The 1,114,463-nt window shown below is 36.3% G+C and overlaps 5 protein-coding genes, 2 long non-coding RNA genes and 2 other non-coding genes across 26 annotated transcripts; 5 read left to right on the forward strand and 4 right to left on the reverse strand.

Moving 5' to 3' along the window:
- Window positions 1-38,964: 38,964 nt before the first annotated feature.
- LOC138704960 (folylpolyglutamate synthase, mitochondrial-like) lies at window positions 38,965-193,296 on the reverse strand. 5 transcript variants are annotated; one of them, XM_069833437.1, is made up of 10 exons: window positions 193,133-193,296; window positions 182,359-182,480; window positions 149,135-149,259; window positions 127,734-127,980; window positions 126,360-126,496; window positions 118,506-118,689; window positions 99,209-99,353; window positions 83,714-83,981; window positions 81,238-81,380; window positions 38,965-40,102 (listed from the first exon to the last, which is right to left on the reverse strand). In XM_069833437.1, exons 2-10 carry the CDS (start codon window positions 182,371-182,373, stop codon window positions 39,693-39,695), a joined length of 1,674 nt encoding a protein of 557 aa, XP_069689538.1. In that variant the 5' UTR covers window positions 182,374-182,480; window positions 193,133-193,296; the 3' UTR covers window positions 38,965-39,692. The 5 variants fall into 5 exon arrangements, with proteins under 5 accessions (XP_069689538.1, XP_069689536.1, XP_069689534.1 ...); XM_069833435.1 differs by lacking the exon at window positions 193,133-193,296 and adding an exon at window positions 192,871-193,074; XM_069833433.1 differs by lacking the exon at window positions 182,359-182,480.
- Window positions 193,297-275,023: 81,727 nt separating this feature from the next.
- RpS23 (ribosomal protein S23) lies at window positions 275,024-300,522 on the forward strand. Its single transcript, XM_069833439.1, has 4 exons — window positions 275,024-275,179; window positions 279,966-280,125; window positions 296,764-296,948; window positions 300,401-300,522. Exons 1-4 carry the CDS (start codon window positions 275,176-275,178, stop codon window positions 300,481-300,483), a joined length of 432 nt encoding a protein of 143 aa, XP_069689540.1. The 5' UTR covers window positions 275,024-275,175; the 3' UTR covers window positions 300,484-300,522.
- Window positions 300,523-326,972: 26,450 nt separating this feature from the next.
- Window positions 326,973-891,197, forward strand: LOC138704235 (uncharacterized). Its single transcript, XM_069832116.1, has 7 exons — window positions 326,973-327,188; window positions 359,511-359,759; window positions 363,413-363,862; window positions 810,657-810,812; window positions 840,682-840,811; window positions 868,444-868,533; window positions 889,442-891,197. Exons 1-7 carry the CDS (start codon window positions 326,973-326,975, stop codon window positions 889,666-889,668), a joined length of 1,518 nt encoding a protein of 505 aa, XP_069688217.1. The 3' UTR covers window positions 889,669-891,197.
- LOC138704962 (uncharacterized) lies at window positions 479,829-484,336 on the forward strand. 2 transcript variants are annotated; one of them, XR_011333501.1, is made up of 6 exons: window positions 479,829-480,200; window positions 481,052-481,242; window positions 481,429-481,487; window positions 482,431-482,470; window positions 482,595-482,722; window positions 483,064-484,336. It is a non-coding gene; the product is annotated as an uncharacterized lncRNA (long non-coding RNA). The 2 variants fall into 2 exon arrangements; XR_011333500.1 differs by having other exon boundaries at window positions 482,431-482,722.
- LOC138704963 (uncharacterized) lies at window positions 484,466-486,005 on the reverse strand. The gene is made up of 2 exons (XR_011333502.1): window positions 485,576-486,005; window positions 484,466-484,820 (listed from the first exon to the last, which is right to left on the reverse strand). It is a non-coding gene; the product is annotated as an uncharacterized lncRNA (long non-coding RNA).
- Window positions 891,198-972,894: 81,697 nt separating the features above from the next.
- LOC138704964 (rhomboid-related protein 4-like) lies at window positions 972,895-1,032,020 on the forward strand. Of its 3 annotated transcripts, none has more exons than XM_069833440.1 (4): window positions 972,900-973,392; window positions 987,935-988,262; window positions 1,026,505-1,026,738; window positions 1,027,489-1,032,020. In XM_069833440.1, exons 1-4 carry the CDS (start codon window positions 973,276-973,278, stop codon window positions 1,027,539-1,027,541), a joined length of 732 nt encoding a protein of 243 aa, XP_069689541.1. In that variant the 5' UTR covers window positions 972,900-973,275; the 3' UTR covers window positions 1,027,542-1,032,020. The 3 variants fall into 3 exon arrangements, with proteins under 3 accessions (XP_069689543.1, XP_069689541.1, XP_069689542.1); XM_069833441.1 differs by lacking the exon at window positions 972,900-973,392 and adding an exon at window positions 974,526-974,577; XM_069833442.1 differs by lacking the exon at window positions 987,935-988,262 and having other exon boundaries at window positions 972,895-973,392.
- Window positions 998,265-1,081,885, reverse strand: LOC138704966 (uncharacterized). 11 transcript variants are annotated; one of them, XR_011333508.1, is made up of 6 exons: window positions 1,081,380-1,081,885; window positions 1,067,112-1,067,195; window positions 1,066,457-1,066,595; window positions 1,029,021-1,029,165; window positions 1,024,596-1,024,735; window positions 1,023,567-1,024,350 (listed from the first exon to the last, which is right to left on the reverse strand). XR_011333508.1 is itself a non-coding variant. In XM_069833443.1 (3 exons), the coding sequence occupies exons 1-3, from the start codon at window positions 1,041,900-1,041,902 to the stop codon at window positions 998,712-998,714; spliced, it is 321 nt and encodes a 106-aa protein (XP_069689544.1). In that variant the 5' UTR covers window positions 1,041,903-1,041,930; the 3' UTR covers window positions 998,265-998,711. The 11 variants fall into 11 exon arrangements, 2 of the variants coding, with proteins under 2 accessions (XP_069689544.1, XP_069689545.1); XR_011333509.1 differs by lacking the exon at window positions 1,081,380-1,081,885 and adding an exon at window positions 1,074,547-1,075,052 and having other exon boundaries at window positions 1,066,462-1,066,595; XR_011333507.1 differs by lacking the exon at window positions 1,081,380-1,081,885 and adding an exon at window positions 1,074,547-1,075,052.
- A 21,022-nt stretch (window positions 1,081,886-1,102,907) lies between these two features.
- On the reverse strand, window positions 1,102,908-1,102,979 carry TRNAD-GUC (transfer RNA aspartic acid (anticodon GUC)). The gene has a single exon. It is a non-coding gene; the product is annotated as a tRNA-Asp (tRNA).
- A 483-nt stretch (window positions 1,102,980-1,103,462) lies between these two features.
- On the forward strand, window positions 1,103,463-1,103,534 carry TRNAD-GUC (transfer RNA aspartic acid (anticodon GUC)). Its single transcript has one exon. It is a non-coding gene; the product is annotated as a tRNA-Asp (tRNA).
- Window positions 1,103,535-1,114,463: the final 10,929 nt, after the last annotated feature.

Below are 1,114,463 nucleotides of genomic sequence, written 5' to 3' on the forward strand. Positions count from 1 at the left end.
TTCTTACCAGCCGATGCACTTTTCCATTCTTCTACATATTTTGCAGCAATTGAGTCAATTTTACCAGCAGTGACATAAAAACAATGTATGTTGTAAATGTTAGATCCTGTGTGATGTCATAAAATTGCTCAGCATTTTGCACGGTAGCATTTCCTTGTAGAACTTGCTTCCATACACTGCGCTTAAGTGTAGCTCCAACACCATCGTGTGGGCTCTTACCATGGTAAGACTCTTAGTTCCACTCTACATTACATCCTAGAATTTTGGATAATATGCACAAGTATGATATTGCCTTTCGGTTTTTAAAATGTTGTGCAGCACCATCAGGCCACAGATAAACTGAAGTGATAGCAGTCTGTTTTAATTTAGACAGGTAGTTTAGTAGGATTTCATTGAGAGCAGCAACTTCAGCAGTGCCATGGCTCGTGTATCACTAATGACTGCTAAACATATTGTTGTGACATCATCAATAGAAGATTTTCAGAAAAGCAAACTTCAGTATAGATTGTCGTTGATGTTTCAGCTGATGTTTGTGTCCAGTGTGCTGCCATAACTTCATTCTGAAATTTCCTACATAGTTCTCAGCAAAATCTGTTAGGAGAATCAGCTGTCCTGGTTGTAGTGATGATTTTTAATTCTGCTGTTCTTCCATTGTCTTCTTCTATTGTATATGTGATTGGATAGTTGAGTTAGCTGATTCTTGAAATAAGTGGAGAATTCATTTATAGACATATCTTTTTGAACCAGATGTCCACCTTCCCATTACTTGTGTGAACCTCATCACAGTCATCATACATTTTTGTAATCAGTGTGGATTCAATATCTCCACATTCTTGGTAACTTCTTTTCATACAGTACTTATTTTCAGTTTAACAAACTGTTTTTAGAAGCTCCTGGATGGTTTTTGGTTTTTCACTTGTTTTCCAGGGTGCTGCTGAAATCATTAACTGCATATTTTCACAATAAGGACAGCAGCACATTATCTGATCCTTATCAGAGTCCAACCTGATATGTTTCGGTCGTATTTCACAAAATTTTGATAAATCAATCTTTACATTTGAATTTTGCTCCTGAAAAAGTGTGTATTCTTCCTTTCCGTCCTCACATACTATAATAAAATCTTTTTTTCCAGGGAGTTGCTGGGAAACATCGTCACATTCATAAAAATCCTTCACCATTTGCATGGTAGGCCTATGTGCAGTAATAGACAATGTGGAAGATGCGGAATGTTTTGCTGGCTGTACTAATAGATTAAATGATTCGGCGAGCTTTCTTACTACGGCAGTTTGGAAGGTTTCTTTGTGCTCTTTCTATAGCCTTTCCAAAAGAATTTGCACTTTTATAAGAAGGACTTCTTAAAGAACTGTCTTTCGAAATACATGAACTTAAAAATCTTGCTTTTTGTCTTCTACGATATTCTTGTACTCGCTTCCTAGTGGCTTCGCTTTCTGCAGATTTTTCCGATTTTGATTTTGGCTTTTTCCTGGTTTCCTCATCATGTTAGACACTTTTCTAGTCTCACTTGAGTTTTTTCTGTGTCCATTTTTTGCTCTATACTCACGCATTCTCTCAGCAGCAGATTTTGAAGTTTTTTTCATACTGAAATGCATATATGGCTCATCAAACATGAAAACGTACTTTTTTTTTTTATTGGGTTATTTTACGACGCTGTATCAACATCTAGGTTATTTAGCGTCTGAATGATATGAAGGTGATAATGCCGGTGAAATGAGTCCGGGGTCCAGCACCGAAAGTTACCCAGCATTTGCTCGTATTGGGTTGAGGGAAAACCCCGGAAAAAACCTCAACCAGGTAACTTGTCCCGACCGGGATTCGAACCCGGGCCACCTGGTTTCGCAGCCAGACGTGCTGACCGTTACTCCACAGGTGTGGACATGAAAACGTACTAAAATACGTCTTATTTTAAATATAGGCCTGCCAAACATAGGCCATTAATCAATAATTTCACGTATTACATCTGATTATCTTATTATTTTTTGTGTAACAAACATTACCACATTGATATGTAATGTTTATTACTATTTAATGTAATGTTTGTTACTATTTAATGTAATGTTTGTTACACAGAATTTATATAAAATTATTGTTTTGAAAAATCAGAATGTTCAGTATTTATGTACTGAATTAAGATAATACAAAGTTTCATTTTAAAATAAAAAACAGTTTGGAAAACGTATTATTTGTCTTTATTGTGTTAAATGAAGATGTTGTGTAATCAAGATGTATAATGAAAAACAGTTAGGTAATTCAATTATGAAATAAAATTAATATTTTTTGTAACAAACGTTACATAACCTAATATTTCTTTTAACAGTGGATAACTACTTTAATATATTATATTTTCATCCAATGTTACTACATACAGGCACTGAAACGATTACTTTCAAAGGTAATATAGCACTAACTTCATGGAATTTAATATTCTGATAGCTACGTCCTAAAATCAAATGACCTAATCTTACCAGAATCCTTCTGTAGCAGCCATGTCGACTTCGCTTGTTGGGAACACACAAATTATGGCACCAAAATTAAAATTATACCTTGCTGTATAAAGTCAATATATTGGAGAACTTTTTAATGCAAAATAACAATTTCTTCGATTAGATATAAAATTTTGTCTTTATGTCCCTCATCTCGTGGAATGACCCATATATATATATATATATATATATATATATATATATATATATTTTACTTAATTTCAGTTTTTAAAAAATACAAATTTCAGTGTTGTTACTATTATTATTATTATTATTATTATACACATACAGAGTGTTTGCATGACATGTTACTAACTTTTAGTAATGGTAGAGAAGGCCAGAAGATACAATTTGTTGTGAAAAACTTACACGCTAGAAGCCCATACATGTGCCACACCAAACTTCAAACCAAATTACTCATTTGCAATTGTGAATACTCTATGGAAGGTTGATTGCACAATGATTTTTATTGCAAGTCTTTCTGGGCCATTTGATGTATTTAAAAAGGAATAAATTCTTTATCAAACCGTGGAAGAAGTTATTCAAGGAACTTACATTATAGGAGTTGTTTGAATGTTTGTTTTTCTTCTTATTTCACTGTTTAAAAATCCGAGATGTAGCTCAGATCCTGTTGCAAGAAAACAAGACTCTGCCAGTAGTTTCTTCTTGGTGCGAACAGGTCTTTAATTGGATATGGTTTGACAAGAAAAAATCAAGTGAGCTTAAATATGGTGATTGTTGTGACTGGATAAAAGGACCTTCTCTTCCAATCCATCTTGCCATAAATGGTAATTTAAGTACGTCTTAATGAATACCATTGCTGATAAATCTTCTCAGCTTCTTTGCTACAACCTCCAGCTGCCCCATAGACAAAGTTATTATAAATAATGAGCTGTACTAAAAACAAACATAAACTGGACTGTCAACCTCAAGGGTAAAGCTACTTTCTGAATGAAATTAGCACCTCAGGTGGTGTAAACGTACATGAAATGTCAGCTTGCTAGTCTAAATCATCTGATCAGTAAACAACACAAGCACAGATAACTTATGCCAAAAGGTTGTCATAACACGCACACATTTATTAATGGTACATTTCCGGACACAGATTCCTCATGACAAATTGTTCCTTCTGACCCCTCTACCATTACTAAAAGTTTGTGACATAGTCACGGCAACACCCTGAATATAAAATCATGATATTAGGCATTGTCAACTTTAGGAATCAACTATGCAGCACCAAAATAGAGTTTACGATGCTACACTATAGTTTATTGTGAATTTGAATTTATTTATCTACCCAAAATACAGGTTTGTGTAAACACACATTTTGTATACTTCTGAGAAGAGAATTTTCTAAGAGGAACTTGATGGTATTCTGTCGTTTAATTCGTAGCAATTTGCTCTGGGAACAGCTCCCTAGAACATAGGGTAATGTTTCTAACTCACTGCAATGTCTGCAGCGGATTGTGCCAGTAGAGCGTCCAGGGAGAGTGCGGACAGGTAACACTTGTGCTGTCATTTTGAGGCCCTCCCTCCATTTAAAAGATGGCAGACTTGATTCCTTCATTATCCAAGAATTCACAGCTGGCACTTCAGCAAACAACTCTATGCCTCTACCTTTTTGAGGATAGTCGTGCCACTTTTTAAATTCCCTCTTTTTCAGAGTCTCTCGATGTTGTTTCACAGATGTTGTAATTCAGATAAACAGTATTTTCTAACAGAAGGGTAATCTCTCACAGCAGAAACATGAGACTCCATCCAAGATTTCAAGCTTATTATTTAATTGTTGGAGATAGGCTTCCCAAATAGTGCACAGTATATATATATGGTTCTTTATATTTATGACTCGTATAGAACATATGTTGGTTGTTGTTGTTATTGTTGTTGTCAATGGCTTGGCTCTGGCAATGAAGCCAAAGGACATAATATACAATACGTGTTTGTCAAAAAATGCTAATGTCTCACTGTTCCCATTCAGGAGGGTACAGTGAGACACCACAGTGTCTATTAATGAACATTGAAATGATCTACATTTATTTCAAAAGAAAGAAAAGCTTGCTATCTCTTTGTCTTGCCATGTTCTGTAGACTTATTTAGAATCATTTTGATGTCTGACTTCGAAACCATTGAAACATCTGGAAAAGTGAATTTTTCATGACATTTCAAACTTATGCGAAGAAATGATGTTTCATAATCAGAACCTGCTTCTGGACAAGACACTTTATCAGCCAAAACTTTCTGAGAGTTTTGTAATTTACAGTCAATGTTCCAGTTTCATTCAAATTGAACACACGAGTTCATTGGCAAAGCCTGGATGACGTCTCATAACGATTTCAAGTTTCTCAAAGAATAATGACACATTATGTCTGTTGAATCCAGTTGGTCGAGATAAACTGCAATCTTCTGGAACTCGTAATGACAATGCAGGGAACCTTTTGCGAAAGCCTTTCAGCCAGCAATGGATACTAGCTTTTCTTGGTGCCACTTTTCTGGCACTTTGAGATTATTTTTGGTAGCCAGCTCATAGGCTAGCTGTCGACAGTCTCTCAGGCTTAAACCATAAAAAAATTTTGGGCATGTAATGATGTAATCATGAAGAGATTACGCCAGTTCTTTTGGAAAAATCTGATTGACTGTGTAATTTGGACACATTCGAGAATCTGGTTTAATCTTGCATTTTTGGACATATCTGCTCAAAGTCTGAAAGGCTACTCCTTTATTTAAAGCAGCTGCACGGATGTTCATCCCTTTATCAATAACAAGTTGGACGGCTTCCTTCATTGATATTTCAGAAAATCTCCCTATTTCTTTATCAGTTTTTTTAACACGTGGCATATTGATAATTCAGAAAATAATTATCGTTATTAGTCTTTTAAAAGTAATGAATTTTTGGTGACAACAAAGCTTATAATTATAAGAATTTAGTTTAATTCTTTATTATTTTTTAACATTTTCTTAAATTTTGGGAATATTGTTTTATCTAAGAAACCATTAAAATGTAATTTATTCATTATTTTAAGCTATAGTTCTTAAATTGATTACTAGTATGTTCATTTTTAAAGTTAGTGACCAGTAAATGTAATATAATTACAGTTTGGTTTTGCAAATCATTGGTACATGGGAACAGTGAGACGTCTCAATGTATCCTTCAATGGCATGTCTCACTGTTCCCTTTACACATAGTTCTTTTAAAAATGGCGCCATCACTTCAAAATCAAAACAAGGAAGACGAAACTTTGCCAAACAACCTCAAATACCATAGTATTAGCAACAAAACATTCATATTTCTATATCATCTGTATATCCAAAGTAACCTTCATTAAACACAAGCCAAAATTTTACTTCTAGAGTGAAAAATTACGAATTATTTTTTCATCACTCACCTTTATAACTAGAATCAAATCGAGTATGAAAATACTGTTACTTTACTCATGCAACATACAACTCTACTGTTACCAACATCAGAATTTACCATCTAATAAAAAATGTCTCACTGTACCCACTTCTCCCCTATTTCAATTTCTTCAGGAATTAAATTCCCTTTCTGGAGATAATGGCGTTAGATTTTTCTGCATTGACCTGCAAACCTATCTCATGAATGAGATTTGTGATGGTCACTAATACACTAGCTGCTTCTTTGTTTTTCCCGATTATAACTAAGAACTGTTAATGGCTCAGTATGTGATGTTAGCTGGAAACCATATTTTTCGGCTACTTTCGAATCCGTTAATACATTCAAAATGTGATTAATTTCCTAATTAAACAGGAATGGTGAAATGGGATCCCCTTGCATGACACCTCGCTTAATATCTATTTTCTCTGCGTCCACAGGAAGTTTGAATTTGCGCAGAATGCCTCTTCAGAAGATTAATAGTCAATCTTTTCACTGGTAGAGGTAAAGATGGTTCAATGGTACGGTAGCTTCTATATGATCATACCCTATAGAATCGAAGGCTTTGCTAAAGTCTGTGTGATGTATCTTGTCTCACTGTGAAAAGAGAGAGAAAGGAGATGTGTCTTACCTCATCTGTATTGTTATGGCGATGGGGGAGTGGAGCAATGCCGTCCATCCATCCAGTGGCGGAAGGGACTAGTTGATACATTAACAAAATATCTCTCTTTGTACTGTGTAGTTCCGTCACTGAGCTTGTCTTTCATGAAATTGAGTTCCGGTAGCCTGTACAATAACAAGATTTTGAAAGGAATCCTGAAAATTTACAACCCTCCTATAATCTCCACCCTCATTTGAAGGGACTTGGTTTTATTGCTACTGAAACAAGATAAACCTTACCAGGTATAATGTCTAGAAAGACTAACAGCAGTTTGCAAAATGTCGTCAACAATGTTAATATTGATGAAACTCCCTGGAGTCATCACGAAGTCTTTCTAGTAATATTAATGGAGATGTAGTTCCTCACAATTCTATCCAGAGCCTTAACAATTATTCGTCTTATCACAGAACAAATGCTAATAGGTCCTCATTTATCCAAATCATTTTCGTCCCCTCATTTAAATATTAATATAGTTCTGGCTCTTGTAAAGAAATCTACTATCACATTGGCTGCAAGAGGATTTCTTATGGCTTTTAAGAGTACTCTGCCCAGACCAGGGCTAGCGCCAGCAGCTATACTTTTGATAACAGAAAATATCAGCTCTTGAGTGTATTCCACAATGTCATTGTCATTTGAACTAGTATCATAACCTTCTCTAACTTTCGGATTAGGAGTTTCAGAGTTTGTTTGAAATAAGTTTGAACTATGCCTTTATCTATTTTTAGATTTACCTTTCCGGCATTTAAGATTTTTCTCAGTGCTTTACGTCTCTAATAAAAATATTCAGATTTAGCATTAACAACATAATCCGCCTCCTTATGGTGATCCCTGGGTCATGCCAAATAGATAACAACAGTAGCTTCCCAGTTAAATAATGAAATAGAATTATACTGGGAAGCAAGCCAACTGAATTTCATAACCATTGGGCAACAACAACAATAACATTCTCACTAGCAACTCCTTTAAAAATAAGGATGTCAGTGTAAAGTTCCTAAGTTAGAAACTCACAGATAAAAGAATAATGCCAATATATACAGCTCTTATATGAGGGTCATGTCTATACAATTCCATGGCCAACTATAATAATAATAATAATAATAATAATAATAATAATAATAATAATAATAATAGGTAGTAAAAATAAATAATGAACTACTACATTTAAAAATTATCTTAATTATTAATAGACACATTTTTACATAAAAAGTGTAATTGTTGGTGTTTCAACATTTTCTGGCATAAGTTTGCATCTCATGTCACTTACAATAACACAACACTTGGAAAATGGCCTCTCAGTGTCAGTACTGAAACAAGAGATCCAATTAGTTTTTAACACAGCTATAGAATACGCAAAATAATCGCATTTCATTGAACACAAAACCTCAGCCGAATTCACTATTTGAATGTTTAAATTGTTTTGCTGTTTCTTCACTAGATCTTTTAACACTAAATAATCCTCTAGAAATTCAGATTCTGTAACTTTTTGATGAATAGTTGTTGCGTCTGTTGTATCGTAATTATTGCATTTTCTCGTCTTTCGAAATGCTGTGAGGATTGCGAAGTGCTTTCTATCAAAGATTTTGAGAGATCTCCTGCAATAATTTACACAGTTCATGTATACATAATTGTGCCACTTGTCTTAAATTTGATCTTGAACTTCCCTCTGCCTTCATTCAGGGTTGACAAGCCCTTAAGTGTCATATCTTATAATGAAAAAAAAAAATATATATATATATATATATATATATATATATATATATATATATATAAATGTTATTTTTACTTGCAACTGCAGAGGTTATATCAGCGTCACTGGTTATGCCGGAATTTTGTCCTGCAGGAGTTCTTTTACATGCCAGTAAATCTACTGACATGAGCCTGTCGCTTTTAAGCACACGTAAATGCCATTGACCTGGCACGGGATCGAACCTGCAACCTTGGGCATTGAAGGCCAGCGCTATACCAACTCACCAACCAGGTCGACTATATATATATATATATATATATATATATATATATATATATCACCTTTGAACTACAGGTATTCATTCTGATCAAAACAAGTATTTGAAACAATTTACTTTCTCTGAAGTGTTTTCATATATATTCCTTAGCAATGCAGGCAGGATATACATGTCTTTCTTTCGTTGTGTTGCAGAAACTTAGTTCGATCTTCGAGTTCTTCCAAACCATTTTGTAGTAAAGTTCCATTATTTAGTTTGAGTCCAACATTGCAGATGAAAGATATTCTGTAGATTTTGGCTGATTTGGTCATGAATCTGGCACTATCTGTGACATAACTGTCTCAAAAAAAAAAAAAAAAAGCTGTTGAAAACACAATAGTTCATTTGTTCATAGTTTCATCTGCCAGATTTGCAATGTATTGAACCTTAACCAAGTTTTTAATTTCTTCTTCCTTCCTTTCTTTGATTATTGGGATATATTTCTTTCTTAACTCATCAGCAGATGAACAGTATCCACTACATTATGACATATTTGCGAATATTAGTACTGGTATTATCCAGCTTTTCAATAGAGACACCAACTGTTATAAATGTTTTCGTTGTTTTCACTATGAAATTTTGATTATGGGTGGTAGCTTTCTTCAGGACATTTTCAGTAGACGAAATAGGTAACTGTCGGTTTGGCATGACAGAGTGTGAGAGTATTTTTTCATCATTATGTGTTTCACTGCATTAGCCATATGTTTTGTAGATGTGTCTCTTCTTTCGAGATCTATGCAGCAGTTGCAAAACTTGCACATAATTCATTCAGTTAAAAATCTATCGTTTTTAAGTTTTCAGTACCTTCATAATTCGCGATTTTTTATACAGTGCATGCCTCTTATCATTATCACTTTTAATGCTGATAACCTGATAACATTAACCAATTGATAACAATGACCGAAAAGCTATTTTCAATTTTCAGAGTTACTTATTCATACAAACAAACTTATACACTAAATCAAAGTACACTGTAATAAAGGATATTTATGCATACTTATAGTACACACAACAACGTATAATGCGAGAATCTTACATTATAATTTTGTAAGGCCTCAATCGATAAAAAATCTCTCAGAGATTTATTCTGTCACACTTGCAAGGTCATTGTTGCATCACCTGCTGTCCAAGCGCAGAAACAGAATGAGGACAGATTATGTACGAGTCATTTCCTTGTCAGTCAAGATGTGCATGACACAGCATAAAGTGCAGTGCACCCAGATTAATATGAGATTTTCATCAATATCAGCATCGAAATCAGCTCTTTTGTGGCAATTGTCTAGTTTAAGATGATGGAGTTGGAGTTTGTAAGCTCGTAAGCTCGCAGACACTTGTGAAGACTGTTGTGATCTGTTGAACGAGAAATGTGCAGTTCTCTACTAGCCTCTCTAATTGACTTATGTCGGCTTCTAGCGAATGACTGACACACCGATCCACAGTCTCGTCGGTCATATGCTTTTTATCTATCCCACTCATAAATGGATTTGCATATGGGAAGATCACATTCCATTTCCTCCGTGCACACTGCTGAACACGTGTAATTGATTAAATTCTGCAAACCAGAGCATGGACTGCACTTTATGCTGTGGCATCCACATTTCGACTGATATATAATCTGTCCTCATTCCATTTCTGTGCTGGCACGGCAATCATCTTGCAAGTGTGATAGAACAAATCTAGGAGAGATTTTCTGTGGATTGTACTTTACAAGATTATAATGTACATAGTTCTTGCATTATACACTATTATTTATGTATACTTTTAGCCCAGTCACCCTGTACAATATAGAGGTTCACTTCTCCTGCATTGTTGCTTGCATGTCATTCAGGGTGTCAATGTCGAACACTTTGGCAGAGCATGCATACAGGTGTTCAGTAGGATTTAAGTTTGGGCTGCATGCAGGCCACTCCAGAGTTGATGTCCTAATATCATGAAGGAAGTCCATCATAGGCATTGTTATTCATAAGAAAGAAATTTTCGCCAAAAATGTGAGTGAAGGGGATTACATGTTCTATTGCTAATATCTCCACTATGTATTAGTGCACATACAGAGTGACTCCATCAACGAAAACAAGCTCCATCTGGGCCCCAAAGCTTACATCGCCTCATAACATGACAGAAACAACTCCAAACAGTGTTCTCTTGGAGAAGTTGCAAGGCAAATATCATTCCCCAAATTTTTTACATTTTCTCTACCATCAAGTGACGAGGCAAAATCGCGACTCTTTCGTGAACAGCACTATTGACCAGTATAACTCCAACGTGAACTGTAATCACACTGCCCTAAGCTGTGGAACAATTGCAGGCCTAGTAGAAGTCAAATTGGCTTCCTGGAGACTTTGTCTAACAGTCCTCTCACTCACAGTGACATTCCTCACTGCTTTGAGACAATTTCTGAACCGGACTGTGGCAATCTCGTAAGATATGGAGAACCAGAAATCTATTATTCCTGGTGTATGTAGAAATCTGATGGTTGACTTGATCCTAGTCATCTGTGGTAGTTACCAAGTTCAAGGAATCGCCATAGGGCACATTGGATGCTTCCAAGGCGTAGTGATGGCATTAGCCACAAAATGAATGCTTCATCTGCCCTCAACCAACATGACAACTCTTGCAGTGTCTTCTCGACTAAGAGGCACACAGCCTGACACTTAGGGGTATAGGGGTAGAAAGTGGCTCATGAGATGGCACTTTATAAGCTCTTAACATGATGTTCATCTCCAAAATGTTGAATATATCTTTCCATAGTCATCTACTTTTTTTGCCAATCAGTGTATATGTATCATGACTCTTTCACTTCACAAATATCAGCAGTGTAATGAACTGTGCCTCGTATATATATTTTTGATGATTCAAATTTAGTTTTATTTTCTGTCTATCATTTGTTTCATTGAGAAGCATCTATTTTACAGCCTAGAAGATTAATAAGTAACACTATAGTTAACTCTGTGCTTATAGATATTAAATAAATTCATTAATAATAAAAAACTGGAGATTGACACGATGTTTAAACATTATGGGTGCTATTCATAGGCATTTCGCTAGCCTGGGCTACAAGCATGCTAAACAGGATTCATATCATATCATATCGCTGACACTGGTTTACGAATACGAAAAACGTTAGTTCGCTGATCATCCACCGAAAGCCCGCGCTAAGAATGTCTATGAATACAGCCCTATTATATTTAAAAATTATCCTGAAAGCAATATATATGGGCGTGCATAAGAATATGAAGTAATTCGGTAAAAAATGTTGGTGAATATGATAAACATAAATGACCACTTCGAGAGTCAGGGTAGGCTTATTGATTTTTAATTAATTTTTTTCTTTCTCCTGAAAAATTATTTTCTATAACATCACATAGGAGGTTTCATAAAATCAAGGATTATATATTGATATACCTTTATTAATAAATCAACAAAGCTTGACACAGAAATAAGTTATCTTGGTTTTTATAAGTTTTTATTGTATTTCATGTACATTTTTCACCATTTTCAAACATATGGCTAAATTTATACAGATGTCATGCCAAAATCTATTTTTTTTATTTTTAGGGATGCTATATGCCCATTAAAATCGAGAAAAAAATTCTCACAGCCAACTTCAACTTTGAAGTAAAACTTGTACAATTTGTTTAAACTGACTTGTATTGAAAATGGACAAAATTCATTAAATTATTTCGAAAAAAGGAAATGCAGAAATAAACAAGGAAACAGCATGCAAAAAAAATCGTTTTAGTGCCAGCAGTTCTGGAAATGTCCATTTCCATGAAAATCTTGGCAACCCAGTAGCTGTCTCTAATTTTTATAACAGAAAATAAAATGTGTATCAATGTATGTAATTTTACTTCAGCTCTGAAATAATTTTATAACAAGATGCTAATGTGACCCAGGACTAAAATCGGCTATGCAGAAATTGTTGTATCTATCTTCATAGTGTATCCAGCTATTTGCTGACATCATGTGTTCCACTATGTTTCACTATAAATTTCCTCTTCTTACAAATGATGGGTAAAAAGCACGATGCTGGTTGTATATTTCAGCAGTCACATTCCAAAGGTGGGTGTATTCAATATGTATTGGAGAGAATTGTCCAAGGTTACAGGGATTGCAGATTTTAGATTAGTTCTATGGATGTTTGTGATGGCAGTTTAAGAGGATATGTTCCAAATCTTCTTCGTTATTGTTGCACCAGCAACAACCACTAAGAGTCAACAAGATTAAAGCAGTGAAGATACGTTAAATGAGAATTAACTGCAGAATATGCACTGGTTAAAGAAGTTATTTGCATAGGTTTGGGCCCCAAAGACGTTGCCTGTTTAGCAATTGTATGAAAGTGGTAAAAATAATTTTCATTTAAAATTACTGACATTCTTCACAAAATTAAAAGCCTGCAATTATGTCGAACAGAATATGACACAGAAAGATCTACTTAAAGCACGGTAAATATAATAAGTCACAGTAAATGTTCCTGATGTTTCTTTCATCAACCAGCAGCAGGTCCTCTCCGCTACTGCAGCTTTTTTCATCTGCAAACCTTGGTGCTTTACTGGATAAAACTATGTTATATTAGGTATGTTTGATACTCACCCTCCTCACAGTAAATGCTGGAAGTATTACCCATCTTATGTGATACATAATTTACATTTACAACATTCATGAAACCTGTTTCATTAAACTTATTCACTAAATTTTGTATAGTTTTTCTATATGAAACTGGGCAGCCAGAAAATGTACGACTAAAGTTTTCTGCTGGGCTCACTGCAGGCTGGCAGGCTATAGCACCGTAAGTTACCTGTGCCAGTCTGTATTTGAAAACTGGCAGTAAAGGCATATAGTGAGCTAATAAGTGCAGTTTATTTTCTTGTGTTGTGTTTTACAATGGTTACATATTCAGTGCATCTACATGTACACATTTTGGAAACGTACAGATACGAAAATAAAATTTGAAGCTCCCTTAATGTATAAGTTTTGCTTACAACACACTGTGCATGTGCAGTAAACAAGAGCCTCATGCTGCTTGTGGAAAGACGTGTGAAACTGTTGCCTCCCATCAAGACTCGTTCCAAATTTTAATTCCATATCTGTATATACAGAAAAAGAAATTCTGTGGCAGAATAAGAGAAATGTAACTTAAATGTTCAGTAACAGTGTTTCATGTAGAATAACAAAAGTAATCTGGTTTCATCTATCTTATATCTCAGAACTTTAATATCATGTTTCGTAACTTTTATTATGGTGCTGAATATTGATAGTAAGAAGCAAACATTGAACTTAGGTCACATTTGAATATTAAGGCTAGATGAACACAGTGATTACAAGTAGTGCTCTGTTTCAGATAGGTATTGAGAGTTGAATACTGAAGTGTCCTGATATTCTAGTCAATATTTTGAAATGAAACGAGAAGGTGTTGCTAAGATGGTTTGTATGCAAGTCTGATTTTATTTGTTTAATAATGTAGTAATGAGCAAAATCTGTCTGATCCTGCATTGGCTCATTTTATAGATACGAGGTGTTTTCAGTGACAAATGATTCTTTATGCATAATTCAAAGAATTTTTTTGTAATGGGAGCATGCGAAGACAGGGCCTGATTTACAATTTCAGAGGCCCGGAGCTCAATTTTCTTTATGAGGCCCCTTCTTTTCATATATGATAACTAGGCCTATCTTATTTCATTTAAATTCTGTCACCTATCTCCTTTTCAGCATGTATGTATTTCTCCTCTATTTTGAGGAGAAGGATTAAAAATAAAGTGATCACATAAGGTATCAGTGATTATGTGTGGCCGCAAGAAAGGTCAGAGCTGATTGCATGGTTGTAGTACCGGTACCAGTACTATCCCTTGTTTCCTCTAGTCCAGTAATTCAGAAATTTGAAAGCAATGTTCATTTTTCATAAATTATGGCTTAGGCTTATACAAAAAAAAAAATACTTCGGCTCTCCACAATTTAGTGCCTGTGGCGAATTGTTCCCTGTATGCCAAAACCTTCATTAGTCTGTGTTAAAACATACTTAATTTTTGAACTGGAGGTCTCTGTGGGTAAAGGAGTTACTGCTAGCAACATATGAACGAACATACTTGCTTAATGATCAGCATTGTTTTTCCTGTTGTAGAATTTCAATAGCTTTCCATTTCTTTTATTGGCTACTAACTCAAATTTGCTTGGGAATTCCATTTTTAATTATGGACATTCCTACAAAAACACTTCAACACTATCACTACACACCGATAATGTTCCTATACCAACAGAAATTAGATAAGCTGCAAGGAACACAAGTGCTAGGCACTTGGTTTAACCATTGCGTACGCTATTATACAAGGCCTCTGTATCATCGTCTGCGGGTCGTTACAGTCGTAGTAGTTCCAACTCCGCCGCTAGTTGGCAGTCAATTACACCATCATTTACACAGAATTTACATTGATTGTATAGGGGAATTGGCACATTATTTGTGATATTGGTTTAGATAAAGTGGGGAAAAGCTTGTGAAAAGTGTTTTTATGTGTACAGTGAATTTTCTGTTAATATAAGGCAATGTAATTATGATTTATAAAAGGTAACCGTATATGATAGCACAGTTTTATCCAGGGTGCAAATTAAGATTTCTGATGAGGAGGGGATAGAATCCTAGATAGACAATACCATACATAAAATTATTACTATTATTATTATTATTATTATTATTATTATTATTATTATTATTATTATTATTATTATTGCTGTTGTTGACATCATTGTGATGAAATGTAAAGCGAACATTGGAAGTAACAATAATAAATTAATGAATAACACCTCTGTATCACGACTGGATCACACTTTGAAAATGTGAATGGGTTAAGATAAGATGTATAATTTCTAAGTTATTGATTGTTGTCAGATCAATATTATTATCTTTGCTTACTTTCTATTTTATAAAGTATACTCGTATTAAAACAATTATATTTTGTAGGGGATAGAAGTTATCCCTGGCAGGGATGTTAATATGAATTTATGAGAGGGGGATAACTTTCCAACAGGGGGCAAAATTCCCCCATCCCCCCCTTCATTCGTTCCGTGGTTTTATCTGAAACTGAAAGATAACGTCGCATCATTTTACCTTAGCAACTTAGTCAGTATCGTAGCATCACATTACATTTGGATGTGCTGTTCCTGAATATGAGAAAAGGGTGGACATCAGTTCGTTGCATGTTGACATGTACAGCATGACCAAATGACTGAGCCTAATCAGTGGCATATGCTGAACCTGGAGTATGAGTGTTCTGTTCAAAATATATAATTGGTTTATAGTCGCACGAGTTCAGTAGAAATTTCGAACTAATTAACTACTCGTGCTACGTGAGTAAATAAACCATCTGCTGTTCTATCAGCACTAACATCTACAAAGCCCAAGAATTTTTCATAGACATAGCGGAGAACTGTAGATAGTTGAGATTTGTTCTCAATATCAGAAGTTTCATCAAATATTATAGCTACAAATGTAACTGAGTTAATTTCATTTTTTTATTTTTTCTTTTTCTACATCAGTAATAGCGTTTATGGTATCATTTTGAATCAATGGAGAAGTTCCTGGAAACACTGTGGGAGAATTTAGATGGTTTTCTAAAATAAACCATATTTTTTAACACATTAAAAAATTCTAAAAAATTAATTTTGTTCAAAGAACTATCTGATTCGTCATGTCCCCATAGAGGGAGCTCCTGGTTAGCTAGAAGACAAATAGCGTCAATGATTCGTATTAATACAGCTCTATTTTTCTTTACCCCTTCGTTGTATTTATTGGTATCAGTTCTTCGTTGATCATCAAGTAAAGTATCAATTCACTTGAATAATTTCCCGGGCTGGGTATCGATCTCGGGACCCTTCGCTTAGCGTACGAATGCTCTACCGACTGAGCTACCCCAGAAACCATACACGACACCATCACAATTCTTCCCTTTATATCCACACAACTCATCCCCATTTAAGTTGTGTGGATATAAAGGGAAGAATTGTGATGGTGTCGTGTATGGTTCCTGGGGTAGCTCAGTCGGTAGAGCATTAGTATGCTAAGCTAAGAGTCCCGAGATCGATACCCGGCCCAGGAAAAATTTTTTCCTTGAAATTATTCAAGCCTGCTTCACAGGGAGTTTCTACCTGAAAGTCAGATTTGCATATCAATTCACTGTTTGCCGAAAAGTTTTGATTTCCGGAAACATTGTACGTGAGTTTGAGATTTTGAATGCTGTTGCTGTGCATTACACAAGTGATTTAAGTCAGCAAATCCATACTTACTCCAAGCCTCATTTTTGTTACAAAACAATAAGCATGGCCAGCAAAATAACCTGTTTGAAATTTCACAACCCTCTAATCATTCTACATTTTCATATTGTGAAATAGAAAAATGTCTAGTGTATTGTCCGCTTTTCATTTTAGATTGTTGCACTAAAATGAGATTACCGAATTTACAGGGTGTCCGCACACTCCTTGAACACCCGCAATATACGCCCCTGATCCTAATCGTACTGTAGGCCTACTTTGTTTGCATACAGAGTGTCTTATTGTTTTCAGGTTATGGCATTGATATTCTGATCTACACTTCGATTCATAATGGTTTACTCTTGCGTATCCTTTTGTAAAAGTGGAGATAAAAATGGAACTGACATCATTCACTTTCCATCAATTTCCATGAAATGTTGACTTGCGTAAAAAATGGGTTAAATCAATATCACGGCAGGACTTGAACAAAAGTAGTTTCTGGCAACTTTCAAAAAGATCTGTACCGGTTAGTGTGGAGGTCACTTTTCGATATAACTTGTTTTAGTATTTCCACAAAAACAAGTGACTCCTTCCAAATTCCGTCTCGATCATTTTTCAAGATTATCCATTCCATCATATCTTCAAGGACATGACAAAGGCATTCGCAAACGTAAGTAATATCGTGGTTAAAAGAAACTATGGTTCTGTTTTTCCAAAAACAAGCCGAATTTTGGAGTCCAGGTCAGAACCAGAACTAACAGGGCCAGATCCAAAGCCAACGTGTGACGAAAACCAGGTTTCTGTAGCCATCTAAGTTGATAATGATAGGCATACTGCCCGTAATTTGAACAACATAAAATTGTAGAAATTTTATTGTAGCGCAGTTTTTCACATAAATTGTACTTAAAATAATATATCTTGGTTATAACTATTCATATTCTTAATTTTATTTCATGCTGTGTCGTTTGATTAATTTAACACTATACCATTGAAAGCAATGTATAAATAGGGTGTAATCGCCTGCCGTCTAGCGGTGCATTTGCAACTACGTCAATAGAGCCAATTCTGACATCGATTATCGCAGCAATTCAGAGGCCTTGAGTACTATAGCGTAGGCAACAGTTTACACTCAATACAATGAGAACTGACAATGTTGTTAACTTTAGCTGTTGAATTCATTATTAATTATTTAAATAGGCCTACTGTTACAATTTGAATAAACTGTACATGGTAGCCAACTTTTACAAGTTGAACACATTAAACTCTGCAATCAACTTATGAATCTAAACTTAAAATAATAAAGTGATCTTTATGCATTTTTTAACATAATAATTCATTCCTCAATTCTCATTTTTTCACTTGGCAGAGTTGTTGTCTATTTCATTTTGCATACTAATTCATTAAAAACAGACTTGTTCCTGGATTTTGAGGCCCTGAGCAGAGGCACCATAGGCTCCTGCCTAAATCAGGCTCTGTGCAAAGAGAGTGTCTAATTATTTTTGCTATTTAAATATCTGCAACTGATGATGTGAAATATATACACTACAAAACATTTAACCTAACCAAAATTTAAAAATAAATAAAAATGCAATGTATTGGAAGTTTAATTTCAGTTTCATGACAGATTATGTTCAGTATACATTTCGTGTGTGGCAGTTTAAACTTAATTATGTAGATAGTGTGTCTGCAAATTGCAAATCTTAATGACTGACATGATGGCAAAGATATTTTTATGAGCATATTTTTCATAATTCGTCAGTATCTCAGGGTTGATTAAGAAGGAGACTCAATGTAACAGAGGTAATATGATTTCTACTTGTGATTCAGGATTCTCCTATTTAATATCGACAGAAATGTCATTCAATTTGCCTTGTCATAAATTACTGTTTATGCACATCAATCAGTCTTGTATAGTTCAATGAAATGACAATTGTATGTGTGCACTTATTTAAGAAACTCAAAATACTACCAGATTAGGGTAACGTGCAAACCATAATTGAGAATAAAGAAATGATCTCTTAAAACTTCAATATAATTATGTGCCACCTCTGACACAGTAATTGTCTTAATAATATGTTCATTGTATTGTATATATGTAAACATAAATAATGTAATATATATGTATAAGTTGAGATTTTTAGGTGTGCATATTTTGTTATTTAAATTAATTTTTTCTTTCTGTACTATGAATATTTGCTTGCAGCTGTAAAAGATAGGGCATATTGATTTAGCACAAATTGAAAAATCAGTCAAGATTAATAGAGGCTGCACTTTAATAAAGCAAAGCATTACCTAAGACTTGATCCATGATACTTCATTGCATGTTCTCAGTATAACAGTGCAAGTTTTGTAATTTTTAAATGGATGAAATATATAACATCAAACTACATTCTGTATAATCATTGGCTAATATAACTTAATTGAAGAGTGTAAGGAAGAACCACAATAATTATTATCGACTCATGTTGAATTATGTTCGAGGTAGTCATTTCGAATGAGAGTATTTCGTTCTATAATTTTGTATATCAGGACAGGTAAAACCTTGTCACTAATGGAAAGGATACATATTTCACCCACTTTTAGCATTTTATGTGCACATTTAAAATGAACGAGGCAAAACATATTTTACTCATGAGTTTTATTCTTGAACATCTGTATAAAAATAAAAGTTCAGTGAAACAGCAAAATATATTTTCAACATGTAACAGTAATCTGTCGTAAATCCTGTCATCTCACATTAACCTCTTCTAGTTATTTTATTTCTAGTTTTGTTCATGCTCTCAGACATGTTATTTATTTAATACATAAAATGTGTTCGAAATTAAGTTTTAAGTTCAGTTGTTCATTACTGATAATGCAATATCATATTTTGTTAATGTACAGTAAAACCCCATTTTAACATTCGCACTTTCATGGAATACTTTTAAAGGTACTGTAGGCCATTTCCCTGTATAAATATGAATACGTAAAACATTTTTTTCCTCTGTTTCTATCAAACAAAGACTAATGTCCTTTGCACAATGTGGTAAAAAATGTTGGCGAGTTGTGAGCTGGCCACAGAAACAAATTTCAGAACACATACACTCTTTGACTCCACATTACACTACACAAACTTCACAAAAAAGGGAATCCTGCTCATGATGTTAATAGTTATCGACCAATAGCACTATTAAGCATGATAGCAAAAACCATGGAGTCCATAACTTGGTATTTAGAATCCCAAAATCTTTTATCACCAAGACAAGCCGGTTTTTGACAACTACACTCTACCAATGAACAAGTCATACGCCTCGGCCAAGAAATAAAAGACAGTTTTAACAAGAAAGAAGATACCTTGGCAATATTTATTGACTTTCAGTTAGCATATGACTCTGTTTGGAGAAATAAATTATTACTAAAACTCCAGAAGTTAGGTATTTCCAGCAATATGTTCAGATGGATATCAGAATTCCTTAGTCAAAGATTCATTGCCACTAAATTCAATAACTCACTTTCTAGTTACAAACATATCGAGGTCTACCTCAGGGCACTGTCCTCAGCACAACTTTATTCAATATTTATATAAATGACTTACCCTCCCTATTAGAGGATTCAAACATGAAAACAGCACTATTTGCAGATGATATAGTTTTGTGGACTTCCGGATCTTACAGACATAGAGACAAAATTCAAAATTCTGCTCTTAAAGCTCTAAATCAACTACATGAATGGAATACATCAAATCTGATGACACTCAATTTAAGCAAAAGTAACTACCAAAATATGTTCACTCGGTAAAAAAGAAAGAGAATTCAATATCCTATACAATGGCCAACACCTTCCTAGGACTTATGAATCCAAATATCTTGGAGTTATTTTCGATAGTAAGTTAACATGGAGCAACCATTTGAAATACATTTCTGAAAAAGCTCGTAAAAGATTCTCCCTTCTAAAAAGACTAGCAGGAAAGAAATGGGGATGCTCTAGGAATACTTTAAACACTACATACAAAATGTTTATACAGCCAGTGCTGACGTACTGTGGAGAAATTTTAATTACTTCACCTTTCATAAACGACATAGAATATGTTCAAAACCAAGCTCTCAGACTCATTACTGGTGGAATCAAAACAACGCCAATAGATTCTATGAGATTCCTCACTAATATTAACAGCATCAAAATGACAATAGAAGAAAAAGCACTGATTCAATATGAAAAACTTATCAGATTACCAGGAAACAATTGGCATTCATACAGTCCTCTCTGTAGATTGAAAACTCAAAAAAAGTTTCATATCCATTGTTTAAGAATTAAAACAGAAAATCAATATCCCGAATTTAAAAGAAAACTTACAAATTAAACCAAGCCCTTTAACTCTATTAAATATAGAATATAATCTAAATTTAACAGAAGAAATACTGAAATCAGAAGTAAACACTGAAATACTGAAACAATTGTCTTTAGAGACAATTTATATTAGGTACCCTCCACAAAACTGGTTTCATTTATACACCGACGGATCCTTGATCTCCAGAGAACAAGGTGCCGATGCAGGTGTTACGTGCTGTCTCTTCTCACTTTATAGATCTCTTGGGTATGGAACAACAAGTTCTGATGGTGAAATCATTGCAATAAGTGAATGTCTCAGGAATCTTTTATGCCACATCAATAAATTTAGGAATGCAGTTATATTGTCAGACTCCAAAGCAGCTATTCTATCAATCGTCTCTAAACACACACCTTCATCTCAAACAGCAGAAATAACTAAAATGCTCTCTCAATTAATATCACTCAATAAAAGATTGTATTCCAATGGATACCATCCCATTGTGGAATCCTGGGAAACGAGAATGCAGATGCTTTAGCAAAGAAGGGCAGCACTGCTACTTACAGACCTGTTACTAAATCTACGTACTCTGTGAAGAGATTTATCAAATCTACATACTTAGACTTCAACAAACAAAATTTGAGAACTCAATCCCAAGGGAAAAAATGGAACTCTCTGCATCAAAATCCACAGTTAATTCCCGATTTACCACGAAAATCGTCTGTAGCTGCATTTAGATTGGCAACAGGCCATGATTGTTTGGCCAAACACCTGCATAGAATTGGAATATATCAGTCCCCTAACTGCCCATTGTGCAACTCAAACCAAGAAATGGATTCGGAACATCTCAAAATCTGTGCTTCAGTGGCTAGTCATGATAATATCTTTGAAAAATATTTTAGATTTTTAGATTTAGATTTATTTATTTAACCTGGTAGAGATAAGGCCGTCAGGCCTTCTCTGCCCCTCTACCAGGGGATTACAACTATAACATGAACAATAAGATTACAATTAATATTAAATTTACAATTACAATTACAATAAAAATTGAAGTACGACAAGAATACCTGATTAATGAAAGCTAGACATTTTATCATAGAAGTTAAGAACAATGAATATTTTTGTATTTACAAAATTACAAATTAAACCTACAATAACAAAATTCTATAGTGATGAAATTACCGGATATTGAGATATTTTGTGGTAGATTAAAAGAACTATTTACAAGAAACCATGTCTGAACGAGTCTCAATTACTGACCAAGTGCCTAGTAAGTTTGCGTTTGAATTGAATTTTATTTCGACAGTCCCTGATGCTAGCAGGTAACGAATTCCAGAGTCTTGGCAGGGCTATTGTGAAAGAGGATGAGTATGAGTAGGTGCGATGGGATGGTATTGTTAGTATTGTTCCATGGCGAGAGCGTGTGTTCAGAGTTGGAGTGCAAGAGGTCAAATAACTTTGTCAAACGCCTGGCATTAGAAAACAATACTACACAAACACATCCCCACAGGAAACAAAACAATAGGCGCCAAGACCAGCAACAACCAGTTCTGATGATGGCCAATAGCAGGCTGAAACATGTTAACAAGGTAATATAAAATTTAACACAAGAAAAACAAATAATACGTTTTCCAAAGTGATATAGTGTTAAAAGTTGTGTAATCAAGATGTATAATTATCTTTCATTGGTAATACAGGAATGACAGAAAGAAAGAATATTAAAAAAATAATAATAACTTTTATTGTTCTAAATTCAGTTAACATTTGCTCAGAAACTACTTAATATAAAGGGGTGAAATTTTGTTTGCTAATGTAAACTATATAATTCTTCAAAATGAATGGACTTTTTTTTTTTAAATATTTAATGCAATGGTGAAAAAGTGGAAGGAGATATAACATATATTTATGGGACAAAAAAAAAGTATGAGGATTTGTCTTATTGTGCTTATGCAATTGAAAAAGTGCTATTTTTATTCCACTCATTTTCTCAAATAATATCTTTTTGACATGGGGGGAAAGATTGAGAAGTGTGAGATTAAAACTTTGTAATAGATGTTCCTAACTGTTGACAATCGCAATTTTTTTTTTTCAATACACTTTTCTTTCTACCATGCCTTTATTAAAACAATGAAAGATAATTTGTTACTGTGGCCAGCTCACAATTCACCAACATTTGTTTATCACATGGTGCAAAGTACATTATTACATGTGCATTTTGAACTGGCGGCTCAAGATCACGTACAAAAGTACAAACCATGCACGAGTCACTGAACTGAAGCACTGGTAATTCCGGCTGTCACACGTAACAAATGCAGTCCATTACTTGACCTTGAGCTGCCATTTCGAAATGCACAGGTAATAGTCTGCATCTGACAGAAACAGAGGAAAAGAAATATGTTATATGCGAAAATACTGTTAACAGCTCTACCCAGTACCTTAAAATGGATTTTGTGATAATGGAGCCCGAAATATCTACTTCACTTTCAATAATTGATAGTACCGACATATTCGATAGTGCATCTCAATCAATAGTAATGCAGCATCACATGGCAGCATCATTCTTTATGGTCTTGCTTTGTGTTGCTTTTACAGAGTGATTGCTTTGCTTATTTTGTTCTCGCGAGTTGTGTGCACCACCGTCTGGATTGCAATATACTGCCTGCTCTATGACATCCATTTTCCATATTATAGTCTGCTGAAAAATCTCCGCTAGATGGATGATCATACAACACCATATGCAACATTAGTTATAATGAAAACGTAAACACACTCTGCTTAATAAACACAATTATTTTCAAGTTTTCCTTTAATTAAACAAGATAATATGTGTAAATGTATACCAAAGATAAAAGCTTACCTGACAAAAATGATCCATCTCTTGAAGTCATAACTTCAGAATTTTCCTGGACTGAGACTTTGAATAGCATACTGGTCGAAATGCACGCTCAGTTTCTTTCCTTCCAATATTTTATAGTAGTGATCGTACAAACTTTGCTATTATATTCTGGCTAACCATCTGTTGATGATTTGGCATAATGCAATTTAATAATGAGCATTCTGAAAGAGGAGAATGTGCAAATGTGCGAATTGTTTTTGTTAGTTGAGAAGACTTTGTACAACATGGTACTGCAGCTTCAACGAACTCCTGTAAATGTTTTATCAAGGCAACAAAAGTCGATTTTGGATATCTAAGCCCTTCTCTGTCTTGGTAATGGATAATTTCTATTATGACATCGAAGATTTAGACGTATATATATTCCTAATACATCAGTCACAATTTAACTTACTTTCTTCTCAATTATGCTTATTAAATACCTCCAAATCAAAGCTTGGGAGACAGTTTCTAAAGTAATGTCTATCCTGTCATTTGGTAATTAAAGTTTGTCCAAAAGAATCAAAACATGATCAGGAAGAACAAGGTCATTTTCGGTACCAGTATCTGTGATACTATTCCCACCAGTTGGAAAGGTTTCTCTGCAATATACATTATCTCCAGTGACATTGGCTGCTTTGGAAGCTATCATAAACCCAGACTTCAATATTCTTTTGATAGCATATGCCGCTGTACATGCATCTGTTATATCTTTATTACCACCTCCCACTCTAACGTCGCTAAAAAGAGGCTGTACTGATCTCCAGAAAATCTTCTTGTGCGAACGCAGAACAATCCATTTTTCAAAAGATGTATGATACAATGAACTGTAGAGTTCACAATAAACAATAGTGCCTCTGTCGTCTTTTTGGTTAGCCCTTTCAATTTAGCCCGTTTCGATTCAGTCTGAATCCTTCTTATATATCCAACAAAGTATTCCTGTGGGCTTCTGTCACATCATGCACAGTGAAAAATGTATGTATACACTTCATGAAATGTACAGCTGGGCCAGCTTCTGAGAAGTCTACATTGGTATTGATACGGGAATTATTATTCTTCATAAAGTCAACTGTGGCAGTTACTGCAGAAGAGAAAACCTGTACAGCTGTTAATACATTCATTTTTCCGAAGTTAGTAGGTTCAGTGTGTCTTTTCATCAAGTATCGAATGGGCTTCACAGTCAACTTTGCTTGCAGACAATATATTTCCTTCAAATATTTGGAACTTATTAGTCCATCACCGTCAGCCATATCCCTGTCTAGGAATTGAGACCTGATGTTCTTAATCAAATCACAGTAATCAAAACTTAGAAACAGTAGACGTTGAGTGTCACAAGGGTGTAGAACACTAAATTTCAGATCTCCATTTCCAAACTGTCGAAACATTGAGACATTTGTTTTATGGTTGTCTGTCACAATTGAAGGGGTTAGTGGAATAAGGGGGTATCCCACATTTTGGTAAAAAATGAACTAAGTCCATATTATGAAAGCTAAGTCCATCTACTGTTAGTTTAATGTGCTATTTAAGTATGGGATAGTCCCATTTTAAAGTAAATATAAACATATGAAAGGGCTTTGTAAGTTGTATCAAAATTCTGAATGGAATAAGGAGGTATCCCACAGTTCCTTGAAACCTTGGTTCTGATTGGCCAGCTGTTTACCTAACTGACCAATGGGAGAATACTGCTTTGATACAATAAGTTTCCAAGCAACATGGCGGATGTTGACCGTATTAATGTTTTTGTAAGTGACGAAATGGTGAAAATAAGACAAATAATAGCAAAAAGAGGAAAAGAAATCCATAAAATGGAAAGACAACAGGAGACAGAAGGCACGAAACAGTGGACAAGAATATATTACACGCACAGACAAAGTAATGTCTGCTAAAGTGTTCACTAACATATAGGAAAAGAAAAGCCACCAAATACAGGATGTTAAAAAGTATCCACTATTTTAGGAGGTGATAGTATGCATCAAAATAAGAAAATAATGTCTAATAAACATGGGTCCTACAACACACACTTGTTCATAAGAGGTGCTCAATGTGACGTCCATTCATGGCAATGCATTTCTCTGCCTTACAATACAGCAGACTACCAGAAAATCATACCGTAGTTGACACCTTTGGCATGGAATAATGATACGTCACAAGGAATACTGAAAACAAAAGTCTGGTTGCGGATATGAGCAGGGTTCAGCAGAGATGGTGTTGTGAATTTTCATAATCAGCATGTGTGGGCTGATGAAAATTCCCATGCAGTTGAAGAAACGAGGCATCAGCACCCATTCTCAATCAACGTATGGGCAGGCATTCTTGGTGAAAGATTAATAGGGCCATATGTGCTACCACAGAGACTTTGAGGACTTTCTTATTAACGTATTGCCTGCCTTGCTGGAGAATGTGTCATGTCAGCAGGACTACAGATGTGGTTCATACACGATGGCGCACCAGCACATTTTCACCACAATGTACGTGAACACCTGATGTTGACATTTCAAGACCACTGCAATGGTTGGGGAAGCCTCACACATTGGCCTGCTCGTTCCCCAAACCTAAATCCCCTAGACTTTTGGTTATGGGGACACAGATGTGGTTCATACACGATGACACACACCACTGCAATGGTCGGGGAAGCCCCACACCTTGGCCTACTCGTTCCCCAAACCTAAATCTCCTAGACTTTTGTTATGAGGACACATAAAGGAATCAGGTCAATTTCAGAGTGCGTGATTCCTTACTCCAAAGGGCAGAGAAATGCATTGCGATGAGTGGACATTAGATTAGGCACCTCCTATGAAGAAGTGTTCAGAAAGTATGTATTGTAGGACCGATGTTTATTAGACATTATTTTCTTCTTTTGATGCATACTTGCACCTCCTAAAATATTGGATATTTTTAACACCCTGTATAGCAAGCACAGTTATGAAACCAAAGCACCCCGATGGAATGCTCATCAAAGCTGCTTAGCGTCCTGACATACTATCCATATTAAAGTTCATACCTCCAATTCATCACAACTTTTATTTAAATTTGAAATCAGATAATGGATGTGAAGTAGAAAACAATGATCATAACCCATTACTTCCTGGTCTAGTTGCCTCATAATTGGTGTCTTGTTGGTATCACGTATGAGGTTCAGACCTGTCTTCGGACAGTTGACTCAACAGACAAACAAATGAATCTTATTTAAGTGTCTTTTGATTAATACCTTTCAAAGTTTGTTTCTTTCTTTGTTGTAAAATATAGTATATCATAAGTGAAATTTTCCTACAATAACAATAATAATCAAGATATTATGCTCTACATTTGCAGAAAGTTAGTTCAATACCTACCTAACACATTACCCAAAAGACTTTGTGATCCTTATTATTTTCCTTAAGTTACAGAGAATCTAACAAAATGCTAAATATCTCAAAAACATACTTTTGAGGGATACCCCCTTCTTCCACTAAGCCCTTCAATTCTTAGGATATGGAATCCGCAGTCTTCTACTTCTTTGATTACTTGATTAATCAATTGATACAACTCTTGACCCTGTAAACTTCTGACAAGATAATAAGCTGCTGGTATTGCGAATCTTTTTGAGAGGCCATTCACCACAAAACAAAGTAATTTATTTGCCAATGTTGGATATTTTCTTACGCATTTATCATATATACCCTCTGCATTAACTATTCCGAAGAACGTGACACTTGTTCTGTCATAAAGAAGCAGTTCCTTTATTGCCATTTTGTCAGCGATAATTGAAACAATCTTTTCCATGGGCTTCAGGTTTTCACATTCTGTTTGGATTCTGCTCTTTACCAATGGAGAAATCCCAACATCACAATCAGCATTCCCTATGTATCTGTCCAAAGTGCTTCGGAAAGGGGCTGATATTAATTTTGACACTCGTGCATAGTCTTGGGTGACACTAGTCTACACGCTAGACAGTAATGGATACTTACTTCTGACCATTCAGGCCTTTTGTTGCCAAAATTATTTATTTGGTCAGGTAAATACTGTATACAGCTTTTTTATTTTTTCCTTCAGCTAATTCTTTTATAACCTTTAGTTGATCGAATTCCGGATGATTAATCAATTTTTTCTGCATTTTTTTCAATTCAGTTTTCATAGCTGCCATGTTTTTCTCCAGTCTATAAATTTTAGATCGGAGCCTATTAATTTCCCTTCTTGAGCATGCATAACTGTTTTGGTCAAGTAAATATACAGCTTTTTGATTTTTTCCTTCAGCTAATTCTTTTATAACCTTTAGTTGATCTAATTCCGGATGAGTAATTAATTTTTCCTGCATTTTTTCAATTCAATTTTTATAGCTGCCATGTTTTTCTCCAGTATATAAATTTTAGATCGGAGTCTATTAATTTCCCTTCTTGAGCATGCACAACTGTTATCTTTGAGGTTAACTTGAACTCCTATCTCATACTTTTATTCAATTTCATCACAAATTTCTGTGTGGAATTTATTTAGCCCATCAGAAAAAAAAAAAACTTCTTTCTAGCAACAATATTAAGATAAAAAATTCAAGCAGATATTACAAATTTGTTCTTAATTAGGTACTTACCAAAATTCCCGCAAAGTTCTACCACAGTCTAGTATATACAGTCATGAAGCTTGAGTTTATGAGGGTACTAGGAACAATAGACTGTGCGGGTGTTATTTCGCATTGTCTGTAATGAGGCGATAGTAGCAATCCTAGTGGTTAGCAACTATCTATGGATGCATATTTACTACGTATTGAGCTTCGTGACTGTATATACTAGACTGTGGTTCTACTTCACTTTCCTTACGAGATTGCAGATAACTGGGTTAAGCTGGAAAAATGCTTGGTATAACACCAGGCTTTAAAATGTTTCTCTTGCAGTCCTCTATAGTCTTCTGAACGAAAATGAAGACTACACACACGTGAGTAATCGGTTGGAACCCACCTGCTACCTTTATAGGCACCTTGTCTGGATATAGACGCCAGCCACTTTTCTCCAAGTTCTTTTGCTGAGAGAATTTCATGATATTTTATTCCTTTTGAATGTGAACTGCCTTGTCTAGATTTAGAAAGGGGAACACAATTCATCATTTTTAAACATAAACACAGCACCTAATTTATATCGAAAATCATTATCATATTTCGCAATAATTTATGACTTTGCACAAAGTTTATACACACAAATTAGAGCACAGAAAATCATTATTTTTATCACTACTGACTTAAACGAGTATTTAGCTTAGTCAGATGTAATAATTAATCATACAATCACTAACAATCGCTTCAACACTTTAACACCTGCAGATTTGAAATTATGCAGTATGTGTAGGGTTCTGAAATCACAACTGGCTTATGTTTGTGTTAATTATACAACAGAGTGGGCCATTCTTCAAGTTTGACTATTTATTATAATTATTGTATTTGCACTACAATATTGGTGATCACAATGTGATGGAAACAGCGAACATACATGACAATACAGAGCAAGGTGACAGAGTTGCTGTGTGTGCACAACGTATTGAGAAGCCACCTCCATTCTACAAGGACGATCCAGATCTATGTTTTGCAGTGGTGGAAAATGCTCTCAGTTTCGCAGGGATTACTCGAGATCAAGCAAAATTCCAGTATATTGTAAGTAATGCTGATCACACATTTATACCAATTACAGCTGATTTAATTAAATCCCCACCAGCCAAGGCCAGGTATGACTATTCAAACACGTATCATTGCCGCTTTTGCTGAACCAATCAATAAAAAACTCAAAAGATTACTGAGCAGCATACCTATAGGAGAGAAACGACCGTCCCACTATCTACAAGAGCTCAGAAGTTTAGCTTCTGCTCATTTAGATGAAGTCCTCAAGTCACTCTTCTTAGCACAACTAGCACCCACTATTAGAATGTCCTTGCTTTGCAGAGAAGAGGATAGTTTGGACAAGCTCGCATTTTTAGCTGACAAGATGCAGGAGACGAATGTAACAACTCAAATGTCCGCAGTTCGGCAAGAACCCTTAACATTATCGACTATTGTTGACGAGGTGACAGAATTGAAAAGCAAAGTAGACGAGCTATGTAAATTGTCTAAATACAAATCTTCTCATTTTAAAAAGAACGACAGATTATCATCTGATACCCAGTGGAGTAAACTTAACAAACAAAAGAAAGATAAAGTTTGCTACTATCACTTTTAAGTTTGGAGCTAACACGAGATGATGTGTACAGTCTTGTTGCTGGAGCTTAGGAAAATTAGTGACGTCATCTGGAGTCGAGGCGGTCCATGACGAGAGTTTTAAAAACCGTCTCATTGTTACAGACAGGATTAATTACTTAGACTTTCTCGTTGACACGAGCTGATTTATCTGTTCTTCCACATTCTAAGGCAAACTTCATCGGTAAGCAGCCAACTGATTTCAAACTATATGCAGTGAATGGGTCAATCATAGATACCTGTGGCACGAGACTCATTACACTGGACCTTAATCTAGGTCGCCAATATCCATGGAAGTTCACGATAGCTAACATTTCTCAGCCTATACTTGGAGCTGATTTTTTAAACACTATGGCATTCTAGTTAATCTGAAGCAGTGAAAGCTTACTGACCCTTCAATGGCCGAAGCTACAATTGGCAAGTTAACCACAGTTACTTTGTCAACCTTTTCTACAATAGCGACCGGAAAATACGAGCTGTTATTGCGGGAATTTATTGACATAACTAAGGTTACAGCATTTACTGATCCAGCAAAGCATGGTGTGGAACATCACATCGAACCTAAGGGCTCACCTATCAAAGAATGTGCTCGATGTCTTACATCTGAAAGGCTTGAAGTCACTAAAGCAGAGTTTGATTATATGGTATCTCAAAGGATGGAGACCCTGTGGGACTATCATCATTTAAATGCTATAACTATCCCTAATAAACATCCAGTTCCTCATATACATGACGTAACTCAACGACTAAACAGTTGTACCAATTTCAGTGCTCTTGACCTTACCAGAGCCTATCACCAAGTACCTGTAGCTGCAGAGAATCGCGCTAAGATAGCAGTAATAACGCCCTTCGATCTTTTCGAGTTAAATTTCATGGCTTTTGGATTACGTAATACTGCACAGACCATACGTCTAATGGATAGTGTACTTCACGGTCTTGACTTCTGCACGTGTTACATCGACGACTTATTGATAGTATCGAAAGACGAGGGACAGCATGAACAACATCTTCGTCTTGTTTTCCAGAGATTGCGCAAACATGGACTTTCTATTAACTTACCCATCATCAGTGAAGTTAACTACTTAAGCTACACAATCAATAAACGTGATGTTAGACCGCTTGAAGATTGTATTAAGGCAATTGCAGACTACCCCAAGCCTAATGCTGACTTAAAGTTTCTCGGTATTAATTTATACAGGTGTTTCCTCAGTAATGCAGCGCATATACAGGCTCTGCTACATTTTCATTTTCACGGTGCAAAAAAGTGACAAGTGTCTTATTACATGGAATAGAAAGGCTGAAGAAACATTTGAACTATGCAAGCAACAATTAGCAAAAGCAACTCTTTTCAGTTCACCCATAGGACAATGCTACTCTCACTCTTCGCACAGATGCTTCTGATATTTCTTCTGGTGCTGTGCTCGAGCAGTACACTTTCGGTCGTTGGGAACATATGATCATGAACTCTTAGCAATTTACAAAAGCCTTAAGTTTTTCGTTGTATGGTTGAAGGACGAAGACTGATTATTGTAACTGATCACAAACCATTGATTCATGCTTTTAATCAAAGAGCAGACAAAGCTTCTCCTAGGCAGCTCCATTACTTAGATTTCATTAGTCAATTTACGACGCAAATCATCCACGTAAAGAGTGCAGACAACATTGTAGCAGACTGTCACGTATAAGTGCCGTAGACATGCCGATGCTAATATCTGCAGATGAACTCATGGCTGCACAATCTGCAGATGAAGAACTTCAACAACTTCAATCTGATTCAACCAGCTTACAATTAACAAAAATTCCGCAGAATGAATCGAAGGAAGCAATTTATTGTGATGTTTCGACACAGGTCACTCGACCTTACATTCCATCTTGTCTTCACAAGAAAGTTTTCGATAACATTCACAGCCTGTCTCATCCTAGTAGTAAAGAAACTAAGAAACTTAAACAGTGCAAGTTTTTTTGGCCTAGAATTAATAAAGAAATTGTGCAGTGGGCTCATATGTGTCTTCAGTGTCAGAGAAGTAAAATAAGTCGTCACCACAAAAGCGTGCCACTATATATTCCCATGCCAAGCACAAGGTTCGCTCACATACATATAAATATCATTGGTCCACTTCCAGTTGTCAAAGGTTTTCAGTATTGCCTGACAATCATTGATAGATTCACAAGATGGCCTGAAGCAGTCCCGATATCTGAAGTTTCTCCAGAGACTATTGCAGACGCATTCTTTAGGATTTGGATCGCAAGATTTACCACACCTGTCACTATTACAACAGACAGGGGCTCGCAATTTGTATCTGCTATTTTTCAAGCATTCTGTAATCTAATTGGTACTACAAAAATATGCATAACAGCCTTTCATCCCTCCTCAAACAGCATGATAAGCATTGGCATAGATCATTGAAAGCCGGTATCATGTGTCACACGGGATCTAAATGATGGGTCGATATCTTACCAGCTATCCTATTTGGATTACGCTCCAGCATCAAAGAAGATTGTGACGCTTCGCCTGTAGAAATGGTTTACGGAGCGACACTAAGACTCCTGGGAGAGTTTTTCGTCAATGACCAAATCGAGCTGTCGCAACGAGCTTTCGCTGAAAAAAAACAGACAGTTAATGCACACTGTCAGATCCACCCTTGCTGCTCACCACTGTAAAAGAAGAGCTTTTCTGCATGACACTATATACGTGTACACATCTCTTCATTCGGGTGGCGACTAAAGGATCCCTTGTACCACCTTATGAAGGACCTTATAAAATTCTTCATAGGATATCTGACTACAGGTTCGAAGTAGATATTCACGGGAGTTCTAAAAAAATTTCCACAGACTCAAGCCAGTCTTCTTTTTTTTTCTCGTTGTTGGTAACTCTATAGCATCTATTAGATGGTTTATGGTTGTGCTAACAGATGGAGTTGTCAACAATGTGACGCTGAAACGTGTGGTCAGGTTACTGCCCAGCGACAGTCCTGATGTATTTTTTTTATATTTGTGATGATTGGTTAATTAATATTAACCTGGCACACTCACAATCACACTCACATTCATACAAATTTCCAGACTCTAGACAACCAGGGAATTTTTCTTCTTCAAGAAAAATTCACCGAGAGCCGAGCCTGGGAATCGAACCCGGGACCTCCTGCTCTGGAAGCCAGCATGCTGACCAACAGACCACGGAGGCAGTCAAGCCAGTCTTCTATGATGTTTTCTCTGAAGATGATGAGAACAAGACCTCCGATCATCAATGACCAGGTCCTTCAAATCCCCCACCATTCAGAACTTATCCTGGTACAAGAAAAGTTTCGTGACTCAACGTCACTGGGAGGGGAGTACATGTAGGGTTCTGAAATCACAATTGGCTTATACTTGTGTTAATTATACAACAGAGTGGGCCATGAAAGTCTAACTCTCTATGGCAACTAATTGTTTTTACTTTATGTGTACAATTCTTACGCGGAATAAAACCATTCTTTAAGTTTGATTATTTATTATATTGTATTTGCTCTACAATGGTATAGTCACAGTTGCACTCTAGCAGCAAATTCTAGAAACATTGCTATACGGCATTTCCCATGTTAAATTGTACAGAAGAGCAGGCAGTATTATTACAATCCAGACGGCGGTGGTTGTGTGGATCCTGTTTATGCATGATTGTAATGGACACTAAACAGAAGAAATTAACTATCGGACAGAAAGTGGAAATATGAGATGAAGCTAATCCTCAAATAACACCATCGGGTATGGCAATAAAGCAGGTTTGCAAACTACTATCTATCAGAGTGGTATGTTGCATCTCGGTTTCCCCCACTCATTTCTGCTGGCCCCTCTGTAAAGGCAAGTGACAGGTCAGTCTTAGCTATTTCCTGAAAATATTTGCTATTCAGAATTGGATGTCTACGTAATATTATACAACTGTTTAAAATAATTTAAAGAAAACAGTCCTGTCAAGTAAAACTGTCATGTGATTTCCCCCATTTCTAGGACCATGTGACATAACCACTCTGATAGGCAGTCCTAATGAATGAAGAAGAAAGAAGAAATTTTCAATGTTCAAGTTCTACCAAACAGAAACACATTCGTGCCTTGCCATTTGAAGAGTTAGAAAATATTATAATGAAATTTATTGTAAATAATAATTGTAGGCTAATTAAATTATTATAATGTTTGGTAGGTATATAACACACGTTAGTACTAGTTACTTTAACCTTTCGTACCCATTTCATGTAAACTCTCTTTTAAGGAAAACCCCTATTAGAGGAAGAAAACAGTAATTCCTCAGAAATTCGTTAAAAAGAGTATCTACTGTAGGTAAATCATTTGCAGCTAAATAATCTTGGTTACAATTAAGACAAAATAGAAACCACATACTAACTTCATATAAAAAATTATTATTATTATTATTATTATTATTATTATTATTATTATTATTATTATTCATAATTAATTGTGTCGAAGTGTGACCTTGTAGTATCTGTATGTTTTTGTTTTCGATAGCCTATTAACCAGGTGATGCTTATACTATCCTAATACATATAGGGGAGATGGAGTACAATGCAACAAAAAAGTTATTTTTGAAAATTCTGACAAATATATTAATGAAATCAAATTTGTTCTGAGGTATGAAAACCAGGGGCGTATTTTGCGGACTACCGGGGCTACCAGCGGTAGCCCAAGGAAATTACAAAAGAAAAAGTTTATAATATAACATAATGTAATAATTTTGTATTACCGTATTAGTTTTACCACAGTAATTAAAATTAAAGTAATTGTTAGATTTATATGCGCTCTCTGCTCTCGAAAGAAACAAGTTGTCAAGGCGGCATCACTGGAGAAACCGCTGCTACAAAGGGTAGCCTGTGACCGTTCCGCTTACGTCGCACAACTCCCCGTCCCCCCGCTCCCTCCTGTTTCCATCGTGCACTGTAGGTGGGTGAGTTGCCGCTCTCGTGATCGGTTTCTTGGAAGGCGCGATGCAACAATATGCTTAGTACGCTAGCTCATTAATGTGATTGTGTTCTTGCAGTGCAGTATTTTAAATTTGTGATTTGTTCGAGTGTCTAAGAGTTATATTAATTGTGAATTATTAAGTTTTTAATTTCCCAATTAAGTGATATTGTGAAAAATATGGCAGAACAAGTTTCTGGAGAGGTTTGTGTTGAAAATGACTGTGTAATAGAAGGTTTATTAAAAGTGCCTTTTAACCGTCGTACATACAACGAGAAAGTTGAAATTGTGAAAATGGAAAGACCAACTCCTGAGTTAAATTTGTCCATGGACGTAAAAGAAAAACAGCGTGAGTACACACGCCATTTCACTTCAACATCATATGGTAAGTGGAATTGGTTGTGTGGTAGTTCTAAACTGTCTAAACTATTTTGCTGGCCATGTTTGTTATTTAGCCGCGAAACTGATGTGTGGTCAAAAGAGGGGTTTTCTAATATGAACTCCCTTCGAACGGCAGTCCTAAAACACGAAAAATCAAAAGCTCATATTTATAGTAGCATGAACTTTGCAAACTTTGGGAAGACAAGAATTGATTTACAGCTAGATAAGCAAAAAGTTCTACACATCAACCAACACAATGCTCTTGTGAAAAAAAACCGGGAGATTTTACTGCGTCTTATTAACGCAGTCTGCTTTCTAGGAAAACAAGAATTGGCTTTTTGGGGTCATAATGAGAGTGTGGAATCAGACAATAGGGGAAATTATATTGAATATTTAAGTTCCTTAAGTGAATTTGACCATTTACTGGCCAATCATCTTGAGAGTTCAACAGTATTCCGTGGTACTTCTCCCGCAATTCAGAATGACTTAATATTTGCTATAAGTGGGGTTATGATAAAGAACATAAAATCTGAAATAGAAGAAGCACCTTTTGTGGCCATTGTTGTTGATGAAACAAGTGACTGCTCTAATCAGAGTCAATTGTCCACTGTTTTAAGATACGTCGACAGTACTGCCAATGTTCAAGAATGGTTTATAGGATTCACAAATGTCAGTTCGGGCAAAACTGCTGCTGCTTTGTTTCAGCATGTGGAAGGTGTTATAGCAGAATACAATGTCGGCAATAAGTTAATTGCACAGACATACGATGGTGCTTCAGTTATGGCGGGAAATATTAATGGCTTAAAAACAAAAGTTCAAGAAAAGTATCCTCAAGCACTATTTGTCCATTGTTACAGCCATGTTCTCAGTTTAGTTTTGCAACAAACTACTTTATCCATTCCAGAATGCCGCATTTTTTTTCAAAACACTGTCGGGTTTAGCTGCATTTTTCTCATCATCTCCTAAAAGATCAGAAAAACTCAAGGAATTTATGAAAAAGAAACTCCCAAAAGTAGCACCAACTAGATGGAATTTTACATCTCGGCTTGTAAATACAGTAAAGTAATACAGAGAACAACTGACTGCTTTCTTTGAAAATATCATTTGTAATGACTCTGAAGAAAACTGAGATGATGATGTAATTGTGCAGGCTCAAGGATATTTGTATTTTTTCACACAGTTTCAGAATATATTTCTTCTTGAAGTCTATGCTAGAGTGTTCGCACATACAGATGTGCTCTACAATATTCTTCAGACAAAAAGTCTAGACATAGCATACTGCTTGCAAGAGGTATCAAAGTTAAAACATACTATATCCGAGTTCAGACGTAGTGGGTTTCCGTCCATATGGAGTAATATGGAAAATGAAAATTGTTCAGATAATACAATGGAACCACCATTAAAGCGAAGAAAAGGAGATGATGAATTGAAATACAGGCAGCTGTATTACAGCATACTAGATCGTATGCACATGGAAATTACTGACAGATTTTCTGATTATGGAAAGCTTCAGTTCACACATCTTCTAGATTCTCAAAAATTTTCTGCTTATAGAGAAAATTTCCCGAAAGAGGCACTAAACAAATTATTTCAGTCCTATAACAGTCACTTTGATCAAGTACGTTTGAAAAATGAATTAAGTGTAATATATTCAGCAGAAGTCTTTGATTTTTCGAACAAACCTATCCATGAAATATTATCTGCCATATATGAAAATCAGCTGAACCAAGTTATTCCTGAAGTCCTTAAATTGGCAACATTAATTGTGACAATACCAGCTACGTCAGCATCGGTAGAAAGAACATTTTCTGCGTTGAAGAGAATAAAATCCTACTGTAGATCAACTCATACACAAGAATGTTTATCCGGCTTGGCACTGATGTCAATTGAAAAGTCATTTCTACAGAAACTTCGCAAGCGGCCCAACTGTAATTTCAATGACGAAGTCATCAAAGTATTTTCGTCCCAATCAAGACGTCTGGAATTCACATATAAATAGGTAAGGAATTTTATTATAGGGTTTTTAAAATATATTTTGTGTAATAATAGGGTCAGTGGTAGCCCAGACCCTTAAACCAGTATACGCCACTGACAAAAACCTTGCAATTATGTAATTAATATACTTACTTTGAACATATTCATTAAGTGATACATTGTTACACTGTGCCCCAGTATGGGGTACCCTGTAACAAGGTCTGGGTAGAGTGTAACATAGAATAATGAGTGAGTTTGCCGTCATGTAATCATCACAAATATAACTGATTCATATTTTGTGGCTTTCATAACATTATTTTATATCACCTTACCAGTTCTTAATACTCTAGTTATTAAATAATCACACCTAACAAAGAAAGAAACAATGTTTTAACGAACATCAAAGTTATCAAGATTAACTTCAAACTTCGGACATGCAGTCTGACACTGATTGTGGAAGAACCATTTTTATATCCAGAGCTACATCAGGTTGAAGTGGATACACAAACTTAGTTGTATCTTTGGTTCCTCTTCGAAAAAATGACACTTCATAATCTCCATCAGAATCCTTGTCTTTCTCTATTTTACCGACATAACAGATGTTAGTTTTGCCAGTGAACTCAACAAAAACATAGTCCACTTTCACGGATTCTTCGGTGAACGTCAGTTCTTGTTCAGCCTCATCTTGCCCAGTTTTCATCATCTGAGGAAGCCAAAGAAATGCAGATCTCATCTTCTTCACTGTATGCTGAATCGTACTTTTGGGGAAACAGTGTTTTTCAAACTTTTTCTGTGTTCTTGGCTTTTAGCCTGTCTGTGACGAGACTGTTCTGCAAATGACAATAGGTTACCTAGAAAGAGTTCCATAGTTGACAGTTTTCAATGCTGCAGTCTTACGAAGGCTAATCCTAGAAAGAACAAGGTTAACTGCAGCTCTCACATCACTTTCACTGAAAAGTTCAATGTCCGTTTTTCTTTCCCTTTTTAAAACCATTTTTTTTTTTCACTCTGTAATAAAGAAAATCCTAACTTTAAATAAAATGATCATATATACATGCCTAAAATATTGAAAATGTCATTCAACAGCGTTAAGTACCCATGTATAATTTTTCATAGATTGAATCTCAAAATGCTACACTGAATCCCATTCTAATTTGTTACACTGCGCCCCATGGTACAATTTTCCATTTTCTTTGAAATTATGGACTCAAATAAAGGCAGACAATTTTGATATAACACACAGTATTATTCATGTATTATGACGATTTTATCCAGAGAGAGAGAGTTAGAACAAATCAACTATATTTTACGAATTTAATAAATTTAATAGTCATGTTTTTAGGAGCCGATAAGCTGAATGATGAAATTGGTTATGTTAATTTTATTATACATTGTTTTAATGTATTAAATTGGGAATTTAATTCTCATTGTATTAAGATAAGCTAAAAAGACGGCAGTAAACTTAACATAACCAATTTTATCTTTTACGAGATATTGATGATATAGTGTAATCATAAAAATTTACTTTATTCACCACAAAACACGTTGTACTCGACCATGTGAACAATACACCAGGAAGTGCATCCAGTATACGATGCTTTGAAAATGTAACGACTGCCAACCAGAACATGTGGACAAACAGGTTTACAAACATACTCATTGGCGCTCAATTCAAAATGTTACACTGAGCCCCATGTTACAATGCAACCCATCTTCCCCTAAAGCTGTTACATCGTGTCAAGATCCATTCATTACAATAACATTTTGCTAAAAACAGGTGTTTAACGTGCAAGATGACTGTATCCCAAATAAATGTAAATTAAAATAAGTTACAATCTGTGTTAATGTCGTCACATAATTCTCAAAGTAAATACTAAAGGTCATATAAAAAATTATCACAATGAATGAAGATAAATTACAACACTAGGTGATAACTAAATGTCTGACTTATAAAATTTAATGCGTAATAGATTCACTTATACATTATATTTATTTTCATTAGTTTTTTATTCCTTATTTTTGTAGTTTCTTTTTCAGTTGGACTTAATTTTATTTTTCCATTGTTTGTCTAAATTTACTATTTTACTATCTCTGAATATATATATATATATATATATATATATATATATATATATATATATATATAAAGAGCTAAAGTACTATTTTTAAACAAATTTCGCACTCCCTTCCCATTCACCACTAAAACAGATCACTCGTGTGACATATTGCCATTAGCTGGATAATTTAACACTCGCTGTTTTTGAAACATTCATGTCACCAGACAATTGGAAAGGAGTCAAAGTTAGATCAGGGTCCAAGATACTTAATACTGCTCCTACTAAGTGAAGGGATCCTGTAACAAATATGTGATAGTCATGGTTTTCAGCTTTGGCTTTCTTTTCTAAATAAGCCAAAGTATCAGAAACACAAGGAAAAAGTTTTACTTGTGTGTCAATTGTTGAAGAATTGCACGATTCGATTAAACGTTTAGAAATGTTCGGAAAACCTACTGGGTAACACAGTTCAGTGAAGGCGTTCATTTCAGTCTCTATTATTTCTTGCTGAAGTTCGCACCATGCTTCTTGACTCCTTCTGCACCGTTTTAGTTGCTGTGTGATGCTGGTCATGTAATTGGCTTGATCTGTAATTCAATTATATAATTAGAATACTACATTGCGTTGTATTGTACAGTGCCTTTCGCTGTCGAGTCGCCCATTGGAGTTGGCTGCAGTGCCGGGAGCTCAGTTATCACCAGCGATAGCAACCATTGATAACCGAGCGCCTGGCACAGTGGCCGACTGCAACAAGCGACTCGACAGTGAAAGGCACTGTATAACTAAACGTACATATATTCCCTCGAGACTGTTGAGAATACAATACTAATGTCATTAGCACTTACAATGGATGTATCACTATAAAAACACCTGAATCAGTAAGTTAGCCTTAAAAAGAAAGAGAATGGTGGCTATAACAGGCTCTCTTATCAGCTCGTTTGGACAAATTTGTATACAGCAAGACCTGACTACTTAGGTATAAATGCCAACTTCTACTCTGTAGGATGTCTTACAGACCCTGTGGAAGTAGCCTACTAAGAAAGATGTCTTCTATAGTGGACAACCATGAGACCAAAGTAACAGATGTGAAGTGAAAACTTCGCAATCGTCTGTAACTCCTAGAACAAGGGTTCTCAAACTTTTCAACCACGGAGCCCTTGCTAGTGACAGTAATGTTCATAGAGCCCAGTCACATTGTCCCTTCAAATTTTATTTATCATGAACTGTTATGAAAGAGTACCATTGACAAAGTCAACATCCTGGCAAAAAGAACGAAATGTGTAATGATGATGATGATGATGATGATGATGATGATGATAATAATAATAATAATGTGCCCCTGTAGCATAACTTCCATTTGAGCATTGATTTCGAAACAATTCAGGAAGTGTTTTAAAACAGTGTGAATGTATTGCAGCTATGTCAAACAGAAAATACAAAGCATCTAGCTTGTAAAGAATTTGCGCACAAAGCAATTCTTCTCCGTCTTTGTATGGACAGTGATGCGAATAGCTGACACGATGCCTGCCATACATGGACCTTCTATCATCACCTACAATAAAAATAGCCCTGCACTATAAATCACAGCTGGACTAATTACATTGGTCCAGTGAAAGTAATCATGCATTTTAATTGGTTAAATTAAGACAAGTATTGCTGAAACTCTTTTCTGATGCGAAATTCCAATAAAGTGACTTATTCCTGTATTGTACAGAATAATACATTTAGGTATAACTAGACCGCAGTACTTTTTTTTTTTAATGCATAAACAGAAAATATGAATGCAACTATGCAATAGAAACTAATAAAATATGCACTAAATTGAAGTATATGCAGAAAAAAATACTCTTAAGGTTTATTTAGTTTTTAATATGATATATAAAATTAGTATAAAATAATAATTCTAATCAAGTCATCATTTTTATTAAATCATTTTCATTTAAATGTAGTAATTACTAATAACTGTACATATGTTTTTGAATTCATACCATTCTAACCAAGGAAAATAGAATAGAAGGTAGGGGCCATCAGACCCCTTAGCTCTGCTCGTGACGTCATCTGCCAGCAAGGCTGGGCCTTTAAACATGCCTTGTACTATGGAAAGCAATGCACCTAAGATATTTATGACATTCATAAAAAGACCATTGTGATCCCAAACAATTTTTTAATTATTGTGGGCTCTTTAGACATTGTTAAAACACTTATATCTTTACAAATAGGATATGAAAATAATACAGAATGACTCTCTGAGAAGAATATTATGTTATTGTGCTCACATTACATAGTTGGCGATTTTCTTAATTTTCTTCTCTGTTTTATGGGTAGTTGAAGACCATTTACTTTTCTGTCCTTGTCGGCGTTTGTTGAGAGCTTTCATGATGATTGAGTTCTGGACTAACATTCAATAACGAATGGATCTATAGGCCTACTAGAGATCTTTTCGTTCACTATATTAGCAAATGTTTGTGCTACGTCTTTGAACATGTTTAATGTAGCTCCATGCTACTCCTCATAACACTTTTCAAATTTGTAAACCACACGAAGCCAGTCAACAGAAGGACGAATATTTCTCCGTGAAACACACTGCAACCAATCAGATTTCTTACTTTCACAGTTTTTTTCTTCACTATAGAAGAGTATGTTTGCAGTATACACACGCAGATATTTCTTCTTCAATCGGTACAAAAGATAATCAGCCAACATTTCAAGCAATTCACTTTTTTCATAATTATTTACTTTAAGACTTCGATTTAACTGCCATTGTTAAATCCGTTGTTAATCGTACTTTTGTTTGATAATTCAGTGTTTCTTAGTGAGTACAAAAGGGATTAATTTATAAAAATGCCTTGCAGTTGTGCATCAGCAACATGTAAAACAGAGGAAAAAATTGTGGTGATAAAAAAGTAATTTACAGTCGATTTACTTCCTAGATACAATACTTTAAGTAATTTCTTTTCAATTTTACTTTGACAAGTTAGTAGTGCAGTTGTACAGTATTTCTTAGTGAGTGTAAAAAGGATTAATTTATAAATATTTCTTGCACTTGTACAATAGCAACATGTAAAAACAGAGGGGAAAAATTGTGGTGGTAAAACGTAATTTACAATCGATATCCAAAGGCACAAGCTGTTCGTGAAAGGTGGATATATTTGCATAATGCAGCAGATAGTTTTAGACCTGAAATATCGCATATTTGTTCGATCATTTCGATAATTCTGATTTATCATCGCGATTTTAAAGCAGAATTATTAAGGTTACCACAAAAACTGAAACTAAAGAATTCGGCCGAACACAGTGTGATATCCGAAAGGACAGATGTGATGCAAGGTTTTATTTAAGCAATAGGAAAAATTCTTGTGTGAAGGTTTGAAGCCAGGTACATCAAATACATATGAGCCGTTCAGAGCAGAAGTGGTGTAAGTCAAACATGGGTAATGAGGGTTAAAGTAAACATTCTGTAAAATACAGCGCAAAGTAGCAATTAATATTCAATTTATTTAAACTATTAGTAGTCAGTGGATAGCAAGAAGGCCATATTAATTGCTACTTTGCGCTGTATTTTACAGAATTTTTACTTTGAACCTTATTATCCAATTTTGACTTACACCACTTTTGCTCTGAACGGCTCATATAGTGAAAATGAAAATACCGAAGAAAAGATAGATTAAAAAAGTTATTAAAATTCGAGCAATGAACGATAAACTGCAAAAATAACTAGTACAAGTATTCAAATGACAAAATATTGCAGTTGGAACAAAACATTTCAGAACTTGAGAAATAACTTTCAAAATCTAAATAATTTCTTGTTAAATATGGACAACTTGTTTCAAAATGCCAACGTAAAACCACAATTCGTGGCTCATGTTAAATTTTGGGACAATAAAGATATTTCAGTAGTTGTGAAACTTCGAAAAAACGTTCAGAATATGTAAGGTATATTACCCTTTACCCAGTGCACGTACTTTACGTAAATGTCTTTCGACAACTGATTGTCCGCCAGGGTTAATTAAAATGGAGAAAAATATGTTCTTGTGTTACGACAGAATGAAAACAGGCAATGGACCCAAAGGAACTGTTTCTATGGGCCATACAATAAGGTTATGGCCAGGTCATACTTGTTCGTAGTTTGACGGGGAAATGGAGGCAGTCAATGAATTATATGTTTGATTGTACTATCACGCCTTCATTATTATAAAAAATAATAATCTCTGTACAAGCCTCTGATTCTAAAGTACCGTCATTTCTCATAACTATGGTCCTGGAACACAATTATGATCTACATACAACCATTCAAAGAAAATTGTAGAAGTAACATACGAGGGGGGGGGGGGCAAAAAGTAACCGGTTTTTTTTTTTTTTTTTTTTTTTTTTATTGAACTCTCATTCACAGTACTTTAGTCCCCTTCACAGTATTGTCCATGTGCATTAATGCACTTGTCCCAAAGCTTTTGCCACTGCTGAAAACAGTGCTGAAACTCTTGAGGCAGGATACTGTTCAAAGTTGTTAGCGTGTTTTCTTTGACGTCATCCACATCACTGAATCGCTTTCCTTTCAGACATTTCTTCATCCGTGGAAACAAAAAAAAGTCCCACGGAGTCCGATCAGGTGAGTAGGGTGGATGAGGCACAAGCACCATGTTGTTGTTTGTCAAAAACTGTCAGGCCGTCAGAGCTGTGTGGGCTGGAGCTTTGTCGTGGTGAAGCAACCAGTTCCCATTTCTCCACATTTCGGGCTGTTTTCGTCGCACACTCTCTCCTAATCTTCGTAACACATCCAAATAGAAATGTTGGTTCACTGTTTGTCCTGGCAGAACGAACTCTTTGTGGACAATGCCATTCACATAAAAAAAAAACAAATCAACATTGTTTTCACATTGGATCGCACTTGACGTGCTTTCTTGGGTTGTGGTGAATTTGGAGTTTTCCACTAGCTCGATGCTTACTTTGATTCTGGATCGTACCCATAGCACCAAGACTCATCCCCAGTTACAATTCTTTTAAGAAAATTTGGATCATTCTGCACTTCACTCTTCAAGTTGCGACAATCTCTGACGTGGTTTTCTCTTTGATCATCTGTGAGCAAGTGAGGAAAAAATTTGGCACACACCCGTCTCATGTGCAAATCTTCGGTTAAAATTCGCTGGACCGTGCTCCATGACAGGTTCGTTTGCTCAGAAACTTCGTCAATGGTCTTTCGACGATCTTCATCAATTACACATTTGATTATGGCAATGTTTTCGTCATTTTTTCCTGTCGAAGGATGCCCAGGGCGTGGCATGTCTTCAGTTGATATGTTGCCAGATTTGAAACGGGAAAACCACTCATAGACCTGTAATTTCCCCAAAGATCATCATCAAAGGCTTGCCGAATCATCCCAACAGTCTCGGCTGCAGTTTTCCCTAACAGAAAACACTCTTTGTTCCTTGTGGTCGGCCATCTCACTAATCACCAAACGGTTGAAACAGAAATGCAAACAACACAGCACCACAAACAAACTACTTAACTCAGACTGACGCCAGCTCACTAACGGTCGCGGAAGACCCCAAACTAACACTACCTAACAGCACAACTCGTAACTATAAAGCATACGTGCGCAACAGTTCGGTTCCGGTTACTTTCGGGTCCACTCTCGTAAACCGTTGGTAGACAGCTGCAGTGACTTCATTTCAAACTACAGTATACAACAAAAATCAACAACATTATGGAGTACAAAATTTGAATGGACCATAGTTGTGTTCTAGGACCACAGTTATGGGAAATGACGGTATGTGCTTTCGTCAGTGACATGGGTTCTCAAAATCAGAAAAACTACGGAAATACTTAGAAATCAATGTAAATCAGACATATATTTCAAATGATGTGACATCTGGGCGAAGAATCTGAAGTTTGTGTGATATATCGCAATGGCAGTCAAATCGAAGCCTTAATGTAAATAATTATGAAAAAAATAAATTGATTGAAATGTTAGCCGATTATCTTTTGTACCGATTGAAGAAGAAATATCTGCGTGTGTATACTGCAAACAAACTCTTCTACAATGAAGAAAAAAACCGTGAAAATGAGAAATCCGATTGGTTGCAGTGTGTTTCACGGAGAAATATTCGTCCTTCTGTTGACTGGCTTCGTGTGGTTTACAAATTTGAAAAGTGTTATGAGGAGTAGCATGGGACTACATTAAACATGTTCAAAGACGTAGCACAAACATTTGCTAATATACTGAACTAAAAGATCTCTAGTAGGCCTACAGATCTATTCATTATTGAATGTTAGTCCAGAACTCGATCATCATGAAAGCTCTCAACAAACGCCGACAAGGGCAGAAAAGTAAATGGTCTACAACTACCAGTAAAACTTACTTACTTACTTACAAATGGCTTTTAAGGAACCCGAAGGTTCATTGCCGCCCTCACATAAGCCCGCCATTGGTCCCTATCCTGTGCAAGATTAATCCAGTCTCTATCATCATATCCCACCTCCCTCAAATCCATTTTAATACTATCCTCCCATCTACGTCAGCGAAGAAAATTAAGAAAATCGCCAACTATGTAATGTGAGCACAATAACATAATATTCTTCTCAGAGAGTCATTCTGTATTATTTTCATATTCTAGTTGTAAAGAAATAAGTGTCTTAACAATGTCTAAAGAGCCCACAATAATTGAAAAATTGTTTGGGATCACAATGGTCATTTTATGAGTGTCATAAATATCTTCGGTGCATTGCTTTCCATAGTACAAGGCATGTTCAAAGGCCCAGCCTTGCCGGCAGATGACGTCACGGGTAGAGCTAAGGGGTCTGATGGCCCCTACCTTCTAGTCTATTTTCCTTGATTCTAACGGTCCAATTTCTTTTTAACTCCCTTTGACTTTCTGTGCAGAACTTTTAACTTCATTTATTTTTCCAATAATGATATGTTGCAGGTTGCACTGGTACTCCCCCATTAAGACGCAAGATACGTGTAGGCAAGAAAAAATAATGGTGACGGACGATTTTACCAAATAGGTGCCCACTTAAAGGTTTCACGTTAAATAATGTAGGTGGGACATGCTTTCTTTTAATTAGGCTACAAACTTTATGCAGTTAGCACACCGATTAAATAGTATATCATGTTAACATTTGTTTATTTTCTTTTAATGAGATAGTACTCTCTGATTGAGATTCTGGCTGATATGTACAGTACATATCAGGCAATACATCTTACTTGACGATATGTCAGATGAAGAACAGCAACTGTTTGTATACATCTGAAGTCTGATTAGTGTAATGTGTAATTGGTCAGCAATGCAATGGAGGGGGAAAAGGAACTCGCCATCCTACTCCAATATCTTCTGGCTTAGTTGCCTCATGAGGGACAAAACAATGAGATAGGTGCCAGTTAAACTCTTAAGCAGATTGTTTATGCGCTGGTTCTTCGCTCGGTTATGCAGTAAAACTCGTCTGTGGTTAAAGTGCCTCTTGGTGAAATGAAAATTTACAATCCACGTGACTTCACTGTCGCAGGTGTTTAAATGCATTCAGTTTTTGTTCTATGAAGTCAGAGTATACTATTCACAGCAATTTCATATGACCTCAACAACACGTAACTTCATTGTCACAGGAATTTAAATATACTGGGTTTTGATTCTACGAAATCAGAGAGCACTATCAGGCAGTATTCATTGTAGCTGCAGTTATTTCATAACTTCTACATTTGTTTTATATTTCTTGGAAATAATTATTATTTTTATCCCAGGCAAAATTGTGAAATTAGATAATAAATCGGGGAAAAACAAGGAAAGATGTTAATATATACATATAAATATGCAAAATAAAAATATGGCTTTAAACGGGAAAACCCTCGAAATATGCAAAATAAATTGGCTTCATTCGAAAGTAAAAACCATGACCGGCAAAGATCCATTTTTACTTTTTCAATATGCCAAATCAATAAAAACATGCAATTACATTAAGTTCCACGGTTTAGTTATAATGTTAGGGCACTATGATTGATTAAGATGACGTCTGAAATTTTATGTAAACAAAAAGGTCCTAAAGCCCACCTCATCTGCTAAATAGGTTGACAAAATGGCGTTAGCTTATTCAGCACCTATTCTACATAGTTATACATAACCTCTTTAGTCAGAAAATAAATCAAGTTTAGTTTTGTTAGAAATTAATTTAAATAGTCTTGAATGTTAAATTACCTGAAATCAAGAACCAAGTAGTTTTCATATATCCTGAGAAGAATCAGCCCATTGAGTAAAGTCAACCTTCTTTTCCATTATAAGATATTATAATGGTGGTATCAGAAAATTGTGATGAATTTGAGCATGGTCATTGCTGGGAATCGAAAGCAGTAGCCAACCGTTCCACAAGCCATCCAACATAAGTTAAGGTAAAACTTAACTTGTGTACAATAAGAAGCACACACAACAATAATAATACTGGCACATAACATCAAAAAATATATATTTATAATATGAACAAGTTTATTGAGAACACGTGTTTTTTTTCTTATACCACTAATTTCAATATCTTTCTTTTAATGGTATGAATGGTACTGTTATTTATGCTGTATTTGCTTTATATTTGGATGAATCGAAGATAGCTAAGTCTCATCTCTGGTTCAGCATGCAGTTGACTGCAGTACTATTTTGTCATAGTAGCATATGAAAAATCTCTCTTCGAACATATAAGTGCTTATAAATGAAAGAAGAACCGAAACAGCTTTCGCAGATAATTCAGGGTACCGGTACTTTTCCTCAACACTGCACCAAAACTCTCCCAATGATTTCTTCTGAAAAGGTGTCTGCATTGTAAAGTCAGGAATAATACCAGTAAGTTTTTCATATTGTTGCATCATCAGGTTACAAGGTTTTTCTGAAGCTGCTAAGGGATTCCTTACCCAGGAGACCTGTTACATGTTCGCATTTACAAGCCCAGTAATTCATCTGGTAAGTGATGTACACTATGTCAAAATGAAACTGGCTGGCGTCTGAGAGACTAAATTCGAATCGGGTATTTCCGTGAGCGCTCAGGACAGCCAGGCTTTGTTCAAAAGATGGCATATATTCTTCTAATAGTTATAATGGGGAACACAACTATTAATCACTAAAATAATTCATATACGAGATTTAAAACATACAAATCGTTCAGAGTGTTTAAACAGTGAATATTGTAACACAAACACTATATACTATATAACAGGTTCTCAGGTGGAGTATGACCATTGCTCATTACAATGCCGTTTTTACTGCAGTAGTACTCTTAGCATAGTGGTAGAGTGTTAGCTAACTGTTTGTAAGGTTGCAAGTTCAAATCTTCGTGGAGCTAAAAACTTTTCTTTTGCCTTTTAAATGCATCACTGAAAATATAACAGGTTTTCGTCTTTTTTTTTATCCGTAGAATACTTTTCGCTTTACTTTTTTCGTGTTAATAGAAACTTTTGACTCTAGATAGATGTAACACTAAAGACGACAATTAGGGTCTTTCATATTAAAATGCTGTGTTATTTTATTAATTCTTGCTGCTTTACACTCTATTGCCTAAGGAACTTTCAGTAAATATGTTGATGATTAAATAAAATTGGCAATAATTAATTTGCAAGTTGTGCTACAGGGAATATGATTATTATACTAACCTAAATCCGTGATCATCAGGGCCTAAACGTAGTAATTGTAAACAAGAAGAAAATCCATAATTCTGATGACAAAATATATCCTGATTTCCTAGAGTTATAATCACAAATTTGCACCAATTTTGTATTTATGTGTAAGTAACATGAAGCAACATAAGCAAAATTATTTGACTATATTACACCAAAACGAGTTGTAAAAAATAAAAGAAAGGACAAAATAAAAAATTCACTACATGGATTCGAACTCGAGCAGCCTGTACAGAAGTTAAGTAGCTTAACCACTGCTCCATGCCAAGCATGCTCTGGAGGTATTAAAATGCTATGTTAATTATTTTATTAATCTGCTGCTTTATACTCTATTGCCTAAGGAACATTCAGTAACTACAGTGAATGTAAAAAGTATTTGCACGACGATATTCTTACTATAAATTAAGACCTAAATGAAGTACTATTAACTCTTGGTATGAAATAAACTGTTCATGTACAATAAGAATGCATCACATAGCGAATACATACAAGAAATTTCCATAATTTTGCGTGTAGCTTTTGTCACAGTTCAATAAATTAAATACCTAACAAAATTACAGCATAAAAAGTAATCGCACACTCAACTCCATTGATGACTAGAAGCACTCATGTGAAACGCAGTAGGCACATGGTACCGGTACTAAGGAAATGTTCATAATGCATGTTCCAAGTCAGTTTGATTCTAGAATCACAAGTAGTGTACAGCTATCACGCCAAATGGGACGAAAAGGGAAAGAAACTTCTAAGGAAGTAAGGGTTACTATCATTCATCTCCATAATCAATGTAAAACACTAAATGAAATATCAACGATTGTGCATAGAGGTAAGTCAACCATCAAGAGAATCATAGACAGATACGGGAAAAGAAAATCAAACGAAAATTTAAGAAGAAGTGGCCGGCCAAGGAAAATAAAGGAATTCAGTGGCAGAGCAATCATACGAAAAATTAAAAAGAATCCACATATTAGTGCACCAAAAATTGCAGCAGAGCTTCAATGTGATCTCGGTATGTGACAGTACCTAAGGAGTAGCAAATAGCATGGTACAAAAGCCCGTAGGAAATACTACATCAGCAGAGATAGGTATTTATGGAGATTAATTTTATCATTTGTGTTTTTTAATATTGGAGTCAGTGGAGATTGTTGGAGATTGATTTGTACTCTTGGTGAATATTAATGGAAATTTTGGAAAATACAATTACTTTGGAATTGGAATATTAATTCAATATGAATATTACTTTCCAAATAACTAACATTAAAGTTTGTTGAATTCTGGTAAAGGTGCAGTATGGTCAATAGACAATATTTGTTGGATTGAGACTTATTTAACACATATTCATTAAAAAAACTTCCAGCACTCAAATTAACACTTTCAAATCATTAGTGAAATGTTAAATTCTCCATCTTTTGGGTTTACTAATGTAATCAGAACACCTAGAATACTGTGTAATCTAGCCTACTTGGATATATAACAAATTCAAGTGAAAAAAAAATCCGAAAAAAAACTCAGAATATGAAATTCGCTATAAAACGATGCAATAGTAATAATTCGTGAATGTGTTCATATTTCGCTATTAGAACTCCGTGATTTGTCGCGATTGTGTTATCCACATATTATTAATCAGAATCACTTAATTTGTAAAGATTAGCAAAAATCTATTGTATATCTATTATGTAGTGATTTTCACGATCTCCATAAATACCCAGCCCTGTACATCAGTAAAGTTAATAAGAATAAAAGGTTAAACTTCGCTGAAATAAATCTTAACCAGCCCCAAGAATTTTGAAACTGAATGCTTTTCACTGATAAAAGCAAGTTCAATATATTTCAGTCTGATGGGAGAAGTTTTGTGTGGAGAAAAAAAATGCTGAACTGGAAAAAAAATCTTTGTTCCACAGTGAAACATGGTGAAGGTGGAGTACTAAAGCGGTTTCAGAATAAGAAGGCATATAAGGCGGAGCTATTTCAGACCGGTCTAGCTCGACTAGCCAGTAACAGTGAAGCAATGTTGCCTAGTTAAATCGTCGTGAAGTCTCGCTGAAGCGTCACGTATTAGTTTCTTTCTTGCACGCACAATACTTATGGCTAGGAATGAATTTTAAGCTGTGCCATTCGACAGAGCTCCGAATTCAGAATTGAACTGTACAAGAATGACAATTATATGTCAACTGGGTCTCGTGTTGTTGCTTTAAGCCTAAACAGAGATATTCAATCTACAACATACAACATATTTTGCTCTGAAGTCCCTCTCTGTAAACGAAGATAGATTCTGTTTATTTTCAAATTCAGAGGTGAACTGTTTTCTCGTATGTAATGTGTAACTTACTGTAACAATGTCTCTTGAAGGGATTGCAAGTGGCTCTGGTATTTGGTCTGTTATACGCAAAAGGATAGTCCTACACTCACAAGCGAGGAATATTGTATTTTTTGTATTTTCTAAAGGACTAGCTTATGTTGCAGTGCGTGTCAGTTTTTCAGAAACAAAGAACCTGACTGCAGAGGCGTGTGGTTTAGAAGTGATTACATTCTCTCGTATTCTCGGACAGGGCAAAGAGATAATTCAAATAGGTGGTATACTGTAGCTGTATTTACCTCTCCTGGAAAATAACGCAAAACGTGTTAATTATTTGGGCGATTTTCAGAATCGTGTATTACTTCATCGTACGATATTTTAAATAGACTATATTAATAGTATGTGTTAGCAGTGACATTGTAGAACATGGAAAGCAAGAAGAAAGCTGAGAATAACTACGGATACGATTTTCACTTTTCATTGGAATATTATACATGGTATAAAACGAAATACTGCTTAAACGTATGAGATATTTGGTTGATACCGGTATTGTAAACATAAACACTCCTGCCTCTTTTTCGATAAATTATACGAAGAGTATTAACAACATTCTTGCTTAAGAGCATTACAAACTTTATAACATGAAGCAGTTTAATTACATTTCACTTTTAAAATAAATACAGGCGGTCCACATCTGTGGAGTAACGGTTAGCGCGTCTGGCCGCGAAACCAGGTGGTCCGGGTTCGATTTCCGGTCGGGGCAAGTTACCTGTTTCAGGTTTTTCTGGGGTTTTCCCTCAACTCTATATGAGCAAATGCTGGGTAACTTTCGGTGCTGGAGCCCGGACTCATTTCACCGGCATTATTATCTCCATCTCATTCAGACGCTAAATAACCTAAGATGTTGATAAAGTGTCGTAAAATAACCTACTAAAAAATTAAAATAAATACACGAATTCTAGAAACGAGGAGATTCTATAATTCCAAAACTCAGTTTCTATTTTAAAAACCTTGCGTTGTATATAATGTATTACACTATATAGGGGAAAGTAGCCTAAATCGTACCGGCGCCGAAATCGTACCACTATTAATATTGAGGAAAGTATTGCATGCAGGGACCATCTGGGGAATTTTTCATGAAATACAAATAGAAACTGCCACTCGTTCAGTTTCCCGCCTTTCACCCAAGACAACAGCTGTATTAAATCGCGTTTAATAGTAAGTTCTGATTTCTCATATAAGATTTTGTTACTCTTTCGTAAGCTTTTATTAAAACATTGAGTTAGTTTAATGAATGTGTTTTATTACACCTAGTATATTAGATTGTTTGCATTATTTAAACGGTAAAAATGGTCCCTGTAACAGCTTTGTTTAGGTTATAATCTCAATAGTTTGCTTTGAGTGCTAGTTTCCTAAATCGTACATTTAAAAGGTTGCTCATATCATACCAGTACGATTTTGGCAATGTGAACAAATAACGTTAGGTGCATAATATTTTCAAATTCCAGAATAGATAACGACCAAACGAGAATACGGAAAATCGAAACCAAGTGCTTTACTTAAGGCAGTGGATGAATTTCGATCCGGAGCAGTGGGATTGAATGAATGTTGTCGTAAGTACAAAATCCCAAAATCGATTTTCAAGTGATATTTGATGGGCAAAATGAAGAGAGGTCTGGCTCGTCCAGCAAATTGATCCGTCAACAGGAGGAATACAGCTATTTCACGGGAAATATAAGAGGATTTAGTCTAAGCCATGATTCCCTATCTAGTGCATATATTTGAAATATCAATTAACAATGCTACTGTCCCGCGAGATTGGAAAGATGCAATAGTGGTGCCAATTTATAAGTCAGGGTCTCACTCAGATACAAAAAATTACAGACCGGTCAGCCTTACCTCTGTGGTTTGCAAACAGATGGAACACTTGATTTCAGCTTATCTAAGGCAGCATTGGGATGACTCAAATTGGTTACATAACTCTTAGCATGGATTTCGGGGGGGCTATTCATGTGAGAGTCAATTAGTAACGGTATGTCAGGATTTAGAAGACGGAATAGATCCCAATAGCCAAGTAGATGCAGTGATTATTGACTTTTCACGTGCATTCGATGTAGTCCCACACGATATATTGTTGGTTAAACTACAATCAACGGGGATTGACTTCAGAGTGTGCTCCAGTGGATCAAGGAATTTTTAACTTGTTGCACTCAGAGAGTACGGGTAGGGGAGGAATTATCGAACCCAATTGAAATTACTTCCGGGGTCCCGCAGGGGAGTGTCTTGGGGCCTCTTCTATTCTTGGCTTTTGTAAATGATCTGCCAGTTAATATCTTGTCTAGGGTTCGCTTATTCACGGATGATTGTATGGTATACAGGGAAATAAAAAGTCATGAAGCTCTTCTCCAGAATGACCTCAATAGAATAAACGATTGGGCAATAGCCAACAAAATGAAAATAAATTCTCTAAAGAGCAAAGCCATCAGCTTTACAAGGAAAAGAAATAAAATAGTCGCATCGTATACGTTAGGGGGTGAAACCATTCCGGAAGTTAACAAATGTAAATACCTCGGAATAACATTTAGCAGCGATCTCGGCTGGGGGAACACGTTACAGACACAGCGGGAAAAGCATGGAGAGCGTTACACTTTGTGATGAGGGTACTAAGAAAAAGTTCTGATAAATCCAAAGAGATTGCATATAAATCACTAGTTAGTCCAGTAATGGAATATGGTCCTGCGTGTTGGGATCCTTACAGATTAGAACATATTAAGACACTGGAAAAGATTCAAAAACGGGCTCTTAAGTGTTGTCGGAAAAATTCATCATTAAAATGGGACACACTCACGGACAGGAGAACGCGAATTCGATTATGCGCACTGTTCAAAACATACAGAGGTGAGCCTGCCTGGAGAGAAATAAAAAATAGGTTGCAGCCGCCAAATTACTCTTCAAGGAACGACCACTCATATAAATTGAGAGAAAGAAGGCAGAGGACGGACACTGGAAAGTTTTCTTTTCTCAATCGTACTATCAGGGACTGGAATGCTTTACCTGCAGACTTACTAAAGGCTTTACCAACAACCAAAAATGTATTTAAAAATAGGCTTAAGGACCTTACTAATAGACGGTAATTATACACAGTATTTAAAGGGTGTAAATGATATGTTGTTATTGAAGTGTTGTATCAGTGAAGAATTATGTTTTGTCAGTGAAGTGTGTTGTATCAGTGAAGAAGTATGTCGTGTTAGTGAAGTGTGCCGTGTAAGTGAAACGTGTTCCTGTCAGTGAAGCTTTATAATTTATAGTGGCAGTGCATAGTATTTGAACAGTGAAATGTTTTTGAAGTGTTAGTGAAATCAGGATAGAATCAGTGAAATGTGTCGTAGTTCCAGTGCAGTGAATGAGTTGACAGCGAAATGAGTGTAATTTGAAAGGTACTTGTGCAGATATGAACATATCATACTCGTGGGTTTTAGTTCGATCTTAGTTTTAAGATACAAATTAGATTTATTTCAAATGTTATTTTAAGTGATCGTTTCATTTAATTTAGTATATTCCCTGTTGTTGTTGTTGTTGTTGTTGTTGTTATTATTATTATTATTATTAATTATTGTTAGTATTAATTATTAGTATTATTATTAATTGTATTTTAATTAATAAGTTTATTATTGTCATTATTGAGTATAATTAGTTACCACTGCCACCGGGTATATACCCACTGCAGTGTGAATAAATACATACAACATATTCTGATGTTTGAAGACTTACTACAAAAGACGTTAGGAAGTTTGCCTTCGATGTGTTAGAAGCAAACCCACACCTTCCAAATCTGTTCAATAAATAAATACGACTGGCGAGAAGGAAGTGCTATTATGGGTTCATCAAGAGGCATTCAAATTTAATATTTTAGGAGGAAAATATTACAGATAAATTCTGTAGGACAAATTAATATATCTATAATATTCAAATTTAAGTTTGCGGCAACTGGAAACTGTATCTGAATTGTTCCAAAGGGTTTAATACAGTTAATGTTAAAGGGTCTTTTTATTGTTTGGAGAAGGTAGTCGACGAGTACTTCATAGACGCTTTGTACATATTTAACATTGACGGAACGAGTTTCTCCCTAAACCAAAGATTTAAGCTCAAACGAGAAAGAGAAAAAGTGCTCAGTAAGCAGTTGTGCTAACTCCAATCCCTCTAAGAATCGACTGCAGCAGAAGAAACCGAAAGGAAGAATTTCAAGGAAACAAATAAAAAAAGCAAATCAGCTATCAAAAAGAACGAAAAAATCATCTAAAATGATTGATTCTGATGTAAAAGAAGAGACCTGGTTTTATTTTATCTGTGAAGAAGCTGTCATTGAAGATATGATTCCTTGCTGTGTGCAATCAATGGGTGCATGAGACGTGCAGAAGTTTCTACGCCACAAGAACGTTCTCATTTTGCCTGTGACATGTGTAACGACAGAATCTGACAAGTAGGTATTGTTCATTTATGTTAAATATGATTTAATCTTGAGTGACCCTTCGTGTTTTCGTTTTATTAGATCTTGATAATAGCATTACAAAAATCTTTGTATCTTAAAACATCTTTGTTTCTCAGTTGTATTAATAAAATGTCATAGTAAATGACAATAATATAATGAAATAAGTTTTTTTTTGCAGTTCTTATTTTGAAAATTGTGTATTGTACGATTTAAGTGACCTCTAGGTACGATTTAGGAAACTAGGCACACAAATCGTACCACTTGCAGAGTTTTAAATAATGTATTTTAAAACAATTGATAATTATTTAAAAATTCTGAAAAAAAAAAATATTTTGTGTCCCAAGGTCCTGTCTCAATGTTTAACAGTATATGCAATTAAAATTCCTTCCCATTTAGAAATAACTAAAGAAAAACTGAAAAATGGTACGATATAGGCAACCTTCCCCTACCTTTTTCTAATATACAAATTTACCTTCAATATATTAACGATATTATTGGGTTACAGTTTTCATATTCACTTATATATAACTACCTTCACTCATAGGCTTATACTGCCCAGGCCAGAGTGATAGAACATAGAACCCTGGACCTCTAGGTAGGTATAAGCTTGAGGATTAAATGAAATTATATATGCTTGATTTAACAAAGTAAAAGAAAGTAATCTTCAATTTCAATATGAGTATGGTACTGAATTAGGGCTACAGATATCCTTATATTCTTATAGCCGGATTCTTAGCCAGACTATAGAACCCTGGACCTCAAGATACGTAAAAGTTAGAGAATAAAATTAAATTAGATAGACTTAGTTTAATAGAAAAAAATAAAATAATCTACAGTTTCAGTATGAATACTGAATTATGTATGATCACTTATCTGCAGTGCCTGGGAAAAGTGACATAAGTCAGTTTCCACAAACCTTTTTTGATAATTTATTGACAACTTACATTGGTTTATGTTTATTTGATTTTTTCTAGATGAATTTTTGTAGTGGGAGAAATACTTATGTCTCTTTTTCCAAGCGAGCAGATGTTCCATAAGTTGTCAAGAAATTATTAAAAAAGGTTTGTGGAAACTGACTTGTGTCACTTTTCCCAGGCACTGCAGATATTATGCTTACGTTGCATTATAACCAGATTCGTGACGAGAATATAGAACCCTGGACCTCTAGGTAGGTATAAGCTTGAGTATTAAATTAAATTATATAGGCTTCATTTAGCAGAAGAAAAACAGAATACTTCTCAACTTCAATATCAATACTAAATTATGTATCTACAGATATGTTTACGCTTTATTATTGCTAGAATCGTAGGCTGCCCCTACAAACAAACTTTATCTCATCTTTCCTCTGGAGAAATAAACAACAATAAATTCAACATTGCTGTACAAGGAAGTCTGAACATCTGGATAAATTTTCTCGCCTTCAGTTTTTTCAGGAGAGTATTTCCACATGTCAGATAGTGCAATACATTATGCAGCATTAGTTTTTTTTTAAATTAAGACATTCTTTGTCTGACATTAGCATAGTAAATTTCTACGTATCTGTCACTTTATTTCGAAAGTTAGTGACTCCAAAATCTACTGATCTGTGAAGCAAAGAAGTAATAAAGATTGGATGAAAATTACTTCAGTAAGAGTAATTATATTTAAACATTGCACACAATGAAGGAACTGGTCTCGACCCACCGCTCGCTGCAGCCAGGAGCGACTGATAGTTTCTGTCCTTATCTGTTGTTTCTGTCTTCCACGTCTCATGCACCGTGCACCGTGTGACAACGTCGTACTGCTGCTAACACTCGATTGGCTTAGGCCATATGCCTTCTTATTCTGAAACCGCTATAGTATAGGGGTGCATGAGTTCAGCAGGAGTGGGGTCATTGGCTTTTATAGAGGGCAATATGGACCAGCAACGTTACATTGATATTCTGAAGGGTTATGTAGTCCCTTGTGCTGAAAAATTGGGCATCAGAGACAATTTCATATTCATGCAAGACAACGATCCCAAATATACGGCCCACAATATTCGACTGTGCCTATATAACATCTCTTCCTACCTTCAGACACCTCCCCAGTCACCAGACATCAACCCAATCGAGCACTTTTGGGCTTATTTAGAAAGAAGACTTAGAACCAGGCATATTAACAGCAAAGAGTCTCTAAAGGCTGCAATCATAGAGGAGTGGAACAACATTCCAGCAAGTATTACTTCAAATTTAGTTAATTCTATGCCCAGAAGTTTAGAGGCTATTGTAAAATGCAAAGGTTACCCTACAAATTATTGAAGCTCAAAAGGAACTCACTAAAGTGTGACCAGTGTGCGAATGCTTTTTGTTCGTATTTTTGTTTGGTATCATTGTGTTTTAATCATAGAATGGTTTATTTTGAGACTTGTGCAATTAATTTTCTGTTTATATGTAAACAAATAACAGAGAATGTATATACTTGTATGTAACTTGTTGAGTGTATAGGATTTGAAGCACATTTATTATTGCTATATATTTTTATTACTCACAGTGCAAATAGTTTTTACACTCACTGTATGTTGATGGTTAAATAATTGGCAATAATTAATTTGCAAGTTGTGCTACAGGGAATATGATTATTATACTAACCTAAATCCATGATCATCAGGGCCTAAACGTAGTAATTATAAACAAGAAGAAAATCCATAATTCTGATGATAAAATATATCCTGATTTCCTGGAATTATAACCACAAATTTTCACCAATTTTGTAATTATGTGTAGGTAATATGAAGCAACATAAGCAAAATTATTTGACTATATTACACCAAAACGAGTTGTAAAAAATAAAAGAAAGGATAAAATAAAAAAAATCACTACAGGGATTTGAACTCGAGCTGCCTGCATAGAAGTTAAGTAGCTTAACCACTGCTCCACGTCAAGCATGCTGTGGATGTAGCTCAAATCAGTGCCTTGTATTATGGAGTTAACAAAAGCGATGCGAAGAGGTTTATGGTAGTGAACTGCATGCTCACTCGAAGGGATTTAGAAAATTTTAACTGCTGAAGAGGTCAGCCAATTTCATTTTTACCAAGTGTACAACAGACTCGTGCAAAACAAGAAGTTGCATTATCTCATCATACAGCTCATCTGGTAATAACTGATTAGATCCCAACAAATCACAGAATTCTTTAAGTATTCAGAAACACTTCAAAACGCGGTTGCAAATACAGTTGGTCCAAAACTGAGATTTTATCTTGAATTCCAATATCTTGTTATTAGCTGAGAATATAGAACTGATCCTTCCTTGTAGTGTCACGATAGTTTAATTTATTTTGGTAAAAATAACTGCAAGTTGAGCAACCCTGACGAGTGAACTCTTGTCAATCATAAAATCTTGCAAATAAAATGGTTAGTCTGCAAAGAATGCACTCACTTCGGCCTTCAGTTCAAACAGTCGGAACCATTTGACCTCTGTGTGGAGGAGCAAAGTATGATGGATGTTCCCCATGTCTGCGCAGAGAATATTAAAGTTCAGTTTCTATACAGTATGCGCATGACAGTGAAGAATATAGTAGCTGGTAGTACCATTTTTTGCAAATTTCTTTACCCATGATTCAGCACCAGATGTTTCGGCCATCATTGCCCACACCCTATCTGTACAGACATCTACGCATTTGTCCCATGGCATGTCATTTTCTGTTAAACATTGATTAAAATTTGTTGAATATCTTTTCTCTGATGCATGACTTTTCCGTGATTTACACAAAAGGAGATTCTGCAATACAAAGTTGATGCTGACATTTAATTCTAAGGCAGGCAATGCTACTAGTCCTTCTACATCTGTGGCATCATCCATTTGTAAAGCAAATTCAGGGCACTTCAGTCAAGAGATCAATTCATTTTTCACATTCTCTGCCAAGTCTTTTATTTGGTGAGATATGGTATCATTGAAAAGTAGTATTGCAGCTTTATGACTTAACCATTTCCATATCACAGTTGGTTGGTAATAGTGTGTGCCACTCTCAGCTGAGCAGCTCTGTAACTAACCAAGTAAGATGCTTCCATTGACTTTTCATTTTTAATGTGCAACACTTAAAAGATAAATTATTGAGTCTTTAACAAATCATTGCACATCTGTTTGAAATATTCAATCAGCTTATCCTGTTGGTCTGGATGACAGGATTCAAAATGACGGTGTAATTTCGCAGGGAAACATTTTCTGACATACGAGATTCATCCAGGAACTTCCAATGAAATAAATGAAACAAAAACATCAATAAGGAAGAAATATTTATTGCATTATTTACAGAGATTCACTGGCTACTTCTCAACATAGTCACCACCGTTAATGAGGCATTTACCTGTGCACCAACATCTGTATGCCTGTGTCAGAAGTCTGCCACCAACATCTTTAGCCATGAAGTCACTATCGTCTGTACCTCAGCGTCATTGTAGAAACGTTTTCCTGCCAGAAAGCACTTCATGAGACGGAACAAATGAAAGTTACTTGGTGCGAGATCGGGACTGTAGGGTGGATGGTCGAAGATCTCCCATCCAAACTGAAGCAACAGATTGCATATGACGTTGGCTGTATGGGGTCGTGCATTGTCGTGCAAAAGTGTAATGCCTCTTGTCACCATTCTATGTCTCTTGTTCTGGATCACCCTCCTCAAATTTCGCAATGTTTGACAATACTGCTCAGCCTTAACGATTTCCCCTCGCGGTAAAAACTCGTACATGAGGACACCACGTCGATCCCAGAAGAGACAGTTGCACATGATTTTTTTGACAGAGATTGTCTGTTTGAATTTGGTCCTCACAGGTAAACCACTATGCTGATTGTTATTTTGTTTCTGGTGTAACATGTGATACTCATGTTTCATCCCCAGTGACAACACTGTCGAGAAACTCGTCACTTTTCTCTGTGTATCGCTGGAGGAATGTCAATGCTGAGGCCAGATGTTTCATTTTGTGTTCATCTGTCAGCTGCTTTGGCACCCATCTTGCATACACTTTCCGAAAACCAAGCCACCGGGAGACGATTTCATCCAGCAGTAAGTGGGACATCTGGGGGAATTGACCAGAGAGTTCCGAAATTGTGAAGCACCGGTTCTGCAAAACTGCTTGCCACACACTTTCTATCAGTTCTGGCATCATCAAGGACGGTCTGCCACTACGGTCTTCGTCGTGCACATTGATTTGGCCTTCAGTGAATTTCCTGCACCATTGTCTAACCATACTGTCGCTCATAATGTCGGGTCCATATACACTGCACAATTGGCGGTGGATCTCTGCTGGAGATTGCTTCTGAACATGCAGAAATCAGATAACTCCACTAATCTCGCAGTTGGCAAGAGACAATATCAGTGACGCCATTTTCTCCTAGCGCTGTGCAATAACTATTGCCGTCACAAGACTGAAACTGCACTGCATTATTCCCACATACCCCCCTCTCCACTGCTATGCATATGCATTCCCGTCAACTAGTCATGCCATCTCTGGATGTGATTGGAACTTACTTCCTGGATGGACCTCGTATAACACACTGTGACAAATTGTCACTTGTGTTACAGAATCCAATAGACAATTAACTTTCATCATACTTGGATTCTTTGTTGTTCCACTAAGTTGAATTCGAATTGATGGAAATCCCTCTCGTTTACTTGTATTGCCTTGTATAGAACGATTTTTTTCAAGTACAGAATAATCTTTTACTGGAGTGAGGAGTCATATCCAGTGAATGAGATGCAGCCTGCATGTTGGATCTTGCAGAAGCAGAATCATCTGAAGTCGACTGGGAATTCTCCTTTAGCATCCCGAATCTCAGGCATATGCATAAAAAACGCACTTACTGTATTGTGACCTTTAATTCATTCAACAATGTTACTTTTATTCACAACAATAATGACTTTCTATAACTGAATTTAAACACTGGGTATTCCACTCCACATAGCAACACAGTATTCGTTATTGCACTCCACAGACGACAATGACAATTCACGTGGATTATTGAGAACAACAATGTACTCCTAATCTCAACTAAAGTTCACAAAGCACTATTTACAAAACAAAACCGTCAGTTCTCAGTTCGTTTGCCTTGGCTAGTTCTTCTAGCTCATTCACTCAAGTTCATGGTGTATCGAACCCAAAACTCCCAGAGACAGTTCACTGAACTTCGAACCCAAGACTCTCGGACGTGTTGCTTCCACCCGAATGCTGCCGCAGTTACTCAAGTTCACTTCATGTTTAACCCAAGACTCTCGGACGTGTTGCTTCCACCTGGACGCTCACTGCTGCTTCACAAACTGACTCCAGACTTGAAGGCTGATCGCTTTTTATGTGTTAATTCATACATTCTCGTACCTTCGATCTTCGAGAACAATCTGTTTCTACAACAATTGTTCGCTTGACTTGCGAGCTTTCTGGATCTCCCCATCACTCGGACTCCAGATGTTCCCCTTATGTCCGTCCCCTCCAATCCGCGTGGGCCACAGTCCTCTTTCCTTTCGCCGCACCCAGAGCCCGCCGACTTGCGTCTTCCCTTTCCGCCGCCTTCCTTCCACGCGTGCTCTTCCTTCTGCCAGACGCGTGCTCGACTCCCGAGGCAGCGAGAACTTTCCAGCATGGTTGCCACAGTATAATGAATAAGCAATTACATTTTGTTATGCTTATTCACAGGCTACATTGAAACTTTGGAAGTTACTTACTATAAAGAGCAGAATCACCAGTTTTGCCAATGTGTACCTCAAGTCTGAGTCACAACTGGATGGTCATTTGCCAAAGCGAACTAAGTGCCAAAATTTGATGTTATGTATGTGTACTGGTCTTGCATTATCATTCTTTCTTGTGCCAAAGCGGACTGGAATTTTCTCTGACCAAAGGAACATTGGAACACAATTTTGTTACGGCATATGATTAGTATGACCGCTTTTCTCCCACCAGAATGAACCATATTTCCACAGGAAATAGTTCAAGGTAGGGATGTAAGATTTCTTCAGTAAAATATGTTGAAATTGAATATGAGGTTGGTGACTTCAGTCCCAGTTCTTCAGATAATTATGAGCCCGGAGAACAAGAAGAATCAACAACTGATGGTAAATTTATTAATACTTTTATATTAAAATATTTTTTTTTTTAGTTTATAATGCAGTTCACTCATTTGCCAGAACGAACTATGTACGAAAAATGACGAAAGCACACTTTATGAATCGATTTCGTTTGCTGAATCAGTTCTACCACATGTTACAGATTAAATGTATCGAAAATCACTCAATTTCTCTAGTCATTTCAAACCTAGACTGACTAGGGAGTGCTGTGACACTAATTATGAAGATGGTTACTTCGGCAAAAGAGGACAGGGTAAAAATCCTTTCAACAGTGTGAATTTAATTAATTAATTAATTAATTAATAATAATAATAATAATAATAATAATTATTATTATTATTATTATTATTATTATTATTTATGCTATATCTGTTATGGTATATATTTTTCATTGAATTTGGTATTCCCAAGAAACTACTTCGATTAATTAAAATGTGTCTCAGTGAAACTTCCAGTAGAGTCTGTATAGGCCAATTTCTATCTGATGCTTTTCCAATTCACTGTGGGCTAAAGCAAGGAGATGCACTATCACCTTTACTTTTTAACTTCGCCCTAGAATATGCCATTAGGAAAGTTCAGGATAACAGACAGGGTTTGGAATTGAACGGGTTACATCAGCTTCTTGTCTATGCGGATGGAGTGAAAATGTTAGGAGAAAATCCACAAACGATTAGGGAAAACACGGGAATTTTACTTGAAGCAAGTAAAGCGATAGAATGGGAAGTAAATTCCGAAGTATATGATTATGTCTTGTGACCAGAATATTGTACGAAATGGAACCATAAAAATTGGAGATTTATCCTTCGAAGAGGTTAAAAAATTCGAATATCTTGGAGCAACAGTAACAAATATAAATGTCACTCAGGAGGAAATTAAACACAGAATAAATATGGGAAATGCCTGTTATTATTCGGTTGAGAAGTTTTGTCATCTAGTCTGCTGTCAAAAAATCTGAAAGTTAGAATTTATAAAACAGTTATATTACCGGGTATTCTGTATGGTTGTGAAACTTGGACTCCCACTTTGAGAGAGGAACAGAGATTAAGGGTGTTTGAGAATTAGGTTCTTAGGAAAATATTTGGGGTTAAGAGGGATGAAGAATGGAGAAAGTTACACAACGCGGAACTGCAGGCATTGTTTTCTTCACCTGACATAATTAGGAATATTAAATTCAGATGTTTGAGATGGGCGGGGCATGTAGCACGTATGGGCGAATCCAGAAATGCATATAGAGTGTTAGTTGGGAGACCGGAGGGAAAAAGACCTTTGGGGAGGCCGAGACGTAGATGGGAGGATAATATTAAAATGGATTTGAGGAAGGTAGGATATGATGATAGAGACTGGATTAATCTTGCACAGGTTAGGGACCGATGGCGGGCTTATGTGAGGGTGGCAGTGAACCTCCAGGTTCCTTAAAAGCCATTTGTAAGTAAGTATATATTTTATTAACATTAATAATATTATCTAAGATGTAACAATATTTACTAAAACATATTCTCCTCTCGTACAGTATTTTATTTTAGATACGAATGGATGTGAAGAAAATGTTGAAAATACAAATTCAACACAGAAAAGAAAGAATGAAGAAGATAAAGTTTTGCAAGAAGTTTCAGACATTTAGGCCGCAATGTAGAGTGGCTGAAAATAAAAGAAATGTGATTGAAAAGGGAAAATCCAGACACAATGGAATATAAATACAGTGATAACACACTGGCCGAATTTTAATCTGTAAACTTCAACCGAAGACTGAAGGGCAGACCAGCTAAGACACCACATAAGAACATAACTGTGACGAAGATGATTGTGCAGAGGACAATGTATAAAAATCATGATGATTAGCATTCACTTAAGGAAATGATAATAATAATTTGGAATTTATTGTCTGTGCACCTATTTCTTATTTCTTACTTTAGTGACAATAATTTTATTTCACATTATCATGTAAACTTTATAATAATCTATGTTTAATGTTTACAGTACATAAGTTTATTCCTGAACTGATAATTATTTCACATCTATTATCCAAAATATATTGTGTAATCTATGTTTAGAGTTTGTAGTGTATCAGTTCATTCTCAAAGCAATATATTTTTTAGATTATTATTAGACCTCGGATTTTTAGGCTCGTTTAGCGTAGGTTGAAACATACGTTCTTTAATGCATCTAGTTTTAGGCAATATCATCGTTCGAGAGTTTCTCGTGTTGCATACATTTAGGAACTTTTGTATAAAATTATTGCAACCTATCCTATTCAAGCCTAAAAATCCGAGGTCTAATTATTATATATGCTTTGCAAGAATCATTAATCTTTATATATACAATATACCAAGTATTTCTGAATTATAAAATTTATAATAATTATTTCTAGTCTAACTGCATTATTAAAACACAGACGAAATTATATGTATATTGTTCCTTCTTACGCAAAAATGAACTACAGAGCTATTATTATCATACATTCCAGAAAAGAGCAGCCAGCCAATTGGCCGTGCCCTACATGGTTTCCATCGAGCGCATAACCATTTCTCTGGTGCTTCTCCAATATATAACAGTACTAACAAATGTTCAATAATTTGGACTTACTATGCTCCCAGTCGTTGCTGAAAATGGCCCCTGTTTGCCGCCACTACAACTGACATCTTCTGATAAACGAATGAACAACACTCTGAAGTTCCACATCATTGAAGCTTGGATTTCTTCTCGTATATAGTCTTTTAGTTCATCTATAGAATGAGGATTTTTCCTATAAACCCAACCTCTTAGTGTTCCCCCTAAATGAAAGTCAGAGGTTATATCTGGGCTTTGTGGAGGCCTCAAATTATTACTGATTTGTCTCATACCGAAAATATGCCCCAATTCCCTCATTGACATGGCAGCTGTATGAGCTGTGGCAGAATCTTGTTGGAAATAAACTGACAATCGTTCCGCATAAGAACATTACGTTCTCTGCTTGATTTTCGAGTCTTCACTGAGCCTGTTTCTTTAAATCTTTTCGCGAATCGTCTAATTGTTTTGGCAGAAGGTACAGGTCTGTTTGGAAACTTTATTCGAAATTTTCGTCTTGTTTTCGCACACGACCTTCTGGCTTTTATGTACGTATTGTACATATACACACATTCACATAGTGAGAATTTGTTGCTAGCCATTACCTAAATACACAATAATCACTCAACTTTATATACTAATGTTGTACACTTGAAGAATCGAGAGTTTCATTACACGACTTCTAAGCACACTGAATGCCATATGGCTACTGGAGCTCGATTGTGTGGGATAAACTGTTTACACATGGCAGAAACCACGCAGGACGCAGCTGGCCGGCCACTCTTTCCTGGGACATATGATAATAAAGCTCTGTATACCCTGTGACAAATCAACAAACAAACAGAAATAAAGTAAAATATTGATACTGACACTTTTCTGACATTGTAACATGAAAAGTAATACCATTGTGTAACACTATAAAAAAATCATCTCTGTGGTTCATGTGGAGATTTTTTATTTTAATGTCAACTTTAAAGGCTAATAAAACAGAAAATGATTTGGTGTTTAGTTCGCTTTGGCATATGACCATCCAATTATGAAAAATACTATCCTGACAATAGCAAACCATGCAGACTTTCTGTAAATTTAGTAGCTAACCTGATACAGAAAGCAACTAATTTTTCTGCGTTATCAACACATATGCAGAGGAATAAATGTCAAGAAAAGTAGACTTGCTTACAAAATGGCTGAATTGGCAACCACTGAACAGACATCATCCATTTGGCAGTGTAACACTAATCAGAGCAATAGCACACACAATTTACTGGTCTATTTCAACACTTTTACTGATTTTCAGCAATTGCAAAAGATGTCGCAGCAATTCTCTGCATTAGCTCAATGCGGATATTGCAACAGATTACACTAGTCTGCGAATTTCAACTTTGTGTTTGTTGCCTAAACTAAGTAATGTGATTTTATATAATGTCGATGTGCTGAATCCGAATGTTCAATCCCTTTGCTTCTATCACGTCAGGTTTGTTTGCAAAATCACTTTAAATGTATTTTACAATTACGTGAATTTCATCACAAACTTTTTCAATTCACTTTTTTATTTCAAATTCAAAAACAATATTTAAAAGACACAACTTGCTGAAATTATATGTATGGTTGTTCATACATGTCACTAGACTGTTTTTGCTTTGTTTTGTCTTGTTTACTTCACCACTGGATATATAAATTAGCACAATGTATCACACAAAAAATTACACCACTTGCTTCTTAGTTGAGAAAGTCCTCCTGTTCCTCTTTCTTTTGTTTCTCTTCAGGTATTTCACGCTTTAACTTCCAACAATAATCACCAAGCATACTGATGCTCCCGCGTCCCTGGTACCTTCTTTCGAATCCTGCAGATCCTTGTGAAATCGTTCATCTTACTCTTAGCTGAAAAATCCTAGATTTTCGGCGAAATAATCTAGCTGAGAAAACAGAAAATTTTGATACTCATGTTACAACCAAATTCCTTGTATCCTTCAAGCATGTTAGCCACACTGTTTCGGTAATTAGGATCCTTGTTGCCAAGAAATTTTAAAACAACTTCACAAAACAACATCCATGCTGATTTCTCCTTTTCATCCATACTGTTTTTAAGTGCTGCACCAGACATGTTTTCTTATGTCAGGACCATTAGATATATATCTTCTTTCAATTTGCTTCAGATAGTAGTGGAAATTTTTCACATACATACTTAAAACAGCCTCCTTCCTTATTTAAAGCTTTTATAAGCTGTTTCATTAAGCCAAGCTTGATGTGGAGAGATGGCAGCACAACTTTAGAAGAACTCACAAGGCTTTGACGCACAACATTCTTACAACCGACTTCCAAATTTTGTCGAGGTGGCCATTCTTTCATAGTCCAGTGATCAACTCGTGCCCTACTATCCCACAGGCAAAGAATGCATGGAAATTTGGTAAAACCAGATTGTTGACCCAGCAACATAGTAAGAACTTTGAAATCATCACAAAGTTGCCAGTTGTGTTCCTATAGTCTAGTCGCAATAACAGAAGTTGCAAATCTGTGTATGATTTTTTGAGGATCACTGAATAGGCAACGGGCACTGAACCAAAAATGTTTCCGTTATGAAGGAGGAAATCCTTTAAACTTCGCTTGGAAGCATCAATGAACAGTCTCCATTCATTTAGGTCATAGTTTGGAAGTCCAAGTTTTAGCATAAATTCTTTCACATTACTGCAATATACAAGATTATCATCTTCGGAGAAAAAGTATTTAAAACCTATTTCACGTTGTCAGTACCAATAGAATGATGTTTGTTTAAGACTTTCTGGTCGCACAGGGATTGGTACATTAGGCACAGGTAAAATGGCTGACCGAACAACTGAATACACAATTTGATTTTTATGTTTAGAATCGTACCCCTTCACATCACACAAACAGAAGTAGCAGTCATTACTATGGTTCGACTGCTCTCTCCAAACCATAGGTATACTCCAAAAGATAGCAACGGTCTTCTCCAATTGATCAAATGACGAAGTTCTTCAGTGCTTACTCTACATACTTTGTGTGGTGCCCAAGCTTTACTTTGGTCTCCAAGTTTGATTCCAAAATATGCGTGGTATGACTTTTCACAAAATCTGTAATATTACACCTCTGCTTAGGCAATGTGTATATCCTACATAAGTTATATAACAAAAGTGGTCTGGATTATTTAGACATCCTCGATGCAACATGGTAAATACTTTCTTACTGAACTAAAAACTTTCAACATTCCACTCCACTATAAACCTTCAAATTGATTTCGTTTCGTTTCCACATGAAACGCAGACTAATGAAATGTGAGAGAAACTAGACGAGTTGAGTTCAGTCTCTCACCAAGGAATGGCTGACATTTCTATCTTTCACAAATAAAAATAATGACAAGGCTGCACGTTATTTCGCCCTAACTTCCTTATGTGCTTGCACCCCCTATTTGCTAAGAAACATCCAGTGTCCTTGGTTTTCAATATAAACACCTTAAAAATATGTTGAATACATTTGGTTTTCATATGTTAACATACTAAACTTACATATGTTAAAGTATTACAGTTTAAATAATTATCATATAAATTGCCGTAATGTATTATAAGAAAATTAAAATAATAAAAAAAATGGTATGTGATAGGAACATTCTGGCTTTCAATTTGATTTCAGCGTGCTAAAAATACCCTAAAAACATTAAACCTTTGGAGGCAGGAATTTCATCGCAGACTAGTGTTATTATTTTTTTAGTTATTAAATTGATTTCTTGCTTTCTTTCTCCATTATTCCCTAGAATAGCCCTTGATCACGTCTTGCGGAGCCCTATGCAGAGCACACTTTGAGAAACTGCCCTAGAACATGGCTTATAAAGTGGGGCATGCCTGTAGTGTTTGCAGCCAGAAATAATTGTCAAACACCATGTAGGTACCTATGGGATATGATACTATGCATGCTTGGAGTTTGTATGAAAATTTACGGACTACATTACTGCCAATGCAATTGATGCCAACATGGTGTTTAATACAGACCAAAGTCAATCTGAATATGAACTCACATCAAACAGGATCTGTCAGTGACTGGGGAGACAATGACTGAAGCTGTTATACAATCTATTGCATCTACTAGCCATTCCTATAGCATTCAGATGCTTTTTTCCCATGTCAGGACACCTTGCAAAGAAACTGTACATCTGCTTTCAGGAAGCAGGCAGCAAGTTTGGCAAACATGTGTCAAAACACTACAACATAAGCAACTTCCAAGAGAATTGGACTGCAGCATCAGTGTGGATGTCCACAGCTCTTGTACTGTCCAAGATGTGTAAGGTACTGGAACTGGAACTAACAGGAGCATCCTTTCTGCTTTGGTCTGGTTAAACTGACACGAGTTTACTGGCCAAAACGCTCGGTAACAGGGATGTAAATTTTCACAAAAAACTACACTCCCCAAGGCCACAGATAGCTAGCCTCTCGATGTCTATTTCTTTCAACAATACGAACTCTCTACTCAATGCGTGAAAGAGTACGTAGGTTGTAATAAGGAGCATAACAGGCTCTTCATTTTCGAGTTGCATTCTTTCATATACAATCAGTTGAGTGCACCATAGTACCAACCTACGCTTCATTAAGCATTAACTTTGTCTGGATACGTGTCATAGGGCACATCGCTTTTATTCCGTAATGTGTTGGACATAACATCTTACTGCACATGACACATGCAATACTCCTGATTGTGATTCCACCATCATCATTTATTTGCTCATGGTGTCCCTATTTTGTAAACCATGTTCCAGGGGTTAATGCCTCATTTCACACCTGTTACTTTGGTATCAATCTCGTGCACACAAAGTTTCGTGACAATTGTTCTCAGGAGTCCAATAGCATTCCTGCTGTGAAGCCAGAGGTATTGGTCAAAGTATTCTATGTTAAAATCACCATTAGTTATTTAACAAAATGTCGACATAAAGAAGTTTGCTAAGCTAAAAACTTTTCTCAAAAGAAAGTCAGATGGATATAAACCTAAAAAGGCAAGACTTTTACGAGGCAGGAGTTAAAGTTTTACTAGAATCATCTGATAGCACATATCTTATGATGAAAGTTTTATTAATGGGATTAGCAGGAGCTTATCGCTGGGATAAACTTGTCAAATGAGAACTGATGATCTAGAAGATAAAGGTTTTTATTTGACAGTGAAAATATCAACTCAAAAACATTCAATGAACGCACATTCACAATTCCAAATAAGGAAAAAAAAAATTGTGAGAACACCGTAAAAATTTTCAGAAAGTGCATATAACTTCAACAAACAATTGTAGAATATCGATTATTATGGAAGCTGCTATGTGAGACAGTTCCTCGTATAGGATAAGGAGGTTTTCATCAGATTAGTATTTCTTGTTAATATTCTTATATGGATAGGAAGCGTAGGCGTGTAAGAAAGTTCCAGAATGTGAAAAGGAAGTAACAGCTGGGCAGAAATGCCGAATCCACGCTACGCGGACAGGAAACATGTGTCCAGGCGTGGAGTTGACCGATGAGGGGATACATGGACTTTGCCTGCGGGTGTTCAGCAAGATGACGCCAAGCCAGGTTCGAAAAGGAGACGGTCTGGAATATTTTAGAGAGTTGTCAGAAAACACCGGAAGTGGGGGAGGATCTAGTTAACGAACAATTTTTGAAGAGCGCGTCTTAAGTGACGTAAGAGTAATCATGGCCAATCAGGATTCATAATAGAGACACGTGATTTATAGATAGAAGGGCGAAATGAGGATATTTGGTGGTTGCAAGTAGAGGAGAGACTTGGCAGATAGACAGAGGGCAGATAGAACGCGTGTGGTAAGGACGCACTCCACATATTCTCGGCGAACATAACTTGGAACGGGACGGCGTGGATAACAATTTACGGACTTAGAATTTTTTAGTGGGTATAGGAAGAAGTCGTGTGTTGTATCATTCTTATAAGTCCGAATTCTTTTCTCGTCATTATTATTACATTAGGAATAAATTGTCATCACGTTATCAACTCTCTGTTATATTACCGGTATTATAGTATAAAACATAGAATTACGAGAATACGGAAATTAGTCTACCAACTTGTAGGCAGTGAGAGCAGTATATTATACACTTGGACACGCATTTCTGCTAATCCGAAACCAAGACTTCATAATAATAAACGTTCTCATCGAGATTTATTACCAACAACTTCTGGTGTGTCCGCTTACATCATTTCAATCAATGAGCACGTCTCCCAAACCCCATGTCCCAACTGTCTGCAGCTGACCTGGGAACCTCATCTCTACCAGAGTAATCTCGAGTTACTCTCCATACACAACGGGGCTGGCAGCCGAGGGCAAAGAGAGGAGTCTTTGACAACGACGACAACCGCCTCAAATGTTCAAGTAATCGGAATTAACAAGTTTTATAAAATTTCGACTCTAATAGCCAAGTAGGCCTACTTGGAAATACCTCGTCCAGAAAGGTACACAAGCCATAATTTTAGGAGTCTTAGCTACTCTGTTGGTTGATTGTGAGGCAGATATTCTATGACTGAAATGACATGAGGGGGTAGAAGTTGTCATGCAGAAGGTTAGTGTACAAGAAACAGTTGATCCTTAGAGAATGCATTTGGGATTTGTAAACTGCTAGGTTAACTGCAACATCGACTATAGGTATGACTAAGAGCAGCACATAAGACAGTGCAGTGGACTGTCCTCAAACATAACCACACATAAAGTCGTTTAAGCTACAGAACATATTTTCACTGTTCTGTTCTTACAATATTAAACCACCTAAATGTTTACATTTTACAGTACTAAGTTTATTTACAATGTGTACAATTTAGTGTCTTAGAGCATTGTACCAGTAATACATATATTTACAATGAATTTATACAGTTAACCACATTTAGAAAAAGTATATTATTTTACTTTGCACTACTTTCTCCTCCTTTGTGGTTGCATTGGTTGCAATGAACAACAATATATTTCATCAGAGATTGAGAGATGAACCTCATATGATATTCAGATAGGTGGTGTTTATACTGTGAAAAACTTCTTCCTACAACGCACAATTAGTTACTAATTCACAAATTCTGATTGTTATTTGTGAGTGATATGGGTTTCAATTTTCTTCAGCATGCACATATTCAAGGGGTAACTCATGAAACTATATTTTATGGTTGAGATCACTAAATATTTTATATGTTTGATGTATTACACTTAAATTTAAGTATTTGTGGAACAACTTGCTAAACTACGACTTTTCATTTCATGATAAAGTAGCTTCTTGGCAGCAAATTATCAAATTTTTATAATAAAGACAGATCACAGAACCTGCGACAGGATAAGAATTTAACATGTTTATCTTTTATCCAATGGATTTCAAAAATTGAAAGTTAAGTTAGCTGTTCAAATTTTTAGTCATACTGTTGCAAGTTTATTGTTAACATATGACAGTTTAAGGACTCTCAACTCATCTGCAGCAGAAACTGCAGAACTTCTGGAAAACTATAATATTTTTCACCTTTTAAATTCAAGTTTTAATGTTTCAGATAAATTCTACAGGTTAGATAAGTTCTGAAAATAGCATGAACTTTTAAATGACTTTTTGGAGTTCATAAAATTTCCTAAAATATTCTTTCATTCATATACCCAGTCATTAGATGCAGTCCAATTCGTTGATAAAATTCATTTCCATAAGGAAAAGGGAAAACAAAGCTATACCATAAAATATTTTCAGAACTTTGTAATTCATTTCTGCAGTTGTGGTCTCATTTAAAAAAACAGTCATTTTCATTTGTTCTCACACGCAAATTAAAGCACATGGTTTAAAAAAATTCTTTTGGTAGTATATGCCTAGGATAAGTTATAAGGGGGCAATTCATACAATTCTACTCAAAAAGTTGTCTCAATTATTTTCGGAATTCAAGCAGTTCAAACTGTGCTAAAGAGTCTTATGTTTTACTTTCAAAAGTTAATGATGACAGAGATTTGTTGAATTTAGGTGTAACTCAAAATACAATTTCAAACAATATTATTGTGAATCACATAGATTATGGAGAAAATTTACCTCAGAAAAATGCACTTCATTATGTTTGTAAGTAGTTAATTAAAAAGTGCTTAACCATTCATGAATGTAATACATGTTCAAAATATTCAAAGAAGAAGCAATTTTTTTTTACTTTACCAAAATGAATTCTCATTGCATATTGGATAAAAAATATGGATATCTTTGCAAACCTAAAGTGTCTAAGTTCCAAGCTTTGTAAGTTTATATTATACACTTGGTCAAAATGAAAATGGCTGACGTTTGAGAGACTAAGTTCGAATCGGGAATTTCCATGAGTGCTCGGGACAGCCAGGCTTTGTTCAAAAGATAGCGTATATTCTTCTAGTAGTTATAATGGAGAACACAACTATTAATCACTAAAATCTTCCAAGAAAATAATTCATATACGAGATTTAAAACAGACAGATCGTTCAGAGTGTTTAAACAGTGAATATTGTAACACAAACACTATATACTGCATAACAGGTTCTCACATGGAGTACGACCATTGCTTGTTACAATGCCATTCTGACTGCAGTAAAACTCTTAGCGTAGTTGGTAGAGCATTAGCAAAGAGTTTGTGAGGTTGCAAGTTCAAATCTTCGTGGAGTTACTAAACTTTTTTTTTTGTTGCCTTTTAAATGCATCAGTGAAAATATAACAGGTTTTCGTCATTTTTTTTATCCTTAGAATACTTTTCTCTTTATTATTTTTTTTTTCGTGTTAATAGAAGATTTTGATGCTAAATGGAAGTAACACTAAAGACGACAATTAGGGGCTTTCATATTAAAATGCTGTGTTAATTATTTTATTAATCCCTGCTGCTTTACACTCCATTACCTAAGGAACATTCAGTAAATATGTTGACAGTTAAATAATCGGCAATAATTAATTTGTAAGTTGTGCCACAGAGAATATGATTATTATACTAATCTAAATCCGTAATCATCAGGGCCTAAATATAGTAACTGTAAACAAGAAGAAAAACCATAATTCTGATGACAAAATATATAACCACAAATTTTCTCAAATTTTGCAATTATCTGTAAGTAACGTGAATTATCATAAGCAAAATTATTTGATTATATTACACTAAAAGGGGTTGTAAAAATAAAAGAAAGGATAAAACAAAAAATTCTACGAACGATGCCAAAAAAAAAAAAAAAACAACAAAACGGTGTCAAGAAATGTATGTTGTGAAACCTATCATATCGAATGAATTTAATTCTTGATGCCAGGTTGAACTGATTGATTTCTAGTCGCATCAAGATGGTGATTATGAGTTTATTTTAGTACACCAGGACCATCTCACAAAATTTGTTTTAAAAGCTCTCAAGACTAAGATGCTGATGAAGTAGCTTGTAAGTTGATTAATATCTTCACTTTTCGAAGCACCAAGCATTCTCTAGTCTGATAACAGAAGAGTTTGTTAACAACACTGTGTGCAGTTTAAAAGACTATTGGCCTCAATTAAAACTTATCCAGCAAACCACAGCACAGTCAAAGTCAAGGTAGCATGAAACGAGGTAATCAAGACATAAAGAACATGATCTCCACATGGACTAAGACTAGAAGACTTCTCGCTGGAGTGCAGACTACAATTCATACAATTAATGAAGAATAGGGCTTATCATGCAGGAATAGAGAGATCATCATTTATGAAGATCTTTTTGGATGTCAAATTAAGATTGGACTAGAAAGCTCACCACTTTCTAAGAAAGTATTACAGAGAATCAACACTGAAGAAGATCTATAAAGAGTTACGGTATAGATTCCATTTCAGGTAACTCTATCGATGGAAATAATAGTCTAGAAAAATATCTTTCATCCCCTGTTGCCAAAGCCTTCGACATCAACAAGTCATGATCCTGACTCAATCACAAAATTCAATCTGCTGTATATGTACAAATGACAGCAGTGGAGTACACAAATGTAAAAAATACAGACGAGACGTTCATATAACCTATGGAGAGTCTTATGGTGAAAAAGGCTATGATCAGAATGTTATGTGCAAACTTTATGTAATTAATGATAATGCAAGATATGCAAGAGAAAACTTGGAAATACAAGCTTAAAAAATGAAGAAACTTTCCGACAGTAAATATCCATAAGTTCCTGAAGGTATTACTGTATGAGTACCTGTACCGGTAGTTGACAGAGGCTGTGGAGATGCACGAAATATTTTGGCAGTTGTCATAAAAGTAACAGAAGGACGGTTAATATCAACTTGGCATCAGAGAAGAGTTACTGAAACAGCTGTATGCAAGATCTCAGTTTACAGTCTATAAGTAAGAGCTATTGAACAACGATGATGTCTCTCTGGGGAAAGAAATTTATCTCATGTCAGTTGCAACTCTGCAAGCAACTGGGCCCAGTCAAGGATTTGTTAAATGCATGTGTAAATGTCAAAACATGAAGTATTTTTGTGTAAAGAAACAGGTACTTTACAGTTCCAAGTGTCATTCAAGTTTACCTTGTTGCATTAAGTTAATTTTTCTATTAAAGTGATACCTGAAAGTTTAAGAAACACTATTCAAAATAACTAGTGGTAAAATAGTCTTTTTTTTTTCATGATCGAAACAGTATAGTCAGAATATTTCAAGATAACTAAATTTAACGATACAAAAAGTCACATAAACTGGTGATTAAATGTAAGGTCAGAGTATTTTTGAACCTATTCTTGTTCTTTTAACGTAAAATAGTATGTTTTTTGCATTGGATATTGGATTTGTAATATTGTAAGGCAGCCTTTTTTAAAACAACTCCACTACTGATTTTTATCACCTGAAATTGGATATTATTATTATTTCCATTAAGCAGTACAGTAAGGTCAGAATTTTTTCAAACTCTATTGTTGTTCTTATTTTGTAATATTCGATATTGTTTTCACTGTGTGATATTGCAAAGTCAAATTTGTTTTCCACTAACAATACTGAAGGGTCAAAATATTTTGTTATATTTATTTCATAGTAAAATGAAAATATTGACAAACTGTAAAATAATTACTCTGTTTTCTCTCTTTTGAGATTATTAAACCTGGCATTCGAGTAATTGTGACACTAAGGCCTCACTGTAAGGATAAAGTTTGGAAAGTATTATCTAAAGCAACATGGAAAATAATAATCGAAATAAAGAACTTTTAGACAAACTATATTATTGTGTGATATTATTATTACATATTTATATTAAATGTAAATGTAATTAAGGACAATTAAAGAAATAATTGTGTTTTGGCTTAACCCTTAAGGACCAGCATACTTATTTTTTTAAACTATGGGTTGAAACTTTGTATTTATGATATGGAATACGTACAAATCACTTACATATAGTTACATTGCCGACAAACAATTTTTGGAGTCATTTATGGGCCCATCCTCATTTGAGGACAGTGGGTTCTAAGACTACTTTCATGACACATACTAGTGTAATTTGGTACAGACATTATTATAGTATAACTGATGAGCAGGGAAAGGATTTATATGTAAATACATATTTACTTATAAAGCTAATATAATTTATATTTTGCATTATCTTTATGTTTCACAATGTGTAGGGTTGAAAAATCCTACTTTTATTTTCCATATTTTTCCATATTTTAGAGTTTAGTACATATTTTCGTTAATTTCCATATATTTTCCATATTTCATATAAAACAGTCCATATTATATTAGGTTTAACAATAAAACAAAACAAAATTCCATTAACTTTTAAAAATACATTTCAACAATAGAGATTTAAACACATGTTCAGTAATCCCTTTAACATCAGAGTTATTTGAAAATTAGCAGTCCTATCAACAATGGGAAAGTAAGTTACAAAACTGTATTAATTTAATTTAAAATTTTTAACAGACTTCAGTTGTGCAGCTCAACAGTTAAATGCCAGTCAGAGTACACATAGGTTCAGTTTTGTAAATCATACTATAAAGACGGTAAATATGCCAAAAGTACGTCATTCAGTCAATTTAAAATCAAAACTAACAAGTTACATTTCAGAATTTAAAGAAGATGGTTTATCAACTGACAATAAAATATTATTTTGTAATTTGTGTCAGTGTGCAGTATCATCTACACAAAAGTTCCTGGTGCAACAACACATTACAACTAGTAAACATCAGGCCAACAAACAACTAAATTCCAAGCAGAGACAATTGTTTTTAACACAACCAACAACATCGAATGTAAGATCTGAGTTTAACATCGACCTGTGCCGTTCTCTCATCTCTGCTGATATTCCTCTCTACAAACTAAAGAATAAGGTCTTCAGGGAATTCCTTGAAAAATATACTCAACATACAATCCCGGATGAGTCAACACTTAGGAAGACGTATGCTCCATCCATCTACGATGAGACAATACAGAAGATAAGAGATGAAATTAAAGATAGTTCAATTTGGGTTTCCATTGATGAGACTCCCGACAAAGAAGGTAGACTTGTTGGTAATGTAGTTATCGGTTTGTTAAGTGAACAATATTCTGAACGAATTCTTTTACATTGTGATGTTCTAGAAAAGTGCAATAACAAAACTATAGTTAAACTGTTCAACGAAGCTATGGGTATCCTGTGGCCAAAGGGTATTATGTACGATAATGTGTTATTCTTTATTAGCGATGCTGACCCTTATATGGTCAAAGCTGGACAAGCATTATCTGTTGTATATCCTAAATTGACTCATTTTACTTGTGTGGCGCATGCATTTCATCGTGTGGCAGAAGTGGTCAGAGACAATTTCCCTAAAGTAGATTTGTTGATTTCATCAGTGAAAAAAGTATTTCTCAAAGCTCCCAGTAGAGTTAACGTGTTGAAAGAAATGTATCCTGAAATTCCATTGCCACCAAAGCCAATTTTAACTAGATGGGGTACATGGCTAGAAGCAGTTGAATATTATGCCGAACATATAGACTCTATTAACAATGTTCTCCTTGCATTGGACTCTGAAGATGCAGTCTCAATTGATACTGCGAAAACAGTTACCTGTGACATAAGTGTGAAGAATGACTTAGCTCACATTCAGCATACATTTTCATGCATCATAAAAACGCTCAAAAGTCTCCAAAATAGGCACCTTTCACTATCTGAAAGTTTTGAAATTATAAATAGTACTGTGGAACAACTGAATCGTGGTAGAGGTAAAGTTGCAGATGCAGTAAGAGCTAAGGTGGACACTGTACTTTCAAAAAACCCTGGATATGAAGAACTACAAAAGGTTGTTGCTGTGATGAGTGGTGAATCAACAGTGAAGATTAACTTGGACTTATCCCCAGCAGACATTGTGAAATTGAATTATGTACCAGTTACTTCTTGTGACGTCGAACGCTCTTTTAGTCAGTATAAATCTATCCTCAGAGACAATAGAAGAAGATTCACTTTTCAGCACTTGAAAGAAATGTTTGTAACCTATTGTTATGGTAACAGACAATAAAAATTGTGTTTTGTTGAAACTACATTGGAAGATAAGGTACGTCCATTATATTTTTTGTTTAGTTTGATTAAAATGTACCAATATTTAACGTACATAGTCATTTTTTTATAATTTTAAGTCCATATTTAATTCCATATTTTGGTAAAAATCCATATTTAATTCCATATTTTGGTAAAAATAACTACATATATATTTACATATTTCATATATTTTTAGTCCATATAAATCCGTTCCCTGCTGATGAGCAAGACTCTTATACAACAATACTATGTTTTAACTGTCCTTTGTGCAATTTGGCGCTACTGACTGTTCATTTTACTTTTTTCGGAGATGAAAGACAGGAAAACATTGATCTCACGACGTAGTGTTAAATTTCACACAATATGTGCGGAGATTCGATTTACAGCCTTCCCTCTGACATCTCTGTTGATCACGCTTGCTAAGAAAGTGATGTTTGCCATTATTTCACATTCTTGATCGTAGCTGCCACCTCAACTTTTCGAATTATTTTACATGATCAGATAGATGGTGATTTCGACATGATGAACGAAACTGCAATCTCTCTTCGAAAATTCAACAAGGACAGTGAATCATTAGGAAGAACCCTCTTACAGAGACACAAGGTGTTCACTACAGCCATATCAAGGATTCTCGTGAGGACCGGCAAATACCACTTTCTACCTCAAATATTGTCATTCTACTTCAAAACTAAAAGTTTATTGGTAGTCTGAAATCACAAGTTCCCCTTCTTTTCTTCTGAAGCTCTTCATTGCTCTCTAGAGGATATTAATGCATTCTGTTTTCACTAACCGTTTCTCTGCCCTTGAAACCTATTGAGCAAAGCTCACACATGAGTTAGAAAATTTTCAAAATTACTTTACGATCATTTCATTCACTGATAAGTGCTTCTCAAAAGTCTCAAACATTTACTATTTCTCTCAGTGGACGGACTTTGAAATCCTTGTCAGAATTCTGAATCTCTAACAGTGCAATATCATTCAAAAGCAGATAAGATTTCAGCTTCTGGAAGAATATGTATGTATACCACTTGGCTCCAGTATGACTTTTGTTTCGTTTAGCAGTCAATGCTTCGGCAATGCCACTTTTATATAAAACAAGGGGACATCATTTTGAATCGTTTCTGTAACACACATTACTACACATTGTTACTGGACCTTGCATGAATGATTGGCTAGCCAACACTAAAGTAATTCTAGCACTGTTACTGATGCAAAGTCAGGACATACCTACATTGCTAATATATTTTTTTAGTACCTCTGTCTACCATATTATTCTGTAACATAAGTTCTGAACCACCCTCTATAATATATAATATATCAAATCAGTGGCAATAATCAAAACAAATATTATAAATTCACTACTCCAATGGCAATATTAGCATCAAAAGAAATCCATTGTAGTTCAGGTACTGTACTCACTGTCCTCAGATATTTTTATATCAGTAAAACTGGCGCTGAAATATTTTTTTCGCGAATATTTGTACATTAGCTTTATCTGTAACTCATACTGTTCACATTTATAGATCAACTGTGAAATTAAGCACTCTTTCTATTTTATATGATTTTTTTGATGATTATTGTGTAGTTGCGTTAAACAATACGAAAAAATTTAAATTACATGAAAACATAAACTAAAATGAAGTTCATTTTTATTTCTGTAATAGTGATTAGTTAATATCTCAAGGTTCGGGAACTCGAAATAGATTTCTAATGGTTATAACACTAAATAATAAAATAAATCTATACTGTCCTCGTTTGAGGACAGTGGAACTAAATGGGTTAATTTTGCAGTACAATATTTTGTATAAATAGATTTGCCTATCTTCAGTTTGGCAGTGTCTACAATGTCTAGGCAATGTGCACAATTGCTAGGCAAAATGGGTAAGACAATTTCTTACTTTGTCAAAAAAACTGTAGGCATTGTCTACAATATATACTTGTATTAAACTTCAAAATTTTAAATTTATTTATAAGTGCAAACGTTTTTGCCTTTTTGAGGCATCATAACAATATCAAATATAAAATATTAACTTATTGTGCTTGTAAAAATGTGTATTATACACTTGCCAATTCGAAGATAAACTTAAGAGTGGCTTATGTAACAGGGCTCAGAAAACCTCCTTTACGCCCTTTTAACTGTTTGGAAAAGACCTACTGTACTTTATGGTATAGTATTCTAAAAAACAATTTGCTAAACATTTTCAAGTAGTAATTATTAACTACTAACCTGAACTGGAGTTAGTACTAGTTGTGATAGTATTCGGGCAGAATACAACAAGATGGAATCCACAGCACAACAGTGGCATGAGAAGTGTCTTTGGATCTCTGTCACCTGTGCAATTGAATATTAAGACACGGAATGGTGTGCTTCTGGAAAAAGACAGAATAATATTAAATTAAAAAAATGAATTATGGTTTATTTAACGACGCTCACAACTGCAGAGGTTATATCATCGTCGCCGGTGTGCCAGAATTTTGTCTTGCAGTAGTTCTGTTACATGCCAGTAAGTCTACTGGCATGAGCCTATAGCATTTAAACACACTTAAATGCCATCGACCTGGGCCAAGATCTAACCCGCAACCTCGAGCATAGAAGGCCAGCGCTATATCAAGTACATTACAGAGGCCGACAATATTAAATTGACTTATTACTTCGTCATCAGTTTTTAGTTTCTCATTAACTTATGTACCCCTTATTGAAGTTCTGGCTGATATGACTCATCAGGCAATACATCTCACTTCATGATGTGTGTTAAAGGAAGAACAATTGTTTGTATACACTTGGAGTCTGATTAGTGTAAGGCCGAGAATACACGGATGCGCCGTGGCAGTAATGCAACAAGGGTCGAACAGAATTCGAGGCTTCGTTCGCTCGTTTGTACGCGATTTCAAGCATGCGCTGCGGCAAGAACGCGCAAACCTCAAATGCCGCGTAGTGATCTGTTCCCTGTTGGTTTTTCTCGCAAACACAAAGGGATTCGTTACCACAGTGTGGACGGGTTCGTTGCCGTTTGTCTCGTGAAGCGCGCACACCTCAAGCATGGAGTGGTCTGAAGTACATTGGACCTCATAAATTACGTCCAGTCTTGTGGAATCCTCGTGATTTGACTATTATAATAAAAACAATTGAACATCTCAGTTACCATGCAAGATGAGACAGGGCTCCAAAGCAAGCAAAAAAGCAGGATGATACAGTGAGTTTGTAGCTTGGCCGGACCACTAAAACATTCAAATTTGAAAATTGTACTTTCAATAATTGTTCCTTTTAAAATTATTCATGTTTATTTTTTATTTCATCATCCTTAATTAAAAGTTTTCTTGTTTATTTCAAGAGCCGGTCCGATAAATTGATTTATTACACCTAGTTTCTGGTGAGGCTGAAGCAAATGAATTGTATATGGAGTATCCAAGTTATTTCGGAGCTTGTCTAATATTTTTTGTTTGTCAAATACTAAGGCTTGATTAAATGTAACACCTAAATATTTAATTTTTTGATCTGAAGTAATACTATCAATGCTGCCAAATGTCATATGGATGACGTCGCTAGTAAGTTGTCCATTTTCAATAACGATTACCCTTAGATTTCATTGGATTTATTTTCAAATCTATTTCTTGCAAATTGTTGATAACCATAGTCATTAAAACATTAGCGGCAGCACTATCTTTATCAATAATGACAAGATCATCAGCGAATCCTAATATCGTTACAGGATCTGTATCGAGGGTTAATCGATTAATCGATAACCAAAAGTATCTGCTACATCTCTTTCAGTTAGGTCATTTAGAATATGGTCAAGAATGGTGAAACAGGATCAGCCTACATCACTCCTCTTCTTAATTGAATTGCTGCAGTCTGTTTACTCCCAGCTTGAATGCAGGTAGTATTATTTACAAGCATGTTAATTAATAATTTCTGTATCCGGAGAGGCAGCACAGAACTTTGAATTGTAGATATCAGATGGTCATGCCCTACGCTATCAAATGCCTTGCTGATAGCAAGAAAAATTAGGTATGCCGAGGTCTTATTAGAAGTAGCTGATCGCAGAATTCCATCTACTATGTTAATATTAATGAAAGTTTCAAGGAGTCATAAGAAAACCTCTCTGGTATGAATTAAGATTTACAATGTTTCTGATCAAGGAGTCTAAAGTAATAAGGGACCTTGGAATGAGTTGGAGAAATAGAACAGTTTGATGTTAATTTATGTGTACTTATTAGTATCATTTAAGGTGTTTTGACTTTTTCTTGTAACATATGCACAGTAATTATTCTTTTTAACCGATAGTGATATTTGCATCAGGATTTATTGGCTGGCTATTGGAAAATTGTGATTATTTTTGCCTTGTTTCTGATCTGCATTGTGTTGCTATAGACCAGTGGTCGTCAGCACTCGCTGAAATGGGTAAAGGCTAAACGGAGCCATCCCGTGTGCCCTGTCGTGCAGCAGGAAGAGGTATATATTTGTGGTATATTGTGTTAATGTATTACTTGAATGTCTGTAGCATCAAAACCTATGTAAATTTAAATTTCTTTAATTTTGCATTCATTTTAAGTAGTCCCTTCAAAAACGTAAAATCCAGATTATATAACTTCATTACTACATTACCCATTTAATTGCTGATGTCTAAGTAGACCTTCTCTATATTCGTTCTTGGTTAATAGTAGTTCTTACATTTTCTGCTTCAAAGAGAAAGTAAACTTACTTGTTGAGAATTGCTCCAGAATTCCGTATGAACCAGTCAGCACAGAACCATAAACTTTCAACTGTGTGAGCACCATCTAGGAAGTAGTGAAATAAACCGTGGTGTATGATTTGATTCCTACCAGGCCAACTACAAAATCTGAGACCTAAAGCTACTTTGGAAGTGATTGGAAATGATGGTGCAACAAGTAGGTTCAAGTCTTGTTCTGCAGATGCTCCAGCACTTCTTTGCGACATTAAACCATTGCAACTCATGCATCTCTGAACACCTATAAAATAAAGAAACACTTCATTACCTACTGGTACTCTGTGAATGTGACCTTGTAAGATGAGTTAATTATAAGAAAGTTCGTTTAAAACTTTACTGCAGAATAGGCAGAAGGGAGAAACACAATTATTCCAATTCAAATTATGCTTAATTATGCTAATAGTCATATAGGCCTAATATTAGTAAGTCATTTGATTAAAAATGGAACAAAATCTAGTACATGGAAAAATGCGATGATGATGGTGCTGATTCTGATTATTATTATTATTATTATTATTATTATTATTATTATTATTAACATTAAGTGCATCATACTTGCATATGTTCAAGAATGGGGAGATGATGGTGGCAACTGTTCTGACCAGGGTCCACAATTCAACAACATGTCATGTTCTACTTGAATAGCTAGATTAAATAAAGCTAACTTGTAAAGAAATCATGATCATGATATAGTGATAACAAAAATATATAAATAATAGGTTACTTTTTGGTCTAAATAAAACTATTATTATTATTATTATTATTATTATAATTATTATTATTAAAATAATAATAATCTTAATATATAAAATTGAATGTGGGTATGTATGTATGTATGTTCTCTATACAAATCTACACGCTTTGACCAATATGTGCCAAAGTTTGCACATTTAACCTTCATAACCAGGAGAAGAACATAAGCTACATTAAAATTGTGCAAATGGAAGTTAAATTAATTAAAAATATAAAAAATAAAAGTAAACAGATCAAATATTCATGTATAATATTAAAATGCAAAATCTTCTACAGTCAATTGTTCTTTATTATTGTCTGTTGTATTCAACATCGACTTTCACGAGGCCTTGGAAATTTTAACACGAAATTAAATTACATTGTTGTTACACATCATGAAGGCTAAACTAGATAATTCATGCATTAGTATCTTTACGCAGTCCAGGACCGTATTATGAATTCCTCAATGCAGTTTTGTAGATAGTGAGCAGACTGTTTGATATAACTGAATTCTAGAATTCTTTGAAACTACAAGGATTGCTACCACATAATTTAACTTACTTAATATTGAATAACCAATAGAACTATTGCGAAATATTAACCCACCAAAATTATGCACGAATAAGAATTGAAGGGGTTAGTGGAATATGGGGGTATCCCACATTTTGGCAAAAAATGAACTAAGTCCATATTATGAAAGCTGAGTCCATCTACTGTTAGTTTGATGTGCTATTTAAGTAAGGGATAGTCCCATTTTAAAGTAAATATGAACATATGAAAGGGCTTTGTAAGTTGTATCAAAATTCTGAATGGAATAAGGAGGTATCCCACAGTTCCTTGAAACCTTGGTTCTGATTGGCCAGCTGTTTACCTAACTGACCAATGGGAGAATACTGCTTTGATACAATAAGTTTCCAAGCAACATGGCGGATGTTGACCGTACTAATGTTTTTGTAAGTGACGAAATGGTGAAAATAAGACAAATAATAGCAAAAAGAGGAAAAGAAATCCATAAAATGAAAAGACAACAGCAGACAGAAGGCACGAAACAGTGGACAAGAATATATTACACGCACAGACAAAGTAATGTCTGCTAAAGTGTTCACTAACATACAGGAAAAGAAAAGCCACCAAATACAGGATGTTAAAAACTATCCACTATTTTAGGAGGTGATAGTATGCATCAAAATAAGAAAATAATGTTTAATAAACATGGGTTCTACAACACACACTTGTTCATAAGAGGTGCTGAATGTGACGTCCATTCATGGCAACGCATTTCTCTGCCCTACAATACAGCAGACTACCAGAAAATCATACCGTAGTTGACACCTTTGGCATGGAATAATGATACGTCGCAAGGAATACTGAAAACAAAAGTCTGGTTGCGGATATGAGCAGGGTTCAGCAGAGATGGTGTTGTGAATTTTCATAATCAGCATGTGTGGGCTGATGAAAATTCCCATTCAGTTGAAGAAACGAGGCATCAGCACCCATTCTCAATCAACGTATGGGCAGGCATTCTTGGTGAAAGATTAATAGGGCCATATGTGCTACCACAGAGACTTTTAGGACTTTCTTATTAACGTATTGCCTGCCTTGCTGGAAATTGTGTCATGTCAGCAGGACTACAGATGTGGTTCATATACGATGGCGCACCAGCACATTTTCACCACAATGTGCGTGAACACCTGACGTTGACATTTCAAGACCACTGCAATGGTCGGGGAAGCCCCACACCTTGGCCTGCTCGTTCCCCAAACCTAAATCTCCTAGACTTTTGTTATGGGGACACATAAAGGAATCAGGTCAATTTCAAAGAGTGCGTGATTCCTTACGCCAAAGGGCAGAGAAATGCATTGCGATGAGTGGACATTAGATTAGGCACCTCCTATGAAGAAGTGTTCAGAAAGTATATGTTGTAGGACCGATGTTTATTAGACATTATTTTCTTGTTTTGATGCATACTAGCACCTCCTAAAATATTGGACATTTTTAATACCCTGTATAGCAAGCACAGTTATGAAACCAAAGCACCCCGATGGATTACTCATCAAAGCTGCTTAGCGTCCTGACATACTGTCCATATTAAAGTTCATACCTCCAATTCATCACAACTTTTATTTAAATTTGAAATCAGATAATGGATGTGAAGTAGAAAACAATGATCATAACCCATTACCTCCTGGTCTAGTTGCCACATAAGTGGTGCCTTGTTGGTATCACTTATGATGTTCAGACCTGTCTTCGGAACAGTTGACTCAACAGACAAACAAATGAATCTTATTTAAGTGTCTTTTGATTAATACCTTTCAAAGTTTGTTTCTTTCTTTGTTGTAAAATATAGTATATCATAAGTGAAATTTTCCTACAATAACAATAATAATCAAGATATTATGCTGTACATTTGCAGAAAGTTAGTTCAATACCTACCGAACACATTATCCGAAAGACTTTGTGATTCTTATTATTTTCCTTAAGTTACAGAGAATCTAACAAAATGCTAAATATCTCAAAAACATACTTTTGAGGGATACCCCCTTCTTCCACTAAGCCCTTCAATTGGTGTGAAAAACTCATATGAAACGTAAAAGAATTGGCAATATTAACTGCAAAAATAAAAGGAGATGTTTTTATTCCACGTATTGCTAGGATACTCATTCAATTTTAAGCAACTGCAATTTCAATGCCACTAGCATTTGTAATGACCATATTAAAACGAAGCTCAAGGACAGTCGCTCAAAGTTGCAGACATTAACTTAAAAACTGAGTGTTTTTTCACATCCTCAACTATATTTTATACAAAGAAGTGAAAAAAAAAAAAAAGATTTTACACATATCAATAAGCAATTCAATGATACTTTTGTCATGTTGTTAATGTAGTATGTGAATGTACATAAGTCCACTGAAAATAACATTGTATTAATTCTCAAAATATTGTTGTTCACGTCCGAAAATGTGTTGCTGCGAAATTATATCTGTATAATCACGTTGAAAATTTAGTATGTTAAGCGTTGTGGAAATAAAAATCTCTTAATGTCTAAAATACCGGTAGGTCTACACGTTTCTCAGAATATTAGTCTTTATGTTAAAAAATGACTTATTGAGAGTTTATATTGTATCTGTATTCTGTGTATAAAATTAGAATTAAAATAATATGTTCTGAATTTATGAGATATAGTTTCAAGTTATATTAAAAAAAACTGGGTATGATATAAGTGTTTGTACAGCGGTCAAGAGGTAAAAAATCTTCCAATATAAATTAAATTATATATGTGTATATATATATATATATATATATATATATATATATATATATATATATATTGATTCGATGCTGAAACTAATCAGAAAGAGGAGAAGGAATTATATTTTCGTAGGGTTTTACTTTGTTTATAGTTTGATTTTTCTATAATTTTATTTGTATTTTTGGAGGTGTGGAAGAGAAGGCCTATTGGCCTTAACTACACCAGAATAAATGAATTAATAAATGAATAAATGAATAAATAAATAAATAAATAAATAAATAAATAAATTTAAAACATCAGTTTAACATCAGGACATGATGAAATGTTTTCTTTTCAGTGCCTGAATTACAACTGTTTTAAATTGAGTTAACCCGCAGGCATTTGGCTAATTAATTCATGTAAGTGACGTTAAGTAAAGTTTCATTTTTGTGGGCGAGGAAAGCTAAGTAAAGACTATTCATTTTGGTTGTGTATAGTTAGGTTTCCGAGATTTCCGAAAATTTAATAACCAGTTTAATTAAAAATAGAAGCAGAAAGGAAAACCCGGGCAACGCCGGGTGCTTTCAGCTAGTAATAATAATAATAATAATAATAGTAATAATAATAATAGTAATAATAATAATAATAATAATAATAATAATAATAATAATAATAGTAATAATAATAATGGTTTATTTAACCTGGCAGAGTTATGGCCATATGGCCTTCTTTAACACTCAACCAGGAGTAAAACTGCATTACAAAAACACTACAAATTTACAAAGTACACTACAATTTTACACACAAAACTGAATAAGATAATAATGTAACATAAACAACAAGTAAGTAGAAATCAGACATAATATATAACATACGCAAAGAAAGGAAAAAGCATAATAAAATGTGAACAGCAGGTCAAAATAAATGAGACAAAGTATAAAAAAAATAAGACAATTATTGATAATAATAATAATAATAATAATAGTAATAGTAGTAATAAAATAGTGAAGTACAAAGCATACAATGAATACAATATTTTTAGGTACACATAGTAAGGAAAATTATGATTATATATAGCTCAAGTTATCACATTATAGATATACCATTTATCCAGAAATATGAAATAAAAAAAAAGACAAAAGAAGTTAAATATCACTAGAACATAAAAAAATGTGAATACGTGGAAACATGCAAAACAACACTTGTCATAATAGTAAGTTAGTTTGGCAACTCGTCATAAGATAATTTTCTAACTTGGATTTGAAAGATTTCAATGTTCGGCAGCTCTTGACTTCAGGCAGCAGAGAGTTCCAGTAATGAGAGGTAGCAACGGTGAAAGATGAGGAATACAGAGATGATGTGTGAAGTGGAATTTCTAGCGTGTTATCACGTTGTGATCGAGTATTAATATTATGATAGCCGGAGAGAGTATGAAAATGGGCGAATAAATAAGAGGGGGATGAAGTGTGCATAATTCGATATAAGAGAGAAAGCGAGTGCAGATTTCTCTTCTCATGTAATGATAACTTCTCGAAAGAAGGTGAGATATAGTAGTGAACATCACAAATGAAGCGAACACACACGTTATGAACACACTGTAGTTTCTGAGTGGAATTAATCCTGAGATCACTGAACAAAACGTCGCAATAATCGAAGTGAGGTAGAATGAGTGTCTCTACCAGCATCTGTTTTAATTTAGATGGATAATACAATCTTTTTAGTGAATGGAGAATGCCTTCTTACATGTATATTTAATATGTGTATCCCAACTGAGATTAGATTCGAAATGCACTCTGAGATTTTTTATGGTAGAGCTAAACGGGTTGATTGTTTTGTTCAGTTTCACAGGTGGGATATTCAGGCCGTTGACATCAGGAATTAATGTACGGTTCGCGAACACAATAGCCTGTGATTTACATGGGTTTAGGTTAAGTCCAAATTGTTGAGACCAGGAAGAGATGGAATCAAGACCTTCATTAAGACTATTAATGCTGTCATTTAGTGCATCAGGATGGGCTGAAATATACAACTGAACGCCGTCTGCATATATTTGATATCTACAGTGCTTAAATGATTTAGAAATTTCATTTATATAAATAGAGAAGAGCAAGGGGTCTAATACTGAACCCTGAGGAACTCCTGTGTCTACAGTACGCCAAGATGAGAAACAGTTATTAGATATGACATGCTGCTGGCGGCCAGTAAGGTAGGAATGCATCCAGGCAATAGCACTATCAGAAAAATATAGTGTTTGTAGTTCAGTCAATAGTAGATGGAAGTCAACCGAATCAAAGGCTTTGCTATAGTCCAATAAAACTAGTACAATAGCCTGTCGTTTATCCATGGCTGCACATATGTCCTCAGTAACATTCAACAAAGCAATAGAAGTGCTATGTCATTTCTGAATCCTGATTGTAAAGTGTCTAAAAGATTAAATTCTATTAGATAGTCTGACAACTGCTTATGAATGATGCGTTCCAGGGCTTTAGATAAAACAGGAAGAATTGAGATTGGTCTATATTCTTTGGCAGAAGTAGGTGAATTTGCTTTAGGAAGTGGACGTACCAAAGCTGTTTTCCAGAGTTACGGATAAGCAGACATGATAATTGAAGAATTGAAAATATGGGTTATTACGGGAAGCACAACATCGACTAACTTATTCATAAAGACTATGCTTATGTTATCAGTGCCTTGTGCGTTAGATTTAATGGTTTTAAGAGCCCTCCTTATTTCAGAATCAGTAATGTGCGAGAAGAAAAATTTTTCGCGAGAAGAAGGAATATTAGCTAGGAGAGTATTACTTGTATTTAGTTTTGGCTGTTTTTCAGGTCGTATAGTGGGAGGTGAGGTAAAGTATTCATTGCGCTTATCAAGTAGTATGTTTATAACTTCAGCTTCTGATGCTTTCTTCCCTACTCCATTATCACGTAAGTTATTCCAAAGACACCGTGGGGGAATGGACAGGTCGACGAGACTCAGGGCGTGACGGCATTTAGCATTCCCAGGACGAATAGAAGAAAAAGTGTATGCACTCCTATGCTTTCCCATTGTCGGTGGCGGACCTGACAACTAGTGTCGCTTGATCGCTACGCTCCATCTGTTGTCTAAGTCAGACACCTCGAAAATATATTTCTCACGCGTTTAATGATGAAAGTTGCTAGGGATTGTTAATATGCTTTGTTGTTGAGTTATGTAGATGTCTTCAATTTGTTGTGCTTTGAATTAACCAGTGACAAAAGAATGTTGTGTGGTGGTTTACAAAATAATTACAAAAATTCTGTACTGTTTTGTTCCGGGTTATAGATCAGAATACAGTAGAAATAGTGTAACAAGACATTTCTTTTCATCTCCCAAAGAAAAAGATGAGTTTGGAAAGTGGGCCAGAGCGATTCCGCGGAAAGATAGGCAGCTTTCGGTAAATAACCGATCAGACTGTTTTAATATACACGTAAGACGTCATAAGACAGCAATACCGCGAGTGCGTTAAAAATTACAATTAAGAGTTGTACCTCATATTTTCCCCAATTTACCGAAATGATGAAATATATGAAAATAAACGTTGCGGAGTGGTAATATTCGATGAGGTCAAATTCAGAGAAGAAATTCAATTTAATAATTATTCCCTTAGAGTGGACGTATTTGTTGATTTCGGAGATTTCACGTCGGATGTCCAAAAGAAACAATTAGCAAATCATGCATTAGTATTTATGCAAGATTGGATTCAACCAATTGCTATTTACGCTAGCAGAAACGCTACTCCAGGTGATATTCTCGCTAAAATTCTTATTCAACTTATACTACAATTAGAAGCAGTTGGGGCGAGAGTAGTCGGTTTCACTTGTGATGGCAGTCAAACAAATAAAAAGGCCTGGAAATCTTTAGAAATCAATGGAAAAAAATTGCCAGTACAATGCTATATTCCTAATCCGTCCGACGAAAAAAGGAAGATATGGGCATTCTCAGATTTCGTGCACATATTGAAATGCATAAGAAATTATTTCCATGATAAAGTCGAACTCTCTTACAAGGAGAAAAACATCAATTTCAGTTTTTATAAGAGACTTTTTGAGGAAGATTTATCTGGATGTGCCGGTCTTAGGGTTTGTCCCAAGTTGACAACAGGTCATTTAGATCCTTCGTCCTTTCAGAGAATGAATGCCAGACTTGCGTTTCAACTCTTCAGTGACAGTGTCGCCAAAGGTCTCAAATTTTATCGTAAGTAGGGTCATCGGGTTTCGAGGGCAGTGAGGACACTGAAGAATTTAAAAGGCATTTAAACTGCATTGCCGACGCATTAAATTAACACACTCCTGCTCAGGCTCTTCATACAGACTCTTCTAACCACAAATTCCTTATTGATTTTCTTCATTGTCTCAGAACTACAACCAACACATTTGCTTCTGGTATAACAATGGAGTCTTTAGTAGTAACCTTGCAGAGTACCTTAGAAATGAGTCAATGGCTCTGGAGCAAAGGATACAAATATGTCCTAACAGGGAAACTCACCCAAGACCCCTTGGAACGTCACTTCGGAATTTTACGTTCACTCAGTTCAAATGACCATCCTTCTACGATAGATTTTCTCCATATGCATTTATTACAATGTATTTATGTCCCTGCAAAGCAGGTCCTTAACATTGCAGGAAACTGTGATCCGAAAAGTGAAAACTCACATCTTTTGTGAACCAAATGCGAACATTAGCGCGAAATGCGGAATTACATAACAAGGCAGTTAAGAAGTCTGTAGAAACTTGTATGAAAGAAAAATTGTTCTTTTTGAAGAAATGCATGGTCAAGACTGGGAAAGTGCTGTGCCCGAGTTGGTAAATATCACTCCTGCCGTGTTGATTGACAGATGTTTAGTGTATCATGTGGCAGGTTATGTCGTAAATCATTCCTCTAAGTTTATTGCATGTACCCTCTATGTCCATTCCCTTCGACAGAAAAGTAATGTATCTAAAACATTGTGCAGCTCTCACCCAAATCAAGGACTACGGATCCGGTAGGAACATCAGTTTTTTAACCCATCTCTCCCAAGCTGTGTACGACATACTTCTTCAAACAGAAATGAAAATTAAAGAAAAGATTAGTTCAGCAAGTGCAACGTGGGGTGATATCTTCTATGACTGTCTTGACACTATTGACGCTCTTACGATCCAATCTTCGGGAGCAGGTTGTTGCAGAGAACGCGTCATGGATATTATTCCTAAATTAGTTTACCGCTACTTAAAGTGCCGATTCTTCTTCAGGACAAAGGAAATCCGAAAAAAATTACAAGCTCGTAAATCCACCAAGTCATCCCGCAAACTCTCGAAGGTAGCAGGCAACTAATCATTCATATGGTGAGTAATTTAATTAATTTATAAGCACGTAAAATATCTTTCAACTGTTGTTTTATTTAACATTTTGTAGAGTTTTCTGTCCCTGAATTCGCAACTTGTTAAATACTGAACTTATCGCTTTCATAGCATTTCAGATCACATTGTATTTTCTGTTACGAACGTTCATAATAGTAGTAACTGAGAGAAGGCTATTAATTATGAATAACGGACTATGCAGGTATTCCTAAAATTACGAATAGACAGGTTAAATGGTAGAAATTTGCTTTTAAAAAGGACTACATTTAACGTAACAAGAACTGTGAACTTCCTCCAAGTCAGGAGCCTAGCGATAGAAGCGCCGCGTTGCGGCAGACCCGTGTAAACTCTCTGAGTGCGTACACTATTCCTTCTATTCGTCCTGGCATTCCTAATGCTGTGTGTGGTTCTGTTTTTAAGTTTTTTATAGTTGTTAAAGTTTTCGGCAGATCTGTACTTCCAGAAAGCAGCGTCACGTGACGTCATAAGATTACGAATACTGTCATTCAGATATGGGGCGGGTCGACGGGTGACACATCTCTTCTTTAAAGGTGCATGTTTGTCGAATAATTGTATTACCATGTCATTAAAGGTGGAAACTTTTTCGTCAACTGTGATTAATAAAAAATAGTATGCCATGGCATTTGTAAGGCGTCGGAAGTTAGTTGGTTGTTGTCAATGCGTTTTAGATCTCTGTAAGTAATTATCTTAGCTGCATTTTTTGGCCACTGAAGAGAGTACTCGTCAAAAATAAGATCATGACCAGATATTCCTGGAACTGGTAACTGTCCTGAAGTTAGAATTCCATCAGGATTATTCGTAATGATTAGGTCAATTAAAGTATCGAAAGTAGGTGTATGGTGGGTAGGATTGAGTGGAAGAATTGTTAGATTGAATGTTTCGAACAAATTACGGAGTTGATTAGTCCCATTTGATCTGACAGCCAGAAGATTAATATTGAAATCCTCCACAACTAAGACATGTTCGTATTGCGGTAAAAGATTGGCTAACAGGCTTTCTAAATCAGATAACTGTCCAGCATTGGGAGGCTTATAAATAACTGCTAAAAGACATTTATGAAGACTTGCTTGTATTTCTATGAACAAATATTCAGGTCGTAATGCTTCGCCTTGTGATATTAGAATAATTTTAGGGTGCAGATCATTCCTAATATATGCGCAAACTCCACCCTCTCGTGTGTATAATCTATCTTTCTACATAAAGTATAGCTGTTTAAGTGATCGAGTGAGGAAGGCAACGAGGGTTTTAGCCACGTCTTGCTAACAAGAATATATTGGACATCTAGATTAGTGAAAATAGAAGAGAATTCCTGGAAGTGTGGTATAATGCTCTGAGAATTCAAGTGTGCACCTTGTTCTCTGGAGATCAAGGATCCGTCGGTGTATAAATGAAGCCAGTTTTGTGGAGGGTACCTAATATTAATTGTCTCTAAGGACAATTGTTTCATTATTTCAGTGTTTACTTCTGATTTCAGTATTTCTTCTGTTAAATTTAGATATCAATGTGAAATAGCCATATTAAAAATCTAAAAAAAACCTACTACGTGCACTGAAGTATTCTTAATAATTCCAGAAAAAATCACAATGGATCTCAAATAGTTTAATGGAAATTTAATTACAAAACAATGTGTAGCACTCGGTGCAGCAGCAGTGGACAGGAAGCATTGAAGTGCGCTGGGAGGTTTATCGGCGCTGGATGATCAAGTGAACGTTACAACATTACACCCAGTACGGATCAAGTCACTCGAGGAAACACTGCTAATTTACTTATTATGATATCTTCAAATATTTGTACATTATGCTTCTTAAACGTTTGTTTTTATTCACACTACACTTTAAATTTTCATTCGTCTACCTTCTTTCTCGAAAGAAAATTGTTCTACTAAATCTTCAGTTTTTGACAACGGAATGAGAATGTAATTTTAATGTACCAGTTATTGGTTTTAGATTGTGGTATCTCGCCTGCAAATTTTCAGTGTGGTTTTTGTGCTTATTCAATGGACAAAATATAAATGACACATTAGAATGTTTTTTGTGACCAATCAAACAGTTTTTTTTTTTTTTTTGTGTTGTTACAGGATCTTGTATAGGCTGGCTCTCATGGCAAGTCTTTTAACAGTTCTTCCAATGCCATCACATGGACCTTTACCATGCGACGTTGCAAGGAAGTGTCATTCAGCGCTAATTCCATAATCGTCTTCATGTAAACAATTATTTTTAAAATTCTTTTTGTTTTTGTATTGTGAACTTGATCCATCGGAAAAGTAGATGATTTTTTCATATCGTTGAATTCTTGCTTTAAGAAATAGATGGCTTTGGACTGAAAAAAGTGAAAGGAATCGGTGTCATGTTTTATACTTTCTGAGATGACAACAATACTTTTGTCACGAATTTCTGTATCTTCTTTCAAATATACTACAAAAGGATGTATTGTGGCTTGGCATTTGTTCCAATGCATACTTTGTACTGAATCTTGTATTACAAATGAATAATTTTCAGAAAAGTCTGCAATAATTATGTAATTTTCAGGTTGTGCATTTTCTTTGCATTCCATCAAAAATAAAATATGGCTGACTTTTGAAGGGATGACGATGCATCTTCTACATGAAAAACGTTACTTGCTAGGGAGCCTTTTACTTTTTGAAACTTTTCACAGTGGTATCGTTTTTGTTGTAGTTTTCTTTTCTTGAGAGGGGGTTCTATTGACAACAAACTCTTGTTTAATTCCTCAATATTACTGATTTATAGTGCTGTATCCATAGAACTGCTAGATGAAGAACTGGGATAATCACTTTCTCTGTCCGCACTTTCATTTGATTCATGTTCATTAATATCACAAGAACTACTGGCTTCACATACGTGGTACAGTCATTAAGTTCTAATACTGAGCGCATAGTGGCGTTGTGATGCACTATAGCGCATAGGTGGCGCCATGGTATGATACCTTGTCAGTTAGTCTCTCGACCCAACAAGAGACAGTTGAGTGCATGCACTGTAAGCAGAACTACGGTCTTTGTTGTGACGGTGATTTGAATGCGCGCGTCGGAATTCGAGTATGTTGCAGTTTGAGCAACGGGCAAACGTCACGTTCTGTCAGAAATTAGGCGAAACTGCTATAACCGATCATAACTGGAGACGAAACATGGTGTTTCCTTTACGATCCGCAACTGAAGCGACAATCCGCCACCTGGAAAACGCCATTATTTCCACGACAGAAAAATCCGCAACAAGACAGGTCAAAAGGCAAGGTGATGCTTTAACAGTTTTTTTTATTCAAATGGAATTGTTCACATAGAATTCATCCCACAAGTGCAACTGTAGACAAGATCCTCTACAAAGAGATTCTTGGCTGTTTAAGGAATTCAATTCGTCGTAAGCGTCCTGAGCTTTGGCATAGGAAGAATTGACAGTTGCTACACGACAACGCCCCTGCACATCGCTCCATCCTTGTCCAAGAGGAACTTGCAAGGCAACAGGTCGCTGTTTTGCCACACCCTCCGTACTCACCTGATCTCGAACTATGCGATTTTTTTTCTCTTTCCCCTCATGAAATCAATCCTAGCAGGGCGTAATTTTTATGCGGCCGAAAAGGTCATGACTGCCACAAGAGAAGCCGTACGGCATCTTCCTGTCAACATCTTTCAGCGGTGCTTCCAGCAGCTACATCAAAGTTGGCAGACGTGCATAGCGGCCAACGGCGACTATATTGAGGGAGGATGTCGATCTGTTTAAGTGTACACCGTATCACGCGGCATCTGCTGAGACATCCAGATTCTTGTGGGTGCCTACCCTTCAGGCGTCAGTGTCAGAACTTAATGACTGTACCACGTATAATTTCACCTGACCTATCTGGAAGTTGATAGATTTTTTATGGCACGAATCACATATTCGCAGATTCAAAGACCCCTTTAAATTGAGCTTTATCAATAAATCGCAACTTACGCGTCTTAGTGTACTTTTCTTTTTAAAAGCGTGATTAGGAAGGTCAAATGGATTTAAACACTTCTTATATATTGCGCGATCTTTACCGTCACTCATGTTGTATAGAAGTCACTTCACTCCATGAAATTCAAACCCTGACTGATTATTTTTCTCTTCTATATTTTGTCTCCTGCCATCTGTTTATTGCCATAAAGTTTACTGCCTTACCCAGCCTTGCTATCATTAAACACTTGGTTATATTACAGTATAAACATATAGCATTGTGAAGGGCTCCCCCTCTTAACTGAGCTGACAATAATAAAATAACTTTAGATAAGATATTTTACTGTTCCTTAAGGTATTAATCATTTGATGAATGAATGCATTTGTTCTATAGTGTGGCGACATCAGTTATTATATGTAACGAGGGATTTCTTAAAACTTTCTGTGGGCAGTTCTAGCCTATGGCTGCAAGCAGTTCATTAGCTGGGAATCGCGAGCGTGTGCATGCCTCCGGAAAATAAATTGTTACAAATGTATGTGTGCAGATCCCACATTTCTAAATGCAGTAGTTTACAGATAATACATCGGGGAACAAGTCTATATTTTTTTTCAGATTTTAACTTGACAATTCAATATAGTAATTTTGCTTTGAAAAAGAAATTATTAAAAATTAGGCCAAAATTTTTAATTTATTTGCGATAGGCCTAAAGTAATAAAAAAAGTGTTGTATTTAGTCTTTCAAATGCGCCAAACCGCAAATCTCAATTATATGTAGACACAGAATTCCAAATGAGTTTATGTAACAGTGCGCGCATAATTTGCGTAATTTCAAATAGTCATAACTACACAAATAATTAATAATTGTGAAAATAAAACAATACGGGTCTCCTTATTTGATGTCTGAAATTCATGAAAAAAAAATTCGACCATTTACGGGAAGGTCGTGTTTTATTGCTGTGCGATTTGACGTGGAATTACTCTATAGAGGCCTATGATGTACAGACCAGTTACTTTATGATGACAGCTCATTGACACGAGAGAGGAGGAGGTACGAGTGTGAGAGGGAGACCGATATGAGACGGAGCGAGCGTTGTCTGGATGGAAGGAGGAAAATACAGTCATATTAAAAATAAAGTCTAACCTTACTCTCTCGCATGTTGCAGCGTCTGTATAATTCTGAGCTCCAGTCACTGTGTTCACTTCATACTCCGGAACAATAGTCACTAATAAACACTAAAGAAATAAACTAATGTGGAAATACAATGAGCAGCAGTGGAGTCACCATATTTAATAGTTAATCATTAACAATGAAATATACTCATGCAGAAATACCAGTAATGTTCATCAGTGCTTCACTGTTACCTTTCCCATCATCATCATCATCATCATCATCATCATCATCATCATCATCATCATCCATGTAAATGATGGGGCGGCCTTCTTTTCTGTACTTCTTTATTTGCCTCAAATACTGCAATCTTTTGGCCCTAATGCTGTGATGCTCCACCAGAATTTGGCGATTATTTTGTGTTTTTTTTTTTTTCAACGAAATCCTAATTTTAAAATAACTTTCCTCAGAGACGAGATATCTGTCTGAAAGTCGATAGTATATATATTTTAAGTGTGGGCCTCTGTTTCTGTGAAATGTAGAACTCATGTATGGTCTTATGACAGGTTCATTAAAGTTGTCAACAGTTGATTTTGGTATCGATCGATGCCTTTCTTTACGTGGAGTTCTGAAGGAAGTTGAAGTCCAGGAATCAATGTCTTTAGTCTCCCTTATTATTTGCCTAACACTGGTCTCGGACACACAAGTTTTCCAACATTTGTTATGTCTATTGCAGTTTTTTTCTTCTGATGCTATCTTCATAAAGCGGTACACACTGCTCACAACTTCTCGAGACTGCAAATGCAATACCCGACCTTTCAGTTTGCTTCTAACAGGCAGCATTTTCACAAACAGAAAATAACACTAAATCTAGACAATAAATACTATATAAGTTATACTAAACAATACAAAACAGAAGCACTACAACTATTTCAGTAACTAAATGAAACGTATGTAACACACTAAATTGCAACACACAAGACAGTGAACTGGCCCAAACCACTGCGTCGTCAGGCCGGAGCTGTCACCATAAAGTAACTGGCCTGTACACGTGCATGCACATACACACACTACTAAATATTACAGCTTTAAGTACAAACCATTTGTTTGCTGCCACATCCAAGCATTTGCCAGTTGTATAGCTAAAGATGCATTTAAGACCTGTACACTTGCTACATTTTCCAGTTGTGGTGCAAAGGAACTCCAGTCATATGATTCCAAAGGTGGACAAATTAGCAAGGTGCTCTGGAATAATTTCAGTAATTAAATTAAAACGTTTATAGCATAAAATGTAAACAAGTTTATTTCTAAGTAAGATCTCATTACTTGGAGAAACTTATTTCAAAAGAACGAATTCGTAAATTTAGTAAAAAAGAATCTGATGAATTCAATTGATGTATGGTCATGACATCAACAAATAATAAGATGGATTAGCGTTTTTTGCTTAATTAGCGAACAATTCGATTGTTTGAAATCTATATCACTGTAGTTATTCACAACAGTCTTGATGTAATTTTGTGTACTGACGTGCTTCTCTTTATAAACTGCATTTGTAATCGACCATTCATCTGTGTCACTCTAATTCACTCTGAAGATTGTCAATCAATGTTCTGGCACAAGCCCAGACCTGTTGATCAGAAGTTACAGTTCTGATACTGCAAATGGGATGAATTTGATGTACCAGTATAGCTAGAGGTAAAGGAATGTCTTTATAACCTGTCCTGATAATCAGGGCCAGATGACCTGTATAAGTCATGTTTAGTTTAAATTAGTTTTAAATGAAATGTTACAATTCAGAAAACAATAAATTACTGGAATCAAAATACATACATCTTACTTGTGAATTATAAAGATTTCCTTCGCACTTTCTTCACAGAGAAAGCATTAATGAAGTTATCAAAATTGATCTAATGAAGCACATCAGACTTGATGCAAAGAAACATATTCAAACTTATTCATTGTTGAAACAAAATGTATTTGTGAAAAGCAGGCTGTGGTTTATTTTTAAGCATTGGTTTTGTTGGTGGTATAATAAATTGCGAGTATTTCTTACTTCGATAGGAAGTAAAAAATAAATTCAAAAATAAATTCCAACTCTTTGCGGAATAAACTTTTCATATCGAATTATATACGAGAGTGCACATGCTGTAAAGTGATTAAATAGTATTGTTAACGATATAATTATATTGGAAATGTAACTGAGAGTTGTGGTTATTATCCATAGCAATAAACAGCTAATAAACACACATCCAATTTGATTTTCAAAAATGCATTCTTGTTTATACAAGCAGTTAAATTTAAGAAGTTTCATAGTTAATAACGTGATACCAGCATTACAATATAACTATGAAGCTGCACACTTTCCTTTTACTCTCGCCGTGATAGCGACAATGCGATAACAAAACAATATCTGATTAATTGATTAACTAGTGGACTTACTTGTGTTAATTATGTAAGATTTGTCCGGCTTACAGCTGTTTCAGTGCTTCACGCACCATCCTCAGAGCCTACTAGATCACGGCATCACCTCGAACTTCTCTGCCTGTTATGTGGGTGTGTTTGATTGTCGAAAGGTGTTGAAGAGTGGAGTTAAATAGTGTGTATGTACTGAAATTGATCTGTGTGTTGAGAATTTGATCGGGGTGTGTTTTAGTGTGTTTTTATATTTCTTACTGTTCTAGTGTGTTGAGTTTTTGGTTCTTGGGTTGTGTGTGTAGGATTTCCATGTCCGTATTTATGTTATTGTATGTATGGTTAGCATTGGTTATGTGATCGGCATATGTAGATGTATTGTGTCCTCTGGTTATTGCTTTAATGTGTTCTTTGTAGCGTGTTTGGAATGATCTGCCTGTCTGTCCTATGTAGAACTTATCGCAACTATTACATGTGAGTTTGTATACACCTGTGTGGTCGTATTTATTTGTTTGTGTTTTTTGTGTGTTGAGATGTCTTTGGAGTGTGTTTTCTGTTCTGTATGTTATGTTGTACTTCTGCTTTCTGAATGAAGATGCGCTCTTATGTGTGCTTTTGTTTTCATATGTTAGTGTGATGTATTTCTTGTGTTCTTGTGTTTGTGTTGTGTTTTCCGTGTTTTTGTGTTTGTTAAGTTTTTGTTTTGTCTTTCTTATGATGTCTATTATGTTTGGATTGTATCTGTTTTCTTGTGCTATGTATTTTATTGTGTTCACTTCTTCATTGTAATATTGTTGGCTCATGGGTATGTTGAATAATCTGTGTACCATTGTCCTGAATGCAGCATGTTTGTGTTGTGTGTGTGCGTGCGTGTGTGTGTGTGTGGGAGGGGGGGTTGGTTGGTTTTCTGTATATTTTGTAGGTGTGTTTGTTGTCGATTTTTGTTATGGTGATGTCTAAGAAATTTATGGAGTTGTTGTTTTCAAGTTCTAGTGTGTATTGAAGTTTTGGGTGTAATTTGTTTATGTATTGGTGTAGTTTGTGTATTTGTCTTTTGTTTCCTTTGTATAGTATGAGTATGTCGTCTACGTATCTGTGCCAGTATATTATGTTGTCTGCATATTTGTTGTGTTCATTGTTGAGTATGTATGTTTGTTCTATGTTGTGTAAAAATATCTCTGCTAGTATGCTGGATATGGGTGATTCTGTTTGGGTGTAGTATTTGTTGTTGTGTGTGAAATAGTTTTGTTTTGTTATGATGTCTGTGATTTCGATTATTTCTTCGATGTATTCTTGTGATGTGTTGTTATCTATGAGCATTTGTTTTAGTATCTGTAATGTGTCCTGTAGTGGTATATTAGTGTATAAGTTGGTGATATCGAAAGATGCTAGTGTTGCATTGTGTGGTATGTGTTGTTGTTTTGTTTTGTTGAAGAGGTCTATAGTGTTCTTTATTGTTGTCTGTTCTCTGAATTTTATGTTGTTTCTGATGATTTTGTCCATGTTTGTGGCTAGTTTGTGTGCTGGTGCCTGTTTGTAGTTGATTAGGGGTCTGATAGGTATGTTTTCCTACACATACAACCCAAGAACCAAAAACTCAACACACTAGAACAATACGAAATATACAAACACACTAAAACACACCTCGATCAAATTCTCAACACACAGATCAATTTCAGTACACACACAATATTTGACTCCACTCTTCAACACCTTTCAACAATCAAACACACCCACATAACAGGCAGAGAAGCTCGAGATGACGCCGTGATCTAGTAGGCTCTGAGGATGGTGCGTGAAGCACTGAAACAGCTGTAAGCCGGACAAATCTTACATAATTAACACGAGTAAGTCCACTAGTTAATCAATTAATTATATTCAAGTGTTAAAAGTAGTGTACGCAAGATTCAAAATGGAATATCTGATTTCCTCAACAAGGTGTTCAAGAACAAACTTCAGAAAAGATTTATCAACAAGTGTTTTAAAAAACAAATTTCACTGTAAAAAAGGGGGGGTGGAAGAGAAAGAGAGAGAAGAAAATGGCGCCCCACTGGAAATTGCAGCCCTCGACAACTGCCTAGATTGCCTAGGCCTAAATCTGGCACTGCTGATAATATAATTTTAATCATGAACGGTTTTTAGCACAAGTGTGTGTTATATTCACCAGCTTTTTTTTTTCTGGATTTAAGGATAAAAAAGCAGTGTGCGTATTATATTTAATGGTGTAAATATGGTATTTTCGCGTTCGTACATTTTCACGGCAAATCTAACTTTGAGCAAAATTTAATTAGAACGTATAAATGAATATTTTGTACCTCTCGGGGTTTAAAATACGATCGTACAGGTTAAGTGAGAAAACGTATAAACGAAAAACATATAAGTAACTGAAATAAATTAACATAGAAAGTATAGGAATTTTGCTGAGACTTCAGAAAAAAGTATGTGTGAAAAATGTGTAAGTAAGAATCGTATAAATGAAGTTTTACTGTATATTCCATTTTAACCTAAACTCAACTTCAAATTGTTCATGAGAAACATCAACCTCGTAGCTTGATGGATCTGATGCCAAATGATTGATTCCAACAAAGATTCATCATGAATTAGAAGATGGCTTGACGAACTTACTGTATATTTCATACATCTTGATTACACAACTTTTAACACTATGAGCGTATTCCGAATCTCAGCGCTGAGCAATCTGATGGCATCACGGTGTTCCGAATTTCACCGATGGCTTCACTGATGCTCCACTGGTTTCGCACCGGTGCCATCAGCTTGCAGAGGTGGTGGCAGTCTCCATCAGCCGCCATCAGTGAATCTGATTGGTTCATGTATAGGGCGGGAATTAGCAGACGAATGACATTGTGCACTGTTGTGTCATGGCGGTGTGTTCTGCTTTAGTTCTACTGTATTGTTTGTAATGAGCACAACGTAAAAACAATATGTTAATGGCTTATGAGCGAACATGTCAACGGTCCAGTTATTACTACCGGTTCAAGAAATAAATTGTTTATTCTCTCGTTTCTTTGAACGAGATGGCAGTACGGAAATTTCGCAAAATTTTGCTAGCGTAGCACAGACAACTTATATGGTCGCCATGACAGCCATCAATCCTTCCAGCAGTTTTATTCCTAATTCGCTGCAGCGTGACGTCATTGTTGTCCACCGGTCTGGTGAGATTCGGAATATGCTGTATATCATTGAGGAATACAAAGTATATGTGTACAGTGGCGCCAACTTTTGGAAAACATTGGCTGCGTTCAGTTGGGACAGCACTGATTCAGCTATTCATTCTAGCTGAGTTACAGCAGCTTGAGTTGCTGAATGACCAGATTGCAAAATATTCACTGTGTTTAAAAAGAAACACGCCATTGTTCTGTCTACTGACACTATTGGATGATGCCTACCCCCTTCCACTTTAGCTGGCTTGCTGCGGGCTTGCAGCAAAAGAAATTTTGCTATGAAAAATGGTCGCCGCTATTTCAGTGCTGTCGGTCAGCAAGGCATTCAATGCTGTCGCAATTTCACAGCTGAACGCAGCCATTGGGTGGGCTCAAACACGAGTTACAAGTTAAAATAAATAAATCTCATTTATAATAATAATAATAATAAAAATAATAATAATAATAATAATAATAATAATAATAATATTTACTTATGGCTTTTAAGGAATCTGGGGGTGCATTGCTGCCCTCACATAAGCCCGCCATCAGTCCCTATCCTGAGCAAGATTAATCCACTCTCTACAATCAGATTCCACCTCCCTCAAATCCATTTTAATATTATCCTCCCATCTACGTTGGCCTCCCCAAAAGTCTTTTTCCCTCTGGTCTCCCAACTAACACTCTATACATTTCTGGATTCGCCCATATGTGCTACATGCCCTGCCTATCTCAAACGACTGGATTTAAAGTTCCTAATTATGTCAGGTGAAGAATACAATGCGTGCAGTTCTGTGTTGTGTAACTTCCTCCATTCTCCTGTAACTTCATCCCCCTTAGCCCCAAATATTTTCCTAATCAACTTATTCTCAAACACTCTTAACCTCTGTTCCTCTCTCGAAGTGAGAGTCCAAGTTTCACAACCACACAGAACAATCGGTAATACGACTGTTTTATAAATTCTAACTTTCAGACTGGATGACAAACGCTTCTCAATCGAATAATAATAAGCATTTCCCTTATTTATTCTGCATTTAATTTCCTCCTGAGTGTAATTTATATTATTTTGTTACTGTTGCTCCAAGATATTTGAATTTTTCCACCTCTTCAAAGGATAAATTTCCTATTTTTATATTTCCATTTTGTGCAATATTCTAGTCAAGAGACATAATCATATACTTTGTCTTTTCGGGATTTACTTCCAAAACCTCTCTCTTTACTTGCTTCTGGTAAAATTCTCGTGTTTTCCCTAATAGTTTCTGGATTTTCTCCTAATATATTCATGTCATCCGCATAGACAACCAGTTGATGTAACCCGTTCAATTCCAAACCCTCTCTGTCATCCTGAACTTTCCTAATGGCATACTCTAGAGCAAAATTAAAAAGTAAAGGTATTAGTGCATCTCCTTGCTTTAGCCCACAGTGAATTAGAAAAACATCAGACAGAAACTGACCTATACGGATTCAGCTGTACGTTTCACTGAGACACATTTTAATAATAATAATAATAATAATAATAATAATAATAATAATAATAATAATAATAATAATGTTTAATTAGACTGCAAAACTCCTGCAATCATAAAGGAGATACTGACAAATACAAAGTCTAAAGTTAAGTTTATGGGAGAAATTTCGGAACCTTTTAAATTAAAAACAGGAGTAAGACAAGGAGATGGACTCTCTCAATTACTTTTAAACAATTTCCTTTAAAAAGTAATACAAGAGTGGCGTAAACAAAAAACAATCCTCAAAATTAATCAACCAATCACATTAGGCAGAGGAAAATTAAAGATAGATTGCCCAGCATTTGCAGACGACTTAGCAATTTTACTTCATGACATCATAACAGCTCAAAAACAAATTGAACTGTTAAAAGAAAATAAAAAAAAAAGGAAAAAAAAAAAGTAAACACCAAAAAAGAAATCGCGGAGAAAATCGGTCTTCAGATATCCTTCGAAAGAATAGAATATGTTACCTGGAGCACCAAAGTATATGGAAACCAAATATGGTAAAATTAAATGAGTCCCACAATGTAAATACCTCGGCGAAATTATTAGAAAAATGGAGCTGAAACAAAAGCGAACGAAATTAGATGCCAAAAATGGACACAGCATTTCGGCTCACTGAAAATATTTACAATAAAAAGTGCATATCCAAACATACAAAATTAAGACATTAATGAACACGTCATTAAACCAGAATGTCTCTTGAAACGTTAATTTTGAATAGAAACGCAGATGTCGACAACATTGAGAAAAAAGAATGCAAAATCTTCTGGAAAATTTTAGGCCCAAAAGTCATAGGTGAACAATACAGACTGCAAAGTAAACAAGAAAAAGAAACACAGACATTCATGGTGATATTATAAAAAAAGAAGGTTAAAATTTTACAGACATATCAAAAGAATGAACCCTGACAGACTCACAAAACAAATAGTTGAATTTTATGAAAATAGGAGTAAAGCACAAACAGATACTATAAAATGGATTGCAGAAATAAAAAAAATGACTTAAAATAGCAGGAATCATACAAGAAGACATCTTAAACAGAGAGCTCTTTGGAATTAAAGTTCATAATGAGAGAACTATGGGTAAAGAAACGCTTCTAAGTACTTTACGTAGGGCTAAATGGGCTTATTTGTAACTAAAATAATAATAATAATAATAATAATAATAATAATAATAATAATAATACGACAAATTATTGGGTAGGCTCGGGCCCCACCGGCCCATATAAGTTGGCAACACTGTATATATCTGTATTAATTTCTCGTGTTAATGAACTCTTAGTTGACTAGTTTCGGCCTGGGGGCCATCTTCAGAACTGGGTGGTCTTTGTGTCTTCTGTTGTTTTCGCCCCTGTGAAGGTGTGTTTGTGTAGTATAGTGTGGAGTCGAATAGTGTGTATGTTCTGAAATTGAGTTGTGTGTTGAGGATTTGTTGTGGTGTATTTTTGTGTATCTGTATATTTCGTATTGTTCTAGTGTGTTTAGTTTCTGGTTTTTCGGTTGGATATGTGGAATTTCCACATCTGTGTCTATGTTGCTGTAGGTATGGTTGGCGTTTGTGATATGCTCTGCTTATGTGGAAGTGTTGTAATTTGGTTATGACTGTGATGTGTTCTTTGTAACGTGTTTGAAATGATCTTCCTGTCTATCCAATGTAGAAGTTGTTGCAGCTATTGCATGTGACTCTGAAGACAAACATATCCCACACAGTGCAACATTAGCATCTTTTGACATAACTAACCTATACCTGTTTTTTTCTAAAGATGGAACATGGCAGTAGCGCTGCAATCAGAAAACAACTGAATGTCATATAGCGTGGGAAGCTTGTTGTTATGGTAACCACAGTTGAGTTGCCAAAGTTATAGTCCCCACATATTGAGTGCTTAATACCTCTCTTGGCGCCATTTGTTGTGCATACAATGTTAGCATTAATACGTTTCATGTATCATTCTCTGTCGATTTTTGTACTTTTTTTTTTGTTTGTTTTTGCGTCAATTGTCAATGAATGTTTTAATGTCAGTCATCTAATGAAAACTGCTAGCTCACATCAGCTGATCGCATGATAGTCCATATTGGCAAAATAGCGCTGTAATTTCAAGCTCGGCCGCATAACTATCATTTCCCATCTTAAAAAAAAACAGGTACCTATATTCACAAACGTACCAATAAAAGACATAATACAGATACTAGAACAGATGCTCAAAAACGACAACACACCACAAGAACACATTGAAGAAATCATCCACATTACAGACACCATCACAAAACAAAATTACTTCACATACAACAACAGATATTACACTCAAACCGAAGGCTTACCCATGTGATCACCCATTTCCAGCATATCAGCAGAAATATTCTTACACAACATAGAACAGATATATATATATACTAAACAAAGACAACAACAAACACGCAGACAACATCATATATTGGCACAGATACATAAACGACATACCGGTACTAATATTATACAAAGGAAACAAAAGACAGATTCAAAACCTACATCAACACAGAAACAAAATACATCCAAAGCTACAATACATATCAAAAATCGAAAACAATAAATCCATAAACTTCCTAACATCACAATAACAAAAGTTGATAACAAACACACATTCAAAATCTACAGAAAACCCACAACAACAATCACATGCATACACAGCACATCCAATCACCCAACACAACACAAACATGCTCCATTTCGAGCCATCGTACAAAGACTACTCAACATACCAATGAGTCAGCAAGACTACAAAGAAGAGCTAGATACAATCAAATACACAGCACAAGAAAACGGATATAACCCCAATATAATAGACAACATAATAAAAAAGACAAAACATAATTGTAAGAAACATAGGAACACAACACAAATACATGAACACTAAAAATACATCACTTTAACGTACGAAAACAAAGACACATACAAGATTGCACCTTCATTCAAAAAATTAAACTACAACATCGTATGCAGAACACAAAACACTATACAAAAGCATCTCAAAACACAAACAAGCAAATACAATCTCACGGGTGTATAGAAACTCACATGCAATAGCTGCAACAACTTCTACAATGGACAGATAGGCAAACATATTACAAAGAACACATCACAGCCATAACCATATTGCACAACACTTCCACATATGCAGAACACATCATAAACACCAACCATACCTACAGCAACATAGACACAGACATGGAAATTCTACATATCCAACCGAAAAATCAGAAACTAAACACACTAGAATAATACGAAATATACAGATACACAAAAACACACCCACAACAAATCCTCAACATACAACTCAATTTCAGAACACACACGCAATTCAACTCCACAATGCACTATACTTATTTTTTTGAAAGATGAGACATGACAGTTAAGCGGCCAAGCTTGGAACTACAGTGCTATGTTATCAATATGGACTACCATGCTCCCAGCTGATGGAAACTAGCAATTGATGTTAAGATGGCTGATGTTAAAACGTTCATTGACAATTGACGCGAAAGTAAGAAAACAATACAAAAATCGACAGAGAATCAAAGACGAAACATACCAATGCTAACATTGTGTGCACACTAAATGTCGCCAAGAGAGCTATTAAGCACTCGCCATGTGGGAATGGTAAGTTTGGCAACTCAACCATTATTACCATAGCAACAGGCCTACCACATTATGTACATTCAGTTGTTTTTCCGATCGCAACGCTCCTGTCATGTCCCATCTTAAAAAAAAACAAGTATGCACAAACACATCCCCACAGGGGAGGAAAACAACAGAAGACGCAAAGACCACCCAATTCTGAAGATGGTCCCAGGCCAAAACTAGTCAACTAAGGTAACTTTAAACCTACTGTAGTTCATTAACACGAGAAAGTAATACATATATACTTTACATTCCTCAGTTATGTATATTTCATCTTTTATGAAAACTTTGCTGAATATACAATACAATTGATGGATTCAACAATGAATTTACGAACTCGGACAAATGAACCTGTCATCAATAACAGTGAACAACAAGTAATTGATTAACTAGCGGACTTACTTGTGTTAATTATGTAAGTCTGTGCAGCTTACAGCTGTTTCGGTGCTTCATCACACCATCCTCAGAGCCTACTAGATCTCGGCGTCATCTCGAACTTCTCTGCCTGTTGTGTGGGTGTGTTTGATTGTTGAAAAGTGTTGAAATGTAGAGTCAAATAGTGTGTGTGTACTGAAATTGATCTGTGTGTTGAGAATTTGATCAGGGTGTTTTAGTGTATTTGTATATTTCATATTGTTCTAGTGTGTTGAGTTTTTGGTTCTTGGGTTGTATGTGTAGGATTTCCATGTCCGAATTTATGTTATTGTATGTATGGTTAGCATTGGTTATGTGATCGGCGTATGTAGATGTATTGTGTCCTCTGGTTATTGCTTTAATGTGTTCTTTGTAGTGTGTTTGGAATGATCTGCCTGTCTGACCCATACAACAGGCAAAGAAGTTTGAGATGATGCCGAGATCTAGTAGCCTCTGAGGATGGTGTGATGAAGCACCGAAACACTGTAAGCCGCACAGACTTACATAATTAACACGAGTAAATCCGGTAGTTAATCAATTACTTATATTCAAGTGTTAAAAGTAGTGTATGCTAGATTCAAAATGGATTATCAAGTGAACGACATTTAACAAATGCTCAGTTTAATGTACCAACTTACTGACTCATAACGCACTTCTCAATTATTGTTAGTTCAAGATGAAAATGATTATGTATTTTTAATTTCTATTTTAATATAATATTCTAGAATTTATATAAAGTTTTTTTTTTAAATAATGATAGCAATATTCCAACAAATTAATTTTAATTCGTCATCTTAGTTTACTTTTGATGGTAGTTGTCTTAGACAAGTTCTTCATAAACCCCCATCTGTGAATTGTGGTCACTGTATTTTTGGTTATGAAGAGAAAGACTAAATGGATTGTGTGGTATATCAGTAAACTTTATGTGAAATATCAGAAACTTTGTGAATGTCAAGTAAAATATCACCTGAAAACTTTTGTGTCACATTGGCACGAATGGGAGACAGGACTACAATTCGTTAAAGATGCCTGTCCCAATTTTAGAAATGGTTTCAACGTAGGTATGTAGAGTATATATATATATATATATATGTGTGTGTAGAGTATATGATTCCCATTTTCTAGATGAGGAACAAGCAAGAAGAGACATTCTTTGAAAGCAGATGATTAACATTTCTAAACTTTTTTTAGTGTACACTTCCAGAAACAATAGATTTAATAGACTGTCAAACAATACTGGGTATTCATAAGTGCGTGAAACATTTTATAGTTTCATTAATAACAAATAAAGTACGCAACAGATCATGGTCATTGATATGCCGGTAGAGAGAGAAACTCTCAAAGTTTTTTTAAATAAAAAAGCAAGATCTTAATTGCCATGATTTATCACTAGATGGCAGTAGCTATCAATAGTGGCAAAATGGCGTTTACTAAACGTCAGCAATTGTTTTGTATGTTGGAATATGCAAGGACCTCGTCAAAGATTTGAAACAGATGGTTTCGCTGACTTGCTCATTGCGACGAAGCAATTTTTCATCTCTCTGGAAAAGTGAATCCGCACAATGTGTGCATATGAGGTTCTGAAGTTCCCGCACAGTCATAGAGCATGTCCGACATTCTCCTAAATTGAATGTCTTCTTTGTGATTTCGAAAGAGAAGGTGTATGGGCCATTTTTCTTTGTAGAGCCCACCGTCACTGGGATGATTTACTTGGACATGTTACAAAACTAGCTGATCTCTCAGCTGAATGAAGAAAGCAATGATTACATCTTTCAGGAAGATGGATGTCCCTGTCACTATCACAAAAACGTACGAGAATATCTTAATCAAAATTTGCCACAGAGATGGATTGGACAGGATGAGATGACGTATTAATGAAGTAGCCACTACGATCACCGGATTTAGCTCCATGTGACTTTTTCTTGTGGAGGTTTGTGAAGGATATTGTCTATGTGCCTCCGCTCCCTGCTGATCTCCAGAAACTTCGCCATCGGATTACAGCTGCCATGGCCTGGTTAACCGTGACATACTGGTGGAGCGTGTATGGGACGAGATGGATTACTGCATGGATGCATGCCGTATTAGAAAAGGTGGACACATTGAGCATTTTGTGAGGTATGTAACAAAACTTGGTTGCTGGGTAACTTTCGGTGCTGGACCCCGGACTCATTTCATTGGCATTATCACCTTATCTCATTCAGACGCTAAATAACCTAAGCTGTTGATAATGCGTCGTAAAATAACCTAGTAAAATTAAAAAAAAAAAAAAACTTGGAGAGTTTCTCTTCATTCTAGTGTAAAGTAATTTGTTATTCGTTGTGTAGTTTAGTAGTTATGAATTTTTTTAATGTTTCACGGACTTAAGAATAGCCCTGTATAATTGTCAATAAAACTGTATGATTATATGTTGTATGAAATTAATCTCTCATTTTTCAAGCTTTCTCCAAATACAGTGCGTGGCATATACAACTTATCAGTGTGCCGTTTTAGTTTCAGCACACTACGTTCATTTCTTTCCTTTCCTTTTCTTTCTTTCTTTTCTATTCTTGTTATTTTCTTTTTATTATTAGTTACCCTCGCCTTTCATAGGTGGCTTCACTTCTTCTCCATTTTTAGTCTTTATTTCTCCTTTAGATAGCTTGTTTTATTTCCGCCATTATTGCTCTCTTTCTCCTTGCATATAAGGAGCGAATTTAAGTGATCATGTGTCTTGGGGTTTGAATGTCATTGACCATTTTGCATTAATTATTCATTAGCGTCGGTTTTTCTGTGGGAGCATTTCCATACAGTGCAGTTTCGGGGAGACTCTCATGGAGTAAGGTTGGACGACAGCGGTGGAGAACTGTGGGGAGCTGTGTGTGTTGGGGACCCAACGACTATCTGTGATGTGATGACAGAGTAGTTGGGAGTCGAACAGGATTGTGATTTATTACGGATAAAGGTGTAGCCAGTCTATGGAGTGGTGTGCTATGTGAGGATGGAAGTATGAGTGTGGCAGAGAGAGGCCATTTTTGTGTTGGACGCGAGATTGGTCAGCCAAGGATCGTAACAGGTTTTTATAAAACAATAGAGTTGGTTTTGTTGTAATTAATAGTAAGAGTTTGATTCCCTATGGAGTATAAGATTATAAGCTGGCATTCCTCAAGCAGTGCTACATTAGTTGTATTGGGTTTTTGTAATAGGGATTTCTACTAAGTCAGACAAGTGAGGACTTGTCAAATTAGCTACTTATGATTTCAATTAAGAAGCACAAATGGCATTACTAGTATATGTATTGACGAATGCCAGTTCAGTGAACTGCAATAATAAACAAAGTTAGTTGGGGCGGTGAATTTTGAGTGATTGTACTCTTACGGGAGACCTTGGTTCATTTCCATTTTTCGATAGAGTTATTAATAAATGTGAAGAGAGTGAGTTGATGATTTACATGAAGTGTTTTCTTTGTACCACCTTACCAAAGAGACAGTCGACCCTATCATAGCTTTCTACGGCAGGGTAATACTTTATTGTTGTAGTATTGTTTACTTAATACTTTTACCATCTATACAAAGTAAAGATAAGCTCACTGTTGCATCAGTATTATGAAATGTTGTAGCGTGCACTTTTAGTGGGAAGATTCTAATGTTCTCTCACACAGGAGAAAAATGATTCAACAATGAATGGCAGAGATTTAGGCCTACAGTCCCATACAAATAATACGCTGGTAAGAGGTAATAAAAAAACGTTATGTTGATCTTATCTTTTATCAAGCCATATGTTGAAAATGATGTCCACCTTCCTGGATGTAGAATCACATTGGTGTAGAAATTTCCGAAACACCTTCTGCAATTCTCTAACTGTAATTTTACTGTTTAAATGTTTGTGACTTTTATTTGTGGGGGAATTTAAAACAGAAATTTTATGTGAACAATCTACACACTCTTGAAGATCTGGAAAATTAAATCAGGCTAGTGTTGAGTGATATTACTAATAGAGATGTGCAGAAGTTGTTACAGAATTTTCTACACTGATGTGATTCCCACATCCAGGAAGGTGGACATCATTTTCAACATAGTATATGGTTTGATGAAAGGTAAGATAAACATAACTTTTCCTATTACTTTTTACTGGCACATCATTTGTACGAGACTATAGGCCTAAATCACTGACATTCACTGCTGACTCATTTTCCTCCCATGTAAAAGAGCAGTTGAAACTCCCCACTAAGCATGTGTGCATGCTACAACTGCTCATAATGTCAGTATATGCCGACCACTGTACAAACTCAGAAAGGTAATTTTATTAAACATTGTAATTTCTGATGCGCTAGTTTGGTCATTTCATCATCAACCACTACATTCTTGATGTACTAATATTTACATGTATAGGAAGTTGATAGTTTAAAAATATTATAATGCTTCTACATGTGCATAATTACGTTCTTTCGAAACATGTTTTCTTATGATTAAGAGACAACGAAATATTAAAAATATTCTACACAGATTAAATTTAAATAAATACATCTCCTTCATGAGTTAAAAAAAAAACTATTAAAAGAAGCTGTGGAAATCAAACTGTGTCATTTAGTATTCTGGTTTTAATCTATTGAGCCATCACTCAGACACGAAAGTTGTTGCTCTTGCATTTTGTTAAATATGTGGAAATACGTTTGGTAAGCCATGCACTCTAGTTGAAGATTTTTTTTTTCACATTAAATATATTCTAGCCAAAATGTTATTGTATAATGTGCAGATGATCTGCAAGGAATAGTATGAACTAATGGAAACATATCAATTATTACAGGTGCCGCACCAGCTCTACTTCAAACCCAAATATTTACCCATCAAGATCAATAATTTTATGAAGTACCGGTAAATAAAGTATTTTTCAGTACGCCATCTGTCGATATATTCTGTGATTTCTCATAAACCTGAACTATGGGACAGTGTTGTTCTATATTTAATAAGTCAAATGAGGAATGATGTACATGAAATACAATAATTTTCCTAAAACAATTAATAATTCTTTAAAAACATAAAATTACTTAGTGACACGTTAAAAAGTGTTAAAATTAAAAAAAAAGGTATATGGGCCTACCTTCGACAGACAGCCTGTTTCGACGTGATGTTACGTCTTCATCAGTGTCTCTTGAACTACTGGTGATCTTGAATTCTGCGATGTGCATTTGTCGATTGTAGAGGTGGGGGTATGTTGCTCTTATGGTGGGGGCTGGTTGTTTGTGTGTTATGACGTATCATACAAATTGGAAATTTTACACATCACACCAAAAAGTTCACAGTTAAACATCTTAGAACAATACGAAATATATAAACATACAATAACATACCCACAACATATACTTAATACACAATTAGTTCAATACCCATACAATATTCGACGTTATGATACGTCATAACACACAAACAACAAGCCCCCACCATAAGAGCAACATACCCCCACTCCTACAATCGACAAATGCACATCACAGAATTCAAGATCACCAGTAGTTCAAGAGACACTGATGAAGACGTAACATCACGTCGAAACGGGCCGTCTGTCGAAGGTATATACCTTTTTTTTTAATTTTAACACTTTTTAATGTGTGACTAATTAATTTTATGTTTTTAACAAACAAAGTGTTAACGTGAACTTTAATCAATGAATAATTCTTTATTTGAAAAAAAAAAAAAACAAAAACAAAAACAAAACAAAACAAAATGGCGATTTACCGGAAACAGACTCTAATGATTTTATTTTGTTTCTTACAAAGATCTAAGATGAAGTGATAAATAATTAAATTATGCAGTCTGGGTAGCTCCAAAATCTTAGTGCCAAATGAATCGACTATAATAAATTCACATGATTATGTCACCAAGAAAGAGCTTCTTCAAACCAAAATTTTAGGTATTAAATATGTTTATAAGAACTGCATGGCAAAATTTACATTACACTACCTGTTATGGCAGCAGTGCAAAAAATTATTTCCCTTTTATGAGTTTGTATGAAATCCAGAAAAAGAAAGTTCATCTTATTTCTATGCATAATAAATTATTGCAACTACGCATATCTTTTAAATGATAGTTCAAGAAAAAACAATGAAGTTAAACAATAGTTCAAGAAAAATCATGAAGAGTAGGCCTAATATAATTATTTATAACACAATAAAGAAACTTAATTATTGTGAAATGTTTTTCCAGGAGGTGTACAGTTGTCAAAAGAAAAAGTGGCTGCTCTCCTGAAACAAAGTTCCCTTCGGGTATCTTTGCTACAATTCGGAGACAGGCGATGTTACATGTTGTTGGACCACGTTGCCTGATATCTACAGTTATAATTGAAGTATTCTGTGTGTTATTCGATAGCGTAATGATAGCGTTCAGGCCTCTTATTCATGAGGTCCTGCGTTCGACTACAACCTCGTGCTTTTTATGTTCTTTTTTGTTCTGTTTTTGAGAGAGACAAACTATACATAATGGCTCCTTTCTCTTTTACGATTATTTTAGTAATTAACGTCAGGTTCATTAATATATTATGCCATGACTTCATCATTATGATATTGCGGCTGCAAATGGAAAGAAAAAAGATTTTATTCTCAATAAAATATCTTTCGTGGCATAAACAAAACAAATTTACTGGCGTCGGCCTTAAAACATTCAAACAATTAAGCGTTCAAAAAACAAAACAAAAAGCCACAATTCAATATTTAGTCTATCTTCCTCTTATCTCGATCATATTGTAGTCGAGTGGGCATGAAATCTACTAGTCTTTGCAAATAGCGACTGTTCTTAGACACGATACTCCAGGCATTCTGAACATACATACATAAGTGTTCTGTCCATGGGCAGGTCTTTCATTGCAAACCCAGCAATCTCCAATCTTTCCTATTTTCTGCCTTCTTCTTAGTCTCCGCATATGATCCACATATCCTAATGTCGTCTATTAATCTTTTCAACCAGAAACCCAACCAATTCCTTTTTACCTTTCTAATCAGTTTCAGCATCATTCTTTCTTCACTCACTTTTTCAAACACAATTTTATTTCTTATTCTGTCTGTCCACTTCACACGCACCGTTCTTCTCCACATCCACCTTTCAAATGCTTCAATTCGTTTCTCTTCATTTCATCGTAATGTCCATGTTCCTTCCCCATACAATGCCACATTTCTCACAAAGCACTTCACTAGTCTCTTCCTTAGTTATTTTTCCAGAGGTCCGCAGAAGATCCTTCTTCTTCTATCAAAAGCTTCCTTTGTTCATGTTTGCAGTTTTCTTGGGAAGGATAGGCCTAAATGCGGTAACATCCCGTTGCTTTCCGCACACCACTATCTCTTTAGCATCTTATTAAATTCCAGGGGGCCCAAGCGTGGAGATGAGGAGAGTGGATTTGACTAATTGGGCCCTCCGGACTTCACCGAAAGTCACGGCAAGGGTTAAATATTAATTCTATCAGGATGTTGGACCCGATCAGAGACCGGGAAATCACAATTAGCCTTTGCCCCCCGCATCCTGGACTAGCTTCTACGAATCATCAGAAAATCTTAGAGTGTGATTGAGCCAATTTTTCCGAAAATGTTTCCACACCTTTGCCCTCGTAGCTCAGCGGACGAACGTCGAAATTTAGATGTCAACGTCTCAGGTTCAATTCCTCGTTACTCCTTTTCATTTTATTGTGGTTCAAGATAGTATAATGTAATAATACAAAAAGAAAAACTAATACCAGTATTATGCAACTGAATTTTTCCAAACCTAATATGAAATTTATGTTATTTATATCACTAAAGAACGATTACAATATAAATAACTTGAATATTATTTATACAGTATCACTAAAGAACGGTAACAGAATATAAATGATAAATATCGGTTTGTTTAATTAATATAAGATATTATATAATACGTATTTAATTATCCAAATAAAATAACCTATTTTACAAAGAAAGATGTTTATTTGTGTTATAATAATTACTTACATAAAATACAGATTATTTACATTGTGAAAGAACAATAACAATATAAATAACTTGAATATTATTTTATAATGTTAATGAAGGAAAACAGAATATAAATGATAACTTGAATATTATTTATATCGCTAAAGAACGATAACAGAATATAAAAAACGTGAATATTATTCATATCGGAATTTCACAGATTTATTACAGATGTATTTAAGAAATTGTAGAAGAATAGTAATTAGTAACAGTGTCCTATTTATTCTTCTTGGAGCCAAATTTGTAACTTTTAAAAGTGTGGTTACTATGTTGAAGTGTATGTGTTGTAACGGATGCTTGATTTGTTATGTATGTGAGTCAGTTATGGGATGCTTGATGTCGTCGCAATGTAGTAATTATAGTTTGATTGTGTTTGTGTGACTATTGTGTATTAATTTATGATGTATGGTACAGAAAGCTGCATATTTGTGTTATAGAAGTGTTACGTATGTGTGTTGTTAATGCTTTTGTATGTTTCAAATTGATAACTGATATTTGTTTTGCAATCGCAATGCCTAATTTACGGATTGTTTATGTTTTGTTTACATCGCGTAAGCTAATTTAATTTTCTTTTCCATTTCTCTTTATGCTCATCTTTTTTGTGTATGAAACTATAGCCCTAACATACATATGTAAAATAGGGCTAACCCCCACTGGAGATGCAATAATAATTATTATTATTATTCATATCGTTATAAAACAATAACAGAATACAAATGATGACTTGAATTTTATTCATATCTCTAAAGAACGATAACAAAATATAAATAACGTGATATCCATAAAGAACGATAATTGAATATAAATGATAATTTGAATAGCATTTACATCGCTAAAGAACGATTAAAAAATAAAATGAAAACTTGAAGAAGGCCCGAACCCACAACCTTTGAATCATTTAACAAGCATTCTACCACTGGTCTACAAGGTGCAGATATGGAACACTTTCATAGTAACGGAACTGCTTGTACAAGCACATGCATCGTGTAACATCGCCGCGACCCGAAGTGGACTTTGAAAATATTCGCTGTTCACGAGTGCGACCACTTTTTTTTTTTTTTTTTTTGACAGCTGTACATTAGCCTACTTATATATTTTATTTCATAGACAGCTGATATAATATCCACTAAAAATATTAATTTCAATTAAAATATAATCATAAATGACTGAATTTTACAAAACATTTTCAATAATTTTCTTTTCAAATGTGTAATAATGACTTCTAGCTTCAAGAAGTTACAACATTGTGAATGAATCGAAGCATTAAAGAAATATTTCTTACTTTCTTCTCAATTGCTCTCTCTTTTAGCACTTCCAAAGCTGCTTGCTGCTGTTGATCTGCTGTGAAAGTGATGCTTCCAGGTTTCATGATTCCTGCTTTCTGCCAAGCTATTTCTTCTATTGTGTTTCCAAGTAAACTTGTATGATCAAGGCCTAGTGACGTTATTCCAATTGTAGGAACTTTTCTAGAAGTGATAACATATTTGCCAGAGTTTAAATAAAAAAGCCTAAATGTTCATAGTCCTATTTATACTACAGTGTGTCTGGCTTTAACATAGAATAAAAAAAAATTAATTGAAAACTAATGAAGATATTTCCATGCAGCTTTTCTACATAAACAGTAACTCAATATGTATATTTTTTTTCATACAAATATTTTTATAGCACCTCAATGTGAGCTACCATTAGTAAGCAACAGATATCCAAACTTATTTTCAGTCTCCACCCACATGTTTGACAGCATTACAGGTATGACATTCTCAACAACCATATAAGTACAACAGTGTAGATGCAGAAGAACCTGTACAGATACTGGTGTGGTGTCTGATAGACTTGAGTCTCGACAAAAGCTCACAGGAAAAAATCAAGTAAAGTTAGGTCTTGTAATCTAGATGGCCAAGTGATTGGATGAGCACTCCTTCCAATCCAGCATCCAGAAGTTACGGTCCAGAAAATGCCTCACTTCACTTTCACATTAGCATGGTCCACTGTCTTGCTGAAAAATGACGCCCTATGGAAGTTGAGGCAGAACATACAACTGCAGCATGTTCAGACAGTTTATTGTGTTCACAGTTTTTTCAGTAAAGACTCTGTCTTTTATAAATGCACACCACACAATCACTTTGGAAGAATCATGCCTGTACTGACACACCATGCAGGAATTAATCCCCGCATTCTGCTATTATGCATGTGCATTTTTCTAGAAATACAGAACTTTGCCTCGTCTGAGAAGCAGATTCCCTCAAGGAATATATAATTTTCTTCAGTTTAATTTAAAATTGACTAAGTCTCTCCAGCATGGCTTGTACTCAGGTTTGATTTCCTGATATAATTGCAGTTTGTAGGCTTTTAGGTGAAATATTTTATGGACATTGTGCAGCATGGAACGAGGTTTACCTAACTCTCTGCTAGTTTGTCTGATTTTATGGGACTCAGTCGAAAGGTCTTACGAATGTCCTCTACAACTGCATCTAAAAATCTCCACTTGGCTTGACCGAATTGGGTAGCATGCTTCCTCTTTCCCGTGGTTGTCCCATTTCATAATCGACATGTATGTGGGAAAATTGCAGTTTGGTTCCAGTTAATATTCACGTTGAAAATGACATTGTATGAGTTTCACGAACTTACACTCTAATAGAGAAAGCACACAGAACATCTTCTGATGTAATTCCTCAACAGTTCTGATGTTGCGACTGTACTCTGTCGTATTCCATCATGCAATTATGCATACCTGCTAAGCATTATGACGCTAAGCAAGCAATGCAAACAAAACTTTTGAGTTAGTGTTTATGTAGAAAAAGAAATATCTTCATTAGTTTTCAAGTAATAAATTTTTGTTTTATTATATGCTCAAGCCGGACACATTGTACTAACAAAAAAATTACAAACTACTTTCATCTGTATATATAATATTATTTTTACCTTCCACCGCATTTTGCAGGCATTCTCTGTACCAACACATTAACTCAATATTTTTAGATAAAGAATCTGAAAATTTGGTAGATTGCTAACATTTCCAGATGTAAACTGAGATCTTTCTGAACTCTAATCCAGCAGTACGAAGAATATATTTCATTTTTTGACGGGGCTTCTCTAAGACAAAATTAATTTAATTAATAGGAGAGGATAATGACCACCACTGTCTAGATTGCAATATACTGCCTGCTCTATGACGTCCATTTTGTGTATATAGTCTGCTGAAAAATTTCCGCTAGATGGCAGATCATACAACACCATACCATACCTTAAGCAACATTAGTTACAATGGAAACGTAAACACACTTTGCTTAATGAACACAATTATTCTCAAGTTTTCTTTTAATTAAACTATATAATATGTGTAAATGTATACCAGAGATAAAATCTTACCTGGCAAAAATGATGTCCATCCCTTGAAGTCATAACTTCAGAATTTTCCTGGACTGAGGCTTTGAAAACACACCGGTCGAAATGCACACTGTGTTTCTTTCCTTCTAATATTTGCTAGGAGTGGTCGTATAAATTTTGTTTATTATAATCTGGCTAAGCATCTGTTCATGATTTGGCATACTGAAATTTAATCATGTGCATTCTGAAAGAGGAGAATGCGGAAATGTGCGAATTGTTTTTGTTAGTTGAGAAGACTTCCCACAATATGGTACTGCGGCTTCAACGAACTCCTGCAAATGTTTTATCAAGGCAACAAAAGTCGATTTTGGATATCTAAACCCTCCTCTGTCTTGGTGATGGATAATTTCGTTTCATGGCATCGAAGTTTTAGGCACAGATATTCATAATACACCAGTCACAACTTACTTTCTCCTTGATTATGCGTATTAAATACCCCCAAATCAAAGCTTGGGAGACAGTTTCTAAATTAATGTCTATCCTGTCATTTGGTACTCAAAGTTTGTCCAAAAGAATTAAAACACGATCAGACGATCAGAAAGAACAAGATCATTTTCGGTACCAGTATCTGTGATACTATTTCCACCAGTTGGAAAGGTTTCTCTGCAATATAGACTACATTATCTCCAGTAACACTGGCTACTTTGGAAGCTATCATAAGCCCAGACTTCAATATTCTTTCGATAGTATATGCCGCTGTGCGTGCATCTGTTATATCATTACTACCACCATCCATTCTAACGGTGCTAAAAAGAGCTTGTACTGGATCTCCAGAAAACCTTCTTGTGAGGATTAGAAAAATTCATTTCTCAAAAGATGTATGATACAATGAACTGTAGAGTTCACAGTGAACAGAAGTGCCTCTGTCGTCTCTTTAGTTAGCCCTTTCAATTTAGCTCATTTCAATTCAGCCTGAATCCTTATATATCCGACGAAGTGTTCCTGTAGCAACTGCAGTCTTTCATAAGCTACAGAATAAAACTGCATTGAATTCGGGTTGCATTGTCTCATATGCCGTGAAAAATTTATGTATACACTTCATGAAATGTACAGCTGGGCCAGCTTCTGAGAAGTCTACATTGGTATTGATATGGGCATTATTATTCTTCATGAAGTCAACTGTGGCAGTTACTGCAGGAGAGAGAACTTGTACAGCCATTAATACATTCATTGTTCCGAAGTTAGTAGGTTCAATGTGTCTTTTCGTCAAGTATCAAATGGGCTTCACAGTCAACTTTGCTTGCAGACAATATATTTCCTTCAAATATATGGAACTTATTAGTCCATCACCGTCAGCCATATCCCTGTCTAGGAATTGAGACCTGATGTTCTTAATCAAATGACAGTAAACAAAACTTAGAAACAGTAGACGTTGAGGGTCACAAGGGTGTGGAACACTAAATTTCAGATCTCCATTTCCAAACTGTCGAAACATTGAGACATTTGTTTTATGACTGTCTGTCACAATTCTTAGGACATGGAATCTGCAGTCTTCTACTGCTCTGATTACTTGATTAATCAATTGATACAACTCTAGACTCTGTAAACTTCTAACAAGATAATTCTGCAGTGCTCGGGAAAAGTGATATAAGTCAGTTTCCACAAACCTTTTTTGATAATTTATTGACAACTTACGTAACATCTGCTCACTTGGAAAAAAATACATAAGTATTTCTCCCATTATAATAATTCATACAGAAAAAAATCAAATCGACATAAACCAGTGTAAGTTGTCAATAAATTATCAAAAAAGGTTTGTGGAAACTGACTTATGTCACTTTTCCCGAGCACTGCAGAATTAAGCTGCTGGTATTGCGAATCTTTTTGAGAGGCCATTCACCACAAAACAAAGTAATTTATTTGCCAATGTTGGATATTTTCCTACGCATTTATCATATATACCCTCTGCATTAACTATTCTGAAGAACTTGTCACTTGTTCTATCATAGAGAAGCCTTTCCTTTATTGCCATTTTGTCAGCGATAATTGAAACAATCTTTTCCATGGGCTCCAGGTTTTCACATTCTATTTGGAGTCTGCTCTTTACCAATGGAGAAATCCCAACATCACAATCAGCATTCCCTATGTATCTGTCCGTCTAGTGTGCTTCGGAAAAGGGCTGATATTAATTTTGACACTCGTGCATAGTCTTGGGTGACACTAGTCTACACGCTAGACAGTAACGGATACTTACTTCTGACCATTCAGGCCTTATGTTGCCAAAATTATTTATTTGGTCAAGTAAATATAGTTTGTTGATTTTTTCTTTCAGCTAATTCTTTTATATCCTTTACTTGATCTAATTCTGGATGTTTAATTACTTTTTCCTGCATTTTTTCCATTCAATTTTCATAGCTGCCATGTTTTTCTTCCGTCTATAAATTTTAGATTGGTGCCTATTAATTTCCATCCTTGAGCATGCAGAACTGACATCATCTTTGAGGTTAACTTGAACTCCTATCTCATACTTGTTTTCAATTTCATCAAAAATTTATGTATGGAATTTATTTGGCCCATCTGAAAAAAAAAACCCTTCCTTCTAGCAACAATATTAAGATAAAAAATTCATGAAAATATTACAAATTTGTTCTTAATTGGGCACTTACCAGAATTCCCGCAAAGTTCTACTTCACTTTCCTTATTCACTGAAGTGGTTCTTTCCTTATGAGGTGTAATCTTCCAAGATTGCAGATAACTGGGGTAACCTGGGAAAATGCTTGTTATAACACCAGGCTTTAAAATGTTTCTCTTGCAATTCTCCCTATAGTCTTCTGAACGAAAATGAAGACTACACACACGTGAGTAATAGGTCGGAACCCACCTGCTACCTTCATAGGCACCTTGCCTGAATATAGACGACAGCCACTTTTCTCCAAGTTCTTTTGCTGAGGAAATTTCATGATATTTTATTCCTTTTGAATGTGAACTTTCTTGTCTAGACTTAACAAAGGGGAACACAACAATTTACCATTTTTAAACATAAACACAGCACCTAATTTATATAAGAAATTAACATCACATTTCACAATAATTTATGATTTTGCACAAAGTTTATACAAATTAGAGCAAAAAAATTCAATAATTTTATCACTACTAACTTAAAAGAGTAATTAGCTTAGTCAGATGTAATAATTAATCATACAATTACCAACAATCATATCAACACTTTAGCACCTGCAGACTAGAAATGATGCAGTATGGTGCGGTCACAGTCACGCTATAGTGGCAAATCCTAGAAACATTGCTATATGCCGTTAAATTCCCATGTTTAATTGTACCATAGAGCAGGCAGTATTATTACAATCCAGACGGCGGTGATGGTGACTAGCAGAGTTTAAATTTGATGTGTATGAGAAATGACCAGTAAACTGTGCCTCGATTTCTCTCATTGAGGAAAAGAATTTTTTCCAAATGCTGTCAATATACAATGTGAAACTTCTGGCTTTCTTTCCTTTTTAAAGAAAGCATTGTTACATAATTTTTATCACTCTGGAAAATCATTGGGATGAAGCAAAACCTGCAGTATATAGTAATAATCTTAAACCAATCAATGAACTGGCAGCTGAAAATTGAGATACCAGTATTATTTGCAGCAAGATTGGAACCCTTTTTGAAGCAATAGCGTGTGTTGCGCATGGCAGCATGAGTTAATAGTGGGAAGCGTTGAGTCAGGTGTGGTCGGTTCAGTAGGTGTTAATCATGATTTCAAGAAGTTCATGCTATATATCTTTTACTGCGAAAGAAAAATTGTATATTATTGAAGAAGCGGAACGAGTTGGTAACCACACAGCAGGAAGTAAATACAGTGTAGATGAAAGCTGGATATATAATTGGGGTAAGAACAAAACGCAACTTGAACAGACCAGTGTTAATCACTGGACATTTCGAGGGCAAAAAGCCAAGTTTTCGAGAATCGAAAAAGGTTTTGGGTTATAGAGATGAAAAAAGACAGTTTGATTGTGTTGTTTCAAGTGAAATGTGTCACCTAAAGCACTGGCTATTGCAAAGAAATTTGGAGTTACAGAATTCAAGGCCAGCCACCGAGGTTCATGTGAGCATTCAATTGCAATGGTTCCACAGGAAAATCAGCATTTCCAGCGATGACGAAAGTGATGATGAATGAGGCAAGTTATTTTTCTACCAACATTTTGCTGTCCTTACTCATGCAAGACGCAAAATTAAAATTCTTTTTCTTTTATTGCAGGTGCTGAATAGTGTTGCAACATGATCAATATAACAAATACATTATGTAACAATTTTTCTTTGCTGCTTTCTTTATGAGTGGAGTGGACAGTTGTGCAATGTATAAACATTATGAAACAAAGCCATGGCTCTTCTACAGAATTTAAAAACTGGTACTAAAAATACTGCCTATGAACCACTGGTAGATCAAAGCAAAATAATATTGCCAGCATTACATATTAAATTGAGACTGATGAAAAAACACAGAGTGTTTTTGGGTGACATCAACAACAGAAGAAACAGCAGGTTTCAAAACGCCAAATCATACTGAATTGGATTAAAGAGGAATCTGCATCTGTTTTCAACAAGAGGCTTCCTGATCATCCTCAAACAGTACGAACAGACTCACATTAAAGAAATTCTCGGCATATTGCTCATTATCATTCATTCACCCTTGGCTTATCACCTAGAAATCATATTACAAAAAGATTTAAAATTGAAATAGTGCAGCAACTTCTCTGTGATTTGAATCAATGGAATGAGTTTTGCAGAAACCTCTTATAATGACTGGCACAATTATTCCTATTTAAATGGATATGTCAGTAAACAGAAAGGTAATGGGCATCAGAAAATCCATGCCTGTTGAAAAGTCATGATATGATATGGAATTAACATTGATGCATTTGGAGTTCTTGGGTCCTACTTTTTTTTAAATGTCATCAGTTAGTTATGGTAATGGTGGATCAAAAGTGGTGCTGTTGCGAAAATTTTTCCATGAAGAATTTCGTTGGCGACGTGTTGACACACAAGTGGTTTGGTTTCAACAGGATAGGGCTATTGCCCACACTGCAAGAAATTATGTGCAAGTCATTCAATAAATGTTCCCACAACATGTCATGTCTTGTTTCGGAGAAGTTGCCTGGCATCCACACTCGTATGAATTTATCAGCGTGAAATTTTTTCTTGTGGGGCTATTTAAAGAAGAAAGTCTATGCTCACAACCTCACACTATCCAGGAGCTGAAGGATAACAATCCAGCAGAAATTCAATGAATTCTAGACATTATGCTGAGGAAAATTATGTACCATGACAGATAAAGTGTTTAAGTTTGCCTGACATGTGGTGAAGCTCATCTTAGTCACATTATCTTCAAAATGTGGCTTCGTGACAATACTATTCTATGTAATTTGCTTTTATTTAGATAGTGAATATTTATTTTATCAATTAAAGTGGTCATTTTCAAGTTACTAATCAACTGTTACCATGCTTCTTATTAAATAAAAATTCTCCGATTCAAACCCAGTAAAAAATTACACAAATGTGTAGCATAATAGCCTTCAGAAGGAAAATGATGCTGAGAGGTTAGTGTTGAAGATATATAACATGTAAAGGAACTCTGTCTGTCATGTCAAAATTCAACTTTGCTTGTCATCACTCAAAGTCCAGGAAGGCATTACTGACTGTACCTGAGAGGTGTTAGCAACCAACCAATTATACTGAATAACAGAACATATTGACAGCACCTATTATAAAATCTAATAACATCTGCCAGAAAAAGAATCTTTACCTAAGTATATTAGTGCTGTCAAACTCTCCTCCAATTCCAACTTCTACAATAGCTACGTCCACCTTTTCCCATAAGAAAACATTAAAAGCCATGACTGTTAAGAATAAAAAATAAGGTGGCATATCCTTTTCTGTTTCCTAAAACAAAGGAAAATCAACCAATTAAATATTTATTAAATTAATTACAGACATATATGAAATATGCTCTATATAACATCTGTAAAATTGTCCCTGTATGGAGACATATTGTTACTGCTCTTCATTCCATCTCTTTCTTGTATACTAGTCAACAATAGACTCAATATTTTTCCTCGACAATATGGCATAATTATTATATGTTATTACGTTAATATTTAACATTTTTAAATGTATTACAAATTTAAATATTTGTTTTAAACTGTGACCTTACTAATGCAATCTCCACTTCTTCATTTATTAACGATGAATGGTATATTTTCTCTTTAATTTACATTTTAATTAAGTTAAATGTGGCAACCATGTGTCTTCAATACGTACAAAGCACAAGACATAATCAGGATTATTTAATTAAATGTGTTGAAGATAACAAAAAGTGATCATGTTCTGTGGCAAACTGTGCAAATTCAACTGCTGTTTGATTAATAGCTTGTTATTACAAGGCCTGTGGTTGATTCTCAAAAAGTTCTTGCAAGACAACAGAGAACAAATTAATATGTTGTTGAATAAATTTCCTGTGTACTTAGTTACATCTACAACCTTAATCCAGGACTACTCCTGGAACACCTCAACACAACAATATATGATTAGTACAGATAGGAACAAATGAATGTATCTTCATATGTGACAGTCCATGGGAAAAGGGACCTTAACTTCCCAGACCTCATTTTGTTGTTGTTGTTTCCTAATGCCAGGTGTTTGACAATAAAGTCATTTGACCTTTTGCACTCCAATATTTTTTCAAAGATAAGACTTCATTTTGTAGGAAAGACAAAAACATATTTCATATGAGAATTAGCTTATTACAATTCTGATGTCAGATCTGGATTCAACAGAAAATATCCTGTGGGATTGTACACTAGATTGGGATACTAAACTTTAAGAGTTGTTAAACTTTAAATTTATTTTTATTTTAATGAAAATTTTCGGAACTTAAAATAAAAAAAAAAAATGTTATAACTTCTACACTATTTTGAATTTTTAAACCAAATAAAAATAATTTTGTTCAGTATTTTCTTCTCTATAAGATGGGGTACCCATAAATCAATTTCGTCACAGTGGAAGTTAAGGTCCCATTTCCCATGGACTGTCACATATTAGTATCTTTTATACTATCAATTGCAAGGAATAAAATTATGTTAATTTCCACGTACAAAAGATGAAAATAATAAAAATCTACCTTCAGTTCTTTTATTGAATTGTGAACTTTCCAGAAATATCTGGCAAAGTCTTGTTGGCTGAGTGGTTGCCCATCTATTCGAATTCTTTCTCTGACGGCTACAAGATGTGGTGATGAGTAGAAACCTGTTCTGTAACCATGATGACGTAAGATTGATTCAGTGAAGGCACAAGTTGAGCCTTTTCCTTTTGTGCCAGTCACGTGAATCACCGATAATTCATCCAGCTTTTCTAGATTTATGCCAGATCTGAAACAATATAGCATACATAACAAATTAATTACAGCTTCACACCTGGCTATATACAACCATGTTTTCATGTTGTCTCCTTTACTAATTAAGATGATCAGCCTCTACACAAATCGAGGGCTCAGAATGACAAGGTTCTATCTACTATTTTGTCAATTTTACAGGAGAGCATTTTTAAAGTTTCTTTAGAAATAAAATGAAAATGGAAAAAATTTTTAATGACCACTATGGTCTGTTAACCTCGTAAGTGAGTTGTTTATCATTTCGCGAATCTAAAATGTTTAGGATAAAATTATTTTATGTTTCACCGAGATGAAATAAAAGGGTTGTTCTCAAATAGAATTTTGTGTTTCTAAATTGTTCTGTTTGCAGTTTCAATCTTATTTTCATTACTGCATGAAACAAAAGGAATTAGTCTTTTTTTTTAAGACATGGTAAAATTCCTCATTTAGATATTTTGATCTTAGAGTTTTATAAATATATCAAAGGGGTAAGGTAACAAAATATAAGAAATAATAATTTCTCACTTGATTTCTATAAAGATTAACATAACTCATCTTTCCAAATAATTTTATTGATCTAATTATGATATAACTTGTAAATGTATGGTATTAAGAAAAATATATAGAATTGAGATTAACATGCTCACTTTAAATATAATTTCCAAGGAATTAACTCCTCTTTCAGTGAATTATTAGCCTATATTCATTCTCAGTATAATTTGCTCAATTCATGAGAATCGTTTTTTAGAATTTTATAGGAAATTTTAAACATTTGGGAAAAGTACCTACCTCGAGATAATATATAATTAATAAGAAAGTTAAAGGTGCAAGAATGTGGCAACTTGTATCTTTTAATATTTTACATGTTATTCCATAAACACCTGAAGAAATGAAACGTTTCATGTCATTAATAACATTTAAAATTTCCATTTCAGTTACTGATACAAGAAACACTGATTTATTATCAATTGGGCATGTAGTACCAGTACACTGATTCATTAAAATCTGGACCACAGAAGTCATTCCAGAAGAACGGAATTGTAACATTATATGCCCAAACCATAAAAAAGGCGACATAATGGCCTGCTCAAACTATGAAGGATCAGCTAATTATGTGCCACTTATAAAGTTTTTTTCAAATATTTTATTTGGTACCAGTAGGTAGAATGAGTATGTTGAGGGATTTATTGGGGATTATCAACGTGGATTCTGCAAAGGAAGATCCATATTAGAACAAAATTTTAATTAATGACAAACACTCGAAAATGTAATGAATTTGGTATAGAGACACATTATTCATTTATAGATTTCAAAGCCGCATATAACAGCATAGATAGACTGAATTACTCATAGCAATGAAAGAAATTACAATCCCCAATAAGCTTATCAATCTGGTCAGAGCCGCTTTTAAAAACACTCAATGTTTTATAAAAATATAGTCTCTGAACTCTTGCTGGTAAAAAATGGACTCCGACAAGGAGATGCCCTGGCATGTTTATTGTTTAATGTAGCCCTTGATAAGGTAAGAAAAGATGCATATATATATATATATATATGTATATATATATATATATATATATATATATATATATATATATATATATATAAGAGGCACTATGTTCTATACAGGCTCCTACAAAAGATCTTTCGGTTTCGAACACATGTAATTTATGTTCTATGAAATAGTGAAGTGCATGAAAAAGTTTAGCTGTGGCAACATTGCTTTCCTGCCTCATAATAGTGCATATAAACAAATTTGTTCATTGTTGAGGCGAAATGGCTGCTATAGAGGACAGAAAAGCTTTTTGTGTACTTGATTTTCATGTGAACCAGTAGGTTATTAATGTGCAACGTCATACCAAACAAAGTTTGGTGCAGATCCACTCAGTAGACCTACAATCCGTAAATGGTACACTGATTTTAAGGCAAGATTCTTCGCAAGCAGGCGATTTCATCCATACCGACTACAATTATTACTGCAAGCCCTAAAAGCAGAGGACAAATTGCTACAAAGAAATTTCTGCATAAGTATGCAGACTTTAATTGAAAACGATGATGAATTTATTCGTTCCGTAGTGTTTTCTGGCGAAGTGACTTTTCATCTTTCTGGTAAGATGAACAGACATAACCCCAGAATCTGGGGGTCGAAATCCGAGTACCTATGTGAAACTTGACTAGACTTCATGTGTGCTGTGTTACCAAGGGGGGTCACAGTGAACATCTTTAAGATAAGGAACTGAACTTTTTGAGTTTCTCTTTCCATTGTTACTATTTTCGTGTACTACCTCAGATTTATAGAACGTAAATTACAGTGTTCGAAACTGGAAAGGTCTTTTGTAGGAGCCCTGTATATAATTTGAACTGTAGTGGAAATTAGGGAAAAAGCTGAACGAATTTTAATGAATGACCCCTCATTTTGAAGCTTAGCATACGAAGATATGCAGAGAAATAGTAGTTTTCAGTGAAATGTCAATTTTCCTACATAATTTTCCTATTTTTCAAAATCCATCTGTCATCGGTTTTGAGAACTAATGGTTTTTCAGAATATGACAAAAAAAACACACACACACACACACACACACACACACACTACAAGAAACAATATCACACGAAGGCCATGACCTGCAGGATTGCTGACATATTTAGAGCTCAGATTTTCTGATATCATAAAGCCAATACACATACATAAGTTTTCTGCCCATAGGCAGGTCTTTCACTGCAAACCCAGCATTCTCGTCTTTCCTATTCTCTGCCTTCCTCTTAGTCTCCACATGTGATCCGCATATCTTATTGTCGTCTATCATCTGATATCTTCTTCTGCCCCGAACTCTTCTTTCATTCACCATTCCTTCCAGTGCATTCTTCAGTAGGCAGTTTCTTCTCAGCCAGTGACCCAATCAATTCCTTTTTCTCTTTCTGATCAGTTTCAGCATCATTCTTTCTTCACCCATTCTTTCCAACACAACTTCATTTCATATTTTGTCTGTCCACTTCACACGCTCTATTCTTCTTCATATCCACATTTCAAATGCTTCTACTCATTTCTCTTCATTTCGTTGTAATATCCATGTTTCTGCCCCATTCAAAGCCTCACTGCACACAAAGCACTTCACTAGTCTCTTCCTTAGCTCTTTTTTCATAGTCCGCAGAAGTTGCTCCTTTCTCTAGTAAAAGCTCCCTTTGCCATGCTATCCTCCTTTTGACTTCCTGGCTGCAGCTCATGTTACTGCTTATAGTACATCCCAAGTATTTGAAGCTATTCACTTGCTGTACTGTCTCATTCAGAATTTGCAAGTTTACCTTCTTTATGTTTCTTCCGACAACCATGGTTTTCATCTTGTATGCACTTATCTTCATTTCATACTGTTCACAGCTGTCACTTAGCTCCAATAGCATATTCCTTAGTATCATCTCTTCTGCTAACAACACCATATCATTAGCAAATCTTATGCACTTTATTCTTCTTCCTCCTACTTTTACCCCTCCACCCCTCCCATGTTCTGAAAACAATTCTTCACCAAATCCTCCAAGTAGATGTTGAACAGGATAGTGATGATAATGGGCATCCTTGTCGTACTCCTCTCCCTATTTCATTTTCTTCAGTTTACTGAACAGCCTCCTGTCTTTCCAATCCACACTTATTTTCTTCAGGATGTCCATCAGTTTATTCCAATCCATTCTGTCAAATGTCTTTTCTAGGTCCACAAATACTGTATGCAATTCTTTATTCTTCTCTAGGTAACTTTCGCCAATTGTTTGTAATAGTCCAATTGCATTCCTTGTACTTTTTCCTTTTCTGAAGCCAAACTGCTCTCTTCCAACTGTCCTTCCATCTTAGAATATAAATATCGATTCAGTATTCGCAGGAGAATCTTCACTGAGTGCGATATCAGGCTGATAGTCTTCAGGCCATTCACCTTCTCATATATTTTGTTGCATAAAGATAGAATTTCCTTCTTGTCTTCACACAAGCATTTCACTAACTCAATGGGATTCCATCAACTCCTGTTGCTTTCCCATTCTTCATTTCCCTAAGCACTAGTTTAACTTCTTGTCTTAAAATAGAAAATCCTTTTTCTTCTTCTGATACGGTTGCTTTGCCTTCTATGACTAACTTATCTGGATGATTCCCAGTCTCATATAACTCTTCAACATATTTCGTCCATATGTTCAGTATTTCTTGTTTGTCTGTTACTTCATTTCCTATTTCGTCTTCTATCAACCACATGGATTTTCTGTTCTTTATTTGTGAAGTCCAAACATTTTTCTTCGCAGTACATTAAGTCATATCTTCCTTTTCTCTCTAGATCCTCTACGTCTCTACATTTCTCTTTCATCCAATTTTTCTTGGCCTAATCAGTTTCTCTTCTTAGTTCGTTGTTTAGTTTTCTGTAGTTTCTTCTACCCTCTTCCGTGTTGATTTTTTTCCATTTTCTCCTTTCCTCCATCTTCTCCAACATTTTTCCTGTGATCCAATGTTTCTTCGTTCTCACTCTTTCTCTGTATCCTATTGTTTCTTCTGCTGTTTTCTGTATACAGCTTTTTAGATGAGTCCAGTACGTCGATCTTCATTTGTGTAATTTTTTTAGAATATTTCTATATTGGTTAAGTAAAAACTGTAAGACTTACTAAAAAGAATTTATAAGTTGATTCTCTGGTGTATAATTTTCTGAGTACAACTGTGTATCAGATATTAAAAACTACAAAACTTAAGAATGTTTGATGACATTATTACCATTAAAAATGAAATATTATTATAGTTAATGCCATGATGTATCTATCACTAATTATATACATTAATGCTATTCTGATGATATGAAAGTGAAATCTTTTGGGGTTATATAAATAGATGCAGAGACTATCTTAAATGAGATCACCATTTCTATAATTTACTGAGTGACGGATATGTGTATGTGTATATATATATATATATATATATAAAACTACAAGAGTTACGTAAGAAAACAATATTCTTATTAAAAATGAAATATTTTTATAGTTATTAATCAAGTGGTGTGGGTCTTTTTTATATACGGTATTTAATGGTAGTATAGTGTAGATATTTATATGTGTGATTCTCTCCATTACTGTCTGGAGGAAGCGCAAAAATTACAGTTCTTAAGGAAAGACCAAAAGGTATTACTTACTGATAAAATAAGAGGCCTACAAAATATTGTAATCTTCCAATCACTTCAGCAAGATCTCTTAGCAGGATAAAATAATTGTACCCTCTACATTTCAAGGTATAATATCTTTGAAAAATATTGGAGTGCAAGAGGTCAAATGACTTTATTGTCAAACACCTGGCATTAGAAAACAACAACAACATTTCAAGGTACTTCACGAAACATGCAGCAGCTATATCAAGATGCTGTGTCTATTGTTCGAAAGCATAGCAAACCTGATATTTTCTTAACTCTCACCTACAATCCGCAATGACCTGAAATAAGTATTGCTTTACTCCCACAGGAAAAACCCCGCTGATCATCCTGACATTGTTACTTGCGTTTTCACATTGAAATTCAAGAATTGAAGATGGATAGGTTCAAGAAAAAGTATTTGGCATAAAAAAACCATTCAGTGGGAGTGTATTTCATTATTATGGAAGCAAATAACTTTCAGTATCTGGTATTCTTCATTTGAAACTTAACAATTTTTATTTGAACTTGTAATGAACCTAGTTTGCAGCATTTGCTGCACAAGCCACTAGAATTTTATAAATTGGTGCAGATATTTACATATGTCGATAAGATTGATATTGTGGGAAAAACGGAAAGAGCTATGAAGAAGGCCTATATTAATCAGGACAGAACAGCAAGTAAAATGCATCTACAAATAAATCAAAACAAAACGAAATATATGCCAGTTACATCAAAAGACTGTAACCAATATCCATCCTATATAGAAATTGGATCATATAAATTTGAGACTGTACCGGTATACAGTTTTAGTTACCTGGAATCTGAAATATATTGAAGAAATGATATCAGTATTGATGTTAACAAAGGATTCTCTCTGCAAATAAATATTTATATGGACTCAGGAAACAATTGAAATCACACTTAATTTCAAGAAATACTAAATTATTAATTTACAAAACACTTATAAGATCAGTGGTGGCATATGGCTCTGAAACCTGGACCTTTTACTAGGTCTGAAGAAGGAAAACTGGTATATTTGAGAGAAGACTTCTTAGATGCATTTTTGGAGCTATGGAAGAAGGTCAATGGCGAAGGCAGTACAATTCTGAATTATATCAGTTGTGCAAGGGACCAGACATAATAAAATTATGTTCATTAAACTTAATAGACTCAAATGGGCAGGGCACATAACACAAATGAATTATGACAGAATTACAAAAATTTTTTAAACAAACCCAGAGGGCAAGAGAGGAGTTGGAAGGCCTAAATTAAGATGGGAGGACAGTATCTGCCAAGACGTTGAAGTACTTGGATAAAGGAATTGGGAGGGCAAGGCTATTAATAGGGAGGAATGGAAGAAGCTTGCCCACACTGGGCTGTCGAGCTACTGATGATGATGTAGGCTACACTGATTCGATAACTGATCAAACTGTGAGATAAGTTTGTTATTAACAACAGTATAAAAATAGCTTGCTAATTTGTTTGCAATATTTATTGGATTATTAATGATTTTCCCATTCATCTTTAATTCAATATGAGAATAGGCTTGGTTTTACAACTAACAAGGAGAAGACACGCTCTGTATATCACCAAATGAAATAAGATTTTGTGAGATGAAAGTACAAGACGTACTGATTAAAGTCATACCTGGTATGGGTAGCCAATGACCCCTCGTTTTGGAAATATTCGCTATTATTTGTGACATACTTCCATTAGGTGCCTAATAGGGAAGCATTACACTGTGTAACAGCGTAGCTCATATGGTTGGATGCTGAATTGTTATCCAGGCAGCCTGAGTTCGATCAGTGTGTGATCACAGTTATCTATTTACATATTATATCATATTTTCTCAATATATTGAATGCTTCATCATGTTTTAAACAAATTACTAATTAAGTAACATTGCATTGCAAAGGACAAAAAATGAAATATTGCTCACGTAGGCAGGTCACTGGTGTCTGTTCTGTTTCTATTCCACTTCATTTTGTACATGTTTCATTATGATAAATATCATAAAAACACACAAAACATACAAATTTCCTGCACCATGCACAGCAAATGAAAGAAGGTTGTCCACAGTCACACACATTTTTCCGCACTTCTGCTGCGAAACAGACATCTTTCACATTCACAAACACTTCTTGTTCGTTTATTAATTTTGATGCATACCACGCATATTTCAACATGGCTTTGAATATAGGAGCTGACAACTGAAAGTGAATTAAGGAGTGAATTTTGAGGGCATCCTCCCTTGAAGCATTTTGTCGTCCAGTTGATAAAAGGAAAGAGCTATTTTGCAAATATTTGATAAAAATCTTCACCTGTCTAAAAAAATAAACATCACAGGACTGGCATAATTCAATACATTTGCATGGAATCACTTTAAGGCTGCACATTACTTCATTTTCTTCATTTGTAAATATTTCATCATACAAAGAAGGATTTACTTGCCCTCCCCGCGAGTCCAGAATTAGAAGAAATGGCTGCTCTTTCACATGTCTTTATTACTTTCTCCAGGTATTGGTTATAGAGTTGAGATGTCAGCTTTCCTGATGAAGAACATTGAGACCAATGTGCTCAGTAGAAGGTAATTTATCATATACAAACAAAACCAGAAATATTGCAACATGAATGAAAATATAATAATAATAATAATAATAATAATAATAATAATAATAATAATAATAATAATAATAATAATAATAATAATAATAATAATAATAATAATGATAATAATAATAATAATAGTAATAATAATAATAATAATAATAATAATAATAATAATAATAGTAGTAATAATAATAATAATAATAATAATAATAATAGTAATAATAATAATAGTAGTAATACTAATAATATTAATAATAGTAGTAATATTAATAATATAATAGTAGTAATAGTAGTAGTAGTAGTAGTAGTAGTAGTAGTAGTAGTAGTAGTAGCAATAATAATAATAATAATAATAATAATAATAATAATAATAATAATAGACTATCAAGCTTTAAAAAATGAGAAGACATTAGGATTTGAACTCACGTTACCTGGATAACAACTCAGCATCCAACCATATAAGCTATGCCATTACACAGTATAATGTTTCTCTATTAGGCACCTAACGGAAGTATGTTACAAACAATAGCCAATATTCCCAAAACGAGGGGTCATTGGCCACCCATACCAGGTATGACTTTAATCAGTAAGTCTTGTACCTTCATCTCACACAATCTTATTTAATTTGGTGATATAGAGAGCGTGTCCTCTGCTTGTAAGTTTGTCATTTACAATATTCCAAAGACTTTTATATTTAATTAGTTTATTAAATCACTTATAATAAATATGGTTTTTTCGCATAGTGATTAACTGTTTACAATCACGTAAAAGAAATAAGATAAATGCGGTTAAAAACATTCGGAATTAAAATATTTTTTAAAAGTAAATAAGCATTTCAGTTGTTCGCTTCTGTTTATAATGTCGACAGTGACCCAGTCTCTAGATAGTCTTTTAATATTTATTACTTGTTTATGAATAAGTGGACAAGATACCTCTAAATAAGAAGAAACAATGGACATAAATCTATTCCAAGAAACATTTACCCGTATGTCAATTGTTTGATAAATATCATGCCAAACAGCACTGTTCAATAAGTATTTAAGAAATTCTAAGTGAGTCATTCCACGTCAAACCGGACAAATTTAAATAAAATTTAACCTTGAAGTTTTTTATTTCTGTCAAACTTTTTTATTCGATTGAAAGAACAAAAATAAAGTATACGTATAGTTTTATTTTCATAAAACTTGATTCTTTCGAAAAGTATTTAAATTCAAAATTTATGTAATAGCGCGCACTCTTATATATAAACGGTAATATCTCCGTTACTAATTAACGCAATTTATTCAAATTCGGCTCATATTAAAGCTCATAACATATACTTTCAACACATCTGGCCTTCGATTACATAAAAATTTATGTTGTATCTTTTTCTCGAAAATATATTTTTAAAATGCCTTTTTTTTTTTAAGTTCGGACACTTTTTTCGAAATATAAAAAATATCACTGCATTCCTTAGTTTCTCAACTATATGCACACAAAATTTCAGAATGGGATATACATAAATGAATTTGCAATAAATTAACTTACCCAGTCGGGTGCACGCTGTTGAGTAGAAGCGTCACTGCAAGACCACGTCGCTATGTATGGATACGTGTGTACACACAGTGTCGACTTACGAAATATGTAAACACTTTTGAAGCACAATTATTAACATAAAATTCCACAAAACTAAGTTAAAACACACAAAAACAAGTCAACCGTGTTGGATAACTGAAACATACTTTTCAGTAACTCAGATAAATACACGTTTACTTTCGTGAGACAAAGAATAATCTTTAACTAGTGTTTCAGATTTTGAGACTGGTATGACAGCATGTAGTGTTCTCGTGCCACTTACTGATTTTGTCCTCTCATATCGAGACTGTAGTAAGTCACATTCATTTTTATGTTCATCATTGGTGAAAAATAGAAAATGAATTCCACTAATATTCTTATCAGCTCACTCAAACAATTTTCTTGGTGTCGTAATGGGGTCCTGATGAGGCTGAAAACTTGCTGTTGTTGCTAGTCTTTTAGTGGTGCCGCCAATCCCATCACAAGGGCCCTTCCCATGTAAAGTTCCAAAAAAATGCCATTCAGCACTTACGCCAAAATCTTCTTTGTGAAAACACAGATTTACAATTTTTTTCGGTTTTGTATTGGGCACTAGCCCCATGAGAAAAATAAATAACTCTTTTCACATTTCCTACTTCGTTCTTCAGAAACCGCATTAACTGTCGTTCGAAAAGGTGAACAGCATTTGTTTCGTGTTTAAAACACCCTGAAATTGGTACAAAGTTTTTAAGTTTTAATTAATTTCTGTCTTTAAAATAAATTACAAAGGGATGGAGTGTGACCTGATTTTTATTCCTATGAACACCCTGTACTGAGTCTTGAATCACGCAGGCATAATTTTCGGAAAAGTCACAAATTACAAGGCATTCACCATCCTGGAGACCTTCTTTCTTTTCCGCCAGAAACGCAATTTGCTGCTATACAATAAATGCGTGAGGAGCTAGCGCTTCTAACTTGGTCGAAAGTTTATCTAAGAATTCTTCTACTAAAGAGTGCAACATTTCTAAATAGTTCGGTCAATAGTTACCCATTGTTTGTAATTGACTACATCTATCATTTCTGTTTGAAATGCTTCCTGTAAATATTGAATTAAGTCTGCTGTTGATGGACAATTTTTACACTTTCTAAAATAACAATCAGGGGATGCAGGGTTACATACAATTTGTGAAATCAGATCTTTATAATTTCTCAGTGGCAGTTCTAGATTGGCTGTCAATTTCCCATGTTTCCACCATCAATAATTAACAACTTTACATTCTCATGATGAGCACACACACAGACAAAGTGTTCCCTAATTTTACTGTATGGCCAGTCCTCAAATATAGTTAAGATCTGAATTTTAAGTTTTCTGTGAATAATGTTCCTGAAACACACTGCTAGCTTATTAATTATGTCACTGCTACTCTTCTCATCTGGTGTTGTTTCTACTTTTTCTCAACGCGAAAAATCTTTTCCTTAAGCGTTTGTTTTATTTTCTGATATTTCTGTTGGGGATACTTCTTCTGTGATAATTTCTTCTTCTGAATTGGTGTTTCCCCCATTGACACCATACTTCCATTCAACTTATCAATGTGCGTCACTGACACCCCTGAATTACTTGAATTACTGGACACTAGAACCAGCTAAGATATCAACACTGCTGATTTGAACGGCACTTGATTCACCAACATCTGACATTAACAAAATTTTCTTACGACAATTTTCACAAATCTTAAGATTGTATGACAAATTAATGTGTTGCATGTTCAATTTTTTAAACATGTTGAAAGTCATGCACCTTAATTTCCCTTTTGTAAACCTACGACTGTGGTTGCTTATTTTGAAAGAATAAAACACTGATAATGTCTAGGTTGTGTTACATTATTCATTGTGACTAGGTTACACGGTAATTGCACCATCTAAAAACAAGACAAACTACGCCATACACACTCACTGTAATACTATAGTACTGTGTTATTAATGCCCGAATGTTTGAAAATCTCGGAACAAACTGAAGAGAATTCATTCTGCCTTGGACTTAGTTTAAGTATTACATATCACAGCTAAGCTTCTGCAGACGTAAACAAAGATGACTGGCAGTCGCCAGTGTGGTGATAACAGACAAAGGCAGCAATTGACAGTTTATAGGCTTCAGCAATTTAACGGTGTGGCGGCGTGGTGCTGCAAGGGATTAAGATTAGTGCAACAGAGCTCTGTGCCCGTATTTCTTTAGTATTTTTTTACTCTGTCATTTATTGCTTTCCCACTACGAAATTTGACATACTTACGGATAATTAAATGGAGAACACGGTGATAACTTAAAAATGGTATTCTAAGTGTCTGAACATTATGAATATGAAGATTTATATAATAATTATGGCATAAAGTACTGTGAATACATAAAAATGGAAAGTGAATATACACAGGCTAAAAGCCATATATTTAACCTTCCAAATGAGACTAACCTCGATTTCATACGATACACGTAATGGGAGAAACGAATATTTATATATGTCAATGTGTGCAATTTTTCAATAATTTTGATGCTGTATATATCTCAAAATAATCAGAATTGGGCCAACAAAAAAATATGGGTCTCTTATTTTTACCCTAAGAAAGCATAAAAAAATTTTCAAACAATTCTAAAAATATGAGGTCAAAAATGTGTCATGTCTGACGTGGAATGACTCAAGTTCTAAACTCTTTCCCTATTGGAAAACTGTCTGGATTTCGATTTTTTATTGATTCTCTCCAAAACTTGACTTGTACTTTATTGCTAGCATCAACATAGGTGATTGTTTTTCCTTGAAGTGAGAGACTTCAGTCATTCACTGTATGAAACATATCTGCTAAATACGCCAATTTCATGACACAACACTCATCACACAATCTGTATCGCAAAACAAAGTCGTTGTTAATCTGGAAAGCTCTGACTTCAGCTCTCATTTCGAAGAGCTGAGACAAAGTTCTGCTATGAGAAAGTCATCTTACTTCCATGACAAAAGGTAAGACATAGGTAGACCCTCCATGTCATCCCACAACATTTTGTATAGCACTGTATTCTTAGGTAGTGAATTGATCAAATCAATTATTTTCATGCTTTCATCCAAAATTTCTTTTAGAGATAGCGACATTTTTTTCACAGCAAGTGCATGGCAATGGAGAACACAGTGACTACTGCTGCACTCTTTGACTTTCAGCTTTGTTCTTGAGAGAACAGCAGGCATCTTCCCTAGTCATGGCCTTTATGCTATCTGTGTATGCAATAACGCAATTATCCCACAGGATGCCACTCACTGTGACGATTTCGTCTTTTAATTTGAACATTTCAGCACCCCTTGTGTCAGTCGGTAATGGCTTGCAGAGAAGCAGATCCTCTTGAAAAGAAAACTGATAGTGCACAGATATTTAAAAAATTGCCAACGCAGCCACTCTATTGATTCATCCATTTGGAGCAAAAATTCAGTCCATTTTATTCATAAAAGTGAAGTGGCTTTTATATCTTCTGCTCAGTCCCTGATTCATTGCGAGATTTTGTTATTCAATAAAGGAACTATGTCTATTAGTTTCGTGACTTTTCCAACCAGCATACATTTAATATGCCCTTTATAAAAGGCTTGATAATGTTTTCAGAGAAGGTGTGGGCTTCACCAGCTTCAGCAACTTGGTAACTGACTGAGTAGGAAGCCATCACAGTCTTTTCATTGACAGTGATAGAATATCCTAATCTTCTGGGCTTGTGTAAGTTCACAGTACGTCCTTCTGAAGAAATCAGTAGCTTTGCCCTTGCATTCTGAATGGACCCCCCCCCCTCCCAAAATGACAGCTCATTTTTGCTGGGAAAATGGCACTGTTTGACAACACTTTACCGCAATTACACTGATTAGTTGTTTTGATAGTTTTTTTAAGGATCCAGACGAATAGCCAAAAAATATCCTACAAGGTTTTTCATGAAAACATGGATATAAAGAAGAGGTGGTTACAATCTGTGCGGGAGAATCTAAAAATCTAAAAAGGATTAACGTCACGAAATGGTGGGGAGAAGCCATCTGGAGATGGAGTTGAATAATTCTGAGGGGTGCTAATGTCCATTCTGGGATGTAATTGCCTTGGAAGACAGACAAAACTAATTTGCATTATTCTGCCAATTCTCTTTCTTGTCGTAATGTCAATTGCAACAGACAAAACGCAAATGAAAAGCATTAGTGATGTTCTTAAATTAAATGTGATTTTCATAGGCCTAAACCCAAATGAGGAAGATAAAATTCTCATAATGATTTCCTTTAAGAGTGAAGTGAAGCTGGGTGCCTGTGTCGTAGATTTATGGCACCTGAAAGAACCCGGTCTCTGATACAAAGCTCGAAACAAAATTTCATCATCCATTTCTCGCCTACAAGGAATATGAATTCCTAATAGCCTCTTACACGGGGTGTATCAGAAATACAGCTATACGTTTGATTGCATTGTGTGATAACAGTATTATTGTTACAGGAAATATGACATTACTGTTGGAAAGGCAATTCTTCAAATAACAAGAATACCACACCACAGCAAAGTTGAGCTTAAGTCATTAGTCAAGATGCGTAGCTAACGAGAAAGACAGGCTACAGCACAAATCAAAGTCACATGGTTATCTCAGTCCAGTCATGGCCATCGTGACAATAGCCTAATATAAGTACAAGTTCAAAGTTCTAAAAAACAAAGACATTGCTATATTAAACTCATGTTAAATGTACATTTATATATAAACTTGTTCAATGCCGACCATGTCAAGACTAAGAATGTGACGTCACACTATAGCCTGTCTTTCTCATTAGCCACATCAAGATGGTGCTGAACATGCAACATCAAATTACAGTTGCAGTGTGGACAATAACGTATGGTAATGATCGTGAGGCCGCAAGACTGGTAAGACGTGATTGAAGAGACACATTTAAGATGCAGAAAAGTAACAGATGCAGATTGGATGGGAAGAATCGTTAGAAATGCGAATCTTGGATGAGACTGTTAATGCTGATCGATATTGAGATATCCTCAATAAAATTGTGGTATCAGTGATGCAAAGTCCTGAACACGAACACTGTTTATTCCAGGAGGATGGCGTCCCCTCACTATGCTATTGTGATGAGGGAAATTTTGAATCATGATTTGCAAAACAGATGGGTGAGAAGAAGAGGACCAACAGAATGGCCAGCCCATTCCCCTGATTTCATAGCCTGTGCATATTGGTTGTGGGGTAATTTGAATGCGATGGTTTATGCCTGGAAACCGCATGAATAGTAATTGAGGAAGAAATTCATGCTATTCCAATGGATGTTATAAATCAATGAATGACTTCCCAAAGCGTTACCAATTATGCTTGGATGGATGGTGAACAGTTTGAGGCAATAATGTTACTTGGTTAGTATTGTTGTAAGTGACATGTTTAAGGCTATGAATCTGTGAAATTTCTAACTTCTACATTTTTACACCAATTAACCTGAAACTTTTATCACATATTCTTACAATGTGGACATACAATACACAAATTTTCAATTTGATATTCTTCTTGAATTTAAATCTGCTTATGACAGCATATGGAGGAGTAAGCTTGTAGAAAAACTGCACAAAATAGGAATCTCGGGTAAGTTAATATGCTCTGTTGGTTACAAGAATTTATCACACAGCGATTCAGCACAGTTAAATATCAGTTATCAGTCATATTTTTCAAAATACAAAAAACAGCTATGGATGTGCCTCAAGGAACAATGTTGAGTACATTATTTAATATATTTATCAATGATTTCCCCGAATCTTTGGGCAAAGAAGTAAAGTGTGCATTATTTGCTGATGACCTCGTCATCCGGGTTTCAAAACCAAAGAACAAGCTCAAATCATTGGAAACCCAAATGACTAAATTGGAAAATTGGTGCTCTACTAACCTAATGCAAATAAATGAAGACACAACTAAGTATCAAATATTCACAAATGCCACTAAACCAGTTAACATAAACATCAAGCTTAATGAACTTCCCTTACAAAGAACAATCAATTCACAATATCTAGAAATCATATTTGATAACAAATTATCTTGGAAATATTATATTAACACTGTAGTAGAAAAAGTCCAAAAGAGATTAAATCTGTTAAAAAGATTAGCTGGCTGCAAATAGGAAAGCAAAGAGATGTACACTAAATTCCACATATAATATATATATATATATATATATATATATATATATATATATATATATATAATTTGAACTGGTAATGGAAATTACGGGAAAACGGCTGAACGGATTTTAATAAATTATCCCTCATTTTGAAGCTTGAAACCAAAGTCTTTCGGAAAAATAGTAGTTTTCAGTGAAATGTCAATTTTCCTACATAATTTTCCTTTTTTCCAAAATCCATCTTTCGTCAGTTTTGAGAACTAATTAATTCGATGTTCGCTTCCTTAAGCGAAGCAAGCATCAAGTCAGCTGTGTTGCATTGAAGAATAAAACAAAACACACACTACAATGAACAATAGGCTATTACACGAAGGCCATGACCTACAGGATTGCTGACATAGAGTTCAGACGGCTCAGATTCTTTCCCATCATAATGCCAATATGTCAATCTTCATTTGTGCAATTTTTTGATAACGTATAAAAAATAATTTACAGGTCTGATTCTCTGATCTGTAGTTTTCCGAGTACAGCTGTGTATTGGATATTAAGAACTACAAAACTTAAGAATGCTTGATGACATTATTACCATTAAAAATGAAATATTATTATAGTTAATGCAACACGTAATGCTATACTGATATATGAAAGTGAAACCATTTGGGGCTTTATGTAAGTAGACGCAGAGAAACAATATTTTATATTAGATCTTCATTTCTATAATTTATTAAGTAACGGCTATAGGCCTATATAAACTTATCTTACTGAAAACTATAAAACTTACGTAAGGTAACAATATTGTTATTAAAACCAGTGGTGTTGGTCCTTTTCATATATGTAATGGCAGTGTGATATTTATATGTCTGATTCTCTAACTTTCCTTGGTAGTAATTGAGTCCTGCTTCCTATTTTAGCTGCGTCTTTAAACTACATCAAAATTAATTTCATATTCCTTTTGTTTAATTGATTAGATTTGTGATCGCTGCCAAGCATATTTTGTTGTAGGGAAAATAGCATGCCATAAATCACTTCTTGCTACCGTGATGAGTAAGTTTATTTCCCGCAACCAGCAACAAATGAAACACTCAAGCTGCTAACGATTTACGATGGACAATTTTATTTAGGGCGCATATAAGATTCTACAACTCTGACATATCATTCGCCTCATTTTCCACATCTCAGCAATAAATTCCTCACAACAGCCTATATTACAGAAAATATACGAAATAACATTCATTGTTACACAAATTAATCCAGCAGTATTTGATAGATCAGTATTGTCTGGAAGAAGCGCAAAAAATTACAATTCATAAGAAAAGACCAAAAGGTATTACTTATTGATAAAATAAGAGGCCTACAAGATTTTGTAGTCTCTTGATCATCTCAGCAAGATCTCTTAGTGGGAAAAAGTGATTCTGCTCTCTACATTTCAGGGTAGTTCACGAAACATGCAGCAGCTATACCAAGATGCTACGTCTTTTGTTCAAAGCATGACAAACCTTATATTTTCTTAACTTTCACATACAATCCGCAATGACCCGAAATAGCTACTGCATTACTCTCACATGAAAAACCCACTGATCATTCTGACATTGTTACTAGCGATTTTGCATTGAAACTCAAGAACTGAAGACGGATAGGTTCAAGGAAAAGTATTTGGCAAAAAAAAAAAAAAAAATTCAGAGGGAGTATGTTTCACTATTATGGAAGCAAATAACTATCAAAATGTCTGGTACCGGTATTCTTCATTGAAAATAAATCTGAACAATTTTTATTTGAACTTTTTATGGACTTAGTTTGCAGCAATTGCTGCACAAGCCACTAGTATACATAAAACCTGTCCTCAAATATTGTAGTGAAATACTCATCACAGCCGCCTCACAATTAAATAAAATAGAAAAATTTCAAAACCAAGCACTACGTTTTATTACAGGTGCAGTGAAATCCACACCAACAGATTCAATGAGACAACTTACTCAACAAAAACCACTGATACACGAGTTTGAAGAACAAGCAGAAATGTAATATGAGAAATTTAACAGACTGCCTAATACAGACTATTGGAGAGAATACAAAATCTTGCCTACTAAATTAAAAACGCAAGAAGGATTTATGCAGAAGGTTAGAAGATTACAAACACATCTCATTCCTCAAACTAACATTGAAATGTTACAAATCTGACAAAATACCTTGGAATACATAAATATTCAAACTGAAAACAACTCATTGAAACTAACTGTTAAAAATGATACAAATCAAAATGTAGCAAAACAATTAACATTAGAAACAATTAAAAGCAAATATCCTTGTGAAACCTGGCTACACATTTACAGTGATGGAACTTTACAAAACGACTATGATGGTGCAGGAGCTGGAGGAACTTGTCAATTTTTCTCGTTCTATAAAGCAGTCGGGAAGGGCTCCACAAACTTTGATAGAGAAGTTGAAGCTGTATTCACTATTCTAACCAATCTACTGCAAATAAATAAATTTTCCAAAGCTGTAATCCTCACTGACTCAAAAGCAGCTATACAAGCTATAGCTAATAATAATTCACAGAAAACTGACAAAACTTCTCAGTGCTGCACCCTGATCAAGCAGCTCCAAAAACTAGGCAAGATATAGTTCTGCAATGGTTTCCAGCACACTGCGGCATTGCAGGTAATGAATTGGTGGATCAACTGGCTAAGAAAAGCTGCACCCTAATAGAAAAACATATTATTCAAAAATCATTTATTTCTGTTAAATTCAATCAAAAATTCCAATACAAACAAAAATTTTCGAACAGAATAAAGGAATCAGCTAAAGATAAATCATGGGAACCCCTCCTCCAAAATTTAAACATCATCCCTGAAGAACCAAGAAATTGAGCAGTGGCAGCCTTTCGTCTTCTGATTGGGCATGATTGTTTGGCAGCTCATTTATATAGAATTGGCACTCCCTCTCACCCAATTGTGTGTTATGTAGAAAGGACATAATCATGGATAAGCTCCATCTGGAAAATTGCGAAGCTTTGCCTGTTTATCTCAACATCACAGAAAAATACTGGACTGGCTTCATTGCCATGATACCAGAGCATTGGCTACCAACCAACCAACCAACCAACCAACCAACCAACCAACCAACCAGCTTTGATATTCCAATTACTTTACTTATAATTAATTTTTGTTGTTTTTCTAAATACTGAATTATAATTGTCCCAATTTTCAAAGTTTATATAATTTTTTTTAAATTTATATTTAATTCATTCCTGATAGATGTATTTAAAATATGACACATGCTTTTTTTTTTTTTTTTTCCAATTAGTTTTTGACAAAAATAATATTTACCCTTTTAGCTGTTAATTTTTCAATTTTTTTAAACTTATTACATCCTCATCACATGGTGATTTGTATACTTTTAATAGTAGAAGAAAATACAAGCGTAAGTTTACTTCACATGCTTTTATGAACTTCTGTGCAAAATTTCACTGAGATTGAAGGAAAATTACATTCATTAGAGCATTTTGAACGTTACAAAATCTTGAAAACTGCAAAATCAAGAAAACGAGTATCAAAGTACAGCATGTATATGATATATACTATCAGTATCCTTCCTTCTTATACACGTCTACCACACACATTTTTCTCCTACATAACAGCGCGAAATATGAACTCAATGAAAAGTAAAATTAGTTAGAATGGAGAACTGAGTGTCAGTTTAAAGGGCTGCAGTTCCCTGCATGAGCTGGTAACTTTAAATTCGTCCTGAAGGGCTTTAAATTGTCATAGGGCCAAAATAAGCACAGATTTAGAAAACTGAAACATTATTTTCTTTTCAAGAGTTAAAAACAAAATTTACATTTCTTAATGTTTTTTTTTCGTTATTTTCACCGATAGCCTTAATTTGAAGAATTGCCTTTCCAGCAGTAATGTCATATTTCCTGTAACAATAATACTGTCATCACATGATGCAATCAATATAGCCATATTTCTGATACACTCTGTATAAAATGCTACTGCTTCTACTATTACTGTACCATTACCACTATCACTGTACCACTACTGCTGCTACCACCACCACCACAACTGTGCCACTAGCAGCAGCCTACTACTAATATATGTGCAGATGGGGAAGAAGTTTCCAACAATGCATTCATATCAGCACTGTTTCATCTACTTGTACAGTGAATTATAACTAAATACACTGTGTTCTGCTTAGAGAGATCGAGAAATAAGTGATAATCTATTTCAAGTGAAAATAATTGTTTATTAACATACCTTTTTACATAACTTGATGTAAAAACTCTTCGAGATTCGGAGAATGCTTAATGCAACTCGATGTGTGAACCTTGAGTTGCTCTGCTGACATCTAAATGGTATTCAACCTCCCACCATGTGTTCTGTAGCATTTGTGAAGTCACTAGTGCAGATGCATTTGTGATGCATTGCCTTAGTTCTACCAAAGTGTTAGCTCTGCCTCTTTGGTACACAGCATCCTTCATAAAGCCCCAGAAAAAAACCCAAAGGGATCAGATTGGGTGACCTGGGTGGCCAGGCAAGAGGTTCTCTCTTCCAATCCACCTATCAGAGAATTTTTCATCCAAGAAGTCATGCACGCATTGATGATAATGGGGTGTGGCCCAATACTGCTGAAAAACTGCTCCTGGGGGAAGTTGGTCAACAACAAAATTCTGCAATGTCCAGAGACACATTTCCTGAGACTGTAGCTTCTGCGAAGAAGAATGGTCCAGGGCAGAGTTCCTCGTCAATCCACACCAAACATTCACTTCGGGCGTGTCTCTCTCATGTTCACATATAACATGTCCCATATCCGACAGTTGTGCTCATTGATTTTTCCATATAAGTGAAAAGTTGCTTCATCAGAAAAAACAATGTTATCTAGGTACGAGTTGTCATTATCAATTTGTAGAAGCATTTCAGCAGCAAAATTTTCCCTAAGTGGATGATGGTTGGGCTTTATCTGGTGATGAAACTGTATCTTGTAAGCATACAAATATAGGTGTTTATGCATAATCCTGTGAATTGTTGATCTAGGGATTCGAAGCTCAGCACTAGCTCTTCGTATCAACTTCTGTGGACTCCTAGTGAATGCCGTTCACACACGTTCGACTGTCTCCTCAGTTACACACCGTTTTGCATGTTTACTAGTCTGCGGTAGCAAAGATTCTGTTTCTCAGAGTGTTGTGTCTCACTTGAGAATTGTTTTATGCCCAGGTAGATCTACATTCCATGTACGACGAACATGGTGTTATATTTGCATAACAGATTTTTCTTCTGCTAACCATGGCACGCACTGAACTTTCTGTTATGGTGTCCACATGTTTATCACAGCGTGTTCTACAAAATGGAGCCAGGCTTATTTTAGTGCCCTAGCAACAAACAAACGAAAGTTAAGCAGCTGTTTTCAAACTTTGTTGCATAAACTTGGACAGTTTCTCTATCTTGTCAGATGTAAAGCACGATATTTTTATCTGTTTTTAAGAGTGAGCATATATTTCTCGAGCCCTCTAAGCGGGATACAGTGTACATGTAAGAAGGTACTTTTTAAATACTATATGGCAGTGTGTGAATGGAGGCAATGTGTTGAGGAAAGCATTGTAATCTCATAATCTCAGTTCATAACACATATTTTGACACTCCAGTGCCTCTTTACATTTTCTTTTTTTAAGTGAAGCATCAAGAATAGCAGTTTTGCTCATGCAGAAAGAACATTTTACCTTTCTAAGTACGTAACGGTTTTTTCAAATTTCTTCACCTGGAAATCTAAAGAACTTCTGTCATTCTTCGTTTCTTGTAAAACAGCTGTATTAGTCTGCAAGGAGTTCAGTGCTGTCACAGCTTTCTGAAATAAGTCAATTAAAATACTTAATATGTAGAAAACTTATGATAACACGAAAATTCATACAATATTCTTATAAATCAGAAATAGAAATTTGTAATTCTCCATATATGAGAGATACTAGTATTCAAAACATTCATAATGCCAGAATGTGTTTAAAATTTATGTATAATATATCGCAAGTGCTATATGCAGTGTAAATATTAAATAAAATGTATTAATAATTAGATTATATTACAAGTAACTACTACAGCACACAAATATTATCTGAAGAAATAAATTACATATAATATACACATAACACAACACTGCAAAAATATAATGTTAAATACAATCAAATGGTGGATCATCGAGACTGCTGCTCCAAGTCTGCACTTGGACACTATACAAATCCCACTTGGCAGATTGCCTACAATTAGGCTTTACGAGGTGTTCCTCAACTGTAAGATAAACACCAATATAATTACATATGAAATCCCTCAAACTCATTTTGTTTTCACCAATTCCATTAACATTAGGTGAGTGCATAATTGATATGATATCATTAAAATAACTGATAATAACAATCATTTTTAATTCTTTTTTTTTTTTTAATCCATTCCATAGATCTCACATTAGTATTGAACCTTTAAGATGTGAAATAAGCCAAGAGTTACCAGTATAGAATTTTTTGGCAAGACGAAGTGACACCAAGGATTCGCCATAGATTACCTGGCATTTACCTTATGGTTGGGGAAAATCTCTGAAAAAACTCAAACAAGTAATCAGCCCAAATGCGAATCTAACCCAAGCTCGAGCGCAGCTTTGGATCAGCAGGAAAGCAAGTCTGTCAACTGAGATACGTTGATGGTTCTACAAAAAAATATACAGTATATAGTAAACAGATAATTCAGTTTACAGACCTAAACAATTATTCAACAGCTAAGTTGTAAAAAAAAATATAATACATAGCAAGTAAATTAAATTCAGTTTAAAAGCATAAACAATCCAATCAGTTGAAATATACAAAAATATATAACCCATATCATGCAGATTAGTTCAATTTACAAGCATAAACAATTCATCAGTTGAGCTATACAATAATATGCAATACATTGCAAGCAGATTAATATTCAATTTATAGCATATACAATTCATCAATTGAGCTGTACAAAAATATACAATACATAGGAAGCAGATTAATTCAATTTACAAGCACATTTTAGTTTAACTATACCAAACTGTACAATAAGTAGATTAGTTCAATTTACGAGCATAAACAATAAATTCCTCAGTTATGTAGAAGGTATGAGTATGTAGAATTTCTGTTAAATCTGTTCTAAACCTTTTCTCATAGTCCTTCAAAACTGTAAAATAATTAGGCAGTGCACTGAAGACCATAATGAACTTTTTTTTTTTAACAGCTTAGACTAACAGAGGCAGAGGGAGATTTGATTTAGGCCTATGTATTGTATTAAAATTATGAATGTCTTGATTAGTACTAGATATATTTTGGTTTTTAATATAAAACATCATTAGGGAAAGAATGTAGGCCTACTCAAAAGGTAAGGTCAAGATTTCTAAATTTTGGAAAATCTTTTTACATGATGTCCTTTTATACACACCAGCCATTATTTTATAGCAAAAATGTGTTTAGCTTCAGACGAGTTAGCCCATAATATTATAATCCATATTTCATTACAGAAAGTATGCAAAGTATGACATTTTGTTTAAATCACAATAGAAGATAAGGATCTTTGCATAAAGGCAGAGCTCAATTTAGGAGTATTCGATGTGTTTTCCAGTTCAAGTGATCATCTAACTATAAACCAAGAAACTTTGTGCTTATAGATACTTCGAGATAAGTTTCATTTAATCTACTATTGTAGGAAAACTGAGCACTATTATGTGTACTAAATTTGACTACACTGGGAGGAGTCTTTGAAAAAGTAATGTATAAAATATCATACCATCATCTAAAAAGACAGAACATTTTAGTCCCAGAACAGCTTGAATTTATGAAAAATAAATCCACGGAAAATACAACATTTAGTTTAATTGATAAAATTCTGGAGTCAGTTAATAAAGAATTAGAAGTGAAGGAATTTTCTGTGATTTATCTAAAGCATTTGACTGTATAAATCATAAAATGCTGCTAGACAAATTAAATTATTATGGAATTAAAGGCGTTGCACGCCAATGGTTTTACTCATATCTCATAGACAGGAAACAGAAAGTCGAAATCAATACAACTATGAAATCTGCCTTGATATGGGGAACTAATTAATTAATTTCATTTATTAGCCTGACCCAATATTTTGCCTTGCGACACAGAATAGCTCGCAATAAAATTTAAAATGAAAAATTATGTAATCAGGTTTCAAATAAAAGAGATTAAGACATATAGAAAAAAAAAAATAGAACCTAGCAAAATTTAAATTGAGTGTACACCATAACGACGCTGGCGAAATATCACTACAGAAAATTTTATGATAGCAACTTGAAGATCTCTCTTCAGCTTGTATTTTTCCTTCCACTTTACAAAGGTTTTCGGAATGGTGTCTCTTGCTCTGAAGAAGAGACCGGTAACTGTGATTTTTTTCAATGATGTATTTTGCTGATAGGTACTGAATTGTGGGCTCGTAGATTTTATTTTTCTCTTCGTTCACTTCAGATGGTTGAGTGGCTGAGATTTCAACTCTGATCATAGGATCAATTATTTCAGCTGTCTGTTTATTTCCATTTATAGCTATAATATCGATCCTACGATTGCTCCCACCATCAGCAATACAATGAACTTCCTCGTGAACTTCTAAATTTTTGGATCAAAGTGCATCTGCGATCATAGAATGTATGGTGTTGGGTAACTCTCAAACACATGTGGTAAAGTTTCATACTCATTGCAGTGCCTACGTGTTTAACCTACAGTACATGTACATTGAAAAAAAAAAAAACGCACAGGTGCGTGTGCACACACACACAATTATCTTAATTAACAATAAGTATTTGAAATTCCACTACTAATTATACTGGTCAACAATGATTTTGTTAAGTAAATAATTTCGGGTGTTTCTTATATATTGCCATCTGCTGATTCCAAAAATGAAGTCAGAAATTTTCCATCACCCATCATTTTTTTTTAATTCTGAAAATAATTTTTTCCTGTTTATTAGCAATTGTGATATATGACATGCTGATTAGAAGGAGTATTTTACATTTATATTTCATTCCATTGTGTCAACAATTGACTTATAACGTTTAGTAATTGTTGCCTGTGAATTCACGAATAACAACGACATTTCCCTCACAGAACTGTGATTGTAAGATAAGTTCCCAGATGAATAGATGCTTTCTTTAAAGAAATAAGTTAAACTTGTGCTGTCTTCCGTTGTCAATTGAATTGTGATAGAAGTTTATAATATCGTACCTAATAGTGCACTACAAGTGTTTAGTGTATAAGAAACATCTCTCGAAAGTGTCTAAATGATAGAAACAACTTCTGTTACATTTGTGTGGTGAGCTCACTTTAAAAGCGGAGAGGCGAAATTTTACTCCTTTAGTTAGAAGAGCTTATGAGTGTCATTTTAACAACAAAATAGACCAGAACAAGACATGGGCCCCGGAAATCTGTTATATCAAGTGTGTAACACTATTAACTGGCTGGTTAAAGGGATCCCGTGTCATATGCCTTTTGCAGTCCCTATAATATGGCACGAACCTAAGGATCATTTGACAGACTGCTACTTCTGCTTGACAAATATATATGGAATAAGTCTGAAGTCCAAACACACTGTTAAATATCCATCTTTAGATTCAGCAATTCAACCAGTGCTTCATGGGCCAGAACTTCCCATACCAACTCTACCAGATGACATAACATTGACAGAAGTAATTCAAAGTGTTCCTGATGTTCAGAATGAATGACAGAATGGTCCAGATTTTGTGGAAGATGATACTACAAAAGAACTTCACTTTCTAATACAGAAGGATTTAAATGATTTGGTTCTGGATCTTGGTTTAAGTAAAAGCAAGGCAGAATTACTCGCCTCAAGATTGAAAGGCTGGAAGCTGCTGCAGGGTGACATCAAAGTAAGTTTATTCCGCCAACGCCAAAAGGAATTTGAGCATTTGTTTTCTAAAGAGGAGGACCTAGTTTTCTGCAATGATGTTGAGAATTTGTTCGAGTCACTGGGTGTTGAGCATCAACCTGAGGATTGGCGTTTGTTCATGAACTCCTCGAAAACAAGTTTTAAAGCAGTGTTACTACATAATGGAAACAAATATCCATCCATTCCTTTAGCCCATGCAGTTGGTATGAAGGAAAATAGATAAGAATATGAAGGTCTTACTATCCACTATCAAGTATGATAATTTTTCTTGGCAAATATGTGGGGATTTGAAAGTAATAGCTATCTTACTTGGGTTACAGCTTGGCTATACTAAATTTTGCTACTTCTTGTGCAAGTGGAATAGCAGAGATAAAAGTAATTATTATATAAAAAAGAACTGGCCAAACTGGGAGTCACTTAATCCAGGACAAGAAAATGTTCTTCACCAACCACTTGTAAGTTCTGAAAAAATCTTCCACTGCATGTCAAACTAGGCTTAATTAAGTATTTTGTGAAAGCACTGGATCGTGATGGCAGTGCATTTCTCTTACTGAAAAATAAATTCCCAAGAATCAGTGAAGCTAAACTAATAGAAAGAATATTTGAAATATTTGTTGGCCCTCAAATAAGGAAACTGATAAAAGATACGCAATTTGAAAACCAGTTAAATGTGCAAGAAGTAGATGCATGGTTGTCTTTGAAAAAAAGTTGTCACAAACTTTCTAGGAAACTTAAGGTCTGAGAACTACAGAGAACTTGTCAGTGAGATGATGATCTACAAGATCATGGGATGTAATATGTCTTTAAAAATACACTTTCTGCATTCCCATCTCGATTTCTTCCCTGAAAACCTAGGGGCTGTGAGTGACGAACACGGGGAGCATTTCCACAGGACATCGCGGAAATGGAAAAGTGTTACCAGGGTAAATGGTGTCCAAATATGTTGGCAGACTACTGTTGGACACTGACGAGAGATGTTCCTCAAGCGAAGTACAGCCGAAAATATACTTCACGTACATTTTAGGTCACTAAATGTAATTTCAGCTAAGATATCATAATACTATAATGCATAGACACAAAAAATGTTTTTCATGTGATTACTCTAAAACCCTGGGTGATGGAAAAGTTCTGTAAAAAGATTTGAAATCAGCATAAAAAAATCACTTAGAATCACCCATTGTTTCCCCTTCTAACACATAAAAGTTTAAATTTTGTTGACCAGTGTTATGTTTAGGCGTAAAAACTTCCAATAACAACAAAAATTGTAACTGGATTTGAGGATAAACTTTAGTGACACACGAACATAACATTTTTGTTCGTATGTCACAGTCATTGTGTTACGTGTGTCACGTGTTTTTCTTGTAGAATTTGTACATAAATCAAAATGTTGTCCATATAAGAAGTTGATTGGTATGTGATGTGTCTCACTTTTACATTTATGAAACATTATAAAATGAAATGGTTTTGAAGAAATATAAACAAATGCCCATTTGAGCGTGACGCACGAACTCTCAACCTTTGTTTATAATAATTATAATCAAGCACGAAATAATCATTGTATTATGGTTTCTATAATTATTAACAAAGGTCAGCACTTCATTATTAATTGAATTTAACATACAGAAGTAACGATTTATTTGCCTTAAATGTGCATTCAAATATGATTTTTAATTGATAATTTCGCGCTCTTAAATCACAGACTTCATTGTGCTTTTTCTCCCACATACGTGTTGTTACACAATCAGTGTTGTCAGATTCAAAAAATTCGTATCATAACGAAAAAATGACATATAACAAGCAGAGATTCGTGAGATTTTTATTTTTCGTGAAAATGTCGAATTTTCATGGAATGACCCTAATATTGTTCTAGCATTTTTTTAGCACTTCGGGTACTATACTAGTTTTCAACATCTTATTAGCTATTTCTGTTATTACATGAGCTGCAATTGAATCTCTGATTGTCTTCACTAATACTTGTATTCTACTTGGACTCAGACTAGTATCTGCTGCTATACTCTTTATTACAGACAAGATTAAATCTTGGGAAAATGTAATGTTTTGAGCCAAATCTTCATTATTTTATACTTCATAAAACATTCTTATGTGAGGGCTGCATGTTTCAAACTTCTTCTTGAAGAAATCTTCAACTACATCTTTTCGTAATTTTAATATCTGCGATTTATTATTAGAAATAATTTTTCTTACAGCTTTCCTGCGCTGATAATAGTTATTTATGGTACTTGTGAGGTAAGTGCATCTTTATTGCACGAGTGGAAAGATTTAAGCACGAGGCGTCAGCCGAGTGCTTAAATTACACGAGTGCAATAAAGATCACGCTCACAAGTACCATACGTAATTTTATCCATGACCATAACGAAAAATTATGTTTTATAAAAGAAAATATGTTGAAAATAAGTCCTCATGTAATCACATACCATGGCATGGATTTTAGAATCAATACGTGTACTAGGTAGGTCATGATGTAGGAGGCCATGATTAGTAAAGAATGGTATCTAAGGCGTTGGATAAATAACAAATTATAATTAATTATATAATTTTTATATATATATATATATATATATATATATATATATATATATATATATATATATATTTCACTTTCAACGTGTATTTTCGTCTTTTTGAAGTTTCAGGGTTTATTTAGAAGTGTTCAAGGGACTAATGTGATTAAAATAATTTTACATTTTACTTCTGTAAACTTAAGAGGAATATTAAAACTTAATTAATCATCGTGTCTGTTTAGCTCAGTTGGCTAACGCATGTTGTTTTAAAATCCTATAAACCCAACTTCGCAGATTCAAGTCTCCTCGCATCCCAAAAGGTAAATTATTACAAAATTTTAAAAAGATGCATATTAGATATGGATGTAATGTACAAATTACGACGTAGCAGATAGAGAAAAGAGAAGGAGATTGATTAAGAAATGGTAATAAAGAAGTAGAGGTAGTGACATCTAGTAACTAATATATTAACTTCTTGAGTAATAGTTCAATGGAAAAGTATACGTGTGTGTCCGGGTACTAGGAAAATACTAATGAACTGTGAGATAAAGTTCAAACTGTGAGGTAAAGTCTTTATCTCACTAGTGAAATAAAGTAATGTTGAATAAAAGCCTACTTTACAAACGCAAAAGTATTTAGTAAAGGCATGTTTTTCGTTATGGTCATGGATAAAAGTATTTGTATTGAATTAGTTCATAGTTGTTATGTAAGGATGTTTCCTTTCTCGGTATGAACATTCTTTTGTTAATTGTTGACATTGTTAGCTTTTGTTTGTAGAATGATCATGAATAAAGAAAGGTTGAATACTGAATATATTTTTCTTGTAATGAAGAATATTACATTGGTGACGAGGAAAACTACATATTAGAAGAAGATTCAGATATACGTGGAAACAAACAACATGGCAGAAGGAAGGTATGTTGGAAAAATGCATGAATTCAACCCTGGGAAGTATGATTGGTTAGTTCATAAGAGAAGAGTTACAAATTTCTTTCTTGCTAACAAAATAGAGGAAGAAAAACAAAAATAGCTTTGTTTCTAAATAGTTTGGACGAAGATGGCTACAAACTTATTAGCAATTTCTGCGTACCAGAGGAGCCAGAGAATGTATCTTTTAGTACATTGTTAATACATCTTGACAGACATTTCTTGCCAGAACTATCTATAATGTCTTTTCGACTTAAATTTCATTTTGCTAGTCGGGAAGAGGGGGAATCCTTATCAGACTGGCTGGCTCGCTTGCATTCTCTAGTCTCACCTTGCAAGTATAATAATGATTTGGAAGATAGAATTTTAGATCAGTTCATCATTGGTTTAAATAAAGGACCAGTTAGGGACAGACTGTTTGAGGAGGACCGCCTTCAACTTTCTTTAGAGAAGGCTATATCTATCACTTCCGCTAAAGAGTCTGCGGCTTTCCAGTATGACTTATCAACATCAAAGACATTAATACAAGTGAAAGAGGAACATACAGAAGTATGAAGAAAGGAAAAGAAGAGAAACTCAAGAACATGTCTCGTCTATGGTGTATATGGACATAGTGCTGCATTTTGCTGCTTCAGAAATCTAAAATGTGACAATTGTGGACTGGTTGGTCATTTAAAAAAAGTATGCAAAAAAGAACAAAAGTGTTTAGTGGAAAATATGACTAAAAATGTTAAGAGTAATTTTATTAGTTCTGTAGAGTCTGATGAAGAAACTTTGTTTCATGTGGATTCAACAATTTCAAGGTCACCTCCTTTCACTTCAGTGTTAGTTTTAGATGACGTACCGGTCAAGTTTGAAATAGATACTGGTTGTGCCTCGACCATATTATCATTTTCAATATTTCAAAATCAATTTTCTAATTGTAATTTGCTGAACACTGATAAAACTTTTCTAACCTACTTTAAGACTCAAGCTAAACCACTTGGAATGATTAATTTTAATGTGAAGTATAATGAGACATGTTATGGAGTTCTTCTATTGTATGTTGTAGATTCAAATGGCCCCCTTTGTTGGGCCACCAATGGTTTAATCATATAGGCTTTAAAATATCTAAACCGAATGATTGTTTTGGAGTTCAGAAAATTCAGCTTTGGCTAATGGATGAAAGCTAAATTGCCCTCTCCTTTTTCAGATAAATTAGGCTGTTTTAAGAAGGGAAAGTTACCATTAGAATTAAAAGAAGGCACAGACGAAATTTATTCAGGCCAGAAATGTGCCTTTTGCTTTAAGAGAAGGTGTAGAAGCAGAATTAAATAGATTAACTAATGAAGGTATTCTAGTTCCAGTGGACTATAGTCCATTCGGATCCCCTATTGTGCCAGTATTAAATAAGGGGATGGTATTCGAATTTGTGGTGATTTTAAACTAATGTTAAACTCCCTTCTAAAAGTTGATCAACATCCTTTACCCACACCTGAGTTATATATTTAAAAAAATGCAAGGGTGTAAAATGTTTGCTAGGTTAGATCTTTCTAATGCTTACCAACAAATGGAGTTAGATGAAAAGTCACGGGAATTGGTTACTATTACAACTCCTAAGGGTTTATTATAATATACTCGCTTACCTTTTGGAGTGGCTTCAGAGCCTGCTACGTTTCAAAAACAAATTGATATATTATTGGAAGGTGTTGAGCGGACAGCAGCCCTGTTGGATGATTTTATAGTTGGAGGTAAAGATTTACAGGAATTAGAATGTCGTCTAACTGAAGTGCTGCGTCGATTAGAAGAAGCAGGATTGACTGTTTCTGAAAGGAAATGTGAAATCGGTAGGGAATCTTTAAATTTCCTTGGATTTAAGATTGATGCTAATGGCATTCAAACTACAGATGAAAAAATTAAAGCAGTACGGGATGCCCCTAGACAACTTGTGTTCAAGAATTGCAATCTTTCTTAGGTTATGTTACATACATATCTAAATTTTTACCCAAGGTGTCAGAGATATTGAACCCCTAGTATAAACTTTTGAAAAATAATAATCCTTGGAAATGGAATATTGAATGTGAAAGAGCATTTATTGGAATAAAAAATTTAGCCTGTTCATCTAGATCCTTAGCTCATTATGATCCGGAATATCCTCTTAGATTAGCAGTTGATGCTTCTAGTCATGAGTTGGGGGCAGTGTTACTCCAAAAAAAAAAAAAAAGAAAATGTGGAAAAGTCTATAGGTTATGCCAGTAGAACGTTGTCGAAATCTGAAGAAGCTTATTCAATGGTGCAAAAAGAAGGCTTAGCCATCATTTTTGGCATAAAGAAATTGCATGCTTATTTGTTTGGTAGGCAGTGGACTTTAATTTCTGGTCATAAACCTCTTCAGACTATATTTGGTCCAAAAAGTGGTATTCCAGCTTGTGCTGCAAATAGACTACAGCGATGGGCCTTGTATTTGGCCAATTATCAATTTGAGATAGAATATGTTTCATCTAATAAAAATGTAGCTGACTGGCTGTCAAGAGCCCCACTTCCTGAAGTATCTAGTAATAATGATGAACAGAAGGAAATAGCTCTTAATTATATTTTCGACTCTAATTCTGATTTGCCTCTTAAGTATAAGGAAATTCTTGCTTATACAAGAAAAGACTTAACAACAATGCAATTAATAAACTTTACCAAGTTTGGATGGCCAGAAAAGGTAAATGAGAAGTTAGTTCCATTCCATAGGCATAAAGAAGAGCTATATGTAGTTAGGGATATTTTGTTATGGGGATATCGAGTTCTTATTCCTGAGGGATTAAGAACTAGAGTATTGCAAGTAATGCATGCCTCTCACATAGGGATAGTTAAAGTTAAATCGCTTGCACACTCTTATGTTTGGTGGCCACATATGGATCAAGACACTGAGTCACTCGTAAGTAGTTGTAAAGAATGTGCAGAGAATAGAGACAACCCTCCAAAATATAGTTTGATAATCTTAGAATGTAGGCCAAATCAAGAGAGGCACGGTTTTTCTCCCGTACTACAGACCAGATCAGCAAGATACTACGACGACACAGCGTGGAGACAATTTTCACTCCTACTAGGCAGACTAGTAACTGCTTATGGTCTGTCAAGGACAAACGTGACTGACTTCATCAGCTGGAGTATACAGAATCCCGTGTTCCTGTGGGTCAGTGTACATAGGTACAACACAGTGTAGCTTCAAGACCCGAATCACCGAGCATAGAAGGAACTGCCGTCTAGGTCACGTGGACAAGTCAGCCGTAGCCGAGCATGCCTTTAAAGATGGGGATCACAACATCAGGTTCCAGGACACAGACATCCTAAGCAGTACGCCACACTTTTATGCCAGGTTACATCAGGAAGCTATTGAAATTCATAAATACAAAAACAACTTTAACTGTAAGGAGGAAGGACTCAAGGTCAACAAAGCTTGGTATCCGGCCCTCAGAAGCACACACATCAAACCCTTTCTCCGACAATTAGACACTATGACAAACAATCAGAACACCGAAGTCACTGGTGCGGACCACTACGATGACAAGCAACAACAGTCCCACACCTTAAATATCGACGTGCTCCCAGTCTCAATGCCAGTTCCTGATACACACAGCAGATCTCTCCACACACGTGTACCATGCCACTGAAGATGTCCACCGGAGTAGTGGACGAAACCCTGGTCCAAGTTACACATATTCTATTTAGGCTCTATATTGAATCATTATATTTTTGTTATTCTTGATATCCATTCAAAGTGGGTGGAAGCTTTTGTTACTAAAGGTATGACCTGTGATATTTCAATCACCTATTTACGACAAGTGTTTGCTCGTTTTGGACTTCCGGAGACACTGGTATCGGATAATTATTCATCATTTAAGTCCGAGAAGTTTCAGAATTTTTTAATACATAATGGTATAGAATTTAAGTCAGGGGCTCCATATCATGCTTCAACTAATGGGGCAGCTGAAAATTCGGTCCGCACAATCAAGAAGGCTATACTTAAAGCATTAGGCAGGGCTGGTGATCAGGGATTAAGTGAATTAGCATTACAAAGATTTCTGATTGACTATAGGAATACAAAACACTGTACAACTGACATTTCCCCTGCTGAGTCACTTCTCGGGAAACAGATTAGATGTAGATTGGATTTACTCAGGCCAACTACAAATAGCAACAAAGTTCAACAGGCTCAAGAGAAACAGATTCAGAAATATGGTGGGATAAATAGGCCTTGGCAAGTAGGGGAGAAAGTATGGGTCAAAGACTACCGAAAAAAGGAAGGTTCATGGATTGCAGGAATAACAGAACAAGTTTTAGGCCCTCGTCGATTCAGAGTGGCTATACCTTCTTTGCAGAGCAGATGTATTCGACATGTGAATCAGCTGAGTAAAAGGTCCAATGTTCCTGTTGCATGGGGAAATTCAATTTTTGATCGAAGGGGAAGTGAGGATGAAAACAAGGAATCATTAGAGATTAAAGAGGCAGATAAAATAGATTGTTCAGGTGATAATAATACTGAGTTGCGAATAGAACATAATGATAACATTGAGTGTGTCTGTAATAGTAGAGTGCTTGATGGTATTAGAGCCCGTCGGGAGATAAAGCCTCCGAAAAGGCTCATTGAAGAAATGTAATATTTCTTTGTATAATTATATTACACGTTAAATATAATAGCTGATTATATTCCATTTTTTAAGTGGAAGATGTTTCCTTTCTCGGTATGAACATTCTTTTGTTAATTGTGGACATTGTTAGCTTTTGTTTGTAGAATGATCAAGAATAAAGAATGGTTGAATACTGAACATATTTTTCTTGTAATGTAGCTATTCTTCTTTTGCGGTAATTTTTTCAACTACATTGTGGGTTGCTATTGTCGAACCATCAGACCTGTGCCCCCGTAGGATATGCAAACTGAACCCTAATTCCTTTTCAGCCTCAGTAATTTATTCTTCTTCCTGCATTCCTATTTCTCTCCCTTTCTCTCCCCCACTACTCACAATTTTGGCCTTCTTGCGGGACAGTTTATTTGCACTTGCAGTCCAGTGTTGTCAACTCAACATGAATACTGTAGCACGGAGTGGTGAAAGAAACATTGTTAAGAAAGTAATAGCATTTTGTGATGAAGAGAAACAAACAAGTCAATATCTGCTTCCTATAAATCAGGCAACGAAAGGAGCAGCTGCGATCACAGGTGAGGCTTATTTTATTTCAATTGATTACATATTAAAATTACTTACTTGACTAATTTATTTATTTATTTGTCTAATGGCTAGTACATGATATTTACTATCATTGACTGAGGTAAAAACAAGAAAGTGGTGAACAAAACTATGGATTATGGGGTGCGATATAGACCTACCTCCACGTGCTGCACCCTGGACAACGCTTTGCGGCAAAATGGTCTATAATAAGGCAAAGAAAATGAGAAAGCCAACAAATTGTCCTTTTAAGGATTACTCTGAACAACTTACTTGACTAATATTAATACAGTACAACATTTTTAGGTAATTTATATAGGCAGGTCAGAGTGCCTAATAAAGAAAATCAGGAGAGAGGGAGTCTGTGCAGAAGATGAAAAGCTAGAATCACCAGGGAAGAACAGACCAAAGAAACCTTTAATTCTTGTAGATGATATGGGCCAATGTATTTTAAGAAGAAAGATACAAGAATTTTACACCATGCAGAAAGACGTTCCGACAAAGAAGAAATTATTGAAGGTTGCGAGGGAAGCAATAAATTTCCAAGGTGGGAGAGAACGCTACAGAAAGTGATTCGAGACATGAGATTTAGGTTTAAAACATATAGAAATATAAGATGTATATTCATTGAAAGAAATGATATTGTAGCATGGAGGCCAGTTATTTAAGAAAAATATATTGTGTATTTAGACGAAACATGGATACATCCACATTATATTCTCAAAAAATGCTGGCAAAGTGATGATGTCTCTGTGTTACATCTTAGACAGTACTGGCGAACGGCTGATAATTACTCATGTTGAAGGCAGCGAAGGTTTTATTGATGGTGCGCTACTCATGTTCAAGTCGAAAAGTAAAACAGGTGATTATCACGACAAAATGAACAGCACCAACTTTCGGAAGTGGCTTCTGGAGAAACTGATAAGAAATTTACCTCCCAACTGCATTGTGGTTCAAGAAAATAAGCCACTGTGTACTGCAAACAAGAAGGCAGAAATTCAACAATGGCTGCGAATGAATGATATAACCTTTAAGGAAGATATGACAAAAGCAGAATTGTTGGAAATTGTGAAAAGGAATAAACCTGAGTCGACTTATATAGCTGACCACCTCCTCCACGAACACGGTCATACAGTGTTGCGATTGCCACCATATCATTGCGACCTTAGTCCTTTTGAGTACATATGGGGTTCGGTAAAACAAAAAGTTGCAAGTAAAAACATAAAAACTAGTTTAAGCAAGATACTACTATCACAGAAGATGCTATTTCATCAATAACATGTGATGTATGGAAAAAAAAGAGTGTAAACATGTACAGAAGCTAGAGGCAGAATATAGAGAGGAGGACGGATTAATAGAAGGGGAAGTGACTAGATTTGTTATCAATTTGGGTGAAGACAGCACCAGCAATAGTAGTGACTCAGATTCAGATATGTTCAGGATATGCCCTCTGTAATTTCATGCATAATACAAGTCTTGGTCTTTTGTAAATATGTAAATTATTTTCATAAGCATAAATTACAACTCCTGCACATTATCAGCATGTTATATATATATATATATATATATATATAAATAAGATCGTAGCATGTAGTAACTTCGCCATAGCCAGTCCCTAGCCCAAATGAGAAAGGAGGGTACATGACTATGTGTTCATTCATTCCTACAATTTTATAATTTTATTAGAACTTCAATATCACGTTCAAAACGTAACAAAATAAGATAATGAGGTGAAGAAGAAGTATTTATGACGAAAACATTTCTCTTTAAAAATGAAATAGATTCCCTTCACGTAATTTCCATTTAACAAATAAATATTCACTGTAATCATATAATTATCTCCAAATGATTGTAGACGTCAATCAGCATCATTAAACCTACTTAAATTAAATTATGAATAAGTAATAATTAACCTCACATTATTATTAATAAGCAATATTCAAGAGAGATGACACTGATTGACCGAAGTTTGGCAACATCCCTATTCGGCAAGGTTCGTGACCTGCTGTTTGATGTGGTGGAAAGAAAGTGGGTGGAATGGAGTGAGTAGAGGCATTAACTTTTCCAAGAACGAAGACAGCGCTGAAGGTGCACAGATCCGATGGTCCGACAATAGAAGTAAAATATTGGCAGTTATTGTTTTTAAATCTCCCACATTTTCGAGGCTCATAATATTTAGAAATTGGATTTTTTGGTCCGAGTAGTAAATCTAAAGTGTCCGGCAAGAATTTAAGAAAGTTTTCAACATTTTCCTCCAATGCTTTGTCAGTCATATCATCTAATTTTAAAATATCGAGCCATTTATTCATTTCTTTTTTATAAATGCAATTTCCATTATTTTTATTAGTATTAGGACAAGTCTACTTTGAAAATGCACCAGTTTTATTTTGAGATGATATATTTGGGGAAAGCCTAACATGTTTGTTTGTATCATTCATAGACGATTGGCCAGGTATTAAAGATCCTCTATATTGTTCAGGATGTGCTTTACTGATATGTAATTTAATTCCTTTGTAATAATGACCACAGAATTGGTATGCTGTTTTGGAAATATTGACATCTGTACTTACATTTGAGATGAGTGTTTTAAAATAATTTATAAAATCAGTTGAAATCTAGGATCTTGGTGATAGCAACCACACAAATAGAAAGCTTTGAGTGATAAAGATAACATTACAGAATATTAAACAGTATCTCAGTAAAATGTTAATGGATTTGACAAGTTAACACATTGAACTGCAGATCACATACAACTCTCACTGGACACTTGTAAGAATATGAATAAAAGGTAAATATACCTGGAGCACCAAGCTTTCTGTTTAATCTTCAGTCACGGCCACCTGGAATTCCTCAAGGATCAATATTAAGTCCCTTACTTTTTTTAGTGTTTATAAATAATTTTGCTCCTCCCTAATAAAAGATGTAGGTCATCCCATATTATTTGCAGATGACACAAGTATCGTAATTACAGCTAATAACTACAACACATTCCAATCTTCAGCAGAGGCAATTCTCCTCAAAGTATGTGATTGGTTCTCAGCCAATAAATTAGTATTAAATTGTAACAAAATTAACATAATTCAATTTAAATCCTGCCCAAATTCAACCTCGCAAATTTCAAACGCAATAATTAACAATAGGTCCCTAACAGAAACAACAACAACCAAATTTCTTGGCTTACAAATCGATAATGTGTTAAATTCAGCATGTTTTGCTATTAGATCTATGCAAGAGATAGTAAATATCAATAGCTTAAAAATAATATACTGTACTTATATACTTTGCATACTTTCACTCAGTGATGAGTTTTGGAATAATATTCTGGGAAAATTCTGCAGATAGTAACAGTATATTCCTATTACAAAAAAGAGTAATTAGAATAATAGTGGGTGCCAAATCTAGGGAATCATGTAGGACCATTTTAAAAAAACTACAAATAATGCCCATGGCTTGTCAGTTTATTTTTTTTAATAAACTTCTTCGTATGTAATCGTGAAAGCTTTATAACTAATTCAATAGTTCATAGCATAAATATGCATCAGAAAATGACTTTCTTACACCATTGACAAGTCTATCGCGCTATCAAAAAGGAGTGCATTATATGTTATATGGCAGTAAAGATTTTTAATAGCCTCCCTATGGATATAAAAAATCAAATTCAAAACATAAGATTATTTAAGGGCAAATTAAAGAAGTACCTAATTTCTCACACCTTATATTCTGTAGGTGAATTCATGACATTCAACAATGCTTCACGAATATTTCTGTCTTGTATTAAGTACTGATACTAAAACTTTGTGTTGTACTAGTAGATTATATTTTAAAACTCTTCTGTATATTATTTCAACTAGACTGTGACTATACAGTAATTAAGACTTTATGGTAATATTAAGGAGAGGTATTTGTAACACAGGAAAAGAAAAAAGTAAAAACAACTTTTGAAGGAGTTGGGAACTCTTATTGGTGTTTGGGTAAAAGTTGAAGAAGAAACGTCTTCTGCTCATCTTTCATTGTACTGTACTTGTTAAATTAACTTGTAACATTATGTGGTACAAATATGTATGCAGATGCATCTTCAGATACTATAGCATTTCCTTTAGCTCCTTATGTAGGGCGGCCGGGTAGCTCAGTTGGTAGAGCAGCTGGCTACGGACTGGAAGGTCCGGAGTTCGATCCCAGGTGGTGACAGGATTTTTTCTCATTGCCTCCTATAAAATTGAGTACCAGGTCTTTCCCGGGGGTAAAAGGCGGTCAGAGCGTGGTGCCGACCACACCACCTCATTCTAGTGCCGAGGTCATGGAAAGCATGGGGCTCTACCTCCATGCCCCCATATGCCTTCATGGCATGTTACGGGGATACCTTTACCTTTACCTTAGTAATATTAAGACTTTTTTTTCTCTTTTGACATGTTCCATATTCTAGCTGTGAAGCAATGTACAAATACCATGGAATGTAAATAAATACAATACAATACACTGGTTTTATCATCATTATGTGCTAGTTTATTTGCACGAAACCATACATTCATTAGATTCAGCACTGGATTAGAAGTATTTATAAAGTATTGTTTACTTGAAATTATCACACTTATATCATCATCTTTCTTACTTGCTTATGTTACTATGATGTACCGAGTATGGAGTTTCGGTGCACTAATTCTGTGTTTCCATATGGTGAAGAATCTGTAGAACGGAGAAAAATTCTCTCCAGCATCAGGACTCGAACCCGGGTTTCCAGCTTTATGTGCTGGTGCATTATCCACTAAGCCACAACGGATTTAAGTTCTGATGCTGGATTGAATCCTTCTCATTTTAAGTTCTACCCTAGATCATATATAACCAGGTTGCTCGGCCTTATAGGTTTTGACGGTAACTACTTTTGTCAGGTTTACTATGCTGCCATCTAGTTCTTACATAAGGAGTCACGTCATAACTCCCATTTGAGTTGCATTAGCGAATGTACTGCCATCTCGTGTTCGTTTACAGTAGATGAGATCCTGGTGATTGTTCTCTTCAAAGTGCTACCGATTTTAACATAGGGATGAGCAATCTGTTATATATGTGATCTGGAGTTCTACCCACTGTGTTTCCCTTTGTTGGCCTACCCTCGTGTACTGTGTCATAGTATGTGTGACAGTAGACACAATGTCCAACCACAAATTCAGAGGTGCACTAATTACGAGTGACTAAGTGGCCGGGATCTGATGGAATATAGCACCATCTTTAATCACAAAGTGATTACTTATGCTTTATCATATTACTATAATATACCGAAGTACATTACTTATACTTCAGTGCAGTAATTCTGCATTTCCATATATGGTGAAGAATCGGTACTGCACTGTACTTCAGCACATCATAGTAATATAATAATCTGTGAATAATCACTTTGTGATTCAATACAGTGCCATATTCTGTTGGATCCCAGTCACTTAGTCATTCGTAATGAGTGCATCTCTGTACTTGTGGTTGGACATTGTGTCTACTGTCACACATTCTGTGACACAGTACACGAGGGTAGGCCAACAAAGGGGAACACAGTAAGTAGAACTGAAAATGAGAGGGATTCAACCTGGCATTGAAACTTGAATCCAGTGTAGCTTAGTGGATAAAGTGCCAGCACATAAAGCTGGAAACCCGGGTTCAACTTCCAGTGCCGGAGAGATGTATGTTCTCTATACAAATCTACATGTTTTGACAGCTATTTTTGCACTTCAAGCCCTTCGCAACCAGGATAAAAACATAGGCTATATTAAAATGGGACAAATGGACGTAAAATCATTTTTTTAAATAAAAAATAAAAATAAACACCATCAAACATGCATGTTTGTTCCAACAAGCAATTCATAACTCATTACGAACTAATATCCAACATGTTTCGATGCATCAATTGTGTACATTCTCAGAATTAGTTTGGGATTTTATGTTGTTGGAATGTTTCTTGAACTGTTCTTTCATGATCTGAGTTTCTTCTCATATTAAAATTATATTCACCTTTCGAACTTAATTTTTCTTAAGATATATCACTATCGTCTTCCAAATCACTCATGATCAACTATTTTTTTATTTTAAGCTGCCCGGTCTCAAAGCGTTTTAACCTTAACCTCAGATTAAACCACCTGCACATGCGTCAGTAGTTCAGAATTCCCAGTTCCTACTCTTAATTAAGAAGCAATTTCACTCGTTCTGAATGAGTTCCAAACCACGTTGGAACAGGAAACAGGGAGTTCAGAATCAATTCTGAATCAGTTCAAGTCTTGTTGGAACACACATTGAGTACTGTGCTGAGCAGGCAGTTCAGAATCAATTCTGAACCATGCTGGAACAAACCTATTAAATATTTCTTCTACAGTCAACTGTTTATTTCTGTTATATTGAACATCCACTTTCATGGGGCTGTGAAAAAAATAACATTGTTCATAGATTTTTTTTTGTTAAGTTTATTTGGAAGGCGATATGCATCAACCAGCTAAGCACCAATTTTTTTCAAAATTGGGATTTTGTTGCCACCTGTCATACTGGAAGATAAACTAAGTGTACGCACACTTTTGTCGCCCTTCCTTGAAATATGCCCCTATTATTAAAGAAAAATGTACGCATCATTTCTCAAATCTGAGATTGCAAGTTTAGCATCAAACAGCTATACGCCTAAATCTTTATATATCCTCAATGTAATTCTGCATCAAGCAGCTAAGCGGTATGTTACTGGTGCTTACATTGTTAATGCAACAGGCCATGATTGTTTGGCCAAACACCTGCATAGAATTGGAATATATCAGTCCCCTAACTGTCCATTGTGCAACTCAAACCAAGAAATGGATTCGGAACACCTCAAAATCTGTGCTTCAGTGGCTGGCCATGATAATATCTTTGAAAGATATTGGAGTGCAAGAGGTCAAATGACTTTATTGTCAAACGCCTGGCATTAGAAAACAACAACAACAACATTGTTAATGCATCTCTTACATACTTTCAATTGTGGAGTTTGTTACTTGGATAAGGTCGTGCAGAAGATCGTCAATACTTTGTTAATATTATAAGTATTGAAGTCTAGTGAATGGAGTACAAATTTCTAAATTAACAATGACAAACAGAGCACAAAATATTATAAACATAATTAAGAATCTCCCTAGAACTGAAGAAGTAATTTCCAGCTGATTACAGCAATTATTACATATAAACTGTCATAATTTTTCGAGACGTGAGGCACAGAAAATGCATTGGGCTGTACTATGTTTACTAGAAGTGCAGAGTAGAATGGGAAATATGCACTGTGATCTGTGCCACCTTATCATAATCGTTAATGCAATCAGTGGCAGATTTTAGGAGTGCACCAGGACATCATAATACTCTAGAATCGTTTATTTCACTTCGACAGATTAATTTGGCAGCTTTAATGATGCATCTCTTTATTGTTTCTCCGTCACTGAACCATTTCGGATCACAGGCGATTTCTTAAGAAATTTCATAACTAGCCAGTAATAGTCCATCATATCTGCATTTATTCTCTTGAATGTCTAGCATTTCTTAAGACTACCTACTTAAGATACTTATACGTTCTGGAACTGAAGATAATTACCAAAACATATTTAATATTTTACACTTTATGCTCATATATATTCTTCAGAAGTAGTACATACAAACAACATTTAATTACTCATACCTTTTAATTCTACATGTTCTTTCTCCCCCTCTACACAAAAGCTGATGTCCCATAGCGTGATAAGCTTTGTCAAAGTCAAGATCCTCAAATGACACACCAATGCCATACTCATGGCTGGATAAATGCAATAAGAGACAAGCCTACCACAGAAAAGAATGAGTTGCAAGTGATGCACATACTAACACCGCCTTTAGCGCAAAGTGGATTGAATAAAATTACTTATGCAGAATAGCGCAATTGATGCCTCACTGGAAATGTCATTGATGTAGGATAGTAATACATTCCATTACGATTATGTTTTGTTTAGTGGGAATGCAGAAAAATATAAGTTTACAGTTCATTAGAATATAGTGTAGAAGTTTCGGAAAATATATCGTAAAATATTTCACCTATAGGCTATCAAAAGCTTGTTACTATAAAATTGTTCACAATTTGCCCTACCAGTATTATTGTTCCAATTACTTTGTATAAAGCTTATTGCACTATTAAAGTATACTTGAGCATTAATTAATTAATTATATACCTCGATATACACACAATTTCTCAGCTCTTAAATGATTGATGGGTATCAAAATGTGCCACAGTAATATGCATCAATAATGTAAGCACCATATCTTGGTGCTTAACTGATTGATGCATAACTATAATGCGATTGTTTCTATTTCGACTAAGTGCAATATTGAAATATCGTCTATAATAGTGCATATAACTCACTTTTATGCACATAGTATGAATCAGTACAGTTGTAGATAGTGAGCAGACTGTGTTTTATCTAACTGAATTCTTGAATTCTTTGAAATCACAAGGAATGCCAGCACATAATTTAATACTTAATATTGAAACACTAATAATACCATTGCGAAATTTTGACCTACCAAAATTATGCAATGCAATAGTAGTGACAATATTAACTGGCAAAACGAAAGGAGAAGATATTTTTATCCCACGTATTCCTACGATGCCCACTAAAATGCCTTTTGATTTTAAGTAACTGCAATTTCCAGTGCGACTAGCATTCGTAATGACCATATTAAAATAAAGCTCAAGAGCAGTCGTCTCAAAGTTGCAGGCATTAACTTAGAAACTCCGTGTTTTTCACACTATCGATTAGTGGCTCGCTCTAGAATGGGCACATCTAAACATTTACATATATTTATGCAATTGAGGGGAAAACAATGAATTGTATGCATATCGAAAAGCAATTCAGTGATACTTTGGCCATGTTGTTAATGTAGTATGTAAATGTATGCATCCCACTAAAAATAACAGTGCATTAATTCTAAAATATATATCTCAAAATATTGTTGTTCATGTCCGAAAATGTGTTATTGCGCAATTATTTCTGCGTAATCGTGTTGTCAATGTAATATGTTAATCAGTGGCGCTGACTTTCATAAAATATTGGGGGGCCCACTTCCACCTAATATTTGGAAAATCCAAGCTTCAACGATATCACTCAGAGCACATACTTTAATGTTTTCAGAGCGATAACAATTCAAAATTAAATTTCTGTTTATACTTTACGTTAATATGTAGATTGAAATACAAGTTAGAGTGTGTACTAAACTGAAATAAGATTTATATAATAGATTAATAAGTTATTAATAATAACTGTGCTACTAAATTATATAAATTCGAAACATGCAATTCAATATAAAATAGTTTAAGGAATAAAATAATCAAAACAAATTACCTATTTTAATGAAAGTCTGGCAAAGGTATAGCGATGCAACTCATTTCTTCCGACGAATTGGTCAGCTATGATATTGAGATCCAACGTGCTGGTGATGTTTCGGTGGCAATTTAATATGGTGATTGAATTAAGTCTGCTCTGTCCCATTGACGACCTTAAGTAACTTTTCAGCCTTCAAAGACTCGAAAACGATCCTTTCAGCTGTACAAGTGGATACTGGGACAGTCAATACAAGTTGTACTAGTTTAGTTAATTCTGGAAGCATTTTTAATGCACAGTTGTCACATTTTAGAAACTGTACAACTGAAGAAAAATTATCTAAGGAGTTTGAATTCAAAATGTCCACCATCATGTTACGGTGCAATGTCAGGCTATCAGAATCAATATCATCTTTAAAAAATTTGCTATGTCCATAACATCATTGCTTCTATTTGTGACGAATCTCTCAATGTTAACCAACAAACGTGAAGCAGCACTTTCAAATCTAGAAACAAGACATTGAACAGAAACATAATTTATTTTAAAAATCTTTGGACAGTATAAATTCTTAGGAGTGGAAAAACTGTGAGGGGCACTTCCTGGATCTAATCTTTTCAGAGTGCGTCTTTGGTGTGGTAGCTGTGGTTCTTGTAAGTGAAGGGATTGGACAGTATTTAAGATTTCTTCCCAAAACGTGTCATAGGTAGTTCTGATATGTGATAGGGTACCTGTCAGGAGCTGAATCAGATAATAAGCTTCCTGAAAACTCAACATTTTCTTCTGTAGCGCAGTGTTAATTGCATCAATGTGACAAAATATCTTATATAACGCACACAAGTAGAAATAGAAATTAAATGACTGCATTTGAAGACAAAAGCCACTTGCTTTAGAAGCAACGTCTGATGGGTCTGTTTCTGACAACTCTTCAAGAAACTCAATCAATTGTTCATAATTGGAATGAAATGATGACAATGATAAGAAGCAAACCACACATCTGGTTGGACAGAATGGTCTTAAACTGATTGCATCATCGCCTTGTAACTGGTTGAAGAATGAAAGTCTTTTGGGCGAATTTCTCACAAATAAAATTATCTCTTTTATAAAGTTCAGTACATCCCTGCTACCAGAAATACTCTTGACAGTGTTTTGAACGACAAGATTAAGTAAGTGAGTCAAACAGTGTACAAATAATGCTCGGGGTTCTTTTTCAGACAGCCTGGCTTTAACTCCTGAATACTTGCCTGCCATATTCCAAGCACCATCGTAGCACTGGTCTCTGCACTTACTTATTTCACAATTAAATCATATAATAACATCATTAATAATACGAAATAATGTTTCGGCATCTGTCTTGGAAGTTTCGTAGAATCCTACAACATTTTCTTGTCCCTCAAGATCGTCTGTAACTGTTCTGAAGCACAATGATACTTGTTCCTTTACAGAAATATCACACAATTCATCGACATTATGTAATAATATTTGGCTGTTTGAACAGATTTTATAATATCTCTCAATACACTGTGACTCATAATTTCCAGCATTTCGTTACATATATCATGAGAATACCTTTTATATGATTCGTGATACATCCACTTTTTAAATTCTGGACAGTCTTTACTTCTGGTCACATTCGGTTAATTACTCATATCATCCATGTGACCACGTATTGCAAGACCCTGCATAGCTAGATATCGGTACTGTAAAGAAGAATGCTACCCTAGATTCTTTCATCTGTACTTCCTTTGCGGTAGATGAACTGGCCTCATACATTCACCCCAGAATTTAAGTTATTTACAGCCAAAACACATTCACTGTGGTAATCAGATTTTTCATGAACCCGAAACTTCTCCAGAGCTTTCTTCCAGTTTTTAAAAACACTGTTTATGAAAGTCAAGTCATATTTGCTAGAAAAAGTTACCAGATTTTTAGAATAAGCTTCCCTGCAATATTTGCAATAAACAGCATCTGCAGTTGTATTATGCACTAGCCATGGGAAAGTTGATTTCCACTTTTCTTGATAATTTATTTTATGTATTTTCTTACAGTACCCATAAGTGTCTGTAAGTTCACTGGTGGACATATTAGATTGTACAGTTAGCTCATGAACATAACTAGAATTAGTAACACTGTTAACTTCAAACTTTCCATCGTCATCACTGGTAACAGGCAACGTTTGTTGATGTAGATGGCACTGTATTACTTGAATGAGCAATACCAACACCAAGTCTTGGTTTCTTAATGATATATCGATCCATGTTATACACATTAGATACACTTATATTATTAAATTACTAATTAACAGTTAAACTAGCAACAACTTGCTGAACAAAATTGCCATGAGACCACGACACAGTTACTATGCAATCCTGGATATTGACTGTTAAGTGAAAATTAAATAAAGCTCAATGCCTCAATGTATCTTGAAAGTCGCCATTGTTGGTGTGTTGAAATAATAATAATAATGTGAGCACAGTCCATTTCCAGCTAAATGTAATCATTGTCACTAACATGCCTTGTCATTTCTTTGTTTCAGTCATTTCTTCAGTGCCTCAAACTTACAGACGAAAAAACTATGAGAGTTTTATTTTCATCTGGCATCAATATTACATTTCTACATCTATTCAGCAAAGATATTTTTACATTAAATAGCAGTACATACCTCTGGCTTCACTATCCATATTGAAATTACCACAATTTGACACAATACACAGCACAGGATTCTTTTGTATCAGCTACAAGGGTCGGTCCGGTTTTTTTTTTACCACTACTGTACACCCTTCACAGTAGGCCTAAGTGTTAAAAATGTATGCCACCCTGTGCTAAACAAGGTTCTGATCGAATAATTTCGAGAGAAAAATTGTTCTGGGGCCAGGTATCGAACCCGGGATCTTTGGTTTAACATACCAATGCTCTTCCAACTGAGCTACCCGGGAACTCTACCAGACACCGATCCAATTTTTCCCTCTATATCCACAGACCTCAAAGTGGGCTGACAACCGTCAAGCAACCAACGTTGAGTGCACACTAACTTTGTGTGACTTAAATTATTGTGGTTTTCTGTTAACGAACAGTGATGTGTATTATGCAAATCAAGCTTTCAGGTATAACTTCCTGTAAAGTTGATTTGAATAATTTCGACGGAAAAATTGTTCCGGGGCCAAGTATCGAACCCGGGACCTTTGGTTTAACGTACCAACGCTCTACCAACTGAGCTACCCGGGTAGCTACTGTTTGTTAACAGAAAACCACAATTTAAGTCACACAGAGTTAGTGTGCACTCAACGTTGGTTGCTTGATGGTTTAGTGCGCACTCAACGTTGGTTGCTTGACGGTTGTCAGCCCACTTTAAGGTCTGTGGATATAGAGGGAAAAATTGGATCGGTGTCTGGTAGAGTTCCCGGGTAGCTCAGTTGGTAGAGCGTTGGTACGTTAAACCAAAGGTCCCGGGTTCGATACCAGCCCCCGGAATAATTTTTCCCTCGAAATTATTCAAATCAACTTTACAGGGAGTTATACCTGAAAGTTTGATTTGCAAGGTTCTGATTACCTCCTAACATCCGTGATTGCACTTCAGCACAGCTGAAAGACACAGGCTTCTCTAATTCTTTGTTTCATGTCTTCTCTAGTTGTTGGACGCACCTGGTAGAACATGTATTTAATTCTCTCCCACAAGAAGTCATTTGGAGCGAAGTTGGAAGATTGGGCTGGTGAAGCTACTGGTCCTCCTCGTCCAATCCAACATAGGGGAAATAACTGGTTAATAACTCATCGAGCCTTATGTGAAAAGTGAGCCATACAGTTATTCTGCTGAAGCCACATCATTAACCGAACCGCAAGGGGAACATCATGAAACAATTGGTGCATAATATTTCAGAGGAAGTTCTTCTCAAAAAAAGTATGACTTGTGTCCGAGGAAGTCACACCATGTGTTGAGGCTCAACACGTGCTGGTAATCCACTTCACTTAGCCGGTGTGGATTAGCCAGAAACCAGTAATGGGCATTGTAGGGATTCACCTGACTATCACTTTTTAAAGCTGCCTCATCAGTCCATAGAATTCTGAGCTCGAAATCACGATCCATGTTTAGAAACCAGTTGCAGAAATCGACACGATTCTGGAAGTCATGTTCCTCAAGTTCCTGATGGAGATGAATATGGTATGAATGAAATTTGTTGTCTTTCAGAAATCTAAACACTGTATTATGGAGCAATCCTGAGTCACGAGCAAGCCTTCTTGTCGGGGAGAATTAAAGACATGGTGTACCAGGTGTGTCCAACAACTAGAGAAAACATGAAACAAAGAATAAGAGAAGCTTGTGGGCCTCAATTATTTCAATTATACATTTTTCGTTCATAAGTTTTTTACACTTATGCAATCGTATTTTAAACTCCCGGGAGGTACAAAACTTCATTTGTACGTTCTAATTAAATATTTCTCGAAATTAGGTTTGCTGCAAAAATACTGTATTTTTGTTCCAATAGGTATAATATGACATGGACTATAATACGCACACCAATTTTTTATCCTAAAATTCAGAAAAAAAAAAATGGCGAATATAACATGCACCTATGCTGAAAACCACTCAAGATAAAAGAAAAACAGAGTGTCAATTTTAATTTGTTCGAGTCTGAGTATTTGTGTGCGAATATAATACGCACACCAGTTTTGAAGTCGACATTTTGTAAAAAAAAAAAAAAAAAAAAATATTATAATCACGTAAATATGGAAATATGGTACAATGTTGTGTTCAGTGTTAAAATATGGCTAGGGTTGCCAACTTTTTTTTTAAAGAAAATATGGGAGACAAAATTCCACATATAAAATAAACAAATTATTCAGTTCAGTTACTGATAAACAACTTTATTCTACACTTCGGCAGCTAGGCTTAAATTAAGAGTATTTTGAGACAGATTTTATCTCGTGTAATAGTTGAAGTCGAATGCAGTTTTCAGCTCTGATTTCATTAAATGTGTCGTGCTCATGTTTCGAAAATCTATCCAATTATTATTCATGAGATGAAACACCCTCTTTGTATGAGCATTACTACTTGATATGCTTAGAACAAAACTAGCCAGTTTTTCCAAATTTATAACATTAACACAGTTTGATTTTAAACGAGTGAGCACTAAAACCTATTCTTGGCAAGCACCATGTTCTATAAAGACTGCATATTTTAATGCATCTCTTGAACAACAAAATTCATCATATAATCAATCATCATTCACGGCAAAATCAAATGTTTAGAATAAAAAATGTTACATTATGCAAAAATAAGGGAGAAAAATGCTCGAAGAGAAGAATAATACGGAAGCTGGGAGACTGTTAAAAATTAAGGGCAAATAGGGAAGGTTGGCAATCCTAGATGTGGCCGACTTCGAAATTCCTTTCCTGGAAATTCGAAGCTATTCATTCTTGTCTCCATATGTGCTATCTTCAGTAAATCGGTTAAGAGCCAGTGGGAGAATCAATTCAGAGAGAAGAGAAAATATGCGAGTATGTACAGAGGGAAGAAATGGAACATTTTAAACAATGAGAAACAAGTGCCAAAGCTGTGACCACAATGAATACAGCTATCCTAACACCCCTCCAAACTGAAACTATTTTGACAGTAGACTTAACCTGATATGATGAGAAGGCTGATTGGTTTTTGAATTCCAATTAGTGGAAGAAAGAGGAAGCGTGTTTGTAACCGACTGTTTTCTTTTTTTGTAAAATAATCACATGCTATTAATATTTACTAATGCTATTTCAGATGTAATTAAATGTCATTTCAATTATACGTTTTCCTCACTTGTATGGGGTGAATATGGACTAATTCTTACTATTTTTTATTTCTTTGTGTCAAAGACTAAATATAATAATAAGAGTGTTTCTGTTTTTATTCGTAACGAGTGAACAAATTAACACTCATTATATTTATTCTTATTCACCCCATATTACAGTACTTTTTTTTCACATCCCCATAAAAACGTATAAATGAAGTTTTACTCTACATTTTCCTAAGATTCATTCGTAGACATGAATTTAAATGATGAAAAGATTCATCATTTACGATCTTTTTTTTTTTTTTAAATTGACATTTTGGAAACACTGACATTGGAAACACTTAGAATTTGTGCATTATGATCAGAGAGGCCATTGATTAATGGTTCTGTTGTCCACTGCTGTAGAGTAATGGTTAGTGCATCTGACCATGAAACAAGTTGGCCTGGGTTCAAATCCTGGTTGGAGTTTCTTCCCGGGTTTACCCTCAACGAATTGAAGCAGATTTGCTGGGTAACTTTTGGCATTGGACCTCGGCTCATTTTGCCATCATTAATATACATATCATCATCATCATCATCATCATCAATATCATAATAGCCTGGGCTATCCAATCATTCACAGCACAGGAGTGGTAAGCACAATAAGCCTCAGGCTTCAGTGTAAGCCTTTGGGTCTCTCCTCCATACAAGGAAAAAAACCGTTCTGTTGAATAGGAATTCAGTCTATTTTATCTATAAATCGGGGGTGCACCCAGGATTTGGTTTGGGAGGGAGGGGCTTTAGCTAATACAATGTACTTGTAATGTTAGTTACCTTCAGAGAACATAATATATAGCTAAAATTAATTTAAATATTAATTTCATTTATTATAAATATTTTCTTACATTTACAAACACAAATACACTATGGAATAAAGGACACTAACTTACAAAATATGAGCCTATTGAAAAATTTTAGTAGGTCTGCTCGCCTGCTGCTTGTTCTAAAGTACAGTACTTAAATCTCATTTTCAGAGTATGTCACAATTTAAAAGATTGGGTCATACAGAAAGTCACATAGGCTATATTTAAAGTACAAAATCAAGCATTCCTGCACTATCAGAGTCACAGTATCATAACATTGTCACATTCAAAGTAGGTAACTTTGTAGATATAATGTCTAGAAAGAAATTATCTATTCATTTAAGTATTGATGATGGAAAGAGAACTTAGGCTTTGGAAAACAGGAAATCATGTGATTCTGTAATTAAAAGTAAAATAGTTTGAGATGTGAATGGTGCAAGATGTTTCTCAGTTATTTCAGATGAGACGAGTGGTATGTTTCTGTTGAACAATTTTTTCTTTTTGTGTGTACTAGATAAATGATGATGGCTTGAAACCGTAAATAATGTCATTAATTTCAAAGGGTTATTCTTTGAGTTAAGTATTTAAAACAAAAAAGTTTAATACAGTTTTGCTTCTTTGCCTTTCTTTTCGAGAAAAAAAAAAATTATATGAAACATTTCATAACGTATTTTGGGAAAGCTATTGAATTAATTCCCAATATGCTCAGTCAGTTTAAGAGAAGAGTGTATTATGATAATAAATTATTGAAAGAATTTTACGATGAAAGAGTAATGGAACAGAGAAAAATTCTCTCCGGCACCGGGATTTGAACCCGGGTTTTCAGCTCTACGTGCTGATGCTTTATCCACTAAGCCACACCAGATACCCATCCCGGTGTCAGACAGAATCGTCTCAGTTTAAGTTCCAACTCTTGGGTTCCCTCTAGTGGCCGCCCTCTGCACTACGTCATAGATGTTTATGAACGTAGGACTAAAGTCCACACATGTGCTGAGGTGCACTCGTTATGAGTGACTAGTTGGCCAGGATCCGACGGAATAAGTGCCATCTTAAATCACGAATGTAGGACTGCGTAAATCACTTCGTGATTTAAAACGGCACTTATTCCGTCGGATCCCGGCCAACTAGTCACTCATAACGAGTGCACCTCAGCACATGTGTGGACTTCAGTCCTACGTTCATAGACATCTATGACGTAGTGCAGAGGGCGGCCACTAGAGGGAACCCAAGAGTTGGAACTTATACTGAGACGATTCTGTCCGACACTGGGATGGGTATCTGGTGTGGCTTAGTGGATAAAGCATCAGCACGTAGAGCTGAAAACCCAGGTTCAAATCGCAGTGCCGGAGAGAATTTTTCTCCGTTCCATTAATCTTTCATCGTATGATGGAGCAGAATATCTGCATGGAAATATCATATGTACTTCGGTACATTAAAATAATAGAAAGAATTTTAGTTTTATCTTTAAATGTGCAGAAATGTGATCCAAACCAATGGAAGTTTTTGTTCCGCAAATAAATTTTAAATCCTGCTGCAGTGTGACAGATGCAGCTCGTGTATATAAGGAAGGGTGAGACAACGAGAAAAAGAATGTAACACAATTGCTTTCAAATATGGCTCGGGAAATTTGATTTCTTGTATGTAAGTTTACCGATTACTACTTTAAAAATTAAAGTGGGAGGTAACTATTTCTAACTGGCTGAAGAAAATGCTCATAGTATGACAAAAGGAGATTTTTTAAATCATTAATTACATTTGTATAATGTAAAATAAGCTTTTCTTATTGGCTGTGTTCACCGAATATGTAATTAAAATTAAGTCGAAAATAAAATTGTTTGTACATCAGCACTATAAACAGTTTTTATCGTTAGTGAAAATCGTGCTTAATATGCCACATTATGGTACTATTGCTGTAAAATATTACCATGACAACTAAAACATCATGAATTCTATTAAGAAGGCATATCTTATATCATGAGATTAACATTATGAAATGATTTGTCAGTGCTATAATATTTAATATATATCAAATTTGTCATACCAACCTCTTTGTTCATAGACCATGATATCAAACAATACATCATTACAAATCTGATGTTATTTTTTTATTAATAATCTTTTACAATACTGTCGTACAAAAAAAAATAGTGTATGAAACTCATTTATAATGTTATACAATATTATTACATTCGTAAAAGGTACGAAACTTACTACATCCGTTTCATAACATTTACTCATGTAATAAACTGTAACATTATACACTTGTTTCATAATATTACTATTCTAATTTTGTTCGTTACTTCAACATGAAATAAGCATATCGTATTTTTATTTTTTCCTTCAGAGTTTTAAATGTTTTAAAATTTTGTATTCATAACGTGAAATATGCATCATTATCGTTCACAATCTCTAGAATATTCAATTGAAATGGGAATGTAGAAATATTTCTCAATCTTATCCATTTAGTTTGAAAGAAGCGTGTCTTATTGCCTGTATTCTCTCAACATTTAATTAAAATTAGGTTGTAGAGCTTATTTTAAATTATCCAAGATTTTGATTAATTTGAAACAAGCAGTGTTCATTCTCCGTTATAATAACACAGTTTAAACACAAAAATTAGACAGTATATCATTTGTATTTTTTCTTACGAGTTTAAATGGAATGTACATTGCATGATGGCATTGACCTTCAACACCCAGGTAGAGGGGTTTGTTCAGAGCAACACAATTTAATGTGTTACTCCCAGCTCGTTGTAGCACGCAGCATTGCAAGTTCTCATAATTCATGTATTTTAAAATGCACATTTTTCTGGAAAACTATTCAAAATATAGCAAAATGGTATTTTACTTTTTTGTTGCTCTTTACTCAAGGAATCACCACCAGAATTATTGACATTACTTACGGTTCATTTTTTTTATTTTAGTAGGTTATTTTACGACGCTTTATCAACATCATAGGTTATTTAGCGTCTGAATGAGATGAAGGTGATAATGCTGATCAAATGAGTTCGGGGTCCAACACCGAAAGTTACCCAGCATTTGCTCATATTGGATTGAGGGAAAACCCCAGAAAAAATCTTAACCAGGTAACTTGCCCCAACCGGGAATCAAACTCAGGCCACCTGGTTTCGCGGCTAGACGCGCTAACCATTACTCCACAGGTGTGGACCTTAGGTCCACCCTGTATATACGAGTATATGAGAAATTTTTATAATAAATGCCTCTAGAGAATGTAAAAGCTGGAAGTTTAGCACAAATAATTGCATGGATGCACAGAGTGCAATATCAATATAAAATAGGCCTATCTAAAGAGGTCAAGGGTATGATGAGGCCGCTGCCATGAGTGGCCTAACTATTCGCCTCGCACTCGGTAAGGCATATTCTCACACTATCGACAGGAGTGATGCATGTGCTTTCAGTAGGGCTGCCAACACTCAAAGATTGCTAAATTATAAATATCACTAAGGCATGACTAAAATCGCTAGCAGAAGTAAAAGTAAGGGAACTTAGCTTGAGAATGAAAAATTCTTTCCATTTTACTGGAAATACACAATAAAATCTGGTTCTGTGAGAGGGAGGGGAACTTGAGCTCCTTTAGCCCCCCTCCCCTCATAGGTGCGCCATTGCTGTACAACTTCCTGCTTGTATTCTGCTTGGGAAAAATACTGTGTGACTAAGGTTATAAGTCTGAAAAAGTGAGCTTAGTTTACTATTATGTAAGCCTTCTGATAGATAATTTATGTTTATGTCACCACAGATCACGAATTCCATACCAGGATGTGGTTTGTAAAGTATTTTCAGTACTAATAAATTTAAGTTGGTTATAATTTTTTTAAATTTCCCATAGGCACCCTATAAACACATAAGATAATAAAAGTTAATATCTCACAACAACTTGTATCCCACAGATTTCAATATCTTGTTCACCACAAAAATTACATACCGGTATATCATTTTTAATAAATAAAACATAATCTCTAATAAAAATACCCCCTTTTTGGAAGACATGTCTACAGAAATGAGAACCTAATAAATATCCATGTAAAGATGGTTGTAACATTATTTCCTGTTGTTTCATATGATGTTCAATTATACATAATAGCCTATATGAGGTTTATAATTCTGAAATGCTAAAGAAGTGATCAAATCATCAGTTTTTGTTTCAATCCTCTAATATTTTGATGAAAAACAGTGAAGTTACTGCGTTCAGAATATTTGTTACTAGAAACTTCAGGATATTCATAATTTAACTGAACTTGTTCCCAACATCTTATTGGTGGGAGATTAACCTAAAAAAGGAGAAGTTCTAACATTAACACAGGAATAATACAACTCTGCTTTTTAACATGGCTACCTCTGATGCTATTAACAATAAGAACCGAGCTTCTTGCCTCTACCATTCAGATGCAGTCCATGTAATTTATATTCATACCTTCTTATATGACATATCTATCAAATCAATGTGTGATGCCCCAGATCTGATTAAAGCCTGCTCAAGCCGTATATTCACACTCCAAACCCTCCTGTGAAGATATGGATGGCTTGTTGTACCTGCTAAAAAGATTGAGGAATCCCAAATTGGTACTATGGCTGCTCATTTCAATTATGTTGACATCTTTTTCAATACAATAGTTATAATTGTTATCCATGCTATACCTGGCCCACCCACTACAACTACATGTTCTCTCTTTAACTCTCTTTAATTTTTAACTCAAATTTCTTCATATTCTCAACAACATTTGTGAGGGGAGCAAAAGCTTTATATACACTGGATACCTCAAACTCATCATCCAGTTTCAACTTCAAAAGTGTGGAAATACTTCTAGCGTGGCTACTTCCTAAAATCAATACTTCACTCTTACTATTATCAACATTTTCAGTTTTTTGATAGACCTTCACTTGTGTCGAGACTGAGTTTCAGTTATCCTGATTAACATTCATTGGGTGATGTGATAAAAGATGAATATTCTCTTTTCACTCGTGAATTGCCTGTGGATGATAAAAATCCCTGAGGAGACAGTCTACTCCAGATTGGCCTTTGGTCCTTGTGTGGTGGTGAGTGAATGCTTATCTGCTGCAATTTGGTGTGATGAAACAAAAGCAATCACTTTTTACTCAGATATTTCATGTTTTCCTGAGCTATCTCTGTAGGTGACCCCGTTTGCTTTGTAAAGTGAAATGGCACAGTATATGATGATAGTTCATTCAAGAAGAGAACAAAAAGTGCGTAAAGACTCAACCGTATTTGACTGCGAAACTTTACATAAATTTTCGAAAGAAAATGTGCGGTGGATGGCCGATAATTTTTTTGATCATGCAGACGAAAGAAGAGGTGGTGCTATTAAACATGAACAAAAAGTACATTCATCACAGTACTGTATCAAAACATTTTCACGTGTACTAATAGAAAATAATTAGGAAGGACCCAGTTTCTTGCTAATGTTGCTATACATAAACAAAATGCCAGGAGTTCTACAATTTTCCTCTTCCTTTAGAAGTAGAAGATTGCACTTACGTGCAAATAAAAAAAAAATCACACCTTCATGAGGATGAATATATAAACAGAAAATGAGCCCCTAACATTAACGTGCAGACTACATTTAACACAGGAGAAATAAATGTTCATTAGTGTAGATGTCTCTTGGCGAGGCTCTGAAGCTACATAATTCTCGAATTTGGAAAAAATCTAGACATTTATAGAATTATGTCCAGATGCCATGCTAATGCAATGCTGTTCGGTGATGCAGGTTATGAATCATGCCCTGGCTGGTTACACTGTATAGAAATCTAAAAACTCACGCCTGTGATGGCTAAGTGCTCAACCCTTCAGCCTGTCATGCAGGCGGTCTGGTTCGAGCTCCGATCAGGCCTGGGATTTTTAATTGAAAAATGCAAAGTGACACTTGTGGAAGACAAAGTCGCAGTTGAGGTTTTTCTCGGGATGATCCTGTTTTCCAATATTAGGCATTGACATCATTCTGTCAACTTTCCATAGCATTCCCCAAATGCTGGCTGGTTACACATATAGGAGGCTGGCCTAGGGACGAGTAGGTTTGCCTGGTTGAAACCTGGGTATAAGGCAAGCCTTAGTGCAGTCAGCTGGAGCTGGTTTGGGGATGTGCCTAGTTTGAGGGCTAGCACAATATATCGTGAAAGGTCGCAGTGCTGGGTTGTAGGGTCCCCTCCAGAAATTTCATTCCATTCCAATCTAAGAACTCCAGTACAAAGATCCTAAATGCATGTATAACCAGAGTGTGTATCATAACTGAAAGACGTTTGGGTAGTTAAAACATCACTTTCCCATTCTCCGGAGCAAGATATGAATTCCACCATAAAATACCGTTCGACATTTTGTCATGTTTTATACTCCACAACATAATGAAATATCTCGATGCCGAGGGCTTCGAAGTTCCAGAACTGAATAACAATGAAGAAGATGGAATAGAAGTTGGAGAAGGCGATGGTGCACACAATAGAGGCAGACTAAACTAAAGGATAGATGAAATAGCTTCATCAGACCCACTGAAGTTGTGTGCAACTTGAAAATGGGTCACAATCTTGTCATCTATCCTTAATAAGCTGAACCCGAATCACGAAAGTGAAGTGGATAGGCATTAGACACACACACACACATAACAATTTTCATTGTTAGGAAAGTTTAAATTAATTACACTGATCATTTTTTCATAATAATTTTTAAATTTAATTACTGGTATTTCATATTCTTAGCGTAAAAACATGTTCGTGTAGTTCACTTCGCCACGCATCTCGCCGTGTGGCGATTAGGAAACAAGCCAACTATACATAATGGGTAAAAATATGCTGAAGCCATTTACCTTGCCTCACATCTCGCCGTTCAGCAGGAATCAAACTGGTTTGATTTTCAGGATGCAGCTGCCTGAAACTAGCGCTCTGATTGGTTGGATGTCGCACTGAAACATCATTATTCTATCTAGGGCTCTGTAAAGACTTTAGCAAGCTGAGAGCAATCTTCACCACATTAAATGTTATCACGTCGTAGCTCTTATGACAGTCAAGCAATTGCGCTGTAATTTTCAGGATTCATATATAAATGTCTTAAGGAAAGCATAGAAAAAAATTCGAAATCAGTATCTTTTATGGGAAGTGAAAAAAAAAATAAATAAACTTCGAAGTGATCAGTTCAAAATAAGCATTGACACCCTCAAAAGTTGATAAGCGACAAATTTTTTATTTTTCTCTTTAGAGGGTGGCCAAAGCAAGAGAAATGTTTAGAAAGAATGTAAATTACTTTTAAAAATGGCTTCTGCTCAAAATTCTTACTGGTGTTCGAGTCATGGGGAGCTAAACAAAGGAGTACCTGGTGAACTTCCGTATGCAGACACACTAAAATTTTGTCTATTAAAACTCCGGATTTTCATATAAATAATCACGCTGATTTCAAATTTGTTTTCAAAATTTTTCCATTACTTAAAGTTTTCGAGTTAATCGTGAGTTTTTAAATTCAAGGATGCACTGGAAGGAAAGGTGAACAGGAAAAAAGTTCGGGATAGAAGAAGATATCAGATGATAGGAAACATTAAGATTTTTGAATTGTATGTGGAGACCAAGAGGAAGGTGAAAAATAGGAAATTGGAAAATGCTTGGTTTGTTGTGAAAAACTTACCCATGGACAGAAAACTATGAAAATGAATTTTTTGCTAATGATAAATAATACAATTTAATTCATTCATTCATTAAGTGTTCTGACCAAGGGCAGGTCTTTCACTGCAAATCCAATTTTCTCCCTCTTTCCTATATTCTGCCTTCCTCTTTGTCTCCTCATATGACCCATATATCTTAATGTCGTCTATCATCTGATATCTTCTTCTGTCAAGAACTCTTATCCTGTTCACCATCCCTTTCAGTGCATCCTTCAGTAGGCAGTTTCTTCTCAGCCAGTGACCCAACCAATTCTTTTCCTCTTCCTGATCAGATTCAGCATCATCTTTCTTCACCCACTCTTTCCAACACAGCTTCATTTTTTATTCTGTCTGTCCACTTCACATGTTCCATCCTTCTCCATATCCACATTTCAAATGCTACTAGTCGCTTCTCATCACTTCGTCATAATGTCCATGTTTGTGCCCCACACAATGCCACACTCCACATAAAGCATTTCACTAGTCTCTTCCTTAATTCTTTTTCCAGAAGTCCACAGTCTATTAAAAGCTGCCTTGGCCATTCCTATCCCTTTTGATTTCCTGGCACCAGCTCATGTTACTGCTTATAGTACACCCCAAGTATTTGAAGCTGTCCACTTGCTCTACTGCCTCATTTAAAATTCACAAGTTTAACTTCTTTATTTTTTTTCCTATGACCATAGTCTTCGTCTCATCCCATACTGCTACAATTTAATTATAGTACATTATTAGATATAATTGTTACCTGAGAGATACAGTCACCTCCCTTCAGCAGTAAATGGTTGTTTACGAGTATGTATGTGGATTCTAGATTCTGCTAGGGTCGAGATATAATTGAAAGTTGATTGAGACGTCATTAAATATTCGTACGATCTCTCTGGAAATATCTTTAGCTGCTGATACAAGTGACACAATTCACCAAGTCTGATATGTTTCTTACAACCCGTATATTAATGTTTATTACAATGTGTTCTCTGAAAGGAACTAAGTGGCTAATGGAATTTTTCCCACCATATTGAACGGCGAGAAGTGTGGCGAGGTGAACTGCTTCACTATGTTCTGCTGAGGCAAGATACGAGATGCATGGCGAGATGAACAGAGAGATGCACTAATCAGAGAGGCGAGCTGAACATCTCCAACATGTTTTTACCCTTAATTATGAAATGCACCATAATAATAATAATAATAATAATAATAATAATAATAATAATAATAATAATAATAATAATTCGAATATTCTAGCGATCTTCTCCCGAATTGATTTTGGCCCTAATTTTATATCAGGAGGTAGTTCAATCCTATTACAGTGAGTCCCAGCGAACATTCATGGGGTTTCTGTCGATTGACCAGTGGCAGGTCCCCCCTCCTGCTACCGCTGCTGCTTGCATCAGCAAACTCACAGAACTTTGCTGGATTAAAACGTACGTACTATGTTATGTTAATAAATTTAACAAGTTTTAAAAATTGGACATCCCTATTTTATGACAAACCACTAAACATGTCGATTCAATTCTTCTCATGAGTTCAAGTCAACTAATCTCACGAGTTCGTTTTCCCTTTCTGCATGGCTGGTGAATCCCCCAATTTTTAGCTTATTTTATTGCTCCTGACTGGTGTTTATGTTATCCCATAGGCATCAGCTGTTTTGTATAGGTGCGAAGTGAGAAGGAATAAGAGAAAGAGAGATAGAGATCACCACGCGAAAGTTGCATGGTTGGTGAATTCCTGACCCCAAAATTAGCTGTGTCTGTCTGTCTCAAGTAAAGGCAGCAGTGAATCAGCTAAATGTAAGTGCAGTTTATTGCATTGTGCTATATTTTCCAGTGTCAATTTCCATACATATTGAAAAACAAATGGCATAGCAGAACAAGGGAAAATTTTAAACGTAAATTTTCTGGCCGCCCAGTTCACATAGAAAAACAATACTAAATTTAGTAAATTATATTTAATGAAACAGATGAGTACCGAATATTATTAATGTAACACAGTACATAAGTTTTAATTCGTCGAAGCAACAGGAGTTCAAGGATGCAAGCAGAGGTGGTAGCAGGGGGGAACCTGCTGCTGGTTGGACGGCAGAAACACCACTCTAGACACACAAATGTGATCATTACAAAAGCCTGCGTCAAATACCTCTCTCGGTAACAGTTCCATATAGTACATGGAGACTCCATACTAAAAAATAAAGCAACATCTTGTGGGCCATCCCAAACCTCGACCTCTGCCCCTCAGAGCAAGAGTCCTTGTATACTCGGTCAGTCAAGGCCTACTGTTATAAATAAAACAATTAACAATAGGTATCCCAAGCATAACCTCCTCTTCATAAAATATACCAACGAAACTACGAAGTAATTAAATAATTAAAATACAATCATTTAGTCCCAGAAGCATCCGTTTTTGATGCAAGGATAATTAGTTTAACATATTTCTTAATTCTAATTGAATTTAAATATCATAATTAAAATACAGTGCCTTCAACTTAAGACGCAACCCTGATCATGGCAGGAGGGTGGATGGGCAATAGACCATTCTCTATAACAAGAAAACCCAGCGGTGTTGTGTGACCCAGGATGCAATTTGTGTCAGTTTGTCTTCTGTAAAGTGTGAACATGTTTGGTCAGTTTTAATTTTCATTTAACGTGGTTGGTGAACTGTGCTCTGTTTAAGTTTAAATGTATCATGGTGTTTACCACCATGTGACTTTTACCTTTGGGGTAAAGTTAAAACATAAAGTGTATGTAAACAATCCTCATACATTAGAGGAACTTCAAGAAAATATTAGGGTTGTGATCTCCAGCATTTCAAGGCAGGAATTGGATCGCGTATTTCATCATCTTCTTTGCTGGTGTGAGCATTGTATTCAAGCTGGTGGAAGTCATTTTGAACATATTATGTCTTAAAGTAAGGAAATAAACACCATTAAATTAATTTTAGGGAAAATAAACTAACATTAAATATGGGTAGAAAGAATGCATGCCGGGCCACTTAGCAGTTCAATTACCGCACAACGCTGCTGGGTGTTACTGCTTGAGAGTACTCCCCGCCTGCCAGTGCCTGGGTTGCATCTTAAGTTGAAGGTGCTGTACGATCATTTTGGTCCAATGAGCTTATATTTTGGTGCAATGTTTCTTAATTTTTATTTTATTAAAATTAAATTACGATCATTTGGTCCAGGGAGCATTTGTTGTTTGTACAAGGATAATTAGTTTAACATGTTTCCAAATTAAGTCTTGAATATATTCTTTAACAAATCACTTTAAACCAATGTGAATATACAGGGTGTAACAGGACCTCACCGACAAACTGATAGGGATGATAGGCCATACAGAGAGGATAACTTTTTGTTAAGGAACATATTATACTCCCAAACACGTCGTTTATGAGTTATGCGCACACCATGCACCATAATCAACCCATACATTATTGTTGTAAGCCCTCACTCTGTCGTAGCAGTACATATCTGCAGATTTGGTTTGTTGTTGTGTGGATTCAATCAACCTGGAGTACGAATTGTCTGAACTCAGAGATATGATTATAATTATGTTACAGTGAGGCGAAGGGAAATGGAAGAGAGGGTCATCACATGTATGAGCAGCAGTATCCTAGCAGAAGACATACAAACCATACTACCTTTGCTGCAGTCCACCAACGGATGCCTTGGAGAAATGGGAAATTTTCGTCCTCAGTTCGTTGGCGGCAGGAGGAGTAATGTGAGGACATCGGATTTTGAGAACGCTGTGGTTGATCGATTTAGTGAAGAATCTTCAACCAGCACGCATGCTGTAGCTGTGCTATGGGCGTAAGTCACCATTCCATTTGGAGGGTATGGAGGAAGTACAACCTACACGTGTACCACCTTCAGAGGGTGCAGACAGTAGGACCACAAGATTTTGTACATCGTATACAATTTGTACAGTGGTTTCTGTATGTGTGCCTTCTCCACACAGGTGTTATTCTCAGATGAGGCCTATTTTATGCGTGACAAATACGTCAATAGTAGGAATAATCACATCTGGAATTATAATAACCCACATGCAATTGCTGTTCACAATCATCAGCACAGGTTTTCTGTCAACATCTGGCCTGGAATTGTTGGTACTTATCTGCTTGAACCTGTAATTTTGCCAGCAAGGTTAACTGGGGCAGCTTATCTACAGTTCCTGCAGACCACACTGGACAGTGTACTGCTTGCTGTGCGCTGCAATCTCTGGTTCCAACATGATTGAGCCCCAGCACACTTCAGTGTCGACACAAGAGCACACCTAACCATCGACTATGGGGAACATTGGATTGGACGAGCAGGACCTATTACATAGCTAGAGTGTTTGCCTGATTTAATGCCCCTTGATTTTTTCCTATGGGTGTGTGTCAAAAGTATGGTCTGCGTAACTCCAGTTGCCACCAGAGCTCAGCTGACTGACCAAATAAATGCAGCGTTTGACGACGTCAAACAGAATCCTGCCATGCTCGACAGATTTGGGCAATCGTTTTGTATATTCAATTCTGAACCTTATGGGCGAGCATCTTTACCTGCGCATAACTCATCCGAAGTGTTTAGGAGTATTATGTTCCTTAACAAAAAATTATCTTCTCTGCTTGGCCTACAATCCCTAGCAATTTGTCGGCGAGGTCCTGTTACACCCTGCAGTGTCGATTGTGTACAAAGGTAATTTTTTGTCATAGCCTCATTGTTTACGTGAATAAAAACAAGTGAAAATATGCATTTAATTTTCAATATATTTTAGTGCCAGGAGCACTTCTATGTTTTCATTTTTTACACACCAAAGAACCACAATAATTAAGAACAAATTAACATGTGTGTTCATATATTCACTTGCCATTGAGCCATTAATATTATAAATTAAAAAAAAAAAACATGGTTTTTATTGATGGTCCAAGGGTAGATAAATAAATACGTACAAAAACGAGAGATGTCCCTTGCACCAAAAATAAATAATTCAATAATGCAATAACGACGTGTGTACTTACGCTGTATTCTGAAGTCGTTCAAGTGCAAGGATAACATAAGGTGCGAGAGGTGCAGGAAGATCAGTTTTCCTTGTAGTGCGTCCTCGAGTGTTACAACAATGCATTAGAATACATAGGTAAAGTATGAAAAGATTGTGTTTAAAGTACGGTAATTGTGGCTGCAAACTAAAATCACGTGTTTATCACAGACGAGTGTGAAGCAAAAGGAAACTGTGACTTTTCTTAGTGTAGCTTTTCTGGAGGATTATCAAATTTACTTCTACATCCCTTTAAAATGAATATTAATAAACTTCACGATAGTTATGACCGCCGATGCGAGCATTTTCGTAAAAAGACAAGTTATTTTCCCTCGACCAATATTACAATGCCAAAAGGTCATTTATTATTTACCGCTCTCGCGAAGATTACCTGAATATATATTAATTTATTTTCATTATATGCTGATAAAGACAAAGATGCTACACACGCGATATCACCACAGTCTAGTATATACAGTAACGAAGCTCAATACGTAGTAAATATGCATCCATAGGTAGTTGCTAACCACTAGGATCGCTAATATCGCCTCATTACAGATAATGCGAAGTAGTATCGGCACAGTCAATTGTTCCTAGCACTCTCACAACTCAAGCTTCGTGACTGTATATACTGGACTGTAATATCACCCTAAAAGTTGTGCAAAAGTAAACTAAAAAAGAAAAAAAAAAGATGGGTCGCATAGTGAAACGAATTTATTACATTACAATTTTTTACACGACGTAAAAATGTATTTATTTTTGGTGCAAGGGACATCTCTCTTTTGTCTTTATCACCAGATCGATGACTATTGTTGAGTTTCTGGTTCTATTGTCATGTGCTATAGATGCCTTGTTTTTATGTAACTGATTTATAGGTCTCGCAAGCAGGAATTACCGACGACAGGAATGCGAACGAAGCAATTCGATAAGGAAGAGCGGGCGACAAGAAAGGCCACGAGATAACTTGAATGATATTCAAGAGTACAGTCGAAAGAGAAACGACATTGATAGAATCAGTCTTGCATTGAGATACTGCATTACGGTTTTAGTTTCAGTTCCACTGCATGTGAATACGTGTCTTTTCCATGTGCGTTTATTTTATTATGTAGTGATGGAGTGTTCCCCTCACAGAGTGCCATTATTTTATTCGTAAACATAATGTTGCGCGTTTAATTCGCTTCGAATTTTTCTCTTGCTACGCTCTTCATTTCCACAAGTGATGTCCCCATCTGTTCATCTATTTGGGAAAGGCAGTACTTCCATCGGCCTGTACCTCTTGCTCCCTCGCCGTACCTACATACACACGTCAAAATAGACAGTAACGCCATAACCAAGTTTCGGTAATCGTTCCTTGCGAGAACTATACCGTATATTTTGTTTTAATGTTTATGATATTAATGATTAAGGTGGTTATCAATCATGGTATGTCAATTTCCAATCCGGCATTTGCCTTTGTGACTGAAGGAAATCATGAAAAACCCAAGTCAAATTGGTCGTCCACGGGGTTTGAACCCGGGATTTCCTGAATGAGAGTTCAAACGTTACCCTATGAGCCACCTCGCTCCGTGACGGTCCATTCACTGTGGTCCAGCTTGTAAGCAACATTAGTCATCTTAATGGTTCAGCAGCCCTACTTACGTTATTCTTGCACGTGGTGGCGTTATTTTACACATCTGTTTACTGTGGACAACTTATCCATTTAGGCCGAGCTCTTACAACGTGTATATGTAATATGTAAAATTATTACAGTAAGGAGAATCTTTGAAAACTTATACAAAATCTGAGGAAATATATTTCAAGGTAGATCTGGTACTATTTTATTTTGGTGTATTTCGTACTATTTGGTATGTACGAGGGAGAGTCAAAAAGTTGACCTTTATAATTGTTTTATTAAATGAATATGTACACTAAGACTGCAAACACTCCATCACTTTTCAACATAATATAACAGGAACACTTGCATTAAACGTAGTGAGGACTATGTTGAAAAGTGTTGAAGTGTTCGTAGTCTTATTGCACATAGTCAATTAATAAAACAATTTTTAAGGTTACTTTTCGACTCTCCTTCGTATTTAACGAATGTGTGCGTTGAATTGTTCTGGAACAAATAGGTCATATCATGTTGATTTACATTTAATGCTAATCCCATGCTCAGAGTTTACTACTATAAATACTATACTAATTATTAAAATAAATTATGTAAACCAATGACAAGTTGTATTAACAAAACGGTTCTGTTAATTATTAATTTATTACTAATCTGACAGAATTCCTAACCTTATAATCCATCGTGGAAATGTTAATAATGTCGACATGCGACACAATAATCATAGAAAATATTTACTTGTCTAATGTAGCTTGAAGTATACTTGTTGCGTAATCGGCGTTATTAATCTTAATATCTAGTCTGTATGTCCTTGTATTTCTACATTTAAAACTGTATGGGTTACCAACATAAAACACTCACTATAACAATACACACTATACATACAAATGATAGTTAATAACTGAAGCTCATTTAATAATATTATATCGGTACCTCATAATCTTTATTCCGAGTTATTGTCTGTATTTGCTTCACAAAATTTAGTGTCGTGGGTATAAGATATATTCTAACCATTCTCATATTACCAAACATTTTGAAGTTGCTTGATAAAAACCTAGTCTTCCTTTCCATTAGAGATGGAAGAAAAAATCACTAGCAGCGATTTTTCACCGGTGATTAGAAAATCACTTTCACTCCAGTGAGTGAACTGTTCATTAACCAGTGAAACAGTGATCAAGCAGTGATTTACTCATTGCACCAGAAACAGCTGTAACGAATCATTATTTCCTCAGTGATTTCAACATGTCTTACATTGCAGTCTTCAGACACCTGTTGAGCAATTTTTGAACTGCTTGACATTACATGGATTTTTGTTCTTTGTAAGCTTGTAATGGTTTGTGATGAAAGAAAGTATTGAAATTTCAGTTGAACAACTTAGTGATATGGCATAACTTTCAACATAAAAGTAGTTCAATGGTTATACTCTAATGCACTGTTATAGCCCTTCTGCCCCCTACTTGTTTCAAATGTAACACTCTAGAGGTCCATGACGCAATACTAGAGATATGACCATTTCTCTATTAATTCGTCCTGGACACCTCTCATGTTATGTTGGTAATTAGCGGTTTAGCGGGGCTTTAAAAATGTTGTGTTGGTCACCAGTGAGGCAAAAATTTCACTAGTCAGCTTGGTGAAATTACAGAAGCGCAATTAAAAAATCGGATTTTTTTTTCATTCAAGAAAAAATTAATTAGACCTAGTAACAAGAAAATGGTCACCGCCGTAGCTCAGGCAGTAGCGCGTTTGCTTGCTGGAGTTGCGGTAGGGTGTAGGTTCGATTCACACTTGGAATGATTCCCAGATTTTTTCAAACGTAAAGCGAATGTCAGGTAACCTATGGCGAATCCTTGACCTCATCTCGCCACATACCATCTCATCACCAATTCCATCGTCACTAAATAACAAAGTAGTTGATACAGCATCGTTAAATAACGAAAAAAAAGGTGGGCTAAAACAATGCGTTAGAATATACTGGCAAGCATAAAACGATTTATATTTTGAAAGTATTTGTACCTGCAAACTAAAGTCACTTGTTTATCATTATATCTATAGACCTACATCACAGAAGCCAGTTAAGCTAAAGAATATTTTGCCTTCTTAGATATAGCTTTCCTGGAGAATTACCACTAATATTACCATATATTGTAGTAATTTAACCAAACTATAACTGTGGAATGTGTGAATAAAAAGAAGGGAGAGGCTATATTATTAAGGTTGATGTAACAATGCAGGCCTACAAATATCACTTTGTTCAACCACATTTATCAGTTTATCACCTTTATTTTACATACAGCCAAATGAAAATTACACAATACCGGTATTTAAGTTAGTTATTCTTATTTTTAAAATCCGCAAATAATCCCAACTAATGTGTCTGATTTCACCATAATATATTTCTTCTGAGTTAGTTCTGTTTTTTCTCTGCACTCTCAATGCACTCATAATAGCCTATCTTATTCCTTTCATTCTTTTAACATTAATGCTTCTACGATCATAATCACATTCGCCAATAATTCAAAACAATTTATTGCTCGCACTTCGTAGTGAGAAATCACTCCCAATCGCCCCCACTCACTAGATCACTGCTCTACTAGTGATCAGCTGATCCGGTCTCTCGTCATCACTGGCAACTGGAAATCACCTCTAATCGCTGGATCACTGAGTAAAATCACCGTGATCGAAAATGAGCTGTCACTGCTTCACCGGTGAGTGAAAAATCACGTTTTACCCCATCTCTACTTTCCATATCAAAATCGTCTCCGGGTCATAAAAAAAAAGGGTTGCACAGTTCAAGTTTACCCTTCACTCTTCCCACATATATACGTAATTATAACGCAATTAGAGATTGTGAACGAGTCGTTCATGAATGAATGAATCATGACCCAATAAACCAACGAGTTAGAAAGAGGTTATAGAGTAACCATTGCGCCGCCATGTTTGAAAGAAAATTGAACGACCGTCCGCCCGTTGTCAACAGAATCCTTGCGTTTTTTTTTTTAAAGCAAGACGTAAAAGCGCTGCAGCAAGACCGTTCTTTTATTACATTTGCTTCACCGTCGCTGCAGCAGCGCTGTAGCAAGCGTGCAGCAAATCAGAACTTCGCTTTACGAGTTTGCTGCACGATCCATCATGGCGGAATGTGTTTTGCAATGTGTTAGAAAGAGAAGACTATTGAGTGGCCATGTTGTCCTGTACAGCGCTCTTTGCGGTGCCACCGCGAAACACGGCAGATCTGAGCTAAGCGCCCACCTTTGTAAAAATTCGTCTGCTTACAATGTTGTTTAACGGAGGTAAGGAGTACAAAAAAACGAAGAAAAAACATGCCTGTTGTGTGTGCTGCATAGAACTGCAATGTCAAAAGGAAAAAGACAACTGATATATCATATTTCATGTAAATTTTATGTAGTTAAGTCCATAGTTTTGTTAATTAGCAGCATTTTTTTTCATGCATAAATGTGTAACAACGCCCGGCATTAACAAAATAAATGGTTCACTGGTAATGTACTTAAACTAAATACGGATAAAACCAATACAATTCCGTTTCAGACCCAGTGAAAAACAAATAGCAATACAATATTAAAACTGTATTTCGACACCGGCATCCTTTATTTCTGCTCCTTCTGTCCTTACTGCTTATACACGACGACGATGAGCTATAGCTTATAAGAAGTAGGCCTATTTCGAAGACAAACGATTAATCAAATAAATGGTTTACTAGTAATAAAGTTAAACTAAATACGGATAAAACCGCTACAATTTCGTTTCAAACCTAGTAATAGCAATCAAATATTAAAATTGTATTTCGACACTCGCATCCAAAATAACGCAAAACTCTGGGGTAGGTCGTATTGTTGTTAGTATTTTGACTGGAAGGACATGAAAGAACATAATAGAGCACCCACGTGCAATAATGGGGTAAGTATGAATATATTTCGTAACTCCTTACCCCATTATTGTACGTGGGTGCTCAATTATACACTAATAATTATCTGTGGTGCCACAGCCCTTGAAAGGCTCAGACAGACCAGCCGGCTGTTGGCCTCACGTTCACATTTCGATAATAATTATACTTCACTATAACAAATCAGAAATAACAAATAGAAAAATTGATGAGCTTACGGGAGTGAATGATATTAGAGCATACCTAAGTAAACTAGAGAACACTGTTTTCACAGATCCCTTTAGAAGAAAGAAGAGTGAAGAAGGAAAACCTAGTATGGAAGAAGATGCTGGAACCAGTGAAGATGCTGTTTGGGGAGCTGAGGCACAGACTGAGAGAACGACTAGTGAGGGTAGGCTGAGGCGCGCAAGTGAAAACTCAACAAGGAGAAGCGATTGTGGATCAACCGGCAAAGTCAGTGCAAGTGAAGAGCAATTTATAAGAATGCCACATGCCGTTGGTAGTCCGGGGTGCGCGAGAGGAAGTGCTACCATATGGAGGAGCTGTGCGATACCGACCGATGGAGTAGGAGAAGGTGACGAACAGTTATTAAGAGGTAAATTGACAAATAGAAACTCTATCAGAAATAAAGTAGATTCAATCAAAACTATAGATACTGAACGAAACTACCTACTAAGAGATAGGCATCAGCAAAAACTAGATTTTCCTAAAATTAGAAACACTTATTATTAATTAAATTAGATAAGCAGACAGGTTTTGAAAAGAAGATAGAATTACGTCAAGGTTTTAAAATAATAAAAATTGAAAATAGAGAATTAAGGTAGTTATTAATGTATTCAGATAGCTATATTATTTAGTAAAGGTTCAGAAGATAATTTTGAGTTTATAAATTGCTTTACTAATATGTCTTAATTTCAATAATAATGCATTTATAATAAATTCAGTAGGCATTATAATAGTAATGAATTGATAATGAGTACATGCGACACAATAATGAAACTAAATTGAGGTTGATTATGTAAGCAACTTGTCAAGTTTGTTTTTAAGCAGGTATGCGGTAGTCTTCATTGAAGTTACGCAAACGTTTCTGCTGACAAGGAAATATTGTAAGAAATAAAGACAACCTACATATAGAATGTATCGAGTCAGCTAATTCAGGTTCATGACTTACAGTATGTCGACATCTGATCACCAAATTAGAATAATAAGTTATTATTAAAGTAAGACCTAAATAATTACAATTAAATTGTGAAAAGGAGCTGATAAAATAAGGTTTAATGTATTAATGGTTATCACGATTGGTTTAAACATGCACTAAAACCAGACGTAAGTGCAAGTTTGAACCAATAAATTATTGAGATTTGCAATAAAATAATGAGTCTAGGAAATTGTATCTTTAGTATGTAGAACTACATTTGTTTATAGATCTTTTGTTATATTATTAAGTTTTGTACTTGTGAACTATATCAATAAAATCAATATCAATATCACTATAACAAAAAAACTAAAAGCGTGTTTTGTCATGTTTCACCCACGTTACAAGCTTGGAGGTAAAGGTTGTTTACTACAGTTAGGGCCTACTTTCATTCTATATCTTATGGTATAGTAAATAGTTTTGCAACGTGTAGAGACTGGGAAAACAATTTAATAAGATCATCCGAATCATACTCGTTCATTTTATAGGCAATCTTGCAGGTCGCATTTAAAAGAACCTAGGAATATTAACATTTTCTTCAGTATATTTGCTAGGACTTCTTGTCATACTACATGATAATTTTGCTTAGGTTATTCTTTTAAGCATTCCTTCTAGGAATAGCTCAAGTGTTTTAAATTTAGCGTACATAAGTTTAGATTAAGTTCCTAGCACGTATTTGACGAAATACTAGGTTTTTCCACTTAGGTTAACTGATTTATGCAAACGAAATTAAGACAGCTGACGATTCTAATGTCAGTTATCACCACGCCCACTTTGTTTTGGGCGCATAAGTTCATTACCGATGGTCGTTCAATTTTCTTCAAACATGGCGGCGCAATGACCACTCTATATCTTTCTCCTTCTAACTCGTTGGTGTTTTGGTCTTTTGCAACGTTTATTATTGTCAAAATCGTCTAGTTATAATAATTCCATGTCATTATCATGGAAGTCGAAATTATTTAACATGTTTGGTTCTTTTAGGGTTAAATTTATTACGGCAGAAATAGAAGCCAATATTAATTGTCCACCATTTTGCAGTCAGTTGACCTACTTACGTTTTTTTTCGACCCTCATTTTGCTGCAGCAAAGGCATGAAGCGCTTCATAAAAAAAACGCACGGAATTATAGACTGCACTGAGTTAAAAGGAAGCGGCCACACGGAGCACTAAATGTAGTAAGTTTGACACATCCCAAGTTCGTGTCGCAACTCGAATAGGTCCGGGTTCATTTTTTTTTTTTTTTTTTTTTGCGACATTGACTGCGTTCAGCCGGGACAGCGCTGGGGTAGCGATTCACTTTTGCTGCATACACACTAAGCGAACGAACAACGAACGAACGAACGACAAACGATTGAAATCGGTACGTGTGTACGTCGCAACAAACTGATCGTTTGGTTTGCCTTCGGAAGTGATCCGTCGCTTGTCGGTACATCAAAGGAAGTTGGTATTCGTTGTGGACGGGATTTGCCACTAGCTTGTAGTTCATAGCAGAACGCAGCGCTTAGTTCAATTTCACTAACATGATGTCGAAACTGGAGTGGACGGAAGGCGCTGTTATAAATCTTATTAATGCATGTAGGGAGCAGGAAACTTCATGGAATCCCAAGCATCCTACTAACCACAATAAAGTAAGAAAACATGATGTTTGGGAACCTATTGGAAAGATGTTCAGCTGCAAGATAGGCGAGTCAAACACGTGCAAAATTTGAAAATTATTTCTGTTTATTTATTTTCAGTAGATATATGTTTTTTTTTATTGTAGGGAGCAGAAGTAAAAAAGAAAATTGAATCCCTACTGACATCATTCCGGAGGGAAAGACAGAAGTCCACAAAAAGATATGAAATGGGGAGTGATGAAGTGTACGAGTCAACTTGGTTCGCGTATAAACATATGTCGTTCCTTTTGGACAAATTCACGCCCAGAAATAACAAAGTTCCAACATTGTGCACACAAAATAAATTATTGGCACTGAAAAGTGTCTTTTCGTAAGCATGATGCGCATACGACAAACACAGACAAATCTCTCCTTTTAGTATTTTAAGATAATTATTGTCAGTGAGGTATCCGTGTACTGAAACTTTCCCCTAGGGCCTATTTCATAAACGAGATAATTTAATACCATTACTGAAATAGTAATAACATTAAGTAATATTATTACTGTTCTGTTTCATAGAAGTAATAGTTAATAATAATATTTATTACTGTAAACGCTCGTATTATTACTAAAATAAATAACAATATTACTAAAGTGTTTCATAAAGCAGCAGAGGTAATTAAATTTATTAATAATATTAACGTTAGTTCCATGACTGTATTTTAAGTAATAGTTTAATAATTTGTAAAAAGTAAATGCCAATGTAGGGTTAGATTTTGAAGATAAAACCGTGAAAACATTTGAAATGGACAATTCTGACTCAAATAGTGAATAAGAGGGAGTGTTTGTCCGACGTCCAAGAAATTTTAGACAACGAATATCCTATAACCTTATGCAAGAAAGTTACGAATATAATGAAATAGTTGACCTTTTAATTGGAGACCTTCTCGCAAAAAACTCTGTTTCTTCAAGTTATTTTCACGTCTTTTCCCCATTTTAAAAAGCATCAGAGACAAAATGAATTATTAACAAAGTCCCTCTCCATACTTACAAATACTTACAAACTGTCATAGGCGCCAATGTAGATGGACCAGGCTGAAATTGAAAACTATCTTATCTAATTGTAAAAGAGGAACAATTGGAAAGGGTGAAACCTAAATTAAATTCAATTACAGTATAGAACTGTTAGAAAGTAATTACTGTATATGTTACATTTTTTTATGTTATTTGAATGATTGAACTTAACGTTTTTTCCCTCCTTTCTCGCCATTTTTTAAATTATAATAATTGTTCAGAAATATATGCCTATGGGACATTTACATCACAAAATACAGTAATATTAATATTTTCTGTACCTATTGAAATGTTTTTTCAATGTATACTTGTGACAACCTGAATCTATATACTCTTCACTAATTAACATTGTGAAGATCTTGGTGAGCCAAAATCTTTTGCAGACATATATCAACAAGTAGATCTATTACAAAATATATGGATTACTTTAAACCACCCCTATTGAGGGCATAAACGAAAATTATCTTACGAGATTTATAGGTACCGCATCTACAATTCCACATCACAATCTCTAATTAGAACATATTTGCATTTTGTATAGTCAGATAACTTCTTGAACACACTACTTACAACATAATCAGCAATAAAAACCCATTAAGACAATTTCAGTATTTTTATTAATTTCGTCATAACATTAATCTTCTACAACATCCACACCTTCAAACTCAAACATGATATTTTCTAGGAACGACTTCACCGCGTAAGTACTTATGTCGTTATTGCATTCCTTATTTATTTTTTTTTGGTAAAAGAGTAATTTTTATGTGTATTTATTTACGCTTGCACCAATAAGTATTTGCGCAGTATTCCGAATTATAACGGAACTTGAAAATATCTTACATAAGACGCTTTGCAGGGTTCACCAACCCTGTCGTTAACACTGTCCTTAAGGTTGGTACAATATTGTCATCAAAAGTTTTCACTGCTTAACATGTTCATATGGTACTTCTTTAGATAACGAGGTGCAAGTTTTACACACGCGCGCGCACACACATGCTTCTGTCACTGATACACTGTTTTTGTAATTGCAAACCTTACAACAGTAGAGACGTGAACAATTAGGAATGATAAATATCTGTTCACAATATTTTAGATTTATCATATTGTTTCTTTTACTCGTAAATCAACTGACTCAAATAACAGAAACAATAACTTCGAGTTGCAGTGATTTACAATCTTATCTGAAATAAATTGTCTCCCAAACCTTCACACATATTACGACTTACTCTGTTGTTATTAAAGATAGTACTTTAAAACTTATTTCATTCAACAACTGTTAACAGAGAGAATAATATAAATAGCTCTAGAGTGCAGACCAACTTGGTTATGTTTGTCAGCCTTAACCTCAAATCATCTGGTTACTGTACGTATTTTATGACTCGTGCAAAACGTTTATGAAACAGAATTTAGTCGGTTAAAAAAATTGTTTTCATGACTGTAATACTATTACTTAATATTATTACTGTGTTTATGAAACAGGCCTGCACTTGCTATAATTATATTTTCGTCTGCCTTTATAGCGGACAATCAGCGAATGTGAATGTTTTCTGACAATTTGTACGTCGCTTCAAACAGCGAACGAACAACGAAGTTTTACTTCATCATTCGTTCGTTGTTCGTTCGCTAAGTGTGTACGCACCTTAGTGGCTGAACGACCCAACGAGCACAGAATACATAGAGTAGACACTAGCATCTTAATACCATTGGACGGAGTGAAGCCGGTTTGATGGGCCTGACGCCATCTTGTTGCTACGAAAACATTGCAAAATAGCTATTACGTTGTAGAAGATCTTATGATAATAGGAATTCCATATGTCCCTAATTTCCTGGAGGATTCACACTTCCTTGTTTGTTTCGTAATACAGAATCCCTAGGCACGTATTTTTAGCAAAAATTGCAAAACTGTAATCGTAAAATCACATATATACATATTTAAATTGTCAGCTCTTCAAATTGCAGTATGGTATTTAATAGGTACTCTGGAAAGTTAAACAAGCAATAATGATAAAAAAGGAAGATGACAGTTTGACCTTATTTTGCTACTAGTCCAATAAAAATGCTAGCCTATAATAAGTACTTTCAAAGATTGATCCACGTGCTTCGATTTAATAATGCAACTTGCTTCTTAACGCAAATTATCATTCTCTTCCTTTTGCCAGTATTTCGTATAGATGTCCCGATTTTTGTTTAGAGAAAAAGTGGAATGCTCTTAACCATATAATATTTGATAGGTTCTTCGTTTATAGTATATAATTAGATTATAACGGCGAACAAAAGTGAAGTTTTATTACCAAGTGAGTCAAGTTGGAGTTAATGCAGCTACTAAATCTGCAAAGCATAAGTCTGATTTCGTGATTATAAAAATTAATTATAATAATATTAATACACTATTTCTATTTCTTCATAAGACGAATACGTGCATTCGGTTGAAGAGAAACCTCGGTACACCCATTTTCTATAGCACGGGACACAAACTTCCGAGGGTTGTTGGGTTAGCTTCGCTCGTAGATGCTAAGTCTGCAAAGCATGTCTGATTTCGTGATTATAAAAACTAATTACAATAATATTAATGCAATATTTCTTTTTCATCAAACGAATACGTGCATTAGGTTGAAGAGAAACCTTGGTACACTCATTTTCTATAGCACGCGACACAAACTTCCAACTTGGGTTGTTAGGTTAGCTTCGCTCGTAAATGCTAAGTGTACAAAGCGTAAGTCTGATTTAGTGATTATAAAAATTAATTACAATAATATCAATACACTAATCCTTTATCTTAATCAAACTAATACGTAAACAATACGAATCTAACCGACTAACTTAGGCTAAATCATTCATTACCGTATCTAGCCTACCGGTAATAAGTACATTTCACACATGCATATTTACCTGTGAAAAGTTATTCCAGGAATTTTTTTGATAACCTATTTGTGCAGCCATATGCAGAACATGTAGGCATATTGAAATTAGTTAATTTATTAATTAAAACAACGATGCAACATCACAATCAACTGCCCATGTGCTAACCGGGAGCCCAATGTTTTGGTAGCATCATAATGGCGACTGTCCACAAAAGCGGCTTCACCTCCAAGCTGATTATATCTACTCTATGTATTCTGTGCTCGTTGGAACGACCAGACTGCAAAATGTCCGCTGTGTTTACATCAACGAGTTAGAAAGAGAAGACTATAGAGTGGTCATGTTGTCCTGTACAGCGCTCTTTGCGGTGCCACCGCGAAACACGGCAGATCTAAGCTAAGCGCCCACCTTTGTAAAAATTCGTCTGCTTACAATGTTGTATAACGGAGGTAAGAAGTACAAGAAAAACGAAGAAGAAACATGCCTGTTGTGTGTGCTGCATAGAACTGCAATGTCAAAAGGAAAAAGACAACTGATATATCATATTTCATGTAAATTTTATGAAGTTAAGTCCATGGTTTTGTTAATTAGCAGCATTTTTTTTTCATGCATAAATGTGTAACAACGCCCGGCATAAACAAAATAAAAGGTTCACTGGTAATGTACTTACACTAAATACGGATAATACCAATACAATTCCGTTTCAAACCCAGTGAAAAACAAATAGCAATACAATATTAAAACTGTATTTCGACACCGGCATCCTTTATTTCTGCTCTTTCTGTCTTTACTGCTTATAGAAGAAGACGATGAGCTGTAGCTTATAAGAAGTAGGCCTATTTCGAAGACAAACGATTAATCAAATAAATGGTTCACTAGTAATAAAGTTAAACTAAATACGGATAAAACCGCTACAATTCCGTTTCAAACCTAGTAATAGCAATCAAATATTAATATTGTATTTCGACACTCGCATCCAAAATAACGCAAAACTCTGGGGTAGGTCGTATTGTTGTTAGTATTTTGACTGGAAGGACATGAAAGAACATAATTGAGCACCCACGTGCAATAATGGGGTAAGTATGAATATATTTCGTAACTACTTACACCATTATTGTACGTGGGTGCTCAATTATACACTAATAATTATCTGTGGTGCCACAGCCCTTGAAGGGCTCACACACACCAGCCGGCTGTTGGCCTCACGCTCACATTTCGATAATAATTATACTTTACTGTAACAAAAAAACTGAAAGCGTGTTTTGTCATGTTTCACCCACGTTACAAGCTTGGAGTAAAGGTTGTTTACTACAGTTAGGGCCTACTTTCATTCTATATCTTATGGTATAGTAAATAGTTTTGCAACGTGTAGAGACTGGGAAAATAATTTAATAAAATCATCCGAATCATACTCGTTCATTTTATAGGCAATCTTGCAGGTCGCATTTAAAAGAACCTAGGAATATTAACATTTTCTTCAGTATATTTGCTAGGACTTCTTGTCATGCTACATGACAATTTTGCTTAGGTTAATCTTTTAAGCATTCCTTCTAGGAATAGCTCAAGTGTTTTAAATTTAGCGTACATAAGTTTAGATTAAGTTCCTAGCACGTATTTGACGAAATACTAGGTTTTTCCACTTCAGTTTAACTGATTTATGCAAACGAAATTAAGACAGCTGACGATTCTAATGTCAGTTATTACCACACCCACTTTGTTTTGGGCGCATAAGTTCATTACAGACGGTCGTTCAATTTTCTTCAAACATGGCGGCGCAATGACCACTCTATACTTTCTCTTTCTAACTCGTTGGTTTACATGCAAACACGCCATTGTTCTGTCTACTCCGGCACCATTGGTTGAGGTCAACGAGTTAGAAAGAGAAAGATATAGAGTGGTCATTGCGCCGCCATGTTTGAAGAAAATTGAACGACCGTCGGTAATGAACTTATGCGCCCAAAACAAAGTGGACGTGGTGATAACTGACATTAGAATCGTCAGCTGTCCTAATTTCGTTTGCATAAATCAGTTAAACTGAAGTGGAAAAACCTAGTATTTCGTCAAATACGTGCTAGGAACTTAATCTAAACTTATGTACACTAAATTTAAAACACTTGAGCTATTCCTAGAAGGAATGCTTAAAAGAATAACCTAAGCAAAATTGTCATGTAGTATGACAAGAAGTCCTAGCAAATATACTGAAGAAAATGTTAATATTCCTAGGTTCCTTTAAATGCGACCTGCAAGATTGCCTGTAAAATGAACGAGTATGATTCGGATGATTTTATTAAATTGTTTTCCCAGTCTCTACATGTTGCAAAACTATTTACTATACCATAAGATATAGAATGAAAGTAGGCCCTATATGTAGTAAACAGTCCACACCTGTGGAGTAACGGTCAGCGCGTCTGGCTGCGAAACCAGGTGGCCCGGGTTCGAATCCCGGTCGGGGCAAGTTATCTGGTTGAGGTTTTTTCGGGGTTTTCCCTCAACCCAATAGGAGCAAATGCTGGGTAACTTTCGGTGCTGGACCCCGGACTCATTTCACCGGCATTATCACCTTCATATCATTCAGACGCCAAATAACCTAGATGTTGATACAGCGTCGTAAAATAACCCAATAATAAAAAAAAATAATATGTAGTAAACAACCTTTATCTCCAAGCTTGTAACGTGGGTGAAACATGACAAAACACGCTTTCAGTTGTTTTGTTACAATAAATTATAATTATTATCGAAATGTGAATGTGAGGCCAACAGCCGGCTGGTCTGTCTGAGCCTTTCAAGGGCTGTGGCACCACAGATAATTATTAGTGTATAATTGAGCACCCACGTACAATAATGGGGTAAGTAGTTACGAAATATAATCATACTTACCCCATATTGCACGTGGGTGCTCAATTATGTTATTTCATGTCCTCGCAGTCAAAATACTAACAACAATACGACCTACCCCAGAGTTTTGCGTTATTTTGGAAGCGAGTGTCGAAATACAATTTTAATATTTGATTGCTATTACTAGGTTTGAAACGGAATTGTAGCGGTTTTATCCGTATTTAGTTTAACTTTATTACTAGTGAACCATTTATTTGATTAATCGTTTGTCTTCGAAATAGGCCTACTTCTTATAAGCTACAGCTCATCGTCTTCTTGTACAAGCAGTAAGGACAGAAGGAGCAGAAATAAAGGATGCCGGTGACGAAATACAGTTTTAATATTATATTGCCATTTGTTTTTCACTGGGTCTGAAACGGAATTGTATTGGTTTTATCCGTATTTAGTTTAAGTACACTACTAGTGAACCATTTATTTTGTTTATGCCGGGCGTTGTTACACATTTATGCATGAAAAAATGCTGCTAATTAACAAAACTATGGACTTAACTTCATAAAATTTACATGAAATATGATATATCAGTTGTCTTTTTCCTTTTGACATTGCAGTTCTATGCAGCACACACAACAGGCATGTTTTTTCTTCGTTTTTTTGTACTCCTTACCTCCGTTAAACAACATTGTAAGCAGACGAATTTTTACAAAGGTGGGCGCTTAGCTCAGATCTGCCGTGTTTCGCGGTGGCACCGCAAAGAGCGCTGTACAGGACAACATGGCCACTCTATAGTCTTCTCTTTCATTCATTCATTCATTCATTCATTCATTCATTCATTCATTCATTCATTCATTTATTTTATTCCATAGATCTTACATGAGCAATGAAGCTTTAAGATGTGGAACATGTCAACATTTTACAATATTACAATTACAATTTTTACAAATTTTTATAGTTTTACAATTTAGTAATTTTCTACAATTTTTACAATTTTGTACAATTTTTTTTTCTATCTCGTTGGTTGAGGTCTACCCCCTCCACGTTCGCTAGCTTGCAGACTTGCAGCGAAAAAGTTTTGCTACGAAAAATGGCGGCCGCTATTCCAGCGCTGTCGGCCAGCAAGGCGTTCAGTGCTGTCGCTATCTCAGCGCTACCGCAGCGCTGTCCCGGCTGAACGCAAGCAACTGCTGTTGGGTGGCCACACGTAGCGACATGGGTGGCTACACTTGCAACTACAAATGTCGCTGCAATGTACGGTGTGTCAGTATCAACGTCTTTTTTTTTTTAAATGGTGGCAATTTATATGCCTGTTTCAATAAGTTCCAGGTCTCTTATGGACCCTTGCCTATCGCAGTCGTATGGAGAAATATGGTTATGTTACATTGACGTTTTCATCTTCCTTTTATCTTCATCAGTGATGGAGATAGGTGAACTGAGTATAGCAAGTGGAGGGTGATCACTGAGTTAATTCGTGCATGAGAGGTTTGATGTGAGAATGTAGCTTTCCAGATATTTTCCGTAACGTTCGAACGTAGTCACTAAATAAACTGATGTTGAGGTCTCTGTACAATTGGGTATTCCGGATGTGGTAATCTGCTCCAGTGATAGTTCTGCATACTGCACGTTGGATACCGTCGAGTCTTCGAAGATGGCGGGGGTGGGCGTGAGACCATGTTTCACATGCATACATCATGAGTGATCTGATGATGGATATGTACAGTTGTAATCTGGTTTTTGCTGGTATTGAGCTCTTGAAAATGGGATATAGGAACATGAATCGTTGAAAAGCTCTATTTGTCACGGAATGAATATGCTGTCTGAAAGTTAGTCTCTTGTCAAGGAGGACTCCAAGATATTTTGCTGTTGAACTAAAGGGGATGGGTTGGTTTTGAATATGAAGTGGCTCATTTATACGGGGGAAACGTCTTGTGAATATGACTACCTCTGATTTGGTGTTATTTATTTTAAGCCGCCATCTCGTTGACCATTGCGTTATTTTATCTAGGGCTTCTTGCATATGTTTGCGGGCATAATGTATATTGAAGTGCTTCGTAAATGTGACTGTATCATCTGCATAGAGAGCATGTTGACATTTTGAGTGCGAGGGGATATCTTGAACGTAAGCTGAATATAGAATTGGACTTAATATGGAACTTTGAGGTACTCCTGCATGAATTGGTTTGGAAGTGGAAGTTTGTTTGTGATAATGGACTTGAAATGTTCTTTCTTCCAGACAGTTTGCTATTAGGTGAATGTATACATCAGGGATTGAGAGTTTTTGTAACTTATACAGAAGTCCATCATGCCAGATAGTATCGAATGCCTGCTCTATATCTAAAAATGTATCAACTGTATGTTGTTGAGATAAGAATCCTCTCTATATGAAGTGCGTTAGCCTGAGCAATGGTTCCCGAGTGCTATGTTCAGATTTGAATCCAAATTGTTCGTTTTGAATAACATCTGGAGCAGTTAAGAGTGCTCATAATCGTGATAGCAGAATTTTTCCAGTATCTTTCCTAGGAAGTCAAGTAAACTAATAGGTCTGTAGCTTGTAGGAAGTGTGGGGTCCTTTCCTGGCTTGTGGATTGCAATAATTATGGCTGCTTTCCATGCTTGTGGGAAGTAAATGAATTTGAAACAGGCATTGTAGATCTTCGTTAGGTGTATTATGGAGCGTCGAGGTAATTTCTTCAATGCTTGCGGAGGAATGTTGTCTGGACCAGCTGTTTTCTGAAGTGGGATTTTGCGGATTATGTTATGTACTTCTCGTGGGGTGGTGACTAGTATAGTATATCTTGGAGGCTGTTGTAGTATGCTCTTCACAATTTGCGTGACTTCCTCTGTGAATTTAGGTTGGGATGGCTCTTCATGTGGTTCAAAACGATGTAGGAACGAATCTGCAAGAATTTCAGCTTGTTTTCGAGGATCATATATCATTTGGTGGTTGGCGTTATGTGAGGTATTTGTTTTACCTAATAGTCTTTTTGTTAATTTCCAGAAATCGTTTTTAGTTGGTGGAGAATTTTCTATTTTTGTGGCGAAGGCGTTTATTTTGTACGTTTGATGTTTTCTTCGTATGGCCCTTTGGTATCTGTAAAATGCTCTCTTGGCTTGTGGATCCCGGAATTTCTGCCATCTTTTCCTTGCTTTAGCTTAGGCTGTAAGGAGTGGTTCCAGGTCTGGAAATTCGTTGAGTGATGAAGGTATTGGTGATGTAGTAGTGACAGAGTTGTAGGTTGCAATAATCGTGTCCGTAAATAATTGTAGTGCTGTATCTATGTCCGATGGTTAAAAATACGGAGATTTACTGGTATTGACTCGTGCAGTTGTTTTCTATATTCGTCCCAATTTGTCGTCTTTGCTATTACATTTTTCATTTCATATTTTGTGATCGGTTTGTTTGTTGTAATTAGGATTGGAATATGATCGGAATCCAACGCTGTGAGACATTGCTGTTTGGTTGGGATAGTATTTGTTTTATATAAACAGATGTCTAGAACATCTGGTTTATGTATTTGTGACCAAGGATATCGGGTTGGCATGAATGGGCCTACAATCGCATAATCATGTTTTATAAAATGGACCAATAGAAATTGACCTTTTGGCGTAGTGATACGGGAATTCCAGGCTGTATTCTTTGCGTTAAAATCACCACAGCAGACGAAGTTGTTATGGACAGAAAGTAATGAGGTCATATCAGGTTCATTCATTTGCAGATACGGTGGATGGTAAACAGATGTCACTAATAATTCAGTATTATAGAAATTAATGTAAACTCCAGTGGCTTTTAATAGGTTGAATTGTGGTAATATTGTTCGTCTATGAGGTATATTGGATTTTATAATTATAGCGGTTCCTCCACCATTTCTCTGAAGTCTGTCTGTACGATGGATTTTATAGTTGCAGATTTTAAATTTCGTATTTGGTTGTAAGTGTGTTTCAGTGATGCATGTTATATCTATGTCATATTTGTTTAGTAGTTGTTGTAGTTCGTAGGTTTGGTTTTTGACTCCATTTGCATTAAAATTAAATAATAACAGGTTTTTATCAACGAGTTAGAAAGGTTCTTCTCTTTCTATCTCGTTGGTCAGTATCAACACAGTCGTAGCAACTAGTTAGCAGCTAGTCACATACCGTAGAGAAATAACAGAAAGATATGCAGCTCCAAGGCCCTACACCAGTGGCTGCGCAGACCCAAGACCGTCTCCAATTGGAGACGGTCTTGGCAGACCATACGGGACAGGTCAAATAGAACATTGCTCAAGACGCCATTACTGTGGCAGCTCAAGCTAGCAGGCTATTAAATTTCTAGCTACAAATATCACAAATATAAGTATCCGGACCCTTAATAATACAACAAAATAAGATAAACTGTGAAATTATTGTTTATCCTTACTATAATAAAATAATAAGTACACAATACCAAATATAAAACCAATATAACTGGATTACATTCCGTCAATAAAGTTTCTTACGAAGGCCGGCCTACTGCACTTGAAGTATCTACAATATATGCTCTATAATTATATTATTTTTTTGAAAACTAACAATCCCCTTGATATCCATATATTAAATACTATACAAGTGTTATTGTGACGAACAAAGTGACAATAAAAGCGGACAGGAATGAAGAAAATGTAGACCTACTATTTATCCTAAAAAAAGTAAAGAGACTATATTATATTGAGTGTTATTAATCAATCCACTAAATCTTACTTCAAAATGCATTAAGTTGGAATCTCAATAATAAAAAAAGGTAAAGGTATCCCCGTAACATGCCATGAAAGCACTTGGGGGGCATGGAGGTAGAGCCCCATGCTTTCCATGACCTCGGCACTAGAATGAGGTGGTGTGGTCGGCACCACGCTCTGACCGCTTTTTACCCCCGGGAAAGATCCGGTACTCAATTTTAGAGGAGGCTGAGTGAACCTCGAGGCCGTTCTGAAAGTTTGGCAACGAGAAAAAATCCTGTTACCACCTGGGATCGAACCCCGGACCTTCCAGCCCGTAGCCAGCTGCTCTACCAACCGAGCTACCCGGATGCTCTCAATAATAATAATAATAATAATAATAATAATAATAATAATAATAATAATAATAATAATACTACTATTATTATTATTATTTAATATAATAACCCTAAATTATTATTATTATTATTATTATTATTATTATTATTATTATTATTATTATTATTATTATTATTATTATTATTATTATTATTATTATTATTATTATTATTATTATGGGATATTGTAGCTCTCTTTAGTAAATCAAGCGTCAGATCTGAAAAATTTGCTGTTTACAATGTCATGCAAATGTTCGTTAATCAGGTTGTTTTTCCTTCAGTTTTTTAGTCAAGCTTCTTAAATAGTTGCATTTCTATCACATTCTCCGATTGAGGTTCTGACTGATAAGTAGGCCTACATCTATTATCAGGCAGTACATCTCACTTGACGATATGTGTCAGAGGAAGAACAATTGTTTGTATGCATCTGAAGTCTGATTAGTGTAATATATAGCTAGTCGGCGATGTATGCAATGGAGGGGAAAATGAACTAGCCACCCTACCCAATTATCTCCTGACCTAGCTGCCTTATAAGTGGAGCCGTCTTGATATCACTTGTGATATTCAGACCTATCTTCGGACAGTTGACTAAACAAAAATCTGTCACACTTTATTTTACAAGCCAGATTTTCATTTTTCAAACTCCTAATCTGTTCATTCTTTTTCTATAACTCACCTTTTCCATTAGTCTCAATTTTTTTTTTTTTTGGAGACTGAGCATATAATCGTGTTCCGCACTAATAGTATCAGGGACGTGTGAAAAATTCGCAATAGCAGTAACATTGTCTGGTTCTTAGACTCCAGTACTTTTCAGAATCCTCATAGGATGTTTTCCTACCTAAAATAATATTATACCACGAAAAAAAGAAATTCTACTAATTAGCCTATACTTTCAAATGATGAAGTTCAAGCCAATGGAAATTAGGTCTATGTGAACTTAACTTGTTTCAACAATGAACCTATCAGCATAAGTTGTTATGAAAAATTAAAGAGGAATGAAACTGCGCGGCTTTCCTTTTTTTCCATGTGATTTCCGGAAGCAATCTTCTGTGAAATGTTCAGAATACAATTTATGTTGTGATAATTTGTTCGAATAAAATTGTCTCTTATAATGGCAGATAACCAATCGCAACAGTGGTTCTGCTTTTTTTAAGGGGGAAAGCTAGAAATAACACATTTTATAATAATGTTTCTATCATATTAAAAAAATAGCAGCAATGTTTTCCGAAATAGTTTTAGTGTAAGCTAACAGAATAATTCAATCTACATAAAAGTGCTATTTATTGCCTGCATGAATTGCACCTTAAACTATTAGATGCATTTAACCATCGTTATTATGCAAGAAAAGTGATGCTGTAGCCTTTCCTGAAGCGATTTGTGCAGTTATAAGCCTTAAAATGCATAATTATAATAGATTCATCAAATGCACACTGGATATACTTGCAGTCACTATCACAACTCCCTGTTAAATAGCACACTTGCCACAATGATGTCGATGCGCGAAGGGTTTCAATTTTGTACAGCACAGCAGCGCTCACTGTGCGTCTAGGTAGGTAACTATAACGTCATTGTGCAGCTCAATGCTAAAACGATGCCAACATAGGCTGCCAAGACGACCGTAGACCCATCTGTAGTCTTGTGTAAACAAAATCGGTAACAGCATTATACCACCCACCTCTACTGCTCTGTCGACAACTAGGTTCACTACTATACCAGCCCATTCTATTTACTAGTACAGAATGAATATTTCTTTTAAAACACTTCACCTTTGGTGAAAATGTTTGAATGCAAATTTTATTATTTTTCATTTTGTATAATATAAAATATTGCATATATACCTTGCAAAAGGCGGAGATCCATTAAAAAAAATCACAATGTACAGCACTATTTATATTGCATTTTGATTATAATTTTATCCTCCTTTCCCAGCCCACCCGCCTGTAACAATAATCAATAGTTCTCAGCTTGTTATTTCAGTTTGGGAAGGAATGGAAAGGGAACTTTTTAGGGATTTAAATTTCCTTCTTCTACATTTTTTAAGCTAACGACTTAATTTCTGTATACAGGAACCTCTTGTTATTAGTATTAATGTCCCTAAGTTCCATCAGTACCTACCAGTTGAAAAGTGTAGAGTTAATTATTAATTTATTTTCACCTATTTTAAAAAATATCTATCCCCACAAAATAGAAGTTACTGGTCTGACAAAAATTTGACATGCATATAATTTAACAGCAGATCCATAATTTGAATTTCGAATATATGGGTAACCGGAATCTTTAATTCAATTTTTGTGTCTGATTATGTATTTCACTTATTAATTTTGAAATTATTTACTTTACCCAAAAAAGTCTCAGCAGTGTTGTTAACCATACTTGTCAGAATATGCTGTAAAAATGTCAACTTTTTAGCATGAAATCTGTCGAAACCTGTATTATTTGAATCAGGAAATGGAGTAAAAGTAAAATGCGAGAATGACTGTCATCACAAAAATCTGTTTGTAATTGTGAAACTAAACTAAACCATGAATTTTGAGGAAGATGATGATTATAAACTTTGCCCCACATAAAAATGAAAAGTCACGGATAATTTTAATTCTGGAAATTGTATTTTTCTCGAAATTTAACCAAAATTTCACTCATCTCCCTCCACAGATCCATACTACCTTCATATTACACACAACCGCCTCCTCCTCTACAGCACAATATGTATCGAGCTGAGCAAGCGTAGTTACAAATGAATATACAATAGACACAATACTGTTACAGAAATATTTATTTGTAAAGTGACATAAAATAATGTGGAAGAAGCACAAAGAACACAAAATATATTGTACAGGTATTATTACTAAATTATCAAAATAATAAGGAACAACTCTCAGTGATCATTATTACTATTATTATGCATTCGCCTGGCTTTTAAAAGCCACTTTATTCATGCACTAATAGGGCCATTTTTTAATAGAACATACTTAAAATGTGGATCACAGCATCTGCACACTCTGTGAGTCTCTGTAGTGATTCTTTTACGTTTACATACTTCTATTAATGTCAGAAATACACAGTACTTTGTCGATTACACAGATCAATTAGGGATTACATTGCTAGAAAACTGATTTACCTATGTATGAATTGGTATTTTCCTACAATTATATATACGAGGTTGAGTGGAAAGTAATGCACAATAATTTTTTTCTGCATTAGTATTGCAGCTGGGACGTTGACATTTCACCGAGATATTATTTGAATATCGACCTATCTTCCAAGAGCCCTGAAATATTAAACATCAAGAGCATAAATTGTAAAGTTAGGTTATACTGTAAATATATGCCAATCAAGGGTGGATTTAAAAATAGCCAACAAGAGCCATAACCTAAGGCAGCAAATTTCTTCACTCTCTATTCAAATTAATTTACACTCACAAACCACACTTTATGCAACTGATCATAACAGAGAACGACGAAAACTATTAATATGGTAGCCATAGTTCAAAATCAAAGACAAAGCCAGTTGCAACATTTCTCCACACTGCTTAAGGGCAGTCATAAGCATGCAGCAAAATGAAAAGGAATTTACAACTAACATTTTTTATCACTAACTACCATAATATTGAAGTGAAGTCAAAATCTTACTGATTCAAATTAATGACACTTCATTACATTTACATTACTAGTTTGATGTTAGAAATTCTTTTAAACCGATCAATTTTCCAAGGCCTTTTGCTGAAACATACCACAACATAAGTACACACTACTGGTACCAATGTTTCCAAATTTTATCAGTCATGAAATAGGTTCAAATCTATATGAAACTCTAGAATCATTTTGGTGAATATTTAGTAATGTAATAATTGTGTTCTTAGGAAAATATTTGGGGCTAGACATGCTAGATGAATACAGTAATATGGTACTCACATTTTTTGTTAAAGAAGCAGCAAAATAATCCACCCCTAATACTAATATAGCCTTAAACAATTATTATTGTAGTACAGCATAGAAGTATGTAAACCACACATATATACTTTTACGTACCAGCAACCATAAGCAAATTAATGCCTGCTGCTACAGAGCTGCTCATGAGTTGAGCTGCCAAGTTCACCTTCATGGCACTCTGCCTCACAGTGTTTATATCGCTGTCTGTTACTCGGGGAAGTAAGCGGTATACACATCTTTTGTCATGTTCATACAGCTTCAATATGTCATCCCACTTAGCTGTACCAACACCCATTTCACCATTGTCATCAATCACACAGCACACATTCTTCATACGGTACTTTCTGAAAAGGTTTCGGGTGCATTTCAGGAGATAAGGAGGGTCGTACAATGCTGCAATTTCTTGTTCGTTGAAAATGAAGACTGGTTTCCCTTCAGAAACACCCAGCATTCTCATTGTCTTGGTATTGTTGGATCCCATGTCACACACAGTAGCAACAACCTTCAGGCCAGCATCCTGACAGGCACCAAGAACTTCGAGCAAGAATTTCCTAGGAAATCTCAGCTAGTGCTTCCACGATTCAAGCAGTAAGCTACTGGTTGCTTCCACTTTCTTCGTAGTCCCCGGACCATGAAAACAAGGGCATGGTTAGCAAGCTTGCCAGTTCTTACCCCGGATCCATGATCCTCAAAGCCATCAATGCAGTGCAATATCTGATTATAATGCAAGTTCTCCCTGATTGACATTTCGTCAAACAAGAGAGAACATACGCGATCTTCATCAGACATTTTCTGCACAGTGTCTTTGAGGGCTTTAAACACATTCGCATTAATACCAGCCCCAAAAAGAACAGCATTGAGGACATACTGTAAGGATCGTTTGGATGGGAGAGTAGAGGGAGCGAAGGAAGGCATAGGACTTGGGACTCCTTTCATAAAGGGACTGAGACGCCACCTTCTCATCTCGAGTCCATCTTCTGCCCATGACTTTGTATTTTGCGTTGCGAATGTTGCCGGCTAATAATCTCCTGGCATCCTGAGTTAAAGATGGAAGAGACTTCACCAATCGACTCAGATCAGATATTTGAAACTATGTCAAGTAGTAATTTGGTTATAATATGGCAAACGGAAACAATGGGAGATTTTCAATAGTAAGGTGCCCCGTAGTTTTCAATGAATACTTTATTTCATATTCTTGTATGATACAGTTTCAATAATAATATTTCACAACATATCTATTATTACTATTACTATTATTATGTATTTGTATCAATTGTAGACTTAGGTCAGTGGAAGAGCAGGCCTTAACTCTGCCAGGTAAAATAAAATAAATTATTATTATATTTTTCGGGTACATCAATATTTAATTTAAACATTTCAATATCGTTTTTGTAAAAAGCTGATTTATACATGAAAAAGTAATAATTAAGACTTTAAAATTTCCAAAAATGTGTCATTCCCTCGGATTTAAATCAAATGTACCGTAAATCGTAATATTCGTTTCTGGATAATTAAACCCTCTCAATACAGGTACCATTGCCCCAGAGAATTATAAGGTAAGACGGACTGAGCACAAGCGAAATATATTGTAAATTTTTATTAACAACAACAATGTAATTTTATTATCTCAACAATAGGATTTACTCTCCACACAGTAACACAGTATCCGTTAGTGCACTCCACAGACGACAATGACAATTTTACTTGGACTATTACGAACAACAATGAACAGTTAATCTTAACTAATATTCATAAAGCGCTATTTACAACACAGAACTGTCAGTTCTCAGTTCACAGCTCGTCTGTCTTGGCTAGTTTTTCTAGCTCAGTCACTCGCGTTCACAGAATCTCGAACCCCAGACCTTTAGAGACAGTCCCCTGTACTCGAACTCAGGTCCCTCCAACTGCGGTCCACTGCACTCGAACTCAGGCCTCCGGATGCTGACACAGTTGCGGACGCACACTCAAATCGAACTCCGGTACACAAGACTGGCTGGCTTGCTCTGTTCACTGTCTGTAACAACGCTGGCTTACTGACTGGCTGAATAAACTGCTCAAGTTCACTCGCGTTTCTTCTTTTATAACTAAACCATAGTTACGAGAAATTTCTACGGGTGTCCAGAGTTAGCTCTCTCGAATTATCTGGATATCTCCACTTTGACGGACTTCTGGACGATTCGGGAGGGTTCGTCCCCCCTTCACTCCGCACGTAGTAGTTTGCTTCCATCCTCACTCGGCAGGTAGCAGATGCGCGCGCAACCTCCCCTCGCCGCGTTGCCGTAATACACCACCTCTACCCTCTCAGCATGCAGATGCTCCCCGTACCAGCCTCTGCCTAGTTGCGAGACACGTGTGAGATTAATATTTGTTTCAAATTATATTAGACTACACGATGTGTCCATCACGCGAAAAAAAGTGTAGCTACCTGTGGCTCCTGTTTTTTCTGATAACAATGTTAATCGTAATTATCTTATCGTTTCAATAAAATGTGCTGAGTTATGATCACGAGTAACTTTTTATTAATGCCATTCTTTGGTTATTTACAAGAAGTCGTCGCTGAACGATTCACATCGTTTATAGTTCACATATATTGTTACACAACAAGATGGATGCACTGAACGATTCACATAATTTATAGTTCACTTCTGTGAGCGATTCCATTGTCTATTGTTACACAACATTTTCAAGATGGATGCCACTATTGATACGCAAACTAATTAATATAAATAGTACATTAATGACAGTAGGTAAGATAATAGTGTAGCATTAATAACAAATTAGCATAGTCGCAAGTAAACGCAAAATTATATTATACACAGATAGACCTTGCAGCTGAAATTATGCACAGAGTTCACTTTGGACAAGAGTTAATTTAATACGTAAAAACCGGATCTTCACTTCTACCGAACTTTCTTTTTACGACAACCACTGCACATTAAAACTACGGCTGATTTTTATCCTCCTTTATTGTGTAAATAGTTCACCCTGGACCACTTTCAAACTCTCCATAACTTTTTGGTCTTAGCGTTTCTAAACCATATCCAGGGTACACTTTGCCAATGTCTCCAAGGAAATTTAAAAATATTGTCCCAGCTTCACATTGTCCATTTCTTCTCTGCATTTGTCTGTACAGAAACTCAAACATATATAGATCATCATGTTCACTTTCACGAACTTTACGCTTCACTTCTGATTTTAGAGTCCCCCACATTATCTCTACAGTATGTGTATACACTGTGGAATCCTCACTGTTTATAAATTCGACACTGTGGTTGACAATTAACGTTAAACTCTGGGCTAGAGTCAGTTTAGTATGTTCAAACCAGGTCTTGACTGCTATCGCACTTTCTTTGTGACAACTACTGCACTTCAAGCAATACGGCACATTTTTATTCATACTTCTCTTCTGCCACATCACTTTTCCTTCGGCTCCACAATCGATACACTTCTTAGTTTCTTTGCTGGGCAATAATTTGTCATATAATTTGCGTAAATTAAAAGCCATGGTTTGAAAATGGCGCCTCTACCAACAATGCATGTTTATGAGGTTGCTATAGCAATGACGTCACGAGAATTGTTTATTCAATATTGACTTATAATTGATACAATTTACATAAAATTTTGGTCTAAATATGTATATTGGAACTGCCACATCGGAAATAATTTCGATACAACAATAAATTCTAAAATGCGTATTTTAATTTTCAAAAATCACTATCGTAACATATAAGATTCATCGAATTTGTTGTTCCTTAACTTGGCCGATTACCCGAGAATACTAAGGGGCGGTGCTATATACCAAGAAGTTCCAGGTTCGAATCTCGTCTAAATCAAGGTAAGTAAAAAGTTGCATTTATATGATGTTGTAATGTAGCTAGAGATACGCAGAATTAGAGAGTAGAATTGGAGTAAAAAGGGTATAGAGTGGAAGAAGAGAAGAGGAGAAGGGAGAGAGACACCTAGTAGACAAAAAAAGAAATAAACTGTTAAAGAATTATATCGTTCACGGGACTCTTCGATAGACACTGCTCGTGAAAGGACGTGTTTTTTGACGCTACTTCTTACGAGCAAGTCATTGAAGAAAACTTAGTGAATTAGAATTATTTTCGTGTTGTGTTATTTAGTTCTACTTTTGTGTGTAATATATATAGAATTAAACTATTAGTGATTATAAATCATAAAACTTGTGTTGGAGAATATCAGCACAACATCACCACAAGTGGAAACCCGATAGCGGGTCCCCACAACATGGCCAATTCGACTCAACGTGTCAACATGGAACACGAATCTACTACACAATCATCTGATTCTGTCGACGGCACAGACTCTACACCCGTACGAGTCTACAGACGACCAAAGGAAAACCTGAGCATCATTGAAAGTCAACCAGGAGTATTCACTATCGTGACTGCGAGTAAAACATCGCCAACAACAACAGTAGCAAACAGCAACAAAACTGTAAGTACAAATATCACATCATCAGTGACACCGACAATAAATAATTCTTCAGCTTCCTCTTCAAAGAGAGAACCTAAACAAACGGAAACCACAAAGAAACAAAAACTAAACCAAGAGGGAAACGAACACTGGCAGTCAAATATACACCGAAGTATACCATTAAGTAATTCATTTTCTCCTCTCGAACAAGAAATGGACCAAGAACATACTTATGAACCCATGGATGACAACAATAAGCAATCCACTACCCCAGATAATACGACTAAAAGAATTAGAATGCCACCAATAGTTGTAAAATAATTACCAGATGGAAATTTCTTTGAACAAAATAGGACAATACAAAGTAGGCTGAGTCAACCCATAAAAATTAGTTACACATCTGACGGCATAAAATACTACACTTCAAGCAGAGCTGACTATGACAAACTCTATAATATCTTACAAAATGAAAAACTTCAATTCTATTCCCATGAACCACGGGAAAACAAACTCCTACAAGTATTACTAAAACGACTCCCCGCATCTGTTGAATCAGCTGTTGTAAAGGAAGAATTAGAAAAACTAGGCTACGCAATAGAACATGTGCGACAAATGACGATGCCATATCATACACAGGCGGATCCACTCAGCGACGCCCAATTCCAATCTGGGTTATAACACTCCCAAACACTGAATTTTCTAGAACCATTTATCAATTACACTACATCAACAAACACTTAGTAACTATTGAAGCCTACCGACCAACTCCTCACGTAACACAATGTCACAAATGTCAGAGGTTTGGACACACATCAAAACGCTGCAATTTACAAACTCATTGCGTAAAATGTGGAAACGATCATTTATTTGTAGACTGCCACTCGAAAGGAATCCAATACCCAGCTAAATGCGTCAACTGCCAAGGAACACATACTGCCAGTTACGGACAGTGCCCAATTCAACAAGAACAACGAGACTTGCTTCGACAGAAACTGAGAAACAAACAAACCATAAACTCCACAGCAAACAAACATCTACCAATACCAACACAAGACGACTTTCCTACATTGCGACAACCAAGACCGAGAAATTTATCAGCTTTCGAAAACACTTTCGGTTCATCTTCAGCACATTCACAACCTGTTCCTGAATCTCTTGCCCATTCATTAAAAGATATTATTGCTCTTCTCCGAGGAATAAACATAAAGGGAATTATTCGTACAATTAATATTATAATACAAAGCCTCAAAACGACACCAGACCCTTTGTCTAAAATAATGGTTCTACTAGATGGATTTACTCTATTCACAAATATGAACTCCACTGTCGATGGACCTTAAACCAATGGTAGGATACAAAAACCTGTCATTAATCAATTTTAATGCAAATGGAGTCAAAAACCAAACCTACGAACTACAACAACTATTAAACAAATATGACATAGATACAGCATGCATCACTGAAACACACTTGCAACCAAATACGAAATTTGAAATCTGCAACTATAAAATCCATCGTACAGACAGACTTCAGAGAAATGGTGGAGGAACCGCTATAATTATAAAATCCAATATACCTCATAGACGAGCAATATTACCACAATTCAACATATTAGAAGCCACTGGAGTTTACATCAATTTCGATAATACTGAATTATTAGTGACATCTGTTTACCATCCACCGTATCTGCAAATGAACGAACCTGATATGACCTCATTAGTTTCTGTCCATAACAATTTCGTCTGCTGTGGTGATTTTAACGCAAAGAATACAGCCTGGAATTCCCATATCACTACGCCAAAAGGTCAATTTCTATTGGACCATTCTATAAAATATCATTATGCGATTGCAGGCCCATTAATGCCAACCCGATATCCTTGGTCACAAATACATAAACCAGATGTTCTAGACATCTGTTTATATAAAACCAATACTATCCCAACCAAACAGCAATGTCTCACAGCGTTGGATTCCGATCATATTCCAATCCTAATTACAATAAACAAACCGATCACAAAATGTGAAATGAAAAATATAATAGCAAAGACGACAAATTGGGACGAATATAGAAAACAACTGTACGAGTCAATACCAGTAAATCTCCGTATTTCTGAACCATCGGATATAGATACAGCACTGCAATTATTTACGGACACGATTATTGGAACCTACAACTATGTCACTACTACATCACCAATACCTTCATCCCTCAACGAATTTCCAGACCTGAAACCACTCCTTACAGCCAAAGCTAAAGCAAGGAAAAGATGGCAGGAATTCCGGGATCCACAAGCCAAGAGAGCATTTTACAGATACCAAAGGGCCATACGAAGAAAACGTCAAACATACAAAATAAACTCCTTCGCCACAAAAATAGAAAATTCTCCACCATCTAAAAAAGATTTCTGGAAATTAACAAAAAGACTATTAGGTAAACCAAATACCTCACATAACACACCTATACAAAATACCAATCGCCAAATGATATATGATCCTCGAAAACAAGCTGAAATTCTTGCAGATTCGTTCCAACATTGTTTTGAACCACATGAAGAGCCATCCCAACCTAAATTCACAGAGGAAGTCACGCAAATTGTGAAGAGCATACTACAACAGCCTACAAGACACACTATACCAGTCACCACCCCACGAGAAGTACATAACATAATACGCAAAAGTGCTACTTCAGAAAACAGCTGGTCCAGACAACATTCCTCCACAAGCATTGAAGAAATTACCTCGACGCTCCATAATACACCTAACGAAGATCTACAATGCCTGTTTCAAATTCATTTACTTCCCACAAGCATGGAAAGCAGCCATAATTATTGCAATCCACAAGCCAGGAAAGGACCCCACACTTCCTACAAGCTACAGACCTATCAGTTTACTTGACTTCCTAGGAAAGATACTGGAAAAATTCTGCTATCACGACTATGTGCACTCTTAACTGCTCCAGATGTTATTCAAAACGAACAATTTGGATTCAAATCTGAACATAGCACTCGGGAACCATTGCTCAGGCTAACGCACTTCATATAGAGAGGATTCTTATCTCAACAACATACAGTTGATACATTTTTAGATATAGAGCAGGCATTCGATACTATCTGGCATGATGGACTTCTGTATAAGTTACAAAAACTCTCAATCCCTGATGTATACATTCACCTAATAGCAAACTCTCTGGATGGAAGAACATTCCAAGTCCGTTATCTCAAACAAACTTCCACTTCCAAACCAATTCATGCAGGAGTACCTCAAGGTTGCATATTAAGTCCAATTCTATATTTAGCTTACGTTCAAGATATCCCCTCGCACTCAAAATGTCAACATGCTCTCTATGCAGATGATACAGTCATATATACGAAGCACTTCAATATACATTATGCCCGCAAACATATGCAAGAAGCTCTAGATAAAATAGCGCAATGGTCAACGAGATGGCGGCTTAAAATAAATAACACCAAATCAGAGGTAGTCATATTCACAAGACGTTTCCCCCGTATAAATGAGCCACTTCATATTCAAAACCAAGCCATCCCCTTTAGTTCAACAGCAAAATATCTTGGAGTCCTCCTTGACAAGAGACTAACGTTCAAACACCATATTCATTCCGTGAGAAATAGAGCTTTTCAACGATTCATGTTCCTATATCCCATCTTCAAGAGCTCAATACCAACAAAAACCAAATTACAACTGTACATATCCGTCATCAGATCACTCATGATGTATGCATGTGAAGCATGGTCTCACGCCCACCCCCGCCATCTTCGAAGACTCGACGGTATCCAACGTGCAGTATGCAGAACCATCACTGGAGCAGATTACCACATCCGGAATACCCAATTGTACAGAGACCTCAACATCAGTTTATTTAGTGACTACGTTCGAACGTTACGGAAAAATTATCTGTAAAAGCTACATTGTCACATCAACCCTCTCATGCAAGTATTAACTCAGTGATCACCCTCCACTTGCTACACTCAGCTCACCTATCTCCATCATTGATGAAGATAAAAGGAAGATGAAAACGTCAATGTAACATAATCATATTTCTCTACACGACTGCGAAAGGCAAGGGTCCATAAGAGACCTGGAACTTATTGAAACAGGCATATAAAGTGCCACCAATTAAAGTAAAAAAATATATATATATCGTTCACTAGAAGAGTTGTTTCAACTAACCTGGAAATAATGTGAATCGTTCAGCGACGACTTCTTGGAAATAACCCATTCTTTAATTATTATGTTGCATGCTAAGAGGTTATTTTGCACCCCCACTAGAAGAGTGTTACACCTCAAAATATCTTACTTTCGGGAAATTGAGATTGAAATTTTGTCAGTTTTGGAATCGTGCTGGTAACTACTATGGACAATGATTTGTAACTTTCTCACAACAAGGGAGTGCAATCATAACAGTAATTTAATTTTTTGAAGGAATTGTGATTTTAAACATTTTTTAAAATATAACTTCAGACGATGTAACCATATGCGAGAAAGACTTTTTTCGCATTTTAGTGAGATGTAACGTTAATACCATCAATGCTTATTTTAAAATGATTATTTTAAATTTATGTTATTGAAAATATTCATTTGTTTATAATGATTTAAGGAATTACTGAAGGAAATAATAATGCAAAACAAACTTTTTCTATGAACTTTGAGTTATTTCCTCAGAAAAAAGAAGCACTGAAGTGTGTGTAGTTATACTGTATAGGTAGATCTATTATAATTATTCATCATCTGAAATAGCATTTATCACAGGTATGCATTACAATTGTCTATAATAAAAGTAATTCATTACAATAATAATTATTTAATTAGATTATTTATCATCAACTTAATGCCATTCTTCATGTTCATAGTCCCTGAGATACCATGGTAAATTGGCGAATCCTCGGCCTCATCTCGCCAAATATCATCTCGCTATCACCAATCTCATCGACGCTAAATAACCTAGTAGTTGATACAGCGTCGTTAAATAACCAACTAAAATAAAAAAATAAAACCATTGTAAATTTATTATTTTGTCTTTTTTCTTATACAATTCGATACAAATTATATAAATACTGATGTTTATCTATGAGCAATTAGCTATATTAACATAAATTGAGTAAATAAAACAAACATTGAAAGAAATATTATTTCAATCTATGTGATGTTGCATTACAAGGAGGCGTAAAAACTGTAATAAACCTGTGGAATGCTTTCACAGCTCAAAAGAGACTTAAATCTTGCTTCTTCCGAACAGAAATGAAATCGAACGATTGATTTTGAGTAGCTTTCAGAAAGATTCTACAGGGGCGATTTTTCTTGCTGGAAAGCGATTCCGAATATCTCTTTTTATCTAGGAAATCTAAAGAAGAAAAATTACCGGAAGTCAGTTTAGTCTATTTCATCAAAACATACAAAGCCTTAGAAACAAGTCACCAGAGTTATTAACATTCTTAGAAATAGAACAAATAAACCCATATATAATATGCGTCACTGAACATCATATGAAACAACAGGAATTATCGGCACTTTCACTGGAAGGATACAAACTAGGAGATAGCTATTGTAGACAGAATCTACAGAAAGGAGGTGTGTGCATATTTGTTCGTAATGATATAAATTTTAAAAATATCAGCCTTTCAAAATTTAGCAGAGAAAAAGATTTAGAGCTGTGTGCGGTAGAATTAGAATTAAAATCTGCTAATCTTATAGTTATAGGTATATACAGGTCGCCCTCTGGAGATTTCAAACATTTTCTTCATCTACTAGAAAATACATTACAACACATACATGAAAAAAAACACGAATACATATTTTGCGGAGACTTAAATATTGACTATCTCACTGAGAACACTAAAAAAGAAGAATTTAATACATTATTAGCAACCTTCAATTTAATACATACAGTCAATTTTCCAACTAGAATACAAAAAGAATAGATTTCTGCAATTGATAATATAATTATAAGGAAAGATAGATTAGATAGTTACCGCGCAGTTCCCATTATAAATGGTCTTTCAGACCATGATGCTCAACTAATAAGAAGAAACGATAGCATTCCTGCATCAAAACACCCGAATAAATTTAGGTTAAGGGTCATAAATGAAGAATCTTTAAAGGATTTCGAAGCTAAACTAAAAAATGAAACATGGGAATCAGTATATGATAATGGTGATATGAATAGTAAATTCAATGTGTTTCATAATACATTCTTGAATATCTTTGAATCCAATTTTTCTGTAAAGTACAAAAATTCTCAAACATCTAAAAACAATTGGATTACACAAGGCACAAAAATCTCTTGTAAAACTAAGAGGTCTCTCTATATTCAAAGTAGAAATAGTAATGATCCCAAATTAATAGCTCACTTTAAAAAGTACTCTAAAATAAAACACAAAGTAACCTGAAAAGCCAAAAAACTTTACTATAACGGAATTATTCTAAACTCGAATAATAAAATCAGAACAACTTGGAACATAATAAAAAAAGAAAGTGGAAAGTGTAGAAGTAAAGAACAAGGTAACAAGGTTACACTCTTGTAACAGATAATAGAAAAACATCAGAAGCAACAGAAGTTGCGAACATATTCAACAATCATTTTCTCTCAATAACTGATAACCTAAATATCCCACAGAATAATAATAATAATAATAATAATAATAATAATAATAATAATAATAATAATAATAATAATAATAATAATAATAATGCCATCGATTGTTTGAAAATATCTATTCCTGTAACTTTCCCAAATATTCAAATTTTTCCAACAAATTCACGAGAAATAATTACAATTCTAAAGCACTTAAAGTCTAAAAATTCCTCGGGATATGATGAAATTACTAGTAAAATATTAAAAGCCAGTTCACAAATAATAGCCAAGCCCCTGTCTTATTTATGTAACTTTTTAATATTTAATGGCGTATTTCCAGAGCGACTGAAATATTCAGTTGTTATCCCTTTATTCAAGAAAGGGGACAGAACCTCGCCCGAAAACTAAAGGCCCATATCCCTTCTATCGGTTTTCTCAAAGGTCTTCGAAAAAGTTATATATAAAAGAGTATATCATCATCTTGATAGATACAACATTCTCATTCCGGAACAATTTGGATTCAGAAAGAATAAACCAACTGAGCAAGCGACGTTTAATTTAACTGATAAAATTCTGGAAGCTATTAATAAAAAATTACAAGTAGGAGGGATATTCTGTGATCTCTCCAAAGCTTTTGATTGTATTAATCATAAAATTCTACTACAAAAATTAGAATACTATGGTATTAAAGGCATAGCATATCAGTGGTTTGAGTCATATCTCCTAAACAGAAAACAAAAGGTGGAAATCAACGCATTTAATAACTCCTTTAAATCTACTTCAACATGGGGAGATGTTCATACAGGGGTCCCACAAGGATCTATATCAGGGCCTCTTCCTTTTCTAATTTTTATAAATGACCTTGGCTCCATAATAAAAGGAATAGGTTATCCTATACTATTTCCAGATGACACAAGTATCATAATTGCAGACAATAACTTTGCCACATTCAAATATAAAACAGAAACAATTCTCCTTAAAATTTATGACTGGTTTACAACCAATAAACTAGCATTAAACATTAATAAAACTAACATAATTCAATTTAAAGCCACTTCAAATTTAATCTATCTATCTATCTATCTATCTATCTATCTATCTATCTATCTATCTATCTATCTATCTATCTATCTATCTATCTATCTATCTATCTATCTATCTATCTATCTATCTATCTATCTATCTATCTATCTATCTATCTATCTATCTATCTATCTATCTATCTATCTATCTATCTATCTATCTATCTATCTATCTATCTATCTATCTATCTATCTATCTATCTATCTATCTATCTATCTATCTATCTATCTATCTATCTATCTATCTATCTATCTATCTATCTATCTATCTATCTATCTATCTATCTATCTATCTATCTATCTATCTATCTATCTATCTATCTATCTATCTATCTATCTATCTATCTATCTATCTATCTATCTATCTATCTATCTATCTATCTATCTATCTATCTATCTATCTATCTATCTATCTATCTATCTATCTATCTATCTATCTATCTATCTATCTATCTATCTATCTATCTATCTATCTATCTATCTATCTATCTATCTATCTATCTATCTATCTATCTATCTATCTATCTATCTATCTATCTATCTATCTATCTATCTATCCATCCATCCATCCATCCATCCATCCATCCATCCATCCATCCATCCATCCATCCATCCATCCATCCATCCATCCATCCATCCATCCATCCATCCATCCATCCATCCATCCATCCATCCATCCATCCATCCATCCATCCATCCATCCATCCATCCATCCATCCATCCATCCATCCATCCATCCATCCATCCATCCATCCATCCATCCATCCATCCATCCATCCATCCATCCATCCATCCATCCATCCATCCATCCATCCATCCATCCATCCATCCATCCATCCATCCATCCATCCATCCATCCATCCATCCATCCATCCATCCATCCATCCATCCATCCATCCATCCATCCATCCATCCATCCATCCATCCATCCATCCATCCATCCATCCATCCATCCATCCATCCATCCATCCATCCATCCATCCATCCATCCATCCATCCATCCATCCATCCATCCATCCATCCATCCATCCATCCATCCATCCATCCATCCATCCATCCATCCATCCATCCATCCATCCATCCATCCATCCATCCATCCATCCATCCATCCATCCATCCATCCATCCATCCATCCATCCATCCATCCATCCATCCATCCATCCATCCATCCATCCATCCATCCATCCATCCATCCATCCATCCATCCATCCATCCATCCATCCATCCATCCATCCATCCATCCATCCATCCATCCATCCATCCATCCATCCATCCATCCATCCATCCATCCATCCATCCATCCATCCATCCATCCATCCATCCATCCATCCATCCATCCATCCATCCATCCATCCATCCATCCATCCATCCATCCATCCATCCATCCATCCATCTATCTACCTATCTACCTACCTACCTACCTACCTGTCTGTCTGTGTCTGTCTATTCAATATGTCTTTCAAAATATGGATATCAACAAATGGGAGATGGGAGATAAGAGCCATATTCTGAAGGCAGTGGTTCCCAATATTCTTCTGCGATAAACTTTAGACTCCTCATTTTTGTTTTCATCATTCATTTTGCATATAGGCTTATAGCCTAAGTTTTCGCTATTCTGATTGTTGATAGTTCCATTGATGATCATTTTACTAACCGCTTATCTCTTTCCATTGTCTGAACATGTGAGTTTAGAGTAATTAATTAGTATGAAATACGATTTTAGAGTATATATTTAATTAATGCAGAAATTTAAATAAAAAGGATACGGCATTCCAAAGTTAAGAAATTGAAATTTCAGAAGCTTTCTATCACCGGTATCGTACATGGGATTAAGCCTAAAAAATATTTATCTTTAGAAAGTAAAATGAAGAGGCAACGGTTATAATATTGCTTATGTGTAATTAAATACAGTATGTTACATCATATGCTGTTACAACTAAAAAAAAATGTACATACTATATAAGTGATGACAGTTACATGTTTATTTATAACCAAATTTAAGAAGACTACAATGAAGGCAAAGTGAGATTTAATTACTCGAAGACTGTTACATTTCAACATGAAACACTGCTTTTAAACAATCAATGCAAGATGAATTGAGTTTTACAGCGGAAGACGGTTGTATCTCTTCATGTAACAGTCATCTGGGATAAGGAATATAAAAAAGCAACTTATCCAGAACCGAAGACCGTTGTAACCAACGAATTAGATAGTATCTAGCTCATTGGTTGTAACTCTACATGTAACACCTCACAACCATGAAAACTAGCAAAGCTACGAATTATTCCGAAATGTAACACTATAGTCAAACTTCCGTCAATTCCCCAGTACAAAACCGAAGAGCGTTACATGCGCATTCTAGCGCCAAGTTGACGAACTAGTGTTACAACGTTAATTCAAATGGTAGAATCAATGCCTTCTCGATCTATAGGGAAGACAAGGTAACTTGATACCCTAAGGGTGAAACCTAACCATTTTTTCCCCATTACTACATATGCTAGTGGATTATGGTGATTTTCTAGTTTGAAGGTTGAATTTTCTTTTGCCAACTTCGTTTCGAATTTCGGTACTGACAAATACTACAACTGGTAGTGTTTTTGTAACTGTTATGTTGTTGTTACTGTCGTACTCGTTTTATGCGGCGTCAGTACTGGCGTTATTGAAAATTTAATAGAGCTGGTTTCTGAGTCGGTTCTTGGAAGATAGTGAAATTCGAATTTATTAATAAATAATTAATATTAGTATTAATATTAATACATAATAGTTATTTTATGTGTTGCGTTGTGGTTATAATTCAAGAATAGTCAGATAAATACGAATAAATATAATATACTTGGGAGTGATAATGCACGTGGGTAATCGATAGAAATATCATATCACATTTTAATGAATTTCTTTCGTGTTTAGATTTTTATTACAATGTCAAAAAAAATGAAATAGTGTGGCAGTGACTCCTCCAAGGAAGAAAATGTGTGGCATTTAGAGTACGCTTCAGAAATCTGTAGTTCACATGTATAATGAGTTCAAGAAAGAAGATAATGAAGAAGGAATTATGCTAACGGAGACAGCAATTACAACCAGAATAGCAAAATTATTAGGAGTAAGTATTCTTAAGCATACATTTCAAAGTGGTATTCAGTTTGAGGAATTTGTACTAATAATTTCATGATTATGGTCAAACAAAACAAATTTTTAGGTTAGGCCTAGATGTTTAATCAAGTCAGTGATTTTCATATTGCCAAACTAAATACATTTAAGATACTATATTACTGCACCTACTGAAGTATTAAATACATTTACAAATTAGACGAACAAATAATCAAACAGCACGAAAGTAAATTTCCAGTTTTCTCTTTTGGTATTAAATTAACCGTTCAGTTCACAATTTACATGCGACATCGGCCGAAGAAAATACAAGTCATATTGTAATTATTAACTTGATATTCCAGCCAATATTACATGAATGTTGGCCTGTTATGGTGCTTAAAAATGATTCAGTTTTATATAATAACTATATAACATACTCTATAAAGCATAGGAACGTTGACCAGGCCGTAATGCAGGTTGTGTGACGTCACTCGAAGAGTCGGGCTTTTCAATTTGAGTACCTATACGGAGCTGTGTGAAATATATTACTTTATTGCGTGTCGGTGCTCAATTTTATTTAGTGTAATATGTGTATAAAACCCGTTCACTTCTTATTGCATAACATATTACAGAAATAATTACAAAACTGAGTTATTTTAATGTGAACGGAGTTTTACATGTTAACATAACCTGTTTGCATCAACATTTTGAGTTTGGAATGGAAGCTATTTTGAGATTTAATAAAGAAGAATTATTTATATTGTGATTTTAATTTAGCACATCTACCTTCCTTACTTGTAGATAGAAAATTTACCACAGTCCCTCCTATGAAATTAGTGTACGTACGGTTGTGTGTTACTTCCTCTGGTAGGTTAAATAAATACAATTCGATACCACCCAGTATAGTAGGGATTAAATTAATACAATTAAATTTTTATTCATTGTAATGTGTGCACAAGTTCCATTTATTTGTTGCTTAATGTGGCAGGAATAATTATAAAACTGTGTTATTTTTATGTGAAGAGAATTTATTCACCATGTTAACATAACAAACAAACGAACTTCATAGTTTTGGAAGCACCTCACAGACATGATTTAGTGGAGTGGTCATGTTTAAACCAAGAGGTGAAGAGATTCGACAGAAAACTGGGCAAGAGACTTAAGTTATATGAGCATGTTAGTGTCGTGAATGTGCAGTTAGAAAGAAATGACTTCACTAGACATGGATTACATATGAACAGCAAGGGGAAAAATCAGTTATGTGAGACAGTAGCAGGCACTATAAAGAAGGAATTTTCATCGACGGAAAGTGTTGCAATTGAATTGACTGGAGAGATTGGAATGACGACACGTACCAACGTAGATGATGATCGACCTGGCAGCATTGATGATGGAAAAGAAGAAACTCCGAATCCAGCGACCACTGAGGGACCATCGCGAGTATCGACGGAAAGTGCTGTAATTGCATCGAGTGGAGGGATTTTTTTATGTTTAATATTGGTCGACCAGCAAACTTGCTATACAGACCACTGCGAGTGGAGGGATTGAAGTGACGACACGTACCAACGTAGATGATGATCGACCTGGCAGCACGGACGATGGAAAAGAGGAAACTCCGACTCCAGTGACCACTGAGGGACCATTGCGAGTATCAACTAGGAACAGAAGACCTAACCAAAAGTTAAGTTTTCATTTTTTATAAGTAATGTACAGGTGTTAGTGATAGTGCCGGTATTTCTAATAAAAGTAATGAGAACACTAGTAAATTTGAAATATTTAATCAAAATGTGCAATGTCTAGGTAACAAGAAAGAAAACCTTGAAATATTACTCACTGATAAATCTTTTGATTTTGATGTCTTATGTTTTACTGAGCATTGGTTAAACCGAGATGATTTAGACCTCTATAAGTTTATAATTTTAATCTTTCATCAAAATTCTGTAGGAAAAACAAAAAACATGGAGGCTCATGTATATTTGTAAAAACAAGTATAGAAGCAATACAATTTACATTATTTGATCATCTTAATATTGAAGAACATTTTGAAGCTAGCATGGTGGAATTTCCCCAGTTGAAACTAATTATAATCTGTATATATGAGACTCCCAGCAGTAATATCCAGATCCTTATTGACAAATTGGATATAATAATTCATACTTTGCGAAATAGAAACAAAAATATTATAATTTTGGGTGATATAAATGTAGATTTTTTAAATAATAATATTACTTCGAAAGTACAACTAGTATTAAACACACATGGTTTAGAGGCAATAGTAAATTTCCCAACAAGAGTAGGAAGCAGCAGTCAGTCAGCAGTTGATTAAATCATACTAAACAAGGATTTGTTGAACTACAGTTTTAATGCAATAACAACTGGGTTCTCTGAGCATGATGCTCAAATCTTGCAGTTACATCTAGAAGATAGGAATAAAAATAACTATAACAGTTCTGATGTATACAAGAAAGTAAGATCCTTTAAGGAAGAAAATATTCAGTATCTAAATCATCTATTTGAGAAAGAATCTTGGAACTCCATATTCAAACAAACATAAGTAAATCTTGCATATGATGAATTCTTTAAAACATTCAATTATTATGAGACATCTTTGCCTGAAATTAATATCAAATTTACAGGGAATACAAAAAAAAATGGGTCACTACAGGGATAAGGGAATCCGGGAAAAGACTAAGATTTCTTAACAAAATATTAAAAGGGGGGAATGTCTCAAAAACGTTTAAAGATTATTATCATCATTACAAGAAAATTTATAATAAAGTTATAAGTTAAGCCAAAAAAAAAAAAATGCACAATGATAAATTTATAAATTCAGCTGTAAACAAGTTAAAGGCTATGTGGAAAGTTATTAAAGATGAACTGAGACAAAATAGTAATGATATAAAGTATATCAAACTAAAATGTGATGCAGAAATATGTGACCCCAATAAAATACAAACATGTTTAACGATTATTATGTAGGTATTGCAGAAACTATACTGGGTAACAGTACACAGATTAAAAACAATAATATAACAAAACACAAGGATAATTGTAATGGCATATTCCTAAATCCTACTAATGAAACAAAAATTACGGAAATTATTAAACATTTTGGGAATAAAAGATCAGCTGGCATCGATGTGATTCCAGATTTTATTATCAAAAAATGTTTTCTAAATATAGTTACTCCTGTAACTTTCATAGTAAATCTTTCACTGTCAACAGGCCAATTCCCAGATAGTTTAAAGACCGCAAAAGTGAAACCCTTATATAAAAACGGACAACAAACGGAAGTTCAAAATTATAGACCAATCTCCTTACTCTCTGTTTTTTTCTAAGATAATTGAAAAGGTTATGCACAAGAGGCTCGTTTCATTTTTAACCCAACATAATATAATTGTTGAAAACCAACATGCATTTTGTAAGGGTAAATCAACTAATACGGCAACTATAAACTTTTTAAAAAGAGCATATGAATCTATCGACAAGAAAGAAATAGGAATAGGATTATTTTTAGACCTCTCAAAAGCATTTGATCTAGTGGATCACACTATTTTGTTGGAAAAATTAAAAACTATTGGAATTAGAGGCTTGGCACACAGTTGGTTTACTTCTTACCTGGAAAACCGTGAACAAAGAACAGAGATCACTTGTAAAGAAATGATAAAATAATAAATTCTCTGTCTGAAAAAAGCGCATAGAGTATGGTGTTCCACAGAGCTCAATTCTTGGACCAATTCTCTTTTTGTTATATATAAATGATTTAGAGTCATACATCAGTCATGGAGAACCAACTTTCTTTACAGATGATACCAGTATCTTTTTATCAGGAAAAGATGTCAATACGATGCGTTTTCTTACAGAAAAGACAATAAATCAACTAGTGGAATGGTTTGAGAGAAACAGACTGGTAATCATTAAGTCGAAAACCATAGCCATTTCTTTTCATCATTCACAACATAATAATTCGGAGTGGCCGGTCATAGTGTATCAAAATGTTACAATTCAATATTCTAACAATACAAAATTTCTTGGTATATGGCTATATGAACATTTAAAATGGTCTGTACACCTTCAGGAACTAGGGAAGAAATTAAGTAAAATTTGCTTTGCCTTGCGATTACTAATAAGAACATCATATATTGAATCTGTTCGCACATTGTACTTTGCAATACTTTCACTCTATCCTAACGTATGGTATAATCTTTTGGGGTAATTCACCCAATGCAATCCAAATATTTAAACTACAAAAGAGAGCTATTAGAACCGTAGTTCAAGTGTCTCAAACTACCAGCTGCAGACCATTCTTCAAAAAATTACATATCTTACCATTACCCTGTATTTATATTTATGAAACCTTAAATTTTATCAAATATAATTTGCATAGCTTTCCTACAAATTCCGACACACATCGGTACAATACAAGAAATAAAGATGATATTTTTATTGAATGTTTTAACACAACTCTATAAAAAGAAGTTTCATTCATGCTGGTCTTCTTATGTACAATAGCCTACCAAATTATCTTAAAGAAATATCTGCACATCAGAAATTTAAGAAAGCTCTTTATAAAATTTTAATCAAAAACTGCTTTTATAGTATGAAAGAATTTATTGAAAATTGTCATAACTGAATAGAAAAAGAACGCCTTACTTAAAAAAAATTACTTCCTCTTTTCCAGATCCTGACTTCGAGAAGGATGTCTTCTCATGAAAGACGCGATGGTTGAAATTGACTCCTGACTTCAAGACATACTGCAAACGAGACTTATAGCCGAAATAGGCTGACCTGTAGTTTTCTTCAATCAAGTTCCAAGTTTTTCATATTTGTATTTGTGTTTCATTTAATTATAGTTATAACTTTTATGTATATTATGTAATTAATTATTAGTTTGTAAATATGAGATGTCCTATATCATGTATATGATCAGTGGATGTAATAAATGATTATGATTATGATTATCATAACCTATATGCGTCAACATTTTAAGTTGAGAACGAAAGCTGTTTTGAGATTTAATAAAGAAGAATATATTTCGGATAAACTTCAGAACACGGTTACCGTCCTTACTTGTAGGTAGAAAATTTACCATAGTCCCTCCTATGAAATGTACATACGATTATATTACTTACTAGCGCTGAGGTATAGTTCCGGAAATTTCTGAACTGAAAACAGTTCAATTTATTTTTTGTGGAGATGCATTTAATCCTATAAGCAAGGCATAATAAAAGCCTGCACGAACCGAACTAATTAGTATATGCAAGTTGTATGAATACGGTGGGAACTACCTCAGCGCTAGTTTAGCCCTAGTAACATATTAAACTAATCACACTTCAGACTGGAGTACCGTATGAAACGAATCAATACAATTGAAGTGTAGACAAATTTCATTTACAAGTGATACGCAGCGTTATGCTTAATTATCATGCATAATTGCGAATATAGAAATAAGGCAAGTACTGATAGAATAAACATAACCTATAATTTTAAGACCAAAAAATATGCGAGCGATGCAACTGAAAATTGTTGAAACGTGCATAAATGAATGTGCAAGAATTTCGTAATGAAGCGTGCGTGCTTTATTTCAATTAATTATAACCTAGATACTATAACAGTAATAAAAATTATAAGGCATAATTTTTCGTAATATACTATAGGTATGTATCTCGTTTTTAGTTCAAATTGTGTATATTATCAAACGTCGTATTATTTATAATGTAGGTTATTCACAAATAAAAATGGCGCAATAATTTAAATTTAATAAAACAAATACGGTAAACTAACAATAATGGATTAGACAAGAGTAGCATCAGTAACGCTGCACTTAGGCCTAATCACAACTTACTTTACATGCCAGTCAATGTTTCACTTTCACGTGTATATTATTTATTACACATTTTTACTGTTTATAACATCAAAAATTCACTTAACCACATAAAGGGCACAATATTTAATCGAAATAAAGGCAGGTATTACACATACGAACTTTACCTGCAACAACGTAATTTTCACACCAAAAATAATATTATACCTTAAGTTGCAAGAGAATTATGTCTCAAGTGTCTCACAATCACTGTTTCAAATTTTACTGATGCAGTATTACACTGCATTTCAGAGAAATATATGTTATTCTTCATGCACTCTAAACTAATTCATATGGTTGAAAGACCGCCCTTCGCGATCAGCTGTTAAGCGAGTCACGTGGTCTGCCTTACGGCCTGTTTTAGATCACGATGTCAGTGGTAGAATACGTTTTTCTGCATACGAAGATGGTGTTATCTCAAAATCGACAATTTCATAGATATAACACTCTTCTAGTGGGGGTGCGATTTGTAGTTTTAATAATTGCAATTTTCAAAAGTTCTCTGTGTTTGTTCCAATTTTAAATGAATTTTTCTAAATAATTATTGGATTTTTTTTTAATTTTCGCCACTACCTTTCCTATATTTTACTCCTAATAGTTACAAACGTCGTCTCTCTTGAAATCACCTGGTGAGCACTGTTTTACATGATTTCATATTAAGTTAGATTAGCTGTAAGGTAATTAAATTTGTGACGAAGTCAAAAAATTATTTATTTTTCTTCTGCCGAACACATTCATCATTGTTGCAAAACTAAATTGAGAACATGGCTGTAACAATGGACAAATAGTGCTTGAGGATACTTTTCTTGAACTTTTGTTTTTAAGCCATTAATATTTCCCGCCGTAACTGAAGCACCATTGTATGTCTGTGCAATTAACTTATTGCCGACATTGTATTCTGCTGTAACACCTTCCACATGCTGAAACAAAGCAGCAGCAGTTTTGTCCGAACTGACATTTGTGAATCCTATAAACCGTTCTTGAACATTGGCAGTACTGTTGACTTATCTTAAAACAGTGGACAATTCACTCTGATTAGAGCAGTGACTTGTTTCATCAACAACAATGGCCACAAAAGGTTTTATGTTCTTTATCATAACCCTACTTATAGCAAATATTAAGTCATTCTGAATTGCGGGAGAAGTACCACGAAATACTGTTGAACTCTCAAGATGATTGGCTAGTAAATGGTCAAATTCACTTAAGGAACTTAAATATTCAATATAATTTCCTATATTGTCTGATTCCACACTCTCGTTATGACCCCGAAAAGCCAATTCTTGTTTTCCTAGAAAGCAGACTGCGTTAATAAGACGCAGTAAAATCTCCCGATTTTTTTTTTCACAAGAGCATTGTGTTGGTTGATGTGTAGAGCTTTTTGCTTATCTAGCTGTAAATCAATTCTTGTCTTCCCAAAGTTTGCAAAGTTCATGTTACTACAAATATGAGCTTTTGATTTGTCGTATTCTAGGACTGCCGTTCGAAGGGAGTTCATATTAGAAAACCCCTCTTTTGACCACACATTAGTTTCGCGGCTAAATAACAAACATGGCCAGCAAAATAGTTTAGACGGTTTAGAAGTACCACACAACCAATTCCACTTACCACATGATGTTGAAGTGAAATGGCGTGTGTACTCTTTTACGTCCATGGACAAATTTAACTCAGGAGTTGGTCTTTCCATTTTCACAATTTCGACTTTCTCGTTGTTATATACGACGGTTAAAAGGCACTTTTAATAAACTTTCTATTACACAGTCATTTTCAACACAAACCCCTCCAGAAACTTGTTCTGCCATATTTTTCACAATATCACTTAATTGGGAAATTAAAAACTTCATAATTCACAATTAATGTAACACTTAGACACTCGAACAAATCACAGATTTAAAATAATGCACTGCAAGAACACAATAACATTCATGAGCTAGCGTACTAAACGTATTGTTGCTTCGCGGCTGCGAAGAAACCTATCACGAGAGCGGCAACTCGCCCGGCCTACACTGCACGATGAAAACAGAAGGGAGCGGGAGACGGGCAGTTGTGCGACAGGACAGCGTGCGCGGAACGGTCACAGCCTACCTCACGTAGCAAGCGGTTTCTCCAGCGATGCCGCCTTGACAACTTGTTTCTTTTCGAGAGCAGAGAACGCATATAAATGTAACAATTACTTTAATTTTAATTACTATGGTAAAACTAATAATACAAAATTATTACATTATGTTATATTATAAACTTTTTCTTTTGTAATTTCCTTGGGCTACCGCCGGTAGCCCCGGTAGTCCGCAAAATACGCCACTGGGGAAACTAATAAAACATAGGCCTACAGCTGTTATAAAACGTGAAGTTTTGTGTGTATTTTACTTTTTACTTATTAACATAGGCTTAATATGTAACTCAATCCACAATAATACTAACTTCATCAGAGTCATTTCCTAAACATCCGAGCCACGCCCCTCTGATTTGACTAAGCAAAACATGGCGGACTATTGTTCAATTGTCTTCAACTGGAAGGCGCTGTGGCCTGTCTATAGTATCCAACGAGTTAGATACTATAGAGAGGCTGAAGACCTCTGATAAGCGATCCCTGCGGAGGCCAACAGTAATACGGCTCGTTCCCTACAAAACATGGCGGTCTATAGTACCGCCAGCTTCCGCAAGGTACACTGCAACGAGTTAGATACTTGATCCGAATAAATATTATGAAAAGAAATAGTCCTTTAACACCACCTTAAACTAATTACAAGTTTGAAATTATGTCAAGTAGTAATTTGGTTATAATGTGGCAAACGGAAACAACGGGAGACTTTAAATAATAAGGTGTCCCGTAGTTTCCAATGAATACTTTATTTCATATTCTTGTATGATACACTTTCAATAATAATATTTCACAACATATCTATTATTATTATTATTATTATTATTATTATTATTATTATTATTATTATTATTATTATTATTATTATTATTATTATTATTATATATTTTGTATTCGTTGTAGACTTGGGTCAGTGGAAGAGCGGACCTTAACTCTCCCAGGTAAAATAAAATAAATTACTGGATATATTTTTTTTAATTTTCGCCACTACTTTTCCTATATTTTACTCCTATTAGTTACATATTGTTCGTCGTCTCTCTTGATATCATCTGGTGAGCACTGAATTACATGATTTCATATTAGGTTAGACTAGCTGTAAGGTAATTAAGTTTGTGACGATATCAAAAATTAGTTATTTTTCTTCTGCCAAATACCACAGTCTAATAGATAGTCACGCAACTCATACGTACAAAATATGCCAACATTTGACAGCTGGCGCGATAGTAGCCCTCTAGCGGCAGGCAAGTTAAAAGTGTGCACACGACATATGATAACACATCAGAAAACGGGTTTTGCGTAATTTATTTTATATTTTTATGCTATACAATAAGTGTATATGGTTCTTACTAATTCTGCTTTAGAATCCTGGAAGAATTTCACACGCAGTTAATCTACAAGTTTCAGAAGCTGGGAATAAACGTAACTCTTTCTGCTCCTTACAACCGACGTAATTCTTTCTGCTCCTTACAACTGAATCATGGCCCTGATCACGTATCATGGTTTGAAATAATATAATTGTTTGTACGTGGATGGTTAATTCAATTCATTCCTAAATATATTTATAAACCATTGGAACTCTATATTTCCTGTGCGAAGAGTCAAAATTGTAGGGCATATCTCGTAGGGTACATCGCGCAGTGAACTCCTCTCCCTATTTCCTGAGAAATTAACTAGGGTACTGGCGCCTATGATGGGCACCCCTACAGTGATGGGCACAGTGAATTATTTATTGTAATAATAAGGATTTGCGGGTTAGTATGTAGTTATTTTTTGTTCTATATGATTGGCAGTACTGTTAGCAACCATTCTAGCGCACGACCTGTGTCCTGAGAGGATGTGGGAAGCTTCATTTTCGAATTGATTGTGGTCATGTGCATACCCATGATTATTGTCGCTTAAAATTAATAATTCGTTAAGGTTCATTGTTGTCATAAATAGTGTTTGGAGGTTCTGTTGTTACTTGTGCTGTATTCGAAGCTCGATTATTAGCTCCGTTCAGTGTATCTCAGTAAAGGAGTGATTATAACGACAAAAATTATACTTGTAGTGGTTTAATGGCCCATGCCAATCACTATATACTAAAATCAATTGATACACAGTGATGGTCACAGTATGCCCATCACTGTTTTTTGTAATTTTACATAATTTAAGTTGTTCATCATGCATATTTGTAGATCTTGGTACTACGAATATAATATTATAAAACGGATGTTTTAGAACTATTCTAAACAGTAATGGGCACAGTGCCCATCACTAAATATTTCTAAGTGCCCATTACTAGAGCAATGACATAAAACTCACAGACATAGACTACTTCATGTTTAGAATCCTTTTATGTCGGAAGATTCTGGAGTAATTTCCGTAGTCAGGACGAACCGCTTTGAGAAGCTAAAAATTTAAATATCCAATGGTAAAAATTAACGCATTAATGTCATATGCATTGTGTTTCAATAGAAGCGCACATTCTTATAAATATGCTCTTTCTTCATATAATTTCATTCCACTTTTGGAATACAATGCATAGGCTAAATACACAGTAGATTGTGCTGATCTAATCAATTTCGTTTCACGTAACTATACATAAAAAATTTAAATATAGCTATTATCTTAATTTAAATCACATTTATTTTCTCTATTTTCGATCTCAGTAGTTGAAAATTCCTACGTTGACTAAGCTTCATACCGACTGCATTACGTAGCGATATGTTTACTAAGGAGACTTGTTTCAACTTCCGAGTTGCTTATGGTTACCAGGCATGGAATGATTAAGTTCACAGTGTTATCGAAGTGAAACATTCGCTGCAGGCCAAGGGTTCACGACAAAACAAAACACTCATAAATTGCGTGGTATAACTTCTAAGAAGTCGTTCTAATTATAGTTTGCTTAGCCAGGACATGTCACATGGGAAGAAAATGTAATATCATAACAATGCTTCAGAGACATTATCTTGTTCTCCACCAAAGCATAGTACAGCAATCATTCTATGACAACAAATAATCAACATATAGAGAACTTTTATTTTATGTTATTGAGTTCAGAAATACTGACATCGTCAAACGATAGATTTAAATTAAAAAATTTTTCCTCCAACTTGTTCCTGTTGCAGTAAACTTTAAAAATGCAATATCATAAATTTAATGATTTCCATATATGTATATGGTAATAAAAGTCCGACCTGTAGATCTACAGCTTTAGTCAAACTCTATTTTATGCCTATTTTTCTTTCAATCTCAGAATGCCTAATTTTGGAAAAATTAAGTACACTAAAGATCAGTTGACGTCAGCAGTTCCAGCAGTTCGAGATGGTGAGAGAATTAAAACATCTGCTAAGAAGTTTGGTGTACTAAGATCAACACTCCAACGGTACATTAAGGGGCAGGATAAATCTACATTTGGTCCCAAGTCTGTTCTTTCAGGTGACGAGGAGGAAGAAAACAGTGAAGAGTTCTGTGTTCTTTTTAGACTGTACGAAGTATCTGCTAAAAAGAAAGAAAAATATTTTGAAAGAAAGGGGACACCTGTAGAACCAGAAGAAATAACGGTTGATAGCATGAAAGTAGTGACAGATAAAGAAAGAGATCAGCCAGAAGATAACGAAGAAATAATTGAAAGACAGTTAAGCAGTCAAAGTCAAGTGGATGAAGTAGAAATAGCAATTAACGAACATTTGGAGACAGAAGAAGTGGGTGCTAATATGGGTATTCAAGAAGATAATCTACTGAAGACACCAGAATAAAATCTCAGCAATGAAGAAACGAAAACATTGAGACGATCAGAAGTCCGTACATTGGAGGATTGCTTGATATGGCCTGAAACTCCAAAAAGAGAAAACATTCGTAAAACTGAAAGAATGCCATACGTTTTAACATCGAAGAAATGGAGAGCTCTTTTTAGGAATAAAGAAGAAAAGAAAGCAGAAGAAGAAAGGAAAAAGGAAGAGAGAAAAAGGAAAAGGGAGATGAATAATGGAGGGAAAATAGTTAAGCGAAAAAGAAGTGTTGAATCAACAAAACTCGTAAAACATGGAAGAAAAGTTACCGAACTGTCAACGTTGAGCTCTCACGAGAATCCAAAAGACAGTAGTTTAATAAATGTGAGCCTTTCATATGACCAAAATGTTCAAGCAGCTACTAGTCCCGATATTGGTACAAACATATTAGACAAGAGAAAGGACACTTCAGAAGAGCCGAATAAGCTGCTTTCATCAGGACTCTGTTACAAGTGCGGCGGGTATTTAAATAATAAGTGTCTTGGTATTTCCTGCAAAAAATGTCTTAAAGTATTTCACAAGAAGTGTCTTCAAAACGAATTCAGTGATAATGATTCAGAAGATGAGAATGTATACTTTTGCAACAAATGTGTGAGAGAATTAGGCGACAGTGAAAGTGATTAAGCCTAATAGATTGATGTAAGAAAGAAAAACATTTAGACTCATAATTAATAGAGGCAAGGGCATCTTAGAAGTTGAAAACAAATAAATTAGTTTTAATTTGAAGGTAAATGTCTCACTTTTGTATCAAATATTAAAGTGCCCATCACTGTATACTTAAGTGCCCGAGTCAGAAGCTTGAGTGCCCATCACTATGTTTTTCTCCTATTTCAATATTGAAGTAATTTCAAAATAATCAGACACATTATTGTAAGTTCTTTCTTGTGTAAAAGGGTCACAAATATATTCAGTTCTTTATTGGAAAAAAATGAGAAATCTACCTCTGTAAATTAGATGTTCCCAACCAAATATGTGTTGCAATGTGCTTAAAGTGCCCATCACTATATACTTTACCCTATTTTCCATATCGCAAATTGGGATAAACTCGGCCGCTGAGGTAAACTTAAAAATAAAAAAGGAGAACATTTAAACCTTAATTTGACAGACATTGAATTATGAAGTTCATTATTTTTCAATTTTTTTTATTATTATTTTGAGTCGCTAATATGCTGATATCATGGTCTAAATTTTTATGGAAAGTTTACCGCATTTTACATTACATTTCCAGTTTTCACACATAAGCTTAATTTTAACTTACCCTACCTATATAATACGTAATTTACACAACTTTGTTGAAAAAATTGTAACTTCAATATTAACTCAGAAAATGTAGGCCTAATTTTATTTTCAGAGCAGAAGTGGTGTAAGTCAAAAATGGGTAATGAGGGTTAAAGTAAACATTCTGTAAAATACAGCGCAAAGTAGCAGTTAATATTGAATTTATTTAAACTATTAGTAGTCAGTGAATAGCACGAAGGATATATTAATTGCTACTTTGCGCTGTATTTTACAGAATTTTTACTTTAACCCTCATTACCTAATTTTGACTTATACCACTTCTGCTCTGAATGGCTCGAATAATCACTGGTAGTGTAAAATCAACACCAATAACAGTCATGCAAATTATTACAGAAAAGATTGCTTTTTATATTAAATTTAAAAAGCCTCTTTTATTTCTTGAGAACTTAATACTTCTGCCACACGAATCCACACCAACACATCAGAAATTTATCGACACAGTCTGGATTTATTCAGGAAGTGAATATTTTGCAAAAGGATTATAATACGCCATGAATTCTTGAAAAAATCAACACCATAATCCCTACTTCAATGCAATATAACATTCAACTTTTAAAAAATTTAAAGAAAAAAAACACGAATACAAAAATTATGGCATTACTTGCATTAAAAACTGTAGATACATTATCCAAAATCGGAATGGTTACACATTTACACATGATCTCTGCAAAACAATAATATACTGTAACAGGTATTTACTTTGTTTTTATTTAAACTCTCCTTCCTGACATACAAATAGGTAATTGATAACTAATAAATGTTTTATAGAACACAATACGTAGGCTACCTACAGCGTGGATTATAGGTTATGACTGAGTTATGATTTTCTCTTGGTCTTTAGGGAATCTGAAGAACGACAAATTCGGAGATTTAAACTTGTTGTTACTGCAATTTTTGTCATTGCACACATTGCCTTTATTCCGACGCATGATTAAAAAATTATTATAACATCTCGCATACCTTTAAAGCACGTGCTGGCTGTATCAACCCTATGACCAGTGCCTTGCCTGCCGCATGAGCGCTAGTGTCGTGAATGTTGGCAAAAAAAGTGTTGAAGTTGCGCGATTGTATATATTAGACTGTGCAAATACATTCATCCGTCTTTAGGTGCTTTGCTTTGGTTGCATTGATTATAGCTTGTCATTTAATATCTGGGCTATATTTAGTGAAACTAATAGAACATAGGCCTACAGCTGTAAAAAAAATGTAAAGTTTTGTGTGTATTTTACTTTTTACATATTAACATATTCTTAATATGTAACTCAATTCACAATAATAGTAACTTCATAACAGTAATTTCCTACAACATCCGAGCCACGCCCCTTTGTTTTGACTAACCAAAAAATGGCGGACCAATGTTCAATCACAGTCTAATACTTACAGTCACGCAACTCATACGTATAAAATATGCCAACATTTGACAGCTGGCGCGACAGTAGCCCTCTAGCGGCAGGCAAGTTAACAGTGTGCTCACGAAATATGATAACACATCAGAAAACGGGTTTTGCGTAATTTATTTTACATTTTTATGCTATACAGTAAGTGTGTATGTTCTTATTAATTTTACTTTAGAATCCTTGAAGAATTTCACACGCAGTTAATCTACAAGTTTCAGAAGCTGGGAATAAACGTAATTCTTTCTGCTCCTTACAACTGAATCTTGGCCCTGATCACATATCATGCTTTGAATATAATTGTTCGTACGTGGACGGTTAATTCAATTCATTCCTAAATATATTTATGAATCATTGAAACTCTATATTTACTATGAGAAGAATCAAAATTAGTAGCTTCAAAATTGTAGGCCATATCTCGTAGGGTACATCGCGTGGTGAACTCCTCTCCCTATTTCCTGAGAAATTAACTATTTTCCATACCACAAATTGGGGTAAACTCGGCCGCTGAGGTAAACTTGAAAATAAACAAGAGGAGGATTTAAACCTTAATATGACATTGATTTATGAAGTTCATTATATTTCCATTTCTTAAGAACCGGTATTTCCTTTAAGAACCTTGGGTCACAAATAGTGCTGATATTATGGTGTAAATTTTTATGGAAAGTTTACCGCATTTTACATTACATTTCCAATTTTCACACATAATGCCTAATTTTAACTTATCCTACCTATATAATACGTAATTTACATGCACTTACTGTTAATATGACGTAGGTGAGAACAAATAAATGAACACACAATTTTGTTGAAAAAATTGTAACTTCAATATCAACTCAGAAAATGTAGGCCTAATTTTATTTTCAGAGCAGAAGTGGTGTAAGTCAAAAATGGGTAATGAGGGTTAAAGTAAACATTCTGTAAAATACAGCGCAAAGTAGCAGTTAATATTGAATTTATTTAAACTATTAGTAGTCAGTGAATAGCACGAAGGATATATTAATTGCTACTTTGCGCTGTATTTTACAGAATTTTTACTTTAACCCTCATTACCTAATTTTGAGTTACACCACTTCTGCTCTGAACAGCTCAAATAATCACTGGTAGTGTAAAATCAACACCAATAACAGCCATGTAAATTATTACAGAAAAGATTGCTTCTTATATTAAATTTAAAAAGCCTCTTTTATTTCTTGGGAACTTAATACGTCTGCCACATGAATCTACACCAACACATCAGAAATTTTATCGACACAGTCCGGATTTATTCAAGAAGTGAATATTTCGCAAAAGGATTACAATACTCCATGAATTCTTGAAAAATTAACACCATGATCCCTACTTGAATGCAATATAACATTCAACTTCTGAAAAATATAAAGAAATAAACACGAATAAAAAAATTATGGAATTACTTGCATTAAAAACTCTAGATAAATTATCCAAAATCGGAATGGTTACACATTTACACATATGATCACTGAAAAAAAATAATATATTGTAACAGGTATCTACGTAGGCTACCTACAGCGTGGATTATTGGTTATGACTGAGTTATGATTTTCTCTTGGTCTTTAGGGAATCTGAAGAACGACAAATTCGGAGATTTAAACTTGTTGTTACTGCAATTTTCGTCATTGCACACATTGCCTTTATTCCGACGCATGATTAAAACGTTTATAACATCTCGCATCCCTTTAAAGGACGTGCTGGCTGAACGAGATTGTATCAACCCTATTACCAGTGCCTTGCCTGCCGCTTGGGCGCTAGTGTCTCGAATGTTGGCAAAAAAAGTGTTGAAGTTGCGCGACTGTAACGAGCCCCTACCACGCAGTAGCGGAGAAGTGAGAAATATATTCCCAAATTGAAGCAGCCAAAAGCCGCCATTTGTTCGTAGAAAACGCGCGGGATTTCGAAACCGCTATTCAAATAAGCGTTGTATTGCGTTCCGAGAGCTAAATGGTTTCATTTACAAAAACAAAACTTCCTTTGCGATTTACCTTTAATACCGTGTTTCTGCTGTCAGCAGAGTTGCTACGTTTTCTGCGAGAGAAATCGGGATATCAGAAGCTGACTTAAGACATTAGACTGATCATCACTTTATAGTTGTTTTCTACAAAGTAGTGTTCGCGTGCTTATAATTTAATACTCGCCTCCTTGAGGAACGCTAAAATACGAAGGACACACAATAGAGTGAATAGGCTACTACAGGCTAATCGTTTTCTCTTTTATTAACCATGAATATGTTTTAACCATTCGCTACTAAATAACTTTTCTTTCTCGGAACGGGTATTGCAACAGTATATCTGACGATGAATCCATGTTTAAACATAGTTCACTGAATTATACAACGCAGGAATTGTATGTGTCTGTTATCAGTGTAAAATACCATATGAATTTATAAGTGATTTTTTTGTGGTAATGCAGTTGATCGTATATGCAAGGCATAACAAAAACCTAAACTAATCAAACGTAACCTGTCACAGATTCGTATGTGCAAGGTGTATAAGCAGAGTACGAAGGAAACTACCTCAGCGCTAGTTTAGCGACAATTTTTCTATGCGGAGCTGTACATAGGCCTATCCAATTGTTTGAATATTGAATGAAAAACAGGATCTTCTATTGCAGAATCTTTTGGCTATATTACTGCCAGAATATACGATTGGGGCATGTACACAATCTATGTTGTCTGTGACAACAGAAAATTTAGCTATAAGCTTATTAGGCCTATAGAAATAATGACTATTGTAATGTTGATGTACGTCTGATATTTTATTCACATATCTAGACAATACAGCTTTTGATACCCCGTTCATATCATCAATTATTATTTCAAAACTTCCCGCAACGTTATCTTAAAGCGAGAAGAATCTGTTGAAGAGGCGTTAAGTGGGTGATTCCTATCTGTCGTATTCTAACCTACATTCAGTTTCTTCTAGAATCATTCTTACTAATTATTTCCTTAATGTGTAGCTTTCGTGGAATTCTTTATCACTTAAATCTTCAAAATGATTATTCCGAGTGTTATTACAACATATAAGTTCGTCGTTATGTTTAAGTTCTAAATAAAGAATTTCATCACCAAATAATTACGTCCGCCATGTTGTTGATTTATTAACGCATCGTTACTGTTTTAACGCGACGAATAGGTCCTAATAAATTAACGATGAATTTAAAGGTGCTTTAGCAATAATGGAAACACAAAAACTGACTAACGTGACATTAAATTATTTAACGAGACGTTATAATGATAACGAAGGTTGGTGAAACCGGCCATGAGCGACTCATTGTAGGGTAGAAATTCTCTCTTCGGATTGCACCTATCCACTTTCGGTTAAGGGAATCCTTCTTTATCTTTACATCCTTGTTCATTGCTGCAATTAAAAAACAGCACACGAACGAACCTGTACTTATTCAGCTCAACCAACAAATGGCCGGCCATCGGCTGTTCAATTTGGGAGCATAACACTAGCGCCAGTGAGCGGTCTAGCGGTTATTTAGTAAGTCTATGGACTGTAAGTATTAGACTGTGGTTCAATTGTCTTCAACTTTCAGAGGTCTTCAGCCTCACTATAGTATCTAGCTCGTTGGGTGCCACATTCAGTTGGTAGAGTAATATTGAGCGCCCTCTCTATTTACTTTAATGCTCGAAGTAGCAGAAGCTATAACATAACCTAAATAATATACACAAGTGTTAGAAAAGTTTTAATTAACGACAATGACATAAAAAATAAACTTGAATAATTTTAAAAGGAATAATTATTGCATGTACAATTTTCAAATTTGAATGTGTTTGGTGGTTCAATTAATGTTATATTGAACGTGTACGTAATAGAAGTGGAACTCGTTGATGTAGGCCTATATGGTGTATTCAACTTATTCAGGATTTCGGAATGGTGCTCTTCATTTATTTGTAAATAGGATTTCAGAAGATGCATAGGTGTGATCAGTGATTTTTATTAATTCTTGTTCTTGAATGCCAATGCGAGTCATATTTGAAACTGCTGTGCATCGACTGGAGTGGTTTGTATTTTTTTTTTGACGTCCACACCAGCGCAGTTTTAAATGTTGGCAAACAAAGACACAAATGCTATACTTGTTTTTTATGTTTAATATTGGTCGACCAGCAAACTTGCTATACAGACTACTGTTAAATTATGGAATATCACATGCAGAATATCATGCTGAGGTTGGCTCTAAAGGCTCCTCTAATTAATCTTGTTTTTTTTTTTTTGAAAGATGGGACATGACAGGAGCGTTGCGATAGGAAAAACAACTGAATGTCACATAGCGTGATAGGCCTGTTGCCATGGTAACAACGGTTGAGTTGCCAAACTTAATGTTTCCACAGGGCGAGTGCTTATAACTCTCTTAGCGACATTTATTGTGCACACAATGTTAGTATTGGTACGTTTTGTGTTTGATTCTCTGTCGATTTTTGTTTTGTTTTCTTACTTTTGCGTCAATTGTCAATGAATGTTTTAACGTCAGTTGCTATACTTGTTTTTTTTTTTTTTTTGAAAGATGGGACATGACAGTTAAGCAGCCAAGCTTGTAACTACAGTGCTATGTTGCCAATATGGACTATCATGCTGCCAGCTGATGGAAGCTAGCGATTATCGTTAAGATGGCTGACTTAAAACATTCTTGACAATTGACGCGAAGGTAAGAAAACAATACAAAAATCGACAGAGAATCAAACACGAAACGCACCAATGCTAACATTGTGTGCACAATAAATGTCGCCAATAGAGCAGTTAAGCACTCGCCAAGGGGATCGGTAATTTTGGCAACTCAATCGTTGTTACCACAGCAACAGGCCTACCACGCTACGTGACATTCAGTTGTTTTTCCGATCGCAACGCTCCTGTCATGTCCCATCTTTCAAAAAAACAAGTATAGGGACGCGATAAAATTAAACAAATGCTAGGGAAGCGATAAAATTGTGCGATAAGCAGCCATGATTGGTTGAAATACGTCCTTTCGTACCGTTTTATTGGTCAAAAGTAGTATGACGTAGTAAAAGTGTAATAGTCAATGTAAATTAATGTTACAATATAAGTGTGTGTCGATGGAATTATGTTCGCGGTCGTACCAAACATTCATTTTTGATGTATTATAAACTATGTGCGTGTTGGGGTTAAACGAGCGTTGAGCGACTTCCGCCGATTTTGGAATAGACACCGACGCACTTAGGTTAGGTTAGGTTAGTTTAGGCTTTTATTATCCCGTCAAGATGAAGGTGAAAGCGATTGAGTGTGATTTTTTGTTTTCTATGTTGGCAGTTCACGTGCGTCGGTGTCTATTCCAAAATCGGCGGAAGTCGCTCAACGCTCGTTTCATCCTTGTTGGCAATAAAATCAATACAATAAATGAAAAAAAAAATGGTTGCAGTCTTTGGAAATTTTTATGGTTAGTGATGACAAAGTATATATTAAATATTGAATTAAATACATTTTTATAGTCTTAAGCCCGGTTCAGACGTGCGTGTTTCTGTGATGGATTCCAAGGTGGCTGCTCGGATGGGTCGCCTGCGTGGTCACTCACGGAAGTAATGCGCTCTGGTGACTCCGTGGATGGCTAGCTTGCTGGATTTCGAGGGTAGGTTCCTTGCTATTTTTCGTGATGGTTTGCAGGCTGGAAACCAAAGATGATCATATAATATCACCACCGAAACCATGTCGCCATGATCGTTGTTTTCCAACTAAACCTGTTTTTTCTATATTCTTTAGTTTCTAAAAAACAACAATTAAATATCGGACTTTAGCTGTTTTGCACTTATGGGTTAATTACTTTATTATGACATTTACTACTGCTAATGTAGGACTTCAGTTGTTTTCCACTCACGGTTTAGTTTCTTTTTGACCATGAGTGTTGGCAACAGATGAAACAGCAGACGATTTTCCAATTTGAACTGTGAAAAGCAACGAGTTAGAAAGAGAAGACTATAGAGTGGCCATGTTGTCCTGTACAGCGCTCTTTGCGGTGCCACCGCGAAACACGGCAGATCTCAGCTAAGCGCCTACCTTTGTAAAAATTCGTCTGCTTAAATGTTGTATAACGGAGGTAAGAGGTACAAAAAAAACGAAGAAAAAACATGCCTGTTGTGTTTGCTGCATATAACTGCAATGTCAAAAGGAAAAAGGATAACTGACATATCATATTTCATGTAAATTTTATGAAGTTAAGTCCATAGTTTTGTTAATTAGCAGCATTTTTTTTCATGCATAAATGTGTAACAACGCCCGGCATAAACAAAATAAATGGTTCACTGGTAATGTACTTAGACTAAATACGGATAAAACCAATACAATTCCGGTTCAGACCCAGTGAAAAACAAATAGCAATACATGTATTTCGAAACCGGCATCCTTTATTTCTGCTCCTTCCGTCCTTACTGCTTATACAAGAAGACGATGAGCTGTAGCAGAGCCTTCTTTAGTTACAAGCCGGGGCCATACGTCGGCAACACTGTAATTATCTGTCACCCGGAAGCTGACCGTACAGTACACGTGTTTGTGCTAATGCCGATTTTCAATGTAAATTAATGTTACAATATAAGTGTGTGTCGATGGAATTATGTTTGCGGTCGTACCAAACGTTAATTGTTGATGTATTATAAACTAAATGCGTGTTGGTGATAAAAAAAAAAGGCAATAAATGAAAATAAAATTTTTGCAGTCTTTGGGAATTTTTACGGTTATGGATGACAAAGTAATTGACTATTCTCTTAAATATTGTATAACCACATTTTTATATTCTTATTTGTGGTTTGTGTGTATCAGAATTCTAGTCAAATTGTTGGGTCTCGCCTGCTATATCAATAAAGTTACGCCTTTGGTTTTCAAAGTCATTGTAAACAGCTGTTTTATGATCCCATAAATGTTGCAGTTTTGTTGAAGATTCGGAATGCCTGCTATACGTCAGAACTATCTATAATTTGTAGATGCATATAATCGCTTTGTTGGTTTGGTCAATGTTACTTATGCCCCGCCCACTATAGAAACATAGGCCAATTTTACACATATTTAGTATAACTTGTTGCTTCTTTGACAGGTTAGGTTTGGTTAGTTTAGGTTTTTGTTATAGCCTACCTTGCATATACGATTATAGCACAACATTGGCAGTGATAAAAGTGAAATATTCGTTCACTGGGCGTTGGATACTCTACATTCACCGCGTTTTGTTACGTATTATGTTGAAGGGATGTGTTTTCATTTTTTTCATAGATTGTTTTACTTGGCTTAACTGTATTTACATCCTCATACTTTTATTATAATAGGAATGTCAATAGTTTCTTCTATTTACATTTTATTTTAGGCCTATTTGCATAATTCACATTCTTAGCTTGTTTTCTGTAGTCATATTTATTTAAAATTATATTTTAAAAAGTTTATAACAAATAATTTAGGATAACAGTATTGTTATGGTGACTGGCCAGGTTCAAATTAAAACTGGCTTCCTGGACATCTGAAATATTTATAGAAAAGCACGACATAATCACATGAAATTAAAATGCATGTGATATCCTACACCTTTCATGTCAGAGGTGAAACAACATTAAGCGGCAAAACATTGTCAATTTACTAGCCACACAATGGTTAATTGATTGGAATAGGGTATTGCGAAAGTACGTCATTATTTTATTTATTTTTGGTACAAGTAACATTTCTTTAAGTATTTATTTATTTTCCCTTGTACCATCAATAAAAAACAAGTATGTTTTAATTTTTTTTAAATTATAAGTGTAGTTGCTACGACACATAGGCACACAGCACTTTCTAGGCATCTGAAATATTTGTAGAAAAACACGATAGATAATGGCATAAGATAATATTAAAATATATCCTAAACCTTTCACAGATGAAACACCATTAAGTCGCAAAACATTGTCAATTTGCTATCCACAAATTTAACTGTATGGAACTTGAGAATACTGCGTAGGGACGTACGTCTTTATTGCATTATTGATTTTATTATGTTCGTTGCAAGGAATATCTTTTTTATTTATTTATTTACCTTCGTACTATCAAAAAAACATGTTTTTTTTTGTAATTATTTTAAGTGGCAGCCTTTGTATGTAAGTAGCCTACTTACGCCGTATTCTGAAGTATAGCTAATTGATTGCAATAAAACACTATTTTCGAACCCGTAATAATTTACATCACTATCTGAATTTTGATCTTACCTTTGTGCATGAAGTAATATTGAAAAAATACGTGTTACGTATAACGAAAGCAATGAGCAAACACATATCACTCTGAAATCTCCCGCCTCCACTCTGCGTTGCCAAACCTACCCATGCCCCGGCTTGTAACTAAAGAAGGCTCTGGCTGTAGCTTATAAGAAGTAGGCCTATTTCCAAGACAAACGATTAATCAAATAAATGGTTCACTAGTAATAAAGTTAAACTAAATACGTATAAAACCGCTACAATTCCGTTTCAAACCTAGTAATAGCAATCAAATATTAAAATTGTATTTCGACACTCGCATCCAAAATAACACAAAACTCTGGGGTAGGTCGTATTGTTGTTAGTATTTTGACTGGAAGGACATGAAAGAACAATATTGAGCACCCACGTGCAATAATGGTGTAAGTATGAATATATTTCGTAACTACTTACCCCATTATTGTACGTGGGTGCTCAATTATTCACTAATAATTATCTGTGGTACCACAGCCCTTGAAAGGCCCAGACAGACCAGCCGGCTGTTGGCCTCACGTTCACATTTCGATAATAATTATACTTTACTGTAACAAAAAAAAACTGAAAGCGTGTTCTGTCATGTTTCACCCACGTTACAAACTTGGAGGTAAAGGTTGTTTACTACAGATAGGGCCTACTTTCATTCTATATCTTATGGTATAGTAAATAGTTTTGCAACGTGTAGAGACTGGGAAAACAATTTAATAAAATCATCCGAATCATACTCGTTCATTTTATACGCAATCTTGTAGGTCGCATTTAAAAGAACCTAGGCATATTAACATTTTCTTCAGTATATTTGCTAGGACTTCTTGTCATACTACATGACAATTTTGCTTAGGTTATTCTTTTAAGCATTCCTTCTAGGAATAGCTCAAGTGTTTTAAATTTAGCGTACATAAGTTTAGATTAAGTTCCTAGCACGTATTTGACGAAATACTAGGTTTTTCCACTTCAGTTTAACTGATTTATGCAAACGAAATTAAGACAGCTGGCGATTCTAATGTCAGTTATCACCACGCCCACTTTGTTTTGGGCGCATAAGTTCATTACCGACGGGCGTTCAATTTTCTTCAAACATGGCGGCGCAATGACCACTCTATAGCTTTCTCTTTCTAACTCGTTGGTGAAAAGAGCCAGCTCCGTGTGAACAACTACCATCACCGTAGGCAACACGGGAGGCAGCCAGTCAACACGCAGGCGACCCATCCGCGCAGCCACCTTGGAATCCATCACAGAAACACGCTCCGTCTGAACCAGGCTTTACTTGTGGTATGTGATGTATCAGAATTCTAGCCAAATTGTTGGGTCTCGCCTGCCATATCAATAAATTTAATTGCAAACAGCTTTTTTGTGATCCCATAAAATAAGTTGCAGTTTTGAAGATTCGGAATGCCTGCTTTACGTCAGAATTAAATATAATTTGTAGATACATACACTCACTTTGTTGGTTTTCAAGGTTTATTTATTAATATTATACCTTCGTATTTACAGGATTTAAAGTTCACTATGTTTACACTAATTGGCACATACTTAATAGATAATGATGTGTTTTGGTACGTATGTTGAAGGTATTTTTCTTAATTTTTTCATAGATCTTTATATTTGGCCTTGGCCCATTTAAAATTATATTTTTAAAAATTTATAACAAATAATTTAGGATAACAGTATTGCTATGATGACTGGTGAGGTTCAAACTAGAACTGGCTTCCTAGGTATCGGATATATTTATTGAAAAGCACGACAGATCACATGTAATTAAACTGTAGGCCTATAATATGATATTCTAGACCTTTCACGTCAGAGGTTAAACAATATAAAGCCACAAAACATTGTCAATTTAATAGCCACATAATGATTAATTTATTTGAATAGGGTATTGAGAAATTACGTCGTTATTTTATTTATTTTTGGTAGAAGTACCATTTCTTTAAGTATTTATTTCTTTTCCCTAGTACCATCAATTGAAAACACGTATGATTTTTAATTTTTTTTTTTGAAGTTATAAGTGGCTGTATGCAAGTACTTAGGCGGTATTCTGAAATTCAAATAAAACACCATTTCGGATTTCGTAATAAATTACGTACATCAATACGCTGAATCTTGATCATATGCACTTAGTTTTGTATCAATTAATGTCGAAAATGTACATGTGACAACGAAATCAAAGCACTAAAACGTCAAACGTCACGCCTTTATTTCGCCTCCGCCCGCCTCCACTCTGCGTTGCCAAACCTACCCATGCTCCGGCTTATAACTATACTTGTTTTCTTGAAAGATGGGACATGACAGTTAAGCGGCCGAGCTTGGAACTACAGTGCTGTGTTGCCAATATGGACTACTATGCTGCCAGCTGATGGAAGCTAGCAATTGACGTTAAAATAGCTGACGTTAAAATATTAATTGACAATTGACGCGAAGGTAAGAAAACAATACAAAAATCGACAGAGAATCAAAGACGAAACGTACCAATGCTAACATTGTGTGCACAATAAATGTCGCCAATAGAGCTATTAAGCACTCGCAACGTAGAAACGGTAAGTTTGGCAACTCAACCGTTGTTACCATAGCAACAGGCCTACCACGCTATGTGACATTCAATTGTTTTTCCGATCGCAACGCTCCTGTCATGTCCTATCTTTCAAAAAAATTAATATAAAGATGGCTCTTTTTTATGTTTAATATTGGTCGACCAGCAAACTTGCTTTACAGACCACTGTTAAATTATGGAATATCACATGCAGAATATCATGCTGAGGTTGGCTCTAAAGGCTCCTCTAATAAATTTAAATTAATTAATTGAACATTGTTGTGAATTATGTGAACAAAAATATGATGATTTTCTGTGTTAAATTATGAAGAGTCGTCAGTATCACCAGAGCGGGTAGATGAGAAAGTGACGATACTTCCACTAGTCCAGTGGTTCGTCGGAGAGCGGCGCTCGCTCTGCTTTCTGTTCTCAGTTTCAGGAGCGCTATTCGAGTCAATGCAGATGTTTTTAAAATACCAACTAGATAAAAGTATATTATAGTTTATCACAATATTTTACTTATTTAAAAAGTGTAATACTACTACATTAACTACTCTTGAGTTATATCATTCACTCCTGAATCGTATATACGAGTACAATAATCAACAGTAAACTGGAACATTCTGTCAGCTTCAGAGAGAAGAACGCAAAAAAAAAGTACAGCTTCGCAAAACTGAACATTTTTGTGTTGTTGTAAGTACATTTTGACACAAAATTATAGTTTTCGATGTACAAGAAAATATAATATAATATATCAAATGGGACATTATATTTTCACCAATACTTTTTACTACTGCCAGAGCGGGTAGAAGACATTACTTCCTCTAGTTCAGCGGATCGTAGCCGAGTGGCGCTAGCCCTATTTTCAGTGCCCAGTTTCAAGATCGCTATTCAAGTGAATGAAAAAGGTTTTTAAAAATAACCCATTAGATAAGAATGTATTGTAAAGTACAGGGACATAATTTTATTTTTACTTCAATTTTTATCGTATCTGAGTTTTTCAATGTACTTCACTCCCACCCCTTCTACTAGTAAACTTCCAACCGTTCACGTCACAGAGCCGAGGGCGCGTAAGCAGTACTGAGTTAGCGAGTATAGTACGTTCCAGAAATATGTTAGCGTTTTCCTGTGACGAAAAAGCTTTCAATATTGAACCATATTTTCGTACAGGTACTATCGTCCGTTTGCCTACGTCGCATCCCGGTTCCCCCCACCTGCTTCTATTCGCCCCTCTGTTAAGTCTAGTAGCTGGGCTATCTTAGCTCTTTTCTGAAAACATTAATTTCTGTTAGAAATTGGACGTCTACGTAATATTATACAACTGTTTAAAATAACTAAAATAAAAGGGCCTCGTTAAGTAATTAACTGTCACGTGATCCCCTCCCCCTTTCTACGACCCTGCGACAAAACCACTTGAATGGACAGTAGATAGGATTTCTGAGTAATTTTATCTTTTCGGATCGGGCAGAAGTGAAGATTGAATTTACAGTACGTAAGGTATTCTTTTATAGAGTAGATACGGAATTATTTCAACATGAGTTACTCGTACGAAGGACGAAACTGCTAATTGGAATTAGGTACAGTAGTCTATAGTGCGATAATATGCACAAAAGAACTGAAGCCTGTATCGAAATGAACGGCCACCATTTTCAAAAATGTGTTTAAATATCCATATTATGATTATTTTTCAATTTAACTTCATTCTCTATATTGTACGCTAATGTGCTGTAACAGTACAATATACACTGCATAATTAATAAGTCCGAATGAATAGCTCAATTCGTGAGTAAAAACACTAAGTGTTAATACAGTACTGTATTTTGATTAAACAAAAACCTAATGAAAATTATCAAACTCAAAATTGCGGTATTTCCTAGTTTACATAAATGGGTGAACTACTTTTCTTCCCTCCTATACCTAGTAAAGTGATTTGTATTTTACGCCGGTATCATCGAACTCCAGTCGTGGAAGGGGTAGCAAACGGTGTTTCCTGTTTCAATCGTTAATAGAAAGGTATAGCCAGGTTAATATTAAAAATGTCAGTAAAAATAAAATGATGTCCCTGTACTTAGTTACAATATTTTACTTCTTTAAAAATGTAATATAACTATATTAACAAATAGTGAGTTATATAACACAACCCTGAATAGTAAATATAATAATTAACCGAAAAATGGAACATTGTGCCGGCTTCAGCCAGAAATACGCAAAAAAAAGTACAGCATCGCAAAACTGAAAATTATTATGGCATTATAAAGTACGCATTGACATGAAATTATAGTTTTTATACACAAGAAAGATTGTAATATAATAAAGGAGACACTTTATCTTCACCAATAGTTTTTATCTACTATTTAGTCATTAGTTGCAGTTGTATCTGGTTTATACGTAATTCAGGGGAACAAAAAATATTACGTGCAACTTAGATTCATAAATTAAACTTCGATATTATATCTATGCTAATGTAAGTTTTGATCTTTTGAAATACCTAGGTTATTTTGTGTTTTGTAAAATTAAAACAATTTGGTAGCACTGTGTTAAGTAGTTGTATGCTACTTATTGGAGAATATTAAATTAACAACTTTTCCATGAGGTCTATTACTTTCTCATATGCTCGATTAGAAATCTCTTATGATGTGGGAACGTAATAAACAACTGAAATAAAATTGTAAACCAGATTAAGTTCTAGCCTAGATGCAAAGTAGAATTATACTGTACTTTTGTTACCGAAATAACTTTTACGTTAATTACGACTAAAGTGCTATTATTAAAAATAAAATAATTAATAATTAAACATGTATATTTAATGAAGTAGAAGTTAGGTGCTTGGATTCAATTAGGAGTTCACAATTAGCACTTTAATACAGCACATTTTTAACCGGCACATAGATTGAAAAATCTTCACATGTAGAAAGTCTATGGTAATCATCACAAGATAATCATTTTCTAATTCCAAGATATCGCTCTAGAGGATCCTAGTTAATTTTTTTCTGTCTGAATATATTTAAATATGCTATCCCACAAGAATTAATATATTTCGCTAGTGCTCTGAATTGTCACTCTAAATAATTCAAGGGTTCTTTCTTAGGCAAACGTGTTCTTTATATTGTCAATTACGTGTCATATATTTTCTAAAATCGTGTAATGCTAGAATCCTTTGTACAGGGCAGACGAGGGAGTCTTTGAGTTCAACGTATCTGCATGGTCGTTCATTCACCTTTGAATTCTTTTGTATTTTCATTTTCCTCGAACCCATCACAGTTTATGACTCTAAAAAATGTATCGATTTTGAAAAACTCACACTAAACAGCTGAAATGCTAGTCTGGAGTTCATTCATTGGAAGGAATTACGGTCAATGTAACTAGACATAATTTTGGGCATTCAGGTATGGAGTAATGGTACATAAATGCATACAAGCGCATGATCAACTAAGGTGTTCTTCTGATTTTCGGGTGTCACATCCAATTATTTTTTACTCGGATATTTAACGATGCTGTATCAACTGCTGGATTATTTAGCGTCAGTGGAATTGGTCATAGCCAGATGGTACTTGGTAAGGATACATTGTTATGAGAACGGATTGATGTCCTCTTCGTTGGATATTTTTTCTTCTTTTCTTTTTTTTAAAATATCGAGGCAAGTTTGGGAAAATATGTGTTATAGCATACGGTTTTGGTCGCCAGTTTTTGCGTGGAAGTCCTACCTCTTTACTGGCAATAATAAATTTAACGGCTCTTACAATCAAAAGTCGTCCTCGGTAGCGCAGTTAATATAGCGCTGGCTTTCAATGCTCGAGGTTGCGGATTCGATCCCGGCCGAGATCGATGGCATTTAAGTGTGTTTAAATGCGACAGGCTCATGTCAGTAGATTTAATGGCATTTAAAAAAACTCCTGTGGGACAAAATTCCGACACACCGGCGAAGCTGATATAACCTCTGCAGTTGCGAGCGTCGTTAAATAAATCGTAATTTAAAAAAAAATCACAATCAAAACCGCAGAAAAATGGATATCACAGATTACAAGAACGAGCATACAGTTTTCTGTGTTCGTGGAATTGCTCTACACCACTTCTGAAAAATAGTCTAGTCTATGAATGGATAAAAGAAAGTCTCTTCCTTACAGATTATAGAGTATCTATAATTGCTTTTACATCAAGAACAAAACAATTAGGCTTATTACTACTCGCTCACATAAACGGCACAATAAAAATCACCCGAACACCACAAGAAATATCTTCTGAATTCCATAGCAGAACGAGTTCTACATGCTCTGTCCACAGTATTAAGAGGAAAACTGCAATCTTAGAACGATCGCCACGCCAATGTTTCGCTCAGTTGCCGCGGCGACACTAGGGGGTTTAAAAGTCCCATTAGACCCTTGCCGAGTTACCACACTTTCTATTATAAACGCTCTGGTATCACTAAGAAGGATGTTTTGAGGGAGTTTCCTTTTAAGTCGAGATGGCTGACAAGATCTTGCTCCAATGTTATATGTCACAGCTCCAGGAACATCAGGATGTTTGTTGAAGAAAGATTTTGACATTGAATGGATGTACTGTTCTAGTGGAAGAATTCCCAATTCTTGATGCAGTTGTTGATTTCTTACAAACCAGGGGGCATTTGTTGCACTACGCAGGAACTTGTTCTGGAGAACTTGTAGGCGATGCATGTGTGTCTTATTTGCAGTCCCCTACACTGGCGCTGCATAAGTTAAAAGAGGCCGTACAAGCGAGGTGTAGAGTAGCATTGAACAGTCCAATCCAATTTGTGAACGTCTATTAACCAAAGGGTATAATTTTCGAATTCTAGAAGAGGTTAGTGTAACAATGCGAGTTATATGGGCATTCCATGTAAGTTTCGTGTCTAATAATATTCCCAAATATTTGACAGCTTCTTGACTGGAGAGCCATGTAACTTGTTCATTTAGAAGAACCAAAGAAGGTGGATTATGAATAGGCCTTAAAGAGAAGATTTTAGCTTCTGTTTTGGTAATGTTGAGTAGTAATCTCCAGTCAGAGAACCATTTAGACAGCTCCTGTAAGGATGTCTGAAGAGTGCTGTTGCAGTATTTAGGTTACTATGAGAATAAAAGAGAACTGTATCGTCAGCATACATAGCTATGTGTGACGGTTGTAGACATGGAATGTCATATGTGAAGATATTGAAGAGAAGTTGTGACAGTATAGATCCTTGTGGTAATCCGCCTAAAACTGGACGAAGCGTCGATTTAATGCCATCTATACGTACTGAGAACAGACGCTCAGATAAAAAACTTTTTACGATGCTTGTGAGATAGTCAGGAAAACCAATTCTATATAATTTTAGTATTAAGCCATCATGCCAAACAGTATCAAATGCTTGGGCAATATCCAGAAACACAGTGGCAATATACTGTTTTTCTTCAAAGCCTTTTATAATGGATTCAGTGACTCTTTGCAGTTGGTGTGTTGTAGAATGTTTTGGACGAAAGCCAAACTGAAAATCTGGTATTATCTTGTTTTGGAACGTAAATGTACAAATGCGATGATGAATAACCTTCTCAAACAATTTCGATAGCGTGGGCAGTAAGTTAATAGGTCGATAACTTGATGGCAAGTGCTTAGGTTTATTAGGCTTGTGAAAAACAATGATTTCAGCAAGTTCCAGGCTCGAGGAAAGTACCCAATTAAAAGGGCAGCATTGAAAATTATCGTCAAGTAAGTGAGAGCTTTGTTGGTGAGCTTCTTTAGTACAATGTTGGAGATTTTTTATTTGGAAGCCTTTGAATGAAGTGAAACAATTCTTGTGGAGTAGTATAGGAAATTTTCTCTGGCACAGTCGGTTTATTAATATTTTCTATAAGTTCTTTTTCTAATTCAGTGGTAGTCTGTTCATTTTTATTCTCGTTTGGGGTGAATACATGTTGATAATGAGATGCAAGCAAGTTACATTTCGACTCTGTGTCTGTAGCTATATGAGAGTCTAACCGAAGTGTCGGGATGACTGTTGGCTCGCGTAGAATACGCTTTGTAGCGTACCAAAGAGTATTATCAGCTTCAGATAGAGATGATAAGTAAGACTGATATGACTGCAGGCGATGTTGTTCAAGATTTGTCTTGACTAATCGTATGAGATAATTAAACTTCTTCCGCTGCCATGGTTGCCTCTCTCGTTGCCATTGTCTACGAATACGATGTTTTTCCTTAATTAATTGGAGAATGGAAGATGGTAAGTAGTAGCGCGTTAATGGCCGCTTGGAACACATTGTAGAATAATTTACACATGAGCATATTGTGTCCGTAAAATGTTGAACATCATTGTCAATATCTGTTGCTGTTAGTGGATGATATTCTGTGACTAACATTGAGTCTAGAGTCAACTGAAATGTATCCGAATCAACAAAACCATTAATAAGGCGTTGCACTTTAGTTGTTACATTAGGAGACAATTGGAAAGTAATCAACACTGAACAATGATCTGAATAAAGTGCTGTTAATGATGCAATATAAGTTGGTAAATGCATATTCTTTTGAATTCCGATGTCAAGGATATCGGGAAGATTGGCGGGATTATATGGATAGTGTGTTGGTTCAGTTGGTGCGAGAATATGGAGACCAAGGTTGTTAATGCAGTTGTAAAGACGATGTCCATTTGGGTTCGATACTCTGCATCCCCATGATGTGTGTTTACAGTTTAGATCTCCCATAAGAAGTGTTGAACCGACTGAGGGAAATAAAAGAGCAAAGTATGCAGTATTTAGAAGATATTTTGGGGGCTTATAAGCACAAAATAAAACAAAATCATGGTTATTTTGACACTTAATTTTCATTCCGACTGTTTCTATATCAGACGTATAAGGAAGAAGGACTTGATGATGTGTAATATTTCGCTTAATTAAAATGGCAACACCACCAGATGCAGTTGAAGCATTCCTATCATATCTATATATTTTATATCCTGGAACAGTGAAGACTTCGTTTGGAAGAAGGTAAGTTTCTGTGATGCAGGCTATCATAATATTATGTGTCGACAAAAAGGCAATCAGAGAAGATCGTTTCATTCGAATACCATCAGCATTCCAATTGATTATAGTGAGTTGATGAATAGAAATTTTATTATTTGCTGCCATTCTGGAAGTAAGATGACAGAGAAGAGATAAAGTAATCTTTAATTTCTGACAAGAATGGAGTCAATAAGATGATAATGTGCGGAATAACCTTAGAGAGTAGATCGGTTAAGAGAGATGAAGTGGAAGATTCTGGAGCTGGTTGACTTATAGGGCGACGGTGACTCTGATCAAAGGATCCTTTCACTGCATTTGCATACGTCTTAGATCGAGAATTTGCTTGAAATTTTGACGTAGATGGTTGAGACATTGAAGGATTGACTTGATGTTGACAATCTTCTGTGCGTTGAAGTAATGGTTGCGAAGATTCTGGAACATGAGTCCGTTTTTCTTGTCTTAACTGAACACCACGTGAGAGTTTTTCCTTCAATTGTAAATAGTGTTCACAGCCTCTGTAGATAGCTGGATGTTGTTGTTGACAGTTCACGCACTTAGGCAGTATTGTTTTAGGATTTGGGCATTGAGAGAAATGATGAGCCTCTAGACATCGTACGCAGCGTGGTTCGAGTTGGCAGTAGTTCTTAGTATGACCAAAATTCTGGCATCTTGTACACTCTTTGGCTTGGCGTCTGATTTCGACTTTAACTACACTGTAAAATAGGCGACTGAGATTTAGTATTAATTTACCTTGGTCATTGTTGCCTAGTTCTACTGCACAAAGTGGAGTCGGCTGTTTGTGCTTTCCTAGGAGTCTCGTTACTTTATGAACTGGATAGTTAGGTTCTTCAAGGGCGACTTTTATCTCTTGATCACTGAGAGAGTAGGGTACATTTCGAATAATAGCAGAAAATTTCTTTTCAGAGGGATTTTTATAAGCATAGTATTGCTGACGAATTGAGTCAAAGTAAGTAGTAAGTGATCGAAAATCATGGGATGTTGATGGGTATTCTTTTATGATTGAACCTTTCAACTCTGTATGAAATTCTGATTGTACATAATTCTGTATGCTTTGTAATAAGAGCTGATAGTTCTCAATGTTTTTTAAGCAGATAGTTGGAATTTTTTTCCTTTTGAAGTGTAGAAGCAGCAGAAGGTTCCTCCATGCTGTCTTCCGTAGCTAAAGGCTGAAATCTGTTTTGAGTTGGAATATTGGTGTAACACGTCATATTCTGTGCTATTTCTGTATTTGAGCTTGTGCACGGTCGCTTATTAATTTGCATATTAGAAGGGGTTGCATTCAGATTAGGCACTGAAGAGGCATTCTTGTCCGCAGTATTTAAAATAGTAACATTTTTACTTCCAAGAGGAGTCAACTTAACATGCTTAGCAGAAAGAGTTTTCAGTGATTTTTTAGGTAGCTGCATAAATATTGTTTTTTTGATCTTTTTTTTGTAACTAGGCACCAAGAAAAAGTTTACAGAACCTGTGTCATTTCCACAGTTATTAATATTTATATCGCTACTCACAGTTTCCATTTGATCAACCATAGTATGAAAATCATGTTCAAATGTGCTAGGATCTAAACCAGAAGGACCGGATTCATTTCCAGAAGAACCACTAATTTGAACTGTGTCCATGCTTGAAGAAAGTTTTTCACGCACTCGCACCAATGAATAATAATGTTAATCTGAAAACTAATTAAACCATTATTTTAAGTAATTAAACAACACTATAACAAAATAAACAACAATTAACACTAATATTGACTCCTCAGGTTGAAATAATCGCAGTTAAATCACTCGAAAAATCAATACTGTATCAAAACACAAGGCACATACACCCGATCACCTCGACGGTTCGCGTGCGAATAAAGAAGGATCTGGCAGTTCCTAAAAGGCAACAAGCTAGGCAACGAGCTAGAAATAGAATATAGAGTGGCGTTCACGTCTGTATCAGCGCTCTTTGTGGTACTAGCTTGAACTACCGGTCGCCATGTTTTAACTAGTACCTCGCTGTAGCAGAAGTAGGCGTATAAGTACGTGGAGATTTTTAAATTGTCTATTAAGATGCCTCTTGTGTGCTCGTCTTACAACTGTAGCAACCGAAGTAACAAAACAAAGAATATTTCATATTTCAGGTAAGTAGTCTGCCATAATTTGGTATTACTATTCATATAATAACAGTTATAACTGTTACTATAGATTGATGGAAAGATTCTGTAACATGTTCATTATTTTTACAGTTTCCGACTGAAAAATTATTTGTTGACTAAGCAGTGGGTTTCACAAATGAAGAGAGACAAATGGTTTCCCAAAGTACATAGTGTTTTGTGTTCTGCACATTTCGATACAAAATACATGTATTTTGTGAACGAGAGGAGACGATTGTTGTCCAATGGAATACCAAGTATATTCAAGTTACCAGCTCATTTGAAAAGAAAAGAGACTTCTAGACCTCCACCAAAGAAGCGAAGTTTCGAAGAAGCTTTTTCTTCTGTGGCAGATGAAAATTCAATAGAACACCACGAGAATCCAGATTTGTATAACTTACTGACATGAATACGACCTTATGCAGTCTATGTCTGTCCGACGAAACTGGAGCTTATGTGTCTTCCACTGAAAGCGTGTAAAATCAGCAGGAATATGCCATGGGCTCCTTTTCCACTGGGCCCCTCAATTGTAGCTTGCTGTGTATTGCATTTATTTTTTAGTTTACCTCATGGATTTTTTATGCTTGTAAACTGAATAATAATCTCCTTCATATGTATTATCTATTTTGGTATATCTTAGTTGATTGAATTGCTAATGATTTTAAATTTAATTAATCGGCTTGCTGTGTATTCTATATTTTTGTATAGCTCAACTGATTGAATTGTTTATGCTTTCAAACTGAATTAATCTGCTTGCTGTACATTGTATGTTTTTGTATAGTTCAACTGCTTGCTATGTATTCTATATTTTTGTAGAGCCATCAACATAGTTTAATCGGCAGACTCACTTATCTGGTGATCTGGAGCTGTGCTTGCGCTGATTATCTGGTTGGATTATTTCAGAGGTTTTCCATGTCAGATAATCTATGGCGAATCCTCGGCCTCATCTCATCTCGCCAAAAAATTGTGTAACTCTAGTTCTACATCTAAAAGCTTTAATGTTAATCTAGCTAAGCTAAGATGTATGGAATAAAATCTTTCTGCATGGGTTTATTGAAGACTATTAAAAAGTATCAGTAAAAATAAGATATACGAGTTATTGCAATATAAAATAAGATTCACAAGATGCAACTATCCTGGACTACCCTTTCCGTTTCATCCTATAGAAACCACGCCCACTTCTGTACATGTTCCACGTCTTAAAACTTCAGTCTCAATGTGAGATGTGTAGAAGAAAATATTGCGTGCCTTTTCCTTCGCACTGGTAAAAATGGGATATGTGAGTTATTGCAAGATAAAAAAATATTAAGAAGATGCAATATTCTAAACAATCTCTTTCATCCTCGTCCTGTAGGAACCACGCCCACTTGTATCCACATCTTTAAGCTTCGATGTTAACGTAAGGTGAATGGAATAAATTGTTGCTGCATGAGTTTTCTGACAGCTGTTAAAATAAAGAAGTGTTAGTAAAATGGAATATACAGGTTAATGCGATAAAAAATAAGATTCGTGAGTTGAAACATGTTCTATACAGTCACTTTCTGTATTATGCTATAGGAACCACGTCCACTTCTTGACTAGTTAAAACATGGCGGACATGGGTTCAAAAGTTTCAAAGATGGCGGCGCGATCGCCACTCTATATTCTACTTCTAGCTTTCTAGCTCGTTGCTAAAAGGCTAATTTGGAGGAGTGGATCAGGACAGCACGTTTGCACATCTCCTTTTTATGTTAGGTTAGGTTCTTTTCAAACTGAAATGACGAGTGAAGCGTAGGACAGTTAAAATTACTCTAACCGTACCTAACCTAACCTAACCTTTTTATGTTAAGTTAGGTTAGGATAGGTTAGGTTATAGTAATTTTAACTGTACGTTTCACTCGTCATTTCAGTTTGAAAAGAACCTAACCTAACATAAAAAGGAGATGTGCAAACGTGCTGTCCTGATCCACTCCTTAATTTGGCCGTTTCTTCAGTGTTGCCAACTAATATCTGATATGACCAAAGAGGGTAAAATCACAATGCTACGTACTGAAATAATAATAATAATAATAATAATAATAATAATAATAATAATAATAATAATAATAATAATAATATAGTGTTAACAATAACAATGTCTTGCTTATTTACCACATCTCATCTTTATGTTGCGAAGTGTTTCCTAAATAGTTCAATAATTTATTTATGAAATAGTATATTTTCTTCCTGGACTTCTCGCATATTATGCTGGTGATTAGGATTAGTATGATCTAATATTACAATTTATTTTGTCAGGCAACATGAAATTTAATGCTTAGATTAAAGAGTATACGATTCATTAGACCTAACCTAAAAATGTATTTACTTACTTGCATTTTCATCAGTTTGCTTTACTGTAAACCGTAATCATTCCTGCCAACATAACAATTAGAAAATAACTGCCAGTTGTAGTACTTGTCAGTACCCGAAATTCGAAATGAAGTTGGTAAAAGAAAATTCAACCTGAGAGCTAGAAAATCACTATAATCCACTAGCATATTTAGTAATAGTGGAAAAATGGTTAGGTTTCACCCTTAGGGTATTAAGTAAGCTGATCCGGACTATAAAGGTAAGCGTTCACTACATCGTATCGCACGCATCGGACGAATCGTACGGATCGGAAAAAGACTATCTTTGCTGTAATTGTTGTGTAATCGCGTTCACTACATCGTATCGGACGCATCGCCTTTCGGCAAATCCGTCCACGTTTCTCGGATGGGCAACTTTTGCGATGCGTGCGATCATGGCCTTCTTTAATAAATCAATTTTAACTGGTCAACTGTTACTATTATGTTGTGCCATGTTCAGTGTCGCGCCAAAATGGTAGACGGAAAACTTATTTCGCGTGTAGAAAATTGCGAAGAATATATAATTTGAGGCGTTCCCATTACAGTAATGAAGTCGTTTCTTGCAAATATATTTTTTACCAATATTTCTTTCGTTTCTTCCTCTTCAATTAAGACGCATGAATCAATTACAAATTCTTATTCGCTAACAGACATAATTAATAGACCTAACCTCAACTCCTCTGCTTTCAGTAATGTCAATATCGTACGACGTCCTGGTTTAAACAGCTGATAGGGGAATCCGATGAGGCAATGATGTGAAGCCGTTACAGTGAACACACTGCACTTAAAATTTCCGTTGCGTGCGATTCGTACGAGGAGTGCGATACGATGTAGTGAACGCTTACCTTAACTCTTCTTCTTCTTATTTCTCTTTTTTGGCCTCGGTGACCAAAAAATGTCCATGTAGCCAGCTCAATTTTTTCTACTATAGTCTCTGACTTATCATTATATCATCTGTGAAACTACAATATCTTCTTTGGTTTCATAAAAAAACAATATTCCTCATACTTTAATTTTGCTACGTCTAATAAACTTGATTAATATACTTATAATGTCCATATTTGCCGACGCTAGTAATGTTTTAAGACAAGTCGGTAAAGGTATCTTCTTTTGCTGTAATTCCTCATACATTTTTTCCCTGCGTCTATTATTTAATTCACACTCAAAGAAAAGATGTTGATTATTTGGCCTCCTATTTCCGCAATGACAATAAGGATTTGAAGTTAATTTAAAAAGAAATAATTTTTCCTGGTTTAGTGTATGATTTACCCTCAATCTATTAACTAGAACTATTTCGTTTCTTTTTAGCTTGTATTTACTGAACCATGGAATGTGTAGCCATCTGTTTTCGAGAGTATATAAATCTGTAGGTGATTGTAAGTTTTGTTTTAACCACCAGGTTTGATTTGCAGTTTGGAGATTTAGCTTCAGTTTTGGTGTGTAGGTATTGTACGGAAGAAATATATTTAGCAGTTTTCCTGAGAGTACTGCTCTTTTTTTTATGTTTAATATTGGTCGACCAGCAAACTTGCTATACAGACCACTGTTAAATTATGGAATATCACATGCAGAATATTAAGCTGAGGTTGGCTCTAAAGGCTCCTCTAATTAATTTAAATTAATTAATTGAACATTGTTGTTAATTATGTGAACAAAAACATGATGATTTTCTGTGTTAAATTATGAAGAGTCGTCAGTATCACTAAGAAGGATGTCTTGAGGGAGTTTCCAACTGCTCTTTTAGCCAGGTGATCTACATACTCTTATGTTTGAGTGTCCGGGAATCCATGCGAATGTAATGTCAAAAAATTTCTGGCGGGCTCTCCATAAAAGGAATCTAATATTATTAAGGTAACAGTTATCTTTGTTCGATTTAAATGTATATAGATCCAATGTTAAGGACAATGAGTCTGTAAAGATAATTAGTTTGTTGTTCGGTCTGCGATTATTTCCACTAATGTAATATAAAATAGCCTGTCTAATAGCCATTACTTCTCCTAAGAAAATAGAAGCCTCACTCGGGAGCTTATATATCTCATAATAATTTTGGCTGGGAATCCAAAACGCAGCACCAGCTCCTGAATGTTGTTTGATCCGTCTGTATAAATGTGATCGTAATCCATGAATGCAGACAATTTCTCCTGGAATAGAGAGTTATATAATGCTGAGTTATTCTGTGTTATTGGATGTTCTATATTTAGAAAATTTAAATGAATAGGAATCTTATAGAATGATGCCAAATACAGAATAGTATAACTGGAAAGTGTTTTGTTTTTTAAAATATTAGGCACAAATATTTCAACCTGCTGATAACTCTCAACCAATGGAGTATTAAGGAAAAGTTTGCGACTATTTCGAGCCAATCGGCCCAGTAATTTTAGTTTTGAAAGTAGAATATGAGAAATTATTGCAGTTCTCTTAATTATAAACTTATCTGTCAGGAATTGAAAATGGTGTAAAATTGGGGATATTGCAGCCGTATGCAAGACCGATTTAATCGGCGTTGTTTTCATTAAGCCTAAAGCTATTCTAAGAGCTGTATTTTGAAGTGTATCCAATTCGGATAAATTACGTTTACTAGTACTAGCGAAAGGGAAGCATGCTTATTCCATAATTGGTCTAATATATGTCTTGTATATTAATAGCAATAACCCGGGATCTACTCCCCACCATATATTGGTTAAGCATTTAATTATATTTAATCTAGGAAGGATTTGGGATTTTATATGTTGAATATGCGTAGTGAATGAAAGCTTCGAATCTACTATTAAACCCAAGATTTTAACCGACGTTTTGTAAGGAATGACCTCGTTATCTACTTGATATCTTTCTTCGGTGATGTTTCTCGTCCAATTAAATCTGATGTGGGAGCTTTTTGTAGGATTTATGGAAAGTCCAGAAGTGTAAGACCATTTTTCCATATCTCTTATTGCTGTTCCAATTGCGAAGGCTAATCTCTGCGAAGACTTATCTGATTTATAAATTAAGATATCATCGGCGTACATGACAGTTCGTACGAGTGTTGTGAGAAATTTTTCAATAGGTTGTAAGGCTAAAATGAAAAGTAAAGGACTCAAGACAGATCCCTGAAGTATTCCAGTATTCACCTCCCTCGGTTCTGTATCCTCTAAATGGGATTTAATTGTTACAAGTCTATTCGAAAGAAGTTTCCCTATTATGCAGATTATCGGAGACGGTATTCCTATCTTTTCCATTTGCTGAAATAAATACCAAGTACATATATTATCATAAGCCGCTTTTAAATCTAGGCAAATTAAGTCCGTAATCTCCCCTCTATTTCTGGCTAGTGTAATATCAGTTAATAGAACTGCAAGGCAATCATATGTAGAAGAATTTTTTGAAAACCAAACTGTAACCTAGGCATTTGATGATTTTTGTGAAGCCAATTTAAAAGTCTATTGTTTAAAATATGTTCAAATAATTTCGAAGTACATGGTAAAAGGGAAATGGGACGATAATGTTCTGGCACCTCAGGCGTTTTATTAGCCTTTAATATTGGTTTTATTAATATATACTTCCATGCATCTGGTATCTCTTGTGTGCGAAGAATATAATTGAAATGTTGAATTAAGAGGCGAAATGCTTCGTCTGGAAAGTGTTTAATCATGTCATAAGTAAGTTATCTCATCCTTTCCTGGACTTGTACTCCTAACGTTTCAAGCACGATCTCTATTTCTCCTTTTTCAATAGGGTGTAATAATATTTGGTCACTGAAACTCAGATCACTCTGAAAGGTATATGGAGAAACGCTCGCTGTAAGGGACATATGTGCTGCTTGATTTCTTCTATTGTTTTCCAGTTGAGTGGTGTTGAGTCCGTGAAGATCCTGGTATTTTTCAACCTCCTTATTATTTGCCATACTTCCTTTGACCGTGTATCTTTCCTTAATGTGTTGCAATATTGTTTCCACGAATTCCTTTTTTTATTGCGTATAAGTTTTTTCGTTATTGCAGATTGCTTATTAAGTAACATGCAATTTTCTGGCGTCATATTTTTAATATATTGAGATGTTAACTCCTTCCTGAGCCTTATGTTGTCTTTTATATCCTCATCCCACCAAAGAGGAGGGCGGAATCTACTGTTTGGAATTCGTGTTTTAGGGTGTTTACTATCTAAATAATTTGTAATTGTTGCATTTATCTCAACTATGCCTTCCGAAACCGGTATGTTCTCCTTTTTATTTAACATATCTTGAAGGGAAATAGCAAAATGTATCCAATCAATATGAGTAATTGCTTTTCTCTTCCGAATCGTATCCTGTACATTCCTACTAAAACAATACACTCCCACTTCTGTGACAATAGGAAAATGGTCACTGCCCATTGAATCTTTTCTAATGTTCCAGTTTGTATACAAAGCCAAAGGAGGTTGCGTAATAGTTAAATCGACTATAGACTGTTCTCCGTAAGGTGCAATTAAATGCGTGTTATCATTTTGATTTAAAACAACAAGATTTAAAAGTTCAAGTTCCTCATAAAGTTGTTGCTCTCTTTGATCTGTGTGGCTACTCTGCCAACAGGGATGGTGGGAATTAAAATCACCAACTACGATTAGTTGTTCGTTTTGTGATATTTGCGAAAAAACTGCTTGCCAACTAGTAGTAGATGAGATAACATTATGAGGTTGGTAAATATTAATTATGTTTACATTTTTCACTCTAATCCCAATAACTTCTACCTGTGGTGGTATATTTGTGAGATGTAATAAGGAATATGGTATACCCTTTCTAACGAGGACTGCTACTCCTCCTGTACCGTCTGTCCTATTCTTTGTATTTAAATTAAAATTTCGAAATTTTGGTAGAAAGAATTGATTTATCCATGTCTCGCATAGGGCTGCAATATCAATCTCTTGTAAAGATAACAAATTTTGTAGCTCTGTTATTTTATGTTTAAGACTGCGACAGTTCCACTGCAGAATTTTTAAATTTACATCTGCCATCGGAGAGTTTGGAAAGGCTAAAAAAAATATGTCTAAATAACCCAATAATAAGTATATATATTAATCTATGTAAGGTTGAAAGGTTATATCTGTCTAAATTTTCTATAGATAGTTTCCAAAGAGAAATACTCTCCATTGTCCTAAATTAAAGAGGATCTTTTGTTTATAGTCTTGGACTAGTTTCTCACTCAATTCTGTGTTCGAAGGATCCATTCTCTGTACGTCTTTTATTAGACGATTTAATATTGAATCAATAAAAGTCTTTGATGGAGTATTTGTTGTATTTGGGGGAACTGGAGCAGTTGCGTCTTCTTTAAGGGTGTGTTGACTATTGTTAACCGTATGTATTTTAGATGGACTATCTAATAGTAAAGTCTGTCTCTGGGATCTAGTGAGAATACCGAGCCTGCCCGGTTGGGATTTGTAGAAATGTTGAAAAGGATTTTATTTGGAGTTTCTTTGGCCTGGAACTGTGGGTAAATCTACCCGTGTTCGCTTACGCGGAGTACTCTGTGCTAGAGGGGTCGGAAATTGTTGGGTGGATTGTGTCTGGCTAGGAAGAACAGATGGCAATTGTGGGAAATCTTTTTCCGTTACTGCTGAATACGACTTTTCTTGCTTTGAATCAATCTCTCTTGCTTCATGAAAGGATATATTAAGTTCTGTCATCTTCTTTTTAATATTGAGTTGGGATTTCATCATCACACACTTTTCAGTATTCGCTAAGTGATCCAAGGACAATTACAACATTGCAATTTTGAACTTGAACAATTAGTCAAGGTATGATTTTCTCCACACTTCACACATCTGGATTGTCCTCTGCACTGTTTTTCGTGATGTCCATACCTCTGGCAATTTTTGCATTGTAGAACAGGAAAGCTATATTTCTCTACCTCGTATTTAACAAAGTATAACGTAATGTACCAAGGTAAATTTTGTGCTTCAAAAGTAATCTTCACTGTTTGAGTTGGAATAAATTTGACCTCTTCCCCTACATACATCTTTTTATAAAAGCGTTCTATTTTGTATACCTTTTCCGAACTATTTATGTCCTTTTGTATCTCTTCGATATAAATTGAAGTGTCGACTCCTCGTATTACACCGATGGAAATAACTCTATGTTTAGGAATAAAGGCCACCAATTTCTCTGTTTCTAGTACTTTGTCTTCTAGGAAATTATTAGCTGCCTGTGTTGTTGTAAAGTTGATCTGCAGTCTATTTCTGTCTAATCTTTTAATTTCTTGAATATCTTTGTGTTCTCTTTTAAATAATAATCGTCCTATTTTCAGTGGGTATAAATTGCCTATATTATTGTCTTGAGATTGGACATATACTGCATATGGTCCTCTTGAATTCTGTGCGTAATATATTACTTGTAACTTTTGCGATTGTGTGTTAGATGTAGAAGTGGAATTTAGTTCCTCGGTCTCCAATTTTTGTGTTGTTTCTTTTTCTAATATATAGTTATGTAATGAGTTTAGGTCCCCATCCCCTAGACCTTAATATTCAAAAAACTTCAGTGAGTGTATATAATATTATATATTGAGAGAAGAAAAATAAAAAAAGAAAGGAACGAATTACAAATTAACACAACTAAATTTATAGAAACATCTTCAAATAACACTGTTCACACTCAATAAGCACTATAAGATGTATCCACTCTGAAAGCACTTACGGAACGGTGCACCTTAACTCGTTGTGTCCAGCGCTGAGTTGTCGTCTGCGTGGCTACGTTCGTCTGCTTGCGTTTCCGCGCATGCGTACTTCGTGGAACGCTTTCCTGTCGTTAGTCGCTGCTCCGCAAACAACTAGTTTTAACTCAGAGCCTTCTTTAGTTACAAGCCGGGGCCATACGTCGGCAACACTGTAATTATCTGTCACCCGGAGGCTGACCGTACAGTACACGTGTTTGTGCTAATGCTGATTTCCAATGTAAATTAATGTTACAATATAAGTGTGTGTCGATGGAAATATGTTTGCGGTCGTACCAAACGTTAATTGTTGATGTATTATAAACTAAATGCCTGTTGGTGATAAAAAAACAAGACAATAAATGAAAATAAAATGGTTGCAGTCTTTGGGAATTTTTACGGTTATGGATGACAAAGTAATTGACTATTCTCTTAAATATTGTATAACCACATTTTTATATTCTTATTTGTGATTTGTGTGTATCAGAATTCTAGTCAAATTGTTGGGTCTCGCCTGCTATATCAATAAAGTTACGCCGTTGGTTTTCAAAGTCATTGTAAACAGCTGTTTTGTGATCCCATAAATGTTGCAGTTTTGTTGAAGATTCGGAATGCCTGCTATACGTCAGAACTCTCTATAATTTGTACATGCATATAATCACTTTGTTGGATGCGTTTTGTTACGTATTATGTTGAAGGGATGTGTTTTCATTTTTTCACAGATTGTTTTACTTGGCTTAACTGTATTTACATCCTCATACTTTTATTATAATAGGAATGTCAATAGTTTCTTCTATTTACATTTTATTTTAGGCCTATTTGCATAATTCACATTCTTAGCTTGTTTTCTGTACCGTAATTATATTTATTTAAAATTATATTTTAAAAAGTTTATAACAAATAATTTAGGATAACAGTATTGTTATGGTGACTGGCCAGGTTCAAACTAAAACTGGCTTCCTGGACATCTGAAATATTTATAGAAAAGCACGACATAATCACATGAAATTAAAATGCATATGATATCCTACACCTTTCATGGCAGAGGTGAAACAACATTAAGCGGCAAAACATTGTCAATTTACCAGCCACATAATGGTTAATTGATTGGAATAGGGAATTGCGAAAGTACGTCATTATTTTATTTATTTTTGGTACAAGTAACATTTCTTTAAGTATTTATTTATTTTCCCTTGTACCACCAATAAAAAAACAAGTACTGATGTCTTTATTTTTTTTTAAATTATAAGTGTAGTTGCTACGACACATAGGCACACAGCACTTTCTAGGCATCTGAAATATTTGTAGAAAAACACGATAGATAATCGCAGAAGATAATATTAAAATATATCCTAAACCTTTCACAGATGAAACACCATTAAGTCGCAAAACATTGTCAATTTGCTAGCCACAAATTTGTTAACTGAATGGAACTTAAGAATACTGCGTAGGAACTTACGTCTTTATTGTATTATTGATTTTATTATTTTCGGTGCAAGGAATATCTTTCTTGTTTATTTATTTACCTTCGTACTATCAATAAAAACATGTTTTTTTGTAATTATTTTAAGTGGCAGGCTTTGTATGTAAGTAGCCTACTTACGCCGTATTGTGAAGTATATCTAATTGATTGCAATAAAACACTATTTTCGAACCCGTAATAATTTACATCACTACTCTGAATTTTGATCTTACCTTTGTGCATGAAGTAATATTGAAAAAATACGCGTTACGTATAACGAAAGCAATGAGCAAACACAATATCACTCTAAAATCTCCCGCCTCCACTCTGCGTTGCCAAACCTACCCATGCCCCGGCTTGTAACTAAAGAAGGCCCTGTTTAACTCGTTGGAGATTTGAGTAGTAGAGGGAAATGTTACTTGTAGAAGGGACATTTAGATCCATCATGAGGAAAATTATCAGTGCACAATCTGACGACATTGACCAGTTCTCGTAGAGAACGAGAACGAGATATTTCGTTGTCTTTTCCACTTGGGAACGTGTTTGGTGTAAGATGGGTAAGTAATTTGTTTTGTGAAAACATTTTGTGTATTTAATATGATTCATTGTATTTAAGTTGTAGGTGATGTCTGGCAATGATTTATTATTTTATGCTAATGCGGCCTATATGTGGGTGGGTACATTTTAAGAGTTGATACTGCTTTGGGCTATTTGTTGTGTTGCACGTGGATGATCAGTCGAAGACAAATTTAGAAGTTACTACATGCATGGGTAAATGTGGAAAAATTCAGTTAACAGACCTATGAAAGTATAAGAGTGAGCCATTCAGAATTTGAAAAATTGCGAAAAATTATTAATTGTCGGTAATTGTTTATTTCGGTGATACCGTGGCTTACCCGTATTAGATACGATTACTTTCCTTCTCTTCTCGCAAGATTCTAACCTTCACGCAAAAACTATTGGTTCTGAAGAGTTCCTTTTTGTAAACACGATGAGCATTCGACAAACGGATAAAATCTGCTCTATTTAGTATTCTAGAACCGTTGGCGTTGAGGTAACCGTATACTGGTTTATCCTGACTCGTGACCATTTAGAGTAAAGCCCATTCTGCACATTCCACAGAATACGGGAGGGGAAAATTTGGATAAACTCCAGAACATGTATTGCACCCCTTTCCCTCTTACTTCAAAATTCCAACCTTGTGCACACAAAATAAATTAATGGCACTGAAAAGTGCCTTTTCGTAAATATAATGATGTGCATCCGACAAACGCAGACAAATCTGCTCTTTTTAGTATTTTAAGACATAATTTGGTAGGTGCAATCCGTGTTCTAAAATTTTCGGGAAAATTTTAGAACACGGATTGCACCTACCAAATTATGTCTTAAAATAGTAAAAAGAATAGAAATATTGAAATTTTATCAGAAGAAAATGAAAGAATATAACTTAGTTCTAAAAAATTCAAAGAACGAACACCAACATTTACTATAGACAAGGGTATAAAAAGCTTCAATTGCTGAAATTGCCAAATATGCACATACATGCTCCAACAATGTAGGCCTATCTTAATTCATGGAATAGTTTTCTGTATACATGAAGTTAGCAATTTATTCACCTTATGAAATAATTTGTTATGTTTTGAAAATCCTAGTCCTACTCGCTATGCTCAGAATACCGCGTAAGTACTTATGTACAAAGCCTGCGAAAATTAAAAATAATTAAAACATGTTTTTTTTTTATTGATGGCACAAGGGTAGATAAGTACATAAAAAGATGTCCCCTGGACCAGAAATACATAATTAAATAAAGCACTAATGACATCTACGTACAGATAACTCAAACTGGGAAGCTGCCTGGAGAGGGGAGGTAGTACAGCTGAAGACGGGGGGCCTACCTACACTCCGATACCCGTGTATAGTCATATTATCTGAAAAGTTGACTTCCTGGCAATATATTCAAGTTGCATCCTTCCTATAATATGTTGAGCAGTGTTGTAATACATAATAACTCGTTTAATGTTATTGGTGTTGATGATTTATTTTCTAATTGCAAAAGTATATTCATTAGTATAATGTATGACTGACTTAAATGTTCCATCATTATTTTAGTTATATGTGCCCAAATTATACTGTAGATTATAGCGTTTGACTATGGAGAACTTTGCCCGATAATGTACTACTCATCATAATAGAAGAAATATTTCTATCACAAACAACAGCCACGCGTAGACACGTTCTTACACAGAATACAACCTTCTGAACTGTTATTAGAACTGAACTGTACTGTTCTAGTCCACAGTGCACAGCAGTAGGCGGACAGTGGTAGGGGAGTTGTGCTCTATGCGCCTGCGCGAACGAGATAGCTTGCTAGTTTGGGGTATCTGTACACGGTATTTTGAAGTCGCTCCGCCCTACTAATTACCAACATGACATGTTAAAGGTCCAGGACGAATTTTCCTTAGTTTCCGTAGTATTGCATCTTGGATCTTTCGAGTGTTATATTTGTAACCAGTACGGTGGTGGGGGAGGGGGCTGCAACTGCATTAGAATATATAGGCAAGTATCAAACGATTTTTGTCTTGTTAGTATTTGTCACTGCGAAAATGTATTTCACAAAGATAAGTGAAGTAAAAAAAAAATTGTGCTTTTTTGGGTGTAGCTTTTCTGGAGATTCATAGTAAAGGGGTGTTCAGTCCACGTTATCTTTAACTATTATTTACGGAAATACACGCAGTCAAAGAGTAAAACATAGTGGAATATGATTAACACATGATCAGATGCTACCATCAATGTCTACCATGTACGCACAGTGCCGTTTGCTTTTAGTCAACTGTCCAAAGACAGAACGTTAAATTTCTAAGTAAAATAATTTCAGGTTACTTCAGTTATTTACTAGATTATTTTGCAGTGTCCATTGAGACATCATATAATGTTAAAGCTTCAAAATGCTTTAGTTTTAATAAAAAGTGCGGTTTTGGCTTAAGTGCACAATACCGGAGTGAGCGGTAATTGCGTAGAAGATGGCAGCTGTTCACATAATTATGGCACTTTTGAAGTACTATTACATCTTGTAGGCCTTATTGTTAACACAGATACTCTTATCTATGTTTATTATACATTAAGTTATGTTGGTTTTTTACGGTTTAGCATAGTATAGAAGGGTTATGGCGATTGTATCTTAAGGGGCAGTGGGAGGCATATCCCTACACTATAACCCCCAACTGTATCGTATATATGCAATGGATATAGTCTTTGCAGGTACACAAAGCATTAACACACAAATAATATGCGTATGTTGCATGTTATAATGGCATGTTGATTTTCAGAATATGTTTGCAATTTCAGTACTCCGTATGACTGGCAATAATGCTCGACAATAAACACCGCCTTTGTTGTGAGAACCATAATTGCAGAAATCAACACCACTGATTTCACAATATGTCAAACTATTGTATACAATAAATAAATACTTAGTTGCTAGGGAAACTTGGACTGCAGATGAGCGATAATTTCAGCACTCCTTGTTTTGGCGCATACTGTATAATACAGATGTGGACAAATTACTAGGAAAATTGACGATTTTTATGATATATATTTTTACAAAATTTGACTCCAATTTAGACTACAGTTGACTGCTGCAAGCCCCGATGATGATCCGATGTGTAGCACATGATAAAAAAAGCAGGGTACCGGGGCTGCAAGCCCGATGCTGGGTGTCGGGCACTGAAAAGTGCCTTTTCGAAAGCATGATGTGCATTTGACAAATGCAGACTAGCATAATGATGCGCATTTGACAAATGCAGACTCTGCTCTTTTCTGATTATTTGTAGGCACTGAAAAGTACCTTCACCCATCACCAATATCTGTACGCGAGGATAACTTCATCTCACCACCATATTTCGGACAAGTGTACGTACTTGATAGTAATCCCTTCTGCTACAGAAACCGTATTAACTTACTACAATCACTGCTGAAGTTATGCACGGCAAAAATGTCTGCAAACAATTCCATTTCAAACAACGCAGTCGTACTTCCACCCCTTACACACGTTGGCACAAAAGTATTGGTACGCTGTCCAGCGTCACCTGTTCATTTCATGCACCGCGCGAGTGTCAATTCTTTCTCTGATTGGCCTGTCATGACTTAGGTCCTGTTAACTCAACGCTTCTTTGCCTGCCCGCCAACTAAGTTACATGAATGTACATTAATTTATGCACTTAAAATACAACATAAAATCGCTTTATTACAATGTACAATGCAAATCTAGTTGGACAAAATAACTTCTCTCCTATCTTAATAGAATTTTCTGGTACTTTGTACACGAGTTACAGGTACTGTAGCATATTTTTTGTGTGCAAACTCTCATTAAGTTTGTATGAGAGGAACTATCCCCTTGTAAAAGAAACTACTACTTTATGCAGAGTGGTTTTAGACAAAATTAATAAATTTTCTCCTGTATAACAGATTCACGAAACTTTGTATAGAAGTTACAGGTAGCACATAGATTTTTTGTTTACAAACTCTGATTACGTTTGTATGAGAGGAACTACCCCTTTATAGGGGGTGCATTTAGACAAAATTAATAACTTCCCTTCTATTTAAGAGATTTTTTATGAAACTTTGTATAGGAATTACAGGTAACGTATATTTCTTTTTTTATACAAACTTTGAGATAGGGGTATTAATCTATTTGAAATTAACTGGGACAGAAACAAAAATGGTTATTTCAAGTCACATAGAGATGGTCAGCTCTCACAGTGAACATGTCAATCATTGAGCTCACAATGCCCCCAACCTTTCTTTCCTCCTGCTTTTGAGATCAGTGAAACACATGTTGCAATGGTGATTCCACTTCTTTGTCTATGATCCACATTTTTTTCAGTTCAGTTGAAATTTTTTAGCTATTGCATTCGAACAGAAATGGTCATAAGTATTACTAGGCAGAAATAATAACATGAAATTAACTACGGTATTCAAATTAACAGTGTATTCAAGTGTGTTTTTGCCTAAAACAGTTAAATTAATTATTAATGTTTCAGAGTTTTTCGTAAACAATTAAATTTGTTTTGAAATTTAAAAGTAACTGTTAACATTCTGTTTCAGCGATCGTTTTATGTGATGATCGTCATCATGGGTGTGGGCATGTTAGGTGATTAGTGATTGCGATGTAACTATTATTGATAATGGATAACTTCTTAATGAACTTTTTACTTGTTCCACATATAAAAGCTAGAATGCTGATATATCTATGGAATATTATCAATGAAATTTAATGTGGCAGTGTTTATATATTTCTAATGTAGATGAAATTCAAGAGATTTAAATCTGAAAATTTTCTTTTAGGAAAGCCACGTGGATTGCGTACTGCTCGTAAGCATGTGAATCATCGCCGTGAACAGAGATGGGCTGATAATGATTACAAGAAAGCACATCTTGGCACACGTTGGAAGGCGAATCCTTTTGGTGGTGCATCCCATGCCAAAGGAATTGTTTTAGAAAAAGTGTAAGTGTGTGTGTGTTTTTGTTTGTTTGTCTGTCTGTCTATATATACATGGTTAGTTTAACTTTTGAAGCCTGTGGTTCAGTGATATGAAAGTCTGCATGTTCTAAAGTATAGATTATTATTTATATTCACATTTGTTTACTTTTATAATTTTAACCAATTTTGATATTTTTTAGCACATTTAATAGTATAACTGTGATCTATTTAGTAGCAATTTAAACACTACTATGTAAAGCTGCACTGGAAAATGTTCGAGGAGTAAAGGACGAAAGACTTGCTCATTCATGATGTGAAACAGTTCCAAAATAAAGATTAATTTACAGCAAAATTTTGAAGAAAAGTTTGGACTTAGCCTAAATGTTTCAGTACTACAGTAAAACTTCTGTTAACTCAAATAAATGGGGTTGACCACATTTATACCCTTTTTAGGGTTAAGAGGGTAGAAACTGACTCATAGGTTGTGTGTTAAAACATTTCGTATATTAAAACGTTAATACAATGCATACAGCAGTTACAGTGTTACAAAATTCGAAACATTGGTTCTTCACTGTTTCTTTAAGAAAACTTCCGAAATTTTCTTTCGAGTTATTTTGTTCACATCTTTTTCCGTCATTAATGTTAAATCTGCTTAGTGGTAGGGGTGAATTTAGCTGGCTTGTGTAGACAATAGGCTGTGTTGTTGCCCTTGCACATATCCCTCTGAGCTGCTTAGTGAGAACTGTAGTGCATTCGTAGCTCGGCCAGACTGTTTCGTAGAATACACTGCTTGATATGTAGCCTATTATATGTCATTCTAATATAAAACTAATAACCAGATATTTTTAGAAGTAGTACAATACGAAGCTCTCATAAGACTTTCTATGGGCTGTGGACTAGTGACCTGACCTAAGGTTCTAGTCTTTTTCCAGTCCGGCCAAGCTACGAACGCACTGTACTTGTCTGGAACCGCTTCTACTTTGCCCATAAAGTGTTAAAATTAAAAATACAGTAGAATCTTATTATCCATGGTAATGAAGGAGGTTGACTGAACAGTTAATAAAAAAAATCAGATAATCTGTACCAGAAGTCCTGCATTGGAGTTAAATCCCTTGCTTGAACTCGGTCAAATATCTCTCCCTCGAATGAGAAGGTCTGTTGTGATAACGCTCGTAGGAAACACAAGCACAGTACAGGTCATATCATTGACATGTCTTATCTTGTATGGAGGGCGACAGATAGGATACACAGATGTCGGACACTAAAAAAATAAGGTTTTATTTTCTGCGTTTATGACAAACATCTAATGGAAGGTATCAAAACAACAGTAACATGAGTTATAAATAAAATAGCATGGAAAAACTTAGATATACAATTATTATTGTTAATTAATAATTATCCAATATTTGATTCACCACAAATATAATATGATAGGTCCATACATAGTGTTCGCCTATACACTGCGACAATATAGGAATGTTTTACAAAATATTATTGATATAGTAGTAGATTAATAACATTAGTATAGAGATAACATCACAGAAAATATAATAAAATGAATAATCATGCTGTACAACTGCTACAGACGTAAAGATTGAAACACTATTATTATGGGATATTATTATTATTATTATTATTATTATTATTATTATTATTATTATTGCTACTACTGCTACTGCTGCTGCTACTACTACTACTACTACTACTACTACTACTACTACTACTACTACTACTACTACTACTACTGCCACTGCTGGTACCACTGCCGGTACTACTACTACTACTACTACTACTACTACTACACTTGATGTGGTTCTTGCATTATCGTAATTATGTTCTCTATTTATAATAATTACATTTATATCCAATAACATCTATCAGATATTATAAACATCTATGATGATAGTACACAGTTCATCATTGTACACTTAAACATTAAATTTCTTCCCGACGTTATAAATAAACAAAATATCATTAATCCTGTCTGCATCGAGCATGCTTCTTTTTTCTGATATTAGATTCCCAGCTGCACTGAAATTCCTTTCACTTGCTGCATTTGTGGCAGGAATACATAATATTCTTCTGGCTACTTCTGCAAGTCAAGGATACACATTACTGTTTTTCTTCCACCAGCAGAGATGTTCATCATCATCAACATGTTCTCTTGCGATGAACAAATCTATTTCGTTTCCCGTAGGCTCGTCACCATTTTCTTGTAATTCAGCAAACACGGACTTCAGTTTCTTAGTGGGTGAGGGTTGTTGGCATATGTCGGACATATCGCCAACAGAGGTTTCAACTTCAGAACACATTCATCTCACAGTACACAGTATTTACTCTCTCTCTCTCTAGTGCACTGAGATATTTGAGCTTTCTGAACGATGGCCAAAGAAAAGTACCTATCTTGTGGATATCTTGAATTTTAACTTTATCCTCCAATAAACGAAGTGCACGTTCTTTGAGTTTTGTAATCTCTTCAATTTCCTCACCGGTTATTGCACAGTGATTCTTCAGTTTATGGACCTAAAGAAGTATTAGTTGTATAGTGAAATAGGTATCTCCTTGAGTGAGTTGGTAGCTTCTGTGAAGGATTGTAAGAAGTTTCTGACATGCAGTGCCAAGTTGTCGTAGCCTTGTGGTTTTTTCTACTGTATTCTTTATCAGCACTTCGACTACATTATCATACTCCACAAACAATGAATTGAGTATTGTATATAGACTACTCCACTTAGTATCCACTTTCTGTTTCAGTGCATTTTGAAGACACTTCACTGAAGCAGTCTTCTTCATGTAACGAATTACATGTTTTGCAGCATCAATTTTATGCTGACACGTAGGTAACTCAGTTTTCAGAAATGTGTCATTGAATAGGTGTCTTAGCACAGTATTTAAACAGTGAGCAATGCATGGGAAATAGGAATAATTCTCCAGAGCTTTTCTAATGTTTGGTTCTTGATCTGTCACGAAGGATATCTTCTCCATGTGTTCTGGAAAAATTTCCAACTCTGTCACCTATTCTTCAATCTCCTCTCTGATGTTTTCTCTCATCTTACTTTTGTCTGGAAACTGTGTCGTAGTTAAAATGCAACTCTTCAGTGACTATTCGTTGTCAATAAAATGGGCACTAATGGTGAGGAAACTTCTATTTTTGTATGGATCAGTCCATAAGTCTGCAGCACAGGCACAACTGCAATTTTCAGCTGCATAAATGATTTTTGGCATCACCTTTTCTCTAATTTCATCTGCTCATGCTTGAATGTTCCTGGAGATAGTTGTAGGATGAGGAAGAATATCAGTAACATTTATATGTCCATAATCTGCACTTATATTAATAAGTTCCTGAGAGTAGTTTTGAAATCCTGTACCCGAAACAATATTGAATGTGTGAAGATCATCATGCATATCGACACACTTCTGTGTAACACTCTGTTTTATATCAAATGGCACTTAATCAGATCTTCTTTCTGGACGAAATTTACACACGTGTCTTCAGATGAGTTATAGCAGAAGAGAATGACAACAAGGTCGAACAATGTTTACAAGAAACATAACCCACCTTTTTATCATCCTGTAAAGTCACAAGTAAGAATTTGTCCTACACATCACTCTTCATACCTTTTTTAACACTTGTATTCCTTGTTGAGTAGTTTCAACTTCACATCTTTTAGCTCGTGCTCCTTTTCTGATAGTGTACTACTTGCCTGTAATAAGAAGGATGCGTAATGCTCAGCTTATACCTTTCAAGGATTTTTTGCTTGTGAAGCTTTTACCCATCATGCATGTGTGCTGCCTATTGGATTATGCTATGAACTACTTGACGCTTGAGCTAAAATGTCTGATGCAGACTTCTGATCTGTACCATAAAATATTTTCATAAATTAATTGCATAATACATACGGCTTCGTAATTTCTTCCATGGTCATATTTGTCTGCATTGCTTAGTGAGGACTATTTTTCTTCGGAACTGCTTCTGTTTTGACCATATATTTTGCCCATAAAGTTTTGAAATTAAAAATACAGTAGAACTTGTCTTTTTCCATGGTAATGAAGGAGGTTGAATGAACAGTTAATTGAAAAAATTGGATAATCTGTACCATAAAATATTTTCATAAATTAAGTGCATAATATATACAGCTTTGTAATTTCTTCCATGGTCTTATGTTAACATGCAGTGGAGTAGAACGAAAGTTTAGTACCGGTACTTAAGTTCGGTTGTCAATGATGGGTTTTAAGAGCAAGTAAATTCCTTATGATGGCTGTGGAAAGACAGGAATATAGTTCAGGTTTCGTGTTGTAGATTTGTATACTGTATACAGGTTATTGACACCTGTGAAAGACATTTTGCATAGAAGAAATATAGTATGGTCACTCAAGTAGTAGGACAAAAACTGAATGGTGCACGGGTTTGCAATTGTGTGGAAGTTCTTGGGGTAATTTCTTTGAAAGCAGTCGGTGACTATTTTACAAGTTAGAGTAACATCCTCTCCCACAAGTAACTGTTTCACTTGATGGTAGCAGAAGTATATTTACTGCATACTGTGTAATAACCATCTCTAGAAAAAAATAGGACAAACATAATTACAGTACCATACTTAATTTTTTTTATGCTTTAAGACGTAAGAGAAAAAGTCTGATAATAATCTGCTGATTGGTCAATAGGGTGACTGGTAATCAGGGTACTATTGTATATTGAATGTACTGTATATTGTACATAAATTTTTTATTTCATTAATGCAGTAAGGACAGATCCAGAAACAAAATTTGGGTCACATGAATATAACATACTGCACAATCTCATCGCTTGTTATAATTTGGGTGACCCAAATTTTGTTTCTGGGTCTGTACATTGTATAACTTATATTTCTTTATAAAAATTCAGTTACTCGACTTAAATGTTTTGGTTAAACCGGTTTTCAGTTGACAGAGGCTCGACTAACAGATTTACTATAACTTATGTACAAGGTCCATCAAAGTACAGTGGTACAGAACTTGACCCTATGGATTGCCTGTATTGGAACCATTATGTCTAGTCTATTTGGTGTAACCGGGCATCATGGATTCAACAGAGTAGATGTTTCATCAGGTCTGGTACTATACTGATGAAACCTGGAAGTAGTATTAAACGAAATCCAGACTGGGTATTTACTATATCACAAACCATTATTATGACATAGGATTTCATAGTACCATTGAGAACCCAAATGCAACATGTAAAAATTGTGACTTCAGAATGACCCTAATGGGCACATCTTGGGAAACCATAGCATAGTTTTCAGCAAAATTCATTTGCACAAGAGCTTGTCCCGCAGGTAATTGCTCTTTACATGTTTGAAAATGCTCAGACTGAGCCTTCTTTACAAAGCATCTTAAACTTGGGAAACTTCTTACTGTAGTCATTTTATTCAAAATGTACTCGCATGTTCCTGAATGTTCACTAAGGCTTGGACGACCATTAACATCGTCACATTGTTTTCATGTGACTTGTCATTTTAAATCTACATTAGGAGTAATTAACTGGGTCAAATCGGATAGACATTTGGTACACTTGATGAAAATTCAATTTTCTTTTGATGTGTCTCAACACAAATTTATTAACAGATCTTTGTAGTTTTTAGGGACAGTAGGGATACCAGTAATTTTGCAACAGATTCAACCACATTAATAAAATTATAGTGATATTTGCAGATCCAAACATTGTGGCGTATCAAAAACCAAAAGTACATGTGTGGAAGGTACAGAATAAAATGTTTGTCAACCTAATTCGTCACAAACGGCATGTTGGTAAGGAACAGCAAACACCCCATCTCCCTCGAACCTTTCAGGGAGTGGTCATTATTGGGTCATTCCCCAACATAGCAAATAAGCTGTGACACCTCAGTTTTATGCTTTATTTAAAGTTGGGCTATATGAAGGTGAAATTCTTCTCGGGTTCTCAGTCCGCTGAGTTGGATAGTTGCTTCCACGCTTTTGATGACTAGCTCTGCCATCTTCTTCAGGGATTGAAGTGTTCTGGGACCATGTCTAGCTGGTATATAAGCTGTCATTAGGGCTTTCAGCTGCAGGTCTATGTAAGTTTTCTTATTACCTCTTACCAGTGCGTTGTTTATTTGTAAGCGATTATAGGCCTAAATCACTTCTATAAACTGATTCATTTTCCTCCCATGCGAGAGAGCAATTGGATCTCCTCACTAGACATGTGTGGTACTACCACTTATAATACCAAGTATATGCCATGCACTACCGGTACACAAGTATTTTACGAATAATTGTAGATAGTCTTTCGTATGTTAAAAAAAAAGTAAACACTTGCTAGTCATACATCATCGTAAAACCCCAAGCAGTGAAGAAAATATTCCTCTAATAAATGTGTAGGAACAGTGGGAGAATGTTTAAATTAGGGGTTGTATTGTTTGTTTCGAATTTTTCTGGCCATTGTGTTTGTTGTGTACTTGTATTTTATTTTTAAGGATGTTATTTTGGTTTTGAAACGAATTTAAGATTACTGAGCAGAAGAAACTTCATAACACGTAAATTTTAACATAATATTTTACATGGGTATGTTAGGGTTGAAAAGGTATTCTTTTTAGCAGCACATATATACACACTGGGTGTTTCAGACCACCTATATCAGTCTTCTTTCGCTGAAAGCTATATGATACTGGTTGTTCATAAAAAATTTAATAATCAAAACCGATTGGTGGTAGTGCCATTTCCCATAACAAACTGGAAGTAGGACCTGTTAACTTCGAAATTTCAAATGAGAACATGAGTCATTGAAGGTATCATTGGAAACTATTTTTAAAAAGAAACAACTTTTTCTGAAACTTTTTTTTTTCTTTTATTTTTTACTCACAAAGCAACAAAAATGGTATCTTCTGAGAAATGTTGTATGTTATGTAGAGAAATGTTGTATGTTGTTTATGCACGTATTACTTGGAACAAATAGGAATACCGCTGTTGTCCGAGGTCGCCACTATCATGTTAATATGCGTATTATGGTGGGAGCGGTAAGTGGAGGGGAAGAGAGAGAGCCTGTACACAACCTGCAAAGATGCAGTAGGCTACTACCTGAGACACATATAACTCGGAGCGAGAAACTTACATCGAAGATATATTCATAGCAGAGAAGAGAGCCTGGAGGAAGGTAGTAGGCTACATAACACTACATGTCAAAATGTTGTCCATAGCTGAAAAAATGTGCTACGTTATAGGCACAAATTGCTTGCCCGAAATGCTAGCTTTCTCGCATTCTTTTGCTATTTTCTCACCAATTTTTCACTCTTCCCTATGGCTTTCGTTCAGAGGATAGACCACTCATTTTTTTCTTCTTTTCGAAGTTAAATAAATGATATATTATCTTTCTACTTTGCGGACGTATTTTTCCCTCGGTGACTTCCTAGGCGGAGTTTCCAGGTTTCAATATTGCACACAGTGCTGTCACTACATATAGTATACTTCTGAAGGAGTGTTGCCAACAGTACGAACTGAATTGTACATGTACGATAATTTGGTATTGTCGTGCCCTCCTCCCATGAAAAGGACGGATGAGATTTGAGCGGAGATCACTGGATTCATCATCTCTGATTATACCCAATGTTATGCTAATACGGATTCTGACACCACTATTGAAATCAATAGAACTGTTAACAATTAAGGTGGGGATTTCCTACTTGGAAGTATAGTGACAGTATTTGTAACTTTGAAGTCTTCACTTTAGTAATTGAAGTCAAATCCATAACAACACTTTTTATTAAAGTTAAATGTGGTTCTACTTACAAAGTATAGTTGGCCTGGGGCCTCTGCCATTGGGTGGCAGAGCTCTTCTCCTGATGCCATTAAATTTAAAGTCCAAGTTTCTTCCTTGCGGGAGGGTAAAGCCTTCTTGTCGAATTCATGATGTCTTGCTAGTCAAGGTTCAACTCCTTAACTGTCTCACTGGCTGACTACTGACTGTCAACCTGCCTCCTTGGGACATATTGGTCTCTATATTCACTTCCGAAAAACACTCCTTCCAATGCCTACTTGGGGAAGGTGTGGGTGAGAGAAGTCAAAGGGCTTATGTGCCGGTTTTGCCCATGATTAAGATATTTCTGTCAGTGATATACAAATGAGTATATATGATGGAAAGAATGTCTTAAGGGTCTTACACGAGTTACAGTCACGTGGTCAATGACGTAAATATTAATTAGGCCAATAATTTCTTACAATTACTTACGCCTCTTGGGAGTTGCTTAAAAGAAAATGAATATTAAGCCTCCTTGTGGGGCTTGAAGTGACATGCTATTGTATGTTCGCTGACACAGGTCCACGTGGAGAGACCAGTACTTTTCTATACGCTGTTCACATGCTAAAACTGCTAACGGAGGAAGATCCATGGTTCTGAGCTGGGAACAGACAGTAAGCATTATCTATGCATCTCCAGTGACATGCATCTGGTCTGTCAGTGTTATTACGAATGGCTACAAGTAATGTTTGTAAATCTAGCCAACAAGTACGAATGTCATTAGATTTAATAAATTAATAAAATAATTTATTTCCTAACCATATTCCATAATCAAATCAATGTTAAACATATCGTTGGTCATTGTTTTTTTTAGTTATTTAACGACACTGTATCACCTACGAGGTTATTTAGCGTCGATGAGATTGGTGATAGTGAGATGGTATTTGGCGAGATGAGGCCGAGGATTCGCCATAGATTACCTGACATTCACCTTACGGTTGGGGAAAACCTCGGAAAAAATCCAACCAGGTAATCAGCCCAAGCGGGGATCGAACCCGTGCCTGAGTGCAACTTCAGACTGGCAGGCAAGCACCTTAACCAACTCAGCCATGCCGGTGGCTCTTGGTCATTGTTGTCCTGTTGGCTATGACCTCAGGGCATAATAGTATCATGTATGATCGTACGATACAACCCGCAGATAGTGCGTAAAATGGACGATCGTGTCGACAAAGAGGATATAAACATGTCCAAAAGAGAGGATTATTAACATTTTATTACAATTTATGACATTTGAAATTATATATATATATATATATATATATATATATATATATACACATACATTTCTTCTTTATTACGAGTATATTTCACTTGTAGGTTTTTGGTAGTTTCTGCATATAGCATTTCCACGTTACAAGTGCTGTATAAGCCGACTGTCGCAAAACATATTTCTATAAACATTGCTTTCCTATGTCTCCCAAGTCCAGGTGATCTGGTAAACATTATTATAGCGACAAGGTATCACGTAGTGTCCATTACGTGTGGCCATTAAAAAATGTTGCTGATAAACATTTCTTTATTACCAAATATCTCAGAGAAATGATCTCTTCAATCCTCTCAATAGCCTAAACATAATTACTGTTGCCATGTAAGCATGTAATAACTAATAAGTTGATTGTAATGCTTCGAGAACCTCGTAACAGAAAAAGGGAATAAACATATTCAATATATGGACCTATTTTGTGCATACAAAGAAACAAGGAACAGCCTGTACTTGCTTGTGCAAGTCATGTTTCGTGGTAGTGTACGGGCAGTAAGAAATCAGGTGTCATTGTAATAGGTTTTGACGTGGAATAGTGGCAATGGACGAAGGAGATAGTGATAGTGGTCCAAGTAGGTCCTACTCCCAAAAAATTTACTTCCGGTGTACCTAAACATACAGGAAGAAAACAAAATTGTAGAGAATTATGGTAAACAGTTCCTTAATTTAAAGTTTGGTTTTGCTCTGATGAAACAAACTGTAAAAGGACTAGATGTAGGTTCTGGATCTTCTATCCCTACTGTTGTTGATCCTTCTGAGGATCCTCCTGCTGATATTTAATTTTTAATAATTATTTCCTTATAAGAATTAAAAAAAAAATTGTTTAAATAAAACACTGTGGAAAGAGTTTAGATAAAATAATCAAAATATGCCTATTTTATATGTAGTATACGATCCCCCAATCAAAAGTACGATAATTTGGAACCAATTGCATGATTCGATCAAGTCTCAGGGTTGACAACGCTGTTCTGAAGTAACTTTTCCGCACAATAACAGAGCAGCAACTGATTGCATCAATTTGCTATTGAGTGTACTCCCAATATTGCAGTGCAATAGAGTTGATTTATAAACATGCTCTGGTAAAGATAGTTATCCCAAGTAGTACTGTACTATATGTTATGTACGTACTATTCCGGTAGTAGATACAGCGTAATTGGGGACTGTTTTTGCAAAACTTGCTAACAGAAAAAACTAAATTTTACAGGAGAGACAAAACACTATAGTAAGCAAGTTTTGCTGAATCTCTCACTTATAGCAGAAAGCAAGTTTTGAAAAAATGATCACACATTAACACACTACAATGAAGAGAAATGACCCAATTTTACTAAGATGCTTTGAACATCATGTAGAGGCCTGCCTTATGTTAACGAATCCACCAAAATCTCAATTTTGCAAAAACGGTCCTCAATTGTAAACACTGCAGATCTTGAAACTAAGGCACTTTCCACTGTCTTTTATTTTGCATAGCAACAGTGAATTTTGTTTTCGTCCATATCACGCCGTCTCCCTTTCAGTTTGCTATTTGGAAAATACCATTCACAAATGAAGCATTTGATATGTTGATAATATCTGGAGAATGCCATCTGAATTGCAGAGAAGCAGCACATGTTTACGCAGAGATATCCATTGTGCGCCCTTCATTCGTACAGTGTTTTCCAGCATCTTGCAAAGCATGTGCGTACAAACGACTTGGTGCAACTGAGACACAACAAGGGTGAGTGTATGAGACGACCTGTGAGAGGAATGAGAAAGAGCTGCCGATGTCCTTGCTGCGGTGATAGTTAATCCTCATGACTCCACAAGGAGGATTGCCTGTGACTCAGGATTTTACCATAGTACAATGTTTAGAATTCTCAAAGACAACAAATTTTATTCATACCATATTCATCTCCATCAGGAAATTGGGGGACATGACTTCCAGACTCATGTTGATTTCTGCAACTGGTTTCTGAACACGGACTTTGATTTCAAGCTCAGAATTCTGTGTGGACTGATGAGGCAACTTTAAAAAATAATGGTCAGGTTAATCTCCACAATGCCCATTACTGGTCTCCAGTTAATCCACACTGGCTGTGTGAAGTGTATTATCAGCACATGTGGAGCCTCAACACGTGATGTGGCCTCAGACACCGAGTCATAGGACCATACTTTTTTTGAGGAGAACTTGAATGGTAGAACATATGCACACTTCCTCCGAAACATTTTGTACCACTTGCTTCATGATGTTCCCCTTGCGCTTCGGTTGACAATGTGGCTTCACCAGGGCGGCTGTCCAGTTCACTTTCCACATAAACTCGGGGAGTTATTAACTGATTATTTCCTCTATGGTGGATTGGATGAGGAAGCTTGTCCGGCCTGATCTTCTGACTTCACTCCAAATGACTTCTTCTTATGGGGGAGAATTAAAGACATGATCTACCAGGTGCGTCCAACAACTAGGGAAGACATAAAACAAAGAATTAGAGAAGACTGTGGGTCTCTCAGCTGTGCTGAAGTTCTCTTTGCAATCATGGATGTTGGGAGGAGATCAGAACATTGTTTAACAAAGGGTGATGCACATTTGGAACACTTACTATGAAGAGTGTACGTTCGGGTGTCCCTTATTTTACCAAAAAGAAATCGAAAATTTTTGCGCCCACCCCAAAAAATATTTTCCAATTGGTCAGATTTACTCAAAAACAAAATTTCATCTCAATAGGATGCCATTAACCCATGCCGACTTGAGCGCAAAGTTTGAATGTTAGGAATTCTAGGTCTTGCAGTTCGAAGTCAGTGTAAAAGCTATTGATGAATGTATAATATCTTAATTTTTATTAAAATTAAATACATTTTTGCTCTTTAGAGTCCATTATGGTTTGTAGGATTCTTGTGGATACTTTTTTTTTCAGTGTTTTCTGTCTTGCAATCTGGGTACAGTCTACGATGTTCTTGAACACAGCACAACACAAATTGCTTTTGCTCCTCATCTACAGGCAATAAATAGTCCATGAAAATCGTGCATTAATTTAACACCCCTTTCAGCGGAGTCATTCACAGCTTTTAACACCTTAACTATCATTTCAGCTTCTAAATATGAATTGTTGCTTGTCTATGTCGAAGGAAATTCTTGAATAAAACTATTGACCATCTTCAAGCAAGAGAACAGAATTCTGGTCTTCATTGACACAAAGTCGGTTATTGTTTTCCCTGAAATGAAAATGAGATTGAATTAGAATATGTAAATTAAGGAATTAAAAGAATAAAAAATGATTAGTAATCAGAATAAAATTAAACTTACCATATAATTGCCCATCCAAATTTCCACAAAGAGGAATACATACATATCTTTTCCATGTGTAGATTCTCACTATTCAAATTTGCTACAGTTACTTCATCATCAAAGAGCAATAGGACAGATGACTCTTCTGATAAATACCACATAATGGTGACTAAATTTCTTTACAGCTTCTTTTGAAATTGTGGAATCTATTCTTTCATATAATTTCAGAACTTTTAATCAATCTTCTTAATGTGTCCAGCTGTTTGCTGAGAACATAAAGTTCACTGTAGTCTATTCAGTTGTTTTTCACGAGAAATGAGGGGTATTTTGACGGTGTTCATTATAGATGCCTGTTGCTAGTAGCCAGAGTTGGGGTGTAGTCAATATATACTGCAAGGCTGTGTCTTCTGCAACTGATACTGATGATTTTAATTTACTTTTTTTTTGTGGTTTATGGATGGACAGTATAGAAGAATGTGTCCCAGATCTTCATCATGATTATTACTCCACAGACAAGTAGGATTATCAGAAATGTGAAATCGATGTAGGTACAATTGTGTGACAATGTGACTTTGTTCTGGCTCTTGTTAAAAATGTTTGAACATGTCTGGGCAAGTTTTTGTACATTCCCAGGTCATTTGGTTTCTTTTGTACAGACTGTAAAATTTTTCCTTTGTCAGAAGAGAGCCAATTGTTGATCCATAGGTTTATAAAATGAGACTTTACTGAAGCAAAAGCATTGGATAGAGATATCATTTGAAGAGGTCTTGGTTGCAAATATGTTGCCTGTTTTGCAATATTATCGACTTTCTTGTTTCCAGGTATACCACAATGACTAGGTATCCATTGAAATGGTATTTCCTTTCGGAGTTTTTTTTTAGTTTACTTGTTTCTGAATTGGAATAATTCTATGTGCGTATAGGTTTGGTACATATTTAATTATATTAAATAGCCCCCTTGGAGTCAATAAGTATGAAAATAGATTTTTCAGAAATTTGAGCAGCATCAGTAGCTCGCAATTCAGTGTCAAGACTGGAAGAGGATGAACATGGTATGAAATAACTTTCTTGATATTTTGGAATATAATACCCTGCTCCTGATGTCCCATATTAGGATTTGGAGTTCGATCTTATAAATTTGAAGGTGATCCTTATATGTGCTGCAGAGTAGTTCCATGGCATCTAACATAAGAATCTATGGAGGATCATTTTTGGAATGATTTCATGGAATTTGTGTGCTATGTTCTGGAATCATCCATTTCCATGGATGAATTTCGTTCACAACTGGAGTTTTAGCAATGAGTGTGTCTGTGATATAGATTGGTATTTCTTCTTTGTTTATTTTATAGAAACTACACAGGATATCTGACAGTTTGAAGAACAGCTGAGTTCTGGATGAGGCTTGCAATCTTAAATGTATTTTTAAATCCTTTTTGTAATTAGTGTGTGATTGGTTGAATATTACATTATGCAATATTACAATGTATTGTCTGCTTATATACGATCAAAATTGACCTATGGATGTGAAATATAAGGAGGAGCTTTAACAACTGATCTACAAAAAATGTCTGTTCTTCAAAACTCAGCCTAAAGATTATGCCAAGGAGTACCAAAAACCACATCAACTGTTGCCCTAGAAATTGAATATAATATTCAGAACTTTTAAGAAGTTTTTGCAGCTGCACACTGAAGTCAGGGTTTGACATAAACAATTACAATGAACAGAGAGACATCCCTTAAGGCATTTTTATTTTTAATGGATAGTTTAAGTTGAGATCTTAGCAGAAACATTTTTAAGCAGTACATTGCTCTTGCCATCTTGCTTGATGCATCGCCCCGGAGGGCATATTTTTAGTCCCTCCCCAGAGTCTCTTCTCAAAAATATTACAGAGAACTCTACGAGTTCACAGTAATCACCTCTCAGTGTTGGTTTATCTAAAAGTCATAAAAGTCTAAAATTTCCTTAATTTCTGACTCATTGAAAACACTTCCACATTCTTTGTGCCGTTGCCCTTGGTGGCAGAGTTGGTATAGTGCTGGCCTTCTGTGCCAGAAGTTGCGAGTTCGATCCCGTCCCAGATTGATGGCATTTAAGTGTGCTTAATGCGACAGGCTCATGTCACTAGATTTAGTGGTGTGCAAATGAACTCTTGCAGGAAAAAATTACAGCACACTGGCGACGTTGATATAACCTCTGCAGTTCCGAGCATTGTTAAATAATCCATAATTTTTTCTTTCTGCCACTTTGAAAATTATTGGCATTGACACTTTTCCAGCTTTCCCTCAAATGTTTAAAAAGTGATACGTTTGGTATTGCTTGTTACATCACGTACTTTACATTCAAATACACATCGTAAAATAAGTTCATATATGTGATGACGGCGCGGGAAGTATAACTACTCCCTGTCCAATTTTTGTTCAAGTAAGAGACATACCCCATTAAAACGGCCAGTATTTGAGGAATTGTGTCACTGCAGAGAATTTGTACATTGTCTTCAATATCCCAATATGTTGATGCACTCCAAACAGGATTTGCTTGCTCTTTACCAGAATTATTCTGTAATTCTGGCCGATGAGCTGCTCACTGTCCCCAAATGTAACAACAATTGGAAGTCTTTCTTATTTTGGGTCTCTTGACATTTAATGTGGGCAACACTTTACCATCCCAATGAACAGTAAGCATTGCAGGGTTATCATCCTTGAAAGTGGATTTAGTTATTTCAGAACATTTTCTTCTCATCTTCTGTCTGTTTTGATGAATAGTAGATTTATAAATAGGGAACTCTTCAGTATTGGTGCCAAGTGCCTCTGCTGTCACCTGATATGTACAGAACCTCTTATACTTGGCTAACCTCTGTTCAAAGCAGCCATTAATTTTGCAGTGATACAATTTTTGGTACCTCGCCTTGTAGCATCCTACATTGATATACTCTCAGAAGTCTGTCCTATAAACTGACCAACATCAATATCATCTAAAATTGGAAATACCTTATTTGAATCTTTGGATGATGAAAAAGGAGGTACAGCAGAAGATGTAGAAGTAGATGCTGCACATTGTTGTCTCGTTTGTCTTTTCTCTTCTTCTAATTTTCTTTGCCTCAGCCTTTTTTCTTTATCCACTAGTTTTCTGTCTACTCCTGCAAGGTAGCGTTTACATCCTGGCTCTTGCTGTTTAAGTAAAGACATCCTGTCTTCTTCCAACTGATTGTTTGTAGAACATTGGTGTGTGAGATATTAAATCGTTCAAATTATTTATGAACTCCTCTTCATGGCATTTAAAAATGTCTGCACACTTCCTTGCGTTTTTTTTTTTTTTTTTTTTTTTTACAATTTTCTCCACTCGAAATGCAAGTTTTTTTGTGAACAATGCTGAATAGCTCTTGTCGGAATTCTTGCTTTCTCCCGAAATATAACTTATGAACCACAAGATTAGTACTTTCACAAAAAATTAATTTTACCTCCCATATGTTATAAAATAAAACTTCCAGCACTTGTCTATTTGATGGTAATTTGTGTCCGTTATTAGATATTTTATATCACCTGTTAAAACACGTTCCCGGGTAGTGCCTTAATGATGTGACATGTTAGAGTAGTGACCCAAAAACATGTGCGACACAATTGATAACAGATGAACTGACATTACTGCATGTACTGACAGGCCAAGACCTGACTCAGCATGATAAATCCAGACATGTTCTTCACATGAGCTCGTGCTTCAGTTGGCATGGATTACAATGCTTCAGTCACAACAAAATTTTGTGTAGACATGTTTTAGAGTCACTCAAACAAAATTGGAGGGTGGGCGTTAAAAGATGTTGAAGTCGGAAAATAAGGGACACCCTAGTGTACGTACATAAACAACATAAAGCATTTCTCAGAAGATACCACTTTTGTTGCTTTATGAGTAAAAAATAAAAGTTACAAAAAATAAGTTTCAGTAGAAGTTGTTTTTTTTTTAAAAGTAGTTTCCAATGGTACCTTCAGTGATCTATGTTCTCATTAAAAATTTCGAAGTTGACCACAGGTACCCCAACTTTCGGTTTGTTATGGGAAATGTTACCTTCTCCCAATCGATTCTTTATGTGGGTAGGTTTTGATTAACAAAATTTTTTCATAAACAACCAGTATCACATAGTTTTCGAGGAAAAAAGGATTATATATAAATAAATTAGTTTCAGAAAGTACTCTTGAATGAAAGGTGTATTTTGAATTTTATGGATGAAATGGAATTCCAGAAGTCACAGCTGTGATAACAGTGGGTTGCATGAGAACTTCACAGAATGTAGGAATCTGAAAGGAGATCAATTTGCAATTCAAAAAGTGATATTGCTGATAGATTATCTTTTATTGTTTTTCACAGAGGAGTAGAAGCTAAGCAGCCAAACAGTGCTATTCGGAAGTGTGTGAGAGTACAGCTGATCAAGAATGGAAAGAAAATAACAGCATTTGTTCCACGAGATGGTTGTTTGAATTATATTGAAGAGAATGATGAAGTCCTGGTGGCAGGCTTTGGTCGTAAAGGTCATGCTGTGGGAGATATTCCTGGTAAGCATGCACAACATTTTATGAGGTTTTTCACGAATATCTGATTTGGTAGATAAGTATGTAGAATGTGTGTATGGATCAATTTGTACTCAATTTAGAAAATAGACCGTTTGTTTTTAAAATAGATCAGTGGCACCCAAACTTTGGAGTGTCTTGGATTGGATCCCTCAAAGCTCATATATTATTTTTGTGAATTTATAATTTAAGCTGGTAATCACATGTTCTACTCATTAAACATTTGCATAATGTAATGAATTAAATATCCTTAAAAATTTGACAGCAATATTAACCTTCTAATTCAGTGATCGGCATTTTATACCTCCAGCCGTTCTACAGTAATTACAGCGAACCTGTCTAGCTCATTCTCCTCATATGTTATAATGGTGGAAAAATGAAATTGCATTTTACCCTCTCACAATATGTTGCATCCACTACAGACGTCAATCAACCCTGCCGGTACAGGTGAACTAGAGGGTGGGGTTAAGAAGTCTCGTTCTACATGTATGAAATATACTACATTTGCAGACCTCTGTTTTAACTCAACGGACAAATTTGTCCAGAGTTTGTGAAGCTCATATGGTAGAGATGAACAATTTAATTTTGACTGTTTACTTTGTTTGATCTTAGATATAAATAAGTGTGTAATTTAGAAATGCTATCTGTTTTAACCTCATTTGATAGTTGTTATGCATTTGATGGTGTGACATGAGCAAATATTTACTAAACACGCCCTATGATTAAAGAAATACTGCCTTATTACTGAACTTGGATATATAGGAATTATGTATATGCTAAAAAAATATGTAGGCTAACATTCCATCATGTAATAATTTCTGTTTTTTCTTACTTCTGACTCTTACACTGACCACCTACAACTTGCACTTTCATATGGTAGTCTTTAAAACACTTCGATGTACGAGGACCATCCAGAATGTGTCCCTGGTACCGTTTACAGAAAGAAAACACAGTTTCATGGAAAGATTTATTGGCACAGATACAGCAATTATTGAGCTATTTTTTAACATACTTCCCACTGGAATTGAGACATTTGTCGTCAACTTTATATCCCTATGCCATAGAAGTCTGCTGTTTGGGATTGGAACCAGTGTTGACAACCATCTGCATCTCATTGTTGATCCCACGATATGAATAATGTCTTAATCCTTGTGGGGAATATGTTGAAAATAGCTCAACAATTGCTGTATCTGTTCCAATGAATCTTTCCATGAAATTGTGGTTCTTTTCTGTAAACGACCCTAGGGAAACTTACTTTCTGGACGCGCCTCGTACAAGTCCAATGTCACATTTTTCAGAATATTGGTCTGTATTCATTGCTTCCTCCTTCCCTCCATGTGCATAGCAAAGAATATATAAAGTATGTGTATGACAGAATATTTGAAATGCTTACAATTTACACTTTTACACTCGCAATAACAGTGGGAAAGATACAGCATTCAAAAGCTACTACATATAATGTACCATAACTTCGACAACATTGTCCTGCTTGGTTGGCATTGTATTGTGCCAGTTTTTCACTAGCAGATGGATTTTTGCATTGTAAACTCCAGTGTAAAGTTACGTTCTGACTCAGGGTGACAATGCTATACAAGCAATCCCTCTAGCCCACACTCCTCATGTATGCAATTGCTTTATGTTAGATTTGCTTTATAACATGAAAACTAGTGTACAGGGTTGGGCGAGTAAATTACCTGTACATATTTTATTTACTCATATTTTACTGTAATGTAAATAACCTTTTCTATGTGTAAACTCCTAACCCTACTAGTGTAATAGACATACATTATTTTTAATGTTACCGGACATTTTACAGGCACACTAATAGACTGAAGTTTGTCAGAATTAAGATATTTCAAACTATGTAATTTACAACAAAGAATAATGAATTTGTACAGTAGAAAACTAAATGGGAACATTATTATCTTATAATTAAAAAAAAAATCAGCCCTGTATGATGGACTACTGCCTTCAACATGACGATACTCTCTGAAGGGACCATGTCCAGAGCAGCTGTGTAGTCTTTAGAAGGATCTCGCATAGACAGTCCAGTAAAGTCTAAAGAGAACTAGGCTTTATTTATACTATATTAGTGCATTATAATTGAAATACATATTATGTTGTATATTAAATGTCAATACAGGTAAGCCCTGAAAGCTCCAAAGGACGAAATGCTCCTGTGCACAATACAGTATGTTCAGGTTACAATGTTAGCCAAGAAATAATTTACGGAATATGCACTGAGGGGACAAAATTTCAGTTCATAGTACGGTTTATCCAGAATTTGATTTAAGCGATGGATTTTTCTCTATTAATTTGGCTGGGACTGAACAGTTTGTTGATTTAACAGTGTTTTCGATTTATCCAATTTCAGATTAACAAGGGTCGACCAATCTGACTAGGGTTTTTTTGGTCATGGTTTCCCTAGTCACTAAGCCAAATGTTGGATTGTAAATTTACTTACTATGATTTATCACTGCCTTAATCACCAATATCATACATATTAAAACAAAATCCAATTCAGTTGGATACAGGAAGAGATATGCCAATTCTGAATTCAAATTATGTTAGAAAGTGGTATCTTGAAGGTGACAGTGTAGCATTTGTTGTGAAACACCTAAGTTGTGACACTTGGTACAGAATATAATGGGCGGGAGTTTTCTGTATGGTACTGTGTGCTCACAAACTGTAGCTTACTCCCAGCAGCTGTTTCATTTAAGTGGATCTTTCCCTCTACAGCTCAGACCTGGCTCCTAGCAACATCATCTGCAGAGATTTTTTACCTTTTAAGAAGCTTAATAATGACAGTAGGAAGGAGAATGTTCAGGATTTTCTCGTCACAGGTGGCTTCTCCTCATGAACAGGATACATTGAACCTTCTGCCCCATTACATTTAGAGGCAATAATGTTAAACAACAGTTTAATTGTAAAATCGGTAAAAGTAAAATGAATATTTCTTCCTAATGAAATCTGCTTTAGTGGCCAGAACAGGTCTCCTTCGAATGTGGCTAATGTAATGAATATGTAGTGTTAATGATTTAAAGTTCCTTATGTGTAAGTAAAACTTCTGAATGACTCTCTAGAACACCATAGTGCATTTACTTGCAGTTGTTCCTTATTAAAAAGTATATCAAACGTCTAGCGTCTGTCTTTTTTTTTTTTTAAAGAGCTTACAGTTCTTGGAACCTTATGTGTATGTGAACACAATTTTTGCGAGTCATTGCTTTGGTTTAAATTTGTAAGAATGTGGTTGGTGTACATCCTTGACTTGTGAGCTCATGTAGAGCATACATCCAAGGTGTGGGGCTACATCCTGTAGCAATAGAGTTACATAGTTCTGTCCTGTTCTGATCTAAACATTGTTACTACTGCTGCTGCTGCTGCTTTTTGTAGTTAAAATGACAATATAAAAATGTGCTTTTTTTTTTTTTTTTCAGGTGTTCGTTTCAAGGTAGTGAAAGTTGCAAACGTTTCATTACTTGCATTGTATAAAGAGAAGAAAGAAAGACCAAGATCATAATCTGTGTATTGTCATGTTGAATAAACAAATGATAAATTACGTTGTTTTTTAACTCATTGTTGCAAGTGTACCCCTTTTTTCTTTTGTGTGTGTTTCTGTTATGAACAAGGAAACTTGAGTAATGACGAATATAGTTAATGGAAAAGTGTGGAGCTTCAAGTGTGCAAGGTCTTTGCTATTATTGAATAATGTCTGGATACCAGTGACTCATGCTATTCTTTCTTTGTGCATTACAGTTGCAGTAAAGAACTGTAGTACAACTTCGAACTTTATCAATTACCATATTCCTTTTAAAGTAGAAGTGGGATGTGACATCTTTTGCCATCACAGCTATGAACTGTGAGAGCTCTGCAAAAATCGCTGTGATACATAATAGCAGTTTTGTCACAGTGTGATTATTGTGTTTGGATTCTTGGTGATTGCGAATGTTGTAACACCCTGACATTCACAGAATCATTCATTAAATATGGGATAAATCGTAAAACAGCAAACGCCAGTAGGGGAAGTTATCCCCAACCTCGCCACTCGGCACCTCGTTCGCCTGCTCTCTCTACTATCTGCCCCGCTCCAGTGGATCACTGCCTACCGCCTCGCACGTATTTCATATTTTACAACACAATACAACCAAATTAATGTGCATTAGACAACAACCACATGTAATGTGCATTCGACACTACGTTTACATTTCCCTCTACGCGAGACTGGAAACTGATGCAGAATTCAGATCTCGCTAGTACACTTACGATCTCATTTTGCGTATAGTCGTAAGTTTGAGAGATGAAGTTTAGGAGTACAACCTGCTCCAACACCAAACTGCCCTTTTCAGGGCAAAAAAAAAAAGTACTAGACATATCAAACGACGCACATTGCATTTCTGCAATACGTTATAGTAGTTCCTTTGAACATAGATTCATTTTCCCTTATACCACCAACTCGTCTCAGTAGTCGAGAAGTCTAAAGCGTGACCAGAAAGCATGCGTGCATTTCCTTAAGAAGATCAACGGATCGAATACTACCCTCCGCAAAGTCATGAGAAAAAAAAAAACACATGAAGCAAGGAGGAGAGGGAAACAGGACGAAGTTCCTCTTTTGCTTCGTAGATGCCGCATTCACTCTTTTTGTTCCACTTTCCTCCACTAGATGTAACCCCACTCTAAACCGTTATTTCCACTCTTTTTCGCTAGGGTGTGTAGTGAGCTTGTAGGGGAAAAGTGGAAAGGGATCGTGGGCAGAGCTTAGCGTTTGCTGTTTTACGATTTGCCCTAAATATGATGGCAGGCAATACATGACACATTCCAAGAATAATGTCATCAGTCATAATGTACAAGTTTCTTGTTGCTGCAAGTTCCAGCTTGTCTAGGTTTTTCAAGTCTTCAATTCATGGCCATGTTACGAAATTAAGAAATCTAACTTCTTTCTAAGGGGTATGTACTGTATATCGAAACAAAAAGGAATGAATCCGAACATTACTTTCGAAAGGCATAATACAGCCCGTAATGTACTGAACACAATTCTTGATTTTGAGACCCAAACCATTACTTCTAACTGGTGACCAGTGATGTGTTCGGTCTTCCCTTTCACACATTCCATAATATTAAATTATCGAGATTTTATAGAAATCAGTAATGAGGGTTAAATTGTTAGTAATATGGACTGTAAATTAATCAAAATATTTCAATGTTTCCCATCACGAAACCACAAATATGTATCATTCTTCTGGGGATTGCATTGATATACAGTGAAACCTGCCTTTGTGGCCACTTCATTTAAACGGCCACCTGGCGAAAAGGCCAATTTTCTCTGGAACCAATTGGATTTTCCATAAGATCAATACAAATTCTCTCTTTATTTAGTGGCCACCTCATGCACTGGCCAGTGGCAGGGGTCTATTTGGATTGGAATCTAACTATGACGGTCACTGTCCAACAAAATATCTTTTCATGGATACTGTCTGATCTATATTTTCGATAAGAGGACAGGAAGCAATATCACTACAAAAACTAAGTGTGCAACAGTACACCCTCCATATCTTGGGGTTAGTTGGTTACTGTTTTATGACTCTTTTGTCACTTTCTAACCCGACCCTGCACAGCTATAAATTCTTACTCATTTTTGAAGAATTGAAACACGGACTTTTTCTATCGAAAATTTCTCAGTATGTTTTAGGTCAGTAGTTAACGATTCGAATTTTTTTATCTTTTTTTTCTCCCCTTTTTATCTTTCTCTATTTGGACCAGGTTTTACGAAATTTTCTTCTTTTCATTCAGTTGATTCAGAGGAACTGTGAAGTTAGTTTGAGAGAGAAATCATGTCTAACAATAAATCTAGTGTGTGTTAAGTTTAGAAGTGAGACGAAAAATGATTGAAGAAAGTGAGAAGGGAACATCTGCGAGAAAAATTGCAGAAATATTCAAATGTGGAACTTTATAATTAGGAATAAAGATGAAATATTAAAAGAATGGGAGAAAAATATGCATGGTGCCCAAAAAAAGGAAGAGAGAATCTGTGTTTAGTAATGTGAATGATTTCGTTTATGAATGGTTCAAGTGTGCGAGGGAGAAGAAATTGTCAGTAAGTGGGCCTATGATTCAAGAGAAAGCTCTTGAAATTGCCAAAGAACTCAATGTAAGCAATTTTGTTGCTAGTAATGGGTGGTTAGAGTGCTTTAGAAAACAGCGTAACATTGCATTTCGTTCTGTGTCTGATGAAGGAGGTGACATTGCAACCAATGTTGTTGAAGAATGGAAAAAATAGACTGTGGAATATGAACTCGAGACATTTACATCATTGACGAAAGAGGTTTTTTCAGTGCCCTTCTTAACAAAACTTTTAAGTTTTAAGAAAAGAGTGTAAAGGGGGGAAGTTGGCAAAAGACAGAATAACTCTGCTCTTTTGTTGTAATGCTGGAGGAGAAAACGAACCACCCTTAATGATAGGGAAATCATTGAAACCGAGATGTTTGAAAAATGTTGACATGGGCTTATTGGGGGTGATTTGGACTGCCAACAATAAAGCTTGGATGATGTCATCGTTTGAGAATTAGCTATGCGATTTTAATTCCAAGATTAAACGACAAAATCGCAGTGTTATCCGTGAAATTGATGTTTCTTGCCACAAATACATCACACCTCCAGCCCCTTGAGCAAGATGTTATCCAGTCATTTAAACTGAGGTACCGCAAGCGAGTTTTCAAAAGGCTAGTTGCAAGAATGGAAGAGACTGACATTAATATGCACGATTGTCGTACTGGAACAGTACTAAAAGTCAATGAAATTCAGTATTTTTATGCTGATTCATAAAAAACCAGAACCTTAATCAAGCAGCCACCTGATAAAACAGCCATTTTACAAGGTAATTTCAGATGGCTGCTTGAGACAAGTTTCACTGTATTGTTGCTATATCTTATAACAAAAATGATTAATGCTGCGAGCATACTAAAACAAAACACAGAGTACTCTGATCTCTGTTGTCTCGATGTGTGAGCACATATATTCGCGCAGGTGAGTCATTTGTGGAAGAATATAGTGAGTGTGCTGTAGCTTTGGTATTAAATGTTGCCGTTGTTGACCTCTAGTCTAGTGACGATAATTGGATCCCAGATATGTTCGTCTAACTTGCAGTTGTCTGAACACTGGAGTTGTCATGTGTAAGTCAGGGCTGTGATTTTGGAACTATAGTTACAGTTGAAACCAGTGACAAACCTATCACTGACAAAATTACATGTCTGCAATCACAACCTGCCACTGCACGTTCAAAACTAGGCATGGATTGTCATAGAATTGTGCCATTATGTAATTCTATTTGAGATTTATAAGTAATGTTTGAACTGGAATACAGCAAAAATCTCTCGTAACCGGCAATACCATAACAATGGCACTTTTGGTTAAGCCAAAAAAGAAAAAAAGTTTAAATCTGCCATATTGCCGCAATCTGGGCCATCAGTTTTGCCACATTAGGAAGTTCGCACAAACTTTAATGTTCAGTGAATATTCAAACCTAAAATTAGTGAACTATTTGTGTTACGTAATGTGTTTTAAGAAAGAAAAAAAAAAATCCGTACTTTATGTTCATTTAGTTATGTTCGGGCAGTCAATGTTGCCACATCAGGAAGTTTGTACGAACTTCAATTTTCAGTGAATATTCGAACCTAAAATTAATATATTATTTGTGTTTTGAGATATGTTTTAATAAGGAAAATCCACACAGTTTTTATGTTTATTCAGTTATGAGCAAGTGATAGAGAAATAAGCTTCACATTGCTGCAGTTTCAACATTTGGCACCATAAAATAACTTTTTTTCTGTACATACTGATATTTATTCAATTATCTGGAAAAATATCGGATCTGGAACTAGCCTGGTCTGTTTGGTGCCAGATAAGAGGGTTTCTACTGTATAATCATTCAGTATCGAAAATATCCTTTTGAAGTGAGTGAAAGGACAGATTTCCATACTTAGAACAAGAATGCAGACTGAAATGAAAGTCATCTTGACGAATATCTAGAGCTGTGGTTGTCAGCACTCGCTGAAATGTGCAATGGGTACGCGGTACCATCCCGTGTGCACAGTTGTGCAGCAGGGAGAGAGAGAGAGCATACCCGCTAGCAGCTACGCAGTGCACTGCGTTTTCCGCAGGTAAGAGATGCTAGTCCCAGTGTGCTCTGTGCTGACGACCCCTGATCTAGAGTACACTTAACATTATGAGGTGGGAAACTAATGGTCAGAAAAAACAAAAAAACTTATTCAAATCCTGCTCTACTCATAACTTGTGTTGGTCAAGTCCGTTTTCAGACAACATAGTGGATTTCTTTGGGTAATTTGGTTCCTCCATGGCATCCTGACATTTATTCTTAATCATTACTAAAGACAGGATTTTCATGCATTATCAAAATTGAAACTTTAGTTTTATTTTCGAATGGCACAATATATTACTAATAGTCTTTCCAAATTTTCAGTACCTAATCAAATTTATCTGTAAAGTGTACAAAGTATAAAATGTCCAATATAAATGTGTCCATACCAAAAAATGAAACTGAAAAATGTCCAATGGTAAAATGTTCAAAATGTAAAAGTCCAAACACTAATGTGTCCAAAGCAAAAATGTACAAAGTATAAAATGTCCAATAATACAATATATCCAAACTGAAAAATTTCCAAAGCATAAACGTCCAAAATGTAAAATGTCCTAATCAAAAATGTCCAAACGAAAATTACATTTAATATATAATCTAACATTTATGTTCTTAGATGCAGTTAGAACAGAAACAGGTGTTGATTTAGGAAAATTGGCTAATGACAAAACTGAAGGATGAGGAGGAACAGGGGTTCATTTTCCACATTGGCTATTGAGGTCCGGAGGTACCTAAATCAACACCTACCAGGTCGATGGATTGGTCGTGCAACGGTTGCAGACAGCACCTTCTGCACATGACCACCCCGTTCACCGGATTTCACAATGTGATTTCTTTCTGTGGGGTTTCGTTAAGGACAATGATTACATACCTTCATTTCCAGCAACATTGATGAATTGAGAAGGCGCATTAACACAGCAATCAGGAACGTCACACAAGATATGCTTCAGAGGTTTTGGCAAGAATGGGATCATGGCCTGGACATCTGCCATATTACACGTGAGGCTCACATCGAGTGCATCTAAGGTCAGCATATAACTTCGAACTTCCTTCTTTCAAAGTGGTAAGATCATGTATTTATGTTCAGTATTGGTGAAAATATAACCTTCTGAAATCGTCCAATAATTTCTAACCATTGTGTATTTACTGACTGCACGTTCAAAACGGTACCAAGAATGTTCATCCAATTGTTTACAGTTCATGGAAAACTGGAAGGATTTGTTTTCCCATTAGTGATCACATTGAACACACGAAAAGCTGAAGATAAGTATTTCAGAATATATTCATTCATTGTGTTCTGCCCAAGGGCAGGGTTTTCACTGCAAAACCAGCTTTCTCCAGTCTTTCCTATTTTCTGCCCTCCTCTTTGTCTCATATGATCCATGTATCTTAATGTCGTCTATCATCTGAAATCTTCTTCCCCGTTCACCATTCCTTCCAGCGAATCCTTCAGAAGGCAGTTTCTTCTCAACCAGTGACCCAGCCAATTCCTTTTTCTCTTTCTGATCAGTTTCAGCATCATTCTATCTTCACCCACTCTTTCCAACACAGCTTCGTTTCTTATTCTGTCTGTCCATTTCACACGTTTCATCCTTCTCCATATCCACATTTCAAATGCTTCTAGTCGCTTCTCTTCACTTCGTTGTAATGTCCATGTTTCTGCAACATACGAGGCCACACTCCACACAAAGCACTTCACTAGACTCTTTCTTAGTTCTTTCTCCAAAGGTCTGCAGAAGATGCTCCTTTTTCTGTTAAAAGCTTCCTTTGCCATTGCTATTCTCCTTTTGACTTCCTGGCAGCAGCTCAGGTTACTGCTTATAGTACACCCCCAAGTATCTGAAGCTGTTCACTTGCTCTACTGCCTCATTTAGAATTCGCAAGTTTACCTTCTTTACTTTTCTTCCTATGACCACAGTCTTCGTTTTGTTGGCATTTATCTTCATTCCATACTGCTCACAGCTGTCATTCAGCTCCAATAGCATATCCTTTAGTATCATCTCCTCTTCTGCTAACAACGCCATATCATAGCAAATCTTATGCACTTCATTCTTCTTTTTCCTACTATCACTCCTCCCATGTTCTGTAAACAGTTTTTCACTAAATCCTCCAAGTAGATGTTGAACAGAGTAGATAATAAAGGGCATCCTTGTACTCCTCTCCCTATTTCACTTCTGACATTTCTTCTTCTATCCTGACTGATTTGTTGTTTCATATAAAGGTTACTGAACAGCCTTCTCTTTTTCCACTCCTCGGCAATTTTCGTCAGGATCCTCATAATTTTTTTCCAATATATGAAGAATTAAAATTTTTTTGTCAGAGAAATGCATTAAAATTTAACCCAGAAATAGTTTTGAAGGATTATGAAATGGTTAACATGAATGCAGTCCGGCATTTTTTTCAATCACAGTAAAGGGGTGTCTTTTCCACTTCACACAATCTGTGTATCTGAAGATTATGAACCAAGGTTTGAGAGAAGCCTATATAGGCAGAAGTGAAATAACCTTGGAGATTGAAAGGAATGATAGATACACGTAAATTAATAGAAAACCTGTATTACGTTTTGTGATTAAATGCACAGTTAATTAGAAAATTAAGTTTGAAGTTTCAGCAGCCCTGCAGCATCGCTCTCTTCCATGACGTTGCCACTCACTCGCTTCATGCAATGCCTTGAATTTAGGGTATGATTTAATTAAATGTACACGAAAACCGCTATTGACATATGCCAGATAAATCAATTTTTATTAGATTTGCTATCGATATGGACAAAAATCACGATCTTACTCGCAACAGTTACTGAATAAGAAGTTAAACATTTGGGGGTGCGGGAACATTTCTGAAAATACTATGAACTTTCCACCAATATGATATTATAGTTTTTAGTACAATATGAGTTATTCGCTCTGGAAATCTGCGAGGCTATTTCACTTCAACTCTGTATAGATTGTGAAGATCCACAAGTGCGCCACGTAATAATGGAGGTTATGGTAGTCATGTGTCTCTAGATGACTCTGAACAAACATTTCTCCACTTTTACGATGATCTACAGGATGCAGTTTGTATTGGAATGTTGTATGTTTTGTATTGAGTGTTTAATATATTATTGCCTAAAGAATAATACATTTTTCTTCGGAGAGTTTTGTATTGGACATTTTGCACTTTGGACATTTTTGTATTGGAGCGTTGTATGTTTTGTATTGAGTGTTTAATATATTATTGCCTATTTTCGGACATTTTTTTATTGGGCATTGTTGATTTGGACATTTTGCATTTTCGATATTTTTATATTGAACAATTTACACTTCGGACATTTTTGTATTTGACTTTATTGTTTTGGACACTTTACACATTGGACATTTTGCATTTTGGACATTTTTGTATTGGACATAATTGCTTTGGACATTTTACACATTGAACATTTTGCACTTCGGACATTTTCGTATTGGACATTTTGCCCTTTGAACATTCGTGTATTGGACACTTAGCACTTTGGACATTTTTGTTTTGGACATTTTGCTTCGGACATAATGACCTGGAACGGGCAGATCTGTTAATATATACATCACATATCAAGGAAAAGATTGTTAAAGGAAAATAAAGAAGTCACGCAAAGTTTATTTTTAATAGGCCTAATTACGTATTATAATAATTAACATTTGAAGGGTTCATGGAAAAAACGATGAATGTAGGCCTGCAAATTTCGTTAACAGAGATGTCATTATATAATTCAATAGATTACTATAAACTTTAGTCTTCTTGTTATCATACTGATAAAAAGGAGAATTATCATCATGGATACAGTCACCCTGTCTTCATTTTCAACAGAAACATCAATAAATTTTGCAGTAATATACTGAATTAGATCATTATCTTTCTCTTAAAATAAATGTCGACATTCATCATTTTCATCCTGTACCTTCCATTTCTTTCAGAGTAGATTTTTTCGCTTCTCTACTTTTATTATATTTTTTATTGCATTTCATAGAGCTTATATTATTAGCATTGACTTGCGCTAACCCTTTACCTCACTGGCAATTTTAACGAAACTTTCCTCGATAAAATCTGGTTGGCCATCCACTAACGTTGCCCACTGATGAAGATTTATTTAATGGGGTAGCTCCACACATTTTCGTATCTGTAGGCCTACACTTTAGCAGAATAAAAAGTGCAGAGTTAGGGCAAACTTTCTTATCTGCTGTGAATACATTTTCAAAAGCTCTTTCAGAACATCACTCTTCAACATATCAGAGACTGAATGACACAATGACACAATCTTCTATTCAAGCCAGTCAGTAAATTTTTTAAATATAACACTTTCTTTAGGCTTCACACCCTGTGCTGATTCTTCAATTCATGTTCTCTATCAGTACCCGTTCATGCATAACTTTAAGCTTCTTTGACTTCTCAAACGATAATTGTGATCATCACAAGCAGCTGAAAGAATAAAGTACGATTATTATTTAATGGTATAAATTTAACAGATATAAATTATATGGTACATAATATATTAGTACAGTTAGAAATTAGTCAACTCATGTTACAGATAATGAATTTAATTTCATTCATTCATTGTGTTCTACCCACGGTCAGATCTTTCACTGGAAACCCAGCATTCTCTAATCTTTCCTATTTGCCGGCTTTCTCTTAGTCTCCGCATATGATTTAATCACAAGTTTCTTTTAAATCTTAAGATCAGTAGGCTAATCTTAGATCAATCATGGAAACACTCAATGCTCTACGAACTTACACAATTTATTACACTGTGTTTTTAAATTAAAAAGTTGGTGTTATTTTATACCAAAACAATGAGACTATGAACTTGTATTATGAACTTACCATGTAATGCAGATGTGTTATCTTCTGAAACATGTTTTGTGGATGCTTGTCATGGGGCTCCATCATTCCTTTATAAATGTGGTGGAAAAGAAAGTATAGTTGGGAGCGTCTGAGACAAAAGTCCTCTCTGATCATTAGTCTTTCTCCTCACAATGGGTTGAGCAGAAGTAACTTGCAGCAGTTGGAACTTTCATGCTTAACACCTATCTTTTTGTCAACATCTTGCCTCGTAAAGGAAACCTGTTAATTGTTAAAAGTAACAAAATTAATCAATGCTCAAGCCATAAGACGGAATAAACAATTAATTAAATTTTGATATATGTTATTAACAAGAGGCTTGGCTGACTATTTCTCAACATGAATTTTAAATTAAAAATTAATCTCGTTTAGTTTCTTTAAGTTCAATTTAATTTTCAAAACACCAGGCTATTTAATGCAAGGTGAAAACACGTAGATTTTAACATGTGATAGTCTACTTACCAGTACTTGTATGACATATTTTGTTGTTTTTTCACTTCTGTTCGTGCAGAACACTGCCGAACACTCAGCATGCATAATATCTAAGTCCGATTCCAAAAGACATATTTAGTGGGAATACAAAACTGCAGGGATTATTTAAATCTTTCACTTAAGCATGACTTCCTCCACCCATAGCTTACTCAAAGCTTTTTTGTAGCTGACTAATGTTTTGACTATAAAAAAATGGCGACCACATTTGCCGTTTGTTGCCACGAGACACATTGATCAGACCTCATAGTCACTCTATGAAACTCTAACTTGTTGGGATCACTTGAGGAATAAAATACCTCCATGGTTCTGCGGTCCTTTGTTCGCTAGATTTGCTTTGTAAGTGTTTCTTCCTAACTCGTGCAAAACATAACAATGAAATCTCGACCAGATGCTCGTATGGTTTGTTTCTATGTCTACTTTCTCTGCGACTTAATTTGGAGAGTACTACAGTTGGAAAATTTCATGTAGTCCTAGACGTCTGAAGGCTTGTCTTAAGGCCAAAAACCTGTGTACTTTTCGCCCATACACGAGGAGACTTGCCTATAGATTTAGGTTTGCACAGACTTACCTCTAGGTAAGCCTTAGCGTATGGGTCCTTATAGAACTAAAGCGAATTAAAAACTGTGAAACATGTGATATTCCAAAATTCTGTAATTTAGTTCAAAACATATCATAAAGATGGCAGCACACACCTAAGAAGTAGCCACATTTCACAAGATAAGCCTATTCAAAATATTGTATAGTTTGAAATTTCCGAAAGTCAGCATAAAGCAATGAATAAGTATGTGATTTATTTTTTATATTATCTGTCACTGTCGTGGAAGTTACGGAATTATCTATTTATTTTTATAAACAGATGTCAACTCTTCGTACAAAGCTTATATTTTCTGCCCCCCCCCCCCCCCCCCAGTATTGGAAGTGCATATACAGGTGGGTGTATTCCGGCTTCCCGCTCAATTGTCGGTAAGCATTGGCTGTTGTGACGTCATTGGGCAGATACTGTAGTCGCTGTGTGCTTTAAAGTCTTAAGATAATATTGAGTTTGTGCGCGGTTAGCAGTGTGTTTTGTGATGTATTTATTACTTTTTTGGTGAAAATATTTAATTACATGCTTATTGTTCGACCAATTATTGGTATTTTAATTACTTGCTAACGGAAATGATAAAAATAAATCTAATTATACTATTGTTCAGTGCAGTAATGTTGCTTACTCTTGGTTTCACAACTAAAGAATCTTCGTTGCAGGGTTGGGTTCAGGAAGCCATAAATCTGACTGACACGCTCCCCCAATTAGTGAAACTGTGGACAGGAGACTGCTGAGAATGCTGTGTTGTGAATTTTCCATTTTTGAAAGAATCCAACCAGTTGCAAAAGAAAATACATTTAAAGAGTCCAGCCAAGAGCAAACGTGGCAACAGCTGAAAGTTTTAGCAAGACAACTTCCCCTAACTGGCCTGTCAATCACTGTCATCTACTGTATGCAGAAGTGGTGTGAGGCCAGGGTTCTTTACTTGTGGAGCCGAGAGTACAAAACTCAGGACATAGTTTACCATCGATTTCCAAAAAAATGTGATACTTCAACGTAAGTGGGTATCTCGGTACAAATGGGCAGACCAGATAAAATGTTAATAATGTAAGAATACTCATATGTTCAGAACATTTCCTTCCAGAGGACTATGCGGGATTTGAACAATTAATCAAAGAAAAATTCAATGGAGAGATAATATTTTCGTATGCACACAACACTGTTGTTCTTTTTGCAGGTACAATTGGAGTTGATACCTACCTTAATGCAAATAATGGCATCAGATTGATTAAAAATTGGTTTGATTCCAACATACAGTATTACAGTATTTGTCTTAAATCATACTAAAACTACAGTTGTACCATTTACGTTAACATCTGTTGGTATGAAATCTAATTTGCTCTTATATTTAAAAATTCATTCATCCAATATAAGTTATTGTTCTTCTAATAATAATTGTAACTGCTATTCTAAATGAATCCTCTCAAGTTAAGTATCTCGAAATAATAAAATCGGCTAACACTTACGTTGGGATAAACATATTCTTTTTCTTTGCATTATGCTAAGAACAATGATTCATTATTTGTTATCCTGCGAAATTACTTGACTATCCACACTTACCTAACATCAGGAGAAGGTATATTACAATATGGTATTATACGATGGGTTGCACTTTTAGTACCTCCGTCATAACAATAACACTGCTACAAAAAAGAATAGAAATATGTCTTAATAAGCCTCTTGATTGTCCCTCAGAATAATTGTTATTTCTGAATTTAAAGTACCATATTTGATATCCATAATCTTATGGATAACAATGTTTGATTGAATTTCGTAAATAAAAACGAAATATGTTTAATTTGTATTCACATAAATATAAAACTTAAAGATCAGACAACATAATTATGCTTGACAGAATCTAAATGTATCACAACTGTAGCTTATAATCACAGTAGCAACTTCCGTACAAGGCTCTATAACAATATAATAGCTAAATTCCCAAACATTCAACTTGCTCCCTATTTTTAAAAAAATCGAAAATTTTTTTAGGGATTATAATTTTATTTTTCAAATATTGGAGTATATGTACTTGTGCTTCCTTTAATTTTCTATTTACTTTTTATTCTGTTAATAAAATTTTGTGGAATACCCCCCTGAGCACGAGTATGCATACTCTTTCTGAGGGTGCTAGAGTGATTTTCTTCTATAAAAAACAATATGTATCTTTGTTCTAGCAATAAATTATTATTATTGTTATTATTATTATTATTATTATTATTATTATTATTATTATTATTATTATTATTATTATTATTATTAATTAACTACTGGGTCTGCTGGTAAAGTAAAATATTGAAATCAGATGCTAGTCCTTCTCAAAAAATACCTAATTGGCATGCAGATTAATCTGAGGTACTGTAGAAAATACCAGCAATATGGGAGGTAAGGAAATTATTATGTCATTAGTTGGTTAATTAACGGCGCTGCATAAACTACTAGTTTACTTAGCATATGTGGAATTTGTGTGTGAGAGAGAGAGAGAGAGACGAGATGAGACAGAAGATTTGTTATGTTTTACCCGGCATTCGTCTTATATTTGAGGAAAACGTCGGAAAAATCCAAACATGCAATCATCAGGAATCGAACCCATGCCAGAAGACAGCTCCGAATTAGTAGATAAACGCGCTATTGCCTGGTGGCAGTGTTATGTTAATACAGTAAAACCTCCGTTAACTGAATATCTCAACCGAAAACTGATTTAATCTAAACTTGTAATTCCTGTAAGTGAATTATATTAATTTTTTAATTTAACACTTCAAGGGCAGAGTAGAGACAGTTCCGAAGACAAGTAGTTGTCAATAAGCAGGACAGAAGAATGCATATGAGGGCAAGCTATATCCCCTTCAAATGCAAAACGATTAACAGTTCTTTGGAAACCATAATATAAAAATGACAGTCTGATGCGAAACTGTCCACTGAACAAGATTGGATCACTATAATTTCTAAAAGGGGCCTCACTTCTCCAGTAGTGGCTCCCCGTAAAGAAAATAGGTGAAGTGCTGTTCACATACACAAATGCATGAACAGTTTTGCTAATATAATGAGAAGGACTACTATTCGTAAACTGCGTACAATTTTAGGTGGACAGTATATCTCTATGCAAAGCAATGGGACTAATGATAAAAGTCTCTCCTGTTATGTGGCATTCCAAATGAAATTTTCAATCTTTTCAAAGAGATAAGCTTCTTTCATCGGAATAATTTAAGTTATTTTATACAACTTCTCTATTTTTAGCACTTTTTAAAACAAAGAACAAATGGAACTGTAGGACGTCCAGAATTTAAAACATCTTTTCCATCCTCATATTTATGTCTGCAAAATGACATTCCCAATATATTACAAACCGTGCCATTTCCGGGATACAATTTCGCACTCATTTATTAATATTTTCTATGCACTGGTACCTAAGTATTTGCATAATAGCACTACAGTGATTAAACATACAATATATACTACGATGTAGGATTAATACACTATATACACGTATCACTAATATACTCTAAATACATTAAATAATAAGTTAATAAGTACTAAACTACACGTGTACATTTACGCGCGTGTTAAACTTTCAAGTAGGCCTACAAGAGCTGGAACAAAACTGGCAAACTCATGAGAAGAAATAATACACGCGACGGAAAACAAGTTTTAAACTTTACGAATATATGTGGCGTGCATTCCTGATAAAATAACTTATAGCCAACTTATTTACCACTGCAGGGCTGGCTGCTTAGACACAAGGAATGAGGATACTTTTCTCGAGTCAGGTAGTACATACTGTGAAATTTCACAGCCCTTCAACAATAGCCCCCGGCCTTGGAGACCAGCTTCAACCCTTCTGTAACGTTAGGTCTGCAAACTGGTTACTCCACCTACAACAAGTCTGACAGTTCCCTGTAACTGAAAGACTCAGAAACTCACTTCACTCATACAATCTTCATGGATATCCATGCAATCTTCCTTTAGTGCGTGACGTCACGTTACCATGGAAACCAAGTGCTGTATGAGAATGGGAGCCCAAATATTTTCACCTCTACAGTATTAGGGCTATAGGTTTCAATAGACACCACTCGGCTCTCGTAACAGTTGACATTATCCTATTCAGCGGACGGTTACAGGTACTATTTATATAACTAAACACTGTTAATAACGACTGAAAATGAAACTTTTTTTTAATTTCAGAAATACGGAACCGGTAATAACTAGAATTAATTATTAATACGAGATAAAATTGTGTTTCACACGTAAATAGGTGAAATGATACTTCACCTACTTCACCTGAATTACCGCCCCTGCACTTCTCCATCACTGAAATGGTTGGCTACAATAATGGAATTCGAAGTTATTTTTGTGTCTTTCCACAGACATTTTCCAAGTGCAACAGGTGTTGGAAATACTAACATCTATTATACAATCAAAGAGTCCAGAAATCCATTGGAAAATCATTGCCTTGTATGTGAGCACAAGGACTTCCATCCACATCAGGATTTTAACAAAACTTCTAAATGGGAAGTAATTAAGAATAATGTACAAAAAAACCTACACTGGATTTAACTACTTCAGCAGCCATGGATTAGATTTCCCGCTCCAAAATCATAACGCAAGTTCTAAGTTATAATTATTTTATTTGCTTAGTCTAATATTTCTTTAGGAACATATTAAAATAGTAAGGTATCTTATTCATAATATGTTTATTTAGTGCAAACCATAAACATGCATAACTAACATGTACTGTAAGGTAGACAGACTATTATGCTATTTCGCCTGCTGTAATATTGTCATTATTTTATGTTTTGCTCTTGACCATAATACATCAATTATTAAAATTATGCTCTAGGCACCAAAATAGTTCTTTAAAGTGTGTTAGAGGAAGGCACGATAAACAGTATTTACAAATGCTATATAACGCGATGACTCCAGTCAAGTGCCACTGCATTGAATATAACGCAAAAGAGAATGTGTAAAATCACGGTAGAGTCGTCTGCCTGATGACGTCACAGGCCGCTGACCAATGACCGCACGCCCCCGGAATGGCCTACTTATAGAGTATTCTAAGTACCTTAGTGCATATATACACAGCAGGAAATGAAATCCTGGAAGCTACCATATTACATTTCATACTCAGATTTGCTGTCATGTAAGTCACAATTCACATTACGTGCATTATATTTATTTTTCCTTAGGACATTTTTCAAAAGTGAAATTCAAAAGAAGACTAACAATAAAAATAAAGAAATTAAAAGCTGTTTATTGAGGTTAACATCAAAAGTGTTACCTTCTTACACTGGGTGAAACATATCAACAATTTAAAAACGAATACCCAGACGCAATCAAAACTTGGCCTGTCTAGATTTGGGGAGCTTCCACCGAAGCATATTTCTGAACCACCAGCTTATCTCTATTTCTGTATATATCATGAGGACATAACGAATCCAGAAATGCATATAGATTGTTAGTTGGGAGGCCGAAGAGAATAAGACCTTTGGGGAGGCTGAGACGTAGATGGGATTATAATATTAAAATGGATTTGAGGGAGGTGGGATGTGATATAGACTGGATTAATCTTATATATTATTTTAATGTACCGAAGTACATATGATATTTCCATGCTGAAAACCCGGATTCAAATCCCGGCGCTGGAGAGAATTTTTCTCCATTCCATTACTCTTTCATCGTATGGATTAATCTTGCACAGGATAGGGACCAATGGCAGGCTTATGAGAGGGCGGCAATGAACCTGTGGGTTCCTTAAAAGGCATTTGTAAGTAAGTAATCATGAGGACATAAAATTCTTTGGTCGGCGGGAAAAGGGACATAAGTCAAAAAGTCGATTTTTCTGTTGTACCTAATCACATAAGTCTAATATTTTTTTTAAATTTTTGAAATAATAAAATTTCTTGCATTTTAAATTGAAAAGGGCCTTACTTTAACCAACATACATGAATTTCATTATTATACTTATATTCAGTTAAGAGTAAATTAAAAAGAAAATATCTCCTGAAAAATTATTCTTTTTGACTTATGTGCCTTTTCCCGCTGACCAGAGAATTATAACTAGCATCATTTTCAGAAATTCCTAAGTTTGTGTTAACTTTTGTGAAGAGTGTTTTTTAATTGATTTATCTTATGTTGCTTTAACTCAGGAAGTCATATCACGACAATACATAAACAATTCTTATAGTTTACACAGAGTTTACTGTATTACAACAATGATTTTAGATACATTTGTGAATGTAGCTTTCAGAAATTTAATTAAGTTTGAACTGAATGATGGGTTGTTTAGAACTGTTGGTAAGTATGTTGGTATATGGAATTGATCTCGATGAAGGTGATATAATGAACATTCAGAAATTAAATGGCGTACAGAGATCCTACTATGACAATTGGTGCATGTTGAAGAAAGAGTTCTATCTAGAAGATAAGAATGTGTAATTTTGATGTGGCCAACTCGCAATCTGGTGATTATAACTTGATCTTGACGTTTAAAATTCTGTAATGGATATTTCATTCTGAAGTGCTGTACTATTTCGTGAAGTTTGCTGGATGATGACTCTGTCCATGATGTTAGCCCATTGTTGTGCAGTTTTCTGGATATGTATTTAATGGCGTCTGTATCAGGAATAGATGTTAAGATATGCAATGGAAGTCGTGTAGCTTCTTTTGCTGCAGCAGCTGCAATTTCATTACGAGAAATGCCCTGATGAGAGGGGATCCATATTAGTTATTTTTCGTCCTTGTTTCATCAGGTCAGTACGGAGCAGTGTATTTCTTGAATTAGTGAGTTGGTAGAGAATATATCTTGAAGAGCTTGTAAACTTGATTGAGAATCAGTGTGAAGAAGATAAGATTTATCAGTATGTGTTTCCAGAATATACTAAAGATTTTTTGATGGCGCATAATTCAAATGTGAAAACTGAATGTAAAGAAAACACCTTTTAGGATATAAGGCTTTAATAAACAGAAAACCAATACAGGTTACTAAAACAAACAAACACGTTGCTATGACACCAAGTAATTCATTTTTACTACTTTCTTCCCCTCTTTGATGTTACTTGCTAACATAGTCGTCCAGGTACTTAGGCGATACTCTTGGCCGATTAGAACGACGAAGCTGCTGTTCTTGTAGACCATTATCACTGTTATTTTAGTTCCCACCATTAACTGTAGAGTCCTGTCTTACAGGGATGCTGTTCTGTTCATCATTGACATACTCTGTGTGTTTTTCTATGAGATTCCGCTCTGTGTTGTCATTCTCATGTGGTAACATAGATGGTGATTCCTGGGCACATGGAGCTAACTGCCTTGTAGATACAATATCTTCTCTACCATCCGAGTAGCGGACATGAGCATACTCAGGGTTCGCTTCTAGAAGTTCTACCTCATCAACCAAAGGGCAATATTTTGTAGGACGCTCATTACGTTTTAGCAGCACTGGTCCAGGTGTTGTTAGCCATGTTGGTAGAGAAAAACCGTAAGATGATCTCCTGGGATGAACAAACATACGTTCATGGGGAGTCTGGTTAGTTGCAGTGCACAGCAGCGATCTTATTGAATGAAGGGCATCCAGGAGAACTGTCTCCCACTGTGATACTTCTAACTTTCTGCCTCTCAGAGCTAATAAAATAGTTTTCCATATTATCCCATTGTACCTTTCAGCTTGCCCATTGCCTTGAGGATTATACGGAGTAGTGCGACTAGATGCTATACCATGACTTGCTAAGAAAGCTTTCAATTCATACGATATAAGGGATGTACCTCTGTCTGAATGGATGTAAGAGGGCATACCAAATATGGAGAAAAGTTGTTGTAAACATTTAATTACTGTCGAAGACTTCATATCCGAGCAAGGAAATGTGAAGGGATATCTAGAATATTCGTCCACAACTGTCAGAATGTACCGATTTCTAGTAGTTGAAGGGATTGGTCCCTTGAAGTCTATATTTAATCGTTCAAAGGGTGAGGTTGCCTTTATTAATTTTCCATTGTGTCTGAAAAATCTAGGTTTAAGTTCTGCACATACATTGCATGATGCAGTTACTTCCTTAATATCATCGAGTGAGTATGGTAAGTTTTTACTTCTTACCCAGTGATAAAGACGAGTTATTCCAGGATGGCAGAGTGCTTGATGTAATGTTCCTAGTTTGTCTCCAGGCATTTCTATAGCAGAACATATATGGGAGAATGCATCAGCAACTGTATTTTCTCGTCCAGGCCGGTAAACTATATCATATTTATAACACGACAGTTCAAGTTGCCATCTCTTAATCTTCTCATTCTTTATTTTGTTCTTTGTAATATTATTAAACATGAACATAACTGATTTCTGATCGGTTATCAGCTTAAAATAACGACTTATGAGGTAATGTCTCCATTTACGCAAGGCCTCAACAATAGCATAGGCTTCCTTTTCGACAGCAGAGTGCCTCTGTTCGGTTTTAGAAAGAGTTCTAGAGAAGAAAGCAACCGGTCTCCATGACTGTGACAAAGTCGCTCCAATAGCAAAATCAGAGGCATCTGTTTCAACTGTAAATGGGGAGTCTTCGTCAATAGAAGTTACAATTGAATCTGCAACTTCTTGTTTTAGACTCTTAAAAGCAAGTGCAGCATCCTGAGTCACAGGAAAAGCCTTACATTGAACAAGAGGTCGTACCTTCTCGGAAAATTTGGGTATCCACCCTGAATAATGTGCAAACATTCCCACTGCACGTCGTAAAGTGCGACTGTCACCAGGTTGAGATAAATTTAACAGAGGGCGAAGTCGTTCAACATCTGGCTTGATTGTTTTATTCTCAATTGTATAGCCTAATAAATTGATACCGGTACGTCTTGTAGAGAAGACAGATTTATTCTCATTTAGTGTGAGTTGAAATTTCTCTTGCAGCTTTGAGAAAACGTTGCAAATTAATATCATGTTCTTCCTGAGTACGTCCACATATTGTTACATCATCCAAGTACGAAAATGTGACAAATAATATGTGAAATTATACCGAATCCCGGAAGAATTAAAAATAAACTTCGGGTTTGCTGGAGTAAAATTATCTGGGTCTCCTAAAATATATGGTTCTTTTAGTGATAATAATGTTAATAATATAATTAGGATTAAAAAACCTACAACATCTTTAATTGTAAAATAAGGATGAAATGGGATTTTATCAATATTTCTATTTAATCCTGTGGGATTATTTGATCCTGTCTGATGTAGAAATAGTAGATTCCTTTAGATTTTGTGATTCAATAATAGCGTCAATAGCTCTTTGGAAACATGCTACCCCATTCGTTATACCAAAAGGAATTCGACAGAACTGATATAAACGACCACACGCCTCGAAAGCTGTATATGGCTTATCTTTCGACATAATAGGTATCTGGTGATACGCACTACGCATATCTATAGTGCTGAATATTTCATATTTACTCACTTTCCTTACAACGTCTTCTAATCGAGGTAGGGGATATGCGTCCAAAAGAGTGAATCTATTAATCGTCTGAGAGTAATCAATTACCATTCGTCTTTTATGATTATCACTGGAAGTGATTAAGACCTGTGCTCGCCATGGAGATCGACTTTCTTCTATGATTCCCTCTGATAATAATTTTTCAACTTCTCGTTTTATGAACTCATTGTCCTCATTTGAGTGTCGTCGAGATTTTATGGCAATAGGAGTGCAATCAGAAGTAAGTGTGTTAAAAAGTGATGCTGGAGGGACAAGAGCAGTAACTAAACTGCATACTGAAAGAGGATCTTTAGATCCACCAAACGAAATAAATGTCATGTCCAATAATTACATCAGCACATAAGCCTTTTAAAATTAGCAGGCTAATACGATTATATGTGTGATCCTTTAATTGTAATGTTACTATACACATTCCTTTCACATGAGATTGGAGAGATGTAGAAGCCATAGACACATGACCTTGAGCTGGTAAAATCTTGAACTTATGAGTAGATGCAAATTCAAGACTAATGAAACTTTGTGAACTTCCTGTATCCACTAATGCATCAGTTTCAGAGCCATTAACTTTAATTTGTATAACGGCTTTAGAAAGACAGGATGGTGAAGCAGCTAAGAGGGACGCTGAAGTTTTATCTTGAGATTGTTTGAAAAATTTCGATTTACAAACATTAGCAAAATGCCCCATTTTGGCACATTTCTTACAGATGGCATTTCTAGCCGGACACTGAGTACGAGGGTGCTTTTTGCGATCACAAAAATAGCACATCATTTTCGTAGCTGCAGAAGTAGGTCCGTCTCCATAAATAGAGTTTTCATGGTTCAAAGGTTGTTTATTCTGGTCAAGTACAGCATTAACAGACGGATTTACAGCAATAAAAGATTTTGAATTTTGTTCCGCCATTTCTAATGATCTGGCTTGACTAATGGCAACATCTAATGGCAGTGTTAAATTTTCAAGTAGACGTTGCCTTATATGCTGTGATAAGAGACCACTGATAAATGAATCACGTATAAATTCATTTTTATTTTGGTCAGCTGACACAGCCTTGAAATTGCAATCTTTGCTTAATAATTTTAATGCTTCAACATATTGATCCACGGACTCACCCTGAAACTGACATCTAGTAGAAAGTTGGTACATGTAGGTACCTGGCAAAAACTTCACTCTTCAGTTTAACATACAAGGATTCCAATACTGCGATAGCAGCAGAGTAGATGCAAACTTCGCTGATATGCTCGTATACAGAGGGAGCAATGTAATTAGTGAGCAGCGAAAGCTTCTGTTCTTCATTAGCTTTTGTAGATTCCACGAAATTTTTAAACGTACAATACCAGTGCTTCCACTGCTGTTCTGCGCCATTAGTATTCACCTCTACATCAAATCTTATAGGACGTAATAATTTATCCATAGTTACTTTATTATTTTATGTTTTCTGTTTATTAAATTGTAAAGAAAACACCTTTTAGGACAGCGAATAGGGATTATAAAGAATGGACACTGAGCGAATTTTCCTGTGTTTTGTTTCTCTGTGCGTCAGCGGCTAGTTCCACTTTCAAGCGCTAGAGGTAGTGTAATCAAGCATACGCTAAGATAATAATTGAGAACAGAATTAAGGCACAGGATCCAAACATCGCCTACCTTGTTGCATAATCCAGTAACGCTTTGCTTCAAATAAATTCAAGTTAACAGCTTTTCCTTATTTCTCAGTGACAAACTAGTTGTAATAATATTTTATATTTCAGATATCATAAATTATATTATAAAATAATACAGAGTGTTCCGCTTATAAGTATAACAAAAGAAATAGCTATAACTTCTGAATTAATACAGGTATATAGTTGAAACCAACTGCTACAAAGAATGAAAACTGGGAATTTTTGTTACCTTATGTTCCATAAACCTCAACATGGCTTCCATTGGTGGCACGGGAAATATCCAACCGGTATTCAACCTCGACCCAAGTGTTATGAAGCATCTGTGGTGTAACATTGTTGACAGCAGCATAAATTCTTTCTTGTAAGTCTGCCAAATCACGTACTGGCGTCCTGTAGACCTGGTCCTTAACAAACCCCCACAGGAAAAAATCAGGTGGTGTTAGATCTGGTGATCTGGCAGGCCATGTGATGTACGGTGATCCTCTTCCGATCCATCTTGCAGGGAATTGTTCGTCTAAGAATGTGCGAACCATGTTGGCAAAGTGTGGTGGAGCCCCATCTTGCTGGAAAATTGCTCCATCTGGGAGTTGTGGCACAGCATACAGTTGCCTGTCGAATGGATTTCCGCGGGCTTCTCTGAAATGCCTCGCGAATGCGTTCGACATTTTCGTCAGACACTTTACGCTTGGAATGTTTACCTGCATTAGACAACAAACTTCCTGTTTCTCTGAGCTGCCTATCCCATTTCATTATTGAGACGTACGTCGGTACAGCTTCCCTCGGTCTAAGATTGTACTGACGGCGAAACAAGCGCTGTACACGAATTATGGATCTATGTTCTGCTAATGACAGCACACAAAAGGCTTTCTGCTGTGGCGTCCACATGCTGACTGACTAAAGATACGATACGAATTCTCTTATTTAATGATCTGCGCATGCGTGAGTCTTCTAAAAATAAGTAACAACAATGGATTAAAACTTCCCAATTTCCTCTTTACAATGGTACCAATCTTAACCCATTTGCATGCATTGTTATGAAATTATAACTATTTCTTTTATTATACTTATAAGCGGAACACGGTGTATAATACATTATAAAATTAAGTATCGAATTCGTTTAATATTTGTATATAATATAATATAGGTATATGGTTTTACTTCTCGTAAGTGTTTTGTTTTTCCATTTTGAGCGCTATCAAATCATTACATATTTTAATTGTTGTTGGGGTCAACGTCTGAACTCTCATTATATAAGGAACTCTAGAGTCTAGACATTACAGTTAATGAAGGATTTATTATTTTATGGATCCAATTTATTTTATTTGAGTACATAATGTACCTAGATGTATTAATTGTATGTGTTATATTTTCGCTGTGTCGACTGCTAGCTGGTGTGATGTCAGCGCCAACTATAGGGAGAAAGCAGAATCTGACGCTCTAGCTGGCTTGAAGGTCATTGAAATCGGTCCGGCTACATCAAAGGTACCGACGCGAAGTGTCCATTCTTTATAATCCCTATTCGCTGTTTAGGATATAAGGCTTTAATAAACAGAAAACCAATACAGGTTACTACAACAAACAAAGACGTTGCTATGACACCAAATAATTCATTTTCACTACACTGAATAAAGAGACGGCAATGTGTACAGCATCGTGTGATTAGGGTAAATTACAGCACATCTGCATCCTTGGTTAGTCTGCGATCCATCTGTGTATATGTGACGGTAATTACAGTACTGATCTCATTCTTCTCTGAAAAATTGTTGGTACGTAATATTATTCGTTTCAGCTTTAATAATATATGTTAGATCCATATTTATTTCAGGTAACATGATTCTCCAAAATGGATGGGCAGTGTTTTTATTTCTTTGAGGAATGGAAGGGATTGGCATATTCATTTCGTTAAAGTATTGTTTCAGTCTAGAAGAAAAGGATGCTGAATGTATTGTTTATGATGATGTTCATAGAATATAATATAGGAGTTCATGCTAGGTCTAGATGAAGCTGCGATTTTAAGAGCTTAAGAAATGCTAAGTTGTTTTCTTCGAATATCAAGAGGCAGTTCATCTGCCTCTATTTGTAAACTGGCCATTGGACGTGTTCGGAATGCACCCAAAGCGATCTGAAGTGCTGAGTTTTGTTTTACATTAAGTTTATGTAAAGAGGGCGGTTTTGTTGAGTTGTATACAATACAGCCATAATCCAGTTTAGAACGAATGAGTATTCTGTAAGTGCATGTTAAGACTTTATAGTCTGCACCCCAGTTTCTTGCAGCAATTGTTTTCAAAAATCTAATTTGTCACATGCAATTTTCTTTAAGAGCAGCTAAGTGAGGAGCCGATGTAAAGAGTGTTGTTTGTAATGATTATGAAGAAAAGTGTATGATGTCTCAGTGTGATGTATGCAAGAATGGAAAAAAAAAAAATATATATATATATATATATATATACATATGACCTGTATGCTACGTGAAAGACGTATTTTCTGAAGATCGAATAAGAGACGGAATAATGTACCAACAATTGTTAAAACATGCGGATTGCAATGCTATGAGAAATAGGCTTTGCTGTACTGTCGATGTTCTACAGTCGCGCTCAAACCTCCTGACGTTTGCAGGTGTGTCTGCCTATCGGCGATAGCCAATAACGGCAGTGCTGCGTTACAACATATGGGCTACGCAGACTCACCGCATAGTCGCCGCTTAGAAATCTCAAAATCAAATAAGAAGTGTGCTGGGAAAATTGGTATGTTGTTGGGACCCTGCATATATATTTGATGAATGTTTAATGTTTTCTGAACACATAGAAACAAAAATCACATTTCTACCCCCAGTGGTTCCAATTTTATGGGTTAATACGGTAAAACCCCGATAAGACGCTATTCAAGGGACTGCGTGTAAACCTCGTAATAATCGGGACCGCGTATTAGACGGGTATACTAATATTGACTTATATACAGTATCTATTAGCATTTTTCTTTATTGAAATACATGATTCATGAAAGGTAATACAGCATTACTCCATTATGTAATTACTATACTGTAATTACGTCAAAGACATATACATTTACAATATGTACTGTACTCAATTCTTTTGAAAAAAGTAATTTATATTTATTTGTCGCGTGCGTGTTTCCAAGTCCTCATGTTTATCACCTTCACTTTCCTGCGCTTGCATCCTTCCGACGTCGCAGCTGCAGAGATTAAGTCACGATTTTTTATTATTGTCCTTAATGTGGATGATGGGATTTCTAATGAATCAGAGAGTTGTTTCTGATTAAGCGTACTGTTTTCATCGTAATTTCGTAAGATTTCCATTTTTTTCCGTCACAGTTGCCTCTGTCTCATTGCTTTTGTGCGGACTTCCAGCAATGAAGTAGTGGACGATGTTTATACAGCTGCGATGTGATAAGGAATGTTTATCATATGTAAGAATTTTGAGGACCATAAACTTACAGCATCAAACAAAGGGTATCTTCAGCATATAAACAGAGTTATCTCTTTGTGAGGGGAGAGAAGAGAGACTACTAAATTGAAATGTCAGTTCGATTTCTGATGGTGTTGTGTGCAGTTGGCTCTGTTTAAAGTACGGTATATGAAAGTGTAATGTAATATCTTTTTCGTGTGTTGGCAATTTGGCATTCTCAAAACAATTAATATGTCTTTTAGTGAGCCCAGTACAAGTGGGATTGGTGGATCGAGTGGATATGGCAGTAAAATTCGGAAAAGGGTGTTTAGTGTTTATAATTTCTTTAGGAAATACTCTTCTGAAGAAATGCGTAAAAATCTTAACTTTTCAAAATGTCAAGCACTGACTGCCGAGGCGTGTTCTTTAAGTGTTTCTATAGTGTCCCGGGTATGCAGAGAAGTTAAAAGGGCGCAAACACAGGGTGCCGATAAATTGTTCCATTCTCCTAGAAAGCATATGAAAGTTCCTAAAAGAGTTACAAATCTAGACGATTTCCAAAAAGACGTACGACGTACAATTTTTGACTTTAACAATAACGGAAAATTTCCGACAGCTGACAAACTAACCGTACTGCTTAGAAAAAAAAATTAATTACTGAGGTTCAGTTTCTTCCACTAAAATATTATTGAATCGGTTGGGATTCCGCTACAGGAAAACCAATGATGGGCGAAAATATCTAATGGAACGGAATGATATCGTTGCCACAAGACTGAAGTTTCTGCGCAAAATGCACATGATCAGACGATCAGGTGACATTCGACCCACATTTTACCTTGATGAAACGTGGGTCAACAAAAATCATTCTCTGAAATATGTTTGGCAATACTCAAATAGATATGGAGGTCTTAAAGTGCCTTCAGGAAAGGGAGGTAGACTTATTGTTTGCCATGTAGGGTCAACTAAAACGGGTTTCGTTCCAGGTAGTAAATGGGTATTCAGATCAAAGAAAACCAGTGATTATCACGAAGAAATGACAGCACAATCATTTCGCGATTGGTTCTTAAACAGATTTCTAAATCATCTAGAGGAAGGTAGTATAATTATAATGGAAAATGCTCCATACTATTCCGTTAGCATTAATAGAACACCAAATTCTTCCTCTAAAAAAGATGAAATCAGTGAATGGCTGAAAAATAAAGGTGTTAGTTTTTCTCCCTCAGAAACTAGATCAGAACTATTGGGAAAAGTGTTGCCTTTCAAAAGCAGTGAAAAAATGTATGAACTTGATCAGCTTGCCAATGAAATGGGGCATGAAGTGATAAGAATCCCACCTTATCATTGCCAGTATAATGCAATAGAACTAATTTGAATCCGGGTGAAAAGGGAGGTCGCTAGAAACAACAAAACTTTAAAATGTCGGATGTGGAAGAACTTGTAAATAAGGAACTTGATAATGTGACAATTGAGGACTGGGTAAAATGCGTGAAACACGCGGTGGAATTACAAGAGGAAGATTTCGCTAAAGAGTTAGGTCGGGAAAACATTTTAGAACCAGTGGTCATTAATTTACAAGAAGACAGTGACACAGATGACAGTAAAACTGATGGTGAGGGGGCTGACGACGACGATGTTGGCTCACCATTAGCTCTGCCACTGGAGTAGAAATTTGCAGCACAAAAGGTACGTTTTATTAATTCATCATTTTCCTTAAACGAAACACAGGCATATAATAACCGCTATTTTTGTAAGAATGTGCTCTGACAGCATGGACATAATGCTATTTAGGGCCATGTCAATTCAATCAATTCATTTGTACAGAAAATTACTATTTAAAATCCTATCATTCAATTTATTTGATCAAACTGCGCCTTTGTGTTATTCGACAACTTTATTAACCCTAATAAAAGTAAAACTGGGGCCGAAACAGGTCTACAGAGGCCTAATTCGTGAAGGATGATGATGATGATGAAAAGTAAAACTTACGAAACTGATATAAATTCAGCGAGTTACGTCTGACTCGACTAATTTTTCCATATTTTGTGACCTTTAATTTCATTCGATGCAGTTTGAAGATAATAATAATAATAATAATAATAATAATAATAATAATAATAATAATAATAATGATACTAATTATTATTATTATTATTATTATTATTATTATTATTATTATTATCAAGTCTTCTGCATCTCTCTACCAAACCAATCTCAGGTAAAGGGTCGCGCTCCACAGTTTTAAAGGTACTGCCGCTGAGAGACAGAGACGGAGAGGGTAGTTTTGACAACATCGCGCTCGTATGTTACTGAGCGCGACTGTAGTAGTATTACTGAAGAAGTTGCCATCATTTCTTCAATAAATTACATTCATGTCAATCAATCTATTTAAAAATCTTGAATAGTTCACCTAGAAAAGTATGTATACACGTGGATTTCAGTGACAATAATGACGCTTTCCAATATGAAGATGCAATTCAATCAGCTCAGTGTCACACAATTTTGCCTTGTACACAGCCACTTTTCATCATGAAATGGAAATGTGCAACATGAGTCTTAGAGTTGTTGTATCTGATTATATGCACCATGATAAATTTGCTGTAGCCCATTTTAATGCACTTCTCAGAGGTTTCAAAACGCGTCATCCAGAAGTTATGCTCACTCACTTGCTACATCAACCTGTGCGCCGCTCAATAGTTTAAATAGAAGTATACTGTCGTTAATTGCTATGTAGCCAGTAGAACTTAATGCCTTTTTCTCATAGTCCTCATGGGAAAGGACCCATAAATGAACTTGGAGGAACTGTAAAGAAGTGTGTATGTGAAACATCACGAACTAGAAAAATAGATTCTCAAAATGTATCTGAATTTTCTGAGTGTGCACAACACTTATGACGAAAACATACGTATATACATTATAATATACTCTTCTGAGAATGGATGTTATCTAAAAGAAATTGTGATGGAATACTGATGGTAAACAAGGCCTTATTCTGTTCTTCACCCCAACAGAAAGGGATCTCCTTTTTTTCTAAGTTTGTTAAGTGATGCTGCCAATTCTGCAAATTTAGGGATAAACTTAGAAAAAAAATTAATCATACCAATATAGTGAGCCACCGCTTTAACATTCTTAATAGGGAGAAATTCACGCACAGAAAGGGTGCGCTGAGGATTAATAGTGACCCCCGCAGGAGTAACAAGGTGCCCCCAAAAAAATGCAAAACTTGAGTAGCAAAAACCACTTTCTCTAGTTTAATTATTAATCCCGCATTACGTAATCTAACTAAAACTTCGCGAACATGCTCAACATGTTCCTCCCAAGTACTAGAATAAATCACTAAATCATTCAAATAGTGATATAAAAACTTATATACTTAATATCTGAAAAAATCTGATCCAATAGGCGAGTAAGTACCTGAGCCCCTGTGGCTATACCGAATGGAACATTTCAATCGGTAGTGAAAGCCGTGTATAGACGTGATCCTTCGGCCAAGGGAATCTGATAATATGCCTATTCAAATCGAGAGTGGTGAAATATTTAGCATTGTAAAACAATGAAAACAGTTGCGTATATCGGGTAATGGGACCGATTCTATTTTCATTTTACTGTTCAATACTCTGTAATCTACCACTGGTCTAAAATCATCTTGACCCTTACGTACTAAAAAAATTGGTGAAGAATAATTAGATGTAGAAGGTCGGATAATTCCCTTGCGTATCGTCTCTTATATTTCAGCTTTAAGGTGCTGCATGCGTGGGGGTGACACATGGTATGGAGGGAGACGAACTGGTTCTTGATCTCTAATAACCAGTTCATGATGAAACAATTTTGTAAATCCTAACAGTTGATTAAGGACATCAGAAAATTCATGCGCCATATCACGAAATATAATCCTATGTTCCAGAGGAAGATACGTAAGGTCCATTTCTGCGGTATGATCAAGTTCAACATGCTCTAAGGGATACCGGTACTTGGGCACTTGTGCAGATAACAATGAAGGAGCTAATCGATCCAAAAATGAAAACTGATGTTCAGGAGCAAATTTGAAATAATATAAATCAGCTTGTAGGTCCATAACTAATCCCGTTTTCCTTATGAAGACGTTACATAATCTTACAGGAGAAATTATGTCTTTAACTACTAAACAGGGAAATTTCCAAACCAAATGTCCAATTTGGATTCGTAAATTTACTTCACCTTCAATGTAAAATGGCTGTGAAATGGCTGACATCATAATACGTTGCTTAGGAGTAATAGAAAGTCTCATCTTATTGACCATTTTGTCACTAACCAAAGAAGAAACACTACCAGTATCAAATAAACATTCACAAAGGGTACTCTGAATACGTAAAATCATAAATGGACATTGAACGTCAGTTTGACTCTGAATACTATATGACGCAATTGAGACTGGAAATAGGTAAAAATTCTTTGTCTCGTTGCGTCGCTATATGTCGATCCGTAATCTCGTCTTGATTCAAAAACTTTTCCTGAATAGCACGTTCTTGAAAACAATCCCTATCAAAATGTCCAATCTGATTACACTGAAAACATTTACAAACCGATGTTCGTTGTTTCTGATCACTTTGCCCGACTTTCACCAAAGGTAATCGCGGGTTTAGAGGACGATCGCGTAGTAATGTTTGACTACGGACACACAAAGAATCCAATTGGGCATAAGTGGTAATAAAAGTTTCTAACAAGTATTGTGCGCGAATTTCGGCATTCTGACAAAATAATATCAACTACTTGTGCCTCAGATAATGAAGACTTAAACATGGCGTGAACAGTCTTAAACTCTTCTACATAATCCCAAATCGTTTCAGAAAATATTTTTTTACGATAAAACATCTTATCAAACATAGATGTTGAAGACAACTTGGCAAAAGGTCAGTTGATACTTGGTATGGAAAGATTCAATATCTTTCTTCTGTTCAATAGCTTATAACAACCGGTAACTTAATATTCCTATAGCAAAGGGAAACAACAATTGAAGCACTTGGCAGCCAGAATAAGAAAAAAACACGAACTAAGTTCTTTGTATGTACCAATACCCGCAGAAAATATATTATCGCATCAATATTATTAACTGACATGGTCATGCCTGGTTTAAGTACCGTTTCTAGAGGACTTGTCACGTTAGATGGGCTAAAATTGAAACCTCCTTCCCAATTCACATTATCTATTGAACTCTGCAATCCTAAACCACTTTCCCGCAACATACTAGAGACTCGTGATGTGATGCCATCAATAACAGCGTCACTTGATTATACATACAGTACTGTTTCTGCGTCGCCTTGTGAAATCGAAACTGATTCGAATGTCATTAAATTTGCTTTCGCCCGCAACAAACGTTGCAATCCCATTTGCACCATAATCTTGTCAGACTCCCAAAGGTCAGTCGCCAGCATATCCTTTAGCCTAAATTTCCAATGTAGGAACCTATTAAATATCCACCTATAACGATCCTCCGTAAAGTTTCTCTTAAGGTCCTCAACTATCTATCTTTTCCTCACTCTTAATAATTTCTTCGGATATAGATACTTGCGGAAATTTCCGGATAGAATGCTGTAACAAGAAGTCCAGCTCCTTCAATTTCCCCAATAACGCTGAACATTCTAGCGTAGCGTTAAACTGGGCTCCGCGTGTTTGCAGTTCATAAATCAGTTCCTCTTTATGCAGCAAATCCCATACTACTGCTTGCGTCTCCAGCATGTAACAAAAAACACAGATATAAACATAACTATAAAATAATGAGGCAACCAAATCAAAGCTAGATGGATCTGCTACCACTGTCCGGAAAAAACCCAAGAGCGAACAACGGATCATTAGCCTACATGGTATTTGGTTGCCCCTAATAATCTCACAAACAAAAGGCACCATCATCTATACTAACAATAAATCTGTAGCCAAAATTTTTCTGGTAATTTTCGATTTTCCAAAAATAATTGGTGTTAACATGTATAATTAATAGACCCCGGGAAAAGTATTGCTATCAGCTTAGTATGCAACATTGCATACCTGCTTTGAGAGGGATGGGGTAAATAACGCTAGAGAGCGTGACGTTGGCAGTAGTGCAGTTTGGTTCATGAGAAATAAAGTAATACATGAAAGTCTCATTATTTGTGCGTCCTTTTGACTGGTTTCCAGTGATTAGCTATGAAGGTTACAAAGTGCAATTCTAATTTTATTCTCATTAAGAGACCTAAATATTTCATTGTACTTGACATACTGGTAATAATATTATTTACGTATTGATGCATTGTAATGAACTATGATATGCATGTGCAAGACATGTAACGTGTATCATATTCGGATAACGTGTTTCAAGAAACTTAGCAGATTTATTCATATAGCTAGCAGCATAGTAACACATTTTGAATTGCACACATAGCACTATCAAAAAGTTCACATATGGTGGAATAATTAACCATCTCTAACACTTCACTCATTAAGAGATAGGGTCTACAGCAACATTCCGCACTAAGGGCAGCCACAACCACATTTGCAACGTGACGTCCAACGGAGTCCATGCTTTCATCTATAGAAGCCGATATCTTCTCATTTTGTAATTTACACTTCACTTCACGCAGACATTTCTCATATGCATGTTGCACATACTTCTTCCGCAGTGTTGCTTCTGTAGGAATTTGTCTTCCAGTGTACTTTTCTGAAAAGCCACGGAGTTTCGCGTTTTATAATTTGTTTAACGGAATATTTGAAGCAATAAAGCGTCACACATATCATCGTAAAATGATCGTTCAAGTAATTGTGAAGGAGATTCGTGCTGCACCTTGCTTAAATTCTGTTGTCTTTTACATGCGCGTTTATGCTTATTGCTATTTCTATGCTTCTTAACGCTGCATGCCATGTCAGCTGCCAATTTCACGTGACACTATTCACAAAACAGTTCATTACCATGGATGGAAAACACATTTTATTGACGAACGTATTTCCTTAGTGCTTCTATCTTGCGTACTTTTGGTCTCGGCATTCTGAAGACCCGTGTTCATTTACTTTTGACTGCGTTGTATTGTTAATGCAAGTTATCTTGAACCTTCTGAGCGGGGATAGAGGGGCAGAGGGAAGGAAGCGCGTAACGCGGGTGGAGCCAACTGAGTTGTTTGCGCATGCTCCGCAGCATAATCTCTTGTCAAGAAACATAGAGCTATTTCCTTCACTGCGTACCAGTAGTGTTACCATGGAGCAGCAACCACAGGGTAGTAATTATGGTGAAATCACACCACCGCGGAGAAAAAGTAACGCTGTTATCCATAGCCGAGAAAGAGAAATTATCGCAAATACTACTAGGTTCAAAAAGTTCCCGGAATTTTACTACCATTTTTCGTATTAATATATAACAAGGGATATTATACATTTGTTTTGTTGGTAACATTCATGATGTCATTTCCTTAAAGTTTGTTGATAATGGCGATTGTTGGTTTTGAGTTGTAGGCAATTGTTTATCATAGTGTTTTGTTTGTTCGTCGCATTTTGTAATTATGTCCACAGAGCAACGTACAAACATGAAGTTCTGTGTTTTGTTACACAAAACTCCTGCAGAGACATTAAGATTGTTGGAAGAAGCATATGGCGAAGCAGCAATGAAAAAACTCAAGTGTATGCCTGGCATAAACGCTTTTCTGGTGGCCGCGATAGCATCAAAGATGACGTACGCAGCGGCCGACCAACAACTGCAACAAATGAAGCAATCGCTCAGCGTGTGCTTAATGTTGCGAGGGACGACCGACGTAAAACCATAAAAGAGATAGTAGCAGAGGTCGGAATATCAGTCGGAAGTGTATACAATGTTCTTCACAAGCATCTCAACATGCATTACGTGTCTCAGAAGTTAGTTCCGAAAATGTTGTCGGCAGAACAGAAAGAAACAAGAATGACTCTTGCTGGGGACATGATCAGTATGGCTGATGAAGATGGTGATTTCTTAAACAAAATATTGCTGGTGATGAAACTTGGTGCTACTTGTACGACCCAGTCCCTAAACTACAGTCATCTGAGTGGAAATCGAAAACATCCCCTCGGAAGCAGAAATTTCCTAGGGACACTTCCAAAGGCAAAGTTATGTTGGAAGTTTTCTTCAGGGTCTCATCCACCATGAGTTCATTCCAGAAGGTCGTACTGTAACGAAAGAATTGTACGTAGAAATCCTCCGTCGCCTCCGGGACGCAGTGAGAAGGAAACGTCCAGAGAAGGAAACTGGTTCCTTATGCATGACAATGCACCTGCTCATCGCGCAATTATTGTAAAGAATTTTCTTGCCAGGCACAACATAACTGCTTTGGATCACCCACCATACTCTCCTGATCTCTCACCACCTGATTACTTTCTGTTTCCCCGTCTGAAAAGTCATCTGAAAGGACGGAGATTCAATGCTGAAGAGGTTATCGCAAACGCGACGAGAGCACTAAGACGGGTTTCACAAAATGGCTTCCAGGCCTGCTTGCAGGAACTCTACACGCGTTGGCAAAAGTGTGTTGTTGCGGAAGGCAACTATTTTGAAGGGAATGCTGTAGAATAGTGTTTAAGGTACGTTGTTTCTATGATACTAGCAAATTCCGGGAACTTTTTGAACCTAGTATGTATAATAAAATTAAGCGTTGCGAGGAGGAAAAATTAAACAAATATTTGCTGGAACCTCTTGCTAAGGAATATGAGAGAGCGGCTAAATACTCTGGCAAAAGTATTAGTTCCGTGAAGAGAATGAAGAATAATATTGAATTACAACCGAATGAACCTCACACTACTCGGGAAAGAATAGTTATGTAATGTTTAGAAATTATTGCTATAATAGTTATGTACAATAATGTGTGTACTGTGAACGACATAATGAATTACTATTGTAAGTTATTATTTTCTTATAGTTCTACTAAACATATTATTTCATTCCAGAATTGGGACTTGTGTAAAGTTGAAGTGGACGACTTCGATCAACACGTTATTCGGGATACAATCGAAGAATTCTATCGTGTTCAGAAAGTAGTACATAGTCTACGATTAAGAAGATAATTCCGAATGGATGATGCCATTGACGAAATAATTAATTTTGGAACAAGCGATGATGGCAGCAATGATAGGCATATGGATTGTGTATAATTGTAAATTAATGTAAATTCAAATAATAAGCCTGTAAAATATTGTTATAAGAATATGTACGTATCAGCTGAAGGTGTAAGTCATGCAGGCCTGTATAATGTACAGCAGTAGCTGTAGTAATTCCTCCATTGCCGGTCCCCAGCCCGGATGAGAGAGGAGTGTACACACGATTATATCTAAATACTTACTCATTACAGGTTAATTAAAGCTTGCTACGAAACTATGTTCTCCTCTCAAAACCGGAGTATCGAGAGAAGATGATGTCTGTATTGAACCAAGTTCTTTTACATTAGAGAGCCGTAAGGTAAAAGAACCAACGTTTTCTGAAAAGAGTCACGTTACCCGAGGGAGGGGCATCCTTGCCGTGCCGTTACGTTGATGAGTACACGCCGTACCGAGCAGTTCCAAAGACAGACTTAGGGGATGTAAGGTTCAAGATAACTTGCAATGACAGTACTAAGCTACGCCGGCACTACTCCTGCCTGCACAGTGATGCGTGCAAGAGCCTTCGGTTCATAAACAATAGCTATACTACATCGCGCGTTTCCCTGTAAGCAATAGTTTCTCCGGGGTCTAATAATTAACCATCCTGAAACCGAAAATCGCTTTTTTGAAATTTTTGTTTGTATGTATGTCTGTCTGTCTGTCTGGATGTTTGTTACCTTTTCACGCAATAATGGCTGAACGGATTTCAATGAAAATTAGAATATAAATTAAGTTCGTTGTAACTTAGATTTTAGGCTATATGGCATTCAAAACACGTTATTTAAAGGAGGGGTTATAAGGGGGCCTGAATTGAATAAATCGAAATATATCGCTTATTATTGATTTTTGTGAAATATGTTACATAAGAAACGTTTCTTTAAAAATGATTTCCGATAAGTTTTATTCTTTGCAAAAGTTTGATAGGACTGATATTTAATGAGATAAATGAGTTTTAAAATTAAAAACAATGCATCTAAGGTGGTCATGAAATGAAAACAAATGACTTCGCCTATAAGGGGCCTTGGACAACAACAATCGAAAGCTATGAAACATAGCCTACAGAGAATGTTTCTGTGTTTGTATGAAGTAATATCGGAAGCTAAATTAACCGATTTGTATAATTAATTATTATTTCACCATTGGAAAGTGTAGTTTCTCTAGATGGACATAATGCTATAATGTTATTACAGTAACTTCTGAGTGAATCGAGGACAGTTAAGATTAAAATAGCTTACGCACGGAAAACTTGATAGGTTATTCTGTACATTCGTTTATTTAAAGGGGCCTGAATTAAATAAATCGAAATATCTCGCTTATTATTGCTTTTTATGAGAAATGTTACATAACAAAAGTTTCTTTAAAAATGATTTCCGATAAATTTTATTCTATGATACATTTTGATAGGACTGATATTTAAGGATATACAAGACTTTTGAAATAACAATATAATACATTTTCACTGCCGCCTCAGATTATAGCGTTGTTGTTCCTGCAGTAATTCCTATGTGCAAAATATAAAATTTTTGAGTAGGAAGAAAAAACACATTTATTCATTCCATGGCAATGGTGCATAGGAGATCGTGAATTCTTACATTTTCGAAAGAAAGAAATATAATTACATATATGCTGTATCACTATTTAAGTTATTTGAAGGGTTGAGAACCATAGTGGGCCAAGCGCCATTTACTGAAGACGTAGAAAACAAGGGTTAAAATTAAGTTATTACCATAATTCAATGGAAACATATAGCAAGTAATATAAAGTTTACACATTAAAACTAAACGATATGTCAATCTTCATTAAACTATGGTTGCATGTAATAACAATTAAGAAACATGTTAAAGGAATTGTCATTGCACCAAATGAGTGCTCTCTGGACCAAAATGATCGCATTTTAATTATTTAAATACAATTTTAATTAAGTAACATATTAAACGATTTATCCTTCTATCAAACACGAATGTTCTCTGGATCAAATGTCCTATTTTAATTATGTAATTACTTTATATTTATTTCTAACAGGTGCAGCGGAGCGCACGGGTACGGCTAGTATTATTAACAATTTAATAAACTCAGGAAAACAATAACAAAGCAGAGAGTATTACTAAATAACTAAAATTATAAAAACTTAAATGGATGGTTAAAGAAAAATAACTACACACAAAAATTACACACACACACAAAATAAAAATAAAAAAAAACAGTGAATCTAGTGCTGATGGCACACAAGACGTCCGCGAAGCTTATCTGGGCAGTTAAATGAGCGAGAGGTAGCTTCTAGTGGTAGCGATGCAGGAGAGGGGAGGACAATCTACGAGACAGTTAAAATACATTTACTTGCTTACTGCTTACTGTGATCGTAGAATTCGTTGTAGGCCTAAGTGATTAATGATTTCGAAAAACTACCTCACGACGATTGATAGTAGGAGGAAGAAGAATAATAATTGTATACGATTTGCTGATAATATGGCGTTGTTAGCAGAAGATGAGACGATACTAAAGGATATGCAACTGGAGCTAAATGACAGCTTTGAGCAGTATGGAATGAAGATAAATGAAAACAAATTAATGTTAATGTTATGTTTTATTTAACGACGTTCGCAACTGCAGAGGTTATATCAGCGTCGCCGGTGTGCCGGAATTTTGTCTCGCAGGAGTTCTTTTGCATGCCAGTAAATCTACTGACATGAGCCTGTCGCATTTAAGCACACTTAAATGTCATCGATCTGACCCGGGATCGAACCTGTAAACTCGGACATAGAAGGCCAGCGCTATACCAACTCCGCCAACCAGGCCGACTAAATGCCAAAAAGACGAAGACCATGGTCATAGGAAGAAAAATAAAAAAGGTAAACTTGCGAATTTTAAATGAAGCAGTAGAGCAAATGAACAGCTTCAAATGCTTGGAGGTGTACTGTAAGCAGTAACATGAGCTGCTGCCAAGAAATCAAAAGGAGAATAGCAATGGCAAAGGAAGCCTTTAATAGAAAAAAGAAGCATCTTCTGCGGAACTATGAAAAAAGAACTAAGAAAGAGACTAGGGAAGTGCTTTGTATGGCTTGTAGCATTGTATGAGGCAGAAACATGGTCATTACGACGAAGTGAAGGGAAGCGACTAGAAGCATTTGAAATGTGAATATGATTTTTTTTTATCATTATTATGATTTATTTAACGACGCTCGCAACTGCAGAGGTTATATCAGCGTCGCCGGTGTGCAAGACGTTTGTCCCGCAGGAGTTCTTTTACATGCCAGTAAATCTACTGACATGAGCCTGTCGCATTTAAACACACTTAAATGCCATCGACCTCAGCCGGGATCGAAACCGCAACCTCGAGCATAGAAGGCCAGCGCTATACCAACTACGCTAACGAAGACGACTGTGGATATGAATAAGGTTAGTGTGTGAAGGGGACATAGTAAAAAACGAAGCTGTGTTGGAAAGAGTGGATGAAGAAAGAATGATGCTGAAACTGATTGGAAAGAGAAAGAAGAATTGGCTGGGTAACTGGTTCAGAAGAAACTGTCTTCTGAAAGATGCACCGAAAGGAATGGTGAACGGAAGAAGAGTTCGGGACAGAAGAAGATATCAGATGATAGACAACATTAAGCTATACGGATCATATAAGAGACAAACAGGAAGGCAGAAAATAGGAAAGACTGGAGAATGCTGGGTTTGCAGTGAAAGACCTGCCCTTGGGCAGAACACTATGAATGAATGTACACAGACGAAGAAGAATGCGATTTATTTATATTTTTGTGAATTCATACATTTTCACCTACCATATCTAATGGAATGCACTGAAAATAAATACCGAACGATGTTTTTGTAACTGTACGTACAACTGCAGCAGCGACGGTCAGGGAGCTAGCAGTTGGCTACGGGGCAGCGAGAGAGCACTACGGGACCCAGCTGCCTAGATAAGTTGCGCGAACAGCCTGATGGCCAAAAAAATAGTGACAAGTCTAGGTTAAGTCAATAAATAGATCTTTCTCCCTCAGAGAAAGTACATAATTAACCGGAAGATAAGAATAATACCAGTAAAATTTCTACGCCGGGACGGCGAATGACGTGAAAATATGATGAAGTCATTCCTCACCGCCAAAACACTGGGCCAAATGGTGCTAGCTGAATGTACCACTCCACCACTCCAACCTTGAAATCATACAAACGTATCAGTCTATAAGGAAACGACGACAAACATCGTTGACCCAACAAACCACACGAGGGTTAGAAATCTGCAATCTTCTTTCACCTTCAATGATGATGATCGCCAACACAGTAGTATATCCAAAAAGTAAGAACTGCAAGCTGCTCTACTTTCCAAGCAGATATGTCGTAACTGGCCATTGGTATCGAAGAAACTCCCGTCAAGAAAAATGCCGTAGTACAGTAGGTACAATTCGTTCCTGTCCAGATCAGTTAACAGAGCAGCACTCATGCCCTATGCCAGCGTTGTCACAGAGACTAACAGAGCGGAGCGCTCCACTATGACTCTTTGCGTGCTCCGGTGTTTCCACAGACATAAGAAGTTCACGCTCCGACTGCATTCTCTAGCTCTACAACCGGTTTTGGAGCTTACAACTCTGACACTGGCCTATGCAATATTCAGGCTGTCAGAGTCACATATTGAGGTGTGCCACTGCTACTTCACCTCGCTGCATACGTTCGACTGACTCAGTCCCAGCAGGGTTGCCAGATAAAAGAATCGAAACCGTCATACTAACTTATGAAAATTCTCGTACTTCAGCATAAAATTGTCGTATATTTCTCAACTCCCTAATATACTTCTAGTCCACCGCTGTGTAGTAATGGTTAGCACGTCTGACTGTGTAACGAGTGGGCCGGAGTTGAAATCCCGGGTGAGACGAGATATCTGGTTGACGTTGTTTCCGGGTTTTTCCCGCAACCCATTAAGAGCAAATGCTGGTTAACTTTCGGCGCTGGAGTCATTTCGTTGGCAATATCACCTTCATGTTATTACGCAATTGATAAAGAATCGCTAAATAAATATAAGTTATCTACCAGTAAATTTTAGTTCCAATTAAAAATACTACTAATTATAGTTCACATCCACAATGACATTCAGCATTGAAACAAATCACCACCCATTTCTTCATCATCAACACTGTCATCGCAGTAAGGCGAGTACGATGATGCTTGGTTAGAATCAACTTTCTTATATTTAAAGTCAGCAGAATTTGATCTTTGGCTGACGTGGCAGCAGATAGGGCTATTTTAGTATCAATAAATGCGGCGGCTGAAAATTATATTACATTAATACATCTACAGTCGCCTCAAACCCGACACCTCTATAATGTCGGCGCGTTTAGACTTCTTAATACTACTGCGGTACTATATAATTGATAAAAGATTTCCTTTATCGAACAAACAAGGAAGTTAATAAAACTAAACGTGTATTACTTTGATATAACTGCGCCGTATACGTGAAATCTAGAGCTCAAGATAACAAATTATTGACTTGCATGGCAAGCATGGTTACCAGATCGATTTTCAAAGCATTCCTCTCCCCCCCCTTAAAACATGTTTCTTTCATATTAGTCCAGGACATACTAAATGAAGATAACTTGTCTAAAAGAGACGAATTAACCATCAGTTTTATTTTAATTATAAACCAACATTACAAGTTCCCAATTATTGTTTTCCTTCAGTGAAATAGTCATACAAAATTGCGTACGACATAGAGTGCGGTCGTACCTCGTACAATTAGTCAAAATAGTCGTATGCGTACGACGGATCTCCGCCAACCATCCTCGCTTCTAAAGCTCTAATGAGAGATCAGAAAAAAAGGGTGCGTTCATATAAAAAATAATACAACATTTAGCCACTAGAGTCAAAGATATACATACATCCACAGCATGTAAATATACCATAAATCTAAGAGACTTACGTATGTCACAACTTTCATATCTTCACCATTCCAAATGTGGTTATACCACAGTCTGATATATACAGTCAGGAAGCTCAATACTTACTAAATATGCAAACATAGATAGTTGCTCACCACCAGGATCGCTACTATCGCCTCATCACAGACCCTTTCCCCAGCAGACGATAAAATGTATTGCACTTTCGATATCGTATTCTTTTGAAAAAATTAACACCTTCCTTCCACTATTGAAATGTGAAATACATAAGGTTTATATATTATTTTCATAAAGTATATATTATATTTTATAAACTCACCTTCCTGGATCTTTCGGAAGACGGATAACTCTGGTCTTCTTTTTCTTAAAATATTTATAGTACCACAAACGTCTCCTTGTCCCATATTATTATTCAAATTATTGTATTTTAGCCATTTACAGTTATTACAACCGATAACGAACATTTCACAGGTTATACAACTTTTCACAACGAAGCGAAATACGGCACAGTCAATGCCTTTTCGATCTAGACCAGGCCATAATGTATGTTGGGGTTTTCTATTTCAGTGTATGGAGCTCAGTGAAATATTATAACTTTATTGCGTATCATTGCTAAGTTTTATGTAGTATAATGTGTCCATAAGTTCCGTTTACTTCTTTTGCACAATATGTTGCATATATAATTACAAAACTGTGTTATTTTAATGTGAAGAGAATTTTACATGTTAACATAATCTGCTCGCATCAACATTTTAAGTTTAGAATGGAAGCTATTTTGAGGTTCAATAAAAACGAATTTATATTGTGATTTTAATTTAGCACATCTACCTTCCTTAACTGTAGATAGAAAATTTACCATACCACTCCTATGAAATTAGTATACGTACGATTGTGTTACTTCGTCTCTTAGGTAGTAGATAAGTACAATAATTCAGTACTCAATTGTAGTATTAAAATACAGAAAAATAGAATGTGACGGGTGTCATACATGCCATTATGTTTAATTATAATGTATAATTGCGAATATAGAAATATAAGTTAAATATAGTAAACATAACCTATAATATCCATATGACATAACATACATATGTAGTGGTAGGGCATTGGAGACCACTAAAATTAGACAGAAAGGGGCAACTGGTACAGAAAACATAACCTGTAATTGAAACATATCTAAATATTCGTGCGGTGCAACTGAAAATTATTGAATCGTGCATAAATGAATGTACAAGAATTTCGCAATATTTAATCGAAATAAAGGCAGGTATTACACATACGAACAACGTAATTTTCACACCAAAAATAATATTACACCTTAACTCGCAAGGAATTATGTCTGAAGTGTCCCCTAATCATTGTTTTAAATTTTATTAATGCGATTGCACTACATTTTAGAGAAATATATGTTACTCTTTATGCATTCCACTTATTTTATATGGTTGAAACGCCGCCCTTCGTGCCTTACGGTCTGTATTAGATCACGATGGCAGTGGCAGTCTATTTTTCCTAGTACTCACAGCGCTCCAAGCGGCTAGCAACTATGGCAAGAAATGCAACTCGTTGGCAAAAAATCATCCCAAGCTTCGTGACTGTATATAGTAGACTGTGGTTATACCTTGACCAAAACTACTTCCGAAGCCTATACTTTTATGAGTGTCAGTATTCTTCAATGTAATATTTTTAGAAAGGCGTTGAAAAATTTGTAAGCTATAAAAATATTTATGATTAAAATTCTGCACGGCCTTTTCCTTTTCCAATATCGATAACAATGCTCTTATTAATTTTAACACAAGCAGCAGTTCTCATTACGACTTGCGCTAAAGGTAAAAGAGGCCCGCCATTATCTTTTTCCCTCTCAAAATACTCTTCTCCATAACACACTATATCTCGCGCTTGACTCTTAACGGGGCACCTTGTACAATATTCTTTGTTCTCCGCCTGCCTTTCCTTCCTTCCGAGATTGCACAAGTCACCTGTTTATAAACTCTCATAGAAACTAGAAAAAACACACTAGCCACACACTCCACTAATGACAACGAAGATAATAGCCTACATGTAATATAATTTAAACACAATAATTATCGATACACAAAGACAATAATATAACTAAATAATATTTTTAATTCACATAAAGCACGCGCTAACCAGCCAACTCAAAGTCATTCCGGGCACTGCATTCACCACTAGGCCGTGGTATTCACGTGCAACTTGTAAACATAGACATGGCAACACCGTCTCGTTACCATGGTTACGCGTCTCTTGTGATTGGTTGATTTGAATGGTTGCCATGGTAACATGCTAAAGGCGCCATTTGTCAGGTCTGAAGTTGTTTTGAACAGATCATAGTTAAACTATAACTGCATTAATATAAATTCCGCCATAATGAGTGTTATCGAGGTTTGAGTACCGATCTAATAGCTACTGTTCTCCGCCTGTATTGAAACTTGAAGATTGGAATGTTCCTGATCTGCGCTAACAAATATCACTAAAATAACCTATCTCACATAAATTACAAGTGTATTTTACCTTATTAAAGCCATTAATATAATGATAATATATTATGCTTTTCTCGGGTGGCTCTTTTGACTCCAATACAGTAGATGTATAGTCAATATTATAAAGAGGAAGCAACTATGAACCCATGCTACTCTTTTCACTAAGAGCGAGACTCGAAGACATACCACCACCACCCACACTTTTCGGACAAGCAATGCCGTGGATGAACCAAATTAAATATTTAGGGATCATTATGGACTCTCATCTCACCTTCCGAGGTCACATCTAATCCCTTCTTCGTAAGGCCAACGGGCTGATAGTTACACACTATCCCATTCTGGCGGCTTTAACTTCTGACAACCTGGGGATAGGACTTACCATGTGTAAGGCCCTCATTCGCTCTGTCATTACCTATGCCGCACCCGCATGGGGGTTTGCGGCAGTGTCCCATCTCCGTAAACTCCAAGTTATCCAGAACCAGGTGATTCGGATCATTACTCATCTCCCCCGAGTCGCCTCGAGAAGGAAGTCTATGATGAACTAGATTTGCCAACCATAGACGAGTTCATTGCTCGACTGGCTAGGAATCTGTATGCGGAAGCTCGTGCGAACACCAACCCGCTCATATCTAGCCTCGGCCGGTATGATCCTAGGTTACGGCGTAGACACCAGATAGGTCCATTAGCTATACTCTTGAGACATGAGGACAGGGAGGCTGGCGTTACTCCCAGGGTTTGGCAGTGACGTCTCAACTCCATGATACTCCTTTGATAGTGCAACCGCTTTGACATGACCTTGTCTTAACTTGGGCTAAACAAATCACTCCCGAACTACATCCCCACTTGTTGATCGATGGATCTATCATAGAGCCAATTGGCTAGTATATACCCATCGATTCATAGAGTCATTCTACCTAAGAGCCAAATGGCTAGTCTCTGAAATTGAGACTACTCATCCTGCCTAAGGTTTTCCCGTGGTTTTCCTAAGGCATTAAGACAAATGTCGGGATGAGCCCTAAAAGAAATGGGCCACGGACCTGCACTCATATCCCCATGACCCCGGTAATTATTCTAAATTTAATTAATAATTACATCTATCCCTGCCTATCTCTTCGTAATTGAGTCAACATAAAGCCAAATGGCTGGTCCCTAGTTTGAGACGATTCAACAAGGCTCAAGTTATAAATCAATCGACCTCCTACCTAAAAGCCAAATTGGCTAGTCTCTTATATTGAGACAACTCATCCTGCCTAAGGTATTTCCGTGGTTTTCCTAAGGCGTTAAGACAAATGTCGGGATGAGCCCTAAGAGAAATGGACCACGGACCTATATGCCCTTCCCCATAAATTCCCCCTTTTCTAACAAACGACGTAATGCCCTAGTTCAGAATCTGTAATTTGTCTGTTACATGTGCGAGATTACTCATCTAGTCGCAATGCGAAAGGACAGGGAACCTTTCAATTAGCAGATTCCGAATTCACGGCGTTTCTTCTGATAGTCTTCACCTGCCTTGTATCGAACAACAGACGACAGAGTCTTCTCGACTCCACTTGCACTGCGAAATGGCAAAGTCCCTTTCAATGTGCAAGATTACACCTGCTGTCCTAAAGGCAAACAAACGAGTCTTCTCGACTCCTCCCGCACTGCAAAATGACACAGGTCCTTTCAATGTGCAGATTTACACCAGCCATTTCTTCCTCATCCCATCCCGTGATCACTCTGATCACTTTTCCGTCCTCTCGCGTATATGGTACCTAAGAGGTTACGTCCATTTTCGGTTTTTCCCCTTCAAAATTTTCTAGAGCTCCTTCAGTGGAGCAGCGTAATCCGGAGTGAGACAAGTGGCCAACAGGCTTGGAGCTCACATATTTAGTTTCTTACTTCCCCGATCCCCTTGCAAGGACACGTTTTGCGTACCTTTTAAATTTGTCCTCCCAATTCTCCTCTTTCAGTTCAATTCAATTCAATGAACCCATGCTCAGTTGCTTGGAGTAGCCAAGTTGTCCAACAGAGTAGGTGACTCTTCAGGTCGTACTGATTTTTCCTGAAAATGAACCTGTGTATAGTTACATAACGTTGGAGACAGTACATCGTGGAATATCCAAAAGTCTGCTTTTGATAATAATATTGTGAAAAATAAAATCTCATATTAAAGCGGAAGATGTTTATGATGAGTTTTAACATTAAAATATGAAATTATCTACGATTAAATATAAATTAATGGAAAAGAAACTTTGTATTGGTGTAGTTTAGAGAGATAGTAGTAGTAATGGTGGTGGTAGTGGTAGTGTCTTATTCAACGAGACTTTCTACTACAAAAATATTTAGTGCCGAAGTTCAGATAGCTCATTAAGAAAAATTACCGATGAAATTTACCTCGAACCCTCTATCACAGAAAGGTTTCTTTAACATGTCATAAGTCTACGACACCATAAGGTGTATATACAACTTTAGTTTCCTCCCGGAGAAAAAACATACTAAGAATTTTATCGTCGTTTGAAATTCATCTCCCTTCCCCGGGTTTGAACCTGTCAACATCAAAGCCAATGGCTAGAATGGTAACCAAATACCACTGAGGACGACTTTTGAAAAAAAAATATGTATATGTATATATATATATATATATATATATATATATATATATATATATATATATATTACGTCTCGAAGAATTATGAAGGCATTTCGGTTTTACGTATTTCTGCGTATGTTTAGATCATTTATTAGTTTTAATTTTCATACTGGGTTGTTGACAGCACAACATGAATCTGATGTATTAAACATAGAAGCAAGTTAGATTAACAGTGAGCACTTCATCCCTAGTTTTAATCTCTCGTCAATTAAGTCATGCTAAGCATTTTTACCACCATTGAGAGTTCATCGTCCTCAGCCGGGCTTCAATAAAATGCAATGTTAAGCATGGTAGTCTTGAATATGCAGAATAGTTTTGCAGTTAATTTCACTGCTATTGGTCAGATTTTTCTTGACTATTGTCAACTTAACAACCGTTAATTTCATGACGTCCAGTTAAAATAAGATTCATATCAACCACACTGAGAAACAAATAACTGATGACTCGTCACTCTGAGAATTTCTCAATTGATGTATAGATGGAGTAGGTGGTAATAGTAGTGGTGGTGGTGGTGGTGGGGGTGGTGGTAGTAGTCAGTGATGCTTTTCAATCTAGTGGACTCTAGAAACGCTAGGGTACTTTTTTTTGGACCCTAGCACCGATGAGGTATTATATTATCTTCGCATAAATTCCTTCCCTCTGTTTTCAATTCATTATGTGAATTATTCATTCTCTAGTAGTTAATTATGTTCGAACGCTCGGATGCAGTGACACATAGGCGGAGAGAGAACCGTTTCCTTGCGGGGGGGGGGGAGGGCAAAGCAAAAGCATAGAATCCCTATATAACGTGGTTATGAGGGACATCATTTATCTCATTCCCCCTTTATAGCTTAACTGTGGTACAGTGTATGGAATGTGATCATTTAATAAAGGTATTTTCGGGGGCATGTTTCTTACAGAGTTACGTCCATATCCGCGATGTTTCGGACCAAGTTGTATAGGGCTTGAACTGTAGACCAACTACAAATTATAATAGAACATAACTTAAAACAATCTCCCTCTTTTTCTCTCTCGTACAGAAACACATGCATACATCAATAAAACTACGTAACAGTGCTACCAGAAGCTTTTTTTGTATGAAGCTTACTTTCCTGGATATATCATATGAAATGTAAGCTCTAATTAATTTATTTAATCTCGTCTTTAAGTTTACACATTATACCGGGATCACTTTTCTTTTTTTATGCATCCTTTTGCAGTATGTTATTCATATTTCTCCAAAGTAGCTGCCTGAACATCTGCAGACTTCTAACACACGAGTACAGGCTGTTACAAAAGAAATATTACAGTGCTTCCATTCCTCAAATGAGGTATAGAAATTCTTATACATTCATGAATTTAAAATAAATATTATAGTCCAGACACATGATCCGAAGACATTAATTCGTCAATTTAAGCACAGAAACTTAATCATATACAGTTGCAAAAAAGACCTTTTGAATTCAATATTTTCTGATGTTAATAGAAAAAAAAAGTTGAGACAAGTTGGAGGGGCAGTAGCCCTCATGCCCCCCATAACTCCGCCTATGTAGTGACATCTTTCGCTCATATAGACTTACTATATTCGTTGACTATCGATACCTCATTAAGAAATATCGCTCGGTAACTTTAGGTGCTAGACCCCGGATTCATTTCACCGGCATTATCACCTTCATCTCATTCAAACGCTAAATAACCTAAGATGTTGATAAATCGTCGTAAAATAACCTACTAAAATAAAATAAATTAAGAAATATCATTCTTCGAGTATGACACACTGGCGTTCAAAGATATTTGACGTCAAATTTTCTGATTGTGTAATTGAACTTTCTAGCCACAGAGAGTGTCAGAACCAAAGATATGAATATAACAAATTGACAAACTTTGAAATAGTTCCGCTAGTTCTCAATAGGTTACCTTATTATTGGGACGGGTAAAAAAGTATTTGGGAAAATTTTGATGTAGATTAAGTGTAAATTACTCTCATAATTGACAGTATCAGCGGTTTTCCGCTAAATCTAGTGTTTTTTGTTCACAATTATTAGAGAGAGATGAAATTTTGAATTTTGTAATGCGAGTATATTCATGTACTATTGACGAACTAACTTTATCTTCGCCGTCAATTCATTTTTATATATATATAATTGATGGCACTTTATATGCCTGTTTCAATAAGTTCCAGGTCTCTTATGGACCCTTGCCTTTCGCAGTCGTATGGAGAAATGTGATTATGTTACATTGACGATCAATTCATAGCAGTAACAACTAAAGAAGCGGCACTTACACGAACAAATTATCGAACACTATAGATTAGCGAGATCAGGTGCCTTTGAATGTCAGTATACATTGGCGATACAAGCTGCCAGAAGTGACGAGCCCGTATCCTTCAACAAGATGCCGAAGACCGAAGTACTGAAGACACTACGAGAAGAGAGCATGAGGAGTTGGAACGAGAATGGCGAGCTACAAACAACGGAGCAGTAACAAAGAAGTACTTTCCAAGCATCGCAGAGAGACTAGTTACGAAAGTCCCTATTACATCGGGACTCACGACCATACTCACAGGACACGGAAGAATAAGGGCCTACTTCTACAGATTCCACATAACACCAGATGCAACTTGCCCCTGCAAAGGAGGAAATCAAACCGTCGACCATCTTCTGCTCGAATGCTTCAAATACAACATGGAAAGGCAAACACTGCGGAGAAATATAATAACCAAGAGAGGAATTTTGGCCACCAGATAGAAGAGACCTAACAAAAAAATTCTTAAAAGACTTTTGCAAATTTGTGAATTCAATCAACTTCACAAATAATTAAAGTAGAATAGAACACAGAGTAGTAATAAGCATATATCTGTACATAGTGTAAATACATAAACGTAGATTAGGTAAGACAGAATAGGATTTATTAAGAAGAAAAAGCCAAATTGTACAAAGTACATTACTAAACTCAGGCATTCCATATAAATAGCGGCATAATACAAGCTTATTTTGTAATTAGTTAACAATCCGGTATATGGTAGCTTATCAATCATCAACTTAACACAACTGGAATTCAACTTAATATGTATCCCAGGCAGTATAGATGTAAACCAGAACATGTAGTATTACAAACTGTAATGGAACATGTTGTTTAATTACGTTTCTTAAAAAAAATTGGCGTTCAAAGATATCTGACCCCTACTAATCGATAGTGGTCGATAATTTGTTGGTGTAAGTGTGGCTTCTTTAGTTATTACTTACTTATTTTAAGGAACTCGGAGGTTCACTGCCGCCATCACATAAGCCCTCCATCGGTCCCTAATCTGAGTAAGATTAATCCAGTCTCTACAATCATTTCCCCACCTGCCTCAAATCCATTTTAATATTTTCCTTCCATCTACGTCTCGGCCTCGGCCTCTTTTTCCCTACGGCCTCACAACTAACACTTTATATGCATTTTTGGAATGGCTCATACGTGCTACATGCCCTGCTCATCTCAAACGTCTGGATTTAATGTTCCTAATTATGTCAGTTGGATGTGGCAAAGTTGACTAACCTAACTCCTTTATCATTACTAGTTACATGTAAGCTCTGTTTTCCAATAGTCGGTTTATATTTTTCCGTTCTACTTTAGCATTGAAATCCTTCAATACAATTTTATGTGATATCTAGATAACTGATCAAAAGTATGTTACAATTTGTCATAGAAGCTCTAACTACAAATAGATGGCGAAGGTACCAGCCAGTGTGGCCAACAATACATAAATATACCTGTATTATAGGACTGAAATTTTCATCTTCCTCTAATGATTGTAAAAAGCACTAGGTTTAGCGAGAAACCGCTGGTACTTTTAACCATGAGAAGAGTTTGCATTTAATCTACCATTTTCTCCAACACATTTTTACCCGTCCGAATAATAGTATAACCTATTGGGAACTAGCGGAACTATTTCAAAGCATGTCCATTTGTTATATCTTTGGTCACGGTCGACTTTAGTAGACATAATTTATGGTTTGATAGTCACTCGACAAACTAGTTATCTACTGGACAGACGTCTTCTGGATTGCTGCTAATTAGTTGAGTACAATCTTTTTAATTTTGTATATTCATTAACTACATTCAAGAAATCGGTAGTGAATTACCAAAAATACATTACATATTGCATTTAAGCATAGTTTAATCCCATCTCATAGATTGAGCTAAGAGGACAAATTTTCTCAAGGAATTTTATTCCGTAGGGATTTCATATTCACATCCAATTATTGAATCATATGGGGAGTAATGTAGGCCTAACTATACAGGACGTACTCATGGATTCGACAATAATACGTACGAATTCTACACTAACATATCTTGATGAAAGTACCTTATTAGTCAAACAAATGAAACTCACGCTGAGATTACTAAGGCGGAAGCTAAACACAAGGACTTGTACAACTATCAAGACTCTGGTCCATTCTTTGTAATACTTAAATCTAACGAAGGGAACTCAACAAATATTCACCCGGTTCCGGACAATTGGCCACAGAAAATTGGTAACTGGGTCAATTGGTCACAGGAAATTGGTAATACGGACAATTCGCCACAAATAGACAATTTGCCACAGATAGGCAATTTGCCACAAATAGACAATTTGACAAACTGAGGTACAAAGATAAATCCATGACTTCCAGAAGCTCTATATTGTGCGAATGGATACAGAGATTAATAATTGTAAATTCCACTAAGTATGTGAATTGCTATGTACATGTAAATTTGGCTTCAAAAATGTCCTGCTAGGTTGAGGCCTAAAGCTCTCAAGTTCCAGATGACGGTGCCTTCTGCCTTGTACCGCGGGTATTCTTCAACTATACGTGATATTCGTCTGTCCAAGTCGATGTACTTCCGCTTCTTTTTGGTAGGAGAATGACCACCTTCCAATCTCTCTATGCATCTGTCCACTTCTTCCACTTCCAACTGCAGTTACTCCAGCACGTGATACAAGGAAGGATGCGTTTTCCCCATAAATAGGTTCAACCTCCTGTGCCAAACTTCGCATGTATTAGTAGTTCTTGGCAGATTTTCAATGACACGATCGTAGCAGTTCCAAGTATCAGGTGCAATGAGTGGCTGTTGTCTGCCTCGTCCACGTCGTCGCCCTTTAATGTAGTTATCTTCTAAGAAATCAAATACCTGAATCAGATCACCTTCCACTGTTTCCTGAAGTTGGTCAAATGCTTCATGGACATTCTCTACTGGAACAAAAGCTAGCGAGACGAGTGAGTGGAACAGTGCCCTCAATTCTGAATTTTCTTCAACATTATATTGCTGCACCAATCCTTCGGTATGAGGCCGTCTCCAGAAAGACTGGGCTAAGTGAAAAAGACAACCAGCTACCTTAACTCCGTCAAATTCACTTTTGATTACGTTTATAACAGTTACTTCGTAATCAATAGATATGAATCTGGGGTTTAATTGATTTTCATAATGTCGCCCTACTTTTCGTTTCAATACTCGAAAGAGTGTTTCATACGCCTCCCTGGTTTTCCGTTCCATCAGCGTCATTACTACAGGCATCCCTTCCCCTTGTACATTGACATGTATAGTGTAAAGTTGCAGCATGATTGAAGGAGCGGACATAAACTTCCCGTCCATTATCCAAAAATGGGATCGTAACAATTTATTTAAATGTGAATTAGTGGCAAGTATAATAACTTTCACATTGTCCTCCGGTTCAAAATACAACAACCACCTTTCTCCTTGTACGGTCTTAGTGTATCTGTCGGCTATAACGTTCAGTTCGTCAATATTCCTTGGTTCAGGTGGTAGGTGCAGCTTCCTGGCACGGTGCACAATTTTTAATAGATGGTTTCTTCGGTAGATTCACATTGGTTTCGCTTGCAATACGCTGCAACTCATTTTGAATAATGACAGATGTTGGTTCTTGGGAAATCCTCGCTGTTGCCTTCGTATTATCTACACATTCCTCTGCCCTAATCCTTCCCCAGTCTGCAGAATGATTCTTGTGTTCAGACGGTTCTTTGACGACACTGCTTCCATCTTCTGATAACGTGACTGTTGCATTACACCCGCCACGCATGTCACAGCGCCAAACAACTCCATTCTTATTTTCTCTAAGTCTCGTGTACATGTAGCCAAGATATATCAATTTATCAGAGCCTCTTTCTAATTTTGTGAAGCGAATTTCTTCCGCCATAGTTCAGAATTAGTTTACAGCTTCTGGATTTGTCTTGTGCTACCATAAATATATTATAAATTGAGCGAATTTCAGTATTGCCTTGACTTTTAATGTGTGGCTAATTGTCTTTGATACGAATTTTAATTATGTGGCAAATTGTCTTTGATACGAATTTCAATTATGTGGCGAGTTGCCTCTGTGGCCAATTTTCTGTGGCGAGTTGTCCCCAACCCATATTCACCCATTAAATTTGGTAAATTACTATGAATCACACATTACGACAATCCATATAGTCAAACCTTTGGGTAAAAACAAATTTGAAATTCATTTGACCAATTATATGGACGCAAATAAGTTCTTAGTATCAAATTTTGATACTCAGTACAATTGTTCTACGTTCATTCCTACATACCAAATATATACTAAAGGGATACTACACAACATAGATACGGACATTTCCAAAGAAGACATTCTTCAACAAGGTTATTGTGTGGAAGATTATAAAATAACCAACGTGTATAGATTTAACCGTAAATCACTATTTTACAGGGAACTCAGGAGTGGGAACCTACGACCACAATCAATAGAAGTGTGAGAAGACTGCCTGCGCCGTGGATGACTACTGACATACGCAACGTGATGGCTGAACGGGATTTGGCATATCAAAAATATAGACGAGACAAAAACGAAAGTAATTTTAACAGGTACAAGCAACTGAGAAACAGAACCAGCCAGGCTGTTAGGAATGCTAAAATCCGATACACATACAGCCTTATTGAACCAGGAAGTAGCCCCTCCACGCTATGGAGACACGTGCAGATAATGAGATTAAGACAAAGACCCAGGTAGACGGCAACTCAATCCCACTGGAACGTCCGAATGACGACTTTACGGAAACTCTCACTACAACCTTTAGCCCCATTAACAAACAACAGACAATCGCTGAACTCTTAAACCGACGGACCATCCCCTCAAGGGAAAAATTTCACTTTTTGTATATTACGCAATCTGACGTAAAGAAAGCCTTGAAACGAATCAGAACTGAAGCAGAAGGACCAGACCACGTCAATATTTCGTTATTAAACAAAATCATAGACGTAAAACTATCGACTGTGACTCACATTTTCAATGCCTCAATTATGACTTCGACTTACCCACAGCAATGGAAACTCGCTTTTTTCCACCCACTTCCCAAGACCAAAACATCGACATCTATAATGACTTAGATCTATCAGCATCCTACCTGCCCTATTCAAAGCATTGGAACGCATTATACACAAGCAACCGACGAAATACTTAAACAAATATAAACTTCTCGACTCTTATCGATAAGGTTTCAGGGCCGGACATAACACAAGTATAGCATTACTTAAAATCACGGAAGACCTGCGCGAGGTCCGGGACGAACATAAATTGACAATATTGATTTTACTTGACTTCAGCAAAGCCCTCGATTCTGTTGACATTGATTTATTAATATGTAAACTCAGAAGACTACATCTAGAAGAACATGTTGTTCTGTGGTTTGCCTCTTACCTTAATGGCCGCCAACAAAGTGTGATAGCTGGAAATTGTTCTTCCTCTTGGCAGGCCGAGAGGTCAGGGATCTCGTAGGGATCAGTTCTAGGCCATTTACTATTTAAAATTTATATCAACGACATATCAGAATCTCTAAAGTACTGCCGACACCATCTCTATGCAGACAACCTTCAAATATACATAAAATTCCACACTGACGAAATAAATGATGCAGTAACTAAAATTAATGACGATCTCGACTCAATTTCGACATGGGCACGGAAATTCCGACTTAAACTAAATCCAGAAAAATCACAGTCAATAATTGTGGGCCATTCACGTTTGTTAAGCACCATTACCGTACCAAATTTGTCCCCGATCAAAATATACGGGACCGAAATTCCGTTCAGTGAATCAGTAACGAACCTAGGTATTTATATGGATAAAAGTTTAAATTGGAACATTCAAATTGCAGAAACCTGCAAAAAAGTGTTCTCATTAATCCACTCGTTTAGACGATTGAAGAATTTTCTACCCTTTTCCCTGAAAAATATGTTAGTGCAAACACTCGTGATGCCCCACTTCGATTACTGTGATATTCTGTTTACTGACCTAAGCGTTACTTCGGCGCAGAGACTGCGACGTATTCATAATATGTGCGTCCGTTTCGTCTGCAATATTCGCCGGGATGATCATGTAACACCATCCCTCGAAATGTTGTCCTGGCTCCGTCTAGAAGATAGTAGGAAAATCCACTGTCTTTCCCTTCTCTTTCACATATTGCATTTCTCCACTCCTGTCTATCTTGCTTCTCGTTTTCAAAATTTATCCACCCATCATAACCTAAAAACACGATCACAACACTCCTCAATATTATCCATTCCCTCCCAACGAACATCCTCATATTTATCTTCTTTCACTGTGGCTGTTCCTCGGCTTTGGAATTCCCTACCGAGTAATGTCAGGGACTGTCAGACATCAAATCAATTTAAGAATAGACTGACGAAATATTTTGCTAACAATTCTTCTTAACAATAATAGCTGTTTCAAGTTTCTCAATATTTAATGGTTATACAAGGTCTTTCCGAGGTGGTGTTACAAACTTCCAGGGATGATGGCGAAGGGCACATGTATCAATTTGAGATCAGGAACCATGGTCCGGAAATGATTGAGTCGAAAGTTATAAGCAAAAATAGTTGTGTGGAAATTGAATTGTAATTTGGCACCGCGTGCCCTCCTTCCCTTAACTTTTGGAACAGTCGTGGAAAGATGGTATGGGCCGGATGTCTCCTACATGGGTACTCGACCCGATACAATCTATGAGCTTGTCTATTGTTCCCGTTGGGTCATCCGTATTCGAAAATCAGGTCTGCTCATTCCGCTCTCGTGTACTCCTCCATTTCACTAGGACTGATCGACTGGACACTGCAACTTGTACACATACACTGCTGTCTACAGACGTGCATATCAGGACCGACCATGTCCGTTACACATTACGCCATCTGCATTGCTTTAGTGTAGTTTCCTGTCCCCATCCCTCAGACAGCGCACTGAATGGAATACTGTAAGTAGACAACGTAAACAACGTCAGATGAATACAGTATGTGTAAGATATACAGATAAATACAAATAAATAAGGTGTACAGAGGAATAAAATTATTTCATTTCCACAGAACTATTTTTGCTTGTAACTTTCGACTCGGTCATTTCCGGACCAGGGTTCCTTATCTCAAATTGATACATGTGCCCTTCGCCATCATCCCTGAAAGTTTGTAGCACCACCTCGGAAACACCCTGTATATATCACAGAATTAATATTTAAATTATATTATTATTATTATTATTATTATTATTATTATTATTATTATTATTATTATTATTATTATTATCACTATTTCTTACCAATGTTTATTATTGTCACACTAACATTACTTATCCAACTTTCATTATTTACTTTCATGTTGTTTTATAGCCTAGATATTAATGTAATACTATGTAACCAATTGTATTCAATTAGAATTGGAGTCTGGCTGGTCGGAAGAGAAGACGTACTGGCCTTAACTCTCCAAGATTAAATACATTATTATTATTGTTATAATAATAATAATAATAATAATAATAATAATAATAATAATAATAATAATAATAATAATTATTATTATTATTAACATTCCGTTCTCAAAAACTATCTAAAGAGCTCAAACTATTCTATACACTTCATAAACTTCATAAATACAATGAAAAAGTTTTGTATTGTCGTAACTGTCAACGATTTGGACATTCACTGAAATATTGTATGAATCAGAGAGTATGTTTTAAATGTTCTGACAATCACCAATCTAAAGAATGTCTTGTCACCAAATATAAATGTAACAACTATGGTCTTGCTCACATGGCTAATAGTACTGATTGTCCTCACTATAAAACAGAGGTTACTATTCTGAAAAAAAAGTGACATTAAAAATCTCCAGATATGATGCCATTGATATTACAAAATGGCGTAAAATATTTGCAGACATAACAGCCTAACTGGTGGCTCATCAAGCGAACTTCCGGGATCCATTCCCCACTCTAACAACTTCATGAAGATCTACTACTACAGAACAACCTCTCTACCTTAACAGATCACATCAACATTAACTCAACGCAGGTCCTGAAAAAAGGCAAGGTACACCTCTTTCTACACCTCCAATATCTAAATATAAAAAAGAACAACCATCTATGTCACAAAAGTTTAAACACGTCTATAAAATATATTAATTCCCAGACAACATCATCATCCAAAAATATTCTCGGATGCAAGAGCAGGTGATCCAACCCGGGTCACTCCAACGGTAAGGCAACCAAAGCAGCCAAGGAATAGCCTATACCTACAAAAGAGTAAAAAAATCCAAACAAGTTACCCTCCTTTCGAATGGTGGAAGAAACTACAATGAAACAAACTTTAGAAGCGTTAAATAGTCTAATACTTTGTTCATCACAAAATGATCAACTTAAAATGCTGCATACAATCAAATTGCTAGCTCGTCTTATAATGAAATAATTTAAGATTCTACAATGGAACACGAGAAGTCTAAATACCATAGTAGATCAGCTTAAACAACTCATCACACTTCATAAGTTTGATATAATACTGTTATGTGCAGCATGGTTGAAATCATCACATAAATTCAAGCTTTATTCGTACCAAATTATCCGACAAGTTAAGCAAGTTGTAGGGGGTAGAGTGAGGATTATGATTTCATTCTTACTAAAAATTGTAATCTATAAAGTGATAAAAAATTTAATTATACCTTCCAAGCTATTGAAATTCAACTAGAAGGTTTTCACATCATCCTTGCCTATAATACTAGCAGAAATTACATCTCACAAGAATTTTGGAACCATCACTTTACTTTCAATCCACAAAATAAGTACATAATTATCGTTGGTGACTTCAATTTGGGCTATACTCCGGAATTCATCAGACATAATTTACATCGGTTTCCATTCATACAGTTTATATATAGTCAAGATACATCTCTACTAAACAATTCTAATCCCAAGCGTCTGGGATATACTGGTCAACTGAATTCAGCACCTGATCTCTCATTTGCATCCAGTACTCTCATATCTATGCTACATTGGTCTACAATGAATGATATATATGTTAGAGATCACTTTCCAATCATAATATCCATAGAAACAAATCAATATATAACTATCCCACAAAATTCATCTGTAAAGGCGATATGGATGGGGAGAAATATAAAATTTATATTCAGAACAATACTGAGGATATTCAGAATCAAATACAACCCTATTTAAATGAGTATCACCCGAAATTTGCCATCAACAAAATAAAAACCAACTACAAACCATTGTGGTGGAATGCTGAAATAAAAAAGCCATTGCTAAACGCAATACATTGAAAAATTATTTTCGATTAAAACAACAATATGCTATAGTACAACGCCTCATTAAACAAAAGAAAAGACACTCATGGAGAGAAATCATGTCCACTATAACCTTTTCTACATCCTCCGTTCGATTATGGCAATCAATAAAATGGTTCTCCGGACATCAGCGAATACAGTCTACTCCTCTCTATAACAAAATTCAGTTACAGTATGAGTATTTGAAACAGATATCCCCTTACGATGAACTTAATAGTCCCCCTCACTTTGACGACAATGATGAAAATCACGAGCTCTTATTGCCTATCCAAATAGCAGAAATTGAAAATGTACATTACATAGATGCAAATCACAATCGGCTCCAGGACCAGATGAAATTTCTGATCCTATGATAACAAAACTACCAAGATCTTTAAAATAGCTTCAGGAAAAGGTTTTTTCACTATTGTTCAGACTGCTACGATACCATATGATTGCAAAGGCGTTTATATAATTCCGATTCAAAAAAGTAATACCACTGCGCTTCAACCTCAGCATCACCGACCAATAGCCCTTAGTAATGTGATGAGAAAAATTTTTGAAAAAATAATAACCACACAACTTACCTTCTAATTAGAAAGATATGGGATATAGCCAAAACAACAAAATGGATTTCGGAAAGGTTTTAACACTATTTCCAACATCCTTATTTTGATAACAGGAGTTCATATTGCCCATCTACAGAATTCTAAGCTTCCTACATTATTGTTGGATCTAACTCGAGCTTATGATAATGCGAACATTTCTATTCTGATCCAGAAGCTACAGTCCTTCAACATTCCACATCGGTTAATAATGGTTATCTACAACTTGATGATTGACAGGCATATGCAATTGCATCCTCGTTACAATATTTCAACCGATAGAGGGACGTCATGTGGCTTCCCGCAAGAATCATCGCTTAGCCCAATTTTGTTTAACAAAAATTCTAACTTTTGACGACGATATTGCATTGTACACTAAAGCACCAGCAAAGCATCCAATGACACATTGAAATACATTAAACGATCATCTTCAAGGCATTCAGTTAATAGATCAAGAATCAAGATCTCAAGAACATAGGTCTGGATATTAATTTCACAAAAAGCCACCATATTATTTTTAATAAGAGCAAACCAAATGTTTCATGAACTAAATTGTTTCCATATTGAGAATCACGTAATACAAACACAACTCCAAACAAAATTTATTGGTATCGTATTAGACTACAAATTAACAGAAACAGCTAATTTCAAATTACGTTAGTCAAAAAATTCGAGCTAAAGCAGCTATATTTAAATATATCGCTGGTACTTCATGGGGAAACGACCCCAAAGCTTTATATTTACTTCATAACAATATGATCCAAAATATTTTGGAATATGGTATTATTACACTACCAAAACCTTCCAAGAGTTGCCAACAAAAACTGTCATCACAATTATATCAGATTCGTAAAAACATATTGGGAGTCAGGGCTAATCCGAAGAAATTCCGGGTCTTTAAGGAAATGAAACTATTAAACTTTTATACGACAGGACAAATTTATGAAAAATGTATTCCTAAATAATACTCAATACCTTTTTTCCAAATTAAAACTGTTCCTTGACCTTATCACCCGAAATGTTTCTAGATCCCAATTCTAAATTCCAGTATACCTTCCTATCTTTTCTCAATACCTTCAAAATCCTACGATCGAACAATACCCAGATATCCTATTTATTGTACTGACTACCAAACATTGATAAATCTTCCTCAGATTGATTCTATATCCTTCACTGCAGTTACTCGACCAAACTTAATATACCAAGACTTTATACAAAAAGCAATCGATGAATATAAGAACTTGATCATTCTCTTCACACATGGTTTCAAAACTGAAAATAGTATGGAGCAGCTTACAAAAATGTAACCACTGGCGATTGCAACCAATATACTCTATCTATGGATTCTTCCATATTTTCTGCAGAATCAATTGCAATACTAGAAGCTCTGCAATCTGTAACTAAAATCAATAATTCTGCAATATATGTTTTTACGGACTCACTTAGTGTACTACAAGCACTAGCTTCAACAGCGATCCAAACACAAATCCCTGGTACAATTGTTCAATGAAAATTTTCTATACAACAGTTAAGAAGCCGATCTAATAATATCAAATTCATATGGATATCAAGTCACATAGGAATTGAAGATAATGAAAGTGTCGATTTATTAGCTAAGGACGCAACGATAAATCCCTACAATAAAATACAAACTATTGTGGCAGCGACGTGAGATTCGAACTCACGACCAGCGTCCCGCAGGAGAGCAGGTCGCGCGTGAGTCTACACGGGCTCCACGGAGCAATGGGGGACGGCGCGCGGAGTGGAGAGGAGGTTGCGACACGCTGTTCCACGGCAGAGAGGGGAAAGTAAAGCAGCTGGTGACTGAGGAGAAAGATCCAGAGAAGTCTGGATATCCGTTATCTTCTAGGCATCTGTCGACCGACCGCAAACTCTCGAGAAACTATGGCTTAGTTATAAATACAACGCGCAAGTGAACGCGAGTGATTCAGCCCGTCAGTAAGCCAGTGTTGTTAAAGTCAGTGGAGAGCAAGCCAGACAGTCTTGTGTAGCAGTGAAGCCAGCTTCGAGACCAGAGCGCGACTTGAGTTGTGTCCGTAACTGTGGAGCCTGAAGCCTGGAGTTCGAGTGCAGTGGACTGCAGTTGGGGGACCTGAGTTCGAAGTGCAGCGGATCGTCTCTGAAGGTCTGGGGTTCGAGATTCTGTGGACGCGAGTGACTGAGCTAGAAGAACTAGCCAAGACAAACGAGCTGTGAACTGAGAACTGACAGTTCTGTGTTGTAAATAGTGCTTTGTGAATATTAGTTAAGATTAACAGTTCATTGTTGTTCGTAATAGTCCAAGTAGATTGTCATTGTCAGTGGAGTGCACTAACGAATACTGTGTTACTGTGTAGAGAGCAAATCCCATTGTTGACGGGAGTGAAATTAAATTGTAGAGAGTGATAATTATTGTTGAGATAATAAAATTACATTGTTGAGTTGAAATAAACTTACACTATAAATATTGAAGATTCTATATCATCCAATGTCAGACGAATCTTACAAAAGGATCCTAACTACAAACCTCCATGGTTTTTGAAACACCCGGCAACCTGTCAGGAAATATCATTACTAAACAAACTCAAATTAAATGTAGCTCTAACACTGAAATTTCGATACAAAATTGGTTTACAAGACTCTCTTTGTGTGAATGTGGAGAAACTGGAGCCGTAAATCATATTGTCTTTGGTTATACCTTAGAAAAGAACAACTCTAAATTTTGGAAAAAAGTATTTGAATTAGAGTGCCATGGGCCATGGAATGTAGCAGCAATAGTTTATGATCAAGAACACAGTATTTGCAAGGAACTTAAGAAACATATAGTAAATTGTAAAATGAAATTATAAAACAGACTTTCTGTATACTCTCTGATCTCTCGTACTAAGATTCTCTATAGACAGAGCATAACAAAGACGTCAAAATACCGACATCGTTGGATAGGACGTCTATAAAGTAAAGAACAACAACGACAACGGCAACGACAACGACAACGACAACGACAATGACAACGACGACAACGATAACGCAACGACAACGACAACAACTCTTTGGTTCTGACTTATCCTGTGGTTACATGATCAGAAAATCGGAGGTCAAATATCTTTGAATGCCAGTGTACATTGCATTATTTTTCGTAAAAATACCTAAAATAGAATCAGCTAACAGTGAATTAAATCTACACATGTGTGATCAAAATAAACTAAACAGAAACTTATCTGACGATAGTCGAAAACATGATGAACTCTTTCCTGGAGTTGTTAACATCTGTGATGAATCCAATAATAGTAGTAGTAGTAGTAGTAGTAGTAATAATAATAATAATAATAATAATAATAATAATAATAATAATAATAATACCGATGGCGGGCTTATGTGAGGGCGGCAATAAAACTGCGGGTTCCTTAAAAGCCATTTGTAAGTAAGTATAATAATAATAATAATAATAATAATAATAATAATAATAATAATAATAATAATTCAATAAATGGTGATGGCTTTCCAGAACTAACTTAACCTGAAGTATGGACTGAAAAGTATTGACAAGAAAGAGAAGCTAAACATTTATGGTTTGCTAGTAGAAATGATAGTTTAGTTGTCCAGTATGTTCCAGTGTAACAAAAAACCTTGAATTCTCATAAATCTCGAGATTTATCCTCAAGTCCAGTATGGTGCAGTTTTACTGTAACATATAGAGTGTGCCAAATACATATAGGTCAGTAAGTTGGGTTCCCTGAAAGCGGATATACGAGTACAGTCTAAACCCCTAATGTATCCGCAACTTCTTTGCTTTAGATGTCCAGCAAGACGATATAGTATACGGGCGAAAGCTGCAGATTCGTAATGCGTCGGGGAAGGGATTTATTGATATTATGACTTCGCTCACAGTTGAGCACTAATACCCGATCCTATTGGGGCATTTGTATTGTGATTTAATGGAGCGGAAGCGATATAGTACAAGCGAGTTGGTGGAAATGCTGTTAGCGTATGAACAAGTGGACGAAATCAGAACCAAGCACCTGCTTTACATAGACAATAATTATAGCCATAAAGGCGACAACCAAACCACGGCCGATTTAAAGAGGCAGAACAGAGGCTGCGTCAACACGGAACACTGCATGATATCAACGCGCCTACGACAGTCCGGCAAAGGCCTCTTGACACTGTTGATGCAGTTAGAGAGACGGTAACAGCAGAAAACTATAATGTTGCTGATGACAGTCCCTAGCCAAGCCAAAGTCGAACACAGTAAAACAGTAAGCGGTAAAATAGTAATGCCACGAATTTCGAAAGTTCTGGATTTGGTTGAACATAAAATCTACTCCAAATAATGGTAAAAACAACTGTCAATTCACCTATATGATTATGAGTATATTCTTATAATCATAAATTCATTTTATACACTGAAAATATTAACATTTAATAATGTAGTGGATTAAAACCCACTGATACATTACTAACGGGACAAAGCCTTGCAGATAATATGCCATTGCCACAAACGATTTCCTGGATCCTAGTTAGTTAGGTATTTTATTTCCTTATAAACATTTATAAAAGTGAAATATTTTAATATTAAACATAGAGTTCTCACAATTTTTATTAGTAGGATTGTTACTCAATTACTTTTTATTTTTATTTATTACTTTTTTAATTTTAAAGTCCTACGGGGGGCAATTTCCGAACCCTGCTCCTTCTGAATGGCGGCTCTGGACGACGAAAAATGAGAAAAGAAAAAATGACGAATAAAAAATATTGAAATCTAAATATGGAAATAATTTAATTTTTCTATAATATTTTAAAAGAAGACTGGTACAAAAGTTGAAGGAAAGGGGTTTTAGACTCAGTAATCTCCTCTCGCGTACGCCAATGATTCTATGAAGTAATGATAATTTTAATCTTTACCTACAATTTTGAGAACTGAGATGAATAGATATGAGACATAAAAAATGAGTCTGCCTAGGTGAAATTCTTCTGTCCTTTATCAGGGAATTTCCTTAGAAATCGTAAGAAGAGTGTCGATATTAGAAATCGTCATTAGAAAGTTATTGAATATTTTAAACACCCTTTAAAATAAACATGAAACGTAATTGAGAGAACAGTATTCCAGGAATGAACGCAGACTACGAGCGTATCTTTTAAATTTCCAACAGATATAAGAGTGGGGAATGTGGGACAGGCAGTAAGGAGATGGACAAATGACTTCCCTTAATGTTGGAAATAGAGGTATCTAACCACAGCAAATGACGACGGCAATGATGATGATGATTATGATGATGGACATAGCATTTCATTGAATGACTCGCCATAATCTGACCCTTGCGCTGACCGTTTTTTTCTTTATCCTCCGTGCATATATGCTTCTGTGATGAAGGTGATACAAAACCAAATTTTTGTATATTACCGTCACTGTGCTCGGCTTGATTACTTTCGTGTAGACGCCAAACTTTTTCCACTGTCCGTGATTCCGCACGGCAGTGCGTAGGTCATGATTCCGACATAAAATGGCGGGTCAAGGTTCAAGGCTCTCTCCTCGACGTCGTGACCAGAGTATCGATCCTTCCCGTAGTCGCCGTCTCTGCCTCGAAGGTCGGAAGAATTCGGGTCTGATCGGTTCGGCGGACGGGATGCTGGGAGAGCTGCAACCACAAGTCCCAGTGTCGGGATGGAGCTCTCAGCTGACGCCGGCGACCTCGACGACCCGGCGGCCAGCACGACCAACCGCGGGGCGATGCGCTGCCCAGCCAGCCGCAGACTCCTGAGCGCCAGCCACGGGGGCGATCTGTTCGGACCCCCTCAGCCGCAGGTCGTAAGTTTCGCTCCTGGATGTGGAGCCAGCGGCCCTCGGCCAAGCAGACGGCGCGAGGAGGCAAGAGCCCTCCAGAACCTTCAACGACGCGTGGAGGCGTGTCGACTAACGAAGGGTATCACGCCCGGAGATCCCGGCGGGCCTAGTACGTCCACGGCGCCAACAAGCAGCCATCAGTTACTCGACAATCGACCTCAACTCCTGCAGAAGGTAAGGCCACTGTCAAAGGCAACACCGCCAACACATGAATGAAGAACGAATCCTTCTGACGTCTTGGGGTGCAGAAATTTCCCGCATGTGTGAGAAACTTTCAAACTATAAGAAATGATTAATTTTTGAATATCTATTTATTTGTAATACTACTTGGAGTCATAATTTTATATGTTGAATATCCTGAGATGTATTGGCCCATGCGTGAACAACATCGGGAGAGTAAGAGATTATTTCTAAGAAAATTTGATCCGTAGGCGCTTTACAGTATGGTTTTATAGATGACACATTTTCAGAAGGTAGGAATTTCTTGATCTGAATGAGAAGCATTAAGAAAATAAGAGATTATAGATTTCAGATTATAGATTTATTGGCAACACTGTTTTACCACGTTTTCATAGCTCCTTAAGTCAGAATTGCTTGGTCCATACGATAGTGACTTTCAAAGAGTAACAAAGATATTGTTTTTATCATTCTTCTTATTATTTTGAATACTTATTGTAGCTATGTAACTTTACTTCATTCTTAGGCATTACTAATTATAGTAACATATCCAGTGTGTTATTATATCAACTTACAAACTGTGAGTAAAATTGTACAAAATAAATTACAATAGTCTTAGTTAAAATGTGCTATGTAAGTAATTTACGTAGAGAAACTGCGTAACAGAAAATTTAGAGTGAGAAAAGTGGTATAGTTGTTTTTAACGTAATTTTGTACTTACCTACATTTTGAAAAGAGTCCAAACCTAGCAGTTCAAGAGAATCCAAGTCTTAATTACATAGCCGACAAACGAAAAGTGAACGTTCCAACTGTTATATAGAATATCTTTTTCACATTTACAGATTCGCAAATTTTCCTCAACGACATTTGTCTTAAGATATAATATAAATTGGCTATGTTCATAATGAAATTGATATGTCTGTCTACATCCTAATTTATTGTGAGAATTTAGAAAGTGAAGTTATTTCTTGCAGTGATAGTTTTCTTTTTGTACATCAAGTGATTTGGTGATCTATTAAATGTATAGACCTACACGAATTTCAATGTTAGGAACTGAGCACAAATTATACACATACTTTTTTCGATTTTGCTCCTTTCTTATCTGTTTCCTTATTTTCTAACACACTAATGTGTTCATATGTCCATGTTATAGTGTTTATTGCATTAACTTATTAATTTTCTAATAAAGATTAAGCGAATCGCATATATTCAATGAACATGATGTAAGCAGTAATATATTGTGTATTAGCCAAAGTTGATGGAGTTTTCGCGTTGTCTTAAATTCGGGTATAAGGGACTATTATTTTATGAAACATGTCTCACAATAATTAAAGTAACTATAATAATATAAACACTTTCTGAAGAATTATTAAACGTTAATACTTTCATTCTTGATTACACACTTTTAATACATGTATATCACTGATAATATGGTTAAAATGTGTTAAATTAACGACTTTTATAACTTTACTCTGTTAAATAATGTTTATTACTAATTATTATTTAACTCAGTGAAGTTATAAAAGTTGTTAATTTGGCAAGTTTAATTATAGAATTAGTGAACGTTAACATCTAATTGCATCTAGTAATAATGTCTAGATGAACTTGATACTTAGCTCGCATGAATTGTATATTTGCACTACGCCATGAAGAATTTCGGCTGTGATAATATTCTTACCAATATTTCTGATTTTTAGTCTTTCATAATTAATCTTATAAAGTCAATTTAGTGACGTATTAAAATATAAACTTAATTGATACATTTCTACAGAGTTTTCCGTATATCAGTGCTGTGTACACTGGGATTTACCTACATCGGTTTCTGAATAGAAATAACTATGAACAGTAATCTGTGCAAGTGTACAAATTAAATTTATAATCTTCTAAATTAATATTAGCAATAAAGTATGGTGAAGTTTAAAGGTTTTTATGTAACACGCAAGATAGGCAAAGTAACTACCGGTACCATAATTTTGTGGAAACATTTATTGCAATGTGACGATAATATGATTCATGGTCGTGCAATAGTTTGTCTCATTTAATCAGAATCGGTGTAATTTAACATTATCTGTCACTACAAATATTAAGTAGGCCTACTTATTTATATTTAGAGACTATTTTTCCCTAAATAACAAGAGTAGATCAATAATTTCGCATATTTTTTTACTTAATTATTTAACGACGTTGTGTCAACTGCTAGGTTATTTCGCGTGGATGGAACTAGTGACAGGCGAGATGGTGTTTGGCGAGATGAAGCCGAGGATTCGCCATGGATTACCTGACATTCATGTTACGGTTGGAGAAAGAAAAAACCCAACCAGGTAATTAACTCAAGCGGTAATTGAACTCACACCCGACAGCAACTTCGAATCAGCAGGCAAACGTTGTACCTCCTAAGCTACGCCAGTGGTTAACTTCACATAGTTTGTTGCCGAAATAATTTTAGTGATGGTTTCATGTACGCACATACTGTATATTGAAATTTCTCGCAGTTACAAGGTGGATCAAGTTAAACAGGACAGATAACAGACGATTAGTCTCATTTCAAAGATACCTTAACGGCTTAATAGAATTTTGTGGCATTATAACTGACTATAAACACAAAGATTTTCCTGTACGCGCTCATTTTGTTAGATACATTTTTCATTCAACGTTTCCTGAAATAGACATTTATCCCATTTGTTGAACCATTAAGTTAAGGAGATAATCTAGAATCCATCCAGAGATATTGAGATGATAATATGATGATAATGGAACAGTGGATACGGAAGTATTTAGAATAAACTCCCTTGCAGATGTCTTCTCATCCAGTGCCTAAAACTCTGATCGCTTGCTGTAAAAACACCGGGCTATGATAGGGATTACTGTATATTGGGCTTATTCTATGTTGGACTTACAGTATTGTTACTATTATATTTAAACAATAATGGATTTTTATTTCAAAAACAACCACACACCGTCAACGATGGGTGTTTCACTCAACACTGCAACACAGTAGTCGTTATTGCACTCCACAGAACGACAATGACTATTCACGTGGATTATTGAGAAGAACAATAATGTACTCCTAATCTCAATTATGTACAAAACAAAACTGTCAGTTCTCAGTTTACAGTTCGTTCGCCTTGGCTAGTTCTTCTAGCTCACTCACTCAAGTTCACGGTACGTCGAACCCCAAGCCTTCCAGATACAGTTTACTGCACTTCTAACCGAAGACTTTCGGATACAGTTCACTGCACTTCGAACCCAAGACTTCCTGATATGCCGCACTCACCAGGACGCTGCCACAGTTACTCACTCAATTTCACTGCACCTCGAACTCAGATCCACTGGATACGTCTCCGCTAACTAGCTTTCTCGCAGCTGACTATCTAAGTAAACTTCGAAGGCTGCTCGCGCTTCTATTTACTAAACCACACGTTCTCGAACCTTAGATCCTCATGGCTTACAGAATCTTCGGAAACAATATGTTTCCAAACGTTTCCCCTGCTTCTGCCGCTCAGTCGCAGTCGCTTTTCCTCCCCTCTCAGTCTGCACCGTGGCTAGAGTCTCGTAGTTTTCCTTCTCCTTACTTCGCACCGCGCCCCAGTGACCACCGAAGCTCGAGCCCCCGCTTCCCGCGCCTCCCTCTCCGCCGGACGCGCGCGTAGACTCCTGAGGCAACGATAATCTTCCAGCACGGTTGCCACAGTATGTTAGGCTTACTGTATGTTGGGCTTACTCTATGCTGGTTTACTGTATGTTGGGATTACTGTGTGTTTGCTTAGTGTATGGTGGGCTTATTATATGTTGACTTACTGTATGTTGAGCTTGCTGTATGATTGGCTTACTGTATGTTGGGCTTGCTGTATGATTGGCTTACTGTATGTTGGGATGCTGTATGTTGGGCTTACTGTATGTTGGGCTTACTGTACGTTGGACATACTGTATGTCGGACGTATTGTATGTTCGGCTTACTGTGTGTTGAGCTTGCTGTATGATTGGCTTACTGTATGATTGGCTTACTCTATGTTGGGCGTAATGTATGATTGGCTTACTATATGTTGGATGTACTGTATTTTGGGCTTACTGTATGTTGGGCTTACTGTATGTTGGGCTTACTGTATGTTGGGCTTACTGTATGATTGGCTTACTGTATATTGGGCTTACTGTGTGATTGGGCTTACTGTATGTTGGGCTTACTGTATGATTGGCTTACTATGTTGGGATTACTGTATGTTGGGCTTACTGTATGATTGGCTTACTATATGTTGGGCGTACTGTATGATTGGGTTACTGTATGTTGGGCTTACTGTGTGTTTGGCTTACTGTGAGTTGAGCTTGATATATGATTGGCTTACTGTATGATTGGCTTACTATATGATTTGCTTACTGTATGTTGGCCGTACTGTATGTTGGGCTTACTGTATGTTGGGCTTACTGTATGTTGGGCTTACTGTGTGATTGGCTTACTGTTGATTGGCTTGCTGTATGTTGTGTTTACTGTATGTTTGTCTTACTGTATGATTGGCTTACTGTATGATTGGCTTACTGTATGTTGAGCTTACTGTATGATTGGCTTACTGTATGTTGGGCTTACTGAATGATTGGCTTACTTTATGATTGGCTTACTGTATACTGGACTTATTGTATGTTGTGCTTAGTGTATGATTGGCTCAGTGTATGTTGGGCTTACTGTATGATTGGCTTCCTGTATGTTGGGCTTACTGTATGATTGGCTTACTGTATAATTGGCTTACTGTATGGTTGGCTTGCTGTTTGTTTGGCTTACTGTATGTTGGACTTATTGTATGTTGGGTGTACTGTATATTGGCTTACTCTATGTTAGGCTTACTGTATGTTGAGCTTGCTGTATGATCGGCTTACTGTATGCTGAGCATACTGTATGTTGGCTTACTCTAAGTTACGCTTACTGTATGATTGGCTTATTGTATGTTGGCTTACTGTATGTATGTTGGGCTTACTATATGTTGGCTTACTGTTTATTGGGCTTACTGTATGTTGGGCTTACTGTTTGTTGGGTTACTGTTTATTGAGCTTATTGTATGTTGGCTTACTGTATGTATGTTGGACTTACTATATGTTGGCTTACTGTTAATTGGGCTTACTGTATGTTGGCTTACTTTATGTATGTTGGGGTTGGCTTACTATAAGTATGTTGACTTACTGTATGTTGAGCTTATTCTATGTTGGTTCACTATATGTTGGGTTTTCAAAGATGAGATGTAATTTTAATTGTTCCTATTTTTTCTGTACAGTATTAAAATTCTTATTACGCAATGAATGGAATAAGCGAGCGAGGTGCCCAGTGATAATGCAATAGACCCTCTCATTCGGGAGATCCCGTGTTCAAACCCCGTGGCTGGCCAACCTGACTGAGAATTTTCATGGTTTAGCTCAGTCACAAGTAGGGGTGCAGGATTCATCGTTGCCTTAATCATCATTATCATAATCATTAATAAACTTGAAATCAATTAGAATGAGTACAAGCCACGTATAACGTATGGCAATGGAAAAGGAATATCAATAAGTCCATGGCCTACAGTATGGATATATATCGAAAGATTCTACAAACGCAATATGATCTACATATTAATTAAATAGTGTATAAATGAACTTAAAAGAGAGAAAGAAATGGAATTGCAACAGTAACGGGTTTCTTTATTTTTGTGCAGGCAAAAAAAAAAAAAACTGCAAAAATGATGACAACAACAGAAATGAGGACATTACGAAGTATTGCTGGCGTTACGTTATGTGACAGACTAACGAACGATGAGATTAGGAAAAAATGTGGAGTGCACGATGTGACAAAATGGATCAAGACTAGAAGATAAGGATGGCGGGACCATGTGTTAAGGATGACGGGAGACCGACTCGCGAAAATCGCAATGAAAGAAAAGTTGGACACCCCAAGACCTTTTGGACGACCCCCTAAACGGTGGAAGGAAAGTTGGACACCAATATCGGATTAAGACAGCAAAGTTGGAAAATACAGGATTTATCCTAAAACATTAGAAGGAAGAAGAAGAAGACAGTAATATTCTTGAATTTGAGTATTTCTATTTGTGAAAAGAAATAGTATTACCACAGTTTAGTATATACAGTTGCGAAGCTCAATACTTACTAAATATGCAAACATAGACATTTGAAATATGCAGCCATAGATTGTTGCTAGCCACCAGGATCGCTACTATCACCTCATCACAGACTCTTTCCCTAGCAGACGATAAAATGTGTTGTACTTACGATATCGTTTTCTTTTGAAAAATTAACACCTTCGTTCCACTATTGAAATACGAAATACATAAGGTTTATTTTCATAAAGTATATATTTTATAAACTCACCTTCCTGGATCTTTCGGAAGAAGGATAACTCTGACCTCTTTTTCTTAGAATTTATAGTGCAACAAACGTCTCCTTGTCCCATATTATTACTCAAATTATTGTATTTTAGCCATTTACAGTCATCACAACCGATAATGAACATTTCACAGTTTACACACACAACTTTTCACAACAATGCGAAATACGGCACAGTCAATGCCTTATCGATCTAGACCAGGCCGTAATGTACGTTCGGGTTTTCTATTTCAGTATATGGAGCTCAGTGAATTATTATAACTTTATTGCGTATCATAGCTAATGTGTCCATAAGTTCCCTTTACTTCTTGTTACATATGTTGCAGAAATAATTACAAAACTGTGTTATTTTAATGTGAAGAGAATTTTACATGTTAACATAATCTTTTCGCATCAACATTTTAAGTTTAGAATGGAAGCTATTTTGAGGTTTAATAAAAAAGAATTTATATTGTGATTTTAATATAGCACATCTACCTTCCTTGATGAAGACAGAAAATTTATCATACCACTCTTATGAAATTAGTGTACGTACGATTGTTACTTCGTCTCTTAGGTAGTAGTTAATACAATGATTCAATACTCAATTGTAGTGTTAAAATACAGACAAATTGAATGTGCGGAGTATCATACATGACATTATGCTTAGTTATAATGTATAATTGCCAATTTAGGAATATAAGATATAGTAAATATAAAAGATAAAAAGGTAAAATAAAGGTAAAGGTATCTCCATAACATGCCATGAAGGCACTTGGGGGGGGGCATGGAGGTAGAGCCCCATGCTTTCCGTGACCTCGGCACTAGAATGAGGTGGTGTGTTCGGCACCACGCTCTGACCGCCTTTTACCCCGGGAAAGACCCGGTACTCAATTTTATAGGAGGCTGAGTGAACCTCGGGGCCGTTCTGAAAGTTTGGCAACGAGAAAAACCTAAAATATTTCCATATGAATGGCAGGGCATTGGAGACCACTAAAATTAGACAGAAAGGGGCAACTGGGACAGTAAACATAACCTATAATTTCAACATACCGTGCGGTGCAACTGAAAATTATTGAATCGTGCACAAATGAATGTACAAGAATTTCGCAATATTTAATGAAAATAAAGGCAGGCATTACACATACGAACAAAGTAATTTTCACACCAAAAATAATATTACACCTTAACTCGCAAGGAATTATGTCTGAAGTGTCTCCTAATCATTGTTTTAAATTTTATTAATGCAATTACACTACATTTTAGAGAAATATATGTTACTTTTTATGCATTCCAATTAATTTATATGGTTGAAACGCCGCCCTTCGTGATCAGGTTAAGCGAGTCACATGGTCTGCCTTACGACCTTACGGCCTGTATTAGATCACGATGGCAGTGACACAGTCCATTGTTCCTAGTACACACAGCGCTCCAAGCGGCTAGAAACTATCGCGAGAAATGCAAAAAATCACCCCAAGCTTCGTGACTGTATATACTTCACTGTGGCATTATCTCTGCAAACTCGTAGTGAACTTACTTACATATTATTACGAATGTAGACGCAGTTTAAGGTAGAATTTTGTCGGTTTAATATCGTAATGGTTTAAAATTGAAGAGTGAGCCCACGAAAATTATTTCCAAAACATGATATCAAAATTTGAAGAAACTAGTTCTGGGACAAATGTAAAGAAATCAGTGTAGTGACCTACAGTGACAATAGTGGTAATAGTTTCTGTGGTTTTACAAGAAACAAAGAATATTGCTTAATAGAACCACTATGAAGGATGCAATGTTAAAAAAGTGGCAATTGTTACAGTTAATGAACAATGCTATTTGAATATCGTCGTTGGTTTTATAAAACTCTTATGTGTACAGAGCATAATTTTTCAGGAGGAAGGAAAAAAGTAAGTAACTATGAATAGGCCTACACTGATCCTCGATGATGTCATCATAGTAACCAACGTTTTCTACCGAATTATCTAATATTCTTCTGTAGACCTGTTGATATTTAATTACTTTTTCCTTCCCCCTGAAAAAAATATGCTCTGTACTGTCACATAGGATGTTTCATAAAATCAACGACGAAATGCTTAGTCATTTATACGATATCATCTTTACATGATTAAAAGATTGAAAATGTCATTCATGCAGGATGGCGCGCCTCCCCACATCTTTAACTCGACGAAAGAAATTTTACGTAATCATTCTGGTGATCGTGTTATCAGTAGGCAATTTATTGTAACTTGAGCTGCAAGATGATCAAATATTAATAATATTAATCCCCGGGTTATTGGTTATGGAGCTACTGAAAGAAAGAGTAACTATTTCTGAGGAGGCTTACGACAGTTCGTCAGTTGAAGGGCTTCATCATACAGCATGCAACATTTTATTCCAGAACATGAGTTCAGAGCTGTTCTTTACAGCATATAAGAAGGACTACGATGAAGCTATGGTAGAAATGCTTAATTAAGAACCAATTTCTTGTGTAATAAGGCAGTGTTGAAATATTTAAGATTGTAGGCCTATAAATATACGAGAAATTAAAATTACCTCTTATTTTTTTTTAACCTTATATAATTATGAATATTTAATATTATGCCTAAGAGTAATGTATTGTACACATGTTGTCATTCGAATGATCCTCTTTACTCGTATCTTTATAGTAGATGTGTAGCGTGTATAGTTTCTTTGAAAGATTTTCGTCAGTCTGAGACTGATATATACAAACTAGAAATATTTTTAGAAATACTTTGTCTACTAATTCTATATGTGTAGTTAAGAGTAAAGTGGCGTAGCTTTAATGTTGCGTTGAAGATACGATCGTATGTTTGAATCCCTGATGGTTGTTAATTTTTCGCCTGTATAATTCTCTCTGTTGTTTTAGACGAGAAGTCGACAACGTGTTGATTCCAAGTAACGTCAACTCTATCTATCTTGTGTTCATTTAGTTTTAGGCTGAAAATGACTGAAAGCTTAAGCTTCGACAGAGAATCCTGGAGAGATAATAAATTCTGTGTATTTAGTTATTATCTAATGACAGAGTTCTTAGTCTGTGCTGTACATTTAAGACCTGAGAATTTTCTTACAGTTTACTATAAATCATATCTCAGAAGATTCTATCTTTTATTCCAAATTCTCTTGTATGGTAGTTTTCACACTTATATGTTACAACAGTAATTTCCATATTATTAGGAAATTTTGTCTTTTCTCATTTGACTTAAGTTTCTATCGTTGTTCCATACATTACTTGAAATATGATGGATTCACAGATTATCAGCCGAGTTAAAGTTGTGGAATACTTCAAGCTTTCGGCTACTGAGTCTGTAGTCATCGTCAGGGAACTAATGATGCCAATATGGCTTGAATTAAAATGAAAAAGGAGAAGTGGGAGGAGAAATTTGAAAGGTACACAAAACGCGTCCTCGCAAAGGGTCTGAATCTGGTGTCGAATCGAATCGAAACGAATCTTGTAATAGCCCCTACAGGGGCTGCCCGCTTTAGGGTCTTAAGTGGCCTCTTCGGGCCACGATGTTATATAGTCGTGGATCTTGTCACAACGAGCCGCACACCTGGCAGCGGTTTGAGAGGCTTAGGTTGGAGGCGGTGCGTTGTTCTTCTTCGGTGAGGACTCTGCCGGGTCCGACGCCCATCGCCGCCATCACTTCCGCTGTCTATTGGTCGAGTTATTCCGTTGCTTACGAGATTACACAAGCTGGCGCATAGCATGATCGAGAGTAGGTCTCTGTGAGTTATGACAATTTCTGCCGCTAGCTTCGCCTCGCTGCCCTAAGAAATGATGAATAGTACCATTACAAAGCATTGTGTATCGTGAAAATAGTTCGATTAATTGTGCATTACTGATTGAGTACGAATATTATAAATATGCCAAGCATATTACAGTGTTATTTGAAGTTTGTTCAGCTAAGTTATATTCGAAAATTGACAGTTATCCGTCACAATTCTAATTACTTTAAATCCAATATCTTCCACTACTTTTAGGGCTTCCATAGTCAATTTTGCCAACTCATCTCCGGTTAAATTGTATGTAAAATATAATGACACTGGTATTCTGTACTTTGTAGACAGACCCTTGAACAGAATGCACAACAATTTATTGGCCAGCTTATTTTCAATCCCAATAGCATTTTTCTCAGTGTCTGTCATTCCTATCAACATATCCAAATTTCTATCATACATCAATTTCGGTTTAATACTCATTTCGTCAATAATGAGAGATCCAACTTTTTCATTTTCATGCTCCAAGGACTTTTCCTCTGCAATTAGCCGAGCCTTTATCAAAGAGGTGACACCTGTTTCCCCTTTTGAGTGACCAATATAAGTTTTTAATGTCTTTTGATGGGGTAAGTGTAAAATACCCAAGTTTCTTAGTAATCTATAGCCGGTAGATGACCTATTAGATAGCAATATGCAGATTTTCAGTGTGTTTTCATGAAATTTACACTTTTGTTTTCCGAAAGCCTGAATTTGTTTAGTCAAAAAGCTTGCTTTCAAACTACCTTCTTTAGCAGCTTCTTTTATTTTGGTAAGTTGCTTTCCAATTCCTTGTTCTTCCTTCTCGTTTTGTTTCTGTAAACTCCAGAGCTTGCTTTTTAAATTACATATTGTCTGTCTTAGTTTTCCAATAAGCTGATTTTGTTTCCGAATTGTCCTAGTAATTTTTTTACGTTTTAATGTAATGGCTTTGGGAATTTTTTTACTTTCAATTGAGCACTGTGTGGCTATAGTTTTTTTTATGTGCTTCATAGATTTCTTCAATTGAAACATTTGTTTCATTGAAAGCTGATGTACTATGTTCAACATTGGGTTTAATTTTCTTAGCAGGATGGATGTTATTCACCACTTCTGTTATCCTTCTTTTGTTGCGTCTACTTATGTTTGAAACATTTTGTTTATGTTTTGGAAAATCATCAAAGACGGATGGTACCACATTAGGAAGCAAACGTTTTAATGTTGTGCTGATGCTAAAATCAGCTTCTTTGAAATGTCTGCTGCAGACACGCGATTTCTTGTTTGGCGTCCAAAGAGTCCTTGGTTTGTCCCCTTCGCGAGAAATGGCTACACACCACTTCTTTCTTAGTCCTTCATCTTGTGGAAAACAATGAAACGAAAAATCACATTCTTTATTCTGGTTCGATTTGCACAATGGCACACAGCAGTATACCATTTCAATCACATAAATTACACGCTAACTTCCTAATTTAGTAATTGCTAATTCAAAATATATTTACATGCACTAAAATACTACAGCGTTTACTATTACTATGCTCAATAGATTAATCAGTAGGTCTATAGAAATGTTTTCACCACTGCAAGAAAAAATCGCGCAATAATTATACTTCTCAGTTATTGTGACGTTCGTATTTTTTTTTAAAGAAAGGGAAAAGTTAGGCCTTCTTGCAAATGCTTAATTATGAATTCAAGGAAATTAAAGACAATGCAGGGGAAAAGTTTAGAACATGGATTGAACCTACCAAATTATGTCTTAAAATACTAAAAAGAGCAGATTTGTCTGCGTTTGTCGAATGCGCATCATTATATTTACGAAAAGGCACTTTTCAGTGCCAATAATTTATTTTGTGTGCATAAGGTTGGAATTTTGAAGTAAGAGGGAAAGGGTGCAATCCATGTTCTAGAGTTTATCCTAATGAAGTACCTTAATTAGTTGCAATATCTTATTTAATAACAATATTAATAATATTAGGTGAAAAGGGTAGGCTGTAGTGCGTATATGTAAGATGTCAAGTTAATTTATTTCCGGAAATGTTTGGTGTATGAACTGGAGTACAGAGCAGACAGTCCCTCAGTTTATATGTAATATGTTTTAATATCAAGAATGACAGCCTTTTATTGTAATATAATTGAGGAGTAGAAGTTTGGAAATTACGTCTATTGTCCATAAAAAATTGTACGAAGCATTTAATAAGCAATGGTGAGTCCTTTAAATATCCCAAATGTCAATGTCATTTAAGTGTTCTGCTATGAATATTTAGGGCAGAACAGCGCTCCGAGCGGCGGAATTGGCATTAAGAGGGAACCACTTCAGACTCGTTTTTCAAGCGCTATGCGCCAGCTTGTGTAATCTCGTAAGCAACGAGTCATTCAGTGAGTTTGTGAGGGCTGGTTTTGTCATCGTCTTGTCGATTGATGTTGTCATGTCCACGGTTTTGATGGAAGGCCCTTTTCAGGGCCTGATGGGATTTAGTGGGCGAGGTTGGGGTCTGTATTGGATGTATTATTGGTATAGATTGGATATTGTGATTTCGGGGTTTACGTTTGGCAGTGATAGAAAGAAATGTCGGGAGTAGGGTCTGTGTTTTTTATATTGGGGAATTTAATTGAAGTGAATTTATTATGGCAGGCAGAGTAACTATCTCATGCCCCCATGTTTTATATTGCTACCTATGCACTTCATTAGAACCAGGTACCAAGCTTCGAAGCCGTTAGCCCTGTGAACTTACAGTATATTTATTTTCTCCTATTATCATATTATAGGATTATCTAAGAAATTAGCAATTTCTTTGTGATAGTAGGAGAGAAAGAGTGAGGGAAGGGAAGTGGTCCGTGGCCCATTTCTTTTAGGGCTCATCCCGACATTTGTCTTATTACTCAAGGGAAAGCACGGAAAAACCTTGAGCAGGATGAGGTGTCGTGCTGACGACAAGCCAATTGGCTTCAGTGGGGGTCTGTATATATTGAGCCGAAAGGTTGGCTTTTAATCATGATTTAAAATACAAATACATTAAAAATCCATAAAAATTATTTACAATAAAATATGTACAGTACATCTATGCAACCGTCCACACCTGTGAAGTAATGGTTAACGCGTGTAGCCGCGAAACCAGGTGGCCCGGGTTCGATTCCCGGTCGGGGCAAGTTACCTGGTTGAGGTTTTTTTCGGGTTTTCCCTCAGCCCAATATGAGCAAATGCTGGGTAACTTTCGGTGTTGGACCCCGAACTCATTTCACTGGCATTATCACCTTCATCTCATTCAGACGCTAAATAACCTAAGATGTTGATAAAGCGTCGTAAAAGAACCTACTTTATGCAGCCAATAACGTGATGACCCTGAAACAGAGAAATAACATTATTAGTGCATTAGTAGACTTGGGTCTGTCTGCCGAGTTATGTTGTTGTTTAGTGTTCAATTTGATTTGCGTCTTGTACTTTGTCGTTCCAAGCTAGAGGCTGGAGTACGCTCTTAGGTCTTTTGTGTTTATCTAAAGCAGGGTTATAGTTACCCAGGGAAGAAATTAATGGGTTGTTGCTGCTGTACGACTTGATGTACGTGCAGAAGGCTTGATTTGAAATATATTCTTGAATTGTCCAAATCTCGAGTTCTTTATGAATCAATCTAACAGGTGTTACTCTAGGAAGTCCTGTAATGAATCTTGAAAGTTTGTTTTGGAAAACCAGTAATTTAAAAAAAAACTGTAATAGGTGCATGTCCCCAAGCAGGACAAACATATAATATTACTGACATATTTAATGTGTTATAGAAAATCAAGGCTGTATGTGTGTTCAAATATCTGCTTTTATTTAAAATTGGGTACAGCTCCACCATTCTAGAACTGGCAAGTCTGAGTTTCCGTAGTACGTGTTCGGAAAAAGTAAGCCTTCTGTCTAGTGTTTCCGAGACACTTAAGTTTAACTGAAGTTTTCCACTCGATTTATGATCCATTTATAGCTAATTTTGTGTGATTTATTCCCGGTCTATTGAATTATTTCTTGTGCTAAATAAGATGACTTGTTGTTTCGATATATTTAATTTAATTCTTCATCTGAGCAGCCATGGTTCAATGTTATGTAGATGACCTTGAAGTCTGTTAATGGCAACAGTTGGATTCCATGATGCCATGAGGAATGCCGAATCGTGAGCGTATAGTGCTGAAATACTATTATTGAAATTAGGATTAAAGGGTAGGCCATTAATATAGATTTGGAAAAGTATCGGTCCCAGAATGCTGCCCTGAGGCACCCCAGAGTTGATATCTTGCGACGTGGAGTGCATGTCGTTCAATTTAACCTAGAACGTTTTGCCCCGAATGTAATTATCCAACAATTTTACTAGGCTGTCATTTAAATTATTGTTAATTAATTTATATATCAAGCCCGCATGCCAAACTCTGTCAAAGACTTGTGTATAATCTAGGAATATAGCCGCTACTGTTCGGTTTATAATAAAGGCAGTAGTAATGAATTTCGTCGTGCGAAGCAATTGCTGTGTGCACGAATGACCTGTGCGGAATCCAAACTGTTCGTTTCGGATTAGATAATTTTTTCCGAGTTCGGGTCGAATCGAATCGAATCTTGTAATAGCCCCTACAGGGTCTGCCCGCTTTAGGGTCTTAAGTGCCCTCTTCGACCTGCGATGTTATATATTCGTGGATCTTGTCACAGCGAGCCTCACACCTGGCAGCGGTTTGAGAGGCTTGGGTTGGGGGGGGGGTGGTGTGTTGTTCTTCTTCGTTGGAGGACTCTACCGGGTCCGACGCCCAGCGCAGCCATCACTTCCGCTGTCTGGTGGTCGTGCCATTGTATGAGTTTGCGAAAGTTGTTTGCGTCATCATCTTGTCGATTAATGTGTCATGTCCGCAGTTTTGATGGAAGGCCCTTAGAGTCTAAGGGGATTTAGTGGTAGAGGGTGGGGTCTGTATTGGGTATATTGTTGGTATAGGTTGGATATTGTGATTGCGGTGTTTACGGTTGGCGGTGGTAGAAAGAGATGTCGGGAGTAGGGTCTGTGGATGGCTTTGTGGACGTATTGGATATTTTTACGGCGTATGTATTCTAGTATTGGAGTGATTCGGGTTATCCTGTAGGTGGCTGCGTTGGACGTGTTGCGGGGGAGGAGATAAGCTTTACGGATTAGTGTCCTTTCCGTGGCACCTAAGCCGCTGAGGCTGGAGGCTGGTAGTCGGGTGTAGAGTTGGGAGGCGTATAGGATGGCTGGTCGGATAATGGATTTATACATGATTATGTTTGTTTTCGGGAGGCAGGTGACTTGATCACGTGGGCGCCCGGTTAGATTGTGTAATAGTTTCGTCGCAAGGATTATTTTTTGTCTAAGTTTGGGATTTGTCTGGTTAGTGTCAGTTTGCGGATCGGTGTCACTTCTAGATATGTTAGTTCGTTGCGATATTCAAGTCTTGTGTTTCTAATTAGTATGCGGTTCCTGTCGCGTTGCGTAATCGACGGGTAGCGTCGTGGCTTCAGTAACATGACTTGCGTCTTGTCGGTGTTAATTGTGAGTCTCCATTGGTCGAGCCATGCTACAAGTCGGGTTATGGAATAGTTAAGTTATATGGTGAGTGTGGGTATTCATTATCCTGTTGCCGTGAGTATTGTATCGTCTGCGAATTGTCCCAGTTTGAAAGTATGTCGTTGCGGTTGTGGAATGTCCGCTACATAGATGTTGTATAGCACCGGAGATAATACCGTGCCTTGGGCGACGCCTCCGTATATTGTGATGGGCGTAGAGAGTGAGTCGTTGATCTTGACTTGTGTCGTGCGGTCGCGGATGAAGTTCGGTAGCCATCTAACCGTCATGTGCGGCATTCCTGTGTTGTGGAGTTTGTAACGGAGCCCGTCAAGCCAAACAGAGTCAAAGGCCCATTGCATATCTAGTGCCACCATTATTGATGTCATTCCTTGTGTCCAGCCGATTTCAATTGGTGTTATAATTTTAAGTATTTGGTCGACTATGTGTATTCCTGGTCTGAACCCGGCCTGGGTGTGTGGTATTATGTCATTGTCTGCTAGGTAGCTTTGTAGTCGTGCGTTAATCATACGCTCCATAAGCTTGCAGATTGCAACTGTCGGGCTTATAGGGCGATAATTACCCGGGTCTGTCACATCCTTTCCGGGCTTTGGAAATAGCAAAATATGTGCATGTTCCCACCTGAGCGACAGTGCCCCCAGGCGTAAGCTGGCATTATATATTGCTGTTAGAAACTCGTTGGCATGGTCGGGATATTGTCTTAGTAGGACATTCGGTATGTAGTCAGGTCCAGGCGATTTGTTATTTGTCTTTAGGAAAATCTGTCGTGTTTCGTCTGTCGTGAAGTCCGTTGTGAGCGAGTTCTCAGCCCCGTTTACAGCTGGTTCGTCGAGGGGAAAAATAGGTCAGGTCTCGCTTGGACTGTGTCAGTGATGCGTTGGTAGTGGGCGTGGTCGAATTCTGGTTTGTCTTGGTGGTTATGTATCTCTTGTAGTCTGTCGTGGAATGCTTCTAGTTTGTCTGTAGTGTTGAAAACGTAGTTGTTGTTAACTTTGATCGGATATTGTGGGGTGCTGAGGGGTGTTGTGATGTCGCTAACTTTATGAGTAATGTGGGTGGATACAAGAACCTTGTCGGGTTTAGTAGTGTTATATTGGTGTCGTTGGTCTGGTAGTCTTTTTGGGCCTGTGAGTATATGGTGGTGGTTAGAATTTCGGATGAAGTTGAGTAGGTGTGAACCTACTCGATTATTACGGTCGTCACCAAGATCTCTATGAAAGGCGTTTACGTCACCGAGAATGATTGATTTGTGATAGGCGTCTATGTGATTGAAAAATCACGTGGGAAGTCTCTTTCTGGCGGAAGATAGATTGAGGTGACGTATATCAGGAAATTAGTGATATGGATTTTAATGGTGACGTGTTCAATATGATTGAATTGCGGGGGATGTTTAATTTCAGAGCCTGGCAGCGTGTCTCGGCACATTAAGGCCACGCCCCCTCCACGCCTGTTGCGATCTCGTCCAAAGATCGTGTAGCCTCATTGCGTGAATTTGTCTTGTTGTGCTAGATGGGTGTCGATGAGGTCTACTATGTATGGGGTAAATTCGTGTAGTAGTTGTGTGTTAGTTCGGCCCTGTTGAAGTACAGGTGACGAATGTTTATGTGTAGTAGCGTCATGTCATGTCTAATGTTGTGTCCCATGTTAGTTTAATATGTTTGTCATTGTGTTTGCTTGGGCTATTGTCTGTCTATCTAGCGTGTTTCGTGTTGTAAAGGGTGCTAGGTCGATTTGGATCTGATTGTTTGAGAAGTGATGTGGCACTCTCTTATTCAAAATCCTTTTCGCTGCCTGATTGGCGGATGTTAGTCGTCTACGTCGTTTCAGTGGCTGTGCGTCCGTGGTTAGTAGGGAGATGGCAAATGTTGCGAGTCTGTCTTCTATCTGGTTGAGTCGTTGTTCTAGGTACGTCTCTATTTTTTGCAAAGCTAATCGGATTGCTACTTCAACCAGGTTTTCAATTGTGGAGGAGGAGGTTATGTTGGGATGAGGTGTGTCTGTAGGTTGGTTGATACTCGTACTTGCCATTGTGTCGAGTAGTCTCGTTTGTGTTGTTCCTTGGTTCGGGTTCTGTTTCGGTTCAGTCTGTTGTAGTACTTGTGCGTAGGATACTGTCATTGGAGGGGTGAAACAACGTGGTGTCTGAGGGCTTAGGTATGGGTATTGTTTTAGGTGCCGGTGGTCGAACTGGGACATGTGTGAGTTTTTGTTTCGTGGAGGTGAGGTTGCGTGTCCTGTGTAATGCTCTGCAGAATTGCACGCTGCGCAATATTTTAGCTGCAGGGCTGGGTGGTGTTTGCAGATGTCGGGTTTTTTTCCGCACTTAAAGCAAGTCTTTGCGTTAGTGCAGGCGTCTCTGGTATGTCCGTATTGGGCACAGTTAAGACATGGTCGGTGAAACACTGATTCACGTGAAGGTTCGACCTTGTAAACACGTCCCCAGAGAAGTGCATCTGCAGTTTGCGTGTCAGTCATAGTGATCCGTGCAAGTTGCGTCGGGATATCGCTTCCTGCCGCTGTGATGTGATCCAGTTGCTTGATCACCTGATGCTTTTCGCCTAGTATCTGTCCAAGGTCATCCAGTGGAATTTGAGTACCGACATTTTTCATGACTACACTTAATTTCTTGTTTTGTCTGGTTGGTCGTTGTAGTGTTGTCATAGGCGACTGGATGTGAAGTTCTGCTGTCGGGCCGAAAATCGTGGCCGGTATCGTCTGCAAAAAGAAAACGTTCAGCGTCTCGTAGCGTCGTGAAAGTCATGTAGTCGTCAGATTTATTTTTGTTCTTTGGGTTATTCACGTGAATATTTATTATTATTTTTGCATTCATTTCCTTTAAATTTATTAATTTTGTTAGAGTACTCCCAGTATTGTCGTGGTTGTTCAACGTCGAGGTTGTTCGTCTGTATAAGTTTCATATGAATAGTGGATTGTTGTTGTCGGTCGTGTGGGGGATGATCTTCACTTGTACTACATGTCGGTCTGATTGGCTGATGGATGGAAGTGAAGGGCCAATGGTTGAGGAGGGGAGTAGGGGCTTTGGACGTTGGGGTTTTGCCCTGGGTGGCAGCCAGGATTGAACCAGGTGCTGCCGGAGTGGCCTTGCGGCGGACTTTCCGGTATTTCGTCACTTTCCACGGGGCGCTGTCACGTTCTGTGTCGAGCGTTGTGTCGCCAGTCGTGTACGTCAGTCAGTTCGCCCTCGCTGAGTGAGCTGTCCGAGTCAATGTCAAGATCAGACGGTCCTTCTGAGGGCCGAGTAGCCCATGCGAAGGCGGGGTTGGTCCGGGAACTGGTAGTGGGTGGTCGTCAGGTAGTTGCCATGGTGGTTTTTCGGTCCAGTTAATTGGCGTCTCGTATACAGCGTCAAGGCCGGAGGTCGTTGGAGGAAGTTTGAATGTGAACGTTTGCAGTTGGCCGCGGTCTGCAAAAGTGAAGGCATAGGAAACATGAACTGTTTTTGAGATAATAACTTGATTAACGGGGGATGTAAATTTTGATCTGTATTATTTATTGTTTTGTTTAGTTATGACAATGGGAGTCGTGAATCACAATGCTGAGGTAAGGGCTGTCACAATTTACTTGTAATATTTTGTTTCGCCGTGTTTTAGGAATTTACTTATTTACTGCAGCTGTTCAGCAGTCGGTGGATGTTTGCTGGTACTATATAAGGATGGTGGGGTGTTAGTTTCCTTCTCGTTGATGGTAGGGTGTGTGTTTGCTTGAGAGTTGTATTGGATTCGGACCCAAGCTTATTTTGCACGTTGCTCAGCGACAGCGTTCGTGTGGTGTAGTAATGGGAGACAGGACGCGAGTGGGTCAGCCCGAGGAGACAAAGAGAGAGAGAGAGAGAGAGAGAGAGAGAGAGAGAGAGGGAGAAAGGGATTGGAAATGTACATCCATGTTTGGTGATTAATTATTTGGTGGATTGAGATGATCATGATATACGTGTAGGAGTTTTTCTATGGTCGTGTTGTTGGTGTGTGGGGGATTGTTAAACAAATGTTGTGTGTATGAGCGACGTAGGGCGTAATGTGTGTACTTTGTGACTGTTTGATGTAAGTATGTGGAGAGTGGTTTCGTTTTTGTGTGGGTGTATACTGTGTTGTCTCTGGTATGTTTGGGTAGTCGAAATATTTGGCGCAGTGTCGTCCTTTCACGGGATTCAAATTTCTTTTGTGTTGAGGGTGAAGATTGCAATAGGAAATAGGAAGAGTAGATGCACTGGGATCGAACCAGTGCTTTATATAGGTGTAGTAGTGTACTGGCGTGTCAGCCTTGTCGTCTGATGCCGCTTAGGTAGCTTACTGCTTTAGTGGCTTTGTTGTATTTGTCCCATATCGTTTGCGCTAAAGTAGTCCAAGAGAGTTTTGATTTGAGAGGAATGCCTATGTATGTTACTTGGCGTTGGAGTGGTATTAATGATTGTCCGATGGTAATGTGTTGTCTGTTTGTGACACGTGATTTTAAAGAAGTACGATAGACACAGGTTTGGGTTTTTTCAGTGTTGATGATAATTCTCCAGTTGTTGGGCCACTCAGTGTACTGTCTCAGGGCGTTGTTTGTTAATACCCTGGCGGATCGTGAGCGGGGATGGAAGACGCAGAATACCACATCGTCGGCAAACTGTGCCAAGCCCAACTGATTATTGATCGGTTGTGGGATATCCGATACATATATGTTATACAGGAGGGGTGAAATAACGCTGCCCTGGGGAACTCCTGCTTCGATTTGGAAGGTGCGGGACAGTTCTTGTCTACCAAGACGCACCTGGCCAGATCGGTTTCTCAGGAAGCTGGAGATCCAGCGTGTAATCTCGTGCGGAAATTGCAAGTTTGTTAATTTGTATCGCAAGACGTCCAGCCATACTGTGTCAAAGGCTCGTCTGGCGTCGAGCGCTACTATGATTGGGTAGTGTCGTTTAGAGTATGCCTCCTCAATGGGGCTAAGTATCCGTATCAGCTGATCAGTCGGCTGGACTCCCGGTCTGAAGCTGCCTGAAAGGCGGGAATCAGATTTCGGTCGCGCAGGTACACCTGCAAGCGTGAAACCAGTAATTTCTCCATTAACTTGGCATTAGTCGGGGTGAGGCTGCTGGGTCGGTAGTTGGCAGGGTTTGAGGCGTCTTTACAAGGCTTTGGAAAGAGAAGTATGTGTGAATCTTTCCAGCGTATCGGAGTATATCCAAATTTCAAGGAGAGAGTGAAAAGTCCAGCAAGAAAATTAAGGGCTGTCGGCGGTAATTGTTTAAGTGTTTGGTATGTCATACCGTCAGGTCCTGGTGCTGAGTTCTTGCATGTTTGAAGGGCAAGAGAGATGTCTAGTTTGGTGATATCGTTAAGAATGGGGTCGTCAGTAGATCGTGGTGCTGGTGCTGGAAGTGGGTTATAGAGGATATGATGGTTATTGATATGATCTGTAATGAAATGGTAATGGTCTTGGTTGAAATTTTGGTGTATTGGTGTTGTGTGCGTGTTGGATAGAAACTGTCGAAAGACTTCCGATTTGCCTGGTGTGTCAATAATCGTTTGTTGTCTGTTGCGTAATGGGTGGGAAGTATAGTGGTACTTGCCCCTAATACGCTTTATGGTTTCCCAAAAGCGCTTAGAGGCGTTTAGTAGACTTTCTCAATGAGTTTGTCCCATCGTCGCGTCTCGTATCTCTGTATTGCGTCTCTGACATTTTCTTGTAATGAGCGATAAAGGCGTCTGACTTCGTCTTCATGGGTGCGCATGTAGAGTCTGTGTGCTGCTCGTTTTGTCTTTATGATTTTTAAAATGTCTGGAGGTAGTGTACGACGGCGGTCAGTGGTACATCGTTTTAGTGGTATTGAGTCTTGAATAGCTTCATTAAGCACTGTACAAACAAAGTCTATGCGGTGTCTATGTCTTCATGTTTCGTGATTGGAAAATGGGGGAGCGATTTAGATATGTAGTCTTTGAATTTCTGCCTATCAGCGTTGCGGTAATCTCGCACGCATATAGCTTCGTCCACGGGTTGAGGGCGGTAAAAGGGGCAAGCAAGTTTTATTAGGATGGGTGCGTGATCTGAATTTAGTGGGGAAGTACTAAAGTATTGAGGAGTCGGTTATGTAATCTAGGAGAAAGGAATATTTTATAAGGAGGTGTAAATTGTTGATTAGGTGTTGGCAGGCATGTTGGGGCGGGAAGTGGAACTTGTATTAGGTTGAGACTGGGTAAGAGTGTCACTAGATGGTTGCATTTGGTGTTCCGATTGTTATCACGGAGGTAGGGGTGGTGGGTGTTGATATCTGTGGTGATTATAACGTTTGGAAGGGTGTGAATGTAACGCAGGAGTGTGGATGGGAGTGGATCAGCTGGAGGAGAGTAGAAAGAAGCCACATGGATGCGTGAATTATCTATGTGGATTTGAATTATTACACATTCTTGGTCATCGAGATGGAGGGGCAGGGGAATTTGTGTTGTCAAGTTTTTGATAGTCATGATCATTACTCCTTCCCCGATCGTTGGTCTGTGGCGTCGATATATTGTGAAGTCTCTCATGGTAAAGCTGTCTTTGTCTCGAAGGTGAGTTTCATTTAAACAGATGATTTCGGGGTTTTGCTCTCGGATGAGGTGTGTGAGTTCCGTTCTGTTATACAGGTGCCTAATATTGCAATGTATTATTGTGATGTCATCTCGCAGTAGGATGGACGCCATTATATCACTTTAGGTTATTGGTGAGAGGGGGTTTGGGGTGTCAAGGTGCCGTGAATTTGTTGAGGGGCAGGGTAGGGATTGATAATCCGCCAGGGCTCGTTCTATTGTGCCACCTAGCATAGTTTAAACTTTCCGGACTATGGGTGTGATTATTACATCTATATTGTTTCCATAAGGTGTAATGCTGACTTTTCTATTTATGGTCTTTTTGGCTGTGGCATTGATGGTGGCTGTGATATTTTCAAGTCGTGAGGGTAGTGTCGTGTTTATTGTTGTGGCTGTGATAAATTGTGTCAAATTGTTAATGGCTTGATTATTTTTTTCATCGATGTATTTTTCAATGCGTGTTATGTACATAGCGATACGGTCATCGATGAAGTTGGCGATTTGTTGGTGGGTGGGAAGATCATTTCTATCGGTTTTTTGGGGTGTTGCCGTGATCTGAGCAAATGTGTGCGATTTGGGACTGTTGGTGGTTTCGTTTGGTATGTTGGATATGTCGCATTCGACGGATTTGAGGGATGGGAAGTTTATTGTGTTAAGGGACGGGGGCTGGTTTGGGGGTGTCATTTGGCTAGGTTTAAGTGGCGGATCAATATTTTGTTTTCTAATGAATGGTCTGTCTGTAGGTTCATCGGGGAGTTGGATGTCGCGTGGGTATAGTGAACAGTGCATCTGTCCTGTATAATGTCCTTTCTCTATGACAGGTGGCGCAATGTTGTGGTCGATTTTTATGTGCACAGGAAGTGCCAGTTCTCCTACAGTGAAAACATACTGTGGGGTGTGTGTAGTTTTTCTTCTCATGCAGATACTGATGACAGTTCCCGCATGGAATATGGCGTTTTTCTAGTTTGGGCGGTTCACAATGATATGTTCTGCCCCACAGTCGGAGGCCATGCTGAGAAGTGTCGATATGGTGTTCGGTTTTTTTTTGTGAAAATGCGAACAAGAGGCGTTGGTCCGTAGCTGTTTCTTATTCTTGTGATCCTAATGTGATCTAATTTGGCGTTTGTCATAGCAGTTGATATTGTTTCTATATCTATTTCTGGAGAGATTCCAGTAGCAACTAGGTTTGTTTCTTTGGCTGAAAATTGTGCATTGTCAAAATTTCTGTTCTGTCTGCTAATTTTAATTGCATATTCTGCATTGGGTCCGAACATATTAGGTGGGTAAGAGGAGATGAATTTATCTAAGTGCTCTTGGTTTTCGAAAATAAGAGTTGTTGAGCTGAATTTTTGGGACCAGGTTTGTCGAGGTGGTGTGATTTTGATTTTTAGGCAATTTTGATATATGATGGTGGAGTTGCTTTTGTATAGATCTTGGTTGTTGATACGCATAGCTACGCGTGAGTCAATTTGGGTTTCAGCAGGCGATGGATGTGTTAGTGATATTTGAATGTCTTCGGTTGGAGTGATTTTACTATTTACATTTGATGTGGAAGGTTGTGGTGTGGTTTAGTTGGGGACAGCTTTAGAATTCCTTTGAGTTGGCGACATGGGGGATTGTAGGCTTTGATGTACAGAGGTACTTTGAGAGGGAAGTGGCAGAGACGATATCAGATTTTCTAGTCTGTATCATAATTCTCTGTTGTTTGTTTTGAGTGGTGTTATTGTGGTAGGTGCAGAAATTTCTTGGTAGCTGCATTTGGTTTGTATTGTCTTTGAGTAGGTTGTGGGAGCCAGGGAGCTTGCAATTTAGCTTGGTCCGGTATCATGTATTGAGTTTCTTTACTAGGTTCAAGGATTGAGGGTGGGATGTATTGTGTGAATTTTGAGAGGTGAGCTCGAGTGTGAAAATTTATAATTAGTAGGTGTTCATGGTGTTTGTACCAGCGAACATGCACTCGAATTTGGTTTAGAACTTTTTTGAGTTGTGAAGCACTATAATTATATATTATAACAATTGTGTTCGCCTCTGATTCGGTGTAAGCGTCAGGAGGTGACTGCTGGTGTATTAGTCCTTAGAAAGGGTTGTCAGAAGATGAGATGTTTTCTGACAAATCCTCAACGGAGTGAGAGCGGTTTTGGAGGTACTGTGACTGCACTTACTTTTGTCTGCTAGTTGTGTTGCACGGTTTTCAGAGTTGTTACTAGTCATGGTGACTCCTCCTTTTGTTTTCTGTTGAAGATATGATGCACTATTTGATTGAAAATATATCTTACTTAGCACTAAACACTAATATTGTCACTAAGGAAACTGAGACATACATTGGAGAAATAGAAGAGAAAAATTAAACTGATTCCGAGCATGAAAAGGAAAAAAAAAAAAAAAAGATTTGGAGTGTAATGTTTCAATTGTCACTATGTAGGTGATTCACTGTTCATTAATTACACTGCCCAACAATGAAAATGTTTCGGGCTCAAAAATACCTAATTCTTATGTATTTCCAACTGGTGAATTAAAAAATCACCATAAAAATGACAGATTAGCTCTTGCTTTGGAGATAAAGTGACATTTCTTTTTTAGAGACAACATTTTCAGTTTGGGGGAAAGTTGGGGGAAATTTTGTTTTGGGAGTTGGCACACATGTCAAATAACAAAACACAAATGTTCTTCAACTGTTTGTAAGTTACAAACATAGGTATTGTTGCAGTGACTGTGAATTTCATATTGTTTCTGCTGTAATTAATGCAGAATTTCTGGTTTGGAAGTGTTTTTAAAGTGTAAAATTTGTAAAAAAATGCCACGAAAATTGTGTGTTTGAAGTAGGAAATGAAGACAGTATGGAAAAAGAAGAGAACCCAACAAGCCTTCCACATCCCATGACTCTGATTTTGAGGAAAAAGATGATAAACCGCACAGACTGAGTCAAACGGAATTGAGTGTTCTCATTAGAGACCTTCACCCGTCAAAGGAGAAGGCAGAAATTATAGGGTCTAGACTACAACAATAGAATCTTCTCCAACGTGATGTCAGGATCTGACAGTACAGACAACGTCACAGGGATCTGCTTCCCTTTTTTGAGAAGAAAAACAATCTTGTTTGCTGCGACATTAATGGCTTGATGAAATGTTTGAATTTGAACCATGATTCAACTGAATGGAGGCTATTCATAGACTCCTCCAAGCTAAGTTTGAAAGCTGTATTACTTCACAATGGCAACCGTCTTCCTTCTATTCCTGTTGGTCATGGAGTTCAAATGAAGGAGACTTATGCAGATATGTCAGCCCTCTTCGACTCAATCAAATATCATGAACACAAGTGGAAAATCTGTGGTGATCTAAAAGTCATTGCTGTACTCATAGGAATGCAACCGGGGTACACAAAATATTGCTCCTTTTTATGTATGTGGGACAGCAGGGATAGGAAATCTCATTATATTCAAGCAGACTGGCCTGCAAGAAATCTTAACCCTAGCGAGAAAAATGTTGCCGAGCCTCTCGTGGACCAAAAAGATGTTCTTCTTCCACCCCTGCATATTAAGCTGGGTTTGATAAAAAATTTTGTTACAGGTATGAACCAAGAAGGGCAGGCCTTTAAGTACGTAAGAGAGAAATTTCCTAAATTAAGTGATGCCAAAGTCAAGGAAGGTATTTTTGTCGGGCCACAAATTCGAGAACTTGTAAAGGATCCTGCATTTGACCAAGTTTTGGAGGGGAAAGAAAAGGAAGCTTGGGAAGCCTTCAAGGGAGTTATTCATGGATTTTTAGGCAACAAAAGAGATGATAACTACACTCAGTTGGTGACAGTGCTCCTGCAAAAATACCATGAACTCGGATGCAACATGTCCCTTAAAATCCATTTTCTCCAATCCCACCTAGACTTTTTCCCTCCTAGTTGTGGAGCTTTCAGTGATGAACACGGAGAAAGATTCCATCAAGATATTTCTGTTATGGAACAAAGATATCAGGGGCACTGGAATGAAACAATGCTTGCTGATTACTGCTGGTCTTTGCGTAGGGATGCTCCGGAACTCACTTACAAGAGGCAAGCTAAAAGACGATGATCTCATGAAGCCACACATGATTCTCTTCAGACCCAACCATCTGCCAGGTATCCTACCATAAATTTAGAACTCTTAGAATGTAACTGCCATTAAACAAATCAAATGCACTTTCAATGTTGTTGGCATATGTAATTAAAATGTGTCTTTTTCTCTTAATCCGTTAAACTGAAATACTTCCGTCTATTGTGTATCACAGAAACTAGAGCTAAGAAAAATTTTTCATTGTCATATTCGTTTTTCTCAACCCAAAATTAGTAAGAATTGACTCATGAAGTGTAGGAAACATTAAAAAAAAAAAAAAAAATTTGTTGGCCAGTGTTATTGTTTTAGACTATGATCACTCAGAGTGTAAACGCCTATTCGCACAAGCTTCAGTAGTTATTTAAGCAGTGTTTAGGCTTCACTAGCAAAGAAAGTAAATCATGTCTGTATGCATAATGTATGTCTCGCACTGATATACAGTTGACATGATATAAGCTTAAATACACATTCAAAAGAGTCAGTCACTGAGGATCATCAGTGCGGTATTACACATTCAAAAGAGTCAGTCACTGAGGATCATCAGTGCGGTATTACACATTCAAAAGAGTCAGTCACTGAGGATCATCAGTGCGGTATTAGGTGTAATAGATCGACTATTGATCAGAATTTTTTATTTGACAGATATTGGAGAAAAAATTGGAGATGGGAGGACATGTAGCACGTATGGGCGAATCCAGAAATGCATATAGAACATTAGTTGGGAGGCCGGAGAAAAAAGACTTTTTAGGAGGCCGAGATGTAGATGGGAGGATAATAATAAAATGGATTTGAGGGAGGTGGGATATGATGATAGAGACTGGATTAATCTTGCTCAGGATAGGGAGCAATGGCGGGCTTATGTGAGGGCGGCAATGAACCTGCGGCTTCCTTAAAAGCCATAAGTAAGTAAGTAAGTAAGTAAGTAAGTAGGTAAGTAAATAAGCAAGTAGGTAGGTAAGTAGGTAAGTAAGTAATTAAGCAAGCAAGCAAGTAAGCAAGCAAGCAAGAAAGCAAGCAAGCAATTAAGTAAGTAAGTAAATAAGCAAGTAAGTAACTTAGCTTAAAATAGGATTATAATATTCATTGGACACTTTGGTGCATTTATCTTCATAACTAATATATAAATCAAGTAATGGACACCGTTAACAACAAAGGAAATAAGCGCAATGCACAGATGAATTCTGACATGTAAACAAATACAAAAATAAAATAAATTGCAATTATTTACAAAACAGAAGCGCAAATACGTACACACTTACTATTGCATACTTTAAACTCAAAATACATAGGTTACCTCTGAAAGAGTAGTTGTTAATACAGGCTATGTCTTTTAATTATTCTAAGTGGATGTATTATTATTTCTCTAATAAAACGTTTTTAGGGAGATAAGTTATTAACAAAAATAAAAGAACTCTCAATTCTAATGATTGTAGTTTCATGATGCGTGCTTCAATCAATGAGGAGAGGGAAGGAAATATCATTTGAAAGGTACACGATGATAATCGCGTCCTTGCAACGATTCTTGGAACTCCTTGATGGCTCCATATTATTTATCTTTCATGATCCAGAGCCATCCAACCGAGTGAGACCCGGACATTCGTTAAATCGAACATTGGACTACACCGCGAGACGGAAGAGCTTCGCATACTATCTATAGCGCCAGGTGTTCAGTAGCAATCTGTCTTTTCTATCTTTCGTAACCGGTTATGCAGTACTCTATACAGTACATCAGTTATTCGTAGATTTCAAAAAGGTGTATGACTCAGTTAAGAGAGAAGTTTTATATAATATTCTATTGAATTTTGTATTCCTAGGAAACTAGTTCGATTAATTAAAATGTGTCACACTGAAACATACAGCAGAGTCGATATAAGCCAATTTCTCTCTAACTTTTTTCAAACTCACTGCGGGCCAAAGCAAGTAGATGCACTATCACCTTTATTATTTAACTTTGCTCTAGAATATGCCATTAGGAAAGTCCAGGGAAACGGAGAGGGTTTGGAATTGAACGGGTTACATCAGCTGCTTATCTATGCGGATCACGTGAATATAGGAGAAAATCGACAAACAATTATAAAAAAACACAGGAATTTTATTTGAAGCGATTATGAAGATAGTTAGATTTGGAAGTAAGTTCCAAAAAACAAAGTATATGATAATGTCTCTCGACCAGAACATAGTACGAAATGGAAATGTAAAAATTGAAAATTTACCCTTTGAAAAGGTGGAGAAATTCAAGTATCTTGGAGCAACGGTAACAAATATAAATGACACTCGGGAGGAAATTAAACGCAGAATAAATATGGGAAATGCCTGCTATCATTCGATTGAGAAGCTTTTGTCATCTAATCTGCTGTCAAAAATCTGAAAGTTAGAATTTATAAAACAATATATTAAAGGTTGTTCTGTATGGTTGTGAAACTTTGATTCTCAATCTGAGAGAGAAACAGAGATTAAAGGTGTTTGAGAATAAGGTGCTTAGGAAAATATTTGGGGCTAAGAGGGATGTAGTTGCAGGAGAATGGCGAAAGTTACACAATGTAGAACTGCATGTATTGTATTCTTCACCCAAGATAATTATGAACTTTAAATCCAGACGTTTGAAATGAGCAGGGCATGTAGCATAGTGTTAATTGGTAGACCTGAAGAGAAAAGACCTTTGAAAAGGCCAAAGCGTAAGTGAGAAGATACTATTAAAATAGATTTGAAGGAGGTGGGATATGATGCAAGGAACTGGATTAATCTTGCTCAGGATAAGGGACCGATAGCGGGCTTATGTGTAAGCCATTTATAAGTAAGTATATAGGCTTATTACATTTAAAAATTGAGTTTTGAATTATTCATTCAACAAACTTTTTAATTTCTTCCTTGTGTCCTCAAAATACTCTATAATAAGTAATAACTAAATAATCGTAGAATTACAATTTTGCTATCGGCTTATTTATCTTAGAATATATATATATATATGTATATTAAAATTGATGTTGCTGAACGAATTTAAGATAAAACAGTTTGTTACGTTATAATTCTTAGAAATTAAAATTCTGTATATAATTATAAAAAAAACAGAAAATAATTGAAAAAAGCATTATTTTATTATTTTTAATTTTGAAAACTACTGAAAATTAAAAAATGCGGTCGTATACTCCTGTTTAGCAAATACTACGATTATCCAATCTAGTGAAATCTGGAGACCATTGAATATTTCTCACCTATAATTTATATCGTCTACTGTTGGAACATGGCGGCCGGGTAGCTCAGTGGTGGAGCAATTGACTACGGACTGGAAGATCCGGGGTTTGATTCCTGGTGGTGTTGGGATTTTCTCTTGGCCGAGTTAAAAAAAACAGGTATGTGCATAATTATGCGGGTGTATGAATATATATTTCTATAGAGATTGCTTTGAAAATTTAGAATGTGTACACAGTTGTCAGTTAACTTATATAATTTAGTGTACAGACCTTAAGTTGTCTGCACAATTTCTTAAGGATTTTTAACATTTGGCTGCCTTACTGTATCACGGAATTAAGTGAACAGAAAATGAAAACTCGATAAATGAACTTTATATAGCCCGTACGACTAGTTGTCATCTATATTAATTAATTATATAATATTTATTTATAATAATTAGATAATTTATATTAAGTAGTCGAATATTACCGCCCATTAAAATGAAGAAAATTTTGCATATGATATATAATAATAATAATAACAATAATAATAATAACAATAATAATAATAATAATAATAATAATAATAATAATAATAATAATGACCATCTTCGCATAGGGATCAGCACTCTGTTCTCTGATCCGCACGTGGGTTTGACTCTCGGAACTCTCAGACATTTTTTATTTAGGAACTGGTCTGAAGCTTTATCTACACAGATTCTTAAAGATAACTGAGTATCTGACTCTCAGCAAATGGCTGGATCAATTGTGATCTCTTTCTTGATTGGATACGTCACTTTGTGAAGAACATCCCTCCAAGTAGACCTTTCCTTTTGTTGATGGACTCACATGGAAGTTACGTAAGTCCTGATGTGGTGGCTTTGGCGAGAGAAAACAAGATCGTCCTCTTCACCATGCCCTCTCATAACAGCCATATTCTGCAACCATTAGGTGTCAGTGTTTATCGTCCCTTGAAGCAAGCTTTAGAAATAAGTTGAACTTTCATATGACAAACTCCAATGTTGCACCAACACGATTTGACTTGCAAAAGTTGTTCAGTTTGGCATATTAGAAGGCAATGACATCAACAAATATTATCCGTTCAGAGTTTTCTAAAACGGGAGTTTATCCATTCAACCCATCTTCTTTGACAGATGAAGCCCTTACAGCTAGCAAATTAAAAGACAAGCCAATTCTTGGAAGTCAACAAACGCAGGGTGACCTTCCAGAAGAAAGAGTTCGCTCAGCTGTCTGTTTCATCACAACAAAATGATTCTGTTCAGTTGCCTGTTTGAACACAAGAGAAACGACGTCAGACTGTAACAGATTTGTTGAAAACACCCACATATGATCCATCAAAGAAAAAGAGAACAGTTAACCGCAAAATACAGTAGATGTCAGAGCCAAGTGCCTTACGCTACCAACCAAACCTCCAGCAGATGCTTCACCGCAGAAGTCTACAAAATCTTCTTAAGAAAAGCCATCCACATCACGAGCCAGTTCTAACGATGAAAATTGGGTTTGTGGAGTTTGTAACGGATCCTATAATGCTGACGTCTAAAAACGAAATAATGAAAATTGGATTGCTTGCTCATTCTGCGGGAAAACATATCATGAGAAGTGTCAAATTGCAGAATCTGATGTTGATGTTTTATGTGTGATAGTTGTGCCACTTCTGATGTTGATCGTGATGATTCAAGTTGATTATATGAATAATGAAAACTTTAATTAGGGTAATTACGTTCATGTTAATGTTCAAGGTCACAGTGTAAGATTTTTCTGTCTTTATTTTATGTACACTATTGTGTCACGGAATTAAGGTTACAGTGTCACGGAATTAAGTGAAATATCACGGAATTAAATGAAATGTGAGTGTTGCTTTTAATTTTTTTTCTTTTTACGTAAACACAGCTGTCAGTTATTACTTCACGGATTGTCATATTACGACGTTTGAACAAATGTTTGCAGTAATAAACAATATTATTTTGTGTCTTCATATGGAAATAATAGTAATAAAATCTTATTATCACGGAATTAGATGAGTTTACCCTAATATTTCCCTCAGTCCCTTTGCTTCATGTAATAGGCGTGAAAGAAAGATAATAAGAATTAATGATGTTCACGATTTTTAGTTCAATTAATTAGAGTTATCTACAGTAACCTCACTAGAGGTTTTGATTTATCTAGAGAAAATCAAAACTCGAGTGGGATTTAATTAACTATTACACGATTAGAAGAAAGTAATAATGATTAGAAGAAATAAAGTACCCTAATACAATAAAATATTAATTGACTTACTAAAATACTGAACTGTCTTAAAATATATTATTGTACCATCTCATCATTAAAAATATTCCGTTAGTTGGCAGTAGTGCGTTATGATGAGCTGTTGTCTTGTTACCAGTTGTGTCAACTTTACAACATTCATTGAACTCCATGGACGATTACTGGTCAAGAAGGTTTTGTTGATCCAATTTCATTTTGCATATTATTTTAATGTACCGAAGTACATATGATGTTTCCATGCAGATATTCAGCGTCATCGTAAGTGATGATGATAGTGAAATTTGAACGGCGCGTCAGCATCTATGGCTATTTGCACTCATGAATAAAGTTTTTTCTTGTTGTGTGGTGAAATTAAATTATTGTATAAATAAAATTCACACTGATTAAAAACGTTGACATATTAAAACACACTAATATTGGACGAACAAGGTGACTCCTGATATAAAATAACATTAGGACGAACACGTAGTAGTCCCAAGATAATGTGAGACAATCATAAAATATAAAACAAACATTGCTACAAGAAATATGTGACAGTGTTATATAACAACAATCAGCAAAAATCGGATGTATAAGGTCCAATTAATAAAGTGTAATTAAAAGATAGGTAACTAAAATAATCCCCAGATGTAAAGGGTCTGGAGAAGAAATAACAATGGGCTAGAAGCACATTAAAACTTAGATCACCTTGTCGAGTTCTGTGCTACGTAAATACCTTAACACTGCGTTGACACAATTATAATCATTGCCAAGAGCGTCGCGTAACGTTGGGCGTATTGCATACTGACGTCGAGGCAAATCATATTTGCGACAGCGGAGTAAGAAATGTTCTACCATAAGAAGGGCATGGCAAGTGTCACATTCCGGTGGAGGTTCGCGAGACAATAAGTGACCATGTGTCAAACGACAGTGTCCAATCCTCAAGCGAGTAAGTATAACTTCATCTCGCCGTGACGCTCTGGATGACGAATCCCATTCTCGAATTGTATTTTTAATTGGTCGTAGTTTGTTACCCGCTTGTGCAGACCATTTTTCTTCCCAATCTCTCCGAATACTATTCCTTATGTAAGTCACTACATCTTGCCACCTCTCTCGCCAGTATACCAATGTGCCATTAAGAGCAGCGTCTCTGGTTCCAGCATCTGCTGTCTCATTACCAGGAATTCCAACATGGCCTGGGAACCACACCACTCCAACATCGGAGCCCGACGGTAGGAGTGAGTGGAAGAGAACCTGGGTTTGGACAATGAGAGCATCATCGCAATAATATGATTGCAGAGACTGGACAGCACTCAAAGAATCGGAGCAGATAAGAAATCTACCCCGAGGTTGTCGAATTAAAAATAACAAAACTCTGTAAATAGCATAGAGTTCGGCATTAAAAACACTGGTATACAAGCTTAGTTTATATTTATAAACCTGTCCGTCTACGACAAAGGAGCAACCCACACAACCATGTACCCGGGTTCCGTCAGTATAAATTATACTATCATAAGGAAATTGAGATAAAATTTCGTAAAAGCGTTGTCTATAAATAAAATTGGGTGTAGAATTCTTACGAGACTGGCTGAAACTTAAGTCGAATTTTGGACGATTCATAACCCATGATGGTGTAGGCGGGTATTCTATTACCCTTATATTCGGCAGCCTAATGTCCAGCTCTGAGAGTCCCTCCCGGAAACGGACGCCAGCTGGACGAGGTCGCCATGGATCCTGTCTGTATCGGAAATCTAGAGTGAAGGAATGAAAATGTTTGTATGTGTTGTGCTCAGGTTGGGCTCGGAGATTTATCCCATAGGAACACAACAAAATATTACGTCTTCGATACAGAGATGGTTCCCCAGACTTGCAGTAGAGGCTCTCTATCCGACTCGTTCGGAAAGCCCCTGTTGCAAGCCTTAGACCATGGTGATGGATGGCATCTAACATTTTCAATTTCGACTTTTTGCCGAGCCATAGATAAAACAACCATAATCAAATTTTGAGCGTACAACAGCACGATAGATACGTAAAAGAGTTTTGCGGTCTGCACCCCAATGTACCCCTGACAGAATGCGTAAGATATTCAAAGATTTTTCACAGCGCCGCCTTGGATCCCGTATGTGTGCCTCCCAACTTAATTTAGAATCAAATATTAAGCCCAGAAATTTTGCAGTGTCTATATAGTGTAACTCTACTCCGTTGAGACGTAACTCCGGGTGTGGGTGAAGTCCACGGGAGTGAACAAAGTGGATGCATTGCGTCTTTGCAGTAGAGAATTTGAACTCATTGCATATGGCCCATTCAGACAAAGTGTTGATGGCTAGCTGCAGTTGTCTCCCAATGGATGGGAGATAGCGTGAGCTGTAATACAAACTAAAGTCGTCAATATAAAGAAGAGGTGTTACGTGAGGACTTATGTTAGCAGCTATACCATTAATCGCAATGGAGAACAAGAGAACACTCAGTAAAAACCCCTGCGGAACGCCATTTTCCTGTAAATGTTCACTGGAAAGTGTGGTACCTATTCGTACTCGGAAATATCTCTCTGCCAAGAAATTAGCAAGAAAAGTCGGAAGACTTCCCTTTAGACCCCAGCTGTGGATGGTGCGTAGAATCCCATAACGCCATGTTGTGTCGTAAGCTTTCTCAAGATCAAAGAAGATTGCTACCAAGTGCTCCTTCTTGAGGAAGGCGTCCCTAATGGTCCTTCCAGCCGAACGAGGTGATTTGCGGTTGATCGGCGCTTACGAAAACCACACTGGATCTTAGACAAAAGGTTTTCTGATTCCAGGAACCACATTAGGCGATTACTAACCATTCTCTCCATAACTTTACACATGCAGCTGGTGAGACAGACAGGCCTGTAACTATTAGGTAAGGGTGGGTCCTTTCCTGGTTTCTGCACAGGAACTACAATGGCTTTACGCCATTGAGATGGAAAGGATTTTTCTGTCCAGATTCTATTATATAAAGAGAGAAGATATATCTTCCCAGCTGGTGGTAAATTTCGGAGCATTTGATTATGAATATTATCTGGGCCAGAAGATGTGTCAGGGGATTTGTCTAGTGCTAACTGTAATTCCTGTAACGTGAACGGAGTGTTATAGTTTTCTGTGTTATCAGATATAAAAGAGATGGCATTTCGTTCTGCAGCCTCTTTAATTCTTAAAAATCTAGGTTCATAATGGACTGAGCTACTGATATGTGTGAATGATGTAACAAGGAGCTCAGCCATATCCAAATGATTGGTTATCATATTGCCATTATGTACTAGACCCGGAATAGCAGAATTACGTCTCCCCATTATCCTACGGACTTTTCTCCATACGGTTGTGGCTGGGACATTCTTTTTTCAGTGAAGAGACATATTTCGTCCAGGACATCTTCTTAGCTTCGCAGATGGTGCGGCGAGCTTTGGCACGGAAGCGTTTGAATTGGATAAAGTTCTCTTCCGTTGGATGCTTTTGGAAGAGTCGTAGAGCTCGTTTACGGGCTAGGATAGCGTCTCTACATGCCTCTGTCCACCAAGGTACAGGGACACGTCTTGGTGTTGATGAGGAACGAGGAACATGTAGTTCTCTGCCCGTATGATGTTTGTACAGAAGTGTTCCATGATTAAGTCGACATCGTCATTTTCATTGTTATTAAACGAGAGTGACTCGGCAAATCCAATCCAATCCGCCTTTTTTATAACCCAGTTAGGCCAGCGCGACTCCGTGGGACATGATACAGAGAGACGAAGTCGGATAGGAAAATGGTCACTTCCATGGAGATCATCGACGACTGACCACGCCATGTGCGCCGACAGAACTGGGCTACAACGGTATGTCAGGATTTAGAAGACGGAATAGATTCCAATAGCCAAGTAGATGCAGTGATTATTGACTTCTCACGCGCACTCGATGTAGTCCCACACGATATATTGTTGGTTAAACTACAATCAACGGGAATTGACTTCAGAGTGCTCCAGTGGATCAAGGAATTTTTAACTTGTCGCACTCAGAGAGAACTGGTAGGGGAGGAATTATCGAACCCAATTGAAATTACTTCCGGGGTCCCGCAGGGGAGTGTCTTGGGGCCTCTTCTATTCTTGGCTTTTGTAAATGATCTGCTAGTTAATATCTTGTCTATGGTTCACTTATTCGCGGATGATTGTATGGTATGCAGGGAAATAAAAAGTCATGAAGATACTACTCTTCTCCAGAATTACCTCAATAGAATAAACGATTGGGCAATAGCCAACAAAATGAAAATAAATTCTCTAAAGAGCAAAGCCAACAGCTTTACAAGGAAAAGAAATAAAATAGTCGCATCGTATACGTTAGGGGGTGAAACCATTCCGGAAGTTAACAAATGTAAATACCTCGGAATAACATTTAGCAGCGATCTCGGCTGGGGCAACACGTTACAGACACAGCGGGAAAAGCATGGAGAGCGTTACACTTTGTGATGAGGGTACTAAGAAAAGGTTCTGATAAATCCAAAGAGATTGCATATAAATCACTAGTACGTCCAGTAATGGAATATGGTGCTGCATGTTGGGATCCTTACAGATTAGAACATATTAAGACACTGGAAAAGATTCAAAAACGGGCTCTTAAGTGTTGTCGAAAAAATTCACCATTAAAATGGGACACACTCACGGACAGGAGAACGCGAATTCGATTATGCGCACTGTTCAAAACATACAGAGGTGAGCCTGCCTGGAGAGAAATAAAAAATAGGTTGAAACCGCCAAATTACTCTTCAAGGAACGACCACTCATATAAATTGAGGGAAAGAAGGCAGAGGACGGACACTGGAAAGTTTTCTTTTCTCAATCGTACTATCAGGGACTGGAATGCTTTACCTGCAGACTTACTAAAGGCTTTACCAACAACCAAAAATGTATTTAAAAATAGGCTTAAGGACCTTACTAATAGACGGTAATTATACACAGTATTTAAAGGGTGTAAATGATATATATGTATTTATTTACACTGCAAGTGGGCAAGCACCTGGTGGCAGTGGTATATACAATATTAACAATACACAATAAAATGATAAGCAATACACAATAAAATCTACAATACACAATACAATTTACAACACATATACAATTTTATACACAATACAATAAGAATACACAATACAATTTAACACAATAATAATAAAACATAAAATAAAATACCTAATTTTACAACACAACCTACATAATTATGTATAGGTACTACATAAGTTTCAATAGTCTTTCACTTTACTCTCATCTCATTCCCTGTAGTGGCACTATGACGCATTTCACTGACACTTTAGCACACATTTCACTGACACTCTGTAACACATTTCACTGACACTACAGAACACATTTCATTGACGCTATAAATTATCACTGATCGGAACAGTTCACTGCACTGTAAAACCATAACTTCACTGACTCACCTCGCTTCGCTGATACAACAGTTCAAATAAGTCAAATAATTACATCCTTATGCATACTTATAAACAGAACTACATTTAAACTAAACATTTCTAGTCTAAGGCCCTCTTACACGCTATTTTTAAATAATTTACAATTCAAACCAAGGAAGTAAACTCGTCAGGCTAGATAAATACATGTCACCTTAAAAAATTAAATGTTGAATGTCACCTTAATTTTAATTTTCACTTTATACACAACTTTTTGAATTATTCTTGAATCTCCTTAAGGAAGGACAGCCCTCAAAGACCGCTGCAGGTAGGTCATTCCAATCATTTATAGTTCTATTTAAAAATGAGAATTTACCTACATCCGTTTTCTGTTTCCTACATTTGATTTTAAAATCATGATCGTTCCTACCACAGTACGTCGGCTTTTCTAACCGAGCCGTTATGTCTACCCATGCTTTCTGACCTAGATGTGCTCTATACAATGATGTTATTCTAGTTTTCCTACGTCTGTTTTCCAAACTTTCCCATTTAAGTTCTTTTATCGTATCGTTTCCATCTTCTCTTTTACCTTTAACCAATTTAGCTGCCCTATACTGGATTCTTTCTAAGGAATTTATCTGATATATTCTATAGGGATCCCAACACGTAGTTCCGTATTCCATTAACGGTCGCACTAACGTTAGTTATGCTATTTCCCTCAATTTGGGGCTAGCCTTTCTCAAGATTCTCATAATAAAGTGAAGTGCCCTTCATGCTTTACCCGTAACATTATCAACATGCTCTCCCCAAGAAAGTTTGGAGTTTAAATACACTACTAGGTATTTACAACATTGTTCTTGCGGAATTACAACACCACTGAATTCATAATTAAGACTAGTTTCCTCTCGGGTTTTACAAAATGTTATAGATTTACTTTTAGAACCATTTATTTTCATCCTATGCTTTAACGCCCAGTTATAAATTTTATTCAAGTCTGTTTGAATAGCATCTACATCTGAATTATTTCTAATCTTTCTATAGATAATGCAGACGTCTGCAAATAGCCTCACATTTGATGTAATATCCTGGCATAGGTCATTTACGTATATTATAAAGAGTAATGGACCCAGAACGGTGCCCTGTGGCACCCCTGAACTTATATTTCCAATTTCCGATATTTCATGACCTACTCTAACTCTCTGGGTTCTACCTTTTAAGAATTCTTGGATCCATAGCACCACTCTTTTATCTATTCCTAGCCTACTTAACTTATCTATTAATATGTCATGTGGCACCAGATCAAATGCTTTCGAAAAATCAATCACAACTGCATCGATTCTTCCGTCTCTATCTATCTCTTCAGCTAGATCCTGAACCAGCGACGTAATTTGACTATCACATGACTATGTTGTTATTGAAGTGTTGTATCAGTGAAGAATTATGTTGTGTCAGTGAAGTGTGTTGTATCAGTGAAGAATTATGTCGTGTCAGTGAAGTGTGCTGTGTAAGTGAAACGTGTTCCTGTCAGTGAAACTTTATAGTTTATAGTGGCAGTGCATAGTATTTGAACAGTGAAATGTTTTTGAAGTGTTAGTGAAATCAGGATAGAATCAGTGAAATGTGTCGTAGTTCCAGTGCAGTGAGTGAGTTGACAGCGAAATGAGTGTAATTTGAAAGGTACTTGTGCAGATATGAACATATCATACTCGTGGATTTTAGTTCGATCTTAGTTTTAAGATACAAATTAGATTTATTTCAAATGTTATTTTAAGTGATCGTTTCATTTAATTTATTATATTCCCTATTATTATTATTATTATTATTATTATTATTATTATTATTATTATTAATTATTAGTATTATTATTAATTGTATTTTAATTAACAAGTTTATTATTGTCATTATTGAGGGTAATTAGTTACCACTGCCACCGGGTATATACCCACTGCAGTGTGAATAAATACATACATACAAATGGAGAGATCTATTACGGAGTAGGTGCCGTGGGCGAGAGATAGATGTGTGGCTGCTCCTGTATTAAGAGTAATGAGATTCAAGCTAGTAGAAATCTCCACTATTACATGTCCTCTGTCATTGTCATTCATTGAACCCCAGCGGTGATGGGAGGCATTAAAATCTCCCACCAAAAGAAATGGGGCGGGGAGCTGATCTACAAAAAACTGAAATTCACGTATCGTTAATTCAAAGTCGGGTGGTATATATATATATATATATATATATATATATATATATATATATATGCAAGCTATTGTAAATTCTATGGTAGGCAGGTGTATTCGGATTACTATATTCTGAATGATGCTTTGAATGTTAATTGCAGAGGACATGATACAATTTTTCACCAAGATAGCACATTCTCCATTGGCCCTGACACCAGCCAGGTGATCGTGCCGGTGAACCCTGTAACCACGAATGGATAGGGAATGTTCAGGCCGAAGGTGTGTCTCTTGGAGACATAGAATAGCGGGTTCTTCATCATAGATTAGCTGCTGTAATTCTGCATATCGGAAGCGAACTCCGTTCACATTCCACTGAATTATGTCTTTACGCATAAAAAAATCTTTAGGTCATGGTGGTGGTTTCACGGGAGATTTTCTCTTTTTCTTATCACCAGAGCTGCGTTGTCTTGATTGCTTATTTCGCTGCTGTGGGGATTCACTTTCTGACCTTCGTTCTCCCGACCTGGAGCGAGAGCTGGGTGTCTCGGCTGATCGGGGACTTTGACGACGTGGTTTTCTCTCCGCCGTGAAACCGGTAGATTTAGTCGTCAACACACAGGTCTTTGGACTGTATGGTCTGATAGTAAGCCCACAGCTATAATCATCAGGCTCTGCTGTTTGAATTGCAGCATCGACATAAGTTTGAGTAGATGTCTCTACTCTCTGACGGGTGTCGTCCAGAGGTGGCGTTTGCGTGGAGGCATCACATCCCTTATGACCTTTATGGACTATTGACGCATATGTTGTGGTCGTCTTTTTCTTCTGGTCGTCATTGTACCGCTTACGTGCTTCGAAAAATGTTATGTTATCTCTGACACGAAGTTCTTGGATATCCTTCTCTTCTATGTATCTCGGACATTCTTTAGAGCTAGGAGCATGGTCCCCATTGCAATTTATACAGTGCTCACTGTGAGGACACAGGGAATCCCCATGATCTCCCTCACCGCACTTCGCACACACGATGTTATTTGTACATCTCTGTTGTGTATGACCGAATCGCTGGCACCGGAAGCACCGCATAGGATTCGGTACATATGCACGAACAGGGACACGCTCGTAGCCTATGAGAATGAACTCCGGGAGAGATGGAACTTCGAAGGTCAAGGATATGGTCCGAAGTGGAACAGTCTGTCCGTCCCGCTTACATAAAAGACGGTAGGCCTTGGAAACAGACTGCTCCGCCAGCTCCAGTTGGATTTCTTCATCGAACAGCCCTTCTAAAGAGCTCGTAGTAATCACTCCTCTCGTGGTGTTGAGAGAGGAGTGACGCTCAACTTAATGGGATAAGAACCAAGTAACTTCGCTTTCAGAAGGGTCTCACTTTGCTTTGCACTTAAAGTTTCAACCAGAAGACTTCCATTTCGAAGGCGAGTAGCATTTCTAACCTTACCAATCATCGCGTCGAGAGCGCGTTTGATATAGAAGGGACTGATATCTTTCATTGTCTTTTCATTCCCGTCGATATTTAGACTCACAAATCTCGGAGACGGCATTTTTAATTTAATTTTGTCCGGGTCCAAATCCATGTTGTCATCCAATTGTACTTTTTGTTTCTTCGGTAATGAAGAGGAAGGAGGAGAGTGCGAGGACATTTTGAACTGGCCCCCCCTACGGAACCGTCGGCGTCAGCCTGCCACCGGGGGGGGCGAAAGAAAAAGACACCGAAATATTCTTCGCGGACTGTGCCGGCCGTGGGGACCTACCCACAGCCCGATCCCAAGCAACCCACTTCACGCAAGTTACCCTTCAAACTGGACATTACATACCTAACGACAAGTTCTGCACCAGAGGCGTGTCGCAGCTTTATGCCCCTACCACGGGAATAACCGCCCGTGGCTCCCCACTCTACACTGAATACAAATGCCGGACCACACGGCTAACTCCGACCCACCTCCCAAAGCCGGAGCAATCCGAGACCGCACGCAGCTTCAGGGGACTTGTGGTTGATTACACTGCGACACCCATAAGTCAGCGGTAACACGTCGGGGCGATATATTCGCCCCGGCAAGCAGAGCCGTCACCAGGACGTCTAATCGCCCCGGGCCCCCATAGGGGCTCTACGTGAGTGTACTTGACGTCTGGTCCGGGCTCGGCACCTAAACTTGCATATAGGGGCAGTATGAAGGGTCCACTATTGCTTCGTTGCTGGGCGCCCTGTCGGGCCGCACAAGTTGGAAGTCGCGCTCGAAACCGTGGGACAGGACCAAGGAGATAGGAAAGATCCCCGCTGGTAAGACGGGAGTTGTAAGCCTAAGACACTTAACCTAATAATGTATATAAAAACTAGAAGAGGAAGAAGAATGTAACCTAGCAAGGCATCCTTAACAAATCAATCCCGTCATTGTGGCGGACGTGGCAAAACGAACAGCGGGGATGGAGAGGTGAAAATGGCTGTGATGATGTGGTGGGAGTTCCGCGTGCAATGGTGGCCGGCGAGGAGAAATACAGCGATGAAAAAGATGAGAGAATGAAAAGAACTGGGTGGTGATAAGGCGATTAATGTTGGAAAAGAAAAGCACGCGAGCCACCATTGAATCCCTCGGTCACCAACTTGGCGGAACCCACCTCGACCGGCGCGTCATCGTAAGATGAAAGAGTAGCGGAACGGAGAAAAATTCTCTCCGGCACCGGGATTTGAACCCGGGTTTTCAGCTCTATGTGCTGAAGCTTTATCCACTAAGCCACACCGGATTCCCATCCCGGTGTCGGATCGAATCTTCTCAGTTTAAGTTCCACCACTTGGGTTCCTTCTGGTGGCCACTCTCTGCACTACTTCATAGATGTCTATGAAAGTAGGACTAATGTCCACACATGTGCTGAAGTGCACTCTTTATGAGTGACTGGTTGGACGGGATCCGGCGGTATAAGCGCCTTCTTAAATCACAAGTGATTTGCGCATATCATGCATATTATTTTAATGTTCCGAAGTACACCGTTCCACTACTCTTTTATCGTGCGATGACGCAGAATATCTGCATGGAAACATCATATGTACTTCGATACATTAAAATAATATGCATGATATGCGCAAATCACTTGTGATTTAAGACGGCGCTTGTTCCGTCGGATCCCGGCCAACCAGTCACTCATAACGAGTGCACCTCAGCACACGTGTGGACATTAGTCCTACTTTCATAGACATCTATGACGTAGTGCAGAGGTTGGCCACCAGAGGGAACCCAAAAGGTGAAACTTAAACTGAGAGGATTCGATCCAACACCGGGATGGAAATCCGATGTGACTTAGTCGATAAAGCATCAGCACGTAGATCTAAAAATCCGGGTTCAAATCCCGGTGCCGGAGAGAATTTTTCTCCGTTCCACTACTCTTTGATCCTACAATTTCATTTTTATTAAAGCAGTTTCATTCCACTTCAATTATCATTACATATTAAACAATCTCTGAAATGTGACTATCCATAGTCTAATCGCATACAGCAGAAGCTATAACATAATCTTAATTGTATAAGTAAGATAAATTATAGAAACATTTTAAATTAAGGATGATGAAATAAACATGAATCATTTTAAAAGGTACAATTATTGAAAGTACAATGTTGGCAAACAAAGAAACAAATGCTAGGGTGGTGATGAAAACAAATAAATGTCAGGGAGGTGATAAAAAAGAAATGCCAGGGATGTGATAAAAATTGTAGGATAAGCAGCCATGATTGTTTGAAACACGTCGTTCCGTACCGTTTTATTGGTCAAAAATAGTATGACGTAGTAAAAGTTTGTCGTACGCCGGTCTCCGTGGTGGTTTCGCTCTCCGGCGTGTTGTCGAGGTGGGGAGGGGAAACGGGAGTGACGTGACAAGATGGCTGCAGCTGGTGGGTGGGGTGATGATAAGAAACTGTGGTGAAGTTTAAAGGAAAGGCTGTTTTTTTAAAATAACATTTGTTTATTACAGCAATAGGCTAACAAAGAAAGTATAACTGTGGTTCCCTCCTAGTTCTATGGTAGGGGTAACGGGGGGAGTCGTGATAGAAATTGATAGTTTAGAAATTCGTCCTGAGGCTTCGATGCGAGGAGAGTTATGAGGGGTGATAGTAAAGTACGACTTGAATGAGAGGGAGGTAGGGGTAACGGGAGTGCCTGGGGAAAATCGGCTTGCTCTCAGGTGTGTTGTGGGGGGTAGGATAACGAGAGAGATGGAATGAGGTAGAAGGTTAGTTCTCTAGTTCGAAGGATCAACACAGCGTGCTGTGCGACTTACCGACTTCGAGAACAAGCTCCTGGCATCGGAGGATCAACACAGCGTACTGTGCGACTTACCGACTTCAGGAGCGGGGAAGGGTGACCTCTATCATCGACGGATCAACAGAGCGCACTCGCGACTTACCGACTCTAGAGGGGGGGGGCTGAGGAGATGGTTGTGCTTAATCGAACAAGCCGGGATAAGAGCTGGGAGTCGAAGTCAGGATGATGAGAGATAAGGGTGATCAGGGGAGAGAAGTGTGCGGGTTGGAGGTGGTGATGAGGCTTGTAGTGAGACTAGAATAAAATAAGTTTAGAATACTTAAGAAGTGAGGCTAGTGTAGGAAAGAATACAGGAGACAGGGGCGCAGCTTGGCTCCCTGTTCCCGGAGTGGTGGCCGTGTGCAGACACGTCCGAACAAAAGACAACCATAGCGTAGGCCTGGTTGGGAGACTGCTGCCAGTGACGGAGGTCGCGCTAGAGCTACCTCTTTGCCATCTGACGAACGAGTGACTGAAGTCACGGAGATGCGTTATATTTATACCCCTCGGAACAATGGTGGTTGAGGACGCCATTGACGTCACAGTGCCTGGGGGTATTTCTATTGCCAACGTGACTCGTCGCCGCGCGATCTTTGCTTTCTCCCTCACAAGAGGGAAAAAAAAGCGAGCCAACCTGCTTTCTGAGAGAGAGAAAGCAGCGACTCTCATTTGCGCGGGTAGGTTTGAACCGTTTAAAGTAGGACGCACGGGCATCGAGAATTGATATACACAACAATCGCCCCTCCTGTTTTTGCCCGTGCGGTACTACTAGTAAGTTATGTAATATAACCCTTACAACAAGACAATTAAATACAATGAACAGAAGTGGAGTATCACAAAACAAAAGAATACACTGAACATGAGAAAATACAATGAATGAATACAATAAATTGAAAGGCTAAGGTTGCCTAGTCCGAGAGTCCGTGTCTCTTAAGCTATGGAGGTCTCGGCCCCAATCTGTGCTTATCATATTTGGTCTGTATGTTTGGATCATGGTTTGTGAACGCCGATCGCGTGTCAACAATCTTGTTTCGTTTGCCTTGCGGCACCACTACACTCGCATCAATAGCTCGTTCGGTTTGATCACACATCGCGAGCGCGCACACGGCGATCTGATCAGGTTGGCCACTGCGTTTTCTTCTTTGTGGAGGCAACACCGGCAATGGTGCTGCAGCGTCGCTCCTAGCAGCCTCCGGCGTCGTCTGGGATGGTGTTGGTGTGTCCGCAGGTCGGTCTGGATTAGGCGGGGAAGGTTTCGCCTCCTTGCAGGTGGTCACAGCGCGCCAACATCCTGGACCGCTGAGCTCGTTGGTCGTCCCTGTGGTCTCGGGAGACCGGATGTACCGAGGGATGTCGGTGTTGCTTGTGACCTCGGAATATGGGCCATCTGATGTCGGGTTGCCGCCTCGGAGTGGATCCGGCATCCCTTCTGTAGCAGTAGGAGGAGTAACTTTGTGCCTGGTGTCAGCGACGTCTTGGGCAACTGTCTGGGACCCGCCAGGGTCTCCCTTTTCAAGTGGGTCCTCCACCTGTGGTACCTCCTCAGAGCAACAGATCCCCTCAGCTGCAGTGGGGGCGTGGCTGTCGCTCGTGACTCCTATCTCCAACATGTGGAGCTCTAGTGGCCTAGACGCTAAAGGATCCTCCTTGCGTCCGCTCTGTGAGGGAGGGCCACTGACATGGCCGGAGAGATGCTGGTACCGTTCCTCCTTAGCGGGATCTCCGGGTACAGGCTTGACAGGTGGCGGTGGCTGTTGCCTTCCGCCAGGAGCGGCGTCCCTTTGTGGTTCTGGCTTGGTACCCTCTCCGGTTCTGGGATTGTTGATCAACGGTACCACTGCACCGTTTCCCAACCTCAGCTGTCCTTGTCGATAATCTAGTTGCGCTGACATGTCTCGCAACCATGGATTCCCTAAAATCGCATCAGCACGCAGCTCTGGTGCGACGAGGAAGTTGATGGGCTTCGTTGTTCCCGCAAGTGTGACGGGTATCTCTGCTTCGCCCTGGGTTGCCATTGTCTGCTCGCGTTGGGCAAGATGAATGACATCCTGTCGGGCTCGTATGGTGCTGCCATTTGGAACTTTCGCAGCATTGATGATGTTTCTGGAGGCGGCACTGTCGACGACCGCTGTGGCTGCGAGGGTTCCCATTCGGATGTCAATCCTCGGGACCGTTTCCTCTTCATCGGGAGCTAGGGCCATCTGCGCGACGGGGCTGGAGATCGGGATGTGGCGAGCAGGATCGGTGCGTCTCTGCTGTCGGACCGGACAGTCCCGATTGTAGTGGTACCCCGGGCAGTAGTGGCACCGTGGAGCGTTTGATGATGAAGTGGAATGATGCTTGGCAGCGGTGTGCTTGATGTCGCCCTCCAGAGGAACAGCACGATGTATCAGTTCCATTGTAGTTGTCGGAACAGGATGTCTGAGAAACGGCCGAAGTTGTGGCCGCAGAAGTTCGATGATCACTGGAATGATCGTGTTGGGATCGGCATTAGGAAAAAGTCGCCGATAAAGGAAAATTTTTCCCGTGATGAACTGATCGGCTGCCTCGTTTTCTCGTTGTTGCTTCCCGTAGAGAGAAGCTTGGAGAGTAGCCCTTACAGCCGGGCTGTCGAAGCGGTGAGTCAGTCCTTGTTGCAGTTCCTCCCAGGAGAAAGGAATGCCACTGAAGAGCAGTAGCCAGTCCCTGGCTGGTCCCTTCAGCTGCTGTTGAACGAGGCGTGACCACTGGGAGGGGTCTATGTGCGCCTCGGTAAGTAGGTCGCGGCATCTGGAGATGAAGCCGGCCGGATCCTCGTGCTCCAATCCATGGAACTCGGGGAGCACAAGTGGTTGTGGAACCTCGGCGGGGCGAAGACTGTGCATGAGTCTCCGCAGCATCTCGAGTTCCATCTTATCTTCATCCTTCTTCTTGCGACACCAGTCGCAAATGAACGGGTTGCTTTCTCGGAGCTGGGGCTCGTCCTCGAGCCCGAGGCACACTGCGTGTTAGAAGGTGGGGCAGGTGCCGCAGTCGACGTAGTATTGCCCGCGTCCGGGGCAACCCCGTTGACAGCACTGGTCTCTGGTGCGTGTAAACATGGTTGGGCGCCACCGAGAAAATTACTCCTCTCGGAAGAGTGAAGAGCTATGGGGTGTATGCGGATTCGTCTCAGTACCGACTGAGAAAAAGGCCCCACGTTGGGCGCCAATTGTCGTACGCCGGTCTCCGTGGTGGTTTCGCTCTCCGGCGTGTTGTCGAGGTGGGGAGGGGAAACGGGAGTGACGTGACAAGATGGCTGCAGCTGGTGGGTGGGGTGATGATAAGAAACTGTGGTGAAGTTTAAAGGAAAGGCTGTTTTTTTAAAATAACATTTGTTTATTACAGCAATAGGCTAACAAAGAAAGTATAACTGTGGTTCCCTCCTAGTTCTATGGTAGGGGTAACGGGGGGAGTCGTGATAGAAATTGATAGTTTAGAAATTCGTCCTGAGGCTTCGATGCGAGGAGAGTTATGAGGGGTGATAGTAAAGTACGACTTGAATGAGAGGGAGGTAGGGGTAACGGGAGTGCCTGGGGAAAATCGGCTTGCTCTCAGGTGTGTTGTGGGGGGTAGGATAACGAGAGAGATGGAATGAGGTAGAAGGTTAGTTCTCTAGTTCGAAGGATCAACACAGCGTGCTGTGCGACTTACCGACTTCGAGAACAAGCTCCTGGCATCGGAGGATCAACACAGCGTACTGTGCGACTTACCGACTTCAGGAGCGGGGAAGGGTGACCTCTATCATCGACGGATCAACAGAGCGCACTCGCGACTTACCGACTCTAGAGGGGGGGGCTGAGGAGATGGTTGTGCTTAATCGAACAAGCCGGGATAAGAGCTGGGAGTCGAAGTCAGGATGATGAGAGATAAGGGTGATCAGGGGAGAGAAGTGTGCGGGTTGGAGGTGGTGATGAGGCTTGTAGTGAGACTAGAATAAAATAAGTTTAGAATACTTAAGAAGTGAGGCTAGTGTAGGAAAGAATACAGGAGACAGGGGCGCAGCTTGGCTCCCTGTTCCCGGAGTGGTGGCCGTGTGCAGACACGTCCGAACAAAAGACAACCATAGCGTAGGCCTGGTTGGGAGACTGCTGCCAGTGACGGAGGTCGCGCTAGAGCTACCTCTTTGCCATCTGACGAACGAGTGACTGAAGTCACGGAGATGCGTTATATTTATACCCCTCGGAACAATGGTGGTTGAGGACGCCATTGACGTCACAGTGCCTGGGGGTATTTCTATTGCCAACGTGACTCGTCGCCGCGCGATCTTTGCTTTCTCCCTCACAAGAGGGAAAAAAAAGCGAGCCAACCTGCTTTCTGAGAGAGAGAAAGCAGCGACTCTCATTTGCGCGGGTAGGTTTGAACCGTTTAAAGTAGGACGCACGGGCATCGAGAATTGATATACACAACAAGTTTAATAATCAAAGAACTCTCTCACCATTAGTATTATGACTTGGGATGGAGAAGAAAAAGTCTGCCAGTTTTAAAAACTGTTCAATCCTTAAAATATTTACACCATACATCATTTGAAAAACAATCTTCCCAATTTTCTTGGAAGTATGAGTATGACGAGATTTCACAAATTTCAGAAAATTACAAAATTGGTTGAAGCCTTTGACAAAACTCTAAAATCAAATTTCTAATTTTTCCAAAAATCCACCCGTACTCTGTAATTTTATTGACTTAAAAACTATATATTTCAGGAAAGAAAAGCACATATGGTCACACTATTAAGTACAATGTTGTTATTTTAATTATTGGTTAAATATATTTTAACTGAACGCAAACTTTAATAAATGCAACATATAAGTTCGTGTTGAAACAATATTATATAATCTGGAATCTTTTTAATTCATTCATTACAACATGACTTAAAATATAATGTAGCCATTACAACGACAAAAATAGTTCAATTTTTCTCTCTCAATGGTAACGAAATTGGTCCTACTTTTGAAAGTTATTATCTTAATATAATATTAGAAATACCGGGTGTTTACAAAATTTAATCCTGAATTCTCTTCATGAAAGAATATCTCTTGTACAATGATTAGTATTATTAGAATTATTATTATTTTATGAAGCTGTTGATGAATGTGAATAGAATTATTTTGTCATGGTTATGGTTATGTTTCGTTTAAGGTAACCATGGCGTTTCGACTTCTTGCATTCAAAATCGGGCGCAACCTTTTACACACTCGGTATAAGAACTTAAAACTTAACTTCGCCTAATTGATAAGCTACTAATGTTTCTCCTTAGATAATAGTAATTAAGACGAAACTGGTGATGATGATTAAGCTGACGATTATGATAACAATTTAATAATCATCGTGAGTTTGATGGCAGCAAATGTAAGGGTTTCCATGTACGAGAATTAATCCCTATGCTGTAGCTCTGACCTATTTCTGGTTGAACTAAAATTTGTATTTTGTGGTATACAAGTGACTGAAATGTGTTATGGCTATATGCCATATACCAAGTTGTAAGTCTGGACATGTCGGCGTTGACTTATAGCAGGGGTTCGAGTGCCAGGAGGTGCTGCGTCAGTAGAGAAATGGACCCTGTCGAGCAAAAACTTGTGATTAAATACCTGCAAAAGAAGAAAATGTCTCCATCTCAAATTCACCAAGATATGTCAGGTATCTTGGGAGAAGCTACTGTATTATGGTATAGTAAAATGGTGGTGTCGAATGTTTAAATGTGGGAGAACATCGTGTGAATATGAACATCGTGGTGTCTCTGCGAGAACTGTCACGTCAGAAGTCATCAATAAAGTGCATGATTTAGTGCTGCAATATCGACGAGTCATCGTCAGGAATATAGTAGAAAAAACACGCTTCTCATACGATAGTGTGCATAATAGTTTGGTAAACAAATTGGGCATGAAAACTGCAAGGTGGGCGCCTCACATGTGGCGAGAAGCATTTAACTAACTTTACAACAAACAAAAAAATATCTTGAACGATATGTGACTATGGATGAGACATAGGTTCACCACTATGACCCTGAAACCAAAATTCAAAATATGGAGTTGAAACATAAGGGTTCACCGACTCCTTAAAAAATTCAGCAGGCAATATTTTGTTCTCTGTTTTTGGGATGCCCAAGGTGTTATTTTGACAGACTATGTGCAGAAAGAAACCACAGTAACAGGCCTTTATTATGCAAATTTAATTGAAATAATTCAGGATGCTGTCAAGGAGAAACGTCGTGGCAAGTTGAGGTGATTTTTTTCCAAATAGACAATGCTCCGAAGTCACAAGTCCTTAGTTGCAATGGTTGCAATTTCAACAGCATAAATTTAATTGCTGAACCATCCACCTTATTCACCAAATCTGGTACCCAGTGACTTCAGACTAATCCCAAAATTTAAAGATCACCTGCGTTGGAAGAAATTTTCATCCAATAATGAAGCCATATAGTCCATAAACCAGTGGTTTACAGAGGTTGGGCGACCCTTCTTCCAGGAACCTATGGAAATGTTGGAACATCGCTGGGAAAAGTGCATCAATCTACTAGGGGACTCTGTGGAAAAATGAGATAAGATTTTTTTTTCAACTATAAGTGGGTTAGGGTTACAGCATAGGGATCAACCCTCGTAAAACACAGAAAGAGTAGAGAATGCAAGGAGATTGATTTTCCATATATTTTTGATCTTAGCATTAGAATGATCGCCTTTCTCCTTCATATTATAGGAGACTTTAATGAACATGGAAACCGCTTGGAAGTGAGAACGTGATTAAAAAAAATGCCACTTTCACCTGGACTGTTTGCGTGAATCCAACTTTTCTAGTCTACCGTCTCTCATTCTACAGACAGATAATATTTATTCTTATTTTGTACATATTGAACTATATATCTATTACTGTTAATAATAGTATTAAACACAATGTATCCAACGAAGAAAAACAACCATTGACAAGAATAACTTAAAATGAAGAATACATGTCAAAGCAGTAACAGTATATTATTATGGTGTACCAAAGTACATATGATATTTCCGTGCAGGAATTCTGCGTTATCATATGATGAAGGATGGATATGATATAACAATATAGGTAACAGTAGTAGGTCTAGTAGTAGTAGTAGTGTAGTAGTAGTAGTAGTAGTAGTAGTAGTAGTAATAGTACTAGTAGTAGTAGTAGCAGTAGTAGTAGTAGTAGTAGTAGTAGTAGTAGTAGTAGTAGTAGTAGTAACAATAACAAATTCCATACTGTCCACAAGAAAAGAATATAATAATCGCTTATGTCAACATAAATGTCGAAATTTCATCCTTAAAATACCAAATTATGGAGAAAAACTCATGACATATAATGTTATTGTTCCAATCAATCTACCATGAAAAGACAGCCAAGAGCCATGCAGCAGGTCCGGGTGCCAGGAGATCCTTGTACCGCAACGGGAAATGTTAATCGACATTTAGCACTACGTTCAAGTCCGACATTTAGAGAAAATGTCAGCTCATTAGCTCAGATATGACGGTCTAAAGTTTATGCTTCCTTGAATCACTTGCAATATTGGAAATATCTCTCTGCTTCTAAGAATATAAACGGTGATTTTACAGTATAATTAAACTTAAGATAATTCATTTACTTATTTCGAGAGGTTCTCTACATTCAAATTCATATGAACTGTAGGATATTGATTCAATACGTCTACACACACACACACACACACACACACACACACACACACACACACATGAATACATACATACATACAAATGAGAGAAGAAATAAAGAGACTGGAAACAGTCAACTGGACCATCCACTTCACCTGGGTGAAGGCACATGCTGGGAACTTAGGGAACGAGCTTGCTGATCATCTGGCGAAGGAAGCAGCCGGCAGCAACGAGGTCGACATCTCCTACTCCAAGATCCCCAAAAGTGCAGTGAAAAGTGATACAAGTGTGGCAAAGTGAATGGGACACCTCAACCAAGGGTGAATTAACAAAATCGTTCTTCCCTATTGTACAGGATAGATTGTTTAAGAAACTACATACTTACTTACTTACTTGCTTTTAAGAAACCCGGAGGTTCATTGCCGCCCTCACATAAGCCCGTCATTGGTCTCTATCCTGAGCAAGATTACTCCAGTCTCTATCATCATATCCATTTTAATATTATCTTCCCATCTACGTCTCGGCCTCCCCAAAGGTATTTTTCCCTACGGCCTCCCAACTAACACTCCATATGCATTTCTGGATTCGCCCATACGTGCTACATGCCCTGCCCATCTGAAGCGGTCTACCACTCGTGCCGTCCTTTGGGTGAACCTCGCCAGATGTTCATAAGCAATGGGTTCTCGAGGTGAACGCAGTGGAAAACATCGAAATAAGTAACACAAATTTATAACAAGAATATAATTAACAAACGATAAATAACAATACAACAATGAATTGATGGATTAGATACATGATACATGAATTAATGAAGTTAAATAGACAAAATAATATAATAAGATAATCTGAAACAATATGACACATTAATGTCCAGAAACTTCACTACTATATACGATCCTGAAAGCCTCATTAGTCTCTCGAAATTATGATTTAGGTTTGAGTAATAAGCTCCATAATTATTATCAACATCATAACTTACAAGAAAATATTCTGTAATGGAGCGGCCACACGCGCTCAGTCAACATGAAAGAATATGTACTTAAGTTATAACTACAATTTCCATTTACAATAAGATCTCTCTACTATTAAATAACCAATTATCGTAGAGAGAGAGAGAGAGAGAGAGAGAGAGAGAGAGAGAAATGAAGGGACGGCGACAATCAGTCAGAAATCGTGTACAAACGAATGATCAATTTGGAATTCAATATTACTCCCAGCTATGGACCGACTAATTTGACTTCTGCCGCTTTATATAATTCGTCACGATATTCAATAGCTCGTGCTCATCAGCAATATTTTCAAAATTACCATTAAATCCTAACACAACATAACCTATATTCACAAACTCCGCGTATCCAATACACACGCGACCCAATATACCGCGAATCCACTTCGCCTAATCTCAAAAGCTATCGTATCCCAACACCACGTAAATTACAACTACAAACTTCGCGTAATCTATACACACGCGGACTGGTATGTAATCCCCAGCGAATCCACTTCGCAATGAACTCCACAAACTATCCTAACAAAATGTAACACATTATGCAGAGATCAATAAATTCAAAGTTACATATTCCTGCAACATTTTAATAATCTCTCTAAGTAACGTTACCTCTAGGCAGCTAAGTTCGTGAATGAAACGTACGGACGATGAATTCCTGCGTCAACCACTTTCTACAAGACGACGAATTCGTAAGTCAATATTTCTACATAACGACGAGTTCCCAAATGAGGGTTCCGTGTTTTCATAGTCAGCAGGAAAGCTCGTCTTCCCTCTCTCTCAGATACGTTAAAACCCTAACTGGCCAATAGGAATTTATGTCGGAAAAATAAAGGAAAAACATGGCGCTGTCAGTAGTATGGCAGGAATCCGAATGGCTGTCGGAGATGTAACAGACAAGTAGATCTGTTGAGACGTCGAGCTCGGCTCACTTCTCAAACGTCTGGATTTAATGTTCCTAATTATGTCAGGTGAAGGATACAATGCGTGCAGCTCTGTGTTGTGTAACTTTCTCCATTCTCCTGTAACTTCATCCTTCTTAGCCCCAAATATTTTCCTAAGAACTTTATTCTCAAACACCCTTAATCTCTGTTCCTCTCTCAAAGTGAGAGTCCTAGTTTCACAACCATACAGAACAACCGTTAATATAACTGTTTTATAAATTCTAACTTTCAGATTTTTTGACAGCAGAGTAGATAACAAAAGCTTCTCAACCGAATAATAACAGGCATTTCCCATATTTATTCTGCGTTTAATTTTCTCCCGAGTATCATTTATATTTGTTACTGTTGCTCCAAGATATTTGAATTTTTCCACCTCTTCGAAGGATAACTCTCCAATTTTTATAGTTCCATTTCGTATAATATTCTGGTCACGAGACATAGTCATATACTTTGTCTTTTCGGGACTTACTTCCAACCTTATCGCTTTACTTGCTTCAAGTAGAATTTCTGCGTTTTCCCTAATCGTTTGTGGATTTTCTCCTAACATATTCACATCATCCGCATACACAAGAAGTTGATGTAACCCGTTCAATTCCAAACCCTCTGTGTTATCCTGAACTTTCCTGATGGCATATTCTAGAGCGTAGTTAAAAAGTAGAGGTGACAGTGTTTTAGTCCGCAGTGAATTGGAAAAGCATCAGATAGAAACTGGCCTATACGGACTCTGCTGTAAGTTTCACTAAGACACATTTTAATTAATCGAACTAGTTTCTTGGGAATACCAAATTCAATATGAATATTATATAAAACTTCTCTCTTAACCGAGTCCTACGCCTTTTTGAAATCTATGAATAACTGATGTACTGTACCCTTATACTCCCATTTTTTCTCCAATATCTGTCGAGTACAAAAAATATGATCAATAGTCGATCTATTACGCCCAAAACCACACTGATGTCCAGTAATTTCATCTACATATGGAGTTAATCTTCTCAAAAGAATATTCGACAAAATTTTATACGACTTCAGCAAAAGTGATATTCCTCGAAAGTTACTACAGTTAGTCTTGTCCCCCTTCTTAAAAATAGGTACGATTATGGACTCCTTCCCTTGTTCTGGTGCAATTTCCTTTTCCCAAATTGCAAGTAGGCCTACAAGTTTATAAATTTCGTTAGATAATGCTCTTCCACCCTCTTTTATTAATTCTGCTGGAATTTGATCAATACCTGGAGACTTGTATTTTTTAAGATTTTATATCGCAATTTCTACTTTAGGAAGTGTGGGTTCCGGTATAAATGGCTCAGCAGTTTGTATTTGAATTTCGTCCCGATCATTTCAATTTTGGCCTATGTATATTTAGTAGTTGCCAAAAATAGTTTTTCCATCTGTTCAGGATTGAATGAGAGCTTGCAAGCAAGTCACCATTCTCATCCTTGATCACGTTTACCCTTGCCTGATATCCGTTTTTAAATTCCTTTATACTCTTAAATAAATCTCGAATGTTTTCATTCTTACTATTTGTTTCTACCTCATTGAGCTTTTACTTCAAGTAATTTCTCTTTTTATTCCTAAGTGTACGACTTGCTTCCCGTCATTCATTGAAATAATTAATCTCTATTCTCCTCAATTGGATCCTGTAAGAATTTCAATTTTGCCTCTTTCCTTCTATTTACTACAATGGAACAATCTCCATCAAACCATGGTTTCTTTTTCTTAGTTTTGTGATAGCCTATGCTCTGCTCAGCTGCAATTTTGATATTATCTCGGATATTGTCCCTCACGCTATTAACATCTAACTCTTCCTCAGCTTCGTCGGAAGTTGCTAAGGCAACAAACGTATTTGAAATTTCAACCTGATAATGTTGCTTATCCCATTCCGAGACTTATTGTTAGGTTTCGTAACAAGCTGTTTTTTACGGTGATGGGTTGTTAGCCCTTCGGCCAACCCCCAAGCTGGAGGACCACCCCTTATCGGCTGTCCACGACTGCTTATTCAATATATGCGCAGCTACCCTCCATATCTGGAGGCCGTCTCCTCTATCCGCAACCTGAGGACGCGCCATGCCGTGGTGATAGGGACTCACAATACATGGAGAAGCTACATAGGTGTACAAACTTAGCTACTATCCTAACAGGTCATGGGAAACTAAGATCGTATTTTCATCGATTTAAGAACATGGACGATCCAATATGCCCTTGTCAACTGAGTACACAAACTGTTGATCACCTGCTCTGGGAATGTGAGTTACTAAATAAATAAAGACTAAGCCTCAAGAAAAGTGTGATTAACGCCGACGGTCACTGACCGATGAGGAATTGTTACTTAGTGAATAAATATACAAAACCATTAAAAAAATTCACAAAAACTATTAATTTTGACATATTGTAAATAGTGAATTTAAGGAAAGTATGTTACTTTTTTAAGTAGTATAGCTCCAAAAATTGTGTTTAAAATGATTAACAATTAATTAATTCATTCATTCATTCACTCATTTATTTATTTATTTAATTATTTAATTTGTAAACAAAAAAACAGAATAGGCTCTAAAATAGTGTTGTAAAATGTATTTAAAAGATTCAACAGTAGCATAGATGTTGACACGTTGTAAATAGCAAATTTAAGGAAAGTAGGTTAGTTTGCCAATAGTATACTTCTAAACATAGTATTTAAAAGGATTAAAAATAGCATTTATTTTTTTATCTGTAAATAGAAAAACAGAATAGGCTCTAAAATAGTGTTGTAAAATGTATTTAAAAGATTCAAAAGTAGCATAGATGTTGACACGTTATAAATATCAAATTTAAGGAAAGTAGGTTAATTTGTTAAATAGTATACTTCTAAACATAGTATTTAAAAGGATAAAAATAGTATTGATTTTTATTTTTAATTTGTAAATAGAAAAACAGAATAGGCTCTAAAATAGTGTTGTACAATGTATTTAAAAGATTCAACAGTAGCATAGCTGTTGACACATTGTAAATAGTAAATTTAAGGAAAATAGATTAATTTATTAGATAGTATACCTCTAAACATGATATTTAAAAGGATTAACAATAGTATTGATTTTTTTTAAATTTGTAAATAGGAAAACAGAATAGGCTCTAAAATAGTGTTGTACAATAGCCTATATTTAAAAGATTCGACAGTAGCGCAGATGTTAACACGTTGTAAATAGTAAATTTGGGGAAAGTAGAATAGTCTAGCAATAATATGTATACATTGTATTCGAAAGAGTTAGCAATATTGTAATGTGTTATCTATTAGCATGTAGTATTGCATTCTTGTAATGAAACATTCTTGTAAAGAAGGATTTTTAAAACATACATACATACATACATACATACATTTTTTATTGCTTCATCTAGAAGAGGTTCTCATAATAATCACACAAGATATTGCTCTTCAAAATCATCTGCAGTCTCAATCGAAATGTTGATCCAGAGAGAAAAAGCAAGTAACTCGGTGAACGTAGAGTCCTTCCATCCAGAGGCTAACTTTACATTACTAACAAATTATGTATTAACAAAATACAAATTTTAAGTAAACGATCAAAAATGTTTGTTAAATCTGCTACACAATGCTATCTTATCAATTTGTAAAGTTTGATAGGTTTTAGAAAATCAGCCAAGGTAAATTAAAAATCGAGTTGGCATTATGCAAAGCTACCGACGACAGTTCATGGAAAATCGCTAAGGGTTAGAACTAAAGTTGCAGTATTTTTATACCAATATCAATGAATATGTTCACAGTTGATCTTAAATTAGATTTTGTGAGCTCACTACAGCATATTTCAACAGTAAAAGGTAAAGGTAGCCCTTTCACATGCCATGAAGGTACATAGAGGGGCATGGAGGAAGAACACCATGCTTTCTTGACTTCGGCACTAGAATGAGGTGGTGTGGTCGGCACCACGCCCCGACCGTATTTTACCTCCGGGAAAGACCCGGTAGGCTACACAGTTGTCAGTTAACTTATATAATTTTGTCTACAAACCTTAAGTTGTCTGCACAATTTCTTAAGGATTTTTAACATTTAGCTGCCTTACTGTATCACGGAATTAAGTGAACAGAAAATGAAAACTCGTTAAATGAACGTTATATAGCCCGTACGACTAGTTGTCATCTATATTAATTAATTATATAATATTTATTTATAATAATTAGATAATTTATATTAAGTAATCGAATATTACCGCCAATTAAAATGAAGATATATATATATATATATATATATATATATATATATGTATATAATGACCATCTTCGCATAGGGATCAGCACTCTGTTCTCTGATCCGCACGTGGGTTTGATTCTCGGAACTCTCAGACATTTTTTAGTCAGGAACTGGTCTCAAGCTTTATCTACCCAGATTCTTAAAGATAACTGAGTATCTGACTCTCAGCAAATGGGTGGATCAATTGTGATCTCTTTCTTGATTGGATACGTCACTTTGTGAAGAACATCCCTCCAAGTAGATCTTTCCTTTTGTTGATGGACTCACATGGAAGTTACGTAGGTCCTGATGTGTTGGCTTTGGCCCTCTCATAACAGCCATATTCTGCAACCATTAGGTGTCAGTGTTTATCGTCCCTTGAAGCAAGCTTTAGAAATGAGTTGGAGAACTTTCATATGACAAACTCCAATGTTGCACCAACACGATTTGACTTGCAAAAGTTGTTCAGTTTGGCATATGAGAAGGCATTGACATCAACAAATATCCGTTCAGAGTTTTCTAAAACGGGAGTTTATCCATTCAACCCATCTTCTTTGACAGATGAAGCCCTTACAGCTAGCAAATTAAAAGACAAGCCAACTCTTGGAAGTTAACAAACGCAGGGTGACCTTCCAGAAGAAAGAGTTCGCTCAGCTGTCTGTTTCATCACAACAAAATGATTCTAGAATTTAAATACTGTTATAGTCACAATCATGCCATGGTATGAGAGAAAAATTTCACAACCTCGAGCGGGAGTCGAACCTGCGACTTCCTGTTCTCCGGTCAGGCGCTCTACCACTGAGCTATCGAGTTCGTCTCACGCCAAACGCTTGGAATTATCCTTTCATACTGGCGACTCTGTTATAGAGTACTGTCCATGGAGTCTGTGAAATTTTTCTTTCATACCATGGCATGATTGTGACTATAATAGTATTTAAATTCATTAATATGTCACATCAACGGACGTATATACGTCACCAAACATCGTAAGATGAAGATTACAAAATGATTCTGTTCAGTTGCCTGTTTGAACACAAGAGAAACGACGTCAGACTGTAACAGATTTGTTGAAAACACCCACATATGATCCATCAAAGAAAAAGAGAACGGTTAACCGCAAAATACAGTAGATGTCAGAGCCAAGTGCCTTACGCTACCAACCAAACCTCCAGCTGATGCTTCAAAAATCTTCTCAAGGAAAGCCATCCACATCACGAGCCAGTTCTAACGATGAAAATTGGGTTTGTGGAGTTTGTAACGGATCCTATAATGCTGACGTCTAAAAACGAAATAATGAAAATTGGATTGCTTGCTCATTCTGCGGGAAAACATATAATGAGAAGTGTCAAATTTGCAGAATCTGATGTTGATGTTTTATTTATTTATTTTTTTATTTAGTAGGTTATTTTACGACGCTTTATCAACAGCTTTGGTTATTTATCGTCTGAATGAGATGAAGGTGATAATGCCGGTGAAATGAGTCCGGAGTCCAACACCGTAAGTTACCCAGCATTTGCTCATATTGGATTGAGGGAAAACCCCGGAAAAAACCTCAACCAGGTAACTTGTCCCGACCAGGAATCGAACCCGGGCCACCTGGTTTCGCAGCTAGACGTGCTAACCGTTGATATTTTATGTGTGATAGTTGTGCCACTTCTGATGTTGATCGTGATGATTCAAGTTGATTATATGAATAATGAATAACTTTAATTAGGGTAATTACGTTCATGTTAATGTTCAAGGTTACAGTGTAAGATTTTTCTGTCTTTATTTTATGTTCACTATTGTGTCACGGAGTTAAGGTTACAGTGTCACGGAATTAAGTGAAATATCACGGAATTAAATGAAATGTGAGTAATGATTTTAATTTTTTCCTCCTACGTAAACACAGCTATCAGTTATTACTTCACGGATTGTCATGTTACGACGTTTGAACAAATGTTTACAGTAATAAACAATATTATTTTTTGTCTTCATATGGAAATAATAGTAATAAAATCTTATTATCACGGAATTAGATGAGTTTACCCTACACATTCTGAACCTTCAAAGCAATCTCTATAGAAATATATATTCGTACACACGTATAATTATGCACATATCTTTTTTTTAACTTATTTTAGGATACGACACCAGGACAACTCAAACCAAGCTTCTTAGCAATGGCGTACTAAGAAATGACTTCCTGTTAGCAGTGCACTTGTTCCCAGTAGCCCAAATTTCTTGAGATGGTAGTTGATTAGCGCTGCTATCCATTGAACAAACTACCAACAATTTGTCATGTACACATAATTCAGTAATATTCATTATATTCAGTATAACGGAATTACATGAGTCACGGAATTAGATGAGTTTACCCTATATTCCCATTGTGCAACAAAACTCCCTTTAAACTTAACTCGCCACTCATTTGGATTATGCTGGATTTCTAATTCAGACATTAGGACATTAACATCATCACAAAAACACATAATATGATTTTTAAGTTCGAAAAATTTTGCAAACGCTTCAGATCGTTTCCTATAGACTGTAATTCTAACTCTTTCAGAATGTAAATTCTACTGTTGCAACATCGAACCTAAGATTTATGTTTTTCTCATCAAATTCATGTTCTGTACTAAATCATCTAATTCTGGTAGTTCGATTAGTTGCGTCACTTTTCTAGTGGTAGAGGACTCTATGTTGAATCGCTGGAACTTGAGGGTTTATCTAATCATTACTACCACAACTATCAGTTTGTTCATTAAATGACTTCAGGGGAACTGGTAAAATTTCATTATGAGGGTTCGGTCTAATTTCTGATGGCACATTTGGATAAATAACTGTGGATTTCATTTTCTTAATCAAACCTGATATTTTTGTCCTATAGAAATAGTTCGTAAGTCATTCACGTGATTTTTGTTCCCGCCAAATCATAGGTATAGCGAATGGTAAGGATTTTTTTTTCTAATGGCAGGTACTTGATTGTTCGACATTTACCCGTATGAAGTCATATATATATATATATATATATATATATATATATATAGACCAAATTACCAACAAAGTCATGCCCAGGGTGTGCCATAGGAGACTTGACCTACGCTATACTGCAGATGCGATACGCAATGTGCCACAAGCTAGAAGCCTAGTAGATCCCTAATCAGCTGTTATCCGCTGTGAAAGCTCCTTCGCCTCCTTGGAATCTAGCTTCATAAAACAGGCGACATCTGTAGGCGAATCACAACACCAAGTCTGCTGAATCTCCCGATTGACCTGAAACAATTGGGGATGACTATTACACTTTTACTATGTCATATTACTTTTGACCAATAAAATGGTACGAAAGGACATGTTTCAATCAATTAAGGCTGTTTATCGCTACAATTTTATCACTTCCCTAGCACTGGTTTATTTTGATCACTTTCCTAGCATTTGTTTGTTTTTTATTAGTTTCCTAGCATTTTGTTTTTTTTTTTGTTTGCCAACATTTCGAACTTAAATTCTTTACGGTACTATAAAACATGCTCTGCGATCTTTTTTTCCCCCGCATTAGATAGTCGACTGAAAATTGTGGCTCCGTTGAAACGTTTTGGTGAAGGTAACATTAGTGAAATAGATTTTTAGTAAATCAATTAATATCTATTTTATTGTATTAGAGTAACTTACTTAATTTCTTCTAATCTGTATATTATATGTTCTTCTCTTTTTATCATCTCCCTACCATTTGTTTCTTTGTATGCCAACATTTCAAACTGCAAATTCTTTACGGTGCTATAAAACATGCTTTGCGATCGTCAACTGATACTGATGACTCCGTTCAAACGTTTTGGTGAAGCTAACATCAGTGAAATAGAATTTAGTAAGTTATTAATATTTTATTGTATTAGGTTACTTTATTTCTTCTAATCTTTATATACTTTCTTCTAATCGTGAAATAGTTAAAGCCCACTCGAGTTTTGATTTTCCCTAGATTAATCAAAACCTGTAGTGAGATATCTGTTGATAAATGAAGTTGAAGTAAATGAAGGCGAAACAAATCCGAGGTCCTACGCCGAAAGTTACCCAGCAATTCTGCTTCAAGTGGTTGAGAGGGAAAACCTCGGAAAAATCTCCAACCAAGTAAGTTGTCCAACCAGGATTTGAACACAGGCCACTCGTTTCACGATGAGACATGCTAACTCTCACTCCACAGCGAGCGGTAGACGAATGTAGGCTTACAATGTTAAATAAAATACCCAAGGTATTAGTATTAAGTGAAATAATTTTAATGGCAATAAAAATAAATTACGTGAAAGGAATAATAATGCAAAATGAAACTGTTGCATAAAATCTTTAAAGCCAAGAAAGGTTGCAGCTTTCATACTGCCTTTTCATAAAAATAAGATATGGATGGAATCATATGTAACCTGCTTTGACTTCTTTAAGATATTCAAGTTTTGTATATATAGTACAGCACATTAAACTCCCGCGAGAACAAAATGGTAACGAATGATAATATTTTATGAGAGAATCAGAAAGTCGAATTTTCATGATATAAAAGTGGAGATTATAGACTAAGATCTTTGTGTTCCTTGTGACAGCTTAGAAAGAATTCAGTAGCGGACCTGCGTCTTTGTAGTTCAGAGTGATGGTTGGTATCTGCAGGTACACATGCAGTGTAGTCACTTGAATTCTGAATGAGAAGTTGACAGTCACGCTATTTTCTGTAATAATACATATTCAAATTGTGTTTTGCTCTTAATTTGCATATGTCTCACCCTGCCGGTGCCTTATGAAAACACGGCTAGCGAGTGTGCTTAACGCGGTGCAGTCGCGTGGGTGTTTCGGAAAACTGTTGTACAGGGTGTCTGACTTAAGCCGTTCAGTTTTGCTTAGGCAGCCCAAATGACAGTCGAGACATATGGGAGGTATTTAATGGTTTCGTAAGAGAAATAGGGGCGGTTATAACGTTCACTGACATAATCAGGCGAATGTTACGACTTTTAGTCTTCGTATGATAATTTTATGTTAAACACGTACTGTCAGTCTGTTACGTTAATTATTTTTCCGCCTTTCCAACATTTACTGCAGTCTTGGATAATGTTTTATCGAGTCATTTGCTCTTCTTGTAGTTTCTATAACATAGTTTTCTTAATACGCAACTTATATACAATCTTTCAAATTAGAGATGGGTAAAAAAAGCTGGAACCGTTTTTTTAGAAACTGTTTCACAATTGAAACTGTTTCGTGATATAACCTGTTCCAACTGTTCCAAAGGGTGTTACACTGCTCCAGTGATCACTTCAACGTTCCACATGGTTCCAAGAGATAACAGTTCAATTTCTAAACAGTTTTCCTCTTCTTTGTTGTCTGCAAAGGCCACGTGTAGCGCTATCATTGACCTCCAATTGAAAGTAGATATTATAATATTATCCATGTTCCTCACGGCCTTCGTGCAACAGTAGCCTATGTAGGATCGTGCAATTTAATTGTACGAATCAAATTCTCTAATAAATCTGATATTAATTATTATTAGCTGTCCATTGATGGAGAATATGTTCATGGTGACCTAACATAGTGTTAATTATTAATATACCGCGAAAAATACCATCGGCTAATGTCATCGTTATTAAACTCTCCTAGGGTTATATGCATTATTTTTTACTGAAATCGATTCATTTTGAATTGTAGTTATTTACTGTACCCTTAACAGTGACCTTTGAAAAATGACTTTCGTTATCATAATATACTGAACAGCTGATTTAAAGACGATTCAAGGGCTTTGAAACATGTTCCCGAAGCAGATGAGAGGTTGAAACAGTTGGAATACTTGGAACAGTTGCTACTGATGTTATAAAAATATTCTTATGAGACTGTTCCTTTGAAACTGTTATTTTGGAACAGCTTCGTTCATGAAACAGTTACAGTCGAAACTCTTTCTTAAAAAGAACAGTTTATGGCATATCTGCTTCAAATTATCATAATTATTTTGTTTCAATCGGAATGAGCAACGGATCTTTAAATAACAGAGAGCGCAGAATACTGACACAGTTTATTAATTTATTTCAATATATTTTGAATATGTCACACCACACCTAATGATATTGAAATGAGAACGTCAAAACCTGGGTAGACCAAGGAAAAAAGTTAGATTCAGACTGTGACAGATCATACGGTCTAAGGCATACGAGATTAATAACAACCTGCATGGACTTGGACGAGGTCGATGTAGTTTACTTGCTGGAATTTCTTATATTCATTTCTTTTCTCGCTATCTTTCACTTTTGCTGTTACGAGCTTCACATATTCAAACCGTGATTGATTACCGACTGTAGAGTTCGAGCTTTTATAGCTACTTCTATGGAACAATCTAGTTCATATGATGTTAAGATGGATTGCATATTTCCATTTGAAAGTAATATTAATTAGAATATTCTAGAATCATCGGGAATCGAAGTTCGAAATTACAAAGTACGAAAAGAAGGACCCTCTTAGACAGTCGAAACATTCATACGCACTTATTAAGTCTATCTAAAAGCCATGAATTATCCTTGAGAGATCCGCATATTATAAATGTTTGTTTCTTTACTCATACACATCGTATGAATTAATGTATCAATTAGTCCACCGAACCTATGTCTCTTTATTATTTTAGCTGTTCTCAATCGTTACTTAAGCTAAAATACAAGCGCTGCGAGTTAGATAATTTCAACGACGAAAAGTATTATGTCCATCTCTAGTCGTATTGTACGTGATGCCTAAAAAACAATTTATGAAGGCTTGAGTCAGGCATCCTGTAAAACATTGTGAATACTGCCATAACTTAACATACATTTGTCATTATACGCTAATACTTGCTAGCTACTTCATTATAATATAGGATATTGCAAGAGTTCTACGTACTACTGGCACATTGTTAGCAGAATGCCTAGAGCGTCGGCTTTTCATGCTAAAGACGTACGTTCAGAACCCAGTGGGTCCAGGTAGAATTTGTAGTGAAAAAACATAGTATCTTGTGTATTACCGTGTATTACCGTTCTTCGTACTTAAATTTACAATTTATTCATTAATGATCATAATGATTGTCATACTGGTGTAATATTGATTCATCTCTATGATGCAGCACAAATTACATTCATGGCAGAATGCAATGAGTAAATATGGTAATAATTAAATATTAAATATGTATCTAATTTACAATGTGGAAATCAAAGTACTGGACATGAGGGATTTAACATGGAAAATGAATAATTATTATTGTAAATACTATCTTTAGTGTGTTGTCACAGGAAAAATTTATAAAAAATTGTTAAGGAACTAAAATTTAACAATACATCGAAATGTAGGCTACTATTTTATTTACTTAATAGATTACAAGAAATTACTTAAATATATTTGGAAATGAAACTTAATTTGCTTCTCATTTTTTTGGGTTATTACGGAGATGGCTAAATGAAACAATATTTTTTCGTCCACACTGTAGTACTTAATTTTAATTTTCTTATTATTCGAAAGCGTTAATAGCACAAAACTCACATAACATTTTTATTTATTTCATGGCTCTCATATTTGTTATAAAAGTTGTAACATTGTTATGAACTACAATCCACATGACTGAAACACAATATTACTAATATAAAATTAATAGAAGTAGTAACATTGTTATTTTTCTAACAGTGAATAAAAAAATATATTGTTCTATTCTGATTTAATTTTTAAATCTTAAAAATATTTATAAAATTCAAAATACCTTTATAAAATAATCTAATATACTGGAATTAACGAATGTTTGTACTTCTGACGGTTAACATTATGAGTGAGGTGGGGACACGTTACATAGCAACGCCCAATCACAGTCAGTTCACCTCTCACCCTGCTGCCACCAACCTTCAACAAGCATGCAAAACGCTGCAAGTTCAACAAAATATACGCATGTGGTTTATGAGTCGGTTTGTTTTTCTGTGACGGCATTTAATTGTTCGTTGTTTTTAGTTTTATCGTTTAATATTCTGCCTTTTTAACTCAGTGTTTCATAGTAATCACTGTAAGGAATTATTATAAGTGTGTGTGTGTGTGCGTGCATGCTCGTGTGTGTTGTTAGGCCTCTTAGTGTTTATTTAGCTTTTACGGTTTATTTTTAAGTTTAAATTTAAAATGGCTCAGTCAAGCCTTAAAGGTAAAAGAGGGCGGCCACGACTTCATTCTCTGAAAAGAAAAACTGCAAGGATCGGCAAAGAAACACCGATTCGTAACCAAGCCCGTGAAATGGTGTGCTATCGTAGGGCTTATTTTGAATTAGAAAGACAGAATGAGGGTCCGCTAATTGATGTTAATGAAGTGTTGGCGAGAACTGCTGCTGCTCTAAACATTTCCAGAAATATTGTAATCTATATTTGTAAGGAAATTGAGAAAAAGGAAAGGAATTTGAAGAAAAAGGAAAGGAAGATGGCAAACCAGCTGGGCATTCAGATGCGCTGCTGGAAACTCCCGGAAAATTCAAACCCAGGTCAATGCCAGTCACGGATTCATTTAAAAAGGATGCCATTCGCCGCCTGTATATTCACATTTCCTTAGAAAATACATAATTAATTAGTACATGAGGTCTTCCGCACCACTTCTCAATTTTTATGTTTTTGGTATTGAAATGTATTGTAGATTATCAATGTTCGTGTACCGGTTTTACAACAATGTTATTTAAATATTACATATGTCGCACAACTTTATTAGTTCATTATAGAGGCTCTCTGTCCTGCTTGCAAACAATACAAATTTGAAGTATGGTTTCGTTCCTGCAAATGGAAATTTAAATCCATATTACTTGTTTACGAATTCATTTATTTCGGTATATAATTATTTAGCCCTTTGTGATTAAATATACTTTAAAAATGAACAAAAATACTTATTTCAAATAATAACAGCACATAATTCGTTTATCTAACAAAATTTCCCCAGTCATCGGAAGGTTAATATTACAATTATTGTTATTATTATTATTATTATTATTATTATTATTATTAAAAGTGGTGGTATGGTAGTGACAGTAGTGATAATATTAGTAGTGTGATAGTTTCGATCGTTCAAAATTTGTTACGTGTAGTTTCGTGAAATTTAACTACTTTTTAATTTTCCGACGATGTCTTTTAGTCAGACAGCTCTCATAACAATCTTGGATTCAAGATACTTGCATTAGAAATTAGAATTCGAGCATAATTTAATGCAACGTGAGATAAGATGCAGTTTTGAATTTGAAATCCGCTGTCCCGTCCGTCTCTCACTGCAATGCGGCAACAGCGCACTCCTTCCTGCGACTCCACATACAACTGTCAGAAGTACAAACATTTGATAATTCTAGTATATATATATATATATATATATATATATATATATATATATATACGTACAGAGCGGTTAGCTCGGCTTTGGGCCGGAGCAGTGCGTACATTCGTCACAGAGGTACCTGCTGGAGTGTCTACGGCAAGGAAGCATGTTGAAGGTCACAGTCCCGTACGCGCGTTCCTTGCACTTATTCGCTTGATCGTGCAGCATAAGGTTCTTAAAATTCAGTTTCTTTCGGTGATACGCTTCATCAGGGAGTGTAAGTTTCTACAAGTGTCTTAAAATTCAGAGTGTGTGTGATTTATCACTTAATTAGCGTGGAAAATAATCAAATTGATCTATTGCAATGCCAACTGAAAAGTTCACGCTTGAACAAAGTGTTTTTATGTATGACACGTACTATGTAAAAGGCGAATCGTGTAGAAATTTGAGGTGAAATACCCTGGTGCCCCAATTCCAGGTAGAGAAACTGTTAGGCTTCTTGTTGTTTTCCAATTCTCTGTAATCATTATAACTAAATTACAATAAAATTCCCAACTTCGCGTAAACTTCTTTATGTTATAATATACACTTTTCAAAGGAAATATATTAGGCGTACTTACATGTTACACAATAATTATGTATCGACGAATTGAATTCTTCTGCAATCTTCTGTCTTGAAGAAACTACGTCGGTCTTCACACAATCTTTGAATATTTTAGAATAATTTCCTTCAATACTGTACATAACTATTTTTTTTCTTCTTTCCGTACATTATATCAATAATTTTATTTTATCCTACAGAAGCTATGTATACAAATTTATAGACAAAAGAAAATCGACTGTCTGACTTACATTGTTGTGACAGTGGGCTTACAATTTCTCATACGAATAAGTTCGACTTATTTGTATACACATAAGTCACACTTATTGAATCAAACTTAGCAAAGTACGACTTATTAGGCGACTATGAATACCATAATCATATAAGTTAAGATTTTCCAATAAGTATAATAATTTAACAAAGTCATACTTATTGAACAAATAAGTCACCGACTATGAATACCGGCCTTGTACGTGCATGTAAAATGATCCTTGCCCGTGAATTTATTACATTTAACACATTTCACTGAACTTTTATTGTCTGTTTTTACACAAGGACGACACCTTCCCCTCTTCTTGAGACTTTCCTCTTGGAAGATGGACACGTCTCTTTATTTCTTCTTCAATGAGCAACTCACCGAGTGTTGCAAGGAAGAATCGCCTGTTCTGTAGAGTATTTGGTTTCCATTCAGGAAATGTTGTCTTGAATAACACATATGAGTTATATGCAGATATGTTAAATTATATTTTAGGATACAACAATAGGCCATTTCTTTGTCTTCGGTTTTACTGTATAGTTGACTTCCATTTTGTTCAATGTGTCTACAGCTCCTTTAGTAGTGTTACAGCCCAAAATAATTTGAGATTTTCTTTTGGTGCCTTCACTCACTGCCCCATCGCTGTGCAGAGTACTTTGTAGAACAACACATTTGCTTTTTTTTTTTTTTTTAAAAGGAATGTATGATACAAGCATCGTGTACTTTGTAAAAGCTTGGGAGTCCCTTTGTTTCCAGTAATTTTGGTGGAATGGAAGGCTTGTTTTTTTTGCATTGTTCGAATCGTAGTGATATTTCTCTTCAACAACATTTGTCCCAATTCATAGGAGGTGAAAAAATTATCACAAGTGATGTTATGTCCTTTCAGGCCACAATATAAATCCAACACAACTCTTAGATCTTGATTATTTTCAGGGGCACTACGTGGTATTTTTCCAGTATATGGCTGAATATTCCATACATAATTCATATCATTGTCACAAAGTACCCAGAATTTTATACCGTATTTTGCCAATTTACCCGGCATATACTGGCGAAATGGACAATTTCCCCGAAATGCAATAAGTTGCTCGTCTATTGTGACGAACATATTGAGATTGAATAATTTTGGCAATATCTCTACCCATTTCTCTCACAAGTCTCTAATATGTGTAAATTTATCTTGTTCGCGTCTTCTTATTCGGGTCACACGGTCATCAAATCGAATAACCCTTGATATCATCTTGAACTTCTCTGGTGACATTGTAGCTCTGAAAATTGCCCGTCCTTTATATTTATCCTATAAACTCTCAGGAGACTTATTGTGTGACTTACAGACCCCTGCTAGTAGTTATAGACCTATATAAGCGTCTAAATCGATAGTATCCAGTTTTTTCCACAAACACGTTTTCCTTCAGCATTAGAATTGTTCAATATAATATTTTCAATAGGTGGAGGGAAATACAATTTGAAAGCAGAATATTCATTTGTGATGCGAGAAGTAGCATACCTTGTTGGACCTGGGGTGAGGTGACCACATTATGTGCAGCGTGCTGTCCCAACTGAGGCACAGGTTCTGTTTTTCAATGAAATGATTTACCATTCGATACTGTCACTGTTTTCTCTATGTTCCGAAATGTAGTTTGTATCTTCTCCTGAGGAAAAAGAACTCTTCTGAAACATGATCTTCATTTTCCGAAGCAACCTCATCATTATCTGAAATATCCACTAGTTCTTCCAATTCGTCATTTTGTAAGTAAGCTATGTCTTTCACAAAATACAGATGTACTAACAAACACAATTTCACACACCAGAGAACTAAAAACTACGTAGTACCATGAATATTTCAAAATTGGCAGGACGGAATATACAGTGTTGTGCTCATACCAACCATGGCTTTTGCAACTGACCACTTATTACAACAGACATTAATTGTACATTGTTGTCAATTTGAATTTGAACTGCATTTTGAATTAAATAATTCAAATGAAACATGATAATTAATACAGAGTCTAAAAGGACCCAAACAACTCGAGTGTTATTATTTTTACTGTTGCGAAACTTTATTATTGAAGAAACTTATTTTTTTGCCAGAATATAATTTGATAAAAGATAGATAAATTTCTAGCAGAAAATGTGTGCAAAGAAGATATTTAAAGATTTACAGCCTAAGAAATTTGTCACTGGATCAAAAAAGACCCGAACATCTTACGAGGGTTAAGCAGTGAACTCTCGAATAAATTACAACATGTTCATAATATGTGTATAAGATATGTGTGCAATGTCCGACGATACGATCATATTTCACCGTTTTTCGAATGTTTATCTTGGTTCCGGCTCAACGTTCGCAGAACTTTACACCGCCTTTCTATTTGAAATTTTGCGCTCCTCAATTCCAAATTATCAGATCACCGGTACATTGAGTATACCTCATCATAACACTTCCCGATACGCTTCATCATTCACCGTTTCAATTTCTCGTCATTGGAACTCCCTACCTCATACCTTAAGGGGCTGTCAGACATTTTCTAATTTCAAAATCCGATTGTCAGCAAGACTGCTTACACGTGAGCTTTCGTAAAATATAATTGTTTCTAATATTATGATTTTCATTTTTAATATATAAATTTTCTTTATTATTTTAACTATTACTTCGATTCACATTACTGTAATTCGCTAATATGTTTTCGCGGGATATCAGCCGAGTTAAGATTTTGGAATGCTCCAAGCTTTCGACTGCTATCTCTGCAGCCATCTTCAGGGAAGTGATGTCCGAACAGAAAGTCGAAAGGTTATATAGATGTGGCTGTCTCAGGTGAAACGGGATTGGTTGGCGGATCGGCCAATCCGGGGCCGGGAATTGTCATCGCTCGTAAGCTCCGCCCCTCCCGGGATTACTGCGTGAAGTTTGGCGGGCGGCGAGCCCTGTTCCGCCGGTTGGAATCGGTTGCCGTCCTCGGTCCGTGATCTTCATGACCTTGATTGTAAGAGGGCCTGAGTTGGTCTAAGGCCGGTGTCCATGCCTGACTGAGCTGGAGTCCACTGTCTCTGTTAAAGTTGTTTTTCTCCAGCTTGATCTCTATGGCCTCCTTGATTGTACGATCCCAGTAGTGGCTTGATTTGTTAATGACCTTGGTGTGGTCAAAAAGTATTTTATGCTCCTTTTCTATGCTGTGTTGCGCCACTGCAGATTTTTCCGGGTAATACAGCCTCAGGTTCCTCTTATGTTCTTTGATTCTGTCTTCTACTGTGCGGCCAGTATACATAGGGCAGACTGGCCGCACAGTAGAAGACAGAATCAAAGAACATAAGAGGAACCTGAGGCTGTATTACCCGGAAAAATCTGCAGTGGCGCAACACAGCATAGAAAAGGAGCATAAAATACTTTTTGACCACACCAAGGTCATTAACAAATCAAGCCACTACTGGGATCGTACAATCAAGGAGGCCATAGAGATCAAGCTGGAGAAAAACAACTTTAACAGAGACAGTGGACTCCAGCTCAGTCAGGCATGGACACCGGCCTTAGACCAACTCAGGCCCTCTTACAATCAAGGTCATGAAGATCACGGACCGAGGACGGCAACCGATTCCAACCGGCGGAACAGGGCTCGCCGCCCGCCAAACTTCACGCAGTAATCCCGGGAGGGGCGGAGCTTACGAGCGATGACAATTCCCGGCCCCGGATTGGCCGATCCGCCAACCAATCCCGTTTCACCTGAGACAGCCACATCTATATAACCTTTCGACTTTCTGTTCGGACATCACTTCCCTGAAGATGGCTGCAGAGATAGCAGTCGAAAGCTTGGAGCATTCCAAAATCTTAACTCGGCTGATATCCCGCGAAAACATATTAGCGAACCAACGCCGAGAAAGCCTCAAATCATACATTACTGTAATTGTTTGATTCTTAGAATTACAAGTAATTAAACTTATTTTCATTTTGTTATTATTATTATTATTATTATTATTATTATTATTATTATTATTATTATTATTATTATTAGACTTCGTTGAATTGCCACACGCAGCATGCTATCAGGTTACCGGTGTACGGTAGTATAGAGGAGGTGAGCGGCCGCCCGGTCTCGTAGTATAAGCAGTTCATGTTAAGAGTTGTGACCAGTCCAAATAGATAGAGCAGTTTCAGCTAATGTATACCTATGTAAGCACTTGTTTTTGCATTACTGTGGTTGGAATAGTCAAAGCTTAACATTTGTTCAGTGCAGACAAGAATTATGCAGAACATTACAGTAAAATAATGAAGGTAATTGATGCATTGGATAGCACAGACAGTTCCGCTGTTGCAGCTGTAAAATCATTGCCTTCTGAATATTGGAAGATATTGTGTTCACTGACTCTAATTTTAAAATCGTGTCCAAAAGCATCACCCTGTTAGAATCGTCTAAACTACAACTCTCAGAAGCCCTTAATATAGTGGATAAAGTATCACAAACCGTTATCCAAAATAACAATTCACTAATTTCAGAAAAAGTGAAATGTAAGTTGAGAAACATTATTGCAAAAAATTCTGCCTATTCACAACTTCGTATTATAAATTATGTACTATCAGGTCATGATAAGACGTCTGAAGTTGGTGTATTAAAAAGTAGTGACTTTCCGTTCTTCAAATATGCACCTATAACATCGTGTGATGTCGAATATACATTTTTCCAATATAAAAACTCTTTAAGTGACCATCGGAGGAGGTTCACATTGCAGTCGCTCAAAATGTACGTACTGTAACTCTTCACTGCAATGCACATATTCAAGAATGATGTGAGTATCTTACATTAAATTTTAAGAGTTAATATATTTCACTATAAAATAATTGTGTATTTACATGTTTAGACATTTCCTACTTCAATGATCATTCATTATATTTCTTGAATGGAGGATACAGGTTTTATTTTAACCGCAGTATACTGCTCAGTGTTTACATCAGAGGCATATTCCATCCTTTGCACGCCCCTTTCTCATACAGTCTATACCGCGTGCGCAATAAACCTTGCGATTCTCGTGGCAATTCCACGAAGTCTAATTATTATTATTATTATTATTATTATTATTTGTGTATTGTTCCTGTATATCTGCCATTTTTATATTTGCTATTATTCCTATACCAGTTGAGTGAAAAGAAGGCCTTAACTCGGCCAGTAGAAATAAATCTATTAAATAAATAAATAAAAAATTCGCTAATTTCTTATAATCTGTCTAGAAAACACACAAACATGCCAATACAAACAATAAGGTTATAAATTGGCTTTCTACGTCAGTAGTAATGTAAGACGAGGAGTCTTTCATGAACAATATTAAGATACATGACTCAATGAAAGACGTGAGAAATCGCAATATGTATTACAACAAAAATGGTCTAAATATTTCTACCTGCTATAAAACTGATTAAATCTCCTAACTTCGTAAATTATTTATCGTGTACAGGGTGATTCACGAAGTATGGAGGTGATTCCTGAGGTTATTTGGAACAAAATGTGTAAATAAATTAATGGGATCACATCCAACATTACGGAGTTACGGTAATTTGAAAACGGCAGAAAAAAGACATTTAGGCTATTTCAAGACTTCATTAACAAAAGTGCAAAGAATAATTAAAATACAAACAATTGATTGTTTATGTGTTAGTCTCTCTCATTTAGAATAGATTTAAATCAAATTTTCGAAAATGTCTCCCTGAATCTGAAGACAACGGTTTGCACGTGTAGGAGTTCGTACTTTCTCCGTTTGTTCCTTATTGTCGCCGCGGCATCAAGAATGCATTGAAGCAACTCCTCGCGTGTTTCTACCTTAACTTGATACACGATGCCTTTCATCCACCCCCCCCCCCAGATGCACGTGCCCAACGCTTCATTCACTATGAAGCGTTTCGAAAATATGTTTTAACTCTGTAATTATGAAAGCCATCTCATTAGTTTTTTACACTTTTAGTTTAAAATAACCCCAGGAATCATCTCCATAAGTCGAGGGAGAACTTCGTGAATCACTCTGTATATTAATCTCTTTGATGTTAGTATTATGACTGTATCTTTGTGCTAATGCATTGTGGAGACTCAGTGTTGGTTGGCACTGTAACAATAATAATATATTATATTCTTATTATTGTTGTTTTACACCCATTGCCACGTGATTTTTTTTATCGCAACTTGCTTCTCTGAACCACTAATGTACACATTGTACTACTCAGGTCTAAGTTGCAGGCTGTAGCACTTTCATATCATGTGTTACGTCTTGTGTTGCCGATTTATGTTTGAAAGTGAGAAAATATAGAAACTATGGACTAATCTTTATTATAAATAATGTTTCAGAAGTTTCCGAAACAGTTGTCCACAAATACATTTCGTTTTAGTTAAAAAAATAAAACAATTCCATCATAAGATGTACTTGCTAAACCTAAATCAACCTAAACCGCAACCTGAGATATTTGAGCATGTTGAAAATAATACACATCCTACAAATTAATCAGGAACTCTGTCCATTTGAGCAACTTATTTACACGAACTTCAGAAATAATTAGACTGAGTAGAAAAAATGGATAAAATACTCATATTAATGTACAAAAAAAATCGTTAACCTTTGGTTAAGGGAATTATATTTCAATCCTGTAAACACTTCAGAAGTAGCCTATTGTAAAGCATTATAGGTGCTAGTAAGAAGGATATTAATGATACATGAGCAGTGTTAGAGTGCTTAGGCACTTTTATGACTTTGTTCCCTTATTTTCAGGCTAAATGGCGCAACCTATATTGTTTCATGTGAAACGTCAAGCTCCAGTTTTTTACCTTGACATTTAACCTATTCTGGGCCGCAGTTCTGCACTTCTGGTTCTAAAAGAAATTTACATCTAATTATATTACCAAAATGTCAGCGTCTTCTAAAATTAATGGATATTGAAACTGGTATTCTGTTCAATATTTGATGTTATGTCGGGATTACTTGGCTAAAATACAATTTTAGAAAATCCCTTCTGAAAACAAACTGTAAGATATTTGAAGGGTTCAGGGCCATAGTGGACCAAGCGCCATTTATTAAAAACGGAGAAAGCAAGGGTTGAAGTTAAGTGAATACCATAGTTTAATAAAGACTGACATATACGTGGTACAGTCATTAAGTTCTGACACTGACGCCTGAAGGTTAGGCACCCACAAGAATCTGGATGTCTCAGAAGATGCCGCGTGATACGGCGTACACTTAAACAGATCGACATCCTCCCTCAATATAGTCGCCGTTGGCCGCTATGCACGTCTGCCAACGTTGGTGTAGCTGCTGGAAGCACCGCTGAAAGATGTTGGCAGGAAGATGCCGTACGGCTTCTCTTGTGGCAGTCATGACCTTTTCGGCCGCATAAAAATTACGCCTTCGTAGGATTGATTTCATGAAGGGAAAGAGAAAAAAATCGCATGGTGCGAGATCAGGTGAGTACGGAGGGTGTGGCAAAACAGCGACCTGTTGCCTTGCAAGTTCCTATTGGATAAGGATGGAGCGATGTGCAGGGGCGTTGTCGTGTAGCAACAGCCAATCCTTCCTATGCCAAAGCTCAGGACGCTTACGACGAATTGAATTGCGTAAACGGCCAAGAATCTCTTTGTAGAGGATCTTGTCTGCAGTTGCACCTTGTGGGATGAATTCTATGTAAACAATTCCATTTGAATAAAAAAACTGTTAAAGCATCACCTTGCCTTTTGACCTGTCTTGTTGCGGATTTTTCTGTCGTGGAAGTAATGGCGTTTTCCAGGTGGCGGATTGTCGCTTCAGTTGCGGATCGTAAAGGAAACACCATGTTTCGTCTCCAGTTATGATCGGTTATAGCAGTTTCGCCTAATTTCTGACAGAACGTGACGTTTGCCCGTTGCTCAAACTGCAACATACTCGAGTTCCGACGCGCGCATTCAAATCACCGTCACAACAAAGACTGTAGTTCTGCTTACAGTGCATGCACTCAACTGTCTCTTGTTGGGTCGAGAGACTAACTGACAAGGTATCATACCATGGCGCCACCTATGCGCTATAGTGCACCACAACGCCACTATGCGCTCAGTATTAGAACTTAATGACTGTACCACGTAATTTAGTTTGAATGTGTATACTTTATATTACTTGCTATATGTTTCCATTGAATTATGGTAATAACTTCATTTTAATCCATATTTTCTACGGTTTTATAAATGCCTTTGGCTCACTGTGGTTCGGAACGCTTTATTTATGTATTGAAGTTGTAAGTTTTCTTTTGAAGATTATAGCGTATAAATCATAAACATAACAAAATGATATAGAGAGAAACTGACATAAAATAACTGCAGAATATAATGCAGCTGTAGAGAACAGCTGTTATTTTAATGACAGGAATAACTTTCAATGTTTAATTGCAGATTGTGATCTCAAAACTCGTTCAGTCTATGTAGCCATTTGTATGATTTATATATACATCTATACGATTATGTTTGAGCTTTCGATCATAGTATTTTAAGCAAATTTTCTTTGAAAACAAGGACAAATCTTGCCTAAAATTTTGTATTATTGTGCATGTGACTTGAAAACTCGCTCATGCCGTAGAATGGTGGATACAAATCTAGTCCAGTTCTTTCATAAAAATGGACTGAACGTGTTTTGGGATCACACTATCCAATTGTAACTTACATACTTTTCAATTATAATTTTTAAAACAGCATTTTATTCGCAAGGAACTGATCAGACTCGGATGCAAAATGAACAGAATAGGGACTGGAAGACTCAGAGAACATATTATCTAAGACAAGGCAGGATTTTCATCTCGTCACAACTTTGAGAGCGGTTCCGGATCCACGTAGTCAGTAAATTCAGGATGACTATGTTGGTGACAATAGTGCTAGGCAAACAAAAACGTCATTTATAAACTTGAATCCACACCATATATTGAGGCTCCACACGTGCTGGTAATCCACTTCACGTAACCAGTGTGGATTAACCGGAGACCAATAATGGACATTGTAGAGATTCACCTGACCATTACTTTTGAAAGTTCCCTCATCAGTCCCCAAAATTCTGAGCTCGAAATCACTGTCCATGTTTAGAAACCAGTTGCAGAAATCAACACGAGTCTGGAAGTCATGACCCCCAAGTTCATGATGGAGATGAATATGGTGGTATGAATGAAATTTGTTGTCTTTCAGAATTCTAAACACTATATTATGGTGTAATCCTGAGTCAAATGGCAAACCTTCTTGTGGGGGAGAATTAAAGACATGATCTACCAGGTGCGTCCAACAACTAGAGAAGACATGAAACAAAGAATTAGAGAAGCCTGTGGGTCTCTCAGCTGTGCTGAAGTGCAATCACGGATGACAGGAGGTAATCAGAACATTGTTTAGCACAGGGTGGCGTACATTTTGAACACTTACTATGAAGAGTGTACGTACATAAACGACATACAGCATTTCTCAGAAGATACAATTTTTACTGCTTTGTGAGTAAATAATAAACGTTAGAAAAAAAGTTTCAGTAAAAGTTCTTTCGTTTTGAAAGTAGTTTCCAAAGGTACCTTCAATGACCCATGTTTTCATTTGAAATTTCGAAGTTGACCATAGGTATCCATACTTCCGGTTTGTTGCGGGAAGTGGTACTACCACCAATCGATTCCTTAAATAGGTTTTGGTTATAATTTTGTTTTTACGAACAACCAGTATCATATAGTTTTCGAGAAAGAAGGCTGATACGGATAGTATGAAACACCTGGCGCGCGCGCACACACACATACCCACCCACCCACCCACCCAACAGACACACACATACACACACCCACCCACTCACCCACCCACAGACACACACACCCACCCACACACACAAACACACACTCACCCACACACACACATACACACACCCACCCACCCACACACAGACACACACACCCACCAACACACACAAACACACACCCACCCACACACACACACACACACACACACACCCACCCACACAGACACACAAACACTCACACACACATACACATACACACTCACACACACACACACACACATGGTGAACCGTAAGTAATGTGTCATTAATTTCAGGGTGTTATTCTCTGTGATATTTCAAACCACAATTTTTCATATAATTTTTCTCGTTTTTGCTTCCTTTTCGAGATAAAAACTATTTTATATTGATTCATAGTGTGTTTTGGGAAAGTTATAGATTGAATTCCAAATATACTAAGTCAATTTAAGAGAGGAGTGTATTATAATACTAAATGATTGAAATAATTCTAGTTTTGTCCTTCAAATGTGTAGAAATTTGATCCGAACAAACGTAACTTTCCTTTCTGCAAATGAATTTTTAATGTTACATTTGTTCCGATCAAATGTCTGCACACTTAAAAGGACAAAACTAAAATTCTTTCAATAATTTATTACTGTAATACACTTACTTACTGGCTTTTAAGGAACCCGAAGGTTCATTGCTGCCCTCATATAAGCCCGCCATTGGTTTCTATTCTGAGCAAGACCAATCCAGTCTCCATCATCATATCCCAGCTCCCTCAAATCCACTTTAATATTATCTTCCCATCTACGTCTCGGCCTCCCCAAAGGTCTTTTTCCCTCCGGCCTCCCAACTAACACTCTATATGCATTTCTGGATTCGCCCATACGTGCTACATGCCCTGCCCATCTCAAACGTCTGGATTTAATGTTCCTAATTATGTCAGGTGAAGAGTACAATGCGTGCAGTTCTGTGTTGTGTAACTTCCTCCATTCTCCTGTAACTTCGTCCCTCGTAGCCCCAAATATTAAATAAATCAACAAATAGGCCTACAATTTTATCATGTCACTGCTGCACGTGTCCCGAAATAAAGTTACACTGTAAGCTAAATTGTGAAAGTTGCGGATGTTTGAATGATAAGTAACAGTGTCGATTTTGCTGTTGTGATGAAACATATCACTGTTGGAATAACCATACAAAATAAACGGTGAAGCTGGCAGAAATCTGTGAGACAATCCACACTGCTCTATAGCATGCATCCTTACTCTCAGCTTTTATGGCATCCAAACTGACTGGTGTTTCACCCTAAGATACCGTTTCTCTGCTCGGCGCTTTTCTGAGATTTGTAAACAGTAATACACCCCGAGACTTCAAAAGGCATTTTTTTCAAACGCTGCATACAGGGTATATAATTACATGCAGTCTAACCTGATATATTTACACTAAATACAGCAGTACCAGTATTTAACATTTTTGAGGAAAATAAAACTCGAAAAATAAATGTAAATAATTGTAATAGTAATAATAATAATAATAATAATAATAATAATAATAAACTATAATTTGAATTATAGAGTATGTTTTCTAATATAACAAGGCATGCAGTGCATGCGTAGCATGATCTGAATATTCGCCACTGCTACATATGGAGTTAATCTTCTCAAAAGAATATTGGACAAAATTTTGTACGACGTCAACAAAAGTGATATTCCTTGAAAGTTACTACAGTTAGTGTTGTCCCCCTTCTTCAAGATAGGTACGATTATGGACTCCTTCCATTGTTCTGGTACAATTTCCTTTTCCCAAATAGCAAGTACAAGCTTATACATTTCGTTAGATAATGCGCTTCCACCCTCTTGTGTCACTCAAATTCTTTGAGCTGATGTATTTAATGAATAAATAAAAATATTCGTCTCAACTGGATCCTGTAAGAATTTCAATTTTGGCTGTTTCCTTCTTTCTACTGCCATGCAACAATCTTCATCAAACCACAGTTTCTTTTTCTTAGTTTCATAACAACCTATACTCTGCTCAGTGGCAATTTTGATATTATCGCGGATATTTTTCCACACGCTATTAATATCTAACTCTTCCTCAACTTCGTCGGAACTTGCTGATACGGCAAACCTATTTGAAATTTCGACCTGATAATGTTGCTTAATTCTAATACTTCTTAAATTTACTGAGCATATTGGGAATTAAATCAATGGCTTACCCAAAACACTCTATGACATGTTTCTTATAAAACAATTTTTATCTCGGAAAGAAAGCAAAAAATTAGCAAAATTGTATTAAAATTTTTTGTTTGAAACATCTCAAAGAATGTACCCCTGAAATTAATGATATTATTTGCGATTCATATTTTTTATTTATTTTATTGGGTTATTTTACTACGCTGTATCAACATCTGAGGTTATTTAGCTCCTGAATGAAATGAAAGTGATACTGCCGGTGAAATGAGTCCAGGGTCCAGCACCGAAAGTTACTCAGCATTTGCTCGTATTGGGTTGAGGGAAAACCCCGAATAAACCTCAACCAGGTAACTTGCCCCGACCGGGATTCGAACCCGGGCCACCTGGTTTTCTGTCCAGACGCGCTGACCATTACTCCACAGGTGTGGACTTCACTATGTATATATATAGTCAACTCCGGTTATAGTGAACCTCTACGAACCAGTATATTTCTTTCACTATATCCGAGGTTCACTAAATCCGAAGTGTTTGTTTTTATATTACTGACGTTGCTATACATACAGTATTAATGCCTGTTTGGGTCAGACCACGTTCAATATCAGTACTAATGTTCGCTATATCTTCCAACTTAAATATTCTACGCTTCGACATCCTGATGTTCACAGTTCGAAACTTGAATCTAATCTAGCCATGTAAGTAGTAGGCTCTCACCGATTTCGCTCCTCTTCCCACAAGAGGTATGCTACTATGTACTCGGCCTTGAATTTCCCCGGTTCTCATTTACTAAGATGCGGGAGGAAGGATTGAGGATCATTATACTCTAATCCTTCTTGTAGTCGACCTGGTTGGCAAGTTGGTATAGCGCTGGCCTTCTATGCCCAAGGTTGCGGGTTCGATCCCGGGCCAGGTCGATGGTATTTAACATTTAAGTGTGCTTAAATGCGACAGGCTCATGTCAGTAGATTTACTGGCATGTAAAAGAACTCCTGCGGGACAAAATTCCGGCATATCCTGCGACTCTGATATAACCTCTGCAGTTGCGAGCGTCGTTAAATAAAACATAACATTTAACATCCTTCTTGTATTTACCCATTGGTCATCACTCTATTCTCTTTTACAAAACAAAACACTTTTTCTTCCTATTTTTCTAATAACCTCTTTTAAAGAAGTCAGAACTACAATCCTTCCTTTATCTCTCACTGCGTACACTATTCTCTTTAACGTGTGTCAAGCTGTCTGTCCAGGAAGCTGAACAAATCCTTTGTCTTTCAATGCACTTAAGGTATAGAAGGTTTGAGATTTTGTTCTGAACATATTCTTGGAAGTTTATAGGAGAAAGGGTTTTCTAAATTACCATTTTGGTCATTGTGAAATTACATTTTCTTGGGGACGTTCTAGTTTTAGGTTCACTATAACCGAATTGAGGGTTTACTATAAATGGAAATATTAATATACATTTTAAATATATATATACATACACACATTAATACTGTCATCTGATATCCTCTTGTGCACCGAACTTTTCTCCTGTTCACTAATCCTTTCAGTGAATCCTTCAGTAAGCAGTTTTTTCTTAGCCAATTACCCAGCCAATTTGTTTTCCTCTTTCTGTTCAATTGATTTTCTTCACCCACTCGTGCTAGCACAGATTCATTTCTTATTTTATCTGTCCATTTCACACGCTTCATTCTTCTCCATATCCGCATTTCAAATACTTCCAGTCGTTACTCTTCACTTCGCGGTAATGTTCATTTTTCTATGCCATACAATGTCACACTCCACACAGAATACTTCACCAGTCTCTTCCTTAGTTCTTTCACCACAGACTCGCATAAGAAGCTCCTTTGCCGTTGCCATTCTGCTCTTGTCTTCCTGGCAGCAGCTGATGTTACTACTTCTAGTAGGCTACACTCCAAGTGTTTGAAGCTGTCCACTTGCTCTACTGCCTTATTTCGAAATCTTACGTTTACAGTCTTTATTTTTCTTCCGATTACTATATTGTTTGAGTTGTTTGCATAATCTTCATCCCACACTGCTCACAGCTGTCATTTTTCTCCAGTAACATCGTGGTACGACTTTTCGTCCCAAGTCACTAACTTCCCAGAAATTATTTCGTCACAAGCAGTTTTCATATCAAATTAATGTCAGTACCATGCAACTGGGATGAATGCGAGACACGTTTGTCCCACAATTCTGTTCGTTCCACTCGTTAGGTACGAATATAATATGGATGATAAGAATAAAAATGAGTATATAATGCAGTATATACTAAACATTTTTAGTAAATACTCTTGTTAGTAAGAATAAAAACATATGAGTACCTACTTATTTTTGATTACGTACTCATAACCTGGAAGTACAGTAGAATATACTCAAGTGTTCAACTTGTACAGAATATACAGGGTGTCCCATTTATCTTGTGCACCTATTATAAATTTTTTGTTTGGATAGGTATTGGAATTTTTGTTTTTTAGAGTTATGTTAGAAGGAGGTCCTAACATAATTGTAGAGACTTGGTGCATGTAACTACATTATGGTACAAGATACACGTGACGTCATCAATTTTTTAAATAGCACTACATACTTTAATTATGTTGTATTGATTACACACATTAAGAAGAGTTTGAAAATATACCACAATGTCACCTTCCGAATCAATAACAGCAACAAAATGCAAAATGAATGCCATCAGAATGTGCCGTTTGTTGTGGTGCCCCATTCATCTTATGCATTAACTTACACAAAACGAAAGATGACGTTCGTACACGTCGTGTGTTGTGTGTTTACTGTCTTAACATGTAAAAAAACCACAACTGCCCAAGCCACTATCCACGTACAGTGGTCTGCACGTTCTCCGGATCTGTCGCCACTCGACTTCTTCCTGTGGGGAACTGTAAGGGACAGTGTGTACCAGAACATTCTGACAACACCAGACGACATGGAGCAACACATTCGATAGGCTTGTGTGTCCATTCAGCCAGCAACATGCCGGACAGTCATACGGTCTTTCGGGGAACGCCTTCGAATGTGCATTAATGTGAATGGTCACCATTTGGAACATCTTCTGTGACTCTTAAAACATAACATTATCACATTGGAAGTATATTTTTGTTTCGTTTTGTTGTTGTTATTGATTAGGAAGGTGACATTGTAATACATTTTTGAACTCGTCTTAATGTGTGTAATCAATGTAACAAGATTAAAGTATGAAGTGATATTTGAAAAATTGATGACGTCACGTGTATCTTGTACCATAATGTAGTTACATGTACCAAGTCTCCATACTCATGTTAACCCCTCGTTCTAACATGACGCTCAAAAACAAAAATTCCAATAGCTGTCCAAACAAAAAAAGTTATAATAGATGCATAACATAAATGGGACACTCTGTATACTCACATTTGGTTAGAATGAAAGTTAGACTATTTTCATTTTTATAAGTTCTTTCTCATGTTATTCAGAGTATAATTTGTAACAGGCTCAGTCCTCAGTACTTGTTGATTTGTGTTCAGTTTAAAGTTAAGTCTGAAAAAATTGCAGAATTTATGAACGATGTAGTGCCTCATGTAAAGATATAGAAAAATACATGAACATGTGGATCCAAAAAACTTCAAAAGCCTTTAACGCTTCACAAAAGTGAATGTAAATTAGTTAAATACGTATTTGTTCTTTATAAAAAAAAAACATGACCTATAAAATGTGAAAGACTATCAAATTATAAGGTTAGATTGTATGTTATTTATAATAACAATGACATTTTATTTTGTAAAGTATGAATTGTAAAATGCAATTACTTGTAACTTTAATACACTCAGGGACAAAAAAAACCGGACACTTTAATATTTGCTAGTATTTTGCAAAACATTATCTTCTCATATAATATTATGGTAGCCATCTTTTGTTATGGAGACGTGTATACATTGTTGATTGTTATAAACAAGCCATTACAACCAAATATTCCAATTTTGCTTTCGGAGTCTCAGCTATAACAATTTTGTCTCAACCATTTTGTGCTTCATTATCGTTATCATTCGTTATTTCTTTATTTTTACATTTTCTGAGTTACTGCGGTGAAATTTATATCTCAGAAACCTATGGATATTTTCGTTCCATTTTTTTTACCACAAACAACTCTCATAGACGTACTTATGTGTTTAAATTTTCAGAATGATTGGTTAAGAATTGTGCCGTTAAAAAAATATTTTCATATAAATTATATAAAATCTTGGGAATCATTTTGCATGTGTATCTGAAATTGTGATGACATGTTTTTGTGCTCAAAATATAGAGACAACATGGGTCTATGCACTCCTTGATTATTGTTCGTTAACATCACTTTTTTTAGCCAGAAAAAATTTTTATCTTTCATTACAGTACAAATATTCGAATTAAAAATTACATACAATACTAAAATAATCATATCTCCGATCTGGTGTTAGACAGAACAAAATGAATACTTGAGTTATTGCATAACATAATATTGATCGTGTGTGCCAAATTTCATGCATCTAGTCCAAGGCAATAAAGAATAAAATGAATCCCAATATTGAAAAATGAGAAAAATTAAATTTACAGATAATCCAAGTTGAAAGTTTAGTTAGTGATTATCTCATCAGAAATAGCTAGAAGGTTATGTTTTGAAGTCTGACCTTGCTAGAATCCTCCTGAAGCATAACTACATCCTTCCTGCTGCTTAAGAGCTCCTTCTGCTCTTATTTTGGCCATCTTCACCTGTTTTCGGTAGTGCTGGAACTTCTGAGTCGAACGTAGGATTCTGTTCCTGACGCGTCTCCTGTCCCAAGCAATACTAGTCTTCATCCCTTGATGACCAGGAGAAACACCAGCTTGCTGAAGAGTTCTTGTCATAGTTTTGCTGTATCCATGATTAAATTCACTGACTGCAATGGCTACAGCTATGTCAATTTTCCTTTTCGATACAAAATTTTCCTTTGGGCACTTGTTCCACACCATGCTGTGGAGACATTCATTGGCATTCTGTGTTTTTCCTCTCATACACCTTTCCAGGAGGTCAGTTGATGCCAGCTTCTGATAAAGAGGAATAATTTTCTCCAAGACAAATGGAGAGATTGGTGTGTGAATATGTTGTCGGTGCGTGCCGGGTTGTGTTCCCATAGCCACAGCTTTGTTGTAAAAGCACCAACTTTCAGGGCCAGCAGGGCATTTTGAGTGGAAGGGATTCGCATCAGTTGAGGAACAGTGGTGTAAAGTGGCCAGTACTGCTGTTCTCATTGCTGTAACATCATTAGTGTTTCCTCGTATGGCATTTCCATAATAGCGGGTGAGTTTCTGAATTGTAACATTTGTAAGACTCCCTGGCTTTTTACCTCCCAATTTAAATTCTTTGGCAACTTGTCTCAGCCCTGTACCTAGTCGTTTTGACACATGATTCACACACTCCTCCTTCACCAATTTAATAGGGCCATAAATCTTTAGATTTTGAAGATGGTTGAAAGTTTTGCTGTCGCCATCTGACAACAGGGTGGTGTATCTCAGTCCATAATCTGTAGATCTCTTCCACAGTAACTCTGCAGCAAATGCCTCCATACCACCAGATGATCCACTATAATTTTGTTGACACTCTGATTTATGACCTAGTTTCCATATACTGAACTCAGGGGAATCAACACCAAGATCTTTTGTAGCTAGTTGACATGCATGGCAGTATTTAGATATTACAGCATAGTCAACAACATAACCAGTGAGAATATCTATTACAAAACCGACACCATACAAGGATGTGTGTCCCCTCTTGTGCCAAGAGCCATCGAAGCTTACAGCAATATCCACTTGCTCATTTCTATTGTCATCTGTTATGTTTTTCTCCCTATATACAGTTTTTACCTCTTCCCTAATTGCATGCATTGAATTTTGGGCTACTGTAGTGTTTGTTGCAGTAATAATTTTTAAGTGATCATTGTAAGAAGACAGTGATATACTGTTCACATTTAGCACTGCTGAAAACTGTTCAATTGCTGAATGCCCTCTCCCAATATTTGTAAATGCCTGGACTACTCTCCTGTTTATGTCAAATGGTGCCCTAGTCGATGATTCACTATTTACCACTCTATTCGATGTCAATACTGAACTTTTCTCACCATCACAAGTTGTACATTTCATGGAAATTCTGCAAGCAAAACCTTGGAAATCTCTTGTATGGAAAGCTAGTGTCTTGTTCCCACACATGTCACAAGATATATTATGCAAAAGTTCATCTAAACACTTCAGATTTACTATAACGTAACTTGGAGAATTGTCTGGTTCACAACATACACTATCTACATTGTCTTCCAGGGAACGTAATCTTACATTTGTATCGTCATAGTCACCAAATGGACCTGGTTGTGATGTAGGCATAGTATCTAACACTGGATGTTCCTCTTGAACAGATTCAGCTGTACTTACCACATCACTTTTTTTCCATCTTGCCTGAATCCTTGCCTTAGCCAACTTCTTTTTTTGCAGTTTTGAAACACCTGCACTTTTAATTGTATGCAGCTTCTTCCTAGGCATTATTAATGATAGTCTACACTAAAAAAATACCCTAACTAAAGTATATCTATTCTACCTAAAATATAATGCGCAATACGAAATAACTAAACTGTATAAATGTAAAAACTAGGAAATAAAAGTTCTAGAATTGAGAACTAAACTAAATTACTTTGCAAAACATATAACCTCCAGACAGAAAATAGCACATGGCAATGTTTACAAACGGAATGAGTCGCTTTCTGTACTCATATTTCCTACTGCATTTGTTGTTGTCACCATGAAAACATGTTTTCAAGAAAGAGTTTATGAAAGGTTCTAAAAAAATTGAAAGTCGGATTCAGAGACATCTAGGGAATAGTTTGGAACTATTTGAACAACTGCAGTGTCTCAGTAGATAATGAAACACAAAGTTCAAAGAAAAACGTAGAAAATTCCATCCCTAAACTGTGTTCCTACTCCAGGAGGGAGCAGGAGATTTAAAAGGACGGGGGTGTGGCTCTTGAGCAATGCAGGCATTTAAAAATGGCTGTAATAACAGGTGTTCGAGTTGCGCAAAGGTCACCAAACTTACCACACTTGTTAAAAAGGACATGGAGAATATTTTAATGTAAGAAAAAAAATTATTTTTTAACAAAAATGGCCATATTTCACCACAGTACCCCCTTAAGTGGGGTTGTAACATTTGTCTTAAAACAAGATGCGACCTGAAGATGTGGCTCGAGCTGTAGCCCTTTACGATGATGGACACAGTGCACGTTACATTGCAAATGTTATGAATATGGCTAGAAGCACAATCCATGATGCCATAAAACGGTATAGAGAGACCCTAGAATATACCAGAAGACCAGGTTCGGGTCGTCCAAGAGCTACAAATCCAAATGAACACAGGTATATGGTGTTGAGAGTTCTTAGGGAGCGCAACCTGCCAGCTACTAGTGTAGCCCAGCAATTTGTTAACATGCATGGACGCCCAATTTCGGCCAAAACAGTTAGAAGGAGGTTGAAAGCAAGTGGACTGATATCAAGTAGACCTGCAATTGGTCCCAGACTTCTCAGGATGCATCGAGTTGAACGACTGCGTTTTGCAAATGATCACAGGGATTGGAGAAATGGACAGTGGAGCTGTGTCCTGTTCACCGATGAGTCCCGTTTCAATCTGTGCTCACCTGATGGACGTGAAAGAGTTTGGAGAAGGAAGGGAGAACGATTTTCACAGTGTTGCATTTCCGAAAATGTGCCGTATGGAGGTGGTGGAGTGATGGTTTGGGCAGGAGTGTGTACGGATGCTCGTACAGAGTTGGTTTTTGTTGAAAATGGAAGACTAACAGCTGATAGGTATATAAATGAATGTTTGGCTGATCATGTTGTGCCATTTGGCTAATTTGTAGGCGATAGTTTTGTTTTAATGCATGATAATGCACGGCCGCATATTGCCCATGCGATCGGAGATTATCTCTAAGAAGTGGGAATCCATGTTCTTCCATGGCCAGCAAGGAGTCCAGACATGAACCCAATTGAACACGTGTGGGATATGCTGGGACGGCGTGTTAAGAATAGACGACCGAGACCAGAATCGTTACAAGAGTTGAAGCGAGCACTTGGTGAAGAATGGGAACTTATTCCTCAAGAAGACATTGCTAACCAAATTGAGAGCATGCCAAGACGTATGGATGCAGTTATTCAAGCCAGAGGAGGTAATACCCGTTACTAAAAAGAGTTTTTAATGTTTAAGGCACCATAAAATGAAAAAAACAGTTAGACCCAATGATGCCACAGTTATACGCCCTTTGTAATTTTTTGTAAATTTTCTCATCAGAGATTTTTTTTTCAAATGTTGTCGTATAAGGTGCTAAATGAAACATTATTTTGTTTAAATGGGTTTTGTTTCATTTTGAAATAATTGGCAACAAAATACAAGCAAATATAGAAGTGTCCGGTTTTTTTGTTCCTGAGTGTATATATACTGCTCAAAAAATTAGAGGAACAGGTTTTTTGACTACTGTAAATTCTTGGCATAAGGCAATTGCTGTGCTGTAATGATATCACCTTTTGCGTTAATATCTTTTCTATTCAGCAAACACGAAATTTGGTTTTCTTCTTCATGGCAGTCCAAGGAAACCGGATAGTAATCCATCCATGCTGAAAACCGACATGATTTAGCTTGATCTTCTCCGTTTGACTATGGCTGTTTTAGAACATATCGGAGGCTATGGTCATTGTTGTGGTCTAATTCAGATGTTATTGCAAAAGAAGTACAAAATGATTGATAATCAGGGAAGTTGAAGTGGCACGAGCTGTCACCCTCATTCAGCAGGGATGGCCTTATCGTCAGATTGCGAATGATCTCCGTTACTCTGTGTCAGTTGAGTATAGAGCTGTCAAACGTTACAGGGAGACAGAGCAGTACGGAAGGAGACGTAGGCAAGGATGTAAACGAAAGACAACTAGAAATGAGGACAGATTTTTTATTCTTTCTGCTCTGCGTCGGCGTACATCAACTGCTCGTGGCCTGCAAAATGACCTCAGGTTAGTACATGGAAAAGCTGTAAGTGAACAGACGGTCAGGAATAGATTGCGGGAAGCTAATTTGAGAGCTCGGAGACCTGTATGTGCCCTTCGTTTGGAGGTTTATCACAAGCGAGTAAGGTTAAGATTCGCTCTGGAAAATGTAAATTGACAATTTCGGAATTGGAGGCAGGTACTGTTCACAGACGAACCAAGGTTCTCCCTGACTTCATGTGATGGACGAGTACGTGTCTGGAGAAGTCGTGGAGAGCGTCTCAATGAATATAACATTATTGAAATTTACAGATTTGGTGGGGGCTCAATTTTGGTCTGGGCCGATATCAACTTAGGAACAGGGCAGGTCGTCGTTCCTGGCCGGCTAAATGCAATCGCTTATGTAGAGAACATATTGCGACAACATGTTCTGCCAGTAATGGAAGATATGGGTGCTGGATTTGTGTTGATGCATGACAATGCGAGACCCCACGTTGTCGCAGTTTCCATGAACTTTCTGAACGTGCACGAAATTCCTGCTTGAAAAACGGATCCGCAGGCGCCATCGAAGCCCGCAGAACCTCGAAGAGCTTGCACTGGCACTTAATGAACAGTGGATGAATAAACCCAAGTCAACATTCGGCGGTTTGTGAGAAGCATATCTCGTAGATGCCAAGCAGTAATTCTAGCTCATGGAGGTCACACGAGGTACTAAATCCATGTAGAGATCGTATGGACTCATGTTTGTTAGAATAAAGAAACAGATTTTTCACTTTATTTTGTGTAGTACCGAGTAAGATGACCATTGTTGACCACAACTTAGTTGCAAATCACCATGGAAATTATTTTTTTATTGAACATAATGTTTGAAGTTCATGCTATATCAAGGACAACTTCCTATGTTCTCATTGTTAAATAAAGCATTAATTTAAAATCTTGTTCCGCTAATTCTTTGAGCAGTACATATGCTCCGTAAAAAAACACTATTGACATACCTGAAATTCTAGAAATTGATTGTAATCTCCATTCAACATCTCATTAATGACGGTTTACGAGTATTATTTTCTTGTTTCCCGTTTTATTAATGCCACTTTCATGATTCACTCTCCATTTCATGTTATTCTTTTATTTATTTATTTATTTATTTATTTATTTATTTATTTGTTTATTTATTTATCCATTATCAAAACTTGCAAATCTCAAAACACAAACCACAACAATATGCCTACAGCATATGAAAGTCTATAAAGAAATTGAGCATCACGGTGCGATGTGTAGTAGGTTATTTTTACGACGCTTTATCAACATCTAAGTTTTTTAGCGTTTGAATGAGATGAAGGTGATAATGCTGGTGAAATGAGTCCGGGGTACAACACCGAAAGTTACCCAGCATTTGCTCATATTGGGTTGAGGGAAACCCCCGGAAAAAAAACCTCAACCAGGTAACCGGGAATCGAACCCGGGCCACCTGGTTTCGCGGCCAGACGCGCTAGCCGTTACTCCACAAGTGTGTACGGTGCGACGTGGTCAAAGAGGGTATGTAATAGGAGTATATACTAATTTTTAAATGATATAGAAGGCTGTTGAGATGAGTACATATTCGCGTTAGGTAGATTGATTTTATTTTTACGAAAATGAGTATGTACTAATGGTTACGAGTATATGGTCACAAGAAGTACTCATTTACATTCATAAATACAAACCTTGAGAAAGTATTTAAGTTTTAATCTTACTACCCTATGTTATGGTTAGAGTATTCTCAGAACTCATACAACATTATCACTTAAGAATACAATGCGTCTTGTCGTTGCTATAACATTACAAATCAATAGGTTTCAAAATTGGAAGTGTAAATTATATAATTATCCAAGGAAGAGAAACATACTTGTAACCGTAGATTGTCAGGTGCAAAGAGCTGTAAATAGTTATAATAAGTATAAGGATAATGGTGAAATTACACAGTACTTACGTGCTTTGGGACATGCTGTTTTAAGATATTTGTTCTTGTATATGTACTTGAATTAAATAAAGCTAGTACACTTGTAAATAATTTATAATTTATTTGTTTTTTATCAGAATTTCATAAAATGTAGAAATTACCTTGGGACGTACAGGCTTTTGGGACTAAAAATTGGGACACAAAAGAAGGGACTAAGCATCTCTGGGACAAAAAATGGGACGAAAATTATACTGGTACAATTTGCTTGGGACAAATTGTCGTACATTTCAGTTGCCTTAGTATCATCTCATCTTCTGTTTACAACGCCATATCATCAGAAAATCATGTATTTTATTCCTCTTCCTCCTATTGTCACCTTTTCCATGTTCTGAAATCAGTTCTTCACTAAATCTTCCAATTATATGATGAACAGATTAGGTGATAAAGGGCAAATGCTGAATAATCTCTGCAGTTGGAAACGTTGCTAAACAAAATGCTATTACTGCTACTACTAGATTACCTACTACTGTTACTGCTACTGCTACTGCTACTACTAGGTTACTATTGTTACTCCTACTAGCACTACTTGTTAAAATTAGAAAAGCATTACATATTCACAATGTACCAGGACTTCTAATTATGTTGTTTTTATTTTATTTTAGTTGGTTATTTAACGACGCTGTATTAACTACTAGGTTATTTAGCGTCGATGAGATTGGTGATAGCGAGATGATATTTGGCGAAATGAGGCCGAGGATTCGCCATAGATTACCTTGCGTTTACATTACCAACCAGATAATCAGCCCAAGCGGGGATCGAACCCGCGCCTGAACGCAACTTCAGGCCGGCAGGCAAGCGCCTTAACCGAATGAGCCACGCCGGTGGCCTAATTACGTTGTTAAGTTTACCATAAGACCACAGCATAAAACAACATATAACAAAGAAGGAAAATAAGTTTCCACACACCAGCATGGAATTGAGCCTGGTTTCAATGAAAATGCTACCACTTGAAACACAGTCATACAATTCAATAAGTGTTAAAAGTTGAATTAAACACTGGACAAATACAATAGAATAATATAACATTAAAGATAAAAAAATAAAATAAAGAACATTCAATGACTGACAAACAAACAATATTACTTTGGGCACCTTAATTCCTCTCTCAACTAGTGTCTCATTAGAGTAATACATGTTAGTTTACCACGATGACAATACTATCATCACTAATTAGAATCAAGTTAGATCTGTCGGGGGAGAGACAGCTTCCAGTTTGGAAAAATATGAGTTCATTTCAGTGGCGGCTCCTGCGTATTCCATAAGAGGAGGAAAGAAGGTAACAGGACGAAATGACACCTTCTTGAATGAAACGTGCTACAAATTAGCCAACATGCATACATCTGAGACCAGGTAGTGTTGGGGTTGGTATTCCCTTCTGTATAGCAATAATCTGTTCTTGTAAACTGAGTTTCCTAAATTTTCCAAAATAGATCATGTTTTCACTTCCATTCATTGTTGAATAATTGCACAAATTAACAATTACAAGGAAATTCACCTCGCAGCATTTTTCGAGCACACTACAGCATCACACGTGTTGGAAGAGACTACAGCTACTAACACGTAATCGGAACCGCGGAAATGGGAATGGGAAATAATCTGAGGAAAGCGAGAACACTGCACCTATCCACGTGGTCTGTGTTGCTACATGTACATTTTAAAAGTTAGTTTCACATGCTTTTGAAGAATATCAGTTCTTGTAAAGTCATACTACCATTATTGTTCAAAGTTGCCGGTTGCCAATTAATTTTTTATGTTATAAATAATGTAGTTTGGAGTACTACTTTCAATTTCAAATATATTTGTACAAAACTGACAATTTGGCTGTTGCCCTGTCTAGTACACAATGAATGGAAGTGAATTTCAGGGCCAAAAAGATCTGCGATACTAACGTAGAACTACTTCCTCTTTGTTTTATATAAACCCGACTTTAACTTTCAAATATCCTTGAAAGTTTCAAACCATGAATAGTAACTTATATAAAGTGCAATGAATAATATTTTTGATTTATAATTAAAAAAAAAAAAAGCTTATATGGTGTCTTTCATAGCGTTGCGTTAAAACTGTTTTTAATGTGCCTCCTCCTAAATGTGTTATAGTCTGGTTGAATGCATGATCGTTAGATGGCAGCGGAAGCGAGCTTGCTGCACGACCAGTCGGTTTCTATTTCCCGCCCGTGCGCTGATTCAGAGGAGGATCTCCTCCCTCTCCGTTCATTTACTCGCTTTAAAACTCTGCTTCTTTCTCTGGCTGCTAGTGCGCTATTGTCTATGTATGATAACTGCAGTAAAGGAGGAATGGATTGACTTTCCTCCACACAATCAATCTCGCATCTTTCTCACAGTTTTCTAGCAGCACATGAGCGCGCATCGTTTAAAACTCGATCAACCGAGGTTGTCTTATAGCTGTGAACTTAAAAATTATCGAATCTTCCTTGAATTTCAAGGCACATATTTTATTTGGTATTTACTTTCAAAAGAAGAAAAAATTGAGGAGAACGTTCCTCCCTTCCCTCCCCCGAGGAACCGCTACTGGTTCATTTCTAAATGCAGAATGGTATTTAACAGGGGCGGCTTTCGAAGAGGGGCTGCGGAGCTGCAGCACCCCCAGACATTTGTGGCTCTTGTCTTGTTTTATGTTGTGAAAAACATTTATTATACAGTCGCTATTGAGCGGCTCGAATTTTTAAAAAAGTTTCGCTCTCAATGACATGCACGCAATCGTTAGTGAAGTCACTTCCTCCCCTGGTGCTGCCAGAGCGAAACCAGGGACAAGGACTATAGGGTGAAGCCACTTCCTCCCCTGGAGCTGCCAGTCTCGTCTCGGATGTTTTGCGCGTTAGTTTTACCCCTCCTCCCATGTTGCCCCTTGCCATGAATCCAGAGTTTTCAGGCGCTGCACAATTTGCAGCAGTTTGTCAGTAGCGCGCAGTTTTAAATAGGCCTACATTTTCTTTAATGTTGTGAGTATAACAAGTGCAACAGTGTTTAATTCTGTACAATATTTACAGTCTATTCAGTTCAGTATCTTAACAATTCAGGAGAAATGTGAAATTAAGTGCCCATCAGTTGAATCTCATAATGGAAACAAAATACAAAGGCTCGCATATTTTTTTCTCATTTATCCAGTATCCCTGCTTTCTTCTCTCGATCTCCACACAGTCTGTATTAGATTAATGTGTTTCAAAGACAATTCCATCAGCTGGGGCAAGAAGATGGATTTAAAATAAGAACAGTAAATGTTGTTCATGAGAAGAAGGAGCCATTGCTAGAATGTTTTCAAACCATAATGGAATCTGAAACATCTAACATCACAATAAATGAGGCAAGCGCCCTGGTGCGTACTCTTGAATATCCTGAATTCAATTTCTGGCTCAGTTATTTTTTTCATTTATTGATGTATCATGTATATATACTCGTATTATACAACCAACTACAACATCACCAGTTAGATATTTCTAAGGTTCAAATCTGCATATAAAAAATTAAATTATGGTTTATTTAACGGCACTCGCAACTGCAGGGGTTATATTCTTTTAAATGCCAGTAAATCTACTGACATGAGCCCGTCTCATTTAAACACAGCTTACAAGATAAGGTACATGGAACTAATCATTAAATAAAGTAAGTTGCTTGGTTTATTTTTGTATGCAGCCCCCTTAATTCAATACGCACGAGCCGCCACTGGTATTTAATATCGCCTAACTTCTGGAACATTTCCAGAATCCAATCAACATCATGTAAAGTTGAGTGCAGGCCTTGCCTGGAGTAAAAGGTGACCGGAGTATTATTTCTTCGGTCACAGGCGTAACAGCGTGACTCCTGATCCGAGGTAACTCTCGTATGTTGGTTCCAATCCCGCTGGCAACAATACTGTAAAGTTCTTCTGTATTTAGAATGATGTAATTCTTAAAATAAAAAAAATAATACTGAGTAAGTTCATATGTACTTTCTTACTTACGATACTTACGATATACTCAGAAAAAAATTTCTTCAGCACCGATATAATTTCGTCAATCGTTTTATATATGTTCTGTATATGAATGATTTTATCACAGTGGCTAAGATTTTCAACTCTATTTCCCGTCATATGACTTTACGAAATAAGAAGAAAAAATTGTTTGGATGTTTGCTTGTTTGTTGGAGTTATTTTTGCTTGGAGACAGTGAAGAATAATGTAGAAATCCCACTCCATATTTTTATATTATTGAACGAAAATTACGACCAGGAAATACTAAGGAGTGTCAGGAAGGACGTTGAACTTCATATTAAGCTATACCGTCTTGACACATTGACAAGAGTTCTACGTACTATCTGCAGTATTTAACAGGAGTTGTCACATATCACAACTCTGCTACACATCGTTACGACAGAAATGACCACCCACCTGCTGTCCAAATACCCACATCATATTGGAAAACAATTTTGTTGGAAAATCAGTTACAAGAAAAAGCTGTAACAAGGCTTCTTGTGATGTATATTATTTGACCACAGGAGTCAAAATATACGTAAGTTTCTTAACAATACAGGAGTTTCTCCATTAATTAGTTGTTTGCTAGTGTCATGTTATCAAATTAAACTCCCAACACAACTGCTCAAAATAAGACTTTCTCAAAGTAATGACAAAATTGTTGTGAATGTATATTGGTTTATAATGCCGCAATCCCGAACCACTGAGTACCAGCCATTTTTTCGGTACACGTAGAAATTCAGTTTTTTTCGTACCGTAATAAAAATCACTGTTTATGATTCGTTGACATAAAGATTATAAAATGTACAACAATGAATAAATAATATTATTTCATTTACAATCGAGGGATTTTTGCAGATGTTGCGAAAGTAAAGAAAATCATAAATGAACATGAAACTCATATCCGGATTACTAACTACCAATGATTCAAACGTTACATGTTCATAAATGATTTCTGTTCTCCGCTACAGCTCATACAGCAGTGCTGCTGGCTAAAATCCAACGGACCCGAGTTCGAATTCACAGGAAGTAAGAGGAGATTTATCTACCTCCCAATGGACTGAGTATGTATTCCTTGTCTTGTGTCTGCTCTGCCTTGCACTACTCACAACTTCCCAAAGAATGCCGCCACTTGTGGAACATGTTGATTCACAATATTCAACGAAGTGAAATACTGTCACATGTACTGTACCTATAGAACATAAACCTGCCTAAAGACAAAGAATCAAAACTACGTTATGCAGAAATGGATTTTCCACAACGAGCGGAAGGATTTCTGGAAATACCAGAATAAAAATTTTTCAAAATTCTCTCACATATTTCACGAAATACAAACAATTACATTGTACAGAATGAGGAGAATTTACAGATTTCGTAATAAGGGAAATCATATTTCTTGACGATATAAATATTTTTTATTTCACGTAATATTAAAAAAAAAAACATATTTTTGTCTTAATAAGGGTTCTTAAATTATCTTGGAGTCTTGTGTCTTGGCGTCGTGGTCTAAGGCATCCTGCCTAGGACTCACGTTACGGAATGCGCGCTGGTTCGAATCCTATGGGGGAAGAAATTTTCTCATGAAATTTCGGCCAGTGTATGGGACCGGTGCCCACCCAGCATGTGATGCACTTGGGAAGCTACGATAGTTAACGAAATCCGGTTATGCAAACCAGCTATAACGGCTAGGGGGTTCATCGTGCTAATTAAACGATACCTCCATTCTAGTTGGATGATCGTCCACCTCTGCTTCGGCATGTGCCCTTGAGGCCATCAGCCGGATGGTAGGTCTTAGCCCTTCATGGGCTGTAGCGCCACGGATTATTATTATTATTATTATTATTATTATTATTATTATTATTATTATTATTATTATTATTATTATTATTATTATTATTATTATTATCATTAAAAATTATCTTGGTGGTAAAGTGTAACTAATGAAACAGACAGTCCGTTGCAGAAGTGACAGTCTACGAGTGTATGCTTTATTCCGTAAATTTTTGTTTAATATAGACTTTAAAACTACTTTCAATATTTTAACAATATAAACGCTAATCTTAACAACAATCTTGTAGTGTCCACGATTAGGGGTCGTATTCAGGAATGCCACTTCAACTTCACTTTCACTTGCACCCGACTTCAGTATGTAGAAAACGCAGCATATGTATTCAGAGACACAATTTAACTTACACTTTAGTCGTAATTTAGATAAAAACTTGTAACATTCAAGATACGTGAAGACCAACTAAACTTGACTTAGTGCTATAATTTACCTGAACAGCAATTAATAGGATATTTGTTTACATCAATAAAGTTAAGTTTAAGGACTGAACTGAATTTAGAAGATGACAATTTCGAAGAAGCCGAAGAAGTCTTATCAAAAGACGAAAGAGAATTTTCAGTTTTAAGCGAAGAAGTTGAACTAGGGCTGAGGCCACAATGGAAGCGTCGACCGGCGCGGTGCTTTCGAAAAATTGAGTGGGGAGGAAAGAGCGTCGGTGTGGCCATATAGCGCAGAGTCTGTGAGCGGCGCGGCGCGGCGCGGCGCGGAGATAAGATCATGACAGTGTTTGCTTTTAGGCAATTCTTATCTAGAAAAAACAGCTTAAAATAGGAAAGGAAGAGAATTTTATGTTCATCCATTTAATAAGAGATGTGAAACTCTGAGAATTTCATCGTTTGTATGGAAAATTAGGGACATTTCCAGATAGATATTTGGAATATACTCGCATGCCTATTACAACTTTCGACTATTTTCTAAATAAAAATAAGGAGCGACTACAGAAGCATGCCATCAAATTCCGAAGATCTATCACTATTGCACAATGGCTAATCATTACATTAAGATAAAAGTATTTTAAGTTAAAGACACAGGATCATGCATTCTTCGAGCAATGATGCAGGTAGGCTATATTGCATATAAATTAAATTAAATAAGAATAGTTCTACGAATCCTTAAATTTTTGTGATGATGGAATTAAGTCGCATTCATTACAAATAATTGCATGGCTGCATCTTCCATGGCAAAAAAAAAACACGTTTATACTTACGAAAATTTAACATTAGAAATGAACACTTTTCAATATTTTTCATTTTATTCATATTGGTTTATTGAATTTAAGACGTATTACAATTTATTGTGTGCTGTGCAATTTTAATTTTTCCACTGCACTTATAATAATTACTTTTCATATGCGGCAGAAGAGACATTAAAAATTGTGCTCCGGACCACAGAAATGCTCTCTTGCGTTACTTTATTAACAGGATATCGAACTACTCTAGCTCCAGTATCTTCTCTTCATCAATTCGTCTGATTTGCGTTTTCGAGCCCTTGGCTTTGGTGTTGAGGCATTCGAAGACATATTCGTCTGAAGTGATACGTTATCATCGCTGACAATTGTCTTTACTTTCCCCCAAATCAGGGCTATTTGGAGTCGATGGGGTCTCCTGGAAGGAAAGATTTCCTACAGTCCTATCAGAAAGGACGACGTCCTTCAAAAACATCGTCGTCTAAATTTATATTTTAAATTCAACCACTTATTTTTGCCACATCTTCTGAAATAGAATGCAATAATGAATATTTAATGATTTAGTGTTTAAATATTAATCTATTCTAATATTGTCTTCTATTATGTTTATTTTATTTTATTGGGTTATCGCTGTATCAACATCTAGATTATTTAGCGTCTGAATGAAATGAAGGTGATAATGCCGGTGAAATGAGTCCGGGGTCCAGCACTGAAAGTTACCTAGCATTTGCTCGTATTGGGTTGAGGGAAAACCCCGGGAAAAAACTCAGCCAGGTAACTTGCCCCGACCGGGATTCGCGTCCAGACGCGCTGATCGTTACTCCACAGGTGTGGACTCTAGTATATTAAAATGAAGAAGAATTTAAGGTAAATTTATAACATTGCTATTTCTTATACGTTCATAACCACAGGGACATCATTGCGATCACTGACATTTTGCTTTAGGGTAGGAAAATCTACAGCAATTTTAATGGCAAGAGAAAAGTGTGAAGTAATCTAGAATGAACCGATTAAAGAATTTATACCATAATAAAAGAAAGAAAAATTAAACAAAGTGGTCAGTGATTACTACGAACGTTGTGGTTCCCTAATTGCTTCGTAACAAATGACAAAAAGCATGGTCAGATAAAGGGTCCTGATAAATTCGGTTCCAGCTATTTTATAATAATAATAATAATAATAATAATAATAATAATAATAATAATAATAATAATAATAATAATAATATATCTTATCTGGTTTATTTTTGTACTTAGATAAGTGCATTCAGTACAGAGTTTTAATTATTATTCTTCATTGTTACACATTAAATTTTGCATTTGTTCCCCTATTCATAAATATTTTGTTTTCCTATATTTATGGAAAGTCTCCATTTTTCATCTTGCATGGTGCGCACTTCATATTTTCATGTCCTAATTTCTTTTATTTGTGTAACCTTCCTCAAATTTCGAGATTGCCCGTAGACAAAGCATAAGGTACATGTGCCAAATACGGCCCACTTAACGTATCAAGATCTGTTGTACGTTTACTGAAGGAGATAAAATTCTAAAAATTGTACTAAAACATACTTCAGTGAGCAGTAAAGAAAACGTGGTCTCAGATTTAGAGTTATTGAAAAACTTTTCTATAATAGTGCAATATTTAAAATGTGAGTAATGGGCCTTATTTAGCACACTCTTTCCAAATAAGGCGCACTATCAGTCCCAAATAAGGCTCATGTGTAAATAAATAGTCGTTACGAAAGCAAATAAAAATCAATTAAATTACAATAATTGTATTTATACGAAATGAACTACAATAATAATATTCAACGTTAAGTAGAGAAAAACACAATCTGGACAAAGCAAATGGATATTTTGTCCTTAGTCTAGAGATCACACTCTGAGTAAAAAAAAAAACTCTTCTTAGTCTAAGGTCACATTCTGGGCAACGAAAACTGAGTATTTTAACCATATTTTCACTGTTGTCTGAAGATTACACTCTTGGCAGAGAGAACTCGTATGTTGTACTTAGTCTAAGATGACATTCTGGGAAAATCACACTGTGGACAAAGAAAACTGAATATTTTTTCTTAGTCGTAAGTCCAATGCATTCTTCATGAACATAATTTGAACACTTTACAGACAATCTCATGTCAGCAATACGATATTTTCTGCATAAATAGCAGAACCAACTTCCTTTTCTCACTCTTTTAGTTTGAATGCCACTCGGTCCAACTTCAAGAAGATCTTTCACGGAAGGCACAGGACATATTTTCCTCTACTGAGTTGTCTTCACGCTCAAACCTTTAGGAGTAGTGGCACTATTCTTATCGCTTTCGCGGTCCTCTGTAGGCCTATGTTCTTTAGCAGTTTTAACTGATTGAGTCTTCTTTGCCTTGAAAAAATTCCTAATTACCTCAACTGCTTGGTAATTAAGGGCCTTTCGTCGCTGGTTTGTATGGTTTTTCTTCATTTCACGGTACGAAAAATGTCTTGAAATGGAGTTTCTAATTGTTCTTCATTATCACTAGAGATATGGGAAAAGTTACTGGGTTCGTCATGAAGAGAGAAGATGTCACTTGTGAAGCTTGAGTCCCCTGAATCTCTTTTTCTGGGTTAATGCTTCAACTTGATTTGGCTGACGTATGAGCAATTGGGATCCAGATTATGATTGTAATCGGGTTTCTTCAGGCTTTTCTCTCCTGGTGAGTTTGGAAGAAGCGAAGGCACTCAGGGATAGCACTAGGGTCGAACGGATAAATTCCAGTAGCGCTAAACCCACTTGATACATTAGAAGGAGTAGCAGCTCTTGGCGAAACCTTACTAAATATTTCCCAAATATCCGTTTGTTTACTGTACGACTTTCAGCATCTTCCTGCGTTGACCAGTAAAGCAAGACTTCATCATCCCAGAATGCTTCGTAAGGTCCAAGCACGGACTTATCGAATGGCTGCAACGCATGTGTGGTATTGCTAGGTAATCAGAACAACGTAACGACTCATGAGTCTTCAAACCTTCTATGTCTCAAGTCATTTCGAGTCAAAATAACGCAAGTTTAAGCTCTCTAAATAACTGAAACTTTTGTGTTTAGGTATTACATATCGAAAGAATTAAAGTATTATATTTGACAAATAAACACAATTATTATGCTAAAATAAATAATTAAATTACGAATTTAGAATAATTATTGTAACTTTGATAATTGTCTTCACAATTTTCTGATAAATAAATTACTGTATGTACAGAACGTCTTTATGAGGCTCAAAATAAGAAAAACCTTGAAGATAATTCATGTTCCAAATAAGGCCCATGGGCCTTGTTTAGCTCATCTATAGAGGGCCTTATTTGGAGCTACCTGTGAATCCACACTTTCATTCATAGCTTTACTCAGGGATAAATAAATACACGTTAAGTGGAAAATATCAATACACTATCTTATTCTACTAATCATATGCTTTGAAATGATATATACCATGTTTATTTATGTTAAGTTACCAAAAAATGCATAAGGTTTATTAAAATACCTCGAAATAATAGCGACAACAGCTTCAGACGTCGTTCACTGTTCAACTGAAGCAAACATGGCGAAATCGTTCACTTAAACTGTTATAGTTTCTGGTCTAGCCATTAGAAGCCAGGAACTGTCAGAAACATTAAGAAACTAGTGGAAATTGTAATGTTATCTTAATTAAATGACAGATGGGCCTTATTTAGAACCGGGCTTTATTTGGCTCATGTACCTTATTAGTTTACATAATATCGTGTTTGGATCGAATTGCTGCCGTCAATGACATTGTACAAAAGTATTGTGTTCCTTATTGCTTTATTTTTAGTCTATTGTATACTTATTTATTTTTTAAATGGTCGTCCAATATACAAGCAGCTATTGTTGTTATAGGCCACTAGTATCTAATAAGAATTGTGGATAGAAGTTAGAACTGTAACAGAGCTAGAAGGAAGAGCATCCGTATACAATGAACTAGACAAAATTTTTGGCTTTCTCAATAATTTATACATTCTTCCTTCTGAGGACTTTAGAAGACACGCTAAACATTTTGTGGAGAGATACCCAGATGATGTAGCTTCTGAATTAATTGAAGAATGTTTGCATTTTAAAGAATTTTTGAAGGACTTACACTATTGTGACATGTATTCAGCTGGGAATTGTTTGAAACTTATTCGTGAAAAGAATTTAACAGTCATTTTCCCTCATCTCGACATCGCTCAAAGAATTTTTATAAGTATTCTACCATCTAACGCTAGTGGAGAGCGGTAATTCAGTGTTTTAAAAAGAATAAAAACCGCCCTAAGAAATACAACATCAGATAACAGATTGTCTTGTTTGGCGTGCTTCACGGGAATGCGAGGTTTTGCATTCAATTGACTTTGGGACTCTGAGCCATGAATTTGCAGGTAGGAACTCTCGACGAAAACATTTCTAGGTGAGTCGTCAAAGAATTGTTTTATTTCAATTAAATTCTTATGACTATTACATAACCAAAAATTGTCTGTAATAATAATAATAATAATAATAATAATAATAATAATAATAATAATAATAATAATAATAATAATAGTAGTAGTAGTAGTAGTAGTAGTAGTAGTAGTAGTAGTAGTAGTAGTAGTAGTAGTAGTAGTAGTAGTAGTAGTAGTAGTCCTAAATATTTTGTATTTCCTGCTATCCTATTACAGTGGATTCTCCTAAGTTCTACAAAACAGAATTGAAAACTCAGTCCAATAAGGTTAGTGGGTGTGGCAGGTGAAATGAATAAAATTCTTATTGGTTATCCATCAACGAATACAGTACTGTACTACTATACTTGCATTTCCTGCCCGCCCCGAGACTTGGGTATGCCCTTCTAGTACGATAGTGGCTTTCAACTGTTCCGTCTCACAAACGGCACAATTCTCAAAAAGAAAAAGAAGAGTTCATTAATTTAAAATCAGTAATCAATATGGATGTCCTAATCAATAAAATATTCCGTTTTCCTTTAACAAAACTATCACTACAAGACACAGAACCAATTCCCATTCAAATGGCAAACCCATTTCTCAGTGCCCGTATAGGGGCGTGTCGAATTCTCCTAAAGCAGTCGAACTATAGGATGTCGAATTTGATTTCTGTCGAACTTAAGAGCTTCCACTGTATTTTAATTTTAATATTGAGTATTTAGTAGTAGCAGAAGTAGTCCACCGTTTTGGCTGAGGGGTTAGCGAGTCTAACTCCGAACCCAGCGGGCCTGGGTTAGATTACCGGTCGGGACGACTTGCCTGGGTGAGGTTTTCTTCGGGGTTTTTCCCTCACTACTATGGATGAATATCAGGTAACTTTCATTTTCTACAGGCGACCTCCGAAGCTGCTGGCTCTCTCGACTGGCCTCCGGAACCCGGGGCAGACCTTCTCGAGGGAGGATTTCCGCCTCGGACCGTTAAGGGAGCCTTGAGGGGGCTTGCCGAAACAGGAGTGGTACATTGACTCTGTTGGCTGTAGGAACCGGTCGTTAAGGGGGTCAAGTGGTTAGGTCGGTGCGCGTAGAAGATCGGTGGGCACGCAACTCATCTCATATAGGGGAGTATACAATAGACCTCAGGTCGTAGTGAGTGAGATGTTCCCTCCCTCGCTCCCTCCTAACAGAAAAAGTAGGTGGTAGAAGTAGTAGTAGTAGTAGTAGTAGTAGTAGTAGTAGTAGTAGTAGTAGTAGTAGTAGAAGTAGTAGTAGTAGTCGTAGGCCTAGTAGTAGTAGTAGTGGTGGTAGTAAATAGTAATCACATAACACTTAGTCAATAATAAATAATAGTAATAATGGGGGGGGGCCTAAAACTACATTAGCCTAGCAGACCAAAATTTGTGAATCCTCCGACAGACATACATACAAATCCTCTTTTATTTGTTTCTTCATCTTCATAGCTTTGTTTCTTTATGTTTATCTTTTCTCCTATATTATATTCCGAAGTTAATTTTTTTCTTCCTTTATCATTTCCTTTCTTCGTTCGTCCTTTAATTATTTTATTTATTTACTATTTATTTACTTATAAGGTATCTGTATATTCAACTTTCCTTTCTTTTGTCGTTATTATTAGGTGTCGGACTATCTGTTCTTGTGATTAACATGGCTCTAGGTCACAACTTAAGACAAGATATGACAAGCACAAGATTAAATGCATACACTCAGTTCCGGGATCTAAGAATTTACATGATTATAGTGATAGGTTAAGCATAGTTGAGTTAGTGAAATAATTAAAAGTAATCATACTCATTTACTGCTACAACATAGAAATATCGTACATGAAACATAGTAGAAAGAACTCAAATCTCCATTCACATTATTGGATCACGAATAAAATGCATATGAAACATAACTCATTACTTAGAGTGTCATATTACAAGGAATATTTACAGTGATGTTGACTCGTGTAAAAATGTTGCGATAGTATAATAATATAGCCTACCAGTACGTATGAATAGCTTTAGTCACGCGCTAAATCGGACACGATTGACTGGATTTGTTGCTGTCTTACGTATTCAGCCGAGAGTGATGAAATGTAATACTATATAGGTAACTGTTATCGACTGCTTCCCTGCCGTCTTTAGACCGAACGGAGTAACATTTCTTACTGAAAGGTCAAAGATTAATCCCTCGTAACCTAGTTCATTTGGAAATCCCATACTCGGGAAATTTTATTAATGTAAACTCTGAAACCTGCACATTAGTAACCTGCAAATATAGTGATAATAATTCTTCACGGGCAAGGTGTATTTCTCATTATTTGTATGTTCACTGCTTTTTGTTATAGTGATAAAACTGTTTGATGCGTATTTCCCAGCCCGATATATTCTAGTGACAGAACGGAAGTCCTATAGGTGATCGTAAAAACTGCCGAAGAGTCCTCATTTCGCCACATTTCTTGTGAGTTTATATTTTAACTTACAGTAAGTAGCAGAAAGACATGGAATAGCTTCCAAAGTGGAGGTCGGAGTAGAAAAGTCTGCTCCGATTGATGTTTCTGACCATTAGGATGCAAATAAATTGAAATAAATTTAGGAGAAATGCAGTTCCAAGGAGATCGCTAAATCTGAAGAAAGGGGTTATTTTTCAATACAGTGCCAGAGAAAGAACTGTGATTTTAAGGGGGAAATGCAAGGGAGAAAAGTTGAAGTGGCAAAGCTCCAAGACGGTCTGTCTTAATGTCTTCTTCAATCACCAAAAATTTCACTTGCACTCACAAATTACAATGCAGAATGAATAATTGTTCATCTATTTTTAAGCTAAAATGAATCATGTAGAATTGATAAAATATTTGCAGAAAAATGGAAGTAACTAGAAAAAAAATATGTTACAAACTAGCATTTTGATTTAAGAAATCGTGTTCTTGTCTCTGAACTTGAACTCTGATCTCCATCGTGTAAAACCGACTTTCTGGAAGTGGGATTGACGGTATGCTACACAAATTCAACGTATTCTTTCCTACAACATCTTCATTTAATGCAAATAAGCTCAGTTTCTTTTCAGTTAAACACGCAAACTTTCTCTTTCCAATACTAAAACCGTCCCATTTACGCTCAGAACAAAACAGTGTAGCGTGAAATAAGATAAACATTTATGACTAACTAGGAATTTATAGTCAAAAACAGCAAGCGAACGACTACATAAGCTTCAAATTGAAGTGGATTCAAGCTTTTACAACGTCATAAACTACTTATGTTGAACGAGCCGTGTCTTACTGAGCACGAACAATTGCCAAGAGTTCTGTGTGAACATTATGAAAATTAAAGGAGAGATGAGATAAAATAACAATGTAGAAATCTTAATTACCGATACCAGTCTGTGAAAGTAAGCCTTCAACTTCTCCATTTTCATTAAAAAAGTTACTACGCTTTTCACAGACTATAAGATCGAGGCCACATTTCCATATTCGCAACTTCCATCGTTCTCTTTTCGGAGTTAAAATCACATTGGCAACTTGTAGGAAACATAGGCTAGTATATTATTGGAGCTTATTTTCGTGTTCTTTACAATATCTTCACCTTGCGCTTTGCTTCGTTCTCTTTTGTTATAATGTAAGATACATTAGTGGGACTGCGCTCGAGCTGAGTTCGAGTACCGTTTGGGCTGATTACCTAGTTGGATTTTGTCCGAGGTTTTCTTCAGATATAAGGCGAATGTCAGGTAATATCAATACCAATCCTTGCCACCATCTCGTCAAATACCATCTTTCTATCACCATTTACATCGACTCTAAATTCTAAATAACCGAGTAGGTTACAGAGTCGCTAAATAACAAACTAATAAATATATGAACATTCTTTCTCTCAACGATATTTCGAGACGCGTATACTCCAGATGAAATTCTTACAATTGATGAAGCTATATGGCCATTTCGAAGTCGAATATTTTTTCGAGTTTATATAAAAGGAAAGCCTCATAAATATGGAATAAAAATCTATGAACTGTGGGAGGCTAACAGTGAATATGTTTACAGTCTCGAATTTTATGCTGGTGCACACGAAACAGATACAGATTATAATATTACTTTCAATGTTGTCAATAGATTATGTGAATCAGTAACAAACAAATGGCATATGGTTTATATGGACAGATAATTACAAGTCCAAAACTTTTCGATCACCTGTGGACTGTTGAAACAAAAGTAGTAGGAACCGTTATGGCAAATCCCAAAGAAATGCCAAAAGATATATTTTCAGGAAAACGAAAAAAAGGAAAAAAAAAAAAACTGACTGCACAAAGAGATCATCTTCTAGCTATAAAATGACGTGATGTACGTGATATACAGTATATATTTACTAAGCACTGTTCATGATGTCACATTGTTGAAACAACAGCGAAAAGAGAGCATCAGGAAACCCATTGCAGTTATGAACTATAATAAATTCAAAATAGGAGTAGATAAATCTGACCACATGCTTTCATATTATTCCTTTCAGAGAAAATCATTGAAGTGGTGGAAAAAGTTGTGTTTTGTTTCACCGCTTTGATCTTGCACTTGTGAATGCTCACATTTTGCAGCGAAAAAAATGTGTAAAGAAATTGACACTTCAAAAGTTCATTGCAGAGAGTCTTTTTACGAGTACAGGCTGTACTGGGATGGATATGACAATACAATAGGCTTGTTGGAAAAAATCATTTTCTTCACAGGATTCCTGGTACAGGATAGAAACAAAAAGGTCATACTCAACGTACGTGCAAAGTTTGAGCAGACAGAGGCAAGCATTACACTGGCAAGGCCACGCAGAAGTACAGTACACGACCATCTACTGGGCGAGATGCGATGTGGGACTTTGCATTGGGAATTGGTTCGAAATTTCACTTACAAGAGTGAACTAAAGTAGCAGTGAAAAGAAACTAATGTTAAGATAACTGAATTAAAAGAGTGCAATATTTAGTCTTCAAAGTGTGTGTTTATATGTATATAATTAGTGTGAACTGTCTATGGAATCTTGGAATAATGTGCCAAAATCTGCAATAACAAAACGCTCTCAGGATGAAATGTAAGAACCAATATAACTATCATACACAAAAGTAGATATGTTTATTTAATACCTGTTAAAATTTCACAATTGTATCTCTAATTCTATCGTATTTATTATTTTTTTGAACCCTTAAAACCTCCGGCAGACGGTAACGGAGATACTTAAATGGCTCTGGGTTCAAAGTCTTAACGGGGGCTCTAGAGAAGAACATGGGGAGGAATCTGGAAACTGGTCAACTCATATTGAAGGGTCTCAGTTAAGGATACTTGTGCATTGACAGAAAACTCCTTATCGGGGGACTCTAGAGAAGGACATGGGGAGGAATCTGAAAACTGGTCAACTCATATTGAAGGGGCTCAGTTAAGGATACTTGCGCATTGACAGAAAACTCCTTAACGGGGGGCTCTAGAGAGGAACATGGGAGGAATCTGGAAACGGGTCAACTCAAATTGAAGGGGCTCAATTAAGGATACCTCTGAATCCACAGAAATCCTTAACGGGAGACTCTAGAGGAGAACATGGAGAGGAATCTGGAAACGTGTCAACTCAAATTGAAGGGACTCAGTTAAGGATATCTGTGAATCCACAGAACTCCTTAACGGGAGACTCTAGAGGAGAATATGAAGAGGAATCTGGAAACGGGTCAACTCACATCGAAGTGGCTCAGTTAAGGATACCTGTGAATCCACAGAACTCCTTAACGGAATACTCTAGAGAAGAACATGGGGAGGAATCTGGAAACGGGTCAACTCATATCGAAGGGGCTCAGTTAAGGATACCTGTAAATCCACAGAACTCCTTAACTGGGGACTCTAGAGAAGAACATGGGGAGGAATCTGGAAACGGGTCAACTCACATTGCAGGAACTCAGTTAAGGAAACGTAGGAATCCAGAGAAGTCTCTAAAGGGGTACTCTGAGGGAGGAATAAAATATGATTCTGCGCCAGGGATCTCGCAAGACGTACCAGAGCATAGTAGAAGTGAAGAAGCTTTGATGAATACATTAGCTGAAAAGGTGAGCATGCTGAAGCTTAAAAATAAGTCCGAAATTGAAGCAACTCTTCTGTGATGCAGGCCAGGCAACATTTACTCAAATGGGACTGACGTAACAAAGCAGAAGAAGAGGAATAGAGCGGGTTTCGCATTGGAATGTAATACCTTTGTTATTTATTGTGTACAGGCTAATCCCTAACACAGTATTGCTGCCTCCAAGGTTCTTAAACAGATATTGTTGTCTGAAGGGAAACATATCACCCTAATACAGGAACCATGGATCCAAGAGTGGTATTATGGGTCTGAATGTACCAGAATTTTCCATTTCAATGGTGGTACAACAGAGAGGCCATATTAAGGACATGGACGTCTGATCAATACCATAGTTGTTTCTCAAGATATTGTGGTTTTCCTGGCGAGAATTAAAGAAAGGAATACTGATAGACAACTTGTATGTTCGGTATAGTATATCCCTTAGATTTCGAGAATATTCTCCTAGGGAGTCTGAGGATCTTGTTATTTTGTGTTGGATTGAAGACCTTGACCTAGTAGCGGGGTGCGATACCAATTTCCATCACGTGTTACGGAGTAGCACCAATACCAAAGTCAGGGAGAGGCTCTTCTCAATTCTTAAGCACAACGGGTTTGGAAATCTTGAATAACGGTGAACTTACGAATTGAAATGATAGAAGAAAGGAAGCGATAGACATTACAATAGTATCTTGCCCTCCTATGCTGAATAAAATCGGTGGTTGGAAGATCTCTGAAGAAATTTGCCTTTCAGACCACAAACATATTGAATTTCAAGTGCCAGACTTTCTGGAGGAAAGATTCTATAGTCCACAGAAGAACCGATTGGGACACTTTTATGGCTGACTTGAGGGATAAAATCAATGGTGGGCTGCCTATGAACTTATCTACAAAGGCTCTTAAGTCTTCTTATTAGGATAACTGTCCGCTTAATCTAAGGAGGTTGGTTAATAGGAAGTTTCGCTGGAGTTCTGAGCTACATTCGGAAAAACACTAGACGGCTGTATAATGAAGCTAAAGACAAGCAAGATACCGAATACTGGAATCAGTATAAGGATTCACAGCGTAAATACGACGTGGAGTTAAAAAAGGTCTCTAGGAATGCCTGAAGAGACTTCTGTAAAAGTGTTAATGATCTACCAAAAACGTTTAGATTGCATATGGTCCTTATGCGGGACAGCAAAACAAATTAGGTTCTCTAATTACTCTTTACGGGACATTTACTAGCTTGGAAGAGGAAACTTTACAGCTCTTGCTTATGATGCATTTTCCTGTGTCTCAGGTATCTGAAGAGGAGGCAGTATCTGGCCAGGCTGCCGACCAGCTAAGCTGGATTAGCGTGCTGTAGCTGATATTTTCACCTTCAGGAAGATTGAGTGGACTATAAATTCATTTGCTCTGTTTAAGAGCCCAGGAGTGGATGGTATACATGCGGCTTTGCTACAACAGGGACAGAGTATACTTATTCCACTGCTGATAAGAATTTTTCGATTCTGTCTGGCTACAGGGTTCGTTTACTCTGATTGGCGACAGGCTAGATTGGTTTTTATTTCCAAGTTTGGCACAAATGCTTACTTTAGGCCAAAGGATTATCGACCTACTGCCTGATCTCTTTCTTCTTTAAAGTTTTGAAGAGGTTAGTAGATAGACATATTAGGAATAAAGTTCTGGCACACAAGCCTCTGGATCCTAATAAACATGTCTACTAGGCTGGCTAATACGTTGAGACGGCGCTTCATGAGCTCGTGGTGCGGACTGAGAAAGTTTTGGATCAAGGAGCCTGGCTATGACTGTCTTCTTGGACAGCTTTACGTCTCATGGCTCCATCTATAGAGGACTTATGGTCAACCAAACGGTGATCCAATGGATTTTGGCTTCTCTAGAGAGCCTCCGCAACAGAATCACTTAATCAGTACTCACTGATTTTCACTGTGCCCAAATGATGTCCTCAAGGTGGAGTTTTATATCTTCTTCTATGATGCCTGGTAGTTGATGAACTGCTTGTCAGGTTCAATGAAAGTAGAGTGTATGTCAGGCCATACGTCGGCATTCTGTATCTCGCAAACCAGCCCTTGGAAAACGAAGCAAATGAAGCGGTGTAGTAGAGGCTAAACCCCCACTACAATGCACTTGCAGTTAGTTGTACACAACGTAACTAATATCAGTGGTGGCCTGAGTTCATAGTATCATCTCATTATCAAGACTATTGAATATCCCACGGAAATGTGAATTTCTGCCAGAATGCCGATCCTTGTAAAATATATATCAATTATTATTATTATTATTATTATTATTATTATTATTATTATTATTATTATTATTATTATTATTATTATGTTAAAACTTGTAACTTAATTTCCTGTAATTTCACAACTAAAGATTGATAATGATATAACTATCATCCAGTATAATTCACCTAGAAGTACTAAGGAGCAAAACAACAAATATAAAAAATGTTAAGGGGTTGGTTGTTGACACTACAAATGAAATAAAATCAAAGTCATTAAACTCCTAAGGACGAAGAATGCCAGATTTGCCATAAATATTATAGAGCTGTAAGGTTGGTTAGCCGTGGAAAAATGCTTCGTCGGTTTCTTGACACGCTGAAAATAATTTCTACTTTTATGAAGTAAAAGATGCAGTAATATATTTCCATATTATAATATATTTTAAGTACCGGTCATTGTCGTGTATGTTTGAAATATATTTCGCTGGTCTAGGATTTCAATACGTTAATAAATAATTAAGTGTTAATAGGACATACAAATTCCATAATAGGGGGACGAAAACTGGCTGCTAGATTTGGTATTCCTTCCGAAATTTCAGAACACGTCTACAAATTAAGTCAGTAGCTTCAGGGACGTAATAAAAATATAGTTCATATGTACGACAGCATCAATTCTTTCCTTTCACTTATAGACATATGGAAGCAAAATTTACCAGGAAATAACATATTTCATTTTCCTTGTTTACACTCATTTACCAATACTGTATACAATTGTGGCCGGTGACTCACGTCTCGTCGTTGATGTTATATAAGATGCCTAGCATAGGCAGCTGTAGCGGTCGCCTCCCAGCTCTCGATGGTCTCCGCTTCTTGTTCGCTCCGGCTGCCAGTTCCGGTTACACCGGACAGATAGTTCGAGGTGGCAAATTTATCGATGATTTGTATAAATGTTGTATTGGGAGCCAGCCTCCTCGAATTAACTAACTGTGGTAGAGCAGAGGTCCCAGGGAAGCTGGAGTCTGTTGGGACATGGAGTTTAGGAGACGCAATTTGAAGTACGAAATAATGTACCGGACACACATTTTCAGTTTGTAATGATTGAACTTCAATTATGAGGTTTATTTCTCGTTTGCAGAGCAATTCTCGCCGAACGCGTATCCAAGGGTTGTAAGTTATTTTAAAGTACTGATGAAAATCGACGAATATATGTACAGGTTATAAACGATCCTCAGCGGTGTCTCCATGGCGGCGGCTGCTGTTAGATAAACTAAATTCACACGATCTGAATAACGTTCCGTCAGCTATCACTGGAAAATATTCTAAGTCCCACAATTAATATAGTTTGTATGCTGATACATTTTTCTAAGTATGAAAATGCACAAGAGTCTGGCTAACTCGTAATTCGTGATATATCACCGTCTTCACCGCACAAACTGTCAGCCGAGTATTCGCCGCGCGACTTCTATCACCAGAAGGTCTTCGCCGCGCCGACTTTTCCACCAGAATGTTTGTACCAGAGTGTCTTCGCCAGCATCTAACGACAACTTACTATCAAGAATCAACCCCTCTAAGTTTATATCACGTGACCTGGTCATGAACCCTGATTGGCTAAGATGAGCCCTACGTCATCACAGACGCGCTACTAAACTTACATATGCTAACAGAAATTCTCAGTATCTACTAATGGCTATTAATCGTTCCGAGAATTGCCAAATTGCCCATGCACTACAATGCATCGACGCAGCGAACTTACCACCGCGTCCACAAGTTCACCTGAGTTCACTGTCCAAACTATGCAATTACTACGCATCGCTACCTAGGCGACAGAAGTCCTACTATCACAATACGACTCAAGACACACTTTCCGTTATCTCATTGTTCCTATCCTCGCTTGCCGCGTCTACACTACTAAAGTCTCCCGCGTTCTCTATCTAGCACTCTACAAACCTAATCTGTGTAACAAATAAATGAAAAATCAAAACTATAAAATACTACTCGCGATCTATAAATGCGCGATACCTACAATAATACATGTAAAAACAATAATCAACCAAATAAACAAAGAATACCTCTGCCTACGCAGTAATAACCGTCTCAAATGCCATCTCTAACAAGGAATATTCCCAAGGGAATATTCGTTGATAGGAGACGCCCCAGAAATCTATCCTCTCGAAATGTTCCGATGCCCCCCCTTCTGATAAGCCTGGATACACTTTCGCTGAGCTCTTATGCAATTGTATACATATTTACATATTTAAATTTACACTGGTTTACAATTTAATATATATATATATATATATATATATATATATACTATACACACTTTCACACACTACTCGTCCTCTATGTACAACTATATACAGGTTAATATATATAAACACACACACACACACTATTCATTGACACAGACATTTTATATAATTATCATCTTTAGGGGTCCATACAGAACACATTTGAGTCCACTGGTTCCCTTTCTATGTTGGCTCACTAATTTAAATTCACACTTACATCATAATACTCAATCAGCACTCTTACATGTACACACATTAAACTTCACTATAACATGGAAATGATACATGACTTTCTGTACAATCATTCATTTGTCACAGGCTGCCTTAAACGGTCTCAGCAGTTGCTTGTGATACCGACCGGTATACTTGTTGTTCTTGGGATCTCTCACTTCATACGTGTGATCCCCAAATTTTTCGCATATTACCAATGGTCCTTCATACAGTAACTACATCCGGGAATATCTCCCTCTTAGATAGATGGCAATTTTACGTCTCTTACGAGAACAGCGTCCCCTATAGCTGGTTCCCATTTATGTTTATACCTCTTCACGCCCTTAGGACGTTTCTCTGCCTTACTCTTGATTCTGTCAATCACCTTCTGACATCATTGTTCGGGAGTGGGAGGTGCATTACTGCGAATGGCCTGCGGTAGTTTCTCGATCATGGGATCGTGATCCTGATCTAACATCAATTTAACTAGAGCAATACCTGTTGTCGGATTTATGGAGTGATTCATGAGCTTTTCTATTACCTTACATTGTTTGTACCAATCTTTGTGATTCTTGTGACACAATACCCTTAAATACAATGAAATATCCCTTAGGGCCCTCTCACATGGGTTACCACTAGGGAAATACGATGAACAATTATTATACAATTTGACCCCCTTGTCACTCAACATCTTATTGAATACCTTGGATTTGTGTACTGACACATTATAACTTAATACAGCAGTAATAGGCCCATAAGCCGGCATATAATCATCAATCAATTTTCTAGCACAAGCTTTACTTGTAATAGCTTTCATAGAGTAAATTCTCACAAACTTAGTAAATACATCATATGTTACAAAAATATACTTATTCCCAAATGAAGATGTTCGCATTGGACCATGCTCGTCCACTGCCACCAACTCATTCTTTGCCTCCCTCACTATGGCTTGAGACACAACATCATATTTTACATTGAGTGGTTTGGCCTTTTGACATAACTCGTAACATGAAATCACTTTTCTCACTTTCCGAGCTAATTGGTTGACATAGAATGTGTCAGCTATCATTAGCAACACTCTCTCACACCCTGAATGACACATTGACAGGTGAAAACTATTTATTAATTCATCCTCCATACTCTTAGGGATGTGCACCTTCCATTTCTGCTCCTCCCTACCATGCAGTTTGTACAACACGCCAGAATGCACCCCCACTTTTTCATCCGTGAATGAAGAAATTTCTGAAGCTCTGTCTTTCATACAATTTATGGTGGGGTCTAAGTCCTTCAATTCCGAAATCCTTCTGAATTTTGCAACTAATGAGTTATTACCGGTAACGTGCGTCTTCATTACCGCTATTTCATAATTAGAAGCGGTAATGGTTTCGGGAAGTCCCGATTTGAAATTCAGGCGAGAAAGACAATCGCCGAATATATTTTCAGATCCTGGGATGTGCGTGATAGTTACATCATACGCCAGAATCTCATGAACATATCGATATATTCTCGAGTTAGTCAATTTGCAGCGGTTCAGAAACGCTAAGCTGAGGTGGTCCGTGAAAATTGTGATTTGCTTATTAAAGGCGTACTGTCTAAATTTCTGCAACGCAAAATATACAGTCGATATCTCCATCTCAGTTATGGAGGCGTTGTTCTCAGTGCGCGACAACCCTCTGGAGGCTGTGGCAATCACATGTCGTTCATTATCTCTGTCTAATTGACACAAGACCTCGCCGTATCCGAGTGCGGACGCGTCTGTGTAGATCTGGTATGGTAGGTTTCCATTAGGCCTTTCCAATAATACAGATTCAGAAAAGAGAGCCTTCGAGCGACCGAATGCCTCTTGCTCTTCTACTCCCCATTTAAACGGTGTCTCTTTTTTCAAGAGTTCACGCAATGGTGCCACGTGCTTCGCAAAGTTGACTAGGAACCTATGTTGGTATTGGAGAATACCTAAATACCGGCGGACTTGCTTCTTATTATGGGGACATGGTATTATCAAGATACTATCGATCCTGTCCCTATTGGGACGTATTCCATCAGCTGAAATCACGTAACCCAAAAAGTCGGTTTCTCGCTTAAAGAAATCCGTCTTACCCAATTTGACTGTCATGCCGCAGTCTCTCAATCTGCTCAATACGTAATCAATATCTCTAATGTGCTTCTCAATGTCACTACCATTGATTAGAAAATCATCAAAGTACTGCGCCAAGAAATCCTTCGTGGTCTCACCAAATATAATATCTACAGCTCTCAATAGTGCAGCGCCTGAACTTGCGATCCCAAATGGACATCTAGTATACTGGTACACGCGACCATTATGCAAAAACGCCGTATATTTGCGCGAATCATGGTCTAGCGGTATCTGCCAGAATGAACTGGTCAGATCCAAGCTAGTAAACAAAGTACACTGACCCATCCTACTTAACAAAGTATCAATAGCTTCGGTCCGAAAATTATCCCTCAAAGAAAAATAATTTATACGCCATGCCAGAGGACACTGGATCGTCTCTGTTCCCGATGCCCTGTAACGCTACACAGGGATAAGGGGTAATGAAATTGCTCACACGTTGGCGAGGGAGGACTCGACAATTACCTTCATGGGGTTGGAATCTGTGCTTGGTATCATTCCACGGAGAACCAGATGGGGAATCACGCAAAAAGTGATTCACCAACATGGCACACTATGGAGAAACCTCACTAAAGCTAGGCAAGCTAGACCATTGATAGCTTAGAGGTATAGTGGGCCCATTAACACAACACAACATTCTAAGGAAACATCTGCATATGATGGGACTGACTACAGACCCCAGATGAACGAAGTGCGGAATAAAAGTGGAATATTCTCGCCACATATTATGCGACTGTGAGATTATTTTTTTCCAAAATAAGATATGGTCTCTTGGACTTGGATACGCTGGGACCAGAGGATATAAAAAAAAAGCCCAAGAGCTATCCTGGCTTACACGAAGGCCTCAGGACTTTGGTAAACTTTCAAGTTATATGGGGCACAATGGTCCCACTTAAGTGGCTTACGTGCAAGGGGCCAAAAGGGTTAGACCCATTTCAATTCATTCATTCGTTCATTCGACAGCTCCATTGTTGTAGCAGATTTAACCTTTCATACATATGCTAAATATTTTAAGTAACTCTACAGTCTATATTAGGGAGAGACAGCAATATGTTCTGTCATGTTGGCGTACCTTGCGCTCCTCTTCATTATACGCTGCATGAATGAGTTAAGAACATTGTAGGGGTGAAGGTTGAGGGAGAGGTTAAGGGCCTGTACTACGATCGCCTGTTAAAGCTCCAGATTCGTATACTCCAGTTTAGCAATCTGGAAGTTAAATATTTTGTTCTGTACTACCAGCGGATTTTAACTGCAGGATTGTTATCCGGAAGATATAGTAACATTTTTATTACGTTGGCAATGAAGTTACTGAAAATGTAGTGAAATTTATTGCGTTGGTATACCTTTCCCCGCGTATTTCATGTTTATGTTCCGTGTTTATATGGTACTATTTATTTTGAGGTTTTATTGTAAGCATTATTGTTATTATTTATTATAATGCTGAAGCTCCAGCCAAGAAAATAACAGAGTGAAGAACAGAAAATTACACATACTGTATGAAGAAACTTTACATGGAAGCAAAAGGTAAGATTTTAAAGGTTATGTTTCTTTTCGAATAGTAATAATTCCTACAATATGATAATATTTTGGTTTTAATTAGTAGGCCTAAAGAGGACGGGTGCGGGTTCCAGGAAAAGTGCGTTTTTCTCCATAATCATTGTTTTATTCATGTGTAACTGCACAAGAAGTGTAGGTGGCAATTATTTTTGTATTGTAATTAATATTAAGTGTGCTTTCAGTTTGTTGTATAGCCTACATTATTAGTGAATAGGGCCTATTTCGGTAATTTTTTAGAAATAGTGTACTCACGGCTTCAAATCATGGGTCGAAGGCATAGTAACTCGTTTAAAAAGAAACGTTCACTGATACTGATAATAATGAATGATGTTTTTGGCCTGGGATTTCTAACCAACATTAGTACAGCAAGGTACACTGTTCCTAGCAAATTACCAATATTTCAGTATGTTAGGCCTACGTATTTTACTGTTAGTAAATGGGCGGATATTTTGTATTAGGCCTATAATACCATTCGATCACAGATAGGGCCTAACATTATTTTTTAAAAGAACAGCATGAGGTGGAGAGACGTTTCCACTAAAATGCAATATCTGTTGCTGCTACCAGTTCGACTATAATCACTCACTGTAATGCACATTCAACACCTCGTAAAATAACACAGAAACAGAAGATATTCAGTTTTTTCCAAAGTTTCTATGTACAGTATAGTCATGTTTGATATTGTACTGACAATCGTCCATTAAAAGCTCTTGCTTATTTAGGTATAGAAACTTAGATAAGGGAAAAAGAGAATTACAGTATATCTTCTAATGTTGTAGGTTGCATATGGAATTAACCTAGTTTTACTTCCTTTTTAGTAATATAGAATGAAGCATGGGAAGAATATAGTAACATCAGCACAAATACAAGGACCTGAAAACAGCTGAGAAGCAAATTTGAATTCTTGGAAAAGAACACAAAGAAAATTGCTGCTGCAGAGAGACAATGCAGACTACAAACAATTGGAGCCCCTCCAACTGAAGCAAAACCAAATCCAAACTTAGCCAAGGTAAGTGATTTAATTCTCCTACAATTGAGTGATTTCTCAGTGATTTTTATTCATATTCAATGCATAAGTGCACTTATATGTTAATTTATACAATTATTACATAATAAGCAGAGGAAATTGTATAACACAAGTTTGAATTCTTTTTATTTATTTATTTATTTATTTATTTACTTACTTTTGTTACAGCCGAAGTAGTAACTAAACCAAGTTCCACTGATACCAGTGCAGCTAATAACACGAATGAGGTTAGTGTGTAAGGAATTAAGAGTCAGAAGAAGAGATGATGAGCTTTAGAGATAAAAGAAAATATTAGATTCTTGAAAATTGTTATACAAATTTAATTTAATGTCGGTATTACTTTATAATACTATTATTTCTATTATTACCATTCAGGTTCACAGTGCAATTCTTTAGTTTTTGAAGTGAAACTGGACATCCCAACAATATCTCCAGATAATTTGATTTATACTACAAAACATTCTTTCACATTCTACGTATGATCCTTTTCCAATCTGAAATAGCTGTAACATGTAAACACATTTTCAGCCAACATGTTGAAAATAAAACTAACACACATACTATATGAAATCTGCAGCAAGCAGTAGATAAATTAGATGCAAAAGTTAAAAAAAAAATGTTAAAATATAAATTGTACATAATGATGAAATGGTCACAAGAAATGGATGTCATAAAAACTAAACATCATTGTATTATAATATTATGTGGGATTTGAGTGGGAATTTGAAATTTATAAATGTAGGCCTAAAAATAGAAAGTACACTAAACTGAAGAATTTATTTTGAGATTTCTCTGTAATGGGTTTTTAATTAGATTAGGCCACATTATGTTAAGTTGTATTTCAATTTTACCGTGAGGATTCTCACTTTGAAACTTGTGAATGATTTTTTGTGTACAGAAAAACTGAAAGATATCTTTTCATAAGGTAAAACAGAAACTGACTACACTCTATTTACAATAGAACTATTTGCTTGGTTTTCTCTCTCTCTCTCTTTTTTATTGCAGCTTCACTTTCTTATTGTTAAAAATGAGTTTGGATTAATAGCACGTTAGAAAATACAATACTGTTACAGCTGCTGACTTTGAAGTGTCCACACATTTATGATAAAACATCATCTTTCTCCAGAATTAAATATCTTATGAATTAATTCCACTCTTAAAATATTACAGAGTCAGCTGGTGCAGCAGGTGAAGGTCTTCCACTGTACAGGTATTTACACAGTGTAATGAAAGTAAGTTTTAAGTGAAATTACTGGTTTATTCAGTGTAGGTAGTGTAGGCTAAACTCAGAAAGATCTGAATATAAGCATATATCCCTCTCTTAAATATTTCAGCTGATAATGGGATAATAGCTGATCGAGTTACACCCCAAGGATGCTTAAAAAAAAAAAGAAAGAAAGAAAAAGCAAGCCTCTGAGGAATGCATTAGCCACATTGAAAAATCTTTCTCCATCTGTGAACTGTAAGTTTAATGTTGACTTACTTTTACTTGAGATGTTAGAAATTCATGAACTTCAGTACTATTACAGTGATTTCTTTAAAAAATACATTAGTTGAAAGTTGGATGCTAACATTATAACATAGAATGATTTGAAATAAAAGTAAGTCATATCCTCATGTTTGCAAAGAGATGGGGTTTGGAATATCAAAAGTAAGATTTGGAGTTTTTACATTACTTTTTCCTCCTCTTTAATGGGTGGTCTATCTACAAAGACATCTTCAATTAGTGGCAGAAAGTAAATGCTACAATAATCACCCATTCTTTATGTTTTAACAAAAAATATGTTTAATTTTGTTGACCAGATTTGTTTGACCTGGATGACTGGGAGATTACTTCTTCTCATCCTTCTAATGGAGTGATAATCTCTTGCAGCTGTTCTTGATCCCTGTGGTCTCTGGCCTCTGCTTTATCTGCTAGTCTTCAGGATTAGGTTCGAGTCAGGTGATAATTATTAGCTAATCTAAGGTTTCTGGTTGGGTTCGGGTCTGGTTCAGATCAGGCCGAGATGGGCCGGGCCTAAGAATTATGGCCCGTGCAGATCTCTAACAAATGGGGCTTATAGCTGAAGTTGGCTCTGCCACAGTTTTCCAAGTTTTGTGTATTTGCATATGTATTTGTGTTGTGTTTAATTACAGTTACTATGTACTCTTATGTATTAGCCTGTATATTATTAATTTGTAAATATGACATGTACCATAGCATATATAATGAGACAGTGGATGTGATACATGATTATGCTTATTGTGTCTCCTGAAAAATGTCGTGTTTTGTTCACACAAAATAAATAAATAAATTTTAAATTTAATTGCAGCTATAGTGCATCTCTCTTGTTTTAAGTACACATTCACAGAGTACCTGAATACAATTGAAGCGTCAGCTGGAACAACGTTGTAAGTTACAAAATTTTCATTCCGTGTGTTTCCATGTAATAATGTTGTATGTCATGTTACCTTGCTATACTCCTTGGCTTGCAACTGTCCATCAATGCAGTACGTAAAATTTGTCCACTCAAAAGTTTGCTACCCTCATAAGAACAAAGTTGTACGCATATACACATTTTTGCAGCTACTGTAAATTTGACCAAATATAATTTATAATGTTGTTCCAGCCGACGCTTCAATTAATGTGCCTCTTGAAAAATGTTGTTTTACCATATTTTGCTTATGTAAAATAAATTTGAATTGCAGATACAGTGCATTTTTATTGTTTTATATAGCCTACAGTGTACCTGGTCATAATTTTTAAAATGTATTTATCAAACCTTTGTGTTTGAATCATCTTAGCCTGTTAAGACATCACTGTGAGGGATCCAAGCAATAAAATATATATAAAAAGTAACGATATGAATATGTTTGCATACATGAATCACTAGGCCTAGCGTGAATGAAACAGCTCCCTTGCAAAACATAAATGCCAATTTCAAAACTTTCAGGAAATGAAGAAAAACTGTCACGTCTAAAATTTAATAAACTGTTACAGTTTGTTAAATAATAATACTGTATATAGCAAGCATATCTTAAGTATGATTAATGAAATATGTTAGGCCTACTCCTACTGGTGAGCGATATATGCAAGGAAGGAGAAGGGAACTTGCCACCCTACCACATTATCTCCTGACAGTTGTCTCATGAGTGATGCCTTATTGGTATTCCAATCTATCTTCGGAGAGTTGACTTAAAGAACTAGCAGACACAAAATGAAACAGTTCTAGGAAAACTTTAATCAAGACCTATAATATATACATAAAACCTGTATTAAAATACTATTCAGAAGTATTCGTAACAGCATCAAAAAGAGACAGAATCCCTTGGGGGGGGGGGGGGGGGGAAATAAGCCTTGCACTTAATTACTGGAGCAAATAAAACTACTCCCAATGAAGCATTAAAAGTCATCACTTCAATTAAACCAAGCAGCAAGTGCAGCACTAGCTCGATTGACAACAGTTCCTGCTGTAACTTCGTGGACCCCACAAAAATCTCCTACTGTTGTCAATGTTCTCCCAGTGGCATAGAATCTCAATACCAGTAGTAGTTGGTCCATTGGAGGTAAGGCATTATTTCTGGAAAAATGTATAAACAATGAGATTTGGTTACAACTTTACCGGTAAATCTTTACAATAGCGTTACCAAAAGAAGGCAAGGCTCCCTACAGGATAGCCTGGAAGAGAGAGGTTTGGATGTAGTTTTGACATTTTTTTTTAGACAATTGTAAATATATGCAAATCATACTAATCTGTCACTAACTCGATCTTACGAAAACTTGTCTTTTCCCTTTAATTAGTAAGGAAACACAGTAATGAAATGAATGTGTTGCCCTTCCCTGCCGCCTACCCTTCTATCTCGATAGAGCGATCCCGCCTACCCGTACCTCTCCACCGCACTCCACTTTCACAGCAACTTTCCACCTTTATTTGGGAAATTGGTGTCGGCACTCAATTTTTCTTTCGTTTATGGTACATATGACTTGACTAGAACCCAAATATGTGAATACATTTGTATCTTAAAGTGGTAACGCAATTGTGAAGAAATGGTAGTTTACCATATAAAGGATTTTGATATATTATATACTGTTATTATTTTTTATATAAAAGTATTTTGAAACTGTTATTATTGTAGGTTGCCCTATATTATTATATCAATCACCTTCATACCTTGTAAGGGCAACAGAACACCTGCATGAAGCAACATTCTAACCTCACTTCTACTGTATTACAGGTTACTGTACTTCAAAGTAATTATTATAGTGCTATTATATACAAAATATTGATGTAATACCTACCGAAATAGTGTAGCTTATTATTAACTGTGTACTTACGAGCTGTGTCTTGTTTCAGTTGATAATTGATTTCATGTAGTAGGTTTCGTTATTCGAAACTGTCTAAAAAAATTTCTCGTCATCCCATTCTTCAAAATTATTTGGACGCGGCGTAATTCGTTTTGCTGTTCTGATATAACGAAGGATCTGCTCCAGAACTTATCATCAGAATCAGTATCAAAATTAAATTGATCCTTCAAATCACCAGCTGTACAACGTGCAGCCATCTTGATTTCAACACCGAGTTCCAACCTCCGGATAACGCCAATCTGCTACTCTGCCTCCCGGATTGCTAATCTGGAAGTTTAGCCTCCAGATTGCACATAACCAAAAGTCGTAGTACGCAATTACAACCCAACTTCCGGATAAATATGCCATCTGCCGGATAAGTTTAAACTAGAACTTTATCCGAGAGTCGTAGTACAGGCCCTAAGTCATGCACTGATCTGAAGAAGCGTCAATGGAATGAGAATACTACTCGCGTAAATTATGTCCAAAAGATTAAAGTTATAACACGAACTGTAAAATGTATCCATTTAAGTTAATCCAGACAGAGCACAAATAAAATTAACTGTATAGATACTGTATAACGTATAACTAATCAATAGGAAAAAATTATAATAAAAGAAAGAAACTGGTGCACTCTTTTATTACAGTAGGCTAAATCTAACCATGTAGCCCATATATACGGTACATATTATTCACAGTAATACATTGGTCATGACAGTGACTCGTTATATAGGCCTATTGCGTGACATATTCGTCATGATTGTTACTCGTCACGTATTACATATACAGTATATTAAATATTCGTGATGACTGCGACCCCATTTTTCAACCACTATAATGGCATTTCCTGTAATTACTCGTTTCCATTACTTTCGTTAGTAGGTACCGAAAATTTGGATGAAAAAGTTAGACTTATTAATTTCTTAGTTCTTGTGAAATTATGGATGACAAAAACTAGCAAAAACTGAACGCTGCCATAACACATTCATGTAACTAGATACATGTATAATAAACATCGCGCTATAGGAATGAATTATAGTATGGCGGTGTGATAACCGCATTGAATGCAATGAACGATCACGGTCACACATACTCTGTCAAGAATAATCCTACACCTACATCTCAAGTAAATCATTCTCCAGTCTGGGGAAGAATATTAAAGTACGAGAATCCAATGAAAGAAATTACCGTAACATCAAAAGAGACCAATGCATTGAACGAGACTGTCACCTGATGACACTTATTTTTTTATGAATTCTGGGCAAGCCGTCATCATTTCGGGTCCGAACTCTTCAGAAATAAAATTAACAAATGATTCTATAAACTGGAGGTAAGGAAACTTGCGAATAGAGTACAACGCAACGCGCACATACGATTTATCTTATCGTCAATTTTGCGGGCAGCTGTTGTCATTTGTCTTGTATAATTGGAAACATTTGTTTCTACCAATCGCTCTTTGTTTTGTCGCACACCTGGGTGGGCATAATTGTTTTGGAAGCGGTATACACAATTGCTGGTATTTTTCTCACGAGTTTCCATGAACATAGTCCTCCTCTAACAATCCATAATAATAATAATAATAATAATAATAATAATAATAATAATAATAATAATAATAATAATAATAATAAAAATAACGTGATCGGGCTTGCAGGCAAACATTTTTATGGGGCAGATAAATAAGTTTTTTTCTACCAACATGTTAACAAGTGCTTATATAAATTTTGGCCACTCGAGCGCAACTACGAGGGCCCCCCAAAAAGTCAATTTCCCTGCGGTCATTTAAGAAAGAAAACCCAATTTCATGGAAAGATTTATTGCGACAGATACAGCAATGGTTGAGCTATTTTTCAACATATTTCTCACCGGAATTGAGTCATTTGTCATAACGTAGAACAAACAACAGAGAGGTGCAGACACTGGTTCCGAACCCAGGCGGCAGTCTTCTACGACTCAGGATACAAAAGTTGATCCCACGGTATGACAAATGTCTCATTTCCGGTGAAGAATATGTTGAAAAATAGCTGAACAATTGCTGTATCTGTTCCAATAAATCTTTCCATGAAATTGTTTTCTTTCTGTAAACGGCCCTAGGGAAACGTTTTTTTAACTGTCCTCGTAATTGCGCTCGAGTGGCCTAAATTTGTATAAGTACTTGTTTTGACATTATTAACATGGTGGAAGAAAAGCAATTATATTTTTTATCTGTCCCCGTGAGAATATTTGCTTGTTAGCTTCGCCCGGCAAACACAAACAATAGAATAACTATGCGATACGATACATCAAACACAGATAGGCCTTAAGTTACTTAATACTCTCCTATGTGCAGAAGTACAAAATTCCAAATATTATGAGTATGAAAACTTTGAACAACAGTAAATATTATATCACTGTTTTCACTGAAGAGCGGGCATTATGTAGAAAAACATTCAGCTGAAAGGGGTTAGAATCGCAACGGAGAGGAAACTCATCTTCAGTCTTTATGACTGATTGTGTGTCCCTTGTCTGGTAAATACCATGCTGATCAATAGTTCTGAAAGTCAATAATAATAATAATAATAATAATAATAATAATAATAATAATAATAATAATAATAATAATAATAAATACATACATACTTACTTACGGGCTATTAAGGAACCCGAAGGTTCATTGCCGCCCTCACATAAGCCCGCCATTGATCCCTATCCTGAGCAAGATTAATCCAGTCTCTATCATCATATCCTACCTCCCTCAAATCCATTTTAATATTATCTTCCCATCTACGTCTCGGCCTCCCCAAAGGTCTTTTTCCCTCCGGCCTCCCAACTAACACTATATGCATTTCTGGATTCGCCCTTATGTGCTACACGCCCTGCCCATCTCAAACGTATGGATTTAATGTTCCTAATTATGTCAGGTGAAGAATACAATGCGTACAGTTCGATTGAGAAGGACTCTTGGTTGTGGACATCATGCCAGACGGAACTACCATTAATTCTGACGCGTACGTGGCAACTCTCAAGAAACTTCAAGCTTGACTGAGTCGTGTTCGACCACATCGGGAGAAGCAGGATGTTCTGCTATTGCACGGCAACGCACGGCCACATGTCAGTCACAAGACCACAGACCAGATCAAAAAATTCGGATTGACAACAATGAAACATCCGCCTTACAGTCCTGATCTGGTACCATGCGATTACCATCTGTTTGATAAACTGAAGGATCCCTTCGCGGAATGAGATTAGAAGATGACTCCCTTTGCACGCTGCGAAAAGTGGCTCAGACGTGTTGGTCCAGACTTTTACCGTGCTGGTCTACAGGTCCTCGATCCTAGATGGCGTAATGCAGTTGAAAGGAAGTGACATTTTGTTCCTAGAGGATATATCTATATTCTGTGAAAATAGCAAAGCTGTAGGATAAAAATGTAACTTTTAAACATATGTTATGCATTACTTTTGGAGTTACCCTCGTAATTATAGGCTATAGTAAAGTCCGGAATAAAAGTGTTCACCCTTTCAGAGCAAAGAAGATTGCTTTGCAATTTAAATTTTTACTTTGATTTCATTATTATTATTATGTTTTGATATGTATTTCTATGTTTTCTTGCTACGAATATTAGCCGGAATTACTATGTTTGCAGTCTTGTAACAATAAAATTTAATTTGACTTTAATGAATTTTCCCACAATTCTTCTACTTCTCATGAAATTATTAATGTAATATCACGGAATTACCAAGATTATCACAATATAACCAACCTATTAGCTTAAGTTATAAAAGTGGTTTTTGACAATTGTTCAAGAACCTATCCCATCTTTTTTGTCTCCAGATTTGTACAGCAAATTATCGCCTCTTAAAGGAAAAAATCAGAATAAGGAAATATTTACACATTTGCATTTTAAATTAATTTTCATGAAATCATCACGAAATTACCAATGTTTACCCTACAAGCTTACAAGCTTATAAATTTAGGTAATGCTCTTCCACCCTCTTGTATTAATTTTGCTGGAATTTAATTGTTACCAGGATACTTGCAATTTTTCAGATATTCTATCGCAATTTCGACTTCAGAAAGTGTGAGTACGGGTATAAATGGCTCAGCAGTTTGTATTTCAATTTTGTCCCAATCATTTCTATTTGGCCTATGTATATTTAGTAGTTGCCCAAAATAGTTCTTCCATCTGTTCAGTATTGAATGAGAGTCTGTAAGCAAGTCACCGTTCTCATCCTTGATCACGTTTATCCTTGCCTGATATCAATTCTTAAATTCCTTTATGCCCCTATATAAATCTCTAATGTTTTTATTTTTACTATTTGTTTCTATCTCATTCAGTTTTTCCTTCAAGTAATCTCTCTTTTTATTGCTAAGTGTACGATTTGCTTCCCGCCTTTTATTGAAATAATTATCTCTATTCTCCTCAACTGGATCCTGTAAGAATTTCAATTTTGCCTGTTTTCTTCTTTCTACTACCATGCAACAATCTTCATCAAACCACGGTTTCTTTTTCTTAGTTTCATAATAACCTATGCTCTGTTCAGCTGCAATTTTGATATTATCTCGGATATTTTCCCACATGCTATTAACATCTAACTCTTCCTCAGCTTCGTCGGAACTTGCTAATATGGCAAACCTATTTGAAATTTCGACCTGATAATGTTACTTAGTTTCCTTGTCATTTAATTTCGAAATATTGAATCATCTAATATTAACTCGTTACTCTATTCGCTTGGCTACTGATAGTCTTTCTCTTAGTTCTCCAATTACCAAATAATGGTCAGAATTATAGTCTGCCCCCCTGAAGGTTCATATGTCTAATATACTAGTATGTGTCCATTTATCTATCAAGATGTGTTCTATTGGGTTGTGTGTCAATCCATCTGGAGAATTCCGAGTATATTTATGTATATCCTTATGGGGGAATGTTGTACTTTTGACAATTAAATTATTTGATGTTGCGAAGTTGACTAACCTAACTCCATTATTATTACTAGTTACGTGTAGGCTCTCTTTTCCAATAGTTGGTTTAAAAATATCCTCCCGTCCCAATTTAGCATGAAATCTCCCAATAAAATTTTCATGTGATATCAAGGTAACTGATCAAATGTGTGTTCCAATTCCTCATAAAAGCTATCCTTTATATGGTAGTTTTTCTCTTCTATAGGGGCATGAGCATTTATAACTATGATATCGCACCATCTACCCATAGGTACTAAATATGATAACCTATGATTGATTAATTCAACCTTTTTTACTGCGGATTTTATTCTTTTATGAACAAAGAATCCTGTTTCTAATTGGTGATTATCGTTTCCTTCCCCATAATACAAGTAATCTCCTATTTGTGTCATGCCATTCCCATCTAACCTAACCTCCTGTACTCCCACAAAGTCTATTCTATATCTAGCTAGTTCTTTTGCTACTAATTTTACCGCTCCTGTTCTACATAGGCTAGTCTTGTAACATTCCAAGTACCAAATCTCATAAACTTATTCCTTTGCTGTGGTCGTGCCAGAGAATCAGTCCCATTCCGAGGTTTATTTTGAGATTTCGTAACAAGCTGTTTCTTGCGGTGATGGGCTGTTAGCTCTTCGCCCAACTCCCAAGCTGGAGGACCACCCCTCGTCGGCTGTCCGCTACTGCTTATTCAATATATTCACAGCTACCCTCCATATCTGAGGCCCTCTCCTCGATCCGCAACCTGAGGACGCGCTATGCCGGGGTAATAGGGACCCACAATACATGGAATAATAGTAATAATAACAATAACAATAATAATAATATTAATAATAATAATAATAATAATAATAATAATATAATATTAGGATAATGCAAATTCATTGGCATAAAATAAAAAAAATGAACTGTGTCCTTAACAAGAGATTAATTAATTAATGCTTCCTATAAGACATAGTAAACAACTGGAATTTAAAATAAAATTCGTCACAGTTTTAAATAATATTCTGTAACTGCTGAATAATGTAAATGCAAGGGCATCTTTCACACTCCAAGAATAATGTTCATTATATGAAGAAGGCTAAAAATACACTAACTTATGTCTTCTAGGTTATATATATATATATATATATATATATATATATATATATATATATATGAGTAGCTTATATCAAAGGCGGACACCTGACCTTCAGATGAAATTTAGATAATGTGGATTCTTATATATTTCTCATTCTTTTTTCAGTTATGGCGAAACTATATACAAACTCTAACACTACATTTATAAAAATAAATTGTTTTAAAATACTACAAAGAACACTGAAACAAAAAAGTGCCTCTAGATCAAAACTATAGAGACGACAGATGTCCGTCTTTGATATTAAACTACTCATATATATATATATATATATCGTCTATAGATTGTAGCGGAGAATGAAATGATTGCTTAGATCCTTTATCTCAAATGACTTCTTGTTTTATGTCTTGTTGCTGGTAGTAACTTGAGTTATACAATTTGACCATATTCCAGTGTCCTTTGCTCGTATAAGAAACCATTATATTTTCTACCGAGAAGAACTCAGTAATGTTTTTCTTGGCATTGACGATAGTGTTGTTGAGCGTATGTTACTGTATGTTTCTGCTCGTATACTCTTTAGTGCCTCAATTAACTGGAATAGGTGTGGATGTGCGTGATAAAAGATCAGTTTTAAATTAAGTGATTCACAACTATTAGTCGCCCTGAGTGGCGCAGTTGGTATAGCGCTGGCCTTAGGTGCCCGAGGTTGCTGGTTTGATCCCTGACCAGGTCGAGGGCATTTAAGTATGCTTAAATGGGTCAGGTTCATGTCACTAGGTTTAGTGGCATGTAAAAGAACTCCTGCGGGACAAAATTCCAGCACACCGACTCTACAGTTGCGAGCGTCGTTAAATAAATCATGATTTAAATTTTTCACAATTATTGTTTTGTTTTAATGTAAGAAGCAGAGAAGTAGTCCTATAAACGTGGAAAATATGTTGTCTCTGGTGGAATGTAGTTTCCAACACATAATCGCTGAAGTCTACGCGTTTATCTTTAGCTTAAAGTGGCGTGACATTTTTCTACAAAACATTCTTCAAACTCTAAATACATGATTAAGAAATGGAAATGCAAAGATACACGTTAGATATTGTCCTACTCGTATATCTGATTATTCTTGTTTTCAGAAGTAAAATCAAATGCTTGTACTTTCTTCCTCCATGATTGATACACATAAATTCTACAGCCCCTTATTGTGGTATTTTGCCAGACTGTTAAGACAGCCGAATAAATTGCTTTTTCCAAGTCCACCAGTACTGATTTCAGAAATTATTTTTTTGTTCAAGTCAGTACTGCATTTCGAAACAAGTTCTTAAAATATATTCTTGTAGATCTTTTCGAGTTTGTTGGGTAAAATAAATGAAATAAAAGGCATTAAAGATCCACTTTACTCAATATAACATTGAGGCTGTTTGATACGCTCTTGAAAGTGTCATCAGACAGAACAATAATTTATACTTGCCTGACACAATTGGTTCAAATTTAAAAAGAGGTGGAAATGCCACGTTATGTTGATCTAGATTTCTAATAAACAGAAAATCTTCATCACGATTCGTCTTTATATTAACGGCATCAATACCCAAATGTACTTCAATGAAATTGTTTGGGGAACTTGGGATACATTCTTCTTCTAACTCGGTTACTTTTTGTTATCAGAGTAATATCTTTTGAAGTAATAGTAACAGTATCTCCTGAATAAAGTTTCCTGTGAATTAGTTAATTGGTCTCTCAGATCTGATACGGTATATCATCAGTGGAGGCTCTGAGTTTATATCTGGTCAGTGATTCGTCGGTGTCTTTATCATGGTTATGAAGTAATAAACTTTCCAAAATTGCATTTCTATCATTTAATTTTATGTCAAACATACTGCACACTTTTTGGTGCAGCTCCAACGTTGTATGTTTCCAGCAAAGACTTTGTGAAATCGGACCTTGAATTCATCAATCAACCGTAGTTCTGTTCCTACTGGTTAGAAACATCTTCATTTTAGCAGGAATTAACGTAACTGCTATATTTTATTTATTTCAGTAGGTTATTTTACGACGCTTTATCAACATCCTAGGTTATTTAGCGTTTGAATGAGATGAAGGTGATAATGCTGGTGAAATGAATCCGGGGTCCAGCAGCAAAAGTTACCCAGCATTTGCTCAAATTGGGTTGAGGGAAAACTCCGGAAAAACCTTAACCAGGTAACTTGCTAAGACCGGGAATCGAACCCGGGCTACCTGGTTTCGGGCCAGACACGCTAACCGTTACTCAACAGGTGTGGACGTAACTGCTATATGTTTCAACTGTTAATAGTAAGTTTATTTTAAAATATCCATTATAATCATCTGACAGTGAACATATAATATGTAGGCATCGATATTATTAGCACCATCTATCAATCTTACCAGTCATAAAAGTATACGCATCAACATCCCATGATTTTCGATCACTTACTACTTACTTTGACTCAATTCGTCAGCAATACTATACTTATAAAAATCCCTCCGAAAAGAAATTTTCTGCTGTTATTCAAAATGTACCCTACTCTCTCAGTGATCAAGAGATAAAAGTCGCCCTTGAAGAACTTAACTATCCAGTTCATAAAGTAACGAGACTCCTAGGAAAGAACAAACAGCCCACTCCACTTTGTGCAATAGAACTAGACAACAATGACCAAGGTAAATCAATACTAAATCTCAGTCGCCTATTTTACAGTGTAGTTAAAGTCGAAATCAGACGCCAATCCAAAGAGATTCCTCAGTGTACAAGGTGCCAAAATTTTGGTCATACTAAGAACTACTGCCAACTCGAACCACGCTGCGCACGATGTCTAGAGGCTCATCATTTCTCTCAATGCCCAAATCCCAAAACAATACAGCCTAAGTGCGTCAACTGTCAACAACAACATCCAGCTAACTACAGAGGCTGTGAACACTATTTACAATTGAAGGAAAAACTCTCACGTGGTGTTCAGTTAAGACAAGAAAAACGGATTCATGTTCCGGAATCTTCGCAACCATTACTTCAACGCACAGAAGATTCTCAACATCAAGTAAATCCTTCAATGTCTCAACCATCTACGTCAAAATTTCAAGCAAATTCTCGATCTAAGACGTATGCAAATGCAGTGAAAAGATCCTTTGATCAGAGTCACCGTCGCCCTATAAGTCAACCAGCTCCAGAATCTTCCACTTCATCTCTCTTAACCGATCTACTCTCTAAGGTTATTCCGCACATTATCACTTTATTGACTCCATTCTTGTCAGAAATTAAAGATTACTTTATCTCTTCTCTGTCATCTTACTTCCAGAATGGCAGCAAATAATAAAATTTCTATTCATCAACTCACTATAATCAATTGGAATGCTGATGGTATTCGAATGAAACGATCTTCTCTGATTGCCTTTTTGTCAACACATAATATTATGATAGCCTGCATCACAGAAACTCACCTTCTTCCAAACGAAGTTTTCACTGTTCCAGGATATAATATATATAGATATGATAGGAATGCTTCAACTGCATCTGGTGGTGTTGCCATTTTAATTAAGCGAAATATTACACATCATCAAGTCCTTCTTCCTTATACGTCTGATATAGAAACAGTCGGAATCAAAATTAAGTGTCAAAATAACCATGATTTTGTTTTATTTTGTGCTTACAAGCCCCCAAAATATCTGCTAAATACTGCATACTTTGCTCTTTTATTTCCCTCAGTCGGTTCAACACTTCTTGTGGGCGATCTAAACTGTAAACACACATCATGGGGATGCAGAGTAACGAACCCAAATGGACATCGTCTTTACAACTGCATTAACAACCTTGGTCTCCATATTCTCGCACCAACTGAACCAACACACTATCCATATAATCCCGCCAATCTTCCCGATATTCTTGACATCGGAATTCAAAAGAATATGCATTTACCAACTTATATTGCATCATTAACAGCACTTGATTCTGATCATTGTCCAGTGCTGATTACTTTCCACTTGTCTCCTAATGTAACACCTAAAGTGCAACGCCTTATTAATGGTTTTGTTGATTCGGATACATTTCAGTTGACTCTAGACTCAATGTTAGTCACAGAATATCATCCACTAACAGCAACAGATATTGACAATGATGTTCAACATTTTACGGACACAATATGCTCATGTGTAAATTATTCTACAATGTGTTCCAAGCGGCCATTAACGCGCTACTACTTACCATCTTCCATACTCCAATTAATTAAGGAAAAACATCGTATTCGTAGACAATGGCAACGAGAGAGGCAACCATGGCAGCGGAAGAAGCTGAATTATCTCATACGATTAGTCAAGACAAATCTTGAACAACATCGCCTGCAGTAATATCAGTCTTACTTATCATCTCTATCTGAAGCTGATAATACTCTTTGGTACGCTACAAAGCGTATTCTACGCGAGCCAACAGTCATCCCGACACTTCAGTTAGACTCTCAAATAGCCACAGACACAGAGTCGAAATGTAACTTGCTTGCATCTCATTATCAACATGTATTCACCCCAAACGAGAATAAAAATGAACAGACTACCTCAGAATTAGAAAAAGAACTTATAGAAGATATTAATAAACCGACTATGCCAGAGAAAATTTCTTGTATTAATCCACAAGAATTGTCTCACTTCATTCAAAGGCTTCCAAATAAAAAATCTCCAGGCCATGATCTTATACCCAACATTGTATTAAAGAAGCTCACCAACAAAGCTCTCACTTACTTGGCGATAATTTTCAATGCTGCCCTTTTAATTGGGTACTTTCCTCGAGCCTGGAAGCTTGCTGAAATCATTGTTTTTCATAAGCCTAACAAACCTAAGCACTTGCCATCAAGTTATCGACCTATTAGCTTACTGCCCACGCTATCGAAACTGTTTGAGAAGGTTATTCATCATCGCATTTGTAAAACAAGATAATACCAGATTTTCAGCTTGGCTTTCGTCCAAAACATTCTACAACACACCAACTGCAAAGAGTCACTGAATCCATTATAAAAGGCTTTGAATAAAAACAGTATACTGCCACTGTGTTTCTGGAGATTGCCCTAGCATTTTATACTGTTTGGCATGATGGTCTAATGCTAAAATTATATAGAATTGGTTTTCCTGACTATCTCACACGCATCGTGAAAAGTTTTTTTATCTGAGCGTCAGTTCTCAGTACGTATAGATGGCATTAAATCAACGCTTCGTCCAGTTTTAGCCGGAGTACCACAAGGATCTATACTGTTACCACTTCTCTTCAATATCTTCACATATGACATTCCATGTTTACAACCGTCACACATAGCTATGTATGCTGACGATACAGTTCTCTTTTATTCTCATAGTGACCTAAATACTGCAATCAGCACTCTTCAGACATTCTTACAGGAGCTGTCTAAATGGTTCTCTGACTGAAGATTACTACTCAACATTACCAAGACAGAAGCTAAAATCTTCTCTTTAAGGCCTATTCATAATCCACCTCCTTTGGTTCTTCTAAATGAACAAGTTACATGGCTCTCCAGTCAAGAAGCTGTCAAATATTTGGGAATATTATTAGACACGAAACTTACATGGAATGCCCATATAACTCGCATCGTCACACTAACATCATCTAGAATTCGAAAATTATACCCTTTGGTTAATAGACGTTCACAAATTGGATTGGACTGTTCAATGCTACTCTACACCTCGCTTGTACGACCTCTTTTAACTTATGCAGCGCCAGTGTGGGGGACAGCAAATAAGACACACATGCATCGCCTACAAGTTCTCCAGAACAAGTTCCTGCGTACTGCAACAAATGCCCCCTGGTTTGTGAGAAATCAACAACTACATCAAGAATTGGGAATTCTTCCACTAGAACAGTACATCCATTCAATGTCAAAATCTTTCTTCAACAAACTTCCTGGTGTTCCTGGAGCTGTGACATATAACATTGGAGCAAGATCTTGTCAGCCATCTCGACTTAAAAGGAAACTCCCTCAAGACATCCTTCTTAGTGATACTGACGACTCTTCATAAATTTGACACAGAAATCATCATATTTTTGTTCACATAATTGACAAAAATGTTTACTTAATTAATTTAAATTAATTAGAGGAGCCTTTAGAGCCAACCTCAACATGATATTCTGCATGTGATATTCCATCATTTAACAGTGGTCTGTATAGCAAGTTTGCTGGTCGACCAATATTAAACATAAAAAAAAAATCTTACCAGTGCGCAGCATTACCATCTTACTAAACAGTGAAAAATATCATACGTAGGTATCGATCCTGTTAGCGCTACCTATCGACCTTATATCATAATATACAGTACTTTGAACAAGATGCAGTGTTGTCAGTATTCCTTCTATACTGAATTTCAGATATGAAAAATATTGAAGTAAACAAAATAGTAGAGACTGATTAATTTGAGAAAAATTCGTTCCGGCACCGGAAATCGAACCCGGGACCTCTCAGCTCTGCGCACTGAGCGCTTTTTCCAACTGAGCTATGCCGGGACACCATCGATGGTGCCGAAACTCTTTTCCCGTTCATCATTCCTTCCAGTGCATCCTTCAGTAGGCAGTTTTTTCTCAAGCAGTGACCCACCCAATTCCTTTTCCTCTTTCTGATCCGCTGTTCAGCAGTTGGTTCCCAAATAAAATATCAACAACGTGAGTTGGTTACCCATGTTCAAATATCATCAACATGAGTTGGTTCCCCATGTTCAAATAGCCAAGGCTGTGATTTTTGTAGAAGGCTGTGTGGGACATGAATGTTAATCGATCATGTAGCAGAGTAGTTATCACAGTCTAATACATACAGTCACGAAACTTCAACACTTTTTCTGCCAACATTCGCGACACTAGCGCCCAAGCGGCAGGCAAGGCACTGGTCATAGTCTCGTTCAGCCAGCACGTGCTTTAAAGGGATGAGAGATGTTATAATAACGTTTTAATCATGCATCGGAATAAAGGCAATGTGTGCAATGACGAAAATTGCAGTTAGAAGTTTAAATCTCGAATTTGTCGTTCTTCAGATTCCCTAAAGACCAAGAGAAAATCATAACTCAGTCATAACCAATAATCCACGTTGTAGGTAGCCTACGTATTGTGTTCTATAAATCATTTATTAGTTATCAGCAGGGAAAGGATTTATATGTAAATACATATTTACTTATAAAGCTAATATAATTTATATTTTGCATTATCTTTATGTTTCACAATGTGTAGGGTTGAAAAATCCTACTTTTATTTTCCATATTTTTCCATATTTTAGAGTTTAGTACATATTTTCGTTAATTTCCATATATTTTCCATTTTTCATATAAAACAGTCCATATTATATTAGGTTTAACAATAAAACAAAACAAAATTCCATTAACTTTTAAAAATACATTTCAACAATAGAGATTTAAACACATGTTCAGTAATCCCTTTAACATCAGAGTTATTTGAAAATTAGCAGTCCTATCAACAATGGGAAAGTAAGTTACAAAACTGTATTAATTTAATTTAAAATTTTTAACAGACTTCAGTTGTGCAGCTCAACAGTTAAATGCCAGTCAGAGTACACATAGGTTCAGTTTTGTAAATCATAGTATAAAGACGGTAAATATGCCAAAAGTACGTCATTCAGTCAATTTAAAATCAAAACTAACAAGTTACATTTCAGAATTTAAAGAAGATGGTTTATCAACTGACAATAAAATATTATTTTGTAATTTGTGTCAGTGTGCAGTATCATCTACACAAAAGTTCCTGGTGCAACAACACATTACAACTAGTAAACATCAGGCCAACAAACAACTAAATTCCAAGCAGAGACAATTGTTTTTAACACAACCAACAACATCGAATGTAAGATCTGAGTTTAACATCGACCTGTGCCGTTCTCTCATCTCTGCTGATATTCCTCTCTACAAACTAAAGAATAAGGTCTTCAGGGAATTCCTTGAAAAATATACTCAACATACAATCCCGGATGAGTCAACACTTAGGAAGACGTATGCTCCATCCATCTACGATGAGACAATACAGAAGATAAGAGTTGAAATTAAAGATAGTTCAATTTGGGTTTCCATTGATGAGACTCCCGACAAAGAAGGTAGACTTGTTGGTAATGTAGTTATCGGTTTGTTAAGTGAACAATATTCTGAACGAATTCTTTTACATTGTGATGTTCTAGAAAAGTGCAATAACAAAACTATAGTTAAACTGTTCAACGAAGCTATGGGTATCCTGTGGCCAAAGGGTATTATGTACGATAATGTGTTATTCTTTATTAGCGATGCTGCCCCTTATATGGTCAAAGCTGGACAAGCATTATCTGTTGTATATCCTAAATTGACTCATTTTACTTGTGTGGCGCATGCATTTCATCGTGTGGCAGAAGTGGTCAGAGACAATTTCCCTAAAGTAGATTTGTTGATTTCATCAGTGAAAAAAGTATTTCTCAAAGCTCCCAGTAGAGTTAACGTGTTGAAAGAAATGTACCCTGAAATTCCATTGCCACCAAAGCCAATTTTAACTAGATGGGGTACATGGCTAGAAGCAGTTGAATATTATGCCGAACATATAGACTCTATTAACAATGTTCTCCTTGCATTGGACTCTGAAGATGCAGTCTCAATTGATACTGCGAAAACAGTTACCTGTGACATAAGTGTGAAGAATGACTTAGCTCACATTCAGCATACATTTTCATGCATCATAAAAACGCTCAAAAGTCTCCAAAATAGGCACCTTTCACTATCTGAAAGTTTTGAAATTATAAATAGTACTGTGGAACAACTGAATCGTGGTAGAGGTAAAGTTGCAGATGCAGTAAGAGCTAAGGTGGACACTGTACTTTCAAAAAACCCTGGATATGAAGAACTACAAAAGGTTGTTGCTGTGATGAGTGGTGAATCAACAGTGAAGATTAACTTGGACTTATCCCCAGCAGACATTGTGAAATTGAATTATGTACCAGTTACTTCTTGTGACGTCGAACGCTCTTTTAGTCAGTATAAATCTATCCTCAGAGACAATAGAAGAAGATTCACTTTTCAGCACTTGAAAGAAATGTTTGTAACCTATTGTTATGGTAACAGACAATAAAAATTGTGTTTTGTTGAAACTACATTGGAAGATAAGGTACGTCCATTATATTTTTTGTTTAGTTTGATTAAAATGTACCAATATTTAACGTACATAGTCATTTTTTTATAATTTTAAGTCCATATTTAATTCCATATTTTGGTAAAAATCCATATTTAATTCCATATTTTGGTAAAAATAACTACATATATATTTACATATTTCATATATTTTTAGTCCATATAAATCCGTTCCCTGGTTATCAGTTACATATTTGTATGACAGGAAGGAGAGTTTAAATAAAAACAAAGTAAATACCTGATACAGTATGTTATTTTTTTGCAGAGATCATATGTGTAAATGTGTAACCATTCCAATTTTGGATAATGTATCTACAGTTTTTAATGCAAGTAATTCCATAATTTTTGTATTCGTGTTTTTTTCTTTATATTTTTCAAAAGTTGAACGATATATTGCATTCAAGTAGGGATCATGGTGTTATTTTTTCAAGAATTCATGGAGTATTGTAATCCTTTTGCAAAATATTCACTTCTTGAATAAATGCAGACTGTCGATAAATTTCTGATGTGTTGGTGTAGATTCATGTGGCAGACGTATTAAGTTCTCAAGAGCCTTTTTAAATTTAATATAAAAAGCAATCTTTTCTGTAATAATTTGCATGACTGTTATTGGTGTTGATTTTACATTTCCAGTGATTATTTGAGCCGTTCAGAGCAGAAATGGTGTAAGTCAAAATAGGTAATGAGGGTTAAAGTAAAAATTCTGTAAAATACAGCGCAAAGTAGCAATTAATATATCCTTCGTGCTATTCACTGACTACTAATAGTTTAAATAAATTCAATATTAACTGCTAATTTGCGCTGTATTTTACAGAATGTTTACTTTAACCCTCATTACCCATTTTTTACTTACACCACTTCCGCTCTGAAAATAAAATTAGGCCTACATTTTAGGAGTTAATATTGAAGTTGCAATTTTTTCAACAAAATTGTGTTCATTTATTTGTTCTCACCTACGTCATATTAACAGTAAGGGCATGTAAATTACGTATTATATAGGTAGGATAAGTTGAAATTAAGCTTATGTGTGAAAACTGGAAATGTAATGTAAAATGCGGTAAACTTGCCATAAAAATGTACACCATAATATCAGCACTACTTGTGACTCAAAATAATAAAGGAAATACCGGTTCTTAAGAAATGGAAATATAATGAACTTCATAAACCAATGTCATATTAAGGTTTAAATCCTCCCCTTTTTTATTTTCAAGTTTACCTCAGCGGCCGAGTTTACCCCAATTTGCGGTATGGAAAATAGTTAATTTCTCAGGAAATAGGGAGAGGAGTTCACCACGCGATGTACCCTACGAGATATGGCCTACAATTTTGAAGCTACTAATTTTGACTCTTCTCACAGTAGATATAGAGTTCCAATGATTCATAAATATATTTAGGAATGAATTGAATTAACCGTCCACGTACGAACAATTATATTATTTCAAAGCATGATACGTGATCAGGGCCAAGATTCAGTTTTAAGGAGCAGAAAGAATTACGTTTAGTTCCAGTTTCTGAAACTTGTAGATTAACTGCGTATGAAATTCTTCTAGGATTCTAAAATAAAATTAATAAGAATCATATACACTTACTGTATAGCATAAAAATATAAACCAAATTACGCAAAACCCGTTTTCTGATGTGTTATCATATGTCGTGTGCACACTGTTAACTTGCCTGCCGCTAGAGGGCTACTGTCGCGGCAGCTGTCAAATGTTGGCATATTTTATACGTATGAGTTGCGTGACTGTAAGTATTAGACTGTGCAACTACTCTGCTACATGATCGATTAACATCCATGTCCAACACTGCGTAGATGGAGCCACGGGTCATGATCGATTGTAGGTGGTGTTCTAGACAATAACTACCACAGTCTAATACTTACAGTCACGCAACTCATACGTATAAAATATGCCAACATTTGACAGCTGCCGCGACAGTAGCCCTCTAGCGGCAGGCAAGTTAACAGTGTGCACACGACATATGATAACACATCAGAAAACGGGTTTTGCGTAATTTGGTTCATATTTTTATGCTATACAGTAAGTGTATAGGATTCTTATTAATTTTATTTTATAATCCTAGAAGAATTTCACACGCAGTTAATCTACAAGTTTCAGAAGCTGGGAATAAACGTAATTCTTTCTGCTCCTTAAAACTGAATCTTGGCCCTGATCACGTATCATGCTTTGAAATAATATAATTGTTCGTACGTGGACGGTTAATTCAATTCATTCCTAAATATATTTATGAATCATTGGAACTCTATATTTACTGTGAGAAGAGTCAAAATTAGTAGCTTCAAAATTGTAGGCCATATCTCGTAGGGTACATTGCGTGGTGAACTCCTCTCCCTATTTCCTGAGAAATTAACTATTTTCCATACCGAAAATTGGGGTAAACTCGGCCGCTGAGGTAAACTTGAAAATAAAAAAGGGGAGGATTTAAACCTTAATATGACATTGGTTTATGAAGTTCATTATATTTCCATTTCTTAAGAACCGGTATTTCCTTTATTATTTTGAGTCACAAGTAGTGCTGATATTATGGTGTACATTTTTATGGCAAGTTTACCGCATTTTACATTACATTTCCTGTTTTCACACATAAGCTTAATTTTAACTTATCCTACCTATATAATACGTAATTTACATGCCCTTACTGTTAATATGACGTAGGTGAGAACAAATAAATGAGCACACAATTTTGTTGAAAAAATTGTGACTTCAATTAACTTAGAAAATGTAGGCCTAATTTTATTTTCAGAGCAGAAGTGGTGTAAGTCAAAATGAGTAATGAGGGTTAAAGTAAACATTCTTTAAAATACATCGCAAAGTAGCAGTTAATATTGAATTTATTTAAACTATTAGTAGTCAGTGAATAGCACGAAGGATATATTAATTGCTACTTTGTGCTGTATTTTACAGAATATTTACTTTAAACCTGATTACCTAATTTTGACTTACACCACTTCTGCTCTGAACAGCTCAAATAATCACTGGGAATGTAAAATCAACACCAATAACAGTCATGCAAATTATTACAGAAAAGATTGCTTTTTATATTAAATTTAAAAAGGATCTTTTATTTCTTGAGAACTTAATACGTCTGCCACATTAATCTACACCAACATATCAGAAATTTTATCGACACAGTCCGGATTTATTCAAGAAGTGAATATTTCGCAAAAGGATTACAATACTCCATGAATTCTTGAAAAATTAACACCATGATCCCTACTTGAATGCAATATAACATTCAACTTCTGAAAAATATAAAGAAATAAACACGAATACAAAAATTATGGGATTACTTGCATTAAAAACTCTAGATACATTATCCAAAATTGGAATGGTTACACATATACACATATGATCTCAAAAAAAAAAAAAATAATATACTGTAACAGGTATCTACTTTGACATACAAATAGGTAACTGATAACTAATAAATGTTTTATAGAACACAATACGTAGGCTACCTACAACGTGGATTATTGGTTATGATTTTCTCTTGGTCTTTAGGGAATCCGAAGAACGACAAATTCGGAGATTTAAACTTGTTGTTACTGCAATTTTCGTCATTGCACACATTGCCTTTGTTCCGACGCATGATTAAAACCTTCATAACATCTCGCATCCCTTTAAAGCACGTGCTGGCTGAACGAGATTGTATCAACCCTATTACCAGTGCCTTGCCTGCCGCTTGGGCGCTAGTGTCGCGAATGTTGGCAAAAAAAGTGATGAAGTTGCGCGACTGTAAGTATTAGACTGTGATCTACGCCGTGTGGGACCAAAGACGTTATAATAGTATTGTGGGACATGGATGTTAATCGATCATAAGTTACAGTGGCAGTGGAAGTACAGGACAGCTGTATTGCACTTAATTATGGATTTTACTACTATGCTCAGTGAAAAGGGGAAAAAACTCTTAGTGATCAGTGATTACAAGTTCGGTTTTCAGAAAACATTATCTGGTGGTGTGGAAAGATATACTTGTGTTAAAAGAGGATGTAAGTGTTTCGTGAAACTTTCTGATTCAGATATTAGAATGGAATTCAACGTAGAACATAACCACGACACGTGTGACACAGCAAATTTAAATCGTCAAAAGTTTAGCAACCAAGTGAAACGAAAAGCTGTGCAGCACTTGCACGAACGTCCATAGAAAATTATTCGCCTTGAGCTAATAGAAAAAGATGATTTTCAGACTCTGACTAACAGTGACATCTGTAAGGTAAGGAATAATGTATACCTCAGCCGCTTAATTGTAAGACTGAAATTACCCCAATCTTTAGTTGAACTACATTTGACAATGTCTTCGTATGACCTCAGCACTAATAAAAACGAACAGTTTTTGTTTATAAATGATTCCGAAAGAAACATTATCGCTTTTTCCTGTAAATCGAATTTAGAAGCTTTGAAGGGAATGACCACTATTTTTTGTTGATGGTACATTCAAGGCGTGTCCTAAATTATTCAAACAACTTTTTACAGTGCATGGTGTGACAGATAATCATTACGTACCTTTGGTGTTCTTCTTGCTACAAGATCAACATGAGACGTAATATACTTACGCCTTCAATTCAATTAAACAATATGTAAATCCAGTTGTTGTTTATGCCGACTTCGAAAAAGCAATCCAAAATGGAATTTCAAACGTATTCCCTAATGCCAAACTGAAAGGTTGTAGGTTCCATCTTGCACAATCTTGGCGGAGGAAAATTCAATCCTTAGGTTTGAGTGCGGAATTTAAAAGTAAGGAATCTGAAATTGGTCAGCTTCTAAAAACTATATTCGGACTGCCTTTATTGGCTCCCCAAGAAGTTGAAGATTGTTTTGTTAATGACTTAATGGCTGTCAAACCTATAGACGATCGATTGGACCAGTTCTTTGATAACCTCCTCCATACTTACATTACACCAACAAGTGAACATCCACCTCCAATATGGGCTGAATTTACTTCTTCCTTAGAGCGAACAACCAAGTGTTGTGAATCTTTTCACAGTAAACTTAATGCGCACTTTTGTGCTCCACACCCAAATATATTTGCACTTGCAGATACTCTGAAGGAGGTTAAGAGCGATACTTACATTAAGCTTAGGAGTAAAAGTAAATTTAGGCCTAAGATAATGCAACAAAAGGAAACTTTTATGAAAGATTGGATGGAAAAGCTTTCTGATGGCAGTGTAAGTAGATATGCATTCCTGCTACACGTTTGTTTCAAATTTTTACCAGTACAGAAATAAAATTGTGAAGTTATTCGACGCAGCGTGTCCGCCAAGCACAAAATATTTTTAACCTACCTACTACTGTAGACAGTAGTTGACAGTCCTAAGTCTGTATAAAATGGGGAGGGAAATGTTTTCTGTCTTGATCTAGCGCGGGAACCAATTGCAGTACACAGGAGAAATCAACCTGGAACCAACTCGAGTATAGCTCTGGGACGAACTGGGAACTAATTCACAGATTTGGGAACAAATTCCAGTACAGCCTTCTGATCAGTTTCAGCATCATTCTTTCTTCACCTACTCTTTCCAACACAGCTTCGTTTCTTACTCTGTCTATTTCACACGCTCCATCCTTCTCCATGTCCACTTTTAAATGCTTATATTCGCTTCTCTTCACGTCGTCGTATTGTCCATATTTCTGCCCCATATAATGCTACACTCCACACAAAGCACTTCACTAGTCTCTTCCTTTGTTCTCTCTCCAGAGGTCCGCAGAAGATGCTCCTTTTTCTATTAAAAGCTTCCTTTGCCATTGCTATTCTCCTTTTGATTTCTTGATAGCAGCTCATGTTACTGCCTATGTGGGTAGTACATCCCAAGTATTTGAAGCTGTCCACTTGCTCTATTGCCTCATTTAGAATTCACAAGTTTACCTTCTTTACATTTCTTCCTATGACCATGGTATTCGTCTTGTTGGCATTTATCTTCATTCCATACTGCTCACAGCTGTCATTTAGCTCCAATAGCATATTCCTTAGTATCACTTCTTCTTCTGTTAATGTGATATAATTATATAATAATAATGTCTGTGTTATTAAAATGTCCTGTTTGTTCACACCTTAGTTCACTATTATAATCGATACGCCACGCTTGTTACTCTTCCGTTCGTTGAAAGAAATCGTAGCTGTGCTGACCAGCTTTACTCTCCCTCCAGCTGTACACCCACCACTCATCCGGATCAGGGAGCAAACATACCGTGCTCCGTGATGTAAGTTGTTGGGCAAGTCTGCTTTAAGCCGTACTGTTGCATTTCATGCAGCTAGAACTTGCATCACAATCTAACATAACCTATACCTTGTAGTGTAGGCTTTCACGGCCGGAGTCTACAGATCTAGATTCATTTTCCGGGCTGAGAGGCCGTGGTCTGTTGGTTGATTTTCTACCAGATGTTTCGCCTGCAACTGCGGCAGACATCTTCAGTGGAGTGGTATTCGAGGTCGCAAAACTCTTCTCCGCATACCTGAGGCAACTGATGAGTAACACACCTTAGTTCACTATTATAATCTTCCTCAGGTACGCCGAGAAGAGTTTTGCGACCTCGAATACCACTCCACTGAAGATGTCTGCCGCAGTTGCAGACGAAACGTCTGGTAGAAAATCAACCAACAGACCAAGGCCTCTCAGCCCGGAAAATGAATCTAGACCTATAACCTATACCATTTCGCATGTTGACCCTACCGTGCCCCGTGGTGTAAGTTGTTGCATTTCATGCAACTAGAACCTGCATCATACTCTAACATAACCTATACCATTTTGCATGTTGACCCTATCGCCGAGTCTTGTCTCGCTCTTTCCTAACTCTACAAAGTTATCTCTCCTTTCATGACTAAGCATGTAAACATTATTAATATTATACTGAACATAAACAATGAACAGAAATACTTGCCACTGTAGAGATCGGAGTCTGTGCTGTAGCGTGGTGGACTATGCACAGACAGCAGCACTGAGACGACTGCGTAATGCAATTTTCATAAAATTATCAAATGTGTATTTCCAGATCGTTCTTTTATGGAGAAATAGGACTAATTAATCATCAACCAAGGTGTTATAAAAATGTATTACTTTATAGAATTCAATGCCTGTCTTTACTGAATGTAACTGAAATTAATTTCCTAATTTACATATTAACAGACTGTACCGAACCCAATAGGATGACAAATCACGTTACTTATCATGACGGTACAATGCATTTCACATCAAATATTTGTTTATCTAAGTATTTTTTTATCTGGAATTCAGTGTAGAATAAACATTTGTAACGGTATTAGTGTGTGTGTGTGTGTGTGTGTGTGTGTGTGTCATTTTATAGTAATCTTACACAATGGTACATTTAGCATTATTATCACGTTTCCATATGATCTGTTCTTGCCTACCCATTGTGCGCACATGCGTGGTACTTGATATTGTTCTTGAGGCAGGACGTCTATATGGTTGCCCTCACTCTCTCCATTGCGGGCCTGCAGGTTGGGATAAAAACCAATCCTTGAGTAGCTTATAAATTTCAGGAACAAATGTAAGATAACTTGTATCTTGTGTGGGCGTAAGAACTGGCAATATTGCCAATGAGAATTTGGCTTAAATCTTTCGGTCGTCATTCCAAAATTTATAATCCTTAATCTTTACTGTCTCTGCTGTCTTAGCCGATAATCAGTTCAGTTTATATAATTGAACATCAGAAACCATGTTCACCAAGCATGAATAAATTTGATATTTTACAAATCAAACTGTTAAAATCTTAATTATTGAATTAATTTGAGGTTAACTGTAATAGCACCTGTTAAAGAGATGAGTTAAAATGATCTTGTAACTTAATTGGTATTAAATTGGAATGTGAATTATATTTAGACTTAATTTATATTGCTATCTTGTTATTAAATAGATTCTCATTTCATTTAGTTACACTGAGTGTTTAATTCACTGCTGAGTTAAATCTGGAGAAATTGTAATTACCTTGTCTAGTGTACCTCTTGTACTTGTATCAAGAGGATAATCCATGACACGTTTCATAATATTACACACTTCAAAATTATAATAAATTCAAATGGATGGAATGAGGGACGCAGAAGGGTTATTTTGTTGATGGAATCCCACAATCTGGGACGCAAAATTGTAAGATCTGCCAGTATAATGGGTGCAAGAATGGTATTTTTTATTAAAATCTCGTTATCACTTTCTTTTTTTTATAGATAAGAGTACTTTCTGTTCATACGAAACGAATCGAAACGAATGAATGAATTTTAGGCCTCTAAGTTGTTCCTACTTTTTTTGGAATATAGGCCCTAGTTAATAACAATATTCTTTATTTTTCACCAGAACACTAAAAGCATCCAATGAATCTCAACTGACCAGGAGCCAATTCCTGCCTTAGCAGTTTGACTAACTTTTCGTGTACAGTCTGATCGCGACTGATGCCAGATTTATTCTGTGAAGCAATGGGATAATGTAAGAGGGGAATTTAGTATGTCTGAGAATTGGTTAGAAAGGGGCGGGATCTTACTAATAAGGATGAGGGTTTTAGGATGAAATCCGCTGTATTAAATAAATTCCTGATGCATTGCGTCTTCGAACCTTGGACTACTTCAGTACAAGGAAATGGGAAAATTTGCAACAGTGTGTCATAAAACAGAAGACAAAATGCAGTAAGACGGAGGCTTGAGCGCCGTTTCATGGTTGAGCCATCTCCCTACCTGTTAAATGTTGAACTCAATTCCAGCATGCCGTGAGTTGTACCTAGGCCAGACAGAGATGGAGCTCCACGTCTTCGTACATATGCAATGAGGTCGTGGAAATACGTTGCAATGTGAGAGAAGAGGGTTATGAATGTTTCAGTGGGACATCAAAAGTGTTTACTTGAGGAAAATGCTACCTGAGTTCTGAACCTGTGACTGTTTTTCGATTTTACTGAAGTTTCAACAAGATTAGGGCTACTCGATAAATCGTCGGTTTATAAGCAAAACACGTTAAGCCAAACATGTTTATTTTGAAAAAAAAAAAAAAAGAAAGAAATAAAGGCGTTTGAAAGTTCTGACAAAACTGAATCCCCAAAATCTTCTCTAGTCTTTGAGATTTTTTTACCTTTATAAGTATGAAGTTGCTTCATTGGGTTATGCATATTAGCCTGTAAAATTGAAATAATATTTTCTACACTAACTTAGCATAATAAAACGATTTTATGAAAACATAGCACTTACTTAATATTCTGTACCTGCCTTAAGTAATTCTAGCAAGTGACGTAACTGGACTCAATGTCTATCACCTGTTTATTAATCATTACATACAGCATTTGTAGCTCATAAGATGAGATATTACAGCTCATTTTAAGCACTAGGTAGTAGTGTTATCAACTAGTTTTATTTACTTACTTATAATTTCATTAAGTCTCTGCACACTAAGTTCCAGTTCAAATACAAAATAGAAAACAACGAGGACAGCTACATGAAACTGTGAATTAACACAGTTTGTGTGTATAAACTTAGAATTGAAAAATAAAAGGCACGTAGAGAAAAACAGCTTAATAAAAATAATAATAATATTTAAGTTACGGTACTTATTAAGAATTTTAAAAAGTAGGAAAATTCACTATAGATTAGATTAGATTAGATTAGATTTTATTGAAGTCATGAGTATTATACAAATACTATGGACATAGTCATAACAAAGCAAACAGAGTGAATAAAATTATACTAAAAACATAAGTATTCACTAGTACTATAAAAGGGATAATCATCCAGCATTTTAAAACATTCTTAAATATATTATAGTTAACAGTGTGTACAGAATTATGTAATCTATTAAACATAGATACTGCCATGGTCATAAATTGTTTTTGAGTTGTTTCCAGTCTAACATTAGATTCAGTCAAATGAAAATTGTATCTTGTATTGTAATTATGATGATCAGATGTATGATAATAATTTGCTAAATTTTTCTTTACCTCCAGCAAATAAGTGAAGATGTAAAAATTAATAACAGTAAGAAGAGTCTCATTTATGAATAGTGGCTTACAGTGCGCATCATAAGCAGAACCAGTTAAAATGCGTAAGGCTTTTTTTGCAGAAGGAGAACATTAGATACATTAGAACTATTTCCCCACGCAGAAATACCATAGGTTATTATACTATTGAAGAAGGAAAAATAAGCACTTCTTACATATGTTTTAGGTACCAATGATTTCAATGTGCTTAATAAATAAATAAACCTTGAGAGTTTAGTACAAACATAAGGGTCTGAAGAAAAGGCAGTAAAGCTACTTGGTATCCATCTTGATACAAAACTAACCTGGGATTGCCACATTGAATACATCTCTCGGAGACTGTCCAGAGTCCTGTACTTCTTAAGAGTAATTAGAGATAAAATACCCGGGCAGTACCTAAGAAGTGTTTATTTTGCTTTTTTTTTTCATAGCATATTGAAGTATGGAATCTTGGTGTGGGGAAACAACAATAAACTTATTGAAGTCCTACTCATTCAGAAGAAAGCAATAAGAATTATCATAGAAGTACCAAGCAAAGCACATTGTAAACCACTGTTCATACAGGAGTCCATCTTAACAGTTGTTAATGAATATATTCTGGAACTCCTTCTTTACATCAAGAAAAATCTTTATGGCTTCACCAGTAGGATGGATAAACATGAGTATAATACTCGGAATAAAGAAAAACTGGACATACCATTTTACAGACTATCCAAAGTTAAAATTAGTCCTAATATGTTGGGCTGTAGAATGTTCAACATGTTACCACAGGAAGCACAGGAAGTGTCACTTGACATACTCAAAGTCAAAGTGAAAACATGGCTTCTCAGAAAACCATTCTATTCTGTACAAGAATATTTTGAATCAGAAAATCAAGCTGTAGATATTTTTTAGGTTTCTTCCTCTGAATTGTATTATTATTTTGTAATATATTAGGAAATTCTCATAAATTGTTAAGTTAATTCTTGTTTTATTGTATATAAACGGAGCAAATCAAATAATATTTGTGATCAGTGTGTTACAATTTTCATCCAGATATTAGCCTATTTTTGATAATCTTGACTCTCAATTGTAAACTCTAAGGAGTATTTGTGATCATTTTGTTTTATGTTTAATGTTGTAATAGAATAATTTTCATTTTTGCACTATAATTTCACACGTGTAATTTGACAATGTCATTAGCTTTCGCTATAACGACAGCAAATAAATACTATACTATACTATATTATACTATACTATACTATACTATACTATACTATACTATACTATACTATACTATACTATACTATACTATACTATACTATACTATACTATACAATATGTGGGGCCCAGGGTAATTTGGGATCCAGTACAATTCCTAAAAGTTTAGCAGATGGCTCAGAGTTGTAAATTGTGGAATCATTTAATGTAAACAACACACATGTTGTGTCTTAGTCTGATTTAAACAAAGTCCATTAGCCTCAAACCAGGCAGCTGCTTCGTTAAAGGAATTGTCCATAACAAACTTTATATCAATTATGTCATCATTAGTATGATACAAAGTAGTATCATTAGCAAATACAATCGAGTTACTATAACTATTTTTAGGTAAATCATTTATCATAATTAAATATAATAGGGGTCCCAAAACAGAGCCTAGATACATAACTTTAATAATAATTTTTAGTCTCAGAAAAATAAATAAGGCTCACCGCTGTGGAGTAGAGTGGATCAGGGGAAGATGTCTGAGTTTTTCTTTGATTGAAAATTTAAGATACTGTTCATTTAGTTTTGAATTTCATATTGAAATATCAATGTATGGAAGGTATTTTGAAACTGTATTTTTGGTACAAAACAGAAAACGTTAATTACCTTGTTTATAGATATAGGTTTTCTTCTTACCTGCACTGTAGACATCTTTGCCTGATAGTCGGGTAAGATGACAAATGCAATTAACACATTTAGTGATATATGTATTTTATCTGAACTTGGTTTGATAAATGTATATAACAAAATTAACAATCTAAAGCTCATGGACACTTTCTCACTAGTTTATCACTACTTAGGAACACAGTCATTGCACATATTTTATTGCCGTGTGCAAGACTCGTGAAATCACTTCTTGCACACAATGAATTCAATCCAGTACATTTTTTTGTCATCATTCTTTTTTAGGAGGCATTTAAGGATACGGTAAGAAATTCCGTATCCTTGCGATGCTCTAAAACAGTTCATGCCCTCTATTATAACATGTTCCATCGCAAGTTGAAGACTGTCCTCAATCCACTGACTTCTATCAGAGGATCTTATGTAATATTTACACATTCCCTGCAATAAAACAAACAAAAAAAAAACTCTTGCAACAAGTTGCCATCTCACCCCGAAAGAAAGTGATCATCTTCCCCAAGTATCGGAATAAGATGCCTAATGCTATGACGCAACCTAAGATGGCGGAACAAGGTCATTGGTTGTTAACAATACAAACTTTAGAACTTTTATTACAATATCCATTACAGAGGTTTGACGTTATTACAAATTTAAGAATGTATTAAAATTTTAACATACCTTTGCAATTATTTTATAGCAGAAAAATGAGCTGTTTTCTTGCTTTTCTTCTTCTCATAACAAGGACACGTGGCAAAATGAGTTAGCTTTCACTCTACAGACCAGTGGCGGTTCCTCGGGGTAGGGAAGGGAGGAACGTCCTACTCACATTTTATTCTTTTGAAAGTAAATACCAAATAAAATATGTGCCTTGAAATTCGAAGAAGATTCGATAATTTTTAAGTTCACAGCTATAACAAAAACTCGGTTGATCGAGTTTTAAACGATGCGCGCTCATGTGGGTGGGTGCAGTGTTCTCGCTTGCCTCAGATTATTTCCCATTCCCATTTCCATTTCCGTAAAATGGTTCCGGTTACAAGTTAGTAGCTAGTCTCTTCCAACACGTGTGATGCTGTAGTCTGCTCGAAAAATGTTGCGAGGTTGTGAATTTCCTTGTAATTGTTAATTTGCGCAATTATTCAACAATGAATGGAAGTGAAAACATAATATATTTTGGACAATTTAGGAAACTCAGTTTACAAGAACATATTATTGCTATACAGAAGGGAAGGCCAACCCCAACACTACCTGGTCTTACATGTATGCAAGTAGGCTAATTTGTAGCATGTTTCATTCAAGAAGGTGTCATTTCGTGCTGTTAACTTCTTTCCTCCTCTTAAGAAATATGCAGGAGCCGCCACTGATACATTCAATTGTCTGTGTTCATGAAGACATGCGCGTGGCGTTCTCTCTTGGAAGAATGTGAAACTATAAAGAAATAAGCATCTTCCCCCAATAGTAATCTCTCCCCCCCCCCTCCATTCACTCTAATAGTCGGCATTGTGACTGTGAAACAAGTCGGCCCGAGTTCAAATCCTGGTTGGGACAAGTTATGTGGTTGAGGATTCTGAAATGAAGGTTCGTTACATAAACTAAAATATTAAGTTCGAAAATAAGGAAATGTTACAAGATAAAAGTTGACTGGTCTAATCTTTATTTTCTTCTTCTTCCCCTTCTGAGTCTGCTGCAGCTGACTCAGCCGTTGTGTCTTTTGCAGAGAAAGTTTTGATAGCAACGTGATATATTTTTCTCGTATAGTTTCAGGAGATCATGTTTTTTTTTTTGCCACAGAAATGGAAAACTGTCTTGAATAAACATGTGACATCGTTATATCTTCCAATTTCTCTTTCCCTCTTCTGTTCAGAAGGCGTCTTGATGATGCAGTATTTATCTTTTCATACTTATTTGCACGAAGATGGCTTCTTCACTTAATTGCACTAACCTGTGTTTTTGCCGCTCTATCCACTGGTAATATCCATTAAATTCTAGAAGTTCATCTTACTAGGTATATCTAATTATTTTCATTTTCACTAAATCTGAGGGTTGGACCTTTTATCAGGTAAAATACATTATGTGACTTATGCTGGGTTGCAAGAAAACAGACCTATAAATAATCTATTCCTGAATTAGTTAGTGGACCTATAAAGTTAGTGAATTGCCGGGTTGCAGAAGAGGAATTTAACAGTCCACTAGTTATTGGAACGTTAACCAAGCATCTTTGGATTTCACAAGTGACGCAATAGTACGTGAATTAATAAAAAGTGAACATCGGCTGCTAGACTGATCTGAGACATTGCTTTTATGTTATCAAAATTTGCAATAGATATAGACTAATACAAACCAGAAAGAAATCAGGAACAGAAGTTTCAGTGAGAAAGATAAATATGCCTATTTGTTATTAGAAATAGCGCACGACTGCATTAATTTTATAGAAAATAAAAAGACGCACTACAGAGCACATAACCTCCTCGTCAGACGTTGGACTAGAGTATGTAATAAAGAAATAAATAATAACTTCGCTATTCGAAGAATTAATGAAGAAATCAATAATCGAATTACCGTAATCGATGGCTAAGAAGAGATACCTCTATCTACAAAAATGGTAATTCAGTTTAACTACATTATTATTATTATTATTATTATTATTATTATTATTATTATTATTATTATTATTATTATTATTCAGATTAACTACATTGTTGTGTTCACAAAATTGGACGTGTACTACTTGTGTACTCGTAATATTTTGTTCTCGAATAGAAGATCTTGCAAAGCAGAAACATAATACAAGAAGTTTGTCTATTTTAAGAAAATAATTTCTAAATGTTTTTTTTTATTTACCTGCAAATATACAGATACAAGATACCATTTTTTAGCCACCGATATGCAATATTATTTTAATATCGTGTATATAGGCCTGTTATACAAAATATCGCAGCCTGAATCTTATACAGGTAACATTATGATGAATCAAAATATATAAACTACTCGCAAATACCCAAAATGTATGTAAGATGGCTGTCTAACGGAGTATAGCAGGGAAATCAGATCTCTAAGTTAGTGAATCCTTTAACGGACCAATAACACTAAACATGTTTCTTGCAACGTGTCTTTCGAACTTATTGGTCAATATTAGCGGCTAACGAAGGAATAAATGCGTTCTAGCAACCCGCAGTTAGTGTGTTTAATCGATTGAATTTGGCAGACATAGTGACTTAGTAATAAATGAGGCGTGCCTTGGAATAACAGCAACGAAAAACTGACTTACTGTGTTTTGCCTGTAAACCGATGAATAATACGTAATATAACAAATAAGGCATCATAAACAAAAGTAATTGTAGTTTGTTTCTTCCAATTTTTGCCCAATTCTTCCTACTTAAGTAATTATTATGTGAAGAATAAAAAAGACGAATTATTGTTTTTTATTAACTTGTAGGCAAAATAACAATCTGTTCAGCACTGTGAACAGTAAGTAACAATAAAATAATCTTAACATGGCCCATCGGCATATAAATCGCGTCTAAATTAATTGAACCTGTAGAGGTTATGCTTTGATGCGTTTGAATCGCCGAGTAACCTTTTTCTTTCTAAAGGAGGAATGGAAGAATATCCCCCAAGAGGAAAAACATAATCTCATAGGGAGCATGCCACGAAGGTGCCAAGCTGTCATCGAATGTCGTGGAGACCATACACGATACTAGACCTTTATAACGGGTGTTTTAAGTTTCATAAATAAGACAAGATTCAATTTCTTATATAGTGCAATGTTTTAAAAAGTTGTTTGTTGACATTATTCATCTGTTTTTATTGACATGAAAATACATGTGGCCATAAATAACCATAAATAATATACTTTATTAATTTCATGTCTGTACCTTTATCCAATGAAAAAATATTTAAATAAATCAAAGTGTTCCTCTAATTGTTTTGAGCAGTGTAAAATATATATATATATATATATATATATATATACATATTAAGTTAATGAATTTATTATATCGTTTATAATGAATCATAATTTACAATTTTATATTGTCTGTGTCCATTAACACTGACCGAAAATCTATTTCCTTGCTCTCGGCTGCTTAAGGAACATACGATGTCGAGTTGGTATTTGGCGAGATGAGATCGAGGATTTGCCATAGATTACCTTACATTCGCCTTTCAGTTGGGGAAAATCTCGGAATAAAACCAACCAAGTAATCAGCCCAAGCAGGAATCGAACCCGTGCTCGAACGCAACTCTGAATCTGCAGACGGGAGCCTTAACCGGCTGAGGTATGCCGGTGGGTCTATAATGTTAATACTTGGTATTCCTGTGATTATAATTATTATTATTATGTAACGTGTGCGATTGTTCGTACGATGATAGTTATTTAGTGAACTGTAAGCAGTAACATGAGCTGCTGCCAGGAATTCAAAATGAAGATAGCAATGGTCAAGGAAACTTTTAATAGAAAAAGGATTATTTTCTGCGGACCTCTGGAAAAAGAACTAAGGAAGAGACTAGTGAAGTGCTTTATATGGAGTGTGGCATTGTATGGGACAGAAACATGGACATTACGACGAAGTGAAGAGAAGCGAATAGAAGCATTTGACATGTGGATATGGAGAAGAATGGAGCGTGTAAAGTGGACAGGGAAAGAAATGAAACTGTGTTGGAAAGAGCGAAGAGGAGAAGGAATTGTTTGGGTTACTGGCTGAGAAGAAACTGCCTACTCAAGGATGAAATGGAAGGAATGGTGAACGGGAGAAGAGTTCGGGGTAGAAGAAGATATCAGATCATAGAAGACATATATCGATTATTCGAGGAAACGAAAAGGAAGGCAGAAAATAGGAAAGATTGGAAAAAGCTGGGTTTGCAGTGAAAGACCTAACCTTGGGCAGAACACTAAATGAATGAATAAATGAATCCAGCGGATGATTTAATGTGTTTCTCACTTCAAAATTAAATATAGTATTTTTCGGAACAACTGGATAATGCACACGTTACAGCAACGCCGACTACGCTGGCCACTAGTCACCAGGCCGTACCGAACCGTTCGAAACAAAAGACAATCGAAATGGTGGTAATAAAATTCTCAACTATATTTTTAAATATTAACCCCACTTGTGAAATGCAAGGTTTAGGAAGTATAACGGCGAGATGGAGAGAATCATTGTGAATTCGGAACAGGCGACTCGCCTAATCCATAAAGTGAAGAAGAAGAAGAAGAAGAAGAAGAACGGCGGTGTTTTGATTACACTAAAAGATAATGCAAATGTAATAAGCTCTTAGAATATAGTAGGTTATCACAAAGAAATAAATAAAAAAAGTGTGGTTCAGGGAATATCATTGAAATGAACGAAAGTATGTTTGCGGCTAATGTTCGCCAAAGCGTTAACTACGTAATTATGACCACGTTGCTGTTTTATTTTTGGTCTAGAAAAAATACCTCGTCATATAACATTTTTGTGTTACATACGAATATTATGTAAATGAAACAGTTTATGTTTCAAGTTATAAATGATTTATTAAGTACAATATGATGTAATTTAAATTAGTACATGGAGAATGAAATTAAAGCTTATGTTTAAATTAACAAGTTTTGTCAACCACATACAATATGATAGCATTTGTACTACTTAATATGTAAATGAAATGTAGGGTAAACATTGGCAATTTCGTAGCAGTGGTTATTTCGTGATACTTTTTCTTTGGTCTTTTGTGAACTAACCAATGGTGTTACGAGATCCAAATTTCCGCCAAGGGATTGTATATGTTGTCCAGTTTCCAGAAACATACAGCTACGCTTTGTGTGACTATTGTAGCTGCTTCAGTGAGCTTTTATGTTTGGAGAGAGCAAGTTTGCGTCGACTTCTCAGGCATACAAATTTTCTGGATGTTTGTAATTACATTACAGGCTTATTACTAAAGGTAAGCATATGATATTTGGTACAAAGATTTATTGTACCTTCATGAAATTTTAGGAAATGTTTTTGGAATTTTAGATACATCTGTAGTCGCCATACAGGCTTAGCTTTACTGATAGAAATCTTAGCTGTTTGAGGCGAAATTTTGTTGAGCATTAAGTGTTACAATTTTTAAAATAGTATAAAATGTATTACAATAGGAATTTTAGAAATCTGAAGACAAGATGTGATAACAAAAAAGAAAGTAGCTTCTGTTTGATTTGTTATCATTCTAAGTGTCAATGATAAGTGCCAGATGACTTGCAAGAATTGTGACAGAAGATGGAACATGGCTCCACCATTTCGGACCGGAGACATTTTGTCTGCCTCAGACAATGGAGTGGCATCATGCAAATTCACCAAAGAAATAGAAATTCAAAAGTACACCTTCGGCAGGAAACGTTATGGCTACTGTGTTTTTCGATTCAGAAGGACTCTTGCTTGTGGACATCATGCCACACGGAACTACCATTAATTTTGACGGGTATGTTGCAACTTTCAAGAAACTTCAAGTTCGACTGAGTCGTGTTCGACGACATTGGGAGAAGCAGAATGTTCTTCTATTGCACGACAACGCACAGCCATATGTCAGTCACAAGACCACAGACCAGAAAATTCGGATAGACAACACTGAAACATCCGCCTTACAGTCCTGAACTGGCACCGTGCGATTACCATCTCTTTGGTAAACTGAAGGATCCCTTGGCGGAACGAGGTTAGAAGATGACTCCCTTGTGCACGCTGCTAAAGAGTGGCTCAGACGTGTTGGTCCAGATTTTTACCGTGCTGGTCTACAGGCCTTCGTTCCTAGGTTACGTAAGGCAGTTGAAAGGGACAGGGATTATGTGGAAAAGTGACATTTTGTTCCTTAAGGATGCATCTACATTCTGTGAAAATAGCAAAGCTGTAGGATAAAAATATAGTTTTTAAACAAACGTTATGCATTACTTTTTGAGTTACCCTAGTAATATAGACTATAGTAAAGTCTATAATAAAAGTGTTCACCCTTTCAGGGCAAAGAAGATCCCTTTTCAATTTCAATTTTTACTTTGATTTTATTCTTATTATGTGTTGATATGTATTTCTATGTTTTCTTGCTATGAATATTAGACGGAATTACTATGTTTGAAGTCTTGTAACAATAAATGAGAATTTCATTTCACTTTAATGAATTTTTCCTCAATTCTTCTACCTCTCACGAAATTATCAATGCAATATCACGAAATTACCAAGTTATCACGAAATAACCAACCTTTCAGCTTAAGTTGTAAAAGTGGTTTTTGGCACATATTCAAGAACGTATCCAATCTTTCATGTCTCCAGATTTGTACATTAGGTTATCGTCTTTTAGATGAAAAAATCGGAATAAGGATATATTTACACATTTGCATTTTAAATTAGTTTTCATGAAATTATCACGAAATTGCCAATGTCTACCCTATATTAAAACCTCCTGTCACTTGGCTATCCCCTCAACTAACCCAACCTAACCTTGTCACATTTCTAGACCTCATGTCACTAATATCGTCATCAAACCCTCTCTAACCTTATCACATTCTACATTGTCACATTCATGTCAGTTAGCTATTCCCTTATATAAGCCACGTAATCTACTCGTAATATTTACGCAAAAACACGCCGGAGTGGAGTAAAACATAGTCGAACACAAGTTTCTTTGTTAATAAATAAATAACAGTATCTAATGCTAACGTCAATATATTTGAAAATTTGATAAGCAACAACATAATTCTAATGAAAATACTCGTATATTTCAAAATACTTCTAAAGAACAACATAATCATAACGAGAGTGTAGACCTATTTCAAAATATTAATAAGCCTTATTGTATGTGTGTCTAATTTAGACTAATATATGTATCTTCTCATACAACCCTACCTAACTTTATCGCTAACAGTGGTGCTATCTCTCAGTTATGTTCAGAACGAAGGAGATAGAGAGAAAAAAATAACACATTTCTCCTTCTAATGACGCACAGCCAATGTCATGCCCTTATGTTGGCGATATTGTGTATTTAATTCCATTTAGTCGTAACCGTAACGGCACGGTTGAAAGTTACCGTAGCTAATTCTTCAGTTTAGCGTATTTTTCTTTATGCAAAAACGACGATAAACGTGGTGTGCTAAACGTTGGAAAACTAACTGCAAACATCAGTGTTTTACTAGAAAATTTAAAACTCGTAATGAGGAACATAAATGGCCGGTGTGACAACAGTTATTTCGAAAAGCTTTATTGTTGGTCGTGTTTACTAATCTGCGGGGCAGATTTGAACAGTATATTGCAAACACGATTCATCTTTAGGTTAGGTATATGAAGAAGAAGACCTCCCCGGAATAAGGATGTTTGAAACAAAATTGGTAATTCATGTTTCAAGTGAAAGGAAAATAATTTCAGGAGCATATTTCATTAGGCCTATATTTACTATCTCAACTATTTGACTAATTAAGGAAATAAGTTCATTCAACTATTAAATGCAATAATTTATTGTTATAAATACGCTTTAATATTACTTTTTCCACCTAAATCACACATTTCAATAATTTGATGTTACATCCTTTCTTCGGGAATATCTTCAACTATGTCGGGTTCGAAGAGCTTGAAAAAAACTGTAATAGAGTAGCAGATGTACTTAGAGAAAGCTTACGACTGCACATTGACATGCAAACATTAAGGTGAATTTTATTGTAATTGATAAAGTAAAGTAGTTTGAAAAAATAATGAACTTGTTTCTTGGTGGCATACATCGTCCACCCGGTTCCTTTTCGTCCTCTGTGATTCAATATCACTTCCAATCATGGATATGATTCCCTGTTTCACTACGTATGTTTATCACTGATAATTTCATCAAACTGAAACCATGAAGAGTAATAATAAAAATAATAATAATAATAATAATAATAATAATAATAATAATAATAATAATAATAATATTTATGTTGATGTACAAAAGGAAGTTGCCAATAGTTTGCAGTACCTTTGATTGGAAGTGCTCCAGAATCTCGTTCTTAATAGGTCTAGTTGCTTGCAGTGCCCCGAAAGTTGAATTCTGTAAATTCATACTGGTTTTAGATTGGCTTTATAATAGGGTTGATTTATTTGCTGCTGATAATTGTTACTTACGTCCGATTTTCGTTCAGTCCAGGCATGTTTCTCCCAAGTTAGTCGGCGATCTGAATGCATTCCTAAATATTTCATATCTTCAGTTTAGAGTATAATTTGATTGATTTTAATAAAGAATGTACTGTAAAATTGATTATTTTTTTATTGTGCTCTAAATGTGTGTATACGGCATTATTACCCATTCAGTGCTGGAGTTAATATCCACAAGCGTGGGTTAACGAAAGATAATGTTTAATAGTACATTATGCAACGAGCCTATAATGGTAGTAATTAAGACGCGAGTATGTTTATGAAACGAGCGCAAGCGAGTTTCATAATTTTCATACGAGCGTCTTAATTACCATTATAGGCAAGTTTCATACGACTTTTTATGCTCGACCATATTTCTAACTTGAAATTATTCATAAGCATTCATATTATTCTTGTCTGACTGGGGAGCGGAAGTGACCTTGTGCAATATCTCGTAAATTGTGAGATGTGCACAGACGCGAAAGTATTGATTTTTTCCGAGGAACAAATGTCATTGACCTTGATATAATCTAGAGAGTAAAATGAACATTAATCTTGATATAAACCTGGAAATTGATTTAGACATTGAAAAACGAGATGACAAATTGAATTTATTTGAATATTATTTACAATTAACGCTAATTATTATAGTAACAGAACATAACCTTCTGCGACAGTATTGGATTTCGAGCCTCCGTAACGTTTCGCTAGTTGTCTTTCGATTGCATATCCGAGAATAATCGATATTTGCGCTTTCATATTGCTACAATGGCGTTTTCTGATTGGTGGAAAACCTGAACTTTAATGAATAGGTGTACTTTAATGAGGTCCATTAAAGGGCTGCTACCAGGTGTATAATTACTATATTTCGGCATGGTCCAGCATAAAATATTTTTTAGTCTCATTTACTTACAAACCACATTTTTATATGTTTAATAAACATGATTAATATAGTACTGTGAACATATATTTGAAAAAAAAAAACAATTATCTCTCCGTGAAAACTGCCCATACCTTAACATGGCGTCATTCCCTCAAAACACCTTATATGTACCTCCTTGCTATAGGGGAGATCCGGGCAAAACGAATAACCCGGGCAAAGAGAATAATGCCTATTTCTTAGAAACGCCAACAGGTAGCGCTTTCTCTATGTTGGGGAAGAATCCCAGCCAGATTACCCTGCTGGAACTGACTTCTCGTCATTCTATCTAGTGAGAGAAGAAGTCAGCGTGTGTTTGAAGAAAATTGACTGTTTTCCTAAAATATTTCAAGGTAAGAGAAACATGTGTACAACATAGAATACTGCAGAAAATCTTAATTATGTGATACTAATGTAAAGGCGATACAATTACTTCTAAAGTGCCGTACGAAGAAGATTATTGACGTTTATATTTGTATAACCTTAAATGAAAAGCGAAATGGCGTCTGCGGGCAAAGTGAATAGGGCAAAGTGATAACTTATCAAGAGGATGGCGGAAGAAGCCAAATGGTCTGAAGAAGCCATGAAGAAAGCACTTGAAGAAATAAAAATCTTCCAATCAGTGTTTCTGCTACCTAGCCATGCAACCATAATGTGTTTGTTAATGAAGATTTTGCTCCAGATGAACTTACAGATCGCCCACTTGAGACAGAAATCAGCGAAACGACAGCTGGCTCAAATTTAATAAATTCTGCGGTGCCAGCTTCTTCAACGGCTGAAGAAACGGTTAATGCTCACGCAGAATCAACCACCTCTATGATGTCGTTATCTTCAGAGATTGAAGGAATATTCAATACATCAATTACACTCAGATTTTCAGTTTCGGTTACACCAAAACCCTCAACATCGTCAGCAAGAGAAACCAAGTCAGTTCTTTTCATTTAAATCAGTGCCAAAAGTGAATGCTGGAAAGATACGAGGTAAACGAAGAAAATGTCAGCGCTCTGAAGCTCTTACATCTATACCGATTAAAAACCTTAAAAGAGAAGTAACTTATGGGCAGGAGCGAAAGCAGAAGAAATCCAAGTCTCCAAAGCCAATGAAACGTCGACTTGTTCAAATTTGTATTTTGTATTAATCTAACGTGCTTTAAAGGGCTGTAATAACATTTCTTATCGTCTCATATGACTCATTAACATCGTGTTTATGTGTCGATTTAATTTCATTATCAGTGAATAAAAATTAAATAGAAATGTGAAAATGTTATAGGTATGTATTCACTTTGCCCGTGTTAATTATTCGCTTTGCCCGTGTAACTATATTTTCTTTCTCAAATCATATCACTGTCCGTAGGTACGAGAAACGAATTGCTGTTTTTTCTAGATATGTGGACAACATGTGTCACAACCAATGTCATGAAGATTTTATTTCGGGAGCACCAAAATATAGCCTGTAGCATTGTTTGTTCTTAGCTTATCCGCTTTGCCCGGGTTTCCCCTAAGTATCAGAGTACCGCAATCCTTTGAGCCGGCAAATGCCGACAAATTCGCCATTGTTAGTCCAGGGCGCGCTATGCTGTATACAATTGTATAGGGAAAGAATGTAATGTAAGTGCGAAAAAATGCAGTGCTGCTGTGTTCAGAACTGTTCACAGAGAATTGAAAAAAGCGCACATATGTTTTCTCTGTGACAAGGTGAAAGAAATAAGGAAAAAGGAAACCAGTGACTATAAATATAAAAAGTAACAATCCGCTATCTAAGCGAGCATACATTTTGAAATTAATGAATGACTGTATTTTTATATTTATTTTTTCAAAATTTGGGCCCGAAAATATTTTTATAAAACTAATCTAGAATTCAAGTTGTTTCAGCAATGATATTTCTACATAAAAAATGAAAATCAGGTACCAATTAGGATCAGTGTCAAATTTTTACCATCTTCTCCCTTTCAAACCAAGCATTTCTGAATTTAATCCTAATTGCTATTTGCAAGAATTACATAATATATTTATGAAAGTTGTGAATTCATTATTGAGACAAGATTGTATCGTTTGGCTCGATTGGAAAATACAAAGACCATAGAAACTAGAAACCGAATTAAGATTAGACTGATGTGAAATTTCAATTTTCTAAACTATTCTAGGTAGATCTCTGAAATTTTGTACTTTAAATTTTAAATTTTAAATTATGTAAATTTAGGTTTTCAAAAATTGTTACTATTTTGTCCAGAATTTTTGTCTACATACGTGTCAGACCTTCAGAAACAAAACTTACTATATAATTTTCCTTTTTATTTTACTAAAAAGAAATAATTAAAAATATATGATGCACTAAAAGTGTAAAAACAGAAAAAAATTCAACTCGAGCGTAAAAAAAATAATAGTATAAAATACCTCTTATTCATATTCTGGCTGATATATATATATATATATATATATATATATATTATCAGGCAGTACATCTCACTCGACGATATTTGTCAGAGGAAGAACAGTAATTGTTTGTATGCATCTGAAGTCTGATTATTGGAATGTGTAACTAATCGGCGAAATATGTATTGGAGGGGGAAAGGAACTGGCCACCCTACCCTATTATCTCCTGGCCTAGTTGTCTCATGAGTGATGCCTTATTGGTGTTACTTATGAGGTTCAAATCTGCTTTCGGACAGTTGACTAAACAACATCAACAAAAAATATGAGTGTTAGGTACTATAATCTTGATAGTAAATTTTGTTAAGAATATATTCAAAAACCTCCACAAAAAATCATGCATGTAGTACAAAATCTGTAGAAAGAGTAGCAGTTTTAGCAATTCAAATTTACAGAAAATTAAAGTGGAGAAAATTGACTTCAAAGTTTGGGATGATAATAATGAACCAGGTCTCTGTCTTCTTTATTTTTAGGCATTTTGAAACATGTAGACCTAGCATAATTTATTATATGCAGAACGTATCTTATATTCACTACCACGCTGTGCACACCTAACCTAAACTAGTAAAAAAGATGACGAATGAATAAAAACTATATAAACTTATGAAAACACTATACTAGATAAATATTATTTACAAATCACTATAGACTGTAGACAGTATTATTACATTAACACTAAAACAGTTAAAAACTTGCAAATATTTCTTGTATCACAAACAAAAACCAAGCTTGGAAAACACGTTGTTATGACTACTAGCAACAAGTGGAATTTTTCTTTAGACAAGAGTTGTGCTCTTCTTTGTAAATGAATATCTTTCAAAGGAAAGCAGCCTTTGAAGTAGGCCTAACATCTGTTGGATTCTGTGAAGAAATATTTCGAGACGTCGAGAAGCTACACTGGCTCAATCTATACTAATAATAAATCTGTAGCCGAAATTTTTCTGGTAATTTTCGATTTTCCAAAAATAATTGGTCCTAACATAATATAAAATTAACCACCCTGAAACCGAAAATCGATTTTTTGAAATTTTTGTTTGTATGTCTGTCTGTCTGTGTGTCTGGATGTTTGTTACCTTTTCACGTGATAATGGCTGAACGGATTTCGATGAAAATTAGAACATAAATTAAGTTCCTTGTAACTTAGATTTTAGGCTATATGGCATTCAAAATACTTTATTTAAAAAGGGGGTTATATTACACAAAAATGACTTCACCACACTCCAACCAGAAAAAGCAAAAAACAGAAAACAATGGCAAAGTATGACTTATTACGGTAAGATTTCAAATAAACTTTGTAACTTCTTCAAAAAACAAAACATTAATATAGCCCCCAGAACCAACAACAAATTAAATAACATAATCCCCAACAAAACCAATACCAACGAACCTCTTTTAAACAGCGGCATATATCAATTAAAATGTAAAAAGTGCACGAAAACATATATAGGTCAGACTCGACGGAACTTCAAAGTCAGATACCGAGAACACACCACAGACTTCATTTACAATAGAAACAAACCTAAATTTGCACATCTCATTGAAGAAAACCATGAATTATCTAATATAAATGACACATTAAAAATACTAAAAATTACAAACAATCCTTAAATAGACACGGCTGAACAATTTTATATCGCTAGAGAATATAATTCAGGACACCCCCTCCTTAATGAACAAATAACTAATACCAACAATCCATTATTTAATTTATTCAAACTGCTCCCGCAAAAACAAATACATACAGCAGCCACACAGGTTCCTCCAACCCCCCCCCCTCCACTTCCGGTACCATATGATGTACATTAAGCATAATCCTGTGAGCGAGCCCCGTCATTCCAGTATAAGCCGCGCAGCGGACAAGAACACAACACGCCGAACAGCAGGATCGTAAGTTAATACACCATTATAAAGTAGAGTTATTAATTCAAACCACCTAAATCAAATCATTAATAATACTAATATTGTTGCAGATATGCACGGCTTTACTTGAATACGGAGCTCGACATCTTACCATAATGTAACTAAACATGTTAAACGACTGAACTTGCATACGAAAATATTGTACAATAGTGAACTTCAATAATGGTAATGTTAGCATGTGATCAGTTGACAAGTGAAAAGTAGATAAAGATTTATATAACAACACACAGTGCAAAAAAAGTGAAACATTTAAAATTACCTCAGTCTACATCGTAATACACATCAACGATATATAAAAACTAAGTGATTTAAACAAGTGCTTCGTAAATTGCATTTTAGACAATGATTTTAGTATTTTTGAAGATCTTAATGTTATCATCTAAAGTTCTACATAAAAACAATACACGTAAAACAAAGTTTTGCCCCATTCGACGGCGTGATGTCACAGAACTTAAATGATTGATCAATATAAAGTGTAAACAAGTGTTTTATATTGTTTTTTCACATTGTAATTTTACTGTATTTTAGACATTGATTAGATTATGAAGGCTTAGTATTATTATTAATTAACAGCAGACAAGACATTACGATAGACAACCATGTACAAATGTATCACGCACAAAAACACGAAAAGGAAGTTCATGACACACACACCAATGGGCTAGGTTTTCAATCAATTGTAAACTTTAAATGTTATTTTAAGTATAATGCATAATATGCATCTGAAGGTGATACAAAAAATGGTATCGAAAGCGTTCATGTGAAAAACTAATTCATGTAAATGACTATTAATTATTAGTAGATAAGCGTTGGTGGCTCAATAAAAGTGTTATACATTAAAAATATCTGAGTTTTAATTTAAATATTCCTATCCCACGCGTGCTGAAAAGGAATAACAATGGCGGCCGACTCGGAGATTGCGCTACTTTGGTATATCCACGGACTCTTTATAAGTATTGACAATAGGCACACTCTGGTTTCTGTTTAGTGCACTTCGGGTTTGCCAAAGTGTCGCCATATTAGTTGTGAGTTACTCGACGCAGGCACAAAGCAGCAGTGAAAGAAGGTACGATTTTCACGTTTTTCTTCTAGTTTACTAATGTAATGGATGAAGCATTTCTGTCATATTAATCCTGTATAAATTTCTACAGATAGTGTCTGAAAGTACGATGTTTTCTCGTTATTTAGTCATATTTACATTATAAATTTAGTTACTGTGGACGGAGACAGAGTCATGTTAAACAATGTAGTGCTAGTTGCCTTCAAAGAGGCACTCCAAGTTGCTATGAATGGGCTAGTGGCCCAATGATGGAAACCGTACCCGCGGGCCCTTTCGTAACTACTGTTTCGAATTAGTTAACAAAGAGCCGTTTTAGCTGGTTTAATACGTGTATAATGTAAACGAATGATTAGTTATACATGCATATATTATAAATATGTATGTTTTCTTTCCTAAATGCCGTCAGAAATGAAATATAGTCAGTGGCAGGAAGATGATATGAGTCGTACTTTAGCTGCAGTACGAAATGGTGACATGGGTGTCAATGAGGCTGCAGAACATATAGTGTGCCTAGGGTAGCATTACAAAGACATTTAGCGGGCAAGAATTGTTTTGCTGTTGAACATAAAAAAAATTATAGCTAGCATAGCTGATCTTCACACAGAAGTGGAAAATGAACTTATTGCTTATGTTCTCAAACTTGAGGAATTTATTATGGTATTACACCAAGGGAATTGCGCTTGCTAGCATTTGATATAGCCGAAAGGAACGAAATCCCTCGTAGATTCAGTAAAGAAAAGAGAATCGTCGGAAAGAAATGGTATTATACATTTATGAGGAGACATCCCGAACTTAACTTGCGTCAACCCGAGTCGACCTCTTTTGCTCGAGCTAAGAGGTTTAATAAAGAAAACGTAAGTCAGTTTTTTATTCCTTGCAGAAAATTGTTGACGAAAACCAGCTCGATTCAACGGGAGTATTCAACGTTGATGAGACTGGTTTATTAACTGTGTAAAAGAAAGCTAGAAAGGTGCTTGCCTTCAAAGGTAAAAGAGCAGTAGGTTCGACAGCCAGTGGAGAAAGAGGTTTCTCTACTACTCCAGTTTGCTGCACAAGTGTTGCGTGTCAGTATGTTCAACCACTGATCATCTACAAACATTCGCGTTCTGCGAAAGGGTTAGAAGATGGAACTCCACCGGGAACAATTTTTGCTTATTATCCTGAAAGTGGATACATTAACAAAGGTGTATTTGTGAGGCGGTTAAGGCATTTCATCGACACTGTCCATTCTTCAAAGGAAGGAGAACTCTTGCTTCTTCCCGATGGACATTCAACTCACACCAGAAATCTCGATGCTCTAGATATTGCTCGAGAGAATGGAGTCATCAGGACACAGTACTCTTAGGTTGCAGCCACTGGACGCATCGTTTTTTTTTAAGCATTTGAGTAAGCAAACCTGAAGTTGTTACTCAATTTTATATACCACGACTGTTTGGTAAAGCGTATGGACTGGCGGCAACAACAGGGACTGCAGTGAATGGATTCACAAAAACAGTAGTTTGGCCAGTCAACAGGGATGTGTTCAAAGATTGCCATTTTGTGGCAGCGATGCAGTTTGAAACAGATGATGTTCTTGTTATTAAAGCTTCTACAATTGAACCTTTCAATGAGGAAATTCCAGAACCAAATAGGTCTAATACCGTGAATCCAGAAAAAGAAGCAATAGGATCTGGAAGTCAAGATAGTTTAGAATCTCTTTCAGCTGATGAAGCAACATTGACACCAAAATTGCAAGTTTCCTTGGGTGAAATATTCTCCTATACCAAAGAAAATTTATCTCGGAAAAAGTGCAAATAAAGCTCAGAAAATGATAGTGATCACGAGTAGTCCGTACAAGCAGAGACTGGAGGAGGTAAAAAGCAAACAACTAAAGAGAGGCGTCTTGAAAATTCTGCACCGGAGAAGTCAGCTCAAACCAGACTATCGTTTTCTTCAAATAATTCAACGAGGTGTCGTTCTAACAAGGAGTCGTGGTATTGTGGCATCTGTTGCAATGACATGAAAGAAGATATGATTCACTGTCTATCGTGTAACGAGTGGGTTCATGAGAATAGTGCTGGTGTTCCAAAGGAGCCAAGTGTTCTATTGCGAAAACTGTGACTAAAGTTTGACAACGTTTTATAAAAGTTTCGTTTTGTCTCATCTTAACTGCTATAAAGAAAACTGAATTCATGGTTTCCATTGCACGTTCTTTTTTTAAGTTTTTCATTTTTTTTATTTGGTCAACCAAAGAGAGAAAAAGGATAGAGTTTAATTGACTTAACAATAAGTAATGGTATTTATAGTGTAATACTTAAATTGTCTTGATATGTTTTGTTTTCAGTGTATATAAATTTTTGTTTTGTTTGACTAGCCCTTAAACTTTAATTATTTTGAATTGTTTTGGATCTGTTTAATCACGCTATGGAACAAATAGGGTCTAAAATATTTTCTTTTTATTTCTGTAAGATCGTAAATAATTTGAGATATAAATGCTGCAGGTCTTAGCCTGAATACAAACTGACAATGATGTATTTCGTTTCCTTGTGTTAATGAAATATCTGAAGATTTTTTTAAGTGCCCTAGTGGTCTTGCTTGCGTTCGAATACACGTTCTGTGGTTCCACATGCCAACACACTACTCATATTAATGCCGAAGATATTGTGTATTGGTATTTATTTAGATGTGGGTTGTTATTTAACAATATCATTCTGCAGCCCATTCATGGAAACTACCTAGCCCAACGAAGGAAACGAGTCTCCTTCATTGGGCCGATGATGCTTATTTTTATTTTCCAAATATTTCATTAACATCGGATACATATAACTTCTATTTGTAGCATAGTGAAATAAGATAATATTTAAGTTTGCTTGAAAAGGGAAATAAATATTACTTTATCCGAGGATATTATGGGAACGTCCACAGTCAGTAGTGTAACACAATATTTATTATTGTATTAAATTTAGCAAGTTATTTCTTATTAATCTCATTTACCAAATGTATGTATATACTCTTTGAGAACTTGCAATGTCATGTACAAAATTTTGTTAACAACAGTCAAACTTAATTAATCCTACCTCAATTTTTTTACACGTCAGTAGTGTGACAATTTTTAGACTGGTGTGAAGTAGTAGAAAACAATTTGATATGTTACTGCAAAATTGAAAATGATGGACTAATAACAGTGATTGATGACACAAATATAAGTCTTTCAATGTATCTTGCATAATGTTTTGTTTAATTAACTACAACTATTTTAATCATAAAAAGTATTTTAGAATATAATGTGCGTCAGTAGTGTGACGTCAGTAATGTGACTTCCAATTGCATTTTCTATTTGATGTGCAAGACAAGTGTTCTTACATCCAGGGACACACTCTTCTTTACTTGTGATGAACTGGGCGCTTTCTCCGGCTCTTACGGACTTCAGGGCGAAGATACTCTTCCAATTCACTGGAGTTCTGCGGAAAATATTTATATTTGATCTTGTAGGCTGACACAGCAATAACATGTTGAATTTTTTGCGTCCTCGTAATAGGTAGGGTATTTTCCCAAGCTTTACCCAGCTTCTGCGTCACAGAATTTATTGCCTCATTCTTAACATGAAGCACATTTACTTTGAGTGAGCTACAGGCTCGAGCAAATGTTTCAGCATCTCATACGGTTATCTTTCTGGCTCTACCCAAGTTCCAAACCTTTCGTTTCACTACAGGACCAATACCATCAACGGCACCTTTGCCGTGTGACGTGGCAAAGAATGTCCAAGTCAGATTGGACAGATTGAACTGTTCTTTGAGAAGAGTAATGTTTGAAAAGTTATATTTGCACTTGAGTTGTCCAGCACACCCATCAGAAAATATGTTAACATTCTTCATCGCTTCATTTTTCTTTTGATGGTCACAGACAGGTATTTGTATGAAGTCTTTAATGAATGCTCCAAATCCTGGCAGGACACCTGAAATCTTCTCATGAAGATTAGAGAAATTCTCATGATAGCGGCATACACACATTATGTGGCATATCCCTGTGTGGTTTCACATGTGGAGGGCGCAAAGAGGCGAACTTGCTACGACCAACTTTCTTGTTTGGATATTTCTGCAGCAAAGATTATGGACTTCCCTAATTGGATAGAGAAGGTGTCGTCGTGCTGTTGTGATTAATCTTTGTGATGAGACACCCTTCAGACTTGGATCAACGCGACTGATCTCATCATTTACATAAAATTCTGTAATGAGATTAGTTACATCATCAGAATGTCTTTCCCTCTTAATAGCTAATACTTTATTTTCCAATGGAACACCGTATTTTGTGGCTAATTTTACAACCGTAGCCCTCTGCTTCCTTGGAGACCGAGGCACATTTCTATCAACTTTCTTGAATGCCTTTCCCAGTGCAGATGGTGAAGCCTCACTACTATCCTCGAGTAATTCTTTATTTTATTTTTTTTTATTTTTCCGTTTTTCTCTTTTTTCTGTTTTCCACTCTCTTAAACTAGTACGTACACAACACCCGTGCCAGAGGCGGGACTCGAACCCACAACCCTTCGGAACAAGCGATAGAGACATGCCGTGCCCCTACCGCTTGAGCCATCTGGGCCGGCTATTCAATTTGTCTTTGACTCTTCTGCTTCCTAATCGCAGCCTTAGATTTTCTTATATTCCGTTCCTGGATAGTTTCTGTCGATTTTCTCTTCTCTCTATAACGCTTATCAATGGCAGCTCTATGGCGTTTGTAGTCTTTATCACTCTTTTTTTTCTGCATATGCCCTTTGTCCCTCAGCTCCAGTTTTAGTCATTCTAGAACTTTAAAAATAATAAAATGATGAAGTAAAAATATTTAAATTAATCTACAATAACCTAAGTTGCTTGTAAAGTTATGTTAAGTATGGATTCAAACTGAGGTACTTTAACTTAAATATTGCACACATAACATAATACAATATTTACTATTTGTTGTTAGGCTAGTAGACTCAATAGAGCAATTTTTCAGATGTTATAGCACTGAATACACTTCAAACAGCAGCAGCGTCAGTAGTGTGACCAATGTTTGGATAATTATTAAAAAAAAAAAAAAAAAAACGACGTTGCTAGCGAAACAACTTTTTGCACCACCTATGGACCACTCAATAAACTAAAATTTCTTAAAATTTCCAGTAAATTGCACCAGTAATAATCTTATTACGGAAACTTTTAAAATATTTTGTCAGTAGTGTGACATGAAGACAACCATTTTCAAAATTAAAAATATTGATTTTTCCTTATAGTGTACTTACATAAAAGGATTATATTTTTTAAATAGAAGATAGAGTGGATATCTTGGTGTCTAAAAATTATGTGTGCCTCACTTATTAGACTTCTGAACATAACGTGAAATAATGTTATAAATTGTCATAATGCTAGGTATTGGACCATGCCATATTTCTTATAATGCAGTGTCAAATACATTCTTAAAATGAAGAAAATTGATATATAGCCTAAAAATAGTAATTTCAAGCTTTCATTTGATATATAATACGTAGACGAAAATATATTTTTATTATTTTCATTTTTGGACATTTTCTCATGGACGTTCCCTTATATAAGATTTATTTTAAGTGGCCCATTGATAGCAACCTTACCCTACTTGTCTAATCCACGTGGACTAAAACCGAGGTTGCAATGTCTTGTGCTGAGGACGAACATTAAGGTAGGTGATTAAAAATTATTATTAAAGAGTTATTATTAAGAGTTAAGAATGTCAACGTACTCGTATATGAAACAATAATAATGATAATAATAATAATAATAATAATAATAATAATAATAATAATAATAATAATAGTCATTTAACAATATAACAAACTAGTGCTTATTCTTATCGAGGAAGTAGACGTGACAACGTGACGCTTAGAGTGATCCTACAGAGCTACAACCGGTCGCAAAATTATATTTTAAAAGTACACCGCACGTTATTGTATGATGCCGGCATGTTAAGCATGAGGCCGCGGCGATAATACATACATAGTGTTCTGTCCAAGTCCAAGTCGCGAAAGCCTGTCTTCGCACTGAGTGTTCCGTACGTAACTCTTTCCGCGTTTTAAACAGGAAAAAGTACGTTTCTACTGAGGAGGTCCCCACTGGAATTGTAGCTATTAGGCAGCATAATTTATAAACTTCTGGAAATGCTTCTTCTCTTAACTCGGTGCCTTTCAAAAACTTTGCAATCTCAGTCACTGTCTTGCCTGAAAAGACTGACACCTATGAACAGCCACTCACTTCGTAAATTTTCGAAGTGAAACAAATTTTTGTAGCCTGGTTAAGAGACGGAAGAAAGAATGGACGTGGCAAAATTTTCCTTTGTTAACAGCACAATAGTAGACAGGAACAGCTTTTTTTTTGAAAACTTAAACTTCCAAACGAAGTACCGATGCTTAACAAATGATCCAAAACACAACATTGTGACTGTTGGCAGTCGTGGACTGGTATCGTTGCCGGACGGCGACGATTCTGTTGGTATGAACTGCAATGGACTTGCATTTATTAAACAGCGTAAAACACACAATATTATTTTAATCCATCTTACACTTCGTAGGCACAGTTTCAATACTTAACTGATATTACACAAAAATAATAAACGCAGGCTTAATAATATATTCCTCTCTTGTCCATTTAAATGCTTATACTCTATGCAGAAATGACATTATATAAGCGAGGGGTAGAGTATGCGCTTATATTAGGAATGATATGCAGCCAAATGTTCTTCTGAAATCCCAAGGCGATGCTGCACACCCCAAATACCTATTCATAGAAATGCAAGCAAGCTACAGAAATGTCTTGTAGCTGTTATTTATAAATCTGCTAAGGCAAGGCATTTTTCTGACCTAGAAAATCAATTAAATAATCTTTTACCTCAATATGAACACTTTATTGTTTTTGGTGATTTCAACACCAATCTTCTGGGCCCTAAATGAAACGAGACTAAACACCTGTGTAACGTTTTGGAAGCGTTTGACTTAAAAATTCTTCCTCTTAATCTCACCCATCACACAGCTACTAGTAAAACTGTAATTGATCTAATTATTACAAACCATCCTGGCAGAATTAAACTACAGGGCATTTGCCTGTTCCTGGAATACCTGCATATGGTTTAATATTCGCGGAGTATTCTCTTCAGTGCTCGAAAACTGCAGCGAAATTCATTACTTATAGAGATCTAAAACACATCGACAACGATCAATTAATTTCCGAAGCCATGAAATTGCCATGGCATATAATATTTAACTCAATCGCTGTCGATGAAAAATTGGCTGCTTTTAATAACATGGCAATACAATTATTTGTTAAACATGCACCCTTAAGGAAAAGACGTGCTACTCATCGTCCTGCTCCATGGATGACCGATAGCATACGTGAACTCATGGCTTCACGTGACGCCGCCTAGTATAGACACAATACATCTGAGTAGAACTATTACAACTATAATAAAATTAGGAACAGAACAACGCAAAGTATTAGAAATGCCAAACGCCGTCATGCTCTCAGTCTTGTCGACCCCTCCATTTCCTCACGGTTTTGGAAGCATTTACGTGACATGGGAATAGGAAGTGAAACTACAGAAACTGAAATCCCAAACATATCACTTGATAAACTTAATCAGTATTTTACTTCACCACTCACCTCACAACCTGACAAACAACAAAAACGTAATATGAATACTCTCTTAGCCATTCCTCTTCCTACTCGCGAAAAATTTTCTACTCTAATATTACAGACACTGAAGTTACGCAGTCTATTAAAACAACAGATCTACAGCGCAAGGCTCTGAAAACATAAGCACTGTTTTATTAATAAATTAATCGATATCGTGCTTCATGTGTTAACACACATTAAATTTAATCCTTTTATAATTACTTCTACCTACCCGAAACTTTGGAAAATGGCTTTAGTGCGTCCACAACCTAAAGTGGCACAACCACAGCAAAGAAATAAGGTTATGAGATTTGGTACTTGGAATGTTACAAGCCTATATAGAAGAGGAGGGGTAACATTAGTAGCAAAAGAACTAGCTAGATATAGAATAGACTTTGTGGGAGTACAAGATGTTAGGTTAGATGGGAATGGCATAATACAAATAGGAGATTACTTGTATTATGGGGACGGAAACGATAATCACCAATTATGAACAGGATTCTTTATCCATTAAAGAATAAAAACAGCAGTAAAAAAAGGTCGAATTTATCAATGATAGGTTATCGTATTTAGTGGTGCGATGTCATAGTTATAAATGCTCACGCTCCTACAGAAGAGAAAAACGACCATATAAAGGATAGCTTTTATGAAGATTGAAACACACATTTGACCAATTACCTAGATATCACATGAAAATTCTATTGGGAGGTTTCAATGCTGAAGTAGGACGGGAGGATATTTTTAATCCGACTATTGGAAAAGAGAGCCTACACGTAACTAGTAATGATAATGGAGTTAGGTTAGTCAACTTTGCGATATCAAAAAATTTAATTGTCAAAAGTACAACATTCCCCCATAAGGATATACATAAATATACTTGGACTTCTCCAGATGGATTGACACATAACGAGAGAGATCACATCTTGATAGATAAAAGAAGACATAGGCCTACTAGTATAGTAGACATTCGAATCTTCAGGGGGGCAGACTGTAATTCTGACCATTATTTGGTAATTGGAGAACTAAGAGAAAGATTATCAGTAGTCAAGCGAGTAGAGCAACAAGTTAATATTAGATGATTCAATATTCCGAAATTAAAGGACGAGGAAACTAAGCAACATTATCAGGTCGAAATTTCAAATAGGTTTGCCGTATTAGCAAGTTCCGACGAAGTTGAGGAAGTTAGATGTTAATAGCGCGTGGGAAAATATCCGAGATAATATCAAAATTGCAGCTGAACAGAGCATAGGTTATTATGAAACTAAGAAAAAGAAACCGTGGTTTGATGAAGATTGTTGCATGGTAGCAGAAAGAAGGAAACAGATAAAATTGAAATTCTTGCAGTATCCAGTTGAAGCGAATAGAGATAATTATTTCAATAAAAGACGGGAAGTAAATCGTACACTTAGGAATAAAAAAGAGAGATTACTTGAAGGAAAAACTGAATGAGGTAGAAACAAATAGTAAAAATAAAAACATTAGAGATTTATATAAGGGCATAAAGGAATTTAAGAATGGATATCAGGCAAGGATAAACGTGATCAAGGATGAGAATGGTGACTTACTTGCAGACTCTCATTCAATCCTGCACAGATGGAAAACTATTTTGGACAACTACTAAATATACATAGGCCAAATAGAAACGATCGGGACGAAATTGAAATACAAAGTGCTGAGCCATTTATACCCGAATCCACACTTTCTGAAGTCAAAATTGCGATAGAAAATCTGAAAAAGTACAAGTCTCCAGGTATCGATCAAATTCCAGCAGAATTAATACAAGAGGGTGGAAGCGCATTATCTAACGAAATTTATAAGCTTGTACTTGCTATTTGGGAAAAGGAAATTGTATCAGAACAATGGAAGGAGTCCATAATCGTACCTATCTTTAAGAAGGGAGATAAGACTAACTGTAATAACTTCTGAGGAATATTACTTTTGTTGACGTCGTACAAAATTTTGTCCAATATTCTTTTGAGAATATTAACTCCATATATAGATGAAATTATTGGGGATCATCGTGGTTTTAGGCGTAATAGTTCAACTATTGATCAGATATTTTGTATTCGACAGATAATGGAGAAAAATGGGAGTATAAGGTTACAGTGCATCAGTTATTCATAGATTTCAAAAGGGCATATGACTGGATTAAGAGAGAAGTTTTATATGATATTCTTATTGAATTTGATATTCCCAAGAAACTAGTTCGATTAATTAAAATGTGTCTCAGTGAAACGTACAGCAAGGTTCGTATAGGTCAGTTTCTGTCAGATGCGTTTACAATTCACTGTGGGCTAAAGCAAGGAGATGCACTATCATCTATAATTTTTAACTTTGCTGTAGAGTATGCCATTAGGAAAGTCCAGGATAACAGAGAGAATTTGAAATTGAACGGGTTACATCAGCTGCTTGTCTATGTGGATGACATGAATAAGTTAGGAGAAAATACGGGAATTTTACTTGAAGCAAGTAAAGAGATAGGTTTGGAAGTAAATCCCGAAAAGACAAAGTATATGATTATGTCTCGTGACGAGAATATTGTACGAAATGGAAATATAAAAATTGGAAATTTATGCTTTGAAGAAGTGGAAAACTTTAAATACCTGGGAGCAACAGTAACAAATATAAATGATACTCGGGAGGAAATCAAACATAGATTAAATATGGGGAATGCCTGTTATTATTGGGTTGAGAAGCTTTTATTATCCAGTCTGGTGTCAAAAAATCTGAAATTTAGAATTTATGAAATAGTTACATTACCGGTTGTTCTTTGTGGTTTTGAAACTTGGACTCTCACTTTGAGAGAGGAACATAGGTTGAGGGTGTTTGAGAATATAGTGCGTAGGAAAATATTTGGGGCTAAGAGGGATGAAGTTACAGGAGAATGGAGAAAGTTACACAGCACAGAACTGCACGCATTGTATTCTTTACCTGACATAATTAGGAACATTAAATCCAGACGTTTGAGATGGGCAGGGCATGTAACACGTATGGGCGAATCGAGAAATGCATATAGAGTGTTAGTTGGGAGGCTGGAGGGAAAAAGACCTTTGGGTAGGCCGAGACGTAGATGGGAAGATAATATTAAAATGGATTTGAGGGAGGTGGGATATGATGGTAGAGACTGGATTAATCTTTCTCAGGATAGGGATCAATGGCGGACTTATGTGAGGGAAGCAATGAACCTCCGGGTTCTCTAAAAGCTAGTAAGTAATTAAGTAAGTAAGTAAATAAGTACTACTTAAAGTAAACTCAACTAAATCTGTTAAAGACTATAGGCCAAACTGCATTCTTCCCGTTCTATGAAATACTCTCGAACGCATTATTCATAAGCAATTAACCAATTATCTGATTGAATTTGACATTATCGACCCCTTCCAAATTTGATTCAGAAGCGGACATAGCATTTTCACTATTTTATTGAATTTAACTGAAGGTATACGAGAATCTATGGATTAACAAGTACTAACAATATTAATTTTATTAGATTATAGTAAAACCTTTGACTGTTGACATGAATCTACTACTGATTAAACTTATTTTTCGGACAGCGTGATCACCTGGATGCACTCCTACCTTACTGACCGCCAGCAGCGTGTTGTATTTAATCATTATAATCGGTTCTACTCCTGGCGAACAGTAGAATCAGAATTTCCTCAGGGCTCGGTATTGGGTCCACTGCTTTTCTGTCTCTATATTAACGATATCGCTAGGTCATTTAAATGTTGCAGATATCATATCTATGGAGATAACGTTCAATTATACATTTCTGCTAGCCCCAATAGATTAAGTGACTGTATTAATAGACTCAATAAAAATCTCGAATCTCTTTCTTCTTGGTCTCAACAATTCGTACTTAACTTAAATGCAGATAAATCACAGGTTATCTTACTTGGGAATAAAATATTAATCCTCGATATTAATAAGTTGAATCTTCCTCCTGTGACTGAATAAAGCGATCACTCCATTCAGTTCGACTGTAAAAAAACCAGAGAGTTCATTTTGAACCTAATCTTACCTGGGACACGCATATCAGACACACATGCAAGAAAGTATTGTCCATCCTTTACTCATTAAAAGATTGTACCACTATCCATCTAAATTAAAGCAGACGCTTGTACAGACTCTCATTATGCCTCATTCCGATTCTTGTGACGCTTTATTCAGTGACCTCAGGGTGGATTTATCCCATAAACTACAACGTGTTCATAATGCGTAATATACGCTACTACGATCACATTTCATCTTTCTTCGATAATTATCGTGGCTCAGGTTATACGAGAGGAGAAAGTTAAATTATCTTCCTCTCTTATACCGAATTTTGCACACCTCTGACCCCTATTACTTATTATTTGTTCGATTCCACAATCTTTCTCACTATCATAACTTAAATACTCGGTCACAACACGATAACACGCTAGAAATTCAATTTCACACAAATCATCTCTGTATTCCTCATCTTTCACTGTTGCTACTTCTCGTCACTGGAATTCTCTGCCGCCTGATGTCAGGGGCTGCCGAACTTTGATTTTTTTTAGTATAAAATGGAAGAATGTCTTATGATGAGTTGCCAGACCTAATGCGTTGCAAATATTTAATGCAATATATTCCACTGTGCTTATTTTTTTATTTTGTTTTTTTTTTGTTTTTTATTTTTATTGTGTACACTTAATTCAATCATCTTTTTAATGTTATTATGTAAATAGTATTTTCTTCTAATTTAATGCTCATATGTTTACCGCAGCGTTCATTTTTATGTATTCTGTATTCAAATCTCTGTTCATGATTTTTTATGTAAATCGTGTTCATTTAACACCTACTCATTCCACTATAATATACCGTATATAATAATAATAATAATAATAATAATAATAATAATAATATTATTGTTATTATTATTATTATTATTATTATTATTATTATTATTATTATTATTATTGTGTACATTTTATTCAATTGTCAGTTTCTGGGTTAATTATGTGTATTCTACTTGCTTGTAATTTTATACCAATATGTATTCCAATGAGTTTATTATTGTTTTATCGAGTAGCCTAAATTTTATCGAATTTTCGGCTTCTGATTTCATGTATTTGATTCTAACAGCATTAATATGTATTCAACTGTGTTCAGTTTTATTTAATTAGGTAAATTTTTACTTAACTGGTATGTTGAACTATGTAAGCAAGTTTTAATCCTGGTTAAGTGTAAGAGAAAGCTTAACTCTGCCAGGTTAAAAAAAGCCATTATTATTATTATTATTATTATTATTATTATTATTATTATTATTATTATTATTATTATTATTATTATTATTATTATATTCTTTCTAACAAGAATGGAGACAAGAAGTTGTTTACCATGAAACGCCCAAACGTATTAAGTGCACATGTAGCCAAGAGAATAAATAGCCTAATGCTACGTTTACATGGCGATAGTTTAGAGAAGAGAGCTAGAGATTATAGCTGAGTATCACGGTGTAAACGGTTTTGAGAGCAGATATCTCGTTGACTCTAATATCTAAATAGAGAGTCTAAATAGAGCGGCCTTGAAAACTGCTCTCGCCGTGTAAACATCCTGGACAGAGAACTCGCATATACTGTCAGCTCTAATTGTAGCTACTCTAAATTATTCAGCTAAGTTGATCTTTTTCATTAACTCTTGCGTACGAGATTATAAAAGGTGGCGCTTAACTCTTGAAATACAGGTCTAAAGTAATAGTCATGCTACGTTTACACGGCGACAGTTCCAGAGCGAAGTTCTGAAGAATCAGGAGAGCTATCTAACAGAGTGTTTACACGGTGACAGAATACAGCTTCTCTAAACCCATTAGCGAGCTCTCATGAGATTTATATAGCTCTAAACTCTAATGTTACTCTCCGGACCGTTCACATGGTGCAGACAGTTTAGAGTGAGAGAAAGTGTTGAGAAAGAACATTTAGAGAAGAATAGGCTGGTCAGTGCGTTTTATGACACATGCACTCATCTAACTTCTGAGCAGTATGTCAGCAGGAGTGTAACGTGACCGCGCATAGCACTTGCGTTAGTAATATTGTTGGGTGAGGCATTATTTATTTATTCGTATAGAATAGGCTACTGTAATTGCACGAAGGGCGGAGCTGATAGTCTTGACGAAAAATATGCAAATTATAGCTCAAGTCGGCACACAGATAATTTACGTTTTATGAATCAGAGGTTCATGGAAATACACCAATGGAAAGAGAAACTCAAGACGTTTAGTTGTGGCAACATTGTATTCCTAGTTGGTAACACTGCTTCATAATAGCGCATATAAACAAATTTGTTCACTGTTGAGGGGAAATGGCTGCTATAGAGGACAGAAAAGCTTAATTTCCATGTGAACCAGTCGGTTATTAATGTGCAACGGCCTTACCGAACAAAGTTTGGTGCAGATCCACCCAGTGGGCCTAAAATCCGTAAATGGTACACAGATTTGAAGGCACGATTCTTCGCAAACGGTTGCGATTTCATCCGTACCTACTACAGTTGCTGCAAGCCTTAAAACTAGAGAACATAGTGCTACGAAGAAATTTTTGCACAAGTATGCAGACTTTAATTGAAAACGATAATGAATTTATTCGTTCCGTGGTATTTTCTGACGACGTCACTTTTCAACTTTCTGGTAAGGTGAACAGACATAACCTCAGAATCTGGGGATCGGAAAATCGGCGTATCTGCGTGGAACTTGACTATAGGCTTGATGTGTGCCGTGTTACCAAGGGGGGGGGGGAGCACATTGAAATCTTAAGTTACGAAACTAAACGTTTGGAGTTTCTCTTTCCATTGGTACTATTTTCATGCACCTCAGATTCGTAGTACGTAAATTACATGTTTTCGAAACCAGAAAGTTCTTTTGTAGGATCCCTGTATAAAGACAATGTTCAGGCTTCCTGATGAAAGAGAGGCAACGGATGCAGCTGAAGAAGCAGTTCTAGAGGAGAAGAAGAAGAAGAAGAAGAAGAAGACGACGAAGTGCGTTGTGCCCCCCAAAATTAAAGAGAAAAAATATGCTTGCTACCAGAACCAAAGTCCAATTTATCTCCGATGTTCAAAAAAAGTGTTCAAAATTTGCGGTGAAAATGGCTGATTGCATTTAAGCTCCTCACATGGTGGAAGAATACTGGTGTGGCGGAACGTTGACACAAAATGCGTCGGGTCTGCGCATGTGACGTCACACTGGGAGGTCAGAGCTGGGAATCAAGCACAGCAGTCGCTTTGAACTTAGTTATGGTGACAAAGATTCCGCGAATTTTTTTAATCTATGCGAAAGAAATATGCAATAGAATGCCGGGCTGTGTTGTATATGGCTACAACAGCCACTCGAAGAAAACGAAATGAACCAACATAAGATACTACGGATTTCCGAAGGACAAAGACGTAGCGACTAGCGAGCTCGTGGATCAGTGTCGAAGGGCGGACAAGTTCAATTTATAAAACGCTAAATTACGATTTTTAAAACAAGAATGTTTTTTCTGACATTACAATAACTTCATAAAGGTAAAATACTTGTTAAAGTCTTTCTCATGACAGTAGAAACATTTGAATGTACGCATTTACACATATATTAAATATTATTGATGTGGAAATAATAATAATAATTATTAAGTTATTATTAACATTACAATTATTATTAATATTATTATCACTACTACCACTACCATTATTATTATTATTATTATTATTATTATTATTATTATTATTATTATTATAGAAATGCATATAGAGTATTAGTTAGGAGGCCGAGACTTAGATGGGAGGATAATATCAAAATGGATTTGATAATACACACTGGATTAATATCAGGATAGGGAGCAATGGCGGGCTTACATGAGGACGGCAATGAACCTCCGAGTTCCTTAAAAGTCGTATTATTATTATTATTATTATTATTATTATTATTATTATTATTATGATTTACATTAATATCACTATTTTCATTGACACTTATTATTTTTCTATTTTTATTTATTATTTCTGGGTCCATAAGTTTTTCAAAATTTATGTTGGTTAAGCAATAACCAGAGAGAATGACTTTTCGAATGCAACCATTAAGGATGATTTCCTATGTTTTCTTATCATTTATCTTAATGTTTCTCTTTTCTTTCAAATTTCACATAGGGTAGGGTGGGGTTAGTTGAATCAAGGGGCTAGTAGGATCAATTTAAGAATTTGGCCTACTGCGCACAAACTATTGCACATAAAGGCAGCCATTACCAGTGAGAACTTGTACAGATCAGTTGGCCATGTTGTTCAAGCGTTTTTGAGTCATTACATACATTTTCCAAGCTTTTGGAGAACTTCAAAGACATTTAGGTAAGCGCCATTTGCTTTGTTTTTAATGCCATACAATCTTCAAACCTTAGTAAATAAGGCTTAGTGTTGAAATTATGTAGTTATTCCGTATAACCTATCTGTTGTCAAGTAACATACTGCTCCATTCGTTCTTTTACGGTACAACTAGAGCATTCTGTTGCGAAACGTAGGAACTACTGAGTTATACGTAAATCCAAAGGATGGGGTTAGTTGAATCATTTTTACTGGGGCTACTTGAATCATATGAAATATATAATACAATTTACTTTTGTTAGTCTTAGATGGTAAGAAAATATAAACGGAAGGAAGCCTATTTACACTGGAAGGAGGAAGATTTACGCCAAGCCATATCCAGTGTTCGTAATGAACAGTTAAGTATTCGTGGGGCTGCAGAAATTTTAAAAATTCCATTTACAACGCGTCCGAAATGCTAGAAAATTTCAAGAAACTGGAATGAGGATTCCTGCAAGAAAGCAAAGCCGCCTCAAGGACACCCAACTTTACTTTCTTTCAAGAGAGAGACCTAGTTGAAAGATTGAAATCACTAAGTAACCATGGGTTTGGCCTCACACCCATTAGTATAAGAAGAACAGTTTACCAATATGCAATAGTTAGTAAGATTCAGGTTCCTTGGAGTGATGGAACGAAGATGGCAGGCAAGGACTGGTTTGTCTTTCATTAAGCGGCATGTAGACATTTCTATGAGGAAACCAGAAGGATTGTCAAGAGTGAGGGCTATAGCAATGAACAGAGAGGCTGTTCACAGATTTTATGGATTGCTGAACCAAGTAATAGTTGATTTTGATTTGCAGGGTAATCCCCACTGCATCTACAACGTGGATGAAAGTGGATTTCCCATAAATAACAAGCCATCAAAAATTATTGCCGAAAAGGGAAAGAGAGAAGTTATCTACTTAACTAATTTCGAAAGGGGTGAAAATTTAACAGTTGTCCCCTGTTGTAGTGCCACCGGGGTGTTTACTCCTCCTTTTGTAATTTTTAAAGGGCAAAGAATGAGAAGAGAATACAAACAAGGAATGTACTTACTGTATGTCCGAAACTGGGTACATAAATGAAGATCTTTTCTTGCTCTGGCTTAAACATTTTGTGAAACATTGTGCCTAGGGTAAGAGTTTGCTGATTTTGGATGGCCACATATCCCATCATTCCCTCTAATGTCTTGATTATTGCCTGCAAAACAATATTGAGCTTGTGTGCCTTTCACCTCACACTACCCACATATTGCAACCTCTTGACCGAACAGTTTTCAAATCCCTCAAAATCCTTTATCACCAAGAGGCCACATCATTCGTTCATAACAACCCAGCAGGCTCAAAATCCAAATTTTTATTTGGCAAGACTTTCAAAGAAGCGTGGAAAAAAGGAGCCACTGTATCGAATGCAGTGAAAGGATTTGAAACCACCGGAATTTTCCCTTTTGATCGCAACAAGATACCAGAACATTAGTATCTACCATCAGAGATATTTTCTTCTTGATCTTGTACTGCTGTCAACAATGGAGACAGTCCACTTCTCGGAACTTCTAATGTTAATCAGAACACCCATCTAAACGAGCCCAGTTCTCAAACTGATGACGAAATACCACACACCTGTTAAGGAATCAAGAAACCAATCCACAAAAGGCAAGAAGATAGTTTTCAAAAAAAAAAAAAAAAAAGTAAAAACCAGCAGTTCAGATGAAGAATCATCACAAGAAACGACTGAAGATGACAGTGAACCATGTGGTTTTTGCAGGGTCAATTATTTTGATAAGAATTCGTTCACAAAAGATGACTGGATAAGATGCCAGTCATGCAAAACCTGATACCGTGAAATGTGCATAGGAGCAGCCGGACGAAAACAATTTACTTAGTTCGCCTATATTATAAGTAGTTTCATGTTCTGAGTTTATAATATTTTTATATTATTATGATTTTATTAGTTTATAGCATTGTGGGTTTGCATTTCAGTACAATGTTGCAAACAAAACATGCAATCCAAATAGCCCCACTACTGATCCAAATTACCCCACCTTTTGTGAAAAATCAATGTTTTGACATGTTCTATAATATCTTGTTTATCTTGGAATATACTCGCGTATGAAAACTAGATTTGCTATTTCTTAATAGAAAACACCTCACTGCAATGTAAAATGATGTTCCAATTTTGAAAATGGGAATTCTATAGCTGTGAATTGAGACTGAAGTAAAATTGATTCAAGTAGCCCCATCATACCCTAATTGTTTATAGTGATTGTTCTTTGTGAATTGATTAGTAGGCCGATCTATCGAACCCTTATTTAGGGCGGCTTTTGTTAATACAAATTTATTATTATGATTACTATTATCATTATTGTTATTAATTTATATTGTAATATGTCTCACTGGCTAACTATCTTTTGAAAATTAGTTTCATTTCATTTATTTAGAGACACCCTATTCAACCAATACGGTCCGAAATTTTAACATTTGTGTCCATTTATATTCTGAAACCAAAATCACTGTCAATATACAAAATATTACCGCCAATAATACGAATAATCACGTGAGTAAAACTTTATTGTCATGCAAAAATTTATATCAATAATGTAATGTTTCTAACAAGTAAAAATAATTATTTGCGTGTGCACTGTTCATGTCCGCACTACATCCAAACGTACGCCATAATGAACCATTTATTGAAAATTAAACACACGCGAACACTGAAAAGTAATTGAACTCTCTATATCAGGGTTCTTGCTAAGGATAGGGACCAATGGCGGGTTTATGTGAAGATGGCAATGAATTTCCGTGTTCCTTAAAAGCCATGGAGTGTGTCGCGAAATTTTGGAATTGTAAAATAAATTTTATGCCATCCAGAAAGTCTCTTTACAACGCATTTTTATTTATAACGAAGTCTCTGATATGGTACATTTTATTTGAGACAGACTTTACCAATGAAACGTGAACACCTGCAACATTGCTCAGTTTAATTTTTCTGCCTGGCGATAATTCGAATGGAAGTGAACGCCTTAGTAATTCGTTTACTCTTCCCACTAATAAAAACAAGAGTTTATAATCGTCAGAATATATTGGTCACTTTTAGTATAGCTATACGGTATGTGTGAGCGGTTGATAGTGCAACTATTTTATCAAAAGTGTTTTATTTCGATTCTATCATGGGCAAATTTTTAATGCGAAAAAGACAAACTGAATCAAGTTCTGGGTTAGATGACAGCAGTGCTAATTCAAATAATATGAGCGAAATTTCCCTCCAGGGTTTATAAAAACGTACTGCGTTTCGTAAATAGAGTGATTAATACTTGCAATATGGTTTTACGTACCGTGAAGATGAATATAAACAAAATCCCAAGTGCCTTATATGCGGAAATGTTTTGTCGACGGTGCTGAATAAACTAAAAATACACAAAGAACTGCTGTTTTCAACGTCATAATTGTGTGAATCAACATTTTCTACCATGAAAATAGTGAAATATAAACAAAGGAACAGACTTACGTGATGATTATTTACGTGTTGTCCTGTCAACCATAAGGCCACGAATAGAGAAACACTTTGCAACCTACCAAGCGCAGACTTCACATTAATTTAAATAAGTGAGTTTTCAAAAACGATCATAAAAATCTTTTATCGGACATCCAGCATAGATAGGTTGAAATTTTTGACACATATCTTTTTTTTTTTCTAATGCTACTCAAGTTGCAGCTTGTTTTTTTATTATTTTTTATTGCGTATTAACACTGACCTATCTACAACACTGGATATCCGACACTACATAGAAGTTGTTTTCAGTGCTTTTCTCTGGCGGAACGCGCTGAAACGGCGTTCGGGCATATTTTTGTTACATTTTTCATCATTGAACCGAAATATGTGTGAATAACTATGTTTTCAATATAATTTTTCTTTGAATTTCGCTTAGACCTTGACAGTCTTAATTGGGCGTAAAGGAAGTTAAAAACGACAAAATTCCTGTGCAGTGAACAGTAATCATTTCCCTGTCCGCTATAAAATATTCTACGCAGAGTTCCATCACCTTTTTCTCCAGAAGAAAAGCACTGGTTGTTATTATTATGTTGTTATTAATAAAAACAAAAGTGTGTCGCGATATCGTAGGCGTTCAGTAAAGTGTGTCGTTAGTCAAAAAAGGTTGGGAACCACTGCTCTATATTAACACAAAACTGAAGTCACTGTCGATTATTAATTGAACTTAATTCAGTATACCGATACGAAATCAGTTCAGATCACCGTCATTGCCATGGTCGACTCCCTAGAAATTAACTTATTAAACAATAATCAGAAGACTTTTATATTTCTTTAATCTGTGACGTTCTGTTATTATAGTTCTCCATTACGTGTATTAGAATCATGACAATCTAATATTTTATTATATATTCAGTTTCATTACGCTTAAAAAGCATAGGCTATTGATACAAGTATACAACATTCTAATATTTTGTATTCCTTAAAAAAAAAGAAGAAGAAGATTGACAAGATACAGTACTTTTAATAATAAAATCGTTCTAATAACTTGTTTCTAAGCAATAAAGGCTCTAGTAATATTAATAGCATTTCCCCATAAAAGGTAAAATAAATATGAACATAGGCCTACAATTTTAAAGTGTTGTCGACAAAAATTCCAAGAAACGTGGTACTATTCACAGCTGTAATATAATAATTATCAAAATTAAAAGAGAGTTCAATACTTGTTCGTAATTCACTGCTTTTTTTGCGGTGGTCCATTAATTCATTTTCACCTTCAGTGCACAGACTTATTGCTATATCGTCAGCATATTGTCATTGTTCACAATTATAATGTCCCGTAACAAATATTTATTTTCATAAACGATACCTTCGAGTAACATAATCATGATCAGGACCGCCTCAATGTAATGCTTTATTGAAGGCAAGGCTGGATCTTGGTCCCAGCGTGACGTCATCTGTGCAAGTGAGAGGGGACGATACCTGTGCGCCGCCTCACCAATATTCTTCCACCATGAGCTCCTCAAGAGAGACTGAGTGTTTAAAGTAAGCAAAATTATAATTTTTCACATAATATTGTTCATCGTCTTTCATTATACTGTATTGTTTTTATAATGGTTCTACTAATGCAGTGTAATAGTTGTGCCTATTTCGTTTCGTTAAAGTTAACAAATACCGATTCTGACCCCAATGTACCAGTTATGTGATTTGTTTGTAATGCACTAGGTGAGCGTTATTATCATTAAATATGATGCATTATCAACAGTATTAAAGGAATATAGAAAATATTCCACATCAAGTGAATGGTGGTAATTGCATAATAATAATAATAATAATAATAATAATAATAATAATAATAATAATAATATTGTTAGTATCATTATTAATAATAATAATAGTGATAATAATAATAGTAATGATAATAATGATAATAGTTCGCAGGCGCGGATACAAGGGGGGGTCTGGGGGGCTATAGACCCCCCTATCATTTCAAAGACTTTTTTTATTTAAAATGTACAAAGCATTATTTTTTCATTCATATAACTTCTATGATTTCTTCACTCTCTAAACTTAATATTATTTTGCTATTTTACTTTGACATACAAACTCTCTTTACAGTTCGCAGTGAATAGATCAGGTAAGTGGACGCATTCCTTAGGGGTCGTTACCATGGGGTTTAACAATAGCTCGGACTTCGGAACGGAAATCTAACGGTAACCAACCCTACCACACTGTAGCTAGGCCGCTACCGATATCTTTGTTATCGTACTTTACAATAGCCACTACATTCGACTTCTGAATTGAGACGAGAAGTGATCAGTCCGTACAGGTGAATTATTTAGTGTAACAGTTATAAGAAATTATAAAATGTCGGAACGTAAGTTTCAAACAAATATCTTACAATTTTTCAAGAAGCCGTGTGGTGAAGTGAAAGAAAAGTGCAGTACGTATGACAATGATACAACTGATGAAGAAAAGTGTATGCCTGTTAATACCGTAACAGGGAATCGGTTATGTGCGGTGAAAGTGATGACGCTAGTTCGACGACTCATAATGTATTAGATATTGGTTGCTTAGTGGAAAAAGAAATATGCAGTGACGAGATAAAATACAAAGCTCTAACAAATCCATGGGTTCCAGACGAAAAATATGCATTTCCGAGGACACTAGAATTGGGACAGTCTAGACAATTTCAGCATGCGTGGCTTAAAAGATTTCCATGGCTGTCTTACAGTAAGAAGGATGAAGGTGCGTTCTGTCACGTGTGCGTTTTATTCGGACCTGTGACGTTACAGAATTTAGTTACGAAACCTCTAAGAAAATTAAAAAAGGCCTCTGAAATATTCAGGAGACATTCAGAGAACAGTTATAACAAAACTGCTCTCTTAAAATGTGACAACTTTAAACGACTGTTTGAAGGTAAGGTAGAGAACGTTCTGGTTCAATTGAATAATGAAGTGTTACAAACAGTGCGCGAAAACAGGATGAAACTTGTCCCAATAGTAAAAACAATTATTTTGTGCGGCCGACAAAATATTCCATTAAGAGGACACAGGGATGATGGTGCGATTGACTTGGAAAGCGAAAATCAAAACGAAGGTAATTCCAAGGAGCTTCTTAAATATCGCGTTGATGCCGGTGATCAGATTCTGCATATTCATCTTAAAAATGCCCCAAAAAACTCTTCTCTAACAAGTAAAACAACGCAAAACGATCTCATAAACTGTTGTGGCACCATTATTGAAAAGAAAATTGTTGAAGAGGTTAACCAAAGTAAAACATCCCAGACAACTTCAGCTTCGTTAAACTGTAAGTAACATTTAATCGACTTTCCATTCCAGTCACCATTTCCTTTAGAATTAGAACTAACTGAAGACTTAGAACCTAAGAGTGACAATATTGTTGTGGTTTATTTATTTGTTTTTAATCCCATTGTTCTGTGTAATGATTATACTACTGTATTCATATGTTAATTGAGGGGTTGGTGCAAGAAAGGCACTTCTCTCAAATGCAAGTGTAGAGAAAATTGATGTTGGAAATTCAAACCGTAATAATGTTATCTATGCATGCCTTTACATTTTGTGTACCGGTACTCCTGACCTCTATGATTACAGTATTGAACTACAACTTTGTGATCATATGCATAACAGATCAGAGATCACAATAAAGCGTTTTACTCAAAAAGGGCACATCCTCTAAAATGCCCTTCTTGCACCCAGCCCCTCAATTATTATTAGCCCCCCCCCCCTATTATTAAATTCTAGATCCGCGCCTGATAGTTCGTACTTACTGGAGGTTATGGAGCTTTAGCTGTACCTCCTCCAGCAAATAAATAAGAAAGAATAAAACCCACAAAATAATTAACAAGTAAAACAATGGACCTCACTAAAAAATTACGACCAAATTACAATAAATTAACAAAACTGATGAGCCAAATTCAGACACCTGAACAGTCTCAGCTAGTTTTGACAATGTCCGATTTCTTAGGTCCTTACTCTTGTAAATTATTGTTAAACATATTCCACAAACAACTTTCCAATTCATATGCTTCAATCTATCTTCGTCTCTTCGACACTCCATTGTTTCTTGGCCGTCATTTACACTGCTTCTGTCGCGAGAGTTTATGAAAAAGTTCTACTCAATTGAATAATTTAGAGTAGATGTAATGAGAGTTGAGAGCATATGCGAGTTCTCTGTCCAGGGTGTTTACACGGCGAGAGCAGATTTCAAGGCCGCTCTATTTAGTCTCTCTAAAATCTAATTAGTCAACGAGGTACCTACTCTCAAAACTGTTTACACGGTGATATAGCTCGGACGGAACCTGGTGAAGCTTGACCTTGACGGGTGGTTAGGAGTGGAGAGGGTAACGCTTGTTCAGTCTCGCTTGCATCTCGTCACTGTAACATCGGCCGGACGCCGACCCCACACCACATTGCTGCTCTCTCCCTCCAGGCTTCACCAGGTTCCACATGAGCTATACTCAGCTATAATCTCTAGCTCTTTTCTCTAAACTCTCGTCGTGTAAGCGTACAGACGCCAATTCCGCCGCTCAGATCGCTGTTTTGGTCTAGGTATTGTAGCAGAACACCTACTGACATTGACATTTGGGGCATTTAAAGGACTCACCGTTGCGTATTAAATGCTTCGTACAATATTTTATGGTCAATAGACGTAATTTCAAAACTTCTACGTCTCAATCATATTAAAATAAATGTTGTTATTCTTGATATCAAAAGATATTACATATTATAAACTCAGGCACTACCTTCCAGTTGTTCAATTCATACATCATACCTTTTCGGACACAATGAAAGAAACTTAATACATTTTACATAAGCACTGTAGTCTACCCATTTCACGTGTTTATTTATTTATTATTATTATTATTATTATTATTATTATTATTATTATTATTATTATTATTATTATTATTATTATTATTATTATTCATAATTTATTATGTTAAGAACAATAAAATAATGTGTTTAGGGTGCAAATCTGTTGCTAGGAAGCGTAATGTGACCAACAGCCTTTCCTTTATACTAATGGCAATCCTCATAGTTGTGTCTTTTTTGCCAATTGCAGGTCCGATCAAAGTTATTAATTTTTCTATTTCTGATGATGACATCCTCAGAAAATTTTTTAACTGAATTGGATCTTCCATCCTTAACTCACTGACAAGGCACATGTAAGCTCCATGCGTGTTCCGGCGAGATATCCAGGTTTTTTCCACGTAGATCTATTTCTCCTCTGCCTTCTTCTTTTCATAAGAATTGCAATAACTACAATACGTTGTGTTTCTGCCATAGTTGTAAACGCACTGACCAGCCTGCTCTCAACACTTTCTCTCACTCTAAACTGTCTGCACCATGTAAACGGTCCGGAGAGTAACATCAGAGTTTAGAGTTATATAAATCTCATGAGAGCTCGCTAATGTGTTTAGAGGAGCTATGTTCTGTCACCGTGTAAACACTCCGTTAGAGAGCTCTCCTGATACTTTAGACCTTTTCTCGCTCTAAACTGTTGCCGTGTAAACCTAGCATTAGAACTACTAGTCCAATGCGAGCTGACTGGTTCCCGTGGGTTGGACGAGACAAATTCTACAGACGCTTAGCGCTCAGGAAAGGAAACATTTACGTTGTCAATTGTCCTGTCTTGAAACTTTTTAAAATTCAAACATGAAATGTATTAAGTTTTATAAGCTGATGACACTTAGAGGACTAGGCTAGTCCTACTAGTCCATTGATTTAATTCGCAGTATGCTCAGTCAGTGTATTATGTTAATAATTGACTGAAAGTGTTTTACATTTACCCTTTAATTGTGCAGAAATTTGATCCGAGACAATGTAACTTTTCGTTCTGCAAAGGAATTATAAAATGTTACACTTGTTAGAATAATTTCTACACATTAAAAGACAAAACAAAAATTCATTCATTCATTCATTCATTCATTCATTCATTCATTCATTCATTCATTCATTCATTCATTCATTCATTCTTTATGATAATACACTGCTCTCTTAAATTGACCGATGATAATAGGAATTAAATCAATGACTTTCCCGAAAGACGCTATGAAATATTTCTTATAAACAAATTTTTTCTCGAAAAGGAAGCAAAAACGAGCAAAATTGTATTATATTTTTTGTTTAAAATGTCTTAATGAATAATGCATTGAAATTGATGACATTACTTACAGTTCATTCTGTATATACAATAAAAATACACACGGTATATATAAAGTAGCGCCAAATATTCTTAAATTTCCAAGTTTCATTTAGAAATAGAAATACATCGTGTTCTCAACTGTTAAGAAGAAAGAAAGAACTTAGAAAAAAATTGGTGTAGGCCTATTCTAAAAGAATCTGAAACATAATTTCCATCTGTAAACAATATTATCTTTTCTACCGACTTAATTTCACATTTCCTTTTATCATTAAAACACTTGAAGCTATCCAGCCTTTCTTCGCAGTTTATTAAGATTCGTGCTGATGTATATCAAAATAAATGATTAAATATGCATAGTCATAAAATACTATATCATGGCCGGTATGAAAAAAGAGAAAAATTCTGCAGTATAATGTTCTGTTATAAATGCAATACAGTGCCGTCTTTTATTATTTTTTGTGCCGTACTTTGTTAGTGTTTTGAATAAATTAATCTTGCTGCTATTTTCCTTCGCCTCACTCCTTACAACTGCCAACAATAATTCAGATATAACGGTCACAGAAATTTAAACCTACAAGTTGAGCTCAAAGACTTATTCGAAACATACGAGCAAGAAACAATATAGCCTATGTGTTTTTAAAAAGTCCAGATAATTAATTTTAATACCAACAGGAACAGGCTATAACAACTTAGACACCATCCATCGGTTTTACTGGTCTGATGAAATTAATTTCTCTACATTTTAAAGATAATTGTCATGGAGGTGCATTTACCAGAATGGTTACATCAACTTTCGACGTTGGAAATAAGAATTAGAATTCTGGCATGTTAATTTCAAATTTGTGAACAAAGAAGATATTGAACACGTTTCATAGAAGTACTGTTTTAATCTGTAAAAATTCTACTATTCTTTCAAAATAATTGGCAATAATGTTTATTGTTGACGTGGAAATCAAGGGAAAGTAACAGGTATTTATTAAAGGAGAATGACTGAGTCTTAATTTCTACTTGAGATCAACCCAATACGTTCCAGTCCAATGTCAGAATAACTAGTAATTAACCTAGGTCTATATATTATTATTATTATTATTATTATTATTATTATTATTATTATTATTATTATTATTATTATTATTATTTGATGTTCATTAAAAGTCTTCAGACAAGCGGGGACATTGTAAAACAAACAGTGCAGTTCTTGAAAATTGGAAATATTCATAATAGGAATACTAGTTCAGTTTTTGTCTTGCATAATTATTTACAACATCGGTATTAAAACAAGATGATTATGATGGTTATTAGTAGTAGTAGTAGTAGTAGTAGTAGGAGCAGTAGCAGTAGCAGCAGCAGCAGCATTATTGCAAGTACTATTATCATAGCTGGTGTCGGTGACCATGTGCCATGGTGTCCACCTCCTTGTACCAAGTCTTGATTCATAATTCTCACAATAGTGCCCATGAAACAGTTCAAAGGACCTAATACTTAAAGATTATTATTATTATTATTATTATTATTATTATTATTATTATTATTATTATTATGGTCATGGTCATGGGCAGGGCATGTAGCACGTATGGGCGAATCCAGAATTACATATAGAGTGTTAGTTGGGAGGCCGGAGGGAAAAACACCTTTGGGGAGGTCGAGACGTAGATGGGAAGATAATATTAAAATGAATTTAAGAGAGGTGGGATATGATGATAGAGACTGGATTAATCTTGCACATGATAGGGACCGATGGCAGGCTTATGTGAGGGCGGCAATGAACCTGCGGGGTTCCTTAAAAGCCATTTGTAAGTAAGTATTATTATGGTCTTATTACAACATAAATCTCCATTTCAACATTCTTCATGAAGCAGTGATGCAGCACATTAGCTTCTAGTTTAGGGAGAATCAGTTCATTTGTATGCGGCTGTTTCCAGTATAAGTTCAATGTTCTTTTTTCTACTCTGTTATTAAGAGGAGTATAAAGAAGTATATTGCGTTTCTGCAAAGAATAGATTTAGATATTTTTGCGGAATACACGTCTTCAGTATCCCTCATATTGAAGAAGTGGTGTTGGGAATGCTAGCAGTTATTTTGTTAGTTGATGTGAAGCAATTTCTCGTAAAATATTGGACAGATGTAGTCCATTTTTAGCATCTAAAACGAAAAATATACATGAAATATTTTTTTTTATAAAAATGTTGACAGACTTGTATTTCGTCGTTGTTCCAGCAATAACTCCTATGTGACATATTTATCGATTTTCAGATTTTTGCTCTATTAAATAACTTAAATAGTGACACAGCAAATAATAAAATCTCCTATAAGCTTATGTGGGGTTCCATCCCAAGTGGTAACGGGATTTTTCTCGTTTCCGAACTTCCAGAATGGCCTCCAGGTTCTATAAACTTGAGTACCGGGTCTTTCCCGGGGATAAAAGGCGGTCAGAGCGTGGTGCCGACCACACCACCTCATTATAGTGCCGAGGTCATGGAAAGCATGGGGCTCTACTTCCATGCCCCCCAAGTGCCTTCATGACGTGTGACGGGGATAACTTTACCTTTTATAGTTTATGTAATTATGTTTATTTGTTTCGAAAATGTAAGAATTCACAGTCTCTTATGTACCGCTGCCATAGAATGAATATAATAATGTATTTTTTCTTCCTACTGAAAAATTTTATATTTTGCACATAGGAGTTATCAATCCTAAACAGGTGGAAAAACTATTTTGCGCAACTACTAAATGTACATAGGCCAAATAGAAATGATCGGGACGAAATTGAAATACAAACTGCTGAGCCATCTATACCCATACCCACGCTTTCAGAAGTCGAAATTGCGATTGAAAATCTGAAAAAGTACAAGTCTCCAGGTATCGATCAAATTCCAGCAGAATTAGGCTAATACAAGAGGGTGCAAGTGCATTATATAGCGAAATTTATAAACTTGTCCTTGCTATTAAGATTACAAATAATGGAGATAAGTATTTTTAATCTTAACTTATGAACACTGTTGTATTTCGACCTTCCAAGTATTTAATCATTGTACTTGCTATTTGGGAAAAGGAAATTGTACCAGAACAATGGAAGGAGTCCATAATTGTACCTATTTTTAAGAAGGGGGACAAAACCAACTGTGGTAACTTTCGAGGAATATCACTTTTGTTGACGTCGTACAAAATTTTGTCCAATATTCTTTTGAGAAGATTAACTCCGTACGTAGCTGAAATTATTGGGAATCATCAGTGTGGTTTTAGGCGTAATAGATCGACTATTGATCACATTTTTTGTATTCGACAGATAATGGAGAAAACATGGGAGTATAAGGGAACAGTAGGCCTACATCAGTTATTCATAGATTTCAAAAAGGCATATGACTCGGTTAAGAGGGAAGTATTATATGATATTCTTATTGAATTTGGTATTCCCAACAAACTAGTTCGATTAATTAAAATGTGTCTCAGTGAAACATACAGCAGAGTCCGTATAGGTCAGTTTCTATCTGATGCTTTTCCAATTCACTGAGGGCTAAAGCAGGGAGATGCACTATCACCTTTACTTTTTAACTTCGCTTTAGAATATGCCATTAGGAAAGTTCAGGATAACAGGCAGGGTTTGGAATTGAACGGGTTACATCAGCTACTTGTCTATGCGGATGACGTGAATATGTTAGGAGAAAATCCACAAACGATTAGGGAAAACAGGGAAAATTTACTTGAAGCAAGTAAAGCGATCGGTTTGGAAGTAAATCCCGAAAAGACAAAGTATATGATTATGTCTCGTGACCAGAATATTATACGAAATGGAAATATAAAAATTGGAGATTTATCCTTCGAAGGGGTGGAAAAATTCAAATATCTTGGAGCAACAGTAACAAATATAAATGACACTCGGGAGGAAATTAAACGCAGAATAAATATGGGAAATGCGTGTCAATATTCGGTTGAGAAGCTTTTATCATCTAGTCTGCTGTCAAAAAATCTGAAAGTTAGAATTTATAAAACAGTTATATTACCGGTTCTTCTGTATGGTTGTGAAACTTGGACTCTCACTCCGAGAGAGGAACATAGGTTAAGGGTGTTTGAGAATAAGGTGCTTAGGAAAATATATGGGGCTAAGCGGGATGAAGTTAGAGGAGAATGGAGAAAGTTACACAACGCAGAACTGCACGCATTGTATTCTTCACCTGACATAATTAGGAACATTAAATCCAGACATTTGAGATGGGCAGGGCATGTAGCACGTATGGGCGAATCCAGAAATGCATATAGAGTGTTAGTTGGGAGACCGGAGGGAAAAAGACCTTTAGGGAGGCCGAGACGTAGATGGGAGAATAATATTAAAATGGATTTGAGGGAGGTGGGATATGATGATAGAGACTGGATTAATCTTGCATAGGATAGAGCTTATGTGAGGGCGGCAATGAACCTTCGGGTTTCCTTAAAAGCCATTTGTAAGTAAGTAAGAAGTTATTGTAGGAACAACGACGATTTGTAATTCATATACAATGACGATTCACATCAGGAATCGTAGTAAGATTTTCTTTTTTATTTTTTGTATTAAGTAGGATAAACTAAGAAGTGCAACAGTGAAGTAAAAGTTCCTTTGTTAATAAAAACTAATTATATATTATTTCTACTTTTGATTACGAACTTCCTTAAAGTCCGTTCTTTTACCCCCGGTCAGAAATCAGTTAGTAGAGAGGAGCAAAGAAGAGCGTTTCATTTTTCTACTACTATCTGGCTATTAATTAATAATATCCATGACTGATATCTAAATTGGTATTTATTTCATCTTCCTTAGCAACCGAAACATTGGTTTTATTCAGAGCAGTGAATTATATTTTTAAAATCACTCTCTCTCTCTCTTAACCATCACATTAGCAACAATAAAATCAATACATTCATTCATTTATAAATTCTTCACAAACAACACAATACAAAGAAAGGGTCTACAATTTAAAATGAAATTTAGATACCAGTACTGGATAAAATAATGTATAACACACGAGAGTAAACAAATTTCATGCTCTAGTGGGAAATAATCACTTTTGGCTTCGCCTCGGGCGCTAAACTTTCCACCCGCGGATCTAATTTTATTTTCTTACAGGCGTACTACAAATTATTATTGTTATTAGTGAACCACTGAAACAAAGTGTAATAAACTTTAACAACAATATCGCTCCCAAATAGCATAGAAAATATTAGAGATGAAGATAACTGGAAAATTTTTTAGCTACTCTGTGTGTAAATTTCTGTGAAATTGTCGGTAATTACATATATCTATGTATACAGTAAACTTAAAAAAAATGAAGTCGAAAACTTCCTTTCGGCCATTCCATGTCAAATCAACACAAAAATGTGGACTTTTCAACCCGACACCTCAGATTTTCATTAAATTTGGTGGGATGGTAAAGAACCTTAAGTTAATTAATTATGTAAAATTTTAGCCCTCAATAATGCACGATATCCATACAGCAATTCTGTCAATATGAGAAAAAATGTAAAAATGTCGCATACTACGTCAACAAAAATAATTCATAACTTCTCTTCTAATTGAGGTAGAATCTTAAACTTGGGCTTATTTTAAAGCTAAGGGATCATACGTTTCAATAAAAATAGGTTTGCATCAAAGTAATGAATTCTTTATTGAATGGTCACGTGAAACACATTTTAACATTGAATATCTATAAATGCGGGTCATAAATTATTTCGCGAAAAATGTATGTTATAGAGGTAAGAGTATTCTCCCCTTGGTGTAAGTTTCATTTTGGAAACGTTTCAGGAATATCAGTAAAAAAAATATATCAGTGTATTGGTTTGTAGCACTTAAACCCATCTTACACCAACACTGCATGCGCGCGAGTTCGTACTTGTCTGATTATCTGCGTCGTCGATCTGTCAGGCCGTCATGAGTGGCAGTTTATACAGTCTTCAATTTATACAAAACGTGCGATCTGTTTCAAGTGCAGTGTCGTTAGTTTTTGTAGTATGTGATAGTTTTGTGCAATGTAATGGAGTCGCGTTTTAAGCTATAGGCCTATGTTTGCTGCAATCCCTTCGAGAAATCAGGGCATTGTAATTAGAGGAACAATTTAAAAAGTGTTATATCGTGGATACTTAATGTATTTACTCATTTAAAACAGGAACAAAAGGTGTGCCCTATGTGTCGCATGATGATGATATTACGCAGAATCCTCAGAATGACTCTAGTAATGAAGAATACGTCGATTCTATAGCAAATGTAAGTTAATTAAATACAAGTCTTTTTGACCAAGGTGTGTTCCTTATTTTAAAAAAAAAAGGCTACAACAAGAGAAATATAAGAGACAGAAATTTGAAAATATTGTAAAAGATAAAGTCCTCGATATTAAAGACACCGAGGAACCAGGACCTTTCTGATTCTGAAATTTTGTCTCAGTTGCAGGAAAATTTTCAAAATTCAGGTAAAAGTGAGAAAATCACCATTTTAACATTACTACCTAAAAGCTGGAGCGTAAATAATATAAAAAAGAGTTTCTTTCAGCTTTCGAATATATAATTCGGAAAGCAAAAGTCCTGGCAAAGGGAAAGGGAATTTTGTGTTCATCAAATCCGAAACCTGGAAAACCCTTGCTCGCAGCTGTTGCCGATAAAGTTAAAGAATTCTGTTGTTCTGACGAGATAAGCAGAATGATGCCTGGTAAGAAATATTTGTTGTGATTAAAGAATCAGGGAGTAAATCACATGAGCAGAAATGAATTATATGCAGTGTTTAAAAATTGTAACCCTGAAATGAAGGTAATATTCTCCAAATTTTCAGCTCTTAGACCAAGAAATTGTATTCTAGCTGGAGTTAGTGGAACTATACTGTCTGTGTTTGTGTCCTTATCAGAATGTAAAACTTATGCCGGAAGCAATTTATTAAAGTTTCAGGTCTACGTGGATTTCTAGAAAATTTTTCTTTATACCTTCCAACTTATCAACATTTCTTGGCTACTATGGTGTGCAATCCTCCTCATATAAATTTCTTGTTCAGGAAATGTACAGAATGTCCTGAACCATTCAAAATAAGAGAGGGTTTAAAGAAATGTTTCGAATAAAACTTCAGTGAATCAGTGACCTACAAGCAGTGGATGACGACTGACCGATCAACGCTTGAGACCATAATGAAACCCACAGACAAATTTTTCGACTGTCTCTTGGAGAAACTTGGTGATTTACTGACTCACTCATTTATATCATCTGAACAAAGTAAGTTTCTACGTGATATGAAATCATTTCTACAGCCATGCCAGCTTCTTGTGTTATGCGACTTAGCTGAAAACTATTTCGTAATTGAAGATGAAATTCAGTCATATCACAGGACTAATGTGCAGACAACTATTCATACTTTCGTAATATATTATAACGAATCGTCATCCGATACGGTCTCTATTAAAAATCTGGAAATAATTTCACACTGCCCGAAATATGACACTGCAGCTGTACATCTGTTTCAAAAATATCTAATGGAGTCATTAAAACAAACATCTGTAATTCACCACAAAAATTATGTATTTCTCCGATGGATTCTCTGCTCAGTATGAAAATAGTTAAAAATTTCCTGAACCTCACATTACATGAAGAAGATTTTGGATTTCCAACAGAATTGCATTATTTTTGCATATCGCATGGCAAAAGAGCATGCGACGTTGTAGGTGGGACACTTAAAAGGTTTGCGGCTTGTGTTAGTTTGCAGAGACCATCCGATAAACAAATAACTACACCTAGGGAATTGTACGACTGGACAAGGGATCATCTCCCAAACATTACTACCGTTTATGTGACTGAAAAAAGCTATACTGAAGAAGAAAAAATGCTTGCTCTTCGATTTGCAAAATCCACTTCAGTGCCTGGAACACAAGTTTCATACAGTCCTGCTGTTTAGGATGGGTATTGTACTTGCTAAGCAGTTTTAAAATGCAGCTGAATCAACGCAGCATCCTGTCTGGAAAGATGATCAGATTATTTCATCTCAGCAATGAAAGATAAGCATTTCTTACAGAACTTCAGGTTCAACAAAATCCATGTGACAATAATTTATTTGAGGTAATAATTAAAAAAAATCGAATTATGTACTACATGTTAAATTACATAGTGACATTCAAGAATATGATCAAATATAATTAAATACAACGAATGAATGGGGCATAATTATCGCGACTTATACGGTTAGCTTACGCTTGCAGTGACATAATAATTTTTATCTTTGTAACCTATGATGACTCCAAGTTGAAACTTATCAGTTCATTATATCACTAATTGAGGCGTACTATATATTTTTTTCCTTAAAATAGAACTCCCGCATTTTTAAATATGAATATATGAAAATAGTTTCACCATGTTTTTTAGTGTAATTGAATAAATGCAGAAAACAATATAAGCAATAAAAACTATCACATATTAAGAATGTATCACCCAATTTTTGTAAATTTATCTGGAGACGTTGTTGAGATATATAATTTTAATTGAAGCGGCGTGCTTACAAAAATATGATTTTTCTTCATGTTTGAAACGTCACTGACAGAAAACGAAAAGCACAGGACATATGAAACTCGGCAGTTTTAGTTAGCGTGGCAGGTAAAACAAACCCTCAAATTTTGAAAGAAATCTGAGTCGGTCGGGTTGAGCGCCTTGTTGATTTGATAGGGAATGAACCCTTTTGGATTTTGAACATCTATTGTAAGTGATATTTTGCTAAATTATTGTCACACTTCTTTTTTTATTATTTACTTCTGTGGGACAAAGACTAATAGGGATTTCCCGGTTTCTGAGATAGGTAAAGAGATAGGTTCGGAAGTAAATCTCGAAAAGACAAAATAGCCTATATGATTGTCTCGTGACCAGAATATTGTACGAAATGGAAATATAAAAAAAATTGTAAATTTATCCATTGAAGAAGTGGAAAAATTCAAATATCTTGGAGCAACAGTAACAAATATAAATCACACTCGAGAGGAAATTAAACGCAGAATAAATGTGGGAAATGCCTATTATTATTCGGTTGAAACGCTTTTGTCATCCAGTCTGCTCTCAAAAAAGCTGAAAGTTAGAATTTATAAAACAGTTATATTACCGGTTGTCGTGTATACTTGTGAAACTTTGATTCTCACTTTGAGAGAGGAACAGAGATTAAGTGTATTTGAGAATAAGGTTATTAGGAAAATATTTGGGGCTAAGAGGAATGAAGTTACAAAAGAATGGAGAAAGTTACACAACGCAGAATTGCATGCATTGTATTCATAACTTCACATAATTAGGAACATTAAATCCAGACGTTTGAGATGGGCAGGGCATGTAGGCTATATGTGGCACGTATGGGCGAATCCAGAAATGCATATAGAGTGTTGGTTGGGAGGCCGGAGGGAAAAAGACCTTTGGGGAGGCCGAGACGTAAATGGGAGGACAATATTAAAATGGATTTGAGGGAGGTGGGATTAATGGTAGGGACTGGACTAATCTTGGACAGGATAGAGACCGATGGCGGGCTTATATGAGGGCGGCAATGAACCTTCGGGTTCCGTAAAACCCATAAGTAAGTAAGTAAGTAAGTAAGTAAGTAAGTAAGTAAGTAAGTAAGTAAGTAAGTAAGTGAGTAAGTAATAATAATAATAAAAATAATAATAATAATAATAATAATAATAATAATAATAATAACAGTTGCCTCACGAGTGATATCTTATTGGTGTCACTTATGAGGTTCAAACCTGTCTTCGGACAGATATTGAACATTAATAATAATAATAATAATAATAATAATAATAATAATAATAATAATAATAATGAATGTCCAGACGTTTGAGATGGGCAGGGCATGTAGCACGTATGGGCGAATCCAGAAATGCATATAGAGTGTTAGTTGGGAGGCCGGAGGGAAAAAGACCTTTAGGGAGGCCGAGACATAGATGGGAAGATAACATTAAAATGGATTTGAGGGAGGTGGGATATGATGATAGAGAATGGATTAATCTTGCCCAGGATAGGGACCAATGGCGGGCTTATGTGAGGGCGGCAATGAACCTCCGGGTTCCTTAAAACCCAGTAAGTAAGTAATAATAAATGAATGAAAATGCAGTAAATAAATGAGACGTAGCACTTACAGCAACTGACAAATATTGAAATAGATGGCCCAACATAATAGAAAACTGAATGACCTTTGAAGAGTGATGGTTGAAGCTAAGATGTTTTATAAATGGAGATCTAGGGAATTACATTTCATAAATACACATAGACAGGGTAAGTTCAAAATTTTGTAAAAAAATTATGTTATCAATGGAATGCCTCAAATATAGTGGCCAGATTGAAATGGATAAGGGTGTTAATATGGGAATTATATTAGTTAGGAAAATTACATTTTTTATTTATAATTTGGAGAAAGAAGATATAATGAAAAAATGTGTCAGATTTCTACAAACGATCAAAACTAAGAAAAATTGGCTAAGAGAGCTAGAAGGTAACGTGAGCAGATTAGGATAAATTGAGTATGGCAAGAAATTGTTTCAATTAATATAAATGTAATAGATAAAATTATAATTGGGAGTAAGAATGAGATAGCGAAGCAAAAATTGTTAAGTATTTTAAACAGTCTAAAGTCATTAAAAGTTTATAAGGGTATCAAAATCGTATGGGGACAGGAAGAATATAATAATTAACACAAGAGAAGAACGGATGGGCCTGGCATGATGCAGACTGGTAATTTGAGGTTAAAGAATAGAAGAGAAGACATAGGAAAATATATGTGCCCTTTCTGCAATCAAAAAGAAGACGCGATACATATTCTACTGCCTTGCCCAGAAAATGAAAGAACAAGGAAAATATTTATTGAAGTACCAATGCTAATACTTAATGTAGAAATAGCACATATTATAACAATAATTATGTAGGGCATTAAATGAAAGAAAATTGAAGAAACTAGAAAAAAATGTATTAATAATTAAGAAACAATGTGCAAAGAAAATTAAGCTATAAACATTATGTAGATTAATAAGAACTAGTAAATAAGCGAAAAGGGATAATGTTTTTTTTTTAACTTGGTTATTGTATCAATTACTGAATTATTTAGCGTCAATGGAATTGGTAATAACGTGATAGTATTTAGCGAGATGAGGCCGAGGATTCGCCTACTGACTACTGACATTCGCCTTATAGGTGGAAAAATCTTCGGAGAAAACCCAACCAAGTAATCACCCACGCGGGAATCGAACCCACGCCCACGTCCAAGCCCAACTCCGGATCAGCAAACAAACGCATTACCGCCTGAGCTACGCTGATGGCTGAGTAATGGTTAAGAAATAACTAAGATAAATAGTACAGAGTTTATAGTAATAATAGATAGTATTAAACATTTAATTGTTTACCAGGAAAGTAGAAATATAACAGGACCACCATTAACGGTTGCTGTACAAAATGATCTTAATTTGGTGGCAATAAATAGTAATAATAATAATAATAATAATAATAATAATAATAATAATAATAATAATCGCGTTAATCATAAAAACTTGTAAAGAGGCGGAACCCATGTGCTTGCCGATAGTCAATATTTGCTACTCGTATTTCAACTCTTGAATACTCTTCCTAAGTTAGAACAAAAAGTGCAAGTTTGATGGATTTTCTGCAGTGACCACCCACGCGCGGTCTCGCCGGGCATTCTGCAGTGAATGAAACGATCCCAGGCAAGACGAGCTGGCTGTCAGCGCCACTCGATTCACATTTCTCGACCTGATAACGCCACTTTTTGCCGATACCGGAAACAGACTTTTCCTTCTATCAAATTTCACAGAGGGAGAAGGAAACGAGACGGAGATGAATTTCTAGGAAGGCATAATTTAATGAGTAATTTTCCTTGTTATCGCGTGGCAATTAACATCAAGAAGATGTGAAAGTCTGTAATTGTCAAAATTATCACAGTGACGACTGTGGTGCAGTGCAAGTGCAATGAAGGGGAAGAAATGAAGAAGCTTAGATTGCTTTCGTTCAGTCTGCGCAGCAACACTCTGATCACATTAATGAATAATGATATATATATTTTTTAAATAATTGGAATTTATTGAAATAAATATATTATACGGATTCGCATTTAAGTTTTCTTTTAAATCACCAACTACCACAGAAATCAAATAAAACATAAATCTAATCGACATGAATATCATACTTGAAGACAAATGTCTACTTTCCCATTGATTGAGCCTAAATGCCATACAAGTGCAGCACTTAAACCTGATGATAGTTTCGGCTAAGACTTTATAATACAAAATTACAAATAATTTTCTAAATTTCTTAATATTTTTAAATTGAACTTTTTAAAAAAGAAATTTATTAATTTATGCATGATGTATGTATAATATTAACAAATGTGTGTATAGTTTATCTTTTTATTTTTGTCGACTATATTCATGTTTACATTGAATGTCACTGGCTTCTGTCTGATTGTCAATTGTTCTTTTTATTTTTCTCTTATGTGTTAGCTGTCGGTCTGAATTAAGTTAGGGGAAACCCGGGCAAAGCGGATAAGCTAAGAATAAACAATGCCACAGGCTATATTTTGGTGCTCCTCAAATAGAAACTTCATGACATTGGTTGTGACACATGTTGCCCACATATCTACAAAACAGTAATTAGCTTCTCGTACCTGCGGACAGTGATATGATTTGAGAAAGAAAATTATTATTCACTTTGCCCGGTTACACGGGCAAAGCGAATAATTAACCGGGGCAAAGTGAATATACATATAACATTTTCACATTTTCATTTAATTTTTATTCACTGATAATAAAATTAAGTCAACACATAAAAACGATGTTAATGAGTCATATAAGACGATAAGAAAATGTTATTACAGCCATTTCCAGCAAGTCAGATTAGTACAAAATACAAATTTGAACAAGTCAACGTTTCACTGGCACTGAAGATTTGGATTTCTTCTGCATTTGCTCCTGCTAATAAGTTACTTCTCTTTTAACGTTTTTAATCGGTATAGATGTAAGAGCTTCAGAGAGCTGACATTTTCTTCGTTTAACTCGTATCTTTCGAGCATCCACTTTTGGCACTGGTTTAAATCAAAAGAACTGACTTGGGTTCTCCTGCTGACGATGTTGAGGGTTTTGGTGTAACCGGAACTGAAAATCTCAGTGTAATTGATGTACTGAATATTCCTTCAATCTCTGAAGATAACGACATCACAGAGATGGTTCATTCTGAGTGTGTATTAAATGTTTCTTCAGCCGCTGAAGAAGCTGGCACCGCAGAATTTGTTAAATCTGAGCCAGCTGTCGTTTCGCTTATTTTTATCTCAAGTGGGCGATCTGTAAGTTGATCTAGAGCAAAATCTTCATCAACAAACACATTATGGTTGTATGGCCAGGTAGCAGAACCACTGATTGGAAGATTTTGAATTCTTAAAGTACTTTCTTCATGGCTTCTTCTGACCATTTGGCTTGTTCCGTCTTCCTCTTGAAAAATTAAACCATCTAAAAACATATTACGACCTTTTTAAATAACAATTAAGATCAGTGTTACTGATTTATAATTTAATTAGTGTAACTTAATGCCTCCACTATGTAAAATGATCTAACACGCTTTATTACAATAGAAACATACATACAAAAATACAGCTAATACTTGCATAGTCAAATAAAGGTGGCAGGGCAAAGCAGATAAGTTATCCACTTTACCCTATTCACTATGCCCGCAGACGCTATTTCGCTTTTCATTTAAGGTTATACAAACACAAACGTGAATAATCTTCTTCGCAAGTACGGCACTTTAGAAGTAATCGTATCGCCTATATATTACTATCACATAACAAAAAGTTTCTGCAGTATTGTATGTTGTACATATGTTTCTCTTACCTTGAAATATTTTAAGAAAACAATCAATTTTCTTAAAACATACGCTTACTTTTTCTCTCACTAGCTAGAATGACTAAAAGTCAGTTCCAAAAGCAAAATCTGTTTGGGATTCTTCCCCAACATAGCAGAAAACGCTACCTGTTGGCGTTTCTAAGAAATAGGAATTATTCTCTTTGCCCGGGTTATTCGTTTTGCCCGGGTCTCCCCTAATTAGTGTATTTAGTAAACTGCCTTTGTAAATGTTATATTATAGTATTGGCTAAGACCACACTGTACCCGAGCCTGGCTCTTAACGGTAGTGGCTAGAAACATTTTTTGTTGCATACTTTTGAATTGTACTCACTTTGCTTACTAGTTAAATAAATAAATAAAAAAAAATAAAGTGACTTCAACATCTTTCAGGTTCTTATTTTTGTATTGTTGTTAGTAGTACTGTAATAGTATTAGTAGCAGTGGTAGTAATAGTGTCTTGTTTTCTCTTCTTCCTCACTGAGGGCACAGACACAAAGACACTAATGTCGCGAATAGGTTAGAAATCAACCTAATGGTCCTCAGTGAGTGACCCATTAATGCTCAAATTATTCTTATTAAAAAAAAACGAAAAGAAAATGTCTGTTTCATAAATTTAGCCCATAAGATGCCAAGAATGTGCTTTGTTTCTTCCGCTGTGCACCAAGTAGCTGAAAATCACCCTGTCTATAAATAGGCCGCTGGGCACTTATGATATCTGCGTATTCATTTGCAATAAAGTAAATATATATATTTTTTGCGTATTTAATGTATTATAACCAGAAACGTTTACAGTAATATAAATAAATTATTTTTGACATTTTTTAGTCTTTAATTCAACAATACAATGCTGAAGCAATAATGAAACATATTTATTTTAGTAATGTCTGCCTTTCCCGAGTGTGGTAAGGCTCAAAGCATCTTTAACAAAGAATTACATCACACTTCTTGCGGAATGTTACTGGTCTGTCTTTACGCTATTCCATCCGGTAGTGTCTCTGAGAGCGCCGTTTTGCCATGAAATGACCTCTACTCATATCAAATTGCATTCCTCGAGGTTATGAAATAGGGCGCCCCATTCTTTGACAGTTCGAAAATATCTTAATAATATGATTATGCAGGCTGACTAACAATCTTATATAAAATTTATGCATTTTTACACTCTACATAAAAGTAATACAAAATCAGTTCATCCTTAAACTTTGTTTTCAATATACAGTAATATATTGTAATAAACTAGTACATAGTCTGATCTCTTATAAACAATTGCATTAGTATTCACCAAACTGAAGGCCGCATATAATTAAAGGCCACATATAACCAGTAACATTAATATTGTAGTTAATAGTAATATACAGGGTGTTTCAAAAATGCGGGGCATAATTTCAGGTATGTATTTCCCACATGTAGACAATCAAAATAGTTCATTACAACATGTGTCCGGAAATGCTTTATTTCCGAGTTATGGCCTTCACAACATTGAAATTCACCGGAACGTTTTTCTTTCCGCAGGTCGTTGCCGTCAAAGGAGACATTAAGAGGGCACTCTGACAGTTCATTCCGAGGCGAAGGTTACATTCAGTGTTGTGTAGGCGTTAGACTGTGCGACATGTATTCAAATCAAGAGCTGGCAGAGATACACTTCATGTACACTTAGCGGCAAAAAGAATGGGCCGGCCGACAATTTTTAAGTTTCAGAGACATACATTGCGCATGCTCGTCTCGTCAACGCCGTAGTTCACTAGGTAACACACAATTAAACCATTTAAATTTGCTGTATTTTGTTTAAGAGGCTAAAATATGTAATAAAATCGAATGGCGGGTTGATTCTAGATACATTAGGGCCCTTGAAGAGTGAAATAATAATAAAATTGATAAATACAAAATCGACTGGAGCGAATATCAACAGGAAAGCCATGTATTATGCCGCACTAATATAAACAGTTGGAGTAGCGTAAGTTGTTACGGCATTGGTATATTGAGCAAGTTAGTAGTAGTAGCTCAAGGTTCGAATCTCCCTCACTCTTCTTTTTTTTTATTACAAATTTGCCATCTTATGTGTCTCGCAAAGCTATAATTATGTGACGATATATCTTAGAATATGCCCAAACTCTAATAAATAATAAACCTACCTCTTTCTTTCAAGCAATACTGCTATCTGTTAATATAACGTTCTGTCTCGTCATTACGCTTGAAGATGGCACAGAAACAATAACTCATTGCCCTGGTTCTCATAGGTTATTCTGCGTATGCTACTCTCCGACAGGACTTCGATTGGAGAAATGTCATTTTCTCCGACGAGGTAATTGTCTCCAATAGCAATGCCCTAGTTTATTTTATGAATGACCACCGATACGCTTCGCGTGAGGGTCGCGTGTTGGGGGTTGATGTCATACGATGGGGCAGGACTTCTGGAACGCATCCACGGTCTGTTTACGGCAGAAGTCTACGAACACATTTTGGCAAATGTGATGATCCCTTCCGCCCGAAAACGATATCCAGAAGGAACACTTTTCTTCCAGCAGGATAATCATCCGACACACACCGCCAACCGGATTCAAAGATGTTTTACGAGGAGGCGTGATGTCGACCCAGTCGACTGGCCTCCAAATTCACCAGATATGAATCCGATTAAAAATTTGCGGGCTGCAGTCAAAAGGATCCTACGCTCTAATTGGGCAGAACAACCACCCGTTCGGACACCTGAGGAATTGTGGGACAGAGTTCAAGATGCAAGGGAGAATATGGCCAAGAATTTAGACCTGTTCCATAATCTTGTGGACTCCATGCCGCGCAGAATGAGGGCAGATGTTGACGCAGGTGGTTTGTGGACGAGATGCTAGTCCCCACCACAGCTTTGTTTTGTTAATATATTAACAAATTGTTTGTACAGTATTGGTTAATTTAATTATTTATTTGTGTTTGATATGCGTCCGTTTTTGTAGGATGTGAAACAAGTATTTTTGGTTATACAGACCAGGTCTCACCTATTAATAGCCCACAGGTGGTGGGCAATAATATTTTTACCAGGCAGGGATAACGAAGTTTGTTAACAAATGCCATTTCACATTTAAACTAATAAATTAAGTAAAAGTTAAAAAAAAATAATAATAATTGTACCGTACCAGGAGGCGAACTCACAGCCTCTGGCACGGATGTCAGACTTCTTACTACTGGGCCACACACTGCTCGTAAGGTTTATTACATTATAGATGGATGACTTTCAATGAAGATACACCGCAGCAATGCCTTGCACTGGGTTACGTTTACACGAGTGAACCGCGCGATAGAACTTAGCATTTCTATAGGCCATAAGTCGGCCCATTCTTTTTGCCGCTAAGTGTACGGTAAGGCGGACGGCAATGCTGCGCTAGCTCGTCGTTTGTACCAGGAGAGGTACCCACAGCGACAATGTCCAGATCGGAAGACATTTGTACGTCTCCATTACCGTCTGTGCGAGTATGGAAAATTTAACTCTCCTGGTTTGGGAAGGGGACGACCAAGATCTACAACTCCAGAAGTACAGGAGGAGATTCTGGAGGCTGTGAACATGACTCCTTCTATCAGCACACGAAGGGTAGCGTTGCAAGTCAATGTTCCTCATACGACTGCCTGGAGACTGTTGAAAGAGTATCAATTGTATCCTTATCATTTGCAACGTGTACAGGCCCTGTCACCAGCACATTACCCTGCACGAGTTAGGTTCTGTCAGTGGTTCTTGCAGCAGTGTGATGTAAATCCGAACTTTCCTGCCTTAGTATTATTTACAGATGAAGCACAGTTCACACGAGATGGCATAACAAATTTCCACAATCAGCATGTATGGGCGTATGAAAACCCACGTGCAACTGTTCCATCTCATCACCAGATGCGGTTCTCCCTCAACATGTGGGCCGGTATCATTGGTGATCGATTAGTTGGACCCCATGTACTTGTAAACAGACTTACGGGGCAGGCGTACACAAACTTCCTGGAAAACACCATACCTCATGTTTTAGAAGACATTCCACTGATCAATCGTCAACACATTCACTTCTTGCATGATGGCGCTCCTGCACACTTCAGTCGTACGGCTCGTCGGTACTTGGATCGATGGATAGGTAGAGGTGGCCCAATTGCTTGGCCTCCACGCTCACCTGATCTGAACCCTCTCGATTTCTACTTGTGGGGCCATTTAAAATCATTGGTTTATTCGTCTCCGGTGCCTGATTTGGAATCCCTTCGGAATCGAATTGTGGCATGTTCTGAGGACATACGCAATACTCCTGGAGTTTGGGATCGAGTTCGCAGATCAATGAGACATCGATGTGAGGTCTGTATTCAAGCAGGAGGTGGACATTTTGAACATCTTCTGTAATGACAACGACCTGCGGAAAGAAAAACGTTCCGGTGAATTTCAATGTTGTGAAGGCCATAACTCGGAAATGAAGCATTTCCGGACACATGTTGTAATGAACTATTTTGATTGTCTACATGTGGGAAATACATACCTGAAATTATGCCCCGTATTTTTGAAACACCCTGTAGATTACCAAGGTGTAAGTCTATTGACATATAGTTAGCTTGGACCTTCGTCATAAACGAAAGCGAAAGAAATTATCATAAAATAAAAGTATCTTGTTTAATAAATAATTACTCCATATTTAGTAATAAAAAGTTTAACTGGCTCTATTTTCCGACGCTTTAGCAACACCTATGGTTATCTAGCGTCTCAGTGAGATGAAGGTGCTAATCCAAGCGAAATGAGTCCAGGGTCCAGCGCCGAAAGTTACGAAACATTTGCTCTTAATTGGTTAAAGAAAAAACCCCCGAAAAAACTCAAACAGCTAATTTGGCCCAACCAGGTTTTGAACCCCCGCTCTTTCATTTTGTTAGTCGTTGTATTATGCAATAAGTTTTATTGACAAAAACAAATGAAAGGAAGAAGTTCTTAAAAGGAAATAGTCCTTTTATGTCTCTGACTTGTTCTTTTTCCTTGAATGTCGTTTCTGTTCTAGTCACAGTTGACTGAGAAATATGTAGCCAATTTGGATAGGTTTCATTAAAAATGTGGTCACTTTTTGTATTAGTCACGTCTTCTGTCACCAAATCCTATCATCATCAGAATTTCAACTCATTTTCTGTTAAGAATTTCTTGTTTTATGTTGATTTCATCAATAAAACTGATGTCATAATACAGGGACTAACAAAACATATCAACAATAAAATTGTGTCTAGCAAGATCACTGTCCAGGGTAGGCCTATAAAACAATAATTGTGAGAAATAACTATTTTCTATACTCTTGTGGCATAAGCAAATTGGAAATGACATTTCAAACCCAGGGATAGATAAAAAGTTAAAAATTGTTAAGACAAATGAATGATAAAATATGTGAGTTTTACTATACTTCAATAATTGTTCCATTAATTAATAATACGATTTAGATCGAAGTCCACAAAAACTATTGCATTTTAATATTGACCGGACAGTATTCTACAACAAATTTAATTCAAAATTAAGTAAGCGAAGATCTTTTAACATAATTTTGGCAACTAGTAGACATATTTCCACATCTTAATTGTAATATGACGTTTCTTTTCATAATTCTGACGGATGATATTCCCCTCCATTTTTTTCACCTTTAAGTTCAAGATAAATACATGCATGAAACAATTTATTTTGCACCCAAAATAAGATGAAATTTCATTTATGTAATAATGCATAAAAAAGTTTCATAATCCAAAACCGTAAGATGCCTGACTTCATTTACCAGTTGCACGTTGATGACCTTCTGACTAGAGCGCTGACCTATTATCAAATACCTTAGTATAATAATACTGGACAACGGTGGAATAGAAGCATTGACGTGAGTGCGAAATGTCGCGGAGCTGACATCTAGCGGAGAGGTGTGGTATTACGACCACAAATACAAATATTAACGTAGCGGGAATCGGATTATTGTTTACAACGTGATGTACTAATGTGAAATAATATATAATTTTATATAAAAACTGCATATTATGAGAAATATTGCATACTTCGTATTATTTTCCGTAATTAATTGTTACCGGTACGTATTTTTTCTTTGCTTTAGTGAGATAAAATTAATTCTGATATTAAGAATGAATTTACAAGAACACTTAATATACTCATCGCTGGCAGATGCAAAGATAAAATTGATAGTAATCTGATGCTTGTAAAGGTATATGGACAACAATAAAACTTAATTCGATAGAACCTTAAAATTTCCAATACATTTTAACTTCTATTCATTTATTACGTGCATATAAAAAAGCTCATTTTTATTGTTCTTTCAACACAGAGACGAAGGCGTACTAAAGAATTTTGTTGACTCACGTTTTATGATCCTTTGGAAATCGAAAGTACGATTTGGAGCAGTTCGTAATGCTGTAATTGTAATAATTATAAACAGCACATAATATATAACCTGACATTTTAACACAGCTCTAATTAATAAAATTATTTACTAGCCCAGCAACAATCTACATTGTAATAAACTACAGCTAACTTCGCGGGTTTCAGCACACCCTACCGCCTAGGTAGCAGCAAGTGCGTCGTTAAAACTGTTAGCTGTCCGATATTATTATAATAAGGTATTTGCTATTATGTTAAATGTTATGTTTTATTTAACGACGCTCGCAACTGCAGAGGTTATATCAGCGTCGCCGGATGTGCCGGAATTTTGTGCCGCAGGAGTTCTTTTACATGCCAGTAAATCTACTGACATGAGTCTGTCGCATTTAAGCACACTTAAATGCCATCGACCTGGCCCGGGATCGAATCCGCTACCTTGGGCATATAAGGCCAGCGCTATACCAACTCGCCAACCAGGTCGACTATTTGCTATTATCGCACAACGAATGCTCAACTGTGTTTTAAAAATTTTCAACTGATTGGGTAATTATCCAGAAAATCTACACCTAAGGAAGGCATAATTTTCTTTTCCTTCTCTGGATTCTGTGATATATAGAGTATATATAGTGGTAAACACGTGGTCTTTTTGCAGCCATAAATATACTTACTTACTGGCTTTTAAGGAACCCGGAGGTTCATTGCCGCCCTCACATAAGCCCGCCATTGGTCCCTATCCTAAGCAAGATTAATCCAGTCTCTACCATCATATCCCATCTCCCTCAAATCCATTTTAATAATGTCTTCCCATCTACGTCTCGGCCTCCCCAAAGGTATTTTTCCCTCTGGCCACCCAACTAACGCTCTATATTAATTTCTGGCTTCGCCCATACGTGCTACATGTCCTGCCCATCTCAAACGTCTGGACAGCCATAAATATTTTCAACAAAAATTGTTTGATACCTGTAATGCACCATTGCAGGCCCCAAAGACGTTATATCAGAGGCGTATATTGCGGATGGTCAAGGTGTGCGCTGGACACTCTGTAAATTCGGTAATGTCATTTTTAAGTTGTTTTATATGATGCAACAACAATTTTAATTTATCACAATTTAAATAAGTGGTAATCTCATTGGAAGGTGACGTATATAGTTCAAGACTAATCTATATATATATATATATATATATATATATATATATATATATATAAAATTTGAACTGGTAATGGAAATTACGGGAAAACGGCTGAACGGATTTTAATAAATGACCCCTCATTTTGAAGCTTGGAACCCAAAGTTTTTCAGAAAAATAGTAGTTTTCAGTGAAATATCAATTTTCCTACATTATTTTCCTATTTTCCACAATCCATCTTTCTTCAGTTTTGAGAACTAATTGCATTTCAGCACGGCCGTGATTTCAGAATAAAATAAAACGCACTATAATAAACAATAGCTATTACACGAAGGCCATGACTTGCAGGATTGCTGACATATTTAGAGTTCAAATTCAATTGGTTATTAAAAATTTTAAGACTTACTGAAAGTAATTTACAGGTCTGATTTTGAGGTGTGTAATTTTCTGAGTACAGCTGTGTATTGGATATTGAAATCTACAAAACTTGAGGCGGTTTGATGACATTAATACCATTACAAACGAAATTTCATTACACTTAATGCCATGATGTGACTATTTTTCTTTAATTATACATATTAATGCTATACCACGGCCGACTTGATGCTCGCTTCGCTTCTCCTTTACCGTCCTTGACAATTAATTTTGATCCCTGTGTTAAATCTGTAATCGAGAAAATACGAAATTCCCTCCAAATGGCACTGCCTCCCAAGGTTCACTGAGGAATGTGTGTATGGTTTCTTGTACGATTATAATTAGTAATATTGCGTTTCTTTCATCTGGTATGAGAGTTTATTGTGATATGATTCAAAATGACATATTGTTGTGTACCATTGTGTACTTTGAATAGAAAAAAAAAAAGAGTTGAGGAGCAATATCATTCCACGAATTTCCGAGTGGCAGGGAAAGATGGTTATATTTCGTGACCAGAATACTGTACGAAATGGAAATATAAAAATTGGAGTTGTATCCTTCAAAGAGGTGGAAAAATTCAAATAATTTATTTTATTTTAGTAGGTTATTTTACGACGCTTTATCAACATCTTAGGCAATTTAGCGTCTGAATGAGATGAAGGTGATAATGCCGGTGAAATGAGTCAGGGGTCCAACACCAAAAGTTATCCAGCATTTGCTCATATTGGGTTGAGAGAAAACCTCGGAAAAAACCTCAACCAGGTAACTTTCCCCGACCGGGAATCGAACCCGGGCCACCTGGTTTCGCGGCTAGACGCAATAACCGTTACTCCACAGGTGTGGACAAAGTTCAAATATCTTGGAGCAACAGTAACAAATATAAATGACATTCAGGAGAAAATTGAACGCAAAATAAATATGAGAAATACCTCTTAATATTCGGTTGAGAAGCTTTTATCATCTAGTCTGCTGTCAAAAAATCGGAAAATTAGAATCTATAAAAAACAGTTATATTACCGGTTGTTCTGTATGGTTGTGAAACTTGGACTCTCATTTTGAGAGAGGAACAGAGGTTAAGAGTGTTTGAGAATAAGGTTTTTAGGAAAATATATGGGCTAAGAGCGATGGAATTAGAGGGAAATGGAGGAAGTTACATAACGCAAAACTGGACGCATTGTATTCTTCACCTGACATAATTAGGAACATTAAATCCAGATGTTTGAGATGGGCAGGGCATGTAGCACGTATGGGCGAATCCAGAAATGCATATAGAGTGTTAGTTGGTAGACCGGAGGGAAAAAAGACGTAGATGGGAAGATAATGTTAAAATGGATTTCAGGGGGGTGGGATATGATGGCGGGCTTATGTGAGGGCGGCAAGGAACCTCCGGGTTCCTTAAAAGCCGTAAGTAAGTAAGTAAGTAAGTAAGTAAGTAAGTAAGTAAGTAAGTAAGTAAGTAAGTAAGTAAGGGAAAGATGCAAAATGTCTTAAAGTGATTTCACGCCAAGACTTTGTTCCTAAAGCAACTCCCCATCATCAGTCGTTTGTAGTTTACATTTCAGGGAAGAAGATTTTTCTAATAATGGGAAATTTAAATTATTAAAACCAAATGCTGTGCCAACAATATTCACTCATTATCCTAGGTATAAAGTGACAGATATCAAAATAACATGACGAACAGCTACTAAAACTGATCTCCCTTCACCCAAGAAACGCAAATCTTTTAGTAATATTGGTTTTTCAATATTTGAACAAGATGTTCCGAGTGGCTCAGCATCGGTTAATGACATTCCCTTCTTGCCAGTTGAAAATGACCATAAGCGACGCAAACAGACGTTTTCAACTTTGTGGAGCTAAAAATAAATAATTAACAGATTGCATGTGAAAATTAAACAACTTAATCAGGTATTACAAGAGAAGCAAGATGAGATAACGATAACAGCCGAAAAACTTCAACTAATTGAAAAAGATCCGTTACATAAGGAACTGGAAAATGTACGGGAAAAGGCCGATGGAGGCAGTATGCATGCAAAATTGATTCTAGATCAGCTGCTTAATCATCGAAAGAGAATACCAAACAAGAATATGATAGAAAATTTGTGTTTAGAAATTGAGCCATTACTGTGTAGATGCCCTCTCTTGCAATGCCAATTTGTGATGAAGACGGCCAAAAACGACTTGCTAATATCATTACTGTGAAATTTGTTACGCCACTTCTAGATAACATTGCAGCAGCTTTAACTAAAAAGCTTGTTCCTTCGAAGAATGCGGCTTATAATCCACTGAGTCGCAAAATCTTGAAACTATGATTCTTGAATCTGCAATATCAAGTGGAATGTATCAGTGCAGTGAGTGAAATTATAAAACTCAGTACAAGTTATTGTAAATAATTACCCAAGTGATTACTTTGAAACATCGCAGTTTAGCGTAGGGGTGCTACTCAGCGAATGAACTACAAAATTACGCCTCTTTCATCATGTTACTTAAACTGAACAGGTTAATATGTGTTACCTTCCCTGCTTTTAAACTCTCTCTTTTACCATAATTAACAGTCCTAAATACAATAATACTTATTATTTTCTTATTTATTATTTATAATTGTTATTATTACTCTTTAATCATTTATTTTAATTCATATTGAGAATTTCTTCTGTGGACAACAGAGCTTGGCAGACAGCGCCTCATGGTGGAATTGAGAAATTATCCAATTTCAACATAAGATTACTATTGTCAAGGCCGTATACAAAAAAGCGAAGGTAACATCAAGTCGGCCGTGGCTATACTGATTATATGAAAGTGAAACGTTTTGGGGTTATATAAATAGATAAGTTATAGAGAATGTGTTAAATTAGATCTTCATTTCTATAATTTATTGAGTGGCGGCTATTATATATATAAACTACAAAACTTACGTAAGATAATAATATTGCAATTAAAATCAAATATTTTTATAGTTATTAATCAAGTGGGGTTGGGTCTTTTCATATACTTAATGGCGGTGTGGTGTAGATACTTATATGCGTCATTCTCTTCGATATTGGCTCGAGAGAGCGCAAAAATTACAGTTCCTAAGGAAAGACGGTATTACTTAGTCTACTGATAAAATAAGAGGCCTACAAAATCATGTATTCTTTCGATCATTTCAGCAAGATCTCTTAGCAGGATAAAATGATTTTACCTCTACATTTCAAGCTATACCAAAATGCTATGTCTATTGTTCAAAAGCATAGCAAACCTGACTTTTACAATCCACAATGACCTGAAATAGCTATTGCTTTACTCCCACATATGAAAAACCCACTAATCGCCCTGACATTGTTACTTGCGTTTTCGCGTTGAAACTCAAGATATATAGGATACATAGGTTCAAGAAAAAGTATTTGGCATGAAAACCATTCAGAGGGAATATATTTCAATATTATGGAAGAAAATAACTTTCATAATGTCTGGTATTTTTCATTGAAAATAAATCTGAAAAATTTGTATTTTAACTTTTAATTTATTATCATTTAAATACTTTAAATGCCTGCTGGTTGAAAGTGCACACCATCCCCAGAACGACTATGCTCTGCCTGACGAAGTGGAATGATGTCTGGTCTGGTTGTCCTGACCGTATAAAAGAAATCCTCGGTTGAGAGTTACTGCTATAATTCTCTGCCCGCGCACGGTTGAGTGGTGGGGATACTCACTTCTCTCAAGCTCGCAGGTCGTCCTTTATACAGGCAGCTCAGCTTGTCAATTGTAGCCTTATAAAATATTGTGTTTGTCTGAATGAATTTACTGTGTTTGAGTTTTATTAGAGTTCATAGTTGTGTGCCAGCGCAGATGAATAATTTAAATTACTTATTTAATGATAATAGCACTTGGAAATACTGCAAATATCTTTTGCAAGAATCATTCTCTTCTCGCCCACTAGATTAGGATTAATTACATAGTGAATAAGGGTAGACCTACCCCGCCACTTCCGAATTTAGTGCAACAATATAAAACAAAAAGGAGATAATACACTAGACATTTTTCTATTTCAGAATTTGAAAATGTAGAATGGTTAGCGGGTTGTGAAATTTTGAATGTGTTAAAAAAATATGGTTTACTTTTATAAAATCACCTAAATTCTTCCACAGTGTTTCCAGGAACTTCTCCATTGATTCAAAATGATACCATAAAAGCTATTACTGATGTAGAAAAAGAAGAAATAAAAAATGAAATTAACTCAGTTTCATTTTTAGCTATAATACTTTATGAAACTTCTGATATTGAGAACAAATCTTAACTATCTACAATTCTCCGCTATGTCTATGAAAGATTCATAGGCTTTGTAGATGTTAGTGCTGATAGAACAGCAGGTAGTTTATTTACTCACGTATTTATTTTATTTAATTTTTTTTTTAATTTTAAAAGGAACTAGGCAAATATTTATTTCCCGCATGTTTATTAAAAACATCTTTTCTTGCATTAATAATTACAATCAAGAATTGCAAGGCTTATTCTTTACAGTTGTATTAGGAATTTATTTTACCGTCCTACAAGCTTATGAATATAATATAGAAGCACCTTTTACCATTGCAGATTCTGTTTATGGCTCTACATTCTTTATTGCAACAGGCTTGAGTAGTTAATGAATTTGAAATTTCTACTAAACTCGTGCAATTATAGACCAATTATATATTTTTAATAGAACACGGAGCGCTGGTGTGTCCAAAATTGAAACCGGTCTGCGCATATTTATGCCGCCATATTACTAGTAGAAACAGAGCGGTAAACACGATAGTGTCATGCTTGTGCTTTGTTTTGTCTCGGGTGTTTTTTTGTGAACACTGTGAAAGTGATGTAAATTGATGTATTAATAGCATGAATTTTTAAGTTTTGTAGATATTATTATAGTAGATATAAAGTGATGTGCTTTGTAAATAGCGTAAAATGGTGCTTTCCTGTGCGGCGTATAACTGCAACAATATGTGTCTTAGAGGGTTAGGAATTTCTTTTCACAAATAAGTACACTCGCTTTAAAATAATAAAATTGAATTCTGGAGGCTACATTGAAACTGTAACATTATGTATCTTAGATACAGTAGTTGAAAAAGTTTATATTTAGGCAACAATCTGTCTTTACAGGTTCCCTTTGAAGAAGCCCGAGCTACTTTCTAAATGGCTTGTTGCTATAAAAAGAGATAAATTTGTGCCTTTACATTATGTAAAATTGTGTTCGGCTCATTTAAAAAATACAGACTTTTGGGAAAGTAATGGCAGCAGAATTTTGAAAGATGGTGTACCATCCATGTTTAATTTTCCAAGCCATTTGCAAAAGGTACGATGTACATAAGCAAGATGAAGGCCTATTGTAATACCTTACATTTAAATGTGTCAATTTTTAAGTCATCATCAGGTAGCATTTACCTGAAACCATCCTTTCAAGAATCAAGGGGTATGTTGTCATCTATTCAAATTGGGTTTAAATGCTTATTTTAATGAATTTACTTTATATTTGTGAGTTGTCTATCTTCTCATTTGCACAGCAATTTTTTTGTTGTTTTGTTTTTGCAGGTAGGTTTTCCTAGTGTATTATTTTTCACTGGGGTTATGAATGTATACAGTTCGTCTATAAATAACTCTTTTATATTTTGCCGGATATATCTTATTAAAAAAAGCAAGGAACGCCATCTTATTGACATTACATATGTGCATAAAAATTATGTACCATCACTCCGCAAGCAATGATAATATATGTACATTTTTATTTATTTATTTATTTAAAATAACAATACAGTATGTAAAGAAATCCAATCATAAAAAGTATTTTTTTTTTTATTTTGCATAAGGTGATTATGTTTAGTTTTTAGGTCTTCACATTACCTATTATTTGCAACGTGTTAGGTACCGTTACGTTTTATAATTGATAGCATTCCCTTTATTAATTGAAGAATGGCTTATAAATGCAATGTAATTTGGCTACTTTTACGCATTATATTTTCCCAGATTACTTATGTCCTGTGGTCTAAAAGTACGTGTAATATAATTTTCAATTCTGTAAAACTTAACAACAGGTCTATCGTGAATATCACATATATTAATTTCACTTAAGAATTTGATTATAATAAAAACTTATGTAATCAAGGTGCATATATTTATGTCTTGTGATCTAAAAGTAATATATGTTAATATAATTTTCGATTCTCTGAAACCTAACAATATGCTGATTATCGTAAAATTATATATTTTATAATGTGTATTGTGTAAGCCTATTTATGGATGTATGAGCAGGTTTTCTATAACTTGCTACGTTCGTATTTCTTCCTTTAATGCTCTGACGCATCATTGAAGCTTTGGATATGTTTATTTCGTCCCAATTCTACGTTAAACGTTGAAAATGGCCATAATCTGTCAATTTTTGATAATTACAGCGTTAAATTGCATGATTTACGTACTGCTATTAGGCCTATGCATCTGCTCTCCATCAACATGGCGGCAAGCGCAGCATTCAATTTGTCCCGGTTTCCTCGTTCTGCGCAGCCGAGACTGTAGGGGCCAAAGACGTTGGTAGGGGCTTGGCAGCCCCCCTCCACTTGTTACTAATTAGTAATTACCAAAATGACATGCGAGAAATTCACGACGAATAACTAGGGAAATGCTATTGTGTACCTGACCTCTCGAGTGTTATATTCGTCACAAGTAGGGGAAGGGGAGGGCTACAATGGTGCTCTAGAACAGTGGTAGGCCTACTCACTACAAATTAGAGAGCGAAAAGTGAGAAATAGTAATTTGCCATCAGCTGCAATGCGTTTCACAGTATTGAAGCTAACAGAATGCTGGGATTTAAAATATTAATAATAATAATAATAATAATAATAATAATAATAATAATAATAATAATAATGATAATAATAATAATGATAATAATATATTATTATTATATTATATTATATTATGTTATACTAGCTTAACTTACCCGGCGTTGCCCGGGTTTTAAATTTTGGTCTATTTCTAAATAAACTGTTTGTTAGACTTATCGGAGACCTCGGCAAGGGAACTATAACTTATAGAACCAAAACGAACCATATTTACTTATGTTTTCTCATCCCTTAGTGACGAATATTAAAGAAACTGCCACTAATATCCAAAGAAACTGACTAATCGAAATAATTCCATCTCACCTATGAATAGAGTTTTAACAACATTAAGACCTTATGCTACAGGGATATTTAAGATATTTAACATTGTGATTGTTGGTAATATTTATCGTACCACGGCATTATGCATTATTAAGCCTTTCTGTCCACAATATATTTAATTTCCTTCAAGGCCAATCTACAATCTGTAACGGTTGGATTCTATCAAATACATGGATTTCAGGGTGTTTTACAGTAACGGAGACTATACTCATCAGAATTCACTCCCCTGGAGAAGGCAATGTAGAACACTACCACAACAGAAAATCATATTTTTCTATAAACGGCCAAGTCATTAGTGACCATAACTTATTAATAAGAGATGGGTTAACAGTAACAGTAAAATAGGCTCTATATTATTATTGAAATATTATAATATTGTAATATTAACACAAATATTACTATAACTTATAATAATTGCTTAAAATCCAATAGCTATAATAACAATACGTGGGATAAAAACATCATCTTCTTTCGTTTTTCCAGTTAATATTGCCACTCACATTACGTTTCGCATGTGTTTTTGACACAAATTCTTGTTAGTGCACAATTTTGGTGAGTCAATATTTCGCAATAGTAGGTCTACTATGGCTATTCAATATTAAGTAAATTATGTGGTAGCAATCCTTGTAGTTTGAAAGAATTCTAGAATTCAATTGGATAAAGCAGTCTGCTCACTATCTACAAAACTGCATCGAGGAATTCATAATACGGTCCTGGACTGCGTAAAGATACTTATTGCGTGAATTATCTAGGTTTAGCCTTCATGATGTGTAACAACAATGCAATTTAATTTCGTATTAAAATTTCCAAGGGCTCGTGAAAGTCTATGTTGAATACAACAGACAATAATAAAGAACAATTGACTGTAGAAGATTTTGCATTTTAATATAATACATGAATATTTGATCTATTTATTTTTTTTATACTTACTTACTTACCTACAAATGGCTTTTAAGGAACCCGAAGGTTCATTGCCGCCCTCACATAAGCCCTATCCTATGCAAGAATAATCCAGTCTCTATCATTATATCCCACCTCCCTCAAATCCATTTTAATATCCTCCCATCTACGTCTCGGCCTCCCCAAAGGTCTTTTTCCCTCCGGTCTCCCAACTAACACTCTATATGCATTTCTGGATTCGCCCATACGTGCTACATGCCCTGCCCATCTCAAATGTCTGGATTTAATGTTCCTAATTATGTCAGGTGAAGAATACAATGCGTGCAGTTCTGCGTTGTGTAACTTTCTCCATTCTCCTCTAACTTCATTACGCTTAGCCCCATATATTTTCCTAAGCACCTTATTCTCAAACACCCTTAACCTATGTTTCTCTCTCAGAGTGAGAGTCCAAGTTTCACAACCATACAGAAGAACTGGTAATATAACTGTTTTATAAGTTCTAACTTTCAGATTTTTTGACAGCAGACTAGATGATAAAAGCTTCTCAACCGAATATTAACACGCATTTCCCATATTTATTCTGCGTTTAATTTCCTCCCGAGTGTCATTTATATTTGTTACTGTTGCTCCAAGATATTTGAATTTTTCCACCCCTTCGAAGGATAAATCTCCAATTTTTATATTTCCATTTCGTACAATATTCTGGTCACGAGACATAATCATATACTTTGTCTTTTCGGGATTTACTTCCAAACCGATCGCTTTACTTGCTTCAAGTAAATTTTCCCTGTTTTCCCTAATAGTTTGTGGATTTTCTCCTAACATATTCACGTCATCCGCATAGACAAGAAGCTGATGTAACCCGTTCAATTCCAAACCCTGCCTGTTATCCTGAACTTTCCTAATGGCATATTCTAAAGCGAAGTTAAAAAGTAAAGGTGATAGTGCATCTCCCTGCTTTAGCCCGCAGTGAATTGGAAAAGCATCAGATAGAAACTGACCTATACGGACTCTGCTGTATGTTTCACTGAGACACATTTTAATTAATCGAACTAGTTTGTTGGGAATACCAAATTCAATAAGAATATCATATAATACTTCCCTCTTAACCGAGTCATATGCCTTTTTGAAATCTATGAATAACTGATGTAGGCCTACTGTTCCCTTATACTCCCATGTTTTCTCCATTATCTGTCGAATACAAAAAATTTGATCAATAGTCGATCTATTACGCCTAAAACCACACTGATGATCCCCAATAATTTCAGCTACGTACGGAGTTAATCTTCGCAAAAGAATATTGGACAAAATTTTGTACGACGTCAACAAAAGTGATATTCCTCTAAAGTTACCACAGTTGGTTTTGTCCCCCTTCTTAAAAATAGGTACAATTATGGACTCCTTCCATTGTTCTGGTACAATTTCCTTTTCCCAAATAGCAAGTACAAGTTTATAAATTTAGCTATATAATGCACTTACACTCTCTTGTATTAATGCTGCTGGAATTTGATCGATACCTGGAGACTTGTACTTTTTCAGATTTCTATCGCAATTTCGACTTCTGAAAGCGTGGGTTCGGGTATAAATGGCTCAGCAGTTTGTATTTCAATTTCGTCCCTATCATTTCTATTTGGCCTATGTGCATTTAGTAGTTGCGCAATATAGTTTTTCCATCTGTTTAGAATTGATGGAGAGTCTGCAAGCAAGTCACCATTCTCATCCTTGATCACGTTTACCCTTGGCTGATATCCGTTCTTAAATTCCTTTATACCCTTATATAAATCTCTAATGTTTTTATTCTATTCGTTTCTACCTCATTCAGTTTTTCCTTCAAGTAATCTCTCTTTTTATTCCTAAGTGTACGACTTGCTTCCCGTCTTTCATTGAAATAATTATCTCTCTTCTCCTCAACTGGATCCTGTAAGAATTTCAATTTTGCCTGTTTCCTTCTTTCTACTACCATGTAACAATCTTCATCAAACCACGGTTTCTTTTTCTTAGTTTCATAATAACCTATGCTCTGCTCAGCTGCAATTTTGATACTATCTCTGATATTTTCCCACAAGCTATTAACATCTAATTCTTTCTCAACTTCGTCGGAACTTTCTAAAGTGGCAAACTTATTCGAAAATTCGACCTGATAATTTTGCTTAGTTTCCTCCTCCTTTAATTTCAAAATATTGAATTTAGTGATATTAAGTTGTTGTTCTACTCGCTTGGCTACTGATAGTCTTTCTCTTAATTCTCCAATTACCAAATAATGGTCAGAATTACAGTCTGAACCCCTGAAAGTTCGAATGTCTACTATACTAGTATGTCTCCGTTTATCTATCAAGATGTGATCTATTTGGTTGTGTGTCAATTCATCTGGAGATGTCCAAGTATATTTATATATATTCTTATGGGGGAATGTTGTACTTTTGACAATTAAATTTTTCGATGTGGCAAAGTTGACTAATCTAACTTCATTGTCACTACTAGTTACGTGTAGGCTCTCTTTTCCAATAGTTGGCCTAAAAATATCATCCCGTCCTACTTTAGCGTTGAAATCTCCCAATAAAATTTTCATGTGATATCTAGGTAAGTGATCAAAAGTGTGTTCCAATTCCTCATAGACGCTATCCTTTATATGGTCGTCTTTCTCTTCTGTAGGGGCGTGAGCATTTATAACTATGATGTCGCACCATCTACCATTAAGTACTAAATATGATAACCTGTCACTGATAAATTCGACCTTTTTTACTGCTGATTTTATTCTTTTATGAACAAAGAATCCTGTTCCTAATTGGTGATTATTGTTTCCTTCCCCATAATACAAGTAATCTCCTATTTGTGATATGCCATTCCCATCTAACCTAACCTCTTGTACTCCCACGAAGTCTATTCTATATCTAGCTAGTTCTTTTGCTACTAATGTTACCCCTCGTGTTCTATAAAGACTAGTTACGTTCCAAGTGCCAAATCTCAAAACCTTTATTCCTTTGCTGTGGTCGTGCCAGAGAATCAGTCCTATTCCGTGGCTTATTGTAGGGATTCGTAACAACCTGTTTTTTACGGTGATGGGTTGTTAACCCTTCGCCCAACCCCCAAGCTGGAGGACCACCCCTTATCTTCTGTCCACGACTGCTTATTCAATATATACGCAGCTATCCTCAATTTAATTTATATATATTTAATTAATTTAACTTCCATTTGCACAATTTTAATGTAGCCTATGTTCTTCTCCTGGTTGTGAAGGTTAAATGTGCAAACTTTGGCACATATCGGTCAAAGCGTATAGATTTGTATAGAGAACAAACATACATACATACATACATACATACATACATACATACATACATACATACATACATACATACATACATACGTACATACATACATGCATACATACGTACATACATACATATATACATACCCACATTCAATTTTATATATTAAGATTATATATTATATTATTATTATTTATTATTATTATTATTATTATTATTATTATTATTATTATTATTATTATTATTATTATGTCAATATAAAGTAACAGAACTAATACATATGAGTGGGATTTTGAAGTTGAAGGACCGACTCTGCTACTCTTCTACAAAGCCATATCAATACGAGAAGATTATGTTGTTGTTTTATTTCACTTATACCCTGTTTTTAATTTGGAAATTTAGAAAATAAATTGCCACATAAATCTAGAAGGCATTCCTTAACAAAATCTCCGAATCTGTAAATGGCTTAATTTCTGTTTCGTGGTACGATGCTTTTGTTGTCAATTCATTTTTGTGTATAGTGGAAACATTGAGCTCAATGATACCACTATAACTAAAACGAATTGACAACAAAAGCACTGAAAAAGTAGAAAGGAAATGCCCATAATATCTGAACAGGAAGTAGTGTATTCCACTCAGTGATCTGTTGCAGTTGAATATGTGCCAAGATTATATATTAATGGGTTGATGTTTTGTGAAGTCTTGCGATAGAATTTCTTTGTCACATTTCTGATAGTTGTAGAAACGATCGTCATGTAGTTGAACTGTTCGTGTATCCCAGCTACTTTCATGGAAAATACGTAGGATTTTATTCTGAAATATTTTGAGTTTCTTCATTGTAGTTTTGGGTGTAAATGCCCACGTTGCAGCTGCGTAGATTAGCGCAGATGTAATGAGGGTTTTGTATATGTTCACTTGAACTTTGTGAGAGCAGACGATTCGATGAGTGGGTGTAATAAATGAAGCCTTCTATAATCTTTCTTTATTTCAATGTTGATATGTGGTAGCCATATAAGTCGACAATCCAATGTAACTCCTAAATATTTAACTGTTGCTGTGCATGGAATTGGTATCTGTAGCAGAGTAATATTTGTGTGTGGTCTAGAATAACATCTCGTGAAGATTGTTGCTTGACTTTTCGCTACGTTGAGTTTGATTTTCCATTTCTGAAGCCATAGTTCTAGTGCTGGGAGTTATTTCTGTAATTTGTTTATAGAAAAGTATGGAGTTCGCGAAGTTGATGTGAAAGCTGTATCATCCGCATATTGATATATTTTAATATTTTCTGAGGTTGGAATATCTGCGATGTAGAAATTATATAAGAAAGGTGATAATATTGAATCTTGGGGAACACCTGCTTTGCTTTTTTTAATCGTAGATAGTAAGTTTTGATATTTTACTCGAAAGGTTCTGTTAGTTAGGATAGAGGTTATAAGGCGAACTAGATTGGTCCAATTCCTGCGTGATATAGTTTGTAGATGAGACCAGGATGCCATACTGTATCGTAAGATTTTTCCACGTCATAAAGCAGCATTGTAGTGTAATATCTGTGCTGAAAATCTTTCGTTATTTCCTCTGTAACGCGAAATAATGATGAGTAGTGTTTCTTTCAGGGACAAATCCGAATTGAATGCCAGGAATAACATTTAGAATTTTTCTGCTTGATACGACATAGTATTATTTTCTCGAATAATTTGCTCATTGTGTTTAACAAACTGATGGGTCGTCGGTTGTGAGAATATCTAGAGTCTTTCCCTGGTTTGGCAAACGATATTATAAATGCTTTGCTCCAACATTTGGGGAAATATTCGAATTTTATGATACAATTAAATAATTTAGGGCCCGTATTATAAACGCCGTTTAAACCTCACATTCAGTTTAAACTGAAGTTTTTCGTTCTGCTTCGTATTATAAACCTTAAGAACCAGTTAATCTTGAGTTAACGTGAGTTTAACTTGGTCGACAGTCCTCTGCCGTTTAAACTGCAGTTCAAGGTTCAACAATGCAAGATGGCGGTTCCTGCAATAGCCTACACATGGATATTGCAGATGTTTTCCAAGAACTTATGAGTGAGGATAAGTGAATGATCAATATTACTGAACGACCACGGCGGCCAAGAATTTTTTTGGATAGAGTGCACCATTTTGAAATATAAATGAGTATAAGTTTCAAAACAGATTGAGGTTTTCGAAACAGACAGTCCTAACCTTCAGAATTAGGCTTTATAGCCCTAACCTTGTTTCGAAGAATTGAAACTCGGATACAACATGCAACAGAAAAATGAGAAAGTGCAAAAATATATGTTTTAGGGATCGAATTTAAAGATTATTTGAAAAGATAAATGATATCTTTTTACTTTTGAAAACATTCTGTTAAATCTCTGTATCAATTACTAGTTGCGCTGCGCTATTTTTCCTCTGGAAGTCTTAGGCATACTGAAAACGATGAGAGATTTCGAAGGTATCCGTAAATCTACTATAAACCTACTGAGATTGGGACGCGCTTCCGTATAGGGGCAGCGGCAAATTGGGATTATGGTACTTTGTACTGATTTAATAGTTACTTAATATTGATAAGCATATTTTGTTTATGAGAATGAAGTGCTTTCGACACGGTATATTAAAATATTGAACTTAGTTATGTTATGGTACAGAGGTTACATGTGACGGTTGTAGTGGGACGCCATTTTCGTGTTGCGAATATTATGATTTATTTGAAATGTTTTACGTGATATGCCTATATTGTCTAGCTATCAGATTATTTTTTATCTTAGTGGGTGATATTAATTTACGCACCTTTTAAGCTTTTGTAGTTTTACTGACGGCTTGTGTAATGACGTTGGTTCTTGTTGTATGTTCTTTATGTAGAGCTGTATACACGGATTGACTGTTCTCTGCAATGGTGTACGTAGAACTGTGTACACGGATTGACTGTTCTCTGCAATGGTGTACGTAGAACTGTATACACGGATTGACTGTTCTCTGCACTGGTGTACGTAGAACTGTGTACACGGATTGACTGTTCTCTGCAATGGTGTACGTAGAACTGTGTACACGGATTGACTGTTGTCTGCAATGGTGTTCGTAGAACTGTGTACACGGATCGAATGTGATGACTCAGTTGACGTTATGGGGTGTTTGAAGTGTAGCAGCACAGGGTTAGAACGCTAAATTATTTAACTCTGCTTTCCACATATTGTTGACTAGTTAGATACTAGACTAAAGAAATTTGAGATAGATTAGTGATAAGTTACATGTTAGTTTAGTTTTTTTGGAAATATTAGACGTCAGTTTATGTGTATGTATTTGAAAGATGTTAGTTTAGGGTTTTCTGGAAAGGTTAGACGTCAGTTTAGGGTTTTTTTGGAAAGGTTAGACGTTAGTTTAGGTGTGTGTATTTGAAAGATGTTAGTTTAGGATTTTTTGGAAAGGTTAGACGTCAGTTTAGGGTTTTTTGGAAAGGTTAGACGTCAGTTTAGGGTTTTTTTGGAAAGGTTAGACGTCAGTTTAGGTGTGTGTATTTGAAAGATGTTAGTTTAGGATTTTTTGGAAAGGTTAGACGCCAGTTTAGGGTTTTTTTTGGCAAGTTTAGACGTCAGTTTAGGTGTGTATATTTGAAAGATGTTAGTTTATGTTTTTTTTTTGGAAAGGATAGACGTCAGTCTAGGGTTTTTTGGAAATGTTAGACGTCAGTTTAAGTGTGTGTATTTGAAAGATGTTAGTTTAGAATTTTTTGGAAAGGTTAGACGTCAGTTTAGGTGTGTGTATTTGGAAGATGTTAGTTTAGGGGTTTTTTTTGGAAAGGTTAGACGTCAGTTTAGGGTTTTTTTGGAAAGGTTAGACGTCAGTTTAGGTGTGTGTATTTGAAAGATGTTAGCTTAGGGTTGTTTTTGGAAAGGTTAGACGTCAGTTTAGGGTTGAGTTTTCAGTATATGAGGGTTTTGAAGTATTTCGTGTGACCGTTATTATTTAGTATTGTCTTTTGCGATTATTTTCGTGATTTATACTATAGCGGATGTTGTTCTCATGCATTATGAGGTGGAGAGAAATGTCTTTCTTTCTGAGGAGATAAGATTGCCATAAAGCAGCTCTGTGTTTTCATACTCATATTTAACACAATTCTCATATATATATATTCATAGCATCATATTTAAAGATACTTAAAATACTCACTAATCATTTGATATATAAATCATAAATTCATAACATCCATTTTCCACGCAATTTTGTAATAATATACTTCGCATTTCATACACAACATAAATCGTCATATTGTAAACAGTTAACCTCAAATCAACACTTTGGTCACTATTCCCGACCTTTTCTTCTTTTAACTTGAGTAATTCTTAACTCATAAGTTGACTAATTTTAAGGCTCTTTGTTATTTGTAAAGTTGAAATATTTAATTGATACATAAGTAGGCTTAATTGTAACACCTAATATAGAACGTGTTTACATATTTTAACAAGGACTAGGCTAAATTATTAATAGCACATTTCAATATAAATACTATTGTTGGTTAAGAAATTGCGTGTGTTAAATAACATAAATAGTGAAGTTGCATCAAGACTGAAATATAAGTGCAGTGAAGTGACGTATCGTGTAGATTAACGTCGACAAGTGTTGTACCGGATAGTGAAGTGATAAAATGTAGTGTTGGTCCATTGAAATATTGTAGTGTGGTGATACTTCAAAGTAGAAATAATTTAAAACATAAATAGTGAAGTTTCATCTAGACCGAAATATAAGTGCAGTGACGTGTCGTGTAGTTTCAACGTCGAAAAGTGTGGTATAGTGAAGTGATAAAGTGTAGTGTTGGCCTATTGAAATATTATAGTGTGGTGATACTAAAGGGTAGAAATAACCTAAAACTAATATACGTAAGTACATTAAATTGAAAAGTGAGTGAAATTGAATTTGTAAATAAGGTACAGTATATACATAATGTGCGCTATGGCTGCTCTGTCTGGAAACTGTCGTAGTTGTAGAAGGATTGTAGTGAAAGGATTGGTATGTAATAATTGTAATTTCTGTTTTCATTGGAAATGTATAGATATAGATCCTGATAATTTTGTTGACAAAGGTAGTTGGGAATGTAGTGATTGTATATATGATAGAAAGATGCGCGATCAACTGGAGAGAATCAGAGCCCTAGAATTGGAATTAGATGAGGCAAAGTGTGAAATTAATAAATTGAGAGCTTTGAAGGATAGCATTAGTGTTTCGAATAAAGAGAGATCTCACACTTGGATGAAACCGAAGAATTCCAAATCTAGGAGTAGACGTTTCTCTGCGGATGATGCTGCATCAATCAAACTGACCAACAAATTCAGTGCTCTTCAAGCAATGAATGTTGATCAGGAGAACTCAGACCCAGTATCGACACTAGTAAAGGTAAGTCAGAAAACAGATAAGGTTAATGATTGTAGGAGTAAAGTATCGATTTTAGGAAGCAGCCATGCAAGAGGTATTTCCTCACTTTTGAAGTCGAAACTGGGCGATGAGTTTGAAGTATCTAGTGTATGTAAGCCTAATGCTCCTCTCAAGAATGTTGTTGAGGATATGATGAAATTGAGTTCAGAATTTTCTAAGAGGGATCATGTAGTTATAGTGGGTGGGCCAGGTAATAGTATTGATAACGATTGTAACTATGCTATTGAGAAAGATGTCAACAACATAATTGAGATGAGCAGCCATACCAATGTGGGATTTCTCAGTCTTTTCAGCAGGTACGACAAGCCGTATCTTCACAGGGTGCGGAGCGTGAATATGCGGCTTGAGCGGGCTCTGATGAGACCTGGGGCATCACACATTGGTTTGATAGGTGTAAGCCCTATAAGAAGGTATGAATATACATCACATGGCCTGCATCTGAATGGTAGAGGCAAGGAGCACCTTTCGGTTCTTATTGCTAATAGCATCAGAGGCAGCCATGTTAAAAACCAGAGTTGTAATATTTCTGTCTTAGTTAATGCTAGGGCTTCTCCTTTTTTAGGTTAAACCTCCCACCAGTAAGGTGTTTGAAACAAGTTCAACTAAATTGTAAATGCTCTGATGTTTCTAGTAATGAACACAGTAACTTCACTATTTTTCATCAAAATATTAGGGGATTAAAACAAAAAACTGATGAATTGATCACTTCTTTAGCAACTCAAAAGCATAAACCTCAGATATTATGTATAACTGAACATCATATGAAGCAACAGGAAATACTACAACTGTCTTTACATGGATATGTATTAGGTTCTCATTTCTGTAGACATGTCTTCCAAAAAGGGGGTGCCTGTATTTTTTATCAGAGAGGATCTATTATTTAGTAAAATTGATATATCTGATTTTTGCCTTGAACAAGATATTGAAATCTGTGGAATACAAATTGGTTATGAGATATCAAATTCAATTATCTTATGTGTTTATAGGGCGCCAATGGGAGATTATAACAAATTTACAACTAACTTAGATTCATTATTGAAAAGACTTTATAAACCACATACCGAATTTGTAATCTGTGGTGACATAAACATAGATTATCTATCAGAAAGCTCACGTTAAAGAAAATTAAACTCACTTCTTGAAACTTATAATCTTAGTCACACAGTAAGTTTTCCAACCAGAACACAAGCTGGAAGTAGTACTGCCATTGATAATATATTTATAGATAAAAGTAGATTGAATTCCTATTCAACACTACCATTAGTCAATGGCCTGTCTGATCACGATGCACAAATTCTAAGTGTTTTCAATATGAGTGAAAAATTCCAAAGTGTTAATCTAAAAATAAAAAAAAGGATTATAAATGCTGAATCTCTTCATCATTTAAATACATGTCTACAAAATGAATCTTGGGAAAATGTATATAGTACCGATACCATTGATATTAATACTAAATTTAATGCATTTTTCACTACATTTACGAATTATTTCAATGAATGTTTTCCAGTCAAGGTGGTGAAAAAATGTAAAAGTAAAAACATGTGGATAACTCAGGGAATTAAAATATCATGTGCTAGAAAAAGGAATCTACATTTAATGAGTAGGAATAGTGATGATCCTCATGTTCTTAATTACTACAAGAATTACTGTAAAACTTTGACAAAAGTTATAAAAGATGCAAAGAAAATGTATCTGAATGAAAAAATACAAAATTCAGATAATAAGATTAAAACTATTTGGGATATTATTAAAAATGAAACTAATCGATATTCAAAGAGTGAAAATATTACTTGCATTAAAATCAATGATAGTAAAATAGATAACCCAAAATCAATTGCAAATCATTTTAACGACTTCTATATAAATATTATTCAGAAATTAAACATTCAAGATTGTGCAGAAGATGCTGCACTTGGTTACCTAATTGACGCATTTAATACTGAGTTTTTAGGTCTCAAATTTATTCCCACTACCGCAGCAGAAATCATGCATGTGATAAAACAACTAAAAACAAAATATTCCTCTGGATATGATGAAATTCCAAGTAAAGTTCTGAAAGCTTGTTCTGAAATATTATCCCCTCCGTTAAGCTATCTATGCAATTTGTCAATGCAATGTGGTATTTTTCCAGAAAGACTCAAATATTCAATAGTAAAACCAATATACAAAAAGGGAGATAAATGTACTATTGCTAATTACAGACCCATATCATTATTAACAACATTTTCAAAAGTGTTTGAGAAAGTTATGTATAATAGATTATATCATTACCTGGAGTCCAACAATATATTAGTTTTAGAACAGTTTGGATTTAGAAAACAAAAATCGACAGAGAATGCTGCTTTTAGTTTGGTGGATGAAATACTTAATTCATTAAATTCGAAACTACATGTAGGTGGATTTTTTGTGACTTGGCTAAAGCATTTGATTGTGTAGACCATAGTATATTAGTAAAAAAATTGAAGTTTTATGGTATTAAAGATGAGATGTTGGGTTGGTTTACATCGTACTTATCAATTAGAAAACAAAAAGTAGAAATAAATGTACCAAATAGTCATAAAGTTACTTATTCAGAATTTAGAAATATTAAACATGGTGTTCCGCAGGGGTCAATTTTAGGTCCATTGTTGTTTCTAGTTTATATTAATGATTTAGCCTTGACCATAAACAATTCATCCCATGTAATTTTATTTGCAGATGATACAAGTGTAATTATTTCAAGCAAACAATACGATCATTTTATAAACACTTCTAATACAGTGCTGAATCTAATGAATGAATGGTTCCATGCAAATAAACTAGCACTTAATGTTGATAAAACCAGTGCAGTCAAATTTAGTACACACAATAGTGCTCAGGTTTCCTACAGTATTCGATTAAATGGAACTCATCTCAAAGAATCTATAAGCACAAAGTTTCTTGGTTTAGAATTGGATAATCACTTGAACTGGAAAACGCATATAGAATGTATTACTCGTAAATTGAGCTCTGCCTGTTATGCATTAAGATCCTTATCTACTATTGGTGATATAAACTTACTTAAAATGTCATACTTTGCATATTTTCACTCTGTAATGAAATATGGATTAATATTCTGGGGTAACTCGTCTGAAGCTAAACACGTTTTTGTTTTACAAAAGAAAGCTATAAGAATAATGGCCGGTGTGCATAAAAGGACCTCATGTAAAAATATTTTCCGAAACTTACAAATCTTGACTTTACCTTGTGAATACATTCTTTCCCTAATGATGCTGTATATTAAGAACCAAGATAAATTCAGTACTAATCAAGGCATTCATCATTTTAATACAAGACATAAATCAGATCTTCATCTACCCTCTGTTAGTCTAAGCTGTTTTAAAAAAGGAGTTCGCTATTCATGTATAACAGTCTTCAATGCACTGCCTAATTATCTTAAAGATTTGAAGAACAACGAGAAAAGGTTCAGAAAAGAATTAACCAAATTTCTACATACTCATACCTTCTACACAATTGATGAATTGTTTATGCTTGTGAATTGAATTATTCTACTTAAATGATATGTACAATTTTATATAGCTGAACTAAAATATGTTTTTATATTGACTTAATCAGTTTACTATGTATTGTATTTTTTGTTTAGCATAACTGATGAATTGTATGTACTGTAAATTGAATAGTATACTGTATAGGTCAACTGATGAATTGTTTAAGCTTATAAATTGAATTAATCTACTTCATATGAATTGTATAGCTTAACGAAAATAAGTTTGTAAATTGAACTAATTTGATTGTATATGTTTGTATAGTTTGGCTGATGAATTGTATATGTTCTTAAAATGATTACTAGTCTGTGTAGCTCTACTGATGAATTGTATATAGACCTACTGTAAATTGAATGGTAATATGTATAGCTCAACTGATGAATTGTTTATGATTATAAATTGAATTAATCTACTTGATATTGATTGCACAAATTTGTATAGCTTAATGAAAGTATGCTACTTTGTATTGTATATTTGTATAGTTTTGGCCGATGAATTGTATATGCTTTAAATTGAATAGTAATCTATATAGCTCTACTGATAAATTGTTTGTGTTTGTAATTTGAAGTAGTTTGCATGATATGTATTATCAATTTCTGTATATCACAACTGGTTGAATTGTTTATGCCTTAAATTTAATTAAATTGTTGTGTATTATAATATAGCTCAACTTATGAATGATCGTTTGCGTTTGTAAATTTAATAATCTGATTGGCTATGTATTGTATACTTTTAGTAGAGCCATCGATGTAGCTCAGTCGACAGACTCGCTGGGCTGCTGATCCGGAGCTGCGTCCGGGCTTGGGTTGGATCCCCCTTTGGACTTTGGTTTCTTCGGAGGTTTTCCCCAGCCGTGGGACTGAAGCCGGATGGTCTATGGCGAGTCCTTGGCATCAACCCCTTTGATTTGATTACCCCCTGTGACTTGATTACCTGGTTGGGTTTTTCCGAGGTTTCCCCCACCGAAAAGGCAAATGCCGGGTAATATTTTGGCGAATCCTCGGACCTCATCTCATCTCACTACATCTCGCCAAAATGTAAAAAAATGTAAAAAAATTGTACAAAATTGTAAAAATTGTAGAAAATTACTAAATTGTAAAACTATAAAAAATTTGTAAAAATTGTAATTGTAATATTGTAAAATGTTGACATGTTCCACATCTTAAAGCTTCATTGCTCATGTAAGATCTATGGAATAAAATAAATGAATGAATGAATGAATGAATGAATGAATGAATGAATGAATGAATGAATGAATGAATGAATGAATGAATGAATGAATGAATGAATGTGACGTAGTGCGTGACGTAGTATATTACGTGAATTTGGAGATTTGTGATTGGGTTGAGGTTTTGTATAAGTTTCAAGCGTATGTTTCGGAAGTGTTCTTGTAGCCTAATGGTTAAGGCTGTGGAGGATAGGAATGAATGTCGGTGGTTCGAGTCTCGTCACTGGCAAGGTAAGTAAAAATGTTGTTTATGATAAGGTAGATATAAAATTAGGTAGTAGAAATAAAGTAGTTGTGTGCGGAGAGAGAGGAAAAAGGATGGAAGAATGAGAGTGTAGAAGAGTGTGCGAGGAAGGTAGAGGGAGTGGAAAGAGGTGATATGAGATAAATGATACTTTTTTTTTTTGTTTCTGCCTTGAGCGTTTTTTGAGGTGTTGTGATGGTATATTTTTTTTCTCGGAAATGGTGCGTTTCTCTTCATTATCCTTCAGGATATTTTATTGCTATGTTATGTAGTTTCTATCTTTTTTTTGGCGCCATTTTGGCGCTGCCCCTGTACGGAAGCGCGCCAATAATATTACATGATTTTAATAGACTCATAAAAATAATTGTATTGTTTGACTGAATTCTCTTTCATAAACATTCTAGACCACACATAAAATACGCACACTATTATTATTATTATTATTTTACTCAGTTGATTTTGTATGGTGTTACGTCGCGGATGGTCATGCAACGTTTAGTTTGATTGCATTGTATTTGGGAGTATACCCACAGTCTACTATATACAGTCACGAAGCTTGAGTTTTGAGGGTGCTAGAAACAATAGACTCTGATGGTACTATTTTGCATTGCCTGTAATGTGGCGATATTAGGGATCCTAGTGGTGAGCAACTATCTAATGTTTGCATATTTACTACGTATTGAGCTTCGCGACTGTATATACTAGACTGTGGTATAATGTTGGTAGCCAGCGTCAAGAAACTATTTGAGGTTAAGTCTGACAAGCATATTGAAGTACGTGGTATTGGTCCTCTATAGGTTTTTTTTTTTATGATACTCTCTGTGATATCGAAGAACAAAAATGTTTCTTAATGAAGATTCTCCACTGGCGTCGGCTATTTTAAATCAATAATGTAATTAAACGACTGCGATCGTCTTATTTTCTTCCCTAGCAGTAATACCAATTGTATTCCACTAAGGTTTAACTCACTTCCGTCTCTATCGATAAACTGCCTGCTCTATGCTAACGTTTTCGCATAGCCAGTGAGATCATATATGGCAGCACCGAACGCCGCATGTCAACTACACTGGTCAAAAAAAGTTAAGCATATTTCCAGTTTACCCAATAATACCTGATATTTATGTTTCTTTTGGTTTTATGTGGCACGTGTTATGTTTACCAATTCAAACTCTTTCATTTGTTTTAGTCTGCATCACTAGGTAACGTTCAAATCACGGCTAGTAAAGAAAAGCCTATAATTGGAGCAAAGTTCAGTCAGTGTCATTTTGCTTCATAGTGCTTCATAGTGCAGTAAACAAAGTCTGTAATTCGAGCAAAGTTCAATCAGTGTCGTTTTGCTTCATAGTGCAGTGCAATGGCTCGGAACACCCTTACAATGGCAGACCGCATCAAAATCATCACTTTGATGGAACAAAACATGAGACAAGTTGATGTTGCTAACATCCTTCATGTGAATCAGAGTATTGTCTCCAGACTGTGGAGAAAGTTCCAGGAAACCCAGTCAATAGCAGATCGACCTCGCGAAGGCCGTCCACGCAAAACAACACCAGGTCAGGACCGGTATGTAAGGTTATTTGCACGTAGGAACCCTATAGCCTCAGCTACAACTCTGCGCCATGACCTGCGCGAAGCCACTGTGTTGTTGTAAGTAGCCAAACTGTGCGCAATAGACTTCATGACATAGGGTTGTATGCTCGAAGACCACTCAAGACTCCAGCACTCCGTCCACATCACAGGGGTGCTCGTGCAAGATGGGCTAGAGCACATGAGAATTGGACACGAGGCCAATGGACCAGAACTTTATTCTCAGACGAAGTGAGAATGGGCCTACACCCTGACAACAACTCTATTCGCGTATGGAGACGAACAGGGGAACGAAATCATCCCTCAATGACCGTGGAACGTCACCAACAGTTTGGTGGTTCAATCTTGTTTTGGGCAGGTGTCATGTTTGGCCGCCGCACACCACTGGTTTCAATAGAGGGAAACATGACTGCTGCCGTGTATGAGAACAACATCCTCCAACCCATAGTAAGTGGTTTTGCAGAGACTGTAGGAGAAGGGTTCACTCTACAGGACGATAATGCTCGGCCTCATCGTGCTCATAGTGTGCAGCGGTATCTTGTAGAACATGGGATACGAAGAATGGATTGGCCAGCATGCTCACCGGATATGAACTGCATAGAGCATGCATGGAGCTTTCTCAGGAGAGCCATTTCCAATCGTCCACATCACCCATTAACGATTCAAGAACTCAGGAATGCTGCCTTGGAAGAATGGGACAATTTGCCTCAGGAGAGCTTAGATGCATTGGTACTGAGTATGCCCCGTCGCATACAAGAGTGCCTCAGGGTTCGTGGAGGAACAACACGTTATTAAACAGGGTACTGAAAGCACCATCTCCTTTTCTTTGATGATGTACGAATTTCAACTTCCCTTATCTTTTTCGTTGTTTCCAAACAATGCAACTTTTTCATTTCATATTGAGTCCATTGTTAACAAATAGTGTATTTCTACTTTTAAGTTTATTCTGTGGAACCAAGAAACCCAATTATAATTTATCTATTTTATTTTAATTAATAAAAACAGTTATATGCCTAATTATGCTTAACTTTTTTTGACCAGTATATATATATATATATATATATATATATATATATATATATATATATATACGTATATAGTAAACGTTACGTTGATGTAAAATCTTACCTGGTAAATATAATAAAGATTCCTGAAGACCAAGAACCCCAGTTTATAACTTTAGAACCTTTCTGGACGAAGGTTTTGAATGGCAAACGGAACGGGACACTTTTTGCGTTCTTCTGTTTCCTATGTTAGTTAGTAAATGTCTAACAAATTTCATTACCAGTAACTCACTGATTATCTGTTGTGCTCCCCACACGTCAGCAATGTGCACTGCGTTATTGGCAAAGTGACGTAAGTAGAAATAGTTTGCACTAAGCAGCTGGACATTTTACAATAAGGCACAGCAGCTTCAACAAATTCCTGCAGGTGTTTGATTAAACCTACAAAGCATGGTTTAGGATACATAAGTCCTCCTCTGTCCTGGTGACGAATTATATCCATTAATGGTGTCGATGCCTTAGGCAGCAGGGATGTAGTGGAGGCCTAACGGAGAGGAGCGACGCTCCGGCAGGCACTGTGTTCGAAGGTGGAGCGGAGTTCCGGCACTGATTTGGAATTTTAAAATCTGTTTTCACATCGCAATACTTTCCCAGCTAACGATATTTTAGTTAATGTCAGAATATTTAGTGATTATATTTTCTCCGCTTCCTTTAGAAACTCGGAACAAGTTCGGAAGTAGAGGGTCGCGAGACCACTTGGAGCGTAGACGGGGTGTGTGGTGAGAAATTGGGGAAGAATTAGTGACAGGACAACCACCAAACTAAACCTCAGGGCGCCTGCTCGAACTAATCACATTCCTAATTCACTTTCGTTTCGTATCGTATTTCGTTAGTTTTCGCGTGTTTGTACGATACAGGAGATTGTCTATGATGTTACTTACCGGAATGTGTTGTGTTTGTTTACCAGTTATTTTACGAAGTGAATTTTAAACAGTTAATTTACTGCCTATAATGTGACTGAAAGACTGCTTGAAACTTTTGTTTTCATCTATTATCCTTCAGCAAATATGGAACAAAATAAATATATACAAAAAAACATAAAGCCCTTTCTATTCTCGTGCCATTGTTGCTACTAGTGGAGTTACAAAAGGTTCCTCTTCTGATACTGCTGATATCTCAAGCCCATCGCTTTTATTTGATGAACCTAGTAATTCAACCAGAGATACTGTAATAAAAGATACAAACAGTTTCAGCATGACTGCGAAGGATATTCAACGACATAATGTTCAAAATAATGAAAGCCAAAAAGCCGGCTTGCAAAATGAGTGGCCGAATGTATGGAATGAAGAAAATATGTAGTCAAGAAAAATAAGCTTATCTGTGGATTGATTGTAAGGAAGGTAAGCTAAGCCGTAAAGTGTGCCATGAAGTAACTGCATTAGGCGCATTAAAAAGAGTGTATTTCTGTATCTAATGAATGGCGCTCATATTCAGTAAATTACTACGGATCGAACAGATCAGATCAACTTAAGTCACTACGAAAGAAAATAATTGAACACAAGGAATCCAGTGCACATAATGTAGCACAAAAATTATTGATACGTCTGAAAGCAATCAATTGAAAATGTTCACGAATAAACGAGTGCAGCCCACCGTGAAGCAACAAAAGCAAAATTTAGTTCAGTTTATTACATTGCGCAGAATGACCATCCTTATAGTGACCATTTCGGTTTATTTCAGCTTCAGAACCTAAATGGAGCAGGCATTGGTGTTGCCTTGCATTCTCCTTACAGCGCTGTTGAGATTATAGAACATGTCTCTAAGGAAATGAAGGCTAGAATTATTAGAAAAATAAAGGATGTATCTGGGAAAATATCCATTCTAAATGATGAGTCTACCAGCATAAGTTCAAAATCAATATTGATAGTCTATTTGAAATGTGCAATACGCAAAGAAAAACCACTTAACTATTTATTTTTAGATCTAGTCGAACATTCTGATCAAAAGTCTGAGACAATATTTCAGAGTTTGTTAACTGTCTTAACAAACACGGGTTTGATGATGAATACCTCTAGCAATATTTGATAGGGTTTACAAGCGATGCTGGGTAAACAATCTGGAGTAGCCCAGAAATCTTCATCCCAGTATCCAAATATAATAATTTGGCATTATATGAATCATCGACTAGAGTTATCTTCAGCCGATGCCTTGATGAAGTAGGTGGTGTCAATCCTTTTCAAATAATGTTGGACAAATTATGCACTTTATACAGCAGGTCACTAATGAATCAGCGTCAGTTAGCTGAATGTGCTGTACAGCTCGACCAAGCAATAAATAAAATCAGCTGTATTCTAACAACTAGGTAGGTGGCCAGTTAATTACGAAGATTTTCAACTGTTTGGTTTGGCTACAGCTCTTTATTTAGGTATTTTTTGAAAGCCAAGGAAGATTATGAATAGGTCGTCCACTGAAAGAAGCATGTATAACGGTTTATTGAGGCGATTTTCAGCCATACAGTTCTTACTGGATTTGGCCAATAATGCATGACATTTTAGCAGAAGTATCTATTCTTTCTGAAAACTTACAGAATAGAAATTCCTCTATATTGTATGTATACTAACTAATTAAGTAATGCATTCGCTTAATTGAATCTCATTGAGAAGCCTGCCAGGCGAGTTCTAGTGGTCCAAATAGCGATCAAGAATGGGCAGTTTTGTTCCATACTATTAACCGATAACATGAAAGTGATTTTCATTAACCGACAACAACTTTTGTCTCGTGTTGCAAACAATCTGAAGAAGACACTACTTACAAAAATATCTAGCCATTAATCTACCCAACAGCAATTGAGTTTAAAACTGTTGAATACGAGTATGAAGAGCTCTTGAATCAAATCAAAGTTCTTGAATGTGACCAGTAGCCCTCCAATTTACCTGTGAAGTATGGCGAAGAAGAGGTAGAAAAGCTCTGCAATATGCTTAAACTAAACACATTCATGTTCAAAAATGCTTATCGAGATTACTGTGACGATAGCCACCATATCCCCGAAGAATGAATTCCACAAAACTCATACCGTGCAATTCAGCTGAGTGCGAACGGGGATTTAGTATGATGAACGTAATCATTGGGGGTGGATGGGTCGTGACTGAGGTGGTCCTCAATCGATGACGATGTACGGCTGATGCCCCTTCACTCGCACCAGCCAGCAGGTCCACGGTTGTCAGCACTCGTCCTTCGAGAAGCGCGAATAGGGTAGGCAAATTTACTATTGTTTTAAGTAGTGGGCGCCAGCCCACCCTATTTCGACGCTCGGTGTAGCATGAGATCCATTCAGGGTAGCCGAGGTACAGTTGTGGTGTAGGATGATGTCGGGAATAATACCAAGCCGACTACTTAGAGAAAAGGCAGTGTTGATTTCGAAACTATAAGTTTATTGGCGTATTCAACTAGTAAACCCTTGAGTATGTATTTCCTGCTGAACTTGTAATTTAATAGTTGGTCGTACTTCTATATCAACTCTATGACAGCGCTGAATATGCTCTATTCAATACTATAAACTCGATCCTCTGTTCAATACTCTATACTCGAAGCTCCTATTCGGTCACTCCGCTCTCTCTCTCTATCCGAACGGCTCCCGATGGTAATGTTGATGTGTAGCCTCGTCGATGATAAAGTTCTGTCTGTCGTGTCTTCGCCGAAAGAACGACTCGTATGTAGTGCCGTCGACACGAAAAAGCTCCTCTCCGCGCCTCGCCACCCTTATTTATCAAAATCTATCCTACGCTAAAACTAATTATCCTATTGGCTAACAACTACGTCATTTAACCGACCTAAAATCTATTTTCTATTGGTCCAAAGTGACTTCATATACTGAACCGAGATCTCTTCTCATTGGTCACGAAATACGTCATCTGTAAATTTAGACTTGAACTTCCCACAACATCAAATTAGTTAGTAGACTTTTCGACAATACCCGTTCTTTTGGAAAACCCCGAGCTTTGCAATTGATTTCCCACAAGTCTTGTCCAACATCCGGATTCTACGCCTTAATGCGCTACTATACAAACCCCGCACAAGGTGGCCGTAAATCTGTCCGATGCTGCTAAATGACTCAGTAAGACGAAACACCTGCGTGGGAAGCCAATTCTGACAAAGTCGCTAGAACATCCCCGCGAATTCATGTAACTAAAATACGGTGATATCAACCTCGCTATTAAATCTGTCTTTCCGCCTCCTAATTAGTGCTTCATCATATCTCTTACCACGATCAGGCTTTTAATATCACATGTATCTTCTCTAATGTTCATTAAACCGCATGGGCCTGTTCTGAGAGACTGGAACCCGGAACCTTATATTTCAACGAGATTGAGATCGTATCGTTCAGCTGATGATATCAGAACTCGTGTAGCGAAATGGTCACATCAGTATGTTGAGAAAAATATATATGCTGGAATTTTGTTGTGTCGATGTATTGTTCACCGTGATATAGTAAGGTTATACTGTACTTTTGTAATACAATGTCTTACTTTATGGCATTTCCTTCTTTGTGTTATTTTTTGCATCCAAGACTAAACCTTCCTCCTTCCCCAAAGGTTAAAAAACATAAAGAGCTCCGGCACTGTGAAGTTTGGGACTACAACCGTGCTTAGGCATGGAAATATTGCTGATGCACATGTCGCAATTCACTCTTTCTTCTATCACGCGCACTAAATATCCACATACTAGAGCTTGTGAAACTGTTTGTAAATTGATATCTATCCTACAATCAGGAAGTCGAAGTTTGTCCAGAATACACAATACGTGATCAGGAAGAACTTGGTCGGGTTGCCTTCTGAGTTGATGGCTTTCCCACAATAATCATATATATTATTGGCCACATTTTCAGATTTCGAAGGTGTCATGAGCCTAGATTTGACAATTCTCTTGATTGTGAATGCTGCCGAACGTGCATCAGTCATGTCATTGCTTCCACCTCCCATTCTGACAGCACTAAATAAAGCTTCCACAGAATTAGAATTTTTTTATTTTTTTTTTAATAGGGAGCAAATTGAATGTTTGGGAATTTAGCTATTATATTATTATAGAGCCTTGAACCGAAGTTGCTACTGTGATTATAAGCTGCAGTTGTGGTACATTTAGATTCTGTCAAGCTTAATTATGATGTCTGATCTTTAAGTTTTATATTTATGTGAATACAAATTAGACATATTTCGTTTTTATTTACGAAATTCAATTAAACATTGTTATATATCTTATGGATATCAAATACGGTACTTTAAATTCAGAAATAACAATTCTGAGGGACAATCAAGTGGCTTATTAAGACATATTTCTATTCTTTTTTGTAGCAGTGTTATTTGCATGAGAGAGGTACTAAAAGCGCAACCCATCACATAATACCATATTGTAATATACCTTCTCCTAATGTTAGGCAAGTGTGGATAGTCAAGTACTAATTTCGCAGGATAACAAAATAATAAATCATTATTCTTTGTATAATGCAATGAAAAAGAATGTGTTTATCCCAACGTGTTAGTCGATTTTATTATTTCGAGATACTTAACTTGAGGGGATTCATTTAGAATAGCAGTTACAATTATTATTAGAAGAACAATACCTTATATTGGATGAATGAATTTTTAAATATACGAGCGAATTAGATTTCATAACAACAGATGTTAACGTAAATGGTACAACCGTTGTTTTAGTATGATTTAAGACAAGTACATTGGCATAAAATCAATTTTTAATCAATTTGATGCCATTATTTGCATTAAGGTAGGTATCATCCCCAATTCGCCTACTTCGGATCAGAGAGACGTATCAACAATTTTCCCATTTTTTAACTGACAGAACTGTAAGAAACCAAGAATTGAGGTCTATCTGAGGATCGGACAAACGTATCTGTATCTTAACTAGTTCGAATTTTAGGTGCTAGCGTATCTACATTTGATGAATAATAGCACGGATCAGACAAACGTAAGAGCTTATCCGTCTTTGGATTCTGAAAAGCAATGCCAATTAATGTCATATTTCAAACATAACAGCGCTTACGTTTCTCTGATCCTAGATACTTGTATTTTAGAAAACGTCAATACTGATTGCTAAACCACTCTGGTGTCAGAGATGATGAAGGCATGTGTTTTCGTAAAGATTTCCAAATTAAATTTTGCTGGCATGAGAATAATTTCTCTTTACTTACTTAGGCCTACTTACTCATGGCTTTTAGAGAATCCGGAAGTTCATTGCCGACCTCACATAACCCCGACATCGGTTTCTATCCTGAGCAAGATTAATTCAGTCTTTACCATCATATCCCATCTCCCTCAAATCCATTTAATATAATATTATCCTTGCATCTAGGTCTCGGCCTCCGAAAGGTCTTTTTCTCTCCGGCCTCACAACTAACACTCTATATACATTTCTGGATTTGCTCATACGTTCTACTTATACATGCCCTGCCCATCTCAAACGTCTGGATTTAGTGTTGCTAATTATGTCAAGTAAAGAATAAAATGCGTGCAGTTCTGGGTTGTGTAATCTTCTCCATTCTCCTCTTACTTCATCCCTCCTAGCCCCGAATATTTTCCCAAGTACTTTATTCTCGAACACTCTTAACCTCTGTTCCTCTCTGAAAGTGAGAGTCCAAGTTTCACAACCCTACAGAACAACCGATAATATAACTGTTTTATAAATTCTAACTTTCAACTTTATTGAGAGCAGACTGGATGACAAACGTTTCTCAAGCGAATATTAACAGGTATTCCAATATTTATTTTCCATTTAATTTCCTCCCGAATGTCATTTACTATATTTGTTACTGTTGCTCCAAGATATTTGAATTTTTCCACCTCTTCAAAGTTTAAATTTCCAATTTTTATATAAAGTAATTCCGGGAGAGTTGCCCCACTTAAAGTTTTTATCGTTTAAAAATTAAACAAACCAAAGCAGATATTTTATTCATGTATTACAGCAAGTGAAATACATTAAAGTTTTAAGTAAAATATGAAAGAATCGATGAGTCGTACACAATACGTGGTAAAATAAAAATTAATAAGATACGATGTCACTGTAATATACATACATATAGGGGAGTGATGGCCCGTTGTGGTAATTGCCAAATTAAACTATGTTTTTGATAAATAACACTTTAAATAATGTTTCTTATTTCTTTCTTGCAATAAGTTCATTTTCTGAGCTCCTTTTTCAGTGCGACCGCACATATAGCACTTAGCCCAAATGTTGTGCAACTTCTTGCAGGAAAGTCACTGAATCAAATCAACCACTGCCTTCATTTGGTAATAATTTTCAAAGCATTCAACAAAGTAGGAACTATCTACTTTGTTTCATTAGACGACACTCTCTTCATATTTTCTTCAAAAGTGTCTCCTATATCTACTAGATTTTGAAGAATTTGACTTTCAGTGTTTTGGAACTGGGAGGCTTTCAAAGATGATGTTTCCATCTTTACCTCCGCCTGTAACGCGTTCTACCGATCGCTTTCTTTTGTTCACAGCAAAAGATATTTCATGAAGTTTATTTCATGAAGGGATTTGAAAGGAGTCCCTGTCTCTGAATTTGCCATTGTGGCACTTGAGCCGAAATTACAACTTTTATCCCGTTATCATTAGAACTTGTAGCCGATATAGTTTTCTTTTTTTTTTAGATTTCCTGAAGAGGCATAGATAGGAATTCTTACAGCTGTGTCGTTGATTGATACATCATAAACACTGAAGAGGTGCTCAGGAATTGCATCTGGATTGAAAGGATAGAAACCTCTGGCTCGAAATCCAAATGACCTCTCTATTACTACCAACGCACCATATGTCCAGCTTTCTAGATGGATAGTCAGGCTTTCTTTTTATAAGCCATCCATTGCTGTGATTCTCTTCTTGAAATAATGCTTGAGAGACTCAAAATGTGAGCAATCAAGAGATTGAAGTGCCTGAGTTGCATAGGTTGGTAGGCAAACAATTGTGATTCATTATCCTCATTCTAGCATTTTATGTTATCTAAGTGTGCTGAATGTTCATCCAAAATTAAGAGAATCTTGCCAGGATTCTTTCTTGGAGTAAAATTTTCCTTCAATCTCTTCATAAATAATTCAGAACATAGGACGACTTTGGATTCATATAACCCCCATTTCTGCTAGGAATCCGTCAAAAAACTTCCATTTTCCTCTCCAACATTGCCGGTGGGAGAAATGTTCCCTCCGAATTTCAACATGTTATGACAGAATCACTTCCACCTTTCTCGCTTGAAGTTAGGATTTGAACATCTTTGGATCCCTTTTTCTCAACCACTTTTCCTTGTAAATTTGTTTAGTTTGATGCCACCTTCCTCTATTTTATGTGGCTTTCCTACAAATTGCGTTCACATAGAGTTGCTTCCAGTAGGTCTTAATACTGCTTGACTTCTTTTCTCGACATACCTTGACCTCTTCAGAGAAATGGATGATCCTTCTGACTACCTGACAGATAACTCAAGGTTTCGCTCTAGGAAGAATTGCAGCCATTGGATGTTTCTTGAAGACTCCACTAGATTTCAGTCGGTGGATTGTTCTCTAAATAATTCCACAACAATGCGATGCTTCATTAATTCCCAATTCCCCAAAAAGTTACAGTAAGATTGAAAAATTCCCTGGGATTGCATTGACTAACGTTAGGTCGTGAAATGTGTCTTTCAAACACAGCTTTGGAATCCCTTAAAATTTTGAAGGCCCTCAACTTCGGGCACCTATTGAAAATGTCGCTGCAACAAATTTAGAATACCGGTATTCCTTAAAATGTTAATAGATTTCAACTTTGGACACCTCTTGAAAACATGTGATTCTCTAGCAAGTTTTGCTCATCCTTTAAAAATTATTGGCCCCTAATATTTAATAATTCTATTCTAATATAATAATTCAATTAAAATTCTAATAAATGCTGCAAGGACACTAATAATAATTAGTAGGGCAAGGCATTTAATGACCTATAAATTTAAAAAAATGCATTTATGACCTAAAAAATACAAAAAATGACCTAAAAAACAAAGAAATGACCAATAAAAAGTAAAGCATTGCCAATGAAAATACTTTTAATTACATTAAGTACTCACTTGATTACTGAACTAAATAAAATTAAAAAAAAAATACATGTTACAGAACCTTGTATTGTAGAAAATTCATTTCAAGTGCACTTTTACAACAATTTTGAATTGCAGTTAACAATCAAACTTGGCGGAGATTTTCAAACAAGAATTATTGTCTATTGTCTGCTAGTACCGACTTATAAATGGACTCTCTACTTCAACGGGAACACTTGGAGCAAACTGAAAGCAAGCAATATCTCCTGGATTTAACTCACAGTCAGGAAGAGAAAAATTTTCACCAGACAAAGCTCTGCCAATTGAACACAATGTTGTGTACCCCCTGTTCTTGCTTAGACAGTTTTTTTATTTTCATTGACACTGCATCACCCACTTTACCACATGCACGGCTCAAATCATTCACCACTTTATCCACTATTTGTAGCTGTTCCACTAATGACACTTGAGATTTTTCCAATGCACTTTTGACATCAGGAAGGAATCCAAAATTAGTATTTATGTAAGAAAGTTTACCTGCAATTTCTTTACCAGCTAACAGTTCTTGCGCCTTTTTTTATTGACACTGACTCAGCATTATCAAAAGAATCAACCACTTTCTTCATAACATCGAAATTCTTCCGGTCGAGGGGGGTTCCGCCAAGTTGGTGACCGGGGGATGCAATGGTGGCTCTCGTGCTTTTCTTTTCGGACATTAATCGCCTTATCACCACCCACCCCTTTTCATTCTCTCATATTTTTCATCGCTGTATTTCTCCTCGCCGGCCACCATTGCAGTTGGAACGCCCACCACATCATCATAGCCATTTTCATCTCTCCATCCCCGCTGTTTGCTTTGCCACGTCCGCCATAATGACGGGATTGATTTGTTAAGGATGCCTTGCTAGGTTACATTCTTCTTCCTCTTCTAGTTTTTATATACATTATTAGGTTAAGTATCTTAAGTATCTCCCGTCTCACCAGCGGGGATCTTTCCTATCTCCGTGGTACTGTCCCACGGTTTCGAGCGCGACTTCCAACTTGTGCGGCCCGACAGGGCGCCCAGCAGCGAAGCAATAGTGGACCGTTCATACTGCCCCTATATGCAAGTTTAGGCGCCGAGCCCGGACCAGATGTCAAGTACACTCACGTAGAGCCCCAATGGGGCTCGGGGCGATTTAAACGTCCCGGTGACCGACTCTGCTCGCCGGGGCGAATATATCGCCCCGACGTGTTACCGCTGACTTATGGGTTTTGCAGTGTAATCAACCACAAGTCCCCTGAAGCTGCGTGCGGTCTCGGATTGCTCCGGCTTTGGGAGGTGGGTCGGAGTTAGCCGAGTGGTCTGGCACTTGTATTCAGTGTAGAGTGGGGAGCCACGGGCGGTTATTCCCGTGGTAGGGGCATAAAACTGCGACACGCCTCTGGTGAAAGACTTGCCATTATATGTGTAATGTCCAGTTTGAAGGGTAACTTGCGTGAAGTGGGTTGCTTGGGATCGGGCTGTGGTGGAGTCCCCACGGCCGGCACAGACCGAGAAGAATTTTAGGTGTCTTTTTCTTTCGCCCCCCCCCCGGTGGCAGGCTGACGCCGATGGTTCCGTAGGGGGTGCCAGTTCAAAATGTCCTCGCGCTCTTCTTCCCCTCCATTAGAGAAATAACCCAAAAAACAGAAGACAGGAAAAGACAATGCGACTGGTGATCATATGCCGAACAATGCATTGGATTTGGACCCTGAGAGAGTAACAGTTAAAGTGCCGCCTCCGAAGTTCATCAGTATCACCTTGGATGTAACGGAAAAAACCATGAAAAACATAAGTCCATTCCACGTGAGACGTGCGCTCGATGGACACGTTGGCAAGGTCAGAAATGCAACTCGGCTCCGTAACGGTAGTCTCCTCGTTGAAACTGCATCTGCAAAACAGAGTGAGACGCTGTTGAAAGCAAAGTTGCTGGGGTCATACCCCATCAGAGTCGAACGTCACTCCTCGCTCAACACCACGCGAGGAGTTGTGCATACAGATTCTCTAGATGGTCTATCGGATGAAGAGATCCAACTAGAGATCGACCTGGTTGGCGAGTTGGTATAGCGCTGGCCTTCTATGCCCAAGGTTGCGGGTTCGATCCCGGGCCAGGTCGATGGCATTTAAGTGTGCTTAAATGCGACAGGCTCATGTCAGTAGATTTACTGGCATGTAAAAGAACTCCCGCGGGACAAAATTCCGGCACATCCGGCGACGCTGATATAACCTCTGCAGTTGCGAGCGTCGTTAAATAAGACATAACATTTTTTAACATCCAACTAGAGCTGGCGGAACAGTCCGTGTCCAAGGCTTACCGTTTACTAGGGAAGCGGGACGGACGGACTGAACCCCTAAGCACAGTCTTTCTGTCCTTTGAGACGTCTCTTTTTCCAGAACATATCTTTGTCGGCTACGAGCGTGTCCCTGTGCGTGCGTATGTCCCGAACCCAATGCGGTGCTTTATGTGCCAACGGTTCGGACATACGCAAAAACGTTGCACAAACAATATCATCTGTCCAAAGTGCGGCGGTGCTGACCATGGGGATTTCCCATGTACCGGCGCCGAGCACTGTGTGAATTATTCTGGGGACCACGCTTCTAATTCTAAAAACTGCCCAAAGTACATGCTGGAAAAGACGATTCAAGAGCTTCGAGTCCGGGAAAATATTAGCTTCTTTGAGGCACGTAAGGGTATTTTAGATAAAGAAAAGAAGGCAACAGAAAACACCTATGCGTCTGTACTGCAGAGAGCAACAAAGGGAATCGATGCCACCACACAAACGCCACCTCTTACAAACATACCTGGGAAGCGAATTGATATCGCAACCCAGACATATGTCGACGCCGCTACTCAGACTGCTGAGTCAGACGACAATTGTGGACTTTACATCAGGCTTTACGTCCCTAAGAAAATTATTGCTATGACAGCAGAGAAGGATTGTAGGCCTAGTAGAACACCAGATCGTCGCACTCATAGTTCGGGTGGCAGGTTGAGATCACGTTCTCGATCACATCCTCGATCAAGATCGCGATCAAGACTGCGACGAACTGCAAGTGTGTCGCCAGATTCGAAGACAAAGCAGTCGCAGGCAAAAGCATCTTCCCATAGAAAGGAAAAGAAGAGAAGATCCCCTGTTAAGCCACCAACATGATATAGCTCCTCTTGATGACTGATATTGTACAGTGGAATCTGAACGGTGTACGCAGCAGATATACAGAATTACAGCAATTGATCTATCATGAAAACGCTGTTATTTTATGTCTCCACGAGACACCCCTTCGGCCCGAAAACTCCTTAAGTATCTCGGGATACTACGTTCACTGGTACGATCACCTTGTCGGTATTTGTGCCTACGGAGGTTGTGCCCTCCTATTCCGCCAAAGTATCTTTTTCTCTGTTATCAATATCAACAGCCCACATCAATGCATAGTCGCTCGAGTCACTCTACCTTCCATCCAGTTCTCAATAGTCTCTGTATATATGCCCCCAGACACACCTTTCACAGTGCATGAAATTGAAGATATTTTCTCGCAGGTACCTGCTCCATATCTGGTACTGGGGGATTTCAATGCATCCCACCACTCATGGGGCTCAAACTCCGATGATGACAGAGGAAATAAAATAGCAGAGATATGTACCCGTCTAAATCTTGTTACCCTGAATTCAGGGGAAGCAACACATCTCTCCTTAGCTTACGGTACATACTCCATGATAAATATCTCCATTTGTAGCCCAGTTTTGTCCACGCATTTCGAATGGTCTGTGATACACGACCTACATGGTAGTGACCACTATCCCATTCGAATGCGTATGTCCGCTTTACGTCCTGCGGAATCTCGATCTCCAAACGGGTCATTAAAAAGGCGGACTGGGTCGGATTTTCGGAGTCCATATCATTCGATGATAAGGGACATGAAAGTGTGGACTCCGTAGTAGACCATTTCTCAAATGTGGTTATAAAGTCAGCAGAATTATCTATCCCCCGGTCGTCCTGCAGGTCAAAACGCTTCTCTGTCCCCTGGTGGACGGATGCCTGCAGAGATGCAATGCGTGACCGCAAACGTGTTTTACGCCAATTTGAGCGCCATCCGACCCAAGAATATTTTGTCCAGTTTAAACGTCTTCGAGCCAAAGCTCGTCGCATTGTGTGCGATGCTAAGAAGACGTCCTGGACAAACTACGTCAGTTCATTGAAACACAACGTCCCAGCTAACACCGTATGGGACAATGTCCGTCGAATAATGGAGAAACGTAGTTCTGTAATTCCGGGCCTTCTAAACAATGGAGTAACGACCACCAGTCCAATAGATATTGCTGAAATATTTGCTACCACATTTTCACAAATAAGCAGCTCAAATAATTATGACCCAGAATTTCTGAAAATCAAAGATACTGCAGAAAAACGAAACCTAAATTTTCAGTCTGACAACACTGAAGACTACAATGCACCGTTCACATCCGAGGAGCTGGATGCGGCACTAGATACATCCCCTGACACCTCCCCTGGCCCTGATAACATCCATGACCGCATACTTCGTCATCTTCCACCAGCTGTAAAATCCTTTCTTCTGTCTATGTACAATAGAATCTGGACTGATGGTGTATTTCCATCTGCTTGGCGTTCTGCCATTGTAATTTCAGTCCAGAAACCGGGAAAGGGCCCTTCTTTACCTGGCAATTACAGGCCAATCTATCTCACCAGCTGTGTATGCAAGGTTATGGAAAAGATGATAAGCAAACGCCTGGTGTGGGTACTCGAATCGGGAAACCGATTATCTAATATCCAATGTGGTTTTCGTAAGCACAGATCCGCCGCAAACCATCTTGTTCGGCTGGAGACCGCCATTAGAGATACTTTCCTCAAGAAGTAACATCTAGTGGCGGTCTTCTTTGATCTATAAAAGGCTTACGATACCATGTGGCGTTATGGATTTCTGCAAACCCTGCATGATTGGGGATTTCGTGGCAATCTGCCAACGTTTATTGCGAAGTTCATGGCAGAACGGTATTTCCGAGTTCGAGTAGGCACCACACTTTCTACCGAACATCTCCAAAAAATGGCGTTCCGCAGGGGTCTGTATTAAGTGTTCTTCTTTTCTGCATTGCAATCAATGGCATTGCCCACTGTGTGAGTAACCGAGTATCTTCTCTCTTGTACGTTGATGACTTTAGTCTATATTACAGTTCCCGATACCTCTTATCTATCGGTCGACAGTTGCAACTGGTCATCATCGTGCTATCGGAGTGGTCTTTTTGCAATGGCTTTAAATTCTCCACTCAAAAGACGCAGTGTGTCCACTTCTACAACCATCGTGGACTGCATCCACATCCTGAACTGCGTCTTAATGGATTGGAGTTGCAATATACAGACACTGCGAGGTTTTTTGGCCTTAATCTTTGATTATAAATTAACGTGAGAGGCGCATATACGTGATTAGAAAAGGCGCTGTGAAAAATCTTTAAACATTTTACGCCTTTCATCAGGGGTTCGCTGGGGTGCAGACCGCATACTGCTTTTACGTCTATATCGTGCTCTTATCCGTTCAAAGCTGGATTATGACTGTTTTATCTATGGCTGAGCAAATAAATCTAAGCTACGTCTCTTAGACACTATCCATCATCATGGGATACGACTCGCTACAGGTGCCTTCCGAACGAGTCGGATAGCGAGATATATTGTGAAGCGGGGGAACCATCACTGTATCGGCGACGTAATGTCCTGTTGTGCTCATATGCGGTTAAGCTCCGCTCGCAGCCTGAGCACAATTCTTTCGACTCTTTCCATCATTCGTCTCTTTACGGCCGCTACAGTGAAAATCCACGGAGACCTCGTCCAGCAGGTGTGCGATTCCATGAACTGCTCTCTGAGCTCGACGTCCATCTACGATCCGTTCGCACACTAGAATACACCACCACTCCACCGTGGATTATGCGACGCCCCATGTTTGATGTAAGCCTGAGCCAAAGTTTTAAGAATTTTATACCAGCTTTTGTTTACAGACTTCGTTTTAGCGAACTTTTATCATGTTTGCCAAATTATTCTTTAGTTTTTACTGATGGATCCCGAGTAAATGATTGTGTTGGTTGCTCCTTCGTTGCAAATGGACATATATTTAAATATAAACTGAGCGAATATACCAGTGTTTTTACTGCAGAATTATATGCTTTTTACAGAGTTTTATTGTTTTTAATTCGACAACCTCGGGACAGATATCTAATCTGCTCCGACTCTTTAACCCTTCGTTACTTGCGTTAAATTCCGTAACACCAGTACTCACCTGGATTACAATGGTAATCCACATTTGTTTTTGTTTAGAGACAAGGTTTAAACATTGCAATTAGATTTAAATGTTAAGAAATATATTGTTTTCAGTTATTACAGTAATGAGAATGGATATGTTACGCATAACGGAACGTATTAAATATAAATATTAATAATAAAATATATTATAGTACACAAATTGCATTCAAGTGACATGTTTGCATAATATTTCCACACTGGACGTGTCTTTGAGTCATAATTTATTGTTGGACCATAGTTACGAGTTCACTATCATCATAATTATGTAGGATATCTAGCATTGTTGCTCATTCGCTGTTTGAAGGTCACATGAACTCTTGACGTAATCTCTCCCGCAGGAAACGCCAGTTCACTACTGCTGACCTTTCTCACGTCATATTTGATAACTAAATACCTCACTCAGGGGTGTAGCAATGAAAAAATTCAGGGATGCAGCAATCATTCTCATTTCACTTGTAATATTTTACAGAAGTTTTTGTGTATTGTAAGAAGGATATTGATGCAGTTTCATTTTTGTGTTTGCTGTTCACACTTTACACACGTGAGTCTAATCTACATCTGATTCAATTATCTGGGTAGACCTATGTATTTCTTCTACACACTTCAAACAAATTGCATCTGAATGAGTAGGAAAAATTCTCTTCAAGCACTGGAAACAAGATTGTCTTGTGCTCTTCTTTCTTGTTTGTTTTTTTTAGTAGGTTATTTTACGACGCTTTATCAACATCTTAGGTTATTTAGCGTCTGAATGAGATGAAGGTGATAATGCCGGTGAAATGAGTCCGGGGTTCAGCACCGAAAGTTACCCAGCATTTGCTCATATTGGGTTGAGGGAAAACCCCGGAAAAAACCTCAACCAGGTAACTTGCCCCGACCGGGAATCGAACCCGGGCCACCTGGTTTCGCGGCCAGACGCGCTGACCGTTACTCCACAGGTGTGGACTTCTTTCTTGTTCTACCACACATGTAGCACCTACCAATATCTTCTGGCCGTGTTCCTTCTTCTACACTTGTTTGTGGAATGCCTAAAATTTGCTCTCCTCTTCTCTTTATTTCTCTTGAAATTGTCTGTTGGGTGATACGCTCGAAAATTAGTGGCTTCATTAGGTCCAGAGCAAGGGTTTTTAGGACGTTTTCCCGTAGAATTTTTTTTTTTTTGTTTGCAGAATAAACAACAAGAGCATTGACACCTGCTATGTTTAGTAAGTCAAAGGAAATAGTCAGAGGCCAGCGGCGTGAATTTCTGCTTACATCATAGGCCGAGCATAACTGGTCCAGGACATCCATAGCACATTTAGTTCTATTATAGAATGATATTGTTTCAGGTTTCTGGCTTCCTCCCGTTTCCTCATGCATTGCCTTATCATAATGCATGGTTGATAATGCTAACACTGTTTTGTTTTTCTTTGGTACATACGAAATAATTGTGCAGTTTTCATTGAATCCAAACAATGTACTGTTAACTTGCCTGTCTTGACTAGTTGTGAAATGGGGAGGGATTTCTCTTTTGTTATTTTCCAAGGTTCCTACAAGTGTAATTTTGTCATTTTCTAGAAGATCTAAACACAGAGGTATGCTCGTGAAACAGTTATCGGTGGTCACATTCCTTCCTGTTCCTTTGATGGGATGAACCAGCCTCTTCACCACTGCATGTGCATTGTCACTTTGGTGAAATGGACCATCTGTTTGAATACCAGCATACATTTCCAAGTTATGAGTGTAATATGTTTTCACATCCACCATAGCAAAAATTTTGATCCCATATTTTGCTGGTTAGTAGGTATATACACTTTCATGGGACATCGTCCTCTCAATGCAACCAACTGCTCGTCTATAGTTACATATTCGCTTGAAATGTAGCACCTTTGTGAATTCTGAACAAATAACTCGAACACTTCATGTACAGCAGTCAGTTTATCAATTTCTTTCCTTTCCTGCCTGTTGTGAATGTTATGAAAGCGTAGATATCGTAACAAAATTGGAATCTATTGTAGGTCATAGTCAGGTAAATTGACTCTACACCTGTGCCATTTTTATCCCATGGTTCTCTTACGTTTAGTCTTCCTGATTTCAAAGCGCCAGCAAGATACAAAATACCCAAGAGTGCTCGAATTTCAACGTCATTTGTCAATTTGCAATCTCTGTCACGTCAGTAATTACGCTTCACTTTTTCAATATAAATATTAGTACACATTATTACATTGATTATTGTCTGATCAATAAAGCGGTCAAAACACTCTGTGTGGGTCCGCGCATTTTTTGCAGCTCTTTTAGGGCCTGGTAAATGAATCACTATATTTTGTGCTCTTCTTCTCCTTCGTTGAGCTACTGGTCCTTTCTGCCAAATGGTCGTGTTGACTCTGCCGTGTAGCAGTTTCCATCATTTATAGACATGAATCCTTCATCATCATCATCATCATCATCATCATCATCATCATCATCATCATCATCATCATCATCATCATCATCATCATCATCATCATCACCATTATCATCATCCTCCTCCTCCTCCTCCTCCTCTTTGTCTTGTTCTGAATTAGAATCGTGAACGTCATTCAAAAGATCTTCTCTGTTGCTTTCATCATCACTCTCATTTTCAATGCCATCATCCAGATCTTCATCTAGCCACTTGCAAATATTGCTTGTATTTTCCGTACCCATTAGAGCCAACTACAAAGAGGATGGAACGATATCACACATTTTTTTCTTAACGTTACTGCATTGTATCACTCAAAACCATATAAAAACAATTTCACTTATCTGATAACGTTAGTACTCGCGTGGATTACAATGGTAATCCACTCGGAAAAATTGTGTATCACTTGAAAAAACTCCGTATAACTTTGCAATGCGTTGCGACAAATACGTCTAAACACCAGTAATGCCTCACTTAGACTGTGACGAGAAATTGCATTGACGCTCAACTACGCAGTGCTGCAGGTGGTGACGTAATACAGGATTAAATATCAATGGATTACTATTGTAATCCACGCGGGTACTGAAGGGTTAAGTGCCATTCATTCTTTGCAGTCTCTCTATTCAGATGATCCCCTTGTGTTAAGAACTCAGAAGCTGTTCCACACACTCCTAAGCTCTGATTGCGAGATTGGAGTAGTGTGGATTCCTGACCATGTCGGAATTCCTTGGAATGAGGCCGCAGATGCTGCAGCCAAAGATGGTGCTACGAATGGCACTCTGGTATATTGGGGCGAGAGGTGGCAAGACTTACAAAATTATTTGAAATATAGAATATGGTGGCAATGGGAAGGAGAATGGTCTGCACAAGAGGAAAACAAATTACGAAGAATAAAGAATACTGTTCGAGTTTGGGATTCGTCCACAAGAGCGTCACGACACGAAGAAGTTTTACTCACCCGGTTGAGGATTGGCCACTGTCATCTGACACATGGCCATCTGCTACGTGGCGAGCTTCAGCTGGAGTGTGATCTATGCCATGTTCCACTTACGGTGAAACATTTTTTATTGCATTGTAGAAAATATGACCGTGTCCGTCGGCAATATGGAATTCGGCCGACTCTTCGTGACGCTCTTGGAAATGATTTTAATTGTACAAATGCAGTCCTGAGATTTTTATCGAGTACTGGACTTGACAGGGTGATTTAGTTTTTGTTTTTATTGACTCGTTTTCCTGTCCTCCGGACCCTTAACATCCGGAAGTTACATTTGTTATTTAGTATATAAGTTTTTTTAACAAACTTGACATTCGGACCTTTTACATCCGAGTATTTTAGAAATACGCCAGATAATTTATTTGTGGCAGCATTTGTATTGTTATTTTATTGTCTCTTTTTTAATACTAGTTAAGGTATGAGTTTTTTTATAATGTTTTATGCATCACCCTGTTGAAACTGCATTTGTGTACCTCGTTTTAATCGTGAAAACGTTTTTTTAGTTCTTTTAAGCATTCTGATTATTGTATTATGTCTCTGTTCTGTAAAGGATTTTAGATAAGGGCGCAAATAGTCATAGATGCTGACACACCCTTTTTAAACCCCACTAACTAACTCGAAATTCTTCCAATAATAACTCCAAGCTTGGAGCCATGTTCCCCATCTAGTCAAAACAGGTGAAAATGGCAATTGGATTTCTGGAGCTTCTGTTTTGAATGCTGAAATTCGAGAGGGGGCTTTCAAGAATACTTTCTTCACGCATCCAATTCATTTATCCACTTCAGGAAAATTTGCACGTACTTCTTCCGCGACCCGGTGTAATGCATGCGCTAAACACGTCACATGTACCATTTTTGGCTACAGTGCACTTAAAGAAGCAGCTGCTTTCATCATGTAGGGTGCTGCATCTGTTATAAAAAGCAATACATTGAAATTTCGAATCCCATTAGGCCAAAGTATTCTCAATGCATGGTCAAATACTAAGCTGATCGTTGAGTAGTTGACTTTGTCCAGCTGCTCACAATGTAGTAGAAACTGTTCTCCAGGGCTGTGTGCTTCTAAAACTCCAACAATAACATTAGCTACATAACGGCCTATAGAGTCTGTTGTCTCGTCAATGGATGCGAATACATTTCTTTCTCCAACCATTTCTCTTATTTTTTTTTTCAAAGTTATGTCATAGCACCGAGCTATGTATGTTCTTCTCAATGTTCTGGGATCTGGAATTAATTTTCCGGTCTCCTCTTCTAAGAAAGTTCGCAGCTTAGGATGATTCAGTTTGTGAAGTGAAATATCAGCTGCACATAGTTTCTCACAAAATGACGAAAACGTTGAACACGTATCCCCCCGCGAGCATTTGCTGTAAGTTTACACTGGATTTATTTTCAAGTCTCTGCAGACCACGTTTATGTTTCTCCCGTGACATGTGTTGTTCTATCGTAAACTTTTTTCAGCAGCCACTCTAACATCGCAGATCTTGCAGAATAAAATACGACCGTCCGTTGAAAAAATATTTTCTCCATATTTTGAAACAAATGCCTTTAATTTAACACTAGCACTTTCCTTTACTTTAGGCATTTTGCTCTTGACCTGTTCACACAGACGATTAGAAACTGGCCACCTCAATTAACAACATAACAATGCCAGTTTACATGGAGAAAGGAATCTCTGTGGGAGTGTGGCTAAATTCCTAGAAGTGGGCAAGTTCATTATGCCTTGAAAAATAGGGGTACAAGCTAGCATACGCTCTAAGAATTTGGATAAAATTCCTAGAAGTGGACAAGTTCATTATGCACGTACCTTGAAAAATAGGGGTAGAAGCTAGCAAAGATCTAGGCCTACTTAATTCCAAGAAATTGTATTGACAAGGAAAATACTGAATTATAATAAAAATCTCAAATCAAATACAAATAATGTCACAGCCTTCCTGAAAAGTGTAAAAAATGCTCAAAATGACCTAAAAATTGCTAAAAAATGACATATCCGTAAAACAGTTAAGAAAATGCAAAAAAAATGCCCTAACGAATTGCTTTTATTTAACCCGGTTTTTAATGTCATACATTTCCATATATGCTAGCAATGTTTAAACCTTCATAAGAAAAAGATGCAAAATCATTAATTGCCATGCCCTAATAATTAGTTATGTACGGTAATATCACTCTTAAGTACATGGGGCGTCTCTCCCTCAAACAGGTAGGGCATCTTTCCCTTTAGCATGACCATTACGCCTTATGTATTTAAGGGTAACCGTAATGGACAATTACTTAATTCTTTTTAGAATGGAGTACAATGCATGTGCTTGTCAAATATATTGGATTAAGCGACATATACATAGCCATTATCCAATATTACGAATTTTGAAAAATTATAAATATTATAACAAAGTCTACGAAAAACAGCACTTTCTTTTTCTATTCACTTTACACACACACACAAAAAACCTTCACAAAGATTACACTGCTTACCCTTCGAGGGTCGTACACGAATTAAACAAATGGTCCCAAGGTCGATTCCTTAGAGGTTTTGAGATAAGGAGAAAAGGAGGGGGGGCGACTCTCCCTGTGGGGCATCTCTCCCGGAATTATCTTATTTCATTCCGTACTACGTGCTGGTCATGAGACACAATCATATACTTCTCTTTTCGGAATTTACTTCCAAACCTATCTCTTTACTTGCCTCAAGTAAAATTTCCGTGTTTTCCATAATCGTTTGTGAATTTCCTCTTAACATATTCACGACATCCGCATAGACAAGTAGCTGATGTAACCTGTTCAATTCCAAACTCTCTCTGTTATCCTGGATTTTCTTAATGGCATATTATAGAGCAAAGTTGAAAAGTAAATCTGATAATGCATCTCCTTGCTTTAGTCCGCAATGAATTGGAAAAGCATCCGATAGAAACTGGCCTATACGGACTCTGCTGTACTGAGACGCATTTTAATTAACCGAACTAGTATCTTGGGAACATCAAATTCAATAAGAATATTGTTATTTTTTAATACATCCGCCTGCCATAACAGTTGACCATATAGGTTCGGAAAACAATTTTAGAAAAATACATATATGGAATAGACACAAATAAGGAATATAGCAATGCAATAGGTAGTAATCATAGTCCAATGTGCAATTTAGAAAGTTTAAAAATTAAACATTATATAAATGATTATATAAAGTGCCTTCTCTCTTAACCGAGTCATATGCCTTTTTTAAATCTATGAATAACTAATGTACTGTGCCCTTATACTCGCATTTTTTCTACAATATCTGTCGAATACACAAAATCTTATCTATAGTTATCTATTACGCCTAAAACCGCAATGATGGTCCCTAATGATATCATCTACTTATGGAATATATATTGGACAACATTTTGTACGACGTCAACGAAAGTAATATTCCTCGAAAGTTACTACAGTTAGTCTTTCCCCCTTCATTATGATAAGTATAATTATGGACTCCTTTCTTTGTTCAATTTCCTTTTCCCAAATAGCAAGTACAGTGATTTTCTTTCACATTGCTGGCAGCGCACGGCTGCTCGCACGTCGGCCACAGCAGCTGGGACTACCGCCGAAACAGTTATAATATCCCCGCTATCGCTTCACGTCCTCATAGTTACAGTTACAATTACAATGATAGTAAGCACATACCTCATCATAAGAGATGTCGGAAATGTTGTCCTCCGTACAGTCATTTCTGGCATCTTCTCAGGAAATTTTCATTCATACTCGAGATATCAATATTTGAAATTGAGTCAATTTCTTGCCTGGTGTTTTCTTTTAGTTCTTGTTGCATACACTTTATTTTTCAAGTTCCTCCATAGATAAAAGTCGCATACAATTAAATCAGGGGATCATGTTACTCTTCGCTTTCTATCGCGAATCGACCTCATTTCCCTGAATTTGTTCACAAATGTTCGCACGGTTTCTCTGTGTGGGATAGGTAAACCGGGAAATTGTGTTTCAAATAGCCTTCTAACTTCCCTACAAGACTTCGTTATCACACATATGTCGTACATAAAAATCATTTGTGGTAATGTGTAATCGTGTCGAGGCATTATGGAAAACTGCACAAGTACTGATAATACTCGTAACGTAATTAGCACTTAAAACTCGTATAGGCATGGAACAGGAACGAAACAAATTAGACAGTGTCTTCATATGCGCATGGAACAGGAACGAAACAAACTGATAGCACTCGTAACTTAATTAGCACTTAAAACTAGTACATTTATACGCATGGAACAGAAACGAAACAAACTAGACATTGGCTTCATATACGCATGGCAAAGGAATGAAATAAACTAGACAATGGCTTCAGTGCGACTACTGTTCACTCACACAACCTGCTGTTGCCACAAACATGCGCAAATCTTATGCGCGGGGGCGGGAGTCCCAGCTGCGGGGATATTATAACTGTTTTGGCGGGAATCCCAGCTGCTGTGGCCGGCGTGTGATCCGCCGTGCGCTGGCCGCAGTGTGAAAGAAAAACCCTGTACAAGGTTGTAAATTCCTCTGGATAATTCACTTCCACCCTCTTGTATTAATTATGCTGGAATTTGATCGATACCTGGAGACTTGTACTTTTTCAGATTTTCTATCGCAATTTCGACTTTAGAAAGTGTGGGTTCGGGTATAAATGGCTCAGCAGTTTGTGTTTGAATTTCATCCCAATCATTTCTATTTGACCTATGCACATTTAGTAGTTCCCTAAAATAGTTTTTTTTCATCTTTTCTCTTTGTATTTCATAAATATATTGAAAGACGTTGACTATTTTTTATTCACTTGTTAATATGAATTTAGATGTCAAACAAGTCTGCATGAAGTTAAAATTGATGTTATTCTCTTCTCTGATGTGTTTTCTGCCTTAGGTTTTGTAATATAATAGCAGTGTCTCACTGCAACGTAGACAATAAAGAGTGTGCTGAATCTCTTACTTTACTTTTTATATTAAAGCAGGTTAATGTGTAAATGTCAGCTTCTTTCTGAGTGTTTCTAAACAATTTTATCTATAAATAAAACACTTTAAATTTTAAAGACTTCGGTTAAAACTAATTTAGATCAAGGCGGAACAATATTTAAACTACCATTAAAATCATCATTTGGTAAAAAGGTGGCAACGCAGATTTAAAACTAGTTAGTTCTTCATGAATACATACCATACGATTTACCATTTTAGCATCAGTGATAATTATGTTTCTAGAGATATTTCAATATAAACTTAATACTAGTAATGTTTTGGATATCAGTTGTTTCTTAATCTTTAAACTGTACAACTAATATTTGTATTTAATTCACGCCATCTGATAATGGTAAGGGTAGAATGTTGCGTGATTTAGTGGCCTTGATACGTTCAAGAGCTCTTGAATCTCATTCTAATTTTAATGAAAGTCTTATTCTGCTCTTTGTTCTCCTCTCAGGACTGGATCGTGTTATTCTTTATCTTCACCACATCAAACCTTTCTGAGAAGCCTGAAGTAGAAAATTTCGTAGAATTTAATGCGCAATTCAATGTCAACATTTTCCGTGATTGTGATTCAGCGATGTAGCTCGTCAGTCTCTCGCATGACATTTTCCATTTATTTTGAAATGGCTTTTACAATCAGATTGTGTGACTGAGTGGTGGATTTTGTCGGATCACTTCAGCCTCTTCTGACAAAATATTTCTCTGTTGCTCCATTTATCTCGTCTTTCATCATCGCATTATCTCTGATTTGCTTCTGTAGTTAAAAGTAGTCAAAGAAGTGCAATATAATAGCTATAATAGCATCATCATGAAAGCTGACATGAATAAACGTAATAGTGCTCCCTTCCCATGTTATTTCAGGAAAATACACACCGGTAGGTACTGATTACAGAAGTCTGAGAATATTCAGAATCGCTCATAACCACACACATAAACACGGGCAATTGTTCAAATATATTGGAATATTTGCCGAAAAACTAGAAACGATATAATTATAACAGCTAATAGGTATGAGCGACGATTATTATTAAATACAAGCGATAATTTATTTGTAAATAACTAGTTCTCATATAATATTATAGCAAGTCAACATTTACATAGCCTTTCTATATAATTACAACCATCAATAAAATAAGTAGGCTATATACCTAATTTATAATGGAAATTTTGTACAGTAGATGTAAATATGTGAATTCTGGAACCTTCTTGCATACATTTTTACAAATACACTTGGTTCTGTATAAATGTGAATGATTTTCAAGTTCTGTATTTCGAGTAACTATTAACCCAGTGTATAGTATGTTGAAGAATTTAATCGAATTGACTTTTGGTGGCGACATAAGAGCAGGGATTCTCAAAGTGATGTCCCAGAAACTATTCTGGGGGTCAGCGAATAATCTGGATGGAGACATTTTTTTCTTTCTTCAGTAGGATGTTTATGTTTTTTTATGTGGCAGTGTCAGAAGCACATTGGCTTTCTTCGATACAACTTACAAATTCCTTCAATTATTATCGATATTGTTCGCGTGGCATTGAAAAGTGTAAGGCTGTAAGAAGGACTTTTTTATGTGGCAATAATGTCTCAAGTGCATTGACCGTTGTTGGTACAACTTTAATTCATTCGATTGTTGTTGACAGCCTTCGTGTGTTATTAAATTTATTAAATAGTGTAAGACTAAGTTAAAGACAAAAAAGCTGGAAGTTAGAATTCATGAAACAATTATATTACCGGTGCGTCTGTATGGTTATGAAACTTGGATTCTCACTTTGAGAGAGTAACAGAGGTTAAAGGTGTTTGAGGTGCTTAGGAAAATATTTGGGGCTAAAAGGGATGAAGTTACAGGAGAATGGAGAAAGTTACATAACGCAGAACTGCATGCATTTTACCTGACATAATTACGAACATTAAATCGAGACGTTTCAGATGGGCAGGGCATGCAGCATGTATGGGCGAATCCATAAATGCATATAGAGTGTTAGTTGGGAGACAGAGAAGGAATAAGATCTTTGGAGAGACCGAGATATGGATGGGAGGATAATATTAAAATGGATTTGAGGGAGGTGGGATATTATGGTAGACTTGATTAATCTTGCTCAGGATAGGGACCGATGACGAACTTAAGTGAGAACGGCAATGAACCTCCGGGTTCCTTAAATGCCATAAGTAAGTAAGTAAGTATGACTAAGTTAAATTCAGTAACCATAAACATTTTATAAGTTTTGTCTATAATAGATCGTTGACATAAACGTCATATCGATGAAGATGAAATCAGAGATTATTTTCCGGTTCGTAATTCTAACAATATGTGGATTAAAGTTTATTTTATAAATCAGCATGGAGACTCAAAAGCTCACCGAGAGAAAGAATATCAGCTTATTGCGTTACCGTATGACACTGATCAGGAAAAACATTTAAGTGAAAATGTCAGCTTTTTTATTTTTGGCTGGAAGTTCACGTGGACAATGAAGAAGTTTCAGAACGAACTTTAAAGGATTGCCGTTTAACACAACTTAATTGTGTGAGCAGGTATTTTCTTCTCTTTCCTGTATCAAAACTGTTATAAGAAAGCGAGCTAAATGCGGCAGCAGACTTCAGATTAAAGGTCACTAACATTGATCATAAATAAATGCCCGAAGATATTTTAAACACACAAAAACAGTTTCATAATTTTCATGTGTGGGAAGTAATAAAAATATACTTGAGTTCATCACTCATTCACTTAATATTAATCCAAAAACCTAACATACCATTATTCCATCGACGACTTTCAAGGGGTTCGCGAAAATACTGATCTAAGGAAAAGGATTCACAATGCTAAGAAGTTCAAGAATCACTGTTATACAGGACTAGTATATACCTTTTACCCTTTAAATAGAAGTGCAAAATGGTGGAAAATTACTCATTCATTCATGTTGTGCATAGTTAAATTTTTTCTATGCTAACGTTAATTCATAGTAAGAATGCAGTTTGGAATAGACCACCTGTGTTGTAGTAGGATTTATGCTTCAAATTATAGGCTGTTTCGTACATCTCTTGTTCTAATTGGTGTGGGAAATTTTGTAATTCTGTTGTATAATTATACCTTCGTTATTTAATCAAAATTATGCAGAAACAATGTATAGGGCTAATTTATCAACACTCTATGATTCTGAAGATTCTGTATTCTAAGTATAAACTTATTTTATCTTTTGAAATGGTGCGCTCCAAAAATTAATAATTAAATAATTAACTTTCGCAGCTGATAGGAACTCTTATAATACGAAATTGTCATTTTAAAAATCGGCATTGCAAGAACTTGACTTGGTTATGATGTTCATTAGAGGCTCTGTGAGTTGAACCGCTTCAAAAGGACAAATTACTGCTTCACTCTTCTGGGCATTTTACTGAAGAAAGCCTACGACAGACTTCCTTTCGCATCCGCTATGAGCGGGGGAAGTGGTGGCAGTATGCCAGCGGCCTGAACGTCTCCTTTTCGGAAACACTTGGGAGCGCCGCCAGCACCCTGGGTCTGCAACTCTCGGAAGTAGAGTGCCGAAATTGACCAGAGAATAAAGTGAGCAACTTGAAAACTGGGTTGCAGAGAGCGAGGAATAAACTAGTTCTAGTGTCAAAAGAATGAAACAATAGTGTTCTCTAAAGGTGCATTGATCTAGATCGGTGCGTTTTATGTCCAGTTATTGCGTGCGTCTGTCTATGATACTGTGCATGAGTTTAGCCTCATGTCTCTATAATGATACATGCGCATGTCTCTTCCTATTCACACTAGAACAAAAACAAGCACGTTCTTTTCAGTTTTCAAGATGTCCACTTTGATCTTAGCTGCTGCTGATATTATTTGCTACAAAGACAAAATCCAAAAAAGAAGCGCGGATGCTGAGTTAATGCATTTTTTATGTCGTAGTGTGTGTATGAGTGTAATAGAGGTAAAGGTGGGAAGTAATGAGCTCTTTAAAAACTCCTTCCGTATGTCTCCAAATGACTTTGAAATAGTTGTTCAGCTCGTCGGACCATCTATTGCAAAGTAAAATATGAAAGACAGCTGCTCTTCTTCTTGCTCAAGTTCTCTAGACTAGAGGAAATGTGAGATGAAGACAATGAAATCATATCTGAACGAAGTAAAAAGCCTTCTGTCATACTTCCGTCGGATGCACAGTGAATATGTCCACTGTTAATCATAGCTGATATAATTCCGCTCATTGAATACAAGTAAATCTTACAATAAATTGTATTTATTTATCCCAGTTCAATTACCCTAATTCCTGTATAGACGTAATACGCAATTACAGGGGTTTCCTCATATCCCTGGACACATTTTTATTGGGCCACTCCGTCAAGTAGTAAACTACAGACACAGAAATCGTTGAAAAAGTAATGGCAGAACAAAGCAAGAGATGAATAGAACCTTACAAGACGGAAAGACGCAAGACTATTGTAGGCTTACGTATCTCCTTGTCTGAAATGTGGAGACAGTTATACATATGTGCGTCTGCGCATGGTGGTCAGTGCGTACAGGTTTGAGGCATGCCTTAAAGCCGCGTTTCCACTATTGCAACTGCGCAGGAATAATGAGAGGCAAACAACAGTTTCCACTTAAAACGTCGTTTCCACTTTTGCAACTGCGCAGGAATAACGAGAGGCAAACAACAGTTGCCAGTTAGGAAGATATGCGCAAGGCGAGATGCAGGAATAAACTGTGTGCGCCCAATCCTTGGACAAGTATGCGCGAGTCTCCCGCTCTGGGACCGGGAGACATTGGCAACTATCTGCTTCTTCACCAGTTGATTTCAGGTCTTCCGTAGGAGCTGCTGTTTTCATTCCAAACATTTGTATAGGTTCGGTGCATTCGACTAGTTTGTCGAGTATTTTTTCATAGGTTATCTGTATGTGAGAGTGTGATGAACTGGTCTAATGGGAAAAGCGTAGAGTTTACTGAATTATCCTGGTCTTTGGCGAGCCTCAGAACCGAATTATAAGGACCGTCAGAAACGGGGGAGATACCCATCAATTTTTAAGCAGAAATGTATAAGCTGGGATTTACAAAAGCAGTCAACTATAAAATTAAAAGTTTCAAATGCCACTTTCATAGGCTTCACGCAGGAGCGAAGATAACCGAATTAATTAATTTATGCATCTTGATCACACAACCTATATCACTTGGAATATAAAGTATATATATATGCCTCCACGTGTTAAATAACTAAGTTACCTTGTTGACTAGTTTCAGCCTGTGAGTTATCCTCAGAACTGGGTGGTCTTTGCGCTTTCTGATTGCGTTTCCTGTGGGGGGTGTGTTTGTGTAGTGTAATGTGGAGTCAAAAAGTGTGTGTGTTCTGAAATTGAGTTATGTTTTGAGGATTTGATGCGGGTGTGTTTTTATGTGTCTGTATATTTCGTATTGTTCTAATGTGTTTAGTTTCTGTCTGGTTTTTCGATTGAAGAATTAGAATTTCCATATCTGGGTTTATATTACTGTAGGTGTGGTTGGCGTTTGTGATGTATTCTGAGTATGTGGAAGTGTTTTGTTATTTTATTATGGCTGTGATGTGTTGATGTGTTCTTTGCAACGTGTTTGAAATGATCTGCCTGTCTGTCTGTATACACCTGCCTCATTGTTAATTTATTCACTTATTTACGTATTTATTTATTTAGTTATTAACTTAATTATTTATTCACGTATTTATTTTTTATTCACTTATTCATTCGCTTGTTTATTTAGTCATTTATTTATTTATTTAATGACTTATTTCTTTACTGTACATATTCACTCACTTATTCATTCATTCATTCATTCATTCATTCATTCATTCATTCATTCATTCATTCATTCATTCATTCATTCATTCATTCATTCATTCATTCATTTTTAATTTCACTTGAAGGAAGTACAGAGATAGGTTTGGAAGTAAATCTCGAAAAGATCATGTATAAGGTTATGTCTCGCGACCAGAACATTCTACAAAATAGAAATATAAAAATTGAAACTGTATCCTTCGAAAGGGAAAAAAATTCAAATATCTTGGAGCAAGAGTAACAAATATAAAAGACACTCGAGAGGAAATTAAACGCAGAATAAATATGGGAAATGTCAGAAATTATTCGATTGAGAAGCTTTTGTCATCCAGTCTGCTTTCAAAAAAGCTGAAAGTTAGAACTTAAAAAAATAGTTATGTTACCGGTTGTTCTGTATGGTTGTGAAACTTGGACTCTCACCGCGAGAGAGGAACAGACATTAAGGGTGTTTGAGTTGAATGGTTTCTCTCATCGAATGGTTTCTTCCGAGGTTTTCCATAGCCGTGGGACTGATTATGGCGAGTCCTTGGTATCACTTCATTTCACCCCTTTGATTTGATTACCTAGTTGGGTTTTTCCGAGGTTTTCCCCAACCAAAAGGCAAATGCCGGGTAATCTTTTGGCGAAACCTCGGAGCTCACTTCATCTCACTACATCTCACCAAAATATTATAAAAAATTGCATAAAATTGTAAAAATTGTAGAAAATTACTAAATTGTAAAACTAAAAATTGTAAAATATTGTAAAAATTTGTAAAAATTGTAATTGTAATATTGTAAAATTTTGACTTGTTCCACATCTTAAAGCTTCATTGCTCATGTAAGATCTATAGAATAAAATGAATGAATGAATGAATGAATGAATGAATGAATGAATGAATGAATGAATGAATGAATGAATGAATGAATGAATGAATGAATGAATGAATGAATGAAATGAGAATAAAGTGTCATATGAAATTATTTGGGGCTAAGAGGGTTGAAGTTACAGGAGAATGGAGAAAGTTACACAACGCAGAACTGCACGCATTGTATTTTTCGCCTGACATAATTAAAAACATTAAATCCAGACGTTTGAGATAGGCAGGGCATGTGACACGTATGGGCGAATCTAGAAATGCGTATAGAGGGAAAAAAACGTTTGGGGAGGCCGAGACGTAGATGGGAGGATAATATTAAAATGGATTTGAGGGAGGTGGGATATGATGATAGAGACTGGATTAATCTTGCACAGGATAGAGATCGATGGCGGGCTTATGTGAGGGCGGTAATGAACCTCCAGGTTTCTTAAAAGCCATTTGGTTTATTTGCCCTCCTGTCCCTACCGTTACGTATTATACTCTGTCCCGATAATCCAATTAATCATAAATAATTTTAACTAGATAATTATTGTGCTCCTTCTGAAAAAAAAGAGCTTGATTGCAGAAAAAAGACTTTTATTCTATTGCAGGGCCGGGCATGAGAGCGGCTCCATATAGCAGGCCAGAGCTGCTCTCACTCCGCAAGGCAAGCCAGAGCAGAACGCTCACGCAGTGGCGGACTCACATTACAGCTACCTTCCCTGCATTAATATAACAAGAGCCACGGTTGTTCTAGTCATTCAGTCTGTTAGTACATAATAGTTTATAAGGATATTAAATCAATCCATTGTACAGTACAGACTTTATAACACTCTTATTAATTTAATGGAATAAACTTCGCTCTATGCACACACACACAAATCATTAGGCTTATTTACATAACTCATACGCACATACTGCAATCTCCTCACCACGAGACAGGCGTATGGCTTGCACTTCCCTACTTGCTGTGGACAGAATTCATCTGCCAGTATAATTAAACATCGCTTGATGAAGTTACCTTCGTTGAATGTTTTCAATTCCTTTGCAATTTCGTGGCAAATTTTTGTAGCTAATTCTCATAGCCGATTAACTATGTGCATTATTGTCATCCTGTTAGTACATAATATATAATATAATGTAATATGATATGATATGATATGATATGATATGATATGATATGATATGATATGATATGATATGATATGATATGATATGATATGATATGATATGATATGATATGATATGATATGATATGATATGATATGATATGATATATGACATAATATGATATATGATATGATATGATATAATATAATATAATATGATATATCATGAACTTTAATATACTATACTATGATATATCACAATACTTGTATAATTTAAAATTATATATTACGAAATGTATAATAACTTATAATGCAATATAAATATCAAATAGATACTCTAATGTAATAGACCTGAGAAACATTTTAAGTTATATTAATTTATGGCGTTCATTACCAACATATTTGTCATATTCAGTAGCATGTTGTAAAGAATAATGTCGTTGGATATTGAACTTCTTAATCAGTTGGAGTGTTTTATGTAAAATTAAACACTTTGCTAATCCACTGTTCTCTACGAAAAAGAACTCCTCCTCCCATGATACATTAAAAGCATTGGGAGTAGCGGGCCGCTTTAATGTATGAGCGGAAGCTCCGTCTTCAAAGTTCGCCATCATACTGCACAGTCACCACTGCACCAAAACTGAATGACGTACAGTATGCATACGTAACAGCGCTCGCAAGACCCGCTCTTTAAAGCACACAGCGCTCATTTCTCAGAATCACGTAATGTGCCCAGCCCTGTTCTATTGTCTGATTTATTTTTGTTTATTGTTATTTTCACAATAAATTAATTTAGTAACATAATAATAATAATAATAATAATAATAATAATAATAATAATAATTAAAAAATCTTAGTTTTACTTGAATTTAGAGAGTCTTCATGATCGTTGGGAAAATTTCTATTATAGCGTGAAATAGTAGGACCTGACAATTTGAAAGTGAATCTTAAATTTGGAACGCTGTCACCAGTAACTTCTGAAACTGCTTCACGAAAAAAAATTCTTCCTGGTCCAATCAATTGTAATTTAATTTCAAAATCTGGTCTTGACATCCGCGTAATTAAAAAAATGATATTTCGGCCAGCTCACTTCCTCAATCATGATTCTAGTTTCATCCCTTCCTTTGTGATATTTGCTTATCCAAAATGAATATGTGCGCAAATATAAATGAGATGTGCGCAAGAAAATCTGCAGTTTTAACTGGCAACTGTTGTTTGCCTCGCATTATTCCTGCGCAGTTGCAATAGTGGAAACGTGGCTTAAAGCCGCGTATCCACTTATGCAATTGCGCAAGAACAATGAGAGGCAAACAACATTCGCCAGTTAAAACGTCGTTTCCACTTTTATAACTGCGCAGGAATAACGAGAGGCAAACAACAGTTGCCAGTTAGGTAGATATGCGCAAGACGAGAGGCAGGAATAAAATGTGTGCGCATAAGTCTTGGACAAGTATGCGCGAGTCTCCAGCTCTGGGACTGAGAGACATTGGCGACTACCTGCTTCTTCACCAGCTGATTTCAAGTCTTGCATAGGAGCTGCTGTTTTCATTGAGAATATTTGTATATTTCCGGTGCAGTTCGACTCGTTTGTCGAATACTTTATCACAAGTATCTCTATGTGGGAGTGTGATGAACTAATCTAATGAGAAAAGCGTAGAGTTTACTGAAGAATATAGGAATTATCCTTGTCTTTGGCTATCCTCAGAACGAAATTATAGGAACTGTCAGAAAAGTGGGGATGCCCAGAAAAGTATGAACTGGGAATCAGAAAAGCAGTCAACAACAAAATTAAAAGTTTCAAATCCTACTTTCATAGGCTTCACGCAGAAGCGAAGAAAACCGAATTAATTAATTAATTAATCAATTAATTAATTAATTAATTAATCAATTAATTTTTTAAATATTTATTTACTTATTTATTTGATTACTTATTTATTTATTTATATAATGACTTATTTATTTACTTATTTATTTATTCAGTTATTTATTTATATACCTGTTTATTCATTCATATATTTATTTATGCTCATATTTATTCGCTTATTTTTTCAATCACTTATTTCTTCAGTTATTTATTTATTCACTTATTTATTCGCTTATTTATTTATTTATTTATTTATTTATTTATTTATTTATTTATTTATTTATTTATTTATTTATTTACTCACTTATTCATTCACTTACACATGAGTCATTCCATGCCAAATCGAACACCTACGAAATATGACAATTTAGTATTTGCTCCAAATTTTTTTATATATTCTATTGATTAAATTAAATAACCCATGTGCAATTTTTCGGACTGACACAATCATTTAGTCATTTATTAAATGTAACTTTTTCCGTAAATTAGGGTGCAACGTGTTATGAAAATGGTTATACTGAAGATTCTATAAATCGTAGAAATTCTGTTTTTATATAATTTTAAAGTGCAATAATTGCAGTATTACATACTAATTTTTAGTGTTCAATCAAAACATAAAATGGGCCCCGTTTAGGGGATTATATTTTTAAAATACGTTTTTATATCCCAGGGCCTACTTCTAAAAAGGGAAAAAATATCATTAAATACTTTGAAATGTTTTACATAGAACTGCGTTTGTATTAGAATGCTATTCGAATAAGAAGTTGCTGTGCAAATTATTTACTGATGGTGTGTTTGTGTCGGATTGAGTGAGACCGCGCGCCGGAGCATAGAGCTGCGATGGCCGCAGCGAGAGTGAATAATACACATTATCAGTGGTGCGGTGTTACTATACGTAAATAAACAGATAACCCCTAGTTCTAAAAGCACGTAATGTCCCTTCAATACTTAGCAGTTTCTCTTTAATTTATCTAACAATAATTCCGAAGTCTTTCGGAGTAGGTATCGTGTTGTGTTGTGTGTTTGTGAGTCATTCCACGTCAAATCAAACACCTGTATACGAAACGTGACCATTTAGTATTTGCTTAAATCTTATAAAATATGTTATGCAGATCAAAATACGAGGTCTGTAATTTTTTCTGGGATCATATTTTAATGTTTACTATTTATGCTCTTTTAATTATAAGGCAAATTCATGGGCAACACAGTATGAAAATGCTCATTGTTAAGATTCTATGCATCATAGACGTTCAGTGTTGGTGTCATTTGAAATGGGAACAAATGGAATATTATATTAATTGATTTATTGGTGGGGTTGTTTTAGAGGTCACTTTTTAAACAATTATTTTTATAACGTCTTAATTTAAAAATGCAAAAAATATATACTGTATATATATATATATATATATATATATATATATATATATATATATATATAATGTATTATATTTTACATAGAACTATGCTGATTTCAGATTACTTTCGAGTAAGAAATAATTTAAAAAATACTATATTGAAGATGTGTGAGAGCTTAGTGATGCTTGAGAATCGCCAATAAAGAAGATAAAATTATGTAAAAAAAAATCCAAAACAAAAAATGCAGAAAGTTACAGATACACTTAAACATAAAATATTTCATATTACAGAAGACACAACTTCAGCTGAAAATTCAAATAATTCCGATATAATACAGAAATTGATAGACTTCTTCCATGAAACAGAGACAGACATTTCAAAATACAAATATTAACAATTTGTGAAAGTTTGTCCTACAGTAAAATTCAACAGCATTTTAATATCACCACTCACATGATACGAATTTCTAAACCAGCAGGAGCAGAAAAGTTGATTTTGGTTACTCCTAATCCTAAATCGAGAAAAGTTTGGGAACATTTATAGTGGAGAAGGTTGTTCTATTTTATAATTTTGATGATGTGAAGAGAGTTATGGCCGACAAAAAGAATTGTGTTTCAGTTAAAGAAGATCGAAAGAGAGTTCACAAACAGAAAAGATTAATACTATGTAATCTTAAGAAAACTTACCAGTGTTTCAAAGAGCAATATCCGTATATCAAAATAGGGTTTTCAAAAAATTTCAAGCTCAGACCAAAGGAATGTGGAATGTGGAACAAGTGGCACGCACTTAGTTTGTGTCTATGTTCATAATGAAAATGTTAAATTAACGCTTGATAGAATTAATAATATTATTTATAATATTCCATTTAAATTTTTACTGTTAGTGTATACAAATAACATAGCCATATTTTCTACTCAAGGTACCAACAAGCAAAAGTTGTACGAGGTATCTTACAACTTCATTCTTTTGTTCACTGACAAAATCTCAGGCCATAATAAAGAACTAGTTTCACTTCAAAGCGAAAGTAAAGTGGTGGACATTAAATATAATTGGTTGTGGATGAGTAGTTATAAAAGTGCAGTGTTGTGTAAACTGTAGTTATCATTCTTATAAATGTATATTTTACAAAAAACAAATATTTAGATACAGTACTATATTACATAAATTACGTGAAAGAGTGATATTCTGACCGTAGAACAGTGTAAAGTGGTCACACGGTTCTCATCTAGAGCTGCACCTGCAAATCATCTTGCAACAGTATTTATGCAGCCCGCGAACTCTAGACGCGCAGCTTTGTGAATAATTTAATTACTCTTCAACGGCTTAGAGTAGCATCTGATTTTTTAAGGGCTGTTAAAATAATTTAAAGGTATTCAAGGATTTTTTTTCTGTAATTTTACAGTAAGGCGCTGCTATTAAAATATATTTTTATGTGTTTAAATGGTTTTTAAAACAAAGTTAGCAAACTTATATTTGTATATTATTATGCGAAGAACAAAGTATGTACTGTCACCTTCAAATTGAGACAAAGAACAAATCTCTGTGATGATTATTAGTGGAGATAATCACGTTTAACAATAATGATGCGCGAACTATTTCAGAATCTACTACAATAATCGATACAGACAACAATAATAAAACACGTACTTATTTTTTTCAACCCATAGGATGTGTAAAATTTGTTTTATCTAAATCAGAGACATGAAAGTCAATTCGAGGTTAAATTTGTGCGATTTGACGTGGAATGACTCATATTCACTCACTTACTTAATCACTCACTCGCTTATTGACTCTCTTATTTATTCACTTACTTATTCACTCACTAACAGGGGTGGCCCGCCCTTATGTGCTACAGTGCTACAGCACAATGATAGTTTTTGTTCAAATAATGTATTTGTCATACCATAGTATTTGCTCTGTCATATGACAATTTCCCGTGCTTAATTTATGTTCATGACACGTTATAGAGTGTTTTGTCTTCGCTCTTCGCTCTTTGATGCCTCAGGGGATTCGTTCTGCTACTGAGAACCAACAAGTCAGATACTATAGAGAGGCCACAACGCCTTCTAGTTGAAGACAATTGAACATTAGTCCGCCATTTTTTGTTTAGTCAAAACAAAGGGGCGTGACTCGAATGTTGTAGGAAATGACTGTGATGAAGTTAGTATTATTGTGAATTGAATTACATATTAAGCCTATGTTAATAAGTGAAAAGTAAAATACACACAAATCTTCACGTTTTATAACAGCTGTAGGCCTATGTTTTATTAGTTTTATTAGCCTATTTTTGTTAAGTGTGCAGATTTCCTCAACAGTAATTAAGGTACAATTTGCTGCTTCTTATACATTTCTGCATTGAAATATAAGTTAATACTAACCTACTAACTACTGCTCATGAAAGAACATTTATAATGAAACAAATCAGCGAATATATTTAGAAATTAAACACAATTTTTCACTAACTACCGGATTTTAAATAAACATCTCATCAGATGACTTAAAGAATTAAATCAAATTATCACCAATAGCACTCTGTCACTTCATGAAGAATCGCAGCAGAAAGTGTTATGCATTTTTTCACTACATGACGTCTTTTCATTATGTAGGCTACCTAGGACCTTCGTGAAAGATAATATACACTAAAAGAACTATGCTTTACGAAGCTTATGCCCTTACTTAAAATAATATATATCTTCTGTTTTGTTGCTTCTGTTTGTGCAGTTGTATGCTGAACACACATCCGGCATTATTCCAGCATTAAAAAATTATTTTACACCAAGCTTACAATGTCAACACATGTTAAAGCCAACGAGTTATAATACTAGGTTATAATACTATAGTATAACAATACAGAAATGCGCATAAGATGTGCATATAACTAACTAAAGTTACTTTCACTACAATACGCTTTTGTCTCAGTTTCACAGTTTAGTATAGAGAGGCAACTGAGAGCAGGGGCGGCCCGTGATTCAGAAGACAAGTGAAGTGCTGACAACTGTATGTGACAAGGAACAATATTTTTTCTATCTTACCTTATCTCTTGTAGAGTAGGTCTATTCTCCCGTTCTTCAGGGCCGCGAATTTGTCAATGATGTCATCTAAAAAGCTGGGTTGTCCTTCAAGTTCAGAAAGAAGTTATCTATGAATAGAAATGTTGGTCAAGGAGGACAAACGCTGCTGGGAAATTGTATTCCGCAAAGACGTTTTTATTCTCTTTAGACACGAAAAACACTACAAGTGAAAAAAAACTTATACACTTCCTGGAATACGTCTTGATGAACATCACTCTGACGTAACATTTCCAATGCTTTCAAAGCGTTAACGCCACTGTAATTGCTATCACCGTAAAGAAGATCAAGTTCATTTTGTAAACGTTGATTTTTTTTTAAATATGGATGGGTAGCACTCAATCAAGTTCTGCAAAGCACCTGATGGAAATTCTTTAGAATAATCTTTAAATTTTGTTGTATCTACCAAACTTAGAAATGATACTCTGTTCAAGTCATGAAACCTAGTATTAATTTGTGACAGAATATTGTCTACTATCTCGTAAAACAATGACTTGTATTTGAAGAAAATGTCTTCATCGGATAATTGGGCATGCTGTCTTTTAGGGTTACAGTTACTTCTCACTTTTGAATTACGAAATATTTTGTTGCAGTATTCTTTATTTCTTTTACTATTAATCAAATCGTAAGTACCACGAATTTTAGCTGCACAGTAACTTATATCTAAACATTTCTTTTGCAGAACATCATACAAAACATCAGTTAGACTGAATATGTCATAAAAAAACCAGAGCCAAATAACTGAATTCAAAGTCATTCATGTCATTCAAGAACCCTCCGCATTGACGGATGGAAGTACTGTCAGTTCCAGGATTTATTTTTATTTCTTCAAAAACCTCTTTTACACCGTCCTAATTCTCTACTACTGTTTTGAGTATTTTGGAGTTCGATGTCCACCTCGTTTCCACAGCTGTTGGAATTCGCCTTCCAACAATCGAATTTAGAATGTGGTTACGTTTACCTGAATAATAAAAGAAAGTGGGAATTCCGCTTAGGTTTGCAAAGAAAATTCGGCAACTTGAAATATTGTTGCAATTCTGTTACAGAACTAAATTCAAACGATGCGCTAGACAATGAATGAAAATAGCTTGAGGAACTTCATCTTTGACTTTTTTCTGTAGACCATTTAAGTGGCCTGACATTACACTAGCGCCATCGTAACACTGTCCTATCAATTTATTACGATAATTGAAAGGCCCTAAGATGCTTTCTATTAGTTCAAACAGGGCTTGTGCAGTCCGATCAGAACTTACGTCATAAAAACCTAAGAAACGCTCCACCAGTTTACCATGTGAAGCCACGAATCTTACTACTACAGAGCATTGACAGTTTTGTCCAACGTCCGTCGCATCGTCAATTTGCAATGAAAAAAAATCAGTTTCATTTACTTCTTTCTTGATTTGGTTACATACGTAGTCTGAAATACATTCAATTAGTTCGTTCTGTATTGTCTTAGACTCGCCGCTGAATACACATTTAATTTTATTGTATTGATTTCTAACTTCGTCGGAACTTACGGAGAGCAAAGTTTGGAGCAGTTCTTTGAAATTACCGCGGTTATGTGACGAAACCTGTTTATCATGTCCTCGAAATGGCAACTCTTGTTTAGTTACATATATAACGGCTTGAACCACAACTTTCATAAAATTCCAGTTCTCATTAAATATTTTAATACACAATAAGGACGACTCCTGTAACGCATCGCGAATTGAGTTCAAATTTCTTTCGATTTGTTTCAATTGCAATACACACTTCAAATGCTCACTCGAATGCCCATGTTTGTGAAATGCACGAGTTGAGTCTGCAAAATCGCCAAACCTCGCGTTATTTATTTATTTTTTATTTTATTGGGTTATTTTACGACGCTGTATCAACACCTAGGTTATTTAGTGTCTGAATGAAATTAAGGTGATAATGCCGGTGAAATGAGTCCGGGGTCCAGCACCGAAAGTTACCCAGCATTTGCTCGTATTGGATTGAGGGAAAACCCCGGAAAAAACCTCAACCAGGTAACTTGCCCCGACCGGGATTCGAACCCGGGCCACCTGGTTTCACGGCCAGACGCGCTGACCGTTACTCCACAGGTGTGGACCCGCGTTATTCCAAACGTTCTTTTTCACTCCTAATAAAAGGCAAGCCCAGTAGAAAAGTTTTTGTAGAAAAACACTGCCACATAACCAGGTATACTCCTCATACCAGGTACTTTTAAAATGCAATTGATAAGAATTTCCGGACTTTTTTTGTTTTCTAACAGACACTGATAAATGCGGAGTTGGGCGATTAAACACTATAGAGCTCTAAAAGGAACGGCTCTTCTATCCTTGCAGGGTCAATGCTTGTTACCATGGCAACTTACAACAGGCCTGTGTACTAGAAATGTGGAAGAAGTATTTTTGAATTGTCATGTTTTATTGTTATTTACTTGTTTATTTTATTGTTAACTAGCCGTACCCGTGCGCTCCGCTGCACCCGTTAGAAATAAATATAAAGTAATTACATATTTAAAATAGGACGTTTGATCCAGGGAACATTCGTGTTTGATAGAAGGATAAATCGTTTAATATGTTACTTAATTTAAATTGCATCCAAATAATTAAAGTACGATCATTTTGGTCCAGAGACACTCATTTGTTGCAATGACAATTCCTTTAACCTGTTTGTTAATTTTTATTACATGCAACCATAGTAGAATGAAGATTGACATAATTTAGATTTAATGTTTATATTTTATTTTACTTGTTATAGGTTTCCATTGAATTATGGTAATAACGTAATTTTAACCCTTGTTTTCTACGTATTCAGTAAATGGCGCTTGGCCCACTATGGTTCTGAACCCTTCAAATAACTTAAATTATATAATATAATATTACATATTATATTATATTATATTATATTATATTATATTATATTATATTATATTATATTATATTATATTATATTATATTATATTATATCAGAAGTTACTGTAATAACATTATAGTATTATATCCATATAGAGAAACTACACTTTCCAATGGTGAAAAAAAAATTAATTATACAAATCGGTTAATTTAGCTTCCGATATTACTTCATACCATACAAACACAGAAACATTTTCTGTACGCTATCTTTCATATCTTTCGATTGTTGCTGTCCAAGCCCCCTTATAGACGAAGTAATTTGTTTTTTAATTCATTCAGGGAAAGGATTTATATGTAAATACATATTTACTTATAAAGCTAATATAATTTATATTTTGCATTATCTTTATGTTTCACAATGTGTAGGGTTGAAAAATCCTACTTTTATTTTCCATATTTTTCCATATTTTAGAGTTTAGTACATATTTTCGTTAATTTCCATATATTTTCCATATTTCATATAAAACAGTCCATATTATATTAGGTTTAACAATAAAACAAAACAAAATTCCATTAACTTTTAAAAATACATTTCAACAATAGAGATTTAAACACATGTTCAGTAATCCCTTTAACATCAGAGTTATTTGAAAATTAGCAGTCTTATCAACAATGGGAAAGTAAGTTACAAAACTGTATTAATTTAATTTAAAATTTTTAACAGACTTCAGTTGTGCAGCTCAACAGTTAAATGCCAGTCAGAGTACACATAGGTTCAGTTTTGTAAATCATACTATAAAGACGGTAAATATGCCAAAAGTACGTCATTCAGTCAATTTAAAATCAAAACTAACAAGTTACATTTCAGAATTTAAAGAAGATGGTTTATCAACTGACAATAAAATATTATTTTGTAATTTGTGTCAGTGTGCAGTATCATCTACACAAAAGTTCCTGGTGCAACAACACATTACAACTAGTAAACATCAGGCCAACAAACAACTAAATTCCAAGCAGAGACAATTGTTTTTAACACAACCAACAACATCGAATGTAAGATCTGAGTTTAACATCGACCTGTGCCGTTCTCTCATCTCTGCTGATATTCCTCTCTACAAACTAAAGAATAAGGTCTTCAGGGAATTCCTTGAAAAATATACTCAACATACAATCCCGGATGAGTCAACACTTAGGAAGACGTATGCTCCATCCATCTACGATGAGACAATACAGAAGATAAGAGATGAAATTAAAGATAGTTCAATTTGGGTTTCCATTGATGAGACTCCCGACAAAGAAGGTAGACTTGTTGGTAATGTAGTTATCGGTTTGTTAAGTGAACAATATTCTGAACGAATTCTTTTACATTGTGATGTTCTAGAAAAGTGCAATAACAAAACTATAGTTAAACTGTTCAACGAAGCTATGGGTATCCTGTGGCCAAAGGGTATTATGTACGATAATGTGTTATTCTTTATTAGCGATGCTGCCCCTTATATGGTCAAAGCTGGACAAGCATTATCTGTTGTATATCCTAAATTGACTCATTTTACTTGTGTGGCGCATGCATTTCATCGTGTGGCAGAAGTGGTCAGAGACAATTTCCCTAAAGTAGATTTGTTGATTTCATCAGTGAAAAAAGTATTTCTCAAAGCTCCCAGTAGAGTTAACGTGTTGAAAGAAATGTACCCTGAAATTCCATTGCCACCAAAGCCAATTTTAACTAGATGGGGTACATGGCTAGAAGCAGTTGAATATTATGCCGAACATATAGACTCTATTAACAATGTTCTCCTTGCATTGGACTCTGAAGATGCAGTCTCAATTGATACTGCGAAAACAGTTACCTGTGACATAAGTGTGAAGAATGACTTAGCTCACATTCAGCATACATTTTCATGCATCATAAAAACGCTCAAAAGTCTCCAAAATAGGCACCTTTCACTATCTGAAAGTTTTGAAATTATAAATAGTACTGTGGAACAACTGAATCGTGGTAGAGGTAAAGTTGCAGATGCAGTAAGAGCTAAGGTGGACACTGTACTTTCAAAAAACCCTGGATATGAAGAACTACAAAAGGTTGTTGCTGTGATGAGTGGTGAATCAACAGTGAAGATTAACTTGGACTTATCCCCAGCAGACATTGTGAAATTGAATTATGTACCAGTTACTTCTTGTGACGTCGAACGCTCTTTTAGTCAGTATAAATCTATCCTCAGAGACAATAGAAGAAGATTCACTTTTCAGCACTTGAAAGAAATGTTTGTAACCTATTGTTATGGTAACAGACAATAAAAATTGTGTTTTGTTGAAACTACATTGGAAGATAAGGTACGTCCATTATATTTTTTGTTTAGTTTGATTAAAATGTACCAATATTTAACGTACATAGTCATTTTTTTATAATTTTAAGTCCATATTTAATTCCATATTTTGGTAAAAATCCATATTTAATTCCATATTTTGGTAAAAATAACTACATATATATTTACATATTTCATATATTTTTAGTCCATATAAATCCGTTCCCTGTTCATTACACTACCTTAGATGGCAGTTATTTTAATTTTAAAACTCATTTATCTCATTAAATATCAGTCCTATCAAACATTTTCAAGGAATAAAACTTATTGGAAATTATTTTTAAAGAAACTTTTGTTGTGTAATATGTTTCACAAAAATCAATAATAAGCGAGATATTTCGATTTATTTAATTCAGACCCCCTTATAACCCCCCTTTTAAATGATGTATTTTGAATGCCATATAGCCTAAAAGCTAAGTTACAACGAACTTAATTTATATTCCAATTTTCATCGAAATCCGTTCAGCCATTATCGCGTGAAAAGGTAACAAACATATAGAGAGACAGACAGACAGACATACAAACAAAAATTTCAAAAAAGCGATTTTCGGTTTCAGGGTGGTTAATTATATATGTTAGGACCAATTATTTTTGGAAAATCGAAAATTACCAGAAAAATTTCGGCTACAGATTGATTATTAGTATAGATTAAATTACACTTAATGTTGCATAGTGAGTTTTCTTAAGTAGAATATGAGACAACTCAAATCCCATTAAAGAAAAGTTGCATGGATCTAAAGAAAACGGTGGGTCGTACGCGTCATAGTCCTTATAGGCCAGTTTCTGTCTGATGCTTTTCCAATTCACTGCGGGCTAAGGCAAGGAAATGCACTATCACCTTTACTATTTAACTTTGCTCTAGAATATGCTATTAGGAAAGTCCAGGATAACAAAGAGGGTTTGGAATTGAACGGGTTATATCAGTTGCTTGTCCATGCGGATACGTGAATATGTTAGGAGAAAATCCACAAACGATTAGGGAAAACATGGAAATTTTACTTGAAGCAAGTAAAGAGATAGGTTTGGAGGCAAACCCCGAAAAGGCAAAGTTCATGATTATGTCTCGTGACCAAAACATACTACGAAATTTAAATTAAAAAATTAGAAATTTATCCTTGGAAGAGGTGAAAAAATTCATATATCTTGGAGCAACAGTAACGAATATAAATTATACTCGAGAGGAAATGAAACACAGCATAGATATGGGAAATGCCTGTTAATATTCGGTTGAAAATCTTTGTCATCCAGTCTGCTCTCAAAAAAGTTGAAAGTTAGAATTTATGAAATAGTTATAGCCTATTACCGATTGTTCTGTATGGTTGTGAAACTTGGACTCTCAGTTTGAGAGAGGAACAGAAATTAAGGATCTTTGGGAATAAGGTGCTTAGGAAAATGTTTGAGGCTAGGAGAGATGAAGTTACAGGTGAATGGAGATCACACAACACAGAACTGCACGCATTGTATTCTTTACCTGACATAATTAGGAACCTTAAATTCAGACGTTTGAGATGGGCAGGGCATGTAGCACGTATGAGCGAATCCAGAAATGCATATAGAATGTTAGTTGGGATGCCGGAGGAAAAAAGACATTTGGGGAGGCCGAGAGGTACCCTAGATGGGAGGATAAGATTAAAATGGGTTTGAGGGAGGTGGGATATGATGGTAGAGACTGGATTAATCTTGCTCAAGATAGGACCGATGGCGAGATTATGTGAGATAGGCACTGAACTTCCGAGTTCCTTAAAAGCTATAAAGAAATAAGTAATGAATAGTTTATTTGCCCTCCTGTACCTACCTTCATGTATTATATATGCTCTGTACCGATAAACCAATTAATCATAAACAATTTAAACCAGATATTTATGGACTCCTTCTGAGAAAAAGAGCTTGATTGCAGAAAATAAACTTTTATTTTATTATCGTATTGTATTTATTTTTGTTTATTGGTATGTTTCATCAATAAATTTCATTAGTAAATCAAATAGGCCTATTTAAAAACCTTATTTTTACGTGAGTTTAGATAGCCTTCACAATCGTCGGGAACTTATTTTATTGCGTGAAATACTGGGAACTGGCAATTTGAAAGCCAATCTAAAATTTAGAATATTGTCACCAGTGGCTGAAAACCTTAAACGTATGATCAGTCTGGTAGCTGCTGAAACTGCTTCAATTGTAATATTATCATTTCAAAATCAGATCTTGGCATGCATCAGCGTAAATTTATTTATTTATTTATTTTTATTTTATTTTATTTTATTTATTTTCTTTTGGGCCAGCTTCACTTTAGTCAATTATCATTCTAGTTTCATTCCTTACTTTGTGAAATTTGCTCATTCAAAATGAAGATCTTTTCCTCGCTTCCGTTGTGGTTGATCAGCAACAATAAAGGAAACTACTGCACTGATAGCTATGTATAATATCAAGCGTTGATATTGCTCTTTGGACTGGATCCGAAATCGCAGGAATATGTAAGAGAAGCTGGAGTTTTAACTGGCAACTGTTGATTGCCTCTCATTATTCCTGCGCAGCAGGGGGAGTAATTCAGGTGAAGTAGGTGAAGTGTCACTTCACGTATTTACGTGTCAAACACAATTTTATCTCACAATTCCAGTTATTATCGATACCGTATTTCTAAAATAAAAAAAAGTTTTCTTTTCAGTCGTTATAAACAGAATTTAGTTGTATTAATAGTACCTGTAATCGTCCGCTGAATAGAATAATGTCAACTGTTACGAGCGCCGAGTGATGACTATTGGAACTTACAATACTGTAAAGGTGAAATTATTTGGGCTCCCATTTTCATACAGCACTTGGTTTCCATGGTAACATGACGTCACGCACTAAAGATAGATTGTATGAGTGAAGTGCGATTCTGAGTCTTTCAGTTACGGAGAACTGTCAGACTTGCAGGTGGAGTAACCAGTTTGCAGATCTAACGGTACTAATAATGGAGAAGGGGTGAAGCTGGTCTCCAAGGCCGGGGGCTATTGTTTAAGGGCTGTGAAATTTTACAGCATGTTCTACCTGACTCGAGAATAATATCCTCATTTCTTGTTTCCAAGCATCCACCCCTGCAGTGGTAAATTAGCTGGCTCTATGTTATTTTATTAGGAATACACACCACATACATTCGCAAAGTTTAAAAGTTGCTTTCCGCCGCGTGTATTATTTCTTCTCATGAGCTCATGATCTTGCCAGTTTTGTTCCAGCTCATGTACTGTATTTGGAAGTTTAACGCGCGCGTAAATGTACGCATGTAGTTTAATAGTGTGTACGTATATATTAACTTATTATTTAATGTATTTAGAGTATATTAGTGATAAGTGTACATAGTGTATTAATCCTACATCATAATGTATATTATATGTGTAATCACTATAGTGCTATTATACAAATAATTAGGTACCACCAGTACATAGAAAATGTTGATTAATGAGTGCGAAATATGTATCCCTAAAATGACACGGTTTGTAATTTATTAGAAATGTCGTTTTGTAGAGTTAAATATGAGGATAAAAAAGATGTTTTAAATTCTGGACGACCTATAGTTCCATTTGTTATTTGTTTTAAAAAGTGCTGAAAAATAGAGAAGTTGTATAAAATAACTTTAAAAAATTCTTCCGATGAAAGAAGCTTTTCTGTTTGAAAAGATTGAAAATTTCACTTGGAATGCTACATCACAGGAGAGACTTTCATCATTAGCCCATAGCTTTGCATAGAGATATACTGTCCACCCTCAGTTAAACTCAGGCATTTTATGAAGATATCATCGACAGATTTGCTGCTTTAAAATGTAGGAGAGTAGACCTGGTATGCAAGAAATTGGGTGAGTCTTGAAATAAATAAATTTTCCTGTTTGCATGTGTTCTAGAACTAGTAAAATTGTACGTAGTTTACGAATAGTAGGCCTACTCATTATATTAGCAAAACTGTTCATGCATTTGTGTATGTGAACAGCACTTCACCTATTTTTTTTACGGCTAGACGCTACTGCTACGCAGTTGTAAAAGTGGAAACGTGGCTTTACTTACACCGTTGCATGCCCCTGCTTACATCTTCTTTGAAGATGCTCATGCCTCCTGCACGCACGAAACATCACACAGGACCAAGGTCTCTAGACGTCGCTGTCGAACAGCTGTTATTGACGGAACTTGCACAGGACTATAAGCGCCTCAAGTGCAACCGTCACTCAATGCTTACTGTGACATAACAATATTGCAGCTTATTGACCGGTTACATCGTGCATAAATATTATTTCCTAGGACCAATACAAGTCAAATATTCTTGGAAAACATAATCAGAAATAGAAAAGTTTAACTAACATCTCATAGTCATAAAATCATTTCAGCTTATTGATCCATTATTGGTTACATCGTATACAGGGGCGGCTTTCGAAGAGGGGCTGCGGAGCTGCAGCACCCCCAGACATTTGTGGCTCTTGTCTCGTTTTATGTTGTGAAATACATTTATTATACAGTCTCTATTTAGCGGCTCGAATTTTTAAAAATTTCCCTCTCATTGACATGCACGCCATCGTTAGTGAAGTCACTTCCTCCCCTGGTGCTGCCAGAGCGAAGCCAGGGACAAGGACTATGGGTGAAGCCACTTCCTCCCCTGGAGCTGCCAGTCTCGTCTCGGATGCTTCGCGCGTTAGTTTTACCCCTCCCCCTGCTGCCCCTGGCCATGAATACAGAGTTCTCAGGAGCTGCAAAATTTGCAGCAGTTTGTCAGTAGCGCGCAGTTTTAAATACATTTTCCTTAATGTTGTGAGTATAACAAGTGCAACAATGTTTAATTCTGTACAATATTTACAGTCTATTCAGTTCAGTACCTTAACAATTCAGGAGAAATGTGAAATTAAGTGCCCATCAGTTGAATCTCACAATGGAAAAAGTCACTAAACAAAATACAAAGGCTCGCATATTTTTTGCTGATTTATCCAGTATCCCTGCTTTCTTCTCTCGATCTCCACACAGTCTGTATTAGATTAATGTGTTTCAAAGACAATTCCATCAGCTGGGGCAACAAGATGGAGTTTTAAAATAAGAACAGTAAATGTTGTTCAAGAGTAGAAGGCGCCATTGCTACAATGTTTTCAACCATAATGGAATCTGAAACATCTAACAACATCACAATAAATGAGGCAAGCGCCCTGGTGCGTGCTCTTGAAGATCCTGAATTCAATTTCTGGCTCAGTTTTTTCATTTATTGATGTATCATGTAGATATATTATACAACCAACTACAAATCGCCAGTTAGATATTTCTAAGGTTCAAATCTGCATATAAAAAAATTAAATTGTGGTTTATTTAACGACACTCGCAACTGCAGGGGTTATATCAGAGTCGCCGGTGTGCCAGAATTTTGTCCCGCAGGATTCTTTTAAATGCCAGTAAATCTACTGACATGAGCCTGTCTCATTTAAACACACTTAAATACCATCGATCTGGGCCGGGATCGAGCCCGCAACCGACTATGCTACCGAGGCCGACTCTGCATACCAAGCTTATAATGCCTTACAGACATATCGGATTTTAATAAGAAGATGATTCAAAAGTTTGCAACCTATAAGACAAGGCGCATGGAACTAATATTTAAATAAGGTAAGATGCATGGTTTATTTTTGTATGCAGCCCCCCTGAATTCAATACCCACGAGCCGCCACTGATCGTATATAAAGATTATTTCCCTGACATCTAACGATTTCTAAATAAATCATGGACTAATGTATAGACTATGTATAAATAGTTATTTACGATACAAGAGTTAAAAATGACATTTTATTTTGTATGTAAGGATCTTCGTGAAACAGAGCCGCAGATAGAGTGAAGCAAACCCCAAGAGCAAAAGAACACCATTTTAAGATGTGTGTCGTACATTTTTTTTAGATAAGAGTTCGTCCGTACTGGCATAGGCCTTATAGACAATTTCCCCGACTTCTTCACTGCTGCATTATTCCTTATTCTAACAGCCGACTTAATCATATTAAGGGTCGATTTCACCAAACATATTTAACTTTAATTGTTACTTCAATTAATTTTAATTTACACTTAAAGGCCACCGGCGTGACTCAGTCGATTAAGGGGCTTGCTTGCCGGTCTGAAGTTGCGCTGGGGCGCCGGTTCGCCGATTGGGCTGATTACCTGGTTGGGGTTTTTCCGAGGTTTTCCCCAACCATAAGGTGAATGCCAGGTAATCTATGGCGAAACTTCGGCCTCATCTCGCCAAAGACCATCTCGATATCACCAATCTCATTGACGCTAAATAACCTCGTAGTTGATGCAGCGTTGTTAAATAACCAACTTAAAAAATTGACACTTAAAAGGACAATGCATTTCACTAACATAAATTGAGCTTCAAGCACTCATTAAACTAAATTTAAAGTAATCTGTTAATATTTTATAATTTAAATAATTAATTCTGCATTAACGACGATAATTTCAATCATGACGAGGACAATAATGGACTTGTTACCAAGACGGGAAGATAATTTCAGGAAAAGAAAATTATTTTAATTCAATGGAGGAAAAAGATTTGCAAATGAGGTTTAGGCTAAGCAAAACATCAGCATTGTATATTTTGGATAGAACAGAATGTGATTTAGAATTTCTAACCGATAGTGAAGTAGGTACATCATAATTATTTAAATGGTACATTTATTGAATTAAACATTTAATCAATTTTCGATTGCCTAAAATATAGTAACTAAAGTAATATGAATAACAAATAGACCTAATATTACATTTGAAGATATTGGAATAGTGCAAATCCGTGAAGTCTTTCCATTTTCCTTGTTACATGATATTTCCTTGTATCTGTGTTCATATTGTCCCATTTTAAAAATTGGGATGAAATCACTGAAATCTCTCTCTCTCTCTCTCTCTCTCTCTCTCTCTCTATACTTCTTTCCAAACTCTCTTTTTTTTCTTCTGAAGTCTGCGCATGTCTTTTTGCTTACGATGATTTTAATATATTTTATGATGCCATTTTATTGTTGTAATATAACAAATGAACTCACTATAGATCACTACTTATATTTACACGGCACATGGCCTTCGAAATTACGATTTTACTACGATTCCGAAGGCCGTGATGACTTAATTGGGAATTAAGTAAATTAATTCGTTTTATTTTAAATGCGTAACTAGAGAACCCGTGCTGCTCCGCAGCATTGATTTGCACATAGGACTTCTTTCCATGTGAAATTTGTTCTGTGCCTGCCCTGTGGTTCTATTTTAACCTTCAAGTCTCTCAAGACTTTGCTCCGGGGTAGTGCGGCATGAAGCTGTTCATGACTGAATGTAGATTCTGGTAAATAATTGCCTACTTCATCTAATATCTGGCCTTGAGCTTTATTGATCGTTGTAAAAAAATAAAGCCAAAAGTATTGGAAATTGCCTTCTTTTGAACGAAAATGGCAAAGAAGAATCTCATGGTAAATAATTGCCTACTTCATTTAATATCTTGCCTTGAACTTTATTGATCGTTGCAAAAAAAAAAAATAATAAAAATGTACTGAAAATTGCCTTCTTTTGAACGAAAATGGCAAAAAAAGACTCTGATGGCGTTATGCTAGCAAGCAGTATTCTTTGGTCAACATTTACGTCAGTAATAATACCCAGATCTAAGCAATTATCATACTATAACTCGAGTGCCATTCAACAGGCCTTCCGAAACATTAAGATTTCTCAATAATATTACAATAGAATATTCTTTCAATTTTAAAATATGAAGCGCCAATCCATTCATATCTAGCTGTGTAAGAATTCAGTTGGAAACTAGAAATGTTCGCGCTCATCTTCAGTATTATTAAATTATTCACACTGATGTAACTCATCGATGTTTTTCGAATATGTTACAAAGGTATGCCAATGATTTCATTAGGCTACAATGTTCACTTCTAGTGCTTAATTAACTATATTTGAAAAAAAGAAAAAAGAAAACAAAAACAAAAGAAACACGATACATCTTTCAGTGTGGCTTCTTCATTTCAGTATATATTTAAGAAATTATAGAGTGTGGTAAATCGACAGTCTAGTTTTTCGAGATCAACATGGGGTATTCGCCATTATTAATTTGTAGTAAGAGGTTGGCAAAGTCACATTCCTTTGGCTTTGCTGACATATTTTTACGAAATTTAAATATTTCGAATACTGGCCACAAAGGTTAGAACCGTATGAAATTTTGGACAATGGTTGCTCTCGATCCGTGAGGCAAACAAGCAATAGGCCTACCTACCTGAAATCGCCTACCAAAACTACAATTTTGCCGCCAAATGGCATATCATTATTCATTATAACCCTCAACTGGTATCTGTGGGTCAATATAGACCCGTATGGTTTTTATTCTCATATTTTCCCATAGTATGCACATACTGGATAATGGCTCGAGATATTCTCAATCCATATTCAGTTGTATATAAATATGTACAATTGAGATTGATTGTGTTTGTGCAAGCATTGTTATAATAAGATATGGGTCATTTTAGACCCATAGATACCGTAAGTGTAACTTTTAAGTTTTAGTTTATTAAGTATCTATGGGTCAAATACGACCCGCATGAATGTAGTTTTTATTTTGTCCACTAGTGTGTGCTCACTTATTGGATATTTTTTTTTTCCGAACGTCGATTGTTGTGGTACAGTCTGTATCAGTTTATACAGATTGTTTTTATGAGTAATGTTTCCAATGTGCTAGTTTACAATCATGAGTGTTCCTGCTAGTAATAAAAAGCAAATTCTAGAGTGGATAAGTGATGCAGAGAGTGAATATGATAACCATAGTGATAAGGAAATTGAAGTTAGTGAACATGATAGAAATTCCGAAATGGAGGTTTCAGAGGAAGAGGTGTGCATAAATATTAATATAAAAGCTCAGTCTCAACTGAAAGCTGGGAACAACTCCGTTGGAGAGGTATACAACAATGACGTAAGGTATGTACACTTAACGGCAAAAAGAATGGGCCGCCGACAATTTCCAAGTTCCAGAGACATAACATTGCGCATGCTCGTCTCGTCAAAGCCGTAGGTCACCAAGTAACACAAAAAATTAAACCATTTGAATTTGCTGTATTTTGTTTAAGAGTCTAAAATATGTTATATAATCGGATGGAAGTTTGATTATACATATATCAGGGCCTCTGCATAGTGAATTAATATTAATATTGATAAATACAAAGTCAACCGAAGCGAATGTGAATAGGAAAACCAAGTATTATGTCGAAGTGTTGTTAACAGTCTCAGTAGCGTAAATCGTTACGGCACTTGTATATTGAACGAGTTAATAGTAGCAGCTTAAGGTTCGAATCTCCCACAATCTCCTTCTTTTAATTACAAATTTGCCATCATAATTACGTCTCGCAAAGCTATATTTATGTGGCGACATCTCTTAGAGTATGCTGAAACTCTAATAAATAATAAACCTCCCTCTCCATCCCAAGCAACACTCCTGTCTGTTAATAAAATGTTCTGTCTCATCATTATGCTTGAAGACGGCAGAGAGGCAATAGAGAGCATGGCATACGGTGTCGTCGAGCTGTGAGGAGAGAACATTTGATGATGGAGGATGCCGTGGATCGTCTAGAATATGTTACTCTCCGACAGGACTTCGATTGGAGAAATATAATTTTCTCCGACGAGGTAATTGTCTCCAATAGCAACGATGGTCCTGCCTAGTTTATCGTATGGATGGCCACCGATACGATGAACGCTTCGTGGTACGACCTAACAGGTCGAGTCGCGTGAGTGTCGCGTGTTGGGGGTGGATGTCATACGATGGGTAGGACTTATGGAACGCATCTATGGTCGGTTTACAGCAGAAGTCTACGAACACATTTTGGCAAACGTAATGATCTCTTCCGCCCGAGAACGATATCCAGAAGAAACACTTTTCTTCCAGCAGGATAATCACCCGGTACACACCGCCAACCGGATTCAAAAATGGTTTACGAGGAGGCCTGATATCGACCTGGTCGACTGGCCTCCAAAATCACCAGATATGAATCCGATTGAAAATTTGTGTGCTACAGTCAAACGGATCCTAAGCTCTAATTGACCAGAACAACCACCCGTTCAGACACTCCTGTGAAATTGTGGGACAGAGTTCTAGATACGTGGAAGGAGGTGGTCATGAATTTAGACCTGTTCCATAATCTTGTGGACTTCATGCCGCGCAGAATGAGGGCAGTTGTTAACGCTTGTGGTTTGTGGACGAGATAATAAACCCCACCACAAGCCCTTTTTGTTAATATATAAACAAATTATTTGTTTTTTGTTTATTTATTTATTTATTTATTTATGTTTTATATGCGTCCGATTTTTTAGGATGTGAAACAAGTATTTTTGTTTATACAGGCCAGGTCTTACCTATTAATAGCCCACAGGTGATGGGCAATAATATTTTTACAAGTCAGGTATAACGAAGTTTATGAACAAATGACATTTCACATTTAAACTAATAAATTAATTAAATACTACAAAAAATAATTTTACCGTACTGGGAGGCGAACTCACAACCTCTGGTATGGAAGTCAGACATATTACCACTGGGCCATACACATATGGTAAGGGGGCTGCATTATAGACGGATGACTTTCAATGAAGAGACACCACAGCAATGCTTTGCAGTGCGTTACGTTTACACGAGTGAACCGCGCGATAGAACTTAGTATTTCTATCGACCAAGAGTCGGCCCATTCGTTTTGCCGTTAAGTGTACATAGCAATAATTCTGGTCAAAATGAAGATAACAATAGAATTACAGTAGTAATAAATAACGAAGAAAGATATACAATTGTAGATAATGAACAAAAGAGATATATTTACGCCAAAAATATATTGAAATATTCTAATGTTCCTCCTTCTTCAACAAAAACATGAAGTCACAACATTGTTACACACTTACTTGGCCTAAGAGATGCAGCTCGTGATGTACAGCCTGACACACCCGTTAAGGCATGGTCATTATTGATAGATGAACAAATGATAAATAAACTTATTCGGTACACCAATATCAAGATAACAGAACTCAGTTACAAATTCGGTACCACCAAATTCGGTGAATCACACAGACGAGGTAGAAATGAAAGCGTTGATCGGTGTGCTAATTCTGTCCGGAGTTTTCAAGTCAGGTCACGAAGATGTAGAATCACTATTGGCAACTGATGGTACTGGACGTGACATAATCAGGTGCACAATGCCATTGAAACGATTTCTTTTCTTGATAAATGCATTACGATTTGATGAGTGTGAAACAAGAGAAGAAAGGAAGAAAAATGATGACAAATTAGCGGCAATTTCAGATATATTTCAAGATTTCTTGGCAAATTACCAATCCAACTATTCTTGTTCCGAACATGTTACTATAGATGAGAAGCTAGTTGGATTTAGGGGTAGATGCAGCTTTAGGGTTTACATGAAAAGTAAACCAAATAAATATGTTATAAAAATTCATTTCTTGTGGAAAGAATGGCAATTCCATAAATCCTAGGAAGTTATCAATACCTACACTAAGTGTTCTGGAATTGACTGCACCCATAATGAAGACAAACGGTAACATTACTGCAGATAACTGGTTCTCGTCCATGGAACTTGTTAATGAGCTTAAGAAATTTGATCTAACTTATGTGGGAACCATGAGAAAAAATAAGAGGGAGATCCCAGAAGAATTTCTGCCTCGAAAAGATCGAAAAGTAAGGTCATCAGCATTTGGCTTTACAAAGGATGTTACTTTGGTATCGCATGTCCCAAAGAAGAATAGAAATGTAGTACTGGTTTCCACAATGCATCATGAGAGAAGAGTTGACAATTCAAGTAAGAAACCCGAAATTATATTGTTTTATAATTAAACGAAAGGCGAGGTAGATGTTCTTGATCAGAAGTGTGCATGTTACTTAGTAAGTCGAAGAACACGCAGATGGCCTCTAGCAATTTTTTATGCACTCATAAACATATCTACTGTAAACGCTCATTTCATCTACAAGAGCATAATTTCTAATGAAAGCATGCCACGCAGAACTTTTGGAATAAGTACAGGAAGGGATTTGGTAGCAGATAATATGAAAAGAAGACTACTGAACACAAATATTTCACGAGAACTGCGACAATTACTCACTCATTTGTCTGGTACAACAGAAACTGCCACAGGATCTTCATACGAAAGGCAGGAAGGTCCAAGAAAAAGAAGAAGATGTCACCTCTGCCCATATAAAAGAGATGCCAAACATTCAACTATGTGCTGCCGATGTAATCAGACTGTCTGCAAGGAGCATTCAAGTCAATATGTAAACTGCAACAAGTGCCGGTGATGTAAGTACTCTCATCATGATTTTATACAACAGTAGATTGTATGGCTGTCAGAATTTTTGCTTTTCTAAATATTTGCTGTGTGTTTGTTTCAGAGTGTTACCATATCCCATGGGAGGCAGTTCCTTGAGAAATAAAGAATTTTGTGAACATTTGATTATAGTTTATCATATTTGATTTCATTTACAGTATGTGTTTAGTTTTGTTTTATGAGACATTACCATACGAAATCCCTCAATAAATAATCCATTGTTGAATAAATTGTAATTCATACAATAATGTGACAGTTAACACAACAAATAAATAATTGTCATGAAAAAGAATACAATTTTTTCCATTATTGTCTCTCAGGGACTACTTCTAATACTGTGGGTCAAAATTGACCCATAGATACCGTAAACGTATATTTAAAAATCAATACCAGTTGAGGGATATCCTTGTGCAGACGATTTACACACATTAACGCATTCATATTAGTCATGGATGCTTCATTCCAGATCATTAGCTTCACTGAATGATTATGATGAGAAGCCTCTTTGCTATTAAGTTCTACATCTGATAAAGACCTTTCATGTAAATTTGGTGGTAATTTGAATCGACTGTGTAGAGTACGGTCTTGAGATAGTAACTAGTGTCGTGCATGTCAAGTGCTGTATTCGGTTTAAGTTTGCCGAGCGTGATGAGAACCGAAGTCTGCTATGAAGAAGCGGATTATCCAGCTCGCTCGAACCTGCATCTTCAAGCTCACTGGCCTCTCCTACTCTCCCCTACCAAACCTTCATGCTTTTAGCTGTGTGCGAATTTTAGAAAAAAAATATTGTGAATAGGTAATTTTTATTACAATATCATCATTAAACATCCACAGAAATTACGTAAATATAGGTAAGTCATATTTTGTTTTAAAATTATATGGCAGTTATTACTATGCCAATTATTATCGACAGAAAGTAGCTGTAATTACATTCTTTATAAAATATTGAAATAAATCACAGTTGCTCTGTAGAAACAAATGTGTGACTACACGAATGATAGAAATATTATAACATAAACACATAGCATAAAATAAATTGTATATGTTTATAAAAATAAATGATTTCATAATAAATAAAATTTATGATTTCATTTTCTTACTACACATAATTCGTTGCACTTGCAATATTCAACATAAGAATAAATATGATTATTTCATTTTCATATTACATATAATAAACTTAGAGTACCCTACCTGTTAAATAGAAAAAAAAAAATTTTCGTGCTACATAATATAATTACAAATTATACTATCCATTCTGTAAATAAATGAAATAAGTAATATCCAATCTGTTAAATCATTTTTTCATTTTCAGAATAGTATACATTTTTTTTTTTTGTTTTTAGCTTTGTTATTTAAATTTCAAATTTATTTATTTAATACATTACTCTTGAGCTACATTAGGTATTGCAGCCCAAAAGAGCAGAAGATCGTGCTCGGGAGCAGTTCAGATCGGTTATACAAAATATGTCACAAAATTGAGAGAGTTCATTGAGCACAAAAACATTAATATATGGTAAAATACATACAGCATATAATAATATATACACACCGAAAATACAGAAGTACATGGGTATTAGAGCATCAATTTTTTAACTCAATTAGCTTAAAAGAAATAAAAAAAACAAATAATTAATCTAATTTGTTTCCTAAATCTATGTGTGTTAAATGTACTTAGTTCAGGGTAAGCTCTAATTAATGCATTATATATTCTGAGTCCAAAATTTCTCCTGTGTTTTAATCCAGCAATTGTGTTGCATTTCGGGGTGTTTAGAAAGAAACTGTAGTTTTGTCTCGTATAGTATTCATGAGAATCAAATTTATATTTGTTGTGATTATTTTTGGAAGTAGACCCTAAATCAGCAATGTTTGTTTATAAATTTGTTCTAGATTTTATAAACACAATTCCTGAAAAAATAATTTTGTTGGATAATCTAAAGGTTTATATAGACAAATTCTGATAATTATTTTTTGGAGCAAATTTAAAGGGTGGAGTGTAGATTTTGCCATTCCTCCCCAACCTAATATACCATACTGAATTATTGATTGAAACAGAGCTAAGTACACGGTGCACAGAAGATAAATACGTAAATAAGAAGGTAGAATGGAAAGTTTGTGGATTGTTTTACGCAATCTGTTACACAGGAAGGAACTGTGCTTGTCCCATTTTAAATGTTGATCAATAATAATACCTAAATATTTAACTTGTGAGGATATACTCAAGGTGTGACATGAGCAAGTAGATAGGTTATAATATTGTGTAATGTCATATTTCTATACTATTAATTACTTTTAGTTGTTCAAGACCATAAGAACTTAATGAAAATGGTATTCATTTTTTTTAGAAACATTCAAAGAAAGTAAGTGAGCATCTAGCCATTCTTTAAAAATGTTAATACCGTTGTTAGAATTTTGTTAAGTTTCTCTCCAACTTGAATCGCTAAATATAACCACAGTATCATCAGCATAAGAATACAGATTACCAGAATATTTCTCAATGCCAATTTTAATAAAATCATTGATATATTTTAAAAACAAAACAGGACCTAAAATCGTCGCCTCATCAATGTTACGTGATTCACTAAGGTGATAATTGATTTAGTTGATTGAGTTCTGTTACTTAAGTAAGATTTAAATAATTTTAAAGCCAATTCATTAATTCCCAATCTATTCATTTTATCCAAAAATACTGTATACTGTGATTGACTGTATCCAAAGATTTTTGTAAGCCCAGAAAAAATTCTAGACATTTATTTGCTACATCTAATTGTTTAATTATTTTTTAAGTAACTGCCATAATAGCATCATCAGTGCACAGATTTTTTTCTGAAATCAATTGATTATCATTTAGTAGTTTATTTTTTTTTCTAAAAATTGCATTAACCGTGTTTTTTATACATTTTTCAAATACTTTAGAGAGACTGAGTGATAGTGAAATTGGTCTGTAATTATTAAGATTATTTTTGTCACCAGACGTGTGTATTGGTATCACCACAGGATGTTTTAGGGCTGAGGGAAATACGACTTAAGATATGCACAAATTAAATACAAAGGTTTAGCAATAGCTTCGAGAATAATATTTGTTGTAATAACATCAATACCAGGGGCCACATTATTTTTTAAACAATTCACAATATTAATTATTTCACATTCATTTATAGGAAACATAAACATAGATAATAAACTTTTATTATAAGTAAGCTTATAGTGATGGTAATTACTTTCTTTTTTATAACATACTATCCAATCTGTTAAATAAAATAAATAATATCCAACCTGTTAAATATTTTTTTTTTTTTTTCGTTTTCATAATATTACACATAATTATAACATACTATCCAACCTGTTAAATAAAGTATATTACCGTATTTCATTTTCGTACTATATATTATTGTGCATGACAGACACTACGTTCGGTTCATTTGGCAAAGTTCGATATTTGCCGATGTTCATTTTACAGTAGGAGGCCTATCATGTTCGTTGGCCAATATTATGAAAATACACTAATGTTTGTGAAAATTGCAATACCAACAAGGATACACGTTTCTGAAATGAAATTGATACCACAGATTAGGTACATGATAATACACAAATGATTAGAATATAGAACTGTACATGATCTGTGACCACGATACTTCAATATGGTGTGAAGCCATCATGCGCTACAATTAGAGCCTCTAAGCGACGTGGCATGGAATAAAAGAGAGCCTGGATATGTTCCTGGGGAATCTCCCTCCACGCAGTTTGTATGCGAGGCCACAAAGTGTGAAGAGTGGGTGCTGGAGGATCATGACGAACTAGTTGCTGACCAACCATATCCCAGACATGTTCGATGGACGACATGTTTGGCGAACGTGCAGGCCAGGGAAGCAGTGATACCCGTCGTTCTTCGAAAAAAGGCTTGCGTAAACCTCGTCACATGTGGCCGGGCATTGTCCTGCTGAAATATGGCATGTGGAGTTGCCTGAAGGACGGGCTGTACCTCGGGCTCTAAAACCTAAAGTAGCGGTTGCTGTTCACATTGACCTGAATATATGTAGGCGGCTAGATTGGATATTGTATCCAATGGCGCCCCAAACCATCATACTAAGCGTTTGTCAGCTATGCTGCTCAACAATGCAGGCTCTCAGATTACGTTCACCACGGTAGCGCCTAACACGTTTGCAGCCATCCTTGTAGGACAAGTTGAAGCGGGACTTGTCCGAAAACACTACATTTTGCCACTCAGCACGCCAGTGACGGCGTTCATGTGCCCTTTTCAGTCTGAGGCGTTATTGGTTTCTGGACAATGGAAGCCGACGCAACGCACGTCAGCCACTAGTCCAGCCCTCAAAAGACGGCGACGAACCGTTGACGCAGACAAGTCCACACCCGTTGCAGTACTCCAACGTCGATTCAACACTGTAGATGAAGCTGTACGGTCCATCACGGCCACGCGGACAAGATGGCGGTCATCCCATGCTGTGGTGACATTACGTGGTCCAGAACCCACTCGTCTCTGCGTACGACCCTCTTCTATCCACTGGTTCCACACACGCATCACTGTCGTAGCAGCATGCCCTGTACGAGCCGAAATGTCACGGTATGACAAACCTGCTTCCCGGAGACCAACCATTCTGCCCCTTTAGAACTCACTCACGTGCTGACCTTGCTGGTGACACAAGAGACGTCACTGTTGGGCCTATGTGTATGCCATCTCTCTGGAAAAGTAATCAATTATTGGTGGTACACTGTTCTACACATCTCCCGAGTTTGGAGTCGTTCGGGCCATTTTTCTGGGTGTTGCACTTTTCACAAACAGTAGTGTATTTGGTGTCCTCTCCCATTCCTCCATGTTTTCAACTAGCATCGTACATTACAGGCACTACGTTGTGTTCAAGTTTGTCGAGTATAGTGAAATTCGATATTCGCCGATTTTCGCTCTGTCGTGTTTATTCCACCTTGTTATAAAAAATTCTCAGTCCTTCACTCCCACCCCTTCATGTTTTAGCCGCTTAAAGATTTTAGAACACACTGTGCGATTAGTTTTCATACGAAATAAGACGAAGTTTGTAAAATCTTGGCTGCCTCTCTCATTGCACAACACTAGTCGGTAGTATGAACATATGCGTTTTTTTTTTAATATATTAGCCATACTCATGCGCTTCGTTGCACTTTTCAAAACAGATTTTTTTATCTCAGAATGGTTCAGTAACTTACATGGTACGAAATGGATTAAACATGTTTTTTATAATAACTTGTAATCAACTCCCATTGGAATACAAAGTTTTACCAAATTACCTATGTTTTAAGAAATGTTTAAGAAAAATCGTTTTTTTACAACATTATTTATTTTACTCGGTTGGTTTATTTATTTGATGGTTTCATACTTTTTCTTCTTTCTCCCTAGAATTCCAGTGATACCTTACTATTTTTATTTACTTTCTTCCTTAACTCTTGTCATGTTTTATGTTTTTCAGAGACTGTAGCTTAAGAAAGGCACTGGCCACCCTATCCCATTATCTCCTGGCCTAGTTGCCTCATAAGTGGTGTCTTGTTGGTATCACTTGTGAGGTTCAGACCTTTCTTCGGACAGTTGATTTATTTATTTATATTAAGTTGTAAAACATATTAATTATCTCTTCTTGTTTAGCGCCTGAATATGAGTTTTACTCTTTCGGGAATAGCCTACTCAATACATTTAAGAAAATGTGTTACATGAATGCCTTCCGCTTCTTATACAAAGTCACTTTAAATAATCGCAGAGTCATTTGTTTACATTTTATTATATCAGCCTGATTGAGGCGACACGGATATGAAACGCATTGTTATTTTAAATCTAATATATCTCATTAAATATAGGCCCAATAGAAATTTTTCTCAGAATAAAACTTGTCGGAAAGATATTTTAAAGCAACTTTTGACGAGTAATATACCTGCTTGGCTCATACGTATCGCATGGGACTCGCATTCGGGAGGTCCGTGAATCGATTTCCGGACCGACCAATCTTACTGTGGTTTTTCCATGGTTTTCCACAGTTACTTAGACAAATGTCGGGTTGGAATTTTCATTGCCACAGTCCATTTTCCCTTCCCCTCCCGTGTAGAAAAAGATTTAGATTTCATATCATATCATTTATCTTCCTCATCTCATGCAATAGACATATTCAGGTCAAGACGCAGGTCTTCATTCGCTTACGGGGGGGGGGCGTCCTCTCCGCAACCGTTCCTGGGTTCCCAGCCTTCCGCAATATCTCTGCCAGGATTCAGTCCTTAAAAGCACTTCCAAGGGCGCTTCGACACTTTGGAAGGGTCGTTGGAATGGATCCTGTGCTCCTTCGTCACCTTGGTGGTATAAACTTAGAGCGGGGAGGGTAGGAGGCCCCCATTGATTGAGCGGGTGAGGGCTCATATGCGGCCGGTGGGCTGGTACACCCCATCCTCATTCATCCCGTAACAATAGGGGTGCACAATAGACCTCAATACAGTCAACGTGCAAAGGGTTGTCCTAACTCGTCTGCAGCCACAGTGATCTAATCTAATTGTAATATTATGCTACAAATAAATAATAAGCCAGATATTTAGATTTATTTATTTCAGTCCCTCTTTTAACTCCCCTTTTAAAGAAAGTATTTTGAATGCCATTTACTGTATCCCGCAATCTAAGTGGGACATAACTTATTTTACATAACAATTTTTGTACAAATCGGTTCAGCCATTATCGCGTGGAAAGGTAACAAACATGCACACAAACAAAAATTAAAAAAAATGCGATTTTCGGCCTGACGAACGTTCATTATACATGTTAACATCAATTATTTTTGTAAAATCGAAAATTACCTGTTTTATTATTAGTATAGATTTTGATTTATTTACACATACAATATATTTTTTGTGAATTTTAATAATCTTAATAATGAGGAGATTTACCTATATTCATTACTGTGCGTAACTTCGCAAGATATGTGCCTGACATCCTTATCCATCTAAAACATAAAGTAGCAAGTAGAGGAGGAACTAAGAAGAAAGGCACCGAACATATGTAAAGAAGGGAAAGACTGAACAAACGCACGGGAATTTCGATTCTGGAAAGATTCAGAAAATTTGAACAGAACATAAGGTCTCTTACCGGTTTTCAGCAGACTTGATTATTTTAGGATTGTCAACAATTGCTGAAGCCTATATGTTCCAATAAATCTTTCCATGAAATTGTGTTTTCTTTCTGTAAACGGCCCCAGGGAAACTTACACTTTTATAGTCCTCCTCGTAATTGCGCTCGAGTTGCCAAAATTTGTATAAGCACTTGTTTTAACATTATTAATATGGTGGAAGAAAAAAAAAACTTTTTTTTTTACTGCCCCGATGAGAATGTTTGCTTGTAAGCAGAAGAATATTATCACTAATTTATGTTCAGGCACTTAACATATTGTCATTCGCCGTCTTGATTTCCAATACAATGTCACACTCACAGAAGATAGTACCAAAGGAACTGACATTTAGGACATCGGATAATGTAATTTCTCAATATGGACCCTTTGGTAAATGCTTTGGCATAGCAACAGATGAAGCTAAAGCAATAGTTGGTCATAATACTGTAGTAGGACTTCCTAGAGAAAAAGGAATAGGTACAATGTTTGTTTTTCAATGTACGAGTATTATGAACCAAGAAGCACTCTGTGGAAATATTGTAAGACTCGGTAATACAATGAAAATAATTGCAAATCTAATAAGGAAAGGCAAAAGGCTCAAAGATACAGAGTGTATATTGCAATCTTGAATACTTTGGAGACTGAATATGACGACATTTCATTGTACTGTGAGGTGTGCTGGCTTAGTGCTGGGAATTGTCTGAAGCAATATATTGGGTTAAGGAATGAAATTCTTGCCAAAACTTAAAATATTGGGTGTGAATATCAAGATGAGCCGAGAGATAACAAATTCATACATACATTTCTCCTCCTGACCGATTTAACATCTATCTAAATATTTAAATCTGAAATTTTAAGGTAGAAAATAAAATATCTTCCATCTCTACGGACATATTGAAGGATTCCGTAGCAAACGTAATGTAATACAAAATACCTTAAGAACAAATAATTAAGTACACTTCTTATCTTGCCAACAGTTGAAAGAATAAAAAATTACGTAAATTTCAGCGAATTTCGGGAAATCGTAAGTGATGAGTTCCAGAACAGATGCTAGACTTCGACGCCCTAAAGCCAAAACTCACACTCTTTAAAAATCCATGGAAACTTAACTGAGCCAGATGCCCTCTGACGTTCAAATGGAGTTCTGTGATTTTCCGGCTGGTCCATTTTTTCCAGATCTAAGAATGTGATGTTCCTCGTATCAAAATAAAGTTTTCCTAAACTGCATAAATTCTCATTTAACATGTTGTAATTATTTGGGAGTACATATGTATGCGAAACGCTTTTTCAGAAACTAAATAAAAACGAGAAATTGCACTGAAAGTGCTGTACTAGAATCAAGTCTGAGACTTCCCTCACAGAGTCTAAAATGGACATTCAAAACTTGTGTCAGAAAAGTAGTGCCAATCTTCACATTAACTTTTCTAATTTTAAAGTGTGTTAAATGAGTAAATTAGTTTATAATGTTTTGTGTTAAATTGCCTCTCTGTTTATTAAACAAGTTAATCGTATTTGCATCTACTTTTAATCTAATTTTAACAATATGTAAGGTGTGTAAAAGGACTAAATTCAAATTTCAATGAATGAATTTTAGTGTAAATGTAGAGTAAATGATAGGCAGGTACGACATTAAATTGAAGTCATGGCTCTCGCTCGCTCAAACAGGTGGCGGATTCTCGTTTCAGTTGCGGATCGTAAAGGAAACACCAAGTTTCGTCTCCAGTTATAATCCGGTTGAGAAACGTCGGATCATCGTCAGCACTACTGATGAGGTCACCACAAATCGTCATGCGATCATCACGTTGGTCTTGCGACAGGATTCGTGGCACACTGTGCTGGGTAACACGAGACATGTTGAGGTCATCAGACAGAATTTTGTAGCAAGTACCATGGCTGACCCCCACTGTTGCTGTGATATCGTCTACCGATTGGGAGCGGTTAGCATGGTATGATAAAACGGGATACCCGACTTATTTCGTTGGAAAGTGCTGCAACTTACCGAATGATGCGAGGACTTTGTTCTTAGATTAGAAGGGGACATTATGCAGTGCTCACATGCAGAACGAACACTTTAATTTTTGTTGTGTAGAGAAAAGTTTAACATCAGCTGCTTAACTAAATTGTTTCGATTGATTTTAATTGGCACATTGAAGAGGTAAGTCTCTTATATAAATAAGACATTATTAGTCTTTAATTCCTTGTAAAGAAAACCGCTGTAGCTTTTACCGTTTTGTTGTGACGCCTTGTTTTTCTTTACAACTCCTAGTCGGACAAAACAGGATACTCTATGGTTTGGCAAAACGGTATAGTATCACGTTTTATCCAACTTGCATTGTATACGCGTATGTGGGATTTCACTTTAAATTCTGAATTCAATATGTTCTCGCTATGACAACCAACAATGACAGTGGTTAGGAAGAAGAGGATGAAGACAACGACGAATTCTCTAATTCAAAACCTGAAGAGGGATGATGAAATAAGTGTATTCAGTGCCAAGAATGGGCTCATCAGGCGTGCAGTAGTATAGAATCGGAAGACTGCGAATAATTCTACTGTAGCTTTTGTAAATGAAAAATTCTGCATTAGGACTATGAATCAATGTCAACAAACAGGATAGACCTTACATATAATAATTTGATATTCTTCATTTAAGCCCACATACATATTTTAGTACTACTAATACATCAAAAAAAGTTTTGCATCACCTGTAGAAGTGATATTTACACTCCACTTCAAGAAATATCCATAAAACATTTGAAAGCTATCCTTTTAACTGTCTGAAAAACGTAAACAATGTTGAGAAACAGTATAAGTCTATCCTAGAAACCGACTGAAAAAGTAAACAGGTGTAAACAGAAGTGCAAAAAATCTCATCTCTCAGCGAATAACTCAGGGTAAGACAGTTTTATTTCATTCTAAAGAGATTGAACAATAGCAAGGCGGTCAATTATGAACTTCAACCGTGCGAGGATTGTTTCTCTATGTCAGGAAGGATTGTCTTCAAGGGAAGTAGCGAGCTGCTTAGGATTGAACCAGAGTGATGTGGTACGAACCTGGAATCGCTTCCGAAACCCAGGTATTGTCGACGACATGTCTCGTAGTGGTCGTCCACGTGCAACAACAGAATGTGATGACCGATATCTGCGAATTATTGCTACGAGAAACGCTGAGAATACTGCTGGCATGATTAACAATGACTTTCAAACTGCGATAGGGAGATGCGTATCCAATCAAACTGTACGAAACCGATTACATTATAGCAGACTGCACTCCAGACGTCCATGGCGAGGCCCAACTCTTACACCTAGGCACCATGGACAACGTTACACCTGGGCAAGAAATCATCACCAATGGACTGTACAAAACTGGCAGAAAGTTCTATTCACGGACGAATACCGAATATGGCTTGTGCCAGATAATCATCGACAACGTGTGTGGAGAGAATCAGGTAATGCTGCACGACTCAGACACCCCTACAATCAAATGCAGTAAGGTAGTGGGTCAGTGATGTTTTGGGGTGGTATTATGTGGGGTCGCGGACAAAATTGGTGTCGATTCAAGGAATGCTGAGGGCTCCACAGTATAGGGACAACATTCTTCAAGCCATAGTAGCACCGTTTAATCAGCACTTCGCAAAAGGATTCATGTTTATGGACGATAATTCCAGAGTCCATCGTGCGGCTGTTATCAATGACTTTCATAATCGTGAAGGAATTGCCAGGTTTGAATGGCCCGCATGTTCTCCAGACATGAATCCAATTGAGCATGTCTGGGTTCAACTAAAGAGAGCCATTCTTGCGCGCCCTGACCCCTCACGCAATCTCGAACACCTATGAAGTGTTGCTGTTGAAGAATGGGACAGAATGGATCAACAGTTGATAAATGTGGTGTTAGACAGTATGCCACGAAGAATCCAAGCATTATCAATGCAAGAGGAAGCACTACTCTCTATTGAAGTAGTCCAGCCAATAATCAATTTCCATTTGGCCATACACACCATTGCTATAATTTTATCAACAACTGTTAAAAATAAATACATTTTCATTCCTTAGCTTTCCTTCTTTTTATCTTTTATTGAAGGTCTGGTTGACAGGTGATGCAAAATACTTTTTAGTGTGTTTATTATGCATTTTTTCAGTTCCTTAACAATATTTTCTTTATTTTAAATAAGTATCCTGTTTTACCCAACTAGTCGGCCAAAACGGGATACTTGCGCACTTTCCAAGAAAATTGTTTTCCCAGTTTAGCTATATCATTAGAAGTGAAAATCAAAATGTATTATGAAAGTACATATAATAGTGGATTCATAAGTCAAAATTGAATTGTTTCCTATCACTCCAACAGGAAATATACAAGATTCCATGTTAAGTATCCCGTTTTGTCCAACTCTCCCCTATATAGAGAGTTATATGGCATTAACACTGATAGTCATTGTCCAGTAACGATCGGAAAATCACAGTTAAGCTTTGAGCGCTAAGCATTTCAAACTTTCAATTGCTTCTCCTGCAAAATGTATTCCAAATGACATCCATCATTCTTGCAGTGGACTCTTCATTTGCTCAGGGATCGAACCTGGGCCAACTGAATGGAAGATCAGCATGCTGGCACTTGAGCTACAGACGTGGCTTAACTTGCCAGGTATGAAGAAAGTGAATTACCAATTACCGAAAAAAAAAAACATAATTTTTGCCGAAACCGTTTCCTCCGCACAATTATTTTGATTTCGAATGTTCTTCCGAATGCTTCTTTATTGCAGTGTACGATACTCCGGCAAACATGGCAACACTTTCAGTTAACTTTGGCAACGGGAGTAATAAATATATTTTTCCACCATTTTCGCTATTATTTCCCTCCATTCACTGTGCACAGCCATAGTAGTATGTATTACCCTACATTGTCACCATAATGTACCATACGATACAACTCTACACCATCTCGAAACACTACATTATAATACACTGTAATAACTGCACTTTATTAGCCTATTACTAGAATATAACACAGTTCACAAATCAGCTTCACTGCCCTGCAGCACATGCATTCTGAACAGAGGGCAGGAAGCACTTCCAACACGTGAAACCTAAACATTCTCCCTTCCTCTGTCCCCGCTGAGAAGGTCCAACCCCTCTACGACGGCTTCTCCTACTGGGCACTGACAACTCTGTAGGACTGATGGCGAAGTGTATCAACATCGGTTAAAAACGCAGTAATCGTAGATTATGAAACGACGGTTAAACAGTAACAGTGGTTAAAATGTAATTTGTGTGCACCATTCATAATCACAGAGTACTTAAACATGGCTAGCTGACACCTCATTTAACCAGAGTAAAGTCTATGCTGGTGTACTGTATCTACAAAATGACTAAAGGAAAGCATCCATACCGCTGCAAAGATAATAGTCAACGTCTAAAAATGACTGCGCTCACTCCGTACTACATCGAAATGAACGTGTCCTACATTTTCGCTTTGCATTTGTTTGCCTTTGGGCGCTGTTATATTTGCGAGTTTCATTTCTTTGCTGTTAGGTTAAAATCGTACAAAATAGAAAATTGAATGCAAAAATGATTATATCCCAATGTGTGGTTGAAGTGTCGCTAGACTTAATTACTAGAATTTAAATATATTATATAAAAAGATGGAATATCTATAAAGGAAAAGGATGCAGAAGATTAATAGGAATGTGTATACGATCAAGCACCTCATTTACACGAGGGAACTGTTCATTATCCTAAGATCCATAAATAACCTCTCTTTGTTCAGCCAGTGACATAGACAAAGAGATATTCGAATATTCCCTCTTAAAATACAGAAAATATCAGTTACATAGAATCGTAATACAAGCAGCCGAACCATAGGAGAAATATGACTTTTTGTGTTATTTCAAGTGATCCATTTGTAGATTTTGATAAACGAAATCCCTCCTGAAATTTTCTGTCACCTAATTCCTCATAAGAATTCTCTCTTTCCACTATAGAAACTTCACGCTCACGCTCTATCCAAGTAATTCAAGTACTGTATAATAATAATCGTCTTCGAAATAAACATCTGTGGCTCTGGCCGCCATTTTGCTTTACTTACTCTACTAATCACTGGTTATCTCTTTTAACCGCTCGAATATGGCCGGTTAGAGATTACTGTGGTTAACCTCCTATTTAAGTCGTAACCGAGGTCGATCCACTGTAAAAATGCTTAACCAGAGGTTAGGTGACAATTTTAACCGGTGGTTACACTAACTGACGTTGATGCACGTGGGCATGAGGCAGTGACCAACTTATCATCATGTTCACGAATGCCGCCCAGGCCACCTGCCGGACTTAGACAAACATCGCATTATGAGGGCACTAGCCACACGTGCCGAAGCCTAAGGATCCGTTCCGAGTCCGGCCCTTGCAAAGCCATGCCAAAGTAAAGCCAAGGTAAATTCGCAGAAGACGTAGTATTCTATAAAGAACCTTTCAGCGCTCGAATTCAATATGTCCTTTAAAATGACGCTATAAAATCTATAACATGGGACCTACCTAGTATTGTTACTTAACTAATAAAAAAAGCCTATTGAAGATTTTATCGTCCTTTGAATAACCTATGTTGACAATATCAACACCAGCGTAATAATGAATATAAGCTTATCAACATAGAGTCACTTCTGCGAAGCTTACTTCATCACCATATTTTCATCAGTTCTGACAATGTTGTAGGATTCTTTCAGTAAGAAGTAAGTTGTCTACCGTTGTGGAGTAATGGCCGCACGTCTGGCTGTAAAACGAGAGAGCTAAGGTTCAAATCCTGGTTGGGAGAAGTTACCTGGTTGAGGTTTTTTCCGGGGTTTTCCCTCAACCAATTGAAGCAGAATTTCTGGGTAATTTTCGGCGTTGGACCTCGGACTCATTTCGCTATCATTAATTCATATATCATCATTATCATCATCCATACAATAGCCAAGGTTAAGTTCACGGTGCGGCGTGCTGTACTTGTACAAGAACGCGACCGTTCGGCTACCCAATCATTCATAAGAATAGGAATGGTAAGCAGAATAAGTCTCAGGCTACAGTGTAAGCCATCGGATCCCTCCTCCGTACAAGAGAGAAACAAGAAGAAGTAAATTATCTCAAGATTTTTTTATAGATTCCTAACCTAATACTAAAATATTATGTTACGTACATGGATGGGCACATGGGAATTTTGACTTTTAATCAAGCAAGCTCATCTAATATCATGGACTTAAATAAAAAACGGATTTTTTTTCAGGTTGAGCTATATACTATATATTGAATATCGAAGGTGTGTAGATCAAGTACTAATATTGCAGACTAATACATAATGCTGAGGTTGGGTATGACTACGGAATAATCACTGTATTCGACAGGTGACGAATGGCTTCTGACAGGAGAAGCGAGTTTGAGTGGAAGTGGGGCATCGACTCCTAGTAAATTACAATATTTCCCACTTTCATCCATCACCTGGCGGGGGTTCCGACCTCACCTTCCTCCATTACCGTCACTACGCCACGTGAATGCAGAGGTCGATATGCTCGCTATACAGATTAAACACTACGCAACGTTGCTATCCAGTTCACCAGCTACTGCGCTATTTTCATTGCATGCATGAAATATAGGAGCACCATCAGCCGATCTACTGCGCAGGACATACGAGTTCATATCCCTGAATCCAAGTAGAGTTTGTGATGAAAATGCAATATGTTCAAAAGAAAATTTGGTGCTTATATTTTAAAATTTCCATACATATTTATGAATCAAAGTGTCCATAGAATGAAGCCAATTTAAATCCGTAAATAAATTGTAGACTATAAATTAATGTCTCTTTGCTACCATTGAAACCCAGAAAATACAAGGAAGTAGAGCCCAATTGTTCTATTGACCTCGAAACTAGAACAGGGTGGCATGATTGGCAACAAGGTTCGGCCGTCTTCTACACTGGGAAAGATCATCTACTCAAAGTTAGAAGAAGCTGAGTAGAGGCTGAAGATGTTCTACATGTCACAGCAGGTTATAGGATCCTATTTTCCTTTCAGTTTCGACTCAACCGAGTTCCTCCTTCAGTTCACAGCCCTTTGCTCCGCCTACAAAGCAAAATCAGCTCGCAGTAATAAGACAACGGGATGTGTTCAATTTAGCGTCGTATTCTGCAGTCTAGTGGTTACAAAGTTAGCTTTTCGATCGAAGGTTCGCGGATTACAACCTGGGGCGAAGACTGATGGATTTTAAGCAGTGGCAAAGTACTCAGCTCGAATTTATCCGAGAGAAAATGTAAAACTGTAAGCCTCAAGAAATAAATTTACGGCATGTTAAACAATTCTATCTCTGACAGAGGATTTAAAGTAAAAGTTGTCACCTATGTATTTCCCGCTTACGTTGAATTTCGACGCTTAATACCTGCGCAGTTGAAAGTAATGTTAAATTATATATATATATATATATATATATATATATATATATATGTGTGTGTGCTACTGCTGTTACTGATACTAGTACTGACACTGCTATTGCCAATACTAATGTTGCTACAGTTATGATACTAATACTATAACTGATACTACTGCCACTACTACTGCTAATACTGATGCAGCTATTCTTACTAATACTGCTAATGACACTGCTACTGCTAATAATGCTGCTACTGTCACCAATACTACTGCTACTACTCACACTGCTACTGCTAATACTAATGCTGCTGCTGTCACTAATACTACTGCTATTCTCATACCAATGGTGCAACTGTCAGTAATGCTATTACTGCTACTACTGACACCGCTACTGCTAATTTTAATGTTGCTACTGGTTAGTAATGCTACTACTGCTATTACTCGCACTACTACTGCCAATGCTAATGTTTCTACTGGTCACCAATACTACTACTGCTACTACTGACACTGCTATTGCTAATACTAACGCTGCTACTGCCACTAATACTACTACTACTGACACTGCTACTGTTAATACTAATGCTGCTACTGTCACTAATACTACTACTGCTACTACTGACAATGTTACTACTAATACTAATGCTCTTACAAGTCACTAATACTAGTACTGCTACTACTGAAACTGCTACTGCTAATACTAGTCACTAATAACACTACTGTTCTTCTTGTCACCAATGCAGATGAATCTGACAAACTTCCCACACATGTAATAGGAGAATTTAAGAATCCAATGTGTTTAAGAGTGCGAAAACAAAACCTACGGAATATGAATCCAATAGAAATTCTTGGATGGCTACAGTGGAACATGAGACGGTTCCTCGTATAGGATAAGGAGGTTTTGATTAGATTAGTATTTCGTGTTAATATTCTCATATGGATAGTAAGTATGGGGCGTGTAAGTAAGTTTCAGAATGTGAGACGGAAGTAACAGGTGGACAGGAAGGCCGAAGGGAAGCTAGGCGGACAGGAAACATGTGTCCAGGCTTGGAGTTGACTGATGAGGGAATGTATGGACTTTGCCTGCGGGTGGTCAGCAAGATGACGCCAAGCCAGGTTCCAAAAGAGATGATCTGGTATATGTCAGAGAATTGTCAGGACGCCGGAAGTAAGGGGATGTTCTAGTTAACGAACAATTTTTGAAGAACGCGTCCTAAGTGACGTAAGTGTAATCATGGCCAATCAGGATTCTTAATAGAGACACGTGATATATAGATAGGAGGGCGAAATTGTATGTTTGGTGGTTGAAAGTAGAGGATAGATTTGGCAGATAGACAGAAGGCATATAATACGCGTACGGAGAGGTTGCACTCCACATATTCTCGGCGTACCTAACTCTGAAGGATAACAATTTACGGACTTAGAATTTTTCAGTGGGTTTAGTAAGAAGTCGTGTGTTGTATCATTATTATAAGCCTGAATTCTTTTCTCATCATTATTATTACATTCGGAATAAATTGTCATCAAGTTATCAACTCTCCGTTATATTACTGGTGTTTTATAGTACAAAATATATAATTACGTGAGCTCAGAAATTAGTCTACCAACTTGCGGGAAGTGAGAGCGAGATATTATACACTTGGACGCGCATTTCTGCTAATCTGAAACGAACACTTAATAATAATAATAAACGTTTTCATAGTTCTTACCAACAACTTCTGGTGTGCGCCTACATCATTTCAACCTACGAGCACGTCTCCCAAACCCCATGTCCCGACCGTTTTGCAGCTGACCTGGGACCTCATCCTCTACCGGAGTAATCTCGAGGAGGCTGGCGCCCAAATTAATCAGTGTACATAGTTAATTATTGACATCGACGTGCCTCCTTGAGATACTTTCCATATATGACGGAGCTGGCAGCCGAGGGCAAGGAAAGGCGTCGTGGGCAGCAACGACGACGACAGACGACCGTCGCAGATATGGCGACCCCAACGACGACCGACCGCTTCAAACAGTGGTTAAAAATACCGGACATTAGAAAGAAAAATAAACAGAAGAAGAACAGATTAGCACATCCATTGCACATCCATCTCAAGTATTTTGAAAAACGTTCGAGAGGAATTTTTCCCTCCTAACTGTAAGTTATCAGTGTTATAAATCGCCTGAAACGGGCATCATTGCAAATTTCAAAATGCATGAAAGAAAAAATCTGGTTCAACATGTAATAAGCCTCAACAGCCACTGTACACAAATGAAGATGTTGCTTTCAGGAGCTTTAAATGCTCAGGAAAGAGTCTGTATCTAGCTGTGTGCTGCCCCTTACAATTTTCGCACACTGCTGGTACGTTATGCGGTTTGTTACAGTTTCAAGTGAGATGAATTCCATCACATTTAACATACCGGGCTCTTTTAATAACAGTAGATTTTTCCATGACATTTTCCTGGCACTTCATGCATTGAATAATGTGTTTCTTAGGTTTAAGTGGCTCTACTTTTATCATAGTATAATACAATTTATTTAAATCGTATATATTTTCATTGTTAACGTTGAGTTTAAGGTCCAGGAAAAATAAAGGTAAAGGTACTTTAGTAATAGGATTGTATATTGGAACCATCTGCAGAGGTTCAAATCCTTGTTCACACAATTCGTTCTTAACTGCATTGATGTCACATGAAGGATGAAAGCCTCTAATTGCAACTCGAAAACTGCGTTCATTGTTCATTTGAAATGTATGATATTCAGTGGATCGGGGGAAAGATGCCTGACTTTTTCTTTGATTGAAAATTTAAGATACTGTTGATTTAGTTTTGAAATTCATATTGAAATATGAAAGTCTGAAAGGTATTTTGAAACTATATTTTTGGTACAAAACAGAAAACATTAATTGCCTTGTTTATAGATATAGGTTTCCTTCTTACCTGCACTATAGGCATCTTTCCCTGATAGTAGGGTAAGATGCCAATGCAGTTAACACATTTACTGATGTATGTATTTTACCTGAACTTGGTTTGGTACGTGTACATAACAAAACTGACTTAGTTTAAAGCTCATGAACACTTTCTCACGCGTGTATCAGTACTTAGGAACATAGTCATTTTATTGCCGTGTGCAAGACTCGTGAAATCACTTCTTGCAGACAATGAATTCAATCCAGTACATTTTTTGTCATCATTCTTTTTTAGGAGGCATTACGGTAAGAAATCCCATATGCTTGCGATGCTCTAAAACAGTTCGTACCCTCTGTTATAACATGTCCCATCGCAAGTGTAGACTGTCCTCAGTTCACTGACTTCTATCAAAGAATCGTACGTAATGTTTACACATTCCCTGCAATGAAAAAAATAAATAAATAAAACTCTTGCAACAAGTTGCCATCTTACCCCGAAAAAAGGGATCATCTTCCTCAAGTATCGGAGTAAGATGCCTAGTGCTGTGATGCAACCCAAGATGGCGGAACAAGGTTCTTGGTTGTTAACAACACAAACTTTAGAACCTTTACTACAATATCCATTACAAGGGTTTGACAGTTATTATGAATTCAAGGATGTATTAAAAATTTAACATACCTTTGCAGTTATTTTATAGCAGAAGAATGAGCTGTTTTCTTGCTTTTCTTCTTCTCACAACAAGAACATGTGGCAAAATGAGTTAGTTTCCACTCTACAGACATTTAACTGTCTCTGTGATCATAAAGACATGCGCGCGGCTTTCTCTCTTGGAAGAATGTGAAACTATAAAGAAATAAGCATCTTCCCCCGATAATCATCTACCCCCGATTCACTCTAAGTGTTTCAAAATATTTGATCATATTTCTGTAGCCTTCAGCAGATTGAAAAGGAAATTTTTCCCTCTCATTAGCCACAATAATGTGTTTAAAATTACCAACATTTTCTGTGGTTAAGTTCGAAATATTTACATTTATATCTGATACCGGTACATTGTTTACATAATATAGGGGGAGGTTTCATTGATTATTGATTAGAATTATTGATTAGGGAAGAATTGAGACGGTGTCAGGTGGAATTCCTGGGTAGCTCAGTTGGTAGAGCGCTGGTATGTTCAACCAGAGGTCCCGGGATCGATACCCGGTCCCGGAACAATTTTTCCCTTGAAATTATTTAAATCTGCTTTATCTGAAAAACTAGATTTGCATAACATATACATTACTGTAGATACGTTAACAGAAAACAACAATTCCAAGTCACACAGAGATTGTGTGCACTCGATGTGGGTCTCTGGCGTTTCGTCAGCCCACGCGACTTATATGGATATAAAGGGAAGAACTGAGAAGCTGTCGGGTTGAGTTCCTGGGTAGCACAGTTGGTAGAGCGCTGGTACATTCGACCAGAAGTCCCGGGATCGATATCCGAACCCGTAACAATTTTTCCCTTGAAATTATTCTGATCTTCAGTTAATTTAAATTTGCGTTAACTTTGGTGGGAATCTTATAAGCAAGGTCATTAATTCATATAAGTGGCTCTATATAAAGTTGCATTTTTAGGGACAAGGAAGGCTTAGTAAAGACAAATGGCTTTGGTTTTCTATAGTTGAGTTGCCGAGCCCTTCGAGAGGTATATCAGTTTACTTAAAAATAAAAAGGAAAAGTATAGCTGGTTTATAATACTGCCTACACTAACACACATATTTTACGCTTACTTATCACTGCTAATTTTCCAAGCCTCTGGGAAAAAGCATATATCCGTCCTCTCCCCAAAAATATAACTCCATCTTCTTCGGACGACTATAGACCTATTAGCATCCTACCAGCATCATCAAAAGTACTGGAACGTATTGTACACAAGCAACTGACAACATGTAACGACTTACTCGACGATTGCCAATCGGATTTAGAACTGGCTACAGCTCCACAACTGCGTTACTGCGTTACTAAGAGTCAGTGAAGTTATACGTGAAGCTAGGGATGACAGTAAACTGGCTTTACTTTACAACAAGACCTTTGATTCTGTTGATATTAACCTCCTTTTGTGTAAACTAAAAAACTTGAATCTATCGGATAATGCTGTCGCTTGTTTTCATTCCTACCTTCGTAACCGCCTCATTACAGCCTCTCCTTAACTTTAAATAAGACGTTCACTGTTCCTTTATTGTTCTTTAAGATTTGATTCATTTGATGAACAAATCCATTATTTGTTGTATACAGGCGCAAACAGTTGTATGCAACGAAATTTCGTGAAACTTTCCGTGGCCAGCCATCTCGCATACATGTGTACAAAAATGTTTTCTTAGCAGTGGATCATGACGACGTGGGTGCATCCAGAAAACAAAATGTTGCAAAGATACATATGCAGATCTAAAACTTTTGAATGCTGTAATTTACAGGTACTACATCGGGGAACTAGTCCATATTTTTTTTCAGATTTTTAACTTTGCTAATTGATGTAGTAATCTTGATTGGAAAGAAAAATAATTTCAAAATTAGGCCACATTTTAAATGTGTTTTTGGTAGGTTTAAAGTAGTAAAAATATTATATTTAAGCCTAACAGTACATGCATGCATGCATGCATGCATACATACATACATACATACATACATACATACATACATACATACATACATACATACATACATACATACATACATACATACGTACATGCATACATTTATATAGTCTCTATATTTTTCATCGTTTCTGTTGTTCTTTTACCGTTTTACCAAACAGGCAAATGAAAGTCATGACTTCATACCTGAAAGTAAGAAACGATATAATTTGATAATTATGTTAGGTTATGATACGAAACGATTATATATATACATATATATGTATATTATGTCATAAAATACGGTGTGTTAAGATATATATTGTATTATTGTAATGTATATCATGTGATACACGATTTGATATGCTACCACATTTGATATGCTCACGATGTTATGCGATATATAATATTTATGATACGTGATATATGATATACTGTAGAATACAATACAGTAAGATGGGTGCGATTTGATTTATTAATATATGGTAGAGGGATAAGTGAGTTGGATGGATGGATGGATACCCCAGTGAGTGAGAAGGTAGGTTGCTATAAGTAGGTAGATTGATTTCAAAAGGGCTGGATCCGGGATGGAATGGAATGGAATGGAATTTCGGAATGGGGGCACTAATACCAGCACCGCAACCTTTCTCCATCTGTTGCGCTAACCCTAAAGCAGGCGCATTTTCAAAACCCACACCGGCTGACTACACTAACGTTCGCTGCGTACCCTGGTTTCGAGTAGGCAACCACACTCGACCCTTGGCCAGCCTCCTCCTTGCATCGCTAACAGGTGATGGGGAATGCTATGGAATGGAGAGATGTTGACGGCATGACCTAGATCAGGCGTTCCAAAGCAATAGGTAACGCCGAACCACTGTGAATGCAGCCCGAAATACTTGAGTCTAGGTTTGAGGAGTGGGGATTGGAGGAGTAGCTGATACTAATCACAGAGTGAGGCAGTTGTGGATTATGTAATTTAGCTGCGGCCAATAGCTGTTTATTAGTCGAATTATCAAAGTTAATAATATATATTTACACAAAATGATTCCTTAAAATATTTCCCTACGGTTACTTTTTTAAATACAAGACTAATCAATGTTTGGAAATGAATAGAATGCGTGTTGTTCTCTTCAGTGAGTCAATGTAATGTTTCTTATATAATATATAGCATTTGATGTAGGCCTACTCATTAACTGTTATTAAATAATTATTAATTACCTAGTTCCAATATCAATTTTATCGATAATTCACTGTAAAGAACTTGTTTTATATATGTATGTTTTTAATAATAAATAACAATTATGTTAATCATTATTCTTCCTTAATCTTTATCTACTCGAGTAAATATAACTTGATAATCTGGTGTTGTATCTCATACAGCCACACGTAATTCTGCTAAAAGGTTCTTACCCAATATGTATCCTGCATTTTGATTTCACATTGGTCATCACATTTATAGGTTTACGCATACATAGATTCCATGGAACAAGCGAAAGAACTAATAATAATAATAATAATAATAATAATAATAATAATAATAATAGTAATAATAATAATAATAATAATAATAATAATAATAATAGTCCATATTCCATACCAGTTAACTATAAATGTTATAAAGAAGATACTATATATTTTTTATTTTAGTTGGTTATTTAACGACGCTGTATCAACTACTAGGTTATTTAGCGTCGATGAGTTGGTGATAGCGAGATGGTATTTGGTGAGATGAGGCCGAGGATTTGCCATAGATTACCTGGCATTCACCTTACGGTTGGGATAAACCTCGGAAAAAACCTAAGCAGGTAATCAGCCCAAGCGGGGATCGAACCCGCGCCCGAACACAACTTCAGGCCGGTAGGCAAGTGCCACAACCGAATGAGCCATGCCGGTGGCTTACTACAGCGTGTTTCCGAGGTGGTCTTACAAACTTTCAGGGATGATGGCGAAGGGCACATGTATCAATATGAGATAAGGAAACCTGGTCCGGAAATGACCGAGTCGAAAGTTACAAGCAAAAATAGTTGTGTGGAAATGAAATAATTTTATTCCTCTGTACACTTTATTTATGTGTATTTATCTGTACATCTTACACTTACTATATTTATCTGACTTTGTTTACGTTGTTTACTTACACTATTCCATTCAGTGCGCTGTCTGAGGGATGGGGACAGGAAACTACACTAAAGCAATGCAGATAGCGTAATGTGTAACGAACATGGTCGGTCTTGATATGCACGTCTGTAGGCAGCAGTGTATGTGTACAAGTTGCAGTGTCCAATCGATCAGTCCTAGTGAAATGGAGGAGTACACGAGAGCGGAATAAGCAGACCTGATTTTCGAATACGGATAAGCCAATGGGTACAGTAGATAAGCTTACAGATTGTATCGGGTCAAGTACCCACGTAGGAGACATCCGGCCCATACCATCTTTCCACGACTGTTCCAAAGGTTAAGGGAAGCAGGGCACGCGGTACCAAATTACAATTCCATTTCCACACAACTATTTTTGGTTACAACTTTCGACTCAGTCATTTCCGGACCATGGTTCCTGATCTCAAATTGATACATGTGCCATTCGCCATCATCCCTGGAAGTTGTAACACCACCTCGGAAACTGTATATTAATAATAATATTAATAGTATTATTAAGGTGGAAGTAAATCCCGAAAAGACAAAGTATATGATTATGTCTCGTGACCAGAATATCGTACGAAATGGAAACAAAAATTGGAGATTTATCCTTCGAAGAGGTTGAAAAATTTAAATATCTTGGAGCAACAGTAACGAATATAAATGACACTCGTGAGCAAATTAAACGCAGAATAAATGTGGGAAATGCCTGTTATTATTCGGCTGAGAAGCTTTTGTCATCTAGTCAGCTGTAAAAAAATCTGAAAATTAGAATTTATAACACAGTTATATTACCGGTTGTTCTGTATGGTTGTGAAACTTGGACAACGATTAAGGGTGTCGAGAATAAGGTTCTTAGGAAAATATTTGGGGCTAAAAGGGATGAAGTTACAGGAGAATGGAGAAAGTTACACAACGCAGAAGTGCACGCATTGTTTTCTTCACCTGACTTAATTAGAAGCATTAAATCCAGACGTTTGAGATGGGCAAGGCATGTAGCACATATAAATGGGCGAATACAGAAATGTATGTAGAGTGTTAGTTGGGAGTCCGGAGGGTAAAAGACCTTTAGGGAGGCCGAGACGTAGATGGGAGGAGAATATTAAAATGGATTTAAGAGAGGTGGGATATGATGATAGAGACTGGATTAATCTTGCATAGGATAGGGACCGATGACGGGCTCATGTGAGGGCGGCAATGAACCTGCGGGTTCCTTAAAAATCATTTATAAGTAGGAAGTAAGTAAGTATTAAGATGGAACTTGCCCTTTAAGTCAGAATATTCGGAGTGACACGTATTGTAATGGCGTTTTATATTGGTTTCGAAAAGCCACGTAAAACCTGGGCACAATTGAGGCATTTAATATTTTTCTTTCATACTCAGAAAATAAAATGTATTTTTCCATTGCTAGTAGAAGTTTTATTGTTGGAATCGACACAGGATAACATGACTACTATACGGACATTGCGCCACTGATTCAATCGTTCCTCTGCCATGCTGTTGCTAGTGAAAGGAGATGAGGGAGGAACTACTACGTCTTACAATGCTGATGCTCGCAACTCAGGTTTGCATCACAACTAACTAAATGGACAAGCCTGGCCTAAATACCTAATGTGGGGAAACGGGAGAACCCCGAGAAAAACTTCAACTGCGACCTTGTCAACCACAAGTGCCACTATAAATTTTTGGATGAAAAATCTCAGACCTGGCCGGCACTCGAATCCGGACTATCTGCGTGACAGACCATTCAGCCACCGCAGGTGTGATCTGAGATGAATCCTTGCACTTTGGTCGTTTAGGCCCATTCTACGCCATATATGAGATGATTGTCTCATGCCCGACGGATGGTTCGGGTAGCATCTGACGGGCAGGTAACGTTCCACCATCTACTGACGAGCACGAACCCAGAGCCCGTAACCCCAAGTCCTTAGAACCTAGATGAGTATCGGAAATCTAGACATTATCCCAGCCTATTTTACAATTACAGATGCTATATGAAATAAGGGGAAGTGGTAAGTGTTGGTCGTATGATAGAGGGAAAGGAGAGTATCCTGACGAAAATCCTCTACAACGTTTGTTTTGTTCAAATTCCACCCAGACCTGACCGGGTTTCGAATCCAGGCCGCCTGGTTGGAAGGCCAGAGCGCTAGCACTGCAGCCACGAAGCAGCAGATAGATTGATAGGTAGGAAAATAGATACATAGGTAGGTAGACACAGACAGACGAATACAATAACTAAACCGCAATTTATTCATTCTGTCTTTTCGTATTTCACAACTTTGTTGTCCACAACTTAATAAATCACAGAAATTCACATTATGAGACTGAAAGTGAATATTGATGATAATCGATCTCTATAGCTTTGGTTTAGGTTGCAGAGACAGATAGGCTAATTTGACGGCATGCAATCAAAATCGATTTTGGGGAAATGTTGGTAAGTTACCTTTATTGCCAAATTTAATCAACAACCGTTGGAGTGTTCCAGCATATCATGGCCTATGACGGTAGAGCAATATGTGCCAAGACATGCACACCACTGCTGTTTCTTGCCTAAATAAATACTTGAAATGTGAAAGAGACTTGTACATAGGGTCGGCTCTATGAGCCAGTTTGACTAATGATTTATCAGACGTTACTTTGCGTTTTAGTTCAGGCTATCAATATAAGTACTTATCAATATTTCTTCTTTTCCTGTCGCTGTATGTTTTTTTTTTCTTTCATTTAAACCCAGATTGTTGTTTCATGCGACTTCCGTGAAGACAATTCTGGATAAAATCTTTGAAAGGCTAGAAAGCACTGTATCTTGAGACAAACGGTATACAATAGATTTAATTCAAGAAAATCAATTCCCCTTTTCACTGCCATCAGTGATTGATAAATCCACAAGTGACAATAATTCCTAAAGATGTAAAGAAGGAAACAGATAACTTTCACTTCTTAGTTATTTCGCTTCCAATCAACTGGAGTGAAGTAAGATTTCTGATATTAATTCCGTTTCCACAGCTGTGAGTTCTTGAATTCACTAAGACACAATACAATCTGTGAAGAGAGAAACGGATGAATTTCGGAGATATAAACCTGAAAGTTCCTAATTTTTTTTTCGTGGGTATTCCGCTCCCGATAGACGGTATTTTACCTGGTTTTCTGTTAGTTATTTAGTTACAATTAGTCCTTAACTTTTCTGTCAGTCACAATTCTCTGTTACACCTGTACATAAGAAGCAAACCGGACCTTCGGGATTTTTATATCGTTGCTAACAAACTCGATTTCATGATATTACGTAACTAGTAGCACATCTTATCATAGAGTGACTAACGGTTACAGTGCGAATTAATTATTAGTCCTAGACCTTTTGGCATCTAAGTATCAACTGCGTGATGCACAACCCTTGTCGAATAAAGGTTTCGTCTTCTTAAACAGTTAAATTAATAAACAAAGCATTCGTCTCTTATTCAAGGACTTGTCTTACATCGTACCGTATACTTATGTCTTATTAAAAAATGTTCTATTTTAAGCAATGTAATAAAGTCAATACTGTTGCCTATACTGATTCTATGTACACGCAACATTAGACGTCTGCTTTCGCCGCTGTGCTTCATAAAATGATATTATGATAACCGCCCATAAAACTTCCCATTGCCATTTTCTCCTCTCGTAATGACATCCTTCATTTACAGATGTGTCTCCATGCAATGCCTATTCGTAAAATTCAAGAGATTTTTGTTGGAATCGAGTAAGATATGGCAAAATTAATACATATGACAATGAGAATAATGACTGAACCTATGGCCTAGAATTTCGTAATGAGCACAAAGTGATTAGGAATCATATCAGAGCGGGTGAAATAAGTCAGGGGGCTAATTACATCGTACTTGAAGCTGAATATCGGTTAAACCCATTAAATATAAGCATTAGATAGAATTAACAGTTTGATTCATAACTTCATAGCGATTTTGTTTTCCATGGCAATTGTGCCTTTATAAGAAATATTTTTCTCGTTTGTCATTTAAATGTCATAATATTATGTTATTGGATGTATATTGAATTTTTAATTTTTTTTTAAGTTAATGTTAATTGTGGGCTAAAGAAAATGGCGTGTCAAATAGAAAAAAAAAAAAAAAAGAACATTATCGACATATCCTTTAGAGTAAATCCGAAGACATCAAAGGTACTAGAACCATTTGTGTTGTTTACGTATAGAATTCCATCTGGGAAATTCGCCACGAAAAAGATTTTCTCGTTAGGACCAATTTGACGTGAGTGACTATCAACGTTCAGGAAGAAAATCTGTAAATTTTGGGCGAAAATAAAAATCTGTGTTCTTCTTTATTTGTTCGTCATAAATTAGCCCGTGCACAACTTAGATCGTTTTTTGTATCAGGTTGTTACTTACTTACTGGCTTTTAAGGAACCCGGAGGTTCATTACCGCCCTCACATAAGCCCGCCATTGGTCCCTATCCTGAGCAAGATTAATCCATTCTCTATAATCATATCCCACCTCCCTCAAATCCATTTTAATATTATCTTCCCATTTACGTCTCGGTCTCCCTAAAGGTCTTTTTCCCTCCGGCCTCCCAACTAACACTCTATATGCATTTCTGGATTTGCCCATACGTGCTACATGCCTGCCCATCTCAAAGTCTGGATTTAATGTTCCTAATTATGTCAGGTGAAGATTACAATGCGTGCAGTTCTGTGTTGTGTAACTTTCTCCATTCTCCTGTAACTTCATCCCTCATAGCCCCAAATATTTTCCTAAGCACTTTATTCTCAAACACCCTTAACCTATGTTCCTCTCTCAAAGTGAGAGTCCAAGTTTCACAACCATACAGAACAACCGGTAATATAACTGTTTTATCAATTCTAACTTTCAGATTTTTCGACAGCAGACTGGATGATAAAAGTTTCTCAACCGAATAATAACAGGCATTTTCCATATTTATTCTGTGTTTAATTTCCTCCCGAGTATCATTTATATTTGTTACTGTTGCTCCAAGATATTTGAACTTCTCCACCTCTTCAAAAGATAAATTTCCAATTTTTATATTTTCATTTCGTACAATATTCTCGTCACGAGACAATCATATACTTTGTCTTTTCGGAATTTACTTCCAAACCTATCTCTTTACTTGCTTCCAGTAAAATTCCTGTGTTTTCCCTAATCGTTTGTGGATTTTCTCCTAACATATTCACGTCATCCGCATAGACAAGCAGCTGATGTAACCCGTTCAATTCTAAACCCTTTCTGTTATCCTGGACTTTTCTAATATCAGGTTGTTACTGGTGACGAAAAATGATACATTGTGCATTTGGAATAATTCTTCTCTGCCAGGTGAGTTCGATAGTTGCTTCCAAGCTTTCGATGACTAGCTCTGCCATCTTCTTCAGGGATTGAAGTGTCGTGAGACAATGTCTAGCCGGTATATAAGCAGTCAGTAGGGCATCCCGTTACGGGCCAATCGAGAGCTAGTTCCTAGTCCCGACCGCCTCTCGTATTCTGGTTGCTCGAAGAATGTTATCCGATCAGAAGCTAGTCCCTAGTCCCAACCACTTGCCGTGGAAATAAAATATTCTTGTATTATCGCCGCGCTCTCATGGTTAACATGTCAGCATCATACAATAACGTGCAGTGTGCTTTTAAAACATAATTTTGCTGACCGATTGTTGCTCTGTAGGTTTCTCTCTAAACGTCACGTTGTCACGTCTACTTCCTCGATAAGAATAAGCACTAGTTTGTTATATTGTTAAATGGACATTATTATTATTATTATTATTATTATTATTATTATTATTATTATTATTATTATTATTTCATATACGATTACGTTGAGATTCTTAACTCTTAATAATAACTCTTTAATAATAATTTTCATGCTCGACCATGCCGAAATGTAGTAATTATACACCTGTTAGTAGACCTTTAATGCATGTCATTAAAGTACACCTACTCATTAAAGGTCAGGTCTTTCAGCCAATGACGACTCAGGTTACAACTGTTCAGCCAATGACAGGTCAGCTTTCTACCGTTATAAAACCGCAAGTATCGATTATTCTCGGATATGCAATCGAAAGAGAATTAGCGAAAAGTCACGGAGGCTGGAAATCCAATACTGTCGCAGAAGGTTATGTTCTGTTACTATAATAATTAGCGTTAATTGTAAATAATATTCAAATAAATTCAGTTTGTCATCTCGTTTTTCAATGTCTAATTTTGTTTCAGTGTTATCTCTGTAGGTTCTTATGGCCTAGCAAGGTCACTGTGGACATCTGTTCCTCGGAAAAAATCAATACTTTCGCGTCTGCGCACATCTCGCAACATACGGGACATTGCTCCAGGTCAGATACAATAAAATTAATAATATCAAGTTAGAAATATGGTCGAGCATAAAAAGTCGTATGAAACTTGCCTATAATGGTAATTAAGAAGCTCGTATGAAAATTATGAAACTCGCTTGCGCTCGTTTCATAAATATCCATACTCACTTCTTAATTACCTTCATTATAGGCTCGTTGCATAATGTACTATTAATCACATACCTTAATGTTCGTCCTCAACACAAGACATTGCAACCTCGGTTTTGGTCCACGTGGAATAGACAAGTAGGTGTCATTTAATAATGGAAGCAGCTTATTGGTTGCAATATTGAAATTGAGGCGAGTGATTGGAGCTGCGACATAAGAAATTGAAAACAATAATGCAATTAAATTTCAAATACCTGCCGAATGTTATGCACGAGGACGCTCAAAGAGCTGCCGAATGTTAACCATGAGAGCGCGGTGATAATATATATTTCTGTCGATGAGACAAATATCTTCAACAATGGAGCAGATCACCACAAGTAGTTCTCTCTAGTATCTCAGTGAGAGTTTGTAGATTGTTTCCTATTGTAGAGAGAACGATGGGATGTTGATCTACACTTATTTCCTAACATTATAATTAGAGACGAGAGTTTCATGCACTATAAAATCCCAAAATATGCATGCATTCATGCGCTATCAAACTATGAAACGTGCACGATTAAGCGAAAAATACATTAAAATATGCACTTTCATTTTTGATCCAAATGTCTTTCACTTTATTTTTGCACAGTTAACAACTTAACATTCCTAAGTTGGTTTCTGCGAGGTTCCTGCGCTTGTCAGTCAATGTGTTTTTGAGGCAGAGAATGACCTCCCTACATCGCGAGAAGTTATGGGTGTAAACTTGAATGAACATATTTGTGATAGTATCAGGTCAAATTCTTCATTCAAGTTTTCGCCACAAATAACCTTCTTCACATAACAAAGGAATCCATAGTCCGAGTTAGCATTTAGCCGCTACACCCACTTTCCCACGGGCATAACTGAGGGATCTATGGAATTCTTTGCAGATTCTTTCCTTTTTTTGCATTCTTGCATATGTGAAGCAGATGCGACATGCTGGTCGACTTGAAATTGTTTAGTAAATTTTATCTGACATTATAATAGACCTTACGATTATCTAGATACGATTTAAAAACGGACACTGTAATTTAATTACCGTAATTATTTTAAAGAAGTTTGTTTTGTAATATTTACAAAGAACAACAGCCATAGAAAATATTAGCAAACAGAATAGCAGTGCTTACCTCTTTACTGCAACAATAGCAGGATACGACATCCCCATCTGATCTAATTAATCCACTGCGCAAAGAGTACATTTGTGGAACATTTAATTGGAAGCCTATTAGAATCATATTAACACACGCAAACAGAATAAACAAACACATTGACCGCTTACGAGGTTCACACACTGCAAAGACAGTTTAGCGAATGATTTCAATTTTAGAAGAATTGCTACTGCTGCTGGAAAAGGGAGACAATTTACAACCTCCTTGAAAGAGGGTGCTTTTGACCTAAATTATTTGTCGACAGTTTCCTTGGACTCTATATTTCCTCTCTACTATTCTCAAAATATCCAAAGTAATAAATCCATTTATGATACGTAGTCTATAGAGAGTCGTTGGTAAAGTGTTGTAAAAGTGAACTTCCGTCCAGGAAAAGTTCCTCTAACATCTTATTGTAAAAATCTTAACATTTAATTTCATTTTTCTGTTATTTACCTTCTTCTTTCCTTCTTCAATCTTGATTCCTGAAGCTAAAATAAGAGACATAAAAATCGAGAAACTGGGGTGTCCACTCAAAACCATTAAAACATGCATTTAAACTGAATATAATGTATATTATAATGCATTATTAAGCTGAAAATTGCTAAATATGCTTTACGCATGTTTTTATTTCCAAAAAGGCCAAAACATGCAAATATACTCGGAAAAAGTACACATATTTGGAATCGGAAAGTAATTAAATGGATGAGTACCAAGTTTGAGCTATGTCCTGTGTTCCTATAAAAACATGCATTTGCATGGAATTCTAGCCTCTAATTATAATATTCCTACTCGCGTTGGTTACATATGAATTTTTTATCGGTGCTATTTTCCACACATGCCTTACGAAACCTTTTTTCATATTCTCCAACACACTGAATACAAAGTTCTCTGACATTGTCATCGTAGTAATACTAACTACACGCGACACAATAGGCTTTTTGGATACACTAGCTCCCTCCTTCTACACGCCGAGCATTAGACGGCTTCCTTGCGTGGGAAAGCATAACTTCTCTTTGCTATTTAGTCCTCTTCAGCTATTTTCTATTGTTTTCCTCATGAGAAGGACGATTAATTTATTATTATTATTATTATTATTATTATTATTATTATTATTATTATTATTATTAGGCCTATATACGAGACTCTAAGTTGACTGAAATCATAGAACACAATGCCAGTAAGTGCACATGCCTTAAAACGGACATTTTAATAAATAGAAGTGAATGTGGATATGTATGTATGTATGTATGTATGTGCGTATGTATGTATGTATGTGCGTATGTATGTATGTATGTATGTATGTATGTATGTATGTATGTATGTATGTGCGTATGTATGTATGTGCGTATGTATGTATGTGCGTATGTATGTATGTCTCTTTTTTATTTATTTATTAAAAACGGCATGTTCCATTACATGCACTAAACTCTCTTATAATATTACAATGGGGTTTGATGAAGTCGGTCCTAAGTACCCCTTTTATACATGAGTCCATCCCCAATGAACACATGGGCTCGCTCCCGTCCAGGTATAAAAATTTTTCCTCCCATTTTATGCAGACTTAAGTCTGCCATATGGACTCGCTCCCGTATAAATATTTTCCTTCCCATTTTATGCATGGAACGCTTCGCAGTTATTTGTGGTACGGACGGATTTTTCTGAGATCTGTGCCCAAATTTCTGGAGGGAAAGTAATGTTTTCATCTATGTCATTTTGTAGTACATACAGAAAGTTTCAAGTCGCTTGTCATTTGGCATTGTGGAACAAAAATCTTCAGTAAAACTGTCACTTACAGTATTTCTTCTGGTTCCAACAGTGGTAAACCGAAAACGTCCTCGATAAAAATACTAATTTCGCTGTTATTAACTATGTATTCACTGCTTAAACCAAATTGTTGAATTTTTTTCACTTTTTTCACCAACTCTGAGCTAAATGGAAGCGACATCCCTTAATAATGGCGTTAGACCAAACACTAGATACACCAATATGAATAACATGATCAAAGTAACAAAAAATGTTGTTTGTGCGTATTTCTAGTACTCATTCTCCGTATATTTAAATAATTCGGCATACTTTTTAAACTATTTATTCGGCAGAAGGAAGAAAACCATTGACGTATAATAATTCTGAATCGTTCGTCCATTAATTGTGAAAATCTGGTGAAATAATTTTGGACTACTTTTAAATGTATCACTCACGAATATAATATCCAACTTACACAATAATTCCAAATTACATTTGGTGTGAAATACACGATATGATTCTCCCTAACATTAATAAACATTGAAATATTTACTAACGTTCGTAATAACTTCAAGTGAATCTAGTACGTCATGAATTTCTTGTAAACTTTTAAGTAGCTTAGGGTGTATCTGACCCCTTGCGTGATAAAAGTTTTTTTTATCAGAGTGGCGTCATATGATGTGTGTAGAAACGTCTGCTTTCATCAAATCTCTCTGTAAAATTCTTATAGGCCACTTACATGGATCATCGATGGCTTTTCTTTTTACAGAGTTACTTAACTTCTGTCTGTTCAGTACACTTTCACTGATTTTGTCATGGTTATGTTGTGTAAAACTGTCTATCTCTTCCTTTTTTCCTTTACGAATCACTTACATTTATCATTACAACAAGTCTCTCTTTCAGTTCCATCTGCGAGATATTTTTTAAAACTGAATTTGAAACCTGAAATCACTAACAAATTTCTTCCACGTTGACTAAACATAACACTGTCTATCACGATAGGGTTCATTTTATCGTTGCACCACAAGCTCACTCAACTAACTGCTCTGCACTGATGAGTGGCTCAACAAGGTCCACGACCTTCGAAGAGAAGGGGGCTGGAGTGAGTTTTTGATGTTACGCCGATTTTACGCCAACTTATTCTCATGTAATTGAATCATTTTTATAAGGCTTGGTTGTGTGTGATTATTAACGAACCCTGAACCCCAGACACTGATGATACTGCTTCGTCTGCTTGGTATGTTGCAATAGCCGTTGATAAATAGAGCTCTCTCGAACAAGTAACACGAAACTTGCTAGACCCATTCATCAGAATTGTACTTTGATTTAAACCCTAACTGACTTCGAGAGTTAGTCTATAAATACTCATGTAAAGAGGAATATAAGGTCTTTCTGTACCATTGCTTGTGTGAGGTACGTCTGTGATCCTGTGACAGATGTATCAGGATTAAATACCAGAATAAACCATCTTACATATTTACTCAACTTAGAAAGTTTACTCTACGTTACTTAGTCTCCTGGAGTCCAAGGACCCCACCCACAATCCCGAAGATAGTAAAAGAGTATCCACTACACCACATACTCTTTTCTGATGGCAGCGATGTTGGGAAATGGATTAGAAAGGAGACGACATATTTCAGCACATCTTTACCCTTCAACTATCACCAACGTTGTACATCGAGGTGATTCAACTTGGCAGTCCAGATTTAGCAACGCTTGGGCGACTTCTTCCGCTGGCTGGCAGCATACAACATCCTGTGGGATCCGGCATCGTGACTAGCCTAGTGACCAGAAGGCGAGCAGGCAGAGACCTGATCAACCTCTGCACGTCCTCTTCTCTGGACGATGGCTCAACTTTCGTGTGGCATCCAGACGCAGACCAGTCCCCTTGATTTTCTTTTATTTATTCTGATAAGTCCTAACCACAACCTAATCTTCTGGCATTATGGTGGACAGTGATAATTTATTTTATCATGAAAATTATGTATCGACAGGACAACCAATGAAACTCATCACGACTAAATTAAGGGGACCCGGTCGAATTGGCCGTAATTATTGATAAGGTAGAGAGTGATTTTTCGGTTATCCAGTAAAAAAACATGAAATAGCATTGAAGTTGGTAAAATATAAAATAGGAGGTGGTGCGAAATTCAAAGTTTTTCATCGAACAATAGTGGAATTGGAGGAGTTAAGATAAATCCTCAATAAATGAATTTAAGTCTTGCTATGTACAGGGTCTAGCAGACGACAGGGTTAAAATGATAGTCTGCACTATAGGTGAGGAGAACTACTTATTACAGTACAACACAAATAATTGAAATATATATATATATATATATATATATATATATATATATATATATATGTTACAGAATTCAAGGATTTGATGAATAGTCACTATAGAAGATTCTAACAAATGTATTGCATATAACACACACCATTTAACTACATCAGTCATAGTTTGCATAACACCATGTGATCTGTCTTAAATAGACATAAAATACATATTTTTTATATTTCATATTTTATATCTCATCAATTTTAACAATTTTATTTATACAATAAGTGACATCTAACAAAAATATAACATGAGTTATATGTATTAATATTCACATTTTATAACCATAAATTTAATTTCTTTTTTCGGAAAATCAACAAATTAGACAAATTATTCAAAATTGAACCCTTCTCCATTATAAGTTTTTCATTGCATAAAACTCATGATTAATCATTCAACCACTGTTATGCATATTACTGTGCACAACTTAATGGACTTATGTTTAGATTTCGTCAAACTTTGAACATCTGTACAGGCGAAAACATTCATGAATATCTTTTCCAAGGTGTATTAGCAAATAATAAATTTGCAAATCGATAAATCATATGATTGAGCATTTAAATAAATTTATTATCTTGTATAGATTTATCTGACAATCAAAAATGAATTATACAATTATTGAAGATAGTTCAAATCCACAGAATCTTACAATTTTAATGATCCCTAAGAAATCAGATGCGGCAGGCGTTAAGAAATAGAGAATTCGTGTCGACTTTCGTAAACAAATGAAGCAAACATTGACGATAATTACTCTTTGTGGAATAAAGAGGCCATATTGGATAAATAAGTTAGGGAGGAGTAGATATTTTCAACCTTAGACTGCTGTAGTGGTTATTGGCAAATTCCACTGAGTTCAGAAAATAGAGAAAATATAGAATTTAGTATGAGTTCAGGTAATTATGAATTCACTCGTTTGCAGTAAAGGTAATGTTTCATATATTGTTTTATAATGTACTAGCAGTATTTAGAGTGTATAATTGCTTTTGCAGAGGGACGATATTCAACGGTCGAAGAGGTACTTTTAACTATAGGCTAGTATGGGCATATACATATTTTCGACCTTACTCACTTGGTAGACAGTATTACTTAAAGAATACTATATTAATTTAAGATAGAATAGATTTAGAATAGAAAACTGGAATCTGTAATTGCAATACTCACATATTAACTAGGTACTCAATAATAGAAAGTTCTACGACAAACATAAATGAGGAAAGAAAACTGAAATTGCTTAGAGAAATGCAATATAAGACGTCACCAAGGAGTTCAAAGAACTTGGGAAGGATTGAAATTATACATTTATTGGTCAAATATGTACGAGCACGTTAAACAGTATATTACGCAATGCCACAAATGGATAATATTGAAGGAAACAATAAGGTAAAAACAAAAATGATCATTACGGATACGTAAGGAGAGCTATGGGATAAAATTTATTTGGATATAGTAGGAAACGTACCTACTAATTACACAGGTTATAAATATATTCTAACATGTCAGAAAACTTGAACAAATATCTTATTATAATTGCTATTCGAAAGTAATCTGCGATAACAGTAGCAAAAGCTTTTGTACTAATATTATTTCGAACACCTTGATCAAGTCATGAGTAAAGCGTTTGAAAATTGTTGCAAACTTTTGCAAATTGATGACGTTAACACAGTAGCCTATCATCCAGACAGTAATGGGACTCTAGAAAGAATGCACAAAGCATCTGTGGAATTTGTACGTTATATTGTAGATCGCACGCAAGTATAGTATGCCATTCTCACAGTTCATATATAAATTTAGAGCTTATGAATTATTGTTTGGAAGAATATTCAAATTTATTACAAAGAACCTCAATCACTTTATAATTATAATGATGTCATATAGCAGATAAGACAGAAATTTAAAGCTGGCAGGAAGGAGGACGCCAAAAGGCATGTAACAAGAATCAAAACAGATAAGAACGGCTAGACATAATCAGAGGTTAAAAGAATAACTAATATAAGAAGGGGGAAAAGATTCTCATTCACTAAGAAAAGAGGAGTAACATAAGCGTTATGGGAAGGCCCATATACGTTTCAGGAGGACAAGTGACCTATGATGTAGTTGAGATAAAGAGGAATAAGAAACTTACGGTTCATAGTAACAGGACTAAACCGTATGTTAATTAAGGAAGTCAAAGCGTCTTATAAAGGTAAATAAGAACTACGATGTTTAGTAATTGGAGCCTAAACCGTATGTTACAGGGGCTGAACAATGAAAATGCATTGGTCGCTGATCGTCTTCTATGCGGGCACTATAAGTTTAAAGATCGCTGATAGTTTCAGGATCGCAGGTCCTTCTTCAGTCGTTTACTATAAGGGCCCTTACACACGAGCGACTTTTAGCGGCTTGTTGCGGGGAGGTAGTCGGTAATGTATTTAAATGGAAAACGCCGGTTGCTTTACACACGAGCGCTGACCCTGACGGCAGATCGACTGCACCCGCTGCCATGCAGGTCGGTCCCCGCGACCGGCTGCAGCGTTTTCTGCTTACACACGGACGACTTTTAGCCGCCAAGGTCGGTGACACGCAGTGGTCAAAACGTAAATCTAGCTGCATATAATTAATATCTTTTCTCCTATTTAACAGATTATCATGTAACTTTGTATAGTAGTTACAAGTAGTAGACTTTTTTTGTATATAAACTCTGATTACGTTTGTATAAACGAAACTAGCCGGTATAGGAGGTGCGTTTAGAGAAAATGAATAACTTTTCTCCTATTTTCATGAAACTTTGCACAGTAGTTACAGATTGAAATTTTTGTTTTGTATACAAACTTTGATAACGTTTTTATAAGGGAAACTATCCTTTATGGGGTGCATCTAGAGAAAATTAATAACTTTTCTCCTATGTAACAGATTTTCATAAAACTTTGTGCAATGGTTTCGGGTAGGTAGTATATTTGTTTTGTATACAAACACTGATTGCATTGGTACAAGGGGAACTAACTCTTACAGAGGGTGTATTTAGAGAAAAATTAATAACTTCTCTCCTATCTAACAGATTTTCATGAAACGTTGTACAGTAATAGGTTGTGCATTTGTTTTGTACTCAAACTCCGATTACGTTTGTAAAAGGAAATTAACCCTTATAGGGGCTGAATTTAGAGAAAATTTAGTAACTATTATTAACTTTTCTCCTATTTAACAGATTTTCATTAAACTTTGTACAGTAGTTATAGGTAGGATATTTGTTTTGTATAGAAACTGTGGTTATGTTTGAGGGAACTATCTCTTATAAGAGGTACATTTAGAGGAAATTAATAACTTTTCTCCTATCTAACAGATTTTCATTAAACTTTGTTATAGATAGTAGGATAAGGAAAGGTATTTTCGTGATATTTTTAATATTATGGCTAGTTTTTTCCCAATTTGGGAATGATACTATATTTTTCTATTTCTATGACATTATTGTAACAAAACATATAACAGAGAGGTGTATTTTCAATTTTTTTTAATTCTAATTATTAATATAAAATAGGATTGAAAATGTGCGTGTTTGGTAAGTAATTTCGTGATAGGGGTATCTCATTTCGTAATAGTGGTAAGGCAATTTCGTGAATGAAAGTAATACATAGTTACTTTATATTAGGCCTACTGTATATTTATATAAATTTTCACAATAGTGTTTTAACACTAAACTATTTGATGGCCTCTTATTTATGCAAGCTTATAAATGTATTTCAATGATATAGAATATTTCATCAGTTTTAACAGTTCATAGGATTGTTCATGAAAAAAAAAAATCTTCTAGACTACTGTCTTTGAAATATATAGGCTCAATGAAGAACAAGTCATGAAACAAAGAATAAAAAATGAAACATGAACACATTTATGATTCTTATGTAGAGAGAGGCTTATTTTGATTAATGTAAACATTTTACAGGGACTGATGATGTAAAAATAGGAGATCGTCCGGACAACAGTCTCTAAAACATCTTAGGGCTAATCAAATTAAAAACATTAAACAAAGAACAAAACATGAAACATAAACATATTTACGTCTCTTGTGAGTTCATGGCAAACTATCTGCATTCAACAAAATTTTCGCCCGACACTCCTGGCCATCTGGTGTGCCACATTCATAACTGGCACTGTCAACCCAAATCCCAACTCTTGCATTTATATAATACGAGGGTGGATCGGAAAGTAAAGCACAATAATTTTTTTCTACGTTGGTATTGCGGTTGGGATGTTGACATTTCACCGCGATATAGTTTGAAGTTTTCACTACAGACACAATTTGTTTTGCATATGCAGATCTAGCGAAAGAAGCGTGTGCGTGAACTACGCAACAAAGATGGCGCGCATGTTACTATTGTCAACTTGTGAAGAGCAGCGAAGTGTTGTGGGATTTTTGTGGGCTAAAGGATATAACCTGAGTGAAATTCACAGGGACATGTGTGGCTGTACGGGGAAGACTGCATGAACTGTAGAAATATCTCCAGGTGGTGAGCATTCTTCTCAGACGGCCGTGAGAACTTTTGTGATTCTCCACGTTCCGGAAGCCCGGCAACAGCTGCAACCCAGCGAAATGTCACAGGCATTGAGGTTGCAATTTTGAACGACTGGTGGATCCAACTGCGAACCTTATCTCAGCAGTTCAACATTTCATACGGTGTGATGTACGATATCGTGCATACCACATTGAAATTTCATAAAGTTAGTGCCCGCTGGGTGCCTAAGAACCTGACAGACGACCACAAGGACCAGCAAATGATGACATGCTTGGACCACTTAAGGAGTTACGCTGGGGAAGGGCATGACTTTCTGGAAGCAATTGTCACTGGTGATGAGTCCTGGGCGTACCACTGCACGCCCGAAGTAGGCATCTATGGAGTGGAAACATGCTCCTTCCCCAGCAAAGAAAAAATTCAAAGTGACGCAACCTGCAAAGAAAGTGCTTGTGACAGTGTTCTGAGATATGCATGGTGTTTTGTTGGTGCACTTTGCTAAACATAAGGCCACTGTGAATGCTGCAGACTACATTGAAACGTTGGTAAATTTGCGTCGTGCCCTACGTGACAAATGCCGTAACATTAATGCTAACGATGTCAAACTTCATGACAATACTCGCCCTCATGTTGCGGCTTCTGTTCGTGAGAAAATCAACACATTTGGTTGGGAGGTGCTTCAGCATCCACCATACAGTCCAGACCTTACACCGTCGGACTTTCATCTGTTTGGTCCCATGAGAAATTTCTGGTCGGTCATCGCTTTGCGACCGATGCAGGAATGTCAACTGTCCGCAGATGGCTATACTCCAACCGAACGGACTTCTATGAACATGGTATACTGAAACTGGTACCACGAAGGGAGAAATATGTTGAGTAACTTGGCGCCTATATAGAAAAGTAGCTGAAAGATGTGAGTTCATTTGGGTATTTTTTATTTTTGTTTATCTATTAAACTTTTTTTTTTAAATTATTGTACGTTACTTTCCGATCCACCCTCGTATAATAATTAATATACAGCCATACTTCCTGATCAAACGTAAGAGGAAAAAGCCTTCCTAATGTAGGAGTCTGATGTCCATTACCATCATTTCTGCTTATGAAATCTTTGAGTGGACACCATGACACATCCATTTTTTGTAGCTTTATAGCTAGATACTTTCTGCTCCCTCATCATTTTTGCGGCTTCAATACAGTAAGTTGATTACACCGTATTTCCTGTATTTAATTCTCTCTTTTCCTATGTTAGACCTAAAATGAAAATAGGGTAGGTAATTTTGTGATAGGCACTAAATTAATAAAAAAATAGATAGACTTGAAGTACGTTTTATGGATAATGATTTTCTTCAAATAAGTTTTTCTGGCAAAGGTACAGAAACCTTGCTATGGGCTGAAATAATTAGACTTGTTCGGCCGCCATCACTTTCACGAGAAGAAAGCTAAGAAATCGCATGCATTTCCTAAGCTTTAATTGACGCTATTAACATCATTAATATAATCTAAATATATGTATAGTTAGAGGAACTCAAGTACTACAGTATAGTCACCGCTATCTTAAATTTACAAGCCATGTTCATAGATGTGGCAACACAGCAGAGCTGTCAAGTGGTAGTCCTACAGCAGATGACAATTTATTCTAATGAACAAATCGGATTACAAAATATTTCAATATAATATATAAATCACAACATTGCAATGAAGTAAAACTTTATAATATAAAAAAAAGACTAAATCTCAAATTCTTAATGATATATTAATACATAATTTTAAACAAGGTATTGCATATTATACCTTCTAATACCCTAGGGGCTGCAGTTTTCTTTTCTTGCTGCTTTGTTCAGTTTCATTATTTACACACTTCGTATAATTGTTTAACACAATATTCACAAACTTCATCACTGCTTTCGAAATTAAAGCAAAACTTGCTCACTGCTTTAATTAATTTCATATCTACATTTATTGGAATTGATTATGTTGTGATTCAACAACGTATTTTGTAAGAAACACATGCAACAATAAACATAATTTTTTTCTGAATCAGCATAAAAATGTTTGCCATCATTGCCTTCAGTCTTTTAGCTCTAGTTCAATTCAATGTAAAAAAACCTTACATAACGAATAAAGAATGCAGTACTAGCAGTGAAGAAAGGAAGGAAAGGAAGGAGAGAAAGCCGATCAAAAAAGAATAAGACGTACACCGAGGATTATGCAATAGGAAAAACATCATTCACTCTTCGTCTATTTTCAGACTCATGAAAGTCCCCCCTCCCAAACAAAAATTGTATAATGTTGGCAACTGTCAGAATTCGACCATCTTTCCCCATACATGTGCATGATTTTATGGTGTTTGATAGAGTGTTCGGAAAGGCTAAAACATAGAGGCAGGAAGAAGAAATGATATTTCCAATAGACTATTATGACATTAGAGGAATTATGGTGTTGTGAAATTATTACAAGAAGATTGGTATGTGCAAGATTTCAAAGAAAAATCATATTATATTTTAAAAATAGAACTCCCCTTCAAAATTTCGAAGATTCGCGTGATAAAGTTTTATAAAATTAGGACACGAGGGACTGTAACTGTTTCAGTAAAGAATACTTTACTGGACTGTCAACAGATGTGGGTGTTCTCAAACCTGGGGAAAAATCTTTCAGGCCTATGAATGATACGGAATCATCTAAATCATGTTAGCAAAAAGAAACGTGAAGGTATTGCTATGCGTGTTTCTTAGGGCACACAAGTTAAGTTTTACCTTAACTTATGTCGGATGACTTGTGGAACGGTTGGCTACTGCGTTGTGATCATACCATGACCATAACACCATAATAATAATAATAATAATAATAATAATAATAATAATAATAATAATAATAATAATAATAATAATGGAAAAGAAGGATGACTTTAATGACTGAGCTGATTCTGTTCAGGATATATAGGAAGACTATTGGTTTTCGATATAGATTCAAGATTAAAATATGAATTTTGCACAAAACTAAAGATGATTTATTTTCGGAACAAAGAGGCTAGATATCACTTACATAGGATAGATGCTGTGGAAGCTGATTCCATCTTATCACTGTGATTCTTCTGACAATTGTCGTGATCCTCGCCTTGCTTCTATCTCGATTCTGATTCGACTCTGATTGTCTTAATCCATCGACAAACCGCTTTTTATGTCTTACCTGCTTTCCGACTGTGACGTCATATATGCTACCCAGCAGGTGAGATGGCTTTAGAACCTTTTTGTTTACATGCAATTTAAGACGTAATCTTAATCATTCAACTATTACAACTAAATATATTCTGCTCAATACAGGAATAAGTCCCTTTGTTGGGATTCATCAGATGCTTGCCTTAATTGTATCAATTACAATGCATGTTTAATTTCACTGTAGCAATGTGACTAGTCCAGCTGTGATTTATAGCGCATAGATACATATATCTCAGGCAATAATATCAGATTCGTGTGTGGTAGCCACGTCTTTTTACCGTGTCAACTATTCGCATCAGCATTCGCACATACACAGAGGAGAATCAGTTCGTGTGCAAATTCTTCACAAGCTAGAGACGTTTTGTATTTCCAGGTCTACATAGATGCAATCCATTCCCTTGTTTTAAAACTCTTCTTGGATTGTTTCGAAATCAACGCCCAAATGCAAAATATGCTACAGGGCTTGGTGCATAACATTTTTAAGAAACTGATGTCTGATTTTGAGATTCCACAGAGTACTGAATCATTCTATGAAGTCATCTTTCAAGAAAACAAATTAAGGGAAAGAAATAATGTTTCATTATTGTTGAGGACTCAGATGTTGGGAAAACTGAGTGATTTAGTGTACAGTTGTCAAAAGAAAAAGTGGCTGCTCTCTTGAAGCAAAGTTCCCTTCGAGTATCTTCGCTACAATTCGGAGACAGGAGATGTTACATGTTGTTGGACCACGTTGCCTGATATCTACAGTTATCATTAAAGTATCCTGTGTGGTACGTGATAGCGTAAGGGTAGCGTTTCGGCTTCTTATTCGTGAGGTCCTGCGTTCGAATACAACGTAGTGCTTTTTACGTTCTTTTTTGTTTTGTTTTTGAGAGAGAGAGAGACAAAATATATATAATTGTTCCTTTCTGTTTTACGATTATTTTAGTAATCATCATCAGGTTCATGAATGTATTATGCCATGACTTTATCATTGTGACATTGTGGCTGCAAATGGAAAGAAAAAGATTTTATTCTCAACAAAAATTTCTTTCGTGGCATATACAAAACAAACTTTCTGTGGCTGCCTTAGAGCATTCAAACAATTAAGTGTTCCAAAAACAAAACAAAAAGCCAACATTCAATATTTAGTCTATCTTCCCCTTATCTCGGTCACATCTTGCAGTCGAGTGGGCACGGAATCGACTAGTCTTTGCAAATAGCGGCTGTTCTTAGACACAACATTCCAGGCATTCTGAATATATATACATAAATGTTCTCCCCATGGGAAGGTCTTTCATTGCAAACCCAGCATTCCTCAATCTTTCCTATTTTCTGCCTTCCTCTTAGTGTCCGCATATGATCCACATATTATAATGCCGTCTATTATTCTTCTCAATCAGAGATCCAACTAATTTATTTTCTTTTTCTGATCAGTTTCAGCATCATTCTTTCTTCACCCACTTTTTCCTACACAACTTCATTTCTTATTCTGTCTGTCCAGTTCACACGCTCCGTTCTTCTCCACATCCACATTTCAAATGCTTTTATTCGTTTCTCTTCATTTCGTCGTAATGTCCATGTTTCTTCCCCATACAATGCCACATTCCACACAAAGCACTTCACTAGTCTTTTCCTTAGTTCTTTTTCCAGAGATCCGCAGAAGATGCTCCTTTTTCTTTTAAAAGATTCCTTTGCTCATGTTTGCAGTTTTTCTTGGGAACGATAAATGCGGTAACTTCCCGTTCCTTTCCGCACACCACTGTCTCTTTCGCATCTTATTAGATCCCAGGGGGCACAAGCGTGGAGATGAGGAGAGTGGATTTGACTAATTGGACCCTCCGGACTTCACAGAAATTCACCGCAAGGGTTAAATATTAGTTCTATTAGGATGTTTGACCCGATGAGATACCGGGAAACCCCAATTAGCCTTTGCCCCCCCCCCCGCATCCTGGACTAGCTTCTACAAATAATCTGAAAATCTTGGAAGGGGATTGGGCCAATTTTTTCCGCAAATATTTCCACACTTGTGCCCTCGTAGGTCAGCGGAAGAAGGTCGGTATTTAGATGTCAACGTCTCAGGTTCAATTCCTCGTCATTCCTTTTCATTCTATTGTGGTTCAAGATTGTATAATGTAATAATATAAAAAGAAAAACTAACACTAGTATTATGCAACTGTATTGTTACAAATCTAATATTAAATTTATGTCATTTATGTCGCTAAAGAACGATAACTGAATATCAATTATAACTTGAATATTATTTATGTCGCTAAAGAACGATAACAATATAAATAACTTGATTATTATTTATAGAGTATCACTAAAGAACGATAACAGACTGTAAATGATTAATATCGGTTTGTTTAATTAATATAAGATATATTATATATTTAATTATTTAAATAAAATAACCTATTTTACAAAGAAAAATAGTTATTTGTATTATAATAATTACTTACATAAAATACAGATTATTCATATCGCGAAAGAAAAATAACAGAATAATTTGAATATTATTTATAACGCTAAAAAACGAAAACAGAATATAAATGATAACTTGAATATTACCGGTATTTATATCGCTAAAGAACGACAATAGGATATAAAAAAGCTGAATATTATTCATATCATTTAAGAACGATACAGAATACAAATGATGACTTGAATGTTATTTATATCTCTAAAGAACTATAACAGAATACAAAAAATTATAACTTGAATATTATTTATATCGCTAGAAGAACGATAACAAAATATAAATAAATTGATATCGATAAAGAACGATAACAGAATATAAATGATAATTTGAATATTATTTATATCGCTAAAGAACGATTGAAAAATGAAATGAAAACTTGAAGAAGACCCGAACCCTCAACCTTGGAATCATAAAGCAAGCATTCTACCGCTGGTCTCCGAGACCCAAATATGGAATAATTCCATAGTTCCGTAACTGCTTGTACAAGCACATGCATCGTGTAACATCACCGTGACCCGAAGTGGACTTAGAAAATATTCGCTGTTCAAGAGTGCGGCCACTTTTTTTTTTTTGACAACTGTACTGTGTGTCAGTCTATGAAATTACATAATTTACAGAGTTGACTAGTAATATCAGCCTTTTGGTGTGGTCTTACTGAAGTCAATATTTGCAGTATTATTTATAATATTTCATAAATTTAGTTGTGATTAACAATTTTTCCAAAATTTATTAAAATAATAATGTAACAATCCAAATTAATAGTTTTTGTGTTTATACAGAGTGTTCCAAATTGACGTATACACACTTTGAAACACTATTTCTCAGCAACGAGATGAGACAGAATACGATTTTTGCGGCTTTGTATTCCTTAATTCCATACATGTTAAAAATAGCCCCCTTCCGTCACAGTACACACACAACAACGACGTACAACAGAGCGACATACCAACTGCATTGTTGCTAATGGAATATTATTACATGCATGTTCAATCTGAACTCTCAGTTCCTCCAATGTTTGTGGCTTTGTGGCGTACACTGAGTCCTTTAAAACTCCCCATAAGTAGAAGTCTAGAGGGGTTAAATCTGGAGATCGAGGCGGGAACTCTGCACCACTTCCTCCTTGTCCTGTTCATCTCTGATTGAGTGTGCGATCGAGAAAATTCCTCACATTGACATGAAAGTGAGCTGGAGCCCCGTCTTGTTGATAGCAAAACCCATTTTCATTCTCGAAGAGGTCTTTAAGACATGGAATCGTGATTCCTAACATTTGTAGGTGTTTCTAACCCATGACAGTCCCTTCGAAGTAGTACGGCCCAATTATTCCTCTGGAAGACGGACCACACCATACTATTACTCCTGGAAGATTGACAGCCTTTTCTTGAAAGATGTGGGGGTTTTCGTTAGCCCAGTACACACAATTGTGCCGATTAATTGTGTCAGTAAGTTTAAATGTGGCTTCATCTGACCAAACAATAAAATCTTGAAAATCTTTCCTTTCAACACACATGTTCTAGAACCACTCACAAAATTCCAGTCGCCTATCTGGGTCGTCCTCATTTAGTGCGTGGACAAGTCTCGGAATGTAAGGCTTAAATTTTTGAGCTCGTAAAATTCGATGACCACTGTATTTGCTGATACCAATCTCACGAGAACATTGCCGCATTGACTTCTTTGGGGATTATGCAAAAGCCTACATGACTGCATCAACACTCTCGTTATTGGTGGAATTCTCATTTCTTCCGCACCGCCTTTCTAACACATCTTGCATCGTTCCGTCAACTTCAAACTTGTCTCGGATTCTTGTGATAGTTAACGTTCTTGGTGGTTTTGTTCCAAATTTAACCCTTCAACGTCGTTGAACCTCAACAACATGCTCCTCTTTCCAATAACATTTCAGTATCCACTTAATACGTTCATCAAACGATAATTACACCGCCATGTTTGTTTATAAACAGATGAACATATTCCCATGCTAAAGCCTTCTGAATCATAAACCGCAAAAATCGTATTTTTATCTAATTTCTTTGCTGTGAAATAGTATTTCAAAGAGTGTAGCCTATATATCAATTTGGTACACTCCGTATATACATTATGACTGTAGTCAAGTTTATTATTACGATAAGTGTTGTGTAGGAAGCAAATTTTGGAAAAAGTGTCAAAATGAAATGGTTTGAAAAGAAAATAGCACTAAATTAAAGTTAATAAAAAATAAGCTGGTTGTAAACCTCTAATACTAAAATCGATCATGTAAATCACAATTATTTGTACTTATAAACTACTTGTCTCTATTCAGTTTTTTTTGTGTCTCCTGTAAAAATTTAGCTTTTGCAGTTAGCAAGTTTTGCAAAAACGGTCCTCGGTTGATCCTGATACAAATCACCGCCAACTACCACTCATAGCTTGGCATTCGACGTCTTGGCTATCACTGCTGTAGCTGAACACGTGCCCACCGTTAGAAAAGATACGCGGAAACATTCCCTCCACTCATCAAACAGACTAGGTCAATTGAGGGGGCCAGGAGCAAAGAGGTACAAGTGACATTTCTAATAACATGAGTTAGGTGCAACGAAGAGAAGCTAAATCATCTATAATTTTATTGGCAAAGGGATATATCTTTAAACACACGACACACTAAAATTGAAATGAAAATTTCACATTTACGAAAGCTTAAGTACTTCCAACCACATTTTCTAAAATGTAACTTAAGCGCACTTATACCCCTTTGCTTCTGACTACCTCAATTATTTGCATTACAACCAGTTATTATGATCTATTTTTATTTTATTGTTATTGGTAAATTCAACAAAAATATTTTATTAGTATTATTAAACAATTAATAAAATCGATATGGTCAGAAATTTGTAGATTATATTGAATCTTAACACGATGTGATTTCTGCGCACTTGGTATCATGCAATATTGGTTCCCGCCTGTCTTGCGCAAGTATTCCCGCAGGATGAACACCTAAAAGTTGGTGACACATTCAAAAGGGCCCAAGAGTTTCGAACAAAGCAGGGCATCGGATCGACGCGACAGTCCTACGAGAGAGGTTGGGATGAGGGCGGGGGTGGCTTGCTCCTACACCTGTGTATTTTATTGATCTGGGAAAGAGGGGTGGGAATTTTGGGTTGTAGAGAAGAGAGGGAGTAGAGATGCCCCGGGGTCTCCTAGGCGACGGACGGGATAGAATGGGTCAACTCTACTCGAGATAACGTGGACGGGCAAACCAACCGCGACATGAAGATGGAGTTCCCCGCACCGGCAAGGCACTTCGCGGCCGCCAACGTCGTAATAGGATTATGTAATCCTATCTCTGTTTTCGTGCCATTCCACTCACGCGAGAGCGTGTGCTGACTGTTTTTCATTGCATTCGAGATGGCTGATTTCCTTAGACCAATTTGTACATGACCAAAGAAATTAATGGAGGAAGGAGTAACTATAAATCGTCTGGCTCCAAACTTGTCTTGTAGCTATGGTAGAGAATAATTCCAAGTTGTAACGAAGTTATGACAAAATATTGAATTAATAAATATCTCTGGTCGGCCTGCGTAGCGTAGTCGGTATAGCGCTGGCCTTCTGTGCTCAAGGTTGCGGGTTCGATTCTGGCTCAGGTCAATGTCATTTATGTGTGTTTAAATACGATAGGCTCATGTCAGTAGATTTACTGGCATGTAAAAGAACTCCTGCGGGACAAAATTCCAGCGCACCGGCGACGCTGATATAATCTCGGCAGTTGCCAGCGTCGTTAAATAAACCATAATTTAATTTTTTTTAAATACAGTATCTCTGTCACCTTTTTTGAAGCCAATTTTCACAGAATGGTAAGTAGTTAAATAATGATAACGTGAATGGCATAAATCTCTCATTGTTAATTTCACACAGGAACTAAAACTTAAAAATTATAAAGCATAATTATGTGCACTCACTCCTCCGACAGTGGCGGTGCATCCTATGCGTTCAATGGGTCTAAGAACCCCCAGGACTAACAAGAAAAAACAATTTAATCGTTTAAATAAATTTATTTATAATTTAAACTATCATTCTTTGTTTCTTGCTCACCTTTAATAAGTTTTTGTCGTATGAAAAACTATGAATCACAGAGCTCGAATATATGCTGAGCGCAGCTGTCCAGTGACGTAATAGTGGAAACGTAAGAATGATCGTTCCTGTTGTTTCAGTCACAATATATTCATCTGTGAGTGTGACCAGTGTTCGTTTCCAAAGAAAATGAATAGTGTTCAATATCTTTTACAAACAATTTTTTCAGTTTCAATCTTGGTAGATAAGTATAAAATAATGAAGCTTGGAAGACCGTTTAGATTTGAGTCATTCCACGTCAAATCGCACAAAATTATACAAATTTTGACCTTCATATTTCTGATTGCGTTTATATTTTTTACCAACTCTATGGGTCTCATAAACCGACAAGTCTATTTTTATTTCCTCCTAAGTCCACATGTTTTTAAAATATTACATGTTAAAATTCGTTAAAAATGTCGCACAATGCAACATTTAAAGCGTCATATTTCTGACGATATTGATGTTAAAATTTTTTTTGAAAAATGCATTTAAAAGCTTAAAGTACTGTCTTTTATTAAATATTTACTAACTAATTTTAATATAATTATTTCAAATATTTTTTTATAATTAAATTTTTAAAGCATATACATCAATGTGAAATAGCCCTATTAAAAATCTAAAAAAAAAATGCCTACTAGGTGCACTGAAGTATTCTTAATAATTTCAGAAAAAATCAGAATGGGATCTCCAATAGTTTAATGGAAATTTAATTACGTACGACACAATGTGTAGCGGTCGGCGCAGCAGCAGTGGACGGGAAGCGTTAAAGCGCGCTGGGAGGTTTATCGGCGCTGGATAATTGACTGAACTTTGCAACATTACACCCAGTACGGATCAAGTTACTCGAGGAAACACTGCTAATTTACTTATTATGATATCTTCAAATAATTGTACATTATGCTTTTCAAATGTTTCTTTTCATTCACATTTTAAATTTTCATTCGCCTACCTTCTTTCTTGAAAGAAAATTGATTTACTAAATCTTCAGTTTTCGACAACGGAATGAAATAATATAATTTTAATGTACCAGTTATTGGTTTTAGATTATGGTATCTGGCCTGCAAATTTTCAGTGTGGTTTTTATGCTTATTGAATGGACAAAATATAAATGACACGTTAGAAATGTTTTCTGTGACTAATCAAACAGTTTTTTTGTGTTGTTATAGGATCTTGTATAGGCTAACTCTCGTGGCAAGTCTTTTAACAGTATCTCCAATGCCAACACAGGGACCTTTACCATGCGACATTGCAAAGAAGTGTCATTCAGCACTAATTCCATAATCGTCTTCATGTAAGCAATTATTTTTAAAATTATTATTATTTTTTTTTTGTATTGTGAACTTGATCCATTGGAAAAGTAGATGATTTTTTTCATATCGTTGAATTCTTGCTTTAGGAAATTGATTGCTTCGGATTGAAAAAAGTGAAAGGGATCGGTGTCATGTTTCATGGTTCTGAGATGACATTACTTTTGTAACGAATTTCTGTAACTCCTTTGAAATATACTACGAAAGGATTTATTTATTTACTTATTTATTTATTTATTTAAATATACAGAATAAAGAATATAATTACAAACAAGAGAAATAGAAATAAAATAATACAATCAATATAAAAAAAGGAGATGCAGTAGTATTAACAAAATTTGAGACCGAATGAGCAGCGCTCGTGTTCGGTCACAGTTCAGATATAATATTAATAGGCCTATAAGAGAATATAAAATAAAATAAAATAAAGTAGGAAGTAAAATTAAAATTGTACTGTATTGTGGCTTGGCATATGTTCCAATGCACACCTTGTATTGTATCTTGTATTACAAATGAATCATTTTCAGAAAAGTCTGCAATAACTGTGTAATTTTCAGGTTGTACTTTCTTTGCATTCCGTCAAAAATAAAATATGGCTGACTTTTGAATGGATGATGATGCATCTTCTACATGAAAAACTTAACATGCTAGGGAGCCTTTTACTTTTGAAACTTTTCACGGGGGTATCGTTTTGTTGTATCTTTCATTTCTTGATAGGGGATTCTATTGACATCAAACTCTTGTTTAATTCCTCAATATTACTGATTTCTAGCACTGTATCCATAGAACTGCTAGAAGAAATACTGGGATAATCACTTTCTCTGTCCGCACTTTCATTTGATTCATGTTTATTAATATCACAAGAACTACCGGCTTCACATATAATTTCACCTGACCTATGCGGAAATTGATTGATTTTTACGGAACAAATCACATATTTGCACACTCAAAGACTCCTTTAAATTGAGCTTTATCAATAAGTCGCGACTTACGCGTCTTAGTGTACTTTTCTTTTAAAAGCGTGATTAGGAAGGTAAATGGATTTAAACACTTGTTATATATTACGCAATCTTTACCATCACTCATGTTGTATAGAAATCACGTCACTGCGCGAAATTCAAACCCAAACTGATTATTTTTCTCTCATGCCATCTGTTTACTGCCATAAAGTTTACTGCCTTACCCAGTCTTGCTATCATCAAGCACTTGGCTATATTACAGTATAAACTGTGAAGGGCTTCCCCCTGAGCTGACAATAATAAAATAATTTTAGATAAGATATTTAATGTTCCTTAAGGTATTAATCATTTGATGATTAGTATGGTGACATCAGATGCAACGGGAAATTTCCACGGGCAGCCTTCTAGCCTATGGCTGCAAGCAGTTCATTAGCTGGGCATCGCGAGCGCGTGCATGCCTCCGGAAAATAAATTGTTACAAATGTATGGGTGCCGATCCCATATTTATAAATGCAGTAGTTTACAGATAATACATCAAGGAATAAGTCTATATTTTTTTCAGATTTTTAACTTGGCTATTTAATATAGTAATTTTGCTTTGAAAAAGAAATGATTAAAAAAATAGGCCAAATTTTAAATTTATTTGTGATAGGCCTAAAGTAATAAAAAGTGTTGTATTTCGTCTTTCAAATGCGCCAAATCGCAAATCTCAATTATATGTAGACACAAAGTTCCAAGCGAGTTTATGTAACAGTGCGCGCATAACTTGCGTAACTTCAAATATTCATAACTACACAAATAATTAATAATTGTGAAAATAAAAAAATATGGGTCTCCTTATTTGATGTCTGGAATTCATGAAAAAAAATTCGACCATTTCCGAGAAGGTCGTGTTTTATTGCTGTGCGATTTGACGTGGAATGACTCATTTAGAGAAAGCACAAACAAGCCGAGGTAAGACATTTTACAGAGCTCATAATGTAAAAATATATGAAAGAAACAGCTGGATTTGCGGTTGTGAATCTACAAATAAATTATTTTGTTTCCCGTACCTGCTATTTGCTAAGGGTAAAGATACAAGCTGGACATGCACTGGTGTCTCAGATTTAAGCCTCTTGACACAGAAAATTAAGAAGCATGAGGAATATATTGCTCATAAAAATGCTTGCCTAGATTTATCTGTACTTGGAAGAACAGAAATTAGGCAACAGCGTAGCTCAGCTTTCAGGCAGAATATTGAAAGACAGAATGATAACGTAAGAAAAAATCGCTATGTGCTTTCATCATCATCATCATCATCATCATCGTCATCGTCGTCATCGTCATCATCATCATCGTCATCATCATCATCATCATCATCATCATCATCAGGGTCACTTTAAGATAATTATGTACTTTAGAGAACTGTAGTATTTTTAAATTTTTTCAGAAATGAGATATTGTTTAAATTGTTGGATAACTACGTAATATAGTATCATAAAAGTAGTGAATTCCTTGTCATTTTAGGCACGAACCGCCACTGTCCTCCGAGAATCTTAGTCTTCTTTATTATACAGAGTGGCTCATATTGTAAATACCAATTTCAATTGGCAATTCTGATGGAACTAACGTGCGCATGCGTGGTACGAATACATGCAGAGGCGGCTGAAAGACTCGTAATTAGTCTATTATGGAACGTTGGCCGGTGCGCTCACGGATCGCGGCGGTGGAAGCATTTATCCTGATAGGTTCTGTTACAGAGGCCCAGCGGACATTGCCATGCAATAATGAAGATCGCCATGCTCCTCTGTCAGAGCGACACAGTAATCTGAGGTGGGTCCGACAATAGAGAGCCACAGGTAACGTTATGAACCAGAAGTCACCAGATCGGAGGAGAAGCTTTCGAACTCCAGAGAATGCGGAGCATGTTCATGCAGTGCTGAAACCTTGAGTATATCGCGATGCTCATTGGGCAAATTGCTGAAGGATTTGAAGTTCCATTCTTACAAACTCCTGATAGTTAAAGAGTTACGGGACCCTGACAAGAACAGACGTACCGCCTGCGCTAACAAGCTGGCACGGGTGGACCAAGAACTAGGGGCGTCTCGTCCTTTGGGGCTTTCGGGGCTCAGCCCCGCATTAAAATTTGCGTAATATATTATTTCAGATATTTACGAACAACACTCAAATATAGAGGAAGTATCGTTCTCTTTATAGTCAAAGTTTGAACTTCATCTGCGCGGAAGAGATACTATAGTCTTCTGTTGTAGAAGCGACAGATAATTTCTAGCCCGGAGATGCTAGATCCCCAGCACAGACCTTACGAGGAGAGTATGACGTAGTTCTTGGTTCGGCGTAGTGCTCAGTGCACGGAGATGCTAGATCCTATAACACAGATGTTGCGAGTGAAGGCGCCGGGAAAGGGACGACTGTTGGGGCTCATTCAGTTCTGTCGCGGTCGCGTTCGTATCACGGTAAAATAGTGTAATGTAATTTTATGAGCAATAATGAAATGACTTTTTAATTTTGGTACCACGCATGACAAACTATAATCAAATAGCCCCGGACAAATTCTAGGCCACGAGACGCCACTGCCAAGAACCCATGTTGATTCAGCATTTTCTGATACATACATAAAATACATACATACATAATGCATACATACATACATACATACATACATACATATATGCATGCATGCATGCATACATACATACATACATACATACATACATACATACATACATACATACATACATACATACATACATACATACATACATACGTACATAAATAAATAAGTGTTCTGCCCATGGGAATGTCTTTCACTCGAAACCCAGCTTTCTCCAATCTTTCCTATTTTCTGCCTTCCTCTTAGTCTCCGCATATGATCCAAATATCTTAATGTCGTCCGCCATCTGATATCTTCTTCTGCCCCGAACTCTTCTCACGTTCGCCATTCATTCCAGTGCATCCTTCAGTGGAAAAGTTCTTTTCAGCCAGTGACCCAACCAATTCCTTTTTCTGTTTCTGAACAGTTTCAGCATTATTCTTTTTTCACCCACTCTTTCTGACACAACTTCATTTCTTATTCTGTCTGTCCACTTCGCATGCATCATTCTTCTCCATATCCACATTTCAAATAATTCTAGGCTATTCATTTCGCTTCATTCGTCGTAATGTCCATGTTTTTGCCCCATACAGTGCCGCACTCCACACAAAGCACTTCACTAGTCTCTTCCTTAGTTCTTTTTCCAGAGATCCGCAAAAATACTACTTTTTCTATTAAAAGCTTCCTTTGTCATTGCTATCCTCCTTTTTACTTCGTGGCAGCACTGCTTATAGTACATTCCAAGTATTTGAAGTTGTTCATTTGCTCTACTGACTCATTTAGTATTCGCAAGTTTACCTTCTTTATTTTTCTTGCGACAACCATGGTCTTCGTCTTGTTTGCATTTAACGATTCAGAGATAAAATGTCCAATTTAAAATGTCCAATGCAAAAATGTCTACTTTCCTTATTGTCCAGTATGTATTATAGTCCACTGTTATAAAATGTCCAGAGTTTGATGTCTTCTGCTTGAATGTTCATAATTCATAAATTCCAATGAAATAAAATGTCCACCAATACTTTAAACGAAGGATTTTTTTTTTCCGATAGTTTCAAGAATTGAATATAATGTGTTTCATTTGTGTGAATAAAATTAAGCAATATACAATTGAGGGGTTTGGGAAAAAAACCAGGCAGCTCCAATTTTTTTCATTTTTGGGCTATTTATGTAGAGAGGAAGAAAAAAATACGCTCTATTGTTTGGTCGAAGAACCAGGTAGTTCCAAGAATTACATTCGCAGTTATTATGCATTTTGGACCTGCCTCTTTCTGTACATGTTCATTGTTTGGCGGTAAAACCAGGCAGCTCCAGGAGCTACCTTGTTGTTTCACCGAACTCTTAGGCCTACATTATTATCAACAGGAAGCAGCACTATTATCACAGTTCAAAAGACAAATAAGAAAGTTAATATTAATCCATTGTTGTCAGTATTATATTAGTAGCACATTAGTAATTAATATTGAGACTAGTGAGAGTGATTTTTCTGCTTCTAAGAGTGAATATAATCCAAATGAAAGTGTGTCTAGTGAAGAAACTTCAGTACAGATTCATTGAAAAAGAAGATAAAACGTAATCCAAAACGGTGGCTCTGAAATACAAGAAGGGAATTGGAAATGCAGGTAAATCATGCGTGAATATTTATTTATTTATTTATTTATTTATTTATTTATTTATTTATTTATTTATTTATTTATTTATTTATTTATTTATTTATTTATTTATTTATTTATTTATTATTTATTTATTTATATATTTACTTATTTACTAGAGCTTCCTCATATTAGAGGCTGCCATTAGACAAAGCATACGAAACAATACAAGAACAAATAGATGATGAAAGATAACAGAGTAAGAAAAAAGTAAATAAGTACACAAGCAAACAAATAATAGCAGTATACAGAATAAAAAAAAGTTACAAGTAAAGAAGCAATGAAAGCTAATAAGAGAAAGAAAAATGATAATGGTGCATCAGTTTTTTTAAATACACTAAATTAGAGTCCATATAGGTGGTTTCGTAAAAGTCTGACTGACTCTCTATTTATGAGGAGGGCCAGTTCATTCAGAAACGATTTGTGCAGTCGTAGGGTCTTACAGAATTGAGAAGAGAAGTTAGGTATCGTTCCTCTTGCTCCAAATATCAATCCCGTAACACTGATATCGTGAAGTTGGTATTTATCTTTATAATACGGGATGGTTGGAACGTAGATTGCTCGTTTCTCCTCATGTACGTCTTCAGGCTGTCCTTATACGTTTCAAACCTGATGGTGGGGTCGATTATCATACCCTGAGACAGGGATTCGCTAATGGCGATTATGTCAGTTCATGTTACTGCCATTGTCGGCAGTTCCGTGGACTTCTTCATAGACGGTGTATTTTAGTTTTCTAAGGGCATCGGCCAGTTTAGTTCTAATTGCATGGTGCCTATGTATACGTAATGTTTCGCCATAAGGGCAGGCTCCCAGGACATGTCCAAGGGTTTCCATCTCACTGAGGCATCGCCTGCAGTGGTTGTCCTGAGACCTACCGGGTATGGCTCTTACAGCACTTACGTTGGCAGTCATCTTGATAGCCTCCTTCCATTCACCGTTAGTCATTCCATCGGGTTTGGTTATCCACTTGTTAGAGGGAATGAATTCATCGTACAGAATAACGCCTTTTCCCTTTGAGGTAAGTTGCACCATGCGTTGTACTCTCGCTGGCGTAATTCGGTCCTAATTTTTCTGATGTTTATTACTCCTCTCGTAGAAGTTAGGTGTTCAGTTCCATCTATTTGAAGGTTGTTCAAACAATGTTTAGCTTCCTCCATTAGACATCTAGTGTTGTTTATGTACATATTATTACACATATTCAACTTCATGCAAGAGTTGAAGTGTTGCAAGTAGGCTTCCCAACGTGCGCAGAAAATACCTAAGCCTTTAAATTAAGGCAAGAATTTTCCTGTTCGTGTTTCTGAATCCCACTGTAAATGCAAGCGCCAGTGTTACCAGAAACTTCGTAACCAAATGCAAAAGGACATACTGAAATCATTTAATGACATGAAGAATAAAGAAACTCAAGATGAATATTTGGGTGGCCTGATAACTTTTCGTGATGTACAACGACGTCGTGTTAAAAGTGAAGGTGGCATTCCTCGTGCGCACACATATTTATATAAGGTAAGCAAGATAATTAAATGCAAACAGGTTAAATTATACAATATAATTCAAAATGTTAATTAAAAAGTAAAAACTAATGCCTACATAGAACGATATTAAATCATACTTAAGTATTATTATTATTATTATTATTATTATTATTATTATTATTATTATTATTATTATTATTATTATTATTAATTTTTAGTTTCGTCTGGGTTCATATGAAGTGATAGTGTGTAAAACTGCCTTTGCTGGAGGTAAAGTATAAAGTGAGCTATGTCTTCTACTATAGATTCTTCACTATCTTAGAGAAGATGTTATTATCTCAAACTGAAGAAGGAAAAAAGAGTCCTTATAATTCAGAAAGACTTACATCTTAGGAAAGCTGACCTCTTCTATTTACAGTTGAAAGAGAAGTCATCCTTGTCTAAGGAAGATGAAACTGTAGAAACTATCTGCTTTGATTTTCAGCAGAATTATGGATCTTCCTACCATACCATCAGGGAATGTTTTCTACAGCAAATAGCTATGGCTTTACAGTTTTTGCATACATGTAAGCAGCACTCATAAAAGTTACTTCAACATGTATGATGAAAGTGCGGGTAAAAAGAGTCCCAAAGAGGTTGTTAGTTTTCTTGATCATTTCTTTGCTACAGTTTGAAAGAAATATGTAAAGCATATTTTCATGTTATCAGACAACTGTGCAGCACAAAATAAAAACCATACTATTGTGCAATATTTATTCACATTAGTGCAGCAAAACAGATTTCAGACCATCACACACATGTTTTCAGAGCTGAGTCACAGTTTTCTTCCCTGTGATCGCTCATTTAGACTTGTTGCATCACAGAAGAGGACACATGATATGTTCCGCAGGACTGGTATAAAGTCTTCAGAGACAGCTCCAAAAAGATTGAAGTCATTCCAGTAAGTCAAAATATGCTGAAGAATTTCAGTGAGTGTTACCAATGCCGCTACAAGGAACTACTAAAAACACTAGAAATGTCAAGTTCATGATTTCTACTTACAAAATATTTCAGTATAACATGCGACATAAGCAGGTTGTTCGGTGTAGTGAATCATTGAATACAACTTTATTTTTTGACTTTCCTATTATGTACAAGGATGGCTCTTCTTCCCTCATATACCAAAAAATATATTCAGAACATCTCTAGATAAAAGCAGCCAAGTATAAAGATGCTATGAAGTTGGCATGTCAGTATGTGCCACCAGCTGATATGCCATTTTATGAGAGTTTACTGTGCGACTCAAATACAGTCAAACTGGAAGTTCTCAATCTGATGATTAATGATAACTGAGAACGAAAATATATTCACAGTTTCATATATTTGACTGTCAAACAACACCTACGTATGCTATGAACTTTTAAAAATTAAAGTTACTTAAAAGTAATGTTTCAAAATGCAATAAAAATTGAAAGTATCCGTATTTGGTGAAATAACAAGTTGGCTCCAACAAATTCAAAATTTCTGTAATCCTAAAAAATAATTTTAAAATCATCTGTTTCTTAAACAATCATTTACTTATGTCAACTACCTTGTTATGTATTATACAAATCTGGCTTTCAGGTAGTAGCTCCCTGTAAAGCAGGTTTGAATAATTTCAAGGAAAAATTGTTCCGGAGCCGGGTATCGATCCCGGGACCCTTCGCTTAGCGCGCGAACGCTCTTCCGACTGAGCTACCCCAAGAACTATACACGACATCGTCACAATTTTTCCTATGTATCCACACGACTCAAATAAGCTGACAAGACGCCAGAACTCAACTATGAGTGCACACAAATGCTTGTGTGACTTAAATTGTGGCTTTCTGTTAACGTACCTCCAGTAACGAATGTATTATACAAATCTGGCTTTCAGGTAGTAGCTCCCTGTAAAGCAGGTTTGAATAATTTCAAGGAAAAATTGTTCCGGAGCCGGGTATCGATCCCGGGACATTTCGCTTAGCGCGCGAACAATTTTTCCTTGAAATTATTCATACCATGTTATGTGTTAGTTTGAACATTAGAGGAAGCATTATTTTTTTTAAGAGTTTTTCTTACTTATCTCGAAAAGTACTAAATTGGAAGATTCAGCTAATCATCTTGGATTTGAGGCTTAGGTTGCACATTGATTTTTAGATGATGCAATATGAAACGCATGTAAACCTTAATATTATTGTTGTCCTTATATATATGGTATCTTCGCACAATATTTTCTAGTCTATTTAGTTTGTTGTATATCTTCTGCTGAGTGGTTACCGAACAATTTCATTTCCTGTTTGAAGCTGAATAATCACGTTATCAGTATCATGCTGTTCTCTTCTTAAATTTTCTAGAAATCGCCATATCCCTACATGGTGTGCAGAAACCATTGTCTGTAATTTCGAGTGAAATCCTTCCATAGCATTGTTAGTTCTGTGTAACCCATGCAAGGTTTGTTGATGCATATCCCACTGATCCGGAAGGAACCGAGGTTTTTTTTTCTTAGCCTATGTCAACTCATTTAACTATAATTACAGTACATTACATCATAGCCTACAAATCAAATCAATTTTTGTTAACTCAAATACTACTTAAACATCATAATTTCATACCATATTGAACTAAGTGCAGCACATATTATTAAGTATTAGCACAGAAATTGCCAAAATATTAATATATCACAATATCTCACGTCACTGTATTTTAATATATCACAGCTATGCAATCTCTGTTTTTCTTTCTTTTTTTTCTTGTATTAGCTCAATGAGAGCTCTATAGTGTTATTTTGACTCTGTTGACCCTCTATAGGGCTATAATTTAATTTGTATTATTTTCACCAGCAGCGTCTGTATTTCTTTTTTGTATTTATATGTGCTATCTGGTGGGATGGAAGAGAAGGCCTTATGGTCTTAATCCTGTCAGATTAAATAAATAAATATTAAATATTAACTCTATCACATCACATAATTTCTGTCACATCATATTTTCTTAAATATATCTTATAGCATAACATCATATGCACCTAGTTACACCATATCCAATAACTGTATCATTGTTAAATACTCTTTTAAAACAAATGATTATCCCTGTATTTTCTCAATATTAACATTATAATAAGCTAAAATGAATGAGCAGTACATTAAATGAACCTGAGTAATGCACGCAGTCTATTACATCAGACTCCTGTCAAAATTGTAAAAAATGTTATATTGTATACAAAATTGAGAGTTAATACAACCAAACCAATATAGTTGTTGAACATATTATTGTTTACTAACCATACAAATGAATTTTCTTTCCACTTATTTACTATTCAGATGTAATAGTTTGAGTTCTTTTGAAATTTGGGCTGCCTCTTCTTTCAACATGTGTAAGAATTCTTCCATTTTGTGCAGGGACTTTGTCAACCGGTAGTGCAGGAATCCTGAAGCAAGCCATACTGTTACAAATTTGTTTTGTTTTGTTGGTGGGTCTAATACCAATAATGTTTGGAAACCATTCATGTAGTTGCGAATCTGGCCATATTTTTACTAGTAAAGCTTTTGCTCCTTCCCATATGGTTTTCGCAGCACCACAATTGGTGACACGATGTTTCAATGTGTCTAACCACCCATACTTTTTGCATGCAGGGGAATCTGTTAAATTATGGCGATGTCTCTTTTCTTCGGTTGGTATAATCTGGTAGAGATAGTACTATACTGTTGTTTTCCATGCAGTAGGGATGTTCGCCATATGCAAATTGCGCCATATATTCCCCCATCTTTGGTTCGGCAACTTTTCCATAATACGTGGAGTTTGCACGGCTTTCGTCATGAGATAAGTGTACATAATCTTCGTGTTTTGATTCTTGTCATTCGTGACTATTGTTGGGAAATATGACTCTATTGTTTCCCAAATCATTTTCAGCGACTCCGGTGAGGTGGTAGTTTTACTGCATAGAAGTGGAATATGGTTTTGCCAGAATTTGTTGTCCATGGGATCGCTTTCATCGTGTTTCGCACGAAGAATATTCCGTGTCAAAAGGGCCTGACTTTTCTCTTTTATTGCAGTCAGCTATAAACCTCCTTTCGTTTTTGGTAGATGTAACTATGTTTTCGGAAGCTTGTAAAAATATCCTTTCCAGACATAGAAGCTTATTACTTGGTCTAGCACTGTGGAATATTTGGATGGAAGCGGCAAAATCTGCGCTAAATACCTTATTTGGACACGCAAAATATGTTTATGTGCCATATCCTCTCAAAGAGATTGAGGTTTCTATGTATATGCTGAAACATTGTCGCTCGAGTTCTTGCAGACGTAGTGGACCAATTGATATCAACCATTTCTTTGAAGGATGCACATACTATTAATCCTAAATCTTTGCTTTTCTTTTTATAGGGATATGATTTACAGTGTGTGTAACAGCCAATTACTTAATGGTACTAATGATGACTTTTGTGCGTTTATTTGTGCACAGGATGCCATACTATAAGCTATGTTTGTAGAATCTGTGGTAATTTTGTACGCTCTTCTTCATATCGGAGGAGGATTACAACTTCGTCTGCATATACCCGGATCGTGAACATGGTGCATGTGGCTCGTCCAGATTGTAAAATGTTATGTGACATTCGAATAAATGGTTCTATACCAATAGCGAACAGGCACATTGACAGAGGATATCCTTGTCGTATCGATGATTCAATAGGGATACGACGTTTCGTAAAGAAACCGTTCACTTGAATTTTGGAGTATGCACTATCGTACAAGCTGCTTATCGCATTAACAAATTTTCTGGTATACAGAAGTGTTTCATAACACATTGTAGATAGAGATGGTTCATTCTATCAAAGGCCTTATTAAAGTCTATTGATAACAGTGCTGCTTTTTCATCCGGAGATTCTTCATAATACAAAATTGAATTACGAATGGTGGCAAGGTTGTGAATTATTGGTTTGTCCGGTACACTGCAAGTTTGGCCTATTTCAATAATATCCCGAAAAATTGGTTTCAATCTGCACGCTAGTATCTTCATAAATAACTTATAATCCGTGTTCAAGAGTGTAATTGGACGATATTCCGACACTGTACGTGGATTTTTAACTTTCCGGAGAAGTATTACAATCCCATCACTGAAACCCTACACTACAATCCCACTATCAAAAATGTAATTGAACAACTCCACTAATGTGTCTTTAATTAAATTCCACTATATTTTTTACAGTTGATATGTACTCGTAAGTCCATCAGGTCCAGGGGTAGTATTCTTGGGTGCAGTTTCTATTACCATAAGAATTTCTTCTTCTGTAATTGGTAACTGAAGATCGTGTTGCTGCTGCAGATTCAAGTGTCTATTCGCGTACTTAAGTAAAGTGTCTGTTTCCGTTCCAGATGTGGGAGATGCAGAAAATAGGGATTTGAAGAAAGTTTCAACTTCTCTAATACAATCTGAGTTAGATGTTAATTGTGTTCCTTTCGTTGTTTGGAGGTGGGATATATATTTAGTCCTAGCGTTGCGCTTTTCCTTTACAAGATAGTATAGGGCACATCTTTCATCTTCACTTACTGTTAGCGTTCTCGCACGTACCTTCACACAGTCCATAATTTTTTTGAAGAGCACAAATAGTCGATTTGACGTTTAAGATTTCTTGCCACTTATTATCACCCGCCTGTTGTGCATTGTACGATTCATTTAACAGCTGATAATAAAAATTCAGTGTTTCTCTATTTGCTTCGGCTCGAATGATACCTTCTTGTTGAAAATAAGTTTTTATTTCAGGTTTTATAATGTTTACCCACTTTTGCATGATGTTGAGTTTGGAGTTGTTGGCTCTGCTTATTAATTTTTCAAAATGTTGAGAAAATTGTTTACTAATTTCAGGAATGTGTGGGAAAGTGTTGTTCAGTTTCCAAGAGCTCTTACTATATATGGGAAGAGTAATGTCAGTCTTAAGTGAAAGGAAAACACAGTCATGGTCAGAAAATGGCGTTAGAAAAACTTGTATATGGTAAACATATTTATTGTGTGTTCGAGTGATATAGAAACGATCTAATCGAGATGCTCCATTTTGTCGGCGAAACGTATATTCGACTCTATTACCATGGAGAAGCTCCCAAGTATCTACTAAAATATGTAGGTCTTGTGTAAGATTTTCCAAAACCGGAGATGGATTACACTGCCCCGTTTGATCTTTCGCTTGAAGAACGCAGTTCCAGTCCCCACCTATCACTAGACAGTCATATCTGTGACGAAGGAAGAAAGGGAGTTCCTTACTTAGAAAACCTTCTCTCTGTTGGCGATGATTGGTTCCAGAAGAGAGATATACATTAGTATCTGAATGCTATTAACCTTCATGGATATCACTCATCCACTTGGATGTTTTTCGATGGCATCTACCGTAAGTCCGCATTTATAAATAACTGCCGTACCACGATTTTCATCACCAATATTAGCAACATAATCGTACTGAGGTCCTACGAAATCAATGTTTTCGGTATTCACTTCCTGCAGCAATAGAATATCTATGCTATTTTGTCTTATGAATGCATTGGGTAACAAATGTTTATTTTTACTTTGTAAACAATTTATGTTTAATGTCGCATAATTTCGTAGTAGCACCAAATATTGAAGTAAATAAAGTAGTGCAAGTATTGACTTGCAGTACGATATGGATATCCCTGTCAGCATATTCTACGTCCCAAAATTATTTATGGCTCACCGTCGATAAGGGAGTCTCCAGCCCTATTGTTTTTATCCTCCTTAGGAAGAGATTTTCCATCAGGACCGTCCTTCTTACTGCTGTCTTTGGTGCGACCATAGATTGCGTAGGGGTGAGGTCGTGGACTGTTCTTGACCTTATTGCTAGGATATGTGATTGATGTGTTCTTTTCGCTGGCGCTGCTGCCAGGCGCCGCCCCATCTTCGCGACTTCTCAGACGTGGATCCCGTGTAAACTCATTTTGAGCCATAGGTTTAAGTTTCTTAGATGGTGTTTCGGTAGGTTGCCCTAATCTTTGGTTTTCTTCAAGATCGAGTGTGGATTCTCCAAGATGCAGAGGTGTTTTTATTCCAGATGAAATATTCGTTATTTCCAAGCCATCAGCGATAACTGTAAGTTGTTCCTTATCCTGTGCAACTCTGTATACTCTGTGATGTCCATGATATTTTGTTCATCTTCGGTAGTCACTGTTTTTGTTGCCTCAGCGGTGTCAGTTCCTTCTTCTACAGGTGCTTCAAGTTCCGTGGTACGTTCCATTGTTTGCCCCTAGCGTTGCTGTACGACTGTTCCTGAAACAATGTCACTTAATAACAGTTGTCGTGGTTTAACATTAACATTAAAGGTTGTTTTCCTCTGAGGGCAATCTTCTTTTTTATGATTGGGCTCATGGCATACATAGCATAAAATTGGTTGTCCTACATACGTGATATGTGCATTGTATCCAGCAATGGATATCGATCCTGGAATGTGCTTCTTAATTTCTATTTTTACCGCACGAACGCCATTGTTAACTGGGAAAGGATAAGCTGTGCTCCACTGTTCTTGTCGCACTGAATGAACTACACCATACGTGTTTAACGATGTTTGAATTGAGCTCCGGGGGTTGGTTGCCATTTTGCAATAAAACTGCTTTTAAGGTTAGTTTTGATGAATCGATTAATAGTCTTCATTCTTCTGGATAATATTCAATATATAATTGTGGAGTAACGATTAGCGCGTCTGGCCGCGAAACCAGCTTGCCCGGATTCGATTCCCGGTTGGGGAAGTTACCTGGTTGAGGTTTTTCCGGGGTTTTTCCTCAACCCAATATGAGCAAATGCTAGGTAACTATCGGTGCTGGACTTCTGACTCATTTAACCAGCATTATCACCTTCATCTCATTCAGACGCTAAATAACCTAAGATGTTGATAAAGCGTCGTAAAATAACCTACTAAAATAAAACTAAAAATATCTTATTCATCCATCAACCCGTTCACATTTTTTCAGACACAAACAGAATTTTCCATTGCAAAATAACTAATCAGCTTATCGTTTCGTTTTCTGAACACAGAAATCTTGGTGTATTTTCCTAATAAGTTCCATTCTTGTAATCTAGCACCTAATAGTTCAGCGTGTTGCTTGAAAAGACTTAAATTCATAACTAGGTCATTAAGTTCTGCCTGTCATATCGGATGTGGCGTTTTATGATGTTCGAGAATGTAGGTGAGATAAGCGGAAGTTGAAGGGTAGTCTGAGGATTCTGACAGTTCGTGTTCCTCTGGAATGACATAATCTTGCCCACTGGGCTAAAGGATAGGGACAGGAAGTCCACGAGAATTTGGCACGGATCTTATGGCTGATGGGAGAGTAGGATACGCAATTTTATCTTTAGTTTTCCTTGAAAATCCCTCTCTTTTGGTAATGCAGAAGTAACAATCTTCCAGATGACTGATTGGCTATCGCCAAATCATTGCAACAGCAAAAGACATGTTGTTATTTTTCCCCCTCAACCACTCTGTTAACTTCATGTAACACGTTACACAGCATACGCGTGGTGCCCAATTTTTGTCTTATTCACCCATTTTAAAGCCAAATTAAAAGTAATATGCCTTTTTCACATTGTCTGTAATTGATCGACGTTGTGATTTCAAAGTTAATTTCCCACAAACATAGGAGAAACCATTTGGAGAATTTTTACATGAACGACGATTGCGATCCATTTAACACTATTACAGAATAAATGCAGTAGTACTGATCAGAACACTTCCACAATCGGAACTAATCGCTAAATTGTTCATTTCTTGTCTCACAATACAACAGCATCCGTATTTCCTTTCCCTTAGTCAGTTATATTCGGATGTCACCTACCCTCCGTGCAGCTGCATAATAAGGGTAATAAAACAATAAACCACCAAGAAGGGTAACACTCATTCAACCCACAAAAGTGAAAGTATGTTTCAAATGTACCTTAAAAGAATGGAGATGATATATAATTGTGTAAAAGATCTACGTTAAAGATAAGAACCTCTTTCAATGTGGGTAGGTTCCGATTGAAGTGATGAAGAAGTTGTGAGAAAAGCTAAAACTATATCGAGAAAGAACAATTATTCCTTTATGGGAGCATTGTTTAAATATAATGAACGGTTTAGTAAAGTGCTGAAAAGCTTGAAGAGTTGTTAAAAGTGGGACCTGTCATAACAAGGCGAACAAATAGAAGTCATACATTATCAACGAAGCTTCAAATACAAATTTCTCTACAAATTGGGATGTTGATTATTTTCTAATGTCATCTGGTCTTTCTGTCCTAGACCAACAACACTTGCAGAATTTTTTCCTAATTATCTAATACCAGTTCATCAAATGCAGTACCTAGTTTTTGCTGGTTTTCCTCCTCCATACCAGTTCTTCCGACATTGTTAACTTTAGCCTACAAATTAAATATAAAACTACAGTAATTTATGAATAGATGAAATTTAATGTAAAACTGGGGAAAAAAAAAAAAAAAAAAAAAAAAAAAAAAAAAAAAAAAAAAAAAAAAAAAAAAAACGAATTTTTCATCAAGTCATAAGTGGCATTTATGTCGGCAGTGGACCCATTAGGCTACATAATATGTTCATATTAAGATACTAACTGTGAATTTGAATTGGTACTTATCAAAGTTCCTTTCTTAATGTTAGGCTATTAAGTGTCCCTAACGTATCCATGATCTTTATTCTGAGGTATCAGTTTCATAGCCTCACACATTACAAAATCTTTGTCCATTCGTTTACTTTATCATTTTTTGTTAATATACTTGGAAAAGAACCGAATAATATTTCCTTTGAATCATTAATCATATTGAGTATAGTTAATTTGCTTTCAATTTATGGCATTTCAGCCGAAAACAGAAATCCAAATCAAAACACAAACAACTTAGCCTTCTAACCTCAAATAACAATACCTACCAATGACTATAAACAAAAGAACTTGTACGCCGATTTCCGTTGACGTCCCTTTGCTGATGAACCTTGTCACAGGTGGAGAGAGGGGAAACGGGAGTGATGGAACAAGAGGGGCCGAAGTCTGTGGGGGAGGGAGATGTTACGATGATATAGAAAGGAAAAACTCAGGTTGCATATATATTTATTTATTTATTTAATTTGCGTTCTGCACTAGTACGTGGGCAGGGGAAACGGGAGTGCCGTTGAGAAAATCTTGTTGGCCCTATGACTCTGACTGAAGCTAACTCGAAGATGTGCTGCTGCCAGGACTGAAAATATAAGCGAGGGGTAACGGGAGTGCATGGAGGGAAGTGAAGACAAGACAAAGGGGAGGGTAGCGATGGAGCTAGTATGAAGATGACGGAATGACAACATAGAAGATAGAGGGGAAATGGGAGTGCCTGGAGAGAACTTAAGAGTGTGCTCGAAAGGGGGTGCGAATTCAGTGGGTAGGAGAACTGTGAGACGGGAAACACGGATGGGGGAAGGTTCTCAGCTGTCAAAGCTCTGCAAACATGGCCCACGATTCGACGACCATTGGAGGAGGAGGAGGAGGAGGAGGGGGTTACTCTCTGCTAACGAGCTCCGCTGACAAATGGCCGGTGATGGGCGTCCACAGAGAGGGAAATCAAGAATAGAAAAACCAATGTTTTCTAAGAGGGGTCGAGCACGTGAAATAAAGACAAGGTGATAAGCGTGGGAGGCAGGTATAGTCCTACCATCGGATCTGTGCTCCCGTATGATATGCGAACTGAACTTTAATTCCTTTTCAGCCTCGGCAATTCATTTCTCTCCCTGTATTCCTATTTCTCTCTTTTCTATCCCTCTCTCTTTCTCTCCCCCACTACTCACAATTTTGAACCTTCTTGCGGAAAAGTTTATTTGCACTTTCAGTCCAGTGCTGTCATCTCAACATGAATACTGTAGCACGGAATGGTGAAAGAAATATTATTAAGCAAGTAATAACATTTTGCATAAGTCAATCAGCGTCAATATACCTACTTAAATTAAATTAAATTATGAATAAGTAATAATTAACCTTACAGTATTATAAGCAATATTCAAGAGGCATAACACTGTTTGACGGAAGTTTGGCAACATTCCTATTCGGCAAACTTCGTGGCCTGCTGTTTGACGTAGTGGGAGAGAAACGGGTGGAATGGGGTGAGTAGAGGCGTTAACTTTTCTAAGAACGACGACAGCGCTGAAGGGGCATGGATCCGTTGGTCCGACAATAGTCAAGAAAAACAATACTAAGATAGATTGGTTAGGGAGATTGGAACGGGCAAGCGGAGACGGAGCCGGCGATGCATTTCTGTTCCGGAGAAAATGTCGGCCGTGAAAACTCGGTCCAACGTACAGAGCTCTGGATCAGAGAACGAAATGTTGTCTTTGGCAGCAGGAGCGTGGTAGCTGTCCCCGTAGACGAAAAGCAAATGTCTGTATGGTAGTAGTAGTAGTATATTTGGTCCGGTCTTATTTACTCACAAGAGATGCGCACCACGTGTCCTCCCCTCTTAGTGTGGCATGGGTTAAGTGACGCTATGACGTCAGAAACTCTTGCGACAATATTGTGTGTTGTAGCAAGCCCGACTTTCTCTTGGCCATGTGGTCATCCGAATGCTAGGCGCCAGGCTCCCCTCCTCTTCTGTACTAGAACACGAGGGTGTGTGCATCCGTCTTTATCATGAGGGGGAGATGGTTCATAGTGACATGCTTTGACGTGATTCAGCTATAACTTGAAAAGACTAAACCTAAAACTTCGCACGGGCACAAAAGAAATGACATATACACAACAAACTCAATCAGCTGACACGTGAAAGAGATCATGTGACTAGTGAAAAATTGTCACATGTTACTAGTCTGGTAAAATAGTTTGAGAAACAGAATCTACTAGAGCTGGTGAAATAGACTCTGGTAACTAGTAACTGGACAACTACTATTAAGTTAGTATTTTTGAGAAACAGGCCCCACTACTCATTATTATTCACAAGTGTGGATTCTAATTCAGCGGCTTTCTCTTGAAAATTTGCTTCAAGTTTATTTCTTTCCTCTTCGTTGTTCAGTCCCTCCATGTTAAATTTCAACATCACCTGTCTTGCTCTTATCCATTTCAGACGAATATCTACTTCGCCTATCAACAGGACATGATCTGAGTTAATATCCGCTCCTGGTAAAGTGCTTGCATAAGCAGCGCAAATGGAAACGAGTGTATAAGCAAGGGATAGCAAAGGATAGAGGATGATAGTTACTATAGCAACCGAAAAGTTTACTTTCAATGCCTACAAGATAGCTACTTCCAGAAGTCCCAGCCTTCCAATACAGCGAAGATTTACCGGTTTTTTTTATGGTAGGCTGTCTGAAAAATCTATTTGTCTGTCTGTCTGTCTGTCTGTGCACCGACCGTTCTATGAAGAGTGGTTGAATTCTTGGCCTACTTCATGTGATGAAATAGTCAGGATGAGGATGGAAATCAGTGAGATAATGTTAATGTTTTTGAAGTATGTTACCTTCCCCGTTTTTGTTTATCATTTTTTGTATTAATTGGTCACACATATTTGTCCATCAGCTCATTCAAATAAAGTTTAAAACTGTTGAAGTATAATGTTTCTTCGTTGTGCTTAATTTTCATGCTGCATTGTATAATAAATTGTCCCACAGTTTGAACAAGGACATACATAAATCCACTAGTTTATGACCAATGTGGCTAGTTAAATTATGTCTCTCTTATTTTTCTAATATGATTGAAAACATAAAGGTCTGTGTTTTCTACTTGAGGTTAAAGTTCATAAAGAAGTAAACAAGAAAATTGGGAATTTTACATAATTTCTGAGAAATTATCTTTTTGGATTTACTCCCTTTTTCAAACTTGTGATTCAATTGAAATTAATGATGATGAGACCCAATGCCGAAAGTTATCCAGCATTTCTACTTGAATTAGTTGAGGAAAACCCGAGAAAAAAAACACAAAATTATCCCAACGAGATTTTGAACCCGGCTCCTTTCATTTGACAGGCAGATATTCAGACATGTTAACCGTTACTCGACAGAAATGAGTGTCATTATATGAGTAGGTTAGAGATAGATCAGTTATACAACTCCGACTATACAAATTATGTAACTTGTGTCGAAAATAAATATGATAGAATGCGGTTGTGGGTGACTTTTTATACATTCCTTAATCTATTGATTTAATTGCTGCACAATGTCTTTAAATAACTCCGATATCTGACATTATAGATTCACCATGATTTATTACAAATTAATTTCGTTAATATTTTTCTGTAGCGTTTACTGTTCACACAGTGATAGATTGCCTCCTTCCATATGCATGGCAAAGCACAATCAACTGGCAACGTTGTAATGAGGACATAGCCAGAGTGTAATGATTTCCATACATTACCATGTAACACCTCGCGCAGCGCTCTTGTATTAATGGAATTTGCAGCTTTATGGCCAGGAGATTATGTTCCTGAGCTCAGCACACGGGCCGGGACGCCAGTGTCAATAAAAAATGACCTGCGTGTTTGAACGGATCCCTGTTAAAGCAATTAGTGTTCCTGCCATTGTGCTCCTATTTAATACTTATTCTGAAGTCATTTAAACTAATAACGAACATCGCTTTATTTTAAGCAAATCGTCTATATTGCAGTGCATCCGGGTTCGATTCTCGGCACGCAAGTGGGTATTATTTATCTTTCAGGGATATTGTTTTGTGTTATATTGCCTTAGTTGGCAGCCTTGCGTGATTTTGACTTCATGACCAGACAGTCAAGAGTACGGACGCGCTGGACGTGGAGAGCTTGAAGGAAGATTTAAGGCCTCCCCACACCAACGCGAAATATTCGCAGCCGTTGCGGCGACGAATATTTCGCGTATACAGCGGCAACGAAATTCGCACGTTACCCCACACCGACGCGAAATATTCGCAGCGCTGACGGAGACCAAATTTCGCGTATGCAGAGGAATATCATGTCGTAGCTCCTATGATAGTCAATCAATGGAACTGTTATTTTTATGATTGGCAGGTCAATGTCTGAGGAAAGCATGGAACAAATTTTGAAATCAAAATTGTTTTCAAACGCGGGGAGGGGGGGAAGATACTAATTTGGAAGTAATCTGTTCAAAATAGACATTTACCCTTCAGAAGTGGTTAGGAGTTAACTTTTTTATTTTTCACTTTAGATGGGGGGTCGAAGCGAATGAAATGTTGAGAAAGAATGGCAATTACTTTTAAAAGTTGCCGCTATTCAAAATCTTTACTGGTTTTCAAGTTACGGCGAGTTAGAGAAAAGAGTATTTTTTACTTGGCGAAGAACTCAAGACAACCTCTTGTCTGCTAATACAGAAATCTTTGCTCTGTTTTCAAATCCGCTTACAAAATACTTCCATCGCTTAAATTGTTTTAATTACTCGTATGTGTTTTGAAATGTAATAATAAATGTTAAAATAATTGTAATTAAAATATAAATAATGCAATTAAAAATAAATGTAATCACAATATTAAAATAAATCTAGTTACAATATTAAAATAAATGTAACTGAAATATTAGAATACATTTAATTAAATTCAATGGGTAACAAAGTTTTAGCAAATTTTTGTTTCTCCTGGTTTTTTGGTTTCATATCGATAAATCACACACGCTGAGTTCAGAAATATCAGTATTTTCATTGTAGCATCAATAGTTCTTTGGGAAATTAACTGTATATGTTTAAGTAATATGCATATTTATTAGGCCTACCAGAAAGAATAATGACTATATAGTATAATATTTACGCTGGACAATATATATTTATACAATAACAGTCTTGAATTAAGTATGTTAGAAATGCAGATGTGATCGTGCTTTCCTGTTGTGTTGCTGATTACTATCTCTGACCAAACCCCACACATAGTCTCCCATCATGGCTGTATCACGTTTTCCTTGATATCACAATTCTATAGTTTGCATGTCTTGATGGAATCTTTTCCATGTTCTTCAGACACATCACCTAGATTCTGCATAAAGAAGTCCAAATGGGAGTGCAGGTAATGCAGCTTTGTTGACATTCTGCACCTAAGTTATGATATGTATGTAGCAAGTTCTCAACCTGCTCTCGGTAATTTGAACTATTCTTATTGCCTAGGAAGCCGTGCACATCACGAAATGCTTGCCAGGTACTTGATTCGAGTGGTGTCATTTTTGTTCCAACTCTGTGGACTCCAGCATCTGTCTAATGTGAGATCCAGGAAACACTCCAGCAATTACTTTTGCATCACATAAACGTGGATACATGGAGAGAATATATTGCAAAGCATATGGCTATTAGTCCAGACCTTTAACAAACTGCTTCCCCATTCCCAATTTGATGTGGAGAGGATGTAGCAAAATCTTTTCCCTCACAATAAGAGATTCATATAGGACATTCAGTTATCCTGGAACAAGTTTGTTACGTAAAGGCCACTCTCATTGGATATAGTGTTTTCCTGTTGCTCGATTGTCCCATAAACAGAGGAAGCATGGATACTTAGTGAATCCACCTTCGAGTCCCAGTAAAAAACCTATCATCTTGAAATTAACGCAAACATCCTACTTGTGGCGCTCGTACGCGGTCCTTTCTAGTACCTGTTTAACATTGCTGTAGTCTTCCTTCAATAGAACAGAGTGATCAACTGGTATGCTAGGATATAAGTTGCTGTTGTGCAGCAACACATGCTTCAAACTAGTACTGTATGTGTGCTGCCTATGAAGAGATGTCATTCAGTGGGATTGTGCGCTACTCCAGTTTCACCAAAGAGACCACTGATGTCACTACAGTAACAGAGATGACCATCATTACTGTAATATTGTGCGAAAGTTTGATGCCGTTTCCTATATTTTGTGATCCTACAGCTTTCGTCAAGCAAATTACATTCTTGTAGACCGGATGCTAGGAGCTCTCCTTTCGATTTTGATAATTCAAGATCACGCACAAGGTCATCTAGTTCCTTCTGATTTCGAAAATGATAATTTTGGCTGGAACGGTCACTGTCACTGTAGTCTGAGTCACTTTCGGGGATGGGTATACTGTATGGCGATACAAATTCGTTTGAGTCAACAGCTCGTGATTCAAGAACTGGTAAACCTTGACCATGCGGGATAGGAGCAATAGAAGATGAGATATCCGGATACTGCAATCTCCCTCGTTGTTTTAAATTTTTCAAAGATGACATATCGACCATGCAAAAGTAGCAATTGTCATGGTGGTTGGTTGGTTCCCTCCAAACTCTGGGGACAGCGAAAGGCATAAATTTCCTAAATCCTCGTAGCCATCCTTCCAAATTTGTATTACAGGAACCACAGCACACATGTGGTGCCCATGAATTGTCTTGGTCTCGTATTGGTACTTCAAAGTAAACATTGTGAGCTGTATAATATTTGGTGCCAGGTCTTATGTTATGCTTCTTCTGCTTTGTACTGATGTAAAATCCATAAACGTAACAGAAAGACTCCGGTGAATTCCTGCAATCACCTCTAGAAGTCATGCTTTAACGTAGAACAAACATAATTAAGAATATCGTTATATTTATGGAACCGTTATCTTTTCAGAAAAAGTAATTACAGATTTCAAATCAGCGCAAAAAACTGAACCAGAAACAATTAAAATATCGAGAGAAACATTTTCGTTGTTATCCAGTGTTATTAAAAGAAAAGAATCAAAATGGCGAACGATGATACCTAGTATTTAATAGCCTTAGATGTTGCGCTTGCGGTTGCAAACGTTGTCAAAGAACTTAAAGCTCTGGAGGAGAGAACACATAGAAAAAAGAAAGGAGTGTGGGTGAGAAAGTAAAGTCCACGTAGGAAAATACAAAAGTGCATTAGAAACAAGAAGTTAAAGATATCTGAAAAGATAAATTACCTATGAAACGAATCTTCAGAGAATCCCTCATAACATGAATTACCATCCCAGGACATATAAATAATTGAAAATAGTGAAATGAAATGAAATATCTTTTATTGGTAATATATTTTTTATTTCTACTCAGAGAGATGACATTGGAAGATTCTCGGTCATTTAGCAATTTTCTAGGAATTGTTGAGAGTACATTCAACAAACTCTTAACAAGATATAAATCATTTTAGTGCCGTGAAATCAATACATTCACATTTGGAAACAATTATTATACTTCAATTGTCCGCGTTTCTATTATAATGTAATATAATACATCTAAACCCCCTCAATAACGTATTTTTCATGTTTTTTTTTCATCATTAGATACAAAAAGAAAACTATACTGACTTTGATTAAACTTTTTAGCAAACGAATACTCCCTTGAATGTATAATGGCTACATTCACTAAAATGCGCGCTCAATGCAGAAAGTATAACAAATTCATACAGTATTTGCTGTTCTAAATATATGGTCGTGCAAAAATAGTTTACAATACACGTGTGTTAAGTGCGTAACAAAAGCTCGAAAACAGAAGAGACTCTACTTCGTCTCGTCTTTTCTAACTTTTCTTTGATTCTGTTATAATGCGTCCTTCAAGAGAAGGAAGACAAGAGATGATGCCAAGTCTAAAATCTGGGAGGGGTTTGTCCCACAAGTAGTGATATTCACGTATAATTAATAAAATTATCCTGTTTATGTGTAAGTGTAAGTGTGAAGCAGTATCTGCTAGGTGTAGATTTTTGATAATTTTTTCGGCGATGCATGAAATGGAGGGGGAAGGAACTGGCCACCGTACTCTATTATCTTCTGGCCTAGTTTCCGCATAAGTGGTGTCTTCTTGATATCATTTTTGAGGTTCAGACTTTTCTTCGGAAAATTGACTAAACAACAATCCTATAATATTATATTTAATATTTAAAAATTAATTGCAAGTCGGTTATTTTAACATTATGTAGACAAATATCGCATAATAAAATAAAAATATTAGCTTAAGTCCAAAACATTGATTATCATTATTATTGATTGAACTGTAATGACACCAAACGCGAGTACTGTTAGGAGATACAGCGCGAATCCGTAAGGTTTAATGAAAACAATTAATAGGCCTATTTATGTTTATTGAAACAACTCTTCTGTACTAGCTAATACAAAAGTTCCTAGAGTATTTCGTAGGAATAAAATATGAATGAGATTAGTTTTGACAAACAATTGCTATTTAATATAGCCTTATATGTTTGCTTTTAAGAATGAAACCTTTCCTAAACTAAGAAAATTATTAACTTTGAACTATTAAACCTTAGTGAGATGTTAAATGACGCAAAGTTCATATAGGTAAGTTCTCTAGAAATATATGTCTGTACTAAACAACGCTATGATATTCTGAAGGACTGATAAAAGTCAACAAAGCTGTGAATATGAAATTATTTCTTATAGACAGGTCGTATGTGGCTAGAATTTTTCTCTTAAGATATGTTAAAGATGTGAATAACTTACCACTTTCATTAAATTCCAATTGGATTGCATCTCATATTGCCCTTTTTCCTTAATTACTTGTAATTTTCTAGAATAAATCGTATAATACTGGACGTTGCCTTACAATTTCTCACAGAACGCCATCATAAAATTCGCGGCGGCAGCGAAAAAAACCGCGCAGGCGGCGAATCTAAATTTCAACGCTGCAGATTCGCAGACGTCCGGCGATACTTCCGCGTCGGTGTGGGCACATTCATATACAGCAATGTACACTGAGACAGTGACAATTTTGCGAAGCGAAACATGCGCCACCGCTGCGAATATTTCGCATCGGTGTGGGGAGGCCTTTAAGCTGTAACGTGTCGACGCGAATATGTTGTTTGGTCTGCACAAGGTTCGCCGCGTGGAAACAGTCAAACTACAGCTAGTCCATTGATATTATACAAGGTGAACTGTAAGTACTGTCATTTAGTCTCCTGAATGATTCCTTTAGTAAAGAGCAACAAAAATACAAATAGGTCTACCATTTTGCTGTATTTTGAATAGTGTACCAGAAAAACGTGCATTTTAAAAGATATGACTTGTGCGATCGTGCAACGTTGTAGTCAGTAGGAAATGTCCAATATGTTGTTGTGTTGCTCTGAACAACCCCTTCACCTGGATTGTTTTGAATAGGGAATTGGGAGGTGACTAACATGTACATTGTTTATAAAATCGTAAGAAATAATGCAATGGAAGGAGTCCATAATCATAAGTTGGCTAATTTATAAGAAGGGAGCAAAAAACTAACTGTAGTAACTATCGAGGAATATCACTTTCACTGACATCGTACAAAATTTTATCCAATATTATTTGAGAAGATTAACTCCATACTTATGTAGATTAAATTATTGGAGATCACCAATATGGTTTTGGGCGTAATATATCGACTATTGATCAGATTTTTTGTACTCGACAGATATTGGAGAAAAAAAAGAGAGTATAAGAGCACAATTAATCAGTTATTAATGTATTTCAGTTAAAAGAGAAAAAAATATATACATAATATTCTTATCTAATTCGATATTACCAAGAAGCTAGTTCGTTTAATTGAATCGTTGAGTTGGAAAAGGGGTCATGTCCTGAAAAGTAAATTGTTCAGGAGAGACAAAAAACTGTTTTACTATACAAAGGGTTTAAGCATGATGTCGTGGAGTTGCTACGAAGCAATGGGTTCCAGGGTGAAACAATATACACCATTACAAGTTAATTTAGACATTGAGTGTGGTCAGTAATCCAGTTTAAACGTACTGGAGATGACCCCTTTTCGAACCTGATGACATTGATGAGACCACTAGCCATCTGTTTGCAGGGGAATGGTCATGTTATGTAAGGTTATATGTTTCGTACGTTAGATATCAATGAAAGAGTGTTTTGTGCATACACGTTTATTCACAATGTACCCAAAATACAGTCACGAATACAGACAATGGTAGGTATATTTCAGCCATCTTTATCTTCTCCATCCTTTGCTGGCCACTGGCAGATAGTGTCATAAAATGGTTTGTGCTCGTCAGGTACGTATTGCAGAATTTTCTTTACATCATCTAGTTTCTTCCTGTTTATTGGAACAGGTTCACTATATGCTTGTTGATCTGGAAGATCTGCGTTACATCCTCCTTTGAGCAGTGAAAACTGTACTGAAGAGAGGTTATCAATGGATGTCCTGGCTTCAATGATTCCGGGATAATCGCAACGGAAAGTGAAGTGGCTGTACATAGATATTTAAAACTTCACTTTTGTTTTGCTACCATAATAGCACACTGAGGTAACATTCCTTTTGTAGTGGTTTGGCCACCACGACTTGAACTTCAGAATATCTTCTGTTTCCAGGTTTATGACTCTGAAGTTGTTCTTCAGACGCGATGAACGTATCAAAGTTTCATACTCCTCTGGAGCATATATCCTGTCCTCTCGTTTTATTTTCCTTTTTGCGACACTAAAGTCGCGATCACTTGCATTGAATGAGTGACCATGCACGGGAAAGCAATAATGTATCTCTGGAATAAGATGCGTCATTGTTAGCAAGAATCTAAGAACAGTATTATTCTTGTTTTGGCCAGGGCAGTTGTCAGCAAACAAATACAACTGCTTCACATCAGAAGTTAGGTTTTTCATGACGCAGTGCAACAAACAAGTACATACTTCATTTGGTCATTTTTAGCAAGACCCTCATGGCAGGAATAAAAGTATGCTTCGCCCAATTTCAAATTATGAATACAAAATTCGTACACCCACAGCTGGCGGTAGTAGAAAATCTTTTGGACAGGAATGTGTGGTAGCGGAAGATTTGACACATAACCAAAGACAAAGCCTGCCAAATCGTCTCTTTCTTTGCACAATTGCTGAACTTTCTGCATTATGTGGTAGAATTTCTTTGTTCTACGATTATGAATACTCAGTTCACCAGCAGCAACCCTTTTCACTGCATCACATAATGTAGAATTCCGCAATTTTGTCTTCCTTTCTTCACAGTAACCACAAACACCAACTTACGGTTGCCCAAACCCGATGTTGAAATTTTCATGCATGTACCTCACAAAGAAGTCATATTTCACCCCACTCTGAGGATTTTTCGTGATAAACATGTTGTGCAGAATTTTCATGTTCAAATTGCTTGAAAAATAGTACTTCTTTGTGTCACTGTAATGCACTTCATGCACAGGAATCGACTTTATGAAGTCATGGATTGAGAGAAAAATGTCTCCTGGTATGACATTATGTCGGGAACCGGCACTTCTACCTCGTTGATCTTTCGGCAATTTATCTTGAACCTGCGGCTTTTGCAAACGCTCCACTCGTTTCTTTGAAACACTGTGTAAATTTATGTATGCTGTTTTACATACTTTCACTGTTTCACCGCTCACCTTCACATAATATTCATACGAATATGTCTTGGGTTTTGGGGTAGATTCCGTTGTTTTATTCCGGCTTCTGTGTCTTTCAACAGCATGATATTGAATGAGGCACTGTAAATACGAGTCTTGATAATTTTTGTTGTCACATTCATTGATTCTACTAATTATCTGCGTTTTTTGTTCACTGGAAAATGCAACAAAGCATCTCAATTGACACCTGCAAGTAAAACACGACACGTACACAAATATAATCTCTAGTGGATAAGTGGTACGTGTGATAACTAATAAAGTAAACAATCCGCTAGTGTTACGCGTCAATAGCATAAACAAGTACTTACGAACAGTCAGACCCAGTCTTGCGAGGTGCGATGTTTCCCCCTAGATACTGTGAAAGGTTGTCCTTTAACTTGTGCAATTTTCTTCTTATACGGTGAATAGTTTGTCACATCGCGACGTCGACGTTTTCGCCGTAACACATTTCCACTACTGCTGGATGTATCATTGTCACTACTCATTGTTATCGACTAATAAACTCTACACCAGAGAAGTTTCACTCACTGAACTTAACAGACGCAAAAAAAAAAAAGCTTAAAACAAAATGGAAGTTCTGACTATAGGCCTACACAATTCCGTGACATGTGCGACACCTAGTATCTTACCATAGAATACTTCGAAAAAGGGTCATATCCGGACATGACCCCTTCTCCAACTGAATACTAATCTAACACACACTTCTGTGGACGGGACATGACCCCTTGTTATACCAAACGATGCGTACAGACATAGCAGTCAGATATCGCCAATAAACGCCATTTTGAAAAATGATGGACTTGACCCCTTTGTCAACTCACCGATTCAATTAAAATGCATCTCAATGAAATGTACAGCAGGGTTCGTAGACTAGGCCAGTTTCTTTCTGACGCCTTTCCAGATCACTGCGGGCTAAAGCAGATGCATTATCACCCTTACTTTTTAACTTTGCTCTAGACTATGCCATTACGAAAGTCCAGGATAACAGTGAGGGTTTGAAATTGAACGGATTACATCAGCTGCTTTTTTTATGTGAATGATGTGAGTAGAAGATATGTACAAATTCTAACCTAACTATATAAATCAGTGGAACGGATCATACAAAACCTAACTTAACGATATAAATCAATGAAAAAGATATGTACAAAATCTAATCTAACTATATAATTCAATGGATCAGCTATGTACTGTGCAAAACCTAACCTAACATTAGTAGGAGAGAGTTGGATAAAAACAGGATGGTATGATAAACCGGGATACCCGACTTATTTCGTTGGAAAGTGGTGCAACTTACCGAATGATGCGAGGACTTTGTTCTTAGATTAAAAGGGGACATTATGCAGTGCTCACATGAAGAACGAACACGTTAATTTTTGTTGTGTAGAGAAAAGTTTGAAATCAGCTGCTTAACAAAATTGTTTCGATTGATTTGAATTGGCACATTCTGGGATTAAATTTGCAGAGTTGAAGTGGTAAGACTCGTATATAAATAAAACATTATTAGTCTTTAATTCTTTATAAAGAAAACTGCTGTAGCTTTTACCGTTTTGTTATGACGCCATGTTTTTCTTTACAATTCCTAGTCGGACAAAACAGGATAGAATCCCGTTTTATCCAACATGCATTGCATATGTGGGATTTCACTTTAAATTCTGAATTGAATTTGTTCTCACTATGACAACCAACAATGACAGTAGTTAGGAAGAAGAGAATGAAGACCACGACGACAGAATGTGATGACCGATATCTGCGAATTATTGCCACGAGAAACGCTGAGAATACTGCTGGCATGATTAACAATGACTTTCAAACTGCGATAGGGAGACGCATATCCAATCAGACTGTACGAAACCGATTACATGATAGCAGGCTGCACTCTAGACGTCCATCGCGAGGCCCAACTCTTACACCTAGGCACCATGGACAACGTTACACCTGGGCAAGAAATCATCACCAATGGACTGTACAAAATTGGCACAACGTTCTATTCAGGGACGAATGCCGAATATGCCTTGTACCAGATAATCATCCACAACGTGTGTGGAGAGAATCAGGTAATGCTGCACGACTCAGACACCCCTACAATCAAATGCAGTAAGGTAGTGGGTCAGTGATGTTTTGGGGTGGCATTATGTGGGGTCGCGGACAAAATTGGTGTCGATTCAAGGAATGCTGAGGGCTCCACAGTATTGGGACAACATTCTTCAAGCCATAGTAGCACCGTTTAATCAGCACTTCGCAAAAGGATTCATGTTTATGGACGATAATTCCAGAGTCCATCGTGCGGCTGTTATCAATGACTTTCATAATCGTGAAGGAATTGCCAGGTTTGAATGGCCCGCATGTTCTCCAGACATGAATCCAATTGAGCATGTCTGGGTTCAACTAAAGAGAGCCATTCTTGCGCGCCCTGACCCCTCACGCAATCTCGAACACCTATGAAGTGTTGCTGTTGAAGAATGGGACAGAATGGATCAACAGTTGATAAATGTGGTGTTAGACAGTATGCAACGAAGAGTCCAAGCATTATCAATGCAAGAGGAAACACTACTCTCTATTGAAGTTGCTAGGATAGAGATTTGGTACTCCAGCCAATTCTCAATTTCCATTTGGCCATCCACCACCATTGCTATAATTTTGTCAAAACTGTTAAAAATAAATACATTTTCATTCCTTAGATTTCCTTCTTTTTATCTTTTATTGAAGGTCTGGTTGACAGGTGATGCAAAACATTTTTTGGTGTGTTTATTATGCATTTTAATAAAAACACATACATTTTTTCAGTTCCTTAACAATATTTGCTTTATTTTAAATAAGTATCCTGTTTTACCCAACTTGTCGGCCAAAACGGGATACTTGCGCACTTTCCAAGAAAACTGTTTTCCCACTTTAGCTATATCATTAGAAGTGCAAATCAAAATGTATTATGAAAGTACATATAATAGTGGATTCATAAGTAAAAATTGAATTGTTTCCTATCACTTCAACAGGAAATATACAAGATTCCGTGTTAAGTATCCCGTTTTGACCAACTCTCCCCTATATAGCTACAAAAATGTCATCAGCACTATCACTACCTATTTAATAAGAATTATATGTCTGAACTGACTGAAATAATATAAACTATCAACAACAAAAACGAAAAACTGAAAGAAAACAAATTCAAATATAAATTTTCTTTCTCGCGCGATCAATTAGGCTCCCAACTCAAATCACAAGCGTTATGATCTATGGTTTACACATTAATTTGTTATTGTTTGTTCACTTGTTTTGAAAGGCATTGTGGGACTTTTGTTACCAACAAAACTGTAACTCCACACTTTGCTGGCGTAAAGTGACACTTTGTAAAGTGCAGTTCTTCAATCGTCTATGAATACCACTAATATGAAAGAGTCACTTTCGTCAAAAGTGTCACTTTGCAAAGTACAGTAGTGATATAAAGTGTCGACTATGAATACCAGCCTTAGAAACATTTCGAACAATCAAGGCAACACACAAAAGTTCAGCCACTGGATACAACATTCAGAATACTGAAGGAAAGGGAAGAATGCACCATACACAATAAGAAGTGACCATTTAAAAAGAATCACCTGTTTTTGAACCCTCCATGAAACTGGCTTGCCCAAGCTCCATCCAATCTCTGAGTCTACCGTTTTATTGCCTCTGAGACAAGTTACACCATATAGGGCAGGCCTGCAGAACTCGTTAAGTAGGGGAAATATGACGTCAGCCTCACTCCACTTCTATTGGGGATGATCGACTTCCGGGTAGAGTTATTTACATTCTCTGGCCGATCAGTGGCGGCATGTAATTTTCAAAAAGGATTATAATAAATTCATTGTATGTATTTATAATGAGTTATCCCGTTTCAAGGTTTACAATTATGTCAGATTTCCTGTCGGTAGTTTCTTTGAGATTTCTTTGCTCCTAACCTGTTTCAGATTTTCGAAAACTTTCCTCCTATCATCACCTACGGAAACATAAATGTATAACATTTAAGTAATGAACCTTGAAAGTCACTATTAATTTCAATTCAAAATGAACACAACGAGTGACGTCCGTAATTTTACAATATATAAATAAATAATCAATATACAGTTCATAATAATGAACTTACCCGAAAGTTTGTGCATTCCAAAATTCTTAATATGGACTTTGTTGAAATGTGGTTTAATATTGAAATGACGAGTAGAAATAAATTGGATGGGACACAGTAAACAAGCAATATTTCGTCTTCAACAACAAAATAATCATATTCCCATTTCCTTTGGAAGTAGTATTCCTTCACGGGTTTAGATTTTGCCATGTTCCAGTTCTCTTTAAACTGCAGTACCCATATTATTTGTTTGTTTGTTTATTTACTTATTTACTTACTTACTTATTTTCTTATTTACTTACTTATTCAGGCCTACTTATTTACTTACTTAATTACTTATTTATTTACTTATTTACTTACTTAATTACTTATTTATTTACTTATTTATTTATTTATTTATTTATTTATTTATTTATTTATTTATTTATTTGCCTGGAGTGCGTTACAATGTTGAATGACAGCATTGACATCCGGTCATATAGCTATCACTCACTTATCAACGTACAATTTATTTATCGTAATATTATTAGTAAAACCAGTTTAGACCAGTATTACAAGTTTTGTAAAAGCAGGAATTAAAACTTTATTAATGCACGAAAAATCATAATAAATTCTTCAAATAAAGTAATTGGTGTGTTGCCTGCATGCACATTTCGGACTTATTTCATTTTAATAGAATACAGAGAACGGAAAGACAAGTCGGGGACTATACTTAACTTATTTTACACAAAAAAGTGGATTTAATCGGCTTTACTAGTAATAGGACGATATATACATAGGGAGACCTTCTTACATTATATGCACACATACATTTTAAAATTTATTTTACATACCTTTTAATTCATTTATTTCTCTCATTCATTTTCTCTTACTTTCTAAAGGTATGTTCGTAAGAATTTTATTATCGGTTCATTTGTAATTCTTGATATCGTATTGTATACCTGCCGCCGCGAGATGCCTCCAAGCGTAACTAGAACGTCATGACCGCACTGGTAGAAAATGTGGGTGGGGTAAGAAAGGGGAGGTAAGCAGTCGCTCTGAGGAGCTACAGTTCTGCAGGTCTGATATAGGGTACAGGAACATTAAATCCAGACGTATGAGATGGGCAGGTCATGTAACACGTATGGGTGAATCCAGAAGTGCGTATAGTGTGGTAGTTGAGAGACCTGAGGGAAAAAGATCTTTGGGGAGGCCGAGACGTAGATGGGAGGATAATATTAAAATGTATGTGATGTGATGCTAGGGACTGGATTAATCTCTCAGGATAGGGATCGATGGCGGGCTTATGCGAGGGCGACAATGAACCTCTGGGTTTCCTAAAAGCCATTTGTGAGTATGTAAGAAAAATGCGGACGATATAGGCCTACGGTTTAATTTTCGTGTTCAAACTGTGTTAGAGAAAGGAGAATGAGTAATGTTTATTTCACGTTAAAGAAAAGACAATGGAATATTTAAAATATGCTCCACAACTTAAGAAATATTTCCACACTCATTTTCAATGCAATGTTCATATTGTTCTAGAGTGTCAAGTTTCTGTTTTTTTTTCTGGATGTGTAGTGTTTTTATGTCAATGTCTATGTTGCTGTAGTTTTGATTGGAATTTGTGATGTGTTCTGCGTAGGTTGAATTGTTGTGTGGTTTGGTTATGGCTGGGATATTTTCTTCTTAACGTATTTGAAATGATCTTCCAGTCTGTCCAATGTAGAAATCGTTGCAACTATTGAATGATAGTTTGTATACACCTGTTAAGTTGTATTTATTTGTGTGCCTTGTCTGTGGGTTAAGATACTTTTGTAGTGTGTCCTGTATGCAATGTTGTATTTTAATTTCTTGAAAGATGATGCAATTTTGTATGTGTTCTTGTTTTCGTATGTTAGTGTGATGTACTTGTTATGTTCTTGTGTTTGGATTGTGATGTTTTTTTTTTTTTTTTTTTTTTTTTTGGTTTGCGTTTAGTCTTTCTTATGATGTCTATTTTGTTGGGGTTGTATCAATTTTCCTGTGCTATGTATTTGGCAGTATGTATTTCTTCCTTGTAGTCTATACACTGTCCTTATAATTGGGATTTGTCTGGATAGAGGTAGATACGTAGACCTACGCACCCTGAAGCTTTCTTACGCGTTTATGAGAGGGATGGAGGAGACAATGAAAAATGTAAACGGTAGATGTAGATAAACGTAACACAAACAATTGTGATAAAAGAATTTTGATTTCTTTTATGTAAGATTATCTGTTACTACTTTAAAAATTAAAGTGGGACTGTATATAGCTGCATTTACCAATTCCTACCCAAGTTACCAGACAACTATAACAAAGAACCTGTCTGGTCAGCCAAAGTGACGAACATGTGATAAGAAATACCTCTACACCTGAGAATATTTATCATGTCGAGGTCATCATCCAAGAAAGGCGTATCAACAAACTGCTATTTTAAAGCACAGCCATAAAAAGATGGAATGAATTTTATTTTCTTACGTACACAATAAGATGCTTTATTTGATTCTTTCTCATGTCCAGTGTAATTCTCAAACGATTGTTTTCAAACACAAAAGGGTTTCGTTACAAATGTTTCAATGTCACAATATTTGTTGTTACCTCCTTCTGGCATGACGCTCTCGATATCGATAATCTTGCACTAGCCGATTCCCGCATCACGTCAACTCCTGGACCAAGTAATTCAAACTTGAGCTCTGAAAGTCTTCGTTCAATTCTGAATACCATCAACCACAGTGATAGTGGACACTTCACTTTTACTTACACTCCAAACCTTCTGGACTTAACATAAGATTAGTGATTATACAGTAAACATTCTCATTATAATAAACCTGAACATAGCTGTATTAAGTAAGTATATTTGAACAAAATAATTGTAATAAATAAGTAGAACCCCGCTATTCGGAACTAATTGAGAACGGGACTTGTTCGGATTATCGAAATTTCGGATGAAGCGGGATACAGGAATGTAAGTAGGGAATCCACGACTTATCCTCTCCCCACCTTTCACTGTCGTCCGCTTTGTGCAGTTTCGAGCCTAATTCATTCATTAGCGCTAAAGTAAGCTGTACTGTATGTTGTACATTTTAAGTTTCTAAGTATTGTAGTTCTAATAGGTTTCAGTTAAAATATCTTTTTTCCTTCTTCTTCCTTCTCTCTCTCTTTATTGTAATGTTCGGGTTATTCGGAATTTCGAATTAGTGAGGTTCGGACTAGCAGAGTTCTAGTGTAAATAACAATAATGAAGGGTTTATTTTTCCCCCTCACCCTATATCTACGTATCATACACTGTACTGTTAATCCAATTAATAATACATTATTTAAAACGAGATAATTAATAGATTACTTCTGAAAAGAGAGGTTTTATAGTAAAAAAAAAATATATTTTTATCTTACTTTTATTTATTAGCATGTTTTGTCAATTAATTAAATTAGTAACACAAATAACTAAAAAAAACTTATCGTTACGTGGGTTTGGAGAGCCTTCAGAATCGTCACGCAAATTTCTTTTATAACACATGAAAATATTGGGAACTGACATTTGAAAGCAAATCTTAAACTTGGAAAGCTGTCACCAGTGGCTAAAAACTTAAATGTATTATGCGTCAGAGCTTAAGCAAGCCCTGTAGCGTGATTTCCATTTGGGCATTAATTTCGAGACAATCCAGGAAAAGTCTCAAGATAAGGTGCATGCATTGTATTTGTATTAAGCAGGAAACGCAAAGCAGTCCCAGCTTGCTAAGTATGTGCTTAACCAGCGTTTCTCTTCTGAATATGAAGGCGAACCGCTGACTCGATAAAAGCTATGTCGCACCTGCTTTCAATCACTGATTGCGATAATAGGCTAGTATTCTTGCGCCATGAATTACAGTTGGATTAGTCACATTGGTCCAGCGAAATTAATCATGCATTTTAATTGGTTAACTTAAAACACGTATTGTTCGAACTTTTTTCTTACGCGTAGTCCCAACAAAGCGACTTATTACTATATTGCACAGAATCGATTTAATTGTAATAGATGATTGATTAAGATGGCATCCTAAAAACCAAAAAAGGTCCTAAAGCCCACCTCACCTGCTGGATAGCGTGGGTGACGCCACGGCGGGGAAGCCGGAGAGAATATGAAAAACGTTTTGTTGGAGAACGAAGGGCCTGTCATAGTGAAGAAGGAAACTTAAGCAAGGAAATAGATCGTGATGGCGTCAGCTCCGTCAATGAATATTGCACGTAAATAATTCATCATGTTTGTTTGTAAATTCAATATATCAAGTATAATTTTATTCATAATTAATTTAATCTCGAATCTGAGTTGAGAAATCAAAGTAGTTTTCTTATAATATCCTGAGAGAACCAGCTCATCCAGTATACTCGTTCTTTTTCCATTATATTATAATGGTGGTGTCAGAAATCCTGATCCTAAGTGGGAGCCGAATGCAGTAGCCATCCGACTTACGTTTTCGCGCATAATAAAATTGGTGTCAGAGAAGCAACGCGGCGCAACAAATATTTGGCTAGTTTGGTAGGCCCGTCTTTAATGAATTAACATTCGTTGGAAAATAAAGGACCGAGGATCGATAGTGGCAAGGTTATGGTTGTCTAATAACAAAGGAATAACTATAACCTATACATTTAATAACCAAACAAGAAGCAATAAATATGTACTTAACAATAATTCCTAAAACAAACTATAACAAAATTAAGAATAATCCCCAAACTGACTCATCCCTATAAAATCGTAAACCTAGAGTCCCGAGTAAGACCTAGCAAGCCAGTAACCATAAACCCAATTAACAATGGAGGACTCATTATAAATAGTCCAAGAGACAATATCCCGGAATGAAACAAGCCAGATAAAATTCCTACCATACCAGGGCTACACAAACATGTAGCACCTAATATAAACCTGTTACGCACTGATAAACCTCGTCGCAAACAGGAAACGTCATTTTCATGTTGCCGCGGCGTAAATATACCAAAGGAAAATTCTAGTACACTAGTTCATATATGACATTCCGACTGTGGTTACGCCGTACAGCTACACGATGATCCACAATAAAAAACGGGCATACCAACTGGTCTCGCAGACTAGTTCGTAGAACACTGGTCCATGTATCGCAGTCTAACTGCAATACCGCAATACAACTACACGTTGATCATGTCGGAGAACGAGAAATAATCGCGCACACCAACCAGTATCACAGACTAGTTTTAGTAGAACTCCAGTGATGAACGTCGAGAGATTTCCAAGTATCACCAACTTGGTTCAAGACGACAGTACACAGTCGGCAGAGCGGACAACTCAGCCCGCTATCCTGTTGACATCAAAACGATGATAGTCCGAGACAACCAACATCACTCGGGAGCTCTGTACTTCCGCCTAGCGCATGCTAGATCCAAACGATCACCAGCTCGATGCGTCCTCCAAGCCGGTTTCCAACCGACTCCGCGTAATCCCAGGCTACTCACATCCGACTCCAAGTTCCTTAAAGGACTTAGATCTTTTACTAACCTACCCACAACGCACTCCAATAGAAGTTATTCCAACAAACTTCATCATAATCGATACCTTAATATCCTACATGTAGTTTATGGAAGACGATTATAAACAAATTTATTGCTGCCAAAACAGTAGGCACTAATAATATGCCATTAAACTTTCATAAAGCTTTTGTAATTTGAACTAATGTATTTTTCTTTACCTCACTCCAACTGACTAGTAGGCCTATATTTAATTTAAAGTAATGACCAGTCAGCGGATTTTGGGTCCCGATACTGAACGTTAGGTGTACGTCAGTTGCAGGGAGGTCATTGAACTCATTGCACACTCCTCCTGTACGCCAAGGGACGCGCTGTCTTATTGCTATATAGGGGCCGAAAATCCGTTGTGTGGTTATAACTCTATTTCGTATCAAATTAGCTTTGACAATGTAATGTATGAACAGGCTCAATAAATTTCACAATATCGTGCAAATTATTTCGGCACATGACCCACATCAATGAATGAGTAAATTGCAACAATGGACCCATGTATCTTTCCATCACCGCTCGCTCTTATCTGCCCTGTTCATAAGAAAGTTCAATATCACGGGAATGTCGGCTAAGACGCTTGCCTGCCAATCCGGATTTACGCTCGGACGCGGGTTCGAATTCCGTTTGGGGTGTTTACCTAGTTAGGTTTTTTTCCCAGATTTTCACCAACCGTAAGGCCAATATCAGGTAATCTATGGCGAATCCTCGGCCTCATCTCCAAATAACATCTCGCTATCGCCAATGCCATCGACGCTGAATAATCTAGTAGTTGATACAGAGTCGTTAAATAACCAACTAAAAACATTTTAAAATATATCACGAGATAATTAGGCGACGTGGCGTCAATTTTCCCGGTACTTATTCTCTGCCATTAATTCAGATTCAATTTCCTTGTTCAAGAAGAAATTTAAAAGCAAATTTTTTGCATCCTATCTACCACCACATGAGTTAATTTTGCGTGGTGATATTTTAGTAATTTAAATTATTATTATGGTATTTTGAATCGTAAAGATTGTTTAACAGAGGTGCATCTATGTATTAGGTTGGTGCATAAGTTCCTAGAGTTTTTGTTTCACATGTCGGTACTCCGGTTGCTATGGGTTTAGTTATCGATGGTCATTTTTTATTTGAAGTTTAAATGATGTGTTTAAGTTTACATATTGAAGTTTTCATTTTTGCAAATAGTGAGTGGAGCTCGGTGGTCTCTCCTACACTCCTCTCTCATCTCTTCATGCTGTTAGCTGTGTATGGATTTTAGAACAAATCTTGTGAAGTTTTATTTAGATGTAAAGACAGGTAATTTTAATTACAAAATTATTATTAAAATCCACAGAAATATATGTACATGTAGATAAACCACATTTTATTTTAAAAATTTCTAACAGTTTTTACCGTACGGACAGAAAGTAGCTATAATTACACCTTCACGTAATGTTTAAATAAACCATAGTTGCTCGGTAACAGTAGAATGTGATATACAGGTGATGAAAGTATTATAACATGAACAAAATAAAAATATATTACTAAAACAACAGCATGGATTCAGGAAATGCCGTTCGTGTATAGATTGTGTATTTACAATTTCCCAGCTGGTATAAAAGAGAAGAGAATATAATCTACCAATGTATATTGACTTTATAGATTATGTAAAAGCCTTTGATAATGTACAAAGGAACCTATTATGGGATATATTAAAGGGCAGAGGTTTTCCACTACATCTCATAAGAGCTATTCAGAGCCTTTACACAGAAACAAAAGTACAAATAACAAGTGGTACAAGAAGAAGTAAAGAAAACATTTTAACAAACCTAGGAGTAAGACAAGGGTGTCCGCTGTTGCCCGCATTGTTTAATTTATATATCGACCAAGTCACACAAGACTGGATAGAATCTACAAAGAAATTGTACAAAACAGATTTAACAACTCTTTTATTTGCAGATGATCAATTAGTAATTGCTGCTTCAGAGCATGGTCTTCAGAAATTAACATATGAATTACAAATCACAGCCTCAAGCTATAATTTAACAATATCTTCGACAAAAACAAAAATTTTAGCTTTCCAAGGGAAAACACAGGTACGATATAAAATTTTAATTGACGACAATATAGTCGAGCAAGTAAGAGATTTTAAATACCTGGGCTGTGAAATTGGAAACACAAGAGAATTAGATCACCAAAGAAAATTACAAAATGTTAATCAAATATGTGGAACGATTAAAAAAACCCTATTAAACAAAACAAGGAAAGAAACCATTTTGAAGTTTTATAAAGTCTTGGCAGTCCCATATCTCTTATATGGCTCAGAATTCTGGACCCAAACAGAAAACAAAAATACAAAATAGAAGTATCAAAAATGAGATTTTTGAGATCGGTAGCTGGATACAGAAGAACTGACAGACAAGATAATGAAACGATAAGAGACGAACTGAACATATTCAACTTAAACAATAAAATAAAAAATACCAAGAAAAATACTATGAACACGTACAAAGAATGCCAGAATACCGTATCCCTAAAAAGATTCTAGAGTGCAAACCTAAAGGCAAGAGAGACAGAGGAAGACCTACGAAGAGATGAAGAGATCAATTTCTTTGAGAGGACGGAACAGGTCGAAAGACCTAATCCCTGTGGTTGATGATGATGATGGTGATAATGATGATGATGATGATGATGAACAAAATAAATTGTATAAGTCAATAAAAATAAAAGATTTAATTTTCATGCTACATACCATAACTAATCCTAACTGTTAATAAATAAAATATATATGATTTCACTTTCATACTACACATAATTCGTTGTAGCTTACAATATTCAACCTGAGAATAAATACGATTACCGGTATTTCATTTTCATGTTATACTTAATAAACTTAGAGCACCCTACTGTTAAAAAATACAAAAAAAATCATTTTCATCCTATACGTCAGTGATGTCAACTAATGCCCATAGGAGCAAGCGCGCGCTTTAGAGGCCAGGAAAGCCTGAGCGCTTTACAGCGGAAAGGAAAGAGACAGACGAAAGAGGTAGTATATGCCGCTTGGTCGAGCTATATACAGGGATGGCCAGCACTGATTCAATAGATAAAGGGAAGAGAACTTATTAAATCTGTATCCATGTTAATTTTTAGATTTGTCTGAGAAGTATAAGTGCATTATAAGAATGTAAGTTTTAATTTTAATGTTCATTTTTCACAAGTTTGGTTTTTTATTCCAAGGGAATATTTTCTCAACTTTTTTTTTACAGAAAAGTGAAATTTTCAGATATGTTTGTTTAATAGCCTTATAGGTACTAAAACAATGTTTTCGTAAATCTAGTATATAGTAAATCGTCGCTTAAGAACCAATACCCCGTAACTGACAAAATGTAAATTTTACAGGAGAAGGAAAAAACCGAATAATAACCATAAAAATAACTCAATAGTCTTGAAAATTTGTGTATGGCTATGAAATAGCTCAACTAATTTGTAACTAAGTGAAAATGGATGACCATGGCCATAGATATTTGGCCATGTCACTTACGCGGTATTGGAACTCTGCCGTTGACTACATTTTGTTAGTTACGCGGTATTGTGCGACAACTTTAGCAGCTTCAGGACACATGTTGACACGCGTTTTCTTTGCGTTAAAACTGCCTTCTGGAAATATTATTCGTGCTCTATTACTGTACATGTCAGTGTGTTATCTGAATTGTTGTCCTGCCGTCTGACTTGAGGTCAAGGTCGATAGGCTGTAGCTTGAGTCAGCAGCAGATCTACGTTCCAGACAATGATTGCTGCATTCTTACAGTCAATCAAATGCTAAAACTATGGGAAAGGAAAAACGAGACACAGTTCAATGTTAATAATAATAATAATAATAATAATAATAATAATAATAATAATATAATAAAAGGTAATTTATTTTCACAATACGTTTTTGAATAAACAAGCAGAATTGTTACTAAAACGTTGCTGACAAATATAATTTTATAATAAAATGATGATAAATAATATAATAATTATTATTGACAGTGGAATTGACTGACTTGCGAATAAGGAATTAAAAATCATATAAAAATATAATAATGATAAAAATAATTTTTCAGGCACAATATTCGTTAAACACAATAAAGAAATAATTATACAGTAGGCCTACACTGAAATCACAAAAGCAATACTTGACTAACCCTAATGTGGAATATTATCATAAAAACTATGGCAGTCTCTTGGAATAACATTCTTCAATTGCTGCAGATGATTCCATTTTGTCTCATTGATCTTCAGCCTATCGTTGTACAGTTGTGGAAAAACGACATTCCTGAAGAGCTTCTTAGGGCGCCTAGGCATCTCTTGCAAGTCATCGTTGAAATTGCACTTGAAGAGTATTATACCATCAGGGCAATACTGAATGACTCTTAAGTCAGTGACCGTAGAGTCATTTTTATTCCTCCCAGGCCGAATAGAGTCGTATAACCATAAATCTTTAGTCGCAAAATTGGTGAAGAAGTTATGATTCAGATAATGGACTTCATAGGGGAATGGTTTCTTCCTAGCCTCTTTAGAAATCAAAGCATACTGGCTAGGAAGTGTTATTTCACGCCCTTTCAGTTTACATTCAATAGAACTATGAACGGAATCGCATTCCATTTGCGTATGTCCTTTTTCCAAAAATTTCTGTGTTATTGTAACACCAGTATTAATGGCTAATCTTAATAAGGCATTTGCCATTACTACGTTTCTATTCTGGTAATTACAACCATCAGAATACAGAATTACTGGGAGTAGACGATCTTTCAGTTGCTTGGTTAACGTATCTACCACACATGATGCAAAAGTTGACGCCACTAGATCAGACTCTGTCTCATCGAACCAGTAGCATACTGCTTCCTGAGTGGCTAGGTTATACATTGTAAAATTATGCACAGCTAATTTTGTTTTATAATACATGGAACTAGCCTGCACAAATGGTGCCACCTTAACTGCTTGAAGATCCATTGTATAAACTATACACAAATTTTTCTGCCCATTTTCTTTGTCTTTATATTTTTCTTTTCTTGCCAATTCTTTCCTTTCATTATGAGTTTTCCATTCTTCTTCTTTGATATTTCCGGCTTTATAGCTGCAGCAAACATTACATTGATCCTTCTTGGGCCTAAAGAGACTGAGGTTAGACTCCTGGAACAAACTGTCGAAAGTATGTCGGCTTAAAGCTTCTACGTTACTGTCACCACATTTTTCTTTGTAAAGCTCATATAATTGTGACTGTGACTGCACAATCGGTTCTAGATACAATTTAGTAGACGTTCGTCTGCAATAATGTGATGGTAATTTAGGCAGGCTACTGAAGAAAGAAGTAAGAAATTCTTTCGAATGCTCTTTTTTCTGTGCTTTTGCACGAGAACATGACTCATTTTTTACGGAAGGGACGCCATCAGTACTATTAGCTAACCAATATCGCACAGTCCATTCTTTAATTTCCAAAGTACACAGAAACATCTTTTTGCAAACCTGAATTTTTTTCTCATCAACTTTTAGGTTGTAGACAAATGTTCCCTTTCTTCTCGATTCAGAACTTGTACTACCTGATCTTTCGTAGGAGTGAAATCCACAAGATTTGATACGTAAACTTTCCTCTGTTCCCAAGTCATAGTTTTCCAGAATGCCTGAAAGATGTGTCGTCTTCTCTCATTAGAAATTAAATTACAGCCCCTTACTTTCGAATTTTGGCACATTTTAGAACTACACGGTGGCCCTAAATTCCTTGCATCTCTTTCCGTATCATGTGTCACTTTGCCATCTTTCGATCTCTTGTAGCCAAGATAAGCTTCCCCTTCCATTCTAAGTTTTCTATTTTTCATTTTCTTCCACTTACCCTTTTGTGGCTTTGAACTTCTTTTTCTCTTTTGTAACAAATTTCCATGAAACGCTTGTAGATCCTTCTCTTTACCTTTTTGTGAAGAATGTAAAGATGTAGAATAAGTAGCACTCACGAATCCTTCGGGATCGTCTACATCTGAAGAGGCATCCGAAATTTGGTGCAGATCCTTCGTTGGCAGGGTATTGTCTTCAGTTTCTGTCCTATCTGAAAACAAGAAAAAAATGTTTGGTCTTTTAGAATTACCTATTCCTAACGGTATTACTTCAATAGTGTGCTTTAAATCATACCAGACTAAATAATACGACCATAACCTTACCGGTAACACTGGACGAACAATCCCCGATCTGCAGCAGCCCATTTTCAGAAGGACGGTTTTCTTCTGCATTTGAATTATCAGGCAGTACACCTACGAATAAGAGAAGATTACTTGTGTTTAGAAATGCGGTATAAATGGATTAAAAAATATATAGTAAATATTATCATCAATTTAGATCTTCCTACCAAGCTCAGCAAATTATTTTAGCGGCCCATTGATGATTATTTATATTACTTAAATTAACTTTACTGTTATGATTCCGTAACTGAAGAAAGGTAAACGTTTAATAAATGTGATACGTCTTACCTGTGATACCTTTGTTAATGTTCACAGAAGTTTCTCCCGTCTTGAATGCAGAACATACCACAGATAGGATTTCGTTCTCGCTGAACTGACCGTCGTCCGATTCATTATCCATTTCCTTTCTTGTACCTGTAGGCCTACATAGTAATAAAATAATACATATACTATATCTCTGTGAATGAACTTGCAGTAAGATTCTGCGTGAATTCAACCCAACTAACATTCATTTGACATTAGTGAAATAATGCTATCATATTTACCTTTTAAATAATTGAAACTGAACACTTCTTTAATATTCTCACAATATCACACACTGTTGACACAATTTCACAAGTCAGTAACGAGAACCAGCTTCCGTACTGAGGGCGCGCAGGGAGTAGACATAATATCTGTTGTCAGATACGCGGTATTTCCAACAGACTTCTCGTGACTTCAGATACGCGGTATTGTACCCCCCTCCTTCGCACGCAGGCCATTCATGCAATCAAATTCCCGCGCTTGTCAATGCATGCAGATGACAGTGGAGATACCAACTGTGCAAAAAAACAGTTTTGACCAAAAATGTCAGTTACGCGGTATTGTTTCTTAAGCGACGAAATACGTATTACTGAAGATAGTGTATTAAAATGTTTGAAAATATTCGCATGGAAAATGTTTGTAAGGAAATGAATTAACAAAGCAAATACTGTTACATCACAAACAAAAGATATGTGCCTATGTGTTGGTGAAACGTCAGCTCTATAGCTTCAGCAGATTTCGAGATAATTTAATATTCTGATAATAGAAAGTTGCGCACCAATCAGGGGTTATTCAGGTGAAGTAGGTGAAGTGCCACTTCACCTACTTACATGTAAAACACAATTTTATCTCTTATTAATAATTAATTCTAGTTATTACCGGTACCGTATTTCTAAAATAAAAAAAAAGTTTTCTTTTCAGTCGTTATGAACAGTCTTTAGTTGTATAAATAATACCTGTAACCGTTCACTGAATAGAATAATGTCAACAGTTACGAGCGCCGAGCGGTGTTTATTGGAACTTACAATATTGTAGAGGTGAAATTATTTGGGCTGCCATTATCGTGGTAACGTGACGTCACGCACTAAAGAAAGATTGTGTGAGTGAAGTGCGTTGAGTGAAGTGCGTTTCTGAGTCTTTCAGTTACGGAGAACTCTCAGACTTCTTGTAGATGGAGTAAACAGTTTGCAGATCTAACGGTACTAACAATAGAGAAGAGTTGAAGCTGGTCTCCAAGGCCGGGGACTAAAGTCCTTGTGTCCAAACAGCCACCCCTGCAACGGCAAATTAGCTGGCTCTATGTTATTTTATCAGGAATACACCCCACATAGCTTTGCATAGAGATATAGTAGTCTCTACCCTCAGTTAAACTCAGACATTTTATGAAGACATTATCGACAGGTTTGCGTCTTTAAAAGACAGGAGGATTGACTTGGTATGCAAGAAATTGGTGAGTCCTGAAATAAATTAGAACTAGTAAAATTGTACTTAGTTTACGAATTGTAGGCTTACTCATTATATTGGTAAAACTGTTCATGCATTTGTGTATGTGAACAGCACTTCACATATTTTTTTACGACGAGCCGCTACTGGCACCAATATCACCTAAAAGCATAATGCGATAAGAGTTTTATTATGTAATATTAGTCACAGTTAAAACATATACCTAGACAACTTTGCTTTGTACTATAATATTGTTTCGATTACTTTTATAAGGCTAAAGATACCATCAATATCAATTTCAACTTATCATGTCATATTCAGTGTCTTTCTTTGGGATGACACTTTCCTTATGAATGATGTGTTTAATTCACTTAGTACAGTATAGTTGTAGTTATTATGGAATTTGTGTGAATATTCCTTCTTTACTCTTTATTATGTTATTAACGTTTAAAACACAATTGCAATATTAGGCTAAGAAATAGGTGTAAGCACTTTTGTTTTACAGACAATATAGAAAATAACAAACAGAAAGAAGCCATATAAAAATAACGACATAAAATTTCTCGTTGCGTTTGAAGTTTGTGCACCACTGTTTTCTTAATCCAACAGGCTGCTTATTCCTCCTAGCATACCTAGCGCTTAATGCCCGCGCACGACATCAAGGTCAGAAAAATGCGCTTGCTTTGGCCACAGTCTAAGAGATACAGTCACGCAACTTCAACACTTTTTTTGCCAACATTCGCGGCACTAGCGCCCAAGCGGCAGGCAAGGCACTGCTCATAGGGTTGATACAGCCAGCACGTGCTTTAAACGGATGCGGGATGTTATAATAACGTTTTAATCATGCGTCGGAATAAAGGCAATGTGCGCAATGACGAAAATTGCAGTAACAACAAGTTTAAACCCCCAATTTGTCGTTCTTCAGATTCCCTAAAGACCAAGAGAAAATCACAACTCAGTCATAACCAATAATCCACGTTGTAGGTAGCCTACGTATTGTGTTCTATAAAACATTTATTACTTATCAGTTACCTATTTGTATGTCAGGAAGGAAAGTTTAAATAAAAACGAAGTTAATACCTGTTACGGTATATAATTTTTTTGCAGAGATCATATGTGTAAATGTGTAACCATTCCGATTTTGGATAATGTATCTACAGTTTTTAATGCAAGTAATTCCATAATTTTTGTATTCGTGTTTTTTCCTTTATATTTTTCAAAAGTTGAATGTTATATTGCATGCAAGTAGGTATCATGGTGTTAATTTTGCAAGAATTCATGGAATATAGTAATCCTTTTGCAAAATATTCAATTCTTGAATAAATTCAGACTGTGTCGATAAATTTCTGATGTGTTGGTGCAGATTCATGTGGCAGACGTATTAAGTTATCAAGAAATAAAAGAACCTTTTCTAAATTTAATATAAAAAGGATTCTTTTCTGTAATAATTTGCATGACTGTTATTGGTGTTGATTTTACATTCCCAGTGATTATTTGAGCCGTTCGTGCTATTCACTGACTATTAATAGTTTAAATACATTCAATATTAACTGCCACTTTGCGCTGTATTTTACAGAATGTTTACTTTAACCCTCATTACCCATTTTTGACTTACACCACTTCTGCTCTGAAAATAAAATTAGGCCTACATTTTCTGAGTTAATTGAAGTTACAATTTTTTCAACAAAATTGTGTGTTCATTTATTTGTTCTCACCTACGTCATATTAACAGTAAGTGCATGTAAATTACGTATTATATAGGTAGGATAAGTTAAAATTAGGCATTATGTGTGAAAACTGGAAATGTAATGGAAAATGCGGTAAACTTGCTATAAAAATTTAAACCATAACATCAGCGCTATTTGTGACTCAAAATAATAAAGGAAATACCGGTTCTTAAGAAATGGAAAATTAATGAACTTCATATTAATGTTTAAATCTTCCCCTTTTTTATTTTCAAGTTTACCTCAGCGGCCGAGTTTACCCCAATTTGCGGTATGCAAAATCGTTAATTTCTCAGGAAATGGGGAGAGGAGTTCACCACGCGATGTACCCTACGAGATACGCCCTACAATTTTGAAGCTACTAATTTTTACTTTTCTCACAGGAAATACAAAGTTCCAATGATTCATAAATATATTTAGGAATGAATTGAATTAACCGACCACGCACGAACAATTATATTATTTCAAACCATGATCCGTGATTAGGGCCATGATTCAGTTGTAAGGAGCAGAAAGAATTACGTTTATTCCCAGCTTCTGAAACTTGTAGATTAACTGCGTGTGAAATTCTTCCAGGATTCTAAAGTAGAATTAATAAGAACCATATACACTTATTGTATAGCATAAAAATATAAAATAAATTACGCAAAACCCGTTTTCTGATGTGTTATCATATGTCGTGTGCACACTTTTAACTTTCCTGCCGCTAGAGGGCTACTTTCGCGCCAGCTGTCAAATGTTGGCATATTTTATACGTATGAGTTGCGTGACTGTATCTATTAGACTGTGCTTTGACATAACTGCTATACATAATTGCAACTTATACTATCCACTCTGCTAATAAATTAAATAAGTAACATCCAACCTGTTAAATATATATTTTCATTTTATAATCTTATAAATAATTATAACATACTATTCAACCTGTTAAATAAAATATATCATTTTATTTTCATAGTATTAATTATCGTCGTGCATGACAGACACTATGTTCAGTTCATTTTGTCGAGTATCGCGAAGTTCTATATTTGTCGATGTTCGCTTTGCAGGAGGAGGCCTGTCATGTTTGTTCACCAATATTATGAAAATATTTGCTGTCTTCTTTCATCACTACATGCTTTAAAGTAGCGTAGTGCATTTCAGGCACTATGTTCTATTAAAGTTTGTCGAGTATGGTGAAGTTCGATATTCGCCTATATTCGTTCTGTCGTATTTGTTTTACCTTGTTATAAAAATTTGCTGTCCTCCATTCCCACCCTTTCATATTTTAATCGCTTCAAGAATTTCAGCAAAGATCGTGCGATTAGTTTGTCATATGAAATAAGGCGAAATTTGTAAAATCTTGGTTACCGCTGTCATGTTCGAACATTGCAGGACAACATTTTATATGAAATAAGACGAAGTTTGTAATGTCTTGGTTTCCTCTCTCATGTTTGAACATTGCACAATACAGTCGATAATATGAACATATGTGTTTTTAAATTATATTTTGTTGATTTATTTATACGTATATTTTTGTGAATGTTTAGCAGTGGCGGCTCTAGAAGGGAGTAGCAAGTTAGCGCTACCCCCAGAAATTTTATAAGTAAATAATGTGTGCAATAATCAGTGATGACTTACCAATATGCCTACACACTCTTTTAAACATAATAAGAAATACCCCTATTATCTGTAGAGAACTTGTATGTACGTCTGTACTAGCCTTGTTAACTCTGTGTCTGCCACACCGCCGTCTGGATTGTAATATACTGCCTGCTCTATGACGCCCATTTTGCGTATACAGTCTGCTGAAAAATCTCCGCTAGATGGCAGGTCATACAACACCATACGTAACATTATTTATAATGGAAATTTAAACGCACTCTGCTTAATAAACACAATTATTCTCAAGTTTTCCTTTAATTAAACTAGATAATATGTGTAAATGTATACTAGAGATAAAAGCTTACCTGGCAAAAATGATGTCCATCCCTTGAAGTCACAACTTCAGAATTTTCCTGGACTGAGGCTTTGAATAGCGCACCTGTCGAAATGCACGCTGTGTTTCTTTCCTTCCAATATTTGCTAGTAGTGGTCGTACAAACTTTGTTATTATAATGTGGCTAACCATCTGTTGATGATTTGGCATACTGCAATTCAATAATGCGCATTCTGAAAGAGGAGAATGCGCAAATGTGCGAATTGTTTTTGTTAATTGAGAAGACTTAGTACAATATGGTACTGCGGCTTCAACGAACTCCTGCAAATGTTTTATTAAGGCAACAAAAGTCGATTTTGGGTATCTAAGCCCTCCTCTGTCTTGGTGATGGATAATTTCATTTAATGGCGTCGACGTTTTAGGCATAGATATATTCCTAATACAACAATCACAACTTACTTTCTCCTCAATTACGCGTATTAAATATCCGCAAATCAAAGCTTGGGAGACAGTTTCTAAATTAATGTCTACTCTGTCATTTGGTACTGTAAGTTTGTCCAAAAGAATCAAAACATGATCAGGAAGAACAAGACCATTTTCGGTACCGGTATCAGTGATACTATTGCCACCAGTTGGAAAGGTTTCTCCACAATATGCATTATCTCCAGTGACATTGGCTGCTTTGGAAGGTATCATAAGACCAGACTTCAATATTCTTTTGATAGCATATGCCGCTGTACGTGCATCTGTTATATCGTTACTACCACCTCCCATTTTAACGGTGCTAAAAAGAGCCTCTACTGGATCTCCAGAAAATCTTCTTGTGAGGACGTAGAAAAATCCATTTTTCAAAAGATGTATAATACAATGAACTGTAGAGTTCACAGTGAACAGAAGTGCCTCTGTCGTCTCTTTGGTTAGCCCTTTCAATTTAGCCCGTTTCGATTCAGCCTGAATCCTTGTTATATATCCAACGAAGTATTCCTGTAGCCACTGCAGTCTTTCATCAGCTACAGAATAAAACTGCATGGAATTCGGGTTGCATTGCCTCATATGCTGTGTTCTGTCACTTACGTCATGCACAGTGAAAAATTTATATATACACTTCATGAAATGTACAGATGGGCCAGCTTCTGAGAAGTCTACATTGGTATTGATACGGGCATTGTTACTCTTCATGAATTCAACTGTGGCAGTGACTGCAGGAGAGAAAACTTGTACAGCCGTTAATACATTCATTTTTTTCGAAGTTTGTAGGTTCAATGTTTTGTTTTTGGTTAAGTATCGAACGGGCTTCACTGTCAACTTCGCTTGCAGACGATATATTTCCTTCAAATATTTGGAACTTATTAGCCCATCACCGTCAGCCATATCCCTGTCTAGGAATTGAGACCTAATGTTCTTAATCAAATGACAGTAATCAAAACTTAGAAACAGCAGACGTTGAGGATCACAAGGGTGTGGAACACTAAATTTCAGATCTCCATTTCCAAACTGTCGAAACATTGAGACATTTGTTTTATGGTTGTCTGTCTCAATTCTCAGTACATAGAATCCACAGTCTTCTACTGCTTTGATTACTTGATTAAACAATTGATACAACTCTTGACCCTGTAAACCTTTAACAAGATAATAAGCTGCTGGTATTGTGAATCTTTTTGAGAGGCCATTCACCACAAAACAAAGTAATTTATTTGCCAACGTTGGATATTTTCCTACGCATTCATCATATATACCCTCTGCATTAACTATTCCAAAGAACTTGTCACTTGTTCTATCGTAAAGAAGCCGTTCCTTTATTGCCATTTCGTCGGCGATAATTGAAACAATCTTTTCCATGGGTTCCAGGTTTTCACATTCTATTTGGAGTCTGCTCTTTACCAATGGAGAAATCCCAACATCACAATCAACATTCCCTATGTATCTGTCCAATGTGCTTCGGGAAGGGGCTGATATTAATTTGGACACTCGCGCTTGATCATAACCCTTGGGTGACACTAGTCTCCATGCTAGACAGTAACGGATACTTAATTCTGACCATTCAGGCCTTTTCTTGCCAAAATTATTTATTTGGTCAAGTAAATATACAGCTTTTTTATTTTTTTCTTCAGCTAATTCTTTTATAACCGTTAGTAGATCTAATTCCGGATGATGCATTTTTTTTTTCAATTCAATTTTCATAGCTGCCATGTTTTTCTCTAGTCTATAAATTTTAGATCGGAGCCTATTAATTTCCCTTCTTGAGCATGCAGAACTGTTATCATCTTTGAGATTAACTTGAACTCCTATCTCACACTTGTATTCAATTTCATCACAAGTTTCTGTGTGGAATTTATTTGACCCACCTGAAAAAAAAAGAACTTTCTTCTAGCAACAATACTAAGATAAAAAATTCAAGCAAATATTAAAAATTTGTTCTTAATTAAGTACTTTCCAGAATTCCCGCAAAGTTCTACCTCACTTCCCTTTTTCACTGAAGTGGTTCTTTTCTTACGAGGTGTAATCTTCCGAGATTGCAGATAACTGGGGTAAGCTGGGAAAATGCTTGGTATAACACCAGGCTTTAAACTTTTTTCTTGCAGTTCTCTCTATAGTCTTCTGAACGAAAATGGAGACTACACACACGTGAGTAATCGGTTGGAACCCACCTGCTACTTTTACAGGCACCTTGTCTGGATATAGACGCCAGCCACTTTTCTCTAAGTTCTTTTGCTGAGGGAATTTCATGATATTTTATTCCTTTTGAATGTGAACTTCCTTGTCTAGATTTACAAAGGGGAACACAACAATTCACCATTTTAAACATGAACACAGCACCTAATTCATGTCGAAAATTAATATCACGTTTCGCAATAATTTATGACTTTGCACAAACTTTATATACACAAATTAGAGCACAGACAATCAATATTTTCATCATTACTGACTTAAACGAGTATTTAGCTTAGTTAGATGTAATAATTAATCATACAATCACTAACAATCGCCTCAACACTTTAACACCTGCAGATTAGAAATGATGCGGTATGGTGCAGTCACAGTCGCGCTCTAGCGGCAAATTCTAGAAACATTGCTATACGGCGTTTCCAATGTTAAATTTTACCATAGAGCAGGCAGTATATTACAATCCAGACGGCGGTGGTCTGCCAACGAGTTAGATACTACTCGTTGGTGTCTGCTAAGGGACTTTGGGTGCTACAGGGACAGGTGCGGGGAGAGACTCTGGAGGCGTGGCTTTTGCTAGCAGATAGTTTATGACGTGTATACACAATCGCTTCGCGCCTTGAAATCACTGCCTCCTTGATCGTATTGCGATACGGGACGTTATACCGTGTTTTATGCTTCGGTTCTTGTGTGAGTTCCTCTTGTCTTGTTAAAAGTGTTAATTATAAGAGAGTAAGTAATTGCTAGTGTGCAGAAATGAATTCCATTAGTGTTTTCACTCACAACTATTTTCATCTAGGTCATTAGAGGCGAAAATAGAAATAAAAAGGTTTGGTAGACCAACATCTGCTATTAGGCTTTCGCAAACAATTTTTACCAAATGTAGGACTTTCAACAGAATTTTTAATGCGAATGTGTTCGAAAATCATGACTGGTTGTGCAGCTGTGATGTCAAGAATGCTCTATTTTGTTTTTCGTGTGTGATATTTGGTGGCGATGAAGTGTGGACTAAAACAGGAATGATTGATGTGCATCATTTAAATGAAAGGGTTAAGAAACACGAGTCATCGTCAACCCACGTAAAAAAGTCCTTAGTTTAGCCTTCATGGAAAATATAAATATTGCTGCTCAGTTGGACGGTGCCTATAGAAGAAACATTGAACTTCACAACCAGAAAGTAGCCAATAACAGATACGTGCTAAATATCATCATCAATTGTATTACAGTCGCGCTCAAACCTCCTGACGTTTGCAGGTGTGTCTGCTTATCGGCGATAGCCAATAGCGGGAGTGCTGCGTTGCAACATATGGGCTACGCAGACCCGCCGCTTAGTCGCCGCTTAGAAATCTCAAAATCAAATAAGAAGTGTGCTGGGAAAATTGGTATGTTGTTGGGACCATGCATGTATATATGATGAATGCTTAATGATTTCTGAACACATAGAAGCAAAAATCACATTTCTACCCCCAGTGGCTCCAATTTTATGAGTTAATACGGTAATACCCCGATAAGATGCTGTTCAAGGGACCGCGTGTAACCCTCGTATTAATCGGGACTGCGTATTAGACGGGTATATTAATTTTGACTTATATACAGTATCTATTAGCATTTTCTTTATTGAAATGCATGATTCATGAAAGGTAATACAGTATTACTCCATTTTGTAATTACTGTACTGTACGTCAAAGACATTTACAATGTACTGTACTCAATTCTTTCGAAAAAAAAAAGTAATTTATAGTTATTTGTAGTGTGCGTGTTTCCAAGTCCTCATGTTTATCACACTTCACTTTCCTGCACTTACATCCTTCCGACGACGCAGCTGCAGAGATTAAGTCGCGATTTTTTTATTATTGTCCTTAATGTGGATGATGGGATTTCAAATGAATCAGAGAGTTGTTTCTGATTAAGAGTACTGTTTTCATTGTAATTTCGTAAGATTTCCATTTTTTTCCGTCACAGTTGCCTCTGTCTCAATGCTTTTGTGCTAACTTCCAGCAATGAAGTGGTGGACGATGTTTATACAGCTGCGATGTGATAAGGAATGTTTATCATATGTAAGAATTTTGAGAATCATAAACTTACAGCTTCAAACAAAGGGTCCCTTCCGAATATAAACAGAGTTATCTGTTTGTGAGAGGAGAGAAGAGGGACTACTAAACTGAAATGTCAGTTCGATTTCTGATGGTGTTGTGTGCAGTTGGCTCTGTTTAAAGTACGGTACATGAAAGTGTAATGTAATATTTTTTTTCCTGTGTTGGCAATTTGGCATTCTCAAAACAATTAATGTCTCTTAGTGAGCCCAGTACAAGCGGGAATGGTGAATCGAGCGGATATGGCAGTAAAATTCGGAAAATGGTGTTTAGTGTTTATAATTTCTTTATGAAATATTCTTCTGAAGAAATGCATAAAAATCTTAACTTTTCAAAATATCAAGCACTGACTGCCGAGGGGTGTTCTTTAAGTGTCTCTATAGTGTCCCGTGTATGCAGAGAAATTAAAAGAGCGCAAACACAGGGTGCCGATAAATTGTTCCATTCTCCTAGAAAGCATATAAATGTTCCTAAAAGAGTTACAAATCTAGGCGACTTCCAAAAAGACGTTGTACGACGTACAATTTTTTACTTTTACGATAACGGAAAATTTCCGACAGCTGACAAACTAACCGTACTGCTTAGAAAAGAAATTAATTACTCAGGTTCAGTTTCTTCCACTAAAAGATTATTGAATCGGTTGGGATTCCGCTACAGGAAAACCAATGATGGGCGAAAATATCTAATGGAACGGAATGATATCGTTGCCACAAGACTGAAGTTTCTGCGCAAAATGCACATGATCAGATCATCAGGTGACACTCGACCCACATTTTACCTTGATGAAACGTGGCTCAACGAAAATCATTCTCTGAAATATGTTTTGCAATACTCAAATAGAAATTGAGGCCTTAAAGTGCCTTTAGGAAAGGGAGGTAGACTTATTGTTTGCCATGTAGAATCAGCTGAAACTGGTTTCGTTCCAGGTAGTAAATTGGGTATTCAGATCAAAGAAAACCAGCGATTATCACGAAGAAATGACTGCACAATCATTTCGCGATTGGCCCTTAAATAGATTTGTAAATCATCTAGAGAAAGGGAGTATAATTATAAGGGACACTGCTCCATACCATTCCGTTAGCATTAATAGAACACCAAATACCTCCTCTAAAAGAGATGAAATTACTGAATGGCTGAAAAATAAAGGTGTTAGTTTTTCTCCCTTAGAAACTAGGTCACAACCTTTGGAAAAAGTGTTGCCTTTCAAGAGCAGTGAAAAAATGTATGAACTTGATCAGCTGGCCAATCAAATGGGGCATGAAGTAATAAGACTCCCACCTTATCATTGCCAGTATAATGCAATAGAACTAATTTGGCTCCAGGTGAAAAGGGAGGGCGCTAGAAACAACAAAACTTTCAAAATGTCGGATGTGGAAGAACTTGTAAATAAGGAACTTGATAATGTGACAATTAAGGACTGGGTAAAATGCGTGAAGCACGCGGTGAAATTACAAGAGGAAGATTTCGCTAAAGAGTTAGGTCGGGAAAACATTTTAGAAGCAAAGGTCATTGATTTACAAGAAGACAGTGACACAGATGACAGTGAAACTGATGGTGAGGGGGCTGAAGACGACGATGTTGGCTCACCATTAGCTCTGCCACTGGAGTAGAAATTTGCAGCACAAAAGGTATGTTATATTTATTCATCATTTACCTTAAACGAAACACAGACATATAATAACCGCTATTTTTGTAAGAATGTGCTCTGACAGCATGGACATAATGCTATTTAGGGCCATGTCAATTCAATCAATTCATTTGTACAGAAAATTACTATTTAAAATTAATCCAATCATTCAATTTATTTGATCAAACTGCGCCTTTGTGTTATTCAACAACTTTATTAACTCTAATAAAAGTACAACTTACAAAACTGATATAAATTCAGGGAGTTACGTCTGACTCAACTAATTTTTCTAAACTTCTTTACTTTTAATTTCATTCGATGCATTATGAAGATAATAATAATAATATTATTATTATTATTATTATTATTATTATTATTATTATTATTATTATTATTATTATTATTATGTCTTTGTATCTCCCTATCAAACCAACCTCAGGTAAGGGTCGTGCTCCATAGTTTTAAAAGTACTGCCGCTGAGAGACAGAGACGGAGAGAGTAGTTGTGACAACGTCGCGCTCGCATGTTACTGTCTTTCGCACTGTCAGGAGGTTTGAGCGCGACTATAGATTTTGTGGCTCCTTTGAATTAGCACTGAGAGATCACGATGAAACGGATTCGTCTTCTAATCCAGGCGTATTTCGTGGTCTCATAAATTTCAGTGCTGAGCTAGACAACTTTCTAAAGACCCACCTAGAAAATTCAACAGTTTTCAAGGGGACGTTAAAAACCATTTAAAACGAGCTTTTGGCGTTTATGCTAGAAGTCTGTCACGAAGAGATTTCACGGCAGACTTCTAGCTGTTATTGGAGAGAAAACAAGTGATGTCTCCAACAAATTTCACATTGCGGTTATTTACAGATATATCCGCAACAACAAACCTGTTGAGAGATTCTGGGATTTCATTGTTCCTACTAGTCATGATGCACCATCTTTGGCTAAAAGCATAACACACGAGCTTGATCGTCATTTAGGAGCTTCTCCCAGGAAACTGATCGCTCAAACATAATATGATGGTGCTTCAGTCATGAGTGGCTCATTACGTGGTGTTCAAGCATTGATCAAACAAACTTATCCAGACGCAGCTTATGTTCATTGCTATGCGCATCAGCTTAATCTGATCATGCAAAATGCCGCATCAGCGAATCGCAATATGAAAATATTTTTTGCTAACCTTCAGGGCCTCTGTACATTTTTCTCATCTTCTCCACAGCGCACAGCAGTTTTAGATGAAGTAGTGAAAAAACGACTACCAAGATCTGTTCCAACTGGATGAAACTTTCAATCAAGGAAAGTGAATACCGTATATGAATACCGAGATGATCTTATTGACTGTATGAGGGCAATTCAGGATGAAAATACAATATCAAACCCTTCTACCATTTCACAAGCCTGTGGTTTCGAAGAGATTCTCAGGAATGGAAATGTTGTATTCTGGCTTTCATTTTTCCATCGAATAATGCCTCACATTGACATTCTTTTCAATCAGGTTCAGAAGAGAATTTGCGAGCCATCATATCTCCATAAACAAATCCAAGCATTTGAGCATGTAGTTTCTAGCATCCGGGATAGTGTGGAAGTTTCTTTTGTGCAGGAGAGTACAGTGAAAAAAAGGAGGATTGAAGATAACTAGAAAACAAAAAATGAGGAGGCCAAAGAAATCTGTGATATAGTACAACAAGCTAAAAGCCGTTTTGAATTCAAAGGTCATCTTTCAGCAGCTATGCTATTTCTACCTGATAGATTTTCGGAATATAGTACTGCTTTTTCTGAAAATCATCTACAAACAGAGTACACGAATTATAACTTTTTGGACATGAAGAAACTCCGTACCGAATTGACTGCTATAAACGAAAGAGAAGAGTTTAGAAAAATTACGGGTGCATTGTCCATGTTTGACTTCATAAATGAGAATAACTTAAATGAAGCATTTAGTGAAAGTGTAAATCTCCTGAAAGTACTGCTCACCATTCCCATGACCACATCTGAGGCAGAACAGAGTTTCTCTACTCTGAAGAGAATAAAAACATTTCAGCGCAACACAATGACGCAGGAAAAACTTTCAGCTCTTGCCATGCTTTCTGTGGAACGAGACCTTATTATGCAAATACCTAATTTCAATCAAAGTGTTACTGACAAATTTGCTGCCAGCAAGGAGAGGACAATGGATTTTCTCTTCAAATAGGTGAGTCATATAGGCCTAAGTCTAATTTTGTTAAGGTAAAGTAATCAAGATATTTACCAAATCAAACTGCATGATGCTCGACAGCCACTTAGCGTAGTTGTTGTGCTTGAGCAATTTTATGAAATTTTACAGTACTTTTATAAGTACTGTCACCGAAAATATGCACCCCCTATATTTCAAGTCACCGACCGCCACTGATGTTTAATAATATTAATAATAAGAAAAATTACCTATATTATTCTTAATTACTGTACGTAACTTCGCAAGATATGTGCCTGACATCCTTATGCAGCTGAAACATATAGACGCAGGGAGAGGAGGAAATAATGAGAAAGGTACCGTATGTAAGGAAGATTGAACAAACGCAAAGGGAGCTTCGGTTCTACAGAGACTCGGTAAACATGAAGCGAACATAAGGTCTCTGACCGGTTTTCAACACACTCGGTTATTTTAGTTTACATGCTTCATTTCCACGTACTGTTGGAATGCCTATGGAGTAGGGCGAAGTTCATATTATTTTGATGGTACCCCTAAGTTTGAACATTGCACGACACTAATGGGGACAATGCTATCGGAGAGAGCACGGCAAGAAAATGGTTTTCTCGTTTAAAGAGGGTCGTTTTGACATTAGTGACACTCCACGTTCAGGAAGACACTCGGGGTTTTATGAAGACCGTTTAAACACATTAATTCACAATTATCCACGTCAGTGTACCCGAGTACTGACAAATGTGATGAACTGTGACCATTATACCATCGTGCGACATTTGCATTCAATGGGCAAGATTAAAATATTAGGTACCGTATGCTCTAAATCAAAACCACAAAAATCAGCGGGTGCCCATATGTGCATCTTTGCTTGCTCGTCATGGATTGGCTCGTGAACAAATCGAACATTCCTCTCCAATATCGTTACTTGTGACGAGAAATGGTATCTTTATGCTAACATAAGGAAAAGGAAGGAATGGTTGAGCCCGAACAGAAAAGCAACTCCCCGTGCCAAGGCCAGCGCGAATACACAAAATAATGTTATGCATCTGGTGGAACTGTGAGGGTGTGCTGTACTACGAATTGCTTCCCCGAGGTGTAACCATCACTGCCGACATTTATTGCCACCAACTGAGACGTCTTGCACACGCAATCCAAGAAGAACGATCAAAACTGGATGAAGTGATGCTACTCCATGATAACGCCAGACTGCATTCCGCTATCCTGACACATAATACTATCCAGGAGTTGGGTTGGGAAGTCATTCCGCACTCATCTTATTCACCTGATCTTGCGCCCTCAGATTTTCACCTTTTCCGCTCTATATCTAATGATCTTCAAGGAACTTCCTTTCCGGATGAAAATGAGCTCCAAACATGGCTTGACGACTTCTTTAACTCTAAACCACGTAATTTTTACAGGCGTGGAATCGAAAACTACTCCAGCGTTGGCAGACTATTGTAAATAGTGGAGGAGAATATATTGTTGATTATTAACTTCTCTCTTATGTGTATTTGATGTGTTTAATAAACTTATGAAAAAACGCTACAAACTTATGTACCAACCCGATAAGTAAATTACGACTTAACGGGCTACACCATCGTTTCATTTAACATCTCACTAATCACCTTCTTTTTTTTTGCCATTCGTTAAATTCTCTATTTAAGAATCTAAATACTGATCTTGCCCATAGCCTACAGAATGTTCACAATATCTGCGTTCGTTTCGTTTGTAACATTATAAAATTCGATCATGTAACACCGTCACTACAATTGTTGTCTTGGAATCCACTTAAAGAAAGAAGATTCTTCAACTCCCTCTTATTACTATTCAAAATCATCCACACCTCCAAACCCTCTTATCTAGCATCTCGTTTTGTTTACCTTTCACTACCTCGAACCCGGAACATGTACCTTCTGTCTATTCCTCTGCACAGAACATACTTCTACTCATCATCTTTCAGCATATCGATTCCACGCCTCTGGAATTCTCTCCCTGATCATGTCAGAGACTGTCGGATAATATCAAAATTCAAATTGAAATTAAAAAACCACATTCTAATTCATGGAATTGCTTGTTGAACACCTGTCAGGTTGCGCAACTTTGGCTTAACCCGTGACAAATAATAAATATTGTAACTATGCAGTTGTAGAATTGACAGTTAATATCTAATATAGTTATTATTATTATTATTATTATTATTATTATTATTATTATTATTATTATTATCAGTTATCACTATCATCATTGCTATCTCTGTTTTTTTGTGTTAGCACGATGAGAGCTCTATGGTGTTCTTTTGACCCTGTTTACCATCTATAGGGCTTTAATTTAATTTGTATTATTTTCATCAGCATTTGTATTTCTTTTTTGTATTTATATGTGCTATCTGGCAGGATGGAAGAAAAGGCCTTATGGCCTTAATCCTGTCAGATTAAATAAATATATAAATAAGTAAGTAAGGAAATAAATAAATAGATAGATAAATAAATAAATAGATAAATAAATATGTAAATAAATAAATAAATGAATGAATGAATGAATGAATGAATGAATGAATTAATTAATTAATTAATTAATAGTGACAGCTCCTTGTAATATCGATCTCGCGAATTTCCTGGTATAGCTCTTTGGCTTGCTTATTCTGCTTCTACCAATATTTCGTTAGGAATTTCAATGCAATCCATTGCTACAAATTAATCTCATACAAAACCATTTGCAATAAACACTTTTGTTTTATTTTGCTACCATGGTAACCGATAATGACGTTTTCCTTATCGGAGTAACTGATTAAGAAATTCCTTAATTATTATTTCATCTACAAATTCTCAATCATTTCTGTTCCATGACATGCAAAATACAATTTATTAATTTATTTTCTCTTAAGATGTAAGATTCAAATGCCGTAAAACGTTGTACACCTTTATAAGAACTCAACATGCTCACATTGATAACTGAACTCCTCGCTCGTTCAGTTAAATTCCATTCTCGCATTTTAAGTTCTACATAACTCTCTTGTAACGTAAATAACTATTACAGACACTCTAACTGTTAAATTTTACTAAATAAACTTGCTTCAGAAATAAACGCCACCCTATCAGGTTTGATATAGCTAGGAGTTGTCGGTTTTTCTCAATTGTCTAATGTACACTGTAATTCTTAATTTGTCACCTCTTTTTCTTAGTTGCACGGTGCTATAAATACCTAAGTATTCAGACGTAAAAAAATGACATAAATTATGTGGTGTCTTGCTCACAATATTGGTTGCGTAAGTTGGTCCCCTGGGAAAGTACGTATTATAACGGCAGAAGTTTTTCGTTACTTCTTCACAGGCAATAAGAATGTTTATGAGTAATGGTGGAATAGTGTAGTTATGATAGAGGAAACGGGAGTATCCACGGAAATATACCATTAAAAACTTGTATTTGCTTACTTGAGTGGTTGGTGTATTACTTCACCTATGTGAACTTCAAAATCGAACAGAAAGATTAAAAAATGGTAGACTTCATAGAAAATAAAAACATGTAACTAAAGTCGTATCGTTATGTGAAGCAATGACTGAATCGATGGGGGAGCAAAGAGGTGAATAAGCTAAAATGAACACGAGTGTCCATCATTACAAAATTTCTTGGGACTTGTCTTAACATTTGTGTGAGCTTCTAGCTTAAAGGTCGCCTGTTTCACTTCGATCACACCGTCCCACTTAATGGACTACAAAAGCCGAAAACAACCATCACATTAGCAAACAATAAGACAACAGCCAGTCATTTCACAGTTAAACGCAATTGTAATAATAGCGACTGGCGCAGCATCCCACCACAGTCACCGTCCATTCGTCGAATAGAGGAAAAAAGAAGCACCGAGAAAGCCAAATCTCCACTGCCATCCGAAGATAAATGAATGCCAGAATTTGGAAATTCGAACATATATGTGTGGGTAATAGATCCATGACTAATTTATTTTGGGGCTCATCCACACATTTGTCGTATGGCCTTAAGGAAACCACGGGAAATCCATAGACAGGATGAGTTGTCTCAATTTAGAAGATCAAGCCAATTGGTTCATTTATAGTGACTGTAACAAAATTGGCCCTTGGCTGGAAGAGAATCGTGACATCGTACCATTTTTTAATCATCTATGATTATGATTACGATATATCGGTTTTTACGAAATACTGTTATTTTCGTTGCGATATATCGGTATCGAAATTTTGATTCAATATATCGTATAATATATCGGTTTTATAAATTTTAATGGAGTTATTATTATCATTATCAAATCAACAGAATACACACTATTATGTGCCCAAAACTACTTCTTACCTGATAAATGGCGCCTTTACCATGGCAACCATTCAAATCAACCAATCACGAGAGACGCGTAACCATGGTAACGGGCCGGTGTTACCGTGCCTATGTTTACAAGTTGCACTTGCATACAATGATCGGAATGTCTTTGAGTTTGCTGGTTAGCGCGTGCGTTGTGTGAACTAAAAATTTCGTTCAGTTTTATTATTGTTTAGTGTATCGATAATTATTGTGTTTAAATTAGCCTATATTACACGTGTTATCTTCGTTGTCATTGGTGGAGTGTGTGACTAGTGTGTGTTTTATAGTTTCTGCGATAGTTTCTAAAAAGATGACTTGTGAAATGTCGGAAGGAAGGAAAGAACAACAAAGAATATTGTACAAGGTGCCCCGTTAAGGAGTCAAACGCGAGAGACGGCGTGTAACGTAAGAGAGTATTTTGAGAGCGAAAAAATAATGCCGGGCCTCTTTTACCTTCGGCACAAGTCGTAATGAGAACTACTTGTGTTAAAATGAATAAGAGCACTGTTATCAATATTGGAAAAGAAAATGGCCGTGTAGATGAAGATGACGCAGGGTTCTCAAGACTCTAAACTCCGGCGAAAAGGGAAAAGTGGAGAAAAGCGTAACAAATATAAATAATTTCCAGCAAGATGCTTTTCTAACAATATTATATGGACGAATACTGACACTCATAAAAGTAAAGGTATCGACATCGTATTAAATTTAAACTTGTTTTTATAGTTAACAGTTCTTTCAACGCTTTTCTAACAATATTACATTACATTCAAGAATACCGATACTACTACTACTACTACTACTACTACTACTACTAATAATAATAATAATAATAATAATAATAATAATGATCATCATCATATGCTAATAAAATAATAATGTACACTCATTTTAATGCATAGTATTCATCAAATTGGTCATCAATGTGTACGTTCATGTCAGCTGTTCGTTACTGCACTCTATCAGCAGCGCGCTCGCTTAGACGTAAGATGGACAACATGACAACATTGATCCCCCTTCTCTGTAAGATGTCATTTCAGAAGTAGTTATGGTCACACTATAGATATCTCCAAAAATTCCCTTAAGAGTTTGTTGGTGATGAAAATGGACAGTTGCATAATTTGTGCAACGTTGAAATACAATTCATTCAATAATTTGCTCTGATTGGCTGGAATTAAAACTGTTTAATATTCAGTACCAATTTCAAGATGCAACGTGTGCGAACGTGAGACTGAGACGGGAGGTTTACCTATTACTTTTCTCAGTATTAATGTTCTTCAAGGCAGGCAATTGCCACTCTGAATAGGAACCGCCTGAACTGAAAACGGCTATGAAACTTGTATTGATACAGGGTGAGTCAGGAGGAAATGTACATAGTGTGAGGGGTGATAATATTGGTGATTCTGAACAAAAACGTTTATATGAACAAACTGACATACAACTGTTTGAAAATCACAGATGTCAGTCTCATGTTCTTCATCAGCACTCACATGTGGGCGCAAACATTAATGACCAACTCATTGGTCCAGTTGTTTTAGATAACCGTCTTAACGGAATACGGTATTTTGATTTCCTTCAAAACGTGTTACCAGAATACTTGGAGGATATTCCTTTGACAACACGACTCCGTATGTACTTTCAGCACAATGGAGCTCTTGTACATTTTGTACGCCCAGTGACGCAGTACCTTAATGAAACGTATCGTGGGCGTTGGATCGGTCGCGATGGAGTCATTTCTTGGCCACTGAGGTCACCCGACCTACTCCATTCGATTACTGTGTATGGGGTTAGTTTAAGAGCGAAGTCTACAAAGCGCAAAGTGGAAACAAGAGAGGAACTTCTCGCTCGCATTTAAATGCTTGTGCTCAAGTAAAGGAATGTCCGAATCAGCTCAGATCAACAGCACAGCAGCTGTCTACAAGAGTTTTAAAGTGCATTGAAGTTGACGGTGGATTTTTTGAACATGTTCTTTAAAAAAAAAGTACACAATTAAACAGAACATAAGGTAACAATGTTTTAATTTACTATCACCTACATTTTTCCCGTTTCGCATTGTTTCCATTAGTTTTCTCCGAAACCGTTAAGAACAGGACATATGTTCATATAAACTTTTTTGTTCAGAATCACCAATATTGTCACTCCTCAAACCATGTATCTTTCCTCCTGACTCACTCTGTATGTTCCGAAATGGAAAGAGAAACAAGGATTTAATACTGGTAAACTATTTGTTCACGGCTAGGATTTCTATGCACAACCTAGTATTGCCATTCTATTTTATTATTATATATTTTAGTACATAAAATGTCTATCCCTATCATCATCACTATTGATGTTTGAAATGTTGGAGTGTAACAATAACCTGCAATGGGAACTTACTATAGAAGGATCGTAACAAATCAATTGAGAAGTTTATTAAAACTTGTAACATTCTATATAAGTACAATTTACTTACAATTAAAATGATTAGAAATCCTGTTTATTTACATTTAAAAATGATTACGTTGTTAGGTAGAAAAGAGCATTATATTTGTGTCCTGAATTGAATTCTAAAATAAATGAATACTTTTTCAATATCAAATACCAAACTCTTTCCCATTGTATCATTTAAGCTCACATTACCTCCACCATAATTTTGATTTAGGTTAGGAATTATGTAAAGAGTGAACGACTCAAGCCTTCATAAATTGTTTAGGCATCACGCACAACACGACTAAGAGTAGACACCAGGGTGCTGCAGAACAGCGCTTACAACCGGTTTATATTCGACCGGTTGCAGATCAACCGGAGAGCTTGGATATTCGTTCGGATATCCGGCCTTGAAGCGGTTGTGCCTGGCCAGACAGAACCACAGATATAGAGGAGAGAATACCAAGCGCATTTCACCATACAGGAACTCTGATGGATGACATTTTGTAACTACACAAATGGAGTAATTGAAGGAAATTTACTTTTCCTAATTAAAACAAGGGTTAGCTTGAAATTATTAGGAAAATATTTGGGGCTAAGAGGAATAAAGTTACAGGAGAATGGAGATAGTTACACAACGCAGATGCATGCATTGTGTTCTTCACCTGACGTATTTAGGAACATTAAGTCCAGATGTCCGTGATGGGCAGGGAATATATCACGTATGTGCGAATCCAGAAATGCATATAGAGTGTTAGTTGGGAGACCGGAGGGGAAAAGACCTTTGAGAAGGCCGAGACGTATATGGGAGGATAATATTAAAATGGATTTGAGGGAAGTGGGATATGATGATAGAGACTGAATTAATCTTGCACAGGATTGGGAGCGATGGCGGGCTTGTGTGAGAGCAGCAATGAATGCGCCGGTTCCTTAAATACCATAAGTAAATAAGTTAGCTTCAAATAGGGTTATAATTGATTGGACACTTTGGTACATTTATCTTCATAACTAATATATAAATCAACTAATGGACACCGGTAACAAAGGACGATGAGCGCGTCTGGCCGCGAAACCAGGTGACCCGGGTTCGATTTCCGGTTGGGGCACGTTACCTGGTTGAGGTTTTTTCCGGGGTTTTCTCTCAACCCAATTTGAGCAAATGCTGGGTAACTTTCGATGCTGGACCCCGGACTCATTTCACCGGCTTTATCACCTTCATCTCATTCAGACGCTAAATAACCAAAGATGTTGATAAAGAGTCGTAAAATAACCTACAAAAAAAAAAAAGAAACAACAAAGGAAATAAACGTAATGCATAGATAAAATCTGACGTTTAAACAAATACAAGAATAAAATAAATTACAATTACTTACAAAAGAGAAGAGCAAATATGTACAGCTGTCAAAAAACAAAAGTGGCAGCACTCGTGAACAGCGAATATTTTCAAAGTCCACTTCGGGTCACGGCGATGTTACACGATGCATGTGCTTGTACAAGCAGTTCCGGAACTATGAAAGTGTTCCATATCTGCTCCTCGCAGACCAGCGGTAGAGTGCTTGTTTAACGATTCAAAGGTTCTGGGTTCGCGCCTACTTCAAGTTTTCATTTTATTTTTAATCGTTCTTTAGTGATGTAAATGATATTAAAATTATCATTTATATCCAGTTATCGTTCTTGATGGATATCACGTTATTTATATTTTGTTATCGTTCTTTATAGATATGAATAAAATTCAAGTCATCATTTGTATTCTGTTATCGTTTTATAACGATATGAATAATAATTATTACTATTGTAGCTACAGTATCTCAAATGGGGGTTAGCCCTATTTTACATATTTATGTTAGGGCTATAGTTTTATACACAAAAAAGATAAGCATAAAGAGAAATGGAAAAGAAAATTAAATTAGCTTACGCGATGTAAACAAAACATAAACAAACCGTAAATTAGGCATTGCGATTGCAAAACAAATATCAGTTATCAATTTGAAAAATACAAAAACATTAACAACACACATACGTAACACTTCTATAACACAAATATGCAGCTTTCCGTACCATACATCATAAATGAATTCACAATAGTCACACAAACACAATCAAACTATAATTAGGACATTGCGACGACATCAAGCATCCCATAACTGACTCATATACATAACAAATCAAGCATCCGTTGCAACACATACACTTCAACATAGTAACCACACTTTTAAAAGTTACAAATTTGGCTTCAAGAAGAATAAATACGACACTGTTACTAATTACTATTCTTCTACAATTTCTTAAATACATCTGTAATAAATCTGTGAAATTCCGATATGAATAATATTCACGTCTTTTATATTGTTATCGTTCTTTACCGATATAAATAACATAAATTTAATATTAGGTTTGGAAAAATCCAGTTGCATAATACTGGTATTAGTTTTTCTTTTTGTATTATTACATTATACTATCTTGAACCACAATAAAATGAAAAGGAGTAACGATTAATTGAACCTGAGACGTTGACATCTAAATTCCGACGTTCGTCCGCTGAGCTACGAGGGCAAAAGTGTGGAAACATTTTCGGAAAAATTGGCCCAATCACACTCTAAGATTTTCTGATGATTCGTAGAAGCTAGTCCAGGATGCGGAGGGGCAAAGGCTAATTGAGATTTCCCGATCTCTGATAGGGTCAAACATCCTGATAGAATTAATATTTAACCCTTGCCGTGACTTTCGGTGAAGTCCGGAGGGCCCAATTAGTCAAATCCACTCTCCTCATCTCCACGCTTGGGCCCCCTGGAATTTAATAAGATGCGAAAGAGATAGTGGTGTGCGGAAAGCAACGGGATGTTACCGCATTTAGGCCTATCCTTCCCAAGAAAAACTGCAAACATGAACAAAGGAGGCTATTAATAGAAGAAGAAGGATCTTCTGCGGACCTCTGGAAAAAGAACTAAGGAAGAGACTAGTGAAGTGCTTTGTGTGGAGTGTGGCATTGTATGGGGAAGGAACATGGACATTACGACGAAATGAAGAGAAACGAATTGAAGCATTTGAAATGTGGATGTGGAGAAGAATGGTGCGTGCGAAGTGGACAGATAGAATAAGAAATAAAATTGTGTTTGAAAAAGTGAGTGAAGAAAGAATGATGCTGAAACTGATTAGAAAGAGAAAAAGGAATTGGTTGGGTCTCTGGTTGAAAAGAATAATAGACGACATTAGGATATGTGGATCATATGCGGAGACTAAGAGGAAGGCAGAAAATAGGAAAGATTGGAGATTGCTGGGTTTGCAATGAAAGACCTGCCCATGGACAGAACACTTATGTATGTATGTTCAGAATGCCTGGAATATCGTGTCTAAGAACAGTCGCTATTTGCAAAGACTAGTCAATTCCATGCCCACTCGACTGCAAGATGATCGAGATAAGAGGAAGATAGACTAAATATTGAATTGTGGCTTTTTGTTTTGTTTTTTGAACGCTTAATTGTTTGAATGTTTAAGGCGGACGCCAGTAAATTTGTTTTGTTTATGCCACGAAAGATATTTTTATTGAGAATAAAATCTTTTTTCTTTCCATTTGCAGCCACAATATCATAATGATAAAGTCATGGCATAATATATTAATGAACCTGATGTTAATTACTAAAATAATCGTAAAAGAGAAAGGAGCCATTATGTATAGTTTGTCTCTCTCAAAAACAGAACAAAAAAGAACATAAAAAGCACGTGGTTGTAGTGGAACGCAGGACCTCATGAATAAGAGGCCTGAACGCTACCATTATGCTATCGTTAACATACATAATACTTCAATTATAACTGTAGATATCAGGCAACGTGGTCCAACAATATGTAACATCGCCTGTCTCCGAATTGTAGCGAAGATACCCGAAGGGAACTTTGTTTCAGGAGAGCGGCCACTTTTTCTTTTGACAGCTGTACAAACTTATTAGTGTAACGTTCATACTTTAAATTAAAAATACATAGACTACCTCTGAAAGAGTAGTTGTTAATATAGCCTATGTCTTTTAATTATTCTAAGCGATTATTTCTCTAATAAATCGTTTTTAGGGAGATAACCAGTTATTAACAAAAATAAAAGCACTCTCAATTCTAATGATTGTAGTTTCATGATGCGTGCTTTAATCAATGAGAAGAAAGAAGGAAATATCATTTGAAAGGTACATGATGATAATCGCGTTCTTGCAACGATTCTAGTAACTCCTGGATGGCTCAATATTATGTGTCGTTCATGATCCAGAGCCGTCCACACGAGTGAGACTCAGACATTCCTTAAATCGAACATTGGACTACTCCGCGAGACGGAAGGGCTTCGCATACTGTCTATAGCGCCAGGCGTTCAGTAGCAATGTGTCTGTTCTATCTTCCAAAACCGGTTATGTAGGACTCTAGTGGACACACAATATTTTTCGTCGTCAACGTTCTCTAACTCGCAGCGCTTGTATTTTAGTTTAAGTAACAATTAAGAACAGCTAAAATAATATACATAGTTTCGGGAGACTTATTATTGATACCGTACATTAATTCGTACGATGAGTAAAGAAACAAACATTTATAATACGCGGATCTCTCGAGATACTTTATGGCTTATAGCTACAGTGATGTGTTTGTATAATATTTCAACTGCCTGAGAAGGTTTAACATCCCGTCCTTCCTTTCGTACTCTTTAATTTCGAACTTCGATTCCAGATGGATATAGAATATTCTAATTAATACTATACATCTTGATTATACAAATTTTAACACTATATCACTTCGGAATACGTATTATATGTCTTTCTCATCTTAAATTCTATCGTACCTGGTTAACATGTTTCGACCTGTTATGGGTCTTCTTCAGAACTGGTTGTTGCTGGTCTTGGCGCCTTTCGTTTTGTTTCCTGTGGGGGTGTGTTTGTGTAGTATAATATGGAGTCAAAGAGTGTCTGTGTTCTGAAATTGAGTTGTGTGTTGAGAATTTCATTAGGATGTGTTTTTGTGTGTCTGTATATTTCGTATTGTTCTAGTGGGTTTAGTTTCTGGCTTTTAGGTAGTGTGTAGAATTTCCATGTCTGTGTTGATGTCTCTATAGGTGTGGTTAGCATTTGTGATGTGTTCTGCATATGTGGATGTGTTTTGTAATTTTGTTATGGTTGTGATGTGTTCTTTGTAACGTGTTTGAAATAATCTGGCTGTCTGACCTATGTAAGAAGTTGTTGCAGGTGTTACATTTGAGTTTGTGTATGCCTATGTGGTTGTATTTGTTTGTTTGTGTTGTTTGTGTGTTGAGATGTTTTTTTAGAGTATTATTTGTTCTGTATGCGATGTTGTAATTTAATTTCTTGAATGAGGTTGCAATCTTGTGTGTGTTTTTGTTTTTGTTTTCGTATGTTAGTGTGATAGTTTTTTTTTTGTTCTTCTGTTTGTGTTGTATCCTTATGTTTTTTGTGATTATGTTTTGTCTTTCGTATTATATTATCTATTATGTTGGGGTTGTATCCGTTTTCTTGTGCTATGTATTTGATTGTGTTTAGCTCTTCTTTATAATGATGTTGGTTCATTGGTATGTTGAGTAGCCAGTGTACCATTGTTTAGAATGCAGCTTGTTTTTGTTGTGTTGGGTGGTTGGATGTGTTGTGTATGTGTTTTGTTGTTGTTGTGAGTTTTCTGTAGACTTAGAATGTGTGTTTGTTGTCATCTTTTGTTATTTTGATGTCTAGAAAATTTATGGATTTGTTGTTTTCAATTTCTAATGTGTAGTGTAGCTTTGGGTGTATTTTGTTTATGTGTTGATGCAGGTTTTGGATCTGTCTTTTGTTTCCTTTGTATAGTAGGCTATTAGTATGTCATCTACGTATCTGTGCCAGTATATGATGTTTGCGTGTTTGTTGTTGTCTTTGTTTAGTATGCATGTCTGTTTTATGTGGTGTATGAATATTTCTGCTAGTATGCTGGAAATGGGTGATCCCATGGGTAGGCCTTCTTTTTGAGTGTAATATTTGTTATTGTATGTGAAGTAGTTTTGTTTTGTGATGATGTTTGTGATGTGGATGATTCATTTAATTTGTTATTGTGGTGTGTTGTTGTTTTTGAGCATTTGTTCAAGTATCTGTAGTGTATCTTTTATGGATATGTTTGTGTATAGGTTAGTTATGTCCAAAGTTGCTAATTGTGTACTGTGTGGGATATGTTTATCTTTTATTTTATTCACTAGGTCTATGTTGTTTTTTATTGTTGTCTGTTTTCGAATGTTATGTTGTTTCTTATGATTTTGTCCATGTATGTGGCTAGTTTGTGTGTTGGTGCATTTCGATGATTGACTAATGGTCTGATGGGTATGTTTTCTTTATGTATTTTCGGTACCGGTAGTGCGTTTAGTTTAGGTGCTTCTGGTTTGATTGGTTTTAGTTGTTTCATGTTGCTTGGAATTGTGTGTTTGTTTTTGTTTATTGTGTTTTTTACTATGTTGTGGTATTGTGTAGTGGGATCCAATAAGGAAAATAAAAATAAGGAGATATATCGAAAGTGACAGAATAAAGAAAATCAAAATGAGTTATAGTCAAGGGTAAAGAACAAAAATACTGTGGAGAAAATATAGTGAAACATTTTGCAGAAGATAAGCAGTGCACGAACAAAGGTAAAGTTTAATAGAGCAAGAATGACAGACAGACTTTATTGGAAGTTTTGAGAGTGATTGGAAAGGGAATGGAGAAGGTGCTGCTGTGGAGGAATGAGTTAGGAAATAAAATAGGCTACTTTGAAGGTATAACTAGGACAGAGAAGAATGGATGAACTGTTTTGGTAAGAAAAGCACACGTCTATGTTGAGATTAATAGTATATATTTTAATTAGAAGGCTATGGGTAGCACGTATACAGAAATGTAGTTGCTAAATATAGCCAGTAAGCTTGATGTAGAAATAAATATATCAAAAGTAATTTAATATATTAAAATATTGATTTGGTTTATAGATGTAGGGGAAATAGTGTTCCGTTAAAAATTCTTAATTTATAAATTCTTCCTGAGACTTCGATGTGGAAAAAATTATGATGGATGATAGTAAAGTAAGATTTGTGTGAGAGGAAGGTAAGGGTAACGGGAGTGACTAGGGTGGAAAAAGTCGGCTTGCCCTGATGTGGTGTGATGTGGGAACAAGCAGGATAACGAGAGAGATGGAATCGGGTAGGCGGTCAGTTGTCGTAATCGAGGGATCTAACCAGCTGTAGCTCGCGACTTTCCGTTGGCGAGAACAAGCTCTTCGGCATCGAGGATTTCAACAAGCCATGACTTGCGACTTTCCGACGCCAGAAACGGAGAAACGGTAGATTCTATTCTCGGAGGATCAAAGTCCGTAGCTCCCGACTTACCGACATCTGAGGAGTTTGAAGAAAGGACTAGGGTTGAGCGAGCAAGTCGGGATGAGTGTGGGGATTCGAGGTCAGGAGAGTGTTTTCTTTAACAGCTTATAATTCTAGATATTGTACAGTATATGAATTTTAAAAATAATTACATATATCTTCTAGTGTATTTAAAATATACAATATATAGATGAAGTCTGATGTCTTATGTGTGTGTTATTTTTTGTGCAATGTAGAAAACAAAAGTAATTATAGCTTCTTCTTTGAGTAGGTAGTAAATGATTTCATTCATGCATGTCTTTTGAGTGATCGTTTAAACCTATAAAACATACAATATGTAGCGTGACGTTCGTGACAAGAAATCCTTTCTTACAGCTCGTTCATCGATGTTTTAACCAGTGGAATATGCTAGTATTTTATTCAGGTTCAGCCAGTAAAGCGTAGCGGTATACGAGAGTTATAAAGAAGCGTGTCCGGTTGCAACACGTTGTTTGAAGAAAAGACTAGTTAGTAGTCTTCGTTTACAAGTTGAAACTAAGTTGTGTGTTGGTACGAGTATTAGTTAAACACTTTTGCAACTAAGCAGGAATAATAGCAGGTAAGCGACAGTTACCATTCTCTTGCGCATATCCCGTTTCCATATGCGCATATATTTCTGCAAATATATTAGGATTTTGGCTTCAGTCCGAAGAGCAATGCAAACGCTTGATGATGTAGCTGGAGCTACCACTACAGCCCAGCTGTTTTGATTATTATTGTAGTTGATCAGCCACAACGAAAGCGACGAAAAGGGCCTTCATTTTGGTTGAGTAAATATCACAAAGAAAGGGATAAAACTAGAATCATGATTGAAGAAGTGAAGCTGACCAAGAAATCACTTTTTCATGCTTTTACTCGGATGTCACGATCAGAATTTGAAATGATATTGATTAGACTAGAAATAAGTAAAACCGATACTTCTTTCTTCGTGAAGTAGTGTGGTGTTCTATGCCACTATCTATTTTTTTGTTTCTTCCAACATCCTACCCGACATAGTTAATAGGCCCACTAAATCTTATTAGATGGTCATTTGTTTATCTTTTTCTTTATAGAGGATAACACCGTTACTTTTCCTGCTTGTCCAATTAAAATGTGTTTTCTCTTTTTCCTTTGACACTTGCTTCCGATTCGATGCTTTCAAACTGATAACGGATTTTCTCCTGCCTTAGACCGCGGTTGGTCGTTCGGAGTTTAAACAACGAAGGGTTGACAATACTTAAGTTTATTAATTAATCCTGAAATACAATGTGTAGTACAAGTGGTGAAATGAAGACGATGATTATTACTCGTTGCCACGTGGGCCATTCGTCACCCTCCCAGCACTTCTGCTGACTGCAGAGCTATAATAATAATAATAATAATAATAATAGTAATAGTAATAATAATAATAATAATAATAATAATAATAATAATGCTTCTCCAACGATCGCCGCGCCGTTTTATCGGCTCGCGGCAGTGACGCTACGGTGACCTTTGAAGTTCGCGTGATTCGCATCTACTCGATGGTGTACCCACGTCGTGGCCAGTGTGATGGCCTGCCTTTGGACTTCGATAGATAATCCTTTAGTCATTAACCCCAGTACATACATGACTGCACGAATTATGCGGATGGAATACATTTTAGATTTACAGAATTAATAATATCACTCTAAACATTACTTAGAACCATACCAGTTATAATCATACCAATTACAATCATACCAATTATAATCATTCCAATTATAATAATATCAATTACAATCATACCAATTATGTTCTTACAGTAAGTGGGCGCTTATCACAAGTCCCTTCCTCTAGAAAAAATGGACCTATGATTCACTCTTTTAACGAAATCTAGATTGACTTCTCGTTCGTTTACCAATAGGTTTTCAACATTTTAGAGATGATGACTCTGGTACGTCGGTACGAGATAAACTTTGTCCTTCAGGCTGAGCTGAGATAACATGTCCTTCATCCCGCTCTTTGATCTGCTCGAATCTAGCTTGATATCCTGATTGAGTGATGTTTATATTGCTTGTAATCATATTATGACACTGTTCCACACACTGTTTAGTAAAACACTTAGTCCATAAAACATTAAACAAATTCCTACAACACTTACAAGAACAACATACACAACAACACACTAGGCTACACTGAGTATCACAACAGTGGTTGCACTCCATGCACTATCGGTTACAAAATACTTGCAGATAGCAAGGTTCTCTTGGTCTTTAATCATACGTTGGACTTCCTCTACTTTTAAACTGGCTAGTCACAGCTCGTCTACTATGACAAGACATTTACTAAAGGTGCTTTCACATTGATAATTTCCAATTTTGGCATCTCTTTATCCAAAAGACAATCAAAATTAATATTCCCTTGTGGAAAATAATCGAGTGTCACATTGCTCGATTTTACAGACATAGCATACAATGTTACATATGCAGTATAACTCTTACAATTTGGCTGGAGTGTTAGAATACCTGTATTCTCAATTTTAATTGCCTTCTGATCTCTTGGACATAGCGCCGTAAAGATCTCTGTTGTGGGTGCAACAAAAACCCTTTGATTACTGAAATGAAGTGGTATCAATAAGGTATGCGTTAATTTAGTATCACTGAATTCACAGCTAGGTGGAATTTCAAGTGTAGAGGGATGTAAGAGAGTAGCCTCACAATCTGAGTCTGGATTATAGGTAGATATGGGTATCTCCCCTTTACATACAAAATGAAATGCGTTTACCTGAAAACGACCTTGCCAATTCGTTACTGATCATCTTACAGTAATGTTGCCTCAATGAATCGGCGAAGACGTATTCTTTTACAATGTTTATAAATACGTATAGGGATTTTTCCCTAGGAATAGGTAAAGGTAACATCTTATATAATTGATATTGTGTTGCAGGTAAAAGAGGAATAATTAAAACATATACTAAATATTGCTTATAAAAATAAGTACTGGATGTGATGATGTGTTGAAGTTCTGAAAAAGGAAAGGTAGGGTAATCTAGTCAACTTGGTAACGTCACTGTTCATAACAATTCTTTAATCCTCATGTTCGTCATGATCTGCGGCTGTAGCTTGCCTAACTCTGCATGTACAAATGCATCAATAACTACTTCAAATGTATGCTGGCTTTCTTCTATTCGTTACATATATCAATATATTAAAGATTTCTTTCCAATCTTTATGGCTTAACACATTAAACAAAACCAAATTACATATCACGGTTTTGTGTATTTACATTTGTACGAACGTTTTCACCCTCCAAGGGGCATCATCAGGTAAAACAATATTAAAATTGCCTATACCTAAAATCAAGTAAATAAAAATGTGCAAGATACCCTCCAAGGGGCATCATCAGGTAAAACAATATTAAAATATTATATACCTAAAATCAAGTAAATAAAAATGTGCAACAGGGTGCGAAATCGTTAAAAGTTAGTGGGAGGAAAAGAATTTTTACCTCTACTTTAAGTATAATGGTTTGGGAACTTACAAGTACATATGGTTTTTAAATACATGCAATGAAAACATTGCCATTTTAAAAGAAATATAGATGTTAAAATATATTAGGCTGTGTCAAATAAAAGTAAGCTTACCTTAAAGAAAAATTTTTAGGTGATACTGCTCCTTCCGCCTTTCCTTTAGCGAGTAAGACTGAACTGCCGAATGATGTCCGGAGGTGACCCATCTATCTGCGACGGTAAAGGCATTCCACAAATTCAGTGGCGGCCCATTAAGTTTAAAGTTTAATTGTCATTAGAGACTATAAAGTTTTCACCAACAAACGATTTCTTTCGGCAGTTTTAATGCTATAACCAACGCTGAAACCTCGTTCACACGCGGCGGTTGAGAGAGGCACTGAACGGACTTTCCGTATTAATTTTTCCAGAATAGGCAAAGCATTTAAGATTAGAGAGCCTCACTTGTACTCTCTCCATTGTGACACAGCAGTGTCACCATCCAAACCAAGCAACTCAGCTGCTTTATATACGTCAGAATTAGTGTACAATACCGCTTTTACCGCTAATTTTATTTTCTTCAAAAACTGAGAAACACTTTATCACTTCACTTGAAGGAAACCTTCTTTCAAGTTCATTTATTAAACCTTGAATTATTTGTCCTCTTCTTGTGTCAAACTCTCTGTTTTCACTTTTCTCTTCAGAGTGAAGTTTACAGTATGTTAAGTAATTTTCTGAGTAAAGACTCAAATAAAGATCATCTTTAACACGCATTTCTTTAAGAGTTTGTGTTTGCGGAATTAATTTTATTTTCTATTTCACTGTAAGAAACAGTCTCTTTTTTGCGCTTGTTGTACTAATTAGAGACAGAACACATGACATATCTAATAAGAAACACAGCAATAGAACATTTTTTCTCACTGAAAGCTTTTTATAAAGCCCTGCCAATTTACAACGATCTCTACATAATAATTAACGGCTTTCAGATTCTAAGTTTAGGAAATGCGTGATGCAACGAAAATCTTTGAACACTGCCAACAAACCATCCTTCTCACTAGAAATCAAACGAATATGAAACCAATTTTTTATCTTTCAGATAACCCGTGATGCCTATAGCCGCCGCAATGTTTTTAAGTTTTGCAGCTGTAAGTGGTTTACTGAAAATTTTATAAAGTTCACCTAGCAAGCATTCAATGTTATGAACAGCATTGACGTCACTAAAAACTTGTTCAGAACCAAAGTCCATTCTATGAGTCATGCAATGTACACTAATCAGGTGTGGAGATATGTTTCTTCTAATTCTAGCTGCAACACTTTTTTTTACCAGTAAACAATGCCGCTCCATCTAAACAAATCCTACAAGCTTTTCTTTAAGCATTTCCACACCTATGCCGTCTTCTGAGATAGCTTGGATAATTTTTCCTTCACGGGTTTTTGCATCAGCATTTTCCACTGGTACTAGTTTATAGAAACGGCAGCATGCGTTATTTTGTTCGTTCACATATGTAACATATAAAATCAAGTGTTTGCCAGAAAACCTATCGATTGACTCATTCACAGAAATGGAAAAAAGTCACTCGATTTCAAAAAATTAACAAATTTTAAAAGTAATTGTTCAGCAATAAAATTAGTCATTGTTGCTGCAGTCTTACCTGTATGAAGATGTGTTCCCATATCTACGCCATTTGTAGCTGTGTAAGTTCTGGAAGGTCACGAAAACTCCACTCTCTTTTTGCGGCCACATAAACTGATCGTAACACCTTAACAGTTGCATCTAATTTTTTCTTTTGATTTTGTAAGTATGGCTCAAGAACATTTACTGTACATGTTTCTAGGATCTGCTTTTTGCATATTTTTTCCTGCTGCACACAATCCGAATGAATAACACTTTTTTCATGTTTATATATGGTGTCAAGGTTCTTCTTCTTATTTTTCTTTGCTATACCGTCTCCTGACCAAGATAAATCGCTAGATGAAGTTCTAATTGTTTTACACACTTTCTGAGAATGTTTTTACCGCAAGCACTGCACAACATCAATAGTCCATCTTTTTCGTTAGTAGTAGTAAATATTAACCATGGTCGATTTTTCTGCCAAGACGTTGAAAAGTTATTTCCTATGGCACTGTCACTCTTAGGTTCACCTTCGTCATGGCGTGAAACTTTATTTCTATCTTCATTAAAAGATCTCCACCTCTGAGATCGCTTCAACATTTCTAGTGAATTTACTTTTGTTTTTCCGAATCTTGTAATATCACCGAATCTACTGATGGTATATTAGTAATAACATTACCACGTTCAAAGAACTGGGTAATTAATCCACTTTTTGTACGTTTCATTGCCTTCGTTTTCAGTGTTCGCTTGTTTGTTTCAATATATAGACTGACAACAATAATTTACAGTATCTTTCACTGCTCATTCCAGCCCAGGCGCTTTCCTTTATAAGCGACGATGAAACGCTTCTCACTGTTGACCACTTCCTAGCAGATGTTTTTGTAATAAACTAATTACAATCCACACCCACAAGACGGTGTCATTGTCATTGGCTCATTATAACTCAAAGCCTTCTGTTTAACACTGTCGTCGTCTCAAAGCCTTCCGCTTTCTTTGACAATGCCTGGGTTCGATTGACTGGGGCTAGTATTATTGCCGCGCTCTCATGGTTAACTTTCTGCAGGTGTTTGAGGGCCTCGTGCATAACATTCGGCAGGTCTTTGAAATTTAATTGCATTATTGTTTTCAGTTTCTTATGTCGCTGCTCCAATCACTCGTCTCAATTCAATTTTGCAACCAAAAAGCTGCTTCCATTATTAAATGACATCTACTTGTCTAATTCACGTGGACTAAAACCAAGGTTGCAACGTCTTGTGCTGAGGACGAATATTAAGGTGTGTGATTATAAATTATTATTAAAGAGTTATCATTAAGAGTTAAGAATGTCAACGTACTCGTATATGAAATAATAATAATAATAATAATGATAATAATAATAATAATAATAATAATAATAATCCATGTATTGTGGGTCCCAATCACCACGGCATGGCGCATCCTCAGGTTGCGGATAGAGGAGACGGCCTCCAGATATGAGGGTAGCTGCGAATATATTGAATAAGCAGTCGTGGACAGCCGATAAGGGGTGGTCCTCCAGCTTGGGGGTTGGGCAAAGGGCTAACAACCCATTACCGTAAAAAACAGCTTCTTACGAATCCCTACAATAAGCCTGGGAATAGGACTGATTCTCTGGCACGATCACAGCAAAGGAATAAGGTTTTGAGATTTGGCACTTGGAACGTAGCTAGTCTTTATAGAACAGGAGGGGTAACATTAGTAGCAAAAAAACTAGCTAGATATAGAATAGACTTCGTGGGAGTACAAGAGGTTAGGTTAGATGGGAATGGCATATCACAAATAGGAGATTACTTGTTGTATTATGGGGAAGGAAACAATAATCACCAATTAGGAACAGGATTCTTTGTTCATAAAAGAATAAAATCAGCAGTAAAAAAGGTCGAATTTATCAGTGACAGGTTATCATATTTAGTACTTAAGGGTAGATGGTGCGACATCATAGTTATAAATGCTCACGCCCCTACAGAAGAGAAAGACGACCATATGAAGGATAGCTTCTATGAGGAATTGGAACATACTTTTGATCGGTTACCTAGATATCACATGAAAATTTTATTGGAGGATTTCAACGCTAAAGTAGGACAGGAGGATATTTTTAGAGCAACTATTGGAAAAGAGAGCCTACACGCAATTAGTAGTGACAATGAAATTAGATTAGTCAACTTTGCCACATCGAAAAATTTAATTGTCAAAAGTACAACATTCCCCCATAAGGATATACATAAATATACTTGGACTTCTCCAGATGGATTGACACACAACCAAATAGATCACATCTTGATAGATAAACGGAGACATACTAGTATAGTAGATATTCGAACTTTCAGGGGTGCAGACTGTAATTCTGACCATTATTTGGTGATTGGAGAATTAAGAGAAAGATTATCAGTAGCCAAGCGAATAGAGCAACAAGTTAATATTACTAAATTCAATATTTTGAAATTAAAGGACGAGGAAGCTAAGCAAAATTATCAGGTCGAAATTTCGAATAGGTTTGCCACTTTAGAAAGTTCCGACGGAGTTGAGAAAGAATTAGATGTTAATAGAGTATGGGAAAATATCAGAGATAGTATCAAAATTGCAGCTGAGCAGAGTATAGGTTATTATGAAACTAAGAAAAAGAAACCGTGGTTTGATGAAGATTGTTGCATGGTAGTAGAAAGAAGGAAACAGGCAAAATTGAAATTCTTACTGGATCCATTTGAGGAGAAGAGAGATAATTATTTCAATGAAAGACGGTCAGCAAGTCGTACACTTAGGAATAAAAAGAGAGATTACTTGAAGGAAAAACTGAATGAGGTAGAAACAAATAGTAAGAATAAAAACATTCGAGATTTATATAAGGGTATAAAGGAATTTAAGAACGGATATCAGCCAAGGGTAAACGTGATCAAGGATGAGAATGGTGACTTGCTTGCAGACTCTCCATCAATCCTAAACAGATGGAAAAACTATTTTGCGCAACTACTAAATGTACATAGGCCAAATAGAAATGATCGGGACGAAATTGAAATACAAACTGCTGAGCCATTTATACCCGAACCCACGCTTTCAGAAGTCGAAATTGCGATAGAAAATGTGAAAAATTACAAGTCTCCAGGTATCGATCAAATTCCAGCAGAATTAATACAAGAGGGTGGAAGTGCATTATATAGCGAAATTTATAAACGTGTACTTGCTATTTGGGAAAAGGAAATTGTACCAGAAAATGGAAGGAGTCCATAATTGTACTTATTTTTAAAAAGGGGGACAAACCCAACTGTGGTAACTTTCGAGGAATATCACTTTTGTTGACGTCGTACAAAATTTTGTCGAATATCCTTTTGAGAAGATTAACTCCGTACGTAGATGAAATTATTGGGGATCATCAATGCGGTTTTAGGCGTAATAGATCGACTATTGATTAGATTTTTTTGTATTCGACAGATAATACAGAAAAAATGGGACTATAAGGGTACAGTACATCAGTTATTCATAGACTTCAAAAAGGCATATGACTCGGTTAAGAGGGAAGTATTATATGATATTCTTATTGAATTTGGTATTCCCAAGAAACTAGTTCGATTAATTAAAATGTGTCTTAGTGAAACATACAGCAGAGTCCGTATAGGTCAGTTTCTATCTGATGCTTTTCCAATTCACTGCGGGCTAAAGCAGGGAGATGCACTATCACCTTTACTTTTCTAACTTCGCTTTAGAATATGCCATTAGGAAAGTTCAGGATAACAGGCAGGGTTTGGAATTGAACAGGTTACATCAGCTTCTTGTCTATGCGGATGACGTGAATATGTTAGGGGAAAATCCACAAACGATTAGGGAAAACACGGAAATTTTACTTGAAGCAAGGAAAGCGATCGGTTTGGAAGTAAATCCCGAAAAGACAAAGCATATGATTATGTCTCGTGACCAGAATATTGTACGAAATGGAAATATAAAAATTGGAGATTTATCCTTCGAAGAGGTGGAAAAATTGAAATATCTTGGAGCAACAGTAACAAATATAAATGACACTCGGGAGGAAATTAAACGCAGAATAAATATGGGAAATGCGTGTTATTATTCGGTTGAGAAACTTTTATCATCTAGTCTGCTGTCAAAAAATCTGAAAGTTAGAATTTATAAAACAGTTATATTACCGGTTGTTCTTCATGGTTCTGAAACTTGGACTCTCACCCTGAGAGAGGAACATAGGTTAAGGGTGTTTGAGAATAAGGTCTTTAGGAAAATATTTGGGGCTAAGCGGGATGAAATTACAGGAGAATGGAGAAAGTTACACAACGTAGAACTGCACGCATTGTATTCTTCACCTGACATAATTAGGAACATTAAATCCAGACGTTTGAGATGGGCAGGGCATGTAGCACGTATGGGCGAATCCTGAAATGCATATAGGGTGTTAGTTGGGAGACCGGAGGGAAAAAGACCTTTAGGGAGGCCGAGACGTAGATGGGAGGATAATATTAAAATGGATTTGAGGGAGGTGGGATATGATGATAGAGACTGGATTAATCTGGCACAGGATAGGGACCGATGGCGGGCTTATGTGAGGGCGGCAATGAACCTTCGGGTTCCTTAAAGCCATTTGTAAGTAAGTTAGTAAGTAATAATAATAATAATAAAAATAATAATAATAATAATAATAATAATAATAATAATAATAATAATAATAATACCCATGACATGGCGCGTCCTCAGATTGCGGATAGAGGAGACGGCCTCCAGGTATGGAGGGTAGCTGCGAATATATTGAATAAGCAGTCGTGGACAGCCGATAACTGGTGGTCCTCCAGCTTGGGGGTTGGGCGAAGGACTAACAACCCATGACCGTAAAAAAGAGCTTGTTACGAAACCTAACAGTCAGCCTCGGAATGGGACTGATTCTCCGGCACGACCACAGCAATAGACATAATTAGGACCATAAAATCCAGACGTTTGAGATGGGCAGGACATGTAGCACGTATGGGCAAATCCAGAAATGCATATAGAGTGTTAGTTGGGAGGCCGGAGGGAAAAAGACCTTTGGGGAGGCCGAGACTTAGATGGGAAGATAATATTAAAATGGATTTGAGGGAGGGAGGATATGATGGTAGAGACTGGATTAATCTTGCTTAGGATAGGGACCAATGGCGGACTTATGTGAGGGCGGCAATGAACCTCCGGGTTCCTTAAAAGCCAGTAAGTAAGTAAGTAATAGCCATTTTAACAATATAACAAACTAGTGCTTATTCTTATCGAGGAAGTAGACGTGACAACGTGACGCTTAGAAAGGAACCTACTTTTGTCAGAGTGCCTGGGGAAAACGCAGGAAAGGAATATGGATCCTAGCATTTAAAGTTTTTTGGTTGCCCCTAACAATAATTGAGGGGTTTGGGGGAAAAGCCAGGCAGCTCCAATTTAGTACTTTTCGAGATAATTAAGAAAAACTCTTTTAAAAATTAATAATGCTTCCTCTAATGTTCAAACTAACACATAAAATGGTAATTGGCGTAAGTAAATAATTGTTTAAGAAACAGATGATTTTAAAATTATTTTTTACGATTACAGAAATTTTGAATTTGATGGAGCCACTTTGTTATTCCACCAAATACAGATACTGGCAATTTTTATTGTATTTTGAAACATTACTTTTAAGTAACTTTAATTTTTAAAATTTGATAGCATACGCAGGGGTTGTTTGACTGTTAAGTATATGAAAATGTGAATATATTTTCGTTCTCAGTTATCATTAATCATCATTCAGAAGTTCCAGTTGGACTGTAATTGAGTCGCACAGTAAACTCTCATAAAATGGCATATCAGCTGTGGCACATACTGACATGCCAACTTCATAGCATCTTTATACTTGGCTGCTTTTATCTTGAGATGTTCTGAATTTATTTTTTGGTATATGAGGGAAGAAGGGCCATTCTTGTACATATTAGGAAAGTCAAAAAATAAAGTTGTATTCAATGATTCACTACACCGAACAACCTGCTTATATCGCATGTTATACTGAAATAGTCTGCAAGTAGAAATCATGAGCTTGACATTTCTAGTGTTCTTTAGTAGTTACTTGTAGCGGCTTTGGTAACACTCACTGAAATTCTTCAGCAAATATTGACTTACTGGAATGACTTCAATCTTTTTGGAGCTGTCTCTGAAGACTTTATACCAGTCCTGCGGAACATATATTCAACAAATTGTGATTCAACAAGTCCAAATGAGCAACCACATGGAAGAAAATTGTGACTCGGCTCTGAAAACATGTGTGTGATGGTGTGCTGCCTTGCTGCACCATTGTGAATAAATATTGCACAATAGTATGGTTTTCATTTTGTCCTGCACAGTTGTCTGAAAACATGAAAATATGCTTTACAGATTTCTTGCAAACTTAGCAAAGAAATTATCAAGAGAACTAATGACCTCATTGGGACTCTTTTTACCCGTACTTTGATCATACATGTAGAAGTAACTTTTATGAGTGCTGCTTGCATGTATGCAAAAGCTGTAAAGTCATAGCTGTCTGCTGAAGAAAACATTCCCTGATGGTATGGTAGGAAGATCCATAATTCTGCTGAAAATCAAAGCAGATGGCTTCTACAGTTTCATCTGTCTTAGACAACGATGACTTCTTTTTCAACTGTAAATAGAAGAGGTCAGCTTTCCTAAGATGTAAGTCTTTCTGAATTATAAGGGCTCTTTTTTCTTCTTCAGTTTGACATTCTAACATCTTCTTTTCTAAGATATAACACTTTTGGCAAGTGTCACTAAGTGGCTTACGAAATGACACATTACTAAACTTTATAGTGAAGAATCTATAGTAGAAGTCACGGCTCACTTTATACTTTATGTCCAGCAAATGCAGTTTTACACACTAATACTTCAAATGAACCTTGGCGAAACTAAAATAAATTAATTAATTAATTAATTAAATTAACGAATGAATGAATGAATGAATTTAACCTGTTTGCATTTAATTATTTTGCTTACCTTACCTCGTATATAAATATGTGTGCACACGAGGAATGCCACCTCCACTTTTAACACGGCGTCGTTGGACAACACGAACAGTTATCAGGCCACCCAAATATGCATCTTGCGTTTCTTTATTCTTCATGTCATTCAGCATGTCCTTTTGCTTTTGGTCACCAAGTTTCTGTTAACACTGGCGCTTGCATTTAAGTCGGATCAGTAACACGAACAGGAAAATGCTTGCCTTTCCTGTTCACGTATGATTTACCTGCATTTATAGTTCCTTTCTTGTATTTGAGAGCCAGCCACCGCTTTGGATTACGTTTTCATTCTTTTTCAATGAATCTGTACTGGAAGTTTCATCACTAGACCCACTTTCATTTGGATTATATCCACTCTCAGAAGAGAAAAATCACTCTCACTAGTCTCCATGTTGAATACTAATGTGCTACTAATATAGTACTGTCAACAATGGATTAATATTAACCTTCTTAGTTGTCTTTTAAGCTGTAATAATAGTGCTGCTTCCTTTTGACAATAATGTAAGATTTTGGTGAAACAACAAGGTGGCTCCTGGAGCTGCCTGGTTTCACCGCCAAACAGTAAGCATGTACAGAAAGAGGCAGGTCCAAAATGCATTAGAACTGCGAATGTAATTCTTGGAACTACCTGTTTCTTCGACCAACGATAGAGCGTATTTTTTTTCTTCCTCTCTACATAAATAGCTCAAAAATGAAAAACATTGGAGCTGCCTGGTTTTTCCCCCAAACCCCTCAATTATTTCAAGAAAAGGCACCATCAAGTTAACAATTTAATGAACAAAAACAAAACAAATTACAAATATTATACTAAAATAACAAATTATAAAAATGGGTAAACAAGAAATAACCCCGAGTATAGGGCTGGTGGCAAAGAATGATTTTTTGAGATACCCAACTATAATAATAACTAAATATTTCCCAGAAGGAGAAAACTAATGATTTAGTCTAAAATGGAGAATAATAATGATAATGATATGCACTGGAAAAAGATGAAAATCCTGTAGGATCCCAAACGATATCCATACTGGACAAGAGCTGCCTCGAGTAAAATAATAAAGTACAGAACTCCAACCTTGAGATGACGCGGATCACAATCCGCGTGACAACACCGTCATAGGCACGCACAACTATTACCACACACCAAATTTTCCATACGAAGAATCTTCTCTAATCGTGTAGCGATGATAACGATATTCCGCAGCTCAGAATGTAACGAATAATAGAGAGCTGGCCAATGCTGTGCTTACGATGAGATGCGTCGTAGCTGGGTCTATACGACTCTTAACATCAATTCAGCGTCCCGTCGAAATGAATCCTCCATGTAAAAAAGGTAAAGGTAAAGGTATCCCCGTAACATGCCATGAAGGCACTTGGGGGGCATGGAGGTAGAGCCCCATGCTTTCCATGACCTCGGCACTAGAATGAGGTGGTGTGGTCGGCACCACGCTCTGACCGCCTTTTACCCCCGGGAAAGACCCAGTACTTTTATAGGAGGCTGAGTGAACCTCGGGGCCGTTCTGAAAGTTTGGCAACGAGAAAAAAATCCTGTCACCACCTGGGATCGAACCCCGGACCTTCCAGTCCGTAGCCAGCTGCTCTACCAACTGAGCTACCCGGAGTCGACTATATTCCCGTCCAGCTAGCCAGGCTTGACAATCACGGGGTGCAGGCTGCCGACGAGTGATAAGCTGAAGCTCCACAGACAACTGTCCTGGCTAACTCCTCCTGCCGAGAGAGCTCGTCCGCAAGAGGCCGCTCATTCCTTCTTCGCCACACGGACTCTGCTTCGCCAGGAAACGTACCCCCACCATAATTCCCCAGTCTCCAATTGGAGACGCGGAAAATGGGGTGCATTCAAGAATAAAAAAGACAACAAGATATAGCCACCAACATACAAAAAAATATCCTTGCAACATGTAAATACAGCACACTACAGAGCAACAATCAATCGGCAAAATTATGTTTTAAAAGCACACCGCACGTTATTGTATGATGCCGACATGTTAACCATGAGAGCGCGGCATATAATATATAACATTACCAGAGTGAAGCGAATTCAATATTTCCAATCGATTGTTGCTGACATTTTAATTGATATTCATAAAGTTTAATGCGTTATTTTTAGTCATCTAATGAAAATTATTCTTGAAATGAAAATACTGTATATTTGGTAGTGTCTGTTTCACTGTTTCGTTATAATAAACCCTCCCCCCCCCCACGGGATATTTTAGTTGTGGCGAACTTCTTGGGATAAAATCATTGGTGGGGGGGGGGGAATCCTACCCATCCCCCCCGGGATTCCGTACCCTGATGTGCAAGACTTTTTCAAGATACATAACGTATGAAGTAAATCCCAAGTTATAGTGTGCACAAATGAACATGTTAAAATGGACTTGAACAAATGTATATTAAAACGTACCGTGAAGAATCATTATTAACATGCCTGAATGGCTGTATCTTGTATGCTATGTACGATATCAAGAAACTGGTTAATGCTTAATATCCTTTTTGTACGAAGATATACATTATTGATAAATAGTACTGAATTGTTGCATATTTGTTAATATTTGATGTAAATGACATTGTCATAGAAGATTAATAAATGTCCCATTTAATGGGTATATGATGAAACTAATAGAATGATGCAGATTGTCAATATTCAGTTTTCAAATTTATATGAACTTTCTATTTAACATGTACTGTAATGTAGGTTGCAAAAAAAACGATAGTTTGTTATATAGAGTGTTTCCAGGCTGGTGTTACAAACTTTCAGGGATGATAGGGAAGGGTACATGTATCAATTTGAGATCAGGAACCATGGTCCGGAAATGACTGAGTCGAAAGTTATAAGCAAAAATAGTTGTGTGGAAATGAAATTGTAATTTCGCACCACGTGCTCTCCTTCCCTTAATCTTTGGAACAGTCGTGTAAAGATGGTATGGGCCGGATGTCTCCTACGTGGGTACTTGCACCGATACAATCTGTGAGCTTGTTTACTGTTCCCATTGCCTCATCGTATTCGAAAATCAGATCTGCTTATTCCGCTCTCATGTACTCCTCCATTTCACTAGAACTGATCGACTGGACACTGTAACTTGTACACATACACTGCTGTCTACAGACGTGCATATCAGGACCGACCATGTCCGTTTCACATTACGCTATCTGCATTGCTTTAGTGTAGTTTCCTGTCCCCACCCCTCAGACAGCGCACTGAATCGAATACTGTAAGTAGGCAACTTAAGCAACGTCAGATAAATACAGTATGTGTAAGATGTATAGGTAAATACACATAAATAAGGTGTAAGGAGGAATAAAATTATTTCATTTCCACACAACTATTTTTTTTTTTGTAACTTTCGACTCAGTCATTTACGGACCAGGGTTCCTTATCTCAAATTGATACATGTGCCCTTCCCCATCATCCCTCAAAGTTTGTAATACTAGGGCGGAAACACCCTGTATAATGTTTTGTATACACGACGGAGAAGTATCACCAAATGTCGAGTCAAGATTATTGAACTGTAATGAAAATATTTTGAGTTCAGTCCATAAGATTTATCTTTTTGCAAATGTTTATTTGCTACAACATGTATAGAATATTAACGTTTTCGCCTTTTCGGCATCATCAGATATGTTAAAAACACGTAATCTAGATCTTGAACAAATTAATGAATATACATTGTAATATACATGACAGATAGATTTTCATGAGGTTTATGTATTATGTTATTATAAGTAAAAAGGTTTTTGTAGAAATTGATTTCCAGGACATGTCAAATGTGATTGCATATACATATAACTCATGTTACAAACACATATGAATGATTAAATGACAAGTATTAAATTATTGCCAAGTATGAATGTCAGCAATATAAAAGGTTTAAATTGAATTTGTTAATTATGAGTGAAATGGTGATGTAATAGTAATAAATTTTAAAAGACAAAATTTATAAAACAATAATACATGATTAATAAATTAATAATAATAATGATAAAATTGATAAAATCTTATGTGTCGTATTGCCATGCTGTTACAATTGATCCTTGGTAGTTGTTTAGCAATACATTTGGCTGTTCTTCATTCATCAATCTTGAATTTATTGATTACGTATATAGATGACTGCATCCAAATAGTAGCAAAAATATCATTGTGTTAGCAGAAATATATGCTTGTAGATATAATATAATTTTCATTATATTATATTAGATTTATCTGAATACAAAATGAATTGTAAAATTATTCGACTGTGGTCGAATGTTGTTCGATGTAACGATGGGTTGGATAAGTTGTTTTACAACGGTCATATAATTACCATCGTATGCTCAAAATTGTAATCTGAAAACAAATGTTTGATATTATACTAAATGAAGAATACGAATTTGACTTTGGGTTGTCATATTATATCGTGGGCTTACAAGGAAAAGGTGTTAAGTCCAAAAAAATAGTATTGAGATAAATCGACTTGAAAGTTTGAATGTTTATGAAAAATCAGGTTTTGCATTTAAATACATTTACTCCTTCTTGTTAAATAGTGCATGTATTAAGCTACATATTAGAACATTTTGCAGATTTAATTATGGTTTTAACACAACTGGGACTGAATTGAATGGAACTATATATTCACAGATTTTGAACTTCATGATACAAAGAGTGCATTAAATGATCGATCTTTCTTAGAAGCTAAATCACAAGCTTCCTAAGAGTCATCTTCAGAATCATCACTTACTACTGTCATCCACAGCAGGTCCTTGGAATCTTGTCAACTGCAATATCACGTGTTGACAGAGTGTTTTACCAGCCACGCAACTCTTGAGGAATGATACTTGCTTGATAGACTTTTAGAAGATTATTCTTCTTCGCTGAGCTTATTGGCAACGGATTTGAGTATTCTGCAGGCATTGTTTTTCACAAACTACTGCTTTACTATGTTCATTAGAATATCCACAATTGTATTACAGAACTCAAGGTGTTTCTTCCGTGTAATTGAAAGCCTTCACTTTGAGCCAATTAACATCATCATTTACATCTCTGATTTTTTTTTTCACCAAAATTTTTGCCACCTGCTGTACATTGGAGAATTTCTTTCAGGGATAAGGTTCAGAGTTTGCAAATTATTATTACTGTTTTTTTTTTTGTGAAAACACTGTGTACCAGGAGCATGACAATTTTGACGGCTTCCAAATAGAGAGGAGGAGGAATCATAAAAAGAGTGGCTGTCGTCAAGATTCTTACGATTCTGCCTTCCAATAGGTTGAACAAATCTCCTTTCGCCCCTCTTCAGAAATGTTTTAGGTACACATAAATCCACACAAGTTACAATTTAGAGGTTTAGGAATTTTTACATCTTGTGATTTTTTATTGCAAACCATCTGTACGTAAATTTTTTCACATTGCATTTCCATTTGCTTGGATTCCTTTTTCGCCATCTACTTTCACTTTCTTGAGTTGATTCCCCAGGTACCGCACATTTTTATTGCCTTCTGAATACTCAGAATTAGGTTGGAAATGAGAATCCAAATATGCAAAATCACTTCCGAAAACATTATCGTCCACACCTGTAGAGTAACGGTTAGCGCGTCTGGCCGCGAAACTAAGTGGCCTGGGTTCGATTCTCGGTCTGGGCAAGTTACCTGGTTGAGGTTTTTCCGGGGTTTTCCCTCAACCCAATATGAGCAAATGATGGGTAACTTTCGGTGATGGACCCCGGAATCATTGCACCGGCATTATCACCCTCATCTCACTCAGAAGCTAAATAACCTAAGATGATGATAAAGCGTCGTAAAATAACCTACTAAAAACATTATCCACTTTCTCCAACACATCTCATTCACTAATGACTGATGAGGTTTCTGATGGTAAATGATCAATTCGTTTACTGCATCCTGAAAAATAATTTTTGTTATAATAAATTAAATCATCATGTTTATTCCAGATATTATGTTTTATTTAACTTATTTCACCTATCGGCAGTTCCACTCACTCAAGACGAGTAATTTTATAATTTTGGTTATACTCTTGTTACAGTTCTATTGTCAGATTATATCAAATTTCATGCATTAATCAACATTTTTAATAAGAAATGGAATATTCACAGTACAATTTTTAATATTTATTATCTTGTCATTAGGTGGTCTACGTCTAGAATTTATTGTGTTTAAAGTTATATATTTATTTAAATGCTTTTAATTATGAATCTGCTCGATCCCAAAACAAGATTTAAAAAAATGCTTAGTACAACATAAAATAGCAACTCCACTTCAAAATGTTAAAGTAATTACAGTATTTATTTGTTTTAGCTATCACGTATATTTGAGCATTGTCACTTACTAGCAATCACTTCAGTCTTCTTGTATACAGCTAGCTACAACAATTTCCTTCCTCTTGTCGTATAATTGTTCATGTTTATGAGAAAAGCATTTGCAATCACAATGTTAATCATTAGCATAGATCACTGAGTACCTGTTCAGGTTATGGGTTAAAATAATTCTGCCTGTATAGTTATTCTAAAACTGTTATTGAGGTGTCCAGGCAAAGGGTATTAAGTGCACTTAATACTATTTTCCTGTCAATATTTTGTTTCTAATGAACTTAATAATTTGGGAAGGTTTCATTACTAAGAAACTACAAGAGCTAAGATTTAATAAGTTTCCCTGTAGACAGAGCACAATTTGCTGTACTTATTCCCATTAATAATTCATTTTTCGCATTTTTGGACTTAATACCTTTCCCTTGTAAGCCCATGATATATCAATACTTACATATTTGTGATCGGAGCTGAATGTAGGTGTCTGTTGTATGTAAGGAACCAGATATTGCATAATACTTGCTGTTCCTACATCCGCGTAAGGATATTGAATGTCATGGTAGAAGGGTGGGGGACTATATTTTATTAAATCACAGAGTGTATAACGGGTTATGATTATGAATCAGATTTTCGTTTATTATAGTACCATGTTCTAAATATTGTTCATGTAGGTGTGTAGAATTCTTCGGTGCTGTTTATTAGTTTATTGTCTGAACAAGATTTCAGAATTTTTAAAGTATTTTTGCTGTGTCCTAGTTCATGACAAGTTTCTATCAAATGAGTAGCATATTTTGATTTCTCACGGTTATTTTTAAAATCAGATATGTGTTCACCTTAACTTATTTTAAAATTTCTACGTGTCTGTCCGATATATCTGTTTTTACATGTTGCACATTCTATACTGTAAATACTATTATTGTGTAATTTATTATATTTATGGAAGCCGTTATTTAAAATGTTTTTAACCTTGTTACTGGGTTTGTGCGCTATTGTAATGTTTTCTTTATTTAAAATTGCTTCATTTATTGAAAATATATATATGTTGTATGTTAATGTTGCATACATTTTTTGGTTTTTCTCTTTTATAGCGGTGAGGGTTGTGAACTTTTTTGTTTGTTTAATCTCTCTTTTTTACAAATTTATTTCTTTATCACTTTAGTATTATATCCATTTTCATTGGCTATTTCTAATATTTTGTTGTATTCATTTTTGTGTTAATTTCTTCTTATTTAATGGTATATACAATAATCTATTAGAAAATTAAACACACTGAGTTTGTGTGTTGTAGAGTGTATTGAATGTGTTGGGATACAATGATTTGTGTGGCCCGGTTTTCTGTAAATGTGGAATGTAAATTTTGTTTTTTGTTGTTTCAACATAATGTCTAAGAAATTTAGGGATTTGTTCTTTTCATTTTCTTCAGTGAACTTTAAACTGTTATATAAACTATTGAAAGACTTTAATATATGTTCATCTGTTTTAGTATTGTCGCATATAATCAAAGTGTCTTCTATATACATTCTATAGAGTCTCATGTTGTGATTCTGTATTATGTTTTCTATTTTTTCTTCTTCTAGATGTTGTAGAAATATATCTGCGAATAATCCTGATAGTCGGTTTCCCATTGCTAATCTTTTATTTTGCTTATAAATCTTTTCATTGAAATAAAAATAATTCTGTTTCATTACTGTTTATAAAAGTGACATGATTTGTTAAATTTTGGTTTCTTGTATGTTAATTTTCTCTCATTTATTTTGGATGATTTCTAAAGTTTCATCAATAAGTATGTTAGTATACAAATTTTCAATATCTAAAGACATCATTCGGGTGTTGTTGTTGATCTGTATTTCTTCTAAATTGTTAACTAGCTGGCTTGTATTAATTATGGTAGATTAATTTTCAAGTTTCAATGTTTGTTTTATGAATTTCTGATTGAAAATAAAGCTTTAATATATTGATATATGTAACAATAAGATCGGCTTATCTGATTATCGGAAATGAATTGTAAATTTCTTCTACTCCCCTAAGAATCAACTTAAACTGTTTATTAATCAAGCTGACTTGATAAAATTCCTCCTGATTCCGTTCCCTCTGATCGTTAACTCGTGCTGTTAAATTCAGTACTCCCTATCTAAAATCTGTTCATTCACATGTACCCTCTAAATCGTATTATTAACTTTCAAAATCGTTACTTAATTACAGTCATCTGCTGTGACGATAAATGTAAAAATTCTCTTCGTGCCTGCTCCAGATCAGTGATGTGCTCATTATACTCTTTACCGTCTGATTCTGATAAAGTACCAAATAAAATCTTAGCAGCAATGTGTCCTATGAAATTTAATGCTCCTCTCTTCCTACGATTATTTTTTTTATTTTAGTAGGTTATTTTACGACGCTTTATCAACAGCTTAGGTTATTTAGCGTCTGAATGAGATGAAGGTGATAACGCCAGTGAAATGTGTCCGGGGTCCAACACCGAAAGTTACCCAGCATTTCCTCATATTGGGTTGAGGAAAAACCCCGGAAAAACCTCAACCTGGTAACTTGCCCCAACCGGGAATCCTACGATTGGCGTTGATAGAAATAGGTTGCATGTATTCAGATATAACATTCTTTAAATTATCAATTTGCTTCATTTTGCTTCCCATGAATTGATTAAACCCTGAACAATCGGTCAAATAATAATACCATTCGTTGTCTTTCACATTCTCACAATGTGTTGTTATAATGCGACTTTGTGTCCTGCCATAGGCTCTTTGCAGTTGTCAAGTCAATATATAAAATCACTTTCCATTGAGTCGGATAGACAGATACAATTCCCATGCTGTCGAAATAAATACCTGTCTCCGACTTGATTTGGGTAATCTCTTGACATTGTCCTAATCAGTGTGACATCCTATTAAAAACACTGCGGTGGTCCATCAGTCTTTCTCATGGTCAACCTGTAATGGACAGGTATGGTTTCAAATGGTCCTTGTGAACCTCAATATGCCTTCGTTTTCCTACTTCCTGCAAAATCACATTTATCCCAATTGTCCTTTGGACTTCGAATGATCCTAGCCATCTCGAGTCTAATTTCGAATTCTGTTCATTTCTCAGTAATACTAAATCTCCCTTTTCGTAGCGTTGTTCTTTTCCTTTAAACTGTGGTTGGCGTTGCCACTTGGCCTCGTTCAAGTTCTGTTTTGCTATCTGCCAGGTTTTCTGAAATTTCAACTTTACATCTGTGACTAAATCATCGTAATTATATTGACCCTTACTCTTTTTCTGTAACTGCCCTGGAATGTTTTCAATTTTCCCAAATAATAACTCGTACGGTGTATATATTTGGTAACTGAATGAGGTGTGATGTTGTATAAAAAGGTTGTGAATTATAACCAGTGGGCCCATGTGTGATTTTTGTCTACACAAAAGCATCTCAAATAATTAATTAATTAATGTTTTGTGCGACCGTTTCAGTGCTCCATTCGTTTGAAGATGGTAGGCTGTTGTATGCAGTTTGTTTATGTTTATTAGTTTGCACAACCTCTTGAAAATATCTCCCATAAATTGAGTTTCTTGGTCGGTTAGGATTGAAGAAGGTAAACCATAAATTAATATAACATGCTGTAAGAAAGCATCGCTAACTACCTCTGCTGTTTGGCCTGGTAACGGGTTGCTTAAATTATCTTGACATGTGAGGATGTATTTATTCCCTTTCTCCGACATTGGGAGTGGTTCTACTATGTCCAAATAAATTTTATCTCGCATTTCTTCTGAAGTATCCGTCATAACAAATGGTGTCCTACTTCGTTTCCCCATATCTTTTTGTTTTCGACACACTTTACACTTAGAAATGTAACCTTCCACATATTTAGTTAAATTTTCCCATCTCGCGTATAATTTAATCCGTTCTATTATTCGTGAAATCTCTGGTGACCTCCGATTGCACAATCGTGCATCTATTTTATTATCTGCGCATGTTTTCTTCTTCGCTTGTGGTGACTAAACATTGGACTGAATATCGACTAAAACTGTCTCCATTCACGTGTCTGTTTCCACTCCGGTGGACTACGTCATAGTCGTATTCTTCTAATAGTAATTTCTATGTAATGAGCCGTGAACTTGGATCTCTCATGTTAAAAATGTAAATTATCCCTTATGATCCGTGACAATTCGAAATCTTCTCCCTAATAAATATGGCCTGAAATGCTTGCATGCCCATACAATTGCTAATAATTTCTTTTCTGTCGTACTGTAATGGACCTCTGCGCCATTTAACGTTGTACTCGCATATGCGATTGGTTGATCTTTGCCTAATTCTACTTGGCTTAGTATTGCGCCTAATGCGTATCCACTAGCATCAGTGGTGAGGATGAAAGGTTTCGTGAAATCTGGATATCTCAATAAGGGTGCCGTAGGCAATTTTTCTTTCAATAAATCGAAACTCACTTGCTCATTTTTCCTTTCATTTCCAATCCGTCCTTTTCTTAAGTAAATCATATGATGATGGAAGAATGGAATAGAGAAAAATTCTCTCAGGCACCGGGATTTGAACCCGGGTTTTCAGCTCTACGTGCTGATGCTCTATCCACTAAGCCACACCGGATTCCCATCCCGATGTCGGATCGAATCCTCTCAGTTTCAGTTCCAACTCTTGGGTTCCCTCTAGTGCCCTACCCTCATGCACTGCGTCATAGACATATTATGACAGTGGCACAATGTCCACACATGTGCAGAGGTGCACTCGTTATGAGTGACTAAGTGGTCGGGATCCGGCGGAATAAGCACCGTCTTAAATCACAAAGTGATTATTTTTCGCATATCATATATTACGATGTATCGAAGTACATATGATATTTCAGTGCAGAATTTCTGCGTCATCATAGGATGATGGAAGAATGGAGCAGAGATAAATTCTCTACGGAACCGGGATTTGAACCCGGGTTTTCAGCTTTACGTGCTGACGCTCTATCCCATTCCCATATATGATATGCGAAAAATAATCACTTTGTGATTTAAGACGGCGCTTATTCCGTCCGATCCCGGCCACTTAGTCACTCACAACGAGTGCACCTCTGCACATGTGTGGACATTGTGCCACTGCCATATGTCTATGACGCAGTGCATGAGGGTAGGCCACTAGAAGGAATCCAAGAGGTGAAACTTAAACTGAGACGATTTGATTCGACATCGGGGTGGGAATCCGGTGTGGCTTAGTGGATAGAGCGTCAGCACGTAGAGCTGAAAACCCTGTGCCAGAGAGAATTTTTCTCTGTTCCATTCTTCCATCATCATATGGTGACGCAGAAATTCTGCACTGAAATATCATATGCACTTCGGTACATCGTAATATATTAAGTAAATCAGTTAACGGTTTCGCGATTGCACTAAATTTGTCAATGAATTTACGATAATAACCTGCCTAACCCAAGAAATATCTCACATCTTTCACATTCTTAGGAACTGGAAATTCGATTACTGACTTTATTTTCTTGTCGTCGGGTTTTACTCCGTCCAATGTTATCACATGTCCTAGGTATTGAAGCTCTCGCTTTAGGAATTCGGACTTATCCGGTTCTATCATTAAATTGAATTCTCTCAATTTCTCGAATACTTGCCGTAAATTCTCGTTGTGTTCTTTTAATCTCTACCCATTATTACAAGATTATCTATGTAAACAAGATATTTGGTTCCTAATGTGCCTAACAAAACATTATTCATCATCCTTTGAAACGTTGCTGGTGCCGATTTGAATCCGAATGACATTTTTTTAATTCAAAATGTCCATCTGGAGTACTAAATGCAGTTTTGTGCTGGTTTTCCTTAGCCAATGGTACTTGTAAATAGCTATTTGCGCAATTTAGAGTAGTAATGTACCTAGCTCTACCTAATTTATCTAGTATGTCCTGGAAGTTTGGGAGCAGATAGCTATCTCCGATTATAATTTCTTTCAGACGACGTAAAGTCGACACAAATGCGCCATTTCCTACTACCTGACGCATCCATTTTCTTTGGTACTACTACTAATGGAAAATTCCATTCGCTTTTGCTCGGAGCAATTATATATTCTTCTAACATTTGATTTATTTGTTTCTCGATTTAAACTTGTTGCATTGGTGGTAACTGATAGTTTTTTGTGTAATAGCACGTCCTTCTGGTAGAGATGGTGTTGGACTATGATGCTGCGTTGCTGTAGTAGAGGTTAATTGATTGCCCTTTAATTTGAAAACATTTACGTAATCGTGACAAGTTCTTCCTTTCCTTCTAGGATATCAACCTCAAGCATTCCCTTAGATGTCGCAAACGACTGCGTTTTCCTTTGACTTGTCGTTCGTTTTGATTGTGTAGTAGCTGACTAGGTGGTTTTATTAACTTCGGTTGTTCTTCCAACACAATCGGTTCATCGGTCACGTTAGTCATCAAGCATAAGTACTAGCCTACCCCCTTTCGCAATTCGTCAAACAAGTACCGCTTATTAATCCTGGTTGAATTTCCTGGTGTGCAATTAATCTGACTCTTTTCTCCTGAGTCGCGTAACTAATTACTTTCTGACTAAATGGTTCAATGACTTGAATTAATCCAAACTAATTCTTTCGCAACCAATTTTGTCCTAAAATCAAATCCAAGTCCCTCGGCAAATAATCCACAAAGTAAAATCTATGGTCCTTCCCATCACTGAACTGTAACAGCACATCTTCTAATATTTCCACCTGTTTTTCTGTTATTCCCTGTATTCGTAAATTCGAGTTATTAATTTTCTATTTCTCAACGAGTTCCTTCTTACTAACGATATTTCGGGTCCTGTATCCTTCAAGGCCAAAGCTATTCCTCCTTTTAAATCTTCACATAACACAAATTGCTCAAATAAACCTATCTGTTCTCTTCTATCATCCTTCTCACTAACAACATTCACAAAATCATCAAAATTAACAAAGGCGTCCCCTTGTTCCTCATTTTTCTGATTATCCTGATTTTCCTGACCATGGTCTTCACTTCGGTTGCAACCTTCCTCCATATGCCCTTGGACCTGTTACGGTTTCGCGAACAAATCTGATGTTTTTTTTTTTTAGTTGGTTATTTAACGACGCTGTATCAACTACGAGGTTATTTAGCGTCGATGAGATTGGTGATAGCGATATGGTATTTGGCGAGATGAGGCCGAGGATTCGCCATAGATTACCTGGCGTTCACCTTACGGTTAGGGAAAACCTCGGGAAAAGCCCAACCAGGTAATCAGCCCAAGCGGGGATCGAACCCGCGCCCGAGCGCAACTTCAGAGCGGTAGGCAAGCACCTTAACCGACTGAGCCACGCCGGTGGCTAATCTGATGTTTGTTTCCCTAGTTCCCTATACCGTGAATCCCTTGATTCCGAGTTTGGAACTTATACTGTTTGGTCTCATAACCCTGTTTATTACAATTCCTACAAACGGGTTTATTCCTACAGAAACGAGTTATGTGTCCCTGTCCCTGACATTTGTAACACGTAATCTGAGATACCACATTAACCTCTCTCTTGATATGTGTCTTTCTATCCAGAAATGAACTCGCGGACCGGATTGACTAACATAATTCCCTTTAAATCGTTGGCTTTTGCATTCACTTTCCTCCTGTAACACCGTTTCTACTATTTGCGCTAAGGATGTGTTGTCCCCTTTTGCCTTCACTTTATAAGGTACCGGGAAGTATTGAGGCCCAGCACGTTATAAGACCCACTACCTAGTTTTGCCATTAGTTACAGACTTTTGCAAAAAAAAAAAAAAAAAAAAGAGCAACAGCTCTTAAGACCTGCAGGAAGAATTAGATCTTAAGAGCTGTTGCTCTTTTTTTGCAAAAGTGTATAAGTAATGGCAAAACTAGGTAGTGGGTCTGATAATATGCTGAGCCTTAATACTCCCAGGTACCTTACTTAATCTTCTCATTTCTCAATCTCGCAATAAAAGTATCTTTAAAAAATTCACTGATGAGAGCACTTGCACCTTCGCGTAAGTTAACCTTTTGACCTACCGGCTGTTGCTCCTCTAATTTCATCATTCTTGCCGTAACTTCCCTTCTTAAATCTGTTCCTAACGTATCTATCCTAGAGCCCCATTGCGCCACAGTTTCGATCTGTCCCTGTTTAGCCACAAATAAGTTACCAACATAATATTCAAGTGTGCATCGAACTGAATAATTTTCTTCCAATATCCGTTTAACTTCCTCCCAAGTGTTTCTATGTTCCCGCGCGAAAATCTTCTCCGTAGCTTCTTTCCTGATCTTAGAAACAACAAATTTAAATAAATCTCATGCTGATCGGGTCAACTATATCAAAAGCAGTTTCAACTCTTTCCATAAAGGATTCAAGTTCTCTGAAATTGCCTTCGAAATTAGATGGAATTAATTTCAATGTTTGCGCTACATCTACAGTACATAATTAACCTCCTCGCTAACACTAGCGTTATCAATCGGATCGTTACCATTCATAGTGGAGTAGACTAACCTTTGAACGAGACGATAAAAGTCACCCTCGGCTCTCTTTTTGCGCATGCGCCATCGGTGTAATATTTCCGCTTCCGGTGTGATGCTGGGCCTCGTTGTAAGCATAAAAATTGTTTTATTCACCGCATTCTAGATTCACCCACAGTCTAATACATACAGTCACGAAACTTCAACACTTTTTCTGCCAACATTCGCGACACTAGCGCCCAAGCGGCAGGCAAGGCACTGGTCATAGTCTCGTTCAGCCAGCATATGCTTTAAAGGGATGAGAGATATTATAATAACGTTTTAATCATGCATCGGAATAAAGGCAATGTGTGCAATGACGAAAATTGCAGTAACAAGTTTAAATCTCCGAATTTGTCGTTCTTCAGATTCCCTGAAGACCAAGAGAAAATCATTACTCAGTCGTAACCAATAATCCACGTTGAAGGTAGCCTACGTATTGTATTCTATAAAACATTTATTAGTTATGTTACCTATTTGTATGTCAGGAAGGAGAGTTTAAATAAAAACAAAGTAAATACCTGTTACAGTATATTAATTTTTTGCAGAAATCATATGTGTAAATGTGTAACCATTCCGATTTTGGATAATGTATCTTAAGTTTTTAATGCAAGTAATTCCATAATTTTTGTATTCGTCTTTTTTTTCTTTATATTTTTCAAAAGTTGAACGTTATATTGCATTCAAGTAGGGATCATGATGTTAATTTTTCAAGAATTCATGGATTATTGTAATCCTTTTGCAAAATATTCACTTCTTGAATAAATCCAGACTGTGTCGATAAATTTCTGATGTGTTGGTGTAGATTCATGTGGCAGACGTATTAAGTTCTCAATAGCCTTTTTAAATTTAATATAAAAAGCAATCTTTTCTGTAACAATTTGCATGACTGTTATTGGTGTTGATTTTATATTCCCAGTGATTATTTGAGCCGTTCAGAGCAGAAGTGGTGTAAGTCAAAATTAGGTAATGAGGTTTAAAGTAAATATTCTGTAAAATACAGCGCAAAGTAGCAATTAATATATCCTTCGTGCTATTCACTGACTACTAATAATTTAAATAAATTCAATATTAACTGCTACTTTGCGCTGTATTATAAAGAACGTTTACTTTAACCCTCATTACTCATTTTGACTTACACCACTTCTGCTCTGAAAATAAAATTAGGCCTAGATTTTCTGAGTTAATTGAAGTCACAATTTTTTCAACAAAATTGTGTGTTCATTTATTTGTTCTCACCTACGTCATATTAACAATAAGGACATGTAAATTACGTATTATATAAGTAGGATAAGTTAAAATTAAGCTTATGTGTGAAAACTGGAAATGTAATGTAAAATGCGGTAAACTTGCCATAAACATTTAAACCATAATATCAGCACTATTTGCCACTCAAAATAATAAAGGAAATACCGGTTCTTAAGAAATGAAAAATAATGAACTTCATAAATCAATGTCTGTCATATTAAGGTTTAAATCTTCCCCTTTTTATTTTCAAGTTTACCTCAGCGGCCGAGTTTGCCCCAATTTGCGGTATGGAAAATAGTTACTTTCTCAGGAAATAGGGAGAGGAATTCACCACGCAATGTACCCTACGAGATATGCCCTTCAATTTTGAAGCTATTAATTTTGACTCTTCTCACAGGAAATATAGAGTTCCAATGATTCATAAATATATTTAGGAATGAATTTAATTAACCATCCGCGTACGAACAATTATATTATTTCAAACCATGATACGTGAACAGGACCATGATTCAGTTGTAAGGAGCAGAAAGAATTACGTTTGTTCCCAGCTTCTGAAACTTGTAGATTAACTGCGTGTGAAATTCTTCTAGGATTCTAAAGTAAAATTAATAAGAATCATATACACTTATACTGTATAGCATAAAAATATAAAACAAATTACGCAAAACCCGTTTTCTGATATGTTATCATGTGTCGTGTGCACACTTTTAACTTGCCTGCCGCTAGAGGGCTACTGTCGCGCCAGCTGTCAAATGTTGGCATATTTTATACGTATGAGTTGCGTGACTGTAAGTATTAGACTGTGATTCACCTTCGTCACGATCATATATTATTTACATTTCGGTGATACAAGTTACGTAATTATAATAATAGTGCATTGATAGATTTCACAATTATTACTCCAGATCCTGTTATCCAAGTCAAACGTTATTTTCGTATAATTGTATTCCAGAATATTTCCTCATAAGTCTTGATAGGCTATATGTATTAAGAGTTAATTTCTGGTGGTAGTATTGATATTAAACTTGGCTAACACAATATTCCATCTACAACTTCAGAGGGGCGGCAAGAACTAGCGCTGAGGTAGTTCTGTATATTTCAACTGTAAACCAACTTACGAATCTCGTGATATGCAAATAAATATCACCAAACGTAGGTGCCAACTTCAGAGGGGCTGCAAGACACTTTGTGTCCAAATTTATAAAACCAGGGGCGTCACATCCAGTAAAATTAAGAGTGATCTCAGCGTTGTTAACAATTCGAAGAGATATTCCTATGTAAATAAAGCGGCGAAACTAGCGCTGAAGTAGTTCTGGTGATTTCGGAAGTGAAAATTGTTGAATTTATAAGGGTTTCTTTTTATGTAGATACAGTTGATCTATATGCATCATAGACAAATATATGCATGGCGTAACAAAACTCTAAACTAACCAAATCTAACCTGTCACAGATTCGTATATGCAACATGTATATAAGCGGGTAACTACTTCAGCACTAGTTTAGCCAAAAATTGAATTAATTTGTTTGAAAGATGAAGTAGGTTATAGGCCAAAGATTATTATTTGAACTCTATAGAGAGTAGTGGTTTGGTTCGACTGGAACATCTCGGAAAAAAGAAGATATATATTTTTTTTATTATTACCGGTATAGACCTATATTCATTATTATTTATTATTCCACAGTTGAGTAACAAAATGGACAAGGAACCATCCAAAAGAACAAATCGAGACACCCTTAGAACAATAGCATTTTAAATATCGTGGTAAATTAGAAAACATACCACTAACTTTATGAGTTCCTGTAGGCCCTAAATGTTTTTATCCATCTAAATCACTGATAGAGGAGGTCAGCTGTCGAACATGTTAGTAAAGCAATTCACTGTGCCGCTATCTTTCCTGAATTTGAGATCGGTGAATCTTCACACATGCAACAGAGTGACTCCACTTCTCTATCCATGATCCACATTTTTGTAAGTTCAGTTCAAATCTATGAACTATTGGGATCGAACAGTAATGATCCTAAGTCTTACCAAGCGGAAATAACACAGAGCTAACAGTTAATTAACAGTGTATGGTAATTATGTAGTAATAATCGGCCAGGCCTCCATATTCCCGCAATAGAGGTCCAGGGCACCTTCGTTATCATATGTATTTTCTTTTATTAAATTTCGTTTGTATATGATTAACTTGTCATCCAGTATCCACTTTACACCCTGGATCTCTGTTGTAGTAAGATGATGGACTGGCCGATATGACCTGTCGATGGTTTGTTTCTACACAATTATTAAAATATATGTATATACTTGGTAATGTATCTATCCTGGATCTCTATTACGGGAAGATGGCCTGGCTGGTGATTACTACTTAATTACCCAAAATTTAAAACTAACCATTATCAACACTCGTTTTTAGGTTGCTTTTTTTTTTTTTTTGTTATGATCGTCGTCGTAGGTGTGTGCTCGTTAATTGATTAGCAACGGCTATATAACTACTGATAATGGATAAATGCTTAATAAAGAAAATTGTCCCCACTGAAAGTGCAGTGAACGGGAATACAATGATAAATTGGGTTATATTAATGATAGTGAAACTAATGGCTCATCGTCGGGTGGCGATCAAAACCTTGTAATTCCAAAACTGGAAATTTTACAAGAGAAAGATATAATATTACTGATACGATATCATGTTCACGTGCTCTATTTTATGTACATGTCTTAAATGTCTGTTTAAATTCGACTGTTTACTAAATATGGTACTGCAATGTTTGCATACCACAGGCATTATTACAGAAGTTTGAAAACTAATCCATCAATCTCGAATGAAAGTAAAAGAAATCCAGTTCACAATTACTGCGGTAAATAAAACATTTTTATGCTTACAACGGGGCTCAGCGTCACACCGGAAGCGGAATTTCTTCACCGATAGCGCATGCGCAATAAAGGGAGCCGAGGGTGACTTTTATCGTCTCGTAACCTTTGACAGGGTAGATTGAAGAGTGAAGAGTAACTGAAGCCCCGTAGTTCGGTCGTATCTCCTCGGAGCCAGTGCCTCTCGCGGCGACTGCAGCAGTCGGCTAAACGCGTCCACAAGTTCCCTTGGGCGCTTTGAAGACCGCTGGTGACTGTCTCCAGTTACGATTGACCTCCTCCGCACCTTTCCGAATAATCCGATTAAATCGTCCTAGCCACAGACGAGCAGGTTACGTCCGCCGAAACGTAGACCTTGGCTAAGCTGACATGAAGATCCCTCGTGCACACTCAGTTCTTCCGGTCCAGTCTGAGCAGAGAAGTAGAACTTAGTATTGACACTGAATTAAGCCCTTATTGTACATCCGAACTGCTGCCAGCATGTGATGAAGTTTGTTCGAATAACTTCTATTGAAGTGCGTTGTAGGTGGGTTAGTAAAAGATCTAAGTCCTTTAAACAACCAAGTGCTGCCAATACTTAAGTTTATTAATCAATCTCAAAATACAAGGCGTAGTACAAGTGATGAAATGAAGATGATGATGGTTTCTCGTTGCCACGTGGGCCACTCGTCGCCCTCCCCAGCACTTCTGCTGACTGCAGAGCTATTATAATAATGATGATGCTTCTCCAACGATCGCCGTGCAGTTTTATCGGCTCGCGCCAGTGACGCTACGGTGACCTTTGAATTCCGCGTGATTAGCGTCTACTCGATGGCGTACACACGCCGTGGCCAGTGCGATGACCTGCCTTTGAACTTTGACAGATAATGCTTTAGTCATTAACCCCAGTACATGCATGACTCAAACTATAAATTATAGGTCAAGTCTGCACGAGTTATGAGGATGGAATACATTTTAGATTTACAGCATTAATAATGTTACTCTGAACATTAATTACAATCATACAAATTATAATCATATCAATTACATTCATACCAATTGTAATCATTCCAATTATAATCATACCAATTACAATAATTCCAATTATAATCATACCAATTATGTCCCTACAGTACGCGAGCGCTTATTACACGGTACTAAGAATTATATTGGTACAATTTTAGCATCATTACGACTAAGTTTCTGATTCTTGTGTATATATATATTGAGATCTACCGATAGAGATAGCCTTGAAGGCAGATTGCCTTGAAATTAAGAGATACGGTGTTCAACCCCCGTGATTTGAATTACTGTGACAGCGAAGTGTGTTGTGATAGTGAAATATTTTAAGTTACAGTGTACAGTATTACATAGTGACAGTGAAATGTGTCATAGAATAAGAAAAAAGTAAGAAAATAGTGTGGCGAATGACTATCTGTTCTAAAATACAGAGTGAATAGTAAATAATGTCATTTATTTCAGGAGGTTATTCTTTGAGAAACCAGAAAAAAAGTTTAATACAATTTTGCTCGTTTTTGCTTTCTTTCCAAGATAATTCTTTTTTATATAAAACAATCATAGCGTGTTTTGTGAAAGCCATGGTTTAATTCCTAATATTCTCAGTTAAATTAAGAGTACAGTGAATTATGATAATAAATTATTGAAAGAATTTTGGTTTTATCCTTTAAATGTGCAGAAATTTTATCGTAACAAATGTAACTTTTCTTCATTGTTTGGTACACTCTTTTAGCATTTATATCACTGATTAACCTTATAACATCTTTGCTGTGTTCATATTATAAAAATTATCTGGCTGACTAGTTTCGACGTGGTATCCGTCATTGTCCGAAGCCTAGTGAGATCCAGCGCTATCTTCTGGTTTCCTGCTGTGGTGGGGTGTGTTCGTGATTGTGTCGAAAAGACTGGTGTGTCTTCAAATTCAGTTTTGTTCAAGATGTGCTGTGGGTGTGTTTTTGTATGCTTGTAAATTTCATATTGTTCTAGAGTGTCTAGTGTCAATTTTTTTTATTATTTTTTTTTGCTGGATGTGTAGTATTTTCATGTCAGTGTCTATGTTGCCAGAATTGTGATTGAAGTTTGTGATGTGTTCTGCGTAGGTTGAATTGTTGTGTAGTTTGATTATGGCTGTGACATGTTCCTTGTAACGTGTTTGAAATGATCTTCCAGTCTGTTCAACGTAGAAGTCGTTGCAACTATTGCATGACAGTTTGTAACATACGAAAACAAGAACATATACGAGAGTGCATCATCTTTCAAGAAAATAAAGTACAACATTGCGTACAGAACACATTACAAAAACATCTTAACACACAGACAAGACACACAAAAAAATACAACTTAAGAGGTGTATGTAAACCATCATGACAGGACCAATAGACTGGTATGTTCTATTCTCTTGTTTATAATATAGGCGAATACACTAGTATGTTGTTGTTTTGTGCCGCAGATCCTCAGCAACCGACCCATGAGCCTCGTGAGTGCGGAAGGCAACAAAGAGCTGGAGACTGACTGGCAACACAGCGAATTCATCACCGAGTGCCTCAACTGGCACAACGCGTACCGGCAGCGACATGGCGCCCCACCGCTCTCGTTGTGCCCACAGGTTAGCACCAGCTTACAGAGTTGTCTGTTGCTGATATTACAAGTCGAGTTGAGATTTTCGTTTTGTTTCAAATACATAAAAGAGTCACTGAGGTGCGAACCAGCGGTCCGCTACTTGTTCTATCGTCGTTTGCGGCGAGCTCCTTTCATGCGCGGATATCGCAGATTAGCGGTAATGCAAACATGTATATAGTCCTGCAGCTTTCTTAACATTTTATGAAATGACATCAGTTTAAATTTTACTTGGCAATTTTATGAAAGTAGGTGCTGAAACTGATGTCCTTTGTTGTCACATATTTTGGCATCTTTTAAAGAAACTATTCATTACTCACTGTAATACTCTTTGAGAAATGGTAACAATCTCCTGATCAAGTTTCTGACTACGGAATTAAATATCTATTGAACTAGGGTATCTAGGTTTGTCTTGTATACGGCATAGTCTCTTAATCGACCCCAGAGATAGAAGTCGCAGCATGATTGAACACTCTTTAATTTCAGTCATCGAAACATTGGGTGTATGAGGTGTGAAAGAATCTTGTTGAAAATGGAGAAAATCACATTCCTTTCTGATTAATGCTCCAAAAATGGAATGACAAGATCGTGTTCATGTAGTTGTGGGCATCAACTGTTTTCTCAACAAAAATCTGTCTGTGATTCTTTCGCTGCTCATGGCGCACCAGACTCCGATTTTCTCATTGTGGAGGAGCACTTCCTGAAAGATTTCGAAGTTAGAGAGTAAAATCATCAGAATAGTGATTTGAATAACTCTGTATCACATTTAGTACTTACTCTTACTTTTCTTGGTTACATGTCACAACCAGATGTTTTTCAAAGCTCTCAGTTGTCATAGTCAACCTAATTTACATCGTGGAAAAAGATCGTTCTACTTCCGTTGAAGTGACTGGAGCATACTGAAAATATTGTAAGGTCTGTTACAGATGAACTTTTATCAGTAATAATAGAAAGTTCACTCTTCAAAGTAGACACCGCCAACTCAGAAGTGTTATCTCTAGTTGGCTCATTAAGAAAGACTTCTTTCTACGATAGCGCATAAAGTTGTATTTTACCCACTTCAAATTCCCGTGCGTAAAAAAGTAAGTTAAATTTTTTAAAACTATGTTTTATTTAACGACGCTCGCAACTGTCGAGGTTATATCAGCGTCGCCGGTTTGTCGGAATTTTGTCCCTTAGGAGGTCTTTTACATACCACTAAATCTAGGGACATGAGCCTGTCGCATTTAAGTACACTTAAATGCCATAGATCTGGGCCGAGATCGAACCCGCAACCTCGAGCACAGAAGGCCAGCACTATATCGACTGTGCCACCCGGACGACGTAAAAAAAGTAAGTAGGCCTGTTCACTTTAGGCACTGCTATTCATTTTACCAAAGAAAACGCAATATTCAATGTACAAACTTCATTCAGAAAAAAATTAATGCATTGCCTCGATATTTGATTACTTAAATATTACACGCAACACAAATAAGTAACAAATTTAACGTTAATATTTACATTTTAGTCCTTACCATTCTGAAGTTACAAGTAATAGATACTCATTGTAACAAGATTTATCGTTCAACTGTTCCTAACCGTTTTGCTGTTTATATCGTTGAAATCGTGAACACGAATTAAAACAGGCTGCCATTCTATGGATACTTAACGGTTGTCAGTTTAGATGACCATTACATTGTAATCTTATAAAATCTGCAACTTGAAATATTTATTTAATGTAAATTTGTGCTACCGTAGAAAACACATTGTATAACACACATTCATGAGTTACATTTTTGGCACTCGTGTCCAAAAGAGAACTTTTACGAACTTGTCTCATAAATAGCTGTTTATGATATACAATAATTTTTAACACTAACTTTTAATTGTATTTGACAAGGTCTATTACACTATTTCAGTGTCTAAAGACTGTTATGTAAATTAATATATACTAAAACAGGAAAAAATGGGGAACAAGAACTGAAATTCTTGTTCAAGAAAGTCTTTCTTTCATTCTGTGAAGACAAGTATGCGTTTTATTCAAATACGACTTATAATGATAAGACTTGCCTAGAAGATATTCCTTCCGGCAAGACCATCGAACTTCTGCAGATTTCTCCGTGACCATGGGAAAAAATCTCACCATTATACAAATTTTTCTTCCGACGGTTAAAAGCTATTTACCGTCTACTAACAGAAATCTTGACAGCTTGTAAAGATATTCATTTGAGGTGTTCCATAGGGACAGCATTTTTAAAATGGAATATTTTATTCATTTTCAAAATTTTTGCCTCCGGTTCCAGGATATGATTGAATATTTTTGGTTTGCTACAAAATACACTACTGAGCGACGATCCGATTTCGTAGTGCCAGTTACATATCGTCTACAGAGAAGTGCAGAAAAATGTGAACAAGAAAAATATGGAAATAAGTGATTGTTTGTTACGCATAGTGCCCAACAAAATTGTGTTTCAATCACACTATTAATATAAGTCACTTGTGCTTCTGACTTATCTCGGACAAACAATAATATGTAGAATTGTAGATAAGGAGCTGCTGTGGCTGGTGCGGTAGACCCACGTGCTTCCCACCATCCAATCGAGCACCGGATAATTATTAAGGGATGTCCAATTGCTGCTAACTCACTGCTCTGACATGATATATTCTCGGTTCGACTTCGAAACCTTTCATTTAAAACTCGCAGCTAATTTTTTGTAAGTGAGCTTCTTATAGATTATAGACGATTTTAGCAAAATGTCATGGTATGTTTCAATATAAGTTCACTGTTAGTTACTTTTTTAGTTTATTTGCATTAAACTAAGTTATTAAGTTGTTCATAGTATGAGTATTGCCAACATCAAGTCATGGGAAACTTCAAATACAGTGACATCATCTGCATGCAAGATAGTTCTTTCAGATAACGAAAATTGCAAATCATTCATAGCAATTACGTCTCGAGGATAGCACCTTGTGGAACCCCAGGAGAGATATCCATAGATGAGGAACGGTGGCCATTAACTTGAACAACTTGTTTTCTATTGGCGAAATATGAAGCAATCAATTAAATTTTTCTTCCCAGTTATACCGTAGAATTATGATTTCTTTAATAAGATTTAATGTGGTAAGCAATCAAAAGCTTTAGATAAATCACTTAATGTTGTCATAGCCTCCTTCTTTTCTTCAAAGGTGTCTAATATGCAATGAACTAGCTGAACAATAGCTTGAGTGGTAGATTTAGCAGTACGAAATCCAAATTGATCTTCATGAATTAGATTATTCGTTTCGAAATAAGTTACAAGTTTGCTCATTATAACTAATTCCAATGCTTTAGAAAATACTGGTACAAGAGAATTGGATCTGTAATTAGTAATATTATTTCTACTACCCTTTTTGAATACTGAAACAAATTTGGAAATCTTGAGTAAATTTGGAAAATATCCTGCAAATAGACATTGATTGATTATTGAAACTAAAGAATCAAGTATGCAAAGAAAAATACTTTTTTCTAGAGCATTACTAAAACCATCTTGTAGAATTACTTAAACCCATAACACGATTGTAAACTTCTTCTTGGTGAACTAGGCGCCATTCAGACACATAGTGAATCTGACCAATACTTTCAATAATTTCAATGGGTAACACTAGTGGATGGAATGTTGTTATGTATATTTTTCATAGATTCAACCAAATAAGTATTAAAAGCATCTGGATTAATCCTTGTTGAAATATTACATTCGATACCAGCAGTCAAAACGTGCAATTATCTGTAACTCTGACTTCAGTATGTTCTTCCGGTTGCATTCCCTGTTGCTTGTTGACGCGTGTTGATTCAGTTAGTGAAGTGAATGTTCGTTGAAAATTTAGAAGGTTGAACTTTTCCTTGTGAAACGCAATGGCTATTGAGAAGAGAGAGCGCGCACTGTTAATGAAGTTGTTTCTACCAGAATGACAGCAATAACAACGCTGCATTGCGGGAATATCGCCGACAAAAGCAGTTGAGAAGATGTCCCATGTCAATTAATGGGCTAAATAAAATGTTAAAAAATGTCGAGGAAACGTGTGAATTAGGTCTCGCACAGGGAGAGCATGACGGCCCATCCCAATGGAAGTCGTTGACGAAGTTTCTGTCCGTCCGAAGTAGCTGACCGTCCAACACATGCCTCAAATTCTGCAATCAATGCTTGGGCTGTGTCACGTGGATTGTCATAAGATTTTGCAGTGCATTTTACACTGGTATTCCTAAAAAATTTATATTGTGCAGCAATTGAAACCCCGCCAGTTTAATTATAACCACCTCGACGGTGTTCACCGTGGCACAGCACGGACTATAATGATAGTAGGAGTGTGAAACCTCGTAGATATGCTAATTAAGCAATTCGCTCGCGAATTATTCCAAAAAATAATTAGTTCTACATCTGGCCACTAGGTGAAGATATGGCGTTATAACCAATCAGAACGTGATATGGGCCCAGAAAAAAGACAGGAAAGATCAAACACATGATAACGGCACGTTTATTAGGAACTATGGTTACAAATAGGTACTGTTCATCATGATCTCCGACCTCAGCAACATGTTGCATCCGTAACACGGCATGGTCGACAGTTGCTCGCAGCATATCTGGTGAAATCAGAGCGACATGTCTTTGTATGCTAGCCTTGGTGCGATACCTAATTCACCTGTTTCCTCGAATTTTGTTCATGTTCTTCGACCCATTAATAGACATGGAACCTCTTCTCAACTGCTTCTGTCGGCGATATTCCCGCTATTGATGCCATTCTGGTGCACGGTCTCTCTTCTCAATAGCCATTGCGATTCACACGGAAAAGTTCAACCTTCTAACTTTTCAACGAACATTCACATCACTAACGGAATCAACACGCGTTACCAAGCAACAGGGAACTGACACAATGCAATGCAACCGGAAGAACATACTGACGTCAGAGTTACAGAAAATTGCACGTTTCGACTGCTTACAGCGCCACATTTACACCTGGTAGCGAGACTTGGAACTAATTACATTTTTACATAATTCGCTAGCGCATTGGTTAATTAGTATGTCTACGAGGTTTCACACTCCTACGATCATTAGAGTCCGAGCTGTGCCACCCTGAACACCGTCAGTTTAATTATAACCACCTTGTATATACATATATATATATATATATATATATATATATATATATATAATTTTTATTTTAGTAGGTTATTTTACGACGCTTTATCATCATCTAGGTTATTTATCGTCTGAATGAGATGAAGGTGATAATGCCGATGAAATGAGTCCGGGGTCCAGCACCGAAAGTTACCCAGCATTTGCTCATAATGGGTTGAGGCGCGCTAATCGTTACTCCACAGGTGTGGACTGTATATATATATATATATATATATATCACCTATTAAAATGAATCTATCCCTACTTAGTTTTAATTCCTATGTATACCATAAATTATCATTCCTTTTTTTATGGACTCCAATTTTTTTGTACATAATCTGAAACATTTTTATTCAGCAGAGGGTAAGAAATCAAACATTCAATTAAAATTAGTTTCACAATCATTATTATTGTTTAAAACCCAGATCATCCTATTGTCCTTTTAAAAAGACAGTGGTCAATATTTTAAATTTCCCACCCTGCAGTTAATACATTTGATTTTTCACAGGTATTACTACTCGTATTATTGGTCTTAATTAGAAGCTTGTTAGGTGTGGTAATGTGAATTCTGGTCCTTGTTGAGTTTGAAGTGTGGACGTGAGTCTCATGAGAGTGGTTTATTTATTTTAGCTATGGCATCCGAAACGCAAATCGAATACAAAATGTAAATATTGTTACAGTTTGAAATTATTTTACAACTTGTTATAGATCATGTGACCCTTAATAAACATAAATATTACGATATACCATAATATGTTTGAAATATCAATTGGTTATAAAATTACAATGATGAAAACTTGTGTGTCTTTTTAAAAGGACAATAGGAATATCCCCATACTTTTTAAAATTACGTCTCTTTTCCAATCTCTTTACTACCGTATCTCTGCTCGAAGAACTGTATAGGAGAAATTTAAAGGGAACTGGAACAATGGAGGAAAACTGAATTTCCAAGTGCCCTCTAATGAAAAAGGATGATATAAAAAAGAAACCCAGTGGCTACTTTGAATCAAAAGTCATGGAAGGAAACAAAATTATTGTTACAAAATGGAACGATAATAATATTGTTGCTGTTGCTTCCAATGCGGTTGCAATAAACCCTTTGCATCACGTAACAAAATTCTCTCACAATGAGAAGAAAAGAATTTCAGTTACACAGCCTCATACCACTTATACATACAACAAAGGGACAGGCAATGTTGATTGCAGTGACCTGAATATTACTCTTTACCGCATATCAATTAGAGGAGAAAATAGTACTAGCCACTAATTGCACATTATTATGATTGATTTTGCCGAACAAAATTCATGGCAGATTCACAAATGTACCATTAAAGACAAACTTAATCATGTGATCTTTCATGAAAGAGTTGCTTTGTCTCTTCTCGAATACAAGACAAGAGGATGTGCTAGCAAAAGAGGCCGAGCATCCAACCTGAAAAATGTGGATTCAAGGTTTGACAGACTGGATCACAAAGCTACTCATATCACAGAGAAAACAGACTCGATGCAGAGTTTGCCACAAGAAGGGATCCACGTTTTGTAAGAAATGTAATGCAGCTCTACATGTTAACTGTTTCTCTGAATACCACAACAAAATAAAAGAATTTTGTGATTATGTTGCAAAAATATCGTGTTATGACAAGGAAATCATTTCTGTTTCAAATTTTCTAGGATGCTGTGTATGTAATTTCAAGTACAAAAATATCTAAAATGAATGTAGCCACAATGAATCAATTCTTCAGAATAATAGGCCTATAAGTAATAATAACAAAGAAGCAATAATGAAATATGTGTAATAATAGTAGCAGTAATGATAATGATAATAATAATAATAATAATAATAACAATAATAATAATAATTGTAAATTACAACAATGACATTGTTTCCTTTCATATAAGCATATTATCCAATTATTCCTAAAATGTATGCTCATTTGCCTATTGTCCTTTTAAAAGGACACCTGTTTCTAGCTCAAACATTTACAAGAAGAATGTTTCGACACCATACATGTACTTCAATGGTATAGGGTACTGCATTAAATGTAATTTGTAAAATACACAAAAATTGCAAAAAAAATATTTAAAGGATATCTGGGTTAAAAGCCAAGACCAATCAATTCCATATGGGAATTCGGGGGAATATGGGCACGTGGGGAATATGGGCAATATGACGTTTTCATGTCGAAACTCTTGCAACGAATGATGTTTCTTCGCTAATAACGGTTATTATAAAGTGAGAGTATCGCAATGGTTGCTGTGGGAAGCGCGCTGTGCAGTATTGTCTCGTATTGTTGTTAAAATAAACATCTGAAACGTGAGTATTGACTTCCAAGTATAATACAATTTCACAATACTTATTTTAGATATGTTATATGCAATAGATTACACATGAACTTTAGAAAATAGTTTAAATCTAATAGTATACATACAGAATACACATCTTGAACTGCCGTTCTATTGCGTCAGACGTTGTTTTGTGAATAGTTTACGGTAGTGCCAACTGTTGAAAGGAAATCCTACATGTCGGGGTAATATGGGCGCTAATGTTCGGGAGAATATGGGCAAGCATTACACTTCATAAAAATGACTCTTCAATCTTGATTAAAATGGCCTACAAATGATTACAAGAGCGAAAGATGTCATTGAACCTAAAGAACACAAAGTGGTGCATTACATTTACCCTAAAGAAATGGGAAAAACCATTACCCTTGTGGCCTGCTTCAATGCAGCAGGGAATTACTTTCCTCCAAGTATCATTATAAAAGGAGTGAGGACAATAATGACTGAAAGAACAGCTGCCTGCTGTCAGTAAGGTGTACTTCAACAAGCAGTCTGCCTACATTAACGGAGATACGAGGTGTGATCATTAAATTCCGAGACCTGTCCCATAAGTGGAAACAAAATTACCTCATTTAAATTTGGCTGCCATCCCCTTCAAGGTAGTCCACTTGGGCAGCTATACACTGATCCTGGAATGCCTTTTGGAAGTCGCGTTATTGAAGCCTGTCAAGCACCTTCTGCGATTCCCGTTGGATCTCCTCCACTGCGACAAAACGGTGACCCTTTAGCTTGAATTTCATCATCGGAAACAAAAAAAAAATCGCAGGTGGCCAAATCTGGTAAATACGGGGATGACGAACGACGAACATCTTATTACGGGTGCAAAACTGGAGTGTTGCGAGAGCTCTGTGAGCTGGCGCAGTGTCGTCATGGTGCATCCATTTGTTCTTTGTCCAGAGTTGTGGTCGTTCCTATTCAAAATGGACGTGAGGATCATTATGCATAATTTGTTGAATTTATTCGACATTTTCGACAGTGTTGCACGTGTGTGGTCGACATGACCCCTCGTCGTCCTTCAGCGACGTTCTGCCATTTCTGAAATGGGAATGGCACTCAAAATACCTCGCCTGACTCACTGCTTCATTCCCGTAGGCTTGCTTCAATATTCCATAGGTTACGGTTGCCGATTTCCCAAAGAATTTGACATTGGCTCTCCGCTCCAGTTTAGAGTCCATCGTGATTTCGCAAATTTGCGGACACACGTCCTGACAAAACCTTGTGTAACACAGGTCTCAATGAAGATAGCGCTTCGAAACTTTGTTTCGTGTCTCTTCAAGATCGTCTAGTGTCACTGCTGCGCATGCGTGTCAATCACGTGATCCCTTCGCCCACATCAGACACAATCTCGGAATTTAATATTCACACCTCGTATATTTTTCTCAATAATCAAGAACTTCGTTGTTTATTTCAACATCAGTAAGCATGCACCTGGAATTTTGATAGTGGATGGACGTGATTCACGTAGTTGTAATCCTGACACTCTTAATTTTGCAGTAGAAAACTGATTATGCATATTTTGTCTTCCTCCACACACCACAGCCTGACTTCAATCAGCAGATAAGGGTCTGTTTGGTCCTCTGAAGAAAGCTTACAACAGTGGTGCTACAGCTTTCTTCAGGCAACATAGGAGACCTTTTACGAAGGTCGAGTTTGCTTCCATTGTCAAAGAAGCATGGAACAAATGTGACAATGTATGTCCGGCTGCAAATGCTTTCGGAGCTTCAGGCTCTTTTCCACTGCACATGAATCTCATTCCTGATTATGCTTACATTGGCACTGCAGCATCAGGTAACTAACCTGCAATTCATACAATTTTTTCCACTGATTCAAATGACTTAGAATCTCCAAACGTCATTCATCGCCAAAGAGTCACATCATCTGCCAAAGGTGTTACGCAATAACCGTCACAAATTTCATATACAATATATAATAACGTTAATAGAGTTATATTTTCAAGATTTTAAGTGTTTTTTAGTTCTTTCAGTTGACTGTGATTCACATCATTAATAGTAGAAAAGTTTTCCGGGCTATGAGGCCGTGGTCTGTTGGTTGTGAGACCAAACGTTTCGTTCACTGCTGCGGTGAACATCTTCAGTGGTGTCTATTGCTGGTGCGGCTGGTTCTACTGCGTGTGCCGATTACAGCCTGCGAAATGGTAAAATCGAAAAATCGAAGGAGAATTGGGAGGAAAATTTAAAAGGTACGCAAAACGCGTCCTTGCAAGGGGTTGGGGGCTGTACAAAACTAAATATGTGAGCTCCAAGCCTGTTGGCCACTAGTCTCACTCCGGGTTACGCTGCTCCCCTGAAGGAGCTCTAGAAAATTTTGAAGGGGAAGCCGAAATTGGACGTAACCTCTTAGGTACCACATACGCGAGGGGGGCTGAGATTGATCAATTGATCACGGAACGGGGCGAGGAGGAGTTGGCTGGTGTTTGCCGTTAGGATGGCAAGACGCCGTCATCTGTTGTTCGATGACAAAGCAGGTGAAGGCCGTCGGAAGAAGCGCCGTGAAATCTAAGCTGCAATTTGAGAGGTCCCTGTCCTTTCAATTTGCGACTTATTGAGTGACCTCGTATGTTTAATAGACTATTAATATTATCTGAACTAGGGCATACATAATTTATAATAAAGATGGAATATATATGGGGAAGGGCATATAGGTCCGTGGCCCATTTCTTATAGGGCTCATCCCGACATTTGTCTTACGCCTGAGGAAAACCACGGAATACCTAAGGCAGGATGAGTTGTCTCATATAAGAGACTAGCCAATTTGGCTATTATGTAGGAGGTCATGAGCCTTGTTGATTTGTCTCAATTTCGAGACCAGCCATTTGGCTATATGATGGCTCAATTGCGAAGAGGGGGGAGAGATGTAATTGTTAATTAGGGAGATTCATGGGGATATGAGTGCAGGTCCGTGGCCCATTTCTTTTAGGGATCATCCCGACATTTGTCTTAGCGCCTTATAAAAACCACGGAAAAACCTTAGGCAGGATGAGTTGTCTCAATATCAGAGACTAGCCAGTTGGCTCTTAGGTTGAATGACTCTATGAATCGATGGATATATACTAGCCAATGGGCTCTTTTAGATTTCCATCGATCAACAAAAGTAGATAATGTTATGGAGGGATTTTGTTTAGCCCAGTTAAGACAAGGTCATTTTACAGCGGTTGCACTATCCAAGGAGTCTCATGGAGTTGAGTCGTGGCTACCAAAACCTGGGAGTAAAGCCAGCCTCCCTGTCCTCCTGTCTCAATAGTATAGCTAATGGACCTGTCTGGTGTCTACGCCGTAACCTAGGATCATACTGGCCGAGGCCAGATATGAGCGGGTTGGGGTTAGCACGAGCTTCCGCATACAGGTTCCTAGCCAGTCGAGCAATGAACTCGTCTATGGTTGGCAACTCTAGTTCATCATGGAACTTTCTTCTCGAGGCGACTCGGGGGAGATGGGTAATGAGTCGAATCACCTGGTTTTGGACAACTTGGAGTTTACGGAGATGGGACACTGCCGCAAACCCCCATGCGGGTGCGGCATAGGTAATGACAGAGCGAATGAGGGCCTTATACATGGTAAGTCCTACCCTCAGGTTGTCAGGAGTTAAGGCCGCCAGAATGGGATAATGTCTAACTATCATCCCGTTGGCCTTACGAAGAAGGGATTGGATGTGATCTCGGAAGTTGAGATGAGAGTCCATAATGATCCCTAAATATTTAATTTGGTTCATCCACGGCATTTCTCGTCCGAAAAGTGTGGGTGGTGGTGGTATGTCTTCGAGCCTCGCTCTTAGTGAAAAGAGTATGGCCTGACATTTCTCTACATTGACCTTGATTCTCTAGTCGTGGAACCACGGCTGGAGGTGATCTAAGATCGACTGTAATCTACGGGACGCTAATCTATAGGTTTTGCCCATCGCCAAGAGGGCAGTGTCGTCTGCATAGATATACAGATGACTACTTCTGCCGTGGATATAGCGAAACGGGAGGTCATTAATGAATATATTGAAAAGTATGGGCCCGAAAATGCAACCCTGTGGGACTCCTGCGTGAATTTCACGGGGGGTGGAGAAACTAGTGCCTACACGGGTTTTGAATGTACGGCCTCGGAGGTAGTTAGAAATGAGGCGTATCATTCCATCTGGGACTCCCATGCCCAGTAACTTAACGAGGAGTCTCTCATGCCAAACCTTGTCGAATGCTCGCTCGATGTCCAGGTAAGCTGCAGCTACTACACGCTTCGTGCTCATAGCCCAGGTAATGTCCTCCGTCATGCGGAGTGCCTGGAGTGTAGTGGAACGACCAGGGTGAAAACCGAATTGCTCGTTCCTGATTTGGGGCAATACTACTTCAGTGAGGCGTCTATGTATGACCCGCTCCGCCAGTTTGCTGAGACAACTGAGGAGACTAATAGGCCTATAGTTGCTTGGATTCGTCTTATCCTTTCCGGGCTTTGGAAAGAGAACTACGTGAGCTTCTTTCCAGGGAATGGGATAGTGACCGGAAGCCAAGATGTTATTAATTATCTCTGCTATGCGCTTCATAGCTGACCTTGGGAGATGCTGCAATATAATTCCTTGGATAACGTCGGCTCCTGCGGCCTTATGAGGGCCGAGGCGACGAATGAAATGGGCGACCTCGTGGGTGTTCGTAGGTCGTATCCCATTTTCCGGCTCCCTGCTAAGGAGGTCTCGAACCGATTCCTCAACAGCTCTGATATGGGGCAAGTTTAAATTTTGTTCCACGGGTTGAAAAGTGGTCTCTAGAACGTCTGCCAGTGCGGTAGCCTTCTCCTCAGGAGTAAAGGCCGTGACATCTGGACCGACTACTAATGGGTGAATAGATTGAGACGGATTGGACAGAGCTCGAGATATACGCCAGACATCTGACATGTTTCTGCTGTCCATCGTTTCAACCTTGGATTTCCAAGCATCCACGACCGTTTCGTGGACCGCCTCACTGATCCGCCTGCGCAAGCGGTTCATTTCTATTCTATGTTGATCTAACCTAGTACGCTTCCACAATGTTCTTGCTCTATTGCGGGCGATCTTTAGGTCTCTAATATAGGCTGGGAGCTGCATCCGTCCCGGTTGTGAAGACCGTTTCGGTATTGCGGCAACCATTGCCTTCTTTATGCACTCCGTCAGGTCGCTAACTGACCTATCTATCCCTGCCGGAGTGACTTCAGGGGGGAGTGGTGGAAGCGTAGCGGCTACCTGGTCTTGAAAGAACACCCAGTCTGCCGCCTTGTAGTTGAATTTCTCAGCGGTTGGGGAGAGTTCGACTGGGTGCATGATCTCCATTATCACCGGTAGGTGGTCGGACGGAAGATCATCCAGGGTTGTTAGTCTCGCTCTAGTTGTGAGACCTTTCACCAGAGCGATGTCTAATATGTCAGGCAGTTGATTTGCAGCATCCGGTACGTGTGTGGGTTCCCTAGGGGCCATCACGACGTATCCGTTTCCTGTAGAATTAAGAAAAAGCCTCTCGCCCTGCCGATTGGGGCGTTGACAGTTCCAGCTAGCGTGCTTCGCATTGAGGTCGCCGGCGACTACGAATCTATCGGATAGACTTGTCACTATATCTAAATCGCGTTCATCTAGTATGCCCGGAGGACTGTAGGCAGCCATAAGCAGAAAGGGGAGTCTGCCTATGTAGGCTCTAATAGCCACTGCCTCTAATGCCGCTAGCTGGGGAAGGAGATACTCACAGTGCGCGATCGTAGAACGAACGAACACCGCTACACCTCCGCCTCTTCTACCCGCTCTATCTTGTCTATAGACTTAAATTTACTTGGGGTGTCAGGAACGTTTCTGTTATAAATGCTATGTCTATATTATTAGCGTCTAGGAAAGCCCTGAACTCATGTCTATCATGTCTAAGGCCCCTGGCGTTCCATATACACATCCTAGCAACTCCGTCACTTCGTCTGGCCATTGAGAGAAACGAGGGAGGTTAGGAGCTTAAATATCTCCGGGAGGGCAGACATAGGATTCTCCATAAGGAGAACTATCACTTTGGTTAATCCTTCTAGGATTGGGGCGAGCGGGAGGTTAGGGTTTGCTAATTGCAACGCCTCGGCAAAGTGCTGAACTTGGTCCAAGGTCGCGCCTTGACCGGTCGGGCCTTTCGAGGTGCTTGCAATAGCTTCCTGCTGGGCCGGAGGGACAGGGGCGGAGATGGACTCTACCGTGGTAGCCTTGGTGGCTTTTCTGCTGCCCCTGTTGCGCTTAGGGCGCTGAGAAAGGGGTCCTACATTATTGGCAGCAGTTTGGGGGGCTGTCGCTGCCACGGTGGACCACAGAGGCGCGGCAACGGGCACTTCCAAAAGCGAAGGGATGGTCGCCTGCTGCTGCTGTTGGCGGACCGGCCCGAGTTCCGTGCGTCGCTCCGCACGGGGCCCCTGCACAGGGGCGCGAGCCTGTGGCTGCGGCTGCTGTTCTCGGAACAGCTGCTGCTGCCTCGCAGCTCGCTCCACACGCTGCTGCCGGAGCCACTCGTATTGGAGCGTCCGCTGTTCCTCGAGCCCTGCCCTCCTCCGTCGGGCAGCCCTGCTCGTTCCTTCCGTGGCATCTCTAACCTGTAATGCTACGTGACACCCTCCGTAATTGGCGGTGTGAGCGCCAGTACAGAGTGCGCACGTAGCGGGGACATCGTGCGGCTTGCGACAATCTTTAGTCTTATGGGTGTGTGCACAAGCTCGACACATAGGCTGCGCTTTGCAGCTAGCCTGCGTGTGGTAGTACCACTGGCAGTTGCTGCACTGAGGCGGGCGCTTGCTGGGGACGTAGTCCTCAACTGTTACCCTCATCAGGCAGCACTGACGCAAGGCTCTCATTCTATCCCGGGTTTCGGGGGAATTCTCCACATCGACAATGACCATTGGGAGTTTGGCCTTTGTCCTTGATGAGTGCATCCTCGTCACTCGCCGGACGATTATGCTTTGGAATTCCAGGTCGCCCTGGATGTCCTCCTCATCTGTGTGAATATCTATTCCTCTTAGAACGAATCGCAGAGGCTTGTCGTTCTTGGGGCGCAGCAAGTTGTACGCTACTCCCCGTTCGGTCAGGAACCTACAAAGATTTGCGTAGTCCCTTTCGCAAACAGTTTTCACGGCCGTCCCGCCGCGCGCCCTGTACGAGCATAAGCCCAACGGTTCGTATTCGGCCTTGAACTCTAAGTTCAGTCGGCCCAGCGAGCCAGTGAAGGCTGGCGTAATAATAACGGGTGGGATATCACCACGTCGCCTAGTGAGGGCAGTCTCAACATCATCTTCCTCGTCCTCACTCTCTGACACGTGAGTACGAGCTGGGGAAGGGGGGCGGGGAACTGCCTCATCTACCTCAGGGGCAGCAGCCGTCTCCTGTGGGGCCTCAGGTTCGGCGGGGGGTGCTGCCTCCTCGGTCACGACTTGAAGAGTCGCCGCCTCCAATTGCTCTAAGGTAGAGAGAGCCGATCTCTCTTCCTTGGTGAGCTCACTAGCGGAAGGAATGCCGCCCTGCTCAGTCTTAGCTGAGCCCTTCTTCTTCTTCTTTTTGGCCTTAATGACCTGAAGTGCGCCGGACCCAGATGGAATCGGCGGCACTTCATCAGCCAAGACCGTAACACCACGGCTATTCAGTCCGCTAGGACCGGGCAAGTCAATATGTGTCACCTCAGTGACCTTGGGAGGGGTGGGCTTTCTCGGGAGTCCTGAAGGGACTGGGATGGTGGTAGGGGGACGAAGCTCAAGGATCTCCGCAACGGGGACCGGGACAGGCGGCGTCCGTACAGGACAAGCCGATCGCAGGTTCCGACGCCTGGGCGGAGGAGTAATCTGCGCGGGACGCGACACGCGCAAGTAGGAGGTCGTGGGCCCTGTCTGGCTAGTGCAAACTAGCAACCGCTTTACGCCACCTGCAGTAGGATGGCTCGTGGCCTTGTTGCTCTTAACTGGAGCCATTCGAATTACAGATTCGATCCTGTCAGGGGGGAAGACCTACGAGGCACTCTGTCCGCAGTGCAAGAACCTGCTAGGCCCCTCTCCCACTAAGGGTGGAAGCCCAGCAGTTACGCCCGACCGGTCGCCGAAGCATAGCCCGGTTAGCCGATCGCAACAAGCGTTGCGGAGCCCGTCGGGGACCGTCGGTTTGGTTCGCTAATTTCGTTGGCCCTGATAAGGGCCGGACGAAAATTTGCGTAGCCCTCAGAAGGGCCGGGCAATAGTAGAAGAGTGGAAAGCAGCTACAGCGGACAACCAACCAGATTCCTCAGTGCTACAGCAGCAAGCGAGCGCAGCAGCCAAACAGCTCTCGCCCAGGGAGGCTCGAGGCGCCGAGCATCGTACTTCTGTCGGCCAGGCGGCGGACACCTTCGTAATCGGCACTTCTTAAAGAGCATCCTATTGGTTCCATTGCCGCACCGGCGCTCAGCGCGAAGAAAGCCGCGCAGCCTACGGAGGGCTGTGCGCACTAACTTCCCTAGGCCAGGCGGATCCCGCTCGGGGATTGGGTCCTCTCTCGAGGAGACCCCTAGCCGTCCTCGGCCCCTAGGCAGGCTTCCTGCTAGGGAGAGACTCTGTGCCTTCGTGCCGGAGTGACTGCCCAAAGGCAGGGCCTTCGGGCTAATTTGCTTTCCGCCCTCCACTCTTCGACTATTGCCCGGCCCTTCTGAGGGCTACGCAAATTTTCGTCCGGCCCTTATCAGGGCCAACGAAATTAGCGAACCAAACCGACAGTCCCCGGCGGGCTCCGCAACGCTTGCTGCGATCGGCTAACCGGGCTAGGCTTCGGCGACCGGTCGGGCGTAACTGCTGGGCTTCCACCCTTAGTGGGAAAGGGGCCTTGCAGGTTCTTGCACTGCGGACAGAGTGCCTCGTAGGTCTCCCCCCCTGACAGAATCGAATCTGTAATTCGAATAGCTCCAGTTAAGAGCAACAAGGCCACGAGCCATCCTACTGCAGGTGGCGTAAAGCGGTTGCTAGTTTGCACTAGCCAGACAGGGCCCACCACCTCCTACTTGCGCGTGTCGCGTCCCGCGCAGATTACTCCTCCGCCCAGGCGTCGGAACCTGCGATCGGCTTGTCCTGTACGGACGCCGCCTGTCCCGGTCCCCGTTGCGGAGATCCTTGAGCTTCGTCCCCCTACCACCATCCCAGTCCCTTCAGGACTCCCGAGAAAGCCCACCCCTCCCAAGGTCACTGAGGTGACACATATTGACTTGCCCGGTCCTAGCGGACTGAATAGCCGTGGTGTTACGGTCTTGGCTGATGAAGTGCCGCCGATTCCATCTGGGTCCGGCGCACTTCAGGTCATTAAGGCCAAAAAGAAGAAGAAGGGCTCAGCTAAGACTGAGCAGGGCGGCATTCCTTCCGCTAGTGAGCTCACCAAGGAAGAGAGATCGGCTCTCTCTACCTTGGAGCAATTGGAGGCGGCGACTCTTCAAGTCGTGACCGAGGAGGCAACATCCCCCGCCGAACCTGAGGCCCCACAGGAGACGGCTGCTGCCCCTGAGGTAGATGAGGCAGTTCCACGCCCCCCTTCCCCAGCTCGTACTCACGTGTCGGAGAGTGAGGACGAGGAAGATGATATTGAGACTGCCCTCACTAGGCGACGTGGTGATATCCCACCCGTTATTATTACGCCAGCCTTCACTGGCTCGCTGGGCCGACTGAACTTAGAGTTCAAGGCCGAATACGAACCGTTGGGCTTATGCTCGTACAGGGCGCGCGGCGGGACGGCCGTGAAAACTGTTTGCGAAAGGGACTACGCAAATCTTTGTAGGTTCCTGACCGAACGGGGAGTAGCGTACAACTTGCTGCGCCCCAAGAACGACAAGCCTCTGCGATTCGTTCTAAGAGGAATAGATATTCACACAGATGAGGAGGACATCCAGGGCGACCTGGAATTCCAAAGCATAATCGTCCGGCGAGTGACGAGGATGCACTCATCAAGGACAAAGGCCAAACTCCCAATGGTCATTGTCGATGTGGAGAATTCCCCCGAAACCCGGGATAGAATGAGAGCCTTGCGTCAGTGCTGCCTGATGAGGGTAACAGTTGAGGACTACGTCCCCAGCAAGCGCCCGCCTCAGTGCAGCAACTGCCAGTAGTACTACCACACGCAGGCTAGCTGCAAAGCGCAGCCTATGTGTCGAGCTTGTGCACGCCCCCATAAGACTAAAGATTGTCGCAAGCCGCACGATGTCCCCGCTACGTGCGCACTCTGTACTGGCGCTCACACCGCCAATTACGGAGGGTGTCCCGTAGCACTACAGGTTAGAGATGCCACGGAAGGAACGAGCAGGGCTGCCCGACGGAGGAGGGCAGAGCTCGAGGAACAGCGGACGCTCCAATACGAGTGGCTCCGGCAGCAGCGTGTGGAGCGAGCTGCGAGGCAGCAGCAGCTGTTCCGAGAACAGCAGCCGCAGCCACAGGCTCGCGCCCCTGTGCAGGGGCCCCGTGCGGAGCGACGCACGGAACTCGGGCCAGTCCGCCAACAGCAGCAGCAGGCGACCATCCCTTCGCTTTTGGAAGTGCCCGTTGCCGCGCCTCTGTGGTCCACCGTGGCAGCGACAGCCCCCCAAACTGCTGCCAATAATGTAGGACCCCTTTCTCAGCGCCCTAAGCGCAACAGGGGCAGCAGAAAAGCCACCAAGGCTACCACGGTAGAGTCCATCTCCGCCCCTGTCCCTCCGGCCCAGCAGGAAGCTATTGCAAGCACCTCGAAAGGCCCGACCGGTCAAGGCGCGACCTTGGACCAAGTTCAGCACTTTGCCGAGGCGTTGCAATTAGCAAACCCTAACCTCCCGCTCGCCCCAATCCTAGAAGGATTAACCAAAGTGATAGTTCTCCTTATGGAGAATCCTATGTCTGCCCTCCCGGAGATATTTAAGCTCCTAACCTCCCTCGTTTCTCTCAATGGCCAGACGAAGTGACGGAGTTGCTAGGATGTGTATATGGAACGCCAGGGGCCTTAGACATGATAGACATGAGTTCAGGGCTTTCCTAGACGCTAATAATATAGACATAGCATTTATAACAGAAACGTTCCTGACACCCCAAGTAAATTTAAGTCTATAGACAAGATAGAGCGGGTAGAAGAGGCGGAGGTGTAGCGGTGTTCGTTCGTTCTACGATCGCGCACTGTGAGTATCTCCTTCCCCAGCTAGCGGCATTAGAGGCAGTGGCTATTAGAGCCTACATAGGCAGACTCCCCTTTCTGCTTATGGCTGCCTACAGTCCTCCGGGCATACTAGATGAACGCGATTTAGATATAGTGACAAGTCTATCCGATAGATTCGTAGTCGCCGGCGACCTCAATGCGAAGCACGCTAGCTGGAACTGTCAACGCCCCAATCGGCAGGGCGAGAGGCTTTTTCTTAATTCTACAGGAAACGGATACGTCGTGATGGCCCCTAGGGAACCCACACACGTACCGGATGCTGCAAATCAACTGCCTGACATATTAGACATCGCTCTGGTGAAAGGTCTCACAACTAGAGCGAGACTAACAACCCTGGATGATCTTCCGTCCGACCACCTACCGGTGATAATGGAGATCATGCACCCAGTCGAACTCTCCCCAACCGCTGAGAAATTCAACTACAAGGCGGCAGACTGGGTGTTCTTTCAAGACCAGGTAGCCGCTACGCTTCCACCACTCCCCCCTGAAGTCACTCCGGCAGGGATAGATAGGTCAGTTAGCGACCTGACGGAGTGCATAAAGAAGGCAATGGTTGCCGCAATACCGAAACGGTCTTCACAACCGGGACGGATGCAGCTCCCAGCCTATATTAGAGACCTAAAGATCGCCCGCAATAGAGCAAGAACATTGTGGAAGCGTACTAGGTTAGATCAACATAGAATAGAAATGAACCGCTTGCGCAGGCGGATCAGTGAGGCGGTCCACGAAACGGTCGTGGATGCTTGGAAATCCAAGGTTGAAACGATGGACAGCAGAAACATGTCAGATGTCTGGCGTATATCTCGAGCTCTGTCCAATCCGTCTCAATCTATTCACCCATTAGTAGTCGGTCCAGATGTCACGGCCTTTACTCCTGAGGAGAAGGCTACCGCACTGGCAGACGTTCTAGAGACCACTTTTCAACCCGTGGAACAAAATTTAAACTTGCCCCATATCAGAGCTGTTGAGGAATCGGTTCGAGACCTCCTTAGCAGGGAGCCGGAAAATGGGATACGACCTACGAACACCCACGAGGTCGCCCATTTCATTCGTCGCCTCGGCCCTCATAAGGCCGCAGGAGCCGACGTTATCCAAGGAATTATATTGCAGCATCTCCCAAGGTCAGCTATGAAGCGCATAGCAGAGATAATTAATAACATCTTGGCTTCCGGTCACTATCCCATTCCCTGGAAAGAAGCTCACGTAGTTCTCTTTCCAAAGCCCGGAAAGGATAAGACGAATCCAAGCAACTATAGGCCTATTAGTCTCCTCAGTTGTCTCAGCAAACTGGCGGAGCGGGTCATACATAGACGCCTCACTGAAGTAGTATTGCCCCAAATCAGGAACGAGCAATTCGGTTTTCACCCTGGTCGTTCCACTACACTCCAGGCACTCCGCATGACGGAGGACATTACCTGGGCTATGAGCACGAAGCGTGTAGTAGCTGCAGCTTACCTGGACATCGAGCGAGCATTCGACAAGGTTTGGCATGAGAGACTCCTCGTTAAGTTACTGGGCATGGGAGTCCCAGATGGAATGATACGCCTCATTTCTAACTACCTCCGAGGCCGTACATTCAAAACCCGTGTAGGCACTAGTTTCTCCACCCCCCGTGAAATTCACGCAGGAGTCCCACAGGGTTGCATTTTCGGGCCCATACTTTTCAATATATTCATTAATGACCTCCCGTTTCGCTATATCCACGGCAGAAGTAGTCATCTGTATATCTATGCAGACGACACTGCCCTCTTGGCGATGGGCAAAACCTATAGATTAGCGTCCCGTAGATTACAGTCGATCTTAGATCACCTCCAGCCGTGGTTCCACGACTAGAGAATCAAGGTCAATGTAGAGAAATGTCAGGCCATACTCTTTTCACTAAGAGCGAGGCTCGAAGACATACCACCACCACCCACACTTTTCGGACGAGAAATGCCGTGGATGAACCAAATTAAATATTTAGGGATCATTATGGACTCTCATCTCAACTTCCGAGATCACATCCAATCCCTTCTTCGTAAGGCCAACGGGCTGATAGTTAGACACTATCCCATTCTGGCGGCCTTAACTCCTGACAACCTGAGGGTAGGACTTACCATGTATAAGGCCCTCATTCGCTCTGTCATTACCTATGCCGCACCCGCATGGGGGTTTGCGGCAGTGTCCCATCTCCGTAAACTCCAAGTTGTCCAAAACCAGGTGATTCGACTCATTACCCATCTCCCCCGAGTCGCCTCGAGAAGAAAGTTCCATGATGAACTAGAGTTGCCAACCATAGACGAGTTCATTGCTCGACTGGCTAGGAACCTGTATGCGGAAGCTCGTGCTAACCCCAACCCGCTCATATCTGGCCTCGGCCAGTATGATCCTAGGTTACGGCGTAGACACCAGACAGGTCCATTAGCTATACTATTGAGACAGGAGGACAGGGAGGCTGGCGTTACTCCCAGGTTTTGGTAGCCACGACTCAACTCCATGAGACTCTTTGGATAGTGCAACCGCTGTAAAATGACCTTGTCTTAACTGGGCTAAACAAAATCCCTCCATAACATTATCTACTTTTGTTGATCGATGGAAATCCAAAAGAGCCCATTGGCTAGTATATATCCATCGATTCATAGAGTCATTCAACCTAAGAGCCAACTGGCTAGTCTCTCATATTGAGACAACTCATCCTGCCTAAGGTTTTTCTGTGGTTTTCCTAAGGCGCTAAGACAAATGTCGGGATGAGCCCTAAAAGAAATGGGCCACGGACCTGCACTCATATCCCCATGAATCTCCCTAATTAACAATTACATCTCCCCCCCCTCTTCGCAATTGAGCCATCATATAGCCAAATGGCTGGTCTCGAAATTGAGACAAATCAACAAGGCTCATGACCTGCTACATAATAGCCAAATTGGCTAGTCTCTTATATGAGACAACTCATCCTGCCTAAGGTATTCCGTGGTTTTCCTCAGGCGTAAGACAAATGTCGGGATGAGCCCTATAAGAAATGGGCCACGGACCTATATGCCCTTCCCCATATATATTCCATCTTTATTATAAATTATGTATGCCCTAGTTCAGATAATATTAATAGTCTATTAAACATACGAGGTCACTCAATAAGTCGCAAATTGAAAGGACAGGGACCTCTCAAATTGCAGCTTAGATTTCACGGCGCTTCTTCCGACGGCCTTCACCTGCTTTGTCATCGAACAACAGATGACGGCGTCTTGCCATCCTAACGGCAAACACCAGCCAACTCCTCCTCGCCCCGTTCCGTGATCAATTGATCAATCTCAGCCCCCCTCGCGTATGTGGTACCTAAGAGGTTACGTCCAATTTCGGCTTCCCCTTCAAAATTTTCTAGAGCTCCTTCAGGGGAGCAGCGTAACCCGGAGTGAGACTAGTGGCCAACAGGCTTGGAGCTCACATATTTAGTTTTGTACAGCCCCCAACCCCTTGCAAGGACGCGTTTTGCGTACCTTTTAAATTTTCCTCCCAATTCTCTTTCGATTTTTCGATTTTCGAGCGCAGACTGTAATCGGCACACGCAGTAGAACCAGCCGCACCAGCAATAGACACCACTGAAGATATTCACCGCAGCAGTGAACGAAACGTTTGGTCTCACAACCAACAGACCACGGCCTCATAGCCCGGAAAACTTTTCTACTATTGACGCCGGCCGTGAAAGCCTACACTCCAACACATCATTAATGCCCATTTTACCGCCACACTCGGGAGAATATGGGCAAAACACATTAACTTGCATTGTACAGTTTTACTTGCATACGTTTAGGAGTAAGCAGTCAGTATTCTTATATAATATAGCTAAATTGTTCAGAAACATATCCCAGCTCTAAAATTAATTATTAGAAAAAAAAACCGAGAGATATTGCACCCGAAATAGTACTAAGGTGTCCATATTCCCCCGACTTCCCCTGTAAGTACTGAATATATTTATTAATACTATCCGAAGTAATAAGTTTAAAATTGTAGACATTTCATTCTCAGTCAAAGACAACACATATTTGAAAGTAAGAAACAATCCGCTATGATCGGATACAGCAAAATGAATCATACTACAGGAGTATTCCCACGTGTTGAGATTTGTTAAAATATTGTCTAAACCCGAATCAAATCGAGTGGGGCAAATATTAGTACAAAAAACAATATATTTTTTCAATAGATTAAAAAATTTCTAAAAAGCCCCACATACAATATTATCAATCTTATAATCACCACAGATTATGAATGGTAAATTAAATCTATCTAGAACATTAAGTACAGTACACTTTCGAGTTTTATTGGAAGAGGTCAATATCCCCCTTAAACAGAAATAACAATAACTTTCGGGTTTAAAACTTTAACCGCTGCAACTTCAATATATATATCATGAGAAAACATTTGAACTTCTGAAATAGAATCAACACTTAGATGAGCGGCTGCAAAAAGTAAGACGCCTCCATCTTTACTTACTTTGCGTCAAAAGTAACTACCAATGTAAAAATCACTATGTATATTAATATAAGACATCTCTTCCTCCAATAGCCAATGCTCACAGATTAAAATGACATTATATTGACCTTCAAACAGAATTAATTCAAGTTCAGTTAATTTATTTCGTAAGCATTGCATATTCACTATTAAACCTTACTTGCACTGACTGTTCAAACCAGACTGTTTACGTTCACTATCCTTACGCTTAATTTCACCTACACTGTAGGATTTTCTTCTTTCGATTCTTCTGTCTGTCTTTATCGTAGCTCTCACATTTTCAGACCAAAAACTAGGAGCCATTGCAGAATCAAAATTCACTTCAACTATTCCATCTTAAAAGAAGAATTGTTAATGAGCAGTCAGACTGTTGTGAGGACGTGGAACTATTGACCACCATATTTGTAGATAGAGAATCAAATGAGCTACTAAAATCCAATTCTTTATTTACTCGCTGTGAAGCAGTTGAATGATCTTTATTTAAGCCTGAGTTGTGATCTTTAGATATAGTCTTATAAATCACTTTCAGTTCTGATTTGTTAGCGGTATTAGTTTATGTCTCATTCATTACATTAAGCTTCAACATTTCGCTAGGCTCATGACTATGTACACCTCCAGCATATTCATTGTAGTTCAGGTATTTAACTAAATTATTCATTGAAGACAGTATTTCTTTATATTCACTTTATCTTTTCGTTCATTAATTACGTTGTCTTTAAAAACAATTTAACCAGACCAACATCTATTCTATAATTACTATCAAATGGTATAAATAATGCCTCGCACTCAGTTTCATCCAAATAATCACAATCACTTTCAGTTTTAGTATCAACACAACATTTCACAGTGTGATCGTTTAAAATTTTAACATCATTCATTAATTTAGCACAACTCAGATGAAAATTATTTTCGCAGTCAACGCACTTTAAACCGTTCACTAACTTATATTTACATCCTTTGCAAGATCGGTCACACTCACTTTCATTTATAACGAACTTTTAAGTGAAGAGCCAACTGCCGGCACAAAGCACGTTCGACCTCCACGACTGTCGCATGCCGAATAGAATGATTACAATTCAAAGTGAGTCAAAGAAATGGAACACTTCTTTTAACTGTCCTACTTTTAATTTCAAGAAGAAATGCTATATCAAGAGTGGATTTATATATTTTTTTTTGTTATGGTTCCAATATATAGTTGTATATTGGAGAAGTATGTTGTTTTTTTTTGTTTTACTTTTGGTTATTAACATATTCAGCTATATAGTGCATTTATTTTGCTTGAGCTCGCTACTATAGAGAATATGCAGGCAGCAGTTAATGTAAGCTCAAGCCGAGTAGGCAGACAACGTTAAAACAGATGGTTCTAAGATTTACAACGCCTGTCTCTCAGCAAACGGAAAACACTTTCAATATCTTCTTTGAAAAGATAATTATGCATTTTTTACAATTTCAAATTGCAAGAAACTATCCGTTTTCAGTTTATCTCGCGTGTTCTAGACTCACACCGACCACTATGCGTATGGGCTGCTGTGTATTACAGTGCAGCATATAATGAGCTTCTGCGAGCGGGCCGTAGCAAAATAAATGCTCAGTATAAACACAAAAATTATACATTGTATAATATCATATTTTACTAGTAAATAGGACTATTTATTTGATAATTTTTTTTAATTTTAATATTTTGTACCTACACAAATGTTTCATTATTACCGTCTGCATTTAAATACAGTATGTCACTTGTAACAGTAACCTCCTGAGTATACTATACTATACTTCATACATGATTATGATATAAGATGTGTGTGCAGGGACCCACAGTATAGTATAATATACCTGCATTTGTGCCTTAACTGTAACCTACAGTATTTTTCAGCATTTTTTCTCATGGAAGTGACTTTTTTAAGTGTAGAATTATATCGAACTTTAAAAATAGAAGAATAAATGTCTCAGAACTCAGGAGGGTAAATACAGTATGTCACTTGTATTAGTTTTATTTGCAGTGTTAGCATTTCCATTTACAAATCCAGTGGACTGGGTTTTATTTACGGTAACAAAATGAGTCTGTTCTTGGTTTTATATTTGCACTGTACAGTCATAAGTAGAGACATTTTGCCATGCTAACCATATGTCAAAGTGATCCCCTAGTGCTGGTCTAAAATATGCACAACATTAGGATCGAACGGAATGAAGAAGCTGACGATCCTTGAAGTCGTATGGTAGTGATATTTATAATGATTTTGATTATTTTTTTACTTGGCTATTTTTTACTTGGTTATTTAGTGTCGAGTCGGCCTGGGTGGCGCAGTCGGTAGAGTGATGACCTTCTGAGCCCGAGATTTGGGGTTCGATGCCGGCCCAGGTCGATAGTATTTAAATGTGCTTAAATGCGACAGGTTCATATCAGTAGATTTACTAGCATGTAAAAGAACTCCAGCGCGACAAAATTTTGGCACATCGGCGACGCTGGTAACCTCGGTAGTTGTGAGCGTCGTTAAATAAAACATAATTTATAATTTTTTAGGATCGATAGAATTGGTGATAGCGAGATCGGTAGTATTTGACTAGATGAGGCAGAGGATTCGTCATAGATTACCTGACATTCGTCTTACGGTTGGGGAAAACCTCGGAAGAAACCCAACCGGATTGGGCTGAGTAGCCCAAGTGGAAATCGAACCCACGCCACAGCGCAAACCCAGATCATCAGCAGACAAACGCGCTATCTGAGCTACGCGGTGACTTTTTGATTATATTGTTCTGCAAATATTATTTTTATTTATTATTAAGTAACTTCTAACTTTAACCGTTGGGCTCTTTCCGTCCTCACTTTCGTGAGGATTACGAAACAGTCTTGCAGCAGCCACTGATGGTATGGTGCAAGCTGCCGCTTAAACCATGAGACAAGAGAAGCATTCTTAATTCACTTCGGAGGAAAAACATTCCACATCTCTGTTTAAGATCGGACATACGTCTATTAACTATGTGGCTACTCTTGCGATGACTGAGTGGTCAGACATTCAGCCTGTCACACAGGCGATCCGGGTTCTAGTCCCTGTCATGTCTGAGATTTTTCATTTAAAATTCCATAGTGACACTTATGCCGGACAAGATCGCAGTTGGGGTTTTTCTCGGAGCTCTCCCATTTCCACATATTAGGCATCTAAGTCATTCCATCAACGTTCCATAGCATTCCCCGAACGCAAGCTGGCGACGCACGAAGAGGGCTGGCCTAGGGAGGAGGGGGGTTGCCTGCTCGAAATCTGGTACGCAGCAAACAGGTGAATCTGAATTGCGTGCGAAAAAGAAAAAAAAAACGAATTGAATGCCACAGTTTATTAAGAGGCATCGATTTGCATGTGATCATTTACGCAGGTATAAATTTGGGAGCAGCATTTTCCTTTCCACTTTTGAGACTTAGGATTGCCAGTTACAGCTTCTCGAAGCTGAAACTGGTATGGTTTAAAGTACTACATATATATTGGTATATAATGCCATTATTTCACAGTTTTATAATTCCAACATTATAGTGGAAAATTGTTAAACATGCTACATATATATTGGTATGGAAAAAAAATTTTTAAATAAAACTTGTATGAATAAAAGCTGTAATTTGAAGTTTTTGGCAAACACAGATAACATAACTTACTTCTCTTTAGGAACTAGAACGTTGTTATTTCACAGTTTTGTAATTGGAAATTGCCCTTTCTCTTAGGCGAGTTTCTGGTTGTTTCAAGCCTAATTCCGAAAGCAATTTTATATATGTTTCTGTTCGAATAGCCTACCTATTAAAGTATCTAGTAACTGTTAAATAATTGGATGGGAAGAGTAAAACAAACTGTTCAAATGGGAATGAAAAGATTCACATGCGTTGATTGTACGCAATGAAGTCGAGGAGAACTCGGCCATAACATTGGTGGAAACGTACTGTCATGCATGATGTAATTCAGTAAAATAAAATCACAAAAATCATCCACTCGTCTGACCTTTGGTTTTATGGCCACTACGTCGTCAGTGAGCATTCTTATACTTGGTTGGGGTTTAGGAACGTAATCCGAAGAAAATTTCAGAAAATGATTTATTTCGGAGTCCTTTTGTTTGTACATTCTACTCAGATCAAAATCCTGTATATTTCTCCAAAACATTTGTCCCAGGTAAAAATCGACGATCTTTTCGGTTTGCATTTGGTAGGCCTAACAGTTTAGAAATGGCGATAAGCAAAGCTCCTAATGAAAAGACACAGTTGACTCCTTGACTTGTGTGAGTACACTGGCCAGTCACAATACCTGACCGCACGCAAACAAATCGAGAGTGTTCAGAAATCCCCGAATTTAATTCAATGTTTACTTTTCTGAACTGCACTGATGTCGCCTCAGCAACCCTTAGTGTAGTCAGTCGGTGTGGGGTTGGGAATGCGTCTAGCTTGAGAGTTAGCACAACAGATCGAAAGAGATCGCAGTGCTGAGTCATAGTGTCATCTCCAATAAATTCAACTCAATGCAACTGTGTAGCTATAATGCTTTCCACGACACGTAGTTCATACAACTGGATCGTGTTGTTCTGTGAGGCTAAAACGCCTCCATGAACTAAGCCGCATGAAATGGAGTACAGTATCGCTTCGCTAACTCATAATTCACAGTGAGGACAAATTCTTATTTGAACATATTCATCAAGCAACCAGTCCATCCTAATTTGAAAATAATTTATATTATTTTAAAGATCGATTAAATATCTACTATTTCTAGCAAAATAAATTTGTCATGTAACCCCACGTAAAATTCATTTTCAAGTTAAAAGTTATAGCTGCCCTTTCTAAGGGTTACCATGAAGATACAGCCTACTGATCAATACTAGACTTCAGCAAAGCTTTCGACACAGTTGATACGGATCTCCTTTTATGTAAACTCAAAAACTACAATCTTTCTAACAGTGCCGTAGCTTGGTTCGATTCCTACCTTCGCGAACGCCAACAATGTGTATCAACCGGTGGTCATTTTTTCAATTGGCGTACCGTAAAGGCCGGAATCCTCAGGGCTCGGTTCTTGGGCCATTACCTTTTACGCTTTACGTAAATGACGTAACAAAGATCTTAACATATTCTAAATACCACCTATACGCTGATGACTTACAACTTTATATTCATTCCCGAACTTGCACAATAAATGACTTTGTGGTCAGAATTAATGAAAACCTTGCATCTATAGCTCATTGGGAGTAAAAATTTGGACTCAGACTAAATCCAGATAAATCACAAGCCATAATAATGGACCACCAACGGGCATTAAACAAAATAGATTTAGCCAGTGTATCAAACACAAAAATAAATAATACTACAATTACATATACTAAGACAGTAAAAAATTTAGGAGTATGTTTAGATTCAGATTTAAATTTTCAAATTCATACATATGTAAGAAAACTTTTTCCATAATTAATTCCCTCAGACTCTTAACCAACGTTTTACATCTCAGCCTTAAAAAGAACCTGATCCAAACTTTAGTGATGCCCCACTTCGATTATTACGATTCTCTATTCACGAATCTAAATACTGATCTTGCCCATAGCCTACAGAATGTTCGCAATATCTGCGTTCGTTTCGTTTGTAACATTAGAAAATTTGATCATGTAACACCGTCACTACAATTGTTGTCTTGGAATCCACTTAGAGAAAGAAGATTCTTCAACTCCCTCTTATTACTATTCAAAATCATCCACACCTCCAAACCCTCTTATCTAGCATCTCGTTTTGTTTACCTTTCACTACCTCGAACCCGGAACATGTACCTTCTGTCTATTCCTCTGCACAGAACATACTTCTACTCATCATCTTTCAGCATATCGATTCCACGCCTCTGGAATTCTCTCCCTGACCATGTCAGAGACTGTCGGATAATATCAAAATTCAAATTGAAATTAAAAAATCACATTCTAATTCATGGAATTGCTTGTTGAACACCTGTCAGGTTGCGCAACTTTAACTTAACCCGTGACAAATAATAAATATTGTAACTATGCAGTTGTAGAATTGACAATTAATATCTAATGCATTTGTTATTATTATTATTATTATTATTATTATTATTATTATTATTACTATCATCATTGCTACAGTATGTCTGCTTTTTTTTCTTCTTTTTTGTATTAGCTCGATGACGCTCTATAATGTTCTTTTGATCCTGTTGACCTTCTATAGGACCTTAATTTAATTTGTATTATTTTCATCAGTGTTTGTATTTATTTTTTGTTTTTATACGTTCTATCTGGTAGGATGGAAGAGAAGGCCTTATAGACTTAATCCTGTCAGATTAAATAAATAAATAATTAAATAAATAAATAAGTAAATAAATAATTAAATAAATAAGTAAGTAAATAAATAATTAAATAAATAAATAATGTTTAATGCATTAGTATAATAACTGTTTTTTATATATAACTTTGAGTAGGCAGCTATTATTTTCAAGAAGTTATTCCATTTTGATTTTTAAGAATATAAATGGTTACATACTATAGCTAAGGAGTCTCTTAACATTTGCAGCCCGATGTCCTCGAGATGGTAACTGTGTAGGCTAGCACGGTTGAAAAGATCAGCTGAAAATCTTATATTAATTCCTCTTGCACCAAAAATCAACACAATCGTTTCCCAATTCCTGATGTTACATTTATTTACTGTATATACGTGTTTAAAAGTGAGAAAATGCAATTATGGTTAATTTTGAAGTTGTTTCAATCAACTGGCTTGCTCTGTTTCAGTTGTGTTCCTTGGCGCAGTCGTGGGCTAACCACCTCGCGCACATCAACACTTTCTATTATCGCAACGATCGGGACGTGGGACAAAACTTGTTCTGCAGGCCCACCAACTCCATCCAGAATGACGTCACAGGTGGGTTTATGTTATTTTCCATACATCCTACAGACTATTTACAAATAAATTGCAGATTTTAAAAATGAATAGAGTATAAAATTCATCATAAAACTGAATAAGTACAATATTATTGTTGTTTAATCAACTTTACAAAGACATGCAAATCTTACTTTCGGGTAGAAGCTCCCTGTGAAGCAGGCTTGAATAATTTCACGGGAAATATTGTTCCGGGGCCGGGTATCGATCCCGCGACTCTTCGCTTAGCGCACGAATGCTCTACCGACTTAGCTATCCGAGGAACTATACACGACACAGTCACAAAGACAGGTTGAAACCTCATAGGTGACACCACTAATGAGGAAACTAAGTCAGGAGAAAATGGAGTAGGATGACAAGTCCCTTTCCCCTTCCATTGCATACATCGCTGACTAATAACATATTTCACTAATCAAACTTAATACTGTATGTATACAAACAGTTGTTCTTCCACTGTCACATATCGTCAAGTGAGATGTACTGTAGGCCTACTGCCTGATAATAAAATATGTAAGCACTATATTAGGATTATGTATTATTCCAATAAGATTCTTATTAACTCCATCTGGATATTATATTTTATGAAATGAATTATTAATAAATTTACATATAGAATTCAAAACACTACTACTATTTACGTAGAGATTAATTTTTTGGTCCTACAGAATTATCTGTGGTGGTAACAAATATTAGTAGATATTGCTATTAGTATAAATATTATAGCTAGTGTGCTGCTGCTGCTGCTACTACTACTACTACTACTACTACTACTACATTCGTCTAAAGCGCAATCCCTGAGAGTCCGCGTTACGGAATGAGCATTGGTTCGAGTCCTCATGTGGAAGAAAATTGTCTTATAACATTTCGGGCAATGTATGAGACCGGTATCCACCTGGCTACGAAATGAATTTGTGGAAACCAGCTGTAATGGCTGAAGGATCATCGTGCCAACTACACAATACCTCGTTCTTGTTACATGATCATTCACCTTTGCTGAGGCACGTGCGTGTGAGGCCAGCAAACGGCTGGTCAGTCTTGGACCTTCGTGGGCTGTTGGCACCACGAACGGACGGACTACTGCATTACTCATGGCGTTTACAATCTCCACTGTTTCTATACAGATTTTTTTTATTTTGAAATTAGAAGTAGTACTCCACGGTGTGGAACCGGCATCTAAGACAACACAAGACATCACATTAACAACGGACAAATCTGTCCTAAGCGGGATTCGAATCGACAATTGAGGTCTCCATATGCTGCGCTTCAGTCGTTACGTAGTTGAAAAATGTACAAATCTATTTGAGTATTTCAATCCCATCAATTTTGTGAAATTAAGGTGAACATAAATTCGTAAAAATACGCGGCCATCCTTACAAATCGTTCTAAATGGCTTAAGTCATTTTTCCCGTTGTTCCTAACTAACAGAACATGCCATGTAGTATCACAAAATTGAATTTCCATGTTCATATGCAATATGTAAAAATTGAATGAAGATCTTCATGGCGACAAAATAAAATTGTTACATAGAAGTATTGAGTGAAAATAATATCTACGAAGAGTCTGTTGAAATACAGACATGAATATTTTCGCGTTAATAAAGCGAGATAGAGTCCTGCGTTTAGTAACCTAGAGTCACCAAGCAACCAGTAGGTGTGTAGTTGTGTATAGGTTATTTATTTATTTATTTATTTATTTATTTATTTATTTATTTATTTATTTATTTATTTATTTATTTATTTATTTATTTATTTATTTATTCATTCATTCTTTTATTCTTTTATTTATTTATTTATTTATCTATTTATCTATTTATGTATTTATTTATTTATTTAACCTGGTAGAGATAAGGCCATCAGGCCTTCTCTTCCCCTCTACCAGGGGATTACAACTACAATATTAAGAATACAATTACAATAAGGTTATAACAACTTGAGCCTATCATTTGAGATGTTATTAAATAATTTTGTATCACCAACCCAATTTAACGTTTATAGTAGGAAAGAATAACAGAGTGGGCGGAAAGTAACTTCCTATTAGAAATCGTTAATAACTTTATTAATAATTTGTCTATTGTAATGAAACAAGCTTTGTTCTGCAGTGTGAAATGATAGAAATCATCTGCAATTGAAATTAAAACTCCACATATGCACCGGCATTTTGCACCAGTGTTTCTAATCTCTTGGGAATAGCCTCGACTAGTTCAGCAGGAACTGTTGTAGTACGTTAGTGAGGACATGGCGAATGTGATCCTCAGTTCATCCAAAGTTCTTGGGTTCATGCGGTAAACCTTTTCCTTTGTCCAACTCCACAGAAAGAAGTCACATGGAGTGAGGTCGGGACTCCGTGCTGGCCACTCATGCGGGTCACGACGACCCAACCAAAGTCCTGCAAAATGTCTATGAAGCCAGGCACGGACGTCGAGTGTAAAAAGAGAGGGGCACCACCTTGCATGACAATGAGGTCACTGATAGGCTATTATTCCAGGTGGAGACAATAGGCCGAACTTAATTTTCCAGCATGGCTAGGTACCGTTCTGCGTTCATGTAATTTCGAAGAATGAACGACCCACAAGCTGATTAATATTATGCCAAACCACACTGTAACCTTAAAACGGCTTTGCGATTTCTCAATCGTGGCCCTCGGATCCTCTAGTTCCCTGTAGTGACAGTTGTAAATCCTCCCACATGAAAAACGACTTCGTCGTTCCAAATGATGTTCGTGAACAAATGGGGCTAGTCTTCGTACCAACCAAAAATGAGGTCACCATACTCCACCCAATGATGACAATCTTCCGCCGATGGGTCTTGACAGTAATATAGCTTCCATACACGAAAATTCAATTCGTTCTTCAAAACACTTCGGATTGTGTAGCGGGTAAGATCACTTTCACGAGGGTTTGCGATGACTTTTGCGAGCTTCTGGTGAACATATTCCTCAAGATTTGCAATGTTACCACAGTCCTGGTTGTCGGGAGACGACACGACTGCGAATATCCACCACAAATCCTGTGTCCATGAGTTTGTAATGATAATTCTTGATGGTCTTTGGATCCAATTTAACACGAGATATCCACACCTGTGGAGTAACGGTCAGCGCGTCTGGCCGCGAAACCAGGTGGCCCAGGTTCGAATCCCAGTCGGGGCAAGTTACCTGGTTGAGGTTTCTTCCGGGGGTTTCCTTCAACCCAATACGAGCAAATGCTGGGTAACTTTCGGTGCTGGACCCCGGACTCATTTCACCAGCATTATCACCTTCATATCATTCAGACGCTAAATAACCTAGATGTTGATACAACGTCGTGAAATAATCCAAGGAAAAAACACAAGATCCGTGTACTGTCCGCCACCAGTACAACAGAACGTCAGACTTCACAATGGGCGGCCACCTGAGGCCCTTCCTGTAATGTCATACGATGTGCCATTGTGGTTCACTTTGTACCTCTATAAAGAAAATATGAACTAAATTTCATAAAAAATATCAATATAGCCTAAACAAACGTTATAAGTTATAAGCTTTTACATTAATGAGTTACTTTTCGCTCAGCCTGTAGATACCATATTGTAAATGAAATGAGCACTTCCCGAAGTAAGATGTGTTTGAGTTTTCAAGTATTATTGTAAAAAATATTATAGTCAATTCTTATTCCATTGACATATTTAATAAATTTATTTTATCTCAAGGTTATTTTCCTACTTGTCTTAAATTATCCAAGATGATATCTATTTTTAAGAAAGGCGAAACGAATAATCCGTCAAGTTACCGACCAATCGCTATTGTCCCAATATTTGGTAAAGTAATTGTTTCTTTATGTTGACTCAATTGCATAATTATTTTTTATTTAATAATTTATTGTATCTTAAGCAATATGGTTTTAGGCCACATTATTCTATCATAATGCCGTTGAATTTCTTGTAAATAACACTTCAGAGGATTTTGAAAACAAATTTAAAAAAATGCAACCTTAATCGATTTAGCGAAAGCGTTTGATTGCATTGCACATGAGCTTTCTATTTAAAAAATGTTGCTATTGTGGAGTGAGATATGTTGAATTATAACTTCTACAATCCTATTTAACCATTCGTCAGCAAATGGTAGTGGCGAACAAAACTCAAGAATAATTTAAGAGTGTTATTTGTGAAGTCCCTCAGTGGTCAATTTTAGGCCTCTTTATTTATAATTTTTGTCAATGACTTGGATACAAATATACCCTCTACCTCCATTTTATATGCTGATGATACGACTTTCTTTTTCACTGACAAAGATCCACTTATGGTTAAAAATACAATAGAAAATTCTGTTGAAATTGTCAAAGAATGGTTTTGGTTAAATCGTCTTGTAATAAAAAGAAGTGAAACTGAAAATATAATTTTCTCTTTAAGTTATGTAATTAGTTTTAATGACGCTGATATATCCGAACAAGTTAAATTACTGGATATAACATTAGATAGTAAACTGAAGTGGGAAAAACATGTTGATAACATTTATAAGAAATATTTTTAGAATAGTTTTTTTACTGAAAAAATAGTAACTACTGTTACTCATGATATGTTACTAACTGCATATTATGTCTTTTTCCACTCAATTTTAAATTACGGTATTAGACTTTAGGAAATTCGCCTTCAGCGGTGAAAGCCTTTATTTGACAAACAAAAACTATGAGATGTATTCAACGACTCTCTCAAAGAGATTCGTATACAGATAGTTTTATTTCTTTACAAATTATGACTTTGTCTTCCTTGTTAATTTACACATATTTGGTTTATATCAAGGAACAAGTATTTTAATGCTCTGTTTATCATAATTATGCTACTAGAAATAACCATGATATAAATGTATCACATTTCAGGTTAACCCATTAAAGCCCAAATTATTTTATATTTAAAAAAAACGAAAAGAATGTATCTATTTCATAAATTTAATTCATAAATTGCCAAGAATATGTTTTGTTTCTTCTGTCGTGCACCAAGTAGCTGAAAATCACCCGGTCTGTAAATAGATCGCTGGGCACTTATGATATCTGCGTATTCATTTGCAATAAAGTAAATATATATTTTTGAGTATTTAAAATATTATAACCAGAAACATTTACACCAATATAAGTAAATTTATTTACGACAGTTTTAGTATTTAATGCAATACTGCTGCAATAATGAAACACATTAGTTTAGTAATGTCTGTCTTTACCGAGTGTGGTAAGGCACAAAGCATCTTTGACAGAGAGTTACATCACACTTCTTGCGGAATGTTACTGATCTGCATTTACATCATTCCATCCGACAGTGTTTCTGAGAGGGCCGTTTTGCCATGAAATGACCTCTACTATCATATCTCATATCAAATTTCACTCCTCGAGGTGATGAAATAGGGCGCCCCATTCTCTTGCAGTTCAAAAACATCTTGAGATATTGAACAGCCAAGTATCGTCGGAATTCAAATAAGTCCAGGGAGTCTCGTCCATGTATTTCTCTGTACATAATACAACCATTTACTATAGCCATATCCAGCATTCTGACAAAGAGATCCCAATGCCACTTATTTCCAAGGATTGAAGTGGCATATTTCCCTGCTAACCAGTCATTATGGTCCACTCCACCCATGTAGTTACTGCAGTTCTCTATTACCTATGGTCCACACCTGTGGAGTAATGGTTAGCGCGTCTGGCCACGAAACCGTGTGGTCCAGGTTCGATTCCCGGTCGGGGCAAGTTACTTGGTTGAGGATTTTTCCTAGGTTTTCCCTCAACCCAATATGAGCAAATGCTGGGTAATATTCGGTGCTGGACCCCGGACTCATTTCACCGGCATTGTCACCTTCATCTCATTCAGAAGCTAAATAACCTAAGATGTTGATAAACGGTTGTAAAATAACCTAAAAAAATATGACCTGTGGTTGCTGCACACTTATCTTCTGTCTTACATTTCTGTTCCACCTGATTGCAGTTGTCATCCCAATTCATGAACAGAATTTCACCACTGTGTGAAATGTATAATCGTAAGGACTCTCGTACTGAATTCTGCAATAATTTCGTATCCTGAAGAGGACAGGCGTCCTAATTGGTGATTATCGTTTCCTTCTCCATAATACAAGCAATCTCCTATTTGTGTTATGCCGTTCCCATCTAACCTAACCTCCTGTACTCCTGCAAAGTCTATTCTCTACCTAGCTAATTCTTTTGCTGCTAATGTTACCCCTCCTGTTCTATATAGACTTGTAACATTCCAAGTACCAAATCTCAAAACCTTATTCCTTTGCTGTGGTCGTGCCAGAAAATCAGTCCCATTCCGACGCTTATCTGAAAGTTTCGTAACAAGCTGTTTTTTACGGTGATGGTCGTTAGCCCTTCGTCCAACCCTCAAACTGAAGACCATCTCTCATCGGTTGTCCGCGACTGCTTTTTCAATATATTCACAGCTACCCTCCATATTTGGAGGCCGTCTCCTCCATTCGCAACCTGAGGACGCGCCATGCCATGATGATAGGGACCCACAATGCATGGGCAAAAGATCTGTACTTCTAAAAAATTATAAAATTATTTGTCGTGAGCCCGAGGATGTACAATGCAATCGAACATATTCAGTACAACTCTGCTCCTAAGACTAAGTCGTGCCTATTACTGACATCATTTCAGCTGTGTTCTTAGCAGAATTTTTTTACAGGGGGAATAGAATACCTCAATGTTATGTTAGCCACAGAATAAATTAGTCATCACCATCTGACATAGTATTGCGAAATAAAATGAAGCAATATATCATACCCATTATAATATTGAATTTTTTCCTGTTTACTGTTATATGTTGGTGAAAATAGGATGCGTGACTCGTATTGAGAATAAAGCTATACTAAAATTAAAGAAAGGTACGCGAGTGAACACATGATGATTCTTGAATTATTCCAAGACGAAACTTTATTTATTTATTTATTTATTTATTTATTTATTTATTTATTTATTTATTTATTTATTTGTGTATTTATTTATTTATTTCCTAGTTTATTTATTTATTTATTTATTTATTTATTATTGTGTAGTTAAGGCCCTCAGGCCTTCTCTTCCACACCACCACTTTCTCTGAGCAACGACCAATTTCAGTGTCAAGCAATGTGCTTACATACAAAAACCACATCCAGTTAAAGAGTTAAAAGGCAATCAGTTATAACTGCTATAATTAAACCTAGCTCTATATCGTTACTGGGAACGTTCGTAGCCTACTAACAGTGTTTACTTATCACATATAATCGCGTCCGCTGTCAGTTTACAGTTCATTATGTGTGCATAGTCTAACATTGAAAGAAAGAGAACTGCGTGGCCTCGTCAGTTATATAATATGCAATGTGATCAAATTGTGTGACACAGAGAAGACTGCTGGGCTTGCAATACCTGTAAAGAACGCAGCAGTACTTACTGCAGCAATTGTTAAGAAAAACAAGAGCACTAAAAAATACTAAAAGAAGGTAAAGCCACAGAAGAGGCGTAAAACATTACCTACCAATAAAATTTTTCTTCATAATATGGATAAATATAAAATAACACACTTCAAGAATATTACGAGACAAAGGAAGAAATCCCAATATTTAAGCAAGCTTCATAAGTTTTGTAAGAAGAACTTAGATTTCGTGAATGCAAAGAAACTTTAAGGAAAAATGTCATATCGATGGAATTTAGGTTAAAAAAATTTAAGAACAAGTGAAAAATTCTAATTGTGCGCTCTGACATACTGGCAAAGAGGGATTATTATCTGCGTACCTTAAAACGTACTAATGAATGTGGAGAGAAAAGACAGCAGTTTACTGGGACGAAACGTGATTTCCTACGGTACAGAAATGTTGGCAAGATGAGAATATATCAGGGGTGTACATCAACTATAGTGCAGGTCAGAGACTTATAGTATTTCATGCTAGAGGAGAGGTGGAGTTCGTTCCAGGTGCGACTCAAAATCAAAGAAAGCTGGTTATCATAGTTAAATGGACATTAATAATTTATTTTACAAACTACTTAACGAATCAGTTAATATCTGGAGTGCAAAACGTATATATGGTTATTTTAGACAGTGCCTCTTATAAGAGCAAGGAAGTAAATAAAGTACCCACAGGAAGTTCCCAAAAATTTGACATAAAATTGTGGCGCAACAATCAGAACTTAATATATGACCAAAAATCAAGGAAAGACGAACTACATGATCTCGTCCAACTGTATCGATCGAAGGCAATGTGGTCAGTTGATTAACTGTTGTAGGAAAGGGGATTCATTCCAATACATTCGTGTCCATACAATCCGAACCTAAATCCAATAGAACATTACCTGAAATATGACAAACCAGAAAATTTCTAACTTATTTAAGGAGAACGGTCCCAGAAGAAATTAATACAATTACCCAAGAAGATTGGAGAAAATCTATTGGCCATGCGGTCGGAGAAATGGAAACTGAAACAAGATCAGATGTTTGGTGTGTCTACCTTTGCTCCAGACTAATAAATAGGCCTATCTTAAAAATTACAAAATGGAATTTGATCATAAACGTATTAAGACACAGGTTTTGTTGAGCCAGAAGATACAGTAAAACACAACAGTATAGGTAGACTTGAATATACTATTCAAGGATGGGCAGCCGAGCTGGCAAGGATATTTTAAAGTGGGTACAGGTCCACCCTCGTCCCACTCTATCCCCGTCTATGCGAATCGAGGAGCAGTTTTAATTTTTCCTTGCATGCAATTGGTGCTTACGATTCATGTACTAGATGTTGTAGATTAAACTAGGCTCCTTCGAGACAGTCAACACTTCTTTAAGATGGACTCAAGTAAAACAGGTAAATAGGATTTTTCCTAAAGTTGCTGGACTCAGATAACGCCGCCACAGTTGTCATATTACCAGCACCTGAATATATTAGCTGAGCATAATAATTTATTTCATTTTGACTTTTTTATCGATTTCTTTGTGATTCCACATAATTAATCCCCTAATCCCTAGGAAGAAGAGAGGCAAATGGAGATAGGAGAGTATGGCCCGGACTTTTCAGGCTGTAAGAGAGGATGAGCTGATACACAATGCTACGTCTGTTAGATACCAAGCTCTTCGGCTAACTCTACGTAGTTATCTGTTAGAATTCGAATGTACATGAATGTAAAGTGCAGATAAAATCTTAAATAAATGAAGATCAAGCGAATTAAGTCTGAATAAGAATACTTCGTCGTGCTGATATCAGCTTTCGACTGACATAAGAAATTTTGAAACTCTGCGTATTTTGTTTTTAAGGAGAAAAAAAAATATCGAATTTGTTTAGCCAAACAAAAAAAAATCGCTAAAATGTGTTGGATTGACATCCGTTGATAGCTAGAAGTAAATCTAGAGAATGCATACAACCAGAGCAATTGAATTTTAATAATGTTGTTATAAATTATTAGTTTTCTGCACTTCATAATATTCTCCTTGAAGAGAATTTAATGATCCTGTAGTGCGAAGGGAAGGGAATGCGCTTTGTGTCTACAGAACATGTTCAAAATGTCACTATCGTAGATTTATGAAAATGCAAGAGGTGCTGTTGTGGCTCCAATCGTAGAGGCGGGTGTGATAGCGTTCTTCCATCACAGCTTCGAACTGTGACAACAACGAAGAAATCGTTGTGATAGATAATCGAAGCAAACGAGCCGTTTGCGAGATAATTGCGAATATTTTGTTACAAGCCGCCACTGACTTCATTATGAAATATCGTCCTAGTTAGTACAAATTTATTTCAAATGTAGACATTTCGTTTAATTCCGCATCCAATTTGGCTCAAATTTCACTATGGCTTACATTAACAAGGAATTGCTACTACAGCACGTTACATGTTACAATTTACTGCACACTCTTACCTCTTAAAGGAGGTGTTCCACCTCTCGACAATGTTCAGTTTTGTAAACAAGAACACATCGCGGACCGCTTCTTGGGCGCAACGAGTAAAGCATATTATAATGTTTACAACGAATGAAGTTAGTGGCGGCTTGTAACCAAATATTAGCAATTATCTCGCAAACGGCTCGTTTGCGGACCCATGTTTACTGGAACTTTTTTTTGCTTCTATTATCGTATACTTTCAACCGTTTCAGTTTTCGTTATTAATTTTGATACACAATAATCATAAAGATATTATTTTAATTTGGCTGGGACTAAATTGCCACTCCACTTATAATTTATAAGAAAACCCGTTAAATTGTTGCTATAAAATATGAGTATTATATTTTATGTATTATAATTCCAGCAAAAATAAGGAATACTCAAATGGATAAAATTCGACTTACGGTTTAGGAGAATTCGCTATACTTATAAGGCATGTCGAAAATCACTTTTTCATACCAGAGATGCTGTAAAGGTTATTTCCGCGAAAATGTGGTAATGTATTTCGCAAAACTTCGTTTACACTCACCGTGCAAACTTCAACGGAAAGATGGTGCAGTTAAAGTCGACGGAAGAATGTTTGACTAAGAAATCATGTGTGTACAGAACTACGTATTATTTTCGTTGCGAATTTTCTAGCTTTTAAAGCCACAGCAGAGCAGCTAGTGGCGAAGAATAGGAGAGCCCGGCTCATTGTCCAAGGATTATCATTCCTTGTAAACACATGCTACACGTATTTAAATCTTTGAAGCAAGTTCTCATATTCACCTAGTGTTCATTTCAGTGTCCTTCTTTCGGTTATTTAACACTCTGTAAATCGGACGTGCCGAAGATTCCTGTTGCTTCCGCAACTCCTTATACTGTCTGAGTGTTTTTTATGAATCTTTGGGAACACAATTCGACACAATTCATACCTATTTTTCAACTCTCGCTTCATGAAGTCATAAACATTAGCAATGTTTTTTATTTTAATTTAGAAAATGTAGGAGACATACTATAAAATCATTGCGAAAGTCGCTTAGGGCAAGCTATTGAATCCGCTTGGACTGTACTCTGGTTTAATTGTATGTTTCATAATAATGATATGAGAGAACGATGTGAAAATAAAAAAAAACGGAGAGCGTTATCGCAAGTTATTAATACAAGACAACAGTAGTTCATCTACTGGGCACTATAAGCAAGGTCGTGTATCAAATTCGGTGGCTTCAGCTGTATCTGGACTCTGGATCTGTCACATATTCTATATACATATGTACATCACGCGCCAACACTGTGAGTCACATATTGAGCAGAGATGGAGATTATCGAAGCTATAATTTTGGAACTGTAGTCACAGTCAGAACCAGTGACAAACCTATCACAGCGACAAAATCACAGGTCTTCAAATCACACCCCATCACTACTACAATGATCTTTCGGATGACCAGTTAATAGAAAATGTGACCTTTTTTGCACCTCAAGATATGATTCTTGTTCTAAAAATATCCCATTTCTTTTAATATTAGTGATTTCAGCTTTAGCCATGGCTGTTAAAAACAATGGTGGTATACCCGAGATCACTAGGGCTGCGTCTGTCGATGTGGTTTTGTAAGCCTTCGTGATTCGTAGAATGAATCCATGTTTATTTTTTTTATTTTTTATTGGGTTATTTTACGACGCTTTATCAACATCTAGGTTATTTAGCGTCTGAATGAAATGAAGGTGATAATGCCGGTGAAATGAGTCCGGGGTCCAGCACCGAAAGTTACCCAGCATTTGCTCGTATTGGGTTGAGGGAAAACCCCGGAAAAAACCTCAACCAGGTAACTTGCCCCGACCGGGAATCGAACCCGGGCCACCTAGTTTCGCGGCCAGACGTGCTAACTGTTACTCCACAGGTGTGGACTGAATCCATGTTGAATTTGTATTAATTTGTTTTGAACCCACTTTTTGTGAAGTATATTTTGAAATGCTGACACAGTATAATATCAATGGTTCGAAGGCGCCATGATATATTGTTCGCAATACATCAGGACTAAGACCCCAGGTTGGTCTGGTGGCCCTATGCAAAGCAGATTGAAACTGGTGTGATTTAGTGACTAGTGAATCAATATGTGCCTTAAAAGACATAGGTTTGTCGAGAGCGACGCCTAAATACAAAAGTATCTCTACTATGTCAATATCCTTCATGTCCATTTGTATGTGTGGTAGGTCATAATTCCTTTTCCTTGTAATCATCCTTTTGTCTTAAGAGGATTGAATTGCAGTTTGTTGTCTTTTCCCCACTTGGATATGGAAGTCAGCGTTATATTGGCTTTGTTTTCAATACAGTTTATATTGTCAGCTGTTATTAGGACGAGAGCGTCATCAGCATATGCTATTAATTGACAATCATTTGGCAGATCCATCTGTAGCAGGTCGTCATATAAGATATTCCAAAGCCTTGGACTACAGCACGAACCCTGGGGACATCCTTTATTAACGTCTTTCATTAGAGTAGTAGTTCCTATTGAGAGTTGTACTTTGCGATTGCTAAAGTAATTTTTGACTAGGTTATATAAGTTTCTTGGACAACCTTTTTTCTTCAATTGAGACATAATTTTAGGCCACCAAGCGTTATCAAATGCCCCCGAAATGTCCAGTGATGTGAGTAATCCGAACTGTCGATGTCTTAGAGTTTGATTTGCCCAGTTCACAATATGAAGCTCTGCATCTTCTGTGAATTTTTGCGGTGTGAACCCATATTGATTCCCTTTTAACATACTGTATTTGTACTATACAAGTTATACATAATTCTATCTATAATAAGTTTCTCCAAAAGTTTTCCCATAACAGGTAGCAGACAGATAGGCCGATAGGCGTTGGCTGTTAGGTTATGACAGTGAGGTTTTGGTATTATTTTAACATTTGCGATTTTCCAGCAGTCAGGAAAGACTTTCAACGACATACATTTATTGAAAATACTCACAAAGAGATCGGCATAGCTTATATGTACATTTTTAATGATATTGGCAGAGACTGCATCAATCCCTGGTGCTTTGTTATCATTCAATTTTTTTATTGCTCTCTCTACCTCTTCTGCTGTGACTTGTGGTTCATCTTCCGTGTCAGGTGACAGCTCGGATTCAAATCTGGTACGCTTGTGCACATCCGTGTCTTTAGAATCGTCGGGAAAGAATTTATTGATTAGGACACTAGCTGTTTCGTATGTATTAGACGTAAACCCGTTGTCGGTTTGGATAGTAGTGAGTGATCTGTTAAAGTTCTCGGGTTTTCGGCACATTTTATAAATTTTTATAAATAAGTATGTACACTTTTAACAGATGCAATACCAGATAATATTTTGAACCAAATGCCGTTAATGAGAAAATATTCCAATAGAGAAATAAGATTCTGTTGCCACAGTGACATCTTTAATCATATTGTAATCTTTTTCTCCATTCATATATACATCTAGGATAACCCGATTACCATTCACCTTCAAAGAGCTGGAAATAGAAGCAACAACGTCGAAAGAGACTTAAAACGTCAACTTCCTAAGCTTATATTGCAAAGCTGGGTGTTCTGAATGACCAAGATCATGGTAACATCTCAGCTAAGAAAAATAAAAAATTATATGACAAAAAGAAAGTTCATTCAGAAGCAAACCTTTCAAAATGAAAACTTTCCTTACAAGAACATTTGATTTTGTCCTTTTAATAGCGTTCAGAAAGTCATGTATATGTGACTTTGTACATATGTAAGAAATGTATTGGACTTATAAAAAAACGATAAAGACTTATTTATTTGCCATACATATAGTGTTACTCTTGATTAATGGTTTTCTCTTTCTTTTTATGTTCTATAAGCTTGATTCCTCAATTATTTCTCCTAATTCTGTGGGTATACGCATTATTACAATTGTAACTTTGAAGTAATTCCTTGTAGGCGTACAGCAATTCAGAAATTACTGAGAGAGATGTCTCTGTGGTAATGCACTAGACTCGCATTCGAATTGTCCAGGTTCTATTCCCAGTTCCGACCAATCTGTTTGAGGTTTTTCCGTAGTTTTCCTCGACTGAGTAAAACAAATGTTCAGTTAAATTAAGGAAAATGCTAGATTGAACTAAAAAATTATCACGGAATAATAGACACAGAATAACAGCAACAAGCATTCCCAACAATATACTACAGACAAGGTGCGGTATGACCTAGGAGTTAAAGCGAATATAAATAAATAATAAATAATTTTAATTGAACCAAGGCACGTTTACATTCAAATCAAAATAAATTAATCACTGGTAAATGTTTTATGTAAAATAATGACTATGTATATACATATTTTCTCTAGCTTTCTAAGAATTTGAAAAAAAATCGTTTCACATAAAAAAGAGTTTCAAATACATTTCTGCATATGTCCCAAGAGTTGTAGTTCATGCTCATAAACTTACTTTTTTTAGTGAATGCCATAATCATGAATATATTAATTAAAGTACAATGGCCATATTCCCTGGAGATATCATATACTGAAATTCTATGAATACTACGTAACTCTGGATTTTATCAATGTCTTCTACGAAGTCTACATCTTGTTTATCTTATCGTCAATATCCCACCCTACAGTTCTTCTACAGAAATATTGATTTTTCCCCTGAAAGGAGCATCAAGTCCTATCAAAGGATAGAAAACATTGCATCAAAGAGCTATTTTAATGACTATGTAATCCTTAATATCTTCTCCCTAAAATACCAAAGGATTGAGCTAATCTGCATGGAAGAGGTAATTATATTTTACAAATTTATTTAACCATGTACGATAATGACTTTTGCACCATTATATTTTTCAATTATTAAAGTAAGAATAGCTGTTATTTTTAATGTATGTCGTTTTAAGAATTTTTAAATCATGATGCACGGCTTCCCCTACTTTTGAATTCATGTCTCTCTATTGGATAGACGATAGCGATCCAAGAATGAATGAAAAGAACAACTTCCAGAGAATATAATACCGGTACTTATTAGATTTAAAAGGAGTCGACTAGTAAACAAGTTTGTGAAACTGTATTTTAGAACATATTTATTTGTGACTTTAATGGAAACATAGACCCCTCATTTCCGCGGAGCCTGATAAGCTCTATCTTTTAGAAACAATGACCTAATCTTCGTGCTTGATAACACTGTAACACGATTACGCTTTGTGTCAGTCGTTCCTCTGCTTGTGCATCGATTTTCGAGCAAGGCAAAGGTGAAGTAAGAAAACATGCTTAAAGACGAGAGAATTGTCACAGAGAAGTTGCTCATGTCTTGTTTGTACTAAGTGATTAATAGATTGGAGCGAAAGTTACTTTTCCGTTCAAGTCTTTTTTCTTCAGTAAGCAGTTAAATGTTTAAAATTTAGCCACACTTTATTATTGTTACTGTTAGTTCCAGAAAATTTCGTGGTCTGGGCATTATGAAAGCTTCGTGGGAAGTATTCTTGCAACATATTAATGTATGCAACCTGTTAGATTCCATTGATGATCCTCTTCTTGCGACTACAAGAAATTTCGCACAAGAAATAAGAGCCAGTATACAACACCATGGTTTCCCTTCTGAGGAACAGCCTAATGTGCGAAATCTACGGAAGAAACTACGAAATCAACAGTTTGAAGAATGGAAAACACTTAACCACCGTGGTAAAGGTGTTTGGCATTTTTCAAAATGGTCAAAATAAAATTCCTGGATATCAACCAAGAAAGGCCTTTCCAGCTCTCAATGGACTAACGCTATAAAAATGAATTGCAATGTCATCGCAGTACGTAGTGTCCCTGGTAGGAGCCAAGAATCCCGTTGCCGCCATTGCAACGAGTACGAAACCCTTCCTCGTGTTCTTAGTGTCTGCAGAAAAGGGGAATTGTTGCGGAGCAATCGTCATCACTGGGTTAGAAGCCGAATTGGTGAATGTCTTAAGAAGTCTGGAAAGTTTGACATTTATGAAGAAGTACATTGTATTTCATCCACTGGCTCCACCAAACGTGCCGACATCATAGCAATTGATAACAATCAAAAGATTGGCTTCATAATCGATCCCACTAAAAGATTTGAGGGTGCCGAATTCCAACCACAAGAGGTAGATCTGGAAAAGAAAAGATATTATGAACCCTGCTTTCCTTATCTGGAAGAGAAATACCGCATACCCGTTTGTCGCTGGGAAGTAATTGGCTTGCTCTTTGGTGCAAGGGCACTATATCAAGATGTTGTTTCAATTTATTTCATCGTTTCCATATCGATCTTTTGGAACTTCACGATATAGCCATTAATGTTTTAAGACATTCCTTGTTAATTGTAAATAACCATCTGTACAACTCTATATATGAAAAATAAATTATTCATGTCGAGGATAGCTGCCCCCTAAAAATAAATTAAATTAATATAAAATAAAAATAAAATTTAAATTTAAAATAGAATATTGTTGATCTACAATTAATTTAGATGCTGTTACCGCTCGGTACCCCTTTTTCAAGGGCAGCTATCCTTTTTGGATTCTTCTCTCTCTTATTATTATTATTATTATTATTATTATTATTATTATCATTATTATTAATATTATTACTTCTACTACTACTACTACTACTCTTATTACCTCTCATTGAGGTCCTGCCTGATATGTACAGTCCAAGAAACAAAAAAAAGGGGTCTACACTTGAAGCTCCTTACATAGCACAATTATCATCATCATCATCATCATCATCATTATCATCAGCGCTACAACCCATCAACAGTCCTGGCTGTCCGAAGAAGTCTTCGCCACTCCTCTCTGGTTTTTGCTCTACCAGTCCAGTCACGGACTTTAGCATCCTTTTCCATGTCATCTTCCCATCTAGCTCTCGGTCTTCCTCTAGTCCTCTGTCCTCCTGCATTATATAAAAAGACTCTCTTAGCTGGTCGTGAGTTTTCCATTCTTGCCAAATGTCCAGCCCATCTCAAACGATTAGTTTTTATTATCGCAATGATGTTTGGCTCTTTATATAGTTCATACAGTCCAGCATTATATCGTATTTTTCATTCATTGTTTGCTTGTACTGGTCCAAAAATTACTCTTAGTATTTTCTCTCAAAGATATTTAATCTATCCATATCTTCAATTAAGTAGATTTATCTATATCTTGTTTATTTTAGGGTTCAAGTTTCTGAGGCAGAGCTAAGCGCTGATCTAATCGAAGTTTCATATATATATATATATATATATATATATATATATATATATATAATTTATTTATTCATTCATTCATTCATACGCCATATGTGACATCGACATTTATCTCATAGAAAGCAAAGAAAAAATCAGATTTGTAAATAGTGTATATAGTGTAATAACAACATAAAAAAGTGAAAACAGTAGTCATAGTAAAAATAGTGTAACTGTATAACACTGGGTATCTCATCTCTTAGTAATACTAGTGATATAGAAGTGTATTGAATGTATAACAAGGCATAATTATAGTACTGCTTACAATTGTAAATAGCGCAATTAGTGTATTAACAACATTTGTATAGTCACAGTGCAATTGACTAAGAACAGAAGTGTAAGTGTAAGTATAAGCATAAATGGGAAGTGAAATAACTAATTATGATCCCGACCCAAAGAACAGTGAAGCCATATGTGACATGGACATTTATCTTATAGTGATTATCTAATAGTAATTTAGAATTGTATTGAACGACCAACAAGGCATGTAGTATTACAAACTTTGTAATGAAACATGCTGTCCAATAAAAAAATACATACATACATACATACATACATACATGCATACATACATACATGCATACAGTCCACACCTGTGGAGTAACGGTCAGCGCGTCTGGCCACGAAACCAGGTGGCCCGGGTTCGATTCCCGGTTGGGGCAAGTTACCTGGTTGAGGCTTTTTCCGGGGTTTTCCCTCAATCCAACTTTCGGTGCTGGACCCCGGACTAATTTCACCGGCATTATCACCTTCATTTCATTCAGACGCTAAATAACCTAGATGTTGGTAAAGCGTCTTAAAATAACCCAAAAAAATATAAAAATACATACATACATACATACATACATACATACCAAAGAGTTTGTAATACTTACTAGAGACACATACCCGTGAGTGGCAGGCAAGAAAAATGTCACAAATTGAATCGGCTAGCATCCGCCATTAAAGGGAGTGTTTGCGGCGCGAAATTCGAAAACAGTACCACAATACCACAATACATTGATGTAGCCTGGTGATAGACACTACTTTAAACATCTTTTACCAAGGATGGATCGTGATGAAATAAACATGAATGGCAGAGGAGCGCTATATTTATTAAAGTATTATAATGGTTCATCTTTGGCGATATTCTAAAAAATAAATTAAGTCACCCATATACACTCGGGATAAGTATGTAAAATATTGAATAATGGCAATGTCAACATTAATTTTCAGTATTACTAGTATTGTTTTAAGGACATTATAATGGATATTTACTTCAATATTTAAAATGATCTATATTTCAGTACTTTCATGCAAAGGAAGAGGAAGGTATATGGTGCTTAGAAAATATTTAGTGGTGAAATATGAGATCACAAAAATTCTGGAAACCGATTTAAAACATAATGAGAATAAATTTTATCATACAACAATCTATTCATTGTGTAGTTTATACCACCAAGTTAGAGATCAGACTTTTTAATAGAATTAGTAGCGGTAATAGTATGCCTAGGAGTAGCGGTAATAGTAGGCCTAGTAGTAGTGGTAATAATAGACCTAGTAGTAGTGGTAATAATAGGCCTAGTAGTAGTGGTAATAGTAGGCGTAATAGTATTGGTAATAGGCCTAGTAGACCTAGTAGTAGTGGTAATAATAGGCCTAGTAGCAGTGGTAATAGTAGGCGTAGTAGTGTTGGTAATAGGCCTAGTAGACCTAGTAGTAGTGGTAATAATAGGCCTAGTAGTATTAGTAATAGGCCTAGTATACCTAGTAGTTAGTGGTAATAATAGGCCTAGTAGTATTAGTAATAGGCCTAGTAGACCTAGTAGTAGTGGTAATAATAGACTAGTAGTAGTGGTAATAATAGACCTAGTAGTAGTGGTAATAATAGACCTAGTAGTAGTGGTAATAGTAGGCGTAGTAGTAATAGTACTGGTAATAATAGACCTAGTAGTAGTGGTAATAATAGACCTAGTAGTAGTGGTAATAGTAGGCGTAGTAGTAGTAGTAGTGGTAATAATAGACCTAGTAGTAGTGGTAATAGTAGGCATAGTAGTAGTAGTAATGGTAATAATAGACCTAGTAGTAGTGGTAATAATAGAGCTAGTAGTAGTGGTAATAGCAGGCGTAGTAGTAGTGGTCATAGTAAAGCTAGTAGTAGTGGTAATAATAGGCCTAGCTAGGCCATCAGCTATATTTTCACTACTTTCTTTGCATTTAATACAACCAAAAACTAGAAGTACATGCTGTACAATACGGAAATTACATGATTAATTCATTTATTGTGAAACAGATATAGTCTGAGGATTTTCTTATGCTCTCTGCTATTATAATCCACTGTAATGAAGGCACCTAACCCTTACATACATTGTTGAAACCAATATTATAAACCTGATTAATGTGTTTCTGGAAGAACTTTATCCAAGAAATATTCCGACATTCTGTAAACACATTCAAAAAAAAGAACTGCATTTGGAACATTCTTCCAAATATTAAGATATGCATGCTTTCCTGAGCATCCTACAATAGTAGCCTTGTTCGAACAATTATTTGCGGCACAGTATTTCACCGTTTTCTTATTATTTCCCTTCAAGTATACTTATATTTTATTCGTACTCCTCAATAAGCATGAACTGCTCGCACTCCCGGCGAAGTATCAACTCCCTTTAATGGCTGCCGAACAGAGGTTCAATTTTGTACGCGAAACTAGCGCCGTTGGTATCTCTAGTTATATATTACAAACTCTTTGACACATACATACATACATACATACATACATACATACATACATACATACATACATACATACATACATACATACAGTCCACACCTGTGGAGTAACGGTCAGCGCGTCTGGCTGCGAAACCAGGTGGCCCGGGTTCGAATCCCGGTCGGGGCAAGTTACCTGGTTGAGGTTTATTCCGGGGTTTTCCCTCAACCCAATACGAGCAAATGCTGGGTAACTTTCGGTGCTGGACCCCGGACTCATTTCACCGGCATTATCACCTTCATATCATTCAGACGCTAAATAACCTAGATGTTGATACAGCGTCGTAAAATAACCCAATAAAAATACATACATACATACATACATACATACATACATACATACATACATACATACATACATACATACATACATACATACATACATACATACATACATACATCTAACGCTAGTGGAGTGCTGTCATTCAGTGTTTTAAAAAGAATAAAAACCGTCCTAAGAAATACATCGGATAAGAGACTGTCTTGTTTGGCGTGCTTCACGGCGAAAGCCGAGGTTTTGCAGGGAATTAACTTCGAGACTCTGATCCATGAATTTACAGTTAGGATATCTCGACCAAAACATTTCTAGGTGAGTCTTCAAAGAATTGTTTTATTTCAATGAAATTCTTATGACTATTACATAACCTGAAATTGTCTGTAAAAAATAATAATAGTAGTAGTAATATGACAAAATACTTTTGCATTTCCTTCTATGCTAGTATTTTAATTTTAATATTGAGTATTTAGTAGTAGTAGTATTAGTAGTAGTAGTAGTAGTAGTAGTAGTAGTAGTAGTAGTAGTAGTAGTAGTAGTAGTAGTAGTAGTAGTAGTAGTAGTAGTAGTAGTAGTAGTAATAGTAGCAGTAGCAGTAATAGTAGAGTAGTAGTAGTAGTGGTAGTAAATAATAATCACATAACTTTGCCAATAATAAATAATGGTAATAACGGAGGACCCTAAAATTTCATTAGTCTAGGGGCCCAAAATTTGTAAATCCCCCTCCCCCGTCTGAAAGAGACGCTGCGACTATGTTGGGAAGGAGGCAAGCGATACGGAAAGGACTGAACAATGTAACACGTGAGCATTGTTAATATCCTTGACGCATTAGAATACACAAAGCAACTTCTACGATACATTTCCGCATTGGTAATAATTTAGTGAAGCTGTCATGTGATTAAAACTGTAGGCAATATTTTGGTTTTTGCTATAATATAATGCCACTGAAAGACACTGTAAATACAGGGACATCATTTTATTTTTACTTCAATTTTTATTGTACCTAAGTTTTTTTAATTACTTCATTCCCACCTCCTCTACTAGTAAACCTCCAACCCTCCTCCACACAGAATCAAGGTTGCGTATATAGTCGAAGTCGCCTTACGGTCATAGTAAACAGTGCTGAGTTAGTGAGTATAGTATGTTCCAGAAATATGTTCGCGTTTCCAATGACGAAAGAGCTTTCAATATTGAATCTTATTTTCGAACAGGTACTGTCGTCCGTTTGCCTACGTCGCATCCCGGTTTCCCACACCCGCTTCTGCTCGCCCCTTTGTAAAGGCTAGTAGCTGGGCTGTCTTAGCTCTTTTCTGAAAACATTTCTGTTAGGAATTGGACGCTTACGTAATATTATACAACTGTTAAAATAACCTAAATAAAAGGGCCTCTTTAAGTAATTAATTGTCACGTGATTTCCTACGACAGAACCACTTGAACAGACAGTAGATAGCATGTCTGAGTAATTTTGTCTTTTCTGATTGGGTAGAAGTGAAGACTGAATTTACAGTACGTAAGGTACTCTGTTAAAGAGTAGGTACAGAATTATTTCAACATGAGTTACTAGTACGAAGGACGAAACTGGTCATTGGAATTAGGTACAATAGTCTACAGTGCGATAATGTGCACAAAAGAACTGAAGACTGTATCGAAATGAACGGCCACCATTTTCAAAAATGTGTTTAAAATCCATATTATGATTATTTTTCAATTTAACTTCATTCTCTATATTGTACGCTAATTTGCTGTAGGCATTATAATATTTACTGCATAATGAATACGTCCGAATGGATAACTCAGTTCGTGAGTAAAACCACTTCATGTTAATACAGTACTGTAGTACTGTAATTTGATTAAAAAACAAACCTAATGGAAATTATCAAACTCAAAATCGCGATATTTCCTAGTTTACGTAAATGGATAAACTACTTTTCTTCCCTCCTAGTAAAGTGATCTGTTTGTATTTTACGCCAGTATCATCGAACTCTAATAGTGGAAGGAGGTACCAAACGGTGTTTCCGGTTCTCAACCGTTAATCAAAAGGTATAGCCAGGTTATTATTAGAAACATTAGTAAAGATAAAATGATGTCCCTGTATAAAAGCACTACAATTATTATTACTACATTATTATTACTGTATAAAATTTGAGGCAGAAAAGAACTTCCATTCGTTACTGTTTGCATTTCCATATTCATATTTTGTTGAATAAAATATTAATGCTTTTATCGGTAGTCTATTACTACAAAAATGTTGAACTTTCAAATCAGGGTTCCATCACTCATTATTTGTTAGGATACAGTGGTCCAGTGCTAGTCTATTATTAAAATAATTGGAATCTTTGGCAAAGATACAGTAGCGTGCAAATTAATTCGAACACGACATATTTTTACATTTTCTGTCATTGTTGGCCTCACAGCTGCTCATACCGCTTTAATTGACATCTGTAGTACGTGTAATTCCATTGTTGAAGGTCTGTCGTTATTATTTTTTTTATAATATGCGACATTTTGCCTGTCGTTTTGTACTTATAAGCATTTCAATTGTGTTGAAGACTTAATACTGCAATCCTGTGTACATTCTGTCTTCTTCACAAATGGATACAACTCCACGAAAACGGTCTAAAGTTATAACATTAGCAGAGCATTCTTCTACGACACAGAGGCAAATTGCTGCAGAATGTCACATCGGTTTGGCTACTGTTAATTCGATCATAAAACGATACAGGGAGACTGGATCCATCACACCCCAGAAAAAAGGAAACTGTGGCCGGAAAAGGAAGACTTCACCTGCAGATGATTGTTTAATTATCAGGAAAAGTAAATTAAATCCTAGACTAACTGCTGTCGACTTAACCCGCGAGTTAATGGCTACCACTGGGGCGAATATTCACGTCACAACAGTGCGGCGTAGGCTTTTGGAAGCTGGCCGAAGGGCTCGTAAGCCTATTAAGAAGCAACTGCTAACCCCTGTTATGTGCAAAAAATGCTTAATGTGGGCAAAATTATATCAACACTGGACAGTGAATGACTGGAAGAATGTACTTTTTTCCGATGAGTCTCATTTCGAGGTCCACGGCCACCGTGTTTCTTACGTACGGAAAGGATCCGAAAAAGTAACGGCAGCTCACCTCCAACAAGCACCCAAATACCCCCCTCAAGTAATGTTTTGGGGTTGTTTTACACATGAAGGGCCTGGAGTATTAATACCTATCAAGGGAATGATGAATTCTGACAAATATATTCACTTATTGGAAACCAGAATCGTACCCCAGCTGCAAAAATCATTTCCGGATGGCAGAGGTGTGTTCCAACAAGATCTGGCACCATGCCATACGTCTCGAAAAACTACAGAATTCTTCAACAAGAAGAATATTCAGGTACTCCCCTGGCCAGGTAACTCACCCGACATCAACCCCATTGGGAACTTGTGGTCAATTTGCAAAAGAAGAATGCAAAAAATGGATTGTTCTAAAAAGGAGAAGATGATTTCTGCCCTCATTGGTGTATGGTTTCGCGATGAAGAAATGAAGAATATTAGTGGGAAATTAGTGGAATCCATGCCAAATCGTCTCAGAGCTGTTATTAGGAACAAAGGAGGCCACATAGATTACTGAGGTATGTCTTAGATCCTTTTTTTTATCCCGTTTGAGTGTTTTTGCATAAGTAATTACGTTGTTCGGATTAATTTGCACGCTACTGTACTTAACAATTTAATAGAAATCATATATCTCATTCGTAATTTCGGCGATTTAATCAGAAGATTTGAGGAAACTGGGTCTGTTGCTGATAAGAAGAAATCTAGTAATTAATTATGTCACTGCTTCTGAGGTGCTGAGTAATGAAATATGTAGAAACAAATATTATGAAATTAGAGATGTTATTCAGTGCTCAAGCATCTTCAAATGAGTTACAGTCCAGTTTTGAGAATTCTAAGAAAACATTTTGGTCTGTACCCATATAAATGAAGACCAAATCAGAGGTAATCAATGATGTCACTGCTTTAGACAAGTATTGAAATAAGTAGAAATAATTATTATGGAATTAGTGGTGTTAGATGTTCAGGCACCTTCAAATGAGTTATTCCCCAGTTTTGAGAATTCAAAAAATCATCTTATTCTGTCCCCATATAAACTAAAGCCTATGTTCGCACTCAAAAAATGAAAGCAGTAAAGATATAATTTCTTATTTATTTGTGTTAGAAGAGATTCAATTTAATAACCATCCGGTGGACAAACTTTTCTAGATAGACTAAATACACTTATCTTTATAACGATGAAGTTGACGCACGTAATAGCAGAATCTGGTCTGAAAATGACTTCCAGGTTTTAATTCAACACGGTGTGTGGGGTGACATTTCTCAATTCTTACTGGTTCACATTTCTTCGAAGAAGAGTTTTCGTGACACATCCAAGCACCATCTAGTAAATAAAAAGAGTTATCTTGCATGAAATTTCAAGCCATTGTCTGCAAAATGCTCAATACGGCGGCGCACAGACAATGGTTTTTGTTTAAAAAGAGAACGGCGGATATTATGTCCATTGTTCCATTGTTTACTCAACGCATGATGTTTTTGCTTTGTCTTTTTACCTCAAATATTAGGTCTATATGAATTTTAAATTGAAGGGTTCAGAGCCATAGTGGGCCAAGCACCATTTATTAAAAACGGAGAAAGCAAGGGTAAAGTTAAGTGAATACCATAGTTTAATGAAGATAGACATATCATTTAGTTTTAATGTGTATACTTCATATTACTCGCTATATATTTCCATTGAATTATGGTAATAACTTCATTCTAACCCTTATTTTCTACGGTTTTAGTAAATGGCGTTTGGCCCACTGTGGTTCTGAACCCTTCAATTTTGAAGTGAGTTTTGTATAACCTTATACTTTCGTTAAAATCCAAAAGGAATTAATAAAATTATGCCTATTACACAGACTACCATACGTAATCATCACTAATAAGACTGTGAAGGAAAAGAAAATGTTTGATACCGTACACAAAATGAGCATTATGAGTGTCCTTTCAGACGACAAAAACCAGTAGCATCATAATAATTGACGGCTTTGATTCATTTTAATGTGGTATATATATTCACTATTTTTATCCGTATATTAACAAATGAGGTGCCTTTGCGCTATATTGACCACTGGCGATTCTCTGGCCCTCCTACATGTGAATATCTAGTATAGGCTTATAATCTTTACTAGAGTGGGGATACGCTTATCACTGACGATGATAATGATGATGATGATGATGATGATGATGATGATGATGACCATGGTGACGACTATGCTAGTTGAATGAATGAATGAATGAATGACCTGTCTTGTCAGGCAACAATGTGCATATCTTACGGCATATAGTAGGAACTTATTTCTCCTCAGGCATTTGAGTAAAAAACATTTGTAATACATTCAGAAAATGCTAAATTGATGTTCCTACATATATAGCCTATGTATTAAACATTTCATGGTTCATTTTGTTAGTAAACAGAGAAAAGGCAAAACCATTCTTTTCAGACGCTTGAAACAACGATTTAAACGAAATATTTTATTAATTGAACAATCACTCAAACCAACCATGAACCTTTATATCTATGTATCTTTAAGGCCTATGTATGTATGTAGGTAGCCTATGTATGTATGTATATATGTATGTATGTATGTATGTATGTATGTATGTATGCATGCATGCATGCATGTATGTATGTATGTATGTATGTATGTATGTATGTATGTATGTATGTAAGCATGCATGCATGTATGTATGTATGTATGTATGTATGTATGTATTGTGCCGTTTATTTTCCGGCACCCTATTTTTCTGTATTGATTTTTTCTCCTTTCCCTTATTTCCTTTACTTCCTTGTTTTAGTTTTTATTTTTCTTAATAGATGGCGTTTTCTTATATGCCATTTTCTGTTGAACTTCTTCCTTATATAAAAAGCGAGTTTATTTCTCTATGTACTAGTTTTTCATTGGTGATTATATTTCGGTCTTGCTTGTCATTAGTCGGATGATTTCAAAAATTTTGTCTGTTACGGTCGTCTTCGCGGATATACGGGACGCGGAGCGTAAGTTTAAGGACTGTTCGGCGCTCGAGTGAAGAGGTTGGGAGCCAGCTATGGCAGCTGGCAGGAGTAGTCAGCCACGTTCAGTGCAAAGACGTTATATAGTATTCGGTTCAGTGACTGATTGGCGCCCGAACGAGAAACTTGGAATGCAGCCCGGGGAAGACGGCTGCAGCCGCGAGTTATCGGCACACCGACATGACGACCGGGCATAGTGACTTGGTATGGACAGGCGCGGCCTGATCCAGGAAATTGGAACTCTTTGTACTACTGCCTGACGACGTGGTTTTCGGTTGTGGTGTGTCCAACCGTTACGATGGAAAGGGAATTTGCTTCGTCACGTGCACAAGGCAGACGAATTTAAATTGAGCCGGAGACTGCCCTGCCCGTGATTATAAGTTGGATTCGGCCATTGGTGACATTATTATTTATCAATATATATATATATATATATATATATTGCTTTTTCTAAATTCTCTTTTCTTTAACTTCCCTTTGTCTAGAAATTTTCGCTGACACTCGTCAGTTTTATATTATCTGGTACTTGTTTCATTTTGTTAAGCTGTATTCTAGATTAGTTCATGGCAGAATTGAGGATTAATCAAACTCAATATTACATTTGTGTAAAATCTGTTACTTAAATTGTTATTTGTAATGGCGGATGTCAGCGAGGTCCATATGACTCGGCAAGTCAGTCCCGGAGGGATAGCAGTTTAATAGTAGATTGATATTCTGGTTTCGTCTGGTTTTGTGAAGTTATTGTCTTTCTTGGGACGCTCTCTTTTCTAATTCTATTTATAGTTAAGTCACTTTATTTATATTTGCTAATTTTCATATCATGTAAAGATTTATATTTCTAATTTTCTTGTTGTTTTTTGAATATAGTTTATATATGGGTTATTGCCTGATTTTTATTTAATAAATGTTATCAGGTAAATTGTAATTTTTAAGGTATTTATTTCATTTTCCCTCACCCAACGAGATATTCAACCTTATCCAACGATTTACGGCGGGGAGAGCAAGGACGGTCCGTTTCAGTATGTATGTATGTATGTATGTATGTATGTATGTATGTATGTATGTATGTACGTACGTACGTACGTACGCATGTATGTATGTATGTATGTATGTGTGTGTGTGTGTGTGTTTTTCGAAAGGGAAACAAGTCAGTATTTAAAATTTTGAGAAAACTGTATAGTTTGAAGCCTTTTTTTTTTATTTTTTTTTTGCTCTCAAAATTCCAATCAACACACTCTAATTTCAGTGCACGTTTTTTTAATTCATATTTTCATTTGTTTCCCTTGCGAACTTACTCGTTGAAAGGAACAAGTGCAGATAGTTTGCAGATACTTTTGTATAATTTTTATTTGGAATATACAGTTCATGTTTGGCAATAATATATCCTGTGTTTCATTACTTTTTATTGAATCTTTACGGGTAATTATTGAAGGTAATTTGTTATTTTGTGCAGGTCAAGAAGTAGCGTCGTATTGGTACAGCGCAGTGCGACAGTACAATTACTCCAAGGAACCCGACGTGTTGCATGCCAACGTCAATGCAGGTAAAGGACATAGCACGCACCACATAGTTCGTAACTACGGTATTTTAAAATTTACAGGTGATTAATTCTGCGCAAAACCATGTGCACGCGAGAGTCAAGAACGTGACTCCAGAGGGGAAGTTGTTGTTTTTATCGCTTTTAAGAATCGTAAAGCGCAAATCTGGAATGTGTCACGTTGATATTGCGAGTGACTAGTTAAAAGATAACCTTGTGTGGCGTAACCCCAACTATGTATAAAAATTAACACTACGATTTTCTCTTATGTTTACCCTGTAATAACGAGTGTGGCTTAAAATGTAGTACAAACTCTCTGACTTTTGGTATTTTGCATCTACATATAAACAAATACGAGTAAGTCAGGGAAATAAATCTACGTATTTATTTTACAATCTTGATCTATCGGCATAAAACTTCCAAGATTTTATTTTCAGAAAGTGCATGCAGCCGAATTATCATTGAATCTACGAAATTGCTTACTAATGACAAATCATTTGACGTGATTGTTAGGTTCGATCACGGTCGAACACAATTGAGTTGTTTTAATTCTTAACAAAGCTTTCCTAGGAGGAGAAATAAAACGTTGGGTTATCTCTTAATTTTATGGCGCTTAAGAGTTTATCACTTAAATGAGAAGGCTTCTTGTAAATTATCTTATATTTGCCCGCTCAGGTTTCTTACTTCTCTTGCAAATATCTCTGCTCATTCTGTAATACAGCAAGCGTCTGTGATGTTCGAACCAGAGCTTACCTCTAGGACAGTTGTCAGGGATCTGAAGGCTAGACTACAAATTGAATGTATGGACAAGGCTGGTTTGACTGTATTAGGTATCGAGTGTTAAAAGTTATGATCATTGGTACCATTGACACGTAAGTGTTCGAGTCTAAACTAAAAGGACTTTAATCGTCTAATTAACTCATTCTCATAAGTATCAGGTCTTACGGAAAATAACAGCTCTTTTGTAATACCAAGTAACCGTGATTGTACAATTTATAGTTTATTGGGGATCGGTTGCTAACACTATAACATATTGTAGCCGATTTACTAATTTGACAGAGTGAGGAATTATTTTCCTAAGTTGGCGAAACTTGTGCTGAAGAATTCATTACCACGATGTTAGAATGATGGGTGATAATTGACTAGCAGATCTGAATGTCGGCGTAGAAGATAAATAGCTCGTAAATGTTGCATGACTTTCTCATTCAAGGACAGGGTTGACAGGATTTTTGTACCTGCCGGAGAACTATGACACTTTCCCCTCACCTTCTCTTGTCTTGGAGAAAGTAGTGCTAACAGTTTTATCGTTCTTAATATGTAATGATCAGGGAAAGGATTTATATGTAAATACATATTTACTTATAAAGCTAATATAATTTATATTTTGCATTATCTTTATGTTTCACAATGTGTAGGGTTGAAAAATCCTACTTTTATTTTCCATATTTTTCCATATTTTAGAGTTTAGTACATATTTTCGTTAATTTCCATATATTTTCCATATTTCATATAAAACAGTCCATATTATATTAGGTTTAACAATAAAACAAAACAAAATTCCATTAACTTTTAAAAATACATTTCAACAATAGAGATTTAAACACATGTTCAGTAATCCCTTTAACATCAGAGTTATTTGAAAATTAGCAGTCCTATCAACAATGGGAAAGTAAGTTACAAAACTGTATTAATTTAATTTAAAATTTTTAACAGACTTCAGTTGTGCAGCTCAACAGTTAAATGCCAGTCAGAGTACACATAGGTTCAGTTTTGTAAATCATACTATAAAGACGGTAAATATGCCAAAAGTACGTCATTCAGTCAATTTAAAATCAAAACTAACAAGTTACATTTCAGAATTTAAAGAAGATGGTTTATCAACTGACAATAAAATATTATTTTGTAATTTGTGTCAGTGTGCAGTATCATCTACACAAAAGTTCCTGGTGCAACAACACATTACAACTAGTAAACATCAGGCCAACAAACAACTAAATTCCAAGCAGAGACAATTGTTTTTAACACAACCAACAACATCGAATATAAGATCTGAGTTTAACATCGACCTGTGCCGTTCTCTCATCTCTGCTGATATTCCTCTCTACAAACTAAAGAATAAGGTCTTCAGGGAATTCCTTGAAAAATATACTCAACATACAATCCCGGATGAGTCAACACTTAGGAAGACGTATGCTCCATCCATCTACGATGAGACAATACAGAAGATAAGAGATGAAATTAAAGATAGTTCAATTTGGGTTTCCATTGATGAGACTCCCGACAAAGAAGGTAGACTTGTTGGTAATGTAGTTATCGGTTTGTTAAGTGAACAATATTCTGAACGAATTCTTTTACATTGTGATGTTCTAGAAAAGTGCAATAACAAAACTATAGTTAAACTGTTCAACGAAGCTATGGGTATCCTGTGGCCAAAGGGTATTATGTACGATAATGTGTTATTCTTTATTAGCGATGCTGCCCCTTATATGGTCAAAGCTGGACAAGCATTATCTGTTGTATATCCTAAATTGACTCATTTTACTTGTGTGGCGCATGCATTTCATCGTGTGGCAGAAGTGGTCAGAGACAATTTCCCTAAAGTAGATTTGTTGATTTCATCAGTGAAAAAAGTATTTCTCAAAGCTCCCAGTAGAGTTAACGTGTTGAAAGAAATGTACCCTGAAATTCCATTGCCACCAAAGCCAATTTTAACTAGATGGGGTACATGGCTAGAAGCAGTTGAATATTATGCCGAACATATAGACTCTATTAACAATGTTCTCCTTGCATTGGACTCTGAAGATGCAGTCTCAATTGATACTGCGAAAACAGTTACCTGTGACATAAGTGTGAAGAATGACTTAGCTCACATTCAGCATACATTTTCATGCATCATAAAAACGCTCAAAAGTCTCCAAAATAGGCACCTTTCACTATCTGAAAGTTTTGAAATTATAAATAGTACTGTGGAACAACTGAATCGTGGTAGAGGTAAAGTTGCAGATGCAGTAAGAGCTAAGGTGGACACTGTACTTTCAAAAAACCCTGGATATGAAGAACTACAAAAGGTTGTTGCTGTGATGAGTGGTGAATCAACAGTGAAGATTAACTTGGACTTATCCCCAGCAGACATTGTGAAATTGAATTATGTACCAGTTACTTCTTGTGACGTCGAACGCTCTTTTAGTCAGTATAAATCTATCCTCAGAGACAATAGAAGAAGATTCACTTTTCAGCACTTGAAAGAAATGTTTGTAACCTATTGTTATGGTAACAGACAATAAAAATTGTGTTTTGTTGAAACTACATTGGAAGATAAGGTACGTCCATTATATTTTTTGTTTAGTTTGATTAAAATGTACCAATATTTAACGTACATAGTCATTTTTTTATAATTTTAAGTCCATATTTAATTCCATATTTTGGTAAAAATCCATATTTAATTCCATATTTTGGTAAAAATAACTACATATATATTTACATATTTCATATATTTTTAGTCCATATAAATCCGTTCCCTGGTAATGATATTCAGTTCATAGACGTCACGCTTGATGACTACTAGACCGCAAAAGATGATGCCATCAAACGAGCAAGAAAAATAAGTATTTCAAAAGCAAGAAATGTTTAAGTGAAGATATTCGTTACAATCATTTAAAAAATAAGCTATCAAATCATATACCGATCTGTAACTTAAAAGTGAGGGGCGTAACCACGAAGTGGTTGGACAGACAGAATGCAAGGGGCACAGAAGTTCGAATGTTTCCACTTGTGTTGAATAATTGTTTAAATACAAATTATATACCGGTATACATATTGATTATACAACTTTTAACACCATATCACTTCGGAATATAAAGTATATTCACGTGAAAGCATATATATTTATATATAGCTTCCTGGCTTGCAGTTGCTTTCATTTTCTTCATTATAATATTAGATAGCCTAATTTCTTTTTTAATGAATTTCATTTCTGCACGTGAAAGATCTGGATCTATGGAAACTTTCATAATGCACGAAGTACATGCTAATCGATTTTTCATGTTTCTATTGCTGAACTTACATTTCTTTCATTAATTTTCACAATGATTAACTAATTTGTGCTAAGTGTAATTTTATTATGTACTGTATTTTCTTGAATACTCTATCATTAATATACCCAATATTTAAATACGATAATAAAGCTTTATGAAAGGGTATTGTTGTATTATAATCAAATGTTTAACACAGTATGATAATTGTACCTGTCAATTCATAAAACATTGTAGCGTCAAAGTTTATGCAGTTCTACATTTCCTTTCCTCTAACAGCACCAGCAGAAAGGCTTTTCACTTCCTTAGTTTCCATTGTCGCATGTAGATAATATATATTTGAATAATGTCTTTTAAAATTATATAAGCGGTAGTAAAGAAAACGAAAAAGAAGGTTCACAGGGCTAACGGCTTCGAAGCTGAGTACCTGGTTCTAATGAAGTGCACTGGTAGCAATTTAAACGTGGGGGCATGAGATAGTTACTCTCCCTGCCATAAAAATTCACTTCAATTAAATCCCAAGGCAAAAAAAAAAAAAGAGAGGAAGAAAAGGAACGTGATAAAATACTTGAAACCGTCGGATATTTTTATCCAGTTTGCGAAGAAACCACAAAAATTTGCGTTCCTTTTATAGTCTCTTTGTTTTCCAACATATATTTAGAAGATACAGAAATCTTAAATTTTATTTAGTACCTTCCATATTTAAGTATGTCGTAAGATCACCAGTTCCTGGGGCTTCGCTGTTTTAGGACTTTATTATGCTTCATTATTCAATTCTTCGAAAACAATAGGATCTATCGACTTCAATTTTTCATTTTCCAAATTGAAATTTTTATTATTTTATTATAAATCCTTACAGTGTCTTATGTAATTCCCTTTATTTCTACATGACAATCTAGCTAAATCCTTTTCATTTGAATTTAAGCTTTTCAAGGTTCTCCATATGGACGTACCTGGTAATCACTTAAGAATTTTTCATATTCCTCTCCTTCCACATAAGCATCATCATCTTCATCTTCTTCGACATCGTTATCTTCCTTCTCTTCTTCTTCTTCTGTTAACTTCTCCTCTTCCTCTTCTTGATGCAATTTCTTTTCTTATTGACCTCTAACTATTGCATAGTCTGGTTTCTTCTGAAAGAGAATTTTTTTTAATTTGATCTGGTTGCAGTGTGAGATAATATAATGGGATCTGGACTTATAAGAAGCAAATTAAAGATGTCCTGCATGTTCTCTTTTCGCGAGAATTTTCATGTGTGACTTTTCCTTGACCTATTCACGTTGTGCCTAATCTCTTGTACCTTTTCAGATACTGCCAAATGGTAAATTGATAGATTCAATATCTTAGGCTCCATGAATTAAAATCTTCTGGACAGAGACGGGCATGTAATATCAAGGATAGAGAGAGACATTGGTAGAAATTTTAATTCTGCACTTGCTTGCTTATTAATGTATTCCACATTATGCATTATGCTTATTCCCTTAATTATTGACGATGTCCGTTTGTTAATTTATGCAATAGTTAATAAATTACTGCAAGTTCAAAATAATAAAAAAAAAAAACATATTAAAGTTTTCGATCGATTGTAGGCCTATTCTAATTAGATAAGTAAATTTCCTTCAAATGTTACTTCATTTGTGTACTCAGAAAATATCAGTGTTCGTATATGACGAAGCGCACCAAGTGTTCTGTCTAGCCTGCAAAACACGAGGGGCAACCGCTTGAAGTTCGCACATTCGATAGGATGACCGATCTTGACGGATGTTGTGTGACCTAATGTAAACCGGTTCTAATGCCTATTCTGCAGTTCTCTATTTCTGATGGTAATGTTAAATCCTAACCATGTATTGTGGGTCCCTATCACCACGGCATGGCGCGTCCTCAGGTTGCGGATCGAGAAGACGGCCTCCAGATATGGAGGGTAGCTGTGAATATATTGAATAAGCAGTCGCATCAGTTATTCATAGATTTCAAAAAGGCATATGACTCGGTTAAGAGAGAAGTTTTATATGATATTCTTATTGAATTTGGTATTCCCAAGAAACTAGTTCGATTAATTAAAATGTGTCTCAGTGAAACGTACAGCAGAGTTCGAATAGGTCAGTTTCTGTCAGATGCCTTTCCAATTCACTGTGGGCTAAAGCAAGGAGATGCACTATCACCTTTACTTTTTAACTTTGCTCTAGAGTATGCCATTAGGAAAGTCCAGGATAACCGAGAGGGCTTGGAATTGAACGGGTTACATCAGCTGCTTGTCTATGCGGATGACGTGCATATGTTAGGAGAAAATCCATAAACAATTAGGGAAAACAAGGGAATTTTACTGAAAGCAAGTAAAGAGATAGGTCTGGAAGTAAATCCCGAAAAGACAAAGTACATGATTATGTCTTGTGACCAGAATATTGTACGAAATGAAAATATAAAAATTGGAAATTTATCTTTTGAAGAGGTGGAGAAGTTCAAATATCTTGGAGCAACAGTTACAAAAATAAATTATATTTGGGAGGAAATTAAACACAGAATAAATATGGGAAATGCCTGTTATTATTCGGGTGAGAAGCTTTTATCATCCAGTCTGCTGTCAAAGAATCTGAAAGTTAGAATTTATAAAACAGTTATATTACCGGTTGTTCTTTATGGTTGAGAAACTTGGACTCTCACTTTGAGAGAGGAATATAGGTTAAGGGTGTTTGAGAATAAGGTGCTTAGGAAAATATTTGGGGCTAAGAGGGATGAAGTTACAGGAGAATGGAGAAAGTTACATAACACAGAACTGCAAGCATTGTATTCTTCACCTGACATAATTAGGAACATTAAATCCAGACGTTTGAGATGGGCAGGGCATGTAGCACGTATGGGCGAATCCAGAAATGCATATAGGGTGTTAGTTGGGAGGCCGGAGGGAAAAAGACCTTTAGGGAGGCCGAGACGTAGATGGGAGGATAATATTAAAATGTATTTGAGGGAGGTGGGATATGATGATAGAGAATGAATTAATCTTGCTCAGGATAGGGACCAATGGCGGGCTTATGTGAGGGCGGCAATGAACCTCCGGGTTCCTTAAAAGCCAGTAAGTAAGTAAGTAATGTTAAATCCTAATGTCCTATATGATATCCATAGAATTTCCATATTCCTTTGAAAGTATTCTTATCAGAAATAAATTTTTAAATTAGATAAGAAATAGGTAAACCAATAATTATATCTATATATGCAATTAGATATCTATACTAATAATAAATCTGTAACAGAAATTTTTCTGGTAATTTTCGCTTTTCTAAAAATAATTGATGTTAACATGTACTGTATAGTTAATCATCCTGAGACCGAAAATCGCTTTTTTGAAATTTTTGTTTGTCTGTCTGTCTGGATGTTTTTTTACCTTTTCTCGCGATAATGGCTGAACGGATTTCGATGAAAATTGGAATATAAATTAATTTCGTTGTAACTTAGATTTTAGGCTATATGGCATTCAAAATACTTTATTTAAAAGGCCGGTTATAAGGGGGCCTCAATTAAATTTCACCTCCGTCTCAGATTGTAGCATCGTTGTTCCTGCAATAACTCCTATGTGCAAAATATAAAATTTTTCATTAGGAAGAACAAACACATTTATTCATTCTATGGCAGTGGTACATAGGAGATCGTGAATTCTTACATTTTCGAAAGAAAGAAATATAATTACATATAGGAAATTTTATTATTTGCTGTATCCCTATTTAAGTTATTTAATAGAGCAAAAATCTGAAAATCGATAAATATGTCACAGGAGTTATTGCAGGAACAACGACGGCTATAATGAAATGAAAGGAAATGACTATTTAAGGTGGCCATGATGTTTATCAATATTAATTTACAAAGAATGTTTGTGTGTTTGTATGAAGTATTCTCAGAAGCTAATTACCGATTTGGATAATTTGTTCACTATTTGAAATTTGCAGTTTCTCTAGATGGATGAAATGTTACATATGAGGACTGAAGTAAGATTAAAGTAGATTTTTATGCTTCATATTCTATCGAAATTTTGTATAACTTGATTATTGCAACTTTATTTGATCTACATAGAGTAATTTAATTTTATACACTTTAATTTATTTTTCTCCACAGAACATAATAGTATTTTAAGAGTTTTGTCGTAAAGATTAGTTTCTTTACTGGACCAAAAATACAGCACATAATAAATAAGCATTTTACCATACAGTTCACTGGAGCTGAGTTATTTTAAAATATATCACGAAATGGCGTTCCTGCGCTCATATTTTACCCATATTCGTTTCCTGTGTTTCTTAAAATAATGTTTATGTACCACATTCATTTTCATTTTATTTATTTACGTAAACATTTATGCACAACTGAGCGAGTCCGCTCAGACGGTAGAATTTGAGACTCGCATTCGGGAGGTCACGGGTTCAAATTCTTTGGCCGACCAATCTGACTCAAGTTTATCATGGTTTTCCTTAGTCATAAAGGCAAATGTCAGATTGGAAATTTACTTGCCATGATTCATCACCGCCTCAATTACAGATACGATAAACATTAATCAAAATCTATAATCAGTTACGTGAACACAAGCCATCTACAACACACTACAGAAACAGGAACTCAACAAGAGTAAAACCGGCCTACTGGTATACCCAAACATTCTAAACACGCGTCATGACCACATATGTTAAAGCGTGCCTAAGAAATCTTAGGAAACAAAACAAAAAGATGCACAGTAAGGTTAACATAAAAAATATCTTCGTACACAATCCAATCTATATTGACATTAATTTGGAGTGATTTATTAAAGGATGCATTCAAGACTAAATTAGAAAAATGTTAAACGAATTATCCTTGCACCAAAAACGGATGTTCTCTGAACCAAATGATCATATTTTAATTATTTGCATATAATAACAATTACGAAACATGTTAAAGGAATTATCATTGCACCAAATAAGTGGTCTCTGGATCAAAATAATAGGATTTTAATTATTTAAATACAATTTCAATTAAGTAACATTTTAACGGTTTATCCTTCTATCAAATACGAATGTTCCCTGGGCCAAATGTCCTATTTTAATTATATACCGTAATTACTTTATATCTATTTCTAACAAGTGCAGCGAAGCGCACGGGTATAGCTAGTCTATACTAATAATAAATCTGTAAACGAAATTTTTCTGGTAATTTTCGCTTTTCCAAAAATAATTGGTGATAAAAATGTGTAATTAATCATCTTGAAACCAAAAATTTTTTTTTTTTTTTGAAATTTTTGTTTGTATGTCTGTCTGTCTGTCTGTCTGGATGTTTGTTACCTTTTCACGCGATAATGGCTGAACCGATCTTTCTGAATATTGGAATAGGGTAAATTAAGTAGGCCTACGTTCTAACTTAGATTTTAGGCAATATGGCATTTAAAATACGTTATTAAAAGAGGAGTTATAAGGGGGTCTGAATTAAATAAATCGAAATATCTCCCTTATTATTGATTATCATGAAAAATGTTACATAACAAAAGTTTCTTTAAAAATGATTTTCGTTAAGTTTTAATCTATGCAAAATTGTTATAAGACTGATATTTAATGAGATAAATGAATTTCAAAATAATAATGCTTTTATAGGCTATAATGAAATGAAAACAAATGACTTCATCTATAACGGGTTTGCATAACAACAAACGGAAGCTATTCATTTAACATTACTTTTATGCGGATATAATATTCTGTGATGGGATTATATAAATGTTTATCTATCCACGCGAAATTGTTAACTTTATAATTAACACCATAATAATCTATGGACCTGAGAGTAAAGTTTTATTGCACGTGCAGAACAAAAATCAAGAAGCCGAATGACAGGGATATGTGTATAGCCTATGATTGCATACTGACTGAAAGTTATACCACAGTCTACTACATACAGTCGCGCAACTCATACGTATAAATTATGCCAACATTTGACAGCTGGAGCGACAGTAGTCCTTTAGTGGCAGCCACGTTAAAAGTGTGCACACGACATATGATAACACAACGGATTTTGGGTAATTTATTTCATATTTTATGATATACAGTAAGTGTATATGATTCTTACTAATTTTACCTTAGAATCCTAGATGAATTTCTCACACAGTTAAACTACAAGCTTCATAAGCTGGGAATAAACGTAATTCTTTCTGCTCCTTACAACTGAATCATGACCCTGATCACGTATCATGGTTTGACACAATATAATTGTTCGTACGTAGACGGTTAATTCAATTCATTCCTAAATATATTTATGCATCATTGGAACTCTATATTTCCTTTGAGAAGATTCAAAATTAGTAGCTTCAAAATTGTAGGACACATATTGTAGCATACATCGCGTGGTGAACTCCTCTCCCTATTTCCTGAGTATTTAACTATTTTCCATACCGCAAATTGGGGAAAACTCGACCGCTGTGGTAAACTTGAAAATAAAAAAGGGGAGAATTTAAACCTTAATATAATAGACACTAATTTATAAAGTTCATTATTATTTCCATTTCTTAAGACCGATATTTTCTTTATTATTTTGAGCCACAAATAGTGCTGATATTATGGTTTAATTTTTTATGGAAAGTTTACCGCATTTTACATTACATTTCCAGTTTTCACACATAGGCTTAATTTTAACTTATCCTACCTATATAGTATGTAATTTACATGCACTTACTGTTAATATGACGTAGGTGAGAACAAATAAATGAACACACAATTTTGTTAAAAAAATTTTAACTTCAATTAACTTAGGATATATACTCTTATTTTCAATAAATAATCACTGGAAATGTAAAATCAACACCAATAACATTCAAGCAAATTATTACAGAAAACACTGCTATTTTATATTATATTTGAAAAAGCTCTTTTATTTCTTGAGAACTTAATACGTCTGCCACGTGAATCTTCACCAACACATCAGAAATTTATCGACAAAGTCTGGATTTATTCAACAAGTGAATATTTTGCAAAAGGATTACAATACTCCATGAATTCTTGAAAAATTAACACCATGATCCCTATTTGAATGCAATATAACATTCAAATTTTGAAAAATACAAAGAAAATAAACAAGAATACAAAATTATGGAATTGCTTGCATTAAAACCTGTAGATACATTATCCAAAATCGGAATGGTTACACATTTACTCATATGATCTCTGGAACAAAATAATATAGCCTACTGTAACAGGTACTTACTTTGTTTTTATTTAAACTGTCCTTCCTGATATACAAATAGGTAACTGATAACTAATAAATGCTTTATAGAATACAATACGTAGGCTACCTACAATGTGGATTATTGGTTATGACTGGATTGTGATTTTCTGATATACACTTACCTCTATTGATCTTTAGGGAATCTGAAGAACGACAAATTCGGAGATTTAAACTTGTTGTTACTGCAATTTATAGCACTGCACATATTTTCTTCATTCCGTCGCCTGATTAAAACGTTATTATAACATCTCTCATCCCCTAAAAGCACGTGCTGACTGTATCAACCCTATGACCTGTGCTTTGCCTTCCGCTTGGGCGCTAGTGTCGCGAATATTGGCAAAAAAGTGTTGAAGTTGCGCACTGTTTATCCACTTTAGGACCTCGTGGTACCACCTCTTGTTGCTATAACAACAGCCACCCAGTCAGGCATGCTCTCCACTAGTTTCTCTAGGATATCCACTCAAATGCGTCCCCATTTCTCTTGCAACATGGCACTCAGTTGGATAATGGAAGTTGGCCCTATGTTTCGGCGGCTACTATGCAATGGTATGCAGAAAATAATGTTCACCGGTTGGACTGGCCTGCATAGAGTTCTGATCTCAATCCCATTGAGCACCTTTGAGATGAATTGGACCGGCGATTGAGGTCTCGGGAGATGCGGCCAACTTCCCTTGTCCAACTGAGTGCCATGTTGCAAGAGGAATGGCAACGCATTCCAGTGGATATCCTACACAAACCAGTGAGAGGATGCCTGCTGTTATAGCAACAAGACGTGGTACCACGAGGTTCTAAAGGAGCGAAAACAGTGCCCAATCACTTTTTGGTAGATAGTTTATTAGACTGTGGTTATACTATTTTCAACGCCTCCACGGTATGGCTACAGACAAATAAATATAGTAAGTAATGCTCACGAATTTCATTACATTGTCAGCAATGCAGAAGGTGGTTTCAATTAACTTAAGTCGCCGATACTGCTGACTATTGTAAGTAGGACACAGGCCATAGCCATAAAGGTGAGTCTTGATCTTCATTCCTTATTTTGTTAACTTTGATTGATCATTACTTACTGTACATCATTTAATATTTTTTCGTGAACACTAATTTCTTTAGATGCACGTTATCAATGAGACGTATTTTAAATTTAGGTGGAACTCTCCATACACAATTTGCATTTCTAAATTATACCTTTGTTTAACGACTGTTGTGATTTATACATAATATTGGTTAATTGAAATCAGTATTTTGTTGTAGTAGAATTGATTATTATAACATTGCACAGTTTTAAGTTCATTAGATTATATTGTACCTACATTCTATTTCTGGCAAGTTTGAAGTTTCATTGGTGTCATTGGTTAGATAACTTAGTTAGCTACGTTTTCATAAACTTTTGTTGGTTTAATTTTAGGGTTTATGGTTTACTGGAGTCTGTATGAGTTGACCTGCTTGATTTTTTCAATATTGATAACTAATAAAATAACGTAATTTTGTTTTCTAAGTCAGTGCCACTTCGATCTGACTAATCCAATAAAGTGGGAACAATTAATGTATCTGCGTTTATTTAATGCGGTTCTGCACAAGAGGGAAGATATTATCTAATTATTATTCTTTTTATACGAATATCATTGTAATCTATGATATGGACATAAATGTTTATACATAATATAGGGATTGTGTTTAAACCGCAGAAGCTCAATGTTTATATAAATATAACCACGACTACGCTAGAGATGATAATTTGTTTCTAAAAAATTCTGTACATGATTAAAATTGTTTGATAAATAGAATTTAGTTAAAGGAGGCAATGTTGTTGTTTAGTCAACTGTCCGAAGACAGGTTTGAACCTCATAAGTAACACCGATAAGGCATCACTCATGAGGCAAATAGGCCAGGAGATAATGGGGTAGAGTGGCCAGTTCTTTTGGGTAGCTACCAAAATTGACATGCTACATGTATCGGCTCTGAGAAATGTTATAGGATTAGCTACATACGGGAACTGTATGGTTTGTTATATGTGCGCCCTCTTACCCTATTAAAATATTATTTATAAACGAGATATTATGTTAACTGTACACAAAAATGCATTACTATAAATTAAAATTATTAGTACAACATATATTTGCAATTGGAATTAAATATTATAGAACTATAAACAATGCTTTCAGTAATTAATGTTTGACACATCAAGTACAGTAATCTATAGACAACTAATGATAAATCTGTAACCAATTTTTCTGGTAATTTTCGCTTTTCCAAAAATAATTGGTGTTAACATTTATTCTATAATTAACCATCCTGACCCCAAAAATAGCATTTTTGACATTTTTGTTTCTATAACTGTCTGTCTCACTGCATGTTTGTTACCTTTCAACGTGATAATGGCTGAACCGATTTCTATGAAAATTGGAATATAAATTAAGACGTTTGTTCTAACTTAGATTTTAGGCTGTATGGTATTCAAAATACTTCATTTAAAAGGGGATTATAAGGGAGGCCTGAATTACATAAATCGAAATATTTAGCTTATTATTGATTTTTTGTGAAAAATGATACATACAAAAGTTTCTTTTGAAACAGTTTCCAATAAGTTTTATTCTATGTAAAATTTTGATAGGACTGATATTTAAAGGAGATACACGAGTTCTATAATAACAATGTTTTATCAGCGTCGCATCAGACTAGTATGTATAATGAAATAAATACAGATGACTACATCTATTTAAGACGGGCTTGCATAACAGTAAGAAGATATTCATTTAATACTAATTTCATTCGGATATAATTGTCTTCTATGATGGGAATAATAAATGTTTTTGTCCACAGAATATAACAGTATTTTTAAGAGTTTCGTCATAAAGTTGAGTAATTTTACTGGACCAAAAATTCAGCACATATTGAGCAAAAATTAGTATTTTACTATTGAGCTCATGAAGTGTCACGAAATGGCGTTCCTCTGCTCATATTTACCCATATTCGTTTCCTGTATTTCTTAAAATAATATTTATGTACCACATTCATTTCCATTTTTAATTTACATAACCAATGTTGCACAACCGAGCAACTTGGCTTAGACGGTAGAATTTGAGACTTGCATTCGAGATGTCACGGGTTCAAACTCTGTGGCCGACCAATCTGACTGAGGTTTTTCATGGTTTCCCACAGTCATAAAGGAAATTGCCAGATTGGAAATTTACATGCCATTATTCATCACCGCCCCAATTACCAATACGATAAATATTAACCCAAATCTATAAGAAGATACATAAACACAAGCCATCTACAACACATTAGAGAAACAGGTACTCAACAAGAGTAAAAACGGCCTACTGGTACATCCACACATTCCAACATGCGACATGACCAGAGATGTTAAACCGTGTATTAACAAAGTAAAAAGATGCACAGTGCGGCCAACATAAAAATTTATCTTCGTACACAATCCACTCTATATTGACAATAATTTGGCGTGATTTATTAAAGGATCCATTCAAGACTAATTTGGAAACATGTTGCTCCTAATGAGTGCTCTATAGGCCAAAACGATCGTATTTTAATTATTTAAATAGAATTTCAATCAAATAACATATTAAACAATTTATCTCTCTATTAAACACGTTTATTCCCTGGACCAAATGTCCTATTTTAATTATGTAATTAGTTTATATTTATTTCTAACAAGTGCAGCGAAGCGCACGTGTATGGCTAGTTCAAAATAAAAATATAGAGAATGTGTCACAAATATGAAACATGGGTACAAATATGAAATAGTGTGATATACGACCTAAGACGTATTGAATTGTAGCGGAAGCCTTCCCAATTACTACGCACTTGCGTTAATGTGTTAGTTTGCAGTTACAAGCCGAACTGTTGAAACGTTAATCATTATGGTGTTTTCGAGGAAAGTGAAATTTTTGGCTGTAAGTTCTTTTCTTGAATATATATTGGGTTGGTGCATAAGTTCGTAGCGTTTTTGTTTCACGTGTTGGTACTCCGGTTGCTATGGGTTTATTTATCTACTGTGTCATTTTTTATTTCAAGTTCAATTGTTGTGCTTCAGTTCATATATTGAAGTTTTGATTTTTGCAGATAGTGAGTGGAGCCGTGGACGCTAGAAAACGGAATGTCAAGTGGAGAAAGTGGAACATTTCCGACATATTTTTACTCTTTTTTTTTTTCAGTTCAATAGAAGAGGCGAAATCAGCGGAGGTGGCGAGAAACATTTTTGCCGTGTATGGAGACATTGCTATCGGAGAGAGCACGGCAAGAAAATGGTTTTCTCGTTTTAAGGAGAATCGTTTTGACATTAGTGACACTCCACGTTCAGGAAGACATTCGGGTTTGATAAAGACCGTTTAAACACATTAATCCACAATGATCCACGCCAGTATACCCGAGAACTGGCAAATGTGATTAACTGTGACCATTCCACCATCGTGCGACATTTGCATTCAATGGGCAAGGTTAAAATATCAGGTGTATGTGTACCGCATGCTCTAAGCCAAAACTACAAATATCAGCGGGTGGCCATATTATGTGCATCTTTCGTTGCTCGTCATCGATTGGTTCGTGAACTATATCGAACATTCCTATCCAATATTGACTAACGACAAATAATCCTTATGCTAACATAAGGAAAAGAAAAGAATGATTGAGCCTGAACAAAAAAAAAAACAACTACCCGTACAAAGGCCAACGCGCATCAACAATAGATTATGTTATTTTTCTGGTGGAACTGCGAGAGTGTGCTGTTCTACGAATTGCTTACCCGACGTGCAACTATCACTGCTGATATTTATTGCCACCAACTAAAACGTCTTACACACGCAATCCAAGAAAAAAGACCAACAAAACTGCATGAAGTGAAGCTACTCCACGATAAAGCCCGTTCGCACTCTGCTAACCTGACACAAAACACTATCCAGGAGTTGGGTTGGAAAGTCATTCCGCACCCACTTTATTCACCTGATCTTGCGCCCTCAGATTTTCACCTTTTCTCCTCTCTATCGAACAACCTTCAAGGAACTTCCTTTCCGGATGAAAATGCGCTCCCAATATGGCTTGACGATGCAAGTCAAGCTTTCAGGTATAACTTGCTGTAAAGTTGATTTGAATAATTTAAAGGGAAAAATTGTTCCGGGACCTTTGGTTAAACGTACCAACGCTCTACCAATTGAGCTACCCGGGAACTCTACTAGACACCGATCCAATTTTTCCCTTTATATCCACAGACCTCAATGTGGGCTGACAACCGTCAAGCAAGCATCGGGTGCATACTAACTCTGTGTGACTTAAATTGTGGTTTTCTGTTAACGGACAGTGACGTGTATTATGCAAATCAAGCTTTCAGGTGTAACTCCCTGTAAAGTTGATTTGAATAATTTTGAGGGAATAATGATTTGCATAATACACGTCACTGTTCGTTAACAGAAAACCACAATTTAAGTCACACTGAGTTAGTGTTCACACGATGTTGTTTGTTTGACGGTTGTCAGCCGACATTGAGGTCTGTGGATATAAAGAGAAAAATTGGATCGGTGTCTAGTAGAGTTCCCGGGTAGCTCAGTTGTTAGAGCGTTGGTACGTTTAACGAAAGGTCCCGGGTTCGAAACCCGGTCCCGGAACAATTTTTCCCTCAACATTATTCATGGCTTGACGACTTCTTTAACTCAAAATCACGCGATTTCTACAGACGTGGAATCGAAAAACTACTCCAGCATTGTCAGACTGTTGTAATAGTGAAGGAGAATTTGTTGTTGATGATTAGCTTCTCTTTTATGTGTATCCGATGTGTTTAATAAACTTATAAAAAATCGCTATGGAATTATGCACCACTCTAATATATTGTTATTCCTCAATGTTAGAAATATTAATTATATAATACCGTAGTTTCCCCGAACTATGGTCCACATTTGTCACATTTTTCGTAGTATATTCAATACTATTCATTTAGATTAAGTGAAATTTTGGCTTCGGACTCTTGTAAGTGTATATTAAATAAATATTGGCATATGTGTTTGAAATTATTTAATTATAAGTGTTAAAAAAATAAATGCCACACGATGATAGTACCTGATTGACATGGTTACGTTTCTGTGATGTCGCATAGAGAAACGTAACCATGTCATTCAGGTACTACCACATGGTGGTAGATGGAAGACACGCACTGTCCGATATTACCCGACGTCCGATACTACCCGACTCTCCCCTAGTTGTATTCTGAGTTGCCCAACTATGGTTCATTCATAAATTTATGCTTGAAAGCATGAATGGACTATAGCTGGAGCTGTAATTATTCGTAAATCAATCCATTGAGTTTCTAATTTAAGGGTAGAAACACAATCTAGCACAGAAATATTAAAAATAAATGAAAAGTACATGGATTCTTTTTATTAGTACACATTGCATAAACACACAATAAACAAGTGAAATGTAAAAAGTCATTTTCCTGCAATAATGAACAACTACACTCACCGGCAAAAATACCGGGCCACCTAAAGTTTCTTAATTTTTTTTATGAGGTGAGAATCAGTAAACCCATTATGAAATGAAAAAAACATTGCTTCCCAGAAAAAAAAAACTCTTTATTATTATCACTTGCGCTATTATTTTTAACGCCAAACAATGGATATACTGTAATTGAAAGGTGTAACAATTTACAAATTGTTTCAATTTTCTTCCAAATGTTCAACTGATTTTGTGGCCACCCAGATGTTTCTAATAGCGGATATTGCCTCCCCGTGACTGTATGACTGTTACCATTCGCCGATTCAACCTTTCGATCAGATTCTGGATGTCAGTCTGGTCGATACTATTCCATTCTTTACTTAGAACATTTCGGAGCTGCTGTAAGTTGCTGTGAAGAGTTAGTCGACTTCTAACTCGCTTCCCTAGCAGTTCTCACGCATGTTCAATAGGGTTTATATCAGGACTTCTTGCTGGCCATACCATCCTATTCAATCCAACGTCGTGGAAGATCCACACATGTTCAATAGTGTTTATATCAGGACTTCTTGCTGGCCATGCCATCCTATTCAATTCAACGTCGTGAAGGAACTCATCCACGATTCTTGTAGCATGAGGGCGAGCATTGTCATTCATTAACAGGAACTTTTCACCAATAAGTGGGGCATATGGTACCACACGTTAAATTATACCTTCGATGTATCTTGGAGCAGTCAAAGCACCTCCATTAATGAAAACAAGTTCTGTGTGAGCTTCATACGAAATGCCATCCCATACCATTACTGATCCACCTTGGAAACTCACACATGAACTGAAGGTACATGAAGAAAAACGTTTTCCTTCTCTTCCCCACAGTCTTTCACGTCCATCTGTAAACTAAATCTCGATTCATCTGTGAAGCGCACTCGTCGCCACTGCCCCAGGTTCCAATTAGCATGATTGTGAGCAAAACGTAATCGTTCAACACGATGTTGCTGGAGCAATTCTGGGTCTTTAACTAGTCTTCTGGAATTCAGCCTAAATTCATCCAGACGTCTGCTTACAGTTCTCTCACTCACGTTAACTTGTCTTATTTTCTGGAAGGCTCTTCTGGTCCCAACAACTGCAACCACATAACGCTATTAGTGCAACGATTTTGCTGAATCGGTAGGACTTAGTGACATTTGTATACAATGAAGTACTCCAATACTGCCTCAAGAGAGCTTACCAGTCTGTAGACTTCTTCAGCATAGCTTGAAATGAGTCCGAGAAGTTTAGACACAATATTGCAAGAAGAACGAATCTCCTTTTCAGATCATTGTTGGCTATTACGTATTCAGTATAACATTTTTACGTATCACAAAATAAATGAATAACTAAATGAACCTCAGCACACCTACAATTATTTTAAACATCCTACAATTTTCAAAAATTTTTAATAAAATGTAGTTGACCCGGGTTTTTTTTTTTTTTTTTTTTTTTTGCCGGTGAGTGTATATTAAAGAACAAAAGTACGGTATCAAAATAAACTAACACATTCTTAGCAAAATATTATGCAAATAAATTCACTGATAATGTTTATTTACCATACTGAGAACTATATTCAGTAGGCTTATTTCTATCCTTTGAATCTCCACTTCTCTTGTAATTCTGAAATTGGAAATAGATTTCTCTTTTTCGAGACGCATATGGGGTCTTCAATTTGTTTTATTTCTATAGAATAAAATGTCTTCCATTTCTCGCCACCTCAGTAATTGCCGCTTCTTACTATACATGAAACAACAGCTCCATTGTTCTTCACTTCCAAAACTTTCCCTGGCTACAATTCCTCCCCATAAGTAACTACCATATAACTATGTGCCTTTAGCATTATTTTAACAGTTTTCGTCTTCATTTCCACATCTGACTCACTGTCTGTAAATATGGAGAGTACACCGGAAACATCATAATCTGTATCCAATTCAATTTCATCGCTCTCATAGTCACTTACAGGGACTGTTGTGATCCTTCTACCCTGAAGTTTTCGTTTTACCGGACTATTATTCGTGCTAGTACCATTGATGCTGGAACAGCATGTTTCTTTATTTACTGGACTATAATCTTAAATGGTGTTTTAGAATATACTGAGATACCGTATTTGCAGAAGTAAATAATCAATTGTTCACATTTCATTAAAACAAATATTTCAAAACGAAATACAACTATGGTCCACGAAAAATTGTGGTACATAGTTGAGGACTGACTTCTAGCCTTGAGGTTAAACATTTTTCACGCAGACTCCTTAACCTCTGACAGTCTAATTATTACGTGAAAGTAAACAATATATAGCCAGGTTTAATTGTACAAACAGTCATATATCTATAACTTACCAGTTCTACAGAGGAGAGCTTAATAAAACAGACAAACATAAACTGAATGATTTCGTGTCTTCACACATTCAATAGAACGATGGACACTGACCTTGTTAAGCATCCATATCATTGCCACGTGTAATGGTAGTTAGAAGCATCTATGGGGAACATAATTCCATCACAATGGCGCCTTAAATGGCAAATACCGAAATCTTGGGGGACTAAGTAGTACATAATGCGTTTTGGACCATAGTTGGGTGCCTGGACCATAGTTATGGGAAATTACGGTACCTATATATTCTTAAAGAGAAATAATCTACGTACGTTTATAATAATGTATGTTTAACTGATTTCGTATTTAAATTACGATATGTTTTGAGGTTATATCATACAACATCAGTGTGTCACAAATATGAAATACTAGTATTATTAGTATTCCATCTTTATATCCTGGTTTTCAGTTTCTGTTCCTTAGATTCCGAACCCCATATGAAACAATAGGAAATATTATCCCTATCACTAGAAGAATATAAATTACATGCTAGTTACTGCAGACAAGCTCTCGAGGATGGAGGCGTGAGTGTATTTTTCAGATCTGACAGATGGAGGCGTGAGTGTATTTCTCAGATCTGACATTAATTTTAATCTTTCACACTTCTTTAAAGAAGTGAGTAAAGTCAAAGAAAGAGTTTCTGCTGCCACTGGAGTGTCGCACAGTTCTGTTTACAATTTCTCCCAGTACGTAACCTGTAGTACCAAAATGTTAATACATAGTTGCAATACACTAAAACTATTTTACAATTATATTGTCATGTTTCTTTCAATTTGTCTAACACATAAGTCTACTTATTTTATTTATATATTCTTTAGGTCACTTCACCCAGCTCGTGTGGGCGTCCACTCAACATTTTGGTGTTGGGAAAGCTCGAAGTCGAACAGGAAAAGTATTAGTGGTGGCACATTACCGCCCCCCAGGGAACATCTCTGGTCTCTTCCAACAGAACGTACTGCCGCCTCTACCGGACTACGATGCTGAGATGACCAGTGAGTCAGGCAGTGAGTCCAGTACCTCACGCAGCACTGAATACTGCACGTAACGAGCTCCTACAAGTCGTATGTGTACGAGCTTGCTGTCGACAATGCACATTGCACATAGACGTGACATCTCTTCTGCAAGGAAGCCAGAATGCGAGAAGCATTCCAAACTACATACAATAACATTGCAAGTAAAGAGCCTGCCGTTATTATCCAGTATTTGCAAGGTGATGCCAAATTTTATCTTTAACTGGATAGCACGCTCTCCAAGGCGTGCTGTGGGCATTCAGGATGATGATATATGCAAATTAATAAGTGAAAGAATAGTATAAATATGTCACACTTCGATTTCTTCGTCTGTTGTTTAAATGAGGGTAATCCAGAAAGTAAAAACAAATTTTCTTTCGTCTGAAGAATACACCCTGTTGAAACTAAATGGCAAATATAGGGAAAACACTTAATCATATAACAGTAAAACGTCTTTTGAAATATAGCGCTAAAATCGTATAATGCAACGTGAAGGAGCCGCGCACTATGTTCAAGGTTTTGTGGTCTGAAGAAATTGGTCTTGCATGCGGGGGAAATTAACAGAGCGGTATGGTAAGAAGCGTACGATGAAAGTTCACCAGACAGAAAGATTTAATAAAATGAGTATCAGGAATGTTGGCTAGATAGAGGACAGTTACTGACCTTGATTTCATGTCACATATCTTCTCCAGCTCTGTTACAAGTTGAAGCTACATCCTACGCATCACCGCTTCCCACACGATTAAGTAAAACGGGAATTAAACCACGTGTCCAGGAGTATCATTACATTCATTGGCGATTCGCAAAAATGAGTATACCAGAGTAGGCATAGACAAAAGGTGCTCCTTTGACCATTCGCTGTTTCCTTCTATACTGCGTTCCATAATATCTAATAGGCGACATAAACATTGTCAGCAGAGGAAGGGAGAAGGATAATAATTGTTAATCAACCAATGTCAGAGATCAATTTCTAGGCTTGTTTTGAACTTGAGCGAAGGTAGAACGAACGCTTCACACCTCCCAACTTCAAGACAAGAATGGAATGTGACCTCTGCCATTGGTTGAATATCAATTATCCTTCTCCCTTCCTCTGCTGACAATATTTACGTCGCCTGTCAGACATTATGGAACTCAGTATATACCTAATCATATGAACACAGCGCATTAGATCTACTTCTCTATGGGAGATGCCATAGTTTTGACCCCAATTGCAAGTATATTTTGTGCTATTACTTGTTACTTAATGTGACTAATTTTCCTGCAAATATTTTCATATGTCGCATTTGTTTCACGTATACGTGGATTTTGAAAAAAGAACGCAAAAAAATATGTTACTGTACTTTCTGTATCACCCTCGTTTATACTGGAAATAGTTTGACACAGCTATTTCCGAAAGAGGATTTTTGTCACTCAGAGTGTTTGAAGTGTGGTTTTGAAAAGTTCAGAATAGTTTTAAACAGGGTTTTCCTGCAACTGTCCAACCAATTTTGTCTGATAATTTATAACAGTGAAACTTAATTTCCAAATGCTGATGTTTGGGATGTGCAGTGGTTCATTGCATAGAATAAACACCATTATAAATATAAAATTAAGAAAAGTATTAATTAATTCACAATAATATTTGTATAAGTTTTCAAGAAAAATTGCCTGATATAATTTTAACTTTTCAACTGTGGAATTCAATTGATTTTGAAGAATCTATCATTAAAAGGCCATCATACTCAAACAACAGGATGACTTGCTTCTGTTCATTATCTGCAATATAAAGAAATTTCAAATTTGTTTGGTTTTTTAATTACTAGCTTTTTGGTTATTTTACAATGTCATTATTAGCTTGTAAATTATTTTGCGATAAGATAATATGTGATAATTACAATTTAAAAATAACCACATACTACTTCTCGAAATATGTAAGTACTTAGAGAAAATATTTTCTTACAGATATTTTCTTCAGCGAAAATCTCTGCTATGATTTTAAACTTAGATTCCTTGATAAGACTAATATCTAGTCAACAAGCCTAGAGATCCTAAAGATAATTCTGTGATACTGTATATTGCTCATAGCTATATAGATAAACCAATTATTTTAGATTTTTGTAGATTAAAGAGTTTTTCTGTAACTAAGATACAAACTTCTATGGTTGACGGAGATGGCCAAAAGAAGCAACGTGAAATTAAAAATTCATGTCCAGTAGTGAACTTCTTGCAATATATATATATATATATATATATATATATATATATATATATATATATATATATATATATATATATATATAGGGCTATTCAAAAAGAAGGAGCAGATTTCAAACATTTATGTCTTCCAAACTACAAAAGATAGAAACACAATTCCAATGTTCCTGGACAAAGAAAGATTCAATGTTGTATGCATTCAAAATGAGCACTAGGGTGGAGTGAAAAAATTAATTTCAGAATTTAAATTCGGCGGGGCTTTCAAAAGTTATCATTTAATGTCAAATGATTGTGTACGAAATTTTTTGGATTTATTTTAATATTTAAATGCGCCCCAGAGGCTTCGAAAATTTCCTTACAGTTAAAAATAAGAAAAATGAGCTTTTGTTTTATTCTTATTACTTCATTGATTATATTACCTCATTTTCAGTTTGAGCGAGTATATCGATCACAGTCGTAGCGAGATATATGAAAGGGGTAAGGGTACCCCAAGTACAAGGAGCACAATAAAATGCCCAATATTTGACACTCTAGCAAAAATATCAGAAAATGTTCTTCCCACCTGTGCTGATGTACTGAGGAACTGTCAACTGTGAGATGGAACATGAAAGTTTATATTCATTCAAAAGAACCAAACATCAGTGATATTGCAGAAATAGTTTCCGTAGATATTGAGAAGATGTGGAGGAAAGCATCTGTTTGGGCCCTGGTAGCTCGATTGATGAATAAAACACACGATTATTGTAGAAAATATATTTTATTGTCCGTGGTCTTCTAGCCGCAACAGTACACTATCATCATACTTATAGACTCCCTGTTAATGCAGGATTATCAACCTTGAAGTCCTAAACTATGGCAGAGTGCCAACCTTGAAGTCCCAAACATACCGCCTGCACCTGTCTGGATGTTCCCTTCCTTCGTACACCACTTGGATCGCTGCTGCAAGCCATTTAGATAGTCACATGACCATCTCCTCCAGAAGTCTTGAAGCATCTTCTGGATCTGTTCCCAACGAGACAGGTAATTAATTGGAGACGAGGATAAGTCTTATTCAGGATAGGACATTAAAGGAGTACCTACAAGAAAATGACCTGGACTAAGATGAGAGGGATCATTAGGGTCATTTGATATGGAAGTGATGGGTCTGGAATTGAGAACTTCTTCGACTTGACATATTAAGGTATGCAATTCGTCGTATGTCAATCAGTTGGCTCCAATGACACGTCTTAGGTGATGTTTCATGGGTTTGACCCCGGCCTCCCAGAGTCCCCCGAAATTTGGAGAGCTGGGTGGAATGAAGTGCCAGTTGACTTCTTCCTTAGCAGCAAATTCTTCCAACTCCTTCCTCCCTTCTCTAGACTTCACTAATTGATGCAACTCTCGTAGTTCGTTCTTGGCTCCTACGAAGTTTGTACCGTTGTCACTGCATATATTTGCACATTTCCCTCGTCTAGCTGTGAATCGTCGTAAGGCGGCGAGAAATGCTTCTGTCGTCAAGTCTCTGACTAGCTCCAAATGTATTGCCTTGATACCAAGGCATATGAATAATGCGATATAGCATTTAACCTCAGCCTTGCTTCTTGTTGAACCACGTTTTATAAAATAAGATCCGCCATAATCCCTTCCAGAATTTACGAACGGTCGAGAAGCGTCATCCGTGGAATAGGTAGCTGTCCCATAAGTTTTTTGGATGTGCTGGCCCTTTGTTTGAAGCATGGTAGACATTTATGAATAATGGGTCTTACCACACGTCGAATGTTTACAATCCAATATCTTGCTGTTGAAAACTGTGAACCCGCATGCAGTAGTCTTAAATGTTCTGCTTCTACTGTCAGCCTTGTTATATTTTGCTTCGGTGGAAGAATAACTTGATGTTTATGTTCATAAGACTTAGAAGAGTTATTTAGTCTACCGCTCACCCTGAGAATGTTTTCAGAGTCCAAGAATGGATTCAGATCCTTCAATTTACTCTTCATTGACACTGTGGAAAGAGTATTTAAATCCTTGATTTCCGTTGAGTATTCTTGAAGCTGTGCTTGTTTGATACATGACACCAGTGTGTACCGCAATTCTTCCTTTGTCAATGTACCAGTTCTCTCCTTTGCTCCTCTTCTACAATTGTGAACAAATTTGAGGCAATAAGAGAGCACCCATTGTAGTCTGTGTAGTGAAGAGAATCTGAATATCATATCCTCTTGCTTAGTAGAGTTCATTGTTCAGACTGAGTTGTGAGAGCTGTTTGCAGGTCACTGCAACCACTGAGATGATCGTCCATGTAGAAATCTCTCTGCAGAGCTCTTGAAGCTAATGGGTATCTTCGTGATACTTCTTCAGCCGGCATTTGTAAGCATTGTGTAGCTTGAAATGGTGCTGATGATGTGCGCTCCGTTGTCTTACTTGATGCGTCAACCACTCTAATTTTTCGCTCTTCTCCCGAGTTCTTGAAAACTGCATGATGTGGAAGGTAACAACTTGCCTTGTCTTCTTCCTTTTTCTTTGTATCTATTTCTCTCATGTGTCCTAACTGCTCATAGTCTGTCATGAATTTACAGTATTCTTCTTGAAGTAGCGGTTGCCTTTGGAAACATCCCTCTATCTGTTGTAATCTATTATATTGCTCTTGAAAAGATTCTCCTAACTGCCGATGATTTGGACGTCGAGGAAGTCGTACCACAAATCTTCCAGTTTGATCTCTTGTTGTCGTTGCTACAAAATGTTTTTCACATTCTTCTTCTTCTGTTGTCCTTGTTCTTTCTGGAATATCTTCTAATTCCCAGAAACGCTGTAGTTGTTGTTCTAAGCTGTCCTTGTTATGAGTAAGGAGTGATGTTACTGCGATAGTTGAGATAACCTCTGCTGTTGTTGCTTGAATCCTACCAGATAATATCCACCCTAGTTTTGTGTTGTGCATTGATAGGGAGTCGTTTACGTCCACCCATGCTTCTGGTTGCAATATTCGGAAGAATAGTTCAGCTCCTAACAGTAGATCAATCTTCCCTGGTTTGTTGAAAGTAGGATCCGCTAGTTTCATTCCAAATGGGATATCTTCCTTCTTGTATTTTACGTAGACTGCAGGCATATTCCCCGTGATATTAGAAAGCACTTAGAACTTTGTATCTGCTGTGAACTTTCCATCTGTTAATGATAACTGAGTATACACGCAATGCGTAACTTTCAATGGTGTTCCATTTGTTCCTTGTATAGGAATTCTTTCCACTGACTTTCGTAATCTCAATCACTGTGCTAATTCTTCAGTCATAAAATTGCATTGTGAATCACTATCAAGAACACATCTACATTGTTGTAAGTCTCCTTGCGCATTCTTCACCATTACGATGGCTGTCGACAACAATACATATGACTTTACTTCATTGTTGATGCTGTGACATGTGTAGTCATGGAATCCTTCTGTTGTGTCTATGCTGTCTGGTTTGGATGTAAAAGTGTATGGTGCTTCGCTCCACACTGTTTGCAGGTCCCGGCTCGACAATCTTTCACGAAATGTTGGCTTCGCAAACAGTTCCAACAGAGTCTGTGCTCAAGAAGGCAGTTTTTCTTTCCTGCATATTGCTACATGAAAAAGCTTCGCAATTGTGCAGAGAATGTGACTGGTTACAATAATAACATCTACGTTGCGTCATTATCAATGCTTTACTCTGTATTCAGGTATAGGAGTAGCACCCTTTATTGTTTCTAATGCCTGAGATTTATCTTCAAGAAAATCCAATAACTCCTTGAGTGTTGACATGTTTCGATCTGCGCAGCTTAATTCCCATTCGCGCCTATTCTGAGTGTCTATTTTCTCCACTATCTTTTTTTATTGGGCTATTTTACGACGCTGTATCAACATCTAAGTTATTTAGCGTCTGAATGATACGAAGGTGATAATGCCGGTGAAATGAGTCCGGGGTCCAGCACCGAAAGTTACCCAGCATTTGGTCGTATTGGGTTGAGGGAAAACCCCGGAAAAAACCTCAACCAGGTAACTTGTCCCGACCGGGATTCGAACCCAGGCCACCTGGTTTCGCAGCCAGACGCGCTGACCGTTACTCCACAGGTGTGGACTTCTCCACTATCAATTGTAACAATAGTATTTCATGTAACGGAACCTCTAAAGATAGCACTTCTAACGCATTCATATTCCTCTTTACTTGACTCACTAATGACCGTAAATCTCCATGTGATTCCTTGCTTATTGTTGGGAGTGACAAGATTGCTGCTTCCAGGTTATAATGTCCATAACAAAATATCCACAAGTACAAAAGGTTCACATGAAAATGTCCATAAACTAAATAGTCCAACATTTAAAGTCCTACATACAATTTGTCCATGGAGTAAAAAAGCCCAACATCTATGTGGTCCACCATATTATAAAGCCTATCATACGAAATCAATTTTTTTTTTTCAGCTTTTCACAGTGCATGGGATTGTTTGAGGTTAAGTATTTCCTTTAGTACATTGCCTAAGTGCAAATAAGACTGAAAATACTTACCGCACTATATGTAATGAGATAAAAAATTATTCAGCACATTTAAATCTCACTTGCAATCCTACCTATACAATGTCTGATTTTGAAATCGCCAATATGAAGCTTGTCGACTGGCATTCCATTGGATAGTAGTGAGTGGGTGTCTTTTCCACTTCAATCAAGCAATACGGAGAAATGTAGTCAACAGGAGTCTGAATTTTGGGATTGCAGTTTATTCCGCTAAATGACTTGCAATTTGTTTGGAATTTATTAAATGAAAGATTTGTGGACGATCTCTTAGACTTAGTGTATTACATTGAAATTACATATATTACTGGTCATCCGGTAAGAGGGCGAAGGCGAGCAGTTCCCCATAGATTTTTTCCTGGGACACGGAAGGTCTATGAATTAATAATTAATGGCGGACAGCGTACGAATAATGTGGTTGAATGATTCCACTCTCAATTCCAACGACTTGTGGTGGCACATCACGTGAATATTTGGCGATTCATTAGCCATTTGCAACAACAGAATCGGAAACATAACATTTAGTAACCCAGGTCCTTGGTGGGTATACAAATTTTAAGCCGCGAGTAAATAAACGGTATGTCAATAATCAAACGAGAATTTTCAACATTGTCGGTAATTACCAAGATTACAAAGATAGGAATGAAATTTTTCGATATCTTAGAGCGACATCATACCATTTGAAATTATGTAGTGACCCTCAAGATGAACAATAGATATATCTTTTGTATTACATAATGTAATTGAAATGACAATAAATTTCTCGGCACATTCCTTGTCGGACATTTTAGCGAAATGGACGAATTTATTTGTGGACATTTTAAAACGTAGGACATTTTTAAGAAGAGGACTTGCTGACAGTGGACCTTTTCAGGTAAGGACATTTTTATGGCATGGGCGAATTTTCTATGCGGACATTTCTAAACGTTGGACATTTTCATAGAGAGTACCTATTGCAAAGTGGACCATATCTCACTTAACCAGATTGCTATCGCATGTTTCGAAGCAATAAGTTTTTCATTGTTGTATCTCTTACAAACCATGTCCCAAGCAATTCTAAAATTTGCATCACATATTGTTATATTTTCTACTACTTTATGTGGTACTCCCTTTAGCGCAGATAATAAATAATGCATTTTTTGAGCTTCTGTTAAATCACTATCTGTTACTATTAGACTGCTAAACGTATCCCAAAAGTTGAGCCAAGTGCTATAGTCTCCATTGAAACTAGGCAGACTGATAATCGGCAACTTTATTTTCCCTTCAACAATGGGCTGATTACTCTCTTGTGCAATATTATTTCTGCTTTCCATTATTGTTAAAAATCTTGATTTTACTCTATCATCCCGCTCTTCAAATTCTATCCTGTCCTCTGAATGTCCTTCGTCTCCTATCATTTCTAATTGAACTTGACTTTCTTCATATTTCATTTGTATGCTGTCTAGTCTTTCATATTTTACCTTGATCAAACCCGGTTCTGTTACTTCATGAACCCTTCCAAGAAATGTTTCAAGTCTGGTTAAGCTAGCCTTGGCTAAACCTCTTTGATGTGTAAATATCTTTGAATCACTCATGTTGTAATTTATTTTCCTAGCTTGTGGATGACAATAGTTTGAATTTCACTGCAAAGCTGATTATTAGAAATACTGGACTCTGGTGTTTCCTTGGTCAACGACCTTAGGTTGACTGGACGTCTTGATGGAAGTACTTTTTTTTTTAATTGGTGGCACTTTATATGCCTGTTTCAATAAGTTCCAGGTCTCTTATGGACCCTTGCCTTTCGCAGTCGTGTAGAGAAATATGATTATGTTACATTGACGTTTTCATCTTCCTTTTATCTTCATCAATGATGGAGATAGGTGAGCTGAGTGTAGCAGGTGGAGGGTGATCACTGAGTTAATTCTTGCATGAGAGGGTTGATGTGACAATGTAGCTTTTCCAGATAATTTTTCCGTAACGTTCGAACGTAGTCACCAAATAAACTGATGTTGAGGTCTCTGTACAATTGGGTATTCCGGATGTGGTAATCTGCTCCAGTGATGGTTCTGCATACTGCACGTTGGATACCGTCGAGTCTTCGAAGATGGCGGGGGTGGGCGTGAGACCATGCTTCACATGCATACATCATGAGTGATCTGATGACGGATATGTACAGTTGTAATTTGGTTTTTGTTGGTATTGAGCTCTTGAAGATGGGATATAGGAACATGAATCGTTGAAAAGCTCTATTTCTCACGGAATGAATATGGTGTTTGAACGTTAGTCTCTTGTCAAGGAGGACTCCAAGATATTTTGCTGTTGAACTAAAGGGGATGGCTTGGTTTTGAATATGAAGTGGCTCATTTATACGGGGGAAACGTCTTGTGAATATGACTACCTCTGATTTGGTGTTATTTATTTTAAGCCGCCATCTCGTTGACCATTGCGTTATTTTATCTAGAGCTTCTTGCATATGTTTGCGGGCATACTGTATATTGAAGTGCTTCGTATATATAACTGTATCATCTGCATAGAGAGCATGTTGACATTTTGAGTGCGAGGGGATATCTTGAACGTAAGCTAAATATAGAATTGGACTTAATATGCAACCTTGAGGTACTCTTGCATGAATTGGTTTGGAAGTGGAAGTTTGTTTGAGATAACGGACTTTAAATGTTCTTCCTTCCAGAAAGTTTGCTATTAGGTGAATGTATACATCAGGGATTGAGAGTTTTTGTAACTTATACAGAAGTCCATCATGCCAGATAGTATCGAATGCCTGCTCTATATCTAAAAATGTAGCAACGGTATGTTGTTGAGATAAGAATCCTGTCTGTATGAAGTGCGTTAGCCTGACCAATGGTCCCGAGTGCTATGTTCAGATTTGAATCCAAATTGTTCGTTTTGAATAACATCTGGAGCAGTTAAGATTGGACGTAGTCGTGATAGCAGAAGTTTTTCCAGTATCTTTCCTAGGAAGTCAAGTAAACTGATAGGTCTGTAGCTTGTAGGAAGTGTGGGGTCCTTTCCTGGCTTGTGGATTGCAATAATTATGGCTGCTTTCCATGCTTGTGGGAAGTAAATGAATTTGAAACAGGCATTGTAGATCTTCGTTAGGTGTATTATGGAGCGTCGGGGTAATTTCTTCAATGCTTGTGATGGAAGTACTGGGTTGCAGCCCTTGAAGTTCACTGCACGGCCGCTAGGTGGAAATTCTGAGTTGTAGCTTCGGTAGCCTCCCACTTTACCGATCACTGCTGGTGCTAGTTGACTGAAGGCCGCTAGATGGAAATACTGGGTTGTAGCTTCTGTAGCCTCCCACTTTACCGATCACTGCTGGCGCTAGTTGACTGTAAAGCCGCTAGATGACTCTCACAGATCTTGCCTTTCCTTGTACAATTCACAGCATTCATCCTTAGCCATTTTGAATTTCACCAAAAATTGCACTTTTATATTTCACTGATTTTTGCACTGTTACCTGTGTTTCCAATGTCCTAATACTCATCCGGGTCACGAGGACCAATGTTGGGGCCTTGATAGCTCGATTGATGAATAAAACACACGTGGACTGTAGAAAATATGTTTTATTGTCCGTGGTCTTCTAGCCGCAACAGTACACCATCATCATATTTATAGACGCCCTGCTAATGCAGGATTACCAACCTTGAAGTCCCAAACTGTGGCAGAGTGCCTACCTTGAAGTCCCAAACAGCATCTATTCCTCACATTTCTCACAAAAGTGTAATTGAAACATCATCCAATTACACAGTAAATACAAAAACATATTGAAACCATTCAAAGGTAGAGAAAGTGATACGAATTACAAAACTAAAATTGAAAACTACTGCAAAAGTACTAATTCACAATTATTCGACATTGCCTTCTGCAAATGTAGAGACTTTTCAAAATGCAAGTGTCCAAAAGACAAGAAGATTCCAAGTGATGAGCGAGAGTTCATTGTTGACCAGAGAACCATGACGAAAAAGGTAATTTGTGGTATTGACCTTAAAATGATCTAGCACATTAAGAAAAAAAGAGGAACGAAAGGTGAGGAAACGAAGGAGACTGGAGGTGAGTGTCAACAGAATATCCGGTAAGTATTGCATCTGAAAGCAGTTCAGGATTAGAAGATAGGGAAGGAAATAAAAGTAGAATTAAACCAATAACCAGAATAAAGAAAAATCAAATGAGATTGCATCTTCCAAACATGGCAAGGAGTGGCCTTTCAGATCGAGAAGCTGCCTTTATTGCTAGTGCTCTTTTGTAAGACATTGGTGTTGGATATTATGGTGAGACATGTAATGTCGTCGCTCGTAGTAAAGTACGGAGAGAAAGGAAGAAGCTTAGACAAGAAGCTATGGAAACATTTGTTGAAAATTCCCGTCCTCTTAATGGGTTGTACTTCGATGGAAGAAAAGATCTTAAAACAGTTCAAATTAAGAAGGGTTACAAGTTCCATGCATCTACTCAGTTGGAAGATCATTACACACTTGTTCAAGAACTATATTCGAGATACATAAGTCAAATTACAGTTCCAAGTGGTAAATCAAAAATTATCTTACAAGAGATGTTATCATTAGTCCATAAACAGAATATTTCCTTATAAAACCTCAAAGTAATAGGATGTGATGGAACAAATGTAAACACTGGAGTCAAAGGTAGAGTCATACGTCTATTGGAATTGGAACTAAATCGGCCTTTGCAATGCCTTTTTTATCTTCATTATACTACTGACCTGCCCTTAAGACATTTATTTCACAGAATGGATGATAACACAGTAAGCCCAACGGTTCTGCCTGGACCAATTGGGAAAGAAATAAAGAAATGTGAAGATATTCCCCTTGTAAAATATTGTATAATCGTATAAAGGTGGAGAATTTCCCACACATTTAGAAATATCTTATGTAAGTGCAGACCAAAACTACCTGAATGATGCATGTCAAGTTGTATCAACTGATGTCTGTTCCACATAATTGTTGCCACGGAAGCCACGTTCAGTCGTTCATTCCAGCACCAGTCTGGTTTTCGATTAAAATGAAACCAAAGTCAACAGAAGGTTCACGTCACCTCTGGCAATTGATAAATCTGTCTCGATATTTACCTAAATAAATAAAGGTCATTATTGATCCAGTTATTCAGAGAAATAGCTTCTTTGCTCATTCCGAAAACATTCTTTTATCGATAATAACTGAGGAGAGAAGAGACATTCAGTAGCTAGCACTCAGAAAAATTATAGCACCAAAACATTCTCCGAATTCTTTTTCATGGGTAAGAATATTCCGTGTTCCAAAACTGAATTTTTAAGGTAATGATTACACTGAACTCATTCACTGGCAAGAAACACAGAGACACGTACCACCAGTAACAAAGAATGAAGAAGAAGAAGAAGAAGAAGAAGAAGAAGAAGAAGAAATATTAGATGTAATTCATTCACGACGGGAGATTTATAAAAGAAACATCCAGAAGTGTTTGTGGGGCAGACAGTCGACATAGTTTTGTTCTTGCAGAATTACAATCAAAGTCGGTAATGAAATCATTCAATACAAAGTGTGAATATACTCCTTGAATTTTGGAAAACAAGTTACAAAACATTACACAGATAAATTGTATCACTAACTAAATATGGTATAATATATTCACTTACTCATTTTTAATATGCATGTTTGCCCAAGGGCTGTCATAAGTAAATGAGCCGTTCAGAGCAGAAGTGGTGTACAGTAAGTCAGAAATGGGTACTGAGGTTTAAAGTAAAAATTCTGTAAAATACAGCGCAAAGTAGCAATTAATATTCAATTTATTTAAACTATTAATAGTCGGTGGATAGCAAGAAGGGCATATTAATTGCTACTTTGCGCTGTATTTTACAGAATTTTTACTTTAAACCTCAGTACCCAATTTTGACTTACACCACTTTTGCTCTGAACGGCTCAAATAATCATTTCATTAAAATTTAATTCTTTTGTTTTTTAAGTGATTATTTTAGTAGTAATTACCTAAATAAAGTATTTGTAGGTGAAATATATGTATCAGACGTTTAAAATGACTTGAAATATGCTTTGAAATAGTAGTTTATAGATTATTATAAAAAAATACCGTTTGATGTTCCAATATTTTGTTCTATACTTCACAGTGCTTGGGGCGCATAAAAAAATTTAGACAGAAACTTGAGATTTTGAATGAATAATAGCTATATCAATACACAACTTTTGCACACTCTGCGGATTTGAAATTCAACAAAAAAATTTTCCCCTATACTTTTCACTCCACCCTAATGAGCATAATGTGTTACACGACAAATATCAAAACGGTGGCTCATTTCTTGCCACACACGAATCAGCTGGTCTCCAGTTATCGAATTCACAGTTTCAACAATTCGATGTCACAGACTTTCAAGAGTGTCTGGCATAGGGGGGGATAGAAACACGGTCTTTTACGTAACCCCACATTAAAAATCACAAGGAGTGAGGTCTGGAAACCTGGGAGGCCACCGGCGATGAAGTTGATCTCCTCTTGCAATCCAACGTCCTGGAATAGTGTCATTCAGTTAACGTCGGACGAGTTTAGAGAAATGAGGCGGGGCACCATCTTGCATAAAGATGAAGTCATCTGAATCATCTTCCAGTTGAGGAAATAACCAATTTTGAAGCATATCTACTGTAGATAGGTTATTCCTGTCACAGTTTTCTCCATGAAGAAGAAAGGTCCATAAACTTTGTTTACAGATATGGCACAGATGACGTTAGTTTTCGGTGAATCTCTTTCATGTTCAATAACTGACATAGGATTTTCACTTGCCCAAATTCTAACGTTATGGCGATTAACTTTACCGGAAAGATGAAAAGTGGATTCATCGTAAAAGATTAATCGTTCAGAAAAATTGTCTTCTTCCATATCATCTAGCATGCTAATGCAAAATTCGTACCTTTTGTTGTGGTAGTCAGGATGCAATGCTTGCAATAACTGCAGTTTGTACGGCTTCATGTGCAGACGGTGTTTCAGAACTCGCCATACCGTTGGTTGAGGAATGTTCAGTTCTATGCTTGCTCGTGTTGTGGATTTTTTTCGGCTCCTTTCGTAAACTGTACGAATACGCTCGACATTTTCATTCGATGTGCGTGGACGTCGCGTGCTTTTCTGTTTGCAGATCCAACCATCTTCTACGAATTTTCGATGCCACTGGTAAATCTGCTTATGACGAGGCGGTTGTTTATTAAACTGACGGCGAAAAGCACGTTGAACTTCAATAATGGACTCTAGTTTTGCTAATTGCAGCACACAAAATGCTTTTTCCTGTTGTGTCGTCATTTTACTACAGACCAGCAACAGCGCCAATGCGGCCGTGATTGGAACTTCTACTCACTAACACTGCAACAAGCACAAAGAACGTTAGAGAATTCTCAAAGTGTCAGCCATAATCTTTTCAGAAAATTTAGGGACTGGAAGTGTACAAACAATAGACGTAGAAGACGTCATGTTTTGACTCATGATTTGTAAAGAACGTAATGAGACATGAATTTCATACAGGTTTGCCATATTTTCTAGCACCACAATAAAGAACAGCAACAGTTACTCGAGGTTTGACCCCAATCATTTGTTGGCGGAGTATTTTGCTAATAAAGAGTGTGCACCATGCAGTAACCAAGACATTTCTCTTGACTAATGTGGCTTAAATTATATTAATGATTTTAACTGTAATTATAACATAACTTATTATTTATATATTTAAACATTATACAATTTTTAAAAATATGTATCTACCGCCATTTGCATTAGAATGCTTGTTAGATCAAATATTTAGAGAAATCCTGTATGTTATTCTTTTGCTTTATACATAACACTTTCTTGTCATATTTAACAATTTCAAAAATTTCTTTAGTTACTGTAATAATTATAATTTTTATGTTACAGGAATATCTTATTTAACAAATTTTAAGGAAGACTTCCTTTTCTCATCACTCTATTTATTTTCCATACGTAAAAAGCTTAGTCAGCAAAGGAATTTGAGCCTGGTATGCTTAAATTAAGTTCCGCGCTGTAGTGTTGTAATCTAAGGAGAAAGAAATTGTCTCATGAAATTTTGGCTAGTGTATGGGACGGAACCCACCCAACATCGTAATGAATTTGAGGAGCTACGGTAAGTAGCAAAATTCGGTTCCGCGAACCAGCTATAACGGCTGGGAGGATCATAGTAGGCCTACTAACCAGACGATACCCCATACTGATTAGATTATCGTCCACCTCTGCTAAGAAATGTGAACGTTACGCCAGCAACCGGCTGGTCTGTCTTGGTTCTCTAAGGACTTTCTTGTCCAGGATTATTATTATTATTATTGTTATTATTATTATTATTATTATTATTATTATTATTAGTAGTAGTAGTAGTAGTAGTAGTAGTAGTAGTAGTATTATTATTATTATTATTATTATTATTATTATTATTATTATTATTATTATTATTATTTAATACATTAAATAAACTTGTAGGTGCTTGGAACCTCTTTTTCGAGAAACTCCATATTTTTTACTAAGCCTATGCTTTCAAAACTCAGATCCCTAGGTTCATTGAGAATAGGGCAACCTAGACAAAGTAAATATAGAGATAGACATGGGAATGTATATTATACGAACAAAGGCAGTTTGAAAATATATGGACAGAATATTTTAATGCACTGTATAACAACCATGTAAGTTTAAGACCAGAAGATAGGATACCGCAATATCTAACTGTACTAATAATGCAAGAAATATAGAGTACAAAAATTCCAACACTGGACGAAGTCTCACATTCAATCGGAAAATTGAAGTCACAGAGCTCCAGGGACAGATTACATAGCATCAGAACTAATCAAAGAAAGTGCACATGTCCTTATCTCTGCAATTCACAAATTAATAGCATATATATGGGAAGAGGAGCTCATGCCAGAAGAATGGAAGTTAGAAGTAATATGCCCAATATTCAAAAAGAGGACAGACTGGTTTGTTATAATTATAGGGGTACTGAATAATTTATATAGAACTAACACATTTCTTTCTTTCTTTCCTTCCTTCCTTCCTTCTTTCCTTCTTTCTTTCTTTCTTTCTTTCTTTCTTTCTTTCTTTCTTTCTTTCTTTCTGTCTTTCTTTCTTTCTTTCTTTCTTTCTCGGCACAATTTGTTATACCTCAAATGTAGAGTATCTTTGGGAGATTACTAACCTCTATAGCAAATTGTTAAAAATTCTTTATTTATTCGGCTGGGAATTCACTTAATGACCATTTTTAACGTCAAATTAACCAGTAGTTTTGATTCCCTGTCACGAGATGCGCAGATATGATAGTCTCCACCTTTGAAAACAGAAGAACTCCTCTGAACATAACCATCCAAGATCTAACGTTCGAAGGTGTAGCTGAATTTCTCTATCTAAGAGTCTTTATAAATAACAACTGTAACATGAGCGACTGTGTTAATGAGAGAATACAAGCAGGAAATCGGGGCTATTACGCTAATTCACAACTGTTTAAGGACCAAATGATTTCACGGATGACGAAGGTTAAAATTTATAGAACATTGGTTCGTCCTGTAGTCACCTACTGCTCAGGGATATGGACATTAACAAAGAATGATATGAACTCTCTGATATACTTCGAACGCAAGATCTTGCGTAAAATATTTGGTCCTGTTAGAGATCATCAAAGATGAAGGATGCGCCCTAATAACGAGCTATACAACCTGATTGTAGGAAAAGATATTGTAAAATTTATAAAAGCCCAAATGATAAAATAGCTGGGACATCTAAACAGAATGCTGGAGACAAGAATACCAATAAGAAAGTTAAAGTGAAGACAATATAATAGAAGGAGAAAGGGTAGATCAAAGGTGAGGTGAATGGACTGTCAATTAAAAACCTTGAGACTGTGGGAGTAAGAGGCGGACTGTTAGCTTGAGGCTATGGGAGTGAGAGGCTGGACAAATATGATGGACGACAGAGTAAGATGGAAGGCGTTGTTAAAGAGCCAAAACCCACTTGGGTTATAGCGCCAAACGACGACGACGACGACGACGACGATGATGATGATGATGATGATGATGATGATGATGATGATGATGATATGTTTTCACTTATGGAATTCTTCACAAACATCAAAATTAAAATGATAACAAAACTAAAGAAAAAATTAATCTACACATTGCTTTTTAAACAGGACAAAGTTAATATTCGTGGGAAAGTTTTACAATGTGCAAATGCTTAAGAACAATATCATGGCTGAAATCAAGGGTTTTCTCCAGATTTTCAAACGAACCTTATAAAACTTCAGAGATTACTCACATCATTATGAACTTTTCGGCTTACTAAAATGTAGAATATCAAGAACAATCAATAATTCTTTCATTGTATCTTTAAAAACTGAAAATAAATATCCTTGTGTTTTTCATTTGGAAAAGTGTTTTAACACACATTTCTGATTGGTTGACAAACAAACCTTTTTATGATATTAATGAGTTTTTAATGCTAAGGTGAAGTGTTTTAATTAGTTTTAATCTTCTATTACGTCCTCTGCTTGTTTTATTTTATAATTTCGATTGCATATATTATTGATTTGTCAATTGAACGTATTGTGATCACAGTCTGTAAATAAAATTCAAATTCAAAATTCATCTTATGTTCCTTAATCAGAAATATATCAGTAGTTTCGCTTCCATACCTACAAAATTGTCTTTAGCTCGACTAAACAACTTTTCTCTCAGGTTAGCCATCCCTTCAAATGTTTCACTACTTGTTATTTTTCTGTAATTTCATAACTGTGTGGTACCCACACTATTAAAAGTGCTCAAGAATATCTTCTGTAACAAAATAATTATTTAAAAAATGCTCTGTAACATAAGGAGAACACTTCTTATTATTTTGAAATAGTTTGGACCTACATCAGAATTATGTAACAACCTATTTACTTTATTCGTCAAAGAAAACTAACTTGTAGGTACATGCCTTTTCTCCTATACTCTAGTTCAAAAAAATAAAAAAAGATATATCAACATGAAAAACGGCCATATGTTTTCTTCTTCATCCGCTTTTTCCACCTCTATAGGTTTGCCGTCTTCAGTTTCCATATATTTTTGTCATTCCAATCTCCCTCTTTCAAATAATTTCTATCATCCATTATTGCTCTGTCACGAGTTTTCAAATTCATTTTTGATCTACCTCGCTTGTTTCTATCAAATGGTGTCCACTGGATCGTTTCTCATTATTTTACATGTCCATACCATTGAAGCATTTGATTCTCAATCAATTTAATAGTAGGCGTAGTGAAAATTTCTTTCCAGAAAAATTCATTTCTCGCTTTATTCTATCTTGGCTTCTTCTGAGGTACAGTAGTAGAATTCTCTTATCTTAATTTTATTTTTTGTGTTTCAGATTATAAACAAAAAATGTACCAAACAATAAAGACAGAGGTGCTAATGAAGTATAAAACAATAGATAAATACCTATGTACACTTAATCTTTTTATCTTTTTTTTTAGTGCTGCTTATACTTTATACCTCGATTCTTATGCCATGTTTCAATTCTATATGATAGAATACTTTATACAAAGCCCGGATATATATTTTTTGTTTCATTTTGTATATTTTTATTCCACATTATTCCATGTAAAATCTTGGTGACATTTTTTGCTAGGACAATTCTTGTCTGTATATCTTTTTCACAAATTCTTTCACTTGTGATAATTGACCCTAAATACTTAAGAGATTCTTCCTATTCAAATGGGAAGGTCACCCATATTTGTTTCCTTGACACATATATTCAGTTTTTGTTAAATTAATACTTAAATTCCACTTTCTGTATTTATCTATAAGTTTATTCGTCACATAATATAGACCATATCATTTTCATCTCCAGCAAATAACACTTGGTCATCGGCAAACAGCAAGGAATGTTATGTTTTATTCTCTATTGCGATACCCATCCGAGACACTGATTGAGGATCTGGTCCAAGTAGTCCTACATATTGAACAGGATCGGTGACACACCACACCCTTATTTAAAACATTTATTCACTTAAATTTCTTCGTAAGTCTATTTCGTAGGCCTATCTTAATTTTTGCTTTAGTTTTACTGTACATTCTCCTAACAACATTAATACATTTATCTTATGCATTCATATTTCCCATTGCCATCAGTAATAATTCTCGAGAGACACTAACATAAGCCTTCTCTAAATTTATGAAGTTCATATATAGCTCTTGATTTTTTGTTATAGGTTTTTTTTGTATCTGTCTAATGGAGAATACTTTCTGACACATGATCATTCCGCTCGGAATCCATATTTTTTCACTCTTAGTAATTTATCTTACTGTACGATTAATTTTAAAAGTATAATTTTAATAAAAATTGTTGCAATTAAACTTATAATACTAATTTATACCCCTATAATTAGAAAATATGTTTTATCATATTTTCTATAAATAGGGGTTACGTAAGACATATTTCATTCTTTTGAAATATCATCTCTTAATTCTAGTTCATTAAACAGTCTTATTATGAACGTTATTAAAATTTCCCCTCCACACTTCAAGAGTTCAGTTTTGCTTTCGAAATGACATTTTATATGTCCACATTAAGGATCAACATGAAAAATCACAATAAGTTTTCAAAATCACAATTTATGTGTTCGCATCAAGCATAAAAAAATTGTTTTATTTAACGACGCTCGCAACTGTCGAGATTATATCAGTTTCGCCAGGTGTGCCGGAATTTTGTCCCGCAGAAGTTCTTTTACATGCCACTAAATCTAGAGACATGAGCCTGTCGCATTTAATCACACTTAAATGCCATCGGCCTGGGCCGGGATCGAACCCGCAACTTTGAGCACAGAAAGCCAACGTCATACCAACTGCACCACCAAAGCATATAATCTGCGTGTTTACAACAGTTGTAGACTTTTTTGTTTTTCGGATGCCTTTATTGTCATTTTTGTAGTATTGTATAAACAAACATCTTCATAAAACACTAATTGGTGTTATCCGCTCAATATGGTGCCAAATTGGTATAAGACAGTCCAAATGATAGGATAATGTTGTTATTGTTATTATTATTATTATTATTATTATTATTATTATTATTATTATTATTATTATTAAATTTTGGTAAATAAATAGGCCTACTAGATGCAGATTCGTCAGCGTATTCAATTATGTCAAAAATTTACAATTAACAATACTAATATTTAATGATATTTACTCGATTAGAAAAATAACAATTACCAATAATAATAATAATAATAATAATAATAATAATAATAATAATAATAATAATAATAATAATAATTCCCTCCCACTTTAGCCCATCCCATCGAAGTAGCGAACACATATTACACATATCTTGTTATTCCCCTTTTTGGACCATGACTTTAATTCGCATCTTCCTGACGTTACTTCGTTTATTATCATGTGTTTCAATCTAATTCAAATTGTTATTTTTCACTCTAACAACAATGTATCACTAAGTCTCAAGGCATTTACTCTATTTATTGTATCATGGTACTCCTTGTCAATGGCAACCTGTAGTGGTTACAGGAAGAAATAAATAAATAAATAGAGAAAAAGATTGTATTCTTGAGAGGATTTTAGTATTTCATAATATCTTCAATACTTTTTAGAACAGAGACGTTTGTTACACAAGCTCTTACCTTATAGTCTCTACGCATATATTTTTCTTGATGTTTCGAGGTCACTGAAAATCAATGGTCAAGTTTGATTCTTTAATAAAATCTGTTACAACTTAAACTTAACTGTGATTCGTATTATAACATAAATAATTGCATTCACATGATACAATTAAATTCTGTTCACTGATTCCTCTTTTAACAAATTATCAGTAAACGTTATTTCTTTCACTTAGACGTTCTTATTTCAATATATTTTTTTATACAGTAATGTTCGTAACCGGTTTCATCTCAAGCGCAATAGAAAATTCTATTTTACTACTTACATGTTGTGTCCTATTAATGTCTCTAAATAAATACCGGTACATAGTTTAGGAGGTAAATGAGACATTTTCACTTGTTTAATTGTACAACTACCTACTTACCACGATGCCGATTGTTCACTATGTCTATGTCGTTCGCAAACATGAACTGTTTGGAGCTCACGGTAACTTATGATTAAATTAAATATTACAATGTTCAGTTTTGTAACTTTTCAAACCAGTGCACAGTGTACTGTTTGCTAGTACTAATGAAAATTTGATAAGCGAATGATAAATTAAGGGAACAAATTTGCGAAAAGGGATGAAATACGGGATTTTTGGGTGTTCCGTTCAAGCTTTAACGATCAAGTACAAGAAATCCCACATAATACGGAAAGATTGGAAAACGTAATTCCAAGTTCATTTATTAAAGTTTTATAGAGATCCTAAAACGAATTCAAGACGATATTACCTAATTATCAACAAATATGACAATTGTCCCCGTCGTAGCTCCGTGGTCTAAAGAATCATGTCTTGGACTAGCGATACAGAGTGAGAGCTTATTCCAGTCATCATAGGAAAAAAATTTTCTCGCGAAATTTCTGCCAGTGTAAGGACCGATGCCATTCAACACCATGACGAATTTGGGAAGATACATTGAGTAGCAAAATCCGCTTTCGTAAACCAGCTTAAAAGTTGGGGGAATCATCGTACTGATCACGCTTTACCTCCGTACAAGTTCGATGATCGTTCACCTCTGCTGAGACAGGTGAACGTGGGGCCAGCAGCCGGCTGGTCGGCCTTGACCTTCCATGAGCTGTCACGTCAGGGTTTAATTTAAATTCAATAATGACATTTATATTGCCAGTTATCTTAGAAGAGGCATAGTACCGGACATGGGTTTCCAATTTCATACTGTTCTTTGTGGTCTGTGTAGAAAGAAATACATGCTAACTTACCATTTTCAGTCAGAGTGACTAAAACACTTTTTTGTAGTAGGGAGAGCGTATTTGAGTGAAAGTGAAATTGTCCGAACAACAATTCGTTCTTGAATCAATCATTCTCCTTGGGAACTCAAATGAATAAAATTAATATGGAGCAACATTTCACTTGTTACATTGATATTGCAGATAATTTGTCACTCTAGTTCCTATCATGAAGACAGATATTGGAAGTAGCATTCCAAATCTGATTATGACACACAATCTTGTGTTAATTATAAATCACAAACAATTCCTGTATTATGTTAAAAACGTTACATGTGTAATTCATACACAGACATCAGCAATCTGGAAAATGAGTCACGATATTAAGATACCGGTACGTAAGAAAATTAAAGTAAATTGTACCAGGCTCTCTTATACACAACACAAAGTGATGTTGTAAATTGAACTATGACGACTTGACTTATATCCATTTTCCCAGCATAAAAACAGTAATTAATATGTTGGTAAATTAATATACAATGTAATATTACAGAAACAAAAAACTGAACTTGATATCATTGTTTTACATAACAATTCTGTTGAAGACGATATTCACTGTTGTTTTACAAAAACTGCAGAATAGTTTCAAATATTTTAAAGAAGATGTGCATCTAATACATTGATGAATATAATAATCAAAATGTGAAAATCTGTGATGGAAGTCGTTTCGTACTACACTTAAGGATTATGAATACTTAAAACAATAATCAAACTCACATCTTGTCTTCCTCGTTAGACCCAGAATAGTAATTTATATTAATGGAATTAAATTGCGTACTCATCTAAATGTTCCACTTGCATTTTATGTCACATTTTCGTAAAATGAACACATCAAAACACGGTAATTTATTGATAATGTCAATTCACGGGAATTCAGAAATCCATAGTAGAATGAAAATAACTCTTGGTCACTTGTATATGCTTATAAAGTTGTGTTTAATAATGAGCCTGGTAAATTGAGTTACGGCAAATTTTTAACTAATTTTCTAAACAAATATTGTTTGTTTAAGAATTCAAAACCTGTGTACATGAGATCCATTATGTGAAAAAATAATATCTTTTAATATAATATGCTGTCTACAGTCAAAAAATATTTTGAATCTAGTAATTAAGCTGTATAAAAAAATCTGCATTTACATTACATTTTCACATGTTATAGGACAAGTAATCAATATTTCAAGCCATCAGGGCCGTCCATAGTGGACGAACACTATCATTCGAGTGAGAGCCCGTTCCGATGTTTAGATACTTTCAGGGAGAGGAAGACAAAATATTCACAAAACTTTTTTCTTTCATATGAAACAAGAATTCTGTTAAATTGCATATTATTTATATAGTAATTTTGTTTTCAATAAGTTTAAGATTTTTCATCACTCTCCCTGTTAGTGTGTAAATTTAAGTTGATCAAGAATCAGTTCCGAACACTTTTAGGTCAATAAAAACTGAATAGTCCAACAATGCTCTCCATTGAGTGTGAACTGAATTCAGAGGTCATCTTTAGTGAGGTCATAGAAAAATGTATATCTGCTAAGGTGAGATGACTGATATCTCAGACATAAGAATTAAATTCTAAGTAAACTACTTCTCTAAAGCTTATGTTAATGTGGATGCAACAATTAGCCTACATTTATATCTGAATATTAATTTATCTTAAATATATTTTATTTTCAGTAAAGTATGACTAGATTTAATTTAAAAATCGCATCTTTTTTTAATGATCGTAAGACAGATTATCAAAATATGTATAAACTAAGGGTATTTTCATTTCCCTTGCCAAAGCAATATTATTCCAATTTCAGTAATAAATAAGATTTCCAGGAACTGTAACAAAATTTCCTTAGTTTGTTGTCTTAGTACTGTGTATTTAAGTTATAGAATTTCAACATTCATTAAAATATTGGCGAGGAGGTAGGGTCCTAACAAATGTTTGTGGTAAGGGCCTAAAATTCCTATGGTCGGCCCTGAAACCATACCAATAATGTTTGGAATAACTGATACCTAAAGCAAATATTATTATCCTTTAATTTTAACTGTGCAGAATGCTTATCTCCTGATTTTAATATAAGCTAAATAAGGGCTGTAGGTCTATTTTTATAATTTACACATTTGGATGGGGACTTTTTGTGTTTGTAAGGGCAGTTACTTCTTAAACGAAATATTGTTAAGAAGATTCATTTATAAAAGAAAACTATCAGAAGTCAGAAGTGAGTTTATATTACGACATACTTACAAAACAGCCTTTTCTTCGTTTATTTAATTATACTTATGTGCTTAGTTTAATTTTAACTCACACTTTAATAACAGAGTTCACATTTGGTTAATAATAAGCCTATTAAATACGTATTTTTATAAAGTAGAAGATTGTGTAACGAGAAGAAAATCTGCTGTTTAAGACTTTGACTTTTGTAGTTTAGGATAGTGAGTGCCAGAGTAGATAAAAATGATTGCATGCTCAATAACATAGTGGCATACTGCTTAAAGAAAATGTACAGCAACGAAACTACAAACTTTCATTAGAGTGGCAATAAGCTTCGTACATTAACTCATAACATTGGAACTTTGTTAACTATAGAAGATAGGAGCGCTGCTCTGAGAATCGTAAACATGGTGCTGTTTAGAATCACGCCATGCGTGAACCGCATATCATGTAAAAATTTGCGGCTTAGTTTGGTACTAACAAGTCAGCAATGTTATAAAGTTACAAACGAATTAAAAGAATAAAGCTTTTAAATATATTCATTATAGTTAGCACATAGTTGGCTGTACAATCAATATGTAACTATACGAACTGTGATAACATTTAATATAAAGATATGGTAATGATTTTTGTTATAATGGAAAAGTACAAAAGTTATTGTGAAATTTAATTATTTTTTTCTATTGTTGTACTGTTACCAACAAGCGCAACTTGCTTCACGATATTTCGCACAAAATGTTCCTGTATTGCATCCAAACTGTTATTAAATGTTTATAGTTATTATGGCAAGCAACTAAGCCCGCAAAGAATAATGTTGTAAGGAACTGTGGTCAAATATTTAAGTACTGTAAATATGCCAAGTGTCTGATATACTCCAGATGTTTGATAATAATGAATGAAGTTCGTATACCATACTTGACTAAAAGAAGGTCTGCAATGAGGATTAAATTATGTTTACCTCCAGGAGCAGCTGACATTGAAAGGCGCAGCAGTACATTTTATTTTTATTTTTTTATGTAATTAGCAGAGCTCGGATTTTGATTACGTCATTTTTTTTTACTCATGCAGTATTCGTTGCTCTCAAATGTTGAAATTCTGAACACGAACCTCTGGTTATAAAAATGTTAATTCTGTTGTGCATTTTTTGTCATATTTTCCATTTTTGAAGTTTTAGGTCATTTTTTCAAGTTTCAAGTCATTTTTGGTCCTTGTTTTCGTATTTTTCTTTCTTTTCCGGCCCTTTTCTTTCTTTCTTTCTTTTTTTTTTTTTTTTTTTTTTTTTTTTTGCAAAATATTAAATTCATTTAAATTATTTAAAATTTACTTTTAATCTAACGAACTAAATGGAAGTTTGATCAGTGATTCGACAATGTAAATTTTGAGAGTCTGTGTCTTAGTTATACTTATTATTGTCGCTGCAACCAATTCTCCTATTTTCAACCTGCCTGTAGTAAAAAAAAAAGACAACATGCCGCTCGAAAATGTACATATACTGTATGTTAAAAGTAGTTATTTTAGCTACTTACCGTCGCGGCAAGCATTTGATTCCTTATTTTCACTGTCACAGATTTAGTTAATTCAGATTTTCAGAGAGGAATGTTTGGTGTTCAGTTTTCATAGTTTCGTTCAGTCATGCCTAAAATAAAGCCATCTAAATTTTATCATTTAAGACAGATAGTATCTGAATTTGGAGATTAAGTTTTCTCTATGGACGTGAAGTATTATTTTGTAAGTTGTGCGAAACAAAGTTACCAGCCGAAAGAAAATTCACATTTATTAAGCACTATTACCATACCAAATGTGTCTCCGATTAAAATATACGGCACCGAAATTCCTTTCAGTGAATCAGTAAAGATCCTAGGTATTTATATGGATAAAAGTTTAAATAGGAACATTCAAGTTGCAGAAACCTGCAAAAAAGTATTCTCATTAATCCACTGGTTTAGGCGATTGAAGAATTTTCTACCCGTTTCCCTGAAAATTTGCATAATACACGTCACTGTTCGTTAACAGTAAAACCACAAATTTAAGTCACACAGAGTTTGTGTGCACTCAATGTTGGTTACTTGACGGTTGTCAGCCACTTTGAGATCTGTAGATATAGAAGGGAAAATTGGGTCGATGTCTGATAGAGTTCCTGTGTAGCTCAGTTGGTAGAGCCTTGGTACGTTTAACCAAAGGTCCCGGGTTCGATACCCGGCCTTGGAACAATTTTTCCCTCGAAATTATTCAAATCAACTTCAAAGGGAGTTATACCTGAAAGCTCGATTTTCATAATACACGTCACTGTTCGTTCACAGTAAATCCACAATTTAAGTCCACAGAGTTTGTGTGCACTCAGTGTTGGTTATTTGACGGTTGTCACCCCACTTTGAGGTCTCTGGATATAAATGGAAAAATTGGGTCAGTTTCTGATAGGGTTCATCGGTAGCTTAGCTGGTACAGCCTTGGTACGTTTAACCAAAGATCCTGGGTTCGATACCCGGCCCTGGAAAAAAATTTTCCCTCGAAATTATTCAGATATAAATCTCTTACATTTTAATCTTAAAAAGCATAAGGCAGTATATATCTTAACGAACTGTGAGAAACATTAGAAAAAACTGGCGTTAATATTAGGATTGTGAAAGCTGTGAAGAAATTTTTTGAGGGAATAATATACAAAGTGAAGCTAAAAATGGAATTACTAAAGGACTTGAAGTTATAAAAGGACTTTTTAATTGGATATTTTATTACGCTTTATCAACAACCATTGTTATCTACGTCTGAGTGAGATGCCCAGTAATTGCTCTTATTATGAGGGGCATTCAAAAAGAAACCAGCCGGAGGCCTAGGAACTGAAACCAGTACCTGTATGTCAGAAGTATTGGTCCTGGCTGTTGAGGCACTTGTCCCTCTGCGACACAGGGCGGTGAATGGCTGTCTCGTAAAATTCCCAGGGCTGCATTGTAAACCAGTTCCGCACGTATTGCTTGACGTAGTCATCCTAGGTGAATCGTTTGCCACTCAGAGAATTTTTTAGGGGACCAAAAATGGCGTAATCGCAGGGAGAGAGGTTTGGACTTTATGGAGGATGACCGAGAACCTCCCATTTGAATTTCTGCAATAGTGCCGTAATTGTGTTGGCCGTATGAGGTCTTGCATTGTTCTTTGCCCATCAGAGCCTTTTTAGGGGACCAAAATGGCATAATCGCAGGTATTGAGGTCTGGACTGTATGGAGGATAACCGAGAATCTCCCACTTGAATTTCTGCAAGAGAGCCGTGATTTTATTGGCCGTATGAGGCCTTGCATTGTCGTGGAGCAGAATGACCCCACAGCTGAGCTTGTCTGGTCGTTTTGATTTGATCGCTTGGAAAGGGTGATCAAGGTTTCCGAGTAACGCTGGGCATTCACTGTTGTCCCGTGCTGCAGGACGTCTATCAGAAGGGTGCCGTCTTGGTCAAAGAAGAACATCAGCATAATCTTTCCTGCACTTGTGTGAATGGCCTTGGATTTTTTGTTGGTTGTGACCCTGGATGCTTTTACTGGAGACTTTGTCGTTTCGATTATGTTTCGAAATGATGACACTAAGACATCTCCAGCCACCACTCGTGCCAGGAACTCATTCCCTTCCCTGGCATAGCACTGCAGATGATCAATACAGTGGGCCATTCGACATGCTTCCCGTTGTGGTTGAAAACTATGGGGCAGCCATTGGGCGCACACTTTTCACCAGTTGAGTCTTTCCGTCATCATGGTGTGAACACTTCCGACGCTCAATCCGACTTCGGCGGCTACGGCTTTCACTGTAACTCGGCGGTCCTGGGTAACGAGTCCATCAACCAGCTGGACGATGTCATTGGTAATGTGGTGTGGTGTTCCAGACCGTGCATCATCGGCTAAAGACATCCGTCCTTCCCTGAAGCGCTTGGTGGCTGGAGATGAGTCTTGGTGTCATCACTTCGAACCAGAATCGAAACGACAAAATCTCCAATGGGAGCATCCAGGATCACCACCACCACCAAAAAAATCCAAGGCCATCCACATAAGTGCAGGAAAGGGTATGCTGATGTTCTTCTTTTACCAAGACGGCCCCCTTCTGATAGACGTCCTGCAACACGGGACAACAGTGAATGCCCAGCGTTACTAGCAAACCTTGACCACCCTTTGCCAAGCGATCAAATCAAAACGACCAGGCAAGTTCACCCATGGCGTCATTCTGCTCCAGGACAATGCAAGGCCTCATACGGCCAACACAATCACGGCTATCTTGCAGAAATTCAAGTGGGAGTTTCTCGGTCACCCTCCATAGAGTCCAAACCTCTCTCTCTGCGATTACGCCATTTTCGGTCCCCTAAAAAGGCTCTAATGGCAAACGACAATGCAAGGCCTCATACAGCCGACACAATCACGGCACTATTGCAGAAATTCAAATGGGAGGTTCTCGGTCATCCTCCATACAGTCCAGACCTCTCTCCTTGCGATTACGCCATTTTTGGTCTCCTAAAATAGGCTCTGAGGGGCAAACGATTCACCTCGGACGACGACTTCAAGCAGTACATGCGGAAGTGGTTCACAACGCAGCCCTGGGAATTTTACGAGACAGCCATTCACCGCCTTGTGTCGCAGAGGGACAAGTGCCTCAACAACCACGGCCAATACTTCTGACATACAGGTACTCGTTTCTGTTCCTAGGCCTCCGGCTCGTTTGTTTTTTAATACTTTTTCTAGGTTGAGGGAAAATCGCGGAAAAAACCTCAACCAGGTAACTTGTCCCAACTAGAATCAGAACCCGGGGCCTCTCGTTTCATGGTCAGATGTACTAATCGATACTTCACAGTAGTGGAGTGAAAGGACTTAAACAGGGATGTTGCTTGTCTCCACTCTTTTGTTTATTTATTTTTAACGTAACTTACTTTAAAAAGTTTGAAAAAGGAATGTAGCAGTATGGTATTATCAGTACATGATAATAACTACCTTTGTTTCTCAGACAATCATATTATACTGGCCCTCTTTGGCATAGCAGATGCTCAATGTGACTTCTATTCATAATAATCAGACATCGGATTTTTAGCCACTAAATATTGCAGTTTTAGGCACCTAAAATGACCTCAAAATTTAATCAATTAAGTCTATTTTAGTGAAACTAGGCATTTTAGTTAATGATCAAGATTTCAAACCTATTTACAGTAGCGTGCAAATTAATCCGAACAACGTAATTACTTATGCAAAAACACTCAAACGGGATAAAAAAAAAGGAACTAAGACATACCTCAGTAATCTTATTTCATTGAAATTATACACTGAAATACATAAAACATGACACAAAAAGTATATTTAAGAAATGGAGGCAGACTTCTGTATAATATTATATAAACACAGCTGCAAATTTAATATATTGAAACAAATTAAATAATTATTACACCTTTTAAATTATTGAAATTCAGTTCCATGCTCATTTTTTTTTTCATAATCATCTTTTTCTTAATTCTCCACAGTTAATCTTTGCCTTTTGTCAGTGAGAATGGTTTTCAAAGCAGAAAATCTTCTTACTATTGAAACAGATGTAAGAGGAGCAAATGTTACGAGTAAATTAGCTACAGTAGAAACATCAATACCTACTGTAACATTTAAATTTTCCCCCAATATCACTCTTCATACTTTTTCCGACATTGACAATCCTACATTCTTATTTGATACATTGTCCCACTTACTTTTAACTTTTTTCCCAGTTTCATCCAAAGCATAATAATAATGTTCACCTAAACATCCTCTAGTATTGCTATTTGGCTGCAAATAGATTGTTTTTACGTTCCAATTGTTCAATGCTTGCAGGTGTGAATGAAATTTTGATGTTATGTAGGCATTATCTTTTTTCACTGACGGATTATACAGACACTGTTTCACTGCTTTCACACACGCTGCAGTATCGGATTCAGGTAATGCTTCAATAATAAGTGACTACTTCTTTAAGGTATTTATCATAGTAAACCACTGACTGAATCCATGTTCCCCATCGTGTTACAGGCTGAAATGGGAGTGGAATATTTGGGCATTTCTCTCTGAATATTGAAATCCTGGATGGGGCTTTACAAAAACATTTTTTCATATCTGAAATAAAGGAATTGACAAGAGGGAATTCGTTCCTCATTGTTTCAGAGATCCTGAGAAGGGCATGAGCCAAACAGGCTACATGAATCATGTTAGGTAAGTGGAGTTGCAGCAACCATGTATGAGGCAGCATCAGTGCAAGACAAGAATAATTTTTATTTTCAGAGTATAACGACTGTAGGCCTTTGTTTACAAAATAAGCAATGGTTTGGCTATTCACTTTCGGAAGTTCCTTAACACATACAAGGTGTTGAATCGAAGATTCATCAGGAACAAGTTTCCTTACTATCATATTTGTTATATAGCTATTCATAGAGTCTGAGGTTTCTTCTATATCCTCTAGAATTGATGCTAAAGTTTCATTGTACGTTCTCTCTCAATTATTTTTTCTTAGGATAGATACAGGGGGAGATATTTTGTAAAAACCCTCTTAAAACCTGATTTGCAATTTCATTCCATGGAATGTTGGCAACAACAAACGCTCTGGTTAAATCTCCATAGAAATTGCTGCTGGAGTTGGATGAAGTAGGCTGTGCCAGTAGAGTTTGTTTCATTTGATTTTTCTGCTGAGCTTTTACCTTACGTTCCGCACCTTGCACATGCTATCCAGGTGGCACTTCTTTTCATGTGAAATCTAAAAATGTAGAGGATAATTGAATTAAAATCCTAAATGTTGTATTACCGCATTTATGTCACAAAATGCGATTACTTAGTTCGAACAACCAAAATCTCAATAACCCGTACATACTTTAACTATCGAAATTTAAAAGTTTAAAATGTAGTTGTCTTTAAAATAATTTCATCTCAGCATAGCTCAGTCGATGTATAAATATTATGATAGACCTACTCATTAAAATATATTTCAACTATTGTTACATACTTGTTTGCTACAAATCTCGCAGAATGTTATTTTTCTATCGAAAATGAATTGTGGAAATTATGTTAGGTATTGCCGAATCAGCATAGATATTGCACTTTTATCTTTCGGCATTAAGCTGCACAGGATAACGTCCTATCCCTAAAATTTCTCAACACAAATAAGGAGAGAAAAAGATAAACATCTTGAGCTGACAGACATTCAAACTAACCGTTATGCAGCATTGTTGAAATTCTATTTGACGAAAATACGTTCCATCCATTCTTGCATTTCCTGATAGTGTTAATCCATGAAAAACTTACCTTTGATATTGCTTACATGTGAGTAAATAGTGAAATAACGAAACTTTACATTGATTTAGGCATTTTAATCCGAACATTAATAAATTATTCTCTAACAATCATTTTAGGGGACTACTGAACTCTATGAATAGCTTTCAATTTTCATTAAACGTAATTATGAATCATTATGTTTTCCTTTCTCCTAAAGGAACAAAATAGACATTTACACTAAAATCCTATGTCTGATCATAACAAACCCTTCTGCTCGACGTATTAGGGAACCACACAACCATTCATACATCCCTAGTTGGTCTCTGATGTGATGACAGGCATTGAAGACACGCTCCTGTAGCGTTTGAATATCTTCAATTGGTGCTTCATACACTATGGCCTTAAGTGTTCCCATAAACAAAAGTCCAAGAGATTAAGATCTGGGGAACGAGCAGTTCATGGTACAGGACATCGAATATTAAATACTGTGTTAGACGTCGTCTGACTCTATTATGGGAGTGAGCTGCTGCTCCGTCATGCATAAACCACAGTTATTTTTTAGTTTTGATGGTATAGAACTTCCTCCAGCAAGACGGACAAGTGGTTTTCTATAAGAGACGTCGCTAATGAGAACTAGTTAATCTGCGGGGTAGAATGTGTCGCTCTATTAACCATCACCGACACATGATTTTTAAAGTAAGTTTTTCGTATAAACTATTAATTTTAGGGCTAATGTTTATGGGACTTTTTTGTCATGCTTACTACTACCTCTCAAAATATTAATCCCTTTTAAGCAACCTGTATTTTATTCGTAGCACTCTTGTAATAGTTACATTTCTCTTTCTAAGAATCGTGCGTTTGAATATAACGAGAATAGTAGGCCTATATATTGTGTGTGACTGCGTGTGTAAGAATTCGTTCGATATTGTTTTCTCTCCTCGTAGGTCTAAGTGCAATCAATGCTGAAGGAAATTTTATGGAGTATATTCAGGCTTATTGGTATATTTAAGTTTAGAAATAGAGAAGACTTTTGTAAGTTTATGGACACAGTTTTAAATAAACGCATAATTTTAAAAACTTCATTCTTAATGCGCTCAAATTAAACGAGAGTAACAATATCCTCTCACTGTAAGCATATCTGTTTATATGTTTTCATACTGTGTAAAATATCATAGACACATTAAGCTGTGTATACCTGTAAAATGGCAACTTAAACATATACCCTTCCACTTGGGACATTTATTTAGTTTTGCTATAAACCAAATGATTTCATTGCAGCAAAACGTTGAGACTGGTTTGTAGAATAAAATTAGTATTCTGACTTTGAGTGCATTATGTAGAAATATGTAGACTGTATTTAGACAATGAAATTTTTCTCAAATTAAAAATATTCTATTAAAACAATTGAAAGAGCATGTTTAATATGTAACTATATTTCTTAGGACAAACTTTTAAAATAATACCACAGTTTTATTGAAAGTTTAAATTGATATACAAATGAGAAGAATATTTGAATCGCCTAGAATCAAACTGCACTTTCTCGAAATTATGAAATATGGGCTTAAGATATATTTCGGTGCAAAATTTAGCAGGGAATGTGATAAATTGCTCGTTTGGAGTCAAACTATACTTTACGTGCCTCAACTTTAGTAGTAAATTGACTATTTGTACTCTAACTGCACTTATTTTTCGTCTTACTTGAAAAAAAAAAAACAGATTTTTTGTTAAAGTGCAGTTGATTCTAAACAACTCATTTGAAGAAAATTAATACGTACAAATTAACTAAATACTATTCTTTCAGTTTCCTTTAATATTTTATAATTAATTTGGTATATAGTAATGTACACTTCTTTCCAAAGAAGGAATCCGAATCTGTATTTGAATCAAAGGAAAAATTGTTTCTAAAAATTTCTCTAGTATTGGCATACTGCACTAAAATGCATTAAGTTCCTAAACATAGTTAATGTCTTTATTATAAGTAGGCCTATGTATCATTCATTTACACTTCGTCCTCCCCCTTGATATATAAATATTACGCTGTGAAGTTGATGATTATATTATTTCCAGTTGCATTTTCTGATATTTTTACGTCGTTAAATTAAAATTAAATTATGTTTTATTTAACAACACTCGCAACTGTCGAGGTTATACTAGCGTTGACGGTGTGCCGAAATTTTGTCCCGCAGGAGTTCATTTACATGCTAGTAAATCTACAGACATGAGCCATCGACCTGGGCCAGGATAGAACCCACAATCTCGGGCACAGAAGGTCAGTACTCTACTGACTGCGCTACCCAGGCCGACCAGTTTACGGTCGTAGACATTGTGTAATTGACAAGTGACAGAGGTGGAATCCCTAGAAAATATCATGAATATTTAATTGAACATTGCAGTTTGTTTAAGGCAAGCTTCAACTCTGTGAGGGATAATTGTGGGAGTTGTCGCTTCAATGAAGTGGTAAGACAGTTTTTCTACTCCTCTTCAGTAAGATGGTAGCAGTCTCTATAATAAAGGTACAGCAACAAACAAGCAACAACTAAGAAAGTAATATAACGTGATGTAAAATGAGGTAGTATAGTAGGTAAGGTGTTCAATAATTTCCAAGATTACAGAAACAAAACGAAAGTGTAAAATCACTTACCACTCGGGGAAAAAATAAAACTTTGAACCTACTATTAATTTCGTTCGGGGAGGTTTCAAACTCCAAAAATAATTTTCGCATTCCTATTAGGTGTAAAAAAATGAAGGGGAAGTTATTTTATAGATGGAAAAATAGTTAGCTGCAGGGAGAGGTTGATGGAGAAAAAGCGAAACAAAACTTCTCAGCCATATATTTTATACGATGTTTACGCTTCAGAATCTGACCTCCGATGTGCTTAATTTTAATATACAAGAGTACTCTCACATTAAATTTTACGTTAATACCACTCTCAGAGATAATTTGAATGAACTTTAAAAAAAGAATTAAACAAATGGACTGCTTAAATCGAACACCTCACAGAACACAAATGATTAAAGACATTTTATTCGTGTACTGTAATATATGAATTTAAAATTTATGATAGCAAGTAAGAATACAAAATGAAATTAGGCGTGCTAGTTAGCTGCCAGTTATTACAATAATTTTTCAGTTCTATTATCATTTATTCATGTTAGTAATCATGATACAACGGTACATCTTGTAATTCAAGAGATTCTGAAAATGCTTCTATAGAGTAATGTTAAGGAAATATATATAACCATAATGAGAAGAATTCGGGACAGAAGAAATCAGATAAAGACGACATCAAGTTGTATGGATCATATGCGGAGACTAAGAGGAAGGCAGAAAATAGGAAAGACTGGAGAAAGCTGGGTTTGCAGTGAAAGACCTGTCCTTGGGCAGAACACTATGAATGAATTAATGTTTCGCTGAAATTTTCTGTAGAATCAGTTTACAAAGTGAGCATAATGTCCAACATAGTAAATGCTCTCTGTAAAAAATGTTCAAAAATAAAATGTGCACTACGAAAAGTCAACAATATCAAAATTCCCAAATGAAATGGAACATAACTGAAAAATCTAAAATAAAATTGTATTATATTTTATATTGTTTAGGGTATGCATTACTGACGCCATTACAGTTTCCCTTCAATTTTATGCAACTCTTCATCATGCATGGCGTGATACGAAATTATGTTTTCTTTTTGGTCGTTGTGTTTATGACTAAAACAACAGATAGGTCTTACAAACTTATTATTTTATGAGTTACTAAAAATACAAGCCCAGTAACAAGATCGTGTCCTTTAACCAATGACAATGATATGGACTCTGAGGTCACAAAATTGAACGTCAGATAACTTACAAGACATTTTGCAAACAGCACTGTTAAGAGATATCTGTTTCACTTCAATTAGGCTACGTAAGGAAGATAGTAGGGTAAGACTTGAGAGACAGATACAGTACTTTCATTTGGTGGAACCTATTCACATCTCAAAATTAATGAATTACTATTTGTAACACTAGATATATTACAGCCATCTTTTAAAATGTTAAAAATTAAATGCATAAAGATCTTCTTTATCTGAAAGAATATTCCAACCCAACACACGTTCGTCAGTGCGCAAGAGTGACGCCAAGATTTCCACCATATGTAAAACATGCAAATGAACCTACATACCTATGTTTAATATTAAGTCATCTAAACCTACTCACGCTCTTGATCATGAAGTGAAAAAGAGATTACCATCACTTGCACCCACAAGATGGAGCTACAATAATAGATTAGTTACAACAGCTGTATTTGAAGACCAGAAACGATATTAAATGTCTCTTTAAGTCCCTAATTGAAAAAGGAGATAAGTGGCGTAGTGAAGCGTATAATGATGCAGGAGCTTTATGTGATTTTCTTCAGAACTTCGGCTTCCTCCTTTTACTGTATTTGTTCAATTTCATTCTTCTTCATGCAGATGGCGTCTTTGATATTTTACAGAAAGTCTCTGACATAGAATATTCCTTGAAGCTAATGAAGACTTCCAAAAACAGCTTAGCTATTGGATCAACTGATAGGTCTTGAGTTGAGGACAATACACAGAAGAGTAGTGAAATCACTCTTCACCATTCACATATTGGCGTATATCGAAAGAAAATGTAGTTTTCTATAGAAGACTGTAGTGTGAGCTAATTTATACTATTAAAGAGAAAATGAAGCACAGATTTTCAGGTACAGTATTGGTCAACTTAATTTAATCGTAGTTCTAGATTCTAAACATTACTCGTGCTTTCACATAATATGTTCTTTGAACAACATTCTTTTCTCTCCGCCAAGTTAGCTCTGTGGTAGCGTGTCTGCCTCCAAACTAGCCGTCCAGTCAGAAATTGTTGTGTAAAATTTCTACCTTGGGACTACAATTTTTAATCACTATATTGTATACCAATATATCTGGGTTAAATCCCAAATCTCTCCGTAGTGCAAATAAAGAGAAGACATAGAATGTCACTATTGATAATTACTAGTCCGTCGGACGGAGACGTTAAGCCTGGCGGCCCCCTTGGTGCTATTGACAGGTGTAGGCTATGTGCCGGCACCAGGTTTCCCTTTCTCCCTTTCTCCCTTCCTCACCTTCATCATCATCCTCACCTACGACGTAACTCTCCACAGATACACATAATGAATAGCGTGGCCCACCGAATTCGTGTTTAACTTGAAAGTGGGTCATAGTCCTGACATCTATCCGCAGAAATTGTTGTGTAAAATTTCTACCTCCATTCGATTTTCCTTTGCCGAGAAGTGGACTTTCAGTTTATTCAGACAAGGGATTCTGCACGAAAAGTGAGCCACTGGCGAAGCTCAGGCGATAACGCGTTTGTCTGCTGATCCGGATCTGCGCTCGGGCGTGGGTTCGATTCGAGTTCGGACTGATTACCTGGTTGGTTTTTTCTGAGAATTTTTCTAACTGTAACAGAATATTAGGAAATCACATGGCAAATCCTCGGCCTCATCTCACCAAAAACCATCTCACTTTTACTAATTCCATCGACGCTCAAGCCCTAATAAATAAAATTAGCACGAGGTTACCTTCATTTGTGTTTAATGAGTAGCCGTCTTGGAGCTTCTTGTTGAAACACAGAGATCCACTGGTGATGTGGTACTTTAGATAATGAGTAATTAATGATTATGAGCAAATAGTACAATATGGCCGTTGTAGCACATGATATAAGAAACTGTATAACAAAATGGCCTTGCTTTCACTGAAACAAAACAGGTGGAGACTCTGTACTATAACATTAAAAAACACAAAACAATAAAACAATGGAAACATGTAATGTGCAAGCAACGCTAAATAATCTAATACTTGGTACATCATTAAATAACCGACTAAAAATTATGTACGGAAAGTGTTTCTCATTTTCATAGTATCTGTGCAGGGTCAATCTAGATGTCAGCATTCCAGACGTGTCTAAACTAGTCCGTCTTGCAGTAACAAATTCCTGTCTCAAGTGCATTAAAGAAAGACAATTTCTGTTTCCAACAAAGTAAACACATAGGTACAGAGTAAAAACAGACTGTCAGCTCTTTCTTTGTTAACGAGTGTAACGAAATTGTTTCTTTGGGGGGGGGGGGAGGTGCTTTCCCCTTTATGGCAATTGCCTTTAATTCTTTTCCTTCTCGATAGAGGGGCTCACACTCAGCCAGTTGTGATACTTCTGTGAGAGATGGCCGGTCAGTCGCGGAAGGTGCGATGATGACAAGCGAAACTGTGTTATGAAGGACAGTAGGATAGAGAAAACAGCTGGTTGTGGCTCTCTTGTAATTAATTGATATTATCCCAGAATTCGCCTAGAAAAACTTCAGAAATTACGAAGACACAAGTCAGGATAGCCGGCCTCTTATATCGAAACCCGGACCTCCAAAATACACGACAGACGTACTAACAGCAACACCATCATACTCGTATTGCTTCTGACAGTGAAATTACCCCCGTCTCCCTTTTCTGCAATAATGTAATTGATTTATTTTTTATGAAAACTCATTAACAAGTATTTCTGGGTTTAAAATAATCAACGCTAATGAATAATAGATATGTGATTTTCAACTTTTCTGTTTCTAGCTGTAAATGTTAACTATAGCAATACAAAGAATAAAAAACGAATGGTACCATCCTCAATGCAGTAAAACCTGTGTAAAATGGGCAGTGCAGTAGGACTGGTGATAAAGGTAAGTTAAGGAAAGGATTAATGTCAGGATGCTAAATCAACATTGATGATATGTTCCGACTGGATAAAGTCACGCCTCGTCACTGTCCAGCACTGTATGAATCCACAATTTTTTAGAAGAGTCAAGATTTGCCTACAACTTAGGTTTATGATTTGCTTGTATTCTTACTTGATTCAAGTTCCTGTCCTAAAAGATAACTATTTATCACTTCTGTATTTATAAATATTGTACAAATTTAATGAAAATGAATTTGGTCACTTGACATTTGTATGCACAAATCCTACACCTTTACTGGATAGTATTTTCTAACTTCATACATCAAATTTCTGAATAAAAAATTGCTAATTATTAAAAGGTGGTAACTCGGAACAAATATTGAACACGTTTTATGTTTGGAGATTAAGGATACCTTTTTGTGAGATAAATAAACAATTTCTGGTAAAAATATTTCTGATCTTTCTTTCATTTACTTGAAGTACTGAGACAGTAAATTTATTTTAAAAACGCGTATATTGTGTGAGATTTTTATGCAATTTACTTCAAATGTAATTTATGTAGTTACCGTTTGCTAATATAATTCATAAGATTCAAGAAGGAAAATTGATTAAATAAATCACAACTGTACTGATATTAGTTTCCTTGAAGATTCCAATGGATTATATACATACCATTCATATTTATTCATATATCATACTTACGGCAACGGTTCGCCACCATATTGCTGTTGCCAATGAAATTAATGAACATGGACCTGTGTTCATTGCTATAGTATCTTCCAAGTGAAAATTTTGTTCGCTATTGTTGAAATACATCATTCACCATATATAGTTGAAAAGTTATAACTAAAACAAAACTACATAACAACAAATGCGAAGCAATGATATTTACTTTGTGTCGTCCTGTTAATCCTCCATGCATAAATCTTTCAACCAATGCGATACAGTGGAAACCAAAAGATGAAACTGTAAAATATCTTGGAGTGCATTTAGATCGCCGTTTATGATGGAAAAATCATATCAACAACAAACTTAAATTGGCCTACTCAAGACTCACTAAATTATATCTGCTCCTCGATAAGAAATCATCTCTAAAGCTACAAAATTGTATGCTACTTTACACATCTCCATTACGACCTCTACTGCTTTACGCCTGTCCTGTCTGAGGAGGAGCTGCAATAAGTGAAATTAAACACATTCAGTCATTTCAAAATAAAGTCCTACGAATTTCACTCAATTCTCCTTGGTTTTTCCGTAACAGCCAGCTACACAGAATGTATTCATTCACAAGCTAAGAAGTTCTATAACAGCCTAGAAAATGTCCCAAGCGCCATCCACTACTCTCTCGGAAGAAAGTCAATAATTCCCACCAGAATCAAGAGCCGACTTCCAATGGACCACATATTATAGGCCTAATCAAAATTTATCATCACATCAACCTATGTATAGGCTATAATTATTTATTAATCTTTTTTTTTTTTTGTTCATTGAGGAGCCCAATCTAGGCTGCCCTCAATTCAGTGTCGTGTGTTGTATTTTTATTTTATTTAGAAATGATCTGTATAGTGGTAAATGCGCTGATCGATCAATAAATTATAAAAAAAAAACTACATGTGGAAAGCGTACCACAGAACACAATATTTTGCAACTGTGTTATTGTTATTTTCACTCATTCTTGTCAATTTTAAAATTATTAAATACTTGATGCAATATTAAATTTTCTACGTTAAAGTTGAGATATTACGAAATTTGAAATGGAATGATTGTGCAAATAAATGCCAAGTGTCTATTTTTTAACTTGAAAGAAATATGACAAATAACACTGGGTAACAAATTTTGGGCAAGTTTTTGTTTTGTTTTTTGGTTTTATATCGATAAATCACATACGCTGAGTTCAAAAATGTCAGTATTTTAAATGTAGCATCAATAGTTCTTTGGGAAATTTACTGTATATGTTTAAGTAATATGCTTATTTATTACGCCTACACAAAGAATAATGATATTATAATATAATATTTACGATGGACAATACATATTTATATAACAGTCTCGAATTAAGTATGTTAGAAATACAGATGTGATCGTACTTTCGATTTGTGTTGCTGATTAGGTACAATGTCTGACCAAACCCCACACATATTCTCCCATTATGGATTTATCCCATTTTCCTTGACACCTTAATTTCATAGGCTGTATGTCTTGGTGGAATCGTTCTCCATGTTCTTCAGGTACTCCGCCTAGATTATGTCTAAAGAAGTCGAAATGGGAGTGCAGATAATGCAGCTTTGTTGACATTATGCAACCAAGTTTTTTTATATATGTAGTAAGTTCTCAATCAACTCTCGGTAATGTGAACTCTTCTTATTGCCTAGGAAGCCGTGCACACGAAATGCTTGCCAGACAGTTGATTCGAGTGGTGTCATTTTTTGTTCCAACTCTGTGGATTCCAGCATCTGTCTAATTTGATGTCCAGTGAAACTCCAGCAAATAACTTTGCATCAGATAAGCGTGGAAACATAGAGCGAATATGTTGCAAAGCATATGACGATTTGTCCAGAGCATCAACAAACTGCTTCTCCATTCTCAATTTAATGTGCAGAGGAGGTAGTAATTTTTTCCCTCTCAATTAGGGATTTATGTAGAACGTTCAGTTGTCCTGACACAAGTTTGTTGCATAAAGGCCACTCTCCTTGGATATAGTGTTTTCCTGTTGCTCGACTGTCCCATAAATAGAGGGAGCATGGGTATGAATCTACCCTGGAGTCCCAGTAAAAATCCATTATCCTGAAATCACCGCAAACATCCCACTTATTGCTCTTGTAGGCGATCTTTTCTAGTATCAGTTTAATATTGCTGTAGTTCTCCTTCAACAGAACAGAGTGATCAACTGGTATGCAAGGATATAATTGCCGTTGTGCAGCAACACAGTCTTCAAACTAGTATGTGAGTGTCTATGAAGAAACGTCTTTCAATGGGATTGTGCGCTACACCAATTTCACCAGAGAGACCACCGATGTCACTACAGTAACGGAGATGACCATCATTACTGTAGTATTGAGCGAATGTGTGATGCCGCTTCCTTTATTTTGCGATCCTGCAGCTTCCATCCAGCAAATTCCATTCTTGTAGACGGGATGATAGGAGCTCTGCTTTCGATTTTGGTAATTCAAGATCACGTACTAAGTCATCTAGTTCCTGCTGATTTAGGAAATGATTATTCTGGCTGAAACAGTCACTGTCGCTGTAGTCTGAGTCACTTTCAGGCATGGGTACATGCCGCACTGTCGATAAAGTTTCGTTTGAGTCAACGGCTGGTAGTTCAGGAACTGGTAAACCTGGACCATGTGGGACAGAAGCAGTGGAAGATGAGATATCCGGATACTACAATCTCCCTAGTTTTAAATTTTTCAAAGATGACAAATCGACCATGCAAAAGTAGCAACTGTCATGGTCGTTGGTTGGTTCCCTCCAAACTCTGGAAACAGCGAATGCCACGCACTTCCTAGGTTCTCGTAGCCATCCTTCCAATGTTGACTTACAGGAACCACGGAACACATGTGGTGCTCATGATTTGTCCCGGTCTCCTATTGGTACTTCAAACTAAGCGTTGTAAGTTGTATAATATTTGGTGCCCGGTGTTAAGTTATGCTTATTCTGCTTTGGACTGACGTGGTATCCGCAAACGTAACAGAAAGAGTTCGATGAATTCCTGCAATCATCTCTAGAAATCATGCTTCAAACGTGAAACAAACATAATTAAGAATATCGTTATATTTCAGGAATCGTTATCATTTCAGAAAAAGTAATGACAGATTTGAAATCAGCGTGGAAAACTGAACCAGAAACAGTTAAAATATCGAGAGAAACATTTTCGTTGTTAACCAGTGGAATCATTTTATATTGTAAATGAGTCATTACACTCATAACATTCTAAGTAAAACTTATATAATGTTACACTTAATTTTTAAATACTGTGCCATCACATTTATTTCATTTTGATCTTAACAGTTACCTTTCTGAAGAATAAAAATTAATAAACTACATCTTAATAAAGTTACTATAGCCAAATAAGATCTAAGTAACGACAAGTTTCCATGTCTCACAAATGATAAATCTGAATTAATTTGATTGTAAGAAGTCAACCTATCAGCAAATGTAATTTTAACTCATTAATTTGTACAAGACTGTCAAATACCAAGAAATAATAGTCTATTTGAAATACACTGTGTCCGCACAAAAAGTAACAGAAATAACAGCTTACATCGTAACTTGGATAATGTTTATTAAATAAATTACAGTACGTCTGCATTTTATAGAGTAATTGAAAAAGCTTTTATTTTCACTAGTACAATTCAACATGAGCACCATTTATAGCTCGACACATACCAAAACGATACTCAACCTCTCGCCAGGTGTTCACCAACATATCAGGTGTTATAAGCCCAACTGCTTGAATGAAATGAATCAAATACGAACTTTTCTGCTGTACACAAAATGTTTAATAAAGCCCTACGAAAATAATCCAAAGGAGTTAAGTCCGGGGATCTAGGCGCCCAGGAAATTGGCCCACTCCTATCAATCTAATTTCTTAGTAAGATATCATCCAAAAACGTTTTAAAATTTAAATGAAAGTGTGGTGGAACACCATCCTCCTGCAATGATAAATAAACCTGGCGGAAATTGCGATGTAGCAAAGTTCTCCAGTATACCAAAGTACGTGACTTCCGTTGTTGTAGGCTCCATAAAAAAGAATGGGCCAATTACTCCATTTTTGTGCATTCCCAACCATACATTGACATTTGGCAAGTCCCTTCCATGTTCAATCACTCTGTAGGGATTCTCAAACCCCATATGCGGCAATTATGACGATTAACCTTTCCGCAAACGTGAAAGGTTACTTCATCACTGAATAGCAACAAATCGACATACCTGAGATTTTCATCGATAAACGTTCGAGATTTATATAAGGGTATAAAGGAATTTAAGAACGGATATTAGGCAAGGGTAAACGTGATCAAGGATGAGAATGGTGACTTGCTTGCAGACTCTCATTCAATCCTGAACAGATGGAAAAACTATTTTGGGCAACTACTAAATGTACATAGGCCAAATAGAAATAATCGAGACGAAATTCAAATACAAACTGCTGAGCCATTTATACCCGAACCCATACTTTCTGAAGTCGAAATTGCGATAGAAAACCTGAAAAAGTAGAAGTCTCCAGGTATCGATCAAATTCCAGCAGAATTAATACAAGAGGGTGGAAGTGCATTATCTAGCGAAATTTATAAACTTGTACTTGCTATTTGGGAAAAGGAAATTGCACCAGAAAAATGAAAGGTGTCCATAATTGTACCTATTTTTAAGAAGGGGGACAAGACTAACTGTGGTAACTTTCGAGGAATATCACTTTTGTTGACGTCGTACAAAATTTTGTCGAATATTCTTTTGAGAAGATTAACTCTGTACATAGATAAATTATTGGGGATCATCAGTGTGATTTTAGGCGTAATAGATCGACTATTGATCAGATTGTTTTGTATTCGACAGATATTGGAGAAAAAATGGGAGTATAAGGGTACAGTACATCAGTTATTCATAGTTTTCAAAAAGACATATGACTCGGTTCAGAGAGAAGTTTTATATGATATTCTTATTCAATTTGATATTCCCAAGAAACTAGTTCGATTAAAATGTGACTCAGTGAAACGTACAGCAGAGTCCGCATAGGCCAGTTTCTATCTGATACTTTTCCAATTCACTGCTGGCTAAAGCAAGGAGATGTACTATCACCTTTACTTTTTAACCTCGTTCTAAAATATGCCATTAGGAAAGTTCAGGATAACAGACAGGGTTTGGAATTGAACGGGTTACATCAGCTTCTTGCCCATGCGGATGACGTGAATATGTTAGGAGAAAATCCACAAATGATTAGGGAAAACAAGGAAATTTTACTTGAAGCAAGTAAAGCGATAGGTTTGCAAGTAAATCCCGAAAAGATAAAGTATGTGATTATGTCTCGTGACCAGAATATAGTACGAAATGGAAACATAAAAATTGGAGATTTCTCCTTCGAAGAGGTGGAAAAATTCAAATATATTGGAGCAACAGTAACAAATATAAATGACGCTCGGGAGGAAATTAAACGCAGAATAAATATGGGAAATGCGTGTTATTATTCGGTTGAGAAGCTTTTGTCATCTAGTCTGGTGTCAAAAAATTTGAAAGTTAGAATTTATAAAACAGTTATATTACCGGTTCTTCTGTATGGTTGTGAAACTTGGACTCTTACATCGAGAGAGGAACATAGGTTAAGGGTGTTTGAAAATAAGGTGCTTAGGAAAATATTTGGGGCTAAGCGGGATGAAGTTACAGGAGAATGGAGAAAGTTACACAACGCAGAACTGCACGCATTGTATTCTTCACCTGACATAATTAGGAGCATTAAATCCAGACGTTTGAGATGGACAGGGCATGTAGCACGTATGGGCGAATCCAGAAATGCATATAGAGTGTTAGTTGGAAGGCCGGAGGGAAAAAGATCTTTGGGGAGGACGAGACGTAGATGGGAGGATAATATTAAAATGGATTTGAGGGAGACGGCATATGATGATAGAGAGTGGATTAATCTTGCACAGGATGGGGACCGATGGCGGGCTTATGTGAGGGCGGCAATGAACCTTCGAGTTCCTTAAAAGCCATTTGTAAGTAAGTAAGTACGTCGAATTATCTCATCACAGAAATTAGTTCTCTCTTGTGACAATAATCTGGTTTGAGTTGATGAAGGAGCTTAAGTTTGTAAGCACACATACGGAGACGTTTGCGTAGAATCTTGTGAAATGTTGATTTACGTGGGCTTCTAGCAAATGATTCACGCACCTGATCTACAGTCATTTCGGCCACATGCTTTTTAGTATGTTTCCCAGTCTTTGAAATCAACCTTCCATTATCCCGTAGAGATCTATCCCACTCGTAAATGGATTTACGTGTAGGAGGATCCACATTCCATTCCCTCCGTATGCGCCGCTGAACACGCGTAGGTAACTGAATTCAATTCTGCAAACCAGAGCACGCATTGAACATTGAACATCTCTACTGACAAGGAACTAGACTGATAAATGCAAATTTTCATTCATGCAACAATAAGCTTGAAAAGAAACATTTCACACAACAATGGCCATGTAACAATAAGCTTGAAAGAAACATTGCACACAACAATGGTCATGGAAAAGGTATGAAACGAAATCTTGGAGAGTTTTTCTATTGATTGAGCTTTATCTTAATGAATTATAATGTACGCTTGTGAAATTATAAGTTATTATTTCTTTATACTGTTAGTGTGGACACTGTGTACAGGATATCCTTAATATTCACGTAGCCATACCATACATAGTTATTTTATATTGCAGCTGAGCAGATTAGACTGGATGAATATGTAATATGATAAACTATGCCGGATAAAAAGTGCAATATAATTCTAATCTCAACTGAAAATGTTTTTATATGTAATTTTATAAGGTAATCATTTTCAGAAAAATAAATAATTGCTGAAATAGTCAAAGCTTATTTAAGTGTTCCACTGGGAAACTTCATGAAAATTGTAAATCAACTGGCAATGTTACTTTCATGGGAAATATATAACTGATTTGTTTAAAGTTGCTTTAAAAGCATCGGACTTTACAGCAAAAAAAAAAGATTAATTGAACTTGCACATTAATTTTTTATTAATTTTCTACTAAAATCTAATTTTTATCTAATTTTCCGTTCAGAATTTTGTACTGTTACACAAAGTACCTAATTCACATAAAACGGGTGGTTTTTTAAATTGTTTTATTTCCGTTAGGTGGCAGCTAGGAACATGCGTCTATTTAGGAAAATGTAAAATATCTCTTGCAGAATTGCTTGCCCTCACATTAGATCTTGTAAAAGGCCTCCTTCTTCCTGTAAATACATCCGTACCCATAACTCCATGTTTCTGGCAGTTCGTTGCAATGTAGCCTGGTAAATGCCGTTGATTTTTTTTTTTTTTTTTTTTTTACTGCCGTTGGTCTTCAAAGCGCCATATCTTCATAAACTCGTTCTTTGAGGTACTCCCACAGTTGCGTTATGTCTGGTGATGTGAATGACCACAAGTTCTTAGAAATTATTCGGTCGACAAAGAAATTTCTTATTAGGACAAGAGACTCAACTTAAGTGTTACAAGTTGAACAGTACTGTTCTGAAAACAATCTTGTGTCAGTCTAATTTCATCTAGCTCCTCAACAAATTTCTCTAAAATGCGTTTTTTTTTACTGGTCTATGTTCACCGTATCCGAAATAAAAACGGCATTTCGAAACCGCGCACCAAACTCCAATCTTGTAGTGATGCAGGGGCATTTCATGAATATCTCGTGGATTATGTAAGGCCTAAATGCATGTGTTTTGGAAATACAGATATCCAAACAGGCGGGACCACGAGATGTTAAGGATGTTAAATACCCGCATAAATTAAAGTCAAGAACTATGTGTATTAACGAATTTGTTTCTCTTTACCCTGCTTCTGCAACTCGTGAACAGCAGTCATTCTGTATGTCCACAGTTTCCTTACCTTTGCCACTCCTTGACATTTGGAGTAGGAATACTCCTCATTATGTAAACGACGTAATGATTTCTGAGTAGACTGCTGCAGACGTCTTCCCGGCGTTTGCCAAACCAGATGTGCGACACTTGCCAGTCCTCTGTTGTTTTGTACTTCTTCACTAAGGCAAGTACTGTGTTTCTCCTAGGTGGGGAACACGTGCACATCGTACTTTCTCTAAAATGCGATCGAGTTTTCATTCATTCATAGCTTTCTGTCCAAGGCTAGGTCTTGCACTGTAAACCTAGCATTCTTCAATATTTCCTATTCTCTGTCTTCCTCTTAGTCTCCTCATATGTTTCATAAATCTTAATGTCGTCTATCATCTAATATCCTCTTCTTTCTCGAACTTTTCTCCCGTTTACCATTCCTTCCAGTGCATCCTTCAATAGGCAGTTTCTTCTAAATCAGTGATCCAACCAATTCATTTAGGTTCAGAGTGGGTCATGAAACCAGTAAGTTTGTGTTCAATGGTGATATTATTATTTAAGTGCTTATAACTACATCCAGCAAAGTTCGTAAGTGAATTTAAACTTTATTTGTATTATTGACAGCTGAAGAAAGTGTGGAAATATTAGGAACATTTGTTTTACTCAAATAATATAATATTTAATAAGTTAAATACGTACAATTTGGTTATCTGAAACAGATGGTGTTTTGTTTTTATCATAAAACAAAAGAAGGCATTGTTGCATAGCCTTCAATATGCAATCACATCAACAAGACGAAGGTCAATTATCCTTCCCAAATCAAGGCCCTCCAGTTAACTCTTCTACATCACATTCCTTGTTACAGCCTTCAAAATTAGTCACAAAACGACAATATGAAGAAATAACTGAAAATAATTCTTCTAATTCTGATGAAAGTTTCAGCTTCTAAAATAAATTCTAAATATGTAGTCGATCTAACTACCGTCCACAACAAGTTCTCCCCTCTCGAGGAGATGGATGATGAAATTGATAATGTGACTCCAGCATCAACAAAAGAATCAACCTCTACTAGGCCTACTCCCAAAATCAGAGTACCACCAATATTTCTTCACGAAGTAAATAATTACCAGCAGATAATATGCGACATAGATTCCATTGTTTCCAATGAGTATTCAACACAACAACAGAACAAAGTCTTAAAAATTAACACTACTACTGCTGCTGACTTTCGCTTAGTTACAAAATTCTTAGAAGAATCACAGCTCCCTTATCATACTTTCCGTAATCCAGATACCAAGAGACTGGAAGTCGTTTTACGCAATGTTCCTCATTCTCTAACAGATAATGATGTTATATTGGAGCTTAAATCCCTCAACCTGCCTGTTATTAAAGTTACCAGGCTTTTCTATAGAGACAGACAACCTATGCCGCTCTGCGCAGCGGAATTAGACAACAATGAACAGGGTAAGAAGATTTTTGATATAAAACAAATTCAACATGCTCTCATTAGAGTAGAATATCGCCGAAAACCCCGAAACATTCCTCAGTGTACAAGATGTCAGCGTTATGGTCACACTAAAAACTTTTGCCATCTCACACCACGCTGTGTGAAGTGTCCTCAAAATCATCACTTTTCTGAATGAATTAAACCTAAAGAAGCCGAACCAACATGTATAAACTGTGGAGGAGCACACTCAGCAAATTTTAAGGGTTGTAGCTATTATCTTGGCTTAAAGAAAAAGTCTGATTCAAATCCTCCACACCAAAATCTCTCAACATCACCGCCAACCTTAAATTTGCAAAATTTTCCTAATCTTACAGCAAATTCTCCTTCTGCCTCGCCTTCTACACCTTCTTGGCCACACTCAGTACCTATTAAAACAAATGTTACCAATACTTCAATTCAAGATACCTCTCCTGCTACAGATGTTATTGGAAACTTAATTCAATTAGTGATAACTTCCCTGAAACCACACCTACCTGTGATTAAAACTTTCCTCCTCCAACTTGTCACAGGCCTTCTCAATAATGAACATTAATGTCAATAAAACGTTCTCTGAACTGATTATTTTAAACTGGAACGCAAATGGAATCAAAGCTAAGCGAGGTGCTTTCTTAGAATTTCTCTCTCGACACAATGTAGCTGTAGCGTGTGTTACTGAGACTCATCTTATTCACCCAGAGAAGTTTACAGTTCCTGGTTACAATATTTATAGAACTGATCGTGTTGCTCCCGAAGCCTCTGGTGGTGTGGCAATTATAATTAGGAAAAATATACAGCATCACTCAATACTTCTGCCAGAACTGAACTGTTTAGAAGCCTGTGCTATTAAGATAACTTCACATAACCTTCCACAGTTTACTATAATTTCAGCACATAAACCACCAAAAGTACGTTTGAATTCTCAAGATGTTGTTAATCTTTTTTCTAATACTACACCAACAATACTTTTAGGAGACTTAAATAGTAAACACCAAATATGGGGATGTCGTGTAACCACACCTAATGGAAGACGATTACTAACTATCTCAGAGGAAAACTCTATTAATATCGATGCACCTTTGGAACCCACGTTCTATCGACCTAACATATTACCTGACATACTGGACATAGCTTTGCACAAATATATTCAGAACACCTCAACATGCGTGTATTACATGAATTAGACTCCGATCATTGTCCTGTTCTGATTTCATTTGACGACAACCCTATGCTTCGCCCTCCTCCCAATCGACTTATCGAGGGTACTATAAACTGGAACAACTTTCAACTAAACCTAGACGATGTTTTGCAGCCCACCAATAACTTGAAAACAATCACCGATGCTGATGCAGCAGTTCGTACTTTCACTGATGCTATTACTTCATCTATTCGAGCAGCAACGGTTCCGACAAGACGGGTACATAGAAAATCTTATCACGAAACTCTTCCCTCAAAAATAAAACGGCTTATAAAGGAAAAACATCAAACCCGTCGATTGTGGCAAAAACATAGAGAACCATGGCAGCATCACCGCCTAAATCAATTAACCAGAGAGGTAAAAAAATTGTTGGACGAACACCGATTCATATCTTATCAACGCCATCTAGCCACTTTATCTCCAGAAGATTCCTCCCTTTGGAAAGAGACAAAGAGAGTATTGAAAGAGCCATGTATAATTCCACCTTTACAACAAGACGGTTGTCAATATGCAAGTGACATTCATTGTGTGAAATTTTTGCAGACTCCTTTCAAGCCTCTTTCATGCCAAACCCAATCAAGAATAAAGAATTCAACGAAGAAATAGAACTTTTTCCGAATAATTATCCTTCAGCACCATTGCCCGTAAACTTCACCTCGCCAAATGAGATCCACTCAATAATTCAGAAACTTCCAACAAAGAAATCTCCTGGATACGATCTCATCCCAAACTTTGTATTGAAGTATCTTACTCGTAAAGCTCTAGCAAACTTAGCTTCATTATTCAATGCTCTACTTCGTCTGGAATATTTCCCTGATACTTGGAAACATGCAGTAATAATTGTAATTCATAAACCTGGAAAACCTGCTTCAAATCCAACATGTTACCGTCCCATAAGTCTTTTATCAACTATATCCAAAGTCTTTGAAAAGGTTTTGCTGAAACGCTTGGATACGTTTCTACTTCAAGCATCCATCCTACCTCCATATCAGTTTGGCTTTCGTCGAAATCATTCTACCAACCATCAAGTGCTTCGTATCACTGAACAAATTGCACAGGGCTTTGAAAACAAAGAACAGACTGCAGTCGCATTTCTTGACTTCACTCAAGCATTTGATCGAGTTTGGCATAAAGGTCTTCGGTACAAATTACACAAGTCCGGCGTTCCAGACTACCTATGCAACATAATGACTAGTTTCTTGTCAAATCGCACATTCTCAGTCAGAGTGGGTTATACTCACTCCTCTGTTAGACCCATTAGTGCCGGCGTTCCACAAGGCTCTATCTTAGGCCCGATATTATTCAATGTATATACCTCGGACATTCCTTCAACACCAACTGCACAAATTGCTATGTATGCAGACGATACAGCTATTTATGCAACCCATCGCAACATTAACATAGCCTCAAATCACCTTCAGGAAGCCTTAAACATCATATGCCCTTGGATTGAAAATTGGCGCATCGCACTGAACTACAATAAATGCGAAGCAATGATATTTACTTTGTGTCGTCCTGCTAATCCTCCATGTATAAATCTTTCAACCAACGTGATACCGTGGAAACCAAAGGATGAAGCTGTAAAATATCTTGGAGTGCACTTAGATCGCCGTCTGTCATGGAAACATCACATCAACAACAAACTTAAATTGGCCTACTCAAGACTCGCTAAATTATATCCGCTCCTCAACAAGAAATCATCTCTAAAGCTACAAAATTGCATGCTACTTTACACATCTCTATTACGACCTCTACTGCTTTATGCCTGTCCTGTCTGGGGAGGAGCTGCAATAAGTGAAATTAAACACATCCAGTCATTTCAAAATAAAGTCCTACGAATTTCACTCAATTCCCCTTGGTTTGTCCGTAACAGTCAACTACACAGAGAAACTGGTATTGACACAATCAAACAGTTTATTCATTCACAAGCTAAGAAGTTCTATGACAACCTAGAAAATGTTCCAGGCGCCGTCCATTACTCTCTCGGAAAGAAGTCCACATTTCCCACCAGAATCAAGAGCCGACTTCCAATGGACCTCATATTATAATCAAAATTTATCATCACACCAACCTATGTAAACAATTACTTATTAACAATTATTTTTGTTCATTGAGGAGCCCAATCTAGGCTGCCCTCAATTCAGTGTCATATATTGTATTTATAATTTTTAGAAATGATCTGTATAGCGCTAAATGCGCTGATCGATCAATAAATTGTTTAAAAATGAAAATTAAAAAAAAACCAATTCATTTTTCGCTTTCTGATCAGTGTCAGTGTCATTCTTTCTTCATACTAAAACGCACTATAAGCCAACGTGTACGGCATCTTCCCCGACGACAGTGGTGTCTTCATTCTAACAGCTTACGAAACAAAACGCTCTTATTTCTCGCGTCAACTAAACGAAACCCCGTCCGAAATAGTGCTTTGCACACAATGTTGTGCTATTTTGAATACATCCCGTTGTATACATATGAATCACTCGTACATTAAATGTGATCCTTTCACAATTAATTAAGTTCAGTATATGTATAATAGAACCGATAATGAATTTAAATTGAAAATAATTATCAATAAAAATTTGCCATTTACAAATTGGCACAAATTTTATGTAAGATCTCAAATCTGCTTTTCTTTTGTTCTTAAATGAATATTTAAAAGAATAGGAAGGAGATATATTTAATAATTTAATAATATTTTAATAACTTTGCCAAGTAGACACCGCATCACTTCTTTTGGCATAAAGTTAAAATGATGTCTTTCTCTTTCACATGCATTGAATAAGACAAGGATAACGAAGAAATATCTTTAAAATAGTAAAAGAAAGCCCGTCGTAAAAACAAGGGAAGTACAGATCTTTATGTGGAAAGACTTTGTTAGCCTCATATAGTTATGTAAGAAGTGTGTTCAAATTATAATCTTCTTACTTATAGCAGAATGAATAAACCAATATTTATCTCACATGCCTTTTCACATAATGTTCTTAAAAATAAGAACACAAAAATCAAATGTTAACCCTATTCTTCATGTAAATAATGACGTTATGAAGTTGATGTTATCAGGATGAGATTGCAATGTAATTTGTATTTTTGGACTGTACATCTATAAGCTGTGTTACTGGAAAGGTTTTTATAACAGATGTGCATATAACCTATACAAAATGCATATTAAATTGTAAGTGTAATTATGTAACATTATTACAATCATTCTGCACAACGTTTGGTTAGCTTGTACGAAGATTGTTGAATTTGTACAATTGATATTACAATTTTAAATCAGATTTTTAGTGCCAATAACTTACTTGTAATAGAGTTTCGCTTTGTTACTTTAATGTAATAAATAAGATATTAGAACTCTTGTTATACATGTTATTTGTTACCTTCCATTGGTCATAAAATAGAGAACAAAATTTAATAACTGTCTTCGAACAAAGACAAAGACAAAAATCATATATTCAGTGCGATTACACATAGTTAAATACAGTGGCAGAGCATTAATTTTAACCTTTCAATAGCAAAAATAAGAATTTTACTTTTCATTTATTACGAACCACAAATAAAGCAGCTGCATAACTTGCTCGAATTTCATACTGCTGTGTTTTTGTCTTTCTACTATGTTGCATGCTTTTAGAGTCACTGCAGTCTGCAGGTCTGCTGTGTCATCGCTGGCTGCGTGTTAAGCCGTGTTTCATTGGCTAACGTCACTTCACTGATGAAAGAATCTGGAGCGCTGTTGCAGGTGTGGTGGAGGTAAGAGTAGGTACTCTAGTCAGTTGCTCTATTATCTCGATTCTCTGTCCTAAAGAATAAAATAAATGCTGTGTTTCTTGTAAAGTGACTCTTGTTGTACAGGAAGTCTTGTTATGCAGTATGGAAATTTTATAGCAGATGATTTATTAAAAAAAAACATTTTGGAGTAGGGTTTTGCTTAAAGGAAGATAATAAAAAATTAACCAGTGACTCTTTGGATTACAAATATGGTAAGATAATCAAAGCAAAAAGTGCGCTGTTTCATTCACACGTAATATATGACTGTATTAAGACTCTGATATAATAATAATAATAATAATAATAATAATAATAATAATAATAATAATGTTTTATTTTCGCTGGCAGAGTTAAGGCCATAAGGCCTTCTCTTCCACTCAACCAGCCTTAATCAATACAATACATAAATTTAAATTACGTGATATACGTCCCTCTGGTATAGTGAAATGAAGAGAGGAAACAGGAATCGAACAACGAGAAGAAGGCTTGGGATTTACAAATGAGGAGGAGGGAAATTTAATAGTAGGGCCATTAGCTTAATGACGGTTTATTGATAAATGATCAAATCATTGGTTTACGTGGTAGGAGAACGGAGTCACGGGGTGGAAGCGAGCCCAGAAATTTACTCTGAAGCTTTAATATAGCAGAGGACAGGAAAGCCACTGACATCTGGAACGAAAGGTGCAGGAGCTATCGATCCCCAGTCGGAATCTCAATTATTTGTAATGGTTGACCCCAGAGTGAGGCGTAACTTATTTTGTCAATCCTCAAGTGAAGTGTAATAATTTATTTGCGATGGCCGACCGCAAAAGTGGGGCGCTACTGTCATCGACCTTCAGTCAGAATTTAATTATGTACTGATGGTCTACCACAGGAGGGCACGGAACTTCCTTTGTCAACCCTAAGAAAGAATATAATCACTCTCGATCATCGTCCTCCATAGACTTACTAAATAACCGCTAGACCGCTCACTGGCGCTAGTGTTATGCTCCCAAATTGAACAGCCGACGGGCGGCCATTTGTTTGGGTGAGGTGAATAAGTATGGTTTGTTCGTGTGCTGTTTTTAATTGCAGCAATGCACACAGATGTAAAGATAAAGAAGGAAGGAATGTTATATTTCACTGATTAGTTAATCTTTCATTTCTACGACGAATTTGCTCCATATTATGTTACAGGAGAAAAACTATTGTACTTAAACGACTGCATTATGCTTCAGGTTTCCTCTGAGTAAAGATTCCCTTAACTGAAAGTGGATAGGTGCAATCCGCAGAGAGAATTTCTACGCTACAATGAATCATTCAGTGTTTCAACTCATTTTGAAGATAATTGTTACCTCTCAAACTACGTTATTACCGTATACATTGTTATTGTCCATTAACTCGATATCCTTCCCTTTCTTCAAACAGCTGTTGTTTCAGTGCATACATGAATAATAAAATTATTCGCCGAATTCCAAGATACAGAATTAATAATAATAATAATAATAATAATAATAATAATAATAATAATAATAATCCGTGGCGCTACAGTCCATGAAGGCCCCAGATCGACCAGCCGGCTGCTGGCCTCACGCCCACATGCCGAAACAGAGGTGGACGATCATCCAACCAGAATGGAGGTATCGTGTGGTTAGCACGATGATCCCCCCAGCCTTTACAGCTGGCTTTCGCAACCTGATTTTGCTACCTATCGTAGCTCCCCAAGTGCATCACGATTCTGGGTGGACACCGATCCCATACACTAGCCGAAATTTCATGACAAAATTTCTTCCCCCATGAGGACTCGAACCAGCGCGAATTCCGTAACGAGAGTCCTAGACAGCATGCCTTAGACCACGACACCACGGCGCGGGACGGTACAGCTGTCAAAAGAAAAAGTGGCCGCTCTCCTGAAACAATGTTCTCTTCGGGTATCTTCGCTACAATTCGGAGACAGGCGATGTTACATGTTGTTGGATCACGTTACCTGATATCTACAGTTATAATTGAAGTATACTGTGTGTTATTCGATAGCATAATGGTAGCGTTCAGGCCTCTTATTCATGAGGTCCTGCGTTCGACTACAACCTCGTGCTTTTTATGTTCTTTTTTGTTCTGTTTTTGAGAGAGACAAACTATACATAATGGCTCCTTTCTCTTTTATGATTATTTTAGTAATTAACATCAGGTTCATTAATATATTATGCCATGACTTTATCATTATCATTATGATATTGTGGCTGCAAATGGAAAGAAAAAAGTTTTTATTCTCAATAAAATATCTTTCGTGGCATAAACATAACAAATTTACTGGCGTCGGCCTTAAAACATTCAAGCAATTAAGCGTTCAAAAAACAAAACAAAAAGCCACAATTCAATATTTAGTCTATCTTCCTCTTATCTCGATCATCTTGCAGTCGAGTGGGCATGGAATTGACTAGTCTTTGCAAATAGCGACTGTTCTTAGACACGATATTCCGGCATTCTGAACATACACATAAATGTTCTATCCATGGGCAGGTCTTTCATTGCAAACCCAGCAATCTCCAATCTTTCCTATTTTCTGCCTTCCTCTTAGTCTCCGCATATGATCCACATATCCTAATGTCGTCTATTATTCTTTTCAACCAGAGACCCAACCAATTCCTTTTTCTCTTTCTAATCAGTTTCAGCATCATTCTTTCTTCACTCACTTTTTCAAACAATTTTATTTCTTATTCTGTCTGTCCACTCTACACGCACCGTTCTTCTCCACATCCACATTTCAAATGCTTCAATTCGTTTCTCTTCATTTCGTCGTAATGTCCATGTTCTTTCCCCATACAATGCCACACTCCACACAAAGCACTTCACTAGTCTCTTCCTTAGTTCTTTTTCCAGAGGTCCGCAGAAGATCCTTCTTCTTCTATTAAAAGCTTCCTTTGTTCATGTTTGCAGTTTTCTTGGGAAGGATAGGCCTAAATGCGGTAACATCCCGTTGCTTTCCGCACACCACTATCTCTTTCGCAACTTAATAAATTCCAGGGGGCCCAAGCGTGGAGATGAGGAGAGTGGATTTGACTAATTGGGCCCTCCTAACTTCACCGAAAGTCACGGCAAGGGTTAAATATTAATTCTATCAGGATGTTTGACCCGGTCAGAGACCAGGAAATCTCAATTAGCCTTTGCCCCCCGCATCCTGGACTAGTTTCTACGAATCATCAGAAATTCTTAGAGTGTGATTGGGCCAATTTTTCCGAAAATGTTTCCACACTTTTGCTCTCGTAGCTCAGCGGACGAACGTCGGAATTGAGATGTCAACGTCTCAGGTTCAATTCCTCGTTACTCCTTTTCATTTTATTGTGGTTCAAGATAGTATAATGTAATAATACAAAAAGAAAAACTAATAGCAGTATTATGCAACTGGATTTTTCCAAACCTAATATTAAATTTATGTTATTTATATCGCTAAAGAACGATTACAATATAAATAACTTGAATATTATTTATACAGTATCACTAAAGAACGATAACAGAATATAAATGATAAATATCGGTTTGTTTAATTAATATATTGCGAAAGAACAATAATATTATAAATAACTTGAATATTGTTTTATAATGCTAATGAAGGAAAATAGAATATAAATGATAACTTGAATATTATTTAAATCGCTAAAGAAATATAACAATATAAAAAACGTGAATATTATTCATATCGGAATTTCACAGATTTATTACAGATGTATTTAAGAAATTGTAGAAGAATAGTAATTAGTAACAGTGTCCTATTTATTCTTCTTGGAGCCAAATTTGTAACTTTTAAAAGTGTGGTTACTATGTTGAAGTGTATGTGTTGTAACGGATGCTTGATTTGTTATGTAGGCCTATGTGAGTCAGTTATGGGATGCTTGATGTCGTCGCAATGTCGTAATTATAGTTTGATTGTGTTTGTGTGACTATTGTGTATTAATTTATGATGTATGGTACGGAAAGCTGCATATTTGTGTTATAGAAGTGTTACGTATGTGTGTTGTTAATGTTTTTGTATGTTTCAAATTGATACCTGATATTTGTTTCGCAATCGCAATGCCTAATTTACGGATTGTTTATGTTTTGTTTACATCGCGTAAGCTAATTTCATTTTCTTTTCCATTTCTCTTTATGCTTATCTTTTTTGTGTATAAAACTATAGCCCTAACATACATATGTAAAATAGGGCTAACCCCCATTGGAGATACAATAATAATTATTATTCATATCGTTATAATACGATAACAGAATACAAATGATGACCTGAATTTTATTCATATCTCTAAAGAACGATAACAAAATATAAATAACGTGATATCCATAAAGAACGATAACTGGATATAAATGATAATTTGAATATCATTTACATCGCTAAAGAACGATTAAAAAATAAAATGAAAACTTGAAGAAGGCCCGAACCCAAGATCTTTGAATCATTAAACAAGCACTCTACCGCTGGTCTACGAGGAGCATATATGGAACACTTTCATAGTTCCGGAACTGCTTGTACAAGCACATGCATCGTGTAACATCGCCGCGACCCGAAGTGGACTTTGAAAATATTCGCTGTTCACGAGTGCGGCCACTTTTTTTTTGACAGCTGTACAAATAGATCCTGTTAAAAAATATATATAAACAAATTTCAGAGCCTAAAAGCTGAAACATGTTCATTAATACTGCATGTACTATCCACTCATTAAGTAATGGCATAACACATTTCAAATTCATCTCCCAGAACAAGTATTAGGCCACATAACCTGTTAGAGGAATTTTCACACCATCGTTCCTTTGGACGACTCAACAGAAACTGTATAAACTACAAAAAGTTAATTTTTTAATATGCCTGATTGAAAGTAACTCATGTCTTAGTTACAGATTAATGAAACAGTTTTTTATACTATTAATACTACTACTGCTACTACTACTTACTGCTGCTATATATATAATATATAATTTATTTCAAGAAATAGTCTGCCCAGGCATCCTGGGTTGCCAAAAACACAGAATAACACACATATAAGAATAGTAATGATTACAGTAAGATAGATGAGCCAAATTGAAATGTGAACTAGGAGCTTAAGTTTAAGAAATAATAAATTTGTACATATATTTGTAACAATCACACACTAACGAATAGAAAAGGGGGGGGGGGTATTATGATATTCCGTATAAATGATTTTTCAGAATTGCCACAGACGCTTTAATGGTTGAAGTAATTATTTTTGGAATGATGTCATGGATTCCAAATGTTTGATAGTGTTTACAGTTGATCGTGGGATGGTGCCCCTCGCTCCGATCATTAAACCATCTACTTCCCAGATGCCTTCCATCTGATATTTTTCTCGAAAATACGGAATAGTAGGCTCATAAATTTGTTGTTTTTCTTTGTTGACCTCGGATGGTTGGGTCTGGCTCATCTCAAATCTAACAGTTGGGTCCAGTATAAAGCCTTTACTATTAGTCTTGTCTAGAGCCACGATGTCCGCTCTTCTAATTCCGCCGCCTTCAGACGCAACGCAGCGCACCTCTTCATGGACCTCGAAGGATTTGTTTCTAAGGGCTTGTGCTATTAGTTTTCGGATGTTATGATGGCGTGAATTTCTCAGGAGTTCTCCATGCTGACAGGATCCTAGGACGTGTGCTAAGGTTTCAATCTCGTTGCAGTATCTGCAACGGAAACCGTCCAAGGATCTCCCATGAAGACTTCTCACTGGTGCTACGTTAGCATTCATCTTAATTGCGTCCCGCCATTCAGAGGAAGACAGACCCTCCTTAGAAAAAATCCATTTATTTCCGGCAGTATATTCTTGAAATAAAATAACACCTTTTCCTTTATGTGGAAGCGCACACCATTTGTCGTATTCTTGTTTCCTAAGATTTTGTTGTAGTTTATGGACATTGATGTTACTTATATCCAGATCTTCAGGTGGAATTTTTAACTTCCTGAACATACTTTCTTTTCTGCTGCTATGTTCCTTGTAGAAACGACAAGAGGATTCAAGGTTCTCAATAATGTGTTGCAAATATTGAGATGCTGTAAATATGCTTCCCATTGAGCTTTGAAAAGGCTGTGACCCTTATATTTACGTTCGGTGTACAACATCGCGTCGGGCGTGTCTCCTGGCAAACATAAAATTTCCTTCACCGAACTTTTAATTAACTTATCCACATCTTCGAGAAACCGGTCAGAAAGCTGGTGAAGGAGAGCATTTTGAAGAGGATAAACAAGTATAGGCCAAATATACATATTTAAAAAATTGAGTTTTTGTTCTGGTTTCAGAAGATAGGTAGATGTTAAAGCTTGGATCTTATTATTTAAATTATTGATTAATTTGGCAATGTCAAACTTAATTTCATCAGAAAAATTAATCCCAAGGTATTTGATTCGTTCATCTCCATCAATACTATTAACAATTGATCCTCCAAGATTCAATGTCGTACTACTTAATTTTCCTTTCTCGATAACGATGGTTTGAGTTTTAGATTCATTTAGACTTAATCCGATCTGCTGTAATGACCGTTTTGTCATGGTAAATATTTCAGATGCAGCAATTGTACTTTTAGCAACAAGTGCAATATCATCCGCAAATCCTAATGTTACTACATTATTTAGATCCGATACAAGGTCATATCCAAATTCTTCAGCCACAAAAGGTTCAGATAATTCATCAAAAATGTGGTCTATGCTGAGATTAAAAAGCATTGGGGAAAGAGGAGCGCCTTGCATAACCCCTTGTTTAAACGGTATGGGTTTTGTTTTATGGATTCCAACCTCTATCCGGGTTTCATTTCCACACTGTAAATTTATAATTAAAGCCTGTAATTTTTGGGGAAGGGCAGAATTGTGAATGACAGATTCCAAATGCCGATGTCCAACAGTATCATAAGCTTTATGCACATCAAGAAACAAGATGGTGACATCTTCTTTTTCGATTTTGGCCTTACGAAGAACTGAATTTAATATAGAGGCATTAATCTGTGCACCAGCAGTAGATACAAATCCTCGTTGGTTTTCATTAAATTCTACGTATTGTTGCATTCTTGAACAAAGACACCTCTCCAAAACTCTTCGAATTACTACTACTACTACTACTACTACTACTACTACTACTACTACTACTACTACTACTACTACTACTACTAATAATAATAATAATAATAATAATAATAATAATAATAATAATAATAATAGTAACAATAATAATAATAATAATAATGCTTTTTGATTTTATACAACAGTTTAACCTACAGATTAAATTAAAAAGTAGACATTATTAACCTTGGTTATGAATATTCACATTCGGAGTTCCTATGAAAATGATGCAAGCCTGACAGCCTGGTTGAATTCCGATAAAGCGGATCGAGATTGATAAAAAATCCCGATTTGAGGGATAATAGCCTAGAACATAATTTAAACAAGTTAGTCTGCATTTCCTATTATCCAATATTTGTATTCATATATTGACTCAAATGGTTGCATTGTAAACATAGAGGTAACCCGCGGAAATTTAGTAAGTCTGTGAGGTAACCCAGCTGATTGCCGTAAGGCAACTCTACTCGCAAGATAATAGTTCCCCTAGTTCTACCACATTGTTGATTAATCCTTTTCGGTACCTAGTTGCTGTTCTCGCAAGTAATCAACATTGTGTATTTTAGGTGCGTTGAGTGCCAAAAACAAAGAGCGTTTTGATATCGTATTTTACACTGATAACAGACACATACAATTGCTGCGTTTTGTAGTGCAGTGAACTATGTTTAAACATGGACTCATCGTCAGATGTATTGTTGCAGTACCGGTTCCGAAAAAGGAAAGTTGCAAAGTTAATTTAGTAGCGAATGGTTAAAACATATTCGTGGTTAATAAAAGAAAAAACGATTAGCCTGTAGTATTCACTGTACTGTGTGTCTTTCGTATTTTAGTGTTTCTCAGGGATGCGAATATTACATTGAAAGCACGCGAATACTACTATGCAGAAAACAGCTATAAATGTCTTTGATAAAGTGATGATAAATCTAATGTCTTAAGTTAGCTTCTGATATCCCGATTCCCCTCGCAGAAAACCTAGCAAATCTGCTGACAGCAAACACGCGTTATTAAAGGTATATCGCAAAGCAAGTATTTTTCCTGTAAACATAAACATTTAACTTTAGAATACGCAATACAACGCGTATTCAAATAGCGGTTTCGAAATCCCGCGCGTTTTCTAACAAACAAATGGCGGCTTTCTGCTACTTCAATTTGAGAACATATTTCTCAGTTCTCCGCTACGGCGTGATAGGGGCTCGTCGTTCTCAGAAGAGTTGACACGGGAGTCAAAGCAAGGACTTTGCTAAATCGGGTTTTTCTAAGGAATTGAGGCAAGATAGTGGAAATGTTTGAATTAGCTAAGGATTGTCGGGTTTCGAAATAATACCTGCGAAAATGAAAATAGAGTTAATACTGTGTGAAAAATACGAGGAGTGCGTAAGTGTTCTCGAAAGATTTAAGTAGACTAAAATCTTTGTGAGGGGGCGAGAGTGGAACTTGTCTTCTCCTCAAAGGGATAACTGAAAACTTTTCAGAGACAGAGAGGAGTGCTCTCTTAACCGCTGGAAATGCCAAGAACTCGTTCATTATTTATACAGCCTCTAAATGCTTTAAATTATACAGTTGTTCTAGAGGGAAATTTCCTAAAAACTAGTGTAGGAGAAAAAATTGGGGTAGGCTGCGTCGGTGACAACCACACTTAGCTTATGTAGCCTACGTAGATCCGTATTGCGTAGTAAGGTAGAAGTAAAGTGAAAGGCAAGTTAACTATAGTGGAACTTTATTTATTAAAGGGCAGTGATGTGAAAAGTAACAAGCCCTGTAATTTCAGACAGGTCACTCGTGTAATATTTTCAATCATTTATCTTGAGATCCAACCACGTTTACTGGCTCGATTTGAATGTATCTTGAATCGTATTCAGTGTCCATATCCATTGGTCCGCACATACTGGTGATAAAGATGCTCTCAGAATTGCGATGCCGCTTCGGCTTTCTTCCTCTATCTATAAATGGATTACAGGAGAAAGAAAACTAAATTGAATCAATATGTTGTGTCTACGCATCAATACTGAAGATTCGAATTTTCAGCGCATACTTGTAAAAATTATTGTAACGACAGTCTGCATATCTATAGTCTACAGCTACCTTTTGTCAGCCAGATCCTTGAAAAGTTAGCAAAGATAGTACAAGGTGGTTATAATTAAACTGACGGTGTTCAGCATGGCACAGCACCGATCTAATGATCGTAGGAATGTGAAACCTCGTATTTATGCTAATTAACCAATGAGCTCGCGAATTATGCCAAAAAAAATAATTAGTTCTAAGTCTCGCCACCAGGTGTAAATATGGCGCTGTAAGCAGTCAAAACCAGAGCAGTGTATATTGGAGAGTACCGCATTCTTTTGATCCGCCAAATGCCGACGCGGCGGCCATATTTACTCCTGCGGAGACTCAGTACACCGCAGACTTGCGAAGGAACACAGGTTTCTAGTGTGATATTCCATCGTTATCATAAAGAATACCGTGTTGTTGTGCAGTTAATCAATGTGTGATCAATTGCTGTTGTACTGAATTAGCATTACAGCTTATTGTCTATGCGGGTGACATGAATATATTAGGAGAAAATTCACAAACTATTAGGGAAAACACGGGAACTTTACTGAAACAAGTAAAGCGATAGGTTTGGAAGTAAATCCCGAAAAGACCTTATATGATTATGTCTCGTGACCATAATATTATATGAAATGGAATATAAAAATTAGAAATGTATCCTACAAAGAGGTAATAGAATAAATATGGGAAATGCTTGTTATTATTCGGCTGAGAAGATTTTGTCATCTGGTCTGCTATCAAAAAATCTGAAAATTAGAATTTATAAAACAGTTATATTACCGGTATGGTTGTGAAACTTGGACTCTCACTTCGAGAGAGAGGAACAGAGGTTAAGAGTGTTTGAGAGGTTCTTAGAAAAATATTTGAGGCTAAGAGGGATGAAGTTACAGGATAATGGAGAAAGTTACACAACGCAGACTGCACGCATTGTATTCTTCACCTGACATAATTAGGAACATTTAAATTCCGACGTTTGAGATGGGCAGGGCATGTAGCACGTATGGGCGAATCCAGAAATGCGTATAGAGTGTTAATTGGGAGGCCGGAGGGAAAAAGACCTTTGGGGAGCCCGAGACGTATATGGGAATATAATATTAAAATGGATTTGAGGGAGGTGGGATATAATGGTAGAGACTGTATTAATCTTGCTTAAGATAGGGACCGATGACGAGCTTATGTGAGGGCGGTAATGAACCTCCGGGTTCCTTAAAAGCCATAAGTATAATGACGTAATATTTATAATTAAAAATATCAAGGTGGAGAAAAGTGGACTTTGGAAACTATTCTAAACTGGTATAATGCTGGTAATAAAATCAGTTCTTGATTTTCAAGAAATTGTCTTAATAAAGGGAACTTAAAATATCTTATGCTAGATAGATGCACCCAGAATACGTTAGAAAATTTATTTTCTATTGTCCGTTATCAGTTTTTCTAAAAAAAAACGTATGAAAATAACGCAGTTTGCGATTCTGAACAGTTAGTCGAGTTTCTAGGTACAGATGTAAGTAAACCCGAAACAGAAAGGTCTAGTGAAGATGAATGTGAGCAAAAGAAATTGACATAGGCTAAATTTTAATTTAATTGAAAATAGAGATATTGACTTGAGTGAACAACAAGCTGTTTACTATTTGTTGGGATCAGTTTTGTTCAAAATAAAACAAAATAAGTTATATAATATTTGTGAAAACTGTATTTCATATTTAATAACTGATAACAGGGATGAATCTATAAATTTTTTTAGCATATTAGTGACTCTCAAGTCGTACATGGAAATGTCACGTATATCCTTGTAAATTCGTGTTTGATATAATTCTAAATGCAGAAAAATGTGAAACGTTGGTAGAAAATGTATTGACACTAAAGGATTTGAAGTCTTTATTCATTAACACTTCAACTCATACGTTCCCAATTCGTTATATATTTGAAAAAGTCTTATCACTATTTTAGGACTAGAATAAATTTATTGTTAAGAAAATTGTCTGTTATAGCATATGCACGACAACAATTTGCTGAATGTGGCGGTCGAAATGTTGGTGTGAGAATTGCACTAGAAAATTGCTGATGTTATCCCTATTGAAATGGACATAACATAAATAATAAATTGTTATCTCTCATGAGTCATTTCACTATGACAATAATGTTTATTAATTCTTATCTCCTGTGTTCAATAAACTACAACATGTATGATATCGCCACAGTCTAATATATACAGTCGTGCAACTTCAACACTTTTTTTGCCAACATTCACGACACTAGCGCTCAAGCGGCAGGAAAGGCACTGGTCATAGGGTTGATACAGCCAGCACGTGCTTTGAAGGTATGCGAGATGTTATAATAAGGTTTTAATCATGCGTCGGAATAAAGGCAATGTGTGCAATGACGAAAATTGCAGTAGGTATTAGACTGTGATATCGCCTTTAATCACCATCGTTCTAGCATTACTGCTTACGCTTCTGTGCCCAGCAAGGAGTAAATATGGCTGCCGCCGTCGAGAATGCGGTACTCTCTAATATACACTGCTCAGGTCAAAACGTGCAATTGTCTGTAATTCTGACGTCAGTATGTTCTTCCGGTTGTATTGCATTGAGTGTATTCCGAATCTCAGCGCTGAGCAATCTGATGGCATCACGGTGTTCCGAATTTCACCGATGGAGTCACTGATGCTACACCGGTGCCATCAGCTTGCAGAGGTTGTGGCAATCTCCATCAGTCGCCGTCAGTGAATCTGACTGGTTCTTGTATAGGGCGGGAATTAGCAGACGAATGACATCGTGCACTGTTGTTTCATGGCGGTGTGTTCTGCTTTAGTTTTGCTGTATTGTTTGTAATGAGCACAACGTAAAAACAATATGTTAATGGCTTATGAGCGAACATATCAACGGACCAGTTACTATTACCGGTTCAAGAAATAAATTGTTTATGCTCTCTTTTCTTTGAACGAGATGGCAGTACAGAAATTTCGCAAACTTTTGCTAGCGTAGCACAGAAACAACTTAAACAGTCGCCATGACAGCCATCGATCCTTCCAGCAGTTTTGTTCCTATTTCGCTGCAGCGTGACGTCACTGTTGTCCACCGGTCCGGTGAGATTCGGAATACGCTGATTATGTCAGTTCCCTCTTGCTTGGTGACGCGTGTCACCTACCATCCAGCGAAACTAGGTGACTTGCAATTCAGCGAACGTAGGTCACATGCAATCCAGCGAAATTAGATCACTTGCCATCGAGCGAAAGTAGGTCACGTCCTATCCAGCGGATGTAGGTCATATGCCATCGATCGAATGTAGGTCATTTGCCATCGATCGAATGTAGGTCACTCGCAATGCAGCGAAAATAGGTTACTTGCAATCCAGCGAAAGTAGATCACTTGCAATCCAGCGAAAGTAGGTCACTTGCAATGTAGCGAAAGTAGGTCACTTGCAATGCAGAGAAAGTTGGTAATTTGCAATCCAGAGGAACTAGGTCACTTGCCATGGAACGAAATAGGTCACTTGCCATCCTGCGAAAGTAGGTCACTCGCAAAGCAACGGAAGTAGGTCACAAGCAATCCAGAGAAATTAGGTCACTTGCAAATCAGCGAAAGAAGGTCACATTCCATCCAGCGAAAGTAGGTCTCTTGCCATCCAGGAAAAGTAGGCCAATTGCCATTCAGCGAAATAAGGTCACTTGCCACCGAGCGAAAGTAAGTCACTTGCCATCGAGTGAAAGTAGGTCATTTCCCTTCCAGCGAAAGTAGGTCAATTGTCATCCCGCGAATTTCCGGAATTAGACACCAAAATATTTCAGGTACCCGAAAAATAAGGCTAGAAAAAGTGCGACGCATTTGCTGGATTTTTGCGGTGATTATTAGTGGACATCGAGGGATACTACAGTTAAAAGGGCGGACCTCTGAGCCGCTTCGTTCTTCTTGTATTTCAGTTACCCCAAAAATAAGGCTAGAAAAAAGTGCGACGGATTTGCTCAATTTTTGCGGTGATTATTATTGAATATGCCTGGATGCTGCAGTTAAAAGGGCGGGTCTCTGAGCCGCTTCGTTCTCCTTGTGTAGAGGAAATTCTGTTTCGGAAGGTAAAAAAGACCATTTTTTTTAATTTGCCGCCCTTTACCATCCAAACGTAAGGGGATAGAATGTTGTCATTTATACTGAAGATGGAGTTCCACGAGCTCTATTCAACGCCCTCATCGGCTTTGTTCTCAGTAAACGCGCTGCGGAATTATGGCGGCAAAAATGTCGGCGGAGTAGTGTTTTTTTTTTTTTTTTCGAAAATTGGCTTCTGTTCGCGATTCACATTTTTCTTTCTTTTTTTTTTTAATGGTGCGACATAATGTGCATTTTGATGGTAACGTGTAACAAATAAATCAAGGGGAATACAGAGCCGCATACCTTTCCTCGGTATGGCCATTTTTTCCTGCATTAGAGACCAAAATATTGTAGGTACCCGAAAAATAACGTTAGAGAAATTTGCGATGGATTTGCTGGATTTTTCCGGTGTTTATAAGTGGACATCGTGGTACAGTTAAAAGGGCGGACCTCTGAAATAAAGTAGGTCACTTGCAATCCAGCGAAAGTAGGTCACTTGCCATCCAGAGGAAGTAGATCACTTTCCATCGAGCGAAAGGAGGTCACTTGCCATCCAGCGGAAGTAGGTCACTTGCAATTCAGTGAAAGTAGCCACTTGCTAAAGTAGGTCACTAGCAACCGAGCGAAATTACGTCACTTGCAATGCAGCGAAAGTAGGTCACTTGCAATTAAGCGAAAGTAGGTCACTTGCAATCCAGTGTAAGAAGGTCACGTGCAATCGAACGAAAGTAGGTCACTTGCCATCCAAAGAGAGTAGGTCATTTGTCATTCGAGCGAAAATAGGTCCAGCGGATATAGGTCACATGTCATCGATCGAATTTAGCTCATTTGTCGTCGATTTAAAGTAAATCACTCGTAATTCAGCAAAAGTAGGTCACTTATATTCTACCGAAAGTAGGTCACTTGCAATACATCGAAATTAGGTCACTTGCAAGCCATCGAAATTAGGTCACTTGCAATCTATCGAAATTAGGTCACTTGCAATCTAAAGAAAGTAGGTCACTTGATATCGAACGAAAGTAGGTCAATTGCTATCCAGCGAGAATAGGTCACTTCATATCCAGCTGATGTAGGTCACATGCCATCGATCGAATATAGGTCACTTCCCATCGATCGAAAGTAGGTCATTCGCATTTCGGCAGAAGTAGGTCACTTGCAATCCAGCGAAAGTAGTTCACTTGCATTAGAGCGACAGTAGGTCACATGCATTCCAGCAAAAGTATGTCACTTGCAATGCACCGAAAGTATGTCAGTTGCAACCTAGCGAAAGTAGGTCACTTGCTATCGAATGAAAGTTGGTCACTTGACATCGAACGAAAGTAGATCACTTGCCAGCCAGCGAAAGTAAGTCACCTGCCACCGAGCTAAATTAGTTCATTTCCCATTCAGCTGAAGTAGGTCACTTGACATCCAGCGAAAATAGGTCACTTGCAATCCAGCGAACGAAAGACACTTGCAACCCAGCGAAAGTAGGTCAATTGCAATGAACCGAAAGTAGATCACTTGCGAACTAGGCAAATTAGGTCACTTGTCATCGAATGAAGAGGTCATTTGACTTCGGACGAAAGTAGGTCACTTGCCACCGAGGGAAAGTAATTCACTTGACATCCAGCGAATGTAGGTCACTCGCAATGCAGCGAAAGTAATTCATTTGCAATTCAGCGAAAGTAGGTCACTCGCAATGCAGCGAAAGTAGTACACATGAAATCCAACGAAAGTAGGTCACTTGCAATGCAGCGAAAGTAGGTTACTTGCAATCTAGCAAAATAGGTCACTTGTAGTAGAACGAAAGTAGGTCACTTGCCATCAAACGAAATTGAGTCGCTTGCCATCCAGCGAAATTAGGTGACTTGCAATTGATCGAAAGTAGGCCTCCTGCAATCGTGCCAAATTAGGTCACTTGCAATACAGCGAAAGTTACTTACCTTCCAGCGATATTAGGTCACTTGCCATCCAGCGAAAGTAGGTCACCTGCCACCTAGCGAAAGTAGGTCACTTGTCACCGAGCAAAAGTAGGTCACTTGTTATCTCGCGAAAGTAGGTTACTTGCCATCCAGCTAAATTAGGTAACTTGCCATCTATCGAAAGTTGTTCACTTGCCATCCAGCGAAAGTATGTCACTTGTCATCCTGCGAATGTAAGTCACTCGCAATGCAATGGAAGTTAGTCACATGCAATCCAGAGAAAGTAGATCACTTGCAATTCAGCGAAAGAAGGTCACTATTGTTTCCAGCAAAAGTAGGTCACTTGCCATCCAGCGAAAGTAGGTTACATGAGATCCAGCCATAGTAGGTCAATGGCATTCCAGCGAAAGTAGGATACTTGCCATCGAACGAAAGTAGGTCACTTGCTGTCGAACGAATGTACGTAGCTTACCATCCAGCGAAAGTAGGTCACTTGACATCCATCGAAATTAGGTCACTCGCAATGCATCGAAAGTAGGTCACCTGCATACCAGCGAAATTAGATAACTTGCAATTGCAGCGAAATTAGGTCACTTGCAATCCAGCGAAAGTAGGTTACTTTCAATCCAGCTAAAGTGGGTCTCTTGCAATGCAGCGAAAGTAAGTCACTGGCAATTCAGCGAATAAACGTCCATTGAAATTGTACGAACTTAGGTCATAGGCCATCGAACGAAAGTAGGTCACTTTCCATCCAAAATAATTAGGTCACTTGCAATAGAACGAAATTAGGTCACTTGCCATAGAACGAAATATATCACTAGCCATCCAGCGAATGTAGGCCACTGGCAAAGCAGTGGAAGTAAGTCACATGCAATCCTGAGAATGTAGGTCACTTTCAATTCAGCGAAAGTAGGTCATTTGCCATCCAGCGAAAGTAGGTCACTTGCCATCCAGCGAAATTAGGTCACTTGCCATCCATCGAAAATAGGTCACTTGCTACCGGGCGGAAGTACGTCACTTGCCACAGAGCGAAAGTAGGTCACTTCCAATCTAGCGAAATTAGGTCACTTGTCATAACGTGAATTTCCGGAATTAGAGACCGAAATATTTTAGGTACTGGAAAAATAAGGCTAGAAAAAAGTGAGGGGATTTGCTGGATTTCTGCCGTGATTATTAGTGGACATCGTGGAATGCTACAGGTAAAAGGGTGGGCCTGTGATCCGCTTCGTTCTCCTTGTATTTTAGGTACCCTAAATAAGGCTAGACAAAATTGTGACGGATTTGCTCGATTTTTCCGATGATTATTAGTGAACATGCTGGGATGCTGCAGTTATAAGGGCGGGCCTCTGAGCCGCTTCGTTCTCCTTGGGTAGAGAAAATTCTATTTTTGGAAGGTCAAATTGACCGTGTTTTGAAATATTGCCGCCCTTTACCGTCCAAACTTACGGGGATAGAATGTTGTCCTTTATACTGAAGATAAGAGTTCGACGAGCTCAATTCAACGCCATCATCGGCTTTGTTCTCAGGACATGCGCTGTGGAATTGTCGCGGCAAGTATGTCGGCGGAGTAATGTTTTTTTTTTTTTTTTTTTTTCTCGAAAATCGGCTTGTGTTCGCGATTCGCATTTTGATGGTATCGTGTAAGAGATAAGTCAAGGGGGAATACAGAGCCGCATCTCGTTCCTGGGTATGGCCATTTTTTTTCCGGAATTAGAGACCAAAATATTGTAGGCACAGGAAAAGTAATGTTAGCAAAACTTGCGGCGGATTTGCTGGATTTTTGCGCTGATATATTAGTGGACATCGTGGGATCCTACAGTTAAAAGGGCGGGCCTCTGAGCGAAAGTAGGTCATTTGCAATTCATCGAAAGTAGGTCACTCAAAATGCAGCGAAAATGGGTCACTTGCAATCCAGCGAAATTAGGCCACCTGCAATGCAGCGAAAGTAGGTCACTTGCAAAGCAGCGACTGTAGTCACTTGTCATCCAGCAAAAGTAAGTCACTCGCAATGTAGGGAAAGCAGGTCACTTGCAATCCAGCGAATTTAGGTCGCTTGCAATGCAGCAAAAGTAGATCACTTGCTATCCAGAGAAAGTAGGTCACTTGCCACCGAGCGAAAGTAGGTCACTTGCCATCCACCAAAATTAGGTTACTTGACATCCAGCGGAAGTATGTCACTTGTCATCAAGCGAAAGTAGGTCACTTGCAATCCAGCGAACGTAGATCACTTGCCTCCGATCGAAAGTAAGTCACTTGCCACAGAGCGAAAATAGGTGACTTGCAATCCAGCGAAATTAGATCACTTGCCATCCAGCGGAAGTAGGTCACTTGCCATCCAGCGATAATAGGTCACTTGCAATCCAGCCAACGTAAGTCACTTGCAATCCAGCGAAAGTAGATCACATGCCATCGAGCGAAATTAGGTCACATCCCATTCAGCGGATATAGGTCACATGCTATTGATCGATTTTAGGTCATTTGGCATCGATCAAAAGTAGGTCACTCGCAATGCAGCGAAAATAGGTCACTTGCAATCCAGCGAATGTACGTCACTTGCCATCCAGCGAAAGCAGGTTAATGTCATCCAGCGAAAGTAGGTGACTTGCCATCCAGCGAAAGATGGTCACCTACCATCGACCGAACGTAGGCATCATGCCATCGAGCGAAAGTAGGTCACTTGCCATCCAGCGGAAAAAGGTCACTTGACAAACATCGAAAGTTGGTCACTCGCAATGCAGCAAATTATGTCACCTGCATGCCAGCGAAACTAGGTCGCTTGTAATGCAGAGAATGTAGGTCACCTGCAATCGAACGAGAGCAGGTCATTTACGATCCAGCGGAAGTAGGTCACTTGTCATTCAGCGGAAGTAGGTCACTTGCAATCCAGCGAAAGTTTGCCACATGCCATCGAGCGAAATTAGGTCACTTCCCATCCAGCGGTTGTAGTCACATGACATCCATCGAATGTAGGTCATTTGCCATTGATCGAATGTAGATCACTCGCAGTGCAGGGAAAGTAGGTCACTTGTAATCCAGAGAAAGTAGGTCACTTGAATTGCAGCAAAAGTAGATCACTTGAAATATAGCGGAATTATGTCACTTGCAATGAAGCGAAATTACGCCACTTGCAATCCAGCGACAGTGGGTCACTTGCAATCGAACGAAATTAGGTCACTTGCCATCCAGCGGATGTAGGTCACTTGCCATCCAGCGAAATTATGTCACTCGCAATGCATCGGAAGTAGGTTTCATGCAATACAAAGAAAGTAGGTGCCTCACAAATTCAGCGAAAGTAGCCGTCTTACCATCCATCGAAATTAGGTCACTTACCATCCAGCGAAATTAGATAACTTGCAATCCAGAGAAAGAAGGTGACTTGGATTGGAACGAAAGTAGGTCACTTGCCTTTCAGCGAAAATAGGTCACTCGCAATTCAGCGAAATAGGTCACTTGCAATCCTCCGAAAATAGGTCACTTGCAATCCAGCGAATGTACGTCACTTGCCATCCAGCGAAAGCAGGTTAATGTCATCCAGCGAAAGTAGGTGACTTGCCATCCAGCGAAAGATGGTCACCTACCATCGAACGAACGTAGGCATCATGCCATCGAGCGAAAGTAGGTCACTTGCCATCCAGCGGAAAAAGGTCAATTAACATACATCGAAAGTGGGTCACTCGCAATGTAGCAAATTATGTCACCTGCATGCCAGCGAAATTAGATCACTTGTAATGCAGAGAATGTACGTCACTTGCAATCGAACGAGAGCAGGTTATTTGCGATCCAGCGGAAGTAGGTCACTTGTCATCCAGCGGAAGTAGGTCACTTGCAATCCAGCGAAAGTTTGCCACATGCCATCGAGCGAAATTAGGTCACTTCCCATCCAGCGGATGTAGTCACATGCCATTCATCCAATGTAGGTTATTTGCCATTGATCGAATGTAGATCACTCGCAGTGCAGGGAAAGTAGGTCACTTGCAATCCAGAGAAAGTAGGTCACTCGAATTGCAGCAAAAGTAGATCACTTGAAATATAGCGGAATTATGTCACTTGCAATGCAGCGAAATTACGTCACTTGCAATCCAGCGACAGTGGGTCACTTGCAATCGAACGAAATTAGGTCACTTGCCATCGAACGAAATTAGGTCACTTGCCATCCAGCTGATGTAGGTCACTTGCCATCCAGCGAAATTAGGTTACTCGCAATGCATCGGAAGTAGGTCTCATACAATACAAAGAAAGTAGGTGCCTCACAAATTCAGCGAAAGTAGGTGTCTTGCCATCCAGCGAAATTAGGTCAGTTACCATCCAGCGCAAGTAGATAACTTGCAATCCAGCGAAAGAAGGTGACTTGCAATGGAACGAAAGTGGGTCACTTGCTTTTCAGCGAAAATAGGTCACTCGCAATGCAGCGAAAGTAGGTCACTTGCAATCCAGCGAAAATAGGTCACTTGTAATCCAGTGAAAATAGGTCACTTGTAAAGCACCGAATGTAGGTCACTTGCCACGGAACAAAGTAGGTCACTTGATATCGAACGAAAATAGATCACTTGCCATCCTGCGGCAGTAGGTTACTTGGAAGAGAAACTAGGTCACTTGCATTCCAGCGAAATTAGGGCACTTATAATGCAGCGAAAGTAGGTCACTTGGAATCCAGCGAAAATAGTTCACTTGCGATCCAGCGAATGTATGTCACTTGCAGTCGAAGAAAGTAGGGCACTTGCCATCGAACGAAAGTAGGCCTCTTGCTATCTAGCGGAATTAGATAACTTGCCATCCAGCGAAAATATTTCACATACCATCGAGCGAAAGAAGGTCACTTGACGCCTATCGAAAGTATGTCACTATCCGTCGAATGAAAGTAGGTCATTAACATCGAACGGAAGTAAGTCATTTGCCATCCAGCGAAAGTACGTCACTGGCCATTGAGCGGAAATATGTCACTTGCCACCCAACGAGTAGGTCACTTGCAATCTAGCGAACGTAGCTCACATGTCACCAGCGGCGGATTTTCAGGGGAGGCAAGGGAGGCCTGGCCTCCCTAAATATTTTGTCAGAGACAACACAAAATGTGTTATCCCAGCTCTCATGAGCTGAGATGGCAATATTCAAATTGACCGCGTTTCTAGTCTTAGGGAGGAACATGTAATTCGTGCTGCTAGCAACAGAAAGCGCTGCAGGTAGCACTATGGGGTGGAATACACAGAGCACAAGATCGGAAGTTACTGTACTACAGTGACATCTAGCGACCTTGCGTTCTAATAGTTGGGAGTAGGTACGCAAAGCAGAACTCAGCTCCTGGTAACCATGACAACAGCTGTTTAGCCAATAGGAAAGCTGTTTTGTTCGCGCGCTTCATACCAAAAAGACGCCATGAAAGGAGTTGGTTTTGGCTTAGGCTCCTCGCTTCAGTCTGATGCAGTGAGCTTATAGCAATGGATGTGAGTGGTGATATTGTGGTTTCACTGTTGGAGGTACCCTTTTCACGACGAAATGAAATCGACAGAAGAATTATACTACAGCAAGGTAGACCTACTCCGAAATTTTCATTTCTTCAAAATGATAAAGGTAAGACCAGAACATTTAAATCCTCATGGTACGATCAACACAAGTGGCTATGTGGTAGCAGTACGAAGGAGAATCTGTTTTGTTGGCCATGTATACTTTTAAGTAATAACAAAGGCGTCTGGTCATATGAAGGCTACAGTGACATGAAAAACTTGTCTAGGGCTGTAGTTAGGCATAGCTCGAGTAGAGACTACTTGAATTGTTACGTGGCATTTAAAGGACTCTGTAAACAAACCCTTAATATATCGGAAATGTTGAGCGAACAGAATAGACTGTTAAAAATTAAATACAATGAAGAAGTAAAACTCAACAGGGAAATTTACAAAATTTTAATTGATGTCACGTGTGCTTTGGCTGCGCAAGAAATCGCGTTCAGAGGCCATGGTGAAAAGGAATGCTCTCTAAATTCTGGAAATTTTAAAACTATATTTCTTCTAGTTCTAAGTAGGGATGTGGCATTAAAAAAACATTGGGAGAATATGGGATACTTTAGAGAGGTATCGAAAACAATTTAGAATGAACGCATTGAATGCATTGAAGAAGAAATACAAGATTTCATTGGAAAAAGAATTAATGAGGCCTCTTTCCTTGCCTGTATTGTTGACGAGACGACTGATATCACTGAAACATCTCAGTGTTCTATCGCTGTTAGGCTAGTTGACACAGAAGGTGATATTCAAGAGTTTTTCCTTGGTTTTCATGATGTTAGTGAAAGCAGAAATGCTGAAGGCTTGTGTAATGTACTGTGTAATGTTCTATAGAAATACGATGTTCAAAGTAACTTAGTGGCTCAAACCTATGATGGCGCAAGTGTTATGGCGGGTGAGTTGAATGGCTTGAAAACTAAAGTTAATGAGCTTGCTCCACAAGCTTTATTTACTCACTGTTTTGCACACAGATTGAATTTAGTTTTACAACAGAGTTGTTCTAAACTTAAGTCTGTGAAAATTTTTTTCTCGACACTTCATGGAATACCTGCCTTTTTTAATCGGTCCTCAAAGCGTACTGCTATTCTCGACAGAATTGTGGAACAACGTATGCCTACAAGCAGTGATGTCAGGTGGAATTCTAATACCAAACTCATTTCTGTAGTGCACACAAAAAGGGTAAAATTAATCGAAGCTTTCAATGAAATAATAGATTTCCCGGATTCAAACGGTAATTCAGCAAGGGAAGCACAAGGATTTATAAACAACCTACGTGATTTCAATTTTGTTTTTCTTCTCTTGACTTTCCAAGAAATATTTAATAAAACTGAGTTATTATTTCATATTCTTCAGAAGAAAACAAATGATATTCGGATGTGTATCAATGAAATTTCAGATTGTCTCTTGTACATAAGAAATTTAAGGAGTGATCAGCAATACAGTGTATTCATGGAGGCTGCTGGAACTGCTACCAGGTCAGATTCATTGACTTCTTTCAGAAGAAATGAATTAATGGAAGAATGTGCTCCTTACAAGTATAAGCAACTGTACTTCGAAATTTTGGACAATATTTTAACACAGTTGGAATCAAGATTTCAAAATTATAAGAAATTGACGTTTCTTGAATTAGGTGACATTACTCGATTTTCAATTTATAGTCAGCATTTCCCTACTGAAGCACTAGATTCATTATTTCAAAATTATGAAACTTATTTTGACAGTGTGAAATTGCGTGTTGAGCTTCAAACTATGTTTTCTCCACTGCACAAGGAGACATTCCATGGCAAGAGTTTGAGCGAACTGATAAAGAAGATGATTGAAAGTGAAACAAGTGAAATTCTTCCCAATGCCTTTAAACTTTTCTGTCTTATAGCCACAATTCCTTCCACAAGTGCTTCCGTGGAAAGGAGTTTTTCGTGTTTGAATCGCGTAAAAACATTTTTGAGAAACTCCATGACTCAAGAACGGCTCTCAGCATTGGCATGTACAGTATATCTATTGAAAAGGGAATCCTCCACAAACTTCAGAGTCGACCCACATGGAATGATGACCTGATCGATCTTATTGATAAAGGAAATGTAAAAAAAATTGTTCAAATGTAAATTTGAAAATCATAAAACATTATTAAATTATAACTACCTACCAAAAATACAAAAGATAAAAGAATTAAAAAAAACTTTTAACTACTTTAACTAAAAAGATTTACTCATATTCATTGTATAACCGCGGGCTTTGCAAAGAAGAAGGATCGTCGAGTGAATTTGCTGTTCAAGTAATGTGAGTACCGATATATGCATTTTTAAATAGTTTTTATTTGTAACCCTTCATCACGTGCTGGCCTCCCTAAGTTCTGAACCCACCGTCGCCACTGCATGTCACCGATCGAAAGTAAGTCACTTGACACCGAGCGAATTCAGGTCACTTGTCATCCAGCGAAAATAGGTCACTTGCCATCCAGCGGAAGGAGGTCACTTGCAATTCAGCTATAATATGTCACTTGCATTCCAGCGAACGTATGTCACTTGCAATCCAGCGAAAGTAGGTCACTTGCCATGGGGCGAAATTAGGTCACTTCCTTTCCAGCGGATGTAGTTCACATGCTGTCGATCGAATGTAGGTCATTTGCCATCGATCGAAATTAGGTCACTCGCAATGCAGCGAAAGAATGTCACATGCAATCCAGCGAAAGTAGGTCACTCTCAATTCAGCGAAAGTATATTGTCACTTACAATCCAGCGAAAGTAGGTCATTTTCAATCCAGCGAAAGTAGGTCACTTGCAAAGCACCGAATGTAGATCACCTTCCAAATAGCGAAAATAGGTCATTTGCCATCTAATGAAAGTAGGACAATTGACATCGAACGAAAATAGGTCACTTGCCATCGAACGAAATTAGGTCACTTGCCATCGAGCGAAAATAAGTCATTTACCATCCAGCAGAAGTAGGTCACTTGACATTCAGCGGAAGTAGGTCACGTGTCATCCAGCGAAAATTGGTCACTTGCAATCCAGCGAACCTAAGTCACTTGCCACCGATCGAAAGTAGGTCACTTGCCACCGAACGAATGTAGGTCACTTACCATCTAGCGAAAGCAGGTCACTTGCCATACAGCGGATGTAGTTCCCTTGCCATCCAGCGATAATAGGTCACTTACAATCCAGCGGACGTAGGTCACTTGCAATCCAGCGAAAGTAGATCACTTACCATAGAGCGATATTAGGTTACTTTCCATCCAGAGGATGTAGGTCACTTACCATCCAGCGAAAGTAGGCCACTTGCCATCTAGCGAATTTAGGTCATTTGCCATCCACCGAAAATAGGTTACTTGCAATCCAGCGAACGTAGATCACTTGCAATGCAGCGAAAGTAGGTCACTTTCAATCGAGCGAAAATAGGTCACTTGCAATAAAACGAAAGTAGGTCACTTGCCATCGAACGAAAGTAGGTCACTTGCCATTCAGTGAAAATATGTCACTGGCAACGCAGCAGAGGAAGGTCACATGCAAACCAGAGAAAGTAGGTCACTTACAATTCCGCGAAATTAGGTCACTTGCCATCCAGCGAAAATAGGTCGTTTGCTATCCAGCGAAAGTAGGTCACTTGCAATGCAGCGAAAGTAGGTCACATGAAATCCAGCGAAAGGAGGTCACTCGCAGTGAAGCGAAAGTATGTCACTTGAAATCCAGCGAAAATAAGTCACTAACAATCCAGAGAAAGTAGGTCACTTGCAATGTACCGAAAGTAGGTCACTTGCCAACTTGTGAAAATAGGCCACTTGCCATAGAATAGAAGTAGGTTACTTGATATCGAACGAAAGTACGTCTCTTGGCATCCAGCGATGGTAGGTCACATGTCACCGAGCGAATTTAGGTCACTAGCCATCCAGCGAAATTATGTCATTTGACATCCAGCTTAAGTACGTCACTTGCCATCAAGCGAAAGTAGATCACTTGCAATCCATCGAACGTAGGTCACTTGCAATCCAGCGAAGTTTTGCAACACGCCATCGTGCGGAATTAGGTCACTTCCCCTCTAGCGGATGTAGGTCACATGTCATCGATCGAATGTAGGTCATTTGTCATCGATCGAATGTAGGTGACTCGCAATGCAGCGAAAGTAGATCACTTGCAATCCAGCGAAAGTACGTTACTCGAATTGCAGCGAAAGTAGATCACTTGCAATCCAGCGAAATTAGATCACTTGCAATGCAGCGAAATTAAGTCACTTGCAATCCAACGAAAGCAGGTCTCTTGCAATCGAACGAAATTAGGTCACTTGCCATCGAACGAAATTAGGTCACTTGCCATCCAGCGAAATTAGGTCACTCGCAATGCAGCTGAAGTAGGTCACACACAATCCAAAGAAAGTAGGTCACTCACAAATTCAGCGAAAGTAGGTGTCTTGCCATCCAGGGAAAGTAGGTGTCTTGCCATTCAGCGAAATTAGGTCACTTACCATCCAGCGAAAGTAGATATCTTGCAATCCAGCGAAAGAAGGTGACTTGCAATGGAACGAAAGTAGGTCACTTGCCGTTCAACGAAAATAGGTCACTCGCTTGCAGCGAAAGTAAGTCACTTGCAATCCAGCGAATGTAGGTCACTTGCCTTTCAGCGAAAGCAGTTTACAAGTCATCTAGCGAAAGTGGGTCACTTGTCATCCAGCGAATGTATAGGTCATCTGCCATCGAACGAAGGTAGGCCACGTGCCATCGAGCGAAAGTACGTCACTTGCCATCCAGCGGAAATAGGTCACTTGACGCACATCGAAAGTAGGTCACTCACAATGCAGCAAAAGTGAGCCACTTTCATACCAGCGAAATTAAGTCACTTACAAAGAAGAGAAAGTAGGTCACTTGTAATCGAATGAGAGTAGGTCATTTGTGATCCTTCGGAATTACGTAGGTCTCTCGCCATCCAGCGTAAATAAGTCACTTTCCATCGAACGAAAATAGGTCACTTGCCATCGAATGGAAATATGTCACTTGACATTTAACGAAAATAGGTCACTTGCAATCCATCGTATGTAGGTCACTTGACATCGAGCGAAATTAGGTCACTTGCCATCCAGCGAAAGTAGTTCACTAGCAATGCAGCGAAAGTTGGTCTCTTGCAATGCAGCGAAAATATGTCACTTGAAATGCAGCGAAATTAGGTCACTTGCAATGCAGCGAAAGTAGGTCACTTGCAATCGAACGAAAGAAGTTCACTTCCCATCGAACGAAAGTATGCCACTTGCCATCCAACGAAATTAGATCACTCGCAATACAGCACAAGTAGGTCACATGCAATCAGAGAAAGTTGGTCACTTGCAATTGAGCGAAAGTAGGTCACTTGATATCCAGCGAAAGTAGGTCACTCACGAAGGGCGGCGTTTCAACCATATAAATTATTTGGAATGCATAAACAGTAACATAATATAGGTCTATGTTTATCTAAAATGTAGTGTAATTCCATTAACAAAATTTAAAACGATGATTATGAGACACTTCAGACATAATTCACTTGCGAGTTAAGATGTAATATTATTTATGGTGTGGAAATTACGTTATTCGTATGTGTAATACCTGCCTTTATTTCGATTAAATATTGCGAAATTCTTGTACATTCATTTAGGCACGATTCAATAATTTTCAATTGCATCGCACGGATATTTAGATATGTTGAAATTATAGGTTATGTTTACTGTACGAGTTGCCCCTTTCTCTCTAAATTTAATGATCTCCAATGCCTTGCCATTCATATGAAAATTATAGGTTTTGTTTACTATATTTAACTTATATTCCTAAATTCGCAATCATACATTATAATTAAGCATAATGTCCTGTATGATATCCCGGACATTCAATTTGTCTGTATTTTAATGCTACAATTGAGTACTGAATTATTGTATCTATCTACTACTTAAGAGACGAAGTGACACAATAGTACGTACACTAATTTCATAGGAGTGATATGGTAAATATTTTGTCTAAAATTAAGGAAGGTAGATGTGCTAAATTGAAATCACAATACAAATTCTCTTTTATTGAACCTCAAAATAGCTTCCATTCTAAACTTGTAATGTTGACGCGAACAGATTATGTTAACATGTAAAATTCCCTTCACATTAAAATAACACAGTTTTGTAATTATTTCTGAAACATATTATGCAACAAGAAGTAAACGGAACTTATGGACACATTACACTAAATAAAGCTTAGCAATGATAAGCAATAAAGTTATATTCACTGAGCTCCATACACTCAAATAGAAAACCCGAACAAACATTACGGCCTGGTCTAGATCGAAAAAGCATTGACTGTGCCGTATTTCGCATTTTTGTGAAAAGCTATGTAAACTGTGAAATGTTCGTTATCGGTTGTAATAAATGAAAATGGCTAAATCACAATAATTTGAATAATAATATGGGACAAGGAGACGTTTGTATTACTATAAATTGTAAGAAAAATAGGTTAGAGTTATCCTTCTTCCTACAGATCCAGGAAGGTGAGTTTATAGAATATAATATATATTTTATGAAAATAATATATAAACCTTATGTTTGGCAACTCAACTGTTGTTACCATAGCAACAGGCCTACCACGCTATGTGACATTCAGTTGTTTTTCCGATCGCAACGCTCCTGTCATGTCCCATCTTTAAAAAAAAAAACAAGTATAGACTGCGGTAATATCACAGTCTAGTACTGTTATAGCAAGTTATCTTGAACCTTCTCAGCGGAGACAGAGGGGCAGAGGGAAGGAAGCGCGTAACGCGGGTGGAGCCAACTGAGTTGTTTGCGCATGCTCCGCATCATAATCTCTTGTCAAGAAACATAGAGCTATTTCCTTCACTGCGTACCAGTAGTGTTACCATGGAGCAGCAACCACATGGTAGTAATTATGGTGAAATCACACCACCGCGGAGAAAAAGTAACGCTGTTATCCATAGCCGAGAAAGAGAAATTATCGCAAATATAATAAAATTAAGCGTTGCGAGGAGGAAAAATTAAACAAATATTTGCTGGAACCTCTTGCTAAGGAATATGAGAGAGCGGCTAAATACTCTGGCAAAAGTATTAGTTCCGTGAAAAGAATTAAAAGTAATATTGAATTACGACCGAATGAACCTCACACTACCGGTACTCTGGGAAAGAATAGGTATGTAATGTTTAGAAATTATTGCTATAATAGTTTTGTACAATAGTGTGTGTATTGAGAGCGACATAATGAATTACTGTTGCAAGTTATTATTTTCTTATAGTTCTACTAAACATATTATTTCATTCCAGAATTAGACTTGTGTAAAGTTGAAGTGGACGACTTCGATCAACATGTTATTCGGGATACAATCGAAGAATTATATCGTGTTCAGAAAGTAGTACCTACGATTAAGAAGATAATTCCGAATGGATGATGCCACTGGCGAAATAATTAATTTTGGAACAAGCGATGATGGCAGCAATGATAGGGATATGGATTGTGTATAATTGTAAATTAATGTAAATTCAAATAATAAGCCTGTAAAATATTGTTATAAGAATATGTACATATTAGCTGAAGGTGTAAGTTATGCAGGCCTATATAATGTATAGAAGTAGCTGTAGTAACTCCTCCATTGCCTGTCCCCAGCCCGGATGAGAGAGGAGTGTACACACGATAATATTTAAATACTTACTCATTACAGGTTAATTAAAACTTGCTACGAAACTATGTTCTCCTCTCAAAACCGGAGGATCGAGAGAAGATGATGTCTGTATTGAACCAAGTTCTTTTACAGTAGAGAGCCGTAAGGTAAAAGAACCAACGTTTTTTTGAAAAGAGTCACGTTACCCGAGGGAGGGGCATCCTTGCCGTGTCGTTACGTTGATGAGTACATGCCGTACCGAGCAGTTCCAAAGACAGACTTAGGGAATGTAAGGTTCAAGATAACTTGCAATGACAGTACAGACCAGGACAGGGTAGAGCCACAGTCTACTATATACAGTCACGAAGCTTGAGTTTTGAGGGTGCTAGAAACAATATACTGTGACGGTACTATTTTGCATTGCTTGTAATGAGGCGATATTAGCGATCCTAGTGGTGAGCAACTATCTAATGTTTGCATATTTACTACGTATTGAGCTTCGCGACTGTATATACTAGACTGTGATAGAGCACTGTGACGTCACCTCACTCCGCTCTGCCTTCTCGCAGTCGACGTCTCTGCAGAGATGTGAAATGTGGACAGCAGTTTGCAGGGAGGGAGGAGAGGGTATTAGGAGTGCAGGTAGCAGTGATATAGGAGATAAATAAAAGTGATCTGGCATTCATAACACAGTTCAATGCTCTATTATGTGAAAATCCATCTATAACAAAGTCATTCTCATATGATAGATACTTTCTTGTATCTAATAATTACGTAGTATTTCATATCAGTTAATTTGGCGAAACAAGTATAGTGTAAAATAATATAAGTTTTTATTACGCACGTTCATTTGTACGTCAAGATATCCTTTATTTATAACGACTGCAATCACACGTGTTAAAAAGATTAGAAATAATTCAATCTTTGCTGTATTTTATGATAAAATACGTACAAACTATAGTTTCTTTTCACTGCAATTTGGAAGAAGGCACAGAATTATTATGTGAACATTTTCCTTCATTTTCTGTTTCTTTTTTCTTTAACTAATTTCTCAGTCCTGGGACATGTTGACTGGGCATTATATAATCTAAGACTGCACGCTAATGTGATAAGGTACTTCTTGATTTAGGCTTAGCAAGTTTCATAACAGAAAAGAATTGTTCGCATACATATGTCGAACCAAACATACATAACTATGCAGGAACTGCATACAATCTCGGGAATCTAGCTTGGGAGAAATTCCTGTAAAAGTCAGCCAAGTTCTTCTTGTGTTTATATTGTCCTTGACATCTACTGATTAAGGGATTGCAAAAAGCTGTAGTAGAAATTGTTTCTACATCTTGAAACCTCAACTCAACTGGCGAAGAAGTTCTTGTAGAATTTGCACATACTTTTCAGAGAGAGAATGTCCGGATCTCGCACTTGAGATAACTTTGAAAAATGCACAGTGTTTCTAGCCAGCAGTTGATTTACCCATAGAGCCAATGACAATTTGAACGCTTTAATTTTGTAGTAAGTCATATATCTGTTACGATGGGATCCTTGCCCTGATGTGAGGTATTTATATCGTTTAAGTGGCCTGTTAAATAGAGCCTGGAAAGCCAAGTCACAAATTCAGGTTTTTTCTTGCAACTCAGGGACAGACTGATTTAGACTAGTCATGAATAATGCTATTTCCTCTCTTAAATCAAAGAAACGCCGTTTATGTAGGCAACTTCGCATTATGATGCTTTCACCTGACGTCACACGAAATGAAGGATATACTCTTCCTCCACAAACGTCACACCGTCTGAAACTGTCTTCCGCTGGTCTAGTATATAGAGCATAGACAAATAAACAGAGTCACGAAGTTCAATACATAGTAAATATGCATCCATAGATAGTTGCTAACCACTGGAATCGATACTATCGCCTCATTACAGACAATGCGAAATAACACCTGCATAGTCTATTGTTCCTAGTACCCTTATAAACTCAAGCATCGTGACTATATATACCGTTGCTTACGAGATTACAACGATATATACTATAGACTGTGGTATTATTAAACCAGAACTAGAAATAGGATGGGAATTTCAGTCAATTTTGAAATTAGGGCTGTACTGAGACGGAGTGGTGTATGTTGTTATAATTTTTAATGATTATTCATACTATTATATTTTAATCTGCTAATTATTTAACAATTAAGTGCAAAAGAATCTATAGGAAGGAATATCTGGTGGGTTTTATGACATATTTGGTGAGTTTTTGTAAGCGTGCAGTGGTTTCTCGAAAATTGGAGTTGGCTACACTGTTGGCAACCCTGAACTCAGTGTTGCCAACTAGACGGAAATTCCGTCAAAACTGACGGAGCGGACGGGAAAAGAAAAGAATGGTTCTGACGGGTGACTGATTTTCTAGCGGAATCGTCTTTTGACTTTCTTACCTTCTGTCATTTTTAATTATTTAATTTGGGGGGGGGGGAGCGTAGATCAACCCAGCATATTAACTGCAAAACTAGAGGAAGAAGTTGTGGATGAATTATTATTATGGCGACACTGCCTGAACCAATTGCATAACGAGTTGTGGTTCTGTTCGTCCGTTGAGAATGGTGAGAAATTTTGTGCCAAAATCAAAAGGTTAAGATTAAGTATGGTTCGTAACATCATAGTGAAACAGTTCTGAGAGTTAATTAACGTTGGTTAATTGAGTGAAAAAAATTCATAGAAGATCAGGAAAATGCAAAGACGACGAAACAGGGGACTAGAATTGGGAGTAGTTCTCCTTCTTGCAGAAATAATGAATGTTGGCTTTAATCAAATTCCTCCAGTTACATTATGCACAATAATAGGACAGGTAAGTTTGATATCAAAAAATAAAAAGTTTGTAATACAAAACATAATCCGATAACATGTACTTTTATTTAATTATGTGTTCGACTGGTTGGTATTAGCTTACGGCATAATAGACTATGTAGTGTGATTAGAACATTTGGTAAATATTTTTCGCTGGGGACCGTTCGAAACGTCTCCGTAATGTGACGATAATATACATAAATCATGATTGCAGATTAAAAAAAAAAAGGTACCGATATATAATCTAGTAAATTAAAGAAAAAGAAAGAGGTGATGAAACAAAGTAACGCTATTACGTAGCACTTTTTGAAGTCACTCTTATAACCTAGAAAGTGAAACTGCTCCAATAATAATTTCACCACGGTGTGCTAACATTTTGGCTAAACTAGCGCAGAGATAGTTCCCTCTGTACGCACAAATACACCTTCAATTGTTTTCCTCAGTCAATCCAACATGATGACATTACTAAAGTCGAATTTGTTTATAGGCTATTATGTGTTAATACCACGATATGTTCTTTCGTATGCCTTATATATTATACGAATCTGTGACAGGTTAGGTTGGTTTAGCCTTATACCATTGAAGATTCAATATGTTCGATTCACTGTAAACTAATTTTTCACAGTTTTCTCACTGCCACGACACATTTAACTTAACTTCTTCTTGCACTATATCTGGACTGTTCACTACTTTAACGTATTGATTATTGCACAAAACTCACTTCAGGAGTAAACTGTAAAGTCGTTTGAATGAGTCGCCATGTTATCATCTTCTTGGCATGCTTTAACCATTAGGTGGCCCCCGACTCGGCGTAGCAGGGACGGCAACATTGCAAACAAAATAATAGGTGGTGAGTAGTATTATGTGATAGATTAGATTAGGTTAAATTAAATGTGCAATATTATGTGAGAGATTATGTTCATATCATATCCCGCGCACGCCATTCTCCCTAGTTGGTGACACTGAAAATTCCATCATTCCTTTCTTCATAATATCACTATAAAAAAATGTGGCGGTCTTTTTCTTTCACATACGACTACTTTCATGGGCGGCCGGGTAGCTCAGTTGGTAGAGCAGCTGGCTACGGACTGTAAGGTCCGGGGTTCGATCCCAGGTGGTGACAGGATTTTTTTCTCGTTGCCAAACTTTCAGAATGGCCCCGAGGTTCACTCAGCCTCCTATAAAAGTGAGTACCTGGTCTTTCCCGGGGGTAAAAGGAGGTCAGAGCGTGGTGCCGACCACACCACCTCATTCTAGTGCTGAGGTCATGGAAAGCATGGGGCTCTACCTCCATGCCCCCCAAGTGCCTTCAGGGCATGTTACAGGGATACCTTTACCTTTTTTTACGATTACTTTCATATATAAGTAAAGTATGTATTTGAGTCGAGCTGGGTGGGCATGCAGCTCTCCTAGTGATCACACCCAATTTGCACTACTACTAACGATTTTCAAGATCTTTTAGGCATGTTTTCTAATGGCACATACATTTTGAACCTTTACCACTCAAAATTGTCTAAGAACATGCCCTTTCTTGCTGTCCGCATTCCTTTGGTAATGCTGTTATAAAGATTTCCTCAAAGGTTAGAAGACGTTAAGGTCCTTTATCCCAGTGGTCTATGAGAAGATTCAGATGAAGCAATTAAGCTCGGGGATTTTCAAGCTCTGGGAAAGGCTGATGATTTTTTTAGTGATGTTGTCAATACTGGTCTGTGACGACTGACTAGATACTGGTACTGTAATGGCTGGTAAAAAAAAAAAAAGATAAAACTAGGAGTGAAGTCGTACCAGGATGGGCCAGGGTGTCGCTCTGGTACTTTTCTGCAACCTGGGAGCACCCTGCTTCTTTATTTTTATTTTTTAAAATAATAATTGCCTTACTTGCTTCTTACTCAACTTTGTATTTTTTATAAATATAGATTAGTAGTAACTAATTATGTATAATAACATCGGCATTACTGAGAAGAAATATAATAATAATAATAATAATAATAATAATAATAATAAACCAGAATTTAACTGCGCGCATAAGCCTAGGTACATAAGCAGTTCTCAAACTTTCGTATTTCGTGCCCTCTTTTTTTGGGGGGGGGGTAATTCGTCGCGTCATATTATGACGTAATTTTCTGTTAACGGAATGTTCACTTTCTGGATTGAAAATATGCGACTATAAAAGCAGCTCATTTGTAGGTGACTTGTTAGTTGTTCCATTGCGACTGTGTTTTGAGTTTGTCACTTGGAGTTCCAAAGCTAAGTGTACATCTCATTTAATTTAATTAATTAATATTGCTTGTCTTATTCATTTATTTGACGCCCCACTCCACCAAGCTACGGTGCCCCCCCCCTCCAGGGGGAGAGTCCCACAGTTTGAGAACCGCTGGTATAGTTACACCATATTCTACTCTTTTCTTACACCCTCTTTCTCAAACAGCTTTCTTCAGTCGGCCGTAATTCTGGAAATTTTTGCTGGTCAGTTTATTTTCATTGGTGCATTGAAGTCTTAACAACTATGATTCTGATAGTAAGTGTTAAACGGAAAACTTTTGTTCTAATAATATGTTATTCATCTTGAAAATGTGGTTATTCATTGTACAGGTTCACATTCCAGGATAACAACTATAAAATACTTTTTTTTTTTCGAAAGAATTAACTACATACAGGTACAGTTAATGTCTTTGACGTATTACACAATGGGGTAATACTGTACTACTATCCATGAAAGTTGTAATTCAATAATAAAATTATAATAGGTAACCTGCCGAATTCGCATTCATTGTAAATATGCTGTTTACATGCTGTTCCTCGAAGAGCATCTTGTCGCGGTTTATCCTAAAATAATAATAATGATCTTTACCCGATGCGCCCTGGAACTATTTTATTTACGATTACACCCCTGGATAAAACTGTGTGTTCATTTAGTTTTACTATTTTTTTACTTATCCATTAATACAAATTATGCATGAGCTTATTTCACATAACATCGTATCATATGTTTTATATTTCTGTTTCCTTTTTTCACTAGAAACCACCACATATTCACCTCGATTTCAAACGTGATTTATTGCATATTCCAACAATTTTTCTTCTTCCAAATACAATAAACTCCAGTTATGGTGAACTTCTGCAGACCAACATATTTCGTTCACTATATCCAAAGTTCACTAAAATCCAAGTGATTTTTTTTTGTAAACTACTGACGTAGCTATACGTAAAGTATTTATGTTTCTGGCAATATATATAAAAAAATAAATAAATAAATCTTAAATTGAGAGGAATGGAAAATAATTTAACTAAAGTAATATTGTACTCTTATGCATGTATTACAGTACTTATTCTCTAAAATAATAAATATAGTAAATGTCACAGTACCTTCTCTCTTCTCTGATCTTGATATGTTAGCACATATCTACAATGTTCCTAGGCTTTTAGACATTTTACCATCAACACATTTTTCTCATTTTCTGGCACTAATTGTATTATAGTCCATTTTCATCACCTTGAAAATGTCAAGTGAATAGCTATTTAGAAAGTCTTGGCAACTCTGATGTCATTTCTCAATCCACAGAATTTGCTGCCCCGCTAATTTTCCCAACTGTAATGTCATGCTTTTCTTCCATTTGTTCAGTCACCCTTTCAAACACACAAACTTTTGATTCTTATTTAGTAACTTGGCTGGCTGCTTAGTTTTGGTTTTCAGAACAGGCCCATTGAAAAAGATTCCTAAAGACCTCTGAATAATAACTTCTTTGAAAGGAGTCATAACTAATCAGAGTGTGAATCAAGCCCCTTCTTGGGGGGGGGGGGGGACATTGAACGAATTTCTCATGTATCGACATTTTTCGCACACGGAAATTTTTGAAATAGGCTAAATGGCATTTCTTCGTTTACATAAACGAAAGGCTATACTAAACACTGTAATATCGAAATTAGACAAATAATATTCACTTTTTTAATATAATACATTTCTCATATTATGAAAAGTATACAAAAGAGAAACAAAGTAACAATCAATGAAGTACATTACCTTCAGTAAATAAATTTGCTTGCATGAGATGATGTCTTTGAAGTTTCCTGTCAATGAGGTATGTCTGTGTCAGAGTGATGGCTCTCCTTTATTCAGTCAGCTGCAAACCGTTTTGCTGGAAAATCTTCTAAAGCAGGTCCATATTTTGATATAAACATCAGAGATGTTAGCGACTGAATATGCATGCTGTTTCTTAGTTTCGTCTAGCCTATGTATTGTTCATTATGCTAAACTCTCTTTTACACTCTTCTGAAAACAGGCACTATTTTAATTCTGTTGAACATTTCCTTTAATTTATTATCTACAGATTCTTGTTTTTTAACATCCTTATACAAACGAAATTCCGTTATAGTTTTACAGATAGTACGAAATACAAAAAGCCTGAAATCCCATAAGGGCAACGGCCTCCTACAGGAGAGTGTAGGGTGAGCTGAAGGTCTACTACACTTGGGGAGCCAGTCCAAGAGAGCTTACACTATACACTTATAATCTAAACACATAAACAAATTATACTAACTAAACCGAAGAAAAATACAGACTAAGCACATAAATTATGCAAACTAAACATCCACACAAAAATATGCAAACTGAACACATAAATTATAATCCGAATACAACTGTCCACACTAAACACTCGATAAAAGAAAAAGAAAAAAATTGCACAAACTAAACACATACATAATCTTAACTCACACACAAACTAAATATACAAAAACCTATAACAATTGCACACATAAGTTGTACAGACTAAACACCCATACTATCTAAACTAAACGCACAAAAACAATACAATTGAACACAAAAATTATACTAACTAAATACATTAACTATACCAACTACACTCGGAGTCAAACTATCCAAACTAAAACACACAAAACCATACAATTGAACACAAAAATTATACTAACTAAATACATGAACTATACCAACTACACACGGAGTCAAACTATCCAAACTAAAACATACAAAGCCATACAATTGAACACAAAAATTATACTAACTGAATACCTGAACTATACCAACTACACACGGAGTCAAACTATCCAAACTAAAACACACAAAACCATACAACTGAACACAAAAATTATACTACAGATAGTATAGTCATAATTTTTGTCACAGATTTTTAATGAATTGCAAAGCAATTCAATTTTGTCACCACCAAACAGAACAAGTTCACTGCAGTTTGTAGGCCATAGACTTTGGTCTAATACTTCACAGTCTTTAAAAAAAAGAGATTAGAATTTGATAATCTTGTATTCAGATTATCAGTTAGGTTTTGTAAGAACTGTCGTCTGAAATTTTTGGAAGTTTCCCTGTTTTTATTGAATTTTTTTTAAATTTTAGTAGGTTATTTTATGACACTTTATTAACATCTTAGGTTATTTAGCATCTGAATGAGATGGTGATAATGCCGGTGAAATGAGTCCGGGATCCAGCACCGAAAGTTACCAACCATTTGCTCATATTGGGTTGAGGGAAAACCTCAACCAAGTACCTTGCCCCAACCGGGAATCGAACCCGGGCCACCTGGTTTTGTGGCCAGATGCACTAACCGTTACTCCACAGGTGTGGATGTTTTTATTGAATGGTTATTTTATATCTTGACCTTGATACTTCCCAGTTGTTGAATATTCAATGAATGCTGCTTTAAGATAAATCGCTTTGGCTTGTTTCATTACATTTAAGGGCTTTATACACACACTTATCTCAGATCAAACAGAGATTGAATCTGAGTTCTATGATTGAAAATAGACCTATAGCGGAAGTTGTTTCAGAACTTCTAAAGTGTCCCTGAACAATGTCAACTTTACAACCAAGAACCATGTTGTGAAGTTTTCTAGCAGTCCTTTATATTTTGCTTTATTTCTTCCATTTGAAGAGACAGATTTGGTTTCGAAATACTGGAATAGTGATGAATAACTTGTCATTACAGCTTTTACAGTACTGCAAAATGATGCTATCCATCGTATGTCAAACATTTTCCCTATTTTTCCAAATTCACATCCCAAAGTAGTAGCAACTTCTGTCTCTCTTTGGCTTTTTGGACTGACAGACAGAAAAAATGCCATATAAAGGATCTACAAATGACTTAAAATGAAGAGGGACTGACATTGAATTAATAACATCATTTATAGCGAGTTCATGTTTATGATTTAAGCAATGAATAACAATCAAATCTCTGTTATATCTACTCTTCAAGAATGTAACTAGGCCTACACCTTTATATGCTCCTTGAAATTGACTGTACTATCTAATGCAAATCCAATTATAGTCGCGACACTGTTATTCCCGGCATGACTCCTTCTCTTTGCTTACGTCTTAGGAAGTGAAGGCTCTATAAAGTCTAGGTAGGTAGTATCATTCGCCATTTTTGTTCTTTCGTTGCCGAACTACCAGATGAGGGATCTATTTGCTGCACCGTTAAACATTATCATGTCGTAGCTCCTATGATAATAAATTAAACGTACTGTAATTGAGCAAATAATTGAGCGGCAAATAACATCCTCGTGTGCTTTCTGCAAACACAACGAAAGAGCCAAAATGGCGGGCGATTATATTAAATATTTATCGAGCCTTGGGAAATGCATCAGCGAATCACAAGACACACACGTTTAAATGTAGCCGACCGGCTACGTGACTGGCTGCCGGAAATTAGAGCGACGGGACTATAACTGTTTGCATAACATTTCATCTGTAATGCCGTGTTTGTTCAAACAAGCAGAAATGCTGTCACCAGTTAGAGACGTTAATTCTATTATATCAAAGAAATAATTACATGGCTCACCTCTAAACATATATCAAACATAAAAAATCAAATATTTATTTGAAGTAGTAGAGCTTTCATCAAGAAGCTAAGTTAAATACACAACCTGACTCAAAGAAATGTTGTGCTAATGACTTCGACATTTTATTGCTTATAAAATTAATAATGTTGGCACAACTGTGATCTGAATTAAGCTTCATTCCATGTGAAATCAATAAGGCTCACAACCTTACCCTCTCCAATTTTAATAATATTTTAGGCACTTCTTATAACCAGTTAGAAATGAAAGTATACAAAGGTTTCATATCTCCTACGTAACAATTACAGGAGTTATTTATGATTGAAATACTGAAAAATGGCCTCAATTCCCTTTACAGTCCTTCGCTTATTTTGGAATATCTTGAGTTCTATTTAAGATGTAGAACCGTTCTTTGGCTTATTTCCAAGAAAAAACGAAGGTCTTTAATAATAGGCACACTTTGAGTCTAACTTTTTTTTTAAGAACATTAAACTAAAAATTATAATTCATTTATTTCAAAAACCTACAAACGAAAAAATTTTAAAAATAATTATAGGCCTATATATTTTAAGTCCATATGTGCCTAACATAACTACAAAGTTTGAATTTGGAACTCAAAAACTCTCCAAAGTTATAATTTATTTTATTAAGTTGTGTGCCCAGTATAAGAAAATTGTATGCATAACCCAACTTTGGATGTGATGGGCTTACATATTACTGGTTTTTAATATTTTCTTGTAGCATGCCTATGATGAAAAACTAGTTTATGGGCTACCGTACCTTGTAGAATTTTTTTTATAGTGAACACAATTTTTTTTTTTTGTAAACATGGGAATTTTTTAATTTGCAGTTGCCTGCATGTTAAAAAAATATGTCAATTTAATATTTCCAATAAATACCGTAAACTGGGGTAAAGAGGATCACATGTGATAAAGTGGATCATATGTGTATTGTTAGATAAGTCAGCGCCACATGGTTCACATATGCAAAGAAAACTATTTTTAGTGGCACTTATAGAAGAAAGGTTTTTTTTTCATGTGTGATCCATGTGGTGCTGCCTTATCTAGACAATACACATATGATCCACTTTACCACATGTGATCCTCTTTACCCCAGTTTACGGTAGCAGCATAATTCGGTATATGACTTGCAATTCTACGAATGTATGTTTGTAACTTGTGCTGTAGTTAACTTCTTGCGTAAAGAGTTTATGTAAGTTAATGTGGTGAAGTGTTACATTTTGCAATGAGTGTATGTGAACAAATTTCTGTTTCAATCCTTTCCAAGAAGAAAAACATACTCATATTGTGAAAAATTTAAGACCCATTCAGAAATGGATGATAGACTTCGTTAGTAGTTTAAATTTGAACTGTAGACTTTGTAGCAAATGCAGGATTAAATTTTATAAGTTGAGAAAAAGGGAAAGACATGATAGTCCAGATAAAGAAATTAATGTGGAGCAAAGAATGAAACAAGAGAGGAAGACTAATCAGAAGATACCATTACTTCGAATGTTGCAACTGAACTACTAAATTCTAGCTTACAGAATGCTGGAGAATCCCCTATTAAGAAGAAGTGTTTGACAGAAAATAAGTGTCCACAGGAAAAGGCAAAGAAAGTGATGAATGTTCTGAAAAGGAAATTTTTTATAATTCCCCCTGACAGTTATATTGAAGATAATATCAAAATTACAAGTGATGACTCAGAGATAATTTCACAACTGAAAACAAAATTTAAGACTACAGTAAAACCCCAATAAGACGCTGTTCAAGAGACCGTATGTTAGGCGGGTATACTAATTTTGACATATGCAGTATCTATTAGTATTTTTCTTTATTGAAATACATGATTCATGAAAGGTAATACAGTATTACTGCATTATGTAATTACTAGGCCTATACTGTACGTCAAAGACATTTACAATATGTACTATACTTAATTCTTTCGAAAAATGTCATTTATAGTTGTTTGCCGTGTGCGTATTCTCCAAATCCTCATGTTTATCACACTTCACTTTCCTACACTTACATCCTTCCGACGTCGCAGCTGCAGTGATTGAGTCGCGATTTTTTATTATTGTCCTTAATGTCGATGATGGGATTCCTTATGAATCAGAGTGTTCTTTCTGATTAAGAGTACTATTTTCATCGTATTTTCGTAAGATTTCCAAATTTTCTGACACAGAAAGCGCTTTTCGTTTAACACTCATTGTAATCACACTCACAGACATTTCAATACACCAAAGGACAACAAACTAACCAGTAAAACTTTCCAGAATTTTATTAGGCCTATGGCCGAGTGAGGAATGTTGTTTGAGAAAGAGGGCTATAATAGCAAGAGGATAGGGTATTGCAACTGTATAGGCTTTAAGCGCACAGGTAAAGAGTCGAATAAGAGAGCGCAACAAGAGGGTGGTGTATTGCACAGTATGATTAAGTGCGCAGGTGTAGGGTCGAATACCAGTACTTTTCAAGTTAATGACACCATGAGTTCAATGGCCATAATATTTCGTTTCTGTTACATTGCTGAAAATACATCGAAAATATTTCACAAAAATAGTATATTATGCAGGACTAGAGCGCATCAAACGGGGTATTTTATAAAGGTGTTATATATGAAATACGCAGGAACCGGTACACAGGATAGTGTAATAAGCGGGCGCATCTTATCGAGGCTTTACTGTACTACCAAGATGAGTAAACAAACCCCAAATACTAACAATACTATTACAGAGTTGGAGTGCAAAAAAATTGAAGAAGAATTTAAAGTTTCTAACTATATTTCTAGAAAGGCTAAAGAACTATTGTCTGCACTAAACCCCAAACCTGGCAGGGTATTGAGTCATGCTACTGTGAACTTAGTTTACGAATTCTAATATATTGACAATGTTGTTAGTAGATGCATGTCTGAGAAAAAGGATTTTGTATTTGTAAAGAAAGGTAACAAGAGAGTACACAAGAGAAGAGATCACTTATATTCAATTTAATTATGCATATCCATTCTTCAAACAGCACCATCCAAATATTAAAAAATGATTTTCGAAATTCTGTGAATTAAGACCGAAGAATGTAGTTACAGCTGGGTTATCAGGTACTTATACTATGTTTGCATGTACACCAAAATGTTAAATTAATGTTATTAGTGCTAAATTGAAAGAACTTAATGCTGAATCTGAAGTAGACCTAAGTTCATACAAACATTGCCTCTCACATGTAATATGTAATCCTTCATTACCAGAATGTTTTCTTGGGAACTGTGAATATTGCCCCGACGAACAAAAATTACGAAATATTCCCTCTGATTTGTTTAAATTAAATTCACTTGATGAAATATCTTACAAGCAGTGGTTACATAAAGACAGAACAACCTTAGAAACACTTACTCATTCTGCAAAAGAATTTTTGGACATTTTATTTGTAAAACTGAATATCCTTTTATGTCATTCGTTTATTCCAGCACAACAATCAAGTTCCCTGAATGAACTTAAATCATCACTTCACACAAATGAGTTCATTGTTGTGTGTGACATTTATACTTCAAGATGAAGTACAATCATACCACTAGAACAAGCCCAAGCAACAATCTATCCATTTGTTGTTTACTTCAAGAATAATGATAGCAGCACAGGCAAGTTTGCAAAGACCTTACAACAACCACATATTGACTCCTCTGCAGCTATACCAGTGGTGCAGGGACAACATCAAAGCAATTAATTTTGAGCACAATACAATGAAGAACTTCACCTTCTCCAGGAGAGATTTTCTAACATCAAGGCAATACCTGGAATGCAGAAACTGCATACTTTTATACCCACTGGAGTTCACAAAATTAGAACAAAATTTTATTCAAACAGTGAAAACTATAAAGATGAAAACCTTCTTCTCATAGATGTTGAAAATGTCAATGACGTATCATCAGGATTTGTTACATATATTTGTGATTCTAAATGGTGGATTGGCTGTACATTAAGCAATGAAGAATTTACTGATAAAGTCAAGATTATGTTGCTCCACCCACCTGGACCATCACCATCTTTTGTGTATCCTTCAAAACCTGATATCAGGACAGTTTCAAGAAAATGTATTTGATAAAAGTGGATTTACGCACAGCTACAGGAAGAATGTACAACCTACATGCCGAAGAAACTGAAAAAAATCAATAGAAAATATAATTCAGTTCTTTATTAAGGTTGGTGTAAATGTTTAAAGGGATTATTTTAGTTTCTGGTGTTTTGAAGAAGTGTAACTACTGTATTCACATTGTACTAACCTAAATTTAATACACTTGATTGATATAAATTATTTTATAGCTCCCAAGGAAATGTGAGTTCCAATATCAAAGTAACTAGGTATATTTAGGATGGGTAGAATGTGAACATATATTTTTTGCAGATTTTTAAAAATGTAGGTTTTTTAAAAACTCTATGTAGATTTTGATTTTGTATTTATTTCATGATAATTATAATGCTGAAATAACTCTGATACCTTAACAAATAAGCCCATTTAATAAGCTTTAAAATGAGACCACTTCCAATCTATCTTTATTCGTTTCAGAGCAAAGTTGAAATTTATTCTCTCAAACAAGACAAATTTTGTACTTTTTCCCAAAGTTCAGTACCTCGTAAGTTGAAAAATATGCGACATAAACTGTTTATACTCAGTATATATTAATTTCTTACCTAGGAGAACATTTACAAACATTAATTTTGAAATACAGGTAGATCAGGTTGAAAATGACTCCTGTGTTGATTTCACATGGAATTACTCTTAAAGCATTTTCCGCACATTAGTATCATTAAAAAATTGCAGTGTACATAAGTTACATCTTTGTAAAGTTTGAATGGCTCAGCTCTTTTGCAAACTACGTACGCTGTATGGAAGTTAGGTGCAGTTACCTCAATTTTCTCTTATTTTTTTCTTCCCATAGTCTAAACTCTGTTGTTAGTGCTGCTGGCAGTCTTTCATATTTTCTTTCTTCTAATATTTCAGAACATTTTAAGTGAAACTTACTTCTCCCATGATTACTGTTTTATTGTTCCGTTTTTATTGTTTTTAGCTTTCACTCCTTTGATGAATGCTATTTCAATGTGTAATTTACTATCTTTTAAAGCACCATGCAGAAGAAACAAATTATATCACCATAGGGTTTATACGAAAGCCACGGTCTGCTACTTTTCCATTTTTCAGATTGTTTCATTTTGATACAGCAACCAATTAAGTTGATAGAAATACTACAGCTTCTACAGTAATTTCATCACCATGCAGCGAATCAGTTTTTTCTGAACAGTATCAGCCTTCTCAAATGAAGATGACGAATGAATGGTATTCTGTTGTACTGTTGTCAGTGAGGGGCCGAAAGACAATCACTCACTGATTCCTTAGTCTTTCTTTGTTTCGCAAATATTTTGAATAAAACCAGTTGACATTTAATTGTAAAGGTTCAGTTGCTTGTATATATTAATGAAATATTCGTATTTGTCACTACTGGATTCAGAATTTCTTAACGGACACAAGACACAAATAACCACATTTAACAAAATTAAATAGTATTGCCAACACTCACGTTTAGGGTTCGGATTGTTATGTAATTACATATTGCATTCCTTTACTTGTAGACTACTGAAAATGACAAATGTCGGTGGTTTTTGCTTCTGATATGGTTATAGCTGAGTTCTATTTTACATATTCTTAGTAATATTACATATATTACATGTTATGTAAAAATGTAACATTTTTGTACATATCTAAGCAATTATTAGTTTTTTACTCTTTTGTTAAATTCGTTTTATTTTCCAGATTAAAGTAGGCCTATTGCATTTTCTTTCATAATATATACTTGGAGATAAATCTTAACGTCCCTGTCCCATAACACTGTTTTGAGATCGCGTTTTGTTCTCACTATAGTACATGATGCTGGTAAAGAGGAAGGGCCCAGAACTGACGTCGTTATGTTCTGTCCACAACTATAGAAAATACTTCAATTTCTAAAGCTGGCGTAAGAGAATAGTTCTTCTAAAAATAAAAAACAAACATAAAACTGGGGATTCCAACCCTTTGTAAAACAGAATACTTCGAGGTACAGTACCTCAACTCTATACATATTTGCACTAATGTTTCCTCAGAATCTGGGATGGTCAGGTGAGCCAGTCATTTAACTTTGTTGCAAATTGAAAGTAGGCTATTAGCGAGGGGTTTGGGTGGGGTATCAGGTAAGTCAAAATATCATTATGTGTGTGCCGCAAAAATATTTTTCTAGGAAATCTTAAGGCACAAGAAAATCATAGATTGTGGCAGAGACAAGCTGTATTTGCAAATCGTACAATGTACAATCGGGTGGAAATGAAAAATTGACTCTCCAGGCTGCATCCTACCATTTCAACTGACAAGTTAAATTATGACTACATTTTTGTGAATTTAATACATTAGTAAATAGTGTTTTTAATTTACATATTTTGTTAATATTACATATTTAATTACACACTTCTCCGATATTTACTACATTTTTATGTACATATTTCACACTGTGATATTACATAAAAATCCGGGGCCTACTCATGTTAAATAAACTCACGGCTTTCTCGATTCATTTGACGATGAAATTTAGCATGCAAGCATGCAGTTTCAGTGTATGCTGCTTGTTGTGCTGCATATTAGCAAAAGTCAAGGTCAGTAGATATCATCATGGTTATCGTTGGTTACAATGATATAAAAATTTACAGACAGTATTGATGATAGCCAATAGAAAATATGTCTAGGTTAGCGCATGAGAGGGGAAAAACCATTTCCCTGGCAGGAAAAAAATATTACTATAATCAGCCAGGGAAATGATTTTATCAGCCGGAGATTTCCCCCTCTTCTCCTCATTAATTTGCACTCTGGGGGTAGGCTTAGCCTAACTTGCCTACCCTGAGGAGCCACCCCTGCCAACAGGAAACACAATAAAAACCTATTAAGTTTGGAAAGTGGACTCCAACACAAGTAAGACATAGCCACTTTTCCGAAAATAGCTTTTTAGACTGGTGTTGTCAGGTTTCTATACTATCATTTGCCAGGAGTCTGAAAAGTAAAAACAAATAATGATGGTAACCTAGTATGTGTAAGAGTCTCAGACCAAATTTCCATACTTACACTTTGTTTCTGTTGTTTCAATTACAGTTACTGCTGCTGCTACTATTATTATTATTATTATTATTATTATTATTATTATTATTATTATCATCATCATCATCATCATCATCATCTAGTATTCAGTTGTTGCTTTACATTACACATCATTTTATTGTTGCTAATTTTGTATGTAACATAAGTTAAAACCATTCCTAGTTTATATATTTATATTTAATGATAAAACACACATGTTAGATCAATAATACGTGTTCATTGATTTTATGAAATACATTAAAGGTGATATGTTACAGTTGTATGAACACTAATAAGTACAATAAATTTATTGAAGATGTTAGTCAGACATGTTTCGGAAATGTATTTCATTCCTTGTTTACTTGTAGCTTGGTACATTGAGCTGTTGGTCTTAAATGTTACATAACTCAAACTTCTAATGAAAAAGCTAATGTTGTGAAATAATTTACAGTTCTCAGGTTCCAACCATAATATTTGGATGGTTATTAATTATAGTTGTTCAAGCCAAATAATACTACTTTCTTTTGTAGCACCTTTGTTACTGTATAACCTGATCTTAAAACCAATTATTATGAAGTTATTGTTTTATCTTTCCAGGTTCTACTATATTTAGGTATAATAAATGTTCCCTGGGAAAAATGGCAAGTTTGTATAAGCGCAGAGTCTGTCTTGAAAGGTCATGATTACAAGCGGCTTTTCTTTTCTACATTTGAACATGGAGATGATATGCATCTTTATTATAATATGGTCTCCTTTTTGGTTAAAGGACGATCTTTAGAACGTCGTTATGGAAGTACTAATTTTGCATTTCTTCTAATAATGATTACAGTAATGACTAATGTAATCTATGTGGCTCTGGGCCAAACACTGACAAACACACTTGATGATGGGTACTACATGAAGTCTTGTGCAATTGGATTCTCAGGTAACAGAAAATAATTTCATTTTTACTTTTTGTTATGCCTTTCATGCATTGAAAGTCACATTTTAGTACTGATGTTATTTAAAAAATGTATGTTATTGACCATAAATGTAATACTGAAAACTGAGTGAATAAAAAATATCATGGAAGAAAAAAAGAATAACACATACCAGTAATACAGTTTGGATTAGATATTCAGTCTCAGCTGATCTTTCTCACAGGTTCTAGGGGATGTAAGGATGAAACAGTTTTCCATGTGCTCTCCAGCCACATCCATAACATTGTTTTGGGATTAGAAGAGACTATTGAGGATGTACTGTATGTGCATTGAAGAGACCTGGACAGTAGCCATATCCAGTTGCAGATTGAAAATGTATTATTATTTATGTTCGATTTTATAACTTCTAGGTGCATATCTTCCAAATTACAACACAAGTCTTTTCTGTCCGACTATTATCTATTTTCAAGACCTCTTTGACATTGTCTCTGTCCATCGAAGATTACTAAACATTTTCATTTATTTTTTGAGATTATCATCAGTTTTGCCACATTGTTTCATTTATTTGTTTCAGTTTTAAGCAGCAATGAATAAAATTCTTAGAAAGTAAATATATATTGCAATTATTTCCAGAATATAATAAATACACCGTATCCCACTTAATAATAATAATAATAATAATAATAATAATAAAAATAATAATAATAATAATAATAATGTTTTATTTTCGCTGGCAGAGTTAAGGCCCTAAGGCCTTCTCTTCCACTCAACCAGCCTTAATCAATACAATACATAAATTTAAATTACAAATATTTACTCTACACTTAAAAGGTTATCCAGCAATATTCTTCACTACACATTTATTTAAATTTAGATAAATCTATAAGGTAAAGTAGTAACTTAATTTATGAGCTAATTTAATTCAATGAATTATAATTAATTTAATATTTGAAATAGCTAGTAAAATGATGAAAATTTACATTGATTAAAGTTCTCGTTAACACTTTGTTAAAAACATAAAATTTACTCTGTCACACGTTAAAAGTGTTAAAATTGTTAAAAAGGCATTCACGGGGATCAAGAAATAAATGGTCACCATTTAAAATCAGATGAAGATATTGTTGTGATTTACATCTGACAAGATGCAGAAACTGTCCAAGTTTTATGCACTAGTGGTTTACAAACAGTTGTATGTTCATGCACATGCACACTAACATTTATCATGGAAACAAGCCTGGCGCCATTCGGTAGAACATTCAGTCATTGGACCATTCTTCTTCATCGAGGCAACAGTCACAGGGAATGTTTATCTGGACATGTTGCAGAACTTTTGTTGTTGATCAACTCCTCTTAGAATCGGTTTTTCAGCAACATGGGGCTCCATGCCATTACTGTGGAGCAGTGCGTGGTTTCTTGAATGCAAACTTTCCCAATAGGTTGATCGGAAGAGGAGAACCCTTGCCTGGCCACCTAGGTCAACCGACTTGATGCCCATTGACCTTCCTCTGGGGCTTTGTGACAAGTGTTGTGTACCAACGTGATGCAGTTGACACTTTGGAAAAACTGAGACAACGCATTATAAATGCAGCTGTGCTAATCACCCACAAATGTTATGGAACACTTGGCAGAAGATTGAGTACCTTTTAGATGTCTTCAGGGTAGCTTGAGGCGCACACACTGAGTTCCACTGACCATTCCCCGAAACTCGGAAAGTTTTTATGCCTTAAATTAGCACTTATTTCTCGATCCCTCTAAGCGGGACACAGTGTATATACTAACAAAGAAACATTCTCACTTCGGGGTCGGAGTTGCAAGAAGCTAATAATACTAGTAGAAGCTCTGTTTGATGCCTAGGTGATAGGAGGAATATTAGCTGCTAATGGAGATACAGCTTGAGAAATAAATACATACAGTCACATCTTACAATAGCTATCTTTGCTGTAATCTGGCAATACAATCAGCTTTGGAAATGATCATCCGGAGAATGTATAAAATGTTCAAAACAAAATTTATTTTGACACGATGAGCATCGAATGAAAAATGATTGTTCTCAGATATCACAAATGTTTATTCCACTGACATCAAAAGCAAAATGCATGGCGATTTTTAAACCAATCTGGAGGATCAAGTGTGTATCCTGATTTGTAGAAGGAATATTCATTCATGCTCTTGTACCTTGGCAACTTGAACTGATTGAAAGTGTTAGAATGTAACTGAATGTGAAGAAGGCGATCAGACAGTTTTTCTTTAAAGTGGCTGTCAATAATGGCATAGCCACAAATAAAGCGAAAATGTGCCTTACATTGTTAAAAAAGTAAACGTGTAATGTCTAAAGTCTAAGTTGTTCTAGGAGGGATGAATTTCAGAGTAAGAGTTCTTCCGGCAGGAATAGCTTGTTATAGTAGTAGTAGTAGTAGTAGTAGTAGTAGTAGTAGTAGTATCTATTGCCCAGGCACTTGGAAGTTCTCCATTCACCTTCTAGCTTCCCAGTATAATTTAGAATCCGAATCCAAAAGATTTGATGCCAAAACTGGACATTTTCGTAAATGTTCTTGATTCATCAGAGAGTCTTCTAGGTTACACAGGATGCATTTTGGTGAACCAAATATCCCAATTTCAAACAGATGTTCTTCTAAACACTAATGGCCAGTTAGCATCCGAAATTTTGCTACTGCATCATGTCAAGGAGAATCAGGTATATGTTCTTTTTCAGTAAGCAATACTGACTAAGATTTATTATTACTGTTTTTTTTTTTTTTTTTTTTATTTGAAATTGTGTTTGTATGAACAATTTAGCACTGTGATAAGATATCTTTTTCAAGGATACTTGTAATATTTCAGTTCCTTTCTTTGCCAAACAAGGATACTTGTAATATTTCAGTTCCTTTCTTTGCCAAACAATCTTCAATCTCATTGCCCATAATACCTCAATGGGCAGGGATCCATTGGAAATACAGGTTTTTATTTTGTTTTGGCAGTATGTGCGTGGATGATTGAATTTCTGCGATTTTGGAATTTGTAGGAATATTGATTGAAGCTATGGCTTGGATTGCAGAAATTGTATCGCTAAATATAACAGCATTTTCTAACATATTAATTCGATAAATAAGTTGTGTTAGTGCCCTGTTGATTGCTGCAATTTCTCCATCAAAGTGAACAGAAGAACTCCTTGTAGACAAATAAAAACTGAATAATTTGGAATATATTCCAGCCCCAGCTGGTTCATCACTTTGATATTTGGAGCCATCTGTATAAATGTGTAACCAATCTGTGTCAGGGTAGAATATATTTATAGTTTTAAGAGCAATCTGTTATAATTCAAGTGCAGACAATGTTTGTCTCTTCAATTCCTTAATAACATTTGTATTATAATTTATATTGTCATATTGTAATGGTGATTAAGGTAATAGGGACTTTTCTGGTTTTAAATTAAAATTAAATATATATCTCTTAGTTTCTGGATTGCCTGTAGAAACCCTTTATGTGTTTTCAGTTTTCTGCATCTGAATTTGTAGATTGTCCAGTATGTATCATGGGTAACCTTATTCTTTCATATTGCAACAGGATCTTTTATATATCTCCTCTTTTATGGGATAGTTCTTTCTTATTTATTGCATTCCTGTTATTGGGGTAGATTTAACTGCACCAGTGATTAATCTCATAGCATTATTTTGTGCCGCTTCTAATTTGTCAATGGTTTTTGTTGATGCTGTAAGTTTTCACATCCATAAAGAATTTGTGATTTTATATATGTTTCATAAGTAGTATGCTTCTAAGTATTTTGGATTTTGCTGTTGAGAGACTTTATGTCCATCTATTTGTAATTGAAAATTGGGCAATTTATGACATAAGGAGAAAGTCTGATAACAGGTTTTATTGATATTAAGTCATTTTATTAATTTTGCATCAAGTAGATAAGGATTTCAGAACATCATTCATGTGTTCTGTGAGCTTGTGTTGTTGATTATGGGGACTTGAAATCCATATAACGAGATCATCAGCATATAATGCACATTTAACAAATCTATTTTTGCTAGATAATTCATAAGCTAAATTATTAATCATTGCATTAAATAATGTTGGCTGAGCAATGAACCATGGGGTAAACCTTTTCTGGACTGTCAAAATTTAGATATAGCTTCTCCATACTTAGTACAATATAATCTTTGATTAATAAAGTTATATATCCATCAGAGTAATTTACCACCTATACCCATCTTATTTAATTTTTCAAGCAATTTTATTCTCCAAACTGATCTATAAGCATCTTTGAAGTCAACAAAAACAGCTAATGTGGCTTTTTTTGTTATCCATATTGTCTTTCATATCTTGACTTAGCTTAAGTATTTGTTGTATAATAGTGTGATGGACTCGGAATCCTGCCTGTGCTGATGTTATCAAGTTTCTATTTTCCAAATGCCAGTTAAGTCTGGCATATATAATTTTCTCCATTGTCTTTGCGAAAACACAAGTGAGAGATATTGAGCGATAGCTAGAAATATTTTGTGGAGGTTGTTTTGGTTTTAAGCTGGGTTTTAAAATTGTTTTCCCCCTCCTCCCCCCCCCCCCCCACATGGAAGGAACATCAGTTTCCCATATTTGATTAAATAATTGTAAGCAGATTTTCATGACAACTGGTCCAAGATATTGTATAAATTCTGGTAAGATTTTATCTGGTCCAGGTTGTTTCTTCCTTTTCAAGAATCTAATTGCAATTGTTAATTCCTGTGTTGTAAATTTTTCATTAAATTCTTTAATAGCTTTTTTCATTTTTGAGAGACTGCTTCAATTTCATATTTATTTCTTTTTCATACTTTTCTGTTTTTTGTTATGGGTTCTTTCTTAGTGCAATGTTTGGTGAATGCTGTAGCAATTTGTATATCAGAATGTAAAATTTTTTATGGTAATTATAGGCTTTTTCCTTTGTTGATGTATCATTTTATTATCCAAGATTTTGATGAAATTATGTATTTTGGAGCCATCTTTTTTATAATCAAGATTTTATATAATCAAGTTTGTTATAAGACATTGGAATTTTTTAATTCTAACTATGAATCTCTCAAAAGTTAGTTATTTTCATCATTGATGGGTAAAAAGCAATGTTTATACCACAGAGTTATTGTAGATAACCTCATTTTGTCACTCTTCGATGCTGTTATATGCACATTTCCTAATCTTGCAACTAGTTTGTTGACAGATGCCACATCCATTGGAGGAATTGCATCAGACATTTTTCTCAAAACATAAATAACTTTTCTTTTACTGATGCATTGCAGCTAATTTGTGGCATAATGGTATATGAGTGGGTAAGGATATGATTATTACTTGCTTGTGCCTTGACAGATTTTACACCAAAACTTTCTAAAATTGACCAATAGGGCATTTCATATTGAATTCCAAACTGGTCTGCGGTAATTATAAATTGCTTTTTATATGACAGAATAACTTCTTTTTTTTTTTTTATTTCTGCAATGAATTCCTTTGCTTTTGACAAAATTTGGGATTCATTTTTGATTTGCTGCCATGTCGTAAATTTGGTAATCTTACATCTTCTAATATCATACTTTCTTTGGAAGTTAAAAAGTCAGCTGTTACTTGCTTTAAAATTGGTGTACCGAATGTTTGCGAAATTTGAAAATCAAATTGCTGCAAATCACTGTCATGTACAGTCTCTAATCTGTTACGAACATCTATGAATCTAATGAATACCAAAATGCCTAATTGCTTGAAAATATGTACAGTCTCTAATCTGTTACGAGCATCTATGAATCTAATAAACACCAAAGTGCCTAATCTCTTGGAAATATCTTCTCTTGACATTTTGTAATTCTTTTTATGAACCACTCATTCATACTGCTTGTAAGATATACAGAATTGTCTCATTGTTTTCTTGCTATGAACTGGATACTCTTGCGAGTAGCTTATTATTTGTCCCACATCGAAGAATATAAGACAACCGTAAAACCAAAGGTCTAATACAAAATGCTAAAAAACAGAAAACACATATATCAAAATTAAAACAAAAACTACAGTTAAACAACTTGATACACATAAAAGCAGATAAGAGTAATGCAATAGTAATTATGACTAGGGAACAATACAGTGACAAAACTAATGAATTTCTCATCAAAAACAAAATTGAAGAAATAAAACATGACCCAACCGAAACTTATCAAAGACAAATCAAAACAGCATTAAAAGCAGTAAGTACCAAATATTATACCAGAACCCGACACAAACAAATATGTAAACAAAAATCCATCAATCTCAACCTTAAAAGCGCTACCAGAAACACATCCAAACTACAAAATAAGTATATTTCTTAAAAAATGGTTACAACATATTCTTAAATTAAACCATAAGTATACAATTAAAAACACAAAATCCCTAGTTAATAACCAAATAAAATTGATGTCATTAGACATTGAAAACTTGTACACAAACATTTCTATTCACGAAACAATAGAAATCATTAAAATAAAATTAATTGAAATCAAAACCCCAGATTCAACAATAGAACAAATCACTGAATTAATACCGGTAACACTTAGCACATCACAAAATTACTTTGCCTTTAATCAAAAAGTTTATAAACATAATAATGGAGTGCCATTGGGCAATCCCTTATCTGGTATACTAACAGAAATTTTCTTACAAAACATAGAAGAAATACATATTAAAACCTAAAAGAAAAATACTATATAGTATATTACCGCAGGTATGTAGATGATACCATTATAATGTACAATAATAAAACAAATAGTGATTCCATTATAACTGCCTTCAATGAAATCCATAACAACCTAAAATTCACAACTGAATTAGAATCAAACAAATCTATACCATTCTTGGACATCAAAATAATAAAACATAAAAGCAAATTAATTTTTGACATGTATCAAAAACCTAGCTAGTATACCAGCTACCTCAGAACATCCACAATTACACAAATTAAGCATGTTTCACTGCTTCCTTTGTCCAAAAAGAAATAGAAAACATACTATAAATCGCACAGGAAAATGGATATACTCCTAGTAAAACAATAATCAAGAAACTAATCTCCAAAAAAGAAAAAAAAGCATATAAAGAGAAAATATTACTGCATTAACTAAGTCAATAAAAGAGAAAACTGGAACATGGTCCTCTCTTACATATAATAAGCAAATTTCAAAGAAACTTGCTAACTTTTCCAAAAAGAACATATTAAAATAGCTCGCAAGACTAATAACAAAATCAATAATAACACACTGTGATTCAAAATGAAAAAGCAAATTTCAATTTTGTATTACAGAAAAACTATCAAAGATAGAAACACGTTGCGCATGTCACTGGATAGAGGAAGGTTCAAAGTTTTATCCTACAGGCACTGTAAACTCAACATGTGCACCATGTGTTGCGCGAGAAACATTGAGACGGTAGCTAGTTCATTCCACACACGCATCAACTGATTCTTGTTTATTGAATTGACAGCTTCAACAATTCGATTTCTCAGATCTTCAAGAGTAGCTGCCAAAGGTGAGACAAACACTGTGTCTTTGATGTATTCCCACAGATAAAAATCACAAGGAATACGGTCTGGTGACCTGGGAGGCCAAAAATAATTAACAAGATCTTGTTGTCCATCTCTTCCAAACCAACGTTGTAGAATGGTGTTGTTCAGATAATGCCGCACCTCAAGGTGAAAGTGAGGCAGGGTGCCATCTTGCATGAAAATGAAGTCATGGAATGTTCATGAAGTTGAGGAAACAACCAGTTTTGCAGCATGTCCAGATATGACATTCCTGTCACAGTTTGCTCCGCAAAAAAGAAAGGTCCATAAACTTTGTTAACAGAAATGACACAAAACACTTACATTTTCGGTGAGTCTCTTTCATGTTCGATGACTACATCAGAATTTTCTGTCCCCCAAATTCGAACATTATGGCGATTAACTTTACCTGAGAGATGAAACGTCGATTCATCCAAAAAGATAAGTTGTTCGGAAAAATTGTCCTCGAGAATTGAAGTGCAAAATTTGTACCTCCTGTTATGGTCGTCGGGACACAATTTGTGCAGTAACTGCAACTTGTAAGGCTTCATATGCAGGCATCATCTAAGAACACGCCGTACTGTTCTTTGAAGAAGTTGAAGTTGCTGGCTTGCCCGTCATGTGGATTTCTGAAGGCTCTATGAGAACGCATCTCAGATACGTTTGACATTTTCATCAGACGTGCTTGGGCGACCAGTACTTTTCCATTTGCATATGCAACCAACTTTCACAAATATTTTATGCCAGTCATAAATCTGCTTATGCCTAGGCAGCTGTTTGTTGAATCGACGGCAGAACACACATTGCATTTTCACAATGGATTGACATCTCGCGAATTCGAACAAAAAAAATAATTTTGCTGTGGTGTAGCAGCCATGTTGCTATAAACAAACAACAGCACACCTTTGTCCAAACTTTGAACCTTCCTCTATCAGTGACATGTGCAATGTGTTTCTATCTCTGGTAGTTTGTCTGTAATACAAAATTGAAATTTGGTCTTTCATTTTGAATCGTTGTGTATTAATAATAATTTGCATAACATAGATAGAAATAATAAGAAAGGTATATACATATTACAGTGTAAAACCTGTAAGACAAAATACATAGGACAGACTAAAAGTAACTTCAAAACACGATACAAAGAACATATATCACATTTCAAATTCAACAGAACTAAATCAAAATACACTACCTTATCGAAAATGGACATGAACTTGATTCCCAGACAGATACACTAACAATTTTCAAAACCTAGTACAACGAAAATAAATATATAAATATTGTCGAAAAATGTTGTCACACAACATTATAATAAAGACAAAATACTTATTAATGAAAACTTACCCAATTTACAAAACACCCTATACAACATCTGATCACTCACATGTATCAATACGCACATCCACGAGCAACCTGTCTACCATCACAATATACAGTTGCACTCCAGCTTTCAGTCAAGTAAGAACACACAAATACCAACAGACAGTTTGTAAGTATTATATAACATTAAATAGTTTCTCCTGTGAGGTACACCATTAGATGTAAAGAAGTGCTGTGATGAAATATATCATATCAGATAGTTTCACAGACACAAATTAATATATTTTTACATAAAGGCATTCATAGATAAGATTAATTTCTGCTTTTAATCCACATAAATAGAAATACAATCTATTATTATGCAGTTGCAGATTCTTTATTTATTACATTAATAACTGCATTCAATAAGTTCAATTTCATAATACTAATAAAACATATCTCTCCTTTTATTTTAGATAATACTGAATTCACTCTGCAACTTAAATGCACGATAACATCGTCATAAACCACTTAAAAACAATAACGTAAGTTTAATTTGCACATCATTCAAAACATTTCTATTACAATCTATATAACACACAATAATTTTCATTTTAGATAACCTTCGATGAAGTTCCACAATATACACTACTGCTTCCAAATTATGTATGATAACATCATTGTAAAAACTACATAAAAATAACCACATAAGTCTAACCATACAATCAGTCTACTTAGACATCTCTCTAACAGTTAATATAATATCTCTACAATAGTCTTTCTCTTTTTAGATAATATTTCGACAATAGTTCCACAGTTTGCATCATCAAATTATATAAGACTGGAATACGAGAGCAACTACATATACTGAAATTTTATCTATCAAACGAAAACTTCACATCACATAGATATTGTAAATTTATTCCAACTCAACAATGTAATTTTATTATCTCAACAATAGGATTTGCTCTCCACACAGTAACACAGTATTTTCGTTAGTGCACTCCACAGACGACAATGACAATTTACTTGGACTATTACGAACAACAATGAACTGTTAATCTTAACTAATATTCACAAAGCACTATTTACAATACAGAACTGTCAGTTCTCAGTTCACAGCTCGTTTGTCTTGGCTAGTTCTTCTAGCTCAAGTCACTCGCGTTCACAGAATCTCGAACCCTAGACCTTCAGAGACGATCCGCTGCACTCGAACTCAGGTCCCTCCAACTGCGGTCCACTGCACTCGAACTCAGGCCTTTGGATGCTGACACAGTTGCGGACGCACACTCAAGTCGAACTCCGGTACACAAGACTGGCTGGCTTGCTCTGTTTACTGACTGTAACAACACTGGCTTACTGACTGGCTGAATAAACTGCTCAAGTTCACTCGCGTTTCTTCTTTTATAACTAAACCATAGTTACGAGAAATTTCTACGGGTGTCCAGAGATAACTCTCTCGAATTCTCTGGTTATCTCCACTTTGACGGACTTCTGGACGATTCGGGAGGGTCTGTCCCCCCTTCACTCCGCACGTAGCAGTTTGCTTCCATCCTCACTCGGCAGGTAGCAGATGCGCGCGCAACCTCCCCTCGCCGCGTTGCCGTAATACACCCCCTCTGCCCTCTCAGCATGCAGATGCTCCCTGTACCAGCGTTTCGTCTGCCGCGCACCCTGTCGGACACGTGTTCGAACCCCAGTGCAGCTGTCACAATATGTAAACAATACAAACATTAATTACTGATTACAGATACGGCATGTAATATAGTTCATATGAAATGCAAATTGTTCTACATGATACGAATAAAAAATTGTAAACGAGTATTCACTCACATATAACTATACGAAATTAATGAATTGTACAACAGTATTACACGATGTTAATTATGAACATACAGCACAAAAATGTTAGTTTTATTAGTAAGTGAAGGTTCGTAGCGTGTCTTTTAAAATGTTTTTAACTTTTTAACTTGATTAAAACTTTTATAGTATTCACCTTTAATATTGTGTTAACAATTCCACATTACTGTATTACAATCAAATCCCATACAAATAAGATTAACATATTGAAAATTGCATGTATCTGATGATGTCACAATGGTGACGAAAATGTTCATACAAATTGTAAAATATGTAATATAAAGAGTTCCACTCTATGATATTATATGTATGATAAGTAGACATCGGATTTTTAGGCACTAAAAATTGCAGTTTTAGGCGCCTAAAATAAGCTCAAAATTTGTAAAATTAGGCTCTATTTTAATGAAAATAGGCACTTTAGGCACATCAAGGTATCATACTTATTTCTTTCACTGAAATTTTTAGTTATACACTAAAATACGCACAAAAAAGTATGTTTAAACATTAAAAAAGAATACTATATTATATTTATAAACAGAGCTGCACAAATTTAATATATTGAAACTAATGAAATAATGATTATTGATATCAAGATTACTCATTTTAAGTTATTGAAATTCAGTTCCATGCTCAGACTTTATTATAATTATCTGCACAGTACACCACCAGAATTTTTTCTAAATTCTCCACAGTTAACCTTTGCCTTTTGTCACTGAGAATCATTTTGAAAGCAGAAAAACTTATTTCAACCGAAACTGATGTGAGAGGCGCAAATTTTAAATTAGGTACAATAGAAACATCAATACTTACTGGAACATTTACACTTTCCCCCGATATCACTCTTGATACTTTTTCCAATAATGAAAATCCTACATTCTTATTTAATACGTTGTCCCACTTATTTTTAACTTTTTTCCCAGTTTCGCCCAAAGCAGAATGTATGTTCACTTGAGCTTCCTTTACTACTGCTATTTGGCTACAAAGAGATTGTTTTTCACGTTCTAATTGTTCAATGCTTGCAGGTATGAAAGAAAAGTTTGATGTTATGTAGGCAATATCGTTTTTCACTCGTGAGTCATTCAGACAATCTTTCACACACGTTGCACTATCAGTTTCAGGTAATTTATCAATAACTGTGACCACTTCTTTAAAATACTTAGAATAATACACCACTGACTGAATCCAGGTTCCCCATCGTGTAACAACCGGCTGAGGTGGGAGTGGGATATCTGGAAAGTTCTCTCTGAATATTGAAATCCTGGATGGGGCTTTACAAACACATTTTTTTGTGTTAGAAATAAACGAATTGACAAGAGGAAATTCATTCCGGATTGTTTCAGAAACCCTGTGGAGGCCATGTGCTAGACAGGTTACATGCGTGAGGTTAGGATAAAATGTTTTAAGAAGTGGAGCTGCAGCAACCATGTATGAGGCAGCATCAGTACAAAACAACAGAACTTTATAATCGTCTATATTACCTGAGTATAAAGACTGTAGGCCTTTATTTACAAAATAAGCAATGGCTTGGCTATTCACTTTCGAAAATTCCTTAACACATACGAGGTGTGGAATCGAAGGTCCATCAGGACTAAGTTTTCCTACTACCATATTTGCTATATACCTATTCATAGGATCTGAGGTTTCGTCCACAGAGACCCATATGTAAGAATCACCTATATCCTCCCGAATGGAAGCTAAAGTTTCATTGTATATTCTGTCTAAGTAATTTTTTCTTAGGGTCGACTCAGATGGGATATTTTGTTTGCAGTATTTTTGTAAAAACTGTCTTAAAACCGGATTTTCAATTGCATTCCAGGGAATGTTAGCAGCAACAAACGCTCTGGTTAAATCAGCATAGAAATTGCTGCTGAGATTGGATGAAGTAGGCTGTGTTAGTAAAGTTTGTTGCAGTTGATTTTTCTGCTGAGCTTTAGCCTTATGAGCCGCTCCTTGCACATGCTGCTTTAGGTGGCACTTCTTTTCTTGCGAAATCTAAAAATGTAAAGTAAACTGAATTAAAATAAAATCCTAATTGTTGTATTGCCGTATTTCTATCACAAAGTTAGTGGGTTCGAACAATAAAAATTTTAATGACCTGCAAATACTTTAACTATCGGAATTTAAAAGGTTAAAGTGTAGTGGTCTTAAAAAGAATTATACCTCAGGATAGCTCAGTCAATGTATAAATATTATAGGCCTACTCATTAAAATTAATAGAATTTATATATTTCAACTATTGTTACATACCTGTTTGCTACAAATCTTGCAGAATATTATTTTTCCATCATAAGTGAATTCTGAATATTCTGTTAGCCATTGCCGGATCAATGTAGATTTTGCACTTATATTTTTCGGCATTATCGCGTTAAACTTCACAGGAAAACGTCCTACCGCTCAAAACTTCTCAACACAAATAAGGTGAGGGAAAGAGCAACTGTTAACGAGCATTCAAATGAACCGTTGTTATTGAGATTCAATTGGACAAAAATACAAAGTTCCACTTATTGTTGCATTTCCTGGTAGTGTTAACACTAGGAGGGCCATTCTTTTAAATATTTTGTAACGGTTTACCCTACTAATTCGCAGTTTTACGACTTTTCATAAATATTTCAAAAACACTCTTTCTCCAAAAATTGTGATTTTATGACACTCTGAAGGGCAGTACAGCTAATCGGTTTCAGACCGAAAACAGTCATTTTTATAGTATAGTATATCTCTGAATCGGTAGCAGCACATTTTGTGATTGTTGCCTGCTTCAAAACTAAGGTTGGTTCTTTGTCGGCATTTATGCCTCCAAACATGTTAAATTCGGTGAAATCTATTGCAAGTGTCGTGAGATTCAAAACATTTCGTTTCCTTTATCAATGGTTTCATGGCCGGTGTGAAGCAAACTTTCCACTTTTTAAATGCCTTAAATTTCGCAGTGAATGCATGTATAAATTATAAAAAGTAAGAGTAAAATGCGAAACTTTACAGTGAGTTAGGCATTTTTAGGCGAATATTAACAAATTAGGCTCTAATAACCGTTTTAGGGCACTATAAAACTCTTTGAATACCTTTCAATTTCCATGAAACACAAATATTAATAATTATTTTTACTTTTCTCCTAAAGAAACAAAATAGGCATTTGCCCTAGAATCCGATGTCTGATGATAAGTCAATGGCGGAAAAATATAATAAAACATTTATTTGATATTACTTAGAGACTTATCTGAACTCTCTCAAAATAAATTGCAAATAACAATGTTTTGGCAAGTAAGAACAAAAATAGAAATTTTGTGCAATGAGTATACAGTTTTAGTTGCTGGTTCCTTCAGTCCCTGCAGTAGAGTGACATATATTTACAAATATTTCGACCCCGATCAAAATAAATAAAATAGAGATATCATGTTGTGGAATTGGAAATATTTCGAGATTTTGCGGCTATAATTATTTTAATTACATTGTTTACTTCAATAACAGTACTATGTAAATGAGGAACACTGCAATGATAATGATGATGGTAATTATTATAATAGTGATAATGATAATATTATTATTACTGTTACTATGATTATGTTATGCTTACATCTAATTTTATACTTCTGATTGAGGTTCTAATTGGTATGTACAGTTCCCAAAAAAGGAATGAGACGATGGAATATTCTTAAGTCCCAGATACAAGACACTGCATATGATTGGAAACTTGGGGTCCAGATACACAAGATAACAAGAAAGTTCAGTCTATTGGTTTGTTGTTGGAACTAGTTCTGAAACTCACTTGAAAACTGCAAAAAATGTAAATGTATTGTAAAAATAGATAAGTATATACAGAGTGTTTCTAAATTAATTTCTAAATTAGACAGACAAACTTATGAATCTAATAGATAATTTTCATTTAAACACTTTAGGTTAAGGAATCCATTGACTTGGACGCTTTGTTTCAGTGCAAGAGCGGTTTAATGCTATCACACAGTTTGTTTACTCCATCAGCACAGTATCATTCTTCGACCCAGTTTTTTTATTTCCTGAGCTCAGTATCATGCAATACCCAATATGATTACTACCAGAGGTTGACAAGTTTGTTTACTTCCATCTGGTCTGTTAATTTTTTGTGCTCAGTATGATTCTTCGAATCATTCTGTTAACTATTTCTCGGTAGAGTCAAATCTTCCTTGCTTACAAAACATTGCATTTTGTTAACTGTGGCAAACATGGAACATTACACACGGAATGAGTTGGCGCATATGCATTTGGTGTACGGGACAACATTTGGTTCTGCTCGTGCAGCTCAGAGGCTTTATCAGCAATGGTTTCAAACCTTCTGGTTCCTCACCACAGTACACTTACCAGCATTCATCATACACTATGCAAACCAAGGAAGCTGTACTGCAGTTTGTAGAGAACAATCCTTCAGTGAGTACGAGAACTATCGCTCACCAACTCAACATTAGTCATTGCACAGCCTGGAGAATTCTGCAGTAACAGCTGTTGCAACAAGAATTTTGTAAATACTTTATATTTGAACCAAACTGCAGTCAATCATAGTTTGCAACTCGTGTGTTGTTCACAGATGAAGCATGCTTCACACATGAAGAATTGTTTAATTCCTGTAATTCACATATTTGGGCTTTCCAAAGCTCCCATGCCACATTTGTACTATCGCATCAAATGAGATTTAGTATCAGTGTGTGGGCAGGGATTGTGAATGACTTCTTTTGCCGCTACGACTCACCACCAATAATTACTTGTTATTTTTGCAAGAAGTTCTGCCTGAGCTATTGCACCTGCTCCCTCTTAATATCAGATGAAGAATGTGGTTTCAACAAGACAGGACTCCACCTCATTTTGGGAATGAAGTACATAATCATCTGACAGCTATATTTGGCGATCACCGGATAAGTCGAGGTGGGCCCGTTGTCTGGCCGGTACGCTCACCTGACTTTACTCCACTTGATTTCTTTTTGTATGCCACATGAAGTCTGTGTTTTATGAAACCCCTGTTGACTCTGACGATGCTTGTCTAGTGGACATGTGTCGGAGCACTTGTTGTAGTGATGAGATAGTAAAGCAATGGATCCATACTGCTAATTTAACACTGAAGTGAGTGTTTTTTTTTTCTTTTCGTTCGGTTTGTTTTCTTTGGTTTTTCTGTATATTTGGATCAATAAATTGTGCCTATTCACTTTTCACGTAATTAATTAATTCTATTCTTTCCTGTAGGATCGATCCATGTAATGACATAAACTCCTATTGCTCTGAAAGGAAGTGTTGTAGCCCATGGGTTCCTTAACAAAAACTGTTTGAAAGACGGTTACCTATCTGATCCAGAAGTTTTTCGGTCTAATTTAGAAACACCCTGTATAAAAATCGTGCAATAACATCGAAATTTGGGCCTTCGTGGTGAGATCGACATGCCCCACTGAAGAAACACTTTCTGTCTCATCTCAATAGCTCATTCGGCTAAAGCCTTGTGTCATGCAAAAGGGAGCAGGTTTGAGTCCTATACATGCCTGATTCTTTTCTTTCCTTAACGTTAAAACTGAGCTTCACAGAGTACTGGAATTAAATGACCGATCGCAAGCACAATATTTGTTAATGATCACAGATAATACAAAATAATAATATACTTACTTACTTACTGGCTTTTAAGGAACCCGGAGGTTCATTGCCACCCTCACATGAGCCCGCCATTGGTCCCTATCCTGTGCAAGATTAATCCACTCCCTATCATCATATCCCATCTCCCTCAAATCCATTTTAATATTATCCTCCCATCTACGTCTCGGCCTCCCCAAAGGTCTTTTTCCCTCCGGCCTCCCAACTAACACTCTATATGCATTTCTAGATTCGCCCATCTCAAATATCTGGATTTAATGTTCCTAATTATGTTAGGTGAAGAATACAATGTGTGCAGTTCTGTGTTGTGTAACTTTCTCCATTCTCCTGTAACTTCATCCCTCTTAGCCCCAAATATTTTCCGAAGCACCTTATTCTCAAACACCCTTAACCTATGTTCCTCTCTCAAAGTGAGAGTCCAAGTTTCACAACCATAAAGAACAACCGGTAATATAACTGTTTGATAAATTCTAACTTTCAGATTTTTTGACAGCAGACTGGATGATAAAAGCTTCTCAACCGAATAATAACACACATTTCTCATATTTATTCTGTGTTTAATTTCCTTCCGAGTATTGTTTATATTTGTTACTGTTGCTCCCATGTATTTGAATTTTTCCACCTCTTCAAAGATAAATTTCCAATTTTTATATTTCCATTTCGTACATTATTCTGGTCACGAGACATAATCATATACTTTGTCTTTTCGGAATTTACTTCCAAACCTGTCTCTTTACTTGCTTCAAGTAAAATTCCTGTGTTTTCCCTAATCGTTCGTGGATTTTTCTCCTAACAAAATTATAATATTATAAAAATAATGAATGCGTTAATTATAAAAAATATATACAAAAAATTTTTAAATGCGTGACTGCTACATATGTATTTTAACAAATAATTATTATAATTTAGAACAGGCATTGCAAAATTTGTGTTTCGTGAAACCGCCTGAACTGTGACATAAGTTCCATGAGACAACAACCCTCTCCGAGCTGAACCCCTTCTTTTAGCATTGTCTATGCTGTCAGCATTGGCTTATTCTGTAATCCAGTACTACCTGAATAGTGTTTGGCATTCATAACAAATATTTCTGAACAGCTGAACATAGGACGTAGTTGACATGTATGATGCAGTGAAATTTTTTTTCATGACCATAAATGTTTGGAAAGTGCAATTGAAAGAAAATGAGTTTCATTTTTTTTTTTTTTTTGTCTGAAGTCACTTTCAAATGTTTCTGATTAAAAAATAGATAAATACTGCGACATACTGGAAACATTACTTTCAGAGTTTAGAGGTGGATTGTTTTATGATTTTAAACAAATGGAAAATTATTTCTATTTGAAAATCCTTTTAACACATACATTCTGAAGATACAACCAAACTTAAAATTGGATGGAGTTACGCAGAGACCAACTGCCAAAAATCTGTTTTCGAGATCTGACCATTAAAATAAATCTGGTTTTTATTAAACATTTGCAAGAAGTATTGTAACATTCATACTATTACAAAAATAGCACAAATAATACTAAAAGAAAAAGGGCTAACCGATTTTAGTAACAGACCAGCAGTTGATTTAATATTACAAAGCAAAATAAATAAATACATTTTATGCAATAAACGAATTTTGCTTATAAATAGCAGCAAAATGCAGATACCGCATTCTTTACTTTTTCCGAGTTAAATAATCCAGCCAACAACCGATTTGTGCAAATATCTCCATTTTTTTTTTAAATTCTCAGTTGGTCTGTTGTTGCGTAACTCCGTCCTATTTGAGGTTGCTGATCCCCAAAATGACACCTTCATGAAAAGCAACCATAAGGACTGTGTTAGTTTATATATATTTTAAAATATTGGCTCCTCTAAATATCCACGATCATTTGCTGTCACAATCGCAGCTATGTTCGGTTTTGTATATATTTGTGAATAATTTTTTTCAAAATTGAACATATTAAAATCAAAAACGACATGCTTAACAATCTTCATGCACATTTGGCAGTGACTACTTATGAGGCAACCTCTAATTTTGAGATCTTACTGAATGGAAATGTTATAATAAAAGAATGTAGATGAAAATAATATAATCCTAAAAAGATATTCATTTCTTTCTCTTGGTATTCCTTTGTTATGAACACGGAAGGTAATGATGATCACAAACCGCCTCTGCTGTCTGACTTACTGCGACCGATGCTCCCCATCCCCTGTCTTCACTTTGTGTGTACTGAGTAGTACTTATATTGCGTCATGTCTTGGTCATTGTGATTTTTGTTATGAGTCTTATCGTGGTCTTTCTCGTTGAGCTCATCATGGTGCTTACCATGGTCCTTGTTGTCTTTGTCATTGTTCTTATTGCAATTTTTTTTTGTCTTTATTATGGTCCTTATCATGGTACGTTTTGAGTCATGGTCCTTGTTACGTTTGTTATGGCCCTTGTTGTGGACCATATCGTGGCACTTGTTGTCCTTGTATTTGTCAGTGTCGTTGTTCTTCTTATGTTTTTCATGGTCCTTATTGTACTGTTTGTCGTGGCCAATATCTTGGTCTTTATTATGGTTCCAGCTGTTATCCTTATCTTTGTTTTATCCTTGTGATCCTTACCATCCCCTCATTGTCTTTATTGTGATCCTTGCCGTAGTCCTTATCGAAGTACCTTCGTCGTCCATGTGGACCTTATCATGATCCTGGTCTTTGTTATCTTCGTGGTCCTTGTTGTCTTTGTTATGCTTATAATCATGATCCTTGACGTCTTTCTCGTTGCCCTTATTGTCATTTAACCCATTACCCGCCAAAATTATTCCAAATAATTTTGTTATTAATAATTGACATATTCCTATTCAGTGGGATGATATTACACTGGAAAAGCAAATTTTATTAATTTTCTGTACATAGAGTTCTTACAAAAGACCGTCCCATAAATGGGACATTGGCACATTGCATTAGCAAAATTAACATATACATATATATTATTGTAATTTTAACTTTGCGTGGTTATTGCTTGAATGAGGTGATTTCGTGGGTCAAACCTTATGTCCGTGCTCACCCTTCCACACAAAAATTTACTACCTTAAGGACTCTACGCTTTGGTGTGGACTCAGTCGTTTTATTGAGATATGGTAGAACTATCTTCCTTCGAATATCCAAAAGTAAAACATTTTCTTCTTTGTTGGCAATTTGGTAGTTTCGCCAAGCATTTACAACCATTATTTCAATCATTTGAGTAAAAAGAGGCCACTAACATTTTTTGAGTGGACCCGAATTCGATTCAATGATATTTGTTTATGCAGCAAGTCCACTCCACCCATATGCAGATTATATTCTTGTATAGCTTTTGGGATGGGTATATGTATTTATTTCTTCTCTTTCTGAGAATATCTACGAACGTTAGTGAACGGTTCTGCTGTACTGAAGTTAGTACCCACAGTGACGACTTTGTTATCTTTCCATTTTAGAATCAGTATCTCATTTGTTGCATCGAAACTGAAGTCACAGAATCCTCTCTGTTCCTTCTTGTCTATATCTTTAGTAGACATGACTGGACACTTGCTAGTGCGATTGTCCCACATTGTCCCTGTCACTTTGATGTTCCTGGCTTTTAGGGCTGTAAGTGCATCTATACTAGTGAAAAATTTGTCAAAAAACAACTTGATTTGTTGTGTCTTATCCTCTGGAATTACACTAGTGGTCTAAAGATCGTGCTTGATTGTCCGTTCTTCCACAGTATGGTGAAAAATTATACAGGTAACCATTCGAAGTACATAAGCACCATATCTTGTATCCAAATTTGATTGGCTTGCCCCTCATGAACATTTTTGCCGGACGTCTACCATAGTAGCGAACCATTATTTCATCTAAAGAAAGTTCACCATGAAAAATTTGAAATTTTAAACATTCTTCTCCAACAGTATAAAAAAATAGCCTCAATTTATACATTTTATCAGATTTATCAATTTTTAAATTATTATTCAGATTGAGGAATTTCTTGATTTCTCTGAAACGATTTTTTGGCATCGATTTATAAACTAATGCAACTTCTACATCTGGAGCTTGTTCCCAGTACATGTCTTCCTGAGGTAGTTTATGGTAGCCGGAAAGCAACAAAATACCTATAAGTGCCTTTAGTTGCTCTTTATAATAATAGTGTAATAATAATAATAATAATAATAATAATAATAATCCATGGCGCTACAACCCATAAAGGGCCAAGACCTACTAGCCGGCTGTTGGCCTCACGGCCACATGCCAAAGCAGAAGTGGACGATCATCCAACCAGAATGGAGATATCATGCGGTTAGCACAATGAGCCACCCAGCCATTATAGCTGGTTTGCATAACAGGATTTGGCTACCTACTGTAGCTCCCCAAGTGCATTACGATGTTGGGTGGGCACCAGTCCCACACACTGGCCAAAATTTCATGAGAAAATTTCTTCCCCCATGAGGACTCGAACCAGCGCGCATTCCGTAGCGCGAGTCCTAGGCTGGATGCCTTAGACCACGATGCCACGGCGCGGGACTTAGTTCCTCTTTACTTATAGAAAAACTAGGATGATTCTTCTGATTGGCATAAATTTCACTCTGATTTATAACCATTCCCAACACTTCGTCAGAAAAAAATTCCTCAAAAATATCTACGCTTTTCACATGTATATAATCTAAACTGTCATCAATTTCACAGTAAGTACTATCTGCACTGTATGCTGCTTCACATTTCATCCATTTGGGCCCTGCTGTCACTTGTAGCTCAATTTGTTTTTTTGATGATTTTGGTTTTTCAGTACCAGCATATGTTTTTCTCTTTTTATAATGAGGATTTTCTGAAGCCGATGGAAGAGTTTCATCTGTTCCACCATTTACTGATACTTCTTCCATTCTTACAAATACTTCTAATGTTCCAGCTACAGCTTGCATTTCACTTTCAGTGAGGTCATTGTCACGCACATCTTCTCCGTCCGTTACTTCATCTGGATCTGGGGGTACATTTACAACCTCAATATCATCCACAGCCTGTTCCTCTTGTTCCAAGTCTTTCATAACACTCTGTATCTCTTTGACTGTTAGACTCTTAGTGTAATAATGTTACCATATCGTTTACTTATCTGAAATAAGAAGTATAATAAAGTTGTTTACTTATCTGAAATAAGAAATATAATGACCGTTAGGGTATATAATATAGGCCTACCATAGAAGTATATTAGTCTATAGTAAATTTGACGCCTTTATGTCTCGTTAATGGGTCTCAGAAAATGAAAATAATGATAAAATAGCGCAAAATCATTCGTGTAATACAATAAATAATGAAACCTGAAACTGCAAGTGTATTACGCCAATGTCCCAAAAATGGGACGTTATAGAAAAAACGTGTAATAATTACCTATGAGTTAAAATGAGTGAAGTGTTGTATTGTAGTACTTCGTAGAATTGTAACTAATGATTCTGACACAGTTGGAATTACTGTAACACATTTGCAAATGCCAATTTCCCACTCCAAAGAAAAGCAACAAAAATTAAGAGAAATACATGATAATAAATTATTCCTACACTACATAAGGGCAATCAACAATGCAAAAATTGTTTCCCTCTCTTTAACAATATCCAGTACTACCAAAACAATCACAGAAAGTATGCCCATTGTTGTTCATCTTGTGTAGAAAAAATAAAATATAAATGTCCCAAAAATGGGACAATGGTAGGAAATGGGTTTTATAGTTCTCATTGTTTTATTGTGGTATTTGTTGTCCTTGTCATGGTCCTTATCGTGACCTTTGTCCTTATGATCCTTGTGATCCTTATCATGATCCTTGTAATCCTTATCATCGTCTTTTTCATGATTCTTGTTGTGCTGCTTTTTGTGGTCCATGTCGTGATCCTTATTGTGGTCAAGTTATTGTCCTTGCCGTGGTCTTTATCATGATTTCTGTGATTCTTGGCACATATCGTGATCCTTATCGTGGTCCATTAAGTTGCCCTTGTCTTGGTTTTGTCCTTGTACTACAATGGGCCTTGTCTTTGTCATAGTCCTTATCATGGTGCTTCCTTGATCCTTGTGATCCTTATCGTAATCCATGTCATGATCCTTGTCGTGGTTATCTTGTCCATGTCGTGATTCTTATTGTGGTCCTTGTCTTTGCCCTTTTCATGGCTCTTCTCCTCTTAGTGGTTCTTATTTGTCTTTGTTATGTTCCTTATCATTATCTTTGTTGTCTTTGTCGTGGTCCTTATCACAGCCCTGTTTACTGTAATGATCCTTATCATTCTTCTTGTTGTCTTTTTCATGGTCCTTATTGTGGTACTTGCCTTTGTCATGGTCCTTATTGTCGTCTTGGTTCTTATCATGATCCTTTTGTGGCCCTTGTGATCTATATCATGGACCTTATTGCAATCCTTGTAGTCCATGTCGTGATCCTTATTGATGCATTTGTTGTGGTCCATGTCATGATTCTTGTCATGGTCCTCGTGCTTGTTTTCATCTTTGTCCTTGTTGTAGTCCTTATAATAGTAGTTGCTGTTGTCTTTGCCGTGGTCCTTATCGTGGTTGTTGTTCTCTTTCTCATAGTCCATATCATGGTCCTGTTTCTTGTGTTCATTATCGTGGTCCTTGTTATCTTTCTACATCTCTTCAGTTTAACTATCAAAACGTATAAACACAAACTGAAATGAGTTGTACTGTCTCCTATGAAAATTTACAAACACTGCCATGGCAAGGCGCCACTAGTAGTACATGCACAGTACCTATAGAGAGTGTGTCATTCATTATAGATGAGGGGATCAGCGCAACAATAGTCTAACCCTCCCCAATGCGAAAAATTAAATATTGACGCAATCCGTCGATTTTGACATAAACTATCTACCTACGAAATGGAAAAGACCAATTCGAAGCATGTAATTTTTCCCCTAGAAGAATATCCTTTGTGTTTGAGTGCAATGTTGGTCCAACCCCAAACAGCCAAAGAGAAGTCAGTATCAAGGCACATGAATAGTTATGTAAATATTGTTAAAGGACTAATGATAAAAGATAAACACTCTTGATCTACAACATGTGAACTTGACACAAAAATATTGCAAACGAAGGCTAATAAATCCAGATGAAGCTAAGGATATTTGTGACCTTTCAAAATATGTTCTGCTGTTCATCATCCATTATATAATCGTGTGATTTCTGAAAGTAGGACTGAGGAAGTTGAAATAGAAAATGTGGAGAATGAAGAAGGCCTCTTTGACTTACCTGATTATGTATAGGATGATGATGATGATAATAATAATAATAATAGTAATAATAATAATTTATAAAACAGCTATATTACCAGTCATTCTGCATAGTTGTGAAACCTGGACTCTCACTTTGAGAGAGAAACAGAGATTAAGGGTGTTTGAGAATAAGTTCTTAGGAAAATATTTGGGGCTAAGAGGCATGAAGTTACAGGAGAATGGAGAAAGTTATACAACGCAGAACTGCATGCATTATATTCTTCACCTGCCATAATTAGGAACATTAAATCCAGACGTTTGAGATGGGCAGGGCATGTAGCACGTATGGGCGAATCCAGAGATGCATATAGAGTATATAGTTGGGAGACCGGAGGGAATAAGACCTTTGGGGAGGCCGAGACGTAGATGAGAGGATAATATTAAAATGGATTTGAGGGAGGTGGGATATGATGGTAGGGACTGGATTAATCTTGCATAGAATAGGGACCGATGGTGGGCTTATGTGAGGGCGGCAATGAACCTCTGGGTTACTTAAAAGTCATAAGTAAGTAAATAATAATAATAAGCCTACTGTCAAAAGGACTATCCCACAAATGACAAAATCTGAGAAATATACCCTAAAAGAATGAATTTCTATAACTTCACTGGGTGTAGATGACAGGTGGGATACCCCCTTTTTAGAAATTTTAAAGCAGATAAAAATATAGCATGAGTTGTCTAAAAGCGACAAAAATTATGCAATACATTTGGGATTAATCCGTCTGGCACTGAGATCCTCAATAATTGAAAATTATTGTGAAAAGCTCATTATAAAACTTACACGAAACTTTTAGAATGAAACAGTGTTTCATTACATGTAAAAAGCCCAACATATATTCCAACAAATTTCTTGTGCTTTCTTACAAGCGAACAAATTTCAGTGTAACAGTGGTTTTCTCGGTTAGACCATTGTTGTAGGATCAACATAAAATCTATAATATATCTAAAACTTCTTAATAAAAGATTATATAATATAGTAGTTAAGTTGACTAAGCATCACACAACACACCACTACCAACAAAATTTGATTTTTCGAATTGTAGGAAAAACCACAATTATATAATTTTAACTTTATTTTTCTACATTTTTTTAAAAAATGGCTTAGACCACTGTAGAGCTGACCCCCTCAGTTCCAAACTTCTCTATAACTATGATTCTACAAGCAAAGGGACATAAGAATGTGTACCGTATTGAAGCAGCTATTTTAATAAATGAGAACATTTTATTGTATCATTTTATAAGTTTATTGTTTTGTAATTTTATAATGTATAATTTTTATAACATCATTTTTAACATGTGACCAGTTCTAGGTTACATCACTTTTTCTGGCTATAACAGTTCTTTTAGGACTACTATTTGAGAAGTTAATAGTGATAACATCATTCTGAAACAGCATTTTATTCCCGTCAGATATAAACTAAAAACCACTTGAAAGAGCAAAATATTACTCTTTTGCATGATCCTTTCCTTTCAACAGTCTTATGCAATCATGTGTGACAGTAAAACAAGGAACCTGCATTTTTTCAAGGATGTCATCATCTTTGATCTTTTCTCTATGAACATTATTTTACTTTGACTCCTTCATTGTCTATTGGTCGGCATACTGGTTTCCAGATCTGGAGGTACTGTACTGGGTTTGATTTCAGAGCTCATCCCTCAGAGAAATTTTCCTTGGAGAAGAAGAAGAAAAGTACCCTGGGTGTCTAGAGTCTGGAAATTTGTATGAATGTGGTTGTGATTATGAGTGTGCTGGATTATTAACTAACTGTTATTTCAAATAAAATATACAATATTATCAGGACTGTCACCTGGGCAGAAACCTGAACTTACATTTCAACATCACATAGTTGAAAAGTAACGCCATCTATGAGCACGACCAGAAAGCACTAAGAAATGCTAGAGAGTTAACAATGAATTTAAAAAAAAAAAAGAACTATTTTCCTTTCATTGTACAAAGTATATAGAAAAAGTATTGTAACTCTGCAAGACTGATTTGAGACTACTATGGCAGTATACGTTTTCTGCATGTTTAATGCCAGAAAAGTGGCTTTAGATATGCCATCTTTCTGTCTGTTTCTATACAGTGATTCCTCCTAAACTATTGGTTGAAATTTGTTTTGGCATAAGTCAATTTACCCAGGAATTATGCATAGAAATGTAATAGTTTTAGTAAAAAATTAATTGGCCTTTGTTACTTACTTACAAATGGCTTTTAAGGAACCCGAAGGTTCATTGCCGCCCTCACATAAGCCCACCATTGGTCCCTATCCTGTGCAAGATTAATCCACTCCCTATCATCATATCCCATCTCCCTCAAATCCATTTTAATATTATCCTCCCATCTACGTCTCGGCCTCCCAACTAACACTCTATATGCATTTCTGGATTCACCCATACGTGCTACATGCCCTGCCCACCTCAAACGTCTGGATTTAATGTTCCTAATTATGTCAGGTGAAGAATACAATGCATGAAGTTCTGTGTTGTGTAACTTTCTCCACTCTCCTGTAACGTCATCCCTCTTAGCCCCAGATATTTTCCTAAGAACCTTATTCTCAAACATCCTTAATCTCTGTTCCTCTCTCAATGTAAGAGTCCAAGTTTCACAACCATACAGAACAACCGGTAATATAACTGTTTTATAATTTCTAACTTTCAGATTTTTTGACAGCAGACTAGATGACAAAAGCTTCTCAACCGAATAATAACACGCATTTCCCATATTTATTCTGCGTTTAATTTCCTTCCAACTGTCATTTATATTTGTTACTGTTGCTCCAAGATATTTGAATTTGTCCACCTCTTTGAAGGATAAATCTCCAATTTTTATATTTCCATTTCGTACAATATTCTGGTCACGAGACATAATCATATACTTTGTCTTTTCGGGATTTACTTCCAAACATATCGCTTTACTTGCTTCAAGTAAAATTTCCGTGTTTCCCCTAATCATTTGTGGATTTTCTCCTAACATATTCACGTCGTCCGCATAGACAAGAAGCTGATGTAACCCGTTCAAATGCAAACCCTGTCTGTTATCCTGAACTTTTCTAATGGCATATTAATTGGCCTTTGTTTGAAATCAAAAATACATCATGCAAGAATTGTCAGACAAATGAGATGGCCGATTCAATGGAAAATACTTGGCTAATGTCTGGTTACATAAAGCACCAGATATTTATTCCAATAGCTATACATTCCACAACATGCTTTACATTTAGCCGCTAGATAATATTTGTTTCCAGTTTGATTTTGAGCAGTTGCAAACTTAGTGAATTTGGACATCAATTTAGCTACAAAAATTACACATTTACTATTCTTGATACAGACTTTGATTGACCTTTTAATTTCTTACAGTACAAAAACATAATATCCATCATCGATGATACGGGTATTTAATGACTTAGTTCTTTAAGCCCTTCCATGAATTGTAGTTGCGAACACTGCTTATATGTAGTTACCAAATGTGAAGAAATTTCGACGATTTGTAAAAGAATTTAGTCATAGAAATTGTTTTGTACAACTTGCACTTTTCTGTTCTTATATATTAAAAGAATTCTTATTAGATAAAGTTGTCATCTATTTATACTGCTGAAGTTTGTATATACAGTACCAGAAAAAAGTAATGGGCTGCTTGAATATTCTAAGTCCTAGATATAAGACAATCAATGGCGGCTCTTGACTTCTGATCCAGGTGGTGCACATCAGCCTATGAACTAAAGATAAACTTATCTGTTCTAAAAAGAATTGCAAAAATGTATGTAACATTCTAATTTCAGTTCGTTTCTCAATTAAATCATAAATAAAATATTTAAATGATACATTTCAGAGTCGTCATAGGAATTACAATTATTACAGTCAACAGCCTCACACATTCACTGGGGGTTTATGAAAGATTATTGAATTGAATAAAGTCTAAAAGACTTAAACAACCTGGCATGTCTTTAAACTCTTGTCTTACATAAATGACACCATTCTAAGCTTTTTCGAATCCAGATATGAATAATAAATAATTGGTAGAAAGTTTGAATAGATTTTCTGGAAACCTTTTACTGTAAAGTGAGAACTTTTCGGAGAGAAAAAAGGATGCTAGAACAAGGTGTCCAGTAACTTTGAATCTTTCTATTGCTTCGCATTTAGATCACGTCGCAAATTTCTTTGTCTTCCAGAGCTTTTGTTTTCCTCTCTCTTCCTTTTGTCCGTACATTCGACTGGAATCTGGCATAGTTCATCTACTCTGCTTCTAACATTAAACATTTCTCACTCGAAGGACTCAAATTGGGTTTTAACTACAGCTAGATCAAAATCTCGCTTTTGTAGCCGATTACACAGCATTTCTCATGGAATTATAAATTAAACAAAATTGATTACCTCAAAACTTTAACAGCTTGTACTATAAAATAAGATAAATGGGACTCAGAGCAGTATGGTTCTAGACCATTGAAATATAGATCCATGAATAGAGTCTTCTCTATACTTACAAGGGAGGTGTATCTGTCTCAAAAGCTCTATTTTGATGAAGAACTGATATTTGACTAATTAGAGGTCTCTGATAAAAATGGCAATAGTCACTTGTTTTGGAAATGTGCGGTTTCTGAGATATGCACTGTTAAATTTGATTGGTTAGTTGATTGATGCTCGCCATTTTGTTTGATCTTATCTCTTTATTTTTCGTTTGGAATTTTATTCAAAGTATTCTATCATTTATATGAAAGTAAGTTAGTGCACTTTTAGGCTTTTATAGTGAATGTGATCAAAATAATTAGACTTGTGGGCATTTCACCATGTCCTGGAACTTGACATTTCCTATGTTCCAGAGAACTACATATAGGTTCCATCATCAGGACAGATAGGTAAGACCAAGGGGGTTGGACTTATTACACCTGACTACCCCATCAGTCATCTGGAGTAGTGAGACATAATGAACCTAACAGAGTTGGCAACCCTTCCTGTTCCAAAACATCTTGTCCTGACCAAGAATCAAGTACTGTTTAAAGTGTTGTCCTTTACATCTGAAATGAATACATTTTTTAACTATTGTTTAACGTGGTTTCTTGTGAGTTTTCCAGAACTGCTAGCATTAACAACATTATTAAAAAGTGTTTCCCTTTTTATTATTATAGATATATATATTTTACTTCACGACCAAATTCTCTCCTCAGCCATTAAATGTCTTCCAGGACACGGTGGAATGCCCAAAGGCTAATTCTGTTAACTCATTTATTCTGTTTTTTAAAATACCTATTAAATATAAAGGCCATCTCTTCTTTTCGATAGTCATAGTCAGAACTAGCAACAAACCTGTCACAGCGACAAAATCATACCCCACCACAATATAGCCCCTGTTCATTTCGAGATCATAGATTTCGTATTGGTAGATTTTCGTCTTTCCTGAGTCTTCTTGATTTTAAAAGCTGCTTAAATTAAGTCAGATTTCTAGCAGTTGGAATTATAAAGAATGTCATTCCTATTCAGTCTATAAGATGAAAGTTTATATTCTTATTTTGGGTTCATATCAGTGGCGACTTGTGATAAAATATTGTGTATATTCACAATTTTGTGTTCCAAAACCCAAGAGAACTTGAAATCATTAGTCCAAATTAATGTGTTTAATATAAATTTCGTCATTCTAATATTTCACTATCGAGAAAAGACCATGTTTAAGTTCAAATATATATTAACAATAACAATAATGATAATAATGAAATCCCATTAATTTTATATGTTTGCTCACACGTTTATCTTGTAGGATATGTCATTATAGCATGGCACATATGCCTAACTAAAGTATTCTGAACTTTGAAGTATAGTAATTCACTGACTACATTCCCATAGCAGCACTGTATGCACATCCATACAAAATAAAAGCTCCAACAGTGAGAAATGCTGATACCTATAGACTAAAATATAAACTATTTCCTACCTCGAGAACACATTGATGCACCTGACATCTGCTGGATAGGTTCAGTGTTCACTCAACACCTTGTGCTCTTGATGAGACATAAGCGGCCAGCTAAAGACAATTTTGTCCTGTGCATGTGTGTCAAGTCGTGTAGCCTCCTTGAAGAGAGCATGGCTTTCATGTGAACCTATGTTGCCAAATTTATACAAGAATCTGTGAAAGTTGCAGGAAGTTTAAACTACTCGATTTGAATATTATACATTCCCAGTAAATCAATATGACAAATAATAAGAATAGTTGTACATTAACAGAAACAAGTTCACATGCTCTTCTGCTCTTATTGATGTACCACCGCTGGTTCTACTAAATTGTATCGTTTATATACTTCATTTGAATAATCAAATGGTTCTAAAAAATAAACTGTGGATTGTCATATAATGCACAACCTGATAAAGAACAGCATTGTTACGAAATACTTAAAACGTATAATGAGAAATTGTATATTAACTTTGTGACACTAATTTTTTTTTAACCAAATAAGTGGTACGTGATGGTGTCTGATTGCTATATGCAAAGAATAGGAGACGAAAATGGACATATCATTGTCCAAGATTAATCAGTTAGTTGTTTCAGGATCTACCTCTAACACATATTTGATAACTCCAAATGTTTCAGTGTTGTGCATGCCCTTGCTTTTTTAATGTTCAGTTGGAGTGATTTTTTTTTTTCACATAATTATGAAGTTGTCTCAAAAAGTTCCTGTACTTGGTCTGTAGCGCACAAGGAGACGACAGCACAGGGTTGCACACTCAGCAATAGTGAGCTGCAATCTTGATTTGGCAATGTGCAACATCAGGAGTTGTTATATTGGTGTTTTGTGATCATGTGCATGTGCTAGTCTGCGATTACATCATGGACAAAAAGATGGAACAACGAGACAACGTGAAATTTTGCGTTAAAGTTGGGAAATCGGCCACAGAGACATTAAACATGCTTTGGCAAACATATAGTGATGAGGCAGTGTTTCAAGTGCTACAGTCACTTCAAAAACGAAAGAACATCCTGAAAGATGAGCAATGATCTGGACTAACTTCCACGAGCATTACTCCTGAAAATGTGGAATGAATTCGACAACTTGTGCATGAGGATCATTGGAGGATGATCAACAACACTGCTGACATTGTTAGTGTGTCGCACAAGTAAATGCAGACAATCATAACGTCTGAACTGAACATGTGGCATGTCTCCCGACTCCAGAGCAGAAGGAACATCACATCGCAGTGTGCCAAGATCTCCATGAGCGTGCTGCAGATGAGCCATCACTCACCTTCAGGATCATCATCAGTGACTAGTCTTGGGTCTACAATTACGACCCCGAGACAAATTGGCAGTCGTCGCAATGGAAGAACCCATCGTCTCCACGACCGAAGAAGGTGAGACTGAGCTGCAGCATGAAGAGCATGCTCATTGTCTTTTTCAACATCTAGAGCATTGTTCATCGCGAATTTGTTCCCCAGGGCCAGACTGTCAACAAAGAGTTTTACTGCAGAGTTCTGAGTAGCCTGAAGGAGAACATTCGGCGAAAGTGACTGGATCTGTGGCGTTCAAAGAATTGGATTCTCCACAACAACAATGCAGCCTATCACCGAGCTACTCCTCGTTTGTGAGTTTCTCGTCAATCACAACATGTCATCACTTCCGCATCTGCTATACTTGCCAGATTAAGCTCCCTTCTTTTTCCCGAAGATGAAGATGCAGCTGAAAGGTCGCCATTTTCACACCATTGCACAGTGGTACCGATCACCTCAAAACCCGGCCAAAAATATTTAAAGCTAACTGACATGCACTATTTACATTTCTTATACTACATTGACTTAAGTAAGTCACAAAAAACAAAAAGCCTTCATGATATTACCCATTAGACCATTGTTTCTCAACCAGTGTTTGCGACCCTCCTTTTCAAATTAAGTTTTCATTACATATAGATAGAATTTAATTTAAAACTATGAATATTGACATTTTCATTTTAAAATATTACATATTACTGCAAGCTCACAATCTACCTACACAAGGAATTAGGACGAGGTGGTCTTTTAAAATCCAACCATTTCTCAACTGCTTCTTTATTTTGATTTCCTCTGACTTGCCATTGTTTAACTTCCAGCCTCTAAGATATGTGAAGCAAGCATTCGAGACACAAATCAAAGCATGCAATGACGAAAGACCAAATCAAAATGTTGATGTATCTATAAGTTTCGCAGCCAATGCCTCCAGTTGGTTCATAATTTTCGAGTTAGCTCCACAAACATAACAATTCTGTGAAGAAGTTTAGGTCATAGCGTTACACACTTTGCCATCTACCATAGTTATTAAGATTAATTGTTGAGTCACTTGTGCCTGCTTTCCCTTGAAGTTGTATGCAGCTTTTCTCAGATCTTTTATTTGTGTATCCATATTGGAAGCTTCTTCTTTAACAAGGTCTTTTGTTTGTTTTAAATTGAAATTTTATTGGTCGGCAAAATAGAGTAGAAGAAGGTTTAGGATTCTGCTACAACACTAGTTTTTTAGTTTTTCGTCAATAAAGTAAAGCTGTAATGTACCAAGGATGTGAACAATAATCTCAGTCTGAAAAATGCTCTTATTCTGCTCTTTGTTTATATTGTGACTGTCTGTCCCTATTTATACATAGTATTAAAAATTGTAGGTGTTTTTTTATCTGTCATGATAATACTGGTTCTTGTACTTGCATTAATCCCACTGCTATATGATCTATTAAATATTGAAGTTTAACTTCTGCACCGTCTTGCGATACAACATTTTCCAGATAGAATCTTTTCTTTAGCAGTTAAAATGTTTTGATATGATGGGTAAATGTCGGCATTAAGCTGTTTTTCTCCGTGTGTATGCAAAAGCAAAACATTTTGGCATCACCAGATTATAAAAGAGAGCTAAAGCATTATCATTAGTATATCTCTCAACGAAATTAGTGCTAGTTGATGCTGATGCCCAGGCTTTTCAAATTGTTTATGGTCTTGTTGGTGTTTTTTGCATTTCAGCTAGCACTTGTGCCGAATCAGTGTTCCCACTTTCCTTGTATTTAATTTCCACTGCGAAAGTTAATGATTCCACAAGTTCGTAACTTCTTAGAATTTCTGCTTTTCTTCGTTTTGTCCTCACATTACTGTCTTCAAAATTCTTGTCTGCTCTTCTCTTCTTTGAAACTGAAGGAAAATTGGCCTCAATGTCAGAAATTAATTCACTGCTAAAAAAAAATTGATAACTTGAAGAAAACTATATCCTTCTTTACCAGCTCTGTCTTATTGTTCAAACAATTTGCTAGAAAATCGGGAAACAGCCAGTTTTAATATTTTCGATTTTTCTTCAGAGCTTTTTATTCCCGCTTCTGCTATTGTATGATTCAACAAAATGTCTGTTGTTCCTTTCTGGTAGATGATTTGTGTTGCAATACCGCATATAATGTTTCTCATCTCCGTCTAAATGCCAACTTGCACACTATCATTAAACAAAGAAATTCTAAACAATACAATACTGATTTGTAGTGATATTTCATAACCGTAGATTGAAATAATAAACATCATTTATAATACAAAACCACAGTTCGATTTTTCATTTAGTATAAACTTGTAATTGTAATTATCAAATTATCAGTATTTTTATATACTAACCTATTCCTTCAATAGCAAGCATTTCTTGGTATATTATCAAAAGGCGCAAGAAGGCGCAATTTTTTTCTTTTATGATCTGAAAATAGAAATGTCAGACAATATCCTACAACATAAATCAGAATCGGGGAGCTTCGGGAAACTTTTGTAGGTGTGTGTGAACTTTTTTTCAATTAACGGCAGACTATATTTACTACGATATTAAATACTTTAAAATATAACGACTAATGACATAAATGATTAAAACATCATTGTGTCAGAATAATATAGACATAAAGTCAGAAAATACAATACTCGCCATATAACAAAAGATTAAGTTACCAGAAACGTGTCTCGAAACGCGCGTCAGAAATAAGCTTTGCAGCAAGAGACCAGGCACACACACAAACTCTCACTTTCAGTTCTCACCACTAACTGAGAAGAGTTGAAGTGCAGTCATCATCTGCAGTTTTATGACCCACAGGCATAATAGAATAATGGTAAGTGGGGTTCATCCTGTTATTCGCATTTCGAAAAATTGATTTTTGGCCGGGTTTTGAGGGGATCGGTACCACTGTGCATTGCCGAGATCCAGTGTGAATCACAGAAGGTTATGGACTCGCTTACAAAAAATGACTTGAAGGCCGCATTTCAGAAGTGTCAGGAATGCTGGGACTGGTGTATTGCTGCGCAAGGTGACTATTTAGAAGGAGATGGTGTTCAAACTTAGGTAAATAAAGTACTTTTTTTGTATACAGAGCTAGTACGGAAAGTTTTTGATACACTCTTGCATTAGTGTTGAGAATTATATGTACTAAAGCCCCTAAAATATGCATTTAAAATGGCAAAATATGCACTGAAAGCTGAAGAGCTGGCAAACTTACCATAGTATATGAGCCAGAGGACAAAAAAATCTCTTTATTAAAAAAAATACAAAAATTATTTTTTATTTAAATCAGATTTATTTGATTTAAATCGGATTTTTTTTAATTAAATTTTTGCTTGTATAAATCATTTGATATTATTCTCAGATTGGTATGTGCTTCACTGTTTATCAAGTACCTAGGATGAGTAATGAGGAATCAATTTACATGCTGTATTTTAACAATAACTTGAATTGAGATATGATACATTACAACATATTTTTTAACAGTTCTTCTGTCTTCTAGCTGAATGCAACAAAGGAATTGTTTGTAGCATAATAGAATTTTGCAATTTGTTTATCTAAAATCCTCTTTCTGTTCTTCACTTGTTCGGACAACAAAGAAACTAAGCTGACTTTATTTAATTTTTCAGAGACAGTCTCTCAGTGGATAGGTGAACGTAACTAATCTCTTTTGTTTTGATACTGAAGGTGCAACTACTGGACCTGTCTAAATTTTGATCTTCATTTGCAGCTATTGGAGTAGGCCTATTCTAATATTTTTCTTTATTTAACTTCTATGCTGTTACATTTTTTAATATGTAACGTCAATGTAGCAACTAATCCCAGGATTTCTAAACTATATGATTTGCATTTAATAGCTTTCATGCCTTTTCCACTCGAAGTGGGAAAAATTTAAAAAATTTTAATTCTCTCCAAACTGGATCAAGTTTTCGGCCTGGATTGATCTTTTTATGTTAGCAGCAGCCTTCTTGCTACACTTTTACAAGTAGAACAAATTAATACACTCAATAAAGTGATTTTTTTTTTCTTAGCAAAGCAAGTTACTACTAGATGTTAACTCAATAATGACATAAAACAAACTAAAAATAGAAAACAACCGTTTGAATTTGAACAACAATGGACTACAAGCATTATGCCCATTTCACACATAGACAGTGACCATCCAAACAGTACCTTTTACACAGAATGGCGATACTTTACACTTTACTGATTATTTTAGTGTATTGTTACCAACATGGATCATAGATGCGTTACAGCAATGCTAATTTTATACATATTAACATTCACTGAATATTAATGCACAATGTTGGTACATAAATTAAAGAACCATACAACAGACACAGCATGTATGAAGGAAGCCATTCAACTGTTCACTACAATGTGTTGTGCCATTAAGATGGTGACGGTTGCCAGGAAGGCACGGCGACCACTTACCATATAGACAGCACCAGTGCATGTGAAAACTCATATAATCTTCGTCCTTTAACTGTGTTAACGGTGCCATTTATACAGTTGCCAAGTATGTGTGAAACAGGCCTTGCACAACTATAAGAAAACAAAATATATAGGATGTATCTGTGAATTATTACTTCAAAAATTAATAATAATAAACATAATTTTAAAAAATAATTCACTGATTTTATCATAAGAATAATTTGATTTTATATAACAAAAATCAAGTGATTAAAATCTTGATTTAAATCATTCCACTCTGATAGAATCCCACGAAAAACAAACATTAGCCACATAATTGGAAATATTCAGACTATTGGGCTTAAAGGAATACACAGTGACTGTAATTTCTTAGTTATTGCTTATTGGTTATTGCTGATTTAATTAAAACCAATTTGATACAGTTCATTTTCTTTCATGACTTATGAAACTTTGTGATACTTTAATCTCTTCCATATTTTAAGGATCCAACTTGTTTCTCCTGTCCATAAATATAAACTTGTGCACAGAAGAAGTTCTTTTTACATCACATGAAATGAGGGGACCAAAACTTGTAATCTGGTATCATGATAGGATTAATGTCCACTTCACTATCATATCACTAAAGCACTCAGCTGATTTCCCTCAACTTCTTCAGACCATCATTCTTTGCAAGGATATCGCCAGTTTTTCTCTTTTACAACACCATCTTGCTTAACGCCTGCTGCATCCACAAATTTGATGGCAGGACCTTCACTAAGCTCCAGGCACTGTGTTTCTAGTTGCTAGATGCTGCTGAAAAAGAATGTGTTCTCCCATTTCTTTCTCACCACACAGCATTGCAAAGCTTACCAAGATTCCACCTTGTAACTCAAGATGAATTTGCTGCATAGCAAGTCCCCCTGAAACTGCAACATGACCTTTATTGAGTTATAATATATTTTATCGAAGTCCAGAAAACTAGAAAACAGTTTTTGCTACCAAAAAGAATTAAAGCATGCATGAAATATACCTTTAATATCTAAATGTGCACATATTATATGCAGGGACAACTGTGCCTCAATCATCTTAATTAAATATGAAACTTGTAATTATTAAGTTTTATTAAGATATGCAGATCCGATACAAATATCTATTTGCATATATTTCTTACCACTAGTAACTATCATGGCTTCCTGCATGGTTAGTGAGAGGGACGAGGTGTACGATCATCCACTCCTCTATATTTCTTATAGTGGCTGTTGTCGCCAGGTGGACGGTACATTGGAAAGATTGGATGTGCGCAGTGGAAGACTTTTGGAAATAAATAGTGTGAATTTGTATAACAAATATAATTAACAATAAATGAATAACAATATACATGAATGGTAAATGAGATAACAAAGAAATATAAAATAAGCGAATGAAAGTAAGACAAATTAATCTGAACAAGTATCACAACAATATCTGAATCGTAAAAGTATTACTAGACTGGGCAAACATACTTATAGGTCATAACACAATCTAATATGCCCATCACTCAATAATCAATGACTGACCTATTAACCATCTAGTCATGAAAACACTCTCTGAATATATATAATAACCATCTAGATATGAATCTCAAGACAACGCCCAGTCAGCACACTAACTCAATACATGACCCATTCAATCACAAATACCATACAATCTGACTAACCAAACTGAACATATATATAAACTCAACAACACAAAGACTTTACTCAGTATAAGGCATCACATAACTGATCACTATACATTACCAATTCCACATAGACCTCGCATGAACTGTGCAGATTGCACTGACACAAAATCTCTGTACTTTACAATAAACAATGCCCAAGAGAGAGAGAGAGAGAGATACACATTATATAAGTAACCGACGACAATTTCAAATCTCAATTATCGTTCAAATAGCAACGGAAACTCAATGGTACTCGATTCCTGAAATAGCGGCAATGGGAACCAATAAACCAAAATGGAGTAGGGAAAATACTAGAACAATAATATGGGGCCCATACTATTCTAGTTCATTACAAGGTCAAATGGAACGTAAGCCAAGGATCGTAATCGCTGCTCTATCACACGAACCGTCTTGGAACATCAAAACCTCACATTTCAAATCACATATCATCACGTAATCCCGAATCATCAAACCTCACATATCAACTTATTCTTCATCACGCGATCCCCAATACAATATACCTCAAATATGTATATATCACATAATATATTACTCGACACAATCACAATTACTTGCCCCCAAGACGTATCGCTAGCAAGCGATATTTCAAAGTACGATCCACTACAATCTCTCAAACACATACAATCGAAGATAAAAATGTCACGACGCAAATTTACCTACTCCACTGATACAAATCTGACACAAGTTGTAAGCACGCTAAATCACAAGATATACCTACATCTGAAAGAAACTTCCGTATAATGCGTAAATATGCAAAGAAATATAGCGACGCACTGTTCTCGAACTATCTATCACGATAAACTTAAGTTACGAGAATTGAAAACAGTTCGAGCTCCACTTGTCGAGTACACATGATGTTATCTATCCGGCATGCAAGTCTTCAGTCAACTTAACTATACGGTGTACGAGACCTGAGTCCGTGATGTTCTCTCTACGGCGTGCGAGTCCCGAGTGATATTCTCTCTAACTGCCCGTGACCAGGTAAACTCACTTTCTCTCTCCCCTCGTGAGACGTAATCAACCAGCCAATAGGATAATTTGGAAATAAATATGAAAGGATTCATGGCACTATCTATACTGTAGCGTCTGAGAGCGCTCTGATGGACGAAGTGACGTACTAGGTGAACGGCCATGATGGTGGGCATTGCTCATTAGCCATAATGAAATTATTGGCTTGTCCACATATGCGGATGTTTTCTGTGTCCAGCGATCAGACACCAGCTATATTCAGTTTATAGTGACAACTCTGCTCTTATAGCAAGAAATTATTCCCTTCACCAAATTGTAAGGGGTAATAAATCTATAACCTTCTTGTTATAAATGATATTGTTATGAATATTGGTACATTTTCTTTATACAGGAGTGATATTTGCTTTGAAAGTATTAACCAGCAGTGAGTCTCCACGAGGAAGAGAATTGGTGGGTGGTCTGTGGATACCAACACGTTACGCTGCGTGGGCTGAATTGATATTGATACATTTGCTTGTGCCTAATGCCTCCTTCATGGGTCACTTTGCTGGCATTTTGGCTGGTCTTATTTATACCAGTACACCTGTTGGGACTTTAATGGATGAATTGATAACATCTCTTACAGGTAAGTTGTTACACATTGAGGCAGTTAGAGATATTAACTGATGTTGAATAATTTTGAGAGAAAAATTGTTCCAGGGCCGGGTATCGAACCCGGGACCTTTGGTTAAACGTACCAACGCTCTACCAGCTGAGCTACCTGGGAACTCTACCCGACACCATTCCAACTTTTCCCTCTATATCCGCAGACCTCAAAGTGGGCTGACAACCGTCAAGCAACCAACATTGAGTGCACACTAACTCTGTGTGACTTAAATTGTGGTTTTCTGTTAACGAACAGTGACTTGTATTATGCACATCAAGCTTTCAGGTATAACTCCCTGTAAAGTTGATTTGAATAATTTTGAGAGAGTTAGTGTGCACTCAATGTTGGTTGCTTGACGGTTGTCAGCCCACTTTGAGGTCTGTGGATATAGAGGGAAAAGTTGGATCAGTGTCGGGTAGAGTTCCCGGGTAGCTCAGTTGGTAGAGCATTGGTACATTTAACCAAAGATCCCGGGTTCGATACCCAGCCCCGGAACAATTTTTCCCTCAAAATTATTCAAATCAACTTTACAGGGAGTTATACCTGAAAGCTTGATTTGCATTAACTGATGATGTTTCTAATGTCAACGAGAAATGTTCCACTGAAATGCGTTTGGTAGCTATCTTGTCACGGTTTAGTTCCATTTTTGAAGTGGGGAAACCTGTAATGCACAATTACCCCTTCTTCAATCTTCATTAAATTTGACTGGAGTGTATGTTCTTTTTACAGGGGAACAAATAATCCATGAGCCTTACTATTATGGATGGAATGGATATTCATAATAGCCAACTTCTCTTCATCTGGAATCATTACAGGCATAATAAAAATATTAGTATATACGTACGTGTGTGTGTGTGTGTCTCTCTCTCTCTCCCTCTCCCTCTCCCTCCCCCCTCCTCCCCCCCTCTCTCTCTATATATATATTGTATGTATATTAGTGTTGTGGGATTTAATCGATCAATTTATGTTGTAAGATTAATCGATCAAAAATATTTAATTGAATAATCGAGTCAATTGAAATTAATTGGTTGTAGTTGATATTAATTATTATTATTTTGTTAATACAAATTACAAATACTAAAAATTCCGACAATATTCCTCTCTCGGAAATTGCTTACTTAAGAGCACAATAGTACTGTTATTTTCTAACTATAAAGCTGGTAGCATAGGGAAAATCTTTGCACAAATACTTCAGAAAGAGATGGAGATATGAGGACAGTGACCTAGTCTACCTCTATTGAAAGTTGAAACACAATGCAAAACCCTCATTAAGTTTTATGGTTTTCCAAGAAAACTTCCACCTTGTTGTCAGCTTATCTTCCTAGCATAATATGAAATACATACTTTTCTGGGATTCGTTCTCATCCCTTATAAAATAGCCATGTCTACACTGTGTGCAAGTGAGAGCGTAACTATCTTCTTCTCTTTCTAAAATCTGGTAATTCTATTACAATAGAGGTCAGTCTTCTATTTTGATTGCTGTACTTTTGCAGTTGCAGTTTCTGTACTGAGTTTGTATGTGAAGATTGTGTGTTTAGTTTGATAAAGAAAAAAAAATCAGTTTCCTGTGGTCTGTGAAAAGTGTAAACTCCATAATGTCATATGAGAATTTGAGAGGTAAACTCGGTGAAATGTTTGGATTTAAATTGAAGGATTGTGGAGAAGTGCTTGACAGAAAAAAAAGTTCCTTCGTGTTCAGTGATGCAGGAAACATTGTTACTAAACATAGACAGCACTTAATTCGGAGCATGTGAATGCACTCAGATGTTTAAAATCATGGACGAAGCAGTATTAACTAGATAGGCTTCATACTTTTTGTTATTTACGTTTGTCTAAAGAATTACCAGAGAAATTGACACAATAAATTATAAGCCTCATAATAAATATGTTAGTAAGTAATTAAAATAGTTGTTTTGTAATATAATGATACAATATATACAGATATACAACTACTTATGCTCATCACCAAACAATAATTATATATAACAGTAGTCTATATTAAAACATTTTTTTTTCAAATCGATCAAAACTCGATTAATCAATTAAATGCAAATAGTTAATCGGTTAAATATTTTGATCGATCAACAGCACTAATATATTATATATATATATATATATATATATATATATATATACATACATACAGCATGAGTATAAATGATTTCCCTGATTACAAAAATTATTTGTGGACAAATGATTGAATGTAGAAAATTGTTTAATATACATGTGTATGGAGAAACTCTCCAAGTTTTTAAACATACCTTATAGGTGCTCGATATGGGCTCCACTTTTGTCCCTGCAGACATCAAGCCGGTAGTCCAATTCGTCCCACACACTGCTAAGTGTATCCATATCGATTGTAGCGATGGTGTTGATGATGCGGGCGCGTAGCTCTGGCAGATTTTCCTGTAATGGAGGTACAAAAACAGAGTCTTTAACATCCCCCCACAGGTAGAAGTCATACGGTGTTAAGTCAGGGGAACGTGGAGGCCAGGGCAAGATCTGCATGTCGTCTCTCTCCATGCAACCAATCCATCTATCTGTTTGGCAATCAGTCATTTAGAAATGTCCAGACTTCGTTATGGAAGTGAGGTGGAGCGCCATCTTGTTGATACATGAAATGAGCACTAGCACTCTCCAGCTGTGGCATCAACCACTGTTCTAACACATCCAGGTAAGAATGTCCTGACATGGTGGATTCGAGAAAAAAGAAGGGGCCGAACACCTTGGAGTTGGAAAGTGCACAGAAGACATTAAGTTTCGGGGAATTACGAATGTGCTCCATGTAAGCCCTACCAGGAGATTTTCTTTTACACAGGCATCTATGGTCACTAATTGATTGTACCATCGTCTAATGGTCTTGGCGTCTCGTGGATCATTATCGAATCTCGCTCGAAAATGTCGCTGCACAGTTATGACAGATTTTGTGGAATGAAATTCCAATGCTACAAATGCATGCTCAGCACCAGTCGCCATTTCCGTAAATTCAAATCCTCTACCAGTAGGAGGTGGAACTGCACAGCGTGGATAATTTGAAATAAAACTTTGAGAGATATTCTGTTTGGTAATATCAGTACCATTGCTGTATTATTCACGGTTTGTCTATTAAAAAAAACCACCTAACTAGGGCCATCATTTATACTCGCGCTGTATATATATATATATATATATATATATATATATATATATATATATATATATAGAGAGAGAGAGAGAGAGAGAGAGAAGTTTACATTTGTATTTACATCAAACATTACATTATGGCTTTTGTACCAGTACTGTTTAATTTGAGTATGTCTGGTATAAATGTCTGATGATTTCCTATATATAAGTCCTTGTATTACGAATGTTTGAAAAGTTCATAGCTAGCCTGACTCAGAAATTAAACTGGGATTATTCTGAAAATCTTTATTCAGAAATTAAACTAGAATTATTCAGAAAATCTTTATTTCTCAATGTAATCCCCCCCTGAGATTCACACACTTGGTCCACTGGTGCTGCAATGCTGCTCTACACTCCTTGTACACAGATTCCTCGAGGTCTGCAAAAAAAGCCTTCTGCTGCTGTGTTAAACTCTTCATTTGACGAAAATTTCTTCCCAGGCAAGTGAGTTTTGTTCTTGGGGGAAAAGAAAAAGAGCCTAAGGGTGCACGAGATCTGGCAAGTAGAGGAAAGGGGGGAGGGTGTGGCAACAATTCGAACTGTAGTTCGTGTAGTTTAGCAACAACGATTGCAAACATGTGAGCAGGTGCATTGTTGTGATGAAACAACACTTTCTTCTTGGCCATATCCAGACTCTTTTTGCGAATTTCCCCTTTCAATTGCTGCAGGAGATTTGAATAATATTCTCCGGTTATTGTTCTCCCTTTTGATCGTCAATCATGATTATCCCCTTAGAAATCAGAACATGGACACCATGACTTTCCCAGCCAATTGAACAGCATTTGCTTTCTTTATAGGCAAAGAATCACTGTTTTTCCATTGTTTCGACTGCTGTTTTGTCTCTGATATGTAGTATTGGATCCAGATTTCATCAGTGATCACAAACCGTCTCAAAAAAATCGGGCGTATTTTTCTCAAATCGAGCCAGACAATCCCTCGAAATTTGACATTGGACGTGCATTTGTTCCGTGTTAGCAAATGCAGAACCCATCTTGTGCAGACCTTGAACATGCCCAAGACATTAACTAAGATATGATGCATCCATTCAATTGAGATACACATAACCTCGCTCATTTTCTGCACTTTCAGTCAACTGTCATATCGTTGATTTTTTTCTACAAATTCTTCACTTGTTGCTGTTACTGGACATTCACTGCTGTGGTTGTCTTCCATACTCTCGACTATGTTTAAACAGTGTGGCCCTTCTTTTCACAGTCGAAAACACTGGAGCGAATTCCCCGAGTATAGCATCCATGTCTACTTTAATTTTTGCTGGACTCATTCCCCTTTGTACGAAATATTTTATCACAGCACGAAGCTCGATATCTTCTATTTTTGCCAATCTGTTTAAAATTGTGATTTTTCGTGCTTGAACTAATGTAAAATGGCTGCTAACAATGGTGACATTATTGACACATTTTCAATGCCATCTATGTGTCAGGCCACGAACTTTTCAAACGCACCTTGTATTTTAGCTTGTGTTCATCATTGTCTTTACATTCTGAGGCTGGATACTTAGCTTAAATTATGTGACATAACAGAAAAGACTGCTGAATAGGGTGTGATATAAATGATTACCGGTATCTTTTATTTTTATTTGAACCTTAAGAGTAAAGAATCTGAAGATATGTTTTGTGAATAAGGTGCCTAGTATCAAACTTTGCAGTCTTCCACTTTCAAAGTTTCTTTAAGAGAGGTAGAAAACTATTTCAATATTTGCCCCATAATTACTGTGTTTGCTTGTACGTTTAGGGAAGAAAAGACATGGAACCATTCCTATTAATAGAAATTTCAAGTTAGATACAATAATGTTTGCAGATGACTAGTTTTATTAGTCATATGTAAAGATAATTTGCAATGGTCAGTACACAGTTTAAATTTGGTAGTCCAGGAGTACTCTGTGCAAATATCCATAGAAAAAAAAAAAACAAGATTTATGGCCTTTTGTGATAAATAACCAGTACCAAGTAAAATGTGTCTAAATAATAAACTCCAAGGTCTCAACATGATTACTTATTTAGCTTATAAACTATCTTTTCTTGAAAATTTAGATATACCAGAGATTATTTTAAATTCAATAAATATATTGGCATCATTAACCGAGTTCTGAAACCATCATTAGTTAAAAAATCTACCCATATTCCTTTATATAAAATAATGGCTAAATCAGTCCTTTGTTATGGGAGCAAAGCGTGGACTCTCAGGAAAACATACTAACAGCATGTGAGATGAGATTCATGAGATGAACAGCTACTTCACCAAATGGGACTAGAAGAAAAATGAAGATGTGCTATAAGAACTTAATATATCACTAGTTCTAGATTGCATCTATAGACAGCAGCAGAACTGGAAGGAGCATGTCTTGAGAATGGACCCATACAGGTTCAGTAAGGCAGGGGTTCCCAAACTGGGGGTCGTGTAAAGAGCTGAGGGGAGTCGTGAAATGAATTGCAAAATAAAAGAAAAAACGTCTTGTTAACATACACTACATACAAAACATTCAACATAATAAAAAAGTTACAGTAGTTATTTACTAAAGTAAAAAATAATTTTATTAATGCAACAAATATGCCTGTTCTTCAGAAAGTATCTCTCAGACCTGGAACCTGTATTTGATACCCACATAGTGATATCACTTTCAAGTTCAATGAGATTTCTCGTCTTTGCTTTGATGGCAATCATAGATGAGAAGCTTATTTTGCATAAATATGAGGTTGCAAATGTTATCAAAAATTTAAGATCTTCGTTTGCAAACCCAAGGTATTCATGCATTCTTCTGATCCACAACTGGTCTACACTCTGTGAGAAACATAGTTTCAACATTCCAGCAGTAGGTATGTAGTAGGCCTATATATTGAAAATTATTATTATTATTTTTTAATTTCAGCTAGTTGAATGCAACTGTATAAAATGAATTTAGTATCCATCTGTGACTGTCATATTGTTTTGAGTGTCTTCCAGAAAATACTCAAAAGGTGTTGTTCAGAATTGTGCAAATTTAATTTAACAAACTTAGTATTTGACGTATCACACAAAGCTAAATTTTCCACGAGTTCTTTAATGCACTGCAATGCATCACATTCCTTCTTGTTAATTGATGTAGATCAGAAATCAAGTTTTTTTTACAAATTCTTTGATTTTATCCCTGACTATTATTATGTTAACTCGTACCTACTATTCAAAGTGTATAATACTGTAAGTGTTCAAAAATATCAGCAAAATAGGTTACTAGAAATAATCTTCATGTTATATTTCATGTCATTATTGCATTATATTTTTCTGTTTTGGTCGTTCTTTGGGTGGTTTCCAGTAATTTTGAGTAAAATTATCACTGTTTTCGATTTTACAGGAATTTGTATTTCTTGAATGGGGTTAAGTACTCTACCACTTCGGTAGAAGGGATCGCATACAGAAGTCACGCCCAAAAGTGAGTCGTGCTTTCAAAAGGTTTTGGAAGAACCCCTGCCCTAAGGCAATAATAAAATACTGTCCAAATGAAAATGCTCTCTGGGATGCCCCATGAATAGATGACATGAAAATTACCTTCTTCAGGCTGTAACAGATATTTTAAGACTACTATTCGACAGGATGATGATGATGATGATGATGATGATGTTTGTATGTTTAAATTGTTTATATTCACTAAAAGCCTACATTGCTATATTTGATCTTAAGATTACTCCCATGCTATATTAATAGATTATCCATTTCCACAGAAATGGGGGGGGGGGGATGGGATATACAGTACAATATATTGAACTAAATGAAAATATATTTTCATGTCCTATAGACCATGTTTACTTTTTCTAAGTCTTGCAAATACTCAAGAAAGCAATGCAGTTTTTCAGACAACACCTTTTCCTTTTCCATGAGTGATAGCAGGAGTTGCTGATATGATAGCACATTTACAAAGAAATTTCAGAACCCATTACTTTGTTGTTCTCTGTAGTGTACCTTCAAATATTCAGTGTCCTTCAACTTCTCTTCTATGAATTGAGTTCCCCTTGAGTTAAGACTTCTGAATTCATGTTACATGCAATACTGTTTCTTTTTGTGATAGTTTACAGAGGGTATAAAAGAATGTCCTTTCACTGGCAAATGAAGTTCTATCAGCATTATGTTTTATTCATGTTTGATGGAGCCATTTCATGCACATAGCCATCATATCCATCTGACATAAGTCTAATTGTAATTGCTTTGCAAATGGTGAAAAAAAGTACTTGCTTAATAGACGCACTTTTTTCCATAATTTTTGGATTAAAAATCCGGGTGTGTATTTTATGCGACGAAAAAATTTTAGGGAAAAAAATCATAATTACCTGACATCCCACTTGATAACCACAGCTGCTTTCGACATCAGACATTCAAATAGTATTGAAAATGATCGATTGTACGACTTTGAGAAAGTCACTATATTGAATGCTTCCAGCCAATAATGCAAAATGTGTAATACAATGAAATGAATAAAACATGTAGCACAGTATAACCTAAAACTTAAAGCTTCATTGCTCATGTAACATCTGTGGAATATAATAAATGAAATGAAAATATATATATATATATATATATATATATATAAATATCTCAAAAACTAGGTATACTTTGTGAAAGTAACAGTACCACTATTCTTATCTTATTCATTATCGGTACTAATGTCAGTATCATCATCCTGTACTGCAGCATCACTTCCATCATCCTCTATTGCACAATCACTTCAATCATCATCATCTTTCCAAATAACATCCCCTTCTGAACCATCAAGAGCATTCGAAATGCCTGTCTCCAAAAAATTTTTTGGAACTGCTGCTGGCAACGTCATGTCCTAAGCCTTTCTTATCCAATCACACATTGTTTCTGTGGTTGGTCACTGGATTTTTCCTGTTGGCGTCATATTGTGGCCTCCATCTGCCATCCACTGCCCATACAGTTTCCTGATACTGCCTTTAAATGGTTTGTTTATGCTAACGTCTAAAGATTGGAGAACAGAGGTGAGACCACCAGGGATTACTGCAACACAGTGAAACCTCTCAATAGTGGACATTTACCAGTAATTAAAAAGTGTCTGGTGTTCAAAAGTGTCCGCTATTGGGAAAATGGCATAAAATGAAACTATCATATTTTCACATAGGTTTTTGTAATCATCAGGACCCGGATAGTTATGTACTAAAAATCAGTAAAATATGTGTATATATATATATATATATATATATATATTTAATCATCTTGAAATATGTAATAATATCATTAAAATGCCAAGATATATGTAACATCATAATATCAGAATTTCCCTACATTTTCATGAAATGTGCTGCCGATAGTCTACCTACAGAATCACATGTCTTAACATATACCACATTATGGATCTAGTACTACAACTATGTATAATAATCTGGAGATGTATGTATGTAAATAACTCAAAAATTGAAAATTACATATTGCTCTTAATTTTTCAAATTATGATCCCCATAACAATAAGGAACAAACATGTATTTCAAATTATCAAATAGAAAACTTCTGTTATCACGTAACATGGCTTTGTACTGACTAAGTGATCATTCAACTTCACATGAAGTAATGGGTACATATTTAAACTTGCAAAAATATTCTGGTGTCTATTCAATTTGAAATACTTAGGTACTACCTTCACCTAGCACTCTGTTAATAACACTGATTGTCTTGAATTTCTTCAAACTGGAAGAGAGCTTATCCTTCACTGCAGCTCCAACCGGCCCTTGTAGACTTTCCAAAGTGACTACAGAATGAATAACATCAAGACTGTCTGAGAGTTTGGACGAAGATGTCTCCAAAAATTTATTGGCAATGCATAAATGTGAAAAATTGCACTGGATGTAGGCAATATCATTTTTAAACTTTACATCACTAAATGATAGCTTTGCTGTTTTTACAGAAACTGCATCTTGAGAATCAAAATGCTGGAGAACTTGTTTCACAGAATCAAAATTCTTCACGTAGTAGCCTACAGCATCAATCCATCTTCCCCACCTAGTTAAGATTGGATGAGGAAAGAGTGGAAGCTCAGGAAACAGTTCTTTGAATTTATCAACTCTGTTGTAAGCCTTTAAAAATACTTTCTTTGTATTCGAAATTAGTGTGTCATCTTTAGAAAATTTAGATGGAACCTGTTCTACTATGCAATGGAATGCATGATCAAGACATGTGAGATGTAACATTTTAGGATCTAAAGCTTGCAAAGCTGTGGCAGCTTTGGACATACATGGTGCTACATCCATCACAAGAAGGAAGACATTGCTGTATTTCACCCCATTGGGCCATAAAAGTCCCATTGCATCATTAAATAATTTAGCAATATTTTGGTGGTTGCATTTTGGTAACACCAACAACACAGGCTTACTCACTTCATTATCTTTCAACACGCCCACCTATAACATTTCCAATATGTCTTTCCTGTACATCAGTTGTCTCATTAACCCTAGAAAGCTAACGTGCTACATCAGGAGCATTAAAGCTAACGTGTAGTCATTTTGACGACAATTTTTTCTTGCATTGAAGAAAGAGGTTTATTTGTATTCTATAATTGCTAATGTAATATTTTTGTTCCTTACAGTATTATAAACATACAAAATATTCCTGACACTCTTAACATCCATATTTACATTCAAAACAGCACATTGTTTGGTGTTCACCACATACTGCTCTGGAACACTTGTAGCAAAATACTTTCGTCATTCTCCGTCTCTTGCTTGGACAGAAGGCGCAGATCTTGCGTTTTCTTGATTCCTGGGCTTCTGGTTCATCCACAGGCATGTTCACATGAAGTATTTCTGCCATGGACAAACGTAGCAAGCGCGGTAAGTTGCGCATTCCAAGGCAATGTATCACCCATGAATTCGTAAGTGCAGAGTGAAGTTCCTTTCCAAACTGACGCCTAGTCAATGGTTTTTCTTTATTGCTGACCTTGTTGTGTGTGTAAATCACATAACTGTTCACTAGAGCGATATTGACCATTCCATAAAAGACGCAAAGCGGCCATCTTCTTGTCTTTCTGCTGCAAGTCATCTGATTGCACATTTGGCCCAATGTGTCCACTGCGCCTTTTGTTGAGTTGTAAAACTCGATGATGTCCGTTTTTTTGGAAGTTGGGTTAATGGATGCTGTGTCGTGAGTTGTCGAAAGCAGCAACACTACATTGTTAGGTTTTGTTTTGTAGGATACAGGAGTTTTTTCTTGATCGAAACAGAACATTGACGTTCCCACTTTCCTAGTCTTATGGTTGAGTAATTCGGGTGGAATTTCCCACTTATTTTTGCGTAGAGTGCCCACTATTGTCAAATTATAAGGAGTTTTCAGGAGCTCAGATGCTAGAGGAATCGACGTGAACCAGTTGTCCAGTGTTATGTTGCGGTTGGTACCATAAACACTCCTGGTGTGGGCCTTTACAAAGAAGTCTGCCAACGGTTGATTTGCAGGAGCAGTGTTCTTGCCTAGATAAGGCATTGCATCGAACATGTACTTAGTACCATTGTCACATACCATAAAAATTTTGATGCCATACTTTGATGGTTTGTTAGGGATGTACATTTTAAAAGGACATCGCCACCTGAAGGCTAGAAGTTGTTCATCAATTGTAAGGAAAGAGCCAGGCTTGTACGATTCCCTACAGGCAGCTATAAACTGTTCCCAGATCTCCCTTATTGGAGCAAATTTGTCTGTTTGCCTTCTTTCAAGTCTGGTTGTGTGGTCATCGAAACGCAAACATTCACAAAGGAAGTCGAACCTATCACAACTCATTGTCGCTTTATATCTCATCCCACAGTATTCTGAATCAAACAATTCCTTTGATGGTAAGTGGTTATTCTTCTGAACTGCAGACAATATCAGAATACTTAGAAATGCATCAAATTCTTCTACACTGAGCTCAGATACAGTTGCGTTTTGAACACTATAATTCGTACGTTTAGTTGCAATTTTTTCATTTGTGTGCTGAATTATTTTTGACGCATTATCTGAGTAAAAAATAAGGAAAATGCATCTTTCGGCAAGTCCACATTTCTAACGTCAGCTTTTGGTCCTTGTCGAACATGTATAATATTTCTAGCTGCTGAACGAGTATTCGGTGGCTTCGAAGAAATTGCAGACCAACGATGCCCATTTTTCCCAACCAGTCCAGTTTTACTGCATACAATGATGTTTGGGTGAGCTGCTTGACTATGGATTCCTGCTTGCGGTTGTGAATTATCAGTATCAGATGTTTGAACTGTATGATCTATTTCTTCAGCAGACTATTCCACTTCATCAGAGCTGGAGTCTATAGAATGATGTATTGTCTTTTCGCTAAGAGGGTCAAAAGTTGGATCAATATCAGAGTTGTCGTCTGTCAACACAATATCATTTTCTGTATTATCCTCACTTTTACTACAACTATTGCCATTCTCACCAATTTCTTCCTCTTCCTCTAGCCATTTTATGATTTTCTTTTCTGTATAAATTTCTTCCGTAGATGCCATTCTATACAAATTACACTTCACAATATTAAGATGTATTAGTTTCAGTACCTACATAGAGAGATGGAAAGAATATTTGTAAACTTTACAGATAACAGACAGTAAAACAAAATATATAACTTCCGCCGAGCAGTCCAATATACTTACGATAAAGCTAATGCTTCGTCAGAATGACTACGCAGCACCAATAACCAATTTACAACACAACAATTAAACACGACTGATATCACTCTCGCCGTAGCTCAAGACCAACTGAAGGTACACAAGGCGCCAAGCTCCTCACATAATGAGAAGTGGTGGGGGGAGAGATTTTATATTTAAGCGTCGTCATTTTGACGAAGCGTTAGCTTTCTAGGGTTAATTGAGACCCAAATGGGATCATCAGCACCAATTTACAAACGAATAAGAGTTGATTGTTTCCATATATAAGCCAGGTACATAGTTCTTTCTGATTGTAGATTCAGTTTCATGTGTATATTTCTCAAGGAACTTACACAGCACTGGATTTTTTAATTTCCAAATAGGGATATCAGCACAAACTACAGCACAGCCCAGATCACTTGCAAACTGAGATTTCTGAGGTCCTGGATGTTTCTGACTTGAGGTTCAGCGAGTAACAACTGCTTTTAAGATGTGCTCTTCGAAGCATGGGCCCAATGACGTGACGTAGATAAGTGTTGCAGGACTTGAAAAACATTGAGAACAGGGCACATTCTTCTCACAAACCTTTCCATCTCTGTTGTCAGATTCCTCTATGTAATGCTTTAACTTTACATAGAGTGAGGTTTTCTCCGTCTACATATTTTAGTGCAATATTTAACTTGAAAATTAAAAAAAATAAATGCTGAGGTCACGCAACACGAAGTTATTGTTCAATCTACACACACCAGCTAACTGCAACTAACTGACGCTTCACTCGATTACGTGGCATGGCTTGGACACACAGTGGCTGGGGACAGAGCGGTTCGGTTCGAAGCAGTTACTGTGACGTCATTACTCGGTTGAACCGAGTACAAATTTGTGGTGGCAGATTTAAAATTTAGATAGATTGAGTCGATTTTAGAACGTACTTTGAAAGTGAAACCAAGCGTGTTTTAAAAGCGTTGTGGTAAAGCTCTTTCGTTTAGCCAATTGACGAGAAAAAAGTGCTTCTCTTCATTACAAAATGGCGGTTGCAAATTTCATTTGCGTGATTACAACTATTTGCGGAGTTATTTTGTATGAAAGGCCTATTTAACTTTCAGTGTTGTTATATATGACAGACGAAATAAAATTGATAAAATAATTTATAATACTAACAGCTAATAAATTAACATGTGCGGTAAACGTTAAACACTACAGCTAAGTAAAAAAGAAGATAGATAGAAAGAAACAGGCTCCATGAAGCGCTGCCTAAAACACTTAATAATAACACAGAATTATATACTATTATGGAAAGTGGATAAAATAATCAATAAAACGTGGAATCTTAACCTGAAGAACATAATGTTTATCTATTTTATAACATTACTATCCTTTACTACAACCATGTTCTCTTTGGTGAATATTATTGATAAATTAAAGTAATTAGGTAACATAATTCGTAGAAATAAATACAAATAAAATGATGACTGATGAGGTAATACAAATCCAATAAACACAAATAGAAGAAAAATATAATGCACTTCCTTTTTTAACATATTTTAATATTAATCAAACATTCTAATATGATTATGATAATAATAATAACAACAACAATACTTATGGCTTTTAAGGAACCCGGAGGTTCGTTGCCGCCCTCACATAAACCCGCCATCGGCCCCTATCCTGAGCAAGGTTAATCCAGTCTCTATAATCATATCCAACCTCCCTCAAATACATTTCAATATTATCCTCCCATTTACGTCTCGGCCTCCCCAAAGGTCAATTTCCTCCGGCCTCTCAACTAACACTCTACATGCATTTCTGGATTCGCCCATACATGCTATATGCCCTGCCTATCTCAAACATCTGGATTTAATGTTCCTAATTATGTCAGGTGAAGAATAAAATGCATGCAGTTCTGCGTTATGTAACTTTCTCTATTCTCCTATAACTTTATCCCTCTTAGCCCCAAATATTTTGCTGAGCATCTTATTCTCAAACACCCTTAATCTCTGTTTCTCTCTCAAAGTAAGAGTCCAAGTTTCACAACCATATACAAGAACCGGTAATATAATTGTTTTATAAATTCTAACTTTCAGCTTTTCTGAGAGCAGACTGGATGATAAAAGCTTCTCAAACGAATAATAAAATGCATTTCCCATATTTATTCTGAGTTTAATTTCCTCCCGAGTGTCATTTATATTTGTTACTGTTGCTCCAAGATATTTGAATTTTTCCAGCTCTTGAAAGGATGAATTTCCAACTTTTATATTTCCATTTCGTACAATATTCAGGTCACGAGACATAATCATATACTTTGTCTTTTCGGGATTTACTTTCACAACTATCTCTTTACTTGCTTCAAGTAAAATTCCCGTGTTTTCCCTAATTTTTTGTGGATTTTCTCCTAATATAGTCACATCATCCGCATAAACAAGGAGCTGATGTAACTCGTTGAGTTTCATACTTTCTCTGTTATCCTGGACATTAAGAATAATATTATTATTATTATTATTATTATTATTATTATTATTATTATTATATAATATTATTATTATTGTTGTTGTTATGTACAGTAATATGTTCAAACTGTCAGTGTTCATTAGGCCCACTTGACAGGTCATATAATAGGATGAACTCCTCTTCAATACTAGAGGCCTTTCAGCCTGCCTTGGGGTTAAGGAAATAATTTGTCCTGCAGCAGAAAATATTTAAATACAACAGTACCTACGTTGTCTGCTAGAATTAAGTAAAACACGTGAACTCTGTTTGAACTGACCGGTAACGTCTACGGTTAACCGAGTAACTTCGGTGCTCCGCTGCCAAGCACATAAACCGATAGAACTGAGTAACTCAACAGTTCTACTCGCTCTGTCCCCAGCTCTAGTGTTCATCATGTGACTAACAGTTAATAACAATAATAAGGCTAATAAATAAAAAAAATCACTTCTGAATTACAGGAGAAGTCAGGAATTTTAATTTGTTCCTAGAAGTGTGATGATGCTCATTTAAGTAGCACATGATTATGTAACAGTTAATAACAATAATTAGGCTAATTATAAGTCTCATTATGTAAAACTGCTTAAGTTAAAGAGAAGCTATGTTTATTATTTGTTATATCCTACTATTTTATACTTAATTGCATTTATGAGAGAGATACATGCTGCAAAACATGCCTTTATTTTTTTTTTTTGTATGAGTGTAACACATTATCTATTACTGAAGAACAGTTTAATTCATCTTGCAGTGATAGGCTAATAGAGTTCATTTTGCTCACCCCTTCTTTTTCACCGCTTCTGCCTGCAGAATAGATTCATTGGAACCCGTGAGTGCTTTGTAGCACGTAGAGTCTTTCACGTGCTCTGATCTTGACATCCCTGCAATATGTCTTCCCTGTACAACAGTTTTCTCGTCAATTGAGACCCAAATGGATCATCAGCACTTATTTCCAAACGAATAGAGTTGATTGTTCCATATATGTCAGGTACATTGTTCTTTCTGATTGTAGATTCATCTGGCACAGTTTCACGTGTGTATTTCTCAAAAAACTTACACGGCACTGGACTTTTTAATTTCCAAATAGGGATATCAGCACAAACCATAGCATGGCACAGATTACTTGGAAACTGAGATTTCTGAGGTCCTGGGTGTTTCTGAGCTTGAGGTTCAGTGAGTAACAACCGCTTTTGAGATGTGGTCTTCGAACTTCGAAACACGGGCCCGATGATGTGATGTGACATGGATAAGTGTTGCAGGACTTGAAAATAGGGCACATTCTTCTTACAAACCAAGCAAAAAAGTACCTTTCCATCTGTGAAAAAATTGTCAACTTGTCTGTGTAATGCTTTAACTTTACACAGAGTGAGGTTTTCTCCTTCAGCATCTTTTGGTACAATATTTAACTTGAAATTAAAAAAAAAAAAAAAAGTGCTGAGGTCACACAACACAAAGTTATTGTTCAATCTACACACGCCAACTAACTGATGCTTCACTCGATGACATGGCATGGCTTGGACACATAGTAGCAATGTGTGCATCACCTGACCAACAGACGCGCAGTCGCAAGTGACCGACGGACGGGCAGTGAGATTCAAGACAGAAAACCTTTTGACTGTCTTGCGCAAGGTCATACACTTCTAGGATATACAGGTATGTTGTAAAATGAATAAAATTGCAACTAAGCACGGAAATATTAATAAATATGTAAAAATATGTACTTAATAGTAAAATATGTGAGAATCTGTACTTAAGAACAAAATATGTAAATATATGTACGTACTTTCAAATTTACGTTTTTAGGCTCTAATTGGCATGAAACTCCAACATATCACAGATCTTGTATCCTAATTTTAATAGAAAAAACGTGTAATTACATAATTATCCGGGCCCTGGTAATCATGTTAATTTTGAATACAGAAGTTAATATATTAAAAAGTATTGAATGCTGCATAGTAATTTACATTATGGAAAAAAAAAAACTAAATTAATAATTTTATTGAAGCATTTCACTTTAATTCCATGTTTTAAATTGTAAAGAAATGTGGCATTTTTGTCAGTTTTCTTGTAGCTTCCTGAATTTTATTTTCTATATACAATTTTACATCAGAAGCAGGGGCAGCCTGTCCTTGTATGCTACATTGCTACAACACAATGATAATTTTTGTTCAAATAATGTATTTGTCATACCATAGTATTTGCTCTGTCATATGACAATTTCTCGTGCTTATGTTCATGACACGTTATAGAGTGTTTAATCTTTGCTATTCGCTCTTTGGTGCCTCAGGGGATTTGTTGTGCTACTGAGAACTCTACATGAGAATGAAGACAATTATGCGCATGTGCGAAGCTGAAATCACTTCTCTGGTTGGCTGTTTTACGCGGGAAAGTGCTGTAGTCAGTTTCAGCAAGACACAGCTTGGAGATTGCAAAAGTAAAGCGTAATGAAAGATTGCTTGTTTGTGAAACTTGGAACTATTTACAATGTATTTGGTAATTCAAGTATCCGATTGCTGCTGCCATCTACCTGTTTGCCAGCAAGCGACGGAAAATGGAATCCCAGAAAATTGAAGCCAAGGAAGTATGTGACCATATAATTCAGGAAGCTATTCACCGTTTCGTCTTTAAGCTACCTAGATGCAACAAAATTGATAAACAGCAAAATGTTTCACAATTTTTCGCATATTTTCCTGAACGCGAACTTGAAGTTGCTGTCAACAGCTATACTGTACTCAACAAAAGAATGTTAAATACACAACTTGGAGTTCTGTGCTGAAGACCCAACTTCCGAAATACAGATGGCTGTTCAATTGTTACAATACATAGTCTCCAACAATTTACAGGATCCATTCTGTGAAGTGACGAAGTTGTTAAATATTTTGGTTACAACACCAATGACCACTGCTGAGCCAGAAAGATATTTTTCTTGCTTAAAACGCATAAACACGTTTTTAAGGAACACTATGTCCCAGGATCGTCTCACTGCTCTTGCACAGATGACTTTTGTGTCATCAAAGTAGGAGAACTATGCAATAAGATGTTACGAATCGCATGAGAGGTATATCTTAAGGCTTAAGGAAGTACGAATAGGGTTCCAGATGACTGCTGATGTTTTAAGTATGTTTAGTGTCTACTTAAAAAATATGTTTATACAGCTGTCTGTGCCGTTAAAGAGAATATCCGCTATTGGAGAGGTATTTCCCATAAGAACATATGTAACTCTACAGGAAAATTTCAAAGTGTCCGTAATTGAGAGGTGTCCGCTATTCAGAAGTGTCCATTAAGAGAAGTTTCACTGTATCAGTTTTCATTTCCGAAAGAATTTTCTTAGTGACGTCACCTAGATGACATCGAAAAGTGTCCCAACCAGGAGAGCCAGCTGCCGAAGTAAAACACCTAAGCCATGTTGCCACATTGTCTGCATCGTATTAGATACAGTATCTCCATTCATCCACTCTTTAACTTGAACTCTGATATGAATCCCTTGAGATAATTTAATTTTTGCCATGGTTTTTCTTTTGAAGATAGCACACGATGGTAATTTCCTCTCATCCACAGTTACTGCTAACATCACTGTGCAGCTGATTTTCTCTCAACCATTTATATGTACTAGTACACTGCTTTCTCCCTTCTTAGCGATTGTTGTTATTTGCCATGTCAAAGGAGACAGGAGTTTGATCCGCTTTGCCTATTTGTGACAAATTGTTCTTATTCTTCCTCATATTCAGTGAAACTGTTGGTCATATTTCTTGCGATTTCACATGCTTTGTATTGCAACATTTTATGTGAAACACCAACTCCATTATTATGCAACTTAGTTACATATTCCAATAGTTCATGTTTAATAGCTGGGTACTTGCCACTTTTCTTGATTTGTTTGGCATTTCCAAAAATGCCTGTTTCTGTTTTCGTCAATTACGCACATTGCATTCAGAAACTGAAAACTCTCGACTGGTGGCCCTATTTCCATGAACTTCTGCAAATGTAATTTACCTTTAACATGAAATTTGCTGAGTAACTTATATTTACACTTACCAGGGTTCATTGTAACCACAGAATACAAATGAAGGAAGCAACACTACAAGGGACAACAATCGACATTATTCTGCTTATGGTAGGTACTGAAAGTTTTTAAACTATAAGAATCAATCACATTCTGTTGTAGCATTTTAAAAAGAACCAATTGTAATAAATTAACGCTTTGTTTTAAGGTATTTAAACATGAGAAGTGCAGCCAACATTGCGATTGTATATTACCACAGGTAGCAATTGAAAATGTAATGTGTACATTACGCTGACATCTTTTTCCTACATATTACTGACAAAAATTGGGGTGTGTACATTATGCGAGTATGTATGGTAGGTTTGAAGTTACTTGGAAACTGGTCTTCAGTGAGTGTATAACAGAAGCAATTAGTAAGTTTCAGAGCTATTAGAACTCACTTGGATGGCACCAAAATTGTGTAAATACAGCTGCCTGCTATAGGAAGCTTGTTGATCTGCCACTTTGGATAATACTAAATTCTTCTGAAAATCCAGAGATAAATTTAGCATATCTGGGTCATTATATCTTACAGCATCAAAAAATGTTTTGGCTTGAAGTCTCTATGTTCTTTTAGAAGAAATTATCTACTTTCTTAGTCTTCTTTCTAAGTTGCTCACTTAAATGAATACAATTTGAGCACGAACATCATAAAGCAAAAATATTCCTAAAAAAATTGGTTCATTTATAAGTCAACTGTGGCTTGATTGTAGTACAGTATATTGTTAATAACTACACTACTCCACTACATTGTTCCAACTCCATTTTCAAACATTCTACTGGAAAGTGTTTAGAAATTTTGGCACTGTCTATTAAATTTCCCTGTGGAAATGTCTAAGTAGAGATGAACTTGGCTTGTAGAATGGCTCTCAAGTTTTAATTCAGAATTCTACCACCATATGGTAGTACCTGAATGACATGGTTACGTTTCTCTATGCGACATCACAGAAACGTAACCATGTCAATCAGGTACTATCATCGTGTGGTAGATGAAAGAAACTCACTGTCCGATATTACCCGATGTCCGATACTACCCGACTCTCCCCTACTGTTGCTATTTGGCTATAAAGAGATTGTTTTTTTACGTTCTAAAAAGTTTCAAATGAGTGGACTGATGCCTTTTTCAAAATTTTCAAAATGAAACCATAAATACTGCATTTATCTTTTCATAAAACAATATTGAACACTAAATGAACAGAACATGTAGCATCTTATATGTGTTTGAAATTATATTACTTCAAAATATAATATAAAAAATGAAAAGTTACTTAATTTTATTTTAACAAAAAGTTCATTCAATGTCTTCCCCATCCTTAGTCATAGAAGGGTAAGTGCTTATCTAGAATGTACTTTTTTAATTGAACGATGCCCTTAATTTTCTTTCTGTTTATTGGAAACTTATCATTGTATGCCTTTTCAGTTGGTAAAGATATGACGTCCTGTTTAGCTATTTTAAAGTGATGAAATGTCAGTCTGCCAATAATTTCATAGTTCTTCAATACACCTTCAAATGAAGCTTTCAGACATAGAGTACTTCGAAATCTGAAACTCTACTATATCCTTTTTTGGAATTTTCTTTTGAAAATCCATCCACCATTACTAACACCATTTATTATCATTGCGAGTAAGCACAAACGGACACACAGCATCAAAAAATAACTTCTCCATGGGCCTGATATTGGTCTCCACCGAATAAAGACCTACACAAGTATTTTCTGGGAGCTTTGCACTCTGACAATGTTCGCAGGCTGTAACATAATTGCATACAAAAAATCTCATCTTGGGTCAAAAGAAATCCTTGGTCATTCTGTGAGTGTGTTAGTCATCCCCAAATGTGCTCCCAAAGTAGAATCATGAAAATAGTGGTATATCATAGCTTTTAACGCCTCTGATACAAATACTCTGCTCCTTTTAGCTTTACGAGGACAATACATTAATAATCCCCTTTCCACTTTGAAATTCCTAACAGCAGAATCTTGATTGGAAATCTTAGAGATAATGTTCATGCACTCAGCATCCTTGCCCTGATGTTCCTTGAGGCTCTCAAAGGTAGCTGGTACTTGAGATAAGAGGTTAACTGGGAGGAGAATTTCCCTTTCTCTCTCCAGATCGCCTTGACCACTCTAAAAACCATGTTACATGAAACGCCTCACACAGCATATTGGGTACATCTACCAAGTCAGATGTAAAAGGTGATTACGGATTTGAGAAATATGGTGCAGTGGAAACAAGCAGAACTAAAACAAGGCTGAATATTAATTAATATATAATTCATCAATATCAAGACAACTGGCTTCACCATGTCAAGTGTATGTCTAGAACAAGGATTCCTTGAGTGATCTTGAACTACTGACCAACAGGGAAAAGATCATTGAGTCACCCTGTGAAGGGATCGTGGAAAAACTTTTGTAGACCGAAACAGTAATTCTAGGACTATCACCTGTTAAGAAGATGATAATAAAACATGATTAAATGAAAAATACAAATAAGTACAAATATAATATATACAAGAAGATAACAGTAATAATTAATTGAACAATATTAACAAAATAAATATGAATGACAAGAAAAGTGTAATGGTCGATATGCACAGAACTTTCCGAAAACTGTATTCGACATTTACTACATACAAATTCAATATCAACTATTAGCTCGTAATAAAGAAAAAAAAGTATATATGTCTGTACAGTATTACAACCCTTTTAGTACCAAGTAGGTAATCAAGATGAGTATTCTTATTAATTTCTCATACAAAATGTCTAAACATTACCACTAGGCGAATCTCAAACTACGGTACCCTGTATTTCCGTTCCCAATCTGGAACATTTTAAATGATCAACTTAGTACTCGCTCCTGAATATCTATCTTCCTTGTATCGAACTTGCCAATATCTGTCTCCCTTGCCAGTGAACTGAGTGCGTCCCCCATACTAGCGAACTTCCGAGTGAGTGTAACTGACAGTTTAGCTATCCATAAAGACTGTTTTTCCCTCCACTCGCTTACCATATATCTATGCTACTAAGATGTAAGGATATGGCAGGAATGCTGGTTGGAAAAAATGGCGTTGATGGATGTGGGTTGACCTCGCTGACTGAGTCAGCATACACGGCTTACTCTCCCACACTTTCCTGAATTTCAGGTGGTGGCTGCATCACACCGATTGCAAATTCCAGGTTCTACAGACGTCCAGCACATACTCGAATTTCTTCCATCCCATGCTTTCCCAGCATTCAGGTTAGGCCAATTATAGGCACGAGGCATGACCACTCTATCCGAGAGCCTAAAAGTCCTCAGGCAACCAGATCCAATTGGTGTATGATTGTTCTGCTGACTGCCAGTTCCAGAAGAATACAGGTTCTCAACTGACCCACATCTGCTTCTGAGGATCACCCATCCTCAAGTGGTAGACCACATGATGACTTCCTCTGCAGACAATGACTCATTACCACCATTGGTCAGCTTCAAAGGACCACACGTCCTCAACCGACCTACCAACAGCATCGCAGAATAATATATGTTACGTGCTCATCTTCTGCTCAACCCCTGCATGCTAGGCCACAATCTCCCTGAAATCATCCAGGATTCCGCGCGTTGAGAATCATAACGACTAGGCTACCACAAAAATAGAGACCAGGTGTCCCCAGCATCCTCCCGATGAACCAGTTGTGATCAGATAAGTGCCCGCCCGTCGAATCCTCGCATAGTAGAAATTAGATGCCGACGTACCACCAGCGTAGATGAAGCGCATTTACATAACAAGGCATATTATGGAAAAGGATCACTAAGGTACATATTTGGATGGGGCAGAGGTATAGAAGAATAAAGCAGCTTACATTCTGTATAAAATCACATACTAATTACTGTACAGAACTACACAAAACTAAATACATGAAGGACAAATATAATGAATAAAATACAACTAATGGGGGCAACTGCCCCTGGATTCGGAAGTTCTAGATTCGCTTGAGGTTCGTCAGAGGCCACTCAAACTCCTTTCTCTGTACTAATCTCAAGTGTGTAACATGAGCTTTTCATATTCGGCAGCCAGATAATGACAACACAGAACCATAACTGGAGAAAGAAATTTAGATATGGTTAGGGGTTGGGACCACCTAAACATCAATTTAAGGGACAGTTGGTTCGAGGCAGAACTTCGAGGAAAACTTCTGACTCACCCAATCTCCTACCTGAAATGTATGAGGACGATTGGCATTAAACCTAGTTGCGACCTTTGTCGTCGCTTATTGTGAATGGTGCTGTGCCACTGATCCAATGACAATCCAGTAGTTTGCGCTATAAGACACAATATAAAACCTCGATCACCTACTAAAATCAGACTATAGGTCTCGATAACTTCCATAAAATATTTCATTAACTGTGCCGGATCCTTGCCGTCTACAATGTCCAGATTCTTAAGAAAATCTAAATATGTCTTAACGTGGCACTGATTCACATTAGACGACAAAACCTCCTTCTCAGTAACAGGTAGATTTCTATCTACACTCATTGACGCTCCCCCAGGGCCAACCAGACCCTCAACAACCTGTACCTGGTATGTCAGGTTCCAAACCCACACTTCGCGGCTTTTCAATATTAATCTGAGTCGAGACTGACTTCTTCGACTCTAAAACTGTAGAAGTTTCCGAACTTAAACCTTGCATGGTATGCTTATCTTCTAAGTTCGTCCTCAACTTGGTTCCCGAACGGCATAAATACTATCAGGATCCAAGGTCTTCAAGTACTGAGAAAATCGAGACACTAACTCTCGCTTCTTGTCTTCCGTCGATAATCCCACACCTTGGATGAATATATAATAGGATGCGAAACTTAATGAGTTTCCCGTAACACATATTAGAGGCACTGTTGTAGAAATTGATCTTGCTACCACCCGTTGGGGGGAGGGGCGTTATTACATCTAGCAGCGCACCAAGTAGCGAAAAGAGTAATTACTCCATGCATTTAGCGGCGCACCTGGTGACGAAAATGTTAAACTGTACAGAACTTATTCCCTCCCACCCTCATCGATATTCAAAACTAATCAAATTTAAAATAAAACATTTACATTTTTATTCCTCACAGCATCTTCTACTGAAAATTCTTACTGGAGCCAACAGGAAGATAAAAGAGACGATCTATTTTACACTACCCACTGAAAATATAACCAGACAGAGACAAAAAATAAAGCAAAAGGTTAGATAATTGGGATTGTATTCTTTGGGTATTTATTGTACAGCGCAATAGAAAAGTCTGCAAGAACTACTTAGTTCAATTTATTATATTACTATTACTTTACAATACATTCAACAACACTATTTTTACAACGTCCATAAACATCACAGTTTAACACTCACTGCTTATACACACGTATCACTTTATGTTCACTTATTAGCAAGTTCCTGTCTGCCATCTTGTCTCCTTGAGCAATATCTCGAACGGATAAATAGAGAACACTGGGTAATGTACCCAACACGTAGTTATAATGTTCACCACCTACGACGTTGGGCATTGATCATCTTATTTCAGCCCCCTGCCGTCAGATGGTGCTGACCACAGTTTTGCATCCTATTATATATTTATCCATGCCCACACACTGCAATTGCGAGACCAGTGTAGATTTGGCGAGGTTTCAACACCAACCGGTACTCATGAGAAAAAAATTATAACACCAGTATCAGAATTAATATCACTAAATCAATATCCAGCCCAACTAAATCAATTAAAGTTGATTAAATCCACTTTCCGTAAAAATATTGCAAGATGCAAGCAAGGTTGACCAAGTGGAATGTAATAAAACTACAAATACATTCCCAATATCCTATAATCAATTAAAATTTCGTAAAACTAAATTCACTAATCCAAAATACGTTCTCCATTCAACCTAGCATTACGCCTCGACTCAACACATACGAAGCTTGCACATGGGAACTTACCCAAACAAACGTCGTGATCACGGAATATTTCCGATCCCTCTAAAACACTCGCGGAGCAACACATTGCACCGAAACAAATTAAAGTCATAAAACTATATAAGACTGAAGAGAACCACGTATTAACCACACCCTGCTGCCATTTGAGATGCCCATGTAAGACTGAAGAAACTCATGCAATAAATTCACACTGGCTACTACCATTTATGAGCCCACATGAAACTTAGGATAACCATGCTCTGCTACCATTTGAGCAGTTCACAGCATACATCTATAAAAACCACTCTCTAAAAACCATATGCAAAATGCCTCACACAGCATACCGTCACCTGAATGCAAGAACTAGGTAACTCAATTTTACCTATTTTGAGCTATTGCCTATTTATTTATTTATTGCATTAAGGAATATGTCTTGTTTTATTTTGCCTATTTGATACATTGGAAAACAGATGTCGCTGGTATCGTTCGATCAGCTACCTAGTTCTTGCATTACATTCTGTGCGATTTTTACTATGCTCTAACAGAGGTAACTAAAAAACGCAAATTTCGAGTTATCTACTTCTTGCATTCACATGACGATTTTGGGTATGTACTATATCCAGTGAGATGTGAAAGGTGATTTAGAGCCCAGATGTTTGGCAAAATGCCTTTTGTATTGGGTGGAAGTAAATCATTATTTTCATAGATATAAATGTGATTTGGAGTAAATCAAAATGATAGGGCCAATTTTTATTTAGCCTTTTTAAGGTGTTTCTTACTACTTACTTACTTACTGGCTTTTAAGGAACCCGGAGTTCAATGCCGCCCTCACATAAGCCCGCCATTGGTCCCTATCCTGAGCAAAATTAATCCAGTCTCTACCATCATATTCTACCTCCCTCAAATCCATTTTAATATTATCTTCCCATCTACGTCTCGGCCTCCCCAAAGATCTTTTTCCCTCTGGCCTCCCAACTAACACTCTATATGCATTTCTGGATTCGCCCATATGTGCTACATGTCCTGCCCATCTCAAAGTCTGGATTTTATGTTCCTAATTATGTCAGGTGAAGTATACAATGTGTGCAGCGGTGTTTCTTACTAAGTCAATAATAAATGCCTTTTTTGTCATTTTAAAGCAATTTTCTTGTTTATTTGCAATTTTCTAATTAATGTAATGTAATGTATATGAAATTTAAATATACGAAATAATTACTCACTTTACAATAGTAAATAAAAGCAATTTATTTCGGTGCTTAGTCTTCTAATAATTGTGCTTTAATACTATTGATGTAATATGAATAATGATCTACAATCCACAGTTACAAAATATAATGTCATGTCTTCACAATACCAACAATCAGCTTTATAATTTTAAATATTAAGCCTGTTCTCATAAAAGTTATCATGTAGCATTTTCAATTGTTTGCTTTCATATTTTCAACTCTTACTGTTACAATTTTGTGCTACATGTGTTTATTATTGTAGGAGAAATAAATTTGAGTGAGGAACAGTCAGTTATTGTTGGCTGACAAAAGGAATAAGATCAGCTAGAATGTCTAAATTCAGTAAACCATTGAAAAGTAAACTTCATGATTACGTTAGTGAATTTGGTGCCCATATGTTTTCAACCGATGTAAGATTTATGAAAAGAAACTTAACCCTCAACTGGTATCTATGTGTCAATATAGACCCATATGGCTAGATATTGTAATGTACCTTTAAAAAGCAATACCAGTTGAGGGTTAATCATGAAAAGAAGTATTTTATAAGTCAACATATGTCAACTACAAAGCATATATCTGCACTTGAGTCAAAGAGTGATGAAAAGCAAATGACGCTACTTTCTACAGCATTCGCCACATCTAGCAGACAATCACAATTTTCACTAGATTTGTGGAAAACATTAATTGATGCTAGCATTCCTTTCTGAAAATTAAAAAAATCAGTCCTTGAAAATCTTTTTACAAAAATATACAGGAGAATCTGTTCCAAGGGATTCAACGCATTCACAGTGCAGTAAATGACAAAAAAATCTGGATGTCCATTGATGCAACCATGGATTGCAGCAAAAATATTGCCAACGTACACTAATTATTGGAGTGATGGAACCTGTGGAGGATACAGCACTTAAAGCATTCTTGCTGTCTTCAGAGGAATTGGAAAAAGCTAACAGTACAACCATTGCTCAATTGTTCACAAATTCTTTTAACTTACTTGGGCCTGGCAGTGTAAAACAAAATGATGTCTTCCTCTTCTTATCTGATGCAGCCCCCATAGATAAAGAAGACTGGTGATACTTTGAAGGTTCTGTTCCCTCAAATAATTCATCTAATGTGTTTGGCTCATGGTTTAGCGCTATCTCGAATCCAACTCTTCAAGACTCTTGCCCCTGGACTCGCTTTGTCTCCAGAGCTCATTATAACAAGATAGAGGACATGGATTTCTGCTACTCTGTACTATGCCAACACTCCGTTTTTGCTGCACACTCTAAAGATCAAGCTGCATCCATTCGTGAAATGAAAAAATTGTCAAGTATATCAGTGTTCACAATAACTTATCATTCAGTTCATTATGCTAACTTCGTGTTGATGACTGCCATCTCCACATTGTTAGGGACCTTGTAAGCGAAAAAGTTTCTGCTCTGTCAAAATTGAATATCACCACTATTGATGCTATCAACTGGTCAGGTCGTAAAATTCGTAAACACTTAAGAAATGAAGCATTCCACACTTGGACAAACCATACCTTGCGTGGTAAAGGGGTTATTGTTTATAGTGATCTCCCCAAGGCTAACTCATGGGTAAGCAATCGAAAGGGCCTATCTTCCTCAGAATGGATCAATGCTTTAAAAATGTCAAGCAATATTTCGGCGGTTCGTGCAATACCAGGCAGATCTCTAAGCACAAAATGCTGCTGTCATCCAGACTAGTGAGCTTGAAACACTTGGACAGTGCTTGGACAATGCCCAAAAGGCGAGCTGCTGATCAATGCTAGATATCATCATGTACAACATGCTTTGGTGACATCGTTAAAAACTTTAAATTGGGAGATTCATGAGGAAGTACATTGTGTATTATCAGATGGTTCTTTCAGACGGGCAGACATTATTGCTATTAATGGATGCTTAAAACGGGCTCTTGTTCTTGACCCTACTATCCGTTTCGAAAGGAACCTAAATCAAGCCACCGAAGTTGATATTGAGAAGAAGTCTATATATGAACCTTGTCTGCCGTATCTTTCTCAAAAGTACAACGTCCCTCTTAAACAGTGGTCTGTCATTGGTTTGCTGTTTGGCAGTAGAGGTTCAATTACAAAATTCACATGGAATTATCTCAAGGAACTTCACATTACTTTTGATTATGTAATGTCTATTCTTATAAATATTATCAAGGATTCTCTTCAAATATTACATCATCATCTCTATTTCAATTAATCCACTTATATTAGTTGCCTTCAACAATTAACTTTCTTTTTTCTTTAATATTTCAAAACACATTATACTGTAAATGTTTATTGTATTCAGGACCCTTATGGTCACTCAAATTTTTTGAGCTGATGTCTTTAATGAATAAATACGATAAAAAAAAAACTTGAAAACGTGGGAAAATCGCGTGGTATTAATGAAGTTACTCACTTACTTACAAATGGCTTTTAAGGAACCCGAAGGTTCATTGCCGCCCTCACGTAAGCCCGCCATCGGTCCCTATCATGTGCAAGATTAATCCACTCTCTATCATCATATCCCACCTCCCTCAAATCCATTTTAATATTATCCTCCCATCTACGTCTCGGCCTCCCTAAAGGTCTTTTTCCCTCCGGTCTCCCAACTAACACTCTATATGCATTTCTAGATTCGCCCATACGTGCTACATGCCCTGCCCATCTCAAACGTCTGGATTTAATGTTCCTAGTTATGTCAGGTGAAGAATACAATGCGTGCAGTTCTGCGTTGTGTAACTTTCTCCATTCTCCTGTAACTTCATCCCTCTTAGCCTCAAATATTTTCCTAAGCACCTTATTCTCAAACACCCTTAACCTATGTTCCTCTCTCAGAGTGAGAGTCCAAGTTTCACAACCATACAGAACAACCGGTAATATAACTGTTTTATAAATTCTAACTTTCAGATTTTTGGACAGCAGACTGGATGATAAGAGCTTCTGAACCAAATAATAACACGCATTTCCCATATTTATTCTGCGTTTAATTTCCTCCCGAGTGTCATTTATATTTGTTACTGTTGCTCCAAGATATTTGAATTTTTCCACCTCTTCGAAGGATAAATCTCCAATTTTTATATTTCCATTTCGTACAATATTCTGGTCACGAGACATAATCATATACTTTGTCTTTTCGGGATTTACTTCCAAACCGATCGCTTTACTTGCTTCAAGTAAAATTTCCGTGTTTTCCCTAATCGTTTGTGTATTTTCTCCTAACATATTCACGTCATCCGCATAGACAAGAAGCTGATGTAACCTGTTCAATTCCAAACCCTGCCTGTTATCCTGAACTTTCCTAATGGCATATTCTAAAGCAAAGTTAAAAAGTAAAGGTGATAGTGCATCTCCCTGCTTTAGCCCACAGTGAATTGGAAAAGCATCAGATAGAAACTGACCTATACGGACTCTGCTGTACGTTTCACTGAGACACATTTTCATTAATCGAACTAGTTTCTTGGGAATACCAAATTCAATAAGAATATCATATAATACTTCCCTCTTAAACGAGTCATATGCCTTTTTGAAGTCTATGAATAACTGATGTACTGTACCCTTATACTCCCATTTTTTCTCCATTATCTGTCGAATACAAAAAATCTTATCAATAGTCGATCTATTACGCTGAAAACCGCACTGATGATCCCCAATAATTTCATCTACGTACGGAGTCAATCTTCTCAAAAGGATATTGGACAAAATTTTGTACGACGTCAACAAAAGTGATATTCCTCGAAAGTTACCACAGTTGGTTTTGTCCCCCTTCTTAAAAATAGGTACAATTATGGACTCCTTCCATTGTTCTGGTACAATTTCCTTTTCCCAAATAGCAAGTACAAGTTTATAAATTTCGCTATATAATGCACTTCCACCCTCTTGTATTAATTCTGCTGGAATTTGATCGATACCTGGAGACTTGTACTTTTTCAGATTTTCTATCGCAATTTCGATTCCTGAAAGCGTGGGTTCGGGTATAAATGGCTCAGCAGTTTGTATTTCAATTTCGTTCCGATCATTTCTATTTAGCCTATGTACATTTAGTAGTTGCGCAAAATAGTTTTTCCATCTGTTTAGGATTGATGGAGAGTCTGCAAGCAAGTCACCATTCTCATCCTTGATCACGTTTACCCTTGGCTGATATCCGTTCTTAAATTCCTTTATACCCTTATATAAATCTCGAATGTTTTTATTCTTACTATTTGTTTCTACCTCATTCAGTTTTTCCTTCAAGTAACCTCTCTTTTTATTCCTAAGTGTACGACTTGCTTCCCGTCTTTCATTGAAATAATTATCTCTCTTCTCCTCAACTGGATCCTGTAAGAATTTCAATTTTGCCTGTTTCCTTCTTTCTACTACCATGCAACAATCTTCATCAAACCACGGTTTCTTTTTCTTAGTTTCATAATAACCTATGCTCTGCTCAGCTGCAATTTTGATACTATCTCTGATATTTTCCCACACGCTATTAACATCTAATTCTTTCTCAACTTCGTCGGAACTTTCTAAAGTGGCAAACCTATCCGAAATTTCGACCTGATAATTTTGCTTAGCTTCCTCGTCCTTTAATTTCAAAATATTGAATTTAGTAATATTAACTTGTTGCTCTACTCGCTTGGCTACTGATAATCTTCCTCCTAATTCTCCAATCACCAAATAATGGTCAGAATTACAGTCTGCACCCCTGAAAGTTCGAATATCTACTATACTAGTATGTCTCCGTTTATCTATCAAGATGTGATCTATTTGGTTGTGTGTCAATCCATCTGGAGATGTCCAATATATTTATGTATATCCTTATGGGGGAATGTTGTACTTTTGACAATTAAATTTTTTGATGTGGCAAAGTTGACTAATCTAATTCCATTGTCACTACTAGTTGCGTGTAGGCTCTCTTTTCCAATAGTTGGTCTAAAAATATCCTCCTGTCCTACTTTAGCGTTGAAATCCCCCAATAAAATTTTCATGTGATATCTAGGTAACTGATCAAAAGTATGTTCCAATTCCTCATAGAAGCTATCCTTTATATGGTCGTCTTTCTCTTCTGTAGGGGCATGAGTATTTATAACTATGATGTCGCACCATCTACCCTTAAGTACTAAATATGATAACCTGTCACTGATAAATTCGACCTTTTTTACTGCTGATTTTATTCTTTTATGAACAAAGAATCCTGTTCCTAATTGGTGATTATTGTTTCCTTCCCCATAATACAAGTAATCTCCTATTTGTGATATGCCATTCCCATCTAACCTAACCTCTTGTACTCCCACGAAGTCTATTCTATATCTAGCTAGATCTTTTGCTACTAATGTTACCCCTCCTGTTCTATAAAGACTAGTTACGTTCCAAGTGCCAAATCTCAAAACCTTATTCCTTTGCTGTGGTCGTGCCAGAGAATCAGTCCTATTCCAAGGCTTATTGTAGGGATTCGTAACAAGCTGCTTTTTACGGTGATGGGTTGTTAGCCCTTTGCCCAACCCCCAAGCTGGAGGACCACCCCTTATCGGCTGTCCACGACTGCTTATTCAATATATTCGCAGCTACCCTCATATCTGGAGGCCATCTCCTCTATCCGCAACCTGAGGATGTGCCATGCCGTGGTGATAGGGACCCACAATACATGGGTATTAATGAAGTTAGTGGTAAAAACAGTGCGCCAACTTGAAGCCATACCAGGTGAAGTGGAAAGTGCCATTAGTGAGAAATCTAAACGTGTAATGTCTGCTAATACTGGCTTGATAAAAATAAAATAAGTAAAATAAATTTGTGAAGTAATGAAAGGCGAGATTCTACAATTATGGTAAACATAAGTCCATCTACATTAACTTGTTTCAGATATGCACCAATTACATCAACAGAAGTAGAGCGATCTTCTATAATGAAAACTATTTTGTCAGAAGACAAAGTTTGACACAAGAACATCTACAACAATACCTTGTGGTAATATGCAACCAGTAAAAATGTGAAACGATATAATTTAAATTTATTGCTAAAATATATTATGACTTGTTGACAACAATACCTTGTGGTAATGTGCAACCAGTAAAAAATGTGAGTTATGTTGATATAATTTAAATTTATTGCTAAAATATATTACCAGTATACCTTTTCAAATTTATAATGCCTTCTTCAAAATTTATTGTGCCTTTTATTACGTTTCATTGCCTTTTTTGCCTGCCTATTTTAACTGTTATAAATGACTAAACATTCGGGTTCTAGACTGATTATGGATTGGCCAACAAGGAGCAGTGGAGATGAGCAGAAATAAAGCAAGGCTAAATATTAATTAATATGTAATAAAACATGATTAAATGAAGAATACAATTAAGTATAAATATACTATATACAAAAGGTAACAGTAGCAATTGATGAACAATATTAATAAAATAACTATGAACAACAAGAAAAGTGTAACGGCCGATATGCACACAACTCTTAAAACTGTATTTGACTGTGCCACATACAAATTCAATACCAGCTATCGGCTCATAATAAAGAAAAAATTTATATATGCTTGTACAGCATTACAACCCTTTTACTATTAAGTAGGCCTACGTAATCGAGAGTACAATCAATGACTCTGTGATCAGAATTAATGAAGATCTAGCATCTGTAGCTCAATGGGCGCAAAAATTTAGACTCAGACTAAATCCAGACAAATCACAAGCTATAATAATGGGCCACCAACGAGCATTAAACGAAATAGATCTAGCCACTGTATCAAATACAAAAATAAATGATACCACAATTATATATAGTAAGACAGTAAAAATTTAGGGGTATATTTACTGGGTAGATTCAAATTTAAATTTTCAAAGTCAAGTGACCTACATATGTAAGAAAACTTTTTCCATAATTCATTCCCTCAGACACTTAACCAACGTCTTACCTCTCAGCCTTAAAAAGAACCTGATCCAAACTTTAGTGATGCCCCATTTCGATTATTGTGGTTCTCTATTCACGAATCTAAATACTGATCTTGCCCATAGACTACAGCGTGTTCACAATATCTGCGTTCGTTTCGTTTGTAACATTACAAAATTCGATCATGCAACACCGTCACTAGAATTATTGTCTTGGAGTCCACTTAAAGAAAGAAGATTCTTCAACTCTCTCTTATTATTATTTACAATCATCCACACCCTCCTACCTAGTATCTCGTTTTGTTTACCTTTCACTACCTCGAACCCCGGAACATATACCTTCTCTCTATTCTTCTGCACAGAACATCCTTCTACTCATTATCTCTCAACATATCTATTCCATGCCTCTGAAACTCTCTCCCTGACCATGTCAGAGACTGTCGGACAATATCAAAATTCAAATTTAAATTAAAACATCACATTCTAGTTCATGGAATTGCTTGTTGAACACCTGTCAGGTTGCGCAATTTCGGCTTAACCCATGACATATAGTAAATATTGTAACTATGCTGTTGTAAAATTGACAATTAATATGTAATGTATTTATTATTAGCCTATTATTATTAGTAGTAGTAGTAGTAGTATTAGTATTATCATCAGTTATCAATTATCACTATCATCATTGCTATCTCTGTTTTTCTTTCTTTTTTTTTCCTTGTATTAGCTCGATGAGAGCTCTGTAGTGTTCTTTTGACCCTATTGACCCTCCTATAGGGCTTTAATTTAATTTGTATTATTTTCATCAGCGTCTCTATTTCTTTTTTGTATTTATATGTGCTATCTGATAGGATAGAAGAGAAGGCCTTATGGCCTTAATCCTGTCAGATTAAATAAATAAATAGTAGATGTATTCTTATCAATTTCTCATACAAAATATCTATACATTACCACTAGACGAATCTCAAGCTACGGTACCTCTGGAACATTCTAAATGACCAACTCAGTACTCGCTTTCGAATATCTATCTCCCTTGGTATTGAACTTGCGAGTATATGTCTGCCTTGTAAGCAAACTTCCGATTGAGTCTCCCATGCTGGCGAACTTCTGAGTGTGACTAACAATTTAGCTAGCAATGAAGAATATTGCTTCCTCTCCTCGTTTACTCATACATCTATGCTTCTGCCTGTCAGTACTGGCATGTAAAAGAACTTTTGCGGGACAAAATTCCGGCACACTGGTGATGCTGATATAACCTCTGCAGTTGCGAGCGTCGTTAAATAAATCATAAAAATTAAAAATCTATGCTGCCATGATATAAGGATATGGCAGGAATGCCAGGTGGAAAAGATGGCGTTGATGGACGTGGACCCTGAATACATATAGCAGATTTCTCACACTATATAGGCTTCGACAATAGCAATACGAGTAGTTCCATAAATCGATAACAGGTGATGCAATCATAAAAACTGCCACTATATTCACGAACAGGTCTTGCAAGTTGCAGGGAGCCAGACTGGCTGAGGCTATTTATAGTTGTCACGTGGACTTCAAAAGATAAGATAAAATTTCTTCTTCATAATGTGGCCTGTCTATAGAATTAAGATTTTTCATATACAACTGTAGGCTGAAACTAGGGCTGAGATTGTTCTGGTGATTTTGGAAGAGAAAATCGTTGAATTTACAAGGGATTTTTCTGTTCTGTTAAGCGATCGGCATTGGAAGAAAGCTTTATGTTTATAATTACATGTATATTTTAAAGTGTTTCCTTCATTGATAGATGGCCAAAATGACAAAACTTATTAAAATATCAATTCAAACTAGGACAATAAAGTTACATTATATTGTAATGCCAAAATGTGCAATACTACGTACTTTGTTTAGGGCAGTAACTACAAGGATGATCAGTCATGGGTCACATATTGTAAAGATAATAATTCTTCGAAATAAAAATAAATTTACATGTATCCGGTTTGCATCTACATAGTAACACTGCAATTCGGTATACTCCCAGTGGTAGTGATATATAATATACAATAAACTTACAATAATTACAGCAATAAAATAAACGTAAAATTAAGTTTAATTGTAAATAACACGTAGGCTTACTATAAGGATCATTCCATGCCAAACCAACGAAATTTATTAAAGAATTATTCAACCTGACCACCTTGGATTGTAATAAAACTTTCAGGAATCATTCCCCCCAAAGGTCTAAATTAAAATATATTTTTGTAAAAATTGTATCTTGTTAGGTTTTGATGTAATTCATTTTTACAATCTGCAAAACACTTTTTTTTTTTCAAGTAACACTTTCAATCTTGAATAATTCTGATTCTGTAAGTCCTACAGAGTTTTTTTATACCTCATTTTAAAGGGAATTTCACGAGCTTCAATTTGATATGTACTTCTATTATCAAATCTCTCATTTCCTCTGTGTTGATCTTTGAAAGTAATTTCTTGTTTGCTCTTTGAGTTTCAGATTCTGTTAGCCAGTAAATAAATTCTTTCTGTTGTTGTTGTTGTTGTCGTCGTCATCGTCGTTGTTGTTGCATCCACTTTGGCCAATGTCGCAATTTTGTGCAGAACTAATATATCAGGAAATTTTGGATATTTGAAGGATGGAGAAGGTCCATGTGGTTCCAAAAAACTTATATTTACTTCAGTGCCTTCTACCCCTAATACACAACCTATTGATCATTAATTTCAGCATTGGCATGCAACAAAACCGACAATGTCGTTGATATTCACATCATCATCAAATGTTACCATTTTTTATACTCTTGATTACTGTGAAAATTAGTAGCTTTTCACGAAAACTTTAGTCTCATTTACAGGACTGTAACTGTGCAATATTGTGTTTGCTGATTGAAACCTACTCTTCAGGATCTTTTCTTCTGTCTCCTGGCCCTCCTTAGTGGAATACAAAAAATTAACGTTCGTGATACTGTCTTTAGCCAAATTATACAGTTGGCAAGGAGTCATAATTTGTTCATTAGAGACTTTAGGAAGACTTGCCAGTACTGCTAAACATTTTACCATCCCTTCCACATCATCACACACATTCTTTCCATAGTGACAAAGATTAAGGATGTTAGACTTATTTTTGTACAGGAATGCTGCTTCGTCTGAAAAGTAATGAAGCTTTTCAGGTTCTCGAGGCAGTTTCAGTTTTAAGACGTCAATCATGAGGCAATGGAATAAATGAACAGCAACAATATCATGAGTCATATACTCAGAGATAACAACCAAGCTTAAGTGCACCAGCTTTTTGATTTCCCCACTTCATGGTATGTAACAAACATATGCACTGTCGCTTGAGCATTGTTCCAATGAAATCCTTGTGCAGCAGCTTGAAATATAAATTAATAATTCTCAGCAAAATCACAAACTACAATACATTCATTTTGAGGTAGATTTTCTTTCAGATGTCGCAAATAGGCAGATTGTTGAGTGGCGATAAATGAATGTCTTAAAAGTTCTGGTAAACTCTCAAACAAGTCATCTAAAAATTCTTGTAATAATTTATAGTACAGACTTGTTATCAATCTGCATCCATTGTTTGAGAGTCACATTTTCAATACTGTTTACCTCGAAAGATCTTCAAACCTTATAACTATTAGAAACTGGAACAAAATAGTTATGTTGATGTAGGCCTACAAACCAGGCCTTGATGTGGGGGGGGGGAGGGTTGTGGCAAGATGGCATCCCAGTTCCTTTTGAAATAGCGTAAAACCATCCCGTTACTTCGTAGTATGTAATGCATGTATGACTCTACTTTAACGCAAGCTATTCAAACTACTGTAATATGTTTGTAGGTCTACATGAAACACAGACTGTAGGCCTACATCTTCCTCTTCTTTTCAGGTTCAACAGCCTTCTTAGGTCAAGACCGCCTCAATGAATCTCCTGTATTTAGCTCTGTCCTGTGCTTCCCTTTCCCAACGGCTTACTTGTAGAGACTTATGATCTTTTTCTACATCATCTAAGGCTTCGGCCACAGTGCAAGCGGCTGGTGGCGCGGCGCATTGAGTGGCGGCGTGGATGAATCACAAACGCGTGTTAGCAAATGCAGCTGGCCATAGTGCGAGCGGAGCGGCATTTTGGAGGGGAAGTTGGTTCAAGGACAACGCTACATGCCGCTCGCTCTTGTTTGAGATTTTAGCGGCGCCGCTCACAATTGCAAGTATGAATTGTCAAGAAATGAGAAAGAAGTTATCAGTTAAGAAGTGAAAACCCGAATATTCCTGTGTAAAGACAGGAAGAAGAACTTCAAAAACATCTCCATGACGAGGAATATGTAGAAAGACATTTTACTGAACGCGAATAATATTTTTATAATATGTCGTGTGATGATGATGATTATTATTATTATTATTATTATTATTATTATTATTATTATTATTAATCATACTTCGTAGAATATTGTCGGGATAAGCACTCAGTGCTGCGTACAATATTAAACATATTCCAACTCCGAAATAAAGGTACAATTATATTATTTAAATATTTCTGTTGTTACGATTAACGATCGTTAAAGCAAAGAAATACCGGTAGGATTAAAACTATTAGGTCAAAAGTAATTATTTACAATCTCATACGAGAAATTGGCACTTCTGTTATGAAAAAACACAATCTATTAAGTACAAATTATAATGTTATATTAACATCTGCGACTGATTGAAATAATCAGTGAAGTTATCCTTATTTGTCTATCAAATTCACTGCAACTATTATTCGTGCGATCTGAGTTCTAATGATTTAATTATCAGTTCTTTAATTTGTAAAGTCGTTTCATGATAATGCAGATCATTCTTTGTCGTAATATTTTCTCAAATGGAAGATTATAATATGTGCTGGCTCTTTTCACATTTGTGTCCATATTTCTATCGTGAATCGCCACTCAGCACGCAATATTCAGAAAGCACATTCCACGTATTATTTTTCGAACACTAGATAAACGTTGATTAAAATTTTCCCTTCTAGGCGTTAGTTCTCTCACTAGATATTGGCTCATAAGATAAAGTTTTAGAGGATAGGCTTCATCTCCAATAAGTACAAATGATACCTTTATAATTGAGTTCGATAGTTCAGGCACATTGAACCTGTTGGTCTCCAACAAATTGAAAAGTGTAAAGTTGTGAAAATGCCTCCATCACTGTGTTTTCCTCTTCCCACCAAATCAATGTTTAGTCTGCGCCAGCAATACTCTGTAGCAATATTACGTAAATTAAAATATCTGGAACTGAATTTATCAGGACCCTTTACCTGACCATCCTTTTCGTCGTTTGTTACGAAGCAATTAGGGAACCACAACGTTCGTAGTAATCACTGACTATTTCGTTTAATTTTTCTTTATTTGGTTATGGTATAAAATCTTTAATCGATTCATTTTAGATTACCTCACACGTTTGTCTTGCCATTACAATTGCTGTAAATTTTCCTACCCTGAAGGAAAATGCCAGTAATCGCAATGATGTCCCTGTGGTTATAAACCTAAAAGAAAGAGTAATGTTAGAAATTTACATTAAATTTTTCTTAATATTAGAATATATTAATATTTTAGTCACTAATTCATTAAATATTCACTACTGCATTCCATTTCAGAAGACGTGGCAAAAATAAGTGGTAGAATTTAAAAGATAAATTTGAGAAGGAATTCCAGAAGCTCCTAAAGATACGAAGCGGTTCCGAAGCTCTTGAATCGCTACATCGTTATGGACGTTTTTCGACCTGACGATGTTTATGAAGGACGTCGTCCTTTCTGATAGGACTGCAGGAAATCTTTCCTTCCAGGAGATCCCATCGACTCCAAACAGTCTTGATTTGGGAGAAAGTAAAGACAATTATCAGCGATGATAACATATCACTTCAGACGAATATGTCTTCGAATGCCTCATCACCAAAGCCAAGGGCTCGAATATAAATCTAAATTATTTAAATATATATCACTTGTATAAAAATATATTTATGTTAAATCAATTTATCAATAATTGGTTATTTAAAATAGGACCTTTTATATATATATATATATATATATATATATATATATATATATATATATATATATATATATATATACACATAAACTAATATAAAAAATTATTGATGCTGAAACTAGAGTAGTTCGATATCCCGTAATAAAGCAACGGCAAGAGAGCATATTTTCAGTGGTACGGAGCACAATTTTTAATGTCTCTTTTGCCGCATATGAAAAGTAATAATTATAAGTGCAGTGGAAAAATTAAAATTGCACAGCACACAATTGTAAGAAGTTTTAAATGCAATAAACTAAAATGAAACAAATGAAAAATATTGAAAACTGCTCATTTCTAATGTTAAATTTTCCTAAATATAAACATGTGTTTTTTTTTTGCCATGTAAGATGCAGCCTATGCAATTATTCGTAATTAATGAGACTTAATTCCATCAATACAAAAATTTAAGGATTCGTAGGACTATTTTTATTTTATTTAATTTATATGCAGTATAGCCTACCTGCATCATTGTTCGAAGAATGCATTAAATCTCCGAAATTTGATGGCTTGCTTCTGTAGTCGCTCCTTATTTTTATTTAGAAAATAGCCGAAAGTTGTAATAGGCATGCGAGTATACTTCAAATATCTATCTGGAAATGTTCCTAATTCTCCATACAAACAATGAAATTCTCAGAGTTTCACATCTCTTATTAAATAGATGAACATAAAATTCTCTTCAATTCCTATTTTAAGCTGTTCTTTCTAGATAAGAATTTCCTAAAAGCAAACACTGTCATGATCTCATCTCCACACCGCGCCGCGCTGCTCACCAATTCTGCGCTATATGGCCACACCAACACTCTTTCCTCCCCACTCCTCAATTTTTCGAGAGCGGTATCGCGCCGCTCGACACTTCCACTGTGGCCGCAGCCTAACCATCTTATTGCTGGTGTTCCCATTCTTCTTGTTAGATGAAGCGGATCAGTAAAAGTGATCTTTTTACATGGGTTATTGTCCTCAGATTTCTTCCATTTTCGAATTATTTTACCAAAGATAATCAAGTTAGATATCAAATTGAAGCTCGTGGAATTCCCTTTAAAATGAGGTGTAAAACAACTCTGTAGAATCGAAGTTATTCAAGATTGAAAACGTTACCGCAAACTAAATTTTTTTCTTTGTTTGCAGATTTTAAAAATTAATTACGGTACATCAAAACCTCACAAGAGACAATTTTTCTAAAAATATATTTTAACTTAGATCTTTGGGAAGAATGATTCCTGGACGTTTCATAAAAATCTGAGGACAGATTGAGTGACTGATTTGGTTCGACATGAAATGACCCATAAAGCATACCTAAGCAAAAGTATGCTTATAAACCTAGTTATATTACACCCAACCATTATCAATTTAAGTAATTAGAAGTCACCTTACTGATCTTTCATCCAGGGAGGCCCTCCTTGTCATTGTGTGGTCAAAAAAGTATGTATGTGATCCAATAGATTAATTCTTCTCCCAACAGGTCGCGGCCCTGTAAAGCCTGTCTGGCGTGGGTTGTATAAATGAACCTAATAATAATAATTTATTTATTTAATCTGGCAGAGTTAAGGCCAGTAGACCTAAAAGGAAGAGGTTAAACTAAGGTAAAGAAAGAAAGAAGTCATCTTAATTAATTACATGACAACTTATGATATATTGCACCTACATTACATTACAATGCACGAAGTGTGACTTTTCGTCACCTTCATTCGAGCAAATTCCACACTAAGTCTTTTATTATCTCTTCGCCATTTTAACATATTTTGCTGCCCTGCGTTAGACCTTTTTTATTGAATCAATTTGGGTTTGTCTGTAAGGATTCCATCCTACCACTCCATATTCCATTATTAGGTGAACAACGATTATATCTATTAGTCCTTCTTAAGAGAAGGACATGGACTGGGACTGTCCTTGCATACAAACCGCTTGGGTGGACCCATTGTACTACCCAGGATGAAATGGTGTGCATGCCCTAAGGCCCCTGCACTACAGATCCCCCTCCACATCACCCTCGAACTCTCTTATAGCCTATATGATCCCTTTACCTTTCCATGTAGGCCTCACATATTCACAGGGTCCAAGTTCGGTGACAGCCTGCAGCCGACTCTACATTGGGCCAATACCGAAACCTAGGAAAGAAACAGAAATGATGATGAAAGAGGGGAAATGTAATTATGATGGTGAAATGCCGAAAGTTACCCAGCAATTCTGCTCTGTTTGACTGAGGGAAAATCTCGGAAAAAAACCTCAACCAGGTAACTTGTCCCAACCAGCATTTGAACCAGGGCCCATTCATTTCACAGTCAGCTGTGCCTACCATTACTCCACAGCAGTGGACTGAACAAGGGTTATTCTTTTGACTTTCGGTTAGCTTTCTTAAGAATATGCATAGTGAAATGTAGTGCTTTCCAGGCTATCCTCGTAATATTAGTGACTTATTCCAACCAGTTTGTTACTAAAATATATATTTGTTTACTTGTGGCAACAGTCAGGGCTGGGCAGTATTTGAAATACATTTGTATTTTGTATCTTGTAATTTGTAAGGATTTTTGAAAGTATTTTGTATTTAAATACATAAAATTGATGTATTTTGTATTTCAAATACTCAAAATACTTTTTTCTTCTTCTTGTCCTTCAAGTTTGGATTTGAAGAATGAACTTTTGTCTTTGCCTGCACATTTCAGATGTGCTAGCCATACACTTAGTTTTCTTGCCACAACTGATTTCCTTAATCCCATAAAGAAATCTCCAACAGCATCAAGGACCCATCAACCAATACTTGCTAAATGTGCAGCATTATGGAATGCTTCTAGGAGACCCAAATCCTCAGAAATTATATCAGATGTCTTGAAATATTCATTAAAGTTTCCTTGCCCAACTCAATGGAATTCTCAAATATTGCAATTCAAACATGATATAAACAGTATATGTGAAAAACTGGGATTGTCAACACCTTCAAAGATGTTGAGTTTCAGTACCTTGAAGAATATTGTGCAGTTCTGAAACCCATTGTCGTAGCCCTTGATTTAATGCAAAATGAGAAGACCTGCTATTACGGCCAACTTTTGTCCACATTAATTTCCCTCAAAAACAGATTAAATATTCTGTTATTTAGCAATCAATGCCATGTATTCCAGTAACTCCAATCCTAATAAGTTCGCTTTCATCAAGATTTAAAGCGATGTTTGATCTGACCCCAGAAGCAAATTGAGCTATTTTGGCAGCTTGCTTCCATCCATCATTTAAGATGAGATGGCTACCTGACACTGCCTCACCAAATGATAAGAAGAGGACACAGAATATGTGCGTGAAATCAGCTGATCAGTTCTCTGCTACACATTTGGTCAGTTCAGACGATGAAAACAATTTTTGTGTTTTCAACTCAAGTACAACAGACTTTGAAAAGCAAAAAGAAAAGAACTTATCTACTGTGGAGTATGAGCTCATACAATTCTTCAATGGCAAAGGGACAACCCTGTGCACTCTAGAGAATTAACAAACAGTGAAACAGGCTTTATAAAGTATAATACAAGTTTGTGTTCCTCTGTGCCTGTAGAAAGACTGTTCTGTTTTGCAGGATTTATTCATTCACCAGGAAGGGGATCCTCATCTGATAAACTTCTTGAGAAACTGGTTTTTTTGAAAGGGAGCAGTAATTATTCATATGTAGCATAATTTCATTACTGACAGAGAAGGAAGAATGTTCAGTTACAGTGTTTATATAAAACTTCGAAATAAAAATACTTTTAATATTAATATAATACACTGACCGGCAAAAAAAAAACAATCACTTAAAAAAATACTAAAAGTCAAGTTTAAATGTAAATTATGAAGTAATCTCCGAAATAACATAACTGTTATCGTACTAAATATAAAAATTGCACTTTTATGGACTTCTGACATGTAAATTCACGCCTTTCACACCAATTAATCTTCGGTTTATCACCTAACAACGAAGGAGTGTGTTTCTGTGCTGAACATGTGGGGTAGGTCATCATAAACAATTGAAGAGGTTTTATTGCTTTATTGCTTCCCTTCCTTTTTGAAAATGAATAACAACTGTCGAAAATGGTTTGTTTGCCATTTCGTCAGTAAGTTTAGTTCAGACAATGCCTCTGCCACCCCAAGACGTTGCCAGAGCTGTCGCTCTCATTGATGACGGACGCAGCCTCCGTTACGCCGCTTCTACCATAGGCGCACTATACACCACAGTGCAAGAGGCTGTGAAACGATTCTGGGAAACACAGAGTTACTCCAGAAGACCTGGATCTGGCAGAAAAAGGAAGACTTCAGACCGAAATGATCGATTTCTCGTCAGCCAGGTTCTAAGAAACCGCCATACTACAGCAGTTGAAGCTCGGAATCGACTACAACATGTGCGGGATGTTAATGTGAGCGAGAGGACTGTTCGACGACGCCTTGGAGAACAAAATCTTCAATCACGACGACCTGCTACGGGACCAGATTTGACCAGACAGCACTGTCTTCAGTTCGCTCGTCAGCATGCCCAATGGATTGTGCAGCAGTGGACCAGTGTGCTGTTCTCTGATGAGTCCGGGTTCTCCCTGAAATCCCCAGATGGTATGGAGAGAGGTATGCACATTGTCTGCAAGAACACCATTCGCTGGAGGTTCCATGATGGTGTGGGTTGGCATCTCCATGGAGGCCCGAACGGAATGGTGATCGTCGAGAATGGTAGTCTCTACGCTCACCGCTATATCAACGAGATTCTCGTCGATCACGTCGTGCCCTTTGCTGCATTTATTGGCGATGATTTCATATTCATCCATGACGATGCTCGTCCACATGCAGCACGCTGCGTATCACAGTATCTTGATGCATTGGAGATTGTTGTCTCAACTGGCCAGCTCGGAGTCCCGACCTAAACTCTATAGAAATCTCCGGGATAGGTTGATTAGACGTATCCGAGATCGTAATCCTGTTCCGGAGACCTTAGGTGATTTGCGGGCTGCACTCCAAGAGGAATGGGACAATATCGACCAGAGAGACATCATAACCTTAATCGAAACCATACCTGAGAGAATGGCAGCTGTAATTAGGGCCAGCGGGGACACACCAGATACAGAGAGTTTGTATCAGTTATTGATAGTGTGAATTTAAGTTTTGTGCATCAACATCATTTTCAGTGAAGTTTAATGAACAAATATTCAGCTGAAAGTTAAGTGAAAAATTTTGCAAAATTTCAACAAAAGTGTAGATTTATGAACATATGACGGTCATTGACTCAAAATTGGAGTGAAAGGTGTGAATTTACGTGTCACAAGTTCATAAAAGTGTAATCTTTAAATTGAATACGATTACAGTTATGTTATTTCTTGGGTTACTTCATAATTTACATTTAAACTTGACTTTTAGTATTTTTTTCAAGTGATCGGTTTTTTTTGCCCGTCAGTGTATTTTAGATTTTCAGCAATATTCTTATTTTTTAGGCCTACATATTGTATCGAGTATTTGAAATACTAATGTATTTTGAGTATTTGAAATACAAATGTATTTTGCTTAATTTTTTTAAAGTATTTTGTATTTGTATTTCAAATACAATTTTTTGAAGTATTTTGTATTTGAATAATTTCGAGGGAAAAATTGTTCCGGGGCCTGGTATCGAACCCGGGACCTCCCGGGTAGCTCAGTGGGAGAGCGTTGGTACGTTTAACCAAAGGTCCCGGGTTCGATACCCGGCCCCGGAACAATTTTTCCCTCGAAATTATTCAAATTAACTTCACAGTGAGTTATTCCTGAAAGCTTAATTTGTATTTTGTATTTGTATTTGAAATACTTGGATGTCAGTATTTTCCCCAACCCTGGCAACAGTGATCCATTTAATTGGTATGTGAGACGAATTTATTTTTGTGTTCTACAGAAGGATACGTATTGATTTACTTTTGCTCACATTGATTTAAATTTTATTTGTTGTCCAGTTTTCAATAACGTCAAGATAGTTTTGCAAGGTGACAATATAAGATTTATTGCTAATTTTTTCTATATATTATATAGTCGCCCATGAATACTCTTGGCTGAGAAGTGATATTTCTATTTGAGGCGTTCAGTTGCAAAATCAGATACATCACTAAAACATAACTTTCCAATGTGAAGGAAAAAGTTGGCAAGGAACCGAGGATTTGCAACCAATACTATTCTTTCATCATACAAATCCATGTGGTGTATCTGGCTTTGGAGCATAACAGTGCTATAGCAGTTGTAGAATCATATGAAGATATGAAATGTAACATTAACCCATTTTCAATAAAAAAAAAAGTGATGTATCTGATTTTGCAATTACACGCCTCATTTATATCCTACAATAATGTTCAGTAAATATTTTGCACGGAAAAGCTATTATACATTTAATTTTACTTCTGAGACCAATGAAATATATGTCAATTTTGTTAGAAAGGTACATGTATAATTATCCAATTGCATGATGCTATCTGCAATAAAAAATAAAGGGCATGAAAGAAAAAAAAGAAAACATTAAGGCTGTGATTCCTAGAGTCCTATTAGAGTAACACGTTCATTGTCCACTGAAAGTTGTATTTCTCTTTGAAGTGTAAAAGAGAAACTCTCAGAAATTGTCAGAAACAAAGAAAGGCACCACCCAAATATGAGGGATAATTAATTTAATAATGTTATTACCAGGGCTTGAAAAAAGCAATCATATGTAATGGATGGGGAAAAAAAAAAAAAAAAAAAACCTTTTAATCGCACTTCTATAGCTCGACAATGCTGACTATTCAGATTTTTGCCTGACAGGTGAGCCACCATAAAATCTTTAAAGTTCTAGTTATTACTGAAGCCAAATGTGTGTCTATTGTCAAGAGTCCATTTTATTTATGCTTGTTAAGATCTCATTCATAGACTAGTTACCTCTTTCAATTTTGATACTACATACAATGAAATTAATTTATTAATATTCGTCCTCTTTATACATTTATATTATACACAAATGTTTGTGGAAATTGCAACACCAAGAAGGATACATGTGACTGAAATGAAATTGATACCACAGATTAGGTACCTGACAGTACAGAAATGATTAGAATTACAGAACTGTACCTGATCTGTGACCGTGAGATTTGAATATGGTGTGAAGGGTCCATGTGCTGCATTCAGAGCCTCTAAGCATCATGGCATGGAATAAAAGAGGGCCTGGATATGTTCCTGGGGAATCTGCCCCCACGCAGTTTGTATGTGAATCCACAAACCGTCAAGAGTGGGTGCTGGAGGACTGTGATGAACAAATTGCCAACCAACCATATCCCAGACATGTTCGATGGGCGACATGTCTGGCGAACGTGCAGGCCAGGGAAGTAGTGATACCCGTCGTTCTTTGAAGAAGGTTTGCACAATCCTCTACACATGTGGCCTGCTGAAATATGGCATGTGGAGTTGCCTGAAGGAGGGGCAGTAACTCAGGCTCTAAAACCTTCCTAATGTAGCGGTTACTGTTCAGATTGCCCTGAATATGTAGGAGGTAAGATCACATATTGTATCCAATGGCGCCCCAAACCATCATACTAGACATTTGTCCTCTATGCCGCTCAACAATGCAGGCTCTCAGATTGCATTCAGCACGGTAGAGTCTAACATGTATGCGCCCTCATTGTAGGACAAGTTGAAGTGGCACTCATCGGAAAATACTAAATTTTGCCACTCAGCATGCCAGTGACTGCCCATTGCAGTCTGAGGCATTAGTGGTTTCTGGACAATGGAAGCTGACGCAACGCCATGCGAGCCCACTAGTCCAGCCCTCAAAAGATGGTGATAAGCCATTGACACAGACAGGTCCACACCTGTTGCAGTACTCCAACATCGACTCAACACTGTTGATGAAGCTGTACGGTCCGTCACAGCCATGCGGACAAGATGGCAGTCATCCCGTGCTGTGGTCACATTACATGGTCCAGTACCCGCTCGTCTCTGCGTACGACTCTCTTCTATCCACTGGTTCCACACATGCATCACTGTCGTAGCAGCATGCTCTGTACAAGCCGAAATGTCACAGTATGACAAAGCTGCTTCCTAGAGACCAACCATTCTGCCCCGTTCGAATTCACTCACGTGCTGATATTGCGCCCTTGCATGTCGACAAGGCATACCTGCACTAGCCTTCACGTTTCCACTTCGTTTGGAAGCTCTGCACTGACTGAGCAAGGCATAACACTGACCCTGCTGGTGACACAAGAGACATCACTGTTGGGCCTATGTGTATGCCATCTCTCTGGAAACGTAATCAATTATTGGTGGTACACTGTTCTACACATCTCCCGAGTTTGGACTCAATTCGGGCCGTTCTTTCTGGGTGTTGCACTTTTCACAAATGATAGTGTATGATTTGGTCTACCTTCATAACACATCTCATGAACAGTACTCGATAATGAGTTAAATTAGTCAGGTGACATGGGTACATTATGTTTGTATGTTTTGAGTTCAGATTTAATAACCTTCCATGCTGCGTTGTATTTATTTTGTCATGTTTCTATAGGAGGAATATTAAATAGGAATTCCTTATAACAGATTTATATTCACTCTTATGCCTTCAGATTTGGTTACTTTATAAACAGTATGTTAGTGCAAGAACTCTTTTTCATATTTCATAATTCTGGCATGTGACAATACATATGCTGAGGCCTCTGTCTCTCTGAATTACGCTTTTTAAGACTGACTGGAAACATATTCCAAATTTATATAAAGAGAGTATTAAAATATTCTCACAATTTAAAGCATAACAATTCCCGAAATGATCATCCTACATTAAATTATTAAGACTATTGCACTTTTACTACGTCATACTGCTTTTGACCAATAAAACGGTACAAAAGGATGTCTTTCAATCAATCATGGCTGCTTATCACACAATTTTATCGCTACCCTAGCAGTTGCTTAATTTTATTGCTTCCCTAGCATTTGTTTGCTTTTATCATTACCCTAGCATTTGTTTCTTTGTTTGCCAACATTTCAAACTGCAAATTCTTTGCGGTACTATAAAATATGCTTTGTGATTGTAATTTGTTTCCTGCATAGATAGTCGACTGAAAACATTTTGGTGAAGGTAACATTAGTGAAATAGAATTTTAGGAAGTCAATTGAGTACCTCAGTGAAAAAACGGCAGATCCCAACTCAAAGCAATTGTGAGATAATTGCAGTTAAAGTTTATTGTAAATTACTACTGATGTATAGGACATACATGTATCAAACCTGTTTGTCCTCATCTTTGATTTTATGTGGCCTACTTGTATGTCTAACTCGCTGATCATGTGAAGGTGTGAGACGTGCCGTCTTTGGAGACGTTGGTGTCGTATTAATATTTTCACGTAGAATGGGGAAACCGCATAAAACTCACACAGGAAACACGTATCATAATAATAATAATGATAATAATAATAATAATAATAGTACTAATACTAATAAATTAATAATACTGGTACTAATAATAATAGTAATAATAATAATAGGCGTACCTCGTACTGTTCGCAGTCTCCATACTGTCACACAAAATACTGACAACAGGGCTTTCTGGCACACAGGAACTCTCCGATTGTTAATAGGAACACAGTACTTGTAAGTCCAATTTCTTTGCGAATAGTCTGGATTCATTTTTTATAAGCCTTCCTCTTCACACATTTTTCAATAAGGCCAAAAGGGTAGGTGTTCTGTCTGTTGTAGTCCCACATATCACAGAACTCCATAAAGAGCGTGTACTTTTGTTCGGTGGTAAGGCTACTGTATTGGCATACTGACTCGGACATTTGATAACATGAGACCAAATTCACCCTACACTTTTTTAACACATGCTTGTGCGATGCATTTACATATTTCTCCCCTCTATTTCTACATATTTTTCGTTTATTCTTCACCCAATCCTGGGAAGTTCGTGATCGTTTTCTAGCTTTCACAGCAGCAACTTAGCTACTCCACTCGTTATGGACGCCATTCTGAGACTGGTTGGGATATGCCGATCTACAGCTAGGCTAGAGCGCGGCAAACAGTTTTGCAGAAGCAAAGAATACAGATTACAGCCAAACAACATATTCAAACATAACTCGTTTCTCCATATGTTACTAGATCGTAGCAGTAGGCCTATACAATTTTAGTGAAAGATGCATTTTGACGGAGGGTTGGGATTTGCCGTTATTCCACTGAGGTACTCAATTCTGCAGTGCTTGGGAAAAGTGACATAAGTCAGTTTCCACAAACCTTTTTTGATAATTTATTGACAACTTATGGAACATCTCCTCGCTTGGAAAAAGAGACATAAGTATTTCTCCCATTACAATAATTCATACAGAAAAAAATCAAATCGACATAAACCAGTGTGAGTTGTCAATAAATTATCAAAAAAGGTTTGTGAAAACTGACTTATGTCACTTTTCCCAAGTACTGCAGAATTAATACCGGTATCTATTTTATTATATTAGAGTACTTTATTTCTTCTAATCTTTATATACTTTCTTCTGTTTTTATCACCTCCCTACCATTTGTTTCTTTGTTTGCCAACATTTCAAACTGCAAATTCTTTACAGTGCTATAAAACATTATTTGTGGTCGTCATTTGTGTACAGCATAGACAGTCAACTGAAAATGGCGGTTCTGTTCAAATGTTTTGGTGAAGCTAACATTAGGGTCATTCCATACAAAATTTTAAAATTTGTAATGTCAAGTTCTGGATTTTTTTCAATATTCTAGTAAATGAATGTCATAATAATAAATAGTTAAATGGCCTAATATGAACTTCATATCACCAATGGTTGAAAAGTAATGAAGGGTGAAATGTTCGGGGAGTTGATATGTAGACTATTGTTAAAAATATTATTAAAATGACATGCTTCATTGTATCAACGTAAAAATTGTGCCAATACAATGATGACTCTATGTATTTAAACTTACTTCTGAGTTATTATGGATTTTTACTTCGAGCATGTATTAAAACTTACAGTAAAATAAAGAAATGTTGATATTTTCAAATCGAATATTTTTTTTACCATCCTCTATTTTTTACGGTGAGATAAACAATTTCTTAATCTATTACAAAAATTTTATGATGGGATCTCTAATATTTTGGGAAATATTAAATAAACCAGAAATGAAAATATTGCCATTAAGGATCAAAGTCACGTGCAGTGTATTACGTCACGCGCTCATACCAGACACCCACACGCAACAAATGCCAGATGTTGCGACATCCGCTCAACGGTACGCTAATAGATTTCACGTGAGAGTTTGTTTTTTTCCTGTTATAATCTCAGCGCAACTTTTTCCCTTCAGTTTAGAGGGTGATTTTATTCTGTTCTGTCCTGTCATTGTAACTTCTTCCCTTCAGTTTAGACGGCGATTTTGATCTGTTCTGTCTTTGTAAGTTGTAAGTGTTCAATATGCCTAAATTAAAGACGAAAAGTTGGAGTCATCTGTGGTGTTGCAACACTTTCGGACTTTAAAAACATTCGTCACAAGTCTATAAAAGAAAAGTGACAAGTAGCATGTGTAAAAAGATCCCACATTTAGTGGTAGGTGATGCTATTTGAGAACGCTTTTGCCATAAGATTTCAAAAATTGAAGTAATTAGTGAAGTTGCTGGGACTGAAAGTAAGGTCGACAAATTAACAAGCGAAGAAGAATGTTTACAAACAGAGGCGGGGAATTCAACAAGTGAAGAAGCATATGCTCCTGAACGTATCTATCAGAAATATTGACGTCATTGTTACAGAGAAATTTAGTACAAGGAATGGACGACAACTTACAGGGCCAATATGACTTTAGTGAAAAGTGACTGTGTAAATTTCATTAATAACTTCATTGGTTGGCTTAAAAAATTCAAGATACTGTACACAACTTCATTGCAAAGCCCCAAGCAAATTATTTAAAGTAGCTGAAAAATGAAATAAAGCCCGGTGAGTTTATTATCACTGGTGATTTTTCAGAGAATTACAGTTTCATTATTCAGGATGCTACACAAAGTCACCACAGGATACTTCTCAAGCAACAATACACCCATTCACAGTATATTACAGAAATTCAGTTGGTGGTAATTTAGAGAACCTTTGTTTTTCAATAATTTCGGAATGCTTAATTCACGATAGTGCAACAGTTCATGTTTTTTAAAGGAAAATGATAGAACATCTGAAACAAACACATACCGGAATATCTAAAATATATTATTTCAGTGATGGAGCAGCTAGCAAATACAAGAACGAAAAAACTCCGTTAATCTACTCAATCATGAACATGATTTTCAAATACCTGCGGAGTGGCATTTCTTTGGAACTAGTCATGGTAAAGGGCCCAATGACAGTGTAAGCGACTCACTGCAAAAGCCAGGAACTCTAATTTCAACTCCTAAAGGACTGTATGATTGGTCAAAATGCAATATACAGGGAATTATTGTGTCTTTCACATCCATTGAAAAACATGAAGAAGTAGTTACAAAATCTAAATCCTCAAAGATTTGCCGGCCTCAAGACTGTTCCCAGAACAAGAAGTGTTTACTGTGTGGTTCCAGTTAATGGACAGTAAGCATTCCAGTTAATGGACAGTAAGCAATAAAACCCTATTCTGCTTCATCAGAAGTACCGAAACTAGTTGAAATGATACGTGTGACGAGCACCAGTCGTCAACGCAGAAACGCTTTTCTCAGTGACTAACAGCAGTGATAGCACATGGGGCAGCGGCATAGATCACCCTTTACACAGCGAGTTGTTTTAATTTATAACGTCCTTATTTTTGAAGATCTCATTATGAAAATTTGACAGCCTAATGAAAATGCTCAGTAAATTGTCATTTATTTTTTTATGTGAATTGAAGTATTGGATTTTATGCAATGGCGTTTTTTTTAAATATATTTTTAAATTTCTTTAAACACAATTTTCAGAGCTGTACTGAATTATACTATCTTAATAACCTATTTTGTAAGCTATCTAACTATATCTGTAAAAAAAATTTTGTAATTATTCTTATGGTCAGAAAACAAATTTAAAATAGAGCTATGTGCTCAAATAAAAATATTTTAACTGCCCATTACATTTAAACGGTAGCTGTCGCAAACATAATTTTGTACATGATTAATATATACGACATAAAGAGTTGAATGTACAATTTTTTGCAAATTTGGAGATATGAATGTTTTCGTCATACTGTTTTGCATGGAATTACCCATTAGTGAAATAAAATTTCAGTAAGTCAATATTTTATTGTATTAGAGTACATTATTTCTTATAATCTTTCTATACTTTCGTCTAATCGTGTAATAGTCAATTACATTCCACTCGAGTTTTGATTTTCTCTAGATAAATCAAAACCTCTAGTGAGATTATTGTTGATAAAAATGATTCATTCTATCGCTTGTAACAATATGTTTATGATCCTAATAAATTGAGAAATAATTTACATCCAACAGATTTATTTTGCAATGACCTGCAGTTACTATCTTGAATTTTATTGTACCTTAATAAATCGAATTAAGGTACAATAAACTTTCATCAAGTTTCAAAAAAAGTAATTTCATCTTTCCAACAGTGTGACAATAAATGCTTAAAGCAATTAATGCTAAACTCGGAAAAATTATTGATACAACTTAATTCCATATTCTATACCACTGGTGTAACAAAATAAAAATTGTCCTATTCATACTGATTCAAGATGAATAGTTTCTTAGTGTTTGTCCATTCCACTTTTTTTTTATTGTCTTTCCCATTTCTATTTCTCACATTTTTAGTAGGTACTTCACATGCAGTATATGTTTTTACTTTAATACATACAGTATATGACCATGAAGATATTTGGATATGTCTTACAATATTCTTGCTGCAGACCATTGTGGTAACATTCTGCCACATCTGTAGTTTGTACATTTCGAAATTGTCGTGGGTTCAGCCCAGAATTCGGGAGGAAGGGGGGAGGTTGATGTGTCAATGTAGTTTTTCAGAATATAATGATAATATTCAAAACATTCACTAATAGGAGGGGCCTCTGATATTAGCTCTGGAAAAAAATCTGATGCTGGTAAATAAGAAAGAACGCAATATTAAAATTTTTAACTGCTCTCGAATTTCAGATGTTTTGTTGCACAGCTGCTGGTTTAATATACTGTTTGTTTCCTTTAATTTTCCAGAGCAAAAACTGTCCTAAGTGAAATTTACACTCTGTAATCTTAACACTGGCAGCATTGTGTGGTGCTATTTCATAATATAACAAGAGCTTTGAAATGATTAACGGCTAACTACTTACCTGGGTGAAAGTAGTGCTGAGGTGGTTCCGGTGATTTCTGAAGTGAAAACCATTCAATTTATAAGTTTTTTTTTTTTTTTTGGTGGAAAAACAGTTGAATGTATAATATGTAAGGCATAAAAGAGCCTAAACTAACCAACCCCAGTGGTCATGGAGGCCATAAGGGACCATACATCGTATGGAAACCTACAATTTTTTTAGTTAACCAACCAACTAACTAACCAACCAATTAACTAACCAACCTCCGTGCTGTCATGGAGGCCATAAAGGGCCATACATCGTATGGAAACCTACAATTTTTTTTTAGTTAATTGTATGGGAAAAACAAAATTTTGTCTGTACGGAGCCATACAGCATATGGGTGCCTAAGTTTTGTACGTGGAGATCTGTACAGATCTTAGATCATCTCTTGCTGTTACTAATGTACTTTGTTTGATGTTCATAAACAAAAATTGTCCACCTCTGCAGCACTGGAATCCAAAATTATATAAAATAATGTTTGAAACACAAGAAGTGCTGCAAATACACACTCCGAGATCGAGACAAGTGTGCATCTACAGTGGTGCTGCATGGTGTATTCTTTAAATCAAACTTGTTGTACAATTAAAATGTAAAGCAAAACAATTTCTTTACTTCTTTAATATTAAAAAAATTAATCATTAAATGACAGTTGGAGAGAGAGAGAGGAGAGTAAAATATATTTCAATGGAAAAATTAAGGGGTGGGCATATGGCCAAGAAAAAAATTACCATGACAGCACTGCCCGAACCTAACCTGTTACAGACTCGTATATGCAAGATGTATAAGCCTATTACGAAGGGAACTACCTCAGCGCTAGTTTAACCTTTATAGATGAATTATATAAAGAACTTCAAGTGTTAGTATTGTCTCAAAGGTCTCTGTGTAACAAACTATTCATTCAGAATGTCCATTTGTGATCATGTTAACTGCAGAAGAAGGAAGAAATATGAAGTTAACTCAGATTTCCAATTAAGGACAAGGAGAGGTTACAAAAATTGTTTTTGAATTCAGGCTTATAAATTGAACAATTTTCACTTCAGAAATCACCGTAACTACCTCAGCGCTAGTTTCATCAATTTAAGGACCAGTATGAAGGAAATTTGATGATAGTGATAAAGAAATTCGTAAGGGAGGTAGTCAGGAGGGATTGAGGTTGCCTACTAGGAGTCGTTACAAACAAATGTTATATTTCATTTGACGATGATTTGTAGAGAGCGAAATAGGCCTACCTACAGTAGGGTAAAGGATTTAAATACGTTTATGAGAACAGATATAAAACTGTCTAGAAAAATAACAATTACCGTATATTGCAATTAAGACTGCATCAGCAGAGAAACCGCACAGGGTACGGTATCGTAAATCTGCTGAAAATTAGAAAAGTGTGTAAAATACGCATTCGAAGCGAATTTTGCAGCCTGATATCTCGCCCACGTTATGGGCATATTCAAACCGTTAGTCTGACATGAAATGAATACAGTACTAGAACAATTTGATAACCTAAGACGATGTACAGTAGTTATTTAACAACATACATAGTGAATAAAAACAAACGCATATTGTCTCAATACCAGTAGTTCAGATGAAAGGATTATAGTACGACCTCTTATTCGTAAAAAAAAAAAAACTGTCAGCTGTGTACTGTACACGAAGCAACATATTAGGCCTGCGTTATGAACACTTTGGATTTAATGTGGACTAGAAACGTACAGTTATTATTTATCTCCTTCCATATCGCATCATATAATACACTTATAAAATGAAAACATGTAAGCTTAGAAAATGGGAGACTTGGGGAGGGGGGGGGGGCGGTTGTAATTCTTCCCCTTTCGGATAAATTTCAGAATACGGATACCTGCTTTTCCTTTCTATTCCAAAATTCCAACCTTGTGCACACAAAATAAGTTAAGCCCGGTTCAGACGATGCGTGTTTCTGTGATGGATTCCAAGGTGGCTGCGCGGATGGGTCGCCTGCGTGGTCACTCGCCGTTAATAATGCGCTCTGGGGCCTGTTTCTCAAAAATACTAGTTTAGTAGTTCACCAGTTACTAGTTACCAGAATATATTTCATCAGCTCTAGTAGATTCTGTTTCTCAAACTATTTTACCAGTCTATTAACTTGTGACAATTTTTCACTAGTCACATGATCTATTTCACTAGTCAGCTGATTGAGTTCATTTGTTATAGCCATTGGTAGGTATTGTTATTTGAGTTTAGAAGGCTAAGTTGTTTGTGTTTTGGTTCTTCTCTCTTTTCTTGAAATTCCATCAATTGAAAGCAAATTAACTATACTCAATATGATTAATGAATCAAAGGATATATTATTTGGTGCTTTTTCAAGCATAGTAACAAAAAATGATAAAGTAAACGAATGGACAAAAAAATTTGTAATATGTGAGGCTATGGAACTGATACCTCAGAACAAAGATTATGCATATGTTAGGGACACTTATTGGCCCAACATTAAGAAAGCAACTTTGACGAGTACCAATTCAAGTTCACAGTATCATAATATGAACATATTATGTAGCTAGTGGGTCTACTGGCGACATGAATGCTACTTATGACTTGAAAAATTCGCTAATTTTTTTTTTTTTTTTTTTTTTTTCAGTTTTACGTTTGATCTATTCGTAAATTAGTGTCATTTTGTACTTAATTTGTAGGCTAAAGTTGACAATATCAGAAGAACTGGCAGTGGAGGAGGAAAGCCAGCAAAAATTACTGCAGTTGATGAATTGGTATCAGATTATTAGCAAAAAAATTCTGCATGTGTTGCTGGTCTAGGGCAGAAAAACCAGATGGCATTGGAAAATAATCAACATCCCGATTTGTAGAGCAATTTGTATTTGAAGCTTTGCTGATAATGCATGACTTCTATTTGTTTGTCTTGTTATGGCAGGTCCCATCTATAGACTGTTCTGGGACCTTGGGAGCGAGAAAACAACAGTGTGGATCAAGCTCGGGAAGGTTGCATTAGCTACTATTTTAAGGGAAGAGGATGGTATTTTTTATGAAAAATTACTAAATTAAAAAATATATATATTCTTTAAAATACCTTTTGATATGTATAGAATATATTGCATAACATTTTGTGGGTATTTGCGCCCTTATCGGATGTTGAGACGTCATTTTTAAACTTCCTGCGCTATGGATTTTTAAATCACACGCCCGATTTTATTCGTTTCAACTTAAATTTTTTTGCTACATTGCCAGACAAAATGAATAATAATTATTTCTGAACTATTAAAGATACATGCATGATATTTAGAACAAACATTCTTTAGACTACTAGGAAACTTTTCTCTGTAACAGAATTTTGTTAATTGATTTCATTTTAAAAATACGTGCGTTTGTTTGCAAGAAAGGAAATCAGAAAATTGTTATTAAATTTGAATTGTTTATTTTACCAACGTAGGGACTAATATCAAAATTCTGTTACAGACAGTTTGTAGAACATACTTTTGCAAATACATTGCAAAAACTGTTTGAATCTATCTTTAAAAACGGTTTAGATATATCGGTTTTAGTACAATCCTGCATTGGGTGTATATATATTTCAAATTTGGGCCCCCAAATAATTTTTTTAAATATTTTTATTTGGTTAAGTTGCCACAGCTATGAGCTCTCTACATACAAAAATTAATAATTTACACCAAATAGGAAAAAAGTTTTGAAAAATACCATCCCCTCCCCTTAAGAGAGCAAGTCGAAATTTTTGATTATGAATTCCTACGGTTGGACCAGAACCAGAGATCAAGTCAGAACTTTAATTGAGGCGAACAGAGAAGAGACATGTTTATATGCTATACAAACAGCATTGTTAAGACATCTTGGCCCGTATTTCTACGCAGTAACCATTTTCGGCTCCACATTCTACTCTTTTTAATTTGATCCGTCTCCCCAGCGTTCAAAGCTAGCAAAACAGCAAAGGCTGCTAAACGTCTTCTTCGTACAGCTTCCATATTTGATGTTTACAAATCGTACCGCGCCAGCATCTCCAACCAAGCCCCTACAGTCTCGGCTGCGCGAAACGAGGAAACCGGGGCAAATTGAACGCTGCGCTTGCCGCCATATTGGAGAGCAGACAAATAATAGCAGTGCGTAAATCACGCAATTTAACGCTGTGATGATCTAAAATTGACATATTATGGCCATTTTCGACGTTTAACGTAAAATTAGGACGAAATAAACATATTCAAAGTTTCATTGATATGTGTTAGAACATTAAAGAAAAGAAAATACGTATGCAGCAATTTATAGAAAACATACTGATACATCCATAAATAGGCCTACACAATACACATTATAGATTGTATAATTTTACGATAATCAGCAAATTGTTAGGTTTCAGAGAATCTAAAATTATATTAACATATTAACTCTTAGATCACAAGACATAAATATATGCACCTTGATTACACAAGTTCTTGTTATAATCAAATTCCTAAGTGAAATAAATATGCGATAATCAGTATAGACTTGTTAAGTTTTAGAGAATCAAAAATAAATTATATTACCGGTACTTTTAGACCACAGGACATAGATAATCTGGCAAAATATAATGTGCGAAGGTAGCCAAATTACATTGAATTCATTCTTCAATTAATAAAGGGAATGCTATCAATTATAAAAAGTATCGGTATCTAATACACTGCAAACAATAGGTAACGTGAAGACCTAAAAACTAAACAATCACTTTATGCAAGATAAAAAAACCACATACTTTTTATGTGTGGATTTTTTTACATATTGTATTTTTATTTTAAATAAATAAAATAGATATATTATCATTGCTTGCGGAGTGATGGTACATAATTTTTATGCACATATGCAATATCAATAAGATGCTATTCCTTGCCTTTGTTAATAAAATATATCCGGAAAAATGTAAAAGAGTTATTTATAGGTGAACTCTGAATCATAAATTCACAAAGGAGGCTTAGCTATTATAGCTATTTATTTATTTATTATCTGTATATTTATTTCTCCATATATGGATCTTGAATGAAAGTTTATTATCTTGCAGATAAATTCATTTACATAATAAAAACAAAAAGTTATCTTTCCACTAATGTTTTAAGATCTGATGTGTAAGTCTAAATAATTCACTCAGTGGGATTTCTCTACAGTCTGATATACCTGTACTAACAATTAAGTATTATTTATTGTCGTAAACTACTGATTGATTTTTAATGATATTGATATTGTAACAACAGAGATAATATTATTCGTACCTTTTGCAAATAGCTTGGAAAATTAAACAGGGATGGTATTATCGCCGCGCTCTCATGGTTAACATTCGGCAGGTCTTTGAGCGGCCTCATGCGTTCGGCAGGTCTTTGAGCGGCCTCATGCGTTCGGCAGGTCTTTGAAATTTAATTATATTATTGTTTTCAATTTCTTGTGTCGCGCTCCAATCACTCGCCTCAATTTCAATAATGCAACCAATAAGCTGCTTCAATTATTATTAAATGACACTTACTTGTCTAATCCACGTAGACTAAACCCGAGGTTGCAATGTCTTGTGCTGAGGACGAACATTAAGGTATGTGATTAAAAATTATTATTAAAGAGTTATTATTAAGAGTTAAGAAAGCCAACGTACTCGTATATGAAATAATAATAATAATAATAATAATAATAATAATAATAATAATAATAGCCATTTAACAATATAACAAACTAGTGCTTATTCTTATCGAGAAAGTAGACGTGACAACGTGATGCTTAGAGTGAAAACTACAGAGCAACAATCGGTCGGCAAAATTATTTTTTTAAACCACACCGCACGTGATTGTATGACGCCGACATGTTAAGCATGAGTCCGCGGCGATAATATATCATCTTTCAAAATTATATTGCCATTACTTTCACACTATTCACTAAAAACACCCGAGACAAAACAAAGGACAAGTATGACAATCGTGTTTACCGCTCCATTTCTACCAGTAGCATGGCGGCGTAAACATGCGCAGACTGGTTTCAATTTTGGACAGCACACCAGCGCTCTGTGTGAGTCTAGTATACTATTATAACGTCTTTGTCTCCAACTTCCAAACTGGGATCCAGCCAAAGAGTTTGTAATACTTCAAACTCTTTGGATCCAGCATTCAAGCACAGTCTATTATATACAGTCGCGAAGCTCAATATGTAGTAAAAATGCAAACATGGGTAGTTGCCCACCACTAGGATCGCTACTATCGCCTCATCGTCGCAGATCTCCTAGCAGCCGACAAAATATGTTACACTTTCGTTGTCGTGTTCTTTTGGAAAAAATTAACACCTTCCTTCCATTATTCAAATATTAAATGCATTAAGTTACTTTATTATTTTAATGAATGCATATTAAATTCCACCATAAACTCGAAGATACCTGCAAGAAATAAGTTAATATAATTTTTGTTTGTGCAAAACGAACTGATATTTACTATAATAGCTTCACTCATTCAAGATTATAGCGATAGCGATAATTAACTAAGAAACCAATAAATATTAATTTGCATTTCTCTTTACAACAATAATAATGGAAATATGAATTAATGGAGTAACTTACGTGTACCGGTACTTGTAGTGTATGCTTACGTAGTTAAAGTAGGATGAGGTTAAACAATAATAATCACACCAGAATTGGAAATAAAACGTGATCAATAAATTTTATTGTAACAGACTTTTTCTACGTCTCTAGTAAAGCAACAAATAAAAATAACAACAAAATTAATAGCTATAATTAAAAACATATCCTTTGAAGAAAAAAGTAGGCCTAAGCAATAATAATCCCACCAGAATTGAAAATAAACCGTGATCAATAAATTTCATTAAAACAATCTTAATTTTTCAAAGTCTTTAGTAAAATAACATATAAAAATAATAACAAAATTAATAGTTACAATTAAAAATATATCCTCTGAAAAAAAAGTATACCTAACCTTTATTTCTCTGCAAATTTAGAAGCCGAAGTGACAGAACTTTAACCGGTATCTAATGTCCTTTCGGTTAGACTGAAACATTTCATTGTGAAATTTAAGAATATAATGTATTCTAACAGTCACAAAGAACTTCAAAATTAAGAGTTTTGTTTCTGCACAGCATTCTTGTGGAAACCCAGGAACCTTTCTGAATCTTTCGGAAATCGGATAACTCTGGCCTCTTTTTCTTACTGTTGCTACAATTTATAGCACTACAAACGTCTCCTCCGTGTCCCATATTATTATTCCAATTATTATAATTTAGCCATTAACATTTTCATTATAACCAATAACGAACATGTCACAAGCATCAATGTGAAATACGCAACGAGCTAGCACTCGATAGAAATACGGCACAGTCCAAAGTCGACCATGGACAGTCTATTGTTTCTAGTTGCTAACCGCTTGGAGCGCTTTATCACGAGATTTGCAAAAAAACACCTCAAGCTTCGCGACTGTATATAGTAGACTGTGATGCAAGGCAGCTCGCTCCGTGTGAACGAAAAAACCATCACCGCAGCCACCACGGAAACCAGCACCGTAGCCACCACGGCACCCAGCCTGCTAGCCACCTTGGAATCCATCACGGAAACACGCACCGTCTGAACCAGGCTTTAGTGTCTTTACGTAAGCATGATGATGTGCATTCGACAAACATGGACAAATCTGCTGTTTTTAGTATTTCAAGATATTTCACATGTTTCTCGCGTCAGGATCATCAAGTACTCTGAGATTACCAAGAGCTACACTTTTGCTGCCACAGTAGAACCACAGTCTACTATATACAGTCGCGAAGCTCAATATGTAGTAAAAATGCAAACATGGGTAGTTGCCCACCACTAGGATCGCTACTATCGCCTCACCATCGCAGATCTCTCTCCTAGCAGACGACAAAATATGTTACTCTTTCGTTGTGTTCTTTTGGAAAAATTAACACCTTCCTTCCATTATTGAAATATTAAATGCATAAAATTAATTTATTATTTTAATGAAGTATATTACATTCCATCATAGACTCGAATATACCTGCAAGAAATAAGTTAATATAATTTTTGTTTGTGCAAAACGAACTGAAATTTACTATAATAGCTTCACTCATTCAAGATTATAGCGATAATTAACTATGAAACCAATATATATTAATTTGCATTTCCCTTTACAACAATAATAATGGATATATGAATTAATGGAGTAACTTACGTATACCGGTACTTGTAGTGTAGGCTTACGTAGTTAACAAAGTGGGGTGAGGTTAAGCAATAGTAATCACACCAGAATTGGAAATAAAACGTGATCAATAAATTTTATTGTAACAGACTTTTTCTACGTCTCTAGTAAAGCAACAAATAAAAATAACATCAAAATTAACAGCTATAATTAAAAACATGTCCTTTGAAAAAAAAAGTACGCCTAAGCAATCCCACCAGAATTGAAAATAAAACGTGATCAATAAATTTCATTAAAACAAACTTAATTTTTCTACGTCTTTAGTAAAATAACACATAAAAATAATAACAAAATTAATAGTTACAATTAAAAATATATCCTCTGAAAAAAAAGTAGACCTAACCTTTATTTCTCTAGAAATTTAGCAGCCCAAGTGACAGAACTTTAACCAGTATCTAATGTCCTTTCGGTTAGACTGAAACATTTCATTGTGAAATTTAAGGAAATAATGTATTCCAAGAGTCACAAAGAACTATAATAAGTAAGAGTTTTGTTTCTGCACAGCATTCTTGTGGAAACCCAGGTACTTTTCTGAATCTTTCGGAAATCGAGAAAAGGATAACTCTGGCCTATTTCTCTTATTGTTGCTACAATTTATAGCACTACAAACGTCTCCTCCTTGTCCCATATTATTATTCAAATTATTATATTTCAGCCATTAACATTTTCATTACAAAAAATAACGAACATTTCACAAGCATCAATGTGAAATACGCAACGAGCTAGCACTCGATAGAAATAAGGCACAGTCCAAAGTCGACCATGGGCAGTCTATTGTTTCTAGTTGCTAACCGCTTGGAGCGCTTTATCACGAGATTTGCAAAAAAAAAACACCTCAAGCTTCGCGACTGTATATAGTAGACTGTGGTAGAACCACAGTCTACTATATACAGTCGCGAAGCTCAATATGTAATAAAAATGCAGACAGGGGTAGTTGCCCACCACTAGGATCGCTACTATCGCCTCACCATCGCAGATCTCTCTCCTAGCAGACGACAAAGTATGTTACACTTTCGTTGTCGTGTTCTTTTGGAAAAATTAACACCTTCCTTCCATTATTGAACTATTAAATGCATAAAGTTAATTTATTATTTTAATTAAGTATATTAAATTCCACCATAAACTCGAAGATACCTGCAAGAAATAAGTTAATATAATTTTTGTTTGTGCAAAACGAATGAAATTTACTATAATAGCTTCACTCATTCAAGATTATAGCGATAATTAACTATGAAACCAATATATATTAATTTGCATTTTCCTTTACAACAATAATAACGGAAATATGAATTAATGGAGTAACTTACGTGTACCGGTACTTGTAGTGTAGGCTTACGTAGTTAACAAAGTGGGATGAGGATAAGCAATAATAATCACATCAGAATTGGAAATAAAACGTGATCAATAAATTTTATTGTAACATACTTTTTCTACGTCCCTAGTAAAGCAACAAATAAAAGTAACAACAAAATTAACAGCTCTAATTAAAAACATATCCTTTGAAAAAAAAAAAAAAGTAGGCCTAAGCAATAATAATCCCACCAGAATTGAAAATAAAACGTGATCAATAAATTTCATTAAAACAAACTTAATTTTTCTACGTCTTTAGTAAAATAACATAAAAATAATAACAAAATTAATAGGTACAATTAAAAATATGTCCTCTGAAAAAAAAAAGTAGACCTAACCTGTATTTCTCTGGAAATTTAGCAGAACTTTAACCGGTATCTAATGTCCTTTCGGTTAGACTGAAACATTTCATTGTGAAATTTAAGGATATAATGTATTCTAACAGTCACATAGAGCTTAAAAATTAAGAGTTTTGTTTCTGCACGGCATGCTTGTAGAAACCCAGGAACCTTTCTGAATCTTTCGGAAATCGGAAAAGGATAACTCTGGCCTCTTTCTCTTACTGTTGCTACTATTTATAGCACTACAAACATCTCCTTCTTGTCCCATATTATTATTCCAATTATTATATTTTAGCCATTAACATTTTCATTACAACCAATAACGAACATTTCACAAGCATCAATGTGAAATACGCAACGAGCTAGCACTCGATAGAAATACTACACAGTCCAAAGTCGACCATGGACAGTCTATTGTTTCTAGTTGCTAACCGCTTGGAGCGCTTTATCACGAGATTTGCAAATAAACACCTCAAACTTCATTTCAGAGGAATAGTGGCAGTTAATGTTTAATGGATCGAAGGTTCTGGACATTATTGATTGTTGTATTTGACGTTTATTTTTTCTTCATTTAACCTCCTACATTCATGTTTTGTTCCATCAAATTATTTATGTATGTGTTATTATTTGTTAATTATATTTGTTATTATAAATTCACACTGTTTATTCTGTAAGTCTTCCACTGCGCACATCCCAATTATCCGATGCATCAATGCCATCTGGCGAGTAACATCCCGGTAGTGTTGAATATTGGAGAGAGAGATTAGTAGTAATTGGTTTTATGATAATATATATTCATTTTATTAAAGAGTATTACCTTAGCAAATGGTAAGGCAGAGCGTGGTTAATAATTGTTATAAATGGTTTTCTGTGATAAATAATGTTTTGCGTGGTTTTCTTGGGGGCACTTGGATTTGGTACAGGGTAGTATTGTAAATCTCTCTTGTGGGTGTTCTCGTTCAACTATTTGTATTTTGGCAACACTTTTGAGGTGCATTAGTTTTGATTGGTGATGCTAGTGTGAATTTATTGAATTTTGGGAAATTTTGAATTGAAGTTGATCTGGTATTCCTTCTTTTTCATAAGTATGAGTGCTCAAATTGGCTGGTGTTGGGTCCTCTCGAAGGCCACCTTGGTTCTGGAGCTGGAGCGAGTAGGCATAGCTACGGACGGCAGGAAGCGCGAGTTGCAGTCTCGATTTTCCCAATACTTGAAGACGTTGGACTCGGACAGCGTAAACAGCATTCGCATGAGGGTTGAGGATGAACTTAGAGACAAGTATGCAATGCAGGGATTAGGGTCACTACTTTCTGCTGTTTTGGAACAAAAGAAGCGAGCCTCGATTTAGGTTGAGGGTGAGGGTTCATCTAGTCTGCGCCCAGGCGTGGAGAAACAAATTGAAGGCATTGCTATGACACAGGTTGAGATAGAGGAGGGAAAGTTGGGCAATCAGAAAGGGGTGTTTTCTTCGGATGTAAACCAGTGCCACATAGAAGTGTATCTGGATTTCGTTAGGAATTTACGGCTGGCAGATGGTAAAAATCCGAAGTTGTTGATGGGGTTTTTAATGGAAATTATAGGTATCCATGCCTTGGACGATCGGGAGTTCATATTGGGTTTAATGCCGCGGACCAGTGGTATATTGTTAGAAATTTTTGGTCGCGCGATTCGAATCCAATGGACATGGCCAGTATTACTTGAACGAGTTGTTTTGGAACTTCTCCCCTCACGATTACGAGAGGACTTGGTTAGGGATTATTTGTCACGCCGATTTCAGTTCTCCGAGGAGAATTTCTTGGAATTTTTAGACTGTTTATATAGGGCGAATATTATACTAAACTATTATCCCACTGAATTGAAATTGATAGAATTAGTTTTGCAAAACATGAGTCCATGTATTAGATCACATTTCGTTTTTGAATCTAGGCCGAGCACTATTGAAGAATTGCGTGAATTGGGACGAAGAGTGGATAACTCTTTGATAGCGGAGAGACAGCGGGCTAGATCCTTGCCGAATGATAGATACACACGTGACCATTCCTCGAGTGTGCGCTCGTTGAATTCACGAGGTCAGCCTGAACGATTTGTTCGAGAGGTGCCACTTACGTGTTTTCGATGTAGTAAAATAGAACACATTAAAGCCCAGTGTAGGGTTCCGTTTAATAGGGAATCTCGGGACCTTAGGAAACAGGAACGAGCGGAAGCCAAAAATAATCCTCTCCTCCATGTTAATAAAGGACCACGTCATAGTGACACCCACATTTTGCCCTGGGTTTCAGTAAAAATTTGAAGAGGCCACTATACCCGCAATTTTGGACACGGGTGTTGCTGCATCTATTATTAGGGCTGATTGCGTCCCATTGTTACTTCAAATAAAGAAGATACGGAGTAAGCAATTGACGAAGGAAACATGTCAGTTAGCTGACGGCAGTGTAGTTCCTGTCAATACGATAGTGCAATGTCATTTTGGCATTAATGGATACTCTTGGCCTCATCCTTTTAGGATAATTGAACATTTACAGGTCCCAATAATTTTTGGGAACGACTATATTGTGAGATCTGGCATGGAAATTTTCCTTTGCGATAAGGCGTATGGATTTCATTTTAAGCCAGGAGAAAGTTGGAAGTGGGATGAGAGACCTAAATGTAGGAATCTTCCAGTTATCGTGGTGGTTTGCCACAAATGGGCGACCTAGATCAATTTGGTCATCTTAATGAAGATTTTCCTGAATTGTTTGCGGAGCGATTAGGCTGTATGCGGGAAAGGTCATGTGAAATAGAGTTACTGGATAATACCCCCGTTCGATCTCAGCCATATTCTTGTTCCCCTTCCTAAGTTACAGATTTTGAGAGAACAAGATAGTGATCTTCTACGGCGCGGCGTAATAAGAAAGAGCAATTCAAACTATGCTAGTCTTGCATTTTTGGTTCCTAAGCAGCATGGAAAATTTAGAATTGTCGTGGATTAACGTAAGCTCAATGCTAAAATAAAATATGACTGTTTTCCAATGCCGTCTTTAGAAAGCGCTTTCCAACATTTTCATGGTGCTACTGTTTTTTCTGTTCTTGACCTAAATTCAGCGCATTACCAAATTCCTCTTACCCCGGAGAGTAGACGTTGTACCGCCTTCATTGTACCCTTTGGACTTTACGAGTTCAATAAGTTACTCATGGGGATTGCCGTGGGATCACAGATACTGAGTAAGCAGATAGATCGCTTGTTTGGGGATATTAAATACCAATATGTATTCAACTATGCGGATGACTTATTGATTTATTTTCGCTCGCGAGAAGAATACGAGGAACATTTGCGAGAAGTGTTCCGTAGGCTTCAGCAGGCTGGTATAACCTTGAATAAGGAGAAAATAACTTTGGGAGCCACTAAGATGAAGTTTTTAGGGCATCAATTGTCAGGTCAGGGTATTGGAACGGATCCTGAGTATGTGCGAGCTGTTATGCAATTTCCCAAACCTACCAATGTCAGGCAAGTACGTAGATTCGTCGGTATGGTGGGATTTTAAGCGAAATTCATACGAGATGTTTCAGAGATAGTTTATCCCCTGAACCAATTGAAGAGGAAGAATGCTGCATTCATCTGGGGAGATATCCAACAAGCCGCATTTGACCGACTTAAGAAGACGTTGTGCTCTGCCGCATTTGACCGACTTAAGAAGACGTTGTGCTCTGCCCCGGTCTTGAGGTTGCCTGATTTCTCAAAACCTTTTGTTTTGCAATGTGATGCGAGTGACTTAACTGTAGCCGCTGCATTAAACCAGGAGATTGGCGTCGAGTTAGCTCCCATAGGATATGTTAGTCGTAAGTTGACTCCTTTAGAGAGCAATTATCCCATATATGAAAGGGATTGTCTGGCTGTAATTTTTGGATGTGAGAAATTCAGATCCTTTCTGGAACATATGAATTTGTAGTTCATACCGATAGTGAAGCTCTCTCCTCTTTGAGAAACCATCCTCGGCAGTTGGGTCGTATTGGTCGATGGATCCTTAGGTTGGCCCTTTTTAAATTTAATATTGTCCATATTCCTGGGAAGGATAATGTTGTGGCGGATTGTTTATCACGAGTTTTCCAAGAAGAGGCCTGTGGGGGAGGAGCAGTCTAATATTCCGGTTAATATCTTGGGGCAGGTCCCTTTTACTTTTGAGAGCCTCCGGTAGCATCAAGCAAACGATCAGGAGTGCATTGATTTTGGCACCAGAATAAATAACCAGGACTCTAACGTTAGAAATTTTCGGATGGAAAAGGGATTGTTAGCTTATCATCCCGCTAGGGTAAGAAAGAGTAGGGTATTTATCCCGAAAATGTTAAGATCCATTATATGCCATTACTTTCATGATTCAATGTTGGGAGTGCACTTAGGAGCAACAAAGACTCTTCATCGGATTTCCAAGGAATTATTTTGGCCTAAGCTGAGGTCATATGTCCGAGAATACGTCATCAAGTGTGAATTCTGTCAGAGTGCCAAGCCTCCTTCCAATACTCCGGTCGGTCTATACTCGGCAGAAACTGACTCCAGGCCTATTCAGATGCTATTCATGGACTTTGTGGGAACTTTGGTACGAACTCGTAATGGGAACAAAGTAATATTGGTTATAGTTGACGGTTTCTCTAAGTTCGTTTGGTTCTTTCCGTTGAGGAAAATGACGTCGAAATCAGTGATTAAGATTTTGAATCATCAGGTGTTCGCTCAACATGGTATTCCGGAGTGTATCATTATTGATAATGCGACCGTGTTTAATTCTAAAATGTTTAATGACATGTGTTTTCAGTGGAGGATTAGACGTGTAAATACTTCTCCTTATTATCCTCAACCGAACCTGGTGGAAAGATTCAATAGGAATTTTAAATCCGCCCGAATTGTATTCCATCATGATCACCAATTAGCCTGGGACGAGCAACTACATGCCCTTCAGATGGGTTTCAATTCGGCTTATCATGAGGCAACAAAATCCACTTCTGCTGAACTATTTTTGGGAAGAAGTTTAAATCATCCCTTACAATTGCAGTGGAGTTGGAGGAGCCCATGACACAAACTGAGATAGAGGCCCAATGGCGCCACGCGATTCGAAATTTTCGAGAAGCCAGCTGAAAGACTGCCGCTCGATTTAATGCGACCCGCCAACCTCACAAATTTCAGATGGGATATAGAGTTAGAGTCATGCTCTTTCCGCAAAGATCAGCTCCGAACCAAGTTTCGGCGAAGTTAATGTTTAGGTGGTCCCAACCTTTGGTTATTTCTAGGTATCTTTCTCCTGTTACTGTTGAGTTACGTTGTCCAGATACAGGCTGCCTACTTCGAAAGCGTATGTCACACACTTAAAATTAACCCAGAGAGAGGAGGAATTTGACCATACCAAAGTTAAATATTCTTTGTGTTCCTGAGTCCGGGGGCACATTGTGTGTCCTCGTTATTTGTTAATTTTTTTTTTAACTTGTTGGTGATTGTTTATTGTTATTGAGTGTAAGGTAAATTTTTTATATCTCTGTACTATATCTCTTTTATATATATTTGGAGATTAGTAAGACGGCGTTTCCATTTCCTACTTTCCTTTTAATTACCCTAATTTTCCCTTCTATCGCCGACCTTATTGAGTGCTGTCAATGATGCTGATATCATCGCGGTATCATCATGCATCGAGGATTTGACGAGCGGGCACTCGTCTGGTTATGGCCGGGTCGCCGAACAGATGCTGGAGACGCCCGGTTTCTATTCTGCGATACTTGAGCCTCTTCACCACTCGAGGTGCGAATTGTCTCGGATGCTTTCTGGGCCATTCGCACAATTGGATCCACACGTATTCCGGATTCACTGCATCTTTATCTACGCTCGACATTGCCTTGAATAAACAGTAACCACTGGTTTATGGGGACCAGTTGGGAGCTGTGTCATGATCCAAGTTGCTGTTGGTACTTTGGCATATCTTCCCTCACCTAGTTGCGGTCCGTCGAGCAACGCCTGGTTTATGGGGGCCAGTTTGGACACAGGGGTCCAGTTATGGTGATTTACAGCCGCTGGCAGGATGTGGGCAGGTCAGGATATGGATTCCAGAGCATGGTGCATTGTTATTGGAGTAGCAGGAGTTCCTCCAGGGGTGGCTGCTGGAGTGCAGTCATGAGGGCCCGGGAATCTTCTCGGACCTCAGTTTGGCCGCTGGGAATCGGAGGGCCGGCGTGCCCGGTTTGGGTATGTGGACTTCATCCCAGTTCTTGGAGCCTGACTGTTGCCGCGCGGGGATAGCGTGGTATACCAGAGCTCCGCTGGATTTCACCCATCGTACATATTTAATTTCAACCGTTGGTGGCCCACCGGTTGAAATTCAGCGTAGTGGGGGAGAGTGAGCCGCGCTCGACGCATCAGCGGATCACCTCGTTCACCATGTCGCCGACAGAGCCCGTATCACTGGCATATCGTCCATAGCGCCATCTTTTCCCTTCCATATTCTTATCTATATTCCTATTGGCCGGCTAGGATTTTGAAACAAATGTGAGAGAGAGAGAGAACCGAGTTTTCCTTTTTACCCTCAGTACTACAGTTAATTTCACTCAGGAATCCGACATTGCGTAGTAAACTACACTCAGGAATCCGGCCTCGACTTGTTAACTTCACTCAGAAATCCGACGTTGCGTAGTAAACTACACATAGGAGTGCGACCTCGATCAGTTAATTTCACTCAGGCATCCGACGTCGACTTGTTAATTTCATTCAGGGATTCAATGTTCTTCAGTTAATTTCATTTCACGGATTCAGTCGACATATACAGGTTGTTTAAAATATGGGGCATAATTTCAGGTATGTATTTCCCACATGTAGACAATCAAAATAGTTCATTACAACATGTGTCCGGAAATGCTTTATTTCCGAGTTATGACCTTCACAACATTGAAATTCACCGGAACGTTTTTCTTTCCGCAGGACGTTGCCGTTAAAGGAGACATTAAGAGGGCACTCTGACAGTTCATTCCGAGGCGAAGGTTACATTCAGTGTTGTGTAGGCGTTAGACCGTGCGACATATATTCAAATCAAGAGCTGGCAGAGATAAACTTCATGTACGGTAAGGCGGACGGCAATGCTGCGCTGGCTCGTCGTTTGTACCAGGAGAGGTACCCACAGCGACAATGTCCAGATCGGAAGACATTTGTACGTCTCCATTACCGTCTGTGCGAGTATGGAAAATTTAACTCTCCTGGTTTGGGAAGGGGACGACCAAGATCTACAACTCCAGAAGTACAGGAGGAGATTCTGGAGGCTGTGAACATGACTCCTTCTATCAGCACACGAAGGGTAGCGTTGCAAGTCAATGTTCCTCATACGACTGTCTGGAGACTGTTGAAAGAGTATCAATTGTATCCTTATCATTTACTACGTGTACAGGCCATGTCACCAGCAGATTACCCTGCACGAGTTAGGTTCTGTCAGTAATTCTTGCAGCAGTGTGGTGTAAATCCGAACTTTCCTGCCTTAGTATTATTTACAGATGAAGCACAGTTCACACGAGATGGCATAACAAATTTTCACAATCAGCTTGTATGGGCGTATGAAAACCCACGTGCAACTGTTCCATCTCATCACCAGGTGCGGTTCTCCCTCAACATGTGGGCCGGTATCATTGATGATCGATTAGTTGGACCCCATGTGCTTGTAAACAGACTTACGGGGCAGGCGTACACAAACTTCCTGGAAAACACCATACCTCACGTTTTAGAAGACACTCCACTGATCAATCGTCAACACATTCACTTCTTGCATGATGGCGCTCCTGCACACTTCAGTCGTACGGCTCGCTGGTACTTGGATCGAAAGTTTCCTGATCGATGGATAGGTAGAGGTGGCCCAATTGCTTGGCCTCCACGCTCACCTGATCTGAACCCTCTCGATTTCTACTTGTGGGGCCATTTAAAATCATTAGTTTATTCGTCTCCGGTGTCTGATTTGGAATCCCTTCGGAATCGAATTGTGGCATGTTCTGAGGACATACGCAATACTCCTGGAGTTTGGGATCGTGTTCGCAGGTCAATGAGACATCGATGTGAGGTCTGTATTCAAGCAGGAGGTGGACATTTTGAACATCTTCTGTAATGACAACGACCTGCGGAAAGAAAAACGTTCCGGTGAATTTCAATGTTGTGAAGGCCATGATTCGGAAATGAAGCATTTCCGGACGCATGTTGTAATGAACTATTTTGATTGTCTACATGTGGGAAATGCATACCTGGAATTATGCCCTGTATTTTTAAACACCCTGTATAATGTTGTATTGAATGCATTATGAAATAGCTAGTTAAAATTACGAAGTTGTCTGCTATCAGTTACATTTGCATACGATATATTTGCTGAAGGGTTTATGAGAATATTCGGTTGTGGTAATGTCTGGGCTCGTGTATCAGATTTTGTGAGATTAGTAGACGCGCCGAGTTACGTCGTATTGCTGCATAGTATGTTGCAGTGTAAGCGATGTGGTGTCGCGGATTCATTTTTGCGTGAGTATTAGGATATACAGATATTGTATTATACGTCGTATCCAAGTTCCAAGCTAGTCCGGCGGAATTGTGAATGACAGTTATTGGTTATATCGTGGTAAACTTTGTAACGAATTTGTATGTTAAAGTGTTTTCTTAGTGCTTCTACTTTCTATTCCAAATTGATTACCACCTTCTAGATGATTCGACATATACAGGTTCAAAAAGTTCCCGGAATTTGCTAGTATCATAGAAACAACGTACCTTAAACACTATTCTACAGCATTCCCTTCAAAATAGTTGTCTTCCGCAACAACACACTTTTGCCAACGCGTGTAGAGTTCGTGGAAGCAGGCCTGGAAGCCATTTTGTGAAACCCGTCTTAGTGCTCTCGTCGCGTTTGCGATAACCTCCTCAGCATTGAATCTCCGTCCTTTCAGATGACTTTTGAGACGGGGAAACAGAAAGTAATCAGGTGGTGAGAGATCAGGAGAGTATGATGGGTGATCCAAAGCAGTTATGTTGTGCCTGGCAAGAAAATTCTTTACAATAATTGCGCGATGAGCAGTTGCATTATCATGCATAAGGAACCAGTTGTTTGCTACCCACTTTTCTGGACGTTTCCTTCACACTGCGTCCCGGAGGCGACGGAGGATTTCTACGTACAATTCTTTCGTTACAGTACGACCTTCTGGAATGAACTCATGGTGGATGAGACCCTGAGAGTCGAAGAAATCTTCCAACATAACTTTGCCTTTGGAAGTGTCCCTAGGAAATTTTTGCTTCCGAGGAGATATTTTCGATTTCCACTCAGATGACTGTCGTTTAGGGACTGGGTCGTACAAGTAGCACCAAGTTTCATCGCCAGCAATAATTTTGTTTAAGAAATCACCATCTTCATCAGCCATACTGATCATGTCCCCAGCAAGAGTCATTCTTGTTTCTTTCTGTCCTGCCGACAACATTTTCGGAACTAACTTCTGAGACACGTAATGCATGTTGAGATGCTTGTGAAGAACATTGTGTACACTTCCGACTGATATTCCGACCTCTGCTGCTATCTCTTTTATGGTTTTACGTCGGTCGTCCCTCACAACATTACTCACACGCTGAGCGATTGCTTCATTTGTTGCAGTTGTTGGTCGGCCGCTGCGTACATCATCTTTGATGCTATCGCGGCCACCAGAAAAGCGTTTATGCCAGGCATACACTTCAGTTTTTTTCATTGCTGCTTCGCCATATGCTTCTTCCAATAATCTTAATGTCTCTGCAGGAGTTTTGTGTAACAAAACACAGAACTTGATGTTTGTACGTTGCTCTTGGACATAATTACAAAATGCGACGAACAAACAAAACACTATGACAAACAATTGCCTACAACTCAAAACCAACAATCGCCATTATCAACAAACTTTAAGGAAATGACATCATGAATGTTACCAACAAAACAAATGTATAATATTCTTTGTTATATATTTAATACGAAAAATGGTAGTAAAATTCCGGGAACTTTTTGAACCTAGTAATAGATCTGTGTGTATTGAATCTTAGTTTGTTATTTACGTGCATACTGTACATTAATTTGGGGTTATTTTGTTTTATATATATATACATTTCTTTTCTCTCTCTCTCTCTCTCTCTCTCTCTCTCTCTCTCTCTCTCGGGTATTATGTTTATTGTGATAGTACAGAGATTTATAACATTCAGAGATTGTAATTAAGAATCAATTTTTACTTAATTATGTCCATATTGATCAGGTGTGTAACTGTTTAAGTTGGATCGTTTCCTTGTAAATTATTGAGGTAAGATCTTGAGCCTACTAGTTGGATTTTGACTGCCATTTTTAGAATCTAATTGGGCACTTAGTGAGTTTGTCGGAACCGCTGGACATTCATGTTAAGTTTTATATGTGGGTTGAGACTTTGTGAAAGTGTTCTAGGGGGGAGTGTTTTAACCACTTCCCTGATTATCCCGAGTTAACTCGGTTTGCTAACTTGTGTCAAAATTTATTAACCCGAGTTAACTCGTTTTAGTCCCTTTTTCGCTGCTAAGGATTATATCCCGAATATATACGTTTCCATTCTTTCATTAACCTTTTCCTTACTAGATGGCTACAGAAATTAGTGATATTGCTATATCTGGTGTTGTTTTTTGTACTTCTTCCTTGCGAAGTGGAATTCTAGCTCATATATCATTCACACACAGTAGTGAGTAGATGCTAGTCAGTTTTGGAGGTTTCTGTTTGTGTTTAGTGTTTTTTGTGCTGTTTTGTGTAAAGATGGATCAAGTTAGTGATTCCGAAACTTTTGATCAGGAATATATTCCTGTAGAAGATTAGGAAATGAAACATCGGTATCAGAAGACGAAATTATAGACCAACAAACAAATTCAGATCAGTTGATGTCGCGTCTTTTCGACAGAGGCACCATTTTTTCTGCACCTCCGAGGTCCCCATTCCCTGAAATTTTAACATTGTTTCTGATAACGATAATTATCAATTTTTTAAATTATTTTTTAATAATGACTTCATGAACATTATATTCGAGGAGACGATTCGGCACGCTAATAAGTGTTCACAGAATGCTGAAAATAATTCGTGGCGGCCTACTACAGACTCTGAAATACGTGTACTTTTGGGCATAGTGATACTGCATAATATTATTCACAAACCTGAAGAACCGATGTACTGGTACAAATATTGAATGATGCTACACCATTCTTCCCAAAACGCTCTCATATAGGAGAGCAGATACTACTGTCCGGAATTCAATGTGCCACTGTGCGTAACACCTTGCTTTCAAGTCTATTACACAACAGGCAACATTTAACGTCTTGATAACAGCACTGGTATTGTACCTCATAAATTAATCCATAAAAAAACATAAGTTGGTAAATAATTCAGGAGAAAATCAAACTGGGACAACTACCAGAGCCGGAATCAAGGTGCACGAGATAACTCGGGATAATAATTCAGGTATGAATGTATGTCTATTTCATAGTCATCTTTAGGTATGTAAGGAAATTAGTGATGAACAGTGATTCTGCAATATTAAATTACCTCTTTACGAAAATAAAAAATATAACACTTTTTTCACAAAACTGGTACAATATATAGTAAGGGAAGAGGTTAAAAGTTATGAACTTAATATTTTTGCAATTTGCCAATTGGATTGAATAATCATTTCAGAGGAATAGTGGCAGTTATTGTTTAATGGATCGAAGGTTCTGGACATTATTGATTGTTGTATTTGACGTTTATTTTTTCATAATTTAACCTCATACATTCATGTTTTGTTCCATCAAATTATTTATATATTTGTTATTTATTATTTGTTAATTATATTTGTTATTATAAATTCACACTGTTTATTCTGTAAGTCTTCCACTGCGCACATCCCAATTATCCGATGTACCAATGCCATCTGGCGAGTAACATCTCGATAGTGTTGAATATTGGGAAGAGAGATAAGTAGTCATTGGTTTTATGATAATATATATATATATATATATATATATATATATATATATATATATATATATATATATATATATATAATTAAATTAGTACTTTGAATATTACAGCAATAACTACTGTATAATAATAATAATAATAATAATAATAATAATAATAATAATAATAATAATAATAATAATAAAAATAATAATATAATGTCTGAAAGTAGAAGACACCGGTAGTTCACGTTCACAATTAAAACGAATTTGAGGGAACGAAATCTGAAGTAAAAACACGGAACTGAAAACAATCAACTTGCCACAGTAAATGAACCAGATGAAGAATGTAGTTTGAAAGCAAAATTATTAATCTAACAAATCCAGACTTACGAGAAACAAAATTGTAAATTCCATTAAATCACACTGAAAACTTGCATATTATTATTTAACAGGTCATCAACAAATCTCAAATAAGACTGTAATATGCTTGGCATGTTTATAATCTTCGTACTAAATGAGTAATGCAAAATTAATCAAAGAATTTTTACGATACAGAATGCTTAGTAATGAAAATATTCATCATTGCGAGCCGAACCTAGCGGCAGAAATTGTAATAACGCTTCTATGCGCCAGCTTGCATAATCTAGTAAGCAACGCTCCTGACGCACTCTATAAACTGTTCAGTCGCCATTGCCAAATGAATGGGGGACGCGGGAAAACGCTGCTTGCAGCGAACTGCGAGTAGAACGCTGCAGTCCCGCCACATAGGCGGGATTGTTCGCTGCGGTGTGAGTGGATTCATAACCCGCTGTAGTTACAATAATTCGCGTCGGTTTCGCATTCGCTACCGCTCCCGCGTCGGTGTGTGCAGACCTTTAAGCCGTAAGCACACGCGCTGGGGTAAAAAATACCCAGGCGTAATTTTTTTTGGTGGCAACACTGTCCATCAATTTTAAATTAATCCCGCGTTTTCGGTATCTTTCTTTCAGATCTTTTTGCATTGTTGTACATATGATTGAGTTAGTTTTCTTGTGGCTGTACAAGTTTATACGTGTATATATAAAGACCGGGTAAGAAATACCCCGCGCGTGTGCTTAAGAAGCAGTAGTAGCTAATAATTTTTGTAGTGTTCCTTTTGTATTTTCCATTTTAAAATGGACTTAGAGTCTAGACAAAGTCGTCAAATAGTAGGCTGGCAGGATGAAGACGAACAAGAAATTATTCAAGATGTATCGGAAGATGAAGATGATTATATTTCGGAAAGTGAACATAACACCGATACAGAACAGGAACAGGAAGAAGAGAGTAGCGATGACGACTGTGACGACAACGCTCCACTATCTCAGTTTACTACTTACAAAGGTAAAGATGGGACTTCTTGGAGGAAGACTGTACCACCTCGGGTTAAGACCAGAGCGTGCAATATAGTTACTCACCTTCCGGGCTGTAAGGGACCAGCTCACCAAGCAAAATTACCACTAGAAACCTGGTCAAGTCTAATAGATGATAACATCGTAGATGATATTGCCAAGTACACATATATTTACATCGGATCTATCCAGAACAACTTCGTTTGAGAACGTGATGCTTCGATAACTGATCCGACTGAGATAAAAGCACTTTTTGGTCTGTTATATTTCGCTGGTGCACTGAGGTCAGCCAAAATCAACGCTAAAGATTTGTGGACAATTGATGGAACAGGAATTCCTTTCAAATCAAGATTTCAGGTATAACTCCCTGTAAAGTTGATTTGAATAATTTCGAGGGAAAAATTGTTCCGGAGCCGGGTATCGAACCCGGGACCTTTGGTTTGACGTACCAACGCTCTACCACTGAGCTACCCGGGAACTCTAACCGACACCGATCCAATTCTTCCCTCTATATCCACAGACCTCAAAGTGGGCTGACAACCGTCAAGCAACCAACTTCGAGTGCACACTAACTCCGTGTGACTTAAATTGTGGTTTTCTGTTAACGAACAGTGACGTGTATTATGCAAATCAAGATTTCAGGTATAACTCCCTGTAAAGTTGATTTGAATAATTTCGAGGGAAAAATTGTGGTAGAGCGTTGGTACGTCAAACCAAAGGTCCCGGGTTCGATACCCGGCTCCGGAACAATTTTTCCCTCGAAATTATTCAAATCAACTTTACAGGGAGTTATACCTGAAATCTTGATTTGCATAATACACGTCACTGTTCGTTAACAGAAAACCACAATTTAAGTCACACGGAGTTAGTGTGCACTCGAAGTTGGTTGCTTGACGGTTGTCAGCCCACTTTGAGGTCTGTGGATATAGAGGGAAGAATTGGATCGGTGTCGGTTAGAGTTCCCGGGTAGCTCAGTGGTAGAGCGTTGGTACGTCAAACCAAAGGTCCCGGGTTCGATACCCGGCTCCGGAACAATTTTTCCCTCGAAATTATTCAGGAATTCCTTTGTTTCCAGCAACAATGGGAATAAACAGATTCTTGTTTCTTTTGTGGTGTCTTCGTTTCGACGACATTGCTACAAGAGAAATTAGAAAAGCGACTGATAGACTCGCTCCAATAAGAAGTGTTTCTGACTCTATCATAAAGAACTTCCAGAAAAGTTATACGGTTGCTGAATATTGCACTATCGATGAAAAATTGGAGCCCTTCCGAGGACACTGCTTATTCAGACAGAATATCAAAAGAAAACCAGCCAAATATGGCATAAAAATATTTGGACTAGCTGATTCCCGCACTTTCTATGTGTTGAACTTGGAAATATACTGTAGTATGCAACCAGAAGACTAATACCGTCAATCAAATTCTCCATCTGATGTGGTCAAACGGCTGATTACTCCTGTTAGTGGAACTGGAAGAAATGTTACGTTTGATAACTGGTTCATGAGTGTGCCACTTGCCAAAGAACTTCTCAGTGATCACAACTTAACATGTGTTGAAACTGTAAGACTAAATAAACGTAAAATTCCTCCTGAATTTGTGCAGAAAAGGCGTGAACAATTTTCCAGTATTTTTGGAGTCCAGGATAGACTGACTCTCACTTCCTATGTTCCAAAACCAGGAAAAGTTGTTCTAGTAGCTTCCACTATGCATTATGATGATGCAATTGATCCAGACACCAGAGAGGAAAAGAAACCGGAAATAATGTTTCACAATGGTACTAAAGGAGGCATTGATGTAGTGGATGAACTATGCGGTACATACAGCGTGTCCAGGAAATCCCGACGTTGGCCACTTACCGTGTTTTTTTTTTTTTTGGTCTTCTCAACATCACAACAATTAATTTTTTTAGTTATTTATAAAACTAACAATGCTACTTCACAAGGACCAATCATCCACCGATCATTTCTGAAGGAACTGGCTCTTGGATTGGTGAAAAATCATTTGGCTCATCGGGCTTTGGAAATCAGATCCACCATTCGAAGAGTAAATGATGTGGAGGAACTAACCCAACCAACACGGAAACGAATGAAGATGTCCTCAAGTCAATGTGAGGTACGTCCTAGGAAGAAGAATCGTAAAACTACTACTTTATGCCATAGGTGCAACAAGATGATTTGTATAGAACATTCGTTGCCTTTTGGTGAGGAGTGTGCTGATACCGAAAGTGGTGATAGTGAGTGAGTGGACGAGTGACGCCCATAAATACTTTTTCTCTCATTTTTACATTTGTGTCAACACTGAGATAAAAATATAATATTGTGGTGCTTTTCTGTGGAAGACTTATCACTCAAAGTTAGTATTCATATGATTAATTGTTAAATTTAAAAAAAAATGTGTTCAAATTACTTAAAAATATTCCTAACAGTTATAAAATTATAGCATTTCAGTATTAATTATATTTTGTTGCTAGTAACACTTTATTTATTTTGGGGTAAAAAATACCCAACGCTTGTGCTACCGCTATAAAATAATGTGCGTGTGCTGGCGGGTTAATGTGAGTAAACGAATGTTTGTTATTCGAATATTTACATGTGAATATACAAATATGCCACGTAAATATTGCGTACCTGCCTCTAAAGGCAAGTATTTAACTGGTTCGAAAGTCAGTGTATTTTTATTCCTTAAAGAAGAAGACTTACGCCGGAAATATATTATGCCGATGCATCGGAATAATTTTGTCTCAACAATATGTGAGTTAAGTATTTAGGAGTAGCTGGTAACTAATGCATATAATATGTATAAAAATGTAAGATACGTAAATAATATTAAAGCTAGTATGGAAAATAAAACTGATGAATTGTTTATGCTTGTGAATTGAATTATTCTAGTTAAAATGACATGTACAATTTTATATAGCCCAACTAAAATATGTTTTATATTGACTTAATCTGTTGTTTAGCATAACTGATGAATTGTATGTGCTATAAATTGAATAGTATACTGTATAGGTCAACTGATGAATTTTTTTAAGCTTATAAATGGAATTAATCTACTTCATATGAATTGTAATGTTTTGTATAGCTTAACGAAAATAAGTTTCTAAATTGAACTAATTTGATTGTATATGTTTGTATAGTTTGGCTGATGAATTGTATATGCTTTTAAAATGAATACTAGTCTGTATAGCTCTACTGATGAATTGTATATGCTGTAAATTGTATGGTAGTCTGTATAGCTGAACTGATGAATTGTTTATGATTATAAATTGAATTAATCTACTTGATATTAATTATACAAATTAGTATAGCTAATGAAAGTATGCTTGTAAATTGAATTAATCTGTTTACTTTGTATTGTATATGTTTGTATAGTTTTGGCCGATGAATTGTAAATGCTTTAAATAGAATAGTAATCTGTATAGCTCTATTGATAAATTGTTTGTGTTTCTAATTTGAAGTAATTTGCATGATATGTATTATCAGTCTCTGTACATCACAACTAACTGAATTGTTTATGCCTTAAATTGGATTAACTTACTTGTTTTGTATTATACATATAGCTCAACCAGGACGAATAGAAGAAATAGTGTACGCACTTCCATGCTTTCTCATTGTCGGTGGCGGACCTGACAACTAGTGGCGCTTCGATCGCTAGGGTCCATCTGTTGTCTGAAGTCAGACACCTCGAAAATATATTTCTCGCGCGTTTAATGATGAAAGTTTCTAAGGGTTGTTAATATGCTTTGTTGTTGAGAGTTATGTAGATGTCTTCAATTTGTTGTGCTTTGAAGTAACCAGTGACAAAAGAATATTGTGTGGTGGTTTACAAAATAATTACAAAAATGCCGTACTGTTTTGTTCCGGGTTGTAGATCGGAATACAGTAGAAGTAGTGTAACAAGGCATTTCTTTTCATCTCCCAAAGAAAAAAATAAGTTTGGGAAATGGGTCAGAACGTTTTTGCGGAAAAATGGGCAGCTTTCGGTAAATAACCAATCAGACTGTTTTAATATAAAAAGTCATAAGACAGCAATACCGCGAGTGTGTTGAAAATTACGACCAGGAGCTCTATCTCACGTTTTCCCTAATTTACCGAAATAATTAAATATGCTGTATGAAAATAAACGTTGCGGAGCGGTAATATTCGATGAGTTCAATCTCAGAGAAGACATTCAATTTAATAATTATTCCCTTAAAATGGACGTATTTGTTGATTTCGGAGATCTCACGACAGATGTCCAAAAAAATAAATTAGCAAATCATGCATTAGTATTGATGTTTATGTCATTTATGCAAGATTGGATTCAATCCATTGCTATTTACGCTAGCAGAAACACTACTCAAGGTGATATTCTCGCTAAATTCTTATACAAGTTATACTACAATTAGAAGCAGTTGGGACGGGAGTAGTCGATTTCACTTGTGATGGCATTCAAACAAATAGAAAGGCCTGGAAGTCTTAGAAATCAGTGGAAATAATTTTCAGCATAATACTATGTATATTGTATTGCGTATTCTTATTGTATTGTGTATAAAATTGTATATGTGTTGTAAAATTGTATTGTGTATTGTAAATTTTATTGTTTATTGCTTATCATTTTATTGTGTATTGTTTATATTGTATATACCACTGCCACCGGGTGCTTGCCCACTTGCAGTGTGAAAAATACATACGTACATACATATTCCTAATTCGTTCGACTATAAGAAAGAAAGATACAGGCATTATCATACTGGAAATGCATAAGAAATAATATTTCCATGATAAAATTGAAGTCTCTTGCAAAGAGAAAAATATCAATTTCAATTTTTAAAGGAGACTTTTTAAGGAAGACTTATCTGGATGTGCGGGTCTTAGGGTTTGTCCCAAGTCGACAACAGCTCATTTAGATGTCTCGTCCTTTAAGAGGATGGATTCCAGACTCGCGTTAAAACTCTTCAGCAACAGTGTCGCTAAAGGCCTCAAATCTTATCGGGAAATAGGGTCATCGGATTTCGAAGGCAGTGAGGGCACTGAAGTATTTACAAGGCATTTAAACTGTATTGTCGGCGCATTAAATTCACACATTTCTGCTAAGGCTCTTTATAAAGACTCTTCTGATCACTAATTCTTTACTGATTTTCTTCAGTGTCTCACAACTACAACCAACACATTTGCGTCTGCTACAGCAATGCTTAGTAGTAACCTCGGAGAGTATTGCTAGAAACTCTGATGAACTACTCACATCGTTTGTGAATCAAATGCGAAACATTAGCGCGAAATGTGGAATTACGCGACAAGACAATTAAGAAGCTTGTAGAAACTTGTATAAAAGAAAAAAAAATGTTATTCATGAAAAAATGCATGGTCAAGACTGGGAAAATGCTGTGTTCGAGTTGGTGGATACCACTCCTCCTGCGTTGATTGACAGATGTTTGGTGTATTATGTGGCCGATTATGTCGTAAATCATTCCTCTAATTTTATTGCGTGTACCATCTGTGCCCTTCGACAGGAATGTAATAGGTCTGAACATTGTGCAGCTCTCACCCAAATCGAAGACTAGTGATCAGGTAGGAACGTCAGTTTTTAACCCATCCCTCCCAAGCTGTGTATGACGTACTTATTCAAACAGAATTTAAAATGAAAGAAGAGATTAGCTCAGCAAGTGCAATGTAGGATGACATCTTCTATCTTGACACCATTGACGCTCTTTCGATCCAGTCTTCGGAAGCAGGTTGTTGCAGAGAACATATCATGGATATTGTTACTAAATTAGTCTACCACTATTTAAAGTGCCGGTTCTTCTTCTTCAGGAAAAAGTAAATTCGAAGATAATTACAAGCTCGTAAATCCGTCAAGTCATCTCGCAAACTCTCAAAGGCAACTAATCATGGTGAGTAATTTAATTCATTTATAGACACGTAAAATATAATTCAACTCTTTATTTACTAACATTTTGTAGGTTTTTCTGTCCCTGAATTCGCAGTTTGTTACGAAAAGATTATTTAAATGCTGAACTTATAATATTGCTTTTACAACGTTTCAGATCCCATTGTACTTTCTGTTACGAATGTTCATGATAGTATTACCTGATAGAAGACTATTAATTGTGAATAAGAGACTCCAGAGATATTTCTTAAGTTACGAATAGCCGGGTTAAATGGAAGAAATTTGCTTTTAAAAAGGACTACATTCAACATAACAAATACTGTGAACTCCTTCCTAGTCAGGCTCATAGCAGTAACAGCGCCGCGTTGCGGCGAATCCGTGTAAACTCACAGAGTGCGTACACTATTTCTTCTATTCGTCCTGGCCCAACTGATGAATGATCGTTTGCGCTTGTAAATTTAATAATCTGATTGGCTATGTATTGTGTATTTTTGGTAGAGCCATTCATGCAGCTCAGTCGGCAGACTCGCTGGGCTGCTGATCCGGAGCTGCGTTCGGGCTTGGGTTGGATCCCCTTTGGTCTCAATAAATGGTTTCTTCCGAGGTTTTCCCCAGCCGTGAGACTGAAGCCGGATGGTCTATGGCGAGTCTTGGCATCATATCATTTCCCTCTTAGATTTGATCACCTGGTTGGGGTTTTCCGAGGTTTTCCCCAACCAAAAGGCAAATGCCGGGTAATCTTTTGACGAATCCTCGGACCTCACCTCATCATTGTAGAAAATTACTACATTGTAAAACTGTAAAAATTGTAAAATATTGCAAAAATTTGTAATTGTAATATTGTAAAATTTTGACTTGTTCCACATCTTAAAGCTTCATTGCCCATGTAAGATTCATGGAAGATATTAAATGAATTAATGAATGAATGAAATGCATAGTGGTATAAATTACTGTGTAAATTGATAGGTATGTCATGTTTGAGGTTAGTTCAACATGCGTAGCTACTGGTTTGAATAGGCCTACTAATTTGAGATTTTCTTATATTTTAAATAGGTAGTTGACGATGGAAGAAGGTAATATCAGTGGTGCTGCAAGTTTCTGTCCTTGAGGAGCAGTTCGATATCATATGGTGGTGCTGCTTATACACGCACATCATGTGTCGGTGACTAACTAGTCGTGCAGCTGGAGTGTGAGAAAGCAGAAGGAAGATAGTGAAATTAAGACTATTGAACAATTGTTCCCAGCAAAAAAGGCATATAATCCGTTGAATAAGATGCCTGTAATGGACGTAAAAGATAGTGTTTTCTTCATTGAAGGATCACCATACAGTTGAGTTTACTTGGTTGTTAGGTTCAGAACATTGTGTACCTGAAATCAATTCTAGCACCATGTATGGAAAAAGTTATCTTTTCTGAGAACTACAATAGTGCAAAAGATAAAGGGACATTTTAAAAGCAACATTGCACCTTGTCAGATGCAGCTATTACTCTGCTGATGAGACTAAGGGGCAGACATAAACACTAGATGGGCAGAACTCAGAAAGTGTAGATTAACTGCATGTTACTTTGCATCTTACTCAAAGCGTGTCAGAGGGACAGATTTTTTGCCATTCGTCTTTAAAAAACTTGTTGGTTATGATATGTCAGGTGTAAAAGCTGTGTAGTGAGGAAAACAGCATGAAGCAGTAGCTGTGTTAGAAGTCTTAGAGTTATTAAGTCACAGATTCAAGAAACAGGTTTATGGCTTCATTCATCAGGCATACTAGGAGCAAGTCCTGATAGACTTAATGATATTGAGGGAAAAACATGTACACGTGAAATAAAATGCCCCTATAAATACAAAAACACAACATTGACTCAGGCACTGAAAGGGGTAAAATATTATATATTGTTTGTTGATGATTTTTTTAATATAGACCATGATTACTATCATCAAATCCAAGGTCACTTGTATATGACAGGTAGTGATTAGGGTATTTGGCAGTATGGACTCTACAGCAGCCTGTTGTGTATTCCGTTGAGGACTCTTCATGGGATAAAAACGTGCAAATAAGCTTATTGCAGTCATTTTTCATTCATAAATTCGTGCCATGGTTGCACGAACATAAGAAGTAATAATGTAAATAGGCTTACATTAATACATCTAGCAGAAAAAAATGTGGTGAACAAATTTTCAAGTCATTGTAGATTTCCAAATAAGGATCTGTGAAAGAAAAACCAAATTATGATAGAAGCTGCGCGTTTCATTTCACTAGAAACAACACATCCAGGTGTAGAAAAATCTCTGGCGTCAAGTTGCCATGGCATCTAAAAATTTTTATATGGTGCCTGAATTTTTTTTATAGAGTTCTAACTTTTTCAAAATTTCAGTTTCGTTTATGTTGTTTCGACAAATAACTTACATATAATGTTTACAAAAGCAGTCGTAGGAAGAAGTTAAGTGCACAATGTGTTCTATTAATTAGTTAATATAATATTGTTTAATGTATTTGTAGTAAATATAGAGGCATTTTATTTCAAGTGTACATGTTTTTCCCCTGAACATCAGTAAGTCCATCAGGACTTCCTCGTAGTACGCCTGATGAATGAAGCCATAAACCTGTTTCTTGACTATATGAGCATAATGTAGAGCCTTAAAATTTTGAAGTTTTGTGTATATCTGTAATGTCAAACATAATTCTTAACAATATAGGTGAACTACCAAAATCAAACTGAAAATTGCTGTCAAGGCATTAACAGCATGCTTAACTCCACTGTTCTATAGTGCTGCTCTTCTCCAATGTGCTGTTTGACCCCTCTATTTTGACAGCCACATACCTACATGGTACTCCAACAAGAAATGGATTCGGAACACCTCAAAATCTGTGCTTCAGTGGCTGACCATGATAATATCTTCGAAAAATATTGGAGTGCAAGAGGTCAAATGACTTTATTGTCAAACGGCTGGCATTAGAAAACAACAACATGGCACTCCAAAAAAATCCTTAATATCATGAAAGGGGTTTCTATAACCAAATGTTGCAAGATGGTTTTAAATGTGTTAAAATGTACAATATATGTATCTGTTATAGCAATTTATTGAGTGTAGCAACTGCTATGGAGCTAAAACCGTTGTTTGGTTTCAGGGGCGGCTCGTCCATAAGAGCTGCAGCATTCCCTGCTTTGACAGAAAAATAAAAATAATATTTATTTTAATTGTTAGAAGAATTGTTAAAGCTTTTATTGGTAAATTGCTTTATATTTCATCTGGCCGGGAATATGTACTATTATCTTATGCATAATCTTTTTGAGCGTCGACTGTATTGGAATTGACACTGCATTCAAAGTCCTCCTGGGATCTGCAGGGTGGTCAGCTCATAGAGAGTGTGACTTGCATGGTTAAGGGTTAGAGAGGTGTAGGGAAGCAGAGGGAAATTGCCGCTGCTTAAAACCCATATCTCGCTGCAGTGACTTGCAGAGCCAGGCCACAAGGGATCTTTCCTCTCCTCCCACACCGCTATTGTAACGCTGCGTCAAATTGATTCTCTATTCCCTGAAACTTAATGACAAAATTTTTATTTTATTTTCACATACTTATTGTTGTAGAATCTTATCGAGTTAATATAACGAAATTAATATTCTCTTTTGCCTTATTATTACGTATATATCCAGCCTCTAGCAGAACCTAATATTTGCCTTAACCCAAAATTATTGCACGAGTAGAATCCTTTGATATAGCACGTAAAATACGAAAGAAACTTCTTTTCCACTTTTAGAAAATTGTTGACCATCAGTATATCTGAGTGTTGCTTTGGTGTGACGTGCAAACCAGTGCAAATTTGCAAGCAGGAGTGTGTGTGTGAATTACAGAATATTAATTTTATTTTTCTCAACTTTTCCTTGCGCAGAATATTGATGTAATGAAGTGAAATTAAAGGGTCGTCCGTTATAATACACAATACAAATTTACAACACATATACAATTTTATACACAAGACTGAGAAGACAGTGATGACTGAAATTTAGTGGAAGGGGTTCAATATGTAAGGTTTTTTTAGATTTAGATTTTCCAGCAAATCCTTCATACCCACATTAATGAATTTTAGTTTTAAGGGGCTCGAACTAAGGAGATAACGCGCTCACTATGTTCAAACTACAGTCCGATATTTAACGGAGGGGGTTCATTATGTATACAAGTTTAGATTTTTCCTGTAATTCTTTATTCCTACAAGTCCACACCTGTGGAGTAACGGTCAGAGCGTCTGGCCGCGAAACAAGGTGGCCCGGGTTCGAATCCCGGTCGGGGCAAGTTACCTGGTTGAGGTTTTTTCCGGGGTTTTCCCTCGACCCAATACGAGCAAATGCTGGGTAACTTTCGGTGCTGGACCCCGGACTCATTTCACTGGCATTATCACCTTCATTTCATTCAGACGCTAAATAACCTAGATGTTGATAAAGCGTAGTAAAATAACCCAATAAAATAAAATTTATTCCTACAATAAGCAATTATACATTTTCAGGGCTCGAACTCAGGACCCTTCATTGGGTTAAAACTACAGACTGTAATGTGGCGGAAGATTTGCATTGTGTATACAAGTTTTTAGTTTTTCCTGAAATTTTTTATTCCTTTAAAATAAATTATAAATTTTCGAGTTTCAAACTCAGAGAATAATACCGTCATTGGATTCAAACTACAGGCTGTAATTTGGCGGAAGATGTGCATTGTGTATACAAGTTTTAAAATTTTCCTGCAATTTTTATGTCTCTAATGAAGAATTATATGTTTACGGGGCTCAAACCCAGGAAATAATGCCGTCACTGGATCCAAACTACAGACTGTAATTTGGCGGAAGTCGGGCAGTGTGTATACAAGTATTTAAATTTTTCCTGGAAATTTTTATGCCTCTAATAAACAATTGTAGCCTACACTTTCGGTATTCGAACTCAGGAAATATTGCCGTCACTTTGTCCAAGCAAGAGACTGTAATTTGGCGGAAGATGTGCATTGTCTATATAGTTTTTAGATTTTTCCTGCAATTTTTTATGTCTCTAATAAAAAATTATAAATTTTCTGGGCTCAAACCCAGGACATAATGCCGTCACTGAATCCAAACTACAGACTGTAATTTCGCGGAAGTGGAGCATTGCGTGTACATGTTTTTGGACTTTTCTGTAATTTTTTATATATATAATGATGAATTATATATTTTCGGGGCTCGAATTCGGCCTTAATTGGTTCCTATGGTGGCGGTTCCATAGATGAAAACAGTTCCTACTACAGAAACAATCTTTGTAATAAGACAGCAGTATTTTACACTCTTTGCGCGTCTTGTACTCTCTGCTCGACCTGCATTAGGTTTTTATCGAGAGGAAGATTGGCGTAAGTAACAATTTTCATTACAGTGGAGGCAGATGAGTTCAGGTTGGTAGCACAAAAAGCGCTAGAAATATGTTGGCACTCCTTCAGATATTACAGCGTAGCGGGACATATACTGCAGTTGAGCCCGGAGGTTCATTGCCGCCCTCACATAAGCCAGCCATTGGTCCCTATGCTGTGCAAGATTAATCCAGTCTCTATCATATTCCACCTCCCTCAAATCCATTTTAATATTATCCTCCCATCTACGTCTCGGCCTCCCCAAAAGTCTTATTTCCTCCGGCCTCCCAACTAACACTCTATATATATATATATATATATATATATATATATATATATATATATATCTGAATTCGCCCATACATACTACATCCCTTGTCCATCTCAAACGTCTGGATTTAATGTTCCTAATTATATCAGGCGAAGAATACAATGCGTGCAGTTCTGCGTTATGTAACTTCTTCCGTTCTCCTCTAATTCCATCGCTCTCAGCCCCAAATATTTTTCGAAGAATCTTATTCTGAAACACCCTTAATGTCTGTTCGTCTCTCAAAGTGAGAGTCCAAGTTTCACAACCATACACAACAACCGGTAATATAACTGTTTTTATAGATTCTAACTTTCTGACTTTTTACAGCAGACTAGATGACAAAGGCTTCTCAACCGAATAATAAGAGGGATTCCCATATTTACTCTGCGTTTAATTTTCTCCCGAGTGTCATTTATATTTGTTACTGT

The sequence above is a fragment of the Periplaneta americana genome, chromosome 8 (assembly GCF_040183065.1).
Source record: "Periplaneta americana isolate PAMFEO1 chromosome 8, P.americana_PAMFEO1_priV1, whole genome shotgun sequence".
NCBI lineage: Eukaryota > Metazoa > Arthropoda > Insecta > Blattodea > Blattidae > Periplaneta > Periplaneta americana.

Coding starts and splice junctions, on each gene's coding strand:
- LOC138704235 (XM_069832116.1), top strand. CDS start 326,973: ATGTCGGATGTGGAAGAACTTGTAAATAAGGAACTTGATAATGTGACA. Junction 363,863..810,656: donor GACCTCAACTCCTGCAGAAG/GTAAGGCCACTG, acceptor TTTGTGCCGCAG/ATCCTCAGCAACCGACCCAT. Junction 868,534..889,441: donor GCATGCCAACGTCAATGCAG/GTAAAGGACATA, acceptor TATATTCTTTAG/GTCACTTCACCCAGCTCGTG.
- LOC138704966 (XM_069833443.1), bottom strand. CDS start 1,041,902: ATGTCAAGATCAGAGCACGTGAAAGACTCTACGTGCTACAAAGCACTC. Junction 1,029,166..1,041,804: donor GAAGCGGTGAAAAAGAAGGG/GTGAGCAAAATG, acceptor CCTCCATTACAG/GAAAATCTGCCAGAGCTACG. Junction 998,790..1,029,020: donor CCATATCGAGCACCTATAAG/GTATGTTTAAAA, acceptor ATATTGTGACAG/CTGCACTGGGGTTCGAACAC.
- RpS23 (XM_069833439.1), top strand. Junction 280,126..296,763: donor GGAATTGTTTTAGAAAAAGT/GTAAGTGTGTGT, acceptor TGTTTTTCACAG/AGGAGTAGAAGCTAAGCAGC. Junction 296,949..300,400: donor TGCTGTGGGAGATATTCCTG/GTAAGCATGCAC, acceptor TTTTTTTTTCAG/GTGTTCGTTTCAAGGTAGTG.
- LOC138704964 (XM_069833440.1), top strand. CDS start 973,276: ATGCAAAGACGACGAAACAGGGGACTAGAATTGGGAGTAGTTCTCCTT. Junction 973,393..987,934: donor TATGCACAATAATAGGACAG/GTAAGTTTGATA, acceptor TTATCTTTCCAG/GTTCTACTATATTTAGGTAT. Junction 1,026,739..1,027,488: donor ATTGATAACATCTCTTACAG/GTAAGTTGTTAC, acceptor TTCTTTTTACAG/GGGAACAAATAATCCATGAG.
- LOC138704960 (XM_069833433.1), bottom strand. CDS start 193,270: ATGGAAAGGAAGACTAGGTTTTTATCAAGCAACTTCAAAATGTTTGGT. Junction 149,260..193,132: donor CTCGGAATAAAGATTATGAG/GTACCGATATAA, acceptor GACTTATTTCAG/AAAGCTGTGACAGCACTGAA. Junction 81,381..83,713: donor TCTGGAGCAATTCTCAACAA/GTAAGTTTACTT, acceptor GTCTTTTTCCAG/AAGCACACCATTCCGTGTCT.